The 1,153,433-nt window shown below is 44.5% G+C and overlaps 3 protein-coding genes and 1 non-coding gene across 13 annotated transcripts; 1 reads left to right on the top strand and 3 right to left on the bottom strand.

Annotated features, from left to right (window-relative positions):
• Positions 1 to 95,794: 95,794 nt before the first annotated feature.
• MTCL1 (microtubule crosslinking factor 1) lies at positions 95,795 to 207,767 on the bottom strand. 7 transcript variants are annotated; one of them, XM_069568631.1, is made up of 15 exons: positions 206,408 to 207,767; positions 196,493 to 196,717; positions 194,299 to 194,457; positions 141,634 to 141,693; positions 140,481 to 140,555; positions 135,587 to 136,762; positions 134,443 to 134,598; positions 125,617 to 125,847; positions 124,361 to 124,546; positions 114,932 to 115,099; positions 110,855 to 111,109; positions 105,914 to 106,210; positions 104,326 to 104,357; positions 101,723 to 103,196; positions 95,795 to 96,924 (listed from the first exon to the last, which is right to left on the bottom strand). In XM_069568631.1, exons 1-15 carry the CDS (start codon positions 207,458 to 207,460, stop codon positions 96,730 to 96,732), a joined length of 5,742 nt encoding a protein of 1,913 aa, XP_069424732.1. In that variant the 5' UTR covers positions 207,461 to 207,767; the 3' UTR covers positions 95,795 to 96,729. The 7 variants fall into 7 exon arrangements, with proteins under 7 accessions (XP_069424732.1, XP_069424733.1, XP_069424729.1 ...); XM_069568632.1 differs by lacking the exon at positions 105,914 to 106,210 and having other exon boundaries at positions 206,408 to 207,535; XM_069568628.1 differs by lacking the exon at positions 124,361 to 124,546 and having other exon boundaries at positions 206,408 to 207,535.
• A 35,330-nt stretch (positions 207,768 to 243,097) lies between these two features.
• Positions 243,098 to 264,662, bottom strand: RAB12 (RAB12, member RAS oncogene family). The gene is made up of 6 exons (XM_069569235.1): positions 264,182 to 264,662; positions 253,709 to 253,769; positions 248,145 to 248,283; positions 246,185 to 246,274; positions 245,391 to 245,495; positions 243,098 to 244,289 (listed from the first exon to the last, which is right to left on the bottom strand). Exons 1-6 carry the CDS (start codon positions 264,630 to 264,632, stop codon positions 244,176 to 244,178), a joined length of 960 nt encoding a protein of 319 aa, XP_069425336.1. The 5' UTR covers positions 264,633 to 264,662; the 3' UTR covers positions 243,098 to 244,175.
• An 82,991-nt stretch (positions 264,663 to 347,653) lies between these two features.
• Positions 347,654 to 1,004,866, bottom strand: PTPRM (protein tyrosine phosphatase receptor type M). Of its 4 annotated transcripts, XM_069568623.1 has the most exons (33): positions 1,004,196 to 1,004,866; positions 840,427 to 840,549; positions 758,349 to 758,620; positions 744,499 to 744,577; positions 730,040 to 730,155; positions 709,592 to 709,766; positions 703,271 to 703,564; positions 626,403 to 626,711; positions 620,899 to 621,008; positions 611,801 to 612,002; positions 608,900 to 609,002; positions 586,316 to 586,589; positions 585,266 to 585,302; positions 556,767 to 556,899; positions 483,017 to 483,168; positions 478,339 to 478,413; positions 478,081 to 478,107; positions 473,154 to 473,341; positions 431,240 to 431,327; positions 419,544 to 419,620; positions 415,636 to 415,672; positions 392,342 to 392,439; positions 380,896 to 381,012; positions 380,172 to 380,222; positions 375,529 to 375,683; positions 375,161 to 375,296; positions 373,578 to 373,727; positions 372,462 to 372,635; positions 371,332 to 371,463; positions 366,600 to 366,725; positions 364,454 to 364,617; positions 356,644 to 356,779; positions 347,654 to 348,390 (listed from the first exon to the last, which is right to left on the bottom strand). In XM_069568623.1, exons 1-33 carry the CDS (start codon positions 1,004,266 to 1,004,268, stop codon positions 348,337 to 348,339), a joined length of 4,437 nt encoding a protein of 1,478 aa, XP_069424724.1. In that variant the 5' UTR covers positions 1,004,269 to 1,004,866; the 3' UTR covers positions 347,654 to 348,336. The 4 variants fall into 4 exon arrangements, with proteins under 4 accessions (XP_069424724.1, XP_069424726.1, XP_069424725.1 ...); XM_069568625.1 differs by lacking the exon at positions 380,172 to 380,222; XM_069568624.1 differs by lacking the exon at positions 478,081 to 478,107.
• Positions 1,004,867 to 1,032,979: 28,113 nt separating this feature from the next.
• LOC138428552 (U6 spliceosomal RNA) lies at positions 1,032,980 to 1,033,086 on the top strand. The gene has a single exon (XR_011252492.1). It is a non-coding gene; the product is annotated as a U6 spliceosomal RNA (small nuclear RNA).
• The last annotated feature ends 120,347 nt before the right edge of the window (positions 1,033,087 to 1,153,433 follow it).

Genomic DNA, 1,153,433 nt, shown 5'->3' with positions numbered 1-1,153,433 from the left:
AGGAGAAACCCAAGTCCTTGGTCTTTTTGGCTCTCTGAAGGAGGGGTGTGGCTGGAGGAGGGGCAGATGGGAGTAAGAGCCAGCAGACTGAGCTCATCTTCATTTCTGCTTGTGTGTAACATTACATATTCCGAGGACTTGTCCATTTTTTTCCCCTGGAATTAAAATATTGCAGCTAATGCCCAGAGTGCTAACTGAGAAGTGATGCTCTTTGGTCTCTCCTGAATGCTGGGGACACATCTAAACTCTTTTACCTCTAAGGCACCTTCTTCTGCTGATGGCGGTCTCCATCTCATGGCCCCCTTCTGAAAGCTCGTGGTCATGCATGTTTTCTGGGTCTGGCTGTCTTAGAGGCCCGGCTCCTGCCCTTCTGGTGCACGTGACGCTGCTGGGTCAGCCCCAGGTGCCCCTGGAGGCCAGCCTCTCTGCCCGCAGTCCGGGTCCTCCTCTCTCACCCGTTCTTTCCATGGGCTTCAAGTCTGCTCCCTGCGGCTCTCTGCCTCTGAGTGAACGCCTTCTGCTGCTTCTTGCCAAGTCCTCTGCCTTTGCTCTGAATTCTGCCTCCAGACATAGATCTTCCTTGACGACTTTTATGGAGATTTTTGCGCCAGGGTGCTCCTATGATTTGTAACAACTGAGCTGTTGTGTCTTCTAGATTTATCTTGGAGGACAAGGAGCAGCATATAAGCTGATGTAGCCGGAGAAGAAACCCTGCCAAATGGTGGCATTTACTTCTGCAGTTCTTATGGAAATGGTTTCCCTTACGACACAATCCTGTTAAAAACTGACAAAATGTGCATTTAAAGCCAGTCTGCGGTGGTTGCCAAGGGGACGGGGGTGAGGGAGTGTATCTCTGTGCAGTTGCAAAGCTGCTGAATAAGAGATGTGAACTTAGGTAGCCTTCTGGGACCTCAGTCATCTGAAGTGAGGGGGATAATAGTACTGTTTGAAGAGAATTATTTGGGGATTAAATGAGATAATCCGCATGAGCTCTTGACGCAGTATCTGGCACCTAGTAAGCATGGTGTGCAAGTACCCGCTGCTGGGCAGGCACCCCCAGCCTGTGGTGCTCAGCACACCTTCCCAGAGTGGGACCCTCCACCACTACCACCTCCCAAGCACATAGACAAGTCAATGAGACCAGGTCTTAACCTGAGGTCACCAGCTAGTTAGTGACAGGAATCCTCCTAACCAGTGTTCCCGTTGGCTTCCCTCTTAGACTCTACACTGGAGACTAGAAACTGGGGGTTGAGGAACAAAAGTGGGGGTGAGCCAGAGCAGGCTTGGGGTTGTTCCCCAGACAGGTCTCAACCTTGGCTGGTTCCTGGGTAATCACTGTAGCCCACAGAGTCTCCTGCTGGATGAGAGTGTTGGTTCACTGGGCACTGGGCCCCACCAGGTCCTGTGCTCATGGCTGCGTTGATGGTGGGTCTTGGATGAGCAGCACCTGTTGGGAGATGCTGGAATCTGAGGGGCAAAGGTCAGGGACAAGGGCACCCCATGCCTACAGGACCGACTCCAATAAAATCCCCTGCAGTACGGCTCACGTGAGCATCCCCGGTGGGCAATGCTTTGTACCAACGATCACACCACATTCCTGGGGAGTGGAGTGCTATCTGTGTGTCTCCACGGTTGTTGGGGGGAACATCAGGACCCTCACTCCTGGGACTCTCCCTGGCCCTGTCCTCTACCCCCATTTCCTTTGCTGATTGTCTTCTGTATCCTTTCGCTGTAATGAGCCATGGCCATGAGTACAAGGGCATTTCTGGGAGTCCTTCTGATGAATTGCTGAGCCTAAGGATCTCGACTGGGACTCCGGATGCAGTGGAGATGGGGGACCTGCCTCACAGTGGGGAGGAGACACCTGGTACCTGGGGTGCTGTGTCTGGGTTTGAACCGCTGCCTCCTATGCCTTCGGCCTCCTCCGTCTCTCCCTCCTGGCCGGGCCCAGGCTGCCGCCATGGTCCCCGTTAGGCTGGCTTTCCTAGAAAGGGCCACCTTTCTAAAAATTGCTGCCCTGGGCTGGAAAGATAGGAAGCCTGCCTCTCTTCCAGGGTATTTGTTTTCCTCGGGAAATGGACTAATCGACTCTGGAGGACACACTGTGGTTGACTGTTGAGTTAAACCTGACCCAGGGTTGCAGACGGGTGGTGTCCATTCCTGCTTTGCTGGGGCTGGGGTGCTGGATCTGACCTGCGGGCACAGGGAGTGGTCAGAGGCTCTTCCACGCCTGGTACCTTGGCGATGCAGACCAACGTGGTGTGCAAGCTAACCTGCGGCCCTGGGCTGCGGGATATTTATCCTGTGACTGATTCTACTGCTGGATGAGGTCTAGGAACACAAGCTAATCCCACCCTGTGGTTTCCTTGGCAATGAGGAGGCAGGCAGTGGTTGGGAAGGGCGTGGAAGTAAGAAAGATGGATGGAGGGAAGGGGGTGGGGCCGTGAACCACCAACTCTGCCAGCTCATTGGTGTCAATTCACTGTTTTAGGTACTGAATGAATGTGCTGTGTTCTTGGCTTTGAACAAGCTCATTCTCTGGAAACATACCTCTGCCCCTTTTATTTCCATTTCCTTTTAATAATACAAAACTTGCAGCAGCTGTTTTTCAACGTGATTCCGATGCTGGTAGGAAGATTCTCCTGTCTCTCCATCTGGCTGACTTCTGCCCGCCCTCTAGGCCTCAGCTCAGATGCCACCCTTGGAGCTGCATCCCCATTAGGTCTCCATCTGTGGTGGCTTTGAAATCTGTCAGCTTGGCCCAGCAGCCGCATCTCTCAGATGCGGAGAGAAATAACGAACTCCCTTCCCTGTGTGTCTCCCGTGCTGATGACCCAGGGAAGAGGTTCTTATCAAAGGAGGCAAGGAGGGTGGAGGTGGGCTCCAGGCCCTCTGGCGGTGACGCATGGCCCGCTGCTCCCCTTGCGGGCAGGAGGCCGGGCTGGGCTCCCACTGCTCTGCCTCCCAGGACCCTCCTCCAGCCCCTCGTGCTCCAAGGCCAGTTGTACAATTGGGTCCATCTTTGTCATGGCCTGGCTAGTGCTGGACACCCACACAGGGACACCCAGACCACTGATACGCCCCATGCCAGGGACAGAGGCAACAAGAGGGCCTCCTGTCTCCCCCACTTTTCATCATCTTTGCTTCCCTAACTGCTTGCCCTGTGGACTCAGCTCCAGCCACAGATGTGAAGACAGGACTTCCAGAAGCTGCTCAGCTGGCTCCCAGAAGTGCCCGAGGCCAGTCCTGCCCGCAGAACTATCACCCATCCATCTATCTGTCACCTACTTATCTATCATCTATTCATCTATTCAGTTCAGTTCAGTCGGTTAGTCATGTCTGACTCTTGATGACCCTGTGGACTGTAGCACGCCAGGCCTCCCTGTCCATTACCAACTCCAGGAGATTGCTCAAACTCATGTCCATCAAATCAGTGATGCCATCCAACCATTTCATCCTCTGTCGTCCCCATTTCCTGCCTTCAATCTTTCTCAGCATCAGGGTCTTTTCCAATGAGTCAGTTCTTTGCATCAGGTGGCCAAAGTATTGGAGCTTCAGCTTCAGCATCAGTCCTTCCAATGAATATTCAGGACTGAATTCCTTTAGGATTGACTGGTTTGATCTCCTTTAATTGATTAATTAGATTAATTAATTCATCATTATTTCTCTCTCTCTCCAACTATGTGTTTATTCGTGTATTTATCTTAGCTCAGGTTATTCTAACAAAACACCACACACTGGGTGACCCATAAACAGCAGCAATTTCTTTCTTGAGGTTCTGGAGGTGGGAAGGCCAAGGTTCCGGCAGGTTCGGTCACTGGTGAGGCCCCTCCCCTCGCTGCTGGCCATCCCCTTGCTGTGTCCTCAAGTCCTAGAATTGGACCTGCTGGACTGTTTGGTCACACTGTGTTTAATTTGGGGAGACACTGCCACACCGTTTTCCTAACTCCTGATGGTTTCAAGTCTACCATCTCAGAGTTTGGACTGACGAGCTTTGGTTCTGGGGTTGTTAGGTTACTGTTAGAGTTGGCTTTCATCTGCAAACTAGGAGGGTCCTCACCGGACACCTAGTCTGCAGGCACTGCAATCTCCCACTTCTCAGCTCTGAAAGTATAAGAACGCAATGTCTTTTTTTTTTTTTTAAAAAAAGGGCTTTGAGACCCAGGCCAATTTAGAGAGTGAGACAGCGAGCATTTTAGAAGGACACTTGGGTTCATCACTTCCCAGCTGCAGATCCTGCAGAAATCATTTAACTCATGGGCGGTCTTCTCACCTGCAAAGGGAGCACAATGCTTTACTTCCCAGGGTCATGGAGGGAAGCAAGGCAGATGAAATGCACAGGAAGCATTCTGTGCAGCGCCCAGCACAGAAAGAAGCCTCAGCGGAGGTCCACGCCTTGGCGCTCTGCGTTGTGTGCCACACCCTCTCCACCCCGGGGTCCCTTCCCCTCGCTCTGCTGCATTTTTCTAGGGAACCCCCATCCCTGCTCTCTCCAGGCCTCCCTCTCTGCAGGGGCCACTTGGAAATGTGCCCCTACCACATCTCACTGAGGGGTGGGTGGTGTATTGTCTAATGCCTGGGGCTCCCTTGGGCATTTGGTTTCCGACAGGGCGCAGGCTGTCACTCTGAGGATGGATCCTCGGTGACGGTGCTTCAGACATGGGGACTGACCCCAGACAGCAGCGACCAAGCAGCTGGTCTCCTTCATGCACTTCAGCAGCTTCCCTGGTGGCTCAGCAGTAAAGAATCTGCCTGCAATGCCGGAGACCTGGGTTCGATCCCTGGGTCAGAGAGATCCCCTGGAGAAGGAAATGGCAAACCAGTCCAGCGTTCTTGCCTGGAGAATTCCATGGACAGAGGAGCCTGGCGGGCTACAGTTCATAGGGTTGAAAAGCTGTCTGATAGATGTTGTTTGTATGCTATAATATTGGAATTTCTGGGGCGTTTTAATGGGTTACAGAGACAAGTAAAATGTTAGAAACTGGGATGGTTTCAGAAACACTAGAGCATATGGTACCCATCCTAGTAAAATTTGCTGCCAATACAGAAACCAAAAACAAGTGGAATTTTTGGAGGAGGTAAATTTGGAGGCGTTGCCAAACAATAGACTCTTCCTGCCCCTGCCCGACTGACGGCCTGTCGTATCTGGCCAAATGCTGTCTGTGGAGGGGAAACAGGGTGTCCTGGGAGGCGTGCAGTGGGCGCCACCCCATTGCACACTGCAGATTCAACGAGGCACAGATGGTGCTCCTTCTTGTAAATGTCAACCCGTCATTTCAAAACCTAAAAATGAAATAGGGTGCGTTTTAAACATTTAAACACAGATCAGTCGAGGACAGGGCTCCGAGAATGTGATGGTGACGCGGTTCCACTGTGTGTCTTGCGTATTCTCCTGGTGCTCTTCCACATTCCAGCTTGCAGTGCAGCGGGCACTGACTCACCGCTCCAGCTCTCACACAAGTGAACCTGCAGGCGGGCAGCCTCCCCCAAGGGGCTTTTGACCTTTAGATCCTGCCTGACTAATGTAATGAGGCCACAGGACAGTCACATAGTGGAGCATCTGTGTGTCTTATAAAGTATGCAAGCCTTTGTCATCCCCTGTAAGTGGTCATTGGCTGTACTCGTTAGAATAGGCCAAGTTAGGCTGCAGAACAAAAATCCTTCAACAAACATGGGTTTCTTGTTCGTGGTGAAGGTGCCGCCCAGGTCAGCGGGTGTGTAGGACTCGTCTTTTGCCCAGGGTCACTCAGGCTCACAGAGGCTTTGCCCGCTGTGAGGTGGCTGGTGGCCTATGTGATAGGCGAGTTTGCTCGGAGTGCTCACATCTGTGACACAGACCAGAAGCGACACACCATGTCAGGATCGGCCACAACGCCTCCCTGAATGGCAGGGAGGCTGACATGTAGTCTTCCAGGTCCCTGGAAAAGAGGAGACTTGCAGGGGAGCACTGATAATATCAATGTGATTTTATAACTTCATTCATTCATTCACTCCTTCATCCATCTAAAGAGCCTGCACGAACTCAATTCTAGGCCCATGAAGGACTGTGAAGGACTGTGTTTAGTTGCTAAGTCATGTCTGACTCTTTACAACCCCATGGACTGCAGCCCGCCAGGCTTTCCTGTCCTTCACTGCATCCCAGAAGGATAAAAGAACGTATTAAATACACTCACCCTTAGAATCAATAGACACTGTATCTCAGGCTGGGAAAGGGAGGTTTGAGAACTCGACGGCCCAGTCTCAAACAATGACATCATTTGGGTTAGCTCTTTCCTAAAAGATGGAGAGTGTGTGCCCAGAGGAAGAGGAGGTCAGACAGAGCTAACTTGCAGATGCAGGAATCACAAGTGACCCTTCCCATCAAGGGCTTAGCAACCATCACCTCACTGTATCTACCAGGGCCCCCACTCCTGGGCCTGGTAACTGAAATTGGGTGAGAAGAGGCAGTATTCAGAGAAATTTTAGATGTGAAAACAAGAATTTCCTGGTTGGTGATTTAGAGTTGGGTCTGAGGCAGGACTGGGTTTGCCATCATAATGACTTCTCCTAACATTGTCTCAAGAATTTCTTTGGATTTTGTTGTCATGCTTGCAATTCAACAGATTTGAGATTCACCTTGGTTTGGGGGCTGCTTCTTCCAAAAATATACATACTGCTCAGAGGATTCTGAAGCTGCCAGTCATCAAGTGTGGACCCATTTGATCAGATATTATTCTCCTAACACCCTGCTGAGCTAGGGCAGAGGGGTTTGATAGAAGGCAGGGGATAGCAGGACCAGTGGGGTAAAGGTCTTTGGTACCACTAGCAACCTGAGGGTCTGGGGGACAAAAGACAGTGATCCAGAGAGGTGGCTGTTCAGACTTTCGTCTGGGCCTGACTGCTCCTCAGATGGTGGGGAGTGCAGAGAGAAGAGTAAGGGCTTCCGTAGTGGCTCGGTGGTAAAGAACCTGCCTGCCAACGCAGGAGATGTGGGTTCGATTCTTGGGTCGGGAAGATCTTCTGACCAAGGAAATGGCAACCTGCTCCAGTATTCTTGCCAGGGAAATTCCATGAATGGAGGAGCCTGGCAGGCTGCAGTTTGAGCTTCCCTTGTGGCTCAGACAGTAAAGAGTCTGCCTGCAATGCAGGAGATCTGGGCTACAGTCCATGGGGTCACAAAGAGTCGGATATAACTTAGTGTCTAAACAACAACAAACTACAACCAACTGAGGTTCAAAGATGATAAGGAATTTGTTCAGATGTCTGGCAAGGGTCAGAGAAGGAATTAAAGGCTTCACGCTCTTTCCCTGACGCCACCTTCCTTGTGGTCACTGACCTTTTGAAACCGAGCAACGCCCTGCAGGACCCTCCCAGAAACAAGCCCCTCCATGTTCCCACTTCTTTGTTATGCCCAGTGTCCGAGTCCCCAAAACTGAGAGAATAAGACGTCCACAGCAATGCAAAAGCATAAAGGGGTTTATTGCTAGCTCGAGCTAGGGCTCAAGTCTCATCCAGCACAGTGGAGTCTTGACGAGAGCCCCGAGCTCTGAATCACAGCTGCTTGTATACAGGCGGTCCTTTGTCTCAGCAATAGTGTAGTTGGCGTGTGGTGATTGACTCAACCTTGGGTCATTGCAGTGATTGGCTTAACCTTGGTGTCATCGGGGGGGGACCTTGGTGTCATAGGGGACCTTGGTGTTATCGGGGACCTTGGTGGGGCTTCCCAGAATTATGATTCATGCTTACAAGAACCTGAATCCTAGGCCCAGTGTGGCCCGTCGAGCCTGTCATGGCTCAGGTCAGGTCCTAACATCCCCCCCCGTCTCTTGACCATATAGAGGAATCTTCCTCTATCTGAGGGCCCAGGGTGATTCGTCTGGGTCCTGTCGACGGGTGAGCTTCATCTTTAAAGTGTTGGAGGGATGTGGTGTCACCTTCCATTCTCTCTGGGCCTTTTCCTGTTCTTCTGGAGTGGCACAGCGCACGTGGTTACAGTGCACCCAAGGTCCAGTGCTGTCAACCTTCAGGGCAGTAGGGGTAGTAAGAAGAACAACATAAGGGCCCTTCCATCTGGGCTCTAATGTCTTGACTTGATGCCGTTTGAAGGGGTATTATGTGCTCGGAGGAGAGCGAAGGGAAGGAGAGTCACCCAGTCCCCACCAGTCTCTATTGCCAGTTTTGCCAAAGTTTCTTTTAGAGTCCGATTCATTCTTTCTATCTGTCCTGAGCTCTGGGGATTGTATTTGCAATGTAGTTTCCATTTGGTCCCCAGAGCTAAGGCCAGTCCCTGAACAATTTGACTCACAAAAGCAGGTCCATTATCAGAGCCAATGGTTACTGGCAGCCCAAACCTAGGCACTATCTCTTCTAGGAGTTTTTTAGCTACCATTGTTGCTGTTTCCTTCTTAGTGGGATATGCTTCTACCCACCCAGATAAAGTATTGACCAGAACTAACAGATAACGGTACCCATATTTGCCTGGCCTTACCTCTGTAAAATCTATCTCCCAGTGTTGTCCTGGCCTTTCTCCCTGGTACCTTATACCCGTGCGCTGTCCTTTTCCTGGTCTCATCATCTGGCACACCTCACAGGCATGGACTATGTCTTGTATAGTTGCCTTTTGTCAGGGAAACCGCAGAGGCGCTGTCTGTAAGAGTGCTAGAGTCTTTTTCTCTCCCAGATGGGTGGTCTGATGTAGGTGTATGCAAAAGTGTTGACCCAAGTTAGCCGGAAGTAACAAGTTGTCATTTTGGTCTCGATACCATCCGTCTTTGCCCTCCGGACAGTTGGCATTTTCTTGAATCCAGCTTAGATTGGAAGAGGAATACTCGGGGGTCAGGGGCAGGGTTCCCATTTCCGGGGGTGGCAATCTCACAGTCAATATGGGGGTTTTACAGTCTCTGAGGGCTGCTTGAGAATCCCTTCAATGGCATGGGGAGCGTAGACCTGGAGCTGTTGTCCATACGTTAACTTGTCGGCATCATGGACCAGGAGAGCAGTGGCTGCGATGATTCAGAGGCAGGGTGGCTACCCCGCGGCCACTGGGTCCAGTCTTTTAGAGAGGTAGGCTACAGGTTGCTTCCAAGGCCCCCATTGCTGCGTCAAGACTCCCTTTTCTACTCTCAGTTTTTCATCCACAAACAGTTGGAAGAGCTTAGGCGGGTTAGGGAGAGCAAGGGCCGGGGCTTTCAGCAGAGCCTGCTGAAGTTCTTGAAATGCCTGTCTCATTGGCTCAGTCCAAGTCCAGTTTTTACTTTCTTTGCTCCCTTCATACAATGGCCCGGCCTTTTCAGCAAACCCCAAGATCCATAGCCTGCAATACCCAGCAGTCTCAAGAAATTCTCTCATTTGACGAGGAGTAAGGACTGAGTATTGGGCCCCATGTCCACCATGAAGCCAACCGGTTTCCCCTCCACATGTATAGTTACCCAGGACTCGGGGAGGAGGGCTGAGCCCTGACCCCCCTAATTGCTATCATCTCCTGCATATAAGACGTGGGCCCCCGGGGAAGGTGTTTCTTCCCTGGTGGGCTCTTCCCCCGGTTTTCTTTTAGGGCACTCTCTTCTCCAGTGTCCTCGCTGAGGTACCTGAGGGGGCAAAGGCGGATGCGCATAGCGGGGTGGGGAGAGATCGGTTTCTAGGTCAATTAGGTTAGGATATAGTGAGGATTCCTGGAATACCGGCTTCACCTGGCCGTTAACGTATGGACAACAGCTCCTGGTCTACGCTCCCCATGCCATTGAAGGGATTCTCAAGCAGCCCTCAGAGACTGTAAAACCCCATATTGACTGTGAGATTGCCACCCCCGGAAATGGGAACCCTGCCCCCGACCCCCGAGTATTCCTCTTCTGATCTAAGCTGGATTCAAGAAAATGCCAACTGTCCAGAGGGCAAAGACGGATGGTATCGAGACCAAAATGACAACTTGTTGCTTCCGGCTAACTTGGGTCGACACCTTTGCATGCACCTACATCAGACCACCCATCTGGGAGAGAAAAAGACTCTAGCACTCTTACAGACAGTGCGTCTGCGGTTGAGTCAATCACCACACGCCAACTACACTATTGCTGAGACAAAGGACCGCCTGTATATAAGCAGCTGTGATTCAGAGCTCGGGGCTCTCGTCAAGACTCCACTGCGCTGGATGAGACTTGAGCTCTAGCTCGAGCTAGCAATAAACCCCTTTATGCTTTTGCATTGCTGTGGACGTCTTATTCTCTCAGTTTTGGGGACTCAGACACTGGGCATAACATTCTTGACTGGAGAAAAAGCTTTCATCTCCTAGGCCTTCAAGTTCCAAACAGCAGACTTAAATAGTTACTGGTTAAAGGAGTGGAAGATGCAAAAATGTGGGAAAGCAAAAAAAAATAAAATAAAATAACGATAGGTTGAACAACAGGGTCAAGGACTGCTGCTGCTGCTGCTGCTGCTGCTAAGTCGCTTTAGTCGTGTCCGACTCTGTGCGACCCCATAGATGGCAGCCCACCAGGCTCCACCGTCCCTGGGATTCTCCAGGCAAGAACACTGAAGTGGGTTGCCATTCCCTTCTCCAAAGCAGGAAAGTGAAAAGTGAAAGTGAAGTCGCTCAGTCGTGTCTGACCCTCAGCGACCCCATGGACTGCAGCCTGCCAGGTTCCTCCATCCATGGGATTTTTCCAGGCAAGAGTACTGGAGTGGGGTGCCATTGCCTTCTCTGCAAGGACTGCTAGTTCCTCCTAAAAGGAGGTGCATAGCAATCGGACACATATCTCTGAGTTTTTCTGCAGAAACTGAGACCCCACGAGGTGGAGGATGGTGACTACATTCTGACCACAGCATGCAGGTCCCAGGCCAGTTGGAACCCTAATGTTAGTGATGAAGATTTGAGCATCACCCTGTTATCTCACCCCCACCAACCAATCAGAAGAATGTCTGCAAGCTGAGGACACGCCCACAACTCTCACTCCTAATGTTGATGTAAAAACCGTCCCCTGAAAGCCATGAGGGAGTTCAGTGCTTCCCTTCACCACAACTGGGTGTCTGCAGATTCACTTTGCTGTGTATCGGACGAATGGACATGATTTTGGTTTGGTGATGATACTGTCCCTCGTTCCTGCAGTGGTGGTATCTTGCTATCCCAGAGATGACTTAGGCCTTAAAGGACCATAGTTCTCTGGCTCTGTAGTCCAGTAGGCCTTGATGGATCAGCTCGGAAGTCTCCCTTCCATGGTTGGTATTTTCCTGTGGCAAAAGTCATGCTGACCTGCAGGTTTGCTGGCTAAGAAAGCGTCTGGGAGAAAAATCCAGCTGATCATAGAAACCTGCTCATATAATTAACCTCCTTAAAGATAGCCAGGTTGTCATAAGATGTTATTTTAATAGACAGCTCTGTAACATGACTGTCAAATGTGTGTGTGATTCTATTTTCAACTAACTTCTTTGGGTGAAAAATTTGGAGTCTAACTTAATGAGAATCCAAACCTCACCTCTCCTGAGTATGACAGACATTACATACTTTTCTATAATAGGTTCAGCTGGTTCAAGTCTTTTCCCTGTTATCTGTTGAAATTGGCTGGGAGTGGGTCATGATTTCTGAAATGAAATGTTTTCACCCTAGGTTCTGAAATAATGGAATGTTAGGACTGGAAAAGGTCAGTTTTCATTCCAATTCCAAAGAAAGGCAATGCCAAAGCATGCTCAAACTACCACACAATTGCACTCATCTCACATGCTAATAAAGTAATGCTCAAAATTCTCCAAGCCAGGCTTCAGCAATACGTGAACCGTGAACTTCCTGATGTTCAAGCTGGTTTTAGACAAGGCAGAGGAACCAGAGATCAAATTGCCAATATCTGCTGGATCATGGGGAAAGCAAGAGAGTTCCAGAAAAACATCTATTTCTGCTTTATTGACTATGCCAAAGCCTTTGACTGTGTGGATCACAAGAAATTGTGGAAAATTCTGAAAGAGATGGGAATACCAGACCACCTGACCTGCCTCTTGAGAAATCTGTATGCAGGTCAGGAAGCAACAGTTAGAACTGGACATGGAACAACAGACTGGTTCCAAATAGGAAAAGGAGTACGTCAAGGCTGTATATTGTCACCCTGCTTATTTAACTTCTATGCAGGGTACATCATGAGAAAGGCTGGGCTGGAAGAAGCACAAGCTGAAATCAAGATTGCTGGGAGAAATATCAATAACCTCAGATATGCAAATGACATCACCCTTATGGCAGAAAGCGAAGAGGAACTAAAAAGCCTCCTGATGAAAGTGAAAGAGGAGAGTGAAAAAGTTGGCTTAAAGCTCAACATTCAGAAAACGAAGATCATGGCATCTGGCCCCATCACTTCATGGGAAACAGAGGGGAAACAGCGGAAACAGTGTCAGACTTTATTTTGGGGGGCTCCAAAATCACTGCAGATGGTGATTGCAGCCATGAAATTAAAAGACACTTACTCCTTGGAAGAAAAGTTATGACCAACCTAGATAGCATATTGAAATGCAGAGACATTACTTTGCCGACTAAGGTCCATCTAGTCAAAGCTATGGTTTTTCCTGTGGTCATGTATGGATGTGAGAGTTGGACTGTGAAGAAGGCTGAGCGCCGAAGAATTGATGCTTTTGAACTGTGGTGTTGGAGAAGACTCTTGAGAGCCCCTTGGACTGCAAGGAGATCCAACCAGTCCATTCTGAAGGAGATCAACCCTGGGATTTCTTTGGAAGGACTGATGCTAAAGCTGAAGCTCCAGTACTTTGGCCACCTCATGCGAAGAGTTGACTCATTGGAAAAGACTCTGATGGTGGGAGGGATTGGGGGCAGGAGGAGAAGGGGAAGACAGAGGATGAGATGGCTGGATGGCATCACGGACTCAACGGACATGAGTCTGAGTGAACTCCGGGCATTGGTGATGGACAGAGAGGCCTGGCGTGCTGCGATTCATGGGGTCGCAAAGAGTTGGACATGACTGAGCGACTGAACTGAACTGAATAATGAATAAGGGGTTCTCCGGTGGCTCAGTGGTAAACAATCTGCCTGCAATGCAGGAGACACAGGAGACGTGGGTTTGATCCTTAGGTTGGGAAGATCCCCTGGAAGAGGGCACGGCAACCCACTCCAGTATTTTTGCCTGGAGAATTCCATGGACAGAGGAGCTTTGCGGGTTACAGTCCACAGGGTCACAAAGAGTCAGACATGGCTGAAGTGACCGAGCACGCACGCAGTAATGAATAAGGATCACTTTCTCTCGCTAAGTTTGCAGGTAGAACACCTCAGTTCACCTGGGTTCCTTCTAGAACCAGATCTGCCACTGTGTACTTAGTTGCCGAGTCGTGTCTGACTCTTTATCACCCCAGTTTATCCCACCAGTTTCCTCTGTCCATGGGATTTTCCAGTCAAGAATACTGAGTGGGTAATTAACCCGGCTAGTGATTAACCTGTGGGAATATTATTTCACCTGTCTGGGTCTCAGGCAGTCTGAACCTCACCCTGCAAAGTGAGTGTGCTGAAGTGCAGGATTTCTGAGTTTGCTCAGCGCACTGAGATTCTAAGGTCTGAGAACAGTGGCATTGCTGAGCAGACTGGCTCAGGATTCATGTGAGGTTCTGGGCCTTTAAATTAGGAGACACCTCATTCTGGCCAGCCTCCTGCTGCCTGTGTGGACATCTGGTGTCCTATTTTCCATTTGGCACCTGTTCCGGTGTGTGATCAGATATTCTAGACAGAATAATTTCTCAGAGCGGCAGAAACCACTCTTGGTTCTCCAGGGACCTAGAAGGTAGCAGAAGCAGGTGCAGGAAGAAATAAGCCACCGGTGTCGTCACAGCCTGTTCGTCAGAAGGACTTGATCGTCATTATGAGTCTAGGAGGCAGTCTTTTGAGGTCAAATGAGTCATGGGAAGGTGACCTGCTAGCGTTTGCCTGTTCAGAGAAGAGCCTCAGCCAAGGATTCTTCTCATGAAGGTCTAAGAACGTTAGGTTTAAAATGAGGATGAGCGTTTGTTGCTGCTGACTTTTATGGACCTATGCCTCAGTGCTTTTGCTTTCTGGCACTTCTGGAAACCTTCCTACTTAAAGCTAAAACCTCATATGCTACATGAAATTCACTGATTTTTCAATGACTCTTTTTGGTCAATTCAGGCTGTTTTGAGATACCCAAACTATCTTTTCCTTAAGTCAATTCAGTGATTAAAAAGCAAGTGAAATGAATTATTTGGTACTCTAAAGACAAGACCATGTATTACATGAATTACAGACAACCTCTACTATTAATAGAGTTTAGGTGAGATGGATCCAAAGTGGACACTTGCTTTTGTAGGAGAGAAAAAGTAATTTTCCCTCTACTCTTCTAGGTTCTTGGCTGAGATGCCCTTGTAACAATAACAAAAAAAGACACTAACAGGAGAAAGACAAGAGAAGCCTAATAACCTGCACACCAGCTGAATACATGGGAGGTAGCCAGGGAAACTGAGCAACTCCCTGAAATGACCCAAGCACCACCTCAAATATCCTCTTCAGCAAAAGACAAAAGATGTTGGGGGTGGGGAGCCAGTTGTGGGAGATTTTCAGGCAAAGCGCAGTGAAGGAGGGTAAGATTTAAGTCCTTCCTTGTCCATTGATAGAGTTTCTGGAGACTTTGTCATCCTTTTTCTGGTGTAGAAGGAAACATCCTTACAAACAGAGGTTTCTCTTATGAACATAAGTGTCTCTTACAAAAGGGTGACTTCTAATCAGTTCTCAGAGTTTCTTCTGTGTCTGCAGTTTCATAAAAATAGTCAGCTCAAAATAATCCTTATGCCAAAGAGGCATATTTTGGGATGGTGAATTCTGCTTCTCTTCTCCAGATTCCTGTAAAAATCAAGATGGAGTGAACAAAAAAATCCAGAGGGAAGGATAATCAAGTTGACGATCTATACACGGGGCTCCGCTTCTCAGGGCTGGACACTTACAGAGTTACGAACAGTGGTTCTTATCACCCTTCAGTGAAGTCCTGAGACTGCAAAACTGTTTTGTTCTTCTGTCTGAGTGATTCAACACAATGTTGCAAACCCTTTGCTGGAAAAATGGGGACAGACACCTACAGTGTGTTTGCGGGTGTGAGGACTGTGTCAGCATATTACTGCGTACAAAGAAAGTCCGGGGAATTCAGTGGGTGGAGGAGAGGAGCTGGGGTTGAAGGGGGCAGCTATCAAAGGGCAGAGAGAGAGCAGGTGGGATATAGTCGACTAGGTTATCTCTGGGGTGGGAAGCAAGGGGAGCAATCATTCTCCCTGCTGCTGCTGCTGCTGCTAAGTTGCTTCAGTCGTGTCCGACTCTGTGCAACCCCAGAGACGGCAGCCCACCAGGCTCCCCCGTCCCTGGGATTCTCCAGGCAAAAACACTGGAGTGGGTTGCCATTTCCCTCTCCAATGTATGAAAGTGAAAAGTGAAAGTGAAGTCGCTCAGTCGTGTCCGACTCCTAGCGACCCCATGGACTGCAGCCTACCAGGCTCCTCCGCTCATGGGATTTGCCAGGCAAGAGTACTGGAGTGGGGTGCCATTGCTTTCTCCGAATCATTCTCCCTAAGCATGTTTAAAACTCTTTAAAGATATGTTTGTATTATTGTTGTTTAGTCGCTAAGTCATATTTGACTCTCTTGCAACCGTGTGGGCTGTAGCCTGCCAGGCTCCTCTGTCCATGGGACTCTCCAGGCAAGAATACTGGAGTGGGTTGCCATGTCCTCCTCCAGGGGATTTTCCTGAGCCAGGGATCGAACCCAACCTCTTATGTCTCCTACGTTGACATACACTAGCGCCGCCTGGGAAGCCCTGGGGTTGGCTCTTCCTAAACATGACACCTGGCTGAGCCTCTGGGGGGTAGGGGAAGATGGTCCGTAAGAGACATCAGCAAAGGCCTGGGGGAAGAAGAAGCTAGCAACATGCAGGGCATGTGGATGGGTTCTGTTCGGTTGGGAGTCTCTGAATTGCTAGAGGGAATAGCAGGAGGTAAACCCAGAAAAATAAAAAGGGCTCTGACTTTGGAAAACGTAGAATTTCATTCTAAGGACTTTGGACTTTTTTCAGGAGGCAGAGGAGAATTGTGATCAGGGGAGTAATATAATCAGAATAGGGCTTTAAGAATAGAAACACTCTGAGAATATTCAAGAGTTTATTTACAGATTAGCTGCTTGGCAGGGATGAGGGAGACATTCAGAACTACAGGCCTAGCAACCACTGCTAGTGAAACCAGGCAAGACACTGCAGAGCCTCCTGGGTACAAAAGCCTTTCCGTGTCCCCCGTTTCTTGTTTCTAGAGAAAGATCTTAGTCTCCTGGGCCTTCTCTGAGTTCCAAAGGGCAGGTGCAGGCAGTTATTAATCAGGGAAGTGAGGGAACGCAGAAACCAAGGAAAAGCAGTCAGGGAACACGAGTTCAGCCATAAATCAGTCCTAACTCCTCCTCAAAGGATACGCACGACAATCTGAGGCACATCTTTGAGTTGTTCTCCGGGAACTAAGACCCCCACCCCCGCCACCGCACTCGGGGAGGATGGTGCCTACCTGCTGACCACAAGCATGCAGGCCCCAGACTGGTTGGAACCAGAAGGCTGATGATTAAGGTTCCAGAAGCATCGCCCTGTTACCTCACCACCAGCCAGTCAGAAGAAGGTCGTGCACCCTGTAGCCCTCCCCTCAAATGTTGCCTTTACTCACACTTCCCTTGGGGAGTTCAGGTCTTTTGAGCACGAACTGCCCGTTCTTGCATGGCCCTGCAATAAACCTTTCTCTACACCAAACCCTGGCATTTCGGTCTGTTTGGACTCACTGTGCATTGGGACGCTTATTGGCTGACTGCACTCGTGGGATTGATCACCTGCTCTTTGGGTCTATAATTACCATCTCATGTGTACTGAGAGCTATGACTAGGTTACAGACTTCCTGGAAGAGTCAGTGAATAGTGCATGGGAGGGCTTCTCTGGAGGCTTAGTGGTAAAGAATCCACCTGCCAACGTGGGAGACATGGGTTTCATCCTTGGTTTGGGATGATCCCACATGCCATGGGGCAAATAACCCCATGCACCACAACCACTGAGCCTGTGCTCTGGAGCCCGGAGCTGCAGCTGCTGAAGCCCACACAGCCTAGAGCCCGTGTTCCACGACGAGAGAAGCTACCGCAAGGAGAAGCCTGCGAACCACAACGAGAGTAGCCCTTGCTACAACTAGTTGCATTGCTGCAACTAGAGAAGACCCCACGCAACAATGAAAGCCCAACACAGCCAAAAATAAATAAATTAAAAAATAATGCATGTTAAACACTCAGGACGTATTTCCTACAAGAAATGATGATGAAACATGAAATAAACGGAAACCAATGGAAAGGCACTAGATTTGTGGGCCCTTGATTTGTACTCAGTTGTCTACTGAGTGGGGAGTAGACTTTGTGCTGAATTTGTGTTTGAGACATAAGCAGTATGTGTGAAAAGTATGCCTGTTTCTCATTATGAGTACATTTTTAAACCCATACAAATTCATTTAAAAACCTGAGCATGAATAACATTAATATATAGATAAATCTTCCAATAGATTTAGCTCTTTCCTTTGTTGGTGTAACTACAATGATGCCCAAAGAACAAACATGGACAGTGCCAACAAGGCTGAAGTCTGCATCCATGAAAAGGGACATTCCTATCAAAATCTGGTTTTTCCCCCAGGTGCCCTAACAGCCCCAGTGTGCTGATATCATTTTTCACATCTCCAGTACACATATTGCATATTTGGCAACTATTCTGGAACCTGGAAAGGTTGGCCTAAAGTTAGCCTTTAACTATCCAAGATAAATCTTATTCAACCAGATAAATGTAGATGCAGGATATTGGATTCCAGGTGAAGGAAAGAGGGCAGAGTCATCCAAGGAAGCTCACAGGAGAAAATTTATTAACGACAGTCATTCTTTCCTCCCTGGGGTGAGGCAGCCACTGTTTCCTTGAGCCTCAAATTTGGAGTGTGTTTATTGGTGCATTTCCTGATTAATTTCTTTTATGTTTCTATGTTGTCTCTATTGAGAAAAGGGATTGGTTGAAACTGACTCAGATCAGACACCTCACAGGTGAATAAAGTAAAAACCAAACCCAAAGCAGCCAGCACCATACTAAGAAATGACTAATGTGTCAATTATTATCCAGGTCTTTCCTGTGTTGATGGTGGTCTTCCTCTGGAGACCACCCAAAACACTTGTTAATCAAGCAAAGCTAAGTGTATCAGACCTAACGCAGGAGCGAGAACACTTCAGTGTTGCTAACAGAGGAATCAGGGCAAACAGAGGGCGTTTCAGCCTGGAGTGAGGAATCTTATGGGCTGTCTTGGAAGGCCAGAAATGGGATGAGGCTTCCCTGGTAGCTCAGATGGTAAAGCATCTGCCTACAATGCAGGAGACCCCGGGTTCATTCCCTGGGTCGGGAAGATCCCCTGGAGAAGGAAATGGCAACCCACTCCAATATTCTTGCCTGTAGAGTCTCATGGATGGAGGAGCCTGGTGGGCTACAGTTCACGGGGTCACAAAGAGTTGGACACGACTGAGCAACTTCACTTTTCACTTTGGGCAAAGGTTATAACTCTGAGTTGAGAAGCACATGACAAGGGTCTTGAAGTGACTTTTGAGGAGTAAGCTGTTCATTTTCATAAGAGGCTAATTTCATTGCGTCACAGCTTTATCTTCTAGGAGCAAGTTCAAGGGTGTTTTTGATTGCTCCCCAGATTGTTTTTTTAAAAAAAGCAGCCCTTCTCACTGACATTTTTGTTTTCTTCACATTAATACACACCCTGGGAGCCAGGAGAAGAGGCGGGGCTGCTCCCTGGGGTGGGGGTGGGAGCACCTATTGTCCTCTGGAGGGGGGTGGTGTCTCTGCAGCATCCCCTCATTAGGGAGGGACCTGGGGCACCGTGAGATCAGCACACAAAAGGCATCTACCCAGCTGGCCCCATGTCAAGGTCCCAGGTTTTTTTGGCCAGGCCCTGCCTTGGCTGAGCATTGACACCTCTCCAGAGCGCCAGGACTCCAACAATGAGGTCTTTAGCCCTCATCCTGCCTGGGTCTGTCCTTCCTCTGCCAGAGATAAAGGCCCTTTTGTTCACTGTCACAGAGACCCTGAGTTGACAGGCCTCAGTCGCTCATTCTTCTGCTGGGCATCAGAACAGCTCAGCGGCATCCAGCCCAGACTGCCGTTTTCATAGGCATTTTTCAACCTGTACTTTCTAAACACCTGCACCAAGGCACCTGCCACAGCATCCCCCAACACCTGAACATTTCCCAGGTCCCCACTGGTGACATCTTGAGCCATCAAGTCACCGCCTAATGCCACGGGCTCTCGGCAGCCGTCCTGCCTACCTGGACAGAGCTGCTCACCTGCTGGGAGGGGATGGAGCAGTCCACGTCCACATCTGACTGCCATTTACTTGGACCAGTCCCATCTCCACTTGCGTTCTGATTGTAATCAGTCAGAGAAAACTTTCCACTTCTTTCTTTTTCTTCTTCTTCTTCTTCTTCTTCTTTTTTTTTTTTTTTTGCAATTTTTAAATTGAGATAAAATTCACACAACATGAAACTCACCATTTTAAATTATACGATTCTGTGGATTTTAGTACATTCATGTGCTCGGGCGTGCTCAGTTGTGCCTGATTCTTTGCGACCCCATGGACTGTAGCCCACCAGGCTCCTCTGCCCATGGGATTTTCCAGACAGGAACACTGGAGTGGGTTGCCATTTCCTTCTCCAGTGGATGGATCTTCCCAACTCAGGGACTGAACCTGTGTCTCTTGTGTCTGCTTCATTGGCAGGCATATCCTTTACTACTGAGCTACCTAGGAAGCCCCCTGTGTGAATACCACCACTTTTACTTCCAGAACATTCCCATCATCCCCAGAGGGTAACAGGTACCTGATCACGGTCACTCCCCACCCCTCCAGCTCCCCGTTCCCTGGCAACCCCCAGTCTGCTTTCTGTCTCTATGGATTTGCCTGTTTGGGACGTTTCCCATAACTGGAATCGTATGTGATCTTCATGCCTGGCTTCTTTCATTCGACATGTTTCTAAGGTTCACCGTGTTGTAACATGTACCAGCACTCCATTCCTCTTTGTGACCAAATAACATGCCTGCACCCCAGGTTTTAGCCATTCCCCAGCTGATGGATATTTCAGTTGTTTCTACCTTCAGCTATTGTGAGTAATGCTTCTGTGAACATTTATGGACAACTTTTTGTAAAAACATGTTTTCACTTCTCTAGGGTATGTGCCTAGGAATGGAATTGCTGGGTTATGTGATAACTCTGTTAAACTTTTTGAGAAATTGCCAAACCATTTTCCATAGTGGTTGTACCATTTTACCTTCCTATTAGGGTTTTAATTTATCTACATCCCTGCCAACACTTGTCACTTTCCTTTTTTATTCTTGTTACAGTCATCCTAGTGGAAATCTCCCCCTTTCTCACTTTTGACATCTTATTTATCATCAAGTCCTCTGATTTTTACTCCCTGAAGTTCACAAATCTGTCTACTTTCTCCATTTCAACCAGTCTGATTCACATCTTACTACTATTTTGACTTTTAATAAGTCACAGATGTTATTACAGATGCAACATATCTCTAAAGACTTCAGAAGTGTGAATGATGTGTGGTTAGCTTTCGGTAAGTGTTGGCTGCTGTATCGCTATTTCAGATAGAGACAAAATACCTGTGTGTCCTATGTGATTTGGTTCCTGGCCCTCTAACTGCATCTGGCAGCACCCTCTTGCTCTTGGCTCCAACCAGGACCACCTTGCCCTGGGCCCTCATATGCTCTGGGCTTCCTTCCACCCAGTCACCTTGGTTGGCACCTTGCTTCTCTTTCCTCTTCTTCACCCGGTAAACTCTCATCCCCTTGAAATCTCAGTGTTAGTATAATATCTCAGTGTAAATCTCAGAGAAATCTTCCCCACCCTTCTTAATGAGATCATCTACCATAGGCTCCTGCTAACAGTGCAGTTTTACATTTGTTTGGATAATTACTCGATTTATGACATTTTCCCTAGCGAGATGGGACACTCACCAAATAACACTAGCATCCAGCACAGTGCTTGGAATGAACTAGCTGCACAGTAAATATTTGCTGAATAAATATTTAAGTTCCTGTAGAATTCCAAAACACTGGGGCCAGACTGGTCCCCTAACCTACCCCTTTCTCATGTGGAAATAAAGGAAGCCCACACGAATGAGAATGAGTGAAAGCTACTTAGTCCAGCTTGCAAGGGCATCAGCCATTGTCATTAGCGTTTCGTCAGAGACTCAAAGGCAGGCAGAGGAGTGAAAAAGCTTCTTAGTGGAAAAACGGGAAGGTTTCAGGGGTGTCCTGACTGGAGGCTGCAGGCATGGGTGTAGGCAGGCTAACTAGACATCTCGTGTGGCCAGGAGTGCAGACCTGGCTTCCTGCAGTTGGTCCTAGGTTGCAAAATTAGGCACAAAATAAGTCACAAAAATCAGGAAAGCTGTCCATTGTTAATTAAGTTCTGGCCATTTGGGGCCAATTATTACAAAAGTTGGGCTTCCTAGGTGGCTCAGTGGTAAAGAATCTGCCTGCCAATGCAGGAGACATAGGTTCAATGCCCGGATTGGGAAGATCCCCTGGAGTAGGAAATGGAAACCTATTCCAGTATCCTTGCCTGAAGAATCCCAAGGACAGAGGAGTCTGGTGGGTACAGTCCATGGGGACACGAAGAGTCAGGCATAAGTGAGCCACTGACTGGTTTTCACCCAGTAATGCACGCCTCCCCCCACCCCTGCCCACGTGGAAGAAAGGCAGTCTGTGCCTCTGACACAAGTGATAAACGCTGTCCTCTGATTTACAAACCAAGGGCTGAGGGTCTTTCATGATATTTTTAAGAGATTGAGAGGAGATGATAAAACAGCTTTGAGCTGAGGGTGATGCTACGGTGTAGAGCACTACGGTTTTGAAATCTCTGTATCTCCCCTTGACCTGGGAGTTCGCTTCCTTCTTCCCTGTGCAGGAGGGTTGCACTCACATACACGTGCCCGTTTTCCTTCAAGGATTCAGATCTGAGCCGGCGGATGCAGAAGGCAGCATGGGGCACGTAAGCCTCTTAGGAATGTGATCGTATCAGACATGGGAACAGAGACCTGTAATTTGTGGACCAAGAAAAGGGTCATTTTTAGCATCAGGGACTTTCTCAAGGAAGCTCTTGTCTGGAAGTGGGCTGACTGAAAGATGAGTGGATTGAAAATCTCAGTACCTGCGGTTGTCATCAGACCCGGTGGGGTGGGTCCCTGTGGGAACTGCATCACTGAAGGGTCTGCGTTGGTGAACTCACTGGGGAGGGTGAAGGTGGGGTGGGGGAAGACATCAAGAATCCCCTGAGTCCTCTTCAAGGGCACCCCTGGGACATGGTCTTGCTGCTGCTGACTTCAGCCTGGTCTGGCTTATACTGGCCCTAGTGGAGGGAAAATGCCTCCAAAATGATGAACGTTCTCTCATTTTAAAATAAATACCATTTAAAGTTCTATTTAGAAGTTTATTTTGTTTACTATATTATATAATAAATAAAATACATAATTATAAAACTATAATAGAATACTAGTAAATATTTCAAATAAAAATATTGTCAGATAATCTATTAATATATTTAGATGAATTGTGCTATTTAAAAGAAGTTTTCAAAAAGTCTACAAGTAATAAATACTGGAGAGGATGTGGTGAAAAGGGAGGCCTCCTACACTGTTGGAATGTAAGTTGGGGCAGCCACTGTGGAAAACAGCCACTATGGAGGTTCCTCAAAAAACTAAAAATAGAGTTGCCATATATTCCTGCAATCCCATTCCTGGGCATATATCCAGATAAAACTCTAATTCGAAAAGATACATGTACCATTATGTTCATAGCAGCACTACTTATGATAGCCAAGACATGGAAGAAGACTCTTGAGAGTGCCTTTAACTGCAAGGAGATCAAACCAGTCAATCCTAAAGGAAATCAACCCTGAATATTCATTAGAAGGACAATTGCTGAAGTTGAAGCTCTACTATTAATAATTTGGCCACCTGATATGAAGAGCTGACTCACCCGAAAAGACCCTGCTGCCTGGGAAAGATAGACAGCAAAGGGAGAAGGGGGTGGCAGACAATGAGATGGTTAGCTAGTATCACCAATTCAATGGAAATTAATTTGAGCAAACTCCAGGAGACAGTTAAGGAAGAGCCTGGCCTGCTTCAGTCCATGGGGTCGCAAAGAGTTGAATTCACAGCTCTGGCTTCAGGTGTCCCAAGTAGAGTCCAATCCATGTTTGGAGGCAGTCTGCCCGTAGCATCCTCGGTGCTGGTGGGAGGAGGAGTGCTGCTGCCGAGAGGAAGGTGGAAGCTGAGTCATCCTCCATTTCTCCAGCTGAGAACTTGTCAGTAGGTGGAATCTTCTGGATGCCCACAGGCACCAAACGATGCTTCTGGATGACTCACAGTGAGGGTGTGAACTGCCCTGCCTACCTTTGGAGTACGCTGCTCCCAAAGGAGGTCCACACAGCTGGTCTGGAGGAGATCAGAGAAGTAGGTGGCTGTCTGCTCCCTGGCTGACTCTAGAGGAGCCTGGCTTACCAGACCAGCCATTTGTCTCCCTCCCCTTATCCTGCTCTTTAAGCCTTCCCTATACTAGCAACTTCCCCACCCCCACCCCCGCAGCATGCTTGTCTTTCACACCAGGAGGAGTCCTAGAACCTGGTCTGGTTCTGGGTCTTGAAAATTCTGTTGCTTCGGGTGTTTGTTGTTGTTCAGTAGTTCAATGTGTCTGACTCTGCGATCCCATGGAAGGCAGCACGCCAGGTTTCTCTGCCCTGCACCATCTCCAGAAGCTTGCTCATACTCATGTCCATTAAATTTGTGATGCCATCCAACTATCTCATCCTCTGTCATCCCCTTCTCCTTCTCCCCTCAATTTTCCCTAGCTCCAGAGTCTTTTCCAATGAGTCAGCTCTTTGCATCAGGTGGCCAAAGTATTGGAACTTCAGCTTTGGGTGTTTGCAGAATTTCAAAGGCTTATTTCTTGGCTCAGGATGCTGGTGAGATCTGTCATCACACCTATGCGGGGAGTTTAATGTCTAGAGTTTTCTCACCTCCTGATAAAGACATTTCTTCCCTCTAACCCTTGCTCTTCAAAGGGTGTCGCTAAATGAGCAGTCTAATCTCATTAGAAACCCCCCGATGTCAAACTCCAGCCCAGATCTCCCAATTGGAACTGACATTTTCAGAGTACCCCAGGTGATCAGTATGCATGTTCAAATTCGAGAAGCTCCACTCATTTCACTCAGGTGAGGCTCCATTTCTGACAATGGGATAGAACTCCTAAGCCTGCAGCCTGTCAAGGAACTGTCCACCCCACCTCGGCTGAATGCCATCTGCTTGTCAGCAGGTGAGACCTCAGTGAGCCTGTGAACTTCGGACTCTAATGAATCTGGGCCTGCCTTGGGGCTTTGCTCTGTTGCACAGCACAGGGAGAGACTTCAGCGCTCTCACATTGAAACTTTTCTTCCAGTTAGCCTGTAATCCCCAACTGGCTCTAAACCTGACCTTGACCTGGCAAGCATTTCCTCCTGGGAAGCACTTGTGTTTCGGCTTCACACTGTCTGTGGCACACCCTTCCTTGTAGTCCTGGTCTTAGAAGAGCTGTTTCACAGTTTTGCACTGTTTTAGGGGCTGATGGATACACATGCTGTCCTGTCTGACATAGGTTCAGCCTGCTCCCTTCCCCATCACCCCAGCAGAAACCTAGTTTTGCCTCGATTTAAATATTAACTTCAACACACCTGATCTATAAATTGTTCTTCAGTTCAGTTCAGTTCAGTTCAGTCGCTCAGTCATGTCCGACTCTTTGCGACCCCATGAATCGCAGCACGCCAGGCCTCCCTGTCCATCACCAACTCCTGGAGTTCACTCAGACTCACGTCCATCAAGTCAGTGATGCCATCGAGCCATCTCATCCTCGGTCATCCCCTTCTCCTCCTGCCCCCAATCCTCCCAGCATCAGAGTCTTTTCCAATGAGTCAATTTTTCGTGTGAGGTGGCCAAAGTACTGGAGTTTCAGCTTTAGCATCATTCCTTCCAAAGAAATCCTAGGGTTGATCTCCTTCGGAATGGACTGGTTGGACCTCCTTGCAGTCCAAGGGACTCTCAAGAGTCTTCTCCAACACCATAGTTCAAAAGCATCATTCTTGGGCGCTCAGCCTTCTTCACAGTCCAACTCTCACATCCATACATGACCACAGGAAAAACCATAGCCTTGACTAGACGGACCTTAGTTGGCAAAGTAATGTCTCTGCTTTTGAATATGCTATTGAATATGCTATCTAGGTTGGTCATAACTTTTCTTCCAACGAGTAAGCATCTTTTAATTTCATGGCTGCAACCACCATATGCAGTGATTTTGGAGCCCCCCAAAATAAAGTCTGACACTGTTTCCACTGTTTCCCCATCTATTTCCCATGAAGTGATGGGACCGGATGCCATGATCTTCATTTTCTGAATGTTGAGCTTTAAGTCAACTTTTTCACTCTCCTCTTTCACTTTCATCAAGAGGCTTTTTAGTTCCTCTTCACTTTCTGCCATAAGGGTGGTGTCATCTGCATATCTGAGGTTATTGATATTTCTCCCAGCAATCTTGATTTCAGCTTGTGTTTCTTCCAGTCCAGCGTTCCTCATGATGTACTCTGCATATAAGTTAAATAAGTAGGATCTTCAGGTTTTTTTTTTTTTAATTGGCTATAATATTTGCTTCCCTCAGGAGTTAAATAAAATCTTTATTGTGGGAATTCCTTTTTTTAAAAAATCTGTATGAGAGTCATGATTTTATCTTTTGGGGGGCATTTTCTCTAACAGTGATACCTTTCTTCTCTGTTTTAGTCTATGGTGAGGTTGGTTTCTCAGCCTTTGCAATGTTGACATTGTGAGCTGGTGTTTGCCAAAGGTGCTGCCCCCAGCATGGGATGTTTATTTAGTGTCTCTGGCCTTGGGCTTCCCAGGTGGCGCTATTAGCAAAGAATCTGCCTGCCAATGCAGTTTGAGCCCTAGGATTGGAAGATCCCCTGGAGAAGGAACTGTTAACCCACTCCAGTATTCTTGCCTGAAAAATCCCATGGACAGAAGAGCCTGGTGGGCTACCGTTAATGGGGGTCACAAAGAGTTGGACATGACTTAGCAACTAAATAACAGCATCTCTGGCCTCCACCCACTAGATGTTCATAGCATAGCCCTTACCTATACCGTGACAACTAAAAATGTCTCCTGACATTGTTAAATGTCCCCTCTGGGGTGGGGGGAATCGCCCCCATCCCACCCCCAGTTGTGAACCAATGGCTTATAGTTAATAAATGAGAACCTGTGTTTTATCGCCATTAAACAGACTGGAAGTGCAGTTGCTGCAGAAGTGACCTTATTCTCTCATGTTCCTCATCAGAGCAGGGACGAGCTAATCTGCAGGGGATATCAGGTTCCAGACACCAGCAAAGGTCAGGAGGGCTTTGGGAAAAACAAACATCGCTGAAATCCAAAACGGAAGCCAAGAGATTTCTCTCTTTTCTTTTTGCAGCAGGTCTTTGGTTTAACGACAGCTGGGGAGATTTCAGTACCCTGAGGCCCTGAGGACCTGGCTGGGGTGGTTTGCATGGGGCTTACTCAGAATTAGAGAGACTGAGTGCCTAGAGAGACAACGGAGACGAGGTCATCGAGGCCACGAGTGTAGCTTGTATTCGTTGAGGCTGTGAGCTCGCTGTGGACTGTGTTATGTGGTGAGAACCTCCTGAGAACTCTGGGAGGCAGGAATGAGTTGTGACCGTGTCTTTATCGAGCGTCGCTTGATGTAAAGGCAAACCTCTGGGCTCTCCATTCTGTTCGGTTGCTCTGTGTGTGTCTTCATGCCAGCATCACACTGTTTGATTACTGCAGCTTTGTAGTAAGTTTTGAAATGAGGAGTGCAGATTCTCCATTGTTTCGTTTGCTTTTCAAGCCTGTCTTGGCTATTTGAAGTCCCCTGAGATTCTGAATAAATTCTAGAATTAGTGATACTGCTGGACTTAATGACACAGCCCCCAGAGCATAGTCTGGGATTCAAAAATGTGGCTTCTTTTTGACGCTTTGCATTTCCTCTACTAAACCAACTGACCAACAGTTCACCTTGTTGCTTTTGATTCTTCATCCTTTTGATGAACGGAAATTTCACATACCCTGAAGATAAGATTATACCCCCTACAGAGTTGGGAATTACTGACTTCTGTGTGTCTCTAGAGCCTGGAAGCTTGTTGACATTTCTCTTGTTTCTGGCTTGAAAAAAATTTTTTCCCTGACTTTAAATATAACACTGTATTATAGTAATATGCTTTAAAAAAAAATTATTTGGCTGTGCCAGGTCTTGGTTGCAGCACACAGGATCTTTAGTGGTGGCATGTGGGGTCTAGTTCCCAGACCAAGGAATGAACCCGAGTGCCCTGCATTGGGAACACAGAGTCTTAACCATTGGACCACCAGGGAAGTCCCACAAATATTCTTTTAAAATGACACCCCCTTGGTTCCCAGTCAGGGATACAGTGATTCTCGAGCCCTCCCCCATTAGAACGGCTCACCTGCAGGACTAGCTGGACCCCAAAGTGGACGGCGATTTCCGACAGCAGGCTCTCAGTCCTCTGAGGGCCGTGACTGGAGTCAACATGTTTCGCGTCCTCAGATAAGAGATGGCTCTGAGGTACTTGCTAAGAAAAGTGTGGGCTGCCCAGAGACCCCTCCTCCTCTATCATCCTACTCCTTGGCTATAAATTTCCCTTTTCCTTGTGTTTGGAGTTGAGCCCAACCTCCCCCCATTACAAACCCCACTGCCGTGGTCCCTCACCCCTCACCACACTTCCCTGAATGAAGTCTGTCTGACTGTTCTTTAAAGGGTGCTATCAACGGTTTTTCTTTAACAACCTTTCCATGGGGAGAAACGAAATCACTCCCTCTGGTCCCTGTGCTTCCTGTGACGATCTGGCTTGTTTTAGCTTCTGGAACAAATAAATATCTCACAATATGGCATTTCCCCCTCCATCAAGGGTGCATATTTTCTCATCCTAGTTCCATTATTTTCCCACCTTTTGTTTTTCTGACAACAACTCTCACAGGTATTTGTCTCTAAATATATGTATTTTTTGGTAAAGCTGCCTCAAACCTTAATAGAACAGACTTAATATAGATTTGAAGAAATAGATTGAATTGTTATTCTCAGTGAAACTTGGTCTTACATTTGCTCCTAGAGCCACAGCAAACCCACCCAATCCTGCATGGCTTTGAAGGATGGCTACATGTCAAGCCTAAGCTTTCTGGGCTGAATCTTAGTAAAAGATTTAATGTATAAACAGGGGAAAGTTGACTTCCAAAAAGAATCTCCTATGGCTCTAGCTGTCAGTGAAACGGAGCAGGACTCTATGGTCCTTGCCCCCTACCACGTGCCCTGCCTGCCTTCTGTCTGTGGAAAACTTCAGTCAAAGAACAAGTTTAATCAGAGAAGTGAGAAATGTGGAAACGAAGGAAAGCAGTCCAAGGAGACTAAATAATAATAATGTAGTCATTAAGTATAGTCAAGGACCTTCAGTTCTTTCTCAAGGGCTATAGATAATATTCTGAGCCATATCCTGTGAGCTGTCTCATAGATACCAAAACACTAGGTGGAAAAGTTAACCACACAGTAACCAGACTGTACCCAGGACATGAGCTGCCATAATTCCAATAATTGGCTGCAAAGAAACAGGAACAAACGGACCCTGGAACTGAAGATGAACTGTACCTAAAACATGATGTTGCTGGTCATACCGTTGATGACTGATTTGAAGATGACTGTTAGAGATGACTATGCTATTTTTGCACGTAGGTCCCCCCACCCCGACTCTGTCTGTAAAAGCTCTCACCCATTGCTTGTTGGGGTGGGAGGAGTCAGCCTTTGGACAGATGTCCGCCACCCTCCCTCCCCCTAGTTGCCAGTGTCTGAAATAAAGCAAACTTTCCTTTCCACCACCCTGCCTTGTTTATTGGCTTTTGAGCGATGAGCAGCCTGACTCCACACACTCAGTAACATCGGGGGTGGGAGAGACACCTGCTAAGTCTCTCTCTCCCCCTGAGTGAGCACACAGTGGTCTCCCCACCCTGGCCCAAACGTGTTTAAACACGAAGTTAGTTAATGCTACTGGGCCTGCCTTTTAATTCCACCGAACGATGTTTGTTTGGAGAGAATCTCAAGGCATCTGAGCTCTTACAATACAGTGTGAAAACAAAGCATCCTTAAACCTGTCAGTGTTTTCAAAAAGAAAAACAACCAAACACAACTGTGGTCTTTGGCTAACTTTCTTAGAGAAGAAAACCAGCCTCTGCCGGTAACAGGCTGCTCTGGGGACGGCTGATCACAGGGCCGGATGGAACATTCGTAGTAATTAGTGGCAGCACCAGAATAGAAACCTCAGCAGCGCTCTTCCTGTTGCCACGGTGACAGCCCCCCAAACACCTGCCCCTCCCCTCCCAGGCACTCGGCATTATCCAGGCCGGCCTCCCATCTGGTGTGCGATCTTGTTGAGAGCAGAGAATTAAATGACTGCTCATTTGTCTCCTGGAGTTGTGTGAGTGAGTGAGTGTGTGTGTATGTGTGCTGAGGTATGGGGAGGAGGACATGGATTGGAAGGAAGGGGCTGGCTGAGGGCTGAGGGCTGGCTGTCCCCTGTGCTCAGCATGAGGGACAGGAGAGCAGCTGGCATGTCCTCCCAGATCACAGACAGGGGTTATCGAGGGACCCTAAACTCATGATGCCCCTAGCACCTGGTGATGAGCCGGGGCCCCAGGATACGCAGGCTCTTGACCTGAGGCAAGGAAAAGCGGAGCCCACACCCTTGATTTTCTAAGATGTCCTCCACACTCACCCTCTATTTCTGGTTGTTGAGCAATTTCCATGGTTTCTTTAGAGCTTGGGAAGAGTCAAACATTCTTGTTGCTCTGCTAAAAAACTAAGAATTTGGCCAGATCTTTTTTTAATGTTTTAAAATTATTTTTAATTCGTGGATAATTACAATATTGTGTTGATTTTTGCCATACATCAATATGAATCAGGAGAAGGCAATAGCAACCCACTCCAGTACTCTTGCCTGGAAAATCCCATGGACGGAGGAGTCTGGTAGGCTGCAGTCCTTGGGGTCGCTAAGAGTCAGACACGACTGAGCGACTTCACTTTCACTTTTCACTTTCATGCTTTGGAGAAGGAAATGGCAACCCACTCCAGTGTTCTTGCCCAGAGAATCCCAGGGACGGGGGAGCCTGGTGGGCTGCCGTCTATGGGGGTCGCACAGAGTCGGACACGACTGAAGTGCCTTAGCAGCAGCAGCAGCAGCAGCAGCGATATGAGTCAGCCATTGGTATATGTATATCCCCTCCCTCTGGAACCTCCCTCCCACCTCCCACCCCATCCCACCCCTCTAAGGTTGTCACAGAGCACCGGATGTGAGCTCCCTGCATTGCACAACAAATTTCCACTGGCTAACTAATTTTACATATGGTAGTGGATATGTTTCAATGCTACTCTTTGGATTTGTCTCACCCTCCCCTTCCTTCCCTGTGTCCGCAAGTCTGTTCTCTATGTTTCCATTGCTGTAAGAATTTGGCCAAATTTGCTAAAGACTTGAGAAGATTGTAAAGTAGAAATCGGCTGCTGATTCTCCTCCGGGTCTTGGTTTCGGAACCGGGTGTGAAGGGCGATGATGTGATTCCCTATATCGTGTGCTGCTTGTCAAGGCCCAGGGGCTGCACACTGAGGCCAGGTAGGGTGCCCATCTCCACCACCCACCGGGAAGTATGGGGCTGGTACATGGATGTGCTCTGGAAGAAATGTATATGGTGCTCGGAAAGGGCATGGTTTGCCTGTGGTGTAAGATCAGCAGGTTTGGGTGTTTTGTTCCCTTAATAAATCTTCCCTGCACCGTGCTGCCCTTTGTCTGGGGAGTGTGTGTGCTGCAGAGTGCTGACACCATTTGTCTGGGCTGCTGAATGGAGAGATTTCCTGAGATTTCTGAGTGGAGGGAACACACCTGCCCTGGCGGGTGTGAGTCACAGCTGCAGGTCTGCCAGTTAGATGGCTGCTGTCTTGCCCGACGGGTGTTTGTGATATTCGTGGCCAATTGTGAGGTTCTTGCACTCGGTGCACTGTGTTTATTTTAATGTTTCCATATTTGGAAGTCAGATCTGCTGTTCATCACACACGCTTATTTCTAAGAACACATCTCTGGTGTGTCATTTTTAAATAGAACCAAGTTGGGCTTTCCAGGTGGCTCAGTGGTAAAGAACCCGCCTGCCAATGCAGGAGACTGGGGTTCGATCCCTAGGTCGGGAAGATACCTTGGAGAAGGGAATGGCAACCCACTCCAGTGTTCTTGCCTGGAGAATCCCATGGACAGAGGAGCCTGGTGGGCTGCAGTCCATGGGGTCACAAAGAGTTGGACACGACTGAGCTACTAAAACAACAAGTTGGGGTTAATAACTTCCACATGGGCTACAACAGTCCTGTGAGAAGGAGTCATTTGGGCAGTGGTTCCTGAATCGTGGGCTGTCAGGGCTGCAAGCTCTCTGGGGTCAACCAGACGCATTTGGCAGAAAAGCAACCAAGGCCTGAGGACTGCTGCTGGCAGCAGAGCGGGGCTGGGGTCTGGGCAGCCTCTCCCATCCCTCTGCCACTAGAGATGTTTGCACAGGGGCAGCGGAGGAGGGGGTGCCGGCAAGAGATCGTGGGGACTTCCCTGCTGGTCCAGTGGCTAAGACCCTCTGCTCCTAATGCAGGGGGCCCAGGTTCAATCCCTGGTCAGGGAACTAGATCCCACGTGCCACAACTAAGACACAGCTGCTGCTGCTGCTGCTGCTGCTAAGTCGCTTCAGTTGTGTCTGACTCTGTGCAACCCCAGAGACGGCAGCCCACCAGGCTCCCCCGTCCCCGGGATTCTCCAGGCAAGAACACTGGAGTGGGTTGCCATTTCCTCCTCCAATGCATGAAAGTGAAAAGTGAAAGTGAAGTCGCTCAGTCGTGTCCGACTCTTTGAGACCCCATGGACTGCAGCCCACCAGGCTCCTCCGTCCATGAGATTTTCCAGGCAAGATTACTGGAGTGGGGTGCCATTGCCTTCTCCAAAGACACAGCACAGCCAAATAAATAAAAATTAAAAAAAAAAAAAAAGAGGGAGAAGGTGTGTCAGTTCCTGGTGTAGTCAGAACAATGGGCACAGGATCACATTCCGGCTGGTGTGTGTGGGGTGTGGGGGGGTGTTCAAGGCTTTGGGAAGCCTGAGTAAGGTCGAGTGCTGGCCCCACGTCTGTGGACACATCAGCCTGCCCTGTGGGCTGGGGCGGCCTGGGCCCGATTCTCCCGCCACCTCTTGCAGTTTCTGTGTCCCTGGGCTCTGTGACTTATGTTTCCTCAACTGTAAATCGGGACTGGGTCTCATCTCTGGAGGGTGGCTGTGAAGACATCATAGCACAGTGGGGCATCCTGCAGGCTAGGAGTACACACACAGCCTCCTGGTTATCCTCTCCATCTCTCCTTCCTCCCAGCTCTTCACTTGCTCCTTTTGCAGACTTTCAGCCTCCCCTCAAGTAAGTAGATGGAGTGCCTCTGCCTGCTAGGCCGCTGCTTGGATCCCAGGGGCAGATGGCCAGCGATCTTGTGCCATTAACTCGTGACAGTCTGTGTGAACCATGGTAGCTCAGGCTCGTCCTAACCGACGTGACCCACTGAATCAGCACCACCATTCCTAGTTTCCCTTGGCACTCCCTGGCACCAAGGGGCCCCTCCGGCCTCACGTGCTGGGGAGGAGACTGGTCCACAGAGGCAGAATGCTCAGTCCACGGTGGCTGGAGAGATCCAGGTCAGTCACACCCATGAGGGTGGTTCTTGCCCGTGAAGCCTCAGGGGGGACGATGGGAAGCTGGGGCTCAGCCAGCAAGTGGGGCAGCCATTGCCCCACCCCTCTCTGTACAGGTGTGGAGGTGACCAGACCTCCCACACTCCGCTCAAGGCCCCTACAAGAGCATGAGCTGAGCTCACAGGTGGGAGCCTGCAGCCTCCGGGGGCTGGAATTGGCCCAGTCACTCCTCCTGTGTTCTCCTGCTTGATGGCGTTCCAGGCTGGTCCAGATCCAGTGTGACGGGGGACCCTCCCAGCAGGAATGCTGGGAATGTGGGTCACTGGGGGTCACCTTTGGAGGCAACAATTCTGGCCATTACTGGGGAAATGTACAGAAAGTGAGGAATGGGTTTTAACAACATATACAGTTTCCAGGGAATTCTCATGGGTGTTACCCCATTTTGAATTCACAATAACTATGTAAGGAAGGCACGAAGGCTTTCAGGATATGGAAACTCAAGGTCAGTGAAATGAAGTGAACAATAAATAATACGTATCAAATGTGGAACTTACCTGGTGGTCCAGTGGATAAGAATCCTCCTGTCAATGCAGGGAACACAGGTTCCTTCCCTGATCCAGGAAGATTCCACGTGCCACGGGGCAAGCCTCAGCCTGTGCTCCATGACTACTGACCCACTCTCTAGAGCCCTCGAGTTGCAACTATTGAGCCTGCACACCTAGAGTCTGTGCTCACGCAACAAGAGCAGCCTCCACCGTAAGAAGCCCAAGCACCACAACTGGAGAGTATCCCCCTGCTCACCACAACTACAGGAAGCCTGTGTGTAGCATCAAAGACTCAGCACAGTCAGAAAGAAATAGAACTTCTTTTTTTTTAAAAGAAAGGTAAGTCTCAAATGTGTCCAAATATTCTTGGTCCATTTCATTGCCTTTTCTTCCCTTCCAGTTTTTTTGAGATAGAACAGCACCTCTTTTGGAGGGGTGATGTCATGTGACCATTTTATATGAGGAGACTGAGGCCCAGGGAGGTGATGTAACTTGCTTAAGATGACACAGGTAGTATGTGGCAGAGTCAGGATTCAACCTAAGTCCCTGTGACTCTGCAGACAGGGTTTTCCCGATTATCTTATTGTCTTATCATGTGGTGATTTGCACAGGTTGTCAACATAGACTATTTGAGTAAATAAATACTATTAAGTTCTTCAGATACTTCTGTCAACAAGTAAGTCCATCAGTGTTATTTCCAAATTAAGTTACCACAATGCTATATTTCTCTTTGACAGGCAGAATGAAACATAATGAGTATACACATGATGTTTTAAAAACTCCAGTTTGGGGACTTTGCTGCTGGCCCAGTGATTAAGAATCCACCTTCCGATGTAGGGGACATGGGTTTGACTCCTGGTCTGGGACCTAAGATCCCAAGCGCTGCAGGGCAACTAAGCCTGCAGCTCTGGAGCCCAGGCACCACACTAGAGAGAGGCCCTTGCACTGCAATGAAGATCCCATGTACTACAACCAAGACCCAACTTTGCCAAAGATAAACAAGCAAATATTTTTTTTAAACCCCTAAAACTCCATTTTCCTGGCATTCTTCAAAGTGACCTGATGTCTAGGTATTGGTCATGACTTTCTAGTACAAAAAAAAAAAAAAAAAGAGAATCCAGGTAGGTGTGCCAAGGTCCGTTTTGCTGACTCTGTGAAATTTGGAGATGACCCAGGATGTCTTAGGGAACAAAAGTTAGAAACCACTATTTCAGAACTTTGGTCTAGGCTAAGCATGGAAGCAGAACAGTTTTGGTTAGTTTATTTCATTTCTTAAACCTGCTTCCTATCACTGACAAGTCTGTAGGTAATTCAGGTGAACGCTGCAGTCACAGTTGCAATCAGATCTTTGGTAACCAAAGCTAAGGAGTCCATTATATTTTGCTGAGTGGATGGTGGGCTGACACCCGGTCAGGTGCTCAGGACCTTGGAGAGAGGTTTCGACTGCCTTCCAGCACTACAGAGCTGATTGCTCTATATTTAATTCTTGGGAAAATGAACCTTTTCATGTTCAGTTACTCCTCTGTTATGGGGTTCTATCATGTACCCAGGTTTTACACTTTGTAGGGTTTTAGGTGCATCTGTGGATATATATTGAAGCATTCCATGGCATAGACAGATTATAAAAGACTTTACATTAGTCTTTATTAAAGATTTTATATTATTAATATAATGCTCTTTTGAAGGTTTGTGTTAAGAACTGGCCTACATATTTCCCATGGTAGGGATTAAATGAGACAAGCTGTGTGAAAACGTTTTGCATACTGCAATTATCACTCGGTAAATGAGTGCTCATGTACTGTTGGAGATTTTCCCTTCTCTTGTGTGCTTTTTAACTTCATAATTTGGTTCCTGAATTCCATATTCTTGCTATTTGGGCAGACCCATTGGCTAAATTGAAGTTGGACCAGTTTATGCAAATTGGCAATATTTCTAGATACAAATACCAAACAAACAGCCTCTGAAGGCTGCTGCAAGGCTGAAACAGTGTAAGAAGACTCAGAATTGTTGCTGGCCATTTTCCTGCTACACTGACTCATATTTTTCATCTGTAAAATATGAGCCCAAACTTAAGCTTCAAAGCGTATTTACGAGGAATAAATGAGCTGGGACTTCCCTGGTGGTCCAGTGGCTAAGACTCTGAGCTCACAATGCAGGGGGCCGAGGTACCATCCCTAGTCAGGGACCTGGACCCCACATGCTACAACCAAGAGTGTCCATGTCTAAACTAAGACCTGGTGCAGCCAGATAAATAAACATTAAAAACAAACAAACAAACAAACCTCTGAGGCCTCTGTGGTGGTCCAGTGGTAAAGAATTCACCTTGCAATGCAGGGAACACTGATTTGATCCCTGGTCTGGGAAGATCCCATGTGCCATGAGGCAACTAAGCCCATATACCACAACTATGGAACCCACATGCCTGGAGCCCGTGCTCTGTCAACTAAGAGAAAGCACTGCAGTGAGAAGCCCAAGCACCTCAATGAAGAGTAGACCCTGCTCACCGCAACTAGAGAAAGCAGTGAAGATTCAGCACAGTCAAATATAAAGAAATTAAAAAAAAAAAAAAAACTTTGGGTGAAAGCATCTTGAAAACATCTAGCCCTGAAGGACTATACCCTTTACTCATTGCTACTTTTAGCCCTGAAAATATACTGGTGAATTTATCAGTCTTATCGTCTATATGATACATCTTTTCAACTTCTTAAGAGAAAGAAATTGGGAAATTTATTATCACTGAGATTTATTAAAGCTCTGCTTTATTTCTCTATCTTGTGGCAATACAGGCTGTATTATTTAGCTTTAGCTAAATACATACATTTTAGTCTGAGTAAACATATATCATTATGCACCATACTTTACTATTTGTTAGATAGCTGTCAGCTACAAACACGTTATCCTCTGTGTTAAAGTTAACGACAGGAAAATGCTGTTGCCACTGAAAATTGGACTCTGAGAATAGATGAATGTCCACATGCTTATTTTAAAAATAGGAAGCGTTCATCTTGTGACGACATTGGCTCCCAGTAGCCAGCACATAAATGCCAGGCTGGCAATTATTGTCTTTGAAGGATGTAAGGACTACTTCTTTCATCAACAGAGAAACAGTCTTCCCATTAAATGCTGAATGTGGTCCGAAGTCCCACATGCCAACTCAACTCCTTGATTTGAAATTCAAAAACTCGTATAGCTTTCGATCCATAATCTAAGTAATGATACAAAACCCAGAATGTTCTAAAGGATAAGGAATGAGACCTCTCCCTTCCCGCCCCCGTCCTCCAGCCACTCATATCTCCTCCTTGGAGGCAAATAGTGTTAACAGTTTCTTGTGTATGTTCCATAGGTATTTGATTCATACACAAACATGTATCTGTGTCTACAGCTTCCCTGTTTTTTTAAAAACCCTGTTAGGGGCTGAATTTCACCCCTTCATTCATATGTTGAAACCCTAATCTCCAGTACCTCAGCATGGGGCTGCTTTTGGAGGCAGGGCCTTTAAAGAGGTGATTAAGGTAAAATGGGGTCATATGGGTGGGTCAGTGGTAACAAACCTGCCTGCCAATGCAAGAGATGCAGGTGTGATCCCAGAGTTAGGAAGATCCCCTGGAGAAGGGAATGGCCACCCACTCCAATATTCTTGCTTGGGAAATCCCATGGACAGAGGAGCCTGGCATGGTATAGTCCATGGGATCGCAAAGGAGTTGGACATGACTTAGTGACTAAACAACAGCAAGGTAAAATGAGGTCTTACGGGAAGGCCCTACTCAAAATGACTGATGTCTTTACAGGAAGAGGAGATTAGGACACAGACACACAGCAGGAGGACCACGTGAAGACAGAGGGGTGTCCATAGCCAAGGAGAAAGAAAGGCTCAGGAGAAATCAGCCCTGCCAACATTGTGACATCCATGACACAGCCTCCAGACAGTGAGAAATGAGTGTTTGATGTTTAAGCCTCAGCCTGCAGCACTTTGTTAAGAAAGCTGGAGCAGACAGGCATCCTGTCTGCTCCAGGCACACTTCTTTCACAAACCACCCACTTCGTGTGCCCTCTTTTTCACTTGCTGTGTTTTAAAGAAGCACACAGAGGCTTCCTACTTCATGTTATTGTCTGGATACACATTTTATCATCTGGATGTTGCTTAGTTCATTCGACCTCTCTCCTACTGATGAACATATAGATTATTTCCAATATTTCGCTGTTCGAAATAGCACTGTCTTAAATAAATAAAGAAGCTTGTACATAAATAATTTTACATGTGGATGGGTCTAGCTGCAGGATCAATTTCCAAAAGTGGTATCACTGGGCTGAAGGTCAGATGCAAGTCACTGCCAAACTGCCTTTCCTGGGGGTTTCACAGATGGACCTTCCACCAGGAAGGGTGAGGAAACAGCTCCAGCTTCTCCCACAAGCTATCTGTGATCCAAACTTCTGATCTTTCCCAACCTGGGGTTGGTAAAAAAAAAATTATGTCTTAAGAATTATCATTTTGGGACTTCCCTAGCGGTGCAGTGGTTAAGACTCCACCCTTTCACTGCAGGAGGCAGTCAATTTAATCCCTGGTTTAGGAACTAAGATCCCACATGTGGTGCAGTCAAAAAACAAAACAAAACAAAGAATTTCTTAAAAAGAAGTGTCATTTTGCATTTTTCTTATTATAAAGTGGTATTAAGTATCTTTTTATAAGTTTAAAAGATTTTTGTATTTAATTTTTTGTTAATCTTTTTATAATTTTTTTTGTATTGAACATAATCCTTATTTGTTAGAAAATATAGTCATTCTCCACTGTATGAGTGCAAACATTTTTCCCTGTTTGTATTTCCACACTCTTCTTGTATTTTCTACATTGTTCACATGTAGACAATTTTTGAGTTTAACATAAGCAGTTATTAGTCTCTTTGTTAATGGTGTCATGACTTCTGACTCCAACTACAGAGTCAGGCCAAACGTTGAAGGTAAGGGTCTTGTCTCTTTTCAGGCTTCAGATGCACCAGGGCCTCCACACTTCTGGCCAATGGGCAACAGTTTGGGGTCTCCATGCCCCACTCATATTCAATAATTTGCCAGAATGTCTCACAGAACTCAGGAAAGTGCTATGCAGTTTTTTCTTTAAACTTCAGTTTTATTACAGCAAAAAGGATACGAATCAAAACCAGTCTAAAGCAGAGACATGGAGGGCAAGATCTGGGAGGGGCCCCGATGTGCTGTCCCTGTGAAGCCAGGACATACCCTCCTGGTGCAGTGACTCGTGACAACATGCTGAGGATTGGTAGTGAGGGGGCCTCCCCTGGGCAATGGTGTCCTGAGTTTCCATGGTTTCATCACGTAGATGTGAGTGACTGGATCACTGGCCACTCAATTGAACTCAACCTCTAGCTCCCTGTCCCATCCATCCTGAGGCTGGCTGACACACCTGACTCAAAGAGTCAGCCCTCTAATCACCTGCTGGTCTTCCTGTTCTGGAAGCCCTCAGTTGAGTCATCTCCTTAGTATAAACTTTCGGGGGTCCACTAAGAATGACACAGACATTCTTATCACCAAAGAAATTTCAGGTATTGAAAGGTTACCTCCCAGGAACTGGAGACAGGCCAGCCCAATTCTTTATCACCCAGGATACAGATTCTAGGTTTTGTATTCTATATAGAAGGTTTCTTCCTTTTCTAAGGGAAATTATTATAAAAACAAATTGCTCATGATTCCTGTACCATGCCCTGGTAGCTGAATGATTTCATTTTTTCACCCCAAATGTATTTTTTTCAGCTTTGTCATGCAGTCATATCCAACTGTTTACAGTCCTTTGGACTGTAACCTGCCAAGCTCCTCTGTCCATGGAATTTCCCTTGCAAGAATACTGGAGTGGGTTGCCAGCTCCTTCTCCAGGGGATCTTCCCAATCTAGGGATTGAACTTGGGTCTTCTGTGTATCCTGCATTGCAGACAGATTCTTTACCCACTGAGCCACCAAGGAAGCTTTATTGAAATGTAATTGTCATTCCTCTGGAACTTATTCTAGTGCATAGGATACAGATTCAACTTAATTTTTTTCTAGATAAGTTGTCCACAAACCAGTTACTGAATAAACTATTTTTCCTCCTTGACTTGAAATGCCAGATTTATTGTATACTGAATTCCCATATGTATACAGATCTACTTCTAAACCTAGAGTGTTGACCTGTTTTTCATGTGTTCATAGCACACGGTCTTAATGATTGCAGTTTTATCAGTTATTATTTCTAATTGACATCATTAGTAATTTTCTTTTTTTAATTAGTAATTAATTAATTTTTATTTTACTTTACAATACTGTATTGGTTTTGCCATACATTGACATGAATCTGCCACAGGTGTACATGAGTTCCCAATCCTGAACCCCCCTCCCACCTCCCTCCCCATATCATCTCTCTGGGTCATCCCAGTGCACCAGCCCCAGGCATCCTGTATCCTGTATCGAACCTAGACTGGCGATTCATTTCTTACATGATAGTATACATGTTTCAATGCCATTCTCCCAAATCATCCCACCCTCTTCCTCTCCCACAGAGTCCAAAAGTCTGTTCTATACATCTGTGTCTCTTTTGCTGTCTCGCATACAGGGCCATCATTACCATCTTTCTAAATTCCATATCTATGTGTTAGTATACTGTATTGGTGTTTTTCTTTCTGGGTTACTTCACTCTGTATAATCGGCTCCAGTTTCATCCACCTCATTAGAACGGATTCAAATCTATTCTTTTTAACGGCTGAGTAATACTCCATTGTGTATATGTACTACAGCTTTCTTATCCATTCGTCTGCTGATGGACATCTAGGTTGCTTCCATGTCCTGGCTATTATAAACAGTGCTGCGATGAACATTAGGGTACACATATCTTTTTCAATTCTGGTTTCCTTGGTGTGTATGCCCAATTTCTTAAACTTATACAAAGTGCTCTTTTGGAGCTGGACTTGAAACTAAATGCCAGGGACTTCTCTAGTGGTCCAGTAGTTAAGACTTTTGCCTTCCAATCCAGGGGGGTTCAGGTTTGATCCTGGGTCGGGGAGCTAAGATCACACATGCCTCATGGCCAAAAAGCCAAAACATAGAACAGAAGCAGTATTGCAACAAATTCAAAAAGGCTTTTAAAATGGCCCACATCAAAAAAAAAAAAATCTTAAAAACAAACAAAAATGCTCAGTTGTGTCTGACTCTTTTTGACCTCATGGACTATACAGTCCTTGGAATTTTCCAAGCCAGAATACTGGAGTGGGTAGCTTTCCCTTCTCCAGGGGATCTTTCCAACTCAGGGATCAAAGCCAGGTCTCCCGCATTGCAGGCAGATTCTTTACCAGCTGGGCCACAAGAGAAGCCCTAACAAATTCAATAAAGACTTTTAAAATGGCCCACATCAAAAAAAAAAATCTTAAAAACGAACAAACAGAAACAAATGCCAACTGGAGGTAAGACACCAATAGAGCTGTGAGTTGAGTAGACAGCACCCCATTGACCTGGCTTGTGAGTCAGTGAACAGCTTAGAGCAGGAATTGCTTCAAGGAATTGTTTAGTTCCTGGAGTGGGTTGTCATTTCCTCCTCCAGGGGATCTTCCTGACCCAGGGATCAAACCCAGGTCTCCTGCATCACAGAATAGTTCTTTACAGTCTGAGCCACTGGAAAACAGTAGAGCTGACAATCAAAGAATCAGATTCTGCTGACCCTGGAGCAGGGAGACAAGCTGACTTGGACCTGTCCTGATCAAGAGTCCACGGATCCCCCTGGGAGGAAATGAGTGGTTGTTCTGGCAATTCTGCCAGGACAGAAGGGAACACACACGGTTGTGCCCCATACATTCCTCTTGTCTAAGGAGCTGTTCAGACTCATGTGGACAACTTTCCCTGTATTGGAAAGAGCCCAGCCATCTGTAGCCCCTGCTCTCTGATGTAACGAGAGCCTTTAGACCTCTCAACGGTCAGCTGTGGCATGAGCTGGGCACACACTTTCCTCCGAGCATCTCACCTGCTGGCCATCTTGCCCTGGGCTGAATCACCCACTTCCTCCCAGCGGGATCCATGGACTCTTGATCAGGACGGGTCCAAGTCAGCTTGTCTTCCTGGGTCGGCAGAATCTGATTCTTTGATTGTCAGCTCTGCTATTTTCCAGTGGCTCAGACGGTAAAGAACTTGTCTGTGATGCAGGAGACCTGGGTTCCATCCCTGCGTCAGGAAGATCCCCTGGAGGAGAAAATGGCAACCCCCTCCAGTATTCTTGCCTGGAGAATTCCATGGACAGAGGGGCCTGGCGGGCTACAGTCCATGGGGTTGCAAAGAATCAGACATGGCTAAGCGACTAATACGCTAACACTCTATTTTCTTCTTCTTTCCCTTCATGCTGCGAAAAAAAAATTGTAGAATCTTGCAGAACCAAACGACTGTTTTACTGGGATGACAGTCTCTTTGGAGAAGGATAAAGTGACATTCTCCCAATTAGCCTCATATTGGCTTAATTTCAGATAAATTATTGAGCAAAAATTTTTAAGTTATTTAATCATTAAGAACTGTTCATTTTTATTTTGGCTATAAATGTATAATTGTCACAAAAATTTTAGGTCACTTTGTTCTAGGCTGTATATTTCTTAGTTCTGCTTACTACTTCATGAAGAAATATCAATAAAATTTTCTATTAAAAAACAAAGTGTATGGGTGAAATCATATAATGCCTGGAATTTGCTTCCAAAGAATCTGGGGTTGGGGTGGGGGATTAGTTGGTTTACAGAAAACACAAGTTTGGCCATGAGTGGATGATTGTTGAATTGCTGAAACTCGGATGTGGGGGCCCATAGGATTTCTTTGTATGTGTTCATTATGACAAATATTTAATTCGTTTTTATTTTATATGCTTGTAATTTTTTTAAAAACATTTACTTATTTAATTAACTTATTTGGCAGCATCAGGTCTGAGTTGTGGCACTTGGGATCGTCTTTCTCCACTGTGGCCTGTGGGGTTTTTAGTTGCAGCACGTGGGGTCTAGTTCCCTGACCAGGGATTGAACCTGGGCCTCCTGCATTGGGACCTTGGAGTCTTAGCCACCGGACCACCAGGGAAATCCCTGTTTGTAATTTCCTGTTAAGGAGAAGAGAAAGCCCCTCGGTTCCACTCTGGTTGGGGTGACTGCAGTGCAGCCTGGCTGTCCCCGGGGGAGCACTTGAGCCCCTCTGAGTGTCGTCTCCTCCCCAGGCAGGCACTGTCAGCGGTGCAAGAGGCCTTTCCAAGCTCCCTTCATTCCTCCCAAGGCTTCTGGGCAGAATTCCTGCTACTCTTTCTTCACATCATCTTTCTTTTCTATTTCTGAACTCCATTTCATGCTTCTTCTAATTATTCCCAGTAAAGAAGAAACTCAAAATTCACAAATGCTGTGACTGAAATCTTTTTTGCTGAAAGCCTGTTCAGAAATAGCCCGAGGAGTAGAATTCTTCCCAAGAAGAGCATCTGGGGAAGGCTTTCTGCCTTAGTTTTCCTTAAAATAAGGTTATTTAACAGAGATCTGAAGACAGCATCGTGAGCAACTTTTCATTTTCCTGTTAATTATACTCGAGCTGAGAAGCGGAAATATAAAAGCGTTTTATAAAAATCCAAGAAGTGCATTTAAACAAGAAGCTTTACTTGAAGGAGAAAACCATCTAGGAGTCACTTCTTCTGAAGTAATTTGTCCTGACAGCGACAAAGCTCTCTACTTGCAACAGCTACATACAAATATATATATATACATTGTTCTTGATTTTATAATGAGGATGAAAAACACTAAACTTCTCCAATCAAACAATGTATGCAATGATTTTTGTTGTTGTTGTTATTCTTGTTTTGTGAAACGGGCCTGTTGCTATTGTTTGGTCACTCAGTCGTGTCTGACTCTTTGCAGCCCCATGGACTGCAGCATGCCAGGCTTCCTTGTCCTCATGCCAGGCTTCCCTGTCCTTCACCAGCTCCCAGAGCTTGCTCAAACTCATGTCCATTGAGTCAGTGATGCCATCCTACCATCTCATCATTCGTTGTCCCCTTCTCCTGCTTTCAATCTTTCCTAGCATTAGAAGAGCTGAATGAGCATACCAGTTATGGAGAAAGGGGCAATTTTCACAGAAGCAGTAGTTCCCCCACCTCATTCCTTTTGATGTTAATCAAAATATACCATTGACCAATTAGTTAAAAAAAAACCAATATGCTTGTGCACATACTCCCATTACTTCATGTACAACAAAGGAAAGGGGGAGGGGAAATGAAAGATCAGAGAAAACGAGATCGCGGCAGTCAGTATGCAATGGAACCAAATCGTGGTTTTCTAATGGAGAGTGACTTCTTGGTTCTGCAGTAAATTAGGTCCTCTCTTTAGTAGACACTTCCTGTCTGCTGCCAGGACACACCAGAAATATCTTCATCGTCCATTTACAGCTGTGCAGGTATGTCTGTTTCATTGATTGACTGCCCATCAAATCAGAATCAGATCTGCTTCATGGACAAACCCTGCCATTCACACTAGGCTTTTATTAAAGTGGTAATGCCTCTGAACCTTAAACCATGACACCAAAGTATCCTCCCCTGCTACTTTCACATTAATATGATTGTCTCCTCTGTCTTGACTTCCTCTTGGGGCTTTTCCCTGGCCATGGCAAGCCCCAGAGTCTTCTCTGTGGCTACTTCACAGAAAAGGTATCAAGACTGGTATCAAACAAGCACAGAGACAGGCTGCTACTTTCTTAGGGCGTGGCTCTAGAAAGTGGCACCATTACTTCATTTGCATTTCTTGGTCAAGCAAAGAACCTAGATTCAAGAGTAGGTAACACAGACTTCAACTCTTGATGGAGGAGTGTTTAAATTTGGATGACATGTTTATAATTGCCACACCCCACAGTAATTTCCAGAACTGGGATATGAATCCAGGTATGTCTGAGTCATGGAGTTCACAGTCTTCAAAATTCTGCTTCGCTTTGCAGATAGGATGGGTGAAAGACCTCGGGCTGGAACAGTGAGAAAATTGTTCAAAATATTTTTAGTTGGCATTGGGGAGGGTGGTGGTTTTTGCTGTATTACTTTGCTTGTAGTATTTATGGCAAATTTCAATGAGGTCATTTTAATGCTTAGTTTATAGAGTTGGGAAGGTCACTGCTATTAAAAAAAAACAAGAGAAAGGATTATTTCCCTTTTAGCATTGATCTGAGGACAGGATTCACCACGAGCAGAAAGAACTCTGTCTGGGCTTTGGTTTCTACTGAGAAGAACAGTCTCTTTATTGCGGGCATGCCTTAACAGAAGCTACGTTACTCAGCTCAGCTTTAATCCTGGAGCTGCAATCCAACCATTCAAAACCCCATTATTATACCTGAGAGGTGGGGCAGGGCCAGCATGATGTCAACCTGGCAGCAGATGGAAGTAGGGAGTCAGGGCTCAAAGCTGTTGGCTTTGAAACATAGATGGAATCCAGCCCTTTCTCGTTCAATTCTGTTAAGGTTCCCAAAAGCTGCTGCCCAGAGGGCAGGGAAATTCCAGGCTTTGCCCACATTTGCTTTGGTTGTTGTTGTTCAGTCACTCAGATGTGTCCGACTCTTTGCAACCCCATGGACTGCAGCACACCAGGCTTCCCTGTCTTACACTATCCCCTGGAGTTTGTTCAAAGGCACATCCATTGAGTCATTGATGTCATCCAACCGTCTCATCCTCTGTTGCCCCCTTCTCCATTTGCTTTGGGGATCTTGGATTATGACAGCACGAGAGACAAAGATTTGCATATCTCACAGCTGCTAAAAGATGGGTATAAGTGAATACAACATGGTCCATAGGATCTTGCTGCCTGGAGACTATGAGGTACTCTGGAGTGAAACACGATGCGGTACTGGGTGCACTAGGAAGTCTGGGGTACAGAAAGGTGACTGTTTAGACAGACAGTTTTGTTCAAGGAGCAGATGAGAAAGTCTCCTCATGGGGCAGCTCTCTGTGAAGCGTCGTCTCCTTAGGACCAGGGAGGAGGAGGAGGCTGGCCCAGGACAGAGCAATCAGATGGCCCAGAGAGAAGCCTTCTCCTTCCACTGTGGCCCATCGTGAGCACTCAGGAAACTGCGAGGAGCGTTCCCAGTATCTCTGCCTAGTGGGGCTAAGTAATTTGCTGCTGCCGCGCACGGTCTGGAATCCTTCCGCCCCTAATGGACCGGAAGCCATTAGCGCCATTGACCGCTGGCCAGGATGCAGTCCCAGCCCCTCCCGGGTGATGGATGAGGTGGGTGCTGAGGAACACCTACCGACAGCCTTCCCAAAACGTGGTCTGGCTGCGTTAGAATCCTTTAGCACAAGCTTAAGTCAGGAGCAGAGACCCCAGAAGAGGACAGAGGAAGAAGAGTTGGGCACAATATTGGACTGACAGTCTGACATTAATTTGACATCATGTCTGAGGCAGCAGACATGGAAAAGCAGCTGAGGGAGAACCAGACTGGTGGCGGGGGCCACTGGATGAGCAAATTTCTCTCTGGGGAAGTCAGGGAGAGGAGTAAAGTCTCAAAGCTGCAAAGGGCTCATTTCAAAAGCCTTCTCTCTGTGGCCTCAGCCTTCCCCACTTCTTCTGGATGAGACTATCCCCCTCACCTCCGGATTCAGCCCTGTGGGGTTTCCACTCCAAGCCTGAGGCCAAGGCAGAGAACACTGCAGGCCTAGGGGATTCAGAGATCAGAGAATTCCTGGGGGAGTGTGGGGAGGCCTATTGAAAACAGAGTACAATTCCTTTTTTATTATTGTGGTAAAATATACATATACATATGCAAAATATACTATCTTAATCACGTTTAAGTAGATAGTTCAATGGCGTTAAGTACATCCATGTTACTACACAAGCATCATCCCACATCCACCTCTAGAACTTCCTCATCTCAGACAGGAAAATTCTATTAAATATTAACTTTCTATCCTCCCCACCCCTCCACATCACTTCCCTGGTGGCTCAGTGTAAAGAATCCACCTGCCAATGCAGGAGGATGCAGGTTCGATCCCTGGGTCGGGAAGATCCCCTGGAGGAGGAATGGCAACCCACTCTAGTATTCTTGCCTGGGCAATTCCAGGGACAGAGGAGCCTGGCAGGCAGGCTATGGTCCACGGGGTCTCAAAAAGAGTTAGGCACGACTTAGCGTTAAACAACAACAATCCCCTCCCCAGCCCTTGGTGGCCTGCTTTCTCCTGTCTGTATCCATGAGTTTGACTACTCTGGGTACCTCAGTTAAGTAGGTTCATATATTTGTCCTTCTGTGTCTGGCTTTTTTCACTGAGCGTATTATCCTCAATGAGGAACCTCAAGGTTCATCCACGCTGCAGCCTGTGTCAGAATGTTATGCCTGAATACTATGCCACGGCATGTTTACACATTTTCCTTATCCACTCATCTCTCCATGGACACTTAGGTTGTTTCTAACTTTCGGCCATTGGGAATACTACAATGCCGCCATGATAATGGGTGTCCAAATATCTTTTTGAGTCCTTCTTTTCAATTTTTTTGAATATAAACCAGAAGTGGAATTGCTGGAATGTGTGGTAATCATGGGCTTCCCTGGTGGCTCAGATGGTAAATCTGCCTGCAATGCAGGAGACCAGGGTTTGATCCCTGTGTCGGGAAGATCCCATGGGAGAAGGGAATGGCAATCCACTCCAGTAATTATGTGTTTAGTATCTTTAGGACCTGTTGTGGTGTTTTCCACAGGGCCTGCATGTTACATTCTTGCCAGCAAAGCACCAGGGTTCCAATTTCCCCACATCCTTGCCCTCACTCTCTTTTCTCTGTTCTACACACACCTCTTTTAAAAAATGGTAGGTGTCCTGGGGAGTGTGAAGTGGCATCTGACTGTGGTTTGATTTGCACTTCCCTGATGGCTCATCATGCTAAGCATTTTTTATGTGCTTACTGGCCATTTGTATATCTTTGGAGAAATGGCCTTCAAGTCCTTTGCTCAATTTTGTTTTTAATTGGGTTTTGTTTGTTTGGGTCTTTTAGTTGTAGAAGTCTTTACATATTCTAGATATTAATCCTTTGACAGATAGATGATTTGCAAATATTTTCTCCCATTCTGTCAGCTGCCTTTCATGCTGTTGATAGTGTCGTTTGATGTACAAAGTTTTAAATTTTCATGAAGTTCAATTTATCTATTTTTGTTGTTGCTGTTGCCATATCCAAGAAATCACTGCCAAATCCAATGCAATGAAGCTTCTCTCTATGTTTTCTTCTAAAAGTTTAATACTTTTAGTTCTTAAGTTTCAGTCTTTGACTCAGTTGGGATTATTTTTTGTATAAGGTATAATGTAAGGGTCCAACTTCTCTCTTTTGCAGGTGAATACCCAATTTTCCCAACACCGTTTATTGAAAAGACTGTCCTGTCTTTGGAGGGTAGTACCCACTCTTCTTTGAATTTGATAGACTTTGTTCCCCTAAACCCTACAGATTCCATCGGTAGATTTATGTCCCTGTTGCAGGTGTGACTGTGATTTTTAACCTTTGGGATCTTCTCCTACTCCCTGCAATCACAGGAACCAAATATAGAGTAAATTTTAGGTTGTCTGGTCAGTACCTGGGGTAAAACTTATAGTTAAAATTATGTCTTTAAAATCCTTGTATCACCCCGTGATTACATCGAGTAACACCTCTCAGTAACACAGAGCTGGTTCTGCCTCCTATGTCATAACTGACTGCTGGGGGGTGGGGGTGGGGGGTTGGGATAGGAGGGGAGGACCTGTGATATTGAGCATCAGGTGCAGAGCCATTTTTATTTCTAAAAGTATGAATCTATACCAATGAAATCACTTCCAGGATGGCAAGATGCTCATAATGTGTGCTCCCTGGATACAGAGGTCATCTGTGGGAACAGCAGAGCTCTTGCTTGCCCGCCTGCTGGGTAGCAGGTGTGCTGTTGGCAGGAGACGGATGTTTTATCCCACTCTGCAGGTGCAAGAGGTTTAAGTGTGCCAGTTAAGCATCTAGTGTGACTCCACTAGGAGCCACAGGTGTGGGTGCCTGGCTTGTGGAGTTCAGAATCACTCCTGGTCTACCCTTGTCCTGCTTCTCTTTGGGGAGACCTTGGCCTTCCGACCTCAGTGTGGCTTTGGCCTCGGATCCTCTCCCTGTGGTTTGGCTTCTGGGTGGCCGGAGCTCTTTCGTTCTTGGGCTGTTATCTGTTGAGACTTGGTTTGCTTCCAGAGTAACTTCTCGGTTTGGCCTTATGAACTGTTGGGCTGCCCGGCTCCCACCCATGTGTGCCAGGTTGCTGCAGGGCAAGGTCTTACCTCCCTCCCCCTTGGCTAAAAAGCCCATTCTGGAGGGTTCTCAGACTATAGGACTTTGCCACATTGACCCTGGATGCAGCTTGGTTTCTCAGGGCTGAGCTCCTCTGGGGACATCCTAATCTCTCCTGTGGAAGGAAACTTCCCAAATCCCTTCTGACATTCCACTTGGGTCTCATTGCCCACCCTGTTCAGTCTGGCCTTAACAAGGGTCCTCCTGCCAATAGGAGGGTGTACATCATGTGCTCTCTGGTCAGGCCGTGGGTGGGGCTGCTCTGTAGGGAGCCAATCGCAGGCAAGGGGGTGGGAGTGCTCCCCTACTGCGCAGGTGCAGCTGCGGCTCCCACGCCAGATCACGGCACAGGGGGCGGAGCATCTCTGCTCATATGGCCCGCCCCTCCATCGTCAACTGCGTGTTGGAGGCGGAGCTTCTGCACGCGGCCATGAGCTGAGGTGTGGGGCCGCCATTTTGCACCAGGGTTCCTGGTCGGAGGTGTGTGGTACGAGGTCTCTGCACGCGGTGCCTGGGTAGCCGGCCGACTAGACTCAGCACAGGGGAAACAAGGTCAGACTCTTATTTCATCCCCCAGGTGCTATTTTATTTCCCGGGAGTTGTGAAGGGGCTTTGCCGGTGACGACCTAAGTGGACCCTCCGCGGCCCCCGACGCCACCTCTTGTGTTCGGGGTTCTGTTTCCCATTGTCGTGGTGTAGCTCGTGTGTCCACTCATGAAAGGTCCAGTCGGCCTCAGGGGGACTCTGCACTGGGGAGTTGGCCTTCCCAGGGCCGCCCGTGTCTGGAGGTCCTGGGCTGACTATCTCGTGCCTCCTGGAACCCCAAGGGCGTCTCGTCAGCAGGTTCGCGGTCAAAAGCCAGACTCAGCAAACCTATCATAGCAGTCATCTCCACAAGGGCCTCCCATCCACATGTGTCCGCCCCTGCGGTTTGGGAGGGGGCGGAGGGAGGCGGGCACTCGTGGTTCCTGGCCGTCCCCAGTGCCCAGACTTCCCGGCGGGGGTGGCGTGGGTCACAAGGGACTGTCCTCGTGCACGGTGGACAGACACCGGCTCCTGTTCACGACCCTTGGAGGGAACCGTTGAAATCCCTGACTGTGGTCAGTGGGAGAAGATCCAGAAAGCTCGAGTGGTTTCTCTGGGGACATAGGGACCCCCAGCCTGTGGCTGGCCGTCCCTGCCCTGCCTGGTCCCAAGCTCGTCTTCTCACGCCCCACCACACAGGTGTCTGGCAAAATGCTGAAGTAAGAAAATCTCTGTTGCTTTCAGCGCTCCCCAACCTCCCCCTCACACTCCATCCGTGAAGCTGCAGCGCACTCCAGGGCCTCCTTTGGCCCTGGGCTCTTGGGTGGAATCCTAAATTACAGTTCATCCTCCTAATTTTTCTCTTCTTTCTGAAATAATTGGTCCTGGGGCCATCTCGGCAGTCTTAGGGCTGGGCTGGGTCATTCATAGAGCAAAAGGGCTGCAGTGTCAATAGGAGATAATGACTCCAAATGGCTTGCCTTTTATTAAAGTGTTTGCACTTTAACAAAACTCTAGCTCTGAGGACTGTTGGGAGGAGTTCAAGGTACGTAACAGCCCTGGAATGGAAGATATTTTTGCCTGGGGCTCGTTGATATCCTACAGATCTGTTGTCACAGAGCAGAGACCAGTGCCAGTGGGCGGGGACCACAGTACTGATGGCCTGCGGTGGGGAGAGGGAAGCCATCCTCTCTTTCTTGACTCCCTTTCCCTAAGTATATGATGAGATGGAAGGACTCTGTGGTCAGCACTCTAAGCACTTTGATGGGATATATGAGATCAGAGACACTGATATCACCTTCAAGGAGCCAGACAGGAAGGCACGGTGACGGAGCAGCCGGAGACCATCCTGGAGCAGGCAGATGGGGTTTAAATCTGAGATCTGCCTGTGCTGTAGACCAATGGTCCCCAACCTTTTTTGGCACCAGGGGCTGATTTTGTGGAAGATAGACCAGGGGTGGGGGGTGGGGGGTTCAGGGTGTTTCAAGTGTGTTGCAATTATTGTTGCTCTTTATTTGTAATCTGATGCCACCACTGATCTGACAGGAGGTGCTGTCATTGGCCTGGAGGTTGGGGACCCCTGCCCTGGACAGCCACCGCCCTCTCTGGGCCTTAGTTCCATGAGACAGGGATACTCCTTACTTCACAGGTCTGCAGGATTAAGGGAGTCTTTGCATGATTAGTTACAGGTATCCTGGAAGAATGCCCAGCATATGGCATCCCAGAAAGTGCCAAATGCCACTGCACTGTCCACCTTTTGTGTTAATGTATGTTACAGACTGTTTGAGGCCCCCAGATTCACACGTTGAAACCTAATCCCTAATGAGATAAGGAGGTGGTATTTGGAGTGGGGCCTTGAGGGGGTAATTAAGTTGAGAGCAAGTACCTCCTGATTGGATTCATGCTCTTATAAGAACAGGCAGGAGGGAACTAGCTGCTTGTCTCTGCTCTTCACTAGGTGAGGGCTCAGCGGGAAGAAGAGGACAAGAGCTCATGGAACACTGGATCTGCCGGACCTTGATCTTGGATGTCCAGCCCCCAGAGCTGTGAAAGGTAAGTGTCTCTGGTCTCAGCTTCACTGTCTGTGCTGTATCTGTTAACGGCGCCCGCACTGATGAGGATGGCGTCTTGGCACAGTTTCAAAAGTCCACGCAACACAGTTGACCTTCTGGAGTTCTTTCCTTGTTCTTCCCAGTTAAGATAATTCCTTGAGTGCCGCCGCCTCCTTCCGTCACATCTTAGCCAGACGTCACAGTTTTGGGGATGTAGGCCAGGTCTTCTTTTCTGGAGTGGTGATACAGGACTTGTCCTTCCTGGGCCTCATTCTCACCCTGAGGTGGTGGTTCTGACCTAGATGATGGCAGAGTTGTTACAGGTGTGAGAACAAGACCTTTGTGGGCCTTGTGATGGGAGGGGGCAGCACCTGGGCTTGTCCACCCAGACATACATTGAGAGCCAGATGGAGTGACTGTATCAGCCAGGAAGGGTGGCCACCATCCCTGCGTCGTGTGCATGGGCAGGTGGGAGTCAGTCTGTAGTCATCAGGTGAGATCACCTGAGGATCCTTTAAGATGCAGCCACCAGAGAGCGCCACAGAGCCAGCAGCCTCTCCCTCTTGGGCAGTTCTAGTCACACCTGCCTCCTGGCAGTGAGTGGACACGAGCCATAGTAGGACATGGGGCCAGAGTCCCTGGACAGGTGTTTCTAGCTAGGCCTCAAGGAAAACAGCAAAGGAAGAATGGAGATGATGTCTCCTCCTGACAGATGGGGGCCCTCGCTGGGAGCCCAGGACCTTGGAGCTGGGCAGCAGGGTTTTGGGAGGATGGTGGGAAAAGCAGTCAGGAGCTATCTCCTTGCTGCAGGTGGCTGGAAGGCACAAGGCAGCATGCAGGAGGCAGAAGTGCCAGCAGGAAGGAGTCATAGGGCTTTAAGGGAGTTCTGTAGTTTGTAAGGAGCCTGACAGCAGGTAAGCCTAGAAGGTAAGCAGGTAAGTCCAAGTGCCACTGACTTGGGGGAGCCTGGGCTGGTTTCAGGCTGCTTCAGGACCAGGGAAGCAGGGGTTCCATTCCCACCATCAGTGAGTTCTTTATGAGGCTGTTCCTAACAAGTGGCAGCATGGACAGATCGCAGAAACATGTTGAATGAAAGATGGAGGATAGAACAGTACGTGTGGTGTGATTCCATTTATAATGAAGGTCAAGAAGAGACAATAGGCTAGCAGGAGTGTGTGCAGTTCCACCATTAGGGACAGGCTTTTGGTAGGGACTGACTGGTCTGATGGGAATGTTCTCCATCTCTATGAGATGGGCATTACCTGGGTGTAAAACTCAATAGACAGTACACGTAAAATCAATGTGTTTTTCTGATTTAAATTATGCCCCAGAAAATCAGTAAATACACAGATAGGTCCAGTTATACAGAGCATCGTGCTGGGTGTCTATAAGCTACAAGAATAAATCAAATAATCTACCCTAAGGAAGTAGGGAACAGATAATTGTGTAGACAAGATAAAAGACATGGTCCCTGCAAGTCATTGTACAGGATATCCAGAACTTCCCTGGTGGTCTGGTGGTTAAGACTCCAGGCTTCCACTGCAGGGGGCACAAGTTTGATCCCTGGCTGGGGAACTAAGATCCCACAAGCCACTGGGCATGGACAAAAGAAAAAAATGCATGGGGCACTCACCTGGGCCCATACTACTTGTGGTGAGCCCTGTATACATTTCCCCAGCTGGAGCCAGTGTTGAGGCTGGACTGGCCCTTATGGTTCTTTTTTTTTTTTCTTTAAATAAAGAAAAGCTGGTAATACTATCCCTAAGAGAGGTAGGTACAAAATAGTGTCAGAGGAAGGAGGATGACTTCCGTCATGGGGAGCTTCATAGAGGAGGCAGCATTTGAGCTGGACTTGGAAGGAGTTGGGCAAGAACATTCTGGGTGGAAGCAGCAGCAGAATAAAGGCAGAGTGAGGGAACGTCTAGGAAACTGCAGATAGTTCCCTTTGGTTGAGACGAAGGTCATAAGATGAAAACAATGGAAAAGAAAGATTAGGAAGTGGAGAAGCAGGTAGGATCCATGTGTATAGTGTCTTGAACGTCAGGCCAGAGTATAGATTTTATTAGTAAGCAACTAAGAGGTTTTTATTTTTGGATTGCAGTTTTGTTGTTTTTATACAATTTTAAAGGTTATTTTCAATTTATAGTCTTTACAAAATGTTGGCGCTGTTGCAGCGTTGTACAATCCATCCATGAGCCTGTCTTACACTTGATAATTTGTGCTTCCTGCTCCCCTACCCCTATTTTGCCTGCCCCTGCCAGTAACCGCTAGTTTGTTCTCTGTATTTGTGAGCCTGCTTCTTTTTTGTTTTATTCACTAGTTTGTTGTATTTTTTAGATTCAGCATATAAGTGATATCATACAGCGCTTGTTTTTCTTTGACTTATTTCACTTAGCACAGTGCCCTCCAAATCCATCCATGCTAATGGCAAAATTTTTGTTCTTTTTAATGGCTGAGTAGTATTCCCTTGTAAATATATATTTTATATACATAATATATATTATTATTCATTTGTTGATGGACATTTGGATATTTCCATGTCTTGGGAATTATAAATAATGCTGCTATGAACATTGGGTTGGGTGTATCTTTTCAATTTAGCATTTTTGGTTTTGGGGGGATAGATATGCAGAAGCAGAGTTGCTGGGTCATACGGTAGTTCTACTTTTAACTTTTTTGAGAAAGGGTCATGCTGTTTTTCACAGTAGCTGCACCAGTTTACATTCCTGTCAGCAGTGTACAAGGGTTCTTTTTTTTCCTACATCCTTGGCAACATTTGTTATTGTGGACTTTTTGATGATACTTATTCTGACAGATGGGAGGTGATGGCTCATCGCGGTGTGGATTTGCATTTCCCTAATTATTAGCAATGCTGAGCATCTTTTCATGAGCCTGTGGGCCATCGACATTTCCAGCTGAAGGGTTCTCAGCAGAGATGTGACACTGCGATGTGCGGGTTAGACCTTGGGGAGGGGTCACTGAGCCTGTGGCCATCTAGTGTCTTGCTACCCAAAGAATGATCCATGACCAGCAGCACTGGCATCGCCTGGGAGCTTGTTAGAAAGGCCCACTATCCAGTCAGTTACCAAGTGAATCAGACTCTGCATTTTAATAAGATCCCTGGGTAATTCTTGTGCACATCAAAGTTTTAAAAAAGCCCTGGTCTACATGTTAGTTACTGGAATCATGGTCTTGTGTGGGAACAGAGTGGGAGGGTCTAAATCAGTCCTTTGTTACCTGAAATCCTGAGCACAGTAGGGGAATGTGAGTATAGATGTTGGATCTTTACATTGTTTTCTGAAGTGACTGGAAGAACAGTTCATTTTTGGAGGCTGGGGAAAAGCAAAAAAAATTGAGGATAAAAAATCCAAAGCAGAAAGACTGTGCTGCTCTGTCTCACTGGCATCTTGCAGTGAAAGCCTCTGTGGCTTAGTAATGGGAAAATCAATATGCTTGTACCACAGAGAGTGGAAGCCAGATTATTTCATTTGAATAATTTATCATCCGCCTGCATTAGAAATTGAAGACTTGCCAACTGTTGAGGTTTTTAAAAGGTTATGGTCCCTTTCTAAAGTCCCTTCCTGGCTGCCATTTTAATCTGACTCTCCATATGCTTTGCCAGACTTTATCAAGGTAATACTAGTTTAAAAAAAAACAATAAGCATGGAGAAGGAAATGGCAACCCACTCCAGTATTCTTGCCTGGAAAAGTCCGTGGACAGAGGAGCCTGGCGGGCTCCACGGGGTTACATGACTGAGCAGGCCTGCGTGAGGGTGGAGGGAGATGGGTTGGTAGCAATAGACTGGTAGAACTAAAAAAAAAAACAAAACAAAAAGCAGCTTTCTCCTCTGAATTCTCCTGCTTTGGATCCCTCCTTGGCCAGCACCAGAGTCTTGACTTGTTAGTGAAGAAGCCAGAGGCAAGGGAAAGGTAGGCCTGCTCCCCTCAAAGACCAGCTCCCTTCTTCCTTCACTGGGTGGGGGGAGTCAGCCTCACCAGGAGCCTCACGTTACCTCCCTGTGAATGATGGAGAAAAGATGGAAGGGGAAAAGAAGATTGGGCCACTCTGAACACACTAAGAACTCAGTAGAGGTGTGAGGATCTACATTTTCCATCCCACCCAGACAAACAGGAAGTATGTGGGAGACAGGTCATGTTCTTCTCGACCCCAAATCTAACATCAGGTCTCAGGGAATGCTCCCAAGGAAGTGGTGAAATAAATAGCAACAGCTCTGAGTACAGACTCCCAGGCCATCCTCCGATGAGTGTTAGCAGGTGTGCTTTAGTGACTGGGTTAGGTGGAACAGAAACCCAGTTCAGTAGAGAGAAGAGCTCTATGAAGGCAGCACTGCTTGTCTAGTCAGCCACATACTGTCGTACTCTTCTGCAGCCAGGTTGCATGACTTTGATGAATTATTTCATTGATTTAAGCCTCAGTTTCTCATTTGCACAGTATGGCTTAAAAAACACCACAATGTAGGGACATGGACAGAACCACCAAGATGGGGTACTACCACAGCACCAGAAGCCACTGGCAGACTCCTGGCCCATAAGAGCATCTGCAGAGCCCACGAGACCCTCAGATAAATGCCAAGAGGAGCCCATTCCTCTTGTACCAAGAAGCAAATAGGCTTCCGTCTTATTCCAGGAGTGGGTTGGGTGAAGAACATGGGAGTGGACTAAATTTATTGAGTATCTTTTACATTTTTAAAAAATTTTATGTTGGAATATAGTTGACTTACAGGGTTGTGTTAGTTTCAGGCGTACAGCAGAGTGATTTAGTTATGTATCTGTTCGTTTTCTGGTTCTGTTCCTGTCTAGGTTGTTACAGAATACTGAGAGTTCCCTGTGCTGTGTATTAGGTCTTGTTGGTTGTCTGTTTTGTACATAGTAGTACATGTATGTTCAGCCCGACCTCCTGATTATCCTCCTCCCTCTTTCCCCTTTGGTAACCATATGTATGTTTTCTATGTCTGTGATTCTTGTTCTGTTTTGTAAATAAGTTCATTTCTATCATATTTGAGATTCCTCATGTATGTGATAGCATATGATACTGTATTTGTCTTCTCTGGCTTACTTCATTTAGCATGATAATCTCTAGGTCCCTCCTTGTTGCTGCAGATGGCATTATTTCATTCTTTTTTATGGCTGAGTGATACTCCAGTATATATATATGTACCTCATCTTCTTTATTCATTCGTCTGCCAGTGGACATTTAGGTTGCTTCTATGTCCTGGCTATTGTACATAGTGCTGCAGTGAACACTGGAGTGCATGTATCTTTTGGAATTTTGCTTTTCTCCAGATAAATGCCAGGAAGGGGATTGTAGGATCATGTGTTATATTTTTAGTTTTTTAAGGAATCTTCATACTGTTTTCCACAGTGGCTTCAGTTTACATTTCCACAACTGTGTGGAAGGGTTTCTTTTTCTCCACACTCTCTTCAGCATCTCCTCTTTTATTTTGAATGTATCTTTAGGGGAGGTGTTCTTTTCTGTATCCCAGCCAATCAAACACCTCAGTCCCCAGAACACTTAGAAAGTCAAGCATAGATCTGGTGCAGGCAGAGCAGGCTTCCCTGGAAGCCCAGGGCCTGGACCCTGACCTCCTAGCCCCTCAGCCCCTGCTGAGGCTCCCTCAGCAGCTCTCTCTTCGTGGATTATGGATAAAGCAAAAAGAAGGTTCTATTGTCCTCATTCATGTTACTTGGGTTACAACCTCCCCAGGAAAAAGAGAGAAAAGTGATTCCAAGACTCTTACCTCCTACATTTGATAAGTTGCTAATCTAAACCATCTCTAAAAATTTTTCAAAAGTTAAAATTCCAGAACTGTCTCAGAGCTATTACAGATTTCCTGGTCTGTGTTACAATGTGCAGAAACTACCTCCAGTGTCAGCAAAAGAAGAATCTTTCCAATAATTGTTGTTCAGTCACTAACTCGTGTCCAACTCTTCGTGACCCCATGAACTGCAGGACGCCAGGCTTCCCTGTCCTACACTATCTTCCAGAGTTTGCTTAAATGCATATCCATTGAGCTGGTGATGCCATCCAACCATCTCATCCTCTGTTGCCCCCTTCTCCTCCTGCCCTCAGTCTTTTCCGGTAGCAGAGTCTTTTCCAATGTGTTGGCTCTTTGTATCAGGTGGCCAAAGTATTGGAGCTTCAGCATCAGTCCTTCCAATGAGTATTCAAGGTTGATTTCTTTTAGTTTTGGTTTGATTTCCTTGCTGTCCAAGGGACTCTCGAGTCTTCTCCAGCACCAAAATTTGAAAGCATCAATTATTCAGCACTCAGCTTTCCTTATGGTCCAACTCTCACATCCGTACATGACTGCTGGAAAAACCATAGCTTTTGACTGTATGGACCTTTGTCGCCAAAGTGATGTCTCTGCTTTTTAATACACTGTCTAGGTTTGCCATTGCTTTTCTTCCAAGAAGCAAGGGTTTTTTAATTTCATGGCTGCAGTCACCATCCGCAATAATTTTGGAGCCCAAGAAAATAAACTCTCACCGTTTTCACTTTTTCCTCATGCATTTGCCATGAAGTGATGGGACCCAATGCCATGATCTTAATTTTTTGAATGTTGAATTTTAAGCAAACTTTTTCACTCTCCTCTTTCCCCCTCATCAAGAGGCTCTTTAGTTCCTCTTAGCTTTCTCTCATTAGAGTTTTAGCTTTCTCTCATCTACATATCTGAGGTTGTTCATATTTCTCCTGGCAATCTTGATTCCAGCTTGTGATTCATCCAGCTTGGTATTTCCCATGATGTACTCTGCATATAAGTTAAATAAGCAGGATGACAGTATGCAGCCCTGTCATACTCCTTCCCTAATTTGGAACCAGTCCATTGTTCCATGTCTGGTTCTAACTATTGCTTCTTGACCCACATATAGGTTTCTCAGGAGGCAGGTAAGGTGGTCTGGTGCTCCCATCTTTGAGAATTTTCCACAGTTTGCTGTGATCCTCACAGTCAAAGGCTTTAGCATAGTCAGTGAAGCAGAAGTAGATGTTTTTCTGGAATGCACTTGCTTTTTCTGTGATCTAGTGAATGCTGGCAATTTGATCTCTGATTCCTCTGCCTTTTCTAAATCCAGCTTGTACATCTGGAAGTTCTTGGTTCAGGTACTGCTGAAGCCTAGCTTGAAGGATTTTGAGCGTTACCTTTGTAGCAAGTGAAATGAGCACATTGTATGATACCTTGAACTTTTTTTAAACTTTCTGAGAATATATCAGTTAAAAGAAGTTTATATTCTTTTGGGTGAATCTGAAAGATACAGTTTTGATGAGAAATAAGCTTGACCTAGAAAGTTGATGTTTCCTATTCGTATGGTCACATTCTTGCTTGTGAATTTATGATGTCTGCCTGCATTTCTGTTTCTGTGTGTATTTATTCATCCACTCAGTAAATGTTTTGCACGCACAGTGCCTATGGAGGTGGGAGCACGAATGATAGTGATGGCCCCTTCCCTCAGGGCACTTGTGCAGGAATTCAGGCCGTCCTCCTGGTCCTGACTGCCTGAGTCCACCGTTTGCTGGTCAGGAGAAATTTAAAGCACTCTAATACCTCAGTGTGCTTCCCTGGTGGCTCAGCGGTAAAGAATTCACCTGCCAAAGTAGGAGGCTCAAGTTTGATCCCTGGGTGGGTAAGATCCCCTGGAGAAGGAAATGGCAACCCACTGTGTTATTCTTGCCTGGGGAAATCTCTGGGAAAGAGTCGAACGTGACTTAGTAACTAAACAGCAGCAGTACCTGGATGACTCCTCATGTCATCTTCACTGTCAGTCCCACTCTGGCCTTGAGCGCTGATTTCAGTAAACAGGCCCTCCTCTTCACTTGCAGATGGCAGGTGGACCTCTTGGTGTGAGCCCTGGGACCTGACAGGCAGGACTTCAGCCATGGCTCAGCTCCTTACCAGCTGTGGGGTGAGACTTTGGATGGGTTACGGAAGTCCTCTAAGCTTTAGTGTCTTGGCTGTGAAATGGATTTGTTGGGAGGCCTTCATGAACTGACTTCTGATAAGTGCTGGGTTCACAGCCTCGAACGATGGGTATCTGATAAATGATGGCTGTTGTTGCTATTATCCCGTCTTTATTTAACTGGTCCAGTCCTGTAACTTGGGTGCTTGAGTCTCTGCCCTAGTATCCTGGCCTATCTGAAACTAGAATCTTGCCTGACTCATTTAACAAAAATTTCCCCGTCAGTTTACATTGTGAAATGTTCATGCATAAAGAAAAGCTGAAGGATTTTAGTGACTATGTATCTACCATCCACCTAGACTTTGCTATTAATACCATTCTTGTTTTTTTCATCATCCCTCTTCCCATCTATCAATTCATTTACATTTTTGGATGCATTTATGCTTTTTTTTCTTTTGAGATAAGACTTAACAATTAATGCAACATTCAGATCTTTGTGGTTGTCATTTGTTGAATTTTGCTCACTGCCTACATAGTGAAAGTGAAAGTTGCTCAGTCGTGTCTGACTCTCTGCGACTGCATAGAATTCTCCAGACCAGAATACTGGAGTGGGTAGCCTTTCCCTTCTCCAGGGGATCTTCCCAACCCAAGGATCAAACCCAGGTCTCCCGCATTGCAGGTGGATTCTTTACCAGATGAGCCACAAGGGAAGCCCAAGAATACTGGAGTGGGTAGCCTATCCCTTCTGCAGGGGATCTTCCCGACCCAGGAATCAAACTAGGGTCTCCTGCATTGCAGGCAGGTTCTTTACCAACTGTAACCCAGACTCCAACTTGTCAAGGTCAGCGCATTGACATACCGCAGAAAGTCCCCTCATGCTCTTTCCCGTGGTTCCCAGCTGCTCCCTCCCCAGAGGTAACACTGATCCGATACTTTTTTATATTGTAGAGTTTTCTTTTTTGATGGATCCTTCTCTTCATTCAGTAGTTTTTTTTTTTTTTTTTTTTGCCTGCTCTGGGATTTCAAATAAATGGGATCATTCAGTATGCACAGCAGCAGGACATGTTCTTTTTGGTCTGACTTCTTTCATTCAGCTTGGTGTTTTTGAGAGTCATTCATGTGTTCTGTATAGCTCGAATTTGTTTCTTTTTCTTGCTGAGAACTGTCACATTGTGTGAACATACTGCATACCTTTGTGTATCTGTCTCCCTGCTGATGGATAGTTTCCAGTTTTGGAAACATAAAAGTTTCCAGTTTTGGATATTATCAGTATGCACAGTCTTTCATAGGTCTTTTGTAGATGTGTTTAATTTCATTGGATAAATGCCTGGAATGGAATTGCTGGGCCATAGGGCAGGTGTCTGTTTAGTCTTAACAAGAAAGTGCTAGCTACCACTCTACACCCTCCAACAATACATGAGGTCTAGTTGCTTCACTTCCTCCCCAAAGTTTGGTGTTAGTGAGTTTGTTACTCTTCTTGGTGCCTGTGCAGTGCTATCTCTTGTGGTATTAATTATTTGTATCTCCTTGACAACTAGTGGTGTTGAATAATAAATTTTTCCCTATTCTCAAGTCATAAAGATGTGTATTTTACCCTGAATGCTTATTGCATTAACATTGTCTGTATATTGGGAGGTAGTTGAGGTTTATCTTTCTTGTATGAGTGTCCAGTTGTTTCTGTACCATTTGTTGAAAAGACTTTCCTTTCTCCTTTGCATTGCTTTGGCACCCTTGTCAAAAGTCAAATGAACATTGGCCTCTGTCCAAGACGGTGTGACTGGCACCAGATTTACCAGAGCTGTAAAACGCTAGGCACCTGGACAAGATCTGGGAAACGATGGTTCCCATGTTGGACAAGAGGCAGCACAGCAAGGTCAGCCCTGTATGAGGGGAGATGAGGGAGGTGAGCCCACGACAGCTCCCACTGACCACCTGGAGGGTCTCCAAGCTGCAGCACAGGGAGGGCCCAGACAGGGCCTGGTGGTCTTCCTTAATTGAGGAGTCAGAGGCGAGGGAAGGTGAAGGCAGCTATAGTTTCCAAGGCAGAACGCCAAGGACGGAAAAGGGGCTCTGGGAGATGCAGAGGGACCAGAGGTGGGCTGCACTGGCCAGGCGTGGGGTAGCCTGCATCATCAGCGCAGATTGGCTTTGGGTTTGTGGTTCCCCAGAGGCTGCACTGCTCTGCCCTCCAGCACTGGTTTGCTGGCGCTTGTGCCTCCTGTGAGGTCTGTGGTGTCGGGGTTTCCTTGGTGTCCCTCCTCCACTTGCTCCATCAAGCCCCAGAGGTCTGCCTTGGGGTGGGGTGCCCTCTCTCCAAGATTGCTGCGGCTCCATACCCTGTGTTAGGCTTGTAGGGGGAGGTGGGCACTCTCTGTCCCTCTGGTCCTTCCTCTGCGTTGGGCAGGTCTTCTGCTCAGCCACCATCTTGTGCCCAGGCATCTGGTTACTCTAAACTGCTGAGGCCAAACTTAGGAGTTTATTTAATTGTAAACCAATTATCCTCCAATTAAAAGTAGTAATAAAACAGGATTCATTCAACGTTTCAGCTGCTTTCTGAGAATGCCCTGCTTTCCGTGGCAGATGTCTTCCCTCCACCAACAGTGAGCAGCAGCGTGTACTGTCCTTCCTCGGGGATCTTGTCACTCTAGAATTATGTTCACCTCTTTGATGGGCTCCAGAGAAGCTGTTGTATCTTAGAGCCTCTGGCTTTTTCCTATTGTTGGGGCAGAAGCTGAGCTCTCTCTCTCTATGAGTAGGGTGGAGTCCTCCTTACTCATTTTAACAAACTCTTAGCAAGAGCCTTGCTTGCCCGGCTATGCTCGTGCAGAGGGGAGAAAGGCATGGTCTCTGTTGTCTTCTCACGGAGGATCTAGTGTATTGGGTGAGTGTTGGTCCCAGCAGAATGTGTTCCCTGCTGGCGTGATGACAGTGTTGGAAACAGTAGAGGAGGCCGGCACTGGGGCCTGTGGGGCTGTGTCAGTGCCAGCGTCTCTCGTCACGGCGGAGCAGCGGCTTCCAGGAGGGGAGAGGGGCCGAGCACGCCCTGGACAGGGAAGCACCCTGCCTGAAGGCACCAAGGGATGTAAGGGCGTGGCTGTCCTTGGGGGCCTTGGCCCCGAGTCCCAGGTTTACTTACTGCAGAAGATCCCTGACGGTCACTGCCTCAGAGACCAGGCCTCTCTCGGGTGCCACCCAGCTGTCTTGATTTTCTACCAGACAGCACCTCACACATGCGCGCAGGCAAGCGGGCCTCCCTGGGCTCCCGCTGCCCTCGTCACAGCCTGGTCCATACTCCTGTGCTGTGCCAGCCCCACATCCTTCTCATCACCCCACCCGACTGCATGCCTCTCAGGGGCAGTGAGGGTTTTCCCATCTCTCCATCCACAGTGCCCAGCCAGTGCCTGCCTTGGCACAAGCCCAGAAAGTGCCAGATAAACTGGAATCAAATACCTTTCCTATATACCCTGTCAGGATGATTGGACCCCTCTCTGGCTCTTTGGGTCTGAATGGTGCTCCTGCCAAAAAAGTGCAACGACTAGGGGGTTGACATACAGATTCTGGAGTCGTTTATTTTCAGTTGAAGAGAGGAGATCATCTAATCCATCCACCTTCCTTCTGGGACCCAGGCCTAGTCTTTTTTGTTACCTTTTAGTGAGCTAAACTGTTCATCCGTTCCCTCGCCCAGTGACGCTCTAATTGTGGCACTCACTGTGTAAATCTGGAATGATCTCAGCTTCTACCTAGGAAGGTAAGGAATTGCTTGCTCTGCAGCATGGGTTCCATTTGTGGTTCTGCAGAGAGCAGGTAACTTAGGCTTAAACTGAGGAAGCAGTGGAGACAAATGTGACAAATGTTTTCAAATGTGACCTTCTTTCCCATGGGAAATATTCTCAAATGTGTTTGTAGAAACAAAGCCTTTTGCTTTCCTCTGCTCCTTGCCTCTTGCCAGCAGAAAAATGTTGTATTTTTCCAGAACATAGCTCACTCTTGGATACATGGGAGAGAAAGATAACTTGAGATCGAAAATACTACAATTTTCGAACTAGAAGTTAATTGTGGAGAAGTTTAGGTTATCAGGTGAAATGTAAAAGATAGTTTCTCTGTGTATGCACAGTTCAGTAATTCCTCAGATGTTTATAAGTAAAACAGCAGTTATTTATAGTGAGACTTTATTGATAGTTGTGGTTGCAGAGCTGAATGAGAAAAGAGATCTGGGCTGGGAAGGCAAGGAAATGGTTCCAGAGAGGTGACAGCGAGGCGGGTTCTTGGAGGTGGAGGGAGTGCTGACGGAGGCCGGCCTTCTAGAGAACGAGCAGTGAGTGCTGGGGCGCTGGGCTCGCCGCTGCGTCAGGTTTAATCTCCCAGCTGTAGCTAAATGCCCATTTTCTTTATGTCTCCCACTCTGTGTCCTCTGTATTTTCCCTTTATTTTTAAATGAAACCACCCCATCACCTAAAACACGAACTGTTCCAGATTACAGGTTCGTGTTATTATCTCCTTCCCTATTTAAAAGGCTTCCCTGCTGGCTCAGGTGGTAAAGAATCTGCCTGCAGTGTAGGAGACCCGGGTTCAATCCCTGGGTCAGGAAGATCCCCTGGAGAAGGAAATGGCAACCCACTCCAGTATTCCTGCCTGGAAAATCCCATGGACAGAGGAGCCTGGCAGGCTACAGTCCATGGGGTCGCAGAGAGTTGGACATGCCTGAGCACAAGTATGCGTGCAGTGCTCAGGGACTTCAGACAGCTTCCATTAAGTAGGTCCTGGAAAACTTCACAAGTAGTGATCAGAGCAGATCCAGCCTTGGAAGGGTCTGAGGTTATACAATTGCATGGCTCTTCAACAGAAAATATTTTAATTCTGTAATTTTATATAGATAACAAATGTCCATGCGAACACTTTGCTAGAATCCCTCCCTTGGTCTCAACAGAAATCTATGGAAATGCAAGGCGTGGAGCTTAAATTTCATTGGTTTCACAGTAAATCTACCTCTGGAGATGACATTTGAATTGGGTTTTGAAGGTTGTCTAAGAGTTTGCAGACAAAGAAGGAATAACCCACCTGTAAAAGCTGTTAGTATTTCCAAGTGTCAAAGATGTGACAGTGATGTGTGCATCACTGCATTGATTGGATGGAGTTGAGTGATGGAATGAATGAGGTCAGTGGAATTGTTCTGGGGACAGGTTGACCATACTGAGAAGCTTTGATTATAGTCTGTGTCATGTGCTTAGGAGGGTTTCACTCAAAGGAATAATATGATCAGATCTGTTTTGTTTAATGTTAGCGGAGGAGAGTCTGGAGACCTCCCTCTCATGGGCCGTGGTTCCTGGTAAGGATGCAAAGAAGAATCCAAGATCTTAGCCATTTTAAGAAAGTTTATTGATGATAAGGAAACAAAGAACAGAGAGGGCATCTCAAGAGAGAAGTGGGCCACACCAAGGGAGGCAGTGGCCCGTAAAGACTGGGGTACAGTTTTTAAGGCAAAGTCATTTGCATAATCCAGGGGGGTCGTTGATTGGCAGCCTTGATTGACAGCTGCAGGTTATAGAACAAGATTCTCTACTGCGCATGTCTTTCCCATAATTCAGTCTGTTATAATTAGATGTATGTGTTCATGGAATATTTATGGGCTGTTAATGACCGCCAGAGGTTACTTTAGTACAGGAGAGTGTGAGGTGTGTGCATGTGCAGAGTAGGGAAAGTTCTGCCAGTTGGCTGATGGGGGATTTTTTTCCATCCCCCTGACTATTTTGGCGTATTGATGAGGGCATATTTGGGGCAGGGCTGGTAAACTGCTTGGTGGGATTAGGAGGCCACTGAGCTAAGGGGACACCTCTTCTTGCTCTCAGTTAAATTTCTGGCTGAAATTTCCCCATCGAGTGCATGGAGCCCACTTCATAGGGGAGATGGGCATTGTTCATCCAGACTACTTCCTGCCATCCAGGGACAAAGAGGGGCCTTCGGTGTCTGTCACTTGCTAATTATGAATGAGAGGGGTTGAAAATGGGGATGTCCATGTCTGTCCGAGGGGTGATGATAGAAGGAGGTTGTCGAAGAGGCTAAAGGCTGGTATCCTATTGCATCGGGAGTTAGGCTTGTATCTTATTAACCTGGGAGGAAACAGACTGGGATAGTAAGTTGAAGAGGCAAGGAGCAAGCAATAGAATTAAGAAAACACATATAAGTTGGATAAATAGGGGCCAGAGCCGCATAAAAAGGTTTCTCTGACTGACTGGAACCAGGACATAACTATGGTTACCCATTTAAGATTTAATTTGTTTCAAATAGGTTTGTGTGATTTTTCCCCATAAGAAGAAACATGTGCCCCCTCGAGCTTTGGTTAAAAGGTCAGGTGCCTGCCAGTTTTGGAGTACTACACCTCCCAGTGAGTTTATATGTGTGTGAGGTTCACCCAAGGTGGTAGACATTTTGGACATGTGTGCATGCTAGGTCACTTCAGTTGGGTCCCACTCTTTGTGACCCCATGGACTGCAGGCCACCAGGCTCATGTGTCCGTGGGATTTTCCAGGCAGGAATACTGGAGTGGGTTGCTGTTTCCTCCTCCAGGAATTTTGGACATGGCCATGGTTACTTGAGTGAATATATGAAGTGAGGTACCCTGTTGCCGTGCTGGCAGTGCCTGTTAGGACACAGATGAGGGGAAAGAGGACAGGCCCACTGCTGCCTTCCATCTTCTGTTCAGAGGTGGACTCCCCTGTGGGGCACTGGGAGGATCCACTGACCCAGCTAATGTGTGGTATGATGTGACCCAGGGGACATTTTCCTTTCCAACCTACAGGCAGGCGCACGTATGCTGAGGTCCCACAGATGAAAACGAGGCCTTGAGATAGGGGTAAGTTTCTTCCTTAGGAGTAGAGTGTAGTTGAGGATTGGTGTTACTGGCCACTGGGACTCCCAGCCAACCTCTAGGGGGAACAGAGGGTCCGAATTTGCCTGTGTGGATGCCGAAAGCGGCATAGAATTTTTAAAAGTGAGTTTGTTGTCCACAGACCAGCAATTGTGCAAGAAGTGAGGGGTGACCAGAGATGTTGAGTGAGACCCATCCTTTGGAGATGGAAGCACTGCTGGTGTCTGTGGGAGGGGTTTGTTTGGCACCTGTATTTTAGAGACTAAAAAGTCATGGAATTTGGGAGGGCTGGTAGTTTTTTTGTATCGTTTAACTGCTGCTTGGATAGTTTGGTTGGTTGTGTTCCAGTGTTGTTCACTTTTGGGGGAAGGGTCAGGGTGAAGGTGTGGTTGCATCGTGTGGCGATGTTACCGATAAGATACTCCATGGGTGATTGCTCTGAAAGCACAGGGGGGATCTGAGAGCCTCAGTGAGGTTTGTTAGAACACGTCGAGGTTGTGGGGTTGATAGAGTGGCAGGAATGAGATTTAGACATTCTCGTAGAACTTGAAGAAAGATAAGCTGTACATGATCTGACCTAAAGCTTGTGGTCCTAGGATCAAGTTGGGCATCTAGGTAAGCTGAGACCCTGGACCAAGTTTCCATTGGCAAGGGTAAAATTGTCTGAAGGCTGGTGCTGGAGTTGTATGGCCAGTGGGGCGATAGGCTGTGGGTAGCAGCTCGGGTCTATGAAGAGTCCTTTGGGTCTAAGGCATGTTGAGAGAGTTTAGATTGTGTGGTGGACCAGAGGAAGGGTGAGATGAGAATGAGTTTGGGTGGCATTTGGCTAACAATGATGTTTGATGGAGGCCTCAGAGAGACAGGATAACCAAGGTTGGTTACTGCAGGTGTGAGATAGGATTATCCGCAGGAGGGCACAGCTCAGAAGAAGGAAAATTCATTTGAGATATCAAGACCATCACATGGGCAACTGGCCATGTATTTAAAGAGTTAATTGTTACTTTGGTCCTTATGAAGAGGAACTTAAGGGCTTCAAATGGCTCACAGGTGTAGGATGTTAGAGTGCTTCTATCTTCAGGGGTGGTTTCCAAGGCTTTCCCCTGGAATGGTGAATCCTGCTGGAGGTTCCTGGAACCCTGATAGTTGCAGGTGAGGAAAGGAGGACTGGAAGAGGTCCCTTGCAAATCAGGTCCAGTTGGGACTTGGGAGACCTGTCCTTCTAGGTTCTGATAAGAACAGGTGACTTAGGGCTAGGAGAGTTGATTTTTAGGCCAGTTTCCCTAAGGACCTGTTGAGACATTGAGAGTTTGGTTACCTAAGATTGTAACCCTAGGGTTTCCTTGTCCATAAGGAGGTCTGATGTTGGGAAAGGATATCTGCATAAGGCTTCATATGGACTCAGTCTGAGGGGATCCTTTAGAGTTATTCTACTGCGAATAGGTAAAAGGGTTATTTTAGAGAAGCTTCCTGGGTTAGTTTTCAGAGGCTGGTTTTGAGGAATTGATTGGCTGTTTCTGCCTTTCCTGAGGTTTGGGGCCTCCAGAAGCAATGTAGAGCAAACCTTTTGTCAAGGGCTTTGGCAGTGGACTGGGTTATAGTGGAAATAAATAAGGACCCCTTATCAGTTTGAAGGGAGTGGGGAAGGCCAAATTGGGGAACAACTTCTTGTGGAAGTTTATTGCTAACTTCTGGGCCTTTATCTGTCCTTGTTGGGTAGGCCATCCTGTGAAGGTGTCTACAGAGACTAGTAAGTACCTGTAGCTCCGGGAGGGAGGCATCTGGGTGGAATCCATCTGCCAGTCTTCCCAGGATAAGTCCCATGTCATTGGATGGGTTGAACCAAGGCAGGATGTTCATTTCCCTGGGGGATATTATAGGAACAGGTCAGACAAGGGCTGGATACCTACTGGATTACTTGATTAAGTCCTTTGCCTTTTAGGACTCTAGATACCAAGACAGAGAGGGCACCTCTCCCCCAGATGTGTGAATTCACGGAGAGTCTTAATGACTTTCCATTGGAGGCTTCAGGGACAAGGAGAGTCCCATCAGAGGCGTACGATCCGGATGAGTCTAGGGGGAACCCCTTCCAGGCTGCATGTCTTCTCTTCCTCCAAGTAGGTAGGTAGAGGAGGTGACAGTGGAGCAGGAACAAGAGCCCCTGTCGTGGGGCTTCTTTAGAAACAGTCTGTTCAGCAGCTTGGTCCACAAATTGGTTTCCCTTTGGAAACCAGTTGGTAATGTCAGATGAGTCTTGCTGATGGTCTTTGCCGTGAACCATGGCTACCTCTTTAGGCAGGTGGATGGCCTGGCATAACTGATTAATCTGAGGGCGGTATAATGGGCTGCTTTTGGAGGCTAGGTATCATCTTTCTTTCCAGAGGGGTGCATGGGCATGTTGGGTCAAAAAAGCATATTTAGAATCAGTGTAAATTGTGACCCATATTCCTTCAGCCAATTCTAATGCTTGAGTGAGTGCAGTGACTTTGGCAAGTTGTGCCAATGAGCCCTGAGGCAGAGCCCAGGCCCCAGTGATCTCATGGAGGGACATGATGGCATATCCAGCCTTGCATTTCCCTCTGCTGTATAACTGCTTCCATCGGTGAACCACACTTTGTTGGCATTGGCCAGAGGAGAATCTGAGAGGTCCAGGAGGGTATTTAAGGACACGGTCAAGACCTTGGAACAAATATGGTAATGGTCTACAAGGTTGCTGGATTGAGAGTCCAACAAACACCCACGGATATCTGCAGGTTTTCAGGAAAAAGAATTTGATATATGAGGATCCTGTTGTCTGAAAGCCAAGCTGAGGCCTGGTTATTAAGCGAATCTGGTACCTGATGAGAACCTGACTGGGTGCACCTGGGTGAACTCAAGGGCCTCCTCTGTCAGGAGGGATGGTGCCCCTAGTACCCTAAGATGGGGCCAGCCCTTCACAGTGGGATCCAGCTGGTTGGAAAGGTGGGCTACTGGCTCTGGAGTTCCTCCTAGCCTTTGGGTGAGGACCCCCAAGGCAGCAACCCTATTTTTGTGCATGTAAAGTTGAAACAGCTTGAAAGGGTTGGATAATCCTAAAGCTGGAACTCTGGAAAGGAGATATTTTAAGGTTTCTATGGCCGCCTGTTGGGATGGCCTCCTTGCAAGGCATATTTGATTATCTTTAGAGCTTCATAAAGGGACTGCTCAATCTCAATCCTACAGTACTGGTTAGGCCCAGGAATGCTTGTAGCTGCTTGTGGGTGGTAGGACTCTGTAGGTCGAATATAGCCTCTATAGGGTCTACTGAAAGGCTGCGCCTGCCAGGGGTCATTACTGTTCTGAGATAGGAAGGTGGTTATTGTACTTGAACCCTATAACCTCACTGGGCCAGGAAATTAAGGATCTGAATGGCATGTAGATTGGCCTGGATTTCGGAGGGGTAACAAATCAAGAGATTGTCTACACACAGTATGAAGTTTCTCCTCTCAAGTGTTAAATCTTGTAAATCTTGGGAAAGTGCCTGTCTAAAGAGGTGGGGGCTATCCCTAAAGCCTTGGGGCAGAACAGTCCAGGTCAGTTGTTGAGGGGCTTGTGGTAGAGTTCCCATTTGAATGTAAACAAGTGTTGTGGTTCTGGGGCCAAAGGGGTCCAGAAGAAAGCATCTTTTAAATCTGGGACTGAGAACCAGTCACTATCTGGGGGTACCTTCCCCCAAAGGATTGGAGACTGTTGGGTATAGGGGAGTTATTGCCTCATACAGTTTAGTCATTCAGTCGCATGACTCTGCAGCCCCATGGAGTGCAGCACGCCAGACCTCCCTGTCCATCACCAACTCCTGGAGTTTACTCAAACTCATGTCCATTGAGTCTGTGATGTGATGCAACCATCTTATCCTCTGTCATCCCCTTCTCCTCCTGCCCTCAATCTTTCTCAGAATCAGGGTCTTTTCCAGTAAGTCAGTTCTTCGCATCAGGTGGCCAAAGTATTGGAGTTTCAGCTTCAACATCAGTCCTTCCAGTGAATATTCAGGACTGATTTCCTTTAGGATGAACTAGTTGGATCTCCTTGCAGTCCAAGGGACTCTCAAGAGTCTTCTGCAACACCACAGTTCAAAAGCATCAATTCTTTGGCATTCGGCTTTCTTTATAGTCCAACTCTCACATCCATACATGACCACTGGAAAAACCATAGCCTTGACTAGACAGACCTTTGTTGGCAAAGCAGTGTCTCTGCTCTTTAATATGCTGTCTAGGTTGGTCATAACTTTCCTTCCAAAGAGCAAGTGTCTTTTAAATTTCATGGCTGCAGTCACCATCTGCAGTGATTCTGGAGCCCCCCAAAATAAAGTCTGCCACTGTTTCCTCACGGTTGGCCTCATTAATGATATGCAAATCCTGGACCAGGCAGTAAGTGCTGTCCTTTTTCTTGACTGCTAATATTGGGGTACTGCATGCTGAATCTGTGGGGATGAGGATTCTGTAGGACAGGAATTTGGATGTGATGGGTTGAAGTCCCATGAGGGCTTCAGGCCTAAGGGGATATTGTGTCTTTTGGGGAAATTTATGTGGGTTCTTTAAAGCTGTTGTGACTGATGTTGCATTTTCAGCTTTTCCTGGAATTTCCCTGGTCCCAGGCCAGTGGTTTGACTTGTTGAAGCCAGCCTGGCCTGGAGGGATTTTTGATATCTTCATTAGGACAGTGCGTGAAATTTCCCAGAGGTTGCCCCCTGGATGGGGTCCATGTGACCCTCCTTGAGGGAAAGAGAGAGGCATTCCATTTTTGTAGTGGGTCCCTCCCTGGGACAGTGGGCTGGGACAGTCAGGCATATGTTGAAAACTGTGGGAGAATCCAAATCCTTCCCAGGCATGGAAGAGGGGTGTGGCAGAAGGCCTGCTGTGCGGCTCGCCGGTGACTCCCACGGTGGCCCAGGTCTGTGAGGAGAAGGGTCCAGAGCAGGAAGTCAAGACAGAACAGGCGGCCCTGGTATTAAGAAAATGTTGACTTACGTGCTGCAACCATATGTACCCTCGGTTCCAGTCCATGGCGTGGATCTGTTGTTTTGGGGCCGACTGGAGGGGCCTCCTCAGTCTTGGGCAGTCATCTGAGTAGCAGCCTCTGGTCCTCGGTCCCTTTGGATTGAGGGGCATAGGGCTGCCCAGTGTCCCAGCTGATGGCATTTATAGCAGGTAGTCTTAGGTGGTTTATCTTGATTGGGACACTTATGTGCCCAGTGGCCTATCTGGCGATAAATGTGATATTAATCTCTTTTGGTGGAGAAGGAAATGGCAACCCACTCCAGTATTCTTGCCTAGAGAGTTCCATGGGACTGAGGAACCTGGCGGTTTGCAGTCCATGGGGTTGCAAAGAGTCGTACGTGACTGACTTAACACAATGCACAATCTCTTTTGGGCTGTAAAGTCAGGGTGCTCTTGGGGAAGCCCTACCCTGTAGGGTAGCTATCATTTGGGCATGCCTGGATTCCTTCCCTCTTTCTCTTCCCCGGCCTTGGCCTCAGCCTCTTGGTCTCAGTTATAGAAGACCGTGGAGGCAGTATTCACCAGTTCATCTAAGGTGACACTGGGGTCTTAAAGTAGTTTTTGTGATATGCATCTAATATCAGATAAAGTTAAAAACTTTATCTTTTATAATCACTTGTCGCTCATAAAAGTCCAGGTCTAGATTGGTATGTTTAATGAATGCTTCCCTCAGCCTGTTAGGAAGGCTGTTGGGTTTTTCCTGGGAGTAGCTTATGACTTTGTATTGGGCTCCCTTAAGCCCTGCTTTGATACAGTTGATAAAATGGTTTCCCATTGATGTTCTTTCTGATTGCAGTCCCATTTGGGATCACTGGTGGGGACTGCTATTTCCCCAGCAGGTATTTAGTATCAGAAAGGTGGAGTCCATCATCAAATTTTTTTTGCCTCTCTTTTAACGCTTTCTATATCAGTATCAAAGAGGATCTGGCTTAGAATTATGGTGCTAGCTTTCCAGGTCATTTTATAAGCCATAGTAGTATGTTGGAATCCCTCGATATATTGAGTAAATTGTCTGAAAAGCTACCCAGTTCTGCCGTGATGTGTTTTAGTTTTGTCAGTGAGAAGGGCTTATGGACTAGTTGTGGCTCAATTTTGCCTCCTGGTGCTTCCACAAAGGGACAGATTGGAGGTAATGGAGTCCCTGCTAAGGTGGTGAGGCAGCTCTAGGAGGTGATGTGGGATTTTTCCTTAGGTAGCAGGTGGCAAGGCTGGTGAGTTTACAAGTTGTAAGGAAATGTTGGATATCCCATAGAAAAAAGAAAAGTTGTACACATGGAATCTCAGACTATTTGCCCTGCCTTTTGTAAAATAGGTCTAAGTGGAGAATGGTGTTATTAATATTATAATGGTTCCATTCAATGGCCAGGATTCCCCATCCAAAAGGTGATAATTGGTCCAGACCATGTTAGAAAAGAAAATGAGTCTTCTCTTTCTTAGCGTGGTGGGGTCAAATCTCCACCAGCTTTGGAGGATGCATCTCAAGGGTGTCCCCTGGGGGCGGATGATTGGTTTCCTGTCTGGAAAATAGTGGGATAATTAGAGAGCCTGGCATCCCAGGGTCATAATCGGCAGTCTGGCTTACGGTTTAGCACTACATGGGACTTGGGGAGGCTGTCTCCTGCTTGTACCCAACTCAGAATGCCCCAGAGACCTGGTGGCCAATCAGGACCTGGAGCCATCCTTATTCGAGTTGGAAAATGGGTGCTTCCCTGAATCTCCGATGTTGGTCCAAAGAGGCAGGCTCAGACTGAATGACGGTCAGACGGGGAGGAGATCAGGAGCACGCGTCTGCTCAACCGATAGAGGATTGAGAGAGAAAGTTGGAGCAGAGAAATGATTAGGTCTTTTGTGCCCACACAAAGGAAAGGAGTGGTAGAGATCTGTGGAGACAAGCCCTCTTACTTACAGAAAACCCAAGTCATGGCACCAAAATGTTAGCAGAGGAGAGTCTGAAGACCCCACCTCCCATGGGCCTCTGTCCTTGGTAAGGATGCAAAGAAGAATCGGAGGTCTTAACCACTGCAAGAAAGCTTATTGATAATAAGGAAAGAAAAAGCAGATAGAGAGGGGGGCCACGCCAAGGGAGGCAGTGGCCCAGGAGGCCAGGGGTACAGAGTTTTTAAGATGAGGTCATTTGCATAATCCCTGAGGTTGTTGATTGACAGTTGTAAGTTATATACCAGGGTACTCTACTGTGCATGTCCGTCCCCTAATTCAGTCTGTTATGATTAGATGTTTGTAGTCATGGAATATTTAATGAGCCCAGTGGCCGCCAAAGGTTATTTTAGTACAGGAGAGTGTGAGGTGTGTGCATGTGCCAGAGTAGGGAAAGTCCCTCCAGTCACTAGTGGGGCATTTTTCTGGCCCCTTGACTATTTTGGAGTATTGATGGGGGCTGGTAAATTGCCTGGTGGGATTAGGTGGCCACTGGATGTTTAGCTGAAGGGCCTGCCTCTTGTTGCTCTCAGCTTACTTCCTGCCTAACATTTAAGACAACTCTTCTAGAGAAAGATGAAATAACAGCTTTTCATTGGAAGTGCCTGAAACCCTTGATGATTGATATCCTCCAATCCTGATTTGGAATTACTATACTAAACTTTCAGTGAATGAATTAGATCCATGTTTCCATGTAGATAGATCTTGAAAACACAAGTGGATAAAGCAAGTTGCAGAGCATGGAAGAATGTGATATTATTTGTAGAAAAAAAGTATTAACCTACAGAACCATACCACATTCAGTTTATGGGTATACACCCCAGAGGCTCCCAGGAATGATTTTTTTCCCCCTAGAAAAACTGTATTCCTCCCTAAGAGCAATGGTTCAGTATTATGTAATTAAGGGTTTTTGGTAAGCCTGTAGAATATAATGTGGTAAAGGAAAATCAGCTTTAATGTGTATAATATGTAAATATTAACAAAGTTACTCATTTGGTTACATGAATATTGTTATGTTATTCTTGGTTATTGTCTATTTTGCTGTTCAAAAAAAGGAGGAACTACTCCACAGTGGCTGAGAGTCTGTGCTCTCAATGCAGGGGGCCCAGGTTCGATCCCTGGTCAGGGAACTAGATCGTGCATGCTGCAACTAAACCCAGTACAGCCAAACTAAATTAATGAAAGAAAAAGAAAAAAGTCTTCTTTGGAGTGTAAGCACATGATACTTTAAGAACTTTCTTCTTTTCCTGTTTCTAATATCAGCTTGTCAAATACACTTAGAATTCTCACGCTAACAAAAGGAGAATGCTTAGTCAGTGTGGGAAAGAGAACATATTAGGTTATCTTCTGGGCCCCAGTGAAGTGTTTGGGATTCATTGGCTCAACTGTGTGTGTCGTGTGCCATGCGTCCAGAACTGCAGGAGATCCCAGGGGATGCAGCACAGACAGTGCCTAATTCCTTAAGAGGATTTTGTGTCAATTAGATGAAGTATTTATAGGATAAACATAAACCAGTGGTCACATGGTTGCAGCCAGGATTGGATTTCATCAGTGTTCTCAGGGTCCATCTCTCTTCCCTGACTCCTTCAGCCAAACCATGTGGCTGTATCTTCTGCACTGTTAAGGATCTACCCAGTAAATCTACCTCACTGTCCCCAGCTTCAGTATACCCATGACCTTCACTTTGCCTTTCAACTGCCTACTCCTGGGGTCATATTTGTCATTGTCTTAGTACCTGGAAGTGCTTCACCTCTGAGATTGTAAACTTCATTGTTTAAGGCCTTTGCCAAGACTGCTTGAAAGCCCTTAGTTACCACATAAGGGCACAAGCCTTTTGGAAGAAAGCCTGTGTTTTCTAGTCTCTTCTCCAGCTCAGTGTACCACAGTGACTAAATACTACTTTGATGGGATGTAGGCAGAAGCAGTCAACGCAACTTTTGAGAACCATCCTCCTAGGAAGGGAGCGTGCCATCCTTTACTCCTTCCTCTTGCTTGCTGGGTGGAATATGACTGTGATGACAGGGGCTTGAGCACCCATTTTGGAACATGAGTTAGAAGCTAGCATGTTGTGGATTATTGAACTAGACTATGAAAGGAACCTAGGCTCCCAGTGATGGTGGTGCCCCACGTCAGCCCTGCTTTGCCTGTGTTCCCTTGAGAGAGAAGTAAGCCTCAGTCTTGTTTAAAGCACTCTTCTTTTGGGTTTTCTGTCCCTTGCAACCAGTTTCAATCCTAATATTTGCAGCTCTTTTCTCCTTCTCTGTGTTCATATATCAACCTTATCGAGACCTCGGTCTTCATCTTCCAGTTTCTCTTGGCATTATTCCCTTCGTTGGCCTTACTCTTTCCAGTCTCCGTGCAGCTCACAGCAGGAAGCGGCCTGGTGCTGCATAGTGACCTGTAAGTCTGTACACAGATGTGCACTCTGTGCACAGATGTTGTTTCCACTCTCCTTGTGTCTGTGCAGTGGGGGATCAGTCTGCAGAGCAGATTCCAAAGGGGAGCACCGCTTCTCTCATGGCTGCAGCTACAGCCCAGAGGATGGCAGGACCCCCGATCCTGCAGAGGCAGCAGAGGGGTACCAAGCAGCACTGGGGGTGCGGTGGGCTGTGCAGCTGTATTGATAGCGTGTAGTAGAGCCACTGAGTCAAGGAGACCAGTGGAGGAAGACAGTTCTGTAGTGACATCAGCAGGGAGAGTTGTAGAGCATACGATGGGACTTGACCCTGCCCCCGCCACGCTGGACAGGAGGGTCACTGCCTCCCTGATGAGCTAAAAGGCAGCCATGACCCACAGCCAGTGTTCACGAGTCACATGTGCCTTCTAACATGGATGCTGTGTTGGAACACTTCATAATTTAGGTGTGAATTCATAATTTAGATGTCAGTCTTATAAATGTTTCTATTCATAAAGTTCTGGAGTTGAACATAGCTAGACACTTTAAATAACTTCCAGAAAGAGTGAGTTAGAAGGGAATGTCAAAGAGTCTCATCCTCAAAGAGGTCTAAACTGAGACAATGATGTCTTGGTGGGTTTCAGATTTCTTCGAATTTGTTGCTCCTGAGGTAGAACTGGGCCCAACCTCCTCTGTGCTCACGATACCCTGTGGTGTAGTGGAGTAAGTACAGCTGTGCCTTTCTCTTCCCCTGGCCTATGAGGGGCTTGAGTCAGGGTCCTCACTGACTCATCTCCACATCCCTGGAATCCAGACTGGGATGTATTAGGTGGTTAATGTTTTAGATGATTGAGTGGAAGAAGCTTGCCAACAGTATGTACATATAAAACTTTACACTAAAAACATAAGCATGTAATAATCCAGCTGACTAGATTTACTGAGAAGGATCGGCACACAGGCTCTGTCAGACACTGCAGTTCCTGGACTAAGTTAGCAAGAGCATGTGACCAGAAGTTGGGAGGATTATCTCTGGACCTGTGGTCCATGTTGGACTGTGTTATGGTGCGCAGTGGCGCCAGGGGCCTAGGCTGCATTAATGACTCTTGTACTTCATGCATGTGAGAAAGAGTACATGGTACAAACAGGGCAGCTCCTGGCCCCAGGAGCCCACGAACAAGATACCTGGAGGAAGGGGAAGGCTCGCCCCAGCTGCTTAGGACAGGGGAGTTGCCTGGCCCAGAGCCGTGACCCCCGAGAGATGGGCTGGCCCACTCAGGAGGGAGGTGAGACTTGGTCTCTGGGGGGGCATGTTAGGGACATGACTCCTGATGCCCAGGTGGAGGTGACCATGTGACTCTTGCTTGTGGTAACCATTGATCTGTTTTTAGGCCTTTCCAGAAACACCTGACAGGCTTCATTGGTGTGCTCTTCTGTTACTCACATGTGCTTCCTCACTGTAACCTTCCTCATCTCTTACTCTGAGCCGGGAACCTGTACTGGAGAATCTCTTAGTAACTGGAGCCCTGGCATGAACAGAGCTTGAAATGAATGGAGGATAGATGGGTGGACAGAGAGATGATTGGACAAACAGGAGGAAATGAGTGATGATGATGGTGGTTAAACCAGAAATTGAGGCAGAGACATCAGACATATCTTTATCATTTGGCTTGGTTGGCAGGCTGGGCACCTCAAGTTATCAAAGCCCACAGTAACTCAAAATAGTTGGAATTTGAAGCACACCCTAGTTCAAACCCTGTTCATTTGCTACCCAGGAATTGTAAAAAATCTTTGGGGTGGCTTAACCCGCACAATTGTTTTCCCTTCTGAAGTTGCATTTATTATTCCACAATACCTTCAGAAGTAAAGAAAGGGAGGCAAGGGGGATTACATTTATGCAAAGTATATAACAAAGCTGTAAAATTACTGTGTTTCTTCTCAAGGAGTATAGAAGTGAAGCCAGGCAGTATATACTCTTAATTATTTTTATTTAAAAAATTTTTATTGGAGTATAGTTGATTTATGGTGTTAGTTTCAGCTGTATAGTAAAGGGAATCAGTTATACATATAGCCATTCTTTTTTAGATTCTTTTTCCATTGTAGCTCATTGCAGAGTATTGAGTAGCGTTCCCTGTGTATAAGTAGGTCCTTATTAGCTACCTATTTTATATATACAGGAACATGTATATGTTAATCCCAATATCCTAGTTTATCCCTTGCCCCACTTCGCCTCCTGGTAACCATAAGTTTGTTTTCTACATCTGTGACTATGTTTTGTAAATAAATTCATGTATATCATGTTTTTAGATTCCATGTATAAGCAATATCATATGATATTTGTCTTTCTCTGACTTACTTCGTTCAGTATAACAGTCTCTAGGCCCATCTATGTTGCTGCAAATGGTGGTTTTTGTTCTTTTTCTATGGCTGAGTAACATTCCATTGCATATATTAAAATTTTTTTTATTGGAGTATCGTTGCTTTACAGTGTTATATTTCTGCTATACAGCAAAGTGAGTCAGCTATATGTATGCATATATCCCCCCCTTTTAAAATTTCCTTCCCGTTTAGGTCAGCACAGAGCATTGAGCTCACTGTGCTGTGCAGTCGGTTCTTACTAGTCATCTGTACATAGTTCATTTTGTACACAGTAGTGTGTGCATGTCAGTCCCAATCTCCCAGTTCCTCCCTCCCCCTCTTTCCCTCCTTGGTATCCATGTTTGTTCTCTATGTCTGTGTCTCTCTTTCTGCTTCTCAAATAGATTGTTTGCACCATTTTTCTAAATTCCACCTACGTGTGTTTGTTTTTCTCTTTCTGATTTACTTCACTCTGGATGACAGTCTCTAGGTCCATCTACGTCTCTGCAAATGGCACAGTTTGTTACTTTTTGTGGCTAATATTCCATTGTTTTTATGTACCGCATTATTAAATTTTTTTTTCACTTGGTTATTTTAAAAAAATATTTATTTACATAACATTATTTAAATAATTTATGACTACACTGGGTCCTCACTGCTGTGCATGTGCTTTCTGTAGTAGCCTTGGGTGCATGTTTCTCTGGGGTACATGTATCTTTTGAAATCATGGTTTTCTCTGGGTATATGACCAGGAGTGAGATTGATGGGTCATATGGTAATCCGCCTGCAGTGCAGGAGACCCTAGTTTGATTCCTGAGTAGGGAAGATGCCTGGAGGAGGGCATGGCAACCCACTCCAGTATTCTTGCCTGGAGAATTCCCATGGACAGAGGAGCCTGGTGGGCTATAGTCCATGGGGTCATAAAGAGTCAGAAACGACTGAGCGACTAAGCACAGCACAGCATGGTAGTTCTATTTTTTAATTTTTAAAATTAAATTTTAAATGTACCCTAAAAGGAACATGCATTCAAGGCAACTACAGAAAGCCCATGTATAACAATGAGGACCCAGTGCAGTCATAAATAAATAAATATTTTAAAAAATAGCCAAGAAGAGAAAAAATTGTTTTAATTATGTGGTACATGTAAACGATGGAATATTTTTATGTTCCAGCGCAATAGTGAGCTAAAACCTACTTCTGCCTCCTCAGTAAGCCTCCAAGGCGTCTAGGCGGGTCTCTGGACCCGCTGTGTCAGCCCCATCTCTGCGTGTGTTCCTCCCACCAGCGTCTATTTGTGAAGCTGGCCCAGAGCACATGTGCCAGGCAGGCCACCAGGGACCCAGGCCTCCACAGGCGTGTCTGCATGGGCCAGTGCAGCCAGAGGCGGCCTCAGGGGGTTAACCCTTGGCCCACCTTGACCTGTGTGGCCAGAGGAGGCCTGGGGGCAGGGAGAGGCTCAGGCTGGAGACCCCAGCAGGCTTGCTGGGGCCCGAGTGGGCAGGGAACACACTGACCACCTTCCCCTCTGACCCCCGCGCCTCCCCGAGGTCCCTCTCTGTCCCCGCTGATGCCCTCGCCTCAGTGGGCCCCTCCAAGCTTGGAATCTCTCCCCTTCCCCAGCCCCACTTCAGGGTGCTGGTCCTGTTCTGCTCCCGTTTTCTTCCCTCCCTCCTTCCGTCCCACATCCTACTTGGTTGCGCAGGGATCCTCCCCATCCCCTGAGGTGTCTCAGGACCCTCACTAGCCTTGGTAGGTGCCCTGACTGTGAGGAGACTCGAGCTCCGAGTCCTCCTGCCCTGCTGTCTTGACTCCGTTCCCTTCAGCTGTGTTTCTGTCGGGGCGAGGTTGGCAGGCTTGGATCACTCCCCTGGGGTGTCGGTCGCTGAGTCTTCCTCCTCTGGACTGCCCACTGGTGGGCGTGCTCTGTTGTGTCATTTTGCCCCTTGTGCGAGCTCCAGGCTACATGGTTGTTGGTGCTGCCTTTGGCCCCACCTTAGCCGTGGATGTGTGGACAGTCAGTCCCGCTGCCTCTCAGGTTGTTTTCAGCAGACCACCGTAGAGATCATTGAAGTCTGGTCCCAGCATGGCAGTGATCATGCATCGGGACCTGCTGTGGAGGTAGCTCACTCTGGCCTGGCCAACCCTTGCGTGTCCATGTCCACGAAGTCTGCGGCTGCTAAAGCTAGACCTGTCTCAGTTGTGGGGGCACTTGTCTCTTCAGTGTCTTGAAGGCCCTGAAGTTACAAAGCCGGTCACTGGGGTGTAAATCCAAAGTTCATGCAACCCTGAGGAGAGATTTCAGCTCCTCTTCCTTAGTCGCGTGGCCCCTGGGTCTCAGCTATCGTTTCAGCCCCATCTGTGCGTGTGGGCCACCCATAGGCGTCTGTTCCTGACCTGCTCTGGAGCTTGTGAGCCTGCCCTGGCTGGGTTGGAGTGGGGTGCAGGGGCAATGGTGGCCACACCCCTTGCGTGTCACTCAGCAATGGCACTTTACTTCCGAAGTGGTCCAGGCTTCCTCCTCAAGCATTCCCAGTTGTGGAACTTTTCACTGACATCCCCTAAGACTGTTTCTTTGCAGCCCACAGCAGTCCTCTCCCCGAGACTGTTCTCCAGATTTCACACTCTAGCATCCAGTCCCTTTGCACACCAACAGGCACCCTTCCCAGGCTGGGGCGTGCAGGGCTGTGGCACAGACCGGTTTCTGGGCTCTCCTCTCATAGCCGCGAAGTTCCTCTTCTGTCACAGCTGATCTCCCTGCTGGTGAGCAGTGAGCGGGCTTCTCTGGATGCAGGAACCTCTCCTTTGCTTTAGCTTCTCCCCTTGGGTACAGGTCCCATCCCATTTCTTCCTCACTTTTTCTTTTTTTCATCCTACCCAGTTACACAGAGATCTGTTTTGTTCTTTTAGGTGTCTCAGAGCTTCTGCTGGTGTTCAGCTGGTGCTCTGTGAGATTTATCCTTGTGTAGATGTGTTCTTCATGCATTTGTGAGGAGAGGTGAACTCATGTCCTACTGTTCCTCCACTCTCTGGACTCTTCAACCCGCACAATTAACATATTATTTACCAACAGAATTAACAGATTATTTACCAGAGACATATCAATCAGCACATCAGTTGTTAACCCCGGTGTTATTGACCAGATATGTATCAATACATTTTTAGAGAGTGATGCAATTGACATCACTGTGCAAAGTCATTAGAGCTTAAAATTCATCATGGGTCCCTTACACAATTTAGGATTGTTGTTATCATTCACATTTTGCTCCATTAGGTTTTTGCTCCAACCTTGTGTATGTTATAAATGCAAGGTTATGGCCATAAAATTTTCAAAAATGATGCATCACAAAATTTTGAGTGAAGAATTTTTGCTTTGAGCAACATATATACTAATGTCTCAGAAGATGATAGTTCTTCAGAACGTAATTCTGACTCAGATAGTGTGAATATTAAGACAGTGTGAACAACAAAAAGACAAAAAACCACCTTAGTGATTGATTCTGATAAGAAAAGTGAAAATGAGACTCACAGTGCCGGAGAAGACATTACAGGTGTGTCACGCTTAACTACTGAGTGTGATAATCTGCAAAATGTTAGTGAAAGAACAGAATTAATTTTTGGCTTGCTGAAATAAAAATTCCTGGCCACAGGCGTTAGTTTCTGTAAAAATCCCGTGGTCAGTAGTGAGTTAATAGAGTAGACCTTGGAGGGTAGTGATCAAGACAGGAATGTATTTCTGTTTATGTATACAAATATGTCCATATTTATATCCTTATATTTCCTGGAAGACTTTGAGAAATGGGCTTATTTAAGTGGATCACCTATTTTTGACCAAATGCCATCCCACAGAAGCATGCTGCTTGACACATGTCAGCACATCACTGCTCTTGGCCCCAGACTGCCACAGACACTGGTGTCTCTGTCCTCAGTCACCCTTGGCGGCTGGTGCAGTGGTTCCAGTTTAGAGCAGCTTGTTTGCAAACTCCTGTGAGCCAGCGCTCATGGATTGTCCTGCAGTAAATCTCCATGTGTGTTGATGCTGTAGCAAATGCCAGCTGGGCATCTTCTCTGTGTGAAGAGTCTGGTAACAAAGCTGTCTTCCCTGTGAAGCCCTGTGAGTGGCTTTATCCTGCTTCTGTGACAGGCCTAGCCCCTAGCAGAGTGCCCTGTACCTGGGAGAGGTCATCTGTCTGTTGACTGGCTGAATGAAAAGGACCAAGGAGATGGCCATGTGTGTTCAGGACTAAGGAAACTGTCTGTTGGAAGGTCTCTGGGTCTGAGCTCCTCATGTACCCTCTGTGGGGCTCCATCAATCTTCTGTGATGTTAGAGGCTTGATCTTCTGTACTTTGTGATGTCACTGCTGAGCCACCTGCCCACGGCCACGCCTTCCCAGGCCCTGTGGCCCTCAGCCTGTTCCTGTCCTGTCTAGATGCTGTTCTGAACAGATTTGCTGTGTCTGTGTCTCCTCCTCCCAAGGGCAGCCCCATATCTGACGTGACTCCTATCCTGAGTCCAGCAGAGTGGCCAGTAGGGTGGGTCCTCACCATGTGTTTGCTTAGTGAATGCGCAGCTGCAGAGTCTCACCAGGGGCCCCAGATGATGCGTGGATAGGAAACAGATGCCCAGTGAAGTCTTTTTGGAGATAACTCAGAGATGCTGCTGAGGGGGTGGTTCTGTGCTGAGCTGGGGCAGGGGATAAACAGTGTAGGAGCCGAGGGCTGGGTCAGATGACCCAGGAGCTGGTTCCCCTCTTTACGGCCTGTGAATGACCTAACCTCTCTGCTGCATCCGAGAGATGCCTCAGATTGTTGTATTAAATGAGACAATACCGGGAACATGGTTAATTACTGTTATCATGTTTATTATTAAGTGAAATTCCTAGCTGTGTTAGGCCCAACCAATAATTGTGGGGCCAAGGTGGAGGAAGATTACAGATTGGAGGCAGAGGGGAGACATGAGGTTTCTGATCTCTCTCTTCTGGTTATCAGATCCTTCCCCTGAAATAGCTCAAGGTCTGCTTTTGCATCAACTGGAGATAGGGTGGACCCTGGGCCTCTGAGAGGTTCCGGAGAGAGCAGTTCATGGTGTGGGATGCAGTTGTATAAAGGGCCGGAAAAGACTGCAAAGGGAAACAGGCACTAAGGAGGCACCTGGATCCTAACTGTATTAAAGGAAAGATGTGAGTAACAGCACTTTGTGAAACCTTGACTTTGTATGCTGCCTAACTATTAACAATTACAACGTGCTTATCCTTCTGTTATAAGTGTTATGCTGGGCAGTGGGTCTTTTAGGTTAGAATATATTTCTTAAATTTTAATGTACTTCTAATCCTAATTCTTTTAATTCCCACGAGCATTTCTTCAGGGTGAACCATGCTGTGCTTGGTGGTTCAGATGGTAAAGAATCTGCTTCCCTGGGTCAGGAAGATCCCCTGAAGAAGGGAATGGCAACCCACTCCAGTATTCTTGCCAGAGGAATTCCATGGACAGAGGCATAGTCAGACACTACAGAGCAGTTAACACTTTTTTTCTACTTTTACATTGTGAGTGCACTGTGAGCTTATAGAGAAGAGGGCCCTGCCTTTGTGAGGCTCACCACCCACTGTGCCTGTGAAGCTATAGAATGTTAACTCAGGTTCCTCGAGGCCGGGAAGAAGTCCCCTGAACGTCACTTCACGGCCGGTGGCAGACTGGAAGAGGCTGGGAATATATAAACTAGCCTTCTGGGGCAAGCACGCAATGACCTACCAGGCCTGCCCCCGCCCAGGCCGTGTGGAATGTGCTCCTGCTTGGGGAAGGGAGCTCAGGCCATTTTAAATGCAGAGGAAGGGAGAGGGTTCCAGCCTCTAAGGCATATGCCTCATCTATTGGATCTCCTACCTGGAGCAGTGACTCAGAACCTACTGTATGCTTTGTTGAAATGCCAGAGGGACGTCCTCACCAGCTAAGGTGCTGCTGCCCCTGAGTGTCCTCTGTGAGGTGTTGCTAGGCAGCAAGCTGAATACCTTCGTCATGGTCCAGCCCACAGCTCCCTTTCAGGTGGTACTGTCCACAGGTGCTGACCAGGTATGGCCATGACTGCCACAGAAGCAGTTTGCTGCCCATCTGGTCTCCCAGGTGGTGACTTAGTGTTGGATTGAACTTCCAAATTGGTCACTAGCCGCTTTATGAGCCTCTGTGCCTTTACTTCAGTGTCCCAAGTGTCATTTTAAAAAGGCCTGCTTTGTTCTGGCTCCTCCCCTAAGTGGGTCAGAGTAAATTTAGACAAGATCTTTAATGGCTCTGAGAATTCAGTTCAGTTTGGACTTGACTTTTGAGGACACAGAGTTCTCAGGGGGAAGATGTTCCGGTCTTATTCTGAACCTCTGCTTTAACCAGTCTGCTCTGATTATGACCTCCTTCAGGACGGAGGTCAAGCCAACAAGGAGGAAGTGACAGGAGAGGTCCACTGTGGCCTGGAGAGCAGAGGCTTTTTATACCAAAAATCCCTCTGCCTTCCTGGGACGTGCAGCCCGTAGCCCATGGGGGATCCTGCCTCAGCCAGGCTGCAGCTGCTCCAGAATTCCTAAAGGGAAACAACTTCAGGGACTAAGGAATGTCCTTGAACCTGTTCACATCATTTTGCTAGCAATAAGAAGTCAGCTATTCATATCTGAATAAAGTGTGAGGAGATGATGGACATGAGAGGAGGTGGGCTCCACGCCCTGTCCTCCCCACTGCCAGCCCACCCCAGCCAAGCCTGGTGCTGCCTCCGCCAGAGTAATGGTGTCAGCTCTTGCTCATGGAGTTGTGGGCTGGGACAGTGCCCAGATGACCCCTCCTTAGTGACAAACACGTTTTAAGTAAACCACTTCTATGGTCTGCTCCGTGGCCCCTTCAATCCATGATTCTGTGTTTCTTCACTTGGGCCAAGGTGTTACACTTCAAGTGTAGCAGTGCTTTAGGCAATTTCCCTGCCTTCTCCGCCATCCATTGCAAATATAAATACAGTGTCACCATGCCTGAGTTCCTCCTCCTCATCAGTTACGTCAGAAAGGACACCGCATGAACAGCAGAAGCAGTGGTAGGTGACCACTGCGTTTGGAGAACACCCTGAGGAAAGAATTCTGGTCCGTTTGATCAGGAAGCTCCCCTGGAGAGGGAAATGGCAACCCTCTCCAGTATTCTTGCCTGGAGTATCCCAAGGACAAAGGAGCCTGTAATTCATGGGGTTGCAAAGAGTCGGATAGGACTTAGTGACTATCACTCAGTCAGGTTGCCTGAGGCTACTCTAAACCTTGAAAAGAAATGAAGTTGGTAACATTCAAGACGTGATTTAATCTCTCAAGGTCCAAGACAGAAGCAGCTGGACTGAGACAGGTCAGGTCTGCCTGACAGCCTAAGCATGTCCCATAGCAGGACCAGCTCAGCCCCACTCGCTCTGCGGGCAGGCTGTGCGGGTGGGGCCCCTGCAGCCCCTCTGCTCAGGGATGCCCGGGCTGAGTCTGGCTTCCCGGTGCCTTTAACTATGACATGAGGACATTCACCTTGATTTCCAAGATTGTCTGTATGAGACAATGCTGTTTCTAGAACAAGTGTCCTCTGGCAGACCGTGTGCTGACTCAGTGTCGCCTCTCATCCTCACAGCCACTTTGTGAGGTAGGTGCTGTGATTCCCACTGCACAGAATTAGAAAACCAAGCCCCTGGCAGGGTGAGGACCGTGCCCACGACTGCACTGTGCTGTACCCACGTTTCTCTGACCCAGCCCCTGAGCTACATGTGGTTAAGATGGGCTCTTGAACAATGCTGCAGAATAGAATTAATACCAAAGGGGATTAATTCATTAAAAAATTCCAGTGCCCAGGTCTCACCTCAGACCAATTACATCGTGAGGTCTGGGGCAGGAGGTGGGGATGGGGTTTCTGAAGGCCCCCGGGTGACCCCAGTGTGCAGTAAGGTTTGGGGACGTCTAGGTTAAGCACTTCTGCTCTACTAGCATTCTTAGTTCCTAATCTTGGCTGCCCACACCCGCAGGGGACCATCTAAGTATACTGAAGGATGCGCCCACGGGAGTCTGATTTATTTGATTTGGGAAGGGCCTTAAGTTACCCCGGGCGACTCTACAATGCTGTGAGGCAGAGACCATTGTGTGAAGTTTCAGGGGAAGCACCCTCTGAAAATGATTGCCATGGTTAAAATTATATATTAAATGAGGGCTTGGTGAGGACACTTCTATAGTCTTTTTCAACGTGCACTTGTAATTCCCTAGGAAAGCCACTCTTCACCTTTGTCTCAGTTTGCTGGCTCAGGCGAGGAACTCTGTCTGGACTTTTCCAGCAAATGTAGCTGGAAAGAAAAGGGAAGGGGCCAGGAAGCAGCGTCACTGGAATATTCGAGCTGTTGCTTGTGCTTTATCCCTGTAGTCAGTTAAGTTCAGTAATAATGTCTATCCTCTGAGGTAAAGGAACTGAAAGTTTTGTTCAGTAAGAAAATAATAACTTTGCATAGCTTTAAAATCTGAAGTAGCAGCTTTGTATGCTGTGAAAATTTAATCTCTTTTTTCTTAAAATGTGTGCTTATTTTTTATTGAAGTATAGTTGATTTATAGTATATTTCTGGTGGATGGTAAGGTCATTCAGTTATATATATGTGTGTGTGTATATGTATGTGTATGTAATTATTTGGATTCGTTTCCATTACATGTTATTACAAGATATTAAATATAGTTCACTGTACTATACAGGTCCTGTTTATCTATTTTATATGTTAATATAATTAATATATAAAATTAATATAATTAATGAATATATATACAATATATAATATTGTATATATAGTAATCCCAAACTCCTACTAATTCATCTCTCCCTGTTTCCTCTTTGGCAACCGTAAGTTTGTTTTTTATGTCTGAGTCTCTGTTTTGTTTTGTAAATCAGCTCATTTGTATCATCTAGATTCTACATATTGCTGATATCATATGATGTTTGTCTTTCTCTGACCGACTTAGTATGATTCTCTCTAGGTCCAGCCATGTTGCTGCAAACGGCGTTATCCATTCTTTTTTTATGGCTGAGTGATGTTACATTGTGTATATATACCACATCTTTTTTACCCATTCATCTGTCAGTGGACATTTAGATTGCTTCCGTGTCTTGGCCATTGTAAATAACGCTGCTATGAACAGGGTGTGTGTTTCTTTTCTAATTATGATTTGGCTCAGACCATAAAGAATCTGCCTGTAATGCAGGAGACTGAGTTTGATCCCTGGGTGGGGAAGTTCCCCTGGAGGAAAAAATGGCCCACTCCAGTATTCTTGCCTGGAGAATTTCATGGACAGAGGAACCTGGTGGGCAACAGTCCACTGGGTCACAAAGAGTCAGACTGAGCGACTAACACTTTCACTTTTCCATATATATGCCTGGGGATATATATATGGGGTATATGTATAGGATTGCAGGATCAAGTGGTAGCCCTATTTCGAGTTTTTTAAGGAACCTTCATACTGTTTTCCGTGGTGGCTGTATCAATTTACATTCCCAGCAAGAGTATAGGAGGGTTCTATCCCACACCCTCTCCAGCATTTATTATTTGTAGGTGTTTTTTTAAAGGTTTAAATTTTTTAAAGAGATTTTATTGAAGTATAGTTGATTTACAGTGTTGTGTTCATTTTTTCTGTGCAGGAAAGTGACTCAGTTATACATATACATACATATATACATGCTCACACGCATACACACATTCTTTCTCACATTCTTCTCCATTATGGTTTGTCACAGGATATTGAATATAGTTCTCTGTGCTATACAATAGGACCTTATTGTTTATCCATCGTATATATAATAGTTTTCATCTGCTTATCCCAAACTCTCAGTCATCCTCCACTCCCTGTCCTCTATGAGTCTGTTTTTGTTTCGTTGATTTGTGTCATATTTTAGATTCCACATGTAAATGATACGTGGGATTAGTCTTTCTCTTATTTACTTCCCTTAAGTAGGATAATCTTTTGGTCCATCCTTGTTGCTGCAAATGGCATTATTTGGTTCTTTCTGATGGCTGAGTAATACTCAGTTGTATAAATGCGCCACACCTTCTTTATCCATTCATCTGTGTCAGTGGACATTCAGGTGGTTTCTGTGTCTTAGCTGTTGTAAACAGTGCTGCAGTGAACGTAGCGGGTACAGGTATCTTTCCTGAATTACAGTTTTATCTAGGTATATGCCCAGGAGTGGAATTGCTGGATCATATGGCAACTCTAGTTTTCTGAGGAACATCCATAGTGGCTGCATCAATTTACATTTCCATCAGCAGTGTAAGAAGGTTCCCTTTTCTCCACATCCTCTCCAGCATTTGTTATTTGTAAATTTTTAAATGATGGTCATTCTGACTAATGTGAGGTGGTACCTTGTAGTTTTGATTTGCGTTTCTTTAATAATTAGTGATGTTGAGCATCTTGTCATGTGCTGATTGGTCATCTTTGTGTGCTCTTTGAAGAAATGTCTATTTAGGTCTTCTATTTTTTCATTGGGCTGTTTGTCGTTGAGTTGTTTGTATATTTTAGAAGTTAAGCCCTTGTTGGTTGCATCATTTGCAAATATTTTCTCCCAGTCTGTAGATTGTGTTTTTGTTTTGTGTATGATTTTCTTTGCTGTACAGAAGCATTTAAGTTTGATTAGATCCCACTTGATTTTTGCTTTTATTTCTGTAGCCTTGGGAGACTGAACTAGGAAAATATTGCTGTGATTTGTTGGAGAATATTTTACTTACATTCTGTAATATCTTGTCATATATTTAGGTCTTTAAGCCATTTTGAGGCTTAAAGAGGCTTTCTTTTGAGGCTTTATTTTTGTGTAAATGGTGAGGGTGTGTTCTAACTATTGATTTACATGTGGCTGTCCAGCTTTCACAACACCACTTGCTGAAGAGACTGTCTTTACTCTGCTGTGTATTATCATCTCCTTTGTTGAAGATTGTAGATATGTGGGTTTATTTCTAGGCTCTCTGTTCTGTTCTGTTCATCCATGTCTGTTTTTATGCCAGTACCAGGCAGTTTTAATTACTATAGCTTTGTAGTATTATAAGTCTGGGAGGGTTATACCTCTGGCTTTATTCTCTTTCCTCAGGATTGCTTTGGCAACTATGGGTCCTTCATGGTTCCATGTAAATTTTAATATTATTTGTTCTAATCTGTGAAAAATTTCATGGGTGATTTGATAGGGATCACATTAAACCTATAGATTTTTTTAATAGTATGGCCATTTTAACCATATTCATCTAGTCCAAAAGCATGGAATATCTTTCCATTTCTTTGAATTATCTTCAGTTTCCTTTAGCAATGTTCTGTAGCTCTTAGTATGTAAGTCGTTCACCTTCTTGGTTAGTTTTATTCCTAGACATTTTTTGATGTGATTTTAAATTGGATTTTTTTAAACTTTCTCCTGATATTTCGTTACTGTAAAGAGAGGCAACAGGTTTTTGTATGTTAATCTTGTGTCCTGCTACCTTGCTGACTTTGTTGATCAGTTTTAATGGTTTTTGTGTGGAATCTTCAGGGATTTCTGTATAGACACCATGTCTTCTGAATATAATGGCAGCTTTACCCCTTCCCTTCCGACTTGGATACCATCTATTCCTTTTTCTTGCCTGATTGTTGTGTCTAGGACCTCCAGTACTATGTTGAATGGGAGTGGTGAGAGTCGGCATCCTTGTTGTGTTCTGGAATTCAGTAGGGGAGCGTTCAGCTTTTCATTGTTGAGTATTATGTTGGCTGTGGGTTTATTTTATTATGTTATGTCCCCTCTATACACAGTTTGGTGAGAGTTTTTTTTTTAATCAAAAATGGATGTTGAATTTTATCAAATGCTCTTCCTATGCCCATTGAGATGATCATGTGTTTTGCTTTTTCATATTATATATGCATTCCCATTTTTTGACAGTTACTCCAGTCAGGATGGGCTAAGTTGTGCTGCCTTAATGAACAGTTCCCAACTCTCAGTGGTGTTACTGCACAGGGACTTATTTGTTCCTCATGCGACAGTGGGTCTGTGCATGGCACCACTCAGGGGCCCAGATGAAGGGTCAGTGGTCTCACAGCTGCTGAGGCAGAAAAGCAACATAGCAAGTGGTGTATTGGCTCTTAAAACTGCCAGCAGAAAGTGATGTATGTGACTCTGGTTCATAATTCATTGGCAAAAAGCTATGCCTAACTTCAAGGGAAAAGGGGGGTGATTTTTATAATGTGCTCAGAAGTAGGTGAACTAATCATGATCAGTTCTAGTGACTACACAACAAAATTCATGTCTCTCATTTTCACTGGCACTGCCTTGAGAATGCTGGCACCTGTCTGGATTCTAGCTCACAGATAGGCATGAACCACAAGAAGGCAGTGCCAGTGCGGCTCCTGGCGTCGCTGCTAACACTTCAGCAGTGAGAGTCTTGTAGTGGGTCAGAGTGACTCTTCCTATGAAATGCCATCGTGGATAGGTGCCTCGGGAGGGGTGACTTGCTTTTTGGCTAGGGCAGCCCTTACTATGAGATTACTGTGTTGAGGTGGATGGCAGGGTCCTGGAGGTCAGGATGGATGAGCTACTTTTTCACCCTTTGCTTTTCTCTCCAATAAAGCATAGCATCGTTTCACATTCAGTGAAAATACCAGTTCAAGATACAAAAGTAATTGAAAATAAATTGGAACCTCTCTTCAGAAACTTCAAAGGAGTATTACATGTACAACCTAGGCAGTCCTTCTGAAAGTTCTCTTTCTCAATCTATTTCCTCATTGTTTCCTTCAAGACTCTTCCCAAACAAGTCAGCATGGGGTCTTCCTAGACCTTGCTCTCCACACCCCGCCCCCACCACACCCCCTCTGCCCCAGCCCTGGGCAGAATCAGTCCTACGTCTGTGCTCACTCTATACTTCAACATACTATTACAGCACATATTATATTGTTTTATAATGTGACATTTATATAATCATTTTACTTCACAAATCTAGTCTTAAGTGCTTGACAAGTATTAGCTGCCCAACCTCATACCTTACCTATAAGGTGATCATTGTTTACATTGTAGAACAGAAAACTCAGACTCAGGGGGCACAGGTAATTTTTCCAAGGGTGTTTGGGTAGACAGTGGTGAAGCAGGGCTTGAGCCGAGGTAGTTGGACACTGTTGACCAGGAGATAAGCCTCATGGGAGCAGGTGCATGACATTTATGTTTGAGTCCCCACAGGTCCATCCAGCCTCTGGTCACTAGGAGTGTTTTCTAGGTGAAGGAGCACAGTGTTCAAACCTGTGGATGGACCATAACTTGTTTAGCCTGTTTCCAAATTTTTGTGTATAATTTGTGCTGTTGTGAATCTGTTGTATAAATTACACTGATGTCACTGGAATTATTTGGGGTAAATTCCCCTAAGTGAAGTGACTCAATAAGTATAAACAGTTTAATATATAATTGCTTATTGCTTAGTCATTCTCCAGAAATTTGGAACTCAGAATTTATAATTCACCATCTAATTTCAGATGCATCCATTTCATCATACTATCTTCAGCACTTTGTATTTTAATCAGTTAAAATCACCTGTATGGGGAAGACTGGAGTTGATGAAGAATGAGTGGTGAGTTGGTTCCAGGATTACTGTGGGGATTGTGAAGTTTGGATTCCTGGTGCCCTGTTGAAGTTTATTAGCTCACTAGGAAGTTACAGAAGCTTCTGTCTTTGAAATGGACTGGGTTCATTCAGTGTAATGGACAGAAGTGAGCCTAGAATAAACAGAGTTGGCTATCTTTTTGTTCCTGTCCAACTTTTATATTATGTTGTGCAGTGTTTATAACTGGGTGCCTCCCCAACCCTCCCACCCTATCCAAATACCCAGAGTCCTCTGTGGTCCCCTTATAAAGACAGCTTTAAAGAGTAGGAACCCATTCTTACTAAATGGCAGATAACTGACTATAGCTTAGAAGTGCCAGCTTCTTTTAGGAGAAGAAGGAGACCATTGAAACAGAACTGGAATGGGAATCTTGTGTGATTTTTGTGCCCAAAGTGTAGGGGGCTAAGAGAGAAGCCTGTTCTTCTTGATCCAAGGCCACTTATAGGGCTGCTGGCTCAGCCTGAGAGGCAGCCTGAGAGCCAGTGAGGGCCTGGCTCGGTTTTTATCTGAACAGCTGCGGTAGATCCTGGAGTGTGGCGGTGGGCCCTGTGGGAGCCTCAGCAGCAGGTCCTACAGCCCAGCTCTCGATGAGTGGCCTGTGGCCAGCCTGGTGGCATGATGCTAATAATAACAGCAGCAGCAGAAACCCTGGAGCTACCAGTAAGGCTGCTCTGGGTCAGCGCAGCAGCCATTTGTCAGGAAGCCTTCATTCTGGCCCGACCTTATCCTCACATCACAGTAGTGTTCTAGAAAGTTCTTTTCTTCCTTGCTTAATAGCATTCCATGGATTTCCCCCTGACCTAGTGTAAAATTCCCTCCCTGTGTACTGTGAGGCCTCCCTCGCCCCCTCAGGTCACAGTACCCATCCTTCACTTCCAGGGACACACAGGCTCAGCTCTTCATCACCACTTTTCACCAGCTACGTCCTCTGCATGCCTGACAGCTGCTTCTTGTCCAGACCTCAGTTCATGGGGTCTCTCCCAGGGAAGCCTTTTAGCTCACTGTTCTCCATCACACTCACACCTGTTTACTCTGGTCTCTCATCACAGGACATAAGCTCTGAGAGAGCAGGGAGCCTCTTTCTGTTTTGTTTGGTCCTGGCTGAAAGTTGCTGTTGGCAGATCTTAGTACAGGATCTTGCACATAGTAGGTACACAATAAACCTTAATCCTTACATGCCCTGGGAATTGTGTATTATTGTTGCTATCACTCAAATGAGTTTTAAAGAGATGGCCTTTAAGATTGCAGTCCTTTGTGTTCAAACCAGGATTCAAATCCAGCTCTCTCTAGTCTGAGTGGAGTAGCCCAGAGTTTACTAAAGACTGATGTTATCAGATTCGCTTAGATGGCCAACTTGCTCATGACTCAGCCTGAGTTCTTGCTACACTGGTTTCCAGTGCTGCCTCAAATAATGGTGCTGAGAGGACTAAAGGCAGACAAAGCATAAGGATAACACGTACTGGTGGCCCCAGGAAATGACTGTGTTAAAGATACCGCAGTGCCTCAGATTTGTGAATTGACTGAGTGGATAGGGAAGCCTGGCGTGCTGCAGTCCATGAGGCTGCAAAGAGTTGGACACGACTGAGCAACTGAACTGAATGTCCTGATTATTCATCGTGGCTTGCTTCCTTTTGGGGAACCACCAAGGCTATTTAAGGTGAACAAAGCATTTTCTTTTGTTTAAAAATGAACAGATAAAGAAAATGTAGTAATCTATATAGTGGAATATTATTCAATTCTGAGAGTACTGACAGGCTGCAGTGTGGGTGAACCATGACAACAGGCTAGGTGAAAGAGGCCAGATATGTTCACACTGTGATTTCATTTACATGAAATGTCTTGAATTGGCAAACCCACAGAGACAGAAAACAGATCTGCGGGTGCCAGGCGCTGTGGGGAGGGACTGCTTAATGTGTATGTCCTTGTAGGGTGATGAAAATGTTGTGGAATTAGACAGTGGTGATGACTGTACAACATTGTGAATGTTCCAAATCCCGTGGGATCGTATACTTTAAAATGGTTTTTGAAACACAGTTAAAATCCACAACTTAAAAAAATCAGTGAATTAGAAAATAGAAAATGATAATTGCACTTCTCAGCTATTTTTTGGATGGAATAAATGTGCATAACTCTGACAAGCTCAGTAAAGTGAGTGAGACACAGATGTGCTAAAGGGAATTAGAATAATGATTCGCACAGATATATATTTTTAAAAGACACATAATCCTGAAAACCTTAATGTAGCAAGGACTGGGCAGGGCACGCCTGGTGGGTGTGAGGACTCTGAGCTGGCTTGGAGGAATCTGCTTCTGCCTCTTTGTTTCGGACATAAGAGCAAATTGCACATGAGGGACGGTGGGTGGGAACGAGAACAGACAAGCAGCTGTGCTTTACCCACTTAGTGCCTCACTCCATTTGGATGGGAGTGTAGAAACTAATTTCATCCTTTTGTCCTGCCCATGCAAAAGTTGGAGTGGTTCCACAGTAGATGGATTCAAGAATACATATGCCCGACCCTTAGAGAACTAGATGGTCAGAGGGGCTCCAAACCACTTTGGAGGCACTGGTGCGGCTGACATGGCTCTGTCCCCGCAGGCTCTCCTCCAGCAGTGACCACACCACTGCCTGGGTGCCAGGTCTTCATCTGCCCCTCCCCACACCTCTACTCCTCTTCCCCGCCCCTGACAATCTCTCCTGCCTTCCCAGTTAATCGTGTTCTTCCTCTCAAGTCCAGCTCAAGCCCCGCTTAACTTAGGATTTACACTGTACTATCTCTGTATTTTGTTTCTGTGTCTGGGACTCATCTCCAGGCAGAGAGCAGTTCTGTGGTGACCAGAACCTCTCCTTGATTCCAGGAGCCCCCCACCATCATGTCCAGGCTTTCCTGCCTTCCAGTCATCCTTTCTCTGTTCTCACCGCCCTGGTGGTTTTCCTTTGCTGGACCAGTCTGGTGGTGACAATCTTAGGGTGCGATGTGTAAATGAGAGCAGACCCATGAGAGTCTTCATTCCTGGGACTTCTGTTGGTGCAGCTGCTAAGATATCTTCTTTCTCTCGGAGTTGCTGAACTAGTGAGAGCCTCTAGGGGCCAGGGCTGCCAACTCTTAGGATCCTGTCTGAGAACAAAGCCGCACAGGGAGGCTTTGATGTGTGTGTGTCCAGATTGTAATTGCGCTGGACGCTGGCGCTTTCCCAGTTATGAGCACTGGCAGCTTGCCTGCTTGCTTCCAAGTGGAAGTGTTAATGCGCCTCCCATCACTTACGGTGGGCAGAGGCTGAGCGGGAAAGAAATTTGTCAACTTGCAGTGCCTCTGGGGTTAAGTATTTACCTTTTGCATTAAAAATTGTTACTGTTGTAAAATACATGCAACACTCACCTTTTAGTGGTGTTTAAGCGTAGAGCTCAGTGGCATTAAGTACATTCATATTGTTGAGCAGCCGTTACTTCCATCCATTACCAGAACTTATCATCTTCCCAAACTGAAACTCTGCACCCGTTAAACACTAACTATCCTCATTCTTTCCCCAACTCCTGCTCACCATGACTTGGTGTATCTATGAATTCGACTACTGTAGGTACTTCATGTAAATGGAATCATACAGCATTTGTTGTTTTTGTGACTGGTTTACGGCCCTCAGCATGCTGTCCTCACGGTTCATCCACACTGCAGCAGGTGCCAGAATCTCCTTGCTTCCTAAGGCTGAGTAGTGTGTGGATGAACCATTGATGGACACTTGGATGATTTCCACTCTTTGGCTACCATGAATAAAGCTGCTGTGAACGTGGGAGAACAAATGCCTGCCCAGTCCAAGGCCCAGCTTTCTCCCTGGGCCTGCACCCAGTGGTGGGATTTCTGGGTCACATGGTAACCGGTTAACTCCCTAAGGAACTGCCAGGCTGTTCTCCACAGCTACTACAGCAGGCTCCAATGTCCAACCTTTTTTTTTTTTTTTTTTTTTTAATATTTAATGGAACTGTGGTTTTGCTGGGAAAAGAGCTTAAGCCATTAGCCCATTTGCTGCAGAAACATTTTAGCTAGAAGCTTCGGCTTGAAGCAGTTCTGTCTTCACCAGCACCATTCATAAACTCCTGGTCTGTCAGTCTGACAGCTCAGCCGCACTTCAGTCCAGGGTGGAGCTGGCCTCTCCCACCTTCCAGGGAGGGGAGTGGGCAGGCACGTCCTGACTGTGGGTAACCTGTTTCCTCACACCCCCTCACCCATCCATTTCGGTGTTTTTAGCAAAAATGAAGTTGCCTTCTAATCCTAACATACTGTTGCGGAGAGGCTGCAAAGGCTGTTGTGCACTCACAGTGCATCCCCGTCAGATACATGAGTGGCTGTTTGACTCGCCGTCCCCCCGCGTCCTCTCTCCAGCCATTAGGAACTAAGGTGGAGGGTGCTTGAGACAAGAGGTTGGGACAGGTGCTGTTTTATAAACACTTTATTTCTTCATCATCACCTCATACAGATGCTGAGGTACCACCCTCTCTATTTGGTATGCTCGTGACTTTCTGTGGTGTTTTTCCTTAAACAAAATTTGGAGTAAACACTGTGTATTGCCAGTTAGTCTTCTAACAGTAATTTTAAAATGCTGTTGTATCGTCAATGCAAGAAGACAACACCAACAGTACAGTACGAGGGGGTCACACAACGTCATGGCGGGAGGGGACTCACGGAGGTGGGTGAGACCACAGCAGGGGTGTGGACATGCACCCAGAGGCGTGCGGGTCAGCAGGAGCAGGCAGCCTTGCAGCCCAGCCGTGGCCTCTGTGCCTTTCCAGATGCTGCCATCTCTCCCTCTAGGACAGAGGAGATGCCTTGTCTACTGGCTTTGTGGTTTTTTTTTCATTATGAAAAGTTCACTGAATTCAACAGGCTGAAGCATTTCAAAAATTCTTAAACAAGAACACTGACAAAATAAAATTAACTTAAAACACACTAATTCAACGTGGAAATCAACCAAAGCAAAATGTTAACAGTGCAGATTTAACAGATAGGCAGTCAGTGTTGCGCGTGAGGGTGTTCAGAATCTCTTATAATGTACATCTTTAAAACTTTCATTTTAATTTATTTATATCATATTTACTGTTTAATATACTTTGTGTAAAAAAGATGGAGACAAAAATAGTTTTCTGAGCTATGAAAAAAATTAAGTTCTTACAGGCACATTTACTGTTTCATTCTAGAAACATCTCAGGTTCATAGGTTGAACATTCAGCAGCTGTGTTGTTTTTTTAAAAAAAACATTCTTTGACCTTGGAAAAATCAGATCTCTCCTTTTGGGGCAGAGTTCAGTTGATGACGAAGGTGTGATTATGCAAATTACAGTGAATTATTCCGGATAATCCATGCCAACCTGCATCACACGTGCGGCTTCTCCCCCGGTGGCTCCTCATCACCGAGCTCCTCCAAGGAGGTGGGTTCTCCGGGTGACGGAGCTGGTGAGGCAGTTGGGGGATGTGGGGCCCAGCGGGACGGAGGGCGACGGTTTGCTGGTCTCTCGGGCCTGGAGAAGCAAGGCTCTAGGGACGGAGCGAGTGCAGAACAAGGTAGTTCCTTCAGAGTGGAGGAAGAGAAAGACAGGATTATGAGAGGGACCAGTCCTCCAGGAGGGCATGCCCCCCACACAGACTTCTCTCAGACAAGTGCAACAGCCCAGCAGGTCTGAATGCTAATACACACATTGCTCACGGAGAATATGTTAAAAAGACTATGAATTCAACATGAATGACCATTGCCAACAATCACGGGAAGATAGCAAATTGTGATGAAAATGTGGCATGAGATGGGTGTTAAGTGGCTTTGGAATTGGGCTGCAGCAAACGGAAAGGGGAGTCAGAGGGGCGAGTGGTCGAGTGGTCTGCATGGCCCCGTGGGCCTGTTCCCGCCTGGCCGTGCACGTCATTTGAGCCTTCTGAAGCTTCTAGTCAGTTGCCGTGGCCAGTCCTGGGAGGCCAGCCTCCCTGCACCTTGGTCTGTGGGCACCCGCAGAGGGTCCCAGGATGCCATCCAGCTGCATTAGCAGTGGGGCTCACCTTCAAATCAGCTGTGCTGCTGCTTGTTCCAGGTGGACTGGCACTGGGTGAGACCCCCACAACAGGGATATAACACTGCAGGCAGAAACTTGGATGGAGGCAGTTTTATCTAATGACTCTTAACTGGCAGCCGCATCAAAATAGGGGAGCCCGACTGCGCTTGTGCTTCTGTGGTCCGGGCTCCTGCACCTTCCAAGAACCCTGGGGCTGGTCACCTATAGTATGTCCTCTCAAGGCCACTGCTCCTGTTTTGGTTTTACAGACTGTTGAGCCACTCATCCTTACTGTGCAGCCAGGACAAAGGACACCCAGACTTGGGATCTGTGGGCACAAAGGTGGGGCAACTGTGGCAGGAGGAAACGAGTTGTCTACCCAGACGACACCCACACAACAGGAGGCTGAGGAGGGAGACCACTGTTGTGAAGAACATGGACCAAGGACCCTCAGAGCCACTCCAGAAGGACCACTCCAGAAGTAAGTGGAGGGATGTGAAGAGATGTGATGAGCACAGCAGAGACCAGACGAGGAGCATGTGGCCAGCAGAGTGAGGAAGAGACAGGAGGGAGAAGGTGTGGGCAGAGCATAGGAGGGTGGGGAGTGGCTGCTGCCCGGGGCCAGCAGAAAAGAAGCACTGACACACGATGATGCTAATGTTGCTAGTTTTGGTGGCTTTTTACATGACTGCAACCTTTTAGGAGCCCCAGCAGCACAGCTCTTATACTAATGGAAACCATGGCAACCAGAGATACCTTGCCTATGAAAACATGTCAGCACCAAAACAGCAGAAATAAAAGGGTATGGGGTACAGCAGATGAGAAGTCTGCTACTGCTCGGGGTCTTTGGGTGTCCCAAGAGGTGTGTGTGGTGGGGGTAGATTGCTGGAGTAGGTTTTTGGACAGCACTGTGGCCCATTTCTTCTAGCCGATGCTGAGTGACAGGGGTCTGTTTGTGCCACCTCTTCACTCGCATTTGTGCATTCCTGCAGAAAGAAAGGCTGTGTGACCATGAGTTAAGGGGACAAAGTTCTCCTTCATGTCACACCAGCACTTGTGAGCAAAGGATGCTCTCTTTTCCTGAGAAGCCCCTGCAGTGGAATAAGTAAGAATTCAACACACCTGGCCAGTGCCAACACAAGGGGGAGACAGTAATGGGGCTCTCGTCCTTGGAGCTACCTCTCCTAGAAAGGGCCGCTGTAGCCATTCTGTCATGTTTCGTGGGCCACATGCTTGGTCTTTGAGAGCCGGGTGAGTTTAAGGCCAGCAGACAAGGGGAGGTAACCATCCTTGATCGGAAACAAGGCTGGTGTTTTCTCATGCTCCTCGACCGGGGCTCTGAAGGTGGTTCTGCAGTTTTGGGGCAGGAATGACTGTTGTGTGTTGACAGAGTAATCGAGCACTTGGTCAGTTGTAGTGACCCCTGGAAGGTCAAGATACATTTGTATTTCTTCCCTCTAGTGTGGTTGTTGAAAATAGAGGAAAGCTTCCTGCGTAGCACATGGCAGTGCACACGCGCTGCCACAGTGTCAGTTGTCGGTGAGCAGGCGCAGACCATGCTCTGCTCAGACCCTGCAGGCTAGTCAGTCCCCGCAGCCCAGTGTGCCTTTACTGCACAGGAGAGGAGTCTCTGCACAGAGCAGTCAGCACCTGGCAGGGGGGGCGGTTTGTGGGGGCACGTGGGCCTGTTCAGGCTGGCCATCTGGCCCTTCATATGGATGCTGGGCCAGCCCTGAGCTACACAGCAAGCTCTGTAGACAGTGGAAAGAAGGAAGAAAGCACTTACGGAGTGAGGCGGGCTAGAGTCCCCAGGGGGCAGTTAGTAAGACAGTTTGGTTCTGGATAGAAGAGACAGACAAAAGAAAAGCAAGTAGGTTGGAAAGTACTTTAAAAGAACAACAGTAAAGGTTTAAAGTCAACAGGCCCAGACGGCAGCTCCAGAAATGGCCATCCAGAGAAGTGAGGCTCAGCAGAAGTGGGCATGTAGGCCGGTCTCTGCCCAGCCACGCAGGAGGGGCCTCACGACAGCAGCCTCGCTTCTGCTGCCTGTCCTCCTGTTCTTCCTGAGTTGCCCCGTGGCACAGAGCATTTCCAGTGCCCTACAACTGCTGGTTTTGAAACAGAGCCCATTAAACAGCGAGACTGGCTTAGTCACAGTGACCAAATGACTGAGGCCCAGACTGAAACTTTCCCTTCAAATTTTCAACTGAGACATGCCCAGATTCTCCTCTCCCTCTACCCTCGTCCTCCTGTTCACAGCCTCTGTCTGCATTCGTGCTACCGACTCCAAGAGAAACAAAGGAGCAAGTAGCTTGTGGGGTGAGCATGAGAGAGGGGGAGTTTCCTGCAGTGCCCGTGCCTTGGGGTCACCATGAGCACTCAGGGAAGATGCCCCATGGGCTTAGAGGAGGGCAGGGTGGAACAGAACTTGTTCTGTGGAGTTTGGAATGAAAACCCAGAACTGCCACACCACCCAGAGAGGGGCTCATTTAGTAAGACAGCTCAGGTGAGGAATCATGCCCTGAAATCTAGAATAAGCCATTTCCCAGAGCAAAAGGAAGACAACCATGATATCTCAGTACTGCCCAGGGAGCTCCATGCCAGTCTGAATCCCTGACACTGGCCCTGGGCCCCCTTTAAATCGGCTGCCACCTTCTCCAGTAGCAAAGAGATTTTATGGAGAACCAAAGAGTGGGGCATGGCTCTGTGCAGGTAAAGCCATCTCTGTGTCTGAGTGGTGTGATCCCATTATTGAGCCATTTCCTTTATAGTCTCGCATTCATTTGTGACTTAGCATTTTTAGCCTCCAAAATGAAACCTATTTTGTCTCTAATACAAATGAACACTGCAGCCAAGCCAAGTAATGCTCTGGGACCAAGATCTCAGTCCCAGGAGATGGGGCACTGTCCCTGCTAGCTCCCCTGCAGCAGCAAACCACTTACCTGAGGGTGGTTTAACACCCCCTGAGGGAGGGGTGGGGTGACAGAAGGCACCATCTGTCACCTGAGAACAGGCAGCCTCCTCCTCAGAGCACACAAACAGCTTTCCCACAAAGACATACCTCTGCCAGGCGTAGGCCACAGACGATCACTATTAGGGTGAACCGCATAGCACTGCCGTTTCTGAAGGTCTCTGGCAGTTTCACATGGTTTCATCTACTTCAGATTTAACTCTATTTTGAATTACACTGGGAAGCCACACATTGCTTATCCCTCTGTGGGATGTGTGGATGGTAGGGGCCTCAGGTGACACAGAGAAATACGCCTCTTCCCCTCCTGAGCTTTCCTCTCCTCACCTGTGCAGCTAGAGCTGCAGGGCCTCGGGAGGGAGCAGCCAGGGAGCTGGAGGGTGTCTCTGCGTCTCACCTCCGCCATCGGCTGACTGGCCTGGAGAGTGCCCGTGGGTATCTGGACTCCACTGTTGGGGAGGTTTTGCATCTGGCTTCCTAGTGGGTCAGGCCTCCCCCAGGTCTACACACAAGGGTGTCTGACTAATAGCTGGAAATGTCCTCCAGCCCCACTATTTTCATGCCTGGGATTATCATCTGACTTTGTTTATTTTGCTCATTCCTGCCGCAGAAACAGGAATTGATTTTTAAGTGGGGTGGTCCAGTTATATCACATGTGGAACTGTGAATAACTTTAAGTAATGTGTGATAATATTTAATTTAATGTGTGGTCATAGGTAGCATGATAACAATAGGTGAGGTGTAAGGGGGATAGTGACAGTAATCTAGTTGTGTGAAGGCATGCTGTTGACTTGATCCATTCATCTCACCTGGTTTTACTGCTCTGAGAACTCTTGCACACAGAGAGGGTAACGGGATCTGTGAGACATAAGCGTGCTCTCTGCACTTAAGTCAGCACTGGGACCCACACATTCTTCTTGTAGGTCTGACAGGAGGTGTCCTGTGTCCACCCTGTCAAAACCCTCTCATCCTCAAACACACAGCTGGAGCAGAAAGCCTGATGCTGTGCACACACGATCCCAGGACACAAACTCATACAGAAAGAGGGCAAATAAGACCTCAGGTGAAAAGCCCAGATCAATAGACAACCGTGGATCACTGAGCCAGAGCAGAGGACCCGAGTCAGTCCCTGAGCTACTCAAAGACCACCATCTCCTTGTCTTCAGAGGAGCACTGAAGGTGGTAAGATGAGTTTCTCTTCTAAGCAGCAGGTTGTGACTTGTGTTCCTGCTTATTCTGTCCTCCCAACACCCTCCTGAACTCAGGTGACCTGGTACACAGCCCCAGGGTCCCCCTTGCCCACATTGAGAAAGACCAGTGGTGGGGGCATGGTGGGGGGAAGACTCAACCTCCATTACCTCGATGGACCCTGGCTCGGCCTTGACCGCTGTTTCTCCCATGTGGTTGTCACTGCCAGTATTCGTGGGGCTGTAGGCAGCCTGCCTCCGCTCCTCCTTTAAGGCATGTTCCAACAGCTTCCTGTGGAGGATCCGGGCCACGTTCTCGGTGAGTGTGTAGCCAGGGGGAGCAGATAAGTCCTGCCTCAAGGGCGTGCCCTCTCCCCCCTCCTCCCTGCATGTCTCTGAGCCACCCCCAATGGGGCTGGGTGAGCGGCCCCGAGAGCTGGGGCTGGTGTCCTGGCCTGGACCCAGCTCCGGCCGGGGCTCGGCCGACCGGGACCGACTCGCAGTCCGCACCCCCTTCTGGAAGGGGTCCTGCACCACGGGGCTGTGGTCAATGATGCTGAAGAGGCTGGAGAGGCCGTCGTTCATGGCGGTGTGCACGGGGCTCTCACGCGTGGTGGTGGAGCGGGCCCAGGCAGACTCGCCGCATCCCTTCTGGGCCAGCCCCGGGGAGGCCCTACTACTCGACTGGTCCACTCTGGGAAGGGGCTTCCGTTGCAGCTTGGGAGACCCATACTTGGGGGAGCAGCATGTGCGTTCAAACTTAGCCTGCACCTTCTCGATGGCAGGGGCCACCTGCCTGTTCCTGAGGCCACGGGAGGGAGAGGACGCGGGCGTGGCGCCACCTCCTGCCTTGGGCGTGAGACACTTGTGTGGGCTGCCCCGCAGGGCTTCCGTCTGTAGGCCCACACTGATGGTCTGGACGGTCTGTGTTCCTGTTGTCCGGGACCCATTGGTCTGGCAGGCCGTGTCCTTGACCAGTGGCTCCCCGGGGCTGGAGCAGACGGTGCTCCTGACTGAGAAGGCTACCTCCTTCATATCATCACTCAGGTTTCTGGGCATTTCCAGGCTGTGCAACGGGGAGAAGCTGAGAGTGCTGTCGAGGGGCCGGAGTCCCCCCTCCGTGTAGTCTCGGGGGTGCCTGGAGGGGGCACAGGGCCACCTGCTGAGCACATGTTCAGAAGGGCTCCCCTTGGCATCCGCGGGGCCCCCTCGGACCCTGCTCTCGCCGACCCCTGCCACAATGCCATCCAGCCTCCGGATGGCAGGTGGGCTGTGCAGCCCCCTCCCCCCAGCCTGCTCAGCACAGACGAAGTTCCGCAGGGGCTGCTTCTGGCAGTGCTCGGGGTTGGTCACGGTGTCCGTGGTCAGGGTGATGCTTGTGGTGAGGTACCAGGCGGCATCAGAGAAAGGTTCGGTGCTGGCCTCGGGCCGTGTCCGCCCCACCTCGGTCCTGTCCGCCCAGGGGTCTAGAGGCCTGTCGTCCCAGCTTTTGCTGTTGAACTCCTCGATGTACTTGAGGTCATCAGGGGACAAGGGTGGGGTGACGTCCTCCTTGCTGCATGTGGGGGGCAGGCCCTTCTCTGGCAGGAAGGGAGAGCCATCCATCAAGCGCTGGAACTCAGACATGGACGACACAGACACGGCCCTGGGGAAGGGGAGAGGAGTGGTGTGAGCTGTCACCAGCTAGGGAGCCATGGCCCCGAGACCCCCAACCCAGCACAGCCCACGGCCTGCCCATGTGCACTGTGCTGACGGTCTCTGCTCGGGCTGACCCTTTGGGTTTTTATGGCTCTGAAATTGATGCAGGAGCCTTGGACTGGTCAGAATTTACTACGGCTGACTCTCAAAACTGTGGGGGTGGACGTGGTGCTCCAGGGTAGTTGGAGTTGAGCTCCAAGTCCCTTCCGCACTGTTTTGTTCTCAACCTGCAGCAGCTCCACAGGAAGACGGGAAGCCTGGCTGTGGCCTGGCCTCTCCGTCTACTGACAAGCACCCTTGATGCCAAATCTGCAGGAGTTTCCTGAGTTCTCGCCTTAGAGCAGACGTGACTACACCACAGTCCAACCCAGATACAGGCGTGGCAGGGAGGAGGAGAGGCCACCACAAAGTAACTGTCAGCTGATGTCCCCTCTACCCGCTCGCCTCACCTCTGTCAGCTCAAGCACTACCAGTCTCCCAAGGGCAGTGGACGGGGTGTTCAGGCTGGTGCATGATCCCAACACCATTTCAAACAGACGTCCCCTCTGGGCTTACTCCTCCCCTTGCCTTCTGCTCCATTTAAACAAATTTGCTTATATGGGCCTTTTCAGACATGTCCCACCCTTACATATGTGGGTTACTAGAAAATGATTACAAACACCAGCTACTTTATATTTACTTCAAGGATTACTCTTGGTAATACTGTAATAAGTCCTCCTAGGAGAGCTTTTAAACGGTCAGTCTAAAATGTCTCATAGCATATCAAGAGAGAGTTTTTTCCAGGCTTTAAATCAAAAGAGAGGGGTTTCCATGAACTTTTCAAAAACCATTTAACACAGTTATCCCCTTAAATACACAGCTCTTGCACAACAGTAACACATATGAACACGGTGCTGGCCTTTTTGTTGTTAACGATCTAAATACCGTATAATAAAGCAACTACTTCTCCACAAGTTTTACTCTTAAGTCATTTTTGAAGAGAGTCACAGTGCACTGCTGACTATAGATAGATAGACTTTTAAGACCAGGAGGTCTTTCCTGCAGTAGTCTATTGTCATTTCATCAGCCTTACTTACCTTTGAAGATTTCCCTTGTGGTTGTCTTCTTCCTGTAAAGAAGAAAATAAGTTCACTGGAATCAGTCAGTACTGGCAGATTTGGGGCTGCTAAGGGGTCTGTTTTTCTCTTAAAACGTACGTGGAAGCCAGGTTTGGGCCAGGAGTGCCTCTGCCCCTCAGCCCTTGGAAGGTCAGTAATGACACCAGAATCCAGAGGCGATGAGGGAGGGCCTACGTGAGTGAGAAACACTGGCAGTAAGCTTTGCCCCAAGGCAGCTCTTCTGTGTTTCTCAGAGGGCAGTGCTGTGTGTGAGAGCCTCAAAGCTGCCTCATTAATGACATGTGTGTGAGAGAGAGTGCGTGCAAGTGAGAGAGGAGGAGTAAGGGTTGGGAGGAGGGTAAGTCGGGGTAGACGTCCCCTGGCCTCAGCCTGACTAGAGAAGTCAGCGTGAAAGGCACAGACATGACATAGAAAATAAACAAGCTACAGGATATGCTGAATGGCACAGGGAATGCTGCCAGTATTTTATAATAACTGTAAATGGAGTATATAACCCGGAAGAACTGAACCACTATCTCGTACACCTGCAACTTAACATTGTACGCCAACTGTACTGCAATAAAAAATGAAAGAAAAAAAAAGTGTGATGTCCTTAGATAGAGCGCTCTTGGTGTTTAAACGTCGCCCTTGAGCATTGGGAAAGCTATAGTGACTTCCACTAAAGAGAACTGCATACATGGTTCTCCTGAGCAGAGGATACCCTTGTGCGGACCCAGTCCAGATGGAGTGAGGCCCCAGCCAACAAACCCCTCAAGGATCCCCCAGAGAGCCCTGGCTACTGCACTGGTCAGCATGGGGTCGGGACACTCCCACTAGAGACCCCTAGGGTGGCATGCTGGTGATGTCACCTCTGCTGGGGTTCAGGTGCCGAGGAGGAGGTCCCCACTTCCAGCAGCACTGCCTGACGGGCACCCCCATCTGCTGAGCATGTGGGACAGGTCAGATGACAGGTGCAGCTACTGTGAGACCAGCTCACAGGGAATGATTATTAAAATTAGTCTTTAGGAAAACCCACTGCCATCCTGTAGGGATTTCTGCACAGAGCTAAGCTTTCCCCTTTACTGATCTAAGTCCCATAGCTTTCTAGTGTTGGATTTTTTCCCCCTCTTTACATAAAGAAGGTATTTATTGTATGTCATTGGTTACTGACATTTGCTACTTCCAATGTGAAGTACTTTCTTTAAAAAAAGACTTTTCTGTTATTAATATGTTTTCTGAAATCAGAGACTGTGCTGTAATTTTAAGGAAATCAGCAGTTCTCCACTTCTGGGATCTTTTTCCTCCTGGATTTCACTGGACGACTCCTGCTCCTGAGACTCCTATTCACATGGGACACAGGCTCTGAATTTCTGACCTTGAGATTAAGCGGCCAAGTGCAGCAGGAAGCCTGGGGTCAGGACCACCTCAAAGCTCTCACATCATGGAAGGTTCACTTTTACTAACCTCAGGGCCACAATATGCAGAGCCTGCAGCCTGTCAGCTACTCAGCCAGCTTCCCAACCCCTCACCCTCCTTTGCAGGTGACTAGACCCAAACCCAAGCTGACCTCATGGAAGCAGTTCCTGAACTCCCTCTGGGGCCCGTGGGCCGGGGGCTCCTCTGGCTCATCATCCAGGGACAAGGTGTCCAGGTAGAGATTTTCCCGTGCTGAGCACCTGTCCGATTCCTTCAGCTTTGACAGCGGCCGGTCCTCAAACACATTGGAGTCTGTGTCCATACAGGGCCACATCCCTGTAGGGCGGGGCGCCCGAGGGCTCCCTGGGTGGGTACAGGAGCCGGCATCCCCCTCCTCTTGATCACAGAGGAAACTGCCACCTCTCCGGGGACTGTTTTCTTTCTGCAACTTGAGGGTTTTAAAAGTGAAAACAGCCTGAAGATAGACATCTTATGTTCTTAAAGTTCTGGCATCAATTTAAAAAATAACACCACAAGTGCTTTAAAAAAAAGTCACAATTTTGGAAAATTATCTGGACTAGAAATATCTGCATTAACCACAGGCAAGTCAGCTGCTTCTGTAGCGAATGTTATTGTATGTATAACTGAGTGCTGTGCTCACAGGAAATCACACATTTGTTTTTAAAATCTAACATTGCCAAATGACACATTGAGAAATCCCTTTTTGTAGTTACCTTCCGAATGTAAGACACATTCAGTGGAAAGCCATCAGTGACAGCAGACTTCTGGGGTGAATTTGGTTTTCTTAAATAGCAAGGTTTCCTAACAACAGAGCATGGTGTCCAAGTCATTTGGAATAGGTCCTACATAAACCTTGCGTGATCGCCTGGGTTACAACCACTGGGTGTTAAAAACAGCTCACACTTTGCTTGAGAGGATGAAAATTTAGCTACCGAGGTAACCTGAAGATCTCGTATGACTAAGAAGTAAGCATGTGAGCCACATAGACTGGAGTCGTACTCTTCCCTGACCTGGTAAATAGAAGCAGTAGGTGGAAACCACAGGAGACTGGAGCTGCTGTATGTGGCTAGTCCTCTCGCTCAGTGTCCCCACCTATAAGGTGGGTGCCTCCCCTCTGGGGCTGCCGGAGGACTGCAGGGCCAGGCCCACCCTAAAGGCCAGTGTTCATCAGGGGCCTACCACCAACTCCCCTCGGGCCTGTGGGAGTCCTTGGACCTGGGCACACTGATAAATGCCTCATCTCTTCCCAGCGCGAGGGACCTTCAGGAGGAGCCCATGGAACCACGGGGACGGGCAGGGACACGTGTGCAGGCAGCACTGTCTCCTCTCCTCCCATGCTCCCCTCCCGGCCTCCCCTGAAGCAGTAGGGAAATTCACAGAATCTGCTCCCCCGCTCCACCATGCCCGCCTCTGGACTCGCCTCCAAGGACGGCAGAGCGACGAGATGCTAGCCAGAAGCACTGACCCTCTCGGAAGTGCGTTCATTTACAAAGCCTCTGTTTTAACAAAGCCTCTGTCACAGACTGCATCTTTTGTCCTAACTCAAGCCTTCAGCCACAAGTGTGTCACCGGGAACAAAGCCATATGGAGCGATGGGGACAAAGGACTTCTCCTTGTTTCTGGTAATTTCTGAGGTAGGTATCAGCTTTATTTTAGGAGAAAGCAGCCAGACCTTAAATACTGGAGTTTGACACAGGATCCCAGTTGAATCAGGGAACAAGCAAAGTCACCCCGGGTATCAGCTCAGCTGAAAACCCTCTGCTCTCTACCCCAGCCCCGCTGACATAGTTCTTTGTCATTTTCAAAGACCATAAATCCTTTTTTTTTAAAAAAAAAAAAAAGAAAAGGAAAGCTTTATTATTCATCTATGTATGTTAGTGTGATTTAGTTTCAACATATCATCTCCAAGTTATTTCAGGCACAGAATTAAGATTAAAATCACGTCTGAAACTGTAAGTGTGCATGGAGGGTGCGTGTGAAGAGGGGGAGGATGACTACAGTGGGGAGCTACGAACCAGCACATTCTCACTTGGCAAAGTGGGGTGTCAAAAATAAACCTGGGCAGCCAGGAGCAGCATGCACTGGAGCTGGTAAGTGTTAGGTTCCCTAAAAATGAACTGAAGTGGTTTTAGCTGGAGGTGTCTGCTGCCAAGATGCCTCTGCAGTGCTGTCACAGAGTAAAAGGCCCTTAAAAGGATAGAGTTTCCTCGGAGAGTCATTTCAGACCAGCCACCAGCACCTACTGTACTTAGAATCCTGCAGGAGAACAACTTCTAGAGCAAACACCAAATTTAAATGATGAGCCTTGGGGCTTCCCTGGTGGCTCAGATGGTAAAGCCTGCAATGCGGAAGACCTGGGTTTGATCCTTGGGTCAGGAAGATCCCCTGGAGAAGGAAATGGCAACCCACTCCAGCACTTTCACCTGGAAAATCCCATGGATGGAGGAGTCCGGTAGGCTGCAGTCTATGGGGTGTGCAAAGAGACGACGACTGAGCGACTTCACTTCTTCAAATAATACAGGTAGCAAAATGCCCTTCAGAGTGTCCCCTTACCCAAACTGTTTACAAGAAAAAACATTACTTTGTACACAGGTTTTAAAAGAACACCTTTTTTTTTTGCTGTAGAGGCAATTGATTTAAGGATGTCACTGGAAGAGTAACAGAATGATGCTGGAGCTTTCCTTCAGGTTTTTAACAGAACCAAGTCCTAGAGCCTCTGCAGACTAACTGGGACCTGATGATTCACAGGAGAAATATGATGTGACTCCAGAGAAGTTAACCCTCACCGTTAGGTCTGGGCAGAGACGAGCTGCCGATGCAGTAGATATTGTGTGTTACATGACCTCTACCACATTCCCACAGTCATCCATCACATAAAACTCCTCACGAGGCACAGAAATCATGGAGGAATTCCGTGCCACTGCACAAGTATGAAGCATGTGTTCTCGCAGTGGAAAATGGATTTACTGTTACTCCTCTCACCATCTGTCTAGGCCATCACAGACAAGGTCACACAGCCCACCACGTAGTCAGATATCGAGGGGCATGCATTATGAAGAGCGCTTGCCTGCATGTCCAGTTTATCTGTGGAACATGCAGCTAAAAGTTAAATGAACGAACAATAACTAACAGACCTACATATGCTATACACGCCAAGTCAGTTTCCTCTTTTATAAAAAATGCCTTTAACTGCTCTTCCTAATTTTCAGGATTGGGTACTGAGATTTAAAAAATGTCAAATACTGGGCTGGATTTATTTTTGAAAGCCACAACTGTATATCTAAAGCACCAACAAACCCTCTTCTAAAAACAGCAGTGAACTCATGGTACAAATATGTGGGGTCCACCACAGATTTCAGAAACAGATGAAGGAACACCCAGAACCCACGTCTCAAGTCCATTTGCTCAAACGTGTTAACCTGGAAGACTAAAGTTCTGAGGCTGTCACCGTGGTAGGACCATGGCAGCAAGAAGCTGCAAGTGGGCTTCAGCCCCTGCTCACTCCCCTTCCCAAAGACAATCTTAAAATGCTGCTCATCCCCACGACGTTAACTCTTTAAAGGTGAACATCACCAGAAGTCTTACTAATTTCTCCTTTATTAGAAATTACCCTCATTCCCCAAGGTAAAATGAAGCTCTTAAAGACTCGCTTCATTTACATCCAACGTTATATCCACAATGAAGCCAAGACAAGAGGAAGGAGCCTAGAGCTGACAGGCAAAGGAGATGATGACCATGGTCTTGCTAGGGTGCAGGAGGGACCCTCCAGGGAGGGGCCTGGAGGAGCTGTGACACTAGTTAGTTAACACTGGGTGAATCGACGAGCACTTTGTCAGAGTACATGCTGCCTCTGCCCCCGTGACTCCCACCCAACAACTGATCCTCTGCGTGGAGCACAGGCACACCGAGGGTTTAAGACAGGACAGTCTTCTCAAGGGTCACATTCTAGGCCAAACAGGAAGTGGCCAACCTTCCTTTGATAGAATCTGGGGAATTCTGAAATGAGCCAGATCACCTATCAGTCTGGGTGACTCAGCTGTGTGAGTAACCAAACCCAGGAAGGACGTCAGGCCTCTCTGTCTGCAAGTGCACTTGCTTCTGCTCAGGGGTTCTTGAGTCAAAAGCTCCTGGTTCTTTTCAGTTCTCACTTCCACCCTCCCTCCTCACCAGTGAGCAGAAACGGACCCTCGCCATTGCACCTGCAGAACAGAGGTCCACGTCTCAGCAATAGGACAGCACATTTTCCAAAAGGCAGCATGGGCATTTGTAAAAGAATAACGAGGTTATTCTTCCTGCTTTCAGTTTCTTATTAATAGATTTCCTTGAGGCCACCTGAATTTATAAGTGTGACAGGCTGAAATTTTATGTGATGTCAAAACCCAGCCCGGAAAGAATCCCAATCTTTCATTGTTTTCATGTGGAAATTAATTTGTGCACCACTCAAGCAGGATTACAGCTATGCAAACTGTCTTACATCTGACGCAAGGCAGGGAATGATTATCTGCAGAAAAACAACTTGCCTCTCCCACTGAACTCATCTGCGTGTTTGAGTCGTTTGTTTAGCTGAAGATAATGAACTTCCAGTCACCTCCCCTGACCGTGTCCTGTCTAATCACAGCTCTGCAAGATCCACAGCAGGTACAAACAGCCTGACTTCCTACTGAATTCAGCAGTTTCTTCACTAATGGACAATTGCATTCAAGCTGGAGCAGTCACTGTGACCGCATCTTTAGTGGAAGACTTAAAAGCTAGTATGCTTTTTGGCAGAAATTACTTTCTAAGATATGAACCTCCCCTTTCAAAGTTAGTCTCTTAACACCTTGAAAAGTTATCCCCACTCCCAACCAGACACATTGAGTAAAGTTACCCACTGAGTTTGCATGAAAAGACCTGTGTCGTAGGAAGGCTGACCCTAGGTCTCCAACCTGGAGCCCCTAGGATTTCTTCCTCTTCCTCTGGAAGCCCCTAGACCAGCCTGATATGGTAGAGACTCCCGAGCTATTTCAGTTTCCCCTCTGAGTTCTCTGGTTTCCAGGCCAGGCATCCCTGTTCCTCCCAGGGGCACCCTCACCTGTTCAATTCTCCACAGCAGCTCCTTCTCCCGCTGCCCCCACTCCTGGCGCTCCCGGTCCAGGCGGTCGAGAAGCTCCACCTTCTCCCGGTTCCAGTTCTTCTCACTGTGGTGGATCTGCCAGCGCAGGTCCATGACCAGCCTGTGACTGTCTGCCAGCAGCTTCTGCTGCACCTCCCTCTCCTTCCTGAATGCCCCTTTGCTGTCGGTGTAGGAGCCTGGGTCTCCCAAGCTCTTCTCATTTTTTGCTTCCAGCTGTCAAGGATAAGACATGGGAACTTAGTCTCTGACAGTCTCACATTATTAGGTGAAGAAAACCTCAGCACATTCATGTATTATCCCTGGAATCGTGTTTAAATCAAGATCTGACCAAGCTTACAGAGGAAATAATTTTCGTCTTTAAAGTCCTAACCACGAACATCTGACAGAGTCATACAGAGGTGAATAAGAGAATCCACCCAGCTTCCCACAGTCCACTCCTCAATCCCCTTGCAGACTCCGAGTTACCATGTCTCCTGCCTGTTCTGCTGTACAGCTCCTTGAAGGCAGGCACATGTCTATCCCTACATCCTTCAGCCCTCTGTGGAACCTGGTAATAGGGCAGCGATGGAACCTAGTAATCTATAATAAACACACATCGAGCACCCAGGAGGTTGAAGACCATAAACAAGCAAGCAAAAGAACTGTCTAGATACCACATGCACACTGCTGAAAATCAGAGGAAACCTTGGAGGCAGACAGAAAAACCACCCATGGAGGCACAAAGATGGGAATGACAGCAGACTTCTCCTTGGAAACTGCAAGTCGGGACAGTGGAGTAACACTGTGAAAGGGCTGGAGGGGGGACATGTTGACCTCACCAGCATTCTGTACTCAGCAACGTCTTTCAAAAATACAGGGGGGAAAAGGTTTCTCAACAAATGGAAACTTAAAATTACTGTCAGCAGACTGGCATTTCAAGAAATAACAGAGAAAGTTTTCGGGCAGATGGAATGATATACCAGCAAACGCTTTTGGTCTACACAAAAAATGAAGAACACTGGAAATGACTGGAAATCCTAAATAAATGCAAATATAACTCACTTTCTATTTTTAATTGCTTTAAAATACTGAGTGTCTAAGGTAAAAACAGTTGAAGCATATTGTGTGTGTACAGAATGTGTAGAAGTAAACTGACAGTGCAAAGGACAGGAGGAGGGAACTGGGGGTATACTGTTGCTGGTGAATGTGATAAACTTCAGTGCAAGATTCATGAACACAAATATATACCCTTTTTCCTATTCTAGATAAGCAGATCCCTGGAGGCTATCCATGGCCCCATGTTAATCTATTCAATTCTAATGGTTTCTAATCTGTTCTCTACCTCTATACCAGAATAGGTACTTCTTTAAAATGCAGGTCAAAATGCTTTACTCCCATGACGAAATCAGGATCAGTGTTTTGATTCTTTGAAGATTCTTCTTTCCACTCGTACATGGTGAGGTGCAGCTGCTCGGGTGTGCCATCCTCCTGTCTTCATGATGTCCCTTTCTCTCCCTTTCCATGTAGCCACTCCTGTTCATCTTCCAAGATTCATTCTAAGCAGGACTTTCACAAACAACCCTGCCCTGAGCCTGCAGACTGAGGTGTGTGCCCTGCACACTCCCATTCCCGGGAGCCTGTGCACAGGTCTGGCAGGGCACTTAATCACTGTTACTAACTTTGGCCCTTGTCTGCTCTCCAGCTGTACTTAGAACCCCCTAAGGATTTGTCTTTTCTGTTGGGGGATCCCTGGCAAAGCAAGCTCTGACTTAGGAGTCAGTTGAAGGAATTAGATTTGGGGATTGACACAACTTGGCCTCCACTGAGGGAAAATATTTCCCTCTGGATAGAATTCAGCTGTTTTGCATTTAAGTAGAAATGGGCAAAGATGGCACTATTATAAATGTACTAGCATCAGCCCACATTCATTGTCCCCTAGGCCACAAATGTTTGAGAAACTTTATAAACAGTTTGGGGGCAGAAGATGAAATCTTTACGTATTACCACTTGGCTTCTAGGTTTGAAGTTCTAGCTTTACTTCTTGGTGTTCAGTGATTATCCCTGAGGCTTTATTTGTAGCAGATGTGTGGGTGGATACCAGGTTCCTCTAAAACAAAGATGAAATGTTTTGAAGCTGGCTCACTTCAAAGATTATATGCCTCCTCTTTTTAGCTATGCTTACATTTCTGAAAATATTTAGCTGTTTCCCCCATAAACATATTTAGCTGTTTCCCCCATAAACATATTTCTAAAGTAAGCTTAAAGGCAGCTCATCAGAATGTCCTTACTCATTTCTCTTCCACTGCCGGCTCTTCCGGCTGTGAACTAAGATAAACAGAGTTAGTAAGAAGCTCCTACCAGGCAGTCGGCAGGATTCATATCTGGGTCAGCAACTGCATCCTTGCCCAGCCTGGCCGGGAGCTCTGGTCTGGCTGTGCTTTGCCACTGCCCTTGCAGAGGCAGCTGTACCTTGGCCCCTCCAGAGCCTGGTACTTCTGCCCCTGTGGGCCAGGTGGCAGTGCAGGGGAACCTGTGGGCACTGTGGAAGCTGTCGTCTTCTGACAGGACAAGCCCCCTCAGCTTTTATCAAGACTATTTAGAAGATGTCTTCTTTCCAGGCAAGTTTTTTTTTTTTCTCTCTCATGATGTGGCCAACTGAGAGAGAATCTTGATTACAGTCTGCCCAGAAGAGAGATTATCTGAGATGGCACACCATGATGGGGGGTGGGGGGGGTGGGGAGACACCCAGAGAAGCAGTCTGAGCAAGCAGATACCACGCAGGAAGTGACCACTTTCAAAGGTTTCCAGGAGAAAGCACACAGAAAAGAGCATTTCTGGTGCAGCCTGATCTTAATGACCAGGGGTGTGGTCTTAAGTCTCTGAAACCCTGTGCTCCGCTGTGCTCTCGTCTCCACTCATTGAAGCCTCTGCGATCTGAGACAACATGCTTCCTCCGGGCCTTCACTTCTCCCGTGTGAAAAAGGACAGCACGGCTCATCAGACTTCTAGGGCATGTGTAGTGGGAGGTCTACAAGGTATTCCCAGCACTGGGAGAAATCTAACGGAAAGCATTAATTTGCTTTTTTTAGAGATAACGAAACCACAACCTGCCTTGCCTTTGCTTCTGTCTGAGTGATGGCCGTGTACTGATCACCATTTCATGCTGGTCAGGCTTCGGTGGCACTAAGGACATCCTTGCTCCTTTCTCCCTACCAACACTAGCTATTTCTAGTCTTTCTGATAAGAGCCACTCCAACAGCTGTGAGGTGACAGCTTATTGTGGTTTTGATTTGCATTTCCCTGAGGATCAATAACAGCATTTTTTCATGTACCTGTTACTTGAAGGAAAAGAAAACACTCATGCGAAAAGACACCTGCACCCCCATGCTCCCAGCAGCACCATTTACAGAAGCAACGTAAATGTTCATGGATGAATGAATGGATAAAGAAGATGTACATATATACAATGGGGTACTACTTGGTCATGAAAAAACAAAATCATGCCATTTGCACAACACTGGGTGGAGCTCAAGGGTATTATGCTAATTGAAATCAGGAGACATAAATATTGTGTGATCAGAAGTAGATGTGGAATCTATAAGTAAACAGATGAAACCAAGCTCACAGATAACACTGAAATGGCAACCCACTCCAGTATTCTTGCCTGGAGAATCCCAGGGATGGAGGAGCCTGGTGGGCTGGTGGGACACGACTTAGCAGCATCAGCAGCATCAGCAGATAACACTGAACAGATTAGGAGCTGCCAGGGGGAAGTGAATAGGGAATGGGTGGACTCTTCTGCTTTTAGTTTAAATAAACTGGATAATAATAAAAAAGAGACAACCTTGTTTTACACAGAATGGGGAAACAGATGCTGCCGGGTGGGGGCCTGTTTCACACCTTGGGAGAGAGAAGAGGGAAGAATGGCATCGCAGGAAGGCGGGGGACTTCCCAGGTGCCTGAGGCCATTGCTGTGGGTTTCTCCTCGCCCCGTCTTTCCCAGCCAGGCCCTGGGATCCAGACCCTCCCGGCGGTGGGAGAGGAGGCCGGCCATACCTGCTCCAGGCGGCATGTGAGGGTGGCCCACTCCATATCCCAGGCGGCCTTGTCGCCCGCATATTGCTGCTGCAGCCGCTGGCGTGCGCGCGCGTCCTCCCGCAGCTCCTCGCGCAACTCCTCGAGCAGCGCCTTGAGGGCGCAGAACAGCGGCTGGGTCTCCGCCACCTGTGGGGACACGAGGGCGGCTCTGCATCTCACGAGAGTGAGGACAGGGGCCTGGCCAGCAGGGGAGGGGGGCTGGTATGGGGCTATGGTGGAAATCTGCACAGTTAGGGGGAGAGGGGGTCCCCCGGCTGCTCGAGGGCCACTGGGCCGATGCTGCTAAGGGCTCCTTGGATGAGGAGGCTGGTACCACGGACACCTGGAGCAGAGATGGGAAGAAGCTGAGGGAGGCCAGGGGAACCGAGCCAGAGCTGCCAGGATGCTCTGCATGACTTCAGACCTCACAGCTCTGGTTGACAACAAGAGTAACGAGATAAACTCACCTCTGTGTGCTGTCACTTGAGTGCCAGCTGTTGAACCAGAAGGAAATTAATTAAGAGCTCGTGTGTCTCATCAACATGGTGGTTAGTCCCCAACTTGTAGTTACTAAGAGGTCATATATGTGAAAAGCAGAGTCATGGGGTGGGGGTGACTTTTAGGTCTAACAGTTAAAACCAAAAGTAAAGGCTTAACATGTTGGTGAAGGCTTCCTTGTCCTCCCTCAAAATACAGTCAGTGCCCAGAATCTCTTTTCTGCTCACTAATGGCAGGAATAACTACTGCAACTACTTGTTTATCCTGTGCCTCCCCTGTCCCCCCACATCCAAGTTGTCAAAGGCTGACCACCCCCCACATTTCTGGTGCTCAGCTCATGGAAGCATGCAAACAGGTCTGGTAATGAAGAATGGATTATTACTAACCTGCTCTACCTAACTTAAAAGATTTTGTATTTTCCAATAATACCTATCTAGTTCTATGAACACACATTTCAAAACCGTGATTGCTATCTCAGTACGCTTCAGCATGGGCATTATATCAGGTTTGTCCAAATGAATTAATACACCCTGAATCAATGATGGTACCTGGATAATAAAAGCTGCATTAGCCCATCTCTAGAAACCAGACAGAGAACACCTAAAGCTCGTTGCTAGCTCCCTGAATGGTCTCAAGGCAATCCTCGTTGGTATATTTATGAGACAGGAGGACTTAAAAGCTCTCTCAGTCCTGCTGGAGGCACGCTGTCTGTACCTTGGGAAGACAGAGCCCCTCATGCTCAGAAGAATCCCCCCTCCTTGGTAAACCTCTGGTCCCAGGGCAGCGAGCCTGGGATCTGCATGCCCAGCAGCCTTGTCTCTTCCATCAGCTCGAGAGGCAGTCATGCTTCTGAAACCATCTAAGTCAATCGATGAAACACACATGTACCTATGCAAAAATGGTTAGCCATGCTTGGGAAGAATTTATGATACTCTGGATATATGTTTGGATGTTAGAAAAGAGAAATTCCTTAACACGAAGTTTATCACTGAAAACACCATAGTTTTCTCCATAATTTATATGAAAAGTTTTAGTATTAGATACAGTAGACTTTTGGTCAGGTGAAAAGGTCTGTTAGCATTTATTGCTCCTTGATTTTCCTCACCATGAAAACCAATTTTCACTTTTAACTGAGTACAATTCAGTTAACATTTGCAAAACTTGGCAAATAGAAAACCTTCTAAAAATCCTGTATATCCTTTCCAACCATCAGGATATAATAAGTAAATTACCACTGTTCTCAACGAGATATTCATAAAATGTGTGAAACTGTAATCAATGCAGAAGTTTCTTGAACTCTACACCAAAAGTATTTAAAGGTTTAAGTATGAGTGAGTGAGGTGTTACAACAGTCTTTTCACAAATATACATCTTCCTAAGTATAGAATTTGTTTGCTAAAAAATTATGTTTATTTTATGGTAGATTTTTCATCACTGGATTTTAGATTTTTAAAAAATTACTACTTTTCAGGTCAAGCTATTTTAAAATCACAGTAATAATGATCTAAACTTTGGAGCAGTTGTCTTCTGTTTCATTGAAGAAAAAGCAGAAAACCACATAATAAATCACATGTGATCAATACTTTCTGATGAACCGCAGGTCATGTATGTGGTCAGCTTTGGGGTTCTCTAACTAACAGTGCTGACAACATCAGGACCAGAATTTTGTGCTCCTTGAAAGCAGGGTTCACATGACTGTCCTTTTGCAGATTGAAATTTTGCTTCTGCTGGAAGTAAGTACTTTTTGGCATTAATAGGTATCAGATTAAATAAAGTCAAGCCTTAATCTTTTCATGCACATTTGGGCCAGAGCAATCAACATAATGTCCTCTTATACCAATATTCTATTTAATCATCATGGGATAAGCTCAAACTTGCTTTGGGGTGAAGGTGGCCAAAACAGCCCAGAGAATTGATGCTATTGGTGCCTGTTACCATAGTCACCATAGTCACTGGGCACAGTGTGTGGCCTGGCATGCAGCCAACCTAGTTCTGCCACTGGAGAACAGCAGCAAGAACTGTGTCCAAGAGAAAACTTCTGAAGACCCAGAATGAGCCATAGACAGACACTGATCCTTCCAACTGACTGTTATACACACAGAAACCCAGTGATGGTAACTAACACTAGTAGTTTCCAGTGGGCCAGGGGTGTGACGATCCTTCACCTACAGGACAGTGCTTGCATCTCACATCGAGCCTGAGTGCACACTGGCACATGCCCTTACCACAGGGGAGGACCCGCAGCAACAGGGAACCTGGCTGGCCACGAGGAAGGGTGGAGCCTGACTGCAATCCAGGTCTGCCTGTGCTACCCAAGACTGGACAAGCCTGCCAGCATATGTGGATTCTGGCAGCATAACCCTGCCCAAGCCTTAAAGATAGCTAATCCAGGGCTTCACTAGGGGTCTAGTAGTTAAGAATCTGCCCACCAATACAGGAGACCTGGGTTTGATGCCTGGTTCCGGGAAGGTGTCACAGGCCGCAGAGCATTTAAGTCCATGTGCCATGACTACTGAGCCTGTGCTCTAGAGCCTGTGAACTGCAGCTACGGAGCCTGAGTGCTACCACTACTGAAGCCCGCATGCCTATAGCCTGTGTTTCACATGAGCAGCCACTGCAATGAGAAGCCCAAGCAACCACAACTAGAGAGCAGCCCCTCCTTGCTGCAACGAAGATCCAGCACAGGCAAAAATGAACGAACAAACAAAGATGGCTAATCTCTGTGAAGCAAATTCCATTCCCCACATCAAGGGGAATAACAGTAGCCCTCCTGAAAGAACACCTAGAAGTTACTCTTCTCACTTCTCCCAGTGGTGGCTGTTTGCTGGGCCATATTTTTGGTAGAAAGACCCAAATCAAGTCAAGGATGGAATCAAGACTAGGTCTTCAGGTGAAAGTCTTCTTAGATACAGAGGTTTCAGAACCTTCTGTGCCAGGTGCTGAGCTCTACAACCTTTTAGCTTATATATCTGGTAAGTATACAAAAAGTGAAACTGCTCAGTCGTGTACAACTCTTTGTGTTCCCACTGACTGTAGCCTATCAGGCTCCTCCCTCCATGGCATTTTCCAGGCAAGAGTACTGGAGTGGGTTGCCATTTCCTTCTCCAGGGGATCAAACCCAGGTCTTCTGCATTGCAGGCAGACGCCTTACCCTCTGAGCCACCAGGGAAGCCCTTCTGGTAAGTATGGGCAATTGTAATTAAAAAGGCCAACTTCCCAATTTCAGTTCAGTTGCTCAATCGTGTCCGACTTTGCGACCCCATGAATCACAGCACACCAGGCCTCCCTGTCCATCACCAACTCCCAGAGTTCACCCAAACTCATATCCATTGAGTCGGTGATGCCATCCAGCCATCTCATCCTCTGTTGTCCCCTTCTCCTCCTGCCCCCAATCCCTCCCAGCATCAGAGTCTTTTCCAGTGAGTCAACTCTTGGCATGAGGTGGCCAAAGTACTGGAGTTTCAGCTTCAGCATCAGTCCTTCCAATGAACACCCAGGACTGATCTCCTTTAGGACGGAGTGGCTGGATCTCCTTGAAATCCAAGGAACTCTTCTTCAAGAGTCTTCTCCAACACCACAGTTTCAAAGCATCAATTCTTCGGCACTCAGCCTTCTTCACAGTCCAACTCTCACATCCATACATGACCACTGGAAAAACCATAGCCTTGACTAGACAGACCTTTGTTGGCAAAGTAATATCTCTGCTTTTGAATATGCTATCTAGGTTGGTCATAACTTTCAGGGAGTAAGCATCTTTTAATTTCATGGCTGCAGTCACCATCTGCAGTGATTTTGGAGCCTGAAAAGATAAAGTCTGACACTGTTTCCCCATCTATTTCCCATGAAGTGATGGGACCAGATGCCATGATCTTAGTTTTCTGAATGTTGAGCTTTAAGCCAACTTTTCCACTCTCCTCTTTCACTTTCATCAAGAGGCTTATTGGTCTTCTTACAAAGAAGCAGGATAGAATGTTTCCACAATTTCCTTCTCAATTCTAAGGGCATTTCAGCCCTTTCAACCTCAAATAACCCCCCAGATGGCATCAGGAGCCTGTGCTATAAAGTGTTAAAATAACAGGTTCAAGTTTGGGCTTTGGCCAGTAGGACTGTTACCCAATTATAAGTGAAAGTCACTCAGTTGTGTCTGACTCTTTGTGACCCCAGAGACTATACAGTCCATGGAATTCTCTAGGCCAGACTGGAGTGGGTAGCCTTTTCCTTTTCCAGGGAATCTTCCCAACCCAGGGGTTGAACCCAGGTGTCCTGCATTGCAGGCGGATTCTTTACCAGCTGAGCCACAAGGGAAGCCCAAGAATACTGGAGTGGGTAGCCTGTCCCTTCTCCAGCAGATCTTCCTGATCCAGGAATCAAACCAGGGTCTCCTGCATTACAGGCAGATTCTTTACCAACTGAGCTATCAGGGAAGCCCTATCCAACTATAGGACACATGTTAATAGAAATTGAAAAGAAGTTTATAGATAGGTAGCAGACCAGTTGGTGAGGCAACACCAGCTGTTTTACAGATTCACTTTTGCTTAAGATTTCTAAGACATGCACATAAATAATTCTGTGAAAGAGCTATACTTAACATCAACCACTTTGCTGCATCAGAGCCACTGACTTTGGAGATGGGTGTGATCTAAAATTGGAAGAGGTACTGATCTGCTGCTATGGGCTGACCCACAAAAAGTCAATCACAAAATAGAGGTGCTGGTCTGTGCCTTATCCTCACTTAGGAAGAGTCCTGCAATGCTGTGGTTGGCTGCCCTGACCACCCCTCACCCACTTCCACATACACACCCATATATAGTTCCTATTTGATACATATAACAAGGGGAGCCTCTTGCAGGTTCAATAAAAGTAACTCCTTCACCAGCAGGGGCGCCAAGTCATCCTTTACTGAGATTATCTTTACGTATCTGTGTGTGCTTGGTCTCTCAGTCACATCCAACTGCAACCCTGCAGAGACTGTAGCCCACCAGGCTCCTTTGTCCATGGGATTCTCCAGGCAGGCATACTGGCATGGATAGCCATTTCCTACTTTAGGGGATCTTCCTGACCCAGGGGTCGAACCTGCATCTCTTCCGTCTCCTGAACTGGCAGGCAGAGTCTTTACCACTGCGCCACCTAGGAAGCCCCTACAACATTTTAATCCAGCAATGTTTCAACAAATGAGCCATTTGTCATTCTTACCTTCATTATTATATACAGATTAAAGATTCTTTTCTAAAACCGTTATCCCCACAGATAAAGGAGAATGAGTCATTAAAGACTGGCTGTGAAAATGTAATCTCTGATGGAAGCTTGCAGAAATGACGGACTCGTCTGTGGCCAGAACTCACGTGTCCACTGGCTGCGAATACACTGGGTGACCTGGACCAGGCGGACTCCATGCCTGCAGGTCTCCCATCATTTTCACTGAAGGCCTCAGAAGAGTAAAGGTGGGTGTGTGAGAGGATAAATGGACACAGATTGAACAAGGTATAGACCCAGAACTGTTGCCAAAGGCTTCAAAGAAACCAGGGCAGGTGTGATGGAAGTCAACCCATTCTTCCCCAGATGGGAGGAATGAACTGATTACTGGCAAGCTCATTAAGTGTATCAGAGCTTGTGCCACAACACCTGGAAAGGGGTGGCACAGGCTACCTGCCAGCCACGGGTAGGTCGGGGAGGTGGGGCTGGGGCCGAGAGTATTTCCTCAGGAACCTTTTGTTACTTGTGACTTTCCATGCCCTGAACACGTGCTACTTTCACAGTAACAGGAACAAAAATAAAGAGCAAAAATGAAGTGCTTCCTAATCATAAACTCTGGTCTGGTTACCTCCGCAGAGTTGCATGTCTCTTAGGTGAGGCTATAAAGTTGCAGAGTCTGAAGGATGAATCTGGTACAACATACGAAAGTGAAACATAAAAGCTATCAGGGCTCAAGAGGAGTGCCTTCTTACTTAAAATATAATAGCAGATGTGTGGAAGTGCTGTTTCTGGAAGTTTCTATATCTTGGGCAGAGTAGAAAGAACGGGCTGCCAGCGAGTAGGCTACTGGGCACCAGGTGAGTGCAGGCCCAGGAGGCACTGGAGCCAAAGGCATTCTGTCTACAGGGAAAGGCTGGCTTTGAGCTGGGGGGCCTCTGAGTCCCAGGTCAGTGACAAAGGCCCAGGGAGCAGATGCCCCCCAGTCCTCAGGCTGGATCCTGAGGAGGGCCCTCAGAGACCAGTGGCAGTTGAAGACTTGAAGATCTGAACACAAAACATGGTAAAGGATCTGCCTGCAATGCAATGGGTTCGATCCCTGGGTCACGAAGATCCCCTGGAGAAGGACATGGCAACCCACGCCAGTATTTTTGCCTGGAGAATTCCATGGAGTGAGGAGCCGGCAGGCTATAGTCCATGGAGCTGCAGAATCGGACACAACTGGGAGACTAGACACCTCGACTTTTCCGTAATTGCATTAGATTGCCCTCTCCACACTTACACTTAGATGCTTTACCGAAGAGCATTATGTCACATCCCTGAATGAAAAAGTAACTTTTCTTTTCATGACTTGATCCAATTCTGGGAAGACTGGCTGTTGGAAGACTGGCTGTTGGAACCCCAGGGTCATACTTCTGGCACTATTAACCACCCTGTGTTTAAAAATCTGATTTCAGGAGTTACTACTAACTATCAAAGGCATACTTGGCTGTAGTAGTGCTGGCCTCAGAAGCTCAATGCAGTCGCAGGCATCTTGGTGCTTGTCCCCAGCCTGGGACCCTGCAGAAGGCTGGGCGAACTCAACGTGCTCACTGCCTCCAGGACAGGTGGGTCCCTGCTGCCTTGTCAGTCTGTGGGGAATGTTCGCAGAGCCAAACATTTTCCAGTCCGATGGTTCTTAATGAAGTATTTCCAACGCTGACTTGATACATGCAATTTTTTTTAACCTTTGACATGATAAATGTTGCCATCCACCCTGTTCAGCTGTGAGGCTGTTCACTGTGACACAAGGCAAGGCCTGGGAAATTCTGTCCCCTGCTAATTGATCTTTGGGAAAGAAGTCAGGCCACATTTCCCACTCTGCTTATCGCCTTGGGAGGCCCCCGGACTTTCTGAGGCGGGTGCGGCTTGAGGGGCCACTCCCTGTGACACGTGCCCAGCTCCTGCGTCCAGGCTGCCTGGCTGGTACAGGATGGACAGACCTCCCTCCCAAGAAGTGCACTGCCGGGCGCCAGCTGTCGCTTACAGTAGAGCTCATTAATCTTGTGTCCTCAGATGGACAGCCCCGTGCACTGGACTGCTGTGGGCAGACGGGCCCATTAAAGGCAGATCTGATTCTGCCCACGTGGACACCACCCCCATTAGTCCATCTGCATGCCTCTGTACAAAGTAGGGACACAGCGGTCCACCTCCACTTTCAAGTGGAAATGCTGAGACATGAATGATGGAAGGAGGCAGCAGCAAAGATGACGTTGAGATGCACAGAATGGGAGGTTCCAGCTGAGTGACTTTCCGTTGGTCTCCATCTCACAGGGAAAATCTTCCATGACTATTGTTTGGGAAACCAGCTGTGTTACATTTTCCCCTTTTCCCAAAGCATTTGGATGTGCACGTGGGAAACACCCCACCCCACACGTACTCTCAGAGGCAGAGGGTCTGTGGCTAAGCAGCCAATGAGGAATTCTGTGTGAGTCACAGATATACCATGGGACTGCTTAACAGGCTGCTTTTAAAAACTAATAAAACTGGTCGATTTTCGGGGATGTTCTGCAAAGGAGCATTTTATTTTCTAACTAGATCTTTGCTGGAAAACTCATTCCATGAGCTAAAAAATCTCCCCCATGGCCTCATGACGGACTTCCTAATAATGGTAATTAAAAGTTCCTTTGAAAATATAACTTCTTGAGTCCTGTTACTCTGGGAGAATGAAGGGTGAAGGTATGCATAGAAATCAGGACTTCAACTGTGAAAATCTGACTTGTACACAGAAAGAAGGTGGGGAAAGGGAGAACGCTCCCCCAGGCGTGAGCTAGGGAGGCGTCACTTTCCTCATCTGACCTGAGCCCATGCTCTGCTGCTGTCCTAACCATCCTAATCCCCCGCCCCGACACACACACACACTCTGGGCAGAGGGAGAGGCTGCAGCTGTGGAGTGCGGTGTGCAGGGAGGGCCCAAACTGGCTGTGATGGGGCGGCTGCAGCTGCGCCCGGGGTCACCCCACCCTGCGCCTCCCCCCAGATCCAGGCTCTCCCTGCCAGACCCTCAAAGAAGCAACATGAGGTCAGGAGAGTCTCAGGCCAGGAAGCCCGGGAGCGAAAAAGTTTTAACCTCACAGGCAGGATCCTGGCACTCCAAACCCATCACAGCTTCTGTTTTGCAGAAAAGCACAACCAGTCTGGGGCACCCAGAGCATCTCTCGGCTTATCCAGCTGGGGCCTGTTTGCTTATAAAAATAAATGGGGCTTTTGACAACACTGATAGTTACTTAAGGTTCTACACGGAAACCTCACCTCTTTACACACACATTCATTTTTTGCTTCAAGTGTCATCCAATATTTGTATTGGGGACATTAAGTTTCATGTGGCTTAAAGACAACCTGAAACACTTCATACACATTTGGAGATAAAAAGACAAACAAGCAAGCTTGCTTTTCCTCCTGTGTTATGTTGCCCGCCAGCAAACAATACCAAAGCCCTACGTGGCGGGGATCAGGGCACCATCTCCTTGGAAGAGTGGTCACTCTCTATATAAGACACGAGCCACCTTACCCAGTACTGAGGCACATTCACTGGCCTTGAGGGGACTCAATCGACGTGCCCTTACTATGTCCTCATTTACGTGAACGAGCCAAGCAGACCAGAGCTCTCTGCCCCTGGGAACACCAGTGCGTGACCAGATGACGGGGCAGGGGGAATGAGGGGCTGAGCCCGGCACCCACCTGCCTGTACAGCTGCCCCCCGTCAGTGGGCTGCAGCCGCAACCCGTGGCCACCCGTCTGCGGAGAGTGCTCGCCCAGGGAAAAGCCACAGCCTGGCCCGTCGTCGTCTCGGTCTGGACTATCCACCTTTGTGTCCCCCTGGACGCCAAGCTCCCCGAGCCTGGGGAAGGTCTCTGGAAGCTCGCTCTGAAATGGCAGGAGGGGACAATCACAGCCAAATTCTTCCGCCCTCAGCCTGAGTTTTAATGTCTGAGGTTCATCACCCACTTCAGGGGTTATCACAACTTCACTTCTCAGCCGTCTCTCCCTAAGAGGCTCGTAGTGACCACTTCACTTAATTGGCCACTTTCTCCATCTAAACCTCACATAGTTTATTAGAGGAGATTAGAAATATTACTATTTATAAATCATTCCTGTGCTCAGTTACAGTGAAAGGAGGAGGGCCTCCAAATTAGTGATCAATAGAGAACTTGACTATTTCTTCCAGGTTTTACTTAACGATGGTTTTCTAGGTCATGGCTATCTCGAAGCAGGTTGAATTTGTTTTTGAAGAAGTTCTCCACCCCAAGGCAAGAGCATCATTGTATCTCCCCATTCCCAGGATGTCTTAAAACTGCACACACTGCTGAGGAGAGTGGGAGCAGCGGGTCTTTGGGGCCAAGAGGAACCAACCACCACGGGGCCCTGGAACAGCCGACGAGGCAGCCACAGCAGCAGACACCAGCAGCTCCAGCCCCGTGCTCGCCGGAGAGCATGGCCAGAGAGGAGCCTGCAGAGCTGAAGGCCACTCTGTCTTAATCAGTAGCCATCAATCAGAGGGCAAAGAGCTCTGGTTCTGCTATGAACCTGGCAATTGAGGCCTAAGTAGGTATATGCTTCATATACCGATTTCAGAGGCTGTGAGAAAGCTCCTGCTGGAGCTCACAGAGACCGCGTTAGAGCCAGGTGTGCAAACCATCACTGTGGAATGAACCAGTGAAGGACTTTGGGGTGATAACAAATTCACCCATCAGCAAAAAGACATGGCAGCAAAAAGCATGGGTGCAGCAGGGGGTTACAGACCAGCGTGCTCTTCAAATGAGCTCCCTGGGCAGCACGGGACAACCACACTGCCTTTGCTCTGCCTGGGCTGGGCTTGAAAAATAACCTGAGATAGTCAGAACATGACTATGTGCGGAGTGGGGTGGGTAGGCGGACAGCAGGCCCTGGGGATCAAGAACAAACCCCATACAAAGGAACTCCAGGGGCCGAGCTACCTCCATGAAGTCCTCCGCGTCGTCCTCCGCCTGCCTCCCTTGGCGCCAGTGCTTGAGCAGCCACCTGAACTTGACGTAGAAGAGGAAGATGTTCTGCTTCAGGGAGCGCAGCTCCTGCTGCATCAGGTGCCTCTCGTCGCCCCAGGCGCGCTCGTGCAGCGAGGCCTGCAGGGCCAGGCCGTTCGCCTCCCGGTCGCGCCGTCGCAGGGCGCAGCGGCGTTCCTCCTCCGCCTTGGACGAAGAAGAGAGGCGCCGTGACGGGCGGCTGTCCCCATCTGCCACCCAACTGAACCTCTGCCCAGCGGCCATTCCGCCTGGGATGGGAAACTCAGAAACCTTCCCCCACCCGCAACTCCTTGCACTTAGTAAACTCCTCTAGAGGCTCACTCTTCACAAAACCCCAAGCGCTTCCTTACTCAGAGGAGAATGCCCCCTTCAAGGGGAGGGGTCGGCATCATTTCTCATGGTAGAGTTTCTCCTGCGGTTTTTTGATGTTCCTTAGACCCCTTCAGGAGCACTGTCTCTTGGAGGCAGGACTGACACCTGACCCAGGGGCAGACCCTGTTTGCACTCCCAGGCTGGTACCTTGTGCCTTGGCACATTGCAGGTGTCCAGGCGGAGTAAGTGGGAGTCATTCCCCCTTGACTCGCTGAGCCCTAGGGTTCCCACAGACCCCGACAGAAAGATGACAAGCTAGTACTCAACTGCACATGGGGTGCAGATAAGGGCACAGAAATAGCATTCATGGTGGCTAAAGTGATATATAGGCTGAAAGTCTTTTGCTCCACTGACCAGAAAAGGTTAGAATGCTAGTCTTGCTATTACCCTAACATCCCCTCTTGTGTCAAAAACCAACAGGTGGGTTTGGTTTTGTTTCCTGAAAGTACTAAGTTGGGTGCTGACACCCAGATGGCACCTGAAGCTATCCCAGATAACATGAAAAATAGGCATTTCACTCACACGCTTAGCAGCCCTGAATCCCAGCACTGGCTTTCTTCCCTGTGGACATGGAGCTAGACAGGAGGGGGGTGGCTGGGCTGCTGGAAGCCCAGTGTCTGCAATTTATTTTTGTGTTATCTCAGGCCATTGACTGACCCTGGTGAGGTTTCAGCTGCTGAATGCAACTGATCCCTGCTGTTTGTGCCCAGTGCCAGGCGGGTGCCCCTGAGGTGCCCCAGGACTGGCTCCTGGAGGCACAGCCCTGGGAGGGTCTATTCTTTTAGTTTATTTTTTGATCTATTACCTCTCAGAAACATCCCTTCCTGACTGGCTCGCTCTGCTCCCTCTTCCTCCAAGGCCCTTGCTGCCTTCTCCTGTTCCAGGATCCCATGCACTTTCCAAGTCTCTGAGTCGTGTCCCTGGCTCTCAGGGAGGTGAGGAGACCCTTTCCCTTCCCCTTTGAACAAAATTGGATGATTGCTCAGTGCCTCCAGCTGAGGCTGGGAGAGTCTTCACCCCACAGCCCTTTATCCTGAATCCAGTACTAGAAACACCAGGACCCTGCGGTTCTGCTGACAGCATCTCCAGGAATAAACTCACTTTCCAACATGATTTTTGGTGCAATGCTAAACACACACACACACACACACACACACACACACACTACACCCAAATTCTCTAGGGATTAACCTTCAAGTGATATGAAATTACTTTTCTTTGGTGATACTGGGCTTCCCTCATAGCTCAGTTGGTAAAGAATCCATCTGCAGTGCAGGAGACCCTGGTTCAATTCCTGGGTTGGGAAGATCCCCTGGAGAAGGGATGGCTACCCACTCCAGTATTCTTGTGCTTCCCTTATGGCTCAGCTGGTAAAGAATCCGCCTGCAATGCGGGAGACCTGGGTTCGATCCTTGGGTTGGGAAGATCCCCTGGAGAAAGGAAAGGCTACCCACTCTAGTATTCTGGCCTGGAGAATTCCAAAGAGTTGGACACGACTGAGAGACTTTCACTTCACTCACTTGGTGATAATATGTGAAACTTGACCTATAAATATAACTTTAAAAAAGGGGACACGTCTAGTGGCACCTGGCTTGGCTCTCCTGGAGCTTCATGGCAGAAGGCGCTCCCTTGATCAGTTTTTAACCCATTTAGATGAGCAGAACCACAGACAACGTGAGGCTTAGGCGGCATGCACATTCCTTGCCAGAGTAAGTACATACAGATACCTTACAGGACATGCATTTGAAACACCATGGTGCCATCTCAAGATCATCTGGTTTTTGTTTTTAAAGATAACAGATGTCTTCCAGGAACAAACACAAAAAGGTCTGAGCAGCAGTCACGGCCATTCAAGCCTGGGTTTGCATCTCGGGTGTGTCAGGGGTGGCAGGTACCTTGGAGGCCTGGGGACGGTGATCCCAGGTCCTGGGAACTCTGGGGAGGCACTTAGTGGATGAGGAATTTGAGCCAGGACCAGGTTACTCTAAAATGGCTAAAAGAGCTGATAAGGCCACAGCCCAATTAGTGGCAGCTTTTTCTAATACAACGGGTGAACTGTCGATGTATCTAGCAGAAAATTGACCTGATATTGATGAAATGTACCAATCTGCAGACACTGGACATTACGGACACACTTTCATGTCCAGTGGCCTGGAAGGCCCTTTACTGGTTCTGGCTGTAGGCAAGCTTGTCTGTTGCGTTAGTTCCTCAGTCGTGTCTGACTCTCTGCAACCCCATGGACTGCAGTCCTCCAGGCTCCTCTGTCCATGGGGATTCTCCAGGCAAGAATACTGGAGTGGGTTGCCATTCCCTTCTCCGGGGGATCTTCCCGAACCAGGGATCAAACCCACGTCTCCTGAGACCACATACTGACCAATGTCAGGATGGAAAAGCGTGCTTTCCAGCAGGAAGGTAGACAGTGATCTTTGTGAGACACCCTAAGGTGGGCAGCTTGACTGGGTGCCCTTATCCACGTGCCCTCCAGCCTCAAGCCCAGGCTGCCCAGTTGGTGCATGAGACTGAGTCCCTATAAAGCACCACCCATCCTCTCTCTCTCGGGACCCTGCGAACAGAGAAGGTGGTGCTGGACCCAGGTCATATTTACCTTCCCGATAGTGTCTGTCAATCTCTCTGCCTCTTTCTGATGTAGTCTGACTACCTGCGCAAGCTGACCCTGAAGCTCCTTTATCGATACACTCTGGGGGAGCCCCCAAGCTGACCGGTGGGACAAAGGAAGGGGTTTAGTGGATACAGTCTGTTTGGGGGAGCCCCCGAGCTGACTGGTGGGACAAAGGAAGGGGTTTAGTGGATACGCTCTGTTCGGGGGAGCCCCCGAGCTGACCGGTGGGACAAAGGAAGGGGTGTAGTGGATAGAGTCTGTTCGGGGGAGCCCCCGAGCTGACCAGTGGGACAAAGGAAGGAGCTTAGTGGATACAGTCTGTTCGGGGGAGCCCCCGAGCTGACCGGTGGGACAAAGGAAGGGGTTTAGTGGATACAGTCTGTTTGGGGGAGCCCCCGAGCTGACCGGTGGGACAAAGGAAGGGGTTTAGTGGCAGTGAGAACTTGGCCTAAGCTGAAGACATGGGACAGACCCGTGCACGAGGCAGGGGCACACAGAGTGACAAGACACCTGCAGGTGCAGAGAGCGACTCTCGGCAGCTCCCCCAGAGCCCCACCCGCATCTCTAACCTGGCAGCTGGGTTGGTGAGCGGTGCCATCACCTGGGCTTCGGCCACCACAGCGCTACAAACCAGGCCAAGGGGAGGCAGCCACACACGAGGCGGCTTCTAGACGACTTTCTAGAAGCTGCGGGCATCAGAGCTGGCAATGCTGACAGTCATGCATGACTGCCTCACATACAGCTTTCTGGACTCACTGCCCAAGTCCATGAGTGTCTCCCTCAGTTGCATAATTAATGAGTTCATACTTTCTTGTTAAGAGTTTTTCCTGCCCCGCTGGGAGGCCTCTCTTTTTTCCCCAGAGTCCCCCCCAGGATGCTTAGGGCAAGTGGCCTGGGGCTCTTTCACTGAACAGACGACAGTGCCTCAGAGGAGCTGCACAAGGTCTGCCTGCTACATTTTACATTAAAATACCTACAGGAATCTTCATTAAAACGGTTATTGGTAAAATCCATATTTTACGCCTTTATGTCCAAATGGCAATGACAGAGGCCGAGCTCCTTTATGACATGTTTTTTAGAGATGGAAACACTGTCCTATTAAAAATCCTAGGCACCATTAACACTGAAGCATGATGTGCTGCCCACGGGTCCAGTGGTTAAGAATCCACCTTTGCAATGCAGGGGACACGGGTTCGATCCCTGGTCCGAGAAGCTCCCACATGCCACAGGGCATCTAGGCCTGTGTGCCACAACTACTGAGGCCCGTGCGCCCTAGAACCTGTACTCTGCAACAGGAGGCACAGCAAAGAGAAGCCCGAGCACCCCAACAAGAGAGTAGCCGCCGCTGACAACTAAGGAAGAGCCTGCGCACAGCGACGAAGACCCGGCACAGCCAAAAATAAAAGTGAGCAGACATTAAAAGAAATAAAGCTCTGTGGACAAGTAATTGCTCTTAGGTAGGATGCTGCCACTCTAGTGTTAGAAAAACCAAAATACAAACAGGCGATGGCAGAAACTGCCATCCAGAATCACTCCACCACTGCCACACAACTGCCGCACATGCTCATACACGTCACATACGTGTGACAAGGGTTTTACACAACAGAGATTCCCTCCAAAAATACATACTTCCCCTTCATCACCGAGGTGCCGAAACCATCCTCTGCCCACTCACCTAAGATTCTGATTAGTCACCAAACACATTCACCTCGTCCTATGCAGTCGGTTTACATTCAGCTGACGCCTTCCCTGGTGGTCCCCATGCCATGGACACGTGTTCATCTCGACACCAGGACCACCTCCCTGTGTTATCACTGGGGAATCCACACTCCAGCCTTCCTCTACATGGCGTGTGCCACAACTACAGTGCTCATTTCCCGGACATCTTCAGAGAAAGTAGCGTATAAATTACTTTCCACACTAAAGACAACTTCGCTATCTCAATACACAAACAGAAACCAAATCAAACCAAAAAATCAAAAATCTTTTCATGTGGTTACTTACTAGATAACAACAATGCTACTCATTCACCGGGACTCCATTCTGCCTCCCTCCCTGTGACCTCATCTCCCATGACTTCTAATTTGTTCAGGCCAGTTCTGCTACAGCTTCTTTCCAAAGCGGTTTATCGGGTCAGCACCTGTGCCCGCGTACTTGGCATATAAACCCCACATCCTTTCATCGAGCCTGGTATGTCACAGCTGAGGCCGAAGAGCGCTCTCATTGATGAAAGCACAGGAGGAGGGGCTCAGGAGAAGGACTCCGGGATTTCTGACCCAGAAACTCAATCCTCTGGGCACAGGCTCGGTCTCATATTTACGTGTAATCTGACCGGTGCCTGTGCTCCTCCTTCAGCACTATTTTTAAGGCGCCCGGCACATTCCAAACCACATATTCCGTATCCTGCTTTCTTAACAGATGGAATCTCTCAGCAGACTTGCTGGGAGCCTCAGGGAGCAAAGCCCAGGAAGACGCCTGTGCCACGTGGGAATCTTGCTGGCAGCCACCAAGAGGAACAGGCAACCAGAGTATTGGCCCTTCTGAAGTCTGCTCGCTTTGTTCTCCTCTGAGCGGTTAACTTTTCTGTAGCTGCATTAGCAAGCTCGTGGGTGCTGGCAGGTTGGGACTTTGGCTCTCTCTGGCTGCGGCAGCTCTGAGGGGCTGGGCGTGGATATGGACACATCGTGCCCCCCAGAGCTCAGCATGTGTGGCCCAAAGGGCGGGCCTCCCACTACACAGACCTGTGATCTGCTAACACGCTACCGAGTAAGAAGGCAGTTATTCTCTTTTTCGCCTTGTTGTGACTGCTGCTGCTGGTACTACTAGCAGTAGTTAAACCTACTACTAAGACTTGATGTCTACCCAAATCTTCCCAAATAAGCACTTAACTTCTGTCCCCTTTCCCCAAACATGAAACTCTATAAGGTAAAAAACACAGAAAGCACTTCACAAATGAGACTTGAGGAATCTTCTAAACTTCAGCTTCAATTCAGAAAGTTGTTTCTTTTTCAAAGCCACCAATCTAAGGTGGCTTCTGCAACCCCTCCACTAGCACCTCCACAGAGCCAAGGGCTGAAGGAAATCCACATGTGTTGAAGAGTAGTCAGCATTTGCAGACAAACCAAGGTCATGTCAAGGGCAATGGAAGAGGAAGTCCAGACACTCTTAGCAAAGGGGAGTAAGAGGATGGGATTAGCAGATGCCAACTAGAATACACAGGATGGATGCACAAGAAGGTCATACTGTATAGTTCAATATCCTGTAATAAAGCTTCACGGAAAAGAATATGAAAAAGAATGTATATATGTGTGTAACTGAGTCACTCTGCCGTACAGAAATTAACACAACGTTGTAAATCACGTATATGTAAATTTAAAAACAAAAAACCTGCTAGCGGTACACCTTGCCTCAGTCTCAGCCCCATTCTAGATGACAACGTCTGTTCTGTCTGCCTTCCCCCAGTTGCATGGCACTCCATGGCATCCGTGCCCTGTGCCCTGAGTCTGTAACCCAGAGTCACTTCTCTGGCCGGCTGCCCTGCTACTGTGTGTACTGTTTCCAGCAGAGCCTCATGGGAAAGCAAGTGTTGGCAATGAATTCAGCAAAGTCTTCACTAAAGGGTTCTGCTCCCTAAAACTGTCCACTGTATGATCCTTTAACCCAATATCACATTCAAAGGCCAAGCTGAGCAGCCTGTCAGGGTGGCATCCATGCCAGGGACACACACAGCCACTCCATGGAGAACCAGACCCTACGTGGGATCAACATGGGGCTCCTCTCATCATGAAAGGAAAAACTATGGAGCTGTCAGAGGGGCCAGAAACCAGAGGGGTGTCATCTTTTAGAAAGTATTTTAAAATTGTGTCTGCATACATGAGTTTTCTCTCCTGTGTGAAATGCCTTGGTGAATAAAAAGTCAGAATAAAGTGTGTCTAACTCCTGAGTAAATCAGTTTCCCCTTCTAGGAAATGATGCTCCTGGACCTCGCCTTTTACTGAGTTGTTTTTTATTTTTTTACTGTCTCATTAGAAGGTATAAAATTAAAGGAAACCAGACAGATGCTTGAAAGAAGAAACATTCCATGGCAAGATAGTTGGCAAGGATTAGTCACCCGAGTGATCTGTGTTTGGAAATGCTCCCCAAGGAGATGGAGCGCCTGTTGGAATGTCCAGGCCTGGGGGGAGTGGTCAGTGGGGACCAGTCCCTGCTGAATAGGTAGCACTCCTCATGGGAGGGGTGGAGGAGGAGAGAGGACGTGCCAGGCCCAAGGAGGCAGTTCTGACGTAGCTCTACCGCCAGTCAGCTGGGGTGGGGGAGAATTTGCTGACACTGCCTTGTGCTTTCTTCCCACTTGTAGAATGAGGGGGTCTGTCTGGAGATCCCTTCTGAGCTGTATTGTTCGGTGACCCAAAGTCATGGCATAGCACTATCTAACTTGGCTACTCGCCCTTTTATGAAGGTTTATTTTCCCACGACACTGTTTCAGCTAAGCGTCTTCCTCTCTCTAGATAGGACACCCCAGACGGTGTACAGAGGGAGGAGGGCACCAGGCCACCCAGCAAAAGGGCCTCTGGGGGAAGAGAAGACTGGCAATGTGGCCCGGCCTCTGGCCATGGGTTTTCGTGCCAAAGTAACCGGTGTGTAGGACAGGACGCAGACAGGCTGGTTTTGGCCTTACACATGCTGTCATTTGGTATGGTCTAATTGGCTAGTTTTGGCCCATTTTTACTATATATTGACAGTTATAAAATCACACCAGAACAAACAGAAAATTGGTACCAGCTACTAGAGCTGTGACACCCCTTCCTGCCAGGCGGTCTTCAACAGCAAGACATACTCCTTCTGGTTCTTGATTACTATCTATACTTCATGTCGCACAGCACCTAGCACTCGTAGGGGACTTTCTCACCAGACTCTGAGAAGTGAGCTTCTGTTTGCTTCCGAAAGCAAACACCCTGACCTTTCCTAATGCAGAACATGCAGCTGTAACCCTGCAGCAACTTCCTCAACAGGTGGTACCAGAGCCAGACACCTGCCTCGGGGCCACCTACCTTCTGTCCTGGTGGAATTACCTACAGGGAGGAGCCTGCGCTGACGGGACAACTGTGACCTACAACAGGACCCTGCTCCTCCCCCTCGTTCCTGTCCCGGCTGCCACTCATCTGACCTCTCAGTTTGGACTGTGAGGTGCATGGGAGGGATATGTTTTTTTGCTTTTGATCTTATCTTACAATTTTAAACAAAATACAAAGGACAAGAGGGTGAGGTGGGGTGGGGGAGGTAGACAGGCAGCTGGAAAACTATGGGATGAGGAAAAGCAGTACTGTCCACGGTGACTGTGAGATTTGTGGACATGGGTTGCTATGGCAACAGAGACTGCGGAAGAGCCCCCAGGTCAGAAGAGCATCCCCCGTTCTGTCCTACGTCTGGAGCACCATCCAGAAAGGAGCAGGTGGGGGTGGGGCAAGACACACAGGTGGGACACTCTTGGTTTTCAGTCCTCCTTTCCTCACTGCCTGACAAGCAGCCACACAGCCTCAAGAATCAGTCTCAGTCGCTTCACTTCGTTTCCAGGCCCTCTGCCATCAGCCTGTGTGAACCCCCCAGTTCAGTTGTATGCCATGGATTCTGATTCAGTTAAGTACCCCCCTGATCCCACATGCCCCATATCCCTATCATATTCCCTAGGGGCCTTGGACCTAGTTGGGAACCGTCACACAAACACATAGCAAAGGAGGAGTGGGAAGGTGAAGGGGACCCCTGCTCACCTCGAGGCTGAAGCAGCTCTGGGCTCCAGGCCGGCAGCTCCCGGCATCCCCATCGGCTCGGCGGTGCAGCTCCCGTGCGGTGCGGAGATGGAGGTGACCCCGCTCCTCCCCTCGCTCCTGCCCCGGCTGCCACTCCATCTGATCTCTCAGTTTGGACTGTGAGGTGCATGGGAGGGATTTGGTTTTTTTGCTTTTGTTCTTGTCTCACAATTTTAAACAAAATACAAAGGACAAGAGGGTGAGGTGGGGTGGGGAAGGTAGACAGACAGCTGGAAATCTATGGGATGAGGAAAAGCATGACCAGAGAAACCAACGCAAACACAGCGGCATCAGAGAGAGGAGAGAACAGAGCCAGGAGGAGGAGCAGCAAAACGGCAGGCTGAGAGATCTGAAAGGCAAACAGAGAGACGGGAGAATGCAACCCGCTGGTCACGAGGCGCATGCGATGGGGACGCGGGAGTGAGACTCGCCCGCAGTCAGGCATCGGGCGTCGCACGCCACAGTCCAGGGCGGTGCACGGAGAGCCGTCCGGGCCACACCACTTGCCGCCCTCGGCTCCGGGGCGCTGTCAAAGCCATCCTTCTCTCCACCATGCTCCTTGCCTGCCCCACCTGTGCCGCAGAGGGAGCCGGTGGGCTGAACTGTCCCTGGGGCAGTGAACCCAGGCACGAATGCACCCGCTCCCGGGGAGTCTGCTAATTATCCTGACTTCGAAGAGCACTTGCACTGCGCTTCAAACTCCTCTTTGCTTCTTCATCGAGATGGCTGGTCATTGAGGACGCCCAAAAAAGGAGAAGGGACAGAATGCGTCCATCCTTGGTGCTGCCAGTGGGTTAGCCTCGTGTCAAGAGGTAGGACCTCTTAGCCAAGAGCAGTGACGTGGTTAAAAATTAAAGGGAAAGGGGGAAAGAAACAAGGAAACAAAAGAGAGCTAAACCAAACCAAACCAAAAAAAAAAAAAAAAAACAAAACAGAGAAACCCAACCAACAGAAAGGCTTTGGTTGAAACTTGAGGCTTTAGTACAATGCAGGTTTGCAATCATAACCAAGCAGCCGTGAGCAAGGTGAGTTGGAGCGCGGCAAGGCCAGCGAGAAGGAGGAGGAGCAGGACGGAGCAGGGAGGCAGAGCCAGGAGCCCCCTTACCTGCAGGTCCGGGCCCAGCTCCTTGCCCAGGTTCCCCACTGGGGAGTCCCGGGATACGGAGGTCACAGAGGACAGGAAGCTGGATGACTCGGTGAGCTGGGGCAGCGGGGACAGGCCCTCCCCCAGCCGCTCCACCTGCTCCAGAAAGGCCTGGAGCTCTTTCCTGAAGGCCTTCATCCTGGCGTTGAGGGTCCCCAGCAGCTGGGGCTCCTCCCTGGTGTCCTGGCCGCAGGCCCCGGGCGAGACCTCTCCGCCCGGGAGCGCAGCCTCGGTGTCCGTGATGATGCGCTCCACCGTGCGCTCCAGCCGCTCTGCCTCGTGCCTGATGCTCGCCAGGCGCTCCGAGTCCTCCCGCGCACGCAGCAGCTCCGCTGGGCACTCACCGGCCTCCGACGGCCTCCCGCTGCCGAAGCCGGACGTCTTCTCGAAGGTCTCCTCCGAGTCACTCTCGCCGCCAATGGGGCCCTCCCGGCGGGGCTGCACGCGGCCGTCCTCGCCGTCGTCGCTCCTCCGGCCTGTGTCGCTGTCAGCATCGCTGTCCCGCGGGCTAGGGGCACGCGGGCCCGGCTGCAGCGTTAGCACCTCCCCGCTCAGCTCGCTTATCGGCAGCCGCACCGCCTGGAGCTCGTCCTGCAGGGGTGCCCCGCCCCCAGCCAACCAGCCTGGCTCCGGCCGCGGCTCGAACTTGAACTTGCTCAGCTCGTGGGTCAGCTGCCGGTTGTGGTCCTCGATCTCGGAGATGGACCGCCGCAGCAGCTCCGCCTCCTCCTCCACAAACTGCAGGTGCCGGCGCAGCTCGGCCGAGGACTCCAGGGAGTCCCCCCCAAAGGGCGAGGTCGGCCCACCGGGCAGGGGTTCCCGGCCGCGCAGGTCTTCCATCTCAGCCTTGAGGCCCCGATTCTCCACCTCCAGCTCCACGATTTTCCGGCCCAAGATGCTGGCCTCTTCCTCCACCAGCCTCAGCCGCAGCTTCAGCTCGGCCTCGCGGGTGCTGGGCGGCCCGCCGGCCTCGCCCGTGGGCAGGGGGCTGTCGGCGTCCCCATAGAGGGCCCTGTACCTCTGCAGCTCCTGCTCCAGCCGGTCCTTCTCGCGTCCCAGCGTGGCCATCTTCCTGAGCATCAGCGAGCCTTCCTCCTTGGCAAACTGGAGCTGGCACCTCAGATCCGCGCTGTCATCCTGCCCGCAGAGAGAGCCCAGACCAGGGTTACTTGAAAATACCACACCTGCCTGTTTTTGACAATTTTCCTCGCACCTCACCCCTCACACACACACACACACCACACACGAAGCACCACTCTTCCCGTCAGTGCATGGGGTCCACCGAGAGGGGCCATGACAGAGACGGGGCGGGCCTGGTCCTTCACGGGGGCACCAAGGCCTGCTCGGTCACAGGAACAAAGGACAGCAAACAAGTAGTTTGGGCAAAGGTGCACATGAAAACCATCACCCAGGAGATGGAGAGGAGTGAGGAAATGAAGCCCAGCACCGCCAGCAATGTGGCGACTCACCCCGCCTCTCTGGGTCCATCCTGACCTGTGAGACACCCCAGGCCCCTAGCTTAGCCTGGGGCAGATGGACAGGCCTTTGTGCCAACTTCTACCTGTTGCCACTTACCTCCTCCCTCAACAGAGGGGCTGCCAGCACTTCATAGGTATTAATGGGATGGGGAGGCCAGGTGACCCCAAATCAGCCTGGCTTTCCACAAATCTGCTGAGAACCTAAGACAAGGCAACCCCTCCCCCCATCGTCCTCCCCCAACTCATCCCAGGGATGACATGAAGATGACTCAAGATGATGGGCATGAGGGCCTCTGGATGCTAAGCTGCAGAGTAAGCACCCAGCTCTGGCGGTTAGTATGAGATGGATACTGTAAACTGAAGGCCCGAGTGACTCATACCCTCTCTCCATGCAAACTCGATTTCAGCACCTTTTAGCGGCTACAACAGCAGGAAATTAACCCCAGAAACCCAAGGCAGGGTGTTAAGTGGTTTGAAATCTAAAAAGTAGGGCTCCTCGGGTAGTCAGAGGACTCTGGAGGGTCACAGGAGCAGGCTGTCTGCTAAAACCCTGCACTGCTCAACTGAGGTCCAGAAGGCCCTTTCAGGACCAACTAGAGTGACCCTTGCCTTCCCCATGGGGTCTCCATACCCTGGAACTGCATCAATTCTGGATCTGGGCTCACGCTACGGCTTCATAAATGACAACTGGGCGGCTGGCAACAGTGACCAGTGTCATGACTCGTTCCTCTGTGATTGGCTGTCAAGTTCCAAAAGGTTGTCCTGGGAACCAAGACTTGGACAAAGTCTCCCTCCTTATTTGGTGGTCACATCCCATCACCAGGGGAGGAAGAGTCATCAAACCAGCAAGTCAACCCTGGGGCTGGGGGGGGGGAGCTCTTCCAGCTGGTCACATGTGCAGACGGGTCAGCAAGAGAACATGGTTCATTCTCCACTGGTTCCTGCTGCACACTCACCACTGCACAGAAAGACCTCCCTGGGAGCCCCTACCTTGCCTCCTCCCACCACTAGACCTGAAGCCAACTTTCTGCTTTGTCTGAAACTCAATGAATTTGGGGGAAAGGAGCAAGTAACTTTTTTTCTTCCTCTCTGCATATCAGGAAAGTGATATATAAATGTCACTGGGAGGAGGGCACAGTCTTCATGATCTAGAACTTATCACATCAAGGGTCTGGTTTGGTTTTGGTTAGGCTGAACACCAAAGAATTGATGCTTTCGAAGTATGGTGCTGGAGAAGACTCTCGAGAGTCTCTTGGACTGCAGGGAGATCAAACCAATCAATCCTAAAGGAAATCAACTTTGAATATTCATTGGAAGGACTGATGCTGAAACTCCAATATTTTGGCTACCTAATGCGAAGGGCTGACTCGTTGGAAAAGACTCTGATGCTGGGAAAGATTGAAGGCAGGAGGGAAAGGGGACCACAGAGGATGAGATGGTTGGATGGCATCACTGACTTAATGGATATGAGTTTGAGCAAATTCCAGGAGATGGAAAAGGACAGGGAAGCCTGGTGTGCTGCAATCCATGGGGTCGCAAAGAGTCAGACACAATTTAGCAACTCAACAAAGGTGGACATAACGAGGGGTTCTGTGACAACCGGAAATAAAGCTGACAGCCCCACGCAATGGAGCAAGATAGGTTACCATCACTGCTGTGGTAATGATGCACATTTTACAGGGCCTACACAGAATACATGGGCCATAAAACACAGACTGAATTTAATCCTAACTTAACACTAAGGGGAAAAGCCTACTTATTTGTTATTCACTCATTCCTTCAGGAACTACTGAATACCTACTGGGTACCAGAAATTGGCATGTTAAACAACCCAGGTTCTTAGAACTTTTGAAAGCAGATCAAAAGCATCTTTTTAAATTTTTGGATATAGATTTATAAGAAATCTATGTGTCCAAATATAGAGAGGTCATTGTTGTCATAAGAAGGGGTTTGAATAAACTAAAACAGGTGTCAGTGGAGATAGAGTGTCAGTACTTTGTAAATGAATCACTTCAGGGGTAACAAGTCCAGGAGAGAAAGATGTTTAGCCCCATCATGAACTTGGTAGCTAGTGTCTGTCCTGAGTCTAGAATCACCTACACCATCCTGTCTCCAACTTAAGCACAGAATTTCACTTCAGTGCTGGGGACAGCCGTGGAGACAGTGGAGGGGAATGTCACCTGTTCAAGGGGAATTCCACCTTCAGCCCGGCACTCAAGCCTGGGCAGAGGCCCAGGTGGGACCAGTGTCCTGATGCACCCTCCCTGGAGACTCACGACTGGTGAGCAGCCTAGGGCAGAGCCCCCTGCACAGTTTAGGACGCTTCTGTCTCAAACCAGGGTCAGGGCGTCTCAGGCTGTCTCTCCTGAGGGTTGTTCCCCAAGAGTTGAGCTGAGCTGTTGGAGGATGCACATGGAGTCTGGTGTTCCCCAGGTCTCTGTGCTCAGATAGAAGCACGTATCTGCACCCCTCTACATGGTAGAAAACCCCAGCAAGCCCTCAAATCACCTTGACTTCTGGGAACCTTACACCATCCCCCCATCCCCTGCCATTCCCCACAAGTCTGATTCTAAATCAGAACCATCCTCCTCCTCTGTCTCCTCGAACTTAAACCCAGGCCGGGTAAAAAAGCAGGATTCCACGACATACCCTAGTGAGCGTCCGATTCATAGATTACCTGAGGATTGACCAAATATCCAAAAAGGCTCCAGCTTCTTCAGGAAAGAAACTACCCCCACACCAGGAATTCTAACATACGATGAAAGCATGCTTCGTTTCTATGCAACACCCATGCACAGCCAGCCCTGCCACCAGGACTAACGCAGGTTTTGATTTAAAAAAAAAAAAAAAAGGCCGTCTTTGAAACCGAGGGAGTGTGTGGTCAACTTCACTGCTCAGTGGGGGCAGCCAGAGCCGGAGTGCAAGGTAAAGGGAGGCTGAGGGGAGCCGGGCTCAGCCTGTTCTGGGGCGGGAGGCCAACTTCTTCTGATACGATGGGGGAATCACAGCCTCAGCTGTAGCAGTACTGGCTGGACACCCATCTTATCTGGTAACTGAAGACTTTCTAGAACTCTGCCAAGACTCCCCGGGAGGGGCAAGGCCGACCTCGAGCTCTGGTTTCAGGAGACGGTCTGACAGCTCCAGGAAGGAGCATGAAGCAGATCCAGTAGCCGGCCCATGTGACTCTTCGTGGTGCGGCAGAGAAGCCCAGCATGGCCCGCAGTGAGGGAGGACACACACAGGACCACCACCACCGCCACCAGTGGAAAGGCCTTGACAAGCAACAGAAATATAACGCTGTGGGTGTATATTGTCTGGCTTGCAAGTCTGCCTCTGGCCAGTACCCGAGCGCCGCTGACCGCTGCTCGCGCTCCTACCTTACGCCGGGGCGGCAGTTTCCTCTGAGCTTTGGCTGTAGACCTGCAGTTCCCAAGGTGCTCGGCTCCTCCGTTCTGCCAGACAGAAACTCCCGGCTCAATGATCCCACTCTCAGGTCTCCCCCTCCTGCTCCCAGCCTCACTGACCCCCGGTGAGTGCATTGTACTTGTCACCCCACGATATGCAAACATGACGCTTTTAAAGAACAGTTCTTCCCTGGTCAGAAGCCAGAAAGTTGAAACAGTCTTGAAGGCCAGGGGCCGAAGCACCCAGCATCTTGGGACAACAGGCTTTCATGTCCCCATTATTAGCAGTTCCAAAGTGAGATTTGGGCAGCAGAGACGTGGAAGAAAACAGCTAAACCTTGCCGTTTCTCTGGCTCACCAGGCCTGGCCCTCCATGAAAGCTGCTGTGGCGATGGAGGCTTCAGGGAGAGGAGAGAAGCAAGGGAATGGGGAGCGGGGATTCACAGAGGGGTGAGCACTGGGCCTCATAGTTTCCTGGACTCTCCGGGTGTCTCTCTCATCACTCCTTGCTCTGGGGCCTCCAGGGAGCAGACACCCCAAAGAGGCCTTGCTCTTTCTAACATCTAATACTAGTAGCAACTTAGAAAATAAAGAAATGCAGAGTGTTCAGAAAAGCTAAGAAGTTCTGAAGGACCCAATGCATTGTGCACAGAGAGGGCCCTACTCTGACCACCTTGCAGGGAACACCTTGCTTTCGATTAGGACAATTTAAGATACTATTCAGCTTGTGCATTTAAAAAAAAACTCCAACCCTCAAAATGATGCTTTCTGGACAACCCAACGTGACGGCAGCTGTGCTATCTCACTCTTTCACTGTGTGACTGACTTTGACGGCCAGAATGCCCATCACCATCTGAGAACACAGCAGAGCCCCGAACGGCACCCGGTTAGGCTGCCCAGGAAGCTGGTCTGTTCCCCTCCTTCTTGAGGAAACCACCAGCCGACCAGTGAAAGAAACGAGAGGGAAGAGCTCTTGGTTTGGGAAGACAACTTTCACCCCGTGGAGGCTCTGGGTGAATTCAGATGTTTGCACAGGTGATTCTTTGGTGATCTTCAAGGTGATGCTCACACTTTTCAAGAAAACTCAAAATGAGGAGATGTCGCATGTGAGTGAGATGATGCTTACCTGGGTGAAGGCTTTCTTCTCTTTGTATGCTTCCCGGCTGCCTCTTCTCTTCAAAGAACTCTGAAACAGAGCCAGGTGACATTCTGTTACAAAGAGGGGGTCACATGTAGGAACTGGCTCAAGGTGGCAAGTCCCTTTGCCCCCGGGAGGGGACACACACACAGTGGAAGGAGGCTCTTTCGTCACTGGAATCACAAAACAAACTAGAGCTTGGGAGGTGTTTGCCTCCTGAGAGGCTTCAAGTCCTGATTATTGAACTTGGGGTTTTCCCTAGTCATTCAGTTTCATAAACAGGGAGACCAGGATCATTGTGACTGAGGAGGGGGGATGGGAAGAGGGAGAGGGTAGGAAGCATTGGAAAACACATATGTAATGTTCTGAGGGTGATTTCTCCTCTGAATTATGCCTTGTTTGGGCTAATATCAAAACTAACTGCTGACCTCTCCTGGTGGTCCAGTGGTTAAGAATCTGCCTGCCAATGCAGGGGACATGGGTTCAATTCCTGGTCCAAGAAGATCGCATATGCCGTGGGGCAACTAAGCCTGTGTGCCACGACTACTGAGCCTGTGCTCTGAAACCAGACAAGCCACAGTGACGAGAAGACCACGCGCCACAACCAGAGAGGAGCCCCCACTTACCGCAACTAGAGAAAGCCCTCAAGCAGCAATGAAGGCCCAGCAGTGCCAAAATAAATTCAATTTAAAAAATTAATTGCTGTTTCCTGGGCCCCTGTGGGTAAGCGGTGAGACAGAAAGTGGTCAGAAGGGAGAGATGGTGGTCCTGGTTTATGGAGAATCCAAGTCACAATATTCCCCATGAAGCCACTGCAATTCCTGATTAAAGCTCCCTCTTAGAGGTCTTAACAAGCTCATCATGTATTCATATGGGAAGTAGCTAGTTTTACACCCATCACAGAGCACCTTTGCCTGCCGTGGGCAAGAAGTATGTCTGAAAGACAAGCACAGGTATCAATCAAAGGGCCAAGGGGTGTCTGAGACAGAGGGGCAGGAAGCCAAGGCGGTTCCCCCTCCTCGGGCAAAGCGAGGAGACAGAACCACTGGAAGGAGAGCGAGGAGCTCCGAGGGGACGACAAAGGAGCTCAGAGGATGGACACTGTCACAGCACGTTTCAGAAGAAAGCAGTCCAGAGAGTTCAGACCGGCAGCACTCGGACCTCAGGGAGCCTGTGGCAGAAAGGATTCCTCTGCAGCTCCCCCCGAAAGAAGGGACCAACCCCCTCCTCCAGGGGAGCTCACGGTGTAGGGGGAGGGCGTGGCAGTGCCCTTTGGGCTGCAAGCCTCTGCCGCACCCCTCACTCCACCCGGCCTGGGGAGGAGGCTCTTCTGCAGGCTGCCTCCGTCATGTTGGATCTAAAGTTAATTCACTCAGTTCTGCGTACATTTGGGTGTCTCTGTGTCATGTTAGATCATGCCGTGTATTGGATAAATCTCGGGGTTAAGAAACAACTAAAACTCCAGCTGCCCTGAGCCTCCTGGAGGCTGGTGGCCTGGTGAAAAGGTAACTGAGAGAAGAGATGAGAAGTTAAGAGTTGGTGTGGGTGGGGAGTGAGTGGGGAGCGGGGTAGAAGCTGGTCCCGGGATCCCAGCTGCAGTAGCTCCACTGACCTGCCTGGTTGGGGTGGGGAGTCTTCTCCCTTATCCTGCCCTGAACACAACTGCCCAGTCCTGTGATCATTCCAGTGAACCAGGGAACAGGCAGGGGGCTGTGGGAACCCTGACACAGATCCTAGTCACAGTGGCAGCTACAGTGAGAAACACTGCAAGGATTGAAATTAACCGGCAACAAAGAAACTATAAAACTTTGGTTGGTGATGGACACAGATGAACGCTGGGTGTTGATTGATGGGAAAACCCTATGTTATAAATATGTCACATTTCTCCCAAATCATTTTATAAGACACTTTAACCAAATTCCTCTCTCTCTCCATATATATATGTATGTATAGTATACCATCATCATTGCACTCACTTGTGTCTGACTCTTTGGGGCCCCACAGACTGTAGCTCACTAGGCTCCTCTGTGGGATAGTGTAACATACACACACATAAAAGTATTTACATGTGTGACAATATACATACATATATATACACACATACGAAAACACAAGTATTTTTTTTGTATTTGTAAGGGAGATGAGGATGAAGGACTTAAAAAGATTCAAAAATTCAGCTAAAACAGAGATAGGCAAACTAACGCCATCAGGACCAATCAATCCACAGCCTATTCTGTGACTAAGTTTTACTGGAACACAGCCTCATCTATGGATTAGGAAGAAAAAAAACCAAAACAGATCCACACTATGTATTTTTTAAAATTTCAGATGAATTAAAAATCTAGATGTAGAAGACACGCACACAAAATCCCAGAAAGAAAGAGATGAATTTCTATTTGTTTTGGGGGCATGGACTTTATAAACACAAGAAATGAAAGCTGAAACATCCAAGGAAAGATGAGTGGGTTTGTAAGATTAAAATTTTTTATATTATCAAAATAAAACACTTAATAGTATTAAAAAGCAAATGATAAAATGGGGACAAAAGGATTTTTTTTTTTAACACAAGACAGACAAAAGAACAATATTCGGCAAGCAGTAGGGAAAGGAAAACCATCTTAATAAGAAAATAAACAAACGGCCAATCAACATGATGACTAGTAATTAAAGCAACAAGGTATAATTTCTCACCTAAAGAGATTTATGAACCAAAAGAAGTATGATGCCCAGGTTAGCAAGTGTCCCCAGACCAGCCCCCCACACCGATCAGCATGAGCGGACTTCCAGTGGGCAGTGCAGCCTGACCCGTGCGTATATCGTGACCCAAGAATCCCACCTCTGCAATGTCCCCTAAAGAGAAACACTGATCCTTGTGTGAAGATTTATGAATGAAACAAGAACGCTCATCACAGTATCTCTCATAATAGTAAATGAACACTGTGCAGGTTATTAAAATGTTTCTGAAGAATACTTAAAGATTCAGGAAATATACTAAGAGGAAAATGCAGATTACAAATAGCATGTATTTTGTGACTTCAACTTATATCTAATAAATTATAAGTATGCATATGTATTTCATGCGTATGTGATAACAGTCAACTACAAAAAGGTTTATCAAAATGTGAACAGTGATCCCCTTTGGATAATAGAATTACAAGTGATTCTAATTTTTCGCGTGGCTTTTCAAAGTCTCCAAATTTATCAGCAGCGAATACTGTTTCCTTTGCAATTAAAAAAACCGGAAATGAAATTCTGTCCACTAAAGAGGTCAGAGGAAAGAGACCATCACTGAATCACTGGTGTCTGTGTGGGATGACAGTGGCTTCACCAGAAGTTATCAGCCAGGTTTGGGGTCTCTTTCCACAAAGTGATGCTGCTTTTATTAGTTTGGTCCTTGAGGTATAACTGGTACACATACGGTTGGTGAAAGAGATCAGGAAGCCCTCTGAGAGTTAGGGGGACTGTCCAGGCACCCCACAGCACTGCAGGCATGTGCTAAGCTGTCATGAGTCCCAGACTAGGGTACAGGTCCCTCTGCACACACATCTTGAGCCTTGCCCAGGCAGGGCTCCATGCTCTGGGGGTGGGGACCCAGGGTGCAGGAGGAGGGGTATGAGCACCATGGCCAGCTCACCCTTCCGGATGACTCAGATCCAGTGGAGAGTCTTTCAACAAACAGTAAGGAAAGAGGTGAATGCTGACTGTCGAATGAACAGAACCCAGAAGGGTGACTCCCCTGTGATTCAGTCTACTCTTCCTTTTTAGTCTGGCCAACTGCCATCAGATCAACTCTAAAATTCCTATTGAGAAGAAAAAAAAAATTGAGTTTGGATCCAAATTGAATCCATCTATGGATGATGCATTTGCTGAGTATTCAGTCAGTTCAGTTCAGTTGCTCAGCTGTATCCGACTTTTTGTGACCCCATGGATGGCATCACACCAGGCTTCTCTGTCCATCACCAATTTCTTGAGCTTGCTCAAAATCATGTCCAGTGAGTCGGTGATGCCATTCTACCATCTTATCCTCTGTCATCCCCTTCTCCTCCTGCCTTCAATCTTTCCCAGCATCAGGGTCTTTTCCAATGAGTCAGCTCTTCACATCAGGTGCCGAAGTATTGGAGCTTCACCATCAGTCCTTCCAGTGAATATTCAGCATTGATTTCCTTTATGATTGACTGGTTTGATTTCCTTGCTGTCCAAGAGACTCTCAAGAGTCTTCTCCAACACCACAGTTCAAAAGCATCAATTTTTCGGCCCTCAGCTTTCCTTATGGTCCAACTCTCACATTCATACATAACTACTAGAAAAATCACAGCTTTGACTAGACAGACCTTTGTTGGCAAAGTAATGTCTCTGCTTTTTAATATGCTGTCTAGGTTTGCCATAGCTTTTCTTCCAAGGAGCAATCGTCTTTTAATTTCATGGCTGCAGTCACCATCTGCAACGATTTTGGAGCCCAAGAAAATAAAGTCTGTCACTGTGTCCACTGTCTCCCTATCTATTTGCCATGAAATGATGGGACCAGATGCCATGATCTGTTTTCTGAATATTGAGTTTTACGCCAGTTTTTTTACTTGCTAAGTATTGGATATGATTAAATAAACACGAAGTCAGGCAATTATTCGGACTTGCGTGTCAATTCTTAACATTTTAAGTAAGCCAGTTTCTTTCCAGTGATTTCAGAAAAACTAACAAGCTCTCAATTGCAACAACATTTCAGATACAGACTTTGGGCTTAAAATTTATATTGCAAATAAAAGGCAGCAAATGAAATTTAGGATGCTGTAGATTATGAGTCAGCATGGGAGAGAGTATGGATGGAGGCAGAGGAGTCTCAAAATTCTTACAGATCCTTGCTGTGTGCTTAGTTGCTCAGTTGTGTCTGACTCTTTCCAACCCCATGGACTGTCACCTAACAGGCTCCTCTGTCCATGGGGATTCTCTAGGCAAGAATACTGGAGTATTCTTGGAGGCTGCCATCCCCTCCTCCAAAGGATCTTCCCAACCCAGGGATCTAACCCAGGTCTGCTGCACTACAGGAGGATTCTTTACCAGCTGAGCCACCAGGGAAGCCCAAGAATACTGGAGTGGATAGCCTATCCCTTCTTCAGGGGATCTTCCCGACACAGGAATTGAACTGGGGTCTCCTGCATTGCAGGTGGATTCTTTACCAGCTGAGCTACGAGAGAAGCCCATACAAATTATTATTATTTTGCACGTTATTTGGATTTTGAGTGCTGATTTGCAGCACACAGCTGTACCATCAGAACAAGAAAATGAAGGTGCCTGGGCCTTCTTCCTTTTAGGAGGACATTATTAACACCCTTTTACCTGTATTACCATTCTCACTATGTTATGAGACATGAAGGATGGGAATTACCAGCTTCTCCTTCAGGCAGAAGCACCAGGTCCCAGCTAGGAGACACCTCCTTCCCTTTCATTCTCTCCTTTAATCCCTAAACATCTCCCAGTGAGACTGGTCCTTCACTCTGAAGTCAGCAGTACCACAGATACGCTGCCGGGCCCATCACAAGAAAAACTCCCCGGGATCTGGTGGGAAACCCGGCAAGGCCACCTTTCTTCTTGCCTACTTGGGAGGACAGTGACAATATTAACAACTGCCATTTATTGGATGTTTATTTGTGCCAGGCAGGATGCTAAACTTTCTTGTCACATGTAACCTACTGTATTTCTCACGGGAGCCCTGAGAAACACAATGTATATATATGACACATTCTTATCATTGGTTAACAGACAAGAAAACACCGAAGTCAGGTCATGTTTCAAGGTTCCGCAAACTCGGAGGTGGGGCACCCCCTTGACCCTCACTCTAAGCCCTCAGACCCCAATCTCCTCATTTAGGCTGGTTTTCTTTTTGTTTTCTTGAAGTTTCTGACCTCAAATTGCTGGGGTCATTATCTGAAGAGCTCTCTCCTTCCTTTAGCAAAAGAGCACAAAAGACTTTTACAGGAACAGTGGCAAGCGGCTCAGCTCATGAGGCACCTCAAGGCAGGGAAATATTTCTTGGCGCTCTGATGCCTTCTGAAGGATCTGAGACTGCAGAAGGCAAAAGTCCTTATTTGGAAAAGACAGAAAACCATTATCAGAGGACAAAATACCACAAAGGAAATGAGGAGAAGAGCAGGAAAGTTATATTGGGACACTTTGGCGGAAGAAAGGTACTGCCATGGAAGTCAGAGCTGCCTGGGAATCCAGACAGCCAGGCACGGAGTGGGAAGCCAGGGGGCAGCTGTCCAGCCCCGCACCGCACTGTCCAGGGCCCCGAGGCCCACCCCGGATGGACAGGGACTGCCAGCACTCCCAGCCTAGCAGACGCCACTTTCTCCTGCGAGAAGAAAGAACATGAAGACGAAAACAACAGGTCACTGCACAGGCAAATCTGGGGACTTGGACACACCCGTGCTCTATAACAGGGCTGGTGGATTCATTTTAAACCTTAGAGACACATGTCTGCAGGCCTAGTAATCAGAAAATTGCTGGTTAAAACATGTCCCAGTACTGTGCTCTCAGCTGGACATCACAAAATGAACTAAGGAGGTCAAACTGCAGGTTATTAATAAGCAGAAAGAAACATGGAAAATCATGATCACTGCAAGCCCAAAATGACGACTGCAGCAAAAAGTGTCTGTTTCCCAAACTGTATAAATCCTACCTCTCAAAGTGCGCATACACCCACAGGCACTCAGTCACACCACCAAGCATCATATGAAATATTCCACTGGAACCCACATTTCAGAAGCTTCTATTGACTCACTTAGCAGGTAATCAATAGGGCCATTGGGCATTCATGAAAGCTGAAAATCTGTAGAAATGCATGCCATTTGCTGGTCAGAACTGAAGATAAAGTTTGTGTCTTTTAAAAAATACTCTGTTCCTGGCTCCCACTGGTCTACTAGGAAGAAAAATATCCATCTATCCTTTAAGAGAAGCAAATTATTTCCTATTCTGATGAAATAATACAAAAGAGTTGGCTTCCCAGGTGCTGCAGTGGTAAGGAATCCGCCTGCCAGTGCAGGAGATGCAAGAGACATGGGTTGGATCCCTGGGTTGGAAAGATCCCCTGGAGTAGGAAATGGCAACCCACTTCAGCATTCTTGCCATGGAAAATCCCATGGACACAACTGAATGACTGAACACACCCACACACAATACAGAAGAGTTAGAAGTACTTTGAAAAACAAACTGAAAAAATAAATGATATATTTAAATGTTGCCCCCTTTTCAGAGAACATTCACTTTTTTTTTTTTAGGTGCATGTAACGTGAGAAAATACTTAGCACCCAAACAAAAAGAGCCTCAGGAAATGTTCTGATTAACCTGAGATACCATTTCATAATAATCTGCCATCACACCCTTTGGACCTTCTAATATGACTTGAGTATTGTACTAAATAATAGACCGCACTTTATACTATTCAAATGTATGCACATTATTTGTCATAAACTTAATATGGGTGCAGACAGTCTATACAGATTAACAACAAAAAAAGTGTCAGTAAAAATTAAGCTCTAGTTAACATGCATTGATGGAAAAATGAATTGGTGTCGACAATTGATTTGCAAATACATCAAAAAAAAAGTAAGCTGGGTTAATAAGTGGGTGAAGATGCTTGATATTATATAGTAAAATGTTAATGGAGAATATAGGTGGTGACTATATAGGTGCTCACTAGAAAATTCTTTAAGCTTTATTATATGATTGAAAACTTTCATAATATTTAGAAGAAAAACATGCAAGTTTCCAATTTCATTGAGAATAGTTAAAATTGTATCACCACTATGAGTGATTACTAAACAATTTTAATCACATGAGAAACTTTCCATAAAATGCCAACTTGAAATGCAGGATGAAAAACATAAATTTAATATAATCTCATCAAGATTAACTATTTTTGTCTTTGAAATGTTTGGAAGCAAATGTTACTCTGAGATGCTACCAGTTCTTATCGATGGGTGGTAGAATTATGGGTGACTTCATACTTTCCTTTATAGATTTAAAAAATTTCTCTGAAAGAGTCAAAATGAATATGCTACTGTTTTGAGTCAGAAAAGATGCTATATTTGGAAAACAAGAGAACTGATTTGCGAAGCAAACATCCCCCGATACACCTAACGCTGTAGCGGACAGAGCTGACGGACTGGGAGCCCTGAAGCCAGAGAGAAATGAACAGGAAGTGGAACTGGGGGATTAGACCCAGGCAGGATCAGTGCTGTGCTGCCAGGGCTTAAGCACAGCCTCACACGAGGCCAAGGAAGGGCCTGACGGACATCTGGGGACAGCAAATGGCTCTGATCATAATCGCCCTGCCAGGCTGATGGCTTCTGTCCTAGAGGCTCCCCACAGATGGAGGCCGACCTGCTGAGCCACATCTGCCCAGAGCTCTGTTATCTGGAGCTACCGCTCAGCTCCAAGAATCACCCACCAAAAGGCTTTGAAACCTCTGATGTCCCTCTCCTCGCGCTCTGCAAACAAAGCCACTCCTGCCCCAGGCACATCTTCAGTCATTCTCATCGACTGTCATCTCCAAGCCGTGCCTACCCAGATTCCCATCTCTGACACCAAGGAACACTCTGAGTAACTTCAGGGAGGGAGGGGTCACCTGCACCCCGATCTCGTGAACCTTGCGTTTGGTCAAAGGCTCTCTGTATTCTCTCTCTCAGCCTCCGGCACCTTTGGGGAACCTCGGATGAGTCAGTTAGCCAAGACTCATCATTGCGCCAGGGGAAGAGGGCAGGACGCTGCTTGCTCTCGCCGTGTGTGAACAGCCCTGGAGGCGGCTAGGCCTGTAGCTGGGGCTGCCCCGCCTGCTGAGCTGGGCCAGCAGTGAGCGCTTCGGAAGTAACGTGCCTCCAGCTGGATGAACCCAGGACTCAAGATGGGCGGAGCAGCAGAGGGACCACGGCCCTGCTGCCCTGGCCCAGCCTGGCCCGTGGAAAGTCCTGGGCAGGGCTGGAGCTAGGAGCAAGCCTCCAGTGGAAGACTGAGAACAGCCCTGGTTCAGGTGATTAAAAGCAGCCAGTTTTACTGTCTGTTCAGTGCTGTAAGAAGCTGCCCCCCTACCCCCAAACCACGCATTTCTGCCAGCACATGATGGCACAGAACTTTCTAGACAGTCTCTACAAGCCCGATCGGCTGCCAGACCAGGTTTTTCCACTGCAGCCCCTCCACAGCCAATGTCAGAGCTGCCACCGCCTGCAAATCCCGCGCCGGACCTCGGGCTCTGACTCAGTGACAACGTCACAAAGCCCCAGGGGCGGCCCTGAGGTGCTCACTGAGGACAGCTCTCCTCTCCCCAGAGAGGACAGCTGGTGTCCTGCTGAGGGCAGAGCACCAAGGGTGAGACCCATAGGATGGAGCTACGCTGAGAACAATGGAGGTGGTCCCGGAAGTGTCGCTCCGAGACGTGGCCCTGGGAACACGTGCCCCTGCAGTGCTCGCTACCTGTGTCCATCTTGTGTGCAGGGTCTGCTCTGCACTGTCAGAGCCTCTGCAGTCCCGCTGCCTGTCTCCTAAATGACCAGCCTCTCCCATGAAATGCCTGGAGGAGAAAATCCAGTGTGAGGTGTCTACACGCAAGCCATCCGAACTGAGACGAGCTCATCTAGGTGTGTGTGTGTGAGCGTGCTCAGCCGTGTACGACTCTTTGTGACCCCATGGACTATAAGCCCTCCAGGCTCCTCTGTCCATGGGATTCTCCAGGCAAGAATACTGGAGTGGGCTGCCATTCCCTTTTGGGTATAAAGGGCAAGAAGTTCTTGACTCAGACTCAGGGAGCATCTTATGAAGATGGCTCCTCTGTGGACTGCATGTGAGCCCATTTGTGCAGTCAAACCGGGTTCTAACAGCTTCCGAGTTGACAGAGCAGAGGCTCGATCAGGAAGCACCATCTGCCTGAAAGCTTCATCCTTCATCCTCCACAGATGCAGCTCCCCTGGCCATTTCCGCTGGGACAGGTGATCAATTATCCCCGACAAGCATGCACGCCTGCCCTGCCCAAGGATGACAGCAGGTACGCCAGGTCCTTCTGCCCTCTAGATTCCCTGCTTCTGCCGTTCAGCAAAACCACTCCCACCTGAAGCAGACGGGTTGGGGACAGTGACATGGGCCCAGACCCACAGGGGTGTCGGCACCACACCAGGACGGAAAGCAGGAGGAGGAGGAAAGCAGGGCTTGAAAGGTTGCCCGATGCTCCCGGGACACTGGAGGACGGGGGACACGGGGACTCCCAGTCCCACCTGGGGTGCTGGGCTTGGCTGGACCACCACTGCTGCCCGGAGGCGAGGACGGAGCCAATGGGAGCTTGGGTTTGAGGGTCTCTGCTCTCTCCATTACACACAATTTACATAAAAAGGAAACTTTGATACACGTACGAACCTTGAAAACATCACCCAGGTGAAATAAGCCACACAAAAAACAGGCAAGTACTGTATGAGTCCACCTATAGGAGATTCCCAGACCAGGCGCATTCGTAGAGATGGAAAGTGGAACACAGCCTCCCAGGAACTGGGTGGGAGGATGAAGGTGTGGCGGGGGGAGCGGGGGAGATACTGTTTAATGGGTACAGAGTTTCCACTGGGATCATGAACAAGTTCTGGAAACAGAACTTTGTGAATGTATTTAATGGCACTGAATTATACACTTAAAAAGGACTAAAATTGTAAATCTGATGTTATGTCTATTCAACCACAATAAAAAAGAAATAATTATATTCAAACGGGCTTCCCTGGTGGTTCAGACAGTAAAGAATGTCCAAAACAGTCTATTTTAGGAGCCGTGATAAAGTACCTCAAATCAAATCTGTGGGTTGCTATAGCTTATGTTTTGGGTGTCCCTCTGAGGTCCCTTGATTGATTTCATGTTCCGTGTGTACATTACTATACATTCTTTTTCTCCTTTTATGGCCAAGAAGCTAAGATCAGCCAGTACTGCTTTTTTAACCTGTAAAATACACATTCAGATGGACTCAAATTGTTTATAAGTGTGTTGAAGGCAGGTTTTAAACTGTGACCAAAATCCTAGTAAGTTTTTCTCTCCAAGGGCCTTACATTAAAAAAGAGCAGGGGGGGGCGCAGACATTAAAAAATTCTTTATGTCTAAAAAGGTAGTTTCTCCTCTATGTTTCAAGTCACTATATTTTAATCAACATCACTACTACATGGTTTCTTCATAAGAAGTCAGTACCTTTTCTTGGTAATAATTTATTTGTAGAAAAAAAATATCTAAATTTTACTAGAAAATACGAGTGGGAGAAATTTTTATTTTTTCACAGGACTTCAAAATGTTAAAACTCAGTAAAGGCAAAGCAGGAGTACCTTTTACAATATTTTACATGTGTTTCTTGTACACACACACACACATTTTTCTCCTTGTGGAAATACAGGAAGAAAACAGAATGGATGGAGTGAAAAAAACTGGCAAGAATGAAGGGAAGTGAATCCAGGCCTTACGCTGTAGCCCCACACAGAGCTCCAGGGGACATCATGGACCGTATCCTCGGGGGTCAGAGAGGTCAAGATGGGGACCCTAGGTTCTGATCAGGAAGTTGGGCAAACCTGATGAGGTGCCAGTACGCCCACAGGTGGGTCGTCATGCAGGTATCTGGATCTGAGTTCCACCAGAGCCAGCATGATCAGCGTCTCCTCGCTAGCACCTCCACGAGGGAGGGCAGGGTCACTGTTCTCATCTCAGATGCGAGGGGACCCCAGAGAATCTGTGTTGCAGGGCCTGCGCCATCTCAGCCCCTGCTGCTCTCTGCGGAGGGCTGCCTGGGGGGGCCCATCACTCTCTGGCTCCAGGTGGCCTGGGAGGCCAGGCCTTGCTCCGGAAGAAGCCATGACAAGGACCGGTGCTCTGCTCCTGACAACTCTGGGCTCAGAGGGACCAGGGGCGATCTGAGTCAGACCAGAGTCACTTCACGCTCACCTCTCATACAAACAGGAAAAGACCGCACTATGCAACGTGGCCAGTGAGCAGACCAGAGCCCCCTGCGAGGGGCCCCTGGGTCTAGCGTTTTCTGGGTTACTTACTTGTGGGCACAGAGAGCCTATTATAAGAACAGCCGATCATTTATGGACACGAGGCCCTAGAAATTTACACCAATCGCCACAACTCCTGAACTCGAGAGGACCACCGCCTTCAAATCAGGGTCTCATGAGACCAACTTTCTGCTGTGTAAACATCCTTTCTTCCCAGGAGACTGTTTCCACATGGAGATAAACAGAAGCCTCTCTTCCTGCCCCTCAGCGGGGCCTCGGGGGTGTTGGGGGCAGACAGTCTCACACAGACTGACAAGAACAGAGGACGGATGGGAGAAGGCCCAGCGGCTCCGTCAGAACTCCTCCTGGACTCGGCAGCGGAGACCAGTGAGGCCCGAGGACAGACGGAAGTGCTGAGCTCAGGAAGAGCCCTGAGGACCCGTCATGATTTCCTCCTGCCTGGAGAAGCAGCATCTGCATCCACTGCCAGACCGAGAGCCTTGTGGATGAAGGCGCTTCTCAAAAGGGTCTGCTCGGTGGCCTGGCAGGCATTATGCTGAGTTTCAGGGCAGTCGGTGGGAATGGTGTAGAGGTGCCTCGAAAAAACTAAGGAGAGAGTTGCCGTGTGACCCAGCAACCTCATTCCCGGGCATTTACCAGACAGAATTATAACCAAAGAGACACATGCAACCCGCATGTTCAGAGCATCATTGTTCACAAGAGCCAAGACATGGAAGCAACCTCAGTTGTCCACACACTGTGCAATACTGCTCAGTCACAAAAGAGAATGAAATGATGTCATCTGCAACAACATGTGTGGACCTAGAGATTAGATTCTAAGTGGAGCTTGAAAGGGAAGAAAATTCATATGATATCCCTTATATGTGGATCTAAACCTGCGTTCGATCCCTGGGTTGGGAAGATCCCCTGGAGAAGGGGACAGCTACCCACTCCAATAATTCTGGCCTGGAGAAGTCCATGGACTGCATAGCGACTTTCACTTAAACTATGACACATACGAACCTATTTATGAAACAAATGCAGACTCACAGACATCGAGAACAGATTTGTGGTGGCCAAGGGGGAGATGGGCTGGGGGAGGGCTGCAATGGGATTAGCAGATGCCAACCATTACAAACAGGATAGATAAACAACAAGGTCCTACTGTACAGCACAGAGAACTATACTCAATATCATGTGATAAGCCATAAAGGAAACAAATATGAAAAAAGAATATATATATAACAGAATCATTTCACAGTAGAAATTAACACATTATAAATCAACTACACTTCAACTTAAAACATTTTTTCCCATAAAAAAAGCACTTCTCATTTGTCTGTGTCATCTGCTACTTAAGCCTCTCCACATCAGCACTCTTCCTTCCAAAGTGATCCCAAAGGCAGAATAAAATAACCACTCCAGCCCTCAACACTCTCCACACCCGTCAGGGCCCTCTCCTCCCACTCCTTTCCCCTCACTATCATGGACTGAGGCTCTGGAGCAAGTATTTCCCCATATTTTAGTGTCTGCAGTAAAAGGGGGAATCTTTGAAAGAAATCTACCATGTGGGTATACTTGGCTGCCCCTCATCTCGATTCTGAAAGCCCTGAATTGGCTTCCCCAGGTATCAGCACAATTTTCAATAATAGGTTTTTGCTTCCTTTTGCCACTTATGAATGTCTTTCTATTGTCTGATCACAAACAGCTGATAACAAGAATGCACAATTCATTGAGCTGCCAGGTTCTTGAGAGATAAAGTGCCTAATTATGTAATTAGCATAAACGGTTTTCAGGAAAATGTCAACAGCACAAAGTCACCCAGTCGTAGCTCGAGTAACAGCAAGATCAGACTTATTCATTTATCAAGTCCTACGAGCCTAACAGCTTCCCTGGTGGCTCAGACGGTAAAGAATCTGCCTGCAATGCAGGAGACTCAGGTTCAATCCCTGGGTTGGAAAGATCCCCTGGAGGAAGGCACGGCAACCCACTCCAGTATTCTTGCCTGGGAAATCCCATGGTCAGAGGAGCCTGGTGGGCTACAGTCCATGGGGTCGCGAAGAGTCCGGCACAGCTGAATGGACACAACTAACACTTTCACTGTCTTTTCAGGAGACTAACTAGCAAGGGAAGGCAGAAATGCCACGCTCTTCACAGGTGAGACTAATCAGCCTGAAAACCACCTTTGATCCCAAATTCTAAGGATTAAAGAAAACCTAGGTGATAGCTCCACAGTGAGCTACAGAAGTTCTTTTCACCACAGTTAGAAAACTAGGAAAGCCTTTTGGTGCTGTTGGGCATAATTCCAGAAGGAAGGCGGGATTAGCAGAGAGGTGCTATCATCTAGTTTAAGTCACTTCTGAAAATATTTTATATTTCTTGGATAAAAAGCTGATGAACCAGCTTTTTAAAATCTTTAAAATAGTTCAGCCAAATCCATAGTTGAAAACCAGTTATAGGAAGAATGTCTATATCAAAAGAGCATGCTTGGGGCTGGTGCACGGGGATGACCCAGAGAGATGTTATGGGGAGGGAGGTGGGAGGGGGGTTCATGTTTGGGAACGCAGGTACACCCGTGGTGGATTCATGTCAATGTATGGCAAAACCAATACAGTATTGTAAAGTAAAATAAAGTAAAAATAAAAATTTAGTAAAAGAAAAAAGAGCAAGCACATTTTATTAAAACCAACAACAATAAAGAAAGACTATGATAGTCTCTAATATAGTACAAACATTTGCTTAAAAAAAGAACGATGACACCATCAGAGGCCTTTCATTGGAGGACAATATTCCCTTGGGGTACTGTGACGTTTAATAAGGAATATACATTGGTCTTCACTGATATTTGCTCTTTCTGGCACAAAGTTCCTAAAACCCTTGGAATTTACTAAGTGATGAGAGCAGTAAGTGTCTTGATATTCATAATAAACACCTGTCAACCACACCTGAGTTTGCTTTCTTCTCTAATCCAGGGGGTTCTGTGAGCCACTGCAGCAAACTGATCAAACTGGAGGAGAGGGTCGAAGGGGGGTTCCATCTACAGCTGGTCCATCAGAAGCACAGGTGACCCCCTGGACTTCTGCAGGGTGTCTGAAATGGGGGGAGGGAGGAGCAGCGTTGTAGCACTGAGCCCTTACCCAGTAAAATCTGAGGCCACCTCCAGGTAGACAGAACTGAGCTAAGTGCTTGGTGGGGAGTGGGAGGGAGAGGGAAAGGGTGATCAACTCGTTGTAATTGGTGCCGGAAAGAGATACTCACAAACCATTTCAAACACGCTAACACCCTCCTTTTCTGTAGATGCATCTCCAACATACCGCTGTGTTCATCACAGATAAGTTTCTGCCCCAGGACATGGGTTAGAACGTGGAGCCGTGACCCTTCCTGGCCTGGAGCCACTGTGACCTCCCAGACCTTCCTCATTGCTTCTGATTAACCCCCAGTGGCGCCAGCACTTGAACTTCACCTGGACACAGATCTCCTGGCCCCGTGCCTCTTTAAAAGGGGTTTACAGGCTACAGGTCAGCTGTCCTCCTGTCTGGTGCCCCATTACCAGCTTTGAAGGGTCTGCCGCTGGCTCTCTGGCTGACTGTGCCCAGGGCCAGGGCTGTGCCCTCACTGGTCATTAGAACATCAGAGGAGCCTTTCCTCAGCTCCAGGTGACCGGCTGGTGTCAGCTGATAAGGGGCTGGGGGCCAGCATCAGGAAGAAGGGCTCTGGGAGATGCGCTCGTTCACTGGATGCATCCTGCGGCATTCACAACTTTGGGGCTTCAGAGCATTTTTTAAAAGCACAATGGGGTTCCTGACTACATTCTAGGTGCACCCAGATTTGACACTTGAATTCCAGACAAAGATGTCCCCTCTTCTTTCACCTTTGATCGCCTCCTTCCTCTGTGGTAAAGTCTCTACATTTTTCTTTTATCCAAAAGCTGTGCATCTCTCCTCAATAGTCCTGAAACTCGGAGCGACAGTCTAAAACTCTGAATCCCTTGCCTTTGCTGTTCTCCGTTCTTCTTGGCTGGCGAGGGCTGAAACCGCACACTGTGTGGAATGGAAGCATGACAAAGGCCCGACCCAGCAAGCCACCTCATGCCCTCTCGGAAGGCTCAGGTCCTTACAGAAGGGACCACGGCCCTTGTAAGCTGAAGCCCAGGCACCCGCTCCCAGGACCCACCCTCCCTTGCCGCCTGCTGGGTCTGACTCTGAATACAGCCCAGTGACAAGAGAGGACGGTGATCACGATTGTGTGATGAGTGACATCCTGCTGCCTGAGCCCCATCCAGTCTGCTCCCCATGCTGCTTTCTGTGACTTCACAGGACCACGTTTTCTCAGAGGGGACAGTGTGCCCTTCAGACGGGGCTTGGACACTAAAAATAGTCCTGACCACTCACAAAATAGGGCAGGTCGTCCTGGGGGCCCCAGAGAAGTGTCCTGGAATCCTAGGAGGCCGCACTGGCTTTGGGAGAATTTTCTGGGACAGAGCTGGGCCCAGGAAAGCCAAGGAGACGGCTGTACAATGCCCTTGGAGTGTCCCCGCCAGAAGAGAAGCCTTGTGGGGTCATCACACCCTGGTAAAGAATGACAACCTTGAGTACTGTGCGTGTCCCCGCTGCCCCAACCCTCTGACTGAACTTGAACTTGACGAGGGAGAGCACTGAGGACCAAATGCTTAAACACTGGTCCACCAGGGAATTTCCATCATCTGATACTTTAAAGAGGGATTTGAACTGTTGCTGAAAACTGCCTGGCCACCTCCACATGCAGTTCCGAGTGCCTCCTGCCAGTCTCCCGTCTGTGACGCCATCGGCCCCGGCCAAGGGACCCCGGGGCTCAGCCTCACTGCTTCTGCTATCAGCCCTGCCAGAGGGCTCCCTGGCTCTGCCGCACCAGCCAGTTTTTTGGCCTAGGGACCAGTAGTAAAAGTTCAAGTGCAGCCAGCTCTGCCTTGGCTCCGTTCCACCCTGCTCCCTGCAGAAATAGGTCAGAACAGGCACGGCAGTTGTGGCAGTGGTGCCCAAGTTCACCCTCCGTGATCCCTGAGGCTTCTCACGGTCTGGTGCTCCTGCCTCCCCCATGGTGTACTGTGTCTTGTGCTAAGCTTCCCATCTCACCCCTCTTGCAGGGCAGGGGCCGAGAGTGGAGGCCTGGAATAGCCTTTACCCCCAGTGAGGAGGCACTTGCACCCTGAAGCAGCCCCACCATACTTGACGAGTGCCTCAACCAATGATCATTTCAAAGACTTCCCTGGTGGTCTAGTGGTTAAGAATCCACTTGTCAAGGGGACGTGGGTTCGATCCCTGCTCTGGGAAGATTCTGCATGCCGTGGAGCAACTAGGTCTGCGTTATCGCAACTACCGTGCCTGTAGGAGCCCTTGATCTAGAGGCCGCAAGCTGCAACAAGAGAAGCCACTGTAATGAGAAGCCTGAGCACCGCACCTAGAGACGAGTCCCTGCTCACTGCGACTGGAGAAAGCGCACGTGCAGTAATGAGGACCAGCACAGCTCAAAATAAAATCATATTAAAAAAAACTTTCAAAAAAGTATCATTTATAGAACTCATCTGTGACAATTCTTTTCAGTAACATTCTGTTGGGTTTAAAAATGGGAAAGCAGTCAGTAAGATTTTTAAACAGTTACGACCAGAAACTTAGAAGCACTGCCTGCATCTGGCATAAAAATTACACTGCACCTAAACCTGGCCATATTTTCACTCTTTGTTTAATCTGCTCTTCTGTGTGGTTCTCCCTAAGACAAAGAGCCCAGGCCTTTCCTAAACTTTCCTCCAAATAAACCTGGAAGAACAAGTCACAGTTGCTACAGACAACTGTAAAAACTTTTTGAAGGTTTTTTCTACTGAGGTTATCAACTGTCAGCTCTTTCCGTTATTATGCAGCCAGTATGTGGAAGCTTAAATATTTTTTTAAAAGTTTAAGAAAGTCTGTGAAACTATTATTCAGTACTTCTTTCTGGCAGTTTCTTTACCATCTGAGCTACCAGGGAAGCCTCAGAATACTGGAGTGGGTAGCCTATCCCTTCTCCAACTTCCAACATATAGATGATGATTATACAGAGTTATGAATTTACCTCTTCCTTAAAATAACATTATTTAGCTGTTCTCACTTAAAGCAGTACACCACGTTAGATCTTCTCATTCTACAAGCAACCCTGAATCTCTTCGCACGAAATCAGCCCTCTCTGTTTCTGTCACCAAGACATCCCAGACTCAAAGTACTGGAGTCCTTACAGCCTCTCCCCTTCCTTTTGGTTTATCCATTCATCATCAGAACTCCTTTCAAGACACCCTTATACATATCACCCCTCATTCCCAGCATCACTACCTTACAAGAGAGCTTCAACCCATTGTTGCTCAGTCATGTTTGACTCTCTGCAACCCCATGGACTGTAGCCCACCAGGCTCCTCTGTCCATGGGATTTCCCAGGCAAGAATACTGGAGTGGGTTGCCATTCCCTTCTCCAGCGGATCTTCCCCACCCAGGGATTGAACCTGTATCTCCGGAGTCTACTGCTTGGCAGGCGGGTTCTTAACTTCTGAGCCACCAGGGAAGTCCATCTTCAACACCTTACACCCAGGTTAATGAGACAGCCTTCCAGAGATGATATCATTGACTTCATCTGTCCCAACATCATGTGTCTCCAATTTCACCTAGTCTTCAACATGACAATCAAAAAAGGGGGCTATTCTTTATCTCGATGTCCGCTCTCAGAAAGCAGTGGCCCCTTTTCGAGCAGCAGCCAACCTCACCTGCTGCACCTCCTGTGAACTTCATCCCTAGACTCACACTTCCTGCACTGGATCTGTGGAATTCAGACAATGAGGAAGTCTGCCACCTGTCTCTGACTGTTGAAGGGCAGCAACAAAATCCACTGAGAACAAAAGCACTTGTTGTTAGTGTTGACATATGGGAAATAAGTGTCTAAAACAGCTTCCCGGTGAGAAATCCCAGCACAGAATTTAAATGATCTTGTTCCGAAACACCACTAACCTATTCTTGAAGGTCTGGCCAACTTTTGAGCACAACCCAGAACAGAAGTAATGCACAGATAAAATATTATGTTACACTCCTGGGTGGTCACTGATGGAGATGTGTTTAATGTCTCCACACACAAAACTTAAAACATTTGCGAAGCTAGCACCTGGTCGAATACCCTCCTGGAGAGTGCTTCTGACAGAACACACACAAGCTATGTCCAAACACGTTCAAAATTCCTTATAAACATCCAAGTCAAAGCACAAAGTCAGCGGCAGCGTGAGCCTTACAAATCTCTTTTGCACAAATATTATCTTCTCAACAGAATCCAGACACACACAATTCCAGTGCTGAAGGGGTGTGCGTGGAGCATGAACAGGCACAGTCACGTGTCCACATACACTTGCTCTGCTTTGGATCCAGTGTGCAGAAGCCTGCGAATCCACCCCCACGTGGAGGCCGTGGGGGTACCCTGGCAGTGCACATGCGCAGTGAGCGCTGTGCTGCGGCACCCTTGCCCTCCTTAGTAACTCTCTCCAGATGCCCGTCCAATAAACACATCAACATACAAACAGAAGGCAGCTCTGCAGGCCTCGACCCCAGCAAAGCCAAACGTGCTCATCTTGTGACTTCCTGAAATAAATTAAATTCTACTGGCAAGTAGCTCACTGTAATGAAGAAAAAGCACTCTAATAAACCAAGAACTGCCTCCAGCCAGATGGATAATCTGATTATAATCGCAGTGCATTCAAAAAGCACGTCAATAATCTGGCTACAGCTCCTCCCACGCTGAGAAAAAGTTTTCTCAGGCCTATAGCAGAGCAGCGACCCTCTGGATGCATGCATTCCAGGCCCAGGTTTGCAACCCCAAGGAAGAGCTGGTCCATTCTGCAGTCCCTCCCTGCTCTCCACTCGATTGACAGGAAGATAGAAACTTCCTTCCTGGCACAGCCAGCCTGGCGGCAGCACACACACACCAACCTCTGGGTGCCCAGCCCCCTGAGAGCAGCAGGTGGGGCCCCGCCCCTGGGGCTGGGCTCCATCCAGGCTGGACTGGCCTTGGCAGTCACACACAGCCAACCAGCGGACAACTTTAATATTCCTGCAGATTAATAGCATCAAATTCAAAATATAATTTTATGTTAGCCCAGACCTTCCCTTGGAGCAAAGCTTTAGCTCATTTAACTGTCAGGACAAACTTAGGTACAAGCTGATTTTACAACTGTACCTGCTTAAGTCCTAATAGTTAAGAAACCTGCCTGAGATGCAGGGTTAGTAAGTGACAAGGGGAGGATGGCTGACTCCAGCTCCCTGGCACTGAGGGCTAAGGCCGGGTGCCATCACCAGCGGGAGGTACTGCGGGTTTTAGCAGGTGGCACATCCTTTTCGAGCTCAGACCCATCACCACCACACCTGCCTTGGTCCAAGCTGTTGTTTCCGGTTTAGACTGTTGCAGCAGCCTCCAAACTGACCTGTCTCTTCTGGCTTCACTCGCCTGCCAGTCATCTCCCAAAGATGCAATTCTGATCATGTCATTCCCCTTTTAAATCCTTCCTGGGGTGTGCCACTGCCTTCTGAAAAACATCCAACATGCTGAACCCAGACGCAGGATTCATGTGGTCTGCCCTTGGCCAGCTTGATCCAACCACGCCATGTCCTGTGCTTGGGGTGGTCATACCACATGGCCTGAGGTCCCAGCAGGCAGTCTGACCCCTTCGTTCACTCAGTGCGTCCTGCTCTAAAACAGTTCCATTACTGCCCAGGCCTGAAGCCCGGCAGCTGCAGCCCTGAGCAGCTGTGGTTCTCTAATTGCTTTTTGATGCTTTTATGACATGAATTTGAGGACACTGCACAGGGAAGGAAGCCTCAGAAATAAAAAACGCTGCAGGGTAGTAAAAAACCCCACCTTTTACTGCTGCCAAAGCAGGTAAGTGGCCAACTGTCTCCTGAGGTCACCTGAGGCGAGCCCAGGGCCTCCATTTATAACAGGACTAAAAGTAGAGATGAGGCCTGATATGGTGAGGGTGGCGTCATGCACTGGTGGTGCCAACAGAGGACAGTGCCTTTGTCCTTGTGCAGAAGAAAGAGCTTTGGAAGGACGGAACCTCTTACGACCTTGATGGCCCCTAAAAAGCAGCCTGACCACCTATGACCTTGGGCTGTAAGACGAAAGGAATGGTGTCTCCAGATTACAGACAAGGCTCCCTCACCAACGGATAGCCCAGTGATTCCACCCAGAAGACAGAAGTGGCTGACCCTGATCTAATGTAAAAGGAACTTCTACAGAATCTGAATGTATCAATTTCCACAGTTCTAACAGAAATTCGTGTTATACATATTATAGATATACATATATATCTTATATGTATGGTATATATCTCATACCCTAGCATCTGAAAATATGAATCAGTGCTATTTTTCTGTAGCTCTGCATTTTCAATCATCCTCAGTTACAAGCTGCCATCAACTTATACCTTATTTTAGTTTAGTAAAATAAGAAAACTTCTTTTAGTTTTCATCCTCTTGGTTATAGATATCTGGTTTCGTTAAGGTTGTTGAAATTTCTGCCTAGTATTTTCTCTAAATGGGAGTTTACCTTGCTCATGTATTGTACCAAAGTCAAAACATTTCACTCACTGTCAATAAAAAGCAGAAACATAGGGAGTTTTAAGGGCCTTGAGTAGAAATGTTTATAGTTTAAAAAAAATTATTTTTATCAACTTTGTATGTGGGAGCCAACAGCTAGTCTAGTGGTGATGCAGGAAGGTCCAGCATTCTCAGTGGGGGAGGGAGAGGAGCCCTGACCTGCCTGCCTGGGGATGCGGGTGCCAGGGGCCCCCACCTTCAATGTGAGTGGTCTCGGCTTTAGTTTGCACAGATATTTGTTCATTTATTCAGTCATTTGAGTTCTACTATATGTTAAATAAATTCCACTGTGATGGAGATAAAAATACATGACAGTGCCTGCCTTCAAGGAGCTTAGGGTCCAGCAGAGATGTTGAGACCCGCACCCAAATGAAATGGAGAGGGGGCAGAGAGCGAGTGATGTGTGCAGGAGCTCCAGGGTGGGGCACTCACTTCCAGTTGGCCCTTCTGGGATCTGGGAGCCTCTGCTCTAGGACCTGGAAGGGGACAGGGCTCTGCAGGGGAACAGACCAGGGAGCTCCAGCCCAGGGGCAGGAGCAGGAGGGTGTGTGGCATGTAGCCTGTTCCCAGGGCTCCTGAGCCTCAGGTGGAAGACAAGGGCGGAAGGGGCTTGGGCCAAGGGGGGCCTGATGCTGGGCTATGGGGTTTCTTTCATCCATGGGAAAGTCAGTCCCCAGTGACTGTTGGGCCTAAGAAGCTGTGCAGAGCTTCTTGGAGGGTGGGGCCACAGTGGAGTGGGGCGGGGCCAAGACAGGGGTGGGGTGGGCCCCTGCAACAGCTGTGCCTGTGAGAGGCTGGGAGGCTAAAGCTGAAATGGTAGGACCCAAGGACTCTGCGGTGGAGGAATAGAGGGTGGTTCTGAAGGTTTGGCTTTGGGAACTGAAGATCAGTGGACCTACCACGACAGAAGTGAGGAAGGGGAGCTGGGTGATGTCCAGTCTGCTCTCCTGACCCCCATGGGAGGCCTCTCTTGGGGCACCCCAGCATAGGGGACACAGGAGAGGCATTGAGGACAGACCTGGGGCCCAGGCAGCGCTGCTCACCCTACCCCTCCACTTTAAGAAAAGTACCATAAAATGAACTACCAAGAAAAGAAACAGACACACAGGCCCACAGACCCTGCGTGTGGATGTCACGTTCCTGCAAGGGTTTTGCAGGGCTTTCCTCCTATCTCTGCACGTGCCCAGTGCTGCGGGGTGAACAGTGTCCCGGTGAAGATCTGTTCAATCCTAGCCCCCAGGACCTATGCACTGCCTTACTTGGAAATGAGGTCTTCATAGATGTCATCAAGGTAAGATGTGGTCACCTGGAGGAGGGTGGGCCCTAATCCACAGCAGGTGGGAGACAGTATGTGAGGGACGTGTGCACACACAAGGGAAGATGTCTGTGAAGATGGAGGCAGAGACTGCAGCTGCAACTGGGGGGCCCAGGAACAGCAGAAAGGCACAGAGGCCTGGACAGACTGCCTCCGCAGAGTTTGCAGAGATGGCTCAGACCTGAAACACCTTGATCCTAGACTCCAGAACTGCAAGAGAATCAACTTCTGGCTTTTAAGCCAGCACTCAGTTTGTGCCACTTTGTGATGGACCTGGGGACCTGCCAGGGAAGGCCTTGGGTTGTGGACCTGGTCACTCCAGAGAGCTGACCACCTTCTCTGATTTCTGCTGGGAGGAGCCACGCCCTCGCAGGACACATGGGAAGAAGGACCCCTGTGACTATCACTGGGCCCCAGGCAACAAGGCCCAGTTGACAGAAAAGAACCTGCAGGTCCAGATTCCCAAGCTAAACCTTCAACTGGCTCCCAGTCCATTCAGCTGCTGTGGCTTCCTCTGAGAACAGAAAACCCCCTTTCTTGCATTTACAGTCAATGGAACTTGGCATTTTAAGTCTCTTAAGTACAGTGTTATTCCATGGGAAACCCAGAGCAGTCAGCCCAGTTAAAAGAAAAAACCCATTGTAGGCACACCTGATCCTCAGGTATTTATTCATTATGGCCAGACATAATGAGAGAATTACTTGTTTAATCATCCGGCATCAACAACCCACACCCATCACTTCTGGGGCTTGGGGCTCAGCCACAATGAGGACTCAGCTCTCTGGGGGGTTAGCAATGGTAGTGGCAGAGGGGTGGGGTGGATAGCAGGGTCTGTAGTCCCTAACAGACCTCAGGAGAGAGGCCTCCTCATAAGAAGGAAGACCACCGACTTACCCCCAACCTTATTTTACTCCAAAGAGGACAAGGAACCATATAGGAAGGCACCCACTTTAGCATCTCCAGGGTTTCATGGGTTAGAACTGCATGGGATGCTCCCCCCGCCCTCACCTACAATCACTTTCCTCACCCCACCCCTGCCCAGGATAACAACACTCATCGCAGCAGTGATAGCACTGGCTGTATCCTAGGCAACTAGACATGCCTCCCAAGTCCTCACAATCACCTGCTCAGGTAGAGGGGTAGGCCCTGGTTAAAAAGAAAATGCTGGCTCCCAGGAAGTATCGTCTCTAGGGAGGACATGGGGGGAGCAGGTCGAGAAGACCCTGCCGGGTGGGAACACTGCACCATCCGCCCTCCGTCCACGTGCAGTGTGCTGCCCCCTTACATCCACCTCATGTCATCTGTGATAAACCTGTCCGTCAACCCTCTTCACTTCTTCAGAACATGGACACGTAAGAGTATATCACACAAGATCAGGTTCTAGGTCCCAACCTGAGAGGGCGGCCAGGCAGCTGTGAGCAGAGCTGAAGACACATGACTAACAGAAGGCTGTGCTAATGTGCTGCTGCAGCCCATCAGCAGGGGAGGCAGTCTCTCTCTCTCTCAGGATTCACCTGTCAGAATGGAGGAAGGAGGGTACCATTTGCAGAAGCTCCCTGATCATCAGCTGACACTTCTAGCGCCTGCTCTAAGAACTGATTCCTCAGGTAATCCCTGTGGGGAAACGCGCAAAGCTCCACTCACAGCCTACCTACAGATAACCCTATCTGGATCAAGAACCTAACCCTGGAAGTTGGTAAACCTATAAAAAATTATAGGAAAATGTGTTCATGACCCGGGGGCCATAAAATAAAAGACTGATAAATTTAACCATGTTAAAATTTAAACTTTTGGTCATCAAAAGATATTACCCCCAAAATGAGAAAGATACATCACAAACCAGAAGATGACACTTTACAGCATCTGCAAGTTAAAACCATAAGGACCCGTCATTTTGTTTGGCAGACTGGCAAAAATTCAAAGTCTGACTATTCAACAGTTGGCACAAACATGACATCAGTGAAATTTTCAAAAATTGCTGGTTACCTGTAAGCTGTTACAACTACTTTGATAAACCATTTGGCATTTCTTAGTAAAATGGAACATATGCAAATGACCTAAATAGACACTTGTCCAAAGGAGATACAAAGATGATCATTAGACATGTGAAAATATGCTCAACATCACTAGTCATTAAGGAAATGCAGGTCAAAACCACCCTGAGGGAGGTAGGAGGGAAGCTCAAGAGGGAGGGGACATATGTATACCTACGGCTGATTCATGTTGATGGATGGCAGAAACCAGCACAATGTTCTAAAGCAATTATCCTCCAATTGAAAAATTTAAAAACAAACCACAAGATACCTTTTTGCATTCATCTGAATGAATGCCATGAAAAACCTAGAAAGTAATGTGTTGGTGGGGATTTGGATAAACAAACCCCTTGTGCATAGTTGATGGGATGTGAAAGAGTGCAGCCACTGTGCAAAAGAACGCAGGTTTCTCAAAATATTAAAAGACAGAGTTGCCATCTGATCCAGCAATTCCAGCTCTGGGTATACACCCTAAAAGAACTGAAAGTGGGACCTGAAGAGATTTGTACACCTGTGTTCACAGTGGTTTTATCCATAAGAGCTAAGAAGTTAAAGGAAACCAAGGGTCTGACTGATTAATGAGTGAACCGAATGCGGTTAATACACACACTGGAATATCATTCAGCTTTAAAACAGAAGTTTCAACACATGCTATAACATGCATGAACCTCGAGGACATAATGCTAAGAGAAATAAGCCAGCCAGGAAAGGGCAGATACTGTATGATTTCACTTATATGAGGTGTCCAGAGTAGCCAAACTCATAAAGAAAGCAGAACGGTGGCTGCCAGGGGCTAGAAGGAGGGAGAATAGGAGATTATGGTTTAATGGGCACTGAGCTTCAGTTTCGTAAGATGAAAACATGCTCTGGAGATGGATGGTGGTGATGGCAGCAAGACAATGTGGATGAAATTGCCGCCACTAAACTGGACACCAAACAATGGTCAAAGTGGGAAATTTTATGTTATGCATATTTTACAATTTAAACAAATTAAGCATATGCACACCCTATAGGAATATGTGCTGAAGGAGTTATGGCACACGGGAACCGGGCACACTTTTATAACATGGTTACCTAATAACCAGAAACATGGTTTTATAAGAAGACGAAGCAACCAAACAACCCAGAAAACAAAAGAGGAGATCCAGACAGTGCCCACAATGAGGAACAGTGACCATGAATAAACCAGGCGACCCGCATCAGCACAGTTCAGTTCAGTTGCTCGTTGTGTCCGACTCTGTGACCCCATGGACCGCAGCATGCCGGGCTTCCCTGTCCATCACCAACTCCTGGAGCTTGCTCAGACTCATGTCCATCAAGTCAGTGATGCCTTCCAACCATCTCATCCTCTGTTGTCCCCTTCTCCTTCCGCCTTCAATCTTTCCCAGCATCAGAGTTTTGATGACCCTGAATTTGACCATGAGTAAACTACAGCGACTGGCATCAGCACAGACGAATATCAAAAATGCACCCTTGAGCAATATGCTACGTCACAGAAGAACATCTACAGTATGACTCCATCTCACTGCTTATTCAAAAGTAAGCAAAACCAAACAGCATTCTTCTTTGGGACACACACACAATTAGAAAACTATAAAGGAAGGCAAGAAAAAAATGAATAGAAATCACAATAATGCTGACTTGAGGGTGAGAGACTGTCATACATGGAGTTTCAAACCAACTGCTAACATTCTACTGCCTAAGATGGGTATTTTTTAACTTTTCTTCTTTAAGTTATACATATATATATATATATATACACATACACACACATAAGCATACATATTTTAAAAACATTATTTTTGTATATAATATAGTTTGTATCTTTTTTTAAAAATAGCTTTTGGGTTTCCCTGGTGGCTCAGTGGTAAAGCCTCTGTCAGCCAATTCAGGAGATATGGGTTTGATCCCTGATCAAAGGTCCCATATGCCGAGAAGCAGCTAAGCCTGTGTGCCATGACTGTTGAGCCTGTGCCCTAGAGCCGGTGCTCCACAACTAGAGCATAGCCCCCACACGCCACAGCTAGAGAAAAAGCCTGAGTAGCCCGAAGTTTTATGAAGAATAAAAAGAACGGAAAACAAGATGTGAGGGCCCAAGTCTTGACAAAGGGCTGCTGCAACCTTTCCCAGAACCCGACAGATATCGCCCTAGGGTCCAAATGGGACATACACACATTGGAGTTCACACACTTTTTTTTTTTTTTTTTTAACAAGTATCCAAGCCTGGGTTGGCAACCCACTCCAGTATTCTTGCCTGGAGAATCCCATGGACAGGGGAGCCTGGCGGGACACAGTCCACGGGGTTGCAAAGAGTAGGACACGACTGAGTGACTAATACACACAAGCTTACTTATTAAAGGGAAAACCAGAACAGACAGAAGGAATGTGCCAAAGACAAAAAGAAAGTGATAGGAGATTCGGTCCTAAGCAGCAGGGGGCAGGGAGAGGAATGGGCACAAGCTGAAGTTTCTGTCAGAATTTCCATGTAAATTTTCTGATGTGTTTGGACTGAGTGATTTCAAAAAAATAAATAAATCATGCTCCGAGGGGATGAGAAAAACATGGTGCCCCTTGGAGAAGACAAGGAGTCATAAAATTTAAAAGGCTCGAAACTACCGATGACGCTGCAGCCTTCCTTCATTCTGGAAAATGCATTATTGCTCCTGTCACTGGAGGAAGATGTGAGTGGGCAGAAGGAAGGAGGGACAGGAAGCCGGAGGTCTGTCAGGGAGCCACACCCACCCAGCAGGCAGGAGGAAGGGCAGGGATGGGCCCTCGGACAGATGCGGGGTGAGAGGCTCAGCTCTGTCACTTACGGGTGCCTGACACAGGGCAGGCTCCTGGTAAATGCTACGCCCCAAGTCTCGACTTCCCAACTATGCAGTTGCAAGGAGGAGTAAATAAGCTCTAGTCTCACTAGCTCCAAAACTGCTTCCCTGCTGTGGAAGGCAGAACAATTCCCTCCTCCCCCAAACACCCGCTTCCTTGAGCCGTGGAAACCGTGAGTGCATGACGTCATATTCGTGTGTGCTCAGTTGCCGCTGTGGCCGACTCTGCGGCCTCAAGAATTGTAGCCCACCAGGCTCCTCTGTCCATGGGATTCTCCAGGCAAGAATACTGGAGTGGGTTGCCATTTCCTCCTCCAGGGGATCTTCCTGACCCAAGGACTGAACCTGTATCTCTTCCATTGGCAGGCAGATACTTTACCACTGAGCCACCTGGGAAGCTCCCTTCAGGGCAGACTGAGTTTTTAAATCTAGGGAGAATGCCTTACACACCCATGGGCACCCATGCTTTTATTGAATGACTGATTAAAAACATATCGTTTTTTCCTTTGAGTGTAGTAGTGAAAAAAGAGAAATAGAAGCAGCATAATGCCATATACCAAAGGGTAGTTACAGTTGCTAATCAGCTGACCTTGAAATAGGGGGGCTCTCCTGAGTTTTCCTGGTGGTCTCCAGGTAACTGGGGTCCTTGGGGATGGAAGTGGGAAGCAGGAGAGAGAATCCTGCCACTGCTGGATTTGAAGATGGAAGTGGATTCTTCCCTTAAAGCTCCCCAAAAGGAACAGAGTCCTATAAACCTTCATCATAGCCAGTGAGGCCCAGCTCAGCCTTCTGAACCACTCACTGTGCTATGAGATAATAAATCTGCCTTGTTTTAAGCCACTAAGTCTGATCATTTGTTACAGCAGTACAGGGACCTAACACAATTCTGTGTGGTGCTCAGACCTGCTATGCTTGGAACTGAACCCAAACTGCACTGGGGAGGGAAAGCCAGGAAAAAAAGAGAGAAATTATTCTAAAACACCAGCAAACCAGTAATGTAACATGTGATTACCACTTCATTTACAAAAGCTATCTATTTGCACACAGCTTCCCTGATGGCTCAATGTAGGAGACATGGGTTTGATCCCTGGGTTGGGAAGATCCCCTGGAGAAGGAAATGGCAACCTTCTCCAGTATTCTTGCCTGGAGAATCCCACGGACAAAGGAGCCTGGCCACAAAGAGTCAAACATGACTAAGCAACTAAACAACAAGAACAACAAGCTTTACTAACCTGCTAGAACATTCTATACTAAAGAACAGTAAAAGATTTATGGTCAAGGTTGAAACAGATTCCCTGGCCTGTCCACACCCTGGGCCTCCCCACCTTTGGCTCCAAAGGAAGTTTTTCCCAAATACTTAAAGTGACTCATGCAAGGAATTCCAGTAGTTAAAATTAAGCTTTCACTGCAGACAGTAAGGGTTTGATCCCTGGTTGGGGAATTAAAATCCCAAGAGCTGTGTGGCCAAAAAAAATTAAGGAAAAAAAGAAAAAGTAACTCATGCAAATCCTCCAAATGGTTTTAAATCAAGAAGGCGAAAATTATGATAAACAGAAAAATAATACAAACAACTTCTCTCACCAGCCCCAAGGCCAAGTCTGAGGCATACAGGTGTGTGAGTAGCATCCACACCTGGAAAACCTGTGGCATCACAGTGCTATACCTGTTCCCTGTAAAGTCCAGGTCCATGGGCTTTGTTAAGGGAAATTGTGTGAACTATGGACACCTTCAGTTTGTGATTACCTGCTCCACATTTTCCATTTGCCTTAAAATACTCAACATAGAGGAAGGAAGAGCAGGAATACCACAGAGGGGAATTAAAGAGAGTGGCAAAATGTGGATAAAGGCTGAGGATGTGGAGGTTCACTATCTCATCCCCACAAATGCTCAGAACTTTCCATAATTTAAAAAATGCTGTCATCGGGTGTGCTCCCCACCCACCAGCATACTCCCACCAAACTGGGCCTGCCAGTCCTGCTGGGAGGCAGTTTTCTACTCCTGGAGACTCGGGGCTTGGTCCAGCAGCAGGGTCTTCTGTCCTGGAGAAAACAGAAGCTGTAGACCCCGCCTCCACCCCAGGGGGAAGCCGGACAGGGCGATGCACCCAGCTTGAAGCAGGAACGAAGGGGCCTTATCAGCTCCCCTGGCCCTGAGCTTCCCCAGAGAGCTCGACCTGGCCCAGGATACAAGCCTGGCTCCCAGCAACTCCAGTCAGCTTGTTTCAAGAGCCATTTAACTCCCCATTAACCTGATGGGATGAGCACAGAGAAATGAGCTCCCAGCAGCAAGTGCAATTTACTGCATCCACTAACCGATGCATGGTTCCCGCTGTGGGGCCGGGAGTAAATCACGTTTGCCTACGCCCCCGTGCCCTTCCTGGATCTTGTGTGCCCTGGGCCGTCCCTTGGTTCTCTCTTTAGCTGTTACTCCCCTGATGTTTCCCATCCTGCAGTCGTGTTTCAGTGGTGCGGTGCGCTGTCACTACCCATCTGATTTTTGCAGCCCTGACCAAGGTTTCACAGCAAAAACGCCACAACCCTGCAAACTTCCACTCACCCCACTTTGAAATGTTCACTGAATAAGGTTACAGGCTTTCATCTCCTTGGGCTTGGGGGCACCTGGCCCATGCGAGTGATGAGACAGTTCACCTCACAGGGGCTAAAAGGTGCAAATTAACCCAAAGCATGAAGCACTACCTCAAAATGGCCATTACTGCGTTTCTCAAGGGTTTCTCATACTTGGGTAGGTTTCTGCTTCCCTGAATGCAGTGAAAGCTCCAAAGATCGGACTTTGTTAACAGAAGAACAAGCCAGATGAAGGTACATGAAAGCAATATACAATCATTTCTTTACTAACCAATTACTATGACATATTGGTCTCTAAACCTGCTCAACAGAACAGGCTGTGGGAGATACTGAGATGCTTTCCGAGGAGAGGGCTGTTTTTATAACCCAGAGACAAGCAGTGTTACTTTCTCCTCTTTACAATCACAGACATCAGGGGGATCTGTCCAGCACATCCACACACGCACAGCCCTCTCGGACCAGAGACCTGTGATCAGACCTCATGAAGCTGATACTCTGCCTCACCTTATGAATTACTCTGACCTCTGACAAATGCTGGGATTCCCTGGTGGCTCAGATGGTCAAGAGTCTGCCTGCAATTTGGGAGATCCAGGTTCGATCCCTGTGTCAGGAAAATCCCTTGGAGAAGGAAATGGCAACCCACTCCAGTATTCTTGCCTGGAAAATCCCATGGAAGGAGGAGCCTGGCAGGCTACAGTCCATAGGGTTGTAAAGAGTCGGGCATGACTGAAGTGACTTCATTTCACTGACAAACGCTGGGCTTTCCAAGTGGCACTAGTGGTAAAGAACCTGTCTCCCAATGCAAGAGATGTAAGAGACGCAGGTTCAATTCCTGGTTCAGGAAGATCCTCTGAAGGAGGGCATGGCAACCTACTCTAGTATTCTGGCCTGGAGTATCCCATGGACAGGGGAGCCTGGTGGGCTACAGTCCATGGGGTCACAAAGAATCAGATATGACTAAAGTGACTAAGTGGGCCTGCCCTGACAGATGCTAGCATGCATCTCTGGAATGTTCATCCTTTATAACAAGGGGAAAAACATCTCGGGTATCGTGGGATCTCTTACAAACACCACAGATGCACACAAGAATTTCTACAGGAAGGCACATTCATGCTCCTGGCAGACAGCTCTTGGTTACTGCTTCTCCCCCACTGTGCACACCCTCCAGCCCTGCCAGAGGACATGCTTCCTGGGGGAACAGCCCCCAGCCTGCTCCTTTTCTGTTGCTCCATCATTTAGCTCCCACATTTTGGGGATTTGGGGGGATGAGCATGATGTGTGCTGGAACCCACCAGTTCTAGGCTTCTGTGCTGTCTTCCATGAGTTAGCTGGATGCTCCCTCCAACATAGCACCTGCTGATGAGGTCTTCATCTGATTTCTCACTCAATTGAGCCTGCTTTGTGGATGTGCTGTAGCAATGACCGAGCCATGCAGGGTGGAAATTGGCCAAGAAGGACTCGGTGAGCCTGGCTCCTGGCTCTCAAAGCATCACGCTCTACATGCGCATGGGCTGGGTCAGTCCAACCTGACTTGAAAAGGCAGAATTGTGTCCTGTGTGTTGGGGCAGGGGGAGGAGAGGGGAGAGTGGGCAGGCTCACAAGAGACAGCTCTAGTTCCCATTTCGAAAACAAACAACATCCCCTGCCTTCAGTTTCAGTTTAGTTGCTCAGTCCTGTCTGACTCTTTGCTATCCCATGGACTGCAGCATGCCAGACCTCCCTGCCCATGACCAACTCCCAGAGTCCACACAAACTCATGTCCATTGAGTCAGTGATGCCATCCAGCCATCTCATCCTCTGTCGTCCCCTTCCCTGCGTGCCCTCAATCTTTCCCAGCATCAGGGTCTTTTCAAATGCGTCAGCTCTTTGCATCAGGTGGCCAAAGTATTGGAGTTTCAGCTTCAACATCAGTCCTTCCAATGAACACCCAGGACTGATCTCCTTTAGGATAGACTGGTTGGATCTCCCTGCAGTCCAAGGGACTCTCAAGAGTCTTCTCCAACACCACAGGTCAAAAGCACCCGTGCCTTCATTCTCTGCCAAAGGTCACCGAGAGTTCCAGAATCTCCCCCAAGGTAGTTTTCTAGTTAGTTGTGCTTATTGGCCAACAAGTCTCAAACTATTAAAGACTAGCTACCTCAAAAATCATGCTACCAACCCAGAGGGCTTCACATTACAAGTGTCTGTAGTGCTGGGAAAACTGGACAGCTACACATAAAAGAATGAAATTAGAACACTCCCTAAACACCACATACAAAAATAAACTCAGGATAGATTAAAGACCCAAATGCAAGACTGGACACTATAAAACTTCTAGAGGAAAACATAGGCAGAACACACTGACGTAAATCTCAGCAACAGCTTTTTGGATCTGCCTCCCAGAGGAAAGGAAATAAAAGCAAAAATAAACAAATGGGACCTAAACTTAAAAGCTTTTGCACAGCAAAGGAAACCATGAAGATAACAAAAAGATAACCCTCAGAATGGGAGAAAATATTTGTGAATGATGCAATCAACAAGGGATTAATCCTCAAAATATGCAAACTTTATACATATCCATATCAAAAAACAAAGAATCCAATAAAAAAAATGCAAAAAACCTAAATAGACATTTCTCCAAAGAAGACATACAGATGGTCAGCAGGCACAGAAAAAGATGCTCAACATTGCTAATTATTAGAGAAATGCAAGTCCAAACAATGAGGTGCCACCTCACACTGGTCAGAATGGCCGTATATGTAAAAATGCTGGAGAGTGTGGAGAGAAGAGAGCCCTCCGATACAGTGGTGGGAAGGTAAACTGGTTCAGCCATTATGGAGAACAGCATGGAGGTTCCTAAAAAATGTAAAAATAGAGCTACCATATGATCCAGCAATCCCAGTCCTGGGCATATATCTGGAGAAAACCATACTTTAAAAAGACACACACGCCCCTGTGTTCACTGCAGCGCTATTTACAATAGTCAAGACACGGAAGCAATCTAAATGTCCACTGACAGATGAATGGGTTAAAAAGATGTGGTCTACTACGGCTGATTCATGTGAATGTATGGCAAAAACCACCACAATACTGTAAAGCAATTAGCCTCCAATTAAAAAATAAACAAACAAAATAAAATTAAAAACCTGCAGGTTAAAAAAAAAAGATATGGCATATACATACAATACAATGGAATATAACTCAGTCATAAAAGAGAATGAAATAATGACCTCAGAGATTATCATACCGTGTGAAGTTTTAGACAAATATCATGTGACATCACTTCTATGTGGAATCTTTAAAAAATGGTACAAATGAACTTATACACAAAATAGAAATAGATACACTGACATAGAAAGTGAAAGTCACTCAGTCATGTCCAACTCTTTGTGACCCCATGGACTATATAATCCATGGAATACTCCAGGCCAGAATAGCTGTTCCCTTCTCCAAGGACCAAACCCAAGTCTCCCACATGGATTCTTTACCATATGAGCCACCAGGGAAGACCACACAGACACAGAGAACAAACTTATTGTTACCAAAGGGAAAAGGGGGACAGCGAGGGATAAATTAGGAGGTTGGGATTAGCAGATAGCATACTACTGTATATAAACTAGACAACCAACAAGGACCTACTGTATAGCACAGAAAACTACATTCAATATTTTGTAATAACATATTACAAGGGAAAAGAATCTGAAACATATATATATATATATATAAATAACTGAATCACTGTTCTGTACACCTGAAATTAACACATTGCAAATCAACTATACTTCAATTAAAAAACCAAGCACCTATAAAAAATAATTTTGCAAGAGAAAAACAAAATCACCTATTCACTCATTCTTTGAGTTTCCTACTTTAAACTGGGGACAAAGTTTACCTCTGTAAAGATGCGGTACATATATCCAAGGGAATATTACTTAGCCACTAAAAAGAATGAAATAATGCCATTTGCAGCAACATGGATGGGCCTGGAGTGAAGTCAGTCAGACAGCAACGGACAAATATTTATGACATCCTTTACATGTGGGATCAAAACAGAAATTATACAAATGAACTTAACTTACAAAACAGAAAGAAACTCAAAGACTCAGAGAATGAACTTATGGTAGCCAGGCTGGGGGGAGGACGGGGGAAAGGGATAGTTAGGGAACTTGGGATGGACATGTACACACTGCTGTATTTAAAATGGATAACCAATAAGGTCCTACTATATAGCACATGGAACTCTGCTCAATGTTATATGGCAGTCTAGATAGGAGGAGAGTTTGGGGGAGAACTGGATACATGTGCGTGTATGGCTGAGTCCTTTTGCTGTTCACTTGAAACTATCACATTGTTAATTCACTATTTCCCAATACAAAACAAAGTTGTTTTTAAAAAAAAAAAAAGAAAAGAAAGAAAGGAAAAAGTACATCTGTAAAACCCACAAAGGTAAAGACTTATTACTGGTATACCAGGTAACTTAACAAGAATAACAATATTGCCCTATAGCAAATGGTTAATGCATAAAATTCTCCTTTAAAAACTGCACTAGTAAGCTCAGAGCGAGGGTTCCCAGTCTTTTCAGTCAGATGGCTGCAGCATCACTGAACAGTTACAGAGAGAAAGGAAAGTCGTCTCGCACAAGAACGGGAGACCAAGCCAAATGTTTCTGGAGGGAAATGCTGTTGACCATGAAATCATTGACTGAACTGGCTGTTTCTTAAATCATCGACTGTTTCTTAAAGAGTATTAATGATGAAATTTAAAAAGTGAAAAATACATTTATTCTTTTAGACCAGTGCTTTGCAGTAAGATTTATGTGGTGGCCATCTTGGAAAGCCTGTACTTTGTGGACACAGATCTTAACTTGTAGAAGCTCTGACTGAAACCTTCTACCAGTCTCTGCATCACCAGCTCTGCCTGCCAGACACTGCCAGGCAATGGGCCCCAAACATCAGCAGACATCCCTGAGCTAAACAGGCTGGGGCCACCACAGTCAATAAGAAGTGAGGAAAACACACTGCTAGTCTCAAGGGGGATAAAGAAGAAGAAAGCCACATCTTATACGTGGAAGTTGTTATGAGTAAATTCTAAGAGTTCTCATTACAAGAGAAAATATTCTTTTAAAATGTCTTTAATTCTGCAACTGTATGAGGCGATGAGTGTTTATGGAACTTACCGTGCTAATCATTTAATGATGTAGGTCAAATCATTATTCTGCACATGTTAAATTTATACAGTGCTGCATGTCAATTACATCTCATTAAAGCTGAAAAAAAGTTATAAAAAAAATCCACATCAAGATAAATCACAGTGAAACTGCAATGGTAACAAGAAAACCTTAAAGGGAGCCATGGGGAAAGTGAGATTATCAGCAAAGATAGACAATTAGGCAGATGGTTGCTGCAATGACAACAGATACCAAAAGGTAATGACATTGTTATCTTTAGAAGTGTTGAGGAAGACAGCTGTTTCTCAAAGTTCTCTACCAATTAAATTACCATTTGAGAGTAAGTCATTTTTTAAATATACAAAGGCTTCTGTGTGGAGATTGCTGCTGTTGCTAAGTCACTTCAGTCGTGTCCGACTCTGTGCAACCCCATAGACGGCAGCCCACCAGGCTCCCCCGTCCCTGGGATTCTCCAGGCAAGAACACTGGAGTGGGTTGCCATTTCCTTCTCCAATGCATGAAAGTGAAAAGTGAAAGTGAAGTCGCTCAGCCGTGTCCGACCCTCAGCGACCCCATGGACTGCAGCCTTCCAGGCTCCTCTGCCCATGGGATTTTCCAGGCAAGAGTACAGGAGTGGAGTGCCATTGCCTTCTCTGGTGTAGAGATTACTTCTGCCTTATACCTACTGAAATAACATGAAATGTATCCCATCAAGAAGAAATAGAACCCAGAAGGAAAGCGGTACCGAAGTTGGTGAACTTAAATTTTAATGGCAAATTAGCATAAGTACTTATAATTAAAAGAAAATAAAATGCACGCTTCAAATGGGGTACTGGTGATTGATTTGACACTAAATGTCAGCAAGGTAGGGTGTCAGAGAAAGCCTGTGTCCTTTTGAAGAATGCTAAATATGATCCTAAGTGTGTTTTTTAAAATTTGCAAAGGCAATCCATGAAAGAACAGAGATACAAACTTTAAACCCATGGAGAGAATTAAAAACAAGCCAAGTATTTCTGATGGAATGCAGGTAGGTTAAAAAAAAAGGAGAAGAAAAAAAAAAAACATGGTAGCAGGAAAAATAGCAGCAGAACAGGTCCAACTCTGCAATCACAGTAACTCTAAGAGGAACAAACTCACTAAGATCAACATGGATTACCTCTCACACACACTCAGCCTTAAACTGCTTAAAACATGACACAGAGAAGTTAAAAACAAACAAAGCAAAAAAATTAAACCAGCAAGAAAAATGCTTCAAAAAAGCTGATGTAGCAAAATCAGTACAATATGACACTGACGGCACCATCAGACTACATTGTAATACAACGCAAAAGCACTAACAGGGATAATGCATTTAATAACAGAACAACCAGGACCCCCCTGGTGGTCCAGGGGTTAAGAATCCACCTTCCAATGCAGGGGATGTAGTTCAATCCCTGGTCGGGGAACTAAGACCCCAGGTGCCCTGGGACAACTGAGCCTTCGTGCTCTAGAGCCCATGGGGCCACATTGAGGAGCCCACGGGCCACATTGAGGAGCCCACATAGCCAACCTATGATGACCATGAATTTTTATGCACCCAACACTAAAGTAGCAAACACGTTCCCAAACCAAATTCACTTCATTCTGCTGAAATGGTCCCCAAAAGCAAGAAACAAGAAAAGTCAGCCCATTGGTCAGACCAGTCCACAGGTGGGACATACCATGGCCTTGAGTGAGTTTAATCATTATTTTTTTTAAAAAATCATTATTTTAATTACAGAAATGAGAGGATTTAGGGGAGTTATAAGTGAACAGAAGGTGGTCTGGTGGTTAAGAATCCACCTGCCATTGCAGGGGACATGGGTTCAATCCCTGGTCTAGGAAGATTCCACACACCATGGGGCAACTAGGCCCATGCACCACAACTAGTGAAGTCCATTCACCTAAGACAAGAGTCCGTGCCCTGAAACAAGAGAAGCCACTGCAATGAGAAGCCCGTGTACTACAGCTAGAGAGTAGCCCCTGCCCAGTGCAACCAGAGAAAGCCGGCGTGCAGCATGCAGCCAAAACGGAATTTTTAAAAATATACACTGATAAATAAAAGCGAACAAAAAGGTCATGGGCTGTTCAAGAGTGACCAAAAAAATCACGGATCTAGACTTCATTCAAAACACAGGGAAGGACTAGACCCACAGAATAAGTTAGAACTAGCCAACTGTGGGAAAAATCAGCTATTTTACAGTTTTACCTCATTGATTCCCATTTGTTTGATGTAAAAATCATAGTTTTATATACATTCAATTCAAGAGTGCCCTTTTACCCTCCCCCTCCTTTTTCTTGGCTGTGCCACACAGCATGTGGGATCCTAGTTCCCTGACCAGGGATTGAACTCATGCCCCCTGTACTGGACCATCAGGAAAGTCTTAAGAGTGCCTTTTACTGACAGTATGTTCAGTTGATTAAAACAAAGAGAGGCTCAGAGGCCCCCAGGAGGACAGGAGAGACTGACCACATGGCCACCCTGCCCTCTCATGCGGATTCCTGTCCCGCTGGTAACCTGGCATAGCAGAGTCACGTACAAACAACACAACCCACAACAGCTAGAGGTGTTCACACTGCAGATGAGCAAAGGGGGCCAGGACAGGCAAGGGCAAAGGAAATTAAAGGCGCAGAGAGGGGCGGAGTGAATTTGATGAGTGGAAGGATCCAGTGAACCTGAGACAGATGAAGGCCCCTGTCATGAGAAGGCTAGAATCCAGCCCCTGATGTGTCTTAGGAAAACTATCATTAGTGGCCAGGAAGCCACACAGTCACGGCCCTTGATGGGTGCTGTGGTCATAAATCCACACCCGAGGAAGGGCACCAACTCGCCCCCTGGCTGCTCACTCGTCTGGGGCCTCCCCTTTGATGGGAAGAGGTCAGGCCAAGGCCTTGTCTTCCCCAAACGCCTGTCCTGCAAACTCTGACTTCACCCCTCGTTACCCTGAACCACCCTCAGCATCAGTCCTGGGTGGGAACCACCTAGCCACGTTTATGGAACTTCTCCAGACACCATCCTCTCACATCAGTGACCGCGGCTGATCTGAAAGCACCAGGAAGTTTTACAAAACACAGATGCCAGAGAAACAGAGCAAAACAAAACCCTTGGATGCCTGGGTCCCACCTGCAGAGGTTCCAGTGCAACGGGCCAGGGGGTGCCCTGGGCATCAGGATTCATAAGCACCCCCAGAGGTTCTACCAGGCAGCTGGGAACAGCATCACTGGGCTCGAGGGCTCAGGCCTCCACATGCATTTATATGATCCCCTTCACCACCTGATAAAAGCCGGGGAGCAGGGCGCACCTTATCCCCTGCGCTGGGCACTGCTGGTCTCTAACCCTCCTGCAAAGAAAGACCCAAACATCTACCCCCTATTTCACAGGGCACCTTGGAGATGTTCTGCAACAGGCTGAGAGCAGAGGCGAATGTGCAGCGCCTGCTGTCTGCCTGCCTTGTCGCCAGCCCGTCCCTGGGGAAATCTAATGATGAGCCAAGCTCAGACATTGCTGGGGAGACAGAGGAATGAGATGTGAGATAGGAGACAAGAAGCTTTCCAAAAGTACCAGAATGACCTGTGCAGCCCCTCATGATCACATCACACACACACACACTCCCTTGAGAGGAAGAACCGGACTCTGCCGTCAAGGTCAAGGTCTTCTGGACAGCATGACACACCCTCCGGATCAGCTCGTATACCTCCCTCCGAAGCTCCAGGGTCCAGGGCGGTGGAAGGACAGGGAGACGTCCAGCCAGCCTGTGCATCTGGTGTCTCGTCAAGCCAGTGGAGCTCAACTACGGGTGACCTACCCCCCCACCCCAAGGACACTTGGATTTGCCGACAGACACAGGCACAAATGGGGGGCTGTCACTGCATCCAATGGGCAGAGGCCAGAGATGCTGTTACATGTCCGACAAGGCACAGGACGGCCCCCTAAACACTGCAGAGCTGAGGTTGATGACCCTCCCTGAGCAGACCGCACTGTAATAGATGACGGGGGTTTATGCGGCACCTGGGCCCCTCACTCAGTGAGGCTGTGAGTAACCTGGTTTAAAATAAATCCAAACAAATCCAAAAACTCTACATCAGAGAACCCCTGGAAACAAAAGACTCTCCCAGCGACACTTTGAAGTTGAAAAGGAGGCGAGCAGCCCAACCGTGGACTCAGCTGGCTAGAAGGAAGGTGTCTCTGTTTCAGAAGGGTTCCAGGAGAACCGTGTAAAGCCCTCCATCATTAAAGTGTTTGAAACACAGGCATTAGAACAAAACAGACAGGCACGTCTTGCATAAAATCATATCTTTAAGCTATCTTGTTTACTAGTATTCACAGGAAGTAATAAATGGAGCATTTTTGGGGAAGCGATTTTGTTTCACTCATGGCAGAGAACTGTTGCTAATCCCTGCGTATAAGCACAGAGGATGGAACATTCACAAGCCTCCTCGCAGGCCCCCTCCCAGTGCCTCGTGCATTAGTCCTGTGGGGGTGCCTGGTGCCCCAATGACCCATAATTTCCCCCTCCAGTTTCCAGCCCTGCTCAAATTCCAAGAGACCTCCAGCCCAAGAGAAGAGGCCATGTGTGATGGGAGGACCACCCACTGGGGGCTCCTTGAGGTCCTCAGGGTTAGATCAATCACACAAGTGCAGGCCTGATGAGCAAACACTGTCTTGCCTGGGCGTCCGGCTCCCGTCTGCAGCCACAGACAGACAGCATCTGTGCTCATGTGCCAGCCATCTGATGAGTGCTCCCACGTTTTAGACATCCCCTCATCCCAGCCATTCTGCTGTGGGTCACAAAAGAGAGTATCTGTGATGCTGGGGGAAAACTCAGAGCCAAGCCTCCCACACAAGCCTTCTTTCTGCACAAAAACTGGCCAACCCAAGGGGAAGCACCCTGGGGGCTCAGGCCTCCCACTCTTTTCTCAGAGGCTCATCCTAAGTTAGAGATTCAAACACTGGTGATCAACTGCTCAACAGGAAGACACTGCACAGATGCGTAAATACACATATAACTTGGCACCTTCTCAATGCTGAATAATTTCTGACAACTAAAGGGAAAAAAATGAAAGTAGCTTCTTTGGCGCATAATCATACCATTCAACACTTGATGGTTCTCACTTGAGTCAGAGAAATGCCAAGAAAGTATACTTGAGAAACAGCCACACCAACCAGTCAGCATCCTCTAAGCATTTGTTTCTCTGACTCTTGATTCCTCATATGAGGATAAAAGTTACCCAAGTCATACAATGTCACTAACAACACATACGGCATATAAATTTGACAGACCCCCACATCAAGGGTAAATTTTAAGAGAAATATTTGTTATCTATTCCTGTAACACCTTGTGGCTCAGATGGTAAAGAATCTGCCTGCAATGTAGGAGACCTGGGTTCTATCCCTGGGCTGAGAAGATCCCCTGGAGAAGGAAATGGCAACCTACTCCAGTATTCTTGCCTGGGAAATCTCACGGACAGAGGAACCTGGAAGGCTACAGTCCATGGGGACACAGAGAGTCAGACACAACTGAGCACTGAAAACTTTTATACTTTTTCATTCCCGTGGCACAAACTGGATGCACTTAACTGCCTAGGGGCATTAAAATTATCCAGAAATATGTGCTCTCACTACATTTGCATTAAGAAAAATGTGAACCATGTCCGTTTCACTGAAATTCACAAACTCCCTTCACCAACAGCAAGTGACAAGCAGACAGCCACCCTCCAAGTTCTGAAAGACTCCCACATGCCAGGAAATCTGTGCTGACAGCAGAGGAGGGGTGGGGGTCTCACCTCTCTGGGGTAGTGAGTGTGGCCTGAAGCTGATGGCCGCTCACACAGCATCACTGCTTCTCACACACTGCAGTCTGAAAGGCCACCTGAATGCCCACAGGGACACAGGAAACAGGCTGAGAGGAGGGATTTCCCCTGGGGGCCCACGTGATTTCCCCTGGGGGCCCACGTGATTTCCCCTGGGGGCCCACGTGATTTACCTTGGGGGCGCAGTGTGGCACAACCACAGGGAGGGATGGACCCCCGAGCCTGGCCGAAGGTCCCTCATCACTGACCCAACAGGTGATCAGATGGTCCACAGTCATCGTCCAAGTACTTGACCTCGAGTGGAACCCCAGGTCTATATGCCCTGAGGTACTCATTTACCGTCAGAAATTCCTTGCCAAGGGATTTTAAGACTGTTATAGCTTTTTCTCAAGGAAAGGATAAAGGTGATAAAACCTCCACTCATTCAACAAATATTCAGTGAGTGCTTGACAAGGGCAAGGACATGCAGACACACATATATATTCAATAAATCAGAAATGCCATAGAGGGATCCTGCAAGACTCTCAAACTGCTGGTTGGAGGAGTGGACACCCACCAAGAAAGCACTTTCAAGATCTATACGCTCAGTGGTCAAGGCTGTGTGGGCAGAGATCAAGGGAACAGCACCACATCCAGAAAGACACCTGCACACATACGCCCCCCGATTTCTGACAAAGGTACAAAGTAATTCAGTGGAGCCAAGACAGCCTTTCCAAGAAATGGTGCCAGAAAAAAATGGAGGCTCATAGACAAAAAGAGAAAAAAAAAAAAAAAAACCTTGACCTGAGTCTCACACCTTATACAAAAATGAACTCAAAATGGACACTATGGATTAAAATGTAACACTTTCAGAAAAAACACACACACAAGGAGAAAATATTCAGAATCTAGGGCTAGGCAAAGAGCTCTGGAATTGATACCATAAAAGGAAATATTTATAAATTGAACTTCATCAAAATTAAGAATACTTGCGCTGGGGAAGACCCTGCTGAAAGGAAGACAGACAAATGGCAGAGTGGGAGAAAATATTCGTTAACCATACAGACAACCAAGGGCTAGTATCTAGAACTCTCGAAACTCAACAGTTAAAAAAAAAAAAAAATCACACACACAGTAAAATAACCAAGCAAATCTAATTAGAAAATGGGCAAAAACCATGAAGATGCCAAAAAGGACATGAAGATGGTGAATACAACATGAAAAGATACCCATGTCATTAGCCACTAGGGAAACGCACATTAAAACCACAATGAGGTGTTACCTATGAGAACGAACAAACTAAAACAGTGACAATGCCAAATACTGATGAGGATGCAGAGCAAGGGAACACTCTACACCCCTGGTGAGAACTTTAAGCGGTACAACCACTTTGGAAGACAGCAAAACAGCTGGGCATGTTCTCTAAAAAAAAAAAAAACAACGAAACATGCAACTCCTATATGGCCCAGGAACCAAGCAACTGTATTCATATAGCCCAGAACTGGAAACAACCCAGATGTCCTTCAGCTAGCGACTGGTTAAGCCCATGATGCATGGTCACCATGGACGACCCCACAGCTATACAAAGGCACAGACCATGGATACGTACACAGTCTGGGTGATCTCGAGAGACTGATGCTGAGTGAAAAAGCTAATCCTCAGAGATTACATGCTGTGTGTCTCCATTCATGTCATAGTCTTGAAATGACAAAACTATGGAAACGGGGACCCAGCCGTGGGTGCTAGGAGTGCATGATGGGGGTAGGGACAGGAGGAGAAGTGGGCGTGGTCATGGAGGAAAGTAAGTGTGGCCATAAAAGGTCCAAATGAGGGACCCCAATGGTCAGGAAGCCTGAAACCCGTTCTGCAGCTTGACTGAGTCAACCTGACACCCTAGTTCTGAGATCATACCAGAGTCTGAACTGGATAAAGGATACCTGGAACCTTGCTGAATTATTTCTTACAAACTGTAGGAGAATCTGCAAGGGCCTCAGGAAACAGTTCAGAGAAAGGGTGCTAGGAAGGCTTCAGGGAGGAGGTGGCACTTCTGGGAGGATCGTCAAGGCGGGGCCCCGTGTCACTAGTAAAGGCGAGACTTAGGTACAGCCTGGAGGGGTGCAGGGGGAGGGGGTGTGCCCTCTCTCGTCAAAGGTGAACTCTACCCTCCTCCTTCCCATAATTTTCTCAGTAGAGAAGCAGCACAATGGATACTTCCAGAAGCAGAAATTCACTTTATAGAGAAGCATTACGAGTCAGAAAAAGACATGAATGCCCTTCCTCATGGAACCCCTGCTCCTCCAGCGGCTGCCCCAATGGTGCCCAGGCCTGGGGGCTGCACAGAGCTTCCTTACGGTGCATACCTGGCCACCAGCCTCTTCCTTGCACGTACACAGTGCAGGAGGCGGCCAGGTTCCAGCCAAGGCCCAGAGGACAGAGGAGAGCTGCTGGGTCAGGGGCCTGGGTCAGTCCAGCCTGGCCAGGACTGCAGTGAGGAGGTCATTGACCTTCACTTGTCTCATAGAAAACAGGCAATTTAATTCCCGTCCTGGTTTCCACAAAAAATTGCTCCAAGGCTGGGCCCAGGGACCAGCACAGCCCCCAGCAGGCCCTCACCCAGCCCTTCCAGCAACAGTGAATCAGCCATTAGCACTATTTATGGTTGTTTAACTGCACACACACCCCCTTTCTTCCGAGACACCAAAACGGTGCCATTTACAGCTGAAGCCTTCAAACGTCTCCTGCCAAAGCTCCTGTGCCTGCTGCTGCTGCTCACCCTGTAGCCCCTGAACTCTGCGTCCCCCGCCTGGGGCCCGTGCCCTTGTTGATGGGGCTCTAGTCCAGTCCCTCCCCTGCTCTCGGGTGTGCGCAGGACACAGGAAGACCGTTTCCCAGTTCCCTGTGCAGACACTATGCACACACACACACACATGCCCTAACCCTCACACACACACACACGCCAGGCTCTTCTCAGGTCTCACGTTTGGGAAGAAGACTTAGCCAGACAACCTGATTCACCCTGCTCCTCTCTCTCATCCCATGTCACCACGTTATTAAGGTAGCAGGCACATAACCGGGGTCACTCAGGACACCAGACTGCTCTCCCTGTCCTGCTCTTCAGCTGGTTATCCTCTCCCTGAACTGAGCAAAGGACAGCAGGTGCTGCGTGTTCCCTGAGGTGCCCACACAGCCTGCTCCTCCTCCCGCCCACTGCTGACCAGCCAGGGCTGAGGCCTGAGCGAAGCCACGGAAGCCGACGACAACCCGGCCAGGGTCTGGGTGGCACCCTGGCATGAGGACTCTGCCCAGAGATGCTTCATACAGCCTCACCCACGCACATCTTTTCCTTACAAGGGGGACCATGAACTCTGAAACTACAGAAATGCTATTTCATTAAAGCGTAGCATGAGACCAATAAAACCATTCATTATGTTCGTACACCTTTGTTTCCAGACTTTATGGCTGCCTGAGTTTATTATGACACAGAGAAAAGTCCTCACCCACTGGGTGAGAGGAACAAGAAAGACCATCGTAGTCCATTCGGGCTGCTTTGACAAACACCAAAAACGGGGGGAACTTTGAGAACAGACGTTATTTCTTACAGTCCTGGAGGCTGAGAAATCTAAGATCCAGGTGCTGCCAGATTCGGTTCTGATGGGGACCCACTTTCTGATTCATAAGACAGCTGAGTCCCCCTGTGTCCTCACATGGGGGACAGGAGAGGGCCCCTGGACGAAGCCCCTCTGATGAGGGCTCTGACCCTCGGAAAGTGGGTGGGGCTCCGCTCTCATGACAAGTCACCTCCTGAAGGCTCCACCTCCTCATAGCATCAGATTGGGGATTAGGATTTAACATGAGTCTGGGGGTGAATCAGACATTCAGCCTACAGCCGACACCCAAGAGAAGACAGTGAGGAAGAGGCAAGACTTGGAGAAGCTATTGCTAAGGAAAGGTTCTGAGGTCAGCGGGGGCTGGGGGGCCACAGACAGAGGCAGGGATACAACGGATGGGTCAGGAGACAGAGGACACATGGGGTCATTCTGGGGCCCCAGGGCTGCAACCCAGGCGCTTCCGCTGAACCCTGAAGGGTCACATCCTGTTTTGGCAACACGGCACAGGGAGCAATCGTGAGCCCTGCCCCCCAGTAAACAGCTCAGGACGCTGGAGAAAATGTAACGAGCAAACATTTTTGCACAGCTGAACTCACACACACAAAGAAGAAGATTCCCCAGTGTCCACAACACCCAAGGGATAACCAGAGCATGAGCACAAGGGTGTGTATTAAGGGGGAGGAGGGGAGGCTGAGAGTTACCAGAAATAGGCCAGGGGCATGAGAAGAGGCTTTGATCAACGCGCCCAAGCAACCCATTGCAGAGACGCACCCTTCCTGAAAGGAAACTGAAAATCACCCGGGGATGGGGACAGTAAGCTTCTGCTCAAGACACTGGATGGTAGGGGGAAGGTCTATGCCACATGCAAGTTCAGTGTTCAACTGACACACCCATTTGGTACACAGATCCATGAGGCCAAAATTAAGAGTTGTATTTGGACCAATACCACCTCCAAGGCCTCCAAAAAAGATCAATGTTAAAACTCACTAGGAGGACATTTCAACAAACTTTATGGAATTCCCACTCAGAAGGGCTCATAATCCACGTAAGAGTGACCAGATCTAAACTGAACACTTAGTAACACCAAGAACTCAAGATAAACAGAACAAACTGAAAAAGACGATGACTTTAAAGTGTTTAAAGATCTAAAGCAAGAACTACGTGGACGTGTGTGCTCAGCTGTGTCTGACTCTTTGCGACCCCATGGACTGTAGCCTGGTAGACTCCTCTGTCCATGAGATTTCCCAGGCAAGAATACTGGAGTGGGTTGCTATTTCCTTCTCCAGGGGATTTTTCCCAACCCAGGGATTGAACTCTCGTCTCCCACATCTCCTGCATTGCAGGCAAATTATTTTCCACTGACCCACCCAGAAAGTCCAAGAACTATGAGATGATGAGAAAAAAATAATATATGAAAAAGATCAAGCTTTTTTTAAACTTCTGGAATGTAAACTCACTGAAATGAAAAGTTAGTGGATGAATAAAACTAATTATTATGTAAAGAAGAGAATAATCTGGATAAGAAATGAAGAAATTATCCAGAATGTACCATACAGAGATAAAAATGCCTTAAAAAATATATAGGTGGGTAAGATGGAGGATGGAGTAAGAATAGCCATCATAAGAAAGTCCCACAAATACTAATAGGAGGGAATTCTAGAAGAAACACAGAGAATGGGAAAGAAACATAATTCAAAGAGAGAGTTTCATTATAGAACACTATTCAAAGAGTGAGAATTTTTCAGATTTTATGAAAGCCACACACTCAGAATGACAAAGAATGTTGAGCCAAATAAAAATAAATCGAGATTCATCTGATTCAAACTGCAGAATACCAAGCACAAAGAGAATAGCATGAAAGTAACCAGGAAGCAAAGACAGGTTATCTACCAAAATGAGAGTATCCGACAGCAGATCTCTTGATAGCAAAATAGAGTCAAAAGATAATAAAAATATTATCTTCAAAGTGTTAGAATTCTACACCCAATTAAATAGCTTTCACCACTGAGTGTGAAATAAAAGCCTATTAGACAATATCGTTTACTGAAAAAGGAATGACTAAAAGATATATTAATAGATCAGTGAGAAGGAAACTGAATTTAGAAGTCAGGAGCAACACTCAAGAAGCAATGATAGCAGGCTGGAAAATGTGCCAATGAATCTAAGTAACAGCATGAGTTATTAGTCAACTTGTGGGGGGAGTGGATTTTTAAAAGATGAAACCAGAATGGTACTAGATAACAATAGTACGAAAGATAGGAGTTGACTGGAGTTGAAGCTTTCTAAGATGCTTGTATTATTCAGGAAAAGAACATGGATACTGATTAGTTTGGGATATTAAGATAAACATGCATGTTAAAAATATAAGTGTCATCAAAAGGGTGATATAATGTATGGTTTCCTAACCGAGAGAGAGAACATGAGAACTGCAAATTTAATTAAAGAGAAATCAATATTAAAAATAGAAAAAGAGATGGTGAGCAGCCTTTCCCTGCACCGCCACCACGCAGGCCCCTCCCTAGTCTGTCCCTGCCCTCCAACCCCTGGGAGCAGCTGGGATGGGGTCCCCTGGGTCTTCCCTACCCCTCCCCTCTCTTTCTGCTCACTGTTGTTGCAGCTGGCTGTAACGCTTTTTAATTAAAATGTTTTTAAAAAGAGAAAAAAAAAAGAAAAAAGAAAAGGCATGGAAGATAGCATAAAAAACAATGACAGAAATAAGTTCAAACACATTAATAGCCACAAAAAATGTAACTGGATTAAATTCCCAAGTTTTGAAAAAAGAGATTCCCAGATTCCAGTTTTTAAGGTAGCTATAGTCCATTCACAAAAAAGACACCTAAAACATAGTGGTGCAGAAACAATAGACGAGAATCACCAAAAAGTCTATATGAGGTAAATACTAACTAAAAGAAATTTGGCGTGGATGATGAAAGCAGACAAAGTAGGCTTAACAGGAAAAAGCAAGACATTAGAATAAAGAGGTCAGTATGAAATGATAAAGGGAACAATTCATTACCAAATAAAGGTTCTAAATCTCTATGAATTCATATTCAAAATCTATACATCAAAGTTTGACAGAATATAAGAAGAAAATTTAAATGTAAAATTATAATGGGTGATTTTAACATATCTTTATCCTAAAGAGATATTTAACAGACAAAACTATAAAGGATATAGAAAATTTGAACAACACAATTAACAAGTGATCTGATACACAATTTTCCCCAAATTGTGGCAATCTAGTAATGGATTTGAACTTACAAATACCATTAAAAAAAAAAAAAAGAACTGAAAATCCCAGAATATGTCCCATATGGCAAAAAATAAGCATTACTTTGTAGAAACTTTTGATCTGTATATTGAGTGATGATATAAAATGTCCTTTCTGCTGTAATTATAGTTCAGGTGGGAAAGTCTTTAATCTAATGGATTCAAAGTCTTCATCTCAAAATTGGAGCATATATATTCCTCTCAAGCACTCATAAAACAGTTACAAGGACTTCCCTGGTGGTACAGTGGATAGGAGTCTGCCTACCAAGGTAGGGAACATGGGTTCAATCCCTGATCTGGGAAGATTCACCATGCTGCAGAGCAACTAAGCTCGTGTGCCACAGCTACTGAGCCCACCAGCCCAAGAGCTGCTGCTCCACAATAAGAGAAGCCGCTGCAAGGAGCAGTTCGTGCGCTGCAACAAAGAGCAGCCCCCACTCACCGCAACTAGAGAAAGCCCATGGATAGCAACAAAGACCTAGTGCAACTAAAATAGATTACTTTAAAAACAGAAACAGTTATAAAATCTGATCATTTATTTGACACAAAGGAGTCTCAGCCAAACCCAGAGAATCAATATCACGTCCTGAATGGTGATGAAGGATGTCCCACAAGAGCTATCTGACAGCTAGTTGGTTCCCTATGGCTCCATCCACCAACCCTAGTTCCCTGTTATGATCCAAAACTTGCCTCTCTTGAAAGTGCAGATTAACTGGCCAGTGATTATTTGTGTCTAGCATGTATTTAAGAAACTTTCTGGTAGAAAGAAATACAGTGAAAGCACTTGGGTGATCTTTACGAAGCTGAAAGTCAACTAAGGTTAACCATTTCAACCTTTTTGAGATGTTCCACCATAGAGAGACTACTAGAAGAAATGTACCCAAAAGGGGGGGTCAAAAAATTAGAGTTTTGCGCAAGTGAAGGGGTATATGGGAATCTGGGTGTATGGACATGATGTGAACAACACAAGAAGTCAGTGAGCTGGCTGACCAGAAGGGACAATTCCAGAGGGTTAATCCTGCCAGCCCTCTTTAAGCATTTCATCTATCCACGGAGAAAGTGACACACCTCTAGGAGTTCGAGGCCCAGAGGGCATGTCTCTTCTCATCCTTCTCAACTGCCTTTCAGTTCACTGCAGGGTTTAGTACCTTCGGGTGGGAAACCGAGATGCACCAGGCAGGAAAGGACCTGTGTCATGCTAAAGGGCTAGACAATGGGCCAAGGCCAGTTTGTCTGTTTAAGTCATGTGCAAGCTGTCGGATTGGGGGGATACAGAAGGTAAAACAGAAGAGGGGGCAGTTGGAAGTGCTGCATCCCTGTAAATATTCCATCCCTCAAAATATTCATTGGAGAGATGGGTGAAAGGACGGATAGAAGAAAGTCACAAAGTTTAATTGAGGTTAAAATGAACTGTCTTAAAGTGTATAGTCCAGTGGCCTTTGGTACATTCACAATGTTGTGCAAACCACCTCCACCCAGTTCCAAAACACTGTCATCACCCAAGAGGAAACCCCAGTCGGTCTCCCTCCTCCCCAGCCCCTAATCTGTTGTCTATGGATTTACCTATCTGAACATTTCTGATAAATGTACTCGTACAACACCTGGCTTCTTTCACTTGGTATAATTTTAAGGTTCAACTCCATAGCACGTACCAATGAAAAAGAATTTCTAAGACCGTGGACTCAGGGCAGCAGGGGGAGCAGGAAGGGTAAGGATAATTGCCAGCCATTAAGCCTGGGTGACTTAAAGGACAGTGGCACCGTTAACACAGCTGGAAAGACAAGAGTGCGGTGCAGGAGGGGGCGAAGGGGACAAGTCTGTTCCTAGACAGAGTGAGTTTGCAGAGAGAGGAGACACCCACCCTGGAGGAGTCCCCCAGGCGCTGAAAGCACAGTCTGCAGAGAGAAACCGCAGCCGCAGAGATCCACCCTCTCACCGTCCTCCAAGGCCAGGGTGCAGACACATCCGCACCCAGGCCTGTGGTGGAGACGCACAAACTGCCCTGGACTGTCTTAGAATGTGGCCCGTCGTCCATTTACCAGCCCTCGGGGTGAACGATCACCAGCATGGCTTAAGACGGAGAAAACACTATCCTCCCTCTAGAGCGAAACCTACGGCTAAGTCTGTGCTGGCTTTGGTACAAAAGAGCCATTCACCAGACCCCGGCTTGAATGTTCTGATAAGCATCTCCTGCGCCACCTCTGAACCGGTGCACCCGGCTGCACCCAAAACGGCCCACTAGCCCCCTGACCCTCCTGACTCTCAGTCTCGTGACTCCTTGAGCATTTTTCGGTGTCAGAATGCAGCCCCACCAGCCGGACTGCCACTCTGGAGGTAAGAGCGCAGTGATTGTGTTCCAGATGAACGACCCCTCTGAGTAATTTTAAGCTGTAAAGAAAGGGAGGGGCTGATCCCCCACCTGCTCCTCACAACCAGCCTGAGCCTCCAACATCAGTGGTCATTTCTCTCCCCAGAGAGCTATTTGTGACTTGATGTCAGGTCCTTCACAAATCCATTTCAGCTGGGGAAAAAGAATCCCTGCCTGCTTTAAATACACATATTTCCTTATATATGTAATTTATATATTTATACACAAACGTTGTTGTTGTTTAGTCACTAAGTCATGTCCGACTCTTTTGCAAACCCTGGACTGTAGCCCATCAGGCTCCTCTGTCCATGGGGTTCTCCAGGCAAGAATACTTGAGTTGGTTGCCGTTTCTTCCTCCAATGCATTTTCCCAACCCAGGGGTTGAACCTACATCTCCTATATTGGCAGGCAGATTATCACTGAGCTACTAGGGAAGTCCATACATAAAACATACACGTGTATAAAACTTGAAAATATAATTCAAAGTTGTCTTTTGTGCCCTCAAGGTCAGGCTCAAACTGGAAATCTCAGAAAAAGAAACCATTACAGCCTGCCTCCTAGCAAACTCGGACCAAAAGGAAGAGGGAAGAAAAGTTATTAGGATGCATAAGTGTAGAGGGGAGCGGTCACAGCCAGAGGAGGGTCATCAACCAGGACAGAACCTTCCAGGCTCCCCATCTCCTCCTCTGTGAAGCTCTCACCTGCATCCCCCACTCACCCGGAAAGCCCCCAACCACCTTGGGATCCAGGCCCTTGTGGGCAGCCCCACAGTGACCCAGACAAGCAGAACCTGCCCCATAGAGCCCAAGTCCCACGGGGCCATTCCCAAAGAGGGGCAGTGACAAGACAAATAAATAGAACACGCAGTGTTTTCATGGAAGTGGCAACATACACAGAATTCACACAAATCCATAACATGTTGGCTCAGTAAACACCTTGAAGGCAGGGCATCTGCCTCCCCAGGGACCAGTCCAGCGTCTGAGTGAAGTGTGGGTGGAGCCATAGATGGATCAGCAGCTGAATCATGAAGTGAATCCAAAGGAACCATGAAGTGCTAAGTGTTGGCACATAACATGCTGGCTTTTTAGCCATCATCTCAAACCCTCACCACCATTTGCACCTTCATTAATATGCAGGATATTTTCCAAGAGGACATTCAGCTTGAATCTTATACTGGATGTCAACAACAAAACGGGATTTGCATTACCGTTGCAAATGAAAAAAAAACATAATGTATGCATTGTCTAGACTGCTTTGCTAGAACACATTCACTCCCTAAAATGTAAAAGAAATCTATATTTAAATCACATTGGCTGCATAACAGACACAGGCAGCACACACCCACATCTGTTGACACAGATAATGGACAAGCATAACATATTTTCCAGCTCATTGGAAGAGAAGGCTCTCGAGAAAAAAGAGACTGCCTAATTTTGTATTCTAGTAATAATACACCCCTCAAGGACCCATAAAGGGAACTAGCAGCCAGCTCATTGGAATGGAAATTATAAAAAAATAGTTTGAGACCAGGGTTCAACAAGCCTTTTCCGTAAAGGGTCAGAGAGCAGATATTTCAGGCTTTACAAGCAACACAGCCTCTGTCACATCATCTTTGCTTTTTCAGGTTTGTTTTGTACTTTTTCCCCAACTGTATAAAAAATGCAAAAACCATTCTTAGTTTCCAGGCCATACAAATAGTAGCTGGCCGTCCCCTGCCTTAAACCACAGTAAGACCAGGATACTTGGAAGCCACAGAGCAACTGAGTTCACATGCCACAACTACTGAGCCAGAGCTCTTGAGCCTGCAAGCTGAAAACTACTGAAATTCGCTGGCCTGGAGCCTGTGCTTGGCAATGAGAGAAGCCACTGCAATGAGAAGCCCGCGTACTTCAACTAGAGAATAGCCCCTGCTCGCCACAACTAGAGAAAGCCCACGCGCAGCAATGAAGACCCAGTGCAACCAAAATAAAAATACATTCATTAAATTAAAAAAAAAAAAAAGAATAGGACACTTGGGAGTCCCATGTTCTCAAGGGGTAAGCCCCCATCCACCTGACTCACCTCCTTCAGTCTCTCCAGCTCATTCTGCAGGGCCTGCTTTGATATCTCCACTTCAATCATCTGCTGTCGGAGAGTTTCATTCTCATCTTCCGCTTTAGCTCTCTTTTCCTCCACGGTTTCAAGTTCATGGTGCAATCGGACCGATACGTCTTTGGCCACCTGCATCAACCCACAGACACAGTCATCTGATGGGAAGCCTTCTGTGTGCTAAGGGCACCTCCAAACCACTTCAGAGGCAGAATCACTAAGGAATATTGTGTTACACAAAACAGCAAAGATCCTGGCAATATTAACAAGCCTACATTTAAAGGAAGAGGTATTAGTTTAAAACATGAAATCCACATTAAGGGGAAGTATGACTTTCATCTGGATTAAAAGGCCACTTTGCTACAGCCCTGTTCCTTCTGGAATATTGCTTAGAATGCCAAGTCTTCCCAGGAGCACATGCTTTAAATGATCAATTAAAAATGATCATTGGACTTACCTAGTGGTCCACTGGTTAAGAATTTGCCTGCCAAGGCAGGGGACATAGGTTCAATCCCTGGTCCGGGAAGCTAAGCCTGTGGCCACAACTACTGAGCCTGTGCTCTAGAGCCTGCGAGCTGCAACTACCAAGCCCACATGCTACAGTTACTAAAGCCTGTGCACCTAGAAACTGTACTCTGCAACAAGAGAAGTCCACACTGCATGTTGGATCGAAGAGTAGCCTCTGCTCTCCACAACGAGAGAAACCCACGTGCAGCAGAGAAGTCCCAGGACAGCCAAAACTAAATAAATAAATAAAATGAATAACAAATAATTTTTTAAAAGATCATCAAATAAACATTTCTGTTTCTTAAAATCATTTTTAAAGAACCCTATTTGCTTAAAAAAATAATTCTATATTCAGTAGATACTTAATATGGTCAGGTTTTAAATTGCCTACTCTGGTAAAACATTCAAATGCTATAAAGGCAGTTCAACATTTTCATTTTCTAAAAGGAACTAAGGAGATTTTGTAACAGAAATATGAATCACTTTTACATCACACTGAGTGACATCTTGTTACTGGTTTATAAATCTGAGTTACAAAGATTCTTTTCCTGTTATCGTAATGAAAGGCTAAATGAGATTTCATAGAGACTCTGATAATAAGAAGGACATTATACATAATTCATCTCTAGATAAATGATTTGATAACTGGGGTAGGAGAGAGGCCTCAGTGGAAAGGACAAATGGAAGAAAGTCTAGGGTATTTTCACCTTATTCTCACTTTCACCAATGATTCTGAAAGACACTTTAAACAATTAGTTATGACCCTATTTCTCTTTCAGTTAAGTCACTACTACAAGCCTTACTTGGGTTATGGTAATTTCAGCATTTTTGCACCCTAGAAACTTAAAATAACAAAAAATGTTAAGTGACTAGGGTTAACTTTTAAAAGTGGTATTTGACTAAAACTGAACTGATAATGAATCAATTTTTTAAACATTCCAGATCTTTAGGAGTTTCTGCACAATTTCTAAAGAATGATCAGATCAGTGGGGGCAGGTATTAATTCTTTTTTTTAAATTGAAGATCTATGGTTTATTTATTTATTCTTTTGGCAGGGGTGCCTGGTCTGTAAACTAAGATCCCACATGCCCTGGGGCAGTAACTAAAGATTTCACGTGAGTGAATGTCACTCAATCGTGTCCAACTCTTTGCTACCCCATGGACTATAGAGTCAATGGAATTCTCCAGGCCAGAATACTGGAGTGGGTAGCCTTTCCCTTCTCCAGGGGATCTTCCCCACTCAGGGATCGAACCCAGGTCTCCTGGCGGATTCTTTACCAGCCGAGCCACAAGAGAAGCCCAAGAGATTATGAAGATTATCTCATGTAAGAGTATGAAGATCTCATGTGCCACAACTAAGGCGCATCACAGCCAAACAAATTAACTAATTTATAAAAAGACCACGTGTAAGTGGGTCCTGAGGGCTGCACTTCAGGTCTTACAGCCTTCTCAGCATTTACCCAGCTCCCAATCTTTCCTTACAGAATCAGCATCATAAATGATGCTATCTCTGCAGGCAATCAAACTTTAGATTCAAACAAACACTGACCTAAACTGGATCTCTAAGACACCTTCGAGGCAAACCTGTGAAACTGTACGGAAACTCCCCCTGGCTTCTCTGGGGAAGGCACGTCCCACCCACTGTTCACCTTGTGCTCACCTTCAGGTCCTGCTCCAGACTCCGGATAAGCTCCCCGTCCACCTGCCCGGTCTCTGCCACCTTCAGCCTCTTCTGCTCGGCCTTCCGGAGGCGGTACTGCAGGATTCGGCAGTTCTTGTTGGCACGGTCCAGCTCCCGCCGCAGCTCCTGCAGCTGGTAAACCTCCTCCTCCAAGTAACTGTCTCTCATCTCTTCCATTTCCGCTCGGAGTTCATCCAACTCATCCTACACAAGCCAGACAGAGGGCACTGAGAAGCCAGGTCTATGGGACAGGGTGGAGTTGCCCATCCACCCATGCCCTGCAGTACTGTGAACTTTCTGCAGTCGTCTGTCGACTTCCGGAAACACGTGTGCAATACAGCCTGGGGACTTCGGAAATTCTCACACAAGACAGCATCACCAGATGTCTGTTCAGGTCTCGTGGATCCAGAAACCAAAAACGAGCATGGCTTAGTCATCGCAGCCTCTCAGCATTTACCCCATTCCCAATCTTTCCTTACAGAATCCTCATCATAAATGACGTCATCTCTGCAGGTAATCAAACCCTAGATACAAACCAAACGCTGACCTGAACTTGTGTCTCTAAGACACAAGCTAGGCAGTAAGATGAGTTAGACATTGCCTGCAAAGAACAAACTTCAGGGGGTTCATCCCTGTGAATTGCCCGGGAATTATAACACACCCGCAAATGTCCTTAAAATGCTGTCCCGCCACACCAATCTTGGAACTACGTGACTCATGGTTCTAAAGATAAAACCTTGTGCGCTATTTCAAATACACATCAGTTTGGTTTTTTCCATTCCCCTGCCCTTCATCTCCCATCTCCACTCCACTCTGGGATCAACATGAAGACTCTGGGATACAGAAGAAACCCGGGAGTTATTCCTGGCTCCCGCTTTCCCACCCAGCCTAGCCAACGTAGTGCTGTCAGTTCAGCATCCAACCCTCGGGGCTGTCTCCCCAGGGCTCCACACACCATACTCATCCCGCCTCCATCCCTTTCTAGGGAGCCATAGCCGCCCCCCTCAGCGCCAGCCTGCCCTCTCCCAGGTCCAGGCGCAGGAGGCAGGTCACCTGTGATGGTTTCTCCTTAAAGAGCTCCTCCCCAGCTCGTGGCCAAGCTCACTGTAGGTAGATTGGTCAGAAGGCACACAATGCCCCCTACCCTCACTGTCTCTAGCCCCAGGCCCTGCCCCTCCAATCTGCGCTAAGTCACTTCAGTCATGTCCGACTCTGCAACCCTATGGAGTGTAGCCTGCCAGGCTCCTCTGTCCATGAGATTTCTCCCAGGCAAGAATACTAGGGTGGGTTCCCTCTTCCTTCTCCAGGGGATCTTCCTGACCCAGGGATCAAACCTGCCTCTCTATCTCGTGCATGGCAGGTAAGTTCTTTACCATGAGCGCCACTTTAAAGCCCCTGCCACTTCCTACCACCATCAAATATTATGTTTCTTCCTACTCTTTATCCGTCACTCACACAGGAAGGTAAGCACCCAGAAGGCAGACACCTGGAGTCTCCCAGTGTCCAGAGCAGCGTGAGCCAAACAGCAGGCCCTCAATACATATTTGTGGAATGAATACACTTGAACCTTGGTCAACACCTAGAAAGACCAGCTCCTAAACACAATGCAGACTGGTCATCACCTCACATTGTTTTGTTCCCGCCTTGTAGCGTGATCACGGACAACTCTTCCAAAACCCACAGACATGGCAGTAACATCCAGGGTACATTTTCTATAATAAAGGCTTCAGCGAGGAGCAACTTAGAAGGTGGGAGATTAAGAAAAGCATTCTAGGAATTGTCTTGATTAGTTTCATACTTGATGGCGTAAATGTCTCCAGACTAGGATACTCTTGGTCATCTTTTTTTTTTTGGCTGTGCCACGTGGCTTGTTTGATCTTAATCCCCAGCCAGGGATAGAAACAAGGCCCTCAGCAGTGAAAGCAGCGTTCTAACCACTGGACCACCAGGGAAGTCCTCATTCTCATTTTGTTCCGTTAACACTGAGGCTCAAAGGGGAAAAACACGGACACCCTAACCTATCAGCTCTCGTCCTATTCAATAGTTTGTTCCTGGAGTCTGGCCACCCACACTAATCCTGCATTTATTCTCAAAAACCAGGGATTTACTTACAATAAAGAAAAGAGTTTCCCAACAACAGAGCCTCAGGTAGATAAGAAATTGACTAGTAGTTAACCTCCTGCAGATTATTTCATCCTGGATAAGATCACATAGGAGATGTGTACCAAACGAACTGGGAACCCTTGTGGAAAAATAACAAATTGGCACAAACGGTGAAAACCACTGTCCAGCCAACCCTGCCTGTGTGCAGCCATCACTTTAGGGGAAAGGGCACATGTGAGGCATCTGATTCTCCCAAAGCCAGCCTACAGGTTCTTCCACTCTGTCCACACCACCTGCCCAAGAACATGACCCACTCAGCTGACCATGGCTCCAGTGGGGCCTGTTTCAATGGCCCATGAAGGGGAGTGGGTGTTAAAAATGAAAGCTTTACCAACTTCTAGTAGTCAAACGAATAAAATGTTTTTATCTGCTAAAGATTCTTACAGAATTTCTATACCAGTGGTGATAATCTCACTAAAAATAAAAGATGTCTGGGAATTCCCTGATGGTCCAGTGGTTAAGACTCCGTGCTTCCAATGCAGAGGGCACAGGTTTGATTCCTGGTTAGATAACTAAGATCCCACATGCCATGCAGTGGGGCCAAAAAAAAAGTATATATATATAAAAAAAATAAAGTGTTCTTATGTGTCTTAAGAAAGGTAACTCTTAGGGAACTGCCTCCAGTAGTTAAGCCTTTGCCTTCCAATGCAGGTGGTGCAGGTTTGATCCCTGGTCGGGGAGAGCTAAGATCCCATGTGCTTTGAGGCCAAATAATCAAAATGTAAAGCAGATGAAATATTATAACAAATTCAATAGAGACTTTAAAAATAATCCACATTAAAAAATCTTTTTAAAAAAGGTAAATCTTAATGTTGAAAATGTTATGACACATAAGCAAGTTTCATTGACTTTTTTCTTCTTCTTCATGGAGGACCCTTCCTATAAATCTTGTTCCAATAGGAAAGTCTGCTGGAATTGGGGTTTACTGGGTGGAACAGAGGCCAGACAGTGGACAGAATGGACAGGTTGGGCTCTTCAAGGGCCTGGAGAACACACTGACTTCAGGAAGGGCCTTTCAACCTGCAGCAAAGAGACTGTTTCTGATGCCGAATCCCCATGCTGAGCCATGAGAGTCTTGCCCTTGGCCCAACCCACGCCAGAGGAGAGCAGCCACCACAGCCTACAAGCTTTCAAACAGGCCTGTGCATGTCATCCTCCCATAAAGAGTAGAGAGTTAGTCCTGAATCTTCAAAATCAAGGTCAAGCTTCTCAGGTCCCTTCTGCAAATCTGATTTGACTTTGAGAAAAAGCTTAATCTATGCAGAGGTGTCTGAATACAGTTAGTTAATTATTACACTGGCTAACTAATAAAAATAGTTCAACAGAAGCAATAATCACTGTATATATCCAGGGGTACCCACAAATATCCAGTGGCGTTGGGCATCCGTTCATGAAGGCACTGTGCGAAGGCTTTTCCTTCTACTGAAAGTGTCAGTCTCTTAGTTGTGTCCGACTCTGTGCGACCCCATGGATGGCAGCCCACCAGGTTTCTCAGTCCACGGTATTCTCTGGGCAAGAATACTGGAGTGGGTAGCCATTCCCTTCTTCAAGGGATCTTCCCAGCCCAAGGATTGAACCTGGGTCTCCTGCATTACAGGCAGATTCTTTACCATTTGAGCCACCAGGGCAGCCCTTTCCTTCTAGAAAACTTGGCAAGTCATTAATGCTGAAAATTACCTATTACTCAAAGATGAATCTTAAAATGTGACATAGTCATAAAAAAAATATGATAGGACTTCAGATACAAAAATGTTCTCTGGTTTTTCAGACTTTGTATTGGGGGGTCCCTCATCAACCCTACCATTAAACACTAGTTATGCTCTATGGACGCCTGCACCCCCACTGTGGACTGAAAAAGCCTGTTCCAGGGCTCAATGTACCCACACCTCCAAATCACTCAGCAGGCCAGATGTAAACAGCTAATGGTTCTTGGCATAAATAACCACTAACATTAGTCGCTTTGAAAAGAAAATTAGAAAGAGACTGTAATTGCATGTATTTGAATCACTGCTTTTATAACTCATATTTTATCTAAATTTGTGGACCAGCAGACACCCTTTCTTAAGCACTTCGCCTTCGATACTAAGCCTACAATAAGCCTGCAGGGACACATGCCCCCACAAGATGGACAAAGAGGCCAAACCCACACTGGTGAACACACCCAAAGCCTCTCGGCTGATAACTGGAAGCCCAGCTACAAACCCAGGCTTTCTGGCTCCACACACACACTCTTTCCAGTAAATGGGAGAAATTATCAGCAACCACCAGGATACGTGAAACAAGAAGCTTTAAATCACACTTGCAAAAAGCCTGTCAGTGCAAAATAACAGCAAGCTAACGTTTAGAACTTGACATTGTCAACGTGTGGGTATATTCATTTTCACAACTGGTCCTCACCAAAGCACCGCAATGTGCAGAAAAGGTATTAATACCCTCCATTTTTAAAATGAGCATACTGAAACCCTAAAAGTTTAAATGGCTTCCCAACACTTGTCTGTTGCAGAGACAGGATGAGGCCAGGGTTTCAACTCTTTTCAAAAAGCCTTGAAAAAAAACAATTTTCAGGTTCAGTGAAAAGAAGTTATAAGAAAAGCAAATTACAAACCATGCAGGCAGGAAGCAGACATTTGAAAAGCAAAAACTGTGATTATTCAGATTAGGGTCATGATGGGAGAGCGATTTTTCAAATGAACATTACATTAATTTTCTGACAGTATGCTCTAATCTAGAAAACATTGTATCAAAGAACCTTAAAGATGTCTGCCATTTAAATGCTTAACAAACCCAATCAAGCAGAACATATAATGTTTCTGGTAGACTAAATTTACACACAGTAAGAGCAGAAAACTGTTGGTTTTTAATACAGATAATGAGAAAATTTCCCTTAATCAAGTTTTATATTGAATTAACAACAGGTCTGTCAGATACTCAAATGTTAGATCATTATCTCATTAAAAAGCTAATCTAGCTTTAACTAAATATACTTTTCGAATTTCGTATAGCATGAAACCTTGAAGTACTAGAGAGCTCCCCAACTATTCCCCTTCACCTGCAGATAACAAATCAAGCTTTATTTTATACTCATGAGTGTGTTTATGTGTGCTCAGGAGTATCCAACTCTCTGTAGCCCCATGGACTGGAGCCCACCAGGCTCCTCTACCCGTGGAATTTTCCAGGCAAAAATACTGGGTACCATTTCCTTCTCCAGGGGAGTTTCCCGACCCAGGGATTAAACCCGTCTGTTGCATCTCCCTGCACTGGCAGGCAGATTCTTTTACTACTAGTGCCGTGTGTGCGTGTGCGTGTGTGTACATACACATACACACATCAGATTTAAGAAAAAATGAGGTACCATGTGTGCACTAGAATAAACGAAGATTAAAATGTCAAAGAAAATCTCTTTGAGGATAGTTTATCCACAAATATAAAAACCAAATCCTTGGTTTCATAGTAAAAGTGATGAAAACCCTTGATCATACTGATGATCTTATCAGACCTTAATTCCCTTTAAACAACTTAAAATCAATAACTAGTCCTACTTTAGTCACTCCCTCTTTAAACAGACTCAATTTAGACAGTGAGCAGTCAGCTGGCTGCCGTTGCGATAATTCCCTCCTGTGGGAGTTGCAGACCCTTAACTATTATCTACTGTAATATACAAATAATCCACCTCCTTTCCCTCCCATGAGTGAAAATGTGCTCCGCAGAGTCCCAGCTGAGGCTCAGAAGGCACAGGGGGGCTCAGCCATTGTTTACAAGTGCCAGTTCATCCAGCAGCCACGGCCCCCCTGTGCCCTGGTCCACATTATCTCGCCACCTAAGATGATTACCGCCGCTTGTTTGCAGGCTGAATAAAGAATGGGTGTGGAAAGCAGAAGGTCAGGAAAGAATAGGGACACTGTCTGCTTCAACCTTCCAGGAGGGAGGGGGGTAGGCAGGGAGGAGCTGAAGCACTTTATGCTCAGAACTGTTTATTCTTGCCTCAGTGTCCACCCCACCCCCACCCCTTCCTGGCCATTCAGAGCGCCTGGAATCTTCACGGCCAGATTTAACCAAATCATTGCAGATCCTGAAACTCCCAAGACCCCAAGAGAGAGGCAGGAGGCCGAGGCCAGCCAGTGCTGAGGCAGTGCAACCGATCCACTCGAATGGCCTCCCCAGCAGCCCCCTTGAGAAATCACTGCTCTTCCACATTCCCATGGTGTCTGCTCTGAGCTAGCAGGCACTTTGCTTGTTTTCACCAAAAATAATTCTTAGGAGGTAACCAAAAGGGCAGAGCAGCCCTCCCCAGGCCAACCTTGGAGCCCCCCCAGGACAGGGGCACTTTGGAGTACACTACTTGGGGGTGGTGGGAGGGGTGTCATGCTAGCATCCCCCACCAACATGGGAAGCATTTTTGAAATAGGCCAATAAATGCAAAGCAATTAAACCCTCCTGAAAAGCCTGTGGAAACAGAACATAATTAATATGTTCACAATGAGCTCCAGGGCTTGTCTGATTGTCTTTGGGCGCTGGAGCAAAACACAGTGATGGTGGGCAGGCAGCATTTCTCAGACACCCTGGTCACTAAGATGGACCTGAGTCTGGTCTGAGAAAGAAGCAAAGCCCTTTGGACAACTGACCTCAATCTCCTATCTTCACTTCTGAAGCCTTCCAAATTACATACAAGTTCATCTCTAGTCAAGGGCCAACAGGGCTTTTCTGACTGCTTTCATGCAAAAAGCCAGTTACCCGGTTACCCGGACTGAGTACTTACTCATCATATAGTCACCCTGCTTCCCTGGTGGCTCAGTGGTAAAAAATCTGCCTGCCAGTGCAGGAGATGCTGGTTCGATCCCTGGGTTGGGAAGATACCTTGAAGGAGGAAATGGCAACCCACTTCAGTGTTCTTGCCTGGAAAACTCCACGGACAGAGGAGCCTGGCGGGCTATAGTCCATGGGGTTGCAAAGAGTCAGAGACGATTTAGTGACTAAACAATAACAACATCTAGTCACCGTGGTGCCTTGTGATGGCAGTATAACTCAAGGATGGCCCCATTCAGCTCCACACAACAGAGGCAGGCGCTTCTCTGTTGACAGCTGATTTTTGGAAAAAGACAGCATTCTGGCCAAAAAAACAAAATTCCACTCGAATTTCCCAATCAATAACACATCATCCTTAGTTTTCTGCTTCATTACTCTCAGATCATTCTTCTCAGTAACTTGAGTTTCATACAATAATGGTGACAGAAATGACTTAGGAAAGCCTGTAATACTTGTGGTCACCATCCTCCAGAATATATCAAAGTAAAATTTCTGGGTGGAGTCTCCCACTTCTAATCTCCAGAGTCCTATGCAACGTCCCCTAAGGAAGGAGTAGGTCAGGGACTAATTTATCTGCCATCTAAAAAAAAAAACAAAAAAAAACAAACAAACACTGGCACATGCTCTAAAACCCGTGTGCAAAAGTAGGCTTATAGCAAAGGTCATTGCTCTGTGAGGTCAGGGATCCTCCCAGCCCGATTCCACACATGTGGGCAGGCTCACTGACCTTTAGAAAAGTCTAGCAGGACTGTTCTCTTTCATCTCCAAATTGAATGATTGTCACTTAAGCTACTGAAGAGCCAACCATGTAACTCACACATGTGTTTGTGATCAGCCTGATGTCCCAGCCTCCCCAGACTGCCTCTGCCTCTTCTCTCCTGCTGTCAGAGGAACCACTGGGAGATGGACTTGGGTCGGAAACGTTCGGCCATGACCGCCACAGGAAATGGCAGCTGACATTTCCCACAAATTAAACACTGCTGGGGGGTCTGTGGGATCCCGAACTGTCCAGTGGAGAGGTGCTCACTGTGGCCCTTTGGCCTAAAAAGAGAGGTTCCCCAGAAAAGCTAAATGCTAGGTATGGCCCAATCTAATAAGACAACTCTAAGGCAGGTGTGGCTCTTCTCAGCCTTGGCAGAAACAAGGATGCAGCCTGGAGCTGGGAGAGAACAGAGGTCTGGAGGCCAGGGAAATACCAGCTGCATCACTTACTAGCTGGGTGACCTTGGACACATAGGTACGTCTTCTCGGATCTCAGCAACCTTGTCAGTGAAATTAGGGTTGTGATAAATACAACAAAGATACCCTATGTTGTGAGATTTGCTGAAATATCAAACACACCAGAGCAGACTCCAGGGTCACACTTACTTCCTTCACTGAGAATCCAACGATGTGAAAAAAAATAATAATAATAATAAAGCAAATAACCAGCCACCTGAGTGAGCCCTGAAATGACGCTGAACTGCCTGTCAAGAGAAACATCTATTTGCACTGAGGCTACAAAACTCAAAGATGGTCTTTCTCACCCTGGAGCTTACCTCCAGGGCAGATTTACAAAAGCCCTGGTTTCACAACAGAGTAACGCTAATACCTGGCCCTTTCTCTTCCATACTCTCCCATTTCACTCTGTTGTCTATTACATAAGAGTCGGTGACCAGAGCAAATGTACTACTGGAAACATTTCATTCGGAGTCCCCATCTGCTCTCTTTTCCCACAGCGATCCTCCTCTGCCTCTTTGAACAGGATAAAACCACCATAGGGGCTCAGTGGGTTAGAGCAGCCTCTACGGCTTGGGTATAGGAACACTCCTCAGTCCACTGCTCTGATCCCAGCTTAATTCCGCAGATCACCTCCACGCACCTTAAAAGCCCACATCCTTGTCCCACCAGCCACCCGGGACCTCCATCAGGGAGAGTCAGCCTTTGCTGAGAAAATGGGGAGAATCACAAAACGCACTGATGGAGGAGGGCCGCTGCTTTTGGGACGAGATATATATTTAACCATCTTAACAGAAGGAGATTTACACGGTGGAGCTGTTGACTAACCTGAGCCTCACAATAAATTAAGACAGATGCATTCAGTACCACCCTCCTTGCTTTGGAGTCACCCAGCGTGCCCTGACCTCCCCACCCCACACGGTCTAAATCCTCTTTTCTGCAGCGCCTGCTCTCCTCCTCCTCCTGGAAAACATGGAGTCTGACTTGTGCCCCAAAGCTACCAAGACCCAGAAGCCACTCAGAGCAGGCCGCGCCGCAAAGTGCTCGATGCGACCGCAGAGGCTGCGAGTCTCTCGAAAGAGAGGGCGCGAGTGGCCTCTCCTGACACGGAAAAACCGGCTGGTGGACGCGTGCAAAGGACCGGCCAGCAAGACAGCGTGGTCTCCCCGCCCAGGCCGCGCTCAAGGGACTCCTGAGCCGTAGGTTTTTCACTAAAAGCGGCGTGACCCTGCTGTCTGTGCCCGGGGGAGACTCGGAGAGCACCTGGCCTTCTTAACTGCGGGAAAAGGGGAAGGTGAGTCTGCATCCTCCGAGACCCGCACTCGGCCCACTGGGTCCCGCTCAGAATTTCTTGGCTGGGGACAATCCGCGCCCGCAGGTGAGGGGGCAGGGGGTCGACTGCGTCTCCAAAAAGCAGTTACAGCCGCCTCTCTAGTTAACGCAGCATCAACTGGGGCAGAGGCATCCGCGGGAAGACGCGACTTTCTAAAATCAAGCTAAGTGGGTGGAGAAGCGGCTGGACCCACAGGTCTCGCTGCTCCTTCCACAAGTTTGGCTCAAGTTCCCAGCGCCCGGCGTGTCGGGCGCAGGAAAGTGACTGGCACCGGGAGGAAGCGCTTTCGGGGCCGGGACGCCGGTGCTCGAGGGTCCCCGCCCGCACCCAGACCTGCGGACGCCGCCGGGACACCTGCGGCAGGGCAGGCCGCGCACCTTGAGATAGTCGTTCTCTGAGCGCAGCTCCTCCATCTCCCGCAGCAGCTCCTCCTCCTCGGCTGCCGGGACCAGCCGGTGCTGCTCGTCCGGCCCGTGCTCCCTGGGGGTCCCGGGACCCGTTCGCTCCGGCGGAGCGCGCCCCGCGACATCCTCCACCACGCCCGGCCCCGGCGACGCCGAGGGGACCCCGCTGGGGCTGTTCCGACCCCCAAGGCAGGCGGCGGGGGGCGCGGCGAGGAGTCCCGGGGGCTCGGGGCTGTCTGGCGGCGCCCCCCGAGTTGGGGGGCTGGTCGTGGGGGCTCCTCGCAGAGGTTCCCGGTCGCTGGAGCCGGTGCCGGACTCGGCGTCGCTACTGGCGGCGGGGAGCAGGCGCTGCTCGTCCGAAAGAGGGTCGGAGGGGCAGTCGGAGAGATCGGAGCTGCTGTCTGTGTGGCTGATGCGCGAGCCGGGGGCCGGGGAGCCGGCGGCGGAAGTCACGGCGAGGATCACAGCGGGGACGGCGACGGCGGGGACCCGGGGCCCGGCGGCGCGGGCGGGGACCGCTCCGGAGGCGCGTTTGGCTCTGCGGCCCTTGGCAGCGGCGGGCGGCGGCTCGGCCCCGGGCGGTGGCTTCCCTACCCGGGGCAGCGGCTCGGCGGGCGCCGCGCGTGCCACCCTCCTGGGGCCCGGAGCGGCCTTAGCGCCCCCCGCTGCCCTGGCCCCGGCGCCCGGCGGCGGCTTGTCCTTCGCGCCGGGGGCGCCGCCGCTCCGCCGGGAGAGGCGGCCGGGCGCGGCCGGGGGCCCCGGTGAGGGCGGCGCCTTGCCCGCGAGGCTGGGAGAGCGCGGGGCGGCGGGCGCCGGGGCTCGGCCCGAGGAGGGGGCGGCCTGGACGGGGGCCGCAGGCCGGCCGTGCAGGTCCTTGAGAAACGGTCTGGCTGGTGAGGGCGCGCGGTGCAGCCGTCTCCGTTCCGCCAGCGGGTGGAGGTGGTGGTGGTGGCGGTGGTGCTGGCCGGGCGGCTGCGGCTTTGCGTCCTGGGCGCCGCCGCCCGCGGGGCCGTTCAGCGTCTCCATGGCCGGGGCCCGGGCCGCGAGCAGCAGCTCGGGCGGCGGATGCTCCGGGCGGCGGCGGCGGCGTGCAGCCTCCCCGCGCGCCCGCTCATCACTGTCCGCCAGCCCCGCCCGGTCTGCGTCCCGCGCGGCCGCCGGCCCCGCACCCCGGCCCCGAGGATCCCTGCGGGGTTCGCCGCCGTCTCCTGCTCTCCCCGGGCCGAAGTCACTGGTGCTCGCGTTCTCCCGGCGCGGTGGCTCCCAGTCTCTCGCATCCCCGGCAAGCGGCGCGCCAGGCTCGCACACCAGCCCGAGTCCGGCGGCGGCGCTGGCTGCGCGCTCCCAGCTCCAGCGCCCTGCTCCCCGCCCACGGCCCGCCCTGCTCCCCGCCCGCCTCGGCCCGTGTCCTCCCCCCGCCGCCCTCCGCCGCCGGGTGCGCATGCCCCGCCTCCCGCCAGCCGGCGCGGCGGTGGGGGCGGGGTTGCGCTCCCTGGCGGCGCAAGATGTGCGGGCCCCCAACCCTCTCCGCCTGGGACCCTCGTGCTTGTGGGGGCTCAGGGGACAGTGTAGGAGCTGGGGAAAGGAGGAGGGGGCAGGCGCAGAGGCGAGGTCGGGGTGGGAGGAGGCTGGAGGCGGGGGAGGCGGCCGGTGTGCCCTCTGAGGGGTGCGCCTCGGGGTGCCGGCGTGGAACAATGCCCCCCACCCCCTCGCCACAGGCCCCTGCATCCAGCCCGGCCTCCCAGGGCCTCCGAGTTCTGCCCCGCCGGAGCTGGGCCGAAGTCCACCCTACTTTGAGGACTGGTGTGACCACCGCCCCCCACCCCAAGCGCCGCAGCGCCCTATCGCGTCCGAAGGCGCACGGGGCTCCACAGTTGGCACCCAGTGGCCTCTGGAGCCCCAGGGAAGAGCCGCTGTCCGACGCAGCTCGCCGAGCTCCGGGTCAGTAAGGGAACTCACGTGTAGTGTCGGCTGCGAGCCAGGCCCTAGTAGACGCCCCACAGGCATTGTTTCATTTCACCCTCGGAACAAGCCCGACTCTGAACTCCTGTCTTCTTGAAGGACGAGGTGTGGGCGCGGGAGGTGAGGTCAATGCAGTGGCCCGTGCACACTGGCCCGGACTCACACCCGGGCTTGTGCAATCCTCAGCCCTGCACGCCCACCCCTCGGAGAATGAGGCCGGTAGGCCACTGGAGAGTTATCGTGGGCCACTGACCTTTCCAAACCTCTGTTCCTGCCCCTGTACAATTAGAAAGTACCTCCATCTGAGTGTGGGGTGTGATCAAGGATGAGAAAACACTGTCAACTGTAAAGTGCTTTTCAATATCAGTGAGTGCAGGTTTTGTCCCAGGTGTTGGATTGTAATAGAGAAAAACCTTCCTGTTCTATTACAAGTTAATCACTAAAGGCATGTTGCTATGAGCTTAAGTTATAATGGCTTGCCCATCTCTGGGAACCCCACCTGCCAGGGAATGAGATTCAGGCTCCAGCACCTTTGTTAAGCTCCCAGAAGATTCCCTGGCCAGGCCCCACCTGTCAATGGCTGCTGGAAGGAAGAAATTAACACTCCTCCCTCCAGAGTTGGGCCCCTCCCCTTTTTAGTATAAAAAAAGTCTGAATCCTAACTTGGGGGAGATGGCTCTTTGGGACAGTAGGCCATTGACTTCTGGGGCTGCTAGCTCTTCACTATTCCTTGTGCCAACAGCTCATCTCTGGACTTACTGGCTTGTCAGGTGGTGAGCAGAGTGAGCTGGGACTCAGTAACAGGATGATGGGTAAATATCCAGGGAATAAGGGTCAGTCTGCCAGTCTAGCTGGAGGCAAAGGCAGGCAGTGCTTACAAGTTGCTGGGGTGGGCAGGGACCCTGAGCCCAGGTAAGCGCCCAGGATATGTAAGTGAGTGCCCAGGATGTGTGCAGGGCAGAGGTTGTAGGTAAGACGACCCTTAGGGTGGATGGGACCAACTGTCCCATGGGGAATTTGGGTGTTATTCTCAATGCGGGGAGCTGCTGGAAGATGCTGAAAGTGAAAGAAAGTCAAAGTGTTGATCGGTCAGTCATGTCTGACTCTTTGTCACCACATGGACCTAGCCTTCCAGGCTCCCCTGTCCATGGAATTCTCCAGGCAAGAATACTGGAGTGGGCAGCCATTCCCTTCTCCAGGGGATCTTCCTAACCAAGGGATCAAACCTGGGTCTCCTGCATTGTAGGCAGATTCTTTACCATCTGAGCCACTGGGGGAATCTCTGCTTAGAAGGATCCCAGCAGCCAGGAGAGGGAGGCAGGTGACAGGGGGTAGTTAGTGGCTGGGGCCCAAAGTACAGATGAGGGCAGTGGTAGTGGCAATAGGGAAAAAAGGGGACAGACCTGTGAAGAGAAAGGAAAAACAACCTGTAAGGGAAAAGAATCTGAAAAAGAGTCTATCTGTATAACCGAGTCTCCGTGATGTACACCTGACACTAACACGACGCTGTAAATCGACTATACTCCAATAATATGTATACATTAAAAACAAATGCAAAAAAAAAAGAAAAAGAAAACTAGACTCCAAAGTCTGTGATCTTAAATCACCTTACTTAGCCACCTCCTTCAAAAAATGCAGGATGAAGTCATCATTGATGCAATAGCTATGAAGACCACAGTCATCTATCATGGGGTATTTGCAGAAAATTGACACAGGCGGTGACAACACTGAAAAAGGCTGACGGCGCCCTGCCCCCACGCCGGTCCCGCCAGCGGTCCCCAGAGGGCGCTCTAACGCTCCCGGCTGCAGGTGGTTTGATCCTCACAAAGTGGCCCCTGTCAGTCCTCCTGGAGCTCAGCCGCCTTGAACTCTGGGACCTTCTCCTCCACCTTCTTGCAGACACCCAGACGTTTCCAACACTCTCCTTTTTCTCGGGAATTATATCCAAGACTCAGCGCAAGCTTGCCAGCTCCTCACACCACATCTTATCTTGCTAAGGGCCAGCTCAAAATGTTGCAGTCAGCTAGTTTTCCAAAAATATCAGCCAGCTTTGTCGCCTGCTTCCTTTCCCTCAGGTAATAAGTCAAACTTCGTCCTCTGAACGATGAGCCTGGCGACTGTTTCCACTGGACACTGGCGAGGAGGAACGCTGTCTCTGTTCCTAGCAGGCAGTGCGTTACAGGTGCACACGGACACCTGCTTGCATCATGAATATTTTTAAAGTCACAGGTGATTTTGAAATAATGTTTTCTTCTTGTTAATCAAGTTAGTCTAAAGGCATCAGGGGTTTGCTATTTAAAGGAGCCTTCAAAGCACTTTGCACTGGAATGAGTGCTCACTCAGTTGTGTCCGACTCTGCGACCTCACAGACTGTAGCCCGCCAGGCTCCTCTGCCTGTGGGATTCTCCAGGCAAGAACGCTGGAGTGGGGTTGCCATTTCCTCCTCTGGGGGCTCTTTCTGACCCAGGGAAGGGACCTGCATCTCCTGCATTGGCTGGCAGATTCTTGACCATCTGAGCCACTAATACCAGTGGAATAATCTCCAATACCTTAAAATGTAAGCAAAGCAAACTTGGAGTGAGAGAATTCTAGTCTGTTTGCAGAGTTATATAAAGTGGAATAAAATATTTTTTGACTCATAGAGGGGAAAACATACAACTGCCAGTGGCCAACAGTCACCCGAAGAACATCTGTAACCTCAAAACCTTAACCACAGAACTTACCTCTTTTCCAGTTTTTCCCTCTTATTTTAACACGAAGGCACACTCAGAATATGAATTCATCTGATCTAAGTCTGAAAAAGTAGCCTCTTTAAAAAGAGTGAAAAGAAGAAACTTAACAGAAGGGGCTATTTTTTTGGCATTTCAGGAATGTTGAGGTTGAAAAGGGACAATGGGAAATCAGGGGGCCCACTTGGGGGTCCCGGTGCGTCCCAGCATCCCAGATGCCCCTGCAGGGTTACAGCCAAAATGCCACATGGGGCTTGATGCGGGCTAGCCCTACAGGGGCCCCCAGACCTCTTCACATGACCAGACCGGCCCTTGTGTGTGGCGTGGTGGTTCCTGATGACTTCTGAGGCCCATAAACCCTGAGGACATCAGAGTCTCCTGGGGAGTTTGTTATAAATGCAGGTTCTGTGGCCACAGGCCCTGGAGCTCTGATTGAGAAAGTGTGGTGTGGAGCCTGAGATCCAAACTTTTAACAAATTCCTTTGATGCAGATGACCCTCTGACCACACCTGAGAAGCCCCGAGTTAGATTCTAACACAGCTCCACGCTTGTCAATTGCACTTCCTCCTGGTTCCAGGTGAAAGTCCTTCTGAAGCTGGTGGGAGATTCTGGCTGATAAGAGATGGAAAGACCGCAATGAAGGCTTGGCCAGTTAAGCTCCAACTGTAGACAATGTGCAGTGTCCAGGCCTGTCCTAGACCCAGAGAGAGTCTTGAGGTGGTAGGCATCCCTCTGATCTGTGAACCCAGAGCGAGGAGCTACATGCAGGGGGAAGGAGGCTCTTTGCTCCTGAGCAGTGGTTCTTCATGAGGAGGGAGTTCCCTGGTGGAGTATCTGGGAAGTTTGTTGTGGTATTTTTTGTTGTTGCAAAAATTGGATCGGGAGCACGAGTTGACTTTCTGAGGGGAGTCGGGATGCTGTATGTTTTGCAATATTCCCAGAGAACTGCCCCCTCCCCTAACCATCACTGCATAACCTCCCAAAGTCCTCCTGAAACGTTCACAAAGGTTAAAAAAAAAAAAAACTGCTACCATTATCTGAGCCTAGGGCCTAACTACTTAGTCCAGGCTGGCTGCTGTGACAGAATTTCACAGACTAGGGGCTTGTAAGTAACAGACATTTGCTTCTCACCTTTTGCAGGTTGCAAGTCTGAGCTCAAGATGCCAGCAAAGTCAAGTTCTGGGGAGAGCCCATCATCTTTTTGAGTCCTCACCTGGAGAAGGGGCAAGGGATCTCTCTGGGGCCTTGTCTATAAGGACCCTAATCCCAACCCTGCAGCCTCCACCATCTTGAGCTAATCACCGCCCAAAGGCCCCACCTCCTAACACCATCCACCTCAGGCACTAGAATTTGACATGAGGTTTAGTGGGACCTGGGCTTCCCTGATAGCTCAGTTGGTATCTACCTTCAATCCTTGGGTTGGGAAGATCCTCTGGAGAAGGGATAAGCTACCCACTCCAGTATTCTTGGGCTTCCCTTGTGGCTCAGCTGGTAAAGAATCCACCTGCAATGTGAGAGTCCTGGGTTCGATCCCTGGGTTGGGAAGATCCCCTAGAGAAGGGAAAGGCTACCCACTCCAGTATTCTGGCCTGGAGAATTCCATGGACTATACAGTCCATGGGGTCACAAAGAGTTGCATACGACAGAGCGACTTTCACTTTCACTTTGGGGGGACCCAACATTCAACCTATAGCACTGCTTCACACCTAAACACACTTTCACATATAAGGCAGTGTTTTTTGTGTTGTTTTAGTATTCATATATACGTAAAAAAATAATTTTAATTATTCGTTCTTGGCTGTGCCTGCTGCATGCAGGCATATCAGGCAGCGGCCTCTCTTGTTGTGGAGCACATGCTCAGGGCGTGCAGGCATCAGTAGTTGTTACTCACTAGTTGGGCTCACTAGTTGTAGTTTGCAGGCTTAGTTGTGCCATGCATGTGGAATCTTCCTGGACCAGGGATTGAACCTGTGTCCCCTGCATTACAAGGTGGATTCTTAACCACTGGACCACCAGGGAAGCCCCAATATATACTTTTTTTTTCCAAAAGGCATGCAGCTGCAATAGAAATCAAGACTAGACTTCATTTTATTTGGAGGTTTACAATGAGGTTTTCATCTTTGATCATTTCATCAGCAATGGCAGTGCCACTCAAATTATTTGAATCATCAATACAACACACCTGTATTTGCATTTTAGCAGTTGTCTCTATGCATAAGATCCAAGTACTTCTTTGTATATATTTCCTAGTGTATTTGTAACCTTTATATGTTGAGCACCTGAAGCTTAAAGACAAAAAGCAGTATTTACTTAAATCATAAATTTATAAAAATTTTTGACATCTTATATCAGAAAATGTCTATGATATTACTTTTAAGTGGTACTGTTTCCCTTAGGTCATTCATTCTCAAATTTTAGGATGTGGAATAATCACCTAGTAAGTTTGTTTAAAGGCTTCCCTGGTAGCTCAGTGGTAAAGAATCTACCTTCAATGCAGGAGATGCGGGTTCAGTCCCTGGGATGGGAAGATACCCTGGAGGAGGAAATGGCTACCCACTCTAGTATTCTTCCCTGGAGAATCCCATGGACAGAGGAGCCTGGTGGGCTATAACCCACGAGGTCGCAAAGAATCGGACACAACTTCACAACTGAACAACAACTATGTTGAAATACATATTTTAAATAACTTTCTTATTTCTCTTTTATATTACTATAGTGAATTATATTTATTTTTAAAAATACATATTTCGGGAAGAGATTTCACACTGACTCTTTCACAAAAGTAAAGGGCATTTGTAAGAGCAAGCTAGATAACGGGCTGAGACTTCTGAAGAGAAAGAGCTGAGCTATTGTGGAGGGTGCCCCCTCGTGGTGAGTTCTGGGATGGCACCTCTTCCCCGCAGGAAGAAAATAGCAGAATCTAGGTGTCCCCTCAAAGCAGAGAGGAAGAGGAGGTTGGTGATTCTAAGACACGCCCTTTAAATGAAGGAAGCAGTATTCCCTTATGCATGCTTGCTACACTTGAAAAAAAAATCTGATTCCTTTCCTCTTACAACATAACTGCTAAAATTTGTAAAATTATTTTTTAATGATTGTGAGATTCTCAGCTTGATGTCCACTGAAAAGATATTGCTGAAAAAAAGGAAAGTTCAGAACTTCCCTGACAACCCAGTGGGTAAGACTCTGTACTTCCAATATAGGGACACGGGTTCAATCCTTGGCCAGGGAACTAAGTTCCTGCATGCCACATGGTGCCACCAAAATAATAATAATAGTGAATAAGTAAATGAAAACTGATCAAAGTATCTTTCCTGATTGGGACAATTAATGACTTACATTGTCACCCCTTTAGTTTAGAATGTTGCTCATTTCCTCATGCAGATTTTTAAATATAAGGCATATCTTGTTTCATTGTAATTAACCATTGTTTATTTACCTACTTAAAGAGTTACAACCTTTCAGAACAGAAATGGAGATATGCCAATAACGACTTTCCTCTTGCTGATTCGAGCATTTCAGCCCAACTTCAATGCTCATCGTTTCATACGAAATAAGAGTAGTTTCACATGGAAAGCAGAAATGGAACAGGCGTGTGTAGGTTTCATAGCAGAGAGTGCTTATGGGATAAATTTCCTGACTAATCCAGGAGACAGAACCCTGTGTGAGATCACATGTGCAAGGGACTTCCCTGGCTGTCCAGTGGTCAGGACTCTGAGCTTTCACTGCCAGTGACCCAGGTTCAGCCCCTGGTTGTGGAACTAACAGCCCACATGGAAAAAAAAAAATCACATACAAGGTATATTTTTTATTTTTTGGCCATGCTACACAGCCTGTGGGATCTTCTTTCTCCAACCAGGGATCCCTGCATTGGAACTGTGGAGTCTTAACCACTGGGCTGCCGGTGAAGTCTCCAAAATACATTTTAATGATTAATTCTATATAAAATTACTGTCAAGCACATCTTAGGAATGAAGATACAGAACATTGTGGGTTTGCCTGGTCACAGTGGTTTGTTCAGTTACTTTGGACAAAAGAATTCAGTCTTCCTGGGCCTTTGAGACAAAATCTATAAAATTAGAGAGTTGACCTGAAGCTTTACGTATGTACCTAAGGACTGGGGTAAATTTTTCAGTGCCATTTTAATTATCAACATGGGATTATCCATAGGAAACTGTAAGTCACCTCTGTTGATTCTCAGACAAAATATACAAACTAATTTTCATGGAAGAATAATATAATTAAAGCATGGAATAAATATGACAAATGTTAGACATGTTCCTGATTACCCTACTGCAGCGGTTTTTAAGTGATTCACAGTCTTATTCCTTAGGATAAGTCCATTTCATATTTCCCTCTTTAAAAATTTAAATAGCAGGATTTAGGAATTTGAGGGCTTCCCTGGTGGTTCAGTGGTAAAGACTCCACCTGCAGTGTAGGAGATGAGGGTTTGATCCCTGGGTCAGGAAGATCTCCTGGAGAAAGGGATGACAACCCTCTCCAGTATTCTTGCCTGGGAAATAACATGAACAGAGGAGCCTAATAGGCTATGGCCCATGGGGGGGTCACAAAGAGCTGGACAAGACTTACTGACTGAACAACAACAAACAAGGAATTTGAGCTCAGAGAGAGGCCTTAGGAAGCCCTGCAATCCTCTCGCTCATTAGCCGCTACCTAGAAATCCCCATGCCTGGTATCCACTGGCTGCAGTTCCAAAGCAGGCCTCCTTTCCATAGTTAAGAGGTTCGCAACTATATTTGTGGTGATTATATAACTTATCATCCAGAGCGTAGAATATTTGACAATGAATGGGGACATTTAAGAATTACACGAGGCAACAGACATGAACCGGACCCAGGCAGGTGGCTCAGGCTATCGAGTTGCCTGTGGTTAACATCCATTCCTCAAGGTAAGAATGTCTCCAGATCAGATCAGACTGACTCATGTTTACATCCACCAATGCTAAGAAAACAGGAACTCTTTTCACACCGTTTATCTCTTTTTAAAAAGATAATCGGGAGAGAAGCCCATTCAAGACTCTGCATAGCCTGCCCATAGCCTGTATATACTCAATCATTCAGAGATTACAAAGATTGGCACAACACTGTAAATCAACTATACTTCGATTAAAAAAAAAAACAAAGCAAAGATTATCATTGAACACCTTCTAAAATGCTAGGCTGGGAGTCGTAGGGATGAAAAAAAGTGGCATCTGCCTTTATGGGGCTCAGCATCTCATACAGAGAATGTTATGAGGAGGAGGAAAGCTGTCCGGGTACCAGAGCCAGCCTCTAGATCACCTCGGCCTCCAGGTTCTTCGGATCTGGCCTGGCTCTCAAAGCCGAGCCCTGTCATCTCCTGTTAAACACAGAGTGTCACAGAACCTCACCGTCAGAGAAGACCACTCTGGGACCGAGAAGGATCAAGACAAGATCACTCTGTAGTCTGTCTGAACATAGATGAAAGCATGAACATTTCCTAAACCATGGAAATGACCAAATACTTCTTTCTCCCAGCTATACGACCTGCTGCTTCTTACCAGTTACAGCCTCTGTCCTGCTCAAGTGGTCCCTCCTTCCAGGTAAGATTTATTAAGATACACAATTATAGAATTGCCCCCACTTCTTGACAGCATCTGATCCACAGCAAAGCCCCACCTTGTTGGACCCTCCCCAAGTCATCCAACAAGGGTCAGAATCAATATCCTACTGAGGACTCCCCATGGTACCCACCCTTCCACTGCCATGATTGATAAACCCAACAATAAACCAGCCACGGTGTGTGAGCTCCTGGTGAGTTGATAATTATGACTGTCTGCACAAGGCAAGGAATCCAGATGAAAGTGAACATACCAGCCGTTCTCTGTTTTTGCAAATACATCAATGTGTGAAACAGTTTTTGTGATTTAAGGGGCCTTGTCTCTCCTTGAAGAAGACTGCATACATATAGAAAAAAACATTATCAATATATATAAAGGCTGTACATCTTCTGAGCAGCTAAATCTGCTTACTCATTGCCCAGATTGAAGCCTATTTTGGAGATGAAGAGAATGTCTTTTAGTTCTACATGTCTTTTGAGAATGTCTTTTGTTCCACAGGGAAGCAAGGATGTCATCTTTGGCATCAACGTGATGCCATTTTATAATCTAGGCCCATGATTTCATGAACTCCCAGATCCTCTCTGCTGTGCACTGAAGTTGTGTTTATTAATTTCTATTTTTTCTGCAGGAGGCTTCTCAAGTAGAATTTGAAGGCTGTAATTGCTTTTGTCCCTACAAAGATAAGTGAAAGGCCTTCCCTGGTGGTACAGTGTATAAGAATCCACCTGCCGATGCAGGGGACACAGGTTCCATCCCTGGTCCAGGAGGATTCCACGTGCTGCAGAGCAACTGAGCCTGCGCTCCGCAACAAGAGAAGCAGCCTCTACAGTGGGGAGTAGCTCCCGCTCACTGCAACTAGAGAAAGCCCACACGCAGCAGCGAAGACCCAGCACAGCCAAAAATCAGTCAGCCAATCACATATATATGTAAAAAGATGAGTGAACTAGGGCTGTCTCCAGAAGTACCATTGAATGGTCTCTGGAAGGATGCTGTCTAGGCAGGGGTCACCTTTCAAGGATGCTGTAGAGGAAACTCTTATCTGGGCAGAGGGGCTGCTTTCGGTGCTATAGATTTGTTCACACTTCTCCCATGGACTGTAACCTTCTGTAGCGCAGAGCCTCGGGGCAGTACAGAAATCTGCGCACAATAGGTGGTTGGTTAATGCGTCTTTGCCTATTACAATAACTGATTTAACTCCCCAGGGGGAAAAGGACTGGGTTGGCCAAAATGTTCCTCTGAGTTGTTTTTTTTTTTTTAAACAGAGAAACCCAAACAACCTTTTTGGGCAATCCAGTGTTTACAATCATAAAAGTTGCCTTTCTTTTCTTTTGAAGGAGGAAACAGAACAGGCTCTATCTTGAAAATAGGACTCCATCTTGGGCTGGATTGTGGACTTTGAGCTATATGCTATATGAATCATGGGTTAACTTTGATTGTATCTTTCTTTTTCCTTTGTTCAGACTAGTTTCAGGGAATTTTGGGGAGGTAGGTTTGGGCACATATGCTTAGGGGATATAAGGTTTTCACAAAAACTGGTCGGGGTCCTTGGCTAAGAGGAGACTCCACCTCGGGCCGGCGGTGTAATAAGCTGCACTCCACTGTCTGCATTGCCCTTCTGAGTAAGTTTGTTTCCTGAAACACGTGGCTACAACACTTTCCTTGCTCCTATGCTGCTGCTGCTTCTCCCTTTTTTTTTTTTTTTCAGAAATGAATCCTTTTCTTTTTTCCTTGCTCCTACCCTTTAAAGTTTCTACAAAGGTATCAAGTTCAAGGGACTTATTACTTAAAACAACTTAGAATTGTCCTCTGCTTAAATCTCTCCTTTCAACTAGTCACCCTGTAAGATTCTAGAATCATAGACTATATTCTATCCCGTAGAACATTCTGGATTTCATTTGTGCTTTAATCACTAAAAATGATGGCAACCAAAGCTTTCGTCTACATCACTTCTGTATATCCTTCCAGGGAGAAAAGATGGACCACAAGCTCAGTTATCTTATTGTTCTCTTCATATAGAAACTCATTTAAATCTCAACTGATAAAGTGTAAAGAAATCAAAATCAAATGCATCAGCAGTTCCTACGTCCTCTAGGCCTGGAACTTTCCCAACATGAACCACAAAGCAGATTCATACCCTTTAAAGAATTTGTGAATTCAGAGATGGCTGGGAGCAGGCATTTTTTTGAGAGGTTTGAAATGTACAGAGAGTCCCTGTGTGTAATTTTTGCATGGATTTTGGGCCTTGTACCTCCTGAAATGGACATACAGTGGACTGAAAGATGCCACTGAGAGACAGCTTTCTTCACTAAACCACAGCTGGTATTTTCACAGCACTTGGCCCTTCCTGCAGAGCTTCAAGATGCCAGAACCCTTTCATCCAACTGGAATCCACCAATCCCAGCTTTCTTCTTGGGAAAGCAACATGTAAAAAACAGACAAAAACAAAAATTCAGCCAAGTTAAGATAACCAAACCATTTAAAATTGACAGAAGCTGTCTGACATGGAAAACACAAATACTGAATTCCCTGGTTTATGAATGTGACTGACAGCAAACCACCTTAGGAAGGAGGCTCAGTGACAGACTCTTGGCAGGAAAACAACGCAGAGATGCTCTGTGACCTATTCTGTAGATATTTGTTTCTTTCATTCATTTCTACACACTTTCATTTATTCTTTCAAAAGATATTGCAACAGGCATTGAATTTACCTAAAAGATGAAAAGAACTGGGCCCTGGTCTTGAGAAGTTCATGAAGAAAAAGACATTTTAAATATTAAAATAGTGGAAGAATGGTGCTATGCCAGCAGAACTCAGGGTCAGTTGTGTAATTTAAACAGGAACCCTTGTTCAAAAAGCAGGGGAAAGTGCCATGAACGTTCTAAAAAAAACCAGCTTTTCCTTTCATCTACTATTTCTCCCTCTCTCAACGTGTTATGGTGTTTTTATTTGCTATTATATATAAAACTGCCTGCAAGCAATGGATATGCTCGATAGTACCTTCCTCACTGGGAAATAATAAATCGCTATTCTGGTTTTCAAATTTGATAAACAAGAATGGAAACATATAGAGGAAGTTAATTAGGTCTGGTGAGGCTTTCTAACGGAGGAAGCAAATGAACCTTATCAAGAGGAATAATGGGTCCTAGATGTGCTTGTTCTCAGCTTTACAGATGAAGAAATGAAAGCACAGAGAAAAGAGGCAATTCAGGGGCTTCCCTGGTGATCCAGTGGCTGACTCCATGTTCCCAGTGCAGGGGGCCCTGGTTCAGTCTCTGGTCAGGGAACTAGACCCCACATGCCACGACTCTGAGCCTGCATACCGTGACTAAGACTTAGAATGTGTGCGTGTTAGGTCACTTCAGCTGTGTCCAGTTCTTTGCAACACTGTGGACTGTAGCCCACTGCAGCCAAATAAATATTCTCCTTCTGCTTCCCCCAAAACTTCAATGAGCATTTTCTGTATACCAGGCACAGACATTATCTCCCCTTTTGGGTCCCCAGCCCGACCTCTTGGCTCCACTCTGTACCTTCTGAATGAAAAATACTGCTGCCATGTCAGTACACAAAAGGATGCTGTAGCCAGCGAGCCATTGCATTATAGCCGCCCCATAGCCCTGAGGGAACTCGCGATGGAAACAGGATGCCCGCTCTTAGGCCCTCAGCCACAAGCACAGCAAGTAAGCAGGCAATTTAGATAAGAAAGGGATGGGTCTTGGAGCTCTTGAGCCCCTGGAGGTCTGGCCAACCCCCAGGAATCTAACGCAATCCTGTGACTCACAAGGTGAAGCAAACAGCATTGTAACAAGGCTAAAGTAAAACCAGAGTTGCATTTTTGCCCACAAATCCGTAACTGATGATGATATTAGTCTGAATGTAGGTTGGCCCGATTTGGTGATGTATGTGCTGTTAACTTTTCTCTAATGTTACTATTTCTCTCTTTTTTAATGATTGATGGCAGTCCACTCCAGTGCCATTGCCTGGAAAATCCCATGGACAGAGGAGCCTGGTAGGCTACAGTGCATGGGGTCGCAAAGAGTCGGACACGACTGAGCGACTTCACACTCAGACACACATGTTGAAATGAAGCCAAATAATCCTCTAGTAAATATTGAAATTGTTTATTGTGTGTGACAAGTGGTTTCTTTTGTTAGCGAATCCTTCAAAACTAAAACAAAAGTAAATCTTTCAGCAAAACATTTTCTCAACTTTTAGGTAGAGTAGTTTCTTTTTCAGTTGACAACCCCATCCAGCTCTCTTCAGGCCTCTGGGCAATGACTGCCTCCTGCTTCCATTTGTTAGCTGGCTGGCTCAGGGAGGGAATGCTGGCCCAGGATTTATGGCATGTGAATGGTTTTCCTTTATTCCCGTATTTATCTTGCATGAAAAACCAGGATTGGGACTGGGACCAGGACCAGGGTGGGTACAAATTTCAGGGTAAGTCTAAGAGATGCCCTGCTAGTCACTAAAAAATGTCTTGATTGAAGGAGAAATGTGTTTGTTTATTTATCCATGCATTTATGTGTTTATTACCTTTGCTATACAAAAGTATAAGGACTCCTCTCCAAATATGTAGATGTGAATGTTTACCTTTTGAATTTTCAAAAGGACAGAGTACATGTCACATCAGTCCCAACTGAATACACTGCAAATCTCAAATGAAGGGGGAAATAGGAAAAAACATACACAGCTTTTGCTCCTGATTTGTAATATTAATAAAACCACTGTTGCCAATTAGCTTTTGAATGGGATGAAATAGAAATATCTTGTGGGTAGTAAATTTGTTCAGGAACTAACTGGAAGGCTAACTCGCATTATAGAAAATAAAGATTCTTTTTCTTCTGGCTTAAGAAACCAGCTTTAATGTATATGAATAATGGAAAGTAGGCACCATATGTTCTTTGCCTGTTCGAGAACTGGGACACCCAGGCTTAGCTCTGCCCTGTAAGCAAAGATGGACCTCAGCTGAAATCTCAGAGGACCATACTGGATCTCACTCACTACCCGTGGCTTTCCTCCACCAACAGCATGATGCTAAGAGTGCTGAAATACCATCTAAAAGTCATTACAGGATTAAATGAAATGTTGTATATAAGACCTTTCACGCATTTGAAACACACAGAAAATTTCCAATTAATTAGGCCTGTCTGTGACCTTCGGGCAAGCCATCCTCACTGGGTTTCAGTTCTTTCCAATTCTAAATTCTCTTTGCAAACAGCCTACAGAGATTAGAGAGAGTTGTAATTAGCATATCAAGCGCCAGCCTAATTCCACCAGCTCTGACTCTCACTGCAATTACACTGTTTATATGTAAACGGCACTGCCAGTCCCTGGGTGGTAACTTGGAACTCAGCTGAGAATGCAATATCCCATTTACTGACCCTCCTCCCTTCCTTAGCAAATTCACTTCGCTGGGAACACAACAGTCTACGTCTGAGCAGCCCCTAAGGAACTGACCAGATTAACATGATGCAGCTTGAATTCTCAAGATTTTTCTTTGCTTCAGTGATGGGGACAGCAATGACTCCATGTGTGAGTAGTAGCCACTTATGGTCTGGAGGGAAGGCAGAGGAAGCTAATTATACTTGGATGGAGCATTGCAATTACCTGTGACAGCCTCTTGAAGCTTTTGGAGGCTAAACGAATTTTAACTGACCTGAAACCACCATCAAGATGTGTGTGCGTGTCAGCTGGTGGAAATGTAAATTGCTGCAGCCATTATGGAGCATAGAGGTTTCTTAAAAAACTAAAAACAGAACTACCATATGATCCAGCAATCCCACTTCTGGGCATACACCCAGACAAAACTATAATTTGAAAAGATACATGCACTCCTATTCATAGGAGTTTGTAGCAGCACTGTGTACAATAGCCAAGACATGGAAGCAACAGAAACATCCATAAACAGAGGGATGGATAAAGAAGATATGGTATATATATACAATGGAATATTACTCAGCCATTAAAAGCACAAAATAATGCCATTTGCAGCTACATGGGTGAACCTAGAGATTATCATATTAATACGTTAGAGAAAGACAAATATTATATGATATTACTTATGCTGCTGCTAAGTTGCTTCAGTCGTGTCCGACTCTGTGGAATCTAAAAAAATGATACAAATGAACTTATTTACAGTAACAGACTCACAGGCGTGGAAAACAAACCTATGGTTACCAAAGGGGAAAACGGTGGGGGGGGGGGAATAAATTAGAAGTTTGGGATTAACATATACACACTACTATATATTACTGCATAGCCCAGGGAACTATATTCAGTATCTTGTAATAACCTATAATGAAAAAGACTGAAAAATAATATATGTATATATAAGTGAATCACTTTGCTGTGCACTTGAAACTAATCCATTGTACATCAACTGGACTTCAATTTTAAAAGCAGTGCTTATGTGTGTGTGTGTGTGCTTGTGCATGTGTGTGAGCACATGTGAGCATGCTGATGCCAAGAGGAACCTTTATATTTGGGAAGCTTTGCCAAAACGGGTCTCAGACCTGCTGGCTGGCTCCATTTTCCATCCAAACAGCTGAATCAGCCCTAGTTAAGCTTCATTCACTCAGCAAATACATTTTGCCAAGCACAGAGAACACAAAGATGACTAATCATTGCTTTGGCCTCACAGACTCTTGCTAAGGAGCCTGCATGTCAGCCAGGTGGGCGTGCTCCCCTGTGTCAGGGAGGGGGCGCTGTGGGGCAGAGGAAAGGGCCAACAGCTTGCCCTGGGGCTGGGGAAAGATGGTCTAGAAAGAAGATGGCCCCTTCTGTCTCTTCCAAATTTGCATTCCCTCCATCAAGTCCCTTTCCTGCTCCTCATTCTAGAGAAAAATGTTAGCTTTTACCACCTGCCAAGTTGGAGCTTCCTGATGGGGGCTCAGTAATGTGTGACTCTCTGTGACCCCACGGACTGTAGCCCGCCAGGCTCCTCTGTCTTGGGATTCCCTGGCAGGAATCCTGGAGTTGCCAGCCCCTCCTCCCAGGAATCTTCCTGACGCAGGGATTGAACCCACATTGGCAGGCGGGTTCTTTCCCACTTCACCACCTGGGAAGACCTGGGGATGTGACATTATCCCCAGGCTAAAGGTGTTGGAGCAGTTGGGGAGGGGGGAGGTGTTGCAAGGCTGAGAACTGCCAGCAGGTTGGAGCCTTGCTGACTTGCTGGGGCCTGTTCCCCACCAGGAGGTCTCGGCAGGCTGCTTGTTAACCTCTGCCTCCAAGTGGGGAACTGGGCAGCTGACAGCTTGGGGTTACCACGGGGCGGCTGCTCCCCAAACACATCTGCCAGCTAAGTCTGAACTGCAGGCCAGCTTTTCACTGGGTCCCTGTCCAGGCCTCTTTCAGTGGGAGAATTTATCCAGGAGACCGAGGCCTTTCTGGGTCAAGAAGAATAGGGAATCATGGTTATGGATGGGTGTGTCCACTTTTACACAACCTGCCCGGTGATGCGCCTGGAAGGTGCCACGTTTATAAGCGCCAAGTCCTTGGGGCGGCATCACCCGGAGGGCCATTCCCGGGCCCAGTCGTAGGCCTGTGGTTGTGGCTGATGTTCAGTTGCTCCATTGTGTCCAACTCTTTGCAGTCCCTTGGACTGCAGCACGTCCCGCTTCCCCGTCCTTCATCTCCCAGGGAAGGCCTGCGATGGGCCTGGAGAATCTGTTTCCCCCAGTGAGACGGAGGTTGACCACGGCCGCCTCAGGGCAAGATGGGCTAAACAAGCCTAAACAAGCTCTGCAGACAGTCATGATCAGGGTCTGAGATGCAGTGCAATTTCACTCTTGACGGGGAAGTTTCATAGGAAAAGGAAAAGGTTACTGAATGATCATTGTTCAACCAAATATGATAAGAAAAGGCTGTTTAATCAAACACTTTTGTGTTAAAGATCACTTTTGTTTCACTCGACTGGGTGGGTGGGTTTAGGGAACCGGGAAGAGCCTTCTGGTTAAGCCTGTGGGGAGGATGGCGGGGTGTGGGGGGGGGTAGGATGGTCCTCAGAGCCCCAATCCGCCCCCTTAAAGCCACACCATCAGTGTCACCGCAGGACTTGGGCGTGCCCGCAGACCCAGCTCCTCCGGGAGCAGGTTTGCCAGCTCAGGGCACCAGGGAAGAGCCACACATCTCTCCTCCTCACAATTTGTCAGACTTTTTTTTTTTTTTTTTTTTGCAGAAAAGGTGACAGAAAACTTATGACTGTAAAATTATACCTTGCTCTCAAGGGTCTAAACCATATTGTTAACTGTGATCCAAATGCTGACTGAAGGTGTGGAATTCATAGCATGAGTGTTATTTTGGGCCAATTTAAGGGGAAAAAAACAGAGACAATGGCTTATAAAAATCAGCATGAGGCACTGGGATGCGTTCTCCTGGGGAGGACTCCTTTCCTTTTTCCCTACCCGTGCCCCCCTCCACGAGGCATCCTGAGTCTTCTTGGGAGTTTGCACCAGAGTTGAGGGTGGGTTTGGAAGGGGGAGGGCTCCAGAGAGGAGGAGCAGGGGCCTCAAACCTGATGTCTTAAAAAAGAGGGAAAATACTCTCTATATAAATCCCTCTTTCAGTTGTTTACAAACACTCTCACTAAATTATGGGGGAAAAAATAAAGATTTTGTGCGTCATAATTAGAAATGAAAGTACACAAAGGATGTGAGGGTTTTTCCTCCATCCATGGGATTTTCTAGGCAAGAGTACTGGAGTGGGGTGCCATTGCCTTCTCCAAACTATGCATCAGCCTCCTGTATCTCCTTATCTCTGTATAATTTCCTTTCCACCAGACCTTGCCAGCCCCCATTTATTTGTAAATGCAAGTTCACCGCTTACATTGAAAGGTCTCTCTAGGGACTTCCTTGGTGGTACAGAATTAAGACTGTGCTTCCACTGCAGGGGGCTTGGGCTTAAGCCCTAGTAAGGGAACTAAGATCCCGCATGCTGTATGGTGTAGCAAAAATAAATAAATAAGCACTGAGAAATTCTAGAAGGAAAAAAGGAAGCAACAGCTATTGCATCCCACCTACGTTGCTACTTGTGGCCATAACTCCAGGTGAGAATTTCAAGGGATGATGAAATGCATAGGTTTGACATCCAGGATTGAAACACTTTTGTAAGTTTCCCCATCTCTTTTATAAAGAGAAGATGGCAATTTTGTAAAGGAAGGTCTAACTATTCATAAGTTAAAACCTTTCCTTAACCTAAGGAAGTTTAGTCAACCGCTGATTTAGGGAATGGTTTCCCTGGTGGCTCAGCGGTAAGGAATCCACCTGCAATGCAGGGGTCACAGGAGACTCAGGTTTGATACCTGGGTCGGGAAGATCCCCTGGAGAAGGAAATGACAACCCACTCCAGTATTCTTGCCTGGAAAATCCCATGGACAGAGGAGCCTGGTGGGCTAGAGTCCATGGTGTTGCAGAGTCAGACACGACTGAATCAACTCAGCATGCATAATTTAGGGAAACAAGTCACATTTTATGGGCTTCCCTGGTAGCTCAGTGGTAAAGAATCTGCCTGCAGTGCAGCAGACATGATGAGACAAATGAGGGGTCACAGGAGACTCAGGTTCCATCCCTGGGTGGGGAAGACCCCCAGAAGAGGAAAGGGCAACCCACTCCAGTAGTCTTGCCTGGAGAATCCCATGGACAGAGGAGCCTGGCAGGCTACAGTCCATGGGGTCCCAGAGAGTCAGCCATGACTTAGCACACATGCTGGGAACGTTAGCCCCCCGGGCAGGAATCCCAGCTGCCATCTTCTTAGAGCATCACCTTGCTCAGAGCTGCTCCTAAAAAGCCTGTTAAACTCATTGGTTCCATCATTGTTCTCCTTGTATAAGACACACATACAGCTCTATCTTATTTTTTATAATTTATTGTTTGGCTATGTCAGGTCTTAGTTGCGGGATCTTCCTCGAGGCCGACGGGGTCCTGAGCACGTGGGCTTCAGCTCACATTGTGGCTTGAGGGTTTAGTTGCCCCACGACATGTAGCATCTTAGTTGCCTTACCAGGAATCGATCCTGCGTCCCCTGTGCTGCAAGGCGGATTCTTAACCACCAGACCACCAGGACATCCTCAGTCTCTCTTTAGACAAGGATGAGGTGACTTCTCCTGGGATCCAGACGGTCCTATAGGAAGCACCGGCCTTGGTCGTGCTCAGGACTGAGTGCCAAGCAGGGTGGGGCCGCAGTTCTGGGTCCAGCGCTGGCTGGTCACCCTCGATGGCAGGGGACAGATGGGTCGACAGCAAGTGACGATGGAGGAGCCACCTGGAGGGAGTTGGACGCTTCCCGCTGGGCCCACCTCCCACGCAGGAAGCCTGGCAGACTGGGAGCCTGTGGTCCCAAGTCTGAAATCAGAGCACAAACATGGCCCACCCTTGGCTGTCCTAAGAGTGAAGACTTTTCACCAGCCGGAGGGCTTAGAACAGCAGCAGTAGCCACAGGTGCTGGCTGCCGTTGTTACAGAAAGGCGGAGAGACTAAAGGGCAGTGGTGACCCAGCAACAATGGGCTGGCCCCTCCCGGAGCCCCCCGCCGCACTTTGCATACAGCTGGAGCTCGGCCCTGTCCCCAGCCACCGCCGCCAAAGCCGCAGAGTAAAGACTCAGCCGCAGACACCGCAGCCTGGCCCCACCGTCAGGGGCTCACCCTGTCTTTCCTCTCAATTAACATAACTAAAGTGGGACCCAAGGCCTTTGTCCCCAGCTCACCCAGTCTCAAGTTCATGGCTAACCTGGGACCGGTGATCAGGAAGGCATTCCAGGGCCTTGCAGGTCACGACCTGGGGCATCAGGCTGCTTTCTCCTTTCTGTTCAGAACAAAACCACTCTGCGGCCTGCTTCTTTAGAGGAGAGACCGGTGTGTTCACAGCTTAAACAGGCAGATCCTACCGACAGCCCAGCCCTCTGGAGGCCAGGTGGGTAGGGCTGGGCATCAAGAGAATTGTTTTCTGTCTGGTCACTGGAGCCCAGCTGCAAATGTGAATTTGTAATGTGACCCGGTAGGGGGTTACCCATCTCCACCTGACAGCGTGACAGCCAGTTTCCTGGGTGACAGGCAGGGCTGTTTCCCTGGGTAAAGTCACAGGGAGAAGAAGGAAGTAAAAGCTGAAAATGAAAATGAGCGGGTGTGCCGGGCTGACCTCTCAATGGGTAAAGGCTGACCTCCAGCCATCACTGAGGACTGTGGGCCTTAACTCTTCTCCCAACCAAAACTATCGATGGCAAGTGTTCTTTTTTATTTTTATTTTTTTAAGTAAATGACATGCAGATTAATTTTATTTATTTTGATGTATTTATTTAAAAAATTCATTTTTAAAATTCATTTTTAAATGAACCTAGCTGCACCAGGTCTTAGTTGCCATTTTAGTTAATGGCAAGTTTGATTCAGTTCAGTTCAGTTCAGTCACTCAGTGGTGTCCGACTCTTTGCGACCCCATGAATCGCAGCACGCCAGGCCTCCCTGTCCATCACCAATGCCCGGAGTTCACTCAGACTCACATCCATCGAGTCGGTGATGCCACCCAGCCATCTCATCCTCTGTCATCCCCTTCTCCTCCTGCCCCCAATCCCTCCCAGCATCAGAGTCTTTTCCAATGAGTCAACTCTTGGCATGAGGTGGCCAAAGTACTGGAGTTTCAGCTTCAGCATCATTCCTTCCAAAGAAATCCCAGGGCTGATCTCCTTCAGAATGGACTGGGTGGATCTCCTTGCAGTCCAAGGGACTCTCAAGAGTCTTCTCCAACACCACAGTTCAAAAGCATCAATTATTTGGCGCTCAGCCTTCTTCACAGTCCAATTCTCATATCCATACATGACCACTGGAAAACCATAGCCTTGACGAGACGGACCTTTGTTGGCAAAGTAATGTCTCTGCTTTTCAATATGCTACCTGGGTTGGTCATAACTTTTCTTCCAAGGAGTAAGCGTCTTTTAATTTCATGGCTGCAGTCACCATCTGCAGTGATTTTGGAGCCCAGAAAAATAAAGTCTGACACTGTTTCCACTGTTTCTCCATCTATTTCCCATGAAGTGATGGGACCAGATGCCATGATCTTCGTTTTCTGAATGTTGAGCTTTAAGCCAACTTTTTCCCTCTCCTCTTTCACTTTCATCAAGAGGCTTTTTAGTTCCTCTTCACTTTCTGCCATAAGGGTGGTGTCATCTGCATATCTAAGGTTATTGATATTTCTCCTGGCAATCTTGATTCCAGCTTGTGCTTCTTATTCACTATTTATTAGGCACTTTGCATTCATAGGTCAAAACAGTACAACAGTGCAGTTTGTGTCTCCACGAGTGAGTTACATTTGCTTTCTGTGTAGCAGTTAATGCTAAATTCTCAAGTTACAATATGACATGAAGCTTGTGTGAGTATAAAGACTTCTGTCTCCGCAGGAAACAGAAAGACCATCTCTTCAAGGACTTCGCAGGGCTGTGGTTTACAAGTGTCTGGGTATCCATCCAGATGCCTACAGAACTGCTCCAGCTCTGCACAGGCCCTGCTCGCTCTTCTTCCCTTTTCTCCCTCGCTCCCTGCTCCCGCTCCTACATTCATTTTTTTCTGGCCAGACACATTTATCGTCAGGGTCACTGAATGTCTGCTCTGGGTCAGAGACATTTACAGAAACTGAAACTGCCCTTGCTCTCAAGTGCTCTCCAATTTTTTTTTTCTTTTCTAGATTAAAAAATTTTTAATGTGGACCATTTTTTAAAGTCTTTATTGAACATTACAATATTGCTTCTGTCTTATGTTCTGGATTTTTGGCCATGACGCATGTGGGATCTTAGCTCTCTGCCCAGAGATCAAACCTGCACGCCCTGCATTGGAAGGTGGTCTTAACCACTGGACCACCTTGGATTTTCACATATGTATTTGCTTTGAGTCCACAGGTCTGATAACATCGAATCCGAGGCACCCAGAAGCCAGCTTAGGGCCATCTGAGTCGCCACAGTCCCCGCCGGGCTGTGTTCCATTCTCACCAGGCATTCTGTTGAAAGTTTTTTTTTTTTTTCACGGCTTCTCTTTCAGGAAGCTGGTCCTGTCTGAACCTGCAGGCAGTCAGGCTCCAGGAGCGAGGAGCTCACCAGGATCGAACTCCAGAGTGGATGGTAAGGTGCGCTGCGTTTTGTCAAAGTCCACCAAGAGCACACCTGGCGAGTCAGTGGTGCGATGTTCAGAAACCACATAGCCGGTCTGCGGTGGCAGGGGTCAGAGAGGGACGAGCCGTCCAAAACCGAGCGTGAGAAATGCCTTTGCAAGAGAGCTGAGTGCGGAGACCAACCCAGGGCTGAGAAATACCGCCTGCGATGAAGGAGCCAGGGTGGGGGACATTCATCTGAGCTGCCAGGCAAGGAGTAAGAAAGCTTCCCGCCGCCGGAGCATGGGGGAGCCTGGGTCTCTGTCACCACTCGGCCCCCAGACCGTCCTGAGAGTCCTCCTCTGTGCCATGGGCTAGGATGCCTGCCTGTGCCATCCAGGGCTCATAGGGCTCTCCTGACTGCGGATGGCAAGGAGTGTCGCAGAGGGACCAGGGGATACTGAGTATGCTCACAGCGGGGCCTCAGAGGACCTGGGGCAGAGCGCGGGTGAAGGCAGCCGGGCGGCCAGATCCAGGCCTGACAACGGCACTCACCTGATTCCCAGGGACTCGCCCTCCTTTCGGCCCCAGATGCGGAGGGATACGTACCCTCCCAGCCTGTGTTTGTCTCTGGCCCGCCCTTGCGTATATGATCTTGAAGTGAAAATGAAAGTTGCTTCAGTTGTGTCTGACTCTTTGCGATCCCATGGACTGTAGCCTGCCTGGCTCCTCTGTCCATGGGTTTCTCCAGGCATGAATACTGGAGCAGGTTGCATTTCCTCCTCCAGGGGATCTTCCCGACACAGGGATCAAGCTCATGTCTCTTGTGTCCGTTACACTGGCAGGTGGCTTCTTTACCACCAGCGCCACCTGTCATCTTTATAATCTCATTTAATAGAGAGTAAGTCGACACTTTGGGGAATTGGGTGAATGTTCCAAATTCATGGTTCCTGAGTGGCTGAGAACCACCACCAAGCTCTGTCGAGTCCAGGGCCTTTTCCTAATTAGTCCGTGCACACGCGGGGCTGGGCTGGTTTTGCCGTCCCCGAGTTGCGCCAGCCCCAGCCACCCTGTCTCCAGCCGCCCCTGCTTCCCTCTGCAGTCTGGGAGGAAATTGAGTTTCAGTCTGAGGCTGGCTATTAATCTCAGCATTGTTAGCAGCAAAGTCACATGAGGTGAAGTGTAAGGCCTTTTGCTTCCTGATCTCTAAGTGCCCAGACAGCCGTCGATCAATAGCGATTTTATCTTCAGGTCAGAGCGTCAGCTTCTGCCTCTGGGGCAGCACGGGACAGCCTGTCCTGGCAAAGGCGACCTCACTCCTTGACTGCTCCCCCAGCAGCCTCTGGAGTGTCCCCAGTGACCAGCGCCAGTGAGCTTACAAAGTAACAAAGTGGCTTACATGTGATCCATCCATGCTGTGTTCAGGGTGGTTGATAAGAAGCATTCAAGAGAGACACTGCCCTGGCCCCGGGTAGGAACCCCTCCCTTGGAGGAGGAACTATTACGTTGGCGAAACTAAGGCTGGAGACAGACGGGCCCCAGGCTGGGCAGCTGTGGTGGCCTCCCATGGGCAGAAACTCCCAAAGAGCAGGAGCAGCGAGGAGCCTTGTCCTGCCCAGATAAGAGACAGAGACGATGTGCTCCTCACTGTCGAAGTCAAGGAGGCCTCCCCGACTCCACACACGCAGCGAGCCTCCTTGGAGGTTGAAAGAGGGGCCGCCACCCCATCGGAGGTGATGTCAACTTCCCATAGGCCTCTTCACTGGCATCCACCTTGGTTGAGAGAGGCACACACACAGGGGAGGACCCTGAGCTAAACCAAATACAGACTCAGAGCCAGGTGGAGCAAGGTGACTGGCCAAAGGATACCTGGAAGAAATGCACCAAAAAAGTGATTTAAACCATCACGAGGGTGCAGTGCTCTCTGAGCCCGCCCGGGGGTGTCTATCCACAGGTACCCTTCTTCCTCCTAATAAACATTTCACTTGTTTCACTACATTCCGTCTCCTTGTGGGAATTCATTTCTGCAAAGCTGAAGGGCCAGGGCCTTGTCACTGACCATTGGTCTAAAGGGCTAGGATTCCGAGCTCTCACTGCCGCTGCTGGACCTGGCTGGGAACCGGAGCTCTACTTCAAGCTGCTGCAGGCCGAGGCCACCTGAGATCAAAACTACTATGGTTTAAGATGGCAAGATGTCAAAACAGAATAAAAACTGCCCCTGCAAATGAGGCACAAAATCAGCCCAGTTTTTCCCCCCTCTACCTTCTTAGAGTCCTTCTCTCCTCTCCAACTCCCCCTATCCCCCACCCCACCTCCAACATCAGGGCCAAGTGGTGACCATCATGGCTGCTTAAGGCAGGCCTTCTTTTGGATAAACTTACTCTGAGGACAGAGAGCTGACCAGTTCCCTGCAGAAAAAAGACTCATCACTTTCTGTGGGCCCTCACCCAGCCATGGGCTTCGCCCTGACAAGCAGCTGCCAAGATCAGTGTGCACAGAGCTGGCAGATCCCGCCAGGACTTGGGGAGCACTGAACGGGGATGATTCCGCTAATGCCGAGGAGGGTCCTCAGGCTGGGCCAGAGTCCCAGGCCTGAGCAAGCACACTCTGAGCTAGCTGACTGGCAGGTTGCTGGTTGTCATGGCAGTGCAACCCCAGCCGGGGGGGAAGGGGGGGTCCCAGGACAAGGAAAAAGCCTGGCAGCTGCTAAGCAGAGGGGCGGGGGTGGGGGAGAGGTGAAGGGCATGGTGGGCTCATCAGTTCCAAACGAGCTTCAAGTATTTGAAAGACTTCCAGCACTTTTTTTTTTCCTTAAGAAGGAAGAATTCATAAAATAGTGATGAGGAAAAATACTGCATGAATGGTGAAGAAAAGGAGAGGTGAGAGAAAAACTTGAAAGGGACCAGGTGCTGGGCACTAAATAGGAAGGCATGGGACAGTGAGAAAACCTCAGGGCACAGCTTAAATCCCTACCCAAGGAGCAAAGGCAAAGGCAAAAAGGAACTTGGGTCTCTGGAGCCAAAGGCAAAAGGAAATGAGAGAGTCTGAGGCAGCTTGCTCAGCCTGCAGCCTGCAGCCTGGGGCAGCATGTGACCGCGAGGGGCCGGGACTGACCTTGGCGATGACAAAGCCAGGCTTGTGACAGACATGAAAGGGCTGCGGCCCCTGCACCCAGGGACTCACCACCGGCTGCTTTGTATCACTGCCAGCGACGCCTGGGGATTTTGCACTGCCTTCAACTTAAAATATTTCTTCTTAGGAACTCAGACCTTTCTTGCAATGTGAAAATGGCTTCAGTTTAAATGACAGCTTTAAACAGTCATCACAAATTATGCCAGGGTCAAAACGCATAAAAAGTGTCAGGCTGGTTTTGAGCAGTTTTGCTTTATTGTTAGATGAGGCCAAACCTGCAGGTGTTCCTGCCTTTTATCAAGTCTGTTCTCCAAGCGACTGCTCGTATCCTCCAGGAGCCGGTCGGGTGGGTGAGTGACTGTCACTGTGGAAGGAACAGGACCCCTGGGCAGCCTGCTGGATGCTGCGGACACCGGCTCTATAACCCGAGGCTGAGGGCACCCCTGAGAGTCTCCAGCCCTCCTGACGCCCAGCAGCCTAACCTGAAAGGCCTAACCCTGGAGTGATCCTGGCCAGTACGTATATATTCATCTGAGTGAACCTCTGTCACTGCTTCCCCAACAGTGAAGCAAGGCCTGGATTCTGCTTAGTGTCAGGTGGGGCTCCTTCTAAAGCAAGTCATCAGCTAGATATGAAACTTGCTTGCTTTGCCCACAAATCACATGGGCTTCCCAGGTGGCGCTAGTGGTAAAGAACCCGCCTGCTAGCCCAGGAGACGCAAGAGGCACAGGTTTGATTCCTCAGTTGGGAGGATCCCCTGGAGGAGGAAATGGCAACCCGCTCCAGTGTTCTTGCCTAAAGAATTCCATGGACAGAGGTGCCTGGCGGGCTACAGCCCATGAGGTCTCGAAGAGTCAGACACGACTGAGTGCCTAAGGACGCATGCACGAACAATGTGGACCACACCCTGAAGGTTGCCTCCTTTCACAACTTGCTCTCAGACACACTTTCTTTGGAAGATGCAACCAAAAAAAGCTGTCCAGTAAGTAACAGACTCGCATGTCCCTTGGGGTGAGTTCAACTTATGCCCATGTTTCCTGGAAGTGACCCTACAGCGGCGTTGGCACCTGCAAACTTTGCTCCAGTTCTGGGAAGCCCAGCTGCTGCCAAGGCAGAGCTCACCATCTACAATTTTCTCCCTGAGGCTCTGTCTGCTCAAAGACACCGGTTTCTCTGTATTGTGAACTTGCATTTATATTTCTGGAAGAATACTTCAGGGGACTCTGTGTGATCAGTTGCTCAGTTGCATTTGACTCTCTGCGACTCCACGGACCGTAGCCCACCAGGTTCCTCTGTCCATGGGATTCTCCAGGCAAGAATACTGGAGTGTGTTGCCATTTCTTCCTCCAGGGGATCTTCCCGACCCAGGTATCGAACCCACATCTACTGTGTCGGCAGGAGGATTCTTTACCACTGAGCCACCACCCCCTCAGTGGAGTATGCAGGATTTGTAAAGTGTGACTACAAATCAGTAAGCAAAAGGTAGTCAACTCAATTGAAAAAAAAAGGGCAAAAGAAGAGAGGAGAAAAAAAAAACCATGAAAACCACAATACACCCATCAGAACAGATAAAATGAAAAACACAGGCAATTTCAAGTTGTTGGACCGCACCCCACAGGGCTGAAAGGCCTGCAATTGCCCAGCTTCAAAACCAAAGAAAGAGCACGGAATTGGAAACAGAGACATCGACAGTTTAAGTGATGGGGAGCCAACGCGTCTGAAGCAGGGTCCTGGAGCCATACCCCACCGTGTGCGGCAGACAGGGGGCAGGACATGGCAGCATGGGGGCAGGGCGAGGTTACCAGTTACAGGGGGATTGACATCAGGCGTGCTCATTAGTTACCAGGGAAACCAGCAGAGGCTCATGCCCCTCGCTGCACCTTTGATAAGAATGGGCACCAGCTGAGGCCTGGGCCAAGTACATAGGAAGGTCAGTCTTATGCATAGGATGTAGGTGAAGCAGGGACTGCTCAGACAGGGGATGGGCAGAGAGCAAGAGGGCAGTCATCCTGAGTGGCCTGACCATACACAAGTTGTTAAGAGATTATACTAATATAATTATCATTAATGATTAATCATTTGAATATTTATCTGATTATTTGAATAATTATAGCATTTGTTATAAAGTAATAATTACTATTACAGTAATATGAACATGCCAGTACCTTGATTATAGAGCTGCCAGTATTGAAGCAAGGCAGGACCCTATGGTCCTTGCCCCGCCTGTCCTCCAGCTGCCTTTTGTCTGTAGGAAAACTTTAGTCAGAGAATAAGTTTAATCAGAGAAGTGAGAAAATGCAGAAACGAAGGAAAGCGGTCCAACACAACAAATAATCGCTGAGTCACTAAGCACAGTCAAGGACCCTTACTTCCTCCTCCAGGGCTATAGATAATACTCTGAGAGCCATCTCCTGTGAGCTGTCTTTTAGACCCTGAAAAACCCCAACAGGTGGAAGAAGTTAAGCACATGATGACTGGACTGTAGCCATGAGAGAAGCTGCCGCGATTCTAAGAACTGGCCTCAAGCAAACGGGAGCCCTGGAACTGAAGACTAACAGTACTTAAAACAAGTACCGTTAAACGATGCTTAAATCAAGATAATGACCCTCAGACCACCGGTGACCAATTTCAAGATGACTAGCAGAGCTGTTGTAACCCGCTTCCTCCATCTATACATCCTTGAACCTCCCCTCTAAAAGCTCTCGTCCATTGAAGTCAGGGGGGAGTTGGCCTCTAGGCAGGATTCCACCCTCCTCTCTGGTTGTCGGCCTCCAGAATAAAGCAAACTTTCCTTTCCACCAACCCGGGCTCTTTATTGACTTTTGGGCAGCGAGCAGCCAGACCCCACTTTCAGTTACAGGACACACAGACACCAAATCGGTCCAAGCCCTGTGGAAAACGTCTTGGTTGGTTCCTGTGAGTATAAAGCACACCCTAGGACCCAGCAGCCACCTCCAGGCATACCCACCAGGAGTGCACATCTGTGTTCACCAGAAAAAAGAGCAAGAATGATGTCTGCATCAACCCTGCATCAAGCAACCCCAGGCCATCCGCGTGTCCTTCTGCAGAGTGGATGAATCGTGGTCAGTTCACACAATGGATCATTGTATACTATGAGCATGAATGTGCCTGGCTGACTGCAATGACACGGAGAAACTCACACTGCCACCGAGCGGAAGAGGTCCACACAGCAGAGCAAATTACACAGGACTCGTTCCTGTAAAGTTCAACAGAAGGCAGTCTGGGGTCTGGTATTAGCGGTTAGTGCAGGGGGTGGGCGAGGGGCTGTGGCAGGGTTCTGAGGCTGCTCTTGCTTGTCCACTTTATCCGCTGTACAACTTATGATTTGTGTCCTTTATTAGCTATATGGCATGCAGGATCTTAGTTCCCTGACCAGGGATCAAACACACGCCCCCTCAGAGCTCAGAGTCTTAACCACTGGACTGCCAGGGAAGTCCCTTATGTCCTTTTCTGTATGTGATTCTGCCATAGAAACAACTGAATATAAAACAGAACCATGTAAAGAACAGACTTTTAGACTCTGTGGGAGAAGGCGAAGTGAAGTGAAGTCGCTCAGTCGTGTCCGACTCTTTGCGACCCCATGGACAGTAGCCTACCAGGCTCCGAGATCCATGGGATTTTCCAGGCAAGGATACTGGAGTGGGCTGCCATTTCCTTCTCCAGGGGATCTTCCCAACCCAGGGATCGAACCTGGGTCTTCTGCATTGCAGACAGATGCTTTACAGTCTGAGCCCCTAGAGTGATCAGGAGAAGGCGAGGGTGGGATGATCTGGGAGAATGGCATTGAAACATGCATATTCCCATATGTGCAACAGATCGCCAGTCCAGGTTCGATGCATGAGACAGGGTGCTCAGGGCTGGTGCACTGGGATGACCCTGAGGGATGGGATGGGGAGGGAGGTGGGAGCGGGGTTCAGGATGGGGGACACATGTACACCCATGGCTGATTCATGTCAATGTATGGCAAAACCACTACAATATTGTAATTAGCCTCCAATTAAATAATTTACAACAACAAAAAAAGACCAAATAACCCCCGCCTCCGCAAAAAAAGAAACAGAACCAAAGGAGAAAGTCTCCAGGAGAGCCTGCTGGCTAAGAAGCCAGTTCTGCTCAGTCCACAGGACCCCCGTGCCCCTGAAGCTCCCCCATCCCCGGCCACTTGGTGATGATGCCCTGCCTTCTAAGAGACCAGGAGATGACGGCCTTTCCTCAGCACCTGCCATTTCTTTCCTCTCTTGTTTGCCTCGCCAAGCACTCTCTCTACCTAAACCCAACTGCAGAGGTCAGAAATCAGAGCAAAGTTCTCCTCCTCTTCCTACCCCCCGAAACTGACTCATCACCAAACGCGAGTCTAGCCAGAGAGGTTCTGTTCCACCTCCCATGGGTATAAGTTAGAGTACAACCCTCCAACCTTGCCAAGGTCACGTACTTACAAAATTCACGCTGGCTTCCAGGCCAGTTCGACCTCTCTTTTTCCTCCGAGGAGAAGGCTTTGTGCTTCTGGCCTCTTTGCTCCTGACATTGATGTGTCCTCTTTAAACTCTTTCCCCGAGCTCACAGGGACTCTGACATTTTGCCGAAACCGGCCCCTCGCTGCCCTCCCTTTCAGGCGTCTGCGAAGTCCAGACCCATCACCTTCCCTCTGTGTTCACCTTCCCTCCCCTATCCTCAAGGCCCTTCGATAAATGCCCACAGCTGTGAGTCCTAATCTCTGAGCCTGGGCCGTGGCTGCAACTTAAAAAGCAAACGCAGGTAGATTTAGTAACTAAAAGACAGTTGTCTTCCTTCAGTGACAGATAAAAAGCCAGCAATGTATTTTACCGGAAGAATTATCTTCAAAGCTCTTACTGTACTATTGCCTCTAACACTTTTTTAAGCCTAAAAAAACTTCATCTTTGATTTAGAAAAATTCCCCTGAGTTCAAACCAAGTTCATTCAGTTCAGTTCAGTAGCTCAGTCGTGTCCGACTCTTTGCAACCCCATGAATCGCAGCACGCCAGGCCTCCTTGTCTATCACCAACTCCCGGAGTTCATTCAGACTCACGTCCATCGAGTCGGTGATGCCACCCAGCCATCTCATCCTCTGTCGTCCCCTTTTCCTCCTGCCCCCAATCCCTCCCAGCATCAGAGTCTTTTCTAATGAGTCAACTCTTGGCATGAGGTGGCCAAAGTACTGGAGTTTCAGCTTCAGCATCATTCCTTCCAAAGAAATCCCAGGGCTGATCTCCTTGCAGTCCAAGGGACTCTCAAGAGTCTTCTCCAACACCACAGTTCAAAAGCATCAATTCTTCAGCACTCAGCCTTCTTCACAGTCCAACTCTCACATCCATATATGACCACTGGAAAAACCATAGCCTTGACTAGATGGACCTTTGTTGGCAAAGTAATGTCTCTGCGTTTGAATGTGCTGTCTAGGTTGGTCATAGCTTTCCTTCCGAGGAGTAAGCGTCTTTTAATTTCATGGTGACTGCAGTGACTCTGGTGCAATTCATTAGGTGCATTCAAAGAACTGCTAAAAAGTAGGGCATTAAGTTTTAAGATTTGCATTCCTCTCCTAAATTAAACCATATATTCAAATGATACTTTTAAATTATGTATGCCTTATATATATAGTGGCAAACGTGAAAATAGTAAACACTATTTAGAAACAGTTGTGCAATTTGTAAGGGATATTTTTAACATGCAGTTATTTTTTCCATTCGTACTCTGTCTCCCTCTACTGGATAATTTGCATCATTGCGGAGGCCCTTCTGAGATTATCCTGTGACCAGTGATGCGTCACTGTATAATATAGCCCATGTAGCTTCCCCGGGGCGGGGCGGGAAATTCACACTAACAGTACACTGAACCACATCCCTTCACTGGAGGTAATGATGGATTCACCAGGAGGTTACCTGGGATTGCCCAGGACATCAGAGCACAGTGAAGACAATTCCCCAAAGTCAAGACCACGGGTTCTTTATCCAGCTCTCCTTCGGGTCTTGATTTGGGGAAATCACATGAAGGAAGGGAACTGGGCCACAATTTGTCCCCTATGCGCCACGTAATCTTTGATAAGTTGAGCGGCAGATATTTGAATTTTAACAGCCTGGAGTGTGGTTAACAGCACAGCTGATGAAGAGCAGTCCATATGTTTAAAAGCACCAGCAGATGGGAAGGGTACTTTCAATTCTGATGGAAAATAAAAAGCCTAATAATGGGTGGCCCCTTCATCACCATTCTTGGCTTTCAGTTTAGGCACAATCACAGAATCTTCATCGGCTTTTCTAAAACAGGCTGCAGTAAGTTACTTTCGGGTCAGTCCCAGGGGAGATGAAGGGACCTGACAAGGCGTGGAGGGGAGGGACAGTCACCTTCACCCGAGATCTCATATTAGTTCTGATAGTTTGGTTGTAAATTCTTTGTGAATTTCTACATAGACAATCATGCCATCTGCGAATAGAGATTGTTCTATTTCCTTTTCTTTTTAGTGCCCCATTGCAGGCTAGGACCTCTAATATGATGATGAACAAATACCCCTGCCTTGTTCCTGATTTTAGAGGAAAAGTGAACAGTCTTTCTCCACCAAGTACAGGTTAGTTGTTGGGTTTCCTCGGCAGGTTGAGAAAGTGCCGTTTTTTTCATTTTGAAAGCTTTGTATTTCAGAAAATACAAAAAGGTCTGTATTTTCAAGACATCTGTGCATTTTATCCAGGTTATTACATGTACAGGCACAGAACAGTTTGTGATGATTCACTGTCATTCTTGACGTATGAAGTGTCTGTAATGATATCTCCTTTTTCAGTCCAGATATGGGCAACTTGTTCTTCTCTATATTCCTGGTGAGCTTGGCTAAAGGTTTGTCAATTTTGCTGAGCTTTTAAAAGATACCCTTTTCCCCACACTTAAGTTTTTTATTGTAGTAAAATATACATGACATAAAACTTACCAGTTCAAACATTTGTTAAGTATACAGCTCAGCAGCATCAAATACGTTCACATTACTGTGCAACTACCACCCCATCCATTTCCAGAATTTTCATCTTCCCAAACTGAAACTCTGCACCTCTTATATGCTAACTCCCCACCCCGTCCCCTGGTCTCTGGTCTCCACCTTACTTTCTGTTGCTCTGAATGACCACTCTAGGCCCCTCATCTAAGTGGAATCATACAGTATCTGTCAGTCAGCTTTTGTGACTTATTTCACTTACCACAATGTCCTCACGGTTCATCCATTCTGTAGAGCATGTCAGCAATTTCCTTACTTTTTGAGTCTAAGTAATATTTCATTGTACTTCTATATCACAGAACACATCGTTCATTCATCCATCAACAGGCATGTGGGTTCCTCCCCATTTCTCGTTATTCTGAAATATGCTTCTGTGAAATGGAGGTACAAGTATCTATTGACTCTCTACTTTCACTTCTTTGGGGCATATACCCTGGAGAATTGCTGGATCACATGGGATTTCCATGTTTAATATTTTGAAGAACTGCATACCACTTTCCACAGTGGCTGCACCATGTCACATTCCCACTGGCAGCGCGTACAGGTGGCGGTTTTTCCACATCCCTGCCAACACTTGTTCTTTGGGCAACAGCCACGCTCAAGGGTGTGAAGACATCACAGTGTGGCGTTTCTCTAATGATCACTTTCTACCCATTTAAAAATAAAAGGTTTTGTTGTTGTTGTTGTGTGGATACAATCTTTGGTCTATTATCTTTATGAAGTCTTCTGTTTCAAATTACGGAGTGAAGAGCTGTTTTCAGGGCTGAAGAGCATTTCAACAAGTTGGGGCAGATCCTTAATGGGCTTCAGTGGCTGACCCGACAAGTAGAGCTGATGACTTGAGGGCCTGCTGAGTCTGAGACACACCCTGAGTCTCTCCCAGAGGCTTCAGCGTCGGGATGGGAGGAGAGCACCCCTGACTTGCCTTTCAGAAAATGAATTTTTTCATATAATAAAATCCCCTCATTATAACCGCAAGCATTTGTGGAGCTGTATTTAGACAGGTCTGCGGGTTTTCAAAGAAAGAAATCTAGCAGAATTTAGGGGTCCTAGTGCTGGCCTTGCCCATCGAGCCGTAATCCCCAGTTCCTCCTTGCTGCCCTGGGGCCCTGCTCTCTTGGAGGAACCTCCCCCTGCTGGGCTGTGCGGTGGGTTGTTGTCAACAGTCGGTGGACTGGGGCTGTTTCATCTTGTTCTCAGCCTGTCATAAAGGGCTATCACTTAAGCCTACGGAACACAGTGGATCTGTTGGCAAACAGACTAAACGCATCAGCTCCCAGAGGCAGGTTTCAGAACGCTTCTCAGTAGTAACTGTCCTATTACGGGAACAAGACCTGCTTCAGGTTTTGCGTGCAGACAGTTCACTACATTTCCTGGGCACTGCCTGTCTTTAGCACGAGAACATCACCCATCTCTAAGGAGGGGCCAGGTGTTCAGAAACCATAACCCATGAGGACGGCAGTGCATGCTGTAACTACAAAGGCTACTTTTTCCAGAGGTTCCAGATCAACAGCCTATGGACACGCTGTCCTTCTAGTTTGTGTTGCCACTGGCCAGGAGGCGGCTCCTTTCTGAAGGCGAGGAAGAGCCCCCACCTCTGTCTCGGTTCCCTAGCTCTGCACCTGCCCTTCCATGTTGGAAGTTCTGCCCTGCACTCCCGTGAGGGGTCTGTCTGGGGCACCTGATGGTTATCCTTAAAGGCGGGGACTGTCTTTGGTCTCCTGGTCACGCCCCCACAGCTCCAAGCATAGGGCTGGCCTTACAGCAACCACCTGTGAACATCACCTTTGTTCACCAGTGCATCACAGCATCAACACCAGCCTGCATGTCATGTCCTGACCCACCCTCAGCTGCAGTCTGTGGTCTACTTACAAGTTCTAGGCAATAATCTGTAAGCCAAGTACTTTCTCTCTCCCTGCTAATGCAGGTCACTTGTAGAGGAAAAAACAACCAACTTTAGTTGGTTTTATAGCTTGAGGCAAGCAAGATGAATCTCGTTTCGTTGCATGCTCAACTAATATGCACACCTGTGGGTTTTTTTGTTTTGTTTTGTTTTAAATCTTTTGGCCGAGCTGCTTGGCATGTGGGATCTGACCTCCTGACCAGGATTGAACCCGGTGATGGAGCTGGGGAGTCTTAACCACTGGACCATCAGGGAAGTGCCACCTGTCAGTTTCATATTCAAAATTTTAAACAGTTAGTTACACAAAATCACCTACTGATTTGACCCAGCACTTCACGGATCCAGGAAGGAGAAAGAGCAGACTTGCAGGGAGCAGTGTAACCACTGGTGCCTGCGGTGAGGCTGAGCTGAGGGTCCTTGAGGAGCTGGAGCGGCCAGTCAGAGGTCACTGCAGGGGCCCAAGAGGAGTAGGAATGCAGGCCCCATGCCCTCTCCTCCCAGCCCCTCCTGGCAGCAGGTCTAAGGGGAAGGGCGGGTGTCCTCCAGAGGAGAGCCAGAACACTGGAAGGTGACGTGGAGTGAGACAGCAGGTGAGTAATCGACACGCTCCAGGCCTAGTTGTCTGATGGTAAAGGGCACAGACGTTACAAAGAACATTTTCATGATGACGCTATCTGCAAACACACACATATTTCACCATGTAAAGTGTGCAGCCCAGTGACACTAAGTACATGCACGTGGGTGTACAACCATCACAACCATCCTTCGTGATGTTTTCATCTTCCAAAGGCAAGCTCTGTCCAGGTAAACACTCACCCCGCCCCCCCCGCCCCTGGCGCCCACCAGGCTGCGTCTCTGGCCTTGACTGTTCTAGGCCCCTTGGTGAGTAACACTGTGCAGGGTCTGTCCTTCCGTGCCTGGCTTATCTCACCCAGCATGAGGTCCTCAAGGTTCACCCATGCTGTCCATTCCCCCGCCAATGGACACTTGGGATGCTTCATTTTGGCTACTGTGATTAAAGTTGTGAACATTAGTGTACAGCATCTGTTTGTGCCCCAACTTTCAACTTTTGGAGGTGTACACTCAGGACTGAAATTGCTGAGTCTATGCCTAAATCTTTTGAGAAAGTATCAAAATGTTTTCCATGGTGATGGAGGCTACATTTTCCTTATCAAAAACACTCAAAAGATTACGATGTGGAGTTCTGGAAGAATATCATCAGATACGTAATTTATGACTGCACAAGTAAGTGTAGCAACTCAACTGTCATTCATAAATACAAAATTTTATTTGCACTTCATTAGTGTAGAAGGACCACAATGCTTCTCATATCACAACACTCAAGACACGCCAAGTTATTCAAATACATAATGACTTATTTACCTTGACTAAACAAACAGTGCAGTTTAATAAAAGATATACCAAAGATAAGAGTTCACAAATTCATTATCAGACCAGGAAAAAAAAAAAAAGAACACAGTCTAGGCTTAATAGGAATAAGCTTCACCGTCAAGGGGAGAGGTTTTATCATTACAAAGGTATATAGAATGTTTAGGCAAATACGTGTAGGTTCTTTGATATAGTAAAATGCATCTCTTTAAAATTCCTTTAAACAGGATTTGTGTAGGACAGCAGCGTTCTTTTAAAATCTTCTATAGTTTCAAAAACATTTCTTTTATTGAATCTTTGTAGTTCTTAAAAGCACAGAGTGCGTTCATCAGGAAACCAGAGAGATTCCCAGGCCTCAGGACCAATTCAAGTCCCACATTCTAACTAGTCATGTTCTACCATTAATGTGAATAAATAACCTTCAAGACCTTTAAGCAAGCATGGAGCTTGCTTTGTGGGAAACACTCCAATACTTCAAAGATGCTACAGCTGGGAGAAATGTAAATAAAGAAAAAGCATTCAAGGTCGCTTTTCTCCCCCCAAAGTCTTTAGTTTTACAAATTTTCTTTAAAACAGTAAGCAAAGCACCACGTTCTTTCTTCTTATCAGAATATCTCCATCTTCATAATATAGTTAACAAGGACAACTATATTATGTATTTCCAGAAACATTATAGCTCTCATTTCTCCTGTTCTTCGTATCAGAAGTACGACGTTCCCCAGTGTACACACACTAGGCATTGGGATGATGAATGAAATATAATAATTTGGAGGGAAATATGTCATTTATAACCCAAACTTACCCAGGATTGCATATCTGCATATTTACAAGTTAGTGTATAGCTCTGACGTGGATTACAAAGTGCGAGAGGAAATTGTCAAAATGATTGTAGTGCAGAATGCGACCTTCCCCCTGTCCAGGAATCACGCCCACTTCGCCTCCAAAGCGGCGAGTCAACAGCATCGCACGTGTGGTCTGGGCGGGGGCAGCTCTGGGGGGATCTCGGGCTCGGGTTGTAATGAGAGGATGCTGTTGGACAGCTCGTTCCTGAGCATGTCCAGGGGCATCTTGGGGATAAAGGAAAAGACAAACGCATTGTAACTCAATGTAAAGACTCTGCAGACTATACAATTAGAGAAGACCAAAGTGTTTTTTTATAGGAAACTCTCTAATCATCAGAGTTCAGTTAGACATTCAGCCAAAACCTTAGAACCAGGTTCAGGGAGCTTCAACCAACACACAAAGGCTGTGCAGCCCACCTCACACCCTTCGGCAAAGAGAGCAGATGGACCTCATCGACATTTCCTTTCACAGCCCAGTGTGATGGAAACTTAAAAGTATCAAAAAAATTAAAAAATGGTTCTGTGTTCTCAGGGAGCATACCATTACTAAAGGAAGAAGTACCTTTTCTTGGCAGCTACACAGACAGCCATTGTATTAGAAGCTTCTGAATTACATTGCATCAATACGATTATGTGTAATACTAATCTAAAAACACTTAAAGATCTACGGAATCTCTGGATACAAGCCCAAAGATGCTTGAACAATGTGCTGCTGCCCAGTGAGGTCATCTCCCTGGTCTGGCACCACGAGAGGCCCCACCAGACAGGAAGAGCCCTGATGGGAGGCAAGACCCTCACTGCCTGCACCTAACAAGGCCCTGGTGGGAAACCTCGAACAGGAGAGGAGTGAGTGTCAAGTAAACACAGCCCACAGTCTCCCTTGGGCTTCCCGGTGGCTCAGCAGTACAGAATCCTGCCAATGCAGGAGACATGGGTTTGATCCCTGGGTCTGGAAGAGCCTCTGGAGAAGGAAATGGCAACCCACTCCAGTATTCTTGCTGGGGAAATCCCATGGACACAGGAGCCTGGTGAGCTATAGTCCATGGGGTCACAAAGAGTTGCACACGACTGAGCAACTAAAAAACAACAGCAAGTGGCCACACCCACTCCACCCATGTGCCAGGCTGAGTGAAGATGTGCAACACGGCCCTGAGAATGTGGTGAGGAGCTGAGTCCTTGGCCCGGGTCTGCACCCCCAGGTCTCCAGCCTGACAACCCCTGGGGTTTGCTTTCTGCATGAGAGGTTCCCAACCACAAACAGCAAAGGAAATGATGAAGAGGTTCCAGGTAATGTGCTGTCAGGACACGGGATTCTTTTTTTTTTACCTTTTTCAGGATGTCATCAACAAGCTTCAGGAAGATCTCGTCTACGTTGAAGTTATCCTTGGCGCTCGCTTCACAGAACCGCATCCCGGCTATCTGCTGTGCAAACTGAGAGCAAGCACACGTTATTGTTGTGTGTGTGTGTGCATGTCGGGGGAGGAGGGGACGACATGTGTCTAGTATAAGCACAGGGTCTGTAACCGGGAGGGGAACAGCTCTTGGTCTTTGGGACTCAGACAAAGTCTGGAACGAAAGGTCTGGAAAGTCGTGCTTATCCTCAACTGTAAAGCTCATTTACATTTGAACTTTAATGTAGGAAAGTGCAGCAATTTCCTACATGATGAGAAATCAGCAAAACACAATCTATGAGGTGACACCAGGACCCTCAAGTCAAATTACGCGCACAAGTGTCTAAACTGCAGTGTATCCGACATTTAAAATGTATCCAAAAAAATAAATGCGAGTGTCATCGATTTCCTGAGGAAGGTCAGAGTTAGAATAGGAGAACATCATGAGTGCAATGACATGGGTTAAAAGAACATCTCTATGTATAACATGTCAGGTGGGACAGTAAACAATGCTGTGTATTCTCATGTGTCTTTCCCCCTCCATTTGAAAAATGAATTTAAAGGAGCAGGAAGCGAACCAAAGCAAACAAAGACGAAGGATGTGACTGACTGCGTTTTCAGAATTCTGAACTGTAAAGTAATTTATTAGAAGGGAAAGCACACAGGGTGCTCACTGCACGGATGTGGGAGCCGACCCCCCCCCGCCCCACCACTGCCCACTCTCCTCACCTTTTCGCCCTGCTGTCTGCTGATCTCTCTGTCAGTTTCACAGTCCAACTTATTTCCAACTAAGAGAAGCTCCGCGTCTTCCGAAGCGTACTGTGGGATCGCAACAAGAGAAGCTGAATCTCAAAGCCAGGCACAGCACACCCAAGGGAAACATAACCCCAGGCCACACCTCTCGCCCCTCTATCTACTTGCCCCTCTGTCCACCTGCCCCTCCTCTGAGAATCTGCTCTGACCTAGAGGGCTCCTGCTGGGCGCATGGCAATGTGGCCACAGGCACAAGGAACCACGGATGGTCTCACGACTCCTAGGAATCTACCCTAAGGAATGACTCAGAATACAAGCAAAGCTTTATACTTGGTTGAAAAGATCTTTACAACCTAAAGATCCCACAAAGTGGGTGAAGAATGAAATAAGGTACACAAAAGAGTGAAGCCAGAAAAAAACAAAAAATATGTGCTGGAAGAACACGAAGGCGACACAGGAAGCCACCCATGATCGAATATTTAGTGAGATAACCATGGCATGAAATGGCATGGAGTACAGACGCAATCTGGGTTTTCTGGGCCACGGCTACAGACTGTTTCAATTCACTTTTGTGCTTTCACTTGGTTCTCTAAATTTTCTATACTGACAAGGTACTGTTAATTTTATGATTGGAAAAGTTATGCTGCATTTCTAAGTTTTAAAAAACATGCAGGCACAGTAGAATGTCTCTCTTTAAGAAGGTCAAAGTTGTCTCAAGTAACTCCCTGAACAGGGGCATTCTCACACATGATGGGAGACAGACTTCCACACAGGGTACCCAAGTGGGTGACCTCGGCCAGGTTAACCAGGGAGCTCGGTCTCCTTGCCAGAAAGGGGTGACAGTTAACAGTGCCCCCAACGGGGCTGGTAAGAGGAAGAAACGGGAGCACGGCCACACAGAGGGAGAGGCGAGAGCCGGGTATCAGACGGAGGAGGGCAGGTTTCCCACTGAGGCGCCCTTCACACCGAGGCCACCGCCTCCTGGTAGCTCCATCACTGGATTCTGAGCCGGCAGCGAGGACGCTCCTGTCTGGGGTCCTCGGGAGCACACCCCGTGGCCCCAGCATCCCAGAGTCCAGACCCAACCCTGGTTCTGACACCTCTGTAACCCTGGCAACTGGGGTCTCAAACACACTTCAAAGAGACACACATTGAAAATGTGCTCGGTAAGACCTGCAGAGGAACGTTCTCCACTATCATCTAACAGATGGGTTTAATACAATCTGTAAACGAAATCAAATTTATAATATACTAAGTGTGCTTGTTACGCAAAGGCGCTAAACCTCAAATTACTAAATGAGGGGGAAACAACTCTCAAATGTGGCCACTGTTTACACACATCTCACCCTCAACAGCTGTGTCTACAGGCGCATTTTGGCTACTCATTTCTTAGCCGGCGACCCACAGGTTATATAAACTCAGTTTATTTCTACATAGTCAACTGTGATCTGAAAGATAAAATCTTTAGTTCAAAATGAGGGAGTGAAGGCTGTCTCTAGTTTAGTGGGCAGAGGTCGAGTGGTTGACCAAGGCCTCGGCGTGTCCCCGGGCACAGTGGAGAAGGCAGTCCCCGGGAGGCTGACACTCTCTGGACACACACAAAGCGAGTGCTCACGTGAACTTGCCCCCGTACCTGATTCCATGGAAGCAGCCTGCCCATGTGGGATAAGCGTGTGTGGGCTCTGATGTCAGACAGCCCAGGGACCAGAATACCAAGCTAGGCTTTCTCACGTACAAGCTGATCCTGAAGACATTCTAGGTCTTCTCTGCCTCACCTGTGATCCAGGACTACGCATCTACTTTGAAAGCTGTCATCTGGATTAAATGACGTTCGGCACGGAAAAGCATGCTCCATGAATGTTTCCCTTCTTCCTGTTGTCACTATTAACACCCACAGCGGAGAGTTCACCTCTGAGAGAGAAACGCCAGCACCTACCTTATCGATCATCTTCATCCATTTGGGCAAGTCATCGAATGTCTCCTTCTTAGTGATGTCGTAGACTAGTATGATCCCCTTGGCACTTCTGTAATAAGCTGAGGTAATGCTGTTGAATCTCTCCTGACCTGCCGTGTCCCTGAGAAACAGCAGCAAAAGTCAGTCCCCGAACAGGGCACACAGGGAAGCCTTGGCCCAGCCGTGGCAACTCCCCACAGGTTTGGGCACGTTCAGTATTACTGGGGGCAGCTTCTCTGAGCTAGGCGCGTCCAAACAAAATCAGAAGGAAGCCCCACATTTCTCCCACACCAAGATTCTGAAAAGAAGTAAATTCCATGTTTAACAGTGGAAAGGTCAACATCGCATAACTTGGTGGTTATCCATGACAAAATGTATGGGTGATATTTAATTTAAACAATTTAAGCCTGGCAATCTCTATTAACCAACCTCAGTGGTGAGTATCTTATCTGATTTTGCTGATAAGATGACCAACAGTCCCCATTAATGAAAAATGCTATAGTCTTGTCATTTTCTTAGTCCTTCAAACCGGTAAAGGAGGAAGAGGACCCCACAAATTTGCAAACATGGTCAAGTTGACTACTCTCCGACTGTGACCTTGAAATCTAAAGCTTTCTCTCCTCTCCAGGAAAAGCTGATGTTTCCACAGGAAGACATAAACAGTGCACATAAGCTGGCCAAGACCCACTTTCTCCACCTAAGAAGCTGAGAAACTGCGTGAGAACGCTAACAAATTTACAAATGAGGTTCAAGAGAGCAGGCCTTTCGAGCAGTAAAATGATTTCTTTTAAGCCAATCTGTAATTTAGCTTTTACCAAAGAACCCTAACTCTCAGCACACTCTGAGAGCCCCGTGACACAGGTGGCTTATGGTGGAGAAAGCGAGGGGCAGTGGGTACAGTACACAGAAGACGAGGTTCTTCCTTGCAAGATGCTCACAGACTCTCGCAGGACAGCGCCTGAGCTTCCAAAAGGCGGAGACACTGAAACCTCTTCCAAGTGCACTGGATGGGGTGAACTTTGTGAGGCCGTTTCCCTAACACACATTTGGCAAAGGTGCTACAGTTTACGCCTTTGTTCCAGCCTAGACTCGCCACCAAATTAGCTTCCCTTAGGCACCCTTATGGCAGAAAGTGAAGAGGAACTAAAAAGCCTCTTGATGAAAGTGAAAGTGGAGAGTGAAAAAGTTGGCTTAAAGCTCAACATTCAGAAAATGAAGATCATGGCATCTGGTCCCATCACTTCATGGGAAGTAGATGGGGAAACAGTGGAAACAGTGTCAGACTTTATTTTTTGGTTGGTTAATAGAGATTGCCAGGCTTAAATTGTTTAAATTAAATATCACCCATACATTTTGTCATTGATAACCACCAAGTTATGTGATGTTGACCTTTCCACTGTTAAACATGGAATTTACTTCTTTTCAGAATCTTGGTGTGGGAGAAATTGGGGCTTCCTTATGATTTTGTTTGGACGCACCTAACTCAGAGAAGCTACCCCCAGTAATACTCCAAAATCACTGCAGATGGTGACTGCAGCCATGAAATTAAGTTATGACCAACCTAGATAGTACATTCAAAAGCAGAGACATTACTTTGCCAACAAAGGTCCGTCTAGTCAAGGCTATGGTTTTTCCAGTGGTCCCATATGGATGTGAGAGTTGGACTGTGAAGAAGGCTGAGCACCGAAGAATTGATGCTTTTGAACTGTGGTGTTGGAGAAGACTCTTGAGAGTCCCTTGGACTGCAAGGAGATCCAACCAGTCCATTCTGAAGGAGATCAGCCCTGGGATTTCTTTGGAAGGAATGATGCTGAAGCTGAAACTCCAGTATTTTGGCCACCTCATGCAAAGAGTTGACTCATTGGAAGACTCTGATGCTGGGAGGGATTGGGGGCAGGAGGAGAAAAGGACGACAGAGGATGAGATGGCTGGATGGCATCACAGACTCGATGGATGTGAGTCTGAGTGAACTCTGGGAGTTGGTGATGGACAGGGAGGCCTGGCGTGCTGCGATTCATGGGGTCGCAAAGAGTCGGACACAACTGAGCGACTGAACTGAACTGAGGGATGTGTCATCATGCCAAACAATGAAGCCTGTTGGCAAATTCATTTCCACATAAAGCAACGCTGTCACTTTGTCCCAGGGGATGTAAGACTCCCCTGTGCTCTTTCTTGACTGGAACGCCCAGGGGCTTAGGCTTCTGTTTTGTCCACCACGGTCCAGGGGCCTGGCCCACTGCAGGCCCTCCATCCAAATGTGCTAAACAAAAGCCTACCTGTGCAAAATGCAGAAAGTGGATGCCAATTCAAGGCAAAATAAACTGTATTTTTTGACTCAAAACTGCCCCCAAATTGGATTCCTGAAGAATTCAGAATAAAATAAAACCAACTTGCAGACACTAAAAGGCACCTTCCAATCAGGTGAGAAAGAACTGACTCAGATACCGTTTCATTCACACGAGGAATCAGTGAACAAAATTATTCCCGGGACCCTAGGCATTTAGGGGTGTAATTAATACTTTCAAGAAAATAAAGTATCTTCCTGACTGTGGTTTCTCTTCCCATCACAGTGCTGGCTTGTTCAACTTAGGATTTGATAAAACAGCTCTCACTCACTTCTTTAAAAAGCAAAAACAACACGTTTTCCTACTCTGAAGTCTGTGTTTAGCACATTATAGCTGCACCACAAATTTAAATAGCAACTGGGTATAAGGTCTTCACTGAGCATTTTGGGGATTACATGCTCTCGTGAGTCTTTATAAGTAGTTTTATGGTGGCTTTTAGCATAAAACAATTTCACATTCGTTTCTCTAAACATCCACTAAGTTAGGCTTCAGAAATCAGGGGCTGAAGAACAGAGACATTAGACATAATACAAGCTTTTGGAAAATCATCTTGAGGCTGCTGCGGTAAGAACATGTAACATGAGGTCTGACCTCGGAAGCAAGAGCAACACAGCTCCACTACCTGCAAGCGTGAGGTTGCACAGCAGACCCCGGGAGAGATTCTAATAAAACCCAACAACCAGAATCAGGACAGTAATACGCATTTCTGGTATTAAGATCCCGTGGAAAAGGAGACGGCAGCCCACTCCAGTATTCTTACCTGGGAAGTCCCATGGACAGAGAAGCCTGGTGGGCTATAGTCCAGGGGGTTGCAAAGAGTCGGACACAACTGAAGTGACTCAACAACAACAAACGGTTAGCGTACAAGACACCAGTGAGGAAACATCAAGGCCAGTCCCTGAACTCCATCTCTCTGTGACCAGTTCTTGACTGCGTGAGGCAGAAAAGCATCTTCACTGAAGAGAATAATCCATATTTCCAAAATATCTGGATTGCCAAGGCTATTCCTCTCCAAGGCTCCTTTGTTTGATCATTTCCCCACGGAATTATCTGCTCTCACAGATGGTCAGAGAGCAAGGTAAACAGAATCCAATTCAGTTCAACAAGTATTTATTAGATTCTTACTCTGAGCCAGGACCGCAAAAATTCCACCCCAGTCTCAGTCTCACACAGCTGGACAGTAATACAATACCGATGCCCTGATCGGGCTTTTATCTATCCAATGAGATGTAGAATTATCATATTCCCACCTTTATCTCAATGAATCTTAATTTCCACTGTAATGACCGAGAGCTGACTTTCAGAGATTTGCAGTACATCAGCCAAATCATCATTTATTGTGGGTGGAATATGATATTATTATGTCTCTTTCTGCTTTGGGGGCAAATTGAAAACTTCCTGACATCCTTTCCCCCCAGTTTGGTACTACAACCCTGCTTTGAAAAATCATCATTTTTCTGTATTTAATATATCTGGTGAAATGACACAATTCTTAATTTGCAGAAATCAATGTCAGTGTATGAAAGTTCCACCTCTTCAAGCAGAGAATGAAAGGAAACAAGCTTGATGATGTCAACAGAGGGACACTAGTGGAAACCAAATTCACCAACAGTGAGCACTGGACCGAACAAGAGACCTTCATGTGGAGCATCTTTTTTGGGGGGTGGGGTGGGGCGCACGCCATGCAGCATGCGGGATCTTAGCTCCCCAACCAGGGCTCAAACCCACACCCCCTGCATGGGATGCTCTGTATGGGGGACTTCCACTGGACTGCCAAGGAAGTCCCCCATACGGAGCATCTTAATTATGTGTTTGCCTTAAGGCAGGAAGCCAGTTTCTCAGCTTTAAGTCCATCTCAACACAACAGCCGGAAGCCTCTGTGCGTGATTTCCAGGATACGTGCTGCTGCTGCTGCTGTAGGTCACTCAACTGTCTGACTCTTTGTGACCCCATGGACTATAGCCTGCCAGACTCCTTGTCCATGGGATTTCCCAGGCAAGAATACTGGAGTGGGTTACCATTTCCTTCTTTCCTTCTGCAGGGGATCTTTCTGACCCAGGGATCGAACCCACAACCCAGGGGTCGAACCCATGTCTCCCGCACTGGCAGGCGGATTCTTTACCACTGAGCCACCATGGGGATGTAAACTCATGAATCTACATTCAGGTTGACATCTTATTTTAGCTATACTTACACCAAGTTCTACATACATACAAGTAGACACTTCAAGCAGAGATGGGAAAATGGTCCTTTTCCTAACCACAGATGATCAAGGAACTTCCCAAAGATATGAAATACAAAAACACAAAACAAAAAAGCAACCCCCATCACCCCCAATCCTTCAAGCGGGTGAAACAGTCAGCGATGACCCACGGGGACGTTACCTGACACGGCTGGCGGGCGCCCCGCACGGGGGCGCGGGTGGGGATGAGACATGGCACTAACACGGAAGCGCTAGGTGACGATGGAGCCGCCGGCGCGGCAGCAATGAACGCGATGGAAGCGACAGACACGGCGGACAGACAGAGCTGAGGCCGACCTGCGAGAGGAGTTAGTGGCTGAGACGCTGCGGCGTGACTGTGTTAGCGACGAGGGCGGCGCGGACACCCGCGGGTGCTCCCACCAGTCCCTCCTCCAGAGGGGCTCCTCCCGGGTCCCCAAGGAAGGTGGCTGAGCGGCCTCCACACGGCTGGGTTAGTCTCTCACACGCTCCTGGGGTGCGGGGAGGGGGCTCTGGGCTCCCCGCACGGGGCACAGAGGGGCTCAGGGCACGAGCGTCCCACCGAGGACACGCCCGAGGGCGCCTTGCCCAAGATGCGCAGCTCCGGGGAGGGAGCACGCTAGCCTTTCTCCAGATGCTTGCAGAGTAAGTAACTCTGAAAACGTGTAGACGAGCACTGGAGCGACTGTCTCAGTGATGACGGTTTGTCAGATGACGTCACACTAGGACTAAAGGCTCCAAGCCAGTCACCACGGAAGTAGAACAACAGTCTCTCCAAGGCCCCCGCGGCAAGCGGGGCTGAGCTACATGGGCTCTTTCCTGAACGCTCTCTAGAAGGAAGCTCCGTTCATTTCACCTGAACGAGAGCGGAGGAGAGGAGACGCAGGAGAGACCGGCCCGCTCCGACGGTTAATTGTATTAGACGAGCGTGTGGACTGCTGAACACACACGGTGGTAACTGGGTGCAGGGCCCCACTTACCAGATCTGTAGCCTAATTTTCTTTCCTCTTAGCTCTACGGTTTTGATCTTAAAGTCAACACCTGTAAATAAAACGGACAAAGATGAAGCAAAAACAAGGCAATCTGTCAGAAAAGCAGAACTACTTGTATGCCATTGCGGCAAAAAAACAAAAAACTGACCACATTGAATCCCAAAAGAGAGAAGAAATCCCCCGGTCCCCAAGACGACCACCACTCTATGCTTCTCCACACAACAAGTAGCGTATGTTAGGTTCTACCCCGAACTGGAGATGAAGCACTTGCTATTCATAATAGAGTTTAATACTACTGGAGGTGCAGCATAAAATCCACTTAAAAATCACAATGAATCATTACACAAACAATGGCTTTATACACATGCTATCTTGGGGGGAAATTCTTACGTGGAGCACTGGAAACTCAATCTTGATTTCAAACAGCCATAGTCTGAATGAAGAAATTATCATTCTTTAGCATTCACAAAAGTGACTTTATTATATTGCCAATAGTGTAGAAGAGGAATTCTTTTTGAAAAATTTTACTCATACAAATTAATTTCATTTTTTAAATTACTTTAATCCTGCTAAGTCGCTTCAGTCGTGTCCGACTCTGTGTGACCCCACAGACGGCAGCCCACCAGGCTCCTTCATCCATGGGATTTTCCAGGCAAGAGTACTGGAGTGGGCTTTAATAGTGGCAAGCAAACCATGACAAATCCCCATCCCTCTCCAGTTCAGCCCTTAAGGCTTCAGATAATTTTTTAAAGCAAAGTTTCACCTGTGAATATTTTCTTATCTATTTGTCAGTTACAGAAAACTTCAATACTTTTTTAATACAAATTTCACAATATTTGTGAAATAATATAAAACAGTATTTTTTACACAATTCTCACAACTAAGAAAAAAAAAACCAAACAACCAGCTAAAAAAAATAATGCCAGCTAAATGTGGGAAGTGGAAACCTAATCTCTATGGGAACTATTAATATTTTCTGGCTGCTTTATGGATCCAGGGTCCCGGTGCTGCGAGGTGGAGGATGGAGGGGGCACGACATAGCTCTTCAAAGTCAGATGATGTTCCTGAGGTGACAGGCAAGGCGTGTGACTTACTTTTATAATTAGCAACATGCTGCAGACATCAATGCAACCAGAAGATGTGTTTACAAGCCTGGGTGGGACCGAGGTCTGTACAACAGAGAAACGTGGCAGGAACATAAAAGTCACGGCTGGAGAAGAGGTCACGGCACCCTGCTTCTTACTCTCTCCCTCAGCCTTGATCTCGAAGCTCATGCAAATGTTGGGGAAGCCAATTTCACTTTCAGTTCTGGAACAGCTTTGCTTTTCCTGAGTCAGATGACTCTCAGACAGCCTTGGAACAGGAAGCGTGTCTGTACACGACCAACATCCTCAAGCAGAGACCAACCCGAATCCTTTGTGATTCAATCACAGGGAAGGGCAGAGCTGAACATGATACTCTACGAGGCACAGAAACCAGCCTGCACCTGTGTGCTATGCTCTGATGTTGAAAAGGCACAATTCAGAAAAACCCCTTCTTCCTGATATCAGCATAAAGCTAGGGCCTCACCATGCGATTTACAAATCTAATTCACACTGTATCATGGCCACTATTCCATTTTGTTTCTAGTTTTTTTTTTTTTTTTTTTAGTTTTACTTAAGGGGGCTGCCACTTTGGTTACGACTTGTTGCACTGGCTGCCACATTTTACTGAAAAGAACTAGCAGATACTTCTCTTGTGGGCTCTGCTTCAAGTTAACTACAAGAATCTCTAGAAACAGCACAAATAACTTTTGTTTTGATTAGGCTGTTTTCTCCACTAAGAACGGCTCTCAGTCTGATCATGTCAAGTCTTTTTTCTTCAACCAACTTAAACGACTTTGTGACTTTAGCAGTCCTGCACTACAGCTATTTTGTAATCACGAAGTTTAATGAATAAAAACAAAGGAAAGGGTATTAATAGTCAAAAGTAGGAATAAGTGGTAATGTTATCGTGCGATTATAAATACACTGTTAAACAAGGATGAAGGAACAGCAAGCAGGATGAAGAATGTGTTTAGCCCAGACTACCTAGTTTTAGTGAGTAGGTTAAAGACATCAACAACAACAACAGAAAAATATCCAGTGGCTAAATCTAAAATTCCACAAAAGGAAACAGCTCATCAAAATGGTGCTTGCTCTTAAACAAAATCTCTTTTAATAGTAAGAGCCACTAGGTTAGCTGGTGATGGCTGGAAACTTACTCCAACCTATGGCTTAGAAACAAACCCTTACATCAAAGTATACAACTACACATTTTTTTAAAAAGCTTTTTTACATTAGGTAAAAAATATCTCTTAATGTCCATTGTTAACATTTGCAGGTCACAGAAATTATAATGATCCTGAATAAAAGGTAGCAAGTCACCAACAGCCTCAAGGAGGGGATTAGGTTTGGGAAAAGTCAGTACAGTCTCCTGACTGAGCAGGGGGGCCCAGGACCAATGTTTATAAACAGGTAAAGGACAAAAAAAGTGGCAGCTTTTATTGAAAACCCACTTTCTACAGTGTCCTGACCATCCAGGGAAGCAAGCAGCTACTACTCGGTCAGGTGGTGGAGACAGTCCCGCCCTGAAGACCTGAGTCATGCAGACCTAAGCCGACAGGCACTTGGTGAAACACCCTCTCTGCTCTCCTCTCCTGGAGAACCTCCTCATCTGCCCAAAAGCCTTTTCAGGTCCAGGGGTTCCCTTCTGCGGCTCCCGACGGCTCACCTTCCCCCTTCCCTCCAGCCCTGCCCCGTGGCTCCGCTGGTTTCCCCCAGGGGACAGGAACAGGTGCCTTTTCAGGACAGTCCCCTCTGGCCTCTGCAGCCTAGAACGCTGCCTGGCACGGGGCAGCGGTCCAGTAAATCTGATGGAGACCCGCCGCTCTTCTCCATCAAACGCTGGTTGTGTACGGAGAAAGGGCGGCTAAAGAGGAGGAAATAGGAGGTAACTCAGGCCTGATGAGGAAACGAGCACACACATATTTAAATCGTAGGAAGGAAGTGCAGGTGCTCTGTCGTGAGCCTGTCTGGTGGGCAGAGCAGTAGGATTCAGGGTGCCTGGCATGCGCATCCCCCTGGAGCCCGAGCACTTAATTTCTCCTACAATCCCAGCTTGCGGCTGTTTAGTCCCTAAGTTGTGTCTGGCTCTTTTGCAACCCCATGGACTGTACCCCACCAGGCTCTTCTGTCCACGCGATTTCCCAGGCGAGAATACTGGAATGAGTTGCCAGTTCCTCCTCGAGGGGATCTTCCTGCCCCTTGAACCCATGTCTCCTGAATCAGCAGGTGGATTCTTTACCACTGGGCCACCAGGGGAGCCTTTACAAGCCCTGTTACTGGTGGAACATCCTTAGAGGAGGGGCAGTCTTCATATGCCCAGGTCCTCTCCATTACACACGCCACCCCCAGCCCCAGGGGATTATTACAGTCACTGAGACTGGAAGCGATCCACTAAGGGAATGTCCTGCTGGGTGACAGGGGTCTAAGTCTTCCTAAAAATATTTCCATCAGGAAGGACACAGGTCGCAGGCTGTAATCCCTCTGTTGTATAGATACGACTATTCAAGTCTTTCTTGATCTTAATTCCCTTTAATAATGATGACAGTGTCTATCAGATGCCCTGAGCCTGACATGCAACACGTGGGCTCCTTCAGGAGCCCAGCAAGCTGGGTGCTACCCTCACAGAACAGAGGAGAGACCAAGGTCAGATCACTTCTGCTAGCTGAGCGGCAGAACCTAGGTTCAAATTTATTAACACTGTTCACAACCAAAGGTTGTTAAAAAAAGTCAAACGTGGAAACAGGGAAAAGTGTGAAATCTTCTGCAAGTGGCCCAGGGTCACCATAACTGAGCTCTTCAAGAACAGAGCTTCACCTGGTCCTGTCACCTCTGTACTCACATTTCATAAATCTCAGCAAGAGCGTAAAGAATTGTCCTCAGTGCTGATAAGATTTTGAGGCTCCCGGGCAGGCAAAACATATTCAAAAGAACATTACCGTGTTACTTTTTGCTGAGGCATAAAAAGTCACAAAAATGAAAATAGCAAAAATAAACAGAAGTTTCTTTCTTCATATCCCCTTCCAGCACGAAGTTTCACAAAAGCAGAACTGACCAGTGGCCCATGCCTAGGATACAGGTGAATGTTCGTCCCCCCTCACCACCCCCCACCACCTCCAACAACAAGGACTTGGAGTTGGTGTGAAAGTATGATTTTAATTGACTTCAGTTCAGATACTGCAGTCCATGGGGTTCCAAAAGAGTCAGACACCACTCAGCAAATAATGAACAACAAAACAGGTTCTGGAGGCTGTAGGATTTCACACTTTTGAAGTCAAGTCTCAGTTCAAGCAGTGGTGACAAATTGTTATTAACTGTTACTGCCAGTTTATAAGAACTATCTTGAGATCACAGGCTGGCCTTTCTCCCAAGGACATGTATCTTTCACAGCGTCACCCCATCCTGGATGTAATCTTTCCCCTGATGGAGGCTTCCCTGCACTTCCACTGAGTTGACAGTGAGAAAGTAAACTAGAAATGTGCCAAGGTCACCCAGATGGAGGAACGTTTACTATCAGAAAGTGGTCTCTTGACCATGAGGCCAGCTTTCCACCTGACCACTGTCTTTCCGGGGAGAGCACAGACGCATTCCCCCAGGAGAGCATCCTACAAAGGGCAGGCAAGGCAGATCACCCTCCCGTATTGCCCCAGAGGGGCCCCGAACCAGTTTAATATCATGGGGCTTCTCCTACTTAAGCCGAGCTATGAGAACTCAACGGAACAAAGTAATGTAACTGTAAAATACTTGGATCGCCTCAGAAACAGGTGCTACTAGAATAGTTTAAATGATTGCATGTCATTAAACAATGCTCGCAGGCCTGAGGCTATCCAGCGTCTGCCCTGAGTCTAACAAGACCCGCCTCCTCAGTCCAGACTGGGTGGTCTGTATCCCAGCAAACAAAGACCATCTGAGTCCCTCACCTGCACACACACAGGAGATGGCCCTGCAGCCGGCTGGAACAGACACACCGCACATGAACTTCACAGGCAAGGTGGCGGGGGTCGGGGGGGTGGTGGAGGAAGGGAATCGAGGTCACGGAACACGTGGGCCCCAATATTCATCAGGGCATCTCCACCACTCACCTCCCCTTCTGCAGGGACCAGCCAGGCAGGCAGGTGGGCTTCCAGCCCCATGAACGGCCAGTGGGATGGAGTCTCACACAAATATACACCGCCCCTCAGAAAACACTTGCTGAATGGTATACAAAGCTATGTTTTCTTTGCAGATTAAACCAAATACTTAATTAGAAGGCTGCTCCTGGCATGCGAGGCTGGAGAAAGCTCTGGGGCTACCGTAAGTCTAAGGAACTCAGGCTGCCTTCTGAAGGCCGTCCCTGCACCCCACAGCTGCAGGGGAGGCAGACTTGAAAGTTCTGGGTCCCTCTCATCCTACAGAGGCACACCTTTCTTCTCCAGAAAGAGCTACATGGTGAAAGAAAGGCCAAATGCACGTAAGCCAGGTCTTTAAATAGATCTTTATCAGCCCCAACAACACGATCGCCAACTTTCCACACTTTCTGGGAAAGACAGCTACTTTATTCCACAAATGCGTTCTGCATAAGCCTATCAGCATGCTCTGAGTTCATTAAATAAGCCAAACCGCACAACGCACAGCACAGGCTGGCATAAAAACTGGCGCTCCTCGCCCACTCCCGTCTCCCTGAGTCATCCTGTTACATCAGCCCGGCAGGGGAGGGGCTGACGCTGGAAGGTCTGGGCTTTGGAGTGGGAATTCGGGACAATTCTCCTTAATTCCCTTGTAAGTGAAATAGTAGAGCAGCTCAGCCATGGCTTCAAAGACTGCCCAGGATCACAGAAGAGTAACACAAAACGCACAGCTAAGAATTTTAATCCAGTATGAAATGTTCATTCTGGGTTTCTGAACAAAAATCTCTGACCTAAATTTCCAGAATAAAGTACAAGCGATTTCCCTTGCCAGTGGTTCCACTCACTGTGTGTAGGCAAAGCAGAGTAGATCCTAGTGGTGGGATCTCCTGCCTCCTGCCCGCTGACGTTCAAGGTCAACCCACAGACGGCCACTCCTGCACGGGATTTACGGCCACCTGCACCTTGGACCTGTTGGTTCTGTTTCTGGCTCTACTACGGGGTCGGATGAATCAGTCACCTGCACCACCAGGCTTCCCTGCCTTGGGAATGGTGAACACAAGGCTTGAAGGGGTGGGCTTGAGAACTGAGACCCCGGCACATGACTGAGTACAAACAGGGCTCCACCGAGCACTCTCATTGTCTAGGAAAGCCTACTCTCAGGGCCAGGCTGTGAAGCTAAGTTATTGCTGCAAAACGAGAAAAACATTGACAGAGTCGTGAGGACCTCAAACTGAGTTCAAAGAACTTCCAAATTCTGATATTCTGATATTTTACATTCTTTCCTATTTTGGGGGTCTACTTCATGTTATCTTTTTTTGTTTGTTGTTTTTTGAAAAGTTGGTGCTAGTGGATTGTTAAAAAAATGTCCTTACGTGGCAAAATAATAAAAGAACTGGCAATCCTATGTTGGCCTCTGGCACTCTGGAAGAAACTTCACTGTTCGGGAAACTGATACTCTGGTCCAAACGGTCTTACTCCTCCTTTTCCTGTATTTAAATGTATTTTAGTAAATATTTTAAAAGTTTCAGATAGTTGAATGATTAAATATTTAGAAATGAACCTTTTAAAGCATCACTCCCAGAAGAAAATGACAAACAATGGGGGCACCGTTACAGAGAATCAATTTCAGTGCTACCATTGATGGCATCACTCTCCACCCTCACAGGGCTGCCGAGGGGCCAAATTAGACAAGCAGGAAAGAGTCTCATCCGTATTTTCAAAGTAAAGTGAACTTAAATCCCAAAGTAAGCTAAGGAACAGACAGACAGAAGGAACTCACTGGCAGCCCTGGCCCTGACCACTCGCTCACCGCTGGACCACTGTGGGCGAGCTGTTTACCCTCTGGGACTCTGCTTCCTCATCTGTAGAATGGGGAAACTTTCAGGATTGTTGTGAGGTTTAGAAAGAGTATACTTTTGCTAGTACACAGTATGTGCTCAAGAAACTGTAGCTGCCACTAACAGAATGTAACCGTTTACACACAAAGACAAAATAAATTACTTATCCAAAGTCACAGACTAGTTCATGGAAAAGCTTCAATCAGAGCCTAGGTTTTTTTAAAAAATAATGCTTTTCTAGAAATGTAAGTTGCTGGGAGTGGGGTAAGGGGTGATGCCTGGTAAAAACATTTTGATCCAAACAAAACAGTGAGCTTCCAATAGTTATATAAGAAACACAGATCGACATGGTATTTAGAGAGTTGTGAATTTCTACAGCTAACCAGTTTTTTTTTTTCTCTCCTGTTTCTCAAACTTCGAAAAGCTGTATCTGTCAAACCATGCTAGCCACATCAGTTCAGTTCAGTTGCTCAGTAGTGTCCGACTCTTTGCGACCCCATGAATCGCAGCACACCAGGCCTCCCTGTCCATCACCAACTCCCGGAGTTCACTCAGACCCACGCCCATCGAGTCAGTGATGCCATCCAGCCATCTCATCCTCTGCTGTCCCCTTCTCCTGCCCCATCAGACTAACTCAATTCCATGAATATGAAATCCCATTTGAAAGTAATATTCTACCTGGACAATTTTCACTAAATAGGTCAATTATTAAAAGTCTTTTCAGTTTCATACCCTGGTGAGTTCCGCGTGTCTTTTAAACCAAAACAACTTCTGGTTTGATCAGTAATACAACAACAACAAAACCAACATTTTGTTCAGTTGTAATCTGATAAAATAGGCTTATTATCTCAAATCCCTCAGGGTTTCTACTATGCTTCTTTACAGAAAGTCCGGTGAGCCTGCCTGGCTTTATCAAATGCTCACTGGAGGGGCTGCTTCCAATCTGAGGTCGGCTGAGGGCATCACCTGAGTGACCGTCCTGGGTCAGCAGCACCTGCACAAGGTGGGTGGTCTTTTCCAGACTCTGCAGCTGGACAGGGTGAGGCCGGAGGAACAGAATCTGTGCGGGGTCTGTGGAGACGGAACTCAACAATGTGCCTCAGAAGGACCCTGTGAGCCACCTGCTCAGGTGGGGGCATTCAGGTGAGGCAACCCCAGCTACAACTCACCCAGCGCTGCATGTACACTTGCTTTTCTAAGGAACTCAAGGAATGAACTTATCTCTACAGCATTCCAGCGTGGAGGAAGGCCTTGACCAGCCCCTACTCCACGCGGACTAGGGGGCTTTCCCTGTGCTCCCCAGATGGTCTGCACACATCTCCACGTTGCCCTAATCGCCCTTGGGCATCCCCAGGACCCCCCTTCCCCACCCCTCAATCTGGACAGAGACTGTCCTCCTCACCACTGAGGCCCCCAAGGGTAGCACAGCATCCGCGCACAGTAGGTGCTCAATAAGTGATCTGATATGTGGAAGGGAAATGTGACTCAGAGGCAGAGATAGAAGAGGGGTTTAGTTAACTTCCTCAAAGTGTTCTCACAGTCTGGGTCAGACCAGAACTTATCATCCTTTTCTGAACTTCCCACAAATAAACACTTAACAAGCCAAGGACTACAGACTATGTATGGAGGAAACAAAAACAAGCGAGATAAAGTTAAGGGGCACGAGGGACCCCAGCGGCAGGGGTGGTGTGGGGAGGCGTGTATACATGTGCATTTATGTTTGTTTGTTAAGGGGACAAAGAAACTGACTGCCTGGTCCCCTCCTGATTCCCAAGTACCCGAAGAAACTGCCTCCCTGCCAGGGCCGTACCCAGAGCGCTTTACGGCTCCAGCTGATACAGAAGGTCCACCCTCCATGCTTCATGGCAGCCCAGTTCTTGAAGCATTCACCCAAAGTCCCCTAATGATGTGGGGGTGCTACTGCACGTGGCCCCAGCTTAGGAGACCCCTCCCCACCTCCCCTCTGTCCTTCTCTACAGCACATCTTCACCCTCCGTCTCACTCTCCATCCACCAAACCCTATTATCCACCCAGAAGCCCGGTGCTGGTTTCTCTACCCCACATAGTACAACTGTGTTATTCTTCATTTTTGTACATTTTTAAGTATTAAGCCATAAAAGATGGATAATTCTGAATTACTTTTAGTTCTGTTTTACTTAGGCCAGGTACTAAAATTAACAGCACAAACCCTCTTTTGACGGTTGAATAACTTCACATACTTTATATGATCCAAAATTGGATATTTGAAACAGGTCTAAGCTACACTACTGAACTTTAATCTCATGGTTTCAAGGCCAAGATCTTAACAACAAAGAGGGTACAGAGAGCACAAATACATCCAAAATGATCTATTATTAAAAAGTATGAAAGGAAACAAGTTCTCACAAACAAAACTACAACGTGAAAAATCTAAGATTAATCTTTCAATAAGCCTTTTCAAATGGAGGGGTCTTCTATAACAGGACAACAAAGCCAATCAATCTCCAAATTGTATCACCTTGGAACTATCTAAATACACAAGTGGTGTGTGTGTGGAATGAATGTTTCAGTTCTCAATTTCATGTTTATATACTATGTATTATTTCTTGGATCTCCCCGAGGGGAATCCCCCCTCCACCTACCCTTTACTGAAGGTGATTGATCTTCCGCTCAAACAACTATCTCATCTGCGGGGTTCCCCTATCTTTGACAGCTTTTAAGGGTTTTTTCAGAGAAACAACTGTTACACAGTGACCAGACCGACCTCAAAGCCAAGGCCTATACATGTGACTCCATCAGAAAATTTCCCTGCAGTTTCAATTTTACATTCTGAGGATAGGCCACTTCCAGGCCCAGGGGGTTCCTGTAGTTACCTGGCTGCCCCCTCCCCCCACCTGGCAGTGCGGGGTGCGGGGGCGGGGGGGGGGGGGGCGGTGCGGGGCGAGGGAGGTGCCCTTCCCACTTGGTCCCGAGGTTATTTGAAGTCATAGAAAAACACAGCTGAAGTCCTTCTGCTCACATTTATAGTTAAAAGAAGAAACTTTAGTCTTACTTCGAATATTAACCACAGATTCTCCTCCACAGGTGATTTAAAATTCCCATTATTTTAATACAACCGAAAATTAAGTTCAAAATTAGAAAAACAAGTAGCGTGTACAGTGGAAATGCCCCTCCTCCTAGGAAGGCAAAGCTAAGGCATCAAAATTCTCCAGAGGGGACCACTCCGGCCATCCAGCCAGGGCACAGCTCGTGTCCACCACGCTGCCTGCCTGCCCCTCATTCTTCCTGATGAGGACTTGGTTGGGGGGGGGGGGGGGGTGCTCCAGTGGAGAGACGCTCACACCGTCCCCGGCCGGACAGGCCCCGTGCATCCCTGGCCTCGAGACGGCCGGGGCGGGGGCTCCGACCGGTCCGGGGATGCAGGGGCCCCCCGGGGCCGCCCCTGGCCAGCCTTACCCACGGTGGACTTGCAGGCCTCGCAGAAAGTATCGTCAGTGAAGCGCTCCATCAGGCTGGTCTTGCCCACGCCGCGGGAGCCGATGATGATGACCTGCAGCTTGAAGTCGGCCGGCCTGGGGGGCTGCTTGCGCCGGCGGGCCTGGCCGCCCGACAGCGCCGGGGAGCCCGCGCCCAACCCGCCGCCGCCCGCGGGCCGCCTGTGCAGCGCGGCGCCCGGATCCATGCACGCATGCGGCCCCCCGAGTCCCCGCGCCCCCTCGGCCTCCGCCAAGCGCCGCGGCTCGGCCCCGGGCTGGGCGAGCGCGCGCTCGAGCGGCCCCGGCGGCCCGCGGGCTCCGCGCTGCAGCTGCGCCGCCGGCCGGCCCCCAGCGTCCGCCCCGCCGCCGCCGCTGCCGCCGCCGGGGGAGGAGGAAGGGAAGCAGCTACTCCGCAGCAGCGGCAGCAGCATCCCGGGCGAGGCGGCGCGACGGCGCAGGCGCGGGTGGGCGGGCGGTGGGGCGGGGCGGGGACCCCCGCGCGCGCCCCCTGGCGGCCGGAGGACCGCCCGCGCGCGCCTCCCGCTGCCTGCTCGCGCTCCCTGCTTGGCCTCCGCTGCCCTCTGGCCCCCTTGCCTTTCTGAGATTTTCACCTTCTGCTCCCTCCATCCGCATCCCCTTCTTTTCCATCCGCATCCCCTTCTTTCCTTCTTCCCTTTTCCTGCCCCTTCTGTCATTGAGTGCAGCCCACAAACACTAGGCCCGTGCGATAGCCGTCTCCCCCAACCTGTTGCATGCACTCTGAGATAGTCCCCCTCCCCACTCTGCCCCAGATCACCGCTGCAAACTTGCACTGACCGTCCCCGACCGGCCCCCGCGTCGACCCCCGCCCCCTGGGGGGGGGGGTCCCCTGCACACCCGCCCCGGCTCAGGCCCGGACCCATCCACCCCTCTTGGAAGGCAGACTGACCACGTCTGTCTCATATTTTCCACAGGAAACTCGCCGAAATCAGCTATTTTCAGTCCTGATTGCTGCCTAATGCAAAGTGCATACGTTTTCATTCCGTTTAACTTGTAAATAAAATAAATTGCCTGCTCCTTTGGGGAAGCCCGTGAGTTCAAATAGTAGTAAGGAACTCCAAGACTGACACTCCAGAAGTTTAGGGACTCTGAGCTTGGGCTGTGTGTTTGGCCACTTCTGTTTGGAAGGATTTGAGGACTCAGAAAATCACTGCTCTGATCCCTCGCCATGGATCTGTTTAGCAAATTCCTCAGCGTGAACTTGAGCACCTCAGAACACAGGGTTCTAAACATGATAGGAGCTGGCACATTCGCCCAGCATGATCATGTAACTCACCAAATTTCAGCTTTATTTAGAACTAGGTTTAGTACCAGCTTAGTCCATGTGGGTATTACTCTACTAACCTGATTTGTGAAAGTGCAGCATTGCCCACAGGGTAAACTGGAAGCTTATACGTATAAGAGAATTCTTAGCTCTCCAAAAGCAATCACAGTAGAAGTCTTTTCATTCTTTTCAGTATTCTGGCCACGATAATCCCATGGACAGAGGAGCCTGGCAGGCTACAGTCCATGGGGTCGCAAAGAGTCTGATAGGACTGAACAAACTAGTGTACTTTCACTTAGGATGTTAAAATATGATCAGATCTCTGTTATTTTAAGCATGGCTCCATCATTTAACAGTCAATGAACCTGAGATGTAGATTTCTCTCCCCTTCTATAGGAATGAGAGTGACTCCTCTTGCCATTCAGCGTTGTCAGGAAAACACCTACTGACAACCTATGTAGCGTTTGTTACAAACAATAACTCATTCCACTAATGTAAGGAATTAAAGAACCTGGTTTACCCAAGGCTTTCCAGAGATATTTCAATTTCACAAAGCAAGACACATCTGCAAAGGTAATCTCAAGATTTTTAGTTTGGTCCATCCTGATTTGTAGCACTTCCTGTCCCAATAGGCAACATTTTGTGGTGTGGGTTGTGTAGCCAAAGACCCTCTTGCTTGTAATATAGTATTTTCCTCACGAAGCAGCTCTGTAATATTTCCTCCACTGGGATACTTAATGGGTTAAGTGGCAGGGAGATGGGTAGCACCCTCAGAGGGCCCAGTTAAAATCCTTAGTGTTGCTTTGCACTATCTGTTATTACAAAATGTTCCAGCACATAGAACGAGATACACAGTACAATTCAGTAGCTGTTTGTAAAAGAACGAAGGACATTTCCTATTGATAAAATTAGCAGGCTCTGTAGGCTGTCCTAAATCCAGATTGTGAAATAAAGGGGATACCCTGCCCACCTGCTTTTCCCCTGGAAATTCCTATCATTTTATAAGACCCCCTTCCTTCACTACCAGCTTAGCACCATCATCACCACCTAAGACCAGAGAAGCTGTAACTTTTACAAAGGACCAGAACTGGAAGGGCATGGAAAGTGGGTCATCAATCCCCGAAAGGCAGAGAAGAGAAGCCGAAGAACCTGGGGAAGGTGGGGACAGGAGGACTCTGGAGATAGTGGGTTCTGGAAACACAGGGAGGACTGTGGTTTACAAAGGTAGGACTGATCACAAGAGTCAAATCCTGCAGACCAGTCACGTCAAATCAGTGCAGGCACTCCGCAATTTTTGTGGCACTGAGGTACTGTAAGAATGATTGTGCAGATTCAAACAGTTTGAAATGATATTCATAATGAATGGGAAAATTAGGATTGTTCCACGACCTTCACACATTTTTCTTGAGATATGAAAAACATCATCAGTTATAAGCATAAAGAAATGAAAGAATAAAACTAGTGTTATTTGGGACAGTGTCATTGAACACATCAGAAATGCTGATAAAGTGCTTTGTGTCTTTGTAGAAACCTTATCAAGAATAGCTTGAACAGTGCGCTTCTTCTTGTCAGGAGACTCAGGATAAGCCGTGGACATCTTTCCATGGTGTGGTGAATTGTTGCAATCCTTCCAAAGCTTGGATCAGCTTGCAGCATTTTATTCTTTGCATGCTCAATGTTTATGAATTATCTCCAATAGTTCATTAAATGTTGCATTTTTTGCTGGCATTTACTTCCTCTGGGCTGGCTTCATCTTTTTCATCACAACCATTTTCCTCTGTTCTGTCAATAAGCCAGTCTTCCCTGAGCTCCTCTGTCAGCGTGTCTGAAAGTTCTTGAAAGGCAGCAGGGTCACTCATCCCAGAGTCAGCTGTTTCTTTTTAGATTTCTTTTATTAAAGTAAGTTGATTTACAATGTTTCGTTCACTTCTGCTGTACAGCAAGATGACTCAGTTACACATGTATTACATTCCTTTTCATGTTCTTTTCCACAATTTATCACAAGATATCGGGGTTCCCTGTGCTGTACAGTAGGACCTTGTTTATCCATGCGATACGTAATAGTTTGCATCTGCTAATCCCAAACTCCCGGTCTATCCCCTACCTCAGCCCCTTCAGCCATTTCTTCTCTAATTCCACTTACACAGATTCAGGTTCACTTCCCATATGATCACTTTTTATTTCTTTGATATGCACCTTCCTTTTTGGTGACCAGTTTCCTCTTTCGACTATTTGTTTTTGTGAAATGTCATGTGGGTTTACGATAGGAGACAAGGAAGCAATACAATGACACACTCTGCTGTCAAAGGAAGGTTGTGGTCGTTGTTGTTCAGCCTCTAAGTCATGTCCGACTTGATGACCCCATGGACTGCAGCACGCCAGGCTTCCCTGGCCTTCACTGTCTCCTGGAGTTTGCTTAAACTCATGTCCATTGAGTTGGTGTGGGGCGCTGTATAACCCACCAGGGACCAGTCACCAACAGACTCTGAAAGAAGTGACATCGTAAAGGAGGCTCTGATTCCATTTTTTGATGTTTGAGTACTGACATCTTTTCAGCCTCACCCCTGCCTCCTGCCCTGGTGCCCCGTGTCCGGGCAAGTGATAAGAAACTCTGGGCCCTCCCTCTTGTGGAGCTGGTGGGAGATTCAAACCACGCAAGTCCCTGCCACGTGCAGGAAATGTCACCCTAGCCACTCTCCCTGACCCCTACCCCAGCACAACAAACCCCGAGCCCATCTCCTTCCCCCTGCTCTCAAGTCATTTTCAAACTATGTAGCTTAGAAGACCCACCCTGTACTCCCTGGAATGCTCTGATTATGTCAACGTCAAGCATGCCTTCTTGGTGTGTGCATGGCATCACTGATCTCGACATCCAAACCACACTCTGGGGCAATCTACCCCTGTTCCTCGGAGTGTCCACAGCAGACATGATGGTCACTGGTTACTGAGCACACCTGGTGTTTGTGTAACGCCCTGAAGAGCTAGCTGTGAAGTTTGTGCATTTTGCAATCACTTGTAGTTAACATACCATGGTCATAGAAACTTGAACTGTTGGTGTTGGAGTTATTTAATAACTGAAGTTATTTAACTAAATTGAGGTAACCAAAGTTCCTGCTTATCAGAACCACACTGAAGGGGCTGTTTTGAAAAGCTTTCATCACAGTGAGGGTGGGAATCAGATTGCATTGTTCTTCTCCATTAACTGAACATGGATTTTTGTCCATGGACTCACACTGTTTTGTGAACCCATCTGTTCCAGGTAGAGTTTATCCAAGCATCAGGATCCAGGGGGAATGTTGGTTTGTCTGAGTCACTCACTCATTCATTCTCCTTGTCAGTTCAGTTCAGTCGCTCAGTTGTGTCCGACTCTTTGCGACCCCATGGACTGTAGTACACCAGGCCTCCCTGTCCATCACCAACTCCTGGAGTTTACTCAAATTCATGTCCATTGAATTGGTGATGCCATCCAACCATCTCATCCTCTGTCATCCCCTTCTCCTCCCGCCTTCAATCTTTCCCAGCATCAGGGTTTTTTCAGATGAGTCAGCTCTTCGCTTCAGGTGGCCAAAGTATTGGAGTTTCAGCTTCAACATTAGTCCTTCCAATGAATATTCAGGACTGATTTCCTTTAGGATGGACTGGTTGGATCTCCTTGCAGTCCAAGGGACTCTCAAGAGTCTCCTCCAGCACCACAATGACATATGACCAATCTCTGGCCAAAGAGACACGCAGGGAAATCTTCAGGAAAATAGAGCATCCAGTTAAAAAGTGCTTTAAGAAAAGACTCAAGGAAGAGCTCACCCTGCAGATGAGGGACCTTGAGGCTTAAGCTTTATGACTTACAATAAGTCTGTAGCTGCAGAAATACCAGCGCTGCAATTTTATAATTTATTGTGTTACTTGCTCAGCCATGTCCGACTCTTTGCAACTCCATGGACTGTAACCTGCCAAGATCGTCTATCCATGGGATTCTCCAGGCAAGAATACTGGAGTGGGTTGCCATTTCCTCCTTCAGGGGATCTTCCTGAGCCAGAGATCAAACCCACAGCTCCTGCAACTTCTGCATTGGCAGGCAGATTCTTTACTGTCTGAGACACCAAGGAAGCCCACAATTTTATAACCAACCTCAAAGTAAGCTTTTCCTCTTCTTTACTCAATTAAGATGACTCAATAATTTAAATATGAATGTATAAAACATGTATACACTAAAAAGAATCTGTTTCATATTTGGGAATTCTGTAAAAGATTTTGACAAGAAAGAGTGTGAAATTTATTGTGGGAATAACTGATAGAGCAAAATCCTGGAAGCAATGGGAGGGTGTGGTCCCAGGGATGCAGGGCTCAACTCAACTCTCTTTGGCTGGAATGAGGTCACATGCCCATTCTAATGCCAGTCTTGATGCCAGAAATAGGTCCACCAGTGAGGGGACACGGTCAGTGTCCATGAATCTCTAGGGGAGGGCTGGATACCCAGATGAAATTGGGGCTTTGCCAGCAAAGAAGAAGGGAAGAATGGATGTTGGGTCACTCCCCAACCGATAAGGTTCAGCCTCAGACTCAAAGCACATGGTTAGCCTCCTTCCACACCTGTGTCCTGTCTGTCTGAGATCCACTCTGGCCAGCCCATCCTCTGAAAAGGCCTGGCCTGCATGACTGCCTGCCTTCCTTCTGTTCCAGGCTTCCCCTCTCGCCGTCCCAGGCTCCTGGCTGGGACCCCTAACTCTGACCCCACAGTGAGGTGGAAAAGAGCAGCTTGAGTGGACAGAAAGGCCCCATTAAGATGCGGAGATGGAAGTGCTAACTCAGCATGTGTTCTGGGACCAGTGAACAGGTTGGGAATTTTGGAAGAGGAGACACACTACAGAGCAGATAGATTGACCCACTTATTCAGTACACTTACGTTGAGCACCTGCCGTGGGCCTGCTGGTGTGTGAGGTCTGGGGGCTGTGATCCTGGACAAGGTGACCACGCCAGTCTCTGGGCAGACGTTCCCAGAGCCCTCTCCAACCCTCCCTGCCATGCCCAGGAGGTGACCTGTTGGGGCCACGTGTCAGCCCCTCCTCCCCCGCCCCCACACCCCGCTCCCTTCCTGGTGGGTTTGGACTGTTTGAGACAACAGGAGGAGATCAGAGGAAGGAAGTGAGAGTGCATTTTTATCCTTAAGTTCTGTCCCTGTTGGATTTCTGCAGGTCACCTCCAGCCCTCTTAATGACACACTGTCTGCATACTTTAGTTGTATCAGTATGTCCATTTTTTCCACATGACAATATTTTCAGGTGAAACTTTTAGATGTTATCTTTCACTTGAATATTCTCACCTTTGTGAAATGGCTCAACAAAACAATATTTGTTTCCCTTTTATTTAATAACACATCACTGCAAATTACGATGCTTAAGCAAGTGTCCCTCAGAATGCATATCTGTGGGGGTGATGGTGTCTTATTCCTTCCTGACAAAAAGATGGGAAATCTAGACATCTGGGAAGTAACTGACACAGTGCAGTCTACATCAAAATCTTACAGTCTGAATTACGAAAAGAAACGTGTTCACACACATGATGCTTTTAAAGAAAGTCCTGTATAGAGTTTCAAAGGAACAATCTTTGGGTCAAATGTTTTAAATGTAAGTCTTTTTTCTTCAAAGGAGATAAATATAGATGATAGGAGAAGGGGGCGACAGAGGATGAGATGGTTGGACAGCATCATGACTCAATGGACATGAATTTGAGCAAACTCTGGGAGATGGTGATGGACAGGGAAGCCTGGCATGCTGCAGCCCATGGGGTTACAAAGAGTCGGACATGACTGAACAACAAAGTTGGTTGATAATGAAGTTCAGCTCCACCCAGGGAGTTTGCAAGAATCAGAATTCATTCCGTCATTGAATTAGCAGCTCCATAATACTTTGTTTCTCACTAATTACTGGCTTTTCTTTTTAAAAGAATGAAATGTATATGACTCACCAACCTTCTTTCTTTGCAGAATCCCCTGCCTCCTTGTTACAGGACTGAGCCACAGGAGGCCTTGGTATGTTGGCCCCAGCTTGTTCATTTCTTCACAGCAGCTGAGATGTGTTAGCTCAGAAACCTGCTGGAACCAAACTCAAATGTTTATACATCCAGTTGTTTTAAACATAGCCCCAGTAAGCAGATTTTTTAGCCATTTAGAATGCACTTGCTTTCCATACCCTGAGAAACTATGCTTAACATCTTCTCACTAGAGATAAGATAAAGCTGCCAGCAGCTATAAAGACCCCAAGCTGCTGTACCCTTTGGAGTTCTCTGCCTGGAGATGTCATCTACCATGTAAACCCTGTCTCCTTGGTGGAGTTTCCTTGCCCTCCTCGGGCACAGGAGCCTCAGGGTGGTCCCAACCCCAGGGACTCCCCGGTGCAGACCTGTCCAAGCAGAGTCTGTGTGGGCTACTGCCACCTGGTGGTCATGTCTATTTCCTTGCTCAACCCTGAAATTTCTTGAACCTTCTTACACTCCTCTGTCCAAAATCTATCCTCTATTTTTCCTTGAGAAAGTAAAAATTAGAACCAGGACAGCACATTCAGGGTCCCCCAATTCAGAAACTGAGACCCACAGGGTGGCTTCCAAGAGTCTGTGCAGGTGGCCTTGGTGACGCAGGAATGCCCAGGACAGCACTCTGGGCTTGGCGTCTCAGATGGGAGCCCAAAGGTAGATTTCAGCTGGAAGAAGATGCTTCAAAAAGGTGAGGCTTGGCTCAAAATTGGAACCCAGAGAGGGGCTTGGAGGTTGTTGCTGTTTAAATTAACAGACGAGGCAGCAGTCACATTCCTGGTCCTCTCATTCTGGAAAGCCCTGCTCTGTGGGGCCCGCAGGCTCTTCTCCACGTTTTTGGCTCAGCTGCTTCATTCTCTGTGTCAACAGGCAGGTGTGTTTCTCTGAAGTGATGGGCACATGTCGCAGGTGGTCTCAGCAGCTTGATTCTGGGTGGCACCCTCAGCTCCTGTGCCTGAAACCAGCTTATCTGGAGTCTCCAAAAGAGGGCACCTGACCCACCCAGCTGGGTCCAATGTCCAGAAGGTGTAACAAGAGCTGCGGCTGGTGGTGAGCAGGGTCATGTGTGCAGGGTGGGCTCTGTGGACCCTCCCCCTGCTCCAGTGGAAATGCCCAGGAGGAGGGACCCCCAGACCCAGGGGGAAGGCAGGCAGCCTGGGGAGTAAGCAACCCACAGAGATTGAGGTGTAAGGACCAGACAAGGCCAGCAGAGCATGGCCCTCTGGGCCGGACCACACTTCCCATCCCCCCTCCTCTTGGCTGGCAAACGGACATGGAAAGGACATGGCTCCAGCAGCTTACCCCCAAAGCTGGATACCACTAGACATAAGAGAAGTTGGTGATGACTTTAACCATCACCAGGGAGCAGGACTGAGCTCCTCACACAATCACACACATGTACACAATGTGCACAATGCAACACACATAGAAACACAACCACACACATGTACACAGAGGCAATACATGTACACACAATCACACATGTACACACACCACACATGTACACACATGTAAAATACATGAACACACAGTACAGAAACCACATGACATATCATTATGCATATTTACACATGCACATAAAACACATGTACACACAACCACATAGGTACACAGGTCACACCAAAGCACACACATATATACACAGCCACAGATGCACACACCTGTACACACAATCACGTGTACACACATACACATTTAGATGTAGGCACAAGCACACACATATGCACGCATGAATGCATACATACATGCACAGAGAGAGCCTCTCAGCTGTCATTTTTGTGATTCTCCTTCCCTTTTAAATACAGTACCGTTATTTTTACTTTTAAGCACAGATAAAATGCACACACATGGCTGTGGAACAGAAACACCAGTGTGCTTTTTCTGCACCTCTAATAGTGGATGCAGACCCCACATGTAAATGAGGACAGTCCTAGGTCCCTGGAAAATTTCACCTAAGCAAGTGTGCATGCCTGCACGTGTGCTAAGTTGCTTCAGTTGTGTCTGACTTTGCAACCTCATGGACCATGGCCCAACAGGCTCCTCTGTCCGTGGGATCCTCCAGGCAAGAATACTGGAGTGGGTTGCCATGCCCTCCTCCAGGGGATCTTCCTGACCCAGGGATCAAACCCGCATCCCCTGCGTCTCCTGCATTGGCAGGCGGGTTCTTCACCACTAGCGCCACCTGGGAAGCCCAAGTGTAGGTGCTTCTTTTCAGAAAAGGAAATAGCGAGTTATTAAAGACAACGTAAAGATATTAACTATTGTACTGACTTTCAGATGACAGAACTGACCAGCTTTGGTAAACAAGGCGAATTTAGTTTTAGGATGTGGGCCAGTCACAGGGAAACTCAGAAAGGCCACGTGGACCTTGGGGAGGCCTCCAACGCTGTCAGGCCCCTCCCACCTCACCTAGGCCCCACTCTGGGTGTTCATTTCAGGGCTTATCTCTTATCTCGCTCTGTTCCCAGTTCCCAGAGGAGGAAGGGGGCTGTTATCTGCTGCTCCCAGAAAGAAAGCGTATAAACTTACATCTCTCTGTTCTGTTGCCAAATTCACAGGGATCCCCTTGACTTTCTTGGCTCCTTGGGGCTCCATCTTTAGACCACGAAGAGGCACAGAGGACGCAGCATCACCAAGGAGCCCGGCGGCCGTGATGTAACTAGATTCACAGATGGGAGGCTGATTCTCGGAAAGTGCGGACAGGTGGTTGAGATGCTGGGGGCGGTAAGCTGGGGAGACCAAATTACAGCCCTCCGCTTCCGCAAACAGGCAACACAGAGGGGGAAAACCTATAATCACACCATTAAAGATAACAGTTGGAACATTTGAATGCCATTTTTTTTTTCTCACTGAGAAAGGGCACTTTCTATTCAGACTTTAAGAAATAGGGATAGGATAATCAGAGTATTTTAAAGTTTTTTCTTTTAAACATTTTTGTGTATTTTCTAAATTCTCAAGAGTTCACTTTTATAATCTAAAAAAACCCCTATATTTAAAAATAAGAGAGGTATTTCAAGAGACAGCCAAGTTTTCTGAACACTTGTAACTTGTGTTACCAGTTACATGAATCATGCATAGAACATATGACTCATGAATTGCCATCATGAAATAACTTTATCTGTCGTTGTTCTTTTAAATTTCTCCAGTGGAGCTAGCTTTTCTCTGTGCCTGGGTAAAAGCTGGGGAAGCCGAGCAGCATTCTGACTTCTGGAAGTCACTTTGGTCATGCAAGTTGTCTCAATACATTTCCAGAGGCCTGCAATTTTCTAAACTCAAACTTGACATCATTGAGGTGTCTCTTCTCTAGCAGGTGGGAAGCGTGCTGCTGGGGAAAGGGTGACAGTTTCTCAGCATCAATCCTAAAGGTCAGCATCTTTGTCTGGAACCTCAAGTTGGCCTGTGTTCTTTCTCATCTTAGGGTCTCAGCCCAAACCTGCAATTTTATACTGTATTATACAGAACCCACCTGCCAATGCAGGAGACTCAAGAGACATGGGTTCCATCCCTGGGTTGGGAAGATCCCCTGGGAATTGAGGAGTGGAAAATGTCAACCTGCTCCAGTGTTCTTGCTTGGAAAATCCCATGGACAGAGGAGCCTGGTCGGCTATAATCCATAGGGTTGCAAAGAGTCGGACACAAGTGAGTACACACACACACACACGCACACTCACATACACTTCAAATTGACCCCCTTTTCTCTTTTCTTTCTTCTCTCTCTCTCTTTCCTTCCTTCCTTCCTTTCCTTCCTTCTGGCTTGCAGGATCTTAGTTCCCTGACTAGGGATCAAACCCATGCCCTTGGCAGTGAACGTGTGGAGTCCTGACCACTGGGCTGTTAGGGAATTCCCCCTTTTATTTCTTTAATTTTAAAAAGTAGATATAGATGTACCCTTACAAGCTGCTTTTAGTCTAGAAAAATGTTAAATGCAAACTGACTTGGTTGTTAGTTGGTCCATCCATCCCTGAACATTGGACAGCTGAGGGCTGCATCCTGTGGTGCTTCAAACCGGAAGTGAACATGCCTGTAATGTCTGCACCCTGGGGTTTAAAAAGGAGTACATCGAAACTGGTGACCCACTCCAGTACTCTTGCCTGGAAAATCCCATGGGTGGAGGAGCCTGATAGGCTGCAGTCCATGGGGTCGCTAAGAGTCGGACACGACTGAGCGACTTCACTTTTACTCTTCACTTTCCTGCATTGGAGAAGGGCACAGCAACCCACTCCAGTGTTCTTGCCTGGAGAATCCCAGGGACGGAGGAGCCTGGTGGGCTGCCGTCTATGGGGTCGCAGAGAGTCGGACACGACTGAAGTGACTTAGCAGCAGCAGCAGCACATCGAAACTGCTTATTCTACACTCAGCTGTCCAGCATCAGAAGGCAGGAAAGGACTGCTGATGGCCTTATGAATAATGTATGCCTTTGTATCCAGCAAGTAAGCAAATGAGAAGGGACATAAAGGATTTAAAACTTTGGAAGATTGTACCTCAATCGAGATTACATACAGTTTTCTTCTTTGTCTCAAATACTCTTTTACATGTGCTACTGATGTTCATGTTTTAAAGAAAAAAAAAACAACAGCTTTTACTTTTCCTTCCTTGAAAGGAAGCATTCGAACTTGAAGGTTAAACTGGACAGAGCGGTGTGTGAACACCGCATGCGTTTGCTGGTGTCAGAGATGTGGCCTGTCTGCTCTCACGTGAGGGCAGCCCCCAGGGACCTGCAGGGCGTCTGCAGGAAGGCTGGGTGCAGGACCCTCTGTCATCCAGACCCACATGTGCTTCTCCTACCGCTGTTTTAACTTCATTTCCCAAGGCTGAAGTCACTGCTTTCCATGGGGACTAGTCATTTCATCTGGAATAATGGCTTGTTAATGTGGACCTGGGGCTTTCTGCCACAAAAGTTAACTTTCTTGTATGTTTTCAAAACCGCACTCTCCCTACCTATTAGGAGGCTTGTCACAAATGCTCTTTGTAACGTATCTTCAACGTGGGTGTACAGAGAATCCTGACCACTTGATGCTAGTGCTGATGTGCAGAGAAGCAGCAGATCCCAACGACTGCTGAGCGTGCTCTGAATCTGTGAGTTACACAAAATCGAGTGTGAATGGTTGCTGTGCCAGGTGGAACGTGTTGACAGAAGAGAGGAATATTCAAGAGATCTTTTTAGATGTTTTCAATTTGCTTAGCATTAAATGTGGTCTCTGAATAAATTTAAATTGTGCTTATCCCAGCACTTCAGGATTCTCACCGAAAATGGTAAATAATGTTTAGTAGAAAATTGCTTTGCTTTGTGGGATTGCCTGTCCTACCGTAAATGAGGTGTAAATACTTTTCTAATTTAGGAAAAACAGTGAGAAGATTTTCCTGTTGGAAAAAGGCAATTTCACCTCCACTCGAAGGAACTGGAGTGCCTTACAGAGAACATCTCAACAGGAGAACACAGAGTTCAGAGAATTTCTGGAATGTTGTATCAAGGCTACAAGGAGAGACTCGATTGGGCTGGACCTGTAACTGTAAGGAAGAGGAGGATGTGACTAAAAGATGATGTCATTTGCAGCTGCTTCCACTGTGAAGGGAGATGTCCTGGGTCAGCTCTCCTCCTGCAGGGACAGAGGGAGGGCTGTGGCTGCCTATACTGCTTTGGACCCCTGACAACTTCCCCTGGGTTCCTGTAGTGTGCACTGCGGCCTTAGCCAATTTCCCTTGAGATGGTGATAGCAGGTGGAACCACAGGCACATGTATCCCTGAAGCTCACAGCTCCGCAGAGAGCCAATGCGTGGAACCCAGTGGTTCTCTGAAGCACACAACTTCAATAAGCCACATCCTCGAGGGGAAGATAAATTAAGGATTCACAGATACACAGTACTCTATATAACATAGATAAGCATGTACCCAATGGAATATTACTCATCCATAAAAAGGAACACATTTGAGTCAGTTTCTGATGGGGTGGATGAACCTAGACCCTATTATACAGAGTTAAGTGAGTCAGAAAGAGAAAGATAAATATCATATTCTAATGCATATATATAGAATCTAGAAAAATGGTACTGAAGAATTTACTTACACGACAGCAGTGGAGAAACTGACATAGAGAATGGGCTTACGGACATGGGGAGAGGAGAGGAGAGGGTGAAATGTATGGAAAGATTAACATGGAAACTTACATTACCATATGTAAAATAGATAGCCAACATGAATTTGCTGTATGGCTCAGGAAACTCAAACAGGGGCTCTGTATCAACCTAGAGGGGTGGGATGGGGTGGGAGATGGGAGGGAGGTTCAAGAGGGAGGGGATATATGTATATCTATGACCGATTCTTATTGGGGTTTGACAGAAAACAACAAAATTCTGTAAAGCAATAATCCTTCAATTAAAAATAAATTTAAAAAATTGTAAACATACAAAAAAACATAAATAAGCAACAAGGACCTCCTGTATAGCATTGGGAACTATAATCAATACCTTGTAAGAACCTGTAATAGAAAACAATCCAAGAATAAGAATATGTATACCTGGATTACTGCTGTACACCTGAAACTAACATTATAAATCAGCTATACCTCAGTTACGGAAAAGAAGTCCAATCCGTCCTCCCCCTTGTTCACCTGAGGGACAGGTGACCACTGAACTTCTCCCCAGATGGGCCCCCTGGTGGGATTAACCAGGCCCAGCCGAGCCCTGCCTGTGATTACTGTTTGCCTGGACTTCTGTGGTTCCCCTCGTGATGGCTCATTTACATAATGAGAGGGGCCCAGTTTAGATTCTGACTCATGATGTCTCACTGAGTCAAACTCCCGTTGAGTCTGCTCCCGGCTGACCTCACCTTCGTGATCACAAGAATGCAAGTCATTCCGGGTCCTTCCAGGTTCCCCTCTGGCCTTGCTCCCCTTTCTGCCACTTCCTCCCCCACCCAAACTGGCAACTATCCAGGCTTTCTGCTTCTGCTCCTCAGTCCTGGGACTTTTCCTCTCTTTCCAGAGTAGCCTTCCCTCCCATCCATACTGCCCATAGGGCTCGTGTACCTTTCTAATGTTTTTAATTCCCTACCAAAAAGCAACTGCTCTTTTATTTTGTCGGTTCCTCCTGTTTCACTTCTTTTGTGTCACTATTTTATTTTCTTCTCATGTTTTTTTTAAAAAAAATAATTTTAGGTATTTATTTTGGTTGTGCTGGGTCTTCACTGCTGCACGAGCGTTTCTCTAGCTGTGGCAAGGGGCTACTCTCTAGTTGCAGTGTGCAGCTGCTTATCATGGTCACTTCTCTTGTTTCGGGGCACAGACTCTAGGGTGCACAGGCTTCAGCAGTTGCACCTTCAGGGCTTTAAAGCACAGGCTCAGTAGTTGTGGCACACACGCTTAGTTGCTCCTCGGCATGTGGGATCTTCTTCATGCATCAGGGATCAAACCTGTGTCTCTTGCATTGGCAGACAGACTCTTTATCACTGAACCACCAGGGATGCCTTCCTCGTGTTATTAGATATCGTAAGAAAATATTGATGCCTTCTACTTTCATGTATACAAGTCAGAGGACCTTCTCCTGTCCGCAGAGTGACTCAGGTCACAAGGCACGTACCTGATCAGAGCATTCAGACTGCACTTTGCTTTGCCTGCCTCCACCAGTGCAGGGGCCAGAGTGTTCTGTGTGTGACCCTCTACAGCACGATGTCAAGCCTGATGCCGAGAGGCACCCAAAGCTTAGGAAGCCAGAGAAGACCACCCAGCAGCCCGAGCCACCACGGTCTGCTAAGAGCCAACACTAGGGCCTAACCTAGGTCTCCATGCCCTCTTGTTTCCATGTGCATTTGTCGTGGGAAGATGGGCCCACTGACGGTAGCTTGCTTTTTGCATGTGTATCTGTCTTGCCTGGGAGAAGATGGTTGAGTTAAGGTACAGGTAGATTACTCTGAATGACTAAGAACCAGAAAATTTCAGTTTCCTCCTGGCAGATGAAGTCTGGGGATCCTGGTATGTGGAGAAGAGGAGAAATGCGGAAGGGTTCGGAGGGCAGAAGGGTGCTCTTGGGGGAAGGGTTTAGGGGTGGACTTTGGGAGGAAATGACCAACGGACTTTGAGAGCAATGATGCTTCTCAAGTCACATCACTTTTGTTAATATCTATATGCTGTAAATCACTTTTATATTAACATATATCATTGTTACTTTAACAATCTTATTTTTTAGTTTTTTAAAAATAGTAATAATATAGCTTACACATATATTATTTTATTGTTTTTTTTTTTTAAATTTTTGTTGTTGTTGTTGCACGAAAGGGCATGTGGGATCTTAGGTCCCCAACCTGGGATTGAACTCGCGCTCCCTGCATTAGAAGTGCTGAGTCCCAGTGACTGGACCACCAGGGAATTCCCTGTGTATTACCTTTCAACTTAGAACAGTCACTCACTTGCTTATTTCACTTTCAAAATAATTTCATTTGTGAGGGCATCAGATATGTTCCTGAGTTGAAGACAGTCTAGGCAATGATTTATTCTCATTGTGTGAATGATAACAAGGTCTGTGAGGTCACTGCTGGCATCATGGTTCCAAGTTACTAATCCTATCAAACACTCAGTAAACAGCTCAACTAAACTTCGACAAAGGAGGCAAGAATATACAATAGGGAAAAGACAGTTTCTTCAGCTTTTCAGCTTGTCTTCAGCAGGACAGCCATATGTAAGTCAATGAAGTTAGAACACACCCTCACAGCATACACAAAAAATAAACTCAAAATGGCTTAAAGACTTAAACATAAGACATAACACCATAAAACTCCTAGAATAGATCATAGGCAAAACATTCTGAGATAAAGTGTACCAGTGTTTTCTTAGGTTAGTTCCTCAAGGCAATAGAAATAAAAACGGAAATAAACAAATGGGACCTAATCAAACTATCAGGCTTTTGCACAGCACAGGAAATCATAAACAAAACAAAAAGACAACTTACAGAATGGGAGAAAATGTTGGCAAATAATGTACCAACAGGGCCTTAATTTCCAAAATATACAAACAGCTCACACTACTCAACAACAAACAACCAGATTGAAATATGGGCAGAAGACATATTTCCATAGAAACTTCTCCAAAGAAAATATACAGAGAGCCAATAGGCACATGAAAAAAATGCTCAACACTGTTAATTATTAGAGAAATGCAAATCAAAACAACGAGGTATCACCTCACTCCGACCAGAATGGCCATCATCAGAAAGTCTACATGTAACAAATGCTAGAGACGGTGTTGAGAAAAGCAATTCTCTTACATTGCTGCTGGAAATGTAAGTTGGTGCAGCCACTATGGAAAACAGTATGAAGGTTCATCGGAAAAGTAAAAATAAAATTACCGTATGATTCAGTAATCCCGCTCCTGGGCATATATCCGGACAAAACTGTACTTCAAAGAGATACATGCTCCCCTGTGTTTATAGCAGCACTGTTCACAACAGCCAAGACATGGAAACAACTTGAATGTCCATCCACAGATGAATGAATAAGGTAGAGGTGGGGCACATATACAATGGAATACTGCTCAGTCGTGAAAAGAATAAAATAATGTCATTTGTAGCAACAAATGGATAAAACTAGAGATTATCACACTAAGCGAAGTAAGGCAGAAAGAGAAAGACAAATGCCACATGGCAGCATGTGGGATCTAAAACATGATACAAATGAGCATAGCTATGAAACAGAAAGACTCACAGACATAGAGAGCAGACATGTGGCTGCCGAGGAGGAGGGGCTACGGGGGAGGGGATGAGCGGGAGGCTGGGGTTAGCAGATGTAAGGTTTTATACACAGACTGAATAAAGAACAAGGTCCTACTGTATAGCACAGGGTGCTATATTCAGTATTCGATGACAAACCATAATGGAAAAGAATATAAAAAAATATATATATATATGCGTAGAACTAAACAACATTGCTATACAGCAGTAATTAACACAACGCTGTAAATCAACTACACTTCAATTTAAAAAAAGCCTCCAACAATTTATAAGCGGATGTGATTATTTCTAGAATTAAGTTAAAAATTATTTCTATGAAAAATTCTGTTACAGAAGTAAATGTTGAAACAGAAAAATAGATGCTTCGTATTTTAAAAAGGACATCTTAATTTAGCTCAGAAAATTGTACAATAGTGTTGGAAAGCAGGAGCGGGTGGGGATCCATGTGGGTCTGTACCACCTTTGACCCTGGCGGTTCCTTGGAGGTTGAGACCCTGCCCTGTGTAAGGGACAGAATTGATCTCAATTAAGAAACTTCAAGTTAAGCGGCACGGCACTCCCATAGCCAGATATGAAAGGCAAGAGATATTAATTCCATTCGGGAATCAATGCTAATATGCAACACCTCAAAGATGTTTCAGCTGCCTATAAAAAGACCCCAAACGCAGCTTACTATCTTTATAATAAGCATTTGCTCTAGCTTCAAACGCATTCTTTTCTGATACACTACATTTTTTTTCTGTTGTTTTTAATGTAAATTTATTTATTTTAATTGGAGGCTAATTACTTTACAATATTGTATTGGTTTTGCCATACATCAACATGATGTACATGGGTGCACACGTTTCCCATCCTGAACCCCTCTCCCACCTCCTTCCCCATACCATCCCTCTGGGTCACCCCAATGCATCAGCCCCAAGCATCCTGTATCATGCATTGAACCTGGACTAGCAATTCGTTTCATATGTGATATGAAATGAATGAAACATGTATATTATATATATATGAAACATGTATATTATACATGTTTCAATGCCATCCTCCCAAATCATCCCACCCTCTCCCTCTCCCACAGAGTCCAAAAGGCTGTTCTATACATCTGTGTCTCTTTTGCTGTCTTACATACAGGGTTCTCGTTACCATCTTTCTAAATTCCATATATATGCGTTAGTATACTGTACTGGTGTTTTTCTTTCTGGCTTGCTTCACTCTGTGTAATAGGCTCCAGTTTCATCCACCTCATTCGAACTGATTCAAATGTATTCTTTTTAATGGCTGAGTAGTACTCCATTGTGTATATGTACCACAGCTTTCTTATCCATTCGTCTGCTGATGGACATCTAGGTTGCTTCCATGTCCTGGCTATTATAAACAGTGCTGCAATGAACTTAGAGTACACGTGTCTCTTTCAATTCTGGTTTCCTTGGTGTGTATGCCCAGCAGTGGGATTGCTGGGTCATAAGGCAGTTCTATTTCCAGCTTTTTCAGGAATCTCCACACTGTTCTCCATAGTGGCTGTACTAGTTTGCATTCCCATCAACAGTGTAAGAGGGTTCCCTTTTCTCCACACCCTCTCTAGCATTTATTGCTTGCAGACTTTTGGATCGCAGCCATTCTGACTGGTGTGAAATGGTACCTCATTGTGGTTTTGATTTGCATTTCTCTGATAATGAGTGATGTTGAGCATCTTTTCATGTGATACACTACATTTTAAACACAATATTGCAATTCTACTTAGATTTACACAGCTAGATCATATTCATTTCATTAAAACAGCAAAAACTTTTTTTATAATTAACCAGGTTAAATGGACATGAGTTTGAGCAAACTCCAGAAGATAGTGAAGAACAGGGGAGCCTGGCATACTGCAATCCATGGGGTCGCAAAGAGTCGGGAAACAACTGAGCAACTGAACAACAATAAAGATTAAATTAGCCCAGTCAAGAAGAAGAAAAGAGGCATTTTCCTCTTTCCTTTCTCTATTAGAGTTGTAACTGATACAAGGCATTAAATACAAATTTCCAAAAACCACTGTCCTGGAATGATAGACACACTGACAGATTTCAGGAGGTGATGTCTGTCTCTGTGTAGGTGATCTCCGTGGTTATTCAGCTACTTTTATTTCACAGGACCTATTTAGTAAACTTAGAGATCATGCTTATACCTAAAAGCTGGTTAATTCAGAAGAAAAAACCCAGTCTTTCAATTACCTTATAGACAGACTACATTTTTATTACATTAACCCATTGTTTAAAAATAGGATGGTACAGTCTGTGTTCTGGTCCTAAAATAGCACAGCTGGTAACATGAGACAGGAAAAGGTGTTTGTTTGCATCACTGTTTTTACCCATTTAACGGATAATTCTTCTTTTCCTGGTCTTTCTTCACTGGAGGTTGGCACAAAGTTTGCCAGACCTGATTCCCCATGCCAAGTCCTCCCCCCTCCCCACACAGACTCCTGGGGAGCAGAGTCTAGGCTTAGCTCTGGCCCCATGAGGACACCATCCAAGCAGAATGCACCAGCCAGTTGCTGTGGTAAGCTTCCAGGAGGATCCAGGACTTGTGGCAGACTTTAATCATTTGCCAAACGTTAACATTAAGAAAAAAAGTGGGGACTTCCCTGGTGGTGCAGTGGCTAAGACTCCACACTCCCAAGGCAGGGGCCTGGGTTTGATCCCTCATCAGGGATCCCACATGCTGCAACTGAAGATCCCAAATGCCACAGTGAAGATTAAAGATTCTGCATGCAGCGACTAAGATCTGGTGCAGCCAAATTAATTAATTAATATTTTAAAAAAGAAAGTGCCACTTCATGGGAGGGCAGGTTTGAGGATGGTAAGGTGTATGGCAGCAGAAGCCCATATGAGGAAGAGCATGGCTTACCTCTGTGATGTAAAGGAAATATTGCAAAGGAAATATCATGTACCTGCTTGATGAGAAATTCACTTTTATCTGGGTCCTATAATTAGGAGTAGATGAGTGATTGCAGTCATGAAATTAAAAGACGCTTACTCCTTGGAAGGAAAGTTATGACCAACCTAGATAGCATATTCAAAAGCAGAGACATTACTTTGCCAACAAAGGTCTGTCTAGTGAAGGCTATGGTTTTTCCAGTAGTCATGTATGGATGTGAGAGTTGGACTGTGAAGAAAGCTGAGCATTGAAGAATTGATGCTTTTGAACTGCGGTGTTGGAGAAGACTCTTGAGAGTCCCTTGGACTGCAAGGAGATCCAACCAGTCCATTCAAATGGAGATCAGTCCTGGGTGTTCATTGGAAGGAATGATGCTAAGGCTGAAACTCCAGTACTTTGGCCACCTCATGAAGAGCTGACTCATTGGAAAAGACTCTGATGCTGGGAGGGATTGGGGACAGGAGGAGAAGCGGATGACAGAGGATGAGATGGCTGGATGGCATCACTGACTTGATGGTCGTGAGTTTGAGTGAACTCTGGGAGTTGGTGATGGACAGGGAGGCCTGGGGTGCTGCAATTTATGGAGTAGCAAAGAGTCGGACACGACTGAGCGACTGAACTGAACTGAACTGAACTGTTGCTATATACAATAGTGAAGTCGCTCAGTCATGTCCGACTCTGCAACCCGTGGACTGTAGCCCACCAAGCTCCTCCGTCCATGGGATTCTCCAGGCAAGAATACTGGAGTGGGTTGCCATTTCCTTCCCTAAAGTAAAAGGGGCTTAAAAAGTTAGAAGTTTATTTTTGTGGTGGAGTTAAATAACCTACACTGGCTAGAGTTAAATAACCTTCCTTCCACATGACTGAACGACTTTCACTTAGCACTTAATTGGTAGGCAATTTAATTTTGGCAACTCATGAAATTTTCCCAAGAAAAGTTTGCTGTCCTCTCCCCGTCTGAAGACACAAAGGGAGGCAGTTAGCAGAGCCCAGAGCAGGCAGCTCTGAGCTACCAGGGCTGCCTAGTGGGAGCTTTGCATCGAGGGACCCAGCCAAGCAGAGCAATTTGGTGGAAATACACACACCTGTCCTTCTTCCCCTTGGCCCTCTGACCTGTGGTGACCTCCCTCTTGTGGCTGAACCTAACACAAAGCCAAACAGGGAGAGGTTGATGTCGGCTTCCAGGTCAGCCCCTGGGACACAGAACAGTGTGGAGAAGATGTGGAGTGGGCTGGGGACAGTGGAAGAGATACATCGCCTGCAGAGATGATCAGGTGATATGCTTGAAGCCGAGATAGGAAGGAGCAGACTTATGATTAAAAACTCAGGTCTTAACACTCATTTAAATGCTCTTTCTGCTTCGCCATAGGGAGGAGTGAATAAGAGCTAATCAGAGTGTGAATGTGGCAGCAGAGATTTCTTGCTTCAGTTCACTATGAAGATGAAAATTACAGCACATTGCTCAGGCCACAGTTTTAGGAAGATCTTGACATGGTCATTTAAGTGTCAGGATGTAAGCCTCTAAATGCAAAGTGGCTTTAGGCAAGTGATAAAAGGAACACACACACACGTAGCGCAATGAGCAGCTGGCTCTTCATCTTTCATGGTTTCCTGGTTTCCACTGAAAAAAAGTTAAAGTTCTAGAAGTAGTAGAAGGGAGTTTAAGTGTACGTGTGTGTGTATGTTTTTAAATTATTTCTGATTTACTATAAAAGAACAGAGATTGCTGGTTTTCCATCACAACCAACTTTTTAGCAGTCGAAGTACTGGATAACAACTTTAGTATTGTAATTTGGAAGTTATGTGCTTTTTACAAAATTGTCCTAAGATTTTATTTTGGAAATTATAATACCCTAAGTGACAATAGTCAGTCGATTCCGAACCCTTCAGTGACATTTCACTGTATTTTCTATTTCTTTAAAAATTGGAGTATAGTTGCTTTACAGTGTTTATGTATATTGCTTTTATGGACAGTGGAAACAATAATTCTTTCTTAGCTGGGCTTGCATAGAGAGCACACACTGACCCAGACCTCTGAGTCTCCCCACCCTGAGCATCCAAGGGTGTATTGAAATCAAGGTCAGCTGCTATAGTTTCTGCCTGAACTCGACTAGAGGGGGACTTATCCGAAAGCAGAGTGTTGAGAATGTGACTAAAGTGATTGATTTCTCAAAACTGAAGTTGAAGCCCATTCTTTTTAAAGGGATCCCTATATATTTATATATATATATTTTAATATACATACATATATATATAGGAATATCTATATCTATCTATATATAGGGACACTCTCAGAGCTCCAGCTTCAGCTTCAGCATCAGTCCTTCCAATGAATATTAAGGGTTGGTTTCCTTTAGGATTGACTGGTTCGATCTCCTCGCTATCCAAGGAACTTTCAGGAGTCTTCCCCAGAACCACAGTTTGAAAGCATCAATGCTTTGGCACTTAGCCTTCTTTATAGTCCACCTCTCACATCTGCACACGACTACTGGAAAAACCATAGCTTTGACTATAGAGACCTTTGTCGGCAAAGTGACGTTTCTGCTTTTACTATGCTGTCTAGGTTTGTCATAGCTTTCCTTCCAGACCACCCACATACTCAGTCCATCACAACAGGACCCATGCAGCTCTCATAGGGGGAACTCCTAGCACCCAGCAGTAGCTAAGCAGGTTGGGCCGAGTGCAGGGTCCCACTCTGGGGGCCTTGGCTTCTCTGCCTTTCAGCACCTTCCCAGCTACAGCCTGGGGAGGGGGCAGCATTGGAGGTCAGGTCTAGTGCACTGCTAGGAGGGGAACAGTGAGGCAGGCTTGTGGATTCAAGGTTTACGTGTGCCCTTCGACCCTCTCTCAGATCGTGCCAATAATTTAACCCAAGATTTAAAAGGCTTGTTAAATGCAATAGTTTTATCTCTGCATGGCATTAACCTTCATCATGTTTTAAATAGTAAATATTATTTATTTTTTGTAGTACAAATTATCACAGCTCCTAGGATGGAAACATCTGAAGCTGGAGAACAGAGAAAAGGAGAAATTGTTCAGTAAGATCAGGAGGGCTTCATGGGTGGCACAGGGGCAAAGAATCCACCTGCCAATGCAGGAGACTTGGGCTCGATCAGGAAGGATCAGGAAGGATCCCACATGACTCGAAGCTACTAAGCCCATGTGCCACTGTCGAGCCGGTGCTCCACAACAGGAGAGTAGCGCCTGCTCCCTGCAACTAGAGTAAAGCCCTCGCAGCAACAAAGACCCAGCACAGTCAAGAAAAAAGAACAGAAAGATTAGACTAGGAGGAAGAGGTGAAATCTGATTTTAGATGCAGACACGAGCCCTCAAAGAGATGCTTGTGGAGTCTGTGGTGCACAGGAAGAGCCGTGCAGGGGGTGGGGGGTGGGGGGCTGGGCACCTCCTGACCCTCGCGGCTCCCTCACCTGGGCTGTCACGGACCAATCACTTCTACACTCATCACTGCAGGCATCACCACAACGCAGAATATGGAGCAGAATGAGGGCAGGAAATAGACGTGAGCTATTGAGACTTGGAGCAGTGAGGATTAGGGGGTACCCGGTATCATAATTAGTCCCAGCACAGCCAGTAAATAAAGATGGAGCACAAAAGTCTTGTCCTACAATGAAGCCGAAATCATTTTTTTAAAAATAGACATTGCCTCCTGGAAGAGCTCTCCCAGCAAACTAACTTTTAATCCTGCTATAAATTCATGCCTAATATAATATTTCTTTTCTACATGGGGGAATAAAATGATTCGGTCTGTGAGTAAATAGAAAAGTGAATTGGAGTTTGGCGTTCACGTGAAATACAAATAAAGTCATAAAATTAATGTGCAGTGAGAGATTGGCCTTTATGACAGCATAGAAGAAAATGCACCAATAATAAATTTGCTCAAAGGATAAACTGTTTTTTTCTGCTTAAAACCCATCTGGCTGTCACCTTGAAATGAATATTTATTAAGGGAATAAAACAAAAGCATTTTAAATCCACTGAAGCAATGTGTTTAAATATATATGATGACAACAATAATAGATGATGAGATGGACTGGATTTTTAAAATAACAGAATAAATCACATGCTCCAGGAAAACTGTGTTAGGGATATGTCTTTGGCATCAACGGCACAGGTCTTCAATCAAAATGGGAAGCCCGTGAAGGAAGAGAGAACCAGTTTTGGGGAACGGGGTCTGTGCTGGTACTTCAGAAGGACCTCAGTCCATCAGTTAGCTGGATGCCTGGGCTGGTACCCCAGCCGGATAATGTCTTAGAAGTTCTCCACATGATGCCCTGCACACCTGCTCTGGGCAACGTCCCCTCCCACACGGCCCCTCGCCCTCCTCCAAGCCGCTCTGCTCTAAGACACTCGCCTCGCTCATCTGGCACAGTGCCATCACTGAGGAGCAGGGAGGAGAACACGGGACCACTGACACGTCCTGCACTGACACAGACAGGGCCTTGTGCTTCCTTCCCACCAGCAGCTTCCACCTCCCGATGACATCGATGGGTTCGACCTGGTCGTCCTGGCCTACCTGGCACTGGCCTGGTGTCCGTGGTGGGGGTGCCTGGCGGGGATTTCATCCTCAGCACCTCGAGCCACACAAGTCTCTCTCTTCATCTGACTCTCCTCAAAGCCAGGCATGGATGACATTTTCAGTCCCTGGGAACCTGGACTGATCTTGCAATTAGCCCCTGGCAGTGCCTTGTTACTCAACACTGACCTGCCTGGTCCTTCAATTTCATCTTCTGTTGTTACCTTCATCTTCAGTAATCAGATTATGGTCCCTGTAGTGGACACCTGTTTGCTGCCAGAACCCTCCCTGCCCTCTCCCCTGCCCCCGCCCCCTGCCCCTGCCCCCCCTCCTGATAAGTATTAAGTTTTCATTTGTTTTGTTTGGATATTTAAAACCAGCCCTTCCTCTGTTCTCAGCCATGGGGTTTGAGTGGGCCTGACTCCATCTTCCAGTCTAGGGGTCAATTTGAATATTCCTGCCCCCCATTAGATCCCAGTGCCAGGGATGTAGCTTGAGGAGGGGCCACAAAGTCCCCCTGTCATGCTGACTCACCCAGGGGTGGCCCATGGCCTCGGCTTGCCTGATCATAGAGAACTCAGGCTCACTTTGGGGAACCTACATGTTTTGTTCTTGGGCTTAGGGGTGCATGGATAGGAGGCTTAGAGCTGCTGCAGCCATAAGGTGGAGTGCCTGGAGCTCCACTGGAGGTTCAATGAAACCCTGAGAAAGTCCCTAGCCAGTGGATGTGGAGCTCAGAGATGGCTCCTGCTGACAGTAAGTCCTAGATCAAGCTATACCTGAAAGCATCCTCAGACTTTGCAGTTATGTGAATGGAAGACTGCCTTCTTTGGCCTAAGCCAGTTAGACCAGAGCAGTTGTCCATCTCTTGCAACCTAAAGAATCCTGACATTTCCTTCTTTTAGCTACTTTCACGATTATTTCTCTCAATCTTGTTTCCTGAAAGATTAATCATCATCATTCAGCTTTTCTGCCCTAACCTCTCACTTGACTGTTGTGCCCCTTTAGCTGCGCTGCTCACATGTACATTTCTGCTATCTGTAAAGTGATTTATCCCCTAGTCCAAAGAGCCCCTCAAATAGTCCTTCCAATTGGAACTCTCATGGATCAAAGGATAGTCCACACTTTTATAAAACCATAATGCTCACACTCATATCCACAAAAATCCTAACAAATGAGAAAAATTGGGAGAAAGATTGTACTGAAAGGAATCCAGCAAATACCCAGCAGGTATGTTCCTGTATATCCCTGAAGAGTTACAGCGTGGATCCTCCCATTAAGAGACCTCTGTCCACCATCTCTGAGTCCCTACTTGCAGGCCAGAGGGTTGGGCACATGACCCAGGCTAGCCAGTCAGAGTAGTCCATCCCCTCTGGCTACAGTGGTTGATTCAGAGATGGACATGAAGTCCAAAGAGGCTCTTTCAGTGTCTTCACTGGGATTTAAGATCTAAACTACTAGAATTGTACACTATGGTAACATATGTTCATGACCCTACAAGAGATGCATAAAGAAAGTTATATGGTATAGGAGGGAAAGAGGCCAGTGCATAAAAGAAGGATGAAAAGCAGGGCCAATAAACAGAGAGACAGAGAGAGAACTGAGACATAGCTTCTGGATTTAGATAAAAACATGATATTCTTCAACATGGGCCAGTGAATTCCCCCTTTTCCTCCTGCCAGTTCTGTTCATTTCCCTGGAAAGGAAAAGTAGTTTAAAAACCTTTCTGTCTCTAATTTAAAAATTTCATGTAATGGTGGTATGTCATTAGAGAATTAATGTGTAATTAATGGATATACATCAGGAAGTCCCACTAAAGATGGGAAATTAATTTAAATGAATAAATATTTTGTAAAAACCAGGCATCTATTTACTCATGACTCCGGGTGAACATAGGTGTTAACATTTTGTCATATTTGCTTCAAATTATTATGTTTTTAAGACATGAAACATTACAGTGAATGTCCTCCTCCTCCTTCTCCAGGAGTTTCTTCTGGTGAATTCTCCTATCAAAGCTATTTTAAATTGGTTTTCTGTCACTTGCAACTCAAAGTTTTTACTAATAAATATGCTTCTCATCCCACTTAAGACAGACAGCTCCAGAGCTGAGACTCGCTTGAATCTTCGTCTCTGATGGTGTCTGACAAGCTGTTGGTGCATAACGAATATTAAATAACAGCAACAACTGTTGTTTAGCTATCTGCCAAGTCACAAGGTTGAAACAGCATAATATTCAGGAGTTTTTAGCTTAAAAAAATCAACTATATCTAGAAGAAAGATAAGAATGTCTTTTATCATAGCAGGAGACTTCCTCTTTGTTTAAAACAATTTCAAGGTAAGCTCTCTGTTTTTCTGGTTGAATTTTAAAAAGCAGTATTTCTTTTACGAAAATCACACATAGCAAAAGAAAAAAATAAGTAAATTGGACTTTGTCAAAAGTACAAATTTTGTACGTCAAAGGATACTATCAAGAAAATGAAAAGACAAATATCTGAATGAGAGAAACTATTTGCAAATCGTCTAACAAGGGAGTAATATCCAGAATATATGAAGAACTCCTACAACTCAACAACATAAAACCAAGCAAACCAATTTGGAAACAGACAAAGGAATGAATAGACATTTCTCCAAAGAAGATATACAGATGGCCTATGAACACAGGAAAAGATGTTCAACATCACGCATCTTAAGCAAAATGAAATCAAAACCACAACGACCTGCCACTTCACACTCATTAGACTGGTGAAGACTCTGGGCTCCCAATGCAGGAGGCCCAGGTTCGATCCCTGGTCAGGGAACTAGAGCCTGCATGGTGCAACTAAGCATCCCATGTGCTGCAAGTAAGACCCAGCAGAGCCAAATTTAAAAAAATGTAAATTTCAGTATGTATCAATTTATTCTACCATGGTAACAACAAAGCAAAGGTTCTTAAGGAAATTAGAGAGACAGGTAGCAGATTAGTGGTTGCCTGGGGCGGGGGGCTAGGAACAGAGATGAGCAGTCAATGGGCAGGAGAATTTGGTGGGGATAGCGGGAGACAGAAATGCTCTAAAACTGATTTATGATTGCACCGCTTCCACTTTCTAAACAGCATTGAATTGTATACTTGAAATGGGTGAATTATATGATCTGTAAAATATGCTTCAATAAGGTTATATAAAAGAAGCAATGTTTCCAGCAATATTTCTCAGCAGGATCCTATTTCTACAAAGTGTGAAGAGGAGTTCTGCAGTCAACTGTGCGTGGGGCAGACTGTAGCTATTTCCCACTGAGAGATTGGCAGGGTCCCCGGAAAGGTCTAGGACCAGGGCACCCACCCAGCCTGCCTTTCCCCTAGGAAGTCCTACACGCGTGGAAACTGCTCCATCCTCCTCCCTCCTTGAGGCTCGTTTTCATCACCCACTGAGGTCTACGGAGCACACTTCAGTGAGTGCTGATGGAAAGTGTATTAGAAGCCCCTTCTGTTGGAGGCAGCTACTCAAGATCATCCCCATCATTCCATCTGCATCCTGGAGGTTGTCTCCCTGATGAGGCCGCCCCTGGACCAAGAGGGGAGGAGTCCTCTCAGCTAGTGCAAAGAGCCAAGGCCACCAGGTCCTCCAGGCCCTGCAGCTCTGGGATGTCACCCACCACCCCCTCCCCGGGAAGGGGGAAGGAAGGGGCAGCACGAGCTTAGCCCAGGCTCATGTCTCTTCCTGCACCAGCCTGGCTGTGCAACCAATACACCCTGACTGATGGCACCCGAGGTAAAAGCCTGCATGGAAAATTTAAAGGGGCTTGTGAGACTCCTGGTGGTCCAGTGGTTAAGACTCTACACTCCCAATGCAGGGGGTCAGGATTTGATCCCTGGTGAGGGAACTGAATCCCACATTCTGCAAGTAAAGATCCTCTGTGCTACAACTACGACCGGAGCAGTCAAATAAATAAATAAATATTAAAAAGGGAGGGGGCCTGTAAAACTAACTAGGAAGTAAAAAGCATTTTTTAAGCACCTGCTGTATACTAGGTATCACACCAGGTGAGTCCCTGTGCCTCATTTAATCCCCTTGGCAGCCCCTGTGACAGGTACTGTTTCACCATTCTGAAGGAGAGGATCTCAGGGCGGGAGGCAAAGTGATGGTCACACCTTGAGTCACACAGCCAGGCCTGGGTTCAAATTCAGCCCAGGGCACCAAACATCAAAACTCCAGGTGAATGGAACCCAAGAAGGTCACAGACAATGGGAGAGAAGGTGTAAAAGGTAGTATGCTGCTAAGTCGCTTCAGTCGTGTCCGACTCTGTGCGACCCCATAGACGGCAGCCCACCAGGCTTCCCCATCCCTGGGATTCTCCAGGCAAGAACACTGGAGTGGGTTGCCATTTCCTTCTCCAATGCATGAAAGTGAAAAGTGAAAGTGAAGTCGCTCAGTCGTGTCCGACCTCTTAGCGACCCCATGGACTGCAGCCTACCAGGCTCCTCCGTCCATGGGATTGCCTGGAAAAAAGGTAGTATGGACAGGGCTTAATTTGGCAGAAGAGCCTAGGTCACACACACACAACCACACACACACAGAGCTAATATTGTGACCCTGTGAATGGCTTGGGACACAAAGAGACAGGAAGCTGGGAGCTCTGTAAGCGCACAGCTGGTGTCCAAGAGGCCCTGGCAGGGAGGGGCCACACCAGCATGGCCAAGCCAGGGACACAGGCAGGAGGAGCAAGGGAGAGGCTGTAATTCACAGGAGAAACAGACCGCCCAGACCCACCGAAAGGCAGCTCAGACTGATGTCAGTTGGCATGTAATCAGGCCAAGCCAGGGAGAGGGTGGGGTTTCCTGCTCTGTCCTGGCCAGACCGGGGGCCCTGCTGCCCTGTGAGGCAGGAGGTCAGTCACTGCCTGCCCTCCCTCCAGAAATCAAGAGCAAAGTGATCCTGACCTGGGCCACATGGACCTTTCTGGCTCCTGGCGGTTGAGGTTACTGGGTTCAAACCCCAAGACACTGGCCGCTGGGGCCCTGCTTGAGCGCAGACTGTGGTTAGAGCTGGGCCCCTGGAGGCGATCCCAGGTGGCCACGCTATTGTCATCACCACTGTTGTAATGCTCCAGGAATAAAGCCATGAGCACATCACAGGAGCTACCTCATTTATTGCCAGCATCCCATCATCTCTGAAGCAGGCACCATTGCTCCACTTTATGGAAGCACAAACTGAACATGCAAAGGTTAAGAACATGCCTGAGTCTCAGAGCTAATAAGTGTACCCAGGTCTCTGCTTGTCAACCCATGCTCTCAGCAACTGAAGAGACCGGGCCAGATGAAGTCACCGTGCTTTACCTTCCCAGGATGTTGACACAAGATCGAAGTACCGAGATCCTAAATCAATTCTCATCCCATCGTGAGAACAGCTGTCAGCTCTTTGCTTCAGCACTAGCTTTATCCTCTTCGTCTCAGCAGCTTGCATCTGAGATCTAGTCTATCCAGCTTGCTCATGTGATTCTCTAGCTGGAGCCACTTCTCGCCTGCTCAAAGTCCAAAAGCCATGCTCAGCACATGGTAACTGCTTCTTCAATACTTCAGTTAATTGTACTGGGCTCCCCAAGGCATCCTGGCAAAGGGACCGGAAGAAGTTCTAACTAAGAGGTTCTCACTAACCATCTCAGCAACCAGCACCTAGGTAATAGGAAGCTACAGGTGCCCTCAGTCCTGGGCCTGTCCAGGCTCTAGTCCTGCTTCCCCCTGTTCCTTCCTCCAGCAAGGGCTCCTGGGGGACCTCAGCTGGGATGCTGACCCTCCACCATCAAGGGTCTTAAAAATACACACACACACACACACACACACACACACACACACACACACACACACATACAAGTAAGCTCTCTATTCCCATCTTTTTCCTTACTGGAGAAATAATATATAATATTCATTGTTGTGGGTTTTTTAACCAAAAAAAAAAAAAGGAATAAGAGGGAAAAGCACAAAAAAATTAATTTCACCTTTGACACCATGATTGAATCGTAATTAAGGCTAAAATTTGGCTACATGCTCTGAAGTGTTTTTTTCTTAAATATACATACGTATATTCAGAAATGAGCTCTTGTTTTATAATCTTTCCCTTTTTAAATTTTTGTTTAAAAATATGTCTAAATAGTGAACACTTTTTCATAATGTGAAGTGTTTTTCTACAGTATAATTTTTGAGGTCTGCCTGTATTTCACCATTCTAAGTTATCTCTTACTGGTGGATGTTAAGGTTGCTTTTAACTTTTTTGTTATTATGGAAAGTAATTTAAAGATGATTCAGATGATGTGGCAGGGCATGGCCTCGGAGGGAACGACTTCAGCTTCAGAGGCAGCTATGCTGCGGTCCAGACCCAGGGAGGGCAAACTGGGGACAGCTAAGAACAAGAAAGAGGCTCCCACAGGGAGGGCGATGGGGAGGCCAGGAGGCAGGCAGGTCTAGAGACCACGGAGGCCTCTGAAGCTGGTTAAGAGAAATGGGACCGTTGTCCATTTTCCCAAGGAGAACAGAGAATTACAGGCGGAACTTGGGCAGGAATATGGTGGGACCTGAGATACTCTTGTCAAAGATTATTCTGGATGCTCTGGAGGCTGTGGTGGGAGCGGATGATGCGGGAGGGAACCTGGGGGCAGCAGAGAAGTGGTCCAGGTGAAGGGATGGACCAGGTGGGGATGCAGGTGGGCTGGGTGGGCTTTGGAGGGTCAGATTTGCTGATAAGCATTGATGTGAAGTGGGATGGGAGGGGGACAGGCATCAGGGAGTCTAGCTGGAATGTAGAAAGCTCTCTGACCAGGGATTGAACCCGGTCCCTGGCTGTGAAAGCACAGAGCGCTAACCACTGGACCATTGGGGATTTCCCCCCTAAGTGTAGATTTAAGCAGCTCTAGGTGGGGGGTCAGACTTAATTTTTTGGGGCTCCAAAATCACTGCAGATGGTGACTGCAGCCATGAAATTAAAAGACGCTTACTCCTTGGAAGAAAAGTTATGACCAACCTAGATAGTATATTCAAAAGCAGGGACATTACTTTGCCGACTAAGGTCTGTCTAGTCAAGGCTATGGTTTTTCCTGTGGTCATGTATGGATGTGAGAGTTGGACTGTGAAGAAGGCTGAGCGCTGAAGAATTGATGCTTTTGAACTGTGGTGTTGGAGAAGACTCTTGAGAGTCCCTTGGACTGCAAGGAGATCCAACAAGTCCATTCTGAAGGAGATCAGCTCTGGGATTTCTTTGGAAGGAATGATGCTAAAGCTGAAACTCCAGTACTTTGGCCACCTCATGCCAAGAGTTGACTCATTGGAAAAGACTCTGATGGTGGGAGGGATTGGGGGCAGGAGGAGAAGGGGACGACTGAGGATGAGATGGCTGGATGGCATCACGGACTCGCTGGACATGAGTCTGAGTGAACTCCGGGAGTTGGTGATGGACAGGGAGGCCTGGCGTGCTGCGATTCATGGGGTCGCAAAGAGTTGGACATGACTGAGCGACTGAACTGAACTGAGGTGGGGGGTGTAACTTACGAGAGAAGAAAGTCTGGGGGAGGAATAGGTCATATTTGGGATGAAATTTCCTGCTAGTCCAGGGAGATGATGGCTTGATTTGGATTTCATTTCCTTTAAGAAAATAAGAAATGGCATATCTGAGCCACCCTCCATGTCAGCTGTCCTCTTTCCTCTCCTTCCTCCCATCGTCCTTTGCAGCATTTATCAGGTTCTAATTTTTCCTGCTGTTATTTTCTAAGACATACCTCTTACATTCCAACTATCATTTTAAATTGGTTAAAAGCAGGTGCAGTTTTAGTTTCCCTTACGTCTCTGTATTTTCTTCACTACCTAATACAAACAGCAGATACTCAGTAACTAGGCTGTATTATTATATCTTAAATATTCATACCACCTTACTTCAATTTGACAGATGGAATGTAAATATTATGTTACATGTGTCAAAAGAGTAATTGGTTGACATAAAGCAGGGGCAGGAAAAACACATTAACTCCTTACCAAGTACGTGCCAGGCATGTTCCCCATACATTAACTCTCTGATTTTGCAGAGAAGCTCTATTATGCCATCTCGATAAGTAAGAGGAGAGAGAACCCCCTCTTCTCCCCAGGATCACAGAGCATACCTGGTAAGGGCAGTGTGAGAAGCTGGGTCTAACTCCAAGCCTCATTCTTTCCAGCAACCATTATTATACACACTTAGGACAAAGTTGCACTTAGATATTTCTCTGTGTAACAATTAACAGTGTTTTCTGTGCATTTGATAGCATGCTGCTGAATTTGGTTTGGTAGTACTTTGTTGAGGATTTTTGAAACAATGTTCATAAGTAATATTGGTCTATGGTTTCCTTTTCTTATAGAGTCTTTGTCTGGCTTTGGTATTAGAGTAATGCTAGCCTCAGAAAATGAATTAGGAATTGTTTCTCTTCATATTTTTGGACAAGTTTCAGAAGGATTAGTATTAGTTCTTTTTAAACTGTTTGGTAGAATTTGCCAGTAGAAGCCATGGAGTCCAGGGCTTTTCTTTATCAGGAGATTTTTGATGACTGATTCAATACTTATAGGTCTATTCGGATTTCCTATTTCTTTGAGATTTAATCTTGGTTGTTTTGTGTCTAGGAATTTGTCCGTTTAATCTAGGTTAAGGAAAGGTATGACCAACCTAGATAGCATATTAAAAAGCAGAGACATTACTTTGCCGACTAAGGTCCATCTAGTCAAGGCTATAGTTTTTCCAGTGGTCATGCATGGATGTGAGAGTTGGACTGTGAAGAAAGTAATTGATGCTTTTGAACTGTGGTGTTGGAGAAGACTCTTGAGAGTCCCTTGGACTGCAAGGAGATCCAACCAGTCCATTCTAAAGGAGATCAGTCCTGGGTGTTCACTAGAAGGACTGATGCTGATGCTGAAACTCCAGTACTTTGGCCACTTGATGTGAACAGTTGACTCATTGGAAAAGACCCTGATGCTGGAAGGGACTGGGGGCAGGAGGAGAAGGGGAAGACAGAGGATGAGATGGCTGGATGGCATCACTGACTCAATGGACATGAGTTTGGGTAAACTCCGGGAATTGGTGATGGACAGGGAGGCCTGGCCTGCTGTGATTCATGAGGTCGAAAAGAGTCAGACACAACTGAGCGCCTGAACTGAACTGAATCTAGGTTATCCAATTTGTTGGTATACAATTGTTCGTAGGACTCTCAGAATTTTTTAAAAAAATTTCTATACAATTGGTAGTAATGTCCCTGCTTTCATTTCTAATTTTAGTAATTTGAGTCTTCTTTCTTTCTTAGTCCATATAATGAAAGCTTTGTTAATTTTTTTAAGAACTGGCTTTGGGTTTCATTGATTTTCCCCATTGTCCTCTGTTTCATTTCTTTCTTCATTAATTTTCATTATTTCCTTTCCTTCTGCCATCTTGGATTTAGTTTGTTCTTTTTCTAGTTTCTTAAGTTGTAAAGTTAGGTTGTGGATTTCAGATTTTTTTTTTTTTCCCAGTTCAGTTCAGTTGCTCAGTTGTGTTCAACTCTTTGCGATCCCATGGACAGGAAACCAGGAAACCAGGCTTCGCTGTCCATTACCAACTCCTGGAACTTGCTCAAACTCTTGTCCATTGAGTCAGTGATGCCATCCAACCAGCTCATCCTCTGACATCCCCTTCTTTTCCTGCCTTCAATCTTCCCAGCATCAGGGCCTTTTCCAATGAATCAGTTCTTTGCATCAGGAGGCCAGGGTATTGTAGCTTTAACTTCAGCATCAGTCCTTCCAATGAATATTCAGGCCTGATTTCCTTTCAGATTGACTGGTTTGATCTCCTTGCAGTCCAAGGGACTCTCAAGAGTCTTCTCTAGCACCATAGTTCAAAAGCATCAATTCTTCAGTGCTCAGCTTTCTCCATGGCCCAACGCTCACATCCATACATGACCACTGGAAAAACCATAGCTTTGACTAGAAGGACTTTTCTCAGCAAAGTAATGTCTCTGCCTTTTAATATGCTGTCTAGGTTTGTCATAGCTTTTCTTTCAAAGAGCAAGTGTCTTTTAATTTCATGGCTTTAATCATCATCTGCAGTGATTTTGGAGCCCAAGAAAATAAAGTTTGTCACTGTTTCCACTGTTTCCCCATCTATTTGCCATGAAGTGATGGGACTGGATGCCATGATCTTAGTGTTTTGAATGTTGAGTTTTAAGCCAGCTTTTTCACTCTCCTCTTTCACTTCCATCAAGAGGCTCCTCAGTTCCTCCTTGCTTTCTGCCACAAGGGTGGCATCATCCACACATTTGAGGCTACTGATGTTTCTCAGTAGCCTTGATTTTTTTTAGATAAGTATTTATAGCTATATTTTTTCCCATAAATTTGACAACATAAAAATTAAAATGTAAATATGTTAAAAAAATAAAATACCATCACTAAATATAGGAAGTAAAAGGTCATCCCTAAACTAGGAAAAAACATAGTTATGATGTACATGAAAATAGATAATATAAATATTTCTTTTAAAGCAATAAAAAAGGTAACACAACTTTACAATAGGCAAAGTATGTGAGGAGGTATACAATTCAAATAACCAGTAACTATATGTACCACTAAAACTCATTAAAAAATAAGATATCACCATTAAATTATCAAATTGGCAAGGTTGCTTTTTTCTTATAATTCTTAGTATTATAATTTAGGGACACAGAAACTCTCATATATATTGGCAGAATATGAATTGGTCTCAGTTCAGTTCAGTTCAGTTCAGTCGCTCAGTCGTGTCCGACTCTTTGCGACTCCATGAATCACAGCACGCCAGGCCTCCCTGTCCATTACCATCTCCCGGAGTTCACTCAGACTCACGTCCATCAAGTCAGTGATGCCATCCAGCCTACTCCTAGATAATTTTTAAATTGCCTTCAAAATATGTATAACCAGATGAACTTCCCTTGTGGCTCAGTGGTAAAGAATCTGCCTGTAATGCTGGAAACCTAGGTTCGATCTCTGGGCTGGGAAGATCCCCCAGAGAAGAGAATGGCCACCTACTCCAGTATTCTTGCCTGGAGAGTCCCATGGACAGAGGAGCCTTGAGGGCTGCAGTCCATGGGGTTGCAAAGAGTCGTACATGACTGAAGTGACTTACCACACTTACACACGATGTGATTCATTAGATGTAACAAATGTCCCATATAGTGGGGGTGTGAATGACGAGGAAAGCTCTGCTTGTGGGGAGCAGGACGTGTGTGGGAGATTGTTGTACCTTCCTCTCAAGTTGCTGTGAACCTAAAACTGCCCTCGTCTTTTAAAAAAGCTTTTTTTATTTTATATTGGAGGATAGTTAATTGACAATATTGTCTTGGGTTTAGGTGTACAATGCAGTGATTCAGTTATATATACATATGTATCTATTCTTTTTCAAATTCTTTTCCCAATTAGGTTGTTACATAATATTGAACAGAGTTCCCCATGCTATACAGTAGTTAGAGAGTTTGGGATTGACATGTATACTCTGCTATATTTAAAATGGATCACCAACAAGGACCTACTGTGGAGCACAGGGAACTCTGCTAAATGTTATGTGGCAGCCTGGGTGGGAGGAGAGTTTGGAGAATGGATACATGTATATGTATGGCTGAGTCCTTTCACTGTTCACCTGGAAACTATTGCAACATTGTTAATCAGCTATCAGTTCAGTTCAGTTCAGTTCAGTCGCTCAGTCGTGTCCGACTCTTCGGGACCCGATGAATCACAGCACGCCAGGCCTCCCTGTCCATCACCAACTCCCAGAGTTCACCCAGACTCATGTCCATTGAGTCAGTGATGCCATCCAGCTATCTCATCCTCTGTCATCCCCTTCTCCTCCTGCCCCCAATCCCTCCCAGCATCAGAGTCTTTTCCAATGAGTCAACTCTTTGCGTGAGATGGCCAAAGTATTGGAGTTTCAGCTTTAGCATCATTCCTTCCAAAGAAATCCCAGGGCTGATCTCCTTCAGAGTGGACTGGTTGGATCTCCTTGCAGTCCAAGGGACTCTCAAGAGTCTTCTCCAACACCACAGTTCAAATGCATCAATTCTTCGGTGCTCAGCCTTCTTCACAGTCCAACTCTCACATCCATACATGACCACAGGAAAAACTATAGCCTTGACTAGACGGACCTTTGTTGGCAAAGTAATGTCTCTGCTTTTCAATACGCTATCTAGGTTGGTCATAACTTTCCTTCCAAGGAGTAGGCGTCTTTTAATTTCATGGCTGCAGTCACCATCTGCAGTGATTTTGGAGCCCAAAAAGTAAAGTCTGACATTATTTCCATTGTTTCCCCATCTATTTCCCATGAAGTGATGGGACCAGATGCCATGATCTTCGTTTTCTGAATGTTGAGCTTTAAGCCAACTTTTTCACTCTCCTCTTTCACTTTCTAATACAAGAGTTTAAAGAAAAAAAATTAGTGGATAACGGACAAGGACCTACCTTATAAAAAAAGTCTTTTAACAAAAAAAATTTTTTAACATGGGTAACGTTCTCTGATATAATTATTCTATATCTAGAAATTTATTCTAAGGAAGTCATCAGAGTTGCAAACAAAATTTTATATATACAGTGTCTTCATTGCACCATTATTTTTAACTGGAAAAATACACACCCCAGGTTCAACAATTTGGGTATGGCATGTAGGTGTTGCTATGGTTCTCTGATGGAATACTAAGTAGACATGAAAACTCATGAGCAGACTGTTAAGTGACAAAGGAAGTGGTTCATGATCTATTAAGGCAGGGGTCTCCAAACTCTGGGCTTCGGACCGGTACCTCTTGTCGGAGCAGCAGCAGCATTCAATTAGAAATAAAGTGCACAATAAATGTAATGTGCTTGAATCATCCCCAAATTATTGCCCTCATTCCCAATCTATGGAAAAATTGTCTTCCATAAACTCGGTCCCTGGTGCCAAAAAGATTAGGGATCACTGTATTAATGAAAGAAGATTTCAAGAAGTATTGACAATACGATCTAACTTTGTGTGCACGGGATGAAGTGTGCATGGGTGTGGAGTACACAATTACCTGCAGAGAAACAGATTGGGAGTATACATCGGAAATGCCAACCATAGCTATATGGTTGATACCATATAGGTATCATATAGGTATCATACCATAGGTGATACCATTGTAGGTGAACTGTATTTCCTTTTGTTCTTTTCTGTATTGCTTATATTTTAATTTACAATGAACCTGTAATATTCCTTTTCCCCAAACAAGAAATCTAGCCAAATTATTTCCCATTGTATTAGTCATTTTTATAGAACCTATGATATTCTAGTTTGCAGCAAACTAAAATAATGCCAGAAAAATGCTATGCTATAGAAGTTGGATATTAATCTTTTTCAAAAAGGATCTGAATTATCTGCATTAAAAGTATACTCTTGGGATTTCCCTGGTGGATCAGTGGTTAAGACTCTGTACCTCCACTGTAGGAGGCGTGGGATCAATCCTTGGTAGGGGAACTAGATCCCACCTGCAACACAGCATGGCCAAAAAAAAAAAAAAAAGGATGCTCTTATTTTACTGGCTTCTGATACATTTCTGGGAGGTCTGATACTCCTCGTTCTGGAGACAGAAACTATCGTTTTGGAGGACAGAATACCACTGAGGTTATTTTTTTTAAGCAAAGAATAGCAGCAGTAGTACTTAAGAGTCTGAAAAAAAATCTCAACCATTTTCATAGTCACTAATGGTTAGTGGAGACTCCTAGTAAGAGGATTTTCCTGAGCTGGAAGTTACTGGTTGTGTTTTGTAGTAACCTGTAATTTGAAAATGAAAATGATCTTGTTCGTTTTCGTTTAGGTAGCAGTTTCAGAAATTAAATTGTTTAAGATGAAAGTGTGTGAATAAGCACCATATCTTCTTTTTAATCCAATTGTAGTTTCTAAATTTACCTCTAATATACAAAGAAGCTGGAAATTAGCCTGATACCCAATGGGGCAGAAAACTTACTTATCTTGATGAGAAAAAGAAAGATGCTGGGGAAGCCACCCAATTTTACATTAAAAAAAAATGACAGAATTGCTTACTGTATGAATTACTTAATTTGGAGCTGTATCCACTGTTGTTTGGACTTGCAGCTTTTCACTGTATATGGGCAAACTAACCATTAGCTTGTGTTTGGTGCCTCTTGAAGAATTACTGAGGCACAAACAACCTTTGGTAATTCCCTCCTTCAGAAACGATTATGTTTTCTATCATTAACTGTTTGCTTATGCTTCATTAACACATTCCACCATGGGATCAGCTGTCAGGCTGTTTTAAATCATATCTTCAGTTTCCAGGGGTTTCAATAGAAACGTCTTAGAAACAAACAAACAAAAAACTAAACAAGCCTTTCCTTGGGGTCTGGAGCACCTCTGGGTTTAACCAGGTCCCTGGCCTCACAGTTAGAGGCATTTCTTGGTTATTACTCACAGCAAGAGGAAATAGTGAGTCATGTGCATTTTACTATGTTTTCTATCACTTTGTCCACTTTCTTTTGGAGATGCTCGAAGAACGGCAATGACTAGGGGCCTCCTCTCTCCCTCACCACTCAACGTGGGCTCCCTCAGGGCTCAGCCCATCCTGAACCATATGGTCTCTTCTACCCACACTTTCTTTCTGGATGAGCACATAGTTCAGTTCAGTTCAGTCGCTCAGTCGTGTCCGACTCTTTGCGACCCCATGGACTGCAGGGGTCCCCGTGGACTGCAACACACCAGGCTTCCCTGTCCATCGCCAACTCCTGGAGTTCACTCAAACTCAGGTCCATTGAGTCGGTGATGCCATCCAGCCACCCCATCCTCTGTCATCCCCTTCTTCTCCTTCCTTCAATCTTTCCCATCATCAGGGTCTTTTCAGATGAGTCAGTTTTTTGCATGAGGTGGCCAAAGTATTGGTGTTTCAGCTTTAGCATCAGTCCTTCCAATGAATATTCAGGACTGATTTCCTTTAGGATGGACAGGTTGGATCTCCTTGCAGTCCAAGGGACTCTCAAGAGTCTTCTCCAACACCACAGTTCAAAAGCATCCATTCTTCAGATGAGCACATAAGTTCTCCTGAATTTAAGTCCCATCCTTATGCCGCCATCTCCCCGGTGCATGTCGTACCCTGGGCTTCTCTGAGACAAAACCCAACAAGTCCACCTGTAACTTCGCAGAGAGACACCATCTTCGACTGGAGAGCTGGGGTAAAGGCTGTTGGGGTGGGGGAAGGGCGATGGATTTTACCCCATCTCTTCATTTTCCAGAGTAGGAACCTGAGACCAGAGAGGATTCAGATTGTCTGCTTGGCATCTTCAGAGAACCTCCAGTTATGCCTGTCTGAAACAGGGCAAAATTAACATGTCTTCAAAGTCTCTTGATTTCTCCCCCAAACCAGCTTGCACTCCCCAGCTGTGCCTGTGACAGCAAATGGCATCATGACTAGAAACTGGGCACCATTCTGGGCTCCTAACTTGCATGCGAATACACTGCCAGTCCTGTCAGTTCTCCCGGCAAAACACATCTTGAATTCGTTCCCTTCTCTCCATGGCCACGGTCTCTACGTCATCCGAGTCACTGTCCTCTAGTGCCTGGGCAACCACAGGAGCACCCTTATAGTCTTGCAGGTATCAACCCTTTTGCCAAAAAGCAACAAAACTGACCATCTGAACTGGAGTGGGTTGCCATTTCCTATTCTAGGGGACCTTCCTGACCCAGGGATTGAACCCTGGTCTCCTGCATGGTAGGCAGATGCTTTACCATCTGAGCCACCAGGGAAGTCATCTTAAAATGCAAATCAGAACCAAAAATTAACGAGACTGGCATCTCAAAGGCTCAGGGCAGCAAAGGTGATGGTGAATTTGAAGGACTGAGGAGACCTGGGTGCTGGAGGGCACAGGGTTATAGCCCAGGGGGCCTGGCAGCTGTGGTGGGCTTGTGGTGTTCAGGGACCTGGGCAGTAAGGGCTGACCCTCTGCTGGGGGTGCTGATGTTGGGCATTGCTGGTCATTGCACTGTCTCTGTTCCACTCACCACGGTGTCACTCCCTGGTTAAAGGAACCTGGACACAGCCCTGACCCCCGAGCTTGCAGGGGAAGGGTAGGTGAATGATATTATGGTTCTTTTTATCTCTGTCTCTCTGTCAGCACATGATCCCAGGCAAGGGTGGGTCTGGGTCTGACTGCTCCACAGCAGGGCCATTCCTGGGAGTGTGAATTCATGGTGAGTTTTACTGAGGCCCTGCCTGGCCTAATGGAAACTTTTGAAGAAACAGCTTTTCTTTTAGAAAACACCTTTACCAAATACTGAATTTTTAAAAGTTAATCAAAAAGTCCAACCATCACCCTATCTTTCTATCACAGTTACTGTGGACCTTGAGTTATTCCTCGTATTCTCTGCTAGCAGTCTCAGGCTTATTCCAAGTGGTTCGAGAAGTTACCGTGAGATTCCTTTTAAATTATTTGATAAAGGTTTTTATTAGGTTTTCTCCAGGCTTCACAGCAGTTGTAATTAACAAACCAGCTGTCACTCAAATTGGAATCCCTCAGATTGGAAGGCTGGAGAGCACACTGGCTGGCAGTCTGCATGTGTCCCCCCCAAAAAGTGAGATGATCCAGACCAAGCAAGGAACCTCTAGAGCCTGAGTCCGAGAGCCAGGATGGTGACCTGTGCTACGGAGAGAAACACAACAATGCCAACGCAGCCTACTGAAATTTCTTTTCCCAAAGGCAGCCAGGCTTCAGGCTCTGAGAATTGTTAAAAAAAAGTGCAATGTCCTGTATCTACCGTCACTGTTTTCTCATCTCATAGACAAGGCTAAGCGGCGTTTTCTCCCAGCCTCAGCCGTGTCAGTTGTTAGGACCATGGATAGAGCATCTTATTCCTCCAGCATTAGAGACTTCCCCAGGCTCAAGTTCTCATCAGCTCTTAAGCACCCTTTTTCCCGCATTATCCATGTTCCCTTCCTTGGAAGCGGTCTGCAAACATGCAGCACTGTGTGGAGGGATGGATGTCATTGACTACAAATGGGGATTTGTCTCAGCTGTATTTGAGCAGGGCTGTGACACAGAGAGGGGCTGTGTGCAGTGTGTCTCCTTGCCCTAATACTGCACAGCACCACGAGATGGCTCTGCAGCTACAGCAAAGGTTTTCTAGAGCCCACGATGTCTGGGTCAGAGGCTGCCAGCGGGAGGCAGGCACTGGCCAGCACTGTGTATGGTGCTTGTGGGGCAAATGATGATGCTATCCATCCCGGTCTAGAGATAGTGCTTTTCTCTTTTCCTTAAAGGGTTTCTTCCTTTGTTACCAGGCAGCTTTACTGGGTTAACCCTCAGGATACCAATGCTATACAAAAGCACATCTGGAAACGGGTATCTTGTACCCAGCTGTTCTAGGCACCACCATTTTTTTTTCTTACAAACTTTGTTTAAATAGAAAAAGAAGCTGTGCTTAAAATGAGCAATTTTTGTCCTGTAAATCCCCAAGAAGACATTTCTCATGGCAATTTAAAAAATGGGTTGGTTTCTGCTCTTATTTAGGCAGGATGCACTTATGAGATCAGCAGCTCAAAGGCTCAGGGCAGCAAGGGTGATGGTGAATCTGAGGGATGGAGGGAACCTGGGGGCTAGTGGGGCACAGGGTTATCACCAAGGGAGCCTGGCAGCTGTCCTGCCTGGAGGGCTTGTGGAGCCAGGGTGGGCAGTAACTGCCGACACTCTGCTGGGGGTGCCGATGCTGGACATTGCTGGTCATCATACCGTCTACATTCCAGTCACTGCTGTGTCATTCCCTGGTTATAGGAACCTGGACACAGCCCTGACCCCCGAGCTTGCAGAAGGGTGAGTGAATGGTGCTATGGTTCCTTCCAGCTCTGTCCCTCCATCAACCCGTAACCCAGGCAAGGCCGGGCTGGGTCTGACTGCTCCCAGGGCCATTCTTGGGAACCAGAACATGTGTGAATTCACGTTTAGTTTTACTGAGGCCCTGGCTGGCCCAATGCAAACTTTTGAAGAAACAGTTTTTCTTTTGGAAAACACCTTTACCAAATACTGAATTTTTAAAAGTTAATCAAAAAATTCAACCATCACTCTATCTGTCTATCACAGTTACTCCGGATCTCGAGTTATTCCTCATATTCTCTGCTAGCAGTCTCGGGTTTATTCTGAGCCACCCCCGACCCCATCCAAAGTTCTCTGCTCACAGCACCTGCCATGCAGGCTTCTTTCTCACCTCCCTACACCCCTGCCCTGGCACCAAGGATCCAAACTCTGTTGTTATTGTTTGGTTACTAAGTCGTGTCCAACCCTGTGACCCCATGGACTGCAGCATGCCAGGTTTCCCTATCCTTCACTATCTCCTGAGGTTTGCTCAAACTCATGTCGCAACTCTGCACCTATGGAAAGTCCCACATCACCTGAGCGAGCTCAGTTGGGAAGCGGGGGCTGGCAGGGGAAAGGAGGGATAAATCAGGAGTTTGGGATTAGCAGATACACAGTACTATACATAAAACAAATAAACAAGGGCCTACTGTAGAGCACAGGGAACTCTACTTAAACATCTTGTAATATCCTATAATGGAAAAGAATCTGAAAAAGAATTTATATACACATATATGTGCATAACCAAACCTCTTTGCTTTACACCTGAAACTAACAGCAATGCACATCAATTAGACTTGAAAAAAAAAAAACTTTTTTAAAAGAGTCCCTCATCACTTCAATGAGCTCAGTCCAGCACGACAGATCCCTACCCCAGCATCCCTGTGCCACGAACCCCAGGGACTCTGATTCCACATCAGAGTCATCCTGGACCTAAAACCTGGCTGACCCCAGCTGGGAAGCTCTTAAATGCCACTGTTCTTCTCAGACCCCTTAAACCCATGGCTCTCAAACTCCAGGGGCCATCAGGATCTCCTAGAGGACGTGCTAAGACACAGCTGGCAGGGTCCCAGCCCTTCGGGCTGGGATGCAGCCACTGACTATGTATTTCTGAGAGGCAGGCAGGCGGTGCTGGCGCTCTGAATGTAGGTTGCCCTGGAGAAGCTTGGCTTTGGGGGCTTCTCAGCACTGACTGCAGATTCAAATCACCTGGGGAGCTTTAAAGCCCACAAGCCCAGGGCTCCATCCGAGCTTATTAAGCCAGAATCTCTAGAGACAGGTGTTCTTGAGCACTGGAAGTGACCCAGGTGACTCTGCAATGCAGGCAGGATGGAGACTGCTCCATCCTGACCCCATGTCCGTCCCCTCAGCTTCTGCCAAGGCAGCAAAGCCCCAGCCCCAGATTGTCCAACTCTCTGTTTCCACTTTGAAACCTGATTGCTGAACACACAGCACCACTGGGTTCTGGACCATTAGCATCACAGAGTCTCCAGTCCCTGCCGGGTACTCAGCGCTGCTCAGCCGTCCTCCAATGGCTCCCATGTCGGCTCTCTCCCAGCTCCTGCCACAGAACTTTCTTCTCCAGCTCCTTGAGCCCTCTGCTCAGATGCCCCCAGTGTCCTCTGAGCCTCAGTGGTCCTGTCAAACGGTGATGGTAACTGCCCAGCAGAGAATGGTCCGAGGGTTAGAGACGAGGGGGCTGTGCCAGGCGTGGGAGGGGGCTTGCTGACAGTGTGGTCATTGATGGTTCTGATGGTCGCTGCCTGTTCTCAGAAGGTGTCCCATCACCAGCTGTATAATAGCCATGAAACCCTCAGTTTCCTGTTTGCCTACATCCCCATTTTTATCATCTCCTCTTGTCTTTCCTGCCTGGGTCTATTAAATATGACATCTTGTCATAGAAGCATTTGGATGTTACAAAGAGCCTCTCACCTTCTCCATTTCCTCACCTCCCGCCCCCTCTTCCACCTGCTTCCTGCCTGCAGCCCTAACCATCAGGTGAAGCTGCTTCCTCCAAGGCCACCACTGGCCCCCTTGTAGCTTAATTGGGGGATCATTTGTAAACGCTTCTCTTACTTATTGATTTGACAGCACTTGACACCACTGACCAAACCATCTGCTTCCTATAGCCGACTCCATCATTTCCTTCTCAGGTTTTCCTCCTGAGAACTGCTTGACCTCTGCTTTCCTGACCGCTGGGAACCCTCCCTTTTTTCTCACTGCCCATTGAGTGCTGGAGTCCCCTAGGGCAGCGTCTGTCTCCTGTGCTTCCCACCTTGCCCCCTTTCCTCACTCAAGTACAGCCTCTCCCATGGCCCAAGGGCACCCCCAGGGCCAGGATCATAGATTTAGCAGCTGGGGGTCCCACAGGCACCTCAACCAAACTCAGAACTGACCTGCCGAATTCGGTCCCCACAGTCAACCCCAACAAAAGAGAGAGTGCTTCAGTTCTGCCCAACTCCTACATCAGGGTAGGGTGGGCCCCAAGGCCTCATGACCTTCCGTCTGACCAGCTGTGGGGCCTCTTCCCCACCCACCCCCACTGGAGGCTTTGTGTCCCGGGTGACAGCCCCCTGGGGCTCACCCAGTGGCCAGGGTGATCCCACCTACCCAGCTCGGCCCTTCCCATGCAGCCTGCAGACTCAGCCACCAGCATGTCCTCTGTGAAGCCTCCAGGGGCCCATCATGGCTGGGGGAGTGCCCCTCATGTGCTCCCCTAACACCAGCTGTGTTTATACCTACAGAGGCCTAGGGCCTCTTGAGCAACTCAGGACTCCTGCCTCCTAGTGCCTGGCACAGAGCAAAGGACTGAGTTTGGCCTCCTCTTGAGGGGCCTGAGCCCAGCTGGGAGGACCGCATGGTCCTGGCTCTGCAGCTTGGCTGGGGGTCTTCATGTCTGATTCCATAGAGTGGGATGGTGGTTTTCATTAAGTCAGTGCTTGCTAAGCGGTGCATTGGTGGCCAGCAGTCAGCAAGCAATGTATGATGGGGTGTCATCTAGGTTCTGAGAGCAGGGGTATGCTATCTAGCTGTGCCGGGAATTGGGGAGGCAGCTCTCCTCAGTGGGGGAGGGGGGAAGGGAAGGGAGCACAGGGTGAGCTCTGGGGAGATGGGGGGATAACATATCTTTAACCATGATGCTGAAGCTGAAACTCTAATACTTTGGCCACTTGATTAGAAAAACTGACTCATTTGAAAAGACCCTGATGCTGGGAAAGATTGAAGGCAGGAGGAGAAGGGGACAACAGAGGATGAGATGGCTGGATGGCATCACTGACGCAATGGACTTGAGTTTGGGTAAACTCTGGGAGTTGGCAATAGACAGGGAGGCCTGGGGTGCTGCAGTCCATGGGGTGGCAAAGAGTCGGACACAACTGAGTGACTGAACTGAACCACGAAAAGCAAGAACTCCCACTTCTTCCCAGTGCTGTCCTGGGGCATGTGTGCAAGTGTGTGAGTATGTGTGTGTGTGTAAATGACCCGGTTTGCACTACAGGCTTTCTGATATCTGAAGTGGGGGCATAAGTCTGTAAAAGGATATAGCTTGTGATTTGACTGCTTTTAGCCCTAATTCCTCATTTATAAGTCAGAGATTATAATGCTGCTTTTATAGAGACACTGCAAGAATTAAGTTACTGTTTTCAAGATTTTCCCCAACCTCTTTTTGAAAGGTGTTAAGTAAGAATAGAGCATTAGAGTGATATTATCATGAGTCAAGCCTGTAAGCCTCAAACTCTGCATCTTGTAGAATTTTTAAAATACATTTTAATCCTTTTCCCACTGGCTATCAAAGACCCTGGGAGAACACTAAAGTATAATGAACAATGATAAAAAATAAATGGAATCTGAGTCAAACACTGAAACAATTGATAAGAAGTCATTGTGTATGGCTCTGTTATAAAATGGATCAAAGATATGTGGAAGGTATTTCATAAAGTGACCACTTGAGGATTATTTTTTTCAGATTAAAACACTCCCAGTCCCTATGAGAAAAGAATCTGAAAAAGAATATAGATATATGTATAACTGAATCATCTTTCTGTATACCTGAAACTAACATTGTAACAACTATACATCAATAAAAATAAATAGAACAATAAAAACACAGTACAGCAACAAAAGTAAGAAAGTTTCTCTCTCTTAGATTTGCTGAAATATCTTTCAAGATACCCTGACTGGGCCGAGGCATCTGGTATGGAACTCGCTGATGCCACCCTGGACCCACTTCCTTTTGCTTTACTGGGACGATGACACCAGGCACATCAAGTTGTACCACCTTCCACATGAAACCAGACTGCAGCATCCACAGGGTGGCTGGACTCGTCCCACCTGAACAGGTGGGATCTGGGAAGCCAGCTGACTCACCACTACCCGGAGCCACTCTGAGGTTTCGAAGATGAGACTGAGTCCGCACTCTTGTCTGTCCTGCTGTCAATCAAGACACTCGGTAGGAGAGTGACTCATTGTTTCTGACTCCTCAGCCTTCAAGGGACCATCAGGGGTCAGTGACACTTCTCTGGACTTCCTTCTCCAGCCACAGCGCCATTCTTGCTGAAAAGGAAGAGCAGATGGCCAGCGGGGTAATACCGAGAAGACCAACTTAGCAGTACCAGCAGGCAAGGAAATAGAGGGGAATAACCCTGAGGGCAGCCAGTGGAGGTGACCGGAGCTGCCTGTCCTAACTGGGACCTGGCGCCCATGAGGTGTGTCCCATGAGGGACATGGGGCTTTGCCATCATTAACAACGTTCATCAACCATGAACACACCGTCGAGGTTTGGGTCAGTCCGGAGAGGCATTCACCATTCATTTGTCTACTCATTCATTCCATCAACATCCCTGAGTATCACTTCCTAGGGATTATCTAACCAAAAAATAAAGGAAAAATCAGACTCAATGGCTGTTCCAGATAAATCCAGATATATTCATTTTTCTTGGGGTCATTGGTATTTTTTCCCTGATGCTATTTGGCTCTCATCCTCAAAAGACTCAACCTGGTTTTCCAAGATGATGACAGCGGGGTTGAAGATGCAAGTAATCAAAACTAGGCTGCCCTAGCTGACCAACTTGCATATTTGAAGATACAATTGCACAGCCTCTGGTCTCTGATTAGTTTAATGAACTAGTCTTCTGATGACTCTAAAGGAAACCGTATTCCTGAGTGCAAAGGACGGTCAGGTTCTCATTGCCTCCTGGAAGCCGGGTGCCCACTGAGGAGGGCTATGTCAGCCTGAAATATCTATCAACAGAGAAAAGACGTCTAAATGGTCTGGGGCCATTTTTGTCATCAAAGGCACTAGAAAAAATTTAATACCTAGTCTCATCATCAAAATAAGTGCCCCTCAACGTACCAGCTCATTCCTGCCGCCTCTAATACAGACCCCCGAACAGCAGGGGCCTGAACTGGCTTCCTCCTGTCCTGTTGTTCCAATGCTGACACACACTGGTATGGCCCCTTTTGAACAAACTCATAGTACAAATATCATCTGTCCTAAAAGGAGAGCCCATTTCCCACTTTTCTATAGAGAATTGTGCATTTTCTTTTATTAAAAAAATGCTTTTTGATGTGAAAAACACTGAATAAGAGGATAGCAGCAGACTAGAGCACACTACTCTGATAAGAGACATGAAGGTCCCTTCCAAGAATCTTAAAATTAGCTCACTCTTTTCATCAACTGGCAGCAGCTGGTGGAACCATGACGCAAGGGAATGGAAGGGAATTACTCCCCAGGGCAGCAGGTGGGGGAGACCAGAGCAATCTGCCCTACCCGGGATCTGGCCCTCCATGAGGTGTGTTCCATGAGGTGTGTCCCATGAGGGACATGGGGACACACGGGGTTTTGCCCACCATTAACAACATTCACATCAACCATGAACTTACTGCTCAGGCTTAAGTTTTTATTTATTTATTTATTTATCATGGTGGTTTATGTGCTGGAGAAGCTGTGTCAGACCAGCTGACATCATGTCTGGGGAGGGGATGATGGGCTGAGTGGAGGCCAGGTTTTTATAAAAGGGCACATTATCTGTTTTTCCCGTTGATCAGTCAGACAAACAGGAGTGGCTGAGCTTCCTGCAGCTTCAAAGGGCTCAGTGACTCACATGATGCCTCATCCTCCTGGTGGGAACTCTCGGGCCACCAGCCCCAGTCATGGGAATCATCCTGTGGTTCTTCTGATACCGCGAGACTTCTCAGGCCTGGCACATCCCAGAAGGTGGCCCAAAGCCACTGGCACAGGGGTGTTCTTCCTTCTGGGAAGGACGGGGGTTTGGAAACCACTGTGCCCTGAGACAGTCTTTCCTCTGTGCTGAGTGAGACCAGCCCGTGGGCTGGACACAGAACTTCACTCATGATGTGCGTTTTCTCTCTCACCCCTTCCAACAAAACTGAAACTGGTGTCGTTATCCAGATTAACAGATGAGGGGACTGCGGCTTTGAGAAGCTAAGTCTCCAAACCAAGACTGCACTGGTAACACGCACCTAGAAACATACCAAAGTAAGATAACCCGACAGGCAGTGTTTGTAGATTTCCGTGGTGTCGCATTGCACTTCTGGTCAGTTTCAAGGTACCAGTGGTTTGCCACCGGCTACAAAGTCCACACACATTTAACCATCCGCTCCCCCAAGCTGACAGAGTGGACCCAGGGGCACGAAGCCACTTCTGAATGATCCCTGGGCACCAGCATGCCATGCTGCCCTCTGCATAAGTGGACATGGGCTTGCTGAGGGCAAGACCCGACTTTGGAGCCATTTCTTACCAGATGCAGGAATGAAGGCTTTGCAATTCACTAATTCAGATAACAAACACTTACTCTGTTTCCGCAGTTCACCTAATCACCAAGACCAACAGGATTTCATTTCCTGTGAAAGGATTCTGTCTCATGTAAGAGGGATGGACTTTGTGGCTACACTGAGGGCCCGATTGCCACCTATGATGATATAAGTGGCTGCCAAACACAGGGAATGGAGGAGGCCAGCAAAGCAGCTCTGTCTCAATACCCTCTGCCTGCACCTCCTCTGGACCTTCTGTCCACGTGTTATTTTCTGCCTCACCCTGTGTGTTGTCTCCTGGTGTTGAAGGTTACCCCTCTCGTGGATCCCCAGTTTCTGGCAGGACTCAGAGGACCAACTTTCTGAGCATCCAGCTTAGCATCTAGCACAAAGGACAGGCTCAGAACACAGTTATGGGCCCATCAAAGTCAATCCAGAGATGCCCTTCGGTGAGGGTATGTGTGTGCTCAGTCGCTTAGTCATGTCTGAATCTTTGTGACCCCACCAGTCTCCTCTGTCCATGGGATTCTCCAGGCAAGAATACTGGAGTGGCTTGCCATTTCCTCCTCCAGGGGATCTTCCTGACCCAGGGATCGAACCTGTGTCTCGTGTTTCCTGCATTGCAGGCGGATTCTTTTACCGCCGTGCCACCTATTTCCAGCTTTGATGGGACCTAGACAGGTTTGGTGCTGGTCTCAATTTTCCAGCTCAGAAGCATCACATACAGAAAAACCTCTCTGTTGTGACTGGAGGCAGATCACAGGATGCTGAGATAACCCTGCTGTAAGAGAACTTAGTCCAGGTGGCCCGCCTAGTGTCGGCAAGTCCCATTCCTGCCCAGCCCAGAGGCTCAGACTTCCTTCCCTGTTAGCAACCACCCTGCAGAGCGCCAGTCCCAGGCTGGAGTCACAGTGTCCCTCTCATGGTGAAAGCAGGAAGCAGTGATCGGGGACTTGGAATAAGGCAGGGATGACGAGGATGAAAAAGCTACGGGGGAGAGGAGTGCTCCAGAATGTCTGCCAACCTCTGCATCTAATGAGCCTGGAGTCAAGCGGGAAGACCGCTGCTAAAAAAGCACAAGTGCCTGCAGCTGGTCTCTGCTGCACACATGGCAGGGGTCCTTCTGCCTTCTCAGAAAGGAGCCTGGAGGAAGGGGTGACTCGGCTCTGATGCCCCCCAATCTCTGCAGCAGCGCCAGGTTGTGCCTCACTGGGGTTGCTTTGTTTTGTGCCTCGTCTTGCACAGAACGTCACCTTCCTTCTCAGATATGGGGCTGAACCGGCTTAGCTCTGGTTTTCATGTCCAGAGTGGAGGCCACAGAGCTGCGAGTGCAGGAAGCTCTCCAGGAGACCCTGTGATTGGGGAAGTCAGTTCAGCCCACGTACCTGCTGGGTGCCACCACCAAGCGCAGGCGACAGCGCATCCGTTCAGAACAGGCCACAGGTGCGCTGATGGCTGCTCCCTCGCAGGGTTTTAACTTGGCCCCCTGCCCAGCAGACGGAAATGGGAGGAGAACAGGTGTTAGGTCTGCCGTTCCCATGGAGTCTCATGCGGATTTAGCAGAGTGGAGAAACTGGTTTCAGTGTCTCTGCGGGAAGGTCCAGGGCCAAGCGTTTCTTTCTCCTGTTCACCTCATTTAATGATGTCAGATCCTGGCAGAGAAGTAGACTGGATAAAATGTACCGCATGAGTTGTTTGTTGTTGTTCAGTGGCTCAGTCCTGTCCAACTCTTTGCAACCCCCACAGACTGCAGCACTGCAGGCTTCCCTGTCCTCATCATCTCCGAGTTTGCTCAAACTCATGTCCATTGAGTTGGTGATGCCCTCCAAGCATCTCATCCTCTGCCACCCCCTTCTCCTCCTGCCCTCAATCTTTCCTAGCATCAGGGTCTTTCCCACTGAGTCAGCTCTTTGAATCAGGTGGGCAAAGTATTGGAGCTTCAGCTTCAGTCCTTCCAATGAATATTCAGGGTTGATTTCCTTTAGGATTGACTCCTTTGATCTTCTTGATGGCAAAAGGACTCTCAAGAGTCTTCTCCAGCACCATAGTTGGAAGCATCAATTCTTTGGCGCTCAGCCTTCTTTATGGTCCAGCTCTCACAGCCGTATATGACTACTGAAAAAACCGTATCACCATCGTGACCCACCATCAAGCACGGTACCCTGTGTCAGGGAGGCTGACAGGGTATGTGGGACAGCCAGCTGGACTCTCGCTTCTGAAAGCTTCTGATCCTTCCTGGAGAACCCTCAGGGTGTCCACCCAGGCTCTCATCGTCCCATCTTCCCTTCTGTCAGTGTTTGGATGGTGCAGAGGAACACAGCATCTGTGTCTTACTTCCGGTCTATTTTATCCCCTCCCCTTTGGGCTGAAAAGAGCAAGTTCAGTGAAGAGCTTATTGCCAGCAACTCCCACCATCTGAACTCACCTTAATCACAAAAACGGCAAGGCAGCCAGCTGCTGGGAGGCACAGAATCTCTGAGAATACGTGAAAACTCTTCTCACTGATGTGGGCGTCCAGACCTGTGGCTTTTCTCCTCGTGTTTGGAGCAGCCTGCTGTCCCCGCACCCACGGGGCAGATAACAGCTCTGTTCCCAAGAAGAGGCTTTTCTGAGGTGACAGCGAGAGCACATGTGCGGAGAGGACTGTTCAGCTGTGTCCCCCAGGGTCTCCGCTCACCTCCTGCTCTGTTTTACAGTCCACTTCCACCCTATTGAGATCGATGCACACATCAGCAAGTTCGGCTCTGAGCAGGCATGTCAGCAATCCAGGAGGCGGGCTCCCTGAGGTCCCACACTGCACGTTAGGCACTGGGCCAGCGGGTTCGCCTCCGAGAGAGCTCTCCATCTCATTAGCTTCTCCTGCACAGCAGAAAGTGTGGCCATCTAGGTTACGGTAATCAGGGCAGGACTGTTCGCAATCGTGATGGCAGATGCACCACTGGACTGCCGAGACTTCAGACAACGCTGCTCGGTGAACTGTAGAGTTTCAGAGCAGCGCTAATGCTAGAATGGGAAGTGGGCTCATCCAGCCGCGAGGTTTCCATCCTGGGCACCTTGTTCTGCCAGGGAAGCGGGGAAGTGCTTGCAGGTGTCAGCACCTGATCATCAACAATCTCAAGGAAGCTCTGCTCTTGGCTCAACAGCCAAACATGAAACAGCCCAGGAGAAAGCTGAAAATGGAGTTTGCTCTGCTCTGCATCCTAGCAGGGGCTTTCAAAGTCAAACAGGACTTGAGAGCCAAGAAGTCTTTTAATCTGTAACATTAACCAACCGGGCCTGAGAGCAAGGCTGAAATGATCCTGGCGTCTGGACAGAAGTGTACAGACGGGGAGAAGTTGTTTTGAAGGCTGTCGTTGATCCTACTCTTCACTTGCTTTTCAGTGTATCACTCACTTTCTTACCCAACAGAAACCTAGGGAACAAAATGGGTAGATGAAGGGCTTACGTTGGCAATGTTTGTGGACATGGTATTTCAGGTCTATGAACAGTTCAGTTCAACACACTGACAATCCTGCTAAGTTTCAGTCATGGTGCTGGGCCTGAGAAACCTCCTGGTTTATGGGCTGAAGGGGGGCAAGGGCAGCAAGTGTCCTCGGGCCCTCCCCAGTGTGATGCTGATGTGGGAGACTGATGTCTGGGACACAGGTCTATTAAAGAGCGCCTAAGCTCCTGGCCAAGAAAATATGAGAACATAAATCACGTGTTGCTTTACATAGAAATTACACATTAAATTTTAATAACCACACAACCTTTCTTCCTTCTTCCATTATGTGGTGAGAAGAACAACCCTGCCTCCCTGCCAGCAGCTGCCTCCCCTGAGAGGGACCGGAGGTTGGTTTGTCCAGTTCTCCCAGGGGAATATAAAAATATCAAAGGCTGTCAATAGTGATCAATTAATTTCAATAACATAAATAATGGTTGTAATTGCAGTTGATAGAGAGAAAGGCTGTCCTCTTTGATTAATCTGATCCTTTGGGCCACTGTTACCATGAGTGCAGTAGAATGCTAATCAGAAATCATGAGGAGACATGCAGGCCGCCTGTCAGGAGCTTGGCCCTCCTGGTCTCCCAGGCACTGCCCACTGCTCTCTGCTCTTACCCTTTTATTGGCACCACAATTCGGATGTCCCTCCATCAAACAGGACACATCACACCTCATCTCCTCTCTGGGAGCTGTTACCACTGAAAAAACTTTCTGGTTGAGATTTTGGAAGTTGCCCCGAGTGATGTGAAAGCTCTGTGTGACCATCAGCCGCTGGGGGAGTTGGCCAAGTCGCTGGGTCTTTCTCCCCATTTTACAGATCTCTGGTAGGAACACCGAGAGGTTGAGTGATGCCTCCGAGCAGCCAGCAGTCAGGAGGAATAGCGGAGCAAATATGTCCCTTCACCACACCCCCCCATTGCAGCCCCGCCTCTCCAGTCACCCCCTGGGGGCCTCCAGGGCCGCCTCCTCTGCTCTTCCCTCCTCCAGGTCATCCTCAGGACTCGGGGCTGCTCACTGTCCCCCTCGCCCTGTCCACCTGTCACACCCCAGCCTGCAGAGCCACTGCTGGGATCGGCGCCTGGGATCTTGGCAGGTTCCTCTTCTGTTACAAAGCTCAGGTCCCAAGTCTGGGACAGTGTCCAGAGGACTGACTCACGAGGCCAGTCGGCTCTCACCGCTTGTGGTCTTGCTTACAACTACTGTCACTTTGTCCCCATGCCCTGTCAAAGCTGGGTCAAAGGGCAGAGTCGCAACAGAGATGGGACAGCAGGCGAACGGCATGTCTGGAGTGGAGACCTGATCCCTGGGTGCTCAACAACCCCCACCCCAAGCTCCCTTGGGAAAGCCTGCACTCAGGGCTCGGAGCTCTCCTTCCTGGGACTCTGACCCTGCTGCCTGCAATTTTAAAGACAGACAAGTCTCTCTCTCTTTTTTTTTTTTTTTGCAAACACTCAATAAATGTAACCATTTATTATTCTTTTTTTAAAAAATTGAGGTATAGTTAACATTTAAAAACAATTAAAAAAAAAAGAATGTTAACATATAACATTACACTAGTTTTAGGTGAAAAGGAGTCCAAGTGTTAAGTTAAAGGAATACATCTCCCAGGGAGAAACTTCTGGACCTCACTGGGAGGAAGTCACAGAAAAGAAGGATCTGGGGGCTGTGAAGAGCAGACTGGCCGTTGTGGGCAGGAGGGACCAGGGAAAATTTGGGGAGCCTCTAGCCTTCCCAGCACCCCTGAAACCACACATCCAAACAGCCCCTGACAATTTTCACTACAGTTCTTTAGCAGTGCTGTGCCAGTGTTTAAGGACTCTTTTTTCCCTCATCAATAAACAGTCAATGTAAATGTACCTTTGATGATTTGTTCAATATGTATCAGCTTCTATGCACTGGGTTCCAGAGGATCTGATAAAGTTTACTGGAGGTCCCACTGTTATGTGCAACATTTTTATTTGAAAAGGTGGGCTTTGGAAGACAGGTGACAGGTGGTGCCAGCTCTCCAAACGCCTGCTGAGAATCCTGTTTCAATGAGGGAGAGAGAAGACTTTCCGGTCTGTGCTTTGAGCTTAAGACCAAATGAAACCAGTTTTTGTTTTGCTTGTTTTTTTAACCAGGAAATTCTGATGCTCCTGCTGGTCTTCATCTTTCTCAGGCGGCCTCAGCTTCTCTGCATCCCGTTCATGCCTTTCCTCTCTCGATTCTTACTCCCCGGGGCTGTTCTCATCTATGTCCACTCTTAACTGATCACAACAGATATGTGAAATTCACGGCAAGTTTTTGTTTTTATTTTACATATTTTTCTTTAAGTTACAAAAGATGAACTGTTGTTGTTCAGTTGCTCAGTTGTGTCCAACTCTTTGTGACCCCATGGACAGCAGCAAACCAGGCCTCCCTGTCCATCACCATCTCCCAGAGTTTGCTCAAACTCGTGTCCATTGAGTCAATGATGCCATCCAACCAATTCATCTTCCGTCACCTCCTTCTCCTTCTGCCCTCAATCTTTTCCAGCATCAAGGTCTTTTCCAAAATCATTTTTATTCCTCTTTCTGTCTCACAAGACAAACCCCCACAACTCCATAAGGTAACACTGTTGGTAGGAGTGGCCCCTGCAGGGTCTCTGCCCACCACGAGTCAATTTCTAGAATCAGTTCTTCCACTTGATGGGGATATCTGTAAGCACATTCCATGGAGAGTGCAAATGCTCGTGATTTCCTTGAATAACATTATCTCCAAAAGGAACAGAGTTGATACAGCAAAGAAAGGATGAGCCGTTGGTTAGAAGTCTTCATTCTGATGCTCAAGGGCCATTGGAAGTGTCTGGATCGCGGTTCAAGGGGCAGGGCAGGATGGACCCAATGGACCTGTCTGCCCCTCAGGCCTGGGTCATCGTCACCAAGAGTCACCTGTTGATTGCTTCCTTTTCCACTATGGCCAGGTTCCAGCTGGCACTGTAGGGAGCTTTCATGAGAGCTGACTCTAGACAAAACCCACACTCCCCACCACATTCGCACACTCATGCGCTCCACAGTGAAAGTTCTCAAAATCTAAAGAGGTTACTGTGCTTATGCCATCATATCCAAGAGGCATAGAGACCATCCCCCTGCGTCCTGCCATGCACGTCCACTCATGTCTGACGGTGTCGGATCAAAAGTTGCTATGACATCACCTTTGGGAAGTGACAGCTTACACGATAACCTGGAAGTAATTTGCATGGAAGCATTTTCAAAGGCTACAGTTACATTCAGAGATTTGTATCTTGTATTTTTTTTAATTAAAAAAATTTTTTTTTTTCAGCTGCACCCTGCAGCATATGGGACCTTAGCTTCCTGACCAGGGATCAAACCTGTGCCCCCTGCATTGGGAGCCAGAGTCTTAACCACTGGACTGCTGTGATAGTCCCTGTATTGGTATTTCTATCAGTAAATGAAAGCTTTAAAAACAGATATGGTTGTGCAAATGTATTCAATTTAATTTAGGGGACAAGTAGATTTTTCTCCAAAGGAAAATCAGAGCGAGAACACTAATTGGGTAATTCTACACCTTGTATAAAGAGGCAGGATTTTAAGTATGTCAGACTACATAATTCACCTTAAAGTCATTTAAAGTGATTTTCTTTAAGGAGGTGACAACCAGGATTTGCCGTGTCCAATGGGCAGAGTGGCTGCCCTTCTCATTTCCAGCAGTCAGCTCCACGTTCCCTGTTACAACAACGCAGAGAGAGTGCTGTGCGTTTCTGCTGCATGGGCTGATTTCTCACTAAACAATGACCAAATGCCTGTAGCATTGACATGATTATTTTTTTGTTACCGTCAAGCTCCCAAAAGACGATTTTTCAGGATCACACTTATCTATGTCTTAGATTCCATGTGTCAAATTGCAGTAATTTCTTCGTTTAGTGTAAAATAGTCATTGCTTAAAAATAACATGAGGTTTTTTTTTTTTTCTTTCCCCTTCTGAGCAATCAGTAAACTTTAAATAGCCACTGGTGAATAGTAGCTTTCCTCCCCCTCTTCCTGTCAGATTAAAAAAAAAACAAAACCAAACCAAAATTTTCAACTAGCATGAAATATGACAACTGCATTTAAATTCAAGCCAAGAGAAAAGTCTAGATTGCATATTTTATTCTGCCCAGGGCTAAGAAAAATACTTTAGCAAATAAATGTCCCCTATAAACAGAGTAGTTTTTCTTTCTTTTCTCTTAGCCTACCTTCTTGGGGAAGATTTCTTCCTTAATGTTAGAGTATATTAAAAGGAAGCATGGAACAGAATATTTTTCAAAGGAAATCACGCTAGCGAAATGACACAACTCTGTCGCACTGCACTGCTTTGAAGTTAACTAGAACATAAAAGGTAAGAACATAAGGTCTCTCTCTCACTCCAGGTTCTGAAATCCCAAAGCCACGGATCTTAAGCAATCCCATATTCCACCAGCAACTGATGGGTTATGTTTCTAGCTGCTCCCAGGATTCCTTGTTGCAATCCTGTACCATCTCCCCTTCCTGGAAAATGTTTCCCATTGGTCACCCCCACCAATCTAGACAAGGATTCAGATTTAAGGAATTGCTGTAAGAACTCCACAGTGACTGAGACGTTTTTTCAGTCTTGTGGTGGCCAGCACCATAAGGAAGTAAGCCGAGGGCAGACACTGTCCCTGTGGGCAGGGATAATCCCTGTACTGGTATTTAGGGACGACCACGGCATGACCAGTAGGGAGACTGGGAAGTGGCCCTGTTGGTTTCAGAGGGAGGAGAGCCTTGGTCACCCAGAGAGGGAGGGCGGGAATGGCAGGACCTTGGTTGATGAGACTTTTTGAGAGTCTCCTGTACATGGATACATGCTAAGTCTCTTCAGTCATGTCCCCATGGACTCTTTGCGACCCCATGGACTATAGCCTGTTAGGCTCCTCTGTCCATGGGATTCTCCAGGCAAGAATACTGGAGTGGGTTGTCATGTCCTTCTCCAGGGGATCTTCCCAATGCAGGGAATCAAACCCTGGCCTCCTGCACTGCAGACAGATTCTTTACCCTCTGAACCAGTAGGGAAGTCTGGGCAGAAAATCACCCAAGATGGTGTGAAAATGCAGCTGTAATTCCCCAGGTCTGGTATAATCTGCATTTCTGGATGGCTTCCTGGTGATGTTGATGCTGCTGGCTCTTGGATCCTCTTGGGGAAGCAGGAGAGGACTGCAGTGTGGGCCCATCGCCTGGGAGCTTGTTAGAAATGCAGATTTCCTCTATGTAGAGGAAACGTACATTTCCTCTACATGCAAAGATGATATTTCTTATTTCCCTTGGATGGAGCCCTAAAAGTATAATTACAGTAGTTACTGAGCCGTGCTGTTTCAATACCTGTGAGGCTGTTGTTATCTGCTGCCACTTTACTTTTCAGAAGGTTCTGAACAATTGGAATGCTTCTAGATCAGGGTGCCCATCTCGTGGCACCCTCCCAGTTTTGAAAGGACTGGAGTTTCTGGGTGTGGGCCCCAGAGTCTACAACCTGCCTGGGGGACTCTAATGGATGCTGAGGACTGAGGAACTGCCCCGGGGCCATGCTACTCAGAGGGATTCTGGACGGGCAGCATTTCTGTTGCCCAGAAGCTTAGCAGGAATGGACGTCTCAGGCTCTGCCCCAGACACTCTGGATTAGAGTCTGCATTTTATTTAATAACAAGGTCCTCTGGTGACTGGTCTGCTCCTGAGAAATGGGAGCTTCAGGAAAGCTCCCACAACCCCTGAGTTCAGGGTGGGGACCCACTTGAGCCTGAGGTGCGGATGCAGCCTGTTTGTGTCAGCCTGCTTCTGCCTTGATTCCAGGTCCATCGAGGCGGCCTCCCGCCAGCGCCCAGGCTACTCAGAACTGAGCCTCCCTGCCAGGCAAAACCAGGCCCCAGAGGGTCACCCGCACGCTTGGCCACGTGCCTCACCTGCCACAGCCCACGGGCACTGGCATCCAGGTAACCAGGCTACAGGCCACCATATTGCCAAGCCAACAGGCCACCAGACCACAGGCCACCAAGACTCCCAAAGCCACCAAGCCAACAGGCCACAAGACCACCAAGTACCAGACCACAAGCCACCAGGACTTCCACTCAATATGCTTTTTCTCCTTTTTTTTTTCCTAGTTGGAAGAATAATATATGTCTATTGTGGGAAATATAAAGTCGAAAGAAAGCACAGCCCCCCACAACCCCATCATCAGCGAGAACCATTCCGTTTTAGTGAGTTTTCTTGGCTGTTTTTTTCCTATGCATTTTTAGGATTCCACTTTTTTCACTAAGTAGTGTTTTAGGCCTGAAAAGTGCCTGATAAACATAATTTTAATGCCTATAAATACTCTATTGAAATAACAAAAATTAATAACATTTTTGTACAAACGTTAGACATTTGGGTCACTTAAAAATGCTTTTCCTCTACGTGCAAAGATCTTTATTTCTTATTTCCCTTGGATGGAGCCCTAAAAGTATAATTACAGTAATTACTGAGCCGTGCTGTTTCAATACCTGTGAGGCTGTTGTTATCTGTTGCCACTTTACTTTTCAGAAGGTTTTGAACAATTGGAATGCTCCTAGATCAGGGCACCCATCTCGTGGCACCCTCCCATTTTGAGTACCACTGTCTGTGGGATTTTTACTGATATTTGCTGGTGTGATGAAATGCAGCCTGCCCATCCATTCCTGTTCTCTGCAGTGGTGAACCAGCCTCTTGCTGCACAGTGAGGGCTGGTGGGCCTTGCATAACACCCCGACAGCTTTACTTTCTCCCTGCATCTGCCCTTGAACCTTCCTCTGCTCTGGGAAGCCAGCCTTCTCGGGGGTCTCCAGAACAGGCCCACAGGCAGGGACTGCTGCCCCCAGGCCAGGCCAGCCAAGCCAGGCCCACACCTACTTCTCCTCTCCATCTGGGCTTGGATGCAGGCTCTTAGGCCATGCTGCCATCTGTGGCCCACACTGCAGCCCTCCCTTCTCTGGCCCCCTTGCTCCCCTAAGAGGGTCTGAGAGCCAGCAGCTTCAGCATCACCTGGGAGCTGGCTGGAGATGCAAACAACAAGGCCTGGGGAGTGTAAGTGATGCTCTCGGCAAATTAGGAGGCGTCTTTCCTCCCCACAACATAGCGGGGTGTGCCGGGCTTGGTGAAGGAACAGGGCTTTCAGCCCCCACTTACCTGCCGGCCAGGTGTCACCCTGCAGCACTCAGGGCAGTCCGGAGGGTCAAGCTCTCCAAGGGTTCTTCCTGAGACCTCCTCCATCTCCCCGTCACTAGCAAGTTCTCTGTAGGATTCCTTTCCTCTCAACATGGCGCCAGCTCTCACCCTGCCGAGAAGGTTGAGCTAAGGGCTGCACGACCACAGGTCTGCCTCGTCTCATCCTAAACCTGGACCCTCCAGCTGGTGCTATCTCTCAATCCCTCCCTCACCCATCTCCTCCCTCCTCTCACCTGATGCTTGCGGCCCCGGAGCTGGACCAGCCCACATCTCGCGGGAAAGACGTAGCTGCTATCGCGAGAGGTGTGCAGGTCTCTACTCTGAGCCCAGGAAGAAGGACGAGAAGGATGGAGTAGGAATGCTGGCTTAGCGAGAAGAGAATCCACTTGCCTTGAAGTGACAGCTGGAGAAATGGAGAAGCCGTGGGCCACAGGGTCTAAACGACCATCACCCAGGAGAGGAAGTCAGGGGCGGCTCCTTCCGGGGCTAAAGATCATTAGGAATATGTTTATTCCTAATAAACATATTAGGAAACATACTCCTAATAAACATATGTCCCTGAAGTGATAGTTAGGGTTCCACACTCTGCTGCTCTCATCCCAAAATGTGAGAGGTGTGTTGCTGAGACCCTGACAAGGGTCTAATAGTGGTGATGTCTGTTCTATTGCTGTGAAGAGCTAAAAGCGGTACAGAAAATTGTTAGGGTCATAATTTTGTTATAGATCTCCATGCTGTTTATAAGCATCACCAAAAGTGATTAGTCTTCTGTGTAGATCCTGGAAGAGGGGGTGGGGGTGCAGGGCTGCGGTGTGGGACGAATGAGGGGGAAGCTTCCTGGGTGGAACAGAGTACCTCCCATCTCTAAGCCACGGAGAGTGTGTGCTCTGTTTCAGCTTCTTCCCCAAATGACATCAGGCCTTTATGTTGATGGGCATATCAGAAGGCTGTGGCGGGGGTGGGGGGCAGTCACTGCACAAACTTCCTTTACATCAGACATAAACAGCTCACTCAAATGTGAAATATAAACTCAGGTTCAACAGAAGACCCCAGAGCCATTCCCACTGATGGATGGAGTCTACAAACAATACACAACACAGAAACTCAATGGGAAGTAGGTACAGAGACTGGGTTGCTTGCTTTGGTCGCTGCATGCAAATTTCTTTCTTTAGAGGAAGCAGCCTTCAAGCAAATAAATACTTGAATAAACTAATGAGAAGAGAATTACAAGCCCTCTTAGTGGCTGGGTCATATCACAACAGGCTTCCGCAGGGCCAGACTTCCTCCCTAAACCAGCATCCAGCGCAAACAAATCAACATTCTGAGTGATCGTTATTTTTACACAAAGGAGTTTTCCTTATAGTTATGTCGTTCTCCCCCAACCCCTAATTTCTCCACGCAGTCCAGAGAGGTATGTCTTATTTATGTTTTACACATTATCAGGTTTACACTTGACAACGCTTGCGTGCGTGTGTGCTAAGTTGCTTCAGTCTTATTTGACTCTGTGCAACACAATAGACTGTAGCCCACCAGGCTCCTCTGTCCATGGAAGTTTCCAGGCAAGAATGCTGGAGTAGGTTGCTGTGCCCTCCTCCAGGGGATCTTCCTGACCCAGGGATCGAGCCCATGACTCTGCATTAGCAGGCGGGTTCTTTACCACTAGCGCCAACTGGGAAGCCCCCAAAATGCTTGACAATCATGTAATTCTCTTTCACCAATGAATGACACTGTGTAACACAGAATCATATTAGAACACGGTAACATGTAAAAGATTTGTAGATCACTAAGTGGCAGTAGTGGTAAAGAACCTGCCTCCTAATGCAGGAGATATAAGAGACTTGGGTTCGATCCCTGGGTCAGGAAGATCCCCTGGAGGAGGGCACAGCAACCCACTCCAGTTTTCTTGCCTGGAGAATCCTGGTGGGCTAAAGTCCATAGGGTTGCAAAGAGTTGGACACAACTGAAGTGGCTTAGCACACATGTAGCAAAGACCAGCAACACCGAAAGGTGTTGTCTAGGTTCTGCACAGAGGTGTTCGGGTGGCCTTTTATGAAATGCACAAAACCATGGGAGGAAGGTCAAGCTGACTCCCACCCCATCCTGAGAGGTGAGCCTACATCCACCCACACCAGGGTAAGTCAACAGACTTCTGATCTGTAGAACCTGTGTGAACTCGGACAGAGAACGGAAAGCGAGGGGTAACCCCTAATAGCACGGCTCCCTGTGGTGACACCAACCACACTTCTGCTGCATTACATGGGCTGGGGGGACTGTGACAAGGCTCCCTGTGACAGAGAGGACCAGAACTCCAGCCCCACTTTCCATCAGTCATGTGGCCAAACTTTACCTGTGCAGCGTAAAAGTCTGCATCACAGAGGATCCAAGGAAGTGGGTGACAAGACTTCTAGGGGGACAGTGACATATCAGAGGGGACAAGCATTTCCAGTCTGGCCAGGTTTCATTCACATCCCAGAGGTCTTACACACAACATCTTAGGATTGTCCAGACGCCAACAGAGGTCTGAAGCATGGTGTCACTCTGGACCCTGGAGTAGGCAAGGTACCTTTTCCATCCCTACAACACATCATTCCCAGGGAGGGAGTCACTGATCTGGGGGTGTCACTTAGCCTCCAAGGTAACTGTGCTTTTGTAAATCACCCTGGATGTTGTCGTGTGATTCCTCTTTTTAACTTAAATTTTGCTTTCTTGAAAGTTCTATTCCTTGGCCCTAATGAATCAACCCAAAATATAGGTCTACTTTCCTTCTGTTCAATTGTTTTCAAAATCTTTGAGGATAGCCATAAAATTTAAATATTTTCAAGTTTAACACATGGAGTTTCTCCAACTTTTTTTTTCCCATGACATGGGTTCTGTGTGCACTTTGCAATCAGATGGTTTGAGTTTGAAGACCTTGGGCCAATTACAAAGTCTCTCTGAGCCCAACATTTCTGTTTTGTAAAGTGGGGTTAATGCTGTATTGATTATTATTATTTTGTTGTTGTTGCATAATGTCATGGGTGAAAAAGATTTTATTTATTTTTTACTTTTTGGCCATGCCATGTAGCGTACAGAATCTTAATTCTTCCACCAGGGATGGAACTCATGTCCCCTGCACCGGAAGCATTGAGCTGTAACCAGTGGACTGCCAGGGAGTCCCCAAAAAGGATTTATTTAAGCTTGTGATTCTGGCGGGTGGTTCTTCTGGTTTAGACAGAGTTGGCAAATCTCCACTGGGCTTGTACATGTGTGTGAGGTCAGTGGGCAGGCTGGCTGCAGGCTGGCTGGTCAAAGGTAGCCTCATTAATGTCTGACAGGTGGACATAATGGGGTAACTAGGCTCCATGTCTCCTAGGCTGGCCTGGTGATGATGTTTCAAGAAGCCCAGTGTGCACACCTTTCCAAGTCTCTGCCTATATCCCACCTGTTTACATTCACCAGAGTAAGTCCCATGGTCAGCCAGACCTCAGGGGCTGGGGACTGGACCTGCTTCTTTACAGGAAGGCTGGAGAATTGAGGCTATCTACAATCTGTCACAAGCATCAACCATAAAGTGATGGCAGGAGAATTCAATGAGAGAAAAAATGCAAATGGTGAGACACAGCCTGGCACACAGTGTATCCTGGTCTTCCTCACCCATGATACTTCACGAGCTGTTCATTGAGGATGGCAGATACCTTCTCCACAGAACCCACATGTCAGGATGACGATGGGATTAATCAGATTTTTAAATTGCCTGGTAAGAGTCAATTAGTTCTTTAGAGACACAGAGGATGTAAATTGAAGGTGTTATTACATGATTATGGCTTTCTCATCCCGGCTGGGGCTGAGAAATCAAGACAATCAAATATTATAGGCTTTCTGTCCTATTTTTACAATCAGAGTACTGGATAATAAATTTAAATGGAGAGACAGAAAAGTGAGATGACCTCTTTCCTGCCAACTGCATCAGTTGAGAATTCAGGTCTGAGAATTTTGAGAACTGTGCATCTTTCTTTTTGGGGAGAGAATTGAGATTCAAGGGTTTCTGCAAAGGTGGTAAAAAATAAACCATTTATGGAGCTCAGCCCTCCTTGCGAATCTTTATTGAATGGAACTTAATGGCAACCAGTTTTAGCCGAACGAAAAATTTTTTCTCTCTTTCCATCATGTCTAAGTACATACCTTTCTTTTTCTCATCTATTTCAAAACATGATTTAAAAATATTGAAGTAATATTTCTTTTTCCCTTTAAAGATGTTTGTTCCAAGCTGAGAAACTCAGGTTCACCCCACAGCCCCCAGCATTTAATCTGTAATTTTGTAGGTTACACTCATTTGCAGATTTTAGAAAGTGCCTTTTATTCTTCTCTAAGTGTTAAAGCAATTTAGATTAATGGGCCTCAGACTCTTTGATACCCATTTTTAAAGCATTTCAAAATGTGTAGAAGACGGTACCCTTTCATATGTGATAAGTAAAAATCTTGGCAGATGAAAGACTTTTTTTTTTCTTTTTGTTTTTGCACACAAAAGAAATCTTTGGAGCTGCAGCTATAACTGTGGAATTCCATGTTGTAATTTTCTTCTTTTGGGAAGGCTGCCCTTTGCAGCTGCTCACAGGAGGTGGGGAAAGAGACAGCATGGGACCAGCTCCGTGGAGAGGGGACAAGCAGGGCGAGGCCACTGGTCCTGGGAACCATCCCATACTCTGTTCTGGATGGTCACAATTTGCATCCGAAACCAGATGTTTACAGAGACATATTCCATCTCATACTCCTTGCATCAATGTAGGATGACTCCATGAGGACCAAGGTTCTCTAACAAAGAGAGAGCCAGTTCCCATGGAGGGGAGTTGGTTGATGGAGGCCCTGAGGGATGCGGTGATGGCCAAGGGACAGGCCCTCTGTGCAGCCCTGTCAGCTGGGAGCCTCGGGGTAGAAGAGGTGCCCACAGCTTCCGTTTGCTTCTCTGATTAAGGACTGTTGTATCCCAGGTCCCCACTGTGCTTGAAGGGGGCCCCGGGAGACCTGGGTGACTCCTGGCCCAGTTCATCTTCCTGTGCCTTTCTGTCTAAGTCTCTGTGTATGTATCTCCATCTGGCAGGAAGGATGGTTGCAGCGAAGAAGCTGCAGACTGTTTTACTGCACCTGGTCACAGACTCATGCTTTTTCTCTCTGAGACAAATAGCAGGAGGCAGTGGACTGTGACTTGGCGCCCTGTCTTGTGTTAGTCAATCAGTCGTGTCCGACTCTCTGTGACCCCATGGACTGTAGCCCACCAGGCTCTGATCATGAAATTCTCCAGGCAAGTTACGGGAGCCATTCCCTCCTCCAGGGGATCTTTCCAACCCAGGGATTGAGCTTGGGTCAATTTGGTGCCTATGAGAGCAGAAACGCCCCAGCCAGACACCCAGACACGGACATGAGCAGAGACTGAAGGCCACCTGCTGGGACAGGACCGTGTCCACTCCCCTGAGCTCAGCGCCTGTCTATGGTGGGGTGGACAGAGTCGTGGGATTTCAGAGTCAGGAAGGGTCCCTCCAGAGATTCCTGATGGTAACACTACCGAGGACACATCTCATTGCTTCTCTCTCTGAGGACATCATGTTCTGGGAGGTTTTGTTTATCACATGGCACTGAATTATGTTAGAACCAAAGACCCTCCCAAAACCTCCGAGAAGCTGAAAATCACTCTAATACATCTCATTTTGCTGGAAGGTTTTTAAAATTTTAAAACACAAGGTACATTTTTTCCTTTTATGTTCATCCTGAAAATACCAAGGATTCTGGGCAGTTGAAGTAACAGCAGCTTCACATATCCGGATATTCCAGTACGTCCTCCCCAAGCCAGTGGTGGACAAGAAGGGCAAATGGAACCCAGTTTCCAGCAGAGATGGACAACGGAATGGCTGGGCTTTAAATAAGGCTTTGAGGGACTCCCCTGGTGTCCAGTGGTTAAGACTTTGCCTTCCAAAGCAGAGGGATGTGGGTTTGATCACCGGTAGGGGAACTAAGATCTCATATACCTTAAGACCAAAAAAAAAAAAAAAAAAAAGAAACCCCACAAAAACAAAGCACAAATGACTTTGAGTAGCAAAATAAAACACCCAGCCTCTGTAGTCTGTTTTCCACATCCTGCCGCAAGACTCTTGAAGGCAGGAGTAGCCTGGGATAAACCGAGTGGACGACAACCTGGGAGCCTAGTGGTAGGACCCAAAGTGAAGTCACTCAGTCGTGTCTGACTCTTTGTGACCCGGTGGACTGCAGCCTACCAGGCTCCTCTGTCCGTGGGATTTTCCAGGCAAGAGTACTGGAGTGGGTTGCCATTTCCTTCTCCAGGGGATCGTCCCGACCCAGGGATCGAACCTGGATCTCCTGCATTGTAGGCAGACGCTTTACCATCTGAGCCACCAGGGAAGTCACCTAAAAGCCCTGAGGTGCAAACATGTCCTGGGAGTGAATGAGACTGGGAGGGGCAGTCTTCAAAGGCACCGCTTTTCAGGGGAGAAGTTCTAAAGGAAGGAAGAGGCATGCTTTGGAGGACAGGCAGGGCGGAAGGGAGAAGCCCAAGAAGTCTGTGGGCTCTGCAGGGCAGCAAAGAGGCAAACCATTCACACAATCCCTCACTCAAACCCGTCCAGAAAAACCATTCATTACAGAAGCCACGCTTCCCAACACTGACAGGAGAGGTGCTCATGAATGAGGAAATCTTTTTCTTTTTTTGGCTGCACCTCGAGGCATGTTGGATCTGTTTCCTGTGTGTGTGCTCAGTCGAGTCTGAGTCTTTGCGATCCTGTGGACTGTAGCCTGCCAGGTTCCTCTGTGGGATTCTCCAGGCAAGAATATTGGAGTGGGTCGTCATTTCCTTCTCCAGGGGATCTTGCCCATCCAGGGATCAAACTTGCGTTGCTTGCGTCTCCTGCGTTGGCAGGTGGATTCTTTACCACTGAGCCACCTGGGAAGCCTTCAGTTTTCTGAGCAGGGATCAAACACAGGTCCCTGCATTAGGAGCACAGAGTCTTAACCACTGGACCATCAGAGAAGTCCATAGGGCTAAAGAGGAATCTTTAAGCCACTCAGGACAATGAATAGGGAAACAGACTAAATATATGCAAAACTACCATAACATAAAGAAGTCCTCAGTTGCTAAAAATCTGCTTCCGCCAAATGATCCCAAAGCAGAAGGTAACTGTAACATCACTCTCAGCACTGAACTAAATGTCATCAAGCATTTTAGGATCTATAATCCCACTCTGAATCAGAAGTTCCAAAGTCAAAGCCAGAATCAGGCAGACACAGGAAGAAATGAAGAGTTGATTGATCTCCAGAAAAAAAAAAGGAAGAAAAAGACAAAATGACCTCAGAAATGAAAAATGAATTGCAAGGGGAGAAAGACGCCCATGCATATTCAATAAGGTGCATGGAAGAAAGGTGGGGACATTGCCTGAAGAAGAAAAACGATGTACAGAAAAGAACAAAAAGGCTCGGAGAGAAAGCCATCGAAAGGCAAACGTGGCAAACAAAAACCAACATACATAATCAGAAACCATGACAAAGAAAAACAAAACAATGGGAAAAACCTAATATTTAAATTAGAATGTGAGGAAACCTGCCAGGAGCAAGAGGAAACCTGAATCTGCGTATTGAAGGAACTCAGTCCCTGGGGAAATTGACCAAGAACAACTAACTCCAAGACACATCTGGTGAAATTACTAGAATTTAAAGACAAAGGAGAGCTTCCCAGGTGGCACTAGTGGTAGAGAACTCACCTGCAATACAGGAGACATAATGAAACATGGGTTTGATCCCTGGGTCAGGAAGATCCCCTGGAAGAGGGCCTGGTAACCCATTCCAGTGTTCTTGCCCGGAGAATCCCATGGATGGAGGAGCCTGGTGGGCTACAGTCCACGGGGTCTCAATGAGTCAGATACTACTGAAGTGACTTAGCACGCACTCAAAAGATAAAGGCCTCAGGTGACTCAGTGGTAAAGAACTGCCTGCCAACGCATCAGAGAAGGCAACGGCACCCCACTCCAGTACTCTTGTCTGGAAACTCCCATTGACAGTGGAGCCTGGTGGGCTGCAGTCCATGGGGTCGCTAAGAGTGGGACACGGCTGAGTGACTTCACTTTCACTTTTCACTTTCATGTGTTGGAGAAGGAAATGGCAACTCACTCGAGTGTTCTTGCCTGGAGAATCCCAGGGACGGGGGAGCCTGGTGGGCTGCCGTCTATGGGGTCGCACAGAGTCGGACGCGACTGAAGCGACTTAGCAGCAGCCAGTGCAAGAGACGTGGATTCGATCCCTGTTTGGGGAAGATCCCACACGCTGTGGAGCAGCTGAGCATATCGCCCTGCTGAGCCTGTGCTCTAGAGCCCAGAAGCCGCAGCCACTGAGTGCCCTAGAGCCCAGGCTCCACGAGAGAAGCCCCCATAATGAGAAGCTGGAGCACTGCAATGAAGAGTTGCTCTCGCTTGCTGCAACTAGAGAAAAGACCTCGCAGCAGTGATGACCTAGCATAGCCATAAATAAATAAATAAAATTACATTTAAAAAAGAAAGAGAAAGGAAAAAATAAAATCCTCAAGGCTTCCAAGCCGAAGGATCGAGTAATTTAAAAGGGCAAGAAGTGTAAGAGTCACATCATTGTTCCTAAAAAACATCATAGCCTTACGGCTGTATTTTCAGGAAACCATTGTGGAACATAGGAATCAAAGATTTTATATCAAGCCAAGCCATTCTTTACGTATGAAGTTTACAGACAAGAGAATTTTAAACAAACAAGCATGTAGCAAGTCCTCTGTCTAAGGAACAGACCACAGGATAAACTACATACATCAGTCAAGAATTAAGGAGAGAGGGAAATCTAGAAACCTGCATGTGTCGTTTACTAGCAGATGACATAAACAAAAGATATTTGAAGAACATCCAAAACTTGCATTTTTTTGGTAGACTAGCTAATCAGAGAAGGCAATGGCACCCCACTCCAGTACTCTTGTCTGGAAACTCCCATGGACAGAGGAGCCTGTGGGCTGCAGTCCATGGGGTGGCTAAGAGTCAGACACGACTGAGCGACTTCACTTTCACTTTTCACTTTCATGCATTAGAGAAGGAAATGGCAACCCACTCCAGTGTTCTTGCCTGGAGAATCCCAGGGACGGGGGAGCCTGGTGGGCTGCCGTCTATGGGGTCGCACAGAATTGGACATGACTGATGTGACTTAGCAGCAGCAGCAGCAGCAGCAGCAGCAGCAGGTCTAATATTTAAAAAGGTACCTCAGCTAAAGGAAAGTTTACTTTTCCTGCTTCAGACCACCTTGACTGTAAAGGTATATGAACTGTAATTTTAAAATTTATACTGCCACATGATTGTAAATTTTAGTTGTCTTAAGTTAGGGATTGGTGAAAAGCTATTTATGCTGGATATGGGTCAAAATGACTATTATTTGCAAAAAACATATAAAAATAACGGGAAGAAAGGGCTGCATAATGAGATACTGCAAGACTCAGATACTGATTGGAAATGACCTTCAAGTTTCAGTTTCTCAGAAAGAATGAATGAAATGAAATACAGCAGAATGTTAACCCATATGAAAATAAAGTGCACCCAAATATTGTAGAAGAGAAAGAATGAAGGGGAGAGCATCAGGATTGGTAAACAGACGGCGATTTAGGGAGATGCTCTATTGCTCTCAGGGGCACAACAGCTCTGTGTCTTTCCCCCAGACCTTGCCCTGTGCCTCTCTTCCATCTCACAGCTACTGAGTTAATCCTCTCACAACAAACCCACAATCTAATCGCTTCTGTGATCCAGCAAGTGGCCAACTTCCTTGGCCTCCTGCCAGGAGATTACCAGGTGAATGCATCAAATCCCACAGAACGCCACACCTCCTGACCCACAACCCACAGGACTGCATCCAAAATCCAGCCTGGAAAACCCTATATCCAACCTGAGGCAGTGCTGGAAAATGATGGTGCAAAAACTGCAGAACTCACAGGAGAGGCTTACCGCTTTGAGGAGGTGAAGGGGGCCTCAGAGGCAGCCTGGAATAATGTCAAAGAGAGCCACAGCATCCTCCGAGAATTTGTCTCTCCCTAGCCCATCTCCCCCCAGGGCTTCCCTGGCGGCTCAGATTGTAAAGAATCTGTCTGCAATGTGGGAAACCTCGGTTCAATCCCTGAGTTGGGAAGATCCCCTGGAGAAGGGAATGGCTACCCTCTCCAGCATTCTTGCCTGGGAAATCCCATGGACAGAGGAGGCTGGCGGGCTACAGTCCACGGGGTCGCAAAGAGCCAGACATGACTGAGCGACTACAAGATGCTTTAAAGATTCTGATTTTCAATAAATTAAAGCAAATTAAAGGAAAAAAAAACACACCCCAAACAAAAAACCCCAGTTATGGCCTTAAAAAAGAAAAAAGAAAGAAAGAAATGAAGGGAAAAACTTCAGTGAGAGGACTTATAGTAAAGCAATTTAATATATATAAATGTAGATTCATGAATATAGAAACGTCACAACAAGGGCGGAAGAATAATATTTTATGTGCTACATGTTATTTATATATATATGTGCTTCCCCAGCCGCTCTGCCTGGAATATGAGATGTGGTTTGATCCCTGGGTTGGGAAGAATGGCTACCCATTCCAATATTCTTGCCTGGGAAATCCCAGGGACAGAGAAGCCTTGCGGGCTGCAGTCCATAGGGTTTGCAAAGAGTCGGACATGACTGAAGTAACTGAGCACTCATGTACATTGCTATATATTATCATGAAGGAGACATAATCCAATCAAAAGTGGAAGGAGAAAGGAGCAGAAAAGAAGAAAGCAAAATAACCTCACTGATTGCTGTCTAGGCAATTAGCGGGAGACAAAGTGAAAGATAAATAACTGGAGACTGGGGGCAATTAAAAAAGGTGTGAGTTACAAAGGTAAGCACTAGAATAGACTATAAACCTTCCTAAATAGCAAAAGAAGACGAAAAACTAAAGGAACAAAGAAAACACATCACAGAAAAAGAAACATAGCCCCTTCCACATAATGTGGTCATTTGAACATAAAATAATTTGAAATTATTAAATTTTAGACTTCTAAACACAGACTTCTCAACACAGACTTCTCGCCTTTGGAACAAATACTAAGACGCCCCTTGCTCTTGAATAGTACAACTCAGCAATATAGCAAGAATACTGGAGTGGGTAGCCATTCTCTTCTCCAGGGGATCTGCCCAACCCAAGGACTGAACCTGTGTCTCCCACGTTACAGGCAGATTATTTACTGTCTGAGCCACCTGGGAAGCATGGATATGCCAGTTCTATTTTAATTCATACATCGAACACAATCCCCATAAAAATACCAACCAATTTTTAAAACTCATTTATTCATTCCCCTGTGGGTTTATTTATTGACTCCAGTGCAGATTTACTATGAAACTCATGAAATAAAACCCTGGGGGGTGGTGGCCCCCTTGCTTGCATGGGCCCCTTCCAAGGCCCTTTCTGTATCCCTAGGTTGCATTCTTTTTCTTCAAGTGGATCCCCCAAAATAGCACAGTAACTGTCGCTGTCTGTAGGGGGGGACAGAGGCCTGGGGAGACCAAGTAGCCACTGAAGGTCACCCGATGAGTGGCTCAACCAGAGTTCAACCCGGCGCTTCTCGCCCTCTCCCCCCAACCACCTCCCAATCTTTGAGCAACCCACACTTAGGGCTGCGCACACTTGGCCGTGTCGCTGCTGTTCTGTTAAAACCGTACCAGCAGTTCATTCATCTTACACCACAACACACTGCTGCCACGTGACCAAAAGCGAAACAGGGTCTCTGTGCCTCTGTAGTTGGGGTATTTACTGGTTTGATTGAGATTTAATGAGTGGACATAAAAAGTAGTTTCAGTATCTATACATTATCAGGTAATATATATTCAAAACAGGATATTCAAAAATTAAACATCTGCTCAGATACATTAATTTGGGTGGGAACATTGTCGCCTCGTTCTGGCATAAACTGACTGACAAAACCCATCACTCTATATTTCCATCACTCTGCTTTTTAGTTCTGGGCAGCAGACTTCCCCTGAATGGAGGAGTGCGTCATGTGGCGTCTGGTGGCTAAAACGCTATTAACCTCAAGGAAGATAGGAGTTGGAGCAGGGCCTTGGGTACAGTGATCAAGTTGTGGGTAAGTTCTGTGCTTGCTGATGGGAAAATTTATATTGGCAGCCATCTTCCTGGTTGCCATGGTGAGGTGCCTCCTACTCTCACCAGTGGAAGCCCTCCCTCTCTCCTGCTAACCATCCCCCCCACACCACAACTGCCGTTAACCCCCCACCCCCCCACACCGAGGAACTGGACTCTCAACCACATCAGTGATGCTGTGACCTCTGGGTGACACAGTGCATGCAGCTGTCATAACTCCAGCAAAGAAGGTGATTTTACAGTGGAGTTGGGCCACGGAGCCCCCCGCCACTGGGGCAGGGCTCAGCCTCCTGCAGGGAGCACCAGCCGTAGGGTGTGGCAAGAGGAAGCTGTGGGCTGTTCTCTCCTGCCTGGGAAGGAGACCTGAGCACAGAGAAGCAGGGAATTAGGTCTAGAACCTGTCTCACTGTGGAGACCACACTTCCCCCAAGAAGACGGACTTAACACCTTCCTCTCTGGAACAGGCAGGCCCAGACATCTGTTCCCACAGCAAGGACGTGGGATGTCCAGTCCAGACTGTGAAGGGCCAGGTCCAGTAGGAGAGGAGCAAACTTCCTATTTCTACATTTAACCTGGGGGAGAGATGAGTTTGAGTCAATGCTTTATATTTCTATCTATATTAGATATGTCTACTATTTCTCTCTTTATAGCTGTACATCTAATATAGGCCACAGAGGATGAGATGGTTGGATGGCATCACTGACTCAATGGACATGAGTCTGAGCAAACTCCGGGAGACAGTGAACAGGGAAGCTTGGCATGCTGCAGTCCATGGGGTCACAAAGAGTTGGACACGACTGATCAACTATTTTTTTTTTAATATAAAGAGATAGACTGTAACTTAATGAGATTCACAATCAATGATAAAAAGACACTGGGTGCCTGTTATGTGCCAAGTACCCCACTAGGCTCCATGGGAAGTTAAAACTGAAGTCAATATGCTCCCAATGCTTTTTTGTTTAATTGACGTATAACTGGCATAAAATATTATAGTAGTTTCAGGTGTACCACCTAGTGATTCAGCATTTATATACATCATGAACTGATCACCACAATCAGTCCAGTTATCATCTATCACCATTTAACACTATTACAATATTATGGACTTTATTTTCTATTCTGTATATGACATCCCCGTGACTTACCTATTTTATAATTGGAAGTTTGTGTCTGTGAATCCCCTTCACCTATTTTGCCCAACCCTCCACCCCGCCCTCGATAGCAACCACCAGCTTGTTCTCTGTATCTATGAATCTGTTTCTGTTTTGATGCTATGTAAATTTTCTCACAATAGCCACAACAAAAAACCCTTAAGTTTCTGACCTTTTTTAAGCCAAAGTAAAAAATGTCCTATTCTGTGTGTGGACCACAAACTTAGCTTTGAGCTTTGCAGCCGCCAAGTCTCAGGCACTTTTCCTTGGAGAGTGAGGGGCTTAACCTGACTTACAAAGCACAACATTTAGCTATAACGGCCACTTAAGTACTGACAATTAAAACCAATACCCATTACATGGTCATTTAAACGTGTGACAATTTGCAAATGCGTTTATAATCTAATGGGATTGGAAAGAGAAGGTGAATTATGTTTAAACCAATGTACATAATTGAAAATGAGGGTAATATCTGATAAATCAGTGTTTTACAAAATAGATGGAGATGCTGAGATAGCCTGAAAAGGGAGGGGACTTGGGCAGATGGACACAGCGTGCCTGTGTGCTCCGTCACTCAGTGGCCTCTGACTCCTCGTGACTCCACAGACTATAGCCTTTCAGGCTCCTCTGTCCATGGGATTCTCCAGGCAAGCATACTGGAGTGGGTTGCCATGCTCTCTTCCAGGGGATCTTCCTCACCATGTCTTCTGTGGCTCCTGCAGGCAGGTGGATTCTTTACTAGTGCACCACCTGGGAAGCCTCAGATGGACACAGACCTCTTGTTAAATCAGCAGGTGATGGGAAACCCAGCGTCCTGCCCCAGGCTGGGCCGGGGAGCCAGCTCTTGGGTCATGCACACCCCAAACCCAGTCAGTTTCCAGTGCTGGGACAACCTCTCTTCAGCCCAGGGAAGGCTGCCACCAGTTTCTGGGCTTTGCTAAGCAGCCAGGTGCCCTTAGGTCAGATGGTCTGGGACCTGATGGCACTGAAAGGATGCAGAACACTCACAAATGGCTCCTCAGTTGCAGATTCTCTTGCCAGCTGGGAGCAGACCCCCAGGGAGCACAGCTGTTCAGGCTGGCCTGGACTGGGTGCTGGCGGGCTCCAGCACGGGGGTTCCAGGGGGTGGCATAAGGGGTGGCCTCACCTGCTTGCTTGTCCCGCAGTCCTGGCCTCTTGCTGGAGTCACCTCTCTGGGGAGCTCGAGGCCGATTCCTCATGTTGCAGGCTCTTGCCCCCTGGAAATCGCATGTGGGCCCTAGTGCCATCCTGAAGCACCATCATCTGCTCTCCCTGGGAGGCCAGGATGTTCCCTGTGCAGGTTTCAGACAGTCTGGCCTTGCCGACACCTTGACTTCACACTTCTAGCTTTCAGTACTTTTCTGTTATTTAAGCCCCCGCCCCCCCCCCACCCCCAGTCTGTGGTGTCTGTTACAGCAGGTCCAGGAACCTCACCCACCTGGGCTGGACAGCCTGGTGGGCAAGTACAGAGCCTCCCTCAGTCACAATCCACATTCAGGGTGTTTGCCTTACCCCAGTAATATTATTTGCAGTGTCTTTTTAATTGCTTTCGTTTTAATGTTAAATGTATTATGAAAGGAAGCATTATCTCCCTACTGTACATCAATCGTGGAGAGACAGTCTTGGTGATTTTTAATTTTTTGGTTGTGCCATGTAGCATATAGGATCTTAGTTCCCTAACCAGGGTTCAAACTCTTGTCCCCTCCAGGTGAAGCACAGGGTCATAACCACTGGACTTATGTGGAAGTCCTAGTCTTGGTAATTGATGGAATCAATTAGATCCATTATTATTATTAGAGAGATTTGGGTAATTTGATGATACACTAACTTTGGGAAATCAACATATATATATATGGACTTAGATACCATTGACGTTTCTGTTGGAAAAAATGTCCAAACAACAAGAGAAACAGCATTTTTTTGAATATTTGAAGCTCATGTACACTTGCAGGGCCCAGATTTTGGTCTCTAACACTCTTTTCCAATGGAAAGAAAAAAAATGAATTGGGGATTGCATGCATGTTTTGGAGCAGGCATATAAAAAATATCCAGACAGATAATATAAAAGATAAAGAATGAAGTTATTCAAAGAAAGCGAATTTGATAGAGCGTGTCTCACCCTCGTTATTTTTCACAATGTGAAAGTGTTATCTATGCTATCTGTGGCTCTCACGTCTCTTTGGAAAGCTCCTGTCTGTTTATCAGATGTTAGTTATGGACCAGCAGAAGCAGAAGGAGTGATTAAAACTGGTGAGTCAGCTACAGTAACCCCAGCGACTAAAGGGACGATGCCAAGAGCAAGAGTGGATGGCACATGGGAGGTGAAGTAGCCATCAGTGAGCTTCACTGATCTCGCCAGTTAACAAATATCCAAACACGTGTTCCCAGATAACAGAATAGCCAAATGTCCTTAACAGAAGAAAGCCCACTCCAGACTTACCCCCTCTTTTCTCAAGGAATGAAACCCTTGGCAACACCACTAGTTACAGGGAGATACTAGTGAGCACACTCCAGGAGACAGTGAAGGACAGGGAAGCCTGGTGTGCTGTAGTCCACGGGGTCGCAGAAAATCAGACACAATCGAGCAACTGAACAACAACAGATAAGACATATGCCCAATTACGGTAACAGCCCAGACTGGTACATCTCAATGATTGCACAGTGAGTGCACACGAATCTTAGAGGCCACTTTATTCCTGGAAAGACTCCAAGTCTCAAAGTCAGCATTGTTAAGGAAGAAAGGTACCTAAACGTTCCCTGATAGAACAAGTGCAGCTTCCTTGCAAGAAAAGGAAACTCATCCCAAAGACCACTGGCTTTGGTTTGAATCAACTTGGTTTGTTCAACTGAGTCCCCACTAAGAATCGATAGGTTGCCAGCTCAAAGCCTGGATCCCCCAGGGCAGTCAAGGCGATAGTCCTTTTACTTTGGGGTCTGGTAAAATTTCCAAAATTCTAGAAAGGTGCAAAATATTGGTTATTGAGCTGATAAAACTATTGAAATCCTAGAACAGTGTAAAGCATGTGACACTGGGAATATACAATAAAAAGAGTGAGGACCAAAAAAGAAAACCAATGAAAGCCATAGCACCAATATCTTTGTAGCCCCTCTTAGTGTAAGGACATTAACTGATTCTGCAGCTTTAATACTTTTCATGTGACCATTTTGCATTTAAAGAGTCTTAGCATATTGAAGGGAATTAATATGTTGGAGTTGAGATTTTAATTAAATGCCTAAAAGTGCTGGGGTAAGTTTGTAATCTTTCCTTGGAGAAGGAAATGGTAAACCACTCCAGTATTCTTGCCTGGAGAATCCCATGGATGGAGAAGCCTGGTAGGCTACAGTCCACGGGGTCGCAGAGAGTTGGACACAACTGGGCGACTTCACATTCATTCATTCAAGTTTGTAATCTAGGGTTTTTATTGATTGGGAATATTTATTTTGTTGAATCTATAATATTTTATTTATTAGTTGTAAGTAAATATAAACATTTAGGGCAAAGCTGATTGTTTAATATCTAAAAAATGCTAATTATCTAATAAATTCCTAAGATTAATAACTGAGCTATAGCCTAAATTACAATTAGCAGTGACTATTCCTCTCCATGCACAAATGCCCCCTCAATACTAAGAATTCCGTCAGCACTGAAAATGGAAAGCCAGTACTTTTCTGATATGTACTGAAATACTCAGAACTGTGATCAGAATAAATGCTCATCTTTGTGCCAGTTATAAGTGTTGTGTGAACCATCTGTGGTCTGTGTGCCATACTTCAGGAAATAATCCCTGAGCAGAAGGTTCTAGAACCTAGGGGGTAATAAGGAGCATTGATCTACACCTTAAATTTCTTGGCTACAAGTACCTCTTTCTGAAAGCTCCTATTAGGTACTAGAATTATCCTTGAAACCCAGTAGCTTAAAACAGGTATCATCTCACAAACTTTCCAAGGGTCAGGAACCTGGCAGCTGCTTAGGTGGGTAGTTCTGGAAAGGTCAGATTTCCTGATTAAACAACTTGGGGAACAGGGGGTCAAATACCAAGACAGTGAGAAGGATCTCCCCAGGAGAAAGCAAACCCACTGGTTCATCCCTGATATAGTCCTATGCCTGAGACTTCAGAGATGGTTCCTGCCCCCAGAATCTGTCTCTTGAAGGCTTGTTTCTCTGAATTTGGTAAAAAGGAGGTGAAAATGAGTGTAGACATAAATGCTTCTATAGATATGAGACTGGACAATTTATTTTTCCCGTGAAGAAAGAAATAAAGCCATTGTTGCAGTATACAACTTGAGTGTATACAGTTGAGTATAGACAGTCCTGGACCATTGATGGGGAATTGGAAAGGAAAGATGGACACTTTGGATATACTGCGGCAATAATATGTCTATTTGTATATATTCAACATATGCATACATTTTATCTAGCAGCTCTCAGTAGCTTGGTTATATTAAAGAAAACAGATGGATCAATTTCTCTCTTTGTTTATATTTAAAGTGGGTTTCTTGTAGGTAGTATGTAATTGGGTCTGCTTTGTTTAATCCAATCTGACAATCTTTTAATTGGGGCATTCAGTCCAATTACATTTTAATGTGATTATTGATGTAGTGGAATTTAAATCTACCATCTTTCTCTTTGTTTTCCATTTGTCCCATCTGTTCTTCATTCCTTTTTTTTTTCTCTTTTCCTGCCTTCTACTGGATGAATTGAGCCTTTTTTTATGATTCCATATTTATCTCCTTTGTTGTAGTCATAACTTTCTGTTGTGGCACGTTGGTGGTTGACATAAGGTTTAGAGTTTGATCTTTAAATTCTCACTGTTTACCTCTAAGTGACTTCCTACCATTTCTGCAGCAGAGGAATCTTACAGCAGAAATGCTGTTCGTCCCCTCCATCTTCACTCTACTATTTTTGTGATACTTTTTCCTTTTACCTATGTTATAAACTACATAATACACTGTTATCATGTTTTAAATTTAAACAGTCAATTATCTTTTAAGGATATTAAAATAATATGGAAAGGCTTTTAGATTTATCCAGGTACTCACTCTTTTCAATGCTCTTCATTGCTTTGTATAGATGCAGATTTCCACCTGCAACATAGCTTTCATTTCTTATACCCATAGATCTTCTGGTGATGAATTTTTCAACTTTTGTGATGTCAAAAACCATCTATATTTAGACTTTTTTTGGTAAATATTCTTGCAAGGTATAGAATTCCAGGCTGACAGTTTCTATTTCATTCAGTATTTGCATTATTGCTCCACTATGTTCTGGCTTGCATTGTGTCCAGAGAGAAGTCCGCTGTAAGTCTCATCTTTCTCTGCACACAACATTGTACCTGCTCTGGCTTCTTTTAAGATTTTCTCTTTGGCATTGGTTTTAAGCAATTTGTTTATGATGTACCTTGGTGTAGCTCTCTTTATGTATCTGGTGATTGAGGCTGATTTGGTTTCTTGGATCGATGGGCTTATAATTTCCATCAAATTTGGAAGAATTTTGCCATTATTTCTTTCTTTTCCCCCACCCTGGGGAGACACCAGCAGTTCACTGATGCTTTTATCATTTTTGTTTAGTCTTTTCTGTGTGCTTATTTTGAATGATTTCTATTGATGTCTTATGTTCACTATATTTTTCTTCTGCAGTCAAATCTGTTGTTAATCACATTTGGAATATTTTTTAAAATCTCAGGCTTTGTAGTTTTCCTCTCTTGAAGTTCTCTTTGGCTTTTTAAAAGTATCTTCCATGTTTTTGCTTAAATATGCTAAATATTTTCTCTGGATTCTTCGTCACCTGGAATAAGGTTATAAAATGAGTGCTTTAATGTATTTGCCTACTGTCATCCATACTATTTCTGAGTTAGTGTCAATTGATTGGTTTTCTCCTCTTTCTGTGTGTCATACATGCCTGCTTCTTTGTGTGCCTGGTAATTTTGAATTGGATATCTGCTTTCATGGATACTGGGTATTTTTGTATTCCTATAAATATTCTTGAGTTTTCTTCTGTGGTGAGTTTACTCATCAAAAGTTTGATCCTTTTGGTTATTGCTTTGCTAGGCAGGACTACAGCTGTGTTTAGTCTAGAGATAATTTCCCCACCTACTGAGGCCAAACTTTCTTGGGTTCTCTGTCCAATGGGAACAGGAGCTGTATGGCCCCTGTGAACTGAGTATTCTTCACTCTTGTCTTTTTGGGTGGTTCTTTCTTCAGCCTCAAGTCCTTTCTTGATGTTTATCCTGATCAGTACTTAGCTGAAGACTTGATTGGGACTTTGCAGATGTTCAGAATTCCTTCTCTACGCAGCATTCTCATCTCTGCTACTCTGCTCTGCAAACTAGGCACTCTGGCTTTTTTGAACTTTCAGTTCACACAATAAGGGGGACCATTGGGCTCCATCTGGACTTCCCCTCTGTGTACTCATTATCTGGATATTCTTTCAAGTCTGCAAGCTGGGCAATCCTAGGGTTCATTTAACATGTTTTCTGTTCCCAGCATTATTTGATGTCCAGTGTCTTGAAACCCACCTTTTCTTTTTTCTTAAGATTCTCTTTTGATGCGCATCATTTTTAAAGTCTTCATTGAATTGTTGCAATATTGCTTCTGTTTTACACTTTAGTTTTTTGACCACAAGGCATGTGAGTTCTTAGCTCTCCAACCAGGGACTGAACCCACAAACCCTCTGTTGGAAATCAAAGTCTTAACCACTGGACCACCAGGAAAGTCCCTTGAGAATCATCTTAAAAGATATTTCATGCTCCCCTCCCCCTCCCCACCACTTTTTTTGGTTTCAATTAGGAGGGGTAAATCTGGTCTTTGCTACTCTAGCTCGTCTGGGATTTGGAGTCCTGGATAGATTTCTCTAAAGCTGACCATTTGTATGACAGACATGATGCTACTGTAAGGAGTCAAGAGCACCGAGGCTGTTGGATCAAGCACTGCATCACGAGGCTTAGGCTGTTTTGGGAAAGAAGGTAAGAAGGGGAGCCTTGCTCAGAGAACGGCCTGAAGGGCTTCATACATTCAAAGAGCAAGGAAGGTGGTGACAGGGCAAGGGAAGCTGGCAGCCAAAGAGGCTTGGGTCAGAGTCTGGCAAGCTGGAAGATTTCAGAGGTGAGGCCATTCGAGGTGACCAGCTGCAGGATGTGGCCATCAGTTAGCTCAAGTGGCGTATGAAGGGCAGCTGCTGAAGATGAGGAAGCACCTGGAATGTGGAAGAATAAGCTGCTTCTACTTGGGGGAGGGGTGCTTCCTCGGGAGGTGGGAAAAGAGCGCCTCATGGGAATCCAGGTTGTGAAGTAAGGTATGTTCCTTTACAATGGAATAAAAGCTCCTTAGGGCACAGCAAAGCCGACTAGAGGTAATGTCAGCAGCAGGGAGTGTACTGCACATGAGAGGAGTGACCCTGACTGACAGGCTTAGCATCCGGGGATAAGATTTTCTGTGTCCAGCTGACCAGCCCACTGAAGGAGAGGTTCCAGCTGAGGCGGGGGTCCGAGGTGGACTGGCAGGGGGGCAGCCAGCCTCCAGGCGGCCTCAAAGACCCTTGTATCCTGGGACTGATGCCCTGGTGTGTCCCCTCCCACATGAAACAGGGCTGACTTTAGTAAGCAACAGCACACAGTGGAAGTGACAGCATGACTTCCAAAGCCAGGTCATGAGAGACCTCTGCACTGCTTCCTGGGTCACTGGGAGAAGACCTCATCATGCCGCAAGGATGGGAGCAGCCTGTGGAGAGGCCCATGTGGAGAAGACTGGGGCCTCCTGCGCCAACTTGTCAGGTGTGTGAGGCCACCCTGGAAGTGGGTTCCTGTCCCCTACAGGCTCTCAGATGACCACAGCCCTAAACTAACACTTGGACAGTCTCTGCACGAGTGACCTTAGAGCCAGAACCATCCAGCAAAGCCACTCCTGGATTTTTGACCCATGGAAACTGCATGAGATACTCACTGTTTATTGGTGTTTTTAGCATTTGGATTTTGGAATGATTGTTAATCAGCCATAGAAAACTGGTGCTGATTTTGATACCCAGAACTGGGAGGTCTGAGCAAAACCTAACCATACAGGCACAGGTTTGGATCCAGATGGTGAGCAGCTCATGCTGGGTGCCAGTCACTGCAGGGTCACCCAGTCAGTTTGGGGCAACCGCTGGGCCTCTTAGGGTAAAAACAGCAGAGCTGCCACCTCACTCCTGCCCCTTCATCAGGCACTGGGTGACCCCAGGGGCCCACCTACCTGGAAACACAGAGAATGGAATCCTGGGAAAACGCAGTCTACTGAGGCCAAGTTTACACATTACAGACACCACAGTACCCAGACCCAATGCTATGAGGAGGCTGTCCTTGAGCAGGACCATATCAGAAGTCAGGGAACTGGACCTCATTGTCACTGGACGCCACAGGGAGGGGAACCCCAGGTCTTGAGAGAAGACAGAGAAGGGACACAGTCGAGCAGTTGGCCTCTTTCATCTGCAAAGGGCAGGGACTTCTGCTGTGTCCAGAAAGTGGCAGGAATCCTGACCCTGCAGCTGGCCTCACGGGATGAAAAACAGCCACCAAACATCCCTGCTCCTCCAGCACTATTTCTGCTAAGGGCTAAAGACAAACGAAAGGAGGGTGAAAATCTAACAGGTTCAAAAGTCTGGTGGAAACCACTGCTCCCAGGTGAGATGGCTTTGACCTCAAAGGGAGGGACCAAGATGTGACAGCATTCCTACACCCATGATTTTGGGCCCTCCTGGAATGATTCTCCTCCCACCCTTCGTGGAGTAAAGACCTCCATGACCTTGTCCAAGAGGACCAAGGGCGCCGCTTCTCTTACAACCGAGCCTTGATACCAGGGCGCCCTGGGCACGGGAATGGTCCCCATTCCTGAATCCCAGAGAGGTAAACAGAAAGTGGCTTTTCATCTTTCAGGAGTTCGTCCAAGAGGGTTGGGGTGGTGATGCATAGAGGCCACTTTCCACGGGGACCTGGGGGGACCTGGGTAGTGAGATACCCAGTTGGTGGCAGCTAGCCCTTCCCATGCACATATGGGGTTCCTTCCCCCTCAAGGGGGCTGGGGGACAGTGCACTCAGAGTGCAGAAGACAGGGCAGGTCTCAGATTCAGGGGCAACCTCGGGCCCTTGATGGACAACTTCTGACCTTGTCAGTCTTAGTCACCGAGATGCCTAGAGCAGGCAGTGGGCTGTGTCCTGTCTCACAGGAGAGGCAGGTCCTAGACTGTGTTAGTCATTCAGTCGTGTCTGACTCTGCGACCCCTTGGAGTGTACCCAACCAGGCTCCTCTGTCCATGGGATTTCCCAGGCAAGAATACTGGAGTGGGTTGCCATTCCCATCTCCAGGGGATCTTCCAGACCCAGGGATCGAACCCGCGTCTCTTACTTCTCCTGCATTGGCAGGCAGATTCTTTACCAACTGAGCCACCAGGGAAGCCCCTGGGCAGGTCCCGCCCTGAGTGCTGTATAAATGACACAGGGGCGGTGCTAGGATGCTGCCCCGCCTCCCCTGGGCCCCGGAGGCACCGGCACCCACCAGGCCGGGTGACTCTGGACCCGTTGCTCAGTCTCTTGTGACCAAGCCTCTCAGTTATCCGATGGCTCAATGGCTCCAAACTATGTCTAGTCATACTGTTGGGGGGAAGGACCTGCTGCCACTAGAGGAAGCCCTTGCAGTTTTCAGCATAGACGGGTGTTCTCGAAGGACTGTCCCCATCACCCACGGGTCATTTCACACAGCCTGGGGCTCAGCTTGTGCTCAGAGTGTGACCTCGCCCAGCTTCCTCCTCCTTCAGAAGCCAGCAGAGCCCTCAGGCGGCAGTCCCTTCTCCTGCAAGAAACGTCTGTCCAGAGTGGTGTCCGGCTCAAATGCACTCTGGTCCTGCTACTCTCTAAAGAGTGTTCTGGCAGCGAGTTTCAGGCATGAATGAAGCCTGGAAAGGATGGAGATGATCCCCTAGAGAAAGGCAGAGGCTTCTCCTCCTGCTCAGAAAATCATCACTCTGGAGTCCAGCCCAGAGCTCCTGTCAGAGCCTGCCCGCCAGATCAGAGCTCACTGGCCCGTGGCCTCTGGGGCTCATAGGGGCAGCTCAGGATGGGTCTTGATTTCTCCCTGACAAAAGATCTCTCTGAAATCCTAACTCCACCTGCTCCAATCCAGCAGACCAGCCATGGTTTCTCTGCCTGAGGCCAGGAGTGACCAGAGCTGCCCCACGGGGTGTCAGGACACCAGGCAGACACCACACTGCTCACGCGTCTTTATTTATTGAGCTGAGAATTCACACAGGTAGCATCATACAGCGAATCATTTCCAGGGCTGGATAAAAATGATTGTCACTCACCACGCTTCACAAAAATTTCTTTTAATGAATAAATAATCTGATGAAATCGAAAATATTTACAATATAAACACACAGGAAGAACCGAAGAACTTCAGATCTGTGAACCTGATCGCCGACCTCCGCCTTCCCGAACCGAACGCCTCCCGAGCTTTTCCCTCGGAAATGATACAAATCTGATAGAAACAACAACTCATACAACATCTCTTGGTTCATTATACGTTTATCTGTTAGTCTTGGAAAGCTACATATATTATGCGACATGTTAAAATACAAATATTAACTAAAATAATATATTATCATAATGCCAGGTAGCATTCTCCACAGAACGAAAATGTACACTCAGCTGTGACAATAACAAACGTTCACGGGCCACAAAATAATACCCCAAAGGTACAAATTCCTTCATAAGAATATAATTGTGCTCTTCAATTTACCATCTGTCTGCGCTGCTCGAAGGGGCTGGTGCCCAGGACGACAGGGTTGGACCACTGGGTGCTGTGGGTGGGAATCGGGCAGTGCAAGCAGTTTTATAAACACTTTTTTTTTTCTTGGACTCTTTTTTAAAAAGAGCCAATTAGGCAAAGCAAAATAAGCATATGGAGCTGTCTTCATCTCATCGGCACAAACACCGTGGCACGCGTCCTGGCTGTGCAGGCTGGAAGGTTGGTGTGCGGGGCTCTTCACGCTGTCAGCCAGTATTCAAGTACTCTAGGGCTACCTCGTAGCAGAACTTGTACTGATCCTGGAACACAGAAGGGACACATCAGCGCAGCCACAGTGGGCCCCATTTCTCTGAGAGCAGTGATGCTGTGCGTGAATGCATGCTCAGTCAAGTCTGACTCTGTGTGACCCCATGGACTGTAGCCCGCCAGGCTCCTCTGGCCATGGGATTGTCCAGGCAAGAATACTGGAGTGGGTTGCTGTTTCCTTCTCCAGAGGATTTTCCAGACCCAGGGATTAAACCTGCGCCTGCTCTGCTGGCAGGCAGATTGTTTACTGCTGAGTCACCTCAGAAGCCCCAGTTAGGGCTTTAATTGGAAGCAATCAACCTGAGAAGGAGGTGAATCAGAAACGAGCTAGGACATCACAATCCTGGACCACACACATATTCAGTTTGATATTCCACACAAGGTCAATGAAAGAAATATTCTGAAATCTACACTTGTGAGGCTTCTTGGAAAGTTCCAGACAATTGGAACACATCTGTTTGTCCACATGTGTAAGTGCACCTGTTATATCAACATCCTGAGGGCAAATTATGGGAAAGCCAAGAGGTGTATTGGGAGGGAGGCTGGAGATACGCCTTCATGATTTGCTCAATGAATAAACGTGGCTTCATGCCTGGCCTGGCTTTACCTCTGACTGTCAGTCAGCAGGACTCCTTCCGGTTTACAAGCGGTTATTAAGCGCCTACTCCTCAGAAGGAAAGTTATGACCAACCTAGACAGTATATTGAAAAGCAGAGACATTACTTTGCCAACGAAGGTCCGTCTAGTCAAGGCTATGGTTTTTCCAGTAGTCATGTATGGATGTGAGAGTTGGACTATAGAGAAAGCTGAGCGCCAAAGAATTGATGCTTTTGAACTGTGGTGTTGGAGAAGACTCTTGAGAGTCCTTTGGACTACAAGGAGATCCAACCAGTCCATTCTAAAGGAGATCAGTCCTGGGTGGTCTTTGGAAGGAACGATGCTAAAGCTGAAATTCCAGTACTTTGGCCACCTCATGCAAAGAGTTGACTCATTGGAAAAGACTCTGATGGTGGGAGGGATTGGGGGCAGGAAGAGAAGGGGACGACAGAGGATGAGATGGCTGGATGGCATCACTGACTCGATGGACGTGACTCTGAGTGAACTCCAGGAGTTGGTGATGGACAGGGAGGCCTGGGGTGCTGTGATTCATGAGGTCACAAAGAGTCGGACAAGACTGAGCAACTGAACTGAACTGAACTGAACTACCAGGTACCTTGACCTGGCCCCTGACTCTGATAAGTCCGTGGTCCAATGAGGAGGATGAGACAGGGACCCAAGGGCCCCCAAGAGGCAGAGCTGAGTGGGGGCCACGAATGGTTCCCAACGTGGGTGAAGTGGAGGGGGAGCAGCGGTTCTCAGGGGAGATGTGAGGGGGTGGCAGGTGATGGGGAGCTGGAGGAGGAGCGTGTGGACTGGGGGAGGTGGATACTAAGTGCCTTGGATTGCCCAGGACAGTCTTGACTGATGCCTGTTATCTTGGTGGAATGGATAGTTGAAGCCTTGCTTGCTCTCAAAAGTGTCCCAGTCTGAATGGTAAAGCCTGTGGGCCTCCTGACTGTGGTCTTCCTGGCAGGCTGCCTAGGTAGAGATGGCAGAACAGGGACAGGCACTGGAGGCAACGTCTGATGCCCCCTGGGAGCCACATCCCAGTTCTTAATGGGGCAGCGAACTCATTTCTCTTGAGCACAGCTTTCTCAGATCCCGGACCAGCACCTGCGCAAGCTTTCAATCCACATTCTAGGATTTGTTATTTCGGGATCTGATACTTCTATTTTCAGAATATTTACAAGAAATCACTCGAATTTCAAAATCCTGACGCTGTCAGCTCATGGCTGACACTGGCTGAGGCGAGCTCCAATCACTGCCGTTTTTGTGAATCGCACAGACAATTCTTTTTTCCTCTTTCATGGAAACCTAAGAGATCAGTTCCTTCTTGCAGAAACGTGGTTTTGTACAAAGCTAGCTGTGGAGTTAGTTTCAATGCCGACTATGGACCGTCCTCTTAACAGAGTGTTATGCATGCTCAGTCGCTCAGTCGTGTCCGACTCTCTGCGACCCCATGGACTATAACCCACCAGGCTCCTCTGTCCATGGGATTCTCCAGGCAAAAATACTGGAGTGGCTTGCCATTTCCTGGATCTTCCTGACCCAGGGATCAAATCTGAGTCTCTTGGATTGGCAGGCAGCTTTATTACTGCTGATTCTTAACATAGTAAGATGCACTTACAGGGCCACGTGGCTGCTGCTTTGGGTCAAAGGTGAATGAGGAACCCAGGAAGGGGTTTTGGGAAGGGGCGGCTGTTGGGGGGGCGGTAATCACTGAAGGTGCCCCATCATAAGCATGACTACAGTTTTTCAAAATGAGTTCTCTCTCTCTTCTCATCCTTCCTAAATAGGCTGCTAGCTCCACAGACTCTGATGACTGGTTTTGTACAGGGAATGAGCAGAAGGATCACAAATTGCTGGTCCCCTCCCCCAGGCACCTCAAAAAACACCTGAAATCATCCCACTTGGAACCTGATTACACTTGATCACCAGATACAGCCCGTCTTTGGCGGTTTCCTCGCTTTTGAACAGTATAATTAAGCCACATGAACCATCTCTGCTTCAGGGGAGAAAGGGCGTTTATGCTTTGGTCCCAGGATTTCCCAATCTGGGTGACATTAGCTGATGACGTGAGCATCTTTGTGCTGGACCACAACTAGGGTAACTGGCAATTCCTCTTCAAGACCCCTGCCCCCACCTTCGCTTCAGATGCTCCTTGCTCTCACAAAACAGGGAGAAAGTGAAACTTGAAAGGATATCCCACATGAGGTCACGCTGGAAGAGTCCCTGCCCTCAGGGAGGGCACGGGAGGCCTCGGTGCTGGTGGGCGGCTGCAAGCGGCTCCCCCAAAGGTCAGACAGTGCCTTTGTATGCGGAACGTGGCCCCATAGTCAGCCTGTCACTTCAAACACCCCACGTCGCCTGAGAAGTTTCAAAGAGACTGTGCACTCACCTGGGGCAGAGTTTCCCCCTCTCCGCCTCTGCACACACACACCTGCTTTTGGAAATGAACACCAGCTTCAGTCTCAGCTGGATCCTTATTGACAAGCAGAAAAACGCTTCTGCCCGACATGCCTGCCAGGAGGGGAAGTGGGCCCATGTGCCAATAACCTCAGGTGGGACTGTTTGGATCAGTGTTCCCAGGGGGTCGCACCGTGTAACCAACCTACCTGTGCCTATGAGACCCCCGGAGGGCAGCTGCCTGTCTCTGATGATAGATGGATGGGTCATTACACTCAGTATAGCACTTTTTCCCTTTCCAAGGCCACCTGCTGTCTGTGCATCTGGTTCTTTAATCAGACCCATTGGCCTGTGGCCGCTGCCTTTGCTGGTCCAGGGAGCAGGTCAGCTCCCTGTTCTTGGGTCCAGTAAAGAGAAGGAATGGGAAGTGGGCTTGGCCTGCCCCACCGCCAGTGTGGCCATACTGCAGGGCTGGCCTCTTCTCCTCCTGAGCTGTGCTTCTCACCTGCGGCACACCACACGGGCTCCGTCTACCCCAGTCTTTTGGGGCGCGGCCTGGCTCCTGTATCTGTGAAGTGCCCCAGCTGATCCAACGTGTGGACGGGCCGAGGGCCCTTCTAGACCACGCATGACCTTTCTTATCCCTGGCTGCACATCAGGTCACCTGAGGCGCTCGTCCCATGGCTGCTGAAGCCAGGTCCATGTCACCTGGATCAGTCTCTGGGGTGGGCCTGGGGCTCAGAATTTTTTAAAGGTTCCATTACAGAGAAGTCAGGGTCATAGAGACAGAGACTAGAACTGTCGTCGTCAGGGGAGGGGCAAGTGGAGTGATGCTGGTGAGGGTACAAATTTTCAGTTATAAGAGCAGTGAATTCCACAGCTCTACCATACAGCACGGCGACCAGAGTTAATGATATGGAACTGTACCCTTGACACTTGCTGACCACGGATTGCAAGCATTCTGACCACAGAGTCAGCTGCACTCACTCTGAGAGGCTGCAGTCGTGCTGATCACTGTGGTCTAGGGAACCACTCCACAACGGGTGAGTGTGTCAAGTCAGCACGTTGGCCAGAGCTCCCACTGCCTCCCGGGGACAGTAACTTTCTCGGGTAAGATCTGGCTCCTAAAGGCTGCTTCTCTGTTAACACAAAGACCTGGGAACTTCAAAGCCAAGTGCAGAAGCAAAGGTGAGAGACGACTGAGTGTTGAAGCAGCTGGTTTCCCAGCAACGGTACAAGAGACAAAGTGGCTCAGCGTGGGGGACTCCGTCTGCGTCTGACCAGGTCAGTAGTGCCAGTCTCAGGCTGACTGTGGCAGTAGGCCCCTCAGGGATCCAGGCCTTTGATGAGGGCCAGGGGCTGGCTGAAGAGGTGGATCACTGAGAAGTTGGGCGGCAAGAGGGGTCAGGAGGCAAACCCAGTGGCCCTGCTGCATCAAAACATCTTGCTGTTGTTTAGTTGGTCAGTCCTGTTGGACTCTTTTGTAACTCTATGGACTGTAACCTGCCGGGCTCCTCTGTCTATGGGATCTCCCAGGCAAGAATACTGGAGTGGGTTGCCACTTTCCTCCTCCAGGGGACCTTTTCGACTTAGGATCGAACCTGGGCCTCCTATATTGGCATTGGATCTTTTACCGCTGTGTCACTAGGGAAGCACATCAAGATATCTAGTCTTGTGTTAAAATGATTTTGCTGCCTGGCAATCCATTGCCTTTTTCCTGGAGCCTCCAGACCTAAACATTGGAAGAAATAAATCCGTAGGCCCTCTGACTCTCCCTTGAGAGTGTCATGCTTCAAACCGAATGGGGAAGTTTCTAACTCAGACACAATTTGGAAAAATAATCAAAGCCTCAAGGGGGGATGGAGATGGGCCCACTTTGATCCCCTAGGAACATTCATCCTGCCCTGATGGGGGGATGGGGGGATGGGGGTTGTGGCAGCATGTTTTGGGGTCTGAATGGAAGGATGAGCAGACCCAGAGAGGCCTGGCCCTCCTGCCTCCCCACGCCCACCTGCCCGCCTCCTGGCGGCCAGCATGGGGTCTGTTCTAGGGTGCCCTGGCTCTCGCCTCCTCCTGCAAAGAGACAGCTAGGAGCGAGCTTCTCAGCTACTGGTATCACATTCTCTACTTAGGAGAGATTCAAGTCTTGGATGGTCTTTTATGCCCAATACAACTTTGCCAGGTTTTATCACCCTGACCTGAATTAGTTCTCTCAGCCAACACACACACACACACACACACACACGAGCGCCAAACTAAACAGAAACTGTACTCACAGCAAAAATAAACACGCCAGCGACAAGAGCCCTGATTCAACTCAAGAAGCTTCAAGCCCACTGAAAAGAGCACCATGACATTTTCCCTCTGGTCACCAGATAAGATCTGTTATCCCGCCAGGAGGCACCGTGACAGATTCATCAGACATTTTTCTCAAGGAAATTGCAGGACTTTCTTACATTTCTCAGCCGCTGAGCTTATCATAAAACTGGTGTGGATCTTCTGGGTTCTGGGAATCCGAGAATCCTGTTTCTTCCTCAGAACCACACATGGATAGAGAAATGCCCAGGTTATGATGGGAATGTGGGCTGTAGTCAGGAGCTGCCTTCATGGAAAAGCACCCCATCCTGCAGTCTGCACCATGAATCTGGGAAAAGCCTTGCTGCTTCTGCCCAAAAAACTCGTGAGTGAAGGAAGCTCAGCAGAGCCATTTGGGGAAAGGCCTGGAAGGGTCTGTTTCTAACGATGTGCTTAAGTCAGGCTGCAGTGAGAAGGGGATTACACTTTTTAAAAAAAGTCAAGGTTACTTTACTCAGATGCCAACTAATGTTTGGAAGCTACACACCTGTCCCTGAATCAGGGCATTAAATACCGAATGATGTCTCAGAATAGTTTCATTTATGCATTTGTTTCCAGCCTCTGCCAATCTGCTTATCTGTCCTAAACTTGGGCCACCTCTAACTGCCCTCAGCCTGGAAGATGGAGAATTCCGGGTGGGGGAACTCTAAAATTCAGGGGGGTCCCCAGGAGTGGTTAGATGGCATCACCAACTCAATGGATGTGAGTCTGAGCAAACTCCGGGAGATAGTGAAGGACAGGGAAGCCTGGTGTGCTGCAGTCAGTCCATGGGGTCACCAAGCATCGGACATGACTTAGTGACTGAACAACAACCCGGGGAGTAAGACAGTCCTCTGACCAGTGAAGTCTGGGCACAGAACCTGGCCCATCCACATGAAATCTGCACTGTGTGAAAGGCCCTTGTACGTACCACGTGTATACATGCTATTGCTCCTGAAGCCGCCTCGCTTGCACCCAGTGCTTTTTTCACCTGCATCAGGTGGGCTGCTGGTCACACTGTGCCCTGTAGACACCTGTAGTCTTAGGGATGGGCTTTCTCACCTGGGGCACTTCTAAAACACTTTCATGCATGTTGTCATGGGGGATGATCTCAACAAACCAACATCGTCCCTGGTTACAACGCAGGCTCGGGAGAGTTGAGTGACATGCCCAAGGCAATGTCAAGGTTATCTGTCTGAGGTCACTTCACTTGAATGAGCAGAGCTGAGAGTAGAAGGCAGGTTTGAGGGGCATCCCCAGGGCAGGATGGGGAAAAAATGGAAACAGTGACAGATTCTATTTTCTTGGGCTCCAAAATCACTATGGACAGAGATTGCAGCCATGAAATTAAAAGGTGCTTGCTCCTTGGAAGAAAAGCTATGACAAACCTAGACACCATATTAAAAAGCAGAGATATCACTTTGCTGACAAAGGACCATAAAGTCAAAGCTATGGTTTTTTTTCTGTAAAGAGTTGGACCATAAAGAAGGCTGAGCGCCGAAGAATTGATGCTTTTGAATTGTGGTGCTGAAGAAGACCCTTGACAGTCCCTTGGACTGTAGGAAGATCAAAGCAGTCAACCCTAAAGGAAATCAACCCTGAATATTCATTGGAAGGACTGATGCTGAAGCTCCAAAACACTGGCCACCTGATGGGAGCCGACTCATTGGAAAAGACCTTGATGCTGAGAAAGACTGAGGGCAGGAGGAGAAGGGGGCAACAGAGGATGAGATGGTTAGACAGCATCACTGACTCAGTGGACATGAGTTTGAGCAAGCTCCGGGAGATAGTGAAGGACAGGGAAGCCTGGCGTGCTGCAGTCCATGGGGTCACAAAGGGTCGCACACGACTTAGTGACTGAACAACCACCACCCAGGGCAGGGTGGGGAGTAGTGGTGCGGGGGGTACAGCCCTTTTTTTTGCAGAAGCCAACATGGTAATTGCTGATGGTTCTAAGAGTCTGCACCTGGCCAAAGAGGTTCCTGTTTGTTAAATTCCCAGGGCAGCACATGCATCTGGAAACTAGAACAGCTCACGAAGCACCCAGCACGTCTGTGGGGGAAGCAGATGGCCCTGGATGTTGAGCAGGGCTCGGGTGGGTCTCAGGAGCTGGCCATCATGGGTGGGGCCATGGCTGTTTCCTCAGCTTCAGCTCCACTCCCTCTTTAGTCCCGTTAAGGTATTTACAATGTAAAGCAGCTTTCCAAGCTCCTCAGGGACTCCACCACGTCTTCCCCTCCCCATCCCAGGCCACTCTCCCCACCTTGGGATTAATTCCCCTGTCTCCTTCAGATCCTTCCTCCACTAACAGAGAAATACAAAAACCTCATTGAAAAGCTTCCTCCTTTAAACTGTTCTCCTATTCTCAAGTCACAGCAGTCAGCATTTCAACAGCTCTACACAATAAAGAGATTTCATGAAATTCCCGAAGAAAACCATTCCACCTCGTCCTTTGTTTCTCCACCTCTTTCATCCTCTCCTCAGATACCCACCATAATTAAATGCAATCGTCCGGATGTCAAACTCCAATTCCCAGCTTTGATAAATATTAGGTGATTAAGCTATTTATAAAATCTGTAATTTGAAAATCTGGCATTTCATGTGCTATGATTATTTCTTCTCTGTGAAGACGAAGTGCTTAGCCATGTGGAAGGTGCTGCTGAGAATGGCAATTAATCAGGATGTGCGTTTGTGAGTTTCAACTATTTCTACACGTCAGATGTGTTGAGAGGAGCCTACTGGTGAAAAGGCAAGAGGAAGGGAGAAGGAAGGAGAAAAACTCGGACGAGCACGGCGAATGCACCGTGAGCATGAGCCTCTCCCAGCAGGGAGCAGACTGAGCTAACCAGGAACGGCTCCCCACCCCCTCCAACTCCAAGTGGGATGATAGACGGACAGGGTCCTACCAGCAGGTCCACCATGTTGGGCTTGTTGTTCCTCAGTGTCTTCACGGCATGGAAGACGTCCACCGTCCGCTGGTGCCGTAGCATCTCGCAGACGATGCTTATGGCACAGAAGGTCCCGCTGCGGCCGCCCCCGTTCCTGCAGGAAGAGGAGAGGCAGGTGGTGGGTCTGGGTCACCCTCACAGCGCATGGCTCACACCACCTGGTCACACCTGCTGCCCAAGCCCTCCTGGCTGGGATGCTTCACCTGAGCAAGTCCCTCTACCTGATGCAAACAGAGCCCAGAGCCCACAGGTCACCTGACCAGAGGTGATGGGAACCTGGCCTGCTCTCCCAGCTCCACCTCTGCCCCCACGAGGTGACCTGATATGGCGGCTTTATGCAAAGCTGCATAAGGCCCGCAGGAAAGTTTTCAATATACAAGTATCTCATGCCGTGTCTGCAGGAAACCTGGGATGGGTGTGGGTTATGCTCAGAGATGGATTTGGCCTCAGACAATCTATTAGCAATTCATGCTTTATCTCTAAAATATAAATGAAACAGGAGGGAAGAGGGCAGCGCACAACCCTGGAAAGAATGACACAGCCAGAGAGCACAGCATAAACTGATTAAATCCAAATGGGTACTAGAAGGCAGACACATCAACTTGACTAAACCTTGATCCTCAGTTCAAGCTCATTGCAACACATCAGCAAGCTAAATGACACCCAGAGGCGCCATGGCAGTTCCAAAGTGGATCATCAAAGACCAAAAAGTGGGCGGTGGCCCAATCCCTGGAAATCCCCGCCCCTTCTCCAAATAGTTGGAATAATTCTCCCACTCACTAGCCTAGGAAATTGCCCATCCCATAAAAGGTAATCATAACCATAGTTTGAGACTGCCACACTCGCTCTCTGCTATGGCCCACACTCTGTGGAGTGTGTTTCTCTCTGAATAAATATACTTTCTACCTATCACTTTGTCTCACTGAATACTTTCTGTGATGAGAAATGAAACCTGAAAACCTGAGTTTCATTAGGTCCTGAAACCAGGTCTGTGATCTCAGTTGGAAGATCGTGGGTTTTGGCTGGGTTCCAGTCCCAATTTGAGATAAACGGCTTCATAAGGGCTCTTTCAAAATAAAACTTTCTATTTTGGATTAATTTTAATTGTACAGAATCACTATAAAAATAGCACAGAGAGTTCTCTCCATGTCCACCTTCCCTGATGGGAAGGTCTTACATACCGCAGCAAATGGTCAAAACCAGGAAGTTAACACTGGTATAATGCTATTGACTAAATTACAGACCTTGGTCAAGGTGTCCAATTTTTCTACAACCGTCCTTTCTTCTGGTCCAAGATTCAGTCCAGGACCCACCTAGCATTTGGGCATCACATCTCTTCAGTGTTTCCTATGAGCTGTGTCCTCTGTCTTCCCTTGTCTTTTTTGACCTTAACACTTTGAAAGAGGACTGGTCGGTCAGTTGTTTTGCAGAATATGGAATACAGAATGAGATGCAGAAAACAGCCACGGTCCCCCATCAAACGATTTGAGAAGTCATCACAAAATACAAACTGTAGAAAGTACCTTCATTTTGATTCATCTGATGCTTTCTCATCATTGAACATTTGGTTATGCACTTGGGCAAGAAAACCATGGAAAGGCTTTCGCCTCCTTCAAAGGTTCATGGTGTTGAACTGTCTTGTTGCTGGCGATGCTGACCTTGGTTGCTTATTAAGATGGTGGATGTCTGGCAGATTTTTTCACCATGTAGTCAGGATGCTTCTCTTTGTAGTTAATAAGCATCTTGGGAAAAATACACTGGGATTATGTAACTGTCTTGCTCTCCTCAAAGTTTCTTCCGCTGTTATTAGTGCCCATTTAGGGATCCTGTCTGCAACAGTGTTCCCTGTGCTGCTTGCTGTTCACTCATTCAGTCGTGTCCAACTCTTTTCAATCCCACGAACTGCAGCACGTCAGGCTTCCCTGCCCTTCACCATCTCCCTGAATTTGCTCAGACTCATATCCATTGAGTCAGTAATGTCATCCAACCGTCTGATCCTCTCGTCCCTTTCTCTTCCTGCCTTCAATCTTTCTCAGAATCAGGATCTTGTCTAATGAATCGGCTTTTCGCATCAGATGGCCAAAGTATTGGAGCTTCAGCTTCACCATCAGTCCTTCCAATGAATAGTCAAGGTTGATTTCCTTTAGGATTGACTGGTTTGATCTCCTTGCTGTCTAAGGGACTCTCAAGAGTCTTCTCCAGCACCACAGTTTGAAAGCATCAATTCTTCAGAGCTTAGCTTTCTTTATGGGCCAACTCTCATATCCATACATGACTCCTGGAAAGACCCCAGCTTTGTCTCTACGGACCTTTGTCAGCAAAGTGACGTCTCTGACATCTGCCTAATTGGTTTCCACGTCCCTCTTTCCTTCTACATCATGCTCTAAAGACAACTCTCAGCCACTGTTTGAAAATTTATTTGCTTATTTATTTCTATTATTTATGTCACTTTAGACTTTTATATATCAATTTCACTTCTTCGAGCTAAAATAGTATCCATATTTATTTTGTTGCTGAAATTGTTCCAGCTTTGGCCATGAGGAGCTCCATCAGGCTGGTTCCTCCAACCCTTTTCAAGCACATCCTTATGTTCTAGAACCATGAGATTTTCTAACTGGTCCTATAACTTCTCCCTTGTACCAGCTCTGGAATCAACCTCTTTTCCAAGGATGTAAAGGACCTTTTTTAAAAAAAAAAAAAACACACAATACCATTATTATTACAACTAAAATAAACACTACAGTTCAATGGAATCGAATTTCTAGGTACTGTCCAAATTCCCCAGGTTGTTTTAGACTTTTTCTTACAGTTGACTTTTTCAAATCCTCATCCAAGCAAAGTCCACACTGCATTCGGTTGACAAGTCTTGCAAGTTTATTTTAATCTGTGGGTTCTTTTTGCTCTCTCATTTTTTCCTCTTGGCAATTTATTTGTTGAGGAAACAGGGTCATTTTCCCTGCAGACAGCCCCACATTCTGGGTTGTTCTCATTCACTGCATCTCTGAGAATCATTTAACCTACCAATCTCTAATCCTGTGCTTTCTGTTAATTGGGATGTTTCATAAGAATTCAGGATTTTTTTTTCTTTCTGGATAAATATAGTTTATAAGTGAACTTTCATTAGGAAGCAGGCATAGGATATCAACTTATTTTGTGATTTTAAGATTGATCACCGTGTTCCAATGCCAGCTTGATCATCCCATTCTTAAGTTCCAAATCAGTTTTTTAAATAAAGCATAACATACCTACAATTAAGCCCACAAGTGGTTAAGTATAGATCGCAGTTAACTTTTGCAAATGCATATAACATTAACTACCATTTGGATCAAGATACAGACCAAGATCAGCTCCCTGGATCCCCTCTCCCCAGTATTCCTTCCTCACCAAAACTACCAACACCTTCAAGATAATCTCTGTTCTCATGTCTAGCATCGTTAGTCTCTTTTGTCTGGTTTTGAATTTTGTACGCATGGAATCACACAGCATACACTCTTTGAGTCTGGCTTATTTTGTTTAACATTATCTGTGTGAGAAGCATCCATGTTGTATCAGTAGTTTGTCCTCTTACATTGTGTGTGTTAGTCGCTCAGTTGTGTCCAACTCTTTGGGACCCCATGGACTGTAGCCCACCAGGTTCCTCTGTCCATGGAATTCTCCAGGCAAGAATACTGGAGTGGGTAGCTGTTCCCTTCTCCAGGGGATCTTCTGGACCCAGGGATTGAGCCCAGGTCTCCCGCATTGCAGGCAGTTCTTTACCATCTGAGCCACTAGGGAAGCCTTTTCTTCTTACGTTGCTGAGAATAATTCCATTGAGTGGATATACTACTGCATAATTTCTTTGTCTAGGAGCTGACGAATGTTTGGGCTGTTTGCAGTTTCCCATATTACGAATATGTTTGCTATAAGCACGTCTCCTATTGCATTTATGAGTCATTTTTGCAGTCAGTGAGCTCACAGCAGAAGAGCTCAGAGGATATATTTATATTTAGCTTTGCTAAATGCTGTTAAAGGGCTTCCCAGGTGGTGCTAGTGGTAAAGAATCCTCCTGCCAATGCAGGAGACAGAGACATAGGTTTGATACCTGGGTCGGGAAGATCCCCTGGAGGAGGGCATGGAAACCCACTCCAGTATTCTTGCCTGGAGAATTCCATGGACAGAGGAGCTTGGTGGGCTACAGTCCACAGGGTTACAAAGAGCTGGACACGACTGAAGTGACTTAGCATGCAAGCACGCACACACATATGCTATTTAAATGGTTCCAAAATGGTTGTATGTGCTTACTTTGTTCCAACAGTGTTTGGGAGTCCAGTTACTCCACAGTCTCCCAACACTGAGGACCAGTTATTTGTTTAAATTTTAGACATTCTGGTGAGACTGTAGGGGCACCTAATTTTGCTGTATTTTAATGCATATTCTCCTGAAAACTAATGATCCCTTTTCTATGCTTATTGGCTACTTGGATATTCTTTTTGAAAAAATGAAGTTCTCGTCAAGCATTTTGCCCGACGGTTGGACTGTCTGTCCTTTTCCTGTCGAATTCAGCAGTTCTTTGGCATGCTGGCTATGAATTCTTTGTCAGATGTAAGGAGCACAAACGTCTGTGTCCTGTCTTGTGTTTCCACTCTCCTTGGATGAACGGGAGCGCTCAGCTTTAACGATCTAATTTACCAATGTCTTCCTTTACGGCTGCCGTTCTGTGTCCTGCATAACTCATCTCTGATCACGCCTTCAGGTGAAGATTTTCTGTAGAAGCTCTGTTGTCTTCCTTTGCAGGTCTGCACTGAAGACAGCATGCACTGGAGATGCTCTCCGGGTAGCGTGAGAAGGGAGACCACTGCCCTGCAGGTGGTGTGCTGCTGCGGGACCCTGCTGTGAGTCAGGGGACCCCGAGGTGTGGCTGCTCCTGGATTTTCTCTTCTGCTCTTCAGTCTCTTCTCTCTGCATCGACACCTCACTGTTTCTCCTCCATTGGCTTTTCACCTAACGCTTTCAGCAGCTGTCAATGACCACTGTCTACATCCATTACTTTCATCAAGGGTTGAAAAAGCATGAGACTTTAATTCTATCCATTTCAACTAGTTTTATTAGCTGGAAGACGTGTATAAGGAAAAAGAATTCCCTGCTTGCTTTCTGTGAACCACTCAGTTCACAGCCCTGAAGGGCATCCCGGGAATGCATGCTCTGTCCGTGGCCAGTAGGTGGCACTGCGCTATACTGAATAGGAAGAAGTTCTCATCTGGGGGGCGGCGGGGACAGCAGGTTGCCTGTGGGTCAAAGCAACGTCTCCTGGCCTGAACTGGAGGATACCAATTCAACCTAACTCTGTTCCTACAACTAAAACACCTTAGATTAAGATTTTAAAATCTTGACATAAGTCAGCATTGTCCCCAGCCTGGGTCTCACACCCCGCCTCCGTGATATAGAGAGAGTAAATGGCAGCCCCATGGTAACAGATGGGACTTCAGAGTTGAGGGGAGGATGGTTCCCAAGGAAAAGTCCAGGTTCTCTCAGCAGGAGAAGGGGCCGGGGGCTTGGCTGGCAGGAGGGCAGAAGCAGCAGGTGCCTACCGTGTCCACTGGGTGAGAAAACGGCCACTGTCTTAGGTATCATGTGGGCAGGGGGTGGAACTGTTCAGTCTGGGCTCATAGCCGTGCCTTGGAGAGTGTCTCTGCATGGTGGCCTATGAGGTGCAGTGACTTAATGGGTCTTTGCATTTCCCCCCCAGGCCCCTCTTGGGGCCTCAGATCTCCCACTACTGGGATGTAGCCCCCACCTTTTGTTCTGTTATGATAAAAAAATTTTTTTTTTTTATTGTGGCAAAAGTCACACGACATAAAACATACTATTTAACCATATTTAACTGTGCAATTCTGTGGCACTAAGTACCTTCACAATGTACAACTCACCATCATCCATAGCCTGAAAACTTTCACCTTCCTAAACTGAAACTCTGTCCCCATTAAATGCTAGCTCCCCATTCTCCCCCACCCTCGACCCCTGGCACCTACCAAGGGACTAATACTTTCTAACTCTATAAGTCTGACTATTCTAGGTACACCTTTATAAGTGGAATCAAACAGTATCTGTCTGCACCTACTGTCTACCGGAATGCATTTTTAAGATGAACTTAATACGTGTGGGACACAGCCATTAGGGTCCCAGGGCTGGCCCTGGTCAGGAAGCTTCTAGGAAGTGTGATGTTTCTAGTTCCAGAGGCTGGCAGGCTCCTGATGCAGAAGTCGGTAACCACAAACTGTATTTGCATTCCCAAGAAAACCCAACCGATCGAATACAAACTCTCACTAAAATGTCGATTATCCTTGCCAGGGCTGTATCACCTCACACAGGTGACCTTCTGACCTTATTCTGATCAGAAGTTAAGTCTGCAAGTAGAGGAATAAAAACGGGGATGGGAGCAGTTCATAGATCCTTCTGGACGTTTTCTTGGTGGAGATGATTTTAATGAACTGGGTCCCTGAGAAGGAAGGGGAAGGTGGAGAGGAGGAGTGGGGGGACTTCTGATGAAGGGCCGGTGTTGGTTGCTTCATTAGACTGTTTCTGAGGGGACAGTGGTTTCCTGCCACATTCAGTGTTGAGAGGTGGCAGAGTCCTGGGTTCCCAGATCCAGGGTGGGGGGGTGGGGGTGGGGGCCATCTCGCAAGATACGGCAGCGAGCAGAGTAACGAGCCCTCGGCCATGCTGGTTGCTGTAACCAGGGTCAGTGTCCCCAGAGCAGAGCTTTGTCTTCCCTTCAATTTGGGAGAGAGTTCCCTGTGAGCTTGTTAACAACGCTCCACCGAAAAGAGAAGGAAGCTTATACTCAGTGTCCACAGACTCTCTCCCCATCTCCCCAGACTGTGAGGCTTTCTAGTCGCTGCCCATTAAGCCACCTCCAGCTGGTTGATTAGTTCCTATCCTCGCCCATGAGAAGATGCAGGTGAAAGTGCTTTGAAAAGCACGCAGGCTCGAGCCACGGCTTGCAACCTCGGCCTCATGCTGAAATAATCCGGGAGTTAAAAAAGTACTGCTGCCTGGTCTTCCCACCCCCAGAGATTTGGATTTAATTGTTCTGCTGTGGCCTGGGCATCGTTTGTTTGTTTTTTAAAGCTCCCCAGATGTGCAGCCAAGGTTGGGAACCATTATTCTGCAGCCAAGGATCTCCCATTTTAGCACTTGTTAAAATTGCCGGTCTGGAGACCAGTCTGCAGACCCTGACTGTAACCAAATCTTCCCAATATATATCTATCCCCAGGCAAACAAAACAAAACAAAACTCTCTTAAAACCACAAATAAGAAGGAAACAGTTCCTCTGAAACCCCTGTCATGAAATCCAACAGAATCACCAATGAGTGCGCTGGAAAACTAGTTGTGCCATAACAGGGAGGGCCCCTTGACTGTGGCATTTGCTGACGTCCGTGACATAAACACGTCTGCCACTGAGGTTTTTAGGTTACCAACAGTTTCACAACCAGCTCAGAAAATTCTCCGAAGCTTAACAACATGCTCTCAACAGCTCTGGCAGGAGCTGACTGAATCCACCCAGGTATTTTTTTGGGGAGGCAGTGGCTCCCAGTCACAAGGTTGGGGCTCAATTTATAGCAGCGACACCCCCTCCAATGGTAAAATGCGTATGTGCTTGTTTTCTGCAAAGTAATGAATGGACTGATGAGCTGGCGCCCAGATCTGCTTACTTTTCCATTTATAATGAACAGAGGCAGTGAGCTGAGGCGTCAGGGCTGGTGTCAGTCCGGCGGGTGTGTGTACTCACAGGCAGTGCACGACCGTGCGTCCCTCCCCGCCGTTGTACTCCTCCTGCCACTTGTCCACCTGGCGGATGAGCTTCAGGAAGGAGCGCTTGGACACCGGCGTGTCCCTGTACATCGGCCAGCCCAGGAACTGGAACTGCTGCACCATCCGGTACCCGTCCTGGGGCTGCAGAGTGCCGGGCGATCGGAGGGGAGTGGAGAGAAAAAAAGCAGGCGTTACTCTTAGGGCCAAGCTCCAGCGCGCTGACCCCACCTCCTCATGCCAGTGGGCCCAAGGGAAGGAGGGCCTATGGCCCGAGGAGTTAGGAGTCTGAATCAAGAGCTGATATAAAACACCAGGTGTTTCCAATGGGAGGCCAGACAGAAGCGAAGTGGAATGCTCACAGCTTTGCAAACGCTGTATGAAAAACAGCACACGACCGGAGCTCTGACCACACTGGGCTGAGAGTGGTAAATAGGCTTGACTTTAGTTACAGGTAAACTAAAGGGAGAGGATAAATTGTGATCTGGCAATGTCTGTGAGTTCAGAGTGTTACAGATGACACTCCGTGTCACTGTGTCCTGGGAGTATCACACAGCTCTGCTCACTGGCAGGACTCTTGCTAAGATATCAATAGTTAATCTTTCATCATAATTAAATAGAATTATGTGTATGTGCTCAGTTGCTCAGTCGTATCCAACTATGCAACCCCATGGACTAAAGCTCCTCTGTCCATGGGATTCTCCAGGCAAGAATATTGGAGTGGGTTGCCATGCCCTCCTCCAGGGGATCTTCCCGACCCAGGGATTGAACAGAACCTGTGTCTATCTCCTGAGTCTCCTGCACTGGCAGGAGGATTTAAATAGAATTTTAGGAGTCAAGAAATAATCAGGCCACATGATTTTAGTCTGACTCTCTTGGGCTAAATCTTCCATGGCTGCCAGTAGCACCCAACACAGGGGATCACTCTTGTTTCCTTCCTGGCTGTACCCCCACCAAACTCCACAGCTCTTGGCCTCCCTTCCTGCCAGACTCTTGCTGATGCAGGCTCCAGGCTCAGTCCTTGGGTCCCTTTCTCTTCTCCACTTTTCTCTGGAAGGTTTCATTCAGTCTCATGACTTTAACTATTCCAGTGAGTCCTCAATCTGGGTCTCCAGACCTTGCTCCTGAATTTCACCCTCAGATTCCAAGGTCTCCACGATATTCCACTGCAGGCATCAAACAGTCACTTCAAACCCAGCACATACCCAGCTGACCTGCCTTCTGTCCGTGCATGCTCTGACCCCTTACAATCCTGTTACCTGCACAGCTTTTCCTAACCTGGTTAATGTCTGTTCCATCCAGTTCTCAGGACCAACATGCTGAGAGCTGCTCCTGAGTCCCTGGGATCCAACCAATTAGCCCATCCTATCCTATCAGCTCTGAGGCCAGAATGTATCAGAATCCCTCCACCCCCCCCACCCCCCGCAACTGCTGCTCTGTCTACCCTTGTCCTTTCCCACCTGGATTATTACAACAGCCTCCTGACCCGCTCTCTCACTGTCAGTCCTCAGCACAGACGCCAGGCCTGCTTTCTAAAAGCTCGATTAGAGCTCAAGACTCTTCCACTCAGGACCCGGTAGCGGTGCTTCCTTTCCTTCAGCGCAGAAGCCCCGATCCTGGCGGTGGCCTGCAGGGCCCTACGTGACCTCTACCCCCTGGGCCCCAACCTCGGCCCCAGCAGCTACTCCCGCCTTCGCCTCCTGGGCTGCGGACACACCAGCCACCTTGCTGTTATGGGACTCACCAGACAATCCCCCCACCTCAGGGCCTTTGCGCCGACTGTCATTTCTGCCCCCAAAGCCAACTGCACGAGAGCACGTGGCTGCCCCTCATGCCCGCCAGGCTGCATTCATACAGCCCCTCTGCTCACACTCTGGTCCAGGCCTGGCACCTTCTGCCTTCCCATTTTTCTCCTATAGCATACAGTACCTCCTAGCAAATCTAGCAGGCAATCTTTGTGTCCATTCTCTCCTGTCTGTCTCCTCCCTTTAGAACATAAGCTCCACAGGATCAGGGAACTTTGTTTTGTTCACAGACTCCTAGAAGGGCCTTCAGGCTCCCAGAACACTGACTGACCTAGACCATCTACCCAGTCAATTGATGAGAAAATAGGTTGCGGATCTTACTCGCGCTGCGTTGTAGATTCGGAATATCCTACTGATGATGTCTTCTTCCAGGTCAGCAGAAACAAACTCCACCTGGATGGGGCCGTGTCGGTGGACTCCGTTCTCTGGCCAGTACTGTGGACACAACTGGATTCAAAACACAGAAACGTGAGGTTAATGAGCAGAGTACATTTACTGCTCATGTCTGGGTAAGGTCACTACCAGCATCAGGCCCCAACACCCCTCATTCACTTCAGCTCCTTTCTCTCTTCCGTCCCCCAAGTTGACCTGTTGACTTTCTTGTTGGCTGAGCCCTTAACTACCCCCTGTCCATCTAGTACTTTTTCTCTATTTTCTGTGAAAGCACCACTAAGCCACGAGGAATTCTGCCTCCCAAGGAGGTCATGTGGGCACTACTGAATACCATCGCTGTAAGATCTCTTTTGCCACTGAAAGGCCCTCTTCTCCAGCCCTGGGGAGGTGCCCTGAGCTGCCATTATAAGAGCAAAGACATTTGAGATGACCCACTTGACATCCCAATCTCCAACCTTCCACCTGGGCCCGCCTAGGAGTATGTAATCACTTTGAGAGCAGGGCTGTTTAGTGACAAAATACTGATAACAGTGTTGGGTTGCATTTTCTCACGCTCTGGTCCAAAACCTCCCAGCTCAGACCTAGGAAACACGGCAGAATAAGAGTAACCACTTTGGGCTTCAATTAAAAACTCAATTTCCTAGCATCTCACACTCCAGGTATTGATGACACTGGAGAACCAGGAGTTCTGCCGAAACGTGAAGCAGGTGATGAGTGTGGCGGGCAGGGTGCCAGGCATGATGGCAGATGAGGGAGGCGATCTTGCTTACCACTGCGCTGCAGCAACATTGAACTTGGAGACAGGTAAGAAAACTCCCGTCTGTTATCACAAATCTTTTCTAAAGCTCTGCAGGCATGCATGCATGCTCAGTTGTCCCATTGTGTCTGACTCTTTGCAACCCCATAGATGTAGCCTGACAGGCTCTGTTGAGTGGGTTGCCCTGCCCTCCTCCGGGGAATCTTCCCAACCCAGGGATAGAATGCGCATCTCTTACATTTCTTGTATTGGCAGGCAGGTTCTTTACCACTGAGTCACCTGGGAAGCCTTCTAAAGCTCTGAGACCCTAAAGTCTGAAATGAAGCTTCTTCTGGGACTCGGTATGCAATGATGTTTTGGAAGCAGCATTTAACTATTTTTTTTCCAATTTACTGGAGGGACAAATGGCTGGGGGGCAGGGCAAGAGGAAAACACTTCATTATTTTACAGGCTATTTCTTCTGAGCCAAGAGCAGATGAAAACATCTCATTTTTAAGCAGAATGATGTACAATGAAGGTGAGAACCTACTGCTTGAAATTCCTTTTTCTGATGACTTTTCTTTTCCAAAGGATCTAAAATCTCATCATGGAAGGTTACAAAGGTTGATTTATATCGAAGATTGCAAGATGGTTTCCAGTGGATCAGATGAAGACATCTCCCTCCCTCTGCTATAGAAGCTAAAGGTTTGAATTTCATGACCAACAAGGAAAGTAGGATAACTTAAGGGTCCTTTTTGCATGAGCTGAGTCTATAGTATTTTAGAAATTACATTTATTTATTTGAAAATAAGGCTTCTAGGCTTCCCAGGTGGCTCAGCAGTAAAGAATCCACCTGCCAATGTGGGAGATACGGATTCGATCCCTGGGTCAGGAAGATGCCACATACCGTGGAGCAAACTGAGGCCCCATGCCACAACTATTGAGCCTGCGCTCCAGAGCCTGGGAGCTGCAGCTACTAAAGCCCATGCTCCCTAGAGCCTGTGCTCAGCAACTAGAGAAGCCATCACAGTGAGAAGCCCGTGCACTGAGACTAAAGGTTGGCCCCAGCTCACGGCAACTAGAGAAAGTCCGAGCAGCAAGGAGACCCAGCACAGTTAAAAATAACTAACTATATAAAGGGCTTTCCTGGTGGCGCAGTTGGTAAAGAATCCGCCTGCAGAATGGGAGACCTGCGTTTGATCCCTGGGTGGGGAAGATCCCCTGGAGGAGGGCATGGCAACCCACTCCAGTATTCTTGTCTGGATAATCTCTATGGACAGAGGAGCTTGGTGGGCTACAGTCCATGGGGTTGCAAAGAGTTGGACACAACTGAGCGACTAAGCACACAACTATATAGTAAATAAAAACTTAAAAAAAAGATATTGCTTCCACGAAATTTTTCCTTCCTCACCAGAGCTTCTCGGTGACAAGTTATAAAACTGCCTTGTCAAAAGACAGCTCGCTGAAGTTTATTTTCTCTTTGACCCCCGCAGGATACCCATGTTAAAATTAACAGGCATATGATGGGAAGCTGAGTTGGGAAGAGAAGCCCTAGCACGCACATCTAACTGTCCTGCCCATTTTCTCCTGATGGAGCCAGCCTTGCTTTCTCTTCGTCCTCCCAATTCAGCCCTCAATCTAAAGCTCGTCACTTTCACTAGAGAAACACGAACGGCCCGGCTGGCACGGGCTCCTGGATTATGGCATTCTGCATCCTGCCCAAGGAAACCGTGCGGAAAATGGCTTAAATAGTGCATAACACATCCATGAACTAGGCCTATAAATACTTAAAGCAGCTGAGTGCTATTCTTGCACGATCGCAGAGACTTTCGGTTCAAATGCTCCATTTAGTGCTCTCTAAAAGGCCGAATCCCAAGAGCATCCTTTCTCCAAACCAGTACTGGCTCCATCTGCTGAGCGGGATGGGGACCTTAGTCTCTCCCACTGGGGTGGCCAAGGCTTGGTATGAACCCAGACAACTGTGGGTTAGGACGTGACTTTAGAATTCAAGTGTTAGTTGCTTAGTCATGTCCGATATTTTGTGACCCCATGGACTGTAGCTGCTAGGCTCCTCTGTCCATGGGATTCTCCAGGCAAGGATACTGGAATGAGTAGCCAGTCCCTCCTCCAGGGGATATTCCCAATCCAGGGATCGAACCCAGGTCTCCTGCATTGCAGGCAGATTCTTTACTGTCTGAGTTCATGGCTGAGTGACTAACACGCTTTAGAATTCAACAGTGTCATGCACAAAGAAACTTGTGTAAGCCACTGATGTCTGGTTCACTCATATGGAAAAAAAACAGTCTGTCACTGCATTTCAGTATTCACATTAGGGGAAAAACAATGATTCTGAAGAGGGAACACTTGCTTATCCTCTGTCTGTGACCAAGCAATCTTGAATGAGTGGAGCTGAACGCATGGCATTGTGAGTTAGAAAACCAGAAACCTCGGTCCTGTTTCTGGTTGTGTCATGGAGGTTCCCCAGCTGTGGTGTCTGCTTGTTTTTATAAATGGTTGCCACCCATTCTTCGGAGAGGAGAGGATCAACACGGAAGACTACTGAAATATTTAAGCTTCTTAAGTAAAAAGGACTAGATGAGGACAAGCATGATCATTATTATTTCATTAACTAGCTCTTGGGCTGCAGCCTTAACAAGACAATGCATTGCTTCAAATGTAATGAAAAACATTACAGGACTGAAGTGAAGGTCCCCGGGATTTTTGGCAGATTGATGACAATAAAGCGGATTTTAGGAAGGAAAATTTTTGTCCACGTTGGCTGCTGCAGTATGTCAGACTTTCATTTTTTTAAAAAAATTTGTCTCTATGAGACAGAAAATTAATTCCGTTCCAGAACAAGTTTATTCTTACAACACACCAAGTTCAAACTTCCCACAAGTGCCTCTGTCACGGCAGGTCAGCCCGTGAATAGAATAGCTGGGCCCTAAAGTGATAAATCCAGCTCCCAGGGACCCCGGGCTCACTCTGTCTGGCCTGACAATTCCCTTTAGGAAAATCCTTCTAACCCCATTACTAATACGGAGTCACCGCCGCCCAGTTCTATCTCTCTATGTGTAAGAAGAGGAGCTACGAGCAAATCACATTCATCATTCTGAGTTTTCCTTATCTTCCAGTCTCGGTTTCATTTCTCTTTAATATATCTTTACCAAAGAGTTGACAAAAGTAATTGCTATCCCTTAGATATGAAAAAGCCTCCACTCTTTTCACCGTGCTAGGCCAACTGCCTCCAGGTGGGCCATGCCAGGAGGCTCGGAGACACTCCCAGCCCGGATCCGGGGCTGTGTCAGGGGCTGACGGCCTTTCTCATCATCTCTGGTTGGCTTGCTCTATGTCCTTCAGCCCCTGGTCAGTCCTGACTGCCTGTTACCCTGCATCTCTCTCCAGTCAGCATTTCCATCGAGAACAGCCCAGATGATGACCCTCTGTTTCCTCGTCACTCACACTGTCTCTGAGTTCAGCCCATCTTTTGTCTCAGACTATTTTCTGTTGCCATCCCTAATTACACCTGGTTTTTATTAATTTTTTGTGAAGTTTTTGTGTATGTGTGTGTGTGTGTGTGTGTGTGTGCAGACTATTTTTAAATTCTTCACTGAGGTGTTTTTTTTTTTTTTTACAATATTGCTTCTGTTTTATATTTTGTTTTTTTTCACCATGAGTCATGCAGGATCTGAGCTCCTCGACCAGGGATCGAACCCACAGCCCCTGCATTGGAAGGTGCAGTCTTAACCACTGGACTGCCAGGGAAGTCCCTTGTCTGGTTTGTAACACAGGCATCTTTGGCTCCCTGTCCTCACCTGGGGTTTGTAACCTGCTGCCAGGGGACTGCATTCTCGATGTCCAAACACAGAAAACACAGACCAGACCCTGGGCAGGGCCCTGGCAGCCGTAGTCCATGCATCTCACCTGGGCAGGGTCCACGTCGTTTAGCATCACCACAGACGTGCAGTGATAATCCAGGACCAGCCTCCAGAAGTCTTTCACCGTGTTTGGCAGAGGATGCTGGGTGACTATGAAAGCCGAGGGCTGTTTATAGCTCTGCAGACGCAAACGAGAGATCCAAATGGACCCGGGAGAACGTGACAGGAGGGAGCTAAGTTATTTTGTACACATGGGAGCTCGTGACACAAAACACTGAACATATTTAACAACTGTTGAATTCTATCACCATGGTCCATGCCAAAACAGGCCAAAAATAGACTCATCTGCAGAAAAATAATGCTACAAAGTCACCTCACTTTGATACTTAGAAAACTTAATAAGTATCTCCTACAATTTGTTTGGTATTTCTGGTAGAAAGGCAACGTCGACTCTACATACAACTAATTTAATGGAGAAAATTTAACTTTACTTTAAAATATGCATGATTAACATAGTTCCGTTTCTCCTAAAATCTGTGTGCTTATTGTTTAAATGTGTGAGATGGTGTTACTTATTCCTGCCATCCAAGGACACACACGCTTTTGACAGCTCTGCAGAGCATCAGACAAGCTTAAATACCTTTTTACCGATATCCCACCAATAGAATTAAAATTTCTGCATTAGCACCGAAAATCCCCATTCACTTTTCCCATCAATTGAATAGCAAATGCTCATTCAGTTAGAAGTAAATAGACTGACAGGAGGTAATGGGTTGTGTACTATCTGTGCTGACAGGCAATTTCTCCCCCATGTTAATTACTGCCTAAATCAGGAGGAATGGAAACTAAAATAATGCTGCAAACCATATTATCCCACTTCACTGCCTTCCTGACTTCATAGCTGTCTCTTGCTCTCTGGGCAGCAGGTTAAAAGACTGAAGTGCTCAGAGCACTGCCAACACACCCCTCATTTATCAGCCCTCCTGGACCAGGGTCTCCCAGAGACCAAGAATGTTGGTCCTGACACAGAAACAGATATGGAGGCAGAAGTGCACTTCGTTGAAAGCACAGTTCACGGCTTTAAGGGAACCAGGGAGAGGACCCAGGTGCTGCCCCTAGAGGAATATCCCCCCGTGTCCTGCCCAGGGAGGGGGTGCGGGGGTGGTGGGGGCTCACGTCCATGAGGGCCGCGTTGATGTAGTTGCTGCTCTCGCCATCGATGGTGATGAGAAAGGGCAGGCAGCGGTCCGGCGGCAGGATGTCCATGCAGCGGTTCTTCTCATGGTTACGGGGCAGGAGTGCGATGCTGCAGTCTTCCACGCGCAGGGTCGGCGTCACCATGTTCAGGGTCTGGGGGACAGAGCAGGCACGCTTGGGAGGAGAACCCCGTTTTGTGTGCAGACCTCAAGGGACCCCCTGTGTCCTGTGGCTGAGGCCCCACTCCCCACTCCCTGGACTCCACTTACACAATGAGATTTTTATTTCTCTTTAGTCTTCAGGACTCTGTGCACAGGCAGAGCCCATCAGACACAAGGACTGCTGTGTGTATGCCAGATCAGGTGCCAATGAGTCCAGCTAGGACTGGACACTGGGGTTTGGAGGAAGAGGTTGGCAGGGGTCAGGCTGGAGTTAGATGTGGAGTCAGGTGCATTCAGATCCCAGGTGAGCATGAGAAATGGCACAGAGTACTTGGGGGGCACTAGTGGTAAAGAACCTGCCTGCGAATGCGTGAGACCTAACAGATGGGAGTTTGATCCTGGGCTGGGAAGATCCCCTGGAGGAAGGCAGGGCAACCCACTCCAATATCCTTGCCTGGAGAATCCTATGGACAGAGGAGCCTGGTGGGCTACAGTCCACGGGGTCACAAAGAGTCGGACACGACTGAACGACTTAGAACGCATGCACTCTTGCCAGCAAGCACCCTGAATGTGCCAGGCTTGGTCTAGCCTTCGGGGTTACACTGTGGGTTGGTCTGACATCTGCTCTCTGGGCAGGGGTAGGGGCGGGAAGGGCCTGGCTCTGCCAGACCAGTGGGTCCCGATGTGGGGATACTAGCTACATCAGCACATGGTCTGGCTGTCAGGATGGTGTGTAGGGGGGCAGGGCTCAGGCATTCAGTGGGCAGTGGCCAGGGATGCCACTAAACACCTGACAGGACAGCCCCTCGGCCACAGACAACTGAGCCCCCAGCGCCAACAGTGCTGAGGCTGAGAGGGCTTAAGGGTTCTGGAGCTGACTCTGAGGTTCTTCTTAGGAGCAAGGTCATAGCCTTGTCCCTTTAGCACGACCTACCCGGAATTCCTCCTTGATCTGGCTCGAATTGGTCTGTGGGTCCAGCTTGTTCATGTCATAGTAGAGAGACCTGACCTGGGAAGCGGGCACTGAGGTGTCCCCGCAGAGACAGGCTTCCAGAATGGCATCATGGATGAACACGTACTGCTCCTGGGGAAGCAGAGAAACCAAGGTAACTCCCAGGAACCAGAGGAGGACGGGAGGTAGCCCCTCGAAGACCAGAGAACAGTGGTTCACCCGTCACAGAGTGCACCTTCCTTCCAGAGAGAAGGCCGGGGAGGGGACCTGGCCGCTCGGAGGGGGCTGTCCCAGGGCCAGTAATCCTGTCCCCCTCCAATGGAAGGGCAGGGCATTAGTGATTAGCCACATGTGGAGGACAGCGGGAGGAGAGGTAAGCAGGGGCTCAGTGCAGAAGGCTTCAACACACTGATGGAAACCACTCAGACGCTGGGGCTTCCCAGGTGGTGCTAGTGGTAGAGAAACTGTCTGTCAGTGCAGGAGACGTAAGAGATGTGGGTTCGATCTTTGGGTCAGGAAGGTCCCCTGGAGAAGGGAAGGCCACTGACTTCAGTATTCTTGCCTGGAGAATCCCATGGACAGAGGAGCTTGTTGGGCTACAGTTCATGGGGTTGGACACAACTAAAGCGACTTAACATGCACGCACATTAGTAAAAACATTAATTTCCTAGGAGCAGTGTGGAATACTTTTTCTCAAACACTTAAGTTCCGGAAACACCTTGAATTCTAACTTAGAGAAGTTCCAGAGTGCTTCCATAAAGTGGGCAAATTCCCATGATGCCAGGCCACTCACTGGACAGAATTTTTAAGGACAGTCAGAAGAGAAGGAAATGCACAGAGATTACCCTTAAAAATCACTCTGCAAATGCCTGCCTATTCTCAGGGGTGGTCTCGCTCTGGTTACCAGCTAGTTTAAAAGACACAATAAAAAGAAACAGTATTGAAATCCTGAAGGCTTCAAAGTGGAGCCTCGACCGGGACCCTGGACGCAGAAGCAAGGGGAAAGCTGGGCTTGGGGAGCAGATTCTATTACTTGGCAGACTCCTGGCCTTTTTCATGTGTTTATGAGAGAAGAAAGAAAAGGAAGGAAGGAGGAGGGTGGGAAGAAAGGATGGCCATGTGCCTCGCCTTTTCTGCCGGGGGCTTCTGAAAACAGAACAGCAGCTTCTCTCCCCCCACCTCTTGGCCCTGGGACGTGGCCAGCGGCGGGGCGGGGCCAGCGGCGGGGCGGGGCCAGCGGCGGGGCGGGGCCAGCGGCGGGGCGGGGCCAGCGGCGGGGCGGGGCCAGCGGCGGGGCGGGGCCAGCGGCGGGGCGGGGCCAGCGGCGGGGCGGGGCCAGCGGCGGGGCGGGGCCAGCGGCGGGGCGGGGCCAGCGGCGGGGCGGGGCCAGCGGCGGGGCCGGGTGTGGACCGGGGTGGGGGGGTGTGGACCGGGGTGGGGGTGGGGGTGGGGGGGTGAGGGTGGGGGTGGGGGGGTGAGGGTGGGGGTGGGGGGGTGAGGGTGGGGGTGGGGGCAGAAGGGGGGATGGGGGTGGGGGCAGACTGGGCGGGACTGGGGTTCAGTACCTCGGTCTGCACCATGTTCACCCTCCGAGACCGCAGCTCGCGCACGCAGTTGTAGATGTCCACCACCCCTTCCCGCTCGGCCATGTCCAGCATGATGTCAATGACGATGAAACAGCCGGTCCTGCCCGCACCAGCACTGCATGGAGAAGGGGGCTCAGTCAGCGGGGGCAGAAGGGACCCCCGCTGCTGCTTCCTCTTAGATCCTCGCTGGGGTGAAATTCACAGAACGTGGAATGACCACCAGAAGGTGTACAACTCAGCGGCGCCTGGCACCCTCGCAACGTGATCAACCCCTCTGTCGAGTTCCCAAACATTTCCATCACCCCAAGGGGACTCGCACCCGCTGCCCTCACTTGGCCCCCACTCACCTGCAGTGCACCACCAACGGGCCTGCGTTGGGCGGGCTCTTGGATTTCACCTGCCGGACAAAGCCCAGCAGCCCAGTGGCGTGGTAGGGGACCCCATGGTCTGGCCAGCCCGTGAAGTGGAACTGTCTGATCTCTCGGATTTCGTGGACGCCTCGCTGCCAGGGGCCGGTCAGCACAGGAGAAAACACAGGGAAATAGACAATGAGGTGCCAGGAGGGCGCCGAGGACCCTCAGCGTCAGGGAACCTGGGGCTGGGTAACTGACTGCTGGGAAGAAAGTCATTCTCCAAGGTAACACAGACTCTGAGAGCTCATCACAGGGAGGAAGATGTTTGTAGGGGTGGAAGGGGAGGTGATTGGGAACATGTGAGTTTACAGGTGCAACAGTAGTGAGTGGATAGTGGTGGGTGCTGAGCCTCCTCGAGCCTCCTTTCTAAGCTGTAGGCTCTGTTAACAGTCTGTGTGTCACTCATATCCTATGGTGTGAGGAGCGGGCCCCGAGACACAGATTGGGGGCGGGAGGGGTCTAAGGGGTGTTTATGTCTCAAGACAAGCAGCCAAGATGCAGACCCCTGCTCAGCTCTTCCGTGTCCTGGTGCCATCTGTGCCGGGCACTTGGGCTGTGCACATGCCTATGTGTACAGGAAGCCTCCTGGAAGAAGGACTGCTTCCATCCAGACAGGCCAGAGGACCACTTTTTATTGGAATTAAGTTTGTTAAGCTTCTCTTTCTAACTGGGGTAAACACTGAACCCATGCATCTGGTCACCAACAATCATATGCAAACACGGCTCTTCAGGTCTGACTCCAGGGCCTAGAGTGGCAGAGGTGTCTTCAGTGGTTGGCTTTCAGGAGGTAAGGCATGTCAGCAAATACGAACCATGGAAAGCAAGAGGTATTTTTGCTGGAATTCTATGTTAGATCAGTAAACTGAAGAAGGAGGGTGGTCCACCATACAACTGAAGGGGAGGCAGAAGGAAACAGACTTTAACCAATTTTTTTTTTTAAATTTACTTTTGTTTTGAGAATAACTAAGTTGATTTATGGGCTTCCCTGATGGCTCAGGGAATCTGAGCTGCCAAAGAAGGAGACATGGGTTCCATCTCTGGGTTCAGGAAGATCTCCTGGAGAAGGAAATGGTAATCCACTCCAGTATTCTTGCCTAGAGACTACCATGGACAGAAAGCATGGGGTTGCAAAGAGTTGGATATGACTGAGCAACTAAGTACGTTAAATTGATTTTTATCCATTTTTTTCTTCCTATGAATCTATGCAGGAAGACTGTGTTTTAAAACAAGAGCCTGTTTTGAAAACAATTACTTCCAGAATAAAGGCTGGAGGTAACCTGAGATAAAACTTGACTTTCCCCCTTCTCTCTTTCCAACACTGTTTCCTGGACACCATCTCTGTGTTAGGCCCTGGGTGTGGTCTTACTATCTCAACACAAACTGTTCAGGAACCCTATGTTCACCATCAGTCACTGTTTGTGGAAACTTAGCCAGGAAGAAATTTATGTGCTTTGAAAGACCAGAAGAGGCAAACAACTATAGGTTCTAAAGATAAGAGTTGTTTGCTATCAGGGTGTTCATTTGTCTTGGTTTAATAACACAAAAGTGTGGAAGCTTCATTTCTCTTAGAAACTCATGCTGTTCTTTAGTAGGTTTAAGCATTAAGGAATTATGCCGTCAGGGATTCACAAAGGAAAATCAACACTGTCATCTGCTAAATACGCTCTGTGACCCCAGAGCAAGATTCCTAGGTGGTTAGGAGCCCACATTTCCTCTTGCTGAAACCATGATAACAGTTGGCCAAAGCCTCCATCAGAAGACAAATGGTGAGGCTGTGTCATCCCTGAGTGCTCCCCTGGATTTACCTAGGACAGCAGGGCAGGGGTAGTCCCAGGAAAGGGAAAAGCCTATAATAAATATTTCTTCATTCCAAAGAGGACAAGCGAGCACTTATGTCTTCAATACACTGTTAATTTTAATTTTTTTTGAGCACTTCTTTTTCTATGTTTCAGATCTAGCATCCCCAAATTCTGAACTCCATCTATCATGGGGTGGGGAAGGGCCATCCAACTGATGTAAGGCTCATTCTCTCAGCAGGGTAAATGTCAGCATCTGGGATGCAGCAAACCTCTTTCCAAAATAAACCTTGCTCTCTAACGTGCTCACTACTTATGAGACGAGCAATGGAGTGGCTTCTGAGTTACTTCTCACTCTTGTTCACGGACACAGCAGTTCCCTCTTTTGCTGTTTTGTAGTATATTTGGGGGGATAGATCATAGATGTGATTGGTGATCACAGCCCCAACACGTTGCAAGTTGATATCAAGTATATTTTTGTTTTTCATTAACAAGATTTTGTTGTTGTTGTTCAGTTACTAAGTCGTGTCTGACTCTGCGACCCCATGGACTGTAGCATGTCAGGCTCCACTGTCCTCTACTGTCTCCCGGAGTTTGCTCAATAAGACTTTATGTGATATAAATCAGTATCATCATTATATATATAAATTGTAATAAATATTAATGCTATATAAAGGTGTCTGTATAGCCAAAGCTATGGTCTTTCCAGTAGTCATGTATGGATGTGAGAATTGGACCACAAAGAAGGCTGAGTGCCAAAGAGTTGATGCTTTCGAACTATGGTGCTGGAGAAGACTCTTGAAAGTCCCTTGGGAAACAAGGAGATCAAACCAGTCAATCCTAAAGGAAATCAACCCTGAATATTCATTGGAAGGACTGATACTGAAGCTGAAGCTCCGATACTTTGGCCACCTTAGGTGAAGAGCCAACTCATTGGAAAAGACCCTGATGCTGGGAAAGATTGAGGGCAAGAGGAGAAGGGGGCAACAGAGGATGAGATGGTAGGATGGCATCACTGACTCAATGGACATGAGTTTGAGCAAGCTCCGGAAGATAGTGAGGGATAGGAAAGTCTGCTGCAGTCCGTGGGGTCACAAAGAATTGGACACGACTTAGTCACTGAACAACAACAATAAAAGGTGTGATATTTACTTCATTCTCCTTATACTATAATGGGAAGAAAGATGCCTAGTAGAGCCTAACGCAGAGAGGGTGCTTGATAATTAAGTGTGGGATGATGAATCCCTAGGTGCATGTTCTTTCTGACAGGTTTCAGGCCATATTCCTGCTTTTCTGAGCCCTAGGCACCTCCTTGCAGAGGGAATTTGGTGTCTGTAGCCAGCTTCCTTGCTGCCAGCATCAGCGAGGATACATTCCCCCGACAACTTAGATCCACAGAAGCTTTTCAGCTGTCTTCCTCCAGCCAGGATGGGCACTTTGTCATTTAACATCTGTTCAGCTCCGGGTCATCAGCCTCATGGGAAAGGAGAGAGGACCGCCCCATGTAAAACAGGCATTGATCAGTTTCAAATTGCAAACCTTCCTGCTTGTTTGCAGAATGAAGCCCAAACCTATTTTTCACCTTTAGGTCCCTTGATGTAAATCCTCTCAAAACAGAATCAGAACTGCAGGACTCTCAAAGCACACACTTCACTTGGCTGTTTCTCTCTCTGTTTTTTTTTTTTTTTTAAGTTTCCTTTCTAATGAGGAAGTTTAAAACCTACAAGAAGTGCTCCGCAGAAGTACTAACGATTTGTTTTCCTTAAAGATTCCAATTGCCTGGTTAGAAAATCACTAACATGTCATTCTGATTTCCCCAAATGCCTTAACAAGCTCCTCATCCTTCCTTTCCTTCCACCAGCTCTTTGCTGGCTGTCTTAGGACTAAAATACCTGGGTGTTTCAGAAACATTTTTGGGCAGCTGGGGATAGAGAACACTAAGAGGTTAAAAAAAGAGCAAAGAAACAAACAAATCCTTCCTTTAGCCACTGAGATGCATTTTCAGCTTATTAGAGAGCTGACTATTGTTCAAAGAAATCCATGTTTAAGTGATGGCTTTCGGATGATTTTTTTTTTTAAGAAAAAAATATTCGGGGTCTTTTATCACTATCTGTTTTAATACAATTATTCATGAGTGCTCTTGCCAAGAGCCATACAAAAATCCTCCATATGCTTTTCTTTTTTTCCTTCCTGATTCTGCCTAAAAAGGAAAAAAAAAAAAAAACTGACATCAAAGTGTGAGGTTCAGAACTTAAAGAATTGAGTCAACCAGAACTCCACATTCTTTGAAGTCTTCAAGCCTCCTGTCTGCTTATTAAAAAAGACAGGCTAAGGGAAAAAAATGTTAAATAGTATGAGAAACAGATTAAAATAAACGAAAGTCTCTTCAGCCTTGTGATTCTATGACAAATAGGGTTTTGAAAGTCAGGAGAGGTGTTCAAAACATCGGGGTAAATGAGCCAGGAAGCAAACGCTGCCATTTCTTCATTTCCCACAACTGGTCTTGTTAGTCTGGAGACTGCATTGAGATGCAGGGGGAATAAGGGCTGGAACCAACTGCCCAGAGGTTCACTTACAACCCTGGGGTCTCTAAGGGAACCCACCACTGGGAAACTTGTGCCAGCATCGCTAAGCGCAGTGTAGGGCTCAGCTGCAGAGAATCAGCTCTGGACAGAAGTCTGGGGACTCCAGAGACAACGCCAGGGGTCCCCTTCTTGGAGGACAGCAAGGCAGAGAACTCGCCGGACACATCATCTCCACTCCCCGCCCCCCGCAGCCTACCTGTGACACTTCTCGGGACGGACTGCAGTGTGCTTCTCCTCCGGGCCCTCCCTATGTCGGCAGAAAGAGGGGGGTAAGGAGATTCCCTGTTATGCTCAGAGCAGCAGCCCCATCCATGCGCATGGGATGAGCATTTGGGACGCCGCGCCCGCAGGGACCGAGGGCTGAAACCAGCATGGGAGTGAGTGAATGGAGAAGCTGGTTCATGCAGAAGCGTCCTGCGTCTACTTATGTATGTTTCCAGGTAGACGCTTCCACCTGGAAAGTCCATCATCTGCATGAAACCACAGGCTGAGAAAGGCTTGAGGACGTGAAGGGCATCCAGGAGGAGTTAGAACCCGTGTCTCCACACTGATGCTAACTCAGTACCGGGGAACCCACATGGACATACAGCATGAAGGACATTTATCAACTGCCTCTGAACAAGGACAGAGAGACGGGCTGAACAATACTAACCAGGTTGAAAAGAAAAAGGAAGTGGACAGCTAGGTGTATCTTTTGGATTAGCAGCAAAATACATATTCCTATGAAATGGGAATGATTTGCTTCAAAGATGGCAGTGAGGTGCTGCAGGACCAGAGGGTAGGGTGCAGTCCTGAGTCATCACTGGCTACAGACTACCTGCGTTCAGGTGAGACCACGGATGAATTATCCCGGATAAGTTAATGAGGCTGGTATCACTAATGTCTGACTGTAGCTTTTCAAAAATAGTGTGAAAGCTTACCTTTTCAACAGCAAATGTTCTTATCACGTATTCTGCCAGTAGCTCTGTTTCTATTAGGGTAACTTTAATGTCTTTATAGATCTCCGTGTCATCTGGCCAGTATTTGCAGCATTTGACCTTTAGAAAACACAAAGGAAATGAGGCTAAAGTGGGGTTTTTTTTTTTTTTTTTTTTTGGAGTTCTCTAAATGATGGGTCACAGTATAATTTATAGGATACAATTTGTGCACAAAATCAGAAATATAGCTTAACTTTTTTCTTTTTAGGTCACCTGTATATTTTTTTCTCTCCCCAGAATAAAACACAGTTTGAGTCATGGGAGGAATAAAACCTAGGAAAATGGTCTAAAGTTAACAGATTGTATTTATACTACAAATATCCCAGTTACAGTAACCATTCATTTCTTGTCTATTTCTACTCAGGAGTGGCCTGGAAAAATAAACTACAAAAGGTGGCTTGCAATATTTTAGCTCCTCTGAACTTTAAATTTCTTCTAGTTTCAGAAATTGATGGAACATTTTGGAGGAGGACCGAGCAGGAAATTGGAGCCAAAAGTCAAGATTAGAGATTTTTTTTTTTTTCTGAAGAAGGCAATAGCTATGTGTTTTTCTCAAGTTACAATTACAGATTCATTTTTTTGTCTAAGTAAATTCAGTGTACAAAACCTGGTGAACTCTCCGTGTTAATGATTTCTTCAGTCACCCTAGCACAAAACCTGGAGATCCTTCTCCAAAACCCAACCAAGTGCCAAGTCGAGCAAGCAGTTGAAACAGCTTTCAAATATGTTTTCCGGCTTTTTATTCCCTCTGCCACCATCTTCCTTAAGGCTCTGCTAACTTCCTGTGTGGACATCCCTTCTTAAGAAGCTGCAAAAACCCTTCCAAGTGTGGTCCCCCTGGCACTGACTTGCTCTGCTCAGTAAACTTCTATTTCCCATGACTGCCCATGAAATTAAAGGGAAATTAACTTTGGCCTGGCACATAGAGGTCTTTTTTGTACTTGGCTGCAACTAGACTAGCATCTTCATCCTTATATTTTTATTACCCTTCTTTCGACCACATGTATTTTATGTTCAGAGACAAGTGGTCTGCCTGATTCCCCAGCAGACTTCACGGTTCAGACTCCTACTCAGGCCCCTCCCAGTCACACAATTTGTCCAGCTGAACATTTCATCTGTTCTTTGCAGAGCATTTCAAGTGCCACACCCCCAAAGTCTTTCCTCCATGGATGTGAGCTCTCTGTTGACGGTCTGATAGGATGTGCCAGTTCTTTTGCGATGACACCAGGTGATGGCCTGCTTATTACCTGCAGGCAAGCAGAGGGCTTTCTATTGCTTATTTCTGCCCCTGGGGTCCAGAAGAGTGGTCATTAGGAGAAAGGAAGCCTCCTTCCAAAGAGATGCTTGTGGGCAGCCTTCTTTGAGCAGAGGCACCTGGCTGGGCGGGCCCAGAAGCAGCGGCCGAGCCATTCTGCATCCCGCCCTCCCATCTCATCTCCCCAAATATCCTGAAATGGCTTGTCACATCTGTTTCCAGCCTACTCAAAAGCTTTCTAAATTGGGTTCACTTTAGTATCTTTTTAACTGCTTGGACTTGTGTCAAGAGGAAAGTATGTTTTCTTCTGGATGCAGGCTCTCCAGTCAGAGGAGTCCGGGCTTGAGTTGCCTCCTGGCCTCTATGTTCTGCGGACATGGATGTTTAGACCAGTGGTTACCGGGTGTCTGTTGGAGCCCAGGCATGGCAGAACCAGACGCTCCTCTCTTCTGACCATGCTGCCCCGCTGCAGCCCAGTGCTCCCCACACGGCCTCACCACCTAAGGCACCAGACGGTCTTCAGCCCAGAATGGCAGTTACCCGGCGTCCCAGTGCCGCTTCCATCCAGCCATCACTTGGGCACCCCATGGCCGAGGTTGCTGCCTGCCTGTCATTGTGGAGGGTGGCGGGGGTGCATGATGGGCTCCTCCCTCCAACGGGGCATGGTTGCTGGCTTTAAAATTCACAAATGTGAAACAGTACAGGAAGCAGAATAACTCTTGGATTTCTAACTGCCTTCACAAAGGGTCATTTTTAGCCAGCAGCCCAAATGATCCCATGTACAATAAAGTCAGACCCCCGGACACTCGGGCTGCTCCAGGTTGGCCACACATTACTGTGACCGTCACGGCGTCTTTGGAAGAGGGCATGGCAACCCAGTCCAGTATTCTTGCTTGGGGAATCCCAAGGACAGAGGAGACTGGCGGGGTTGCAAAGAGTTGGGCGTGACTGAGCACGCTTGCATACATGCAGGAATTAGGAAAGGGTCCTGTGAGGTGGGGGTGGGGAGAGCTTCACACCCAGTAGAGCTGAGAGGAACCACAGAGACAGTTTCCAAACACTCCTCTTCCAGAGTATCACGCCTGTCAGACCCAGCTCTTCCTGCCTGGACTCTGCTTTGAGACCCTGGGTTCTCATGACCGTGACCTCATCAGTGGCCAGCTCGAGGGGAGAGCCAGCAGGGGCCAGGGCTGGCCTACCCACCCCCCACTTCCTTCTCGCCCTGGCTCGTGTCCTGAAAGGAGGGAACGAGAGGCCAGCCCAGGAACTGAGAGGGACTCACTCCAGAGATGAGTGGATGGTGGCTGGGAGAGGCTGTGGACAGGTCCCAAGAGCAGAGCTCTTTGGAAGAGAAGCTCACGGTCAATTATGCTGTCTTCAGTCTCTCCAGGCCCGGCTTCAGGGACAGATACCAAACAGACAGCCCTGAAATGACTTTAGCTGCCTTGTCTCTTGGGGAGGGAGGGGGTGGGAGGGGGTAGGAGAGGAAGAGGCAGGAAGAAAAGACACTTCCGATGGCAGCATCCTCCATCCGTATCCCTGATCACAAGTGGCTCCGTTTCGTGGATGCTCCTGTATCATCAGCTCTTCGGGCGGCAGGATGGAGGCTGGGGCAGACTGTGAAGGTCTGTTTCTGTGCTCTGTGCTGGGCCAAGGACTCATTTTGCTAAAAAGCCTGTGATCATGGAGGATGAAGTCAGCCCTTCACTATGGCCACCACTGCCCCATCAAACAGATACAACCATCGAGGAGGCGGCAGGCAGGAAAAAACACAAAGGTGCTGGTACAAGTTTTGATCCATTAAGGGGTTTTCGGCAGACTCTTTCTAAAAAGATATCCAGAGAGAGTGACCACAGTTCTATGCACAGCTGTGTCAGGGGTCGGCAGGGCGTGGCTTTGCTGGGGACGCTGTTGGCAAGAGTGGAGACGTTGCAGGGAAGCACAGTGAGTGAAGAGCCCTGCTTAAGAGCCGCCTGCCAGTGAAGCTTCCAAGACAACAGGTCTATGGTGTGCAGGATTTTTTGTCTTCCACAGAGATCTCGCAGCAGTGAGAACATTCACTCAGTTAAATATCCAGATTTCTCTGGCCCTTGTGTGATGAAGTCAGATGGAGGTGCACTGGCATTTTTCTTGCTGACTTGTGGGTGCTGCAGCCGATGATGTGTACCCCTGAGCCTTGGGTTTCTCATGCACAAAATGGGACTATGGCATTGTTTTCAGGGAGACTGTGGAGAGTAAGGGAGACAGTCTGTATAAAACAGTACCTGGCCTGTCCCAGGTTCCCAGCTCCTCCCTCCGACACCTGCCACATTCGGCCCTGCCCTCTCCTTTGGGCAGCACGTCTGAAGCCTGCTCTAACGGCTGGAGGTCTGGATGGTGTGATCTGGGGGAATCACTTCATGGCACCAGCAAGTCCCTCTTCAGGCTCCTGCCTCAACCTCCTCCTGCAGGGCTTCTGGTTTTCTCTCTGGTCTTCCATTAGCATCTCTCAATGAATGGATATACAATACTTAGAATACATACAATGTCACATCTCTATCCGTAACATTTCTTTTCATCTGCTGTAAAGAAACTTGTGGCCCGATGCCTCCTGTGGAATGCCAAGTGTCATCTTGCAGACCTCCCTAGTAAATGTCCTGTTCCTTTTCTCTCCTACCTAACTAGATGACAAACCATCAGCACTTTGAAGAAACACATATACCCAGGCTGCTTGTTCCTCACCTTGTTCAACAGATTGTACTTGACTTTTAGCCATTCTTGAAATTTAAATCATTCTGCAGAAGGATGGAGACTTGCTGCCACCAAGGACAATGATTAGCATGTGTCCCTCTCTTGGGGCCTCCATTCTTCAGTTGTAAAATGGGATAGTGCAGACCTTTCCTGTTTTCCTAGTTTTATGTTAAAGTTACAGAGGAAGGCAAGGCTTGAATCAGCTACATTGATATGATGGTTGATGGTGGATCAAAATGCAGAGGAATACTTACTTAATGAGTATAAGCTCATCCAAGGTTAAGGTTATCTTTACTCAGGTCACAAAATGTCAATCTTAAATACCCAATTCATTAAAAAAAAAAAAAGATTGATGAAAGGCAATCATGAGAGTTCAAGACAGAAAAATTTCAGTAATGCCTACAAAAATAATTTCTCTTCCCTTTCACGTACGAACTGGATGTCTTGGAACAACTTAAGAGATTCTGTAAAAAAAATTATTATTTTGTACTGCTACATATTACCTATGTTATTATTATTTTTTTAACTATTAAACTATTTCCACATGTTATTAAGGGGAAAATCTTTCCTCTCTCTTACTTCTTCCATTGGTCTTGGATCTGGGGGGGGGGTTTGTAGAAAAGCAAGTGTTCTTTGTATTAAGGCTCCAGGTGCATTTGGAACCTTAATACATCTTCCTTGTAGGTGAAGAAGGGAAAGTGTTAGTCGCTCAGTCATGTCCGACTCTTTGTGACTCCATGGACTATAGCCCGACAGGCTCCTCTGTCTATGGGATTCTCCAGGCAAGAATACTGGGATGGGTAGCCATTCCCTTCTCCAGGGGATCTTCCCAACCCAGGGATCAACCCTGGCTCTCCTGCATTGGCAGGTGGATTCTTTACCATCTGAGCCACCAGGGACGCCCATCTTGTATGTGAATTAGAGCTCATTCTGACATCCAGTGTTCATCTTTAACTTTTTTCTTTTGTTACTCTTTTAGTGACAAACGTGAAAGGAATTACAAGACAATCTCTTTGGGAAGATGATAATCTTTACAGCATCCATCAGTTCCCTGGCATCCCTTATATATTGATGAGGGTGAGCATCTCTGGTTCCTGCTTCTCTTGGCTCCAAGACCCTTTACCACCTGTTATCAGAACTATTCAGGGCAGCTCAACAATCATCTTCCTACATGACTCCAAGACCTCATTTGGATTTTTAATAAACAGTTACATCCTAATGAAGTCTTCATCAAACTGACTAAATATGTTTAGAAGTCATTAGCTTAAATTGCCAGTGCAAAAAAGAACCTCCTTTGGGAGAGCCCCAGACTGGGTTCCCAGACTTTTGGCAGATGAATTAGTACAACAACACAGCGGAGTCGGTGGGAGTTCCTGGGAACCAGACGTTGGATAAAGAGCTCAGGGTCCCTCCGGTGGGTTCATTAAAGAGGGAAAACAACCACAACACACCCGACGCAATTTACATGCCAGGTGTGCGGCTGTCGGCAGGTGCCAAGGAAACTGACAAGGGTCCCTTCCCACAACACATGGGCTGCGGGGGATGCGCTGGGGCGACCAGGAAGCCTTAGATAATGACGGGTCCTGGCAGGTGTATGGGGGGAGCCCTGCAGGAGGGAAGTGTGGTTTCTGAGTCCTCTACACAGGTGCTGGGACTGGAGGCCTCCCAGAGGCTCCAACAGGGGCAATTACAGCGGCCTAATGCAGGGCGCTTCGGGGCAGAGATCCGGGGAAAGCTGCCGGGCTCTGACTTAATGAATCAAGCCTGTGTAAACAAACAGCGTTGGCCTGGCTCATGCCTGATTCATGAAGCACCCGCTGTGTGCAGTCAACATGGTAAGCAGCTAGTTGCTGCCCTTAAAAACCATGTCATTTTCATTTATTCAGTGGTTTGTCATCGCTGTTTCCAAGCGTGGAACGTGGACATGTCGTCTCTTGACAAATGTGCAGGATGAACAATGGGAAATGGCCTGGAATGAGGTCTGACCTTTTCCCGGAGGGCATGTGACCTCTTGTCAACACCCCCAGATCACACCAGACATTTCAAGGACAGACGCCATGAAGCACATCACTAATTGAATTCAGGCCAGTCCACGGGGCTGATGGTGGCAGGGGAAGACTCTTAGAGCTTACCACGTCCCTGCAAACTGGGTGAGGATCTGGAAGGATTTTTTTTTTTTAAATAAGCTTACCAGACCTAAAATTCCTGAGTTTCTATGAGGCTGTGGGCTTCCATTTAAGGCTGAACTTGAACCCTGGCCCCTGATCTCCCCTTCAGCTGCACACTATTAGCTGAAGTGTCCACGGCTATTTGTCAGAAAGAATTGTTTCCATCAAAAATATCAACAGGGGCCACCCTGTATGGGACAAGTCCTGATAGAAGGAACAGAGGCCACCTATTTATTCCAAGGCAGGCAACTCAAGAGTGAAGCCTGCATCCCACTAAAAGGTGCCACATCCAACAGACAGTGGGCTCTAATGTCTGAGGCTTTTTCACTGGAATCATTTCATAGCACAGTCTTCCTTTGACCTGTTAGCCAATGCTGTCCCGATTTTTCCTTAAAGAAAGAGGGTTTATCATATAAGAACAGCTCATGTCTAGTCACTGGGTCCTGAGACAGCATGAAATTTCAATTAAGCAAAAAATATGTGCATGCCTTTATTTTTAAAAAATCCAGTAGTAGTTGTTATTTTTAATAATTACTTACTTTTCAAAATAATTTATGTTGGGATTATTTTAAGTGAAGTCAAGTGAAGTTGCTCAGTCGTGTTCAACTCTTTGCGACCCCATGGACTGTAGCCTACTATACTCCTCTGTCCAAGGGATTTTCCTGGCAAGAGTACTGGAGTGTGTTGCCATTTCCTTCTCCAGAGGATTCTAAGTGAGCAAATATGTTGTTGTTCAGTCTCTAAGTCGTGTCTGACTCTTTGTCACCCCAGGGACTGCAGCACACCTGGCTTCCCTGCCCTTCACTAGCTCCTGGAGTTTGCTCAAACTCATGTCCATTGAGTCAGTGATGCTATCCAACCATCTCATCCTCTGTCGCCCTCTTCTCTTCCTGCCTTCAGTCTTTCCCAGCATCAGGGACTCTGCCAATGAGTTGGCTCTTCACATCAGGTGGCCAAAGTATTGGAGCTTCAGTTTCACCATCAGTCCTTCCAGGGATATTGAATATTCAGGGTTGATTTCCTTTAGGATTGATTGGTTTGATCTCCTTGCTATCCAAGGGACTCTCAAGAGTCTTCTTCAACACCACAGTACAAAAGCATCAATTGTTCAGCACTCAGCCTTCTTTATGGTCCAACTCTCACACCTACACATGACTACTGGAAAAACCATAGCTTTGAGTATACGTAAAATCTGGTAAATAACTCAATGAATATTGCTATCGGGAAAGCAAAGCAGAGTGAAGCAGTCTCCATATCTCTTCCTCCTCAACACATGAGGCAGTCAACACGTGTATGTGAGACGAGTGAGGACTCAGAATCAATCATACATTTCAGGGGAAGAAACAGGTAAAACGTTGAGCTTGGCTGTTTCACAGTGAACCTAGTGGATACCAATTGCTCTAGGTGGGGCAAATTCTCCTTCGTTAGCTTTGTTGGGCATTTCCTCAGCTCCAGGAGGGAGAGACCACAAATTTATAATGCTGTCTCCTCCCTGAAAGGAGTTTGCTTTTATGGCAGAGTTGAAAATTTGTTTTTTTCAGTAGCCATTACTGCTTTTATAGCAACCTACTGATTTGGGGGTGAAAAGGTAATTTATTTTTTTTAAAGTATTTATTTACTTGTTTGCTTATTTGGTTGTGCCCAGTCTTAGTTTCAGCATGTAGGATCTTTAGTTGTGGCACATGGGATCTAGTTTCCTGACCGGGGATGGAACTTGGGGCCCTACATTGGGAGTATGGTCTTAGCCACTGGACCACCTGGGAAGTCCCAAGGAAGGTAATTCATAAATGCCATTATAGGTCTCAGTTGTACTGGAGAAAAGGTAAGGGTTATCTTAATACTTATGTTTAGGAAGTCCTCAGAATGGGGTGGGTACTTCTCTAACCACCTGCCATGTAGAGACTCATTTAATCTTTACCAGATCCCTATAAAGCAGGTGGCATGATATCTACACTGCCCAGGTGAGGGGCCGGTGGTGGGGAGCTCAGCGACCTCTTCTAGGCTGGTCACACAAGGAGCTCCCCCCACCCCCTAGGCCAGCTTCCCTGCTCTCAGCATCTCCCGGGAATCCAAAGGCGTAAATGGCTTTTACACTGTTGGCAGTAAACCTGTGCTTTTTCAGTTTTTATACTTTATCTAATAGTCCCGTAGCGTCTCCCCTCTTGTCTCATCACTTTACTAATATCCTTTACAGAAACTTATACGTTTTAATGGTCAATTTTCCCTGTCCTTTTCTTAATGTGATGAGCTTTTGGTCTCTTTGAAACACTCCTAAAACAAAGGACATAAATGTGCCCTCCATATTTCCTTCTAAAGTTTTAAAGCATTTAAAACTTTTGGTTTTATTTGGTATTCAATTTGGGGCTTTTCTTTTAGTCCACATGAATAACCAAACGTGCCAGTTCAATTGATGGAAAAGCTCATGTTTTTCCCACTAATTACACATTTTCCTACAAACGCCTACATCAACATCTGGGCTCTCATTTTTTGATCTGTTGACGTGTTTATTTCTTCCTGATTTGCGGTGTCTATCATTTTCCCTTTTCCTATGTTCTTGTCTGGTTTTGATATCAAGGTTATACTAGCCTCTTAAAACAAAATGGGGAAATAGACTCTCTTTTTCTCTTCTCAGAATAATTTTTACAAGATTTGAGTTACCCATTCCTTGAATATTTAGCAGAATATATCTACAATACAATTGGGAGTAATACTTTCCATGGGTCACTTTTTAACTATAATTCACTTTTTAAATAATTTTTGTCTCTTCAGAATTTCTGTTTCTTTTTGAGTCAGTTTTGGAAAATCAAATTTGTTAAGAAAATTGTTGATTTTATCTAAATTTTCAAATTGATTGTTATTCATATTATCTGTTATGTTAAAAATGTATCATATTCCCACTGCTTGTTATTTCTGATTTCTTTTCTTCTGATCTCCAGATGGTTGTCAATTTCATTAGTACTTCCACAAAACCTTTTTGATCACGGTGATCTCTATTATTGTTTCTTTGATTTTTATTTAATAACGTTCTGCTCTGGCATTACTGTTTTCTTTTTTTAGTTTACTCTGTTCCTCATTTAGCTTCTTGAATTAGATGCTTAATTAGTCTTCTAGTAACAACCCTGAAGAACATATATATACTTTGGGTACCATTTGCTTGGCATCCTACATGCTTACTACATGATGCTTCATGATTCACAGTTCTAAGTATTTTCTGAGTGATGTGAGGGTGTTGTGCTTTGACCCATGAATTAGTGGAAGCGTTTTCTCACCAGAGCCTAAGTGAGGACCCATTTGCCCCTGTCATTTCCCTGTTCTGATGCCCGGCTGGCTTCTCTCTCCTTTGCCCCTCCCCCATTTCCCCCTTGGCCCTTTATCTGAGCATCCACTCTTTGTGAGTTTAGGTTTCATGTGGCCGTCTCAATTCAAATTCTTAGCACTGTACATGTCCAAGGCGTTACCTCCTGTTCTTGGTGGGCTTTAGAACTCAAGATCCAAGCTCATGAGACTAAAGCCCTACTCCATGTGTCAGGACCCACGGGCACCATCACGTCAGCCTCTAGTGGGAGCCTGTTGCCTCCTCCCCCCTTTCTCTAGTCCTTGCTTCTTCACTGTTCTCTAGTAGTTCACTTTTTTAAGAGCTAAGTTAAACATTTTTAACATTTATGTTTACATATACATTTATATTTTATATTAAATACATTGAAACTCATTTACATTTTATCTACAATTTCAGGATGTTTGTTAAGAGGATTTTCTTTGGCTTGTCATCTTTGCTAGAATTTTAACTACCTCCCACTTTTTAAGTCTCTCTTCTTCCTGGTTTGTGCTTCCTGAGACCTTCTGAAAATCCATTTGTAAGAACAGCTTTATTGAAGAAGTGTAACCGATGTACTGAGTTAGCCCAAAAGTTCGTTCGGGTTTCCGTAGGGTGTTAAGGAAAAGCTCGAATGAACTTTTGGGCCAGCCCAATACAGAGAACTTCAGGTGCACAACTGGATAGCTTCTGACATAGTGAATGCCCTTGGTACAATCACTACAACCAAGGTCAGGGGCAATATCCATTACCTCCCGTGGTTTCTTACATGCCTTTGGGCTTTGTGCATGTGTGTGTGTGTGTACTAAGAGCATTTGACATGAGGTCTACCCTCCTAACAAATTAGTGGGTGACGCTGTATTGCTGACTACAAGCAAGCTTTGTACGCAGATCTCTAGAACTTATGCCTCTGGTGTCACTGAGACCTTACACACACTGAACATCAACCCCAGCTTCTCCTCCCCTGATTCCTGGTGCTCACTCCTGTACTTTCTGCTTCTGTGACTTGACTCTTCTCCATCACTCACTCCTATGGGTGGAATAGTCCAGTGCCTGCCCTGTTTAAGTGGCTTACTTCACCTGACCTGACATCCTTCAGATGCAACCGAGTTGTCAATGGCAGGGATTTCTTTTTGAAGGCTGACATAGAATCTTAAGAAACAACCCCTCTATCACTTCTGCCTCTAATATTTCAGTTGGAGGCTAATCTCTAGGCGCAGAGTAATCTCACAATGTCAACATTCCTCCAGCAGAACCATGGAAATGGCCTCACTCTTCAACAGAGCAGCTGCATTCTATATGTCTTCTCGCTTTCAGATTCCCCTTTGGGAGTAATCCTGTTGCATCCTATGACCGAGATCTTAACTACTGAAGAATTTCCTGGTTAAATAAAAATAGCTCATCTGCAGTTACTACAGAGGAAGTAACCCAAGACCTCGGGGGCGGCGTGTGGTCCCCACTTCACAGGTCAGGAGAGGGAGGAAAGGGATGATCTAAGCGAGAGGAGATGCTGGAATTCTAAGCCTGGGATTGACTCCAGGGCTACGGGCTGTTCTCAGGGAGGATTGTCCCCCAGGTGGGGAATGCAGGCCTGCCTCCTGGGGGCTCCCCTTGTGCTCTGACACCCAAGCACCAGCACTCGTGCTTCACTATGTATTTGTGTTGTTGTGTGCTCCATATATCCGGGCAACAACTGCTTTTAAATCTTGAGTGCCTTTGCTGTCTGTTGCTATCGCAACAAATGAAAGCAATTCAGGCTATGTTTACTGATAATTTATAAGCAAGGACAGCAAGCCAGAGGAGGAGCCTAGTGGTTAGCATTTTTGGAAGGACACAACACTGCATCCAGGGCTGGCTCCTGCCCTCCTTCACACAGGTGTCTAAGGAAGGAACAGACGACTGGGAGGCGGAGAGGCCACTTACCCGCCCCACTTCCACCAGGTTGGTCACCATGACGATGCTCGCTGTGTTCTCGTGCCACACCATCCTCCAGAAGTCAGAGATCGTCTCCTGCATCGGCCCTGCAGCAAAACACAGCAGAGACTTGTGTCGTCTCGGGGCGCTTGCACCTGTGGCACTTCCAGGGCTCACAAAGAAATCTCCGGACAGCCGCAGGCAGTCCCCACATCCCCCTAGGCGGACAGAGTTCTCCCTCCTCGTGTTGATGTGGCGGCGGGGGTGGGGGGCACTCTTCCTATAATAGCACCCTTAGAAACACGGAATTTTTCACTCATGGTTTAATTTTCTCATGTCATCCAGCGCATCTGTATTTGAGCCCTTTTTGCCCTTCTTAAATGACTGCTGTGAAAGAAAGTTATTTCTTTACCATTTAGCTATTTATCTCTATAATACTCAAGAGTGTGATTTAAAAAAAAGGGGTATCATCACTCTTCCTGCTAACAACTGGCGATATCCAGGGAAGCAGTCTTCCCTGGATAGAATGAAATGAGCCTCTATAGGAAAGATGGCCTTTACTGGTTTCTAGTATTTTTCTTAATCTGTGCTATCTGTCAAATTAATCCTTTCTAGAATTTTCACCTAACACCTTCCAGCGAGTTTGCAGTTTCGAGCACTTGTACTTCCTGTCACTGACCATGATCTGCTTTCCCAGCTCCTGGGATCTGAGCATTAAGGAGCTCTTTTTATGGACTGGAAAAAAAGAGGGAAAATCTGTGTTACAAAATGCCAGTGGTATAGACACTGTGAAGGCACAGAAAGCTGGAATTTAAACTTTCTTTAAACGCAGATATTTTTAAAAAGACCAAAATTCTATGTTCAAACACGTTTGAGGGTCTCCATGTAATAAATTTTTTTTTGATAAATCTTCATGGTTCCTATTTATTTCAGTGTGTCAGTAATACATAATTAAAAACTAAGGTTAACTAGAATATTAGCCTTTTCTACTAAAATTACAAAGGACTTATCTCTGACCATTCCCAATTTACATGCAATTTTTCTATAGTGTTTATCACTTTTTGAAGCCCACCGTGGATGCTATTTTAATACAATGTTTATATTTTCACATTTGTCAATTTCTTTGCTCCCTTTCAAACAATTTTAGAACTCTTGTCTAGCTCATCTTTTAAATTCTCACAATCACGAAATATATTCTTCAGGAATTTCTTAAGGTTCTGCTGATGGCAAGCTCTCAGAATTATTTGCTGAATACATATTTAGTTTTATTGGGTGCGTATTTCTACAGTGACGTTTATTCTGTGGTTTCCATTTTAACAGCGTAAGTCCGTATATGACCGGCAGACACGTGGGGAAAGGAGAGGAAGACGCCTTCAAAGGTGGACGGGCTGGACAGCTGTGCTATTGGTTCTGGACGTTGTAGATTCCCGGGTTTGGAGTGTGAATATGTGAGTTTGGGATCTGCCTCTGGCTTTGAACTGAGTCACGAAAAAAGACAAACAACCCAATTTACCAAAGAAAATGGGCAGTGCACTTGAACAGACATTTCTCTAATGCCCAACATCATTAGTTGTTAGGCAAATGCAAACCACAGCCACAGTAAGATACCATCTCATACCCCCTGGGATGGTTATAATTAGAGAAAAAAGCCAGAAAATAACACTGTGACCTTAGTATCTGCATGTCTCTTTATCTACATACTGATTTCAGGAACATGGCTGAGGGTTATTTTGCAAATCTGTGGAATGAGCGCTGACTCAGGCATTTTATATACAGTCACATGTTAGAACAAAAACCAGGTGCAAAAAAACCCCCAAAACAACAACAACCCAAGGTGCATTTACATTAAAATAGTATGAGGAATGGAGAGGATAAATTGGAGTTATAGTTAAAGCAATTTGAGCTGTAAGTTGATCAATTTTTATACGTATTTGAAGTTTTCTATGTCAAGATTAAAAAAAAAATCTCACCAAGAGATATATTATCATTGACTGTAGAATCTGGTCAGTGAAAACAGAAATATTTCTCCACAAATTATTTTGCAGAAATCAGTAGGTTAAGCCATAGGTTAGGAAGAAGAACTTCTAATCTTCGTTTGCCTTACAAAATGAACATTAAGGAAATTAAAGCTTCTAAAGCCCAGGGCCATAAAAGAACTGAAGATGCAAAAAACAACAGAAAAGCCAACAAAGAAACCAAAAAAGGGTGCATTTAAAGCTATTTATTGATGGTTACTTGCTGGCTGAGCAAAGGGGGCATACCTGGCCCCTTCAGTCACTGCCCGTTTCTCTTGACCAAGTATCAGTTTCTTCTTTTTCTTCTTCCTCACTGTCAAGCTTCCTTCCCTTTTCTCTGAATACAAATGCCTACTGTTCCTCCTGCTGCTGTGACTACACTCTTCCTCTCCTCATGAGAACCCCTCCACCTCCTGAGCCTCTGCGTCGAGTCCCTTTATGGGACCTTGAGCGCTGCCCCCGACAAAGCTTTGCCTGCCGCTTGCCCCGTCCCTTGGCGTGTGCGTGCCATTCTCCTGATGGACGGGCTGAAGATTTCAGTGACTTCAGTCAAGGTTACCGGGGACACAAGTAAACATCGGATCTCATCAATCACTACGCTTCCAGCTCACGGGAGGAGAGGTGTCTCCATTGTGTACTTAACGGCTTGTTACTTATTCACAAGGAAAAAATAACCCGCGTCCATCTTTGTGCAGATGCGACCCTGAAACAAAGGGGTGACACTCTCTGCTTCCACCAGACACACAGGCCTGTGCCACCTGCTCTGAAACTTCCAGAACCAGTTCTGATGACAATGGCTACCGTGGGTGAATCTGGTGCCCCAGCATTGCAGATGCATGTGCTTTCAGAAAGAAATCTTCCTCTCCCCTCAGTGCCCAACAGAGACATTCAAGGCTGGGCAACTTCCCAGGTGCAACTCACTGGCCCTTCCTCGACTCTAGAGCCACGGTGATGACTTATCTCAAGTTCCCCGGGGAGGAGGGAACGTGGCTGTCGTGTTTACTGCTCTATCCTTAGGGTCCATGGAGTACCCAGCACACAGCAGGGCTCATAAATAAATGAATGAATGAGTACTTCTGTATGCATTGCTATAAACCATATTATTTACTATTAAAGTGTTATATTAAGAGTGTGGACTCTTTGTCACCGCACGGACTGTAGCTTTCCAGGCTCCTCTGTCCACGGAATTCTCCAGGCAAGAATACTGGAGTGGATAGCCACACCCTTCTCCAGCGAATCTTCCCCACCCAGGGATCCAACCTGGGTCTCTTGCATTGCAGGTAGACTCTTTACCGTCTAAACCACCTGGGAAGCCCCATATAAATATTAAGTTCTATTAATAGATAATACTTATAGGACTCTCTTTCTTGACATCTTTTGGAGGTTATCTATAGAAGCTTGAAAGAACACTGCGTCTAGTTCTTCCTGATTTATTATAAAGGGGGGCATCTTTTGCAAGGGCTTCTTCAGAGTGAGTGTGAGGGTCCCCCGGTCTCCAGAATGCTGCCGGGCAGTGCTGCAGAAGCTGGTTCCAACCACTGAGCAGCTGGCTCCTTGGAGTCCCCCTGCTCCCAGTGCTTTCCGTCCAATCTCAACTCAATCCATCATTTGGAGCCTGAGTGCAATTCTGGCTTCCACCAACGGTTCTCCACTCTGGCTACATATTACAATCACTGTGCAGCTTTACAAAATTCTGATGACCTAACCCAAGAGTCTCTGGGTTTACTAGCCCGGGAGGGTTGGTCTTGCGGGGAAGGGCCACAGAGATTCAGCATCTAGGCATTTGGCTACGCCTCTGACCTAACTGTCAGGTGGTCTTGTTCAGAGGTGGAATACCCAAGATCTGTGGTTTTTCAATCTACTGAATAGTCTAACCCGCATATAAGTTCTTCGAATCAAGAAGTCCCAATTCTTTCTGATTTAGAAGGAACTTGACTCATAAGAGGGGGATTCTCTGGTGGTTCAGAGAGTAAAGAATCCACCTGCAATGCAGGAAACCTGGGTTTGATCCCTGGGTCAGGAAGATTCCCTGGAGAAGGGAATGGCAACCCACTCCAGTATTCTTGCCTGGAGAATTCCATGGACAGAGGAGCCCGGAAGGCTATGATCCCCGGGGCTGCAAAGAGTCGGACATGACCGAGTGACTAACACTTTCACTTTCACTCATAAGACATCATCTAGGAACATGGCGGTACCATTTCACTGAGGGGCAAAGCAGAAGTCAAGGTGACACAGGTTTTTTACGATGTTTACTTAACTACTTTCGGGGTATCTTTAAAGCACAGGGCGTGATCCATGGAGAGGTCACTGGCGACTGCTCTCGGGGTGGACAAACAGCTAAACTCCTATGACAAGGAATCCAAAACAGAAGGCAAAGGATGCCTTAAACCCTGTCCCTCTGGCATCAACAGCTGGGATGACAACCTCGGAAGGTATCTGGTTTCTGCAGTTGCTGGCTGGGTAGGGGCCCATGATCGGTGTGGCTATGCCTTTACAGACGTTGGTACAATAGGTGGGAAGGTTATTCTCAGCAGCTGTCCTAGGGGGACCAAAGCGTTTGAAACTAAGGTCTCGAAACTTCAATAGCATCAGGCCAGCACTACATCCCGTTTCCCTGATGACCATTGGCACACACAGACCTCTCTTGGCAGAGACGGAGGCATGCAGACAGGTGGTTCTTATACCACCCAGCCCCCAGAGGAGAAGCAACAAGAAGAGGCAGAAAGAACGAGAGCAGAATAAAAACAGTGACAAGCTGCGAGTGAAAGACATCCAAGGATGGCCCTATTGTGTGAGACTATTTCTCTGGCTCATGGGCAGTGAGAGATATTAAAAATGACAATGTCAAGGTCTTGATAGATGACTCTGCCCTCTCCCTTTCACATTCTCATTTCTATGCAGTATGCTTTCTGCGTTAATTAGAGCCAGAGGAAGTCAAGGTCCTTGGAGCTCACAGTGATGCATGAGAGTTTTTGGAAGGGAAGAAAGAGTTCAGATATGCCCCAGTATTCCACTGTAAACAGGATAAAACCTAACTTCTTTTGAGCTCTTCCTATTTCTCAGGTATCCTTTGAGTATCTTACAAGTTATATTATCTCATTAATTTTAAAATCACAGCCCTACTTAATAGGCACTACTATTCCCCCACTTGGGTGGCTCAGCTGGTAAAGAACCTGCCTGCAATGCGGGAGACCAGGGTTCGATCCCTGGGTTGGGAAGATCCCCTGGAGAAGGGAATGGCTACCCATTCCAGTATTCTGGCCTGGAATATTCCATGGACTGTATAGTCCATGGGGTCGCAAAGAGTTGGACGTGACTGAGTGACTTTCACTTCACATTCCCCCACTTTACTGGAAGGACACCGAGGCAGAGAGAAGTTGGCAGAGTTGTCCACGGGGCCGAGCCTGAGATCTGGTCTCACCAGTCACAACACCGCCCAGTGAGCATCCACAGGCATGACAGGTGCACATGTACAAGTCATCACAATCCCGGCAAGAATAAAAAAGAAGGAACCCACCGTCAACCACCTTTTAAACGCATTTTTTTTAATGACATCAATGTTCTCTTAAGAGTCCCATGATCCCACTGCTACAGAATAAAGTCCAAGTTCATGAGCACAGCCCCTCCCAAGTTCAGGTTCATGAGCACTGTCCTCCTTGTCAGCACCAACCTCCCCTATACCCAAGCATTTCTAGAACCCAGCACATCCTGGTTTACTCCCTCCATCCCCCACCATCCCAGCCCAAGCCACGTGCCCCCGAATGACCAGCCCAGCCTCACCCTTGGCCCCCCTCACTCTGTTCTCTCCGTCTCAGCCACAGCTCACCTCTGCAAAGCGTCATTTTCCTGCTTAAAAATCTTCCAAGGGGTTTCCACTGAGTAAATCCCAGATTCCTGAACGAGGCAGACCTGGCCCCCAGTTCTGTGCCTGCACCAGGTTTCCACTCTTGGCTTTGGCTGTTGCAGGTGCCATGTACTTGGAGCCCCCTGCAGGATCCCCCACCAGGACCCCTCTGAGCTTGCTTCACTCATTCACCCCCTTCCCAGCTCCTGGGGGAGATCTGAGTGTGTGACCTGTATCCACAGGTGAGCCTGCTGCATGCCAGGATCCTGGGACAGTGAGGATGCCACAGTGAATGATGGAAACACAGCCCCTGCTTCACAGAAGCTTGAGGCTGTACCGGGTGCAGATAAGGCAAGAACACGCCACGTGTGCCCATAAAAGTGTGGTGTGGTCAGCAACCCTGGACTCCTAACTTTCAACGGAGACGTGCACACCTCTGCAGATACATGGATATTTTCCAGGGGGGATGCAGATAGTTTCCAAAATAGTATTAATAATTTCTATACACTCAGCAGCTTTATGGACTCTGCCTATACTGATCTCTACGAGAAGGAGTCTAGGAACAGGGGTCTTTCTTGAACATGACAAAGCCCTCACTCATCTCAGCTATTACTATGGGGCACTGCCCAGGTGAAGAGACTGAGGGATGGGCGGAAACACTGACTGCAGAAACCCACAATGCTCCTCACCTCTCCTTATGAAACATATCTCTGTGAAGAACAAAGTTTGGTGTTAAAAATGGGATATTTTGGTTCATGCTGAGATGCTCTGAATTCACAACATCCAAAGTGGCAGAGCCTGGGAACATTTGTTCTTTTAACTGCAGCTGGGCTGTTCTGTGGGACCACTGAAGCTTTCCTGGATACAACCCATGGATGAAAGTTTCATGTGTTTTCTTTCAGATTTGGCATGCCTTAATCTGTAAGATGATTAAAGTCTGTTTATTGTAATATCATAAAATATTTATTCTCATTTCATCCATTCTCATTTTACCTTTAGAAAATAATTTACTATTGTCTATCTCCTATTAACGAGTAAACATATAAACTTATGATGAAAATTTTAGATAGCAACTTAAAATGTTGAAAGTGGGTACATAATTTTTTCAAACTTCTTTTAGGGATTCACAAGCAAAACCATTTGAAGACCACTGTCAACCTGAATGTATTTATGCCTGAGTGCATGCATGCTAACTTGCTTTAGTTATGTCTAACTCTTTGTGACCCTGTGGACTGTAGCCCAACAGGCTTCTCCGTCCATGGGATTTTCTAGGCAAGAGTACTGGAGTGGGCTGCCATTGCCTTCCCCCACTAGCACCATCTTTATCACTAGTGCCACCCGGAAGCCTGTATTTATGTCTAGAGTAGTCAAAGTCAGGAGGAAGTTGTATTTCTTCCTGCAATATTGTTTTTCCTGCAGTGCTGAACTGTAGAGTGGATGTGACTTTGCCAGGAGGAATATGGGGGGCAGGCCCTTGGGTGGAACATCCAGTACGGGTGACTCAGTGCCACCTGATGGGGGAGGGGCACACATGGAGCCATCTTCAGAGAGAATGCAAAAATTTTACAAAAATTTTGGGTTCAGATTTCATGAGTAGTAGAAAAACACAACTAGGAAGAAATCTTTTAGATGGAAAGCCTGCCTTCCAGGAAGAACGCAGAGGAGGAAGTGTCTGTTTGTCTCAGGCTGATGTGTGATGAGGTGTCCACAGCCACAAGCAAGAAAGAGGGAGGAAGGGAAGAAGGAAGAAGGGGAAGGAAGAGGGCCCAGAGGAAGGGACCCAGTGGGCTGGAAAGTTGAGCCAAGTATCCAAAGGCCAAGTCCAGAGGAGCCTCTGAGCTCCCCAAAGGTGCAGATGGATGACAGTGTCCAGAAAGGACGGATCTAGCCTATGAACAAAAGCTCCCAGGAAACAGGAAAACACGGACTATGAATAGTAAACAACAGTAAAGAGACATCCGGGCAGAGATGCCTGGAAGCCCAGGGCTCACAGCTTGTGGCTCCCGGCAGTGAGTCCGGGACAAGGTCACGCAGGCTGGGCAGGCGGTCGGGTCCCCTCTGGCTTCCCCAGAGCCACTTGCCAGGCTCCGGGTGCAGAGCAGGGGCTCGGGCCTGATCTGGGTGGGCTCAGGAACTGGTGGGTCATGGACGAGCTGACCTTTGAGTCAGACTGTGGACGACGTGGGCTGTTCTTAGAGGGCAGTTCTGGATAAAACCAAGCAGGAGTCTAGCCCAAGACTGTTGTGGTGTCAGCAAAGAGGCCAAGGGCTCTGGGCGCTGGCCGGGCGTGGCCCGTGTCAGGCTCTGGGGCTTCTGGCTCACTCCATTGGAGGAGAAGACCCTTGATGGTGGGACACCGACATGGAAAACAGGGGCCTAGGATTTATGCATTCATTTTCAAGCTCTTACTCATAAATAAAACTGGCCCTAAATTTCTGATCCATTATTGTTTTCACTGCTGCTGGAGATAATCTAGATAAAGTATTATGAAGTCAGTTACTCAACATTTGGAGCATTACACGTCCCTTCCTTTAATGGCTTCTGAGTAAGTTTTTATTATAAAACTTTACATGCTTTTTCAATATGATGCTTCCATAACACTTACATCTATAATTTTACATTTAGTAGCCTTTCATTTTTGCAGTAGTGAAATGTAAAAGTTAAAATATGCCACCATGCTTTACGGACTGAATCTGGTACGTCGCAAAAGGCACAAGGGCGACACAGAAAATAGTCGGCTTTCGCATTAATAACTAATAAACCTTAACAACACTTATTTGATAGGTGCATTGGCTCTCCTCTGAAGCTAGATAAGGGAAAATCATGGAATTTTTGTGTATAATTTTTGGTTTCAGCTGCAGAAAAAGAAACGCAAAGCTGAGATGGCTGGTTGCATGGGATTTAATCTGTTTATTTTCCTGATTTGTTAACAGCATCCCTGTCCCTCAAATATCATTTAAAAGGAACAATAAAAATCAACTAAAGATTTTGAAGCAATCATTGAGAATTATTCTATGATGGGGAAAACATGAGAATACTTTATGTAATCTAAACTCAAAAATATAACTGGCAGCATTTTCTAAGGGCAACTCTTAAGTGAAACACCCTTCCTGTCCAGAATTATAGAATAAGGATGTTCACCAGTCTACTAGAAATTTTATTTAGTGACCACCAGTCCACTAGAATTTCAATTTGAATGTAGTAAAAAGAAGAGAAATTTGGCATTGGCGCTATTATGAAATATGCCTTGCTAAGAATTAGTGTCAGATGTGATGACTAAATTAATGATGTCAAATAGTGCTTTTCCCTTTCTTTTCCTTCCTCCCTGTTTTCCTTTCTTTTTGTTACTATCTCTCCTATATTTACGTGGCTCTCACACAATAACAAATCCCTTTTTACACAGCCCAAGTCTTTCTTGTTTTAATTTTCTACTTGTTTTCCTTTCTTTTCCTTTTTAAGTTGAAGCATAGTTGATTGGTGAGCAGGAACTTGCTGATCACCCTATTTCTCCTGAATTGGCTCACAAGGTACATGTGCTCCTCTTACATCTGAGAAAACTCGGCATCCACCGTGTGTGCTGCATCCGCCCCTCTGGGACATACCATTCTCCCGGATGGGACACGGCACTCAAACCACGCCCTAAAATTCTTTCAGACTGAAACAAGGAAGTGTGCCAATATGAGCCGTGCAAATATCCGCGGCTTTCTCTAGATAACTAGTCATGGGATGTCGGTTTTCAGGTGCAGCACCAGAACATAAGAAATCCTGATTGGACCCCGAAAGGTCACGTCAGATTACTTATGAGAAAACTGGTATAAACCAAACACTAATGGACAGGCTACATATAAAACCTAAAAGAGCCTGGAAATCTTTGGAGTGTCTGTCATAACCGTTCAATCTCTGGCTCTTCTCTGGTTAATACTCTGACTCTTATCTTATTCACTTATTCAGCTAGAAGTAATTATGAAATATTTAAGAACAACAGAGAATAATATAGTAGGCATTATTTAATATGGGGCTTCTCTGATGGCTCAGAAGGTAAAGAATCTGCCTGCAATGCAGGAGACCTGGGTTCGATTCCTGGGTCTGGAAGATCCCCTGAAGAAGGGAATGCTACCCATTCCAGTATTCTTGCCAGGAGAATTCCATGGGCAGAGGAGCCTGGTAGGCTACAGTCTATGGGGTTGCAGAGTCGGACACAACTGAGCAACTAATACTAGCACACCAGCACGAATAAAGATATGTTAAACAATACCTACTATATTCCAAAGAGATGCCAGGAACTTCATATTTAATTCTAATCATCACCTTACCATTTTTCATCTTTGTGTTGTCTAGTATCTTAGTTCCAATATGAGTTCATCCTATCTTGATTAGTCATTATTATAGTTTCTTTTCTGTTATAATTTTCTAATAGCTTTCATAATTTTTATTGTGGTTTTCCTTAATTTATCTTTATAAGGACAAAGTTCATGCATTTCCATACCACTTTTAACTATGTCTCAAGTCAACAGCAAAAACAGATAAAGAAGCACATTTCTAAAAAAAGTAAACTTAAAATGAGTCATGTATTCTGAATACCTCTTCCTTTCTCTTACCCACTACTTTAAGACCTTGCTGCTAAGTCATTTAAGTCGTGTCCGACCCTGTGCGACCCCAGCGATGGCAGCCCACTAGGCTCTGCCATCCCTGGGATTCTCCAGGCAAGAACACTGGAGTGGGTTGCCATTTCTTTCTCCAATGCATGAAAGTGAAAATTGAAAGTTGTTCAGTCGTGTCTGACTATTTGCAACCCCATAGACTGCAGCCCACCAGGCTCCTCCATCCATGGGACTTTCCAGGCAAGAGTACTGGAGTGGGGTGCCATTGCCCTCTCCAAGTAAGACCTTGAAACAAAAATAAATGAAAATAGTGGCTTTTAGACCAAAGTTTGAAATGATATTTTTAGAAGTTTTCTTTTTTCTTAAACAAAAGCAACATGTGTTAAAATTAATTTGTATGAGACATGTCAAAGGAAAAAATCTACAAGACCATCCTTAAAATAAATTATTTCTGATACACAAATAGTCCTAACCATTTAGATAGAATCAAGTGTTAATAAAATCCTGAATAAAGGCTAAAAAATAAAAAGTCATATTAGAAATAACATTGGTGCTCCCATAGCACATCTGCCATGTGATGATTTAAATCGCTAGCAGGGTTTTGTTAAAACCAACAAACATATTTTTACTTATAAAACACTGACATACTCAAAATTAAGAGATTCTTCACTGTGGTACCAATGTTCTCAATGTTAAGAAAACTTACAACAAAACCTCTGTTAGAAAAGAAAAGCAGAATAAAATTGGTCTCTGTGTTGCTAGAAAATTTGTTTTGGAAACTTGCTAATAAATTACTGGAAAAATTGTTACTATCCCTTTCATTTTCCTCTGTGTGAACAGGGGGGGCTTGGGGGGTGGGGTCAGGGTGGGGTCACCTGCAAGGACTCAAAGCCACAATTACTTTCTAGCATAATGTCTGCATTTTATTATTTGTATGTAAATATTTCATTGGGTTTTTTTTAAAGAACATATTAACCATGATAATGTTATTCTACTCTAAAAAGAACACTAATTTTTAAAATCATTGTACACACATCAATGACGCACTCCATGGTCTTTCTCTTAAGCTAACGTGCAGGGATCAAGGAACCCCCACCTTTCCTGGGCCTCCACTATGTGATGCTGATCCCAGTGGCCTGGAGCAAGAATTCCTCTTCCTCCAGCCCTACTCTATCTCCCAGCTTCCTGGTGCAGATCAGCCACTTTGAGGCATCTGGTCAGCCAAGCAGAAGCTGGAGTCTGCCTTGCCAGCTCCACCCAACACAGGCTGCAGAAACAGGCCTAGAGCACAGGTCTTCCCTCCGTCTTCCTGTAACTCCCTCTCTGCTTCTCCGTCATCTGTTCTCTTTCCCAGATCACTGCTCAGCTCCATTTTCTTCTCTAGTGGTTTCTTGGCTTCCAAAGCTGCTCTCTAAAGCATCCTGTGTGACTCTTAGATCAGAAATTGGTTTGGATGAAGCCTGTTGGAGAGGGACTTGTTCAGTTTGGAATTAAGCTGTTTTCACTTCCCTGTAACCTGACCCTAAGGATGCTTCAGAGAGGCCTGCAGGACCCCACACTGGTGTCCTCTGTTGCAATCAGAAATGGCCAATGTCTGCAAGACTTCAAAAGCCAGAGGGAAATGTGCTTTCTGCAGTGGATGACAGCCTACTGTCTTTGCAACCCACATCTGTTTAAAAGTCAATAACAGTGACGACTGTTTTTGTACTCTGGAGGGGAATGTGGGATGCTGGTGAAAACCTAAGTAGTTCCCTTCGGTACATCCTGGAAGAAGCACGAACAGGTGTAGGATGTATTAGCTTTTATGAAGACGACGTGAGCATACGCTACACTTGGGTTAAAGCCTGGCTGCCTATGTGCTTTGAGAGCTGTGTCTTTGGAATCAGCGGAATGATGACAAGAGTTTCAGCTAATACCTGTGGAGAGACTGGTGGCAGAGCTGGTGTCTGAGCTCCAACGGTGTAACGTCAGTGTCTACTCTCTAACTAACCATTCTGCTCCACCATCTCTGGGAGGGGTAAAAGCCATGTCCTGGTTACTGACATAAAACATGTTTGTATATCAAGTAATCTTAGGGCCAAATGAAATCCATAGACTTCAAAGATTGGATTGTGACCATGTTGCAAAAACAAAGGAATATTTGCAAACAAAAACCAGCAACAGGGTGACTCCTGGCAGGACTAGAATGTTCCAAGGCATTTCTGAAACCCCCTTTGCTTGAGTGAACTGTTGAAGTGAAAGTGAAGTGGAAGTGTGAGTCGCTTAGTCCTGTCTGACTCTTTGCAATCCCATGGACTAGAGCCAGCCAGACTCCTCTGTCCATGGGATTTCCCAGGTAAGAATACTGGAGTGGGTAGCCATTCCCTTCTCCAGAGGATCTTCCTGACCCAGGAGTTGAACACATGTCTCCTGCACTGGCAGGTGGATTCTTTACCACTGAGCCACCTAGGAAGCTCCATCTTTCAAGGGTGGTTGTCAACTATTGTTTTGCCACAGGTTTCACTTTGAACTGAAACTGGATTTTGTTCCTTTTGGACTAAACCCAGCCCTCCTCTAGCACATTCCCAGCAGTTACATAAACATTTCCATCTTGCAGTGGTACCGCTGTGAACAGGATTGCAAGTCTGGGTGTGTGCTCAGTCGTGTCTGAGTCTTTGTGACCCCGTGGAGTGTAGCCTGCCAGGCTCCTCCATCCATGGGATTTTTCCAGGCAAGAATACTGAAGTGGGTTACCATTTCCTACTCCAGGGGATCTTCCAGACCCAGGGATAGAATCTGCGTCTTCCTGCATCTCTTGCGTTGGCAGGCGGGTTCTTTACCACTGTGCCAGCCTGGGAAGACCTACCACTGTGAACAAGGATGCAAAAGCTGCTATTGTTCTTGACATGGAAACTGAAGGATACAGCAGATAAGTCAGATCCGAGTGGCGGCAAAGATGAGGCCTCCAAAGAAGAGCTCGTGGTAGAGGAGAACAGACAGGTGATCGGCAGAGAAGGGCAAGAGCCCACTCTTAGGTACAGAGACGCACTCCTGGGGATCTGATGGTTCCTGATCCCCGTGGCAAGCTGGATGGAAACACTGTTTGAAGAGCTGGGAGGAGGCAGCCGAGAAAGTGTCTGCAGCCTCGGGAGAGAGGAACATGACAGATGCTCACAGCACAAGAGTCTCCTGCAGGCTGAGTCGCAGAACATCCATCAGGCCCGTCTCCAAAGAGAAGCCTCGTGTACTCATTCTGAGTGCTTGTTCACGCTCCAAAGAGGGGCACAGAGAGAAGCAATCAAGGAGAAAAAAAAGAATGGCAGCGTTCAGCGTGGAGGGGCTGGGTGACCCAAAGGACCCGCCTGCCTTCTGTCAAGAAGAAGCAAGACAAAGGGAAAAACTTCCCTGCACATGCTTCAGGGGCCACTGTCAGAGACATAAAGGCTTTCCTTAGTCACTCTCTTCTTTAATTAAGCTCTTCTCAGTGCACAAGTGGGATCCACTTTTATTTGAGACAAAAGAGAATAAATCTGATAAATGAACAAAATAGAGGTAAGTTGACTCCCCAGACAGAGCAGAGTGAAGGCAGTCTTGAGTTTTCAATGGTATCGGGAAGTTTCCAGAAGCATCCTTTTGAGTGAGAAGGCAAGAAAGGGAGCTTGCAATGGCTCCTCAAGTCTGCTGCCTTGAGAGACTCATCCAAGACCACCTTGATGGGCAATAAAGGATCCTGGTCCTGAGACTCAGGAAGAGTGATTCTTGGGCTGAATCAGGGCTCACTTCTCCACCAGCTCAATGGTTTCGGGCTGGGAGAGAGAAACAGCTGAAGTCCTGCCCAAATCTGACACTGCAGCAAACTCACAGGTTGGTAACAGCTGGCTGCCACGCTGTCTAATTCCTGAGTCATGCTCTGTCCCCAACTCTACACTTGGCAGGCCCTTGACAGACGCACAGAAATATTGGTTCAGTTTTCAATGGACTACGCCTGAAAGCAACAGCTTGGCTCTGCAAAAGTGGGTGAAGGTGGGGGAATGCCAGTCCTTGGAGAAAAACACCTTGGCACTAGTCACTGCTCCATTCTTTCAGAGCTGAACCTGGGAGAATGATGAGACCTTCTATTTCTTCCTCACTGTTGACTGAGGCACCTTAGGAGGCCAGAAACCCAGGATGTTCCTCCTAAGCTAAACCTGGCATAAGCCCTATTCAAGTACGAATGCTCACCAGTGTAGTTCACAAAGCCTTCTGTATGTGACTCATTTGAGCTGACATGGATGAGAGTCACTTAAAGCTGTTTGTGCTTTAAGTTCCAACTGCTTCGATGACAAAAGATTTTTAAAGTTTTTACCAGCTCTAAAAGGTGCTATAATTTTTCTACTTTAAATGAGGAACATTTCTGGGAGCTTCCTGGTAGTCCAGTGGTTAAGAATCCACCTTGCAATGCGGGGAACATGGGTTTAGTCCCTGGTCGGGGAACTAAGATCTCACATGATGCAGGGAAACTAAGCCCTCTCGCTACAAGTACTGAGCCCGCGTACCGCAACTACAGAGTCTGTGTGCTGCAACGGAAGATCCCACATGCCAAAACTAAGACCTGACGCAGCCAAATAAATGAATATTAAAAAACAAAACAGGAACACTTCTAAATTACTCTGAAAGATTTGAAAAGCATTTGGTTCAAGGATCCAGAACCTGCAGGACATCATCTATCTTCCAATTATTCTGTATCAACTTAGGTTCCCTTCCTGGAGGGAAGTGTTTCCACCATAGCACCTAGGACAACACGGTAGATGGTATCTAACATGGTCTAATTTCTAATAAAAGGTTGCATCCTTTTATTCGCAAGCTGGCTTTAAATGTTCTCCCTTCTAACGACTGAGTTTAAGAAGAGCACAGGGCTGAGCGATGTCTGTGATCAGACCTTTGGGCTCATTGGCCAGTAGCTTTGAAATTAACCTGCTGAAGAAAAATTGTTGTTTCAGAGGAAGTTTGTGGATAAGCTGTTCCTTGCGCCTGTTCATTGTGCCTTGAAGATCTGCAGATGGAGAGTAAGATGCAGGTGGGCCCCACGTGGAGGGCATGGCCCTGGGTGTCAGGGATACTGAGACCTCCTCAGAGGTCTGCATATAAGTCACACTTCCTCACAGCCTCCCTCCTGAAGTTTGCAGACCAGAGAACATTCCACTTTACTGACCAATACTTATCAGCCAATCTTCAGTAGGATATGATAAGTGAATCCAAACGTGACCTACAACCCCCTGATAATGGGGGAACCGCTCAGCAGGAAGAACAATAGCAGCTAAAGGAGAATCTGTACTTGAGGAGCGTGCAGAGCTGGTGCTTGGAGGGATAAAAACAAAAGATGTTTACTGAAGGCTTAGCTTTGGATATAAAAAAAATGTTTCAGTTCTACTGAGAAATAATTTCAAGTGTTCATCTCCACCTGGAGGCCAGAACCCAGGAGACAAAAGCTCTTTACAGAGTGGGTGGGACTTGCATTGACCCTCTGACAAGTCTTGACCTGCTGAGTGAAGCGGTGTCCTGTTCTAAGCACTGGTATTTACTGCTTCAGATGCCTGGGAAAACATAACCCATAGTCATCTTCCTGAAAACCCTTATTAACAATGTTCATACCACACAGGGTATGAGGATGAAATTCAGAAGGAAAACAGATGAAGAGTAAACAGAATGAAAAGTTTCAGCAGCTTTCAACTGTTCTACAGTAGTGGAGGACCTGAAGGTATTTTCACTGTAAACGTTCATGACCCACATTTTTATTATTTTCCTTTCCTTTATTGTTTAAAGAGCCTTATTTATTTATGTTTTGGCTGTGCTGGGTCTTTGTTGTTGCATGTTGGCTTTCCCTAGTTGCAGCAAGTAGGGGCTACTCTTCATTGCAGTGTGCAGCCTTCTTATGGCAGTAACTTCTATTATTGTGGAGCACAGGCTCTAGGGCACGTGGGCTTCAGGAGTGGTGGCACACGGGCGTAGTTGCTCCAAGACAGCTGGGATTTTCCTGGATCAGGGATCAAACCTGTGTCCCCTGCATTGCAAGGCGGATTCTTAACCACTGGACCTCCAGGGAAGCCCCTATTATTTTCATGTGAAAGTCTGCCCCTAGCTCAAAGTCTTCAGATGAAATCTGTTTCAGGTTTCTCTTTTTCAAGATTATAATTATGGACAAGTAAGACTGACCATCTAAGGTGTAGATGGAGGTGACTATATATGCACCAACAGAGTCAGAGGGGAGCTAAACTAAGTGACTTTGACAAGATGGACTGTCTCCAAAAACAGTGCCTCAATTTACTGACACGTCAAAAGAAAAAGTGTCCACCAGAATAGGAGCTGACCAGTCCTTAACTTAGAGAGGAGTCACATATATTGAAAACAAAAATCCACCTGTGTCAGTAGACACGTCATCAAGCCAGCAGGAGGCATCTTGTGGCCTGGGTGGAATATTCCAGTCCTGACTGGTGTCGGGCACATGGCTGGCAACCCCCCGTTTGCTCGTCTGTTCTTCCCTTCACTCCCTCCCTGGCTGCTGCCAACCCACTGGTCATCTGCTTCATGCCCGCTCTCCACCAGGCCATGGGCAGATAGATGCTTGCGGATCAGTGTATAAACTCTGTGGTTCTTCTTCAGATGCAAGCCAGGAAGTGGCCTCTGCCGAAGCATCTACCTCTCTGGCTGGCCTGAGATTCAGACTGCCCTTGCCAGGCTGGGGCGGTTCTGTCCGATGGACAGTAAGTAACTATCTGGTATCACGTTTTCTCTGTCAGTTCCTGCGTCTATGCCAGTATGACTTGGTGCCCTGAAACTCTGAACTCTGAGCATTCAGAGTCTCCGAGCAGGAAAGATGAATATCTTTCTAACCCTAGATTGTGAAAATCCATACAGTTTGGCTCCCGACAGCTACTTCATTATTTCTTCTTTCCTGAATTGTGCTAATTCGACAGGGTTGGCCACCTGACTGGAATTCTGAACTTGGCCTTGATCTGGCCATGTTGAGTCTCTTTGCCACCATCAGCATTAGCTCCTTGGACCAGCTAAGCCCTGGACCAGCAGGCCTTCCAGAGGCCCACTTGGGAACAAGGCAATTTCAAATACTCAGAGTCATAGTTCAGGACATTTAAGACCATTTTAATTAAAAGGTGTTTTCAGATATGAACATATCATAGAAAATTTGCTTTTAGAGAACTGCTATATAGAAAGGGCTTCCCTGGTGGCTTAGATGGTAAAGAATCTGACTGCAATTCAGGATACCTGGGTTCATTCCCTAGGTATGATTCTCAGGTTGGGAAGATCCCCTGGAGAAGGGAATGGCGACTCCAGTATTCTTGCCTGGAGAACTCCATAGACAGAGGAGACTGGCAGGCTATAGTCTGTGGGGTTGGACATGACTGGTTACTTAGAAGGAAAGGGTTGGATCCTAGATTCACTTCATAAAAGAGTCATCATGTGACTTTGAGGGGTGACCTTCATGAGGCCCACGTAAGCGGCAGCACGCAGTGCCCCGGGGGATCACACATTACCCAGACACAGAGAGACGTACACTGCGCGGCACAGGCACTCAGCTACGCATTAGTTCTGTATTCAACCCCTGCTTCTCTCCATGGGCCTCAAGTCTTCTATTTATGAGATGAGACAAGTAATATCTTAAATGGTCAGAGGATGGAAATTACATTTAAATTAGTTACAGCACAAAGCCTAGTACATAAATAGCACTTGATATTTACTGAACGAATGGACAAAGAAAAAAGTTGTGTTTCAGAAAGAATAGTATTATATCAACCCTAACTACTAAAACATAAAGAAAATATATTGATTGCATTTTCTTAAATGAGAAGGAATCACGCTTAAAAATGAACAGTTTTGAAACTAGAACATACTGTATTTAATATTAGAAAACATATTTTAGTCATATGCAACCTGGATCGTTGAATAAAATAAAAACTACAGCTGCATTCCTGTCATTACTGCTGCCTGAACTATTCATTTCTACCCCAAATTTTCTTGTGGTTACTCCCTGCTATCTTTGTTTCCAGGTTTTTCTTTCCAGGATAACTCCACACTAACTAATCTTCTTAAAGCACTGTTCTCACCACCACACAGCTTAGAAACACCCTTCCTTTTCCCTCCCTGCCTCTCTGCCATTCGTTAACAAAGCTCCTTGTTCAAAGCCTTTTAATCAGTGTCGTCACTTTACCCGTTGGTTCTTTTTTCTTAGCACCCCCCACCCCAATTCAAGAGTTTTAATCTGGGGGGCATAGAATTTTTCAGGCTGGATTGTAGAAGGTCAGAGCATGCCTACACTTCCATGCAAAACTGTGTGTCTGTGTGAACTTTCCTGAGTGGTGATCCATTTCAACCAGCAACTAAGAAGACCCCAGGTGCCACGCCCCTTTCAGCAGTCTCCTCTGGGCCCCCATTCCTCCTGGGTCTCGGGTGTCCTCCCACTCGGCCTACCCTCTGGATTAACACCTGCCCCCATTCCTCTGAGACCCCGGCCAAGTGCAGGTGCCCCACCCCTAAACTGCAACATGAACCCCAGCTTCTGTGATGCAGGAGGATTCTCTGGGCAGGATCCCCCTGTGTTTCCATGCGTTTCCAGCCCACAGAGGAACCTGGGATGTGAGTCAGAGGGAGTGGGCAGCCGTGTCCACCACAGACTTACAGCCATTTCTTCTGTAACTACCTCGCACCACCTTTCCTGAGTTCTCTGAAGCAGGACCCTTGAGTCAGTTTGAAAAATAAACCTAAATAATAGTAAAGAGAACCTTTCTCCAGGTGGTTTAGACAATAAGGCGGTCCAGTAATGTGGGAGGCCCAGGTTTGATCACTGGGTCGGGAAGATGCCCTGGAGGAGGGCATGGCAACCCACTCCAGTATTCTTGCCTGGAGAATCCCATGGATAGAGGAGGCTGGTGGGCTACAGTCTGTGGAGTTGCAAAGAACCGGACACAACTCTTTGCCTTTCCTTTCTCCATGACCCTGAGTTGGCGAATGGTTGTGGAGGAGCGGTTCTGATGTGCACAGCTTCCTCCGGCTCACGGCCCGTGTGGTGGTCTCTTCAGTGGTCTCTGTGGGGCATCTTCTGATTGATTATGATCCATTCAGGGTGACTCCACCCACCTGAGTGGGTACTGCCTCTGTGAACCAGCTTTTGAACCCCCAGCTCTACCCTGGCTCTGAGTGTGGACAGCCAGCTACAAACATGAGTTTCTGTCATTTGACCCCTGTGTGCCAGGTCCTTAGTTCTAAGTTTATAACTGTATTAATAGCTGGCCAGGCAGATGTGATGCAGTGAACATCAGGGCATCAATATATTAACTGCCACATGAAGAACAATTAAAGGGCGGGGAGAGGGGAAGAACACACTCAAAAAAGCCACCACTCTGGCTTGAATGCGGTCCCTTCAATCTGCAGAAACATTACCGTTATCACCAAAGGTCAGAGTCAGTTACTCGTACAAAAATCAATAAAGTGGAAGGAGGAGGAGAGACAGAAGGGATACGGTCATGACATGCCCTCTGCATTGAGGGGACTTGCTAGGAATCTATGTATTTCCAACTCTTGGGGATAGAACTGGTTGTCAGGAAAATGGACCATTCGTGTAGTTCAGGGGTTCCTGCTGTGAACAGATTTTAAAGACTCGTCTCAGTGCAAAGCAGAGAGGCAAAAAGAGCAAGGAGGGATTTAAACACGGCATCTGCCTGTTAGTCTTCATCACTCCATTTGTTGGATTTAGAATCAGGCTGTTCGTGATTCTGTTGGCCACCCACGAACATGTTCCATCTTGTCCCGGTCGATTACTGCTGACGAGCAGAAATCTTTATCACCGGCTACCCGAGGCCACCAGTTACACTGTGCCTGTGGTGCACTGGAGAAAAGACATTCTGACTTTTTAATCCGAACACCATGGTCTGAAGGTATTACTCGTAACAGAACGGGTACTGTCTGGACTGAACATTAGATTAAAAATCAGCTCATTTCCTCCTCTTCCTGCACCAGCAACAGTGATGCAAGAACTGCCAGGTTTTAAAGTCCAGCCTGCGGCCCACCAGTCACCGAGGAAAGGGCCATGCTCCGTAGGCTGTGGGGGGCCCCTTCTCTGCTAAAGGGCACTGTGGTGGTCTCCTTCAAACTGAGGACATCTGCCATCTCTCATCTGTCTGTAAATATATCTGTTCATTAATACTTGATAGGGTGAAGGCTGCCAATGACGGCTGCAGAGCAAATAAGTATCATTCAAACTACTTCTAATGGGGCCAGAAAGTGACTTCTGTTATGGCATTTTTTTTTCTTCCAGGGGTGACCTCCCTTGGGGACAGAGGGGCAGAGAGGATGAACGAGGGAGGGGCCCCACGTAGGACTTAGGGGTCTTCAATCTGTACTTCCATTGGCTATTTGGTCACACGAATCTACAGCCCTCAACTGTGGACATTTAAATCAGATTTAATTTTCTGGTTATACTTTCTATGAGAATGCGGACTGCTCGACAAGAACTCAGGAGTGTTTTGTATATTTTGCAACAAAATGTTCATGTAAATTTGTAAAAACTGCAAATGTCCAATAATCATCCCATATATAAGCCAGAGCTGTTATGACCTGACTCGTGAACATTCTGACAGCTTAGAGGACAGGTGTGAAGCCCCAGTATTGGTCTGTTCTGTTTGGAAGCTCCCAGGGCTGGACTCAAGTCCAGACGTCCTTGCTCTGTCCCAGATGCGAGACAAACCAAGTGCGTGCTTTCTGGAGCCCTTAGCACTTCCGACCAAGGGCCGGGCTTCTGCCAGGCTCACAGTGGGCACTGTCCATGCGGTTCTCCTTCTGACAACAAAGGTGACCTTGGAGGGAGGCACTGCTGCTTTCATTCCAGGGAAGGATGCACACTGGACCCAAGTGCACCATCCGGACATGACGACACAGCACTGGCCTCTGAGAGTGGTGCCCCCAGGATTGTGCTGTGGCCGTGGGGATCAGGAGGATAATTCCGGCCACACCCAGAGACTGTCTGCCCCAGAGCTCTGTTGCCTGACACCTCCAATGGGGAAGAGCCAAATGCAGCTGTTGAAACTTGAAATCCAGTCCCTCTTCGCAGTAGATACACTCTGAGTATCAGTAGCCATGGATGACCAGTGGCCACCATACTGGACGACACAGAGAAGACTTCCACCAGAGCAGAGAGCTCTGCTGGACACCGCTGCCCTAGGTGCCGCGACTCTGGTCTCTGGCTACGACCACCTCTTCTACCTCCCGACTTGCCACCGACCTTGGCCTCAATCCTTCAGCGCCTCCCCATTCCTCGGGGCCCAGTGGACACTCAGGCCTCCCTGCCTCCAATTTGAGACTTTACACTCATGATTTCTTGGTATCCTTGACTTTTTCTCAGGCACCTCCCTGCCAACCCCTAACTGGTGGCAGGTTGCATCCGTTTGGTTTCCCCATGCCTGTTTCTGGGATATGATGTGTTACCGAAACAATGATTAAGTGATACAACCCAAAGAACTCACTCTTCACTCGTCCCTAGCACTTCCACCCGAGTGGGTGTCTCCATTTCCCAGCACTTCCTCTGTTCACCTTGTCCTGACTCAGCAACCTCTTCTTGAAAGCCTCAGGCTCTCACGATCCTCACTCTCCACAGATGACCCGCCCCGTCACTGGTGGGGAGGACGGTACCGAAGCCTCGCCATGCAAATGTGTGCAACTGAAACGCTTTACTCTATAGCAGAAATTACCACAGCACTGGACGTCAACTGTACTTGAATTAAATAAATTAAAAAAAATCACGCCATGAACTTCCCAACACGTTCCTCTGGCCTTCCGTTTTCTTTAGCCACGGTGAGACACCAGCTGCCTTCTACCCAGGAGCATGGACTTGCTGCTTTCAGATTGCTGCTCGTGATGTCTCTGCCAATCCCACACCTTCCCCGCCCGTGCTCACCTCTGTCACAAGGCTGCTTCTGAATCATCCCACCTGAAAGTGACCTCTTTCTTGTCTGAATTTCTGAATTTCCTTAACACCTTATCTGTACCTCTCACAAAAGGTGTTTTAAAATTAATAATATTAATGTTTATTATATTTATATTAATATTTATTATATTTGTACATAAATATAAATTTAGTAGATATTAACCTTATAGATTTAATATATTGATTTTATATTGATATATTAATATAAATATGTATTTATGTAATATCTACTATATTAGTCATATTTATAATCACATACCAATCATATATTTTATATTAATCATATAAATATTATAGTAATAGTAACAGTATTGAAATAGGTGTCACTTATCTTATTTAATTTTCACAAGGGACCCATGATGCTGGCATTTTTTTTCTTTTAGGCTTTTAAAAAATTTTTAATTGGAGGATAACTGCTTTACAATGTCGTATTGATTTCACACAAGGTTTTAAGTATACAGTATATGCACACGTCTTCCCTACTAACTCACACCGATGTAATAAGGGTGCCTGCTGGATTCGGCTTGCGTCCTCAGCAATGACCAGTTCAGGTCTTTATACATAGAATATCCGGTATCTATTTCTTCAATGAATATCTATACATCTATTCTAGCAAATATCAGATTAATTGCTAAGGCAGGCAGAGTTAATTCCATAATTAACTGATGAACACATTTCCTCTACTGATCTCAATATGAAGTTCTAACTGAATGATTACATCGCCAAGACCTCTGATGGGAAACCAGGAGTGCATTTGTTGATGGCTGGAAATGCGATCAGCCCCTGGGGCTGCAGCAGCATGTGACAGAGTTCCCGGGGAGGGTGAGCTGGGTATGAAATGACAGAGAATGGGCAAACAACCAAAAAAGACATCAAAGCTGGAATCAACTTACCTTGTGTAGCAATATAATGATTGGGTCGATGATAACCCTAAAAAATAAATGAGAAAGAATATTAGGCAAACTTGAAAATCAATAAGCAGCGCAGAAGTCACATACTAAGTTTGCCAAAATGAATGCACTTTCAAATACCAACAGTTGCATCACCGGGAAGTTACATTACCAGACTCGGGACCACTGAGCATCTCTTAATAAGCCTAGGTGCGTCAATGTGTAACAGTTCTGATGCCTGCACGGTGAGGAGTGGGTGAGTAACTTAATCACACACTGGCTAAGAGATGACGGATGAGCAATAAACACTAACAACATATGGATTTTCTGAAATAACATGACCACGACTCTGATTAGAGTGCAAACTGGCTAGGAATGTGCAATAGCATTTCATTTGTGTTTGGGATGTTACTGGCAATGTGACAGAGCTTTAACTCATATTCTGTTATATTGGTATAGACAGTTACATCAATAGTAATGTGCTGTGTGCTGTACTTAGTCATTCAGTCGTGTCTGACTCTTTGCAACCCCACGGACTATAGCTGGCCAGGGCTTCTCCGTTCATGGGATTCTCTAGGAAAGAATACTGGAGTGGGTATACCAAACATCATTTTAAAACATTACAGATACCAAGACATGATGCTGTAACAGGACCAGGAATTTAAAGAAGCAGAATTTCTGCAAGACCCCTTCCTTTTATCATGATCCTACAAGAAGGGGGAAAGATGAAAATTGAGACCAAAGCAAGAAGGGAACAGGCACATTGCAGGACCGATATCTGGGCAAGTTAAGCCAACTTAGAGAAAATGACACACAGGTAACACATAACATCCTGGAATAGGAAATGGCTACTCACTCCCATACTCTTGCCTGGGAAATCCCATGGACAGAGGAGCCTGGTGGGCTATAAGTCATGAGGTCACAAAGAGTCGGACACAACTGCGCGACTGAGCGCGTGCACGAACGTATAATGTTGCCACAGACCTTAACACTTCTTTCTCTCCCCTGAGAAGGCACAAAACACTGCCCAAAGCCAGCTGGAAAAGAGAGCAAAGAGACCTGGAGAGGAAACGCCAACTTCTCAGACCACTTAGGTCTTTTTGCTCTTGAAAGCAAGTCTACAAGAGTGAACAACCAAAGCAGACACATTTTTCTCTACCCTGACTGGGAGTAGGTCTCTGACACAGAGTCACAATAGATACTAAGCAGGGTTATTTTGATGGGCACTCATTTCCTGTCAGCTGATAAGCTCCACGAGACAGGACCTGGCGGGACTCCCCACTGTCTGTGTGGGTCTGCAAGGTGCTGGGAGAGGGGAGGGTCATTTGATGGGCCAGGTCACAATCAGCCATCCTTACTTTGACTCCTGCCACCCCACAGTTCACTCTCCTCTCACTTCCAGATCCAGTCACTCCTCTGCACTGACCCTCTGACCTCCTGGTTCACAGGAAGAGCCCGACTCCTCACCGCCATGCAGTCACCTGCCCATGACCTCCCTCACCCCACCACCTGGACGCCACCCCCTTCAGATCCCTCCACATCTGCCAGGCGTGCTCCTCAGCCAGGCCTTTCCTGGGGCTGCTTCCAAGCCTGGAGGCTCAACCCCTGAGATACCCACCTGGTCTGGATGCCCACCTTCTCAGTGGAGCCAACTCCAGACACTCTATTCCTCCTGATGTCCAATATACCAGACTTCAATGACTTGTTTCATTTATGGTTTCTTTCTCCCCATTAGATCGTTAGGTCCCTTAAGTCAGGTTTAGTATTCTCTTTTGGCCTGAATTGTTCACAATTAAAACACCAGCAACTCAAACAGTTACTGACATGTAATAGATGCTCAGTAAAATCTCACCAATTAAATGAAAAGTGGCCCCGAACACTGACTCTTTCTCTATTAAAAACAAAGACGAATGAATCTAGTATGTTCATGACTTTCATGTCCTCTCCTCTCTGTGTCCCTACTCTGCCATTCTTTCCTTTTTTCCTTTATCTTTATTATTTTTGGCTGCTCTGGGTCTTGTTGCTGCACACGGGCTTCCTCTAGTTGCGGTGCGCGGGCTTCTCATTGTGGTGGCTTCTCTGTTGCGGAGCACACGTTCTAGGGCTTGCAGGCTTCAGCAGCTGTGGCTCACTCCTGGACCGCTGGAAGCCTTACACAGTTGTCCTTTCAAGCTTAGTCCAAAAGGCCCCTAGGACAAGCCTAATCTGATCACAGCTACTGCTCACATGGTGACTCAGAAGACGCTGAGGGCTTACAGCATCCTAGCCTGTGATGGGGCGGAATACAGCAGGACCAGACACTGTCCCTCTGCTCAAGGACCCCAAGGGGTGGAGGGCTGGACTGCACTATGAACAGGGCTCCCCTGGACTTTTCCCCAGGGAAGGAACATCATAGCCAAGACGGTTCTTGCTTCAGATTCTAAGTTGTGAGGCCTCGGGGAGAAGGTAACAGGTCTTAGGCACCTCTGGGTATTCCTGTCAAGCTCTCCCTAAACATTTCCTGAACAAAGGAATAAGTCAGTGTGCCTTAGGAGGAAACTCTGAGTTAATAAAAAGTTCTACCTTGGGTTGGTTATGTTTTTGGTCATTAGCAAAAGGAGGGTCTAGGGGTGTATGAAGACTCAGATATGAATTATTCTTCAAATAATCCTCCATCAGCCCCCACCCTCAACTCTATAACCCCCAATGCCAAACCTTCTCAATGAGCACTACCCAAATATCCTGTAGTATATTGTTGTTTAGTCACTAAGTTGTGTCGGACTCTTTGCAACCCCATAGACTGACTGCAGTGCACCAGTCTCCCCTGTCATCCACTATTTCCCACTAGCTCATGTCCATCGAGTCAGTGATGCCATCCAACCATCTCATCCTCTATCGTTCCCTTCTCCTCCTGTCTTCACCTGTTCCCAGCATCAGGGTCCTTTCCAAAGAGTTATTTTTAGATAACTCTTAGTGATTGTGATGCTAATATTCTTAGTAATACTCAACAAAGACAAGAAAGGAACCCACATATCTGAATAAAACCTGTGCAAAGAAATGCTTGTGGATTAAGAACCAGCATGTAGTCCAAGCGCAGAGGACGATGCCTCAGGAGCTGAGATCTCTTCAGCCTAAACTCGGGCCTTGGAGGTAACGGCAGTGTTCCCTTGATTTTCAGTCTACTTTTGATTTCATTCATTCTTTCAAGTGAAAACATGCTGTCTCCCAAAGAATTTATTCTAATGTAAGACATTCAGTTAACATGATGCAGAATGAACAAAGAAGCAGGCTTCAATAATTAAGCAGCCTACATATTTAATGACACGTCTTGCAAGTGTCAGAAGTCCTGGTTAACAGCTGCAGATGACTTTGAAGGCAACTTAAAAGTGCCGTGATGACAGGAGACGGCAAATCATCGAATGAGGAATTAGAGAGTTTTGTCCTATTAATATGCAAACAGATTTCTTCAAGTGTCAAATAACCCAAGTTATTGACAAAAATGGAAATGCCATTTTCTTAGTCCACGTAAGCATGGAGCAGCCAAGAGGGCAGAGACTGTCATGGGGGTTGGTGGGGGAGGCTCATCAGCCCGAGGCTGATGTGTTTCTTGATGGTCAAGCTCTGCACGTATGGGACAGGGCTGCTGTGTTTTGTCGAACCTGTGTCTACCTGTCTTGGAGCAGATACACAGGATGCTATGTGCCAGAACAGCTGGGTTTACTGACAGGTCAGAATCTGTGTTAGTCACTCAGTTGTGTCCGACTCTTTTTGACTGTGGCCCACCAGGCTCCTCTGTCCATGGGATTCTCCAGGCAAGAATACTGGAGTGGGTTGCCATTCCCATCTCCAGGGGATCTTCCCAACCCGGGATCAAACCTGGGTTTCCTGCATTGCAGGCGGATCCTTTACCAACTGAGTCACAGAATACGTACATCAATATAATTTCCATTGATGTAGTCTGAGTTGTTGTCTCCTTCTACGGTCTGCAGCCTCACCCGGGAATGATCATCTGCAGAAGGAAAAGGATAAGAAAACAGCAATTAACAAACGCTGTCTGTGGGGCTGTGCAGAGCTGCAGAACGTGAGCATGTTACGGAGAGGGCATCCACACTCTGCCGCTTTAGAGATAAACAAAGAATTAAACGTTACACCCCTTCACTTCTGTTAAGACGGGGAAGGGTTTATATTCCTCTGCATTTCACAGGAAATCTCATTAACACATTCTTTGATCGTTTACAGACGCGAAGTGCCGGCAGAGGTCTGAAACTTTTACTGAGTCCTGTGGATCACGGCAGGACGAGTTCTTGTACTGGAAGTTTAGTAGCTCCACTAAATCACACATGAGCCCCGAGATTCTGAAGGCTGTCTCTGACATCCACCTTGATGAACCAATGATTATAAACCACCACCCAGCTTTCTGGGAGTTGTGGACACGGTTCTAACCTCTGTCATTGGACCAGGGTTCTCTCCTCCTGCAACAAGGGCATGGCTGGTGGAGCCAGGCTGGCCCCCATCAGCCATGCCACCAAGCCTGGGCCACTCATCTGGACGAGGGACGACAGCACTTGCCTCCAACTGGGCTGTTTTAATGATTAAACAAAAACATAAATTCTCAAGCACGGCAAGTCCCTTCTAGGGGTCGTGATGGTGGTATCAATTAGCCACATTAAACATTTTTTCTGCATGGAAAATGTTCTCTATAAATGCTACTCAGACACCTCAGTTATTTCCTTGAAAATCTATCTTTTAAAAAGGAAAGTGCTAGAAGCCCTAAAAGGGGATGGATTTTTGTGTTTTGCTCGCTGCCCCACCCCCAATCCCTATGTTTGTGCCTGGAACATTGAATTTCTCCTACTCCCAAATATCTTTCATTTTTTAAATATTCATTTATTTATTTGGCTGCACTGGGTCTTAGTTGTGGCATATGGGATCCAGTTCTCTAACCAGGGATTGAACCCAGGGCCCCTGCCTTGGGACTATGGAGTCTTAGCCACTGGACCACCAGGGAAGTTCCCCAAATGTCTTTTAAATGAGTCAAAAGTAAACTTAAAAAAAAAATGTCCTTTAAAAATTGCTTTTCTAAACGAATGTTCTTTGGGGTAGAGGAATCTTCCTTCCAGTGAAAGCTCTTACCCACCCTGTATTTGGAAGATAAGGCCAGCCTCTCTGAGAGGGAAGGACTGCAGGGTGGGTTGGGGGAACTGCTTTGAGACCCCACTTGCCATGACCCTGGGCAGTGGAGGTCCTGTCTCTACACTGCTGACATTTCTTCTGGGTTAGTGGGTAAGAAATGACACCCCCAGATTGAGGCTAGAGTCAGGGCGCCTGCAGGTGACAGGCATTTGACCTGAGATCACTGGATGAACTGCTGACTGGAACCTATTTATTGTTGTGACCTGTTAATGGGTGAAAGCCAACATTTCAGCTGGTCCCTCAAGTTCAACCCTCTGCGGGACCATTGTGCTTGATTCCACAGGAGGAACTCTGTGTCAAGTTTCTAGCTTTCCTTCAGGGGTGGGACTTCTCACTCCAGTTCCTGACAGATGGTCACATCATTTTTTGTCCGAGCCTTATAATCAGCCTGGGCTCAATACCTTTGGGCTTTCTTGGTGGCTCAGTGGTAAAGAACCCACCTGCCAATGCACAGATGCTAGTTCGATCCCCTGGAGGAGGAAATGGCAACCCACTCCAGTTATTCTCGCCTGGAGAATTCCATGGACAGAGGAGCCTGGTGGGCTACAGTCCATGGGGTCACAAAGAGTCAGACATGACTTACTGACTAAACAACAAAACCAGTAACATCGCCTTTATCTGGAGAGTGGGGATAAGATGGGTCAGACATGGGCAAAGCTTGGAGGGGCCACGTCCCTCTGCTCTGCTCCAAGAGAACACGGGCAGTGGACATGGCTCCAGGGCCGGGGTGCCAGGGGAACCCTTCCTTGTGGTTCCAGGCAAGTTGCTTCATCTCGCTGGGATCTTCTCCCCTGACCTGCAAATGGGGTGTCACAGTGCCTCCGCATGGGATTACTATGAGCATGAAACTAAACCACAGGAAGAGAGGATCGGGGGGGCTGGCATCAAGCGAGTGATGGAGAGTGCCCGCTGTCACCACGTGCTGGGGTCAGACGCTTGGGCATCTCTTCTCACCACCTTTACAGTTGCTGCCCGAACTGGCAAGAGTGACCCAGGAATTCTCCTGTGGCGTACATGCTCTAAGAACTAGTATCCTAGAATCCATTTTGCTTAAAACCAGAGGCTCTGGTCCAGAATTGGCCTGGGTCATGGGGAGGGGAGTTCCTGGGGAACAGGGTACATGTGGATGGTCACAGCTCTTGTCTGTGTTGGAAGAGCCAGTGCCCACAAACGATGTCAGAGGGGAGTGCTGAGCAGTTTCCCGGGTAAAGCCATTTGAGCTTCCGAAAAGAAAGATGCTACAATAGGACCAAACCCCACTCTGCTGCAGCCCCTGGGCTTCAGTCAGCTCCTCTGATGGTCAGCTTTACTCCCTGACTTTCCCCAGGCCATGCTTTAAAAGGCAGGCACCGCATCCGAGCCTCTCAAGCTTCTGACCCAGGGCTGTCTCAGAATCTGCTGCGCTCCCTATCAGAATCCCTCCTCTTCCAGGCTTTATTTCCCTGGGAACCTCAGGGTAAGTACTGCCCATTCCCCACGATTTACCACCTCTGGGCCTCTCAAGTGGTTCTGGAATGTTCTCATTAGGGACTTCGATCTCTGCAAAGACTGCACTCTCATTTCCCATAAACAGAAACTTTGAAATAATTTTCTCACCATCTCCTACTATTCAGTTAACCCCCACAAAGTTTTGTGTCTTTTTTAAACTTCGTTGCTATTTCTCCAGTTTTTTTTTTTTTTTAAAGAAGAACACATGTCAAAGATTTTTACTTACTTAATGACAGAAGCAGGAAGATGTTATAACTGATTCAGGGAGAATTTACACAGCAGATGTAAAGACTATCTGATCCAGTCATCTAGATAGATACATAGAAACCGATCTATACGGGTGTAGAGCTACAGACAGGTAAGTAGAAGTGCTGTGCCATGTTCCTTCAGTTGCGTCTGACTCTTTGCGACCGCATGGACTGTAGCCCAGCAGGCTCCTCTGTCCATGGGATCTTCCCGACCCAGGGATCGAACTCGCATCTCTTATACCTCCTGCACAGGCAGCTGAGTTCTTTACTACTAGTGTCACCTGGGAAGCCCAGGGAGAGTGGGGAGGTATAAATTAGGGATTTGGGGTTAACAGATACACAGTACTATATAAGGACCTGCTGTCTACCACAGGGAACTACATTCAGTATCTTGTAATAACCTATACTGGAAAGCATCTGAAAAAATAGTATATATGCACGTCTAACTGAATCAGTTTGCTGTGTACTTGAAACACTGAACATCAACTATCTTTCAATAAAAAAAGGAAATTACTCTCTTCTATGAATAAAGGCAATAGCCTTGCAGGAGTCTGGCAATTCACAGCACAACCAGCCCTGTAGGCTTGTTTGGGGACCAGCAGAGCAGGGTAGCACTGAAAACTCCACATACCCACTTTTTGGGGAAGATGAGTTTAGCGAGTTTTAAAGCATAAGCAGGTAAAGGAAACAGGCTGAATGATTCCCAACAACCCCTTCATCTGAATCCCCTGGCATCTACTCAACAGCTTTTCTTTTCCATTCCTGTTTGTGTACAGTGTTGTATAGAGGTTAAGATCACAGACTTTGGAGTAAAACTCTGCGTTTGCTCCTAATTCTGTCACTTTCTAGTTTATGCCCTTGGACAGATTATTTAACCTCTGTGCCTCAGTTGCTTCCATTGTAAAATGGAAATAACATAGTGCCCACCTTGTAGTGCTTTTGTTCAGACTGAGTTAATACAAGCCATGTTTTGGTACACAGCTCTGTCACTCGTATCATTACTGCTGTGACTTCCAGACCTGATATTTTCACCTGAACCATTTCATAATTGCCTTCAGATGCCTCCCTCTCCAGTGAATCCATGCCAAGAGCTCCTTTTCCTCTCCTTTCTTTTTATACTTTTTATTTTGTATCGGGGTATAGTCAATTAACAGACAATGTTGTGATAGTTTCAAATGAACAGGGAAGAGACTCAGCCATACCTATACATATATCCATTCTCCCCCAAACTACCCTCCCATCCAGGCTGTCACGTAATACTGAGCAGAGTTCCCTGTGCTATATAGGAGCTTGCTGGGTATCCATGTTAGATATAGCAGTGTACACATGTCCATCCCAAACTCCCTAACTATCCCCCCGCCGCCCGCCCCCCCCCCCACCCCGCATTCTTCCTCCTGGCAACCATAAGCTCATCCTCTAAGTCTGTGAGTCTGCTTCTGTTTGCAAGTTCATTTCTATCACTTCTTTCTAGATCCCACATATAAGGGATGTCATACGATATTTCTCTCTGTGGGATTTATTTCACTCAGTATGACACTCTCTAGGTCCATCCATGTTGCTGCCAATGGCTTATTTCATGCATTTTTGTGGCCAATATTCCACTGTATCCATGCACCACATCTTCTTTGTCCACTCCTCTGTCGATGGACATTTAGGTTGCTTCCATGTCTTGGCTAAACAGTGCCGCAATGAACATTGGGGTGCATGTATTCTTTCAGATCATGTTTTTCTCTAGATATATGCCCAGGAATAGGATTGCAGGGTCATATGATAGCCCCAAACTCCTTTCCTAAGACACAATTAATTCTAGCCCCACCCAATTTAAACCATTCACTATCAGCAAAGAATTGATTCTCAGTGATCTTATGAAACAATGGAATCTGAAACGATCACTATAAAAGAGTACTCTACATTTCTTTACTTAAAACAATCTCTGTGACATAATATAAGTGAAGGAGAGTGAGCTGCAAGCAGCATGTCTCCTAAGAGTCTGTTTTTATGAAATAATCTAATGCACTTGGATGTGTGTATAGGAGCATCGTGAGCAACCAGAGAGATGGGACATCTGCTGGGTGGCAAAATTGGGAGGGATGTTTCTTCTTCCATTTATGATTTTACGCACCACTTCAATTGTCTACATAGTTTGTACTGTCTTAGGAATCAGAAAGAAAACAAGAAAAATCTATTTTTATTGCTCAAAATAAAGCCAGCAACTTCAAGCCATAGAAAAAAGAGATTTGAAGGAAAGAGAAATAAAATGTTAGCAGAATTTGAATGTGCTGGGTGAGGTGTTGGACAATTTCCCCCTCTTTACTGCACACATTTTCTTGACTGGGTACGAATTGTTTTTTTAATTGGAAAAAGAAACCTATTTAGCCATGGATGAATGGAATATGATCAAACTCCAACTAATGTTTATACAATAGCCACAACTCAATGTTACCCCATCCAGAAGGGTGATAAGCTGCCATTTTGAGAAACTCAATCTGCATCAGAGGTCTGTGCCGTTCCTCTAAGTTCTTCCAAAAAAGCCTTTACTACATGAAATAGGGCAAAAAAAAAAAAATTTTTTTTGGTTAAGAGACAGGTACATTAAGACCTGGTCAGAACAAACCATTGCTTACTGCTGAAAAATTATAATCTGCTTGTACTTTCCTGCACGTATGCCTGCATGAGTGTATCTATGTATGTGTGTATATACTTATGGCATGAGCATATATACGTGTGTATGTGTATACATTATGAGTGTGTATGTATTTAGGTGTGTGTATATACACATGTATTTATGTGTGTTTATATATGTATGTATGGGTGTGTGTGTGTGTATGTGCTCAGTCACATCCAACTCTTTAGAGCTCCATGGACTATAGCTTGCCAGCCTCCTCTGTCCATCGGATTCTCCAGGCAAGAATACTAGAATGGGTTGCCATTTCCTCATTCAAGAGACCTTCCCAACCCAGGGATCGAACCTGCATCTCCTGCATTGGCAGGCGGATTCTTTACCACTGAGCCACCCGGGAAGCCCACGTATGTATGTACTTTTGTGTAAATAAGTCAGTCTTGTGTGTGTATCTGTGTGTACACATGTACACACACATATATACACACCATAGATATGTATATATATGTGTGTTTATGTGTATATATGTCTGTCTGTGTATGCATGTATTTGTGTGTGTATGACTGCCTTTGCACATCAGAGGCAGGGTAATTAGAGATTTAAAGCAGGTCCCTCAATCCATAAACCATGTTATTTATGCCCTTTTTATCAAGTAATATTATGTTTAAAACACTTCTATGTAGCTTCAAATATTTTAACATTTTCATATTGAACACGATGGATTTGGGTCACAGCCTTGCAGCTGGAACCAGTAAGTGATTAGATGTTACTGCAGCGGCAGAGATGGCGTCTGTCACTACGATCTTTCATCTCTAACCAGTTCTCCCCTTCTGCTAAATATTGATGACATGTTTAAGGCAAATCGGAATCACAATGATCTAAGTAACATTTGCCCTCTGACAGGAGACTCAAAATTAATTTTAATTATTATTGATTGCTGCAAATAACAGCCTTGCTCTCCCTGTGGTTACATCCTGCCAAGGGCGGGTGCTGTACTGGTTTCAAGGTACAAGAGGCAGAGGGGCCGAGGTAACTGAGAGGAAGTGCTGGGCATCCTGCCATCCCTGCCCCCTGCTCCAGCCTGGGGTCTTTGCCACTGCCCATAAGGGGGTGGGGGGCCAAGGTCCAGCCATGCAGGATCTGAGTGAGAAGAAGGAGCTCTGAGCTGAGCGCTGGAGGCTCCATGCCGAGCTTCACTCCGGCTGCGGGTTTTGTGTTGCTCACTTCTTAGTCTTGCCTTGTGCCTGACTCTTTTAAACTGAGACCCTCTGTCAGGGATGCCTACTCTTTTCAGGCTCCTGGCAGATCCCCTGACTCTAATTTTATTTTGCCTAATTTTCCTAGAATTTACCCTTTTCTACACAGGTTTGGTGGGTATGTTTCTGTCTTACTCTCATCTGCTGGATTTTTGATGCTGGATGCTTTGCCAGTGAGTCTTACCCCTTTAAACTCACCTCCAACTCTCTCTCTCCTCCCTTTGCTTGCTTTTACACCTAACCTGGATAGCGACAGTAGCATGTCCCTCAGAAGTGACACAGGAATTGTTGGGGTCGCTCCATTAGCAGGAAGAAGCATGCTGATTTAAGACAAAATCCTGGGGATGTGCAGCCCTTTGCATGGGCCACAGAGACGGAGACAAGACTGCTGGTAAAGACCTGGGCGGGACAGACCAGGTCTCACTGTCCTCACTGTCCTCTTAGTCACCTCATAAAGCACGGGAACCCCGAGTCCAGATGAAAAAAGGGCCCCTCTTCACGTGAGTCGAGGGTCCCCCACTGTCAGGGCTGCACCCCCTTCCCTCCCCCACCCACCTCAAGCAGCTGTGGGCAACTTCAAAGCAGCTTTGGACTACTCCCCACCTTGGACATCCCCGTCCTCCTTGTACTAGGCCCCTAGCTGGCACTGCGCATGCCCCGCCCCCCCCATGACACATGCTCCTTCGCCCGTGCCAGTGCTTTCGTCTCAGTAGTTCTCACTATTAAAGCCCCTCCAGGCTGGGTCCAAGGCCCTGCACGCCCTCCATGCTTCCTCCACAGACAAGCTGACAAGCACCAGTCCTTTGTCTGAAGATTGGCTACTTTGCATCTCTTTCGGGTTCCAGGCCTGTCCATATAGCTGCCTACTTGAATCCCATCTGAATATGTCAAAGGCAGGACAATATGTGTTTGGATTAAACTCCCAAGCTTTCCATGCTACCCCTGAGCTCCAAGTCACTTTCCCTTCCAGGGTAACACATCTTGTAAATGGCCCGTACTTCCATCTGTCTATCTGTTCGCTCACCCATTCTCCATCCACCCAAGTCAGGAACACAGGAGCTGCTTCTGAGTCCATGCCTTCCTTGAAGCTCTCTATTTCTTCTATCATAGCATGTCGTATCATATCATATCCTCATCCTACCATTTATCTACACATCCATCCACTATTCTATCATCTGTTCAGTAGAAGTATAGTTGATTTACAAAATTATATTACTTTCGGTATATAAAATAGAGATAGTGAATCAATAATTTTTATAGCTTATACTCCATTGAAGCTTACTATCAAATATTGGCTGTATTCCTTGTGCTGTATGTGACATCCTTGTAGTTTACTTATTTTATACTTAGTAGTAGATACCTCCCAATTCTCTACCCTGTCCTGCACCTCCCTCCTTCCTCACCCGCATCCCATAGGTTGTTCTGTGTATCTGCGAGTCTGCTGCTGTTTTGTTATATTTGTTTGTTTTATTTTTTAGATTCTACACATAAGTGAAAATATACTGCATTTTCCTTTCTGACTTATTTCATTTAGCCAAATACCCTCTAGGTCCATCCAAGTGGCTGCAAATGGCAGAGTTTCATTCTTTTCTTCTGCCTTGCATCTTATTTTCTCAATTGTAATTGTTAGTTACAATTAAGAACTGCTGAGATGTGTTATCATAAAAATAAAAAACTTTTAAATTTGACTCTTTGTGAATTCTCCAGGCCAGAATACTGGAGTGGGTAGCCTTTCCCTTCTCCAGGGGATCTTCCCAACCTAGGGATCAAACCCAGGTCTCCCACATTGCAGGTGGTAGATTCTTTACCAGCTGAGCCACAAGGGAAACCCACGAATACTGGAGTGGGTAACTTATCCCTTCTCTAGCAGATCTTCCCAACCCAGGAACTGAACCAGGGTCTCTTGCACTACAGGCATATTCTTTACCAACTGAGCTATCAGGGAAACCCGATTTAAAAATTAAAAAAGATAAAAAATAAAATAAAAATTAAAGAAGAGTGGAATGAAAAAAAGAACTGCTGAGAGTATTAGGAGGGCTCTGCTTGAGTGTCTGTATGCATGTGTCTGTGTGTGTCAATGGTGGAGGGAGTATTCGTTTATACTTGGAAGGGCTAGCTCAGCAAAAGTGTTGTGTAAATAAGGGAAAAGTTCAACTTACTTAAGAACAACAGCCAATAAACAGTTTTTAAGCACCATTAAAACCATTTTATATGCAAACACTGTTGCAAAACAATGAATGTGATCATTAAAGCACTTTTATGTTCTCTGAAAAGCAATAACAAGAATCTCCAGGACCTGTTCCCTGAATCCCCCAATTCCTCATCCTAGTTAGTGCGCTATTCCCAAAGCCTGGGCTCCCTGGAGCAGGCTTCCCAGCCAGGGAAACCGAGTTTTCTACAATCACAGGATTTCTTAGGGTGAAAGGGAGATGTAATACTCTTCTCTATGCCTTGAAAGAAACAACCAGTATGAGCACATACATTAGGGTGATTTAGGGAAATATTTTTATTCTTCAAGTTCTTCTACAACACTAACAATATCAAAGATTCATTTTTGCTATAATTAAAAACATGTGTGTTAGTTGCTCAATCATGTCTGACTCTTTGCGACCCCATGGACTGTAGCCCAGCAGGCTCCTCTATCCATGGGATTCTCCAGGCAAGAATACTGGAGTGGGTTGCCATTTCCTTCTCCAGGGGATCTTCTGAACTCAGGGATCGAACCCAGGTCTCCAGCATTGCAGACGGATTCTTCACTGCCCCCCAGTGAGACAGTGCTCAGATGTGAGCTCCAGCACCAGACTGGACAAAGTGGGGGGCACCAGGACGGTTCTGGTATTTAAGCCAGGAGTGGTGGTATTTCTGCAACCCATACACGGTGTCAGACTCCTGCTATGTAGCTGGGATGGATGAACAGTAGCATCTAAAAATCAGCAAACCCTATTTTGGGAGCCCTAATAATCTTTTGGTGGTCTAAGATGGTTAATGTCTCAGAATGTGCCAGTGTAGATGCTTACAGACAATTATATAAACAACCAGACAGTTCTAGAGGGATTCTTTTAGAAAGCAACAAAAAACTAGAGGAAAAGGTAACCATTTGTAACTATAAGGAAACAGCAACCCACTCCAGTATTCTTGCCCAGGAAATCCCATGGACAGAGGAGCCCGGTGGGCTACAGTCCAAGGGGTCACAAAAGAGTTGGAGATGACTTAGTGACTGAACAAGAACAAGAAGGAGGATGAACTTGTAGGACATTATTATGCTGAGTGAAATAAATCAGACGCAGAAAGAAAACGCCAGCATGATCTCATCTGTATATGCAATCTAAAAAATGTCAAATCTATGGAAACAGACAGTAGAAGGGTCATTACCAGGAGCTTGGGAGGTGGGGGAATGGCTCTGATGGGGGTTGCTGGTCAAAGGGGACAGAGTGACAGCCACATAGGATGACTAAATCTAGACAGGAAATGTACAGCATGATGATGAGGGTTACTAACACTGTGCTGAATCCAGAAATTTGTCAAGAGAGTAGATTTCAGGTGCTTTCATCACACATGAAACATGACAACTATGCGAGGAGACGATACTGTACTTCACTAGCTTGACTACAGTCATCATTTTGCTATTCAGAGACGTGTCAGGCATCATAGTGTGGCCTTCCTGGGTGGCTCAGTGGTAAAGAATCCACCTGCAAGGTAGGACCCGCAGGAGACTCAAGTTTGATCGCTGGGTCTGGAAGATCCCCTGGAGAAGGGAATGGCAACCCACTCCAGGATTCTTGCCTGGAGAATTCCATGGATAGAAGAACCTGGTGGGCTACCATCCATGCGATTGAAAAGAGTTGGACACGACTTAGCACATTCACAGCAGCAGTAGATGCTGCTACAGGATCTCAGCCGTCCCACCAAGAAACGTTAACTCAGGCAGGTGAAATCTAACCGCATTTACACAAACAAGCAAGCTAATACACGGCTCCCTGGGACTACCTGAACCTTTCAAATTTGTTCTCTTATAAGTAATAAGGCTGGATGGGCTAGGTGCTCTGTATTTCACACTGTTACTGTTTGTTCTTTAACATATCTTTAGAAATAGCATTAATTCTGTGAGTACCCTGTCGGTACTCGTGTGGCTTTGAGCAGTGCAATGCAAGGATGGATGGCTTCAGCCCTGGAAGAGGGAAGCTCATCAATCTACCAGGCCTCTCCACATCGTTACGGAACATTAATGAGGCTGGGCTCGATTTAAGAACCGACTGAGACATTATGGATTGGTGGCATTCCGCTTCATGGGAACTGGGAATTTCTGAGTGATCATCTCAGCTCCGTTGCTAATGAGTGTTGTGATACGGGGACGATCATTTAACTTCTGCATTTCAGTTTCCTGTCCTCAAAACGGGGCTGTTACTGACCTCCTTACCCCAAGTGTCCCAGGATTAATGAGCTCGTGTCTGCTGAGAGTCCCGAGCTCCTGGCATCGAGGCATGCTTCGAGTTATTTCTATTCCTTCCCAAGAAACAGCTGGGAATGATCAGATCTGTTTTGTTTACTCCTTCCAGAATGCATTTTCTTAGCATTTGCACATCACCTAGGTTACCCAAACCTTATATCTAAAAGTAAAACCAGTGCCACAGCAAGACACATGGACGTAGCGGGGGTATTTAGGCAGCTTTTCTTTTCCTTAAGGAGAAGCATCACACCAGCTTTTCCGGCGAGATGAAGGCAGTAATTGCACTGCAAATTCTCGCCGCATGAGGCCGGGGGTCAATCTTCGCAGATGCGAAAAGAAAGTTACATCACAGCGCAATGATGCTGTCAACACTCACAGGCAATAATATTCCCATATCTGTTCTTCATTCTGTTTTCATCTTTCTTAGCAGAGTCCCATGGTGCAGACTGCCCTTCAAAGAAGCTCTGGAAGAAAGAGAAAAGTGACATGACGAATTACAATTCGGTGCAGTAAACAAACACAGGGATTTTAACGACGGAGGGTGTTGTTAAAAAATGTACGAGGGTCAAGGAAGGAAAAGAATGTTCACAGGAAAGAGATAATGGATTATTAAACTACTTTATATATTAAATATTTAATTTAGTTTTTTTGTTTTCTTTTAGTTAAAATGTTACAAATATGGATGGGGACTGAAGAATAAGCCCCAATTCATCTGTATGATGTATTAAAAATGGCTGGGTATTTATCTCTGTTCTTTCAACTTCTTAATTATGTCATCATCCTTCAGTGTTCTCCTATGAGATATAAAGATATCATTTTTCTTCCCAATTGCAAACTGAAAGATTTATTTTTGGTTAAAATTGAAAGTAGGTAAGCTAAGACTTCACAACTTCAAGCTTAAAATCCTCTAAGAACTTCTGCTAGAGTTTTCCCTTCATTTTCAATGGAGCTTAGATGTCCATTTATTTAAGGATTTGGCATTATTAAGCCCAGGGTCTTTAATCTTCCAGTTGGTAGTCAGATATACGTTTTTCCATTCAAGTTATAATGAAAATGTCCTCTGCTATCAGCTGACATGTGAAAAAAAATCTGGGATTTTAGTTTCCACTTTAGTCCACATTCTGCTTCACCTTCGCGTGGTCAACGCTGTAAGGAAGAGCTGGGAAGAAGGACGGCAGCAAGCAGCATTTGGTGACCCGGATCTGTTGTTTCTCCTGCACCTACTTTTACATTTCTGGCAGCAACTGGGAAAGAAGATACGAGCAGGAGGAAGACATGCAGGCAAAGCAGGTGCCTGAAAGCATCGTCCTGACACATCCTGGGGCCAGAGAACGTGCTGCCAGGAACGCACATCCTCAAACACACCCCAGGGCAGCTTCCCAACTTCCCTCTTTAGAACAGAAAGCTCCTTTCTGCTCCCTTAATCTCCACCCCCACAGAGCACTTGGTCATCTTGGCTATTTACACCAGTAGCCACTATTAAGTGATCAGTCTGGGGTTCAACGGAAACAATTTATGATCCCTTTTCATGGGTCCAGTTGTGCCTATCAGTTGAACTGCTCCTTAGTACGACTGGGGTGGGGACGCATCTGCTCACAGACCCCATGGGAAACAGTTTTTAGTGATGGCTGATTTAGATATGGTCTTAATTTTTGCAGTAAAATTAACTGCAAGGTGACTAGTTATATACATTCTTTTTATGTTTTTTTCCATTATGGTTTATCTCAGAATATTGAATCTATTAATAGTTCCCTGTGTTATATGGTATGACCTTGTTGTTTATTCATTCTGTACACAACAGTTTGCATCTGCTAACTCCAAACTCCCAGTTCATCCCTCCCCAATCCCAATACACTTAGTATAATCCCTAGTTGCATTTGCCTTGCTACAGATGACATTATTTAGTTCTTTTTTAATGACTGAGTAGTATTCCATCACACACACACACACACACACACACACACACATTTTCTTTATCCATTCATCTGTTGATGGACATGTAGGCTGTTTCAATGTCTTGGCTACTATAAATAGTGCTGCTATGAACATAGGGGGTGCATGTATCTTTTTAAATTATAGTAGTTTTGTCTAGGTATATGCCCAGGTATATGCTGGTTAATATGGTAGTTCTATTTTTAGTTTTCTGAGGAACCTCCATACTGTTTTCCAAAGCAGTTGCACCAACTTACATTCGCATCAAGATTAAATTGCCCATCTAAAATTAAGGTAAGATACCTTAGTCATAGTCATTGTTGACACCTCGTTATCTTAATAGTTTTTACACTGTATTTTATCATTTTGAAAAAATCATGGAGGCAGACCAGGATTAGATGAACTACGCACTAAGAGCTGCATTAACAGATTCAGAGATTCAGGAAGAGAAGGGGTGGCAGAGGATGAGGTGACTGGATGGCATCACTGACTCAATGCACAGAACTCTGAACAAACTCTGGGAAATGGTGAAGGACAGGGATGCCTGGAGTGCTGCAGTCCATGGGGTGGAAAAGAGGCAGATATGACTTATCAGCTGAATAACAGCAGCAGATTCCCAATGTACACTGCTACTGAAGGGTAAGATGCCATGCAATGCAGGGCAAAAACAAGAAAAAACATTTTAAGGGTTATTAATAAATTAAACCAATAATGATACAGTAAAACCACTAGTTAATTCCAACTAGAACAAGACCATTATAGGATAAAGGATTTATTCAGACATGTAACTTCTATTCCTCCATAAAATATGCATTTAAAATAGCTTCAGGGATTTAAAAGTCATCCTCTTTTTCTGAATTGTGTCATTGTTATTCTATGAGTGACAGTTATTTTACCGTTGAGTAATGACTATTATTTGACTTCCCTTATGACATTTTAATTCTATTAATACTTTGAGTCTGTCGCGATGTAATTACCAATTTCATTCCCCTCTGCCTTCTCCACACGTGTGAAACTTTCCAGACTTTGTCTTTTTCATGGGAAGAGGAAGAAGGGACCTGATTCTGGGAAAGACCTGGGTATCTTCCAGTAGATCCCTGGGTACTAGTTAACTCACCAGAGGATAAGAGATAGATAGGAGGGGGGCAACTATGGCGTAGGGAGGGGGCACTGGCTCCATGAGTACAAGGAGATGATCTTGGGCCATGGGAGGCAATGCCACCCTGAGTCACTAGTGCCAGCTCCTTCTCACTCTTGACAGACAGATGCTCTCCTGTGGAGACGGTGCTCACATCACAGTTGTGTTTCTTTAGCATTTGTGGTGATCACAGGAGTTCCAATAGCCCTTGCTTTTAAAAAAAGTTATTTAAAACATTTTCTTTTATATTGGAGTATAGTGGTGTGCTATAGTCCATGGGTTCACAAAGAGTCGGACACGACTGGGCAACTGGATAACAGCAACAGCGTAGCTGATTTAGCAATACTGTGTTGGTTTCAGGTGTACAGCAAAGTGATTCAGTCACACATAAACATATGCCTATTCTTTTAAAAATTCTTTCCCTCATTTTCCCGTTTATCAGAACATTGAGCAGAGTTCCCTGTGCTGTATGGTTGGTCCTTGTGGATTATCTATTTCAAATGTAGCAGTGTGTACATGTCAATCCCAAACTCCCAATCTATACCCCACCCCCTTCACCCCTGGTAACCATAAATTCTCATTCTCTAAGTCTGTGAATCTAAAAACGTTATCTTAATTTGGCTGTTTTCGTGTACCTGGTGACCAGGAAACGTAAAAGCAATGAGATGATAACCAATCTCCCTGCACTTGAGCTCTGCATGTTTTTATGAGGGTGGGGCCCATGCTCTCCATCTCCCAGCACTGACCACACGGGCGGGGGTATCGGTAAGTGAGCAGGATGAAGAATCCATTGCCTTGACTAATCTTCATGAGAGCGGCAGCCGCGGAGGACTGCTATGTTGAGGATAGGAGAAACAGGGAGACTTTACCACAGACCAGCTTATCATGGACCAGCCCGGGCCAGACCTCAGTGCTTCCTGACTCTAAATCCCTGGCTCTTCCGGGCGCCCCTCCCAACAAGGACTTTGGAGGGGACAGCAATTAAATCCACACATGGCCAAGGACCGCTTTCCAATCTAGGTCATATCTCCTTGTCTCTAAATCAAGGTATACAACAAGAGAATATTAGAGATGTTGGATTGCTTCCCCAAAACAGGAAATTTTAACTCCAGGTATAATGTGATTGTCACGGGGAAGGGACAGCAGGAGTGAGACAGCAGAAGTGAGAGTTCTTGCCACGAACCTTCCAGCTTCCTATCCAGGAATAATATGAATAAGTTTAAGCGGCAAGATGTATTTTCTTTAAACAAAAGCAAAACAAAGCAAAACAAAAAGCTGCTTCAAGGAAACGATTAGATGACTGGTGCCACCCATGGTCTTCTAACTCGTGGATTTGCTGACTGGGTCTAGCTGCTACTGCTGCTGCTAAGTCACTTCAGTCGTGTCCGACTCTGTGCGACCCCATAGACAGCAGCCCACCAGGCTCTCCCGTCCCTGGGATTCTCCAGGCAAGAACACTGGAGTGGGGTGCCATTGGCTTCTCCGCCGGGTCTAGCATATTCTGGCGCAGTTTTGCTTCCGATTACACAGCCAATCTCCCCCGGAATTCACTCATGATGAAAACCATGTGTTCTTGTCTTTGGCTTGTAACATCAGTAATATATCTAATGAGGAAGTCAGAGAGGAAAAAAAGACTTTCTAGATTGATAACTTGGCTTTGTTTCTTTTTGTTATGGAGATTATCATTGTAAAAATTTCTAAGATAGACCCAGCTGTAAATGTTATGGCTTTCCATTAGCGTACATTTTCAAAATAGTTGAGAAAATATTTACCTTAGACTGGATTCCCTCTTATTCCTGCAGTAGGATGAAAGACAACTGTTTAAATTTCTACTTAGAAAATAAAACTTTGTCTATAGCTCTAGAGCCACTTGGCATTCAGAGAAGCTGTGACCTGAAGATGGGTCTTTGACAGAGTGAGTCCCTGGCTGCCTTCCTGGCTTGGGAAGTCTAAGCGAAATAGTAACCAGGGCAGAAATGCAGGTCATCAGGGACATGAAATACAGTTTCCTGTCTGGCCCCCAGTGAGGCCCAGCACAGATCTGAGACTCCAGAGGCAGACGTGGCTCTTCCTCTAGGCTTTGTCTTCCTGAGGCACCGAGCCTTCTCTGACTACTCTGACATACCCCCTTTTCTGTTTTTTTGAAGACCATGAGTTGGACAGATAGCTGCTAATAAACCCACTAGTGAAATGCGCCCCAGGAAAATTAAGTAATTTTGCTACACAATCATTCTACTGTGCCCTATTTCACAGCCCTTTTGGCTCCTAAATATCTTGTAATAAATGAAGCAAATCAGCACACATTTTAGATTTTCTGCTGGGCATTTTTCTTGAGGGTAAGAACAAAAGGTTCTTTGGCTATCTCTTTTATCTGCAAGGAGGTCAAAAGTTGTATGTGTTCCAATAAAGCTATATCAATTGAATGACTGAATGCTTTCAGAAGAATCCTACTTGGAACCAGTCTTCCTGAGAAGGAAGAAATCACATTGTTTATGAGGCTCTAGAGAAGAGCTGCTCCTCTCACATTTACTGGAAGGAAAGCCAACCAGGTTTTGAATCCTGCAGTGGCTAAGAAAGAGAGAGCCTGGGTTCTTGAAGAAACACGAGGATTCCTGAGGACAGGAATTTTGGGGGCGATACTCAGCTTGCCCACCCTAAAGTTTACATTTAAGTACAACCTTCAAATCCTCCTTAATCTCTCCAGTCTTTGCTTGACTAAAGTTATGAGCAGGTTGTGGTTAAAATCCAATTTAACCAAAGCACAGGAGCATCTTTAAAAAAGAGGCCCAGTAAGACACAGCGAAGGCAACGCGAGAACATCGTTAGCTGCTGATGAGGCCCTGTCCTCGGAGCAGCCGCATAAAGACCAGCTTGGGAGACACCTCGACAGTCCAGGTCCCAGGGTGCTTTTCACAGCAGGGCTTTTTAAATACAATATGCGCAGTTAGGCAATATTTAATGTTCAGGGACTATTTTTAATATGCAGATACAATTCAATGCACCAACTATGGACTTTTTATTATTTAAAAAAACACTTTATGTTATTTTGGGGATTTAAGTTAATGGCCTTGCTATACCGTCTGTTAGAATTTTCATAAATAGACTTAGGCTCTGATTCTACTTAAAATGTAATTAAAGTGTTTCCTCTGACTACCTTAGCTCATATATACTGAGAAGAGGCAGCAAACCGGGGAACACTCTGAAGAGTAATAAGTCTCAGAAACAATAAAAATGAAAGCAGGCAAGCTCTAGTGAATACCAATGACTCCACACGAAGATGCCACGCAGTCCCCGGGCGCAGAGCGGAAGGACAGGGGACGTCTCTCACAGCCGTTTGTGTCTGAACGGCAAACACGTTTTTTGCAATTCAGTAACTTCCTCCCCACTTCTCATCCCACTGTCACTTTCCGCAGCATATAATGGTACATTTCAGTTGCCCACCTCAAGAGAACGTGATTCCAAAATGCTGCAGTCTGTTAAAAATGCCAGATACAAAAAAAAAGGAGGAAAAAAACCCCCTATTGAACAGAAAAGCTGCCTGGAAGAATAGGATGCAGGTCAGGGTTGTACATAATGCCCAGTATGTTCTCAGGCAGTGCGGAATCGAGTTGTTTTTTTTTCTTTGAAGCCTCTGAAATCGAATTTTTCCTCCCTTTCTCATATGAACAAAACTGGGCACATAAAATGACGAAGATCATCAGGCTCAGAGAAGGAAGATGCATTCACTGGTGTGCGCCACGTCTCTGAAATTTCTTTGTTTTTTGTCCATACTACTTTTTGGGTTCTTCCAAGTGTTGTATTTTATTTGGTCCATGTAAACTATTTATTGTTATTGCATTAAAGCAACTGAAGACGCAACCACAGTTGTGGACAGGCCGCAGAGTGCAGTGCTGATGGGAAGGTGGCCAGGGAGCTCGGGGCCAGAGATAGTGGTGACCATCAGTCACTGTCATCAACAATGTCCTGGATGGAGGCAGCCAAAGGGACTGTGTGAGGCTCAAGAGAGGTGAGGACTGGGAGGAACCAGAATCTTGATTCATGTGCTGTTGTTGTTCTTGTTCACTCACTAAGTCATGTCTGACTCTTTGCAACCCATGGACTGCAGCATGCCAGGCTCCTCTGTCCTCCACTATCTCCTGCATGCATGCATGCTTAGTTGCTCGGTTGTGCTTGACTCCCTGCCACCCCACGGATTGTAGCCTGTCAGGCTCCTCTGTCCATGGGATTCTCCAGGCAAGAATACTGGAATGGGTTGCCATCATCTTCTCCTGGAGTTTGGTCAAATTCATGTCCAGTGAGTTGGTGATGCTATCTACCCATCTCATCCTCTACTATCCCCTTCTCCTGCCCTCAATCTTTCCCAGCATCAGGGTCTTTCCAATAAGTCAGCTCTTTGTATCAGGTGGCCAAAGTATTGGAGTTTCAGCTTCAGCATCAGTCCCTCCAGTGAATATTCAGGCTTGATTTTCTTTAGGATTAACTGGTTTGATCTCCTTGCAGTCCAAGGGACTCTCAAGAATTGTCTCTGGCACCACAATTGGAAAGCATTGATTCTTCGGCACTCAGCCTTCTTCATGATCCAACTCTCATATCCATACATGATGTATGGGAAAACTATAGCTTTGACTATACGGACCTTGTTGTCAAAGTGATGTCTCTGCTTTCTAATACGCTGTCTAGTTCATGTACAGGTATTTCTAAACAAACTGAAATCTAAATGTCAAAATTCTGATATCTTTTAAAAAGTTGCTAATTGATCTCAGGACTTCAAATGGCCATGTTTTCTTGAAATTTAATTCAACTCCATTTTTGAAGAATTTTTCTATCTTGCGAGATTCAGTGGGTGATGACCTTCTCAATGGTTGCTCTACGGCCTTCCTGCTCTCTAACATCTCTACTTCATGTGAAAATGGAATTGACGTTTGCAGCCTAAAAAAGTTATGTGATGTTTCAGTGCCCAGAAACACTACCCCTGACATTTGACTGAGTTTAAAAATATTTTTTATTCTGTTGGATATGCTCTGAATGAGTGACTTTTTACAGCAATGTCATATATGAATAATATATGCTTATGGGATCTTTGAAGCTCTACCAGGTAGAGTCTTTTTATTTCTACTGTACCAAGAAGGGAATTTAGGATCAAAAGGTGTGAAGTGGCTTATCTGAGATCAGGCAGTGGAGAAGGTGAGACCGAAGGCTGTTGGCTCTGAACTCTGTCCCTCACCCTTGGCCACTGAGCTGGCCACATCGCACCGTGCGTGTAGCTTTCTGAAGCCATCCGGCTGAGGGTCATAAGCCGTGAGGCATTTCTATCTCCCACTTTTTGTGGAATAAGCTTGTTGGACAAGGGGATGAGGGAGCATGAAATGGCTGGATGGTATCACCGACTCAATGGACACGAGTTGAGCAAATGCCAGGAGACAGTGAAGGACAGGGAAGCTTGGCGTGCTGCAGCCCATGCGGTCACGAAGAGTCAGACACGGCTCAGCAATGGAGCAAGCTTGTTGGATGACACACAACTCTGTGGCTGTCTGCACACTGGTTTTCCGGGCATGGGAAGCCAGGTGTACCCTGGAGGAACCTGCAGTCTACCTGCCTTTCAGTCAGTGTGCCCAATTTCAAAACCCTCTTTCTTTCCACCTTGAGAATCACTTAAGTACTAAGTTCCTGCTAATGATATGACATATCCCTCAAGTGAACCGAAGCAGGAAAAAAATCTGAAAACCACTGATCAAGTGGGCAGAGAGGAAAAAATACTCTTCAGTTGAGTGATGGAGAAAAAGAGGTAAAAACAGTCACTTTGAAGCCTGGGTTGTTGCTAAACATTCCACAGGCATGGCCAATGTCCTTCAGAATTCTAGAGACTGAGGCACAGTAAGATGGCTTTAAAAAGGGGCTATTTTGTAAAAATGTATTATAGACTGAAATATGAGACTGGAAACCATAACACTCCCAGAAGAAAACTTAGGCAGAACTTTCTTTGACATAAATCGTAGCAACATTTATTTGGATCTTTCTCCTAAAGCAAAGGAAATAGAAACAAAAACAAATGGGACCTAATTAAACTTAAAAGCTTGTGCACAGCAAAGGAAACCATCAACAAAATGAAATGACAACATGCAGAATGGGAGAAAGTATTTGCAAATGATGTGACTGATGAGGGTTAATATGCAAATATATAAACAGCGCATATAACTCAGCATACAAAAAACAAACAACCTGATTAAAAAATGGGCAGAAAATCTGAATAGACATTTTTCCAAAGAAGACATACAGGAGGCCAACAGGCACATGAAAAGATGCTCAACATCGTTAGTCATCAGATAAATGCAAAGTAAAACTACAATGAGATACACCTCACACCTGTCAGAATGGGCCTTATCACAAAGAACAGAAATATCCCATCTGGGCAGCCTTCTGAGGCCTGGACACCCCTGTAACACACACGTGAGTGAGATGGAGCAGGCCTCTATGGTCCTTCCCCACCGTGTCCTCCACCTGCATTTTATGTGTAGAAAAACTTTAGCCAAAGAATAAGTTTAATCAGAGAAGTGGGAAGATGCAGAAACAAAGGAAAGCATTTCAACAAGACTCGACAACAGTAGTTTAGTCACTAAGCAAAGGCAAAGCCCTTTAGTTCCTTCTCAGGGTGATAGATAATATTCTCAGCCGTATCCTGTGAGCTGTCTAATAATGCTGAAACTCCACCAGGTGGAAGAAGTTAATCACGATGACCAGACTGTAACTATGACATAAGCTGCCACCGTCCTGAGAACTAGCCTCAGGAAATTGGAACAGACCTTGGAACTGAATACTAACTGTACATAATACAATCAGGATGATGTAGGTCAGACCATTGATGACCAATTTCAAGATGACAGTCAGAGCTGACTGTGCTGTTTCTGCAAGGAGCCCTTCCCCTCATCTATAAAAGCTCTAGCCCACTGGTGGTCAGTGGGGGAGAGTTGGTCTTTAGACAGTAGTCCATCCTCTCTCAGGTTGCTGGCTTCTGAAAGAAAGCCAACTTTTCTTTTCACCAACCTGGCCTCATTACTGGCTTTCAAGGGGAAAGCAGCCAGACCCCACTTTCAGCCACATGAGGATGTTGTCACCCACTGATGCTGCAGAGGCAGCTCAGAGTCTCAGGGAATCTCTGGTCCCGTGGCACTGGTCCCTGAAGGGGGCTCTCAAGGGCCATCACGAGGAGGCCATCCCTCAGTCTGAAGGTCAAAGGCTACATTTGCAGACTCATTCTCCTCGATAGTCCTGATGGGGCCTCTGCTGCCCCGTGTGCCCCTGGGGGGCAGGGCAGGGCTGCACTGCAGGGATTTAGAGCACTGTTCATAGTCACTACCAAGAACTTGGCCAGAATTTCATTTTCTGACTTCAGCACTGCCTATCTCTGATCATGGTGGACATCATGAGATCAAGCAGTTTTGCAAAGGTTCTGGAACTTGGACCTGGCCTGTCCTCATTGTATTATCCTGGTGCATGGGGTATCAAAATTATGATGCCAACAAGCGGCTCGTCACAGCTCACACCAAAAAGTGGACTGCTCTGCTTTCCAGGTAGGGGAGAGTGCCTGAAGCAGTTGCCTTGCAGACTCTCTAAGTCACTGTGGGTTTGTCTTCCTCGGAGATTACTAGCATCTCTCAGAGAGATAGCGGTTTTCATTTCCCCTCAGATGCAGATACTGCCGGGGTCTGAGATGATAATACCACTCAAGGACTGTAATTTCCTCCACCTCTGTACCTGCCTTGGAAGAGTGATTTGTCGGTAAGCCTGTGCTAATGGTGCCCACATCTTCAGAGACAAGCAAGCATCCCTTCTGGGAAAAAAAGGAACCCCTGAAACATCTGGAGAATAAATGGATGCTTCTGCAGAAAGTGAGCTGCTCCTTTCCTTCCAAGACCAGCCAGAAAATCTGACTTCCACGCACCTCTGGCCTGCATCACTGCAGTAGCGTCCTACCTGGTCACTCCACTGCCTTTTGGTTTATGCCCTTCTCCTGGGTGAGCTTTCAAAAAAGCATGTGGGTACCTGCCTCTGTCCTATCTGAAAACCTAAGAAGTCTCCCTGCTGAACAGGGTGGTGTTAAGGACTCAAGGCTCCACATGCGCAATGCACTGGGAAACAGGAAGTCCTCAGTCAGCGCTAGCAGTTACTGTTCTTGTTCTAACATCAGAGCTCCAAACTTCGATGACAATCAATCCTTACTGACTTTGCAGCCATTTTTTGGTACTGTCTCCCTGATAATATCCTTTCTGTTCTTCTCCATCCGTCTTCCCTCCACGGGTTCTGTATAGCATTTAGAAGTGGGGTGATTATTGTTTCATCTTTCCCGTCTGTTAGCAAACATCTTTTCCAAGGTGTTTCTTGGAGGGCTGTGAATTTAAACTGTCCTCACCTCACGAATCACAGCACAGAAGCTCCATCAAATGTGATGGAAAATCTAAGGATACTTTTCTAGACATGACAGGCTTAAGAATGAACAAGTGTAGCAGAAAAGGGAATTTTAATGAGAGGTTTCTGACTCTTTTTTTGACATCTATTCATTTACAAAACCTATCAGCACCATTCCCAGGCTCTTCCTGCAGAACCTGAGACATGGAGATTCACGGTAAAAATTTAGAAGGGATGATTATTTTAGAAACTTGGAAATCAAGCAGCGGAGAATAATTACATCTCAATGTATTCTGTTAGAAAGTCCAAATTCTTTTAGAAGCAAATATTTTTAGTGAAAATTATAACCTGTTTTGAAATTGGAGCCATAGCTGCTTTCCTTTACTGACTGATGTTTGGCCAAGTGTTGTTTCTTATTGAGAGTTGGGTGTGGGAGGGTTCTTACAAAACTAAAAATAGAGCTACCACGTAACTCAGCAATTCCATTCCTGGGCATATGTCTGGAGAAAGCCATAATTTGAAAGGATGCATGTACCCCAGTGTTCATTGCAGTTATTATTTAGTAGTCAGTGGTGCTACTGTATTAGTATTATGCAGTAGCCAGAACACAGAAGCAACCTAAATGCCCATCAACAGTGGAATGGATAAAGAAGATATGCTCTATACACACACACACACACACACACACACACAGGAATATTACTCAGTCATAAAAAGGAATGAAATGAGATGTGGATGGACCAAGAGATTGTCATACAGAGTGAAGCAAGTCAGAAAGAGAAAAACAAATATTGTAATATTGTATAACATGGCTTATATGTGGAATCTAGAAAAATGGTACAGATGACCTTATTTGCAAAGCAGAAAGAGAGTCACAAATGTAGAGAACAAACTCACAGTTACCCAGGGCTGAAGAGGGTGGGAGGAACTGGGAGACTGGAATTGACATGCACACACTGTTGATACTATGCATGAACTAGGTAACTAACGAGAACCTACTGCACAGCACAGGGAACCTTACTTGATGCTCCATGGTGACCTAAATGGGAAGGAAAACCAAAAACGAGGGGCATATGTTTACATAGAAATGATTCACTGTGCTGTACAGCAGAAACTAACACAACATTATAAAACCACTATACTCCAATAAAAATTAATAATAAAAAAAGAAAGTTGGTGACACCATCATCCTAGACATTTGGAGACTTCTTGTGATGAAAGACTTGGCTCTGAGCCTTAGACTCTGGGTGTGAGGGGGAGGAAGGGGAAGATTAGAAATGGAGTGGAAACAGTGAGCCCACACCAGGCAGGGTGGGAGTCTTGGTGGAATTTTCCACGTGCTGACCACCCCTCCAGAGAAAGGGGATTCTGAAAGAACTAACTCATCTTGAAGCAGATCAAACATCACTGGCTAAGACCACCTTACCATCGCCCTTGGGGTGGGATGCTTCATTCATTTGAATGTGCTCCCTACAGACTGTTATCATTTTCTGAAGATGCTCTGGGTTTGGGGAGCTGCAGGGAGGTGGAGGGGAAGATGAAACAAGGATCCCGAAGGTTCATGAGGATGACCCAGCAGCCAGCATCGTTCCATAAGCTGGCCCTGTCTTGGTCCGTGTGTCTCCCTTTCACCATCTCACTTGTCTCCTCACCTCTTCCCTCTAATTTATTTAGTTAAAGAAGCATATATTTAAATATGGGCTTCCCTGGAGGCTCAGTGGTAAAGAATCTGCCTGCCATGCAGGAGACCTGGGTTCAATCCCTGGACTGGGAAGATCCCCTGAAGGAGGGCATGGCACCCCACTCCAGTATTCTTGCTTGGAGAATTCCATGGACAGAGATGCCTGGTGAGTTACAGTCCATAGTATTGCAAAGAGTCGGACACGACTCAGCAACTAACACATTTTTCATATTTAAATATGTTTATTTGGAAATGAGATTCTATATCATTTCAGTAAATGGAAACTCAAAACATACACCGCAGGTATGGATAACAGAAAAGGAAAGGCAATGACACCACAACAGGGCTATCGGCCTCGCCTGGCAGCGCTCTGGGCCACGTTCTGAGCCCAAGGTCTCTGCTTCTCAGGTGACAGAGATGCACTAGCCCCAATCTAGGTCACAGTGGAACTGAAGGAGTGAAAGAACCAGCGGGACAGGCAACCACTTCCTCACCCTGTATCTCAGCCTGTTCATTCGTCGTGAGTGGACCTCCCCAAAGCCACCAGGCACATCATCTGTCCTTCGCATCTCACACGGTGGTTGGGGCGCAGGGATCTCTGAATTCACCCTTAATCTTGGCTCCCAACACAGGGTGAGGGAGAAGATAGAGCCTGGGATCCAGGACTCAAAGGGTGGTGTTGAAACCCCAGGTCTGACGGATTCCTGAGCACGAGGCCACAGGCCAGTTCCTGAACTTGCTTTTTAATTTATCCAATTGGAATACTCTAATAATTTAAATTGCTTAACAGAATTGCTTTCAGTATTCAAACCAATGGATATCAGTGACAAAAACACAAAGGATCCTTTACACATTAAGTGCCAGCCATATAACAGTGGAGCCTAGTGGGCTACAGTCCCTGGGGTCTCAAAGAGTTGGCCACAGAACAGCAGCTGAGCATGCATGCACACGTACACAGAACTGTCACGTCATCAGTATAATGCATGTCACGTACAGGGAATTAGAGCAGGAAGGTCTGTCTCTTTCTTGACCAGGTGCCCCACACGGTGGAGCTGAGCCTCTCTGCATCCTGGCAGGTAGGCGGTGTTCTGTGTTAGTGAATGAACAGGTGACACTTATATATCAGAAGATTCCTATATTACAAGGGTATATGAATTTAATATTTTTGATGCTTGGTTCTTAAAATTTTTCCTTAAATTATATGCTTTTATTTAGATTTAAATAAGTTACTATCATGATTAAATAAGAGAGTGCTACTGATCCAGGGAACTATGTTCAACATCCTGTGATAAATTATGATGAAAAAAGAATATGAAAAGGATTATGTATGTATATGGATCACTTTGCTATACACCAAAGCTAACACAACATTGTAAATCAACTATACTTCAATTATAAAACAAAGGGAGTACTACTGAAGAGGCGCTGCTTACATGGAGGGTATTGTACTTAGCATTTTAAAAACTCCATCAGTGTTCTACAGTGTAATTTTTTTTTTTTTTTGGATCATAATCTGCTGAAAGGACAAGAATTAGTTTAAGTTAACCAAGGTCAGATGCTAAAAGGAAGTAGCCAAAAGTGTACTTGGAATCTGCTGATGCTTTAGGAAATGACGAGTTGGCCCTAATTCAAGGAACCAGATATTAGATTAAAGCCTTGAGGGCACATAGTTCCATTTTTTATTTAGAACTACAAGGTTTGGGATTAAACTAAAAGTGGGACGCTTCATGCTATCAGAAGTAATGCCTCCAAACATTTTACAGAAAGCAAGAGAGTTGAAAGTAAAGTAAATGCAAGGGTCAATTTTGAAATGCAGAGAGCAAAGATCCAGTGCCCTCAGAGGACCTATATTACCATCTCCATCACAAGACAGAACTAACTTTCACATAACAGGCAGACACTAGTGTTGCAGCCAAGAAGATTTCTGAAAGGGAAGTTGAATTTTTGCCAAAAAGAAATGTAGTAAGGAAAAAGAACTTTGGTTCAAAATATTTTGATTACATAACAATTCTTTTAGTGAAATCTCAAGAAACTCTCAATATTAATTAAGAGCAACAGATAATAGATGACATTTATTGTTATATTAATTAAGTTCTAACTATTCTTCTAGGTGCTTTACCCATAATGTCTCATAGACATTATTATTATTTTAAGTCTTTATTGAATTTGTTACAGGATTACTTTTGTTTTATGTGTTGGTTTTTGGCACATGGTATCTTAGCTCCCTGACCAGGTATTGAACTTGCACCGTCTGCACTGGAAGGCAAAGTCTTAACCAGTGGACCCCCAGAAAAGTCCTTAATATCTCATGGATATTATTATTCACAACATTAATGCTTTATGATTATGCATAATAACACATATGTTATTTATCTAAAACATCTCATAGATGTCTCCTCCTTATAGATACGACTCCTTCATTCCTTTTCTTCTTGTAGTTTAACTTATGCTCAAGGAAGAGATTTCGATATATTCATGAAAGTCAACCTGACTATTACCATCACCAGTGAGTTCAGGAATAATTATGTTAGTAATCAATAACTTTGAATTTTAAACTCTACCAAAAAATAACTTTTTAAAAACTTTTTTTATCTTGAAATAATTCTAGGCTCACAGGGAGCCTAGAAATAGCTCAGGGAGGCCCTGTGTACCCTTTAATTTTCCCAGGGGCTACCAACGGTTACCACATAACTTCAGTGCAATATTAAAACCAGGAAATACAAGCTGGACCAATGTAGGTGCCAGTTGATGGAAGAAGTTTAAGTTTGATTTCTCTAGAATGAATGCCCAGAATGGGGCTGCTGGGTTGTACGGTAAATGAGTGTTTAATTTTTAAAGAAACTGTCAAACTATTTTCGGGCAAGGCTGTCCCATTTTACATTCTCTGGCAATTTACGACTGAATTCTAAACAGCATTTGGTATTGTCCCTATTTTTTATTTCAGCTGTGTGATCTGTGCATAGTGATGTCTCTTCGGTGATCTAATTTGCATTTTGTTAATGGCTGTTCATGGTATCTTTTCATGTGTTTATTTGCCCTCCATTATCCTCTCTGGTGAAGTGTCTTCTATTTTCTAGTTGGATTATTTGCTTTTTTTCTGTTGAGTCTCAGAGACCTCCCTACTTTCTCAGATACAAGTCCCTTGTCAAATATGTGGGTTGCAAATACTTTTTCTCAGACTAGAGCTTGTCTCTTTATCCTCTTCACATCATCTTCTAGAGCAAACATTTTTAATTTTAATGAAGTCCATTCTCTTGATTGTATTTCTTTTATGGATTGTGCTTTTGATGTGACGTCTAAAAACTGTTCACCAAACCTCAGGTCCCCCCCAAACAAAATTACTTTTATTGGATTGAAAACATTGCAGAGTTTGTAATGTCCGATAATTCAGTTACTAAAAGGAACAGTAATGAGTGTTGAAAAGTTGACATTGCAGAGTGGGTGTCAGCACGTAAGCTGGGAGGCATTTGTGAGGGCGTATGTGGACCCCACAAAGCTCTCCAGGGCGACTCAGGTGCCTCCCTTCTCTGCTTCTTTCTCTGCCCCTGAATGAACTGGGAGGCAGCCCCCTTTCGCAGGGTTACTGTCTGTGACCTGCATCCTTTCTGGGGAAAGGAGGATGCTGCAGATAAGGCTGAGGGAAAAGAAGATGTTGACCCTCAGTCCCTGGCTCAGTCGAGCTCCCTAAACAAGGCAGAGTGGCTGCATCCTGTGCGCTCGGTCCCCTGGGGGCACCAGCCACACAGGAAGCGTCTGCAGCACAAGGGGTTGTGACCACGGCACTGGAGGGAGCATCTTCTGTCCTCCCAGGGGGCATCACGCTCGGCTGCCATGGGGTCAGGGAGGCAACCCCTGCAACACGCACCCTACTGTAGGCTGAGGAGGAGAGAGCGAGGAGAACACCGTCTTCTAAAGGAAGACAGTGGATGGAAGGAAACCTTTGTGGACCTGCCAGGGCATGCAAGAGCCCAGGGAAAGGCTGAGAAAGCAACAAGGAAGCTTAGAAGTGAAACGGAGAGGAAAGGCCGTCAATGGGCTTACCGTGGCTGTCGCCCCACTCCTCAGCTGGGGCATGATCTGCAGTGACACAGGGTGGGCAACTCTGGCAGCCAGCATTAAGTAAGAACTATACCGGGCTGCTGAAGAGGCAGCCGGCATCTGCAGAGTCCTGGCTGTTAATCAAGGGTCTTCCTGCTTTCTCCAGCTCTGTGAGCTATGAGGGCCCCCAAGCTACAAAGGCTTATACGTAAGTGACCTTCACATTTCATATTCCTGGCAGTAGACGGTGACTTCAACAGATGTCATTACTGCACGTCATCCTTTCAAAATGTTCACATTTAGATCAGCTTTGACAGATGAGAACATTTTCCAGGATATATGATCTTGGAAGAGGAGATTTTATAACCTTCCTAAAGAGTCTGTCTATTCAGACATGCTTCCAAAGCAGCAGTTACAAAAATGCTTTGGACAAGCGGTAAATGGACATGGATAGACCTAAACGTGATCTTACTAAGAGAAGTAAGCCAGAGAAAGACAAAAACTGTATATCACTTATACGTGGAATCTAAAACATGACACAAGTGAAATTATTTACAAAACCGTGAGTGACTCAGACATAGAAAACAAACTTATGGCTGCTAAGGGGACAACAGAGGAGGCAGGGAGGGATACATTACCAGTTTGGACTAAGGTACACACATTACTATATATATAATAGATAACCAACAAGGACCTACTGTACAGCACAGGAAACTCTACTCAGCATCTTGTAATAACCCATAATGGAAAAGAATCTGAAATATATACATATATATGTATATATATATATGTATGTGTGTGTGTGTATATATATATATATATATATATTAGTTGCTCAGTCATGTCTGATTCTTTGTGATCCCATGGACTGTAGCCCGCCAGGCTCCTCTGTCCATAGACTTCTCCAGGAAAGAATACTGGAGTGGGTAGCCATTCCCTTCTCCAGGGGGTCTTCCTGACCCAAGGATCAAATCTGAGTCTCCTGCATTGCAGGCAGATTCTTTACTGCCTGACCCACCAGGGAAGCCACATATATATGTGTGTGTATATATATATATGTATATATATATATATATGTATATGTATATATATATATACACATATATATCTGAAACACAACATTGGAAGTCAGCTATACTTCAATTAGAAAAAGAGAAATAAATGGTGCTGTCTACAGGAGTATGTCTCTGGGTGGAAAACCACAGTAAGAAAGAGTGATCATTTCAATCCTTAGGAGAGTTTGGGGCTATCCAGGACATGCAAACTCCAGCATCACTGGGAACCCACTTCTGACTTTCGGGCCCACCGTGTCTGAGGGTTACATGCAGAGTTCACAAGGATGCTATGTCCCACGGCTCCTTTCTTATTTCTAGCAGCTAAGATTTTGCACGTACTCAAGAACTTCAAATGAATTTATAAGCAATTACCTTTCCACTGAAATGCATAATGTGATCAGGTCTTTCATTTATTTATTTTTTCATTTGCCTCTGCTCTCACCGACTCCTGCAACAATCCCTCAATCAGAAGTGAAGGTGGAGGCTTAATGACTTTATGTATAATTTAGTTTTCTGCAATGGGCCCCTCACTTACTGTTCTACAGAAGCTTAGGAGAGCATGGCACCTTATCAAACTTTCAAGGACACTGAAGACATGTATTTCAGCTCTGCCTTTTTGTCCTGTGACTTCTTTCACTTGAACTGTGTACTCAAGTTAAATTAGCTGCTTTAAAATGTTATAATGTTGAACCCAGGAGACAGCAGATGTTTTTGATTTTTTTGCATTGCACCCCAAATAGGAGACTAATGAGTCTCAATCCTAAAGGAAATCACCTCTGAATATTCATTGGAAGGACTGATGCTGAAGCTGAAGCTCGAATAACTTTGGCCACCTGATGTGAAGAGCTGACTCACTGGGAATGACCCTTATGCTGGGAAAGATTGAGGGCAGGAGGAGAAGAGGGTGACAGAGGATGAGATGGTTGGATGGCATCACCAACTCAATGGACACAAGTTTGAGCAAACTCCGGGAGATAGTGAAGGACAGGGAAGCCTGACATGCTGCAGTTCATGGGGTCACAGGGAGCAGGACACGACTGAGCAAATGAACAACCAAATAGCAACTTTGGGAAGCTCTGTTATATAAATATTATCTTACAAAGACTCCAGCCTTTTCTATTCATTAGATCCATTAGAGATTTATTTAGATGGTTTCTTGGCTTGGATAGGAGGTATGCACTGAGATGCAGATACAGGATGTTGGTCAAAAAAGAGCTCAAGAATGAATGTGTACTGCCTATCAGAATGTCACAATGAAACATTTACACATCAAGAAACCAAATCCTATATGCAGACATGCTCATGGTTTTCCATAGCTTTTCCCCTGTCCCATTTTTCTGCCTACACATGTGAAGTTATAGGCGCACAAAATACGTTGTCTTTTCCATTTAAATCACTGTTACCTGAAGGCTCTAAAAATACCGACTGTGCTAGAGGCAGAAACTATTTTAAAAGCTGTAGCACTTCTGGCTGCCCACCTAAGAGCGATCCCACAGACCACTGCCCAGCTCATCACGCCACAAGAACTTTAAACACACAAAGCACACACATCCACATCCACCCGAAACAGCATTGCTTTTTAAAAATCCTGATCACTTTGAGCTTTGCCTTTAGTCTTGAGGATTTGTCTTACATTCTGAAAGTCGTAAAGTTGGAAGACTGATTTTTGAAATGTTTATTTTTACATACTGAACACTGACAAATAATTTCCATGTCTCTTTTCCACTGTTGCTTTACTTGATCACACCTGCTGCACTTGTCTGGAAAAAGTATTACAATGTTTAAGTGTATGGCGCCCCTTAGATGGCCAGCACCAAAGAACAAATTTCCTGGGTCTCTTTAAGCCTCCTTCCTCTGACTCCTTGAGTGTTAACTGGACCAAATCTACACTTCCGTCTCCCTCTTGACATTTTCAAATCAATGGAAAATCATAAACATGGTATGAATAAAGCAAGGTCAGTTCACAAGGTGGAAGTTCTCACATCAACACCACATAGTCTTGCAGTCAATTCACTTAGTTTCCAACCTCTCTACCATTTCTTTGTTGTTGTTGCTGCTCCTTCCTTAAGTCCTGTCTGACCCTTTGTGACCCCATGGGCTGCAGCACACACCAGTCTTCTCTGTCCTTCATTATCTCCTGGAGTTTGCTCAAACTCATGTCCATTGAGTCAGTGACGCCATCCAACCATCTCATCCTCTGTGGCCCCCTTCTCCTGCCTTCAGTCTTTCCCAGCATCAGAGTCTTTCCCAATGAGTCAGCTCTTCACGTCAGGTGGCCAAAATATTGGAGCCTCAGCATCCATCCTTCCAATGAATATTCAGGGTTGATTTCCTTTAGGATTGACTGGTTTCATCTCCTTGCTGTCCAAGGGACTCTCAAAAGTCTTTTCCAACACCACAGTTCGAAAGCATCATTTCTTTATGCTTTAGGAAATGCTGACCTGCCATTTGTCCCAATTAGTAGCAAGTTACCAAGCTTTCTGGGTACCTGACATATATAGGATCCCTGTCCCAACTGTCTGATTTCTACCTCTTCATGTCTTAAGGGTTAAAGCATGGTGGGCAGGGAGATTCTGACCCTGATTGTACCTAAAAGGTGCAGCTGTCCGGGTTCAAATCTAGCTCCCCACGTGAACTTTGTGACGTGCAAAAGACGGACCTCTCTAAGCCTCAGTTTCCTCTTGTCCAGAGTGGGAGCGTGCGGTGAGCTTTAAATGAGATAATATGTGGAAGGGCTTAGACCAGGGCAGCCCATGGCTGATGCCCAACCAATGTCAGCTGCTATTACGATAAAAAGGTTGATTACTCTAACCACCACCATGACGATGCTCATTATCTGCTTCTCATGATTTTCAAAACCATAAAATTATAATGATTGGTTGTCAAACTTGGGCACCACTGGCTTGTGTTGACACACCAAAAGAAAGTCCTGTAAAGGGTTCCTTGTCCCGGCCAACCAGCCTGCCTCCTAGGGGCTAAGCCCAGTGCCGAACAGTGCAGAGACCACACCAAAGAGCCAATGGCCTCATCCCTGGAAAACTACAGTTGGGGGTCACAGTCATGAGACAGACAGCAGAGGGCAAAAGTGATGTACAAAGAGACACTTGAGTCATGTTGCATGGACTCTCATGTGCTGTTAAGGTCTGGAGAAATCAGGGAGCACTTGGTGGGTGGGTGGGGCAGGGAGGCTTCAGGGAGACAGGACTGGACTCCGAGCACAGGTGAGTGACACCAGCAACACAGACAGGTGTGGGAACGAGGGAGGAGGAGATGGCCTGATTGAGCGAGATACTTTTATCACAGAGAGAAAGGCTACAAGGAGAGCTGAGCTGAAGCTTGCTGGTGGTGGCCCAACCACCCAGAGTTTTAGGGGTTTCCCAGCAGAGGGAAGTGAGTGCTATTTCAACATGACTTAGGAAAGCCAAGCCTGATGGTGGTCAAGTAACTGATTCCATCAGAAATGGTGGCTCAAAGCTCTGGCAGTGACCCAAGAATGTAGGGGCGCAGTTCCAGGTCTCAGCAGAAAGATCTGCTTGTATCTATGCATAACACAGATGCACACACAGAATGTTGTTCCCACAACAGTCCTGTGGGGAGACACACATCCCTCCTTCTAAAGGAGGGGCTAGGGGCTTTGGGAGGCCCCCTGTAAGGGGCACCCATCACAGAGGGCATCCTCTGTCAGCAGCACACGCAGGACACCTGGAAAATTTTCTTTAAAAAAATAGGTGTCTTCACTACTATATTTAAAATAGATAACCAACAAGGGCCTATCATTGTACCGCAGAGGGAACTCTGCTCAATATTCTGTAATAACCTAAATGCAAAAAGAAATTGAAAAAGAATAGATACTTGTATATTTATAACTGAGTCATTTTGCGGTACACCCGAAACTAATACAACATTGTTAATCAACTATAATCTGATATGATAAAAATTTTAAAAAGGGTGTGTCTTGTATTTAGTAACCAGCACAGCAAAGGTGACTGAGAGAGTGAGACGACACAGGCCTGAACAGACGTAACATGGGCCTCGCTTAAGTGTCCTGAGAAGTTCAGACTTCTTGCCCTCATTTATGTCTCACCTAATGGCCAGCAATTCCTTTACTCACCTGCTATTCTCTTTGCTTTCCTGCCAAGGTCTAAACACAAGAGAGTCTCTGGGAGGCATTAAAGTCTTTCCTTTTTCTTTATTAGCCTCCTCATAAATCCAATGGACATATCTGAAAGAAGATGCTGTAATTTTTATTGTCAATTTAATCACAATGTTAGAGTCTAGTCCTAATTTTTAAAAAATATTTATTGACTGATTTGGCTGTGCAGTTCTTAGTTGAAGCACATAGGATCTTTAGCTGCGGCATGTGAAATCTTGGCGACGGCATGTGGGATCTAGTTCCCTGACCACTGAGCCAAGCTGGGCCCCCTGCATAGGGCGTGCAGAGTCTTAGCCACTGGACCACGAGGGGAGTCCCAAATCCTAATTTTTGAAGCATCACTTTCCCACAGAACATACCACTGAAGGCTGCAGAAGAAACACATTTTCCACAGCGATTTTGGACTGAAGGAGAATCACACATGTCCCACAAATTATGGGAGACCCTGCTCGTGGTCCTTCAACACAGGATGGTGGAACAGTGTCTGGTGTCAATCAAAATCCCAGTGAGCTCTGCCTTGATGCTGACGCTGCAGGAATGGTTTCCTAAGGACAGAGAACTCCAAATCTTACCCATCCTTGCTCAACATTTTCTAACTTTGCCCAGAAGGGTGCTCAGGCACTTATGGTGGTGCTCTGGCTTTCCCTGAAGGCTCTGAATGTCTACAAATACTTCTGAAGGTCCTTGTAGGCAAAAGGGTTTCTAGGTCTAATTACAGAACAAATGCTCAGAGGGATGTCCTTCTGAAAAATGGCCTTCTAAGAGTGACGCCAGCCCAGTTCAAGCACTGATTAAATTATCTGACATAAGCGCCAGTTCACAGGAATTGTGACAACCACTATTCAGACAATTTTGGGGCGAGTTGCATGGGAAAAGCTTTGGAAAGGCAATTATATAGGATCACTTATTTTATGGGAACACTGATGTCAAATATCGGCCTTTTTTAAAAATAAGAAAAGCATTAAAGTTACCTGACCAATGCAGTAATCATGACTAGGACTCAAACTCATAAATAAAAAATTTTATTTAGTGTGAAAGAGATCGAACGCCATGTTATGCAACCCACCCTATGCCCTTTAAAGCTGTTAAGGGGTCAGCGGTGTTAATGAGATCTGTGCCAAGTCATAAAAAACAGCTGGACAAGAAAATTGGACATCTAGAGCCTAAGCAAAGCATAACCCACTGAAGTCTATATGAAAGATTTACTCCCCACCAACCAGGTATGGAGTAGCAAGACAATGAGCGATGCCAACCAGCTCCACCCACTGGCTCCAGTTCTATCCACCAGCTCAAACAACCACCTCCATCCACTAGTGCCATCCGTCAGCACCAAAAGATGCTCCAGTCAGTGGGCACCCCAGTGATGCTCAGAATTAACTAAGGGCAGGGGAAAATAGGCAAACTCCAAGGGGCTACTGAGCAAAGTACTTTTCCATCAGTTTTAAATTGCTTATCCAACTCCATTTTCTCCTCCTTCCTGCTCACCAGTTATAGTACAGGCTGGATTCTTTCTAAATGCAGGCAGCCTTGACCTACACATATAACTTATAAGAAGACCAATCCTAGACCAGCTGTTACCAACATACCTGCTGATCCCCTCCACCTCTGACAACTGATTAGCTATTTTCAGATATTTAATCTTGCTTAAAAATTAGAGCTTTTACAACCTAAATGTTCATCAACAGATGAATGGATAAAGAAGATGTGGTCTATACATATATACAATGGGATACAGCTCAGCCGTAAAAGAAAGAAAGAAACTATGCCATTTGCAGCTACATGGGTGGACCTAGAGATTAGCCTACTAAGCCAGGTCAGAAAGAGAAAGAGAAATGCCATATGTGATCACTTCTATGTGAGACCTAAAATATGGCATAAATGAACTTATTTACAAAACAGACTCAGACATAAAAAACATGTGGTTGCCAAGGGGGAGAGGAGACGGGAGAGGAGGAGAGTGGGAGGTTGGGGTTAGCAGATACAAACTATTATATACAAGATGGATAAACAACAAGGTCCTACTGTATAGCACAGGGAACTCTATTCAATATCCTATGATAAGCCATAACGGAAAAGAATATTAAAAAATATATATGTGTATATATATATCTGAGTCAGTTTGCTGTACAGCAGAAATTAATACAACCCTGGAAATCAACTATACTTCAATAAAATCAATAAAAAAAAGAAGAAGACACCAAAAATATTTAGAGCTTTTAGACACAGTGTGAAGACCCAGAAGTGGAAGGAAGAGAGGACGGAATGAAGCTGCGGTGGAAGACAAGCGGGCTTGGCTGAGGTCCAGGCTGAGGGCAGAGACAAGAGAGAGGAAGACAGATGAGCGTAAGAATGCAGGGAAGAAGAGGGGACAGGGCACAGGGAGTGGAACATATAACCCCAGTTTTCAGGATCGCCACGGTTCCGAGGAACATCAGAGCTAACACGAACGACGCAGACTAGGGAGATCCATGTACTAAAGGGGAATTCGATAGGGAAGCTCAGCCCATCGACACGTCCGTCCTTTGCGGAAAGGCACTGAGCAGAAATAGGGGGCTGCAGTCAGAGAAGAGAGACGCAAGTGCTACAGCAGAGAGCATCTTGGGTAACAGGAAGATGGTGACTGAGCGTGATGACCACCATCAGGAACCAACAGCAAAGGGGGTGGGGTCCCAGGGTACAGGAAGCATGGCCATCATGGTCATGAGCCTGCACCCCTGCAGTTGCTGGAACTACGTGATGACCAGGTTGAAAATATGGTTTCAGGATCAAGAAAGCTATGTGGTCATGCTGCTGCTGCTGCTGCTGCTGCGTCGCTTCAGTTGTGTCCGACTCTGTGCGACCCCACAGACAGCGGCCCACCAGGCTCCCCTGTGCCTGGAATTCTCTAGGCAAGAACACTGGAGTGGGTTGCCATTTCCTGCTCCAGTGCATGAAAGTGAAAAGTGAAAGTTGCTCAGTCGTGTCTGACTCTTAGTAATCCCATGGACTGCAGCCTACCAGGCTCCTCCATCCATGGGATTTTCCAGGCAAGAGTACTGGAGTGGGTTGTGATGTGGTCATGGGTAGATGCCTAATTACTCCTGGAGGAGAAAACAAAAAGATGGTCTGCAGGATACACACGAATCTATTCATCTTTTTAATCCTAGGGTCTACCTTTGTGGGTCCTTGGCAGACATCTGCTGAATTCATGAATGAGCAAATTAAAGAAATGCTACTTTGTAGATGCTACAAATCCCAGGAAATCTTGGTTTTCATGGATTCTCCTTATCATGAGATATTTAGAGGGGGAAAAATATATCTGAGAGGAGAAGGTTAAACAATTAATTCTAGATTTTAAAATGTACAAGCTAACATTTCTATAGTGACTAGTAAAAGAAAAAAGTGTGTAATTTCCAAAATAGTAGGTGGAAAAATATGAGACAAAAATTCAACTAATTAAAAGTAGGCAGGAAAAAGTGGGGAAGAAGCATAAAAAGATGGAACAAGAATAACTCACAAAATAACAAGACAGAAATGAATTCAAATAAATAAATGTAACAAATTAAAAATGTACCAAGTGGCAAATTAGTAGATTTTAAAGGTAAAAGCTATAAGACTTTTAAAAGTAAAACTTGAAATATTAAAATCCAGCTACATGCTGTTTTTGCAAAGGGCTGCAAAGAGTCAGATACAACTTACTGACTGAAAAACAACAACAAAACACTATTTGTAACAGACACAATTAAAATATAGAGATTGAAAATATATATCCAGGAAAATACTAATTAGAAAGTAACTGGCAAAAAAAAAAAAAGAAAAAAGAAAAAAAAAAGGAAAGTAACTGGCATAGTTATATTGAAATTAGACAAAATAAGTGAATAATAATGATATTACTGCCTAATGAGGAAATGGTCAATTCACTTGGGGGAGATAATTCTAAACTTATATTTACCTAATAACTTAGATTCAAAATATATGACTTCTTTTACCCTCTTTCTATTGACTACACCAAAGTCTTTGACTGTGTGGATCACAACAAATTGTGGAAAATTCTTCAAGAGATGGAAATACCAGACCACCTTACCTGCCTCCTGAGAAATCTGTATGCAGGTCAGAAAGCAGCAGTTAGAACTGGACATGGAACAATAGACTGGTTCAAAATTAGGAAAGGAGTACATCAAGGCTGTATATTGTCACCCTACTTATTTAACTTCTATGCAGAGTACATCATGCGAAATGCTGGGCTGGAGGAAGCACAAGCTGGAATCAAGACTGCTGGGAGAAATACCAATAACCTCAGATATGCAGATGATACCACCCTTACGGCAGAAAGCAAAGAGGAACTAAAGAGTATCGTGATGAAAGTGAAAGGGGAGAGTGAAAAAGCTGGCTTAAAACTCAACATTCAAAAAACTAAGATCACAGCATCTGGTCCCATCACTTTAAGGCAAATAGATGGGGGAAACAATGGAAACAGTGACAGACTTTATTTTGGGGGGCTCCAAAATCACCGCAGTTGGTGACTGCAGCCATGAAATTAAAAGACACTTGCTCCTTGGAAGAAAAGCTCCTAGATAGCTTATTAAAAAGTAGAGACACTACTTTGCTGCAAAGGTCTGTCTAGTCAAGGCTATGGTTTTTCCAGTCGTTATGTATGGATGCGAGAATTGGACCATAAAGAAAGTTGAGTGCCAAAGAACTGATGCTTTTGAACTGTGGTGTTGGAGAAGACTCTTGAGAGTCCCTTGGACTGCAAAAAGATCCAACCAGTCAAATGTAAAGGAAATCAGTCCTGAATATTCATTGGAAGGACAGATGCTGAAGCTGAAGCTCCAATACTTTGGCCACCTGATGTGAAGAAATGACTCATTGGAAAAGACCCTGATGCTGGGAAAGATTGAAGGCAGGAGGAGAAGGGGACAACAGAGGATGAGATGGTTGGATGGCATCACCAGCTAGATGAACATGAGTTTGAGCAAGCTCCGGAAGTTGGTGATGGACAGGGAAGCCTGGTGTGCTGTAATCCATGGGGTCGCAAAGAATCAGACACGATTGAGTGATTGAACTGAACTGAACCTCTTTCAGTAACAGATTAAACAGACAAAAAGCTAGCAAGTATACAGAAAATTTGAATAACAAATTTTTAAAAAAGTTGATCTAAAGAATATAGAGAACTTGGCACTCAAGATGGTTGTTAAGAATACATAAAATATTTAAAAAATTGACTACAAGGAAGTTTAATGTCCACAGATTCCTCTAAATAATGTCCAAAAATCCCAATGAATCTTCTCTAATCATCATACATTTAAGTTAGAAATCATTAATAAAAAGACAAACCAAAAATCTCACATGCCCTGAGCACTAAAGCACACACATTCAAGCACTCATATGCTCTAAATAATGCATGGGTCAAAGAAGTAATTGTGATAAAAATTTAAAAATACTTAATGATAATGATACTTGACTGTTACATACAGGGCAAATGAATAGTTTTAACTAAATGCTTCTCATGGAAAAGACTGAAAATTAATGTATTCAGCGTCCTGTTTGAAAATAAAAATAGCATAAACTCAAAAAAAAAGTAGAAGGAAATGAGTAAAGATCAGGAAAGCAGAAAAATTTAAAATGCAGTATGAAAGATCAATAAGGCGGAGGTTATTTCTTTGAAAAAACTAATAAAACCAACAAAACCAACAAAATGCTGGCATGTAAAGTTGAGAAAGAAGAAAGAGAAAAGGCACAAATAAACACTATTAATGATGATAAAGGAAAAAAAGGAACACAAGTACAGATAAGTTAACAATAAGAAAATAAAAACAAACGTGTACCCCTGAGTAAAAGAATTAGACAAAATCCACAATTCTTATGAAAGATAGTTACTATAAATTAACTTAAGAAAAACTACAAATCCAGAATAGTATTATAACTATTGAAAAAATTAGTAACTGAAAATTTTACCAGGAGGAAAATGCCAGACCTAGCCAGTCTTGTAGTTGAGTTCTAAAGATAATCTATCTGAAACTTACATGAACTCTTCGAAGAGAATACAGAGAATACAGAATGCTACCTAATTCATTTAAAAAGCAGATACATTGCTCATTCTTAACATGAGAAAATAGAAATATAAGAAGGATCATTAAGAGACTAGTCACTCACGGACATAGACACAAAAATCATTAATGAACAGCTTTCAGCAATATTTAAAACATAGCATGACTAAGTAAGGCTATCCTAAGAAAGAAGGGTTGGTTCAATATTAGAATGCTGACTATATTAATTAACCTGCCACACTAACATACTAAAAAAGAGGAATAAAATAATCATTTCATATAACAATAAATGCAAAAAAAAGCATTCTATCAAATTCAATATTTATCCAATGGAGTAAACAGTTTTAATAAATCACAAATGGAAGGGAATAGCCTCAAACTAATTATAACTAGTTGTTAATCATTAAAAGCCTTTTCTCTGAAAATCAGGACCAAGACAAGAATGCCTGCCAGCCTAAGTTTCATTTAATGTTGTGCTGGAGATTCTAGTCAGCTTTATAAATAAGAAAACAATAAATAAAATGTATAAGGACGAAGAATAAAGAAAAGTGTCAGTAATGAAAGTTGACCTCGTTTCTCCATGAAAAACTCCAGAGTAATCTACAGAGAAATGATTGAAATCAACATTGATGAGAAATGTTTCTGGACAAAGGAGCAATATACTAAGGTGTGTGTGTGTGCTTGTGTGTGTACATATTATACACACATATACTTACATACCCATATCTCTATATATTTATACAGATACTATTATCTACTTGCAATGAAAAAACAAAACTACCAAAACAAAAAAGGACACATAAATAAAAGATGTATGAGATTTTATGAAGAACATTTTGAAACTCTGCTGAAAAATATAAAAGAAGACCCAAATACATCAAGACATAAACCATATTGAGAGATGAAGATCCAATATTGCCAAGAAGTCAGTTTCCTCAAGCTCTTATACATGCAGTTCCAAACAGCATTACACAGAGTTTTTCAGGAAGCTGACTGTATGAAATGTCCACATTTTTCATGGACAAGGTGACTCTAAAATGATGGAACACAAGGCTTAAGGATGACCAATCCATTCTTGAGAATAACAAGGCAGCCACGGAAGAGGCTGTACAAGGTAGTAGTAGATATTAACACTCAAGTAAAAAAAAAAAGCACAGTGTATGAACAGTTAACAAAAGAACATTTCACCTGATTGGTGAACATATAAGACATGCCCACCTCCAAATGGAACAATAATGAAATATTCTTTTTCCACCTATCAAACTGGCAAAGATGATTAAAAAAAAAAAGACTAAAACTTATTTGAGAGTTGATGTGTTTGAGGTTAGCATTCTCGTGGAGACTGTTTATGAGTGTGAATTTGTTCAGTGTTTCTGGAAACCAGGTTTTCAATATGCATAAAGAATCATAAGCATTTTACATACTTTGAACTGTTAATTCCACCTCTTGAAGTCTATCTGTAAAAAATAGTGGAGGTAAACCCAAAGAATTATCCATAGCAGTGTTCACAGCAAAGACAAGATACGACACTATTTATATAAAGATTCTAGTGCATTAACATATTGGACGGAAACCTACTGAAACTGAGAGTAGGTTTATGGGTGGGTTTTATTGTCTTTTTCTCTTTACACTTTTCTTAGAATTTCCAAATTTCTTTCAAAAATTGTGTGTTGTTTTTAGAGGAAAACAATGATATAACTGGGACTCAGAAACCTATAAAAGCATACTTTGTTACTCTGCCTCCTTACAAGTGTTTTTCATCATTAAAATAGAGAAAAAATAAAAGAAAGCATTCTCTTTAGGCAGATAAATTATGTTAATTGGATTTATAGTATATTCTCTTCATGTTTCAAGAAGTAAGCTTAAAATACACTTAGTAATCAGCCAAGTAAAATATTTTGGCCATAAAACTGGCAAGGAACTCAAATGCATAATTACCTAAAGAGCATAAACACAATACATATAAAAACATATGCTGTACATTTTAATTAACACTGAATGCATTATAATTATTCAGTATCTCTTGTATAATTTCCCTGAAGTAAACAGATAAAAGGTTTTCCACGTGCCCCTAAAGGGCAACAATAGAAGATAAAGGGAGTGAAGAGGTGTTGAAAAATTTTCTAAGATGCTGAATAATAGGTGAAGACCACCGTGGACATAAAACTTTGTTCAGAAGATGCAACAGAAGAAGTTAGAAAAGTCAGCAGGTTCTGTTTTCAGAGGCAGGACAGGTCAAAAAAGCTACAGCCTCTGATTCAATATTATTTTGGTCTGAATAATAAATGTAACAATAATGCAAAGAGTCGGACACGACTGAGCGACTGAACTGAACTGAACTGAATGTGGATTTACATGACATAAAGTGTGAAATAAATCAATTTCAAACATCTAATTCATACATTTCTTTATTACTCAGGGGACAGTGGGAGTCAGAGGTGGAATGGAACTCTGATCATAGACATTTTACAGGCATGGTAAGAACTTGATACAGAAATCTCTGCCATCACTACTGCATCCTCTCCATCCGGCGTTCCCAGGGTGTTGGAGATGGGGTGGGGATTAGCGGTGGGAGTAGGAGATGGAGATGAGAGAGGGGGAAAAGCAAGGAAGGGCACACCAGGATCGAAACGCCCTCATTTAGAAATGCTGAATAACTCAAAACTGGAAAGAGGGGGGCCAGAGAAGTGCCTGTGGGTCCCAGGCGATGGCCCTCTACACACCAGTGACAGCTGGTTAGGGCTGCCCACTGGAGGCCATCCCATCCATGGAGATGGAGATACATCAACCAAAACATCCCGTTCACGGAGGTACATCTACCAAGCTGGGAGTCCAGCACCACCAAGGCAACAGCTCGACTAATGCTACAGAGATTCTAGTGATCATGTGGTCTACAGAGACTCTAAAGAACACGTGGTCTTCAGAACCGATCCAGTTGCTTCAGTGAAGATGATTCACTCAAGGCCCAGGTCAGGGTCTCCCAGGGACTCTTCAGTGACATGCAAGGTTGAAGACGTGGGACCCAGTTTCCTCATTGCCAATCCACTGTCCTTTGTATTTCCCAGAACTACTTTGAAAAAATGTAATTTCCTTTTCAACTCATTATTTTTCGCAGCATTTAGTCAAAGATGAGAGGTGTTATCTTGGTTTTGAGCAGTCAGAGATCCAGTTCACAAGGTGGTATTGTATAACCTCATTGGAAAAAGAGTCCACCATGTCCAGAACCTCTTCAGAGAGGATCTCTGAGAAAATTATGCACAGCTCGCGTCTACACTTCCTCTTCTCCCTCCCTCTCCTGGGCTGGTTGGCGGTCATGCAACAATCCAGGGAGGCAGGGTGTGGGATCTAAGCCTCTGAGCTTACACCTGGTCCTGGTGGGTCTCTGACAAACCAGGTGGCTGATATTGTGCAGGATAATTTTTGTGCATTTCATTACAAGGAAAAGCTAGAGCAGGAGAGGAGCGATGTCAGAGTGACCGTGCTCTCGGAGTGGAGACACTGAGAGAGGTTAACAGGCAGCATCTGCTGATGCGGAGATTCTGAAACGAACCAGAGCTGGCGCTGTCAGCAGGGCCCCCGGGGCTGGTTGGATGCTCTGCCAAAGGACAGAGCACTTCAAAGCACAAAGAACTTCTCAGAGGAGGACAACGCTCCTGCCATGAAATCACAAGTCGAATCAATAAAACACAAGGTTGCCTTCTGTAGGGCTGAATTTCCTGATGTTGCAGGAGGAAGTTGGCGGTGCAGGGGAAACAGCAGGGAGCCAACAGAGTCTGGGGGAAATCCCCCCACTCCAGAGCAGGATGATCTTGGGCAAGAGACTTAATTCTGAGTCATTCCCTCATCTCTAAAATGGGTGTGATAATGACAATAGCATTGTGATTAGAAAGATACATCTTTCTCCCTGTTTATCTGTGTGTGTGTCTTTGTAGAGTGAGTTCACATAAGGGATTAGACCAAGGTAGGCACCATCAACATCTTCATTGACATTCTAGGAACCACAGGAAATTTCATGAAAAGTCCACCCCTGGAAGCCTTCATAAGCCCATGGTAACACAAATTGCCTTTCTGAACTCTGAATCTGTGATCTATACAGTCTATGATAATACACAGTTTCTCTCTTGCAATAGTAATGTTTTGAAATGTACTGAAGTCACTAGATAATTCTACATTATTTCTATAAAGGACCAAAAAAGCATGAAAGCATATAGGGAATAAAAATACTCCCACTTTTAAAACATGTGGTTGGCATACAGTGAGTAAAACCATCAGATGGAACCATGCCATTCATCTTCCCATTTTTAAGCCATCAGTATTGATAAGGTTCAAGTCATCCAGCAGAGTTTCTGGTTGAATGTTGCTAACCCGCTTGATTCTATGTGATAATGTGTACCATTCTGAGCATATATTTTTAATAGTTTCATCCATCTTTAATTTTATTTTCCCTTCTAGGAGTGTATGTGTTGAAATACACAGAAATCAATTCAACAAATGTAAAGGAACATATTTATCAGTTTAGTTCAGTTGCTCAGCTGTGTCCGACGCCAGGCTTCTCTGTCCATCACCAGCTCCCAGAGCCTACTCAAACTCATGTGCATTGAGTTGGTGATGCCATCCAACCATCTCATCCTCTGTTGTCCCCTTCTCCTCCTGCCTCCAATCTTTCCCAGCATCAGGGTCTTTTCCAATGAGTCATTTCTTCGAAGCAGGTGGCCAAAGTATTGGAGTTTCAGCTTCAGCATCAGTCCTTCCAATGAAAACTCAGGATTGATTTCCTTTAGGATGGACTGGTTTGATCTCTTTGCAGTCCAAGGGACTCTCAAGAGTCTTCTCCAACACCACAGTTCAAAAGCATCAATTCTTCAGCACTCAGCTTTCTTTATAGTCCAACTGTAACATCCATACATGACTACTGGAAAAACCATAGCTTTGACCAGATGTACCTTTGTTGGTAAAGTAATGTCTCTGCTTTTTAATATGCTGTCTAGGTTGGTCACAGCTTTTCTTCCAAGGAGCAAGCATCTTTTAATTTCATGGCTGCAATCACCATCTGCAGTGATTTTGGAGCCCCCCAAAATAGTCTCTCACTGTTTCCATCAGTGTTTCTCAAATATCTATTGGATAATCAATTAATATATAGCTTTCCCTATTTTGTTAATACACTGCCCACTGTATTATCAACGCCCACTATGTTATTCAAGTGCCAAGCTATGAGACCCTGCACAGATTTGTGTCTCTGACTGGGAGGTCGGGGAAAATGTCAGGAGGAGGTACCATCTGCACTGGGTCTCAAGGGGTTTGGCAGGTGGAGAGGGAGCTGGGAGTCCCTCCAGGCAGAAACGAAGATGTGAAGTGTGGCTCAGAGACAGCGAGGTGCTGAGGGGGTGAGAGGGCCAGGGATTCAGAGGAGCTGACCCGAGGTGCACAGCAGGCAGAAGCTGCAGGCAGTTAGAGAGAAGCCTGGAGCATGGGCCGGGGCCACAACCTATGAACTGAGCACCTCTGCTAAGGAGGTGCCCATTTTTGTACAGAATCCAGAGCAGGTGTTTCAGTCTCACATGGGATAAAATCTGTGTTTCCCAAAGAAAACTCATTGCAGAGCGGAGGGTGGATATGAACACGGAGATCAAACGTCAAGAGATGAGTTGTTGTTCAGTCGCTCAGTCATGTCTGACTCTTTGCGACCCCAGAGGTTGCAGCATGCCAGGCTTCCCTGTCCTTCACTGTCTCCTGGAGTTGCTCAAACTCATGTCCATTGAGTCGGTGATGCCATCCAACCATCTCATCCTCTGTCGCTCCCTTCTCCTGTCGCCTTCAATCTTTCCCAACATCAGGGTCTTTTTCAATGAGTCAGTTCTTTGCAACAGGTGGCCAAAGTATTGGAGCTTCAGCTTCAGCATCAGTTCTTCCAATGAATATTCAGGACTGATTCCCTTTAGGATTGACTGGCTTCGTCTCCTTGCTGGCCAAGGGACTCTTGTTAGGGGACTACTGCAAGAAGTGGGGGGCAAGCAATGAGGGCAGCCAGTGGGCTCACAGAGGATGGGCTACTGTTGGACACGGTGGGAGGAGAAGCAGGAGGACCTGGGAGGTGTGAGTGGAGATGGGTGAGGGGCACTACAGTTCTGCTGAAGCAACTGGGCCAGGTCAGCGGGCGGTGACAGCATCCAGCTGATGCCTGGTACCCTTGAGGTGTTGGGACACGGGCTCCTGATGTCCCTGCTGGGCCAGGTCCTGAGATCTAACAGCATCTGACACTAAAAGCATGTTAGCCAGTGGGGAGAGTGCTCTCCCCCTCCCAGGGGAGATGAAGATAATTCTAATCACCGGTTTCAATGTGGAAACCAGACAGCTGATGGGAACTACTTCAAACCAACTGGAAACTGTCTCCCACCATGAACTGAAATCAGCAAGAGGATGGAGGGTCAGAAGAAATAATAATGCTTGCAATGCAGGAGACCCAGGTTCGATTCCTGGTTCGGGAAGATCCACTGGAGAAGGAAATGGCAACCCACTCAAGTATTCTTGCCTGGAGAGTCCCATGGACAGAGGAGCCTGGTGGTCTACACTCCATGGGGTCTCAAAGAGTCAGATATGACTGAGCTACTAACACAACAACAAACTACATTTCCTGATTCTGTGGTATTATCAGGGGCACGGGCAAGAGGAAGCCAGATTAAAAAAATTAACCTAACACATCAGAGGTCCTGAAAGCAAATACGACACAGTGGAGCCTGTGACAAATAAAAACACGTTTGTATTTGTAGTTTAGGGGAAAACAATCTACCAAGTATTCGAAGAAAAACCAACTGCTGCTCTTATGTAAATTATGCTGAAATTTTCACCTACTAAGAAAGTATTCGCAAACACATATACTCGACTTGCCCCAAACAGCTTGAAGCAACCTCGAAATCTGAGATGCAAGTTTTTATCTTCTTATGGACCTGGCTCAGTAGCCCCATAATAATTAAAGGAAAAAAAAAAACATGTCAGAACTCACTTGGCTGCGGCAGCCATTGGAGGCGCAGCTGTTGTGATTCTTAATGTATCTGCAGTGCTCGCCAAGGCTCCCCGTCTCCCCATCCTTGGCTTTCAATGGTTTTGTTTTGTTTATTTTGTACCTTGTGGGACAGAAAATAACCTGCACTGATTGTGGCAATTGATGGGCTCAGCTGGTGCCTTAGAATATGAAACGGGAACTGAAAATCGCATCTGAAGAGCGTGTGGGCTGGAGGTGAGCGCAGGGCTGCCTCCACCTTGGACGGCGCACAAGCACGGACTCGCTGCGTTGGCGACAATCCCACCAGGTGAGAACACAAAAGGCAGCTCTCATTCCCCCTGCCCGCCTCTGCTTTCAAAACCCAACAAAGGGGCCGCTGGGCACTATTCTTAGAGCTTTTCTAGAGGCACCTGCAACTGTGCCCACTAGTCCCCCATGAGGAGGGACCAGACCTGGGGTGCTCTCCTCGCCAGACCCACTGCGCCCACCTGAGGATGCAGCCTGTCTTCCCAGCTGAGGGCCTTCCTGTCTCACGGCCTCGCCACAGGAATTAGAACTGGAATGGCAACCCACTCCAGTATTCTTGCCTGGAGAATCCCATGGACAGAGGAGCCTGGAGGGCTACGGCCCATGGGGTTGCAAAGAGTCAGACACGACTGAGCGATTGACACACTCCCAGGCGAGAAGGTGGGTTTTCAGGGAGTGGTGTTCCCTTTTTAGTTTTCACTGGCTTCCTTGACATGAGAATCAAGTAAATTAAAAAAAAGAAAGAAAAGATACCAGATTTGAGAGGGCGAGTGAGGCTTTTTAATGACAATTCCTTCTTAGCTTGTGACTCTTTGCCAAATATGTTGCCGTGTGCTCAGTCATGTCTGACTTTTTGCAACCCCATGGACTGTAGCCCACCAGACTCCTCTGTCCATGGATTTTTCCAGGCAAGAATACTGGATTGGGTTGCCATTTCCTTCTCCAGGGGATCTTCCTGACCCAGGGATCAAACCTGTGTCTCCTGCACTGGCAGGTAGGTTCTTTGCCACTAGCGCTACCTGGGAAGCTCCAAAAAGAGATGTTGGGCTTCCCCAGTGACTCAGCGGTGAAGAATCCATCTGTCAGTGCAGGAGACGTGGGTTTGATCCCAGATCCGGGAAGGTCCCACGTGCCACGGAGCAATTAAACCCACGTGCCACAACTATTGGGTCCGTGTCAAATACAGAAAAAGGCATCAAATATAACATTGTGCTTACATTGAAAAAAAAATCAGCTGTTTTACTCAGAAAGCAGGGAAGGATGAGAGGGGAAAATTTACAATCCATACATTTTTAAAAGATTTACAAGGAGCTGTAAGACGTTAGACACATTAAAAAAAAATGCAGGCTCCTCGGGAAAACTCATAGGTTGAGCTTGAGCCTGAAGGTTTTGGCATAATGTCTCCAATTCCCCAGTGTAAACTGAGCAAAAAACCAGTCTCCATGTTCAATTACAAAATTAATCATCTGTGTTTGTGCCCTAGAGAAACACACAGGAGAAAAGTCGGTGGGGTGAGGATAATACTTTGCTAAATAAATTTAGACATATGTACACACACATATATTTTTCTGAGGAGTAGTTTCCATGAATTACTTAGGTTTATACATTTCAGAAGGCTTCCCAGGTAGTGCTAGTGGTAAAGAACCCGCCTGCCAATGCAAGAGATGTAAGAGACGTGGGTTTGATCCCTGGGTCGGGAAGATCCCCTGCAGGAGGGCGTGGAAACCCACTCCAGTATTCTTGCCTGGAGAATCCCCTGGACAAAGGAGCCTGGTGGGCTACAGTCCACGGGGTAGCAGATAGTCGGACATGACTGAAGCGACTGAGCACACACACATACATTTTAGATCCAGTAATTGGAAAATAAATGTTTGTGCCCCAGAGCAATATTAATTGTCAGCTGATAAAACAATATCATCTGTGCTTTCCAGAAGGCCCTAGGTGGGAGTAGTTTTAAATTGTCATCCTTCCTTTATCTTAATTTTATGATGATAGCAACATACATTCTTTCAGAATTACATGACTGTTTTTCCCACTTCAGGTTAATGTTTTTCTGCTGGGATCGTGGAAAACACCTGGATTCAGCTCAAAAATTGAGGGCCAAAGAAGGCCTTTGGGGGACAACAGAGGGACAGGAACTCACTCTCTGACTCTGCAGGGTCACCCCTGAGGTTGGGCCCCGCTCCATACCAGTCGGGCAGCGGGGAGCAGCCCCCATGTCTGGGGCAGTGCTTCCCGGCCAGGGGCAGAGCTGGAGAATCTTCATTCCAGGTGACGAAGGCCTGGGAGTCTGCAGGGGCGGCTGGCGCAGGGCTCCAGTGCTCCCCGAGTGCAGCCCTCTCCTTTCTCCGCTTCTGGGAGACCCACGGCTCCCCCCCAAGGGCTTAGCACAGAGTGATCTGTGCTCTGGGGGAAGAATAACCAGCTCCTTTTTGGCAGCAACGTAAACAAACTTGCCCTCTCTGCTGAGTCTGTCTCCTGAGACCCTCCGTCCCATCTCCGCTGACAATGTGCTGTTTTCTGTTCAATTCTGCCTGTTTACTTTTTTATTGTGATTCATGTCTGAGTTTCTTTGGAATCAAATTATTGCATTTCCCTGGTGAGAGATGCCATATGACGATCTTGTTAGAATAAAATCAAATAAAAAAACCTGCACCCACTGCTGCTCTCTCTCATCCCCACCACGTTTTCCCTATGGTTTGGACACACTTCTGTGTCGGCTCCTGGAGTGGTAATGAACCCTTCCAGGGTTGAGGCCAGTTTTCAGACAGTTCTTTCTTGGAAAAGATAAAGACGAATTGGTTCAGACAGTGTCAACAGAGAGAAACTCACTGTTTTACAATTATTTTACAGTTTACGAGGCTGGTGTTTTCTGACATCCGTGGATTGAAGGAAACTGACTGGCTGGGTGATGGTACTGAGTCATGGGGGCAACCTGAGGCTTTCTTGACGTTTCTCCCCTAGAAATGTTTCGGCACTGGAGTAACTCATGGCTTTGACAATTGTGGAAGCCAAGCTTTCACACTGCAGTCTTCCCTGATGGCTCAGAGGGTAAAGAATCTCCCTGCAATGCAGGAGATACAGGTTCACTCCCTAGGTTGGGATGAGTCCCTGGAGGAAGGCGTGGCAACCCACTCCAGTATTCTTGCCTGGAGAATCCCATGGACAGAGGAGCCTGGTGGGCTACTGTCCATGGAGATGCAAAGAGTCAGACACGACTGAGTGGCTTTCACATCACTTTGCTTTCTGAATGGGGACAGAGGGATGCAGTTGCTGCTACACGTTTACAGTAAATACATTTCCCATCTCCCCTTCACTTTTGGAGTGTGGATTATTATCTTTCAAGCTGTGCCTGTGGGTCTCGTATGACAGCATTTAAAAATTAAGCTGTCTGTATAAACAGATCTCCATCCAAGTACAGATGAGATTGAGATGCATGCATTACCTGAAACTCCTTCTCTTCCCACGGCAGCCAGAATGATGTCCGAGCTTCTGGGAGGGACTCACAGAGCCCTGACTGCTCAGGTTCTCTGGCTTCCATGTCTACCTGGAATCCCGCTCTTTCGCTTCTCCAGGCCAACTCCAACTCATCCTTCAAGGAACAAGCCATCCTTGCCCAGATTTGGGGATGGAGGTGAGACACAGAGCAGGCACCTCCTTCTCCCCGAGGCCACTCTGCAGGTCTGCCCCTGTGCACATTACTCATCACGTCCGGTTGACTCTGTCCCACCACAGTCCTCCCCCGACATCCACTCCCTGCCCCCAGGAGGGAGCACTTAGTAACCTGAAGATTCCCGAGCACTGGGAACCTCCCTACCAGAACTTCCCACCTGGTCTTTCTTCCAAGAGCATGTTCCCTTGTACTCCTGCTTTCCTCTCTGGTACATGTTCTCTTTGCGTTTTTTCCTTTCCTTTTAAAAAAGACAGCTGATAGTGGTTTTGTCACTGAAAAGTTTTTACTTCCCCCCTCAGCTTTAGTGAGATACAATTGACATGTAACATTGTACAGCTTGAGGGTATATAATATGACGATAGCATACCTGTATATATTAATTTTAAACAGGCCCCTCTGGATATGGAGAAAAGGGAACTCTCCTCCCCTGTGGGTGGGAATGTAAGTGGTGCAGCCACTATGGAAAGTAGTATAAAGGTTCCTCAAGAAACTAAAAATAGTTGCCATATGATTCATCAATCCTATTCCTGGGCACATACCCAGATAAAATTATAATTCAAAAAGAAACACGCACCCCAGTGTTCACAGCAGCGCTATTTATAACAGCTAAGACATGGAGGCAGCCTAAATGTCCATTACCAGATGAATGGATAAAGCAGATGTAATCCACATATATAATGGAATATTACTAAGCCATAAAAAGATGAAATAATGCCATTTGCAGCAACATGGATGAACCTAGAGATTATCATACTCCACGAAATAAGTCAGAGAAAGACAAATATATGATATCACTTACATATGGAATCTAAACTATGACACAAATGAACACATATAGAAAACATGTACGGAACAGACTTGTGGTTGCCAAGGGGAAGGGGGCTGGGGGAGGGTTGGATTGGGAGTTTGGGATTAATAGATGCAAACTGTTATATACAGGATGGATAAACAACGAGATCCTACTGTACAGTACAGGAAACTATACTCAATATCCTGTAATAAACCATAATGGAAAAGAATATATATATGTGTATACATATATGTATACATGCATAATGGAATCAATTTGCTGTACAGCGGAAATTAACACAACATTGTAAATCAACTATACTTCAATAAAATAAATGAAAAAAAAAAAAACAACAAAACAGTCCCCTCTGATCCACTGAATAGCTGGCATGGGAAAAATAGGTTTTTGAAATGTAATTACTAAAACATTTTATTTCAGAGTATAACAACTCTTAATGAATCATTAAATTATAACATGCTTAAAATTATACACTGTTTCAGTTTGCACTTATAAATCATATTTATTCAGAATAAGGATATCTGAAAATGAAATAATTTTCTTCATATTTTCAAATATGCATCAGCTATGGTATGCTATTGGAAATCCTAAGGTAGGTATTTTAAAATAGTCTGTGAAAAATTGGACTCAGGTTATTTCATGAATTGTTATTTGAGCCTATAACTAATCTCTTTGACATTAACATCATTAATAAACTTTAGAGCAATATCTGTATTCGGAAGACTGGCTAGAACTAAAGACGTCATCTCTATTCATTAGGCTTATATTTTCTCAATAACCTAATTTTGTCTTTCATAAGATATTAATGCTTTTGGAAGTCTTGCTCTTAATCCTATTAATTCCTCAGCCAGCCTTTTAAAGTGCAAGAGGAAATATGCAAAGGCAGTCAATTTCACTGAATTATAAATTAAATCACAAAAGGTAAACCTCAGAATTTCAGGATGGCTAAAATGCAGAACTTCATCTGGACGTATTTTATCGACTTAAACTAAGCTGTGAGGGCCTGGTCCAAGTTAGCGTCCTTGGTTTGGCAGACTTTTGATTTGAGGTCACTGGCAACATGGGAGACATATGTGTTAACAGAAGAAAGTGTGTCTGTGTATTTGCTTGAGTTGGACAAAGATCTGCTCTTCTTTTTAAAAATTTTTTGGCTGTGCTGGGTGTCATGTGGGATCTTAGTTCCCCAACCAAGGATAAAATCCATGCATTGAAAACACATAGTCTTAACCACTGGACCACGAGGAAAGTCCAAGACCTGGTCTTAAAAGAAGCAGAGCAGTGGTGGGGCTCTGACTGCTGCAATGAGTCTTTGACAGTTAAACCGAACACTACAGCATCTGCAGGTATCGTGAGGGACGCCAAGGAGGAGAAAGAAGCAGAGTTTGAACCTTGAAGTACAGGGAGGTGGTAGACACTGATTTTAAAAATACTCTAATTTCAGACATGATGTTTTCCAACTTGGAGCTAGGCAGGTAGACAAAGTACAGAAACATCTTAGATTTAAAAAGCCACGTGGTTGTATAATCCTATTTTAACTGTACGCTCGCTGCTACTTTATCTTCACCAATGACTGTGAACTCATTTTATTCAATAAGGTAGCAGACAAATACAAGCCTCCTCCTTCACCCAGTTCACAAACTCACACACAGACACACACATACACACACTGACACTGACGGTGTGCTCTTCTGAACCAGTCTTCATCCAGTCAATTAATTCTGTCCAGTTCGACAAAGACTTTCCAATAGAATCAGCTAAGGACAGAGGCTGTGAAAGGGGTAAAGCCTACTCTGTTCATATGGTGTCAGAGTACAAACCGCTGCTCCTGGAAAGGCCCTCAAGGGCTGCCCGCATTGGGTCCCAGGATGGTGACCTGCTCGCTGAGCTGGCGGGGCAGTGACAGCTGTCACCCCCTGACCCTAGCTGGCCCCTCTCCTTTCATCTTATCTGCAGCACAAGACATCACTGGCTGACCTACAATGGCTCTGCTCTAGCTGGACAGCTTCTTTCTGAGCTAACACTCAAAATTCCTGGGGTTTAACATCAGACTTCATTACAGGAAAAACCTGGAAAGGTATGAGGAAGGGGGATGAGAGCCTGCAGGCTTCTGTTTTCAAGGTGTATTTGTGCGGAATAAGGAAAGAGGTGAAGAAGCAGTCCTTTTTCCATTTAAAGCAGGCCAGCTTCGCAAGTCTCACCGTCGGATGGAAACGGATCCAGGGTTGAAACAGCTGATCCTTCCCCACCCGTCTCACGTCTCACGGGCGCCCTGGTAGGGGGAGGATGCACAGCCCCTGGTGCCTAGCCCAGGGAGGCGGAGGGGAGCCTGGGTGCAGGCGGGGTGTGTGCTCACCTCGTACTCCTCCTTGAAGCCGTAGCCCTCGGCACACTTCATCTGGGTGATGTGCTGGAGCAGGTCGGCCACCCGGATGGCGGGGTGCAGCTGTCCAGTCTGGTAGGGCACATCGGCCGGCTCGCGCTTCTTGTATGTGTGCGGCTGAACCAGGCTGCTGGTATCGCTGGCCATCGTGTGTGTCTCGTCTGGGAAAAGAAGGTCACGGGGAAAGTGAGGGGAACCAGTGGCTATTCCTGGGGTCGCTGAGAACCTGATATCCCCTCAACCTATGGCTGCCATGATCCCTGCGATGATTCAGCAAAAAAAGGAAAGTTAAATGTCTACAGGTTTAAATGGGGTTGGCAGTACTGGTGGAGATGAGGCAGGAATCTGTTTTTACAAAGCAGTCCAAACGATCTTTAGTTTTCACAAAGCTGATTGGTAAGAATCCTTTAGCCTTCGGGCGCTAAAGTTCAACGAAGTTTCGCTCTGAAACTTCGTCAAGGCCTGGTTCCAAACCAGTCTTGTTTTCCTCTGAAGATTCGTGAACTAGTTTGTATGAAGATGGAAATCAACGCTGTACAAATGTTCCGTGAGCAAAGAAAAAGTGCACAGAATGGGTTGGCTTATAAAGCTAGCGATGAAAACATGAACTTGATACATGAGATCCAAGATGAATGGGGTGGGGGAAGGAAGGAATTGGGCTGGATGAGTCTCTTTGCATGCTCCAGGATCACAAAGCTGGAAAGACGGTGAACGGACACAGCACTCATGGGATGTTCTATGAGAGCGAACATGCAGGCCAACGCACAGCAGAACCAGCTGGCTCTGTCCGGATCTACAGATAAGACACACACCCCCATTCCCTCCACACCTTCTCCATGGGGCGGGTGCATGGGGGAACTTACCATTTATAGGCACTTTTAAGAAGATACATATCAGGAGAAAAGAGGAGGAGAAAAAGGAAACAGGGCATAAGCAATAATACTATGTGAATAAGTACAGGTATTTTTTATTTTGTGCTTTAATTTTTACAGTTTTCTATTCATAGGTGGTCAGAAGGCAAAGCCTCATTTCTCCCATCACATAGGATGGAGGTGCTTAATTTAAGCACTCAATAACATTAGGAGGTTAAAATAGTATCATAATTGCTTTTCATCCCCTATGAACCAAGTAATGACTAAATAAGTCTTAGTTGTACTCGACACATTTTCTCACTTAAATTTCTTGAACAAGTCAACCAAATTGTACTATGAAATTAATGTCAGAATTTGGTCAAATAAGCCTTAAGAGGCTATATTTTAATGGAAGACTTTTAGTAAATTAGATTAATGAATTGCAGAAATTGTAGCTATTAAAAAATGTCTTAGGCAGGATGATGTTATTAGGTTAAGAGTTCCACATTTTACAGGTTAACTCATTACAATGCTGAATCTCTTTAGCCATTTTGATTCAGGGTATGTCACATCAAAATATAATGAGAAAGTCACTTAAGATGAGAACATTAAATTGAAACTGGTTTCAGGCATAAAGAGTGAAAACATATAAGAAAAGATATGTTCAATTAAAAAAAAATGACCAGATTGTTTATCAATAGAGAATTCAGCTGCGGGTTTTTGTCTATTTAACCTAAGTTCAGCTCCCAGGGGAATTTAGTTCAAGGTCACTTGGTGAGCTGGGCCTGGGTTTGGGACCTTCTATCTGCATCGCAAAGCACCTGGGATGCATGGTATGAAGGGTGGCACACAGGTGTGTAGCTATGTGCTGCTGCTGAAATGGCACCTGATCACTACAAGGTGGCTACAGACACAAAGACGAAATAAAAAAGGTGGTAAGTTGATTTTATGATCTTTTTCCATTTGGATTTGCTTTGAAATTTAGAAATTTATCTGTTCCCATCTCTTAGAATAGTCACAAATAAACCAGGACATTTTCACATCAGATTTGTTCACTGGCAACTGCCAAGCTCTACAAAGGGGCGTTAGTCGCCCTCCTAAAGCCCTGCATCCCTGGAGCTTTCAGCTGCTCCAGCAGGAAGGTTTGCTCTTTATACTCAAATAAATGGAACATTAATTAGTTTCCCCCCGTGCCTCTCATTCTCTCAGTTTTGTACCTTTGGGGATGAACATAATTAAATGTCCTCCATTGTGGATGGATCTTCTGTTCTAACCTCTCCAAAATGAATCATGTGAGTCTTTCACGTAGATCCACTGGCGACCAGGCAGTGCTCAGACCCCAGGGTGAGGCATTCTTGGAAGTTTTAGGTCTACAGAGTGGCTACCACTGTCACCTGGTATGCATCGCCCACATGGCATCAGGACAGTGTGATCTCATTACTACGTGGACATGTCTCAAAGTTATCTACACACTACCCAGACCATCAAAAATGAGAATACTATTATCAAATACATAGATACTGACAGGGAAATAGAAGGTTTCTGCTGTGATATCTGTTCTGAAATCAGGTCACCCACACCAGCAGAAAACCTCTATTCCACCAAGATGAGTGATTCGTCAGTTACCTCTGCCTTCTTCAAAAAGAATGATTACAGATAAAATATATCATTTGTCCCTAACTTCCTATAGTTGTTAAAAATGACCCACCTATAATTTTTAAATTAAAAATTATGTGTTAAGAGGAAATCAGAAATAGTTTCTCACTAACATTTCTGATGGTTTTCAAAGAATTGAGAATTCATTCTACCTACATTCTCTTGTAAACTTTCTTGAATTTTCAATGAGCCAGCTAGAAAAATCTTGAAATGAATGCTGTTTTTGAGGTAGGGAGAAGTCTTACTCATCTACCTACCTACTTGTCTATCATCTATCTATGTTTTGCAAGAAACTGATACAAAGGCATACTAAAGCTTTATACATTAGGGCTGAGCACCTTAGCTTGTGTGAATAAAAGGCACTAGAGGATTTAATTGTGCCAAGTTCTGAGTCACAACCAAACATGCCTTCCTGTAAATTATAATACCACTATTCCCCAAAAGTGCCGGAGTAGATGCACAGCTTCACGTCTTTGCATGGTTTCAAGTGATAACCTACTTGACACATAGATTCACCTTTGCGCCCAGTAACGGGGAAGGGACAGTCCCCAAGCACTGCTGTTTGACACACTGGCTTGTTGGTACCAGTTCAACATGGTAAACAGCTACTTGTTGATCTGGCTGACTTTTTTTCCCAATGTGTATTTTTTTTTTTTTCTATTTGAATCATCTGTTCAGTGACTCTTTCCCTGTAAAGAAGCCTAACCAACTTTAAAAGATGTGATTAGTGTTTGTAATAACAAAGCCCCGACTTTAAAAGATGGCATTTGTTTAATAAGCTTATCTAAATCCTGCTGTGAAATCTGAACATTGTCTTGCCTCTGACAATGTGCATCTCAGCCCTACCCCCTCATAGCTCCCCCAAGGTCAGAACATCTACCAGAGGAATCAAGGAATGAATGCCAGCCACACAAAGAAATTGCAAATCTTTGCTTATCAAGAGATTCTGCAAATGTCATCTGCATATAGATTGCATTGTTCGGGTGCCTAAGATTAGCCCCTCACTCATGAAAAGGCTAAAAATGCAGCTTTCTTTCCCTTACTGTCGCTAGTCAAAGGTGCTGGCATTAGCGGGGTTTGCTTATTAGTCCTCAAAACAACACAGATTAAAAAATTATGGTTTAGTCTATTCTTCAACTCCTGTCTGAGTTCTTTTTTTTTTTCCCCCTCAGGCAAAAAACTGGCTTAATCAAGCCCAGAAAACATCATACGGGGGAAAAAAAACACCCTCTACATAAAAATCATAACAACTTAAGAGAAAGAGAAGCACAGGGGGAAAATTATATTGCCAAGATATAAACCCTTGAAAGGAGAGTTATGAAGAAGGAAATGGCAACCCACTCCAGTAGTCTTGCTGGGAAAATCCCAGGGACAGAGGAGCCTGGAGGGCTGCAGTCCATGGGGTCACAAAGAGTCGGACACAAGTGAGTGACTGAGTATGGACAATTAGCAAGCAGGTCTGGCACAGCAGAGGGTGGAGCCCTGTCTACGATGGATGGTTGGGCACCTTGAAGCCATCCGTATGGTTCTCCTTCTAGGGAAGGTTAGTGATAGGAAGAAAGCAGCCTGGTACACCTGGTTATGGTCTCAAAGACAACAGCAGCTCATGCTTGTTTGGTTCCATCACAGCTAAGTAATACCATTTCTCCTCTCCCTCCTTGTATTTGGACAAATGGGATTTTTTTCTTTATCTCCCACTGGGACACTACCTACTTTCATTGCATTCTGCCCGAAGGGGCTAACATTTTATTTCATTTCCAGTGACATCTTACACCTCGTAAACCATGTGATTATAAAGTGTCACCTTGTCATTGTGCTGTTGAGACCATCGGCTCCTCTGAAATCCCACTGTGTGACAGACACCTGGAAACACTGGGGTGCCCTGGGTGGCTCCGAGGAGGGGCAGGGGCCTAAACTCTACTGTGATTATTTTTTTCGCATAGTGTTTGGCATAATTAGAAAAATGCTATTTTTGAAACAGCTGTTTTTAGTGCTCAGCAGTAAGTGACAATAATAATGAGCTATTCCCACATTTATTGGCTGTCACACTGGACAGACTTCAGGTCTTACAGCTGAGTTTGGACATGCTGTGATTTTTCCTTGGGATCAAAACTGACTGCAAATACTGAACCTGGAAAAGGAGAATGCTAGAGCTGGGTTCACTCATTGGAACCTTTCAGTATCATTCCCAGAACACACGCAGCAAACCCTTCTTATCAATGGGGACTGTTTGGAGAAAGTCTTTTTGTTATGCGCCCCTCCCCGCCCCTCCAGACCAGCCACCACCCCGTCCTGGTTACAACTCCTGCATCAAACTCCCGTCTCCTACAGAGAGGCCACTGACTTTCGAAATTACTCCTGTAATGAACTGTGATAAAGGGAAATGTTCTCACCTAAAATTGCAGTTGGCACAAATGGGTCTGTCATACACCGTAAGCAGGTCAATGCAGAGAAAGTAAAAAGAGAGAGAACAGTGAATGATTGATGAAAGGCCCCCCCTCCCAATTTTCCCGTAGAAGCCACAGAAAGCACTGGGTTACAGCACATCAAACATAGTAAGCTCCTCAAGCGTCTTGGGCAGCAAAGTGAGCCCTGGGTGACTCTGAGTGCTCGGGGTGATGAAGAGATGCAATAGCGGAAAGATCTGTTACCTGGGTAATAGGAGTTGGGCACCGATGTGCTCAGGGTGTTGGTTTTCATGGTGAAGGACGACGGTGAAGACACAGCTGTAAATGAGAGAGAGGCGTGTCAGCGGGGGCAGAGAGGCAACACCTGAAAATACGGCCCTGAGGTCACGCATGGGGAAACCGGGCTGGGTAGACTGTGGGCCACAGAAACATCAGAGGTTTACCTGTGTCTCTGTGATGGATATTGTCCCTCTCCACCTGCTCTGCAGAGTTACTTGTGCTTTAGGGCAGCGGTCCCCAACCTCTTCGGCCCCAGGGACTGGTTTCGTGAAAGGTAATTCTATCATGGACTGGGGATGGGAGGGATGGTTGGGGATGACTCAAGCATGTTGCATTTATTGTGCACTTCATTTCTATTATTATTACATCAGCTCCGCCTCAGATCATCATCCTGGAGGTTGGGGACCCTTACTTTAGAGGACACATACACTTTCATCACTTAAAAGATTTTTTGACCCCACAAATGAAGGAAAATACCCACAGCCACAGCCCCTTTCTGTATGCAGAAACTCATTACTCTCCCTTTTGACTCCTAGCCTTTGCTTGTAGGGGGTTTCCCTAGTGGCTCACACTGGTAAATGATCTGCCTGCAATGCAGGAGATGGAGGTTGGATCCCTGGGTTGGAAAGCTCCCCTGATGAAGAGAATGGCAACCCACTTCAGTATTCTTGCCTGGAGAATTCCATGGACAGAGGGGACTGGTGGGCTACAGTCCATGGGGTCACAAAGAATCGGATGGAACTCAAGCAATGAACACTTTCACTTTTTTCACTTTGCTTGTAGAATTTTACCAAATGCTCAGCTGATTATTTACAACTAAGAGGATGAGGACATGTCTACGCATGGCTTTTGGAGAATATTCCAAAGTCAGTGTTTTTGTAATTTGCTAAATCCTCACCTTTCTCCTGTTTTGGACACTGAGAGAACATTTCACAATGTTTTGTTTTATGAAAAATAAATATGTTCCATATGTGTTATTTTTAACATGAAAGCTGCATGCCTACACATTGTCCTATTAGGCCTTAAATCCTTAAAAACCTGCTTATTTTCCTTTGAAATCTTCCTCTGAAACACTCAAGGTTTAACTATTTACACCTTCTCTTTCCAATGTTAGTAAGAGGTGAAGTCAATCCCATCCAATTTATCTGATCCATTGAAAGTGGATATTTTCTATTTTTAAAGTAGTTTAACTCTCCTCAACATCTTAATTGATTAGCGCCTTAAAAACACTTTAATTTCATTAAAGCATAAGGATAAATGATTTGAATGTGCTTAAGTGCACAGGCTGGTTGATGTAAGTCTAAACTTTAATTCTGCCAATGTAGTTATATGGTTTATTTGATGCTGACATCCTGATCAGGACACTAATTAATATCACTTGTGTGTGTGCTCAGTCGCTCAGTCATGTCCGACTCTTGTGACCCCATGGACTGTAGCCTGCCAGGTTCCTCTGTCCATGGGATTTTTCAGGCAAGCACACTGGAGTGGGTTGCCATTTTCTCCTCCAGGGGATCTTCCCAACCCAGGGATTGAACCGCATCTCCTGCGGTTGGCAGGCAGTTTCTTTACCTGCTGAGCTGCTGGGGAATCCCTTAATGCCACTTACACGGGTGTTAAATGGGGCACTACCAACCAAGTTCCTGTGGTGACTGCATCTTATCTTTATTCTGATGACACGCTAATACATTTTCATTCTCCTGGAGTGGTTTCCTTTCAGACAATGGTTTTTCCTGTGTTTATGTTTTTAAAGTACCGAATTAGTAAATGACAGAACTGGAACCTAGGCTGCCTGTCATTTATATTTTGCTAAAATAGAGAAGTATCACATTTATGATGCATGTTTATAGTAAATCTCCAGGGAAAAAAAAGAGTGACTGATAAGAATAAGGACAAAAAACCCTGAGTAACATGCCAGGGTCAGGAAGTAAAATACCTGTTACCTGCTAACATTTGTATTTGTTTTGTAAAAATGTGCAAACTACAATGTGCAGATACAAAATAACTATGTCTATTTTCACCTTTAAAAAATCGGTATTTAAAAACTTCTTTGTATAAAGATTAAACCCACCCCCACTCTCCATAACCACTTCCCCCTTGTTTTCTGCACAACTCCTGTTTGCTTTGGTGGACAGATTATTCCACACTGTTTGTGCTCAGACTTATTTTTAAATTCTCCAACCTCAGTTTTCTCACTGTCTTATTTCTAAAAGGTACTCACCTCCCAATCCTGAAAGACCTCAAACGTGCCCAGGCTTGCAGTAAGTTTAAGGCTAGAATTCTAGTGGTCTAATGAGTACATTTCCTGAAAGTTTCCTCCTCCAGTAATTGTTCTTATATGATAAAGGCATTGGGCTTCCCCGGTGGCTCAGTGATCAAAAATCTGCCTGCAATGCAGGAGCCACGGGAGACACTGGCTTGATCCCTTGGTGGAGAAGATCCCCTGGAGAAGGGAGTGGCAACCACTCTAGTACTCTTGCCTGGAGAATCCCATGGACTGAGAAGCCTGGTGGGCTACAGTCCATGGGGTCACAAAGAGTCAGACTGAAGCGACGTAGCACACACAGACACACAGCACATGTTAAAGGCATTAAGAGCATGTGGTGAGGATGGAGTTTACCATCCATTACCTGTGGATGGGATTCCATGAGACCCACCCATTGCTCAGAGAGTAGGGAAGAAAAACTGCTTGCTGTATCTCCTCCACCAGCTGCACTGATGGGAGAAACAAGTAATCTGTCATGGCCAGTGAGCACCCCCTAAGTCTGGGGCAGCCCTCTCGACAGGAGCAGTTTTGGATTCCCATAGATACATTCATTTTTAAAAAAGGCAATGCCAAAGTAAATATCCTACCCAGAGGCAAATACCTTCTATTGCTCAAACTTCCAAAGCCTAGAAACTCTTAATGTAGGTTTCTGCTCTTGGGTAGGTAAGCCCAGGTAAATTTATTTGTGAGCAATTTCACAATGACACAGAAGATTTGGAACATAAACAGGTGATCCTGGAAAAAGAGGACGTGTATCCGAATGGTCCCTCCACATCGATGTTCAAGAAATAACTTGTTCAGTTGTTCAGTCCTATCTGACTCTTTGCAACCCCATGGACTACAGCACGCCAGGCTTCCCTGTCCTTCATTATCTCCCGGAGCTTGCTCAAACTCATGTCCATTGAGATGCCATCCAACCATCTCATCTTCTGGCACCCCCCAACACAAATTCTCATCTTGTCTGTAGTGGGAGGGACCTCCCCTCAACCCTCCCACCCAACAAATGCATCCTCAGTTGCTTTATTTTGGCAGTGAAATGCATTACATACTTTTGAAATGAAAAAGTATTTGCTACAAAAAAGCAGAGAAAAGTCTCCAAGAAAGGAAAGAATTTGCGGTAAACCTAAGTACCCCAGATTCTGCCACCTACACTGAAAATAACACAAAAGGGCAAAGGACAGTGACCACGGATAGGAGTGTGTCCCGCCCGCCCCGGTGAGAGTGGCATGTGCTGAAGTCCCACGGCAGAGAGCGGGGGCTGCACGTGGATAAATAAATGTAGGACCTCTAACTGGGACAAGGTGGACAAGCGCAGCCACTGTGGAAAGGAGAAAACAGGCCTTTCTATGAAGCTTTGCTGAATGTGGGGCAGGGTGGCAAGGCAGATGTGGGAGGAAACGGTGAAGAAGAAACCACATTGGGTGTGATGTGGGGAGGGCGCTGGGGAAGATGCTGATCGGCGCACCCCAGGAGGGTGGTCAGGACAGGCGTGAGCACTGCACTGGGACCAGCCCTCTTCCAGCGGAGGCTGAGGGTCTGTGCCAAGCCCCCGCCTTTATTTTTATTACTGCTGGTGACAGCTCCCCTTAATCCATCCCCTTGCTGTCCAGCATCCTGATTTAATGCAGCCAGGGTCGGCAGCAGCCTTTGGGCATGAATTTCACGAGGTGAGGAGACCTCTGACCTTGAACCCAGCAGGGCTGGGAACCACATCATCAGGCACAGCCCATGGGTTTATCTAGGTCCCCCAAAAGATCACTGGGGGATGAGGGGAGAAATACTGTCTGTATGTCCAACAATCCGTGTAATTGTTAGCTCCCCGAAATAGTGCCCTGTACCTGGATGGCAGGTGGTGGCACGGGAAGGTGTTAGCCAAGCTCCCTTTACCCGCCTGGTGTGAGATGAAAGCCTTCTGAAGTGGAAATACAGTTTAACTTATTAATTGCCACTAATAGCCCTGTAATAAAGGCAGAACGTGTCAGCTAAACAAATAAACAATTAGCTTGTTACTGCCATTTAGTGAGCTGTTTTATAACAGGCTTCCCCCGTGTGGTTCCACACCTGGCTCGCTCACAAACAGGAGCTGAGGAACAGCAGGGAGAGTGGGAAGCAGGTGCTTCCGTGGGCAGGGAGGGCTGCCTTGGTGTCATAGCTCTTAGGTCTTTACAGACACGTGGCCGTGGTTGCCTGTGCTCTCACCTGGTCCCATTCCCCGTCCCGCAGCATCGTTCCTAAGCCGCCGTGGCACCTGGGGGTGTGGCCAGCATCATCTGAAAGGGCTGGCGAAACCAACAGCGCCTAAGGATTGTCTAGGGAGGTTTTGTTTCCTAACCCCTGGACCCCAGAGGTGCCTTGAAGGCGGGAAGGGCGCCCACTCACATCTCCCGTTGAGGTTGTGCGTGTCCATGAAGGAGAAGGCCTCGTCGCAGCTGGTGCCCTGCTCGGCATAGCTCTTGTCCATGGAGCTCACCATTACTGTCATCTCCTGCCGCGTGCTGCTCATTGTCTCCTTCCGCTTCTGGTCCAGTTTCCTTGGGACAGAGAGTTCGTTATGTAGACACACGCAAGGATGGACCACGTGCCCTGACTGATGATTGAGAGTCACTCGTATGGAATCAGTGGTGTTCACGCTGGAGTGCATACATGAAAGGAGGAGGCTGCCAGGAGCCTGCGTGGGACACAGCCTCTGACCCTCAGATGGCTGTGACATTGGACCCCAAATGAACCCAGAGTGGTTCTCCATCAATGCTGGTCAACAGGGCAGAAGGATAAAAAGAAAAGACAAGTTGTTGGCTTTCCTGCAGGTCTGCAGAAGAATGAATCCCCGGGCTTCCCCCAGCCCCTCGGTGAACGAGATGCAAAAAGACCCTGGAAGGCAGGGAGAGCTCCAGGTCTTTGGGAGACAAAGGTTAAACCCTGGCCTTTGAATCATTCTCATTAACCACCAGAAGCGCATAATCTTTTAAGTTACAGAGACCTGGACAAAAGCTATAAAACCTAAGGGAAACTGACATTCACATACATGGATAAAACACACTTTACAGCTCTTACTACTGGAGGTTGATGCATCCAGGACAGACAAGAATAGAATTAGAGATGCTTAAAAAGGTATGAAGTGAGAAGCTTTAAGAAGACTGTAGCACCGTAAAACCAAAAGTATGATGTTCTAACTATTCTAATTCTGCTTAAGCACTTAGCAGCGTTAACACAAGAAAGCAGCAGCTATTTCTAGTAAATCATCTTGACTCTGACTGACCCAGGACACGGTACAATTTAAAATGAGCCGCATAATCAAAACCACCCCCATATTCGGTGATTACTAATGCAGTGTGAGGCATTGACAACATCAGACCATATGGATAACCTTTATTTTCATTTCCAAATGCCACATAATCCAAATGCTTTCTTGCCTGTAGTTATAATAATCTTTTGATTCATACTTAGAAGGCAGAACATTAATAAGTTGCTCCTTTTTTATTGCTAAAAGTTGTTGTGAAAAAAAGATACATTTTTAAACAGAAAAATGAAAATGATCTATAACTTCTATGACAACGTTAAAGTTGTAAAGATGGGAATATAAATTGGTATAGCCACTGTGGAGAATGGTATGGAGTCTCCTCAAGAATCTAAATAGAGCTACCATATAATTCAGCAATCCCACTCCTGGGCATACATCTGATGTATACATTCTAATTCTAAAAGACACATACACCCCAATATTTATAGCAGCACTATTCACAATAGCCAGGACATGGAGGCAACCTAAATGTCCATTGACAGATGAATGGATAAATAGATATATATAATCCCAGGCAAGAACACTGGAGTGGGTTGTCATTTCCTTCTCCAGAGGATCTTCCCAACTCAGGGACTGAACTTGAGTCTCCTGCATTGCAGGTGGATTCTTCACCATCTGAGCCACCAGGGAACTCCCCCCACCATACACAAATACCTGAATATTACTCAGCCATAAAGAACAATAAAATAATGCCATTTGCAGCAACATAGGTGGATGTATAGACTATCATACCAAGTGAAATCAGTCAGAGAAAGACAAATATCACATGATATTGCTTATATGGGGATTTCCTGGTGGCTCAGATGGTAAAGACTATGCCTGTTATGTGAGACACCTGGGTTCGCTCCCTGGGTCAGGAAGATCCCCCGGAGAAGGGAATGGCAACCCACTCCAGTATTCTTGCCCGGAGAATTCCATGGACAGAGGAGCCTGGTGGGGTACAGTCCAGGGGGTAGCTTATACATGGAATATATAAATGATAGAAGTGAACTTATCTGTAGGACAGAAATAGACTTACAGATACAGAAAACAAACTTATGGTTATCAAAGGGAAGGTGGGAGGGATAAGTTAAAAGTTTGAGATTTACATATACACACTATTATATATAAAACAGATAATCAACAAGGACCCACTATATAGCACATGGAACTATAGTCAGTATCTTATAATAACCTATAATGGAAAAAGTCTAAAAAAGAATATGTATATTCATATCTTCATATGTGTGTGTGTATATATATATATGTATATATATATATATAAAACTGAATAATTTTGCTGTACACCTGAAACTAACAAGCATGGTAAGTCAACTATATTTCAAAAAAATTTTTTTTTGAAATTAAGCGTTTACAGTAAAAAGTTGTAAAGATTTTGCAAAGTAAGCTGCATGGTTCCTCTAGGTGCCAGCTTGCCGAACCTACTCGTCTTCCCCAGAGCCCGCTTTTCTCCAGACCATCACATGAGTCTGAGAGGCAGAGCGCAGGCTTGGGTATTCTCAACAGGTGTTCTGGGCAGAGGCATCACTGACTCCAGGTCCACAGCTGTAGTTATGACAATACGATTTCTCTCCACCTCCGAGTCTGCCAGCTCACTGGAAAAGCACTCTTAAGCCAGGTTTCCCCAGGAGCCCTAAAGTGGAGGCCGGAGATAATTAGCGCCATTATTCAGGCATAAACGTCCCCTTTTTGCTGGAATTTCTTTAATGTGCTTTGGGCTGATTTACGCAGATAACTGTCTCAACATTCTCTTCTGTTCTGCCTATGAAGAGAGACACGGTCACGTTTGCCAGACCTCCCTCCCTCTCTGTCTTCTCTTGTGTTTTCTCTAATCCTTTCAGGTTAGGAGATGGAAGTGAAAGTGCTTCTTACCCCTGGCGGGATGAGGTGGTAGAGGGGGTGTGTGTGCAAAAATAAAAGTCAAGCTTGTACCGGAAAGATCTTTCTCCTTTCTCATCTCCCCGTGTGTGAACTAACTTCAGTGAGGTCACGCTACACACCCCACTGCTGATCTTCCTGAAGCACAAAAGAAGGCAGTTAAGGACTGGTGAGAACCTACTCAAACCAAGCAGAGGTCCAGTCCGGAGACTCACAGCTTTAAGCTCATGTCCATTAACCATATACCTTGTGCCTGTGAATTGTCAAAACCTGCCTCCCACGTCCTCAGCAAGCCTTCCTGCATTAACCTCACCGTTTGACCACAGACACAGATGTCTCACTGGGAGCCAGGCAGGCCTCACAAGGGAGTGAAACAGGTCTAAGACAATAAGGAGTGGTGGGTGCTGGAGAAGTGGAAGGGGAGACAGCCACTCAGCTCCAGAGGCTGGATGCCCCATAGAGGGCCCAGACATTGGAGAAACCCAAAATTCAGATTTTATAGGAACTGAATTTTAAGTATTGTCAAATTAAAAAATTAGAAAGACTGTGTGGTCCAAACAAAGCATGTTTTTTGGACACTTCTGCTCTCCGCTAATACACACTTAGGAACTTAATTGTGTTGGAAAGGAAGAGCATGGAAACCGCCATATAATGCACAGCTACTGTGTGGCAGTGCTCTGCAAGTGTTCTCTCATTTAATCCTAGTAACGGTAAATAATCTGCCTGCAATGTGGGAGACCTGGGTTCGATCCCTGGGTCGGGAAGATCCCCTGGAGTAGGAAATGGCAACCCACTCCAGTATTCTTGCCTGGAGAATTTCATGGACAGAGGAGCCTGGCAAGCTAAAGTCCATGAGATCGAAAAGAGGAGGACATGACTGAGCAACTAACACGCTGACTCACTTTTTTCAACCTGGTAAGAGCTATTCTTACTGCTCATTTTATAGATGAAGGAGCTGAGTTTCAAGAAGTTAAATTGTCCAAATTGTAGAGCTGGAATAACACCCCAGATCTCTCTTGACCCCAAAGGTACTCATTCTAGAACAATGTGCTTTGTCTAAGAAAGTATTTCATTAATTTACATTTCCATACAAGTTACATTATAATTTTCACCAAATTGCTTTCAGGTGTGAATACTCTATCACCTCATGACTAAATATTATGCACTGTCAAAAGTAGAAATTAACAAAAAAAGTAGTTGAATTAACAATTGTCATAGCAAAGCATCAGAAAAGAGTTTATTTACAACCTACTAATCAAAAGTAGCTTGCTTGGTCACAGAGACTATGAGTCACTGCTTGGGATTTCTGGTTTTTCCTCATATACAATTAAATGCTGTATTCCATAATTAAGATGGTTGAAGAAGGTTAGATTTAGAATTGAGGGTTGGGAATGACTGGATAAATTGAAATTTATTCTCTTTCTTTTTTCTCTATTTCTCTTTTGGACTTTATGTTTCAGATCTGTTTTTTTTTTTTTTCCTCAAGTGAAAACTTTTAAAACTGTCAGAAAAACATTGTGAACTTAATGAAATAGTGTTTTGCACAGGAAAACTCCTAAAGTGGAGGCAATTTTTCTTTTCGATCTTATCTAAAGACACAGGTAAATTTATTTTCCATTTTGATTTTTAAGAAATGGTTTGTCTGAAATATTTAAACCTCCAATCTCTAAATTTGGATTGCATGAATCTCAAAGACCTTAGTAACAACAACAACAACAAAATGTTCTTATAGACATCAATGGAGCATACAAAATTAAGGAGAAGATTTCGGTTTATTGTTGGGCATGAAGAAGCTTGGCGGTCATTGCTCTGTCCTAAAAACAAGTAAAAAAGCTGAACAGACAATTGTTCGACTTAACTTGTAAGATAAATGATGTCACAGGGCAAATGACTGTCCCTCGAATTACAAACATGCGGATATGGAGAATCACAGCTTCCCAGAGAAGAAACACATGAGCAGAAACCTATGTGAGAACCAGCACTGGGGCAGAAAAACCCAAACTGTAATTGAATTACTGGAGGCTCAGTGTGGATCAGTCTGAGACTTAAAAACTCCAGCAGGGTCCAGACTTAAGAGGGACCTCACCCCTTTTTGAATTTTATCTTCAGGAGCCCTACCTGGTTCTCAAAGTAAAGATTGGAGGGAAAAAAAATCACCTCTGGCTTTCAGCAGCAGGAGGAGGAAAGTAGCCGACTTGAAATATGTTCAAAGCATTCTATGCTTTTAAAAACAGTTGCCCTCAAGAATATTATTTTCCTAGAGGCTAACCTGTTATGGTTTTATCAGAGCCTAACCAATCTGGGGGAAGGAAAGTTATCCAAACCCAGCCCCTTCCAGCCATCTTGTCCATCCAAGGAGGGGGCTACTGAAGTGCCTGTGAAGGTCACAGCTCAGGACACAAATTCACGAAAAGGTTGAGACCCAATTGTGGGTCTCCTTGCCTCTCCAACACCTTACTATCATGTGACTAAAGACCTATTTGCAGAAGTCCCTTTTCCCTGGTACACCAAGTCTGGACATCAGTAAAAAAAATTACAAGGCATACTAAAAGGCAAAAAACACAGTTTAGAGACAGAGGAACCATTGCGATAAAGCTCATATGGCAGGGATGGTGGAATTATCAGACTGAGAATTTAAAATAACTATGAATTATAGGCTAAAGGCTCTAACGGAATAAGAAGACAACATTCAAGAATAGATGGAAAACAAAAGAAACAAAAGCATATTACCAAGTGAAAGAGCCCAGTCTGAAAAGGTTTACTATACTTCATGCTTGATTTTGCTGTAAACCTAAAACTGCTCTAAAAAATAAGTTCTATTAAAAAATCTTACAATACTGCTTGGAAAAAAATTAAAAGGGAGGAAAAACGTAGTTATAGCCCTAAATTTCCCAACTAGAACAAAAGAGGAGAAGGAAAGAAATGTGGGATGAAGTCAAACGAAAAGGATGGCCCTTCATGCATATTCTCTTCAAATATTTCTCTTATATTTCTTTCACAAGAAACCAGGGCAAGGGAAAGGGAAGAAAAATCCTTCACAAGTTATTAACTATGTGACAGGCATGAATCAGAGTCGGTAAAGAGAGCACGGTGAAGAAGGAAGTCTTCAGCACCGTGTCCTATGGGAGAAGAGTAGCAAGACAATGGCCACCAGTTAGGAGACCCAAGCGTAGCACGGGTGGGGGAGAAACAGAAATAACTCTTCCTTCTCCTCGTTTCCTCCCTGAACCTGAACTGAGTGGCGTTTCTCAGAGGATCAGGATGGGAGCAGATTCACGGGGAAGGAATACAAAGGTCAATTTCAGTTCAGACCTAAGTCTCACCCATGGTTAACTGCAACTCAGGTTATAGGACATGAGTCTCCAACGAGCCTGACTTGTCCATCTCGATTAGAGGCCCTGCTATGTTGGGTTATACCAACAGAGACTGTGACAGACAAAAATTGGTAACACTGACCTGAAGGTCAATGCTTGGTTATAAAAAAGGCATCTTCATTTTTAAATGATCTGTCATTTGAAATTCTACAGGGCAGGCAAAACTTGAGGATTTGCAGATCGCATATAGACATAAGAAGGGAAAGGCAAAAGGCTTTTTAGTTCTGGATTCTACAATTAAGTGTGTGCTTCGACTTAATTAAGCATGGGGGCAGAGGCTGGAACGGAGGAGTATTTAATTTTTCCTCACAGTAGGGAGGAAATAGATATTGGTTGAGTCAAAGAAAGCATACATTATACCAAATTGCCCAGATTCAGCTGAATAAACCTCAATGAATAGGGAGCTGTCACCTCAAAGATGGATTGTGAGGGCTACCAGATGGTATTGTTTTTAAAGGTAAAATGTTAAGGAAAAGGAAACAAATGGTCCTACGTTTTAAATATCAATATTTTCAATGCAAAAGTACCATCGCTACAATAGCTGATAGAAAAGCAATGAGGATAACAATTACCAAAACTTCTGTAGGACTTGAGATAAACCAGAGATGTTACATGCAGTAACTCTTAGTTCTCACAACAACCAGTGAGGAAATTGCTATTATTATCCCAGTCTTAGAGAGAGGGAAAAGGAGGCAGGGCGGTGCTAAGTTGCCCATGACCACATGGCTAGACAACTTGAGACCTCTGGCATAGTTTCCTGCACTGAGATAAAACCATTTTCATAAGACTCAATGGCATCACTAAGCAAACTTTATTGGTTGCTTAAATTCAGACAGAAAATAAAGGCTGGTTTTCTTTTACCAGCTAGGTAACCAAGCTGTCAACCAAGGTAAGAGGGTTCTTTTTTAAAGATTTTTTTTTTTTTGATGTGGACTATTTTTGAATTTTTTACTGAATTTGTTACAATGTTGTTTCTGTTTTATATTTTGGTTTTTTGGCTGTGAGGCATGTGAGATCTTAGCTCCCCAATCAGGGATTGAATCCGTGTCCCCTGCACTGGAAAGCAGTCTTAACCACAGGATCGTCAGGGAAGTCCCTGGATTCTTCTAACAAGGCTGCCCACTGCATCATCACCTGAGAAAGCACTGGATCCATGTCTTGTAGATGCTCATCATCCACCCAGCTGCCTTCCAGTTCTCATGGACTAGAATACACGGCCTGTGTTAATCACAAAGAAAAGAGTTTCACGTTGACACAAATCAGGCTTTGGATCTTGGTTAGGTCTTTTTCAGAGTTCACCTCTTGACATTGTGATGAGATGACCTGATGGGCTGGTGTGGCCGCTGGCAGACTGGGAGAGGGCCTTAGACATGGCTTTCCTCCCCAGCAACTGAGAAGTGGGGGCTGATTTCATTAGTTTAGTTCAGTTCAGTCACTCAGTCGTGTCCACCTTTTTCCGACCCCATGAATTGCAGCACGCCAGGCCTCCCTGTCCATCAACAACTCCCAGAGCCTACTCAAACTCATGTGCACTGAGTCGGTGATGCCATCCAACCTTCTCATCCTCTGTTTTCCCCTTCTCCTCCTCCCTCAATCTTTCCCAGCATCAGGATCTTTTCCAGTGAGTCAGATCTTTGCATCAGGTGGCCAAAGTATCGGAGTTTCAGCTTCAGCATCAGTCCTTCCAATGAATACTCAGGGTTGATCTCCTTTAGGATGGACTGGTTTGATCTCCTTGCAGTCCAAGGGACTCTCAAGAGTCTTCTCCAACACCACAGTTCAAAAGCATCAATTCTTCAGCGCTCAGCTTTCTTTATAGTCCAACTCTCACATTCATACATGACTACTAGAAAAACCATAGCTTTGACGTGACAGACCTTTGTTGGCAAAGTAATGTCTCTGCTTTTTGACATGATCTCTAGGTCGGTCATAACTTTCCTTTCAAGGAGTAAGCATCTTTTAATTTCATGGCTGCAGTCACCATCTGCAGTGATTCTGGAGCCCCAAAGAATAAAGCCACTGTTTCCGCTGTTTCCCCATCTATTTGCCATGAAGTGATGGAACCAGATGCCATGATCTTAGTTTTTTGGAATGTTGAGTTTTAAGCCAACTTTTTCACTCTCCTCTTTCATTTTCATCAAGAGGCTCTTTAGTTCTTCACTTTCTGCCATAAGTGCGGTGTCATCTGCATATCTGAGGTTATTGGTATTTCTCCCAGCAATCTTGATTCCAGCTTGTGCTTCATCCAGCTTGGTATTTCACATGATGTACTCTGCATGTAAGTTAAATAAGCAGGGTGACAATACACAGCCTTGATGTATTCCTTTCCTGATATAGAACCAGTCTGTTGTTCCATGTCTGGTTCTAACTGTTGCTTCTTGACCTGCATACAGATTTCTCAGGAGGCAGGTGGTCTGGTATTTCCATCTCTTGAAGAAATTTCTATAGTTTGTTGTCATCCACACAGTCAAAGGCTTTGGCATAGTCAATAAAGCAGAAGTAGATGTTTTTCTGGAACTCTCTTGCTTTTTCGATGATCCAATGGATGTTGGCAATTTGATCTCTGGTTCCTCTGCCTTTTCTAAATCCAGATTGACCATCTGGAAGTTCATAGTTTACATATTGTTGAAGCCTGGCTTGGAGAAATTTGAACATTACTTGGCCAGCGTGTAAGATGAATGCAATTGTATGGTAGTTTGAGCATTCTTTGGCATTGCCTTTCTTTGGCATTAGAATGAAAACTGACCTTTTCCAGTGTGGCCACTGCTGAGTTTTCCATATTGGCTGGCATATTGAGTGCAGCACTTTCACAGCATCATGTTTCAGGATTTGAAATAGCTCAACTGGAATTCCATCATCTCCACTAGCTTTGTCTGTAGTGATGCTTCCTAAGGCCCACTTGCCACCTCTTCTTAATATCTTCTGCCTCTATTAGGTCCATGTCATTTCTGTCTTTTATTGTGCCCATCTTCATATGAAATGTTCCCTTGGTATCTCTAGTTTTCTTGAAGAGATCTCTAATCTTTTCCATTCTATCGTTTTCCTCTATTTTTTTGCATTGATCACTGAAGAAGGCTTTCTTATCTCTCCTTGCGTTTCTCTGGAACTCTGCATTCCAATGGGTATATCTTTTCTTTTCTCCTTTGTCTTTTGCTTCTCCTTTTCACAGCTATTTGTACGGCCTCCTCAGACAACCATTTTGCCTTTTTCTTGGGGATAGTCTTGATCACTGCCTCCTGTACAGTGTTACGAACCTCCATCCATAGTTCTCAGGCACTCTATCAAATCTAATCCTTGAATTTATTTGTCACTTCCAATGTGTAATCATCAGGGATTTGATTTAGGTCATACCTGAACGGTCTAGTGGTTTTCCCTACTTTCTTCAATTTAAGTCTGAATTTGGCAATAAGGAGTTCATGATCTGAGTTCATGATTTTATTAACCTATCACTTAAGACTACAGCTTTGTTTTGGGTCACCCAGTGGCAAAGATGACTTAGACTGCTCCATTGACTGGTCAGGGTGTCTGCAAGGGACACAGGCCAGGAAAGAGGAACAAATTCGGTGGACCTCTTAGGCAAGTAGCTGTTAGGTTATCTGTCCACACGCCCACACACATAACCATAAGCATTTCATGTTGAAAAGGCTCAAATAATGAGTCATATTATACAAACATGATGAAAAATTAGCCTTTCTCAAACTTTGAAGTTGTAAAAGAAAAATTTGGAAAAGGTTGACTTTTGTTTAAAAGAAGTTAAAATTACATGTATTACAATCTAGAATCACTTCAAAAATCATGTATATCTTTCATATGACTCTGATGATTTCAATTATTATCACAAATTACAATTTAAAAGGTACTAGGAATGTATCGTTTATTGTGAGAAAATTCACGGACTTCTATGTTGAACTAACACGTGGGGACAAAATAACTCCAATACCCATATTTTATTTTTGGAATTAACAGAATTAGGAATGGAATCTGCTATTTTCTGGAGGGAGTCCAAGTACCCAAAGCTTTTTATCAGTAGAGTGTTTGACTGATAAGACTTTTCCTCCCCCTGATTGGAAAGCATTATCTGGATATGGTTAGGGAGCCATCATTTTTATGCTCAGCCAACAGGTATTTCACTATGTTTCCCAGCAAATGTGAGTGTACACTGTATGAGGGCGAGGCTTTTCATTCTTTTGCTTGCTGTATATCCTGTTCTGGAACTGTACTAGGACAAATATTTCTAGGGGACTTCCCTGGTGATCCAGTGGTTAAGACTCCATGCTTGCAATTCCAGGGGCATGGGTTTGAACCCTGGTTAGGGAACTTGGATCCCACATGCTGTGTGGTGCAGCCAAAAAATAATCAAATCAAATAAAGAGCTGTCTTCCACTAGAAATCTAAAGAGCTGTTTTCCACTAGAAATCAGGTTCTACCATCAGCTAAGATCTATCGATCAAAGGCAATTAAGAAAAAGTAAAAAAACTCAACTTATACTTGTCTATATTTTTTCTTTAAAAAATTTTATTGAGGTATAGTTGATTTATAGTATTATATGTTTCAGGCATACAACATAGCCATTCACAACTCTTTAAAGATTATGTTCCATTTATAGTTATTATAAAATATTGGCTATATTCCCTGTGCTGTATAAGGTATCCTTGCAGCTTATTTGTTTTATACACTGTGGTTTGTACCTCTTAATCCCCTACCCTTATCTTGCCTCTCCCCACTGGTAACTGGTTTTCTCTGTATCAGAATCTATTTCTTTTTTGTTAGATTCACTAGCTTGTTGTATTTTTTAGATTCCACTTATAAGTAATGCCATGCAGTATTTACCCTCTGCCTGACTTATTTCACTTAGCATAACACCCTCCAAGTCAATCCATGGTGCTGCAAATGGCAAGATTTCATTTTTAACGGCTGAGCAGTATTCCATAATATATACACATCTGTATGTTCGTATATGCATGTGTTTATACACCACATTTTCTTTCTCCATTCATCTGCTGATGTACACTTACACTGCTTCTATATCTTGCCAATTGTAAATAAGGCTACTGTGCACATTGGGGTCCATGTTTTTTTTTTTTTCCAGTTACGTGTTTTTTAATTTATTTTTTAATTGAAGGATAATTGCTTTATAGAATTTTGTTGTTTTCTGTCAAATTCCAATTATCTGATTGAACATATTATTTCCTGATTATAAAAATATAGGATGAACATAACTGTGTATGAGAGGGAGAGATAAGAGGCAGAGACGCTGACTCTGATGCACATCTAATGAATCTGAAGGTCCCCAGGTCAGTACTGGGAACTGACACGTGCTGCCCATGGCTAAATCCTCTAGCTTCTAGTTCGTGTTAAGAATGGAAAGGACCCTTGGCAAATGTGGCAGCTTGAAAACATATAGCATGGATGAAGATGTTTTCCTTGAATTTTTCTAAGTGATAAAGAGGAACTGAAAAAACTCCCACAACTCTTGCTTTGGGCTGACTTGAACTTAACATTATCCCTATAACAGCCCAGAAGGAAAAACCATTGGATAAAACCTGAAATACACTTAATGATCACTCTCCATTCTTCCTATCTGCTCGGGCCTCTTCCCCACTTCCCTGGTTATTTTTCCAACCAAACAGAAATTCCATGTGAGCTCATCTTTTCCCTACCTCCCCACCCCCTATTCTCATCTGGCCTGGAGCGTGAGAGCTCCTGTTTTGTAACTGTTTGATGACAGTTTCAGCTGCCTCCTCTGAAAAGAGGCTTCTTCAGAGAGGACCAACACACACACAGAGACACATCCACAGGCACACACACACTCTGCTCTTCTGACATACACCTCTTCCACTTGGGAGTAACTCACAGCTCATACAAGCATCTACAGTAATTTCCCAGGCCAGCTGAAGATTCTGAAACATTAAAAAAAAAGTCAGCAGTAAAAATAATAGATGCAGTATTTGTCATCCTTAGTAATATTTTTGTTTAGTTTTATTTCTCACATCAGGGTCATATGAATCCAGGGGGACAGGGACCAGCAATAGCACAGAAAATAGGAAGCAGGTACAGCCCACAACAGAGCAAAAAGGGAATAAAGTGACATTAGTGTGAGCCAGTCCCTGCTCAGTTGGCTAATGTTGCTGAATTCCACGTGTGCACATTATCTTGAAATTTAATGCTTTCAAAAATGTCACTCTTCTGCAAGACTAAATCGGTATACTGTTTATCCGCCATCAGACTATAAATAAGAGAGAGAAAGAGGAATTTTTAATGTGTGTCATATTAGAACAGCACCTCCAGTTTCCTCTTGAAGAAGTTTGCTAAGCTCACTAAAAAATTGGAGTGCTTGTCTAATAAAAACAGAGCAAGCCATTGGTGTCAACATGCAGGGAAGCTGAAGTCCAATAAACAAGAAAATTGTGTGTTCTGTATCTGAATTAAGCAGGAACTTTATCATAAAAGCCAGGTGACCTCTTGGAGACACAGAGCTAAGTATCCAAGAAGTTCATAAACATGCAGGATGAACATTTTTCACAAAATAACTCTATTCCAAGTTTAAAATATAGCTGCTGGTTAATTTATTCAGGGGTAAATACAGACTGTTTCTTTAGGGGCTCTAGCAACCCGCACAGAACACAATAACAAAGAACTGTTTGAGAAGCACCGGCTTTACTGTTTCATCCTTACAGGCATTCCTATGGTCAGTTGGGACTGTGCAGGTAGCTCAGGGGTAAAGAACCTGCCTGCCAACATAGGAGATGCGGGTTTGATCCCTGAGTCAGGAAACGGGCACCTACTCCAGATTCTTGCTTAGAGAATCCCACCAATAGAGCAGCCTGGCAGGCTACAGTCCATGGTGTTGCAAAAAGTCAGACAGGACTGAGTGAGTAAGCAGCAACAACAGTGGTCAGCTGACTAGTCATCTGACCTTCCTAAAACATCAATTTATATACCAACCACTCCTCCCAGTTCAGGTCTATCTTTTCTTATTAACTGATTCTAAACAATGGTCACTTTATTGAAAACAATCATTTTCCTCATGGAAAAATATAAAAGTCACTCTTAAAACATTTTTCATCTGATTTTGAATGCAGTTCAGTTCAGTTCAGTCGCTCAGTCGAGTCCGACTCTTTGCGACCCCATGAATTGCAGCACGCCAGGCCTCCCTGTCCATCAGCACCTCCCGGTTTTGAATTAAGTTTCTCTTTTTTACAGAACAAGATAAAACTAACTACTTTGTTTTAGTACTTTGGTACATTGGTAAGGAAAGGTTCTTACTTGTTATGAGAGATGTGAAAAGGAAATAATCTGGCTTTGATATACTATTTCTTTATTATGTATGTGTATATGGGGGGTATGATGTGAAACTGGAATTCTTTTCAAAATGAAAATGAATTCTTCAAAGGAATACAAAAGTCGTACTAAATTATCATATTTTAAAAAGTTGTGTTTCCCCACATACTCCCTAACACTTGGTATCAGTCAAAAATGTTTGCCAATTTGATGGGTAAAACAATGGCATCTCATGTTGTATCGATCTGCATGTACCTGATTACAGGTAAGGTTGAATATATTTTCAAATGTCACTTAGCTGTACACTGATATTCTGTAAGTTGCCTATGTATATTTCATATCCATTTTTACATTTCAGTTTGTCTTTCCTTACTGAGGTCTAGATTTTTTTTAATAGTTAGGCCACCAGTACTTCAATATATAAATATTAAGAATATTTTCTTCTAATCTGTAGCTTGTTTTAAAGCTTTGTTTACGGTGTGTTTGGGTATATAGAAGTTTGTGATTCTTTCCATGATGGTTTCAGGGTTCTCCTTACTCTGAGATTACTTTGTGGTATGCAGTGCTCTTTCTCTTCTTAGTGACAGAGACAAAGAGGATGCATTAGATGCTCAGGTTTTGCATAAAGGTAAGCAGACAACAACTTTCAAGAAGGTGGTGAAAGCAGCTGACACAGGTCTAGAAGAAACCAGATTCACGGAGCACCCGTGTAGCCAGACTGTGTTGTCTAAGTGCCATCACCTACTGAAAAAGAGAGAAATGGAGAAATGCCCATTTTCACAGGGCAGACAATGCACTAGATGAGTTGAGACCATCCTGTTGGACCAGACAACATGGGAACTCCCAAAGATTGCTGGAGTCACGTTGAAAGAACACAAGAAGAGACAACCTGAAGGGGCTCCTCCTGGCCAAAGAGGAGATGCTCTGAACATGCAAACACTAGTTACTGTAAAGTATTCAAACACATTAATTAGGTTAAAATCCCTCAGCCCAAAATGGTACTACTGGTTATGACACCAATTCATTCTGACACTGGAAAATAAGAGGGAATGAATTAAATGTTTATCTCAAGTTTCCTATAGGAAATATATTTCAAGATAACCAAACATATGAACCAAGACAGCATTTAATAAATATGGATGGAGTGATGGAATTAGGATGTCACCATTTTGAAACCCCTAATAAAATAATAGATCTAGGCAATCATCATCAGTAGCTTAAAAAACCATTAAGTGAAAGGCTGAGGTGGAACTTTATAATGGATGGATCAGGTTGGCAAAAACAGCACTGGGTAATCAATCTGAGTGCTGCGTGCTTTCCCATGCAGCGTGACCATAAGCAGTTCCAACCAAAACAAGGAGCCTATTCAGTTCCAGCTCTCACCCAGATGACAGGAAGCATGGGTGGTGAGAGGGCAGCCTAGATGACAGGCTGAGAATGTGTTAGCCAAGCTCAGAACATGGGCGATTCCACAGGATGAACGGCTCATTCAACAAAGCAATGAGGGTGGGCAGAACAGGGGAGTCCACGTTATGAATGAAGACACATCTGTAAAGGCTAGGTGATCAGAGCAAAAGCCAGGTCTCCAGTCCTTTACTTCATTTATTCCAAACCATTCTGACCAAGACCTCTTGCTTGACAAGCTCAGAGTCAGAACTAACTTTCATGGGGACAACTGGGGTTTTATTGTGTTTCTGTGGAAATTCATAGAAAAATGAATTGAGATGCATCTGCCATATGAAGCCTCTGAAGTGACTGTTCCAAAGGCTGAGTTCAGAAGTAACAAAGAGGCTGATTTCTGCAAACAGAAAGATAGCCTTCCCTTTAACTGAGCACTCATCCTGAAAGGCGGTTCTCCGTTTCCTCATTAACCGTCTCTCCCCTTTTCTTGTGATTGAAGAGTCACATGATTTAAATGAAAAGCGAGAAACTGAGCCAGCTCAGGTGACGGCTGTATGATTCGTAGGAGCAAATAACACAGACATGAAAGACGTTCTTCTGCAAAGTATGACAGACTTTCAAATTATCCTTCTCTAACTAATTAGCATTTTAGAAAAATTGGGTTTAATCATTAAAGAAGCCATCTGCTTATCCAGGAGCTGTCTAGTGAATACCGCTGGCAACTTTCAGGGGAGATGTACCCGGTAGGTATGGCATTTTCTTTTGATTTCTGAAGCAAAGAGAAAGATGGCCATCCCCCTTCCCACCCCCAACTAATTCAAACATAGTGACCTATCTGTGTCGTGCTATGGTGTGCCTCACATACTTCAAAGAGTTAAGGGGGAAGAGACAGGGTGGGAGGTATTTGAAGCTTCCCTTTTATAGCCATAGAAGAGATTCGTGGCTTTGTTTAGTTTACAGATCACCTGCCTCCCCATGAAATGGCATGATACAGACTTGTATGGCAGTTGACGTAAATCACAACTGGTATTGTGAGGGGAACTGTCTTGAGCAGTTGGAACAGTGAAGACCTCCTGGGGGTGGTGCCCTGCCTTGCTCAGTTGCTAAGTTGTGTCCAACTTTTTGACTCTCTGTGACCCCAAGGACTGTATGGAGCCCGCCAGGCTCCTGTGATCATGGGATCTTCCAGGCAAGAATACTGGAATGGGTTGCCATTTCCTTCAACAGAAGATCTTCTGCACCCAGGGATTAAACCTGCATCTCCTGCAGTGGTAGGTGGATTCTTTACCACTGCACCATCTGGAAAGCCCCTTGGAGGTGGGGGGAATAGCGAAAACAGTCCAAATCATCCTCAGTCACACACATATTTCTTTCTCAATCCTGTGATTTGGGGTTGTATGCAAAGGAATGTTCTACCATGAAGGGTCTTGCTCCTTGGGTCATAAGGAGAATGCTCGGAATTTCATCTGCTGATGATATAGAAACCTACAAAAACTATGTGGAAATTCTCTGCAATATTTGGGGCTCATATGAAGATGGAAAGCCTGGAAAACTATTTGCTAAAACATCTGCTGGAAAGATGGGTTGAATTTCTACCCAGCATCTCTAGGCCACTGACTTGAAGCTCCCTTAACATTTCATTCTGACAAAATACAATCATTAATTCTTATAATTACTATCATACAGCTATGCATTTCAGAGTTTATAATTAGTCAAGCAACCTTTAAGCAAACACACTGGGTTTGAGTTGCCTGCATACATAGTGAAGGCCTGGAGTCCTTCTGTGGAAAGCTTTGGAGGTGAAGCCGAGAAGCTGGGACGTAATACTTAGACAAGAAAAGTTACACTGAGCAGAGAAAACTATTATAGGGATTGAAAGTGAAAGCATGGAAGAGTTAGTTGCTCAGTGGTGTCCGACTCTTTGCAACCCCATGGACTGTAGCCCGCCAGGCTCCTCTGTCCACAGGATTCTCCAGGCAAGAATACTGGAGTGGGTTGCCGTTCCCTTCTCCAGGGGATCTTCCCGACCCAGGGATCGAACCGGCGTCTGCTGGTTCTTCCTTGCAGGCAGATTCTTTACCATCTGAGCCACCACGGAATTTTCTCTCATTGCTTCAAACCTCCACGAGTCCCTCCCTCTCTTCTGTCAGGTGAACGCCTCTCATTTCACTGACTAGCAGCAACTAGAGGACACTACACCCACACCGCACTCCCTACTCCTTCCTCCCCTCCCTCTACCCCGCCCCCCCCTCCCCACAGTTTGCCCATTCTGGTTTTCTATACGTAAGACACAGAAAATTTCTGAAGTCTGGGTCTCCTCACGTGGGGAGAGCAAACCACCTACTTGTAGGGTGCTTCTGCGAATCAAGTGAGAATAATAGTGAAGTGCAGTCCCTGAGGCTTGGGAAGGACTCAACAGTTAAGGGGAAAACAAGACAGATCCATCTGTAGAAGCTGACTGCTACTTCAACTAACTCGGCTGTTCTTGGGTATTTAAGAATCCATAAAAGACATCTTTCACTCTTTTCTAATATCTATTCAGCAGCTCATACGCACTCTCTGTGAGCCCAATCATGTGCGAGCAGCTTGGGATACAAGTGAAGAAGTCAGTTCTCATGTCTAAGAAACCCAAAGTTGCCAAGATAGATGGGCATGAAAGACCACCACAGAAGCGATGAGAGCAGCAATGAAGCGTGCTTGATACAGACTCTACACAGCACCAGACAGCACAGGCAGATGGATTAAACGCTGGACTATCACTGCAGTAGTGCTCTTCTTCAAGTCTACTCCTACCCTCCTCTTCTATTACGAGTCCCTCTGACTGTAGCTTGCAAAATAAACACCCTCTCTAATCAGTGGCAGCTTTGGAGGGATGCGCAGAAGAAAGAGAGTTCAAGTTCAGGTTAAGCAACATGTTCCTATTTTTCAAGGCAATCACTCAACTATTATTTCTCTTGATTACTGTACCTTTGCTCATTGGGATCTTATCTCCTAAGAGTGTCGTGCAGTATTTGATGAGCAAACTGCCCTCATTCTGATGGTTCCAGTAGTGATTATAAAGAAGATGCAGGATCCACCAGTACATCAACACTGACATATAATCCAAAGTGCAACTGGGCCTCCCTGGTGGCTCAGCTGGTAAAGAATCTGACTGCAATGCAAGAGACCTGGGTTTGATCCCTGGGTGGGGAAGATCCCCTTGAGAAGGGAAAGGCTACCCACTCCAGTATTCTGGTCTGGAGAATTTCACGGACTGTTATAGTCCATGGGGTCTTGAAGAGTCGGACACGACTGAGTGCCTTTCACTCACTATCATACAAAGTGCAATTAGGTATTAGAGATATCAATGATCTCCAGATACATAATGCAAGGGATCATCAAAGATCCCTGTATCATCTTATAAAATGAAGCAGCAGTTATAGTCACAGGTATCAAAACAGATAACCATGAGCTAGGGAAAGTCTTGACTCTTCCTCAAAGGAGGCTTCTTCAGGAGAGACTAGAGCTTTTGTAACTCAAAATAACAGTATGGATTTAGGGAACCCATTCAGGCTTCCCAGGTGGCTCAGTGGTAAAGAATCCACCTGCCAATGCAGGAGATGCGGGTTCAGTCCTTGGGTTGGGAAGAATCCCTGGAGGAGGCATGGCAACCCGGTCCAGTATTCTTGCCTGGAGAATCCCATGGACAGATGAGCCTGGTTGGCTACAGTCCAGGGGGTTGCAGAGAGTTGGACATGACTGAGTGACTATGCACACAGGGAATCCATCCACATCATGCTGTGTTTTTCCGGATTCTCTCTTGACAGTTGCTCCCAATGGGAGATTTCCACATGAGGAATGCCCCAATCTGGCCATAGTGAGCACTGAGTATACATTGTTTAGCTTTCTCAAAACAGCAAAAGAAAAATGAATCTGTGTGTGTGTATGTGTGTGTGTATAATGAAAAGCAGGAGTATTTTATGATGAATGGTATTATACACAAGGATTCTGATAAATGGCTTGTTTTATATAATATCTGCATTCCACTCCCCCCCGACCCCCGCCGAAAAAAAGCAAGGTGATATACATACTTGAAGACTGTAAGTTCAGAACCAGTAGAAATACATCAAAGTTCCTGAAATTAACACTCAGTTTCCACATTTTCTTGGTCTTATTTTTCACTCCCTCTCCCATCCTGGTCTCCCTGTTTCCCCTTACGTCACACTGTTTTTTGAATAATTTCATATAGGAACGTGCAGCTCTTCTCAAGAGGAATGGCATCACCATACCATGGAATGCTTTCTCAACACAGCACAAAGTGAGCATGAGATGAGATACAAAATAGGTAAGCAGTAAGACCCACTGTAGAGCACCAGGAACTCTGCTCAATACTCTGTATTAACCCATAAGGCAAAAGAATCTGAGAAAGAATAGATATATGTATGCATAACCGAATCACTGTGCTTGCTGCACATCTGAAACTAACATGACATTGTAAATGAACTGTACTTCAAATTAAACAATGACAACAGTAACAAAACACCAAGCTGAGGAATGACGCCTTCCCTGGAAAGCTTCACCCACCCTGTGAGGCTGTGTATGGGGCGGGGGTGGGAGGGATTCCATGCTCAGCATCCCTTTCACACCCTCAGGAGGAAATCCTGGCTCTGATCACTGATGGAGACTCTTTCTCTTCTGAATCCTAAGAACCCAGAGTCAGAGTTGTCTTCCCCAGGGCAGGTACCCAGCCGTCTGGACCTGGGTCACTCTTCAGAGAGCCTTCCACCAGGGTTCCCGGCAAGACCAACCAAGGGAAATACCAGGGCGGGGCCGCTGCTCATGGCTTATCCTCAAAATCCGTAGGAAACTCTGGCTACTTCAACAGACCCAAAGAGAGAAAGTAGAAGACAGAGGAAAAAAAAAAACACAGAGCTTCAAAATTTCCTCCCCACTGAGCATCTCACGGCCCCTGTGCCCTGGCTCCCTGAGTCCCCAAGAAGTGCAATGGTTAATCGGCTGTTTAGTCAAAACCGCCTGCAGAAGTTAATAGACAGTTATTAGCTAATTGAGTGTGGGGTCTCCTCATTCATCTTGCTGATTCGATCTAACCCCCTTCATCTTCCAGGCGGCTCAGGGTCCCTGCTGCTCTAAACGGTCGCTGGCTGCAAGAAGGGCCTAGGAACGACGGGAAGCTAATGGCCTCACTGTTCCTCTAAATTTGTTTGACGAAACTGACATTTAGTGTGTTCTGTCGTGTTGTGGGTAATCTGCAATTTACCCCTGGGCGTGTGGTGGATGCCCGTTTTATTTACCTCTCGTACTTAAAAGCGTAATTAATATTCTGCCCTGTAACAAAGATTAGAGATTTGACAAACATTGTAATTTAAATTCTCCATTATAGCAAACATTAAAATCAAACATCTTCCGCATGGCCCATTGCGTAAAGGACACATGTAGCTGTAATTTAACTTTTTAGTTTTTAATACCACAAACTAATTTCTGCTGTCAGTTTAATGAGCTGGAAAACACAAATCTTGCTCCTCTCCGTGTGGGCACAGACTGTGAGAGATGAACCGAGGGGAGGAAGCCCAGTGATGTCTTTCAAAACATATTTCTAATACACCAAGCAAACAGTAAGTGTGTAACCTTATCAATGCAATGAGATGCTATGGGTTCCTGAAACTACTTTAAGGCTTAAAAAATAGGAGCAAAAATAAACATCTCGAGAGAGAAATAGGGAAATTACTTTGGTATTTTCTAAACCAAAGGCGTGTCTGTGTAAGGGATACAGGAGAATTTGACCACAAGCAAAACAAAACAAGCAAAGCCACCCACACTCCTGAAAACTGAGGCTGGATAAAGAGCAAAGAGATCAAACCAGTCAATCCTAAAGGAAATCAACCCTGAATATTCATTGGAAGGACTGATGCTGAAACTGAACCTTCAGTACTTTGGCCAACTGATGCAAAGAGCCAAGTCATTGGAAAACACCCTGATGCTAAGGAAAGATTGAAGGCAGGGGAATAAGGGGAAGAAGGGGATGACAGAAGATGAGATGGTTGGATGGCATCACTGATTCAATGGACATGAACTAGGGCAAACTCTGGGAGATGGTGAGGGACAGAAGCCTGGTGTGCTGCAGTCCATGGGGTTGCAAAGAGTCAGACACGACTTGGTGACCAAACAACAAAAATAGGAGTAAGGTAGTTCCTGGGATGTTCATCACTGGCCCAGAATCCTTTCCAGAACACTAACGGTGGAGCGAGGTGGCCAGCAGCTCAAGGAGTCCTCAAAGAAACTCTGCTCTAATTCATGCTAATTTTCACTGGAATCGCAGCTTCATAAATTTTATGTGACTGATTAAAATGATTGTATATAGAATACCTTCAGGCAGCTGAAATGGCTCATTAAACAAGGAAGCTAGCTGGGAATTATCAGTAATGTAACAAATTTGTACACTGCAAATCTGATGTCTTTAGAAAGGGTGGAGGAGGGATGTTTAAGTCTCCCTCCCCCTTTGGAGCTGGGCTCAAGGGGAAAGGGAAGAAGCGCCTTGATCTCACAGAGGCTTTGGCTACTCCCGCTCATCCTCCCTGATATGCAGAAACCCACTGACTTGCTGACGTGTGCAGAGACTTCATTAGTCACTGCCAGCTTCAATCTGCTTCAGTTACTTTGCATCCACATCCCAGGAGGAAACAGACTCTACTGCAATTTCAGGCTAAAGCAAAGATAAACGGATTCACTTTAGAAATTGACAAGCCGGCATGTCCCAACTTACATGTCGCGACACAGAGAAGGGAAACTATGGGTAAATATTATTAACCTTGCTATAGCCATAAATGAAAGAGAGAGATATCGCCAAGGCAAAAGGTTTCTAAGTGGCTGAGAGTCAAACACTCTCCACAAAGCGGCGTTCATCAGCAAATGGTTGGGTCAGAAGTAAGCACAGCCAGTTCCTTACATGAGGGATATATACCAACCTTCCCTAATCCATGTTCCAGAGACAAGTCGGCTAATCTCCTGGGCATACATGTCAGCTGCTTTGGAGGAGTTCCCTGAGAACTCTTGATGGACATCAACAGCGTACTGGTTTAGAATCTTTGAAATAAAAAATATTTGCCAGCTCTTTGCAAAAAAAGAGCAACCACTTCTACAAAATGTCTGTAATTACCTTCAAAATGCTTAGGTATAGGCATGCCTATGGAAACAATACGTTGCCATATGACTCAGAGACGGCTTGTAAACCAGTGAGGCAAAAAATTAAATCAGAACATACCTGGTATTTAAAAAATAACATTTTGGAAAAGAGTAACCAAGTGAGTTTCAGAACTCTGTCATCAGTGGACTGCAGGTCTCAGAGGACTCACTCGTGCTACCATGACGCCCCACAGCCTGCTAGGTTTCACTATGCTGAGACCTTACCACAGTAAATCACGTCCACACTGCTTAAGTATTTAGCAAAACATTTTTGTGCAAGGACTGTGCTCACAGAATATACTTAGCACGAGGGACCTCTGTTATCTGTGTGATTCAACAATCCAAAACTTTAAATTCCCAGTGACATGTTCATAATTCACAAGAAAGAGGTTAGGGCACCAAACCCTGGTAAGCGCCATCATATTGTTCTTAATACTGGTATGTGTTATGTGCTGGGAACCCATATAAAACACTAGAGTTTTGAGTCATATTTTCAAGCTGGTCTTCTGAAATACTGGCAGATGGAGTAGCATAAAGGCCAGAAGAAGAGGAATTATCCTGGAAATGGTGAGAAGGGTGCTCAGAAAGTCAGAGATAGGAGGCTAGGGTGAAGCAGCTGGTGTATGGGCAGGGGGAAAAGGGAAATGATGCATTTTTGTTCTGTGCTTATGAGCTGTTCATGTTAGTTAAAAATCTTATATATATATATATTACATATATAATTTACACAATCAGTTTTTGTAGGTAAGTTACATATAACAAATTCTCCGTGCACGTGCGCATGCTCTGTTTTGTCCAACTCTTTGCAACCCTGTGGACTGTAGCCCGCCAGGATCCTTTATAGGATTTTCCAGGCAAGAATACTGGAGTGTGTTGCCATTTCCTTCTCCAGGGGAGTCTTCCCGACCAGGAATTGAACCCAAGTCTCCTGCTTCTCTTATACTGGTAGGCGGATTCCTTACCATTGAGCCACCTGGGAAGCCCATAACAAATTACATATACACACAAATGCACACATACTGGAGAGGATGGCGAATCATTAAATTTGTAATTAAAAAATATAACAGCTACTGTCACAATCCAAGACAGAGAAGATTCCAGGTCTATTAATCAGCGCATTGCCTGCCAAGCGTTCCTTGTCCTTGCTCACCTGCCCATCTGTCTATCCCCATCCATTCTTGATGAGTTCCTCTCTGAAGTTACTCCTGGTCCTCTACCCCTGGCACAGGTGACCCCACTCCTCTGGGAATATTCCTGTCACTTCTGCTGTGGTCCCTTTTGTAGATCTGAGCATAAACTTGTTTTTTATGACTCTTTTCTTTACGAGACTGAATTGTTTGAGATGACAATTTTCTTCTTTTCTTAAATCTCTGTTTATTCTTGCACAAGCTGTCCGTATCTTCTTGTGTTCTTTCTTCTCTTTTGACTCAGGCATGTCCCTTGGGAGTCCTGACAGTCCCTCCTCATGACCTCAGCTTCTCATCTCCCTGGATCCCCATCACAGCAATGCCACTCCAGGCTCTGTCTCTGTCTTCACATGGCATCTCCCCTCACATCGTCTGCATCCAACTTTCCTCTTCTATAAGGGCACCAGTCACACCGAATTAGGCCCACCCTAATGACCACATTTTAATGCGATTACCTACACAAATATCCCATTTCTAAATAAGGTCACATTCTGCAGTCGAGGGAATAATAAAATACTTAGGAATAAACCTAACCAAGGAGGTGAAAGACTTGTGTGTACCGACAAAAGACACTAGAAAAGACGCAGGAAAGAGATTAAAGCAGATACACATAAATGAAAAGACATTCCATGTTTGTGGATAGGAAGAACTAGTATTGTTCAATGTCCACACAATCGTAGCCTGGTTTTAGCACAGCGGCCACATTTAGTCTCTCAAGAGGAACTGAAGACAAGGGTAGGAAAACGCTTTTGTTTCAAAACAGAAGTCTGATGACCATTCTGTTTAGGAGACTAGCCTCTTTCAACTTCCCTCCCTCCCTACAGGTTACTTATCTCCTTCATGGTCTATCTCTCCCACCAGAAAGCAAGCTCATTCCATGAGAGAAGAAATTCTGTTGATTCCTTTCTGCAGAACTTAGAACTTAGCTGCTCACAGCTGCTCATTAGGCATCTGCTAGACGAATGAAGAGATCCATATTCAATATCCACATAAGTACTAGCCAGTGTGAGCCTGTTCACTGGAGGGTTGAAATAACTCACTTGTATTGTAAAGTGCTGCAGCTGTACACTGAAGAAGGTGGCTACACACATGAGCACCCGTGAGTCTAGACCAGCAGCTGTGTGACCGGATCTTGTCCTGTGACCATGCTGTTGATAGGGGCCCTCACTTGTGGCTCTAACGCTGTTTATCTCCTCTGAACTTGGGCCTTCTTGTTTTTCCACTCAGACACAACACCTAAGGTCTTTAGACATAACATCTAGTTTCTGAGAGTTTGTTGATCAAATACCCAACTGTTCCTCTCCAGTTGTCAAACACTTTTTTAAAGTTTGCATCCTTGATTACAAATTTTACTGTTTGTTGTGAAAGTTGGAAAACCATATAGTACTAGTATTAATTCTATCTTGCTCTTCAGTTTATTATCTATACACTTTTTCTAGAGTAAAAATTGTGTTTATCCTAAGGTTATCCCTTTCCTTTAGTTTTTACCTATTTTAATTTTTAAAATTGTGTTTAATTTGACAACATGCATAGTGATCATTAATTAGGGTCTTTTTTTTTTACTTCTTTATAATAAACATACAGGTATATTTCAGGTGAATGGTAGAATTTCAACTAAAAAATTTCTACAGAGATCTCTACTCCTCTGTCATCTAGGGTCTTGCTGATACTTGATGGTGACTATTTGGAAGAACCCAATCTCTCTGAAACTGAGGCCAGAATCACTGCAGTCCTGATGTCACAATGCTGAGATGTGACCATGCCAGGCTGACGTACTGGCAGGTCAGGCTGAAAATGACCCTGAAGGGGGCACTGAGTTCCTAAGTGCAAAGTCATTGGAACATAGTTTGTGCGTAAACACACGGCAAGAAGTTTCTTAGAATACTTGCCACCTTGACTACATTACAGTTCTTCCTAGTCTCCATTATCTTTTAGTTACTTTAAGCAGTCCTGGTTCTTATTCATCTTGTACATCATGTTCCACCTTATCTTGGCTCCCACTAACATTTCTGACCTGGGTGTGTAAATTCCTTCTGTTCAGGTGTCTCTGTGGCTCCCAGACTGTGCACCAGACCCAGACTTTCCTCAGGAGAGTCTCCAGCGGAAAATTTTTGTAGGTCTTACAATAGACTGATGCACACACACACACACACACACACACACACACACACAAACTTGTTATTTAGCAACTTCATTTCACTAGCTGGTCAAAAGGTTAACACTGGCATTTATTAACTTCCAAAATTCTCTCCTTGAAACTTTACCCGACTACATTATTTGTCCTGTTTCAAAAAATTAAGATAAATGAAATTTTAATATATATTTTTTAAAAAATAATTGATTTTCAATTGAACAAAATCTAGAAAATAGAAAGCTAAAGGAAATACAACCACTGATAATTTTATACTCAGAATAACAAATGCTAACAATTCAGGATATTTTAAAGGGATTCTCAGGTGGCTCAGTGGTAAAAGAATCTGCTTGCCAAACTGGAGACATGGGTTTGATCCCTGGGTCAGGAAGATCCCCTGGAGAAGGAAATGGCAACTCACTCCAGTATTCTTGCCTGGAGAAACTCATGGACAGAGGAGCGAGGTGTCCATGGTATGGTGTCATAAAGAGTAAGATATGACTTAATGACTAAACAACAGAAGGGTATTTTAATTTAGTCTTTTTAAAAATACATATTAACTTTTAAAAAACTTGGAATTTTCTGTACCACTTATTTCTATGACTTCCAAATGTCATTAAAACTTTTTTGAAAACAAAGGTTTTGATGACTAACAATACTTAATCAGAACACAGGGATCAAGACCATCCCCATGGAAAAGAAATGCAAAAAAGCAAAATGGCTGTCTGGGGAGGCCTTACAAATAGCTGTGAAAAGAAGAGAAGCAAAAAGCAAAGGAGAAAAGGAAAGATATAAGCATCTGAATGCAGAGTTCCAAAGAATAGCAAGGAGAGATAAGAAAGCCTTCCATGGGATCAATGCAAAGAAATAGAGGAAAACAACAGAACGAGAAAGACTAGAGATCTCTTCAAGAAAATTAGAGATACCAAGGGAACATTTCACGCAAAGATGGGCTCGATAAAGGACAGAAATGGTATGGACCTAACAGAAGCAGAAGATATTAAGAAGAGGTGGCAAGAATACACAGAAGAACTGTACAAAAAAGATCTTCATGACCCAGATAATCACAATGGTGTGATCACTCACCTAGAGCCAGACATCCTGGAATGTGAAGTCAAGTGGGCCTTAGAAAGCATCACTACAAACAAAGCTAGTGGACGTGATGGAATTCCAGTAGAGCTATTTCAAATCCTGAAACATGATGCTGTGAAAGTGCTGCACTCAATATGACAGCAAATTTGGAAAACTCAGCAGTGGCCACAGGACTGGAAAAGGTCAGTTTTCATTCCAATCCCAAAGAAAGACAATGCCAAAGAATGCTCAAACTACTGCACAATTGTACTCATCTCACATGCTAGTAAAGTAATGCTCAAAAATTCTCCAAGCCAGGCCTCAGCAATACGATAACTGTGAACTTCCAGATGTTCAAGCTGGTTTTAGAAAAGGCAGAGGAACCACAGATCAAATTGCCAACATCCACTGGATCACGGAAAAAGCAAGAGAGTTCCAGAAAAACATCTATTTCTGCTTTACTGACTATGCCAAAGCCTTTGACTGTGTGGATCACAAGAAACTGTGGAAAATTCTGAAAGAGATGGGAACACCAGACCGCCTGACCTGCCTCTTGAGAAACCTATATGCAGGTCACAAAGCAGAAGTTAGAACTGGACATGGAACAACAGATTGGTTCCAAATAGGAAAAGAAGTATGTCAAGGCTATATATTGTCACCCTGCTTATTTAACCTCTATGCAGAGTACATCATGAGACACGTTGTGCTGGAAGAAGCACAAGCTGGAATCAAGATTGCCGGGAGAAATATCAATAACCTCAGATATGCAGATGACACCACCCTTATGGCAGAAAGCGAAGAGGAACTCAAAAGCCTCTTGATGAAAGTGAAAGAGGAGAGTGAAAAAGTTGGCTTAAAGCTCAACATTCAGAAAATGAAGATCATGGCATCCGGTCCCATCACTTCATGGGAAATAGATGGGGAAACAGTGGAAACAGTGTCAGACTTTAGTTTTCTGGGCTCCAAAATCACTGCAGATGGTGATTGCAGCCATGAAATTAAAAGATGCTTACTCCTTGGAAGGAAAGTTATGACCAACCTAGACAGCATATTAAAAAGCAGAGATATTACTTTGCCAACAAAGGTCCATCTAGTCAAGGCTATGGTTTTTCCAGTATTCATGTATGGATGTGAGGGTTGGACTATAAAGAAAGCTGAGCGCTAAAGAATTGATGCTTTTGAACTGTGGTGTTGGAGAAGATTCTTGAGAGTCCCTTGGACTGCAAGGAGATCCAACCAGTCCATTCTAAAGGAGATCAGTCCTGGGTGTTCACTGGAAGGACTGATGCTAAAGTTGAAACTCCAGTACTTTGGCCACCTCATGCAAAGAGTTGACTCATTGGAAAAGACGCTGATGCTGGGAGGGATTGGGGACAGGAGGAGAAGGGAATGACAGAGGATGAGATGGCTGGATGGCATCACCGACTCGATGGACATGAGTTTGAGTGAACTCCGGGAGTTGGTGATGGACAGGGAGGGCTGGCGTGCTGCGATTCATGGGGTCACGGGGGGTTGGACACGACTGAGTAACTGAACTGAACTGAATACTAAATCAAAATGTCTTTTAGGAATTTAGCTAGCTTCTAAAGTTTTCACTGTCATAGATAATACTGTGATGAATATCTTTATCTATAAATCCAAAAATTCCCTTTGAAAAAGTTCTTAGTGATATTGGGTTAATTGGAATGTCCATTTAAAATAGCAGTGCTACAAACTATTAACGGCTTTAAAAAAACTTGTATTAATTTCTACTCTACTAGAAAGTACACGAGGCCCCTCTCACTATATCTTACTGTTATTTTAAAAGTAGTTGTCAATTTGATATGAAAAATAGAGTAATTTGTTTTCTAATTTTACATTTCATTGCTAACTAATGAATGAATAGCATTTAATGCATATATTGACCATTTGCATTTCCCCTTCTATAAACTGTGATTCATATCCTGTGCCCATTTTTCTGTTAAAATCTTAGTGCATCACCCATTCACGGATTTGAATGGCTTACATTAAGAGTAGCAGCCATGTGTTACAAAATAACTTGAGTGAAGTCTCTGGTTGCCTCCACTGTTCTCCCATCTCATCATGCGTTTGCTCTTTCCTTCTCCTACAGCAGCTCATTTTTCCCATCCTTCAAGGCTGGGTTCTTTGATGCACCGTGTACTAAAAGTCCACAGTGATGTCACTTTTCTCTGAATTCCAAAGCAGTCATTATCTTGACCTCAGCCTGTCTCATTTGATTAATTGCCTTTCAATATGTATACTGTCTTAAGAGATTTGTGAGGCAAGAACCATTTCTCACACTTCACAGGCTTAGCACGTTGCCACTAAACAACAGTGATTCTAATCACTGGGCATGCTGAATATACCATAATGAAAAAAAAAAAAAAAGCACTGGTTTTAAAAATATTTGTCGACTTTCTCTTTCTGAAATACATTTTCCCAAAGTAGGAGAAAGTCATCAAACATAAAGATAATAGAAATTCATTATGTGTCTAGATGAGATTATTTCATATGACATAGTTCAATCTGACATTATGTCCTGAGATGAACAAGAAAGTAATTATGTATGGAAGCTGGCCATGTGCAAGTGGAAATATTTCTGGCAGACACGATATCCACTGAACATAGTGGATGTGTCAAATTATTTCTGTAACTCAAGCATAACATCATTCCAGATATAACTACACAGACCATTCTGACTTGTGATAGGGTTACATCCCGTTAAACCTATCATAAGTTGAAAATACCCTTAGTCAAAGATAGATTTACTACATCTAATCTACGAAACATCAGCCTACCTTAAGGATCCTTAGAATGCTTCTATTAGCCTGCAGTTGGGCAAAATCTTCTAACACAAAGCCTACTTTATAATAAAGTGCTGAACATCTCACATAATTTATTGAATATTGTCCTAGAAGTGAAAAACAGAACGGCTGTCTGGGCACAGAATGGTTCTAAGTGCATCAGGCTTTTACCCTCTGGATCGTGTGGCCAGCGGGGATGCTGCCACTGAGGAACATCATGAGAAAGGATCACACCGCATATCGTGAAAAGCTCAAAATCCAAAATTCCAAGGAGGTTTTCAACTGATTGCTTTTGCATCATCGTAAAGTTGGAACATTTCAAGTCTAATTGTCCTAAGTTAGGGACCGTCTGTATATGGATCTGTAAATATACTGCTGCGTGTATTCTAAAATGCCAAAATACTGAAAATGAAAAAGCACATATTACCAAATAAAGAATAAAGAAAGCAGATCCATAGAACTCAGTGTAGGTGATTTTTAGTAATGGAAACCATGCATATGCTTGGTAAACATTTCTAAAAATGAAATCATATAAACGGGCAATGGCACCCCACTGCAGTACTCTTGCCTGGAAAATCCCCTGGATGGAGGAGCCTGGTGGGTTGCAGTCCATGGGATCTCGAAGAGTCAGACATGACTGAGCGACTTCACTTTCACTTTTCACTTTCATGCATTGGAGAAGGAAATGGCAACCCACTCCAGTGTTCTTGCCTGGAGAATCCCAGGGACGGGGGAGCCTGGTGGGCTGCCGTCTATGGGGTCGCACAGAGTCGTACACGACTGCAGCGACTTAGCAGCAGTAGCAGCAGTAAAGTAATACATGTATGCAAAAATCTGGATGTTAGTTTGGCAAACCCCTGCCCCCCAAGGTGGCCTAGTGGAATTTTTTTGATATCAAATTATTAAACTTGATGTATTTTCTTTTCATGGACAGAAACAGAACTTATAGTGGTGAGAAGTCATGATTTTTTTTGCAGACTAAGTGCAGAGTTCTGAAAGCTTTCCACTAACTAAATAGCTAAATATTCTCGCTTTGAACTGAAGAACACATTCTTAATTTTTTTATGATGAACATATTTTCTTCCCAAGGCTAGAATGGTTGTCTAATTGTCAAGCAAATTAAAATAAACTGAAATCATTTAGCCACACAATATTTTGGCTTCTAACAATGTAAGAACAACTCCACTGGAAAAAAAAAAAAAAGAAAAACCTAAGCACACAATAGCAACTTAAACAGTAAAGTACCAGTTTATGTTTGCAAATGCTTAGGTAGCAAATAGAATGTGGCATGTGCTGATAATCCAAATTCTTTCCACACTCGGGCCTGAAGAATCACAAAAACATTGGACTGAAAACAAGATGTAAATTCTCAAATTTTTCTGGTTTTATGATGGGAAGTAGTAGGTAAAAATGCTTTATTTTTTTTAGTTACCACAGAAAGAATTACTTATTTAAAGACATAAAGCTTTTTTCTATCTGGGGGGAAAAAAAAAGAAGAAGAATGCTCTCAATCCAGTCACTTTCTATATCGACTTCAAACACAGCTCTGGACAGCTCTCAAGTGAAGCGGCCCTTCTGTCACCCTTCACACCGATGCTGCCCTGAGTGGAGGTGGTGCAGGCTGCGACTGGCCCCTTGTTTCCTTCCTCCTCAGAGCTATTATTGACATCAGACAGAGATTTCACTCTTTTCTACCCCCCCTTTTTTTCTTTTGTATTTTTCAAGATGGTATTGTGTTTTTCTGAAGGAGATCAGCTCTGGGATTTCTTTGGAAGGAATCATGCTAAAGCTGAAACTCCAGTACTTTGGCCACCTCATACGAAGAGTTGACTCATTGGAAAAGACTCTGATGCTGGGAGGGATTGGGGGCAGGAGGAGAAGGGGACGACAGAGGATGAGATGGCTGGATGGCATCACTGACTCGATGGACGTGAGTCTGAGTGAACTCCGGGAGTTGGTGATGGACAGGGAGGCCTGGCGTGCTGCGATTCATGGGGTCGCAAAGAGTCGGACACGACTGAATGACTGAACTGAACTGATTGTGTTTTCAAAATGAATCTGCCCTTTATTTGTATATCAATTATAACAGTGGTCCCCAATCTTTCTGGCACCAGGAACCAGTTTCCTGGAAGATAATTTTTCCACGGATGGGGTGGGGGATGGTTTTGGGATGATTCAAACACATTACAGTTACTATGCACTTTATTTCTATTATTATTACATTAGCTCCACCTCAGATCATCAGGCATTAGATCCCAGAGGTTGGGGACATCCATATTAAAAACCTCTTTTGAACTATCCTTGGAAGGAAAGATCTGACAAACCTAGACAGCATATTAAAAAGCAGAGTCATTGCTTTACCAACAAAGTTCTGTACAGTCAAAACTACTGTTTTTCCAGTAGTCACGTATGGATGTGACAGTTGGACCATAAAGAAAGCTAAGCGCCAAAGAATTGAACTGTGGTATTGAAGAAGACTCTTGAGAGTCCCTTGGACTGCAAGGAGATCCAACCAGTCCATCCTAAAGGAAATCAGTTCTGAATATTCATTGGAAGGACTGATGCTGAAGCTGAAGCTCCAATACTTTGGCCACCTGTTGCGAAGAACTGACTCATTGGAAAAGACCCTGATGCTGGGAAAGATTGAAGGCAGGAGGAGAAGGGAACAACAGAATATGAGATGGTTGGATGGCATCACCGACTCGATGGACATGAGTTTGAGCAATCTCCTGGAGTTGTTAATGGACAGGGAAGACTGGCGTCCTGCAGTCCATGGGGCTGTAAAGAGTCAGACACAACTGAGCAACTGAACTGAACTGTTTAACTAAACAACTTGAGGGATTTAGATAGAAAAGGCTATTTTATTTCAGAATGTTGAGACTCAATTTACCTTCCTACACATTTCAACACACCTTTAAAGAAGAGGGTCACATATGCTCCAAAGTCAGGCAGGCAATGACCGTAAGGAGTGTCAATGAGGGCACCAATGCAGAGACGGCAAGACAGTCCACAATGCTGACTGCAACTCCCCTCCCCATTCCCTCCTCTAACAAGCATAAGACTGGCATTTCAAAGGCTGGCAACCCTTTTGGGATCATTTGACATCAAGTGTTTAAATTTCTTGGGCTCCTTTTCTTAAGCAATAGCAGAGGAACGTCTCCGGCAGTTAGCAGGTGTGTAGGTGAACGCTGCATGTAGTACAGAAGGGATGACTGCGGAGGTGAGGGAACACGGTGAGGATGCACGCAGTTCACGCCGTCACTCCCTTCAGTTTGTCTCATAGAGCATAAGAGAAACCTCTCATTCATCAGCAGGACAGTTAGCTTAGAAAACTATCGTTCACTCCTTTAGAAGAAATAAGGAATGACAGGAATGAGTTTTTGCAAGTTCCATCTGCGTGTGTGGTGAACACACAAACGTATGAACATATATATCCATACATGTAACATGCACATTTGTTTTGCTGAATCATTTGAAAGTTGGTTGAAGACATTATGATAATTTACCCCTAATATTTAGCATATGTCACCTGAAAATGAGGATTTCTCCATAACTACAGTATTATTACTATTCTCAAGAAACCCCACCATGATTCAAAAACATTATCTAATATATAGGCATATTCAAAACTTCCAAATTGTTCCAATAATGTCCTTGACATTTTTTTCTTTGCTTGAGAATCCATCAAGGAGCAAAAACTCTATTTATGTGTCATGTTTCTTTAGCCTTTTGAATCTAGAGCAGTGTGAATTTTTCCCTTTCATGATACTGGGCTTTCGAAGAATAAAAACCAATTGTTTTAGAAAAACTTCTTGTAACCTGTGTTTTTTTTTTTTCTAATATGACACATAAGGAAGAATTCACTCCATAGTAGTTTGTATCATACTTCTCTGAGTTCCAGTTATTTTTAAGAGCCAAGAAACTCTGAGCGTTAATATATGCAATACCAGTTACATCCTGCTGCCTTCAAAAGTTCAGAATGATGCTAGGCCAGGAGCTGTACCAAATATCAATTGTATCAGATGCAAGTTCCTCCCTGCATTTCCCCAAGAATCATCCGAACTAGCAGTAATCACATGGATACACATTCAGTTAAGTTCGCTGTAAACAAATACATATATTTTATATTTGCAAATTAAAGTGCACACTCATGTTTAGGGGTGATGAACAGGAAGGTAATCACAGTTCTGGGCGTCTGAGCCGAGGTAAGCAGGTCCTTCACCAGGCAGAGGAGACTGCAGGGGTGTTGAGTACAGGAGGGAGGCAAGCTGGCAGGTGACATGAGGAGGGTGGTCTCGGGTACACAGGGGGGCCTGCTGGAACTCTCTGCAGCTTCAGCTGTGCTTTAGTAAGAGGGAGGGGCTTGCCCAGGGGAAGGGGAAGAGCAGGAATGGCCGAACAGCATCCAGGAGAAATATGATAGGACGATGGTTGTGGTCCTCAGAATAGCAGACGTCTCCCTGCGGACGATCTTATGCTAGATCCTTCTGCTCACCACTGCCAGACCATACCTGGGAGGGTGCTGAGCACTAGCAGGTGCTGGGTAAACAGGGGGCCCGTCTTTAATTAAGAAGACACAACTCAGTTTCAAGTCATGATCCAATTCCTCACAGTCAGTGGCGGAGTCTTACTCTAGTGCCTGTGCTCGGGCTCAGTTGAGTCCGCCTCTGTGTGACCTCCTGAACTGTAGCCCACCAGGTTCCTCTGTCCATGGGATTTCCCAGACAAGAATACTGGAGTGGGTTGCCATTTCCTCCTCCAGGGGATTTTCCTGACCCGGGGATTCAATCGGCAGCATCTCCTGCTTGGCAGGTGGATTCTTTACCACTAGCACCACCTGGGAAGCCTCTTACTTTCGTGAAAGGCATCTGTCTTCTGAGTTCACACCAAAGGAAGTGATCTTCCAACAGATATCCAGTTACTCAGAGTTCCAGAAGCAGAGTGGACATGGAGGAAAACATGCCCAGAGAGACAGTGTGACCTGTCTCCACTCACTAGACCTTGAACCTTCTCATTCAACCAGTCTGATCCCTTAGTGGCTGGGATTCCTGGAATGAGCTTCCAGTCATTCGAGAAATCCTCCCTGATGTTTTCAGCATGGGTTTGGCAGCCAAATGCCTTGGCTCTATTTTCCTATCATATAGTTTAAAGAACATTATCTTGCTCACCAACCATAACAGAAAAGCTAAACTTCATCTCTAATTATGTCTGAACATTTGCCTGTTAGGACTGCTTATGCACTGCTCTGTAAGGCGTTTTGTGTGCGGAGTTACAGAGAAAATGCTGATGTAACTGAGAACTGTATTAGTGAAACCACAGGACTGCGTGTGGCCTGATGAATCTTATGAACTCAGCATTAACATACTGCTGGAACATAATGCAGATGATAAATTTATGAATGTGCAATACCAGCTCCCAATAAACACAAAAGCTGACTCCTAAGCAACTTCTTAACTCAATTTCCCTTAATCGTAACCTCGTTTTAGGAACAGAAAGGAAAGTGCCCAAGTAATGACTCATGAAATTCCACAAAGTGATAAAAAGTAATGTTTTTAGTTTTCCTTATCCTTTCATTGTAAAAACATCCTTCCAACAATTGGGGTTGATGATCACATTAAAATTTATAAGTAATAATCAATTGGGCGAATACCCAGGAGGCTTGGTTTAGTGTCAGAGCAGGTGCCACACACTATTTCCCATGAAAACATACAACACACAAATAGGGACGTCATCATCATCATTTAGTTGCTAAGTCATATCCGACTCTTGTGACCCTATGGACTGTAGCCTGCCAGGTTCCTCTGTCCATGGGATTCTCCAGGGAAGAATACTGGAGTGGGTAGCCATTTCCTTCTCCAGGGGATCTTCCCGACCCAAGAATCGAACCTGGGTCTTCTGCATTGCAGGCAAATTCTTTACCAACTGAGCTATGAGGGAAACCCCATAAATAGGGACATTATCACCTAAAATAATACATGATATGAATCATGAAAATAAGTAACTCAGATCATCACTTAGAGCGAATACCAACATGACTGCAACATTATCTGATGCCTTGATGTTCACCCAAACACTCAACAAATATTTCTAAGTACCTGGTGGCTCAGACGGTAAAGAATCTGCCTACAATGCAGGAGACCTGGCTGTGACACTTGATAGGGAAGATCCCCTGGAGAAAGGAATGGCAACCCACTCCAGTGTTCTTGCCTGGAGAATCCCATGGACAGAGGAGCCTGGAAGGCTATAGTTCTTGGGGTCACAAAGAGTCAAACACGACTGAGTGACTAACACTTTCACTATGTATAAAAATCATTTGTCTCTCAAATCAAAGCACAATCAAATAATGTCCTCACTGCAAAGTGCTTGAAGGCAGCATTGATTTAGCTTTCTACATGACACACTCCTAATTAATTACTAAGAAGCAGTCAACAGTGTTATTAACGGCCCCTCAGTTTGCCTACTTTTACATCCTCACGTCAGATATTCGACAAGGTCCATACAGCTACACCGGGAGCTCTTTCAGTCCCATCACGCACCCCGTGCAAGTCTGAGCTTTGGAGTGACTGCACAGCTCCCCAAGTGACATCATGGTTCAGAAGGACAGTGGTTCCTAACCCAAGCTCATGACAGCACAGCAGGACCCGTACGGGAACATGGCAACATCACACACCATTTGCAAACATCAGTGCTAGAGCCTTTCCAGTGGACAAATATTTGTCCAAACTGCTTTTTCACATAATATAATTATCTTTCTTAATATAGTTACTGTCAAATGCAAGAAGTGATCTGAAAGGCAGCTCCAATGAGAAAGCTCCGGTAGCACTCCTACCCCCCTCCCCAACATGGGCACTGATGCCAGGTGGCTGGCATCCTAAGCAAATGCTGCCTGCAAACAGGAGAGCTTCTGAGACTTGCTGCCCCCGATGCCAGCCCGTCTTCTGGCTGCTCAACATTCCCTGCAACAACAGCACTCTTCTTCCAGGAGATAAACACAGTTCATCTCACTCCCTCCTACTCCCAGCTCTCTGCAATTAGAGCAGTGAACTTAGCCAGTAGACTTTACCTGAAAAGAGACAGTAGCTGACGGCTTTTCATTACATCCCTGGTGTAAACCTCTGACTGAACTCAGGCATCCTAAGGTAGGCTTCACCTGTACACCAAGGAAGAGCCTGATGTATGAGGCCCCTTCCCAGGGTTCTTAAGAGATGCTGATGCAAGAGAGCTCCCCAAACCTCCCTGAATACCACTTCTACCCAGCCCACATTATGGCTTCAACACTGGAGGGCTGCTAAGTCAATAGGAGTGTGATAATTGCTCAGTCGTGTCTGACTCTTTGCAACTCCACAGACTGTAGCCTGCCCAGCTCCTCAGTCCATGGGATTCTCCAAGCAAGTTTACTGGAGTGGGTTGCCATTTCCTTCTCCAGGGGATCTTCCTGATCCAGGGATTGAACCCAGGTGTCCTGCATTGCATGCGGATTCTTTACCATCTGAGCCACCTGTTGCTTCGTTTCAAAGCTGACCTGTTATGAGGGGAAGGATTTAGGAGGAGGGTGACATTCCAGGGTCACTGAAGAAATAAGCAATGTCAGTACAAAGCAGTCGTCCCAAACCAACACCACTGGCTGGGGGGCCCCCATGTGGGGGCCCTGTCCCTGCAGCCCTGAGTTTGAACCAGAGACGGGGTCCTGGTTTGAACCAGAGCAGGGTCCTCCCTCAACCCTGGTCACAGCCCTGGTCTCTACCCCGGGCATCTCTGACTCAAGGGCAGAAGGCCACCAGCTGTGCGCTCACTGCTGCTCTCTGCCTCCCTCCTCTTAGGGCCCTAATGAGGGCAGTGCCACGTGTCTGCACAGGCGTGCTTGGGGCCAGCATCTGGCTGGGTCCACAGGTGGGCTGCCCTCTCTCAGCACAGCTGGCCCAGCTTGCTGTGGGAAGCAAACCCTTTTGCTGCCACGTAATCGTATTTTATAAAGGGCTTTGGGAGTTACACATATTCTGTTGACTCAACTTTTATTCCGGGAAAAAGAGTAAAAATCATGCAAAAGCAGTCTATGAGCAGCTGGAAAAGAAAGTGCAGCTGTACTGCTGTATGACCTGACAGCTTTCTTCCCCACGACTGCTTACCTTGAAAATTCTCCAGTCTATGGTGAAAGCTAAAGGACAGTACAATGGACGTGCGAACACCCTCTCTCCAGACTGAGCAACTGCAAGCATTTGCTTGACGGCTCTGCTGTTCTCCACGTTTGTATCAAGATCTTACACAGCCTTCCCCCTGAAGCCTTTGATAGCCTTTGCAGACCCTCCACAATCCCAACTGAAAGAAACATTGATTCTGTAACATCATTTAATATGCTGTCTATTCATCCAATAGCCCCAAATGTCCCCTAAATGTTTTTTTTTTTTTTTTAAACTTGGCATCCAGATTCATACAGTGCTTTGGGTTATATTGCTTCAGCCTCCTTTAATGAAGAACAACCTCTTTTTCTCCTTTATTAAAAATTATTTTATTTATCTATTTACTCTTGGCTGTCACTGGTCTTCATTGCTGCCTGCAGGCTTTTCTCTAGCTGCGGCGAGGAGGGGCTACTTTCCTGTTGCAGAGCACAGGCTTGACAGAGCTTTGGGTTATATTTCTTTGAAGAAGTGAAGCTGCTCAGTTGTGTCCAACTCTTTGCGACCCCATGGACTGTAGCCTACCAGGCTCCTCCGTCCATAGGATTTTTTAGGCAAGAGTACTGGAGTGGGTTGCCATTTCCTTCTTTAATGAAAAACAGTCTCTCCTTTCCTTTTTAAAATGACTTTGTTTATCTATGTATTTTTGGCTGTGCTGGGTTGTCTTGCTGCATTCGGGCTTTGCTCTAGCTGCGGTGAGCGGGGGCTACCCTCCTGCGAGGGCACATGGGTTGCAGCAGTCGCAGGGTGCAGGTGCAGTCACTGGGGCACACGGGCTTAGTTGCTCTGCGACATGTGAGATCTTCTAAGACAGGGATCAAACCAGTATCTTTGGCATTGGCAGACAGTTCTTTACCACTGAACCACCAGGGAAGCACCACCACTTTTTTTTTTAAGTGTTGACTTTTGAGGAGTCAAGCCTAGTTGTACTGTAAAATGTCTCATCTAGACAGACATTTCTGGTTGTCCCAGATTAAACCTTTGGGTCAGAGCTACAGCACAGGAGACTCTGTATCCTGCTCACTGGCCCCCCCTTGGGGGTGGGGGCATGTAATGTTCAGCTGAACCACCATTGCCTTTGCTAGACTTGATGAGTAACGTATGGCCTGATAGACCTTTCCACTGTAAAGGCTCAGTTTTTCTTCAGAATAAAATCATCTGCATGGTGACAGTTTAAAACTGTGTGAATCTTCTCACTCTCAGATTACCTCTCACCCACTTGTTTTTATTAATAGTAAACACTGATGATTCTTATTGAAATCAATTATTATACTGAGCTTAGCAAAATGGTGATTTTCTAATCCTCCCATTTCTACATTTACTCACTGGCATTACCCTGCAAAGAAAAACTTCCCTTGTTCCCTTCTTTTTATTTCTTTTTTATTTGTTTATTTATGTTTTGGTTTTTAAGTGTTTACCAAAAATGAATGTGTTTTTAAAAAGTCAGTGCTTCATAATCAATTACTGCCATTATTCTTTGGGATGATCGAACGCCCCAAAGTTGGCATGTGGCAGCCCTTTTCGGCTGGCTTCTGTGTCCCTCTGACATCATCCCATTAGTCACTGGGTATGACCTTGCTTCCTGGCATGAGATGTTACAAGGCCCACCTGGCTCTTCTCTGACCTGCAGTTAGAATGAGTCATTTCTCCAAGAAGCCCTGGTGTTTTCTTCAGGGAATAGCATTTAGTAATCAAGATCTCAGTGTCACATGTCCTCCCTGCAAGCAGAGTTTCATTGTCTCTAACTCTTTTGAGTGAATAAAGCTTAGGAAATTGTACATGTATTATATATGCCACATAATTAAATCATGACATCATACTGATATGGCTTCATACTGATATTTCCATTAACCTTACAGAGATTTCTTTTTAAAAAGTATTTGTATCTCTTCTCTTACACTGAAAACTTTGGGGCTTATTTGCTTATCCTATCATATAAAAAATAATTTCAGAATAGCAATATGAATATTACTATGAAAAATACATTGACTGAAAACGTCCACGATTTCATTTTAGTTCCTTTTGTCCTTAGAATATAGCCCATTGTCACTGAGCAGGACCCTAACGGGTGCCCCCATGTCTTCTGCTGCCTCTTGTTTGTAGGAAAGCTATAGTCACCCAGGTCTCCCTGGAGACACAAAGGCCTGGCTCAGGAATTAACCTCTGAAAGGATATGAGCAGGTAGTGACAAAAGGAACAGCTGGGCCAGGAGAACCGGTAACAATTTAAACAGTAAATCAGCCATAAGATAGTCACAGAATTTTTAGTTCCTCCCTGAAGTACACTGATAGCAGTATCTATGCACACTTCTGAGTTGTTTTACAGATGCTAAAACCTCCGTCCAATGGAAGAAGTTAATTACATGAGGCCCAGGACCAGGTAGACCCCCAAACCAACTGCAGCCTGAGGACTAATGATGAGCTTGACAATGACCTTTGACATCACCCTGTTACCTCACTCATCAATCAATCAGGGAACTGTGCACAAGAGGAACTGTGCAACTGCCCCCTCACTTTGCCTTTAAACTCGTCCGGAAGTTCAGGCTTTTTGATTACGAGCTGCCCCTCACTCCTTGCACAGCACCTTACAATAAACGCTGCGCTTTCCTCCACCACAGCCTGGCGTCAGAGGACTGGTTTTACTGTGTGCTTGCGAGCACACCCAAATTTGGTTTGGCAGCACCACTAACCATGCATAGTCAGAGACCTGTGTTCAAAAGTTATTAAAATTTTTTCTGGCCTATAATATTATTAATTCATATTTCTATCTATACTCAATCTCCAGATTGTCTTGTTTCATACTTTCAATTTAATTTTTTGAATTCACAAAACATTTACATGCTTCAAAAGTCAAAACTATAAACATTTATACTTAGAAAAGTCTCTTGCTCATTATCCTTTACTCCTTCTAGCCTGTTCCCATATACCTATCCCCATAGTAACCAGTTTCAGGCAGTTTGGGCTTACCCTTCTTGAGTGCTCTTTGTAATAATAATGTATGTGTGTTTTTATAGGCAAATGATGCTGATGCTGAAGCTGAAACTCCAGTACTTTGGCCACCTGATGTGAAGAGCTGACTCATTGGAAAAGACTCTGATGCTGCAAAAGATTGAGGGCAAGAGGAGAAGGGGGTGGCAGAGGATGAGATGGTTGGATGGTGTCACTGACTTAATGCACACGAGTTCGAGCAACCTCCAGGAGATACTGGAGGACAGGGGAGATTGGCGTGCTGCATTCCATGGAGTTGCAAAGTGTTGGACACGACTTAGCAACTGAACAACAACGCCAGCTGTAACTGTTAACCTATGACCCACCCCGTGTGACATTCTCTGCCCCCCTACAACACACACACAATTTTTTTTTCACTAAAACAAAATTCAGTCTAGTTACAATGTTTGCTACACAATCAGTTTATGTGCCAATGCTTCCCTGGGGCTCAGACGGTAAAGAATCTGTCTGCAGGGCAGGAGACCCTGGTTTGATCCCTGGGTCACGAAGATCCCATGAAGAAGGAAATGGCAACCCACTCCAGTATTCTTGCCTGGCGAATTCCATGGACAGAGGAGCCTGGTGGGCTGCAGTCCATCGGGTCACAAGGAATTGGATACATCTGAGCGATTAACACTGAAGATATATTTACTAACACTATCTTGTTGCATCTTAAAAGATGATTCTTTACAGGGCAATGGGCAACCCTGTAGTCACCCTGGGGTCAGATCTCCCAGAAGAGAACTTCCCTGGATACTCCAGGTCAGGAGACCTGGAGGCAGGGGAAACTCTGAATCCTCCTTCAGGTGGGTTATCTTGCCCTCTGCTCCACTTCACTGAACAAATGAAGACTCGACGCACTGACTCTGAAGGATACTGATCTCATGCATAGAGAAAGAGATCTCAAAATTTGTCATCATCTCACTTCGGGCTGACAACACAAAAAGAAAGTGGGCTTACTTGGCAGGGTGCTTTAGCTTTTATAAGGCGTATTGGGCTGTCAAGGTCCTGACCTCGGTGGTAGGCAGGGTCAGTATGCCCTTGCCTGGACCACTTAAAGACAACAGCGTCCACCCCTGTGCTGTCTTCTCCAAGAACAAAGGTTGTTTCCTCCATTTATCCTGGAACTCTGAGATCTCTGAATGTATAAAACAAAAATAACTTACAACCAACAATCTTCAGAAAGGCATTTTCTGAAAAATTGGTTCAATATAGCCACTACTCTTATTAATTCAATAGCTTTTAACTGGAAGGAGTGTAATTTTTTTTTAAGTTATAAAATTTTAAAGTACACATTTGCATATCATCCATGGAGACTCTGGGTAGGTCTGTGGTGGGGGGAGGGGAATCTAAATCCTTGTATTTAGACGGGGGAAAAAAACTTTCCTGGTGCCTCTCATCCATACTCCTCCATTTTAAGAAAATTAGCTTTTGTCCATTAAACTAATACAATGAAACTAAGAAAAATTTCATGGTAAAGACCATCAGTGTAATGGTCTTCAGCCTTAAGTTCTATGCTGCTCACCAAATTAAATACAGACAGCATGATTGGGTCTTAGAAGCATTCAGCATTTGCTTCATTACATAATAGAACCATCGTGTTCACTTAAATATTTCCTACAGTGTTGGCTTCAAAATCAAGAGTTAGTTCAGTGTTAACTATGCAGAAAAATGTTGGCTGTAGCTCCAATGAGGGTCTGTAAAAACACCAGCCGCGAATGTCCTCTGTACAAAGCATAGGAAGAACCTCCCCTCTGACAGCACAGTATTCAAATTTCACGCACAACTGTGGTTAGCTTTATGCTGAACTGCCCGCCTTCTTGGAGAAGACATTGGCACCCCACTCCAGTACTCTTGCCTGGAGAATCCCATGCATGGAGGAGCTTTGTAGGCTGCAGTCCATGGGGTTGCTAGAAGTCAGACACGACTGAGCGACTTCACTTTCACGCATTGGAGAAGGCAATGGCAACCCACTCCAGTGTTCTTGCCTGGAGAATCCCAGGGACGGAGGAGCCTGGTGGGCTGCCATCTATGGGGTCGCACAGAGTCGGACATGACTGAAGCGACTTAGCAGCAGCAGCAGTGTGCCTTCTGGACTTTTAGGGTTTGTTTTACCTTTTAGAAATGAGATGCTCTGCTGGAAATTCCTTTTCACTTCTTTATCAGTATCTGAGAAATAATTGATGTAAGCAAAAATTTTTTTTTTTAATTTAGGAGACTATACTGACACAGTTTCTTCTGTTTATGAAATGAAATATAATTTTAGCTCATGGAGTGAAAAGCTTCATATGCTTTTAAGAATGGTTGGAAAGGGGACTTCCCCGGCAGTGCAATGGTTATGATTTCACCTTCCAGTGCACGGGGTTCTGGGTTCAATCCCTGGTCAGGGAGCCAAGATCCCACATGCCTCACAGCCAAGAAACCAAAACATAAAACAGAAGCAATATTGTAACAAATTCAATAAAGACTTTAAAAATGGTAAAAAAAAAAAAAAGAGAGAGAGAGAATGGCTGGAAATAAACAGGAAAAATATGATATGAAATGTATTAATAAACATCTGAAATGTTCACCTGCGTACAAATCTGCAAAAGGCAAACGGAATAAAGTGGAATCTACTGCTCAATACACGCTGGAAGCTGCCCTTCAAGGGTAAAGTAGGTCACGGGGACTCATGGGGGGATCCCATGAGATCTGAGCTGAGGTCTACACCTGTCTGCAGGTGGGTGCAGGTCCCGCACCTGGGATTTCCCTTCTCTGCTATGTTTGGCCAACTTGGTGAGCAGCACTGCCATGCCTCCTGCATTTCCAAATAGGATCACCTGTGGTTCCTTTTTAAAAATAGAGCTCTCTGATGATTTTCTCTTTGGGGCAATGTGGGGTGGGTGGGACAACATATCTGTGTATCTAGAAAGTCCCTTCATTGATTCTGATTTGGAGGTAAGTTTAGCAACAAGGAAGGTCCTATAACTGGTATGGCATTCATAACAGCTCACGTTATCTTTAAAATTTTTTAAATGCATTAAAGATCAGCTGATGCTGAAGCTAAAGCACCAATACTTTGGCCACCTAATGCAAAGAGCCAGCTCATTGGAAAAGACCCTGATGCTGGGAAAGATTGAGGGCAAAAGGAGAAGGAGGTGGCAGAGGAAGAGATGGTTAGATAGCGTCATCAACCCAATGGAAATGAATCTGAGCAAACTCTGGGAGATAGTGAAGGATAGGAAAGCCTGGCGTGCTGTAGTCCATGGAGTCACAAAGAGTTGGACATGACTTGGCAACTGAACAACAACAAAAAGACTAGCTGAAACAATATCTTGGAGCCTCAGCCCCACCTTGGAGGTGAGACATCTCTAAAATAAATGAGATTCTTTTATGTGCTCGGCACCTATAAACACATCTTGCTCCTGCGTGGTTCTTCTTTATGGTGAACAATCTGAGGGACTGTCTTGCACGATAGAATCATTGCACAGGAAAGACAATTCCATCAGAGGAAGCACTAAAAATGTCAAAGGAGACTCAGAAGGTGAGCCAGAGACCCACTGCAACTAAAGCCCCCAACCAACGCCACTCAATTCCATCTGAAAACGGTATCACAACACTTAGAATGACAAGCTCCCTTCGTTGTCCAGTTTTTCTTAGTGAGGAGGCATTAAGAGGCTGACTTGCTTTGGGGATGCTCAGCCACAGAGATTGATCTTTGTCTCATGACCAGTGCTGACGGAGGGAGTGGGTTAATCTGGAGAGAGCCTGGCGCAGGTTCACAACCCCTCAGAGGTTCTCCGTTTGTCTCATTCAATTGAGGCTCAGGAGAAGTAGCAGATGGAAAGATTTGAGAACACAATTTCACTCTTCTAAGATGCATCAGCAGGAGAAAATCACACTAACCCAGGCGGAACCCCAGCTGCCTGAGGCAGTCGCCTGGCCTACACACAGGTCACTGCCCTCTCGGCTTAGCCCAGTCTGGCCACATCTCCCTCCAACCCCTCTAGGCTCCGGTGCCCTTGGGCAAGGACAAGAGCTGTGCTGGGCATTCCTCTGTGAGGCCCTCTATCCTTCTGTAGGGGTCACTGCCTTCCCGTGGTTGGCTGGAGGTGGGGAGCCACTCAGCTCCCAGACCTGGTCCTCCCCACCCCCTCCGTTTTTGCATCCCTCCCCTGTCCTGCAGAAACTGGGACTCATCCTTGCCTGTAGCAACTGCATGTCTCCTCTGGGCTAGTCTTAGTAGACTGTGGTCATATAGCCAACGTTAACTACAATGAAGAAGATTGCAGCGTACTTGGAGAACAAAGCACCCGCAACTCTCACCTTTTCTTCCTTGATTACTGCTCACAGAGCAAAATTTCTGAGTAATATTTGGATCTCCAGAGAGGTCAAGACTTCTGTTTGTTTTGTCTACTGCTCTACAATGTCTAGAGCAGTGTCTGGCATGCAGTAGATTCTCAAAAACTTGTTGAATGAATAAGTAAACAAAGAAGGTGGCATGGAAGATTTTGTAAAGAATTACTAAAGAAACTATTCTATTGGGTGGATGATGGGCTGAGAAAATATAGACCGTGAGTCTAAGAAAAGCTTCCGTATTTCTATAAAGGTTAAAAAAAAAAAAAACACCTTAAAAATCATTTAGTTCATTCCAAAGGCTATCAGTATTTGAATGAACCCTAAATAACCACACCCCCTCTACCCCAAAGGGCAGGAAAAAAGGGCAAAAGAAAAGGTAGAAAAGAAATAGATGTATTTCAGTCCCATCTGATCCACAAATAATCAGCAACAGGACTGTCCACAAGGGTTGTCAAGCCACAGTGAAGGATGTTATTAATCAATCCTGTGTGGGCTGGGCATGGAGGGCTGATTGATGGTGGAAGTCTTTGTTTATTACTAAGTTGACTTCAATTTCAGAAGGTTCCTGGCCTTGATTTTTTCCCCTGACTGGCCTTGGTGTTTTGCTCACCAGAGCAAAATCTTCTTGAGTAACAAAATAATCTTCTTGAGTAACAGCTGGATATGTGTGGAGCTAATCTATGCACCCTTCCTCTCAGCCTTTTATGCCGTGGTCATCCGGACACTTAAAAGACATCACAAATGACCATCCTGTTGGTGATGAGGTACACTCTGGTTTCCTTCATGAACAAAGACAGCTCTATCGGGCGAAGCTGAAGAATTGATGGCAATGTTCTATAATGGGACTGCTGAATTCTAGACTTTTTTCACACAGTAAAACTGGCATAAAGAAAACCATGTTGTCTGAATTTATATTTGCACGCATAATCATGAGAATTACAAAAAGTGGAAGGGACTTCAGAAGTCACCAGACTCCACTCCCTGCCTCCAGGCATATCACTCTGAAATCTCTGAAGAGAGATGGTTATCTGGTCTATTTTTAGAGATTGCAATAGCTAGAGATTACAAGGCTCCCTTGTTAGCTTGTTTCCAAAAAGAACTTCAGATTGTGTTTGACTGTACGCTTTCTCTCTATTATACTGCCATACAACAAGAAATTCATTAATAGCTCAAAATACTGGATGGATTTGCCCTCAGGAAACTATTAACAATATAAGCTCATCAATTTTTAAATTTCCCAATTTGACCCTGGATGGACTAAATCTTAAATTTTTAATACTTGGTGAATATTGCTTCTCTTAATTAACATGCAAAGCCTTTCCTCTTAAAAATGCTGCTTTCCCCCTTTTTAGTCCTAAGATTGCATGCTGGTGCTTTTGTCCTCAGCTTCACAGAGATGAGAAACAAGGCAGAAACATTTAGCAAGGAGGGGTGGACAGTTCACAAATAAATCTGCTTTCCATTTCCAGGGAGAAAATGCAGTTCTCTGCCCAAGAAGCAATCCTGCTTGCTCAAACACAGAATGTTTCAAAGTAGGAATCTTTGTAATTTCGGAAATCCAAACAACGTGCAACCAACAAAGTAACCTTGAAGATACCTATTTGACTTGGGGGTTCAGCCAGGCCACCATGTTCAAGGTTATCCCCTCCTTAGAAGCTGAATATAACCAACCTCAGGTCATTGGCTTTATTTATTTTTAAAAATTTTTATTTTTACTTTATTTTACTTTACAATACTGTATTGGCTTTGCCATACATTGACATGAATCCACCATGGGTGTACACGAGTTCCCAAACATGAAACAAATGGGATCTAATTAAAATTAAAAGCTTCTGCACAACAAAGGAAAATATAAGCAAGGTGAAAAGACAGTCTTCTGAATGGGAGAAAATAATAGCAAATGAAGCAACTGACAAACAACTAATCTCAAAAATATACAAGCAACTTATGCAGCTCAATTCCAGAAAAATAAACGACCCAATCAAAAAATGGGCCAAAGAACTAAATAGACGTTTCTCCAAAGGTCATTGGCTTTAAATGTCTGACCTTGGTGAGGGGATTAAAAGGTGAAGATCTTAAAACAGGAAAATTATATACTGTCTGATTAAATTCCCAGTTGCAAATGCTGAAAATGGTAGGGGAAGTGGGTATGTACAGACTGCTAGTTAGATGAAACTGTAAGATGCATGAGTGCTAAGTTGATTCAGTCATGTCCGACTTTGCGACCCCATGGACTGTAGGCTGCCAGGCTCCTCTGTCCATGGGATTCTCCAGGCAAAAATACTGGAGTGGGTTGCCATGAGCTCCTCCAGGGGATCCTCCCCAACCCAGGGATCGAACCTGCATTTCTGTGTCTTTTGCACTGGCAGATGGGTTCTTTACCACTAGCACCACCTAAGAGGCCCACTGTAAGATGGGCATATTACAAACCAGCACCTTCTTAAAAACATACCCCCAATAAAAGTAAAGTAAATATACATTAAAGCTTTCGGAACACAGGCATTTTTGGTCTTTTTTTTTTTCTTTTGGTTAAAAATTTCAAATATTTTGCTTTTATCTCTAATTTCCTCTTGGGGCCAATATTCATTAACTCCAGTGGTAGAAGTCTTTCCTGAGCACCAAACCTCACGTCCTCATTTTAGACCTCTGCAGGTCACCGAAAAGCCGAATAATAATATTACAAATTGATTTTTCTTGATGGTGGTATAACAACCATAATTAGCAGCAAATCCTTTTGCCCTATTTGCATGTGCTGAATTTTCCTTAATTACTCCACAGTCTAATTATGATGCTCAGTCTGGAGAAGAACTCACACATGCCAGCTCTGCAAAGAGCAGAAGACCCCTCATTCCACCTCGTGGATTTACTGCTTGGGAATCTGATAGGAAACCAGTTGGAACAGACTGTTAACATGGAAGCAGTGTCAGAGGCAGACGCATGGTCCTGACTGGCTGTGCTAATGGAAAGTGATACTGAGTTTACTAATGCAGATAAGAGTGCCCAGATTGCCTTTTTGCTATAGCACAGGGACTGTCAGAGAAACAAATGCATGGCCTATGTTGCAATTAATTTGATCCTTGTTCTTTTAAGGCTCTACTTGTAGATTTAATTAAAGCTTTCACACACTGTGCATACTCAGGAAGTATGTGAGTTTAATGGCTTCTTTTCAATGAAAGCAGTCGTGAAAGTTATGATTCAGACAGTAACAGGTAATCCTCAGACAAAGATATTTTTAAGAAGAAGATATTCTCATCCTTACTCAGGCAGCAATGCATTTTTAAATTTAATAAGAGGCAGCAAATTGCCCTTTCTTGGTGGATATTTTTCCCCTCTTTTTTCTGCTTCACCATTTCTGAGCTGAACACTTTTCCACGCTCCATCAGCATTTTACTTCCTACCATTAGCTGATAACTTCTTTCATCAAATTAACAATAATATATTTCCGATTGGTAGGCTGTGAAACTCCCCATCCCATCTGTCTTTGCTTTGATCTTTAAGTTTACTTCTGAAGTCACACTTATGTTATTTTCTTTATAAGTGGACTAATATCCTTTCCTGGAAAGCAGTACTTTTTTTACCTGACCTGTTCCTATCACTCCGCATGTGAGATAAGCAAGCTAGGCGCTCTGTTAGAGCAAGTGGAAAAGATGCTGATGGTGGGAAAGAATGAGGGCAGGAGGAGAAGGGGACAACAGAGGATGCGATGGCTGGATGGCATCACTGACTCAATGAACATGAGTTTGAGCAAACTCCCGGAGATAGTTAAGGACAAGGTCGCAAAGAGTTGGACACGACTTATCGACTGAACAACAACATGAAATATTATGAAAGCAACAGTTATTAATAATAATAGTACTTACTCCCACAACACATGTTGCCACCTGTTTTAACTCTTACGCCTGAAAATTATGACATAATTGCCACCTCCTCCTTGAAGTCTTCCTGATTCCTCCTGCTGAAAGCAAGTTTTCTCTTTGAACTGACAGAGACTTTACTCATACATTGTACGGCATTTTATCATTTTCAACCCAATGGTGTCTTTATGTTCATGGCTTCTTTTCCTACTAGAATCTCATGATCTTGAGGTCCTTGGGTTAGTATGATACATGCAGTCCCCAAGACTCCTGCTTAGTACATTGAATAAGGAGGATTCAGGTATTCACTGAATGAATTCATGTGTCTCAACCACTCCAAACCCCTGAACTGAACACAGTGCTTCGTTAAGGATGATGAAACCTTAAGTACACCATTAATTAAAACAAAAGTACGTGTGTTTCTGTGTATTCATACATGTGCATATGTATACACAGCTTTATTTTATGAATGTCACAATTAATTTTGATGCCAGGTGTGTCCATCAGGGGCCACTCAAGACCAGCTCCCTTCATCCTAAAAGGTGTTTGTGGACTTCCCTGGTGGCCCAGTGATTAAGAATCTGTCTTCCTGGTGGCTCAGATGGTAAAGAATCCACCTGAAAAGGGGGAGACCTGGATTCGATCCCTGGGTTGGGAAGATCCCTTGGAGGAGGGTATAGCAACCCACTCCAGTATTCGCGTCTGGAGAATCCCCAGGGATAGAGAAGCCTGGTGGGCTACAGTTCATGGGGTTGCAAAGAGTCACACACGACTGAGAGAAGAAGCACAGTACACACACTGCCAATGCAGGGGACTCGGGTTCGATCCCTGGTCCCGGAAGATCCCACAGGTCAGAGGGGGCAACTAAGCCCGTGCGTCCCAACTACTGAAGCCCCCGTGTCCTACAGTCTGTGCTCTGCAACAAGAGAAGCCACTGCAATGAGAAGCTTGTGCACTGCAAGGAAGAGCAGACTCCACTCTCCACATCTAGAGAAAGCGCACACGTAGCACCGAAGACCCAGTGCAGCCAAAACTAACTACATAAATAATAAGGTGTTTGCTATTAGATGGTCACATGGTACCTGTAGAATGAGGGCCACAGATTAGGTTCTCTTGAAAAGTTCCTTCCACTTCCATGGGCTCTCACGGGGTTGAGCAGCTAGTTCTCGTGGTGGTTAAGGCGATTTTCTATGGCAGAGAACCTTCCTCACACATTTAAGGAGTGTCAACAGTTGATCCAAAGCCCAGGGCAGTGGTCTTAAACGTCAGAAAGCATCATCACTGTATTACCCGGAAGCCTGTTACACACATTCCTCCCTCCTCCCCACTGCGTTTGGGGGTGTGGCCTGAAGTGTCCCCACTGAGGCACACAGTTCTGTGTCTGGGAACCGCTCCGACCTGCCCAGCCCTGAACCCTGCAGTGCTCTAAAGACCTCGCTACAACTGGCTGTGAATCCCAGCAAGACCATCAGACGGGCTGAGATGGTGCCCACTCTGCATGTGCGGTAGGGAGAGGGTAATCCCGAAAGTGAGAAAGGGTCAAACTTGAAATGTCATGCAGGGATAGTCAGGTTAATCTGCACCACGTGCCATCGTTCACCCATCTGAGTGACGTCAGGAAAATTGTCTAAAAACTTATCAGTCAATCCTTTGTGTTTTAATTCCTCGTTTCCCTTTGGCCAACAGAGCTATAAGCATGTGGCTGGGGCAGCAGCAAGTCCTTATTACTCTTCACGGAGTGTCTGAGGGCGAGATGGGGGCATGGAGAATACAGTGAACAAGCTGCAGACCTCACTGGTAGCCAAACAGAGTGCTACGGAAACAGGCTTCCCTGTACATCTAAGGCTATAGATCTGCTCGACTAGAGTGAGCATCATAGAAATGGACAGCAAGTAAGTGGACTAGGGTTCTCACGAAGACTGCTTGAGTTTTAGTTTAATTATTTTTTTGTTGGAAAGATCAGAGCTGGTACGATTAGAATCAGACACCAGTGGTGCTGAGGAACCCTGTGTTTTATCTGGTAGTTCCTAGGCTTATCAAACAAGAGAGGCCAGGAGAGATCCTAGGACTTGACAAAGGTCACAGATGACTTTGTTATCCTGCTGGGGTCAAGATCCAGAACCCTGGACAAAGCCTGAGGCTTTGGCTTCCAAACAAGGATGAGCTCAATCTTTTTGAGGAGAACTTTAATGATTTTACTCCACGGTATTCCCTTGAGTAATCTGCAAGAAGAGTTACTACATTGTATCATCAAATGGGTACACATTAATATGTACAGAGCAGGCATGGAGATTTCTATGGGGAACTTGACACAGGGAGGTATCTTCTTCCCTTTGGCTTCCTACCCCTTTCCTAGGATCAGCTGTTAAGGCTTGGCCCAGGACCAGACAGAATTACACAAGCAATGTTTCTAACTATGTTGTCTACTTCCATCCAAAGTAGTTTGAGAAAACTGGGTGACTTTCAGTTTCTCATTAAAAGCTAATCCAGGTTACACAGGATATTTAATTATCTAGACAGAATCTCCCCATGGACATGAACCCTTGTGGACTTGATTATTCATTTTTAAACTCACAGTTTTTCCTTTAATTGGCAAGTACATTTTCATGTTTAACCCAGACCTATGCCAGACCTTTCTCACTGTGGGTGGCCCTCAGCAGAGGGCTTTTAGGTGCTGGTTAGGACAGGCTATGCAGAATTAAGAAGCCTCTTAAAAATAAGACAACCAGAGGCACATTTTAAAGGTAAAAGTAAAGTAAAATCAACCAGATGATGCTCAAAAAAGTGTTTTAAGTTGGAATGAGTACTCATAGAAGAGAAGAAATATCTAACAATACCTGCCTGTCCTAAAAAGAAAAGTAAAAATTTGAACTCACCAGTTGAATATGGTTTTTTTTGAGAAATGAGCTTCTTATCCTGACCACAGTCATGAAAGAAAAAAAAAAGAGTCCTAAAATGTTAGGGTAAGAGTCTAATTGTCAAGGCTCTTAAAATGATGTGTACGAATTCCATTCTGAAGAGTCTGTTTTCTTGGCAAAACATTGTCCAGTTCAATCTTGATGCCAATTAGCAGACAGTATTATTGAAAATGGGAATACACCACAAACTTATCTGGGGGATTACAGGATCATGAAGATGGTGAATGCACGGATAATAATGACCGATAATGACACAGAAGAACCTCAGACCTTACTGCCTGCCTCCAAATACAGACCATGTTTTGGGCAACAAAAGGCCCCAGGCTAGACACAGCTTCCTATTCTAAATGAGCACAGGCCAGAGACACAAAGACATGGACTCAAAACCGGCCCCCTTTTCTCTGGTCTGTGACTCTTGCTAGCTCACACAAGCTGGCTCCCTGCCTGCAGAGGTCCGAGCTGTTTACAAAGCAACACTTCCTCATTCCTCATAGTCCCACCCATGGCAGACCAGTGGCATCTGGTTCAATATTTCATTAAATCCTCCTGCAAACTAACAGTTCAATCTATGAGAAAACTACAGTCCCTAAGCCACATAAATTACCCCCAGGGCTGCCTGGGAGCCGCTATGCGGCCCATTTGCCACCGAGACATTTATGACTGCACAATTTCCACACATCCTGGATGCAAGAAGCATATCCTTGCCTCCAAGCCTCCCTCCAACGGTAAACACCGGAACTTCAAAGAAAGAAAGTTTTTCACCAGAAAAGTTGACTGAGGTCTACAATGCTTTTTGTACTTTGCATTAATTATCCAGGAATTTAACATGGCATCTTCTCTCAGGAGTATGAGTTTCTTGGTACTCCTGTAGCCTGGGGGGGCGGGGTGGGGTGGGGGGAGGGCTTCTGAGTCTCTCTTTGCCCTCAGCAAAATGACTGAAGAATATTCACAAGATGCCCAGTCAGAAGGCTCTGCTCAATAGAAAATTTAGAGCTAATTTATTTCTGCTGCAGGGCATCTGCAGATTGTGTGACTCAGAAGTAAACAGGGATGAGCGGCTTCATTCTGAACTCATTTCGACAACTGGTGGTCACTCCACACCATCTTTAAATGTACTTGTCACAAGAAAGAGAAGCTTGGACATCCCTCTGTGATGGCTACCAGGAGGGATGGAGGGAGCAGACCCTCAGTTCCAGTGGCGGTTAATAATGCCTGGACTGGCCCAGTCTGATCCTTTAGGAATCTTCCTGTGTGCTGCCCCTTTAATGAGTTTCTCTTCCTACCCAGGCTACGAGTGTGAACTTTCATGTGTAATAGCAAACAGTTGTTGCTGTTTCATTGCTCAGCCGCATCTGACTCTTTTGCGACCCCATGGACCCCGCCAGGCTCCTCTGTCCATGGGATTCTCCAGGTAAGAATACTGGAGCGGGTGGCCATTTCCTTCTCCAGGGGATCTTCCTGACCCATGGATCAAACATGAGTCTCCTGCATTGGCAGGTGGATTCTTTACCACTGAGCCACCGGGGAAGCCCAATAACAAACAGAAAGGTAGGCAAATCTTTGCAAATTACTTTTAAAGGACCTAAATAAACTAGCTAAAGACCCCAAACTGCCTACATATAATTTTGAGAGCTGCTTTTTATTTATTTATTTTTTATCCTTGAGTTAACATTAAATGTTAAATGTTTGTTGCATACGGAAAACAGTTAAGATGAAGCTTTAATAATAGTGAATGCTTAGCTCGGGTTCAAATTTATGGCTTGCAAGTTGCAAGGAGCACAGACTGTGATGGCTATAATTGCATGGCTGGCACAGTGATCAATCACATGCTTTCTGTCCCCAGCTGGGCCCTCTGTCCCCGCATTTGGGCACTGTCACAGATTAAGACTTCTTGCTTAGTGGAGCTCACCTAGATGCATCGGAAGAATACAGACGTCCTCAAATTAATCATGTGGCCCCTGCATTGTCAGTGACACATCCCGAAATCAGCAGAGCTGACATCACTCAGCTAAGCCGCCACCAGAAAAGTCGAGTTAAAGCAATCTGTGCAGAAATTGCCCACTGGGCTTTGCAGCTGTGGAGGCTCCCCACTCTACCCTCCCAACACCACCACTGAAGCATTTAGCTTATCTGGGCTCTGCTTCCTCATCTATCAAATGAGAGGTTAGGAAGAGATGAACTCCAAAGCTCCTTGCAGCTCTTGAAATTCTATGCATCATTTAGTTTGAACAATCTTGTGCATTAAATGCATTCCAAATGATAGGAGAGGAAAGTGAATTCTCGCATACTAAATCATGTTTCCAAATTACTTACACTGTTGTGTCAGGAATAAGTACTCACAGAAAACACAACTGCACTCAGTATGAAAAGGAAAATCACATGGTAGGGAATTAACATTCATTCAGCCTACATGAATATATATATATATATATATATATATATATATATATATGCTTTGCAAGGAAAAAAAAAGCAATCATAATCAATCCCTGTGATTCCTGAAGACTGAATAAAAGTATACACAAGCACCACACTGAATTTCTGCCTTGGGTGAAATTCTTACCAATTCTATGAATTAGATAGAATCTCATGATGGCTACAGATGAGTGAACTAAGCTTTCTTCTTTGCTGTTGAGAATGTCGTTTCTACGTCTAAGGCACTGCTATTTGGAAAAGTTAAGTATTTCTATGTCTAAAGCACTGCTATTTGGAAAAGTTAAGTAGAGGAAGCTTTATGAATTGTTCAGAGACTGCACCCAGGAGTGGCGGGGGTGGGGGTGGGGGGAGAGTTTCGTTTATTTATTTAATGAGTCTTTTGGCTGTGCAGGGCTGCAGTGTGCGGGCTTCTCGTTGAGGTAGCCTCGCTTATTGCAGAGCATGGGCTCTCGGCACATGGCTTCAGTAGTTGCAGCTTCTGGGCTCTAGAGCACAGGCTTAGTAGTTGTGGCGCACAGGCTTTCTTGCTTCGCAGCATGTTGGGCATTCTTGCTTTGCAGTATGTGGGATCTTCCCAGCCCAGGGATCGAACCTGTGTTTCCTGCATTGGTGGGCAGATTCTTAACTACCTGACCACCAGTTAAGTCCAGGAAAGTAGTTTTAAATAAACCTATTTAAATCTATGACTTTAACCCTTCTCTCTCTCCTGAAAAAACAAAAAGTTTTTGTCTTATAACTTTAATAAGCAATATTTGCCTTAGTCAGCAAGATATTTTTAGAGGTATGATTTGGGGGCAGCTGTTGATGTAACTAATGTGTGCCTGTCACACATTACCATAGGCCTTTCTCAGTTAACTTTTCTTGGGGAAAGAAAAGAAAAGAATGAACACAGAAAGGCAGAGGAGGAGAATGAGGTTTCTGTTTTCCACTGTGATATGTCAGTGGCATTTATTCTTTTCGGTCTGGATTCTTCTTCCACATATTCGTAATATTTCTTTAAGGAAGTTCTTTCTAGGGCTTCCCTGGTAGTCCAGTGGTTGAGAATCTGCCTGCCAAGGCAGGGGACATGGTTTGATCCCTGAACCAGGAAGATTCCACATACTGCAGAGCAACTAAGCCAGTGCGCCACAACTTCTGAAGCCCACCTGCCTGGAGTCTGTGCTCCACAACCAAGAGTAGCCTCTGCTTGCTGCAACTAGAGAAAGCCCGCACAGCAACAAAGACCCAGAGTAGACAAAAACAAATGAATAAAAAAAGGAAGCTCTCTCTAAGGGTGTTGACGGGATGTTTATAGAGAAATTTAATTCAAAAGTCAGACAGGAACGGGTTGTGTTTTATTTGACTTCTTCCACGGAGTCCAGGCTTACTTGTATGATACCGTATGAATGTGGATCATGTGAGAACAGAGGTGTTCCTATTTATACCTGTTAATGGTGACGGGGGTCTGTGCTGTCCCGAGGTGGGATACACACACCTGCCAGGCCCCTGGCTGGGAGGGGCATTCTACCGTAATGATCTTTGTCACTAAGTAGATCTGCACCAGTGACATCTTGTTCCACATAAGCTAGGAAGAGAGGGTTAGTAACAGCCCATATATCAGCTTTGTTTCACAAAACTCAGCACTTTCCCCCTGTGTAAACAACTTGTGATTATCCATTGTTTTATACGAATCATATTTCTCCTCCATTAACACAAATAATTGAGTGCTGATTCTACTTAGAAAGGGAACTTGAGAAAATAGTTATTTTAAGAAAAATGAATATAAAACTAACTTATTTTTCTCACTAATGTAGAAGAAACAGCCTGCAAATTACCAAATTTAGCAAATTTGCTCGTGAGAGGGAGGGAAAAAATTAAAACTCAGAGTACCACAGGCACTAACTGTGCTTTATGCATTTCATTTTGCTAAGTTTAATTTAAAATATTTATGATGCTACTTCAAAGCGTATTTTGTAAGAATTACAAAAGATGTTATAAAGACCTGGTTGTAAGTTTCCTGTTATTTTGGTTTGGCTATAAAGTGGTCTGGGGCTGCCAGGTTTAATGTGAAAACCACACAGTTTGGCATTCAATTAACATTAGATGTGATCAAACTGAAAACATGTCCTGGTCAAATTCATTTAAGATATGCAATAGCTCTCAGGAAATACCTTTCAGAATAAGATTAATACTGTGAAATGATGCTGAAATAGATACAGATGTCAGTAAGTATTTTTAGCTGAGTGCTAGAAACATGGCAGTGTTGTCCAGAGCTGGTGGGCTGGGATGGTTTCCTGCCAGTCGAAGAGAATACGAATGGGAAATACAGCTGGGAATAAGCAAGCAGGCGTGGAATGAAAGTCACTTTAGAGCCCCAGGGCCAGCCAAAATAGTGAGACATAAACCACTGTAAAGGCTCACCATCCCATTCTCTGCATCACTGGAAGGTAATATTTGTCTCACTTTCAGATGCTACACAGGCTTCCCAGATGGCGTTAGTCGTAAAGAACCCATCTGCCAATGCAGGAGATGAGGGTTCGCTCCCTGGGTCAGGAAGATCGCCTGGAGGAGAGCATGGCAACCCACTCTAGTATTCTTGCCTGGAGAGTCTCCATGGACAGAGGGGCCTGGCAGGCTACAGTCCATGGGGTCACAAGAGTCAGACAGGACTTAGTGACTAAACTACCACCACAGGATGCTACATGATGTCAACAGAGACCAAAACGTAAGAGCTGCTGTGTCATATTCATCTAACCCAACTTGCCACACACTGGGACTCCAGGCCAAGCCGGCCAGCTTTTGAAGGGAGATTTGGAGAGCCCACTGGAGAGCATGTGCCTGGCTGGTTCAGGTGCGAACATCACGCTGCATGGACTTCCTTCACTCAGGACACTAGGCTCCTTGCCTGTGGACCCCAGAGGCCTCCACCAGCGCCAGCGAGTGGCTCCTCCTCAGGAGAGGCCGGCAGCACTGACATGCAGGATGCACTAGATCCTGCGTCTCCACAGTCCACGGCCTCGCCTGTCCTCTGAGGCTCTCACAGGTGAGACATGAGAAGCGAGAACCCAGCTGGAGCCTCGAGGTCCGGGCCTTCCTGTGGGTTGGAACCAGGGTCGACGTTGTGGACTGTCTCTTAAACGATGAGCCCAGTTGATGAGGGAACCAAGGAGCCGGACCTGGCCTCAGGGGTAACACGGGGCACACGCCTGGCAAGGACAGGCTTTGTGCGGACTCACGGGTCTAATGTCACACGCGGCAGAAGCGGGGGCGGCGGCAGGGTTTCCAAGTCGGGTATTCACTGCGTTTGGGTGAGAGAGGCTGCAGGTTCAACCTGGATTCCTACAATGTGAGCCCTGAACATTATGTAGGCATCAACATGGCCATTCTCTGTGGCTCATTTCAAACTCATTGAGCCGCTTGGTTAGTCAAAGGCTCTGAAAGGCACCTGAGCCACCCAGGTCCACTCTCTGCTTCCTGAGCTCAAGTGGCAGAACTGGGTTCTTGAGGCAGTTCTGAGCCTGCCCGTCTCGCCTCGCCCTGCTCCTGTCTCATGCGGGGCACAATTTTCTTCTCTCACCAAATGCATGAGGTGGGAAATATGAGAACGCTGCTTACAATACAGCTCATAGGGGTTTTTTTTTCGCAGCCACTGAGCTGAAGCTGAGTGCCGAAGAACTGATGCTTTCGAACTGTGGTGCTAGAGAAGGCTCTTGAGAGTCCCTTGGAAATCAAGAAGATCAAACCAGTCAATCCTAAAGGAAACCAACCCTGAATATTCACTGGTAGAGCTGACTCACTGGAAAAGACCCTGATGCTGGGAAAGATTTGAGGGGAGGAGGAGAAGGGGGTGACAGAGGATGAGATGGTTTGATGGCATCATTGGATCCATGAACATGAATTTGAACAAAATGCAGGAAAAGAGTGAAGGACAAGGAAGCCTGGTGTGCTGCAGTCCATGGGACTGCAAAGTCAGACACGACTGAGTGACTGAACACCACCACCACCTCTGGGAGGAGTCGGGGGACGTGGTGGGAAGAGGGCCCAGGGCTCATGTTGGCAGGATCTGCTGTCTATTCACTCAATTTTATGATCCTAACCTCAGGGGCTTCCAGTCAACCTAGTGACAGTAAGGCTGCTTAGAAACAGGCAGACCAAAGACCAACTAGGGACCTGCCCACACAGGCTTCACTCAACAGAGAGGAGCCATAGCACTACATTTTAGGCAGCATGCACTGAATTTATTTTCTTTGTTTTCTGTTTTTTAATCAAATCCCTAAGGCTGAAATTGCAAAAATTCTGCAGCCTGCACCAGGGAGTGATGTTGACTGGACCTGAAGTGCTGTGAGCTTCTAGAACGCTAGACACACTCACGTTCTGCTTGCTGGTGATCTGTGCAGAGTTGCCGTTACTAGTCAATAAAATTTAAAAAATTGACAGCTGCAAGAGCCTCCGCCAGCACGACCCACATTCCACTCGCTGGTGTCTAAAAATAAGGCACGGGGCACATTGCTGTCTTCACTTATGACTGAAATAAGCAGTGCCTCCCCGGCAATCTGGGCACATGTGTTTTGGCTGGTTCCAGGCTGAAGGCCGTCCTGCCTGGCTTTAGGAGAGTATTAAGGTGACAGTTCAGGAGGTGCTTTTCAGAGACAATTTGGTCTCCTCGCTGTCACTGCTGTCGGTAACAGTGCAGGGACACTTTGGGCTGCCTGCTCTCAACATGGCTAGATGTCTTTCTGCGGCCCTCCTAGCCTCAGGTAAACATGCACAATCATGTCTGTTTTCTCCGGCTGTGGGCCAGACAGAGCAACCCTCCCAGCTTCCCAGGCCTGTGAGTCCACAAGGCAGACACTCCATCACAGCCTAGCCCCCAGTGCCAAGACTGGTCCAACCAAGGCTCTAAGGCTGACTGTTGGGTAGAATGATGAGGGCAGTCCTTCAAAACCTGCCCAGACATCCTCTGTCTGTTGCTGCTGTTGCTGTTTAATCACTAAGTCATGTCTGACTCCTTGTGCCTTATGGAACGCAGCATGCCAGGCTCCTCTGTCCATGGGCTTCTCCAGGCAAGAATACTGGAGTGGGTTGCCATGCCCTCCTTCAGGGGATCTTCCCGACCCAAGGATGGATTCTCCTGCATCTCCTGCATTGGCAAGCAGTTTCTTTACCACTGAGCCACCTGGGAAGCCCCTCAATGTGTCACAGTCAACAATGATTTAGAATCCAAAAATCCACTTTAATTTGTCTTTCTCTGTCCTACTTAGTTTCTTTCTTAGTTTATGGGTCTGTTGTTATGGCTATTTTCTTTTCCTTAGCTTCAGTCACTGGATTTGTTATTTTTCAAAGCTCCCAGCTTAATTATTGTAGATTCTTCACATATTACCATTAAAGTTAGCAGGGTCACATCTGAAAGAGAAATGATTGCTGAATGCCCTCAGTTTAATCTAAAAAAGGTTGAGGCTGATGTACTGGTCAGGATAGTAATTACAAGATATTCAGAGAATCCAGAATTTTATAAGTCATAGAACACATGGTATTAAAATAATTGTTGGTGACGCCCTTAGATGCTCTGTGTTAGGAAAAGGACCTGAACACCACTGAAGAGTGTTACCTTGTATGTCATCAGACCTATAATTTTGACCTCTGTGACTGTGAACTTGTTAACGAAGCTCATTAATCAACCACATTCATACTTGAGTTGGTTTCTTCGTTCATATAATGAACCATCATTTTACTTTGTGACTTCTAACTTCAATTAAATTTTGTTGCTGTTGTTGTTCTATGCATCAGTGTAGATCATAAGAGTAAAAATGTATGCAGAATAAGAACACACAGTTTATACTGCTTTCCTTCCTTAAAATATTGTCAGGGGCTCTGTGCCTGGAAGGCTTCCCTTGGAAGTTATCACCGCCAACCTGGAATTCTCCAGGTAGGAATGCTGGAGTGGGTTGCCATTTCCTCCTCCAGGCAATCTTCCTGACCCAGGGATCGAACCTGCGTCTCACATGTTTCCTGCATTGGCAGGTGAGTACTTTACCACTAGCACCACCTGAGAAGCCCATGTCACCATGTGAGGGGTGTTCAATAAGCTAGAACTGATCTAGAACCAGGTGAGGTTTACAGAATCAGGCCAGCACCCCAAGGTTCCAGATTTTTTAAAAAAATCACCATTTTAGAACTTAGGGAGGAGTCTCAGGGTGAGTTAGAAGCTCTTTGGAGATCCTGATGGATGGATTATTTAAGTCCAGACACCAGCACAGTGGTCATTAAGACATTAAACTGCTGCGGAAGTGAAGGCAGTGGGGCTCAGGCACTGAGCAATTTTCTGCCAGGGAGTGACAGCGGGTGGTCCTGGCCCAAGAATGAGAGTGGCAAGCCATGGAGTCACTCTGGGCTCCTGGCAAAATGCTAGATGCCCACTGAGCAGAGGGCATCAGGTCTGCCCGGTGTGCTGTGGAGGCTCCAGGAGTCACCATAGCCCAAGCAGCAGGACATTCTCATGAGGTCAGCACTGACTGGGGTCTTGGGCTGGACACTGGGTCAGCTCAGAAACTCCAGGGCCCTGGAGATTATTTACATTTGGATTCTCTTTCTTAAAGACAGGTCATAAAGATGGATGTGTGCTGGGTTGGAGGTAAAGGACACACAGGGAAATACATGACCTTTGTATTCTCAGATGATAGCAGATCCATAAATCCTGTTCCTTCTCAAACCCAGCCCACGGAGTCAACAGCCACAGTGCTAGCAAGCAGCTTGGTTCTGTCACCTGGGCTCGGCAGGGGGAGAACCCACTGCCTTTGGGGCTCGGACTGGGTCAGCCAGCCGCAGTCTATCAGGAGGGCCTTGCTGATGGGGGCCGGCTCCCCCCCACCCTCTGTCACAAGACCCCATCCACATCATGACCCTGACTATGACCAGGTGTGAAAGCCAGCAGGGCCCTGTGGACCTCTTGGGCACAAAAGCCTTCCTGGGTCCCCCACTCCTTGATTATAGGAAGTAGGCTTCATTCAGTCCCCAGGACCTTCCCTGACTGAATTCAAGGGGCAGATTCAAACAGATGCTAATCAGGGAATGGAGGAGATAAAGAGACAAGGGAGGAATAGCCAAGAAACACCAGTGCAGACTTGGGGCAGGTACTGGTTCCCCTTAAGGGATATACATAACAATAACTGAGCTGTTTAGCAGGTACTGAAACCCCCACCAGGTGGGAGAAGTTAACTGTCTACTGCCCACAAGCAGGGAGATCCCAGACCAGTTGGAACCAAAATGCTGATGATGCTGAAGCCCACTTATGTCATCACCAACCAATCAGAAGAAAGTCTATAAGCTGACCACGCCCTTTTTTGAACCATGACTATAAAGAGCTTCACCACCCGTTCCAGGGTGGGACACATAATTTTGAGGGCATTAGCCTGCTGTGGCCCCTCTTTACCTGGAAAAGCAATAAAGCTATTCTTGTCTACTTTATCCAAAACTCTCTCTGAGATTTAATTCAGAGTTGGAGTGCAGCTGCCAGATTTGGCTTCAGGGGCAGCCTAGGAACCTTTCTCCTATGCAGGGGAACTGTTTTGAAAGACCAGGAAGATGATTAAAATGGCAACAGAATTTGATAAATTTAATGTTAATCTTCTGAATGATGGCGCTCTAATAGATGTTGCAATCTGAAGCTCCTCTAGATTCCAAAGTTTCCCGACCTGGCTTAGAGAGAGCAATACAGAAGTCAACAGCCATTTTATGCGCAGCCACTGAGTAGAGATACAGAAGTCAACAGTCATTCAACGTGCAGGAGGACGGGACTGCTCTCGTCGCAACCATCCTACATGCAGCCATTGAGTAGAGATACAGAAGTCAATAGCCATTCTACGTGCAGAAGGAGGGGACTGCTCTTGTCATAAACTGGGGATCCACTATCCAAACTACTGTCAGCATTGCAGACGAGATAAACGAAGCTTAAATGATCATGCGTTTCCAAGCAGAAGCCACCTATTCACCTATTTGAGGGCATCTCAGGAGCCGAGGTGAAGAAGGAAATGGCACCGAACTCCAGTATTCTTGCCTGGGAAATCCCATGGACAGAGGAGCCTGGCGGGCTATAGTCCATGGGGTCATAAAGAGTTGGATGTGACTTACACCAAACTACCACCACCACAGACGCTAAGGACATGGACAAGGAAGGAGTGCATTGTCTTTTCCTGGCCTAAGACATCATCTGCAGCCAGAAGCGCTGTAGGTGAATTTTTAAATAGGGTCATTTTCACATCTCCTGCTTTGTTTATCTTAAAACAGAATTGGGAGTCAGCAATTGATGATTGATGATTGGATACCCATTTTATCCGGCCAACAGAGTATCAAAAAATGGTTAGTCGCCAATGATAAAAACTTTAGTAGATTTAATAAAAGAAGTCAAGACTTTTGGCTTCTCCAGGGGCTGAAGGGAAGAGGACTGTCTGTAACATTTCAGCACACCTAAGGGACCCAAACAGCCCAGATCTTCTCTAGACTTGCTCTTCTCCAGGCCCCCTCTCACTACATGGTCAGTTTTCCTGGCCCCCCGGGAGGCAGTTTTGACTGTGATGCTTAAACTAGGCCTCCTGCGACTTTCAGGCCCAAACTCCGAGTCAGCCACATCTTGATAAATTATAAAGAAGAATCTTGATTATTGCGACTGCAGAACCATGCAGATGGCAGATGTGTACAATTAAGCCATTCCTCATGCAGACACCCTTAAGCGTGTCCAAGTGTCCCCTAAGGTGACAACACCGCTCCCAGATGACAGCCGCGGAGCCAAGAGTTTCAGCTAATGCTACGTCACCACTTTGTTCCTGTGGTCTTAATGTACTTCTGAGATTCCCCGCCCCCTCCCGTTTTGTTTAGCAAAGGTGAGGACTACTCTTAGGAATCAGGCACGGATCCACTTTGAGGAGTGGCCAAGTTCTTCCACGACTGACTTTTGACTCCAAACCTACCACCTGGGTTAGACACATCAGGTGAAAGGATGAAGGATGTTCTGACACACGGACATTAAGCAGCTCAGGAAATGGCTTTTCCCTGACTTTGTTCCTCTTAATGTTTCCTTCTGACATAAAGCCAGTGAGCTAATGTTTATCATAAATTCTCATCACACGCACTCGAAGGAGCAGAGCCATGTGTGGCAGCGGGGGTGCTGTCAGTGGCTACAGGGCTGCAGACCCACGTGAATTACCAAGACACGAGGCTGAGCGTTTCCACTGTGAGCCCGCTGAATGGAAGACCTGGAAAACTGGATATTCTAATTTATTTAGGGCAGGTGCTCATTGTATAGAGAAAAATTCATCCTGATGCTCTAATTCATTTTGTGAATATAATAATTTCTATCTCAATTGTTGCTTGTGAAAAACAGGCAGGGCAGTACACTGTTTATGAAAAATGTTTCAAAGGTGGTTTAAAAATAAGTGATAATTTAAGTAAATGATAGCTATGAGCCCATTTTTCTTTTAATTAAGCTGTATCTGAATTTAAATATATCCCTATTCATTTAAATGATTTTAATACATCAAGTTGAAAACCTAAGTAATTGTTATTTCAGATGTTTAAAAATTATACTTTTCAAAAGAAGGAATCTGTTCACCAAAAAACCTACAGTATGGAAAAATTAATACAGCATCTTGTATTATAAAACTTACACATCCCTATAATAAACAGCAATTCAAAGTCCAGGGTAGTACTGAAGGACTTGTGTGAAAGAAGTGTTTTCAGTCTTTAATTACGAAATATATTACATGTCCACTAGCGGCAAAGATTGTGCTGGGTGTGAGAAGGGTGTCAAAGATGATTAGAAAGGACCACATCACAGTCAGTAACATGCTAGGATCTAAGAGCAGAGGCAGATGGCACCCAGGTAATTCAGGAGGCTGAATGCATGGAGAGGGCAGTCTGAGCACTGTGACAAGGGGGATCTGGGAAGCACCGAACACTAGGTCCACGCTGGAATTCTGGCATCGGGCCATATGGCTCCAAGTCATCTCAGGAATATAACTAACATAAAAAAGTTATATTCATGCTTGGGTGTGCAGGAGAGAGAAAATGGGCCATGCTTAGATGGGGTTACCTGGCCTACATTTTTGGCCAAGTTTTGGTTTTGTGTTGTTCTTACAAACAAATAGAAGGAGGTTGGACTTAATAAGTGAGTCAGTTTTTACTTATTGCAGTAAAATCCATAAAAATAGCTTTACTTTAGTTTCACCACGTCAGTGCCAAGAGGGGAGCTATATATGAAAATAGCCCAAACTCCTTCCAATGGACCTAATGAAGCATGATGCACCTTGAAGGGCAAAGTCTGTGAGGATGGTGGGCAACAACATGCCTTTCCTATTTGTCAATACGTTATTTTCTGCAGCATCTCGTAAAGCTGAGATATGCAAAAAAAGAAAAGAAAAGAAATAACATCCTCTACTAATTAACAAGGTAGCTCCTCTTTATCTTCTTCATAAATGATCAAAGAAGATTAAAGATTTCAGCTATAATTTCTTTCCTTCTTAAAACGAAATTCAGATTTATGTTAGAAGGATCATGAAATTTGCCTAAAGAAGTCAGGTTAGACACTGGTTTGCTCTTTTTTTTTAACCTATATATATTTCCTATAGTCAAAGTATTTTTCATTAGTGTTTTAGTCATTAATATAAAACAAGAAAGAATTGAAGAAGTGATAATATTGAATCCACAGATTCACTGACCAAGAAGACAGGTTTAGCAATGTCTGCTTAGGATGATGGTTGTCATCCCATCATCCTAAATGAAGCATCCTCAGCTTTCATGTCCTGGGTGTTTCCTACTCTACGAAATAGAATGCAAGGTCGTGTCGACATGAATGAGATGGACGCCCTCTACAGAGCACAAAGAGCCTGGGGGGACAGAGCTGGGAACATCAACACAGCCTTGGGGGCCAGGCACCTCAGAGAACCATCAGTTTCAGTGGAAAACATGCAATCTCCTTACAGGTTCTGTTAGACTTGAACCTCAAGGGTAAGATACAGAGAAAGAACATGTTTTAATAAGCTGTGCTAGATACAAGATACAAAGGAGCTGTGGTGGAAAGTTCCAGGGCACTCAGGTAGGCATCAGTAGGACGGCCGTGCCCTGAGGTGGCAGAGAGAGCCCAGCTCAGGGCCGGTCTCATGGCCAGAGGGTTCACCCTCAGATGCTTCTGTGAGAGCTGAGAGGCCGGGGCTGTGAAGAGGGCTTGGGATCCCTACAGATGCAGGGTGCTACTCTGGATACGGGAGAGAGAGAACCCCGTCCTCTGTCCTGATGACCGGCCCTGGACCGGGTCTGGGTCTGACAGGTTCAGATAACCATAGACAGGCCGCGCCCACTCACATGACCTTGGGGCTTAGCAGGAAAACCCCAAGGGAGGCACTATCGGGGCTCCAGCACCTGGCTTCCTTCTCTGTAGGGAGTAAAACCTGGGATGGAGCAGGGGCCTCTGCACAAGGAAGACCGTGGGCCAGTTTGGTTGGGAGCAGTTTCCTCTGTGCTCCCAGCTCCAGAGTCTCCGCTCAGACCTGGCCCTGCTGCGGGGAGCATGACCCATGCTCTGCAAGTGGACGCCACAATCCCTCCAGCTCCTGGTCCTGCTGGCTTCCGGGGGCAGAAACTAAGACTTTAAGGTGTGTGACGGGCCTGAGAGTGGACAGTGCAGCAGCATGGTGTGTGCACTGACCACATAGTTAGTACTGGGGCTGGCACCACAATGCCAATGACACATCGTCTTCTCCGAACACTCTAAGAAAGGTCTATTATGACGCCTTCCGGACAATGTGCGTGCGGGCTTGCTAAGTCGCTTCCGTCATGTCCAACTCTTGTGAGCCCATGGACCGTAGCCTGCCTGACTCCTCTGTCCATAGGACTCTCCAGGCAAGAATACTGGAGTGGGCTGCCATGCCCTCCTCCAGGGGATCTTCCCGACCCACGGATCGAACCCGCATCTCTTAACATCTCCTGCATTGACAGGCGGGTTCTTTACCACTAGCACCAGCTGGAACCCGTTCAGGGCATTACACTGAGGAAACTGGGATCACAAAGCCAGCAGCTTGCAGGCCACACAGCTCGCGGGGGTCTGTGTCAGCCTCCCATCTCCAGGGTCCTGCAGACCCTCCACAGCCCCCAGACCCTAGGGTTCGTGTCTGAGAAGAGGGAGTGAAGCTCAATTGCTGAAGGCTTACTATAAAACTCAACAAAGCTCTCTCACTCACTAACCAGACGAGGACACAGCATCTTCTCTGCTGTGAGTTCTCAGGAGAAAACCCATGGCTCTAAGAATGGCATGAACACACACATTCGAAAGGATTTACAGAACGCTTCTGTTAAGGAGGAAGAGGAAAAAGTGATCCTGCGGCTATTCTCCAGTAATAGCTCAGAAAGGAGATTAAAACATGCTGCCAGTTTGAAATACATGTAGATTTTCGGCAAGAGTAAATAGCAACAAGATGGTGACTGTTCAGTGTCTCTAACTATTGGTTACAAAGAGCAGCTGAGGTTTACTGAGAGAGAGGCACCTCTGAGCTTGACTGCTGAAACCAGGGAAGCAGGTGGGAACAGTAAGACACACCTGGATGTACCCCAGGCTCTCAGAGTACCACCCATGTGATCTTGAACAGCTTCCTGAACTTGTCCAACCAGTCCATTCTGAAGGAGATCAACCCTGGGATTTCTTTGGAGGGAATGATGCTAAAGCTGAAACTCCAGTACTTTGGCCACTTCACGCGAAGAGTTGACTCATTGGAAAAGACTTTGATGCTGGGAGGGATTGGGGGCAGGAGGAGAAGGGGACGACAGAGGATGAGATGGCTGGATGGCATCACTGACACGACGGACGCAAGTCTGAGTGAACTCCAGGAGTTGGTGATGGACAGGGAGGCCTGGTGTGCTGCGATTCATAGGGTCGCAAAGAGTCGGACACGACTGAGCAACTGAACTGAACTGAACTATGTGCCTGAGTCCTCTCACTTAATTTTCCTACCTTCCCCTCCCGCCCTCAGCCCTGTGAAGTACAAGTTATCATCATCACATTTCACATCTGCAAAGTGAGTTCAAAGAGGTTACGTGACGCCCCTGAATTTACGCCAACACGAGGTTATGTGACACCCTTGAGTTTATGCCAACACAAGGTTACACGATACCCCTGAATTTACGCCAGCACCAAGTAGGAGCTGTGAACCAAGGTTGTGAGATTCTAAAGTCCAGTGACTGCCTCTTATCATTTCGACACTTTCTTCCTGTTAAATTAAAAAATAAAAAACAAAAACAAACAACTGGTGCCTGTGTTCCCTACTTTCCTTTTTAAAAGAAAATATTTATAAGGAGCCCCCAGTAGAACATAGTTAAATAAACCAATAGATCAAATCCAGAAACAGTGTGACTATGGGAGCTATTCGAGTCACCACATAAAGTCCTGGTTAGAAAAGAACTGACAAAGGTCAACTTATGGACTTCCCAGGTGGTCTAGTGGTTAAGACTTTGCTTTCCAGTGCAGGCAGTGAGGGTTCCATCACTGGTCAGGGAGCTAAGATTCCCCATGCTGCGCAGCCAGAAAGCCAGAATTTAAAACAGAAGCAATATTGTAGCAGATTCAATAAAGACTTTAAAAATATTCCACATCAAAAACAAATCTTAAAAATAAGATCAATTTATGTTTTACCACTGAACAACAACAAGGAGCTCATTCAGTTATCATCTAGACAACCAAAGTACACTAGCTAATTAATTAGGAGGGCATTTCCAGACCAGTTGGGTATATGTGTGTCCTGTTTCACGTGTGCTGAAGCATGTGCTAGAGCAGAAGAGTCTTAGCACCTGATTATTATTTATACGACTACATGTTAAGTACACATAGTCTAAACAGTCACAAAGACATGGCTACACAGGACTGTCTCAATATGGTTTCAGAAAATGTGACTTTGAAACAGGACTTTGAATCAAGCATTCATACTTGAGACATTTTTCACATGCAACTGACCCTTAAATATAGTGGAAAAAATTCCATCTCAAGTGTAAACAAGTTTAGTAAGGGAATTACAGTTAATGTCAACTTAACCTCCACTCACATATTGCAGACATCTCTTTATTTTTTTTCCTTTTATTTATTTATTTTTTTACTTTATTTTACTTTACAATACTATATTGGTTTTGCCATACATTGACATGAATCCACCATGGGTGTACATGAGTTCCCAATCCTGAACCCCCCTCCCACCTCCCACCCCATATCATCTCCCTGGATCATCCCCGTGCACCAGTCCCAAGCATCTAGAAAGTGGACTTTCATCAGATTTTTCTCCTTTATCTTTTTGGTTTCATGGTGTTTTTGCATACTCTTCCTACAGTATTGAATTTTTTTTCTTGGTAGTTACACTGTTTTTTAAATACAATAGAAAAGTGCTAAATATTTAATGACATAAGCTGCATTTGCAAAATGTTGTCAAGCCGCTAAACTCATGTCTGACAAAAGATTGTGACCCCCCCCCTAGACTGTATGCCTCTAGGCTCCTCTGTCCGTGGGATTTCCTGGGCAAGAATACTAGAGTGGGTTGTCATTTCCTTCTCCAGGGCATCTTTCTGACCCGGAGATCAAGCCCACGTCTCCTACATTGGCAGGTAGGTTCTTTACCACTGAGCCACCTGCGAAGCCCACATTTGCAAAATGCACATCTGTTAAAATGTTTTATGGAAAGGAGAGTGAGGTATTGTGCTACAGAATGAAAACAGTCATATTTACCTATAACAGGTGTTCATGCTGTGGGAGAGCTAACATTTGCTATTTTGACCAAGTCTGTGTATCTCTTTAATGATTTCCATTTTGTCAAAACTTCTGTAATTTCTATTTACCACAATGACTGAGACAGAAATATTACTGTAATTGATATAAATGTTCTCAAATTTCTAAAAGATCTATAGCAATTTTAGAAACAATAGTAAATATAATTAATCAGGATAAAAATCGATGGTGTTTATATACTAAATTCTGTCAAAGATGTTATTGAGATAAATTATTCCTTATGAAAAAATGTTGAACATGCAGGCATTTTCATTTATACAAATATATTTAATTATACAGGAATGAAAATGATAAAAACTAAGTATCTTCTACTCAACTTACATTAATTTTGAGTGTGTTGTCATGTGACTCTACAAGAGATTTTTTTATTTCATAGACATTCATCTTAACACCCTTTTTTAACATTTGCTGCATCAAAATACTGCACCCTCAAAAGAACTGGGAATGGGAAAATACTAAGAAATTGTTTTGCCTAAAGAATAAAATAAATAAAAATACATGTGAAGGTTTTGTAAAGGGCATTAAGGAAAATAGGTTTGTTTTCTAGGCCAGGCTCCAGTATATAAATATTCACAAACAGGTAACAACTAGTCTAATTTGTGATAGGTTATGGTGGCTCAGAGGTTAAAGCATCTGCCTGGAATGCGGGAGACCTGGGTTCGATCCCTGGGTCGGGAAGATCCCCTGGAGAAGGAAATGGCAACCCACTCCAGTATTCTTGCCTGGAGAATCCCATGGAGGGAAGAGCCTGATAGGCTACAGTCCATGGGGTCACAAAGAGTCGGACACGACTGAGCGACTTCACTCACCCACTCACTCATAAAACATTATAGCTAAATAAAGCTGAAGGTCATCTCAGTTTTCAGTCATTATGGCTTGGGTGTCAAAGGATTCCATGAGTTAGTATGAGCTGAGCAGGTTTTGGGCTTCCCGGTAACTCAGCTGGTAAAGAATCCGCCTGCAATGCGGGTGACCTGGATTTGATCCTTGGTTGGGAATATCCCCTGGAGAAGGGAACGGTTACCCATTCCAATATTCTGGCCTGGAGAATTCCATAGACTGTATAGTCCATAGGGTTGCAAAGAGAACAGATTTTACAGGTTCTGTTCCAGGCCTACCTTCAGTAACTGATTTTTAGAGAAGGCTGGCTCTTCAGAAGCCCACATGATCTTAGTTAAGACAATAATTGGCAACATCTTCAAGGGAAATTTGCTGTTTCCCCCTCCCAAGAGCTCAGGCCCACGTGGCCCAGGACACTGACCCACCCAGACGGTCACTACTGACTCTTCCCCGGCAGCACAGACTTCCGTCTGTATTCCCAGAAGTTCTGATGCATTTGCTTCACCCACATGTTTTCCTTGGCACAGGCTGTCTTTATGACCAATGACACAAGCTCATGTTGGTGACTGAGTCTAGCCTGGGGAGGAGTGGGTCTCCCAGTTTGATGAGCACGGGCTTGAACCAGCAAACATGACCAACACTACAATGAAAGCCAGCTCTTTCTTTCCTGCTCATTCTGTCTCATTTCATCTTTCTGCTTCTCCCCTTTATCTGAGTACCTACTGTATGACAACAGGAAGCATGTGGCTGAAAGATGAACCTTCACCAGCCAACATTCCGTGGAGACTTGAATCCGCTGCACAAAGTGAGCTTTGGAGGAGTGACCAGGTGTGTTTATAGCATGAGATACATGAGGAGCCTCACTGCCCTCGCAGGATGCCAGCTGAGTAGTTGTGTCACCATCAGCTGCCACGTGATAGAAAGCCTGAGAGTTTGGGATTGGGTTGGACTTCAGCTATGGTTGAGTGCAGTTTGTTCAAGTTATAGATGAATAAACTATGGGGCGAAGAAGTTCAGAATCACAGAGCTGGTTAAAGTACAGATCCAGGAGTTCCAAATCTAAACTCCCTGTCTGCTAACCAAATCCTGTAGCTTGTTTATCAGTAACTCTCCAGCCACTTACCTGTGGTTACTATCATGTTTTACCTGGTCTGTTAAAAACACATTTAAAATTCTAGGCTTCAATTTGGAGGGAAAACCCTGAACAGTCAGAAGTTTTCGGAATTTCTATTAACTAGGACGGTCTGAACCACATGATTGTTCAGGTCAAAATCTTACAAGTTTCTGACAGATTTGCCTTACAAGGCAGCATATTCTATATCTCAGAAAGAGCAAATACCAAAGTGGCACGTGCTGTGAAAATAACCCTTTTAAGGCTGTCATCTAGTAAATAATCATGCAAATTTGATAGGAGTTATTAGAATTTAGTCTAAAGTTGTATCAAGGCCGTACGTTACCATCGGCAATTTCTTCAAATGCATAATTTATAACATAACCTCTGTGTCTGCCTGAGAGTCCAAGGCAGAATAATAGATTAATCCAGCAGAAGCAGACCCTTGGAGGATGAATTAACATTTAGCTAAGGTCATGAGGGCAACTGGATTGGTGGTTTCAGGCAATTCCTCATGGAGAACTTGCCAGATGACACAAAAATCCAACACGTCCCCATGACTAAAAATCAACTCTCCAAAATGCTTAGTTTGAATATCTAGGCATGCAAGGGCCTAGGGCTGCTTAGAATTTATACTGGATCATATTTCAAAAAAATAGTACAAACTACCAGTACCAAAGATAAGCTTTCTATATAAACATTGAGGTGGGAGAGAAAATGAGCATCCAGGAGAAAGTGGATGAAGGGTGATGAAGAAGTAAAAGAGGAAGAAAAAGACAGAGATGTAAGGGAGAAAGAAATAGAGACTGACAGCTAGAGATGCAGAAAAGATAAAGAAAAGGAAGCCGGGGATAAGCGAAGTGAAGAGGGAGGAGGAGGCTTCCAGCTACGAGGTAAAGAAGTTCTGGGGATGGGATGACTACAGCTCGTGACTGTAGTTAATATCACTATACTAGTAGGTAAGTAAGTAAGTGTTAATCGCTCCATTGGGTCTGACTCTTTGCAGCCCCATGGACTGTAGCCCACCAGTATCCTCTGTCCATAGGATTTCCCAGGCAAGAATACTAGTCTGGGTTTCAGTTCCCTTCTCCAGGGGAATCTTTCCTGAACCAAGAATCAAACCTGGGTTTCCAGCATTGCAGGCAGATTCTTTACCATCTGAGCCTCTATGTATATACAACACTATGGTGCTATATATTTAAAAGCTGCTAAGAGAGCAGATCACAAAAGTTCTCAACACAAGAAAGAATCTTTTAAAAATGGAGTGAAATTAAATGATGTGTGACCAACGAGAAAGGAAGAAAAGGTGGATCACAAGAGGGAGGAGGAGCTGAAATGATGGGGACCAGCTAGGCTTGTATGAGCCAGGACAGAGCCTCGTCCTGAGGCCTCACTGGACCAGTAAACAAAATACAAAAGAAGAAGCAAGGAAAGCTCTATATGTATGCCTATACATTCGGATATTAGCTCACCCCTTAAATATCCCTGTGATATATCCAAAGTCTGACCTTCACCTTTGACCCCCTTCTGACAGTCACCCTGAGTGCCCATATTCGAGCCCTATCTTCAGCTGGGCTCACGTGGATGGACAGCACTGGATGCCAGCACACCCCACCTGCCCAGGGGACATGTCCACTCCATGGCACAGGAAGACTGGACATCAAAGTGCAGAGCTGAGCTCCCCTCTTCATGCCCCACCTGTCCTAGCTCATATACACCCCACGACTGGGGTAGTGGGGACACCCCCACCCACGGCCTTGCCAACAACAGGTTCTTTGTGTTACTTCGGCTCCCCAGATCGACCTACAAGTGGCTGCAACCTCCTGATGTTTCTAAAGTTGCTGGTCTTCCTGCCTTGAGCCTTTTTCTCTCCTCGCTGGGTTCAACCTTAACACTGAGTGATCTTTCTAATAGAAAAAGCACATCCCATTACTACCTGCTTAAAGGCCACCAGTGGAGTTAACAACCAGGTCTAGCTCCTTAGGCGACCAGACAAGACCTCCTTGACTTGGCTCTGTCAGCCTCTCGATCTGCACTTCTTGTCATCTATGACCTTGCTCACACTCTATCATTGTTTTAGATTTTTCTGTAAATTGAAGTTGGTTGATTTACAATGTTGTGTTAATGTCTGCTGAATAGCAATGTGATGGTTCTTTACATGTATATATATGTGTGTATATATATATATATATATGTATATATTCAATATATTCTTTTTCATGTTCTTTTCCATTATGGTTTATCACGGGATATTGAATATAGTTTCCTGTGCTATACAGTAGGATATAATTGTTTATAACTAATTTTAAACTACATAAAAATGGATTATTTATCTTACTGCTTTTTGCCATCTATCTTTTATGTTGATCATTTTTACATAAACTGAACACTGTATTATTAAGCAAGCTCTCATTTCCACAAGACAAAAGAGATTGTGTATTTTTCATATATTGGAGGCGACGATTGCTTTCTGCAGCCATACGTGCTTTTCTCCTCCCTTGACCACCCCTGGCTAGAAAAGGCAAGCTTACTACACCGAACATGTTACCGTCCTTGTCCTTATGTGTCCACGCCCTGAGTCGCTGTCTGTCTGATCCTGAGAGTCCCTCTCTCGTGGCACACTGTGCTGTTTAATTCCCTGACATGGTGCCTGCACATAACGCAGGGCCAAGAAACTCCGTCATTGACATTATCCTCCTTATCATGAGAAGGAGAAGTCTCTTTTCTTGTATTCCCCAAGATCTATTCTGTTGGTAGTAAGTATTAATACTGAACATTTCCTGGTGAACAAGTGATTTTACTGATTCTGCTGAGCTTTAAGTACCAACTGGTGGGTAGACACCTGATCCTTAATGCTGACCTGGCACAAGCTCTTCACAGTCACACAAAATCACAGCTGCAGCCTCCAAATGTTTTCCCATAACCTTGACTGCTACATGATGCAAAATACGAACCACCAGAGCCACAGGTGTGGCTTGGTCATCCAAGACAATGGACTAACAGAACACTTTCATGCACGAGAAGCCTCTTGGCCAACAGTGGGCCAGAAGCACCTGCACGGCAACAGCCAGGGGCTCACCTTTTCTTCATCACCAGCACGACCCCAAGAAATATGATCACGAACAGCAGGATGCCAGCGATGACCCCCGCAATCTTGACTGTGTGATCTGTTTGCTTCTCAGGTTCTGGGACTGGTTTTGGAGTGGCGGCTCCTGCAGGAGGTGGGGAGACAAGAAAAAAGACACGGTGGGTAAGGGAGAATAAAAACATTAGCTTTTTAAATTTTTGCCACCTTTAACAGAGTCGTAAGACTTATCGGAGCCAGCAGACAGACAGGCTTTGATTTTTTTTTTCAGCAGCTTTCACAGGCGCTGAAAGGGGTGTAATTGTTCTCATTGTTCTTCCATATTTCACTAAACCCCAACACAAGTTGGAAAGCACACCCACGCCTGACCCTTTTATGAGAGACTCTTCTCAAACACAGTTTTTAAAATATTTTTATTATCTCTATGGGCTCCCTGATCTTTCTGCCTTTTTAAAAACTTCCTAACAACACAATGGACATCCTCAGCCTTTATCCAAATTTGATTTGCTGGAACATTTCCCCCAATTATTTTTCATAAATGAAGCAGTAATTCCATAACATATTAGCCCAAACACCTGGAGAGGGGAGATAAGCTCACTTACTGTGCATTTTACCAGCAATTGTTTTTTTTGACACAATACAGATATTCTGCCCCCGCCGACACCCCTGCCTTTGAAAAGCTAAATCTAGGTCACATCTGGTAGGCAAAGACTCCTTCTAAGCAATTTATTCACAAAGTGGGAAGCAACCAACAATCACACTACTGTCGCCCACATTTGGTAACTGTTTAAATGAGATAACCAGGGCCTGCCAGTGGCTACTGTCTTAGCTCTCCCAATTCCCAAACACCGTCCGCCCTGTTTACAGTGTAATGCAATGGAATGTCAAATCTGTGTCTGATGAGATATCCATTACCTCGGCTAAATGAGCTAGGGATGAAAAATATTAGGATTCTATTCACTAAACAGAATCCACTTTCTAAGGGCTTCTCCCTTTTTCATCAGAACATGACCGCCCTCAGCATCTGAGCCATCACGTCCCTCTCCCTACTGATGTAGCTCATTGGGAAAGTGGAGATGTTATGTTCAAATCTCCCATTTTCTTCTTGTTGGTAAAAGTGAAATTAACACTGACTCTTGGTACCAGCCCTTTCTACCCTTCCACTGGTTTTGCATTTATGGTTCATCTGATTCTTGAAAAACTTAACCATCATTGTGTCCTATGTGCTCCACATGGGGCTTGGTCTGAGTCACAGCAGGGAAGCCAGGGGTCAGACTATAAACTTGCCATCTGTTTCCACTGGGAATGTATAAACGCTTCTTTAAAAAGTTATTCATATTTAGATTTTATATGAGACTCTGGACCCTGAACATGGCTGTGGCCATCAGATAGATGACTGGTCAAGATCAGAGAAACACAAGGCAGGAGACACCATAGCCTGAGGTTCCATCCACGTGTCCTTTCTAGTCCAATCAACAGGAGCAAGGAGAGTAGTCATGATGCAAAAACCACACCTTATTAATACAAGCCCTTCCGGACAGAATGACTCTTTACAGGACAATTTTATTTCTGACCACTTCAGGGAGATGTCCTGCTATTCTGTTTGAAAGAATGTCCCTCAAACAGGTGTCAGATGAACCTTGAAGATATCATGGTTGCCATTTTTTATTGTAATTACATCTGAAGTATACACCCCCATATTGGAACACATAGCCAAGTGGTAGATTTGGAGGATAGTACTTCTTTAACGAAACTGCTTAAATGTGTCTATTTTAAACAATGAATAATAGGCAAAAACAGCCATCCACGTAAAAATAACATAGCTCAAATTTACGAAACTGACAAAAAGCCCGATGGTTTTCAATTTTGATTTTTTAAATATAATTTGAAAACTTAAAAAAAAAATCTATTTGGTTTTATTCTTCCAAATGCTGGCACACTGGGAGCCACTCCATTTATCTTACTAGAGACAGATTACAAGTTCTCCAGGTATACTTTCTCCCATCCAAGTACTAACCAGGCCAGACCCTGCTTTGCTTCTGAGATCAGATGAGATAGGGTGTGTTCAGGGTGGTATCAGAGAAGACAATGGTACCCCACTCCAGTACTCTTGCCTGGAAAATCCCACGGATGGAGGAGCCTGGTGGGCTGCAGTCCATAGGGTCACTAAGAGTCGGACACAACTGAGCGACTCCACTTTCACTTTTCACTTTCCTGCATTGGAGAAGGAAATAGCAACCAACTCCAGTGTTCTTGCCTGGAGAATCCCAGGGACAGGGGAGCCTGGCGGGCTGCCGTCTATGGGGGCGCAGAGTCGGACATGACTGAAGCGATTAGCTGCAGCAGCAGCAGCAGCAGGGAGGTATGATGGTAGACGACTTTCTAAACAAATGATTCTCTAAGTTTTTTGCAGCTAAATTTTGCCAATAAATACTCAGGGAATAAATTATTTAGAAAAACTGGATATGGCTTAAAAATTTAAATATAAACAATTACAAGGATTGTAAACACTCCATGAGAAGAGCTGGTCATGTTAATGGTCTCATGTCTGCTTCTGTTAACTAAACAACTAGTCTCATTGTACTTTAGCCTCTTCTCGAAGCTCCGTGAGAACTGGGGTGTGACTCTGCCCATCCTCGGGAGAGACATCAGCCCAGCGATGCCTCATTTCCAGTAGCAAACAGGAGAGTGTACTGCTGTGCAGCTGGCAAAGCTCAGCATCGTTATTCTTTAGCACTTATTCAACTTGTTTCATGTTGAAGGCCAAGGAAATGCAATGTTCAGCCTTCACAGGACACACAGGCAAGGTGATCATGGCAGGAATCGTGCAAAATGGGGGAGCAACTCAAAAAGGGCGAGGAGGGCTGCCCTGCAGGTTTCCCCACACAGTCACTGGCTTACACCTGGGTGAAGGGGCTGAGTGAGGAGTCTGGGTTTGCAACTACTCTGGAGAAGCACCAACATAAACACAAACTGGGCTGAAATAAATCACGACCCCAGGACAATCTCACGGAAGTGTGTCATTAACTGCAGGTGCCCTCGGGGACACACCATCCCTGCCTTCTCCGTGCTCTGCCCTCCATCCTGCCTGAAATGGACCTCCTTCTGTCCCTCCCCCTCAGGACGCGCTTCTCTCCCCTTTGTCCCTTTGGAAACCTGGGGCTGTGACCTGTCAGTCAGCCACAGTCAGGATAATCTGTGACAGAATGTGGTTGCAGTTGGTAGCTTGTTTCCTTCCCCCTGGGGCTTCCCTGGTAGCTCAGTTGGTAAAGAATCCACCTGCAATGCAGGAGACCCCGGTTTGGCTCCTGGGTTAGGAAGATCTGCTGGAGAAGGGATAGGCTACCCACTCTGGTATTCTTGGGCTTCCCTTGTGGCTCAGCTGGTAAAGAATCTGCCTACAACATGGGAGACCTGGGTTCAATCCCTCGGTTGGGAAGATCCTCTGAAGAATGGTAAAGGCTACACACTCCAGTATTCTGGCCTGGAGAATTCCATGGACTAAATAGTCCATGGGGTCACAAAGAGTCAGATGCCACTGAGCTACTTCACTCACTTCTTTCCCCCTTACCCAAATCTACAAATGTAACAGTGTAACTTACAAACTGCTTGGCAAGAGGTTTGTTTTTTTTTTTTTTTAAACAATATTTTTCCCTTGTCTTGTTATTTTCCTGCCAGGCTTCTAATGTTACAACCTTTCATTCCTTTTTTTTCTTGGTATAAATTAGAATTCTTCATGGAAAGGCATTTTTTTTTCTCTTCTACTGTGCATTCCGCTTAGAGGTTACTGCACGTGTCTGCATGTGTAGCTCCTTTTGAAGAGAATAAATTCATATGTATGCATCTAAAAGTGTGTATTATGTGGGCTTGGACATAGTCACTAAAATGATAAATATGCTAAATATTTCAGGGGGAAGGAGGGTGAATATCACCTCCACGGATGTGCAGGCTGCTGACTCCTAGTGACAGCACCAGGTGTACTGTTCTAATGACCAAGAAGAGCTTTTCCAAAAAAAAGGATGGTGTTCCAGTGAACCTGCGCTATTTAAGGTTTCAGATGTAACATCCAAAGTGAAAAAAATCTCAAAAGAAAAGGAGTGATTATCCACGGCAGTGGTTGATTGGTTTTCAACTTGGCAGGAACCAGTCTGTCTTGGCCCAGTGTTGGATGCTAAATTCAGTAACAGAAGCTCGCCAGGTTGAGAACTCGATGTACTCAGCCATTGGCTCTAGGGTCTGGGCCCAGTTCTGATCACTACACAGACCATACAAACTTCCCCTGGAGGCCCACGATGCCAGCCTAGCAGGATATGAAGTAGGTGTTGGGCATAAAGTGGAGAAATCTAGACTTGGGGCAAACATTTGGGAGTTGCCAGGTGATATTTAAAGCCAAGAGACTGCAGGAGAGTGCTTGGGAGGTGAACTGAGAGGGTGGGTCATAAGGACGGCCAGTAATGGGGACAAAAAGGAGCTGCTGATCTAGGGAGGAGGGAGGGGGAGGAGGAAGTCAGTGTGATACCGAGCCAGAGAGGAGTGTGGGGATCCAGGGAAACTGCTCTTTTTTAATATGGGAGAAATGAGGGCATTTTGAATGGTGATGCTTCTGCACCCCTGGAGGGGAAAAAGTTGATGATGCAGGAGGGAAAGGAGATGCCTGTTGGAGTAATGACCTTGATGGGACAGGAAAGGATAGGCCTGGAGAGGGTCGTACAGAGAGGTAAGGGGATGAGGGCCTAGGGAAGACGGGGGAGCTGGACATCAGGGCTTTATGAGAAAAAGGGCCTCATGAGATGACTCCTGGTGATCTCAAAGCAGGTGGCAACGGAGATGTGAGGGTTGCGGTGGGGCTGGGAGTTTATCCAGGAGCACAGAGCAGGCCCCCTCCTCCCTCCTCATAACTAGAAGAAGAAGGAGACGGGAAGAGGAGGAGAAAAGGCAGAGGGTGACACGGCTCTGAGTTCCATCCTAAGTGATCCATGAGCCATCAGAAGTGGGAGCGTCCCTGGGACAGACACGGAACGGATGCTTGCTTGACCCATCCCTGGGACGCAGTCAAGCCTGGTTTTCAGTCTCAAATAAACAGCTCCTATTGTGCTTCAGGTCCCATAACGAGGCCCTGCAGGACACTCGAGATGAATAAGACAAGTGACAGTTCACCTTTCTCTGCCAGACACAAGAGGCTGAGAGAGGGACCATGCCTGAGCTTCAAAACCCAACTGGAGGAGAGAAGGACAATCCATGTGGACAGCAGTGAAGGCTACTGCCTCCCTGGGCCAGGGGCCTCCAGTGTCTGGCCCAAGGGGGTGACTGGAACTACAAAGAGGCAGGGGCTCACAAAAGGCGCCCACTGGCCACACACAGGTCCTCTAGCCTTAGAGCTGGGCACTGGATGCCAGCACTGCTCAGGGAAGAACCTGGCCTGCTTCCTGGGGGCACAACTGAAGTTTGGGTTCAATGCCTGCACTGAATTCAACCAACAAAATATTTCATTCTCACAACGTGCAAGACCGAATACCAAAATTCCACTTGGTATTTGTGGTTGGGGGAGAGAAAAAAGGGTCAGGAACAGCCATTCTGGGAAGGTGCTGAAAAGAGAAACGGGAGGTTGAGAAACCTTATGAGAAAAAATGAAATGGAAACGTGAGGATATTGTTTCTCAGAGTGTGTTTCAAAGAGCACTGGTCCTCAAAGATGTTCTAAAATGTCCATTGAGGAAGCCTCAGCCACTCTGGACTAGCATTTTATGACTTTATGGAATACAGAATCTATTTCAATTAATTTTCATAGTATTTTTTTCACCTTTTGCAGAGATCTTTTCTTTTTCTTAAAAATAGCAACACCCAGTTTTAAAGATTATTGTAGTTCACTCAAGTCTTATTGCTCAGAAAATTAGAATTCCTTGTCATCTCTGTTTGGTTTTTCTGGCTGTACCTTGATATTATTATATATAATCACGAAATGTCTCCAAGATTTTTCATTTAAATTACACATCACTGTTTCTCTTTCTGGGAATACAAAGTCAATCAGCACCCCTGGAATAATCTCTGTTCACATTTTATGTATTGTTTGTAACCTGATTATGCTTTTGAATTTATAACTCTTCCCTTGTACCTAATTTCCACTGCAGGGCGCACAGAGCATGTACAACGTACAAGTAATAATCAGAAACATAATTTTTCATATAAAACTGAGACGCTGGATTGTTTGATATATACTGTCTCTAAAAAATTAATCTACTTTTTTATTTTTGTTCTAATTTCATGACAGTTACTGCTCTCATTGATTGATGGGTCTACATCCTATGGGTAAGATGATCTATCAAATCCTGATCACTTATTCTCTGGGCACTAGAAGTTTCCAGAGAATTATGAGTGCCATTACGGGTCTGATGAAATGGCTTTATTTCTTCCATTTGTATTTCTCAAATCATGGTCAAGTAATAAAATGAGTGAACTGCTTGTCAATAAGATGGCATCAGCTGTGTTCACCTTTCATACAAACTGAATAATCAATAAAGGGAATGTGAATGGGTGATTTTGAGGATACTATCAGTTCAGAATGTATATTTCCAACAGCTTGTTTGAAACTAAACTTTGAAGGCATTAAAACAAAACTCTATCTTGGGTTGAAGGATAGTCACCTAATACCAGGTCAGTTTACCTCCTTACCCAATCTCTAAAAATTAAAAACACACTGTATTTTCTCCATCTCTCTTCCCACTGCGACAGACCTGGTTTATTTCTTTTCTGTATTTTGTACTTGTCTCCTAGGGAGATATCCCATCTAGCCTCTTGCACACTGATTTTCCTAAAGAACAGGCCTAATCAGCTCACTCTCATTTAAAAAACAAGACAAAACCCCAGAAGCCTCCAAATGCTTATTTCAAAAGGCAGCTGGGCCTCCCATTAGCTGACTCCCAACTCTTTTCCTAACTTTATGCTTCTTCTCTTTTGACTTTCCTACATCCACCTGTGCTCCAACCAAACAGAGATGCCCAGTACTGTCCTCCCCCTCTAGCTCCACAGCCAACATCTCCCTTCTCAGGACCTTTGTTGCTGCTCCGTGGACCCACCCCCTCTCATACATCATAGATTCAGAGAAGGCCTTTGAAGGCCTGCTTGTCTCTCAGAGGCCAGTGAGCCCAGCACTGTCCCTGTGGCTTTGCAGGAAGTATTCTCTCTCCTACTGAACTGCTAAAGCACCTCCTTGTCACCCCTCTTGACTATTTCAGCTGCAACTTCCATTATTTTGGTAAGTCCTTTATATTACATCTTAACATAAGTTCCTTATGTTAAGCTGGTTTTAGTTCTTAGTCTTCACATGACCTCGCCCAGCATCTTATGATGTGTCTGAAGTTCATGCTGAATCAAAGCTCTCTCACAATAAATCTCACTTTAATTTTTCTGTCTTTCTCATTTGCACTCTTTTCATAGCCAGTCTATCTTTTTCCATTTGCCCTAGAGTTCCCAGACATAGGGCGATGGGTATGAAAGGAAAGAAAACAGAGGGAAAACCAGAAGTGTAAAGACAAGTCCTATTTTGTGGTCTTTCCTCTGCCTATTCTTAACATTTATCAAGGGCTTACTAAGACAAATGGGGTCTGTGGCTGCCTTTAGATGACCTTCCATGGCCATTAAGACAATACCCTGAGAAAGACAGGCCATCTGGGCCTGGGCTCCAGGGACTGTGCCTGAGACAGCCAGGCACAGGAGGTGTTCCTCAGGAGGCTGATGACAGATAAAAGTCTTTGCCAGTAAATTTACTGACCAAACTTTCATCAGTGATAAAATGAGATTACTAGAAAGAAAGAGCATGAAAATAAATACCAGTGGCAAAATGTTATATTTCCAGCACCAAAGCAGTGAAATATATATCCATCAATGACGAGAAAGTTAACTGGGTACATATCAGGGAGACAGGAAATGAGTATCTGTCAACAATAAAGTGTTATGAGCTCAATATTTGTAATGATTAAGTAGCTGTAGACCATTTTTCATGATCATATGTCGAATTTGTTTTAGAAGTCTTTAAAGGAGCCAAAATTTATGCTGGAGAGTAATTACAATGGTCTGGGACTTTTAAGAAAGCGAAAAAGGAGAAATTTCTAAGATAATGCTACTATGATTAAAATCATTGTAAGTTTATTTAATAGAATGTTTATATCATTCCTATGACCTTACTTTAGAAGCATTTTCTAACTTTTTTGTTACTCAGAGAAGAAATAAGGTAGAAATCTGAAAATTCCCTTTTTTAAGACTTTAAACTGGCCAAAAAACACACATAACTCACTCTGATGTAGTGTGTGCATGCACATATTTGTATGTAAATATACACCAATATCTAAAGAAATTATTCAAAGACATACAAGAAGTACCCACCAAACTGACAATATCACATGCTTTTTATCATGTTTCCTATGAAGTTAGACACAATCTTGAGTAAAAAACAACAAAAACCACCACAAGGACAGTACATATGCAAAAATTCCAGACAAAAATTGGTATGCTAATGTGTTTTGACCAAGAACTCTAACTTGAGTAAACTGTTATAATTAATAATAGGCCACAATTAATAACTGCATCATTAGCAATACCAATAATACATTATAAGATTAAACTGAATATCAATTACAGTGCTAGGGTGATGTATGGCTTGGATGTTTACTGGAGGAAATGGGAAAACTCATCAGAGATCCTGACAGATGTGTTGAACACATGTCATTTATTAACTCCCAGGCAGGTGCCAGGCTGATTTTCAAAGATGTTTCTCAGAGATAGTCGCTCACTCTTCAAAATGAAAACAACATGTGGAAGAAAACTTATGTGGCTTCACCTTCCCTTGCCAACTGCTCCATATTTTTCCAACTTCATAGCAATTGTCTGAAAAAGGTACTCAGTGAGATGATCTATCATCCCTCTAGATAGAGTTCTGCTAAAGTGCATCGTCTCGGGCTCCCTTGAGAACCGGCGTAACCCAAGGACGAGCACAAAGAGAGGTGTTCACATCGACACCAAGGACAGTGAGGAGGGGCGATGGAGCCCCAATGGCCAGGACAACAAAGGGGAGCCTGGCGCTTTATTCCGTGCACTGGGCCACAGGGAGGTGCAGAATAGGTTAGACACTGCTCTGGGCTATTACAGCTTCAAATAAAGCAGCTGTCTTTGAAAATGTGGTGATTTTTTTTTTCCATCACTAGCATCATCACCACAGTCACCACTAGCAAGAGAATATAGCTTATATTCTGATGCACCTATATCTCAAAGGCAGGCAAGTGGGAAATACCACCCGTAGGGGAACTCATCACAGGTCTCGACATAAGAAAATAATCATATTCCTCCCACACTCTGGGGCTCCTGGAGACCCCAGCAGCCACATGGTATTCATGTAAATAATACCCTACCTAGCATCAAGAAAGCCATTCATTTTCTGGGAAGTTCAATTTTGCATTCAAGCTTGGGAAGAGCAGTGGCCTGGATTAATTACCATGGGCTTCTGAAAGTCCTAGGAGGCATAAACAAGCCTTTATCAGGACAACAGTGAGTAACAAAGTCATGACAGAAAGTTACGAGCAACTGCCAACTCCTCTGCCTTGGCCCTGACTCAGCTGGTGAAAGGCCCTTTATATATGCCATGGGGGTAATTCTCCCACTGCCCCACTGGGGTTAAGAAGCAGTATTCTCCATGTTTTATAGACATGGAAGCTGAGACTTGGAATTTACGAGATTTGCCCAAGAAGTCTGAACTCACAACCTTGTATCTCAAGTAGATACTTTCTGAATTAGGTGCGTGGGATCCATACTTAAGGGAACTGCCCTATTGAATCCAGGACAGAGACTCTGAGGCCCAGATTCCTGTTTGACGTGTTTGAAAACGGCCCTAGGAAGAGTGCCATGCGGTTCAGAAGATGACCTGGAGCCTAAACTCTAGGGCTTTCCCTGCTCCCTCCAAGCTGGTCAAAGGGAAGCCATGACTCTTACAATGATTCACCATTTGTCGCCAAGAGTCAGGCGGGCAAGTATAAGCAGGAGCCTTATCTATGTGGTCAATCATTGGCTTCAAATTTCTTTGAAGTCTGTTGCTTGATTTTTTTGAATATAGCATGTAAATGTTGCCTGTTCCTCCATGATATACTGATGTTTAATACAAACAATGTTTTAAATGATTTACCATGAAGGAAAGTGGTACCTCCCACCCCCGAAACCAGTACCACTCCTTCTGGGGGCTTCTCCAGTGGCTCAGCAGTAAAGAATCTTCCTGCCAATGCAGGAGATGTGAGTCCAATCCCTGGGTTGGGAAGATCCCCTGGAGAAGGAAATAGCAAACCATTCCAATATTCTTGCCTGGGAAATCCCATGGACAGAGGAGCCTGGCAGGTTACAGTTCATGGGGTTGCAAAGATTCAGACACAACTGAAGCAACTTAGCATGCATGCACACATGTGGTCTCTGAGCTAGAAAAGTCATGGCTTGAGAAGGAATCAGACATTCAAAGCCAAACCCAAGATTCTCATACATGAAAATAATGACAATCCTAAAAGCAGTGCATGTGTGTGCCTGTCTGTTGCAGAGGTGGTGGTTAACAGGCTAGAATTTTAGGAGTCAGTCTTTTTATAGACTCCAGGTCTCCCTGTCAGCCCTCTGGAGACACTGATATTGAACAAGTTTTCATACTGATATCATCAAAAGGGTAAATAAGATGAGGCACTTGGATTGAAAGGACTGAGCTTTTTCAATTTTCTGGACTTTCCCTTGATTATTAATACAAGGTCAGCAGAGTATTTAAAACAATAATTCTCTCTCCAGAAAAGAGTTCTGTGTCTCTGAGCTCTATATACCCTTTAAACTTTCTGGATTTGCTGCCTCAACATCTGGCTCTGTTAAGACATTGGGGGAAATTCTGACTTCTTTTCCATTCTGACTCAATATATTGGATCACACCCATAAATACTTTAAAAAAACCTCTCACAAATACTAAGCATTTTACAGTATTCTGAAAAAGCTTATTTATAAGATAGACTAGTCCAAAGTCAACCAAAAAGCACAGCAGTAAGACATGGCCCTTTGCCTGCAAATTCTCAATGGGATTCACTGGTTTCTTAGACGTGAAGCTGTTGGAGTTCATCTTGATGCCTTCTGTTGTAAATTGTGGTATGTTTTTCTAAAGCAAGTGAAGGGCTAAAAATGAAAGTAGCACAATTGGTATCTATCAACAAGAGTCAACGAACAATTACGACGTTGTCTAGGTCCATGCTAGCCATTGAGGTAAAAGGAAAGACCTGGTAAAACAGCTATGGTCATTCAGCCTTAATAAACATTTAAAAATATCCAAAGGGAAACTGGATGTGGGGTATGTAGGCACTTTTTATTATCTTCGCAATAATCTTGTAAACCTAAAACTACTCTTAAAAAAAGTTTATTTAAAAAATAAATGAAAATATCCAGGCCTTTTCCATGTTTACTAACAACAAATATGAACCAATATAATTTTACTATAAAATTGATACTATATATTCCTTACAGGAAAGGCAAGAATAATTTAACTCATTTACATAAAATCTTTCATGCAAAATCTCTATTTTTTAAAACTACAAGCATTGTTTTCTCCCCAGTACTTTGCATCTTTTACCAAAATCTTCATTTATTTTAAGCTCAAACCTTTACCTTCAGCATTCATTTTGGATATGCATAATGCATGAGATTAATAACAAAATTAAAAGGTAGATTTCCTAAAATATAAATTCCAATTTATGCTTTTCAAACCAGGAAGCTCTGTGCCTTAAGCAAATAAAAGGCACTTAAATGCATTGCTTTAGTTTCCTTTATCACACTGCTGATGGAAAGAGAAAACACAAAAGGATACTGAAAAATTAAATTGCTCTCTTGCTTTGAAAATCTTTTACATAGAAATTCCAAAGTTTATGTAGTAAAAATGGAAAAAGCAACATTATTTTAGTGCAATATATATCCTTTAAATTATATTATTTTTGAAACCAAATGCTTGACATTTGACTCAGTATTTCCTTACAAAAATGACAAGGAAAAAGGAACAGAATCTCCCATGGCAGTCCCGTATCCTCTCACCATTTTCTTGTAACTATACCATTTTATAGATGAAACTGCCACAGCGAAATGACAAATATAACACATAAAAGAACAAAAAAGGGCAATAAATCACCAGTGACACTACAGCCTATTAAAATGCATTCAGCTGGTGTTGCAGGAAGAATGAAAATCTCCCTTCACTTTACATTCTTCTATCTGAAAAGGAAAGTTTAGAATTCTCAAGCAACACTTCTAAGAGATGCTGAAATTCTAACCAAATTTCTCACATTCTGTTCACATTGGCCTCCAAAACATACAGCACTGATCCCCCTGGTCACTGTTTACGATGAAATGCCCAAGATGGGGCATGTGAATTGCTAATCCTCCATACTGAAATGACACAGAATTTGAATAAAGCCAGGACACCTCACTAGCTGGAAAATGGTAGGTCTTATTCAGCCACTATTTCCAATTATCAGCTTAATGAAGAGTTTGGCATTTTAATTCATAAGGAAGTCTCATGGAGGCATTTTCTTAGCTTAATTTTCTCCCAAAATTCCCTCAAAAGGTCAAGTCGAAGCTCCTGAGACTGAAAATGTCTCTGGAATCATATGATACTACATTTTAGAGCACAGCTGAGTATATGTGTATGTTAACTTAGGTCATGATGCGCTTATTGTCTTACAAAGAGCCCAAGATACTGGTGCATTCATTGAAGTGGGATAATTACTGGACTGCTTATGTCAGTCTTAACAATGATGGTAAATATAAGTAAAGAGTTCACGTTACACTTCCTTGAATTCCCATCTCTTAACACAGAGCTGGCTACACATCAAGCTTTCCAAGGAGGTGAGAGGCTCTTCCCTGTGATGGATGAATAAGAGGACCTCCTCTCCTAAAGCATCGATGGTAGATGCTCAGCCCTACAGCCAAGGGCTTCAGAGACTGAAACGCTGTGACTTACCTCTATCAGAATTAAATAAAAGTGCTGGATGGGAGTCTGGGCATTGGAGGCCCCTGGGACACTCTGTACCTCCCTGGTCCTAGACCTGATGGCAGGGACGGGAGATCCTTTGTGGGGGATATTATTGTTTTAAAAGTGGTGTGGAAATTAGCTCACACCTGTAAGGCAATTGCATCTTTTCCAAGTGAATTCATTCTATCAAAAAATGAGAGCTGGTCTCTGAGTGCCTTTCAAGTGCCCAGCTCTAAGCGGCAGGTTGTGGAAAGTATAAAGAGATACAAAATACAACCCTTGGAGTAGTAGATACAAATATTTCCACACCTATTTCATAGTAGACACAGGTAACTATCTCCAGTACAACACGTTGTAAGTCTAATGACTGAACTCTTGAAAGGGCCAGGTACAACTGTCTGCAGCTGAAGATAGTGAGATTTTATCTCAGGGCCTGAATATTGCTGAGCTTTATTATCCTTTTTGTTCTTGGCCACTTTGGATTCATACAAAGACCCCAGTAAACAGTGCTCAAAACACATGAAGTGGAGACCCGGGACCAGACGCTGAAGGAAACCACCCCGTCTTGAAGGTCCACAAAGTGCCCCCATGACCTATGTGAACCTGTGCCTGAAGTTTCTACCACATCTGCTTTCACGCTGATGATAGATGATCAATAACCCAGGGCAGGAACTCAGACTGAATCGGCTTCCTGGCATTTAGCTCTTCTAGTCACATCGGCTGTCTGCTCTTTTCCTCCACTCCTGCTCACAAAGGGCACCAAGGACCCACTGGCTGGGTCTGAGGCAGAGAAGTGGACAGGCGCAGCCAGAGACTGGGAACAAGATGGATAACGCGGTGTGAGTGGGTCGGCCTCTCTCCAAACAGTGACACGAAAGTGAAACCTTTCTATGACTCGTGCCAAAAGAAAAGGCTGATTAAAACTGCTTTTGTAAATGGGCTGAAAAAACCGAGTCTATTTTATTTGCAATGGAAAGGGCAACTAAATTAGAAATGTATACTACACGTGAGAACTGACTATATGAGAGTATGGCCTTTCTGAAAGAAAAGAAACTGCTTATCTAATGATGAAAAAGTAACTGCTTATCTAATGATGAAAGCAGCCTAACTGCTTGTTTCTCTGAAAAAAAGCTGGACCTCCATCCTGAACACACTTCAGGCCAACTCTGGAGAAATTTCTAGGTGGATTCAAGAGCCAAGCAGAGAAAATACCAAAAATTCAGGGTCCCAGCTGGCTGACCTAAAGGATGAGGAGACTTCTCAGGCAGAACAAGCTCTGGAGGGGCCAGCGGGGTTGGTGGGCAGGTGCAGTGGGGGAGCCGGCGATGTCAGGGGGTGGGGAGCCTCTGCCACTGCTTAGGCAGGGGGCAGTCACTGAGGGCCAGGTCATGGTACAGACTCTAGAATGAGTCAGCCTGTTCCTGCTGTTTCTCCAGCAACACTTGGAAGGACAAGTAGCCAAGAAGGCAGGCTGTGGGGTTACCCTGGGAGTCAGTGAACAGGTGGAGTCAGACCTCTGCCCAGGATCTAGAACAGAAGGTCCTCCATAAACAAACACTGCAGCCTTTTCATTTCTCAGCGGGGACCTGCTTCACTAGCTTCCATGTGTTATGTGTTGTTCAGCTGCTCAGTCGTGTCTGACTCTTTGCGACCCCATGGACTGCAGCACACCAGGCTTCCAGGTCCTTCATCATCTCCCTGAGTTAGCTGAAATTCATATCCATTGAGTTGGCTATCTCTCTGAGTTTGCTCAAACTCACGTCCATTGAGTTGGCTATCTCTCTGAGTTTGCTTAAACTCATGTCCAGTGAGTTGGCTATCTCTCTGAGTTTGCTCAAACTCATGTCCATTGAGTTGGTGATGCCATCCAACCATCTCATCCTCTGTCACCCCCTTCTCCTTCTGTCCTCAATCTTTCCCAGCATCATGGTCTTTTCCAATGAGTCAGCTCTTTGCATCAGGTGGCCAAAGTATTGAACCTTTAGCTTCAGCATCAGTCTTTTCAATGAGTATTCAGGGTTGATTTCCTTTAGGATTGACTGGTTCAATCTCCTTGCTGTCCAAAGGACTCTGAAGAGTGTTCTCCAGGACCACAGTTCAAAAGCATCCATGTGGTATGTTGCTGCTGCTGCTGCTAAGTCACTTCAGTCGTGTCTGACTCTGTGTGACCCCATAGACGGCAGCCCACCAGGCTCCCCCGTCCTTGGGATTCTCCAGGCAAGAACACTGGAGTGGGTTGCCATTTCCTTCTCCAATGCATGAAAGTGAAAAGTGAAAGTGAAGTCACTCAGTCGTGTCCGACTCTTAGAGACCTCATGGACTGCAGCCTACCAGGCTCCTCCATCCGTGGGATTTTCCAGGCAAGAGTACTGGAGTGGGATGCCATTGCCTTCTCTGATCCATGTGGTATATATGACATTAAAAAAAAGATCTCTGTCTGCTTTAACAGTCACATGAAGGAGAAAGAGAAATTCCTTGGGGCTTATTTCATAAGAGCTTTGCTGATATACTGACATACTGACATGCTGATATATGGCCAAAGCCTAGCCAGACTCTTCTGAGTCCCTCTGACACAAAGGAATATGTGTGTCCTGAGGATGATGTCCAGAAAAGGCTGATCACATACTCTCATGTCTTTTTCCATGTGTCACCAGTCCAGTGAGTCACTGCTGCTCCCTCAGGAAGGAGGGGGAGTGACAAGGATGCTGCTCTGGGACAAAACCCCAGGAGGCTCCTCTGAGTCTCTTCCCACCAGGCCCCCACTTGGGCCCACAGAGACTTGAACAAAGACGAACATAATTTCTAACAGCTCAAGGCTGCATCCCTTGGGAACTCTAGGCCCCTCAAAGTGCCTGCCTCAGAAACTCAAGGCTGCCCGAAGAACTGACTATGGATTCCAGAGAGCCCTGAGGACAGTGCCCCAGCTCCTAGCTTCTGTGCAATGAGAGAAGCCTGACAGATGCCAGTCAGATGGCGCCAGATGGTGTCACATGGACCAACGTTTCATCTCCCTGACCCTACTGAGTTCCCATCACCTGCTCCCCACTCTCTCATCTTCCTTGTAAAGTCCCAGTCACCTCTGAACAAGTCAGACTGGAGCTCAGCTGAGTTCCTTACAAGTTAGTGGTTACTGAATAAAATCTGTTTTCACCACTCTGGCCGATGCTGGGCTGTGTTTATCTTTGACAGTACAGGCATCTGGTACATGTATCTTTTTCAAAAACTTCAAATTTTATGTAGAAATAACTGTTGGCTAGTTCTCTATTATGTTTAGTACTAATTATATCTAGCAAGTAATTCTTCATGGTCTGACATATCTCAATTGTACTCAAATCCCAGAAGTCACTTTGTTTATAAACACTCTACTATATGGATCTTATCATTTTAAGATGTAGGGTGCCCGGAGCCAGCATGGGAGATCCCACCCATAACAAGGTCATGTGGAAGAGACCTGACAAGCAAGGCGGATCAGGACTCAAGGGACCCCCCGGACCTGCTCAAGCATCTAACCCCAAACCAGAATCTGTCTGTCTTACTATTTTATGCCTTTCACCAACTCTTCTGACATTAACAAGGGGCCATCCCTGACCACCTTTCTCTGGAAAAAGTTAACTTAGGGCTTTAGTTAATAAGCCTCCCGGACATGAAAGGAATATTTCAATTTTAACCCCCCTGTTAGCATTCTAGCTTGCCTGACAGGTTTATCCAGATTCTTGCGGCTACGCATGTGATTATTCAAGCCTCCCAACTGTGAGAGGCACGGGAAGCCTAAAACATTCTAAAAATATAGAGCCTTTCAAAGAGTTAAAAGCTATTAGAGTAGTGCTGGTGTAGGATTTCATTGTTGTTGAGCCAATGCTTGCTGCTAAGTTCCCATATCTCTTATCCACTGTGCACCTGGGAGTGCATTAGTTAACATAGTTGGAATGTAAGAAAAACAAGAAGTAGCCTTGAAATTAACCATATAAGACCTTTGAGCTAACTGGTTCTTTCTTTGTTGTAACTCACTGCACCTTTGCTTCATAAGAATGTAGCTCTGTTTAATACTTTCTGAGGCTGACATAGATTAGAAATATAAAGAAAAAAACACTTCAAGAGAAAATAAGTTTTCTGGTTGAGCAGCCTTTATCAAAAGAGGGTCATAAAATGTTCACAGGCCTCCGAGGCCAGAAGATAATGTACACAACATTGTTTATAGGAAAGGTATGCAGAAAAAAATCCTGGTTTTGATAAAGACAAAACAGTTGTAATGTTTGGGCTGACTCTGCATGACTTTGCATCTTTCATTTCCCTCTATGTACAAGTCAAGGTATAAAAGCTTCCCTGAAAAATAAAGTGACGGAGCAGTACCGGTTCCAAGAAAGCCTGGTTCCCCCATGTCTTTCTTTCTTTCTCTCTCTTACTCTCTTTTTCAGGCTGATCCCTTGGAGCACAAAGGCTCTCTGCGTTCACTTTCCTGCCTGGGCTTCTAAGACCTGAATGGGAAGGCGCTCTGCATCTTCACTCCCTCGGGAGACCGGGAGGGCGCCTGCGGCCTACGTGAACAGAGCAAGTCCCTTGTCTTGGGGCTTTATTGGTTCTCTGCGTAAACCAAGGAATATCAGCCTCTTTCTCTCCTCTATTTTCTTATCTGCAACATTCTTTCTTTATCTCTCTCTAAATCTCCTCACACTTCGGATACCCTGGATCCAATTGGGGCAGGACCCCAGTAGTAGGGCTTAACCAAAACAGATGATAAAAAGTATTTGTTGAAGGAATTCATTCTCCACAGCATCTCAGAGCTGACCAGGGTTTTAAATCCTAAACAGAAATATCTTAATATAAAATAAACAGCCTAGTTATTTATAAAGTGAAGTAAAAAAAAATCTTAAAGAGAAATATCTAGCATGTGCAGTTGTTACTTTCTTCCCAAAGCAGTTCTATATTACAGACAATTAATAAAGGAACTAAGAGAACCAAGTAGAAAGCAGAAGCATTTCCAGTTTCTAGAATTTTCTCTGTGTGCTCTCATTAGAGTATAAATTTTGAGGTAAGACAGGGCCTTTATTCCAATTATATATTCTGTTCCCTTTCACAACTCCCTAACTATAGTAGTTTAGTAAAGCGTTGTTGTTTTTTTTTTTTAATTGTGTGTTATAACCCATTAGTGGGAAATGAAACCAGCTTAGTAGGTAGCAACTAAATTTTTTTTTAATAAAGATGAAACAGAATAAGACAGGACAGAATAGAACAGGTCAGAGTGCAGCTTATCCAGGTAGCAGCACTTGTAGGACAATTTCTAAATCTTTTGCTTCAGTTAAATGTCTGTGTCCGTGTGTATACCAGTGGTGATGTATTCTTACAGTTGATTGAATCAAAAATTTCTAAGAAACAGTCCCAGTGTGATGCCAGACCAGCATCCTGCATCTGAGCTCCATTCATTTAGTGAATTAAACCAGCTAACACTCATGGGCTATTTGGTTGTGTCTGACATGGAGGTCAGTGGGTTGCTTATGTTCTCTGCGCAGAGAAGGAAGGAGGCATACTACCTACACTGGGGTGGACCAAGTCAGCATGGATTACATCCCGGGATCCAGGCTGTGGAAGACTCACTGTCTTATCACCGTTTCCTTTACCTACAGCATCTGACAGCATTTGTAGCAGCAAAACATCAGCACAATTAAAACAAAACAGACCAGAAAACTGCTGAAGACATCATTCAGAATGCATCCCTTGTGATTTCCTGCTGACTTCTGGAAGGGCCTGCATTGATCTGGTAAACACTGCGTCAGAGATGTGAAAGATTCAGAAGAGCCCCATGGACCATTTTCTAAGCAACTCAACTCCACAAGAAAGACTTCAAAATTCCTGTCCATTGCCCCCATTGCTACAAAGCTGTTGCCTCTTCTCAACTGTGCAACAAGCGTAAGAGTCATTTTTCATCCATAAAAGCATGTGTGTGTAGGTTTTGGTGTCACATGTGCAAATGTGTCTGATGCCAAGAGTCTGGGCAACCCTAGAAAGTAAATGTATTTGTGGGAGTCAGTGCCCTCCCTTGACCTGGCACACAGAAGGTGCTCGATTAATGTCGATCAGTGACTGAATGACAGGGCTCTCAAGCTTGCAGTGCAACTCATGAATAAATCTATTAAAACAGACAGAGAAAACAAGCTACTTGCTATCCAATGGGTGAGCTGATGCAAATAGAAAAAGAAAAAAAAATTAATTGAGCCTGAATTTATCTGGGGAAGAGGAACCATCACCAACAGCAGCAGGAAGTACTATAAAAAAAGACAAGAATAGTTCTGCACTAGTTTTGGGGGCTTATTCTAACATTCTGCCATTTTCATCCCTAATAAACTAAAGTAAATGCTGGCACTCACCTGCAGCCCTTAAAAGAATAGCTACCATATACTTCAGCTATGTTTGTTTCCCCTGCAGACTAGTTCCAAAATAATAAGGTGCCCTGGATCTGAAAGCCTCGTGAAAGAGGCTGATTAATGAGGTGTCTTTTTAATCATGCAAGTTTTAGAAAGAACCTGATATTCAAAATGTCCCTTACTTCATTCCTAGTAAACAACGGGCTAAACTCAAAGGTAGCAGCTTTAGGGAAAATCTCAAAAAGGGTTATTTAACTGTATTTCCTACAGGTACTGGTTTTACAATAGTGGGGCTGACCTGTTTTTAACGTTTGCTGGCCAGAGACGGGTGCCAACTCAGACAATGGGGAGGTCAGACTTGCTGAAGAGCCCAGATTACCTTCCAGGTGATGGACACTGACCCTATGCAGAGAACCATGGGCCAGGCCTGACATGTAAAGGTTTCCGGAGAAGATCTATATAAGAAAAGACATGATCTCCTAAGGAAATTTACTGTTGGGAGGAACATGTCACGCATTCAGGATAACAGCGTCTCTGAGACAATAACTTCACCCAGTAAAAGAAACCCGCTTAAAAGAAACTTGAAAGCCAAGGCAGCAGAACTTTTAACAAGTTTATAGCTTTTAGGCTCTGAAACAGAGGCCTGGAAATATGTATGGAATTACAGCAGGGAAAGAAGTAAAATTATCCTACATTTCTTTAAAAAGCAGTCTATAGTTTTCCTGAGTCTCAGCTGCTTGATTTTCTAAAATACTAAGCTCACAGAACAGTTTAAACCTCCATCAAAAATTCTTACTATGAGTTAAGCTTTACTTTTTTTTCCCCCGGAATGGTAGGGTATATTCCTTAATTTCATATACACAAAACAGTTGCAGGAGTGGAAAATCCTGCGGAGAGCAGCTGTGTTTCTTACTTGGCTTGTGTCATGCCTACAACTCATGCAATGAACTCCCACACTGGTGATGCTCTGAAAGCAGAGTTAAGAGTCCTGCCCACGTGCTGGTGTTAGAAATCTTGATGATGGTGTGCTTATCTTGCAGGACCAAAGCTAGTCTTCTGGCATGCTCTAACTACTCACCTTTGATGTGCAGGAATCTACCGGATTCCTTTCCTATGTGAGTTTATATGTTTGTCCACACACCTTTAGAGGGATGGACAAGCTAACGCCTGCTGGTATAAAGAAGCATGCAGTTCAATTATGTGACTCTCAGCCATTCAATTTTTTAAAAACTTCCATAAATTATTCAGTGCATTTGACTTGCAGATTTGTCTCTGCTGTCTATAAACAGTGTGCTTTGAAACAAGGATCTGTAAGGAATGCAATCGGCTCTGCTCTACTGGTGGGAACTCAAAAAGCCGTCTGAACAGCATCACCCAAACAGTTTCGAGTGGCTTCATTTAATGAAGGCAGACAAGCCTGTGGATTGCTAAATGTGTGTGCAAACTAGACCCTGCAAGGTGAAAACAGACCTCTCATGCTCAAATCTCGATGCCTTTCTAGATTAACACGGATAACTGGGGAAACATCTTTATGTGTTTTGATAAGAGATCGACTTTGATGGCACTGCCATGGCAAATCCAGCAAATTTCATTCCGTATAACGTTAAGCTAGAGAGGAGCATACCGACAGACAGACAGACAGACAATGAGGTCATGCGGCGGGGCTGTGCTGGATGCAGGGGACACAAGTGCACACAGAACAATGAGCACACCATGGCATCAACGCGGGCACACGTTGGCACCGAGAGTCGGAGACACTGTCAACAAGCCTTAGAGCGAAGGAGGAGATACAGAGGGGAGACAAAGCTGAGAAAAATGAGCAGGAGATGGGCAAGATGACTCGTCTGTACTTGAACGTCTGACCTGTCAGCTGGTCGTCGCCTGCAGCAGGGGCGATGCGAATATGAGGTGTCGTAAGCTGAGTCACGATTATCGCAGCTATGGCAAAGGAAGATCCCCAGGTCAGCATGCATGAGGGAAGAAAAAGCCAGACTGAAGCTAGGCTAGCAAGGAGAATCTCCATCCGCATATCACATCATCTCAACTTTCTTCCAACAACAACAAAAAGAGAAGGAGATGAGAAAACAACCACAGCGAGCTGTTGAATGTTCTGAATTCGTTTCCCTTAGAGAGGCTTTCATCAGGCAGTTAGCTTTCTATATAGTTGCAAGCTTGGGCTGAGATTCTGGTTAAATTGACTATAGGAGAAGATAAAAACAAAAAGTAAAAACATTAACTCTGAAGAAAGAGCTAGACTGAATAGTTTCTTTAACTGCTACTGAGTAGAGGGTAGAAAGATTCATTGCAAATTCTGATGATCCAAACTTGCAGCTTTCAAAATGTATTAGGTTATTTAAAATTCTTCTGCTTAAATCACAATATTTGCTCTTCTTGTTAAAATCACCTTTGTGGAGAATACTATCTTCTTTCACTAAAAACATTTTTATGTTAGGAAATTTCTCTGATCACTAAATTTTGTGTGGAGCATTTCCATTTAGGAAGTTTATTTTGTCACATTCAGGGAAAGGAAAAGAAAAATGCATCTCAAAATACCAGTTGAACACAAAAAGACTAATCATTGCCTTTGCTCTAGTTATCATGGTTGACATGTGACCAGAGGAGTGATTAAGAGCCTTGAAGCAGAGCAGGCGGGCTGCTCAGTTTGCCTAAACAGCTCAGCAGCTGAGTTTAAATGGTTAACATTTATGACACACAGATATTGAAAAAAAAATAAGAAAATTAAAACGTCAGTTCTAACATGATACAGCTGGAAAATGATGCAAAGAAAAAATATTGGAGAATTAAGGACAGGCTTACATGAACGATTACTAATTTACACGGAACAGCCTGGGTGCTGTTAGAAATGTGGCAATGAGTAAGGGACATAGATCATCTACCATCTGCAGACAATTAAACCCAAAACTGCCAGTGCATAATATTTTGAAAGATCTCTCTGCACCATTCAACTAGTGCTTCTCCTTATAACCAAACAGCAGCAGCCACTGGCTTTAAAAGTGGTATCATCATCTTTCACGTGTTATTAATGAAAACTTTTTAGTGTTGCTCAGTGATATGAATAAACTTAACAGTTTGGTCAGAGAAGGGAGAACTCTCAAAGTATTACAAAGAAATTTTTTTCTGGTTTGACACAGCATGTGACTTTGTGAATTGATGTAATGAATTGCAAATAGTAAAATGATATTTCTAAGACTTGTGACAAAGTTGGTACTAATTCCAAGTTTATACACGGAACACTTGCTTGGTCATAGATACTGGTGTTCAAAAAACATTCCTGTGAGGTTTTCCATTAACTACAGGAAAATCTGACCCACTCTACTTCTAAGAAAAATTATATTGTATCCATAAAAACTGAACATCTGTCTGATACTGAAACTGGTAAACGATAATGAACAAAAAGATTTTTGAGAAGACCTATGTCAGGCAGCCATGCATTCAAACCTCACAAAGGAAGGTAAGCTGAAACCTGTGGCTCAAAACTCAAACGGAAAAGTCCAGGATTTTCTATCTGATTATGTTCTGCTTTGTAAAATGTTCCTTTGTGACTATTATTCTTAGTTACAAGGCTTGATTTTATTACAAACTATTATATAATAGGGGTAATCCAGCCCACTGCTTGCCTTTGCAAATAAAGTTTTATTGGCACAAGGCCATGTTCCTTGTTCACCCATGATGATGGCTGCTCAGGCACATCAGAGGCAGGGCTGAAGGGCTGAAATGGAGATGCTGTGGGTTGGTCGGGAAGCCTGAGATATTTACTGGCTACTCTTTACGGGAAAACTGGCTGTACCATGTCTCAAATACGAAAAGAATGCACTATAGGAGAGAACATTGCTACATCCCGATGACTTAAAGATGGCATCTGGTCTGATAAACTTAGGGCCTCCTTTAGGGACAACGGTACACACAGCACAGTAAACACCACACTGCTGTGCCACTTACTGGTGGTGGGTTCTTCTGGAATTTGATGAATCAGCAGTCACCAAGCTACACTCTATATAACTCTAGGGTTCCTTAAGAAGTGAGTTTGGGTCAAATAAATTTAGAAACTTTGGGGTTGAACAAAGCTATAAACAGATTTCTTTTTCTTAGGAACATCTTGGGACCCTTAATACACTCAAGACATACATTATGAAAACTGTTTCAGACTGAGAAAAGGAAATATTTTCTCTGTAAAATACAGAGCGGCAAATGTGTATCATATTTACGTTTCTATTTCTAAATCCATAGCCAAATGATAGCAGATTAGCATATATGAGCAGCCTTGCTATATAATTTGTTTTCTCGCGTGTTGAATATGAGTAATTAAAAGGAATCTTAATTAGCTTTACATCTCGACATTCTTTTCAGTTCTTTTTTCAGTGTACTTTCATTCTGTAGCATTGTGGCCTAGAAAGGATGGTATTTCTTTGAACAAAACAGTGAACAGAAAAACAGTCTAGAGGAAATTCTCAAAGAGCTTAGTGATTAAAAAAAGAAACATTCACATTTCTGAATATAGTTAGAAATTGTATCAGGACAATAGAAATCCTTCAAAGTTTCCTGAAGGTCTCCCAGCAAAGCACATTGCCATACAAATGTAAGTTAAAGACTACGCTTAGAAACAGTGAAGCATTTGTGCACAGAAAATTCACCTTTAAAATACGACATTAAAATAATGGTTTTGTTTTCTTTTTCTTTAGGGTTTATATCTGACTACAGTAATACTTTTGGAAAGAATTCAGCATGTGTTTTCATGCAGTTTTTGTCTCGATTTCTAGCTATACTGCTGTTATTCAAATCACAGCAAGGACAGGAAGACAAATGACACCCTCCCCCAAATACCAAAAACAAACAAAAACCTCCAAATTTTTATTAACTCAAAATCTTCAAAATTTAAAAAGTGATACATTTATACTTGGACATACATCTATACTTAGAAGTCTTATAGATTACACTCTGCCTGATACAATAGGCCCTCAAATATTTTTCATCCTCTTAAATTTGCTGAGGCTTGTTTTGAGTCCTTGAACATGCTCAATCTTAGAGCATGTTCCATGTGCACTTGAAAAGAATGTGCTCTGGTTTTTCTGGATGTACTGTCCTGAAAATATCAATTAAGCCTAACTGTCCTGTTGTATCATTTGGGATCTCTATTGCCTTATCAATTCTCTGTCTGGAAGATTTGTCCATTGATTTGAATGGGGAGTTAAAGTCTCCTACTATTGCTTTATTCCCATCAATTTCTCCCTTTATGTCTGCTAGTATATGTTTCAGGTATTTAGGTGCTTCTATATTCGGTGCATATGAGTTGACAACTATAATATCCTCTTCCTGTATTGATGCTTTAATCATTACACATATCCTTCTTTATCTTTCTCTATAGACTTTGTTTTAAAGTCTATTTTGTCTGATATGAGCATTGGGACCTCCCCACTCTCTTGGCATTTCTGTTTACATGACATATCTTTTTCTGTCTCCTCACTTACAATCTATGGGTGTCCTCAAATATGTTTTAAAAATAAAAAGTATAACAAGTTTCCAAATGTATCTATTGTCAAGGAGAAACATACCTGGCATCATGTCATGGAAAACATTATTTTATGGGAGATTAAGGCAAAGTATACAGTTTAAACTAATTATTGTATCAGTTGGAATGACTATACCTCATTTAAGACAAAAATTCTAACTGACTAACAAAACAGATTTTTACTTTTAAGTGTATCCTCTCAGTTTAGAATTGATTATCAGCAAAGTCTTCCAAAATTAGCAGAAAGGAGTTTCCACCCTACTAGTTACTATAAGGCAGCCATAAGGGGTGTACACTGATTCCTAAGACACAGGTAGATCAAGCGGTCTTAAAAAGAATTCAACTATAAACGTGTGAATGTGGTTAAAAATCAAAAATAAAAACTAAGAAAATTTCTATGTATTCTACCATAAAGATTAAAAAGAATTCTATGAATTGGGAGTGTAATCTCCAAACATCAAGTATTAATATAGTGTCATCATACAATGTCTTCTTAATGTAAGAGACAGAATATTCTGGAAAGAGTTTGCCTATAGCTAACAATCAAAATAAAGCTATATATACTTATGAGGAAATTAGATATATACATTAAAAGAGGATATATAAAAATGCAGATGATTCTTCAACATATAAAGACATGTAATAACACATCTTAGGTATTTTCCTGTGCCCAGTTTTTACAAGGCTTTATATTTGAGATGACTAGTGCCAAAACATACCCTTGAAATATGATTAAAATAATCACTACATTAAATTTCAAATTAGCATGAAATACATCTTTAGAGACATATCTGTGTTTGAAATTACAAATTAGTTCCTTGTGGAAAAAAATCTACTTCCATACTTGCTCTATAAAGATACATGTCAACAGTTGTTTCATGAGAATGTTGAAATCTTTGTAAATTCAAAATGCTGCTTAGGATAGTGGTTTAGTGTCTGAAAATTCAGTTAAGCCACTCTACCGTCTGCAATATGTGGCAGGAACAGTCAAGATGTCTGAACTCTTTTAAATTTCAAACATCTTTATGATATGGTGTCAGTAACGTAATCAGACCTGCCTGTTTCTCTGTTTTGACTGGTCAAGATGGAACGGCTTCCTTCATTGCAAAATCAATTTTAGTATCAATCAGAAAAAATTATCTGAATATAAAGGTGATGAAACATTAGATGGTGCAGTAAAGGAAGGTTGGTGAATCTGTAAATGTAGAAATTAATGAAATAAAATAGTATCAAACATTGTAGTTTCACCCACAAGGAGTGTATTTCCCAAGGTTCCCTCCTTGGTGATGATTTTATGAACAGGAATAACAATGGGATGCAATGAATATTAAAATCTATTTCCCTCTTTCTCCCCAAAGTTTATTTGATAGAATAGAGTTTATTGCTGTGTAAATGTTTGCAAATTGACTCAGAAAATCTGAGCGGGGAAATATTTAGTCAATCAGGTCATCTGATTGCTTAATCATCCTTTGGTGAATTGAAAAACAAATTACAATATTGATTAAATCTAGTTGATGATGGAAGAAAACCATCCAAATCACCATCTAATTCAATCTATTGTGAAAACAGCAAACATCAGATTCCCATGTTTACTAGTGTGTTATTTATATAATTACCTAACTATGCAAATGAACAAGATAGCAGATATTTTGTTGTTTTGAGTCAACTGGGCACTGACTCAGTTTTAGTAAAAATGAGGACAGATACTCGTACACTGCAAAAGCATGAGTGGCCAGAGGTCTGCTGGGTGAAAGCCAGGAGATACAGGGAAACACTGGGGTGGGAGTCCAAACACTTGGGATCACGCCTTGACCCACAGATTATTAGACGGGTGTCACTGGCAGGTCAATTTGTCTCCCCAAATATGCATTTTTTTTCATCTCCGAAAAATAGCAATTAGTGTCTCTGTTTTCACAGTAATTTAGAAGAAATAAATGAGAACATGCATATGAAAGCAATTTTAACTTTCAGCTGTGACATGAAAGGCAAGGCATTATAAATTAGGCATTCTGGAACTGGATTTTCAGAATTCAATAAAGCAATCTGAGCATGGGTCATGATCTGGAGGCCTAAGACGGTCAACACCTCACTCAAAGGCCTTATCATACTGAGATAATTAATAGTTAAAAGTGAATTACAATTTAGAAAACACATCAATGTCTCTAGCTCCAATAAAAAATTAATTTAGCCCTACAAATAAAGGCTCTTAATCAAGTACAATATGATATAAAGAATTGAGTATTTTAAAATCAATATAAGGAGATTCTTGGAAATAGAGCTATGAGCCCATGAGGACAAACAAAATATAAATGAGCTAAGTACATCCCACAAGGCCGGACACATAACAGGAAACCAAGGATATCTCTCAAGTCAACAGGATAAAGAGGTCATGTATCTTCAGGAACTGAGAATTTTGAAAATGCTGATGGGCACCTGTAATCTATTTAAACTCTGTTGCCTGAATGTCAAACAACAAAAACAACAAGATATTTTCACCCAACAGAAGTCATCAAGGGGGTCCCTATGATCTGACGAAACCTGGGGCTTTCTGCCGTCCTTTCTAAATTCAGCCTCACAGCCCTTGCTCCTTGTCCTCATGTCTCGTCTAATGATTTGAAAGAGTGTATTTAACTACAAGTGTTAATAAATGTGGCCTTGTTCTCATGCAGCTTTGGACATTTCTAAAGGCATTTATATACTCCCATGGGATGGTTAAAAGCACACTGCAAGGTTGACAAGATGAGGTCACAGCATGTATACACACACACACACACGCATGCACACACACACACACCCCTGCAGTCTCTTCTTTAGGTGGTGCAGAGCTTATGATGATTCACCCTAATCTACATCTCTTCCTTGATCACATTTTTTCAGGATTACAACCAGGCCTGGGAAACAGAAGGTCCGCAGTAACATCTCCTGGTCCCTGGGTTGAGAGAGACATACATCCCCAGTGAAAAGAGCCCAAGCAGACTCTGTTTTACAGATTATAACTAGATAATTGCTTTAAAGGGCTTCCTTGGTGGCTCAGCATTAAAGACTCTGCCTGCCAATGCAGGAAACTTTGGTTTGATCCTTTGGTTGGAAAGGTATCCTGGAGAAGGGAATGGCAGCCCACTCTAGTATTCTTGCCTGGAGAATCCCATGGACAGAGGAGCCTGGCAGGCTACAGCCCATGGTGTTGCAAAAGAGTCGGACACAACTTAGCCCCTAAACAACAAATTGCTTTAAAACAGCAGGAGGTAATTTACTGTCCTGCATCTGAAGTTCACTAAACACAGTATTACTAGGTAGGGTACTGTGGTTTAAAACATGGATAGGAGATTATATAAAAAGTAATTCTATTTTAATAGAATTTAAAAAAAGATAACCACTGAAAACTGCTTTGAAACACAGCAATATGACTTCTTATTTGAAAAAAAATCTACATGAAAGACAGTTCACTGCCATACAATCCTAGTACATACATGGGAACACACACATGTCCAACACACTTCTTTCAGTGACGTGAACATTTCAAGAAGTTTTGAAATACCACCTAAAATTGGAGAGGACAGAAACCAGAACAACCCACAGTTTCAACCTACCTTTTGTGGCCACTCGGACACAGTCTATTTTGGTTTCCTGTGTTAAATAAAGAGGGGAGAAAAATCACTATTCATGTTTTCTGTGAAACCAATAAAATCTCTGCAGTTCTCCTTAAATACAGATAAGGGGAGGTCTCATTGTTCCAAGTGTGGCATTAGTCACACGTGATTACTCCCTGGACTGTGCTCTGATACACTTTCTGGCTCCAGGGATGGTGGTGGTGGTGCTTGTGGGCACCTGTCAGCAGGCGGTGGGTAGGAGCTATGCACAGAACTGCCTCCGCCTGGTGGGGGCCCCCAGCTCCCTTCTCCAGACCCCTCACTGATTCCCTGTGCAAACACTCGTGGGGAAAACCTGTCTCCCTGATTCTCACTGGCCAAAGATAGTCGTGGTGCCGAGACCCATGCTGTGAAGGAAAAACCACTGTTGAGTCTGAAAAAGTCACCCTTTTCTCTAAGGAGACTTTCTTGTCTCATGAAAGCTCTGGGTCGGTCTAAACAGGAAAGGGAAGAAAAATTCAAAAACAACTTGATAGTTTGTGTTTTGTTTTCATCTTATCTTTCTAAAGCTGTTTTCTCTTAGGAAAGAAAAAAAAAAAAAGATAACTGATTTAGTCCCAGCTATAGGAAGCATAAACTCTTGTGGCACCAAAGAAATGGGACAGAATATGCTGAAAAGACAGATGCTGTGAATCTCACAAAATTGTAAATGAGCTGAATGTACGTGCTGGAGCTGTGCTGTTTTCCTGTAAAATAGTAAGCTAAGCAGAATTACTAGCCAACTTTTGGTAACAAGTAAAAACTGAAAATAAAAACCATCCCATTGACAATATATTCTTCCTACTGAAACCACATACAAATATATTTGTTTCTTCCCAGGAATTTCTCCAGGTGAAAATAATTTTTAAAAAGAGAGAATAAAACACATTTATTCCAAGTAAAAACACACAAAAGCATGACTTCCTTTCTTACGACTACAATATGTGATTTGACTGTGTTTGCATTAATAATCCTGAACAGCCTAAGTAAACAGCTATTTATAAAACTTACCCCGTTGGCTCTACTAGCTGCTTGGAAGTAAATTCTGTAGCTTTTATGGGGAAGGAGAGGGGTGTTCCAGTACCCGTTGTAAGTCTTATTATCACCAATAGTAAAGGGCTGAGCCGCTTGGAGGCTGTTGGCTGGGAATTCTGCAGCGAAGTAGTACTGGGAATTCAGTATGGAGGCGTTCTGGAAGTGGATGGGCACCGGGTAGCATTTTAAGATTTCTGTGGTCTTTTTCGTTCTTCGAGGACGCTCTTCCTCGACCACTATTTGATAGACACTAGAAAAAAAGAGAGTATTCTCAGTGACAGTTTAGGAAAACAGAGCTGAACCCCTTCTGTTCAAACTGCATGGACCCATAGGACACCCCAGATAAACAACAAACTGGACAGTCAGTAATAAGGGCTTATTGCCTCGTGGACATGGACTCCACACTTGCTCCATGAAAGAGACAGAAAGTGCTTAGAGTTCTTCCACAGAGCTCTCTAACCCCAAATAAGACAATTTCTGGAAGGAGAGAAAATTCACCATAGTTAAAACATTTTTATATAGCAACTTCTGCTGTTGATGTGAGCAGAACACCAAGACAAGGTTCCTCTTATATGGAATTGAAGATGAATTTGTAGAAAATGAACTCGGTTTAACCAATCAATGAAACTATATTAGGTGTAAGTTCATTGAAAAAGGCAACATAATATTTTCTTCAGTGACATCTGTATGAACACCTGTGAATTTTTATCAGGTCAGAAGATACAAGGTGTGATGATTCAGGCTAACCAAGGTGTAACTTCCATATATATATATATATATATTTAATCTATTTTTAATTGGAGGATAATTGCTTTAGAATACTGTTTTGGTTTCTGCCATACATCAACATGAATCAGCCATAGGTATACACATGTCCCCTCCTTCTTGAACCTCCCTCCCATCTCCCACCCAACCCTACCCCTCTAGGTTATCACAGAGCACCAGATTTGAGCTTCCTGTGCCATACAGCAAATTTCCACTGGCTGTCTATTTCATACATGGTAATGTACATGTTTCCATACTACTCTCTCAACTCGTCCCACCCTCTCGTTCCTCCACTATGTCCACAAGTCTGTTCTCTCTGCCTGCATCTCCACTGCTGCCCTGCAGATAGGTTCATCAGTACCATCTTTCTATATTCCACATATATTAAACTAATTGAAGAAGACACATGCACTCCAGTGTTCACTGCAGCACTATTGACAATAGTTAGGACACGGAAGCAACCTAGATGTCCATCAACAGATGAATGGATAAAGAAGTTGTGGTACATATACACAGGGGAATATTATTCAGCTATAAAAAGGAACCCATATTTTCTTATATTCCTTTGCATTCACCATATTCAGTCAGTGGAAAGACAGGATGTTAGGAATGCGGAAAAAAAGGCATTTGCATTTCAAAAGTTAACAACTTGGAGTCAAAAGAAGTTTCTAAGAGGAAATCATGAACAGGGCATTTGAATTACATATAAAGATAAGATGAGGCCGAGTATTCTCAGAAGATGCTGTGAGTTCAGATGTCCCCTGGGAGGACTGGGTCTCCTGGTTCCTACCCACCTTTCTCTCAGCACCCCTTTTCAATGTTTGTGAAATTTGAATTGCCTTAGGAGAATGGGAGAGACCTTGAAGGGATGGATTTCTTTACTGAGAGGCATACATTTACTAGAATGATGAACTTGTGTGCAGTTCGGTTGGAGAAAAAATGATTCTAATACAGAGAAACCTTGGCAGCAGTTTTGAAAAACTGAATCCAGATTAGATTGCAAGTTCTTCTGACAAGGAGATGTATCTTTTTCTTACTTTATCAGAAAAGCACCGCGACTCCCCGAGCACAAGTCTAATTCTGGGGTTGCTCAGCATGGGCACTCATTTAAGCTGGGGAAACAGAACAGGAGGGAGGTGCTTTCCACTCCCACCAGCTGCAGTCAGCAAGGGGAGGTCTCTCTCTATGCTCCTGTCCCTGTGAACTTGGGATTTGCACCTGGTGAATCTCCTGTTTCTGGAAGTATAACCACTTAGTACATTCTATAACGGCCATGCCATGCAGTAGCCGTTCAGTTTGCAATTCTGTTTCAATAAAAATTGATGGTTGTAGAACATGAGACTGATTGCTCACTAGGCAGGGGGTCCAGCAGGATTACAGTGGAATGATAAAGGGCTTTCTGAGCAGGGAGGTAAACTCAGAAAAGAAAATAGGACTCTTTCTAACCTCAAGACTTTTTACCATTCCTGCAGGATGTTCCACGAAACCCTGCGGTGTTCTCACCTGCAGGATGGATGCAACATGGAAGGAAGACATTAGGGAGGACCTTCCTATAGAGGTCAGGGACAAGAAACTCAGACAGAGGTGAACGGGGACTCTGACTTCACACCCCCTTCTCTTTGACCTTTTACATCTACAGTCAGATGTGGCAATTATAATACATCTGCCAAGTTCCTGGACACTTCTCCTCCAAGTATGGGATTGGCTAACCTTGATGATGGCATGCAACCAACAGAACGTAACAGAAGGACAATGTGCAACTCTCAAGGCTTCAGTCAGAGAAGTGCAAACATCACTGAGAAACTGTGACTCTTCTGCAGGGCCTGATGTTGGGGTGGCCGACACTGGCATGTGTACCATTTAAGCTCTACTCCTAATTCTGCTAAAACTTGGCTTCCAAATTAATGTCTTTGGATCTTATTTTTTCCAATGAAATGAGAGAATCAGATGGATTGCCAAGGTATATTTTATATTTTTTTTATTCAGCATACAAGGACTACTCTTGCAAGATGGACAAATCAAAAAATAATTCATTGCTTTGCAAAGAGATTCTCCATTAAATAACTTTTAACATTGGCTTTCTTCTATTAGAAATCTTTTCCAATTTATTTGATATATGACATGATGTCCCAAATTCCACTTTAAAAACAACTTCTTGGAAGTCTAGTATACTATAATAGATAATGTAGATATATGAAGATTTATGCAAAGAAAAAAATTGTAGAAATTATTTCATACAGGAAATACTAGCCCAGGAGCCTTGCATATGTAGGTTTTATTTTCTGGTTTTACTGAGGAGAAAACTGAGGTTCAGAGGTGAAGTACCCATTCTCTTTGGGGCGCATAGTTAAGTAATAGCTGACGTGGTCTCCTGACCATCAGACGAGATAGTCACTGCTGTATCTTGTGACACTTAGAATGAAGTGGGCATGAAGTATATATTTTTGAAAACATAACGTAATCCAGAAGTAATTTCTACTTTATGTACCTTATATGTAATATATAGGGAGGAAATATACTGATAATTGCTAATAATATGCTTTGCTTTGCTAAAATCTAATACTAAGCCTATTTTGGATTCATTTCCTGAATATACAAGGCCTGAGAGAGGAGGAAATTACCAAGGAGAAGTTCTGTGACAATATAATGCTGGTTAGATTGCAAGTCTATGCTATACGACCCACAAATAAACAAGAACTGGAGAGAATCAAAAGTTGCATCTCTGTTTCTTCTCCCCCCTCTTCCATCACCTCCACTTCTCACTTTTTATCCATTTCCACCTCCCACCTTTGCTAGTTTTCCCCAGTGCTACTCTTTTATTAATTCAACAAATATATTTCGAGCCCCTAGTATGTGCCAGGCTGCTTTAACTTGAACAATATATTTGATACTGCCTAAGGCTTCCCAGGTGGCTAAGCAGTAAAGAATCCACCTGCCAATACAGGAGACACGGGTTTGATCCATGGGTTGGGAATATCCTCTGGAGAAGGGAATGGCAATCCACCCCAGTTTTCTTGCCTGGAGAATCCCATAGACAGAGGAGCCTGGTGGGCTACATTCCGTGAAGTCTCAAAGAGTCGGACATGACTTAGTGACTAAACAACAACAACAAGAGAAAGACAGTTTTGTTTTGGAATTGAAATGCCATCTAAGTGAATACGAATGAAAAAAATTAATTTTTCCAATGAGCAAGTTTATGAGGATCATATGAAAATTCAAGGACTAAATGATTATTTAATGGGCTTGATTTTAGCCAGTCGGCATGTTAGGCCATACACTCTGCTCCAGATATATTACTTCTTAAATAGCCACCATCTACTCATCTTCAGATACATTAAAGGAAGAAATAAGTAGACCAGAGCAATTTCAAACCCAGAATGTCTTTTCATCCTTGCTCCACAAGACAAATTAGATTTGCAAGCATCCAGACCTCAAATCTATTTGCTTTTTAATAATTTAAGCACTGAAAGGTCAGGCAGCTCTTTTCTATCCCCCTCTATCAAAGTCCAGGTGCTAATGAAAAATGGCCAAGTCCCTTCTCTTGCCCAGTGGCCACACGCTGCTGGCCCCCGGTTGGAAATTAACACGGTATTGACAGCCAGGTCAACAGCACCTCGACAGAACTCGAGGACTGATGTGCTTTTCTTTTGTACAAATAACATCATCCCCACTGATGATTTTCATAAGAACGTTCCCATCACAAGTGTTAGCTAAAAAGCAGCTTTGAAAATCTCACTGGTTTTTTTTTTAGTTTTTAATTTTTTAAATTTTAAAATCTTTAATTCTTACATGCGTTCCCAAACATGAACCCCCCTCCCACCTCCCTCCCCATAACATCTCTGTGGGTCATCCCCATGCACCAGCCCCAAGCATGCTGTATCCTGCGTCAGACATAGACTGGCGATTCAATTCTTACATGATAGTATACATGTTAGAATGCCATTCTCCTAAATCATCCCACCCTCTCCCTCTCCCTCTGAGTCCAAAAGTCCGTTATACCCATCTGTGTCTTTTTTCCTGTCTGGCATACAGGGTCGTCATTGCCACCTTTCTAAATTCCATATGTATGTGTTAGTATACTGTATTGGTGTTTTTCTTTCTGGCTTACTTCACTCTGTATAATCTCACTGTTTGAATGCTTCTCCTAAAAGGATGACTGGAAAAAAAAGGGAAATTCTCAAGGATGGTAAACCAAATAGAAGTTTCTAGCTTAGTGAGCTGAATTAAAATTCTATTATCTTTTTAATGTATTAATCATATTCCTTTTGTTTATCAGTCACACCATTGCTAACCTCCTTCCACCACTATTCTGGAATTTAAAGTAACACAAAACTTTTCTGCAGCATTTGCAATATGAAAGCACAATCCATTGTGAGGATTAATCTGCCAAAAATGTGACATCATTATATCCAAACTTTCTTATGGAATGAGATTTAAAGTTTAATTGATGCAAGGCTTTCCTACAACAAAACTCTAAGCCTCTTAGAAGGAGAATAAGAAATCTGCATTTATACAGAATAGCCCTTGAAGTATAACCTAGGAAAGAACATCTGAACATCTTTCATGGACTTTGTTAAACATAAAAGTTCAAATGCGATGAAATGGTTTTGGTATTTTCTAACTTTGAAGAGGTTGAGGATAAGCCTGCTGCAGATTTGAGATTGGCTTTAAAATGTGTGTCCTAATTCTTTTCATGATTAAGTCTTTAGTTGTAAGTCCATTCTTCTTACCTACTTATTCTGTTCCTTATCAGCATAAAATATTGAAGGGTTAGCCAGCTAGACGGACTTGCATGGTGGCTCAGATGGTAAAGAATCCACCTGCACTGGAGGAGACCTGGGTTCGATCCCTGGGTTGGGAAGATCCCCTGGAGAAGGGAAAGGCTACCCACTCCAGTATTTCTCACCTGTAGAATTCCATGGACAGAGGAGCCTGGTGAGCTACAGTCCATGGTGTCACAAAGAGTCGGACATGACTGAGTGACTAACATTTTCACTATCCAACTAGATAGCAGAATGTTGGTAAAGAGGAGAGACGAGGGGAGAAAAGTCCTGATGTATTTCACTGTTGCTTCTGCTAATCCTTTAAAGTTGGCATTTCTCATCATGTCAAAGGCTTAGAATAGTGTTCATTTTGTAACACTTAATCGTAACTTTAACTTGATTTGCAATTTTTGGTAAAAGCCATCTATTTTCTCTTTTCAAAAAAGAATAGAGGGGGGAGGAGAAGAGAGAGAAGGGGTGATGTTTGGAGACAGTAACATAGAAATTTACAATACCATGTGTAAAATAGGTAGCCGATAGGAATTTGCTGTATGACTCAGGGAACTCAAACAGGGGCTCTGTGACAGGCTGAAGGGTGGGATGGGGAGGGAGATGGGAGATAGGTCCAGAAGGGAGGGGACATGGGTATACCTATGGCTGATTCTTATTGATGTATGACAGAAAACTGCAAAATTCTGTAAAGCAATTACCCTTCAATTAAAAATTTAAAAAAGAATAGAATTTAATATCAATAGCTTCTTGAAGATTAACTCTTTGCGGGGGTGAGGGAAAATGAAAATATAAATTATACGCAAAATGGGTAAGAGAAATGTGTCATTCAGGTTTATTTATGCAATAACACAGACTGTATTTCCTTCCTGTTCTTTTTCCAGTCATTTCCTTTCCCCAAATCTGTCAGCATTTACTGAAATGACACCCTGAAGATCAGAACGACCTGGCTCAACTGAACAATATTTTAAAAAATATTGCCACCAGTTGAAAATCAGGGGTGGGGGAAAGTTCAGTAAGGTCAATGTGTTTATCATCATGCCTAGGATCCATGTAACATGGGAGCTGAGAGCAGCTGAACGAGCATGTCCTGCTTATTGACTCACAGATGAGGTCTGGTCACAGTTTTCCATGGACAGTGCACCCTGGGTAACACACAGTGCAGCATGAACTGGTCCATGGGGTCGAGTATTCTGTGTTGGCCTCTTTCATTTCTCTTTGTCCTGCTCTGTTCTAGATAAGACTGGCCATCTACTGCTGCGGCACACTCGCAGGGTACCACAAATAAAACTGATGTTCTTGCAGCCGTAATTCATCATCAGGAGCTTGTCTGGCATCCCTAAGTTACTTCTGTACTGAATGTGTGTGCACGTGTGTGTGTGCATGTGGTCCCACATCATACTGTTCTGCTAGTTAGTGATAAATCTGATATCATAAAATATTAATTATAGCTGAAAGGTTGGGCGAGAAATATGAACTCATTTACTGCTCCATATTGTGAACAAAGGGAAGGGAGGGAAAAATCCTACAGTTATGGAGGTTTGGGGTAATAAAAGGACAACTGGAACATTAGACTTGGGCTTAGAAGCTGTGTAAAAGGCCATGTGTTATTAATCTTCACAACAGGCACCAAACTGCGAGTAAATTAGTCCAAGATGGAACATCTTTAAGAGTGACTTCTCCCCCTTTTGACAAGTGAAGATGCTTTCCTTTGCACATTTCATTTCACTTATGTGTATCATAATGTAATCATCACAACTGCATAACAAACACATGACTGTAAAAATTATAACCCAAAGTCCCCTACTATTTTTAAAAGCTGTTTTTCCTAACTTGCTCTAGGGTTTTAAATAAAACTAGAAAAATTGAATACTATCAGAGCCACACTAAATATCTTCCTTGTTGTATGTTTATATTATATTTAATTCAGAATCTTTCAGCCTCTACAAGTATTCACAGCAATAGTGCAGCCAAGTGAGATGTGCCCGCACGTGTTTTCAGTTGTGTCCAACTCTTTGCAGCCCCATGGACTGCAGCCCTCCGGGCTCCTCTGCCCACGGGATTCTCCAGGCAAGAATCCTGCAGTGCATTGCCAGGTCCTCCTCCAGGAATCAAACTCACATCTCCTGCACTGGCAGGTGGATTCTTAAATGCCATCGTCTAGAAGGGGCAAGAGCACAGTGAACTGAGCCCCACACCAGAGGACTCAGTCCAGCCCTATCACCAAATCACACCCTGCCCACTAGAGTCCTTTCAGCTCTGGTATTTCATAGCTCCTGGTACTAGGTCAGGCAAGCTGTGACATCGATGAGTGAGAAGAAAACTATTTTATCCATATTTCTTTCCTTTCTGTGATATTTATCACATGCAAGTCCTGTAAGCGGCCCAAGGGAGGAAGAAAAAGAGGAACAAAGACCAGACTGTCTCCATCTTGACAAGCACAGCCCTGGGGTGTTAGAAGCAGGTTTCTCAAACTGAGAACTGGGACGAGACGCTGATATGGGTTTGTACCAAGTGGAGGAAGAAGCAGGAAGCAGCCTCTGTCTACATCAAAGTCTCCTGTGGCATCAGCTGCTCCAGGAATGCCTGGTCTGGACCTGGTGCCCAAACGCTCCTGCTGCTAGTGACACCCAAAGACTGTCCTGTGCTGCCTATGGCCACCAACTTTTCCCCTAAATTAAAGCCAAAGCAACAACAATAAACAAAAGAGAGAACGTCTTTGTGGTCCCAGTGCAAAGGACCCAAGACCCCTGGGGACCCTTCATCAGTAGGACTGAAGACTGAGGGTAATGGGCAGGACTGTGGCTCCGATGCAGGCCTGTCCCAAGAATCCCTGGGTTTCCCCAAGAGGAATCCTGGGAGTGGCTGGGTTTTCCTCAGTTTCCATGGTGCCCAGATCCTACTAGAAGGACACTGAATGGCCTAAAGAGCAGGGCTGAGTGTTGACTCCCATCCCCTGTGATGTCCAAGGGGAGGAACAAGAAGCAGGTCCTTCTGCTCCTCAAGGTCTCTGCTCTCCTGCCCCAGCTCTCCCCAGGTCCCCACACTGGCAAACCTTGAACTACCTTTCCTACCTTCTGCAATCGTGCTGCAGGTAGCAACAGCCATCATGTCTCAATTCTACTATTTCATTTGATATCCACTGTAATTACGAAGATCAAGTCAAAATATTACAGATATTTTGGTTGTTTGGGGGGTGATGGCAGCAGAAGCTGGCAGCGGGGTGCCCTTGCTGCCCCCCCAGGCCACAGGTGGCTCCCTGCCTGGTCCTGTCCCTTAACGTGAGGCCTGTGCGCCTGGCCTTCAAGCCCTGGGGCACCAGGCTGGGGTTTCAATCTCATTCGCAGAATCCTTCAGAGGGGGTTATGTTCAAGAAAAAGAAAATCTGAGACAGGGGAAGGACAGGGAGGCAATATATTTTCATGTACAAGAGCAAGTTTGAAATGGACTTGGAGGGAAAGTTAAATTAAGTTCCATTGTATAAAAGCTCAGCTACACCTACGCTATTATTTTTATCTTCCCCTGCCATTTTTCAGGTTGCGTTTTAAGGGTTCTGGAAGAATAAACTTAGTTTCCAAAATGAATTTTCAAAGAGATGACTGACACTGTCATCCTAAAAGCAACTTTAATAAAAGTGATCTTTGTTTCCTCGCAGTAAAGAGATCCAGAGCATTATTTTTTAATACAATAAAAGTCACCCCAAATCAGGTGGCAGAAGGTGGTGGTAAGAAACTTAGCACAGTCGCTGTGAACACACTCGATAGCAATTCAGCTACAAGAAGTCACAAAAAACTGAGCCTGTATAGTAATATAAAACTGAAATTTTACTGTTAAGTGACATTTTGGTCTTTGTGACTATGTGTACCAATGAAAAAAGGAAAAATTTTAGGGTGGAAGTCAGGTACTTAGAGCTGTTTTCCTTAACCAATTTTAGCAATGGATAGAACCTTTACAAAAGGTCCCAGAACTGTGACAAAAGAACCTTTAACCCCAAAGGTTTAAGGTGCTCTTTACAGGTTACAATTCTTCAATAAAAGAGAGGGAACAATTTAAAAAACCATTAATAAGCATTTCAGAAGAATTGGTATTTTCTTTCTTTATTCTTTGGGGACTATTGAGACGCTAAAAGGAAAAAAACAACATACAGATCAACAAAAAAGACTGATGAATTTGATCAAAACAATCCAAAACACTAAAGCAACTCTGTTCAACCCAAGTCCTTTATGTATTTCAGTGGTAAACACTGAACAGATTCTGATGGAGCTAGACTTGACCAAAAGTTTTACAGTCTTAGTTTAAAGATCATAACAAAGAAATAATGAAAACAACAACCCCAAACCTCTGCTTCTAACTTTTAAGAATTAAGATTCTTAATATTGACAAGCTCCCAAGATTGCAAGGATCATAATCTAAAGACAAAGGTGTGATATATTTTCTTAACCCTGGAAGAGACAACAAAGAAAACACACTAATTTTCAGAAAAGCCCTTGTTGGCAAAGGGAGATGCAACCGCCTTGGTTCCAAAGAGGTCCTGGTGGGATGGTGTTTGCGGTGCGGACGGCTCCTGGGAGGTGCCTTGCAGGCCACGTAGTGCTGTACAGGCCGAGCATGGCTGTCAACCCGCCGCCCCACCCCAGACCTCAGTTCCTTATTTGAGCATGGAGCGCGGGCATCTGAGCAGGAAGTCTGCTCTGCCAATTAGAATCATTTCATAAAGGACCAAGTATGGGTCTGACACATTATAGCTGCTCCATCTAAGTCACAATAATGCTCCATTTTTTATTATCATAATTATTATTCCCGTCAGATCATCACTGAGGCTCAGGAGTATCTTACTGGGACTTAGAAGCTTTCCTGCAACCAGACATAAGACAAGGGGCTACTCTGTTGTCTATAATACATGACCGTCTTCACAGACCAGAATAGCATCAACAGTCATAAGAAGGGCTTTCCTACAATGGGCAGAGGACGTCTGTGTTAGATGCTGTCCTGAGAGCTCTGCTTCAGTCATTCACCTCCCAGCTGCCCTTGGAGGTGGACATTCTCACTCACATCTACTTCAGGAGGAGCATGAGACAGAAAAGTTGTGCCACTTGCCCGAGATCATGGGGCATATAAGCACCAGGATCTAAACCCAGGGTCACCAAACTCCATGCTGGAGTTGGCTGCATATTTGATGATTCTGAACATTTCTACACCTCCCTTCCCAGGAAAGGGCCCTTGTTTTTTAACTACTCCAACCAACAATTCTTTCTCATCACCGTGGGGTTTGGATGGAACAACAGGTTTTCTAAAACTTTGATAACTTTACAGAATGATCACACACATTTCTCTCAGTGACCATCAGCTTAATGTCAAAGTATGGGTTTCCTTTAGAACACAGATCCTTCTTAAGTGATAATGGTGTATATTGGTATAAAAGTTAAAGGCAGTAATGATGAGAAATTTTAGGCATACTACCAAAAGCAAGAAAAAAAGCGAATAAAAACTGAACACCAATCCGGTCAATATTTCTGCTAAGCAAAGTCTGATATTACAGTTTTATACTTTCTCAACACTTCAGCTTACAAAGAACTTTCACCATATTAACCTTCACGACAATGTCATGAGATGGATGGGTCATGTGTGGACTCCAATTTCAGAACTAAAGAAAGACTCAGTTCATAGATGCCCAGATCACACAATAGTAAACAATGCAGCCCAGATGCAAACTGAAGACTGCTGGTCCATGTGAGTGTTCTTTAAAAAAAAAAAAAATAGCCAGTAATAAATTACTTTTTAAAGTTTTCATTACATTTTTAGTTGACTTTGATGAGAATTCATTGTTTTCAGAGAATTCTTTGTAATAATTCTCTATAGTCCCCAGCATTTTGGAATATAGATTTCCACTGTAGAGCATTAAAATTCAACATCTGTACACACTCTAGAGTGATCACCAGGACAAGTCCAGTTACCATCCATCACCACGCAGCCGACCCTCTTCATCCATTTCGCCTACCTCCCAATCCTCTTTCTCACCTATGGGGGGATGGAAAGAAAAGGAGAAAGGGAGGGGTGTCAGTGACCCCACAAGGTGAGAAGCAGGAGAAGTTTCAAAGGCTTCAGCATAGGCATGTGAGATTCTAGTGACCTTCTGATGAAATGTATATTTTTAACAATGATTCCTCTGAAGTAGTCCTTCTGAATATAATCTTATTAATAACAATACGATTGATCCAAGGGTAAAAGCAGGATTTTTTTTTATGTTTCTGTACTCTATGGAAGAGTGTAGTATTTAACTTTTATTTAGTGATTAGAATATAAATATAAAATCCTGGAGGTTTGAGACCTTCAGCTTCTCATCTATAAAGGCGTCAGTGATAATGACTTCTGCTCACAAGGAAAAGATGAGGTTCAATTCAATAAACATCTATTGCACACTTAATTAGGTTTGAGGTACCGAAGGATATTCAGAAACTAAATTATGAAAACCATTTTGCGACCTTTTTGGATTTCCTATTACATTTACATACATTTTACATAATGATTAGCCCAGGAAAAGGCTCACTTCCAACATTAAATTCATAAATCTAATTAATACTCTTGAGTGCCAGTCAAACTTCATTTACTGCGTATGCAGTCTTAATTGTATTTTCTGGGATGGCCACTGTCTACACCTCTTCACTTTCCCTGATCCTAGGCCGTTCTATGGGCTGCTCCTCTCTTCAGTGAACCTACAGTGGTCTTCCAGTACTGACTGGTCAATTTCTGCAACTCCTTTGAGTTTCAGCTTAAACAGCACATCCTGATCTCCTTGTTGGGTTTCCTTCTCTGTCACATGCCCTCAGTAACTCTTCATACAGCTTGCTCACCATCCTAGCACTGTGTCTTGAACATAAAGAGGTTTCATAGATGTTTGGTAAACAAATGAATTAATAATTGGCAATGTCGGTGCTCAAATTTCCTACAACACTTGGCACTGTTACAAAGGGCAAGATTTTCACCAGACTAATAACCTCAGAGAGCTCTTCTCACTGAGCAGGACATATACCGATACTGGACAGGAAATGCTATAAGGAAACGCAGAGAAATGAAAGGTTGGGACACAGAGAACAACTCCAAAGGGATATGATGATATGGAAAAAATGAACAATGCTCCCTAATCATTCTATATCTATCAGATTGAAGAATGAAGTGTTACTTAAATGAAGATGCTGAAAACCCAAGTACAGGTAACCTTCACAAGCATAATGTAATAACAGACTTAATAAAATAGTTTTTGGTGAAATAGAAGGCACATCAGCAGGTTCCGGTGCTTCGCTGTTCTCATCACAAACAATTACACTGTGCATATTTAGAAGTGCTGGTTGAGCACATGTTCTCTGCCGAGGACAATGACAAAACCTGTTCTTACTATATGGCTATGCCCTGCACCCGCCACCCATAGGACCACAAGGTGCTGACATCTGCGGAGAGTGGTCAGGTCCTCTACAAGCGGACCCTGGCCTCCCAAAGCCCAAAGCCCTCAGCAGCTCCCTGGACTGGCTTTTACTGTCTGCCTGGAGATTGACTTTATCAGCCTCTTCGAACCTGTAGTCTTTTCTCATGTATTTATGAGATTATGTGTGTGCGAGCTTAGTTGTTTCAGTCGTGTCTGGCTCTTTGCAATCCTATGGACTGCAGTCCTTCAGGCTCCTCTGTCCATGGGATTTCCCAGGCAAGAATACTGGAGTGGGGTGTCTGGGGATCTTCCCCACCCAGGGATAGAACCCTCTCTCTCTGTGTCCCATTTTTTCATTTCTCTGCGTTTCCTTATAGTGTTTCCTGTCTAGTATCGGTATATGTCCTGCTCAGTGAGAAGTGGTAAGAGCTCTCTGAGGTTATTAGTCTAGTGAAAAGCTTGCCTTTTGTAACAGTGCCAAAGTGTTGTAAGAAATTTGAGCACCAACATTAGCCAATTATTCATTTATTTGTTTACCAAATATCTACGAAGCATCTCTATGTTCAAGTCACAGTGCGAGGATGGTGAGACAGTAGGTGGATTTTTTACCATCTGACCCACTGGAGAAGCCCAACAATACTTGAGTGGGTAGCCTATCCCTTCTCTAGGGGACCTTTCCAATCCAGGAATCGAACTGGGGTCTCCTGCATTGCAGGCAGATTCTTTACCAACTGAGCTATCTCAGAAGCCCTTATGTGATTGTAACACTTGAAAAAATGAAAGCAAGTCATCTGTAGTGAGATCAGTTAGTCTTCATCAAAATGTTCAAGATCCTGTCTCCCAAAGGTTTTCAGTCTTAGCTGGGAACATGTCTGGAAACCCATCCCTTCAACTCTGTGGAATCAATAATCGCGATTAGGAAGATCAGTGGTACCGAGAGCTCACGGCAGATCAGTGCTGAGATTCGTCAATCAGGTGGTAAGTTGTTCAAGTTAAGGCCTTTGCAACCTCTGGGTCTCTGGGTTTATCACAGATGGGTTTTAAATGATTCGCCTGTAAGATTTACTCGTGGTCCAGATAGATGAGGGGAAAGAAACAGCAAGTAACTTTCTCTATCGTCAGTGGACAGTGACTTCAACTTGTATGTTTGCCTCCCTCCCCTGATGGGGGGCTTCTGGGGTCCTGGTTAGTGTGGGAAGGAGGTGCAAAGTGCTACTAACCTCACCTCCAGGGATGTGGTCACATATAACGTATGACCTCCACTATAAACAATGCTCAAGGGCCTTCATGTAATCTGTAGCTCTAACCTCAGACATTTATCTTTGCAGAGACAAGCATGGGTTCCTCTGGGCATAGGAATGAAAAAAAAAAAGATGAGAAATAGTGTGATCAAAAACTTGAGTCTTCCCTGCCCCCAGTCAAGAGTCAGCCACACGCATCCGCTCAGCGTCCTGGGGCATTCACTCCTTCTGTGCTCTGGCTTTCAGTAAGCAGGACACTGCGCCTCATCCATTCACAGGCATTGAAACACATCCCAACATGTATAATATTCAATAATCGTCCCCAAAGTGCCAAGCGTAGGCTCAGGGCAAAGGCATCAGGGTGATAACAGCAAAGGGAATGTAGAGAGAAGCAAAAACAGAATGATCCAGAAGGTTATTCTGAGTAAGAGAGACTAATCATGCTGCCTGTTTGCTGTTTACAGAAGTTGAGGTCTAAAAAATATTTGCAAATGATAAGTAATTTCCAATAAATTATCAGAGTCATGGCTGAGCTAGTTTTTATTCACTTCAATACTTTCAACTGTTAATGTCACGAATCAGCCTGATTAGGCGATACATTCTATTTTTCTTCTGAAAAACTAAATGTTTTTGGTTCCCCGAAGTCCTGTTCCTAAGGAGAATTAGCGTTTGGCATTTACAAGAGCCCTGCTCTGAGGGTTAGCAGTATCTGACTGGGTGGATGAAAGGAACCCGGGCAGGGCTGGGGGTCTCAGGTGCACCTCCTCTGTCACATATGCCCTTCACCCTGCCCAGCTAACCTGCCCTCCAGGCTCCAGCTGATCATTCCTACACGTTTTCCTTATGTCAAGCCCTGGATGGCTGCTCACAGCCTAGCAGTTGCACCTTCACCCCCTGGTGTGGAGCATGGGGTCACCTGATCCAGCCCCATCTCCCTTCCTCTCCTCCCATCCGGCCATGCCAACCCTCTGTAAGTATAACACACTTCTCATCCCCAGATCAGGCCAGCCCAGTGAATCACAAATACCTTTCTTTTAAGAGAGTGAAGGGACAAGCAGATTGTTTGAGGGTACACAGAACATCAGATTCCATTGAGCCAAACAAGTTAATTGTCTCATTGACTCTTTGTCGGTTTGGCATATAGCGAACTTGACTTTTAGAGTCATTCTATGGGCTTCTCAGGTGTCTCAGCGGTAAAGAGTCTGCCTGTCAATGCAGGAGATGTGGGTTCAATCCCTGGGTCAAGAAGATCCCCTGGAGAAGGAAATGGCAACCCACTCCAGTATTCTTGACTGGAGAATCCCACGGACAGAGGAGTCTGGCAGGCTACAGTCCACAGGGTCACAAAGAGTCGGACATGACTTAGAGACTGAATAACAAGAAGGGAATGAGCTGGACACGACTGAGCATCTAAACAACAAAACAGAAGATAGGATTCCTTCTGTTTTACGGTTAAGCTTATTCAGTAGAGCTGATAAAGACTGTAATTAGCTAATGACTCAGGGTTCAACAGGGAAACCCCTAACCTTTTTAAAGAGTTTTTGTACATTTGGGGGACAGTTCATTACCTATTTATAGCATCAATTCCTCAAAACTCAAAAAGGCAGAAATAAATAGGTAGCCAGAGGCAATCAAACTGTCAAATGCAGTAGAGAGATCAGAATTCATAGGAATTCTACTTAGAATTTATTGATAGAGACAGTTATGGAATTCTTATTTTTCATGTCAAATCAGATTTTTGTGGTAACAGTTTTGAAGAGAATAAGACAAACAAAGGAAAACTTAGAAGTCTATGGCTAGTCTTCTGAAAAGAAACAATGTGAGCCACTTATGCTATAGTCTGAAGAGTACCAGCGCAAAACGCACTTACATAGCATTGTGGGCGAAGCTCTGTTTGAAGAGTTTTGAAAAATATTACCTCATTTAATCTTTACAAGAAGCCTAGAATGTTGAAACACTCAAAGGCTTCGGGAGACAATCACACAGATTGCTGTTAAGCAAAAATGTTAAGAAAGATCTGGTCCATACTTCCTAACATCAAACTTCTAAACCATAGTCAATCGTATGCCAACAACTGCAATTCCTAAGATAAGCAACTTCTTAGAACCAAGTGTGTGATTATCTCACACCTTCTGTTAGTAATAACGGCCTCTTTCTTTCCTTTTACTGACAAGGTTAGTTGCACCGTCCCATCCGAGTTGGCAGGTGTCACAGACTCACTGGTGCTCTCACACTGAGTCTCTTTAACAAAAACTGCTGTGTTATACCCAGCTGGAGACGTGAGTGCAGGCCCACAAGGAGAATAAAGCTCATTTCCCATACAGCGCCAAGATCAAATGGAACACGTTTGAGAAATGGAACACATTTTCTTTAAATAAATACAATTGCTCTGCTGCTGCTGCTGCTGCTAAGTCGCTTCAGGCATGTCCAACTCTGTGCGACCCCATAGACGGCAGCCCACCAGGCTCCGCCTCCCTGGGATTCTCCAGGCAAGAACACTGGAGTGGGTTGCCATTTCCTTCTCCAGTGCATGAAGGTGAAAAGTGAAAGTGAAGTCGCTCAGTCGTGCCCGACTCTTAGCGACCCCATGAACTGCAGCCCACCAGGCTCCTCCATCCATGGGATTTTCCAGGCAAGAGTACTGGAGTGGGGTGCCATTTCCTTCTCCAGTGCATGAAGGTGAAAAGGGAAAGTGAAGTCGCTCAGTTGTGTCCGACTCTCAGCGACCCCGTGTTCTACTGCCTCTTTATTCTCGATGGAATGAAAATTTGCTCTTCACCTTCTTTTAAGACTAAGAGTAGATTTTTCAGAGAAGAAGAGCTGTATAATGAGAAAAACAGCATCTTCTAATGCATTTAAAATTTTCTACCTAATTTATTACAAAAGAATATTTGATGAGTGTATGCATGCTCAGTCATGTCTGACTCTTTGCAATCCTGTGGACTGTTGCCCGCCAGGCCTCTTTGTCCATGGGATCTGGAGTTGGTTGCCATACCCTCCTCCAGGGGATCTTCCTCATCTAGGGATGGAACCCACATCTCTAATGTCTCCTGCACTGGCAGGTGGTTTTTTTTTTTTTTTTTTTTTTTTTTACCACTAGTGCCATCTGGGAAGCCCTTGATGAGTAATATGAGTGAAAAATAAACATCAGAAGTTAACAACAAGCCTTAAATATCAGTACATGTTTCCTACTTTACTATGTAAGGCAAAACAGCATGAGGAAAAAGGACAGGAGTAAATGAAAACAGTACACGTTTTCAGTCTACCATGATGCCAAATACAAGCAAAATCAGTCTAACAAAAATCTATAAACAAATTCTTGACTTCTGTATGAAGCTGTAGCTATTACATGATGCAAGTTTTTCGTTTTTAAATCAGAAGTGGTCTAGATCAATAAAGCATTTATGCTTGCCTTTGACTAGCAAGAAATATTTCCTATCTCATTTGAAATCTTAATTAACTAGAACACACACTGAAAAAGTAAGGCAAAATATGCCTTCAATTCCTTATGCCCTCTGCTCTTCTTTATTAATGCAATGAAGTTCCTATTTGCTTTAAGATTTTGGCCCCAATTCTCAGCCACAGAAACTATCCACAAACTGCTTTTTAAACCTATCTGTTGAGGAAGCATTCAACTGAGAGGCCAACCACATATAAGTCTCTGATGACTACCAATGCGCAGCATTAAAATAATCAGGGCTAAAGACACGGAAGCAACCCAAATGTCTGTCGACAGATGAATGGGTAAAGAGGAGGGATGTGGTATGGATATACTGGAGTATTACTCAGCTATAAAAAGAATGAAACAATGCCATTTGCAGCAACAAGGATGGACCTAGAGATTACCATACTAAGCGAGGTAAGTCAGAAAGAAAAAGACAAATATGATGTGATATCACTTACATGTGGAACCTAAAGTATGGCACAAATGAACTTATCTAGGAAACAGAAACAGACTCACAGACATAGAGAACAGACTCATGGTCGCCAAGGGGTCAGGGGATGGAGGAGGGATGCACTGGGAGGTTGGGATTAGCAGATGCAAAGTATTATATATAGAACGAACAAACAAGGCCCTACTCTGTAGCACAGGAAACTATATTCAATATCCTATGAAAAACCATAGTGGAAAAGAATCTGAAAAAGTTATACATATATATGTCTAACAGTCACTTTGCTGTGCAGCAGAAATTAAACTCAACATTGTAAACCAACTATATTTCAATGATAACAACAAAAAAACTGGGGCTTTCTCTTTAGTAGAGGAACAAAGTTGCTGCCATGAATTAAAATTACATTCACACAGTTCAGCCTCAGTGTTAATGTCCTGGTTGCTGATGTGATTTCTGCCCTCCTTCCCTTTCTCCCTGCAGACTCACAACTGTAATAGATGTTTTCCCCACTCAATAGTTTCTCCTGAATGAATGAATCAAAGAATGATTTGGTAATCTTTGAACATTTCACTGAAATGAATATCAAAATATTTAATTAGTTAACATATTCAAGCTCTGAGTTTTAATTAAGAAGACACAGAGCTCCAAAACATTTATGAACAAATTAAAGCAACAATGCCTAAAGAACAAAAATGAGAGTCATTTGAATTACAACAACGTGATTGAGTCTCAAGCTACAGCCCATTAGAAGGTATAAAACATCATTAATGAGGGTTACTGCACAGAGCAGATTATAATACAAACACATACATCACGGGAGTAAAATCACAGACAGAACTTCTGTCAGTGCAAGAAAAGCACAACACTTTGTGTGTAACTCATTCTTTATTTAGAGTTGCTCTTTTACGGCCAGATTATAAGGCTTTTCTCTGTTGGACTGTGTCTGCATGTAATCAACAGTGGAGAGGAGAAGAGAGAGTAGAGGTGATTCTAAATGAGTAAAAGAAAATGAAGCTGCTCCTCGTCTTATTAAAGGAAAAAAAAAAAAAGAATCCATGGACAGACATTAAAATTCTGTCCTGGGTGCCTGTTTACCTGCCGGAATGATGGACTTTGTGTTCTTCCTGGCCATCTTGGGATTTAAATAATTTTATGTGACAGAGCTGGTGTGTTGATCAATAAAAAGACAACAATCACTTACACTGAGAGTTTAGTGCAATTTCAAGAATCTGCATTAAGCAAGTTGAGTGTCTGTAGTGGAATCAATATACAACCACCTCACTTAGTGAAGTGCCTCAGTGAAGTATGACTAAATTTTCAACACCAATGAATATGGATTAAAGAAAAATCAAATCAATCGAAAGAATGGGTTCTTTGCAATCACACAATGACAGTACTTTTGAACACATAATACTGCGCAAAATCCAGGAAAGCTAACAGATGTTCACTTCCATTTCCTCTTCTCATATTTATCTTACCATTTGGGAAAAGCTTTCTTGTATTGCAGTTTGATTACATGTGCATTTTGCAAATTTCCAGATGTGTTCAAATGTTTCAATCTACATTATGGCTTTATATTTTAGGTCCCTCTGATTCCCTAATCAGAGTTCTTATTTCTCTAAACATTAAATGAAATTGAAAATTTTCATATAACCCATTTAGATTGAGAGTATTATAGACAATTTTTTTCCAAACTAGTCTTTCTAGATATATTGGGCTTCTATCTACTCAATAGATAATCAGTCCCATTATGCTGCACTATAATAATGAATCCCTTGAAGAGAATATTCATTTTTCTGCAAAAAACATCTTTTTGACAGGTGAGTCTGAGATAATTTCCTTTCTCAAACTTGTGCCAATAAAATTTTCCCATTTAAGACAAGCATCCTTCCAGTAATGGTAGCATCTGTAGTGGATTTCTTTATAATGATATGTAAGAGTTTGCCACAAGAATTGATCTCTATTCTAGCAATATAGATTTCCATGATGGATACAAATAGTAAATTTGTTCATTTCAAGTTGCTAACATTGTGAAAGAACGCATAATACAGGTAGAATGCAAAGTTACCCTAGCCAGTTCCAGGAATGGTTAGCCAATAACAAGATGATGTTTCATAAAAGCGAAACAGTGCTGAACCTAGAAAATCAGGCGGTATGACAGGTGTGGAAGAGCATATGACAATATAAACTGAAATCTTCTCAGAGTTAGAGCTGGGCCTGATGAAATGATAGGGCACCTGCATTTTGGACACCCTGATCAGCATCTGAATTTGTATTTTTATAGACAGAAATAAAAAGCCCACGGGTGTCTCCAATTAACTAGTAAAGCTCCAGAATCCCTAAAAACAAATGTGAAAGTGTTAGTAGTTCAGTCATGTCTGACTCTTTTTGACCCCATGGACTGCTGCCCACCAGGCCCCTTTGTCCATGGGATTTCCCAGACAAGATACTGGAGTGGGTTGCCATTCCCTTCTCCAGGGGACCTTCTCAACCCATGAATTGAACCTAGGTTTCCCACACTGCAGGCAGATTCTTTACCATTGGAGCCACAGGGAAGCCCAAGATGTAAAGGAAAAGAACAAAATCATGTCTTAGCAAGGCAGATGGCGGAAAACATGAATAGTCATTTGGGACACAATTGACAAATTTGAAAGACAAGAAAAGGAGTTCTGGGGAGAGGACTAACATGGATTGCCCAAAGAAATGTTACTGGAAAACTTAAGACTTGGAAAGACCTACACAAAGATACAGATGACAATCCAGCTGAAAAGGTTAGGAGGAAAGAAGCAAAAAGAACCGAAAAAGTGTGACGGAGTTTTTATAAGAATAGAACAGAATGTGGGAGAAATGGTTAGGATTTCAGCCTCCTTCAGTTTGGAGGCTCTCAAAGTAAATGACCTCCACCCTCTCACGTCATCACGAGGCCTTTTGACACAACCCTGATTCCTGTCCTCGTGGTTTGTTATTGCTGACTCTGGGCAGCTCTTAAATTGGTCAGAGAAAAACAATGTTCTAAAGGCCATGGCTGGAGAGTGCATTTTCCTTTAATAATAATTCAGCGTTCTGGAGTGAACAAAGTCTGACTTGTGGTTACAGGTACGCTTGGGTCTTGGACAGACATCTAATGAGGGTGAGTCTGGGTCATTCAGTTTGTGCAACCCCTCAGCACCACACATACCAACTCCAAGGGCATAGGTAGTGTCAGTGGTGTTGCTTTTCTTGCAGAAATAATTCTTACACCTGGAAGAGAGCTTTTACATATTTCAGAGCATTCTCACTCACTGCACCAATGAATGGCCATCCAAAATCCCTTACAGGGGCTACTACGTTGAGAAAGCAGAGTAATTTAAAAATTGTCTCTTGCCATTTTGTAGGGTTTTCAAATAAAAATGTCTGTTTCTACCCTAATTTGATCTATCAACTAATTCTTGTCTGTTTTTCATCTTGAGCCTGTGAACTGAAACTTATATATCTTATCAGGCAGAAGGAAGTTCAGTGACTCACTCTTTGATACTGTAGAGAAAACGTGATCAAAGAAGGCCAGGTTTCAGAAAGTTAATGAAATAAAAGTCTACAAAAGGCACAGGGAAATGAACCCCACACAGCCTTATTTGTGAATGTAAATGTTTCCTTGGAGAATGCTATTCAAAGGAATAGATTATTTTAAAGGGAAGCGATTCTGATAGCACAAAATATCGGAATACTTCTGAAATGACTAGAAATTTCATTTATATAAATTATTGAGCTTATGACAAGTTCATATTCAAGAGTTATTCAGGCATTCCTTTGCTCCGTCCTAAGAAGAATACATTTATTTTATTCATTCACTGTAAAAGTTATAATTTGTAATTTATTGGCTATATAAATCATCATTTAATGAGAAATGGGGTCTACATGGTGGTAATAAACCTAAATCTGTTCAAATAAAGACTTCACAATTGTCTTTCCAATTACCTGTTTCTTTAAAAGAGTATAGTTATATAGTACACATTCAATGGAAAGATTAGTCGGTTTACTAAAGATTAAAGATTTAAAACTCCATGTAAACAAAACAAATAGACAAAAATAACTCACAATGTCTATTTAAGGAATACAGCTCAGGACACTGATACCATCTGCCCATGGGTAACTAAACTGCAGAGAGCAATTACCTTTTAGGAGGAAAGCCACCTCTGAACAGACTGGGGTTTTTGTTCCTTAACTTCAAAGAACAACCATGTGCATCAGAATCAAACTTCTTACACAACACTTAATCACTCACATCAAAGGATTATAGATTTCCATGATGGATACAAATAGTAAATTTGTATCCTTTGTTTCCCCTCAGTCCTTTGTTTTAATTAGAACTCATAAGGACACGGTTTTACATGCTGACTGAGGTCTGCGGCAAATCCCTTGAAGGCACGTGGGAGAAATGAACCCATCTGATTTGGGTTTTCACCTAAAACAACCCCTTCTCGGCTCCATACCTGACAGGTGCACCTCGACTGTGTGCAGGCTTCAGCAGGACCGTCACTGTGTTGTCTGTCTGATTCAAGGGCGTCTCCAGTTCATAAGCCGGCATGGAGGGTGCTGGAGAAGATGCAGGAGGTGGGAGACCAATGATTTCTGGTTTGCTTTTCTTCCTACTTTCATTTACAATGAGCACTAAGAACACAGCACACTTGGTCTGTTAATAAATTGCCATGAACAGCCTTATGCATCTGCCCAGCCCCTAACACGAGGGACAATTGTTACAATCAGCATGTGTTGACTTTGGTCTTGAGTTTAACCTGGGAGGGGTCATGAGCGGACTTAGGAGGTGTTGGTAATACTCTGTTCATTGATTTGGGCTCTCCCTTGATGGATGTAGCCATTACACCCATACATTCATGCACCTCATTGTAATTATATTACAAACTGTAAAATAAGTTTAATTTGTGTGTTTTTATGTACATATGTTTTTCTCAAAAAATTAAATGTAAATTTAAGAAATAATTGCTAAGATCATAAAACTGATCATTTCAGTCCTCCCATCTAAGGCAAGGTTTCTGTGTCCCAAAGGTTCATTGGAGATTTGAAGAGGTCCTTAGGAGTCAGAGGGCCTTGCTGGACGTGTGGGCTCTTCTGGAAAGTACGACTGAGAGAAAGATACTGAGTTGAAGTAAGAAAGGCTTGGGTTTGACTTTCTGCTGCATTTTGTTTCGACCAGCATAAAAGCTCGGGGACAATTATTATCTCTGAAGCTTTAGGTTACTCATCTTTTAAAACAGGAGAAATTATCCTGTAGGGTTATTACGGGAACTCAAAGGGATAACAGACAAAGAGAGTGGGGCAAATATAATTCTATAAACGTTCAATCTCTTCTCAGCACAGATCCTATTTCCAAGGCCATTTCTGGGCATTCTTTGTTTTCTAGATTAAGTCTAATTATGAGAAGATAATGGAGCTCTTGAATAATTTTGTGATCACTGTGGACACGAGACATCACTTCATGAAGGCTGTGATGCTGGGGCTGGGGGCGCATGGCCTTTTTAAGACCCTCAGGTCTACGTACCTGATGAGAACATTAAAGATAATTTTTTTTGCAAATACAGTTTCTAAAATCTCTTACATATAAAAAGCTTTTATGTAAAAGACATGGATTACAGCTCAGGTCCATTTATTGGATTTTCTCAGCACTAAAATTAGCTCAAATTCTACTAAAAATGAACTTCAATTCATGACACAGAAATCACATTTTGTATAGACAGTAATTCTTGGAGGTCCATGAAAGTAGAAAATGGGGGTCCATAAACTATAAAAATTTTTTTGAACTATAAAAATCAAATATTTACTGCTAATGAACCTTTCCAGCATAACTAAGATGTTAACTGGCTCTGCTTTGGGACAGAGCTGCAGAACTTGATGAGCTAAGAGTGATCAGACTCATGCTAACCAGAACTTTTGTCTGACACAAATGGGAAAAATGAATTAGTTTCTAGAAGAGTAGCCTCTTAAAAATAATAACCTTGGAAATAGGATTTCCATGGGGAGAAGTTACCCCCAAAAGGGGGATGTGAAGCTATGTACATTGGCACACATGACCTCTTTAAATCTCCGTGATAAATTCATACACCAGATTAATACCATTTTGATTTACATGCAGGGTAAATTCACTTGATCAAGGTTAGAGAAGAAGTACTTGGGAAAATTATAGCTAGGATTCAAATTTTCTGATTCCATGCCCAGTGGTCTTTCTACTCACCCATCTGTACCACTTAATGTCATTTTCCCAACCTCCCAAGTATTCTTCCTCTTTTACAATTCTCTACATTGCTTTTATGAGCTAAAACTTTCTATCAACTGTCAAGTGCCTATTAAACTTCAAGTTAAGTTTGTACTCATAAATTAACTCTTACACAATGCAAAGTTATCCCTTAAGCTATACCTGCTTAAAATCAAAATTCCAAACCTCCCTCCTCTCTCAAAACCTAATAGAATGCTTACAGTACTTGAGTTTATCTTCCTCCCTTTAGTTCTAAAGGAAAACGTAAAACCTTTCACAAAACTAGGGATGAGGGACAGCAGACATGAAAATCAGGCTATCACTTGGCTAACCCTGACTGATGAGAAGTGACCTCCCTCACCCCCACCCTGCTCTTCTAACCCACAATCAGTCACAGCCCAAACTCAAATACTTCTGCATTTGGATCCAAAGGGGGAAAATGGAAGAGAAAAATGTTCCTGGAACTGTGCTTATGGCTGCTGCATTTCCCACACCAGATGGTAACTCCATTTCCTCTAGTCTGAAGCTCAAAGACATTTTCTGCACAGTCGCACATGCCCAGAAATATTTCCCAAGTTACGTCTTTTGTTGGGTGGCATAATTGAGTCTCTACAAGAAAAGAGCTGGCGGATATAAGTGCCTGGCTCCCCCTGCTCCCCACTGCCCGTAGACACCTCTCTTTTCTGGTTGTGAAACCACTAATGGTGAAGATCCAGGGAAGGCTGAGCCCTCAGGAAGGGACTCCACGTAAAGCTGCCTTTCTGCTGAGCATTTCATCATGAGAGATCGATCTCCTTACAGACATTTTCCCAACCCAGCTGCTCTGGGAACTTGGGATGGAAGAGGGCAGAGGGTCCTCAGAACAGGATCTTCTGCTCACATTAAAGTTCTCCAATACACACTCTTGAATCAGTGCCTATTTCCTGACCAGGATGACGATCTGAAGCTCCTGACTGGTAAATATTTGTAGCATTTCACCGAATTTCATGAGTCTGATTTTCATACATTCCCAGATATGAATTTACATGTACATTTGGGTGAGCTTTCCACACTTGACAACGGGAATGAGATAGTACTCAAAGGCTACTTCTGATAAAACACAAAGCTCATGAATGCATGATACCTGATATTTTGGTGGTGAACTGATTTGTTGCCGGGGGTCCAAAGCCCTTAGCTGTGCTGGCTCGGATGGTGAAGGAGTACGTGGTTCCTGGATACAGTCCGAAAAACAGGAAGTGGGTTTCATTTCCCAGTTTTGAAACTCTTCCACTTTGATTGGATAGATCTATTTCTGGGTCAAAGGAACTGACTGCTTTGTACGTGATCTGTAAGAGAATAAAAATGGGATGAAGTGTCTGGGCAGATGGACCAAGATGGCGTCTTTATCCAATAAACCCCCGTGATGCATGCACTGTCAGAAGCTTGATGATAAGCTCTCCTGTTCCCTTGGACTCTTCGAATCCTAGAGCCAGTGAACGGGCACAGGAACTCGGCCAAAACTGTTACGAGTTATTACTTTTATAGACAGAATGAGCTCATGTTTAAGCTAATCCCTTGAAGTTGTTTGCTTTCAAAATGTCATCTTGGAAAACTACATTATAGATGGCTTAAAACAAAATAACAAAATAGGCAACCAACTCAAAGAGATAAGACCCAACAAGGAGATGGCCTCATCTCTCACCCAGGGGCCAGAGTCTGGTTTTGCACTGAAGAGATTACTGTCTACTGGGAATAAGGGTACTTTTAAGCATTCTACTCCATGTGGGCAAAGATATCTGCTCCAAAAATCAATCCTAGATGCTCGTCAGCAGCTCTTGATGTTTTGACTGTGGTGTCTATGATGTGGCCTATTTATTTTCTTCTTTAGAGCAAAGCTGTCCAATAGGACAGTCAGGATGGGAAGGTTCTATTCTGCACTATTCAGCGCGGTGGCCCCTAACCACAAGTGGAGCACAAGGAACATGGCTGGTGAGACTGAGAAGCTGAACATTTTATTTCATTTTATTACTATTTGAAAAAATCCTTAAAAAAAATGAAGCAGAGTTGATGTAGACAACTTAGCAACTAAACAACAACAAGGTGGATATGTGCTCAGTCGTGTCTGACTCTACAAGCCCATGGACTATAGCCCACCAGGCTCCTCTGTCCATGGGATTTCACAGGCAAGAATACTGGAGTGGGTTGCCATTTCCTTCTCCAAGGAATCTTCCTGACTCAAGGATCGAACCCATGTCTCCTGCATTGGCAGATGGATTCTTTACCACTGAGCCATCCAGGGAGCCTCAGTTCAGTTCAGTTCAGTTCAGTTGCTCAGTCGTGTCTGACTCTTTGCGACCCCATGAATCTCAGCACGCCAGGCATCCCTGTCCATCACCAACTCCTGGAGTTCACTCAGACTCGCCTCCATCGAGTCAGTGATGCCATCCAACCATCTCATCCTCTGTCGTCGCCTTCTTCTCCTGCCCTCAATCCCTCCCAGCATCAAAGTCTTTTCCAATGAGTCAACTCTTCGCATGAAGTGGCCGAAGTACTGGAGTTTCAGCTTTAGCATCATTCCTTCCAAAGAAATCCCAGGGCTGATCTCCTTCAGAATGGACTGGTTGGATCTCCTTGCAGTCCAAGGGACTCTCAAGAGTCTTCTCCAGCACCACAGTTCAAAAGCATCAATTCTTCGGTGCTCAGCCTTCTTCACAGTCCAACTCTCACATCCATACATGACTACTGGAAAAACCATAGCCTTGACTAGACGGACCTTAGTTGGCAAAGTCATGTCTCTGCTTTTGAATATGCTATCTAGGTTGCTCATAGCCTACACTCTGTTAATCCCAAACTCCTAATTTATCCCTTCTTCCCTTTCCCCCTTGGGTAATCATTAAGTTCATCTTCTATGTCTGTGAGTCATTTTATTTGAATTAACTAAAACTTAAAATGCCCAAATGACTAGGAGCTGCCATTTTGGACTCAGTGCATTTCTGGAAGTTTTCATGATGTTTATCACATAACAGAGTTCAAAGCACCCTGGATGAGTCTGGATTGTGTGAAAATAAATACAACATAGGTGTCTTTAAATTTTGCCCTTTCAAATGATGCTTGAAAGAATTTCACTCTAAGTAGTTCATCAGCTCCTCAAGAACGTGCATTTTAAGGGTGATTACTAACTTCTCCTGGTTGTAATGATATAATTTTTAAATGCAGCACATTCAAAAGTTTTAAATTGCAAAACTGAGCACTTTTCTTGCTTTCGAATAGGTTAAAGTTACTTATAATTTATGTGCATGAACACTAACACTGTTATTATACCAAGTGATAACTGACATTCTTTCTTCTTATATTTATACCATGTCATTATAATTAAGGAGACCTCTCTGAGAGAATATTTAGATTGAATCAACTAAGCAATGGCAAGAAAATGTTTGCTGTATGTATTAATCACCGCCGCGCACGACACCATCAGAGTCTGGTAGCAGATCTGCTGTTAACCCTCTCGCTGGTTTCCTTCTCAAGGTTCCTCGGAGTCAAGAGTAAGACTAAGTGCACTCGTGCTCCTGTCCAGTGACTTCAATGCCAACTCTGTGTACCTAGCTGCTTACATTGACTCCCACCCTGAGAGCCCCAGAGAAAGCAGATATAAGCTGTGACAACATAACCACTCCCCCCACGTCCATTACTTCACTCATTCACATCTCCACTGCATGTCTCTTGGGTGCCAAGCACAGTGCTCTGGGCTGGGGTCTCACTTGACTCAAATGCGGTGACTGACTTGGGGGAGGGAGCAATCTGGTAGGTTCAGGAGAGATGCAACCCAGAAGTTATGACACAGCCTAATCGGAACACGCTGGCCTCCCTGGTGGCTCAGTGGTAAAGAATCCACCTGCAATGCCGGAGATGTGGGTTTGATCCCTGGGTTGGGAAGATCCCCTGGAGTAGGAAATGACTACCACTCCAGTATTCTTGCCTGGAGAATCCCATGGACACAGGAATCTGGTGGGCTACAGTTTGTGGGGGTCACAAAGAGCCCGACATGACTTAATGACTGAATAACAACAAGAAGGGAAAGATTTCAAAGAGACTGCTGGGAGTTCAAGATGGAAACCAAAGACGTGTCCACCCTGTCTCGAACTGGAGCTTGCATTCCTCATATTCATCAGTCCTTCCCAAGCCCACCCTGAGGATCTCTGGATCTGCTAAACCCTGGCAGTTGTGACGGTGTCCCCACCATCCATCCGGCAGTAACTCATGGAGTGCGCTAAGAGCTCTTTGTGGTCTGCAATCATGATTAAACACGACAAAGGAATTCGAACTTTCCATATAACTGTCTCTTTTTTTTCTCAAGAGTGATACCTTATTCTTTTTGATCCCACTGTGATAGGTAAATATTTGGCCCTCAGTGTACGTTCTCCTGAGAACTCCCGGGGAGAGCAGGTGTGCGCTCACAGACACACTCAGAATGCAGCAAGGAGGATGTCAGCTCTGCTGGTGCCAATGGCAAAGCAAACAGCAAAGGCTTCATCAGAGCACTTGCTGTTTTACCACAGCTGAGGGGTTTGGGCTCACCTCTAGCCATGACCTTGCAGGATCAGCTAGACTGGGTTTCTTAACTCTCTTTTAGTAACACTCCTCAATAATTTATTTAAAAGCACAAATTCTCTCTCCCTGACCCAAAACAATGCACATATTGTTGTTGTCTAGTTGCTAAGTCGTGTCCAACTCTTTGCGACCCCATGGACTGTAACTGGCCAGGCTCCTCTGTCCATGGGATCTTCCAGTCAAGAATACTGGAGTGGGTTGCCATGCTTTCCTCCAGGGATCAACTCATGTCTCCCGCACTGGCAGGTGGATCCATTACCAGTGAGCCACCACAATGCGTGTATAAACTCCTCTTAAAAATAAAAAATAGCGAACCCTCTCCCTCATCTAAGAAATCCCTAAAGAGCAACTCTGTTGTGTCCAAGTGGCCACAAAATGTCAGAAAGTGCATGCTGCTGCTGCTGCTGCTGCTGCTGCTGCTAAGTCACTTCAGTCGTGTCCGACTCTGTGCGACCCCAGAGACAGCAGCCCACCAGGCTCCCCCGTCCCTGGGATTCTCCAAGCAAGAACACTGGAGTGGGTTGCCATTTCCTCCAATGCATGAAAGTGAAAAGTGAAAGTGAAGTCGCTCAGTCATGTCTGACTCTTCGTGACCCCATGGACTGCAGCCTACCAGGCTCCTCCATCCTAAAACTCATCCAGAGCCCTGGGAGTCTGAATTCCAGGGATAAAAAGGTTCCTTGGAAACAGAGTGAACTTGACTTTGAACTCCACGGCCTGTGAGGAGCTGATGATGGTCAGTAAGCGCCTCTCCTCCTGAGTGGTATGTCTGAAGGGCACCCAGCTCCATGCTCATACCCAAGTGTAATGTGCCTTTTTGGTATTTATTTTTTCATTTGCTCATTCAGCATGTCTGGGAAGTGCCTAGCAACTACCAGGCTGTGGATGACCAGCAGGGACTCCCAGGAGGGAAGTCCAGGTCTCAGCTCACACCTGGACATTTCTCTGGCTGAAGGCCAAGTCGATTCTAACAACACCTCCATTGACAAAGAACCCTGACGTCCCAGGGTGAACCCAGGGACTTGATACAAAGCCAATGCTGAAAACAAACTGACATGCAGACCACACACGTGGGATCAACTAGGTGAGATGGAATGAGCACACACTGGGTGATTTCTGATTGGCAGGTTGGTGCTTGAGGGACTCCAGCATCCTCTTCCCCTCTCATGACTAAGTCTCAAATCCTAGAGAGTGAAAACAGGATAACACACCATCTCTGATCATGGCTGCAATGCCAGCCAGCCTTAACTAGGTCCTTCAATGCATGCATAAGCAATCAGAGGAAGCAACAATTAAATCTGATTCCAGGGGACACAAGAACCTAGGATACTTCAGGGAAAAGTTCAAAATTTGACTGAAATGTAGGAAAGATCAGCAGAAGTGCCTTAGAAGGAGAATGAGGGGAAGGTGTTAGGAGGAAAGAAGGTATCAGCAGAAGCAGGTGTGATGGATCAGAAGGTTCACAGGGAAAAGAAAATTCCATACACACAGCTCCTTCCATTCCAGTTGAAAATCATGGCAGGAGCAGTAATGACTATCAACCGGGATGATACCACAGGAGGCCTGGAACACTGATGCCAAACAGGCCCCTCAATTCTCCTTCTCTCGACCCTTTGATCTGTCTCATTGGGCTTCCCTGGTGGTTTGGACAGTAAAGAATCTGCCTGCATTGCGGGAGTCCTGAGTTCAATCCCTGGGTTGGGAAGATCCTGTGGAGAAGGAAATGGCAACCCACTCCAGTATTCTTGCCTGGAGAATCCCAGGGACAGAGGCTACAGTCCATGCGGTCACAGAGTCAGACATGACTGAGCAACTAACACTTTGACTCTCTTCCTTTGAGGGGACACTGGCTTACTGAGCCCAGCTCTCCAGGCTGGGGGTTTTGAGGGATTTTCAATGCTCCGTCTGTCTATGTCCCCAATCAGCTGACGAGCCCAGACTGTTCTTTACTATGCGCCTGACAATCTTGCACGCACTGCTGCATGGAAGCAATACATGGTTCTCATTTTATTCTTTTCTATACTTAGTTGCTGACAGGACTGCTTACTTCTAAAAGAGGAGGGAGAGATCTTATATAGTTTGTCCTCTTCCAACATCTTATACATACTAAGTGGTTTCTTTTTTTTTTTTAATGCTTGTTGATGTGTTACTCTCACGACCAACAGCCTGGAGGCCATATACAGTTAGTGGGGACAATGAAAATACTGGGACATGTATCCCTGTGCATTGGGGAAAAGTGAAAGTCACTTAGTCATGTCTGACTCTTTGCAACCCCATGGACTGTATAGTCCATGGAATTCTCCAGGCCAGAATACTGGAGTGGGTAGCCTTTCCCTTCTCCAGGGGATCTTCCCAACCCAGGGATTGAACCCATGTCTCCTGCATTGCAGGCAGATTCTTTGTCAACTGAGCTATCAGGGAAGCCCTTACTAACTGATAAACTTCCTTAACCAGGCTCGATATGCGGTGTTTGCATTTTGATACTGTATTATGCTTAGTTGCTCAGTCATGTCCAACTCTTTGTGACCCCATGGCCTAGAGCCTGTCAGGCTCCTCTGGCCATGGAATTTCTCAGGTAATAATACTGGAGTGGATAGCCATGCTCTCCTCCAAGGGATATTCCTGACCCAGGGATCAACCTGCATCTCTTGTGTCTTCTGAATTGCAAGCAGATTCTTTACCAACTGTGCCACCTGGGAAGCCCTCTTCTTACCTATAGTTGAGTTTTAAGACCTGGTTTATGACACAGTGGGCTTCCCTTGTGGCTTAGCTGGTAAAGAATCCACCTGCAATGCAGGAGACCTGGGTTCAATCCCTGGGTTGGGAAGATCCCCTGAAGAAGGGAAAAGGCTACCCACTCCAGTGTTCTGGCCTAGAGAATACCATGGATTGTATACTTGCAAAGAGTTAGACATGATTGGGCAACTTTCACTTCACTTTATGACACATTCACACAGCCCTTTTGTAGTAGCATTTAGATCAGTGTCAATTGGGACATCTTTGCTGTTAAGTCAGAGAGATTAATGGGTTCTGCTTCTGAATTATGATTCCTATTGTTTTTGCATAAAATTTCCTTCTTATACAAAGATTATGCTCCATGGAATCAGAAAAATAGAATATTATCTTTATTTTCTGTCTGCCTAGATATCAACATGTGGCTTTCAGGACAAGTGGACTGATTTCTTGGAACTTAACACTGATTTCAAAGATTGTATATTTTTAAGCAAAATATTCTGTTATCCTAAGGTAAGAATCTAGAAGGCAGAACTAAAAAGTGGTCATGGGGCCAAAAGTATTAACTAAAAGGTTCTGATCACTGAGTTAAAAAAGAACCTGTTTGACTTGATTGTAAAAAACAACTCTACAAAAGCAGAGGCATGAATTTTCATAACACTCTATTCTTTTACCATGAAGCAGCCTAGGAAAGTGTCAATCATTTCACACGAAAATCAACTTTTTTCCTTTCCTCTTACTTTGTTTAGCTTTCAATGAACAACATTTTTTTTTTTGTTTTGTTTTGTTTTTTGCATTTCAATACCAATTTTCCAAAGGTACAAGGAAGCATAGCTGTGAAGCTAGTTGGGTCAGGGAGACGGGTCACCAGTGATGACTGTCTGACAGTGAATCTTTCCCAGCTTTGTCAGTAGCTTTGAAAGGTATTCAGGTAAAGGTCCCGTGGGAAGAAAGGCTGCAAATTTCAGAAACCTAACAACATATAATTTTGTTGAATTTGCATTCATATAAGTGCTAGCTTGAAAAAAAATGCACCTGCTTGTTTCTATGACAATAGGCAGAGTGAAATCACGCTCATACAGATGTGATGATGACTGCCACCCCGCTAGGGCTGTCATTTTTTCCCCCTGAACAAGTCATCAGGTTCTGCTCTGCTATCAATAGACAAAACTATGTCACAGAACTCTACAGGTGTTCTGTTAATGCTAAGAAACCAAGAGACATTATTCTGTTCCTAACCCAAGACAATGTCTAGAGACTCTGCTAATTGGATCATCAGGGTTCTATAAGGAGTTTAGGAATTCCCTGGTGGCTCAGACAGTAAAGCGTCTGTCCACAAAGCAGGAGACCTGGGTTCGATCCCTGGGTGGGGAAGATCCTTTGGAGAAGGAAATGGCAGCCCACTCCAGTACTCTTGCCTAGAAAATTCCATGGAAGGAGGAGCCTGGTGGGCTACAGTCCAGGGGGCTGCAAAGAGTTGGACACAACTGAGCAACTTCACTTTCACTTTCAAAGGAGTTTAGAGCTGGTAAGGACAGGATGCCGTGGTTGCCTCCTAAATAATGTATATACTGCACATGCCTGCTAAGTTGCTTCAGTCGTGTCTCACTCTTTGTGACCCTATTGACTATAGCCCACCAGGCTCGTCTGTCCATGGGATTTCTCAAGGCAAAAATATTGGAGTGGGCTGCCATTTCCTCCTTCAGGGAAATCTTCCTGACCCAGTGATCAAACCCGCGTCTCTTTCATCTCCTGTATTGGCAGGCAGTTCTTCACAACTAGCGTCATCTGGGAAGCCCAAACTAATATGTACTACAGAACACAGTGTTTTTAATGAAGGTGATTTTAGGGAGGGCAGGAGGAAGAGGGTGAGATGGATGGAGAGAGTAACATGGAAACTTACATTATCATATGTAAAATGGATGAGTTCAGTTTAGTCGCTCAGTCATGTCCAACTCTTTGCGACTCCATGAAGCGCAGTACGCCAGGCCTCCCTGTCCATCACCAGCTCCCGGAGTCCACCCAAACCCATGTCCATTGTGTCGGTGATTCCATCCAACCATCTCATCCTCTGTCATCCCCTTCTCCTCCTGCCCTCAATCTTTCCCAGCATCAGGGTCTCCCAATGGGAATTTGCTGTTTGACTCAGGGAACTCAAACAGGGACCCTGTGACAATCTAGAAGGGTGGAGTAGGGAGGGGGTTTGGGAGGAGTAGACATGGGTGTACCTATGGATGATTATACATTATGTATATACCTATTGATGTCTGACCGGAGAAGGCAATGGCACCCCACTCCAGCACTCTTGCCTGGAGAATCCCATGGGCTGAGGAGCCTGGTAGGCTGCAGTCCATGGGGTCGCTAAGAGTTGGACATGATTGAGCGACTTCACTTTCACTTTTCACTTTCATGCATTGGAGAAGGAAATGGCAACCCACTCCAGTGTTCTTGCCTGGAGAATCCCAGGGACGGCGGAGCCTGGTGGGCTGCCGTCTATGGGGTCTTCAATTGGACACGACTGAAGTGACTTAGCAGTAGCAGTATTGACGTCTGACAGAAAACCACAAAATTCTGTAAAGCAATTATCCTTCAATTAAAAAAATAAAGTGGCAAAAAAAGGCAAAAAAAAAGTGATTTTTAAACTATGCCATGTTGTGGCTTTACATACAATAACAGGTAATCTGGACACATCTAAATCATTGTGAGTATACATCCTGAGATTATTCATAATTTGAAAACCCATCTTTAATTATTTTGCTTCTATTCAGTAACCATTATAACTAGTGAAAGCATTCAACTTCTTAAAAGACATGATGCCACTATGTATTTTTAAATACTAGATAAGTGAGCAATCATACAAATTATAGTAAAAATTAAATTACTAACAACAGTATATCTTACCTCATATAGAGTGATGACACCATAGGTTTGAATTGGTTCTCGCCATTGAAGGAATATCTTCTCTTCAAAGGTACTTCCTTGGATGGATTCAGTAAGAACAGCACCTGGAACTAGAAGTGGGAAAAATCGATACATATTTCAGTAAAAAAAAAAAAAAGAAAGAAAGAAAAGTTTTTCTAGACTTAATAGGTTTTTAACTCTATTGAGTCAAAAGATTTTAATAGATATATTCCACTTTCTTGCAAAAACCTGGAATTTAAAACAATTTTGGCTATACTGTCTTTATAAAGAAAAGAATTTCATCCCATTTTTCTCTAAAATGTTTGAATCAGACAATTCAAGTCTTGTAAATAAACTTGTTTTTATTTTGTAAATAAACTTTTTTTATTGTTCAGAAATAAAGAAGGATGTGGAATGATGCAAATTCCTACACATTAACTCATGAGACTGTAAACTGGTGCAGCCATTTTGGAAGATGGTTAAACATAGATAAACTACTCAGTAACTTTAATCCTAGGTATATATCTAACAGAACTGAAAAGACTGGTCACTCAAAGGCTTGTACACAAATATTAAGAGGAACACTATTCATAATAACCAAAGAGGACAAACAACCCAAGTCAGCTCATGATTTGATAAACACATCACAATAACGTTGAAAACATAGGGCTAGAGAAATATTTTGTTAGCTGGTGGAGGGTATGAGGAGCCCTTAAGAGTTGCTGAGATTGTGCCAACTGGAAAGACTGACTAGCATTTCAAGAGGACACAAAGGTTGTACATATTTGTTTAGTTGATGGGCTATCTATGCTGCTGCTAAGTCACTTCAGTCGTGTCCAACTCTGTGCGACCCCATAGACGGCAGCCCACCAGGCTCCCCCGTCCCTGGGATTCTCCAGGCAAGAACACTGGAGTGGGTTGCCATTTCCTTCTCCAATGCATGAAAGTGAAAAGTGAAAGTGAAGTTGCTTAGTCGTGTCCGACTCTTAGCGACCCCATGGACCGCAGCCTACCAGGCTCTTCCGTCCATGGGATTTTCCAGGCAAGAGTACTGGAGTGGGGTGCCATTGCCTTCTCCTATAGAGGGAGGATATTGACAGCCATTCTAAATAGAACTAAGTGGGGTGTAGCAGAAAAAATATCACTGATTTAGATGGGAGGCCTGGGCTCTGATTTAGACTTTCCAGGGATTAAACAGTGAAATCTAGGCAATGCACTGACACTTCTTAGTTATCAGATGTCTCATTTCTAAAATGAGGAAGTTGGAATAAGTTGATCCCTAATTCCAAAACTCTAAATATGTATACACACACACACACACACACACACACACACACACATATATATATATATATGAAAATAGTTACAGTTGTTTCGGATTGAAGGAATTGATGTGAAACTACAGTGAAGCAAAAAAACAAGATATTTAAGGAGTGATGATACTGGTGAGTTCCAAGAAAATTTGGATTCTGGGCTCTGAGACTAAAATGCTCAACACAATCAGAAGCTGGACTATGATGGGCCAAACCAGAGAAAGCTCAGCTCATCCTCTTCTCCTTGACCTTGACAGTGTTTATTTTTATGTCATCAGTTCCTAAAAGTATCAAGATGATTATGATGTGTGTGGTTTTACTGCTTTATGATAATCTTCTGACTTCAAAATGTGTATTAATCTATGTGAGGCTTCCCTGGTGACTCAGATAGTAAGGAATCCACCTGCAATGCAGCAGACCTCGGTTCGATGCCTGGGTTCAGAAGTTCCCCTGGAGAACGAAATAGTTACACATTCTAGTCTTACCTGGAGAATCCCACAGATAGAGGAGCCTGGCTGGCTACAGTCCATGGGGTCACAAAGAGTTGGACACAACTGAGCAACTAACACTTTGACATTCATTAATCTATGTACAGGTGCAAGGAGGGCAAAAACTTAGAAAAAACAAATCTTTGATTTAATTCAATTAGTATAAATGGGACTAAAATTTTAAAAAGAGATTGTCAAATTGATGTTGAACAGAGGGTATCTTAAAAGGATAAACTTAATACAATGTACTGGAGGCCTTGTAACCATGAAAATGTTAACAACAGGAAAACCTAAATGGGATTCATATAATTGCTTTTAGGTCAAGAACAGATCAAGTGATTAAAATAAAATACCAGAGAGGTTAGTTAAATTAGGAAGATAGCACTTCACGGGAACTTAGGTCTGGCACTGGTTTTTAGAAGTTGTAGAAACTCATGATTTGGAGTATAGAACCATAATATATCTAAGTTTGTGGAATTGAGCCCTGTCTAGTGACACTCATAACAGCAATAAAAGATATATCTTTCCCACATATTTCTCACAAATGATATTTAAACAAAATTATTATAGTGTAATAAAACTCACAATGTACAATGAATTGTGGCCTTTATTAGTGGCAGATAGTGACACTTCAATTGTTTTTCTTAGAGCTCAGTATTATCCATTTTTCTCTTTCTGTCCTTTTCTGCCTTTTTTGAAGTCTTTTTTCTTTTGTTCTTGTTTAGAAATATAATTTGAAATCAAAGTTTTTCTAATTAACTGGATGCTGATATGCTATGAAACCAATAGGTTTTTGTTTGGAAGTCATGCATGCCCAACTCCAGGGACTAGCAAGCTACTTTAAACACACTAATGGATAAGTATGTTCATCGCAGCACTTTTTATAATAGCCAGGACATGGAAGCAACCTAGATGTCCATCAGCAGATGAATGGGTAAGAAAGCTGTGGTACATATACACAATGGAGTATTACTCAGACATTAAAAAGAATACATTTGAATCAGTTCTAATGAGGTGGATGAAACTGGAGCCGATTATACAGAGTGAAGTAAGCCAGAAAAAAAAAAAATCAATACATTATACTAACGCATATATATGGAATTTAGGAAGATGGTAACAATAACCCTGTATGTGAGACAGCAAAAGAGACACAGATGTATAGAACTGTCTTTTGGACTCTGTGGGAGAGGGAGAGGGTGGGATGATTTGGGAGAATGGCATTGAAACATGTATACTATCATATAAGGAATGAATTGCCAGTCTAGGTTCGATGCAGAGTGCAGGATGCTTGGGGCTGGTGCACTGGGATGACCTGGAGGGATGCTGTGTGTGGGGGGGGAAGGTGGGATTGGGAACACGTGTACACCTGTGGCAGATTCATGTTGATGTGTGGCAAAACCAATACAATATTGTAAAGTAAAAAAATAATAATAATAAAAAATAAAGCTCAACATTCAGAAAATTGAAAAATAAATAAATAAATAAACACACTAATGGATAAGTAACTTATTCTAACCTCATGTTTCAATAGCACTTAACAGAATTCTCCGTTCATGTCAATTTGAAACCCCAAAGTTTCAGTGGGTTCATGCCTCAGCATAACATCTCTTATCTCTACGAAAGACTGAATTTGACATTCCACTCGCATGATGGAAAACTACTGCCTATTTAAGACTGAATTAAAAGATTATTAGCAAACTTTACTCTTCTATTAATGACTAACAAAGTATTTTGAGTGCTTATTGCCTACTCAATATCATCCATATTGCTATAGAAAAAAAAAATAGATGGCTTCTTCTCTCAAATAGTTTACAGTTAAAAGGGAAAAATTACGTGTAATATAATGAGAGAATAAGTAAGGGTCAAGAGAAGTTGCTTTGATCTGTTACAACAACAATAATAACACTCACCTATTAAAGACTCTTCTCTTCAAACACAAACAGCCCTGGATGAAAATGCCTTCTAACCCTAAAATGCTGAAGAACTGTACGATTCTTGCTTCTCAGACAAGGAAATTAAGGCTCAGACATTTAAAGATCTTGTCAAGTGCAATAAGGTCAGAGAATGTGGAGAATAAGAGTGGGAAGAGTTGGAGACAGCTTCATGAAGGATCTGAAAGTAAGGAGCACTCTGGAGGGTAGTGGAGGAGGTGGAATGGAGGCAGCCAGGTGGGAGGGATGTGCAGAGGAGAACAGACTGTGGGGGGCGCTCAGGATGAGAGGGGTGTGCACGCAGGACCCGTGCCCAGAGGACTGCTCTGCAGGATGCCCTGTGTGGGAGAAGAGGCTCCCAGTTCTAGAGTCTGAACCAGGAACAGCAAGGACCTTGACAATTCAGATTTGGGCAAGGAGAGTCACTGATGGCTCTTGTGGAGACAGTGAGGTGATAAAAAGGTATTTTACATATAAGTTTAGTGAGTGGGTAGGGGGCCCTGGAATGGGAGAAGTTGGGACCACAAAGAAAGGTCAGAAACTACTACAGAAGTTTCAGAATAAAATAATGAGATCTGGATGTAGGCAGTGGAAGCTGAGAGAAAAGAACAATCTATCAACATATTAAGCGAAGTAAGTCAGACAAAGACAAACATCACATGATATCACTTACATGTGGAATTAAAAAAAATGATACACATGAACTTACTGACAAACAGAAGTAGACTCCCAGACACAGAAACCAAACTTATGTTACCAAAGGGGAAGGAGGGAGCGGGAAGAGATAAAGTAGGAAGCAGAGATGAACATACACACACTACTGTATATAAAATAGATAAGAACTACACTTAATATCTTGCAATAACCTATGATGGAAAAGAATCTTAACAAGAATATATACCTATATTAATATTTATTCAGTTGTATGTATACATGTATATATGCATTGTTAGCCTCAGGTGTACTGCAGAATTTTATATATATCATATATAAGTATATGATATATATAAACTTATATATATATATATATATACACATACACACATATATATATATATATAACTCTGCAGTACACCTGAAGCTAGCATTGCAAATTAACTAGACTTCAATTTAACATATAGTTTGAAAAAACCCTCAAGGCAGAAAGATAAAACAGACAGTAATATCACTGTTCATATTAACAAGGCTTCTAGAATACTAATGATCTACTACTAAGTACTCCAGAAGTACTCTGACACATATTAATAGAAGTCTATTTATTGAAGTCTTGGTTATTGAGGTAATATTCAATTACATTGTTCCTATGGAAAAGAATGACTATTACTTGACCACCGACTTCATGTGGTAATTTCTTAGCACTGTGCTGAAGAGCAAAGGCAGCCTCTATCTGGGGCTGAATTTTAATCTGAATTATGAAAAATGTTTCAGAATGCCACATGAATAAGTCTTTCCTATAGATAATCTAATACCCAAACAACACCTCAGTCCCAACATGATGACAAAATTTGAACAAAGAACTGTTCAGAGCCATGTAGGATTATCGTATGTAGAAAACTAATTATATGACATAAAAGTTAAAACAAGCCTCTGTATCTTTATTGTCTTCACCTTTTTTAATCAGCGTTTCAGCAGATGCAGCACAGACACATTATTCAACATGGTAAGCAATTTTCTTCCATTTTCATTGTAAAGATCTCAGTTAGAAAGAAACACAAGCTTCATTTTTGAAAGACTGCATGTTTGACATAAACACATCACTTCAAAGTACTCACGATCTTCATCCGTCTGTACTACGAGCTCCTGGCTCTCCTTCCGCCCCTCCGGATTCATGAGGATGAGCTTCACGCTGACGTTGGTGTAGGGCGAGAGGTTGGTGATGGTGTGTTGGGGGTGTGAGTTTTCTGTGTCCCAGCTCACTTCCTCTCGCACCTGTTCCTGCCCTCCAACTTTGTAACAGTAGTGGACTGTGAGATTGTAGCTATGGCAACGGGTCACGTTATACCCAAAGGGCTCCCAGCGGATAGTGATCTGTCGAGATTTGACTTCCACGACTTCCAGCTTCCTTGGCCCACGCATGGGATCTAATGAGGAAAAGAAAGAAAAAGAAAACAAGAGAAAAGGATAATAAAAGTTCTGGTGAAGCTTAGGTGCCACAGATAATTATATTGGTCTCCAATATCTTGTTTTCTCTTCTTCATATGAATAAACTCTCTAACACTTAGCTGGGCATAACGCCACCCAGAATAAAGACTACAGTTTCCATCCTCTTAAGCAGTGAAGTCTGATCCTTGAACCCAAGTTTTGGTGGATGGCATACAAGGTGAGATGTCAGGAATGGCTTCCGGGGGGTCTCCTTGAGAGGAAGGGGCTCCCCATCTTTGTTCCTCCTTCTGTCCTGTTAGCTCGACTTAGGACAGCTTGCACTCATGCAGCCATGATGGACCATGATGCACTTAAACATGAAGGATTCAAAGCAATGAGAACACAGAAATGGGTTTCCTGGTAATCACTGGGCTACCGTACGAGCCCTGAATGGTCTACTCCCCAAATTTTCATTAGAGGGAAATACAGTGCTTTTGTTTAAGGCTCTTTCCTCTGGGGTTCTGATACACAAAACGAATCTTCATGCTAACTGATGCATATACTTTTTATCTTTTTAAATTAATTCATAATTATGGAATTAGAAAACATAAAAGTAAAAGCTTGCAAATTCAGCATGAAATACAATGATTAAAGAGTATAAACTTCTGAGCAGAACTCTAGCCTTTTCAGATTTTGATTTACAGAGAATTCTACACAGTCACTACTGAAGTAATTCTTTCCTACCCCTGATCAGGTCTCAGTGTTGTTCCTCAGCCCAAGCTCCAGGGACAGAGTTTGGAGCTTAGAAATCTAAATGATTTGCAGGAACATGAGCATTCTGATTGGCTTAAGAGAAAGAATATATACAGAGAAAGCTTTTTCATGCATATTTATTTTTTAATGAAGTACAGTTGATTTACAATGTTGTAATCTCTGCCGTATAGAAATGTGATTTAGTTATACATATATATTTTATTTTGATATTCTCTTCCATTATGGTTTCTCACAGGATATTGAATATAGTACCCCATGCATACAGTAGCACCTTGTTATTTATGAGAAAGCTTAAACTTAGTTACGGAAATATGATGAAAATACAATAATAACTAATTATAAAACATATACTGAGCCCTATGATGTACCTTGCATCTTTCTAAGAAGTTTACCTTTTATGGGTTTGGGGAGCACCTAATCTAAAATATTTACTTTAGTATATCCATACGTTCAATTGATCCATATATTTTGATTTTTGTTTTCCTAAAGGTGGTTACCATTTATGATCTATAAAGAGATCTATAATTGGAAAGGGGAAATACCCATGAAAACTGGAGAAATAACAGCAACCATGTCCTGTGTGTGCACTTCCTATGTATGGTTTGTTTGGTATATATAATCTCCACTCCTTAACAATCCAGTTTTTCCCAAGATGGAAATGAAAACATTGTGACCATGATGCGGTCAACAAGTTGCCCAAGGTCAAGGATTGACTGTGGCTCTGAATTTGTATGTTTGACAATGAAACATATGCTGTTGCCACTCTACTGTAGAGTGTCCACCAAAATAGAGAATCAGATTTTTTAAAAAACCACACGTTAAGACCTGTAGAACTCCACCAGAAACAAGATCAAGGGATGTAAACTAGAATAAAGTCCTGTGAATGTAACCTTGGGACAAAAGTGCTGGGAAGAACCCTTCCCCCTACTCCCTCTGATTCCATGGAAGCTGGGTCCCAGGCCACATTCCCCAGCCTTGGTTTTCCAGACAACCACACCTATACTTTTTAGCCACCAGAAGAACCCTGTCTGGATTATCACTGATGTTCATATCTTGCTTTTCATTGTGTGTAAATCCCTTGTTTTCTCCATTATTTAGGGCCTAGAGAGAACTTAGGGAAACCCCTTTCCTTGTGGTCTTCAACAAATGAAACAATTCCTGTGAAATAATGTTCTGGGTTTGCATTTGTGAAACGGGGTTTATCTGCCAGTTATCTATCTGTTCAAACCCTAACACAAGGTTAATCATGACCATTCACACTACTCTGTCCTGTAATAACTCTAGGAACCAAGGACAAGTGAGGAAAAATCTCCCTGGAGAATCCTGAGAATCCATGAGAATCATGGAACGTTCCATTTTACTGAATCAGTTTTTTCGTATTTAAATTACTAGTGTTTGGGAAAATATCACAAATAAGTTACCTAGTGATAACATTGAAAGTGTTTTCCAGTCTAGTGAATTTTGACCATCTAAAGGCAATGTCTAATTTTATATAATGCTTCATTAGTTGAATGCTTACAAAACTTCTAATACAATCCAGATCCCTTATATAAACAGATTAATGTGCATCTACACTCCTTTCCCAATTAATCACAAGTCTCCACAAGGACTGTTCTAAAGCACTTTTCCAAGGTTTTCATCAATTTTACTTACTAAATGACTAAATGCTTCAGATATTAATTTCAACAAGCAGTGCAGTAATAACTTAATTTCACTAGAAAAACTATTTTCTCCTGCAGAAGTAAGCCTGCATCATTTTAATACTCCTTAGCCAAGAACAAACACTTGTGAATTTAAGCCCCAGGATAAAACAACGAAGGCTCTGTCTACTGGTCAAGCTGTCTTGAAGTACATGCTCTCTTCCCGTCTGTTATTACCTCTCAGAATCCCATCATGGTAAAGTGATGACTTCCTGTAAACTCACCAAGTCAAATAGCTAAGCCTAGCACAGACAACCACCTCTACGACCAAGTCCCCAGAACCCCGATTGTCACGAATGGTATTAAGAGACCAGAGATGGAGGCTGTGTGAGTCCTGAGTCTTAAATGGAAGCAGGGTTGTCCAGACTGGTTTGCATCTTGTTCCTGATCAGTGCAAACAAAACCATCTTGCAGAAGCTTTTCCAAACAGAATATTTCTTTTCCTAAATATTTTAATTTTGGACTTCCCTGGTGGAGCAGTGGATAAGAATCCACCTGCCAATTCAGGCGACATGGGTTCAATCCCTGGTCCGGGAAGATTCCACGTGCCTCAGAGCAACTAAGCCCGTGCACCACAACTACTGAGCCGGTGCACCACAAATACTGAAGCCTGTGTGCTCTAGGTCCAGCAAACCACACCTGATTAGTATCTGTGCCTCAACTACTGAGCCCATGTGCTGCAACTACTGAAGCCCACGTGCCTAGAGCCCATGCACTACAACAAGAGAAACTGCTGCAATGAGAAGCCCCCACACCACAACCAGAGAGTAGCCCCTGCTCTCCCAAACCAGAGAAAGCCCGCACACAGCAATGAAGTGAGCAATTCTTTACTCAGAGGGTAAAGCGTCTGCCTGCAGTGCGGGAGACCTGGGTTCAATCCCTGGGTCGGGAAGATTCCCTGGAGAAGGAAATGGCAACCCACTCCAGTACTCTTGCCTGGAAAATTCCATGGACAGAGGAGCCTGGTAGGATATAGTCCATGGGGTTGCAAAGAGTCAGACATGACTGAGTGACTTCACTTCACTTTCTTTACCATCTGAGCCACCAAGGAAGCCAGATGACAGGGTAGTAGGGAATATATGTCTATCTTTTCTCATGATCCTAAAGATGTTTTGGAGGACTTGTGTGGATTCCAAGGCCAGTAACTTCTCTTCACAATCCCTTGGCCCTCAGCAGAATGGGTACTGGAAGGCATCATTGGCACAAGTCACGAGGCCAGGGGGCCCATTCTGGGCCCATGGGCTCACAATAAGTGACCAGAGCAGTATCCCTGAGGGGCGTGGTGGCTGTCATGCCTGAAGCTTCAGCAGGGAGTTCTCACTGGTTTCTCTGCCAGCACCACTGGCAGCATCTTCCCCTCTGTTCTCTTTCTGCCACTTCGAGTCAGGTTTCAAGCAGACACCTGACACTTGCAGCCCTGACCTGAGGGACCAGTGAGCTGGTTCTGGCCTCCAGCACTCTGGCAATCCTATTTAACCGGGGACCCCGCCTCCTCATATAGCCAGTCCTGTTCTTCCACGGATAAGGGCAGAAACTGAGTGATAGGATCAATTTCCATTGCAGGTTCAATTCACAGCTCGTTTCTCTGGAACCCTGCCCTTTACCTTTCATTACAACTACACTGCTTTTTCAGAAACTCAATTTCAGAACCTGTGAGATACATCTGGGTGTAATTTTAGAATCCTGTCATTGATAATCAAAAACACAGATTACAAACCGAGGCTCCTGCTAACAGGTTTCTCTTTTCTGCCTCTTCACGGACTTTCCAGAGGTCTATTGCAATAAAAGGACTGACACCCAGAATGGCAGGGTGGGTCCCTTCTGGCATCTTTAGCTACTAAACTTCTGCCTCGCCAGTCACACAAAAGCAGGTGACAAAACAATAAAGCAACAGCTTTATTTACTTTGGTATACAGTTAAATCAGAACAAAGGCTGGTTTAACTGATGCTATGTTGGCCTTCCCACTTATTTAATATTCCTAAGCAGCAAAGACACAGACAGTAAAGAATATGCCTGCACTTCAAAAGACCCAGGTTTGATCCCTGCCTTGGGAAGATCCCTGGAGTAGGAAACGGCAATCCACTCCAATATTCTTGCTTGGAAAATTCCATGCACAGAGGAACCTGGCATGCTACAGTCCATGGGATCACAAAAAGTTGGAAACGACTGAATGACTAACACACAAGCAACAAAGATTCCAGGCACAGGAGCACTGTTTGTAAGCGACAGAGCTATAGTTTTTGAATTAGCTGCTATTTTCCATAGTTTCGGCTTCCCTGGTGGCTCAGACGGTAAAGAATCTGCCTATAATGCAGGAGACCCGGGTTCGATCTCCTGGTCAGGAAGAGCCCCTGGAGAAGGAACTAGCAACCCACTCCAGTATTCTTGCCTAGGAAATCCCATGGACAGAGGAGTCTGGCAGGCTACAGTCCATGGGGTCATAAAGAGTTGGGTAAGACTTAGCAATTAAACAACAACAACAAAACAAAAACAAAAATAGTACTAAATCAATAGCTGAGAAACAGTCTTGTTGAATAACGAAGGAAAGGGCAGCCATGCCAGGCCTCACATAGAGGCAAATTCCTCCCATATTTCTTGGTTTAGGATGGATGCGTTCTTTACCATATCTTTTCTGTATTACAGGTGCTGGTTTGTACTCAGCCTAAATCCTAAAGGTAAGTAACCTTGCTGGGAACTGGACTCTCCATGTATCAATCCTATTGATCAATCTAATTTGATTACAGATGAAAGCAGGAATTTCTATTCATGTTTTATGGGAAATGTAAAGATGATCTTACATAAGAAATGATGAGGACACTGACCAAGGTGTGAATGCAGACCCTCTCAGGCAAGAGGGTGGGGCTGCACCCACACCCTGAACGTGAGCGATGGCTGACAGCCTGGAGGGGCAGCTACCGGTGCCTCAGGTGACCCTAAGAGAGCATGCTGTGCGCAGGCTCTGTTTAGCTTTTGGTTTGTACATTACAAAACCTACCGTGAAAGAACACAAATTTGGCCTTTGGTTAGTCATTTTTGGTGTCTCGATTCAGGATAGTGTCACCGAAACTTTTAGAATATTTTCTTTTAAAGAATTTTAAGGTTTAATATTCTTAATAGTTGAATGGGAGCTGGAAAAAAAGATGGAATAAATGATTCACAATTGACAATCTTCCACAATAAAGAAGTGTTGGGCATTGATAATAGACTCACTGACAGTAATGTTTCTCATAATTTATTCTGCCTGAATTGATTAACTTTTCAGAATAAAGCTAGAAGTCCAACAGTGGTTGAAAGATGTCCTTCTTTCAAATACAAAGTGTTCTTTTCTGGTGTTAATTTAAGGTTTTTAAAATTTCAAGTAATAAGTTAAAAAAACACATTGAAAAGTACAACATAAAACAGTCGCCTGTGTACCTACTAATATCAAATATTAACATTGGTGTTTTGCCTCAGAGCACTTTTGATTAAAGAAATAAAATACTGCTGATATAAATCCTTTCCAGGGTCCTGTAGGCTAACTCAAGGTTATTATACATCACTCTCAGACATGGTTTTGTACTTTTATTACAAGTGTCCAGGATGCCTAAAATTTTACACAAATGCTACCATTCTCTGCAGATTGATGGGTTCCACATCAGCCAAGTTGAAATTCATAGATCTGGCTTAGACCTACAGATGGATCATATAGATCATTTTAACTGATCTATATCAAATGTATACATGTATCATATATGCAGATCAAATTCCATTAAGGAAGTTAACTGTAGTTTACTTTACGCATTCCCTACCAAGGAGCAGAAAGGTTGAGCCCACATGTTGCCTATTACAAGGGGTGAAAAGTCAGCACTGGTAACACCTGGCAGCTCATTTAGAAATACAGATGCTCGGGCCCCACCTCCGATGGCCAGACACCGAATCTTCCTTTGCACATTAAAGTCTGAGAAACTCTGACTTAGAGGAGTGTCTTTTATTTTATTTTAATTTTTTAAATATAAATTTATTTATTTTAATTGGAGGTTAATTACTTTACAATATTGTATTGGTTTTGCCATAAATCAACATGAATACGCCACAGGTATACACATGTTCCCCATCCTGAAATCCCCTCCCACCTCCCTCCCTATACCATCCCTCTGGGTCATCCCAGTGCACCAGGCCTGAGCATCCTATATCATGCATTGAACCTGGACTGGCGATTTGTTTCACATATGATATTATACATGTTTCAATGCCATTCTCCCGAATCATCCCACCCTCGCCCTCTCCCACAGAGTCCAAAAGACTGTTCTATATGTCTGTGTCCCTTTTGCTGTCTCGCATACAGGGTTATCGTTACCATCTTTCTAAATTCCATATATATGCATTAGTATACTGTATTGGTGTTTTTCTTTCTGGCTTACTTCACTCTGTATAATAGGCTCCAGTTTCATCCACCTCATTAGAACTGATTCAAATGTATTCTTTTTAATGACTGAGTAATATTCCATTGTGTATATGTACCACAGCTTTCTTATCCATTCATCTACTGATGGACATCTAGGTTGCTTCCATGTCCTGGCTATTATAAACAGTGCTGCGATGAACAGTGGGGTACACATGTCTCTTTCAATTCTGGTTTCCTTGGTGTATATGCCCAGCAGTGGGATTGTTGGGTTGTATGGCATTTCTATTTCCAGTTTTTTATGGAATCTCCACACTGTTCTCCATAGTGGCTGTACTAGTTTGCCTTCCCACCAACAGTGTAAGAGGGTTCCCTTTTCTCCACACCCTCTCCAGCATTTATTGCTTGTAGACTTTTGGATAGCAGCCATTCTGACTGGCGTGAAATGGTACCTCACTGTGGTTTTGATTTGCATTTCTCTGATAATGAATGATGTTGAGCATCTTTTCATGTGTTTGTTAGCCATCTGTATGTCTTCTTTGGAGAAATGTCTGTTTAGTTCTTTGGCCCATTTTTTGATTGGGTCATTTATTTTTCTGGAATTGAGCTACAGGAGCTGCTTGTATTTTTTTGAGATTAGTTGTTTGTCAGTTGCTTCATTTGCTATTATTTTCTCCCATTCTGAAAGCTGTCTTTTCACCTCTCTTATAGTTTCCTTTGTTGTGCAGAAGCTTTTAATTTTAATTAGGTCCCATTTGTTTATTTTTGCTTTTATTTCCAATATTCTGGGAGGTGGGTCACAGAGGATCCTGCTGTGATTTATGTCAGAGAGGGTTTTGCCTATGTTCTCCTCTAGGAGTTTTATAGTTTCTGGTCTTACGTTTAGATCTTTAATCCATTTTGAGTTTATTTTTGTGTATGGTGTTAGAAAGTGTTCTAGTTTCATTCTTTTACAAGTGGTTGACCAGTTTTCCCTAGCACCACTTGTTAAAGAGATTGTCTTTTCTCCATTGTATATTCTTGCCTCCTTTGTAAAAGATAAGGTGTCCATAGGTGCATGGATTTATCTCTGGGCTTTCTATTTTGTTCCATTGATCTATATTTCTGTCTTTGTGCCAGTACCATACTGTCTTGATAACTGTGGCTTTGTAGTAGAGCCTGAAGTCAGGCAGGTTGATTCCTCCAGTTCCATTCTTTCTCAAGATTGCTTTGGCTATTCAAGGTTTTTTGTATTTCCATAAAAATTGTGAATTTATTTGTTCTAGTTTTGTGAAAAATACCGTTGGTAGCTTGATAGGGATTGCATTGAATCTACAGATTGCTCATTTTCACTATATTGATTCTTTCGATCCATGAACATGATATATTTCTCCATCTATTAGTGTCCTCTTTGATTTCTTTCACCAAGTTTTTATCATTTTCTATATATAGGTCTTTTGTTTCTTTAGGTAGATATATTCCTAAGTATTTTATTCTTTTCATTGCAATGGCGAATGGAATTGTTTCCTTAATTTCTCTATTTTCTCATTATTAGTGTATAGGAATGCAAGGGATTTCTGTGTGTTGATTTTATATCCTGCAACTTTACTATATTCATTGATTATCTCTAGTAATTTTCTGGTGGAGTCTTTAGGGTTTTCTATGTAGAGGATCATGCCATCTGTAAACAGTGAGAGTTTTACTTCTTCCTTTCTAATTTGGATTCCTTTTCTTTCTTTTTCTTCTCTGACTGCTGCGGCCAAAACTTTCAAAACTATGTTGAATAGCAGTGGTGAAAGTGGGCACCCTTGTATTGCTCCTGACTTTAGGGGAAATGCTTTCAATTTTTCACCATTGAGGATAATGTTTGCTGTGGGTTTGTCATATATAGCTTTTATTATGTTGAGGTATGTTCCTTCTATTCCTGCTTTCTGGAGAGTTTTTATCATAAATGGATGTTGAATTTTGTCAAAGGCTTTCTCTGCATCTATTGAGATAATCATATGGCTTTTATTTTTCAATTTGTTAATGTGGTGTATTACATTGATTGATTTGTGGATATTGAAGAATCCTTGCATCCCTTGGATAAAGCCCACTTAGTCATGATGTATGATCTTTTTAATGTATTGTTGGATTCTGATTGCTTGAATTTTGTTAAGGATTTTTGCATCTATGTTCATCAGTGATATTGGCCTACATAATGATCAAACGATCAATCCGAGAAGATATAACAATTATAAATATATATGCACCCAACATAGGAGCACCGCAATATGTAAGACAAATGCTAACAAGTATGAAAGGGGAAATTAACAATAACACAATGATAGTGGGAGACTTTAATACCCCACTCACACCTATGGATAGATCAACTAAACAGAAAATTAACAAGGAAACACAAACTTTAAATGATACAATAGACCAGTTAGACCTAATTGGTATCTATAGGACATTTCACCCCAAAACAATGAATTTCACCTTTTTCTCAAGTGCACATGGAACCTTCTCCAGGATAGATCACATCCTGCACATAAATCTAGCCTTGGTAAATTCAAAACAATTGAAATCATTCCAAGCATATTTTCTGACCACAACGCAGTAAGATTAGATCTCAATTACAGGAGAAAAACTATTAAAAATTCTAACATATGGAGGCTGAATAACATGCTGCTGAATAACCAACAAATCACAGAAGAAATCAAAAAAGAAATCAAAATATGCATAGAAATGAATGAAAATGAAAACACAACAACCAAAAACTTGTGGGACACAGTAAAAGCAGTGCTAAGTGTAGGGTTCATAGCAATACAGGCATATCTCAAGAAACAAGAAAAAAAGTCAAATAAATAACCTAACCCTACACCTAAAGCAACTAGAAAAGGAAGAAATGAAGAACCCCAGGGTTAGTAGAAAGAAAGAAATCTTAAAAATTAGGGCAGAAATAAATGCAAAAGAAACAAAAGAGACCATAGCAAAAATCAACAAAGCCAAAAGCTGGTTCTTCGAGAGGATAAATAAAATTGACAAACCATTAGCCAGACTCATCAAGAAACAAAGGGAGAAAAATCAAATCAATAAAATTAGAAATGAAAATGGAGAAATCACAACAGACAACACAGAAATACAAAGGATCATAAGAGACTACTATGAGCAATTATATGCCAATAAAATGGACAATGTGGAAGAAATGGACAAATTCTTAGAAAAGTACAACTTTCCCAAACTGAACCAGGAAGAAATAGAAAATCTTAACAGACCAATTACAAGCACGAAATTGAAACTGTAATCAGAAATCTTCCAGCAAACAAGAGTCCAGGTCCAGACGGCTTCACAGCTGAATTCTACCAAAAATTTAGAGAAGAGCTAACACCTGTCCTACTCAAACTCTTCCAGAAAATTGCAGAGGAAGGTAAACTTCCAAACTCATTCTATGAGGCCACCATCACCCTAATACCAAAACCTGACAAAGATGCCACAAAAAAAGAGGAATGTTTTTTTAGAATGCAGGTTGGGCCCTTGGGTCTTAAGACTATGCTATGCTATGCTATGTTAAGTCACTTCAGTTGTGTCTGACTCTGTGCGACCCCATGGACTGCAGTCTACCAGGCTCTGCCATCCATGGGATTTTCCAGGCAAGAGTACCGGAGTGGGGTACCATTGCCTTCTCCGGTCTTAAGACTAGTAAGGAGTATTAGTGGTAAAGAACCTGCCTGCCAATGCAGGAGACCTAAGAGATGTGGGTTTGATCCCTGGGTCAGGAAGGTCCCCTAGAGGGATAAATGGCATCCCACTCCAGTATTCTTGCCTGGAGAGTCCCAGGGACAGAGGAGCCCAGCAGACTATAGTCCATGGGGTCACAAAGAGTTGGATACAACTGGGTGCATGCACACACAAACACACACACACACAAAGAAACTAAAACATTCAAATACATTTTAAGTTAGAAGGTGAGGACTGTGTAGTTTTTGTTTTAGTTTACATACACAAGCTCTTGTGAATTCACAGGTGTGTGTTTGACTGTGTCCACAATGTAAAATACATTTCATACTGCAGCAGAAGAGCGAGAAGCACACTGCCGGAGAACTTTTTCCCTGGGGGCGCCAGGAGATACACACACCTAGAGAAATTCTTCCCTGGGGGCACTAGGAGACATGCACTCCTACAGAAAGTCTTCCCTGGGGGTGCCAGGAAATATGTACCGAAATGTTCTTAGCAGCATTGTTGACAAAAGAATAAGAGAGAAAAACGCAGAAACAACCTAAATATCTACTGAGCAGAAAACAGACAGATAACAAGTTCCAGGACCAAAAAGATATAGGCATGCTGCATGCACTGAGAGTTCTGAAGGAATTTAACAGATGGTTTCAAAAACACACCTTCCTCCAGTGATTATGAACGAAACAATAACGAATTGTGAAAATACAGAATTGAGTGAAAAACTCAAGTCGCAGTAGAGAACTACGATATGATTTTATAACACTGAAAAACCGGCAAAAGGGAATTAAAGCATACATATATGTTAAAACCACTTAAATGAAGAAAGAAGAGAAAAACAGGACAAATATCCATAGAAACTTAGGATACTGGTGATCTCAGTCCTAGAGGCAGGGGAATAAAATGAGAAGCAAACAGTTAGATGCAGAGGTTCTAAGGAGGCTCTATTTTTAAGCTAAAGAGTCAGTTAATGTTGCTATGTAGCACAATTTATGCAGATGACATATATTCTTTTGCTTTTATGTCAAATACAGATAGTGAAGGACAGGGAAGCCTGGCGTGCTGCAGTCCATGGGGCCACAAAGAGTTAGACATAGCTTAGCGACTGAAAAACAACATAATAACTTAAAAGAAGGTTATCACAGGAAGGCATGAATATCCCAGAAACTCCGTTGGCTCTTTGGAATTCTCTTCCTGCAGGACAGTCTACCCTTGATTCTTAGGAGAGAAAGACTGCGGTTTCTGACAGCCAGACCTAAGGGAAGCAGGATAACATACCACTGAAGACGTTCTGGATATTCACCCATGGCTGGGGGCCTTTGACCTAAAGAGCTTTATGGAGCCATGTACTCACATGTGTAACAGGCATCTCACCAGCGATGCTTTTGGCCCAGACACCAGACCCCTGGATCGTGCAGGCTGAGTCTCAGGCCCAGCTCAGCCACTCAGGGACAGGTGTTGTTTCTTCTGATGCCTACCCCAGCTCTGAACCTCACTCTGTTTCATTCCTGGATTCTCAGAGAGGCCTAATGCAGAGCTCGGGATGACCGCGTGAGGAGGGAAGAGCGTGAGCAAGGTAACCGTCCAAGGCCACAGCTGACCCATGGGTACAACATGTTGGTACAACATGTTTGTGTACACGGTGTACACATGTTGTACATGTTCCAACCTATGTTTGTGTACAACAGAAAACACACCTTCCTTAAGGCACTTATTGTCATCTGCTGGAAAACTGCATAAGAATCATATAAATCTATGGGGTTCATGCAATGAATGGGCCCTGCATGCTTACACCATGCACATTCTGCACAACCGTACACTGTGGTCCTGCTGGAAACAGTGTGCGTAGGTGTGTGTGTGTCTATGTGTGTATATTTGTGTGCTGTTCAAAAACATACAAGTTCCAAGACCAAAAAGATATAAGCCTGCTGCATGCACTGAGAGTTCTGAAGGAATTTAACAGATGGTTTCAAAACTTAAGATAAAGCAGTGCAGAAGTGGATACGCTGTGTGCATGTCGACAGAGGTATGTGGATTTTTTTCAGCAAACAAATACCACTTACTCACTTACCCTTTAGCCACAAATACTAACTTCAACAGCCATATATCCACATACAGTACATGAACTGAATTTTCATGAAGGTACCAGTTTTAGCTATTCCTCCCTAATCCTGTCTGTCCCTCATGACTTTCCTTTTTGATGGTATGTTTGAATCAATCTAACGACTTCTAATTGATGCCCTCTTATCATAGGAACCAAATAAAAATGATTGCATGAGTAAGTCACTCCTGTCAAACAGGTCATAACCATTCTTGCTTTGCACACCAGTCAGGCGAATCTGTCTGTTGCATCCCAAATACCATTCTCCCTCCAAAATTAATATATTTGGTCCCACAGATCCATACACATACAGTATTAGTCACCTTTTTTATCTGCAAAAAAGTAGTCTTCAATCCCTTTCTATCTTGATTCAAAATCAGTCTCTTTCATGACTATTTTTTAGTTAAGAACTCTGAGGCTTCTAGACACCCACACTGTCAAAATCCTCATGTTCACATCATGTTCACAGGTTGATTACATTTCTATATGTTTTCTTGTCTTCTGTGACAATCAAGTTCACTGACTACTGATCCCATGTCTGACACAAATGCTTCATCCTATAAGGATCCTATGTTCATTAATCAATGCATTAGTTAAAAGGATTCTAACACAGTATAATAAACACCAAGCATCTAGATCAGTTCCTTTGTTTTCATAAGTCAATTCAGAAACCGTCTCCTTTCCTGTGGTATTTGCCAGTTTTCTATGAAAGGCCTTTCCAAGTTCTGCGCTGTGATTTGCACATCTCTGTCTTACTTTCTGCTTTATAAACATGGCTCCCCTAACGATTGGAATGGTCCGTTTCTGCCTCAGCTCCTTGGTGACATTTCCGAAGTGTAAAGTTCACGCCTGCGGGAAGAACACTGCTGCTATACAGTCAAATCGGAGTCTTCAGTTGTTCCGGTGCCCTGCAATGAACGAGCTGTAATTCATCCTATAGATGAACTTTACAAGAAACTGTTGTGTGAAATAAAAATGAGCTTCCAGTAAAAGACTTTCTTGGTATTTATTTCAGGCTCTATTAAAGGAGGAGGCAAGTGATTTTCACAGAGTTTTTCAGAACTGTCAAAAATTGGTTGAGAATGTGTATTGACCTTCCCTAACCCTCATAAAGCTGTGATGACCACAAAAAGGATCTTACAAGTTTGGATCTGTTTATTTCATCCAGAGGAAAAGTGTACCCAGGCCAGTCACTTCTGGTTATGGAAGAATGTGATGAGTGTTGAAAAAAAGCCAATCGAATACCATTTTAGATTCACCCATAAGAACCATTCTCTCTAGTTGATACTAAGTAGAGAAATCTTGTTTAAAACTTTTTACCTGTTCAGAGCCTCCTATTTATTAATAGTTCCTCCACCAGGAAATTGAACCCTGGCTCTCCCTTGGCAGTGAAAGCAGAGTCCTAACCACTGGACCACCAGGGCATTTGCTCAGCCATATTTTCCATCTTTAAGAAAAGAACTGTTCTTTAATAAAAGAACAAGGAAACCGTCACAAATAAGGGTTTTATTATTATTATTATTACAGCTCATTCCTCACTCAACTTTTGAAAAGAAATCACAGTTCACTGATACATATTTATTTCCTTATGAATTTGGTTAATTTGCTACAGAAACTTGTCTTAAAAAATTACAAACAACTATGCTTCCTTGAATATTTGCATATTTCTTAGGAGGGGCTTAAAAACTACAGAACATATCAGATAATCTTAATAAAGTAGATCACCCATTTGCCATTTAGTGTTAAAAATACTCAGGATTCTGACATACTGAAAATTAATTAGACATTTTTGTGAAGATCCACAGATAATACTTCTAATAAGTTATTAATATGATACCACATATCTTAGCTTTTTCATCCTTTCTGAAGTTGAATTCTATGGGGAGAGGAAGCCTGCTGAGCCTGTGGGGCAGACCTGGGGGCCGGCCTGTTGGCAGCAGAGGGTGGACTGAGATGGGGAGAGCCTGGAGGGAGAAGTAAGAGGCTGGGTTCTCCCCAGAGGACCCTCTGGTGATGGCCAAGCCAGCCTGGACTAGGAGAATGGCAGCTCGGGAAACATCCTGGAGCCACACACCACGGAATGTCATCATTAGACGGTCGGGGGAGGGTGGGACCAGGGACAGGAAGATAGTCCTGCCAAGACAGGGCCCAGAGTGGGGAAGAGCTGGGGGTGTGACGGGCCTGACTGCTTGCTGCCTGAGCCATCCATGAACAGACAGCGGGTATGGCCCTTAGGATAAACCTAAAGCTCAAGGTCGGGGGGAAGCGGGGAAGGATTTGGAAGTTACATAACTGTTCAAGTCACTAACACAGATGGTGATTCCCAGGAAAAGTATTTAAAAAGAAGATAAAGCAAAAGAAAGCCTACATTAACTGGACCTCTTTTTATTTTGATTTTATGTTTTCCTTTTAAGATTCTTCGCGGCATCTCCTCTCCCCTATGAAACTGACAGTAATAAGATATTAAGAGTTATAATTTTTAAACCATTCATTCTTTGATGTGTGCCACTTTAAACACATTACTTTACAATAGGCTTTGCTTGAATTTTAAAAGAAAAGTTTTTCCTCAGGTGAAGAATTTTCAGCTCTAAACTAGAGCCGACTGGTATGCGTATTTTTGTATTTGGTACCTACTTAATAGTTACACATTTTTAGAGAATGCCTCATTTAAATTCTAATGTATTTTAATAAGGAATGAAAGAAAATATCACCCCATATATGTATTTTTTTCTTAAATTACCCCTAGTGCTTGATTACTCCTCCACAATCAAAATCATGTCTTAAATATGAATGATACAAAACAAGACTAGAGCCTGAGAGTCTAACAGAGAGATTTTAGCTGCTTGTTTAAAATGACATACCTAGCTATTCAGTAATCACTTTATAATAACCCCTTTCATTTCCAAATCTACTTAGCCATCAGGCAGCACTGAGGAAAGAGCTGGCAACGGTTTTTACAACTGCACATTAGTTTTACATTTCATGACAAGCTAATTCTAGAGAGTTCCAAAGAGAGACAAGCTCCGGTCCTTGTGATTTTCTTCCCTTGTCGTGGGGGAAGCATGTGTCGAGCTGTAAAGGAAAGATAAAAGCCTACAGACATATACTTTTCACCTCATCCTCATGTCAGCGACAATTTGCCCCACTGTACCCCAGGTGCCATGGTTCATATGTAAGTCAACAAGACGTCACCAGTCTCCCAACCGCTCTTCACCCGAAGCCAAGGACCTGCAGGGGTTCAGAATCCCAACCACAACTGGACTCAGTCAGAGCATGACGGGGGGAGTCTTTGTAAAAGGGGGTGGGTTGAGTTTAAATGCTGCACAAACACAATGCAGAACGTCAGCTTACTGTGTAAGGCAGAAAAAACATCAAAAAGCGAAAGTGTCAGTCTCTTAGTCGTGTCCGACTCTTTGTGACCCCATGGACTCTCTCTCTCTCCAGGCTCCTCTGTCCGTGGAATTCTCCAGGCAAGACACTGGAGAGGGTTGCCATTTCCTTCTCCAGGGGATCTTCCTGATTCAGGGATCTAACCTGCATCTCCTGCATTGGCAGGCAGGTTCTTTACCATCTAAGCCACTAGAAAATATAATCACCCGGTACTAAAAATGACAAACGTGCTTGGCCATTTCAAAGTCAGTCCCACAAAGGCATTTCAATGAAGACTAACCCAAGGCCATGCCTCATGATGCCTCTAATTAAATTCCAAACACCACCAAGAGTCAAACGTGGGTTTCTATAGCACCAAGCAGCTGACAGAGTAAACTGATTTCCAAGACATTATTTAAGTCAATCGATGATCACACCTGAGCAATAAATACTTTAAGCTCTTGGTTTAAGCTTTGAAGGTTGCCATGAAAATCACCTGGGACGATGATAAACCATGGTATAAATCTCAGATTTGAGCAGCTCCATCCTTGCTAGGGAAGCAGAGACACAGATGTTGTTTATAATGTTGCACAGAAATAAATGGGATGTGTGATTTCATATATCAGTCTGAAGAAGACGTACCGGGACACTCCTGCTCTCGTGGCAGCCTACTGCTGCTGACAAACTGCACTAATTCGCAGTCATTAGCCCAACAATGTGAGCTAAATCGAGAGTCTCACACAAGGCTTTATTGAACCCGAGACAAGACTGCATGGCCGCATAAATCCACGCTCAAGAGATGTCATCAATTAATGCTACATGGCTAAACAGCCAAGTTCATTTTTTTCTAAATGGATACATTCTGATACGTGTGATCAACCTGAGTCAAGGCGTGTAGAATGCAATCAGAGTTGGCAAATTAACTCTCAAGCGCAGAGACAGATAGATGAACAATGTCCTCCAGATCAACTGGTGGAATTCACTCAGAACTGCTCAGTGTGTTCAGGCCCAGAATGCACAGAAATAGCTCTCTCACCAGGCAATTATGCAATGACTGTTCTCAACATCTGGCAACAACACAGAAGACAGCACAGATGCAAAAACTCAAAGACTTGAGATTAAAAGGTAACGCGTGAAAAGAAATTCACTTTTACTTTTTGGCTGAATCTTATTCTTTTTGTTTCCCTATACAATACTACCAACAACCCCCACCCCCCAAAAAATCCCCTCCACTATATCTCTGTTCTCAAAAAGCCTATGATTGTTTTCCTTTGAATCTTACTTCTACCAATGACCTTGAACTGTATCTTATCCCTTCAACTCCAAGTCAGCTTGGTTGCCCTGCCACATAATTTTAACAGCAGCACACATATTCTTATCCCAGTGTAACCTTGCACTTATTGTACCCACTGCTAGACAGGGGGGAGCAGGAGTGGCTGGCTCTGGACCTAAAGAATCATCCATGGACAAGTATAATTTTGAATGGGAACAAAAGGTTTCCCTGGTGGCTCGGATGGTAAAGAATCCACCATCCCCTGGAGGAGGAAATGGAAACCCACTCCAGTATTCTTGCCTGGAGAAGCCTATGGAAAGGGGAGTCTGGCAGGCTATACAGTCCATGCGGTCGCAAAAGAGGTGGACATGACTGAGCAACTAACAAAGTAGGTACATTCGGGTGGGGAGGAGGGTAAAATTCATGCCTGGCTGCTGTGTCTCAGAGCACAGCGGTCACACAAATTCAGAGACCATGCCAACCAGCACCCACACACCTTCACAAGCTGAAACGCTCTGCCCCACGTTACTGCCGAAGTCTAGATGCTTGGGATGGGTCACCCATGAGGCTGAAACTAAAAGGACTGATTGCAGTGGGGGCCGAGACGCAGCAGCAACCCCATCAATGGCTCCAAGGGCAAGAGGAGGTTGAATGGAGTTGGGGGGATGGGAGCAGGGTCAGAGACTGGGGAAGCCTCAGAGGGAAACGCATGGCCCTGTGGGGAAGAGGTACCCATGCTGTGTGAGCATCCAACTCTCGCCTTGGGGGAAGGCCTTCCTCAAAGGTTTCGTTTTCTTCCATCTCCAAAAATGATTCTTTTTTTGGTAGAGCTATGAGTGAAGAATATTTAAACTCCCAACCCTAATGTTATATCAGCCTGTAGTATATCCAGTTTGGAATAAATCCACAATTTTTTTTCTTCTAATTGACACTTGCAATGATTACGTGGGACCAGGGTGTGGCAATCCACAGTGAAAGGAAGGTTTGTTTTCAATAGTCTCAAATTCTCAAGAACTTCTCTAGTGTGAATCTCCACTGCCCACTGTCTGAAAATATATCCTGGAAAGAAATAACTATGGATCTAGCCAGGTGTCAAATACCACACTTTAAAATATAACATTAAGATAATTCTATCATTTTTGAACTGTTATCTTCTAAGTAGTATGCTAGTCGGGTGTGTGTGTGTGTGTGTGTGTGTGTGTGTGTGTGTGTGTATGGAAAAATTATTAATTAAATATTAAAGAGACTATGCTAAAATTACACTTAAAACTTTGTGGAAATATAAGATTAAACCAAACCTCCTTTAATTTAAATAAGGACACGGAATTGAGCAAGCATTAGACTGTTGCAGAGAGAAATATAGTCATCGGGAAACCTTCCTAGAACTTCTTACTAGGCTTCATTTCCTCATGGATGGTTTGTATGCACACAAAATAACACATAAGATTTAACGGGTATTTGCAACACTGACAACCGCATTTTATTAACTTCCAAGGCTGGATTCAAGACAATAAATCTGGTGTGTTCTAATAACGTAGGTATTAAAAATCTGCTCCTTACAGAATTATGAATTTGGTAATTACTTCTGCATTGCACGAAATCATAAAATCATGCATCACGCTTTTGCTAACATAATTATGGCAGAAAATAAACGAAAAAAAAAGTAGCCCCGGTTATTTATTCATATTAAGACCTTTTCAAGATGTTATAACAATACGTTTTATCATGGATTAAGCTCCCAGAACTACCTCTAGCAAATACCTGATCCTGGATAGGTATCTAACTTCAGTCACTCTGCAGTTCCCCAGAATTAAAAGAAAGGAGGGAGAAAGACTTGTCTGGTAAACATCGAGAGGCTGACTAAACGGCTACTGGAAACACTACTAATATTGTGACAATAATACAATCAGAAATATGGTTCCCTGCTAAAAATACAAGAAGCCAACTGCAAAGGGAAGGAAAAGAGAAAAGCAGAGAGCTGGTGTTTGTTAAAAAACTGTGCTGGCACCTTTCCCCCCTTCTATCTGTGACACTAAAACCAATGAACATTTTATTAAAATGACAATTAACCCTTATCCTAAATGCCAGAGATAAGTTTCTGGAGTCTTGTGGAAGATAGCAGGAGAGACTGCTCATGATCTATCCCACAGGTTCACAGGAGTTATCTGAGGGGGGATCTTTGGGGCTTCCCTGGTGGCTCACATGGTAAAAATCCCGCCTGCAATGCAGGAGACCTGGGTTCAATCCCTGGGTCAGGAAGATCCCTTAGAGAAGGACATGGTAACCCACTCCAGTATTCTTGCCTGGAAAAATCCCATGGACAGAGGAGCCTGGCAGGCTACAGTCCATGGGGTTGCAAGAGCTGGACACAACTTAGCTACTAAGCCACCAGCACTTCAGCTGTCCAGTGAAGAATGACCAAGCATGAGTCATGAATTACAAGGGTATTTACATATGAAGCATCCAAGAGCTCAGACTCTATTACATCAGCATCAGTGCCACATGACTGTTTCAATACAGAGTAAGAATTTCAAAAATAGAACCAAGTTCTTTCAATGATGCCCTATAAGAGGGGAAAAATACCCTGAGTATCCAGTGATTTCTAGCTAATACAAACCAAGGCAACTTTGGCCTTAGGACCTTCGCCAGACACTTTTGGGGTGTGTGTCTGGGTCTCCCCTTGGCCTACTCACCATCCTACCTGCCTATCCTTCAGGTCAGAAGGGCTCCACTACCCAATCAACACTCAGCTTTAAAAAGCACCCTGGAATTAACTGAAGAAAACACAATCCATTGAAAATTTTGATAAATCTGAATTGGATTGAGGACAAAAAGGGTTCAGAGAATTGGAACCTGAAAAGATTTGTCAAACTATCATATGAAACAAGGTATACTTAAAGGGGTGAGGGATTCAGACTGCGTTAGTCACACAGACATCTAACTCGTTTCTCAAAATGAGATATTCGGTACCTCAAGGGAAAGGAGTATTTTTCAAGAAGCTTAGTTAACTAAGGGAGCTTTTCATCCAGCAATAGAAAAATGGACAGTAGGGTGCCTCAGTTTAATTAAACAGTAAAATCACATTTAAAAAGTAAAGAAGAAATTATCTGAGGCAGAAAAATATCTTCCCTCATATGTACATCCTGAGAGACTGATGAGTAAATTAGAAAAGATGTAAGAAAGTCATTCTCCGTGACATAGGTGATACAAGGATATGGTCTCTCTAACACATGAACACATGAAGGTTTAAGGGCTGCAGGCTATGAAGCTGCTCTGTGCAAAAACATACACACTTCGATAAAGCCTTTATCTGTTCTGAGAAGGCAGAGCTACAAAGGGGCTTTCTCCCTTATTCCAGGGGTTTTATTCAATTTCATTTTTCACTCATACTCAATCCCCATATTTTTACCCACATCACATATCAGGCTGAGAGACTCACTTCCATTCAGGTGTGACTTCTTTCTGAGAACAAGGAGCTCAGAGCTCCAGTTCAGACAAAGTTCAACCAGCACAAACCCCAGGATGGATAAGCACACAGTAAAAGGCAGCTTTCTTCTGCATGGTAGTAACCTGCTGGTAGACACCCAAGTGCTATATTCATACGATCAGATACAAACAGAACGATCTTACAGGACAGCTTTGCAGACTCAATCCAGATGTACCCATATGAAATATGCACTCACTTGGGGCACCTCAGTATCCTCAGTGTTGCTGGGGCTCAGGGAACAGTGGAAGAAACAAGTGGATATTGGATAAGTCCCAATGTATGGGACGATTCATTCCTTCCAATTTCCCGCTTTTTTGGGGAACAGCAGCACCTATCTCATGCCTATTATTGTATTTTAGAAGCAGGCAGTTTTTTTCTGAGTTTCACAGGTCTGTGGATGGAATGGCATTTTGCCCTAGAGTGGATCTTACCCAGAGTCTCAGCCATATGTGATTCAGATGATTTATGTGATTAGATTTGGAAATTTGGAGTTGCTGCTATTAAGATGAGTTTTGGGGTTTACATTTCATGCTGTCGTGAAATGAAACTTTTGGGGATGTTGGGTTGAATGCATTTTGCATATGAGGTGGGTAGGAATGTTTTAGGGACAGAGGGTGGGCTGTGATGGGTTGAGTGGTGTTCCCCCTGCTTGCCCCAAGATATGTCTATATTCCAGAGGGATTCCCAGGTGACTCAGTGGTAAAGAATCCACCTGCCAATGCAGAAGACACAGGAGATTCTGGTTTGATTCCCGGGTTGGGAAGATCTCCGGGAGGAGGAAATGCCAACTCACTTCAGTATTCCTGCCTAGGAAATCCCATGGACAGAGGAGCCTGGAGGGCTACAGTTCATCGGGTTGCAAAGAGTTGGACACGACCGAGCACAGGCACGTATGGGTCAGAAGCTGGAAGGGTGACCCGATTTGGAAAAAGGGCCTTTGCATGTGTAATTAAAGATATGGAAATGAAGAGACCATCCCAGATTACACGCATGGGCCCTAATGACTGCTGTCTTTGTAGGGGATACACAGTGAAGATTTGACGAGGAGACCAGATGAAGATGGAAGCTGAGACTGGAGTGACACAGGGACAAGCCACAGAATGCCAGCGACCCCAGAGGCTGGAAGAGGAATTTTCCCCAAGAACGGAATTTTCCCCACGGCTTCTGAGGTGAGCAGGGCCCTGCCAACTCCTTAATTTCGGGTTTCTGGCTTGCAGAGTGCTAACTAAATTTCTACTGCTACATTTTTGCTACTTTTAGCCAAGAAGTTTGTGGTGATTTGCTATGGTGCCCAATATCAGATAACTGTAACATAACAGGTGATATTATTTTTGTAAAAACTTGCCAATTTGATGTATGCTCCAAATATATCATTTTAATCTGTATTGCATTTATTTAGAACTGATGCTGACTTTTACATGTTTGATAGTCATTCTTCCTTCTGTTTTCATAAATTGTCTGTTAAAGTCCTTTGCTCTTTTTTTTGGTATTCATTTTTTAATGGATTTTAAAATGTTTTATTTACTTATTTATTTTCCATTATTATTCATTACAGAATATTGAATATAGTTCCCTGTGTTTTTCTTATTGATTTTTTTAAGAGTTCATAATATATGGAAGATACTATTTTTTTTTTTAATTTTAGTTTTTTATTTTTTTAAAGATACTATTTTTAATTCAGGCTTTAAATATATATATTTTTTATCCAGGCTGTCATTTGTCTTCCTTTTAAAAATGATTTTTGTATTGAAACTAAAAATATGTAGCCAAATCTAGCAACCTCTAACAAATATGTTGGATTAACAATTTTGGGGGGGGGGTTCATTTCACATAACTATAATCTTCCAAACAAACTTTAAAAATACTTTGCAAGTATTTTCAAGTCCCTGAAAGTTATTGGGATTTTGGGTGAAATTATATTAAAGGTATAAGTAACTTTGGGGAGAACTGACATTTTGAAAATATGATTTCCTCTGTTTATGAGAATGTTTCTTGCTAAGTTTTGTCAAAGGCATTGTATATTTTTCAGCTGCACTGTAAATGGAATCCTCTTAATTACATTTTATATAGGAAATACCTAAGTAGGGATTGTTTACCAATAGGATAGCTAGGAATAGAATGAAAACAACAACAATACTAACAACACATATTTTACTGATGATTTAGCAGGCGCTGTCCCAAGGCTTTCGATGCACTACTTCATTCACAGGTAAGAAAATGGGGACAGAGACAGTAAGTGACTTGCCCAAGTTACATGACAGACAGCATCTGTATTCAGCAGTGTGGCTCCAGAGTAACTAATTTTCATATATTTTACTTTGTAACTGTGTATTTTACTGGGCTCTCAACATATTTTTCATTGATTTTTCAGAGGATTCTTCTACATTTCCTGTAGAATAGTTTGTGGGAAAAAAGCTGACAATTTTATTCTCTGTTTTTCAGTATTATATTTCATTTTTTCTGCTAATTTATGGAACTGGTAAACAGTCTCTAATACTGAATAACTCTGAGCCATTTTTGCTTTAGGACATCAATGGTTACTGTATCTGGTAAGTGTTTTGCATGTTACAAATATGTCATTGGTCATTGATCTCTTGCCCTTCCATCCTGGCTCACTCAGGCCTTAGTCATCCATCACCAACTTCAGAATGAGGCCAAGCTCGACTTGTCTAAAAAAGACTGCAGATTTGCAAGTTTCAAATCCAACTACAGCACTCTGTTACAACAATGTCCATGTGTCTGCCAGACACTTGTGACAGCCCCCCTGGTGGCAAGTCCACCTTGGTCTCTTTTTCTCTTTGTATCGAGACTGCAGCTATGCAAATAAGCCTCATCTTAACTCTCCAGTGTTGTCTTAATGTAACACATTCACTTCCGATGCAAGAGGAAGATGCATATTTTGCCCTGACTTTTTGCAGACCTGGCTCACAGTCCAGTCTGCTTTGTTTCTGGTGTTTTCATTAATCCCATGCATATTGTATCTGACAGAATTACTGCTGTGTTTGTTGACAGGATGCTCTGGCCTCCAAACATGAAATGCATGATGTTCCGATCAAACTTGACACTTGTTTTTCATTCCCAGGCATTGATTTTCCACCCACCAGCCAACATATTTCATAGGAAAAACTGGTAGTGTGATCTGCAAAGTATTGATTGCAGGAACACTGAAATCCCTACCCCAAAATTTATAGCCTTAATTTCCAGCAGGTTACATCAGTTATCTTCAAGAGGGTAAAGATTTAAGAGTGTGATCAGCATGAGCTAACTCAAATGTCTACTACTGAACAGCCTACATAACCTGCCACTTACCACCAAATCAGAAAGATGGAAATAAATATTAAGTAACTGACTGCTTAAGTTTCTCAAAGATCAGCTGAAATGGCCACTGTTTTCCATGAAAAGAGTCAAAAGACGTACAAAGCACACACTCTTGAAAAAAAAGAAAAAGTATCCAAAGCAGAAAATGCAAGTATTCAATACTGCAATTTAGGAACAAAAGACTGGCTAGTTCGCAGGTAATTTCTTCTGACATTTTCAGTAAAAAGTCTTGTCTTTTGCAAAATGTTATAACACAGAGTTTATCCCTTCACATACAAAACATGGTAGAGTCTTACCAAGATTTAATGACCTCATTCATCATTCAAGAATCATATGCTAAGGAACTGCTATGCATTGGTTCTTGTTGCTTTGTCGCTGAGTCATGTTTGACTTTTTGCCACCCCAGGGACTGTAGTTCACCAGGCTCCTCTGTCCATGGGGATTTCCAGGCAAGAATACTGGAGTGGTTTGCCATTTCTGTCTCTAATGTGCTGGTTACTGGACTGAGAATTTCATTTTAATAACTTCATGTTGTCTGCACCTTATTCGTAAGGTTGGTACTATTTTCCATACTTGCTGAGAAGGGAGAACTCATCTAGGAATTCCCTGCATTCTTCACACAGAGAAAGAATTTTCAATAATAGAAATGAAAGGACGTAACATTTCAAAATTTATTATGATAGACGAGTTTTAATATAACCCCAATGAACCTATTTGCAGAGCAGCAATGGAGAGGCAGACATGGTGAACCAACTTGCGGACACAGTGGGGGAAGGAGAGGGTGCGATGAATTGAGAGAATAGCACTGAAACATATACATTACCATATGCAAGACAGACAGCCAGTGGGGCAGGGAGCTCAAATCCAGTGACAAATCCAAACCCAACTCAGACCCAGCTCAAATCTGTGACAACCTAAAGGTGGGTGACGGGGGTGGGAGGAAGGTTCAAGAGGGAGGGAACATATGTATACCTATGGCTGATTCACGTTGACATGTGGCAGAAACCAACACAGCATTGTAAAGCAATTATCCTCCAATTAAAATAAAAGGATTAAAACCCGATAACCCCAGGGTTAGCATGCTACCCTCTTCCTGCAGAAACACCACTAACACAGTATACATATTCTATACACATGGCTTTGAATAAATCCTGGCTTTAAGGTGATGTGGCAAGGGAAGAATGACTGGACATCTACTTGGCAGTGACTTTGGGAAGTTAGTCTATCAGGATCCATGCTCCAAATCGTTTCCCACTCTTGTCCACCTGCAGTCACAGACCAGTCAGCCCACCATCAGACCCAATGCTGTGTCCAGGGCTGCCAAGTCTACCCACAAAGAATGAGGTATAAGCCTAAGGCTCAAAATATTTGTTTCCGTATGCAGTGAGTATGAATCTAATATACATGGAACAGGTGGCGACGATGGTGAGGAACGCCCACACTGTATGGAAGGTTCTGAGAAGAAAGGCATCAGACAGGCTGGGATGGGCTACCTGGCCTGTGAAGGTGGTGGGGGTGGGATCTTGCATAAAGGGAGAGATGGGTCTGAAGTGTTCACAGGCAGGAGAAAGCAGGAAGGCATTCTAGGTGAGGACAGAGTCACTGACCAAAGTTCAGCATGAACTGAATGTCTCTGGGTCCTGAGCCAAGGTCCCCAGACAGGCTGCGTCAGTCACAGGTGAGCCTAGACCACCCTTGGCCAGCAGCTGAGCTTGGATTTCATCCTTTGGACATCAGAAAGACATAGGAGGAAAACACTCAATTCAGCAAATATGGGTTTCCTGTTTTTCAGTATGATCTTAATGCTGGGGCTACAAAACAGAATCAAAGGTAATCTATTTCCAGAAGCTCCCGTTCCATGGCGACGACTGATGTGTAAACTGGTGAGAAGCACAGAACCGTCCATAAAGACAATAACATAAGTATAGTAGGAAAGAGCTCAGGGAAGGAAGGAATACATTCCTAATTGGGGGTCGGGGCAGAAAAGCCTCCCCAAAGAGGTGACATCCTCTCTGGGGGCAGAGGGCACACAGGCCAGCAAGGCTGGTGGTGGGGGAGGTCCCAGCAGGACACGCATGTCAGGGACATCAAGGTGGACGTGACCTGAGGGAAACCGGAATGAAACCAGACAAGAAGTCACTTCGTGATCCAGCTAGGAAATACACGCAGAATCCAAGGTATGCGGAAGGGCCTTGGGTAAAAAGAGAATAAAGGACCTACACTTTCATTTCCTGGAGGCTTTAGCTGGATGACAATGCTCTACAACCAAAAACCAAAGCGTGAATTAAGATGCATTGACCTTGTCAGTACTTGTGATGTTATTGTCAATCATTTCAAGTCACAGAGGTGAAGGGGGCTTGCTTTCATAACTAAGTTCACAAGCTTCCTGCACACTCAGGGTTCTTCCATCGTGTGCTCTTGGTGGACACTGCTGCCCTTGGACATGTGCTCCATGAGCAGAAGTCACCTCACTTGTGTTCCTCTTTCCTCGCATGCAATTTTTCATCAAGTTCTGTGCTACATTTCCTGAAACCTCCTTTGACCTAACCAACTGTTCTTTATTTTCATTCTTTTTTTTCCCCCAAGCTGCATAGCTTGTGGGATCACAGTTCCCCAACAAGGGATAGAACCCAGGCCCTTGACAGTGAAAGCTTGGAGTCCTAAGCACTGGACTACCAGGGAATTCCCCACTTTCTTTTTTTGGGGGGTAAAAAATAATTTTATTCAAATTTATATCAACGCTCTAGTTTGTGGAAATGCTGGATGTTATGATTAACAGATGGAAGCAGATATGTAAAAGTTAATTCCCTTTATGATTTTCTAAAAAATTTAAAACATTCTAAATTTTATATTGGAGTTCAGTTCAGTTCAGTCTCTCAGTCGTGTCCCACTCTTTGCGACCCCATGAATCGCAGCACACCAGGCCTCCCTGTCCATCGCCAACTCCCAGAGTTCACTCAAACTCAAGTCCATCGAGTCGGTGATGCCATCCAGCCATCTCATCCTCTGTCATCCCCTTCTCCTCCTGCCCCCTATCCCTCCCAGCATCAGAGTCTTTTCCAATTAATCAACTCTTCGCACGAGGTGGCCAAAGTATTGGAGTTTCGGCTTTAGCATCATTCCTTCCAAAGAACACCCAGGGTTGATCTCCTTTAGAATGGACTGGTTGGATCTCCTTGCAGTCCAAGGGACCCTCAAGAATCTTCTCCAACACCACAGTTCAAAAGCATCAATTCTTTGGTGCTCAGCCTTCTTCACAGTCCAACTTTCACATCCATACATGACCACTGGAAAAACCATAGCCTTGACTAGATGGACCTTTGTTGGCAAAGTAATGTCTCTGCTTTTGAATATACTATCTCGGTTGGTCATAACTTTCCTTCCAAGGAGTAAGCGTCTTTTAATTTCATGCCTGCAGTCACCATCTGCAGTGATTTTGGAGCCCCCAAAATAAAGTCAGTCACTGTTTCTCCATCTATTTGCCATGAAGTGATGGGACCGGATGCTATGATCTTAGTTTTCTGAATGTTGAGCTTTAAGCCAACTTTTTCACTCTCCTCTTTCACTTTCATCACTACTATATATAAAGTAGACAATCAACAAGGACCTAGTGTATAGCACAGGGAAATGTACTCAGTACTTTGCAATAACTTACATGGGAAAATAATCTGAGAAAGAATATATATATATGCCTATGCAGAACTTTTTAACGGTCTAGAACACGGAGCATACTGTGTGCTCCACGGGGTTTCTGGTATGTTTGCTTTGTCAACTGAATCCCTTCTTGGTCTTTTAGTACTTAGTGCAACTCCAGCCTGATTATGAGGTGTTTATATTGTGCTGCACACTATTCTTGCAGGGTTTTTTTTCTTCCACTTTTGGTGAATGGGTTTGCTCATCAGTGGTATGAAAAGAAAAAGATGACTATCACCCAGTGCAGTGAACACCCGTTTTGCATGCTGTTTCTGTGCTGCGGACGAGCACAGAATGTGAACGTGCTGCTGAACACACCTTCAACATGGCAGACCAAGCTACAATCTTTTACCCCAGACTATTACAAAGACTCCTAACTCCAGTGTCTGAGGCAGTAGGTACTAAATAAATATTAGCTTAATTAACGAATAATTTATTGCTCATGGGAACTGCCAAGCAGGACTCTAGGAGGTGGTACAGAGAATAATGCTCATATGAGTTGTTTTTAATTGAAGCTGAGTTGCACATATGGCTTTAATGGGCAAGTTCTGGACAGTAACTCATACTGATCATGTCCTTGAATTAAAAACATGCCAATGTTACCAACTATAAATCTAAAAACATACATCCTGTATCTACAGTTATTTAATAATTTTTTTCTATAGTGATCCTAAGGGCATTTTTCTAGGATCTACCTGGTCCCCTCCAAGAAGAAAAATTAGGTTATCAGTTAGGGATCTGTACACATATCTATACACAGAGCATTCCAGAGGAATGTGAAACCCTCATAACTCTCAGGTGCCAAAGATGCTGGGCCTTCCATTTTCTTAAAGGGCTTTCCAATTTCTTCTTTTCTTTCATCACCCCAGGACATAGGAAATTAATTATCAGGCAATCTCTCTGGGCAGAAATTGAATGTAACTAGGAACACAAAATAACTGTCTACATAACTTATTTATATGAAAAATATTGAATTATGACATTCAAATTCTGAAACACTAATCCTTAAGTGAACAGATCAAGATTTAACTTCAACAATGATTTGTAGTGTTTTTCTAGAACTAGATTTGGATTTTTGATGAAGAAATTGATATTATCAAATTCAGGCAAAGGTCCTTTGCTTTATACATAATACAGAAGAGTATAAGTCAGTTGTTTAGTTGCTAAATTGTGTCCTACTCTTGTGACCCCATAGAATGTAGCCTGCCAGGCTTCTCTGCCATGGAATTTTCCAGGCAAGAATACTGAACTGGGTTGCATGCGATCTTCCTAACCCAGGGATCAAACCTACACCTCCTGCATTGGCAGGTGGAGTCTTCATATCTGAACTATTGGTTTTTGTTATTTGGAACCAAAACAGCTTAACTAGTAAATCACAGCTCTTACAAGAGGTGGCTTGAAGCAGCCAGCTTATGTCAACCAAGGCCGATGTCAGAAATGCTGCATTGTCATTATGCACAGAAGTATTTGTTACTGCCCAATGCAATCTTCTGACAAAGCAGGATGGTCACTAAGTATGATTCAGAAGACTGCCAGATGCTAAGAACTTTCCGGAAGCCTTCCTCACAAGTGTTTCTACCTAGGGTCCACACAGACTTATTACCAGTTACAACAAAGTCCCCTCACTGCAGTGGAAACCAAAGTCTGGGAGAAGGCCACTGGCACTGTTCTCAGGGAAGCTTTGGTGATATGAATGCCGGAGGTTCAGAAAAATCAGGGTCTTTACGGAGACATTCCACATGGCACACTGACGTTCTGTGCTCGTCCGCAGCACAGAAACAGCATGCAGAACGGGTGTTCACTGCACTGGGTGATAGTCATCTTTTTCTCTTCATACCACTGATGAACAAACCCAATCACCAAAAGTGGAAGAAAAAAAAACCCTGCAAGAATAGTGTGCAGCACAATATAAACACCTCATAATCAGGCTGGAATTGCACTAAGTACTAAAAGACCAAGAAGGGATTCAGTTGACAAAGCAAACATACCAGAAACCCCGTGGAGCACACAGTATGCTCCATGTTCTAGACCATTTAAAAATTCTCAAGGCATCTGTGATAGTTACTCTGCTGTGTCTGACTCTCTGTGACCCCCTGGATTGTAGCCTGCCAGACTCCTCTATCCATGGAATTCCCCAAGCAAGAATACTGAAGTGGGTAGCCATTCTCTTCTCCAGGGGATCTTCCCGAAGCAGGGATCAAACCCAGGTCTCCTGCATCGCAGATTCTTTACCATCTGAGCCACCAGGGATGCCCATGGCATCTATAAATATTTTCAGAAGTACGTTCGCCTTACTAAAACACTGTTTTGTTGCATAAGTCTTAGATTTTCCCCCTCGAGTTCTGAATATTCACAGGACCAGGGAAATTGTCTTTAATCACATACATTATTTTTTAGACACATACTTTACAGTAATACAGTAATACTGAAAAGACAGTGTCTTGCCCTAAAGACATGTGAACCTGCAATGAGAATCCCACTAATGAGATTTAAATAAATTAAATATTATTTGTACAGGGGATCTGGATGACTTCACCATATGCATTAAAAAAAAAGGATGGGGTGGGGTGTAGTTTCTTTAAGTGGAGAGTAATGAGCTTGGGTATTCAGATACTTTTTGCCACAGATATGTTAATAAAAAGAGCTAATGAAAAGGTGTCAACAGTTCATTGCAATGATTCACGTGCATGAAAACTCACCTTCCAGGCTTCTTCCTGATCAGATTTTTAAAGTTTTATTTCTTGATGCTCTTGATTATTGGAAAAAGGTGATAGTGCATAATAATCGGATTTCTTGGGAGGATCTATTTTCCCTTACTCTGAGTGGCACAGCTGACTCAGGAGAACAACTTTGTTTATGTACACAATGAACTTCAAGTCCATTTAACAGAGATAAACTGGATCTCCAATCCTCATTGTCTGAGTCCATGACAATCAGGAGGGATAAGAAAGAGCAGGAAGGATAAAAGGTGTTTTCCACTGCTGCAGAGTCTAAAAATGTAAAGACTAGAAAGACAGCAAAACTATTAGAAATAATGACCGAATTATCATCTGTGTACCACATCATTTTGTCAACTCTATAGGACTGCAAGGAGATCCAACCAGTCCATTCTAAAGGAGATCAGCCCTGGGTGTTCTTTGGAAGGAATGATGCTAAAGCTGAAACTCCAGTACTTTGGCCACCTCATGTGAAGAGTTGACTCATTGGAAAAGACTCTGATGCTGGGAGGGATAGGGGGCAGGAGGAGAAGGGGACGACAGAGGATGAGATGGCTGGATGGCATCACTGACTCGATGGACGTGAGTCTGAGTGAACTCTGGGAGATGGTGATGGACAGGGAGGCCTGGTGTGCTGCGATTCATGGGGTCATGGGGGGTCGGACACAACTGAGCGACTGAACTGAACTGAACTGATAGGATAATGATGATTTTAATGTATTTCTCTCCGTGGGCCAAAACGGAAGAGGGAACTTTGGGCAGAATTTCCGGTGCATGCTTCTGAACATTATAATGAATCGATGCACCACATTCAATTCTTGCAACTCTTAGGCATGTTACTGCTCATTACGGAGAATGAAAGAAATGCCATCACATTCAGGCGACTTGTCCAAAGTCACACAAACAATGAGTGACAAATTTGGTCCAAGGCCAACCCACTGCGCCTTCCACTGCATTCCTCCACCTCATCATCCCGGTAACATTTACACCACCTCCTAGACTTTTAATGTGCTCCCCTTCTGAAGAGTGAAGTAGTGACTGATGCTCTCTGGAAGGCATTTCTATTGCATTTTTATTGATTACTTTTCTAGGAAGTCTAAAGCCTGTAGAGGCCCCAGTGGCTCAGGGATAAAGAAACTACATGCAATGCAGGAGAGTCTGAAGACACGAGTTTGATCCCTGGGTTGGGAAGTTCCCCTGGAGGAGGAAATGGCAATCCGCCTCGGTATTCTTGCAGGGAAAATCCCATGGATGCAGTAGCCTGACCAGCTGCAGTCCTTGGGGTCACAAAGAGTTGGACGCAACTGAGCGCAAGCAACCTAGTAATGGTTCTTACAGGTGACATTTACTGGACTTCCCAGGTGTCTCAGGGTAAAGAATCTTCCTGCCAGTTCAGGAAACACAGGAGACGTGGGTTGGGGAGATCCCCTGGAGGAGGGAATGGCAGCCCACTTCAGTATTCTTGCCTGGAGAATCCCATGGACAGAGGAGCCTGGCAGGCTGTAGTCCATGGGGTTGCAAAGAGTCGGATACAACTGAAGCAACTGAGCACTGTAGACATTAACTTATTCGTCTGGACCATCTATCTGGGCACAGTGGTTATGAATAGCATCACCATTGCTATTATGGGTGGGGAAATTAGAGTGAGCCCTGGTAATCAGGAACATCAGTAAGTGAGTGGCAGTTTGGACCAGAAGCCTTGCCACCTAATACATAATCCAGAGCCCCAGCCACTAAATCTTGCTTTTTGTGATATGGTAAAACTCACAAGGCCAGGCTCCTATTAATCTTTAATGAAACCAAATGTCAGCTATACTCTTCTGGGTCATCATTCAGTTTCTAGCATAATATTCAGTATATATTCAATCCTAAGACCACACATACAGAAAGGCTGAAAGAAAATCCAATTTCCTTCTATAATTACATAAATTATTTTAACATGTCACAACAATTTTACATGAGAAAGGAAAATGAATTTATCCATCAATTTGTGCTCACATTTTTTTCTCTCCTTAAGGAGTTGATCCCCTAACATTGTAGATTAATTAGTTTTTTTTCCTTAAAGAATTCTTTAAAAGAGTGATGTCATTCTGATAAATGCTCCCTTCTCTATTCATCAGGGGAAGATGTTTACTTCTGCCTGGAGAGCCAGTCTAATGCTCTGTGACCATGAGGGGAGCATGACAAACATAAACAACTTGTGTCTCCGCTCAACTCAGTTCGAGAGAAGGCTTCTTCCCAAGTTTAGAAACGCACAGCAAACAAAAATTCGCTATTTAGGGTTTATATAGGTATCCCAATAATCACTAATGTTATTACTAATCAGCCTCCTATTTTATCTGAATCTTGATCAAAAAGCTATGTTCTGTGCAGTCCCTTAAGAAAAATAAAAATGAATTCAGGAAAACACACATATCAAGGTTGGACTATAAGCTCTCATATGTGGGCTATAAGTGTCTCAACATATGAGACACCCATTTCATGTAATGGACACTGGATGGTTGAAAACTAAGATATAAATTAAAAGTATATTAACCATTCCATGTTTCCATGAATGCCCTTTCTCAGTCTGAAATTCGCTCCCACTTTTCATCTTTACCAGGAGCACTCTTGGGTATCCTCTAAGGCTCAGCAGAAGGGCCGTCCAGGCTGCATGCTATGCAGCTTGAACACTGCCTTCTCCTGGTCAGAGGGCATTTAAATAGCTCCTCTATGAAACCAGCATTTCCCACTTGGTCCTTAACAAGGCTTCCCCAGTGACTCAGACAGTAAAGAATCTGCCCGTAATGCAGGAGACCTGGGTCTGACTCCTGGGTCGAGAAGATCCCCTGGAGACGGGCATGGCAACCCACTCCAGTATTCTTGCCTGGAGAATCCCATGGACAGAGGAGCCTGGTGGGCTACAGTCCATGGGGTCGCAAAGAGTTGGACATGACTGAGCGACTAACCACCACCTGTCTAAGGTGGTGCGCTCTTTGACAGGTGGTCAAACATATTTTCTCTCTGTCCTTCACCTTGGACATCCCCCTCTTTGCTTCTCAAACAGGTGAGCCCAGAATGTTTGGCAAATGTAACACAGAGACCGTTCCAGCTATAAAATACTTGGGTGCAGAGAGCCAATGGCCTTGTAAAGGTGATGTCACTCACCCCGACCACCTCAATGTAAAATGGACCCATGAAACCTGCTTTTGGGAAGCTGTTTTCCCCACCCCAGAGCATAACTGAAAATTTGCTTTGTAAATTGTGCTTTGCTATCCCCTGGAGGATGAACTTGCAGCCCACTCCAGTATTTTTGCTTGGGACATCCCATGGACAAAGGAGCCTGGTGGGCTACAGTCTACTCTGCAGCAAAGAGTCAGACAAGACTGAGCCACTGGGCACACACATACAAGTATAAGATATTATACCTATATGTGTGTGTAATTTTTTAAGGACAAACTGTCTTATGCCATGAAGACAACTTGAAATAATGAACACATGGTCTATGTAATAACATATTTGATCTACTCCAATGAAAACATGCTTAAAGAAAGCACTCTCAGAAATCAGCAGGCGATAGAACTACCCAGTGGGTGTCTAATTTGTAGATGAGCATAGTGGAAAAAAATTCAGTATAGATGAATGTATCAGTTTACATAATGGGCCTCCAAACACTTGATTGTAACTACTACAGTGACTGTGAGGACCAGGGAAGGTACCACATCTAGCCAGGTAGGAATATTGGCCAGCAAAGCAGATGGAAGGAAAGGAAGAGAGACAGATCAAAGAGACTTATATCCACTCTTCGTTTGAAATGTGGGATCACCTTCAGATTATTTATATGGACAGAAATGTTCTTTAAAAGAACAATTTAAATTCTCTGCAACCCCATGGACTGTAGCCCGCCAGGTTCCTCTGTCCATGGGATTTTCAGGCAAGAATACTGGAATGGGTGGCCATTTCCTTCTCCAGGGGATCTTCCTGGAGACTGAATTCATGTTCTCCTTCATTAGCAGATTCTTTACCCACTGAGCCACTGGGGAAGCCGTTTGAGTGATCAAATGTTATCCACAGCTGCAGGGATTCTATGCTGCCGTCTACATAACTCTGTTGTCAATTCTCCTCTTGTCCCCTAGCTTCTAGGTCATGTGTTTAGCTTCCATTTTGTCCTGTACCCACCGAAAGCAGAAATCATTACCTTCTGGGCCCACCAGAGAGAAGGTGTTTATAGAAGGGACTGATCACCATCGAAACACTATTCTCAAGACTTTTTTCAAGGGAGGCAAATGAGGGTGTTTGCATCAAACCCTCAAGAACATAAGCCTAATCATTGTTCTTCTCCCATCGGCCATCAGATTTCCACTTCTCTCTTCTTTCCAGGTCTACCCGCCACCCCACCCCCCAACTCCCCTGCATCAATTATGTCTTTTCCAATAACAGCATTTCAGGACCATCTCAAGTTTACTCCAAAATTTCATTTCAATGTTTACACACACACAGACAAAGGCACCCCAGCTAACGGGCTATGCTTCTCAGAAGACATTTTGGCATGATCCTTTTAAAACTGGATTATAGGTTGGCTTTCCCAGGTGGCTCATGGTAAAGAATCCGCCTGCTAATGCAGGAGATGAAAGAGTTGTGGGTTCGATCCCTGAATCAGGAAGATCCCCTGGAGGAAAAATGGCAACCCATTCCAGTATTCTTGCCTGGGAGATCCCAGGGACAGAGGAGCATGGTGGGCTATAGTCCACGGTGTCACAAAGAGTCAGGTATGACTGAGCACAGACACCTTGAAGACTAATCTACTTTTCTAACTAACCCCAGTATTCATCCTAAGGTTAATTCCAGTAAATTCAAGTTTTTCTATCTCCAGGTACCTAAAAAGTTGTAGGGTTTTTCTGGTGGGGGTCAGGGAGGAGGTGGCATATTCTATTATAAATCCAATTAAAAGGCTTTAAAATAATAAATGCCCAATTCTACACTTATTTCCAAAATAACTAGTAGTAATCTTCTTTCAAAACTTAGGAGCATCTGTATAGAGACCATTTCCTTCTCAGACAAGTATTTAGACCTTTTTGTCACCTAGAGGATGGAAAGCCCTCACTCTAATCTGAGGACAACCACTCCAAGTGGAGTTAAACCAAATAAGTAAGATAGATTGTCAACTACAGTGGTTAGATGGCCAGAGATTCAGGTTCCCAGAGGTTACTCAAGGGTCAGGGGAAATTTCTTTGCTCAGTTTGAGGCTGTGCATCATATTTTGAATTGAGTATAAATAGCTTTAAATGAGATGATGACTTTAATACCAAAAGTACCCCCAGAAGTTTGAGAAGCATATTTATCCTCTGTCAACTTTAAAACAAAATGGGATAAAAATGCCTGACCAGCAGCCACTGTTCATTCAGTCTTACACCTGTTCTCTGGAGTGGGCCTTTACACTGGGCAGAGGCCACAGCCCCTGGATTTGTCATCACGTAAGAAACCCTGGTGCCCTTTCTTTGTGTGATGGAGTCGGTGGTGGGTGGCTCACTAAGCTAGCATGCAAACATGGATTCATGGAAAAGGATGCTTTCTGAAGTTCAGTGAGCTGCTCAAGAATGAGTTCTGTTGATGAGCTCAAAAGATACTCCCAAACATCTAAAGTGAGGTGCAAAGATGAGTTCAGTCTTTTCTCTGAGGAACTAGGTAACTCCTGGAGCATGAAAAATAGATTATTGACAAACTCCTCTGGGTCCACAGCAGTGTATTATGGGAACGTGAAGGAAAGGATCAACTATTACAGAGGATAAATCACATTTGTTCTTCACCACAAACTTGTGACACTGAGTACAGACTTGTTTCAGTGTATTTGGTGTGTATGCATCTAAGCGTGTATGTGCATGTAATTTCTCACATATATACATATATATGTGTGCATATACGTAAATAGGCATTCTTCATTTATTCTTAATTTAGACCTATCTACACATTATCAAACAAAGCACAATTTCTCTTGTATTTAGATCTATTTTATGCATTAGTCTTTCCTCTAATACACTTTTACATTTCATTTAGCAGTAAACAACTGAAGTATTACATATCCATAGAAGACAATTATCCTAACTGTTCTAATTATCTTGTAACACTTGCTCTTTTTTCCTTAACTGTGTGGGTATACAAATGTCTGCATTCTTCAAGAAAGAAAAAAATGTAGACAGAAAAGACAATTCTTTTTTAACAATTCACAAATCTAGGAGAATATTACTTCTTCAAAAACCAGAAATCTTTGAAATGACAAAATATGAAAAATAAAATTTCCAGTCAAAAGGGTGCCTAATTACAATAAACAACTGAATTACTAGCTTAACACAGGCTTTCTAAATAAAATATATACATGTATGCATATAAACTTAAATATTAACTTTTATATTATTAAAAGTCTGATTATCTAAATTCCTGGAGACAGGTAAATTAAAAAAAAAAGTGGCCCAATATTAATTTCTCGTATTTTAGTCATCATGAAAAGAATTCCTAATATCCTCAAAATCTACAAAAATAAAATCGCATTCTTCTTATATTTTCTATGTTAAAGAAGAAAAACTGGAATGATACTAAAACCTTAGGGTTTTTTTTTTTTCATTTTAAGTTGAATTTGTTGTTTATGGCGAAATCTTGATTTTCAAGATGGTATGTTTAGATATAATTTTCACTAATGGATGGAAAAAGAACCTTGCACTTAAAACATATATTTGTACTTTTCTCTTAAAAGGTCTAAGTTTTTAATGCTAAAAAGCATAATCTCTATAAATAGAGTGATATAACTCCTACAGTTTGATGCTTTTGAAACTACAGAAAAACTTTTAGAAGCCCAAATGGATTTTCTCCCCCAAATGAATATGTGGTCATTTCCAATTGACATTCCAGGAGAAATGGTACTCCTCCATCAGAGGGGTCAACGAAGGGGGATAGGTCATTTCTAAACTAAAAATGATTGAAATCTTGGATTTTGGTTGCTACAAAGTAAAAGATTCTGCATTTAGTATTATTTTCATACTGCTCTCTGAATATTTTCATGCTGTTGAAAACTGAATCCGTCCTTATAAACATGAATACACTGAGAATAGTGCTCACATCAAGATCTGTATTTGCTCACACAGCCAGGCTTCCCTCCTTCTGGACAGAGACCTGTACCCATAGGCAAGTGCCGGGGCTTATAGCAGACTTCTATTTCCATCTCTATGCCCTGACCCTCCCACCTCAAGGAGCGGCTGGGGGTACCCACTATCCACCCTTGAATGGGTAGCTTCCTTTGAATGTTATCTATTTGTCCATGACCCAGGTAAAACAAAAAACATGGAGTTGGTGATGGACAGGGAAGCCTGGCATGCTGCAGTTCATGGGGTCGCAAAGAGTCAGATATGACTGAGCGACTGAACTGAACTGATTTGAGAGATACACCATTCAATACAAATCCTGATTCCTTTCCAAATACGACAGAGATGTTCATGCCAAGAACAAAGACAGTATAATTGGAAGGCTGTAGAATGCCAAAGGGACCCCTGGAAGAAGCAAAGTAAGCATTTTAGAAAATTCCTCTCTAGCTATGTGTCATAAAAATGGATATCCTTTAGAGTTTCAGGAAACCAAACAACAACAAAAAAAGACATTTCTAAAATAACCCTTAAGTTTGAAATAAAAGTAGATGTACTGTTTCCCAGATTTGTATGGAATCAATAAAGAAAACTTTTGTGTCTACACAAAATAAACGATGAGGTCTAATTACCACTTTGAAAGAGGTGAGAATTCACTACCATGTCATGAGCCACACAAATGAACATTACTGCAGAGCAGTGGTGATCACATGGAAGGATCCCTCAGAGTCCCCAGGAATGCAGAAACGGAAACCACAGCAACAAAAAAACCCCGATCTTCTTCTCTAAGAGAGGGAAGGAGCAGTGCCAAGGCAAAAATAACATTTCATTTCATACCTATCTCTAGAATTTGGTCATTTTACCATGAGTGATTTTAAGATTAGTGCTCATAAATGTATACTGAACATGCATGATCAGTCGCTCAGTCATTTCTGACTCTTTGCGACCCCACAGACTGTAGCCCACCAGGCTCTTCTGACTATGGGATTCTCCAGGCAAGAATACTGGAGGGAATTGCCATATCCCCCTAGGGGATATTCCAGACCCAGGGATCAAACCTGTGTTCTCCTGCACTCCTGCATCGGCAAATAGCTTCTTTACCACTGAGGCACCGGCATCCCTGGTAGCTCAGCTGGTAAAGAATCCACCTGCAATGCAGAAGACCCCTGTTCGATTCCTGGGTTGGGAAGATCCCCTGGAGAAAGGGTAGGCTACCCACTCCAGTATTCTTGGGCTTCCCTGGTGGCTTAGCTGGTAAAGAATCCACCTGCAATGTGGGGAGACCTGGGTTCGACCTCTGGGTTGGAAAGATCCCCTGGAGAAGGGAAAAGCTACCCACTCCAGTATTTTGGCCTGGAGAATTCCATGAACTGTATAGTTCATGGGGGTTGCAGAGTCAGACATGACTGAGCAACTTGTACTCTCACTCACCTTCTTCTTTTAATGGTGAAAGAGCTCTCTCTTCACAAACCAGCGTGCTGTTAACATTCAGTCATTAGCTGTGTTACAAACATGGTACATTGCTCCTGATTTCTCCACTGAATTCCTTCAGTTCAGTTCAGTCGCTCAGTCATGTCCGACTCTTTGCGACCCCATGAATTGCAGCACGCAAGGCCTCCCTCCATCACCAATTCCTGGAGTTCACTCAGACTCACGTCCATCGAGTCAGTGATGCCATCCAGCCATCTCATCCTTGGTCATCCCCTTCTCCTCCTGCCCTCAATCCCTCCCAGCATCAAAGTCTTTTCCAATGAGTCAACTCTTTGCATGAAGTGGCCAAAGTACTGGAGTTTCAGCTTTAGCATCATTCCTTACAAAGAAATCTCAGGGCTGGTCTCCTCCAAAATGGACTGGTTGGATCTCCTTGCAGTCCAAGGGACTCTCAAGAGTCTTCTCCAACACCACAGTTCAAAAGCATCAATTCTTTGGTGCTCAGCCTTCTTCATAGTCCAACTCTCACATCCATATATGACTACTGGAAAAACCATAGCCTTGACTAGATGGACCTTAGTCGGCAAAGTAATGTCTCTGCTTTTGAATATGCTATCTAGGTTGGTCATAACTTTTCTTCCAAGGAATAAGTGTCTTTTAATTTCATGGCTGCAATCACCATCTGCAGTGATTCTGGAGCCCAAGAAGATAAAGTCTGACACTGTTTCCACTGATTCCCCATCTATTTCCCATGAAGTGATGGGGCCAGATGCCATGATCTTCGTTTTCTGAATGTTGAGCTTTAAGCCAGCTTTTTCAATCTCCTCTTTCACTTTCATCAAGAGGCTTTTTAGTTCCTCTTCACTTTCTGCCATAAGGGTGGTGTCATCTGCATATCTGAGGTTATTGATATTTCTCCCAGCAATCTTGATTCCAGCTTGTGCTTCTTCCAGCCCAGTGTTTCTCATGATGTACTCCACATATAAGTAAAATAAGCAGGGTGACAATATACAGCCTTGACGTACTCCTTTTCCTATTTGGAACCAGTCTGTTGTTCCATGTCCAGTTCTAACTGTTGCTTCCTGACCTGCATACAGATTTCTCAAGAGGCAGATCAGGTGGTCTGGTATTCCCATCTCTTTCAGAATTTTCCACAGTTTATTGTGATCCACACAGTCAAAGGCTTTGGCATAGTCAATAAAGTAGAAATAGATGTTTTTCTGGAACACTCTTGCTTTTTCCATGATTCAGCGGATGTTGGCAATTTGATCTCTGGTTCCTCTGCCTTTTCTAAAACGAGCTTGAACATCAGGAAGTTCACAGTTCACGTATTGCTGAAGCCTGGCTTAGAGAATTTTGAGCATTACTTTACTAGCATGTGAGATGAGTGCAATTGTGTGGTAGTTTGAGCATTCTTTGGCATTGCCTTTCTTTGGGATTGGAATGAAAACTGACCTTGTCCAGTCCTGTGGCCACTGCTGAGTTTTCCAAATTGGCTGGCATATTGAGCGCAGCACTTTCACAGCATTATCTTTCAGGATTTGAAATAGCTCAACTGGAATTCCATCACCTCCACTAGCTTTGTTCATAGTGATGCTTTCTAAGACCCACCTGACTTTACATTCCAGGATGTCTGGCTCTAGATGAGTGATCACACCATCATGATTATCTGGGTTGTGAAGATCTTTTTTGTACAGTTCTTCTGTGTATTCTTGCCATCTCTTCTTAATATCTTCTGCTTCTGTGAGGTCCATACCATTTCTGTCCTTTATCAAGCCCATCTTTGCATGAAATGTTCCCTTGGTATCTCTAATTTTCTTGAAGAGATCTCTAGTCTTTCCCATTCTGTTCTTTTCCTCTATTTCTTTGCATTGATCGCTGAAGAAGGCTTTCTTATCTCTTCTTGCTATTCTTTGGAACTCTGCATTCAGATGCTTATATTTTTCCTTTTCTCCTTTGTTTTTTGCTTCTCTCCTTTTCACAGCTATTTGTAAGGCCTCCCCAGACAGCCATTTTGCTTTTTTGCATTTCTTTTCCATGGGGATGGTCTTGATCCCTGTCTCCTGTACAATGTCACGAACCTCATTCCATAGTTCATCAGGCACTCTAAACCCTGCGAATCCTCCCCTATAATAATATTTACTAACAGCTCAAAGATGCGTTTGCATTGGAAAGTTCAGATGGAAGAGCCAGTGTAGGAAATTGTTGAAACAAATTCCATATTTCTGTGAAAGTCCCCTCCAGGTTACAATAGTTTACACTGGGCAAAGAGTGACTCAGAACCAAAAACTGGCAGCAGAACTCACTGAAAATGCTCAAACCTTGAAATGCATCTAAGTTTAAAAGAAACTTACTTGTAGACTTTTGGATTGCAGCCATTCTGACTGGTGTGAAATGGTACCTCACTGTGGTCTTGATGCTGGAGAGGGTGTGGAGAAAAGGGAACCCTCTTACACTGTTGGTGGGAATGCAAACTAGTACAGCCCCTATGGAGAACAGCGTGGAGATTCCTTAAAAAACTGGAAATAGAACTGCCTTATGACCCAGCAATCCCACTGCTGGGCATATACACCAAGGAAACCAGAATTGAAAGAGACATGTATATCCCAATGTTCATCACAGCACTGTATATAATAGCCAGGACATGGAAGCAACCTAGATGTCCATCAGCAGATGAATGGATAAGAAAACTGTGGTACATATACACAATGGAGTACTACTCAGCCATTAAAAAGAATACATTTGAATCAGTTCTAATGAGGTGGATGAAACTGGAGCCGATTATACAGAGTGAAGTAAGCCAGAAAGAAAAACACCAATACAGTATACTAACACATAGATATGGAATTTAGAAAGATGGTAATGATGGTATGCGAGACAGCAAAGAGACACAGATGTATAGAACTGTCTTTTGGACTCTGTGGGAGAGGGCGAGGGTGGGATGATTTGGGAGAATGGCACTGAAACATGTATACTATCATGTAAGAAACGAATCACCAGTCTAGGTTCGACAGAGGATAGAGGATGCTCGGGGCTGGTGCACTGGGATGACCCAGAGAGATGATATGGGGAGGGAGGTGGGAGGGGGGTTCAGGATTGAGAACTCCTGTACACCCATGGTGGATTCATGTTAATGTATGGTAAAACCAATACAGTATTGTAAAGTAAAATAAAGTAAAACTTAAAAAAAAAAAGAAACTTACTGCGATGAAGCAAAATAACACCAAAGGTTTGTTTTTGTTTTTGTTTTACTGGTACTAAAGGTTTTAGATGGTTGGCCAAAAACATCAGAAAACATCCTGGTCAGTCTCTCTCTTACAAGGAAAGACCTGCCATCTTCCCAAAACCCTGCCGGCAGGCAGCCCAGGACCAGAAGTTTGGGGCATCCATGTCAGCTGTGGTTTTCCATTGCCAACGTTTGTCTCCAGTTTACCTTCCAGCCTGAACTATATACAATCTATACCTACTTCTATCTTTCCTTGTACGATTTAAACCCAACCCAGGTCACCCTGGTTTACAGGGCCCAATATTTCTCTGGTCTTTTCTGGAAAACTTGTTCTGTTGGAACTATTTCCTTTATTTCAGCCTGGGTTTTTCCAAATCCAGACTCCTCCTGAATACCACGGACTATAGGAAAAGATATCGGATTGGGCTCTTCTGCATCTCTTGGCTTCTTCAAGATTTTTTATTTTTTTAGTACCACTTAGTTCACATTCAAGATCCTGTTGTCAGATCACATCCACAGCATCCAAACAGCTTCCCAATGAGCCTCCGCTCTGTGTCCAGCTTCCTCCTTCCCTTCATCTCCTACAGCCTATGACTTTGTACCTCTACGAGCCAGATTCATGTCCATCTGATTCAAAGAATGCCAAGTCCCCCCTTGCCTCTTCTTTTTTAACCTTCATCTCCAGAGGCATCTTTAGTCTCAGAGTATGGGATGTCCAGCATCTCTAATTTACATCTTACCCACCCTTGCTTCCACCTCTCTCTCCATCTCCAATGAATGACTCTGTGAGCTCTCTGACCCTCTGCATCTGCCGGTCCTGCCACATGCTGCAACCCAGCCTATGGAGAACTGTATTACAAACATTTTAATGTTTCCTGCTCAACTTCTACTCTTTGCAACATGGGGAACCCTCCTTCTTAAGTTGAGTCTTGTAACACAGAGTCTGGCTGGCTATGAGATGGCTGACATCAAAACCAGGATGGCATGAAAAACTCGGATGTATTTCAGGTCTGTGAGTAAATTACACCCATAGGAACAGAAAGGTTCTAAGGAAAAACAGTGAGAGAGGAAAGAGAAGATGACTTCAGACAAGGAAGACTAATGCTGTTGTACTTAAACTATGAGACAAGAGACACTGAAGGCCTCTGAGCAGGGAAATGACTTGACCAAAGAGGTTTGGGGAAAATTAATTCGGTAACAACACCAAGGAAAAAGAGTACATCAGGAAGCATCTTCTGAACAACAAAGGGACCCTAGTGAGTCATGTAGTTCAGAATGTCCTCCTGCATCTGCATTGCCTGCTGCTACAGTCATCACAGCTGCCATAACACATTTCTAAAGATAGACTTCTCTGATCTCCCACCCTGTTTATTTCAGGATGGAGCCAATACTTCCATATAAGAAATACCAGCCAGTATACAGTAGCCAAGACATGGAAACAACCTAAGTGTCTACTGACAGATGAATGGATAAAGATGTGGTATATGCATATAATGGAATATCACTCAGCCATAAAAAATGAAATGATGCCCTTTGCAACAACATGGATAGACCTCGAGACTATGATGCACAATGAGGTAAGTCAGAAAGACAAATACCACATGATTTGAACTGTGGTGTTGGAGAAGACTCTTGAGAGTCCCTTGGACTGCAAGGAGATCCAACCAGTCCATTCTGAAGGAGATCAACCCTGGGATTTCTTTGGAAGGAATGATGCTAAAGCTGAAGCTCTAGTACTTTGGCCACCTCATGCGAAGAGTTGACTCATTGGAAAAGACTCTGACGCTGGGAGGGATTGGGGGCAGGAGGAGAAGGGCACGACAGAGGATGAGATTACTGGATGGCATCACCGACTCAATGGATGTGAGTCTGAGTGAACTCCGGGAGATGGTGATGGACAGGGAGGCCTGGTGTTCTGCGATTCATGGGGTCGCAAAGAGTCAGACACGACTGAGCGACTGAACTGAACTGATTACTTGCACGTGGAATCTAAAACAGGTCACAGGTGAACTTATTTATAAAACAGAAAAAGACTCACGGATATAGAGAACAAACTTGGTGTTGCTGGGAGTGGGTGAGGGAGGGATGGACTAGAAGTTTTAGATTAGCAGATGCTAATTATAACTATTACATATAGTTATATAACATTACATAAACTATTATATATAGGATGGATAAAAAATAGCACAGGGAACTATATTCAATATCCTGTAACAAACCATAATGGAAAAGAAAAAAAAAAAAGAAATATCAGCCAACTGTATATACCTATTCTTAAATTTTAATTCCCAAATAATTTAGCATTTTAATATCCCTAGGAATGTAAAATAAGTTTACATTCAAATAGGTATGACTGATGAAAGAGTATAAATCAGTAAAAGAAACTGGCAAACTAGTTCCCAGTTCCCCTCATACATTACAACAAAATCAACTGCTCTCTTTCAAAGTGGAAGGTATAGTAGATGTCATTTACTCCAACTGACACACCTTACATGGAAGAAAAGCAAGGCTTAGAGCAAAAGATGATTTATTTAGTTTCTTAGCTACTCAGTGGCAAAACCAGGATTCTAACTAGAGTAGGTAATGGACTCCTAAAAAAAGTTATAGAAGCCAAGGATATACAACTGCTTTATTCACTGTCTCATGACACCTCATCTTTTAACCATAATCCTTCAAGATGACAGTTAATATTTATTGAGCACCTTAAATACTAGGCGTCTAGCCCCATGCTTTGCATACCTCACCATGAAATCTCCCCAGCACATGAGATGGATTTATGAAGGAGGAAGGCTCCAGGAGATGCTCCCATGTTTGGAGCGTCCTTGCTTCCTCCCCTCCATTCATCTCTCCAATACCTCTGTCTGCCTTTCGAGGCTCTGCCTAACAGCCCAGTCCTCTGGGGAGGCTTCTCCTGGGGCCACAGCTAACCCACACCTCTGCTGAAGGGCGGGAACACAAGCCTGTCTGTAGCCCAGAGCCAGTCATCTGCTCAGTGTTAAGCCTCCTTACATTCTTATTCAGCATTTAATTTTCCCTCTCTGCTTTTCCTTCTAGACTCTCAGCTCTGAGCGGGCAGGATAGAGCTCATATATCTTTTCATATCCACAAACTGGATACTGAGGCCCTGGAAGCATAGGGCTGTAGGCACATGACCGTCTCCATGGAGCTGAGTGTGAAATTCTGGCTTCTAGCACCAAGGCAGGGAGAAGGCAATGGCACCCTACTCCAGTACTCCTGCCTGGAAAATCCCATGGACAGAGGAGCCTGGTAGGCTGCAGTCCAGGTGGTTGCTAAGAATTGGACCTGACTGAGCGACTTCACTTTCACTTTTCACTTTCATGCACTGGAGAAGGAAATGGAAACCCACTCCAGTGTTCTTGCTTTGAGAATCCCAGGGACAGGGAGCCTGGTGGGCTGCAGTCTATGGGGTCGCACAGAGTCGGACACGACTGAAACAACTTAGCAGCAGCAGCAGCAGCAGCAGCAGCAGCAGCAGCACCAAAGCTGCTCTGCTGGCCAGTCTCCAAAACTCCGGAGAGAAGAAAACAACACTCAACATGCAAAGCGATGTGAAATCAAAGAGAACAATCCATTATATCTTTCCCTATCAATCAACCACATTATTAAACTCTAAATCACCCAAAACACAAAGAAATAACACCACAGGTTATGTAAGTTTTGAATCAAGGTGTTCGAGCGCTAAGATAGAGAACACTTCCTTGCTTCTTCCTTGATTATTTATTCCTTAAAACAGTAAGGAAAGATTGTTGATTTAAAAATATAAAACAGAAAAGAGAGGTTTCCGTTTGAGAATTTTAAGCTGAAAGAGCTAACCTTTCCCCAACCTTCCATCCTGAGCTTTTAATTTTCCCCTGGTCAGTCTCATGAGCTGCTGAATATTGATCTCCCAGCAAATTATTCTGTACACTCCAAAGCTGAACTGCTGACCTCCCCCCAGAAACATCAGATGCCCTGTGGCGTGTGGGCGGAGGACAAGAGGACCTGAGCTTGGCTGGGAGCAGGGCAGCAACAGTAGCCTCCAATGCAGCAAGTCCTCTCCAGCACCATGCCCCTCAGCTGATTTTCCTCTGTTCATACAACTGCCCACTGCAAATAACTCAAACAGAATTCAGGATGAGTCCCACAGAAATGTTTCCTAGACAGTGTGTTCAGTTGCTCAGTTGTGGCCAACTCTTTGCGACCCCATGGACTGTAGCCCACTAGGCTCCTCTGTCCATGGGATTTTCCAGGCAAGAATATTGGAGTGGGCTGCCATGCCCTTCTCCAGGGGATCTTCCTGAACCAGGGATCAAACCAGCATCTCTTACATCTCCTGCACTGGCAGGCAGGTTCTTTACCACTAGCACCAGCTGGGAAGCCCTTTCTAGACAGTACACGGGCCCTAAAGAATAGGTAAGATGTGCTGCCATTTACAGGTGAGGTCAGCCCTGCAGGAGGGAGGCATGGGCAGCCCAGGCATTAGAAGGCAGTTACCAGGGGAATTAAAATTAATCCAAAGGAGACTCCCTAGGTGGTCCAGTGAATAAGAATCCACCTGCCAATGCAGGGGACACAGGTTCTATCCCTGATCCAGGAAGATCCCACATGCCACGGAGCAACTAAACTCATGTGCCACAACTACGGAACCTGTGCTCTAGAGTGCACGAGCCACAACTACTGAAGTCCATGTGCCTAGAATTCGTGCTCTGCAACAAGAGGAGCTAATGCAATAAGAATCCAGAGCACTTCAACTAGAGAGGAGCCCTTGCTTTCCCCAACTAGAGAAAAGTCCATGCAGCAATGAAGACCCAGCACAGCGGTAAATAAACACATACAATTATAAAAGGAGGGGCTTCCCTAATAGATCAGTTGGTAAAGAATCTGCCTACCATGCAGAAGACCCTGGTTCAATTACTGAGTCGGGAAGATCCGCTTGAGAAGGGATAGGCTACCCATTCCAGTATTCTTGGGCTTCCCTTGTGGCTCAGCTGGTAAAGAATCCACCTGAAATGTGGGAGACCTGGGTTTGATCCCTGGGTTGGGAAGATCCCCTGGAGAAGGGAAAAGCTACCCATTCCAGTATTCTGGTCTGGAGAATTCCATGGACTGTATAGTCCATGGGGTCACAAAGAGTTGGACATGACTGAGCAACTTGCACTTTCATAAAAAAAATTAACCCAAAGGATCTCCTGACATCTTTAACCATTAGGTAAGCTTCTACCACCAGAAATCATCACAATGACCAACCTAGATAGCATATTCAAAAGCAGAGACATTACTTTGCCAACTAAAGTCCGTCTAGTCAAGGCTATGGTTTTTCCAGTGGTCATGTATGGATGTGAGAGTTGGACTGTGAAGAAGGCTGAGCGCCAAAGAACTGATGCTTTTGAACTGTGGTGTTGGAGAAGACTCTTGAGAGTCCCTTGGACTGCAAGGAGATCCAACCAGTCCATTCTGAAGGAGATCAACCCTGGGATTTCTTTGGAAGGAATGATGCTAAAGCTGAAACTCCAGTACTTTGGCCACCTCATGCGAAGAGTTGACTCATTGGAAAAGACTTTGATTCTGGGAGGGATTGGGGGCAGGAGAAGAAGGGGACAACCGAGGATGAGATGGCTGGATGGCATTACTGACTTGATGGACGTGAATCTGAGTGAACTCCAGGAGTTGGTGATGGACAGGGATGCCTGGCGTGCTGCGATTCATGGAGTCGCAAAGAGTCGGACAGAGACTGAACTGAACTGAATACATAGTTTTCTACTCAGTGTTATAGTTTGTATTTTCATACATTTTAACACATGATTTGTATTTTTATTTTTATATGTAATGTTTTAAAATGTTATTTTTGAAATTAAAACTCTCCGTGATCAATGGCAGATGTGGTATTGAATCTTAAATACTGGGTCCCACATCTCTGTCTTATCCTGCCAGCTCTCTTCATCTGCTACAGTGGTGGACCTCAACCGTGGTGTCTCAAATATTTGATGAGCCGAATTGTGCTGTTTTAGTCAAATCCCAGTGAGTACTGGTCAAGAAGCCTGAATCTATTCCCCCAAGGGGCTGGCTGAGCACCCACAGGCAAGTCAATGAAAAGGAGATCAGCCATTACTTGACACATTCCAGAATATTCCAACAGAAAACACAGTGCCAAGTGCTTGGAAAAGCACACGTTACATAGAAGAAATGTAGGATGATACTTAGGTAACAGATTCTGGTTTAAGGAACTAGTCCCATTACCTGAATCTGCCTGATAATGAGACTTGCTGGCAGTTGTGAAGATGAGATTGAGATTGAGTCCGGGAATAAAAGGGCAAACGTGCTGTTGTTCAGAATCCTAGTTCTCAGAAAGTTAATGCACAGTCATCTAGTTGGAATAATATGGTTTAGTTTAAGGAGGGAGGGGTTAGGGCCCAGTTGTTTCATTTGGGTCAAGTTGACAAGGACCCTATGGGCTTTCCAGATGGCCCAGTGGTAAAGAATCCACCTGCCAAGATGCAGGAGACTTGGATTCAATCTCTGGGGCAGGAAGATCCCCTGGAGGAGGAAATGGCGACCCACTCCAGTATTCTTGCCTGGGAAATGCCATGGACAGAGGAGCCTGGTGGGCTTTAGTCTATGCAGTCACAAAGAGTCAGACATGACTAAGCATGCATGCATGCAGACAAGTCCCCTATAGAGAAGTGAAATGGAAATTAAACCTTAAACCGTGTTGAGGACAAAGGAGTATATATCTGTTCTCTAGCGGAGGTGAGTTTCCTAAAATAAGACTTCAGAGAGTCTCGAATGGAGACAGATGGCTCCTCTGTCCACACTGAAACCCACATGGGGATAGAGTGGGGAGGGAGTTGGGAGGGAGGTTCAGGATGCAGTGGACACCTGTATACCTGTGGCTGATTCCTGCTGATGTATGGCAAGAACCATCACAACATTGTAAAGTAATTATCCTCCAATTAAAATTAATTATTTTTAAAAAAGAACTGATACACAGGAGACATGTGCCCACTGTCCATCTGTAGTTCATCTCCTGAGAATCTGTGTGGGCGTCTGGATGATGCTGGGAGGACACAGAATCAAGCACTGTGTGTGTGTAGCACGGGTAACTATGTTCAATATCCTGTAATAAACCACAATGAAAAATAATATAAAAAGAATATATATATGCACGCACTCACGTGTGTATAACTGAGTCACTTTGTTGTAAGGCAGAAATTAACACAGCACTGTAAATCAGCTATATTCCAATACAATTAAAAAAAAAAAATCCTGCCTCTGTCCCAGGCTGCCACGGTTTTAGGAAGACAAGGTCCTTCTAGGTCTGTCTCCCATCTCCTGGAAACAGGGACAGATACATGCCAGCTTCCACTGCTGGAAAGCCACAGCTGAGGGAGAGAAGCTGGAGGGGAGCCAACATCTACCACGCGCTCTCCTGCCCTGTACTCCCAGCCACGCAGGGACGTCCCAGGGTACTCTGTGATTAACCGAGCCCAGGAAGGCTGAGAGGGAAGCCTCATCATGTAACAGGACACACGTGTTTTCGCTGAGCATGCACCAGGACCATGGGACTCCCCCTCTGGTTCAGAAACACTGATCGTGGCTATGAGCTTTTCCTGCAAACCGTGCATGCCTATATTTGTAAAACTAAGTTTTATAAGTAAGTTTAAATTTCCTTGACATCTTCCAGGTATTTATAAGTGTTTAGTTGAGAGGCAGGACATGAACTAGGAATTCACAGAGCTGTAGCTAGTAGCCATGTACAAACAGATTTTTCTGATTAGCAATCAAGATGCATGAACCTGGGCTGGTTGGCAACAATCCTGGAAGGAGCTTGTTCATTGACTGGTTCAGGGGCTCCAGCAAACCTCAGCCGGGTCTCCAGCAGCCACAGACAAACCATCAGAGGAGGAAGAGGCCAGGAAAGCTTCCTTTCACCTTACCTCCCTCTAAATCACCCTAAAACTGAATAAATTAGGTATCTGTTGACAGGGAGAGCCCCAGCGATCCAGAGGATTCTAGAAAGAATATCCCCAGTCTTTGATATAGGCTTATCCAACTGCAGCCCCTGAAATTGCTTCTCATAAAGAAAAAAGCCACATATTCCACAATTAGAAATAAGAAGGCTTCACATACAAAAGACAGATTGAGGCAGTGTTTACGCATAAGTGAGTTTTCAGCTGTAGAAGAGTAAAATAATAATAGTAATGTGACTACTGAGAACTGTATCAGAGTAGAGGAAGAAAGTGAGTACCCTGGGAAGGACTAGGCTCCCCAAATTAGAGTCGCTGCCCCTGAGCTGACAAAAGGACACTCTTCTGCAGCAATAAATGCTGCTGGGTGTGGTGGCAGGAGCCGTGGGTACATATAGAGTCCTGCTCTATTCACTCGCTATGAAATTTAGAGCGTCTTCAATTTGCTGAGCCACGGTTTGTCGTTGCTGTTTAGTCGCTCAGTCACATCCAAGTCTGCGACCCCACAGGCTGTAGCCCACCAGACTCTTCTCTCCATGGGATTTCCCAGGCAAGAATATTGGAGGGGTTTGACTTTTCCTGGCCCAGGGCATTTCCCCAACCCAGGGATTGAACCTGTGTCGCCTGCAATACCACTGAGCCACCTGGGAAGCCCAAACCACAGTTTACTTATCTATAAAATGGGGAGCACAGCTCGGTGTTCCATGATGACCTGAGGGTGTGGGATGGGGTGTGAGGAGGGAGGCTCAAGAGGGAGGGGATATACAGGTAACTGATTCACTTTGTTGTACAGCAGAAACGAACACAATGCTGTGAAGCAATTATGCTCCCCAGAAAAGTCAGACAAGGCAGGAAAAATACAAAGGTGAAAGTTAATAAAATTTTTTTTTTTTAATCTAACTGCCTAGAAAGAAAATATAAAATGGGAATGATGTCAACCTGTACCACGGCTCTGGGAGTTTGCTGAAATTACTTACGGAATAGCGCTGTGAAAGCATGGAGGCCTAGATACAAGTGAAGCCCCACTTGTATGTCAAAAGGCTAGAGGCAGAAAATAAAAACCTCCCAGAGAGGTGCCTTTGTCCAAAGTGAGCCTGTTCTCTTTAACAGGTTAAAGCCCAGCCTGGGTGGGGGAGGGGTGCCGAGCATGAAACTCTTGTTTGTGTCGTGATGAAGTCAGGTGGCCCCACCTGTGAGGATTCCTGACTCGAGGCTTTGTCTGCAGCACAGTTACCTTGATTATCAGAGGGACTTTCTTAATTGCGACATATCTGTTCCACCACTTTGTTACCCTGCCTTGGGGTGCATGTCCATGCAACTATTCACCAGCCGTGCCCAAAGGACCATTCTTTACACAAGCTTTGAAATATATTAAACACTCAGTTTTACAAGTGCAAACATGCTTGTGGGAAATACAATATAGTGTGTGCTCACCATTAACATAATCAGACTGCAGGAGATTCTGGAGAGGCAAGCACTGCCATCATTTACATGGCCCGAGAAAGCAGTCCTCATTGAAATACCCTCAGAAGCGAGGACGTGATCAACAAATCCAAAGCAGATTGCTGAGAAACAAACTCAAGTTTTCTGGAAAAGTAGTGTAAGTCACTCAGTCGTATCTGAACCTTTGGGACCCCATGGACTGTAGCTCACCAGCCTCTTCTCTCCATGGGATTACCAGGCAAGAATGCTGGAGTGGGTTGCCATGCCCTCCTCCAGGGGATCTTCCCGACCCAGGGATTGATCCTGAGACTCCTGCATCGCAGGCAGATCCTTTACTGTCTGAGCCACCATGGAAGCACAGGAAAGGCAGGGTGGGGGCTAATTTTCTTTACATGGTTTTGTGTTTATTCTGAGATCTGCCCCAGCCCTAGGTGGTGTTTCTGCCTCCAGGAGAGCTTCATAATTCTAATTACAGCTCAAATATGAGTGGATACGTTACCTGCAATTTTCCTATGGTCACACCCCACGTGGTCCATGATGGCTACAATAATCAGGAGCAGCTCTCAACATTTAACAGTAACTCTTTTCAAATTCTGAACCTTGACACCCTAGCTGAGGTGGAACTGCTCAAGGAAACCAAAAGAAAGCATCCATTTTGATGCACAGCAGGTGCTGACAGTGAACTTCAGGGCTGGTGAGCCATAAACACACGTGTTAACACGGGTAGAATATCACTGTGCAGTCACGCTGGTCTTAAAGCCTTCTGCCTGTAGGCTGTCCCGACGGCTGACACGGCTGCCAAGTATCAGTCAGGCTCATCAGGCCAGTTTCTGCTGCTGGTGGTCAGCAAAGAAGGCAGTGGACAGGGACAGTGCAGGGCTTCCCCGAGGAGAGCTCGGCCCAAAGAACAGGATGGAGGCTCCTGGGTGGAGCAGGCTGGCCACTGGGTTCTTTAAGTCGTTTCATAGTGATTCTTAATTTGGGAATCTATATCTGAGGAGAGACCTCTGAAGTCACAAAAGTCGGTGACTATGAAGGCTGGATGGGGGTTGGGAATCAAAACGCACACCTTCCATGCAGGCTTCTACGGTCAGAAAACCTGCTGCCTGGGTGGATGTCCCCTTTCTCAGCTGTGCTGTGCTCAGTTGAGTCCGACTCTTTGTGACCCCATGGATGGTAGCCAGCCAGGCTCCTCTGTCCATGGGATTTCCCAGGCAAGTACACTGGAGTAGGTTGCCATCTCCTACTCCAGGGGATCTTCCCGACTCGGGGATCGAATCCTGGTCTCTTGTCTTCTGGATTGGAGGGTGGATTCTTTACCACGGGGCCACCTGGGAAGTATCCTCTTTCTCAGCAGCTCTTGTTAATTTCTGTCAAACTTCCAGTAAACCTTTCAGGCCAGACACACACACCCATGTGCACGTGTGTGCACACACACACAAAATCCACATTTATACGATGGTTTTTCACTCATGGTTCATGCCATTCAAATCAGTGAGGTGGCAGTGATCAGCCTAGCAGTTTTGGTGGCATTCATGATTGTGATGGTTAATTTTATGTGTCAGGTTGACTGGACCATGAGATGCTCAGACGTCTGTACCAAGATCACACTTCTAAAGAAGCTGTTAATCCTTAGAATCTGAAATACCACCCATACATCTCAGGAAGGTTTCCTTCCTGCATAATTCCTACAAGTTATGGGCTTCTTATGCACATCCCATGAATTATGACCTTTGACACATTCACTGCTCATGTTTTCCTGGGAACCAGGAACCACATGGACCACCAGCAAAAGCCTTAAGTGTCAAACTAATGGGAACAAGTTCTCCTGAATCGGATGTCGAAAACCTTACAACTGAACCAAACCAAAGACGTTCTCTCTAAAATAAGAAGGGGCCTGCTACTGTAAAATATAAATCTACCTGGTGAAATGATGCTTTTGAACTGTGGTGTTGGAGAAGACTCTTTGAGAGTCCCTTCGACTGCAAGGAGATCCAACCAGTCCATCCTAAAGGAGATCAGTCCTGGGTGTTCACTGGAAGGACTGATGTTGAAACTGAAAACTCCAATACTTTGGCCACCTGATGCGAAGAGCTGATTCACTTGAAAAGACCCTGATGCTGGGAAAGATTGAGGGCAGAAGGAGAAGGGGACAACAGAGGATGAGATGGTTAGATGGCATCACCAACTTGATGGACATGGGTTTGGGTGAACTCCAGGAATTGGTGATGGACAGGAAGGCCTGGCGTCCTGTGGTTCATGGGGTCGCCAAGAGTCGGACACGACTGAGTGACTGAACTGAACTGAACTGAACCCAGTCAGCTGGCTCCTTTCCATAAGAAGAATTATTGGCCACATGGATATTAATGAAATTAAGACTCTGAGATTCTGTTATGTGCTGCGGCCTTACAAACAACCGTTTCTGTTTTACTTTAATAATTCTGAAGGCTGCCTTAGATTTTCCTCTATTTCCTTCCTCCCTCCCTCCCTTCCATTTTCCTTCCCTCCCTCCCCAGTCATGAGTCATCTTCCAGTGACACAGAATAGTAACTCTATTAACATTACTCCGTTAACATTACTACTAAAGTCACTGTGTGTGCATGGTGCTCAGTCGAGCCCAACTCTTAGTGACCTCATGGACTGTAGCCTGCCAGGCTCCTCTGTCCATGGGATTTTCCAGGCAACAATGCTGGAGCGGGTTGCCATTCCCTTCTCCAAGGGATCTTCCCCACCTCATCTCTGCTTCTCCTGCCATTGGCAGGTGGATTGTTTACCTCTTAGCCACCTGGGAAGTCCCACTAAAGTCACTACAATCCTCAAATGGTTAAAAGCATGTATTGCTGGAATAAAACCTACACCCTTATTTACAATATTCCTCACTTTAAAATGGTGACACATGGACACAGTATTTAGCTTTCATAGTGGGTAGGGTGAGAAGGGTTTTTTAAAGGGGATTTTTAAAATAAAATTTCCCCAGTGCTTTCATGATATTCTCCTTGAGGTGAGGGCCTAAGCAGAAAAATAGATTAGGAATGTCATTCAGGTTTTTTTTTTCATTTTTGAGAATATATTGATATTAACTGTAAGAGCAGAAATTTACTCTTATGAGTAATTGGAGTGTATGAGTTACACTCCATGATATGTGGTCAGTAATCTTCAAGCAAAGCAGAAGCTTAATCTGAGTCATTTCCACAAGGTCCATCAGCTGCAACAGTCATTCATGTAAGAAACCATTCAAAACACCCGCCGTAAAGCTTGGCACACTAAGAAGAGCTCTCTGAGACTGCCCGTTGCCCTGCCCCCAGGACCCAACCATCATTAGTACACATGGAACTGGACTGACATGAACACAGGGCAAGCAACCTATGAAGAGACAGGAGGCGCTCCTCCAACTAGGTAATGGTTGTAGACTGCCCATGTGAGCCTCCTGGGGTTTACCCTCCAGGGTGGCAGGCTCACAGCTTTTCTTTGCATCAGTGCTAGCCAGCACTGCTGACCTTCTGGGAAGAACTGTTAAATCCTGAAATTAAACCACCTGAAATTTTTAATCCTAAAATAGTTTGGCTGTACACAGAATACATTTTACAATCATATTTTTTAATGCTTATGTAAGTAGTTATCGGTCAAAAATCCATCACTCAAGTCATTAGCTAGACAGGGATCTACGTGTGACATTATTCAAAAAAGTCACTATAGTCCCTCCTTATTAGGAAACCACAAGATAAGCAGGCTGCCATGAACCATCTAGAAAATCAAGCTAAACACAGGCAGCACACACACAGTCACACTCACGGGAAATTTATCACGTTGCTGAAATGTGAAGGCTCTCATGGGTTTTGAATGATGCTTAGTTTTGGAATAGATGTGAAAGGTCTATATTCCAGGAGGTGAGATCAGGAGAAAATACCATCTTATAAGTTAGAGAAGGCTTTTAGAGCTGAATGAAGGAGGAGACAATGTGTGTGTTGGGGGGTGGGGGGGGGGGAGCGGGGGCGGGGCCGGGGGGTGGGAGGCAGGGACTGAGAGTGCCATGGAGGGAGTAACACAGAAATGCAGCTTCCATGTTCTGGGCATGAAATTTAACTTCATACAAAGTGTAGAAGTGAATGAAGCCAACATTAAAAGTGCTGAGCAACATACCTATGGCCAACAGGCAGGTGAAAAGATGCTAACATCACTAATTATCAGGGAAATGCAAATCAAATCCCCAGTATCACCCCCTGTCTGTTAGGACAACCATCGTCAAAAAGAAAAGAGATGACAAGTGTTGGCAAGGATCTGGAGGAGAGGAAAACTCATGCAGTGTTGGTGGGAATGTAAGTGGTGCAACCACTATGGAGAACAGCGTGGAGTTTCCTCAAAAATCTAAAAACTACCGTACGATCCAATAATCCTGCTTCCAGGGAGAGATCCAAAGGGAACGAAAACCGGATCTGGAAGATCTGCACCCGTGTTCACTGATGCCTTATCCACAACGATCATAATATGGAAGCAACCCAAGTACCCATCGATGGATGAATGGACAAAGGGGATACGACATAATACAATGGAGTATCATTCAGCCATGAGAAAGAACGGAATCCTGCCACTTATGACAACGTAGACGAACCTTGAGGGCATTATACTAAGTGAAATCAGCCAGACAGAGAAAGACAAATACAGCATGGGGTCACTTATATGTGATATCTGAAAAAAAATAATGTCGAATTCATAGAAAGAGTAGCTACCAGAGACTGCAGGGTTGGGGAAATAGGGAGACAGTGTTAAAAGAGTATAAACTTTCAGCCACAAGATGAATAACATCTGAGGACCTAATGTTAAACATGCTGCCTATAGCTGATAACACTGTGCTGTTTAACTGAAATTTTCTAGGAGAGCAGAAACTGCATGTTCTTATCAAAAAAAGAGATAAATGTGTAATGGGTACGTTAATTAACCAGCTGGGGGGAACCCTTTCACAACACATAAATATATCAAGTTACCATGACATACACTTCAAATATCTTACAATTTTTCATGTCAATTATGCCTCAATAAAGCTGAAATTAGCCATTAAAAAACCACAAAATTTTGCCATTTGCAGTATCATGGATGGACTTGGATGGCATTAGGCTAAGTGAAATGTCAGACGGCGAAAGATAAATAACTGTATGACGTTGCTTATATGTGGAATTTAAAAAACACAACAAACTACTGTATAGAATATAAAAGCAGCAGACTCAAAGAGAGCAAACTAGTGGTTACCAGTGGGGAGGGGGAAGGGCAGCCTAGAGGTGGGAGAGTGAGAGGAACAAACTATTGGGTGTAGCAAACGCTCAAGGGTGTACTGTATCTATCACACGGGGAATAGAGCCAGCATTCTGTACTAACTGTGAATGGAAGGTACCCTTTAAAAATTGCATAAAAATAAACAATGAAAAAGGAATTGAACTTCTGAGTGCACAAAACTTTGTCAAGACTGGTTTGATCTCCTTGCTGTCCAAGAGACTCTCAGGAGTCTTCTCCAACACTACAGTTTGAAAGTATTGATTCTTCAGTACTCAACCTTCTTTATGATTCAACTCTCACATTCGTACACGATTGCTGGAAAAACCACAGCTTTGACTCAATGGACCTCCATTGATGACAAAAACCACAGGTAAGCAAAACAAGCTCAGATTTCAGCCAAGACTGCTAGCTCCTGGCACCCTACCCAGGGTCCAGCATGCTGCTGCCACATACCAGAGGACATTCATTGTTTCCTGATCCTTTGTTTGCAATTAGGCTAAGGTAGTTCCATCAGCTAACCCTGTTCTCTCAGCTGGCTGTTAACTATAATTATAATAATAAACTTAATGACCACCAAACAAAATCCCGCCACTGGTGGCTGTGTGTCTGCCATGATTCAGAGAAACCAGGGGCACTATATTCACCATTAAACTGGACTTCTTCAGCAGCCCGATGGGTAGAAACTATTTCTAAGTCCATTTGATAGATTAGTAAACTAAGGCCTTGCCTGGTCCAACAACATGTTCAAGTCAGGGCTGGGGAAATGCTCTTGTTATAGAGCCAGAGAGTCCGTATTTTCTGTATGGGGCCAGAGCATATAGATTTGAGGCTCCATGGACCAGTTTCTGCTGCTACTACTCAGTCTGATCTTTAAAGCTCAAAACAGACAGTATGTAAAGGACTATGTGTGGCTGTGTTTTGATAAAACTTCACTCATGGGCATTGGAGTTTGAATTTATACAATTTCATGTGTCACAGTATCTCATTGTCTTCTTCATCTTTTTTTTTCAATGACTAGAGGATTCTCAGACCACTCAAAGTTGGGGGCAGCCTGGCTTTGGCCTGTGAACTGCAGTTTACTGATCCCTAGTCAAGGCGATGGAGAAGGCAATGGCACTCCACTCCAGTACTCTCGTCTGGAAAATCCCATGGACGGAGGAGCCTGGAAGGCTGCAGTCCATGGGGTCGCTGAGGGTCAGACACGACTTCACTTTCACTTTTCTCTTTCATGCATTGGAGAAGGAAATGGCAACCCACTCCAGTGTTCTTGCCTGGAGAATCCCAGGGACAGGGGAGCCTGGTGGGCTGGCGTCTATGGGGTCGCACAGAGTCGGACACGACTGAAGTGACTTAGCAGCAGTTCTATAGTAACAGGAGTGTTAAATGCGCTTTCTTTTCTCGGGTGTATCTAAACCAGGTAAAGTAGAAATCAGAACATCATCTGGGTCGATTTCTATACCAGCCCTTGCTGTGCCCTGGGGTCCAGAGCACCCCATGCATCACCCTTTGTCCACGGAGAATCACTGACACAGCTGTTGGCCGTAGGATTTGCAAATTGGCCACGGGATGACATGACGATGACGAGAAGATGTCGAGGAAAGATCATGCTCCTCCTCCCTGGTCACTGGTGCTCATGTCTATCACACAGGAGGCATTTGGAGGTGAGAGCTTATGCCGTTAATAATGTAACAACAACCAAAGACAGCAAATGTTCTCCACTGTTCCTGTAGCAGTGGTGTAACCAGCCTCATGGACGCTCCTGCTCAGAGCCGGCTCAACCTTCCTCTAATTATCATCAAAGAATAAACCTCATAAAGTCATATTTCAACACAGCCAGACAAGGGTTTTCACAAACGTTTACGCATTTCTCAAGAAACATACTGTGGGGAGGAGGGAAATAAAGACAGATTTGGGGGTACAGTCATAGCCTGAAAGACTTGTGTCTCACCAGTGGTCTCTATATTGGGGGTACCAACTGTATTTGATGTTTAGGGCTGCCATAGCAATGTACCACTGATGGGGTGGGTGGCCTGAATGACAGATTTGTATTTTTTACCATCCTAGAGGCCGGAGAGTTTAAGATCAAGGTGTCAGCAGTGTTGGTTTCTCCTGGGGCCACCTTCCCGGGACAGGGGACAGCTGTCTTCTCTGTGTCCCCACGCGGCCATTCCTCTGGGTGTATCTGTGTCCTAACCTCCTCTTCTTATAAAGACATCAGTCATATTAGATCAGGGCCTAACCTAATGATCTAGCTTTACCTTAATTACTTCTTTAAAGACCCTTCTCTAGATACTGTCACATTCTGAAGAGTCGGGTGTTAGGACTCCAACATGAATTTGGGGAGAAGACATTTCAATCCATGATGCCAACTCAGAAGGTCACTATAAATGCATGTGTATAAAGCCATTTTCCGAGTTTAATAATATTTGCTCATTTTGGACTACCCCAGTCCATACCTACCCTCTGTACTTACTCACCCCCAAACTTGACTGAATCTCTAAGGAACCAGCTTCATTCAGGAGCCTCCGTCAAGCATGGGCATACACTGTTCCCAGCGTTGGGTCTGAATCTCCTAACCCTTCCCAGCTGGCTCCTTCCGGGGCACAGGGTGACGGAAAACACTCCCCGGCCAGGGCCACCCTCAGACATGTAAGTGCCACCGTGTTTCTCTGCGTTGCTCTAAGAACAGACCTCAACCACAGAAATGGAAAGCCCTCCCAGGAGACCACCTACATGAAAGTCAGGGATCTGCTTTACTCTATCCTGGGGAAAAGGAAAACACATTTCAAAAACCCTACCAACGGCTTTGATTCCAGGAGTCTAAGGCTGAGCTAAACTTCTTTAAACCCAGTTATAAGGTGGTGAGGACTCTCCTCTAGGAGATCTGCTATCGCATTCATTTCAAGTTCTGATAAGCTCTCTAGAATGTGAACAAAGTCTTGAGCCCCACAGTTTGACACTGGGCCTGAGACGGCCCTCCTTTTATCTTCCAACTTCAAAGTATAATTTGGAAATATAAGCTGACTTTCTCATGCATTCTGAAGGTTCTGTGCCATCAGGGACAATGGGCTGATGCTTTCAGGAATGAGTCTCAGACTCTGAAAGAGCTTTGTTGGCATCCATACCCTCCCCTTCCGTCCATGGTGGAAGGACGGCAAGTATTCTGGAGCCCACCTGGCCCCTGGATACTGAGGGAAGTTATCCTTTGGACAGTAAGCAGGATGGTGGACTGTCTAGGGAGTCTCTAGACATTTGCATCAATTTGATTTTTTTTTTAAGGTCCCCAGCCATGAAGCTGGGCCAAACCAGAAAGAAAGCACTTCAGAGTCAGATACAGGAGGAACTCTAGCCTGGTTCCGTGAGACCTTTGACACCTCAGATCCTCAGCTCCCTGATTTGGAAAATGAGGAGACTTATCCACCTCACAGTCATCTGGGGGATGAGATGAGACAAGGCATGTGGCCTTAGCTTACAAACTATAGAGTACTAAAGGTGGGGTCAGTGGGGCATCTTTCTAGATTCTTCCACGACTACATTTCTGTGTTTAAAACCACTCGGTAGTGGATGGTCCTAGACATTGATTGTTACACTGAATGAAGTAAGTCAGACAGAGAAGGAGAAATATCATATGACATCCTTTATATGCAGAGTTTACGAAGAAATGCTACAAGTGAACATACCTACAGAACAGACTCACAGACTTAGAGAACAAACTTAGGGTTGCCTGCGGAGGTGGGGAAAGGATGGGGGGAAGGGCGAGTGAGGGAGTTTGGGATGGACATGTGCATACAGCTGTATTTAGGACCTCTTGTACAGCAGAGGGAACTCTGCTCAATGCTACCTGGCAGCCTGGATGGGAGTTTGGGGGAGAATGGATATATGCGTGTGTACGGCTGAGGCTGAGTCCTCCACTGTTCACCTGAAACTATCACAACATTGTTAATCAGCTATACCCCAATACAAAAGAAAAGGTTAAAAGAATACCCAGGGGCCCCAAGGTGTGGGACTCCTTCCTATCCTGACCTTATTCAAAGACTATTCCGTAAGAAACTCGGGAACACATTGCTTTCTAGACCCCACTGCATTATAAAAATTTACATTTTTATTCATCAAGTTAACAATATTTCAAGGCAAATTGACTGCCTACCAACCTTGATGGTGCCAATTTAGTGCTATGGATGAAAATCTCAAATGTCTCCTGCTCTTTGGCATTAAATAGTGGGTGGAAGTGGAGCTTTTATTGACAGTTTCACTACTCTATTTTACCACCTTACGTTTTTATGTGACAGTAAGGCAGCTAAACACGCATTAAATAGGCACTGAGGTAACCTGATAATGGCTTCCCCAGATTCTGTTCTCCAAGGAGGCTGGTGCCAGACAGGGCACGAAAAAGTGTTAATGGGAGAAAGGAGCCTGACTTGGAGGGGATGGGAGGAAGCAGGAGCCATTCTACCAACGTCCAGAGCACCCATGGGCCCTCCTGTGTGCCAGGCACTGGTGTCGTGGCCTGAACAGAGCTAAGTCTGAATTGTGTCCTCCTTCTCCAGCAGTCACCACGGAGCCAGAGACCACAAGCGAGTTCTGAGGGCCTGGGACAATCGCCGCCATAGAGACAGTGTCTCATTGCAGCTGGTCAGCATCAGTGTCTTCCCAAGGACAGGGCCAGGACACTGGCTGCATGAGGAACAGGCCTCAGGGTTCCCGCACGCATAGGATGAGCTAAGCGTTTGACAAGCAGAAAGGAGAGGAGCAAAGGCGTTTCGGAGCCAGGGAACAACAGATGGAATGGCACAGAGGTGTGATGGAAAAGCCTGGATGACATGCTCGGGGAGGTGGGCGAGGTTCGAGGTGACTGAAATATAGGCTTCCAGGAGGAGCTGGCCGGGGGCGGGGGTCCTGAAGGTGAAGACCCCCACAGGCCTCCCTGAAGCCCCTGATTATAATAACCCCTGCCTCATGGCACTGTGTACTTGACACTCATTTGTACTCAAACACTGGGGAGGGCAGCTGCTCCCCAGGGGGTAACACAGGAAGCTCAGGGAGGGGAGGAGGGGTCAGTACACGAAGAACAGGAGGCTGGCAGGCGGCATCAGATTGATGACCACACTGACTGATGCAGCTCCTTCTGGAGGGAAAACCCTCATCACTTGCTGCTCATTAGGTGCCAATCCAGACCCTGAGTCACGTGGACTCGTCCACTAAACATCTGCTGAGGGCCACCAGGCAGGCGCTGTGTGTGCACCAGTGGACAAGACAGAGGTTCATCCTGAAGACTTGAGGCCTCCCGTGTAGCCCAGAGACCAGACTGCTCAAATAACCCCACGGGAACATGTGGTTCCCTCGCCCAGAACCCAGAGCTGAGGGCAAGCCCCAGGGAGGGGACCCGCCAGGCGAGCGAGGGTGGCAGGGGTCCCCCATCCACGGTCCCTCCAGGCAGGAAGGGGCAGCTTTTGGTGAGGCAGCACGGGGCAGGGGGAGCTGATGGCGAGGAGGCCAGAGCCGGACTGTGAGGACAGGGGAGCCAGTCTTCATTCCTGCTCCCTGAGGGTCCCCCTGGCTGCACTGCCAATGACAAGGACAGAACACGCTGCCTTCCTGGAGCTTACAGTCCAGCAGAGGGAGGGACAGCAACATGCAAAACCAGCAGCAGAGGGGTCAGATGTGAGGGATGGAGAGAGATGAAGCCAGGGTTAAGTTTAGAGGAGACTGAATGCTCAGTTGCTTCAGTCATGCCTGACTCTTTACCACCCTGTGGACCGTAGCCCGCCAGGCTTCTCTGTCCATGGGATGAGGTAAGACAAGGGATGTGGCCTCAGCCAGCTCGGAGGGGGCCCCAGGTGCTGCCTGCTGGACACCCTCTCCTAGATGTCTGGGCGTCTCCAGCTCTGCACCCTTAAAACGCAACTGCATGTCTTCCTCTTCCTCGCAGACTTCTCTCTCTTATCCTCCTCCTGGATAAATGTTCCTCTGCCCGTGTCCCTGAGGTCAGTAAAGAATTCCACGAGCTGCCCACTCCTTCCAGCCGGAAACCTGTGACTCACCCTTGGCTCTTTCCACTGCTTCACCCTCTGCAGGGAGCCAGTCGCTACATCTTCTCCATCCTTGGTCCTAGAAGCGCCGGGTTCAGCAGCTTTACCTAGGCCTAGGTGGCCTGCACAGCGGCCGTCCCAGCGTCAGCCCTCACCCCTAGGCTCTCCGTGCGTCCTTCTCACTCATCACCCCAGGTGGCCTTCGCTCCCCTCCACAGTCTCTCTGTCCTGTAGTCAGAGATCTTTCTAAAGTCCAGTGTGACCAGACAAGTCTAAGCAATAGTGGAAAGACAGTAAAGTACAAACTCCTTACGCTGCCCCAGGTGGCGCTAGTGGTGGTGAAGAATCCGCCTGCCAGTGCAGGAGACATAAGAGATGCGGGTTCCAGCCCTGGGTCAGGGAGATGTCCTGCAGACGGGCATAGTAACCCACTCCAGAATTCTTGCCCGGAGAATTCCATGGACAGAGGAGCCTGGCGGGAGGGCTATAGGCCATGAGGGTCCCAAAGAGTTGGACATGACTGAGTGCCTGAGTGCCACAGCCTCTACTGCTGATTTCTTCAGTAGTCATTCTCAGACACTGCAGGGTTCTCAGAAGGTTTTGTGAGTTTTCTAGACTAAGACACGAGTGGCCAGGGAAGGCAGCCAGGACAGCGGGGGGCGGGTGTCAACGACTTCCTCTGTGGTTGGAAACAGACTGTTGCAGAAGTCACCTGTGGCCTCACTTCCGCTTTCACTTTGGCCACAGTGAGAGCTTCAATAACCACCATGGGATTAAAGACCCGGTTTAGAGACAGGTCATCCAGGGAACATTCAATTTTCTCTGCCACAGGCCTGGGGCTCAGCGAATACACAGGTGTAGAGCCCAGAGTCATGTTCTGTCAGCTTCCACGCAGAAGCTCTGCTTTATGAAATTTGCTAAAGGCCATTCTGAGGTGGAGAGATGTGTCTTTGTTCTCAAAAAATGATGAAACCGGATTGGAATTTATATGAAAGATGACTGTCATCTGCTTGCAGACTCCTTGTAGCAGTCAATATCCTAAAGTCACTATTAGAATAGAAACCTGTTTAATAATTGAAGTTGAGAAGTGATCAGTGTGCTGGAAGGGTTATGAATACTACTGATAAAATATAGAAGAGTTACTATCTCACGATACTACAAAGAAATTCTTTCCAAAGAGTGGAAGATGCACGTTACCACATAAAAACAAAACAGGCTCTACCAAAATACACCTAATAAGTGAAAAAAAATGGCCCTGCTGATATTCCAGGGCTTAACTGAGGGCAAAGCCACCACCTTGTTAAGTCTGCACATTCTATTGGCTACAAGGTGTATTTAATATCTGTGATCAAACAGAGCCCCACTTTATAATTTAAAATGCACTAGCACCTGACCTCAGAATTGCAGTAACCAGAAAACACACAAATCGAGAACCAAGAGAGAAGGCCAACTAATCTCATTTTTCAGTTCTTAGGAGAATTAGAGCTAAATGACCCTGGTCAATACTGATCTTCTATCCTCTGAGCATCTCTTCATGCTGAATCACCTGGTCAGGTTATAGCTATACGCTCTATACAACAGCCACGCCTCTAGGTTTACATCAATTTTGTTTCCTTCTTGAAATGAGAAATTCTTATCTACACCAGGGCTGTGGGCTGTCCTCACGGAGCTGAATGCCGTAGTGACAGGCAAAGCAAAGTGTGCTCACTGACCAAGGGCTGGCTTGGAGAGCCACATTTGCAGCTATGCAGTTGTGCAAACAGACTCACTGTGCACTTGTGCAAACTGTACACTTGTGCAAAGAGACTGGTGGTACACTTGCACAGACTCACCATGCATCTGTGTAAACAGACTTACTGTGCAAGTTGCTCTGCTTATCCAGGGCTCAATCTCCTACTCCTCAAAATGTAGGAGTCAGAGGATGTTATAAAGAGCAGCTTTTCTTTTCTTCTAAGTATATACTCTTAAGAACTTTGAAGAGTCTGAGATTTTACCCAACTTTCACGTTAACGAGTTACCGGCCCCAGTTTCATGGATGTTAGCAGAAGACAGGAGATTCCTGGGTCAGAAATGGAGGACTTCACTACTGACAACACAGTGAGTAGCTTGAGCATAAAGCTCATCACATCACACTTTGCCCCCAAAGTTTCACAAGGGCGACAGTGAGGGTCCAAGCCGTGCTGCACATAGTAGGTCTGTGTTACACCTGTGGGACCCTGAGCTGAGAGGACCCAAAACTCTTACCTGGATGAAAGCACGCCTGTCTGCCCTTCACTCCAGAGGTAGGCACTGCCTTCATTATACTGAGCCAATTTGATCCCTGGGTTGGGAAGATCCCCTGCAGAAGGGAATGGCTACCGACTCTAGTATTCTTGCCTGGAGAATTCCATGGACAGAGGAGCCTGGTGGGCTACAGTCCATGGGGTCACAAAGAGTCAGACATGTCTGAGAGCGACTAACAGCACAGAATGTCTCAGGATAATAAATAGCTACTGCTAAGGATGAGGGAAAGATACATAAATACTGCACTAGGCTCTAGCCACTAGAGAGATGCTCAGAGTACTGGCCAATGTGAAATCAAATTGCAGAAACCCATGAACAACATGCTCTTCCATGATTAGAAAGAGTAAGTAACAGACCTGGGACATAGACTGATATTTATATGTGCAAATGAGTAGAGACAGAGATGTGCAAAGATAAACACCCAAGGATTATTCCCAGGAAAGGAACTGAAGGATGAGGAAATCCATGACCTTCTTCACTAAATATTTCTATATATTTTGCCTTCTTATTTGGTACCTCTGGCTTCAGTAGTTAAAACAGATCATAAAAAAGCTATACACATTAACAAATAAAATGTTAGGTATGATGAGTTCACGATCTATCTTAAGAGTGAGAGAGTCTAGCTAAAGAATAGTAAATAACAATATATAACACCTAACAGAAATATATATATATGTTAATATCTGTATTTTTCTACTGCTAATATATGCTAGAAAGAGTTTTCAATGCCAGCTACAAATCCATGTCTAGAGTTAGTTGCCTAGATCTGTAAGAAATATTGCTATTTGGTCAATAGAAATATTTTACCTGAATGGTTATATTACTTATTTTACTCTTTCTACAAAGGGAATAACATGGATGGAAGACCAGCAGTTTTGATCTCAAACAGTTCTATTATCGTTCTTATTTTAATAATAGGTATAACCATGCTTCCTAATAAAATTTCTGGTATTTGTAGTTTTAATTTCATTTATATGCATTATTCATTTTTAAAGCTTTCTATTCACTTGCAATTTATTCTAATAGGTAATGCAATTACTGGTTCTTTATATTCTTAAAATTAATTTAGAAAAATATTATCCAAACAAAGGAACGTGTTTCAGCCTCATAAACTAAAATTTTGACATTTCATCAAGCTTTCATAATCCATTGTTATCACTCTGCAAGTTTTAGCTCTCATTTAACTTCTTATTAATTTAGTTTTTAAGCACAAGTAGGATTTTCCTCACTGATGAAGTAGGAAAGTTCTAATTGGAGCCCAAATGTAGCTGAGTCTGTTCGCATGAGTTCTAGCCACATCAACAGGGACAAATGAGCTGAGAGCTGGTGTGAGAAGAGGAGGATGAATCTAAGCCTGCCCAGGCAAGATGAACAGAAGCACACAGGACCTATGAGATCAAAGACAGCATCCATCTACTTCCCAGTTCATGAAATCGGACTTGCTGCACTTGAGGCACAAACCCAGAGCAAACCTGGTAAGTTAAAGCCTGTGGGAACTTTTCCTGAAATGTCCTGAAGACAAAGGTGATTCTGAGACTAGTCCTTTCAGGTCTTCATTCAGTCATGGGCTCAGAATAAAGGTAAGCCCGTCTCAGAAACACTCCAGAGGGGAAGAATGTACCTGGGCACTTCAGTCCCTTAGTCCACGGCATCAGGACCCACCTCAGTCCCTTAGTCCACAACATTAGGACCCATCTCAGTCCCTTAGTCCACAACATTAAGACCCATCTCAGTTCCTTAGGTTCACAGCATCAGGACCCACCTCAGTCCCTTAGTCCACGGCAGCAGGACCCACCTCAGTCCCTTAGTCCACAACATTAGGACCCATCTCAGTTCCTTAGGTTCACAGTATCAGGACCCATCTCAGTTCCTTAGGTTCACAGTATCAGGACCCATCTCAGTCTCTTAATCCACAGAATCAGGACCCACATCTCTAATCTCAATCCTGACCACAGGCATGTTTCTCTAGGACAGCAGATCCCCTCTCATAGAGACCGATGCCATCAAAGCACTGCACCAGGAACCTGACCAAGACATACGGAACATGGCATGGAAGGGTTTTGAGTATTTTGTGTTTGTTTTTTATAGCGTCAAATGGCCCATCAGAGGTATGGCCTTGGGAAGCTGCAGCCACTGACTGATAATCTCCAGATCCTTCTTTTAAATTTATCTGTCTCAGTTTATTCCAAGCCACACAGGAAGCTGTCTACAAAGAGTTCAACCTCATGCCTAGAAGTTCCATGAGTGATGCTTACTCTTTACAGACAAGGGACCTGCTCGACACCTTCTAGAACCATCAGGGCACTTAGGAGTGGCAGAGACAGGATAATGAGGACTCTGAAAGCAACCACCTCCATCTGTCTGGCTTTTCTAGCATGCTTAGTCACTAGGTCATGTCCGACTCTTTTTCGATCCCATGGACTGTAGCCCACCAGGCTCCCCTGTCTGTGAGATTTCCCAGGCAAGAGTACTAGAGTGGGTTGCCATTTCCTTTTCCAAGGAATCTTTCCTACCCAGGAATCGAAGTTGCATCTCTTATGTCTCCTGCATTGCAGGCAGATTCTTTACCCACTGAGCCATTGGATATAAGTAGCAGCTGAAGCTGGCTTCTCTAGAAGCCTTTCCAAACCCCTCACACAGAATTGCTCCAGAAGTTACAATCCTACCTCCTCCCCAGCCATGGCCTTAGGGCTCAGACTTCCCTGGTGGCTCAGACAGTAGAGAATCTGCCTGCAATGTGGGAGACCCAGGTCCAATTCCTGGATCAGAAAGATCCCCTGGAGGAGGAAATGGCAACCCACTACAGTATTCTTTCCTTGGAGAATCCCCATGGACAGAGGAGCCTGGTAGACAACAGTCCATGGGGTCACAAAGAGTCGGACACGACTGAGCACTTAACACACATAGGCACTGGAAAGTGCTGACTCAGTGTTTCAAGGCAGCGTTGAGGTTTGTATATCACAGCCTGTGGGGCATAGAGACCTGTGCAGCATAGACTGAATGTATCATAATAAAAAAGGTGCCGCGACGCTGCTGTTTTCTCATCCTCACCCAACAGCAACACACTACCCAAAGCTGTGTATTTGTATCTGCAGTCTAATAGGGCAGATACTTTTAATACCCTTTTAATGTTTATCATTAAGAAAGGTTCTTAATGGTTTAATGTGTTGGAAATGCATTAAAAAAAAAAAAAACAAAAACCTGTTGCCCTTCGGCAGAACTGTTTTAGAATTAGAATTAGCACACTTTAATTTTTCTTTCCCTGGTAAATAAACTTAAATTAAAAATAAATTATGTTCCATTCGGTAAGGCCTTGGCCTGTATTCATTCGGAACCTCAGCCTCTGCCAGGTCTCCGTTGGGTTCCCACCCGCCCCAGTGTCCTTGGGTTATCCTTGTGGGTCCAAATACGTGTTGTGGTGCCAGCAAGTTTTGTAAAAAAGAGACAAATTTACCCCCCCCCTCCACCCCCGAATTCAGGAAGAAAACAAAACAAGTTTTGGAAGGGTTTTAATTCAGACCAGACCCATTCCAACTGGAACGTCTGTTTTGCTCCCACAAGAGGAACTAAGAATGATAAAGAGACACAGAGAGGCTGGCCTTCAGTGGATGCAGGCACCATGCAGTTTGGGCTTCATGTGAAGCCCTCCTGCCAAGAACCTCATCACTGTTCACTTTCCACATGGGAATCCCACTCAAGAGTATTTAAGATGATTGGGTCTGACATACACACACTATTCTACATAAAATAGATAACTAACTAATAAGGACCTGCTCTATAGCACAGGGAACTCTACTCAATACCCTGTAGTGACCTATATGTGCAAAGAATCTAAAAAAAAGAAAAGAGTGGATATATGTATTTGCATAACTGATTCACTTTATTATACAACTGAAACTAATGCAACATTGCAAAGCACACTCCAATAAAAATAAAAAATAAAATATAAAAGGAGTTACTCCTGTGTCACATTTAGAAACCACAGTGAAATTAATACCTCAAAACCTATATTAACCTAAATCTCCTGAGATTTAGACTCGGGCTGGTAGCACAGAGTATGTTGCTATGTAAACTAGATTAAAGACGATCTCAAGGGGCTTCCCTGGTGGTTCAGTGGTAAAGAGTCCACCCGCCTATACAGGAGACACAGGATATGTGGATTTGATCCCTGGTCCAGGAAGATCCCAAATGCCTCGGAGCAACTAAGCTCATGCACCACAGCTACTGAGGCTGAGTGTCTGCAGCCTGTGCTCCACGACAAGAGAAGCCACCGAAATCAGAGGCCCAAGCACCGCAAGTAGAGAGCAGTCCCCACTTGCCACAACTAGGGAAAATCTGTGTGCAGCACAATCAAAACAAACAAACAAAAATTATTTAATTAATTAAAAAAATTAAAAGAAAAAAGATGGTCTTAGGGTCTCTGGTATAACACATCATGAAACATTAACCTGTGGTCAGTACAACATCCTCACGGTCAAGGATACAGGGCCTCTGCTCTGAGGGACACCCTGCTCATGCCTGTAGGTCGTCATCCAAGCACGTGGTGAGGGCACAGGAGAGTTACACAAAAACATCTGTTCTGGGGCAAATGGGACAACTGCCATCACAAGAACAGGTGATGCACAAAAATGCACACTGCAACAGGGCGAGCACACACCCACTTTCACAGGCCACAGGGCACTGGAAGGGGATGTGGCCTGAAGTGATGAAAACCATGGCCCACCTCTCCTGTCACTCAGGACAGACAACGCAGCTTTGCCTGCTTCGATCCAAGCCCCTGAGCTTCGATCCAAGCCCCTGAGCTTCGATCCAAGCCCCTGAGTGGAACAAAAATGCAATTTCATGTAACACACATTCGAATGTCTTATTACAGTTACAGAAAAGGCTCCCAGATAGGCGTGTGTGAAACACACACCTCTCTGTGAATATAAAATGTGCACTCCCTTACTCCCTTACATTATTTTTTAAAACCCTCCAATTACTTATCTCACTCATTATTCTCGACAAACAGAAGGCTGCCTGTTGGTGGGTGGCTATAGCATCCTGACACATCTCTTATATATACACTTGAAGTCTCTGAAGACACAGAAATACTGTCTGCTCTAGGAGGCATGAGTTCCCAAGTCAGAAAGATAAAACGTTTTCAAACTTCGAGGATTACTCATGGAAAACCAATGTAACTGCCCAAAGTCTCAAAGTGGTTTTCAAAGAATCACGTAAACTATACAGGACACGACACGACACTGTCAGAGTAACTACAGACATGTGTACACTACACAGCATCATCAGAGAAACTACAGAGGCGCAATCGCATGTGCTGTAACGCGGCTGGACCTGGCAGACACGGCACTAAGTGAATGCGCCAGACACAAAAGACAGATTCTGGACGATTCCACTTACATGAGGAGCCTGGAGTCCTCACACTCAGAGAGGCAGAAACGGGGGTTTTGGGGGGCTGGGGAGTGAAGGGAAGAGGTGGGGAGTGAAGGGAAGAGGTAGGGAGTTTCTGTTTTGCAAAATGAAAAACTCCTGGAGGTTGGCTGGGTGAACAGAACACTATTGAACTATACAATATAAATGGTTTAAGATGGTAAATTTTATGTTACATTATTTTGGCACAATTAAAACTAAAAATAATAGAAAAATCCAACCTTTCTCTTCTTTATTCCTTTCTCTATTTCCCTTCATAGCATTTATTGCATTATATGTATGTGTATATACAGTATACATATATTTATATGTACATGAACTTGCCTGGTGGCTCAGATGGTAAAGAATCTGCCTGCAATGCAAGAGACATAGGTTTGATCCCTGGATCAGGAAAATCCCCTGGAGGAGGCAATAGCTACTCACTCCAGTATTCTTGCCTGGAGAATTCCATGGACAGAGGAGCCTGGCAGGCTACAGTCCATGAGTTTGCAAAGAGTTGGACAAGACTGAGCAACTAACATACACATCCACACACAGAAGAATATATACACATAATTTACATATTTATTGTCTGAACACCTTTTCCCTCCAATTCCCCCGAATACATCAGCTCTGAAGGTCACATCTAGTCTTGCTGCTCTGTCCTCAAGGCCTGGGATGGTGCTTTGCAAATATGGATGCTTAATAAATTATTGCATGCATAAAATTTTTTTAATGCAATCATTCTCTGTTTTAAAATAATTTTAGTTATACTAACTCTGAAGAACACATTTCAGTTCAGTTTTCTTTTTCACTCCTACCATCTTAATTGTTACATCATTAGTTTATCATCATCCTGCTTTAACTCCTGGGGCCAGTTATTAGCAAGCCACTTAACCACAGTTAAACAATAACAGGATACATAAAAAGCAATATCCTCAAATAAAACACTTAAAAAGTCTACTATGAGAATCAAGCTAATAGCATCTCCTGTTTCTATTTTTCAAGGAGCTCCCAGCTAATGACTTGTGATATACAGGCTGCACATAATTACAAGAATATAAGATATAATAGAAAATACAAACTAAATTGCATTTTGCTCCACTGGATACTGAAATAATTTCAGCTCTCCGAGGTTTCCCAACTCTAGCCGAATGGCAAGGTTGGAAAATAACTAGATGTGTGTATAAATCTTGAAACTAGCTCTTGACAATCATCATTTTTAATATCCCATGTAGGCAGAGGATTTGCTCATCTCTAAAATACTTGCACAGATAATGTCTAACCTGATCTTCAAAAACACCTTGGATGTGATCTGGGCAGGTGTCAACGGTGCCTATTTGGAGAATCAGAGAAGAACAGTGATTTGATCAAAGTCACACATGCAGAGCCTGTGCATACATTTGAAAATGATTTGGGGAAGTGTCAGAAAGCAAGAGGTCTGGCAATGTGCTCCCCTACAATTCTTGAAAGAAATCTGGCAGGTGATGAAACCGCATCTACATGCCACATGCAAAAATCAATGTCGGCGCACAGACGGGCCGTAAACGGTGACCATTTCATTTCAATGCAAGAAACAAAATACGGTTTTGTGGGTGTCACCACAGAGGGATAGGACAGGCCTCACAGATGCAGCACAGTAATGAAACCAGTTTGTCCAAAAGAAACATATTTAATAGAAAAAAAATGAGAGAATGATGTCTGGCATGGATCCAACACCCAACTGCAAGGGATTCTCTGAGCCCAGATATAAACAGAATCCTTCCGACTTTTGACTTACCAGATTAAGTTATCTAGGGCAAGGAAATCAGGTTGCCAACATCTACTTCTTTTGAACGAAAATGCTAAAAGATAATTTTTTTCACTGGCAGTTAACTTGTATTGACTACTTGCTACGTGTCAGGTTCTGTCCTAGGCACCTCACATGTATTGTCTTCTAAGACTTCACAATCACACTAGGAGATAGGAGATGCCCACTGTTAGTATCACCCCTGTTTCACAGATAAGGTGATAGAAACTCAGAGAAGGTGTGAGTTCTTCCCAAGGTCACGTGTCTAGCTCTAGGCAGAGCCAGGACTCAAATCCTGGCAGCCTGGTCTCAGAGCCTGAATTCTCAACTGCTGACTCCGGCTCTAGAAACCACAAGCATTTCATGAAAGTGATATTTTAGTACAAAAACTGCTACCCTAAAACTCAGTGTTTCCCTACCTCTGCTCAGGCTTTTGCAAAGGTCATCGGAGACCTCCATTGGCCAGCAGAGCACTGCTTAATAAACATGATTATGGAGAATTTCATCAAGGATGGAATAAAAAAGTAAACTCAGAGGTTTTCAAGCTAGAAGAACACACTGGATCATTTCATTAAAAAGAGACCACAGAATCCTCACGTGGAAGAGGCCTCCAGGTTCAGCCAGCTCAATCCTCTCATGAATATAGAATCTCCTTCTGCAACACTGGCTTCTGCCTGAACCCACCCGCCACTGGAAACACCTGGTCAGGACTTAGCTCTTGTCAAATGTGCAGACACCCTGCTCTTCTCCATCATCCGTCTCAATTCGTCTACCATTCCTCAATGGTTGAGCGAAGTTCAGAGCATTTCCTATCCAGGGTACATTCCCTTGAACTCAGCCTGTTCTGTGTTCTCTCTCTTTTAAAATGAGTGATAACAATAGCTGACCTCCTACAACATAGACATTTGTTTTCTTCATGCAACCCACACTTACATTAGGGACTTTTTTTGGGGGGGGGGCTTATTTTGTTGTTCAGCCACTAAGTTGTGTCTGATTCTGTGCAACCCCATGGACTGCAACAAACCAGGCTTCCTGGTCCTTCATTATCTCCCCGAGTTTGCTCACACTCATGTCCAATGAGTTGGTAATGCTATCTAACCATTTCATCCTCTGCCACCCTCTTCTCCTTTTGCCTTCAATCTTTCCCAGCATCAGGATCTTCACAACAGGTGGCCAAAGTAATGGAGCTTCAGGTTCAGCATCAGTCCTTCCAGTGACTATCCAGGGTTGATTTCCCTTAGGATTGACTGGTTCAATCTCCTTGCTGTCCAAGGGACTCTCAAGAGTCTGCTCCAGCACCACCTTTCACTTGGGGGGGAGGTGAGGGCAAGGCAATTGTACTACAGAATGACTAATTCAATATGGACCATATTGCATATTCATAGGCATTTACACCTAATCCTCAATCTCTCTTTTTTTTTTAAATGTACTGCTGCTAAATTTTATTTCTCTAATTCTGGACACATAGTCTTGGCCTTTCAAACCACCTGGGACGAATGTTCAGTTATTCCGACTTCCTGTCACCCTCTTAGATTCATCCACTGTTTATGCCCAGTCAAGCCCATTTTCCATCTTCCACCTGCTTTGCAGAATGCTCAGCATCTCTCTCAGGTTATGAGGTCCATGACTTGTTCTTTCTGAGCCTTAAATGCTGGTGAACCACCTGAGGAAGAGGAGGGGCCACTAGCACACCTCTCCATCCAGAGTCTTCTTCTTTTCACTCTGTCCTGTGCACCACCATTCCACACAGCTCACCAGAGCAGTAGGCAGGCTTTCCTGCAGATTTTCTCAAAAGCCTCAGGTCAGGAAAGGGTGAAGCTGTATTTCCTTGACAGTAGAAGGCTCATTCAACATCCCTTTGCTCACCCGTCCAGCATCTTCCCCTCTTATTTCTAGCTTTGAGCCTCTCACCTAACATATTTCTAAGACTGACTTGCTCAACCACAGCTTTTTCAAAAAATGCTCAATGCCCGTGCAGGACATGCCTGCAACAGTGAACATGGTGGGTTGCAAATGGTAAGAGGAAAAAGCTTGCCTTCTCATCGGACTTCCTTGCTCAAGAGAGGTTAAGACTTTAAGGCCCAGGGCTGACATGCAAATATCCATTCAGAACTGGTTGTAATGTCTTAAGAAGGGCTGCCAATCTATTACGAAAGGCTCTACATTTACACATTATGCCACAGTAACAAAAAGGTTTCTTGAAAAGAGAGACACACACCTTAGGGTTTAGGGGAAATGTAGGTAATAATCATGTCAGTACCTGAAATATACAGACACAGAATCAGGAGAAAAGACCAGAACTAAAAACATGAGGTGGGAGGGGCTGTCAGTGAATGGGATCCTAACCTTCGTCTGAAGGGAAAGGAAGACTGACTAGCACCGTGGCCCCCAAGTAGGATTCCTCCAAATAACGCTGAAGTCAGAAAACACAAACTTATTGCTCAAGGAGCAGGTGTGGAGGAAAACAGACCACAACGGCTTCCATTTCTTAATCTCTAGGAAGGGGTTCAGCTTCCCTTGTAGTGCAGCAGTAAAGAATCTGCCTGCCAATGCCTGCCTAATGCAGGAGATATGGGTTCCCTGGAGAAGGGAATGGCAACCCACTCCAGTATTCTTGCCTGGGAAATCCCATCAACAGAGGAGCCTGCCAGGCTACAGTCCATGGGGTCTCAAAGAGTTGGACATGACTTAGTGACTAAACAACAACAAGGAAGGGGGTCATAGTCTTGACTCCAGAGACTTCACAAGGCAGTTATAAAATAAGTAACAGATTTGAAAGCAATTCCTAAATTGTAAAATGATGTAAACAGTGTTACAAGCTATTGCTTGCATTATGAAAGATGATAAACGATTTTCAAAGAAAGAAGGGAAATTGTATTCGTTAAACAGAGAGGAGATGACATGGTTTAGGAAAGCAAGGCACAGAAGCTGTTATCCAACTCTGTTCTCTATGGACCACCACAGGTCTTATGCCAGACTCTGCACGGAGCGTGATAAGACCATGGGAGTGGGGGACCCAGGAAACAGACTTGGGTGGACAAGACAGGCCCAGCAGCAACACCCCAAGAAGAATAAGGGTCCTGTTTTCTTCTCCAACAGAGTATTTTTACAAAAACAATTTTTTTTCCATTAGTTTTCGGCTTTTGGAAATCACATACTCAGAATTACGAAGAAAGAACGAAGTAGTTACCATTGTCAAGGCTTAATCATTTCTCCTACCAGACAGGGTTAGATTGGTGCTCTGAGTACTTTTAAAACTTAAGAAGAAATGAAACCTATCGATAAATGTCCTCTTAAATAATGCTACCTGAAGAATCAATTGTCTCCATAAAAACTTCTGGAGTCTCATCAGCTCAGGCAGCAATTCAGTGTAAGAATCTTCATTCAAATGATGAAAGAACACTTCAGTGTCCCAACCTGTTACTTCTCTCTCTTATTTCGACCGGAGAGCAGCCAGACAGAAACAGCACTCGAACCTCTGATGGGAGCTTCCTTTGGGGTTTGATTTTCATAAGACTCAGCATTTCTCTCTCCATCAACCCCACAGGGCCGGCTCCACACAGTCAATTAGAACTTTATCATCTGAGAATTTAAAGCCTGCGTGCAGCCTGAAAATCACCCTGGCTTATCTTACAAATGGGCCCTGTGTCATTGGCAAGCAGCCCCTCCATTCAATATTCTTCCATAAAAACACATGGCTAAGGTGGAATCTGTTCTTCCAAAGCCCCCCCACCCTCACCACCAGGCTACAAGCACATCAACGGGAGCATACACTGAAGAGACTGGATAGGAGGTGCTGACCGATGAGCGGACATCATTAAAGTGGACAGTTTGTGTCGACTTTGGGATGATTTCCATAAGAACTAGGTGATACTCCTAGGAAGGTGTAAATGAACAACAGGGAAAACAGGGGTGGAGACGTCCTGAGTAAGACCAAGCCTTGAGGTCTGAATCCACAGGTGGTTGCCCATGGGTGAAGGGACCTCCTGTGCCCAGACAGGGTCCCAGCAGAGCTGAGGAAAGCATGAGCCACCTGCACTGAGGCTGCAGGTCAGACCCCATCAGAAACGGACAAGCGGCCCCGGGATCCCCAGACTCACCAGCACACTTGGTCCTGGTCCTGAGGGCAGGCCCAGGGGAGCCGGTGCCACCCTCCCCGGGCCGGGTGAGGAGCACACTGATCTCATACTCCGTGTCAGGGTCCAGATGCCCGATTTTGTAGCTCGTGGAGTCCACCGGCTGCCGGTCGCTCCAGCTCCCACTGGCCGTGCAGTATTCCACCTCCCGGGCCACAATGGGCCCGTCCCCATTGATGGAGTTCGCGTTGAGTTGTATCCACAGGTAGGTGGCCCCCACGGAGGCCAGCTGAGGGGGTGCGATGGGGACAGGGGGCTCTGAAAGGCAAACCAGAGGGCCATCCTTCAGACACTTGGAAAGACTTCAACGGACATCAATCACTAAAATCGGGAAGATGCTGACAGTTTAGCGATGAACGGATGAGAACGGTTTTGCTCAGGTTAATAAGAAAAAGCACCTTGAGAGAGGTCTGCAGAGTGTTCAAACCTGTGAAATAAGCCATCTTTAAAGCCTAAGCCTGTTCAGGTAGGTACAACCCCAGTTTGTTTCAGGATGCAATACATTTTTTCTCGAATACGTAAATAGGTATCAAAGGATTTTATTTTGCACTAAAAGTAACTTGTAAAAACTCTCTCAAGTGGTAGTAATTAAGCTCTAGAAGGCTCACCACTGTCAACAGTGTCTTTGACATCACCCAAGGTATTACTTATATCATTAAATTCAATCTTCTTATATTTATATTCCAAGAATATCATCACTTGAAAAACAGATGAAATTACACTTTATCTCATCATAAATGCATTTCCAGGATGCCTCATTTACTCAAAAAAGCCATCCCAATGGATTCCTTCTGCTCCCAGAGCAGTAAGCACTTGGGGTAATAAAGTCCAGCATAGCCACTGTTAAGAGAACTTCCAATAATGAGTATTATTAAAGCCACAGAGAGAAAGAAAAGCTCTAAAACAAAACACATGCCCAGCTTGATAAACCTCAAAGCAATCAACAGCAAACACTCTTTACAACTCAAGAAAGTCCCCCTCCCTGTTTAAAATCCAAGACTGACTTTCTCTGGACCTCTGAGATGGGAGAAACAGGTAATCTTGTTTTCAACAACATTCCCAGTATATCAAGTGCAATTTGAATGGCTCTCTAGGCACCAAATGAAGACATTCCATGCGCCAATGTCACTGTGAGTGGCACCATACATGACATTGGGGAGGAAGGTAATTGTATGAAATAATATATTTCTATTTAATGAATCTCCATCAGAGAAAAACGTTAAGCTCTAGTGATTTTTTTAAGCATGTTTCTGCAGGTGGTTTGTGCCTTTTGGTGTGTTTTTGTTTTCAACTCCTCATCTAGTTCACACAAATGTATGGAAAATAAAGCCTGCTATTTGAATTGTGGTGCTAGAGAAGACTTGAGAGTCCCTTGGACAGCAAGGAGATGAAACCAGTCAATCTTAAAGGGAAATCAAGCTGAATATTCATTGAAAGGACTGATGCTGAAGCTGAAGCTTCAATGCTTTGGCCACCTGATGCAAAGAGCTGACTCACTGTAAAAGACCCTGATGCTGGGAAAGACTGAGGACAGGAGGAGAAGAAGGCAATGGAGGGCGAGACGGTTGGATAGCATCACTGACTTAATGGACATGAGTTTGAGCAAGCTCTGGGAGATGGTGAAGGACATGAAACCTGGTGTGCTGCAGTCCTTGGGGTCGCAAAGAGCTGGACATGACTTAGTGACTGAACAGCAGTTCTGTCACTGGCATAGGCACCTGTCCGCTTCATGGCATACATAGCCAGTTGATCCCTGCCATGTGCCCTGCGGTCAGGACGTCAGGACTGCTGGTCTCATCTGAGAGTGGCCCCTGAGATGATACCAAGTTGGTTCCTAGACCAATAAGAAATGAACAACACAGCCTCCTTCTGTTAAGCTGGGGCATCTCTTTTCTTCTTTAACATATTCAAGGTGTGATAAATCATACTGACTTTTAAAATAGCTGGGAAGAGATTTTCCTAATGGTCTAGGAGTTAAGATTACATGCTCCCAATGCAGAGGGTCTGAGTGTGACCCCCTAGTCAGGGAACTAGATTCCACAGGCTGCAGCTGAAGATCCCCACGTCACAACTAAGACCTGGCACAGCCAAATAAAATAAATAAATGTCCATGCTTAGCCACTCAGTCGTGTCCGACTCTCTGCGACACTATGGACTGCAGCCTGGCAGGCTCTCCCGTCCAAGGGGATTCTCCAGGCAAGAACACTGGAGTAGGTTGCCATGTCCTCCTCAATAAATGTAAGGGATCATGTCAAAAAATAAAATAGTCGGGGAAATCTCATGAGACTTAGTCTACATAAGACATAAGATGAGTTTTATTTAGGGGGCTGCAAATTTAGTGCAAATTTATTAAATTATTGTTCCTATCGTTTATGAACTACAACTCTGTGCCAGCTCTTCATTTCTTGAGATAGCTTTGACGCAACTCATAATGATTTAACATCAATTTATATCATTAGGCGATTCCTTGAACCAAGACTTGAAAAGGGCCTTTTCTAGTATATCCTAAGGCTTTGATGAAGCCAGGCTGAAAAAGCAGTTAATTACTTTGTAGTTGCACATGCTAGCAAGGGTTCCTGAAGTGCCATTCAAAATATGACTCAGGGGCAAAGCCACAAAGGTTAGTGAGCACACGATTCATTTAGGACATTGTTACTATTCTCCTAAAATAGACAGGACTTTAATGCTTATTCGTCCCAAGACTATTTTCTCTATTAGTTCCCCATTAGGAAGAGTACCAAATACATTAAGTCAAATGAAAGATTCAACTAGATTCTGGAAATAATTGAGACAGTCATTCAAAAGGACTTTGGGGTTGCTGGAAGAATCTACAATAAGAAGTCAATATTTAAATATTGAATAAATTTTCTCAAAGGGAAAGAAGGAAGGCACTCAGTCTTACTAAGTGGTAAAAAGCAACTTAAAATATTTAATCCAAGTGAAAGGGCATGTTAAAAGTAATTCTAAATCAAGTTATTTATATAAATAGAATTTATATACATATAGATATGTATCATATATATAATTGATATGTATAAGTGAATTCTTAATATATGTCTTTTATAATTAAATATGACACTGATACATATGCATATATACATGCATTGCAGAGATTACATGAAATATTTTCTTGTTTTGATTACTGAAAATAGTGGTAGATATAAATAAGACTAGCATGATAGTTTAAAATGAGTTGGGCTTCATTTGGGGACATCAAATCAGAGACTGACCTTAAGAAAGTAGTAAACAACTTAAGATTTTGTCATCTTAAAAAATATTAGCACTCTAAATACACACATATAAAATGTATTCAATCTTATACATGCGGCCTAAACATGTCATTATGTATTTTAAAGTAACTGTGTCGAGGCAATTCTTTACCTAGCTAGTAGAATCTGGCATGTTACCTCATTTCAAAAAATAAAATATATGCAAAATATGGCAATAAAAATTATCAGTGGAGGAAAAGTCAAATTCCAGATTTGTTCTATAACTGCAAGCCAGTTGTCACTGACTCGGGCAGGATGCAGAGATGCAAAAGAGGTGCCTGGACATTTTATCACAAGGAGTCAAGATCTCTCCATGCTCTCCTAAGGCAGGAAAAAGTGCGGCAGAAATGTGAGTTGAACCCACACACCCTCTGTGCTTGGGTGTGTTCTGGCAGACCAGAGATGTCTGACTTGCTTATTGTTAGTGTTTGTTGTTCAGTCTCACAGTTGTGTCAGATTCTTTTGTGATCCCATGAACTGCAGCACGCCAGGCTTCCCTGTCCTTCACTGTCTCTTGGAGACTGCTCCAAATCGTGTCCATTGAGTCAGTGATACTATATAACCATCTTATCTTCTGTTGCCCCCTTCTCCTGCCCTCTATCTTCCCAGCATCAGAGTCTTTTCCAATGAGTCGACACTTTGCATCAGGTAGCCAAAGTATTGGAGCGTCAGCATCAGTCCTTCCAATGAATATTCAGGACTGATTTCCTTTAGGATTGATTGGTTTGATCTCCTTGCTGTCTAAGGGACTCTCAAGAGTCTTCTCCAACATCACAGTTCAAAAGCATCCATTCTTCAGCACTCAGCTTTCTTTATGGTCCAGCTCTTATATCCATACATGACTACTGGAAAAACCATAGCTTTGACCTTTTTCAACAAAGTAATGTCTCTGTTTTTTAACATGCTGTCTAGGTTTGTCATAGTTTTTCTTTCAAGGAGCAAGGGTCTTTTAATTCTGTGGCTGCAGTCACCATCCACAGTGATTTTGGAGCCCAAGAAAATAAAATCTGTCACTGTTTCCACTTTATCCCCATCTATTTGCCACATGATTTGCTTATAACTCTCAACAAATCAACTTTCCCATGGAGGCAATTTTTAGAGGCGACTGAATCTTTGCCACACTGATTACAGAGCACCATGCCTCTGGCGGCACAGGTGGTCACAAGTGAAGCACGGAGCAATCAGAAATCAGAAGACAGGGAACAGCCACAAAGAACGGGACCAAGACGAGAGTGAAGGTACACTGATGGCAATAAAGAACTCAGCCTTGGGACCAGCACGGCGGCCCGTCTTCTGGATTTGCCAGCAAATGGGGTGGGTTTTCTACCCAGAGACCATTCTGCAGGGGACAGTGTGCACATCTATGCAAAGCTCCCTCTGCTTACAAATGAAATCCAAACTCCAAAACTAGCCAGACAGGCTAAAGCTTTGCTACAAGCCCACACTCACAGGGATCAGGCACGGCAAATTAGATCATTTGAGTCTAAACTGCAGTGTGCGGCTGGCTCCATGTTCCCTTCCACAGAAAGTTAGTCATGTTAGCTACAGATAAACACTGCTGGGGTCAGGCTTCCCCCAAGCCAGGCATGACTAACACTGGTGGGGCTAGTTTCACAACAGAAGCACCTACCCGTATCACCTATAGATTTTATCGCAGAGGCTCTGCCCCTGGAGACTCTGATTCAATACACATGTGGTAGTGGGGATGGAGAAGTGGGCTGGTGTATTATTATTTTTGGAAAGGTGATTCAGCTGTGCATTCTCAGAGGAGGACCACTAATAGACCACAGCAGAGAGAGTAAGAGCCACCTCACTCCCATCATGGACTGAACAGGGGTGGGCTGCCCACTAGGTATTTTTAGTGCCATTCACCTATTCGTTGCATCTGATCTTCCTGATAGCCCTTGAGGATCAGTCACGTTATTCTTCTTTTCCAATTGGCTGCACCAGGTCTTAGTTCTGTGGCATGTGGGATCTTGTTCCCCAACTGGGGATCGAACCCAGATCCCTTCCTGGGAGCTTGGGGTCTTAGCCACTGGACCCACTGGGGGAGTCCTGGGTCAAACACACTGTAAAGTCTATTTTAAACCTGAGGAAAGAGAAGCATCCAGGTCCACACCCATGCAGCTAGCACTGGGGATTGAACCCCGAAGTCTGTAGAACTGCCTGCATAGAGAAATTTGCTGACAAAAGGAATAGTCCCTCCAAAAGAAACCGATTTAACATTCCTCATTTAACAAATGCAGGGGAAAAAAATTTAAAAGTAGGCATCATTCTGTTCCCCTAGGAAGAAGCATCAATGGCTTGCCACAAGTTGTATAAAAATGCCTCATGGTATATCTAAAAGTCCAAATTATTCTGTCTGGGACCAAAAACTGCCTTAGCAGTTCAGTACTATAAACTCCGAAGTCCGTGCACACACAAAAAACATCAAACTAGCTAAAGGAAATTTATATCTCCCCCTTTTATTTAACTCATCTCCCACCTTCCTGACTATAATGACTTAATTCTTCAGTCACACAAAATACAGTAATAGACCCTAACGGCAGCATTATGAATGCTAACTCACTGTTATCAATGTGGTCTGTGTGATATGACGGAGCATTTCTATACTGACACTGCCTCATTTTATTAACCACCCTGCTATCGTAAACACCCTGGCTGGGGGAATATTTGCATTTTAAGTGATTTTCTATCAGTACAAAAAATTTCATTCCTTAAAAAAAAAAATTTATAGGCTGTAATCTCTGTATACAGAGTTGGTAGAAAACTTGCCAAGAGCACATTCACTGCTTTGTATGCAACTGAACCACATAAATAAAATACATTTTTCAAAAATATTGCTCACGTGCAAAATCTGTACTTAAAATGCAATCCATCAATAGAGCTTGTCACCAAACCACTGTTCAGAAACAGAGGACCGTGAGTCTGAGCTTTCAACAAATCATGAGCTCATAACTGTCCCACATGCCTGTTTTAATAGACTATATGGGGGTGTAAAAATAACATTATATACCTTTAACTACCAACTCTGCATAGTTGGATATGCCAACTCCCCCGTCAGTGCGAATCATGCAGCGGTATTTTCCAGCATCTCGTTTGGTTGTGTTCACGACGTTAAATGATGCTATGAATCGCCGGGAACTGGTCACCTTTATTTCCTTCAGAGGTGCATCCTGGACATCGATGCCCTGTGTTGTGGGGGTGGAGAGGACAAAAAGAAACAATATCAGCTGTCTTCCGGAAACATACTCCTGAAGGCACAGAGTTCAGTGTTACTTACACCCAGACCCCGGTCCCTTGTTAATTACCCGTGGGCAGTTGCAGGAAAACAGCTGCCCAGAAACCAAAATTCTGCCTTGATCAACACTTACAGAATTTGACAGATGCAAAATTAAGTGCGAAGAAATGTCTTTGGTTTTGTCCCTCTAAGATATTCACTATGTTATTCTAGTGCAATTGGAGGGGAGAAAGAAGCACATGGGAAAACCCTTTATTTTTGCTCCCAAACTATCAACACTTAGTCTTTTTATAATACATAATCGTATTATACTTGGCTAGAAAAAAATTAATTCACACACTACACTATGACTGACCTCATTTTATATATGAACCAATAAATAGCTTATCAAGAACTACATTAAAAACATAAGTAGGTAGTAGCATAGCTCCTATGGAAAGGGTCTGAAGGACTAGATTCAGCTTTACAATTTTCTTCCTGGAGCTACAAAAAGCATGCGGAAGTTGGTGCCTAATATCACCTAACACTGAAATGCGAGGGGAGAAGTTCCTTTCCACATTCCACAGCCAGGACCACACAAACCAGGTTCCATCTCTGGAGCAAAGCTGTCTTATTCCATGCCCGAGACAGTAAATAAGTCCTTACTTATGCACACTTAGAAATTCATTCTATGCTTCCCATAGTTTAAAGCCTCAAAAATGACTATAGAGTTCAGTCCTATATATTTTTAGTACAGTTATCAGGAAAGCGGCTCTCTTTACCATGCTATTTGCACATATTAAGGAGAAAACAACCAGCAAAGACCTTAAGGTAAATGCGTTTTGTCTGACTATTCACCCAGCAACCATGTTGGGGCCCACCCTTGCGCTGTCACTATATTAAGACACTAAGCTCACCACGGTGGACAACAGAAAAGTGACCATAGTGCACATAGCGTCTCAGTTGCTGGGAAGTGTAGGCTTGAAATGCACACGTGCTCACCAGTGATGGCCCGTCAGGCGCTGGCAGAAATCATGATGGAGTTGTCTTTAGATATGGTGGCCGGTTTGAGGAACTGCTCTTAGAGCTGAGATCTGAAGGGTAAGCAGGAGCTCCCAGGCTAAGGGGAGGGTGGGAGAGAAGGAAGTGTCCCAGGCCGAAGAGAGAACAGGATGCCTGGGATGTTAGAAAGAGCGTAAAGCTTTGGAGGATGCCAAGGCAGCCAGAGGAACTGGGGAGGTAGACAAGCGTCTGTGCATTCCAGGACTCACAGGCTGCATGAAAATGTCTGTGTTTATAGGTGTGAGTATGCCAGGCTACCAATAATAAAACTCCTCTGTAGAGCTCAGTGATTTATATAAGCAAAGTCTTCTAATAGCTTTCTCTGTGATATTTTGTGAGTTTGGGAATTAGACTGACCAGGACTCCACATGGAACTTCAGAGTGATTTACCCTTCTGGGCCCCCCTCTCCTCATCTGTAAGAGATGCTACAACTGTCAGGGAGTTGTGGGAATTTAAGACGCAGGCCTAATGACTGGTTCCCGCCCAGATTCTGGACCAGCTGAGGGATGAGCTCAAGAAAACAGGTGGACAGGCTGTCAAAACACTGCCTTTATTACCAATGAGCCTGGCCCTGCAGACTATGCAGAATACAGCTGATGTGCAGTAAACATGGGCTTGCTAGAACTGAGCACAGAACGGAACAGACTCACCCGCCCAGCCACAGGCAGCACTAGAAAGCCACAAGGCCTCCCTATGTCGGGAGCTGCTGGCAAACACCCAGGATGGAGGAAGGGCTGCTGGGGGGAGCGAGTTCCCAAAGGAGGGCCTGGACCATGCGTGCTCCCAGCCTCCTGCCCAGCAGTTCCACGTGGACAGAGAAAAGGCACCAGGGTGCTGCGCCAGTACAGTTCCTGCCACAGCAGAGGAAACATCAGGGCTGGGGAACTACAGTTCCTACCATCTTTAGAGCTAGCAATCCAGACAGCCTTGTTGATAGCTTAAAAAGTCACAGATCTGAATATGACGTTAAATATACACCTTACATATATTACGTGCCTTTTTTTGGAAAATGAAACCCCTTCAATCTGGTCTGACAAAGGGCACCGAACAGTTAAACAAAACAAAGCAACGTCAATCGAGCATTATTCATGAATTCAAAAGGAGAGAGTATTTCTTTTCGTATTCCACACATTCAGTCTCCCATCCTCTCCCCCGCAAAATTTAAAAAAACCTGAATTCTACCTTTAGGAGTAACCTTAGACCACCTACTCTATAAAATTGTCTTTTTCAAATTGAAAATAAAGCCAACCTTGTTTTTTTAAAAACACACACACACACACATACACACACACAACTGAGCCCAGAAGAAAGGCAGACTTCACATCTATAATTCTTTGTTTTGTTTATTAAAAACAAGGACAACATCCAAAGGGCTATCTATTAATATTTTTTTCTTTCCTTACTTGCCACATGAATCTTGTAAAGATTATACTTCTATGGCAATCTTGTAATATTTACCTAATGGAATAAGCCTGTCTCAAAAGAACATTTATTGAAAAGAATTCTAAAGGATGCCCTTATGCAATCCTCACGAGTACTCAAGGCTGCATGAAGGGCAGCCAAGGTTAAGGAAACCTTCATGTTGGATGCATACACATGTTGGGAGGAGTGTTACTTCATACCTGTGGTCTTCATGCCACTAATTCATCCTTTAAACAGCTTGAAACTGACAGCTCTACCCAACTCCAGTGAGTCACAGGAACCCTCAGGAATGGGCCCTGTTTTTTTTGTTTTAATCCCACGTAATCACAGGGCTTCACAGGTGGTGCAGTGGTAAAGAATCTGCCTACCAACGCCAGAGATGTGGAGACAGGAGACTAGGGTTTCACCCCTGGGTCAGGAAGATCCCCCGGAGAAGGAAATGGCAACTCCGTCCAGTATTCTTGCTTGGAGAATTCTCTTTATAGCTTCCCTCACTTTTTTTTTTTCCCCTGTTGAGGTTGAATTGCACCCCTCAACACACACATTCATATGTTGAAACCATAACCTCCAGCACCTCAGCATGAGGCTACTTCTGGAAGCAGGGCCTTTAAAGAAGTAAAGCAAAAGTGTTAGTCACTCAGTGGTGTCAAACTCCTTGCAACCCGGTGGACTGTAGCCAGCCAGGCTCCTCTGTCCATGGAATTCTCCAAGCAAGAACATTGGAGTGGGTTGCCATTCCCTTCTCCAGGGGATCTTCCCGACCCAGGCATCGAACCTGGGTCTCTTGCACTGCAGGGAGACTCTTTACCATGTCTGCCACCAGGGAAACCCCATTCCTGAGTGTGGGCTCTGCCATTCCAGCCTCATTACCTGCCACTCCAGGAGCATTTGTGTTCCAGCAGAGTGGAATCAGAAGGTTCTTTTCAATAAATGTTCTTTTGAGACAGGCTTATTCCTTTAGGAAAATATTATAAGATGACCATAGAAGTATCATCTTTATAAGATTCATGCGCACAGAAGAACTGTACAAAACACATCTTCAGGACCCAGATAATCACGATGGCGTGATCACTCACCTAGAGCCAGACATCCTGGAGTGTGAAGTCAAGTGGGCCTTAGGAAGCATCACTATGGACAAAGCTAGTGGAGGTGATGGAATTCCAGTTGAGCTATTTCAAATCCTGAAACATGCTGTGAAAATGCTGCACTCAATATGCCAGCAAATTTTGAAAACTCAGCAGCGGCCACAGGACTGGAAAAGGTCAGTTTTCATTCCAATCCCAAAGAAAGGCAATGCCAAAGAATGCTCAAACTACCACACAATTGCACTCATCTCACACGCTAGTAAAGTAATGCTCAAAATTCTCCAAGCCAGGCTTTAGCAATATGTGAACCATGAACTTCCAGATATTCAAGCTGGTTTTAGAAAAGGCAGAGGAACCAGAGATCAAATTGCCAACATCTGCTGGATCATTGAAAAAGCAAGAGAGTTCCAGAAAAACATCTATTTCTACTTTATTGACTATGCCAAAGCCTTTGACTGTGTGGATCACAATAAACTGTGGAAAGTTCTGAAAGAGATGTGAACACCAGACCACCTGACCTGCCTCTTGAGAAACCTATATGCAGGTCAGGATGCAACAGTTAGAACTGGATATGGAACAGCAAACTGGTTTCAAATAGGAAAAGGAGTACATCAAGGCTGTATATTGTCACCCTGCTTATTTAACTTATATACAGAGTTCATCATGAGAAACGCTGGGCTGGAAGAAGCACAAGCTGGAATCAAGATTGCCGGGAGAAATATCAATAGCCTCAGATATGCAGATGACACCACCCTTATGGCAGAAAGTGAAGAAGAACTAAAAAGCCTCTTGATGAGAGTGAAAGAGTTGGCTTAAAGTTCAACATTCAGAAAACGAAGATCATGGCATCTGGTCCCATCACTTCATGGCAAATAGATAGGGAAACAGTGGAAACAGTGGCTGAATTTATTTTTCTGGGCTCCAAAATCACTGCGGATGGTGATTGTAGCCATGAAATTAAAAGACGCTTACTCCTTGGAAGGAAAGTTTTGACCGACCTAGTCAGCATATTAAAAAGCAGAGACATTACTTTGCCAACAAAGGTCCCTCTAGTCAACTCGATGGCAACCCACTCCAGTACTCTTGCCTGGAAAATCCCATGGATGGAGGAGCCTGGTAGGCTGCAGTCCAGGGGGTTGGGAAGAGTCGGACACAACTGAGCAACTTCACTTTCACTTTTCACTTTCATGCACTGGAGAAGGAAATGGCAACCGACTCCAGTGTTCTTGCCTGGAGAATCCCAGGGACGGGGGAGCCTGGTGGGCTGCCGTCTATGGGGTCGCACAGAGTTGAGCACGACTAAAGCGATTTAGCAGCAGCAGCAGCAGTCAAGACTATGGTTTTTCCAGTGGTCATGTATGGATGTGAGAGTTGGACTATAAAGAAAGCTGAGTGCTGAAGAATTGATGCTTTTGAACTGTGGTGTTGGAGAAGATTCTCGAGAGTCCATTGGACTGCAAGGAGATCCAACCAGTCCATCCTAAAGGAGATGAGTCCCGGGTGTTCATTGGAAGGACTGATGTTGAAGCTGAAACTCCAATACTTTGGCCACCTCATGCGAAGAGCTGACTCATCTGAAAAGACCCTGATGCTGGGAAAGATTGAGGGCAGGAGGAGAAGGGGACAAGAGAGGATGAGAAGGTTGGATGGCATCACCGACTCGATGGAGATGAGTTTGGGAGGACTCCGGGAGTTGGTGATGGACAAGGAGGCCTGGCATGCTGCGGTTCATGGGGTCTCAAGAAGTCGGACACGACTGAGTGACTGAGCCGAACTGAACTGAGAGCGGAATCAACTACCATCTCCCACAGTTCTAGCTGACTTTTACAAAGCTGTGCGCACTCACTGTCTCCGTTTGTCCTCCTTCGCTGCCTAAGAAAGTCCTGCGTGTCCCCCATCCTGGCCTCAAGTCATGCCTTCTAGACAGCAGACCCTCAGTCTCTTTTCCAGTGAGGCTCCTTTTCCTGGTTTCCTGTGTCAGGCAATATTTTGTAATAATCTTATAAGGGAAAGAAATCGAAAATATCTAATTCCCAGGTCACTCAGTGGTAAAGAATCTGCATGCAATGCAGGAGACACAGGCGATTTCGGTTTGATCCCTGGGTTGGGAAGATCCCCTGGAGGAGGAAATGGCAACCCACTGCAGTATTCGTGCCTGGAGAATCCCCATGGACAGAGGAGGTTGGTGGGCTACAGTCCACGGGGTGGCAAAGAGTCAGACACAGCTGAGCACACACACACAATCCAACATAAGGGAAAAGGATCTAAAGAAGAATGGAGATACATATATACATAATATGCATATATATGTATGTATATCAGAATCACTTTGCTGAATACCTGAATCCAACACAACACTGTAAACTAACTGTACTTCAATGACAACAAAAAGAAGCAATCGATGGCTGGGTTCATGAAGAGGAAGGAGACAGCGTCCTCAGAGCACTGGGGCTCTGGCGAGGAGACAGCACACCCGTCACTCTGATAGTGTCAGATCCCATTTCCTGGGTCCTTAGGAAAGGAAGAGGACAGCGTTCACAGCCCTTGGCAAGCACCAGACAGAAGAACCTGTGACACCTCCATGGATCAGAGGAAGTAACATGGGATAAATGCCAGGAGAGCGGGGCCAACTAGAAACCTGTGCACGAGCAGAGGCTGTGGGTGCTTGTCAGCGTGGATGTGGGAGGGTGTTTCTGGAGCCTTGGCTCAAGGTTATTTCCTTGACTCCTCCAACATGCCTGTTAACGCTTTTGATGGCATAACAGATACATCTGTCAAATGTATAGGTGACCAATAACTGGCACATGAATGGATACACTGGGATAAAAGCAAAGACTGCCTACCTCCCTGCTACTCGACTTCAGGCCCCACAAAGGCAGGGATCTCTCTCCAGGTTTTTTGCTGCTGCATCTATCACACAAGAACCATGCCCACTGCATCCCAGGAGGCTCTAGCGGTAATACTGAAAGGGGTTTAGGCATTGAACGGGCAACTGAACAAATTGATTTTTAAGATGTTTTTGGTCCCCAGATACATTTCCTCAGGTCAGAATTCAACAGGAAAGCCAGGGAACTGAGGCTGGCCTATTTTCTCTGATGCAGGGCAGTGACAAAAGGTCACAAGGGCCCGTCCCCGTCTGCCTCTCCATGACAGGGAGGGCCAGACAGGACAATGTGCTCAGAAACTCAGGTACCCTGAGCATCTAAGAAACCATGGGGAGACTTCGTTATTCCAGCAAAACAAAATGATGAAAATGTCCGCTGGGAAGAGACAGAACCTTTGTCAGGCAGTTTTCTCTCAGTTTTCACAGAGTTAGAAAAAGGCAATCCTGCAAGGGACTGGAGAGCTGGTTCTTAATAGCATCACAGCAGGACAAGGAAGCACCAACAAGGATGGGACCGTGATATTTTTTAGAATATGAGTTCCTGTAAGAGAGCCTCAGCATCCTTCTGACAAAACCCCCAACTCCAGACAGAGCAGGGCACCAGGTGTCCAGGTGTTAAAGCAACCTCTGACCCATCTTTTGTCAACCTAATGAGACAAGCATAACGGCCATGTCTGTGAGGAATTGATCTTAGTCGGTTAAATACAGCTTTTTAATAAAAGCAAGAGTATCTTCAAACAGGCATGCATTTCAATTTGAGCAAGCCAGAGAAAAAGTCCTGATAGTTATTTAAATTAGACTTCCAACCTTCCTTCTGCAAGTGGGCTAACTCTAGGACTTCTAAATGAGCAGTAATTTGCCAGCAAAAAAAAAAGACGCATATTAAGTCTTTCAGAAAGAGTTTTGCAATAACCAGAGCAATGATTGAAAGAAATTGAGGTCTGAGCATTTAGCCACCTTTAGAGCAAATTAATCCTATTTAGGAGCTGGTCTGAGTGTAGGAGCTAAGCATATACAGGGGAGCCAGAGGCGGCTCCTCAGCCATTCAGGTGGAGATTAAACCACACTTTCATTTCTTTAATAGGGAAAATAATCCACATATTCCACTATCAAATACGTCCATCTGTAAGATACTGATTGAAATCCTTACCACTGGGGTCACTAATAGTATCTGCAGGGCCAGGAATAATTTTTTTTAAACATTTCCTGTAATCTAAATCTTAATTGACTATCTCAACAAATCTACTTTCTGGAGGCCACATATTTTAAAATTTTAATACATAATAACTAATCAAAGTGCTGACCTTTGATTTCTAGACCATACCCAAGCCAGCACAAATATCTATCAATGAGGAATGGTACAACTGGAAGTCTTACTCCCATTGTCATAGACTATGAACACGTATTGACAAATGTTCTTTAATCGGCTAATGGGATACAGATAAAGTGAAAGTCACTCAGTCATGTCTGACTCTGTGACCCCATGGACTATACAGTCTAGGGAATTCTCCAGGCCAGAATATTGGAGTGGGTAGCTTTTCCCTTCTCCAGGATATCTTCCCAATCCAGGGATTGAACCCAGGTGTCCTGCATGGCAGGTAGATTCTTTACCAGCTGAGCCACAAGGAAAGCCCAAGAATACTGGAGTGGGTAGCCTATCCCTTCTCCAGGGGATCTTCCCAACTCAGGAATCAAACCAGGGTCTCCTGCATTACAGGCAGATTCTTTACAAATTGAGTTATGAAGGAAGCCCACAGACAGCCAAAATAACATATTATTCAAACATATAATAGTCTTCCATGCATATTCAAGTAAAAAAGTTTGATTATGAAAATTTAAAACTTCATTCTGATATTTAGACACAGTTCAATATATATTTGCAATATGTGAATAATATTATTTAATAATATATAATAATGCAGTGACTAGATATACCAAAAAGAAAGAAATACCAATGAAATTAGAAGTTCTTTAGTCTTAAAAATCTGTCGATGAGGCTAATCTAGCCACACCAAACTAAGTAATCTGACAGTGCCTGACATTTCCTGTTGGGTTAAAGCTTTGAGGTTGCCAGGGTAGAACATGACCTTGTTACTTCTAAACTGTAATAACAGCACTTGACCATGAGGAAGATGGCAGAACCTACCTATCCACGATCTAAAAGGCAAGGTTAGTTAGTCATAAACAAGGCTGACAAAGGACATTACTTTTCCCCCAATCAATATGCCTTAAAACATACAAAGACTGCCAGGCTCCTCTGTCCATAGAATTCTCCAGGCAAGAAAACTTGAGTGGGTAGCCATTCCCTTCTCCAGGGGAACTTCTTGACCAGGGATCAAACCCAGGTTTCCTGCATTGCAAGCAGATTCCTTACCATCTGAGTCATCAGGGAAGCCCTAAAACATACAAGTCTTTCTGAAAAAAAAAAAAAGTTGAAAAGATAAAGAAGGTGCGAGATAAGGGTTAAAAGCCCCATAGTTCTGAATCTGAATTTGAATTGTCACACTGAATTGGAATTGTCACTCTGTCTTGATCTCAAGACAGACATGCTTTAATCTTAAATGTATATGTGCACACACATACAGACACACACAGACACACACACACACATATATATACCAGCTCCTTCCAATGGGAAGATCCACAAACAGTAATGAGTAGTAATAAGCACCTCTGTCCTCAGATTGTAATTTCTTCTTTTTTTTTTTCAGATTGTAATTTCTAATTACCAGTTCCCCTGAGAAAGAACCAGGGCTTCCTGACAAAATGGCTAACTCTAGATTATCAGTATGGAAAATACAAGCCTGAAACACACAGTCACACCCAAAAGCAAGAAAGCCATGGAGATGGCCCAGTTCAAGGGACTCCCACTCTGAGTAAGCCCCACTGTTTAGGGATGGAAGATCTGAGCAGTGATAAGGATAATAAGTGCAATGGATTGAAACTCATCAAATGTGTTTAACTCTACAAGTTGATGATGACAGATGATGACGTCGATGACAACAACAGCAGTAATCCCTTTGGTCACTTTCAGGTGATGATAGTGAACTGCCTCACTATTTTGACAATTTGCCAAAAAAGACACAAACATCAAGTGTTTATACCACCTTCCATATATGATTTATACACCAGGACGCCTAAGCGGTTAATAACAGGAGAGCTTGTCTTTTTAGAAGTATTCTAGTGACTAAACAAAGAAGGACTGAGAATGAGACTGTTTTGCAGCCCTGAATGGATCAATGACCCTAGGAATGAGCATCAATAGCCGATAGCATCACAAAGGAGATATAATTGGCAAGACACACAACAGTCAGAATAACACACTAAATGATGCTACCAGAAGTCGACAGGCAAAACTCAAAACATGAGAGGCTGTGCAGGACAAACCCAGTCTCAACAACATCAACAACCACCACCACAAACAGAGGGAAATGAACAGAAATATTGAAGATAAAAAGGACTTAAGACACTCATCATGGGGGTTGGATGGATTGTGAGGTTGAGATTGACATATGTATATTTGTATACTGCTATGTATAAAAGAGATAACTAATGAGAACCTACCACTTGTACATATATAAAGAAAACACACTCATCACCTAACTGCAAAGTGTGAACTTTACCACAATCACAAATCAAATAAAACTGCTAAAATAAATAGTTACTAGACAGCCAAGAAATATGAACCCTGACTGTTTTCACAGGGCATACATGGTGATTATTCTATTTTTGTAAGAGCTCTTTATCTTTTTAGAGCAGCAGTTTGAGGCTAAGTCCATCCTGCAACTTGTTTTGTAAGGCTTGCAAGCTCAGAACGGTGTTTAAGTTTTTTAAAATGGCTGAAAAAAATCAAAAGAAGAATAGTATTTTGTGACAATGAAAATGACGTGAAAGACTTTTCACATGTCCATGTCTAAACCTGTCCAGAAACTAGCCACAATCATCAATTTCTGTGCTGTTCATGGATGCTTCCATAATATGATGGCAGAGAAGACCCTCTGGCTTGCAAAATTTACTACCTAGCCCTTCACAGAAAAAGTTTGCCAACTCCTGGTTTAGAGAAGCATTTACAAGTTATATAATATGATGACTGGGATCATCAGAGGGGAAGCAGTTGGGCACATGGGAAGAAAGTGGTCTCACATGCTGTTGGTTTTGAAGTCGATGTTGGGTACATCGAGTTTGTTATATCATCCTCTCTACCTCTGTGTTTATTTATGAGTTCTGTAATAAAAATAAAAATAGGAGCTTGAGATTAACACATACACATCAATACTTTGGCAACTCATTGGAAAAGACTCTGATGCTGGGAAAGATTGAGGGCAGGAGGAGAAGGGGGTGACAGAGGATGAGATGGTTGGATGGCATCACTTACTCAATGGACATGAGTTTGAGCAAACTCTGGGAGATAGCGAAGGACAGGGAAACCTGGCGTGCTGCAGTCCATGGGGTTTCAAAGAGTCAGACACGACTTAGCAACTGAACAACAAATATATAAACTAAATAACCAACAAGGACTTACTGTGTAGCACAGGGAACTATAGTCAGTATCTTTTAAAATAAAGTAAAATAAAATTTAAAAAAAGAAAATAATTATAAGAAGCAAATAGACATTTCTCCAAAGAAGACATACGGATGGCTAACAAACACATGAAAAGATGCTCAACATCACTCATTATTAGAGAAATGCAAATCAAAACCACAATGAGGTACCACTTCACACCAGTCAGAATGGCTGCGATCCAAAAATCTGCAAGCAATAAATGCTGGAAAGGGTGTGGAGAAAAGGGAACCCTCCTACACTGTTGGTGGGAATGCAAACTAGTACAGCCACTATGGAGAACAGTGTGGAGATTCCTTAAAAAATTGCAAATAGAACTACCTTATGACCCAGCAATCCCACTTCTGGGCATACACACCGAGGAAACCAGAATTGAAAGAGACACATGTACCCCAATGTTCATCGCAGCACTGTTTATAATAGCCAGGACATGGAAACAACCTAGATGTCCATCAGCAGATGAATGGATAAGAAAGCTGTGGTACATATACACAATGGAGTATTACTCAGCCGTTAAAAAGAATTCATTTGAATCAGTTCTGATGAGATGGATGAAACTGGAGCCGATTATACAGAGTGAAGTAAGCCAGAAAGAAAAACACCAATACAGTATACTAACACATATATATGGAATTTAGGAAGATGGCAATGACGACCCTGTATGCAAGACAGGGAAAGAGACACAGATGTGTATAACGGACTTTTGGACTCAGAGGGAGAGGGAGAGGGTGGGATGATTTGGGAGAATGACATTCTAACATGTATACTATCATGTGAATTGAATCGCCAGTCTATGTCTGACGCAGGATGCAGCATGCTTGGGGCTGGTGCATGGGGATGACCCAGAAAGATGTTATGGGGAGGGAGGTGGGAGGGGGGTTCATGTTTGGGAATGCATGTAAGAATTAAAGATTTAAAAAAAAATAAAATAAAATAAAATGCAAATATAATCATGTAAAAAAATTTTAAAAAATAAAAAACTAAAAAAAAAAAAAAGAAGCAATTAGAAGAAAATCCCTTCTTTTTGCACTTTTAAACAACTGTTTAAACCATCACAATTTCCCCAGGAAAAATAGATGGTTTTGCTGCTAGCTCACAAATACTGCAAAGCTATAGGAATCAAAGAACCATTTTGTCCAGATGTCATTTGAGTCCTGCAAAAGCAGCAAGTCACTCTGCTACAAAGATCCCACCACAGAAGTGAAGAAAATACAATTTGCCAAAGGAGAAGCCACATGCCTGGGGTAGCAGCCCTCTCTGTAGCAGCATTCGTATAACTAATCATTGTACATCCAGCACATGGAAAGTGCAGGATACACACTTCCTGAATGAAAGCAATCGCTGGCTTCCATCTCAAGAATAAACAGAAACCCCATTAATCTGTCACTTGTCCCTTGTCTTTAGTGGACATCACTTCTTATAACAGAGACACACACAATTTTCTCGCAAATGGACAATAGCCAGTTCCCTTTGCTTTGAATGAAGGGAATGAAGGGTGGCATTTTACACATAGGAGAAATGCAGAAGAGAATAATGATATAATTTCTAATTTCAAAGTTCATCCCCTATAGGTGCTACCTGACTGCCACTGTGTGTCAGTAACAGAAGTCTCTGATCTTGTCCCAAACTGGGTCCCTCTAGGACTAAAAGCACCATGAATTTTTCTCTATTCTGTTTCTCTGGTCCTAAAGACAATTTTGAAATGAAAACCCATCCAAAATTGTCAAATTTCCCCCCTACTCTCTTTTCTAGGTACAAGAAGATCAAACCAGTCAATCCTAAAAGAAATTCCAAATATTCATTGGAAGGACTGATACTGAAGCTGAAGCTGCAATACTCTGGCCATCTGATGCAAAGAGCCAACTCATTGGAAAAGACTGATGCTGGGAAAGATTGAGGGCAGGAGGAGAAGAGGGCCACAGAGGAGAGATGGTGGAATGGCATTATCGGCTCAATGGACATGAGTTTGAGCAAACTCTGGGAGATGGTGAAGGACAGGGAAGCCTGGTGTGCTGCAGTCCATGGGGTCACAATGAGTTAGACACAGCAGAGTGACTGAATAATACCACCACCAATTCCAGATAACTAGACTGAAAATCTTCTAGGGCTCTCAAAATTACCTAAAGCAGGCATGTTTAAGTACTAGCTGAAATATCCTCCATTTTTCCCTCCCCTTCCAAAAAGAAGAGAAAGAAAGAGATTCTAACAGTGTCCAGACTCTCCAGGGTCCCCGCACTAGGGCTCAGATCACCAAAAGCAGACAGACAGGGTAGCAGATGCTTAACTCTCGATCTCGGGAATTCTGGAGCAGGGCTTTCTGCATCTCCGTCTCATGACACAGCTGTGGATCCTTGGAAGCAAGAGACACACACGAACCCTTTGATGAATATGAGAAAAGAAAGAATAAATGCTTTAACAGGACGTGTGGTTCCTGGGTTTAAAGCCAGCGGTCCTCAAGGATAGCAGTTGATGCCTCTCTCTTCCATCCTCCTAAATGAACCATCCTGACCTGCGGTTTTCACAGCACATCCTCACATCCTGGCCCAGCGGCTGTCAGATCCCATCAGAGGCCAAGGCCCTTGGACAAGGCTCCAGCGACTCCTGGCCCATCCTCCTCAAAGTGCCAGCCACTTACACCTTCTTTGACTGAGGCAGGTAATATCACAGTGTACAATTTTTAATGAATTTCTCCCAGAATCTCCATAGACATGTCCTACTATTTCATCCATGTGAAAGAAACCTTCACGTTTAAATGGAGGTAATCCAAAATCATATCAGTTAAAAGATATGATGTAAGCTTTCAAGGTTGTCGGTGGTTTCAGGCTGAATATTCAATATTATATCATATAAATGGATACTGAACTGACTAAAACAATAATGGATGTGATTTCAACCACTCAAAACTTTCAGGAAAAAAAAAAAAGCTTTAAGGAGCCAATGGTTCCTACAGCAACTGAAGACAGTCCTTTTTGTGCCTTCCTGGTATTTTCTATGACAGTAAGTGATATTAAATTTATGCTTTAATATACAGGGTCTAAAACACGTAAGTTAGGCTTGACAAGGGAACCATAATTTGACTCCCTTTCAAATCATTTTACAGTTTTTATATATAATAACAAAATCATTCTGATATACAGCTGTGATTTTTTTTCCCCTCACAATCTGTAAAGGAAACTAAAAGCCACCAAGAAATGTTGACCAAATACACACATCCCGAAACACAAAAGCCAAGGCAACATTCCACACACGTGAATACAATTTTCATCTTGTGTGTGTGAAATTGCTTCAGTTGCCCTACTCTTTGCGACCCCATAGACTATTGCCTGCCAGGCTCTTCTGTCCATGGGATTTCCCAGGCAAGAATACTGGAGTGGGTTGCCATGCCCTCTTCTGGGGGATCTTCCTGACCCAAGGATCAAGCCAACACCTCTTTATGTCTACCTGCAGTGGCAGGCAGATTTTTTACCACTAGCACCCCCTGCGGAGCCCATAATTTTCATCTTAAATGCCAATAAAAGGTATGTATCACTTAAATTGCCAACTGATGATTATGAGTCCATGAAGAAAGATCTGGATCATCATTCTATGCAAGAGGCATTACAGTTAAGAACAAAGATTTTGGACTTAGATGGCTTGGCTCACAGCTCTTCTTACTAGCAACAAGTCAATGCAAAAATCTCTGAAACTTTCCGAGACCCAGTTACATCTTTATTCTGTAAATGGGCGCATAAAAGAATTCTCATAGGGATCAGTTAAGAGAAAAAAAAAATTGCTGAACAAAGGCTGGAGTTGTGGTCCACTGCAGTCCATGGGGTCGCGAAGAACTGGACATGACTGAGCAACTGAATAACAACAAAATGATGGTTCTAAAGTTAATGCTGATATTTTCACAGTAAATCTGAGACTATTTGGTTAACAGGCTAATATCTGAAATACAAGGTCAGTCAATCAGTGGAGAAAAATGTCCAAGTGACAGAATTTAGTCATTTATAATAAGCAAATATATTTATACATATAATTGACTTTCACTAACAAAACAGAACTATCTACAATACATATAACAATTGGACAGATGAGTATGTAAAGTTCCCTATATCTTCTGAGCTTGTTTTTTCATTAATAATTGTGGAATTTAATTTGAAGATTGTTCCAAATTCAGGCTTTACATAATTCTGTAATGCTAAAAAGTGAGTCATTTAAAATTGATGGAGAGAAAAGGATGATTTTCCAGGTTTCTTTCACCAGCTGCCGTTCACCCAATGCACAGTCCTGGGCTTGATCAGAGCTTCCATCCATCTACCTTTGAAAAGGCATCTCAAGGATTCCCTGGGGTCTCAGTGGTAAAAAAAAATCTGCCTGCCAATGAAGGAAACATGGGTTCGATCCCTGGTCTGGGAAGATCCCACATACCGCACAACTAAGGCTGTACACCAGAACTACTGAGTCTGTGCTCTAGAGTCCATTTTCCACAAGACAAGCCACTGCAATGAGAAGCCTGTGCATAGCAACTAAAGAGTAGCCCCCACTCTCTACAACTAGAGAAAAGCCTGAGCAGAAACAAAGACACAGCATAGCTAAAAATAAATGGATTAATTTTTTTTAAAATTAAAAGAAAAAAAGAAAAAGCCTTTCCACCACCTCCTTGTTTTCTCGCATTTGTCCTGGAAGCTGGATCACCTTCATTTCGCACCCACATCTGAGTCTGCTGTGGTGGCTGAGTCCTGTAGATCACAATGTTTCCATCCTCCTCCGTATTCATATGATGAGGCCTGCTCCCCACTGCGACTGTAATGGAGATGGGGCTTTTGGAAGCCAGCTAGGTTGAGATGTACTTCCTTGGTGGCTCAGATGGTAAAGAATCTGTCTACAATGTGGGAGGCCCGGGTTTGATCCCTGGGTGGGGAAGATTCCTTTGGAGAAGGGAACCACTCTAGTAGTCTTGCCTGGAGAATCCCATGGGCAGAGGAGTCTGGTAGGCTACTGTCCATAGAGTCACAAAGAGTCAGACACAATTGAGCGACTAACACTCAATGTTCAGATGAGGTTGAGATGAGGTTGTGCGTGTGGAGCCCGAAGGGTGGGATGGAGGCCCTTACAAGGGGAGGAAGAGCCCAGAGGATGCACATGACTATGCAGCAAGAAGTTGTTGGTCTGCAGACCCATGAGCTGGTCCTCTCCAAGAACACGCATGCTGGTTCCGGATCTTAAGACTGCCAGCCCCCAGAACTGTGAGAGATAAATGTCTGTTGGTTAAGCCTCCCAGTCAACAGTATTTTTGTTACAGTGCTTTGGTGATTTACTGAAAAGCTGAAAGAGGTATTATAAATACTAATTCCCAAGATAAGCCTATGGAGATAAACAAAATTTTAAATATTTCAGAAAGAACAACAGTAATTCTAATATAATTACATGTGGCTCAAAGGGTCGATGACTGTATGAACATATATAACTCAGAAATTGATACCATCAGCAAATAATACCTAAGTATAAAAAAGAACATCTAAAATTCTATTTTCTCAGTATCTTATATATAAACAGACTCTAGGATATTTCAAACTGTAGGCTCCACAAGTGATCAGAAAGTTGATAACAACAAGAAATGCATGCTCTTGTTTTGGTTACTTGAATGGCTTTCCAAATCTGTTTCATTTGAGAGTCTCCCACAGTTACAGCCCAGGTTCATGCAAAGATCACCACATCTGATAGTACACAGCAAGGATACTCAGCAGATTCAATGCACGTCGGTTTCTTTTTTATCACATAAAAATACTTTGATAGATGCTGTCTTCCTCTTGCACACTGTCTGGAAGGTGTTTTAAGTATTTTGCAGCTGTAATAAGTGAGGCTCATGAGCTGTGTTTCATTTTGTTGTTCTGTATTCTAGAAAGACCAGCTCCATGCTGGCAATAACCTGCCTGGCCCACGGATGAGATGGAGAAGATGGAAGCAGATGGGGTCCATCTGTTAACCATAAACACTTCTTCATTAGTGTCATCCTCAGATTTATGTGTGTTATGTTTTTGAGAAAGACTCTGGCATTGATTATATTTAATCTATATTTTTAAGCAATCAAACCACTGGCTATTTTTCATAGATGACGTACACGTTGTACAGATGGACTTTTTTTTTTTTTGTCAAGATGCCTCCTGGATGTAAATCATGTGATGTCAGTTACATCCAAATCCTTCTAACAGAGTGGTAAGTGCACACAGACTATTCACCTAGCTCTGGATATAAGCAGCCAGCACAGCGGAGTAGAATTAATCTGGAGTAGAAGTGAAGAAACAGGACTATTTCCAGGTATGCCAGCTACCTTTGTGACTGTCAACAATCCTGCACCTCAAACTCATAAAAAAGTACAGAGCCAAGGGGTGCAACATGAAACTCTAAAAAATGCATTATGGTAGAATTCAAAAGATGTAATGCAAATTACTGTGTAATGTAAGTATAAATGATCACACTTCACAATGATGTTGTTTTTGTTCAGTTGCTAAGTCATGTCCAACTTTTTGCAACTCCATGGACTGCAGCATGCCAGACTCCCCTGTTCTTCACTATCTCCCAGAGTCTGTTCAAACTCATGTTCATTGAGCTGGTGATGCCATCCAATCATCTCATCCTTTGTTGCCCTCTTCTCTTCCTGCCTTTAATCTTTCCCAGCATTAGGGTCTTCTCCAAAGAATCGGTTCTTCACATTAGGTGGCCAAAGTATTGGAGATTCACCTTCAGCATCAGTACTTCCAATGAATATTCAGAGTTGATTTCCTTTAGGATTGGCTGGTTTGATCTCCCTGTTGTCCAGGGAACTCTCAAATAAAGGATGTTCCCCAAATAAAGGATGTCCTATTCATTTCTAAATCTTGACTTACTACTGGGAAGATTCAAGTGACAGAAAAATTTAAAACAATCTTTCATTCAATTTTCCACCTGAATCTTAGAATTACTTTGAGGAGCCAAGTGAATTGAGATGCAGAAAAGCATTTTTTTTTAAGTGTTATAACATTAGAGGAAGAAGGAAGAAAAGCCCATATTCATACCTCCAAGGCCAGAGGGATTTTGTCTAGTTTTCCAGGGCTGCTTCTCCCCACGACTTGTGAAGAAAGGCCTGAAGCAAAGACTCAGGCCCAGGCAGGAGAGCAGGAGGACTCTGTGAAACCACCCCCCGCCACAAACCCTTATGCTGCTGGAACCATCTCATACAAATCCAGGTTAATAGAAGCCATCCTTGCAAGCAAAAGACACTTGTCTTATTTCATCCGCTATTAATAAAATAAACATCTCCCCACAAAATGCCTATCCAAACAGAGGAAATAAATTATTGAACACTAAAATATTCGAACAACACAAAGACTCACAAGCCAAATAACAAGCTGAGTCCAGGACAATCTCATTGTCACTAAGAATTTCAAAGTCATCCCACTTCTGTCTTTGTCATCAACCCCTTCTTGACACAACCCTTCTCGAAAGCTGCAGGGCAACATGCAGTCACGGATGTTAGAGGACCCCCAAAGCATTTAAGGTATCTCTTCCAGAATGTGTTCCCATTTGTCATTGTCCTGCTGACAAATCTGGGGATAGCACAGTTGGCTGTTTTTCATTTCCCCCAGAAATGGAGGAGGAAAAACAATGACCATTGACTTCAGTTGTGATGATTCAAAGAATACAGGATTTAAAGATTATAGCACGTGTGCATGCTCAGTCATGTCTGACTTTTTGTGACCCCATGGACTGCAGCCCGCCAGGCTTCTCTGTTCATGGCATTCTCCAGGCAAGAATGCTGGAGTGGATTGCCATTTCCTTCCCCAAGGGATCTTGCTAACCCAGGGATCAAATCTGCATCGCCTGCATCGGCAGGTGGTTCTTTACCACAGTCATCACCTGGGAAACCTTTACATTTTATAGGGCATCAGGCAAATGTGACACATGACGATTGTTGCTATATTGCAGAAGGAGACACAGGGTAGGTGGAGAGTGATGTGTACTGAGAAGTCGGCAGGTGTGGAACAGAAGCCCAGGTGGAGTGGAACAGATGCACAGAAGGGTCAGAATACAAAGCAGGTCCATAGCAAACTAAAATAAACAACCAAACCAAACCAAAACCCACTATAGGATCCCTAAGGAAAGAGGGGTGAAATCAACACGAGTCAAGGTGGGGAATGAGCAGCCTGTGGACCAATGCACAGCAAGAAGCAACAAGAATGAAACTGGAGAGTTCTATGGGGGAAACCAAACCTAGAGTCTAAATAAGTGGATGGCAAACTGGTTAGAGGGGACAGGTCACTTAATCCCATTTGGTCAGAATTCCTGAGACCTTTGATCTGTCCATGAAACTACTGGCTGTGCAAAATACAGATGGTAGAGTTTGCAAGACAATAAAACAAGACACAAAAGTGATGATGACACTAAAAAAAACCTACTTATTTTTTCTTTTTAAAAATAATGTATTTATTTTTAAATTGAAGGATAATTGCTTTACAGAATTTTGTTGGTTTCTGCCAAACATCATCATCAACAATAACATGTCTACTTAGGGCTTCCCAGGTGGCTCAGTGGTAAAGAATTTGCCTGCCAATGAAGAAGACCCAGGTTCAATTGCTGGGTTGGGAAGATCCCCTGGAGAAGGAAATGGCAACCCACTCCACTCCAGTATTCTTGCTGGGAAATCCCATGGACAGAGGAGCCTGGTGGGCTACAGTCCATGGGGTCGCAAAAAGTCAGACAAGACTTAGTGACTAAACAAAACAGAACAAAAACAAATAAAAACGGTCAAAAGTAAAAGATGTGTTACTAATTTCTAGGTTTAGGCCTATGGCTAGGGAGCTGAAAATTAACAAAAATGCCTATAAGTTTGTGTATGACATGCCCATGTGATTCTTTGGGTTTTTATCAAGAGGATGAACAGGGAGAGGGTATTATATTTGGGACTCCAACATCTTGCTCTAAAAGAAACTCAGTAACCAGATCGTCCAAACAAGATGGCTAAGTAGAAGCAAGGGCAAAACCACAAATTCACAGCAAGGTTTATGAAGAATAACATCGAACTTGTCTCGAACTCTTTGTTACCTGGCTACACACTGTGGAAGCAAGAGAAGAACTGGGGAGACTGCTCAGAGTATCCTCTTCCTCCCTGCTGGTGTCCTGACACTAACCGGATCTCCAGGGTCCTCCCCAAAGAACAGGCTCTCTGCCCACTGGACTCACTCTGAACCATGAACGTGAGTTACTGTACCTGTAGCCAGAGCCTGTCTCCAGCCACGGTCCTGCCGATGGCGCTGCACTGGAAGGTGGCAAACTGGCCAGCGTTGACCTCCACATTCTGAATCCGCAGGAAGTGGGGCGTCCTGGCTGCAGGAAGACAAAGAAGGAAAGATGTTGAAAGTGGAGGTCTGAACCCGTTTGGGTCTTTTCAAATCTGCCTGCAATTTCGGGCCTTTCCCTTTTGTTTACCTTTGAAGAAAAGAATGCCTTTGCTACTAAGAGCTTTAAAGATTTCATTACGCCTGTAAAAGAGGTTCTGGAAAGATCTGCTGTGTTCTCTAACAGCCAGGCATTCTGGGATAGAACCAGACGGAAAGAAGATATTTTATGGTCCCTGCTGTGCAAATTATCATAGCTCAGCAGTCTTCTTGTAATAACAGATCTGTATTAATAAAGATTACACTGAGGCCTAATTGATGTTTTGAACAAAAACATATTAGATATTTATACTAGGAGCATGAAAAGAACAGTAAGAAGTTAAATGATGTTGTCAAGGAAACTTTTTAAGCCAAGTACGGAGCTGTGAGTAATATATATTTTAATACAACTAATTGGTATGCAGCACTCCTCATGTAATATTTCCCAGCGACCAAAATACTCTCCCCATAGACAGACTCTGCGAAATTACACTGGAACGGCTATAGCATGGCGGGTTTTGCTGATTCTTATTTCCAATTCAAGGAGGAAGAATGCTTCCAACTGCTAAATAGCATTAAGTTTCAGAACATGCATTGTCCATAGGGGACACCTGTTTAAACAAAAGCATCGTTCTATTTGATCTGAGAAGCACAGATCCGTTTCAGTAGCACACTGAAAACATCCATCGAGGAACTGGAGGGATGGGTTGGGAATTAAATTTTATGAGAACTTCTCCTTTTAGGAAAACACTCTCTTACCAGTACAAGGATAGAGTGAAAGAGAAGCAAGAGGTGGGGGAGGGGGAGGTTAGGGAGTAGATAAGAAGAAAACAGGATGGTGATGTTTTCTGGGAGAAATAGAGAAATCTGAACAACAGCTAGAAGGCATTGTTTATGCCTTGCCAGCCAACGTGTCTCTGGATCACACCTTTCAAAGAATGGTCCACCACTCCTGGGCACCCAAAAATGATATATAGCACTAACATTAGCCTGTGAAAAACATAATTAGGGGGCTTCTCTTAGCAGTCCAGTAGATGAGACCTCTCCTTCCAATGCAGGGGTTCAATCCTTGTTTGGGGAGCTAAAATCCCACAAGCCTCTCTGCCAAAAAACCAGAACATAAAAACAACAGAAGCACTATTGTAACAAATTCAATAAAGACTTAGAAAAGCACAATTAGGAATGAAAGTGAATTACTATCTAAGAACAAAGAAAAATGTAGTTTAATACCAATAACACAGAGGAAACCCCCATTACTCATTTGAAGACCAGCAATAACTGCAACAATGCGTTCATGATGCCTGGCATGCAAAATGTCCTCAGTAATTTCTAAAACAGCAGTATAACTGTGGGTCACTGTCTCTAATACTATTATATTCACTTAGAAGCTTATAAACTATTTCTCATTAACTTAATCAAATTCCCCTTAGTCAAGAACAGCACAAGTTTATGGTTAAATTTTAAAGATCTGTGCAAAAGTCCTTGCATCAAGTTTCTTTTTCTAACTCTTTGTTCCCAAGAAGCTGAAAGAACCATTGTTTTCAAAAAGTGGCAAAAGGTAACATTTTTTTGGGAGCATTTCATGGGGCAGAAACTTTTCTATTGATGACTCACATGTGTTCTCTGAAGAAGGTTTTTTTCCATCATTTTACTTGTGGGTACTTAGCCAGTGAGAGCCAGACATGGAGTGGAAACTTGGGTCTGGCCAGTTCCAAAGCTCAGATGCTGCCCGCTAGGCAACACGGCTTTGTAACTAGGTGAATGCCTTTCCCGGGCTCTGCATCCCACCAGGCATGGCTCCCGGTCTGACTGTTGGAATTCAAGCTCCTTTCAAGGCCCCTCTCCATTGCCGTTCTTTCCATAAAGCTTGCATGGATTCCCTCAGCTTGCAGTCAGACCTCTGCACCATCACTTGTCCTCTGTCGGGGCATCTCACTGGTGGTACCCTCTCCTGTCCTCCCACCTCTTCCTCTGGCTGCAGGTCACTCCCACATACTGGCTTCCTAACACAAAATGCTGGGTGTGTAACCATCTTTCATGACCACTTGGGCACTGTCAACCCACCTGGTTAAACCCAGGGTCCCTCCAGTCTGTGCTGAAGGGTTGCTAATTATTTTGAGTATCACCCAGGATATATCCCCATATAGTTAAGCTACTAGAAATTAAAAAAAAAAAATTACTCTCTTGGGATAAACCATAATGCAAAAGGACATTAAAAAAGAACATACATATATGTATAAGGGAGTCACCGTGCTGTGCAGCAGATTGGCATGACATTGTAAATCAACTATATTTCTATTTAAAAAGACATAAAGGTACTGATAGGACGTCCCTGGTGGCTCAGACAGTAAAGCGTCTGCCTACAATGCGGGAGACCCAGGTTTGATCCCTGGGTTGGGAAGATCCTCTGGAGAAGGAAATGGCAACCCACTCCAGTACTCTTGGCTGGAAAATCCCATGGACAGGGGAGCGTGGCAGGCTACAGTCTACGGGGTTGCAAAGAGTCAGACATGACTGAGGGACTTCACTTTTACTTTCAAAGGTACTGATAATATATATTCTTATTTGCAATGCACAAGACAGTCCATACCACGGTCAGTGCTAAAAATATGTTTACTTCCTTGCATGAAAAGACTCACCATTATTAAATTCTCCTTTCTTTGATTACTGATGAAAAAAGTCTCCCTTAAAAAATCCATGGCAAAATGTCCATGTGCTGCTCATGCTTGTCTTAGACCTTGGCTTCCTACCCTGTATGCCACCTGAGATCCTTCTTTTCTCCCTCCTTACCCTCCAAGGCTGCCAGCATTCTCAAAACTCCTCTTTTTCCTTATGCTCTATAACTGAGCTCCCTTAGCTTCTCTCAGTCAGAAGGGCTCATCCAGGTGTTGTGGGGCTGCAGAGTTTTTCACCCTCCGCTCCCCTAGGGAGGCAGGAATGCAAGGAAAGTCTTTCTTCCCAGAGTGACCTCTCCCCTAGAGATCTGCAGCCTTTCAAAGGCTTCCGCACTTTCTAACTGGCACACAGGGAAAGCTAAAAAACATTCAGTTTGCAGCATCAAGAATAAGTTTCCCACAGACTAAAGTCATTTACAGAAAATGAATTTCAATCTTGAAATTTTAAGTTCATTCTTTATTAGGCATGTCAGGATTGTTATTTTCAAAGAGCAAGGGTGGGCCACACATATTGTTTTCCCTTTTTCTAATGTTACAGCCTGTTTCTGAACTGCTGAAAAATAGCATACTTTATTTGTATCCAAATCCAAACTGCCTCCTGAAATGACTTACCTAGATCAGCTTCATTTACCTATCCCTCCTACCAATATGAACTAAAATATTAAAAGATGTCCAATGTATTTAAAATCAATTCCATTCTTTTTCCTAAGATTTTTGATTAAAGTAATTTTTTACCTTTAGAAAACACTTTCGATAATAAACATTAAAATTAAAGAAATAACATATTGGAAACAGTGTCAGACTTTATTTTTTGGGGCTCCAAAATCACTGCAGATGGTGACTGCAGCCATGAAATTAAAAGATGCTTACTCCTTGGAAGGAAACTTATGACCAACCTAGATAGTATATTCAAAAGCAGAGATATTACTTTGCCAACAAAGGTCCGTCTAGTCAAGGCTATGGTCTCTCCAGTGGTCATGTATGGATGTGAGAGTTGGACTGTGAAGAAAGCTGAGCGCTGAAGAATCAATGCTTTTGAACTGTGGTGTTGGAGAAGACTCTTTAGAGTCCCTTGGACTGCAAGGAGATCCAACCAGCCCATTCTGAAGGAGATCAGTCCTGGGTGTTCTTTGGAAGAACTGATGCTAAAGCTGAAACTCCAGTACTTTGGCCACCTCATGGGAAGAGTTGACTCATTGGAAAAGACTCTGATGCTGGGAGGGATTGGGGGCAGGAGGAGAAGGGGAAGACAGAGGATGAGATGGCTGGATAGCATCACTGACTCAATGGACGTGAGTTTGAGTGAACTCCGCAAGTTGGTGATGGACAGGGAGGCCTGGCGTGCTGCAATTCATGGGGTCGCAAAGAGTTGGACATGACTGAGCAAATGAACTGAACTGAACTGAAATTTAAATTAAAAACCTGAATTTAGAATTTTCTAACTACTTTGTTTCTTAATCGTATATAAATTTACCTTTAAGAAGCAGCTTTGGAAATAGGTATGCTTTTCTGCACTATCTATCATGCGATTCTTTTTGAGCTCATGGACTGTAGCCCGCCAGGCTCTTTGGCTCATGGGGTTTTCCAGGTGAAGATACTGGTGTGTGTTGCCATTTCTTTCTCCAAAGGATCTTCCCAACTCAGGGATGGAACCCACATCTCCTGTGCCTCCTGCATTGCGGGCAAATTCTTTTACCCGCTGAGCAATCGAGGAAGCCTGTACACTTTATGATTTTTAAATGGAAAGCATTTGCTAACCTGTGGCGGAGACACCTGTCTGCAGACCTAAGCTTGGGCCTTCTGAGAGAGGCTGGTAAATACCCACTTAGATCCACCAAGGCTCACAGTGACTCCAGGAATGTTCCTATAGATTGCTTATTTGTACTAAGTAAGGAGAGAGATAAAAACCATATCATGAGAACAGATACAAAAGGGGGGTGATCATCAGAAGCAGAGAAATGAAGATGAAACAAAAAATCCTACTGTAACAACAACAGAAGCTTCCAGTACCCGGCAGTTACGCTATTTATGGGTGGCTCTGAGGTCTGGTGGGAGATCCTGGTTCTGCATAAAATTATTAGAGCAGGCCTTGGCCATTAAAGAAATTACATCCTTTAACTTAGTCTATTGGTATCTATTTACCTTTTTGTGACTACTGCGTGCTTTTGAAAAAAATTTAACAAGCTATTGTGAGCATTTTCCTTGTTAAAGATTTACCTAAAACTATTAGAAAAAGTTGTAGTTCACAATCAGGGATCGTGTCACCTCCCCCCCCAGAGAACATCTGATGATATCTGGGACATTTTTGTTTGTCACAACAGGCGTAGGGGAGGTGGCGGGGCAGATGCTGCTGGAACCCAGTGTGCAGAGGTCAGCAATGGTGTTAATATTCTACAACGCACAAGACAGCCTCCACAGAAAGGAATTACCCCTCCTAATGTCAATAATGTCAAGGTCGTGAAATCCTTACATATATACGGGCTTCCTAGGTGGCACAATGGTAAACAAACAAACAAACAAACAAACTCCACCCGAAATGCAGGAGACACAAGAGACCTGGGTTCGATCCCTGAGTTGGGAAGATTCTCTGCAGGAGAGCATGGCTACTCACTCCAGTATTCGTGCCTGGGAAAATCCACGGATAGAGGAACCTGGCAGGCTCCATGGGGTCGCAAAGAGTACACACACACACACACACACATACACACACACACGTATATATCATATGAACATAAAAAAGTTAACTGGAACATTCCTTTACTTTGGACCTCTGAGTTTCTTAAACATAATGCCAAGACACAAGAGTTCATAATTAAATCCTCATGTAGACTTTTTGTTTTTTTCCTTAGGGTAAATTTTTAGAAATCGAATTACTAAGACAAAAAGAAGCATTTTTAAAAGACTTTAGACACAAGTTGCTGAACTGCTTTCCTTCAAGTGTATAACAAACTGCATTTCTACCAGCAGGGCATGTGATGCTTTTTTTTTTAACCACCCCTCAAAAATGTTACATATTAATTTCTGCATTTTTTTTGAAGAATTTGATTAAATATATGTGCTCTGCTTCATCAGCTTACCTAACAATAATAAATAACAGGAATATCAGAACTGTCACTGGTTCTGCCATAGGTCTGTCCATGCACAGTAAAGCTGCCCTGGAAGGCTGCTTTCCTAAGGGCCCTGTTTCTAGCAGTGGCTACTGAACCAAAGAGAAAGGCATAGAAAAACTGAGTTATCAATACAGTTTTATAATTATATTAGGAGTTCTTTTAGGTTATAACTTACATTTTTAATTTGCTGGCCAAAGATATGACTGTGTGACATTATTTCTTTATCTTCATCCTTATTAAGACATGCTGCTCAGAATGGGGCTTATCTTTTCTCCTTTAGAAAGGATCTGATGTTCAATATGGCTTTCACAAAGACTCCAGGGCTTATTATTTGCACAATAAGGTTAGCATCTAAGGAACTGATACCTTTGTTCAAATATATTGGGCGGGGGGTGTGGGTGCCTCTGGAACAATGGCTCAGCGGTAAAGAATCCACCTGCCAATGCAGAAGTAGGAGACACGAGTTCAATCCCTGGGTCTGGAAGATCTCTTGGAGGAAGAAATGGCAACTCACTCCAGTATTCTTGCCTGAAAAATCCTATGATCGGAGGAGTCTGGCGTTTACAGACCATGGGGTCAACAAGGAGTATGACACGACTGAGCAACTGATCAAACACACACTGCTTTGGAATGGATTGGCTGTCTTTGGTTGGGGCAACAGTGTTTCTTGGTTGAGATGAAGACTTCCAGGAAAAAAGGTCATCTGGCTAAAATAATAACGCCATACCTCAAAATGGAAACCAGATGAAGACAGAAAAACCCACTAAGCATAAACCCTTTTATAAGCAAATTATCATTTTCAATTAACAGAATTAATTGACATGAACAGAAGATAGTAACTCACCCACCAGGGTAAATACACAAAGAGACTGTGGAATTCTTCGTTCCAGATCAGTTTCCTCCAAGATCAGGAAGGTTAAGATTCCAACTAAAGGCATTTGTAAGGTTTTTCAATAAACATTAAAGGTACAGATAATCTTTCCAGAGGTTTAAGACGCCTGGATTCTCCTCACCTAGTGCTATAAACCCTACAAATATTTTTGGTTGGGAAGCAATTGAAGGCTAATACTATTTAAGGTTGGAGTTTCAGCATATGGGCTTCCCTTGTGGCTTAGACAGTACAGAATCTGTCTGCAAAGCAGGAAAGCCAGGTTTGATCCCTGGGTTTGGAAGATCCCCTAGAGAAGGGCATGACTACCCACTCCAGTATTCTCACCTGGAGAATTCCATGGACAGAGGAGCCTGGCAAGCTACAGTCCTTAGGGCCACAAAGACAGGACTGAGTGGCTAACACTTTCACTTCACTTTCAGCATATATATGTTCAAGCTCAGGCTCTCACTGCCTTTGAATAGATGCAAAAGTTCCTAAACCCAAGTCTTAGTGGATTTTTTTTTCAATTTGCAAAACTGGGATTTTTTTTTTAAAGTACGTATTCCATAGAGTTGGGATAAAGATCAAAGAAGATGCTGCCAGGAGAAGACATTCTGTGTGCCTGGTACTTAGCCTCAAAAATGTTCATTATTATTTAAAATAAGTGATCTATCACTAGAAACTGGAAAAGATCCCAAGAAAAAGAGATCTACAGCCAGAAAAGTTTCAGTTCCACGCTGAGCTGCGTGCTCTGAACCTTGCCAAACCACCTTAATTGGAACACAGGTAGAGCACCAGTAGAGTGGAAAATTCCAATCTAGCCCGTACTCAAAAAGAAAAATTCTCTTTTTCTCTCTAAATTTATAGGCCCAGTTGTCTCCTGGGTACCCTTTCAAAATGCTATGCCAGTTTTCCTCTAAAATCTGCAGGAGTTCTAAAAACTAAATATCTTCCATGAATATTAAGAGGTTTTTTGGTAGAACTCTTCTATTTTTTTTTTCATTTCTGCCATACTCTGTTGCTTCTTACTAAGATAACTTTTTAAAGAATAGAGGTTTTCAGTTATTAACTGATCTCACATCAGCCTTTGATTCCAAAGCCAGGAGTTATCATTGACCAGGATGCAAACCTTTCTGTAGATGTCTCGTATCATCTATTCTTCAAAGCCTGCTACCAAATGCTAACAACAAAATCAGAGAATGGTAATTTGCAAGATCAAAGTGCAAACTGAAATGGACAACAGGCAGACTGTGTCCTGACCCCTTTGTCTTTTCATTTACATTTTAACGTAACGGCAAAGGCTGAGATGGGCCGGGGCCATGCCTGCCTGCCAGAATGCACAGTCAACACTTCTATTTGTGCAGCACATCATCACAAACAAAAGAGCCAACTTCTGCTAAAGAGAACACCCAGTACTATCTGAAAACAATCTATTTGCAAACCTTTTTTTTAACTTTTAAAACAGACACTGCTAAATTATCCCATCTAAGAAACCAATCAGTATTTCTACTTAGAGTTACAATCTGCAGTTAATTCATTCTAGTGGGCCAATCAGAATTCAGGCATAATAATAACAGCTAACATTTACTGAGGTCTTAGAAATGTGCTAAGCACTGTTCTAAGTTCATTATGTACATTAACTCATTTAATCCTTACATTTACCCTTTGAGGAAAACACGATTATTATTATTACCTCTACTACATGAGCAAAGCAATAGGGTCACAAAGGCCAAGTAACTCTTGTGAGCAGAAAGCTCTTAACAAACATGTTTCAAGACAAAGCTACTTTTGTTTCACTTGTAAGGTAAGAATAGATCTTTTTGTAAGACAATTTGATTTATTTGGCTGTGCCAGGAATCAAACCCAGGTCCCCCGCATTGGAGTCTTACCCACTGAACCAACAGGGCAGTTGGTTCAGTGAATCTTACCCACTGAACCAACAGTGCAGTCCTGTAAGAATGGATCTTAATGGAATAATCTGTCAAGATGAAAAACAGACTCAACATTCTTATTACAGAAAAATAAGTGAGCCACTATGTAAAGATAACTTTTATTAGTCACTGTATATTGAAGAAAAATGATAGTCCATTGGAGAAAAACCGAAGTTAACTTCTTACCTTTAAAATGAAACAACAGTTCTGAGTTCTGTGCATTTCTCAAACAATGCCTTTATTGGGTCTGCCTTTATTCAACAAACATAATTCAGAAAATAGTTCCAGTTTTTTAATTTGTCACTGTTATTCTCATTTTAATCACACAGTTTGATGTCTTCATAAAAATCTAAATTTGAAAGTAGGCAATGTTTGAGTATGCAAATAAATATGATTGAAAAATTAATTTTGTTTTATAAAATAAGAATAAATTTGAATCAAGAATGCCATATTATGAACTCAACATTTCTTAAGTGTTTAAAGAAATTGCTGACTTACTTCATACTGTGAAGTAGTAATACAGAAATGTCTTAGATTTTGCATTCATTTTGTCCAATATATGGCACATAGGTTTATGAGGGTTTTTGCAATCTTTTTCATTATTACTTGTTAAAATTGGCAGAATAATAATGAGGCATGATTCTGTATAATTTTTGGATTTCACAACTGAAGGAATCATATATGCAAATATCTTTGTATTTAAGGTGTTATATGACAACAAGTAACAAAGAATGTATGCTATAAGACAAAATTGAAAAAGACATAGGTATCCCATTGTTCACCGCAGCACTGTTTACAATAGCTAGAACATGGAAGCAACCTAGATGTCCATCGACAGATGAATGGATAATGAAGTTGTGGTCCATATACACAATGGAATATCACTCAGCCATAAAAAGGAACACATTTGAGTCAGTTCTAATGAGGTGGATAAACCTAGAGCCTATTACACAGAGTGAAGTAAGTCAGAAAGAAAATGATAAATATTGTATATTAACACATATATACACAATCTAGAAAAATGGTACTGAAGAATTTATTTTCAGGGCAGCAATGGAGAAACAGACATAGAGAATAGACTTATGGACATGGGGAGAGGGGAGGAGAGGGTGAGATGTATGGAAAGAGTGACATGGAAACTTACATTACCATATGTAAAACAGATAGCCAATGGGAATTTGCTATATGGCTCAGGAAACTCAAACAGGAGCTCTGTATCAACCGAGAGGGGAGGGATAGGGAGGGAGATGGGAGGGAGATTCAAAAGGGAGGGGATATATGTATACCTATGGCTGATTCATGTTGGGGTTTGACAGAAAACAACAAAATTCTGTAAAGCGATTATCCTTCAATTAAAAAGTAAATTAATTTTAAAAAGAAGATTGTACACTATAACCCAATGAGATTCATCCTAAGAGTGCTAGGTTGATTTAACATCCCCAAATCAATCAATATAATAATAAAATACACCAGTAGAATAAAAGACAAAAACTATATCGTAATCTGATAGTTAATGGAGTTCAGGAAATGCTACCAAAAACACGGCACCTGGGTACACCGAATATATTAAGCTGAAAGAGTCTGAGAAAACAGCAGAAGCAAGAAGGTCACTCTGACCTTTCCTTCCCTTCTCCCTTGAAATAGGCCATAAAGCCCTCGTGTGACAGATGCCTCCCAGTGCCCAGAGGAAAGGAGCTCCCTATCTCTAAGGACAAAGGTGGAAAAGAAAGTGAAGACACACGCCTTGCTGGGTCTTCCTCAGCTGACCACACTCACAGCATTGTCTACACCACACCACATTCCTCCATGAACGTGCACTCTTCATGAAAACCAGCATGAACACACTCACGTCTGTTTGTGCATGTCTCCATTTCCTTACGAGGCTCCCGTGTCGCATAAAACATACAGGAAGTGTATCTATATGCTTTTCTCCCATTTATCTGTCTTTGTCAGTTTAATTTTCAAACCCTGTCAGTGACCCTAGGAAGGCCAAGAAAAACTTTCTCCTCTCCTATATAGGTAAAGGAAAAGCACTGGCTAAAATTCAACAGCCTTTCATGACTGATTTTTAAATAACACCCAACAAAGCAGGAATATAACAGAATGTCCTTCCTGATAATGAGCATCTGTGAAAAACCCAAACTCACAGCTAACATAACACTTCATGGTGAAAGGCTGGAAATTTCCCTCCAAAGACATGAACACAACAAAGATGTCTGTTCTCTCCACTTGTACTCAGCACTGTACAGGAGGTTCCAGCCACAGCAAGTAGGCAGGAAAATGAGTAAAAGGCACCCAGGCTGAACAATAGGGTATAAAACTAAACCTAAAGATCGCGGGTCTTGAAAATTCTAAGGATCTACAAAAAACAATTAGCGCTTATAATAAGTAAGTTCAACAGGGTCTCGGGATACAAGGTCAACGTACAGAAATCAGCTGTGTTTCTATACACTTGTAATGAACAATCTAATAATGAAATTAATAGAGCAATTCCATTTATTTGTTGTTGCTTCTCAGTTGCCAAGTGGAGTTTCATGTACTGTAGCACACCAGGCTCCTGCAGAGTAGTATCAAAATGAAAACACAGGAATATATTTAATGAGAGAAGTTCAGTTTGTACCTTGAAGACTGCAAACACTAATGAAGGAAATATTAGAAGGCCCGAGTAAAAGGAAAAACATTCCATGCTCTCACACAACTTTGAGAGGATGAATGGAATGATATGTGATGTTAAAATGCTGCATAGCTTATCAGATATAAAAATACATACCAGCACCACAAGGTAATAATAATAATAATACCCACATATGCCTAAGTTACAACCTGCTTAAAAACATGAGACAATACTATGAAGCTGAAAAAACTGCTTCTTCAGTTTCTCCTACCAGGATTATTGAACCAAATTCAAAATATAGCTTTAGCATGCACACCAAATACAGAAATTATCTATGTTCATCAGAAGTGGTGCGAAGCTACTGCAGAGTCATTTCCGCATTTCAAAACGATCCGGCATCGTACTGTCACTACGCGAAAATCAATTTTATGAGCAACTGTACACCCTTAACAGAACAGCTACTTTTAAAAAACTGTCATAATGCCTGCTCATAAACCTATATGAATCCAAACAGGAGCCTTTAGAGTGAAGTAAATAAAGTTCAGCAGTTTTACATCTTTGGGGAAAGCAGAATTTTGGATATGAAATATTTATGCTCCTTCACGATGTAAATTTAATGAGCCTCAGCATTTCAAAATAATTGATTATTATTTAGAAACCCTGATAGGAAATCCCCTAGAATACAAACTATAAAGCTTTCCATTTTAAGACCAAACGACTGCCTTCTTTAAAATCTTTATTTGCATGTTTTCCCCATAAACTTAGCAATTCAGGAGAAGATAACGACAGAAAGGCCATCATCAAGACCGTTTAAAGCTCACAGTTCAACACACCGTTGCAGCATCCATCACCTTGGGACACAGGCTGTTTTGCGATTCTGTATCTCCTAACAGCAGTTTGTAGAGCCAATTAGGTATCAGAAACGGTATTCTCCAAAGGAGAGACATAAACACCATTTCTGTGGCTGCAGGCAGCTGGTCTTGGGAAGAATGCATTGAACTGTGGGAGACGCATTTCAGGAAGGCTCTGATGGAGGGGGAAGCATTAAGTCTTTCTCTCCTACTGAAGGCAGTGACTAGAATCCTGCCAGATGGGAGGGGGTCCACTTCAGGAGCCATTCTGTTGGCCAGAGGCCTCTGCTCCTGCACCCAGGGCAGCAGAGATACCTGCTGCGTGGTGAGGTTTGCTCCAGGAAATGGCTCAGCACATAGTAGGTCCGTCTGACTTCTCTCCTGGTGAGAGGTGAATCAGAGGCCCTGAACGTTCATGCACCTAAGAGGATCTCAGGGCACTTTTCCAAGCCTGAGGCTATGACTCTGAACAAACTTGACCAAATTCCAACTCAGGTAATTATATTCTGCTTCTTGAATTTGCCCTGCTGTTTCCATTAGGGACAGCACTGTTCCTTTTTTTTTTTTTGCCTTTTCAGAAAAAAGGGACCAAAATTCTTGTTGAATTCACTAGTATTGCTGACAGAAGAAAAAGCCAAGTACCGAGTTACAATAGGCACGTCCTGACGGGGTAATGAGCAAGATGATTGCTGAGCTTGAACTGGGACACCAGATAAAGATCTCAGAGAGCAAGACCCTTTGGGGTGGAATCAAACAACGGTGTCATGAGAGCCCAGTGGAGAACAGCCACCCAGGCTTGCCTGTGACTCCTGTGTGAAGTGATCGCTGGCGCGTGTCTCAGCCCACACAGTAAAAGCAGGCATTCCTGCAAGTGTTTTTATTTCTAGCATCAGCACAGCTATAACCACACTCCCGTGGGTTTGGCTGGGGACCTTCAGCAGAAAGGCTGGCACTAGCAGCAAAGAACCCGCCTGCCAATGTAGGAGACATGAGACGCAGGTTCAAGCCCTGGGTTGGGAAGATCCCCTGGAGAAGGGCATGGCAACCCACGCCAGTATCCTTGCCTGGGAAATCTAATGGACAGAGGAGCCTGGCAGGCTACAATCCACAGGGTCACAGAGTCAGACACGACTGAAGCGATTTAGCACACACGCATGCTTCAGCAGAGATCCAGAATGGTCTGAATGAGCCAATTTTTCTTTAAAGCCAAGGACCCTAAAAATAAAGCAAGCCACCATCTCTGGGATTGTCAAAGATGTAATGTCTGACAATATCAACCTGGGGCCAGGATATGGGCAACTCAAATGTCTATGCACTGCTGGTGGGTGTGTAACTGGGCAGACACCTTTCATAACAATTTGGCAGCATTTTGTAAAACTGTTTCTACCCGACATCTCAGCAACTCTGCCTGTAAGAATACACCTCGCCCAGGTTTTCACAAACTGCATGCAAAGGCATGCGCGTGCACACACGCACACAGGTGTGTCCTGCAGCCATGTCTGTCATAGAGAGAGACTGGGGCTTAGGGGGACTAAATATTCATAGACGAATACAAAACTACAATGTAGTGTACTTATACGATGGAATCTGATGGCCTGACCTAAAAACATAATGTTAAGAGTGGAAAAAAAGAAGAGAGTGATTTGTACTGTTCAATGCCACTCATTAGAATTTATAAAGGTGGGATTTCCCTGGTGGTCCAGTGGCTAAGACTCCACATTCCCACTGCAAAGCGTGCAGGTTCGATTCCTGGTCCAGGAACTAAGACCCCACATGCTGTGAGGTACGGCCCCCCAAAAAGAATTTATAAAAGGCAAACATGACTGATTTTTTTCTGAACACATGATTATGGGAAGCTCTGTACACACACACACACACACACACACACACTCACACACACACACACACACTAAGCACACACAGACACATAGATTTGCAGAGTTTTGGTTGCTCAGCTCCCAACATTGTATTCTCAGGTTGGATATTTGAACATACCAAAGTATTCCCACAGTCCCCATTCCTGATTTTTACTTTCAAGGCACTTAGTCATTTTTCACTTACAATGCATCACACATGACACACGTATGTGAACTTCTGGGCTAGCAGAGCGCCGCCTAGAGGTCCATCAGGGACTCTCGAGACAGGACAAACTTCCCTCCAGGTTTTAGCACTTTCTCCCATCCATAACATAAATACACCCCCAACCCTGTCCCTGAAGGATTAAAAGTTGAGGCAACTTACTACACGGATGTCCTAACACCTTCACTTCATCAATAGCGAGGTAACCTTGATGTCCAGAAGTTATGACTTCAAAAATCACCTGGAAGATTAAGAAAGGTTTTCATTATTCATTCATTTTATCAACTTTGACCTAATATTTCCTGTAGATACCTCATTTCAACCGTTCATTCATGTTTCCCACAGACATCACTAAATGTCTAGTAATCTGACAGTCCAATGGTCTAGGTTCTAAATCTGCAAAAACAACTAAGACTAAAACTCAGTTTTTTGGGAGGTTAATGTGGGGAGCAGACAGCACTGCAATCCAGGTCTCACCCCATAAAGGTGAGGGGGGACCCCAGGGAGGAATGGATATTCAAAAGACAGAGGTTGAGTCATCTTTCCGAGGTGATGTTAAGATTTAAATTGCTTTAAGATAATACATTTTCTGGGCTTTCCCCATGGCTCAGCAGTAAAGAACCTGCATGCAATGCAGGGGCTGCAGGAGACACGGGTTCCGTCTCTGGGTGGGGAAGGTCCCTGGAGAAGGGAACGGACATCCGCTCCAATATCCTTGCCTGGAGAATCCCATGGACAGAAGAGCCTGGTGGGCTTTAGTCCATAGGCTTGCAAAGAGTCAGACACAACTAAAGTGACTCAGTATGCACGCATGCAACATATCTTCTGATCAGCTTCTTTGAGGGGACTCTATGGACCAGACGGAACCACATGGGGTCTTAGGTTTTATACAACTAATACATGCAATCAAAATGTTCAAAGTGCTATGAAAGAAGAGAACAGGATACTAGGAGGACATACTCCAGAGGACCTTCCATGAGGAAGCGGCGCTTGAGCTGAGAGCTGTAGGTGAAAGAGCCAAAGGTGAGAAGAGTGTAAGGTATCTTCCAGGGAACGTGCAAAGGCCCTGAGGTGGACATGACTGAGACCATACAGAGGAAAACTGGGACCTACAGCTCTAAAGGTCAGCTGTGACCAGGCTCAGAGGCTCCATTCACAGAGCAATTCCAGGGAGCACACCATCTTAGAAACACAGAGAAGAGCTGTGCTGGCTGAAATTCAGAGGGCAGAGTATGAATTGGGAGGAAAATGATATACAAATCTTGTGAGGAAGGCTTTACAACTGTTTGATCCTGGGAGAAGCAGAGCAACAGAAAAAGGGCAACATGCTTTGAGGTCCTCAAGATGAATAACATTTTGACATGGTAGACTCAGAGAAGTTGAGGCTAAAGGAGAAAAAAGAACCACTAACAAAGTTTTCAATTTTCTGAACATGACTGTCTGAAGCTCTCCATTGTCAGTTCAGTTTAGCTCAGTCGCTCAGTTGTGTCCAACTCTTTGCAACCCCATGAATCGCAGCACGCCAGGCCTCCCTGTCCATCACCATCTCCCGGAGTTCACTCAAACTCATGTCCTTCGAGTCAGTGATGAGATCCAGCCATCTCATCCTCTGTTGTCCCCTTCTCCTCCTGTCCCCAATCCCTCCCAGCATCAGAGTCTTTTCCAATGAGTCAACTCTTCCCCTGAGGTGGCCAAAGTACTGGAGTTTCAGCTTTAGCATCATTCCTCCCAAAGAACACCCAGGACTGATCTCCTTTAGAATGGACTGGTTGGATCTCCTTGCAGTCCAAGGGACTCTCAAGAGTCTTCTCCAACACCACAGTTCAAACACATCAATTCTTCGGCACTCAGCTTTCTTCACAGTCCAGCTCTCACATCCATACATGATCACTGGAAAAACCATAGCCTTGACTAGACGGCCCTTTGTTGTCAGGCTAGTGTTAATGCTAACAGGTCCACATGACACAGCAGGAACCCATGTCACCAAGGAGACCACAGGAAGAGGGTCATTCTTAACGGACAACCCAGCATCCATCGTTCGAGAAATCAACTTTTTTATTCATATAAAAACCTGCACATGAATGTTTATAGAAGCTTTATTCATGATAAGCAGAAGCCAGAAACCGTCCGGATGCCGTTCAAATGGCAAATGATTTAACAGAGAGTGGTACGTCCATGGTTACTACTCAGCACTAAAAAGGGACATTTTTTTTTTCTAATTGGAGGATAATTGCTTTACAATGTTGTGTTGCTTTCTACCATATAAGAATGCGAATCAGCCATAAGAATACATGTGTCCCCTCCCTCGTGAGCCTCCCTGGCCCCTCCCATCGCATCCCAACACTCTGGGTCATCACAGAGCATGAGCTTGAGCGCCTTGTGTCACACAGCAGCTTCCCACTAGCTGTCTGCTTCGTACAGGGTAGGGTATGTGCGTCGATGCTTCTCTCTCAGTTTGTCCCTCTCTCCTTCCCCTGCTGTGTCCACAAGTATGTTCTCTATGTCTGCGTTTCTCCTGCTGCCCTGCAAATAGATTCGTCGGTACCATTTTTCTAGATTCCGTATATATGCATTATTATATAATATCTGTTTTTCTCTTTCTGACGTACTTCTGTATTAACAGCCTCTAGGTTCATCCACCTCACTAGAACTGACTCAATCAAGGAACTAACTACCGACACAACCAATGACTGGATGAATCTCCAGAGAACCGCGTTAAGTGAAAAAGCCCATCAGAAAAGATTACGCGCAATACGATTCCATTTATGTAACAATGTGTAATGTCAGCATTTTAGAAATGGAGGCCAGGTGAGTGCTTGCCAGGACTCAGGGATGGAGGGAGAAGGAGCAGGAGCTCAGTTCAGTTCGGTCGCTTAGTCGTCTCCGACTCTTCACGACTCCATGGAAGGAGCAGGAAAGAGAGGGCAAAGTCTTAACCACTGGACTGCAAGTGTGCATGCCTGCTCAGTTGCTCAGTCCTGTCCAATTTTTTGCGACCCCATGAACTGTAGTCCATCAGGCTCCTCTGTCCATGGGATTCTCCAGGCAAGAATGCTGGAGTGGGTTGCCATTTCCTACTCCAAGGGATCTTCCTGACCCAGAGATTGAACCTGTGTCCCCCTGAGTCTCCGTCATTGCAGGCATTGACATGTCAATGTGACACGTGTCAAGTGACATTGCTGTGTCACTTAAGAAGCCAGGGAAGTTCTTAAACAAGTTTCTTAAAAGCATATTTAAGCATGCCCTGAAAAGCTTTTCTCATCGTGAACCCTTGCTATCTGGCAAGTTTTTCATTTTGTACTTTTTTCTAGCCAGTGCCCTTGCCAAGAAAGCTTCAGAAGCAGAAATAGTTTTGTCTCTTTTTTTCAAACAAGGGACCACTCTATCAAAAGACAAGTATTGCTGTACAGAAATACAACACACATATGAAGGGGTGGGGTGATCACAGGAGTGTCTGAAGATGCCTGCACCCAGAGCCAGAAAGATGGAAGTCAGAGGAAACAACACAGGACCAGAGACAGCACCACCGGAAAGCAAAAAAAAAAAAAAAAGGTGTAAAAATTGATGTGGGATGTGGCCGCGCTTATTTTTATCAAACAGGACAGAACCTATTTAAAATCTATATTAGAAGTAAGACTTGAGTCTCTTAAGGGAACCACACCAATTTTTTCTTTATAAAAAATCAACAATTCAAAAAACATTTATTTACCATTTACATCCATGTCCCAGGCACCTTTTATATGTATTATCTAATTTTTCTCAGTCAACCATGTCCACTGGAGTGAATATTATCTACTCAGTAGATACAGAACAGACTCAGTAAAGTTCAGTGATTTTTCTGAGGTCACACACTCAGGGTGTAATTCCAGGTCTATTTTCCTTTCACACCTGATCTTTTCTCATGTGACTCGACTGCCTAACCTAGCAGGTGTGAGAGACCACACGTGGAATGAACACACATGTGCATGCATATGCACATATAACATACAACCATGCACACACACACGTGTGTACTCAGTCGCTCCAGTCATGTCTGACTCCTCGCAACCCCACGCACTGTAGCCCACCAGGCTCCTCTGTCGGGATTTCCCGGTCCAGGCGAGAATACTGGAGTGGGCTGTCATTTCCTCCTGCAGGTGATCTCCCTGCCCATGGACCGAGCCTGCATCTCTTACGTGTCCTGCATTGGCAGACAGGTTCCTTACCACTAGTGCCACCTGGGAAAACCACACACATATATACACACACACAAATATACATATATAACTTTGAATGCATAAATGTATATATGTTCTAAATTCTTTATTTCTAGATTGAAGTAAGAATGTAGCCATCTATTTGACCTAGAAATATAGCTGCAAGGGCCAAACTATATGACACAGTTTTAACAACACGAACTTTAAGACAAGGGTCAGCAAACTATAACAAATGGACCAAATCTGCCCCTAATCTCTTGTTTCTGTCTGGCCCACAAATCATGGATGGTTTTTACAGTTTTCACTGGTAGGAGGAACTCAAAAGAAGATTTTTGTGATACACGAGAAATGTGTGTGTGTCTGTGTGTGTGCTTAGTCGCTCAGTCGTATCTGACTCTTTGTGACCCCAATAACCTGCCAGGGCCTTCTGTCCATGGAATTCTCCTGGCAAGAATACTGGAGTGGGTTGCTATTTCCTTCCCCAGGGGATCTTCCTGACCCAGGGATCGAATCCAGGTCTCCCGCATTGGCAGGCAGATTCTTTACTGTCTGAGCCACCAGGGAAGCCCAACACGAGTATATGAAACTCAGATTTCCAAGTCTGCAAATTGAGCTTTATTGGAAAGCAGTCACACCCATTCATTTACGGATTATCCACGGCGACCCTCACAGTCTCAGCACCATGGAATTGCTGCCACAGAGACCATCTGGCTTGAAAAGCCTGAAGTATTTACTATCCAGCCTCCTGCTTTAAGAGGAAACCTTCCTGCTTGGCTCACCAGCAACTGCCATTACTCTGGTTAACAAGAAAGCATACGTCGACAGCAATAGTTCGTCACAGCAAGTTCAATATGCTTTGCACTTGCTGGGGGAGCCTTGTACTCCTCTAGCAATGGCAGGGAGAAAGCCCTCTCCTGGGCTGACTTGTTTCAACTCTAAACAGGGGTGGGTGTTTTCAATGCCCACATTACCTTGCAGTAATCATTACCAAATTGCTAAAACACAAAACAAAACCATAGAAATGAATTACTTGATAGACCTCAAAACACTGTCTTAAAATTAAACTAAAAATGGAAGAGGGCTTCCTTGGTGATGCAATGGTTAAGAATCTGCCATGCAGGGGATACCAGTTTGATCCCTGGTCCAGGAAGATCCCACATGCTGCAAAGCAGCTAAGCCCGGTGCCACACCACTGATTCCATGCTCCAGAGCAAGTGCTCTGCAACAAGAGAAGCCACCACAATGAGAAGCCTGCACAGGACACTAGACAGTAGCTCCCACTTGCCGCAACTAGAGAAAGCCCACACGCAGCAACAAAGACCCAATGCAGCCAAAAAGTAACTAAAAAATAAAGAAGAAAAAAATTTTTTTAAAATGAAAGAAAACCCAGCTCATTTAGAAGGCAAATCCTCTATAAAGATGCCAAACTACAAAGAATTTATAATAAAAATTTCATATTTGAGCCTCTCACATCTCATTCTACACAAAGTCCTTTGGCATTCACTAGATTGCAGCTGAATGTTTGTGTTTTTATGGATACACATGCATTTTTAGGATAAACGCCTTCGCCCTCCAGCCTAACCTAAGCTATGATTATTTGAAAGGTTGAAAGCTGAAGTGGGGGGTGGGTATGATGGAATCAGAGTCAAACTGCATTATTCTAGAATAATTTTGTCACCATACAGTATTTAATCTTATATCACCTTTTTTGGGGGGGGAGGAGGCAGGGAATCTGACTTATTGGAAAATACAATGAATCCTCAGTATTTGCTGATTCTGAATTTGAATTTGACTGCTCTGTAATTTATTTGAAATCCAAAAACCAATCCTCGCAAAGCGTTCTTGGTCATTTGAAAACAAGGACAGAGCAGCAAACACTAGAGTCGCTGGACACACACAGCCCAGCAGAGGCTGGGGAAAAAGGGGTTCTGCCTTCCAGCTTCCCCTCTCCTGCTGCTAACAACTGTCCTCATCCGAGGCTAAACGCTCTATGTTTTTCACCTTTTCGAGCCTTTTACTGGCGATGCTGCTGTTTAAGACAGCCCCCAGCTCAGCACTAAAGTACTGTCTGGTTCTTGCCAAGCGCACAAGGCTGTGATGTGTCTTACAGAGAAAACACATTTGTTAAATAAATAAACTTCCTTCAGGCCTGAGCTAGTGCTCTTGGCCACGTTCAATGATAGGAATCAATGACATACATTGAATAAGGCACCTTGACAGAAGCACACATAAACCAAGGTTATGCCTTGACCTGTCGATGAAAATCTCACGGCCAGAGGCTCTCGCGGTGGGGCTGACACCCTGTTCCCCACAGAAGCAGCGGTGCGGTGTTTACTAATTCAGCACTCACAGTGATGTTTAGGACAAAACGGCAGGAATGTGTTTGGATTCACACCAAGGCCTACTTCTATGAAAGTTCTTGGCCGCTGGAAGGACTCGATGCTCATTTCTGCTGCTGGTTCCCAGATTTTATTGGCAGTGGTGGGAAGTAAAGACACGTAGGCTAGACAGAGCCCACAGACATTCCATCACTCAACACATAACATCTCTGGGGGACAAGATGTTGCACCCCCGGCGTCTTTGGAGACTTGGGGGAAAGCTGTTGAATTTCAGTTAGGAAAGAGCCGGTTACACCACTGACTAATGAGTGCTGTTTTGTTCGCTCATGAAGACTCATCCTGGATCTGAGTCCACGAAGCAGGAAACGGAAAGAGGTTTAACCCGGCAGCATCTCTGGTGCTCCCCGCTTCAGTGAGAAGCAAAACTAGCTTTCCACACTGTCATTTCCCCTGGCCACACGTGAGCAAAGCAAAGGCCTTAGGTTACAACACAAGCACTCTCCATGGAAGATGGGCTGGTAGAAGCCATCTGTCAGTCCCTAGAACAAAGGGGCTCCCGTGGCATCTGTCTGTCTTCCACACAGAGCCCCATAGCCCCTTTCTGGCTTTGGTTTAAATAAAAAGCTACAGTGTATCACATTGAGGACTGAATTTCAAGCTATGAATTTGGAGGGGGGCACAAACATACAGTCTATAGTGAAAGTTCAGTTCAGTTCAGTCGCTCAGTCGTGCCCAACTCTTTGTGACCCATGAATCGCAGCACGCCAGGCCTCCCTGTCCATCACCAACTCCCGGAGTTCACTCAGACTCAAATCCATTGAGTCCGTGATGCCATCCAGCCATCTCATCCTCTGTCGTCCCCTTCTCCTCCTGCCCCCAATCCCTCTCAGCATCAGAATCTTTTCCAATGAGTCAACTCTTCCCATGAGTGGGCCAAAGTACTGGAGTTTCAGCTTTAGCATCATTCCTTCCAGAGAAATCCCAAGTTAAGACATAATTATTCCTGAGGATAGGCTATTAATATGAGAGGGGCAGAGGCTGGGAGAGGGGCTAGTCTTTGGAGGAGCGGAGCGTGTTCAATTTCTTAATATGGGTCATGACTTCATGAGCATATTTAATTTGCAAACATTTATCAAAATCCATATGTATTACTTATGCATTTTTCTTTAATACTTAATTCAACAAAAATGTAAAATATTTGCCCACATCAGACATTAATAAAAAAAATCTTGACACTCCCACCAAAGGCTAAGTATATCATATTCACAAAAACTGCTACTTTATTTTCCAAATAAAAAACTAAAACTCAAACATACACAGGAAAAGAAAAGTTTCTGTGATAAAGAAGAGCCAAAGCAAAACCACAAATGATACGACTTTAGAAAATAAGGAAAAAAGAACGGAGACCTTTGTTTAGAGGCACATACCGAAGTCATGTTAAAACCTACTTTCCCTAGGTTAAAAACAGTCAAAGGACAAGCTTCACAATGGAGCTGATTATTCATGCTTTGTTACATTGCTCAGGACATTCTGAAATGATGCCATGTTTTTTCCTACCAATCAACATTAATTTCTTCAATTTTCTTGTGTTTTCCCTTTCTCTTCTGAAAAGAGGAAATGTTCTTTTCTAAACTTTTCTACTCGTGGCTCAAATGTCCATTCTACAAAATGGGCTATGTAAGCAAATTAAGGCACAGGGAAACGAAATAGGAAAGTGATAAGGAAAAGTAATGAGAAGCTAGAAGCAACAGACCTCAGGGAAATGGAAGACGTTCACCCAGAAGAAGGACCTGTCCTTAATCATCAAATAAGTATAAACCAAGAAGGAAACTCAGAGATATGCAAGTTTTTCACAATAAATGGATAAAACATCATCTTTGAAGATATGAAATTGTCATGTGAATCCCTCTGCTTCCTAAAATGCAGCTCTGTGTCTGTAGTAAAGTGACAGCCTCATATGTCCTCACTGATTTCTTCAAACTCATCTCTTTTTAGCACAAAATGCAGGGGGCGGGGTACCTGATTAGAACAGCTTTCCTGCCTGAGACAGGGCTTCATTTCACTGCCATATCTAATTTCCTGTGTCCTCCCAGACAGACAGAGCAAGCTGATTGTCTTGCACTTGGTACAAAGCGATTCAGTGGTCTCACACTTGGAGTAAGGACCATAAGCTAAGGAATTAATGGAGTCAGAGAGCCTTCTCTTCTTCCATGAGTACATATCAGGATTCCCCAACTGTGCTCCAAGAAACAATGAGACTCAAGATATGTTCTGCTAAAGCCCAAGTGGATGTCCACGTTTCACCCCAGTATATGCACCTGCCACATGTCACCCATGGGCTCTGAAATGCCTTGTGATACAGGATGCATTCGATTTCCCTTAAATCAGTACTTCTTTCCATTTGGTTGACCAGTGCCTTTGACTCTTCCTTGGAAAGCAGTTTGGAAAACACTCACTCATGCAGACCTCGGACACTGTCTATCACTTTGGTGACAAATGTCCCTATAGTCAAAGTTATGGTTTTTCCAGTAAGTCATGTATGCATGTGAGAGTTGGATCATTAAGAAAATTGAGCACTGAAGAACTGATGCTTTCAAACTGTGGTGCTAGAAAAGACTCTTGAGAGTCCCTTGGACAACAAGGAGACCAAACCAGTCAATCATATAGGAAATCAACCCTGAATATTCATTAGAAGGACTAATGCTGAAGTTGAAGTTCCAATATTCTGGCCACCTGACGCCAAGAGTTGACTTATCAGAAAAGACTATAATGCTGGGAAAGATTGAAGGCAAAAGGTGAAGAAAGTGGCTGAGGATGAGATGGTTAGGTAGCATCACCAATTCAATGTCCATGAATCTGAGCAAACTCTGGGAAGGACAGGAGAGCCTGGCGTGCTATAGTCCACAGTCACAAAGAGTCGGACACAACTTAGTGACGAGACGACAGCAACAGCTTAGCAGCAAGTGCCTGCTGAGCTGCTACCAACTCAGCGTGGCTTTCGTGACCTTCTCGAAAGTGGGCTGAAGGCCAGTCCAGTAAGAAACCAAGGCTGCCATGTGGGAGTCCAGCTGGAAGGTGATGAGAAGAGGTAAGAAACACCAAGTCCTTCCTATTCCCTCAAACCATCATCCACCAGGAAAGATGGCAGATGGGTAAAGGGTAAATCTTGGCTTAGCCTTCCTTGAAATGCTAGCCCCTTGGTAAGCTTGGTGTACAGAGAACAGAGAGCAGGGATCCACCTCTCCTCTCCTGCCAGGCCCTTCAGTACCTCTAAGTGATTTGTTTTTACAGGAGGTCTGGTGGGTTACAGCCCACAGGTCGCAAAAAGAGCTGGACACGACGGAGGAGACTGGTAGGCTACAGTCAGTCTGTGGACTCGACTGAGCAAGCAGACAACAACAACAAGTGGAGCAACCAGAACACCGTCATGTTCCCTGACTTTCCCATCCTTCTTGTCACTGTTCCCTGCCTGGCATGACCCCTTATTTCAGGAGCTGAGGCGGGGTGGTGGTGGTGGATTTCTAGACCACCTGTGTATTTTTTCCTTTTCAAAACAACCATTTCTGTTAAAGATCACTGCCCTCCTGGCCTCAGTCAGGACTCAGAACCACTGTATCCAAAAGCAGGGCAGCGAATGTGGGATTCCCGGAGTGTCTCTGGGTGCCCACGGGGTTAGGAACCCAAAGGAATCCATCAGAGGCCTCCAGAAACTTGTGGGGGTGGGGAAGAAGAGAGAGGAGCAGGGAAGGAACGGAATCCAAGTGAATTATTTTCTAAAACCTTCACAACAAAGCAAAATGGAGGAAAATGCTATTCTTCAAACGGCAGTCAGTGAGTAAGTCAAAGCAAGCAGGGGCTACAGTAAATCAAAGCAAGCAGGGGCTGCAGCCCAGGTGCCCTGGCGAAAGTAGGTAGCCTGTGCATAGATGCCCCCCACAGAGCGGCACCTTCTACGTCACAGAGGTTAGGACAAACACTAATTGAGGAATTAAGTACGTGGTAACCAAATGGCAACCCACTCCAGTATTCTTGCCTGGAAAATTCCACGGATGGAGGAGTCTGGCGGGCTAAAGTCCATGGTGTTGTCAAGAGTCGGACAAGACTGAGAGGCTTCACTCTCACTTTCAAGCTCATGCCCTTGACGGTTTGTGTGTTAATGACGGTTTGTGTGTTAACGAACAGTAATTAACCTGCAAGTGCCTGTGTTGCATGCAAATCATCGTGACGGGTACCTGCAGAATACTATTTTCCCACAAATAGGAAAAGCTCCACGAAATGAGTACTGTGGCAAGAACACTCCACTCTGCCAAGAAACGTTTTGAAATGCTACACGTTCTAATAAAGATCATGTGAGCAGACAGGTTATAAAAACAAAGGGATGCCCAAGAGGACAGACTATATTTATCTGAAATACACAGGCCAGCGGTGTTCAGTTGCACTGAAAACCTTCCCAAACCCAATGACTTACAAGACGAGAACTGACTCTTACGAGATGAGAATTGACTCAGGATCTTGTAGCCAAAGATATGGGAGAAACAGACATTCTTGACAGAAGTAAGGGAGGATCAGAGACAGGACAGATAGGAGGAGCTCAGCACAGTACCCCATTCCTGCCCTCCCCTGCCCAGAGCACCTGCTCCCCAGGGGTAAGCAGAGCACCATGATGGCAGCTCCAGGGCTACCTTGCTATAATGTTCTGGTGGCAAAGCCCTGGGTTCTTCCCTTTCACCCAGTGTTTCAATGAATGATTTGTTCCCAGAAACTGTTTTCATTGCACACTTTCTGCCACAGCACCAAACACATTTAAGGAGTGACTTAGCAGGAGAAAGCGTCAACTATTATCTACTTCTCCTTTTTTCTGTTTTCCACAAATCTGAATCTCCATAAATTACCACCATTTATTGAGAGATGAGAACATCCAAATTGTGCTTTGCCTTCCTCTTCACGCCTCGCCTTGTCTTTACACTTAGTCCTGTAAGTAGGAAGGCTCATAAGTTTAAGTTGCCTAAGCTTAAAACCGATTTCACATCCAAATCCAGTTCTAGCTGATGCAAAGCACATGTTCTTTTACTAGATGATGATGCTACCCATCTTGAAGCAATATTATAATGTGAAATCATAACAGTATAAAATGAAATTCCTTAAATGACTTCATTCACCAATCTTAACTCATGAGATCAAAACTACCTTCAAAAGTGTAAAGAGCCTCTTATAGAAATAAAGTACTATATGAATATAAAGTATTTTAATATGGTAGTATTTTAAGCATATGGTCACTCCACATTAATTTGCTAGATCTTTATCATATCTTGTAGCCTAAATAATGGGAATGTCTGGGGGAAGCAGAGTCTCTGGGCAGTGAGAAAGGGTCTCAAAAAGGTGTCACTTCCTTTATTTATTTTTTAAAAATATTTATTCTGTTTTGTTGGGTCTTTGTTGCAGCATTTGAGATCCTTAGTTGTAGCATTCCAACACTTAACTGTGGCATTGGGATCTAGACACTGGACTGTAGCCAGTGTCAAAACTAAACGCATGCGCTGGGCTCTGGCAGCTGTGGAGGGTCCTGCAAGAGTTGAGTCTTAGAAGTTCTGGGTGGGGAAGGAAGAAGATTAGGGCAGAGATAAGCAGGACGCACCTTCTGATCTTGTCTGGAGGCCAAGTGGACCAAGGAAGGCTCTCGTGCAGGTTCCAGATGGGTGCCCACGGGCCTTCTCTACTGTGAGCGCTCAGTCATCTGCGCAACCCCACGGACTGTAGCCCACCAGTTTCCTCTGTTTATGGGATTTTCCAGGCAATACTGGAATGCATTGCCATTTCCTGCCCTGAGGGGTTGTCCCGACCTAGGGAATGAACCCACGTCTCCTGCTGTCTCCTGCATTGGCAAGTGGGTTCTAACCACGAGTGTTATTGTAGGAAGGTCTCCTTCAAAAGGAGTTTCTCAAAATAGCCTCTTAGCTTCGTCCATCACATAGACCCTTCTGACACCTACCTTAGCCAAACCCACTTCCCTTGCTTCCATTTTAATCCAACAAAAGAAGAAACTTTGTCCTAAAGGCCATACTTTTTAATTATGCCCCTGACAGGTTATCAATACATTTATAAAAAAGAAGGATATGCAGTAAGTAGAGCATTTTTCCTCTGGAGGAAAACTTACCGTTTACTCTTTTTTGTTTTATACATAAAAATAGCACATGGGCATTGTGCAAAGCTTAGGATATGACATCTGAAGGAAAGAAAAACTTAAGTAATTAGCTGGAGCTATACCACTTTTTCATTTATTTATTTCACCATATAGTTTAATTATGTATGTGAAAAGTGAAAGTGTTAGTCACTCAGTGGTGTCTGACCCCTGTGACCCCATGGGCTGTAGCCTGCCAGGCTCCTCTGCCCATGGGAGTTTTCAGGCAAGAATACTGGAGTGGGTTGAAATTCCTTTCTCCAGGGAATCTTCCTGACCCAGGGATCGAACCCGGGTCTCCTGAATTGCAGGCGGATTCTTTGACCATCTAAGCTAACAGGGGAGGCCAATTATATATACATATTTATGTATTAGTACATATGTATTTAATTTAAAATTGAATCCAAAATGATGCTTTATGATTTTATACCAGTTTAATCCACTTAAGAACATAAGCTTATATATATTACTAAATGATCTTTTGTAATGTTATTCTTAATGGTTGCAAAATGACTTTTTGTATTGAGGTGGCATACATTAACTCATCCTCTATTGTTAGAAATATAATACTGTTTCTGATTTTTCATTATTGTAAACACACCACCATGAATATTCTTGTAGCTAATTAGTTGCAACCGGTTTTCATTATTTCCTTAAGATGAACTCCTAATAATAGATTGTTAAAATTAGACTTATCTAATTTTTTAACACTTCTAAAATGTATTGCTCAAGTGCACCCTGAATGGATTTTAGCAATTTACATGTGTCCTGCTGGCTTCCCAGGTGGCTCAGTGGTAAAGAATCCGCCTGCCAAGGCAGAAGATACAGGAGAAGTGGGTTCGATCCATGGTCCGGGAAGATCCCCTGAAGGAGGAAATGGCAACCCACTCCCATATTCATGCCTGGAGAAATCCATGGATAGAAGAGCCTGGTGGGCTACAGTCCATGGGGTCGCCAAGAGTCAGACACAATCGAGCACTGAACACACACACAGAACACAGAAAGTTACACATCCTTACAAACAGTGCTTCCTGCCCTGCTACAGATGACTGTTTCTATTTTCTTAACTTGATATATACAAAACAAGCTTAACTTTTTAGCTTTTTACTCATTTCTCAAGGTAATGTACAAGCAGAGCTTTAATATAGTCCCTATCCAAGAGCACAAACTTTCTTTACCTCCGTCTAAAAATACCAATGCTTCTTATCCATTCTCCAATTAGACTAACAGAAAAATGATTTATATTTTCAGAAGTTAGAGGATGATTTCAAAACAGGAGATGAAAAACAAAGGGCATACCTGATAAAAGTTAGGCCAAAAGGTACTGATGGCCAGTTCTGCCCTGTTCCATGTACGGTTAGGGTCTCCAGATATATTCCAGATAGGGCTCCCCAAAGGCCCATTATTGACCTTCACATAGACATTGAGTGACCCAGGGGCAGAATTACTCTTGCTAGACACAAAGTAGTGAAAGTCAATGCAGTGGGTGTCATTCTCCTTCAGCTGAGGTAGGAGGAGGTGGGCTCTCTGTCCCTCGGGTCTCCCGGACGTGTTCACCAACATGAAGGAGCCTGCAAAAAAAAAAAAAAAAATCAAAGGAGGGTCACAATATGAAAAGCTACTTCCTGGTCATTTCTGAGAAGCCATCATCATGTCCATGGGTCAACACTGCAATTCTACACACTTGACCTTGGCTTTCAAAGTCCTCTCTCTTTCACCTCTTTTTACCCCCAAAGTGTTCTCAAGATGAGTGGATGGCAAAGTCCCTTGATGTCACTGTGATTAGCCTCCTAAGGAACATGCATGGTTTTCTCTGCACTGTTCAATCTGATGGTCACTAGCCACATGTAGTTTTTTTAAGAAATTAATTAAAAATCTGTAATGTTGAGTCCTATTTTAGATTCCATATGTAAGTGCTATGATATGATACTCGTCTTTCTCTCTCTGACATACTTCACTTAGTATGATGATCTCTAGTTGCATTCATGTTCCTGCAAATGGCATTGTTTTGCTCTAGGGCTGAGTTGCATTACATTGTGTGTGTGTGTGTGTCTGTATGCATCACATCTTCTTTATCTGTTCATCTGTCAATGGACATTTATGTCTTGGCTATTGTGAATAGTGCTGCTATAAACATAAGGGTGTATGTATCTTTTTGAATTATAGTTTTGTCCAGATATATGCCCAAAAGTCAAACTGCTGGATAATGGGGGGAAGGAATGGATTCAATGGACATTAGTTTGAGCAAATGCTGGGAGATAGTGAAGGACAGGGAAGCCTGGCATGCTGCAGTTCACGGGGTCGCAAAGAGTCAGACGAAACTTAGAGATTGAACAACAGGGAAGGAATATTTGGGAGCTTGGGGTTGGTACATGCAAACTATTACATACAGAATGGATAACAAGGTACTACTGTATATCATAGGGAATGGTATTAAATATCCTGAGATAAATCATAATAGGAAAAAAATGTAAAAAAGAATGTGTATATATATGTATGTATATTTATCTGATTCTCTTTGCTATACAACAGAAATTAACACAACATTACAACATTGCAAATTGACTGTACTTCAATTTTTAAAAAGATAAATAAAAAAACATGTATAATATCATATATGAAATGAATTGCCAGTCCAGTTTTCATGCATGATACAGGATGCTCGGGGCTGGTGCACTGGGATGACCCAGAAGGATGGTATGGGGAGGGAGGTGGGAGGGGGGTTCAGGATGGGGAACACGTGTACACCTGTGGCAGATTCATGTTGATGTATGGCAAAACCAATACAATATTGTAAAGTAATTGTTTCTGATCTTACATTTAGATCTTTAATCCATTTTGAGTTTATTTTTGTGTGCGGTGTTAGAAAGTGATCTAGTTTCATTCTTTTACAAGTGGTTGACCAGTTTTCCCAGCACCACTTGTTAAAGAGATTGTCTTTACTCCATTGTATATTCTTGCCTCCTTTGTCAAAGATAAGGTGTCCATATGTGTGTGGATTTATCTCTGGGCTTTCTATTTTGTTCCACTGATCTATATGTCTGTCTTTGTGCCAGTACCATACTGTCTTGATGACTGTGGCTTTGTAGTAGAGCCTGAAGTCAGGCAAGTTGATTCCTCCAGTTCCATTCTTCTTTCTCAAGCTTGCTTTGGCTATTCGGGGTTTTTTGTATTTCCATACAAATCTTGAAATTATTTGTTCTAGTTCTGTGAAAAATGTGGCTGGTAGTTTGATAGGGATTGCATTGAATTTGTAAATTGCTTTGGGTAGTATACTCATTTTCACTATATTGATTGGATAAGAAAGCTGTGGTACATATACACAATGGAGTATTACTCAGCCATTAAAAAGAATTCATTTGAATCAGTTCTGATGAGATGGATGAAACTGGAGCCGATTATACAGAGTGAAGTAAGCCAGAAAAAAAAACACCAATACAGTATACTAACACATATATATGGAATTTAGGAAGATGGCAATGACGACCCTGTATGCAAGACAGGGAAAGAGACACAAATGTGTATAACGGACTTTTGGACTCAGAGGGAGAGGGAGAGGGTGGGATGATTTGGGAGAATGACATTCTAACATGTATACTATCATGTGAATTGAATCGCCAGTCTATGTCTGACGCAGGATGCAGCATGCTTGGGGCTGGTGCATGGGGATGACCCAGAAAGATGTTATGGGGAGGGAGGTGGGAGGGGGGTTCATGTTTGGGAATGCATGTAAGAATTAAAGATTTTAAAATTTAAAAAATAAAAAACTAAAATTAAAAAAAAAAGTAAAGTAATTAGCCTCCAATTAAAATAAATAAATATTTATTAAAAAAAAAAAAACATTCAGCACCTGGATTAAAAAAAAAAAAATTCTGTAACATTGTAAGTTTAGGTCCTCAGCCACACGACCCACATTTCAAGCACTCAACAGCCACGTGGGGCCAGGTGCTGCCATATCAGGCTGTGTAGATTTTGAATTTCTCCATCATCTCTAGACAGCACGATTCTATCATGGCACCACCACTGAGTCACCACAGCCGCTCTAAGATTCCCATATGATCTAGAGAAAGGGAACAGGCTGGTCTCGTTTGAGGAACCTTAGAAACTGTATAGACATGATGATGTTCTCTGTCGTCAATAGGAAAGTTAGTTAAGTCGCTCAGTCGTGTCCGACTCTTTGCGACCCCATGGACTGCAGCCCACCAGGATCCTCCGTCCATGGGATTCTCCAGGCAAGAATACTGGAGTGGGGTGCCATATACAGGATGATTTTCTTGCAGTTCCACACCACTGCTCCTCCCCAACTGCTGGCACAACTGGCTCCTTGACCCGAGGTGGGGAGGGTGATGAAGTCTACTGGTCAGTGGTTGTGCCCAGGGATGGTCATTCACAGAAGTCCCTGTAACTCCTTTTATCTTCTCATCCTTGGCACTAACCCACCCGTAAGTGACCAAGAGTTTCCATACCGACGCAAGCTTCCCAGACACCCTGATCTTAGGAAAGGTCACTTGAAAGGTTCAAGAAATGGCAACTATAATAATGATAGGAATTTTATATATCACAATGCATAAGATAAAATCTTCTAAGATAAAAGGGAAAACTGGTCATCACAAGTCTTCTTTAGCAGAGAGGAAAAAATGTATTGAAATTCTCAGAGGGAAGAACAAGTAAATTTGGAGAATCAAAGTGAAAAAAAAATACTACTCAGGGTGGTTGGACGTTTCTACTGTGGAAAACAACTATTACCCTCAGTTGACTGTTCCTTTAAAAATTTCCATCACTGTGAACCATAATTTTCAATTTACATGTATGAATGCTTGTGGGTATATATTGGGTTGGCCAGAAAGTTTTTTTTTTTTTTTAATTTTAGTTTTTTATTTTTTAAATTTTAACGTCTTTAATTCTTACATGCATTCCCAAACATGAACCCCCCTCCCACCTCCCTCCCCATAACATCTTTCTGGGTCATCCCCATGCACCAGCCCCAAGCATGCTGCATCCTGCGTCAGACATAGACTGGTGATTCAATTCACATGATAGTATACATGTTAGAATGTCATTCTCCCAAATCATCCCACCCTCTCCCTCTCCCTCTGAGTCCAAAAGTCCGTTATACACATCTGTGTCTCTTTCCCTGTCTTGCATACAGGGTCGTCATTGCCATCTTCCTAAATTCCATATATATGTGTTAGTATACTGTATTGGTGTTTTTCTTTCTGGCTTACTTCACTCTGTATAATCGGCTCCAGTTTCATCCATCTCATCAGAACTGATTCAAATGAATTCTTTTTAATGGCTGAGTAATACTCCATTGTGTATATGTACCACAGCTTTCTTATCCATTCATCTGCTGATGGACATCTAGGTTGTTTCCATGTCCTGGCTATTATAAACAGTGCTGCGATGAACATTGGGGTACATGTGTCTCTTTCAATTCTGGTTTCCTCGGTGTGTATGCCCAGCAGTGGGATTGCTGGGTCATAAGGTAGTTCTATTTGCAATTTTTTAAGGAATCTCCACACTGTTCTCCATAGTGGCTGTACTAGTTTGCATTCCCACCAACAGTGTAGGAGGGTTCCCTTTTCTCCACACCCTTTCCAGCATTTATTGCTTGCAGATTTTTGGATCGCAGCCATTCTGACTGGTGTGAAGTGGTACCTCATTGTGGTTTTGATTTGCATTTCTCTAATAATGAGTGATGTTGAGCATCTTTTCATGTGTTTGTTAGCCATCCATATGTCTTCTTTGGAGAAATGTCTATTTAGTTCTTTGGCCCATTTTTTGATTGGGTCGTTTATTTTTCTGGAATTGAGCTGTATAAGTTGCTTGTATATTTTTGAGATTAGTTGTTTGTCAGTTGCTTCATTTGCTATTATTTTCTCCCATTCAGAAGGCTGTCTTTTCACCTTGCTTATATTTTCCTTTGTTGTGCAGAAGCTTTTAATTTTAATTAGATCCCATTTGTTTATTTTTGCTTTTATTTCCAGAATTCTGGGAGGTGGATCATAGAGGATCCTGCTGTGATTTATGTCTGAGAGTGTTTTGCCTATGTTCTCCTCTAGGAGTTTTATAGTTTCTGATCTTACATTTAGATCTTTAATCCATTTTGAGTTTATTTTTGTGTGCGGTGTTAGAAAGTGATCTAGTTTCATTCTTTTACAAGTGGTTGACCAGTTTTCCCAGCACCACTTGTTAAAGAGATTGTCTTTACTCCATTGTATATTCTTGCCTCCTTTGTCAAAGATAAGGTGTCCATATGTGTGTGGATTTATCTCTGGGCTTTCTATTTTGTTCCATTGATCTATATGTCTGTCTTTGTGCCAGTACCATACTGTCTTGATGACTGTGGCTTTGTAGTAGAGCCTGAAGTCAGGCAAGTTGATTCCTCCAGTTCCATTCTTCTTTCTCAAGATTGCTTTGGCAATTCGAGGTTTTTTGTATTTCCATACAAATCTTGAAATTATTGTTTCGGCTTTTCCATTACATCTTATAGAAAAACCTGAACAACTTGTTGGCCAACCCAATATATTTTAGTAAATACTCACATATATCTATAAACATACACAATCCTAGAAAAGGTGTGGAATTTTTCTCTCATCTACATGCTGTGGTTTCTTAAACAGCAAAACAGAAAAATGAGACTAGCTTTCTCAGAAAATTATTAGGAGAACTAAAAAAAAAAGTAGATATATCCTTTAAAAATTAATAGGCTATTATTACAGGATCAATATTACAAAATGTTTGCATCTAGTTGTTACCTCTCAAGACCACTTTCTGAGATGAGCTCTTGCTAATGCCATTTAAGAAAAACAGGAACTGCATCACAGAGAGACCAGGAGGCATCTTATCCAGGTTTAAGGATGAGTCAGCGACAAACTCCGAACTTAAAGCCTCTGAGTTTCCATCCCATTACTCATCTCGCCACACTCCAATAACCCCAGGTTTCCTCCTGTGCCATGCGAGCACACATGGAGAAAACAAACCCCTTCACGACAGTGAAGGAAAATTACAAGCGCTATTTGAAAATACAGCAATTTTTCAAGAGATGAATGTTATGTACCTGGAAATATGAAAGCCAAGCCACAAGGGAGGGGTTAGGGAACACATATTTCAGTAATAAGCAAGAACAGCAAACGTGGTTTAAGAAAGAGATGGGGACTGAATGTGTGGAAGAGAATATCACTGAAATGACTGGGGTTAGCTATATTCTACAAAATGGGTGGGGTGGGAATCTCTTCAAGAGACGCAGGGTTGACCAACCCCATCACAAACTTATAGCTGGCTACGGTGTTTACAACAAGACTTAAAAACTGTACTTTATTGCTTTTAGTAAAATAAGAAAATTGATTCCACATTCCGTCATTTGGGGCTGTGGCATCGGCAACATAGCCACAATGTCAAATGTTCCCACTGATGAGGGCAAGGTGTGACACAGACTTGAAGCCAACTCTGAAACACCAAAACCTTTAGTATCATCACATTGTCAAGAATATTATTTCTGGACTTCCCTGGTGGTCCAATGCTAAAGAATCCCCCTGCCAATGCAGGGGATACAGGTTAAATTCCGGGTCCAAGAAGATTCCACATGCTGTGGAGCAATAACTACTCAAGGGCACTCACCCTCCAGCCTATGCTCTACAACAAGAGAAACCCACTCACTGCAGCTAGGGGAAGCCTGCCTGCATCAGCTAAGACCCAGTGCAGCCAAAAGTAAAGAAAAATAAAAATATATAGAAATATGTTAAAAATATATAAAGAAAATGCACAAAACAAAACATACAAAAGAAAAGAATATTATTCCTTGGAGTGTTTCCATCACTTACATGTGGTGACCAGAGGTGGTAAACGTGTTGATGTGCATACAAGGGCAAGGTCTCCTGCATCTGGGGAGGTTGAATCTGGATGCGTAGATGAAAGGTCTCTTTACACAGGTTGGGATAAACTGGGTAACTTCCTACTGTAGTTCAAGAATCACTGGAGTTCCCTAAGATACTATTTTTCCCACTATACAGCCTGTCCTTCAATACTGACTCCATTGAGCTTCACCCCAGCACAAAATGCTCTGTCAGCTTCTTAAGCGGTCTAAAGTATACAGACATTTTAATCTTGAGGTCAAGGTGAAATTCAGGTGTTATGAACTGCAAATACTGAAATGATCCTGACTTGCATGTGCGTGTTGAGTCACTACAGTCGTGTCCTACTCTTTGTGACGCCATGGACTGCAGACCTCCAGGCCGCCCTGTACTCGGAATTCTCCAGGCAAGAATACTGGAGTGGGTTGCCATTCCCTTCTCCAGGGGATCTTCCTGACCCAGGGATCGAACCTGGGTCTCCTGCATTGCAGGCAGATTCTTTACCTTCTAAGCCACCAGGAAAGTCCTCCTGACTTGTATACTTTCTCCTTTTTTCCCTTTTTGAACCAGAATGTCACGTTACATGGCACATTGATGCAATGCAAATTAGCTAATAGGATTAGCAAACAGGGGTGTGACATCCATAGAACAGCAGAGTCCCTTCAGCTCAAGAGCAGTTTTTGCAGAACATTAAGGTTTTAGAGTGATCAAGGGCAATTTTTCTCTTCAGTAAAGGGCAACGTGATACCCATTCGACAAAGCTAAAACTCCTGCAGAAATACCTTCGCTTAGGGTCAAAAGCAACATGAAGTTCAGTGGCTCTTTGGAGCTATTCCTCTTTCTATTCTGTTAAGTTGCCTGGGAAACTGTGAGCCTAGATGAAGAAGCCGTAAAGGTTCTGCTCCCCTCCTGAGTTCAGACGAGCCCGAGATCCTATGTTTCAGTTGGCATAAAGTGGTCTCCAGCTGAAAGGAGTGACTCCTGGGCCCCCTCTAGTGAGGGGGAGGATGAGAGAGTCCTCAGCACAGGGCAAAGGTCGGATTCTCGAGTTAAGGAGAGGCGGGTTTGACCCCTGGTTCAGAAAGATCCGCTGGAGAAGGAAATGGCAACCCACTCCAGTATTCTTGCTTGGAGAATCCGGTGGACAGAGAAGCCTGGTGGGCTATAGTCTACAGGGTAACAAAGAATCAGACATGACTTAGCAACTGAACAACAACAACAAACTGTTGCTACTGGTTATACAAAGATGCATAGATTTGAACGGTCAGCGCTGTTTTTCTTACAAGATCTAGCACTTCTGGTGTGCAGTTTTGTGCAGTTAGAGGGTTTCCAAGGACAGGTGTGTGACGTTGGTCTAAGCTCCTGCTCGACCTGGACCGTCTTCCTTCCTAACTTCCTTCTGCCCTCTGGAAGCAGCTGGGTGTGGACTGTCCCCACGGGCACAGGCAAAGGTCCTCCACCTTTAAACAGTTCAGAAACTACCCAAGTAGGTCATCCACACACATTATTCTTTTTATTGAAGTACAGCTGCTATACAGTGTCATATAAATTACAGGTGTACCATAGAGTGATTCACAGTTTTAAATGTTTCACTCCATTTATAGATATTGTAAAATACTAGCTATTTCCCTCATGTAGTACAACATAATCTTTTAGCTTATTTTATATCTAAGAATTTGTACCTCTTAATTCCCTACCCAGTATTGCCTCTTCTTTTCTTTTTAAAAAAATTTTAAACTATTTTTTTATTTTTGCCTTTGTCTATAGGCATAGTGGGATCTTAGTTCCCCAACCAGGGCTTGAACCTATGACTCCTGCATTGGAAACGTGGAGTTTTAACCACTGGACCACCAGGGAAGTCCTGCCCTTAACCTTTTTCTCTCCTTAATGGTAACACCCGTTTGTTCTCTCCATCTGTTCTCCATTCTCTCCATCTGCTGCTTTTTTATTACACTTACTAGTTGTATTTTTTAGATTCCACATACAAGTGACATCACATGGTATTTCTCTTTCTCTAATAGTAATTTTAAAAGAAAAATTCTATTGAGTACCTGTTCCCTGGGGTGCAGTCTGCTGGGAAGTCCCTATTTTCTTCCTCCAGAGTCACTCAACTGCTACATCTACGTAGCCCTCACAAATAATGATTAACACATGTAAAGGCACTTTGAACAGTGTTTGCCATATAACACAAGGCGAAGAGTTACTGACAATTATCATCACGTTAATTGTGTACTTTAGACCTCCTAATGCCTGGCTTCTCCATATCGTCTTCAAGTCTTCAGCATTTAGCTCGACATATTTCCACCTGCCTGTCCAAAACCCAACTGGTGCTATCATTTTTCATCTCAAATGGTAACGTTTAAGTTCCCTTTCTTCAAAGGAGAGGAACATTATTACTGAAATTTTAGAAAATCTTCAACTCAATCAATCTTCCCCTACATTTAAGCTTCGGGAAGGAAACCTTTACTTCTGCATGCGGTCATGAGGAATTATGATGTGGCTTCAAGTCTGTTGTTGAGTCATTAAGCCATGTCCAACTCTTTGCAACCCCATGGACTGTATCCCACAGGGTTCCTCTGTTGACGGGATTCTTCTGGCAGGAATACTGGAGAGGGTAGCCATTTCTTCCTCCAAGGGATCTTCCCGACCCAGGAATCGAACCCGGGTCTCCTGCATTACAGGCAGATTCTTTACTGCTGAGCCACCAGGGAAGCCCATCCAGTTTAGAAGATGACACTTCAGCCGACACTAGTACTTTCTGCACGAGTGTTACATGGTGAGTGTGCAGAAGAAAGTGTGAACATTTATGTTTAGCATCTTCTAGCAACTCTGGAATCCTGGGGTAAAGTCCCAGTTGTGCCTAAAAGGATGGCATGTCAGAGGAAAAGGTGCCTTTTAATTGTCTGAATGTATCACCTGCCTATTATAGAAGTAAAATCAACTCACAAACTGATGTTAAAGACTTCAAAGCATTCACATTCTAGACTATTAAGTCTGTTTTTAACAATGCCCCTATATGGTTGAATATTTAATTTTCAATGACTACTTCAATGTTTGGATTGTGATAAAATGCATTTTTAAAGAGTCATTGGGTCCCCTTTGTCTGTATGTCCTTACAACAATCTTTTACCCTACAAAAATACCCCAACTGGGCAAATAAATAAAAGAAATCACGATTCAAATTAACATCAAAATTCTGTTTGTGTTCAAATAAAAAAACACCCTTAAGTCACAAGTACAGAAATGGAGAGAGTATAATGTTGCAGGGCAAATGGAAACATCTCTACGGAATGGAGTTAGCTTCAAAAAGGGCTGTCTCACCAGACAGCTCGGCAGGTCTTTAAGAACCATTATTTTGGTTTCTCTGAAAAGGAAAACTCTGTTATGAGAACATGTGATGTTCGTATTCTCAACTCTTTGGGTGAATTAAATTTAGCTTAATCATACCCATTGGCACATGCATTTGATTAGCCTGTCTTCCATCATTGTTGGTGACAGCGGCAATAACGACATATAGTTAGTTACTCCATCTACCCTATCATTAAAATTTGCATTGGTGTTCCAGGCTCTAGATTTTTAAAGGCTGAGGAAACTTGAGGGATTCTTCTGCAAAATTCGAGAATCTTGGTGCACAGGACAAATGTAATAGGAAGAGAGAACCTTTGCTAACAGAGAAGCAGCACCTGATGAACTTGAGAGGTTTCCTGCCATATCAGTAAACAAGGAGGTCACAGTCATCAGTGATTGCAGCCTTCCAATGTGAGCCTAGGGCATCCAGGAAAGAGAACAATACCTGCGACCTAACAGTCATCAGGCTTCAGCCACTCCCTATGGTAAGCCCCAAAGGAGCTCAAGATGTGAAAACACAGGATACTGACTCAGAATGGCTGAGATGCCTATAAAAGGAATGATTTCAGCCAGCCCAGACTCTTGCATCTTCCCATACATAGAAAAGTGCTAAATTCCTTAACTTGGTATATCTAGTTTTCCTTAATTCGTAATACTCTTTTGATGTTCAGACTACCTGCCCTTTGTTACAAACCTTCTATATAACCTGGCTCCTCCCCTCACCTCCTCCTCAGGGAAGTTCTCTGCATGTTGAGATGCTGTCTCTCACGCTTGAAGTCTTAAAAATTCCCACCAAATAAAATACAACTCTCAACTTTTGGGTTGTGACCATTTTTTTTAAAGTTGATATGATGCCCCTTTTCATGAGAGTTTCGTGTTGACTATATGTGCATCTGAATGTGTGTGTGTGTGTGTGCGTGTGCGCGCACACAGCATCACACATGTATGCTGCCCTACAGCATATGTCTGGTCATTATACTCACATTTCCTATTCTACCCGATTTCATCTTGCAACATGAATAAGTCATGGACATAACCCACATGGATTTCAGAGCCCATGACTGCTTTTAAGGCCTTATGGAAATAGCCCTCTGAGACAATCTAAAACTGAGCTCTGCCTGCTCAGTTAAGAAAGCCTTTTCTTGTCAATTTATAATTTTAAATTTGATCTCATCCTTCAAACAACAAAATACTTCATCCCTCCCCCGTCTCCCTCAGCTGGTACTAAAATGGTCCTAAAGAATATGTCTTTTCTGATGGGAAACCTTGTGAAATAGGGAAAGTGAAGCCTGCAGAGAAATAAATGAACTCAGGAGCAAATCTCAAAGAGAACAAAACCTCTGTGGGGAGGTGCCACCAGCACTGTAGAAACACTTATTAGCACCCATTTCAGCCTGATGAAACTGCTCTCGCCGCGGCCACTCTCCTGTCCTGCAGACTAGCTGTCAAGCCTCCTTCCTGGGGCACAGGCTCTTTTGTGCTTCTCTCAAAAATGTCACCCAAGCACACGTATGAAATATGTGTTTTGCAACCACTAGAGAAGAAAACTTTTAACAAAAAAATACTCCCTTCATCCAAATGTCCTCTCTCCCTTTCTATTTTTTCCCTCTCTCTTCTTGCTTTTCTGATGGATTCTCAATAATTACTGAGCAGGAAGAACATCTGTGACTGGCACTGATTTTTGCCACTCTCCTAAAATGCTGGTGAAAATACAGTATGATGGCAGAGGAGCAACACCACCCCATAAGGAGGCTCAGGTACTCTCTCCAACTGCACGATCTCTTCCCTCTTATAGAGTCTAGCATGTGCTCTCAGCAGGAGGGAAACTGGGGACTCACGTGACCTGGCCTCCTTGAAAGTCATGCTGGCCAGTAAAAGGCAGTCTGTGCTCCCCAAGGGAATTTCACATCAACATAAGTGTTATGAAATTAACAATAAGCACTGATCAACTATTTACAATAGTCAGGACAGGGAGGCAACCTAAATGTTCATTTACAGATGAATGGATAAAGAAGTGGTGGACATTATCTATCCATCTATCTATCTACATAATGGCATACTGCGTGCCTACATGTCCATTCACTAAGTCATGTCTGATTCTTTGCGACACCACAGACTGCAGCCCACCAGGCTCCTCTGTCTATGGGATTTCCCAAGCAAGAATATTGTAGTGGGCTGCTATTTCCTCCTCCAGGAGATCTTCCTGACCCAGGGATTGATCCCTGAACCCATGCTCCAGAGACTCCTGCGCTGGCAGGCAGATTCTTTACCACTGAGCCACTTGGGAATCTCCATAATGGAATATTATTCAGGCATAAAAAAGAATGAAGTAATACCATTTGCAGCAACAGAAAAGGACCAAGAGATTATCATACTAAGGGAAGTAAATTAGACAAAGAAAGACAAAAATCATATGGATATCACTTATATGTAGAATCTAAAAAAATGATATAAATGAACTTATTTATAAAACAGACATAGATTCACAGACTAGAAAACAAAATTAAGGTTAATGAAGGGGAAAGAATGGAGAGAGAAAGTAGGATTAACAGATATATACTTCTATATATTAATATAAAATAATCAACCAAGATCTACTATATATATAGCACAGAGAATTATAGTCAATATCTTGTAATAACCTACAATAGGAAAAATCTAAAAACGAATACATGTATATGTATAACTCAACCACTTTGCTGTATACCTGAAACATTATAAATCAACTATACTTCAAAAAAAAAAAAATTAAAAAAAAAGCACAGCTCACATCTAAAATGGGTATAAAACAGTTGCTTCAGGACATTTAAACCAAATGTCTCAAAGATAATGCAATTGTTAATTTAGTGATTCACAGCATAATTGAATAGGTATTTTTATCTTTATTACTCATAAGAATACTGAGGTGACCAAATATTAAGTCACTTTAACTAGGCACTTTTAGCCATAGCAAGAGGCATCTGAGCAAACATTATGTACTAAGTACTTTGAGAACTTCAGAAAACAAAACTTGGACCAATTCTTCCAGTAAGAATCTTACAGCTAAGCTGTCTTTCATATTTTAAATATTTTGTATCGAGCACAGAAACAAAAAAGGTCACAAATTAGCAGATCAGATCCATTAAGTTTACCAAAATATTTACATAACCATAGCATGAAGTAGCTGTAAAATTTGTAGGTTTAGAACCTAGAACTATCAACCAGAAGCTCACTTTCTAAAAAGAGTTTTTCCCTTTTTCCTTTTCATTATGATATAGGTCGAACATGAACAAGAGTGTATTGGAAGCAATCTACATGTTCATCAACAAAAGAAGGACAAAGAAGATGTGGTATATATATACAATGGAATATTACTCTGCCTTAAAAAAGAACAAACTTTAGTCATTTCTAGTGAGGTAGTGAACCTAGAGCCTGTTATTCAATATACAGAGTCATAAAGAGAAAAACAAATTTAGTATTTTAATGCATACATATGGAATCTACAAAAATGGTGTTGATGCAGCTATTTGCAGGGAAGGAATGGAGATGCAGATATAAAATGAGTTTTGAGACACGATTATCATATGAGAGACAAGAAGAGTTTCTGGAAAAGGGAAGAAACTCTGTGGGTTCATTTAGAGAAGTAACATCTCTCCTCTCATAAGAAGTATGACAGTGAGAAGTTACTTACGGCATGTCATCTAGACACACTGCTCTAATGACTTATCTGGAAAATACTAGGTGTGTGATTTCTAATTTATAAGTAAAGAACAAACACAGAGTAAACACAACATTTTAACCATCTGATGACTCTAATGACTGTATCTCAGGAAGTGAGCCACAGGTACTATGATAGGAAAGTGACAGGTAGCTGGTTATGATGTTCTCAAGAGGCTGCTTAATTTCCCGTAAGTCAGGCTTTTTATCAGTTGACAGTTTTAGAAACAACTTCACTTTTGTTCTAAGTCTCAGAATGACACAAGCCATCACAATTTAAGTTACTGCTTATTTTTTCCCTAAATTACTATTAATTTAGAGACGATTTTTTTTCACATGTGTATCCAGTGATAGACTGTCTACCAGCTCAATTATGTCTTGCTTTAAGAAGACATTCCCAACAACAACAAAAAATAAATAGCAAAAAAAGATTTAAAAAAGATATTAGTAAACTTCTACATGAAATGCAAACAAAACTGAAATATTTTTAAAAGTGCATCATCTTTGACATTTTTAGCTTAAGGAGCTATGCTGCCATAAAAAATAGTCCTCCAAAGAACTCCAAGGGTTCTGTTAACATCCCCAACAGGGAGCTCCCCGTATTTCTGAAGAGGAAACAAATGATTTTGCATAAGATGTTTCATTAGCCTGCCTGGGGTCAGAAGACACAGCCAAGGTAGGATTCCTCCAGGATCAGAGTGCAGAAAGGAGGAATGATTAGAACATAACTAGGGGTGGGGGCTTCCCTGGTGGCTCCGTGGTAAAGAATCTCTATGCCGACGCAAGAGACATGAGTTCAATCTCTGGTCCGGGAAGATCCCACATGCTGCAAAGCAACTAAGTCATGGACCACAACCACTGAGCCTGTGCTCCGCAACAAGAGAAACCACCTCAATGAGAAGCCCGCGGGCTGCAAAGAAGAGTAGACCCCACTCACCACAACCAGAGAAAAGCTGGAGCAGCAAGGAAGACCCAGTCCAGCCGAAAAGTAATAAATTAAAACAAACAAACAAACAAAAAACTTAACAAGGTTAATCAGTAGAGGAAATTAACCTGGTCTTTGCATCACACTGGTGATACAATGTCAAATTTACAAGTGATCAAAACAGTCTAGAATTTTAAGGAATCTGTTGGATTAATTAATCTGAAAAAGCATAAAGATACTGATGTCTTTATTTTATATTAATAATTTCATATTGATTAGCAATCAATATGAAAAGGCAGTTCGTATCAGCAGAAATACAATTAGAGAAGAGATGCCTGGGAAAACATTCATCCTCACCACGAAAATTAAAGCACCTATTGGGGATATTTTAAAACATGAGTACATTTCTTAAACACGTAAAAATTTCAAACCCACACATTTGTAAGGTTCTGGCAAAGCTCCTGCCCGCACTCAGGAAGGAAGCACAGTGATGACTTCTGCATTTCTACCATAAAGACCATACCCTTCTGAGCAGGATGAGGAGAATCCTGAGTAGACCCATCTAGAGATAAGAGTGCCCACTTTGAAAGAGGTTCTGAGGGCTGTGTGGACCAGGACAGGTGAAGGATTCTTTCTGGTGCAGGACAGGACACAGGAGCACCTTGACCTCGGTGGGCAGGGCTGGGGCTCTGCGGCCAGACGGCCTGAATCTGGATCCTGACTCGGCCACTTGTTGAAAGTCATGATCAAGTTAGCTCACTCCACTCTGCCTCCGTTTCCTAACCTAGGAAATGGGGATAAAATTGTGCTCATCTCAAAGAGGTTGTTCAGTGAATTGATTCAATGAGGGAATTCACTTAGAAGGCTTCTCAGAGGAGTGCCTGATACAGAGTAGGTACTTAACCAAAGATAGGCCTGGGCCCTGTTTTTATCCAAATGTATTTGGTTTTAGCTTAGGGAGATGGAATAGCTGAATTCCTACTTCAAGGTAATTCCTGGCCCTCCTGTTGTCATGTGTCTCAATGACCATGTGATTATATAGACTATACCCTCATGCTTTCAACTTAGCAAGGTTAGAAATACTCACCAGGTATGGCATTCAGATTCTTTCCAATGTCCAACACTAATTTTCAAACATGTCTAATCATTCTGAATATAACTTGGAAAGAAATCTCTGAGTTGAAATTTTACCAAATCCATGGAATTATACATTTTTATTGAAAATGTACATTTTTTATTGAAAGGGTAAAATTCTATAATAATTAATGGTGATTGCCAAAGCTGTGAGTTGTGTTTACAAATTTTCAGATATATGAGTAAATATGTGTGCTCAGTCAATGTCCGACTGTGATTTTCTTTCTAAGCATTTTCAACCTGTAGGAACTATAGTTTAATTAAAATACTTCAACTCACCACATCTTGATTTAGTTTATTAGGTAGGTGAGCTAGAAATAAATTCAGATATATTATTCTATCACTGAACTGAACTACTTAGCTTTTAGTTGCTCTTTCCTTTAGAATACAGTATAAATTTTTACACTTCTATTAAGACCTAAGGTTTTAAAATCCCTCTCTCATTTTTCATGAAGTTCTGAAGAGGTTTCTTTTTTTCCCCTGTCTCTAGCATATTTTATTTTTCCTTTTAAGTCAATTGGATATAGCTTAAATTCTAACCAATTTAAATTATTCATTGTTATTAAGCTCCTTTCAAAATGTACTCACTTGATGCTGAATTGATCTCCTTACAGGAGAAACAACTGTGTACTTGGGAAAAGCTCAGGGGAAAATCTATAAATTTGCAAAGAAATGGATAACCAAAATTTAAACATCCTTGCAGACTCTTTTCTTTTACAGAGACCCAGATCTTTCTTTCTCTGTGCTTTAACTTTTTCCTTTAATTTTTTAAAATAATAGAATTAATATATTTCATTATAAAAAGTTGAAAATAAAGGATTTCAAAGGAAAATTAATTCCTTCTTACTCAAACAGCCACAAACTTATCTCAATAAAATGTGTATTTCCTTCAAAATCTTTGTTTATACCATACAAACATATATTCACGTACATGATGTATTTTTCAGCCTTTTCCTATGTTTTTTTAAAGATTAATAATGTGACATGTTCCTTGCAGTTTGTTTGGTTCTTAACCAATAATATAACATGGATAACTCTTGAGGCCAATACAGACACATGGACCCAGTCTGCTGCTGCTACCACGTTGATTTCAGTAGAATCCATGTGAACACACTATTTCCCCATGGAATAGAGCCCTACAAATCAGGCTGCCAAAACGTAGATGCATTTCTAAGTTTTCAGTGTTTTGATTTATGGAATAAAAATACTAAACAACTGCTCCAGACATGAAGAGAGTAATTTTTTATTTATTAAGGATAACGGCCAGTGGTTTGCACAGAATGGCCCAATTACTTCAGGGACGAGTGGGTTGGCTAAAGAGACAGTGGGTCTGAGCCCACAGGAAGCTGCCTCTTGGCTGTCTCTGTTTCCAACACAGATACTCACCATGGCTTCCTCTGCATGTTATTACTGCTGTTGCTGTTGGTGGTATTCAGCTTCCCCAGTGGCTCAGTGGTAAAGAATCTGTCTGCAATGTAGGAGATGCAGGTTCAATCCCTGGGTCAGGAAGATCCCATGGAGAAGGGAGTGGCAACCCACTCCAGTATTCTTGCATGGGAAATCCCATGGACAGAGGACCCTGGTGGGCTATAGTCCATGGGATTGCAACAGAGTTTGACATGACTCAGTGACTAAACAACAACTGCTGTTGGTGTTACTGAGTATTTACTGAGTACTTGCAATGTGCCACTCGCTCTGGTAAACACTATTTTTTAAAGGCAGTTTCCTTTTTATTTATTTATTTTTGTCTGTGCTAGGTCTTTGTTGCTATGCTGGCTTTCTCTAGCTGCAACAAGCAGGGGCAACTCTTTAGTTGCAGTACACGGGCTTCTCATTGCAGTGGCTTCTCTTGTTGCGGAGTACAGGCTCTAGGGCGTACAGGTTTCAGGTAGCTGCAGCTCTCAGGCATAGCTGGCCCAAAGCATGTGGGATCTCCCTGGACCAGGAATTGAACCTGTGTTGCCTACATTGGCAGGCAGATTCTTATCCACTGAGCCACTGAGGAAGTCCTGCTAAGAACTTTATACCCATTCTTTTATTTGATCTTCTCAATAACCCATGGGTGGGGGAATATTATATTAATTCATATTCAGAAGGGTTAAAAATCTTCCCCAAGGTCTGATTCTAGGGCTAATGTTTTAACTCAACATATAATCAAGATTTCATAGCACGTCTCTGAGTAAAATAATGAAATATTTGTGGCATATGCTCTTTGGAAAAAATTAAAATTAGGGGAACTAAAATGTACTAGAAGCTATTAGGATCAACTTCAACTTTGAATTAAAACTCTTAAAAGTAAGTCGATTCTAAAATCATATGAGGTATTCTCTTATTGAAAAGCAAAAATTAAAACCTACCATGTTTAAGAGGGCAGTATTGAGACAAAATTAGTTACTTTTTCTTAAGTAAACAAGAGGTAGTGATCAAAATAAAGAGATGAAAATGAAATCTATTTCTTTAAAAGCTACCAGGGTTCACTGGAAAATATGAATTTTAAGTAAGACATTTAATATCATCTAAACAATTAGATCAGCCCCTGCATCTCTTCAGAAGCCCAGAGGATATTGTTTATTCTGGTTGCTTCCTAATGCAATAAAATGATATAATAACACCCATGTGGTTTTACTTAAAAATGTGATTTGAGGTCAAATTATTCAAAGCAGATGTCCAATTTCCTTAGCTTACACAACCCTGGAGACAAACATTATCTGCTAAAAGAGCTAAAAGAGTCTGGAGGTCAGACACAGTCATGATGCATCAGAGGTCCACAAGCATGCTTAGAAAACTCTGTCTTCTTCCCAAAAGGAGTTCCCCGTTCACGTATTCTGTCCAGAGTCACCGTGAAGGGCTTCCCTGGAGGTCCAGGGGTTAAGACACCACACTCCCAAAGCAGGAAGCATGGGTTTGATACCTGGTCAGGGGTAGGAAATCCCGCATGTCGCACAATCAAGTCAATTAATTAAATAAACCTTTAAACAGTTCAACCGAAAATAAATAAAAAAGAGTCACCATAAGAATCATTCCTAACATTCATTATTGTACAAAGAACTCATTTGTGTCTGCTGGTAATAAGAAGGAAGGGGATGTAAGAGTTAAAAGTATTGAGTATCTCAAGTATTTTTATTCAAGACTAATTTTCCCTTCATTTGGCCAATATTATTTTGTGAATCACTTAGACAAGATATTGCTCTTAATCTAGATGGATAAAGAGACCGTGGATAGACTTGCAAAGAAACATGAATATAAGTGAACGAACATATAATTTTTTGAGGCACACAGGGCTCGTGTGAAGAAGAGGCCAATGAGATCAGAACAGCCTAGGCCAACGACACTGGAGAAGTGGGAAAGACAAAATGGACATTGTGAGTTACAATCACATTTACGTCTGAAAGATGCTGAGAGGCTGACTAGCTGATGCTGTCCAGTATAATCCTGAACCCAAATGATATAGGAGAACAGAGACGCTATATCAAGCTATCAATTGAATTTTCCCTGACTAAAAGCAAAATAGGAAATGTTGTACTTCTATATCCCAGCCTTGCATATTATCTGACATACAGGAGGTACAAGATTGTGTTCAGTCACGTCCAACTCTTTGCAACCCCATGGACTGTAGCCCTCCAGGCTCCTCTGTCTGTGGGATTTTCCAGGCAAGAATACTGGAGTAGATTGCCCTTTCCTCCTCGAGGGGATCTTCCCGACCCAGGGATCGAACCCTCATCTCCTAAGTCTCCTGCTTTGCAGGTGGATTCTTTGCCACTGAGCCACTGGGGAGCCCCCAGTGTATGTCAGAGATATACTCAATTATTCGGTGGTAGAGATGCGCTGAAGAAAAGATTGACTAATGTAACTCTGGGATAACTGTCAGGATAAATGAAGAATTCCAGCTGGACCATCACTGGGACATCTTAAAGCAACACAAATGCAAAGAATGATCATCCTTATCTTGGAAGATGGAGGAATACTTGTAATTGGCTTTCACTGTGCAAATGTTAGCAGGATTAACCTGCAGGCAACAGACAAGGATGGAGATGTGATTAGACAACAGCAAGAGTGGCACACCCACGCCCATTTCAGGAATCACAGGATGTCTTTCCAGGACGGCAACTGAGCTCTTCCGGAAGCAGTGGCAGTTCACTTTAACAGGCTTTGTTCTTTCCAGCGTGGGGCTTGGCTTTCACAAAACTTCTTTCAAGAGCTGCATAGCTGCCTTAAGTGGTCTTCCAGGGAGCTGAACTCCCACCTGGCTCACAGACGGGTCAGATACTTTAAAACTAACTATTACTGTGAGGGCTTTGAAAGCTCCTTAACCCCCGTGGGAGTTCACTGCCAGAGAGGCAGTTCTTTTGGAGAGCACTGTAGAGAGCATCTTTAAACCTTTTCATTACGCAGAATTACTTCCACACCCAGAGGAGAAAACCCAGCAAAACGCAAAGAATACTTTTGAAATGTTCAGGGAAAAAAATCTTAAATGGGTTTTATTACATTTTCAAATAAAAATTATTTCAGGGGTTGTAGTTGCCAAGGGAGAAGCGGAGCAGGAGAGGGATGGTTTGGGAGTTTGGGATTAGCAGATGCAAACTATTATATATAGGATGAATAAACAGCAAGGTCTTATTGTATAGAATGAAAAATCATATTCAAATATCCTGTGATAAACCATAATGGAAAAGAAAAAATATAATGAAATGCAGAAAATCATTCAGTAGATTTAACATTTTAAAGTATCCATCAGACTTTACATTTTGTAGATGAGCAGTGAATGAAGAGATGGGGAGTGGGCATCATGTATTTTGAAGTGAGTCATATATCAGCACCATGAACATTTTAGTCCCAGAGAGTAAATACACCAAAATAAGACTCTGAACATCTCACACAGATGTCATCAAATGCCTGCATTTATTCAGATGACCCAGAGCCTGCACTTGCCATTACAGGAAAATTATATTATTTGGTTTCTTAACCTTCAAAAATTCACAAGCAAGGAAGACTGGATGCAGACATGTAGGCAACAATGAGGAAAAAAAAAATGCATCACAAAGGGATACATGCAGGCATGCTCAGTTAAGTCCAGTTCTTTGTGACCGCATAGACTGTAGCCTTGCCAGGCTCCTCTGTCCATGGGATTTCCGAGGCAAGAATACTGGGGTGGTTGCCACTTTCTCCTCCAGGAGATCTTCCCGACCCATGGACCCTCTTAGACCTCCTGTATTGCAGGCAGATTCTTTATCGCTGAGAATACAGGGGAAAAGGGGAATACAGAGACTTCCCTGGTGGTCCAGTGGCTAAGACTCTGCACTCTCAATGCAGATGGGCTGTGTTCAATCTCTGGCTGGTGAACTATCCACACCTGTCAACTAAAAGAGCTCACATGTCGCAGTGAAGATCAAAGGTCCCGTGTGCTGCAAGTAAGACCCAGCACAGCCAAATAAATAAATAAGCAAATTTTTTTTTTAAGGAACACATTAAAGACAGCCAGGACAAGTCTCAGCTCTGTAGCCAATGGCAGTTATGAGCATGGTAACCACTTTGCTGCAGCAGGTCTGTGGAAAACCTGTTTTCTTAATGATGACCTCAGCTTATCACCAACACGCCAGCTTATGTCAGCAAGGCAGAGGAGTGCCTGATAGAGTTCAGGATGATTTTCATGGAAAAGTGGTAAAAATGGTAAGTGATACTAACAGTGATCAACTGTGAACCATCTTGGAAACGAAGCTTCCAGAACAACTTCATCAGCCAGTGAAGGATGAGAAGCACAGCATCTGTGGTGTGACTTCAACCTTGATTTCACTTTCATTGCAGAACTGTGACCTTTCATGACCATGTGGCTAAGATTAACCTACCCGCGCCCCAACCTTTCACCCACAGGAAGAGATACGACCTAGCTTCTACTGGAATATGTGAGATTTAAGCATAAAGAGATCCTAGACCCATAACCATGAAATGTCATCCCAGTGGTGGGATAACCAAAGTGTCATCTGTACTTACACCCCAGAAAGCATCCAGCAAATACTTGCCCTGAAACATGCTCATATCAATCAGCCATCAGTTTAATAATGGCCACTTCAGGAAGAAAAGATAATTTCTTACCTAGGGAAGCTTAAAAACTCAGAGCCTATTCATTCACTACCCACTTGAAACCACTAAGCCCCAGATCAATTAAGTCAAACTCATAGTTTATATTACATTTTTATACTTAAAAAAAAAAAAAAGACAAGCCCTTAAGTACAGGGTGGTAAAATTCTGATGACTAATGCTATTGCTGAACTCTTCCCCATTCCAAACTTAACAGAGGAAGTATGACTACAGGAGGCTGTTCAGAGTTTTCACAGAAATCCTGCTGAAGGATAAACAACAAGGTTCTACTGTGCAGCACAGAGAATTATACTCAATATCCTATAATAAACCAGAATGGGAAAGCATACAAACAACAGTGTATGTGTGTATATAACTGTATAACTGAATCACTTTGCTATACAGCACTAATTAACACAACATTGTAAATCAACTATATTTCAATTAAAAAAATTTTTAAAGGAAATTTTGCTGAATAAAGTATGTCCATGCTTCATTTTTTTCTGGATAAAGTTTCTATCCTTAACCCCTGGTAATCTAACCCACTTAGCAAAGCTACAGGCTGCCTCCCTAATCCCCAAGGAACTTCCCAGGCAGGCTGTCCACTGAGGCCTGCCTGATGCTGGAGACAGCCTGAGTCTGTATGAAAGTAATAATTATTAATTAATCATTAATATATTCATAAACAAAGGATCCTCTCCCCTTAGATTCTAAGGAGGGTGAAACTACTTAAGACTTCTCACATTTACTAGTAACTGCAACACACAGTCTGTTCAGTGTGAAGTGTGTATGTTCAGTCCCTCAATTGTGTCTGACTCTTTGCAACCCCATGGACTGTAGCCTGCCAGACTCCTCTGTCCATGGGATTTTCCGGGCAAGAATACTGGAGTGGCTTGCCGTTTCCTTCTCTAGGGGATCTTCCCAATCCAGGGATCGCAGCCTAGTAGCCTGCATTGGCAGGCATATTCTTTACCACTTGTGCCATCAGAGAAGCCTCCTATTTAGGGTCATGGGTACCAAACTACTGGTCGTAGCAGAAGGAGCCATCAGAAGTGTCAAGTTCTTCTCCCACCTCCCCGGTCCCCTTTTACTCATCTTCTCCTGCATCACCAGGTCTTTGCATTCATTTACTTAAAGCTGTCTTTAACTAAATTAGAAAAATCCCTGGAAGGCGTTCTGGACAAAATTCACGAGGTTCATGAAACTGGATGAGAATAAAACTGATTCTGAAATTTCAATACTTTCTAATTGACTGTAGTATTTCCTTCAAATGCAATACAGGCAATAAAACAGCAGCATGTCAGCAGCATTTCTTAGTCATCAGACAGAAAATCACATGATTTTCATATCAAGGTAGCATGTTAGACTAACCACTTTATTCATGCAATGGTTTATAGACGTTGTTATAACTATGTCATAATGTTTTTAAGATATGGATTCCTCCATTTCAATTTAATTGGTTCACTGTAGTCTGATGAATTTTATTGTATCTGTTTAGACATGTTATTCTGAGAAGGGGTCTGTAGGGGTTCACCAAGCTACCAAGGGCGTCCACGACACAAAAACAAGAATCCACGTTCTGAACACTTAAGCCTTTCTATGATTCACCTTCCCTTAAGAACCACTGGCATTTTAAAAGTGTTTAGAGAAAGAAGGAAAAAAAAAAAAAGAATTTCAGGCACCTAGAAAAGATATAAATCTGGAGGAGAGATTTTCTAATACTCAATCGAACATTTACCTATAAATTCATCTGTATTTTTTTTCCTGGTGGATGCTCTGCCTATCTATATCAGGATTTTGGCTTTGAGAATATATGAGGATTCTCTCTCTTTCTGTTATACACACACACACACACACACACACACTTGAGAATATATGAGGATTCTCTCTCTTTCTGTTATACACACACACACACACACACACACACACACACACACGCTCTCCATCTGACCTCCTTCTCCAGGAGAAGAGTGCGCAGTGTTGCAAGTCAAAGGCAAAGACCTTTTCGTGTGGATTCTGTCCACCAGAGAATTGAGGGCTGCGTGCCCAGCTGTGTACTGGCCGCATCAAAACATACCTCAACACAGGGGCTGATTTAACAGAAGCCTTCAAAGTGTGAAGGCTTTTAGGCTTATTTAGGGTATATTTTGTAGAGTTTTTAGGCTCATTTCCATTCTTCCAAAATAAGCTGTCGCAAATGCTCATTAGGTACAAGTATAAATATTTTAAAATATTATGCTGTCACTCGCGAGGCTCTGCTGCTATAAGCCAGATTGCACTCAAATATTAAAGATGTGAAAATCCTTGGTGAGGAACTGTAGCCTCACTTAGTTTTCATATCTCTGTAAATAACTGACTGTGTTTCATTGTAATCCTTATTCTGTTTATAAGCAGAAACTTAAAAGCACAAAGCATAGTCTTAAGGGATTTACAGAACAGCATACCGCCAGTTAAAAAAAACTTTTTTCTTTTTTAAAGCCAAGTCTGAAGGCAGAAACTGTTGCTACCTCACCTCTAAGGATACATGTATGGTTAACTATCAAAAATCACCTCCTTAGAAAAACAAATCTGTCAAACAAAGACCACACATGTGGTCTGCTGCATGAAGCGGTAAGAAATGAAACTTCTCTTCCATACTCTTTACATTATAAAGTTTATAGGAAAATTCTAGGTCATTAAAAATCCCTCCCCACAAGAACACATCAGTGTAAAAATAAACAAAACTAACATTTCAAAAATTTAAAAATTAAAAAGTCTCCCACTCTCTCAAACCTCTCTCAATTCCAAGACACAGAGGTGACCAAACCCTAACATCTCATGTGTATACGCCCAGGTATTAGGTCCATCTTTAAACAGTATTTTAAGGTTAGGAAGCAAGTGAAAGGATATTTCCATTCTGGTACCTGTACTGTCAAGTAATTGCCAGTATCTTATACTACAAACTTTCAATTCTTAATGGAGTTTTAGGTAAAATAAAATTAGGCTCCATTTTTCACACTAAATTTTTTTGACAAGACCTGTCAAAATTTTACATAGAAAATCACCTAATCCTTGCAGAAGTTAAGGATAATGTTTGCAGAAGTTTAAACACGTACTGCACTAGATCTTCATTATTTCTGCTTAAGCCAAAAGAGGGAAAGAGAAGTGTAACACCAGCATTGGAAGTTAACAGAATTCTTTCCCTACTACACTTTTATTTTTCCTACCTTTCAGCCATAAAAACCAGAGATCACATGATGAAAGAAGAAATACGATGAAGGAAAAAAGTAGACAGCCATTTCTTTAAAAGCAACTACATCCATCATTTCCCTTAGCTACATGCGTTGCTGGAAAAGATGTTTGAGAGTCCCTTGGACAGTCGGGAGATCAAACCAGTCAATCCTACCTGGTTTGAAATCAACCCTGAATATTCATTGGCAGGACTGATGCTGAAGCTCCAATTTGTTGGCCACCTGATGCGAAGAGCCGACTCATTGGAAAAGATCTTGATGCTGAGAAAGATTGAGGGCAGGAAGAAAAGGGGCCACAGAGGATGAGATGGTTGGATGGCATCATTGAGTCAATGGACTTGAGTTTGAGCAAGCTCCATGAGATGGTGAAGGACAGGGAAGCCTGGTGCCTGCAGTCCATGGGGTCGTGAAGAGATGGACACAACTTAGCGACTGAACAACCACAACATATAAAGATTAATATTTCTGTGTAAATCTTCTGTTCTGCAGAACTTCAGGAGGAAATCCTGAAATGCATTCTAGCAAACGGCCAATTCAGCAGTCTAGGTCCAACAGATAGAGAAAGATAATCTTACAACTCATTTTTCTCCCAACACCTGCACTCATTAGCTAGGCTTCTTTGAATGAAAAGACAACCAGACTGAAAACGTAATCCCACTGGCTAACAATTTACAAAATCAGTTTTCATTGAAGTTCAAAGCTATCAACCTGATTAGAAAAAACTGCTCTCTGATTGAAGCTGTTTATCTTGGTGGACAACAGCAGTTCTAATGAGAATCAGCTCGGTAAAGGTTATTTTAAGCTCTTTCATGACCACTTTTTTCCCCCAAGCTCTATATATCCCTTCCAAAGGCATATACATGTCTTCATCACTTCTACTCAATGGAGATGGCTTCCTTAGACAAAGAATAACTGGAGTATAGGAAAAAGAAGGAAGAAAAAATTCAGATACCTAGTGTGGTTTTCTTGCTGCTCACATTTCTGATACACTGGATGAGATGCCAAAAAATGAGCAAAGTTGGGACTTCCACTCTTCTTGCATCCTTTCCCTTTCCCTGGCTACTTATGGAGTCAATGTATTTCTGACAAGACTTCCACTGACGGCAGAGAAGCAAACAGCCTTACTACCAATACTGAACTCTACCTGAAGCTCCAGGTGTGGATCCCACATCACCAACTTCAACCCTTGGGAAGGCAGATCAAGTCTGCTCTCTCCAACTTCACCCTGAACCCTCCCCTCCATGCCCTCAATGACACAGCGGTTGTTGTTATTCAGTTGCTAAGCCGTGTCCAACTCTGCGACCACATGGACTGCAGCACACCAGGCCTCCCTGTCCTTTACTGTCTCCCTGGAATTTGCTCAGAGTCATGTCCATTGAGTCAGTGATGCCATCCAACCATCTCATCCTCTGTCGCCCCCTTCTGCTCCAGTCCTCAATCTTAAACTTCTGCAAAAAGACCTGGAGCATCAGGCCTTTTCCAATGGGTCGGCTCTTTGCAACAGATGGCCAAAGTATTGGAGCTTCAGCTTCAGCATCAGTCCTTCCAATGAATATTCAGGATCGATTTCCTTTAGAATTGCCTGGTTTGATGTCCCTGTAGTCCAAGGGACTCTCAAGAGTCTTCTCCAACACCACAGTTCAAAAACATCAATTCTTTGGCGCTCGGCCTTCTTTATGGTCCAACTCGCACATCTGTACAAGACTACTGGAAGGACACAACTGAGGGGGCAGAAAACATTCAGCTCCTTTAAAGGAACTACGGAAAGGAGTGACAGGCTGAATTTGAAAGCTATGTATAGATGGAGCCATTACGAATATGTTCCCAATGCCCTGACAGCTCTCTGCTCTGCCCTTGGCAAAGTCTATTGTTTACAGTCAAGCCGCCAGAATATTAGGTAATGCGCTTTCAGAAACGTTGAAGTTATGCTGTCAGATAGATAACATATAAAAGGGTTCTATTTTCCTGTTACCTTGGGTCTTTTATCAGTGTAAAGATTCCTGTTTCTACAAATGCCTAAAATCCTTTTTTTTCTGATTTCAGTCAAATATGCTAGTTTTTCTTTGGTGTAGGAGACGCAACTTTATATTTTCATCCTTTCTTTTTACATTCAAGATACGCTGGTCATAAGCAGTAAAACTGTCTTCCTTTTTTTTTGTTTTGTTTATCCAATCTGACATCTCCGCCTCGGAAGTGGAGATCAACCTCATGTACAGTTTTAGCTATGCTATTGCTGCTGCGGCTAAGTCGCTTCCGTCGTGTCCGACTCTGTGCGACCCCATAGACGGCAGCCCACCAGGCTCCCCCGTCCCTGGGATTCTCCAGGCAAGAACACTGGAGTGGGTTGCCGTTTCCGGTTCAAATTGGCTGTTAGAACTTAGGCAGCATAAGAATTCATTTCATTATGGGTCCAATGGGGGATCATTTTACTACCTACATCATGGGGAGCTGTGAGGACGTAAACAAAACACATGGAAGTCTTTAGGAAAGTACATCCTACTACCTGTATGTAGTACACTCTCAATAAATCTTAGCCAACTCTTATGATTAATATGATCATAATTAATATGAACATAAATAGCATCCTTTAGAGCATGAATTCTTAAAGAAAGTTCCATGGTTTATACTGGAAGTTTCCTCAGAATTTCTTACTTCTGGTGACACTGTCATTCCTATATTTTGCACTCCATCTTTGCTGGGTAAAGTGAAAGAAAGTGAAGTCTCTCAGTCATGTCCAACTCTTTGTGACCCCATGGATTGTAGCCTACCAGGCTCCTCCTTCGATGGGATTTTCCAGGCAAGAGTACTGGAGTGGGTTGCCATTTCCTTCTCCAGGGGGTCTTCCAGACCCAGGGATTGAACCCAGGTCTCCCGCACTGCAGGCAGATGCTTTACCCTCTGAGCCACCAGGAAAGCCCTTGCTGGGTAAAGGTGCATCTAACTGCTGATTTCTGCAGTGTGGCTAGTCTTTGCTTTTAAATTTGCCCCAGTTTTCACTGGCACCTCATTATTTTAAGGTGTTTCCAAACACATATCAGAGCCACAAACACATATATCAATGGACAACCCAATTTCATCCGTTTCATTGAAACTGAGACACAGACAAAAAGCATAATGACCACCTTGTGTCTGGGGCCATCATGCTCAGAAGAATGAGCTGGTCAACATTTATGCTCAACTTCCACTCAAGCATTAGAGCTAGAGTCACATATATTTTTAGAGATCTACCAAATTTGAAAATTTTCAACTATATATTCTTAGGCAGAGAAATCTAGGATTCATTCTCTTTCCTTAATAAGGACTGCAAGGGCAGGGGGTAAGCATGGGGTGAAGGAGGAAGGCATAGGGAAAAAGTCATTAAAAGGTACACCAGAATTCTCTGAGAAAACAGCACTTTCTTGATACCTTGAAACAGTCTGGATCCCCACTGAAATTGATGAGACTTTTTGCCTGCAATCATAAGCATAAGGGTTCCACTCAAAGTGAAATGAGCAAAACAGCACAGTTGGCCACTGGAGGAAAATCCATTTCACAGGTAAGAGGCAAAGTCAGAATCATTCTGGGTACAACATATTCTACAAAAATATATTAATGAGACAGATGCCATCTCAGATAGAGCCAAATCAGCCACATGCTCCCCTGGGGGACCAGAGAGGAAAAGAATCAAGAACTTTCCTATTCCTAAGCCAGATCAAGGCTGGAACACTCTTGATAGTTCATTTATAAGGAAATTTGCCACATTTACAGGGAAAGCTATTTAATTTCCAGAAGTTAATGTGCTACTTCATTCAATAAATCAACCCAGTTTTAAAAGAAAAATGTAAATATTTCATTTTAGAAACAGTAAGTGTAGCCGTGGGCTTCCCTGGTGGCTCAGACAGTAAAGAATCCGCCTGCAATGTGGAAGACCTGGGTTCGATCCCTGGGTTGGGATGATCCCCTGGAGAAGGGAACGGCTACCCACTCCAGTACTCTGGCCTGGAGAATCCCACGGACTGTATAGTTCATGGGGTCGCAAAGAGTCAGACAGGACTAAGCGACTTTCACTTTCACTTACTCTTCACTTTTTATACAGTAAAGATAAACCTGCTTGCATGCATGCTCAGTCACTTCAGTTGTGTCTGACTCTTTGTGACCCTGTGGACTGTAACCCACCAGGCTCCTCTGTCCATGAAATTCTGCATGCAAGAATACTGGAGTGGGTTGCCATGCCCTCCTCCAGGGGATCTTCCCAACCCAGAGATCGAACCCAGGTCTAGAACCCATGTCTTCCACATTGCAGGCAGATTCTTTACCAGCTGAGCCACAAGGGAAGCCCTCTGTATAAAAAAAGGACCCCCAAAGCAAATTTTACTTTTAAGCAATTCCTTGTCGTTTGAAACTTAATGAAAGCAAAGACAATGACGGTAAAGTGCATCTCTTTTTTTTCATGTGAAATATGGTGGTTTGCATTTTATCTCATGTGTCAGGTTTATTAGCGGAATGACAATCTGAACGGTTAAACTAAATTCACCATTTTTCCTACTGTTTCTGCCAGGCCAACCTTATTCTGAGATATGTGACTTATTTAAGAAGGGAGGCAAATGAAAACCTGACTCTCTGGCTTCACTTTCCTCCAGCAGACATTACGCAAGTCTCTTGCAGCCAGGACACATGAAAAGATAGAGGGTCTGCTGAGGAGGAAAGGGAAGGACATGCCCAACTCAGAATAAAGGTGGCAAATACAATGTGAGTATGAAGCAAGGCCCCAGCTTTCCAGTCCACCACAGGACAAGGACACATACACCATGAGCAACCTGGTGGGGTAACAATGACCCTGGGCACAGGTTACTGCTCAGATGCCAGGGAAGCCCACCAGCCTAGCGGAAGGATGAAGGCATAGCATCAGATGCTAGCTACCAGGTGATAACCTGACCTTCTAGAGAAAAACAATTGTTACCCATTGTGGAAAAATAGTCAAAGGTGTTTCAAGTGCCTATAATTCTTGTGCAAAGGAAGACACTGCTTTATTCCCTGCACCATGAAATAAAAATAATTCTTCCTTAGTCAGAAAGAGAAACACAAATACTATATGATATGAATATCATTTATATGTGGAATCTAAAATATGACACAAATGAACTGATCTAAGCAACAGAAATGACTTCCCAGGTGGCTCAGTGGTAAAGAATCTGCCTACTAACGCAGGAGATGCAGGAGACTTGAGTCCAATCCCTGGATGGAGAAGATCCCTGGAGAAGGAAATGGCAGCCCACTCCAATACTCTTGCCTGGGAAACTCCATGGACAGAGGTCCCTGGTGGGCTACAGTCCATGGGGTCCACTCAAAGAGTTGGACACGCAAGCACATAACAGAAACAGACTCACAGACACAGAGAGCAGACGTGTGGTTGTCTAGGTGGAGGAATGGTGGGGGGATGGCAGGAGTTTGGGATTAACAGATGCAAACTATTACATACGGGAGGGAAAAACAGTAAGGTCCTGTTGTACAGCACAGGGAACTATATTCAATATCCTGGGATAAACCATAATGGAAAAGAATGCAAAAAAGAATGTATATATGTGTATCACTGAGTCATTTCGCTGTACAGTAGACATTAACACATTGTAGGTCAACTATGCTTCAGTAAAAACAAACAAAAATTCTTCCTTGATTTAGTAATGGAAACAAGCATATCCACCCCAAAGACCATCTGCTCTATCCTACGAGATCTCTACCATGGCCACATGCGCGTAATTCATCTCTCCTTCCCCCACCCCACTGTGTTTTAGGTACATGTAGTGGAGACCGATGTGCTCTCCAGATCCCTGCCCACCTCTAGGACTGAAGGATGTGTTACACCAGCTGCAGCGAATCCCACTGGCCACCAGCTGTCAGCCTCCATCACTGCCTTGGTTGAAGAGTGATGTCACCCAAGACAACTTGGATCCACCAGATCCAGTGACTGGTCAGCCCTTGGGTAGGAAGACTCACCTCCTCACCCCAAACTGGGACAACTCTGAAAGGGCATTAGCACTTGAATATTTCAGATGGGGGTGGCTGAGGCTTCAGAGCTTCAGATGGGGTCAATGGAAGCCGTTGTTGATTCTGTATCACAGGACTGGGCAGAGAGGAAAGTAGGGCTGCTTCCCTCCCCTCCCTTCTCCAGACTCTGATCCTAAGAGCATCCCCCAAAGACACCTGCATGCACATCTGCATCCCTGGGGACCCAACCTGCAACAATGTGCCCTGTCTGTGCACACCATGGCCACTGCAGGGATTCTAGAAGGAAGGAAAGAAACTCTTGCTTCTAAATGTCTGCTATTGAAAGATAAAAGACAAACGTAAAAAAGGTATTGCCAACCTCATAGTAGAAGAGAGTTTTGTCTATAACTGTAAAATGGACAAATCAATAGCTACACAAAAATATGACTAAACAGGCTGTTTCATTGATCCCATAGATATTTAGGCTTCCGTGTACTGAACAATTTTCACAAACAAAACGTTTGGATCCCAGTCCAGCATTTGCACCATAGGCATCTTTTGTGATGGTATTTACTTATTGGATGACAATTGCTTTACAGTGTTGTGGTGGTCTCCACTGTACATCATTGTGAATCAGCCATAATTATAATAAAAGCTGGAAAGGATGTGGAGAAAAGGGAAGCTACCGCATTGTTGGTTGGAATGGAAATTGATACAGTCACTATGGAGAACAGTATGGAGATTCTTAACAAACTAGGAATAAAACTATCACACGACCCAACAATCCCACTACTGTGCACATACCCTGAGAAAACCACACTTCTAAAAGACACATGTACCCTAGTGTTCATCACATCTTTGCTACAAGCATTTTCACTACAAAGATTTTCACTGCATGACAAACTGGCTATAAGGCAGTTTTGCTAGGAAAGATAAAATAACTGGTTTTTGGTTTGACAGTTTGGTTTCAACTGGTTGAAACATATTAACATTTCTTCGAGTCAGTGACATTATTGATGGTTTTACTGAGCTGACAGACGGGTAACATTTGACCCAAGAACTGGTTTCTTATTTTGAAATACAAGCTTTGGAGAAGAAAGAGTCTCAAAGCCTCAAGGGTACAAAGTTGAACCCACATTTCCCATAGAGAGCTGGAACACCTATCAACAGTCTTGGGACAATGTGCCAAGAACACACAACAGTGTAGATGCTTTCACGACCCGATACAAAGCTCATACAAACATGAGTCCTAGTGGGTGACAACTCACCCCTCTTCTAATGAAGGAAGACATCTCAGTGAAAAGGAAAAAGTGTGATACCAAATGATGACTCAACTGATCGTAACAAATCCTTTGGGATGTGTAAAGTCATGAGAAAGTGAGATACTTTTGCATAAGTGAGAATACAAGTGTCCATCACTCCATGAAAAAGTGACTGAATATCCAGCTGAGCTTCTGTGAAGCCTATAGGTCTGGGCATTTTTTTCACCTTTTCATGAAATTCTCAAAGTGTTGCACATTTATCTATGACTCAGCCAGTGAACGCTCGTGCAAAACAACAGCTGGTTGAACACACAATTCATCGTACTTTAATTGTTGTCTCAGGACAAGTAATTTTAGAACCTCAAACTTTTTTAGTTTGTAGTATGCCTCTTCTTGCAGAGATAATAACAAATTCCACCAGAAAACAACTTTCACTGATGAAACTGAGGGCACCCCTATAAAACCCTTTAATAAGATCTCAGAAAGATTTAAATCACTACCTTGGAGAACTGGGCCCATAGACGCAAGGCACAGATGCCGAGGACACTGTCTCTAAACACCTTAAGGGTGACATCCCAGGGCTGATCTCAGAGAGATTTATGGGTGTGGCTTTTGTTCTATGGAGGGAATCTCAGTAAGACTCAGATCTTTTAAGCAAACTAGGCTGAAAATAACTGCCAGCTCCAACTAAACTGGACAGAAATAGTTCTAAGGGAAAGAAGCCACAGGATGCCAAACTACTGTAAGCAGAAATTAGGCTGGGAAAACTACTCCTTTCTTATGGAAGAGGCAGATGGGCTCAGATCGAAGCCCAGGGTCACAGAGAATCACGCCTGCCAGAGGACTCCACCGGGATTAAGCAGCGGCTGCCGAGGCCAGGTGGTGTTTCAGAGCTTCTATGTGCCGGGGATCCTGCCGTGCTTCCTGCTTCTGCACTTTCTGGATGGAGGTTCCACGAGAGGCTCTCTTGTGCCTGCCCCACCATTGCATGTTGGTGGAAGAGGGCAGATAACCTGTCCTTTAGTTCAAAGGTCTTCTGACTGAGAAGACCTGTACTTGAGCTTCACAAAACCACACCAGAGGTGCCTCTTCTGCACCTGTATCTGATATAGGTGGTGAGATCCTGGGCTTCCCAAGTGCCTCAGATGGTAAAGAATACACCTGCCAATGCAGGTTCAATCCCTGGGTCGGGAAGATCCCCTGGAGGAGGGTATGGCGACCCACTCCAGTAATCTTGCTTGGGAAATCCCATGGACAGAACAGCCTGGCGGGCTGACAGACCATGGGGTTGCAAAGAGTCAAACACGACTGAGCAACTATCACTTTTTTTTTCCCCACACCCTGGGCTTTGAGCTGATGCTTTTATTTTTTTAAAATAATTTTATTTATTATTCATTTTTGGCTGTGCTGGCTGTTCTATGCTGTGTGTAGACTTTCTCTGGTTGCAGGGGGCAAGGGCTACTCTCTAAGTGTGGTGCTCAGGCTTTTCACTGTGGTGGGTTCTCTCTGTTGCGGGGCACAGGGTCTAGGCACCCGGGCTCAGTAGTTGCAGCTCACAGGCCTAGTCACTCCACGGCATGTGGGATCTTGCTGTGGACCTGGACTCGAACCTGTGTCCCCTGCACTGGTAGGAGGATTCTTAACCACTGGACTATCAGGGAAGTCCCACTGATGCTTTTATGAGCTGAAACTTACAGGGCTTTGGGAAAGATGTGAAAGTATTTTACATATAGGAGGGATGTAATATGAAGGGCTGTGGTCCCAGGACACTGGGCAGACTGTATTTTCTAAGGGTGACCACACCAATACATATCCTGTCCCACAAATTCTTCCTTAAAAGGCGATGATGACATGCTTCCACTGTTAAGTGGACTCTACGATCCCTCAGCTTAACCCTGGGGGCCTTTGCAACTGCAGTGCAAATGATGCTACGTCATGTCCAGGGCTGGGTCATAAAATGCAGAGCAGTGCCCACCCCTCCCCACTAAGATACTGGCCTTTGGAACCTGGTTTCACGTGTGATCTACCCATGTGGCCTGGGGTTCCTTCCAAGATGCAGGTGCTCCAGACAGCAGCCCCAGCCAGGGCCCCAGTTGAACCAGCATCAACTGCTAGATGCATAAGTGGACAAGCCTTCATAGAGATCAGGCCCTGACCTTTGAGACCTCCAGCTGAAGCCTCAGTACCACGGGACAGAGACAAGCCTTTGCCTCTGTGCCCTGTCTGGATTCAGGACACACAGAAACTGCGAGATCACAGCAATTGTGGCTTTGAGCCACGCATGTTTCTGTGCCTCAAAATATTCATCTCAACTCTAAATTCCATACAGAAATGTACTCTCATTGTAATGTAAAAATAAAAGTCTGAGTATTTATCATGGCTGGTACAGTTTATGTCCAGAGGGTCACCCTTTCCAGCAGGCTTGGGACACACCAGCCTATTCTGTCACTTCTGAATTGGCACAAAAGTGATGTTAATACTGATGATCTGTCAGGAGGCTGGAGGGGACCTCCCCTGAAAGATCTGCCAGAAATTCTGGAAAATTCACAGGGATATTCCATCATATCCCCTGACCAAAGTTTGTACAAGGGAGATTTAAGAACACTACATATTCTCCGGGAGAAGAGTCTGCGCCTATAATGTTGATTAAAAAAAAAAAATCATCACAAAGACTTCAGTGGATGTTCAGAAATAGCTCAAAGTTCTCAGTAACAATGAAGAGTCTCAGCAAGAAAGAGACCAGTTGAAACAAAAATCACAAGAGGGATTTTGCTGGTTGTTTTATGTTTTTTTCTTAAGACACAACAGAGTTTAATGGTCAAGAGCTTGAGATCTGGAGTCCAGAAATCAAGGCTCAAATCTCCCATTTTCCATCCATGAACCATGTAACCTGACTTCAGATGAGTTCATTAACCTCTCCGGGCCTTGGTTATGTCTACATAATAGGCATTGCATGAGTTCTTCAGAGAAACAAAACCAACAGCATACATTGGTTATATGGTGGTATATATCAGAGAGAGAGATTTTAAAGAATTCTCTCCTGTAATTGTGGGGGATGGCAAGTAATAGTCCACAGAACAGCAAGCTTGAAACTCAGGCAGGAATTCTCTGGTGTCCTCTTGAAAATTTCTTCTTCAGAGAAACTTCCACTGATTGGATGAGACTCACCCATGTTGGGAAAGTTTTACTCACAGTCTACTGAATTCAATGTTCATTTTAATTCAAAGTCCCCTGATTTAAATGTTAATCACATCTAGGGACTTCCCTGGTGGTCCAGTGGTAAAGAATCCACCTACCAATGCAGGGTACACAGGTTCAATCCCTGGTCCAGGAAGATTCCACATGTTGCAGGGTAACTGAGCCTGGGAGTCGCAATTACTAGTCCCCAGACAGCCCTGGTTTATACCTACAGCTCTTATACAATTATAAACAGTACCCAGGTATCCCTTAAATATTACATACAAATGAATCTTGCAAACCAGAGGGTCATTTAGTCTCACACTTCACCCACCTTTATGGGAAAGTGGCTCTAAAGGAAGAAAGGAAGGGGCCCCGCTGGGGGTTTGTGAGGAAGCACGTCCAGGACACCACCCTCTTCACCTCTGGGTGCCGGCACCTGCTCCAGGAACTAGACCTCCAGTCACCATCCCGCATAGGAACTGGGTATCTGAATCGTTAGTCAACAGGGAAACTCAAATTATGTCTATTGTATCTCTGTTTTGAGCATCATTCATTTTGAGGAAATAAAAGGTCCTCCCAATAAAGCCAAATTCAAAATGTTGGTACCTTCAGTGTTAAACTCTTAGAGTGACTCCTTTCTCAGAATCTTGAAAGTTTAACTATTACTTGCCCCAGTAGCCTCAGAAGCTGTTTATGTCAGAGAATTTTAAGCAACTCTGTGCCAGAAAATCTACAAACTGCTCTCTGAATAATCAGGTGCTAATCATGCCTCTCATTAAGCAACAGTTTGAGCCCAAATGCCTTAATCTGTCTGACCTAAAGTTAGAAATAAAATGATTCTGTTCTTGGAAAGAAGCAGAAAAATGGCTCCAAAATAACCCCTATATCTTTTCTGAATTATACAATTTTACTGACATTATAGTCACTTACAATTTACCATGAGCTTCAGCGTCAATAGAAACACTTTCTGTATAATCTGCTTTTCAACTCAAGGGGCTTAAAATAATGCCACGTGACTAAAAAGCAATGAACCTGATTTTCGCACAAAGCTTCTCTAAGTACTTTCACTGTTGGGCTTCACAAATTGCATTTTGTCCTTTCATCTCAGATCAACTTCAAATTTAAAAACAAAGAAGGGATGCCTGTCTCATACAACAAATGTCCCAATGAAATTTACATGAAGTTTAACACAACAAACACATTGACCAAAGCATCTTGGATTTTCAAGGGCATGTCAACGCCAAATAGTAGCAGCTTCTGGAGTTATAACAAAACAAACAAATTCTGCAGCCAACTGTCATACCATATGTTTCTAATGGCTTTTTTTCTGCATAAAGCCAATTCATCGTCTGAAGAAAACACAACATTGCAGGGGCACGTCTTCACCCAAGGCACATTTCTGACCATTTGTCAATTTCTTACTACCGGCAAGCTCTGGAGGAGGAAGGAACAGGAAGCTGAACCCTGAAAATAATGGACAATTGCCAATGCTTTTCCACTGGAGACCCTGCCAGAACTATGACAAATCTGGATTATTTTCCCTGCGAACTTTTGGAAGCAGACAGGCAGGTAGATTATTACAGTCCCACCCCCTAAGATTTTCCCCCAAAAGCTTTAAGATATGACACCTTCAAAGGAAGAATTTGCCTGATGACTATATATGCATATATTTTCTCTCATAGTTTAACTTATTCCTTAGCAAATCACATGTATACTTTGCTTCCTTCAAATTCATTTCAAACAAAATTTTAAACTCGGGACGGCATCCTCTGTCAGTCAGGGATCTTGCTGGGAATGTTCATTGAAATGTTCAGAAAATAAATATATTTTTGTGTTGGTATAAGACCGACAGGATAAGGAAGGCAGACTTGCTCCCCAAGGGTTTTATTTCAAAGTAAAATATAAACTACCTTTGGCAATATTTAAAACCACTACTTCACTTTCCAGTACAGAGAATCAATAGTTGACAGCTGCAACCTAGCCTTTGTTGAAATTAAAAGGAGTGCCTATTTTCCTCCAAACTAAGTGCAGTAAGACTGAAGATTGTCCAAGCCCAGAACTTAAGTTCTCCCGCACCTGATAGCACATTTCTGCCTAAGCCTTACTCTGGAACTTCAAAGAATACATTTTGAGCCAATCCCTCACGAAGTCCATAACCTCAGTTGAAATTTTTAAGTACAGTCGATCCTCTGTGCTGCACTGTAGATTCAAACCAACCCTGGCTGGAAAATATATTCTTCAAAAATTCTAGAAAGTTTATTCTGCAAAAAAAAAAAAAAAAAAAGCTTAAATTCTGTATTTTTAAAAAAGTTTAAATTCTATATTTTCAAAAAACTTCCGAGAGCCAAAACCTGAATGTGCTGTTTTGGGGCAACTATTACATAGCATTTCCATTGTATTTACAAGTATTTACATAGCACTGACTATGTAAGTTATTAATATAGCTGTTTACATAACTATATTAAGTATAGATGACCCTTTCTATTCAAGGACTGCATATCCACAAAACACACTAGCTACATCCTATTACATTTCATTTATCAATAAAGTGTATTGAACTATGTTAATGAGATTTAACTCACAACCATGGGAATAAAGCAGGCATTTCACTGAGGTCCAAGTTAACCAAAACATTCATTCTATAAAGTACAAGATACTATTTGTTAAAGTGATTATTTCATTACTACATGAATAAGAATGAAGATAAATCAATACTCAATTATTAAAACATCCAACACCAAAAGGAGAGCAGAAGTGAATAGATAAATAAGTAAATAAATAAACAGAAAGAAATGAAGGCGAAAGAAGAAAAATACAAATTCCCAAGGGAAAGAGGACTTGGTTAAACAGTTTAGAATATGAACCATCTAGTTTCCCCTAGAAATAGAAGAATATAAATCTTAACTTTTCCTTTTTATGACCAAAGGAAAGGATTTCAGTGCATGAGACCCACAATTATACAGACTCTAGTGTTGTACAAATGATCTTGCGGATCTTTTATGATACTCTTGAGATTTACATGTCCAATTGACTTGAGACATCTTTAAGAGTGATCTCACAGCCAGGATTTTCAAATCTCAATAAAAACACAATCACTTGTTTGAGCTACTTATACATACAATGTTGCAATTTACATTCCAACTATCTATAAGACCATGATATAAAAATGCCACTTTACATTAGCAATCTAATTTTGGCCACCTTTTCCAGAATACAAATACCTTGATTAGGTAAAGTAGAATACACTAGTATTTTCCGGGAAGTAAAATAGGCAACGATTGTTATCTTGAATGTGAAGAGAGTGTCAACTTGAATTCTAAGGCAGGCAAATATATAATTATTATGTACTCAGGTTTTCAGATTTCCTGAAAATATTGTGCACAAAAATATCTCCAACATTTATATACATTATTTTGTTTGTTCCTCTCAACACAGAAGTGTTCTGAACCAGACACATCGTCACAAAGATATCACTACTATTATCATCCACACTCAGGTTTCCATTATTTAGGATAACAATAGGACAGATAATCCAAATGGCAGGTAATAAGAAAATCATTTCAGTTTGATTTCAAAACACAATTTGGTTTTCACAGTCAATGCACGCCTCTGATACCATGGGACTCAGCAATACCGAATGTGAATTGCTAGAACTTACTGAAGGCCAGACAAAAAAGAGAAGAAAAGTGGTTCATTCTTGAAATACTTATAGGATACCATCACTCATTTCTGGAATGATTTTTCTTTTACTAACAGATTTCATACCTCTTATTTCACTTATCTTTTCAAGAATACCAAATATACCGGGACAGGTATTATAGTGATCCTAATACCAACAGGGCTGGCTGCACATTTGAGTCCTGAGAAGGCTTCTAAAACATGAGTTCTCTTTACATTGGAATGCTCCCCTTCTGTGTAACACTCCTTGTTTCTCATTTCAGTCAAGAAAACAGAGCATCCTTCACCCCAGATGCACAGCATAGTTAATTCCATCACTCTCAGCTCAATTCAGCAGAGCTCAGGAGTGAAGGGTCTTCCCAGGTGCACAGGTGGAGGGGTCCAGGCCAGAGGCTACACAAATGAGGAATGCAGAAGACACAGCCCTCCTGCAAGGATTTTACAGTCTCGTGGATTTCAGGTTTCCACCTCCCCTCTCACACACTCTGCTTGGTGCCATGGATTCCAGATCAGTAGTTTCTAAACTGTGCCACTCACCAGAGCCACGAGAAGCTTTTAAATTCCAGATCCCTGCACGCATTTGATTTCAGTGAACATGTGGTAGGACCAAACATAAATGTGATGCACACACACCTGTATTTATACACAGACACACTTTTTGATTTAAAAAAAAAAAAACTTCCCAAATGGCTCCGCTCTTCGGCCTGGATATGTCAGCCACTGCCACCCTGCTCTGGGCTGTGAACTCTCTGTGACTGTGGACAGTGTCTGGCTCCTCTAGCTGGAATCCCTGAAGCATCTGTACAATACAAGTGGAAGGTGTCTACAGATTCTCAGACAGGTAACTGACAACGTCCACAAATGGGAGAAAACTGTTTCTTGACAACATTAGGACATGTGTATCCTTGATGGATATGCAGATGCTGTCATAGGCACATGTGCTCACGTGGAAAGTTAAAACCACCCTGGCACAACTATGAGGATGGACCACAGGGACGGACCATGGACTCCCTGAAAACTCAGTGGGGGCTGACTCCCTTTGGCTTCCACTGTCAGAGTTCAGGTGACCCTGGGCACTCAGGGTCCCCCAACCAAGATCCATGGTGTCCTGGAGTGAGGCTCTTTCAGGAAGGACATACAAAGAGTCACAATTTTTCAAGGGTAAAAGATGTCCACAGGATAGTGTATGCAAGTGTACTTAGTCACTCGGTTGTGTCCAACTCTTTGTGACCCATGGACTGTAGCTGCCAGGCTGCTCTATCCAAGGGATTCTCCAGGCAAGAATCCTGAAGTGGGTTGCCATTCCCTTCTCCAGGCAATCTTCCTGACCAAGGGATAGAACCTGGGTCTCCTGCATTGCAGGCGTATCCCTTCTGTCTGAGCCACCAGGGAAGCCCATACAGGATAGTACCTAACTGCAAATAATCCACCCTCCAGAGAAGGAGAGAGGCTTGGAAACTACAGCTCAGCCGCAGGAAGCACTACACAACGGGGAAAAACCAGCAGTAGATGTTTTCTTTTGCTTCTGTCACTGAATGAGATGGTTGGATGGCATCTAATGAGATGGTTGAATGGCATCACCAACTCAATGGACATGAATTGGAGCAAACTCTAGGAGACAGAGAAGGACAGGTGTGCTGCAGTTCATGGGGTCACAGAGTCAGACACAACTTAGCGACTGAACAACAAGGCCACAGCTATCTTTAATGACCTCAGTTCCATGACCAAGAGAAGACAAAGGAGGACAGCAGACTGGAGGGGAATGTGCGGCTTGAGGGAAGCACTGAGTTTGTTTAGGATTCAGGAGATGACTCTGTGCCTTTCTTCCTGCCTGTATTAATGCGGTGGTTACACCAAATGTAACCAAATTACACCAAATGTAACCCCGTGTGCATCTTCCACACATGACGTGACCTTGTCAAAGAGAGGGAAGCATAGCTTTGCCTGGAGAAAGACTGAAAGAACATAAACCAAAAACGAGACAGTTGTTTTCTGTGGATGCCGTGGCTGCTGTTAATCTTGGTACACAGCTTTCTGTATTTTCTAGGATGAGCAAGTATTACATTCATTACAGGAAAGAGAATAATAGCGTGAGCTGTTATTTCATGGAAATTTCATTTGATACAACAATCCACCATCCAACACCTTTAATTCCTTAGTTTCTGTTGACTTCTGCTCTTCCAGGAGACCCCTGAGCCCAGCAACAAATGGGAGAAAACCATTTAGCTCTGTCCAGCTCAACTTTCTGAAGTCACAGCCCCTGACTTCCCTGGACGACACGCCTGGCAAGTAAGCCACTCCTCAGTGTGATCAGAAATTGCTTGGGTGGCACTGCTCGTTGGACATCCACCTAAATACACTGGGTTGTATTTATAGGAAGTCCTAGAAAGACACGTTACCAGGGGACAGGTCCACTAGAAAGACTTAACATTTCACTAAAGCAGCTTCCATTATGCCTGAAACATAAATCCCACACATGGGGATGAGGACACGCTCAGACACATGTGTTTTTTGACAAAGCCAAGGGTTTGGTTTGCTGTGAGATAACAGAGAGCAGGCTCACACAACGGGATCAGAGCATCACAGTGAGCCATGTAAATGGACTAATGGGACCATGTTTTGCTCTAAACACTGCTGTCTTGCCTGACTGGTGCCAGGTCGCTGAGGACACTCTCCAATGAGCAGGAGGATTAAGGTGATCTGAGAATCGCCATCACATCAGATGCATGTAAACAGCAATACTACTTATACGTATGGAGCTAGTTTTGTCAGGATTAAATGAGCTAATACATGCAAAGCTTTTAGAATAATGCCTGGCTCATGGTAAGCACCAATAATATCCTATTAGATATTATTCCAGAAAAATGTATGCTTCAAAACATTGGGGATTTATTTCTGTCTGTTCTGCTCGCTGCCGTCCCCCCATGTAGGTGCAGCCGAGAAAACTTTAGTGGATGAACAGATACTGGGAGAAGAAGGAAGATGCAAAATGCTTGGTCTGAGGAGTGTGGGGCCCTAGTGACCAGCAGGGGTGGGCATGTCAGGCTCTCAAGTCGGAAAAATGAAGAAATCTCTAGTCCAGAGCCCCATGGAGATCAGTGGCCACCAGCCACCCTGGATGCTTGTTAGGTTGGTCATTCTGATCCAATTTCCCACCTTCCAAATCTCCATTTTCTTCTCTGTCCCTGTCCATATCGCTCCTACATCCCACCCACACTCAGTATTAAAGGGCCATCGCTGCTCAGTTAGAGCAGAAGTTCCCAGATTTTCTCTGTTCTGTGCTCTAAGAGTTTCAGCCATAATTTTCAAGGTGCCCCTAGGGCAAAGGAAATAGCTCAAAGCTCTGTTTATTAATATCTAAATAACGTAATAGCAGTCATTTGCATGATGTCTGGCCCATGTCACTGTGTTTCCCTTGAAAATGCAAATATTTGGCAATACCCCAGACACAGGGGGGAGAGATAAATTGGGAGACGGGGATTGACATATGCACTATTCTATACAAAGGGCTTCCCTAGCAGTAGAGAATCTGCCTGCAGTGCATAGCCTCAGGAGACGTGGGTTAGATCCCTGGGTTGGGAAGAACCCACTCCAGTCTTCTTGCCTAGAGAATCCCATGGACAGAGGAGCCTGGCAGGCTACATAGTCCATGGGGTCACAAAGAGTCGGACACGACTGATACGACTTAGCATGCACATTCTATACAAAACAGAAAACTAATAAGAACTTGCTGTATAGCACAGGAAACGCAGCTCAATACTCTGTAAAGACCTATATGGGAAAATAACCTTTAAAAATCCGAATATATATATACATATATTTACACAATATTGTAAATCAACTATACCAACAATAAAAATTAAAAAAAAAGAAATTTGCTACCATGCTCCAGGGTGCCCTGGCACACAAATTGGGAACCAGGGCCTTAGCAATTAACCGCTCTTCTCTTGAGCATAAACTGCACATAAGGCAGGAATGCCACATGGTGCCAAACATCCTAGCTCTCTGCCACTTCCTCCTTTAATAGCCAGAGAAATACCTTGGCAGTGCAGCACTGATGACCACCAGAGGTGAGACGACAGTGAGCCAGCCTTAGGGCAACCTGAGCGGGAGGAGACCTGTATCTCTGTGTCTTGAAAACAGACAGACATGTCTGTGTGAGCAGCACAGACCCATGAAGAAAGGCTGAAGCCTGGAAAGCACAGTGATGGTCGTTCACCCGGGGTGCCAGCAGGCAGCTATACCATGTAACACAGCAGGCCCCCCGGGCCCAGCCTCCAGGAGGGACTTGCTCCCGACAGCAGGTGTCTGCCTGGCACCCAGCAGCAGCAGCACAGACCCATGAAGAAAGGCTGAAGCCTGGAAAGCGCAGTGATGGTCTGTTCACCCAGGGGCGCCAGCAGGCAGCTATACCATGTAACACAGCAGGCCCCCCGGGGCCCAGCCTCCAGGAGGGACTTGCTCCCGACAGCAGGTGTCTGCCCAGCGCCCAGTTGGCCTGGACGAGACACCCAGGGCCACGACGCCATCCCCTTTCCACCGCAGCCCCAGAGAGAGCCATATCTGAGGTGGCCTCTTGTTTTACTATAAATGGCAAGGCAAAGTTTTTAACCTTAGTAACTGGACCAGGAAGTACAAAGTACAACTGAATTTTACCTTATTTTTTAATTGAAGTACAGTTAATTTACAATGTTGCGTTAGTTTCGAATGTACAGCAATGTGATTCAGTTATACATACACGTGTGTGTGTGTGTGTGTTCAGTGGTGTCCAATTCTTTCGCAACGCGTGGATTATAGCCCATCTGGCTTCTTTGTTCATGGGATATCCCAGGTAAGAACACTGGGTTGGGTTCCCATTTTCTTCTCCAGCAGATCTTCCCAACCCAGTGATCAAACCCACATCTCATGCATTGGCAGGCAGATTCTTTACCACTGTGCCACCGGGGTTTATGTATATGTGTGTGTGTGTATTTTTTTCATATTCTTGGCAACCACACACGTGCATTCCTGCATCCACTCTGTCCATAACAATAAGATTGACATATTACTATTGAAAAAGGTTGTGGATTAAGCATTCACTTACAAGCACAGAGTAAGTACTTCACAGACATTTGATTTTGACCATAACCCTGTGAGTAGGGCTTATTATTTTCATTTAAGAGTGTAGAACCCTGGGCTAGAGAGGTAGAGAACTGCCCCCAAGACAGCATCACTACTAAGAACGAATCAGGATTCAGATGTGCTTAAGACAATTTTTATTTATCCCTTCCCAGAATCTGCTATGTGCCAGGGTCTATGGTAGATACAAGGATGAATAAAACCTGAGTCCAAAGAGTGAAGAGAGGATATCTAAGGATGCACTTAACTGTCACAGGGGTCAGGGTGTCGGTCTGTACCTGGGAGGATGAGCCACGAAGAAGTGGGGGATTCAGTTTGCCTTAGGATGGAGTCATGGCTCTTCTCAAAAGACTGAATGAATGTGCTTATATACATTTCAAAGTTCTCATGGAGAAGCATAATATCCAGATCTAGCCAAAGAAATTAATAATGCTTTCCTTACTCTTTGAGCCACTTTTCACCCCAAGTCTCTTAAAGAACAAGCTCAGCTAATTTAGAAGAAGCAGTGTGACTGTCTAGAATCAAATTCCCTAGAAATTAAGTTACATCCTTCTCTGACAACTTTCCTTAAAAGCTCCCTCTGAAGACGGTGCTGGCAGAGACAAAAGCAAACTAAATTCACCCTGAGGGAAGGAGCAAATAATCTGTAAAATCCCTATGCCAATCTGAGCCATGAGTGTGAAGTTAAGGACAGACACCATTTTCCCCGTGGACCATCGTGCCACGGATGCGTGGCAGAGCATCTGTTTCTGGCAGAAAGCCTTTTTCATCCTTGTGTGTTGTGTGTTCAGTCACTTAGTCATGTCTGACTCTGTGCAACCTCATGGACTGTAGCCCGCCAGGCTCCTCTGTCCATGGGATTCTCCAGGCAAGGATACTGGAGTGGATTGTCATTTCCTACTCCAGGGGATCTTCCTGACCCAGGGATTGAACCCCAGTCTCTTGAGTCTCCTGCACTGGCAGGAGGATTCTTTACCACAAGCACCACCTGGGAAACCCTTATCATCCTTAAGTGCTTAGATAGGGAGGGTGGTAGCCTTGGTCCCTACTGGCCTCCCTGCAATTCATTCCAAGAGAAGAACATCAGTGAGATTAACGCCGTCCAGAGTTGCATGCGCGTGATGGCTGCCCTGAGCCCAAACTGCACAACTTCTGAGAAACACACAGTACAAAGACAAGTCCAGTCTTACAATGTGACCTCAATTATACTACTGGAGATGGTTCTATCCATCATACTGACCAAAATGCTTCCCTAGACAGGCACGCATCACTTCATGGAGTAGATTTGACCAACAGAAGAGACATCATTTGTAAATGGAATCTTAAAATTCTTCACAAACCCAGGGATTCTTTTGTTATAACAGGCATATGTTATATTTTATCCATTGTGCAAATTTAGGCCTATGTAGTCATCAACTGTCAATTACCAGAGGAGAGCAGGGAAAAATGTGCTTGGCCACTAGTCGTGTCCAACTTGAACAAAATCTCTACATGTTAAAGAATCTTTTCATGGCTTAAAATGAAAATAATGGTTCTCACATGATGACGGTATTCAGATTCCAGATGACACATTTATCATACTTATATTATTATTGATATATTATCATTTATAGAATAATTATTCATTTTATATCAAAATGTCAATATTTATAATTTATTGGAATTCTATCCTTTATACATATTGCAATTTATGATGAAAAACTTTGTATTCAACTTATAAGTGCATAAGGGGAGTACATTATTGCTTAAAAAATTTCGAGTTTGAAGACACCAGACTGAAGGCTCACAGTGTCAACTCTCTAAGCCACGTCAACTCTGAGACTCTGGTTTCTAAGCACTAGAGCATCAGACAAATATCCCTTAACCAACAGAACACCACTTCCTCTCCTGTTAACAGGAGCATTTTCCAAAGGCAATACTAGCCCAGTTACAGACTCTTTGGAAAAAGGGATCCATTCCTCAAAATCTGAAAAATACTGGCACTTCCCTGGCAGTCCAGTGGTTAGGACTCTGCACTTCCACCACAGAAGGAACTAAGGTAAGATCCTGAAAGCCAAAAAAAAAAAAAAAAAATCTGAAAAACACCACAAAATCTGAAAAACACCACAAAGGGATTTCTGCTTCCCACAAAGATGGAGTAACACAGGCCAGATTTATCCCACAAGGAACAAATAAATTACAGACAAAACACAAGAAACAACAGCTTACAAGATGCTGGATTCCTGGGAATGAAGGACACTGGTCCTTGAAAGATGGGTAAGAAAGGAAGTGAACCCTACAATCACCCGTTACTCCCTTGGGAGGGTCTTCAGGCTGCACGCAGGCAGGGGCATTCTGGAGTCCAAAACATGCCCTGGGTTGAAGGGACAGACAGAAAGAGTCTGGAGAGGCCAAGGTAGTTAGGGTTTGCAGGACAGGGCACTGGAGAAAAGGGAGCTGCCCAGACAGCAAGCTTTGGAGACTCACAGCGCATCCCCCTCAAGGGCCCACCTGAGTATTCACCAGCACGTGAGGAAATCACCCACGGCTAGAGCAATAAAAGGTAAGTAAAAAATTTTAACATCTATCGAATGAGTGCTTGTGTGTGCTTAGTTGCTCAGTCGTGTCTGACTCTGTGACCCCATGGACTGTAGCCCACCAGGCTCCTCTGTCCTTGGGGATTCTCCAGGCAAGAATACTGGAGTGAGTTGCCATGCCCTCCTCCAGGAGATCCTCCCAACCCAGGGGTCGAACCCAGGTCACCCACATCGGAGGCAGATAATTTGCCAGTGAAGCCATCTATGTAATATGAATTATGAAAAAACTGAGAAAGTAACAGAGGAGACCAAAGAAATAATAGAAGAAAACCATCCAGAGTTGAAGGCACCTGTTCTCAGTGAAGAGAAGCCAAGCAGAAGGTCCAAGCAGGAGGAAGCTATCAAGGGTCTCCATCTGGACAAGAAGCTCCTGGGAGCCGGGTCCTTCTAGTGTCTTAAATACTAGAAGCATTTCTTTGTGGATACCAGAAATGTTGCATTTAAAGGATACTCCTACTTAAATCAGAGTATGGAAGGAAAGCAAGACATGACTCTGTCCTTGAAAAATGGCCTTACTGGCTACTGAATCCAAGCTTGTATTCTGTCAATCTTATGAAGTTTCCACTGCAGATGTGCCCTTGAGATAACATTTCACGAACGAGCACCTCCTGCAAATCTTTAGAGTTACACCCACGTTCATTCTCTTTACTCTCATTTCTCTCTGCTCCTTCCACCCCAACTCCTTGACCCCTCCTGCTTTCATTTCCATGCAAAACCTTGGTGACTGGCCTTGGCACCTGTTTATCTTATGGGGAAATTGTATAAGAGATCCTCCAGAAGGGAAACCTCACCAAAGTGGGCGTGATCTGCCATCGTTTGCAAGTCACAGGGGTTCATGCATCAAATGATGTCTCACAAAAGGTGTGGCTCAAACACTGTCAGCTGCATTCTACGTGAACAGCACAAATGAGCTGGCTCAGGTGTTAGCACACCCTTCTCTCTGGTCCAGTCCAACCTCAGACCGCCAGGTTCCACGTGTGCCTCTACCTGCTGTTCACTGCCATTTTGCACCCCTCCACGCACTGTGTAGTGGTATCCAGCGCTCACTCTTCAAAGAGCTAGACCCAGTTTCTCCTTCACAAGTAAGTGCACTTTGAACAAGTATCACTACAAAAGAAAAAAAAAAAAAACTTTCGCAGTCTCTATATTCAGCAGTAAAGTTGGCAACTAGATATTTTAAATTCTGGACTGATTACCCAGCTTTCCCATTCTGCTTTGTAGAGTTTTATTTTCATACGCACCATGAAAATCCCTCACATTCTGTCCCCTAAGGGAAGAGAAAGAACCCACCTTTTGATAAACAGCTGCAAGAGATTCTAGGGGCAGATTGAGCCCCTTCTGCCCTAAACCCAGGGAGCTTAAGATCTAAGAAGAGGCTCACTTCCCACTGTGAAGATCATTCCTCACCCACATCCAACAAAGCTTAATGGGGCCGCCGCTAGGAACTTTGACTGGGAAGAGAAAAGCAGCTTATAAGAAAGGCTCCCGCTTATGGAAGGAGAGAGATAAAAGGAAAAGCAAGAACAGCACACAATGGACTTAACAGAACCAACAGCATCATTAAAATAATAAAAATGAACTTGAAAAGTCACTTGCAAAGCTGAAATTAGGGGAAACACAAGCCTTAAGGAAAGTAAAGGATGTCCGCAGAAGAGCTGGGATTCCAGGACTGCTGCTGCTGCTAAGTCACTTCTGTCATATCCAACTCTGTGCGACCCCATAGACAGCAGCCCACCAGGGCTCCCCCGTCCCTGGGATTCTCCAGGCAAGAACACTGGAGTGGGTTGCCATTGCCTTCTCCAATGCATGAAAGTGAAAAGTGAAAGTGAAGTCGCTCAGTCGTGTCTGACTCTTAGCAACCCCATGGACTGCAGCCTACCTGGCTCCTCCGTCCATGGGATTTTCCAGGCAAGAGTACTGGAGTGGGGTGCCATTGCCTTCTCCAATTCCAGGACTAAGTGTCCACAACTAGACTGCATCTCATTTACCTAACAATGTTATCATGGAGATGGGGGTGCTAATGATAGCCCATTAACCTGAAATGATTTAATTCACTTTGTCTTGAGTAGCAATCAGTCGACAAGGGCCTTGATGGACAGGAACTATCAAAGAAAGGTTTCAGAGTCAGAGTTCATGGTCACCCCAAGGTCATATGCTAGAATTTCATTTTGTAAAAAGTAACCCCAGATGTTAACCCATCTGAGGTCTCTCATCTAGAGGCCGCCATGTAAGCAGATGGGCTAGGGCATCCCTGGAGAAGGAGAACCAGGCACGGCTTTCATGAAACAAGAGAAGCCAGTTTGGGATCTAAGCCAGTCTGGGATCTAAGCCTGGCCACAGTGCTTGCCCTTGAACAGCTCTCAGTACCTAATGATCTTAAGGGTCAATTCAGTCAGTTCAGTAGCTCAGTCATGTCCACATATTAAGGGTGGGGAAGGAGAAACAGGGAGGAGCAGTCAAGAAACAGTGGGTCAGGGCCCTGGCTCCTCAAGGGATACCTTCGAGTTCCGCAGGAAATCAGGCCCCTACCTGGGTGGAGGCTGGAGTGATGATGTTGATCCTCCTGACTTCAATCAACTAAAGCCCTGATTCTGTCAACCACTGCCTCAGTTTTATGCCAAATTCTCTGCTGAAGCCCCCTCATGAATATGCATGTTCCCTTAGTTTAAAACTTCCCCTATTTTGCCATTCGGGGAGACACAGCTTTGAGAGAGATCTCTGGTGTTCTCCTTACTTGCTGCAGATAATTCCTTCCTTCTGATTTGGCTTGGTTATGTCTACTGGCTCAATATCTGCAACAAAGGGAACCCAGTTTGGGGGTAACAGCGAAACATGTGCAGCTACCCAAATCCTGGCTATTTAAATTCTTTCAAGTGCTATAACTGGAGGATAGTACTCCCTGTCAAAAAATCACTGCTGGTGTCACAGTGCCACAGGGAAGACAGGCCCTGGGCCCTCAACCTTAGCTCTCAGCCCACACTGGGCAGCCTGGGCCTGGCTACAGCTGTGCTGCAGACATCTTGGCTTTCCAAAGGGTACTGCATGCCATTCATGACTGGGCTTCCCAGGCAGCACTAGTGGTAAAGAACCCGCCTGCCAATGCAGGAGGCATAAGAGACATAGGTTCAATCCCTGGGTCGGGAAGATCCCTTGGAGAAGGAAATGGCAAGGCACTCCAGTATCCTTGCCTGGGAAATCCCGTGGACAGAGCAGTCTGGTGGGTTACAGTCCATGGAGTTGCAAAGAGGCCCCTCTTGCCTCTCCCCTGGTCCCTGCAGAATGGTGCGTGCAACCTGATGGACGCTTGCACATTTTATTTCTATAGGACTGTTTCTGGAAGCTGCAACCTGATTTGTGGCAATTCTGGCCCAATACTGATTAAAAAAAACTGCTGAGCCAAAGGCAGACTTGAACAAAGTATTCAATTGTTCAGAAAAAAAAAAATGTGAACTGTGGATAAGTATTGATTTTTTATTCATTGAAAATGAAGTTAAATTTCTCTCTCCATTGAAAAATAGCATAAAGTATAAAAAGTATTGAAAAACAGAGTGGACTTTGATAGAAAATCTAAACTTTTCATAGGAAAAAAAAAGTTGCTTAGGAAAATATATCCTCTGGTTGAAGCCTATTTCAAACAAGATGGGCTTGACAAGAACAATGCATTCTACTGAGTCACGTAGTTCAGAAAATTTGCTAAAATCATTCCACAGTTTTAATGCCTCCCACCAAACTCCAGAGACAGCATCTCCCAAAGTCTGTTTAATTTGCAGCCTCTCTTCCTCTCTGTTTCTCTCTTGCACACTCACACACACACACACACACACACACACACAAACTCATACATTACTAAGTAGGTGTCTTTCTCAGGAACTCAGTTCACACTATTGCTGGTACGTCTGAAGCTTTATGAGTCAAGTGCAAAAGTACATAGCCAACTGCTTACAAACAGGCTTTGCCCAAGAAAATTCATTTGTAAGTAGGTACCTAGAGATCATAACAAATGTTCTTAGGGAAACTAGGTATTTCAGGTAATTTGCATCCCCAGGCAATTCACCATGACTCACACGACCCACTGTGTGCCCCAGGGTTAGTGTTGCCACACACTCACCACTAAACCTGATCACCAGATGACGAAGCCAAGAGGGCAAGTGCCCTTGCATTCGGGGGACGTGGCTCCATCCACACCTCAACGCTTGCTTGCACAGGACAGTCCCCGAGGTCAGAGAGGCAGAGACCAGAGCTGAGGGAGGGGATACTAAAAGAGTTGCGGGGCAGGGGGGGGGGGCATCTTTGCTCTTGTTGGTCTCTTAAAGTAGGCATTTCTGATTCCAGCTGCTTCTCTAGCTGCCATTTTTATTTCCCCCTCGCAGACTCCACCTCCGTGCGCCCTGCCCAGATCCGGGAGAGCAACACTGGGCCCAAGAGCAGCCGTCTAGAGGAGAGAGTGCTTCATAGGAGCTGTCCACCCTTCCAAGCTCTCTTTGTATATTAGCCCCCTGGACCCCAGTGAAGAGACAGGGCTATAACTTACAGATGAGAAATGGGGCCCAGAGATGCCAAGGAGCCTGCCAGAGCCACAGAGCAGGAACTGGAACCCAGACCCACTTCAGAGCAGCTGCCTCCCCCACGTTGCTCTGGAGGCATCCAGAGAAGACTGGGTGATTCCTGGAGGATGAAGTCAGGGAAAATAGGCTCTAGGGACTGAGACTGTTCCTCCACCTATTAAGCCCTGGGGCCCTTCACTGCTCAACACAGGTAATGACTACAGAGAATTAAATGTGCAGGAAAACAACAGCACATCAGACTCAGAGCAGGCACTCTAATAATAATTGGCTACTATTATTATTATTTAAATCTAAGCATCTAAGAACACCTTCCATTTCTTCCAATAAAGAAAATACTATAAATCAGATGTGAACATCTTTCTACATAGTTCATATTGACTTTTAATATCATAGAATATTAGAGACATAATAGTAACAAAGCTAAGAAAATATTCTTTATTCAAAGAAAGTTTTCACTTCTCATGTTTAGAATTGAACTGCATGCCCAACTGATGGAACACCTGAGATCACCTGAGATCTGCTGCTGCTGCAAAATATAACTTCGGGCTTCTCTGGTGGCTCAGCAGTAAAGAACCCACCTGCCAATGCAAGGGACGCGGGTTTGGGAAGATTCTCTGGAGAAGGGCATGGCAACCCAGACCAGTATTCTTGTCTGGGGAATTCCATGGCCAGAGGAGCCTGGTGGGCTACAGTCCATGGGGTTACAAAAGAGTCGAACATGACTCAAGAGACTAAACAACAGATGTATTTTCAACCATTCAACTTCTGTCCTTTGTCAAACAGAAAGATTAAGCAGAGCAGGAACAGAATCCCAAGTCTTTTCACCAAATTCAGGCTCATTTTCTACCTGAGTCCAAGAAGACTCAATGAAGAATTAAAAATTACACAACTTCTTGCTTTAAACCTCACAGAATTCTCTTGAGAGGCGCAGGCAGCGTTTTCTCTACATATTCCACATTCACCCGATTACCTGGAAACACAGTTTTTCCTGGAATCACTCCCCAGAATCTCCTGATGAAGAAGAGCTACTTCCCCACAGGTACCACGTTGCCTCTCTGCCACCAGAGATGGTGGCTTCCTGGTCTGTCCGCCCACCTCTCTTCTCCTCTCAGCTTTGGAAACACTTCCTGATACATTTCTCATTCTTCAAGGGAGTACAAGAAAATATTAAAAGGGAACATGAAATTCCACTATGTCAAGTTTATTTTTACAGCACAGATTTGATGAAATAGATAAGAAGGAAGAAATACTGGCAATTAGGAGGTTTAGGGGAAATGCTGTTAATAAAACCATCCAAGCTCCTCCCAACACCCTCGACAGACCGACTCCCAGTATGTTATGAATGTGCATGGGGCCCTGGGACACAGGAAAACGCATCTTCTCCTGGGAGAGCCACAGAAATTTACTAGCCAATCATTAAACTTAGAAAAGAATGTCAAGAATCTGAAACAGAAAAATAAAAGGCAACGCCTGCACTTCTAGAGTACCTAATTATGTGAGGCAAGACTGACACCCATGTGATAGGCAGTAAACTTGGGCAGACTTCACCCACACGGAGTCAAATGTAAAAATAAAGTCAAAAATTGCACACAGTCAAATATTTATATCTATTTCCTCAAACACATAAACCCACCCAAACTCAACAATGAAAGTCTCAGTAGCTTAGGCTGCACTGATTTTTCACTTCTCAACAGAGTGGTGCCATTTTTGGTCATTTGGGGGGCTTTCTGGGTAGTAAAAAAATCACACAAAAAAACTAAGACTACAACAAAAAAGAAAAAAATCCGGCAACCACTTTTTAGGAAAGGATACATTTTTTTCTCATATTCCTTTTCAATATATAAGTGTGTGCTACGCTGCTTCAGTCGTGTCTGGCTCTTTCCAACCCTATGGACTGTAGCCAGGCAGGCTTGGCCATCCATGGGATTCTCAAGGCAAGAATACTGGAGTGCGTTGCCATTTCCTCCTCCAGGGGGTCTTTTCAACCCAGGGATCAAACCTAGATCTCTTCTGTCTCCTGCATTGGCAGGTGGGTTCTTTACCACTATCGCCACCTTTTAATTAAGCATTTTTGATAGAGGAATACATAAGATACGAGGAGAGAACAGAGCGTGTGGATCAGTAGCAAAGAAGCTTTTTAAAAGCCTACAGGTATCATATGTGTGGGTATAATTGAATCACTCTGCTATACACCTGAAACACAATATTGCAGATAAATAAAATAAAAAAAATAAGAAAGACATAGAACAAGTAAGTGTCATCAAATGCACAAGGGCTAAGAAGTTCAGAAAAATTGTGTTTAAACTTGTCGCCAAGAGGAAGAGTGGGGTACAAGCTCAATTCTCAAAACTATTTGGACTTTAATGTTTCAGAAAGTTTTTCTCTCACCTGTAGTGAGATTGATGTGAAAGAGCTTTAGACAAAAGCACAGCAGGTTATTGAAGAGGTTCAGAAAATCTAAAAAGTCAAACAGGTCGGTAGCAATCATTCTGGAAAGAAATGGGTAGAAACTATGCGGGAAGAAATGAGGAACCCTGGTGACTTCAGAACAGGGGGACAGCACAGCGGAGAAGCTAAGATGATGAGGTCAGTTTCAGAGATGCTACGTTTACAGAAGACTCATTAGTCACAGTTAAATGTTAAAACACAAGGCTGTGGGGACTTACCTGGTGGTCCAGTGGCTAAGACTCTGAGCTCCCAATGCAGGGGGCCCAGGTTCTATCCCTGGTTGGGGAGCTAAGTCCCTACATGCCGCAACTAAAGATCTCACATACCGCAACTAAGACCCAGCCCAGCCAAATAAATAAATACATATCACACACACACACACACACACAAAGCTGGGAACGTGGAAGGAGAGAAAGGTGTCAGATTCAGAGCTGTTTTTCTAAGATTCATTTTCAGAGAAACGTGGATGAAGGCTGAGTTGGGAAAAGCAGAGCTTCCCAATAGAAGATAGTAAAGACGGGAGTGATTTCAAGTATTTCTGTCACTTTCACATAAATAAAACCAATCAGAGAAATAACCACAGTCTAGTATATTTTCCATTTGCTCAATAGGAAATCGTGCCCTTAAAAGAGTCGAGATGGCCCATTTACAAACATGAAGGCACAAATGGCAGAAACGCTGGGAGCAGGATGTCATTACGTACTCAGTGTATGAAGAACATGGAATTATCCTAAAGCACATCTGTATTTAAATGAAGATAATATGACGGAGAAGGATTTACTGGAAGTGAGATTAAATCTGCTGACAGAGACTGAAAGAGACCGTCAGTTGCTTAAGGGAAGAAAGCGATCTCAAATAAAAGCATGATTTTATTTCACTTTTATAGGAACTTTAATTAAATATTTCCCTTTTCAATGTCAGGCAAATGATATCCATTACCAAAAGCCTTGGTGCTGATTTTAAAGGATATGTTTGCAGAACACAAGCGTGGACATGTTAAGATTTCTAATCCAGGTCCATTTGTAGAAAGCAACTAAGGTCCGTCTAGTCAAGGCTATGGTTTTTCCAGTAGTCATGTATGGATGTGAGAGTTGGACTGTGAAGAAGGCTGAGCGCCGAAGAATTGATGCTTTTGAACTGTGATGTTGGAGAAGACTCTTGAGAGTCCCTTGGACTGCAAGCAAATCCAACCAGTCCATTCTGAAGGAGATCAGCCTTGGGATTTTTTGGGAAGGAATGATGCTAAAGCTGAAACTAAGAGCTGATTCATTGGAAAAGACTCTGATGCTGGGAGGGACTGGGGGCAGGAAGAGAAGGGGATGACAGAGGATGAGATGGCTGGATGGCATCACTGACTCGATGAACGTGAGTCTGAGTGAACTCTGGGAGTTGGTGATGGACAGGGAGGCCTGGCGTGCTGTGATTCATGGGGTCGCAAAGAGTCGGACACGACTGAGCGACTGAACTGAACTGAACTGAATGTAGTGATAAAGAACCCGCCTGCCAATGCAGGAGACACAAGAGATGAGGGTTTGACCCCTGCGTCGGGAGGATCCCCTTGAGGAGGACATGGCAACCCACTCCAGTATTTTTGCCTGGAGAATCCCATGGACAGAAGACGCTGGTGGGCAACAGTTCTGAGGGTTATAAAGAGTCAGAAGGCAATCAGAGACTAGCAATAAATATGAGAGTTCAGATTCACACTGATGATAACACAGGATAAAGAAATTCAGACAATGCACCCATCTGAGCTGGTTTAACAGAAATATGGTGACAAAGCCCCTCACAACTCTCAAAACACACTGTTACTATCAGAAGCAAACTTTCAAAACATCATTGTCTAAAAGTCAGAGTAGACAACTATGACTCTGGCCTGTTTGAGTATCTCATATGGTCCCTGGCCACAGAGATGGGCTCAGGAAAGAGCACAGGACTCAATACTAGGACTTCTCCTTGAACTTTTGGTCCCCTGCTTGGTGCTGGTTGGCTTAGAAAATGCTGGCCAGTGCTGATAAGAAGGCAGCAGTCACACATTCTTGTACTCTGTCTTTGTGCAATTATGCCTATTAGGGTAGTACACAAGGGTATCTGTAGCAGCATCATTCCATGACAGCTTAAAAGCAGAAATAACCCAAACATCCAGCAAGAGTAAGATGGATAAACAAAATGAGGTATTTTCATACAGGAGGATCTTCAAGCCATGTAGATGAACTAACTACAGCTACATAACTATCTTGAATCTTCATGTTGAGGAAAAAAATCTAGTATATAAGCCAGCAGAGAGTGGAAGATTCCATTTAGACAAAGCTCAAAAGCAGACAAAACTGAAATGGACTGAGGTGTATGTGTGTTAAAATTATCCTAATAAAAGCAATAAAGTTAAGAAGCTAAACTCAAGACACTTGTCCAGGGACAGGGAAGGCAGCTGTGAATGGAAAGGATAAATGCTCTGGCATGAGATTTCTTTGATTTGGACAATGTTCTGTTTCTGAGTTATGGCCAAGTACCATAGCTATTAAATGGTACTTTAATGCTGCACAGTAAGTCACTTCAGTTGTGTCCGACTCTTTGCGACCCCATGGGTTGTAGCCAGTCAGGCTCCTCTGTCCACGGGATTCTCTAGGCAAGAATACTGGAGTGGACTGCCAACCCTCTTCCAGGGGATCTTCCAGATCCAGGGATGGAACTCACGTCTCATGTCTCCTGCATTGGCAGGTGGGTCCTTTATCACTAGCATCACCTGGGAAGCCGTATTTAACGATACATTCATATTTTAATCATTTTATTGTAAGTATATTTCACAGTAAAAATGTCTTAGAGACACCAAAACTTCAATAAATCACATAAATAAATACATAGGATACCTCAATGAGACCCTACACTGAGGCACCTTGAATACTGGATATTGTTCCCTCAAATTTCCACATTAAAAGTTATTACAAATAAACAAAAATGAGTGATCTTCATCTATGATCATTGGTAGGACATAACTAAGAAGTGGCTGAAATGTGAGTCTTAGGGAGGCAAACCAGAGGTAGTGGATGCATAGCCATGGAAATCATGAAATATGTCAGTCTTATGATCATTATTGTCAAATAGCATATGGTGAAAAGAATCCACCTTGGAACATGGCACATGATTGATTTAAATTAGCTGAAGACAGGCATGGTTAGTGTTTGTTCAATACTAAGATGTGTCAAGAATCTGAGAACACTTACAATAATCTTAAAGACAAACAACGGATAGAAGAATTTAGACAAAAATAGATTTTTCATCTCAAATCTATGAAAAGACGCTGCATTCTCCATCAAGATAACACAAAAGGATCATTTAATATGTTTCTCAACTAGCTTGTCTTTGATTCAATCATTTTCCAGTTTTATGACTATGGTATAAGGCACCTATTTAAAAGATTATTTTTTTACAGTCACAAAAGCAGATAACATGAGTATTAACATCACTATGCCAAATAGTTGGAGAATTAAAGAGCTTTAACATATCTGGTCCAACTTCTTTATTTTACTGCTTGGTTGAGTTGTCTGCCCTTTTCTGGAAATTGCATTAGTCAAGCTAATCTATACATCTATTTCTAAAACACTTTAAAATATTCAAACACTGATTTTTTGCTACAACTGCATTCGTGAAGACAGACTGATATGGTTCAATACCAATCCGCTTGCAGTATTTTCATTTTCAAGATTGTATGAGCAATAAATTTTTGTCTAAGATATTAATTAAATGAACAGTAATATACTGTAAATAGATTTTTAAAATACCAAGAAGTCTTACACTAACCATTTTAGTGCTGGTTAAGGCAACAGATAAGCCTTTATTCCTCATTTAAGCACACAAAGGAGGAATTAAGGACCTAAAGAAAGGTCGTTAAAAAAAAAAATAGCAAGCTACTACCTTAAACTGTCATCGTCAAGACCTTGGTTATCTCTTTCTGGATACTATCTGTGTGTCTGCATTTTTGCAGAATGCAATCACACCATATCATTTTGTAATCTAACTTTTACCTTGGCTAATAATATAAATCATTTTAAATGTCAACAAATGTGTGCCTACAGCCCACTTTAATGGCTGGGCTATGCTAAATCACTTCAGTAGTGTCCAACTCTTTACGACGCTATGGACTGTAGCCTGCCAGGATCCTCTCTCCACTGGATTCTCCAAGTAGGAATATAGAAGTGGGTTGCCATGCCCTCCTCCAGGGGATCTTCCCAACTCGGGGAACAAACCCACGTACATCTCTTATGACTCCCACACTGGCAGGTGGGTTCTTACCACTGTTGCCACCTGGAAAGCCCTCTAACAGCTTTAGCACCTTCTAATACAGGGAAACTCCCAAGTTTAATCAACCCCAGATAGCTGGACATTGAGATGTCTTTAAATATCAAACCACAAGCTGATTGAGAACAGGTTTAACTACCTGAAGGCTGATTTCAATTTTGTTTCAAAATTAATAGCATGCATTTATAGGCAATGTTCAGAATAGGGAAATCTACAGAAACAGAAATACTAGTGGTTTCCAGGGGCAGGCAGTGTGGGGATGGGAATGGGAAGTGACTATTGATGGGCACAGAATTTCCTTTAGGGTAAAGAGAAAGTTATGGAACTAGCCAGCAGTGATGGATGGACAGACTGTGAATGCATTTTACCACAATAAAAACTATGAATACTAGAGCTTCAACACAAGCAAACAAACAAACAAAAATCTTCCACTAAAAATACTGCCAAGTGCTCTAATTTACCTCTAATTTTATAAATCAAAACCAAACCTGGGTACTTCAGATATTCATTTTTAACCACTTTGTTGACTACTAGCTGTTTTCAGTGAACGTATCAGAGACTGGCAAACATAAGACATGAACGCAAGTGCACCACTGAACACCTTGAGTTTGAAGTATGTGTCTAGTGGGCAACTAAAAATGTCTGATTACAGAGAGAAATATAGCCTAAATATCTATAACCAGACACCAGAAGCCAACCTGTGGTAAAAGAACAATGAATATGTATAAAATATTACATAAATTCTCACTAATACAAAAACATCAAAATTAATATGAGCAAATGGTAGAAAAATTAACTTTTATAATGCATATTGATTGGGTCTGGAGAAGTCTCTTTTAGCCTACTGAAATGATTAATAAATATGCTTCTAAATCCTCATTCATCACCAACCTTCGGAAACCTGGAAGAGATCTGGAGATGAGGTTTTAAATTAAAAATACTTTTCATATTGTGATAAAATACACGTTAACATAAAGTTTACCATCTTGGCCATTTTACATGGGTGGTTCAGTCGTATTAAATATAATTCACATTGCTGTTCAACCAGTCTCCATGATTTTTTCTTAAACTACCAAACTTCATGGACACTTAATTTCCCCTTTTATGCTAAATGTTGTTGTTGTTTAGTCTCTAAATTGTGTCTGACACTTTGCAACCCTATGGACTGCAGCAGGTCATGCTTCCCAGTCCTTCACTATCTTCCAGAACTTGTTCAAACTCATGTCCATTGAGTCAGTGATGCCATCCAACCCTCTCATCCTCTGTATCCCCTCTTCTCCTCCTGGCCTCAATCTTTCCCAGCATCAAGGACTTTTCCAATAAGTCAGCTCTTCACATCAGGTGGCCACAGTACTGGAGCTTCAGGATCAGTCCTTCCAATGAATATTTAGGGTTGATTTCCTTTAGGATTGACTGGTTTGATCTCCTTGCAGTCCAAAGGACTCTCAAAAGTCTTCTCCAGCACCACAGTTTGAAAGCCATCAATTCTTCAGTGTTTGGCCTTCTTTATGGTCCAACTCACATCTGTATATGACTACTGGTAAAACCATAGCTTTGACTATATGGACCTTTGCCGGTAAAATGATGTCTTTGCTTTTTAATACGCTGTTGAGAGCACATCACAAACTCATTCATTTCAGTCATTCTGTCTCTTTGTTAAGAAAGACCATTCTAACCAGCAGACAACAGGATGACCTTCTAATGAATCTGATTCATGTCCGTGCTTGAATGGGAGGGTCTTCCCCTGCTTCAGAGGAAGCAGCACAGGGAGTCAACATCAAAATCAAGCCCAGGGACCCTGCTGGGGTTCCTCAGCGGGAGGGAGTTGTTGTCAGCGGCCACCACAGCAGGGCCTGTAGACCCTGAAGCTGGCATTAGCTGCTCCCAAGACTGAAGCTTTAAAACCCACAGAACTGCTCAGACCACTGTGGGAGCCCCTGAGCCTTTACCAGAAAAAGGCTGCCTTCTGGGGGCTTTAGCCTCAGGGCTCATGCTGCTTTTGAGATCACAGGCATCCTCCCTGTGGTAGGAAGCGAGGTCTATGCCCAATTAAGTACTTCCCAAGGCACCAGACAACAGCCTGCAAACCTACAACAGTTCACAGGCATCTGGGTAGCTGGTAAGCCCCAGGGACCATCTGCCTCATTAACGCTCCTCCATGCTGTCATCTGCAATGACAGGACCACTGCGTGTTAAACAAACACACCTGAACGCCAAAGATGGGGCTGCTCTGAGTGGAGACACATCCCGGGTCTCGGGGACAGACTATATCAGATGGGGATCATCACACCATTCAGAGAAAGCACAGTGGGGCCACAGAAACCCCCACAACAAGCAGCAGGAGGCCACAGGACTAAGAGCAAACATCGAGGGACATGGGGAGAGAAGGGGGCTTCATAGGCGAGGGTGTCTCTAGCAGCCAAGGCATTGGAGATGGACCAGCCACCTGCAAGTGTGTCAGGACAGCGGAGCAAGGCTGAGGAGGGAGAATAAAACCCAGGCCTGGACACTCTGCTCATGTACAAGGTGGTCCACTTCACTGCAGAGAAACTAGACCCCCAGGGACTTGGGGCAGAAAAGGGATAAAGAGATGAGTGGTCATGATTCTGCCCATGGCAGCTGGCAAAATGAGAGCACTGAGAGTACTGAACTCTGGTGATCCCCAGTGGGTGGGCCACCAAAGTGGTCCGTGGAGATGTGCAGTTGCAGAGAAAAGTCAGCTCTGACTCGTCCTGTGCACAATGCATTTGCCCCCCAGTTCTCAGGAAGGAGGCCATCATAAACCTTTCACAAACAGTGACCAAAAGTGAGCAAAATTTTCCATGTGGCATCTCTGTGTAACCCAACAGAGATTTTCCAGAATGAGCATGCTAATGTCCTCTGTCAATGTCAATGATGCTGTCCTGAGAGAAAGAAAGACTCCCAGTTACAGAGGGTCCACAGAAGACGATCCCCACAGGAAAAAACAAATGATTACTGATATCTTATGGTGAACGGTGTCAGATTTGTGATCTCCTAAGGAGATTTAACTTTGGGACCAGAGATCAGGCTTGATCACTCAAGAGCTTTTGTATCAGTCAGTTCAGTTCAGTCACTCAGTCATGTTTGACTCTTTGCGACCCCATGGACCACAGCACACCAGGCCTCCCTGTCCATCACCAACTCCTGGAGTTTACCCAAACTCATCTCCATCAAGTCAGTGATGCCACCCAACCATCTCATCCTCTGTCGTCCCCTTTACCTCCCACCTTCCATCTTTCCTAGCATCAGGGTCTTTTCAAATAAGTCAGCTCATCGCACCAGGTGGCCAAAGTATTGAAGTTTCAGCTTCAACATCAGTCCTTCCAATGAACACTCAGGACTGATCTTCTTTAGAATGGACTGGTTGGATCTCCTTGCAGTCAAAGGGACTCTCAAGAGTCTTCTCCAACACCACAGTTCAAAAGCATCAATTCTTTGGCGCTCAGCTTTTGCACAGTCCAACTCTCACATGCATACATGATCACTGGAAAAACCATAGCCTTGATGAGATGGACCTTTGTTGGCAAAGTAATGTCTCTGCTTTTGAATATATTATCTAGGTTGGTCATAACTTTCCTTCCAAGAAGCAAGCATCTTCTAATTTCATGGCTGCAGTCACCATCTGCAGTGATTTTGGAGCCCCCCAAAATAAAGTCTGACACTGCCCATCTATTTGCCATGAAGTGATGGGACTGGATGCCATAATCTTAGTTTGCTGAATGTTGAGTTTTAAACCAACTTTTTCACTCTCCTCTTTCACTTTCATCAAGAGACTCTTTAGTTCTTCTTCACTTTCTGCCATAAGGGTGGTGTCATCTGCATATCTGAGGTTATTGATGTTTCTCCCGGCAATCTTGATTCCAGCTTGTGCTTCCTCCAGCCCAGCCTTTCTCATGATGTACTCTGCACATAAGTTAAATAAGCAGGGGAAAAATATACAGCCTTGATGTACTCCTTTTCCTATTTGGAGCCAGTCTGTTGTTCCATGTCCAGTTCTGACTGTTGCTTCCTGATCTGCATGCAGAGCTTTTGTGCAGCAGAGTTTTACTAAAGTGAAAAGGGACACAGAAAGCTTCTGACACAGACATCAGAAGGGGGATGGAGAGTGCCCCCCTGCTAGTGTTAGCAACAGAGTTATATACTTTTATAATTAGTAATTACAACAAATCAAAAGAATGTCTCAAGTTTGGAAAGATCTCACTAGACCCACTCCCATAAATTACATTTTAAGATAACAGGATTAGCCAGAAGGTTTTCAGGAAGGAGAAACTGTCCAAGCAGGATACATTGCTGTTGTATAATCCCTAGTACAGAGTTTGAACTGAGTTGTTTGTTGTGTAATCATCAGTCTGGGCTTAAAGAGAAAAACGTTTTACGTGACTAAGACCAAGAAATGTAGAGGAAAAAACGATGTTTGTCCTTTCCTCCTCCTTGAGAATTCCAGACCTCTATCTCCTCTTCGAGAGCTCCAGACCTCCTTTTCTCCTCCTTGGGCACCCCAGACTTCTTATCAACCTGTCTAGGAATTGACTCTCTCATTATCACACTTTGAGGTCCTCCAGGAGCCAGCCACAAGGCTGGGGAACCAGATTATGTGCGGAGAGAAAGCAGGAGAGAATCTCGGCATCTAACGACACTGTTGGCTACCAAGCCAATACCAAGATACAAAGGACACAGAAAACCCAAGCGGTAGAGTCGAGAAGGATGACGGCTGCCCACAGTACCTGCCGGGAGATAACCACTGAAGGCAGCCTGTGAAACAGCTCTAGAACAGACTGGGTTACAGGAAGAACTTCCTACAACTTTGGGGCTTCCCTAGGGACTCAGCCAGTAAAGAATCTGCCTGCTAATGCAGGATCCCTGTGTTGGGAAGATCTCCTGGAGAAGGAAATGGCAACCCACTTGTCTGGAGAATTCCGTGGATAGAGGAGCCTGGTGGTCTACAGCTTCAGGGTCGAAGCATTGAGGCTGATGTTTTTGAGGCTTGTTTTTAAATTTAATTAATTTATTTTCGGCTGTGCTGGGTCTTCATTGCTTTTGCGCAGGTTTCCTCTGGTTGCAGTGAGCAGGGGCTGCTCTCGAGCTGTGGCATGCGGGCTTCTCTTGCTGTGGAGCATGGGCTCTAGAGTGTGTGGGCTCAGGAGCTGGGGCTCCCAGACTCTGGAGCACGGGTTCAGTAGTTGTGGTGCATAGGCTTAGTTGCTCCCCGGCATGTGGGATCTTCTTGGACCTGGCATCAAACCCAGGTCCCCTGCATTGGCAGGAGGAGTCTTATCTACTGTGCCACTAGGGAAGTCCCTGAGGCTTGTTTTGTAAGACAGGGTGCAGACATGGAAAAGTGCTCAGGTCATCCTCCCAGAGGCCTGGCCAGGCTTCCATCAAGGAGCTGGGAGTGTCCTCGGGTGACCACCATGCATCCTGATTTACTCACGGGCAGATGGCACCGGAAACTCAGAGTCAACGAGTGCAGTGCTATTTTTAAGATCCTTGGCCCATTAAAAAATGCAGATATGCTAAGATATAATCTTTCGATGGTGTAATTTAAATGTTTACATGTGAACACTTCAAACACTGAAAATATTATAATGCAGTAGAGCTATTTATAAGATAATAAAATAGATTAAAAATACTAATTTCAGATACATTGTAAGCCATGTGATCCAGCAGTGAGATATAGATTTGGCCATATGAAGAATAGAGTCTATTTTCACTCTTGTTCACGTGTCTTTGTGTGCTAGAATTTATCCTTTTTTGAAGATAATGTTGAAAGTCTTCAAAGCATGCTAACAGCTGCCTGCCTGTTGGGTGTAATACAGAGAGAATAAGAACCCACTCCTGATACTTCAATAGAATCAGAAAATATTTTCTAAAGCTGAGTGCAACCACCCTACGCTTTGGGGATCTACCTATTATTATCTTCAAGTTTTGAAATATCCAAACTTCCAGACTTCGGGTGTGAGATGTCCCTTGATATGGTCCTAGCATGGTCTGTAGGGAGAAACCTCAAGGGCCAGGTTTTTAGGTAAGTGGAAAACAGATGTCTTTTCAAAGACATCAGGAAAGAAACCACTTTTATTTTTGCCAATGGAAAATACAACCTTTCAACACTTACCTTCTCTAGTCAGGATTCTGTAATCACCTAAATGGGAAAAGACTTTGAAAGAGAATAGCTATAATATGCATATGTTTCACTGAATCATTTTGCTGGACTCCTGAAACGGACATGACATTGTAAATCAACTAGACTCCAATATAAAATAAAAATTAAAAAGAAAATAAATTTGTGAATGACCTTTAATTTCAAAAAATGTATTATGTGTCAGTCATATGATCAGTGGGCACTGAAAGTTTGTGAAATACAAGCCCATATAATGAGACAAACGAGCCCCAGGAAGCTGCGCACAGCTGCTGTCAGAGGACCGATAGGCTGAGAGCCGCGAGACCCCAGAGAAACATTGTCAGAGAAGAACAGAATGAAAGGGAATGGAAGTGCCTGTGGGCTCTGCACCCACTGGAGTTTTCTTGCACAGAAAGAAAATCCAGAGTGGTCCTGACACACCTCTACAACACACCACCTCTCCCGACCCCAAGGCTAAAAAAGAATTTGATACATCACATCCGACTACCATGAAGAAGAATCTACTAAAGTGATGATGATGTCATCTGTAAACACCCATTGGTATCAATAGCTTTAAATTATGAACTGGCATTCAGGTTTATTAGGAAGCTCCTTCGGATGTATTAAGAATCTGTTTACTCTCAATATCGATTTTTTTGATAAATATATTATCCAGAGAGGTTATATACAGTGATTTCCCTGGAAAAGCTGACATTTATTCAATGATATTTACTTTACTGAATTAAGTAGCAATATATGCTCATATATCTTTGCTGTATCTGGGAAATTATCTTCTCACAGTTAAGGTAAGAGAATATCTATTTTAGAGAAATATTACGATCTGGTTTAATAACATAGGGCTTAGGAAAGGCTCATGATGTGCAAGATCTACCAGTTATGGATTAATTCTTCACTGACTTTTCTATTAAGACACCATAAAGTTAAGTTCCCCAAAGTTACTCTTGATCAATTAACTGGACTTTTTAGTTACTCTTGATAAATTAATTCCTCCTTTAAAGGAAAAGAAATCCATCATTATATTCAACTTAAAGTGATTTTCTCTTATAATAATTTACCAGGAAGGTAAATTATTTACCTTTTCTTAAATAAAGGCCAAGTGGACCTTAAAGAAAGCTGAGTCCCAAAGAATTGATGTTTTCCAACTATGGTGCTAGAGAAGACTCTTGAGAGTCTCTCGGACAGCAAGGAGATCCAACCAGTCCATCCTAAAGGAAATCAACCCTGAATATTCACTGGAAGGACTGATGCCAACACTGAAGCTAAAACACTCTGGCCACCTGATGGGAAGAGCCAATTCATTGGGAAAGACTCTGATGCTAGAAAAGACTGAAGGCAAAAACAGAAGGGGGCAGTAGAGGATGAGATGGCTAGATAGCATCACTGACTCAATGGACATGAATTTGAGCAAACTCCAAGAAACAGTGCAGGACAGAGGATCCTGGTGTGCTGCAGTCCTTGGGATCACAAAGAGCTGGAGACGTCTTAGCAACTGAACAACAGCAACAAAAAGGCCAAGTGTGGCAGGGACTGCAGGTGAGTCACTCAGTGCTCTTTTTTTTTTCTTTTGTGGGTGACACTCACTAAACGGGACACCCTCCGGCCTTTGCAGGTCATCAAGATCCCATGACTTTTTCCTCTCCCATTCCAAATCTGTCCATAAAAGCTTCCCTCATCCACCCTCCACGACTTTGTTCTTTTTCAGCTAGATGCTCACTTGAGGGCAGTCTTGGAGAACACATGCTAAAGACGGCAGATCCTTTTCAACCTGAATGTCTGTCTACAACAGGGTTCCCAAGCCCAAAACCTCCAAACTGGAACCACTCTAGACTGTTATATACAAGGAAAATAAATGCCTCCAGTATTGAAACACTGAGATTTTGAGATTTATTTGTCATGGTATCTAGTACATCTTTGTACTCTATCTATACATTTTCAGGAAAAAAGAAAAAAAAAACACAAAGAGCTTCATTTTCTTTAGAAAGTTCTTTAATTTGAAAGTAAGGAAGTAGATCACAGGACCTATTGAGTTGGGATGAATCCTATTCTCAGAACTCATTCAATAATTCAACAGACATTTGTGGAATCATCATTGCATTTGCTGTACAAAGACTTACAAAGTAAGTGAAAATGCCTCTCATGAATGAAATTAATGATTTGCCTTGGAAAACAACCTGTTTGTAAACTGCATCTTCAAATTATAGATTAAAGTCTAATAGTACAAAAATATGATAAACTACTAGCTTCTTAAAGAACAAAGCCTTTGGTCACAATTGGATTTTTTTTTTTTTACTTGTTTGGTTGTTGAGTTGTTTTCCATCTATTGATATTTTTGTTAACCAAATTCTCACTTGCAGTTCTCAAGCTTAGCAGCTGCTCCCATGAATGACTCCGGATGTTACCTTTCTTTCCTTCCTAATGCACTGGAGGAAAATTTAACAGCTCAGAAAGCACTGGACTTAAGAATCTGAAAACCAATCATGTTCCCCCACTGATTAGTAGAAATAGCAGGAAATGCAACAAATGTCAAGATTTTAAAGGCCTTCCCTACAATTAATATTTTTGGAAGGTTTCATGGAGTTTGTCTTAGATGGAAGATCTCTTCTTTAACTCCTGAGTGGAATGATATAAGTGAATCAAGAAGGAAAGAAAAGAAACAAATCACTTCAATCAGAAGACTCCTTGCAACCAGGACTGTTTTCCATTCCTTTGTGCGGGCAAGGAGATCAAACCAGTAAATCCTAAAGGAAATCAACCCTGAATATTCACTGGAAGGACTGATGCTGAAGCTGAAGCCTCAATACTTGGGCCATCTGATGTAAAGAGCCAACTCATTGGAAAAGACCTAGATGCCGGGAAAAATTGAGGACAGGAAGAGAAGGTGACAGAGGATGAGATGGTTGGATGGCATCACTGACTCAACGAACGTGAGTTTGAGCACACTCTGGAAGATAATGAAGGACAGGGAGGCCTGGCAGGCTGCATTGCATGGGGTCGCAAAGAGTAGCATATGACTGAGCGACTTAACTGAACTGAACTGTTTGGGTGGGTGTGGAAAGACGCAAATGAGGATACTCTTTCTGTACTCTGGATGCGGAGCTCACAGAATCTCTGACCAACGTCAACCCTGCTGGCTGAACAAGATCTGACCTCTGGGGTTTATTCTGAGTCAGCACACAGAGGGGTGTGGCCAGCGGGGAGATCACAGAAGGTTTAAACCTCCTCCCTGGGGTGCAGCGGCTTCTCTGCTCTTGGCTTTGTTGCGCGTATGTCATCCAAGAAAATATTGTTCTTATGTGCTGGGGAAGGTTGCTAATGATGAAGACCTTACAAAACGCAGAAATAAATAGAGGCTCTTAACCAGGCATAAGGGGGTGGGGGGTGATGGGGAGCAGAGAACACAGCTGCTAGCTGACCTGTAGAACCTGACGTTGCATTTTCTCTGCATCTTGAAGTGTAGCCTGATCACAGGGGCAAGAAGCAGCCCCTACAAAGAGCAAAAAAACTGCATATCTCCACCTGCTGGGGGACTCGAGGAACTGCCCAAATTAGGAAGTGATTTGGCTACAAGTTGATTAAAATCTTATTAAAGATACACTGAATCACTTTGCTGTACACCTGAAACTAATGCAACACTGTACATCAAATATTCTCCAATATAAAATAAACACTTAAAGTTCTTTAAAAAATGCATTAGTAAGAAGACAAAATATTCCACTTTATTTCAGGGGTAAGAAAGTGTGACTGGCCACACCAGTCACAAGTATATACTTCTGTTACTTCAAGGTTGAAATGAAAGAAAACACTCCACTTCTTGGATCAGTATGAGTCAAGCTCAGGCATTTTATAGAGAGGACTACATCAGTGGAGGAGCCCTCCCTCCATACAGTTCTACCTAAGAAAGGAGAAGGGTGTTTCTTGGCATCTTAGGGCAGCTGTTGGTGCCTGCCACAGCCAGTGGGCAGATGGCCACTTCTGACTGTACATCACAGCCATCAGGTCATCTTCAGTTCAGTCACTCAGTCATGTTCAGCTCTTTGTGACCCCATGAACTGCAGCACACCAGCCCTCCCTGTCCAACACCAACTGCCGGAGTCTACCCAAACCCATGTCCATTGAGTCGGAGATGCCATCCAACCATCTCATCCTCTGTCATCCCCTTCTCCTCCTGCCCTCAATCTTTCCCAGCATCAGGGTCTTTTCAAATGACTCAGCTCTTCGCATCAGATCTTCTTAGGAAGCCTGTTAAAGTGCTCTCAGCCTGGCGGGACTCCAAATAACAAGGACTTTCTAAAGTGAGTCCCAGGCTTCAAAAGCCACCATAATGAGTAGGTAATTAGTGATTAAATTAATCCTTAGTGAGTCCCTGCCACTGCACGAGTTTAGTTTTCTTTTCTATTCAGCGCATTATTCTATTTTAAAACTTCGTCAAGGAAATACCTTCTGTCAAGGAAAACACTGCCTCCTTGCACCTAGGTTGTTCACGACATTATCACTTGGGACACAGAAACAGTGCCTGCCCACAGCAGGTGCTGCCTAAGGGTTTATTGAAAAAGGAGAAAAGTTTCTAGTGCTAGAAAGAACTAGAAAGGTCAACCACATCTGTCTTCTTCCTCAAGCTTGAAAGTGCTCAGTCTTCTCTGACTCTTTGCAACCCCGTGGACTATATAGTCCATGGAATTCTCCAGGCCAGAATACTAGCGTGGGTTAGCCTCTCCCTTCTCTAGGGGATATTCCCAACTCAGGGATCAAACCCAGGTCTCCCACACCCGCCTGCAATGCAGGAGACTCTGCTTCAATTCCTGGGTCAGTAAGATCCACTGGAGAAGGGACAGGCTACCCACTCAACCACTTTTCTTGGGCTTCCCTTGTGGCTCAGCTGATAAAGAATCCTCAAGCTTAAGTATTAACTATCTCTCAAAGTTGTAAAAACCTATAAAGATCACTAGACTTCCTTGGTAACTCTTCTCATGGCTATATTAACATTAAAGTTAGGAGAGGTTTCTCCATCATGCTTTTAGCTCAGTTCAGTTGCTCAGTCATGTCCAACTCTGCAACTCTATGGACTGCAGCACACCAGGCCTCCCTGTCCATCACCAACTCCCGGAGTTTACTCAAACTCATGTCCATTGAGTCAGTCAATGCCTTTTAAATATTACCAAATTCTTGTTAGAATTCATGTCTTTGGAAATAAATGTATCCCCTTACATAGCAGGGCTATTGATAGGAGCTGTGTGACTGGTAGGTTCACCTAAGAATTTGTCATCAATTCCTATGCAATTTCTATCCAGCACAATTCCTAGTCACCCAGAATGATGCTCAACCATCTTTATATCCCTGTGTCACTATGCGCTTCATAATAAAGGGGTTGAAATTATTTTATCACAACAATATATACAACAGTTCCACAGTTTAAAATCTCAGAAGTGGCACTACTGAATGACTTTATACAGGCTTACTCATAAAGAATGAGTTTAAATAATTCACTTTATCCAACCCACGGCAGTTCAGAAAACCTATACTCAAACAATTTCAAATATATGAATATGAATCCTACTCTTAAATTTTTCTACAGCATGACACTTCATAAACCCAACTTCAGAGAACTAGTAACATTCCCAGTTATGTGGCTTTATACAATGCAACTTGTGTACATTATTTCACTTTGAATGAGCATTTATTAGAATAAGGAAAGAACATGTTGCAATAATATAAACAAACTAATTATACTGCCTTTATTCAGAAATAAAATGCAAATTGTGACACTCAGGGATAGCTTTTTTCACAATACAACTGACCCCTGAACAACGCAAGGGTTAGGGGTATAGACCCTCCACTCAGACAAAAGATCTGTGTATAACTTAGAGGTGGCCCTTCTGTATACGCCATTCAGGTCAGAACCGGTGATTAAACCAACCTTGACTCCTGCAGTATTGTAGTGTTTACTACGGAAAAAAAATAATCTGCATATAAGTGGAAGCACACAGTTCAAACTCATGTTGTTCAAGGATCAACTGTATTTACAAAATCCTTCCCTCTTTTTTCTTTTCTTTCCAGACTCCTCCAAGCCTTTAACTGTCAATCATCAAGGGAGATGTATCTCTTAAGATGGTCTAGGTTGGTGGTTCTCAGAGCATCTTCTAGAGACCCCTGAAATCCCCAGGAGTTCACAAGGTCAAAACCATTTTCCTGATAATAATAGGGCATTGTTCAATTTTATTATTCTCATTTCACACTCAACTACTAACAGCTGCACATCACTGCTCTGATGTCTAATGGAATGTATGCTGATGTACTCTGTTTTCAAAATTATTCAGTTTAACATTTCAATCCAGAAAATATGAATATCAGAAGTGCTTTGGATATTCAAAAAAATGTCCTAAGACCAAAAAGTTTATGAATCATTCAAAAACAATCCCAAGGGACCTCCTTGCCTATTCAGTGCCTAAGACTTTGCGCTCCCAATACAAAGGGAAAGGATTTGAGCCCTGGTCAGGGACTTAGATCCCACATGCCACAACTAAGAGTTCACATGTTGCAACTAAAATCCAGTGCAGCCAAATAAATGAATTAAATTAAAAATATGAAAAAAAAAAGCACAGTGCCCAAATCTCAGGGGCTTCACACAGGAAGTTTTTCTCCCACTTGGGCATCTGCCCCCAGTGCTCAGGTGTGCACGTATGTCTGAGTGTGTTGGCAGCAGGGGGCTTTTGGGGGGGGTCATTTCTACATTTTGTCACTTGCGCTAAAAGCACCTGAAACACCAAGGCAAGACAAAGGGAAGACATCATGGAGAATCTGACTCTAGAAGCTTCTGCCTGAAAGGGACAGGTGTCACCTGCACACACAGCTGCCAGCCACAGCAGGTGCAGCCACACTCACAACAGAGGGCACAGGGGTGCACACGCCTCCCCCCCCCTGTTTCCAGAACAGGAGAGCTGGCAGCTAGTCTCCTCCCAGGATCTCTCCCCAAATCTATGCACCCTCCTGACCATGTATTCACAGGGCCTCAACAACCATTTCAGGAAACATGCAGAGAGATGCTATTTAAATACCACACACATGTAGCATTTAATACCACACAAAAAACACACACACATTCACGTATCTCAATCATTTTTAATTTCAAAACAACTGCAAAACATCAAACCTGAACAAAATATGTCGCCAAAGCTAGTATACAGTACTACTGTGTAAAACGAATGTTCTAAATGCCTATTTGACTGACATGTAAAACCAATTATTCATAATCATTTGTGCCATTACCCAATGTCCAACACCTTTTCATAAGAGCAAGACCCAGATCAATTCAAATAAATTAACATTCCTGTCTGAACTGACTCATCCAGACCCAGTAACAAATTCACATGTCAATGGTGGGCTGCTCCCATGACCCATCCACTGAAAAATACAAACTGTATCATTTTGTTTTCCAAATAACAAGCATTGATTGCAGTGTTAGAAAGGTCACTTGTCATCAGCTCAGTCATTGACCTGCTGGCAAATTGCTGCCTGTCACTCCACAGTGCGTTGGGACCAACGGGGGAGCTCAGGCACATTGTGTTTATACAGTACAATTGGGGAGGTGACACCATTTCCACAAGGTGTGCGTTTAACAGAACAGGCGTCATGGTCAGCAGAGATGGGAAGATTCGGAAGCAGCAGGAAACGGCTGACTGTGGGAGTGGGCTCATCCCTTCCCAAGATGACGACCCCCGCCCCCCCCCCCCGCCCCCGCCACCCGGCCAGCCTGCATCCACCAAGAACTCATTGGATTCCTCCTATTTGCTTCAAAATTGCCTGGACCAAACCCAGTCTATGCCTCCAAGCCTTATGCCAAAGATTTCAATATTCTGTACATTTTCTCTGGGTCACAGAAGAAAAGATGCTCCCTAGAAGGCGCCAGGGAAAAAATCAAATTAAGAAGCAGCTCTGCATTAGAAAACCTGAAGCACTCAAATAAGAAGAGGATATTGGAAACACCAACTTTCCGGGGCATCCTCTAGGAGGGTGCCAGTGTATTGGCGTGTGGCCCTGTGCATCTGGCATAGAGTTGGCAGAGTAATCAATTATCTGGGTGTGCCACCCACCACCGAGGGGAGCGAGGATGTCCAGCCGACAGTTAATTAAATAGCCGTATTTATTTCCCTTTCAGCCACTTAAGCTTTCAAATTTCACTTTAAGATATAATTTATCATCATCTCCTCAGATAAAATCTCAGTCAACTATGCATTAAAGGCCACTTATTTAAAATAATGATCTGCACAATCATTTCACAGAGCTTGCCAAGAAATTCTTTATGAATTTTTCTGTGCTCAGTCCCAGATTATGGACAGGAGACAAATGAATGCAAGTATGTATCCAAAAATAAAATGTAATAACTCCTTATGTGTCTTCTTACAAAGTTCCAGTTAGCCACCAAAATAGCTGCCAATGGGATAACGATCTTCATAGTTGGTTCACCCACTGAGGCATAAGACTGCAGCGTGAAGCATCCATCCCATTTTAGAAAGCCCTAAAATTAATTCTCTGAAGTGTGTCACTTACATCAGCCCATCAGCTCCACTAAACCTCTCCAGGAAAGACCAAGAAATCATCCAGAGATGCTCAGAAGAGAAAACAGGGGTAACTTGGGTTTTTTTAATATAAATATTTTCAGTGAAATTTGACAGGATAGCTTTTTGCCAAAGAGGCATTCATGGATGAGAATCATGTTGGTATGAAGTCAGAGAAGCTCTCAGTTTCGTTTCCTGTTTATATTGCAAATTTTGCTTAGTTTTGAAACTATAGAAAAGTTGAAAAAGTAACGTGATAAATGCTCATATAGACTTCACCCAGATTTGACAACTGTTGACACCTTTCCAGGTGGCGCTAGTGGTAAAGAACCTGCCTGCTAATGCAGGAGATGTAAAAGACGCAGGTTCAGTCCCTCCTGGGTCTGGAAGATCCCCTGGAGAAGGAAACGGCTATCCACTCCAGTATTCCTGCCTGGAGAATTCCACGGACAGTGAAGCCTGGCGGGCTACAGTCCATGGAGTCACAAAGAGTTAGACATGACTGAAGCAACTTAGCATGCACACACAACATGTTACCATGTGTGCACACATACTCTGTCACACATACACACACACACTTGTAACATAAATCTTCTAAGAACTAGGGAATTCTCCTACATATTTCTCTGCTTTGTGATACTTATTTACTAACCAAGTTTTCTTCTTCTATTTTTTTCTGCTCTCTCGTATGAGAGATTCTTTCTCTCTGTTCATACAGTCAGTTTGCTTCTTGCTGCCTCTAATCAGAAATCGGGAGTCACACTGCCTCCTTCCTAGGAATCCTCCACGAGCTCAGGGTGGCTTCTGTGAAGGTGTGGGGTCCTTTCTCCAGCCTCGCCCCCCAGGCCCCTCTTCCCTGTCCACGATGCCTGCAGTCCCAACCCTCTGCAGTTCCTGTGCCCTGCCCTCGGCCAGCACTGCCTCAGACAGGGCGCTCTTTCCACCCGGCCTGCCCCCTGCTCTGGCCTGCTCCTCATGCTCCCCTGGACCCTCTTGGGTGCCGCCTCCTCCTAGAGGCCTTCCGCCGGCCTTCTGCCCCTAGCCTCTGACTGGGGAGCAGACAGGCCCCCACTAGAGCTGGCAGAAGCTCTGGGAGACTGGCCCCACGTCATCACTACATCCAGTGCCCAGAGCGCACCCAGGGCCTCACAGGCTGGAGCCCCAAAGAGAGAAGGGTCTTCATCTCCCTCTTGGTCTTATGGTGAAAAGAACAAGCCATGCTCAACTAGTTCATCTTTGAATGTATTCATTCTCTTCTGCTTCTTGAACCACGGAAGGCCCCAAGGTGCTAAAAGGAGACCTCGCCCCTGTGAAGGTCTGGCCTGACGCAGGCTGGAGACAGGGGTGACCAGAGCCCCTGGCCACACAGAATGGCCACTCCCCACACCAGTGTCTGCGTGAGGGCAGCTTCACGCCACTGTCCACCTGCCAGCCAGCATCCCAGCGGCCCACCCCAAACCCCTCTAACCCAAACATCTACCCTGCATCAAAAGAGGCTGCCGCCGTCTAGACCCAAGGGCAAGACGACCTTAAGCCATGGGTTCTCGGGTCTTCAGCCCAGCCCCACCCACGACCCCTCTGCCATCCAAGGTAGCTCAGAAGACTGCAAGACTGCTCCTTCTCTCCAGCCTCCTTCATTCCAACAGCAGGGCCCGGCCCAGCTCCAGGGCACCTGCACAGGGAACAGAGGAAACGGGGGTGCCCGCCAGCTCCTGGGTGTGCATGTCTCAGCCCGGCGATCGCAGCTGCCTGGTGTCCCATGCCCCTGGAGCCCAGCCCTCGCCCCTCTCGCCCTTCCTCCACTCAGACTCAGAGAGATTTACAGTTTCTGTCACCACTGGTCTGCCTGTTTATTTCATTACTTGCTCTCACATAACCCATGATGTCATCCTGTACAATTTTACGGGAACTTAACCAAGAAATAAACCTATGTTAAAAATGTATATATTTATAGATACAGGCTGACTTGCATACTTTTTAGCAAATATTTAAGAAATAGCCAGCCACTTTTTGTAACAGTTTCCAATCAGACAAGACAGGAATTTAGGATAAATCTAAAGGAGAGCATTCATGGGAACACTGAATATAAATTATTGAAATAAGTAGTCTTACAGAATACATTGGCTCCCTTGGAACACTTAATTATTAAAAATCCAGACACTTTGCAAAAGAAGACTTTTTAAGTACTTTATTTTTTACCATGAAGTTAAACTTATTAAGAAAAATGTGTGATATAAGTGACAGGACAATTATACCAAATCCCACCATCCTGGCAAAAAAGGTTTACATTTTAATGGGCTTCTTTTAGCTTTCTATTTAATCCATACAGAAATTATACCTTTTGTTTCTTATTTGGTATCACTTAGAATGGCACCCCACTCCAGTACTCTCGCCTGGAAAATCCCGTGGACAGAGGAGCCTGGTGGGCTGCAGTCCATGGGGTCGCTGGGAGTCAGACACGACTGAGTGACTTCACTTTCACTTTTCACTTTCATGCATTGGAGAAGGAAATGGCCACCCACTCCAGTGTTCTTGCCTGGAGAATCCCAGGGACGGGGGAGCCTGGTGGGCTGCTGTCTCTGGGGTTGCACAGAGTCCGACACGACTGAAGCGACTTAGCAGCAGCAGCAGCAGCAGCAGCAGCAGCAGCAGAAGAGAAGAAAAGAAATCAGCAGAAACTACCCACTTCACAGAGTTCAAATTAAGCTGAGAGATGGATTCATGCCAACTGCTCCTGAAAGGTCACTTAATAATGATAAAAGGAGGACTTTTCTTGAACGCTGTGCTGGGCCAGGTAGGAGGCAAAGTTCCTCAAGTGGACCATTTGGTCTCCCCTGGTCAATCACCTCATGAGGCGGGTTTTATATGCCTTCCCAAGGTCTCAGGGCCTCTGTAGGGCTGATGGTCCCCTGCCCACAGACCAGCCCCCAGGTCTTTGTCCCTGCTCTTCCCTTTGGGAGACCCTGGCCTTCTGTCCCCGAGGGTACCCCATCTTTGCTCAGAGAGCAGCTGTTCTTATCTGCTGCTCCCATCCCTCGCTAAGCCCTTGTCCTATTCAGTTTTCCTTCACAGCTCTTAGCATGTCTCCCCATGGTGTTATAAAGTGAAACTTGCTTAGCTGTGTCCGACCCCAGGGACTGTAGCCCACCAGGCCCCTCTGTCCATGGAAATCTCCAGGCCAGAATACTGGAGTGGGAGCCATTCCCTTCTCCAGGGGATCTTCCCAACTCAGGGAACGAACCCAGGTCTTCCACATGGTAGGCAGACTCTTTACCATCAGAGCCACCAAGTCTGTCTGCTTATCAGCTGCCTGCCTTCTGCCTCTGGGGGACTCATTCAGCAGAGGGAAGACTCCACTGTTGCCGCTGCAGCCCCGACAGTCAGGCCCCTGGCTACCATGCCACAAACGCAGACAACTAACTCGTCCTACACCCGTGAGGAGACTGGGGACCCAAGAGCTAAAGAGCCTGGCGAGGTCCATGACTGTGAAGACCCAGAGCCAGAATCTGACCCAGAGGGGGCAGAGCCCCACAAGGAGAACCTCTGTGCCCATGTCAAGGCGATCCACACAGCTCCCACCTGGAATGAAGGCTGCCCCCACCCCACTAGATGCCCGTGCTCTGGTGGGACGTTTACCCTCAACACTCAAAACAGCAAAACAGGGGTGGAGAAGGCAATGGCAACCCACTCCAGTACCCACTCCAGTACTCTTGCCTGGAAAATTCCATGGATGGAGGAGCCTGGTAGGCTGCAGTCCATGAGAGTCCATAAGAGTCGGACACGACTGAGCGACTTCACTTTCACGCATTAGAGAAGGAAATGGCAACCCACTCCAGTGTTCTTGCCTGGAGAATCCCAGGGACGGGGGAGCCTAGTGGGCTGCCGTCTCTGGGGTCGCACAGAGTCGGACACGACTGAAGTGACTTAGCAGCAGCAGCAGCAGCAGTAGTAGCATAAGCCTGGGGCAGGTGCACTTTCTCTGAACTTGAGTCCTAATAAGGTGTAAAACAGAGATAATGCCATCTGACCTCCCAAGACCATCACAAAAATCAGAGGATGCACAGCAAAGAAGTAAGTGCTAGCAATGGCTAGGAGTTATTTGGGTGCGCAAGATTACTTTGGTTGATAAGGGAGAATTACCAGAAGACACTGTGCCACCACTTGCCTGAGACTGTGATATATATATATATTTTTGGCTCAGCTTTTGTTTTTTGTGTCTTTTTAAGAGACAGCACGGCCAAGAAAGCTAAATTTGATGCTACCCCGATGAACTGAATTGTATATTACCTTTTACGTTTTTACATTCAGAAAGTTATTAATGAGTGAGGGGAAACATGGTCTTATAGGATCTGGTCTTTTGGCAATGCAAGAATCACCTCACCAGAATGTGGGAGCATTGTCAGCGAAGGCATCCTTTTTGGGTTCACTCAGTGATGAAGCCCAAGCCTCTAGAATGATGCCTTGTACAGAGCAGGTGTTCAATAAATAATTGTGAATGTTGACAGATTCAAAGAATGAATGAGATAATTAAACAACTGTGTGACTGCTCTGTGCCAAAAATATTACCCACTAGATACACACTGAAATTTAAGGAGGAAACATGTTTTTTCAAGCCCAAAGTCGTCTGGTCTTTGTCGCTCACTGAGCCCCGTAAAAGCTCTGAAGTGTGAATACACTGGGACATCTTCCCCAGTAAGAGGAAAGTATGCCTGATGAACGTGCCCCACGAGGAAACTGCAGCTCCTCTCACTGTTAATCTATCATTTTTCCCAAAACAAATATATGCAGGCAATTTTTTTTTCTATTTTCTGGGTCATCCAGCTAAGAGTCTACCTTGCTCCTACATCCTGCACAGGCCTCTCTCTGCCTTTCACGTGGGCAGCCATGGAAATGACTTAATCCTCACTCACAGCACCTGCATGAAGATTGGCAACCCTGCCGTTACCAATGTGCATTATGTAAAACCAAGATGTGGGGGCCATGGGAGGTTGCCCAGGAAGCACACTGCACAACCTGGAAGAGCACTGAGGTTTTTCCAGTACTAAGGCCCCATTTCCCCTGGAGAAAGAAATGGCAATCCACTCCAGTATTCTCGCCTGGAGAATCCCATGGACGGAGAAGCCTAGCAGGTTACAGTCCACGGGGTCGCAAAGAGTCGGACACGACTGAGCGACTTCACCTCACCTCACCTCACCTCAAGGCCCCATTTATTTCATTACAGCCTTCTAAGAGGTTATTTATACCGTGGGGGTACAAATGCCTTTCTTCTTGGGCTTCCCAGGTAGCTCAGTTGGTAAAGAATCCACCTGCAATGCAGGAGACCGCGGTTTGATTCTTGGATCGGGAAGATCTGCTGGAGAAGGGATGAGCTACCCACTCCAGTATTCTTAGGCTTCCCTTGTGGCTCAGCTGGTTCAGAATCCACCTGAAATGTGGGAGACCTGGGTTTGATCCCTGGGTTGGGAAGATCCCCTGGAGAAGGGAAAGGCTACCCACTCCAGCATTTTGGCCTAGAGAATTCCATGCATACAGTCCATGGGGTTGCAAAGAGCTGGACATGACTGAGCAACTTTCACTATTCACTATGGTTGTAAGCTGCCTTTAATTTTTCAATATTATGGATGAAATTATTTTCTATTTAAAATTTTACTTATTTATTTGTTTTTGGCTGCATGGAGTCTTTGTTGTTGCACACAGACTTTCCCTAGGTGCAGCGAGCGGGGTTTACTCTCTAGTTCGGCTTTCTCACTGCGGTGGAGCACAGGCTCCAGGGCATGGGCTCAGTAGTCGTGGCACATGGGTTTAGCTGTTCTATGTGGGATCAATCCTCCTGGACTGGGGACTGAACCCATGTTCCCTGCATTGCAAGGTGGACTCTAAACCACTGGACCACCAGGGAAGCCCCATGGATGAACTTATTCTTTAAATTTTTTTATAAACAGGATCACACTTCTAATACATAAGATATGGAGCATGTTAAATATTCATTTCATAAAACTGGAGCCCTGAGGTCCAAAAACGCATACTTTAACAATATAAAAAAACATTAACCATTGTCAACTTGTATGGATATTTCTGTACCATGAAATAATCAATACCTTTTAGTCTACATGTGAAATCACATGATGCACTGCAATACATAAAGTGATTGGATTTGATATCACTTACATGCAGAATCCAAAAAAAAATGGTACAAACGAACCTATTTACAGAACAGAAAGACAGTCACAGATGTAGAAAACAAACTTATGGTTACCAAGGTGGAGAAGGAGGAGGGATAAATTTGGATATTGGGATTGACATACACACAATACTATAATATAAAATGGATAACTAATACGAACTCGCTATAGCGACTTCCCCAGAGAAGGCACTGGCACCCCACTCTAGTACTCTTGCCTGGAAAATCCCATGGATAGAGGAGCCTGGTAGGCTGGAGTCCATGGGGTCGCTAAGAGTCAGACACGACTAAGCGACTTCACTTTCACTTTTCACTTTCATGCTTTGGAGAAGGAAATGGCAACCCACTCCAGTGTTCTTGCCTGGAGAATTCCAGGGACAGGGGAGCCTGGGGGGCTGCCATCTATGGGGTCGCACAGAGTCGGACACAACTGAAACGACTTAGCAGCAGCAGCAGCAGCATAGGGACTTCCCTGGCAGCCCAGTGGTTGGGACTGCGCCTTCCGATGAAGAAGGTGTGGGTTTCATCCCTGGTTGGGTAGCTAAGAGCCCACATGCAAAAGTCCTAATATGAATCCCCAAGTTCTCTATTAATCAACAGAAGTGGAATAAATTCAGGAAGAATATTTAAAATGCCTCCACTTCATTCTTCCAAAGGCAGAAGGGCCTTCAAAGGCCAAAACTTTGCAAAGTCACTTCACCTGTGTTGCTTCAATTACCCCACCGATTGCTCCACAGCACAGCCGGTCTTTGGGTGGGTTATCATCTTTGTAATGGCCTCAGCTAGAAACCCACCCTTTCTGTGTTTAAAGCCTGGACAGCTTGGTCTGAGATGGTCTTACGGGACATCACAAAGAAGAAAAGGATGAATGGTAACAAGAAGCTATTCCTTGCCCTCCTTTGTGGAGAGAGGTAGGTCATCCTGTAACAAAAATAGAGCCAGTGGAGGCTGCTGAAGATCCAGCATTACTGAGGCTCTTTTGTAAAAGTCGGCGTTTCCAAGTCAGGCTGGCTTCAATCTAAAGGACCACGAAAATGAAACCAAGTACCTACTGTGGAGAATTACAAAATGTTCACCAAATTTGAAAATAACAAACAAAGAAAACCCAGGTTCACTCCTGTGGAGAAAACGCCCAAGACTGAGTCTGAGTATCCTCCCAGCCTCCCTGGACCCAGGCTCGAGAGAGAGAGAGACTGAAACGGAGCAGGACCCTGTGTCCTTGTCCCCCCACCCCCGTCCTCTGCCTGCCTTCTGTCTGTGGGAAACTTCAGGCAAAGGATACATTTATTCAGAGCAGTGAGAGATGCTGAAACAAAGGAAAACAGCCGAAGGAGACTAAATAATAATAATGTAGCAATTAAGCATAGTCAAGGACCTTCAGTTCTTTCTCAGGGGCTATAGATGATATTCTGAGCCGTATCCTGGGAGCTGTCTGGTAGATACCAAAGCACCAGGTGGAGAAATTAACCACACGGTGACCAGACTGTACCCAGGACATGAGCTGCCACAATGCTGAGACCTGACTGCAAAGAAACGGGAAAAAATGGACCCTGGAACTGAGATTAACTGTACTTGAAACAACCATGGTGTTGCTGGTCAGACCATTGATGACCAATTCGAAGATGACTGTTAGAAAGGACTGTGCTGTTTCTGCATGTAACCCCTTTCCCCACTCCATCTATAAAAGCTCTCACCCCCTGCTTGTGCGGACAGAGAGTCAGTCTTTGGACAGATGTCCGCCACCCTCCCCGTCCCCCTCGTCAGCATCTAAAATAAAGCAAGCTTTCCATTCCACCAACCTGGCCTGTTTACTGGTTTTTGAGGGCCAAGCACCTAACTCCACACACACATACTCTTTCATTAAGAGCAGGTGAGAACAAAGGCCTTCAAGGTGAGAAGCCGCTTGGGAGAGGTCAGCTCCCCTGAGGGGGGCTGCTATGTGCCCCCTCCAGCTCACCATCACTGACAAGAATGAAACCAGATTAGACTGGAAAAACAACTAAAGAACTACTGACTCAAACACAACATTCCAAAGCACTTACTTACATGAGAAAGAGAGAGACAGAGGAGGAGATGGTCAGCTGTGGGGAAGTCATCAAGAACTAGGATAGATTTGAGGTCCAGTTTAAACCACAGTGCTCAGGAGCTCAAGGTTCCTCTGTTTGAAGTTATAAGGAGTTAAACGTGGGAAGGAGGTGGGAAGAACATGGTGGGCATCATGATTGTGAAAGTTTCACCAAACAACATTAAACCCTACTTCATGTTCACAAGCTACCTTTGCAAGATTACTTAATAAATGTAAATACTGCTACATTTAGATACATGAATGAAGACCTCAATAGCCACTTAAAAAGTATAAAAATTGTGCTTTATCTGAAACCCAAATTAGAATAACATCTCTTCCAGCTTGAATCCTGAATGGGGTACACTCATCACCCCATTTGTTAAGTGAATCTGCAAATCTAACATTTTAAAGGGATGGGCAACGCACAGCCTGAAATCAGTGTCTATTAAAATGATCAACCTCCAATCTGATCAGAGCCCATAAGTCATCATCTTCCTGCTCTTCCTTACAAAGAAGAAGTAGAATCTTGCTGGTCAAATGTTTCTCACTTATCAAAAAACTTACTAAGCGTTTCTACAGTGGAAAAAGGATCCACATGTATGCAGACCTTTTTATTCAGATGATTCCAAGACCACAAGCATCTTCCTAGATTCCCCAGGTGCAAGGTGAATCACCTCCCCAGGTCTCCTATTTGTGATGGAGGCTTTGTTATCTGGATTCCCCAGCTAGAGTTCTAACTACCAGACACATTTGCCAGAAAAGACATCAATCTATTTCCCATAATTTCTGCTTCCCGGGGAAGGATCCCATTGGGTGATGCTCATTAATCTAGCAAGAATGAATCCAAAGATAGAAGAAGTAAACTTTAATTAAACTTTAAAGGTAGAGATTCAAGGGTCAACTCTCTGTCATTGGTTCTCTTGAACCATCCTTATAAGATAACCAGCCTTCGCCACCAAACTCAAAACCCAACACCCTCACTCATTTGACCAGCACCCAGGGGACATTGACTGTGATATTAAGACTCTTCTGCACCTTTGTTTTTAAAAAGAGAACTTAAAACTGAAAGCAAACCTGATGGCATCCATGGGTCAGAGGTTGGTTTGGTCAAGGTGTTCACTTGCTCCCAGTTGAAGTCATCATCTACAGCCTGACTGTATCCACACGTGCTGTAAGGCTCATCAAAGAGGCAACCACCTAAAATGTAAAAGAAGGGAGAGTGATATTAATAATGACCAAACTTCTGGGATAAGCTACAATGACTGCAGGGAACCGTAAACCCACGGTTGATGCTCAGCTCAATTTGACCCTGACCCCATTGCACCCTAAGTAAGTGTTATCTGAGTACTAGTCATGCCTTGTCAATAATTCTAAATTATATTGTTTCCCAAAAAGACTCTGACATCTTTATAATAGCCAGTCAGTTGTGTCTGACTCTTTGTGACCCTTTGGACTGAAGCCCACCAGGCTCCTCTAGCCATGGTATTCTCCAGGCCAAAATATTGGAGTGAGCTGCCATGCCCTCCTCCAGGGAATCTTCCAGACCCAGGGACTGAACCCGTGTCTCCTGTGTCTCTTGCGCGACAGGTGGATTCTTTACCCGCGAAGCACTGGGGCAGCCCAGTTGAAAGTAAAAATGAAGCAAATTTGTAATTCATATTTTCCAGATTCATATGAAGTTGGCATAATTGACCTTGTGTTCAAAACTTTAATAGAACCATCTTAGGTGTTCAACATGTCTTCAAAAGAAAAACAAATGATAATTTGTCCAAAAAATGAAAAGAGAAATACTTCCATCGTAACACTGGCATGCTGGTCAGGGACAAACCAGTAGAGATTGTAGACCTTGCTTGAAAAATATTTGTCTAAGGATTATTCTAAATCTAACGCAAAAATGGGTTTTGCTTTAATACCTTGGAGATTTGAAGTCTCAAAATTAAAAGAGATTATAAATTTGCTTCCAGTCCACACAATTTTTAAAGGCAAGGATAAATTCAAAATTAAACATGGGGTAAACATCTGCTGGATGTTGAAGCTAAAAATGAAGCTATTTAAATAAAGAAACAGAGAACAAAAGAAAATGCAGTATATGCAAAGCAGGTCCGCTGTCTCAGCATCCGGGGACACACTGATGATTCAAAAAGTCCCGCTCACATCCTCTCAAATGCCTCTTGTTACCCTGGGTTATTATAGCCTCAAGTCTTTCCCCCAATGTTTCACATTGCCAAAGTGAAGGATTATATCAATCATCTTAATTATCATGAAAATTCTACTGCCCATTATCATAGAATGTTATTAATTATGTCAATTTAAAAGATTAATTATAATCACTTGCCAATGATGAAAACTGAGGGTCTGGTCAAGAAAACACAAGTGTAAGAATATAATTTCACTGTGGCTGTACTGTATGCCTTGGCAGCAAGAAGATAAATAAAATAATAATAATAAAGTAGTTGCACAAACTCAGACATAGGGTCCCCTAGTCCAATTTCCATCCACTTGCTTACATCAGTTCTACAACCTTCTAGACAGACAGACAGCTTCCGAACAGGTGCGTGTGTGCCCGCTCCTGTCTGACTCATCAGGCTCCTCTGTCCATGGGATTCTCCAAGCAAGAATACTGGAGTGGGTAGCCACTTCTATCTCCAGGGGATCTTCCCAACTCAGGCATAGAACCTGCACCTCCAGCACCCCTTTTATCAGCAAGCAGAATCTGGGAAGCCATCTGAACAGGTGGGCACCCAGAATTTAGAAAACATCCCTCTGATTGTAGAGGACTCCTTTAAAAAGGCCCAAATGCAGCTTCCTGCATCTATCTTAGCTTACCCATCTATCTTAGCTCTTCCCTGTGAAGAAACAGTGAAAAATCCCCATTCTTATACAAGAAAGCTATTTAAAAAGAGCTGTCAAGTTCTATGTTTTTGCTTCTCCAGGCAAAACATGCTTTGCTCCCCTCCCTCCCTCCCAATAAAAGGCTCTCAGACCTTCACCATGAAGGCAGGTGTTCTAAACACTGTCGCGTTTATCAGCACTCATCTAAACCAGGGACTCCCAGTACTGCAGCCCCAATTCGACTGACTACTTCCCTCGACCTCTTGCTCTGCCAACAGCCTGAGCTGAGCGCTGGCCCATCCCGGAATCCCACACGTTTCCTCATACCACTGCCATCAAGCCACTTCTACCCTCTGCAATAAGGGAGGTGACTTTCTACATTTTCCCTTTCTAAACCCCATCTCTGTTGTCAGTACATCTCTCCAGCCTGGTGAGAGCTTCTGCAATCCTGATTTTGTCATTCGGGTGTTAAGTTATCCTACCTAGGTCTGGGTTATCTGCAAGTTTGATGAAGCATGCTTGCTGTCGGCCTCCAAATCACTGATAAAAGATGTTCAAGGGACCTTGGGCCATTTTAAGAAGTGTCCCTCCTCTTTCACTCTTTCTATTAAGTCACTAGCTCCAGTGGCCCTGGACACCATCTTCTGTAACACTTTTAACAGAACTGCCCAATTAAAGATTCTGTTGGGAACAGAAAACTCATTATAAAGACACAGCATTAACTCAATACTTCACCTTGACAACAACTGGTAATTTATATTTCCCTCTTATTCAGCTTTAACAAGTTCAGAAACAGAGTGGCTTTGTTTCAAGCACGTAATACTAACAACTTTACAATTTCGGGTAAGAAATGTTAGAAGACTATGCAAACATTTATGAGAAATATTTTCTCTTGGTTGCAAGCCCTAATTTTGATATAGAAAATAGCTTTACTGCTGCAGGAATAAACCCAAACAGCAGTAGCACTTGTAATATTCAAAAGAAAGAAAGAAGCATGAATTTTGACAGAAAAGGGACCCCCAATGGAAGCACAAAGTACTTTGATGAAAGTCCTGCCGTGCAATCTCAAGCAGTGAGAAATAGCTTGGGACATCAGCAAAACAACTGAAGGCTGGTTAAAGATCTGGTTTAGGAACCAATTCTTGGCACTGCTGCTGCTGCTAAGTCACTTCAGTCGTGTCCAACTCTGTGCGACCCCATAGATGGCAGCCCACTAGGCTCCTCTGTCCCTGGGATTCTCCAGGCAAGAATACTGGAGTGGGTTGCCATTTCCTTCTCCAATAAGCAAATACATTGGTGAGAGCTGGTATGGCTGAAGCAAACCCCAATGACTAATACAATGCTGGTACAAGGATATAATTTCCCTATTATATAAAGCTGTTTTTACCACTTGAAGGAAAACAGAGAATCCACACAGGACTATGGAACCACTGGGAAATGACACAGACTGGATTTCCTGTTGCCCCAACCTATGTCCCCCTGCACACCTACGGACCCATCACTGGCCTTCATCCAACAGACACAGAACCCTAAAACAGCAAAGGTGGTCCACTGAGATGAAATAAGGCAAGAGTCAGGTCAACAGCAATGGGATATAACCCACGCAAGAGAGCACAGTGAAGCTTTTTGATTTCAAGGCAACTCTGGGTAGACATAACATGAACAGGTCCCAGGGTCAGACACCTGGCACTTCCTTATTCTTGTCTCACTGACTTTGTGTTTGTAGACAAATCATTTAGCCTCTCTGAACTCGAATGTCTTTACCAACGAAACGAATATAATATGTACCTCACTTGATGTTTCTGATAAGTCAGTTCGGCAGCAAGTATGGCTGGTCTAACAGAGTTGAGCAAGTCTACCAATATCAGCTATTACTACTAATAATTATTATTACTAATTAGTAAATGCTATTACTAATAATCTTACTAAGATTTAAGCTAAGGTCTTAAATCAACTCTGAATATTCAATGGAAGGACTGACACTGAAGCTGAAGCTCCAATACTTTGGCCATCTGATGCAAAGAGTCAACTCATTGGAAAAGACCCTGATGCTAGGAAAGATTGAAGGCAGGAGGAGAAGAGGGTGACAGAGGATGAGATGGTTGGATGGCATCAGCGACTCAATGAACATGAGTTTGAGCAAGCTCTGGGAGATAGAGAGGGACAGGGAAGCCTGGCGTGTTGCAGTCCATGGGGTCGCAAAGAGTCAGACACAACTGAGTGACTGAACAACAAATCTTCCTTACCATCTGTATCTCCTACAAGGACTCTCAAGAGTTCACTGCACTGCAAGTGGCTGGAATAAATAATCAGAGATGGTAACATGTACTCTGTAGGGAAATGAAGAGTGTGGGCTTCTCCGTGGCACCACAAGAGCAAAGAACAGAGCTTACTGGGCTTGTCAAGTGAGTGCCTTGGGGCCAGTGAAGAATCTGACAAGGAAGCAAAGTCCAAGAAACATCATAAGATGAAGACTTTCCAAAAATAAGTCACCTGCAGTTTCAGGATAACACAGACAGCTTACCATCACGTAGAGGAATACCGTTGGCAACAAATTGCCAAGTTTTCTCCAGAACTCTGGGCATCAGACCAACACCCAACAGCCCATGGCTGGACCATATTCATCCATCAGTCAAGGTAAATTATTTCTCTTTTGAGGAGGGGAATCAGGACTAAACTCAAGGTGAAACACGTGATGGAGGAAAGGTGATGCAAGCCAGATGGGTGGTGATCTGCTTCTCTCTTGTTCTCTCTCTTAAGTCAATACACACACACGCCTCCATCATACCTTGAGAAAGCCTCTTCCTTAGCAAATCTGCATACAACACAGAACCTGTGCAGGAATAAGGAGTTATTATGTGAAAGGAAGTGTTAGGGGGTGTCAATATCATCATAATGGACAACAAGGATGACAACTGTGTGGCTTGTTCCAGGACAGGCAATGCAACACAGTAACATGCCAATTAAATTAATAAAATTAAAGAAAAGTGAAAATTGAAAAGCAAGAGAAGTAGAGGGGATAAAAAGTAAGAATAAGATGATATCAGGATTATGGAGAGGACTCCACCATTATTCACCAAATAATTTTTTAAAAAGTCATTAGGCTCATTCACTGGCCACATATTTCATTCTGAGCTTTGGGGCAGCCAGTGCCAAGAGGAAATAATGACTGATTACACAATCCACAGTATGTATGAGATGATAATATACATACTAAAGCTAGTAACAGGGGTTTCCATTTACTAATGGAGAAGGGCATGGCAACCCACTCCAATATTCTTGCCTGGAGAATTCCATGGATAGTGGAGCCTGGTGGGCTACAGTCTGTGGGGTAGCAAAGAGTCAGACACTTTTACTTTCTCGCTTTCACAATTTCTAAGGACTTGTTCAACGCTCACACTAACCCGATAACATAGGTACCATGATCCCCATTTTACAGTTACAGAAAATGAGGCACAGAAGGGTTGAAAGCTTGCACACAAGGTTCCAAAGGTGGAAGACAGTGACACAGAGACTTGAACCCAGGCATCCTGCCTTGAAAACCCACATTCTTAACACTGTGTGACAGTATCTCCCAAACTAAAAACTGGAAAGAAACACAACTCCTAATTCTACATCCAGAGGGAGGCGCCTCTCTCCCAGGGCACCAGGACGAAGCAATCAACATGCATTAATGAACACAGTTCTCAGGGGCAACCACCGCAATGGAGCCATAGGTTCTAGGGTCCATTCGGTAACATGTCAGGACAGCATGTCATCCAACTTCAATTAGATAGACTTGATTAAGTGGGAGCTCAGAGCATTCTCGGATAAAACTGTAACCTCCCTCAAAATGGTCTTTATGAATATTGCTTCTCTCAAAAAAGTCTTAGTGGACTGCCATGAATTTATATATTTACTCCTCAACTAAAGCCTGAAGCCAGTCTGTGCTATTACTGAAGCATAGCACGATAGGTTCTAGAAATAAGATGGAACCATGGGTTTTTTGTTGTAGTTTTATAAAAACTTCAGAGTTTAAAAGAAACAGGTGTCCAGAAGCCTAGGAATTCTTCTCAAAAGTTATTTTATTTTTATTATTTTGGCCATGCTGCCCCAGCTTGTGGGATCTTTTTGTTCCCCAACCAGGGCTTGAACCCACGTCCTTGGCAGTGAAAACGCAGAGTCCTAACCAATGGACCACCAGGGAATCCCCTCAAAAAGCATTTAGATCATTATAACTCTTAGTCATCTTGATATTCCTGAGAGCAAGTACATGGTAAAGTGAAAATGAAAGAAGTGAAAGTGATATTCACTCAGTCATGTCCGACTCTTTGCGACCCCAAGGACTGTAGTCCACCAGGCTCCTCTGTCCATGGGATTTCCCAGGCAAGAATACTGGAGTGGGTTGCCATTTCCTTCTCCAGGGGATCTTCCCAACCCAGGGATTGAACCTGGGTCTCCCGAATTGCAGGCAGATTCTTTACTGTCTGAGTCACCAGAGGGCTGGTCTGTACATGGTGAAAGTGAAAGTGAAGTCACTCAGTCGTGTCCGACTCTTTGCGACCCCATGGACTGTAGCCTACCAGGCTCCTCCCTCCATGGGATTCTCCAGGCAAGAGTACTGGAGTGGGTTGCCATTTCCTTCTCCAGGGGATCTTCCCGACCCAGGGATCGAACCCAGGTCTCCTGCATTCCAGGCAGATGCTTTAACCTCTGAGCCACCAAACCATTAAGGTAGGCACCCAATAAATGCTTTTTCAGAAACACAGATGATGAATTTCCCAAAGCTCTGTGCAGAATCTGGCCACAATAACTTTGCCTAATTTTTTTTCAAACTGTAATATCCACTTAAACAATGAAAACAATTTCAATTGTTTCCAAAAACACCCAGCCCTGTCCTGATGTATTCCAAGATGAATCAGCTCCAAATGCGACAAAATCACTGAACGTGTTCATTTTTTTATTATGGCTGAAAACTATAGGCCAGCTAAATGTTAATGAAGTCTCCTCTCAAATTATGGTTTTCGCTTTTAGAAAAGTTAAAGTCTTTTTTTTTTCTTTCTGGCAATAATTAAGATAGTAAAGCTAGTTGTCTATAAAGGTCATTCATGATTTATGAAAATAAAATATTATCATTTGCATATTGAAGGGAATTTATCTTTCTTCTCTCTTTGCTGCCGTTGTTTCATCACTTAGTCATGACCAATTCTTTGTGACCCTGTGGACTGTAGCCCACCAGGCTCCTCTGTCCAAGGGATTTCCCAGGCAAGAATACTGGAAAGGGTTACCATTTCCTTCCCAACCCAGGGATCAAACCCACGTCTCCTGGCAGGCAGATTCTTCACCACTGAGCCACCAGGGAAGCCCTTCTTTGGAACAGCAGAGAATTATTCAGTAGGACCAAGAGTAGTACGCCATCATTAAGACACAGGTTATAATGGAGTGGATGGTCCACTTTTTCCCCAAAGGAAACTTAAAAATTCTTTCACAAGATCGCTCTGTATCCTACTAAAGCTCCAGAACCGGAGAGAAGACAAAAGAAACCAAACCGTCAGGGATCAGAACCCACTCCCTGGAGCAGTATCTAAATATTCTTTGATTGTGACCCATAGTCATGACACCATAACCCATCACATGTATATGCACACTTCATAAACCACATTTATCTCCACTGAGATACACTGGCCTTTTTCATTTCTGTTCTATCTGATTTTGGAAAGAGTGGTGTCTGGGTTTAGAAAACTGACTCTATGATCCTTCAAAAGGTGCTCCTGTAGCCTTCAAGGTGTAGGGGTAAAAACCATTACCTGGGACCCTTCGTTTAGCTTGAGGTTACTACTCAGCACTATGATGTGAGTGCCCTGTGATCTGCAAAGTGACCTGTGATCTGCAAAGACCCCAATTTCCTGAACATCCATTACATGCTAGCCAGATTCTGCTTCAGAAAACAGACAGTCATTATTTCATCTAATCCTCACAACCAGCATAAGACTATACTCTCAATGCGTGTGTGGATGCTAAATCACTTCAGCTCAGATCAGTTCAGTTCAGTTCAGTCGCTCAGTCATGTCTGACTCTTTGCAACCCCATGAGTCACAGCACACCAGGCCTCCCTGTCCATCACCATCTCCCGGAGTTCACTCAAACTCATGTCCTTCGAGTTGGTGATGAGATCCAGCCATCTCATCCTCTGTTGTCCCCTTCTCCTCCTGCCCCCAATCCCTCCCAGAATCAGGGTCTTTTCCAGTGAATCAACTCTTTGCATGAGGTGGCCAAAGTATTGGAGTTTCAGCTTTAGCATCAGTCCTTCCAAAGAACACCCAGGACTGATCTCCTTTAGAATGGACTGGTTGGATCTCCTTGCAGTCCAAGGCACTCTCAAGAGCCTTCTCCAACACCACAGTTCAAAAGCATCCATTCTTCGGCGCTCAGCTTTCTTCACAGTCCAACTCTCACATCCATACCTAACCACTGGAAAAACCACAGCCTTGACTAGACGGATCTTTGTTGGCAAAGTAATATCTCTGCTTTTCAATATATTATCTAGGTTGGTCATAACTTTACTTCAGTAGCATCCAACTCTTTGAGACTACATGGAGCCTGCCAGGCTCCTCTGTCCATGGGATTCTTCAGGCAAGAATACTGGAGTATTTCCTCCACCAGGGGATCTTCCTGACCCAGGGATCAAACTCATGTCTCCTACATCTCTTGCACTGGCAGGTGGGTTCTTCACCACTCGCACCATCTGGGAAGCTGATAGCTTCAATGTCTGATCAAAGAACTCGTCACATAACAAACCTCATGCAAATGTCTGTCTCACAAAGCCTAAACTCAAGAATCAGTATCTTTTCCCCCAGGTATCAGTGTATTATCTCTCAGCCCTAAATTCACTTTTCATTACTTACTCTGAGAAAATGTATGCAGACCCTCTGACTAAATGCCCTGTTCCACTTGGCAAGACTTTAAGCTTGGCCAGCAGAGGGTCCTGGAGAGGCAGGGCAGGAGCAAAGAGGGGGCTTGCAGAGCTCCCAGAAGGCTCCCAGCACACACGGCTTCAGGAGCCCCAGATCCACAAGATCAGAGCTATCTGGCTCCTCCAGCATGTGGTGGCCAATAGGGTCCAACAGACAGCACTCACCCCTGCACCTCTTGGTGGCTCACCTCCCATGAATAGCTTTCCCAGCCACCCTAGAGGACACTTCCTCCAAGTTCCACGGCTGTGGCCCCACAGGGACTTCCCTGTTGTCCACCACATCCTGGATCTCAGTTCTGGGGGGAAATTCTCCTAGGACTTCATTTCTGCTCGGGAACAGTGGCCACCTCACACACTTGCTATTACTTCTCTACTCTGCAGAACACTCTACCTATTTGCCAACCTCCCCATTCTAATCTGTTGTTATATTCTTTATGGATACATCCCTATATTTACAAATGGCAGTTTGACGTGGCCAAACATTTCACCCAAATCACAGAGAGCTTGGTGTGGGGCCAGCAGTCCAAGCCAGATCGGCATCCAGAGTTCACACTCCTTCAAGTCTACATATCTCCACCCTTCAGGCTCCTCTGGTAGCACAGACGGTAACGAATCTGCCTGCAATGCAGGAGATCCAGGTTCAGTCCCTGGGTCTGGAAGATGCCCTGAAGAAGGGAATGGCAACCCACTGCAGTATTCTTACCTGGGAAATCCCATGGACGGAGGAGCCTAGTGGGCTACAGTCCAGGGGATTGCAAAGAGTCGGACAGGACTAAGCAACTAACATTTCATCCTCATCCTTAACCCACCTCCATAAAGTAAGTAAATAACAACCTGAAATATTTATGTAATAACTGTTACATGAATTGCATTGTAAATAAGCTCCTGAAAGTACCATTTCTAAGGAGCTAATGGAGAACAACCAAATGTTAATTTCTGCCAACATCCGCTGGATCATCAAAAAAGCAAGAGAGTTCCAGAAAAACATCTATTTCTGCTTTATTGACTATGCCAAAGTTTTTGACTCTGTGGATCACAATAAACTGTGGAAAATTCTTCAAGATATGCAAATACCAGACCACCTGACATGCCTTTTGAGAAACCTGTATGCAGGTCAGGAAGCAACAGTTAGAACTGGACATGGAACAACAGACTGGTTCCAAATAGGAAAAGGAGTACATCAAGGCTGTATATTGTCACCCTGCTTATTTAACTTATATGCAGAGTACATCATGAGAAACGCTGGGCTGGAAGAAGCACAAGCTGGAATCAAGATTGCCGGGAGAAATATCAATAGCCTCAGATATGCAGATGACACCACCCTTTTGGCAGAAAGTGAAGAGGAACTAAAAAGCCTCTTGATGAAAGTGAAAGAGGAGTGGAAAAGTTGGCTTAAAGCTCACCATTCAGAAAACTAAGATCATGGCATCTGGTCCCATCACTTCATGGGAAATAGATGGGCAAACAGTGGAAACAGTGTCAGACTTTATTTTGGGGGGCTCCAAATCACTGCAGATGGTGATTGCAGCCATGAAATTAAAAGACGCTTATTCCGTGAAAGGAAAGTTATGACCAACCTAGATAGCATATTCAAAAGCAGAGACATTACTTTGCCAATAAAGGTCCATCTAGTCAAGGCTATGGTTTTTCCAGTGGTCATGTATGGGTGTGAGAGTTGGACTGTGAAGAAAGCTGAGCGCTGAAGAATGGATGCTTTTGAACTGTGGTGTTGGAGAAGACTCTTGAGAATGCCTTGGACTGCAAGGAGATCCAACCAGTCCATTCTAAAGGAGATCAGTCCTGGGTGTTCTTTGGAAGGACTGATGCTAAAGCTGAAACTCCAGTACTTTGGCCTCCTCATGTGAAGAGTTGACTCATTGGAAAAGACTCTGATTCTGGGAGGGATTGGGGGCAGGAGGAGAAGGGGATGACAGAGGACGAGATGGCTGGATGGCATCACCGACTCGATGGACGTGAGTTTGAGTGAACTCCGGGAGATGGTGATAGACAGGGAGGCCTGGCGTGCTGCGACTCATGGGGTCACAAAGAGTCAGACACGACTGAGTGACTGAACTGAACTGAACTGAAGATACACATACATTTTCAACTGCTCTGACTTTAACAGGTTAAACTGACTTATATACTCTGGCAATCATTCTCCTTGTTATAATTACAGTCCTTTTAAAGTCATTTTGTAAAAAGACTGTAATACTCCTCGAGGAGATTTCTGGAACATTTTTCTCATTTGTTCTAAATACAGAATGACCCCATTTAAGGCAGCCTTTATCAAATGCATAAAGTATTAAATGGGACTCTCTGCAGAGAGGGCAAATCAAAAACTAAGTGAATTAATGTTATATGTTCTATTTTCCTAAAATACATGTAATCTCAGGTGGTCCTTTCCATTTATTTCAAATTTAGAGCTGTGAGATAAACGGCTGTAAACTACATTTTCAAAGGATAAACAGAAGCGAGCTATAATATACATAATTGTTTTAAGAGTGGGGAAAAAAATCTGCACCAATATAGCTAAGCCACTGCTTTCCTCTTCTAAATCAATCCCAGTGACTTCTGCATTTAATTGCCTGCCAACAACGAAAGTATATAATGCCTCTTAAACTCTGAATGCCCCACTGATGGTTAGTGAATCGGACAGTAAGCATTATAGAATGCACTTCTACATAATTTAATCTAGCAAGCGGCTTTTACACACTGCACAGGCATTTAAATGGCTGATGCCACACTCTGTCATAAGTAGTGCTATCTGCCAATGGATGTACTTTATATAGCTCAAAGGAAATGAGTTGTTTTGTTCTTAAAGTTGCTATAGCTTATCACATCACATTCTTCATTTCATATCAATCTATTGGTTCCTTATTTTTTAAAAAGAGCTGATTGTAAAACACAACCATGAATTTTTCCTACTCATCTCAAAATCTGTTTTTTTTAGTGGGTTAATAGTGTTATTTCCATTCCAAAATATTGTACAGATGCAGCCAAATCATTAGTGACCTGACTGTCTCAGTTTTCCATGTACAGATAAGTAGCTCAGAGAGGACTTAATTAAATCACTCATACGAATTCTTTGCAAATTCGAATCTCCCTGAATATCACACTGGTGCTTCTATCCTCCACACCGATATTGAAAAATACAATGTGAAAAGGAGCTGTCTGCTTCTACCAATGCAACAGGGGTAGGAAAAGAAAACTAAATGATGAAAAATATCTGCAAGAACTGGCCAGGGTAGATTGAAAAATCCAGATCAGCAGTTATCACCTCGTCTCTGGAACCACCTGTGTCCTGAGTCCCAGGTGGGGCCTGAGGTTCTCAGAGTGGTTCCCTCTACTTAGAAATACCCAGGCCCCACCTCCGACTTACAGAATCAGAAACTCTGGGGTGGGGCCAGAATCAGCACTCTGTGCTTTAGCAAGCCAGTTGTTGTTCAGTTGCCAAGTCGTGTCTGACTCTTAGTAACCCCATGAACTGCAGCACGCCAGGCTCCCCTGTCCTCCACTATCTCCTGGAGTTTGCTCAAACGCATGTCTGTTGAGTCGGTGATGCTATCTAACCGTCTCATCCTCTGCCTGACCCCTAGATAATTCTGATGCACACTTAGGTTTGATAACCATTGTTCTAGTCTGACCTATTTAACCAGAATCTTCAGGAATCTGTGTTCTTAGGAAAAAAGGTCTCAGAACAAACTAATCTTTGACCCATTCTAGAAAAGTGCTCTAGATCAGTAGTTTCAAACAGGTTCAGGAAGGTAAAGATAACTTCAGATTCTTAAAAAACCACAACCTTTTATCCAGTCATAAAAAAGAATAAAATAATGCCATTTGCAGCAATATGGATGGCCCTACTGATTGTCATAGAGAGCGAAGTAAGTCAGACAGAGAAGATGATACATGTTATCACATATATGTGGAATCTAAAAAAGAAATACAAATGAACTTATTTACAAAACAGAAATAGACTCACGGACATAGAGAACAAATTTACTGTTACCAAAGGGGAAAGAAGGGGGGGTGGCAGGATAAATTAGGAGTTTGGGATTAATGTATACACACTATTATATATAAAATAGATAAACAACAAGGACCTACTAGACAGCACAGGGACCTACTGTATAGCATCTCCCCTATAGAACAGGGAACTGTACGCAATATCTTGTATTAACCTATAACGGAAAAGAATCTGGAAAAGAATATATATTATATAAATATATATATATTATATAACTGAATCACTTTGCTGTACACATGAACCACAACATTATAACTTAACTATGCTTCATTTTATAAAGCTAAATAGACATTCTGAATATCAAGATTTTTAAAACATAAATAAAAAAAGGTACAACCATCTCATTGTATTTATAAATTATATCATGTAGTACTCCACATATTCAGATTATTAGATGCACATATAATTGACCTTTTAAAGTACAAACTACAAAATAAATTTAATTGAAGGTCAATTATTTTCTTCCATACATCAACAGATTGTGTATTATATGCCTCAAAGGGCGTGGAGAAAGGCTTTCAGAGATCACTGCTCTAAATAAGTCTTTTTAAGTCATAAATGTCTCTCAGGTGAATAAGGGCAACAGAATAACACTGCTTGATCAAAGTGCTGAATTCTATTTTCTAATTTCATGCTAAGAAACTCTCTATCTGTAATTTTTCTCTTAAGTGGAACTACTCAACAAGAAGAGATACCCCATGTGGAGAACGATCCTGGGTGCTGGTCAGAGAGACCCAGGAAATTAATAAAGGACAGAATTTAATTTTATGCCCTGTAATGCTCCTGCCAGTTTAGTATGATTTACAAATCCATCTCTTGATGATTTTATTAGCATAAAATCATTATCTGGGACAGCTGATAAAATAAACTCCAGAACTCACCCACAGGCAGTACAGCCAAGCTGTATTATCCAGCTTAAAACAGCCAGCCAATGGTTTATTTTCACTGATTAACCCAAACTCAACTAAATATATTTCCCTCCATGAACATTTTTTTCTACATATCCCATTTGTTGGATAGAATCAAATCATGTATAAGGAAAAAGTCAATACAATTTCCTCTATCCTCTTGGTAAAACGTTCATCCCAATTTCCTGTTGTTAGGAGAAATTATTCTACAACAAAAACTGGGAACTTGTAAGGCTCACTCAACTCAACTGGAAACTGAGGCCCGGATTCATGAAGTCCTGGACCTGTCAGCTACCTCTTCTATCTTTGGACATGTCACAGATTGTGCGTAAAAAGGAAATACACACATCATAGGTACAATTAGCATACATGGTTTCAATCATGAAAATAGAAGTCTTTCCTTCAGTCCAGGAACTTCAAAAGCAGGTGCCTCAGTGGGTGAACATCAGTCACTGCTCCTTCATCCTGCACACCTCCTAAGTGCACGCATCTCACTGGGCTCAGTATCACCCTCGTGTTTAAAGATGTGCAGCCTTTGAGACACAGGATGCTGGTCCTCCGCCTAGAAGTTCCTGAAGGATGTCCAGGAGGCAATTCTGCCCCTGAGCACATCCTGGAGGATTTATTTATGCCTACAGAAGACATGACACTTTCATAATGTTTATTATCCATCCCCCCAGAAGAGGGTGGACTTGTTGGCAGATGAGAAAGTGCACTCACTGTTAGGATAAGATGATGAACATCAAAAGGGACCATGGCCATGCGTGGGCATGGGATCCAAAACAGGAAATAAAAGTGCCAGGCAGTTTTGTGTGGATGCTGCCAATGCTGGCTGATGGACCACAAGCCAGAGGCTCAAGCCAAAACCCTGTGAGTCAACCACGAGTCCTACCAACACCTTCCCTTCCAAACAATTTCCTGAAACTCTCTCCTATGCAACTCCTATCCTGGGCACACCACACCTGGAGTTTCAGCTCACATTCCCACTGAACTTGGCCCACCCTCTTGTGTCTGGACTCTGCCCTCTCCAGTTTATCCCACACACAGCCAACAAGCTGGCCTTTCATAAAACACACGGCTAAAAACGGCTGTTCAAACTCCCTGTTTAAACGACTCCAGGGCAGCTCGCTGCGCATAGGATAATGTGCAAATATTATCACGTGACCAAGGAGGTTTTCCAGACTTGACCCCCATCTACCTATTTATCTTCATTTCCTGCCACCATTTCCCTTCCAGAGTTGTTTGTAATTCAGTCACTCAGTCTTGTCTGGCTCTTTATGACCCCATGGATTGCAGCATGCCAGGCTTCCCTGTCCTTCACCATCTACTGGAGTTTGCTCAAACTCACGTCCTTTCAGTCGGTGATGGCCATCCAATCATCTCATCCTCCTTCATCTCCTTCTCCTCCTACACTCAGTCTTTCCCAGCATCAGGGTCTTTTCCAGTGAGTCAGCTTTTATAATCCTGCAATTCCTGACTGTATGTAGACCCACCTAAGCGATGCTGCTGCCCGTGTGTCCCATGTTAGTCCCTACATCCCCATCCCAGGGTCTGATGCCAGATTCCATTCATGGCTGTTCAAATCCTAGCTCACAGGTCACCTCTCCTGGGGGCCTGTTTCAGGGATAAAAATCAATCACTGCTTCCTGGGTACCATCACTGTGAGATATTCAGGTCACAGGTCATACTGCCCACAAGCCAATACGACTGTGGCCTCTGTGTCTTCTCTGCTGGACTGTGAGCTTCTATGGGCCTGGGAATCTCTTGTCATCTCTGCATTTCCAGTCCTACAAAGATGCCTGCTACTCCTTATAAACCTGATGGGTTCAACAGAATCTCGTAAAGATTTTTGTAACAAAAGCAAGACAGAAAGCTGTTTACTTTTCTATCTTCATCAGAAACATTGACAAAGAAATACTTTAAAAAAATTTTATTGGAGTATAGGTGTTTGGGGGCTTCCCTGGTGGCTCAGTGGTAAAGAACACACCTGCCAATTCAGGAAATGGGGGTTCAAACCCTGGGTCAGGAAGCTCCCTGGTAAGGAAACGGCAACCCACTCCAGTGTTCTTGTTGGAAAATCTCATGGACAGAGGAGTCTGGTGGGCCACAGTTCATGAGGCAGCAAAGAATCAGACATGACAGCAACTGAACACACATAGGTGCTTTACAATGCTGTGTTAGTTTCCGCTGTACAGCAATGTGGATCATTTATACATATACACATATCATCTCTTTTTAAAAGTCCCTTCCCATTTAGGTCACCAAAGAGCACTGAGTAGAGGTGTCTGTACTATACAGCAGGTTCTCATTAGTTACCTATTTTATACATAGTATCAATAGTGTGTATATGTCAATCCCAAACTCCCAATTCATCCCACTCACTTTCTCCCTTTGGTATCCATACATTTGTTCTCTATATCTGTGACTCTATGTACAATGGAATATTACTCTGATATAAAAAAGAATGGAATAGTGCCATTTGCAGAGACATAGATAGAGATTATCATAAAGAGCTAAGTAAGTCATGAAAAGTGAAGTAAATCATAAAAAGGTGTCATATAATACTGCTTATATGTGGAATCTAGAAAAATGGTACAGGTGAACTTATTTGCAAAGCAGAAAAACATATACAAATGGACTCTACACTCTAAGTACTGTGGCTGCACCAAGGGAAGAAGACATGCTGCTTTTGGAAGCTCCCACCTCTCTGATCTGAGTCCTGGGATCTCTTTTCTCATCTCACTCTGTGCTGGTCGTTATGTTGGACCCTGTGTGGAGGAGAAATGAAGGCTACAGGGAAGACGTGGACGATGATAAAGATGCCTCGATCCTTCAGGAAGGTCACTAGGGGAACAGAAAGCAGTTACAAAGGAGAAAGATGAATACTGTACAGGAGCCAAGAGAAAGAACTGAAAATTCATCCTGAAGACATCCTGTCCTCAAACGGGCCAGAGAAAAAGAAAACTGGAGTCCTCAACAAAAGGCAAGAAGCTGAGCTATCCAGGGCGTGTTATTCTAAGATTCTGCATAACAAGGCTGTTATTTGGCAGACCTCAGCGTAAGTCAACAAAAAAGCCAAGGGATTTTCTGGGTATTGTACTGGAACTCTGGTTTAATGCTTCAATCGCTCGTGTTTGATTTTATGTTCCAAACATAAAAAGAATGTTAATGATTACATGTTCTGTATCTTTCAAATTTATGAAACATAAAAGCGGTGAATACTTATTCAACATCAAACTTCAATTCTCAGGCCATAAAGAAAGTACACTTTGAAGAAAACTAATTCATCATATAACGTTTAAAATTGGGAAGCTGCAAAACTCCGTGCAAAATTCTCTAAGAACGAGACATACAGAGCACAGAAGGCACGGTGATTCTCCCCCATCATTCTACATGACCAGATAGTTGTTAAACACAGGGAACTAAGCACATTAACCCTTCTCAAGGGCAACACAACTGGAGGGTCTTTCTTTTTAAACTGTTTCCTCAATATACGATGTATTCTTTCCATAGGTACGGACCAAAGCGAAAAGGCAGTTTAAAGGGGCAGCCCTGGACCAGGAGGCAGGGGGTCTGGGAGGGCCCAGTTCTGTGTGTGCCTGTGCAGCTTCAGGAAAACCGCCAGCTGGCAGTGTGGAGATATGAGGCAAAGAGTGTACATTTGCCACCAGAAAGACCTAAGGTGAGTTCCCACTCTGTCAACTTAGGAGCTTTTCTCATCTATTCAGCTGTATTCAACTACCTTCTAGCACATCATAAGGATTAAACAACTTTGTATATAAGTGCATGTTTATATACATACACATACATATTATGCTATCTACCTATCTATCCAGTTACCTGCCTTCCTATCAGGTAAACAAGTCAAGGTCGGCTCCCTTTCTCTAGCATCCTGATCTGTATAACAGCTTGGAGGAACTAGACTGCTGGTGTTTCACACTGTGATCCTCAGAACCCTTTGGTTGTAAAGGTTCTTCCAGACCCACTCCAGGTCTTTCTAAAACCCTGACTCAACCTGCTATGTTCAACTTACATTTATTTTAAATGTTGGGGTTCCAACTTTAAAAAGGTTTGTATGATCAAAAACTATTTAACAGTGTTTAACAAATCCAGGTCAAAACGATCCCTAAGATAATACAGTGGAGCCTTGAACAACACAGGTTTGAACTGTGTGGGTCCACTTCTACCTGGATTTTTTTTCCCAGTAGTAAATACTACAATTTCCCCAGTGGCTCAGGGGTAAAGAATCTGCCTGCCAATGCAGGAGACATGGGTTTGATCCCTGGGTGGATAAGATCCCCTGGAGAAGAAAATGGCAACCCACTCCAGTATTCTCGCCCGGAGAATCCCACGGACAGTGGAACCTGGTGGGCTATATAGTCCATGGGGTCACAAAGAGTTGGACATGTCTCAGCAACTAAACAATGACAGCAATTACTACAGCACTACATGATCTGGCCTGGCTAGTTGAATCTAGGGGACCAGAGATATAGATGAACCTCATATACAGATGATCCCCGGATACGGAGGGCCCGCCATAAATCATACCTGGATTTCCAAGCGTGTATAGGGTCAGTGCCCCTAACCAGCCCCCAGCTCATGTCACTCAGGGGTCAGCTGTATTTCCATTGTAAAAGTATACATTCTGTTACTTCTTGCTCTTCTCTTAAATATAATACTTCTTTATCAGGAACACAATGGAGGTTTAAATGTGTTGGTGTATATCCAAGGTGTCTGGCTGGGGGTGGTGGGGTGGGGAGGTGATTATAATATAAAATGAAATAAGATCATGTTAAGTAATGTAAGTGAAAGGATGGCTGAGGCCAAGGTTAAAGAGAGAAGAGAAGGTTAAGGACAAGGAAATGAGGAGGAAGCAGAAGCCCCATTGATGCGAACATGTATGTGAGGGCTGGGAAGAGCAGAGACACAAAATCACAGGACTAGGCACCCACCATTCTCAGCCCTATGTGGGCTAGGACTGATCTGGGGTATTGTTCCTATTCAAGTAAACCCCCTGCCAAAGATTACATCATCTGTGCTGAAAGAATCATTTGAGAACAACCAATATAATTTTAGTAGGACTCTCCTCAGTAGACCCTATCTGCGGCATCTGCAGACTCATGTCTACAATTATCTGAACCAGTGGATATTCTTCAGTCAAAGAGATTCAAAATCTAAAACTCAAGCAAACACTAACCAACACATATTCATACAACTGGTTCTCTAACGATACCCTCTCCAAAAAGTATGTTTATTGAGACCTATCACATGCAACCTAAGCAAAAAATCCACAAGTACAAATAGTAAAATGTGAGATATTTCTTATCTTGATAAAGGTAACATTAGAAATGGAAAATGCTGATGGGGAAATGTTCCAAAAAAGAAGGTAATATCAAGGTCAATGACTCCATAATATGCCTGGGATGAGCCCTGTTTGCTTTAGAAATGATTCATTGGGATATTTTTAATATAAATGCAGGAGAGTGGAGAATTCTGCTTCTCATGGACATTTTGTTTTCAATCTGGATGAGTTATCTTAAGAAGCTGTGATCACTGGGATTAGTTAAAGTGTTGTGTGGAGCTGTTTTGAATAATCTGAGTGTGTAATTTTGCACTTAATCACACGTGGCCTGGGTTTCTCTTTCTTATGGGATGCTCTTCAGTATGCTAACTGTTGGCCTTGGCACTTGGCTATACAGACAATATCTCACATAGCAATGGGTACCCCATGAATGGAGAATAAAACCCTTGTGGATCAATAGAATATTGACTGGGCTTAAAAAGAGTAACCCTTCATGGGATCAGATGTTTGCCTAGAGGAAACGTCACAGACGAGTTTAATTTCTATAACGTTTAAGCCAACGATTAAATATGGGGCTTCAGGAGCCGAACCTCACTGTCAAGAACAACTGCAGTAAAAAGTGGATACCTCAGCCTTGACCAGCTGGGAAATACATCCCTGATCAGACCTCCCTTCCCCTCAGAGTTAATGCATACCATTCGTGGCACTTATGTTGCCAAGATCAACCAGATGCCCACTTCTCCTCAGGTTCAGGAAGAAAAGAGGGAGGAGGTACCACTTTTCACCTGTACACTTGACTGACATGAAAGCTCTTGGGCTGGGAGTAAAAACCAGGTTGCATCAATGTCAATTTTTTCTTCATATATTTCAGAAAGATGCTTATCAAACAAATGTAGACATGACCTTCACTGCAGGAGAGCAACTTCTGGCACTGTTACTAAAAATTCTCAGTGAAGACCTCCATTCCATGGAACTTTAATACATTGCTAACTTCAAAATTAAAAAAATAAAACTCAGGGGAAACCAGACGATTTAATTAGGTCAGGGGGAAAAAAAAACTGTCTCTAGGAAAAAAAAAAAACCTATTATAGATAAATTATGAAATCTCTAGATCCATCATACCTTGTATCTCCTTTAAATCCTGAGATATTCACCCAAACATAAATCCTGACTTATTAATACAAAGAGGGTGACAAGATTTCCCTCTCCTCACGTGTTACAGTCAGGTTCCTGTAAATGTAAACTTCCCCCATATCACAAAATGTTTCTTGGCTTCCTCGATAGCTCAGCAGGTAAAGAATCCACCTGCAATGCAGGAGACACAGGAGCTAAGGGTTTGATCCCTGGGTTGGGAAGATCTCCTGGAGGAGGGCATGGCAACCTACTCCAGTATTCTTGCCTGCAGCAGCCCATGGACAGAGGAGCCTGGCGGGCTACAGTCCATAGGGTTGCAAAGAGTCTGAGCAACTCAGTACACACACCAAAAAAAAAAAGTTACTGCTCTCCCACGTTCTGGCTACAGCACTGTTCTCATTATTTTACATTATTTTTTTCTAGCTCAGTGATTCTTAAGCTCAATGGAACTTATGGATCCTTTTGAGACTCTGAACAGAGCTATCCATGAGCTGTCTGCCTGGACAAACAGAGGACATGCAAATCTATCTGATCACTCCCTGGGTTTACAATCCAGCATTTATAATCCAGCATACAATCCTCTGAGTAAAGGGTGGGTCACTGACCCAGCATCAGAATCACCTGGCGAGCTTCCTAAAGCACAGACCCCAAGCCCCACCCAGACCTACAGAATCAGAACTTCAGGTCGTGATGACGGGGACTGGATTTTCAATCTTCCTGGTGATGCCACCACCACAGCCTGAAGGGCAGGAAAGCCCCCCTGCCGGGGCCATCTTCCTTGCCTGTCCTGGCATCGGCTGGTTCTGAAGTCCATGCTCCCCTGGTTTCTACCTGCCTCTCTCCTGAGGAGCCCAGTTCTCTACGGTCATTTCCACACAACCAAAGGGCCTCTCTGCCTGCATGTCAGCTGCTCTGCGCACCAGGTCTGGTACACACGACCACCCCGGCCCCGCACACAGCAGGCTCCTGGACTTGAGTGCACGTTCTCAGGGGGCATGTCCTGCCCACCCTCCCAGCAGACTCTTGTCACTCGTCCATGAAGACGCACCGCTCCCCAGTGTGCCAGTTCTCCCTCTCGCCCACCATTCTTGGCTTGCTAGCTGTTCACTGAATGCCCACAACCCTCCCTTGCAGGAAACCACCTGGACAGCACATACTTGTGCACTGGTCTCCCTAACCACGCGGCAAGCACATTGACCTTATTACAGAAGCACGGGCCTGGCAGCCAGCTGCCTAGGGTGGCCACTCCTTAACTATCTGTAGTAAGACTGAAGGATGGCCAACTGACATTTCTACCCAGGCCCACAGATCACTCAAAGTACTATGCAAGTAAGGAAACTGAGGTTGGGGGTTTGCCTGATTTATGAAAGACCCTCCAGTCAGCATCCAGCAACCTCAAATCCATACCAGCGTTCTGTGCTGTGTGGACACTGAGAGGAAAGCATCAGAATCCTGACTCTCAATTTTAATCTTGTTAACAATACAGGACACATATGTGACCAATGACAACTCACCATTGTAACAATGGAGGACCATGGATAACTAAGGTGATGGAGGACCAGAGATCACTATGGTGATGGAGGACCATGGATCACTAAGGTGATGGAGGACCAGAGATCACTAAGGTGATGGAGGACCACGCATCACTAAGGTGATGGAGGACCAGAGATCACTAAGGTGATGGAGGACCACGCATCACTAAGGTGATGGAGGACCAGGGATCATTAAGGTGATGGAGGGCCAGGGATCACTAAGGTGATGGAGGACCAGAGATCACTAAGGAGATGGAGGACCAGAGATCACTAAGGTGATGGAGGACCAGAGATCACTAAGGTGATGGAGGACCACGCATCACTAAGGTGATGGAGGACCAGAGATCACTAAGGTGATGGAGGACCAGGGATCACTAAGGTGATGGAGGACCAGGGATCATTAAGGTGATGGAGGGCCAGGGATCACTAAGGTGATGGAGGACCAGAGATCACTAAGGAGATGGAGGACCAGAGATCACTAAGGTGATGGAGGACCAGGGATCATTAAGGTGATGGAGGACCAGGGATCACTAAGGTGATGGAGGACCAGAGATCATTAAGGTGATGGAGGACCACGCATCACTAAGGTGATGGAGGACCAGAGATCACTAAGGTGATGGAGGACCACGCATCACTAAGGTGATGGAGGACCAGGGATCATTAAGGTGATGGAGGACCAGGGATCACTAAAGTGATGGAGGACCAGAGATCACTATGGTGATGGAGGACCAGAGATCACTAAGGTGATGGAGGACCAGAGATCACTAAGGTGATGGAGGACCACGCATCACTAAGGTGATGGAGGACCAGAGATCACTAAGGTGATGGAGGACCACGCATCACTAAGGTGATGGAGGACCAGGGATCATTAAGGTGATGGAGGACCAGGGATCACTAAAGTGATGGAGGACCAGAGATCACTAAGGTGATGGAGGACCAGAGATCACTATGGTGATGGAGGACCAGAGATCACTAAGGTGATGGAGGACCAGAGATCACTAAGATGATGGAGGACCAGGGATCACTAAGGTGATGGAGGACCACGGATCACTAAGGTGATGGAGGACCAGAGATCACTAAGGTGATGGAGGACCAGGGATCACTAAGGTGATGGAGGAGCAGGGATCACAAAAGTGATGGAGGACCAGAGATCACTAAGGTGATGGAGGAGCAGGGATCACGAAAGTGATGGAGGACCAGAGATCACTATGGTGATGGAGGACCAGAGATCACTAAGGTGATGGAGAACTATGGATCACTAAGATGATGGAGGACCAGGGATCACTAAGGTGATGGAGGACCAGGGATCACTAAAGTGATGGAGGACCATGATCATTCAGAGGTTATTTCATATCAGGAAGGACAAGAGAGAATTTGTAGGAAAGAACATTTAAAGATGTGGCTGGGAAGATGGCTCCAGTCTCAAGGGGCAGTTAGAGGACTTCCGAGAACACAAACCCAGAGAGGGAGGGACCCAGCAAGAAGGCCTCTAAGTCCATGCACATGGACTCAAGTTCACTGCAGCATGAAAAGCACAAAGGAGGACTGAAGCCCAGGCTGCAGAGGCCAAGCAGGGCGGAACAACCCCAGACTGGGGTCCTCCCAGGGCAAGAATGGGATGACCACACTGCCACATTCATGATTCCATGTGGTCGATACAACCACCAGGTGCCTAAGAAAAGAAAAACCGTTATTCCATTTCACAGACAACAGAAGAGGTGGGCCACTGCTCTGACAGAGGCAGATGACAGTGAAGGTGAACATGACCCTTAATTTCCCAACTCCTCAAGGCAGGTGTCCCTAACGTATAATTGTAACGCATGATTATAGCAGAATGACTGGTCCATAGATACACCTTCCATTTACACTATTTAAGTTAACTGCATCTTTACTAAAATGGACACGTTAGATGTCAGTCTTGGATTTTATCCCCAAAGAGCACTGAAGATCCTTTATAGACTCATTAAATAAATATTTGATGACAATAGAAACAAGTTAAGTAAAGAAAGACACGGAGAAGTGAGATTTATTTCTACAAACAGATACCAGAGAAAATTCACTCCTAGAATCAACTACCAATAATTCTGTTGAGCAAATCAATCTGTGACAAACAGAAGTATGTTAAGGAAGAGTGCTTAGGGGGTAAAAATGTGGTGGCAGGTGTGTTTACAGGAAGATACAAAGATGCACAGAATTAACTGCTTGTTTGCTTTCCAATTTGCATCAGAAATCAGATCTTGCACTGGAAGCAGCCACGAAGACCCTCAAGAAAACACAGACACAGCGGCAGGGTGCTGAGAGATCAAATCTCCCTTCAAAATTGGAAAGAGATGCTGGGATTCGAGAAAGGAAATTAACATCAGAGCTTGAAAGAGCAGCTACTGTTCCACCAGGGGGAAGAAAATGATGACGCTTGGCCAAAAAAGGACAAGAAAATATGGCAGTCTAATAGTGACAGAGGAAATGAAGACAGATCTTACAAAGGACCCAAAATGGAACAATTTGTGCAAGCGAAACTCTAAAGAGAGCTATGTTTGTGTTGAAACGGGTATGACCAGATAGCTCAAAACTGCTATTCTTCAAATTCTTACCTTAGCTTTCCACATAGAAAGGGGCAGATAATTGCAAAAGGACTGCAAAATTGTGCAAAATTGGGGAAGAGCACAAAGACAACTAATTGCATCCTATCATTTGGTAAGGCAGGATTTTCTACATTATAAAAGGTTGGTCAAAAACTGGGCCACCAATATTTAAGAAAAACAGATGGGGACACCTTATTCTGTTTTGAATCAGTTTGAAAACCAAATGATACACATGGCATCAAACTTTTGCACTGTCTTCAAATCCTGCTCTGGACCCATTTCTCTGACTCTGACATGTGGGCCCTTCTCTCGAGAGCAGTAAGAACACCTCTCTCCACACTCTGAAAGGTATGTGTGGATGCTCAGTCCCTCATCTGTGTCCAACTCTGTGAGCCCATGGACTGTAGCTCGCCAGGCTCTTCTATCCATGGGATTTTCCAGGCAAGAATACTGAAGTGGGCTGCCATTCCCTTCAGGGGATCTTCCTGACCCAGGGATGGAACCTGTGTCTCCTATATTGCAGGAGGATTCTTTACCACGGAGCCCCCTGGAAGCCCTACTCTGAAAGGATGTGTTGCCACTTCCTTATTCTTCTCACTTCTGGTGCTTCTCACTATAGGAAAAAAAAATACAACATGCTGATCGACAAGATCATAATATCTACCTCCTCCAAGGACCTTCGAGATGAAAAACCAAGCTTGTCTTCTTCTTTGTTAAGTCCTAAGTTTCCCTAAATCAGCCCTAAATTTCCCTTTTCCCCTCTCATGGGCCTGCCGAGACTATCTGGATGTTCTCCTTGCTCTGCCTTGTTACTCCTTGTTCTCCTTGTTACTAATCTCTGATTTGTCTGTTTTTTCACTGACAATACTACCCTTTGCTGTAGGGGAGGGACATATCCTCCACTGCAACCAATGTTTGGATTTGTCTACCATCTTCAGACTCTTGATTCTAAATATTACAAGGCGTACCCTGGTCAATTTAAATGAAGAACAATTTACGAGAACGGTAACTAAGACCAGGTAGCTGGGAGAGCCAGGCTCTTACAGTGACCTAGAGAGGTGACACAGACGGGATCAGACCCCAGGGCAGTTGGCCGAGGACCACTGGACTCTCACGCCCTCTGCCCAAGCCACATAGGGAATCATCTCTAACTCACACCCCCCACTCCCTCCAGGTTCACATTTCCTGTGATAAGCTTCCAGCTGGCTACCTGTCATTATGTCCACATTCAGCCGCCAGGAGAGGACAGGGGCCCTCTTCCCCACCCTAGGGAGGGGAGTGTGCCTCCTTCCTGCTCTGAGATCCCCCCGAACCACTGGGGTCCACTCCTGCTGCTTATTCCTCCAGAGAACAAACTGGAAAGAGTAAAGCAGCACTGCAGCAAAGAGGCTGTCCACCACAGCAGTGCAACTCCCCGACCAACCAAAGGACGCGTGGCCTCGTCTTCAAGTGGCACAGCTGCCTAGCGGTTACCCCAGGTGGTGTGGACAGCAGCCTGGCATCTCAGGACTTCAAGGAAAGGAAGCCAAGGGAGGAGCCAGAGTATGGTCTACAGTGAGTGATGCGAGTGTCTATTTGTTCACTATTTACACTCTTTGTGATCCCATGGATTGTAGCCCGCCAGGCTCCTCTGTCCATGGAATTCTCCAGGCAGTAATACTAGAGTGGGTTGTCACTCCCTTCCCCAGGTGATCTTCCCAACCCAGGGATCGAACCCAGGTCTCCTGCATTGCAGGCGGATTCTTTACCTCCTGAGCCACAGGGAAGCCCACAATTTACACTCTCATTCAAATATTCACTTGGACTACATGTCTGTATTTGTTCTAGATTCAACCACCCAGAAGATGACAACCACCATATTCTATGAAACTCTGCCTACAGATAACGCACAGGAAGTGGGGATGAACGGCATAGGGTCTCTTTAAAATACTTCATGCAAGACTCTGCACAGTGTTACACACAGAAAGATCCTTAGTAGTCATTCACTGCTGACAAAACTACCTAGTATAAGATGAAAAAATGTAAAGAAGAAACAGACAACCAAAACATAACCATACAACCCTGGCTAAGATTTTAAATGTCCACTAATCAATATTCAACATGATGTTCTTAGACATTTTCACACACTTGAAATATAAGCTTGTCATTTTGGAAACTAAAAAAGAATAAAAAGGAATACTGCACCATTAAAGATGTACTGGGCAGACATGCGTGAACAGTTTTGTTAGCTGTGCCAAAATGAAATAGGAGGAGATGGGCCAAAGAGAAGGAAAGGAAAAAAAAAGTGAGTGCAGCCAAAAATCCAATAGTGCAACGGGTCCCAAAATGAAAGAGTATGCACACAGCCAGAAAGAAAATAGATTTATAAATTAGGCCAACAGAACATGGTGCGATTCCACCAAAAACACGGGTGCATAAAGCCAAAATGAAATTATGTGGACGGTGTTTAAAAAAAAAAAAAACACGGCAATTTAAAGAGAAGTAAATCTAACCATTTGAAATGTCTTAAAGGTTGGGCAACAAAGCTGGTGTGTAGCCATATATGAAGTAACTCACTCTGTGGATTTAAACCTTGGTTATATTACACACAGGGAATGAGAAGGGAATTTGATACCACTGATCCCCTGCTATGTGGCTTTGACTTTGACACACCTCACTGAACACTCATGCTCAACAACCCTCCCATCAGGAGGACGGGGCTCCTTCAACTGAGGAGCAAAGGAAAGCTGCCAGAGGTAAGTTCTTGAGATGTATGAGCAAGTCAGTAACAGCAACTAGCCGTCAAATCAACGTGTCTATTTTCAAAACTTGCTCACCCTGTTTTTTATTTCTTTTCATGAGTGTTGGATGGATACAGAGATCACTGGCTACTTCTCCAAGGATGTTTTACAAAATCACTCATTTCCAAATATATTCAATCATATCTATACAGGTAGAAAAAGAGCTGTGCTCAGATGCTTAGTGGAGTCTGACTCTGTGTGATCCCATCGACTGTAGGCCCAGAAAAAAGAGCTGTATTCTATGCCAAACCAGCTTCAACTCTCTACTAAACCAAAGATTAAGAGGTGTTAGAAAATTAAGAATACTGACAAAAAATAAACAAGAAAGATTTGAAGTCAAGAGCATCTATCTAAGGAACTGATAAAGTTAGCAAGATCACTTTCTGCCAAGTGGTCACAGCTAAGAGGCCAAAGGACATCTGAGCTGAGTAGGTAGTTTTCTCTGAGGATTATTTTCTGAGGCTCACACATTCATGTCCAACCTTAATAAACCCTAAAAATAACCATTACTGTCAGACGGTGGTTATAATAAGAACCTGCCTGCCAATGCAGGAGATGAAAGAGACAGGCGTTTGATCCCTGGGTTGGGAAGATCCTCTGGAGAAGGGCATGGCAGCCCACTCTAGTATACTGACTGGAGAATCCCATGGACAGAGGAGCCTGGTGGGCTACAGTCTACAGGGTTGCACAGAGTCAGACAAGACCAAAGCGACTCAGCATACATGCATGTCATGTTTCCTGGGCTTTCCCAGTGGCTAAGCCATGAACTTCTAGATGTTCAAGCTGGTTTTAGAAAAGGCAGAGGAACCAGAGATCAAATTGCCAACATCTGCTGGATCATGGAAAAAGCAAGAGAGTTCCAGAAAAACATCTATTTCTGCTTTATTGACTATGCCAAAATCTTTGACTCTGTGGGTCACAATAAACTGTGGAAAATTCTGAAAGAGATGGGAATACCAGACCACCTGACCTGCCTCTTGAGAAACCTATATGCAGGTCAGGAGGCAACAGTTAGAACTGGACATAGAACAGCAGATTGGTTCCAAATAGGAAAAGGAGTACATCAAGGATGTATATTGTCACCCTGCTTATTTAACTTTTATGCAGAGTACATCATGAGAAACGCTGGGCTGGAAGAAGCACAAGCTGGAATCAAGATTGCTGGGAGAAATATCAATAGCTTCAGATATGCAGATGACACCACCTTTATGGCAGAAAGTGAAGAGGAACTAAAAAGCCTCTTGATGAAAGTGAAAGAAGAGAGTGAAAAAGTTGGCTTAAAGCTCACCATTCAGAAAACTAAGATCATGGCATCTGGTCCCATCACTTCATGGGAAATAGATGGGCAAACAGTGGAAACAGTGTCAGACTTTATTTTGGGGGGCTCCAAAATCACTGCAGATGGTGATTGCAGCCATGAAATTAAAAGACACTTACTCCTTGAAAGGAAAGTTATGACCAACCTAGATGGCATATTCAAAAGCAGAGACATTACTTTGCCAAAAAAGGTCCATCTAGTCAAGGCTATGGTTTTTCCAGTGGTCATGTATGGATGTGAGAGTTGGATTGTGAAGAAAGCTGAGGGCCGAAGAATTGAGGCTTTTGAACTGTGGTGTTGGAGAAGACTCTTGAGAGTCCCTTGGACTGCAAGGAGATCCAACCAGTCCATTCTAAAGGAGATCAGTCCTGGGTGTTCTTTGGAAGGACTGATGCTAAAGCTGAAACTCCAGTACTTTGGCCACCTCATGTGAAGAGTTGACTCATTAGAAAAGACTCTGATGCTGGGAGGGATTGGAGTCAGGAGGAGAAGGGGACGACAGAGGATGAGATGGCTGGATGGCATCACTGACTCAATGGACATGACTTTGGGTGAACTCCGGGAGTTGGTGATAGACAGGGAGGTCTGGCGTGCTGTGATTCTTGGGGTCGCAAAGAGTTGGACATGACTGAGTGACTGAACTGAAGCAGTAAAGGATCTGCCTTCAATGCAGGAGACACAGGAGATGCGGGTTCAATCCCTGGGTCAGGAAGAGGCCCTGGAGGAGAACACTGCAACCCACTCCAGTATTCTTGCCTGGAGAATCCCATGGACAGAGTAGCCTGGTTGCTATAATCCATTGGGGCGCAAAGAGTTGGACATGTCTGAAGCAACTGAGCACATCATGCTTCCTACTTCAAGAAATCATAGAAATATTAAAAGAGAAGAAAGCACTCAAATTAGTTTTCCAGAATGTCATACAGGCCAAGTACAAATAATGTTCAGAGTCACACCACAAAGATGACAATATCCCGAAAACACAGAAATGCATTCAGCAGAATTTAACTTGTTTTATTAATTTTTAACAATGGAAACAGTGACAGACTTAATTTTCTTGGGCTCCAAAATCACTGTAGAAGGTTTTGACAGTAGTGATGAAATAGACACTTGCTCCTTGGAAGAAAAGCTATAACAAACCTAGATAGCATATTAAAAAGCAGAGACATTACTTTGCCAACAAAGGTCTGTATAGTCAAAGCTATGGGTTTTCCAGTAGTTGCATAAAGATGTGAGAGTTGGACCATAAAGAAAGCTGAACGCCAAAGAATTGACAGTTTTGAACTGTGGTGTTGGAGACGGCTTTTTGGACTGCAAGGAGATCAAACCAGTCAATCCTAAAGGAAATCAATCCTGAGTATTCACTGGAAGGACTGATGCTGAAGCTGAAACTCCAATACTTTGGCCACCTGATGCAAAAAGCTGATTCATTAGAAAAGACCGTGATTCTGGGAAAGATTGAAGGCAAGAGGAGAAGGGGACGACAGATGAGATCACTGGATGGCATCACCAACTCAATGGATATGAGTTTGAGCAAGCTCTGGGGGATGGTGAAGAACAGGGAAGCCTGGCATGCTGCAGTCCATGGGGTCACAAAGAGTCAGCCATGACTGAGCAACTGAACAACAACAATATAGTCAAAGGGGAATTAGGAGGAAGAACAGGAGGGAGGAAACTAATTTAAAGATTGTTATTAGGCTTGGTAAATGCCAGATGAAAAAAACCATTCATTCACCAAATACACTTGAGTCCAAGGGGACATGCTTCCATTTTGTCATTTCTGGTCTTGGATGTTCAACCCTGGACACAGAACATCTTGGTTATACTCGAGTCCAGTTTTGTTGGGGACAGAGGTTGCAGTTTTAGTGGAAATGCACTCATCCGCAAATGAAGAAATCTGATGAAATAAGATGCAGTCATGAGATGACACACATTCCATCCAGACTTGTGGAGAGAACTGCTCCAGGAGTGACCAACAGGTGGGCAGGAGAAAATGGGTATGCAGCTTAGTCTAGGTCCAAGAATGTCAAGTCTTAGAGCGCTAGACGGTCTTACATGTCAAACAGAAAAGTTTTATCTGCTCTCATGGCCAATAAACAGCCATTCTGAAAACCCAGAGACGGATGCAAGGAATAGTATTCAATTTGCAGCTACACAGTATGAAACAGAACAAAAAAGAGACTCAGCAGAGCCCAGAACACACAGGCACCTTCCAAATAAGAAGAAAGGGTCAGATCCACAAAGTACTTTGGAGGAAGTTCTGGCAATATAAAAGATGGTGTGTTAGAAAACTATAACAAGCTTGGTTGACTAATTAGAAATCATCTGAATGTTCTTTAAAAAAAAATAAAACAACAGAATCTAAAAATGAACAAAGGATATAAATTTAAATTTAGCTTATCATAACTCAACTTATCTCCATGGTATTTCCTTCTACATTTATTAGAATGGTAACAGAGAAAAATATCCTTTAGTCACAAAACTATCCTGTAACTCCAATTTTCTCAGCAAAACCTTGAAAGATGTTATATATTGGGGGATTTACACAGAAACCCTATCATGTAGGATACCAGGTCTTAAAACCTAAAGTGAATACAGAACTTGCCTTAGAAGTAAAAAAAGCAACAGTGAACCGACTTTCAGGCATCGCAACACCAGACACAAGGCTTCCTAAGCCCTCTGCAAACACGGGCTTTTATCCGATTGCTTTAAATGAATTTTGGAAATGCTTGACAAAGCAAAGCAGATCTGGCTTCTCCAGGCAACTTCACTTACAAACCAAAATTTTTTAACCCTAAGGGATTTGTGAAAAGATTTTTTTTTAATATTCCTGACATAGTGCATGAGAAAATATACCTAGGCTTTATAAACCCCAAAACACTAGATTCAGGAAAATCAGTATTAAAGTGAGTGGCTCTCTAGCAAACCCCATCTTGCTGTCTGTGATTTTGTAAGCACAAACTGTGTGCTGTATGCCACCCCACAACCACGGCTCAGGCTAACATGAGCAAATGCAGTCAGACTGGAATTACACTCAAACACAGCTCCAAGTTCTCCCATGCGTTTCCCACATGGCCCATGGAATGTTTTTAAACACGCTGATCATCTCAGTTCAAATAAAAATCTTATTAGTTTATATTTCAAAGTATACAAGGAGACGAGGCAGGTTCTGGACTGTAGGAAGAAATGCAATTAATGAGCAATTACTATTTAAAGACCAAACCCATGTCAAAATAGCTTGACTAAAAAATGGTGGTTTTTCACACACACACACACACACACACACACGCACGCACGCACAAGCACAGCCTGCCCTAGTGCTGCCAACAAAAATAGTGGGTGCTGATGATGCCAGCTCTAATGGGGCTGTGATGGGGATGGGGCAAGATGATGTTTGCCGCCCCCTCTCATGGACACGCCTCCAGAGGCAATCCACTCGGCCACATCCCGTCTCCTCTCTGCAGAGACACCTGTTCTTAACAAGGCCATTGGGGGGAGGCAGCTCTTAGGCAAGGAACTCTAAAGGCAAATGTGAGAGTGGCTGGAAGACTTTCAAAGCAATCACACTAGGTGAAATGACCCTTCACTGGAAAAGGTCTCATTCTAAGTGGACATGGGCCATTTAATTTGTTATCAGAAATATCCACTGAGGAGTTCTAACCTCATCCGAGAGTGGAACACTGGCCAGCGGCTCTGAACTTTGTGCTGAAGAGAAGTTTCTAGCACATCACATCCATGGTGGGGGTTACTTCCAAGGTGGGGGGAAGGGGCACCCTTCACAGCAGCCTCTCTAATCCTGGGAATCGAAGCCTAGGGTCCCCATACAAGAACTCTGCCTCCTGTTTGCAAGCTGATTTGTCTTCATGGTGACCCCAAGGATGCTGGATGCTATAAAACAGTACCCTCTTACCATCTCTAATGAGGCTGAGGAATTATACTTGGCTTTTGCCTCCTGTATTAATGGGGATTAGATGAGTCAAACAGGGCAAGAAAAGTCAAGTGTCAGTGGGTTAACAAGACACCAGAGCTTCTTCCAACAAAACAGATGAAGTCTGTGTAAGTGGCCGGGGCCAATTTGACAGCTAAGCTCCGTGATGTCCAGAGACCCGAATTCGTCCGGTCCATGCTTCAAGGTCTGAAGAGGGAGCTTGACCTCACAGTGGAGATAGGTCTTCATCCATTGGGCTCATTCTCATCCCTGATGGATGGATGGAGCCAGTGGAGAAGGGCATTCAAATCCTGGGATACTGGCCAGACGCGACTATTTCAACTGAAGGCGAAGCCTGCAAGAGCCCCTGAAGTCACCGACTTCTCCATCATCTTCCCTCTGTCCCTGAACACACAGGTACAGCTACAGATGCCCTTCTACATGCCTCCATCCTCCTTGGCTGGACCAAGCTCTCCATGGAAATAGTCAGCAGCCACTCCCCATCCAGCTGTTAAAAAGATGTGGGAAGGAGAGGGGCACCACCCTACTGTCAAGGCAGTCATGGGGTAAAAAGGCAGAAGAGGATTTCAGTGCCCGAAGTAGGAACTCTGAGCACTATTTTACAGAAGGATCACTGCATATGGAGTCAGGTTCTAACGACTAAAATACTGTTTTGGGGGGTCTATTCCAGGCTCTAAAGAATTTGGTGGACTGACAGAATTGTTGTTCAGTCGCTAAGTTGGGTCTGACTCTTTGTGACCCCATGGACTGCAGCACACCCAGGCTCCCCGGTCCTTCACCATTTCTCAGAGTTTTGTTTGCTCAAACTCATGTCCATTGAGTCAGTACATGTATGAAAACAGCTGATTCACACCCTCACTTTTGAAGGCTATCATCACTGGATGTGGAATTCCAGACTGGCAGAATGCTTCTAGGATTTCAAAAATACCATGTCACAATCTTCCGGATGCCACTGTTTCTGTTGAGACATCAACTTGAAACCTTATTGCTGCTTTCTGAAGATCAGATGTCTTTTTACCCTCTGAACACTCCTAGCACTTTCTCTCTGTCTCTGATTTTCAGCAATTTGACCACGATGTGGGCTTCCCAGGTAGCACTAATGGTAAAGGACCTGCCTGCCGATGCAGGAAGTGTAAGAGACGTGGATTTGATCCCTGGGTGGGGACGATCCACTGGAGGAGGAAACAGCAACCCACTCCAGCCCGGGAAATCTCATGGATAGAGGTACAAGGGAGAAGGCAGTGGCACCCCACTCCAGTGCTCTTGCCTGGAAAATTCCATGGACGGAGGAGCCTGGTAGGCTGCAGTCCATGGGGTCGTGAAGAGTTGGACACAACTGAGTGACTTCACTTTGACTTTTCACTTTCATGCATTGGAGAAGGAAATGGCAACCCACTCCACTGTTCTTGCCTGGAGAATCCCAGGGACGGGGGAGCCTGGTGGGCTGCCGTCTATGAGGTTGCACAGAGTCAGACACGACTGAAGCGACTCAGCAGCAGCAGCAGCAGCAGCAGCAGCAGCAGAGGTTCGAGCATGCATATATCTATTACCTACCACATGCCAGGCAATTTTATAAGCACTTGGATATATTTTAATAGATGAAACAAAATATAAACATAAACATCACACATAAGACAATTTTATAGCTCCTAAGTTCTACAGGGGAAAACAGAGCAATATAAAAGGGCAGAAGATATGGGGCACATTGTAGGATTTACTTTTACAAAAGATTTTCTAAAATCCTGTTGATAATTACTCCACCTCACTCCCACTCCATTCATCATAAGTCTTTACAGAGTAACTGCACCTTTTTTCACCTGCCAATTCAGTTTTCTGAATGTCCTCAGGCAAAACCCTTAGCACTCAATATCCATTCTGAGTAACTACCCTGCCTTTATGACCTGGGGAAAATAAATACATAAATTATCCTTCTGCAAAGGAATCTGCTATTCTCCACCCTGGGGCCTTTTTGAGCCCCCAAATCTGCAGACAAATGGAGTGAGATTTTTTTTCCAAATCAGATTTTACTTATTTTGCACAAAACCTTTAAAAGAAGCTCTACTGAGTAATTCTTGAAAACATATAGTGTGGTTTAGGCTTTAAAAAGGATTTCCCCAGTCAATCTAAATAACATAAATCCAAGTATGAGGCTTTCCCACTAATTGCAGAAAAATCCAAGTCAGAAGCCTGATTTCATGGTAATCATTGCCATTTGTCTGATGAATTTTACAGTAATTTTCGAATACTCATGAAGCTTCTCAGATAAGAACACACTAAGCCCAGAATAAGAGCTGCTGAATAACGTATACGCACTTTCATGTAAACGAAAGTACTATTAATTTCGATATCTTCTATGGATACTCAATCTCAGTTTAAAAGAAGAGCATAAATTTCTATGTAAACCAGTTCACAAGCCAAAATATCTGTAAGGAACAGTTTATTTTATTGTTGTTGTTTAATTGCCAAGTTAGGTCCGACTCTTTGTGACCCTTTGGACTGTAACCTGCCAGGCTCTTCTGTCCATTGGATTTTCCACACAAGAATACATTTCCTTCTCCACGAAATCTTCTCGACGCAGGGATGAAACCCACATCTCTTGCACTGGCAGGCTGATTCTTTACCACCAGTGCCACCGGGGAAGCCCTAAGAAATACTTTATATAAATTTCTGTCCAAAATATCCAAGGGGAGATTCATGGACATCACCCAGCTACATACTTAATCCTATAGGGGGCAAGACCTCCATGCACCTCTTAATAAGGCAAGAGCTCCATTTGTCCAGTTTTGTTAAAGTGTCAGGTTTCCACCAGCCTTTCTTTTAAGAATATGGTATTATTCAAAATTTGTCAATTCCTACCACGCTGGTATTTGACAGTTCCCATCCAGTAAACCTTTGGAAACAAACTGACACGTCACTGCCATGAGCCAGGACAGAAGAATTTCTTAGACTGTTGTGAAAGATTCTATGCAAAAATGTGATGGAATAAGTATGTTAACTTTCATTGATATAACAGGAGACATTACATCCAGAGGTTTTACATGTTTTGTTCCATGACATCCCCACAACCGAAATGGTGTGTTCAGTTTCATAAGACAAGGAATCCAGTTCCCATTCCTGTAGATGATAAAAGGCAAAGAAAAGTTAGGTGACCATCAGTGGCCACACAGTTGATAATACAGAACTGATATCTGGACCATTCTCTCTACTGCGCAGAATAACTTAAGGCCTAAGTATTGGACTCTCATCATTCTGATCTATATTCAGATGCTCAGGGTGAGGTGACAGCTGGATATGCTACTTAACATCTTTGCCCTCTCTTTTCCCATCAGTCAAATGGGAATATAATCACTGGTTTCATGGCAATGTTATCAGAATTAAATCAGGAAAGGCACGTCAAGTATTGACATGGCTGCTGCTGCTGCTAAGTCCCTTCAGTCATGTCTGACTCTTTGAGACCCCATGGACTGTAGCCCTCCAGGCTCCTCTGTCTATGGGGATTCTCCAGGCAGCAATACTGAAGTGGGTTGCCATTTCCTTCTCCAGGGGCTCTTCCAGACCCAGGGATTGAACTCACATCTCTTAAGCTTCCTGCATTGGCAGGTGGGTTCCTTATCACTAGCGCCACCTGGGAAGCCCAATGTATACGGTGCCTTAAAAACGGGAAGATGAAAACTGCATGTGAGATTCCATTGTATGGTGCTAGTACATATCATCTTTTCCCCAGTAATTCCAAGTTTAAACCATTCAGTTTTACATATCCAAAGATTTCTGACCATCATTTCCTACACACTCATAGCTTGTCTTCCTCCGATCCTTAGGCAACTTCGGTGGGGGGGACAATGTGTTAATGACATAAGTAATTGGGTTCTAAAACATATCATGTTTGTTTTTTTTTAAATAGAACTGGGAGGAGCGGAGGTCACACATCAGGAGAAGAACAGCTCTTGGCAAATGGGTGCACAGCCATTCCTGTAAACAGGAACTTCCCTGCAGGAAAACCTCCTCCCCTGGGATCTATAATTTGGCTGTTGCCTTAGAGAGCTGATGAAAGCAATTACAGGACAAAAAGGCTGATTTCCCCTGCATCTGGTGAGATGAAGCCGGGGATAATGTTTCATTTACACTAAAGGAATTCATGCTTTCTTTCCGAATAGAACCTGAAGGATGAATCCAAACTAATCAGAGGCATAGGCACCTTATCGAGATGAAAACCCGTTAAGATGCAGTTTCCCAGCCTTAAAGGTCAAGCCACTTATTAAAGAGTTTTAACGGTTTTATCAAAAATGACTGCCTTTGGTGCTTCGCGGAAGCCAAAGGGGAAACACAGAGCCATTCCTGTGTTTCCATTAACTGAAAATATTAGTGACCAACAAAGATAATGTTCTAGGGAAAAAAAAAAAGAAAAATAAGTTTTTCAGGGCACAAAAAACCAAATGTCTTTCTGTCAATATTGTAGGGTTTTTTTCTTTTCCAGATTTCCCTAGTTTTTTCTATACTCGTGTGTGCATGTGTGTGTGTGTGTGTGTGTATGCTTGCTGTTGTTGTTGTTCAGTTGCTAAGTTGTGACCAGCTTTTGAGACCCCATGGACTGCAGCACTCCAGGATTCCCTGTCCTTTGCTATCTCCTGGAATTAGCTCAAACTCATGTGCATTGAGTCGGTACACATTTACTTGAACAGTTTTATCACATGCATAGATTTGTGTATCCACCACCGCAGTTCAGATAAAAACACGTCACCTTCATTTTCTAATTTTCAAAATAATCATTTGGTTTATTATCCTCTCAAGATGATTTGTTATTTTTCTTTAGTATCTTTATGCGTGCACTGATTTCATCACATTTTACGTGTTTCAGTCCATTGCAGTAACTATCCTCAAAATGTTCTGTCTTTGGCCTATGGAACTCTCTCCCATTTGTCTCTTGAGTCTTTTGGACATCATGCTATTAGTCTCTAATATTAATTACTATCTGATACGACAAGATGTTCCGAGCTCCTGTCATCTATCTCATTCTTCAGACCAAGAATCAACCATTTCTCCAAGGAACTTAGCTTCTTTTAGTGGTGAAATGGTGTTTCAAGGCCAGAAATTAGTTGTTACAGGGGCTCATTGCTTCTGGGTTAGTTGTTGGTTTTTTTTTTTAATTTTTACTTTGTATTGGAGCACAGCTGATCTACAATGGCGTGTTAGTTTGGGGTATATGGCAAAGTAATTCTCTTCGAATCCATGTCTCCTGCATTGACAGGCAGATTCTTCACCACTGAGCCACCAGGGAAGCCCACACAATTCTTTTTTTTTTTTTTTTAATTTCATCTGAATGGCTTGGCCACATAGATCAGGATATTTTCACTCTGAAAATTCCAGATATGGGGCTTTTATGAAACTCAGCAGATCTGGCAAAACTGGGTGTATATTCCTACCTGGAGTTGAGCAGAGGCCTCTTCTCTGAGGCTTCACCTACTCGTGTCACTTGTCCCCCCCAGGAAGTCACCTGGGCTTGGGGCCCCTGCAACAGACGTCAGGTGTCCTTGCTACAGAGCAGCACAATGGCTAAGACAGGAGCTCAGACGAAGTCAAAATAAATGCCCAAAGGATCGCAGGAAGTTTCTGTCCTGATGAATTTAGAACCATCACTCTTCAGACAATTAACTTTACCCCACACGCCAGTGGGGCCGCCACAGACTGTTTTCAATTGTACTTGAGCAATGTCACAATACTTCCCAGAACATTAATGCCATTAAAGCTTTTTCAAGCAGTAGTAAAACCCTATACCATTTTCTCTCCTTTTCCAATTAAAGTCCACAATAGATCTGAAGTCGGCCTCACTTCTTAGGAGAGAAACTAAAACATGGCTAGATTTTTAATATCAGCTCTGCTAGAATCCAGACGTGCCTGCCCTCTCCCCACAAATTTTTATCTATCAACAGAATTTTATGATATTCTTGACTTAGTACTTAAAGCATTAGTAGAGACTTAACTGGGCTTCCCAGGCTGTGCTAGTGGTAAAGAACCCACCTATCAATGCAGAAGACATAATAGACCCAGGTTTGATCCCCAGGATGGGAAGATCTGCTGGAGAAGGGCATGACAACCCTCTCCAGTATTCTTGCCTGGAGAATCCCATGGACAGAGGAGCCTGGTGGGCTACAGTCAATGGGATAGCAAAGAGTCAGGCAGACCTGAAGCAACTTAGCATGCATGCATAGTGACTTAGTTAAACATGAAACTTGAAAGGATACCTAAAATCAGAATCACATAAAAATATTACAGATTTATTAACTCAGCCAAAACCTAATTGAAAGCTGAAATATAGAGGCTGGGCAAAGGCACTGCATTTATGCTGAAACCTTGTTCGCCTGGGACAGAAGCAATGTACTACCTATGGGCCCCCTCCAAAGCCCTCCCCAAACCACAGCACCCTGGAAGCATGCAGATTTGGGGTGCACCCAAGAATCTGCCTGCAATGCAGGAGACACAAGTTTGATCCAGGGGTTGGGAAGATCTTCTTGAGAAGGAAATGGCAACCCACTTCAGTACTCTTGCCTGGAGAATCCAATGGACAGAGGAGCCTGGTGGCTATGGTTCATGGGTTCGCAAAGAGTTGGAAACAACTGAGTGACTAAGCACAGCATATCCTTGCCCTTCTTCATGGCTTTGGATATATTTTTTTTAATTTTTATTTTTACTTTATTTTACTTTACAGTACTGTATTGGTTTTGCCATACATTGACATGAATCCATGTCCTCCAGACTCATGGGCACAGATGGCTCAGAAAAGTCTGTGGCACTAGTAATGCAAAGCTGGACTGGGCTTCCTCTGGCTTTGGTGCAGGTGGGGAACATAGGACTGGGAGTCTCAAGCCCTTCCTAGGTGTGAAACGTTTAGCTGGAGAATATTTTTATCTTTGGAGGGAGGGGGTCTATGTCTAGTGCCTGTATTGTGAAAAGATTCCTAAACACGGCAGGAAGCTGGCTGCCTGAGGAGTCCTGGGAAAACCCTGGAAATGAACCCACAAGCTTTATGCCCAGAGGTTCTGATTCAGTGTCAGGTATGAGACCTAAGCGGAGAAGGCAATGGCACCCCACTCCAGTATTCTTGCCTGGAAAATCCCATGGGCGGAGGAGCCTGGTAGGCTGCAGTCCATGGGGTTGCTAAGAGTCGGACACGACTGAGCGACTTGACTTTCACTTTTCACTTTCATGCATTGGAGAAGGAAATGGCAACCCACTCCAGTGTTCTTGCCTGGAGAATCCCAGGGATGGGGGAGCCTGGTTGGCTGCCGTCTATGGGGTCACATAGAGTCTGACACGACTGACGCAACTTAGCAGCAGCAGCAGCAGCATGAGACCCAAGATGCCACACTGCAAAAATGTCCCTTGGGAATTTCTAAAGATCAGGTGGATTAAAGAAGCAATGTCTTCTACTGGTTTGAGCTGCCCTGATCCTTCTCCTTCAAGGAGGCAGCAAGGTCAAAACTATCGGGAAGCCAGAAGGGGCAGCGTCTGAACACAGAGGAGGAACCAAGCGTCTGGTTATGAAGAAAGGAAGCCAGAAAGGATATACTTTATAACAAAGCAGAGCTTCAAAGAGAGTCCGCCTCTGTATGACAGCCCTGTATCTTGTGTGCATGGGTCTGTCTACTGATGGGCTGGTACCAGTGTGGGTGAGAGAGGAATGGACCCAGAAATCTTTTCCAGAGTCTGGCTTCTCATTAGCTTGTACCATTCATCTCAAGTCACAGACAATCATGACAACTGAAGAATAAATACAGGTGTTCCAAAAATTTTCTCTTCAAGGCATTTTCTTAGAAGTCTTGGGACATTTACCAAATACTCTTCATTTGGGGGCTTCCCTGGTGGTTCAGATGGTAAAGAATCTGCCTGCAATGCAGAAGACCCAGATACAACCCTTGGGTTGGGAAGATCCCCTGGAGAAGGAAATGGCAAGCCAACCCAGTATTCTTGCCTGGAGAATTCCACAGACAGAGGAGCCTGGAGAGCCACAGTCCATGGGATTGCAGAGAGTCTGACACAACTGAGCGACCAACACTTTCACTTTCTTCACTGTGGCAAGTGTACTGGTCAAGGGAAAATGCACTGACTATAAACAGGGACTTTACAGAGAGAATCAGAGAGAATGTGAGAGGGAGGAGGTGATTAATAGTCGAAGCTTTATGACACCATTGGACACAAATGTCAGTCTCCCACCTGACATGCTAAACTTAAGCGAACTTTTTAAAAGGCAGATAAAACTTTCAAATTCAAAAATTGCAATTTATCAAAATCAAATAGAATAATGCAACTCTGATTCAGCTGAATTGCTCACCACCAAAAGACAGACTGAATTTTCCAAAATCATTCCAAAATTTCCAGTCTTATTTGTGGCAAGAAGTATTCTTATAACTAAGTTCTGATCAATGAAAATGAAGTGCAAGTGAAGCATTATGTGACTGCTTCCAGAAACTACCTTACAAACCAGCACACATTGGCCCTTTGCCCCTCTTACTGCTTCTCTTCTTCATCACTTAATTCATGTTAGCTAAAATTAGGATGTGATGGCTGGAGCTTGAGCAGTCATCTTGAGCCTTGAGGTGCCACATTAGGATGGATGATGTAGGGAACCAGAAAGAAGAGGCTGCCCATCCACCACCACCACCACCACCACCACCAGAGTCTACTTACTTTCATATTTTTTTTACTGGAAGGGGAAAATAAAATTCTATATGTGTATAACATTCTCATTTTGTGTTTTCCATCACCTTGGGCTGGATCTAATCCTTACTAATACATAACGTTTCATACCAATAACATCCATCAAGATGTTAGAAAATGTTTTCTTTTCAAATTTTCTTGCTCTTCAAAAAAAAAAAAACTAAAGTATTTGGTCTTTGTCTCTGCAGATGTAGAAATTATACGAGAAGGCAACTCCATTAGCACAACTCATGAATAAATTTTTCATCAGCTCCCAAGTGTTAAGTAAGCTGCAGACACACAAGAACGGAGTGCGTTCCTTTCCCCTACATTCTCCAATACATTTCCTCTTTGACTCAAACTGATAGTATCAGGTTTTAAGATTCATTCTCACCACTATCATCTGTCCCCTCACCCTTAAATCCCCAAGGTACTGATAAGACTTGAGGTTCACAGGATCCATGTAGAACAGACATGTGAAGATATACAGTAAAAATGAAAAGAAATGCTATTCCCGAGAGTCAGAAAACTTGCATTCTTATCCTGGCATTACTGCCAAAGTCAAGATGACCCTGCTATGATGGTCATGACCTCTTAGTGCCTCACCTTCCCATCAGTGAACTAAAGGGCCTGGATGATGAGAGCTTCACGCTTTCTCTAACACGAGGATGCTATGGTCTAAAATGATAATCCTTAAAGTTTCTTCACCAGGTGGCTTAGTGGTAAAAAATCTGCCTGCCAATGAAGGAGATGCAAGAGATGCTGGTCCAATCCCTGAATCAGGAAGATCCCCTGGAGAAGGAAATGGCAACCCACTCCAGGATTCTTGTCTGGGAAATCCCATGCACAGAGGAGCCTAGCAGGCTCCAATCCATGGGGTCGCAAAGAGTCAGACCTGACTTAATGACTAACCCTCCACCACCAAAGTTTCTTCAGGGGCTCCAAATTAATACCTGCAATACCAAAGTTATTTCAATTCAGAACACTGATATTCGAGAATGACTTACTATTTTAACCACTGTATGCTAAGAATCTGTTTCCTTTGCTACTCTACTAACTTGATATTCATGCTTACTGTTAGAAACAAAATTTGGAGAAAATTACAGCCATAAAGACTTTGAAAAGAATTTACCAGACAATGTTCTGGGACAAATTTCAAAATCTCACGTTGATAAACAGAAAGCAAGAGCTTGATGAAGAAGTGTTACTCCCTCTTCGGAGTGTGTAAATCCTGTATGAGAAAAGTTGTTAAATACAATTTAATCCACTCTGGAGTACAGTTAAACGGATATGATGGATGGCAGGTTGTCTTGATATTTCCATTTGCCAAATTATGATGGATGAGTGATGTTCACTGCTGAATTTCCAGGCAGGGCCTGTGTCTGAACTCCCTGTCTATACCAAGAGCTTCCAATCAACAATTGTTCTAAAGCTGCCTCCATCAGACCTGTGTGACACTCCACAATTATGATAAAGGGGAAAGCCGGAAGCCTGACAGAGTAAGTCCCTGGGTACTGTGTGTGATGGGACACGCAATCAACCTGTCAGCGAAGTGAAACTGTCTCAACAAATTTGCAGTATTTTGGACTTCTAAGTAAGCTTTCTCAGCAAACTTCCCCCACCACCTCCCCAGGGAAAAAAGTGCTTCTGGCTCTGTAATTATTTGCCTTCAGGGAAAGAATTTACTGTGAGGAACTGGGACAGAAACTTGATATTTCATGTCCGCTGTTTCCTGAGTCATACAAATGCCCCAGATAAATGACTTTTAATCACCCGCCTAAATTTGAATGAAGAGGATCACAAATCAGTGAAACTGTATATAATCCAAAGATACTCACTTGGACTTACAGTAACAATGTAGTATTTACTTAATCTGTGTGTATTAAGCACATATGTGTTTCTAACTATGTGTAGTTTAAGGTAATAGTGGTGCTGGAGAAGATTCTTGCGAGTCCCTTGGACTGCAAGGAGATCAAACCAGTCAGTCCTAAAGGAATCAGTCCTGAATACGCATCGGAAGGACTAATGCTGATGCTGAAGCGCCAACACTTTGGCCACGTGATGCAAAGGACTGACTCGTTGGAAAAGACCCTGATGCTGGGCAAGATTGAAGGCAGAAGGAGAAGGGGATGACAGAGGATGAGATGGTTGAATGGCATCACTGGCTCAATGGACATGAGTTTGAGCAAGCTCTGGGAGTTGGTGATGGACAGGGAAGCCTGGCGTGCTGCAGCCCATAGGGTCACAAAGAGTCAGACATGACTGAGGGACTGAACTGAATTAAGGTAACAGAGGTGGCTCAGTGGTAAATAATCTGCCTGCCAAGCAGAGACACAGGGACAATTCCTGGGTCAGGAAGATCGCCCGGAGAAGGAAATGGCAACCCACTTCTGAATTCTTTTCTGGGAAATCCCATGCACAGAGGAGCCTGGCAGGCTACAGTCCTTGGGGTCGCAAAGAGGTGGACATGACAGAGCAACTAAAGCAAGGTATAACAGAGACTCTTCTCTGCCCCTCTGCGAAAACACAAACTTACAGCTTCAGGACAGAAAGCAGAAACAGACAGAGAAGTGACTGACAGTTAAATATTCAAATAGCTAAGAAAATAATGTATGTGCCAAATGTCTCAACAGAGAAAAAGTGAGCAAGACATGGCTCATTTTCAGCATGAATCATCCAAAGATGACATACTCTAAAAAAGCTGGGAGTACAGACTCTTCAAAGTGATGTGTTTCAGTGTAATACTAACAGCCCACTTTCCTGTGCAAGGGTCCATCCTGGTCCTTAGAGAACAGAGTTACTGTGTAATAGGCCCTCCATGTCTATACAATCTAAAGATAGTGGTACAGTGAACTTTTAGGCACAATAAAGATTCAGGGTCAAAATAAGAGGTTTCCCACATATATTTGACACTTGAAAGGTATTTCATGTAAACATTAAGGCATGTTTAGAGTACAGGCTTCCCTGATGGCTCAGATAGAAAAGAATCTGCCTGCAATGTGGGAGACCTGAGCTCCATCCCTGGGTCGGGAAGATCCCCTGGAGGAGGGCATGGCAACTGATTGCAGTGTTCTTGCCTGGAGAATCCCTTGGACAGATGAGCCTGGAGGGCTACAGTCCATGGGGTCACAGAGTCAGACATGACTGAGTGACTAACACCACCGCCACCTCATTTAGAGTATGTCTTTCATTCATGGAGAGTACACAAGAGATAGCTTCAACAACACAGAATGTCCAAAGCTTGACTTTAATTCATTATTTCACCATTAAGACAAAAATAAGGCCAGGATTTAAAGCTAGGTTAGCTTTATACGGGTCCATATGATTAGAGGTTTGAAAAATCCTTGAAGTTGCAAGTATTTAAAAAAAAAATCGAAGCAGCCATTAAGGATAATAATTTAAGTAAGGAACTCAAATGTGTGCTTTGGGATGATAAGGGGAAAACACTTACAAGTGGTTTTAGAACAAACAGTATGGAAAATAAAACTAAGAGTCCCAAGACCATTTTTAATTGCTTTACTTCAATGAATGCTACACCTTTTCTCTAACATGAACTCTGTCTTGACTACTTTCTTTCCAATGCTTTTCATTACTTGCTTTTCTTTTCGACTTACTAGCAAATAGACGCTGTTGCTTTTTGTTTAGGTACAATGGAAGTTCTGCTGTAGCAGAAAATTAAAGAATAAGGGGAAAATCGGGAAAGAAATAATACTGCACCCAGGGATCAGCCTCAAGCATGAGTCCATAATCTACCCTATGATGACTGTCCACTTTACTGCCAAAAGGGACCCGTGTGCCCTAGGTCAGGGACACAGACATCCTTGCAAAGTCCTCTGGGAAAACAAGCTAAGCTTATACAAGGGAGCATTTCTCCATTTCTCTGATGTACCACAGACAGAAAGGCATTTCATTCAGGAAAACCACACAGAGAAAGTTGGAGAGAACTTCATTTTCAAAATGCTTAATAGCTGGTTTCTTGATGAATCTTCAGTTTGTTAACTTATGAATAAACATAGGAATTGAGGTGGGAATCACCAAGAGTCCAGGATACAAATAAATCATTCCTGCTTCTATCAACTAAAATAAGAGAAAAATCAAATTGAAGTGTTAGTCCCTTAGTCATGTTTGACTCTTTTTGACCCTATGGACTGTACCCCTCCAGGCTCCTCAGTCCATGGGATTCTCCAGGCAAGAATACTGGAGTGGGTTGCCAAGCCCTCCTCCAGGGTATCTTCCTGACCCAAGGAAAGAATGCAGGTCTCAGAGTTGCAGGCAGATTCTTTACTGTCTGAGCCACCAGGGAAGCCCATAAAACAAGAGAAATGCTGCTATTTTGGATATTAGATAGTCATGAAGAAACAGAGTAATGAATTTGAAATATTTTAAAATAGCAAAATATCTGAATGTTAAAAGAGCTCATGTTATGGTACAACAGAATAGAAACTGGAATAACTTGGGGAAGCTTTAAGAAAAGGTCTGAGGTTGGAGCTGAGAAGATCTTGGTTTGAATCCCAGATTTGTTATTCATACTTAATGACCCTGTGACCTTGACCAAATAACCTTAAATTCTGATTGTTGATTCTGATGCCTTTGGTTTTAGTGCCTATAACATAGAAATGATTGTAATACCTATAGTGCTATTTCAGGGATTACACTGAAAAAAAAATAACATCTGTAAAATATACAACACACAGCAGATGACCCTAAGTAATAGATATTTTTTCAACCACTTAACATAATTCTTTGGGGTTAAGTTTTTCACATTTGGATTTGCTGAAAAATTGCAAATTTTTAACACAGCACACAGAAAAACCTATTTATTCATTTTCAAGTTATTCTAGAAGCAAAAACCAAATACATACTCACTTTCCCACATCCAAATTGGGAAGAAATAGTAATTTGGCTGTTTATTTGGACTTCTATGTCTGTAAAACAGCTTTACAACATAAATTCAGATTTGACACTCTATTGGCTTGCCATAAAAAAAGTCAGCTGACTCTGCTGTCTCTCAAAAGACTTTACTAAATACATCTGTGAGACTTAATAACAACAACAAAAAAGTGAGAATACACAACTAAGCAAAAATTTATCTGAGCATACACTTAAGTTCATTAAGGATTAATACAAAGAATGATGCATTTTCCTTACAAGCCAAAATAATTCAGTGAAGAATAAAAGCAATCTTTTGAGGTTAAAAAGCATCTGATGAAAAGGTACAATGAAAATATAATCTCAGAAAGCACAAAAACACAAAAAGAACTGATCTTTCTCATAAGTATCTTTGGCATAGAATAGAATTAGAGGTTGGGCTTCCCAGATGGCACAGGGTAAAGAATCTGCCTGCCAACGCAGGAGAGGCAAGAGGCACGTGTTCCAGCCCTGGGTCGAGAAGATCCCCTGGAGGAAGAAATGGCTACCTGCTCCAGTATTCTTGCCTGGGAAATCCCATGGACAGAGGAGCCTGGTGGGCTACAGTCCACAGGGTTGCAAAGAGTTGAACACAATGAGTGACTGAACAGTAACAACAACAAGCATTGGCAAAGATGTGGGGAAACTGGAACCCTCGTACATTGCAAGTGGAAATGAAAACATTACAGCTTCTTTGGAAAAGGCTGGTCCTTTTTCTAAAACATAAACATAGAGTCATACGTGACCCAGGATTCTACTTCAAGGTAAAACACTAAGAGAAATGAAAAGATGCATTCATACAGAATTGTATACACAAATGTCCATAAATAGCCAGATAGTAAGAATAACCCAGATGTTTGTTAACTGATGAACAGATGTATAAGATATTGAGATGAGGTATATACACACAATAGATTATCAAGCTATGAAACAGAATAAAGTACTGATAAGTACTATAATATGGATGAAACTGGAAAACATTATTCTAAGTGAAGGAAGCCAATCACAATAGACTAGGTATTGTATAATTCCATTTATAAGGAATATCCATAATAAGCAAATCCACAGAAAGACAAAGTATATTCATTAGTACTTTGCGCATTAGTACAATAGTTGCCTAGGGCTGGACTGGGGAGCAGAAATGGGGATTCATTGGCATAAAATGGGTACAGAATTTGTAAGGGTGATGAAAAATGCTTTAAAAGTAGATTGTAGTGATGGTTGTACAACTCCTTGGATATACAAAAACCACCAAACTGTACATGCTATAGCAGTGAACTGCATGGTGTGTGAAGTATATATCAATAAAACTGTGTCTTATTAAGAACAAAAAATGGCACTTTATAATTTCAGAAGAGAGACTTAAGCATTAATGCCTAAAAGCATGAGAAAGTTAAATCTGGAACAGAGGACAGTCCATCATTCAGATATGGCCATTGACCAGAATGAGCTAGCTCACCACTGAAGACCACAAGTGCAGGGAGAAGCTGAGTCAATAAGCTCCTGACCAGCTTCCATACATAGATGGAAAGCCTCTAGCTGCAGAAGTCATTTGGGTCTGTTGAAATCTAGGGTCAAATACAGCCCTAAAATACTATCAACCTGAGTAACTGACAAGTATATGAAAAATAAGAACATTTTAATTCTCAGGAACACAACTATTAGTTAAAAATAAGCCAGGGTACCATCACCCTACAATTCTAAAAATTTATTTTAAATATATATTCATATATATATATATATATACATACCAGGAGCAGTTAACCTTTAATGTGGTTGTTCAGTGGCTAAGGGATGGCTGACTCTTTGTGACCCCATGGACTGCAACACATCAGCCTCCTCTATCCTCCATTATCTCCCAGAGTTTGCTCAAATTCATGCCCATCGAGTTGGTGATGCTATCTAACCATGTCATCCTCTTCCGCCTGCTTCTCCTTTTGCCCTCAATCTTTCCCAGCATCAGAGTCTTTTCCAATGAGTCAGCTCTTCACATCGGGTGACCAAAGTATCGGAGCTTCAGTTTCAGCATCAGTCCTTCCAATGAATATTCAGGACTGATTTCCTTTAGGATTGACTGGTTTGATCTCTTTGCTGTCCAAGGGACTCTCGAGAGTCTTCTCTAACAGCACAGTTTGAAAGCATCAATTCTGTGACACTCAACCTTCTTTATGGTCAGTCCAACTCTCACATCCATACATGACTAATGGAAAAACCATAGCTTTAACTATATGGGCCTTTGTCAGCAAAGTGATGTGTCTGCTTTTTAATATGCTGTCTAGGTTTGTCATTGTTTTCCTTCCAAGAAGCAAGCGCCTTCTAATTTCATGGTTGCAGTCACTGTCCTGCAGTGAGCCTGAGAAAATAAAATCTGTCATGGAGTATTATTCAGTCTTCAAAAAGCTAATGCACATTATAGCAAGGATAAACTTTGAGGACATTGTGCTAAGCAAAATAAACTCACCAGAAAAAGATAACTACTGTATGATTCTACTTAGATGAGGCAGTTAGAGTAGCCAAATTCAAAAGAGACTCAAAGTACAATTGTGATTGCTAGGGGCAGGAGGGGAGGGAAGAGGGAGATAAGTAGTCATTACTTAACGTATATAGAGTTTCAGTTTCACAAGATGAAGAGTTCTGGCAACTGGTCACAGCAGTGTGAATGCATTTAACTACTGAACTATACACCAAACAAATGTTTAAGATGGTAAATTTTACGTTATGTGTATTTTACCACTATTAAAAACAGTATAAATAAAGTCTAAAATGTTCAAGTCTATCTTTTCCCAGATTGGAGAATCCACTTTCAGAACACTGAATTATCATGTGTTCTAGGATCTATTTTTATTTTCCCTTCAGTAGCCAACAGGTGTGTTAGTACCTCTCTATTTCACTATGGAGGCTTAATATCAGAAAAAAGAACCCCCCCCCATGACTCTTGCCCCCTTTCAGGTTTTCCTAGATTCTCTTGTATGTTTAGTTCCTATGTGAACATGATGATCAAACTGTTCAGCTCAAAATAAAAGTGAGTCACTTTTTCTGGTTGCATTCAATTTATTAACTTGAACATAAATGACATCTTTATGATTAGTTATCCTATCCAAGTGGAGGAGGAAATGGCAACCCACTCCAGTATTCTTAGCGGAGAAATCCCATGGGCAGAGGAGCCTGGTGGGCCATGGCATCCCAAAAGTCAGACACGACTGAGTAGGCAAACATCAGTAACAACCCTTCCAAGTACAGATTATGACTACCCATTTATTCAAACCTACTTGCTGCCCTTCCAGGAAAGGTTTATAACGTCCTTTATATAGATTTCATACATATGCTTATTACTCCCAGATATTGTATTTTCTTCTTCTTATTGTTGCTGTCATCTTGGAGAAGGAAATGGCAACGCACTCCAGTATTCCTGCCTGGAGAATCCCAGGGACAGAGGATCCTGGTGGGCTGCTTTTCATGGGGTCACAAAGAGTCAGATACACCTGAGTGACAAAGCTCATTGTTGCTGTCATAAATAAAATGTTCTCTGTGTTATCGTCTGATGAGCAAGTGTTTGATTTTTTTAAGTAAATTATATATTCTGGTACTTTAATAAATTTTTTTTTATTGTTTGTGTTAGTCTTCTCATTGATTCTTTTGGATTTTTCAGGTATCACCTGCAAAGAGCTAGCCTTCCCTTCCTCACGTACAGATCTTCTGCCTTTAATTATCTTTCCTTGTCCTAATCTCATTGGCTAATACCACCAATAAAAAGGTAAACAGGTGAAGATGGCATCACCCTTGCCTTCTTTGGAGGCCAGTGGCATACTTCTTACACTTTAACATGAGGTAAGATGTAGACCTTATTTCTTCACTCTAAATAGTTTAGCTCATGTTAAAGAACTGATCACCAGTGCGTATTTTATTGAGCTTTTTCTTAAAGTTAGGAATGGGTGCTGAATTTTGTGAAAAGCCTCCATGAAGGCAGGGAACGTGGTTGCATTTTTCAACACTCCATCTATAGTATGTTCAATACTAAACACATAAAGTTTAATATTATTTTGATAAACGTATAAGTGAGCAGTTCTAAGTTCCTAATTCTTCTGTATAGCATACTGATTGTTATATTGTTTTCTAGTGTATATGATACACAACGGGCACATTATAACTGTCAGAATATCCATACTTGCTCACCTAATAAGTAGACCTGAGAAATAAAGAAAAACTAGCAGTAGGAGGCTACAAGTATCACCTGTACAGTTTAAGCTTTAAAGCGTTTGATAAAAATTCCATCTTTACTAAGGAACTTGTTTTCCTTTCTCTCTCTGGAGGTCAAGAACAGCAGTAGTGAGCTAATCTAAGCTTATTTTAAATAAACTATACCAGTTTCAACATTCATTATGCCCTCATTGTGAAAGTGTTCAGGTGAAAAGCTCTGGGCATCTGACAGCAGGTTGAACGCTTTAATTCAGTGAGCGGAGGGGACGCCACAAGCCAATAATAGAAAAGCCTTTTTAACAAAGGATGTTATTCTCTTAGAGTAGTAATCTATCGCAAATTACACAGAAAGGACTTGATTATAGTTTTCAGTCTTCTAGAAAAGGATAATTTAATACGAAGTTAAAAGCTGATTCATTTTTTGCAAGGGTTTTACTAGCTGTCAATTATACCCTTTACGAACCATCCACTGAGCTGATGTATAGTAAAACACAGACTGGGAACATTATTTGATTACAATTAAGGTTCTCAATATGATATTGTGAAAGTCTGATATACTACCAAAAATACATATTCTTGACTCCCTGTTTAATCTATATTTCTATAGTCCAGATAATCACTATTTAAAAATCTTACTCTATGCTTTCTGAAAGCCAACTCAAAAGCTGAATAAAGAAGATGAACAATATTTTAGTGCTAAGGTAATTCTTGCTGGAAAATAGACAGGGTATCAATTTTGGGGATCACTGTGTGTCCAAACACACAAATATTCATAGAATACTGCAGTAGCAAGGACTTTTAAGATCACCTACCAATAAATTCCACCCTCTCACATAATAGGAAAAAAACTGAACTCAAAGAAGATAAGCAATTTTCCAAGTCATACGTCTAGTGTTTAGTAGAGCCAGACTAGCTTTGGGTTTCCCAGTCAAGAATGGATGCCACTTTTTCTATTTCTCTCTCCAAATCACAGTTAACACAAAGAATTTGAGACATATCCTGAAAAGAATGACACAGTATATTTTTAGGTAGCTGGCACTGAATGTCCATTTACATTTTCCTTAAAGATCCAGAAGTAAAGTTCCTGTGAGTTGTTTTAAAAAACAGTCTGCAGGAGATACAATATATTTTTTCTTTCCTCCATAATTTTAAGTTGCATAATACAAAATCAAAGGGATAGGGCCTCAAGTAATTAACAGTGCTTTGTACTTGCCTACAAGGAGATTTACAAATGCTTGCTCAGACACAAGGTGGATTTTTAAAACAGATTTCACAATAATCTCCAAAAGGAATTCAGGCATCTGGAGTCACCAATTACCAATGACTTACAAATTACTGCCTTAAAAGTCAAATTTTATATTGACTACTCCATTTCTTCTCTACTCCCAAATCTTAAAACATTTTACATGGTTAGCCTCAAAAAAAAAAAAAAAAAATTATTTCTTTGGGAAGTCTGAAGGCAAAGATGGCTAATAATTTATAGTTTCTTTCCATATTTTTACTGTTTTAGACCATAACTCATTCCTAACACTCTCAAAATTCTCAGTATGTGTAGCATCTATTTTCAGGATAATCTTTCTTACACAGGTAGAAGCAATCTTGCTTTTCTATTGGCAAGAACAAGGGTGTAGTTTGCATTTGTTCCATTGGGACAGTCTGTCTCTCCACATTAGAATCTTGGCTTCCAACCCTTTTAAAGTTACCTTCTATCTGCCACAGGTAGCTCTCTTGAATTATTTTAAAATGTGAGTGAGGGGAAAAAAAAATCTAGCCCTCACCAAAAAAAAAAAAAAAACCCTAGAACCCCTTAATTAATGCCTCTCTTTTTGACATCTCTCACACTCTCATGCCTATAATCACTATATGATCACCATAGGTCACTTTTCCATTATCTGGACCCAAATCAATGTCCTTTGGTGTGGAGAAAGAAAAAAAAGCACATAAGAGGAATTATAGGAGTAGAGAATTATAAAGAGAAATGAGATTCATGCATTCTACACATGGAATAATCAATATAGTACTCTTCTATCCTTTTGAGTTTTTAAAGAACCTTATTTACAAAGTTAAAGTTATTTATTGGAATTTAAAATGCAGAAGTAACTCCAACTTAATCTTTACAATCAGTGAAGAAACTAGAGACAGTTGATTGCACTCTGCCAATCACCAGGACTGTGAAATTGCTGCGTACGATCAACAACATTTTTGTTGTCGTTGTTGTTCAGTCACTCAGTCACGTCTGACTCTGCGATCCAGTGGACGGCAGCGCGCCAGGCTTCCCTGTCCATCACCATCTCCTGGAGCTTGCTCAAGCTCACGTCCATTGAGTCAGTGATGCCATCCAACCATCTTGTCCTCTGCTGTCCCCTCCTCCTCCTGCCTTCAATCTTGCCCAGCATCAGGGTCTTTTCCAATGAGTCTGCTCTTTGCATCAGGTGGCCAAAATATTGGAGCTTTAGCCTCAGAAGAAGTCCCTCTAATGCATATTCAGTATTGGTTTCCTTTAGAATTGACTGGTTTGATCCTCCTTTCAGTCCAGGGGACTCTCAAGAGTCTTCTCCAACACCACAGTTCAAAAGCATCAGTTCTTTGGCACTCAGTCTTGTTTACGGTCCAACTCTCACATCCATACATGACCACTGGAAAAACCATAGCTTTGACTAGACGGACATTTGTCGGCAAAGTTATGTCTCTGCTTTTTAATATGCTGTCTAGGTTTGTCATAGCTTTTCTTCCAAGAAGCAAGCATCTTTTAATTTCATGGCTACAGTCACCATCTGCAGTGATTTTGGAGCCCAAGAGAATAAGGTCTGTCACGGTTACCACTGTTTCCCCATCTATTTGCCAGGAAGTAATGGGACTGGATACCAGATCTTAGTTTTTTGAATGCGGAATTTTAAGCCAAATTTTTCACTCTCCTCTTTCATCTTCATCAAGAGGCCCTTTAGTTCCTCTTCTCTTTCTGCCATAAGGGTGGCATCATCTGCATATCTGAGATTATCGATATTTCTCCCGGCAATCTTGATTCCAGCTCGTGCTTCATCCGGTGCAGCATTTCACATGATGTGCTCTGCGTGTAAGTTAAATAAGCAGGGTGACAATATATAGCCTTGATGTACTCCTTTCCCAATTTGGAACCAGTCCATTGTTTCATGCCTGGTTCTAACTGTTGCTTTTTGATCTGCATACAGGTCAATACTACATAATACTCACAATGGTGTTTTGGGTGTTTCCTCCAACATGATGTTTTCTTCTTTTTCTCATAAAATATTATAATCTAACTTTGGAAATATAACGAAATAGAGACAATGAAGAAGAATATTTTGAAACCACACGGTACTAACAGCCCAAGCACAACCACTTTGAGGTACATAAATTGGCTTCTCTGGTGGCACAGCTGGTAAAGAATCGCCTGCAATGTAGGAGACCTGGGTTCAATACCTAGGTCTGAAAGATCCCCGGGAGTAAGCAACGGCTACCCACTCCAGGGAACTTGCCTGGAGAATTCCATCAGCTATAGCCCATGAGGTCGCAAAGAGCTAGACACGACTGAGTGGCTAAGTGACAACAATAGAAATAAATACAGATACAGATATCTATGGGCTTCCCAGGCGGTTCAGTGGTAAAGAATCTGCCTGCCGATGCAGGAGACGCAAGTGACGTGGGTTTGATCCCTGGGTCAGGCAGGTCCCCTGGAGGAGGAAATGGCAACCCGCTCCAGTATTCTCTCCTGGGAAATGCCACGGTCAGTGGAGCCTGGTGGACTACAGCCCATGGGTCACAAAAGACTTGGACGCAACTGAGCATGCAGGACTTTAAGGAAGGGTGCCTTTTAATTCTGAGAAGGCCAAGTAACCAGGTACTTGTGGCCTATCTAGAAACCCTCCAGATGGGTTATGCTCATGATCTTGAAAATCTCTAGCAAACTGCTCCATCGAGCTAAAGCAAAATCTGCTCTGGAAAGGTATCATGTTGGTCATGATGCTCTGTTGGATGTGAGCCATTTCCTTTCATGAAGGAACACACCCCGGCATTCAACAGAGATTAAACAGCACATATGGATAATGCTGTTTGGTATATGCTAACAATCTTGGCAGGTTTCCTTTTAATAAACTACTCCAGATGTTAGCCTCAGTAATTATGCCTGCCACCATTCAGCCTTAAGAATGAAATACTGCTGCTACAATTCCTTGTTTGTGTGTCTATGGATCATCCATAAACATAAAGCCTGCACCGTTAGGACAGCCCCATGAATGGGCTCTGCATAGAAACAGGCATAAAAAAGACCCAGCAACAGGCTGACCAGCGTGAACTGGTAACTATGAAAACACAGATGCTCTTAGGAGTTTTCAAATCATTTTTACACGCTACATTTGCACCTTCTGTAGCTAATGAAACATTTACACATTCCAATGCCTTACTATTTCAAAATATGCCAGAAAGTGACAAATCTGATGCAAACAATTATCTGTAGCACAGATACAACAGACTATCACGCATGAAAAGAAATCTAGTCTGGAAATCTGATTCTTTAGAAGAAAATTAAAATTGAGATGTTGTGCGCTAAACTTTTGAGTGTTGTTAGAACTGGGGAAACACGGTTGTTTTCATTTTCTGAAGGCCTAATTTGCAAAAGGACTCTTCATGATCCTGTTAAGAAACAAAACAAGTCAAAATAGATCTATAACTAAGTGTCAGAACAGTAAGTTATAATGACTTGATTTAAAGGAGAATCCTGGAAAAGGCATAGCTGATGTTACAAGTGATGCAATTTTCTTGACTTTAAAATGAATCTCCTTGGTGAGGAATAATCAACCCAGTCTTCTGGGATATTTAAATGATTGTGCTAAAAAGGCAGCATAACCGGTGAAATGATTAAACTGGTATCAAATGATAGCTGACAGCAGACTATTGAAAGTATTAATAATGCTGTCAGTGTCATCGGGGCTCTGGGAAAGGAACTTTATAGAACTATTTTATATTAAGGAGTTTCAGCAACACTTTCACCTGTTTATCTTCAAACCATCATGACAGCAAAGTCAATATTTCTGTCAAAGCCCAGGTACTTCAGTGAAGGTATCCAGTGAAGCCGCCCTTTGACGGGAGGGTGACCACTAGGTGTGGACCACAGACCTGAGCCACCTTATTGGCAGCGTGGCCCCTAACACCACAACTCCTCTTAACTTTCCAAAAGCCAACGTTCTGAGACGCTAACTCTAAATGAAAGCCCTATGAAGTAGGTAAACTCTAAAGGAGAAATACCAAGGAAATCAAAAAATAAACAATGCGTCAATATACCAGGGCATTCTTAAACTTAAAATTACATGACGAGGCATAGAAAGATCAGGTAAGTTGACATAAACTTACCGGACAGCCAAACGCACTCAAAACTTTCAGAAATGACTGCACAGCAGCGTACACACCCCAACAGCCCCGGCACATCCCATACAAGGGCTAAGCATCACCGGCTGACATGCAATACGCTGGCACAAATGACTGTGGGGCAGCCCACCTCTATCCACTAAGGGAGCCCTTACCTCGTGCTTCACTAGGCTCCTGTAGACATAACCCACAACAGAAAAGAGGAACGCGTTATTAAAACCAGCCTCACATTTAAAAATTACTTTCTTCTTTTTTAAATTAGAGTCTAGTTGATTTACAATGTCATGTTAGTTTCAGGTGTACAGCACAGTGATTCAGTTACACACACATTTTCTTTTTCAGATTCTTTTCCATTACTAATTATTACAAGATATTGAGTAGAGTTCCCTGCGCCATACAGTAGGTCCCTGTTGGTTGTGTATTTTATACAATGTCGTGTGTATATGTCAATTCCAAACTTCTAATTTGCCCCTCCCCCCTTTCCCCTTAGATAAGTTTGTTATCTGTGTCTGTGAATCTATTTCTGCTTCGTGAATAAGTTCACCTGCATCATTTTTTTTTAGATTCCACATATAAGCGATATCATATGATATTTATCTTTTTCTGTCTGACTTATTTGACTCAATAGAATAATCTCTAGGTACACCGATGTTGCTGCAAAAGGCATTATTTCACTATATATATATAGTGATATATATATATATCACATCATCTTTATGCATTCATCTGTTGATGAACACTTAGGCTGCTTCCATGACTTGGCTATTAAAAAACAGTGCTGCTGGGAACATAGGGGTACATGTATCTTTTTGAATAACTTACAGGGTGTGGGACCCATTTTGGTGTCTGTGTCTTGCTAGGAACTCTTATTGACAGGATGGACTCTGACCGTCTAATTAACTAGGGAACAGTATCCTCTGGAGTCAGCTGACCTGGGTTCAAGCCCTGACTCTACCTCTTGTGAGCACTTCCCTCCCACTGGTCAAGCTGCTCAAACTCTCAAAGCCTCTGTTTCCTCATGTGCAAAACGGGGATAATGCAACCCTCCTGCACAGGACTACTGCCTGGATTAAAACACTTAGGAAAAACCCAGCACAAAGACTGTTCTCAGGAAGCTTTCAGGACAACTTCACTTCTGTCTCCCTTTTTTAAAGTTCTTTTTTCAACCTCAATTTTTAAAATACTGTTTTAAACGTATTTATTCTGGCCACTGGAAACTTCCCACATTCTATAAAAGAGCCGCAACCTTCCATGAACACGTTCTCAGGCACTGTTGTGTCCCCTCTGCATTTAACACTGTGGTGGAAAGCATTTTCCTAGGCTTTCTTTATGATTCGCTGTCCCCACCTGATCAAATTCAAAGTGTTATCCAAAGCGCATTCTTCACGAGGAAGAGTTATCTGCATTTTCTGGTGACATCTTGCAGGATGGAAAATGACTCCAGCAACACGAGACAGATGGGATTTATTAAGACAACAATGCACACACTTCCTGTGATCTGGGGCTGATGAGTCTTCAGATTTAAGGGAAGTTGACAACACAAAGGAAAGGCAATAAGGCAAGAGGAGGAGTTCTACAAGCCTGGGGAAGACTCCACCCCCAGAACACAAGTCGCCACGCCTCCAGGACCTCAGGGCCCAGGCTCCATCATTAGACGGCACAGTGGAAACCAGCCATGCCCGAGCCAACTGAACCCCGAGGCCTTCTGGGACACATACTGCCTACCGAAAACTGCCCAGGTCCTCAGGCATTCTGAGATCTGGCATGACCACCACATCTCTCTTTAGAACACACTACCGTTCCAACTACACCTCTCATTCACCCACAGCCCCTGCACTGGAAGGCGAGGTCTTAACCACCAGACCTCCAGGGAAGTCCCTCATTTTTGAAAATTGCAATCCATCTCTTCCTTTCCAGCTCCCTACTCATATGAGTCCCCTTCCTCTTTGAGCCTGATTCCTCCTTCCTGCCCCCAACCTGAGTCTGCATTTCTGAGGACCACCTGGTTTTCCAAAGCCCAGTGCTAATGCCACATCCTCTATAATACCTTCCTAGACTTTTGGTGCAATTATTCTTTTTATTACCTATCATTATTTTTTGGCCACGTAGTGCTGCATGCAGGATTTTAGTTCCCAGATGAGGGATCAAACCCTCACCCGCTGTAGTGGAAGCACAGAGTCCTAACCACTGGACCACCAGGGACATCCCTAATTACTCTATTTATAACCTTTGTTGTTGTTCAGTGGCTCAGTCATGTCCAGCTCTGCAACTCCATGGACTGCAGCATGCCAGGCTTCCCTGTCCATCACCATCTCCTAGAGTTTGCTCAGATCCATGTCCATTGAGTCAGTGATGCCATCCAACCATCGCATCCTCAGTCACCCCATTCTCCTCCTGCCCTAAATCTCTTCCAGCATTAGGGTCTTTTCTAATGAGTCGGCTCTTCGCATCAGGTGGCTAAAGTACTGGAGCTTCACCTTCAGCATCAGCCCTTCCAATGAATATTCAGGGTTGATTTCCTTCAGGATTGACTGTTTGACTGTTTTAATCTCCTTGCTGTCCAAGAGACTCTCAAGAGTCTTCTCCAGCACCACAGTTCAAAAGCATCAATTCTTTGGTGCTACGCCTTCTTTATGGTCCAATTGTCACATCCATAAAACCTACTAAACATTATACTTTCATTCACTAAAAGGAAAGTTCACAGTGAATCCTAGGTTCCAGGAAGAGGCCTGAGTCCTTTCTAAAACACACCATCCTGCTCATAGGGAATTCTCAGCCAATAAACAAAACCAACCAATGAAAGCAGGAATAACGCAATGTGATGGAGGTAGTAATATAAATACTACAGGGCAGAGCAATGGAAGAAGGCACAGTGGTTACACAGGCACTTTGGGAGCTGGCCTCAGAACCGAACCACAGTTTAAAAGATGATTTTCCTTCAAAACCCGTTCTCAACAACTAACACATGGCCTTACAGAAATGCAGCTCCTGCTCCATGCTGGGGGCCGCCAGTGACCAGAAGGCCGTTTTGAATCTACATCTACTTACGCGTGCTTTTCCAGATAGAAAGAGCAGACAGCTGTTGGCTGCCTGTTGCTTCTGGTCATCTATCATAACTCAGACTTTACTTTGAGTGACATGACATTTCACAGCTGTAAATAAAAGATCCTGATTGCACCCATGGGGCAAATGGTTCAGCAAACAGCGTGTCAGTTCATCTGGTAAAATCTAAGATTCCCGAATGTAGAAAAATAATAGAGCTGACAATTAATTGGGCTTTCCGTGGTACAATGATAAAGGGTAACAGTTGATCACCAACAAGGTCAATAAACCCTTCTTAGGAAGGCATATTATTCATGTAAAAACACTGAGAATAAACCACCCATATGAACTAAGAAAATGATTTCTCTGGGTACTTGCTACTAATTACAGCTTTAATGAGCACAATATAAATGTATATGTGTGCATGCTTAGTCGTGTCCGACTCTTTGCGACCCCATGGACTATAGCCTTCCAGGCTCCTCTGTCCATGGAATTTTCCAGGCAAGAAGACTGGAGTGGGTTGCCATTCCGTTCTCAAGGGGATCTTCCTGACCCAGGGATCGAACCTGAATCTCCTGCATTGCAAGCAGATTCTTTACCATCTGAGCCACCAGGGAAGCCCTAATGAGTACAATGAATAAGAATAAATCCTGGGATGTCCAGATTAATCTTACTCAGATCATGTCACCATCTTGCTCAAGAATCCAGTGTCCCCTCCCCCACTACCTTTAAAGTCTAAACTCCTTACTGTATAAACAGTTATACCATATAATATTATATAACAACTATTATAGTCTACTAAACATTACTAATATTAAAGTCTTCTAAGTACATAATATATGGTATTTCCTTTCCCTTTCTTCTGAATTGTGCCTCTAAGCAGCCTTTCTAAATACATGTCCAGCCTCCTCTGCGCATTCCATCTCCAAGCATATTTGACAATTTCATCTTTTCTTTGTTCTCTTCTCACCCTGCCATCTTGCCCCTGCATTTGCTTATGACAGAGCACAGCCCCTGGTATCTGGTCCCTTCCCCAAAGGCTCACCATCACTGTGGTACAACTCAGCTCAGGTCCACCATCGCCTTCTTCAGGAACCCTTCCCCAGACTTTTTGACACCCAAAGCCATGTAAACACAATTCCTGTATGTCCAGCAAGGTGCTGCACAAAATACATCCTCACTAGGCGAGTTCAGTGAGTAAACGTATCTTTAACTCTTCTGGAATTTACTATTTCAAATTATAAAAGCTTCATACTTTGTCTCACAGACTAGGTTGTAAGTTACATCAGTTCAGTTCAGTTCAGTCGCTCAGTCGTGTCCAACTCTTTGCGACCCCATGAATCGCAGCACACCAGGCCTCCCTGTCCATCACCAACTCCCGGAGTTCACCCAGACTCACGTCCATCGAGTCAGTGATGCCATCCAGCCATCTCATCCTCTGTCGTCCCCTTCTCCTCCTGCCCCTAATCCCTCCCAGCATCAGAGTCTTTTCCAATGAGTCAACTCTTCGCATGAGGTGACCAAAGTACTGGAGTTTCAGCTTTAACGTCACTCCTTCCAAAGAAATCCCAGGACTGATCTCCTTCAGAATGGACTGGTTGGATCTCCTTGCAGTCCATGGGACTCTCAAGAGTCTTCTCCAACACCACAGTTCAAAAGCATCAATTCTTCGGTGCTCAGCCTTCTTCACAGTCCAACTCTCACATCCATACATGACTACTGGAAAAACCATAGCCTTCAGTCCAATTTATTTTCTGTACCTCACTGTACCTAATAAAATGGTCTGCATATTATAAACATTGAGGAAATAGCTGTTCAGTGTTCCATGTGGAATAGACTGAGAAACTGATTTCCAGCTTTATACCCTAAAGTCATGACATTTTAGACTAAGCCTCTTGCATTGTTAAGCTAATGCTTATTAAGTTAGCATCAAAGTATAACCCAGAAAGGGTTTCCCTGGTGACTCAAACAGTAAAGAATCTGCCAGCAATGCAGGAGATCCTGAGTTCGATCCCTGGGTAGGAAAGATTCCTTGGAGGAGGGCATGGCTACCCACTCCAGTATTCTTGCCTGGAGAATCCCACAGACAGAGGAACCTGGTGGACTACAGTCCATGGAGTTGCAAATAGCCAGACGCAACTAATCAACTAAAACACATAACAAAGAAAGACAAAAAACGTCTCCAAGTATTTAAAATTAATTTAAATTACAGAGCATTTAGCAGTTCTGAAAACCTGGTATTCGAAATCTAAAAACAGAATAGGATAAAAATCAACATTAAAGATGCATTCATTCATTGGCAAGCAAACGTGGAAATATCTCAGGATATTATTAACTGGTGATTCTGACTGTGTCATTGTGGGGCTGTATCATTTCACAATCTGCACTTATGAATTATTCCAGTCAGACTATGGTTAGAATACAAGATGGAAACTGTCAGTGTGTGTACAGAGCAGCAGAGAGAGCAGGAAGTCATCTCTGAATCCCACTGAAATTACCCCTGAATTCAGTCACACTGGGCTCATCAGTGAGAGGGATGGAAGAAACAGTTTTTCTCCCTCTAAAAATTAAGTAAATTTTCTTTCCTTTAGCCATTCTCTTCTTGACATCCATTATTTCTCAATGGACACCTTCCCCCAGAAACTCACCATACACAGCAACATTTAAATAGAATGAGGAGCAGGGGTTCATTTAATAACACACTGGCACGTTTAAGCTTGGTCCAAGTAAACAAGATAAGCAAAAACCTATACATCATTTACTTACATATAATCAGGAAAGCTACTCTGATCATTATATTTTATTCACACTGAGAATTATAAAGTAGTATTTCATGCTTACAGAGATGACAGCATGAACAATTGAAAAAGAGAGTTTGGGTATTTTCTGTTTTTCTCCAGAAATGTCTCCCCAGCACATCAATTCACCATCTGCACTGTATGAATTAGAGGACCGTGACCTTCAGAGCAGGCTTTGCTGGTTGATCAGATGGTAAAGAATCTGCCTGCAATTCAGGAGCCACAGGTTCAATCCCTGGGTCGGGAAGATCGCTTAGAGAAGGGAATGGCAGCCCAATCCAGTATTTTTGTCTGGAGAATCCCATGGACAGAGAAACCTGGTGGGCTACAGTCCATGGGGTTGCAGAGTCAGACATGACTGAGTGGCTAACACTGACTGACTGACCTTCAGAGCACTAAATATCACTCTCTGTTCCCTAGCACCTCCAAAGAGAGTAAAATCGGGCCAAGACAATATGTGACCCATTCTACGTCTACACTTCTGATACAAGCAGATGATAACGAAAGGAGTGAAAGTACAAACACTGTTGCTGAACTGGCTTTGACTTAGATGAAAGTGAGAAAATAACCCGAGGAAATCACATTTGGCTCACTTTGTTAAACACATACACACAGAATTCTTTTAAGTAATTATTTATGGCACAAGTTTGTGTCCTTTTATATATTTCACAACGTTTTCAATAAGGAAGAGGACGACTAGATCTCAGCTGTCACACACACCCTAACATTTTTCATCTAATTTACTAAATTAACACAGTGCAACAATTATTTCAGCTTTGGATTTCTAAGATTTAAGAAGCTAATCAGCATCAGCTTTCTGTTTGGGCCTTCCCTGGTGGCCCAAACAGTAAAGAATCTGTCTGCCATGCCAGAGACCCAGGTTCCTGGGTCAGGTTCCCGGGTCAGGTTCCCAGGTTCCTGATCCCTGGGTCAGAAAAATCCCCTAGAGGAGCAAATGAAAACCCACTCCCATATTCTTGCCTGGAGAATTCCATGTACAGAGGAGCCTGGCATGCTGTCTAAGGGGTCACAAACAGTCGGACACAACTGAGCAACTAACACATTATTTAGCACAAATATCTGATTTAGCACACAAACTGTATCTGAGCTGAATTAAAAGCATATTTTGTAATGCTTTCTTTTTAGGATAAAAGTGATGCATGGCTGCCTTCCTCTGTAACAGTATCCTTTATGCCTAAAACCGAATAACTGTATTTATCACCCCTGCCTAGTATCACTATTTGTTGGATTCAGTCCACATGAAACTACAAGGCTTCCTTGCATGATTCCTCACTAGCTTCATTTCTGTTGTCACATATTTTAAAGGTCATATTTTTATTATTGCATATTTAAGAGAGACACATAAAATGATATTATTCAGAAGTTATTCTGAATAATAAAAACGTTCTTCCAGCACCTCAATACTGTTCTATCATGTCCTGAGTTATTTTCTCAGGATACTTAAATTATTTACCTAAGAACATTTCTCCCTTGTGTTATATTGGGTACACTTTATATCTTATTTCTCAAATTAAAAATGGCTTTCTGCAGCATCTCGGAAATTCAAAGTAGCCCACGATACTCCACTGAGTAATATACTAAAACTATGAGTTAACAGCATGCCCATAAATAACAGAGGCAAAGAGGAAAAAAATCTCTATATATGAACAATTCATGAGGTCGCCACACTCAAAGGAGAACATTACAACCACCTTGAGCTATACAGTCTCTCTGCCTCTGTCTGAGGTCTTCAATTCCACTCAAATATCACGGCCCTAGTCTGCTCATAGGATTCCTCGGCATTTTCAAAGCTTACCGTGGCACAGCTTCCAGTAACTTCACAACTTTTAAGAGTAGAATGCAGAAGAAAAAAAAAAAAAACCAATGAAGAGAGGTTATTGTAGCTTAATGTCTCTAGAGAAGGCAATGGCACCCCACTCCAGTACTCTTGCCTGGAAAATCCCATGGATGGAGGAGCCTAGTGGCCTGTCATCCATGGGGTGGCAGAGTCAGACACGACGGAAGCAACTTAGCAGCAGTAGCAGCAGCAATGTCTCCATAGCTAGCCCAGTACCCATCCTTCTTCCCTACACTGAGGAATGTCAGGAGACTTCCACCCTAAATTCTATACGTGCTTAGGATCGCTACAGAGTCTCAAAGAGCTTTGTAGTGTCAGGAAAAACACTGGATGACAAATTCCTCTGATTACCTAGCCAGAAGAATGAGAGACAAGATTAAGATTTTACCAACTAAACATTATCTGCACAACTCACGTATGATCCATTGGGCCTTTAACCATTCATCATCACATGGAATGGAATGTAAATTTTTTGTGCACTTCAAACATTTATATAAAGCCTGTGTGAGGGACTTTCCAGTGGCTAAGACTCTGCACTCTCAATGCAGAGAGTCTGGGTTCGATCCATGGTCAAGGAACTAGATCCCCACTTGTTGCGACTAAAGATTTCCTGTGCCACAACTAAGGATTCCAGGTGCCGCAACAAAGACCCAGTGCAGCCAGCTAAATAAATAAAAACTTACACCCTGCATTAGATATTCTCCACCAGCTCCTCCAAACCCACCCTCCATAACCCGGAAGCCAACCACACAGGAGTTCTCACAGGTTCCTTCTGGTTGAGTGGCTCGGCAAGGGCATCTCCTGGAGGAGGTCGGAAGGACCAGGGACAGAGAGGTGTGGCCTTTTCATCCACAGCCTCCATTCCTGAAGGCTCTGGTTCAGCACCAGCTGAATTCATCTAAGGTAGTAGTGGTTCCCACAAGGACCTACTATACAGCACAGGGAACTCTGCTCAGTGTTATGCGCCAGCCTGGATGGGGGAGAGCTCGGGGAAGAATGGATACATGTATTTGTATGGCCGAGTCCCTCTGCTGTCCACCTGAAACTATAACATTGTTAATCGGCTATCCCCCAGTACAAAAGAAAACATTTAAAGCTTGGGGGAAAAAGAAAAGGAAAACAAACAAAAAGAAAGCAGTGGTTCCTATGACTGACTCCCTTCACAGCTCTCTCCAGTTCCAAGGGGTGGACGGGTGCGCCCGCATTCCCTGTCAGCGTACCTTAACCCCAGCTCCACCTCAGTAACCAGCGTCTCTATTAAATATTCCTCAATGACCCATTTCAAAGGTACCTTCTGTTTCTTGCAGAAACCCTAACACATTTTCTTTGCAATTCACTTCAACTGGGAAATAGCTCTTTTTCACATGCACTCTACTTTCTTTATATTCCATGAATATAACATTTATAATGGAATTGCCTCAATCTCTATCTTATTTTTTTCTATAAAATTATGACATGCTTAAGGACAGATATATGTCATACTCTTGGTTCAAATCTTGGTCAGACAAATGGCTTAAAAAAAAAACACTTCACAAATAACTTCTGAAATTACTTTATGTTAATAGTCTGGGATGGAGAAGTATGCTAATTTGCATCTTGTCACTAAGCCCACCTCCAGTCACCACAGCTGGACAACTTCTTCCTGTGCTGGACAACTACGATGCCCATGGGCCAGCCAGGAGCCCTGGCCCACTTCTGAAGGGTTTCTGCCTCAGCAGTTTTATCTGCATAAATTTGCTCCAGTCCACAAAGTCAAATTCCCAGGATAAACATATCCTACCAACTGGGCCATAACCAACTGGGCTGCAATGCTCCAACAAAATAAAAAGCACAGGGTAAGAGATTCTCGGGGCCACTATTATCCTTTGCCTCCAATCGACAGCAAAACCCCATGATTTGGAAATGCAGGCTCCTCTCTTCCGAATTTGATTAAGCACCTACAGTAGACACCTTAGGGATGAAGTCTTCTCTACCTTCATCCATCACAGGCTGACCCTGGGATTCTCCTGAAAGCCGTCATCTGGAATTTATTTTCTCCCCAACATCTGAACCCTTTCCCAACATTTGCAGGAATAGATTTAGATGCCTCAGTCCTATAAGGATTGGCAGAGGACACTTGGCTATGGTTTTTCTATAGTATGAGAGCTGGACCATAAAGAAGGCTAAGCACCGAAGAACCGATGATGCTTTTGAAATGTGGTGTTGGAGAAGACTCTTGAGAGTCCCTTGGACTGCAAGGAGATCAAGCCAGTCAATTCTAAAGGAAATCAACCCTGAATAGTCACTGGAAAGACTGATGCTGAAGCTGAAGCTACAATACTTTGGCCACATGATGTGAAGAGCCGATTCATTGGAAAAGACTCTGATGCTGGGAATGATTGAGGGCAGGAAGAGAAGGGGGCAACAGAGGCTGAGATGGTTGGATGGCATCACTGATTTAATTGACGAGAATTTGAGCAAACTCTAGGAGATGGTAAAGAAAAGGGAAGCCTGGAGTGCTGCAGTCCACAGGGTCACAGGGAGATGGACACAACATAGGGACTGAACAAGTCAGAAAGCACCCTCAGAGGCTTGGAGGTAGCCCCATCCCCAGAACTTTTCTGGAAGGACCATCTCTGTGTTCCTAACACCATCTTTCCTTGGAAGATTCTCCATCATCCCCTCTCCTTTCTTCAACAGATGGCACACTTGAGGACTCTGCCGGCATTACCTCCTTGTAGAATAAAGCTTCCAGCAGTGAAGTGAATGAAGAACCTAGGACAGGGGAGGTCTCCATCTCTCAGGCATGCAGCAAAGATTCAGAAACAGACCGCCCTGCTTCCAAGAAAGAGCCAGTGCTGCCCACCTTCCCAGGATAAAGCCAGATATAGGTTTTTGAAAATGCAACCATGTTGGGCAAGTAGCTTGGACTGGAATATGAGTGAGAGCTGATGAAATGTGACGTCATAATCTCAGTGGGCTTCCATGAAGGCACTACTGTGAATTTTTTCTTTTAAAGTTTTAAACTCTTAAAACTCTTTGTTTTAACACAAAACATAGAAGGTACCTATGAAATAAGGGGAAGTGTTAGTTCCTCACTCGTGTATGACTCTTTGCAACCCCGTGGACTGTAGCCCACCAGGGTCCTCTGTCCATGGAATTCTCCAGGCAAGAAAACTGGAGTGAGCAGTCATTACCCTCTCCAGGGGATTTTTCTGATCCAGGGATCGAACCTAGGTCTCCTGCATGGCAGGAGGATTTTTTTTACCATCTGAGCCACCAGGGAAGCCCAGAAGGAACCTGCCATAAACAGTCATTTTAGTCCTTCCCCATCACCATAAAATATGAAGCAGAGTATTGCTGTCCATTAAGGAAATTATCATTCGACATGAACATAAACATCTTCTGTTGCCAATACACACTTCACCGTGTTTACAGGTGCGTTTTAAATGGAAAGTTAAATTATTCTGGGGAATAAAATTACCATTAGGAAGGTTTCCTAAAGCAATTTCGGAAGCAGTGGATTTTTAAATTATCATCTAACAGGCTGCCAATATCAGATAAATTAGAGTAAATCAAAATAAGATTAAATGTGTAAATAATATGTTGCTTCAATTCTACTATAGGTATAAGTCATTACATGGCAAGATTTTTATTTAAAATGGAAAACATTCACCAAAACTATTATTTTTTAATTTCCCCCTGGTGGTTTCATGCCATTATTTTATTTCCTTGTTAGTAAATAATTCTATCTTAGATTTTTACCTAACTCACCAAGAAACCCTCGTTTGCCTAAGCTTTACTTTAGAAATCTCATATTTAGTATAAAAATTTTATGCTATCAAAAGTGATGATTTGCTCTTGCCAAAATTACATGATCAATATTTAAAACACTTTTTTTGTGATCTAACAGTAAAACTGGTCAGTGTCATTCCCAATGCTCCCATTAAAATTTTTACCTTAAAACATTTATTACAAGATTATTTGAGGTTATAAACTAGAAAAAAAAATCATTTTGACTAAGTCAGAAGCAATAACCTCCTTTTACACCAGTTCTTTCTACAGCAGCTTATATTTGTTTTATAGAACAGTCAAAATCTTTTTGAAACTATTACTTCTTTCAGGAGCTTTCTCTTTGATGTCATTAACTTTGCCCTCTTTTTTTATCTTCAATCTTAAATTAATTCCCTAGGAAGCATGTAGCTCGTTGGCTGGTCGCAAGGATTAAATGTAAGGGTTTACAAAGAAAAGCAGCTTTTGATACAATGCTATTACAACATGATCGCTTACCCATAAATTGTCAGATACAGAGGGTTTTATATGTGAGACACAAATGTTGTTCATTTTAAAAGCTATTATCATGCAACAAATAGAATGCAGATTATTCTTCATAGTTTGTATTCACTTTACAAATAATCAGCAAACACCATTCCGGGACAACAATGATTTCTGCTTCTGTGTTATTTGTTTGCAGATTTTTTTATTTTTAGTCATAGGTATTCATTGTGATATGCTAAGTGGGTCCTTCTTATCCACCTAGTCAAAGGATTTCATTGATATTATGCAAATATGGGAACATGCCTGAAATAGTCTAATTTCTAGCTTTCATGGGGCTTTTGGGTTTCTGATTAAAAGTGGCATTCATGGAGCAATAAAGGCAATCTTGTTTAAGGCAAAAGTGTGTTTTTGAAATGACCACCCAATACGTTTTATTAGAATAGTTTTTACGAAAGCATTCTAAGCACAAAGACTCCAGAGTGAAGGTTGGTGTTTTTGTTTTAGGGTTTCCCCGAGCATCTGCTCCCTCCTTGCTTGCATCCTGCATCCCCACAGGTGTGCATCCCCCTTCACAGGCTCTGGGTCCCTGGTTCTCTGGAAAGGTCCACAGAAGAGTCTCTCCTGGGCTTTCAGTCTTGATTAGTGTGGTGCCCAGAGAGAGAGAGAGAAAATCGGTCTTGTTCCCTGCAGCCTGCCCCGAAAAGACAGGGAAGTCATTAGGTAATAAATCTTCCCCCAAAACTACTCTGTATCTCTCCTGACCTTTATCCCCAGCCCAGCTCTCTGGGCCGCCACTAGGCTCTGTGAGTTTTCCGATGCCCTTACAATCAACTCCTTTTCTGCTTTAAATTAACTGGGGTCCAATTTTAGTGCTGCAACCTGAGAACACTCACTGATACAGGTGCCCTTTCCTGAGATTATCTCTCTGATAAAGTAACAGACACTGACTCTATTCTAGGGGCTCTTCCCAGACGTGAATTATTGCCTGACCTTGCCTGGTGGCCGTGAGGACTCCTTAGGAGGCAAACGTAAAAAAAAAAAATCAATAACTTTCGGTGAACTGCATCCAAGGTGGTTGTTGCTGCTTTTCGCCCTAAGACTCGGTAACTGAACAACAAGGTAATGCTGCATCTGCCCATTTATATAACAGACCTTCTCATTTCCAATTTTGACCTCTAATCTCAACTATATTTGCAGGAACCCCAAGTGAGCCAGTTCCGCAGACTCATTCCTACAATAAAACGAGCAGTGAATTGACCCATGTCTTTGTCTCACCTGCAAGACACATTAAGAGTCTGCGTATCCTTAGCACTAAAAGTCTTGAATAATGCTGTCTTTTCTAATAGGTTTATATTACCATCAGGAACTTCTAATACCTATTGAGGCATCAAGATAAAATGATCATACTTTAGTTGAAATTTCTGACTGCAGACTTCTTAAAACCAAATGAAATTAGCCAAACCTGATGGCACTAGTATTAAAGAATCTGCCTGCCAACGCAGGGGACGCGAGAGACATGGGTTTGATCCCTGGGTGGGGAAGATCTCCTGGAAGAGGGCATGGCAACCCACTCCAGTATTCTTGCCTGGAGAATCCCATGGACAGAGGAGCCTGGAAGGCTGCAGTCCATGGGGTCACAAAAAGTCAGACATGACTGAAGCAACTTAGCACACAAGCACTCACTGAAATAAAATTGTTTGCTGGGTTGCTGAATAATGGCCCAGGCTGGTGCTTATTCCAGCAGGGTGCAGATGGAGCCAGGGGTGCTCAGAGATAGCCCTCATCTCATGGAGGGTGGGATTCTACAAGTGTACCCACTCCCAGATTCCATACCATATAGAACTTGTGAATATGAAGACATGGCACTCCTGGGATTATATTCACCGTTAGGTTTATTGAGATATACACGACGATGATTATGGTAACATGCTGATGTCATGTTGTTACATGACACATCCTCTTGAGTCCTAAAAGGAGAGGGCTGTCTAGGGCTGGTGGCAAAGGCGGAAGTCAGAGAGACTTGTCAGGATGAGCCATTGCTGGCCCTGAAGCTGGAGGGGCATGACAAGGAATGCAGAGAGCCTTAGAAAAGCTGAGAGCACTGCTTGCCCAATGCCAGCCAGGAAATGGGTACCTCAGGCCAGAGTCACAGGCAACTGAATTTGCCAGCAACACAAATGAGCCTGGAAGTGACTTCTTCCCTAGATCCTCCAGACCAGTGTTTGGCCAGGGAACACCTTGATTTCAGCCTGGTGATGCCCTAAGCAGTCTTCCAACGGAGAAGGATGAGCTAAGAAGTGCCGGCTGTCTTCATCTGCTGAGCCAGTGGTTGCTAGGCAACCAGAGCAAGTGAATACATCCCTGGATCAGGAAACCCTGGGTCAGTGAAATTTACTTCTCAGACCACAGCTTCTAGGTCTCTTCCGGGAAATCACTCCCCTAGTTCCTCTGCCAGTCTCCTACACCCAACACGATAGTTATCACTGGCAGGGAAGAGATAGGGGAAGGATGGCCATACTTAAGGAGCAGTGCTTCAGGGCCCAGATGTTGCAAGAGCACCCTTGTGGCAGAGAGTGCATCTTTGTTAAATGGAAGGAGAAACTAAGCCCCCCAGATGGTAAGTTACATAGGAGCTCAAAGTCACATGGCAGCAGATGAAAGCAAACTAGAAATACCTGTTCTCTAAACTGGGTTTTTACTGTTAAACTGATCTCAAATTACACTCACCCAAAAACTACTGCAGAACATGGACCCACAAGGACAATAAAGAAGCCCAAAGAGTATGTCTCAGTCCCAGGGCCCCCTGGCCAGTATTTCACAACTCACAATGCCTCAGACAGAAGGAAAATGGAGCTTCATGGTGCCATTTAAAATGAAAAATTCTAAATGACTTTCCCCAAGCTCATAAGCAAATTATTTGTGAACCTTAAAAATTTGTAATTTCTTATAAATAACTAAGGTCTAATTTTAAGATACATTTTAAAACTAAACTTGAAGTCATATATCTCATCAACCCTACAATTACACCACAATGTGTCTTTTTTTGGTTTTTGGCATCTTTAACGAATAGAGCTGATGAAATACTTTCTACTGGCAAATGCAAACCTAGGAGACACTGTACCAATCATGTAATTGCCCTATATTCTGGAAAAGCTAGAATAAATCAGAGATAGTTTAATAGAAGTCAGAGAGCAGCACTGAGTGCAATTAAAGATGCTATAGGCTTTTTTTTTCCTTTTGCTTCCAAGAAAGCATATAATCTTGATGACGCATAACCCATAGCCAAATGATTCCAAATACAATTGCCAGTTGTGTGTTTTTACTGCTGGTTTTTCAATCAAGATGTTTCATATATCTTCTTAGACATTCCTTCAGAATAGCTCTATGTGAGATACCTGTAAGAATATTTAAGTATGAGGATCGTATTTACAAAACAGAAACAGACTTACAGACATGGAAAACAAACTTATGGTTATCAAAGGGGAAAGAGGGGGAAGGATAAACTAGGAGTTTTGTATTAAACACACTACTATACATAAAATGGGCTTTCCTGGTGGCTCAGCTGGTAAAAAAATCCACCTGCAATGGGGGAAACCAGCGTTCAATCCCTGGGTTTGGAAGATCCCTGGAGAAGGGAAAGGCTAACCACTCCAGTATTCTGGCCTAGAGAACTCCATGGACTGTATAGCCCACGGGATCACAAAGAGTCAGACACAACTGAGTGACTTTCACTTCACATACATAAAACAGATAAACCAACGTGGTCCTACTGTATAGCACAAGGAACTATACTCAGTATCTTGTACTAACCTGTAGTGGAAACAAATCTGTAGAAGATTTTATGTTATAACTGAATCACTTTGCTATATGCCTGAAACTAACACAACACTGTCAATTAACTGTATACGTGTGTGTTAAATCGCTTCAGTTGTGTCCGACTCTCTGTGAAGCTATGGACTGGAGCCCGTCAGGCTCCTCCGTCCATAGGATATTTCCAGGCAAGAATACTAGAGTGGACTGTCATGCCCTCCTCCAGGGGATCTGCCTGATCCAGGGATCAAACCCACACCTGCATTGTCAGGCTGACACTTCACCACTAGCGCCACCTGGGAAGCCCTGTCAGTTAACTATATTTCAATAAAATGTTTTTAAAGCTGCTAGGTAAATTCCAGGGACTGGCAAAACTGACAAGTAAGCCAAAGTCAGCTGCCACCTATTTTTTTTTTAATAAACTTTTACTGGAAAAAAATAAATACACGTGAAACAGGATAAGGCAAAAAACCTATGGTTACCACTATAGGTTCAAGTATCTGAACAAACTGAACTGGAGTCCCAGCTCTGCCCCTTCCCAGCTGCTAGGCGTGGAGAAGAAAAGACACAAAACCTGCTTCCTCTCCTGGAGAGTGAAGCTCCCAGGAGGACCAGCACCGCAGGGTGCGGAAAGCAAGGTGAGCAGTAACAGAGGGCTCCCCAGGTGCCAGGCACGGTTCTAAGCCTCAGTTCCAGAATGTTCTGCTCCATTACCCTCACAGACTCTCCTTCACAGTACAGGAGAAGGGATCAGAGAGACTTCTGGCAATTTCTCCTCCAGGATCCCCCATCCCTACATCCGCCCAATGAAACCACAAATGCACTCATCTCCAGTCACTGGGAGGAGAGACCGTCGTTTTTAGCACATACATGAAAACTCAGAAGAATGTAAAATGAATATTAAAAAACTTCAGAGCTGTTATGCAAGGAAAAGTAAGCAAGACCAAGGGGGTGATGTGTCTGCTCAGACTAGCCATCCACGAGGCAGAGCCAATTAGCAACATTGACTAGTTATACCAGCCGTGCACTTGGGAAACACTTCTGAACACAAATAAGCATTATTTTACAAAACGTAACTCCATTTTAATTTCAAAACGGGGGCAGTAAGAGGTTACAGGGCAGAGAGAGGCATTATCCAAACTATGCTAAAAACAAAATTATAAGGAGGGATTTGACAGCATCTGACAATAGGCTCCACTTACCCATTAACCAACAATTACAAATGCGTTCATTAAGAAAAAGTGCTTTTTGCAAAGTCCTATAAAATGGAGGATCTGTCTAGGCAGACAGACCCTCTTCTTTCTAGCTACGCTTAACTCGGCAATCTACTTTAAACACCATTAAATCTATGTCTTCAATAACAAAATGGACACTCTGAAAGTCATCTCAGAGTTATGAGGATTAAATGAGATAATACACAACAATTAATCAGAAGGGCTCATTAAGTTTATCCATTATTATTATTATAATCTTCCCTGGTGTCTCAGACGGTAAAGCGTCTGCCCACAATGCGGGAGACCCGGGTTCGATTCCTGGGTCGGGAAGATCCCCTGGAGAAGGAAATGGCAATCCACTCTAGCACTCTTGCCTGGAAAATCCCATGAACGGAGGAGCCTGATAGGCTACAGTCCATGGGGTCGCAAAGAGTTGGACACAACTGAGCAACTTCGCTTCACTTCACTTCATTATTATTATTATCATCATTCAGGCAATTCTGAGACTCACTTTAAAAAAAAATGAACTATTTCACATAAGAGGGAAGCACCCTCAAGATGAATTCCTTCTTATCTGCACACCCTGACCCTAAAAGAGGTAAGGGTGTTTGAAGCACGGTGGCCAGTCTTTCTTCTGAACTGAAGGATGCACTCTGGATCCAGTTCACACGTGTCCCCTCAATGCCATCAAACTTTTCATGCTGGACCCCAAGACCCAAATATGTCGGCACCCACTAGAGACCAGGGGACACAGCCTGTATCCCTCGTTCATCCCAAGATACACACCGAACACCCCTAATCCTTCATTCATTCCTTAGATGAATAACCAAGCACCTGCCATGCACCCAGGTACCAGAGATGAAACTGCAAAGTCCAGAGACTCTGGCTCAGGAGAGGTCACATTCCGTGTGGGGTGGTTGTTGTCAGTCGCTCAGTCGTGTCCGACTCTTTGTGACCCCATGGACTGCAGCAGGCCAGGCTTCCCTGTCCTTCACTATCTCCTGGAGTTTGCTCAGACTCATGTCCATTGAAACAGTGATGCCATCCAACCATCTCATCCTTTGCTGCCCCCTTCTCCTGCCCTCAATCTTTCCCAGCATCTGGGTTTTTTCTGCTTGGGGTAGACAAGACAATAAAGAAAGGAACCAGTTTGTCATCCGTTGAATGCTAAGCCCCACAGAGAAAAATAAGACCCATTAGGCGCACAGAGGTGAAGGTAGTTCTTGAATATGGGGTGTGGGAAGGGTTCTGATGAGTTAGCATCTCAGCAGAGATTCAAGGAAAGGGGGCGGGGCCTTTCTGGCCAGAGAAAAGATAGGAAGGGGCTCGCCAGGCAAGCATGGTCCCCGGATTGCACAGAGTGAGCCGGGAGAAGCAGTGGGCCTGCTTGCATAGGGAAGACTTTGGGTTTTCCTCCAAGAAATGAGCCAAGTAAAATGTGCCAAGAACGCTGCCTCTTGGTGAGCAGAAACAGAGCAGCCTCTGTGTTGATGAAACTAGCGTCTAAGGGCAGGCGGTGAGATATTAATCAACCCGAAAAAAAAAAAAGACCTTCTAAGGAAGGCGCCTCTCATCAGCTCCCTTTTAAACTGTGGTCCATCTGCTTCTCCTGCTAAGGATAAGAGGGAAAAAAACTTAAGCTCTGGTGGACTGCCATCTTCATGTAGAGACTGAAATGTACTGGTTTGCTATATCCACTGAAACATACAGCTGTTAAACCAGTACTCACTTGTCATTTGGGGTTATGAACATCCAATATTAATACTAAAAAGTTGGGGAATGCATGTAAGAATTAAAGATTTTAAAATTTAAAAAATAAAAAACTAAAAATTAAAAAAAAAAAAGTTAAGTAGTTCCATGACACAGTGAATGTATTAATCTCCAAACAATTCTAAAGCTCATGTTCAGAGAAGCTTCTGGTGGAGTTTTATAAACTGTCAGGAAAAGTATAATCGCCAGGTGCCGTGAATCAGTTCTAGAAATGACATATAGGTTTACACAACTGCTTCTTCAGAATGGAAAGAGACAGATCATGAGAGGAGAAGTGAAGGGTGTTTGGGACAAGTAGGATAGTAAATGTAGTCTGTCTAGAAAGCATCCACTGGAGTAAAATTAAGAAAAAAAAGAACTCTCTTTAAATCCCAAATTAAATCCCTAAATAGTATCTACAGCTGGCCCTAGACTTGGCTTAGCAATGACTTTATAGACAAAACTGTGCAAAGCATAGAAAATTAATATGAGTTCAGAGACTTACAGATATTAGTAGCTCAGTCATGTCCAATTCTTTGTGACCCTCATGGACTATAGCCTGCCAGGCTCCTCTGTCCATGGAATTCTCCAGGCAAGAATACTGGAGTGGGTTGCCATTCCCTTCTCCAGGGGATCTTCCCAACCCAGGGATCTAACTGGTGTCTCCTGCCTTGCAGGCACATTCTTTACCACTGAGCCACCTGCGAAAGCAGGGAAGTGATGCGCTGTGTGGCTCAGCAGGTAAAGAATACTCATGCAGTGCAGGAGATGTGAGCTCTATCCCTGGGCTGGGAAGATCCCCTGGAGAAAGGAATGGCAACCCACTCCAGTATTCTTACCTGGAAAATCCTATGGACAGAGGAGCCTGGTGGGCTACAGCCCTCAGGGTAGCAAAGAGTTGGACACGACTGAGCACGCATACAGAGAATTATAAGCACCTCTGAAAGAACCCAAAAAAACTGTGACTTAAAAATATTTTCACATTTCAAGATAAAAATCACGTTTTTTATATTGTTCGACTTTTACACATTCAAACAGGAAATACACTCTCAATAAGATCCATGTAATTAACGCTTTAAATTTATCTTAACACTAATCCTTCACACACACACTGGCCTAAAATCAACTTCCAGCTGATAGAAAACTTGCCCAAATGGAACACAACCAACCATTTGGAGGTGTGAAATTTTGGTGAGGGGCGGGAATATGAAATTTTAGTTACAAAAATCACTAATACTGGTTTCAGCTACGTATTAATCCTTCACGGCTGACTATTGCAAGCCAGATACAGTACAAGTCAGGCTCAAGGTCAAGGATGAGACAGGAAGTTCACAGTCATCAAAGCCGTGGAAATGGAGAGGATTATGCCCTCACGGCTGTGGTGATCAGCAGTCACCACACCTTTCTTTCCCAAATGCCAGGGCCCCGAGGTGACCAAGAGGCTATCTATCTGCTGACCTGTCACTAAAGAAGCACGTGGAGAGACTAAGGGATCTTTCCAGCTATCGCAACAATAAATAATTTCTGTTTTCTCCAAGCCAAGAATGCTATGGAATGGGAACACTGAAGAAGTAAGTGAAGAAAAATGCCTCTGCTTCCTGGAGTGTCTAAAAGCTTAGAACCCAGTTCCGGAAAATAAGAGTCTTCGCCCCTTGATATGCCTGGCAAAGAGCCACACACATTGCAATTTCATAACTAAAAAAAAAAAAATAAGTGTACTGAGTGAAAAAGGAAATGACATCATCCCACCAGCCGGCAAAGTGTGTGTCCTGCTGGTTATCTACACAGGTAGGGTCGGAGGCAGGGAGGACCATGTCAGTGGTCCTTCACCAGTTGACAACAGGATCAGGAAGTGGTTCTGAACACATGGCCAAACAGCTGATGCTTATTCTGTCCTCAGCACTGGGATGAAAAGGAGCTGGAACATCAAGAAGGTTCTGTAGATCCTTGACACCGCATGCACGTTTTCAACGTAACTTTTAGGTACACGTCTGTTGTTCTAAAAAGGCCTGGGCTCTCAATAGGCTCTTTGCTGTGAATTTAAGCACCATGTTCTTCTCATGGGTCTGTAGACCAGACTCCCCTCACACATTGGATGATGTAAAGTTTTCCCTTAAAATGTCACAGCCCCCTTAGCACTGATCACAGCTTCCAACAAGTCATGTGAGATGACTTAAAACACAAACTTTATCCTAAAATTAAAAAAAAAAATTTTAAGAATTATGAAAAAAAATCCAACCTACTGGATGAAGTTGGTCAAAAGGTACAAACTTCCAGCTGGAAGATAAATAGGTAGTAGGAATGTGATGTACCATAGGATAAAGGTAACTAACACTGCTGTATGTTATATATGAAAGTTAGGAATGAAGAAGAATATATATGAATGTATAACTGAGTCACTCTGCTGTACAGCAGAAATTAATACAACATTGTAAATCAACTGTACTTCAATAATTTTTTTAAAAATAAGTAACAAGAGTAAATCCTTCTTGTCACAAGGAAAAAAATTTTTTTTTCTGTTTCTTTAATGTTGTATTTATATGAGACAATGGATGTTCACTAGGTCTACTGTGGTCATCATTTTATGTTGTATGTAAGTCAAATCATTATGCTGGGCACCCTGAACTTACACAGGGCTGAAGGTCAACTGTATTTCAATAAAACTGGAAGAAAAAAAAATACATGAAAAAATAAGATAAAATGGAATGGAATGAAATAAAATAAAATGCAAACTACCTGCACAAGTGAAATAGTGTTTGTAAAACACTAAAAAAAATGAAGGTTCTAAATTAATATGAAAATCTCTAAGGACCCTGTCAATTATACCCCAAAAGAAGAATATATTTCCATTAGCAATACTGACAAGGCAGGATTATTTTATTAAAACTGTTATTGCTTCTATTTCACTCCAGGTTGATGAGAGTGATTTTTCTAGATACAGTGTGAGTATGTACAGTGTTTCAACATGCAATTATTGCCAGGATGACACAACATGCAACACTCTTTACTACAAATCACACACTAGATCGAGGACAATAAGGGTCACTCTAGGGAGAGATCCAGGGGCTCTGACTACTCCTAGTTGGCTTTTTGAACCACTAGAACTGAAAGTCATTTCTTTTCCATGAAACTGAGCAAAAGGACAGTGTCTGGCTGCATCTCTATTCATCTACAGAAATAGAATGAAGAGATTACCAAAGTAGACATACAGATCGAGAGAGAATGTTAATGCACTGTATTATTTTCATTCCACTTCCACAATAATGAAACACTCCTCTATTTCACTAGGTAAATATTTTCTTCCTAAAAAGACAGTGTTTAGGTATGAAACAAATAAAATTTTCAGGTAGGCTATGAGTATATTTTTTTCTAACTGAGAGTGACGGAATGAAGAGGTGCTGGGTGGCGAGCCCTCAGAAGCCAGCATTATGTGGTCAGGAGGCAGGAAAGAGGAGAGACAGGGCATAGCCGGCTCTCAGGACCAAGACACAGGTCCTGCGAACCAGGCAAGGCACGAAATGCAACCTGACAAGGAGGCAGAGACTGAAGCAACGTTCCATCAAGTATTTTTAAATTCAGTTCCACATAAGTCAACTCAGTTTTGCCCAGAGATTTTACCAGACATTTGGCTGGTGTGTATATAATTACTTGTCTGTCTGAATTGGGTTTGGGGAGTGGAAGACAGCACAAGGGGGCTAAGCGTCCACAGAAGGGAATGAACTGAAAGTTGCTGAGACTCGGGGATTCATTCCAATATTATTATTTTTTTAATGTTAGCATCCTTTAGTGACAGTTTTTTAAAGTATAGCAACCATTACCGTTGTTTTGCTTGAAATGTTAAGAATCAGCCATTTATTCCTGATGTGAAGATCTACCTTCTGTGTCTTATTCATATCGCGGGCATCCACGACCATCCTAAGATCCTTAGCATGTGTTTCGCCTTCCAGTCATCTTTCAAAGTCCCTCAAGTTATTTCAGTACTGCAAGCATCCTTAGAATATTGTTTTCAGAATTCATGTGGGATATTTTGTAGCTAAAATTCCTTGGAAGAGGACCAAAATGTCGTTGCTTTATATAAGCCTCAGCTCAGTTTTGAAAAGATGATAATCTTGCAATAAACAAAACAGCACCGGTACACGACTTCTGAAGCCAGACCTGTATAAGTTCACATGTACTAAAACAGAAAGTCGTATCAGACCTACATGAATGTGTACGTAGATCCCCTCTTAGCTGCTCTGTTCCTAGTGTTTATATCTTTGCTACCTGATTCACGAACGATTAAGACAAAATAGAATCATCACCACTAATAACCATGTTCATGCGCTTGCAGGCTCAGTCGTGCCCAACTCTGCAACCCCATGGACTGTAGCCCACCAGGCTCCTCTGTCCATGGCATTCTCCAGGCAAGAATACTGGAATGGGTTGCCATTTCCTTCTCCAGGGGATCCTCCCAACCCAGGGATCGAACCCAAGTCTCCTGCCTTGCAGGCAGATTCTTTACCATCTCCATCATCAGGGTCCATGTTCATGATCATATATAAATAAACGTTTTTTTCTGTCTTCCATAGTCTGATTCATAACACTGAGCATGCTACAACACAATTAATAGACTGAAAATATACTCTGGATCAAAACAAACTTTAAAAAAATGTTAAATCAGTGACAGAATCCACTTTAAAAGAGAATCCATACATAGGAAGCTTTCTGTCTTACAGCCAACTCTTTACAGCTGCCAATATTGTGCAATAGAGAAGAAACCAGCCTCATACAGCTATTGAGCACCTGAGGGGTGGCTAGTCCAAATTGAGATGCAAGTATAAAATATACACCAAATTTTGAAAACTTGGTCTAAGAAAATATAAGAGCTCTCATTAATAAATTTTATACCGATGACATGTTGAAACGACAATATTCAATTATCTGGGTTAAATAAAATATATTAAATATATTTAATATATATAATCTATTAAAATAGATAATGAAAGGATATTAAATCTTTTTTACTTTTTTAAATGTAGCTATCAGAAAATGTTATACTGTAACTGTGGTTCACAAAATATTTCTATTGGACAGGGTTGAAATAGTCTAAGAGGCAAGTCAGCCATCCACTAAATCCAACAAAAGTATAAGATAACATGCACTCCGTCCCTAACTTTCTTGTGTGCACGTGTGTGTGTGCACGCCCTGCAGGGGGCTGGAATTGCAAGGCTGCCCATCAGGAAGGTCTCTGAAACACAAGATTCAGCTCGTTGCCTTTGGCCTCATCTCTTGACATTTAACTCTTCCAAAAATTTCCTCTGCTTCACTGCTTCCTGCTGTGAAAGCTTTCAAGCAAATCCTGGTGACCCAGTCTCCCAGGGGGTAAGCACTCAAGCTATGGCAGCCACCTCTGCTCTAGAAACTGGTATTCAAACAGGTCTGGGAAGGGACAGACACCTGTGCATAAAATTCCCTTGGGTTAAACATAAGCAGTATGTCTACATAGGTCAGGCCACTCACTCAAACCACCTGTGCTGTTCTCATCCTGCAATCATGAGCACCAAACAGAGGTGGGGAGGGGACTGGGTTATGGCTAAGTCCCAGCCCTAAGCCTACGAAAACTCTCCACTGCTTCAACTGCCTCCTACCCTGCAGTCCTTGCCTCCTCACTTTACTACTCTAACTGGACATTCCTGGTAGCCATGGGGCATCCACAGCAGGGCACTGGATGCTCTCTAATAAACATTGGGGACAGCAGACTTAGCCTTTTCACAGAGGAGTTTCAGGATATATATACATTCATTCGACCAATATTGCTGAATGCTGAACAGGAAAATCTTAGCACAGGACAAAGATAAGGGGGCCTGGGACCAAGGATGCCCAGAATAGTAGTTACAGGGAGAGAGTGATCAGCGTGAGCCTCATTGGGAAGGTAGCATCTACACTGGCCTCCCAGGGTCCAGGGTGGAAAAGTGAGCTTAACAGGCATCCTGGTATGGGGCTCAGGCTCCCAGGGTCTCTGTGGGGAGCAGCACAGCCAGCCTGGTCCATGGGCAGGACGGCGGCCAGGGTGGCAGCAGCCACAGCTGCTGTCATAGGGGCTGAGTGACAGAAGGATGCAGAGGGAAAATCCCAGACCAGGGGGACTCAGGGCCATGGGTTGCTCTGAGATGAGAACCTGCTGGAAAGCTTTAAGTGGAGGAAAGATCTGCTCTGACATCTGCTTTGTAGAAACCACCCAGCCTGTGGTTCTAGATACTCCAGGTTCAAGGGTACAAGCACAGACTATTGAACTAAAATGTGTTAAGCACTGTGGCAACGAATAGCGAAACAATGGTTGAGACCAAAATGGGAAAGAATTATGGTTCCTGACCTGGACTCCAGGAAGAGGGGAGAAGAGGACACCCCACCTCCATCAGAACACAGAACAGTGTCACTGTGACACTTCTTCACCTCAGAGCAGATGGGAAGACCTGGGGGCAGGCACCTGCACTTAAGTGTCTTACCACTCTCCTCCTTCACTTAGCTTTTCATTGAAGCTAAAGAATAGCTTTAATCAGAGTTTGAATTTTCCTTTTACACGAAAGAAACTGTCTATAAAAGCACACAAAATACAACAATAATAGAAATAGAAAAGGATGAACACAAGTGATCCTGGGAATTCCAACCTGATTCAACATTTTATGTGGATTGCCTTTGGACTATGTCTAGCAGGAAAATGTGAGCAGGTTTTTTAAAAAAAATACCAGTATAAATAAACATTAATACAGAACTAATTTTTTCGTTCTCATTTCACTGAATAATTACACCTTTGGGCAAACATGAATAATTTATTAAGCAGCATGCAGTTTCTATGTAGTCCTGCAACTTTCTGCCCTCATTACACAATCCTCTGAAATCATTCCAGGGCCAACCATGGCAGAAAAGGGACTTCTATGCAAATGCCCTTTTCCTACTGGCCTATGGATAGTTTATCAAGTGTCTCTCTAGGTTAACAAAAGCTATTCAAAACACTCTCTACCAATCTTCTGTCTTAAATATGTTCAATTATTTATTAAAGCTGTAAAATGCCAAACTTTTTTTTTTTTTTTGGTTAGATTACACGTATTGATCCTTAACACAAAACCATGTATTTTTTGTTATGGTTTCTCTAATATTTCTCTAATGTTATCAAAAGTAACCCATACTTCAACAAGGACCATTGTTACAGTATTAATATCCTCATAAAACTGTTCCATTTCTGTGGCTTGGGACCAAGGGCCCTAGGAGAGTTCCATTTCACATTAAAACTGTCTCTCTGTTGAGCTGTTGTAATAAACCAACCTGCAGTAAAGCATCAACACGTGAATGCTCGGAGGTGACCCGTTTTGATAAGTTTCTCATATTGAGGACACGAATGACACAGACCTGCGAGGTCCTAATTTTTTGTGTGTCCTTCCATTCTCTGCTGTACTGCAGATCATCACCAAATGGTAATCTAATTACTACAACTATTAATTATGCTCGAGATTAATGTGAAATACCTGCCACACAATGTAAATGGTACAGTGAGAGACAACACGCGGTCTTAATGAAATTCTAACACCTGAAACTGTTTGGTAACATTATCAGTCAAATAAATGAGCTTCATTTCCTCTCAGTTGAGTATACTGTAGGGTTGGTGCCTGGTATTATTGACTAAAAATGTGCTTCAATACGAAATAATGAGCGTGCACCTGAACTCTGGTCTAGACCCATATACCTGCCTCCCCAACCACCTCCCAGTTCAACCCCCAGACAGAATCATGAGTCCTGCTTTTAACTCCTTCTAAATACTTTTCCACCTACCCCTGGCCCAGCACCCCATCGCCTCAAAACACTGACTTGCATTGGAACCTCCAAATATAACAAGGTTTCCAAGCCTTGTGTAAACAGCTATGAAAAGTGTACATAAATGGGAAAGAGTGGGGAGAAGGTTGGTTACTGGCAATGCCATCACTCCAGCTGCTTGGACCAGAAACCTTACAGTCACCCTTGACCCAGTCCTTCCTAACTCAAATCCAACACATCAAATCCTCTGGTTCTACCATGAGAAATACACCCCAAGGTTGATCATTCTATCACCTGCCACGTGGTTACCAGTCCAATTAGCCATCAACACTTTTTGCATGGAATATTTCAGTAGATTCCTAATGGGTCATCCAGTTTGCACCTTTGTCCCTGTATAATCTGTTATATTTTAAAAAAATGCAGAGGGATCTTTTTATAAAGTGAGCCAGACTGTACAGCCCTGGGCTCTAAGGCAATGGCTTTCTGTATGCGAGGAAAAGCCCTACGCTATCCAGGCTCATCCTTCTTCCCTGGGAAAGAGGCTTCCTGACCAGCAAGGCAAGCCCAAGCCGGCGTGAGCCATTCAGAGATGAAACATCTTTCTGTTCTACCACTTCTTTTTGAGCAGCAATGCTTCATGTAAATTTCAAGCCATCTTGAATGACACTCCCCTGCCCCCGCCACACACACACACAAGCAGGTCAGGAACAATCAAAACCAGTGTGCCTTGCGTGGCTCAGCACTTGTAAAAACCCACTGTATAATTGGACTAGAACAGAGCAGAGGATGGGAACTGAGGCTGGACGTGGCTCCTGTCATTCTGCATTACTGCTGTGTAAAGAAGAAAAGACGCAAACAGTTAGTGATGCACGGGGCAAAGGAGAGGAATGAAAATGTCAGGAGTGGGAGGAAGCTGTTAAATGGCACCAAATGCCTGGGCGGGTGTCTGTCTGCCCATGTGCCGCCTGTCTCGCTCGATTCATCATCAAAAAGGACAAGGCACCTCAGGAGGAATGCTTGTCCTGAGTCAGGAGCACGGAGGAGCCTGCTGTCTCTGACTGCCAACGGCGATCGCAGGCCTGCCAGGAATTGTCAGTCTATGGCCTTCACTGAAATCTGGCGGCTGTCAGTGTGAAATCCAGAAATAGCAGCGCTCGGAGATGCCTGGCCTTCAAACCTTCCGATGATTTGGGATGGCTGGGCTCCTGGGGTAAAGGTGGTCGTGTTCAGCATCTTTCAAAGAATTGGACACAACTAGCACCTCTTGTGCAGCTAAGAATCCAAAGTTGAGTCTGAAAATGGGAGGCTGCTCAGAAGCTGGAAGATTCTGAAGGGAAATGGAAAGAAAACGTGACTGCGTCTGCTTCCTAAGCCCAGGTCCGCCTGAGAGAGTGGAGGGGCGGTGGGAGGATGGGAAGAGGACCAGACACGGTCCTAAGATGACAATGCTGCTGGGGCAGGACCACAGCTCCCCACAGGATGGGGGCATGGTGTCGGGTGGAAGGGAAGACAAACTCACCACACAGGTGAATCCCCTCCACAAATAAATAAGGAAACAGGAAATCTTTCCTAGTTCTCTTGAAGAAAGGGAGACGGGAGGTCCAGCCAATCAGCCCTGAAAAAGAAGGCAGGTAAACAGCAGCACCGCCAAGCAGTTCTCACTCTGTGCTCCAAACATATGTCCCTGTTTAACACGTTGGCGAAAACCAAGCCCTTGTTCTCTTTCCAACGCAGCACTGAATTCTTCCCAGGGCATCTGTGCAGTGCCAGCAGCAGGAAGGGTGAGATGAAGACTAACCATATACTCATACTGGCAATATATTCATGTTAACAATACATTCGTGTTAACAATATATTCATATTAACCACCCAGTGATCTCGGGTACTTGATTTTACCAGGACTCTTTCCAATATCTGAATTACTTCAAAAACTAGTTCAGCTGTGCTACTTGCCTCTTCAGCCCCATGTGTTTTTTAAGTTTCTTTGTTTTAATGAATAGTGCATGCATGCAGGCTCACTCAGTCAAGTGAGACTCTTTGCAACCCCATGGACTGTAGCCCACCAGGCTCCTTTGTCCCTGGGATTTCCCAGGCAAGAATACTAGAGTTGGTTGCCGTTTCCTTCTTCAGGGAATCTTCCTGACCCAGGGATCGAACTGGCATCTCCTTCATTAGCAGGCAGATTCTTCACCACTGAGCCATCTGGGAAGGCTTTAATGAATACATTTCTTTTTTTTTTTTTTTTTAAGAAAAGGTTTAGCTTTACAGAAAAAAATCAAGCAGAAAATACACAGTTCTTACCTATTCCCTTTTCCCTCCTCCACCCTCCATCTCCCCTATTATGAATACCTTGCCATGGTGTGCTACGTTTGCACAACTGAAGAACTAATATTGACACACTACTATTAACAACTGACACACTGCTATTAAATAAGTCCACATTTACATTATCGCTCCCTCTGCAATGTACAACCAATGAGTTCTGGCAAATGTGTAATGTTAAATATCCATGATTAGGGCAGTTTCACTAATCCGATCATTTTTTCCCCTGTCTTTAAACTGTGGTAAAATATACATGACATGGGGCTTCCCTGGTGGCTCAGAGGTAAAGAATTGCCTGACGATGCAGGAGATGGGGTTTAATCCCTGGGTCGGAACATCCCCTGGAGAAGGGAATGGTAACCCACTCCAGTATTCTTGCTTCAAGTATCCATCCCACGGACAGAGGGGCCTGGTGGGCTACAGTGCATGTAGTTGCAGAGTCTGACACGGCCGAGCAACTAACGCACACATGCCTGAAACAGCTTATTCGTCTATGCAACACACAGGGAAGGGACAAGGACGCATTCCTGCTAATGTTCACATGGCCAGTGTAAACCTGGGCCTGTGAACGCAGAAGGAAGCTAAGCCTTACAGCACATTCCACCCCCTGATTCCAGCCCCACCAGAAACAGTGTGATTCTAACGTGTCTGCACAGGACTTGCCAATAAAGAAAGGCCGCCCTGGCTAAAGGGTGTGGGCACTCAGTTCTTTTCAAGTCTGCCTGACTTGCTCATGATAAGTAACAAAATACCCACATCAGTCTAGCTAGCAACAGACACAATCCTGGGGAACTGACAAAACCTGATTTACGCTTCTTCCAAGACCAAAGGCCAGAGTCTCCATCTGAGACGCTGTCCTCAGGATCACCCGGGCAGCCCAATGGTCTAGTCCTCTATAATGTCACTCACTAGAGGACTTTTAATTTCTGCAGGCTTTATAAATCCACAAGAGACGACTTGCCTTCCTCTGCATTGTCTCCTGAGTTATCTGATGGCCTAATGAGCAGCATTCCGCAGGGGCATGGAAGAAGTTCAGGCATTCACTGCTACCACATGGTTTACAGTAGCACGTGTGCATTCTAATACTTTGCCAAGAAGCATGTCAGCATCCTACCACTAAAATGGCTCTAAGTTTTATTTCCGCACACTTTCTCAAAGTGTCTTTTTTTTCTCTCTCTCTCTTGTGATTAAAAGTGCACCAAACAAAAGGAAAACAAACCTTCCCATTTTGGATAAAATAAGTGGGTCATGAATTAATTTCATTTCTAAACACTAAGTATTTTCCTGGAATGGCTGAAATGGCTCCACAAGTAGAATGGAACATGATTAAATCACAGGCCCCCTAATGCACCTGATAATAAATAGTGTCAAGTGACGTGGGTTATTTAAAAAGTGATTTTATATAATTAAATTAAAGCTGGCTTTTATCCCCATTAAATATTTAATATTTAATTAAATACTTGCTGGCTTTCACTTATAAAGATAACATTCCTAACAAAACTACTCCAAAGGTTACCACACAAGGTTTTGGAGAGTTTTAGGCAGAAACACATTCTGCTTCCAATTAGCTAATTTAATATGAAAGAGATGAATAATTATATGAAAGAGCTGACAAAAGTTGTACACAGATGTATTAACTGAAATTAAATATATGGTATTTTAAATATATTTATATATTTTAATGTATAGTAAGTTACACTAATACATATTTAAATGTCTATAAAATTTAAAGTTATTTAATTATATATTTATATAAATTTAAATTTTATAATTTAAAATTTTAGTTTTATATTGTAAGTATACAAATCTATTTAAATATTTATAGAGGAATATATATATATATACATACAAAAATATATAACCTTAACACTTAAAATTGTATTTATATATATTAAATGATATGGACTTCCCAGGTGGTGCTAGCAGTAAAGAACCTGACTGCCAATGCTGGAGACCTAAGAGATGTGAGTTCCATTCCTGAGTCGGGAAGATTCCCTGGAGGAGGGCATGGCAACCCGCTCCAGTATTTCTGCCTGGAGAATCCCATGGACAGAGGAGCCTGGTCTGGGGAGGGGTATAGTCCATGGGGTCACAAAGAGTCAGACATGACTTAGCAACTAAACAACAAAACAGGGTTGAGGATATACACAAGTGATTCTTCTGTACATACAATTCTACTGTGTTGAGAATAAGAAGGACATTAGTTAGCATATTTTACAGACATAAAGGAGCTTATCCACTGGTCATCTGTGTTAGCTGAAAGAACTTCCACAGTAAATAAAGAATTTTCTGATTTGAAAATAAAATAAGTGTTCATCACTCTTAAGAAAAGATAATTCAGTATAAAACAATCTAAATTTATAAACACAATTAACAAGAGTGTTAATTTTAAAAAACCCAGTCTTCATTTTGCAAAAGAATTAATCTCAGTGCATCTTTTGTCACAAAAATCCCCAAAGTATTACAAAACATCCTATTTATAGCATGCCAATGAACATGCAACTCTTAAGAGAAAAACACTCTTCTTATAATATGTAATACTACACATTAACAAATTGAAAGATAAAAACCATATGATTATCTCAATAGATGCAGAGAAAGCCTTTGACAAAATTCAACATCCATTTATGATAAAAACCCTCCAGAAAGCAGGCATAGAAGGAACATACCTCAACATAATAAAAGTCATATATGATAAACCCACAACAAACATTATCCTCAATCATGGCAAATTGAAAGCATTTCCCCTAAAGTCAGGAACAAGACAAGGGTGCCCATTCTCACCACTACTATTCAACATAGTTTTGGAAGTTTTAGCCACAGCAATCAGAAAATAAAAAGAAATAAAAAGAATCCAGATTGGAAAAGAGGAAGTAAAACTCTCACTATTAGCAGATGACATGATCCTCTACATAGAAAACCTTAAAGACTCCACCAGAAAATTACTAGAGCTAATCAATGAATATAGTAAAGTTGCAGGATATAAAATTCACACACAGAAATCCCTTGCATTCCTATACACTAACAATGAGAAAACAGAAAGAGAAATTAAGGAAACAATTCCATTCACCATTGCAACGAAAAGAATAAAATACTTAGCCATATATCTACCTAAAGAAACAAAAGACCTATATATAGAAAACTATAAAACACTGATGAAAGAAATCAAAGGTGACACATCAGATGAAGAAATATACCATGTTCACAGATTGGAAGAATCAATATAGTGAAAATGAGTATACTACCCAAAGCAATCTATAGATTCAATGCAATCCCTATCAAGCTACCAATGGTATTTTTCAGAAGTGAAGTGAAGTGAAGTGAAGTCGCTCAGTTGTGTCTGACTCTTTGTGACCCCGTGGACTGTAGCCCACCAGGCTCCTCCGTCTATGGGATTCTCCAGGCAAGAATACTGGAGTGGGTTGCCATTTCGTTCTCCAGGGGATCTTCCCAACCCAGGGATCGAACCCAGGTCTCCCACATTGCAGGCAGATGCTTTAACCTCTGAGCCACCAGGGAACTAGAACAAATAATTTCACAATTTGTGTGGAAATACAAAAAACCTCGAATAGCCAAAGCAATCTTGAGAAAGAAGAACGGAACTGGAGGAACCAACCTGCCTGACTTCAGGCTACACTACAAAGCTACAGTCATCAAGACAGTATGGTACTGGAATAAAGACAGAAATATAGATCGATGGAACAAAATAGAAAGCCCAGAAATAAATTCATGCACCTATGGACACCTTATCTTTGACAAAGGAGGCAAGCATATACAATGCAGAAAAGATAATCTCTTTAACAAGTGGTGCTGGGAAAACTGGTCAACCACTTGTAAAAGAATGAAACTAGAACACTTTCTAACACCATACACAAAAATAAACTCAAAATGGATTAAAGATCTAAATCTAAGGCCAGAAACTATAAAACTCCTAGAGGAAAACATAGGCAAAACACTCTCTGACATAAATCACAGCAGGATCCTCTATGACCCACCTCCCAGAATATTGGGAATAAAAGCAAAAATAAACAAATGGGACCTAATTAAACTCAAAAGCATTTGCACAATGAAGGGAACTATAAGCAAGGTGAAAAGACAGCCTTCGGAATGGGAGAAAAAAAGAGCAAACCAAGCAACTGACAAAGAATTAATCTCAAAAATATACAAGCAGCGCCTGTAGCTCAATTCCAGAAAAATAAACGACCCAATCAAAAAATGGGCCAAATATGGCAAAACCAATACAGTATTGTAAAGTAAAATAAAGTAAAAAAAAAAAAAGAAGAAGAACTAAACAGACATTTCTCCAAAGAAGACATACAGATGGCTAACAAACACATGAAAAGATGCTCAACATCACTCATTATCAGAGAAATGCAAATCAAAACCACACTGAGGTACCATCTCACACCAGTCAGAATGACTGCTATCAGAAAGTCTACAAACAATAAATGCTGGAGAGGGTATGGAGAAAAGGGAACCCTCTTACACTGTTGGTGGGAATGCAAACTAGTACAGCCACTATGGAGAACAGTGTGGAGATTCCTTAAAACACTGGAAATAGAACTGCCATAGAACCCAGCAATCCCACTGCTGGGCATACACACCAAGGAAACCAGAACTGAAAGAGACACATGTACCCCAATGTTCATCGCAGCACTGTTTATAATAGCCAAGACATAGAAGCAACCTAAATGTCCATCAGCAGATGAATGGATAAGAAAGCTGTGGTACATATACACAATGGAATATTACTCAGCTATTAAAAAGAATGCATTTGAATCAGTTCTAATGAGGTGGATGAAACTGGAGCCTATTTATACAGAGTGAAGTAAGTCAGAAAGAAAAACTCCAATACAGTATATTAACACAAATATATGGAATTTAGAAAGATGGTAATGATGACCCTATATGCGAGAGAGCAAAAGAGACACAGATGTAAAGGATAGTCTTTTGAACTCTGTGGGAGAAGGCTAGGGTGGGATGATTTGAGAGAATAGCATTGAAACATGTATATTATCATATGTGAAACAGATCACCAGTTCTGGTTTAATGCATGAGACAGGGTGCTCAGGGCTAGTGTACTGGGATGACCCAGAGGGATGGGATAGGGAGGGAGGTGGGAGGGGGGTTCAGGATGGGGAACACATGTACACCCATGGCTGATTCATGTTAATGTATGGCACAAACCACTACAGTATTATAAAGTAATTAGCCTCCAATTAAAATAAATATTTTTTAAAAAATTATGTAATACTAGTGTACAGGCAATTAAAAAAACAAATTCCAACAATTATTACACTTCAATATGTGCTGCCTGGTTATTACAAGTTTTCTTGCCTTGTAACTTAATTTTTTTTTATTTCCTCAATATTAAATTGTTTTAATAACAGAATAACATTTTGAAATTAATCAATAGATTATCCATTCATGAACCGTACTTCTGTGTATAACTGCAACATAAGAAAGGAAAAGAAAGAGATAAGCTGAGTAAAAAAATAATAACTTTTCTTTGGGCTTCTAAAACAATAAGCCCGGATTATTTTAAATTGCATATTTATTATTTAAAGAAATAGTCATTTGGATTTCTCAGTCCATTGAAATAACTGAAAAAACTGAAAATATGTCATATGCCACACTGAAAATAAAGAAATACAGTTTTGAGCCTTAAGAAACAGAGGCTTTCCAATGGTGGCTTTTACTTCCTGCCTTGGCAGTATGGACATTTTTATCCCACAGACACACATGAAGGAAAAAACAATCACGAATAATTGAAAGGGAGCATCATGAGGGAACATGTGTTTTGCTGTCATGAATTTCCTCACCTTATAGTTTCTAAAAGGAATCCATGTCTTTGCTCTTATAACAGAGCTCAAAAGAATATCTATTTTAAGAGAAGATTACATTCAAATTTTATAAAATACTACATCAAATATATTCCTAAATACTGTGAAATAATAATTTTCATAAAGTCAGGAAGTGAAATTCATTCCTGACATGCTATCACCCCAAATATGGGAAAATGCATTCGTATCTCATTATTAAAAGATAGTGACTAGAAAGATGACGGTCTTTTTAAAAGTAATAAAATGTGGATTGAGAGGCTATGACTGAACGCTCGGGCCACTTTACCTTTTTACGTGTTTGTAGGTTGATGTGGCTGCAGGTAATTGAGCCAGAGGGTAAAAGGAGACCACGATTTTCATGATAAACATTCCGATAAGCAGCCCAAGTGACCACCCCACCGCAGCCTCTGACAAATCAAGTCAACACAGAAAGCTTCTGCGACACAGACATGATGCTGCTATCAAAAAAAAAAAAAATTAAAAAAAAATAAAAACACCAGCAGAAGACAGCACAAAACAAAGCAGGTGCTCACAGCAGCCTTTTCTCCCCCATGCTGTGGAATAATTTTTTCCATTCCCAAGATGATTTAAGTTGACAAATTGGTTTTTCTGGCCGCTTAGCTTCCTGACCTCGAAAAGTCCATTTTCTAACTTCTGTCTCATCCAGCTGTTGACAGGCTAATGCCACCAACCCAAGTAATAAAACCTCTGCGGGGTTTAGGATTAGAAGAGGAAATGGTAACGACAGAAGAATAATTAGATGTGAAGTCTACCCAACTTCTAAGAGCAGACCTCGTCTCTAAAAGAGAACAAATGGTCGTCTGGAAGGAGGTTAATGTATATTCCACTCCTCCCTGGGTTCGATGCCGTGCAGCCTTTCTAGGGGGAAAAACTGGAAACTCCTCATGCCTAAAACACTTCTTAAAAGTTGATACAAATTAAGGGCACTCTCTACTTTGGTGCAATCTTTCTCAGACAAAAGTAGACAAATGTCTACTTTTCTTTTCTTCACAGAACCAAGTCAATAAGCCTAGCAGACCTAGTTGCTTTTAGATCCTAAGGTATTTGGGGAAATGTGTGCCATGGGTACAGACAGAACAGGTGGTTGGAAAGTCAGATACCTGCCCTTAGTATGCACCTTCTGTATTCAGTGCTCCCAGACAGTGCTCAACATCCCTCATCGTTCCCCCAAGGGCCAGGGGTTGAGGCTGGATCCACCTTACACCATTTACTGACCCCGTGAAGCCTCAGTTTCCTCATTTGTAAGGCGGAGTATTATCTGCAACAGTGCTCACCTCATGGATGAAAGGGAAGATTAATTCACGTGCATGAGAACATAGTGCAGGACCCAGAGCAAGCATTCAATACAAGTTTCGCCTATTTTTACCACACCATTCTTTAATCCCAACAATCTAATGTCTATAAATAAACATCTTCCATTTCAAAACTACCTTTGATGTAGATAGAGTGGATAAACAATGAACTCCTACTTTACATCACAGGGAACTATATTTAATATCCTGTGAAAACCCATAATGGAAAACAGTATGAAAAAGAATATGAAAAGAATCGAACCCAAGTCTCTTACATCTCCTGCATTGGCAGGCAGATTATTTACCACTACAGCCACCTGTCAAGCCATATATATGCTAAGTTGCTTCAGTCTTGTCTGATTCTTTGCGACCCGATGGACGATAGCCCTCCAGGCTTGTCTGTTCATAGGATTCTCCAGGTAAGAATACTGGAGTGGGTTCCATTGCCTAATCCAGGATATGTATGTGTGTGTGTGTGTGTGTGTGAATGTATGTATGTATAGCTGAGTCACTGTGCTGCACAGCAGTAATTACATAACACTGTAATTCAGACATACTTAAATTTTTTAAATTACCTTTAATTAATCACTACATTCATATGAAATCCTATAAGAATGTTTAGTGATTAGAGTAGCCCATCTGATAGAGGAATACAGTCTTGGTTAATTACCCTCTTCTTCAGATTCACACTCTTCCTCTGATTTTATATACAGAGTATGATTAAAGTATACACATTTCTGTAAATAATATCTGAATGATATGTACATTTGAGTGAGAACTTAAACATTCTCTTTTTACATGATAGCAATCCTATCTTGATAAATTATGCACTTTGGGGATTAACTACAGCTTTTCTTGTCTCTTTCCCTCCTTCCTGATACAATGGAATATTTCTGATCACATTTATAAAAACTCTCTGTGAACAGTGAGGCAAAATCAAATGTAAATTTAAGATATACACATACATTAACACACTTAGTATTTAATATAAAAAGACAAATCTACCGGTTGAGATGAAACCTATCTATGAATTCCATTTTGGATAATCGCTCTCCTTAGTAATTCATACTTAGTATGAATTCATACTTCCTTGTAGATTAATAACATAGGAACTTTTATATGACAAAGGAAATGAAGAACCAGTTAAATATAATTCAGCCTAGCATGGGCCCTTGAATATACAAGATGATTCCGATGTTGTTGTTGTTCAGTTTCAAGTTTTGTCCTACTCTTTGTGACCCAAGGGACTGCAGGACACCAGGCTTCCCTGTCCTTCACTGTCTCCCAGAGTTTGCTCAGATTCATGTCCACTGAGTCAGTGATGCTATCTAACCATCTCATCCTCTGTTGTCCCCTTCTCTTTTTGCCTTCAATCTTTCCCAGTACCAGGGCCTTTTCCAGTAAGTTGGCTCTCTGCAGCAGGTGGCCAAAGTATTGGAACATCAGCTTTAGTATCAGTCTTTTCAATGAAGATTCAGGCTTGATTTCCTGTAGGATTGACTGGCTTGATCTCCCTGCTGTCCAAGGACTCTCAAGTGTCTTCTCCAACACCACAGTTCGAAAGTATCAATTCTTTGGCATTCAGCCTTCTTGATGGTCCAACTATCACATCCATACATGACTACTGGAAAAAACTATAGCTGTGACTATATGGACCTTTGATGGTAAGAAAGAAACACAACAAATATTTAGGAAACTCCTCATTCATTCTCAGCATCCTCCCTGGGAAAAATGCGGAATACAGAAAAGCTCAAGATGCACTTGCTTTTGAGGAATTTAACATCGGGTAAAAGAAACGGGAACATCTACTGAAATGAACAGAAAGTGGTGGGGAAGATAATAAAAGGGCCCTAGAGCAGGAAAGTGTGGGTGGTGGGTTGTAGCCCATGAGGATGTGAACCATGAAAGGACCATCACCCCTAGAAGATACCTGGGCCCAGGCCCAGGTGTGCTCAGCAAAGAAAGGATGAAGGGATCTGCCTGTTGAACAGAGCAGTTTACATGCCCTCAGGAGTTATTTACACTCTCATTTAGGAAAAAAAAGAAAAAGGAACTTTTTTTTTTTGGTAGCAGATTCACACTTTATTCCGGTTCTATGTTTATCACACCACTGACAGTGAATTTGTTTTACAAAAGCTCTATGCTCCAAAAGACTGTAACTACAAGCTTTATTGGCTTCGAGTCAAGATTTTGGAACTCAAATTTCTGGGCGCCCTTTAAGTGAGAATGAAAGAGACAACAGTCTCCACTAAGAGTCAGGCATTCTCCTCATTTATCCATCCCTTTGGTCAGGTATCGAGGTTTTGACAGCAGTGACACTGGCGTGGAAGTTGAAAGGCCAGATTCCATCAGCCATCACATCACTCCACTGGGTTGTTTGCTGCCTTTTTCAGAGACCTGCCTCTCCTTTTCCAGGTGGCTCTAGCGGTCCTGCCATCACCTACGTGTCCTTCTCCCCAAGCCTTCTCAGGAATGAGGGCACAGCCTAAAATTATGACACTCAACCCCTGGCCATGGCAATTGCTGAGGAGATCTGCAGACAACCCAAGGCAGGAAAATCGGGGCATTTCCTGATAATCTAAACACAGCTACAATACACAAGAGAAAAAGCCACTCTCCTCCCTTACTGGAATGGCTAGTCTGGAACTGGCTTACAATCGCCACTATTATTAAAAGTCATACTTGTCTCAGGGACCTGGTGTAGAAAACACAAGATGCACAATTACTACCTTGTAATTGTCTGTGCCACTGAGGAGACAGTGGTCGAAACACAGATAAAATAGCTATACCAAGAGATGCAGGAACACGTCCTGGAAATACTGTCAAGGTTCCAAATCCACTCAAAGACTTCCCAGCCACGTAATTCAATACCTCTTTGTTATCAGTTTGCTTAAACTAGCTTCAATTAGGGATTCTGTCACTTGCAACCGAAAACACCCTAATACACAAACACCTGTGAAAAATAAGCTTTTTTGGACCTTGGTTTTCCTCTTGATCACAGAATTCCTCCCAATAAAATAATCTCTAAGGCTCCTTCCATACAATTATTTGTTTCAGATTAGGTAACTATCAGATAATTTGGAAGGGTATAGATATTTGTAATTAATCAATTCCTTCAACTGGACACTGGGAAAAAGCTGCTTAATGCAGCAAGTTTGGGTTTTCAACCTTGCTTATCTGCACCAGTGCAGAAGACAAGTCCCAAATGCTAATTATCAGTATTACTGTTGTCTTTGCAACTCCATGGACTGCACTTCAGTCCATGGACAGGCTTCCCCGTCCTTCACTATCATCAGTATAAAAAAGTATAAAGTATATATTATTTTTTTTGACCTTTGAAGATACAGGAAACTTATTTGAAGCATCATTTTCCTTTCTTAGGTCAATATCTGTCACGGCCAATTATTCTTCCATTCTCTAATTCATCTTTAACTGGTGATCACCTCCACTCCCACTAGTCCCACCAAATAAATTCTGTGGAAAAGACTGGTTATTCACTTCTTTCTTTTGAATGACTATAGAACTTTTATCTGGGTACAAGTGAAATAAAGCCTGATAACAAGGCTGTTTCCTATGTTACTGATTCCCTTGTTAAATGTGGCAGCATTTTCTAACTAAGTGTTTAAGCACAGATATAATCTAACTGGACAAGAACGCTAATGCAAGAATATTTTATTTGTTCACAGGAAATCAGTCAGTGGAAATAGCAAGAAATTGCATCCTTCACAATATAAGGATAATATCTGCTAGCTCAACATCTATAAGATTTAAAAGCATTTAGAGCAATACAAGTTGATTAAATTTTTTAAAAATGCTTTTAAGTGGAAATGAGATACCTAGTTTTAAATGCATTACTTGGGGAAAAATTTACAAAGTAAAATACTACCATTTTAGAGAAACAAACATGGTGAGGTGTATTTAAGAAGACAACTTTTCCACTGTGAGAAAAGAGTTTGCAGTGATTATTGCTTATGGAATAATGTAATATTTTATTGAATTTAGAAATGTTATAAATGAAATGTCTTGTACCAAGTGATGAAATCAAAAGAAAATCATTTTTTTAAAAGACCGTAAGAAATCCATCTGCATGTTGCACTATAGAAATGACTGCTGAATCAACAGAAAAAGATGAATAATTGTCAGACTCAAGCATATCTGTTAATAAATCTAGAATTAGCATAAGAATCAAGCTAGTAATACCCAAATAGCAAATGTCTTAAACTGTGACTCTAATTTAAATAACTTAATAGAGTCATGTACTACTATATGATTTTGCCTCAAAAGATAGTCTCATTCTCAATCAATAAAAATGAACTTAAAATCATTAAAAAAAAAACTGCAATAGAGACAAAGGTGTCTCCCAAGCACATGTCATTAGACCCATTTTTAAGAAACTGAAAGTCACTGAGAAGTTTATACAACACAGGGCAGCCAAAACATTTAGTACAACAGAATTTGAACCTTTAATTGTATCACATACTGCCTTTCTCCATTTCCAAAAATGTGAGCTCTAGATGAAAATATCAAGAAGCACAAATTTTTTTAATGACTAGATTAATGACATGAATTCAAAGGTATTACCCTTCAACTTCTGCCTTCCAAACGAGTTTCTTCTTACAGGTGCAACGCTCTTTGCCAGGCATTCTATTCTGGACCTCCTTCCACTACTCTGGTTTGGCCGGGTCTCTCCAGGAATGGGACTGGTTGGGTGCATGGGGGTAGAGCTGAGGGGACACACAGCCCATGAAGCTTTAACTCACCAACCTCTTGTTTTCTGTCCAGTAGGCTGAATGGTCTGTGACTCACCTTCAAATCAGCAAAAAACTGAAATGGGCTAAAGAAAGTTTGGCATTAATAAATGTATGCTGCTGCTGTTGCCGCTGCTGCTGCTAAGTCGCTTCAGTCTTGTCCGACTCTGTGCGACCCCCATAGACAGCAGCCCACTAGGCTCCTCTGTCCCTGGGATTCTCCAGGCAAGAATACTGGAGTGGGTTGCCATTTCCTTCTCCAGTGCATGAAAGTGAAAAGTGAAAGTAAAGTCACTCAGTCGTGCCCGACTCTTAGCGACCCCATGGACTGCAGCCTACCAGGCTCCTCCGTCCATGAGATTTTCCAGGCAAGAATACTGGAGTGGGTTGCCAATAAACATATAAAAAACTTAAATATCTGTTCTTCTGGTGGTGCTGCTGCTAAGTCGCTTCAGTCATGTCCGACTCTGTGTGACCCCATAGACGGCAGCCCACCAGGCTCCCCCATCCCTGGGATTCTCCAGGCAAGAACACTGGAGTGGGTTGCCATTTCCTTCTTCAATGCATGAAAGTGAAAAGTGAAAGTGAAGTCGCTCAGTTGTGTCTGACTCCTAGCGACCCCATGGACTGCAGCCTACCAGGCTCCTCCATCCATGGGATTGTCCAGGCAAGAGTGCTGGAGTGGGGTGCCATTGCCTTCTCCACAGTAGGTAGGAAGATGAGTGAAAAATGCAAAATTAAGTTTTTGAACATTGATCTGATTCATCTGTGGAATTATCTGCTAAATTAAAGCAAAGCACCAGAAATGCTTCAAAAGTAGTTAAAGCATCCTGTGCTAATGCACCTCTATGAAACACAGTGCTTTATGTTTGCACTCAGATTCAAAATAGGACTGGCATTTTCAGCAGGTCCATCCTGCTCACTAGCGCCCTAATTCCCTTCTGAGATTTTTATATATGCACTCATTTGATGATTATTAAGAACCTACTATATTCCTCAAAGAAATGTTAATGGAATATGCTCAGTCACAAAGTTATGTCTGACTCTTTGCGACCCTGTGGACCACGGCCCACCAGGCTCCTCTGTCCATGGTATTTTCCAAGCAAGAATACTCGAGTGGGTTGCCATTTCCTCCTCCAGGGGATCTTCCTGACTTAGGGATCGAACCCAAGTCTCCAGCATCTCCTGCCTTGGCAGATGGATTCTTTATCCACTGAGCCACCTGGGAAGCCCCATTAATGAAATAGAAGAAAGAAAAAGACTATAAAACATACCACAAAGCATGCAAGTACAATTTACAGACACCAGACAGTGCCTCAGGCACACAGTAGGTGCCTAATAAATATTTTTTTGAGTAAGTGAACAGATGAATGCAATGGCTCCAAGGCCAGTGAGGAAGAGGCAGAGTGCTCTCACTATGGAGTAAACACCAACGTCCTTACCTCTGCCTGGGATGCCGTGCAATATCCCTTCAAAGGATAGCACAGGACGTGAGAGTTCCTTTCCCATTTTGATAATGAAGAATCCCAATACTTAAACTAAACAGTAAAAGATCACAAAAACCTGAACAACTCAAAACTGTATTCTGAAATATACCCTGCAACAAAAGAAGACTGAAGGGGAAAAATCACATTTATCTTAAATTTGACAAAATACACCACTGTACTTAGAGACCAACACATGGATGAAGAATTAACTTGTTTTTTAATGTTTAAAAGTTTAACACTTTAAATGACCATAAATGCATTGACATGACCACATAGTTACTAATAACCATGCCTGCTGCTTTCTCTTAACTATGATGTCTACGCGTGAAATCTCCCAACTAATTAAGCCCAAAGTTTCTTCCAAAGCCTTGAACAAAATGCACCTTCTTCTCTGAAGTCCTCCAGATTTCTCCAGCTCTACATAAACTTTCCTTCCTCTTAAACCTCTCAGCAGATCACGGGCCTGCCATCCTGTCCTGTGGCAACTCCGGCAGGTCTGATCTCCTGCGGGGCTGCAAACATCTCAGAAGATACCATTAGGGCATGTGGGAACCATGATATCACCCAGTAGAGTAACTTACAATTAAATGATGCCCAGAAGTTTTGAATCATTAAAGTGCATAAATAAAATTAATGACAGGGAAGATTGCTTTGACTTGCAAATAAATGGTACATTACAATACAATTAATGTAATGTAATGATCAATTTAATTCATTGATCTGAAAATGATTTAACCTGCAGGCCAAACACAGAGCCTTGGGAGGACCAAATGAAGCCTCCCATGGACCAATTCCAACAGGTGAGCCATCACGGAATCCTGTCTCCTCTGGTCTGTAAACTAGCCCCCCTCCAAGGATGCCCTGAATGCCTGCTATGAAGTCCTGCAATGCTTAATGAGCACACACACAGAGAACAGGTCGTACTTCTGAATAATTAACAGCTGTCATCTGAAATGTGAGGGACCCCAGCAGAAGCTCTGAGAAAGGGACCCCTTTCCTTCCTGCAACTGCACAATTGGAAAACAGAAGCCGCCGTCTGCTGTCTGTCTCTGACATTCCCTCCCACTTTGCCCGTACAAACAGAAGCGAAATGAGTCATTCACCATAAATAAACTGAGTAACTAATCTTAACCAAATGGGTAACTCCATCGGATTCAGTTGAGGAGGGTTTCTGTGGGTTTTACGGTTTCTCAGAGGTCTCTGCACGCTGTAACACTTCCCCTGGTAATTTAGGAAAACTCTCAGCCAGAAAGCCGTCGCCAGGCAGATGGGACTCCTGGCTGGTCCCCAGGGGTGGCTTCGGTTCCCAGTGGCTTTTCTGGGATCATTTAGGAATTAACTTGTCTGCGCTCAGGCGTGTCACCATGTTTGGGCTCCATGTTACGGAACATCAAGTCATCAAAGCGACTGAAATTTTAAAAGAATGTCCACAAGTTCATTACGTATTCAGTGGATAAATTACGTATTCATTTCTTACCATGGACAAAACTCTCTACCATCTTAAAGAATAGATAATTAGAAGAGACATACAAAAATAAGTATCATATAAGGTTCTACATGATGAATGCTAAGGCAAGAAAGAGTCTGAAAGGGAAGGTCACTTTTTAATGAATAATAAAAGCTAACATTTATAGAGTACTTGCTATGTATTAAGCAGATGGTACTATACTAACCTGCATTTTATGCCGAATATTAGTGTGTTAGTTACATCATGAGGTACTGGTGGGAGAAAATATAAGAAGGAAATGAGATTTGGATCTAGCATTACAAAATTACTTTTGCCATTCAGATCAGGAGAAGTCAAAATTTAGGAAGATAAAATAAATGTTGATTTCACAACGAACAGAAGACTATTTTTTCTATTTTTTAACTACTTTTGTAAAAATATTTAAAACGCTAACATACATTGAATGTTCTTGCCAAATATATTTGGAGCATACATTCCAAATACATGGCAATATTTTAGAGGGCATAATGCAAATTAAAAGTTGTTATTTTTTAACTAGTGATTCCTTTGTAAGTAAAAATAGTCATTTTCCCTGAAATCCTAAAATCACCCTATTAGGACCAATAATCAGCCCAATTTAATTTTGTTTTTATATTTTAAACACAAAAAAAAAGGAATAAAATACATGCTGATGTGGTACATTAATAATTCATTGCTTATTATCTTAAAACAGTTAATAAGAAAATAATACATTCTAATTTATTATATGCATGTTATTTCTTGTTCAAGTAAATAATTCAAGCACTTTTCATACTCACTGAGATCATCTGAAATATGAACTAAGAGCTGTTTCTCATCAGTAAGTTGGGTCAACATAGCCCACAAGGTGACAGCTAAAGATAAAAGATTCAAACATGAAACTAAGTCCATCATCAGGGAGCTTTCAAATATAACAAGGAGATAGCTGCTCACCCACCACTTCCAAGAGGACCAGTGGGATAGATGCTATACAGTGGGACAGATACTGTATAAGGGACAGCAGACTTCTGAGGAGCGAGAGATTTTATTGGAGGAACTAAGGCATCGTGTATGGCAATTTGAGTTAGGCCTTCAACAAGCAAAAATGAGGAGAGAACTTCACAGCTATGGGAACAAACACTCAGCTGAGGCAAACCTGGAGTCTTGTAGATACCTGTGTGTAACTGGGGTGCTCAGTGTCACTGCCTCAATTAAATAGAGACCCGGGCACTGCAGAGACAACCTAGCGTTACAAGAAGTGAACCCCTGGGAATTTAGCATCAAGAATCCATTTTCCATGGGAGAACTTGGAATGTTGTTTCTATAACATCTTATTAATACAACATGGTCTTTACAACAGGAGTCTAGGGGTCTGTGATATAGAGTTGATTATTACAGACTGTGCATGTCTGCGAAGTCGCTTTAGTCATGTCCAACTCTTTGAAATCCTATGGACTGTAGCCCGCCAGGCTCCTCAGTCCATGGGATTCTCCAGGCAAGAATACTGCAGTGGCTTGCCATGTCCTCCTCCGATATTACAGACTGCTGTTTAGTAATGTGCCATGTTCTCTGGATCCCTGGATTGAGAGAAGGAAGGGGGGCACTGCTGCTCTGAGACAAGCATCCACATGCTGCCTCAACACCGCTGCCTGGGACACATCCTTGGCTAATCCTAATTCACTGTTATCTCCTGCTTTAGGACATGCGGCATCAGAAATCTGATGGATTAATGATGGACTGTTAATGCTAATTGCTGACATAAGACTATTTAGGGCACTGAGGCAATCACAGAATTTTTCTAGCCATTTTCACAGCTTTTCAGAGCTCTGCACTAATCAGTCATGCTAATTCCAACAGTAAACAGCACACTGCTTTGGTGAGAGAGGCCATTAAGACGTGCCTCTGTCATTTCTTCTCTACAACTCCTTCCCAAATACTGAATCCGGGTACACTGCCTGGGATCACTTATCACCTGTGACATTCACTGCATCTAGACTCCAGGTACAGATGATGGCTAGAATTTCACACATCCTTGATTAGAGCAGACGTGGCCCCCAGTGGCAGTCGTGCCGCCTTTCTCAGCTGCCCCAGCTTAGAAAAGGCCTCAGCAGAGTGAACCAGATGCTCTGCTCCTAAAAAGGCCACTAGGTGCTGAGACACTGAGGTTTCTTCAAGATGATCTGTGCCACTGAGGACCTACAGGACCCCACATCTTAAGAGTACAGTGCAGTAAATAATAATAGAATCATGGCCATTAGAATTAAACATGAGCTCCAATTCTAATTCCAACTCTTATAATCCATGCAACTTTCAGGCCAATATACAACCTCTCTGAGCCTCACTTTCCTCATCTATAAAGTTGAAGACATCACTTCATGTCTTTGAGTATAAAACGTGCTAGGAAAATGGCACTGCCATAGCAGTGTCCTGGTCTGACTCTTGCCATTGGTAGGTCACTACAGTAGAAATGGTTACACTGGTCAAAGAGCTTGACAACAAGTGGCTACTGACATCCCTGTGCTGATTCCACAGGCATCCAGGTTTCTCCCTGGACTTCTCTGTTTAGATCTGTGTACGAGTGCCCATCACATTCTCACTGCAAACTGATCAGCCAGCATTTGACATTTGGGTTTTTCTCGATCTGCAACTTAAGATTTTGTTTAACTTTCAGTAAGATCAGCACAGTATATCAGTTTCAGTTTCAGTTCATTCGCATCCGACTCTTTGCGACCCCATGAATCGCAGCACACCAGGCCTCCCTGTCCATCACCAACTCCCGGAGTTCACTCAGATTCACGCCCATTGAGTCAGTGATGCCATCCAGCCATCTCATCCTCTGTCGTCCCCTTTTCCTCCTGCCCCCAATCCCTCCCAGCATCAGAGTCTTTTCCAATGAGTCAACTCTTCACATGAGGTGGCCAAAGTATTGGAGTTTCAGCTTTAGCATCAGTCCTTCCAAAGAACACCCAGGACTGATCTCCTTTAGAATGGACTGGTTGGATCTCCTTGCAGTCCAAGGGACTCTCAAGAGTCTTCTCCAGCACCATAGTTCAAAAGCATCAATTCTTCAGCACTCAGCTTTCATCACAGTCCAACTCTCACATCCATACATGACCACTGGAAAAATCATAGCCTTGACTAGATGGACCTTTGTTGGCAAAGTAATGTCTCTGCTTTTGAATATGCTATCTAGGTTGGTCATAACTTTCCTTTCAAGGAGTAAGCATCTTTTCATTTCATGGCCTCAATCGCCATCTGCAGTGATTTTGGAGCCCAGAAAAATAAAGTCTGACACTGTTTTCCACTGTTTGCCCATCTATTTCCCATGGAGTGATGGGACCAGATGCCATGATCTTAGTTTTCTGAATGTTCAGCTTTAAGCCAACTTTTTCACGCTCCTCTTTCACTTTGATCAAGAGGCTTTTTAGTTCCTCTTCACTTTCTGCCATAAGGGTGGTGTCATCTGCATATCTGAGGTGACTGATATTTCTCCCAGCAATCTTGATTCCAGCTTGTGCTTCTTCCAGCCCAGTATTTCTCAAAATGTACTCTGCATAGAAGTTAAATAAGCAGGGTGACAGTATACAGCCTTGACGTACTCCTTTTCCTATTTGGAACCAGTCTGTTTTTCCATGTCCAGTTCTAACTGTTGCTTCCTGACCTGCATACAGGTTTCTCAAGAGGCAGGTCAGGTGGTCTGGTATTCCCATCTCTTTCAGAATTTTCCATAGTTTATTGTGATCCACACAGTCAAAGGCTTTGGCACAGTCAATAAAGCAGAAGTAGATGTTTTTCTGGAACTGTCTTCCTTTTTCCATGATCCAGCGGATGTTGGCAATTTGATCTCTGGTTCCTCTGCCTTTTCTAAAGTGTATATGTATACCAAATGTACATGTATGCATAGACCTTAAATACACACCATTTGTCAATTTTACCTTAATAAAGCTGGTGGGGGGGGGGGGGGGGCGGGGCGGGAATCCAGCAAGATCCATAGCTAGTGTTACTGCCTCACCCTTGAGAGACTGTTGTTGTTTAGTCGCTAAGTCGTGTCTGACTCTGCGACCCCATGGAATGTAGCCCACCAGGCTCCACTGTCCATGGGATTCTCCCAGGCAAGAATATTGGAGTGGGTTACCATTTCCTTCTCCAGGGGATCTTCCCAACCCACAGATCGAACCAGCTTCTCTTGCGTTTATCACTGAGCCCCCAGGGAAGCCCCAAATTTGTTATTACAGTGAAGATAATGGGAAGAATTACATCTTATCACAGCTATCAAAGTTGAGACTCACTGCCATATAGAGGCAAGCTCACTGATTATTTAAGAAAGGAAACAAGGAAACAAAGGAGGAAATTAACACAGGTTTTGATGAGACTAGGTAACACTTTCTTGTGGGATTCAGTTTCAATTTAAAGCTGAACAGACTCTTTGAGCTTAAAGATACTGAGTGATTTGGATAAAAATTCCAGAGGATTGGATTCAAGATTACTTTGTAATCTCACGACTTTAAAACCTTCTTAATTAAAGACGTCCATTTGTTTTAAATGAAACAAGACATAGATTTATAGACCAGAAAAACAAATTAGGAACGTGAGCAAATGGTTTTGCATGGTGGTCCCCGGGGCTCAGGAATTAAATGGGATGCTCCGTTAAAGAGGAAAATCAGGTCCCGGCTGTGGGCTTTCCCTTTCAGAGGATGTAACATGAGCTGGTCTCAGGGTCCAGAAACAAAATCACTGGCACCTCTTAGTACCAAAATATGCACCTGGGACCACCCTCAGATAACAAAGTGTTCCACAGTTCCTTTATCTTTCTTAGGAGAGAAAAACAAAACTTTGGTCTTTTAAAAGAGTCCCTTCTCCGGGACTCACCTGAGTAAGAATCTAGAGACAGAAATCCATCAGCCCCTCTAAGCTGGCTTCAGAGTTCATGATGGAAAACATTTTCAAGGAACAAAGACAAAATACTTTCAAAGTATTATTCTCAATTTCTTTAATTCCCTCACTCCCAGTTCTCCAATAAATCAGCAAAGAGACCAAAAGTCTGTCCCATTTTTTAAACTGTTTTGAAACCTCGCTGCCACATGCCCTTCAAGCCACTGCCCTACTTCTCCGTCCCCTTTGTAACCCAGTGTCTCAGGAGAGTCCTCCGCATTCCTGTCCGCGCCGGCGTCTGCAGCCTGCACGCTGCCCCTCAAGGACTGTCCCTGAAGCCCTGGCCAGTTCAAGTCGGGAGGGTTGAAGGCCACCTCCCCCGGGCCTCCCCTCCTTCCTGTCCTGACTCACTCTCTCTGCTCCAGTACTTCTCCCCAACCAGGCAGGCAGCGGCAGGTGCGTCCGCCTCCATCCCTGGTCCTCAGTAAAGCTCTTCTAACTCCCCACTTTCATCCCGCCCCCAGGGCCTCCATCACCTGACCTCTTGTCCTGAGCTCCCGCTATCATCTCAGAACCCCTACATTGAACACAGTCCCCTAACCCCGCTCTCATCCTCCAGGGTTCCCTCCGTGACTAACCGCCATCAGCCACCACCCTTCATTCTCCCCTCTCCCTCATCCACATCTGTCCTCAAGTCCTGCTGACTGTGGTTCCCAAACCCTTCTCAGTCTCCATCCTCATTCACCTGGGGAGCTTCCCCAGTCTACAGAATCACCTGTAGCCATCCATCCAGCCCCTCTCTGTCCATACTTTTTTTTTTAATTGACTTTATTACAATATGGCTTCCATTTTACGTTCTGTTTTTTTGCCCCCGAGGCATGTGGGATCTTAGTTCCTTGACCAAGGATCAAACCCACACTCCCTGCATTCAAAGGCAAAGTCTTAACCACTGGACCACGTGGGAAGTTCCCATGGGCACTTTTAAATCCATGTTCTTCACAGTCCAAATGAACTTTAAAAATACTCTGTGTATGTGTGTACATCCACACATATATATTTAATCTTGTTATCCTGAGCTGCTTGAGGCTAGAACACTTCCAGTTGCAGGGAAGACCCCTCCCAGGGTTCAGCAAACCCTCCCATTTCTGCCCCTACTCCTCCGCTTTTCTTGTAACTCAATGCTCCCCACGCTGGCCTTTCAGTTTCTAATAAAATCCATGTACCCTCTTCAAAGGCTTCCCCTGTGGCTCATCTGGTAAAGCTAGTAAAGACCTGAGTTCAATCCCTGGGTTGGGAAGATCCCCTGGAGAAGGGAAAGGCTACCCACTCCAGTATTCTGGCCTGGAGACTCCCATGGACTGTACAGTCCGTGGGGGGTCGCGAAGTCAGACATGACTGGGCAACTTTCACTTTCACCCTCTTCAAAAAACGGTCTTTGGACCTCTGTAACCTCTGCCACACCACCACCACTCCCACCCCACACATGGGTCATCTCCTGGGTCAACTGGAAATTCAGAGGATCAGGCCAACATAAACCTAAAAGCGTCAAAACATCAGGAGGTCAGAATGCAGCCTTCCAACAAGTGGCTGGATGACTCCGAGGAGCAGCTTGCAGACTTGACATAAAAGGTCATCCAACTGATACTTGAGCCCTGACCCCACCCACTGATTCAGGGTCTCCATGCATGAGCCATCCATCTGTGGGCAGGTGAAATGGCTCTTCCTTATTGACCTGGATCCAGACCCCCAGAACCTTCTACCCACTGATCCAAGTTCAATATTCCCTTAAAATCCCCTCATAGGATGCGGTTGGCTCCCTCGGCATCTTAATAACCTTCCTCTGAGCCTGCTTCCAGACTTTCTTTCCCCCCCCCCCTTTTTTTTTTTAAAGAATTTCCATTTTTAGATCAGTTTTAGGTTCATAGCAAAATTGAGGAAAAGGTACAGAGGTCTCCCGCCTCCACATGCGACAGCCCATGATCAACATCCCCGCCTGATGACCTGCATGGACACACCCTGACACCTGCAATGCAGTCTACCACTCTTTTTATTCAAATGTTTTGGCCACCTGATGCAAAGAACTGACTCATTTGAAAAGATCTTGATGCCGGGAAAGATTGAAGGCAGGAGGAGAAGGGGACGACAGAGGATGAGATGGCTGGATGGCATCACGAACTCGATGCACATGAGTTTGAGTAAACTCCAGGAGTTGGTGATGGGACAGGGAGGCCTGGCGTGCTGCGATTCATGGGATCACAAAGAGTCGGACACGACTGAGCGACTGAACTGAAACGTTTTATTCTGTATTGGGGTATAGCCGACTAACAAGGTTGTGGTAGTCTCAGGTGAACAGCAAAGGGACTCAGCCATATATACACACGTATCCATTCTCCCCCACACTCCTGTCCCATCCAGGCTGCCACATGACATCGTGAAGAGTTCCTTGTGCTCTACGGTACCCTGTGCTGCACAGGAGGTCCTTGATGCTGATCCATTTTTGAATACAGCAGTGTGAACATGACCTTCCCAAACTCTTTTTAAGCTTAGTTCCTAACACCGAATCTAAGTGGTTCCAGGTTTTCCCTGACTCTAACCCACATCACAGAACCAGCATGAGGGCACATAGAGACAGCCTGAACACCAGTCTGTCACTCATGAGGTCAAGATTGCGAACTGCATCAAGGCTCTGTGTCCTAATTCCTTAAACTGAAACAATAATACTGCTTTCCTCTTTGCACTGATGTAAGGGTTAAAATAGCTCCTGCAGGGAATGCACACAGCCTGGTGCCTGGCACACAGAGCTGTCCATAAATAGAATGGGGACTCCCTGAAGACCAAGTTCTGTGTCAACTTGGCTTTGTTTATTTAGCACTGCTAGCACCCAATGAATTGTTGAACGATCGGCATGAATAGTCATGGACAAAACTAGAATTTAAAACAAGAAAAATTTTCATTTTGAATACAGTAAAAGAAAAAAGGCAGAAGTAAGATGCAATTGAATTCTAATGTAGTTTTCCTTCTGATGTAAATTAAAGTACTTTCTTTAAATGACACTTAAAATGCCAACTAATGGTTCTGGCATACCACACAGTGATTTAAATATGTTATTCTTTTACATAAAATGGAATAAAACATGTCTGACTTAGAATCAAGATTTTGCACTATATCTGCAATGTTATGAAAGATACAGAAAGCGATGGTATCTTTTTCAACTCTCATTTCAAAGATAACTACTGTGCAACAATAGGGCACCCGGGACGAACAGAAATACATTAAATCGGCTGCATTAATCTTAAGTAGGATCATTAAATGACTTAACATTTTTTGTTTCTGAATGATTTTAATGTTTTGATATTAAAGTGAAAACCAGTAAATGCTTCAGACACTTGAAAAAACTCCAGTCTGGCCAACAGAGACCTAATAGTGGCTCTTTGAACATGTATGTGGACACACACACTCTTTGTATTTCTAGTGAAGTATGTTCAGTAGACTTGCCATAGGGCCATTTGAAAATACTGCAAATTCTTTTAGAAAAAACAAAATAAGTTGGTGTTTTTATTTTCAAAGAGAGGAGCCAGGGGAGTTGTCCACATCAGGATCCCCACTTACATAAATAAAGGCCTCTAATTTGGAATAAATGGAACGCTGCTCACTGGAGCAGGGTTTCCTCCCTAACCTGTTTTCTAACTAAGCAGTACTGTTGGTTTCCTTACTGCTCCTTTTAGAGGGAAAATAACTGGGTTAAAGTTCAGTTCTACCCCCATCACCAAAATCCCTCCAGCTTAAAACATTTCCGGTGATATTAAGATCAGCACAGCCCACACGCATGGGGAGGCTCAGGCGTCTGGGACCCACCCAGGGGCCTCATCCTTGTCCTCCCCCAGGATTCAGCACAGGCCCAGCAGGGAGCTGGTGCTTCCTAAACACTGGCTAGAGTGAACCCAGCATCACTGCAGGCCCCTGGCAGTTCTGCATCCCAAAGGCTGCCTCCCAGGGGACCGCAAGCCTGGAGTCCAGCCCTGAAACACTGAAGTGTGTGCCCTGGGAGGGGCCGGCACTGGGCAGGCAGGATCCCACTCCCAGGGGCTGGCAGGCCAAGGACAGGACACATGAGCCACATAAGTGAGGAGTAAATCACCTTCCTGTCCAGCTTCGGGGCTTTCCAGGCCTCGAGGGAGGGAGCTGTGACCCTGACAAGGGCAAGGCCAAGCCTGAGCCTCCAATCGACTGTGATGTTTGGCGGCGGAAACACCAAGAAGGAGCAGGCCCTGCCCAGGGTGCGACGGAGTGGCTGGCTGTGCGGGTCGGTGGGGTTGGGCAGTGGCAGAAACGGAGTCAGATGGAGACCACAGCTTCTGGAAGGAATCCTAATTCCACCGGGGTTGCAGTGTGAGTCACCCCCGAGTCACCAGGAGACCAGGGGATCCAGAACACCCCCCTCCACTCCCCGCAGAGAGGAAGAACACTAAGCCGCCCACAGCGGGTGGGGAGGCCAGAGTCTGGTGTCCAGGGAGGGGCGGCAGAGGACCATCAACTCCTCCCGGGGGTTGGGGGGGTGGCAGGGGAGGCAGGGAGAGGATCTGACTGGACAGAGCATCAGAGCCGGGCCCAAACCTCACAGCTGTCACCCGAGCCACCTAGAGTGGGATGTGGAGGGACCCGGCACGCTCGTCACGCACCTGTCAGCCAGCGGGGCACGGGTGTCCACACCACCTTCACGATGAGCAGGCTTCTAATGTTCATGAAGCCCTCAGCTTTATCACGGGGATGCGGGGGTTCCCCTCCCCCATTTTCCACAACGTCCCCCCCCATGTGCTCCTCGGCTACCGCCTTCCGTTTGCCAGCTGCAGTTTTTCGGTCCCTACCTGTGAGACTGAAATGGAAAGTGTTCTCGCTGCCTGAACTCTGTACATCAAGCCTATAGCCTATATGGTCCTAGCACCTGCCAAGGTCCAAGGACGGTTAAGCCCTTTTAAAAGGGGCTGGGGGGAAAATCTTTTCCAGAGTGAGCGCTTGTCTCACAGAGGACATGCCGACTCATATTCACATCCCCTACCTGGATAGTATAAGAAAAGAACCTGTTTTAAAAGCAAACCTAACCAATATTAAAATACTATCAATAATAACTATAAATGGAGTATAACCTTTAAAAATTGCTGTTGTACACCTGTAACTTATACAATATTGTACATCAACTAAATGTACACCATTTAGGGCTTCCCTGGGGACTCAGTGGTAAAGAAACTGCCTACAATGCAGAAGACATGAGTTCGATCCCTGGGTCAGGAAGATCCCCTGGAGGAGAAAATGACAACCCACTCAGTATTCTTGTCTGGAGAAGCCCAGGGACAGAGGAGCCTGGTGGGCTATGAGGTCACAAAAAGGCTGGACATGACTATTGACTCAACAATGACAACTAAATACTATTCTTCAGTTAAAAAAATTCTTTCCCTCACTAAATTTAAAAAAAGAAAAAAGGAAACCTAGAATTGGGTCCTGATGTGGAGAATGAAGTTCTGATGATTGGTCCATAGGGCCCCCTTCCCCAGGTGAAGAACATCATCAGAGGAAAAGGGGGTCCCAGAAGCCCTCCCTCCACCAGATGCTCTCACAGATGTCAACTTGTTCAGTCCTCTCGGGAGAAAGGACTCTCTCGTACAGAAAACAAAGCTGGGAGGCTGCATGGAGGTTTCCCATTCTAGGTCACCCCAATGCACGCTGCAGGCCTGAGCTGCAAACCCAGGTCTGCAACTGCCGAGGTCACACACGGACCATCACCACCGCTGGTTCACTGCCACTCCGCCAGTGACTGACAAAGACAGAATAAGCGCATCTTGGTGCCCCTCGCCCCCCTGCTGTGGCCCAGGGTCTCCGTCCTGGGAGGAGGCATGAAGCAGTTACAATGGAAGCTTCCATTTCCTCTTCTCTGACTTTACAGTATATCTTCAACATCCAGCCAGGATTAGGCCTTATTCCTTCTTCATTTCTACACCCAAAATAGCAAATTGAATCAAATCCTGTGGGAAGCTAGACTTTTAAAAACATTTATTCACCTTCAATTTCCAAGAGCTGGAAAATTACTAGTAGGTGAAATCAAATCAGGAAATCTGGAAAGCTCTGACTTATCAATACAGGATGAGGTTGTTTTGTGTTTTTCCAACAACTTTCATAAGGGAAAAAAAAAAAAAAAGGAAGCCTATTTGAGATGACATTCTACTGCCGGCTTAAAAATAATCTTTGAACTTGGGAGTTTTCTTAGTCTTCTAAAAGCTTTTTTTTTTCCCCACAAATACTTTTATCATGTTACTCTCCTTAAATATATACTCTCAATGACAGCTATAGGCATATTTCAAGCCCTTGCAGAATTTCTATAAATTTTGTTAGAGGCAAAAAAAAAAAAAAAAACGATGTCTTCAACGTCCTTGAAAATTTCCACTGCCCTGTCTCTGGTGTTCTTTTCAAAACAAGCCCATGTAGGACTCCTCTTTCGGTCTCCATTTTACAGAAGAGGAAACTGAGGCTCAGAGAATGAAACAATTTTCCCAGGCCATGGGGCCAGGAAAAGGTAGAGCTGGAATTCCAGTTTAGCCAGGCTACGGCTGGCCACCCTTGAAGTTGGCAAGATACTGATTTCAAACTCAGCAACATGGGGAGAAGTCTTCATACAGGTGTCATCTGCCCCCTTGTGAACAGAGAACTGAGAACTGTTTATTCAGCAGGAAGCCTGAGGAGCCCAGTACCCAGGAAGAAAGGAACCAACCTTGAACTGTGGTCCTCTCACAGCTACAGAGAACCAGTTAGGTGGTCTCAGGCAAATCACGCTAGGCCTTCTTTCTTTATACTGTGTCCTTGGTTCTGCCCAGAAGTGACATGTAATTGGCCGTGTGTGTATGCTCAGTCGTGTCTGACTCTTCGTGACCCTATCCGTGAACAATAGCCCGCCAAACTCCTCTGTCCATGGGATTCTCCAGGCAAGAATACTGGAGTCAGTTGCCACTTCCTTCTCCAGGGGACCTTCCCGACCCTTAAGGATCTTCTGCGTTTCCTGTGCTGGCAGGCAGATTCTTTACCTGGGAAGCCCAGGTATGTTCAAGAGGACATGGTCACATAGTCCTACCTACTCTGCCAAAAAGGAGAGTCGGAATGTTTGCAAATATCCATGCATCCATCTGGCCGGTCCCCAACACCTGTCTTCCACCACTCATTAGGGAACACGTTCCAGAAACATCACGATCACAGACAGACTGACGACAGCCTGAAGCAGAAGCTTCCACCAGTTACCACGAGACGAAATGTGACTCATTCTCCCCCACCCCATCAAAAGGTATTTTCTTAAAGCCTAACCATCGAATAACAGAGAGCTTCAGCGGTTACTTAAGACTCCAAGCCATCATCACCATCCTTACTTTAAACATACAGCCATGCTTCCAGCCCCAAGCAGTCACTGCCAACCATCTGCACTTGAAAATAAAATATTCTTTTTTTTATGAATAATGCTTTTCCAGGATTGGAGTCCCCAGCGAAATGTTTCTTTACAAAGCTCAGTCAATCCCAAGTGAAAATTCTTTCTTTCATAGAAAATGTCATCATCTGTAACTGCTCCCTGGGGCCATGCTCAAGCAGACGCTCCCAGACTTCCTCCCAGAATGAAACCTTCCTTGAATCGAGCTTTTAGATACTCTCCACACTTTGGGCATCCAGACATTCGTCCAACCCTGAATTATTTATTCACCAATTTTGCACAACTTCCTAAACACCAATGGAGATCGGGCTGGTTTCAGCTATTGATGTTACATCTTCTCAAGTGGCTAAAGAGGCTATAAAGCACCCCATTGCCTAAGCCTGCCATCTCAGTTCCATTAGCAGTAAAGACCTCTCTATTCAAACTGCTAAGTAAATCCTCCGAGAGCCCAGGGACTGTTTCATGCTTGAAAGCAACTGTTAAGAATTTGACAACAACCAAACTGTTCCTATTTAATCCTTCTCCCAAGGTAAAAAGAATTATAGGTAAACATATGCCTTCATTATTTGCTTTGCTGCATTTCAATACCCAATCCCACACAAAATTGCCAGCCAAGGATTTAATGCAATCACTTCTGCATTTCAGAGTTTGTTGCCCCTGCAGAATAGAAAAGGCTTAACAAGGGCTACAGAGTTGATCTGCCAGCTCCTGGATTTTGTATGACACACATCCTAACTGTCACAGGGGTGACGTCTGATCATACTGATGTTTTTTACGAGGCTTTTTTTGAAGGTGATTCAAAATAACAATTCCAGGATGTGTGTGTGTGTGTGTGTGTGTGTGTGTGTGTGTGTATGAAGCTGTCATTCAACATTTAGCTATGAACTCAAAGGTGACACCAAACTATGAAAAGAAGAATGAAGAAGGATGCTGCAGAACTATGGTTCTTACTAGTTGGTTTTAAAAGATGGGTAGTAATGGGCTCCAAAGATTTGGTATTTCTTTTGGATTTTTTTTTACTCTTTTCTGTTTTGTTTTGTTTTATCCTTTGGTAATATAGGTGCTTATAAAACTTCTGAGAACCAGTAGAGGACAACTTGGAAAAACCAGTGCCTTAAAGCAATGGTTTTCAACAGCCCTAAGATCTCCAATACATACCCCACTATGACCATAAACCACCACACACTGCAGTCATCAAGATACTACTTCCTTCATGGAAAACCTTGGAGCAAGATTATTGAGAGAACAACCAGTGATGAATTTTCCAACTCACATTCCTACATCTTATGAAGACGACTCCTTACACACCAGGTAACCAAGCCCTTCTACCTAGTGTCTCTTTCCGTAAGTTACTTATTTTATAGATAAGTTACTCTCGCTCCATTAAGATAAATAACTCTCAATAAACAGTTTTTGCTGTTAGCCATTTAGTGAAAGTGTTCATTGCTCAATCCAATTCTTTGAGACCCCATGGACTGTAGCCTGCCAGCTCCTCTGTCCATGGGCTTTCCCAGGGAAGAACACTGGAATGGGTTGCCATTCTCTCCTTCAGGGGATCTTCCCAACGCAGGGATGGAACCCAGGTCTGCTGCACTGCAGGCAGATTCTTTACCATCTGAGCCACCAGGGAAGCCCCATAGAAGCAATATTATATTTATCTTTCTCTGTCTCACTTATTTCACCTAGCATAATGCCCTCAAGATATATTTGCAATCCTCATCTGCCTTTTCCTGCTCATTTACCACTTGTGGGGATTCTTCTCTCCTTAATCTATTTTGGTGTGACAAAATCATTTGAACATGAGACCACGCTGAAATAACTCAGGAGGTGTGTGAGCGTCTGTCTGTAGCTGAGGGCTCTGGTAGTCATTCTTCATGGTGCGTTACCCTTGTTGGGGAGCACTGACCTTCCTGCCGGGAAGGGGGCCACCTCTCGCCTCACGCACCTGCTCTGTTGACTCTGCTAGCCACCGTGCTATGCAGAAGTAAAGAGGGAAGATCTGGGCAGGAGCCAAGGAAAAGGCCTTGCTTTCCGGTATAAGAGCCTGAGAAGTATAACCAAGAGCAAAACAGCACCAACTCTCCGGGCACCATTCCTAGCCGATTCATCCACTCTGCCTGGGTGTTACATCCTAGACTGAGGACTCGTCATCAAACTAACTTTAGGAACACATTAAACAGAAGTTCTAAAACGCATCAAGTCAGAGTGAAAACAAGGGAGAAAAATACACTTTAAAAATGAATTGTTCTCGTGCAATAAATAATAAATTAGAAAAACGGAAGTGGAGGGATCTCCCTGGCAGTCCAGTGGTTAAGACTTTGTCTTCCAAGGCAGGGCGTGTGGGTTCCATCCCTGGTTAGAGAACTACGATCCCACATGCCTCTGGGCCAAAAACCAAAACATAAAACAGAGGCAATATTGTAACACATTCAATTAAGACTTTAAAAATGGTCCATATCCAAAAAATAAAAACAAATCTTAAAACAAAAAGGAAAAGTGGTGAACAGATTTTGAGCAGAAGGAACGGAAAGTTTAAAAGCGTCACACTTGACTGTGACACCCTCATGGATTTCAGGTCGCCACCCTCTTCCCCATCTCCCTCAGGGAAAGAAAGACAATGCATTTTTAACAATGGTATTTATTTATTTTTGGCTGTGCTGGGTCTTCACTGCTGCTCAGGCTTTTCCCTATTTGAGAAGAGGGGGGCTTCTCATTTTGGTGACTTCTGATGTGGTGGAGCATGGGCTCTAGGGCATGTGGGCATCTGCTGCAGCTTGCGGGTTCTAGAGCCCAGGCTCAGTAGTCGTGGTGCGTGGGTTTATTTGCTCCAAGGCATGTGGGATCTTCCCGGACCAAGGATCTAACCTGTGTCTCCTACACTGGTAGGCAGATTAGATTCTTTACCACTGAGCCACCAGGGAAGCCTAACGTTTTCTTTATCATAGTATTGTATTCAATTGTCTATGCAATGGGAGCTCCCCAAAAAATTTTGTGGGGTTTGTTTCTGTTGGTTGGTTGCAGGGTTTTAAGCTGTGTAATAAAATATGTGAAACGTGAAAATAAAACATCTTCTATGAACGGTGGAAAAATCATTCCAACCCCAGCTGTCATCAGCAAGGCAGACTCCGTGGCATCGTTTTAGAGAACAGATTCCAGTCCACTTCCTTCTCATGATCCCCGCCCCAAAGCTCAGAATTTCTCTTCTTCCTCCTCAGAGCCAATGCACACAGAACCCAAAGTCCAGGGCAGCTTGCCAGACCTTCTAGACCGAGAGTAGGTAACCCAAATTGAAACCAGAAATGTTCACGATTTATTCATTGCTGCGGCATTCCTGAACCTCCCACTTCCCAGACATTCCACCACACACACTAAGTCACATGGCAAAGGATGGTCCTCTTCTCATGAACGGCTTATGGTGAAACATAGAGATATATACACCGAGTGTCCAAGCCAGACACAAAGCCTCTTCAAAACAGTGTCATTTAATTAAGGCTTATGTATTTTTTTCCAGGCTTTTCTTGGTGGCTCTGGGCTTCCCTGGTAGCTCAAATGGTAAAATGTCTGCCTGCAATGTGGAAGACCTGGGTTCGATCTCTGAGTTGGGAAGATCCTCTGGAGAAGGAAGTGACAACCCACTCCAGTACTCTTGCCTGGAAAATCCCATGGATGGAAGAGCCTGGTAGGTTACAGTCCATGGGGTCGAAAAGAGTCAGAAACAACTGAGTGACTTCACTTCCTTGGTGGCTCAGATGGTAAAGAATTCACCTTTGATGCAAGAGACCTGGGTTTGATGCCTGGCTTCAGTCCCTGGGTTAGGAAGATGCCCTGGAGAAGGGAATAGCTACCCCCCTCCAGTATTCTTGCCTGGAGAATTCCATGGACTATGTTCTTTCACTGAAACAAGTGTCTTCTAAATTTAGTCAGGAAAACTACATTTTTACCATACACAGAAAGAGAAATACTACCTGATGTATTTTGATTCAAATAAATCTTTACTGAGGACATAATTATGTTCCAGGGGAATAGAGTGGGAAAAGAGGGTGTTATACCTCAGAGTTTACAGATAAAATGGAGGAGAAGTCACTTAAACAAATGACACTTAAGTGCTGCAATGTATAATAGTCAAATATTCTGGGCGCTTGAAAATCAGGGAGACATTAGTGCTAATCAGGGGGAATCCAGGGAGGCTTCAGGGAAGAGGTGGCACTATTATCAAAGACTTGAAAACTGAGGACAACTTTGATTCTTCAACTTACTAATAAAAATATCTTTCCCACCGCTCCAAGTTTCCAAAATTTTCCTTTCCAAACTCACCTTAAAACTAAAAGTCCCTTGGGGACTTCCCTGGAACTTAGTGGGTAAGACTCCACTCTTCCAATGCAGGGGGCCCAGGTTTGATCCCTGGTCAGGGAACTAATAAGATCCTACATGCTGCATGGTGGCACCAAACAATTAAAATTGTAAAAAGAAAAAAAAAACCCATAAAATCTCTATATAAGATCCTGTTGTCAGAACTGTGATTCCCACACATCTGCTGATGTGGCTAGGTGGCTTCTGGAACATGCCAGAGACCCCTTTAGCTGTGAATTCTGTCACTCCTGAGCCATATGTGAAGGGACAGTCACAGATAATCCACAAGGTCAGCGTCATCGCTACACCTGACACCCAGTCACTGAATGTTTTACAAGTACATTGAGAACAAATGAACCCAAAGAGCACAAAATATGAAATAAACCATCCTCCTAAAAATACCAGAATACAAATGACCACGGGCTTCCCTCGTGGCTCAGATGGTAAAGAATACACCTGTGATTCAGGAGACGCCAGATTCGACCTCTGGGTCAGGAAGATCCCCTGAAGAAGGGAATGGCAACCCACTCCAGTTCTTGCCTGGAGAATCCCATGGACAGAGTCTGGTGGGCAACAATGAACACAACTGAGTGACTAACACTTTCACTTTCACAAATGACCACAGTGACTTCATTACAGTGGTAAGATCATGACTGATGTTTCTTTTTTCCTCTTAGAGTTCCCAAATTTTCTCTACTCTTATCTTAAAGTTACAATTTAAAATAAGTGCATCTAAATGAGGGTGTGTTTTCCAAGCAAAATCAAACCAGCTCCCCAAACTGAAAATTTATCAGAGTTAAACGGCAAAGGGTTTTGAAGATAAAGTTTCTTAAAATTCTTGGAGGTTAACATCAGCCTCAAAGTTTAAAAGAGAAAAAGAAGCCACTGGTTGAATCCTATTATAATATTTTCTGTTGGCCAAGGAATGCCAAGTAGGGTCAGAGTTTAATTGTCAAAGACCAATCATCCTCTTTAAAAAAAAAAAACTGATGAATCTTCCAAAAATAGTGGTTAGGATGAAATTTATTTATGTGTCCCCTGGAGCAGAAAACAACTCTTTAAGTCCATGCTTTAAAAGCCACATTACGAGATAAACACATGTCTGTGCTAAAGACTGATGGCAATATTGATCCCGTGTCAAACTCATTAGCTGCTTGTCAATAGCGCCTGACAATTTCTTTATGAGAAATGAGAAGCACCCTGAGCTAGTGTTTCCTATAAGGTGGGAAAGAAGGCAAGAAAAGTTCATCCATATGATTTGGTTGCAGCAGCTAAAATTCAGGTTATTAACTGGATCAATTGCCTATAAGTGATCCAATTTTCTCTAAAGAAAAAGACATCCCTTCAGAGTGACAACAAGCTACTTTGTTCTTTCTAGGCTCACTTATCATTCACTTCCTCCCTCGAAGCATACAAGAAGCTCTAATTGCCTCAAACATGAACATTCTCAGGTTCTTTCATATTCCTTCGGCTCCTCGGCCCTGAAGTGATCTTTGTTCACACAAAATCAAACTTGGGGCATCCTCTTCTATTTTGGAAACCAGCATTCCAGATGCACTCAAACTGCCTTACATGTGCCGCAGGCTCACTGCCCTGTGTGTACTTTATCACTATAGCAACACCAGCTTTGCCTACTGTTTATGCTATTTTATGCTGAGTTGGTTTAAGTAAATTTCCACAATAACCCTTAAATCATCTGCACAATTGGTAGGTCTGATGTAGATTCTATTTAACGCATGTTCTCTGGTTTTGCTTCTTGCCCTAAACTATTCTGCAGAGAACAGAGGTTGCTCTCCACTGTGATGCGTTCTCTACCACAAACAGTATGGCCCCAATGAGCCAAACCCATTAATCTCCTACTGAGGCTTCTCTGTGACATCTTCTTGTTTCCAGTAACCACGCAGCAGCCCCAATAAAGCTACCAGTGTTACCAGGGAAAATTCCCATTTCCATTCAATCGTCTTCTCCATCTAAAAGTGAAAGTGTTCAACGCTCAGTCATGTTTGACTCTTCACGACCCCATGGACTGTAACTCATCAGACTCCTCTGTCCATGGAATTCTCCAGGCAAGAATACTGGAGTGGGTTGCCATTCCCTTCTCCAGGGCATCTTCTCAACCCAGAGATCAAACCCAAGTCTCCTGCATTGCAGGCAGATTCTTTACCAGCTGAGTAACACTGCAATTTATTCACCTTGTCCAAGTGAAAAAATTTATGAGTTAGCCCTATTTAAGTTGACAGTAGTAATCTGCTGGTCCCAGGAGACTAATCAAACAAGGTCACCTCTCTGTTGCACTGAAATCAACTAAGCATTTACGTCCTGGTCAATAATTGCATGAGCAACATGGCCCCAGCTCTCAGGGGTGTTTCAATTCCTTGGAAGAGACAAGGTGACCAGGTCAGCCTCAGCTGCAAACATTATTTATTAAGTGCCTACTAAATGAAGCGGAAGAGACGAAGACAGTATATAATTAAGGGTTCAATTGTGTTTAACCCTTAAATTAAAGGTTCTTCTAAATTTATAATGATCACAGGGAATTAACTAAATATAATACTGTATGTCAGTGACCCCTCAATTAAAAATAAGTTAATTATTTTAAGAATGAAATTAGAACACTTCCTAACACCATACACAAAGATTAACACAAAATGGATTAAAGACCTAAATATAAGACCAGAAACTATAAAACTCTTGAAGGAAAACATTGGCAGAACACTCGATGACATAAATCAAAGCAAGATCTTCTATGACCCAACTCCTAGAGTAACAGAAATAAAAACAAAAGTAAACAAGTGGGGCCTGATATCATTTAAAAGCTTTTGTACAGCATAGGAAACTATAAGCAAAGTGAAAAGACAACCCTCAGAATGGGAGAAAATAATAGCAAATGAAACAACTGACAATTTCCAAAATATACAAGCAGTTCACACAACTCAATACCAGAAAAACAAACAACTCAATCAAAAAGTGGGAAAAAGACCTAAACAGACATTTCTCCAGAGAAGACATATAGATGGCTAACAAACACATGAAAAGATGCTCAACATCACTCATTATCAGAGAAATGCAAATTAAAACTACAATGAGATATCACCTCACACCAGTCAGAATGGCCATCATCAAAAAGTCTACAAACAATAAATGCTGGAAAGGGTGTGGAGAAAAGGGAATACTCTTGCACTATTGGTAGGAATATAAATTGATACAGCCACTATGGAAGACAGTATGGATATTGCTTTAAAAACTAGGAATAAAACCACCATATGACCCAGCAATCCCACTCCTAGGCATATACCCTGAGGACACCAAAACTGAAAGAGACACGTGTATCCCATTGTTCACTGCAGCACTATTTACAATAGCTAGACCATGGAAGCAACTTAGATGTCCATCAAAAGATGAATGGATAAAGAAGTTGTGATACATATACACAGTGGAATATTACTCAGCCATAAAAAAGAAGGCATGTCAGTCAGTTCTGATGAGGTGAATGAACCTAGAACCTATTGTACAGAGTTAAGTAAGTCAGAAAGAGAAAGATAAGTATTGTATTCTAATGCATATACATGGAATCTAGAAGAATGATACTGAAGAACTATTTTACAGGGAGGCAATGGAGAAACAGACACAAAGAATAGACTTATGGACATGGGGAGAGGGGAGGGGAGGGTGAGATGTATGCGAAGACTAACATGGAAACTTACGTTACCATATGGAAAATAGAGAGCCACAAACAGGGGCTCTGTATCATCCTAGAGGGGTAGGATGGGGAGAGAGATGGGAGGGAGTTCCAAAAGCGATGTGATATACGTATACCTATGGCTGATTCATGCTGAGGTTTGACAGAAAATAGCAAAATTCTGTAAAGCAATTATCCTTCAATAAAAAATTAAATAAATAAAAATATTTTTTTAATAACTTATTTTAAAAAACAGAAACTCTTATCATTTATACCAAGGCCAAAAAAGATTATAAGGTCAAAATTCACTATGATTCAGAAGACCAAAATCTCTGAAAAAGAAAGAGAGCCAAGAAGGGGAAAAAAAAAAAAAAAAAAACTCAGCAAATCTAAGGAGTACATAGACTTATTTTTAGTTTTGAATGACATTAGCTAGAAAGTACACTGGAGAAAGGCATGAACAAGTATGTCATCATTTAATAATAGCATCAATGGACTCTGGGGGCGTAAACAGGGATGGTGAAGAGGTTCCCAGATAGCTAACTTTGACATCTGCCTCCATAGCCTCTGATACACCGACCTTGTAGGCCCTTGGGGATGAGTCTGCACTTCCAGGGTTTTCCAGATGTTTCTGGGCTTGCTCTCTTTTCTTAGTCTGTTCTAACTGGGAGAGGTTACTCCTCAATCAGACAGCCCCACCCCAAGTCCCAAGAGAATTCTCAAAGTTCTCCAAGCTGTTTCAGAGCCGCCAACACTACTCCAGTGTTTTGCACTCCAACTGATTCTCAAATCTGTGTGGCTCAAGCATGGGAGCCAAGAAGGAAATTCTAGTCCGTTAGCCCTATGTGAGCTTCCCTGGTGGCTCAGGCAGTAAAGAATCCACCTGCAATGTGGGTTTGATCCCTGGGTTGGGAAGATCCCCTGGAGAAGGGAACAGCAACCCACTCCAGTTTTCTTGTCCGGTAAATCCCATGAACAGAGAAGCCTGGAGGGCTAAAGTCCAGGGAGTCTCAAAGAGTCAGACATGATTGAGCGACTAACACTTTGACACCTTGACTTTAGCCCTATATGGAAGATTTCAGTACTTTTAGACTCAAAAGGTTAAAGGAAAAATTAGAAGGAAAGTATGAATTTTGCAGACCACCAACCACAGTCAACTTCTAAGGGATGGAAAAGAGCCAGTTCCATCCCATTGTCATTTTAGGAACCTCAGAAAGCTCAGACATTAATTCCAGACACCAATGTGGGGCTTCAAGGGAAGAAAAAAAATCAGATAACCAATAGAGTGGTTTGTTAATGCAACCTACAGGCCAACAAGACTGTCTTACACCTGCAGCTCTGAGATTTTCCATTACAACGGAATGCAAAAATTAGCAGAACCCTTTCTCATCTTGGACAAGCTGTACGCAAATTGGTGTGACCTCAGGAGAGGCCTGCCAGCCTGAAAGAAAATCTGAATAGGGAGAAACGATTCTTCGTCACTCCAGGCTCTCCCCACCTCCCTCGCCTGTTCCTTCTTGATGTTCCTGGGGCAACTCTATCCTGTGGGCTCCAGAAAAATCTACTTAGAAGCAAAAGGGATTTGTGCTCCACTGCTGTGACTATCAGTCAATATGCCGCCTCTCCGAGGAGCACTGGCCTGCCCAGCCTCTTCTCTTAACTAGGGAATGAAAGCTTTACAGTTTCATTCCTTACTGAACAGGTGGGGGTCAAAGCCTGCAGAGCCAGAGGGCCCGATGTCCCTAAAAGGCCAGCACATGGGCGGCTGGTCAGGCTAGGATGGTATCAGGCCAGCTATGGGGCTGTCCACCCCCAGCTCCCCAACACCACTGCCAGGCTATTTGGGATTAAATGTCAGAGGCCTGGCAGAAGAAAATCACGTTTTGGGGGTGGGGGTGGGGGGCTGAAGCATCCCCGGGGGACTCTGATATATGTGGACAGGACGATCAGTTCCCTGAGGACAGCAGAGCCAGGAAAGAGCAACCTACCTAGGGCCTCCAGGATTCTTATTTTAGGACAGTGACATCTTAGCTTTTAGCAGGCGGTCAGCAATCTGACACTGGACAGTCAAGAGCCTGCCCCAGAGGAAGCCCTGCAGCCCCGTTTTCTGCCAGACAGGCTGGACAGGCAAGAGAGATCATTACTCCTTTTCTGCTAGGAGACTGTTAGAACTGTACTCAAAATGACCGGTTTACTCAGCCACAATGGTGCTGGAGAAGACTCCTTTGGGCAGGAAGGAGACCAGACCAGTCAGTTGTAAAAGAAATCAACCCTGGATATTCATTGGAAGGAACAGTGCTGAAGCTGAAGCGCCAATCCTTTGGCCACCTGATGCGAAGAGCCCCCTTGTGCTCTGTGTGCGTGCATGCTCTGTTGCTTCAGCAGTGTCCGACTCTGTGAAACCATGGACTGAAAGCTGACAGGCTCCTCTGTCCACGGGGATTCTCCAGGCAAGAATACCGAAGTGGGTAGCCTATCCCTTCTCCAGGGGATCTTCCCAACCCAGGAATCAAATTGGGGTCTCCTGCGTCGCAGGCAGATTCTTTCCCAGCTGAGCTACCAGGGAAGCCCACTGACATCAGAACCCTACAAGCAGGTGCTCTTCACCTGCACATCTGGTTTCTGGCTAGTGGAGAACAAGAAGTAGGTCCCCACTGCCCCTTCCCAGCTGGCTCCCCTCCCATCCCGGACGAGAGCCTAAAGCTGATCTGCATCTTTCCAGGCAGGAGGGCGATGAGCCAGGGAGCAATCAAGGCCAGGGTACGTCTTCTTCCTGAAGCTGTGCCAACGCCAAAGGCCCCTAGACCACCCATGCCCAGGACACTAGGGGTGGTGACTGCCTGATTCTCCAGTCTGAACACCATTAGCTAGCAAAGTCTCTTCCCAAAGGCTGAGTGCAGGTTACGAGATCCTGGGGGTTTAAGGATGGTCCAGGACTTCAGTCCAGAAAAAGAGCAGGTACCAGCAAGGCTAGGTAGGTACCAAGGGCAGGTATCCAGCAGCAAGGCGGCTACCCTCCCTATACTCCTGGGAGGGGGCTGAAGGCCTACACCCACCCTGATCCACAAGGACAAGTAAAGTGAGTGGCTGCTGCAAAGGTGGGTCCAGAAGAGATCCCACTGTCTTGAATTTCCAGCCCTGCTCACCCTCAAAACACTGTCCTGGTTCCTGTCTCTTCTGTTCTGAAAGGCTCATCACAAGATGAGGACCAGATGCCCACACACACCGTCTCCCTGCATATCATCTCTCAGTCTGGACCCAAATAGGCCTTAAGGAGCTGGCCTGCCAACACAGCAGTTGTTGTTGTTCAGTTACTAAGTCGTGTCTGACTCTTTGTGACCCCATGGACTGCAGTATGCCAGGCTTCCCTGTTCTTCACCATCTCCCGCAGTTTGCTCAAACTCATGTCCATTGATCTGGTGATGCCATCCAACCATCTCATCTTCTGTCGCCTTCTTCTCTTCCTCCCTTCAATCTTTCCCAGCATCGGGGTCTTTTCCAGTGAGTCAGCTCTACGCATCAGGTGGCCAAAGTACTGGCGCTTCAGCTTTAGCATCATTCCTTCCAATGAACATTCAGGACTGATTTCCTTTAGGATGGACTGGTTGGATCTCCTTGCAGTCCAAGGGACTCTCAAGAGTCTTCTCCAATACCACAGTTCAAAAGCATCAATTCTTCAGCACTCAGCCTTCTTTATGGTTCAACTCTCATATCCCATGACCACTGGAAGAACCATAGCTTTGATTATATGGACCTTTGTCAGCAAAGTGATGTCTCTGCTTTTTAATACCCTGTCTAGAATCCCCAGCACAAGCCTCAGATGCTGTCCAGAGGCAGCAGTACCTCGAGGAGCTAGGCCTGGTCAACATCAACTCACTATGGGCTGTTCAACTTCACAGAGAAACCAAGGAACTAATCCTCAAAATAACAGAAGATTTGGCTTGATCTCCTGCAAAGTCTTGAAAACACAATCTGATTTTTACATTGCTTTCCTCCTTCTTCTGTTGGAGAAAAGGATGTTGACACTATGAACAAGAATACCTTCACTTTCCTATAATGTTTTATGGAGCATGCTACCAAAGAAAAAGGGGAACAGGGACATTTTTGCTGATTTCTTCAGAAAAAGACAGGGTGATATATACACCTGATTTCCCATACTTGATCACTGAAGTTGTATATAAGCATAGCTTTTTTGTTGTTCCATACTTATTAAGATTTTGGTGCATAAAACTGAAGTAGTTGACCACATTAAAAATTCATCTGTGGGATTTTTCTTGGTATTTTAAACATTACCAACACATCAGCACCAAAGAGAAAAACCAAACTCTATTTGGGGGCCTAGGACAGCTTTCCTGGAATGTGGACTGAAAAGTGCTGCATAATAGCACTGAGAAATATGAGTGTATTAGAACTGCTTTATCATTCCATCCAAAACTAAATTAGAAGAAATATTTCTCTTCCAACTGAGGCTAAAGGGAACCTTATCTGGCTCATACCTGTCCCCTCTCCCACCATTCTCATGGAAATAAATGTGGCCGCAGGTGGACAAGACACCTCCTGGGCATCTTCCAGGAGTCAAGGCCTCTATTTCTGTTTTCAGTTTCTGCTCAACTCTGCATCTCATAGGATGGTAATGTCAAAATGAAATTAAAATTCCTCTTATTTCCTCCTCCTGGGTACACCTGTTCCTTCAATATCCCTACTTTTGGCTTCACCATAAAAAGTTAATATTCCCAAAACAAACACCACTTGCAAATTTCCCCTGTCGCCCCTACAGAGCCTACTTCAGGTCTACGAATGGAAATGAGTGTTTCTAGATGCTCCATGAATGCTGGGAACACCACAGCATTTCCTACACCAGAGGATCTTGGTTTTCTAGACTCTGGCACTTTCCAGGTGGCGCTAGTGGTAAAGAATCCACCTGCCAATTACAAGAGACACAGGTTCAATCCCTGGGTCAGGAAAATCTCCTGGAGAAGGAATCGGCAACCCACTCCAGTATTCTTGCCTGGAGAATCCCATGGACAGAGGAGCCTGGCAGGCTACAGTCCACAGGGTCGCAAAGAGTCAGACATGACTAAGTGTGGAAGCACCACCACAGGAATCAAGTTAGAGTTTCTTTTTTGTTGCTTTGACAGAGCAGTCACGACATCCAAACCCTGCCACGACGTCCAAACCCTGCCACAACACCCAAACTCTGCCATGAACCATCAGCCTTACCTCCCCAGCATCTGGCAGGTGGCCAGGCAGCCACCGTGTCTCAATCCTAACTCTTGGGATCCCGTATCTGTCTCCTGAGGTCCCAAATTTAGCAAGGAGACTTGCTCGGCATGAAAAGAATTGGAACAATGCTTTTGCAACCTGGATCATTTTTCGGCCTCCCAAAGAGAGCGCCGATTTAGTAAATCTCAAAAGATCAGGCTCAGTATGCAGGAGCCACACCAATCAATACATCCACTGAAAACCACTGCTCATGTGAGGAACAAAATCAGCATGTGTGATGGGAAGATTTCATCAATGATTATGTTGGCATTAAAAGTCTAAAAGGTGGCTGATCGTCATGTTTTAAAGGATGGAGATGCCCCCGTTTAACTACAAACAAAAGCCGACATGACAGCTCCAAACACCCACTGGAAGTGCGTCCGGCTGGAGCTCAGGCCGGGCTGCCGCAGCCCCGTGATCAATGCTTCATTGTGAACCCGCAGGCTTAGCAGAAACTCAACAGGCCACTGTGTGTTCACAGCGGCTCCCTGAAAGGACAGAAATCACTAACTCTGAGCCAGGGGAGCAGTTTGTCCATTTGAAAGCCAAACCCACCAGCAAGCAGTAGAAAGAAAGGAAGATGGAGGAAGGGAGAGGATTTCTGGGCCCAGACAAACTGTCCTACGGCAAAGCAGAGAGGGAGGCAGAAACGGGAGGTTTGGACCCTCGGCATCTCCTGTTGATCTTTCACACCTTCAGCCTAAGGGAAGAGGAAAAACTGATGACAGGCAGCCCCAGGCCCAGCAGACGTGAACTGGCACAGGCGTGCAGCCAGTCAGCTTTCACTCCAAATCACACAGGCCCAAGAAGATGCAGAAAGACTCTCCCAAGGTGAAGCTGCAAGGAGGCATGTTTAGAGTTTTGCAATAAACCCCATAAAACAAATTCTACAGTTAAGGAAAACCCTAATTATCTCTTCATCATAAAATTAAAGGAGACCACGTAGAAAAGTTACAAAAGTTACTTCAAAGACACTGCTCCCAAAAGGGGCCCATCCTACACTGTTGGTAGGAATGTAAACTGGTGCAGCCACTATGGAGAATAATACGGAGATTGCTTAACTAAAAACAGAGTATACTCTATGATCCAGGCCTCCCACTCCTGGACATATCCAGAGAAAAACGTAATTCAAAAAGATATATGCATCCCAATGTTCATAGCAGCACTATTTATAATAGTCAAGACATAGAAGCAACCTAAATGTCCATCGACAGATAAATGGATAAAGATGTGGTGTATGTGTGTATGTACGTATGTATATATATTAATACTACACAGCCATAAAAAGAATAAAATAATGCCATTTGCAGCAACATGGATGGACCTAGAGATGATCGTATGAAATGAAGTCAGATAGAGAAAGACAAATATATAGTATCACTCATATGTGGAATCTAATTTTTTTTAAAGATACAAATGAACTTATTTACAAACCAGCAGCAGACTTACAGAGATCTAAAACAAATTTATGGTTACCAAAGGGGAAACATGAGGGGGAGGGATCAATTATGAGCTTGGGATGAACACATGTACAGTGCTATATACAAGACAGATAACTAACAAGGATCTGCTGTATAGCACAGGGAAATCAGTATTCTGTGATAATCTATATATGGGAGAAAAATCTAAAAAAGAATGAATATATGTGTATGAATAACTGAATCACTTTGTTGTCCACCTGAAACTAACATCACACTGTAAATCAACTGTACTCTAATAAAATTAAAATATTTTTAAGCATCAATAAAAAAGACACTGTTCTCGACATTTCTGTAATACTTGATCTTTTTCTCCCAATAGTTTTGACGTCAAATATCAACGTGTATATTTAAACTCATTGGAGTATTAACACGCTTTCTTTTCCAACGAGTTTATTTTTAAGGTTCCAAACTCAGTACAAGCAGAAACTGGAATAACTGAGTAACTGAAACAGTTAACATTTGTACAGTGCTTAAGGGCTTCCCAGGTGGTGCTAGTAGTAAAGAACTTGCCAGCCAATGCAGGAGACATAAGGTTCCCTGCTTGGGTCAGGAAGATCCCCTGGAGGAAATGGCAACCCACTACAGTATTCTTGCCTGAAGAATCCCATGGACAGAGGAGCCTGGCAAGCTACAGTCCACGGGGTCCCAAAGAGCCGGACACTATAAGCGACTGAACGAACACACACACACACACCTCTATAGCACACACATACACACCTCTATAGGACACACACACATATACACAGACACACCCTCTACAGCCCTGATCATCTAAAAGAGCAGATTCTGAAAGCTGCTCCCAGGACTTGCGGGCCCACTCACCAACTAGCTGACCAGACCTTAGCAAGGTACTTAAACGCTCCAGGCCTCTGTCACCTCATCGGGAAAACTGTCACTAAGTCCAAGCTCGCTCTGCTCATCACACGACAGATAGGCCAATAAATCCAGAGACAAGGTGTCGGCAAGGAATAGCGACTTTATTCAGAAAGCTAGGAGACCAAGAAGGTGGCAGACTGGTGTCTCAAAATAACCCTCTCATTGGTGTCTATCTGGATGTCAGTTTCTTTCATAGGACAGGAAGGAGGAGGGAGAAGGTGAGGAGATCCATAACTCTTGCAAATATCTCCTGGAGAGGCCAAGCTCGGGGGGAGGGGATGTGCTAATTTCTTCCTTCCGGTAGCCATCCGCAGGTGGACAGGGTCCTGAGCAAAAGTGCTTTGGTTTAACAATCAGGCAGAGCAGCAGGGCTCCCTGAGGCAGGCCATTATGTACAGACAGTATCCTTATAGCAACAAAAGCAACAGGAAGCAAAGATTAAAGTAAAAGGAACAGATCTAACGTGTAGTTAGATTTTGCTCTTCTCTGTAACAAGATGGGGACCATGGTAACTTCTTTCTTCCAGGACAGTGAAGCCAGTACATATCACAGCAACAGCATACAGGAAAGGGTTTTTTTGCGTGTGTTTTTTTTTTTTCAAAGGTACTGTTTCTGTAGTTTATTAGTCTCTCTCCCTCAAATATGAAAAATTCCTGGCAGCAACCAGAGTAGCATCGTTAAGAGACACTAGTTAATAAAACTTGGTATGACGACTGTGGAAACTCCTGGCACCTAGATGTAAGAGGGTGAATCGTGGCCACTCAAAGCTATCGAGCCCTAATCCCTGGAACTTGTAAATGCTTCCTTCTTTGGAAAAAAAGATTTTCAGGATAGAATTAGACATCTTGAGGACGTCCCTGGTGGTCCAGTGGTTAAGACTTTGCCTTCCAATGCAGGGGGTGCAGGTTCGATCCCTAGTCAGGAAGCTAAGATTCCATATGCCTTGAAGTCAAAAACCCAAAACATCAAGCTGTGCGGGGCAGCGTGGGGTTGGGAGGGGGTCCGGAGCCATGCATGTGTGTGGAAATGGAGGGGATCTCCCTGCCCTCTGGGTTCTGGGGCCAGCGTGTCCTTCAGGATGGTGATGAAATGACACCATCAGAGACAAAACAAAGACAACATGGCTGATCTTCACAGCAGGCTCTTCAACAAGTCACTGCCCTCCATCTTATACACTTGTTTCATCCGGTTGTCGGAACAGACAGTGTGGTCTTTACACATGAAGAAGCTGAGGCCCAGAGAGGTTAAGGAACTTATCCTCTGTCAAACAGCTAGAAAGGGGCAGACTTCAAATCCAGGTACTCACGCTCCAGAGTCCTGCCTTCAGGCACTGTGAAAGTGAAAGTGAAGTCGTGTCCGACTCTTTGCGACCATTCTCCAGGCAAGAATACTGGAGTGGGTTGCCATTTCCTTCGCCAAGGGATCTTTCCAACCGAGGGATCGAACCCAGGTCTCCCACATTGCAGGCAGATGCTTTAACCTCTGAGCCACCAGGGAAGCAGGTGCTAAAAGGGACTGGAGATCTAAGTAAATAATCTGAGAACAGAGAAGAGGGAGTGATGGACTTCCCACCACAGGGGGGCGTGCTGCAGGAGAAAAGTCCAGTGAAAGTGACCTGAGATCAGACCCTAGAAGGTATTGGCAGGAGGAAGATCTTTGGAAGATCGCCAGGACGAAGGCAGGGTGGACCCCACATGGGAACATGCACAGGAGAACACGGCAAGGGGGAAGCCAGCCTCGCACCAGGACAGCCCAGCCCATCAGTCAGGAGCCCTGAAATGCTCCAGGTGGGATGGGAGGGGTGGCCAGGACTGGACTCTGACCACGAAAACACCTTCGCTTACTCTCAAGAGGGCTTCACAGTCACCTGGGCTGCTTTTTACAGCTGTACCTTCTCCAGGGTCCCCTTCCAGCCTCCTCAATCCAAATCATCCAGAGTGGTCCAGCACTCCGTGTTCCCCAGGGTTCACGCGGCTGAACCCTGAGGCTGGAGAAACTCCGCTCCAGGAAGTGGGACAACTGCAGCAATATCCAGGAAAAGATGGGAGGGTCCCAGTTAGACAGTGAAATCTCCATAAATTAATAGTACTTCTTTTCTAAATTTATGTGTTTCTAACTGAAGGACAACTGCTTTACAATATTGTATTTTAGTTTCTGCCAGTCATCAGTATGAATCGGCTATAAGTATACCTATGTCCCTGCCATCTTGAACCTCCCACCCCATCCCACCTTCCTAGGGTGTTACAGAGCCCCCATTTGAGTTCCCTGAGTCATACATCAAATTTCCATTGGCCATCTATTTTACATATGGTAGTGTGTATCTTTCCATGCTACATACCACCTTCTCCTTCCTCCCCCAACCCTCATATTAGTATACTTGTTATTAAACTTACAACCACAGAGGCAACCTGAAGGAACGTTTGAGACTAATCAGACCAGCATTAATTCTCATAATACAAGCCATGTTCTACCTTTAGTAATTCAGCTCCTAATTACAAATTCAATCTGTCTAGGAGTACAGCCATTTTTTTAACTGAAGTATAAGTTGATTTATAATGTCATGCGAGTTTCAAATGGACAGCATAGTGATTTGGTTTTATATAAATAAATATATATTTCTTTTCAGATTATTTTCCCTTATATGTTATTAATGGAATACAATATAGTAATATACTAGGTATTCTTACACAATATAGTAGGTCCTTCTCTAGTGGCTCAGTGATGAAGAATCTGCCTGCCAACCAGAAGACACGAGTTTGAGCCCTGGTTCGGGAAGATTCCCTGGAGAAGGAAATGGCAACTCACTCCAGTATTCTTGCCTAGAAAATCCCATGGACAGAGGAACCTGGCAGGCTACAGTCCAGGGAGTCTCAAAGAGTCGGACAGGACTTAGGGACTAAGCACACAGGCAGTGTGTATTTATTAATCCCAATGTCTTAAGTTATCCCTCTCTCCCACCCCCTGGAGCCACTTTTTATTTCAAGTTTGAATAAGGCCCTGCAGCAATTTAAAATATGTATTTTAGTTACCTCTCAAAACCTAAAGCACAAGGAGGCATCTTATTTTCTAATCAAGACTTCAAAGCTCCTTTTCTTTACCAGCTCTTATCAGACTTACAAAAGCGGCATAGTGACTAAAGAAGGACCTCTCTCAACAAAAGCTGAGTTAAAGTCCTCAGAAACAGGTTGCAGCCAAGAAATTCTAAACACTTGATTAAACTGCTTGAGCCACAGAAGGCCACTGTGTTTGGGAATGGCAAAAATTAGACAGAATATTTCTGTTTGGCCCCAAACTTAATGATTTAACAAGTGCAGAGTTCCAACAATGTGAAGGTCCCTACAAGGAATACAGAGCTTTAAGAAAGAGACTTGACAGCTAAGTAAGTGGGTATGATTGTGCTTAGTCATTCAGTCGTGTCTGACTCTTTGCAACCCCATGGACTGCAGCCCACCAGGCTCCTCTGTCCATGGGATTTTTCAGGCAAGAATACTGGAGTGGGTTGCCATTTTCCCCACCAGGGGAAGTAAGTGGGTATAAATTATCTTAAATTGGTGACCGTACCAACTGGACACACAGTTGTTTGCTTTGCACTAGGTTGCTTAAATAAATAAATAAAGGTTCCAAACTGAATTCTCAGGCCACAGAACCAGTCAACAAAAAACAATGCTAAGATAATAGCAATGTTTAGCAGGAAAAAAAAAAAGTTAACAGGAGGCCAAAGTTGAATAAGCAAAAAAGACTTCTCCCAAGGAAGTGCTGACATGGACAACACTATTAATACAGCAAAGCTCGACAATAGTGGGGAACCAGTGCAAAAAGGACACCAGATTAACACTATCTTATATTTGCCTGCAAGATAATGTTACTTAATTCTGGAAAATTCTGAGATCCTAATTTCCTCTCTCTCTCCCCCGAACGAACTAAGCACTCAGTTGACGATACAGCAGGCACTCAATAAACACATGTAGACAGGATGAGTAGAGACAGTTCCGCGAACACCAAACAGGTTTATCTTAACCTCATAATTGTGTTTGTGTTCATCCCTATGAAAGTAAGCACAACTTGGAAGCGCATCACAGCACCGCACTCAGATTTCAGTTAGATAAACACAGGGACATGGTGTTGAGCCCTGCTGTTCCCTAGAAGGCACTTGGCTATGGGAGATACACATTTTGAGTTCTGCAAAACCAAGAGATTTTCTTGGTGATTCTGAGCTCAGAAACAAAAACCACCAGCCTGTATATATTCTGATTAAGATAAAAAGAATTTCATTTTGTTTTGTTGTTGTTGTTGTTCAGTTGCTAAGTTGTGTCCGACTCTTTTCGACCCCATGGACACCAGGCTTCCCTGTACTTCCCCATCTCCTGGAGCTTGCTCAGACTCATGTCCATTGAGTTGGTGATGACATCCAATCATCTTGTTCTCTGTTGCCCCCTTTTCCTCTTGCCTTCAACCTTTCCCAGCATCAGGGTCTTTTCCAATGAGTAGGCTCTTCACATCATTTTGTTTTACTTTGGTATAAATAGAAGTTTTTCAAATATAAGCTTTTGTTTTATTTAAACATCTGATCTAATGTGATATTAAAACTTGTCATTAATTTCAAAAGGAGCCTTTTGATAAAGGCTGTGTTTGAAAATGAAAAATATCCCTGTTTGTAAATGCAGTGCATTTAGAAATGCATTGTTCCAGGTTTTGAACATTTTGGTGTTCACTAACATGTAAAAACACACTTCAATAGCAAGGAGTAGTATGCAGCTGTGGGAACAGGCTCTCAAGTGTCTCCTTAATTTTTTTTTTTCCTACTTTTGGTTATGCCACATGGCATGTAGGAGCTTAGTTCCCCAACCAGGGATCAAACCCTTGACCCTTGCAGTCTTGACCATTGGATCATCAGGGAATTAATCCCCTGTCTTAAGTTTTAAGGATATACAGAAAATAGTTTAAGATTATTTAAGGCTAATTTAAGTCTTCCCTAGTGGTTCAGTCAGTAAAGAGTCTGCCTACAATGTGGGAGACCTAGATTCAATTGCTGGGAGGGGAAGATCCCCTGGAGAAGGAAATTTTAACCCATTCCAGTATTCCTGCCTGGAGAATTTCATGGACAGAGGAGTCTGGTGGGCTACAGTCCATAGGATCACATGACTGAGTGACTAACACTAAGGTTAACACATTTAAGGTTAAGATTAAAAAAAAAAAAAAGATGGAATTTCCATGACTCTAATCCTTAAAAACACACTCACAATTTGCAAACAAACTAGAAAGAAAAATACTGAATTGTGGTAAGGATGAGTGGCAACATTATAAACTTTTTTTCTTCTTCCTGTAATTTTGACTGTTTTCCAAACTTGCTCTGTGAAAAAAGAAACATTATTTTTAACACAAAGAAGTTAAAGGGGAAAGAAACTGCACAATATACAAAGAGTCAAGAAATAAAGAAATTATTCTACTAAAAATGTTCCTAGAAGATTTAAATTCAAAGTATGTGTGCTAAGTGCATTTTAAAAGGTTATCTACATAATGAAATTTATGCTAGAGATGTTTTAGGGTAAAGGAGGAGCTGCCCAATGCAATAATTTATGAAACTCATTCACTTATTGAAGAAATTAGTCTCCTATCCATGCTACATGTCATTCTAGGGATTAGGGGCACAAGACGATCAAGTTGAATTAAAAACAATTAACCTAATTATAAACGAGGTGACTATCTGGTGAGAACCTGCACTGGGATGACCAAGAAGCACCCTCCTACTTACTAGGGAAAGAAACATAACACCTCGGAAAACGTCTATGGATGGAAAGAAATAACAATACTCTAGAGTTTATCTCCAAAATGAGAGAGAGAAATCAGGTCATTTTCTAAAAACAGCAAATGGGATTTTAACTAAGTCACCTTTGTCAGTAAGATTAAAAAAAAAAAAAAACTTATCTACCTCAAGTATCAAGGATATGTATATATTTATAATCATAGTTTATATATTTAGTCCCAATCGAGGGCTAAATAGGAAGTGGAAAAGCATTCCATAACTGGACATCTAGAAAGAAAATACAATAATTTTTTAAAGTAACTCAAAATAATTTATTACATTTCAATTTACTTTTGTTCACTTTTGAGTCTCTATTTCAATATCTTTAATCATTTAGAAGTAAAATACTTGAATCTGACACTTTAACTCATGAGCATTAATTCTACTAGTCTGTAACAGGGAGTGGGGAAAATTTTCCCATGATCTTTATTCGATATATTCTCTGTGGGGCCCTGGGAAGAATGCTCGATGTGGACCCCAAAAGCCAGTGTTCACATCTTGGGCTCTGCCAGTTACCATTTACCTGCTAGGCCTAAGTATATTTCCCTAGGCCTAAGTATATTTCCCTAACTTAAAATGTGAGAGCTATTACCAATCTCATGGGATTATTTTTTTAGGTCAAATTAGTTTGGGGGAAAAGGAAAAAATGAACGCTGCAAAACCATGAAAACATTATGTTTAATTACTACCTTGGTAAGTGAAGACTAGACTGCTTCAGGTGGCCTCAGGATAGGAGACGTAATTCAAATATTCAGAGATGAATGGCAGAACAGGGTGAGGGCCCCAAAACGTGACCAGAAGCATTTATTACACAGTCATAGGAGGCCTCCGTCTACGATTGACAGTGAACATATGAAAAATGCAGATAGACTGACACTGCTATTGAAGTATTGGGCCCCCACACTCTTCTACACATGTAGACTCTCATACACGCGTGCTCAGTTGCTAGGTCATCTCAACTCTTCACAACCCTGTGGACTGTAGCCGGCAAGGCTCTTCTGTCCACAGGATTTCCAGGCAAGAATAGTGAAATAGGCTGTCATTTTCTTTTCCCAGGGATCTTCCCAACCCAGGATCGAACCTGCGTCTTCTGCTTGGCAGGTGGATTCTTTACTGCTGAGCCACCAGAGAAGCCCAACCAGAGACTTCACTGTGGGATAAAAAGCATCTAAATGCAAGGCTGTATCTCCCAGGATGACCCTGACACCCACACCCAAACAACCTTCGCCTAATTATCATACCTCCCAAAAGCACTCAACAGTAACTACGTCAGAACAGAAGTCACTGTTTGATAGACATTCCCCAACACATAATGGAGAAGGAAACGACAAGCCACTCCAGTATTCCTGCCTGGAAAATCCCGTGAACAGAGAAACCCGGTGGGCTAACAGTCCAGGGGGTCGAAAAAGAGTTGGACACACGACTTAGCCGCTAAACAGCAACACTTAAAGAGCCAGTAAAACAGCCATTCCACACACAGGTCACTGTTTCGTTCCTGGAGGGGCTGTCTGCAGCCGAGTCCTCCCTGGAGCCCTGTCAGGAAGGCACTGCCATGGCCTTAAGTTCCCAGCCCTCCCGGCCAACCCAGCCCTGCCATCTGCAGTGGTGGGGTGATCTGCGATCACCGCCAAGTCCCCATTTGCCCCTCTAGGGCACCCCGGCTCCTGCCCAAGTCCAGCCTGGCCATTCAGAGACTGGGAAGGCTCCAGAAGGCCAGTCCACAGCCACAGAGCTGCCAAGCTCGCGGCTGTCAAAAGCCAGCACAGAGAAGGGGGCTTCGAGGATCATCTTGAAGCCACTTTTCCCTCTGCGAGGGACGCTGATGGTCTGACCCTCACTCACATCTGCCAGATATCATCTCCACCTCCCATAGAGTATCCTTCACTGGCTTGTTTGCAGTTATTCCTTCAATCAGGAGGTCAGGCTGATAAAACATATCTGTTACCCCATGCTGCCAGAAAGACACTGAAACTGTCCATGAGAAGGACGGTCCTGCCGCATCGCTCGGTCTACTGACATGGAGCCCTCGGAAGAAATCCAGAAGCAGGACAGGAAAAAGATTCCTCTTCCAAATCGAGACCACCTGAGTTTCCCTCTTCCCGACAGCCAGAGAACTCACAACACTAAGCTTATGGTACATCCATCTTTCTTTTTTGCTCTTACGTTAGTAAATTTCTTATCCTTTTATGTCCTACTTCAAATTAATGAATTTAACATTTCTTCTATACATCTGATTTTTTTTTCCCCTTTGGACAATGAAAAATGTCTAGTGCTTCCCTAATTAATATCCAGGAACTAGACTTGGGAAGAGGTGAGAGGGTTGTCAGAAACAGACACGGTGAAGATAATTCTATCCTCAAAGGCGTTCTCTAACCCTCTTAGAAACAAAAGCATTCCATCTGATTCAAGACTTTCCAGGTTCAAATCCCAGGTCCACCACTAAGCCCCATGCTGTGCTGTGCTTAGTCGCTCAGTCATGTCCTACTCTTTGCGACCCCATGGGCTGCAGCCTGCCAGGCTCCTCGGTCCTTGGGGATTTTCCAGGCAAGAATACTGGAGTGGGTTGCCATGCCCTCTGCCAGGGGATTTTCCCAACCCAGGGATCAAAACCAGGTCTCCCACATTGTAGACAGAGGCTTTACCGTCTGAGCCACCTGGGAAGTCCCGATAAGCCCCATAGGTTTTCTGAATCTTGGTTCCCACATTTGTGAACTACTGGTGTAGGGCCATTCTCACCAAGCTGCTGAGATTCACAGCTGGAAGAAAATGTATGAGCAAGTTATCATCTATAATGCATTATATCTGAGTAAGCTCTTTATGCCATGAACACAGAGGTTCAAGGTTAAAGGCCTCCAAAATAAAATTCCTGCCATGCTTTTCCTCCAGCAGGGAGCGAACGGGCAGCAAGTGGACGGAAGTGACTGCTAATGCATTGATGACTGACGTGTGATGGTGACAACGAGACACACAGATGCAGTCTGACATTAATGGGGAAATTTGCCTGTGGTCATGGACATGGCGGGAGGAGGGAGACCACTCCACCTCCTGCCTTGAACTTGGATATGAAATCAAATGTCAGCTGAGATTAATTAGAAGCCTGGAGTTTCATTCTCCACTGTTGATGGGAAAAGAATATTTCCATAATGCGAGGAAACGTTTCCGGGGGACGCAAATCTGCCTGACATTGAGGGAAGATCGGCCTCATTGTGAATGCTGCCGCTGCCCTGCTTGTCAGGGCCATTACCTTCCGCTCAAGAGGCTTTGGTTTTTAACATTTTATAATCCCAACAACAACAAAAAAAAACTCTGGAAGCAATAATTATTTATTATGCTAATTCTTTAGCTTTCTTTCTGAAATTTCCGCATGACCATTAAAAACTGGCTGTGCCCTTGAAACCAACCAGGAGTTTGTTAATTCTCAGCCAATTAAGAGGAAAAAGGCAAAGTAACAGAACGCTCCATAGCAGCAATTATTAACCAAGCGGTCGGTCGGCACTCTCTCCTTGCCACCGATTTTATTCCAGGAAGCATCCTGTATATTTGACTGAACACCAACATGAATGTGTTCATATCTCTATAAGGACCTAGAAGATCTGGAAGGACCAGAAGGAACCTGCTGTACAAGTCTGGGAAACGTTCAGATCCAGGTGCTAAGGGAAACCACACCCCTGCTATCTCTCACAAACATAGAAAGTTCTGCCAGCATCTCTCTGCCTCTGCCTCCTTCCACATAGGGGCTCCTAAGTAAATGACTCTTTTATCTGCAGTTAAACCCCCTTCTCCCGAACATGTGCTCTCTCTCATGAGTGCACACACACACACACACACACACACACCTTTGCATTTACTAATTAAATCTCTGTTTTACAACACACTCTCTAATATTTTAACTCCCTGATTCTAGGACCCTGTTGACTGCACAGGTCAGGCAAATTCACCAACAGCCCCAGAGCAGGGGCTGAAATAAAAAACCACTTCCCAGGCCTCTGTGATGGGTGTGAGCCAGTAGCTGGGTGTGGTGCTCCCCATGTCCGGGACAGAGAAGGTCCAGACGGTCCAGAGCAGGTAGGATGAACAGGCGGTGAAGAGAGGGGCCACGTGGCTACCTGGCGCTCACAGCAACCAGGGCAAGGGCAGCATCCTGGCAGAGGAAACAGCAGAGCCTGCCTGGTGGAAGAGAGAAAACTTCAGGAGCACCCCTGCAGATTTCCTGACCTGAAAGTGAATGTGAAGTCGCTCAGTCATGTCCGACTCTTTGCGACCCCATGGACTGTAGCCTATCAGGCTCCTCCGTCCATGGGATTTTCCAGGCAAGGGTGCTGGAATGGATTGCCATTTCTTTCTCTAAGGGACCTTCCTAACCCAGGAATCGAACCCGAGTCTCCCACATTGCAGGCAGACGCTTTATCGTCTGAGCCACCAGTGTGCAGCAGATTACAAAGCAGAGACATCACTTTGCTAACAAAGGTTCATATAATCAAAGCTATGGTTTTTCCAGTAGTCCATGTGCAGATGTTAAGAGTTGGATCATAAAGGACTCCAAGTGCCAAAGAATTGATGCTTTCTAATTGTGGTGCTGGAGAAGGCTCTTGAGAGTTCCTTGGACAGCAAGGAGGTCAAACCAGTCAATCCTAAAGGAAATCAACTCTGAATATTCATTGGAAGGACTGATACTGAAGCTGAAGCTCCAATACTTCGGCCACCTGATGCAAGGCGCCCGACTCATTGGAAAAGACCCTGATGCTGGGAAAGACCGAGGGCAGGAGGAGAAGTGGATGACAGAGGATGAGATGGTTGGATGGTTGGATGGCATCACCAACTCAATGGACGTGAGTTTGAGCTAACTCTGGGAGAATGTGAAGGACAGGGAAGCCTGGTGTGCTACAGTTCATGGGGTCGCAGAGAGTCGGACTCAGCAACTGAACAACAAGTGCAACAGACTGAGCTGAGCTCCCAGGAGCTGGGGAGGCAGCATCCCACACTCTTTTCTTTCCTTATTATTCAGTCTTATTTTCAGCAAAACCATGATTATGCAAACTTCTAAAATGAATGATAGCCTTTATTTTTCTGCTTTTCAGGTGACTCTTAAAACCTGTGTGACCATCCAATTTAAAACCACAAACACTCTGAGTGAGGTACTGTGGAACTATCAATGAAGTAAAAATTCTGACTGCTTCTGAGTTTGAATCATCTTCATCCTAAAAAGTACTTCATTATTTCTCACTTTGGAAAGTGCTAAAGTACACAAGGATATCAATAGCTTGAAATCAAACCAAAGGCTGCTAAAAAGTTTTACTTAGATTTCCATTACTATTGCAATAATTCTAAATAATAAACATTCAACATTGGGGGGAAAAGATAATCAATCGTTCCAGATAAGCAATGGGACATAGTATGTCCGGAAGTCAATGTTAAAGCTTCCTCATCCATCCTCCCCAAAGCCATTCCTGGAAGGTGCACTAAGCATTCTCAGAAGCCGAATCCATCTCCCTGGTTGGCAGAAACTAGTTGCCAACCATGGTTTTTAAAATGCAGTATATATGGTACCTACAGAGGCTTCCCAGATGGCACAGTGGTAAAGAATCCAACTGCTAAGCAGGAGATGTGTGTTCGATCCCTGGGTGGGGAAGATCCCCTGGAGGAAGAAATAGCAACACACTCCAGTATTCTTGCCTGGAAAATCCCATGGAGCCTAGCAGGCTATAGTCCATAGGGTTGCAAAGAGTCAGACACGACTGGGCATGCACGCACATATTTGGTACATATATACAATGAAATATTATTCAGCCACCAAAAAGAATGAAATGATGCCACTTGCAGCAATGTGAGCAGACCTAGAGCTTGTCACACTCAGTGAAGTCAGACAGAAAAGCAGAAAAATTGTATGACATCTCATATTCAGAGTCTAAAAAGACATGGTACAAATGAACTTATTTACAAAAGAGAAACAGACAGACTTAGAGAAGGAACTTAGGGTTGCTGAGCAAGGGGGAAGGATGGGGGAAGGGATAGTTAGGGAATTTAGGATGGATATGCACACACTGCTATATTTAAAACGAATAACCAACAAAGACCTCCTGTATAACACAGAAAATTCTGCTCAATGCTGTATGGCAGCCTGGATGGGAGGGGAGTTTAGGGGAGGATAAATACATGTGTATGTATGGCTGAGTCCCTTTGTTATGCACCTAAAACTACCGCAACATTGTTAATCAGCTATACTCCAATGCAAACTTTTAAAAAGCCATATATTTCAGTCCATTGAGGCTTTAGTTTTCAAAATAGACATGGTCCAGCTCTATTTTCTGAAACTGATTCTTTTTAAGCACAGAATACATGTAGCCTGGTATCTAAATATAAACACAGGCAACCAGGAAACCTAAGACTCTTGAAAGTTTGTTAGTTCTTGTTCTTTTTTCCCCAAATACAAGTAAACCCTAAGAGATCTAAATAAAAAGAACAAGCTGGCTCTGGTGTTCTACCCTGTCTCTCTCTCGTTAGTGGTATTTAACCATACAGCAAGGAGGCTATTTCATGTGCCTTGGAATCCTGCTGAACTTACAGCAGTGGGGTTTTCTCTCTGTGCTGTTTTATTTTTTGTGGGAGACCCACTTGATAGCTTGTTCTCTCTCCCTCTCCCCTTCCCTCCCTCCCTCCGACCACTGGCACACTGCTTTCCCAAGTTCTCTGATCTAATTCTGCACAAATGCTTAATAAGGTTGTAGAGATTTAATACAATTAGGAGTGTTGCTCACAAATTAACCAATCCATTAACACTCCAGCAAAGAAACAATTCCAGGGGAGAAGCCGGCCAAGCGTGGATTAGGAGACAGCTGGCTGTGGGTACGATCTGTTTTAAAAATCACACTGCAGTACCTTCTCACACCTACCTCTATACGGTGTGTGTTGTGTACATTTTAGAGCAAGGGAGAGTGGAGGTAGATGGTGTCCTCTGAGAATTTTTCCCTGTTCGGTTCCTCTCTGCCAGTTCATACTTCCCAAATCATCACACTTCTTTACTGAGTTCATTACTTAAGGCATCAACTCTTACCTAACGACTGTTTTCAGTAACTTTCTCCCAACACAAGAGGATATACAAATACATCAAAGGAAATAAAGTAAACAAAGAAGAATTAAAAGAAAGCAAAAATACCACTATATCCACTATCCAGAAAGAACCACTATTAACATCTTGACTTGTATTTGTTTTACGTTCCCATAGTTTTTTAATAAAAATTTTGAAAAATAAATATTTTGAATCATTTGATAACATGAGCATTATCCTATAGACATGATTTTGTCACTGCCTGCAATGCAGGAGAACTAACTTCAATCCCTGAGTTGGGAAGACCCTCTGGAGAAAGGAATGGCAACCCACTCCAGTATTCTTGCCTGGAGAATTCCATGGACAGAGGAGCCCGGTGGGCTGCAGTGCATGGAGGTGCTGAGAGTTGGACATCACATCTCCATACTGTGATCATGTCATGTCTTTGGACATTCTTTTCTGTCACCGCTTCTAGTGGCTATCTGACATCCTATCACAGGAATAGATCATGACTTAATCAATCTCTATTGTTGGATATTTCAGCAGTTCCCAACTTTTCACAACTCTAAATAATGCTTTAACAAATCTGCTTTCAGGGGATTCTCCATATATTGCTACTCATGCCCTTGGGATGGATTTTTTTTCATATTTTAATTATGGCCCCTCTTTTCGCATCCCAATGCATCATCTCTCCACACTTTGAGGCTGCATATTCTAGAGACCTGTGCTTTAGAGGAGCATCACCCTGGAAACAACCCGGGCCCATGGAGTGACCTCAGACAGCCCGCCATTCTACCGTGTTTTCCAGTCCCACTCAACTGCTAAGTTACTGCTACTGCTACTGCTACTGCATCAGAAAAGGCAATGGCAGCCCACTCCAGCACTCTTGCCTGGCAAATCCCATGGACGGAGGAGCCTGGTGGGCTGCAGGCCACGGGGTCGCTAAGAGTCGGACACGACTGAAGTGACTTAGCAGTAGCAATGGACATGAATCCAAGCAAACTCCGGGAGATAGTGAAGGACAGGGGAGCCTGATATGCTGCAGTCGATGGGGTCGCAAAGAGTCAGACACGGCTTAGCGACTGAACGACAACAGAAGAAAATCACTGAAAAAATGACTAGCTGCTGGTGTTCTATTTTCTGAAAGCAATTCAATGAGAAATTTGTCTTCCTCTTAGTAAAGGGATAATATGCTTATCATTTTCCCAAGTAGCAGGTTCACAAAAGCTTTGCTCCCTGGCTTTAGAACTCAGGAAGATCAGACCCCTGGCTTTCTCTAGGGCCTGAATAAACCATTTAACCTGCGCTTCAAGGTCTGAGTAGTAAGGCAATTCCCACCCATGTCCCACTAAAGAAACATCAAAAAGATCACACAAAGTGGAAAGGAAATCTCAAATAAACACAGAGCCTTGGAGACACACAGGCTATCAGAAGGACGGCCACAGACCCCTGGAGCTTCTTATTCCCTCAAAGTTGTGAGAATTCAACTGGAAACTGCCAATCATTTGGAAGATTAAGTTACACGATGGGAAACTAATGTTTTTGCAAGATTCTTTCAGGTCAAATCACGAGTTGACTGTTTGGTTTTCATGTATAATTATTCATGACTCAGAAGCTCAAGTCCTAACATCTGAATTATTTTTAAGTCATAATAACCTGTTTGCATCTCAAGTGGGGGAGCTGAAGCAGAGAGACATAAAATATTTGTCAAGTCACAGGCTCAGTCAAGACCAGGATGGAGTTACTGTAAACCCAAGTGCACCAGCCACATTTCTGCCTCTTCCTGTCCGGGGAGGGAGGGAAAGACAGGCTGAGCAAAGAGGACTTTAGGTCAGTGATGCTGTAACTGCTGTCAAAACCCACAGGACACACAACACCAACAGGGAATCCTCGTGTAAACTACGGACTTTGGGTGATAGTGATCTGTTTGTGCAAAATCATCCACTGTAACAAAGTACCATGGGGTGGGAGCCGGGGGAGGGCCACACATGTGCGAGGACAGAAACATAAGACAAATCTCCGTACCTGCCTCTTTGTGTTGCTGTGAACTTAAAACTGGTCTAAAACATTGTGGTTTTGATTGGGAAATGCGTATCAATACTATGCATAAAGTGAAGTGAAGTCGCTCAGTTGTGTCCAACTCTTTGTGACCCTATGGACTGTAGCCTACCAGGCTCCTTCGCCCATGGAATTTTCCAGGCAAGATCCTGGAGTGGGTTCCCATTTCCTTCTCCAGGAGATCTTTCCAACCCAGGGATCGAACCCGGGTCTCCCGCACTGCAGGCAGACACTTTACCGGCTGAGCCACCGGGGAAGCCACTATGCATAAACTAGTGGTTTCTCCAGGGGTCACGTGTGGATGTGAGAGCTGGACTGGGAAGAAGGCTGAGCGCCGAAGAGTTGATGCGTTTGAACTGTGGTGTTGGAGAAGACTCTTGAGAGTCCCTTGGACTGCAAGGAGATCCAACCAGTCCATTCTGAAGGAGATCAGTCCTGGGATTTCTTTGAAAGGAATGATGCTAAAGCTGAAACTCCAGTACTTTGGCCACCTCATGGGAAGAGTTGACTCATTGGAAAAGACTCTGATGCTGGGAGGGATTAGGGGCAGGAGGAGAAGGGGACGACCGAGGATGAGATGGCTGGATGGCATCACGGACTCGATGGACATGAGTCTGAGTGAACTGTGGGAGATGGTGATGGACAGGGAGGCCTGGCGTGCTGCAATTCATGGGGTCGAAAAGAGTCGGACACGGCTGAGCAACTGAACTGAAATGAACTGAACTGAACTGAGATGACTAATGAGAACCTACTATAGAGCACAGGGAACTCTCCTCAGTGCTCTGTGGTGACCTAAACAGGGAGGAAATCCAAAAAAGAGGGGATGGATGCAAACATAGCTGATTTGGGATTCCCTTGGTGGCACCATGGTAAAGAATCTGCCTGCCAAGCAGGAGACATGGGTTCCATCCCTGGGTCAGGAAGATCCCCTGGAGGAGGCAATGGCAACCCACTCCAGTATTCTTGCCTGGAGAACCCCATGGACAGAGGAGCCTGGTGGGCTACAGTTCATGGGGTCACAAAGAGTGGGACATGACTTAGCAACTCAACAACAACATAGCTGATTCACTCGGCTGTACAGCAGAAATGAATACAACATTGTAAAGTAAACTATACACCAATAAAAATTAATTTAAAAAATAAAAACTAAAAAGTTGTTTTTTTTTTTTAATTAGTGTCTCTATCTAGAAAGATAAAGGCTTCAGAACCCCAGGCACAGGGCCTGGCCCCATCATTTGTTCTGTCTCTGTGTCAGAATCCAGACAGAGTCACTGAGCAGGGACCCTAGCCCTCCAGCCCACCTCCTGCCAGCTAAGGCCACAGAGCATTAAGGGGCACAGAGGATGATGGGGAAAGGGCACCGACAGCCATTCTAGCGTCTGGTAGGTTCTCCTGCCTGCCTGCCCTTTCTCCAGAGTCCCCCCTTACCAAAGGAAGGCGCGTCTTTCTAGTATAAAGACATCCACGCTTCAAAGAAACGACGTGAGCTGTGACTGTCAAGGAAAGGAAGCCTTCTTTTAATGATGAATCAAACCCCAGCCACTTTCTGTAGTGCTCTATGACTTCCCCTGTTGTATCCACATTTCATTTAAAAGTAAAACAGTGTACTAGAGAGAGAACAGTTTAGCCCTTGTAGAATGTTATAAAATCAGATATATTATACATTTTTAATGACCACACAACTTCCTTCCCTTGACCATAGAGAACTCACTTTAGAGCGAAAACTTGGAGAAATTTAAAATATATATATATATTTTTTAAATTTCTCCAAGTATATATATATATATATATACCAGTAAATAATAATGCAAAAAATACTTTTAAATGTACTTAAATGTAGTGATTCTTTTTTAGCAAATATAGTCACACTCAAGCATGACATTAGCTGGAAATAAAACAATCGTCAAACAAATAAAAGTGTGGCCATTTCTGGCACTGATTCCTTTCAATGTAATTTTAACACTTTCTAAATTTTTCAAATTATACAGGAAAAATTTACAAATAAAAATCCATCAGATTTAGTTTAGAGTCTATTTATATTACACAGTAAAACAGTTAATATCCATTTTATCAAACATTTCTTCATAAAGCAATGTTTCCAATAAAAGTCAATCCCAACAAAATATTAATATTTTCTCTTAACAAAAAACATGTATTGTTTTAGTTTGCTGCTGCCTCAGTTTCAAGTAGCATATACTTCTCTCTTTTACATCCACAGGAAAATCTGAAATTTTCAGAAATTGATGTAGTTATTTTTGAAAGTATGTCCACAGTTCTTTATTCCCAGAGGTAAAACACCAGAGTTCAATACACAGATTCACACACATTTACCAGAAAAACAGCATGCTTTTCTAACCCTAACCCTCTATTTATAATACCTTACAATTTGGGGTGCCTATTATATTACATTCCTATAAATTAATGAGAAGCAGTATAGATTTGCCATGGTTTTATAACTTTTAACAAAATATAATTAATTGTATTAAATCTACATCACTTTAAACTTGACTAAACTGCTTTTTGTAATCTGTCATATAATTTCTTTGTACTGTTTTTAAATCTTTTCCTCAAAATGAAAATTAACACACTTGAAATTAAAAATGGTTAGAACTTTTCTGATAGAAAGTAAGGCTGATTTCAATGACAGCTTTGATTCATATGACAGATATTTTTCACTCACTAATTAGGTTAAATTTTTAAGGTTTGACCCAAAAAAGTGTGTATATATGTGTGTATTTACATATATATGTGTATATTTAAAGCCTGCATTGACTAAAGTATATTAAATGAATATTATTTGCTTTCAGAACAACTTCTGAATATTTCTCTAGTTTTGCTTAAACAAAGTACCTTTAAAAAACAACAGGTGTAATCCACTCAGTTTACTTCCCAGCAAATGGGAAGGTGCAGGACTGGACAATAAATCCTTTAGAGACTAACTGGCTTCCAATGTTTTGCTCTGAACCATTTTGGGAATGAAAGTAATCAAGCTGTCAACTTAATAATACAGGTCAGTAAGCATAATTTCTGTTGCTAAGAATTAAAATAGAATTAAAATACAGAGAATTAAACTTTCAATCTTACACATATTTTTTGTTGCAGAGAAGTCTGATAAGTCATCACTAAAAGACTCTCAGGTTCAAACATATTATAACAGGATAATATTCTATGGAAAAATAAAATGTAAATAACGAGCTCAGCAAGAAAAAGTAGGCAGGTCAAATTTCTCTCAATTAAAGAAAAGCATGTTCATGGAGTTTTAAATGGCCAATGGACAGTATCAAATCCCTTTGGTATTTATATTCTGTCTCTGATGGATGCCTTTATAAGATTTTGTAAAAGTCAGTAATTACCACAGGTGATAAATTCTCTCCTTCTTGACTATATGAACATATGATGCAATTTTTTTTTCAGATGTGAATTTATCGACGTACAAGGAAGTGTCTGATTATTTTTAATTCTTTGAACACATAAGCTCCACAGATCTTGGAACTTACTGGCACTGGCTCCCGGTTCAGGGAAAACACTTCCCTAAAATAAGATTTTATAAAGCAAGAGCTAATGGCAACCCACACCCCAGTATTCTTGCCTGGAAAATTCCATGTACAGAGGAGCCTGGCAGGCTACAGAGCCTGGACTTGCAAAGAGTCAGATGCAACCGAGTGCAAGAACAACAACAGCAACAAATCCTTGTTTTGTTTCTGACTTTTACCCGTTGTGCCAGTGACATGACAGCCGAGTCTCCAGAATGAAGCCCACCCAGTGACTGGAAAGTCCTGCTGAGAGCTGGGGTTCTCCTCTGGGCCTTCATCCTGTCATTTAGGGGCCACTGCCCTGTCTACCTGAAACATCCACCCACCCTCCTGGATTCCCAGCTGACCAATCAAAGGGACACAAAGAGATCCAGAGGTTCAAGACCGAAGCAGGTTACGACCACGGGGTGTTCAGAGTGACTGCCTCCAACGTGAAGAACTGGCAGGCTCTGTGTCTTGGTGGTTTCAGACTCAGGCTGCTCAAGGTCAAACTCCAGCTTTACCCTTGCAATTTGCCTAAGATGAACCACGTTGCTTAGTCTCTGAGCTTATTCCCCAGCCTATAAAATGGGGGTCACTAATGTGCTTATCAGCATTAAACCAGGTGATACATATAAAATGCACTCAGAATAATGCCTAGACACTTTAAGTATTCAATAAGCATTAGTTGTCCCTTTGTTGTAATATAATCTTTTTACCCTTAAGTACTGCTGTGCTGATTAGAAATAAAGCCGATAAATGCACCCACAAGTGCCTGACAGGCAAGGCAGTGGTTATGATTTCACACTCACCGCTGGGACCAATACTCTGTCCTGTCTTCACCCTTCAGAGGAGAAACAGGAAGCCAAGCAGGCTGGCCTCCTTAGGAAGAGGCCTGATGGCCCAGAAGATAAAAGAAGGTGGCTCATCTTCTTTTAAAACCCACCCATTATAGGAGATGGAGATGAAGGGGGAAAGAGGAAAAGGAAGACAAGAAGCCCCAGGGCTGTGACACCAAGCGTGGAGATAAACAAGAAGTTATTCTTATTTGCAAAGCAGAGACAGAGTCACAGGTAACGAGAGCAACCATATGGACACCAAGTGGGGAGAGGGGGCGGGATGAATCAGGAGACGGCAAGACATACACACACTACTGTGTATAGAACAGCTAACTAATGAGAACCTACTGCATACCGCAGGGAACTCTACTCAATGCTCTGTGGTGACCTACATGGGAAAGAAATACAAAACAGAGGGAATATATGTATACAAATAGCTGATCCACTTAGCTGTACAGCGGAAAGTAACACAACAATGTAAAGCAACTATGCATGCATGCTAAATCGATTCAGTCATGTCCAACTTTGCAACCACATGGACTGTAGCCCACCAGGCTCCTCTGTCCATGGGATTCTCCAGGCAAGAATGCTGGAATGGGTTGCCATGCCCTCCTCCAGGGGATTGTTCTGACCCAGGGATTGAACCCAGGTCTCCTGAATTGCAGGCAGATTCTTTACTATCTGAGCCACCAGGGAAACCCCAATGCACAGTTTATTTCAGCATAATTCTCCGCCATAATATTGCAAAAAAAGTGATTCAAATAAGCCAACTACCTCACCCTTGTAAACTTCATATACCAAATATTCCTTTGCCATGATGACTCATTGGAGAGTGTTCAACCCTTCAAATACAGATCTGTGTGCTCTCTGTGTCTTTGTCCAATCTTAAAACCAAATGCAATTTGTTCTAAAAGTGACTAACATCGATCTTCAAAGGCCTGTTCACCTGCACCTGGAGTGAAAGGTCTGAAATCCTCACTGACCTTCGTGGCATTTTGCCCAAGACCATGAGTGCACACAGACAAGAGCTTTGCAAAGGACTTTACACTTTTCACCTCCATCCAACCCCCAAATGCTAAATATGGGATATTACAACAATACAATTCTTTCTAGAGGATTTGAAACCACGGAGATGAAAGCATTCACCCCTCCTCTGCTTGTGAAAGGTACAGTCTCTAATCCATTCATGTCATACAAGTTACTAAGAAGGGCTCCCCAGGTGGCACTAGTGGTAAAACCCACCTGCCAATGCAGGAGACAAAAGAGACGTGGGTTCAGTCCCTGGGTCAGGAAGATCCCCTGGAGGCAAGCATGGCAACCCACTCCAGTACTCTTGCCTGGAGACTCCCACGGACAGAGGAGCCTGGTGGGCTACAGTCCATAGGGTTACAAAGAGTCAGACATGACTGAAGCAACTTAACATGCATGTACTAAAAAGCTGAGTACTTTTCCTTCTAATTTACTATTTTAGAGGCTATAAACTACCACTGCTGGGTTATGCCAATTTCACAATAACTTTTAACACCAAAAACGAGAAACTGTACCAAATACTTGTCATTTAGTCGCTAAGTCAGCACACTTAAAAATGACGACTTCTGCTTTGGGCCCCAGAGGCTCTGAACGGATGGAGTCCTCTGGGTCCACGAAGAGCTGTACCCACTGTCTGTGCCACGTCCTGAAATGCTGGGGCCTCAACTCCAAAACACTCCATCAAGTGACAGCGCCACCACTGCACCCACAGGATAGTTTCGTGAGGTAACTAACACATAAAGGACCCGCAGTATGCGGCACGTGATATTCCTGTTCACTTTTCCCTTGCTCCTGGGAAGCCAGAGGACAGAGCAATAAGCTAATAAATTGGATCAGAAATGGAAGAAAACCTGGGGCTTGCAGAACCACACCCCTTGGGGTTTTCAGACCTAAAGGAAGCACACAGCTTCAAGGTTATCCCATGGTCACAGGCCTCTAAGAACAGGGCTACTGGTCTCACACACCAGGCACTGTGCTGTCCACAGGCTCACCAAGGGTGACACAGCATTGCTCTCCACAGATGAAGAAACCAGCCTTGGAGAGGCGAGGGGACTGTCCCAAGGGATGAATGACACAGCCAGGGTGACTTAGGTATAAGCAGCCTATCAGTCCCTCCAGAATACACCCCGGGACACAGTCGTTTGTAAGTCTCTTTGCAGAGCATCCGTTATCACAGGCGATCTCTGAGGCCAGCCTCTGAACCACAGCATCCCAGAATGACCCTTTTTACAGATAAGGAACTGAGCTCCACGAGCTCAACGGCTTCCCCTCGGAGGATGGCCAGTGGCTGGAGGGGGCCTTGAACACAGGTCTTACAATCCCATATTTCCTTTTTTTCATGCGCCAGTGATTTCTCAACTGTGCTATGCAAAGAAGCATCTCAGGACACAGGCCCCAGGGCCTGGCAGAGCCCTGTGTGGGGTCCTGTTTCTGCCCTCTCCTTGTGCCCACGTCTACCCTTTGCAACGTGGCCCAGCCGCCCCACACATCAAGGGGGAGGTATGTTTCCCCACCCTGGATACCAGGCTAGCCGTGTGACTATGACGAGAGGGTGAGGCAGGAGTGACGATGTGCCCTCCCCAAGAGTAAGTCAAGAGGCCTTGGCACCCTCTGCTCTCTCTCTGGAAGCTCTGCCTGCAGAGGACCCCAGGGAGGGGAGCCCAGCCATCCCAGCCAACGCCAAACCTAGACCAGCCTGCAGCCAGCCAACCCTAGAGTGTCAAGAGAGGCCAGTCAAGGTCAGCTGAGTAGAGACACAGACAGAGAGCATACAATCCCAGTTCAGATCAGCAGGCACGCTCCCCATCCATAGAACACAGAAAACAGTGGTTTGTACCAGCGATCCCCAACCTGTCTGGCAGCAGGGACCAGCTATATGGAAGACAATTTTTCCACGGACCTGGTGGACAGGACACCTGGGGGCATCCCATACTTAGGCCACCTGATGAGAAGAGCCGACTCATTGGAAAAGACCCTGATGCTGGTAAAGATTGAGGGCAGGAGGGTAAGGGGTCAACAGAGGACAAGATGGTTGGTTGGATGGCATCACCAACTCAATGGACATGAATATGAGCAAGCTCTGGGAGATGGTAAAGGACAGGAAAGTCTGGTGTGCTGCAGTCCATGGGGGTGCAAAGAGTTACACACGACTGTTGCTGCTGCTGTTGCTAAGTCGCTTCAGTCGTGTCCGACTCTGTGCGACCCCATAGACGGCCAGCCCACCAGGCTCCGCCGTCCCTAGGATTCTCCAGGCAAGAACACTAGAGTGGGTTGCCATTTCCTTCTCTGGTGCACGAAAGTGAAAAGTGAAAGTGAAGTCGCTCAGTCATGTCCGACTCTTGGCGACCCCATGGATTGAAGCCTACCAGGCTCCTCCATCCATGGGATTTTCCAGGCAAGAGTACTGGAGCGGGGTGCCATTGCCTTCTCCGACACACAACTGAGCGACTGAAAAACAATGGCAGGGGGTAGGCGGGGAGGGTGAGTCATGGCTTCAGGATGATTTAAGCACATTACATTTATTGTGTACTTTATTTCTATTATCATTACATCAGCTCTACCTCATATCATCAGGCATTAGATCACTGAGGTTGGGGTCCCCTTGTTTCTGCCATCAGCTTTGGGGGCATCTGTTACAGGGTAGTAGTTCATCAAACACTTATTTCTCCAATTTGAAGGGTCACTTTTTAAACCTGCCTACAACAAATTTTGTTAACCAAGAGATATTTATGCTTTTCTACCAACATAAGATTTTATTTAACTAAAAAACATGGTGCTTTGAAAATTGAGAAACTACTGAGCTCAGCTCTAATACCCTCCCTGCCTCCTCCTGCACTCATGTTCTTCACTGTTAGTGAGCTGAGACTGTTCTCCGTGTCACTAGGATGTAAAGAAATGCACACACACAAAAGCTGCCTTTGGAACACTGACTCAGATGCTAAGACTTTGGACCTCATTTATTTTCTGCTATCACCACCCAGTTCCAAGAGATTCAATAAATTTATCATGATACATAAAACACAGGAAGATAGAATAAGGGGAGACAAGTGCTTCCCAGGTGGCCCTAGTGGTAAGGAACCCGCCTGCCAACACAGGAGACTTAAGAGATAGTGGTTGCATCCCTGGGTTGGTAAGATTCCCCTGGAGAAGGGCACAGCAACCCACTCCAGTACTCTTGCCTGGAGAATCCCAAGGACAGAGGCTAAAATCCATGGGGTCACGGAAGCAACTTAGCACGAATGCATAAGATAAGTGAGGAGGAGACTAAGACCCAAGAAAAGGAACCAGAATTCAGGTTCTATTACAGAGATGGTGGCTCTGGGCATTTTTCTGTTTTAGGCCCAGTCAGCAGCTACTCCCTCCAGCTGGTAACAGAGCCCACATCTCCATGGAGCAGCCCCAGTTTTCACACTCTCATTCCCCGTGGCTCCCGAGGGCTGACCCCATGCCTGGTCCAGTGTGCCAGCCAAGCAGGGCACGAGGTTAAAGTGGGAACAGGTGATGTGAGCTGACTCCATGAACCACAGGGCAGGCGTGGTCTGTGCTGTTGGGGGAGGGACTATCTCTTTCCCTGGGGCTTGGGGCTGGAGGATTCAGCCTGTAACTCCTTAGAAACACCCAGGAAAGATGCTTAGAGAGAAAGGCTCAAGCCACCAGGACCAACTGGGCCACCCACAGCCTTCTCTTTGCACGAGCCAACAAATCCTGTTTGATGAAGTCCAGTTTGGCTGAGGTTTTCTGTTCAAAAAGTTCTAACCCCTTCAGCCCACACATCTGAATCTGGCATCCTAACAGCCAATATAGAGAGGAAAACAATGAGTTATACAATTCACGTTGTCCATAAGAAGAAAGTACGTCCATAAGGGAAGTCACACCTTTTCCTGGAAGTAAGACCCAGAAGGACAGCTCCCCAGAGGGTCATTCTAAAGATTCTGTGCTGTGCTTGTTTAGTCGCCCAGTCGTGTCCAACTCTTTTTGACCCCAAGGACTGTAGCCTACCAGGCTCCTCTGTCCATGGGGATTCTCCAGGCAAGAGTACTGGAGTGAGTTGCCATGCCCTCCTCCAAGTCTAAAGACTCTACATCATGTAATAAAACACTCAGCATCTTCCTAACAGATCCCACACTCCACCTGGAATGCTTTTGCATGGAGCACACCTCAGTATAGGTGGACGGCATCAAGGCATAAATCAGGAAATGACAACCTGATTTTTCTGCATGGCTGAAGCAGCTTATCACACACTCATCTGTGTGCACAGGGACGGGTGCAGAGAGGAGAGAGAAGACAATGCACACAGCCCGTGCTCAGGGGGCCTGGCTTTGTTAGGAATAGAGACAGCTTTACCCACCCAAAGCTCCCAGCAGTGATCTGAGCATTGATAGGTTTGAGAATACCATACCCTCTCGGCATGGTACCCAGGCTCAGTGGTAAAGAATCCACCAGCAGACGCAGGTTCAGTCCCTGCATCAGAAAGATCCCCTGGAGAAGGAAACGGCAACCCACTTCAGTGTTCTTGCCTGGGAAATCTCATGGACAGAGGAGCCTGAAGGGCTACAGTCCACAGGGTCCTGAAAAGTGGGACACGACTGAGCAACAACAAACAGCATGGTACCCAGCACACAGTGAATGCCCAGTATAAATCCCTGAAATAAGGCTCACCCGTGGTGCCAAGAGTTAAACAAAAAATATCAGCCTAAATGGTGTAGTTGCGGCAGACCTGGGTGGCAGCTATGGCTGGCAGCTTCTTCCCCAAGTATCGAGGGGGGAAAAGTAGGTTTTATCTGTGCACAGTTGAGCAGAGGCAGGAAGGAACAAAAGCTGAACAATCATAGGAAGCACCTAAAATCCTTCCAGCATCCCTGCTATACCCACTTTCTTGTAACAAGCACCTTCCTGCTGTATGAGGCAGCATCTCAGATTGATCCACTGTTTGAGACATTTCTCCCATCCTCCTCTATCAAAAACGACCTATGGATGCAGGTCTCATTCCTTCACACCATGCTACCTGACAAACTCAAGTGAACTCCGGTAACAATCCTCAGGCTCAGTATTTGGCGAGACCCTATAGATTCTTGAATCAAACATCTTCATTTTAGAAATGAGAGATCTGACATCTAAGGATGTCAACTTAGGGAGGTGACAGCGAGTTGGGGATGTCATATTTAAGATGACTTAATGAGCCACTGCTCCCAGAGATGACATTTCAACAAGCACCTTTCTTTCTTGGTTGAAATGATGAGCTGGTGGAAATTTCAAGCACTCTAATAGAGGGGGATGCCCATTTTTGAGGTTAGGTAGTCTTTTAGGAACTTATTGCAATAAAAATGTCACGCTTTTGGTCCCTGCTCAGGGGACCCCTAAGGCCAATTATTCTCCAGTGTCCATGTTTCAGTGAACATCAGACAGAAATAAGTGCTGGAAAATTATCTCCCCAGTATCACTGTGTCTCATTACCCTCTCTGAATGAGTCATCTCAAATTTTGGCTCGCAGCTGCGAATATAGCGATCGAAAATGATCTGTGTTCTGATTCTCTGAAATATCTTTATTCTCTTATTATACCCTAAAAATTCCAGACTGATGTCACATTTACTGGCGTTCATCAGATTGAAAGATGGGTTGTTGCTGTTGTTTTAGTCACTAAGTCGTGTCTGACTCTTCCCGAACCCCATGGACTGTAGCCCGCCAGGTTCCTCTGCCCATGGGATTCTCCAGGCGAGAATACCAGAGTGGGTTGCATTTCCTTCTCCAGGGAATCTTCTGGACCCAGGGATCGAACTTGAATCTCCTATATTGACAGGCAGGTTCTTTACTGCTGAGCCACCAGGGAAGCTCTGAAAGATGACTACAAAGCAGCTTGGTTTCTATAAAACACCAAGTTTCATAATTCATTTTCTCTGCTGACACCAGAAGGCCTCTGCTTCCTAAGAGAAACAGTCTCCAGTCAATTACAGTATGGTACGTGAAACTTCACATCATGATCCGCCAGCTTTCTTAACACTAGTCAGAAAAGACATGATAAATTTTCCAAACGGCAGGGTCTCTGAGTCCCTGCTAATGTCCTGCCAGTACTCTTTCAACTTTAGCGAGTATGAAGATCTCGGGGTCTGGGGTGTTTCTTTACCAGTTTCGGTGGCCCCTTCCAGAGGCTGTGACTCAGTACCTGTGCAGGGCCAGGTACTTCGTTTTTTGTTTTTTTTTTAAGAAGAGCTTCGGGGGAATCCAATGCAGGTGTCCAGAACTGCCTTCTGGAACTAAGCAGTGCTAGCTTTTCATGGTGCCAATTCTGAGGGGTCATTTTGTAATTCTCAGGGTTTTTCTTTTAAAATATAATATTGGCCTTATGTTTATAACATACATATTTTTTGAGCACTTCTACAAACATCACCCATTGAGCACCCGGGACACTCAAATACCAAAGTCTTGGACCCAGTGAAGTTTGAACCATATGAAACTGTCAATATACAAGCCTTTTTGACATAAAAGTAGGGAGCTTATGTGGTTACACCCATGGGATGTGGGTGCCTCCCAACCTCATAGCACTGGTCTGCTTGTTTAGTCTTTACCATAATCCTACAAAGTGTTTTTCCAGAAAACAAAACTGAGGCTCAAAAATCAAATACCATATCCAAGGCCACGCTGCTGTTCAGAAGTAGAAAGAGATTTCAAAATCAGGAACACCTGATCTGCTAGGGGGGAGGTCTCTGCCCTCTTTCCTCCCCTTCAGGACCCCATAGCCAATATCAGGCCATTTAATTAACAACACCTTCTACTGGTCCGAGCCCCACTGGGACTGGCCAGACCCCACTCCAAACTTTCCGAGGGTCAGCAACACAGGCCTCTCAGCAAGCTCCCCACAGGGGCTGGAAACAAAAGGGAGGGGCTCTCTAAAAAGCCACCCGAACAGGATGAAATGGTCACTGACAAACAGAGACAACACAGCAAGGATCCCCATAACATACACACGGGACATGTGCCAATGGGTGACGATCAGGGAGACATCACACCACGTTCAGACGCCCAGATGCGAAAAGTCAAGGAAGTGGAGAACACAGGTCATGAGACTGCTGTCAAAGCAGCCTCTTTTTATTAAGTTTCCTCGCTTGAGAATACGCCACAGTGAATGAAGAAGCAAGGAGAGCCTGCCTGCTGTACCGCAGACGAGCGATGGGAATGCGCGGGCTGAGCTCTGAGCAGGTGTGATCAATTTCATTCTATATCAGAAATAAAGCAGGAGATGATATCTATTACTCCCTGTCATGGCAGCTTCTTCCTGGTGATACACGTTTCTTTTAATACATCAGAAACTAAAATCAAATCATGCTTATCTACCACATAGTGAATTTCATTTTTTTTCTTAGAGATCAGTATAATACCAAAATTCTACTTTATGGCAGTAACTGATTTATACATTTTTATTACATATGATAAAAATTATAGGCTCATTTTTACACATTTAATCAACAAAAGGTAACCTTTTTCCTTTAAATTTAGAAACTGAATCTCTATGTGCCTATTAATTTCTAAGGGTATCAAGCACCAAACCCACCACCTGAGCACATGGTTAAGATTATTACAAATGCTTTTAAAAAATCAAACTTCATAGAAAAAAAATCAGCAGTAAGCAGAAGTAATTTCTGCTTTTTCTTCCCTATAAGAACTTTATTCAATCATTCACTCATTCAAAAATATGTTGCTGCTGCTGCTAAGTCGCTTCGGTTGTGTCCGACTCTGTGTGACCCCATACACGGCAGCCCACCAGGCTCCCCCATCCCTGGGATTCTCCAGGCAAGAACACTGGAGTGGGTTGCCATTTCCTTCTCCAATGCATGAAAGTGAAAAGGGAAAGCGAAGTTGCTCAGTCGTGTCCAACTCTTAGCGACCCCATGGACCGCAGCCCACCAGGCTCCTCCGTCCATGGGATTTTCCAGGCAAAAAAACTGGAGTGGGGTGCCATTGCCTTCTCCGCAAAAATACGCTAACTTCATTAATTTACTAGGTGACTGTTGTTGTTGTACAGTCTCCTGCTCATGTCCGACTCTTTGCGACCCCATGGACTGCAGCACGCCAGGCCTCCCTGTCTCTCACCATCTCCCAGAGTTTGCCCAAGTTCATGTTCATTGCATCGGTGTTGCCGTCCAGCCATCTCATCCTCTGTCGCCCTACTCTCCTTCTGCCTTCAATCTTTCCCAGCATCAGGATCTTTTCCAATCAGCCAGCTGTTGGCATCAGGTAACCCCTTTGTCATGGCCAAGGGGGCTGTGTAACTCAATAATGCTCTGAGCCATGCCGTGTAGGGCCACCCAGGAAGCACGGGTCTTAGTGGAAAGTTCTGACAAAATGTGATCTATTAGAGGAGGGGATGGCAAACCACCCCAGTATACTTGCTATGAGAACCCCAGGAACTGTATAAGAAGAATATGTGATTACTAAATGCTAAACACTGCAACTTGATTCTATATGAGTATTTATTTTAAAAGAAATGCTTTAGACAACTTTATATTTCTATCTAGGGAGAATATCACAATGAGCCAACTTCAACTTGTGGTTATGACGTTATTTAAAACATCTCAGACTACACCAGAGAAGACAGATCAAACAGAAACACTCAAAATGGACTGCAGGAAGGGCGTGATCCAGCGCCTCCCCATCCCATCCACAGTCAGAAGCCCATGTTAGACCCTGCTGTGATTCCACCACCAGAATCAGGGAGAAGTACCAGGCCTCTGCCTTCCATGGTAACTCAAACTAAAACATATTCTCACAGTCTGCAATAAATCTGCTTTCTGCATATTGAATAGGAAAGAGATGAAGGGGAATCCTCAACCATCTGAAAACAAACGGATGCTCTGTAAGTGTTTCTGTTCTGAGGCCCATAAAAACCACATGCTTTGCTTCTGCCTAGGCTGTTGTATTTTTAAATAAATCATTCTGTTAGATGCTAGCCCCCTCCTCCAAGGGAGAGTCTAAAAACTCTGTTTTGACAAGCCTCTGACAATTTGACCCTCATTCTCTCTCAGCTGCAGGTCCTGGATTCTTGACCATCACAGTTTCCCTCTCCTGCAGCCCCAGCGTGAAAGTAAGTGAGATCCCTCCATCCAATCCTCCACCATCCCTCTGCTTCCAACTCAGGGCCCAAACCTTTCACATCACAGAAACAGTTTTTAAGGACTCGGGATTCTTCTCAGTTTTAAGCAGAAAAATGGACTAATTCAGGTAACACTCCAGTATTCTTGCCTAGGAAATTCCACGGACGGAGAAGCCTGGTGAAGACGTGTCCATGCAAATTTTAATGACTGCCTGCATTATATACCTGAACCAGCAATGTTGGGAAAGGGGTCTCCTGCAGACAGAAGCAAGGTGCCCACGCTCTTCGTATCTATGTCACACATCTACACGTGGCCACTTTTCTGGTCGATTACCGAAAGACTTGATGGAGAAAGTTCCATAAGTTACGCTAAACTCTTAGGTAGCTGCCAGATCATCTATTTCTCCCAGTGCCACTGCTATACACAGAACAGTGGCCACTTAGGATACAGGCATGGAGAAGGAAATGCGACCCACTCCAGTAGTCTTGTCTGGAAAACCCCAAGGACAGAGGAGCCTGTGGGGCTACAGTCCATGGGGCCGAAAAGAGTCGGACACCACTGAGTACTCACACTGCTGCTGCTGCTTCTGCTAAGTCGCTTCAGTCGTGTCCGACTCTGTGCAGCCCCATAGACGGCAGCCCACCAGGCTCCCCTGTCCCTGGGATTCTCCAGGCAAGAGTACTGGAGTGGGTTGCCATTGCCTTCTCCAATGCATGAAAATGAAAAGTGAAAGTGAAGTCGCTCAGTCGTGTCCGACTCTTAGCGACCCCATGGACTGCAGCCCACCAGGCTCCTCCGTCCATGGGATTTTCCAGGCAAGAGTACTGGAGTGGGGTGCCATTGCGTCCTCCTCAGTACTCACACAGGATACAGCCAAAAAGAGGAACAAAGGAGAAATAAACACCACAGAGTCTGAAGTTGTCCTGGGGTCAGTTTTGAACTAAAACAAAGTGAATTACAACTAAAGCAGCAACTTTCACTGAAGAATTTCATTTGATGTGAACGAGTCATCACAGCAGGTGCAGGCTCCCTCCATACCTTGCCTTCCTTCAGCTCTAGGTAGACGCATCCAGGGAGCTGTGCGGGTGAGGCTAGGTGATACCCCTGCCTTTATACCCACTAGGCAGCTACACCTGCTGATAGGCTGGGGACAGCGGCCAGAGGAGCAGGGAGCTGGAGGCCTGCCTGCCGCATGGAAAGCATTCCGCCTGCCATGGAGTCTCTGAAAGTCTGCTGACAGCGTTTCAAGATAAATCCGTTAAATGACATCACAATCCATTTTGTTTACCTGGAGCGTTTAAGGATAGAGAAGCAGGGATGGTCTTTGGCAGAAAACAGAAAAACGAGGTGCTATCTTAGGAGACCCATAAGAGTACATTATCAGTACTTTATAAAGATCTATATTAAAAAGCTCTGCTCTTCTATTTGGAAATGAAGTTCATTTCTAAAGGCAAAGTGTCACATTCTCATATTAAAATTCCAAATTTTATGCACATTAATTCCTCATTCTTACCTAAGAAATTCCTTGTTTCTATTTCAGTAGATTTTGAAACTTTAAATAATTGGACAACTTTCCAAAGTACGGTAACTGTATCTTTCTGATCTTTGTCCACGATCACCCCCAATGCCTTCCACAATCCCCTAAAGGGGCTTTCCCAACGCTATTGCTCAATATCCACTTTGAATAGAAAGCATCATTTTAATAGGTGCACTGGGCTTTGTGCTTAATATAACAAGTCAACAAATATCTTTGAAACATAGTGTCAACCCACAGAAATTTCCAGTGGCTAATTTTCAGTGACTGCAAAATTTAATTAAAACTTTACATTGTGGTAAGTAAAATTAAAGGAAACTTTTTTTCATTGTCATTTTACAACTGGCTGGATCCAATATCTTCTGCAGATAAGACCATTATTTGAAATGCCACGCTAAGAGGCTGAGAGTCACAACACCATCACATCAGCCTGTTTCGTAATTTGGGTTATGTCCACAGTGGGGGTGGGGGTTACTAAGTGTGTGGATGTGAGTTTTAGTTGCATCTCCGGTACTTTCTGCTCTTGTCAAGGGAGGCTGAAAAGTGCAGGCTAAGAATCCCAGGCCTTTCAGAACTCACGCTCTGTCCAGCATCCCAAGCGCCTGGAGGGTTAGTTCTAGCATCTACTGCTGTCCCCATGCTTCCAGCCCCACCCTGGACTTTCAGATTTTTATCCCTCTGGGTGGGGCCAGGAGTCTACCTGTCTACCTGTTCCTGAGTGACGCTCAGGCTGTTCATCCAAGGATGACTCTTTAGAATAATGTTTCTCAAAAGGTGGCCAGAATCACCTGCGGATGCTTTGGGGGCCTGGACAAAAGAATCACCTCAGCCAGCCACAGAGACCAAGGTTGGGAAGGACCACTCCTGGTGACCTTTGAGCACACTTGGTTTTGAGCAGCATGGGTATAAACGCAGCTCAGAGGAAGCACTGACTCAACACTCCCAGGCCCAACCCCCCAGGCAACCTAAAGCCACCCAGGTGTAGGACGTCAGCCTGATCTTCCTGCACACTTGATCCTCTCTGGATCCTTAACCTGCACACAATCCTAACAAGATCTGCACACCTGTGTTCCTACACGTGAGCACACACAACCCCCTACCCTCCTCGGCCGGTGTTCTCTTTCCCTCCCCATGTTTCCACCTCTTCATCAGATCCTGACCTTGCCAGCTGGCCCCTGGAAGGCAGGGAGCCACAGGCTATGGGGGTGATGACTAAAACTTTCCTACTTCCCACCTAACACCAGCCCTACCTACTGTTTTCCTCCACTGAGTTTTTTCAGAGCAACAGAGTGAAAGCAGTCTTTCTGATAAGACTAAATGCTAAACCACTGGAGTATTTTAGGAACTGGAGAAACAGCATCCTCTTACGATGGGAAGTCTATGTTATTGTGCATCTTCCTTAAACTTTTCACTGATGAGTTTGAAAAATATAAGTAACGCAACCTTTTCTCACTTACCAAAGAAGCCAATTAACAGGCTGTAGTCCTAAAGATAAGAAGAAGCCTGAGAAAAGTTTGTGGGAAAGCTGGTTTTCAAAGAGAAGACTCCTAGAATTACAAAGCACGGTAGACACTGCCTTAAGAAATGTTATACTGTTGAAAAAGTATGTAAGTACTTATTAAAATGCCTGTCCCCTAACTGAAAACTATGTCTTAGGATATTCAGGTTGGACACACTCATTCTAGAAAACTAAACCTAAAACAAAAACTGAGAGAAACACTACTTAACCCAAAACAGTGCCTCTACTGAAACAGAAACATGCAGCCGATCAGTTCCTAGAATGGACAATTGTTACAAAACTATACAATTTTTAAATAAAGCTACCGACATCCATAAAATTGTCAGAGAAATATCTAAATTCAAAAACCAACTTTTCCCAAAACAAAAGGCTGTGTTTCATTCATACAGGGTTTTATATCATCTGAAGATATAACTCAGATTACTTGCTCATTAGGGAAAGTTCATTTAGAATTACTCAAGTTATATACACACTTATCTATATATCAATACATGTAAGTAACTTTTCTACTGAAAATTTGTGAACCAACCCTTTGAAAACATCAGACTAAAACCTGTGATTTTGCAGATCAGAACAATTGATTAAGCTCAAGCAATACTTCTTCACATCCACATAACACTAAAAATGTAAAGTGATTTCTTGGTATATTTCTTTCATGCACAGTGATTTAAATTTGCAATCTTTTCATCACATCCATTATCAATCTCATTAAAGTAACATAAAAACGTAAAACGTCATGACTCTAGTTATCCGAAAAAGAAAAAATAAAACAAACTGCTTAACAAATCTATTCACACTCTCTGTAAAGGGTACTGTAAAATCTTATATTTTGAAATTATTTTCAACTTATAGAAAAGTTGCAAAAATAGTACAAAGATTTCAAGTACATGTTTCTCCCACCTTCCCCTTGCGGGGACATCTGACTTAACTACTCAGAGTCCCAATTTTACTAATTCAACTACAGACTCCATTCAGATTTCAGCTGTTTTCCCCTTAACTGTCCTTAAAAGAGTATTTCAAAGAATACATTTTTTCAGGAAAGTTTCAAACTCACAAAATTATATTAAGGTTTAATCTGTTCTAAACACTGTAGTGGAAATCTGTTTGTATTTCTATTTCTGCAAACCAAGGCTGCTTACTAGAACTTATCACATCAATCTCATTATTATATAAAACCAAACACTTCCTTGATTAGTATATATTACCACCTGGCTTTTAAGAAAATGGGTCAAAGAAGAATGACTTGCCAGCTACTTGGCTTCTCACTATGGAAAAGACAATATTAAGCAGAAGCAAAAATGATTTCACTTTCTGCCTTGCTTCTTACTTGCATACATTTTTGTAGAAGTTCTTCTGAATGATCATACAGAGCCTAGGTAGAAGGCAGAAACTGAGCCTCAATATCTTGCTTAACAACTTAGAAATTGTAAAAATGGAAAGTGACGTTTAAAATGAAAAGTTTAGAGTAAATAAAAGGCCTCCTGAACAACAACAACAAAAAACTAATTCTTTTCTGTTTTCTTCCAATATGTTTAGTTCCTATATCTAGCATCTAAATTATGTGCCGTACCCTCCAGAAATGATTAATCAGCAATCACATCAATTGTGAATGCATTCCAAAAGAGGGGAAACAGCAAAGTGTCTTGTGTACAAATCTTGGTTGCAAAAAAAAAAACCCTCTCCACTGATTACATAAAGCCTCCTGATTCAGTCCATTGGTTGCACTGAGGCTGAGAAAAATCTGTGGTGAAAATGTCAATTTCAAAAACTGGGACAATGCAAGCCAGTCTAATGTCTGATAGTCCTTCCTCTCCCTCCCTTGTGTCAGCCAGTTCATGTACAATTTGAATGTCTGCAAATGATCAGAATTCACATCAGTCATTTATTCAACAAACGTGAGTGTCTGCTGGGTCTAGGGCTCTGTGTAAGTGTTTTATGAGAACCAAGAAGAAAAAATAACTGACTTTGCCCTCAAGCCACTTACAATCTACTTTCTCTGTCTCTAAAAGGATCCTCATGTCAGGTGACCAGCAGCCAAATATTTCAATTTCCAGAAGACTCATAAAGAGAAGTAAGTGTCGGTATCACTCATAACATCAGAATTAACTTTCCCAACATTAGAAAAATTTCAAAAATGAAAAACTGACTTTTCCAAAGCATTAAGCACTTCCCACAGGTACTACCTAAAACCCAAAGTGGAGGGCAAAAGGGTAATACACTGCAATTTATCGGATCCCTGCACACACAAAATTTGCCGACTTCAATTTTTTTTTTAATTTCATCATTTCTAAGCATTCTCTGGGATACTGCCCTTCAGTTCTCCATACTAGGTTAACTCTGGCTTTCCAAATTAAAAAAAAAAAAAATGAAGGCACAGTTTAATTACTGGTAGAGTAACAAACAAATAGAATGATGTACTTCCTCTGAAAGAAAAATCTGGATAAAATTTAGTAAAAGCAAAGTCTCTTTTGGTTTGACTATTAATTTACATAAGCATTAACAAGGACACAGGTCAGTACTACTTAGGTTGAAGTTCCTTTTAATGATGAGAAACTGATCATTTAAATAAGCTACATAAATATTTGTTCCCCACCTCCACCCCAATCCCTTACCCATTTCTTGAAAATCCATCCAAACGCTTTCTCACGCATCTTAACTTGAAACAAATCCCAGGCAGGGAGCTATGGATCTTAATAAAGAGAAAACCATCACTGAGGCCCTCATCCTTGGCTTCTAACACTAATGAGTTACAAGGCTCTAAAACTAGCGAGTCTACTCCGTAACTCACCAGTAAAAAAGAACGCAGGCCAAAATCGGCATCAATTTTATAGCAGACGGCAGTGGATCGTTTTGTTAAGTCCTCTGGCGCACGTGCAATTACCACACAGTGAAGGGCATATTAAACTTCGGGAAAGGGTGTTTCTGCATTGAAACTGACAGCACACAGCGAGCAGCCAATTCCACGCTGGGCTTCCTTGGAGTCCAACTGTGGTCAAGGGTCTCGGGGCTCAGCAACACAGGGCATGGCCTCTGCGCCTGCGTGTCCCCCAGGCTCCAGGAAGTAAAGATGTAAGTTTCCACCGGTCGGAAGGCCAGACGGAAAAGTCTCCAACGTTTTAAAATATGTGTTTTACCACCAGTGAAATTCTCCCTCATCAAATTAAAAAAAAAGAAAAATTCAACTTACTCATTCCTCCCGAATAAACACAGAAACCTATTTTGGAGCCCAAGTTCAAGGCCAAATAACAGGCTTTTTATTAAAAGGAAGAAAAGCCCAGTTCCACCATTCTACGTAGACCTTAATGAAACTGACACACACGCGAGAAAGTGTACAAGTGTGCAGGTGTGCAAGCGTTGGCTGTCCATCCACGTGTGTGCTGCAGGTAATACCAGGCGGGGTTCGCGCCCCTCCTGACCCCCAACTCCCGGCCACGCGTCCTCCCACACGGAGCTCTCCGGGCTCCGACTGCAGGCTCGCAGCGGGCACCTCCCCGCACTCCCTTTCCTGCCCACCCCCGGCCGCGGGCCGCGGGGCGGGGTGACCGCTGCCCCTAGCCGGGTGCTCCGGGGGCCAGAGGTGCGGAGTAAGAGCCCGGCGGGCCAGAGCCGCGGTTGACGGGACCCTGGGGCCCGATCCTCCCGCCGCTGGGCCGCCGATCACCCTGCTGGAACCTGCGAGGCCGCCGCCTCGGCTCTCCCTGGCAGCCTCCTGAATGCCAGTACGAGCGGAGGTCACGGCCTCGGCGGGCTGGGCGGAGGCGGGAGGGCCGAGAACTGGAGATCGCCGCCGCCGGGTCCACCGATCTCGCGGGCGCAGCGGGCACGGCGACCCGGCCCGGCAGCCGCTCGCGGCGAGAAGGACCGCGCAGCGCCCACGCCCGGCGGCCGGCGGCTGCAGCTCCCAACTTCAGGCAAAGTTTTCTGCTGTTGCTCCCGGAGCCGACCGGGGACTCCGAGTGGCGCCGTCCTCGCGGACACGCGCCCAGGCCGCGGAGGGGCGGGGGCGGAGATGAGAGCCTGACTCCCTGGCCAGCCCCCGGGGCTCCTCCGCTCGGCCGGCCCGAGCGTTAGGTGCCCACCCTCCCCGCCAGCCCCGCTCCCGCGCCGGGGACTGGAAGACGCGGTGCTCATCCCGCCGTGCCCCCTGCCCGGCCTCGCCGTCCGCCGCTCGGGCTCTCCCACCCCGGAGCTGCCGGTGTCCAGAGCCCCCCTCCGGCCCGCGCGCCCCAGGCCCCTGCAAGCGAGGCCCCGCTTACCTGAAAACGAGTCCCCCGCCGCAGTTAGCAAAACTCCGGTCAAAGTGACCAGGCAAGTCCCAAGTCGGCTCATGGTGCCGAGTGCGCCCCTGGCCCCTCGCCGGCGGCGCTGGGTGGGCGCGAGGGCGGAGGGCGGCCAGGAGCTGTGCCTCCAAGGCGGCGAGAAGAGGGTGAACAGCCAAAACCAGAATCAGACGCTCCGAGTGCCAACAGTTGCAGAAGTCCCAACTCCGGCGGCTCTCGGGGCCGGGGGGCGAGGGGCCAGGATCCCCCTGCCCTGTCGCCGGCCCCGCTCGAAGCTGGCGCGGCTGCGAAAGGGAGCGGAGGGCGCGCCCGCGGAGCCAAAATCCGCCCTCCGTGCCGGCGGCTGCGCTGGCTTGGTTCTTCTTCCTGGGCTCGGGACCCGAGCCTCCGGCGCCGCGGTGCCCGGGGCCGGGGCCGGGGCCGAGGCCGCGCGCGTCCCGCCCGCCGCCTCTGCGCGGGCAGCCGAGCCAGCCCCCGGGCGGCGGCGCGCCGATGGCCGAGCCCGCGCCGGCTGCGCGCGGGGCTCCTGCTCCCCGACTGACTGGCGGGGCCCCGCAGGCCGGCTGAAGGGAGCGCCCACGTCACGGCCGCCCGGCCGCCGCGGCCCGCTAGAGGGCGTGAGCGCCCGGCCCCGCCGGCCCGCACTCGGTGCTCGGCGGCCGCGGCGCCTCCGGGGGAGCCGGGCGGGGGGCGGCCGCGGGGACGGCGTCACCGCGCCGGGAGCGGCGGCCGGGCGGTGCCACTCGCTCCCTCCCGCCCGCTCCCTCCCCGGCTCCGGTTTCGCGGCAGGGTTCCGGGAGGGTGACCGCTCCGGGGCCGCGCCTGGACCAGAAGTTTGTCCCGGGTCACGGGCCGCCGGGAGTTGGCGAGCGGGGCAGGAGAAACGGCGGCTCCGATCCCGGCGCCGAACGGCAGGGTCGGCGGGCAGGGCCGGCGGGGCCGGGAGTCCCCGGGACGGCGCTTCCCGGCGGCTGCGGGCCGGGCGAGCCGGCAGACCCGGGGCACTGCGAAGGGTTGCGGGTTCTCCGCGACTCGAAGTTGGCAGGCGCCCAGGCGGAGAGCGGCGGCCGCGGGCACCGAGACCCCGCAGCGGCCGCGCGGGACACACGCGCCCCGGAGCCCGGCACCCGCCGAGCGGGACGCACCGGGCCGCTTCATGTTGTCCCCGCCGACCCGGAGTCGGGGGGTGGGGGACCCCGAGCGAGCCGCCGGCCGTGGGCGGGAGGCGGTGGTCACACCGAAACGAGGGGTCGGACCTACGGAACCTGTGATTTCTGTATCTGGTGCAAAGTGTTGGGAAACGCCGGAGGAGGAGGCGTGGGGAGTGAATCGAATGATGTCTGGAAATATATAATTTACCGTTTGGGGTCTGGAATGCCTATTTGATTAAGTGGATAAAAAAGCTTCTAATGCTTCAGTAAAGAGGTTCACTTTGTAAGATTGCAAAAAGAAAAGGGGGGGACGGGACGGGGGGAAGAACTATTTCTGTTTTCCTCTGAATAGACACAGGGAGCCAGCACCGAGCGTCTGTAGACGCCAGACCTATATGAACACAATAGAAGGCCTGTGTAGAGGTTCAATTAGAAACCAAGTAACTACAGGTGAGAAGCACTTGTTCCAGCAAGAGGACACACCCCTCAGTCAGGTGTACCCGGGGCTACCCCAAGCCGGTCCTCACAAAGGCCCAAAAGGTGAGTTGATCCCACGCTCACCTTGACCCTGAGGTCTCCAGTGGACCCTAGAACCAACAAACAGGGATATGTCATAGCTGTCACATGCCCAGGGCCAACTGATGGACTGGACTTTTGCCTGTTGTGCCCCAGCCAACAGCCCCTCTTTCTTGTGGAATTCCACTTATTATATCCTATATAATAATATTATATATTATATGTTACACAATTCCACTTATTATATTCCACTTATTTATCAGAAGTGCCTTTTCAGGGGCTCTGTATTAATCATTTACTTCTTAAGGACATTACATCACCCAACCTCTTCTTGCAAATCTGTACTTGTTGAGACTTATCTTATCTCGATTGCAAAATAGCATTTGAAGTCTGGAGAAGCAGGCAAGTCACATACCTCTGAGGATCAGCAGTGAGAGTCTGTCCCCAGGGCTTTCCCTGGCACCCAGGTCCTGCCTGCACTGTGATGGAGCCCAAATTTGCTTTTTTTAAAAATGGTTATGGTGCTTTCCAATGGAGTTGTCACGTTAATAAATGTGAAATGGACCCAGATAAGGAGGGAGACATCAATCTAGTCATTTTCTTTCCGAGTAATTTCTTTGAGTGAAGATGTTAATATTAGGATAGGATATCATTTGCACAGTAGTATGTGAACTTGTCCGAAGATCTCTGAAGGCATGTATCTCCCAGGCACTGTTCTCTGTGCAGGAGGCTGTCTTAACTCTGGGCTCCCCCAGGAACAGGCCTGATGGTAAGGATTTAAGTGTAAGTGGTCTTAGGTTCTATTGAGAAAGTAATCCTAGGAAACAGTACAAAAAGTAAGACAAAGGGGAAAATCAGCAAAAGTCAGTGTAGAGAATGAGCAGGTTACCACTGTGGGCCCCTAGGACTCACTCCCTTGGTGACTTCCAGGAGAAAACATGGAGCACCCCACCCTGGGGCAAGGATGTGTTAGGTGCCTGGGGGGATGGGGGCATGGGAGGCAGGTACACAGAGAGGGGTCCCCACAGCAGTGGAGAGAAAAGCCCTGAGGGGCCTCCCAGTCCTGCTGCCCTGGTAACCTGAAAGTGCCATGTCCCTTCCCCTAGTTACTTAAAACTCAGCGGGAGGCCCAGTGAATTTCTATTATCTCTGATCTCCAAATATTACAGTGTTAAGCCGACTCTGCCCTTATTAGCCTTCAATCCACATTGCAAACAGTGATGGGGTTTTTGCCAGCAGCTCAATCCCTGGCCATTCTAACTGCTACTGATTATTCGCTCCCTCTTCCAGATAACTGGCCAAAGCAGCACTGAGCCCAGATGGACAACCTGTATCAGAAAGAACGGACTTGACTTCTTCTAAGGAAGGATGCTGTAGGCGTCCTACCAGTGGGATATTTCCTGTCACTTGTTTTTTTTTCCCCCTAAGCAGAGAAGATTTTTTTTAATCCAATCACATGACACTCCTGTCTCTCTGGGAACAGCAGTGATATCTGCAGAATGGCTGGTCAGAGTTAGGTGCTGTAAAGCCAGCCCCTATCATATATCTAAAGATTTCGAGGGACTTTCCTGGTGGTCCAATGGCTAAGACTCTGGGCTTCCACTGCAGGGGGGCAGGGTTCGATCCCTGGTCAGGGAACTAGATCTCACATATGGCAACTAAAGAGCTAAGAGTCAGTGCAGCCAAATAAATACGAAAAAAGAAGGCCTCTGGTTTTCATATGTCTAAAGTTCGCAAAGTATCAAAGACAACTGAATATATCACTGTATGTATCTAGATTTCCTGTTGATCGCTGGCTATATGGATCAGTAATAAAGATATACATAATTCATGCATTATTAAGTATTTCATAAATATAATTTTCCCTTTATTTTAGTAAAATCATTCAAATGTTGTCATCATGGAGATTATCATATAATTTGTGTTCTGGTGACAGCAATGATCGGAAGCTATGTTGTTCTGTGTGGAAGGTTTCTAGCCACATTTTGCCTGGTTTTGTTCCTTAGTGGTTCTTGCAAGTCCTCAGTAGCCACATGTGGACAGCAGAGATACGGAATGTTTCATCATCATAGAAAGCTCCCTGGGAAAACACTGAGAAAGGATTCATGTACTCAAATTCTGCAAACTTGAGGATATATTTTCGTCAAAAATGTTACCTCAGATTCTTGAAATCTGAAAATTAAAAATCTTCCCTATATTTGTGGGAAGATTCCTTTTCTTTTTAAAAATATTTTATTTATTTGTCTGCACCGGGTCTTCTCTGTGGTACTCAGGATCTTCCATCTTCTTTGGGGCCAGAGGGATTTTTAATTGCAGCATGTGGGATCTCGTTCCCCGACCAGGGATGGAATCCAGGCCCCCTGCACTGGGAGCACAGAGTCTCAGCCACTGGACCACCAGGGAAGTCCCTACCTTTGGTTTCGACTCAAATCCCGATGCAGAACTTCAATAGGTTTGGCCGGATCCTGGCAAAAATTCTGTTGTCCAGGACTGAGGTCTGAGTAGTCACATTCCTCTTCATCCAACTTAGATTTCAAATTATACTGCTCCACAAAGAAGAGCTACTGGACAGCCAGGGAAGTCCCAAGATTTTGATTTTTAATTGATTTGACTTTTCCTTTAAGGAAGTGGCTCTGCGGTGACATCACCTACACACCGAGGTGTGTCCATCTGCCGTGGCAGTGGCAGTCCACCCTGGAAGTCTTGACAGTGCCTTTCCCTTCCAAGACCAGGGATCAAAAGCCAAGGGGAAGCATTTCTCTGGAGCCTGAGCAAAGCTGGTTTTGAGCTTTGATCTTTAGGGGGATGCTTTATGGTCTCTCAACATTGATCATCAGGTCCCTAGTGACAAAGATGACCACGGGCCCCATGATATGTTTGTTTTTTGATACTCAGGACCCTGTAAGGTCCAGGCCCAGGGCAGGAGCCCACACTGCCCATCATTTGTACTGCCGTGGTGTTTTGGGCATCAGTAAGCCTATGACGCTTGTCCAACCCCAGGAAAGTCAAAATGTAAATTAAAAAACACTGATCTGACCACAACCCATTCCTACCTATCCTCAATGTTAGGCTGAATTTTGAGGTTAGCCACAGGCAGAATGGCTTCTTAGTTGGCCCTAGTGGTAAAGAACTTGCCTGCCAATACAGGAGACATAAGAGATGCAGGTTTGACCCCTGGGTCGGAAAGATTCCCTTGGAGGAAGGGCATGGCAACCCCCTCCAGTATCCTTGCCTAGAAAATCCCATGGACAGAGGAGCCCAGTGGGCCACACTCCATGGGGTCACAAAGATTGGGACACAACAGAAGTGACTTAGCTTGCATGCACAGGCGAAAACTTCCTGATCCACTAGAGGTATAGCACCTGCTGAAAAGCCATAGACAAAAAGATCATTTAAATACCTCCCAGGGTGGCTTAATTGGAGCTAACATGACCCAGCAGAAAAGGAAAAGATTGTCGCTGTTTTTGTTACTCACAGTTTTTTCTCTAGGCTCTGCTGCAATCATTAAATCTCATTTTTAGAGACACATTGAGATCATGGAAGCATATTTTGACATAATAAATGGAAAATATAAATAAGCCCCCTTGCAGAGGTTTCATATGATGTATTATCTTTCATTGATCAAAGATAGTGTTGTGGTTGAGAAAATGAAGAACAAAAGGAAGGAAGGAGGCATGATAGAAGGAAGAAAAGGAGAAGGAGGAAAGAGAGGGAGTTAGAGACAGAGCTGGCTTGGAATTTGGAGTCCAACTTAATTGAGTCCCAACTGTATGATTTAAATTAACTTCCGTTTCCTGTAGAAATGGTATTACAGGTGGAGGCTCTGTGTGTGTCAGTGGCACTGAACAAACCTCTCTGGTGAAGCAAAGCCCTAAGTGTGCAGAGTGCATCACAGTTTCTGCCCCGCCCACCCCTGGGCCCCACCTGTCTCTACCTGGAGAAGCCTTGAGCAGTGAGATAGCAGGGGGAGCATGGACCCAGTGATAAGCAGATCTCTGCCCGGTGCACGCACTCACCGTCAGAGTCTGCTTAGTCTCAGACATGATGGGAGCAAATAGAATTTTTCGCCCAGGACTTCACAGCTTCACTCACCTTGTGAATATGTGTACATGAAACCGGGGAGAAGGGGATGGAAATGAAAACCACATCATTAGCGGTTCACGGGGGCCAGAAGAAACCGGGGCATTTAAACTTTCACCAGTGAAGCCCAGTTCACACCTGCACAGAAGAAAGAATGGAGCAGGTGCCCTCTTTTGAAGTTGCTCAGATCCTGCCTGAGGCCAGAACCTGTCACCAGAAAAAAGCAAGGCTCCTCCAAGCAGAGTTCAAAGCCACTTGCATATAAAGGCTTAAACCACTAGGACTAGGTGCCCCAGGAATTCCTTCTCTAGGCCTAATTAAAAGGCGAGAGGTAATAGGTTTCAGGAGCTTCCCTGGTGGCTCAGTGGTAAAGAATCCACCTGCCAATGCAGGAATCAGGTTTGATCCCTGGGTCGAGAAGATCCCCTGGAAGAGGGCATGGCTATCCACTCCAGTATTCTTGCCTGGGAAATCCCGTGGACAGAGGAGCCTGGTGGGCTACAGTACGTGGGGTCGCAAAGGGTCGGACACCACTGAAGTGAATAAGCATGAAGGCACACGCCATTTAGATGGGATGACCTTCAGCGGGGTTTCCTTTCTGTCTTTTCTCTTCTTTTTCTTCTTCCAAGCTCTTCTTTTGGGCACATTGAGTTTATAACAGCTGCCAGACCCAACACAAGGCCACATCCAAGGAAACCATGAGATTTATCCTGGCAGTCCTTTCTCGTGTGCTACTCTGAAAAATGAGAATAATAATTTCTGCTCCATCTACCCTATTGCATTGTAAGAGTGTCAACAATATTGTGGGTGAGAGTTCTTTACAAAGTCCCCCAGTGACTAAACTTTCAGTTTACTATGTAACTCTTGTATTTCATCTTACTAGCTGGGACTAGGTGCTCACAATTTGCAAATCGGTCATTATTTTTATAAAAATATGTTTCTGTGGAGCTTTTTCCTCTTGCCGATTTTAGATAAAATGATTAGGTAGATTGATATTCTCAAAAAGTTCCCTGCTTAGTCATGGAGTCCCCGCATGGTAATGTCAAGATGCTAGAAAACATGGTTTTAAGGCCATGTCCAAACTTGTATGCAGCTTCTGGGGTCTTCCCTGCACTGCACAGGCTGGACTCTGGGGCCGGTGCACAGGGAGGGTGCCTGTGCGGAAACAGGCCATGCTGTCCCCTTTCCATCTACCTCTGCCTCCTGTCGTTGTTGTTCAGCTGCTCAGTCATGTCTGACTCTTTGCGACCCCATGGACTGCATCACACTAGGTTCCCATGTCCTTCAACATCTCCCGGAGCTTGCTCAAACTCAGGTCCATTGAGTTGGTGATGCCATCCAAGCATCTCATCCTTGTCGCCCCCTTCTCCTCTGCCTCCCGGACCAGGGGCAACAACACCCACACAAAAGCACCCCCTTGACCAGAATGGCCTATGCGCCCTGCCCCCGGGGCGGGAGAGCCGTGTTCGAAGCAGGTAACAGCCTCCTACACACACATCAGCCGTAATTTGCAAGCTGCTGCATTGAATATGGAAAAAAGAAAAAGGAAGAAACATTTGATTTATGAGGATTTTATCAGGATCCACTGGCAGTCACTGTGCAGTCACCCTCTGCGTCTTCTGTTTAAGTCCCCAACGAGTCCAGGGAGAAGACGCTTTGCGCAGGCGCTTCTCAGGAAGTCTGGGGGCTCAGCCCAGTCGGAAGGCGTGAGGGGGCACCCCATTGTCTGACTCACAGTTCAAAGGCACCAGCTCTCCAAGCAGCAGCCCCTCTCCATGTGGGGGTTCATTAAAGGAGACAGTGACTGTCTTTGGGTTCCTCGTTTTTTTCCCCAAAGGCTTTGAACTAACGTTTTATATCACTTCTCATGCCTTTGTACCAGACAACTGTTTTTCTCAGAACACAGTTTGGAGGTTATGCGGTTTTTCCAAAACTCAGGGTGGAAACCATGGTATCCAGTGACATTCCCATGGATTCTCACTTCCTTCTTATTTCACTTTCTTAAAAATATCCTTTGAAGTCACTGGGTACCTTCCTTCAAGCTCTGCTTGACTAATACTATTAAGAAACATGATACTGCCAATGTCAGAGTCCTCTCTCGGATTAAATTACGGCAACAATGGTGGGCAGGGGCCTGTGATCTGTAATAAGGCCAGGTTTTCACTAGACTATGAAGAAAAAGGAAAAAAAAATATTTCATTACTAACATCAAAGAAAAAATCGTCTTTACTTTCTCCTCATCTTTAATATTTTAAAGTTTCCAAATGTTGCACTTTGAATTGAAGATTCCAGTCATTACTGTGAGGAGGAGACGAGCCGTAGAGGAAAACGTTTGAATTTATCTCGCTATGTTTGGGGATCTCACTATATTTGCAGACGTCTTTCTATGAGCAAAGCATATTGCTAGGGGACTGAAACTCTAAAAGACATGTTTGATTACTATGCCCATTTGAGAGATGAGGAAACTGAGGCTTAAAGACAGACTGACTTAGATCTAATAAAGATATTGTGATGTATTAATAACTAGGCCATAGCTAGTCATAGCTGGTAGATCTGTGGTTGTTAAACAGATAACCCAGAGTGTCCTTTCTTGATCACCCTGCTATATTTTCTTTTGTAAAAACTTATTTTATTGAAGTATAGTTGATTTTCAGTGTTGTGTTAGTATCCAGTTACAGCAAAGTGCCTCAGTTTTATATACATATATATATACACAGGGAGAAGGCAATGGCACCCCACTCCAGTACTCTTGCCTGGAAAATCCCATGGACGGAGGAGCCTGGTGGGCTGCAGTCCATGGGGTTACTAAGAGTCAGACACGACTGAGCATCTTCACTTTCACTTTTCACTTTCATGCATTGGAGAAGGAAATGGCAACCCACTCCAGTGTTCTTGCCTAGAGAATCCCAGGGATGGGGGAGCCTGGTGGGCTGCCGTCTATGGGGTCACACAGAGTTGGACACGACTGAAGTGACTTAGCAGCAGCAGCAGCATATATACACAGACACATATGTTAATATATTCTTTTTTCATTCTCCTCCATTATGGTTTATCCCAGGATATTAGTTCCTGTGCCATACAGTAGCACCTTCTTGTTTAATCATTCTATATTTAATAGTTTGCATTTATGTGCTCAGTCAGTAAGTCATGTCTGACTCTTTACAATCCTATGGACTGTGGCCCTCCAGGCTCTTCTGTCCATAGGATTTCCCAGGCAAGAATACTGGAGTGGGTTGCCATTTCCTTCTCCAGAGAATCTTCCTGACCCAGGGGTTGAACCCGTGGCTCCTGCCAGATTTCCTGCATTGCAGGCAGATTCTTAACCACTGAGCCACCTGGGAAGCCGTGCTCATCCCAAACTCCCTCATCCATCCCTCCCTCATCACCCCTTCCCCTTGGCAACCACCATCTGTTCTCAATGTTTGTGAGTCTGTTTCTGTTTCATAGATATTTGTGCCATATTTTCGATTCCACATGTAAGTGATATCTGTGGTATGTGTCTTTCCACTCTGCTGTATTTTCTGTCTTCACCTTTGATTCATTATCTAGCATAAATTCTTCAAATAGTTGTCTCACTTGCCCTCTGGCACATACTGCGCCGACATTTGTTGATATGATCATCTGAAAATTCCCATCTAAACTTTATTCATCCTTTAAGGATGGATAGGTTAGGGTTGCACACATCTGTGAGAAACAGAAAACCCGGCCAGCACTGGCATGCTTGACCACATAGCCAGTGGTCAAAGGGTGGGAGGCAGGAGCCCACTGCCTGTGGTTAAAGTCCAGCTTTTTCCACTGACTGAATGAATCATTTGGGTGAACTGTTCAACCCTTCCATGCCTCAACCTCCTCATCTAAACACTGGGATGACAAAGGTAGTTACTTTTTAAAGTTCCTATGAGGATTAACTCTGAGTTCAAGTTTAATTATGAATTAAACTGCTCAGAACATCTTAAAAAAGAAAAGTCGCCATTCTGTTTCTCTCCTGGAGGTGACCAGCCCAGATGGGGCAGCCCCATCACCATACCATCCAGGGCTTATGTTTCTCCTGTCTTACTGGTCTTACTGCTCATCCTCAGCCTCGCAAAAACGTGAGTGCTTCCTTCTGCCCTCCAGGTAGGGAGGAAGAGAAATGGCAAGGGGCAAGATGACTTCTTCTTGGGGCATTCTGACTTTTACATGGGAAGAGAAGGTCCCCAAAAGGACTGTCTCCAACAGCTTGTCAGCAAAAATTATGTCCTACAGCCATGCCTTGCTCCCACGGTGCTGGGGCATTCAGTGGCGTGTTTCCCTACCTCTCCCATGGAGGAAGGCAGGGGAATGGTGGCTGGGAATGGTTGTTGGGTGAATTGATCTCAGTTGTTGCTGTTTTTCAGTCATGCAGTCCTGTTCAGCTCTTTGCAACCCTGGGGACTGCAGTGCGCCAGGCTCCCCTGTCCTCCACTGTCTCCTGGACTTTGCTTGAATTCACGTCCACTAAATTGGTGATGCTATCTAACCATCTCATCTTCTACTGCCCCCTTCTCCTTTTATCTTCAATCTTTCCTAGCATCGGGGTCTTTTCCAATGAGTTGGCTCTTCCCATCAGGTGGCCAAAATACTGGAGCTTCAGCTTCAGCATCAGTCCCTCCACTCAATATTCAGGGTTGATTTCCTTTTGGATTGACTATTTTGATCTCCTTGCTGTCTAAAGGACTCTCAAGAGTTATTCCCAGCAAGCTCCTTCACCACAGCAAGGCTGTGATCCATGAAGGAGGAGCTATCCCTGGGGACACCCAGAAGACCCAGCTCACCTCCCACCTGCTTGTCCTCTCTCATTACCAACTTATCAAACGTGACTTACTATTCTGTTGGACCTAATTTATGGTTCTCTCTGCCTGTAAACATACATCTTCATGTTGGTTTTTTCTCATCCTTCAGTTTGCAGTGAGTGCCTTCTCCTGGGGAAGGAATTCTCTAGTGAATGAATCCAGGTCTCACCTCTTATCCTCTTTTTTTGTACTCTGTGTATTTCCTTCATGATGCTTAATTCAAAGGGCAGGGTACGAGGGATAATTTTTTTTTTAATATTCTTAACAAGCAGAGTTTTCTCCCTTCCTGTGGTACCCAATTATGTCCTCTGTTATGAGGGTAGGATGCGGTCCTCTTGGGAGGGAGGAGGTTGTACTTGAGAGTCCAAGTCAAAGAGAACAGAAGGCAGAGAGCCACCCTCTTCCTGCCACAGTGAAACACTGGAAGAAAAAAGTGCATGAGAGCAGAACCAAGAGGCTGGACATCATGGCAGAGTTGCCCAACAACAGTGGATCAATGGCCCAATTTCAGAGGATGGTCTAAGAAGATGGCATGCCTCTTGTTGAAATCCCAAATCCAACACACCCCTAATCCCACCAGGTCAGCCAGCATCACTCAGTAGCTGCCCAGGAAAGTAGCTGGATTGTGTTCAATGAATGAATTATTTTGAGTGACATACTGTGACACAATGTGAGTATCCCTTATTTCGGTAAGATTTGAGACCCGGACCTCACTGCTATGATGTGATGTCTTACTCCATCAAAACCAATAACTTCTCCAGGGTGGAGACCGCCTCTTCCCTCTTTGTATCTTCTCTAGGGCGCCCTGCCAAGGGACTCCATGGCTATTTGTTAATTGATTAAATAGAGGCTAAAGATAAACATGACAGAATTAGGATGAAACAAAGGACGATAAGTCCCAAGGTTTCTAGTATATTTCTTCCAAATGGGCCGCACAGCTCCACAGAGAAGAGAGATGCTTGTAGATGGTGATTGCAGATACTGTGTGCTGCCTTCTGTGTTTCTGTGCTCCTTTAATATAGAAGAATAGCCATGAGAGTAATAAGATTCCCAGAGGACATCCAAGATAAGAACATCAGTATTTAACCTTAAGAAACAGGGCTTTGTGCTGAGATAATGGCTTGTGTCATACACGTCCGTACCAGGGAATCTAATTCGGTCTCTTGAAATCTTGATTAAATTTCTGGGTTTCATTCTGTCTCCCTAACCATAGGTTTACCTGGAATTTTTTTTTTTTTTTTTTTTTTAGCCATTTGCTTGGTAGAAACTGAGGTCTTTTATCCCTGCCTAATACGCTCATTTTTTCCAAATTATGTAGACATTCAAGCAGCTTCCAGAATCAGCTCTCATGCTCTCCTTGTCATCTGTTCTGTTCAAATAGCTCCATCAGGCCCCCAGGCCCCCAGAAGCACCGCGTTTCCACCTCCACCCCTGGCTGGCATGTGGCCTCCAGCACAGGAACCTCCGTGATGTTCAGTTTACAGGAGTAAAAGGACTCACAGTACCTTCCCCAACTGACTTACAAATGTATCAGGAGGATGAAAGGAGATGTATGTAAAACCCTTTGTACAGCATAAAGTGGTACACAGATGAAATGATTATATCTTATAAATAGCATCATGAGCCTGTCTTTATCCCCCTGTTACAGGAAAAAATACTGAAGGCAGAAAGACCCAGAAATTCATCACCACTCTGGGTTAAAATTAGTGTATTGAACCCACCCATGCACCTTTGCCTCCTCCTGAAAGCCCAAATAATGATAATCATGTGGTGACAACATGCAGAATCTAAATTGGACTTCTGTTGTATTCTCACCATCAGTTTATTTTTTAGCAGTTTAATGGGCACATTTTAGCGTCTTCCGTTTTGTATGGAATTAGATCCTCCCCTTCAAACGCTGTAATTAGCATCACTTAAAATAAGACTTGAGAATAAAATATGGAAATCTTTTTTAAAAGGGATAAGGTTGGGGGAAAGAAGTAAATCACAAGGACGATAAATGGAGGGGTGCAAGGGCAACAAAATTTTGAAAATGGAAAAGCGGAAGGAAGAATGACAATCTACCCAGTAGAGCAAGGACAAACAAACACTACCACGGCATTTAAGAAATTCGAGAAGGACCTGAAGTCCCAAAGGATTTAGGAAGCAGGGGTCTAGGTGGGCTGCAAGCAGATGGATTGGTTAAAAGTTTGCTCAACTATAGTAACAACCCTCTCAATCAAACCATCCTTTGTCTGTTCACCCAGGTGACGGCCTCTCGTCGGTTCTGGAGGAAGACTGGAGGGTCAGGCTCAGGCAAGGTGGTGACAGGAGGTGACACTGCCTGACGGCATCCAGCACCGCTGAGGTTGGGAGTCCCAGGCTGAAAATGGAGTTTAAGGAACAGTGTAAATTATGAATTTTGAAACACAGAAACCATTTTTCCCCACTCAGCTCCTAGGACCCTTGATGACCAGGCTTTTACCCTCCAGAGGGGATGCTCTTCTCTGAACAGTCTGACCAGCCCAGGAGACACACCCTAGAATCTGACATTGAAATTGTCCAGTGAAACCAACCAGGGGCTCACTGAACTTGACAAGCCTCACACACGAGCTTGGAACTTCCCCTCAGCATCCTAATACCCCATTGTTTCTCTTTTATCTGTTTAGAGCTCTACTGAGGTATAACTTAACGATCATAAGATAAAACCCCAGTTTTAAAAATGAGTAGAAAACACCAGCAAATAGGGGAAAACCTCGACTAAGAAACCCACTCATAATAATGAGAAAAATAACCCAGGTATGGGACAGAGACATGAAATCTACCAAAAAAAAAAAATCTATCATGACTTCCACGGTAATCTGGTGGTTAAGACTCCATGCTCTCAAGGCAAGGGGCACAGGTTTGATCCCTGGTAGGGAATGATCCCACATGCTTTGGTCTGATGTGGCTGAGAAAAAAAAAAAAAAAATTCTATGAATAACATCCCTGGGGCAATGAGATAGCACTTCTTTTATGTAAGAACAGGATGCTGTAGAGAAAGAATATCTAGAGAATAAAAATGAACTCTGAGAAATAAAAAATATAATAGCAGAAATGAAAGATTCAGTAGAAAGGATGAAAAATAAAACTGATGATTTTATTCATTAAAGTAAAACAAATTTCATTTCCATCAAAGTAAAACAAAAAGACAAGGAGATGAGAGATAGGAGAAAAGATGAGAAAATCAGAAGATTAGGCCAGGAATAGTTATTTTCCAGAAAATGAAGCTCTAAAGGAAAAGAAAAACAGTAGGAAAGAAATAATCAGGAAATAAACCAAGAAAATTTCCCAGGAAAGAAGTTCCTCCAGATTGAAAGTATTCTTTGAGTGTACAGCATAATCGAGGAAAATTGATCCAAACCACAGCATATTACTGTGAAATTTCAGAACAATGGGATCAAGAAAATACCCCCACAAGCTTCCAGACAGGAAGAAATGGCTTCAGAAAAGGGACCACTGAAGCAGAATGACTTCAGCTTCTCAGTAGCGCTCAGGAAGCTGGAAAGCAACAGAGCAGAGCTGTCAACATTCCGAAAGCGAATTATTTCCTATTTGGAATTGCGTTCTCTGCCATGCTGCAGTAAACTATGAGGTCGAAAGAAAAACATACTTGAGTATGCAAAGCTTCAGAAAAAATTAACTCCTTCTGAGGAAACTGCCGACAGATAAGCAAACCAATAATTTAAAAAGCATAGAATCGGGGAACAAGAGAAGCAACAGACAAAGACAGACTTCTCAGGATTAAAGCATCAGGAGATCACATGAGAACATCTGTGTAGAAGATCCAGAGAAGGATGAGCAAAGTCAAGAGTCCAAGAGGAATGTCTGCAAGAAGATGAAATTAATAAAATACTGCTGTTGTTCTGTCGACAGCTCACGTCCAACACTTTGCTACCCCATGGACTGCAGCACACCAGGCTTTTCTGTGCTTCACCATCTTTAAACATACTGGGAGGAGATTTACATATTTGTAGGTAGAGTTTGGAATGAATTGGTAATATAAATTAGATAAATAGAAAATTAAGCCAGCAAAAAAAACAAGTCTTATTAGTTGAGGTTGATACAAAGATAAGTTAGAATTTCCCCAATGCAAGAGACTCAGGAGATGTGGGTTCAGTCCCTGGGTTGGGAAGACTGCCTGGAGGAAGGCATGGCAACCCACTCCAGTGTTTTTGCCTGGAGAATCCCATGGACAGAGGAGCCTGGTAGGCTACAGTCCACAGGTCGAAAATGGTCGGACACGACTGAAGCAGCTGAGTACTCATGCACAAAGACAAGTTAGATAAATTCATATTTAACTTAATCAGATTAGATAGCTTTAGAGTTTCTTAAACTCAGATAATCAACGTTACCTCAAGTTTAAGGAACTAAAATTCATAATTGTACTTTTAAGAAAATGAACATAATTTTAAAAAGCAAGTTGCCAAAAAGAGAGATCAAGTTAGTGTTATATTTTTATCCTTTTTAATTTTACACTTCCAATTGCCCAATTTAAATTTTCTTCCTTAACTACCTTGGCATATGTCTAAAATATGCTTTTTTTTAACCCCCTTGAAATTTCCTCTTATGTTTACTACTACATGTATAAATATTAAATGTAGTTCGTTTATGCACATTTTCTTCTTTGTGCCTTAGAACTGAATTGCAGATGTCCTATGAAGGGGTACATGTATGATTACAGAAAATTATTCTATTGAAAATAACAGTCGTTTTTATAATGATGTAAATCGGAGAAAGCAAAAGAGATTGAGGTTGGAAAAACAGATGTATTCACTAAAAAACTACTGTGAGCACATGGTGAACTAGATTTTAGCAAGATTCAAATAATGCAATCAGTGGGAATTTGACTGGTCCATGGAGTTGTCAAAGGCGTGGGGGATGTAAATGTAATAGCTGGAAATTTGTTGTGGACACGAGGCTATTAAGCTTGTCTACTGCTGCATTCACTATGGTAGTAAAAACTATTATTAAATAACTGATTTTATAGCAACTGTTAAAATTATTTGGCCGAAGTATAAATTAAAGTTCATGACGGATGCAAATATATGCCTTAAAATGTATAATACTAATTTAGGTTCCTTTCCCATTTTAAAATAACCACCCAGACAGAAAGAACAGTGAGTACCAAAATAAGAGTAAATTAATAAGGCTGCCAGGAAGGTTTCACAAAAGTCTGAAACACTCAATGTGACTTTTATTTTCAAACACAGAATCCCACAGTTATAGGAGATCTCGTGTCCCTGGCTGAGTGCACACAATCAGCAATGGGGTGACACAGGCGAAATTCTGAGAAACTGTTATGGGCGCAAATGATGGGTCTGGTTCCCCAGGGGCTCCTGTATCACAGGCAGATGTGCAGAGGGTGGGGTACCTCCCGCACGTCTGGAGAGACAAAATCATAACTGATTAGCCCACAGGCGTCGGTTCATCTTTTTAGCCTTTGTTTCTGCCTACATCATCCCTTCCCTAGCAGTCCCTGAAATAAAACGTCAATTTATAAAAGACAGAATTCCGGAGCAAAAGAAAGGGCTTGTTGAGCGTCACAGGCAATGCATCAGGGAATGAGACTCCCAGGTCCTCCCTGTAATTACAGCCCCTGTGGCTGAAGGTGGGGGTGGGACATTTCCCAAAGCTCCTGATGTGGTTGAACTTGGGAGCTAAGCTGAGTTGAGAGCAGCAGTTTACTCCTGTGTCACCCAACTCTGATATCTAGCAAAGGATAAACACATAATATATGTTTGAGGATGGGTCAATTTTAAGCAATACTTTAAAAGATATGTACAATTTGAAAAGAAAACATTCTCAGGCATATAAAATATGTTGGAAGCTGCTCTGGGATCTAAAATCTGTGTTTTAAAAATTAATCTGTCTTCGGGACTTCCCTGACAGTCCAGTGGTTAAGACTTCGTGCTTCCAATACAGTGGGTGTGGGTTCCATTCCTGGTCGGGGAGCTAGGATCCCACAGGTTGCATGGCATGGCCAAAAGAAAAAAAAAATTAATCTGTCTGATCATCACTTGGAGAGGTCTGTAAAAAGATAAATTACTGAAGTCTCCTTCTTAACTACCGAGTCTAAATTTCTCAGAATAGAGCCTGGGACTTTGTATCATTTAAAATGTTAAAGACACATCCTTAAGACTTAGGAATTTTAATTTTTCTCACTAAGCGTCCTTGCAATACTTCCTCAGGTCACATGGTCTCCTGTCATTGATCACCTGGATCCTGTCCTTTGGACCAAAACAAGTTTACCTGGTTCTTACTGCAAGCATAGCAACTGCTTTGGGTTGAGGGTCCTGGTTATCTCCCTGGTTCTGGATTTTGTTGGTCACCAGACAACCAAGATTCAGTGAACTCTTCTGGCAACTTGAAAACATTTTTGGCTCATGTTGATCTAGCTGTTAACCAAAAATAACTTTTTTTCCCCTTAAAGTGCAGCTAAGCCATAGTTCCCTCATCTTGAGTTTGTAAACTTGAATGTGAACCTAATATAGAAGCCATTTAACTTTGGTTTCATTAGATTTAGATCCAGCTTGAGGGGATTCATTTTAGATTCTATCACTCAGTATATTCATCTCTGTCTGTTCCAGCTCATGTCATACTTGAATTTGACAAACATGTCATTCTGGCCTGATTGAAGTTACTAATAAACACATCAGATGAAAGACAGCCTTTGGCAAATATTTCAAAGACCTCCCTCTGGATAAACATGGGTCATCACTCCCTTCAATCTAATTTTCACCTGGCCATACACCCAACAGGTATTCAGCTGTTCAGCCCAGATTTTTCCACCTTGTTAGTAGAAACACTATAAAACACTTTTATGAAAGCCACCTTCTTGAAATTAGATCTTGAAATCTACTTTGTTTCATAGCCTCACATTTCTGTATCTGTGACATGTATTTCACTTTATACACTCAGAATATTTTATACCAAATATTTTAATTGTTGACAGATCATTGCCCATTTTTTCAACTTAACTCTTTTCTCTTACTTTCTCTTCATAGGAGAACTTTACCAGTGTGAACTTTCTTATGATTCTTTTTTCTAAGCTTCCATCAATATACACTGTCTCTTCTCACAGCAAGACGCTAGCAGGTCCAAAGGTTATGGTGTCTGGCAGAAATTCGCCAAGGAACCACATTTCAATTGCTTCAGCACATTTCAATTAGGAAACCTTTGAAGTGAGAAAGGAAAAGAAATAGAGTGAGAGTCAGGTGAAGTGGAAAGAAAAACAGCACAGAAGGAGGGGATAAGAAACATCTCTGGACAATGGAAAAAGCAAAACAGAAGCTACCAAGAGTTCTCAGAAACAACTTGATTCTACCTTTGATCATAAAATGCACACAAGAGTATTCCAAAGCATCAGCTTCGAGTAGAAAATTTCCAATCCCCTAGATTATGAAATGGGACCAATCTGAGATACTATTTCAGAAGATGTATCCTAATAGTGGAGACAAAATTTATATTGGTCTATTTGTAGACTAAAAAAAAAAAAAAAATCTGTGTTAAGCAAAAGGGGAGTTTAAAGGCTAAAAGAACTTGTAGTCCAGAGGCTGGCCTCGCCTGGGGCCTGGCTGAATCCTGAAGGAATGTCAGCAGATCTTGTCTCTCTGTTCTGCTCCACTTCTTCCTGCTAGTCCCTTCTCAGGCAAGAAGTCTACAGGCTCACTCATCGGAAGCCTAAGTCCAGAATGAAAAAGACACGTTTCCTCTCTTTAACTCTGCCCACATGTAGCAGGCTGGGTAATGGTCACTCTAAGATGAAAGGTCCTCAACCCCTCGGACCAGTATGTGTCATCTTATAAGGTCTTTGAAGATATGAGTAAGTTAAGAACCTGGACGTGGGAGATTATCCTAGATGATCTAGGTGGACCTCAAATGCAATAGTAAGTGTCCTTACAAGAGGAAGCAGAGGAAGACAGCATACACACAGAAGAAGAAGAGGCCGTGTGACCACGGCAGGGGGTGGGTGGGGGAGGTGGGAGTTGATGCAGCCAGGAGTCCAGGAATGCTGGTAGCCACTCGCGGGACTGTGGCCCTGCTGACACTTGGATTGTGGCTCAGGGAAATAGGTCTCAGACTCCAGCCTCATGGACTGAGAGAGAGCACGTTTCTGTTTTCAGCCACCAGGTTTGTGTTCATTGGTTACAGTGGGCGCAGGAAGCTACTATGTCAGATAAAGCAGTGTACTCTGGTTAGCCTACCCTAAGTCACATGACAATCACTGAGCACTGACAAGTCAATCAGGTTGTTCTTCTCATCCTTGGAGCATGGGCAGAGCCTTTCAAGGGCTAAGGTACTCCAAGCTCAAGAAGAGGGGGTTTTTCCCAAAGGGAAAGACAACTGGAAAAGGATGAGGGTTGGGAGGGAGGAGGCAAATGACAGCAGATATCTGCTTCCTGTTTGAAAGGAGAAGGCAGAAGTGAGTACGAAGTTAACACACACAATGTTAATGCACATAAGACTTCAAACATCAGTGCCCTGGAACTCGCTCTACGGCTCTGACGACAGCATCTTCCCAGGGACGTACTGAGATGCACAGATACCACTCGCTCAGAGCAGCTTTGTTTTTAATCCCAGTCACTTGGACTCAACAGACATGAATTTGAGCAAGCTCCAGGAGATAGTGAAGGACAGGGAAGCCTGGTGAGCTGCAGTTCATGGGGTCACAAAGAGTCAGACACAACTGAGCGACTGAACAATAACAACTGGACTTTCTCCAGCTCTAACCTTTCTCTGTTTAGAAAACCTGGACATAAAGATCACACGTATTATTCCAAACAGGTATGAATTACGATATAATGTTAGGATAATATTTTGTATTTATTTTAAATGTTCTTTCTGATAAAATATTGTATTAACAATGTTTGCCACAGTAAGAGCTTGTGCCAGAGTCTATGATGTGTGTCCACATGACTTTCTACACCACTTCTTGCGTAATAACTGCCCAGCCTTTGCAGACTGTGTCAGGAATGGCTCTGCCTCTTATGAACCCAGGGACCTGGGCTAAGTCAGTTGCACTTTCCTAATGTCAGTTTCTCCACACATAAAAGGAGGATACATCATTTTACAGGATTTGTTTTGAAGATTATCTGAAAAAGAGGTGTGAAAGCATCTAACAGATGCTAGTAATGTTGTGTTATCAATCTGTAATCAATAAGCACAAGTTAGATTTTATTCCTACAATTCGACCTCTTTTTATCCACACCAAAGCCCTTTCAGTGACTCATCTCCACTTCAAAAGGTCAGCCATTAAAAAGAATGAAATAATGCCATTTGCAGCAACATGGATGGACCTGAAGATAGTCATATTGAGTTAAGCAAGTCAGACAGAGAAAGAGAAATCTTGTATGATATCCCTCATATGCAGAATATAAAGAGAAATGAAACGAACTGACTTACAAAACAGACTCACCAACTTAGAGAACCAAGTTACAGTCACAGTGGAAAGGGAAAAGATGAAGGGAAGAGATAGTTAGGGAGTTTGGGATGGACACGCACACACTGCTACATTTAAAATGAATAACTAACAAGGACTTACTATAGAGCACAGGGAACTCTACTCAATGTTACATGGCAGCCTGGATGGGAGGGGAGTTTGGGGCAGAATGGATACATGTGTATGTATGGCTGAGTCCCTTCCTTGTTCACCTGAAACTGTCACAACAGTGTCAATCAGCTATACACCAATATAAAATTAAAAGCTGTTTTTTTAAAAGGTCTACATGTCATTTCCATTTGGCTTGGCCCATGTATTTGTTGGAAAGTCCAACGTCAAGTGCACATTTGGACATTTCACCATATTCTCCCCTCTTTTTTGAAACTTTGCAAAACTGAAAATAAGACCAGTTTCAGAGCTGAACCAGGCAGAAATTTACCTGCTTGCTTATTCCCAAGGAATGACCACACTAGCAAACTGTCTCTGATAGGACTGAGACCATAGCCCTCTCCCCTACCTGAGATGGCTCATTTGCCTTTCTTCTGAAACTGTCAGATTTTACTTGGAAGGTTTAAATTAATTGAGTCTATTAGTTTTGCCTTTGCTATTTCATTATTTACTCTCAACACTAGTAGATGAGTCAGGCATAATTTCTCTTTATGTACAATTTCCTGGAGGGAAGAGGAAAGTTGGCTTTGCTTGATCAATGGGGAAGAGAGTCCCCAATTAGGGCACAGATTAGCCCCTGATTCATTGCCCTTGAACTGATGTGTCTGCTGGGAAGCGATGCCACAGCAGCTCTGGGTTTCCGAGGGACATTTTGGAAATTGATGGCCAGGCTGGGCAAGTTTGGGGCATTTGTATTACCCCATGATAGCATAGGAAGTTTAGAACTTGTTTGCAGAGCCCTCATAAACATTAGATATTTGACCATTGTTACCTAATGAATATCTACTGATATTCAGGGTATTGTCATTCCAAACATAAACCACAGCAAAAATGACTAGATTTTTCTGCGCTTCAGGGACTCAGGGAGCCATAGAGATGAAATACAGAGAGATCACCTTCACAGATATAATTGAAATGTTTGCAAAATTTAAATAATGGGAATTTACTATTTAATAGGGAATTTTACCCATCTTGTATTTATAATCTATGCCTTGTGAAGTATCACAAGCTTTCACCTGTGAATACTATACATTCTGGAAATAGATATTCCAAACCTCCAAATTTTGAAAGTAGCAGAATTATGAGCTATTAAAAAAATTTTCCAAGGCATTAAAAAAATTTTATGCTTAGTGAATGTCATATTCATAATATGAAAATTTTGCTTAATATTTTTAAGAAAGAAAGAACTTTTAAAGAGAAACAACAATCATGAATATACATTGCCATTCTAGTTTTATAGTTAAAACCGGAAATATATCCAAGAACAGAAAACTGTTTAATTACAGTTTCATATTCATGAGATAGAATGCAATTATCCCCTACTTAATAAGCATTTGTATTCGTGGAGGAGGGGCATTACTTTAGAAATTTATACCTATTTTTCCCAGTTATCTATTTTCTTTACATTGTTTAGCAAAGAAGTCATTCTTTCGACTCAGTTCCCACCAAAATCTGTAGTGTTCTAGTACCCATATTGAAAGGCTTACATGAATAAGAAACAAGAATAATTTTAAGTAGTGAAAGTGTTAATCGCTCACTTGTGTCCAACTCTTTGCCATCCCACGAGGCTCCTCTTTCCGTGGGATCTCCAGGCCAGAATACTGGAGTGGGTAGCCAATCCCTTCTCCAGGGAATTTTCCTGACCCAGGGATTGAACCCAGGTCTCTTGCCTTACAGGCAGATTTTTTACCATCTGAGCCACCAGGAAGTCCTGATGTTAATTAAAAAAACACCAATTAGCGTTTTCTCTTGGCTCTTCTGACAGTCTGACTTTGCTGCTAACAGCCAACTTGATGTGAAAGAGTCTTTGAATAATGAGGAACTAGTATCATGAACACAGAGACATTCAGACTTCAGCCAAAAGTATCTGGAATTCACAAATGAATGTGAACAGGAGAAAGGAGAATATTCATGTTTCATCTCTGAATTTGAATAATAAAAATAAGACTCAAATTTATCAAAATAGGAAAACTCCCTTAGGATAAAAAGTGATTGTGTAAAAGTGTGAATGACTATAAAATATGGGGACTCAGCATTGAACTGTCAGCTACACGTTGGCTCTTGCCATGGGCACTTGCCATCTACCTCTACAATGATTAAATCAGGTGCTGCTGCAGCTGCTGACTTTCAATACCCATCAAAGGGGTTCAGGGTGGAGAGCAGAAATGAGGCCCTCTGTGCTCTGGGGAAAACTGGCAGGACAGGTCTTCAGATGGTTAGGTATTTTCAGGAGCCAATTTTAGAAGCCCAGTTCTTGCTTCTCCTCATATCTTAGAAAAGCACTAAAATCTTTCATGGAGATGACTGCTCCTTGTGAAAAGCAGAAAACCTTCTGCAAAAAGTATGTGTTGGATTGCACATACTCCTCTACCAAAATCAGAACTGTACTGACTTACCCCCCTCCCCCACCTCTTTGGAGCAGAGCTAGCTGAAATGCTGTCTCCCGGTCTATAGTCCTCATTTTACTCCAGATAAAATTTAACTCAAAATTCTCTCACTGTGCATTTTTTAAGTCGGCAGAACAGAGCAATTCCAATGGTTAAGTCCAGTTATAGTGAAAGTGTGATGCATGTATGCAGCTGCCTAGTAAGCAGGCCAATTAGGAGGAGAAAGACTTTGCAGGGAGAGGTTTCTTGGGTTGTTGCCCTGTTAAGTGGGTAGAGGAATTCTAGGCTCTCAAAAGAAAAGTGTCTTCAGAGTGTCTTCTGAATGTTGACCAGTGTCACCCAAGACCATGACTAGGGGCATAAGATCAGCCAGTTGCAAGGCACAGATAAGGACCAACACACAGTAATTAAAATTAGCAGATAATACAGGTTTTGTCATATGAAGGCAAAAGAGACCAAAGTGACACATTTTTATTCCCTATTGCTCTGAAGTCTTCAAAGATAGCATGATAAACAAACAGAACCAAGAAAATTCTGAGTGTGTATAGAGACTCAAACTGACTGAAGGTGTATTTTCTATTTAGCCCCCATGAGAAAAATCCATTTACATTAATTGCACTAATGGCCATCAAAGTGTATTGGTTATAAATTTCATTCTGCCTTGGTATAAGTATTTTTTAAATTTTTTCTCATGTCTTACCACATTTGTCTACCAAGAAATTAAAGACAGATATTCAGATCTATGCCATTATTTTCATGGAGTTATTTGCATTAAGAAAGATCACAATTAGATATATCATGTCCTGTATTATTGCTTTTTCTTAGATGTCCCCATCTGTCAGAGGTGGAGAGTACTTAATTTTTCTGGTTTTATCTGTGTGGACTCTAAGCCATAGGGAAGGGATATTAGTAATTCCTTCTCTGTGATCTGTTTAATCAGAAAAGGCCCAGGTTTGCAGAAGATGGAACACAATTTTTAACTGACTCTGACCATTTTCTGCATTGTTCTTACAACCTTCACACCCTAACTCAGAATCTGTTCTTTTCCACTTGATCAGATCTGCAAACCAGTAGACCTCTCGTGTGAAATAAGAGCTCATTGCAGCACAGAGGAACGTGCGCTGTGTGGCATGAGTCAAAAGAGAAGCTTCTGTTCAGTGCAAACATTAAAAGAGATTAAACCTGACTTCCGTACCTACCACATCCATAAAAGGCACACTTCCACCTAAGTCATTTTTTGTAATTTTAGGTCATAGTCTTTGTTACTGAAATAGGCTGAGTCACAGGATCGGCTGGAGAGGGCCTCTTTGCTTCTTCCTGGAACAGAATCGAGAACTCATGAAGTGTCCCCAGCTACTCAGTGATGCCTCCCTAGGACAAGCACATTTTTAAGACCTGTTCCAGTCATGGGTGGGGCTTCCCTGATAGCTCAATTGGTAAAGAATCCACCTGCGATTCGGGAGACCTGGGTTCGATCCTTGGGTTGGGAAGATCCCCTGGAGACACAAAAGGCTACCCACTTCAGTATTCTGGCCTGGGGAATTCCATGGATTGTATAGTCCATGGGGTCACAAAGAGTCAGACACAACTGAGCGACTTTCACGTTCAGTCATGGGTAACTGGGAAGACCACAAGCCTCCCGCCTCATTCATGACACGTGGGAACAAGTGTGGACAGACATAGTGATAGGATTGGTGATTTGGGGGACATCCTCGGTGGTCCAGTGGCTAAGATTTCATGCTCCCAATGCAGGGGGCCCGGGCTTGACCCATGGTCAGGGAACTAGATCCCACATGCTGCAACTAAGACCAGGCACAGCCAAATAAATAAATATTTTTAAAAAAGAAAGACCCCTTCTCCCCAGGCACTCACACACCACAACACAGCATAAGCCTCAGAAAAGCCTAATCAGATGTAGGAGAGAGTTCTAGAATAGTTGGGGCAAAATTGCCCACTAGATAGGGCTGGTGCTTAGACTCTGTATGTGCCTCCCAAGTGGCTCAGTGGTAAAGAACCTGCCTGGAGTGTAGGGGATGCATGTCCAATCCCTGGGTCAGGAACATCCCCCAGAGAAGGAAATGGCAACCCACTCCGGTATTCTTGCCTGGGAAATCCCATGAACAGAGGAGCCTTGTGGGCTATAGTCCATGGGGTCTCAAAGAGTCATGGATGACTGAGCCACTAACACTTTCACTCTTTAGACTCTGTATTAGAAATTAATAATTATTCTATTTCTTCCCTGTTTAAGCCTCATACCTATCCCATTATCTTAACAAATGGATATTAGAGAAAATCTCAAAGGATCAAGTTAGGACCACTCACCATGTAACATCTGGAAGGATTTTCTGACTAGTATACGTCATCTAGACTGTCTATGTTCATGTGCTATGTGTTGAAATCTCAGATATGTTAGACATGTGAATACAGTTCATCTTTTTATTTCCAACCCTCAGTCTGATGGGAGCAGAAACTAATCTCAGTTCATGATATTCCCCTGCCCTGCTGCTGCGTAGTCGCTCAGTCATGTTGACTCTGTGCGACCCCATGGACTGTAGCCCGCCAGGCTCCTCTGTCCCTGGGGTTCTAAAGGCAAGAGCACTGGAGTGGGTTACCATTTCCTCCTCCAGTGGATCTTTCCGACCAAGGGATCGAACCCGTGTCTCCTATGTCCCTTGCACTGGTTTGGGGTGGGGGATGGATTCTTTACCACTAGCTCCACCTGGGAAACCCTCCAGTGCCCTGGGGTTGCACTTAAGAGTTCTAGGGACCTTGCCTGGACCTGTGCTCCCACTCACCACAGTCTCTCCAGGTCTGACTCTGTCTCAGGAACCTTGGGCAGGTTGTCTGTGTTGCTCTGGAATTATGGAAACCTTATGAGGTCTTTCCCCATAACTAAGACCACCCAGGAACAGGGGATGTTACGTTCCCTGCTCTGTATTGGAACTTGGCCTGGACTCATCGCGCAGTTGTTTTTACTGTCTCTGAATTTATTAGATGTGGAAAAATCCAAGCCCTTTCTAGTTCTCCCAGGTTTGGCCCTCACCTTGGAAGTTATATCTCCAAATACCTACAGGAATTTTATCAAAAAACATTTCATTGTATGAAAGAAGTATAATTAACCATTTTTTGTTTGTATGTTTAGATTGCATTAATCCTTTAGTGGGCTTTCTAGGTGGCTCTCGTGATAAAGAACACACCTGCCAATGCAGGAGACATAAGAAACGTAGGTTGGCTCCTTGGCTCAGGAAGATCCCCTGCAGGAGGGCATGGCAACCTGCTCCAGTATTCTTGCCTGGAGAATCCCATGGACAGAGTAGCCTGGTGGGCTACAGTCCGTGGTGGTAGCAAAGTGTCAGACATGACTGAAGCAACCTAGCTTGCATGCTTGCAATCCTTTACTATCATGTTATGTTGTCTTTGTAGTAAAAGCTTCATCCATTCCATTATTATCTATTTAAGAGAATTTTCTAGAAGGGCAATTTGTATGTCAAAGAATATGCACATTTTAAGGCTCTTCTATATGTCATCAAATCACCCTCTAGAAATTTATTTCTCAACACCAGTTTGAATGTGAATCTTCATTTCCCCACATGGTAGAAAATTCAGCAGTAAATCAGTTATACAGATCATATCCTTGCTATATATTTGTGTGCAATTTCTGTACACTGTTCATGATTTCATCATAAAAAGCACACTTTGATAATCTGTAAAGTAACCAGTGGAGAACCTCTAATACAGTTAAGGGTTGGAAATGATATTTTTTAAGGCTAAAAAATTAGGTTGTTCATGAACCTTGTGACTAAGAGATCACTTCTTGGCAGAGTTTCAACGAGGTTAATGATCACCTTTTTTTTTTTTTTCTGTGCTATTTTCACTGAGTACGGAATTTATTAAAGTAAAACTATGTCTGTATCAACAGTAATTATTGTTGGCTGTGGTAAGCAGAATGTCCCCATGAAGAAGTTCACACCCAGGTCCCTGGATCCTGTGAACCTGCTACAATTCATGGCAGAAAGGACGTAGCAAATATAATGAAGGTAATGGATCTCAAGATAGTGTGGGTGCTGTTCTGAACTATTCTGGTAACAGGAAGTCAGAGATTCCAAGTGTGAGAAGAATCAGTGTCCTCTTATTGGCTCTAAAGTTCAAAGGCTCACATATAAGGACTTCAAGGGGGCACTAGAAAGAAAATGAGGACTTGGTTCTAATCTGTAAGGAACTGGATTCTGCCAACAACCCTGTGCTATGCTGTGCTTAGTCACTCAGTCATATCTGACTGTTTGCGACCTCATCGACTGTAGCCCACCAGGCTCCTCTGTCCATGGGGACTCTCCAGGCAAGAATCCTGGAGTGGGTTGCCATGCCCTCCTCCAGGGGATCTTCCCAACCCAGGGATCAAACCCAGGTCTCCCACATTGCAGTTGGATTCTTTACCATCTGAGCCACCAGGGAAGCTCAACAACCTTAATGGTCTTACAAATGAACTCCCACCTGAGCCTCCAGATAAGAACCTGGCTGGTTGATGACTTCATTCTGACCTGTATTTCTAACCTACATAACTGAAATAATGCATTTGCATTGATTTCAGCTGCTAAATTTGTTTTACTGGCTACCATAAAAGTAGAAAATCTATACACTGGCTGAATAAGTAAAAGGAAATACGTAAATAAAGGAAAAACAATGCATTAATTAGATAACATGGCAGACTCAATGGACATGAGTTTGAGCAAACTCTAGGAGATAGTGGAGGACAGAGGAGACTGGCACTCTGCAGTCTGTGGGGTTACAAAGAGTTGACAAACGTACCTACTGAACAACAATAATGAGTAAGTGACTCACATGTAAGTTAAGAATGGAATTTGTTATATAGTTTCCAAGAGAGTTGTGGAATCACAGGTTAATTTTACTTTCAAAGTCTGCAGTCCTAGGTCAAGGTTTTGTCCCATCTACAGCTTCTAAGAACTCAGCTTGGGCTTGATTCAGCCATTTGACAATCCCTAAATATTTGGGTCATTTGCTTGTTCATAGTTTTATCTCTTCCTTGCAGACTCCTCCTCCCCCACCTTTACCATTTTTTCACCAACTTATTTGCTTGGTGGCTCGGCGGTAAAGAATCCACCTGCAGTGCAAGGAGATGCAGAAAATGTCGGGAAGATTGCCTGGAGGAGGGCATGGCAACCCACTCCAGTTTTCTTGCCTGGAGAATCCCATGGACAGAGGAGCCTGGTGGGCTAAAGTCAGTGGGGTCGCAAAAAGTCAGATATGACTGAAGTGAATTAGCAGCAGCGGCAGCGGTATCAGTCGGATTAGCAGACTAATTAGTGAACACAGAATAAGAACAGATAGATCTGGCTGTAATTATCTGACTATCAAACAAGAAGAGCTGATCTTCTTGATCCTAGGAATATTCCTAAAATATTCCCTAGGAGTCTTTAGAGTCAGCGGATTTCCTTCCCTACAGATTGTGAGGGCACATTGACAAATTCTACTGTGCTATTCATTTTCTATATTCTTTATCTGTCATCTGAAACCTCTATCATTTCCTTATGACAGTTTGCAATTTCTCAAATTACTGCTAATCTTCCACTAGTTACATTTTAAACTGATGACTTCCCTTTTAGAGGAGCCTACTAGACCCCTGGTGAGACTAAAAGGCACCCTCAAATTGCTAGCAATATGTTTGTGAATCATCTCTTGGGTAGCTTATTTCCTGGGCTGATTTCTGCAGATGGTTAATCTTAGCCATTTTATGTTGATTCCTGTTCGTGCTAACCTCTGAGCACGGGAATATCTGACTCTGTCCTAATTTTAGGTGTTGGTTTTTTCTTAGCCTTCCTTTCTAAATTTCCATATCTCTAGCATTTGCCAGAATTTGGTGGTAGGGTGTGCTGACTTCCGTTTGGGGTATATTGAGAATTTGATGTGTATTCCATATTGGCCTAATTAGAGTGAGAGTCTATTCATTGCAGAGGTTCTAAGAGGTCAGTGCAGAGTGTCTTTCTCTTTTCTTTTCTCCCCCAGTTTTTTTTCTTCCCCAGTGAAACACTGAAACCTAGGAACTAGGGGACTTCCCTGGCAGTCCAGTGGTTAAGACTCTGCTTCCAGTGAAGAGAGGACAGGTTCAATCCCTGGTTGGGAAACTAAGGTCCCACATGGCACAGAGTGCAGCCCTAAATTAAAAACAACAGTGCTTGCTTCGGCAGCACATATACTAAAATTGGAACGATACAGAGAAGATTAGCATGGCCCCTGCGCAAGGATGACACGCAAATTCGTGAAGCATTCCATATTTTGCAAACTTTAAATGACACATTAGATCAGTTAGACCTTATTGATATCTATAGGACATTTCACCCCAAAACAATGAATTTCACCTTTTTTTCAAGTGCTCATGGAACCTTCTCCAGGATAGATCACATCCTGGGCCATAAATCTAAACTTGATGAGTTCAAAAAAATCGAAATCATTCCAAGCATCTTTTCTGACCATAATGCATTAAGATTAGATCTCAATTACAGGAGAAAAACTATTAAAAATTCCAACAGATGGAGGTTGAACAACACACTTCTGAATAACCAACAAATCACAGAAGAAATCAAAAAAGAAATCAAAATATGCATAGAAACTAATGAAAATGAAAACACAACAACCCAAAACCTGTGGGACACTATGAAAGCAGTGCTAAGAGGAAAGTTCATAGCAATACAGGCATACCTCAAGAAACAAGAAAAAAGTCAAGTAAATAACCTAACTCTACAACTAAAGCAACTAGCAAAGGTAGAACTGGAGAACCCCAGAGTTAGTAGAAGGAAAGAAATCTTTAAAATTAGGGCAGAAATAAATGCAAAAGAAACAAAAGAGACCATAGCAAAAATCAACAAAGCCAAAAGCTGGTTCTTTGAAAGGATAAATAAAATCGACAAGCCATTAGCCAGACTCATCAAGAAGCAAAGAGAGAAAAATCAAATCAATAAAATTAGAAATGAAAATGGAGAGATCACAACAGACAACACAGAAATACAAAGGATCATAAGAGACTACTATCAGCAGTTGTATGCCAATAAAATGGACAACGTGGAAGAAATGGACAAATTCCTAGAAAAGTACAACTTTCCAAAACTGAACCAGGAAGAAATAGAAAATCTTAACAGACCCATCACAAGCACGGAAATTGAAACTGTAATCAGAAATCTTCCAGCAAACAAAAGCCCAGGTCCAGACGGCTTCACAGCTGAATTCTACCAAAAATTTTGAGAAGAGCTAACACCTATCCTACTCAAACTCTTCCAGAAAATTGCAGAGGAAGGTAAACTTCCAAACTCATTCTATGAGGCCACCATCACCCTAATACCAAAACCTGACAAAGATGTCACAAAAAAAAAAGAAAACTACAGGCCAATATCACTGATGAACATAGATACAAAAATCCTCAACAAAATTCTAGCAATCAGAATCCAACAACACATTAAAAAGATCATACACCATGACCAAGTGGGCTTTATCCCAGGGATGCAAGGATTCTTCAATATCCGCAAATCAATCAATGTAATTCACACACATTAACAAATTGAAAAATAAAAACCATATGATTATCTCAATAGATGCAGAGAAGGCCTTTGACAAAATTCAACATCCATTTATGATAAAAACTCTCCAGAAAGCAGGAATAGAAGGAACATACCTCAACATAATAAAAGCTATCTATGACAAACCCACAGCAAACATTATCCTCAATGGGGAAAAATTGAAAGCATTTTCCCTAAAGTCAGGAACAAGACAAGGATGCCCACTTTCACTGCTACTATTCAACATAGTTCTGGAAGTTTTGGCCACAGCAATCAGAGCAGAAAAAGAAATAAAAGGAATCCAAATTGGAAAAGAAGTAAAACTCTCACTGTTTGCAGATGACATGATCCTCTACATGGAAAACCCTAAAGACTCCACCAGAAAATTACTAGAGCTAATCAATGAATATAGTAAAGTTGCAGGATATAAAATCAACACACAGAAATCCCTTGCATTCCTATACACTAATAATGAGAAAGTAGAAAAAGAAATTAAGGAAACAATTCCATTCACCATTGCAACGAAAAGAATAAAATACTTAGGAACATATCTACCTAAAGAAACTAAAGACCTATATATAGAAAACTATAAAACACTGATGAAAGAAATCAAAGAGGACACTAATAGATGGAGAAATATACCATGTTCATGGATCAGAAGAATCAATATAGTGAAAATGAGTATACTACCCAAAGCAATTTACAAATTCAATGCAATCCCTATCAAGCTACCAGCCATATTTTTCACAGAACTAGAACAAATAATTTCAAGATTTGTATGGAAATACAAAAAACCTCGAATTGCCAAAGCAATCTTGAGAAATAAGAATGGAACTGGAGGAATCAACTTGCCTGACTTCAGGCTCTACTACAAAGCCACAGTCATCAAAACAGTATGGTACTGGCACAAAGACAGACATATAGATCAATGGAACAAATTAGAAAGCCCAGAGATAAATCCACACACCTATGGACACCTTATCTTTGACAAAGGAGGCAAGAATATACAATGGAGTAAAGACAATCTCTTTAACAAGTGGTGCTGGGAAAACTGGTCAACCACTTGTAAAAGAATGAAACTAGATCACTTTCTAACACCGCACACAAAAATAAACTCAAAATGGATTAAAGATCTAAATGTAAGACCAGAAACTATAAAACTCCTAGAGGAGAATATAGGCAAAACACTCTCAGACATAAATCACAGCAGGATCCTCTATGATCCACCTCCCAGAATTCTGGAAATAAAAGCAAAAATAAACAAATGGGATCTAATTAAAATTAAAAGCTTCTGCACAACAAAGGAAAATATAAGCAAGGTGAAAAGACAGCCTTCTGAATGGGAGAAAATAATAGCAAATGAAGCAACTGACAAACAACTAATCTCAAAAATATACAAGCAACTTATGCAGCTCAATTCCAGAAAAATAAACGACCCAATCAAAAAATGGGCCAAAGAACTAAATAGACATTTCTCCAAAGAAGACATACGGATGGCTAACAAACACATGAAAAGATGCTCAACATCACGCATTATCAGAGAAATGCAAATCAAAACCACAATGAGGTACCACTTCACACCAGTCAGAATGGCTGCGATCCAAAAATCTGCAAGCAATAAATGCTGGAGAGGGTGTGGAGAAAAGGGAACCCTCCTACACTGTTGGTGGGAATGCAAACTAGTACAGCCACTATGGAGAACAGTGTGGAGATTCCTTAAAAAATTGCAAATAGAACTACTGTATGACCCAGCAATCCCACTTCTGGGCATACACACCGAGGAAACCAGAATTGAAAGAGACACATGTACCCCAATGTTCATCGCAGCACTGTTTATAATAGCCAGGACATGGAAACAACCTAGATGTCCATCAGCAGAAGAATGGATAAGAAAGCTGTGGTACATATACACAATGGAGTATTACTCAGCCATTAAAAAGAATTCATTTGAATCAGTTCTGATGAGATGGATGAAACTGGAGTCGATCATACAGAGTGAAGTAAGCCAGAAAGAAAACCACCAATACAGTATACTAACACATATATATGGAATTTAGAAAGATGGCAATGACGACCCTGTATGCAAGACAGGAAAAAAGACACAGATGTGTATAACGGACTTTTGGACTCAGAGGGAGAGGGAAAGGGTAGGATGATTTGGGAGAATGGCATTCTAACATGTATACTATCATGTAAGAATTGAATCACCAGTCTATGTCTCACACAGGATACAGCATGCTTGGGGCTGGTGCATGGGGATGACCCACAGAGATGTTATGGGGAGGGAGGTGGGAGGGGGGTTCATGTTTGGGAACGCATGTAAGAATTAGAGATTTTAAAATTAAAAAAATAAAAATAAAAAAATAAAAACAACAACAACTTAAGAACTAGGCAGATGGAGATAAAAATCACAGCTTTGTTATACTGCCACAAGTGTGTAGGAGAGTGCCTAGATCATAAAGGTATCCTTAAATAGTTGGATGAACAAATGAATAAAAGCTAGATTGGAAAACATAACAATGTACAACCACACTGGCTTCCTAATACTTCATTTCTGCATAAAGTAACCAATCCAATCCCAGGCTCATCTGCACAACGCAAACCTCTCTGTAGAGATGAAAGATCTTCCTTCTGTGTCTGCCTCCTCCAGTCAGGATGCTTCTAAGAAAGAGAAAGCTTCTCTACCATTAATAGGACAGTTTTCCTCCCAAGGAAAAGGCCATGTGAGAAAAAGGAGACTAGATAGACCATGTTATTCTGGGGGGATGTTCCCTCGTAGAACCAAACATCATGGGACATCCAATTGTTTTTAGCAGTCCACCTTTTGACTCCTGTAAGTCACTGGAACTAACAGTTAAATATAACCCTGGGATTTGACAGAGGATGAGATGGTTGGACAGCATCACTGATTCCACAGACATGAACTTGGGCAAGCTCTGAGAGATACTGATGGACAGGCAAGCCTGGTGTGCTGCAGTCCATGGGGTCGCAAAGAGTCAGAACTCTGGGGAACCCAGGCATAGGTATTAGAAGGACTTTTTGCCCCAATTTTTTATTGTGATAAAATATACATAATATTTACCATCTTAGCCATTTCTGAGTGTATAGTTCTGTGGAATTACCTACCCAAGGACTTCATTATATTGTGGAATCATCATCACCAGACCCCATTTCATCTTGCAAACCTGGGACTAAGGTTATACACCCATTAAACACTAACTCTTCATTCTCATTAAACACTATATATACCCATTAAATACTAATAACGCCCCCATTCCCTCCTCCTCTTCAACCCAGGCCTTAGGGACCACCATTCTACTTTCTGTCTCTATGAGTTTGACTGTGGTAGAAGGAGTTTTTTTTTCTAATCAGTGTTATCATAAATAAATGCTAGATTGGAGGCTGAATTTAGGTGTATGGATATAACAGACTTCCTAACTCTAAATAGCTCTTTAGAATTCAACTCATTTAACTACTTGCAGACCACAGATCCCTCTTGTCTTGTTGGTGCCCTCAACAGAAGCAAACCAGCCCAGAAAGCTAGGGTGCTGGTTAAGCGCCTCCATGGATGGGCAGATCCTACCCTGAGCGTGTTCAAGTGATTCATCCTTCCTTCCAGCTGGGCACAAAGACAAGACAGGTCTTCCCCTGGGAAGGAAGGAAGGTGGGTGGAGGCAGAGCAGCCCCGAGCCTCACTCTGATGAATTTCCTTCATGGGGACATCAGGACAAAGAGTGTCAGGACATGTGGAAAGAAGGCCTGGAAACTGAAGCTCTCTTTCACACTCATCGCTGTCCAATCAAATAAAGAAAGAAGCCCAAGCTGGGATGAGCCCGGAAAACAATGGCTATTAGCTACAAGTTACATCACCCCCCGACCTAGTCATGTTTAACCATCATGTTAAAAATTACAAATAAGAGAAACCCAACCGCCTTGGAAGTGTATTACTGACTATATATATATATATATATATATATACATATATATATATGTATATATATATATATACACACACATATATGTTTCCAAGTTGAGTTTCCTTTTTTTTCATATTACAGAAAGAGCCAGTAACAATTCTTCCATCACAGACTAAAGAGATTGTTATATTCAAGAGATCACTTTTTCAACCCAGAGTGAATCAGTGGCCTGTGTCAGCTGCTGTCTAGATAAGCTGTGTTAAACCATCTGCAAAAAAGCTGAGACAGTTCTGGGAGAGAAGGAGGGATGGTAAGCCAAGCCAGCTTCTTTTCCATTATTAAAGATTGCAAGACATTTCCAGCAAGTGCAGTGCCTAGCCTGACTGAGTCACGGATACTCGAAAGCCTTCCTGCACATCCATTCTCTCAAAGTTATTCAAAATCAGGGCTGAAGCTGAAGCCAACAAAAGACGTGCTTGCACAGGGCACGTTGTGGGGGCACTGATGAAGAAGCATTGTGTCTTTGTCTTAGAAAAAGCTCTGACTGCTTCTGTTACCAATACAGAGAAGAGTAGGTAACCGGGCAATTGGGTTTGGTTAAGTTTAAGTGGCTGTGAATCTTTCTCTGAATATTTTCACGGTCTATTTTGTATTATTTTAAAAGTTTTCCAGTTTAATTAAGATATAATTGACCAAGAACATTGTATAAGCCTAAGGTGTGGGACGTCCCCAGTGGTTCAGTGACAAAGAATATGCCTGCAATGCAGGAGACGCAGGTTGGATCCCTGGGTCAGAAATATCCCCTGGAGGGGTCATGGCAACCCACTCCAGTGTTCTTGCATGGAGAATCCCTATGGGCAGAGGAGCCTGGCGGGCTACAGTCCATAGCGTTTCAAAGAGTCGGCCAAGACTGAAGCAACGTCGCACACACACACACACACACAAGCTTAAGGTGTACAACATAACGATTTGATCTACGTATATAGTATGAAATGATCACAACAGTAAATCTGGTTACTATCCATCACCTCATGTGGTTAGAGTTTGTTTTCTTCCTTAGGATGAGAACTTGAAGATCTGCTCTCTCAGCAACTTTTAAATACACAATACAGCGTTGTCAATCATTGATGCCAGTCTGTACAGTAACATTCCCAGTTGTTTTCTACCTTTTGACCACTTTTACCCATTTTCCCCCAGGGATAATCTGAGGTTGGAAATCTGACAAGCCAGCAGTCCTGGAGGACTGACTGTTTGGGGGGAAATGGCCAATAACCCTAAATCTCTCAGACTATGCTTGCACGGGCATTTAATCAGCTCTCCTGAAGGTTTTCTCCCCTCTTCTCAGAGGATAGCATTGCACTTGGCATTCCTAGAATCTAAAAAGAATAGAATCTTTAAAAAAAAAAAAAACACCTTTTGCATACAAAGAACTCTGCTCCTGTGGAGTCTTCTCTTGCAGCCTGCCCATGGAGTCTCAGAAAGAGTCTCTCCGACTGGTGGCCCTTAAATATAGTTCTTATACTCTTTTACGGAAACCTATGGTATTTTATTTTTAAACAGAAGCCAGTGTTTTCGTACCTTGAACAATACCCTGAGACAATAAGAGTCCTTGCCCAAGACGTACGTTAGGAAGGATTCAGGTAGAATTTGTAGCTCCTCTGCTCTCAGGTGTAGTATTTGTTCTCTTCCCTGGAGGGTGATGCTGTTTCTGCCTCTTTGTTCCTTTCTCATGGTGGGGAGGGAGGAGGAAGCTAGTCAGGTAAGAGAGGCCCCTATCTACTTCTATCCTGGAAGCAGCTTCCTGAAGCCCATCACCACCACCACCCCCATACTCCCAGCCTCAGGTCATCTTTTGAGTTCTACTCAACAGAACTCTAGAAAGTCTGGTAGGCACCGACCTGGTGAATTTCACTGGCAGACATATCTTGCCTCCATAGGCCTCAAATTTCAGAAATCTCTGAAGGCAAATCTTACTAAACATTTTGTTTTCTGTGAATGAACTGACACATATTTTACAATCACCCTTCTGAAAGAGGTTATTTCATTATCAATGGACTTTTTAAGCTGATCTGCAATTCAGCTAAATAAATAAGTGGTGAAAGAAGGCAGCCTCAAAACACATTACTCTTGAATCAAATTAATGCTTTGAAAATTTTGACTACTAGGAAGGTGGTCTTTGAATTTACATGGTCCACTAAGCTGAGGCCAAAAATCATAAATAACTTGAAGTAATACATTGATGAAACTGTTTCCATTGCAGATGTATCTTTATTTGCTGGGGTTGGATCTAGTCTTTCTTTTGCATGTGGTTGAAAATTTCCATTTCATCTGAGTATTACACGCCAAGGGTCTGAGTACCAGGATCTCAGCTAGTGCCTGTTGACCTTTGTAGAGGCAGGTGACCTTTAGTTCTGGTGAGGTGAAAAATAAGCATGGGAATCTCAATGAAAAGACTAGCTTTGAAATTCTGCCAGTTTCCACAGTTTCTAGGAATATCAGCTTCCTTCCTTCTAAAGTGAGAAAAGTAATATTTACATCACAGCAAGTGTTTCAAGAATTAAATGGTATACTACATTGAAAAGCAGCTCACTACATAATGGCATCCAATAAATATTAAATCTGACAGTGAATTGGGAGTTATTTCCTGGTGGCTCAGATGGTAAAGCGTCTGCCCGCTATGCGGGAGACCCGGGTTCAATCCCTGGGTTGGGAAGATCCCCTGGAGAAGGAAATGGCAACCCACTCCAGTACTCATGCCTGGAAAATTCCATGGATGGAGAAGCCTGGTGGGCTGCAGTCCATGGGGTCCCAAAGAGTTGGACACGACTGAGCGACTTCACTTTCTTATTTAATGCTAGCCCAGCCATTTCCTCACAGGATGGCCTTGGAATAGCTGCTTAAACATTTGAAGCCTCAGCTTCTCCATCTGCAAAATAGGAGCGTAGAAATGAAATACTGTTTTGTAAAACATTTAGTGCTGTACTAATCTCATGGTAAGCTGTTTTTCTGTTTGTTTTGTTTTTCCAGAGGGTAGGTTTTTGTTTTTGTCTTTTAATAGGCTTATTGAGATTGGGTTTCCCAGGTGGCATTAGCAGTAAAGAACCCACCTGCCAAAGCAGGAGACTCAAGAGAGGCAGGCTTGATCCCTGGGTAGGGAAGATCCCCTGCAGAAGGAAATGGCAACCCACTCCAGGATTCTTGCTTGGAGAATCTCGTGGACAGAGGAGCCTGGAGGGCTATAGTCTATAAGGTTGCAAAGAGTTGGATAAGACTGAATCGACTGAATCGACTTAGCATGCGGGCATGGGTATATAACAATAGTTTATCCATTTTCCATATATCCATTCACATGATGATAAACATTTGGGCTGTTTCCTCCCTTTGGCTGTGATGAGGTACAAGGTTGAACTGCAGTGGTGGGAGCATACGTCCTGATCTTGTTCCCGACATGATGGGGAAAACATCTAGTCTTTCATCACTGAGTGTGATGTTACATGTAAGTTTTTCAGTTAAGGTCTTTTTCTTATTATGAAAGTTCCCTTCTATTCCTAATTTATCAAGGTTTTTTTTTTTTTCTTTAAATCATGAAATAGTGTTGGATTTTGTCCAAAGACTCTCTCACTTCCAGATCTGACAAGTTGCCATGTTTTTACTTCAGAATATCATGAAAACTACCTGAGATTATGGACTGGTGAATCTTATCTCCCAAAAGGTTACAATTCAAGGATCCATTACAGCTGAAAATGGAGAAAAACACAGATAATACATTTATGGACATCTGATGGAGATGCAGTTACAACATATACGTTCAGAGAACAAAAAAAGAGGAAAGTTGCAAGAGAACAGAGAAAGAAAATGTTACATCAGCTGAAGAGTTGCATTAAAAACAAGAAACCTCTAAAATTTTATAATTATTTTAAAAATATTGCAAAGCAATACCTCTTGCCAGATCAAAATGAAATCCCTTATAATATATATTGTCTGATTGCTGATCTCTGTTTATGACATTTATTTTTATGAATTCATTGTGTTCATAATGGAGGAAGGCTAAAACAGTATTGGCATTATCTTTCCTTTTTTCAGGAAGAAAAAAGTCCATGTCATAATGAAGATGAGGTATCTTTTACAGAAGCATACTACTTTTATATTATGTTATGAAATTAAAAATTTGAAAAAAAGAACAGTCTGATTGGTTTAAATGTCTTGATTAATAAAAGCACAAGGAAGAGTATATCTATTTTCATCAAGAAATAAAAGAGTTGTGGATATCCAAGATTATTTCTCTATGGCTTTGGAAAATACATTTTGGATGGCAATATAAATTGGGGTACTGGCTTCCCGGGTAGCTCAGCTGGTAAAGAATCCATCTACAATGTGAGAGACCTGGGTTTGATCCCTGGGTTGGGAAAACCCCCTGGAGAAGGGAACAGCTACCCACTCCAGTATTCTGGCCTGGAGAATATAGTTCATAGCGTCACAAAGAGTCCAACACGATGACACAACTGAGCGACTTTCACTTTGTTATGCAATGAATTTATATCAGATGAAATATTAAGGCCAAGTTATGAAGAGCCACTCAGAAGGTGTTCACAAGTTCTCCATATGTTACCTCTGGTTCTCTGATCGCTCTAGTCTCTAATTCCAGTTTTGCAAAAGTTGCCAGGACCCTTCTGTCTTAGGCCAAGTGTGCTTGCCTTTCTCAGCTTGCTTATCAGCCAAGCTCTCATCTTTCCCTGGAGTGAGAAGATAGAAATTAGCGGGTTTTGTTTAAGAACCTGGACTGTATTTCCTTCTAAGTTTCCAGGCTGCAATTGAAATCAGAAAACAGGACAAGTGAATAAGAGTCCGAAAGAGAGCAGATCAAGGGAGCAAAGCGCTAAATGATTTTCTAAGAAGGAATAGGGGAATAGGGGATCACTCTCCCCCAAACTGGTTTGTAACATTTGCTGAGTGGCTATCATAGATTTGCTCAAACTCGCACCTCTGGTTTTGTGTCCTTTCCTGTTTATCTATACCTACAGACTCATTGGAAAAGACTCTGATGCTGGGAGGGATTGGGGGCAGGAGGAGAAGGGGATGACCGAGGATGAGATGGCTGGATGGCATCACTGACTCGATGGACGCGAATCTGAGTGAACTCCGGGAGTTGGTGATGGACAGGGAGGCCTGGCGTGCTGCGATTCATGGGGTCGCAAAGAGTCAGATATGACTGAGCGACTGAACTGAACTGAATTGAACACCAACAGATGGTTCTCCGAACAGTTGGAGCCTCAGTGACCCACACAGAATGGCAGAATCCCTCACCCTGGGGCAGACGTCCTGGAGGCAACGTTGTTGAATCTCTCCCTGATTGTTAAGGACCAAAATCAAAGATAGTTCCCATTTGTGCCAGACATACTCAAAATTAACACATAAATCCAAAGTCCTTGTTTCCAGGACACATTCTAGAAATTTATGGAAAGCTAAGTATCCTTAGGATATCAAAACCATAAGAATACCGTGATGCTAGCTAACTTACATTTTCCAGGCTGTTTCCTACAAGCATATGCTTTTCACTTGCATCAGAAGTTCTCTCATTAAGAGGATCGTGTCCAGAGTTTGCTCCAGCTGGTACTGAGCAACAGATCTACTGACTGCATGACGAAGGCTTTGCTCAGGCAGAAAGATGAGCTCTTTTTCATTTTTTTTCCCTCTGCTTTTGTGACTTAAGGAGGAGAAGAGTGATATGAGTGATATACAGCTTATGTTCCCAGTGATTTGAAATTGAAGCACACAGAAGCGGAGTGTGAGAACAGAGACAAAGGGTCTATAAAGCACGAAAGGATCAAAGGAAAATGTCAGCATGAGGTAGATGGGGAAGAAAGAGGAGAAGTGGGAAGAAGAAGAGGCTGTGAGGGAGAGAGGCAGCCACCTGCCCAGAGCAGGGGAGTGGGAAGCAACATGGCAGCGGGTGGTACCCACAGGAGGTACGCTGAGAGCTTGGCCCGATTGGACAGAGGCTTAAGGTTACATGCCGCTCTTCTGTTTTAATAGCGCATTGAGCAAATGGTCCATTGAATTAGACTTGCAAAATGAACACCATAGATCATATTATAATAAGGAAGAAAGTGTATTAAAACTGAGACTGCATCTGAAAGATGGAGGGGGAAATACTTACGATTGTAAACATCTAGAGAGCTCAGGGAAACGGAGCATGAATCATGCTTCCTGACTTTCTCACTTTCAGAACTTGTCCACATGAAGTCAAGATGGTAAACATTTTATCTCATAACAAATGTGGGGAAGTGATTTAGCATCCTCAGTTCCTGAGAACAGATGGTTGTAGATCATACACAGCGGGCATGATGAGGAGAGAAAGTAAGAGGTACCTGGATGGCTCGGTTTGGGGAACACAATGGTACTGTGGACTAAAAAATATAGTCACAACCTGAAAGTGGAGAGCTATTTTATTTGGTGGGACTGTTAGGGACTCCAAGCCGTGGAGACAGCATCTCAGCAGTCCTGAGAAAACTGCTCCCAGGAAGCAGGAGAGGGAGTTGGGCTATACACGAGTTTGCAGTGAAGAGGATGAGCAGTCTGAAGGTCAAAGACTATTGTTAAGTAAGGAAAACCTGATATCAAGTTAAGGAATTTAGTGTTCTTCTGGGTATGGGAAGGGCTTTCCTGGTAGCTCAGACTATAAAGAGTCTGCCTGCAGTGCAGGAGACCAGGTTCGACCCCCAGGTTGGGAAGATCCCCTGGAGAAGGAAATGGCAACCCACTCCAGTATTCTTGCCTGGAAAATCCCATGGATGGAGGAGCCTGGCAGGCTAGGGAAGATACTAGTCTCTGGACTCACTGAATTCATCCCTTTCATATGCACCACAGCTGCTACTGCTGCTAAGTCACTTCAGTCGTGTCCGACTCTGTGCGACCCCATAGATGGCAGCCCACCAGGCTCCCCTGTCCCTGGGATTCTCCAGGCAAGAACACTGGAGTGGCTTGCCATTTCCTTCTCCAATGCAGGAAAGTGAAAAGTGAAAGTGAAGTCTCTCACTCGTGTCTGACTCTTAGCAACCCCATGGACTGCAGCCTACCAGGCTCCTCCGTCCATGGGATTTTCCAGGCAAGAGCGCTGGAGTGGGGTGCCATTGCCTTCTCCATGCACCACAGCTATCTGGGGCCAAATCCTGTTTCTTGATTGTTTACACTTAATTCCTTGTCCACCATAAGGGGTGGCAGGTGTGGCCGTTGGCTGCTTCCTGTATCACCGCCCCCTCACCCCAAGCTCCTCAGCAGTCCCTATGGGGGTATGGCATCTGCTGGATCTAAGGCACTGTGTTCCCATTTGGGAGTCCTCATTCACATTTGGAGGTCTGAAATAGCCATTTCAGACCTAGCTATGACTTTTCTTGCCCACCAATATGGCAGAAAATACTTCATTTCATAGAACCCTATTCAAAATGCTGACCAACTTGAAGTCACTCCACCCTTAAAGCTTCTCTATTTGGATCCAGGACATATTTTCTGTTGCTGTGAGTAGGAACTGATGCACAGTCTATCAGAATAAAGTGCAAAGTAGCAGGGAACAGGGAGAGCACGGGGGAATGGAGGGGGAAAGCCACTTAGAACACAAAGGGTGTTTCCTAGGATTTAAGAGGAGTTCCAAGTGTTAATCATTTTCCTTTATTCCTTGACCTGAATTTGATCATAACTATTATCCTTTTCTTAATGAATATTTAATAGGAAGACCTAGGGAGTTAATGTTCAAGTGTCTCAAACAGAGTTATTTCCCCACTCAAACCCTCTCCTGACCTCATCACACTGGGGACCTGGGGGATATTTAGCAATGACTGAAAAAATTTATTGGTTGTCACACCAAGAAGGGGATGCTACTGACAACCAGTGGGCAGAAGCCGGGATGCTGTTAAACACCCAACAATGCACAGGACAGCCCCCGACCACAAGGAATTACCTGGACTAAAACGTCAAGTGCCATGGCCGACAAACCCTGGTATTGTGCTGCTGCTTCTGCTTGGTCGCTTCAGTTGTGTGGGACTCTGTGCAACCCTATGGGCTGCAGCCCGCCAGGTCCTCTGTTCATGGGATTCTCTAGGCAAGAATGCTAGAGTGGGTTGCCATGCCTTCCTCTAGGGGATCTTCCCAACTGAGAGATCAAACCTGGGTCTCCTGCATTGCAGGCAGATTCTTTACCGCTGAGCCAACAGGGAAGCCCCTGGTGCACTGACCCAGTCATATAAATGAAAGATGAAGAATTGGGGGCAAATTCATTTGTTCCTCAGTTCAGCAGCAAACATTCAGTGTCTGCTTCAGCATACGCCAGGTGTGGGCATGCAAAGGTGAGGTGCACAGAGCCTTGCCTTTAAGCATTTTCCACTTTCAACAAGAAGGCCATCATTTATGGTATAAACATTCTGAGCAAAAAGAGGTTAAGCCCAGGTGCACCATCAGAGGAGGTTTCAGGATACGGCAGTGTTTCAGTGGATGGGTGGTGGACTGGTGGAGGAGGACAGGCTCTCGGAAGGGAGGAAAGGGAGAAGCAATTAGACAGAACAGGAACAAGCCCCTGGGACGGAACCAGAGCTAACTGGGGTGGAAAGAAGGAAGACGATGTTGGAGGGTGCTTCAGGCCAGACTGTAGGCTGTCTTGAAAGCCAAGCTGAGAGGGTTCTGTTGCAGCTTGTCCCTGTCTGTCTATTTTTACTGCATCTTATAGAAAAGGGAATCCATTAAGGGTTTCTGAGCAGGGATGTGTCATGATCAGAGACCTGGAGTTGAAACATTTTCATGGCCTAAGTATCAGATCATGGCCGTGGAGAAGCCCTACATCCCCACTGTCCCCAGTGAGAGAAATGAGCATCTGCTTGCTCACGGCCTTGAGTCTGACAATCCTCCTTAGCCTGGTCCTTGAGCCCAAGGCTGCCTGTCCCGATTTGCCAGCTACCTCCCCTTTCTTCCCCTTTCTTCTCTTCTCCACTGTTACCATTTCATCATCATTACTATTTTGGGGACCATGACTTCGGGTCCTCCCAAGGGCATACTTTATCTCAAGATCCCAGTGGTTCTCACACACTGGCAACAGAAATCGCCTGGGGATGGTGGGGGTGGGGGACAGGAGGGAGGGGTTACCGGGGGGTGATGAATATGTAGACTGTGGGGATGGTTTCATGTTGTGTGCATGTGTCAAAGCTTGCCACACACTGTACATCTTAGGTCAATGCAGTTTACTGTACGTCAATTATAGTTCAGCTGTGTTTTTTAAAATTTTTTATTTATTTTAAAAAGATCATACATCATGACCAAGTGGGGTTTATCCCAGGGATGCAAGGATTCGTCAATATTCGCAAATCAATCAATGTGATACACCATATTAACACATTGAAGGATAAAAACCATATAATTATCTCAATAGATGCAGAGAAAGCGTTTGACAAAATTCCGCTGTTTTTTAAAGAATCACCTACCTGGAGGGCTGGAATTTTGCATTGCTAACACTCTTCGAGAAGCACTGCTCTGTACGACTTTGGATAAACCAGTTCCCTTCCTGAATCTGCATGATTTCCAGAATTTTCCATCAGACTGTCTTGAATTGTTATTCAAAACATGCTGACTGTGCTTCAGTTCAGTTCAGGTCATTTCAGTCGCTCAGTCGTGTCCGACTCTTTGCGACCCCATGAATCACAGTACGTCAGGCCTCCCTGTCCATCACCATCTCCCGGAGTTCACTCAGACTCACGTCCATCAAGTCCGTGATGCCATCGAGCCATCTCATCCTCGGTCGTCCCCTTCTCCTCCTGCCCCCAATCCCTCCCAGCATCAGAGTCTTTTCCAATGAGTCAACTCTTTTCATGAGGTGGCCAAAGTAGTGGAGCTTCAGCTTTAGCATAATTCCTTCCAAAGAAATCCCAGGGTTGATCTCCTTCAGAATGGACTGGTTGGATCTCCTTGCTGAACGTGCTTAACCAATGGCTATGTATCTTTGGCCATTACAGCCTGGTTGCTGGCTTCCACCACTCTGAGAAAATTGGTTCTTCAAGGATTATAGATGATAATAATCATATGCCTGTTTTGTCCTAAACACATGTATGTGAACTCCTGAATCCTCAGAACAAGCCAATATGATAGATACTCCTCAAGTCTAGGAAGTAAGACTGTAGCCCACCAGGCTCCTCTATCCATGGAATTCCCCAGGCAAAAATACTGGAGTGGGTTGTCATTCCCTTCTCCAGGGGATCTTCCTGACCCAGAGATTGAACCCGTGTCTCCTGCTTGGCAGGCAGATTCTTTACTGCTGATCCACCTGGGAAGCCCTCAGAGCCTCTGATAAAGGGAGCCAAAACAAGGTCAATTCATAATTTTGCTGAAGAACAGGCAAAAGCAAGGTCACAATGCCACCACAAAGCACCAAGCATCCCCTCCCCTGCCAGCCAGAATGAATGACTGCTTCTTCTTTACCAACTATAACTCTTATCTCCTGCTAGGGCCCCCTTCTCTGTGGATAAGAGTCACTGAGACTCTCAGGCACAGAAGGGCCCCAAGTGGCTTTGATTGTACTGTTTCTTTCCCTAGAAGTTCAAACAGTCCATGAAGTCTTTCCGAGAGCTCCCTTATTGGAACTGCAGCATCTCTGGGGTTCCAGAGCCCAGAGAGAGAGGAATAAATAAAGGCAGGAAGAGTAGAGAAAGCACACAGAACGGAGGAGGTGAAGTAAATGTAGTAACACAAGAGGCGGCAGCTAGAATGATAGAAATTCATTGATTCCAAAGAGAACAGACTGAGCTCTGCAGCAACACCCACGGAGGGGATGGAAGACATTCTTTGTAAGAGAACCGGTCTGATCCTAGGGTTGAGAGTTACATTTGTAGCTGAGGGGGATGAGGGCAGGAGCCTTAGGTGAGAGCTCACTGTTGCTATTTTTGGCAAATCAACATAAGCAGCCTGAGGCAGAGGCAGCTGCCTGGGGCCCTGCTCCAGTGGGTGCCCATCATGCAATAGCCTCTGGGTACATTGACAAATATTATTTTTAGATGTCATTTCTGGCTCTCAGAACTTCTGGCTATCAGAGTTCCTCCCCTCTCCACCCTTAAATTAGGTTTCTTCCCAGTGGAAAGTCAGAGATTCTGTGATGAAACCAGATCAACTCTGCTCAGAATTGCTATTAAATCTTCTTTTGAGAATCTTGGTTTTTTTTTCCTGTTAGGGGTGGCCCCTTGGTAGAAGGACGTTTACGCAGAATAAAGGAGAACAAAAAATGTTTGCTGAAGGCATCAGCTCAGAGAAATATTTAACAATTTGCAAATAGGCAGGCAGCTCCCAGACCGAAAGAGTAGGGAGGAAGGCTGTTCTGCTCTTATGAAAAGGAGATGTATTAAAATGCAGTCATTAACTGGTGGAATGTTCTAGAATTGCTGACGACCTACTGGGAATTTGGACGAAGTTTCTCGAGGCTATAACACGACTGTACATCCTCCTGGGAAGCCGGAAAGGAGGAGAACTTGGAGCAGCAGGGCGTGGATCTTCTTAGCAGAGTGGAGCGGAGATGGGAAAGGAAATGTCTTCCCGTCATTGTTCTGATGGAAGATGGGGAAGGTTGCCCGTGGCTCAGCAGGTAGAACTCATTAACAGGGAGAGAAGTCCCCACCAGGGCTTGCCAACGGCCAAGTGTTACTCATTCACCCGGCAAGGGTTCTGACAGGAGAGTCCAGGTAAATTTTTTAAAAATGCTCTAATCACCAGTGAGGGCTGTAGGTAGTTGATTAGAAGAATACTGAGTTGAGAAGGAATGAGATACACAGTGTAAAAAGATACAAGTGGACTTATTTCCAAAACAGACAACCACAGAAGTAGAAAACAAATGTATGGTTACCAAAGGGGCAAGGCCTAGGAGAAAGGGATAAATTAGGATTTGGGGACTAAAAGATACACTGTATTATATGTAAAAGAGAGAATCAACCAGGACCCACTGCATAGCATAGGGAACTACACTTAGTATATTACAATAACCTATAAGGGAAAAGGGAGAAGGCGATGGCACCCCACTCCAGTATTCTTGCCTGGAGAATCCCAGGGACGGGGGAGCCTGGTGGGCTGCCATCTATGGGGTCGCACAGAATCGGACACAACTTACCCGACTTAGCAGCAGCAGCATAAGGGAGAAGAATCTGAAAATCAGTTTGTGTGGGTGCTGAGTTGCTTCAGTCATATACAACTCTTTGTGACCTCATGGAGTGTAGCCTGCCAAGCTCTTCTGTTCACGGGATTCTCCAGGCAAGAATACTAGAGTGGGTTGCCATGCTCTCCTCCAGGGGATCTTCCCAATCCAGGGATAGAACCCACGTCTCTTATAATCTTCCTGCATTGGCAAGCAGGTTCTTTACTACTAGCTCCATCTGGGAAGCCTGAAAATGAATATATATATATAATATACACATACATATACACATGGTGGCTCAGTGGGAAGAAGTCTGCCTGCCAATGAAAAAGATGCAGGTTCAAGCCTTGGGTCGGAAAGACCCCCTGGAGAAGGAAATGGCAACCCACTCCAGTATTCTTGCCTGGAAGATTCCATGGACAGAGGAGCCTGGTGGGCTACAGTCCATGAAGTTGCAAAGAGTCGGACACTACTAAGCAGCTGCGCACACACATACACGTACGTATATGTATACACATATGTGTGTGTATGTATGATTGAATGTGTGTGTAGGTATGACTGTGTGTGTATGTATGACTGAATCACTGTGCTGTACACCTGAAACTAGCACATTATAAATCCACTTCAATTTAAAGAAAAAAAAGATACACAGTGTATCTTGCTGTTACTGAACCATGGATTTTTAGGACCCGGAAGAGGTCTTGGCACTGATAACAAGATTTCTTACTTTGATTATCTCAGGTCATGAAGAGACTTTTTAATATGAAAAGCATGTTAGTATTTTATCTGGTTTATGAATTTCTAGAACTGATACATATAACCCAGAGTTACCATTTTAACTTTTATTCAGATGACTTGTGCCTGCCTGCCTTTGCCCTCTTTCTCCTCCCTCCCCTTCCTCTCTCTCCTTCTTCTGTATCCAGGAACTGGGCACTGCCTACTCACCAGGGGCTGCCCTGCCCCCAGACCATAGGCTAGCTAGCCCAGTTCACACGGGCCTTCAAGACTGCATGTCCCCTGTATCCACCAAGGTCAAGTAAACCCTCCAAGCTCTTCGGTTGCTGTTGGCACCTCCAGCTGCCACCTCCACCAACGTACTGCCACCCCAACCTGCAACATCCTGGGGTTCAGCCCACTGAATCTCCCACCTCCCCAGCTGCCTCAGTCCCCACTGAAACTCCAAGCCTCAAGATCACCATCTGGCCAGGCTGTTCTGAATATGCCCTAATCTGCCCTCACCCTCCACCCTTTCCATTCTCCCAAATCATTCCAAACCCCTCTGAAATTCAGAGTCCTCCATCAATGAAGTCTCAGGGTATTTTCAATCTCCTGCCTGCAGGATGGAGTTGCCATTCATTATGGCGGGGAAGATTGACAGAAAGCAGGTTTGAGGGAGAATATCAGAAGCTCTGTTTTTGATATGTTGGAGCTGCCAGCCACTTGATGGCTGCTCAGTTACACTGGACACATTCAACTCTGGAAGGGGGAGTGACTTGTCCTTATTAGAACCGACATCTATCTCAGATTTGGGTTTGCAATGCACACCTGCAGTATATCTGCAAGCATCCCTGAGAGCTTACAGAGTGATTCATTTATAGGCACAGAGTCCCAGATAGCATTGTCATACACCAAAGAACCCTTTTATATGGCAAAAGATATATGACAGTGGGCACATGACCATGGAATCCAGTGGGTTCTCGCATACATCTTACTACCTGGAAGCAGTAAGCTTGTTGGACTGGCTTACTAAACGTTCCAGAAAAACATGAGCTTGGGGGTACTGTGTTTCAGAATGGGCTTTGTGTGTCTAATTACTGGCTGATATAAAGATAGCTAGATTTCATGGATTCAGAAGCTAAGGGGAAAAAGTAGGACTGACTCTTTGACCACCACTCTTGGTACCCATCCACCCTACTTCCCTAAGCTCTAATGGGCTGAAAATCTCAGTAGAAGATGTCTTCAACCTGGGCACAGGAAACTTCCATGGAAACTGAAGCAAGTCTGTCAGCTGAGCAATTTGGTCTCTTCAAGGCAGGAGATTAGCAGGCAAGGAAAGGACCTCCTGTGCTCTCAGGGTTTATTGAGATGTGACTGGCATATTACCTTGTATTGCTTTAGGTGTAAGACATAATAATTGGATATATGTATGTGTTACAAAATGATGGCCACAGTTTAGTTAAACACATCCTTCACCACACAGTTACAACTTTTTTTCTTGTGATGAACGGACTTCCCTGATGGTCCAGTGGTGAAGACTCCACATTTCCACTGCACGGTACATAGGTTTGATCCCTGGTGCAGGAACTAAGATCCTGCAAGCCTCCTGGTGCAGCCCTCCAAAACAAGTAACTGAAGAAAGAGCTACTCTCTTAGCAATTTTTAAATATACAATATAATATTGTTAATTATCGCATTCCATCCCCAGAACTCATTTGTCTTATAACTAAAAGTTTGTACCTTTTGACCAACTTCACCCACTCCTCCCAACCCTTCTTGTCCTGCCTCTGGCAACCACCAATCTGTTCCCTTGAGTTTGGTTTTTCAGATCCCGTATCTATGTGAGATCATACAGAGTTTGTCTTTAGCTATTATTTCATTCAGCGTAATGTCCTGAAGGTTCATCCACGTTGTCTCGTATGGCAGGATTTCCTTCTTTTCATGGTTGCATAATATTCCATGATATATGTACATCACATCTTCTTTATCCATCCATCCATCCAACCATGGACTTAGGTTGTTTCTACATCTTGGCTACTGCTAATAATGCTGTAACGAACATGGAGGTGCAGATGCCTCTTTGGGATAGTGATTGCATCTCCTTTGGAAATATACTCCAAAGTAAATTTCTGGATCATATGATGGTTCAGTTTTTAATTTTTTGAGGGGCCTCCGTACTACTTCCCTTAGTGGATGTACCAATTCACATTCCCACTAACAATGCAAAGGGCTTTTCTCTACATGCTTGCCAACCCTAGTTACCTCTTGTCTTTTTGGAGATGGCCATTCCAACATATTTGAGGTGATATCTCTTTCAGTTTTCTCCATAGGATACAAAGATGTATTGTGCTGTCTTCATCGGTGCTCAGCAGTCTGACTCTTTGCAATCCATGGACTGTAGCTCATCAGGCTCTTCTGTCCATGAAATTTTCCAGGCAAGAATACTGAGTGGGCTGCCATTTCCTCCTCCTCTCATTCAGTTTTGATTTGCCTTTCCCCAATGATTAGTGATATTGAACACTTTTTTTCATGTACCTGTTAGCCATTTGTATGTCTTCTTTAAAAAATGTTCATTCAGCTCCTCTGCCCATTTTAAACTTGGAACACTTGTTTTCTTTTTTGGCTCTTAGGTTGTATGAATGCTTTACATATTTTGAATATTAACGCCTCATCAGACACATGATTTGCAAGTATTTTCTCCCATTTGGTAGGTTGATTTTTTTTTCACTTTATTGATGGTTTCCTTTGCTTTGCAGAAACTTTTTAGGCTAATGAAATCCCACATGTTTGTTTTTGCTCTTTTTTTTTTGTCTTTAATTTTGGTGTCCAAATCCAAAACATTATCGCCAAGACTGATGTCAAGCATCTCACCCCTTATAGCTTCTTCTAGGAGTTTTATGGTTTTAGATCTTAGTTCAAGTCTTTAATCCATTTTGAATTCATTTTTTGTGTAACAAGTAGAGGTCCACTTTCATTCTTTTGCATGTGGCTGTCCAGTTTTCCTAACACCCTTCTATAGCTAGTTTTAGGTACATAGGAAAAATTCTGTATTGATTAAGAAGAGGTTAAAACTTCTCCCTCTTGACTAAAATTGAAATTGTATCTTCCACCTCACTAGTTCCACCCCAGAAAAACTATTATTCTTAATCACTATGGTTAAATCATTTTTGACTTGAATTTGATGTAAATAAGGCACTGAATATTCATGCATTGGTTTATTGCTTTTATGCTGAAGTTTCGGTTTCATTTACATGATTTCTACTCTGAACGGGCAGCTTCTGCAAGACAGGAAATAAGATTGTGCAAGTCTCTTTGCTACACAATTAGGTGCTTACCATTTATATCCCCCTTTTTTCGCTAAGGAAACTATTTTTTTTTCCTTGCTTGAAAATATCACTTCACTCACTTATGACTATGGATAAATATATCATGCCTAGAAAAGAAATCTTTGAAAATTATACGTGTCCTTTCTTATTAAATCAGTTTCCAACTATCCTTTTGACAAATGTCCTAAAGTATTAACAGACTTAATTTTCCGGAGGTCAGAGTGGGGCAGAAAGAGGGTTGAGATGGAGAACATTCAGTTAATTCAGTTAAAGACCACACAGATTTGAGTGGGCACATGAGGAGCATCCCGGGCAGCGATAACACAAAAGGGCCCCGCAGTCCATGCTTCAGCCCAGCTCAGACATCATAATAAGTGCAAGTATTATTAGATCTCTAATGGATAGTTAGTAATCCAAGCAAGGGGATGTTGCTTCCTATGATCTGTCTTGTAGGGAGTGCACTTCTTTTTTTGTTGTTTTGGGGTTGGAGAGTATACACTTCTTTCGTTTCTAATTGCACTCCCTCCTAAGAATGAAAGAAGTGCTGCAGAGGGCAGTGTATCTTCTGACCAAATGAAATCAGTAAAAAATCAGGAACTCTCTCTTGGGCATGTCTCTTTAACGAAAACAACTCCTTCTGATCACAGACAACGGTTGTACAGTATACGAACAGGTTCTTCTCATCTGCCTGGCACTTTTTCTCGTGTCTTTGAAATGCCACGCTGGGTTTCCAGGTGTGAGAAGTGAGAACAGCCCTGGGAATCTGTATCCAGGTAGTACTTGGTCCATGAATGAGCATGTTTCTAAACTAACGATGCCATACAACGATGCAAATCAGAAATGTATTTTCCTTATTACACAGCACCTTATTTGGAGGTAATTAGAAGGCAGCTATTAAAAGCACCACTTTGGGGTTTTTTCCTAATTTAATAATACTATAGAGGTATTGCTTGGCAACTCTTTATGTAGGCTTCCCAGGTGACTCAGTGATAAAGATTTTGCCCGCCAATGCAGGAGACGTGGGTTTGATCCCTGGGTCAGGAAGACCCCTTGGAGAAGGAAATGGCAACCCACTCCAGGATTCTTGCTTGGGAAATCCCATGAACAGAGGAGCCTGACAGGCCATGGGGTCGCAAAAAGAGTCAGACATGACTTAGAGACTCAACAAGAAAACAAACAAACAACAACTCTTTCTGTACAATAAATATTAGGTTCATTTCTTGATCAGTATGAGAATGGGCTCTTTTTTTTTTTTTTTTTTTTTTTTGCTTCAGTTGCTACTTATACTGTCACAGTACATTTGAAAGCAACAAATCTAAAGTGAATGAAAAACAGTGCCAAGTTTTATTATTATAAATGTCAGGGGAAACAGATGGATTGAGTTTCCCTGACTGCAAGATGGAGGAAAATCTTTAGAGGTGAAGAGCTCTGTAGCCTTGATAGGATCCAGCCGTGAAAGCAGTGGGGAGAAGATCTCTTCTGTGGAGCTTGGGGCCAGGAAAATACCAGAACGCCCACAGCTGACATTTGTGTGGCTGGATGAAGCAGAAAGTAAGGTCTACACAAGACTGAGAAATGAGCAGCATTGTGGACATTATCAGTTGAGCGACCCTGGGACCAGCTCAGAGCGCTGTGCTCTGAGACCATGAGTAGTTAGGAAGACACTGCCCAGGGGATGGCTTATGTCCCATTATTGTATTAAAGGGACCTGCATTCAGCCTGCTCTTGAAATGACATCTAAGTAATCATTAAAGGAAACAGACTGATTCAATTTTTTTTCAATTTGGAAAACACAAATAATATGTAGAATAATTTGTCCTAATTGTATGCCTCATCCTTTTCAAGGATGAAATAAAATTTCAAAGAGCAAGAGTTCAGACCTCAGCACTAACTTTCTTCTGAGTCATCACAGGCTTGATCATGTTCAGCGCCTGATCTTGACCTTTTTGTTACTTAGACTTTTCCAAGAATGGTTCATGAATACAGCATGTATTATTGGGAAATTGCATTGGTCTCAAACCTTCAGCTCTTTAAAAATTAGATCTTAATCTCAAATTCCTTCAGCTGTCTTTGCTTACCCTAGTGGAATACGTTGGGCTTAAATTGTGTGAGTGAGTGTTCAGTCACTGCAGTCATGTCTGACTCTTGGCAATCCTGTGGACAGTAGCCCACCAGGTTCCTCTGTCCATAGGGATTCCAGGCAAGAATCCTGGAATGGGTTGCCATGCCCTCCTCCAGGGGTTAAATTGTATACATCCTTTTAATTATATGTCAAATTATTTGTTAATTATTTTATTAAAAGATGGGAAAAGGATTCTCAACAAGTAATCTGAGGGAATGAAATATTTGCACAGCAATTAAGAAAGAACTCTTTGATTTTTGTTTTTAAAAGATGATATAAATTTTTAATTAAATCTTAGTCCCCTCTATATCTTGTCTGATTCCATTTCCTCCAATTAACTAAAATATTAGGAGTTTGAAGTTGCTTATAAACATTTTTAGGGGATCTTATGTTTTGAGGTTTGATTACTTGATGAAGAGCATTAAGTATTCACCATATTATTAAGATTAAAATTTATCCTGGAAAACAGCACTTTGCTATATTACTCCTATTTCAGGGGGTCTCACTCAGCTTCACCACCACATTCTTTATGCCTCAGGGATCTACCAACCATGGGCCATGGGCCATGTGCCATGTACCAAGTTGTCCCAAGATTGTATAGCATGTAAGCTAAGCATAATTTTTATATTTTTAAATGGCTTAAAAAATGAAAAAATAATATTTGTGATGCATGAAAATTACATAAATTCAAATGTCAAATAAAGTTTTATTGGTCCACATTCATGCTCAACCCTGTATATGCTGTCTATGCACGCAAGCTCAGTAGCTAGGTGGTGTCTGACTGTTTGTGACCCCGTGGACTATAGCCTGCCAGGCTCCTCTGTCCGTGGGGTTTCTCAGACAAGAATAGTAGAGAGGGTTGCCATTTCTTTTCCAGGGGATCTCCCCAACCCAGGAATCAAACCTGAGTCTCTTGCATTGGCAGGAGGATTCCTGACCACTGAGCCACCAGGAAAGCCCTGTATACTATCTAGGACTGCTCTCAAACTCTGCAAAGATTGCAAGTTGAATCATTGCAGCCGAGACCATATGGCCCACAAAGTCCAAGGAATTTATCCTCGGAACTTTTCCTTGATGATTAACTTGACTTATTCTGATTCTATGGTTTTGTGTTTCTTCTACTGTAACCCAGAGAAAATAAAGCTAAACTGAATCTTGGGGGAAAAAAATCAACATAGGCCAACAGAATGCCGAGCAATTGAAAGCAATTGAGAGTGAAAAGGCTGGACAGGAAGTCTGTGGAGAGCTAGGTGAGAGCAAGTATTAGTGTTTTACTCTATATTTTTAAATCTTTTACAGTAAGACTGTATTTGGCATTTCTTGTATAATTTTCACAAGGTCTAACAAATTTTTACCCAAAAAGTGCCCCCTCCTCATCATAACCATTTTAGAAATTGAGTTTGAAGATGTGCGTACTTGTACTTATGTGTCACAGGTACCCAAACAGCTGTCACAAACAATGGCATGAGTGCATTCAGTTCAGTTCAGTTCAGTTCAGTTGTTCAGTCATGTCTGGCTCTCTGCGACCCCTGGACTGCAGCATGCCAGGCTGCCCTGTCCAACACCAGCTCCTGGAGCTTGCTCAAACTCATGTGTTCACTAGAGGCAAGAAAAAACCAAAAGAACCTAGGAATCAAGACAAAGGCGTGGAGAGGAGTGAACATCACAGATGATAGATTCAAACACAGCTGATCTCAGGAGAAGATGCAGGGTGAAGTTGCGGCTTTAGAGATTTGAATTAACTGCAGGGACCAGCTTCTTTATGGGTGAGCTACTTAGAGCAGCAGGAAAATTTAGCCACAGATGATTCAGGAAAACTGAGTTTTTTCCTTTGGATATTTTACAAATGGAATTTAAAAGTGCTTATATCTGACTGTGTATGTGCTGTGTGCTTAGTTGATCAGTCGTGTCCGACCCTTTGTGATTCCATGGACTGTAGCCCGCCGGGATCCTCTGTCCATGAAATTCTCCAGGCAAGAATACTGGAGTGGGTTGCCATTCCCTTCTCTAAGGGATCTTCCCCACCCAGGGATCAAACTTGGGTCTCCTGCATTGGCAGGAGGATTCTTTACGCACTGACTCACCAGGGAAGCCCTATTTCTGACTAGTTAGGTATAATTCAGCTATGGGTTGAATTAAGCAATATCTTCTTGTTTGGTTAATAGAGAAAAAAAGCTAATAGCAACTTTGAGTGTCACACTCACTATGCATTCATTTTTAAATAAAATAAAGGTCAGGGATGGATTTATGTGTTCAAATTACCTAACTGAATCCTGAAGGATGAACTCAAATCTAATTTTAATATCTCTTATGAATATCTTCATTATAAATAATCTCAATTTTTCACCTTAGTTCAAGTTCAGACTTTCAAATCTTTTACATGTCTTGAAACATATTTCCTATTTCTCTATAATGAACACATATCTGTGTGATTATATATATAAATATTTAAATGTATGATATATTTATTAAATATATTTTTATATAATGTAAAAATATAGTATAATATATACTACAAAGAGAAAGGCAAACTCCTGGACAGTTTGCTACACTAAAATCTCACTATTTTGGACTTATCTAAAACATTTCATTTTAAATGAATTTAAAACTAAGATAAATATGTTGCATAACATAAACTAGGATTTTAAAAAGTTGTTTTCAATGAACAAATAAGAATTATCTGCCTGCTATTAATTTGTACTGGCAGTAAAAGGAGACAGACTTCTGTGGAAAGTCAGCACTGTCTGCACTTAATCCCAGTTTTGAAACAATGATTTCCTGTGGTCTGGCTTCCTTGTCTCCTTCCTCCCTGCGAAGTGACAATCTTCATTTCTGATTCGGAATGAAAAGGGACAGAGACAAAGAAAGAGAAGAGGAGCAAGCACCCAGTGCAAGCTCTGTAAAGGAGGAGAGCAAACGAAATGTCCGCAATTAAAGATACAGGCCCATCCTCACACGCGATAAAGTCTTTGCCATAGCTGATTTGCTTTAAAATTCATCCCTCAAGGAGTATATGTATCACTCCCTAATGCTTACATCCTAGTCAACAAAAGATCCAGTAAACTTAAGTGAATCCGAATATCATCTTGAAATCCTGCTTATTAAGTCATATTAGTAATTACTGAAAATCATGGCTGTTTTCACTGGAGACATTTCAACCTTCACTTTTTGAACTGTGATGATTAGAAGTGATATTAACCTTTCCATTTAATTTGCTTTCATTGATTTTCAACTGTTATCTCCGTAGCCATAGCAATATTTAAGTAAATATTGTTTAATATGAAACAATTATGTAAATGGTAAATTTACAACTAGTTAATAATTCATACCTTTCATACTCTGGTGTTTTCTGCCTTTTTTGAATTTTTATCTAGTTTGTTTCACTTTTTCTATTTCATATTCAGAACTCCCATTTCATTTAGTCTATGTTTCCCAGTTTCTCCAGCTCTTCTTTTTTTTAATGTTCTTTCTCAAGCCTTCATCAAGTATAGAAGAAAAGCTTTAGTATATATACATACATATATATAATGTATATAGTTTAGAAAACTTATCAATTTTTGCCTAACTGAAAAATTTATGCCATTTTGATTCCATTTGTTTGACTTAGCATGAATAGAATGCTAGATTTCTAATTAAAAAAAAACAGATATGCAACAAGCAACAGAGTTTTACTGTGTAGAACAGGGAAATATAGTCAATACCTTGTAATAACCTATAATGGAAAATAATCTGAAAAATAATATATGTGTATAAGTGTAATTGAATTATCTTGCTGTGCACCTGAAACATTGTAAGTCAACTATACTTTTATATATATATATATATATATATATATATATATATAAAGAAAAATAAATAAATAAAAACTAGTGAGTATCTATTACAGTAAGGGAGAAACTCCATGTTATGTGTTACTAAAAGAACAATTGATTCAGAACCTGTGTCTTTCGGGGAGAGATTCACCCCAAAATCCTGTCTGCAGGGAGATCTAGAGGAGGTCTCTGACCAGCCACCTCCCCCAAATCAGAAGGTCTGGGAAGCTCTAGGCCAGAGTGAGCCCCTACCTCTTCTCAGGGTCTGTCTGGGGAAGCCAGGGGTCCTGCCTGCATTTCTTGAAGCTTCCAGGAACCAGGAAGAGGAAAGAACTGGTTGGGTGCTGCTTCTCTCCCATCCCCTTCCCTTTCTTCCCCTCCCTTCTCTTCTTCTTCCTCTTCCTTCATATGGAAATGAATATAATTTTTAAAAATTCCATTAGAAAAGTATTGTCAGCAAAAAAAAAAAGCATGCATGCATCCACTCACTCATTCACCCATTCATTCATTCCTCTGTACTGGCTGCCCCTCACGGGGATGCTGGCATACGCACCCTCTTCCACAGGCACGGAATGCCTCTGCAGTGAAGTAATTTCCTACAGAGTACTAGGTGATCTACATATTTTCTTTCCTCAATACACCCCCCAACCAAGATAGTCACATGGTTTGCTTCTTACTTTATTCAGATTCTGCTCTGTACCCTTTCCTGGGAGACCTGCGCTCTCTGCTCTTCATCAACCCCAATCTAGTTCTTTTCTCTCTCCCCGACTTAATGTCTGGTACCTTATTTATCATTTGCATCTCCTGACTGATATTTAAATTCCTTGAGAGCAAGAACTTGATGTAATTTGCTATTGTTCCAGGAGCCTCGAGTAGTGCCTGGCACGTGGTGGGTACTGAGTATGTATTTGCAGGATGAATGAATGACTCCCTAGCCATCCTTCTCGGCTTTCTGCATCCACTTACTCACCAAGGTCTGCAAATTCTTCATGGGGCCTTTCCTTTCCTTTCCCTCGTCATCATCAAGACCCAGTGCACCTTCTGCCTGGACACAGGCCTCTCTCAATTTCCCCTCATTTTGCTCTCAGATCCACACTGAACATTGATGTGAGCTGATGTCACACCTCTCTGCCTCTCTCTGTCTGTCTTTGTCTCTTCAGTCAAATAATTGAAAAGCCAAGTGGGAAGTTGCTGTGTAACACAGGGAGCTCAGCCCAGCGCTCTGTGATGACCTAGAGGGGTGGGACTGGGGGTGGTGGGAGGGATGCTCAAGAGGGCGGGGATACAGATATACTTACGGCTGATTCACGTTGTTGTGCAGTAGAAACCAACACAACATTCTAAAGCAATTACTCTCCAATTAAAATAAATTTTTAAAAATTAAAAAGATGAAAATAACCTAGTATTCCAAAAAAAAAAAAAAAAAAACCCAGAAAAGTTATTCTCTATTGCCTTTAACATAAGTACAAAATCCTTAGCTTGACTTTCAATGGACTTCACATCATGGGGTTAAAATATTCAAATTTTATTTCCAATTGTTCTCCTAATTGCACCTCTCTTTCCACGGTCTTGGACTAGTCCAAGTCCAAACTTATTTCCAGTTCCTTCCTAACATTCTTGCTCCAGCTTCTTCAAATGGGTCACAAATTGCAAGGCTTGGCTCAGGGCCCACCTTCTTCTATTAATCCTACAGCCCAGTGACAGCCCCTCTGAATTAGGAGCCCTTACTATGTTGGGATCACTCACTTCTCTCCTCATCCCATGATACAGCCTCAGGAAATTCTTCTTCTGTGTTAAACAAAATTTTTGCTTAACGTTCCATTGAGTTATCTTTTAAATTTGTTTGTGTTCCTGCCAAATGTGATTATTTAGGTTATTGTTAATTAAAACATTCAATATAAATATTAGTCAGTATAGACTAGCTTACATTGCAGCGATGAAGTGACCCTCAGATCTCAGTGGCTTGATGGGCAGGCACTTTCTACTCCATGCTCCTCACCCAGTTCAGGTCTCTGGGGAGCTTGCCTCTCATCATCCCCCAAAGAGCTGGCTGAGGGACGCTGCACACTTCAGAGGTGAGCTCCCTGGTCATTATAGTGAGGAGCTGAGAGCGTGGGGGACTCACTTCAGGTCCTAATTTCCTCAGAGCAGATGTGACATTCATCACCCTCACTCATAGCCTTTTGACCAGAGAAACTCCCATGGCCTTACCTAACTGCAAAATTTGGGATAACACATAGATATTGAAGCGAAAAAATTGTATCGTGAATAACTCACAGACAGTCACACAAATTGGTTGACCTCACCTAGCATGGATCAGACAGTAGGTAAGTGTCAAGATAGCAGCTGTTTCATACCACTGAGGGATGTTACATCATCTATTTACAGAATTGAGAATAAGTATCTTATTACTGTGATTTCGTTTAAGGTGACAGCTCAATTCAACACCAAGCCATAACAAGCTTATTTTATGCCTTGGAGTTAAGAATCAACAGTTGTTGATTCTTGTGGATGCCAAACCAGTATTTTTAAAACTTACTTGCAAAGTCTTAAAAGGATTTTCACATTTCCCAGGATGACAATGGAAATCACCTCTTTTTAAAATACGTGGTCAATGCCTGGTTAGAAAAAAATGTCACTTTCTTAGCCTCTCTGACTAGCAATTGGGCAAGGAATTCTGACCTTTCATATGTCATTTAGTCTCTGCAGAAGGATGTTCAGGTCAGAGGTGCTCTTCTCAGCTTCCCCGCTGAAGTGACAAGATCTATAATCAGTTAATGAAATGTTTTCATGAATCATGACACGGGTATTTCACTGAAATGTAACTGAAATAGCACAGCCTATTCTGGCTTGAAAAGATAAAGCTTGTGTGCAAACTTATTATGCCGTAAAGAACAGCGCCATGTTCATTACGTTCAAATCACGCTTGGGAGGCTTGCATTTGGATAAGCTGAAGTCAGGGTAAAGGCTGGGTTACTTTTTGTGGGACAGATGGTGTCTTCTGGGAGGCACTGCTGAAGTCCTAATAGCTGTCCCATATTCTGTATCAAAAAATATTCTGTTTTTTAAAGCTGGATTCTCTACTTGTGACTTTCAAAAGATTTTCTCATCATGTGAAACAAGAGTTTTGAGAGGATCTTTGTAATCTGCCTGTGCGGCAGATACCTGTAGCATCGGCACTTGTTTTTTCCTCTCTCTCCTCTCTTTTCCTTCCCTCTCTTTTTCCTTTTGCCCTGGTTACAGAATTTTGACTTAAGGATTTATTAAACCTTACTGTTCATGGACATGATCATCGGCCCATATAGGATGTTCTCTCATTTGCTAGTGAGTGAGTGAGTTTGGCTGTTTTTCGATTTGGTCTCCTATATCAGCATCCTTCCTATCATACTATTGCAGGCAAATATTTATTTATTTATTTATTTGGCTGCTCCAGGTCTTAGTTGCAATGTGCAGGATGTTTAATCACAACATTGGGGATCTAATTCCCTGACCAGGGATAGAACCTGGGCCCCTTGAATTGGGAGCACAGAGTCTTAGCCATTGGACTGCCAGGGAAGTCCCTACAGGCAAATGTAGCATGCATCTTTGTCTTTGCATGCCTTCTTGCAAAACACGTATTATTTTTCATAGGTGTCCTTAGCTAATGTAAATAGTATTTTAAATCTCATTCTACCTTATATTTTAGGCCCATGTAGGTTGATATGTGAACTTCCATGGAGTCTAATTGTTGCATGGTAGACCACACCATGCATCTGCCATGGGTCGCTTTGCCAGTGAAGGAACCAGGTCACCTCCAGCCTCCTGCCAGCATAAACAATGTTTCACCGAATACCCTCAGGTATGCCCCTAATAGGCTTGCATCTTAATTTTGGAGGGGGCTTCCCTGGTGGTTCTATTGCTGCTGCTGCTGCTAAGTCGCTTCAGTCGTGTCCGACTCTGTGTGATCCCATAGATGGCAGCCCACCAGGCTCCCCCCATACCCGGGATTCTTCAGGCAAGAACATTGGAGTGGGTTGCCATTTCCTTCTCCAATGCATGAAAGTAAAAAGTGAAAGTGGAATCACTCAGTCGTGTCTGACTCTTCTCGACCCCACAGACTGCAGCCTACCAGGCTCCTCTGTCCGTGGGATTTTCCAGGCAAGAGTACTGGAGTGGGGTGCCATTGCCTTCTCCCCGCTGGTGGTTCAGTGATTAAAAAAAAACATCCACCTGCCAATCAATACAGGAGACTTGCAGGAGACAAGGGTTCAAATCCTGGGTCAGGAAGATCCCCTGGAGAAGGCAATGGATACTCACTCCAGTATTCTTGTCTGGAGAATCCCATAGACAGAGGAGCCTGGCAGGCTACAGTCCATGGGGTCACAAAGAGTTGGAAACAGTTTAGGAAGTAAACAGCAGCAAGAGAAAAGGAGGCCTTTGCCTCGTGCAATCACTCTCTGAAGGGGCGCCCAGCCCTGCCTTGTGAACATGGATGCTGAGGGAGCCGTCACCTCAGTACCATTCGATGCTGCCTCCTGGCCTCACTGGCCTTGATGAGGGGTCAATACTGAATTCACGCTGGGCCAGTGACTTCAATCCCAGGATGTCAGGACTCGGTGAAGAACAGGTTGATTTGGAGGAAGAAGGAATTTCAGGGCAGTTAAGTCAGAGTGATGAGACAGAAGCCCCGCTCTCTGGAGAGAAACCTCTGGTTGTTGAAGATCCAGAGGAAGCTGAGGAGTGATGGATGGGAGGGTTCCCGGGGCTCCATGCATTCCTGGCTCCAGGGCTGCAGAGGGGCCGCCCCCGCCTCGACACCTCCTGAGCCCCAGCGGTTGGTGCAGAGCCGTGGGGCGAGCAATGATCCAGTTCTGGCAAAACATCATCTTCTCTCACATTAAATTAATGAGGTTAATTTGAGTGTTATTGCTTTTGTAGTTCTGCTGGTAATTAATTGGTAAATTTGTTTTGGTTTTATAACTGTAAACAAGTCACAATCATAGGGAGTTTATACCTAATTTTATGTTTCTTTATATTCGACTAGCAATGTGGTAAAAAGAGGAAGTGTTAGTTGCTCAGTTGTATCCAGCTCTTTGCAACATCATGGACTGTAGCCTGCCAAGCTCCTCTGTCCATGGGATCTTCCAGGCAAGAATACTAGGGTGGGTTGCCATTTCCTTCTCTAGGCCATCTTCCCGACTCAAGGATCAAATCTCAGTCTCCTGCATCTCCTGCATTTGCAGGCAAATTCTTTACCACTGAGTCCGTTGGTAAGGTCACAGGAGAACCTTGGGCTGAGGCAGGGGAAGGGCAGGCTGAGCTGCAGGAAAGAGGCTGTCACAAACCAGTCTACGAAACCCCACTGGGAGGACAGTCCTGCCCCTTGTGCCTGGATGCACAGTCTCCCAGGCCTCTGGCCCTGGGCTGGGGACACAGTCCCTGTGTGCAGCGGGAGTGCTAGTGTGGCCCAGGAACCTGGAACCAGTCTGGCAGCCCATCTCTTGCTGCCAGTGGGGATATGTCTGAGTCTCTTCTCTGAGCCCCCGCCTTCTGGTTCAGACTTGGGCTTGTGTGAGCCTTAGTGGCTGGGCCTCACTCACCTCCCTGCACCCCAGGGTAAGGACAGCCTGGAACACAGACCTCTGGTTCTCTCAGGATCTGATGTTGGAGGTGAGCCGTGCTCCCCATGGGGCTGGTTCTATAAGCAATTCTGCAAACGCAAGAAGGAGGTTCAGACACCAAGCAGGGGAGAGAAACGGCAAATGCACACTCTCCATGCCTTTTATATCTTTATCCAAGTGATTGTCAAAAGTGCAGACTAGGACCCAGGATGAGGATGGCAAGACTTGGCAAGAGGCCGTCAGCCTGCCACTCGGTCCATATTGATGACCAGCAGGGTGATTCCACGGCGCGGAACCAGGCAGCCTGTAAGGTTCGGCTCCGTGCTCTGCCACTTCCACAAATCATGTTTTCTCCCAAATCCACATCCACGAGGCGAGGGGAGGGAGGAGCTGGGTGGAGAGCAGGTTAGCTCTTGTTTCCGTTGTGCTCTTTCATCTAGCTGGATGAATTTCCAGAACCATGTAAATCCAAGGCTTTTTTCATGACCACAATCACATCTGCCTTTGTACCTGACTCCCTGGGGAGCAGGAACAGACACAGAGCTCCTGCAGTTCACACTTCACCGCTCTCCAGCTCAAGGTCTTTGTTAAGACTCCGTTTGATCATTTCGCTTTTGATCTGTCCGTTTACTTGCAAGGAGCCCTCCCAGTCTGCCCAGGGCCTTGGACTGCAAACCCTCCCAGAAGACCCTCTTAGGACCCCTAGCTTTTGTTTACTTTGGCTCGTCATTCCATCACGCCTCGCTCTATGACAAACCTGCCGGACTTGACAAAGCACTAATGCAGGGAAAGCCCAGGCCTGTTTGTCCACACACTTGTCTTTAAACAGCTGGTGTAGGCCGAGGACAGGAGGTGGGAGGTTGATGAGTGGACAGGATATTACGTCAGCAAGCAAAGGAAGCCAGTAGCTGGTCAGTGAGAACCAAGTTATGCTTCCTTTTCGACCAGATTGAAAGAACAGGGAAGCCCAAGGAATGCAGGAGAGAACGATAAAGTAACAGATGCAACCCACTCCAGTATTCTTGCCTGGAGAATCCTGTGGCCAGAGGAGCCTAGCAGGCTACTTCTATGGAGTCGCAGAGTTGGACATGACTGAGCAACTTAGCACCCATGCGTGCGTGCATATTATATATACACACTGTGCGTGTGTGCATGCTAAGTTGCTTCAGTCATGTACGACCCCTTGGGACCCATGAACCATAGCCCACCAGGCTCCTCTGTTCATGGGATTCTCCAGGCAAGAATACTGGAGTGGATTGCCATGCCCTCCTCCAGGGTCTCTTCCCAAACTAGGGATGGAACCCATGTCTCTTACGCCTCCTGCATTGACTGGTGGATTCTTTATCACTAGCGCCACCTGGGAAGCCCCATGTGTGTATGTGTGTGTGTGTGTGTGTGTGTGTGTGTGTGTGTGTATAGCTTGTGTGTATGTATATATATATATATATATATATATTCTTTTCCAGATTTTTTCACTTATAGATTATTACAATATACTGAGCATAGTTCCCTGTGCTATACAGTAGGTTCTTGTTGGTTATCTATTTTATACATAGTATGTTACTCAGGCATCTTCTAAATTGAAGTGACTGCAAACCACAGAACATGCACGGCCAGTTGCTAGTACTTTTTTCTTTTTTTAGCCACACAACCCAGCTTGCAGGATTTCCGTTCCCTGATCAGGGATTGAATCCTGACCACAACTGTGAAAGATCTGAGTCCTAACTCCTGGACTGCCTGGGAACTCCCAGTTGTTAGCATTTAATTACTTGTGAATGTTAGAATGTTGGTCCCAAATATGATATCTTAATTACTCTGTATAAAACTGTATCAGGATGAGGAATTTCAGTGTGGACAGAGCCTTCAGTGGAAAATGCCTGGCCTTTTAAGCTGGATACAAAGGCAGCTCAGTGGCTGTTTGTTACACTCATCATCAAATCCTAAGGTACTTTGATAAGAAAGCCTTTTATCCATCCTTGTTTAATGGAATGGGAAGCAGAGCGATAGGAGAGCTAAGCTTCTCAGGGTCACAGCAATCTGGTGTCAGAATACTCAGATAATTAGAGTGATGTTTATTAAATACTCTCTTGGCAAATTAATCATGTGTACGTGAAAACAAATTTGTCCTCTTCAGAGAGAAGTAAAATGACAGACATTAGCTGATAGGATGTCAGGCCTGAATTCTCTCTCACAGATATTAGGAAAGCCGTCTGTCCTGGTCCTCCTGTCCCGTTCTTCCAGCTCTGTGGCCCCTCTCATCCTTCTCCAGCTGGAGAAGGAGCTGGGAAGGGTCTCACGGTGAGGGTTGGTGAAATCTGGGTACCCTTCTCAGGATTTTCTCTCAGTACTGCCACTAACTTGCAGCCAGGTCCTCTCTCTTCTGCAGGGCACTTACAGGGTCCTGGCTAGGCAGTCTCAGCCTGGGGTCCCACCCATTGTTGCATGCCTGTGGACCCTGGAAAAGTTACCCCCCAAGTTTTCTCCACTGTGTATTGAGGACAGAAACAGTACCTACCCCACAGTTTGTTGATAAAAGAGTCCATCAGGATGCTGGTCAGAGTGCCTGGTACATAGTAAATTTCCAATAAAGACCATTTATTATTATTTCAATAATCCTTCCTGTTGTGTCTTTTACTTGCAAGAATGATTACATGTATGTGACATGTCAGGAAGCGAGAGACTCAGATGTTGAGTGAAAAGAATACTCAAAGGGCTGTTTTTTGTGCTTTGGTACAGGGCGGCGTGGGCTTCTCGGGTGAGTCAGTGGTAAAGAACCCACCTGCGATGTGGAAGACCTGGATTTGATCCCTGGGTTGGGAAGATCCCCTGGAGGAGGGCACGGGAACCCCCTCCAGTATTCTTGCTTGGAGGATCCCCTGGACAGAGGAGTCTGGCAGGCTACAGTCCATGGGGTCCCAAAGAATCGGACAAGACTAAAGCAACTGGGCATGCACACACATAGGGCAGAATACCACTGCTTCTTGAAAACAACCCCGTTACACGATTACCACAGAGCACGTGCTCGGGGTGGAGCCCTACACTCTGTCCCCTCAATCCTTTTGGGGCTCTGTACTGCAAATAAGCACATATCTATCAATAGTAACATCCAGATAATTCTTATGGACCATATCTGGGTACACTCTAGTTTGGACTTTCACATTTTGATTCCAAAACATGTAGTTTTCCTTCTTCATGAAGTCTGATACCATAACAATATAACTAACTTCAAAGAAGAAAGCTGTCATATTCATAATTTTCTAAGAACACTTTTTTATTTGAAAAATATCCTTTTACAGAAAAAGTACATTTTGACAGTGATCAAAACAAACAAACAAAACAGGATGGAAGTGTTTTGAAGGGTGAGATGCTTTTACTTTTACTAATTTATTCTTCGATCAAGAGATGTTTTTCAATTATAGAGTCATGCTTAACGTGGGAGGAGTGAGAAGTCTGTTAATGTGACAGTTTTGGAAACTTCCAAATTTTTTTTAAGACAACAACAGCAACAGTGAAGCCTTCTGCTTAAAAACAATGATGTCTTTTCATTTTTCAGTCTTCAGAACATCTGAGTTTATAACTCCCAGCCCCCTAATTTTTTTTTTTTTGTCTTTTGCTATACTCCGGAAATATATATCTACTAAATTTCCAGACCCCAGGGTCAAGTCTGGGTAGAAGACATCTTCCTAAGAATATCATCCTAAGACATGGATTCTCTTAGCCTGGATTTAAGTTATGTATTTTCATGATGTGTTTAAAGGTTTGGGGTTTCTGAACATATGTTTCTCTCAATTCATAAAATAACTTATTCCAACTCCAATTCATTCCCCAAAATATTTTGATGACTTCCCGAAAGCTTTTATTAGAGATACAATTAGGAAGAAAAATGAGTATCATAAGAGTCAGTCTAACTGCTTCTAATGGTGTTGCTCTGAGCTTTCTCACCGTGAAAACAAAGAGGAAAATGAGATTAGTTATAACATTCATGTTGTTTTAAAACCTAACCGCCCACTACTTGCTTATGAGGAACACATTCTGTCCTGGTCCTGAGGCTTGAGAGAAGTTTTCCAATTACGTCTCATAAATAGGAAAGTTTGTAATATAATTTTTCAATGTTCCACAAAATTCCCAGAACGAAAGCAGTACTGAATTGCATGCGACTGTCCTTTCATAGATAGAAAAAGTGACTGCTGTTTAGTGGCTAAGATGTATTCAGCTCTTTGAGACCCCACGGACTGTAGCCCGCCAGGCTCCTCTGTCCATGGCATTTCCCAGGCAAGAACACTGGAGTGGGTTGCCATTTCTTTCTCTAGGGGATCTTCCCAACCCAGGGATGGAACTTACCTCTCCTGCATTGGCAGGTGGATTCTTTACCACTGAGCCACCAGGGAAGCTCCGAAAACACGATGCAAAACTACAGTTCAGTAAAAGCAGTTCTACAAAAGCCAAAACAGAAGCGAGTAATCTGAAACCCTTGGGTCATGTGAGGCCTGCCCTTCCTCTATCACAGACCAGAATCTAATTCCAGGACGCCCTCACAGGTAAGGAGGTGACCTGCCCCAATGTGCAGCAGGTTGGCAACAGGGCCAGAACAAGATCCACTCAAGCTGACCCAGCGGAACTCCTCCCCAAGAACAGCGGGGGAATATCTGAAGCTTTCTAGCGCAGGGCTGCCCATGAGAACTTTCTGCAATGGCAAACATCTTCCACACCCTCTGCTGTCCAGTGTGGTAGCCACCGGCCATGTGTGAGTGTTGGCTACATGACATAGTGAAACTGCAGAACTGAGCTTAAAATTAAAAATTTTTTTAAAATTGAGGTAGAGTTGATTTACAACGTTGTGTTAATTTCAAGTGTACAGCAAAGTGAATTAGTTACATGTATACATAAATCTACTCTTTTTAAGTTTCTTTTCCCATAGAGGTCACTACAGAATGTTGAGTAGAGTTCCCTGTGCTCTATAGCAGGTTCTTATTAGTCACCTATTTTATGCATAGTGTCGTGTATGTGTCGATCCCAGTGTCCCAATTTATCCTCTCTCTCCCCTCTACTGCTTAGCCCCTGGTAACTGTAAGTTTGCTTTCTACATCTGTAACTCTATTTATGTTTCTTTGAGTTTTAAATTTTACTTACATTTAATAACTAAATGTTACCAGCTATGGTGGCTGATGGCTGCTTCATCTCTACAGCACCCTGAGCAGGGTGGGGGAGCACCCTGCTGAGGCGGCTGCTGCTGCTAAGTCACTTCAGTCACTAGAACCCCCCTTTTCCTCCCCTCCTCCCTGTTGCTGGCACGTTTCTACCAGCCAGGCCTGGCCAAGAGAGGAAGATCCAAAACTTGTGTTTGTCTAGAGGGTGGCTCTGAGCTGCACGTGGTCATGGGCTCAGTCAGGGACAGGAGAGGCTGGGGCATGTGGGTGGGGTGTCCCGATCGCCCACAAGCATGCAGTGGTCCTGGGTTCTTGGGCACTCGTGGGCCTCAAAGGCTTTAAGAATGGCTGCCACCTGAGGCGCCCACCTGATGGCTGCTCCTGGTGGGGAGGGATGACGTGGGGATGAGTCTGGGACTGAGGACCTGACAAGGAGCAGGCTGCATCCAACATGGAGGCTCCGACGACAAGTTCAGGGTCAGCCTTCTGTCTATCCCTTCTCCCTTCTCAGGCAGGAAATGTGAAGTTCCCCAACCAAGGCACCGCCATGCTTTGAGGAATAATGTCTTGCCTCGTTTTAGTTATGCTGCTTATAATTCAATTCATAAACTTAGAATTAAAAAAACTTAAAGAAAACACCAGTAAGAGGTAGTAAGAAGCAAACCTCATTTCACAATACAGGTCCAGTTAAGGAAAGCAAAAATAAGCCAGATTCCATTGTATCTTACGCAACCAAATGTGTTTAAAGGACGACAAAACAACAAAAGGTTCCTCTAGTGTTCTGGTAATTTCTGAATTTTTACCCACAAAGGACACCCTCTGGTGACATAGAAATAATGAGAATATTATATTGTGGAACAGTAGTAGATACTGTATTCATTATTTGAAAGCATATAATTCTAAAATAAAAAAGAACAATGCTTGTAACATTTTTTTTTCAAAACTATTTTTCTTATGCAAGAAAAATTACTTGCACAGAAACAGACCACTGTAACGCACTTCAAATAAAAAGCTTTTTATACACTGGCTTAAACCAAAGATTTCCCTAAATAAGTTATGTGATTTTTTTCATCATGACCATAAATATGAAGGTAAATGAAAAAACTATTATTCTCCTTTTGTGCTAATATATGGTGTTGGCAATGGGAAGTGATGTCGGGTTCAAGTCTAATTACTTCGATTGCATTCCTGCTATTTTTCTATTCTCTTTATTGTTTTGTTGTCTGAGCTCCCAACCGTTTCTTAAAAGATGCAGTATTTCTTTATCAAGTAGCAACAGAAATGATGCGAATAAATAATTCCTTACAAATTAAATGAAGCCAGTCTTCAGAGCAGAGGGAAACAAATCATTTGCTGACAGTGAGACTGGGGTGAGTAAAGAGATGTTTAAATAAGGACTAGGACTCAGATGCAGGTCTTGCTGAATTCAAATCTTCCTGCGCATGATTTCATTCTCACAGGGGCAAACAGGTTCTTAAGGCATGAGTTTCTTCAAAGTGTCCAGAGGTTAAATCTGTTCTCTCTCCTTCCCACTCTCACCTTTTAACTTTAATTGTATGTTACAGACTAAGACCTCTTCCTTCCTCTTCTTTCCTTTTTTCAGATTGAGATATAATTGACATATAACATTGCATCAGTACAACTGTTGTTGATCTGATACATTTGTGTGTTGAAACACGATTACACCATAGCTAACATCTCTGTCACATCACATAATTATTTTTATTTTGTGACGGGAACAATTAAGAGCTAGTGTCTTAGCAACTTTGAAGTTTGTACTATAGTGTTGACTATAATCATGGCATTGCATTAGCTCTCCAGGATTTATCTACTAGTTCCAAGTGTGCACCCCTAAACAACACCTACCCAGTACCCTCTACCAGCCTCTGGTAACCACCATTCTACTCCCCTACTTCTTAATTGGTCTCAAGTTTCAAAGTACCTCAACTTTATCCATGACATTCAAAATATTAAAGAGTATATTCATTTTGTTGTTTTTCAGCCGATAAAGGGAGCCCAGCTCTTTACGACCCCATGGACTAGAGCACACCAGGCTCCCCGTCCTTCGCTATCTCCCAGAGTTTGCTCAAACTCACATCCACTGAGTCACTGATGCCATCCAATCATGTCATCCTCTGGCCCACCCCACCCGACTCCACCCCACCCCACCACCGCCTCCTTTTGCCTTCAGTCTTTTCCCAGCATCAGGGTCTTTTCCAGTGAGTCAGCTCTTATCATCAGGTGGCCAAAGTACTGGAGCTTAAGCTTCAGCATCAGTCCTTCCAATGAACACCCAGGACTGATCTCCTTTAGGATGGACTGGTTGGATCTCCTTGCAGTCCAAGGGACTCTCAAGAGTCTTCTCCAACACCACAGTTCAAAAGCATCAATTCTTCGACACTCAGCTTTCTTCACAGCCCAACTCTCACATCCATACATGACCACTGGAGAAACCATACACTTGACTAGACAGACCTTTGTTGGCAAAGTAATGTCGCTGCTTTTCAATATGCTATCTAGGTTGGTCATAACTTTCCTTCCAAGGAGTAAGCGTCTTTTAATTTCATGGCTGCAGTCACCATCTGCAGTGATTTTGGAGCCCCAAAAAATAAAGTCTGACACTGTTTCCACTGTTTCCCCATCTATTTGCCATGAAGTGATGGGACCAGATGCCATGATCTTAGTTTTCTGAATGGTGAGCTTTAAGCCAACTTTTCCACTCCTCTTTCACTTTCATCAAGAGGCTTTTTAGTTCCTCTTCACTTTCTGCCATAAGGGTAGTGTCATCTGCATGTCTGAGGTTATTGATATTTCTCCCGGCGATCTTGATTCCAGCTTGTGCTTCTTCCAGCCCAGCATTTCTCATGATGTACTCTGCATATAAGTCAAATAAGCAGAGTGACAATATACAGCCTTGACATACTCCTTTTCCCATTTGGAACCAGTCTGTTGTTCCATGTCCAGTTCGAACTGTTGCTGCTTGACCTGCATATAGGTTTCTCAAGAGGCAGGTCAGGTGGTCTGGTATTCCCATCTCTTTCAGAATTTTCCACAGTTTTTTGTGATTTGGCATAGTCAATAAAGCAGAAATAGATGTTTTTCTGGAACTCTCTTGCTTTTTTGATGATCCAGTAGATGTTGGCAATTTGATCTCTGGTTCCTCTGCCTTTTCTAAAACCAGCTTGAACATCTGGAAGTTCACGGTTCATGTATTGCTGAAGCCTGGCTTGGAGAATTTTGAGTATTACTTTACTAGCGTGTGAGATGAGTGCAATTGTGTGGTAGTCTGAGCATTCTTTGGCATTGCCTTTCTTTGGGATTGGAATGAAGACTGCCCTTTTCCAGTCCTGTGGCCACTGCTGAGTTTTCCAAATTCACTGGCATATTGAGTACAGCACTTTCACAGCATCATATTCCAGGATTTGAAATAGCTTAACTGGAATTGTTGACTACAGTCAACAAGCCTCTTCCAAATGCAAATATCTGAGCCTAGATGAAACAAAGCCAGCTATTTGCAAGCCATCAGCTACTTCCTCCTGGTAGGTGCTGAGGAGCAGGGAGGATGTGAGAGGTGGCCATCTCTTAAGGTAAACAAGGAATTAGTATGTGAACAATGAAGGAAGCAGGATTGGCCCCAGATAGCTAGATGCACAGGAAAGAAATGATTTCAGCAAGGCTGGACACTTGCATCTTCCCATACACAGAAGATCGCTAAATCTCTTGATATGAGAGATTTGTTTTTGTTCAGTCGCTCAGTCGTGTCCGACTCTTTGTGACCCCATGGACTACAGCATGCAGACTTCCCTGTTCTTCACCATCTTCAACAGTTTGCTCAAACTAATGTCCATTGAGTCAGTGATGCCATCCAACCATCTCATCTGTCGCCCCTTCTCTTGTCCTCAATCTTTCCTAGCATCGGGGTCTTTTCTAATGAGTTGGCTCTTCTCCTCAGGTGGCCAAAGCATAGGAGCTTCAGCCTCAGCATCAGTCCCTCCAATGAATATTCAGGGTTGATTTCCTTTAGGATTGACTGGAAATCTCTTCATGTGAGAGATTTAGTTTTCTCCCTATCAACAGTCATCTTTGAACATTCACGTTACCTGCCCCTGGCTGCAAACTTATGTACAGTCTGGCTCCTCCCCTGCCTCCTCAAGTCAGCTTTCCCAGGGTCACCTGAGATACTGTCTCTGGGCAGAGGAGCCTGGTGGGCTACAGTCCATGGGGTTGCAAAGAGTGACTTGTGCAAAGAGTGAAGTGACTTAGAATGCACACATACAAAAGGAAAAAAAAAAACTTACTAAAGAAATACTGCCTATAGTTGTTTTTTTGGCCATGCTGGGTCTTCATTGCTGCAAGGACTTTTCTCTAGTTGTGGTGAACAGGGGCTACTCTTTGTTGTGCCTCACTGTTTCCCTTGTTGTGGTTCCCAGGCTCTAGAGGACAGGCTCAATAGTTGTGGCACATGGACTCAGCTGCTCTGAGGCAGGTGGAATCTTCCCAGACCAGGGATCAAACCTGCGTCTCCTGCACTGGCAGGTGGATTCTTTACTACTGCACTACTAGAGAAGCTCTTCTTGTAGCTTTTTCCAACACAGGCTTCTCAGAGATTCTGTCAGCTTCTTTTACCAGCACCCCCTGCAAAACCGGGAAGATCCCCTGGAGTAGATCCCCTCACTCCAGTATTCTTGCCTGGAGACTCCCATGGACCAAGGTGGCTGGCGGGCTACAGCCTGTGGGATCACAAAGAGTCAGACACAACTGAAGTGAAGCAAGCAAGCAACAAGCCTGTAAAACCTGGTGTAGATGTTGTATCCTCCAGGGAGGTTTTTGCTGGGTGTGTGTTATTAGCTTCTGACTTACATGAGCCCCTTTGCTCCTTTCTGCAATTCGGGCATCTCAGTGACTTTGAATAATACTGGTAATTATAGTCTTTGTCTAGATAGCAACTTTCCCCCTTTGCATGATGATAGCTAGACTCACAGGCCCAAAATTCCTAAGGAAATAAGGGGAAACATTGGTTGCCAGGCAGAGGTTCTCATGCCCTGCGTGGTAGGGGTGGTGGTAGGAGGCAGTGACTCCCAGACCCCACAGCTATGCTTGGGTCTGGATGCTCTGTACCAGTGATACAGGGGCAGCTCTTTGCCTCAGTCTCTGTTTGCATCTTCTTTGCATCTAAGTTGACGGATGTTTTAAATCCACAAAGAAGATAAAGAATCTGCCTGCGATGCAGGAGGCCTGGGTTTGATCCCTGGTCAGGAAGATCCCCTGGAGAAGTGAATGGATACCTACTCCAGTACTCTTGCCTGGGAAATTCCCTGGACAGAGAAGCCTGGTGGGCTACAGAGTCATAGGGTGACTGAGTGACTAACATTTTCACAAAGAAGGCCAAGGGCCAAAGAGTTGATGCTTTTGAATTGCGGTGCCAGAGAAGACTCTTCAGAGTCACTTGGGCAGCAAAGAGATCAAAAAATCCTAAAGGAAATCAACTCTTAATATTCTTTGGAAGGACTGATGCTAAAGCTGAAGCTCTGATACTTTGGCCACCTGTGACAAAGAGCTGACTCATTGGAAAAGACCCTGATGCTGGGAAAGGTTGAAGGCAAGAGGAGAAGGGGGTGGCAGAGGATGAGATGGTTGGATGGCATCACCGACTCAAAGGACATGAGTTTAAGCAAAGTCCAAGAGATGGTGAAGGACAGGGAAGCCTGGTGTGCTGCAGTCCATGGGATCACAAAGAGTCAGACAGGACTGAGGGACTGAACAGATACATCAACTGTAGAATGCATAGTTATTTAATACAGCACTGATTTTAAAAGTTGCTACCAGGCCTAACTATAAGATACCACCAGCTGTCAGAGATGTGAACACATGGAAACAGGGAGAAGTGGAAAAGCATCTTAGAGGAAAATAGAACTTAAGCTGGTCTGTGAAAACTTCTGGAAGAAAAGGAGCAGGAACCTTAGCATGGCCTGGGCTTTCAAAGGGAAACATTTAAATGGCAGGAAAAACCATGGGGTCCGTAAGAAAGAATCCACTGGGTGGCATGAGGGTCTCTGGCCAAGAGTCAAAGGCCAAGGGTCAGGGCAGGGGACTGGGGCCACGTGGGTCCCAGTGGGCTAAAGCTCTGGGGTTTGTGCACACACCCAAGTGCTATCGGCCTGTGCCTGTGATGAGGAAGACAGGCCCGCCTAGGGTGGAGGTTGGACCACTCACCTGGGCTAATGACAGGGCCTGCAGTCTGATGGCAACAGGGGCTTTAGGGAGCCAGAGACTGGGAGCAGGAAGAGTGGCAAGCAGTCTTTAGGATGAGTTGAACGTGGCTGCTTCCTGGGCAGGTGTAAGAGGCCTCAGGAAGGTAAACAACTGCCCAGGTCACATCACCTGCACCCTGGAGGGAAATTCCATCCACCACTCAGGGCTGCAGTCAACCACTCCCCCACCTCCCCACTCAGACCAATCCTTTCTTTCAACAGATGGTGGAGTCTGAAGGAAACAGGAGCTATGACTCTGTTAGCACTGATCATCAGAAGAGCTTCCTTGTGATTATCTATAATGAATCAAAGGTGTCACTGATTTATTGCCTACAGTTTAAATTCCATTTATGCCTCCGAAAATTAAGCCTTGTGAAGCAGTTCACAGTCACATGCTCTTTTGTGTGGGGGGAAAACGTTATTCATTTCCTAATCCTGTCTGGTGTTTCCAACCCTGAATATAAAGCTGCTTTGTCCCTAAAGAAAGCAGCTTTGAGAGACAGGTCTTTGCTTCTTCAGCTCTAAGATGACACTGTTTTGTCCTTAGAGAGGGTCTTCCTGGGGACTGCACTTTGAAAGGAAGCCAGGTAGCAACCAGACTGCCAGTCCAGAGATCTGAGCAGAATTAACTTGTCAAAACACAGTCCAGTTGTTAGACATATCCCCTATTTCCCTCTTTTGTCTTTATCCTGTTCCAAATTTAGATCGAATCAGGAAACATTAAAGGGAGATAGGTGATATGAAGATGCTGTAAATGAGAATCTGTCCTGTCCATTGCCAAACATTTTGAAACTTCCTTTTTCAAGGGTTTCCCTGGTAGCTCAGACTGTAAAGAAACTGTCTATAATGCAGGAAACCTGAGTTCAATCCCTGGGTCAGGAAGATCCCCTGGAGAAGGGAATGGCTACCCACTCCAGTATTCTTGCCTGGGGAATGCCATGGACAGAGGAGCCTGGCGGACTACAGTCCATGGTGTCACAAAGAGTCAGACACGACTGAGTGACTTTCACACGTCTTAAACTAAATCCTAAGAAAACTATCAGTCATCTTTATTCTGTGTATATGTTCTGCCTCATGTGTGAGAACAAACACAACAATACAAATACATAGAAAACTCCACAGTAGTGTTTGTTAGTTGGATTGTTTTGACAACACACAAAGGAACCTTTCCTGAACTTAAATATAACAGACTATGTTGATATGGCTACACCTTCAAAGACACAATTGGATGATTTCAGTTTGATTTCTGTGAATTTAAGAGCTTAAATTTCTTTTTCACTGGCTTCTAGGTGCTCATGTGCGTACACCCGACATCATTCACTCTTTCCATAATCCTGCCAATGTATTAGGTTATAATTATTTTAACAGGTGTAATTGACACAGAGTGAAACTCTTTTAACTTTGGCTGCAAATTATGCACTGCTCACACTTGAGCCCCTGCCTCCAGTTGTCTCCAGTCTCCTGATGGAGCTGCCATTCTTGAAGGTTCGTTTGCAAGCTCTGAGTGGGAGCTCCAGTCACTTAGCAGGCGCCCCGACCCCATAGTATACCCTGGGCCACAGAGTGAACTGTGCTCAGTGGTGGCTGGAACCATGAAATGTGAATGACTCTGCTTTCCCAGCTAGACATGATGTGGTTTACTCACTGCCTGGAGAAAACCACATGCACTTAATCTCACGCCTTTCATCTGACAAAATATGCATCATCAATTCCATCGCATCATTTAAATATTCATCAGTTTCAAATCTGAAAAATTTTTAAACAATACTAGAAATGATACCATTCATCAACACACTTTTTAAATTATTTATAGAAAAAGAAAATAATTGGAGTATGCCACAGTAATGGAAATCATAACCACGTTGCTTTAGAAAATACGTGTTTGGTTTTTGTTTTTGCTTCATATTCAAACCCTTGCTGCAAAATGCAAGTTCCTGCTCTATTTCCTGGAGTCAGGAACACGGAGTTCCTTAGCATGGCTTCCTCCAGGAATATGAAGACAGCCAGCAACCAAACATGATATAAAAGAATGAGGACTTCAGATCCAAAAATGTTTATGGACCAGCTGGGTTGAGTGGTAAAGATGACAGTCTTGAAGGCATTATATATGTATGTGTGTATGCTCTGTCCTGTCCAACTCTTTGCAACCCCACCAGGCTGTTCTGTCCATGGGATTTCCCAGGCAAGAATACTGGAGTGGGTTGTCCTTTCCTCCTCCAGGGGATCTTCCCCACCCAGGGACTGAACCTGCGTCTCCTTTGTTTCTTGCCTTGCAGGCAGATGCTTTACAGCTGAGCCACTGTAAAAGCCCAGGCGACAAAGAGTGCTGGAGAGCCCTCCCCACTCAGGATGCCTACAAAAGTCATATGTCCCAGTATTTGTTTCTTACTCCACATCACTAACACTACTCTGCATTGCAAGGCTGACAAACTAGTGAGCTCCAGAAAAAGTGGCTTTCTCCTGCAGTCTGGCCCTTTCTCTTAAGCCACAGAATTAGGAAAGGAAATGTTTCAGCAATCCACCTTCCAGCCTGAGCACAATCCTCAGAGCATCACTCAATTTTGTCACCTGTTTGAAGAAAATGTATTGTTTCCACATGTGTGCCTGTCCACGCAGGCTGCAGCCGAGACCTGAGAGTTCTCTGAACATGGAGATTCTTTCAAAGGAGACAGAGAAACTAGTTGTGCACAGATTTGGGGGAGCATCCACTTTTGCCCACTGATTGATGACTTGTTGGGCTTCCCAGATGGTGCTAGTGGTAAAGAACCTGCCTGCCAACGCAGGAGACATAAGAGACATGGGTTCGATCCCTGGGTTGAGAAGATCCCCTGGAGAAGAAAACGCCAACCCACTTCAATATTCTTGTTTGGAGAATCCCATGGACAGAGGAACCTGGCAAGCTATAGTTCCTGGGGTCAGAGTCAGACACGACTGAAGCGACTTAGCCCATACATACACATTGCCAATGAAATCTGTACAGAGTGTTTCTCACTGAAGAACAGGCAGTTGACACGGTGCTGGTGTTTTCAGAGTTAAACATCAAAAAGAGAGTGAAGAGACAGAGGAAGTGGTTCTGCTCTCCTTCCTTCCCCTTGGCGCAGGGTACACATCTTATAAGCAGTGGGAAAAGTCTGCTAGGACTGTTTTAGAAATTCCAAACAAAGGTGTCCACTCTGAGAACAAGTCAAACCTGACTTTGCAAACAGCTTACTTTCACTCCTGCACAGGGTTCTAAAGCTTGGATTTCTTCCTCTCGTTTCTAAAACACAGTTTGAATGTCTTTGTCAGAGCTTTAGTATTTGGGGCCTGGCTGAAGCAAAATGAAACAGCATCATGCTGGCTCGAGTTCAGCATTCAGCATGTTAGAAAAAGTCTTGAGAGAGGGGGCAGCTGGAATAGAGAGGCATCTACGCTCGGCAGGCCATCAAAGGGACAGAGAGAGCCAAGCCTCAGAAGAACCCCAGGGATCCACATGACGATTGGCAGGGGCCAGCAGAGGGAAAAGCTTTCTTGGGGCGACTGTTCCAGAACTTTCCTCGGGTACACAAAGGGACCTGAGAGGCTGATCTCTGACAAGAATATTGCTACATCAACCCAGATTTCAGAGACGGTTTAAAATGGGTCTCTGGGGACTTCCCTGGTGGTCCAGTGGTTAAGACTGCTCCTGCTGCAGGGGATCCAATATCCCACAGGCTGCACAGCACGGCCAAAAAATAATTAATTAAATTAAAGCTAAAATAAAATGGATCTCGGCTGCTACTTCTGCTCCTTGCTGCTCTGGTTTCCATGCAGGGTTGTGGGGACAGTGTGGGATGGAGGAATGGCTCCAGCCCAGTGCCTGGCCTGAAAGGGCTGGACCAGAACATGAAATCGATGCCCAGGTCTTAGGAAGAAAAATTGTGCCTTGTGATCCATACCAGAGTGAGACACCAGGAGGGCCTGGCAGGCAGCATGCCACAACAGTGACCCTCAGAAAGGAGTACTTTCAGAGTCCTGGCTACGGCAGGATGTCACCTGTTACCTGGACACCAAAGGGCAGGCAATTGAGCTGGGAACTCTGAGAAGCCTATTAAGGACCAAACCTCCCTGCAGTTGTGCAAGTGGTCTCTCTTAGCTGGGGCTGTCACGCTCCTACACACATCTGAGCAGGGTCAGGTGAGGCGGGACAAACGCAGCCTATGACTAGAAGGATGCTGATGAAGAGGGGGAAGGTGCCCCCACATTCCCTGTGAGGGTGACAGAGAACAGTTGCTTCCTCCGTGGTGGATAAGAACATTTTTGCTCACATGCTCAAGAGATTGGGCAATTCTTAGCAAGCCACTAGATATTAAAGAAACAGTGGATTTGAATACCAATGGTTTTAAAAGGTAAAATTAGCTGACCCCCTAGAAAAGAACTGAGATGAGGTAGGAAGATGCCTACCTATTTAGAGAATTTGCTGGAAGAGATTTCAAAGGGTTATTGTTGTGTTTTGTTTCCAGTAATAACAGCTCTATCAGAAGCAATGAAACTATGAATAGAAATAATAATATGTAGTAATCCCATCACAAGGAGAATGTTGAAAGCTCATAGTCCCATTTCTTTCTGGTCCAATTTTAGATTTCCCTACAAAAGAGAAATAACAAGGACTGTGGCAAAAACTCTTTTTCTCTCGTCTTGGAAAAACATTTACTCCATAATTATAATTTTTGATTCCATACTAATGAAGTGAGATGGATGCAGGGGTAGTTGAAATTCACAGCTAATTCATAAATATTATCTTGCCAAGAATTTCAGCCTCTCCCAGCAGACCTTTCTATATAGAGCGCTGAACTAAGCTAACCTGTTTTGGGCTTGGAGGCTTTAGCATTCTTTGTGCCTGATGTTGGGTGAGCAGTTCTTCTCTGAAGAACTCAGCACAGTCATGGCGATCTTGTTTCGGCTGGAGATAGACTCTGTTAGGAATTGTTCTGGGTGTCAGGAGACCTTGTTGGGCGTTACGAGGGACTGAGCCCCAGAGTCAGTGGTTAGGAAATCTGAGAGGGTGGGGCTTTAATTAAATCTGGAGAGGTTGGCAAAATTCCAATTCAATTCTTTGTGTGTGCGTGCGCACGCGCAGGTGCGCACATGCTCACTAAGTTGCTCCAGTCATGTCCAACTCTTTGCTACCCCATGGACTGTAGCCTGCCAGGCTCCTCTGTCCATGGGATTTTCCAGGCAAGGATACTGGAGTGGGGTGCCATGTTCTTCTCCAGGGCATCTTCCCAACCCAGGGGTCGAACCTGAGTCTCTTTATGTCTCCTGCATTGGCAGGAGGATTCTTGACCACAAGCGCCAGCTGGGAAGTCCAATTCAATTCTGCTACTGCTGCTGCTGCTGCTAAGTCGCATCAGTCATGTCTGACTCTGTGCGACCCCATAGAGGCAGCCCACCTGGCTCCCCCGTCCCTGGGATTCTCCAGGCAAGAACACTGGAGTGGGTTGCCATTGCCTTCTCCAACGCATGAAAGTGAAAAGCGAAAGTGAAGTCGCTCAGTCTTGTCCAACTCTTAGCGACCCCATGGACTGCAGCCTACCAGGCTTCTCTGTCCATGGGATTTTCCAGGCAAGAGTACTGGAGTGGGGTGCAACTGCCTTCTCTGAATTCAATTCTAGTAAATACTTATTCCCAACAAAGGCTGTAACGCCATAGTCTTTCCTGACCTGAATTAGTCCAGAACAGGCACCAGTCCGTTAGGGACCACCCCGGTAGTCCATGGGCTGCCAAAATTGTTCAAACTGGCCAACCCTAAGTCTACTCTGTGGCTTACCCCAACTTGCCATTCCTTTCTGAATGAACTGCTGACGTTGGGTGAGCTGACATAGAGGAGAATTCAGCAGAATTCATGAAACATGAATTAGTAACTTATTTTCCAGGGTCTGGGCCACGCTCTGCTCAGTCCTCTTCTCTCTGGATGGACCCTGATTCTTCCCCACATGGCCCTGTGTGGCTTGGTGTGCATGCTCTTCTAGGGATCTGCCAGGGGACCTTCCTGACCCAGGAATCGAACCGGCATCTCTTGCATTCTCCCATATTGGCAGGTGGATTCTTTACCACTGGTGCCACCTGGAAAGCCCAGAAACCTCTTTATACTGCCCATTGTTTATAATAAAAGAGAAATCACTCTAAGTCATCAGCTTTAGCAGATTTGTTAAGTAGGGAATGATACAGTCATACAATGCATTACTTATCAATCATCTGACATAGCGTTTCATGCCGTGTGATAATAATAATAATAGCATATCACTAATTTAAGAAATCAGTTAATTAAATGGTATTATGGTATAATCCCTTTTCATAAAACAGACATAGACATACACATGGAGATTACAAACTGGAGATATCTCTGGATCATGACGTTATACTTATTTTGTGCAAATGTGTTTATTTTTCTTCGTTTTCCAAATGTTGTACAGTAAATGTGTATTGGGCTTCCCAAGTGGCTCAGTAAAGAATCCACCCTCAAATGCAGGAAACATGGGTTCAATCCCCGGGTCAGGAAGATCCCCTGGAAAAGGGAATGGCTAACCTCTCTAGTATTCTTGCCTGAAGAATTCCATGGACAGAGGAGCCTGGCGGGCTACAGTCCACAGGGTCACAAAGAGTCAGACACGACTGAGCACAGTGCACAAAACATGTGTCAATAACTTAACTTCCTTTCCAGTACATAGATTGCGTTGTCCCTATAGCAGCACAGAGAAACCCTAGAGACTCCTGGAGAAGGGAGACGCACAATGAGATGCCCCTCCCCCAAAGGCTGGGGAAGTTCCACACAGGGGCTTGTGAACCGTGGGAGATGAATAAGCCCAGGCAGTCTGGCCTGAAGACAAAGCCTGGTGGAAGTTTGTTTCCAAGCCCCACCTGCTAGCAGGTGAGAGGCCCTGGTACCAAGCTTCCTGGCTCAGGGTCCATGGCTCCAGGTGATCGGAGGCTCCCCTGGCCACAGGGCTGTTATTAGATGTGGGCAGGGATGGATGATGCCGTAGCGATGCTCCAGCTGGTGCAGAGAACTCATAATTAGCAACAGCGGGGTTACGGAGCAAGGAGCCCAGAGAGAAAGAAGGGGAGAGAAACAACCTACCCACCAAGGGCAAGAATAATCCACTCACCATAACATCACTGCGTTCATAATGAAGCGGTGATGTGCTTACATTAAATACGCTTTAGAAAAAACTGAATGCAATGACTATGATCAAATAGAATACCTTGTGAAAAGGGTGAACACAGGAGGAAACAGTAGTTAATCCATCTACAAGGAAAGGAAATCAACACTGATCAATTCAAGCTGAGATCGCTGTTTTCGTGAGAAAACCGTTCTTTCTCAAACTTAGGGATGAGAGTAGCACTGCCTGTCATTTTCAATCCCCCAGAAATGTGCAGACGAACCAAAAGGTGGGACACTCAGGTGCATTCGAAACAAATGCCCAGAAAACGTTTGTTGCAGGTAACTAAAGTCATGTGATGTTTTTGTAACTATGAAGAATTATTATTACAGTGTGGGTACCCCCAAATTTTAAGTCTGCTCTGTTCACAAGACAGCTGCTTCCTGACAAATAACCTGCGACAATTTCATAACATGGAGTTCGGAAACCTCATTAGACCACACGCATGGTGCAGCTGAAGCCCTCAGTGGTTTCCGAGGGTTTGTGAAAATGTAATTAGGCAAACCACAGGTGTCTGCAAATGCGGTGCTTTTGCTCCAGACGGGTGGGTGACATCTCGGGGATGCCCCAGAGTTTTCACGGGCACGAGTCACTCCCAGTGTTAGCAACGTGAACAGACACCTAAGATGGTCTTTTTGCTCTTGCAGGAGAAAGGACTGCCAAACAGATGAATTAAAGGATGAGTGAATGCTGGCTTTGGTTGCATCCCTGTGTGTGGCAGCAAATGCTGATGGGAGCTGGGATGCTGTTTACGCTACAGAATGGGACCAATTGTGGTCAGACTCCTGGGCCCTTGCAGGGCATTTCTGTAGGACTGGCTATAGGATCTAAGCAGAAAATACCATCTCACCCCTGGTAGAGGTTATTCCCAGTGCTCCTCCCTAAAAGCAACCTGTTGGCCATACTGACGGCATCGGTAGTGAGGCCTCTGAAGGATGCTCCATCTACTAGCTGGTGATACTAAAGTAACAGGAGGAGGCAGATGAAGTACCAACATGCTCTCTGGACCACAGAAGACGCGTCCCAGGAAAGGGAACCACTGAGATGTGCTACCGTAGGGGTGGGGGAAACAACAGAAGCTTTGGAATCTGACAGATCTGAGCTTGGGCTCTGGGTACACCATCTACCATCTCCGTGACCTGTTTAGAAGTATTTATTCACACGCTTATTGGGAGTTGCAAAGAGTCAGACACAACTGAGCGACTGACAGTTTTGTATCACTGAGCCTCAGTTCTCGCTTCTGTAAAATTAGAGAAATAATATTTCCCTTCTGGCATTTCAGTGAGGATTAAATAATATGATATGTGGAAAGACTATTTTGAGATGTATTAGTTGATGTATACTCCCAAATTCCCTCTCTGTCACACACAAGATGCACATACACAGACTAGCCACACACACAGTTTTTTTTTAAATATTTTTGCACATTTATTATGATTTTATATTGAAGTTTCTTTTTTTTCTCTTATCTTTATTTATTTTTTTATTTTAGTTTTTTATTTTTTAAATTTTAAAATCTTTAATTCTTACATGCATTCCCAAACATGAACCCCCCTCCCACCTCCCTCCCCATAACATCTTTCTGGGTCATCCCCATGCACCAGCCCCAAGCATGCTGCATCCTGCGTCAGACATAGACTGGCGATTCAATTCACATGATAGTATACATGTTAGAATGTCATTCTCCCAAATCATCCCACCCTCTCCCTCTCCCTCTGAGTCCAAAAGTCCATTATACACATCTGTGTCTCTTTCCCTGTCTTGCATACAGGGTCGTCATTGCCATCTTCCTAAATTCCATATATATGTGTTAGTATACTGTATTGGTGTTTTTCTTTCTGGCTTACTTCACTCTGTATAATCGGCTCCAGTTTCATCCATCTCATCAGAACTGATTCAAATGAATTCTTTTTAACGGCTGAGTAATACTCCATTGTGTATATGTACCACAGCTTTCTTATCCATTCATCTGCTGATGGACATCTAGGTTGTTTCCATGTCCTGGCTATTATAAACAGTGCTGCGATGAACATTGGGGTACATGTGTCTCTTTCAATTCTGGTTTCCTTGGTGTGTATGCCCAGCAGTGGGATTGCTGGGTCATAAGGTAGTTCTATTTGCAATTTTTTAAGGAATCTCCACACTGTTCTCCATAGTGGCTGTACTAGTTTGCATTCCCACCAACAGTGTAGGAGGGTTCCCTTTTCTCCACACCCTCTCCAGCATTTATTGCTTGCAGATTTTTGGATCGCAGCCATTCTGACTGGTGTGAAGTGGTACCTCATTGTGGTTTTGATTTGCATTTCTCTAATAATGCGTGATGTTGAGCATCTTTTCATGTGTTTGTTAGCCATCCGTATGTCTTCTTTGGAGAAATGTCTATTTAGTTCTTTGGCCCATTTTTTGATTGGGTCGTTTATTTTTCTGGAATTGAGCTGCATAAGTTGCTTGTATATTTTTGAGATTAGTTGTTTGTCAGTTGCTTCATTTGCTATTATTTTCTCCCATTCAGAAGGCTGTCTTTTCACCTTGCTTATATTTTCCTTTGTTGTGCAGAAGCTTTTAATTTTAATTAGATCCCATTTGTTTATTTTTGCTTTTATTTCCAGAATTCTGGGAGGTGGATCATAGAGGATCCTGCTGTGATTTATGTCTGAGAGTGTTTTGCCTATGTTCTCCTCTAGGAGTTTTATAGTTTCTGATCTTACATTTAGATCTTTAATCCATTTTGAGTTTATTTTTGTGTACGGTGTTAGAAAGTGATCTAGTTTCATTCTTTTACAAGTGGTTGACCAGTTTTCCCAGCACCACTTGTTAAAGAGGTTGTCTTTACTCCATTGTATATTCTTGCCTCCTTTGTCAAAGATAAGGTGTCCATATGCACACACACACTTTTTATCTTAAAGCAAAGCAGCTGCAGCCCGAGCCCCCTCCATGTCTTTCTTGTCTGGGTGCACACATGGAGGAGACTGTAGAGGTCAAGTTGTGGCCAGGTGGGTCTGGATGCTGAAGACCCAGGCCAGCCCCCTGAGTCTTTTGTGGATAAGTGGAATCTTCTGCCCTAGAAAGAGGTTGGTGGGGAGAGGGCAGGGGCCCCAGAAATAATGTGGAGAAAGTGGGGGAGATCTAGAGGTACGTATCAGAGAGGGTTCCAAAGTGGAGGGATGCCCGTGGCTGCTGCCACCTGGGAAGGAAAGGGGGACTGGGAGGAAGTTCACCCCTGAAGTGATGGAGAAGAGCTGTCTTTGCCTGAGATGATGGTTTCTGCCACCAGGCAGAATGGGGCTGAAAAAGAGGCTGAGTTCTAGAATGATGAAGCCTGCTTAATGTCTTGCATACTTGAGGCCGGATGATGCAAACTGGCTCTGTATTCAGTGTTGATGGTGCTCCGCAGACCTTCCATAAAGCATGGCTGCTATCACTCTGCCAACTGGAATCCAGTGAGTTACTGTGGCACCCACCCCAGCAGCCTGATTGCTAGGAACTGGTCTCAGGACATTCCATGAAGATATGCGGGGTCCCTGGGAACACAATCGAGCGCCACCTCTGCTTGTGGCCTCCGTGGCCTGGCGGTGAGCAGTGTTCCCCGAGCCCAGCCGCAAGCCGGCCCTCTTTCTCGCCTGCATCTCTCTGCTCCTCAGGGGATTCATTCCCTCTGCAGACATACGTGCGTGGGTCTGAATTCCATAGTCACAAAGTCAAGTGTGTCAAAATGAAACTTGACTTCTCTATAAATGAAGATTGTGAGCCCCATTTCCATGCATGGCAGAAGACTTGTTATTGCTGATTGAAAAGAATGTGTTCTAAGAATTCCGTGCTCTCTTTTGGGTACATCATTTGGGATGTTCCCTTCTCATCATCTCTCCCCGCAGGTCCTCTAAGAATCCTTGAGCTTCAACAGCAGGGAGCGTGTATTTCTTCTTTATGCTGCTCCGTGCAATACGGTCATGGCCAATGAAACATCCATTTGAACATGTTTTCATTGAATTATCCCACGTTTGGTCTACTGCTGAGGGTCCCGTGTTCTACTGTGTTTTGGGCTTCAGGTTGACCCAGGTCACTGCGTGTCATCTTGTTACTGTTGCTGTTTAGTAACTAAGTTGTATCTAACTCTTTGCAACCCCATGGACTGTAGCCCACCAGGCTGCTCTGTCCATGGGATTTCCCAGGAAAAGAATGCTGGAGTGAATAGCCATTTCCTTCTCCAGGGGATTTTCGAGACCTAGGGATTGAACCCGAGTTTCCTACACTGGCAGGTGGATTCTTTACCAATGAGCCACCTGGGACACCCCTGCGTCATCTTAGCCATGTTTGAAACCACAGGGTGTCTTTAAGGGCCCCCTGCCCACCTGTCCTTCTTGGGGATCCTTGGGTCTTAGAAATCTTTTTCATTCTTAAATTCTTTATTAAATTTGTTACAATATTGTTTCTGTCTGTGTTTTTGTTTGTTTGTTTGGTTTTGGCCTTGAGGCATGTGGGATCTGAACTCCTGGACCAGGGATCGAACCTGCAACCCCTGCATTGGAAGGCGAAGTCTTAACCACTGGACCACCAGAGAAGTCCCTTGGAAATCTTTTGGATAGGCATCCTGCATTAGCTTATGAAAAGCTACCTCCTTCCTAAAACCTCAGTGGCTTGCAATAATAATGGTTTATTCTCACTCACATTATGTATCAACTGTGACTTTGATCAATGTCCTCTTACCATTGGGATCCAGGCAGAAGGGGCAGCCTCTATGAGTGCAAATATTTTGAGCAAATAATACAATCAACTGGACTCCCTTACTGCTCTGGAGTTGGGAGAGGTTTGGAGCAGAAAAGAGGTACATGTTCAGCCCCTCTGCTTAGAATGCCTGCTCTGTGGATTCTACTGAATACCAGCCACACTTGTCTGTGGGCTGGTCCTTAACTTCAAGACCATCTACTTTTCAGGCTCTGCTGCTCAGATGCCCCCAGCCTCAGGTGGTCCATTCTCTCTTCCCCTGGAGTCCAGCCCAGAGGGTCTGGGAGAAGGAGCCTTCCCCAGGCATCCCCAGCCTCACATGCCCTGGCCATGCTCCACTCTGGAAACTTCCCTCCCATCAGCTGCTCCATCTTACTTCTCTTTTGGCTGAGAGCACTGCTGAGATGTCACCCCCCATTCTCTCTGACTTGTCCCAGTCAGTGGGGCTCACAAGCCCTTCTCTGCCTCCAAACAACCTAGCTCTGGCAATAGATATCCTCAGCATTATCAGCAAAAACACTTTTACTCAGACATCCAACTGATGTCTTTGTTCTTGGTGTGTCTGCCTTTCCCCAACGCAGAGGGTGTAGCTGATGGAATGGATTGAGGGTGAACACCACAGGAGACGATGTGGGGGGGTGGGGAACAGTTCTTATTTTTTCAGAACTCAATCCTGCCATGCTTTCCATCAGGCTTTATTGAAATTTCAAACATAACAGAAGAGCATTAGATGGATGACTTACACCGACCCAACTTCCTGGGCCTTCACTCCCTCAGCTGGTGGCCACCACCCGTGTGCCACACAGCTGCACAGGGCCAAACTCACTCCTGGCGCCAGGGAGATGAAGAGGTTCCTCTTCTCCCTCTGATCCTATGTTTTCTGCTCCGGGAGAGACCCCCTGCTGGGTGAGTGACAGCAAGACCATCAATAGAGGGAACCCTTCATCCTTACTCCTTAGAGTGTTCTGACCCTGTGTTCCTAACAATAGAATTGTACCAATCTGATAACAGGACAAGCACCAACGTCTGGGTTGTTAAGTCTTAAATAACAATTTATTAGAGAAATGGGGACTTTCCAGGCAGTGCAGTGGTGAAGAACCTGTCTGCCAATGCAGGAGAAGCAAGAGACACAGGTTCTATTTCTGGGTTGGGAAAATCCCCTGGAGGAGGACATGGCAAACTATCCCAGTATTCTTGCCTGGAAAATTCCATGGACAGAGGAGCCTGGAGGGCAATAGTCCATGGGGTCACAGAGAGTCAGCCATGACTGAACTCACACACACACACACACACACACACACACACACACACACACAAAGAGATACAAATAGCTCAGTTGGTGTTGCATGATGCTCAGATTAGCTAGTCCCTACTAAGTGTTCCTCCATCAGTGTTTCAATAAACCTCAGAATCCAGGTCACTTAGGGTCCTTTTATTACTAATTAATTAGCCCCGTGGCCATCTTTGGACCAAGCCCCTCCCCACAATGTTACCGGGCCACTTATCATCCCTCACCTGCCATGCCTCCATCCCTCACCCCTGAAGTCTCATCTTTTTTAAAAATTACATTGTAGGTGTGCTGTTGTCTTGATCAATTTCAGTTGATCAAGGACCACGTACGTCCTGACCTTTTATTAAAAACCCTAGCCTTATGAATCCTGCACTGTTGTAAAGGCTCTAAGTCCTTCTTCATAAAACCCTAGAAGTGAACTGTTTTTTTTCTTTCTGTTCTGGAAAAAAAAGCAACTAAGAAATAATTAGTGAAAAATTAGCCAAGCAAGTGACCTCTGTGGCTAAGCATAATTTTTCTGTCCTCATGGATTCCCAAGAGCAACTGAATAAGAATTATTCTAATCATCATTCTGAAGAGGCTGCAGCTGTAGGATGAGGGACCGATATCTGATGCCTGGACGGCAGCTGGTACCCTCCATCCACCAAACCCAGGAAGCTAATAAGGGATGCGATCGTTCCTGCCTCCCCCCCACATGTTTCATGGGGAAGAACCAATTACCATCATTGGTGACTCCATAACAAGGAGTGAGGTGAGATAAGCCACGACCCAAGACTACCAGTTCATCTTCCTTTCCATCCATTTCACAGTCGTGTGGGCTTTCTGTTTTTAAGCACGAGCAAGATGTAACTCACTTAAAATTCTTTACAGATTCAAGTCAGGGTATTTTTATTCTACTCAAACAGCACCATTGTTGGGCTGCAAATTCAATTGAAGGGTTTGGAAATCTACAAGAAAAATAATAGTCTGTTATTGTTAGCTCATCTTACTTCTTCTTAGAGTGGCTTCTTTTTGGAACACAGAAGGACTGGTTTTGAATATGCCTGCTCTACTGGACTGCACAAAAGGAAATTAATGTCAAGTGTGACAGCCAATCCCTCGCCCATCTTGGTTTTTAATATTCCACGAGTATCATCATTTTTCAAGATTCTATTCATAAGGACGATTTCAGAGCGCTGATGTCCATGTAATTCTTATAGACGAATGGATACTTTTCAATTTAATAACACCTTACATTTAAGCCGGCGTGGGTCATCTTTAATTGCTCAGCAGGCTCTTGTCTGTTCCTCCAACTTTCCCTGGAAACATGTGGAGGTGTCCTTCCTGTTACACAGCTGAGCCATGCAGGATGAGTTGCAAACAATTTAAGGGCTTCCATGGCTGATTAGGGCTTCCCTAGTAGCCTAGTGGTATAGGACCCGCCTGCCAATGTAGGAGGCATGGTTTCCATCCCTGGGTTGGGAAGATCCCCTGGAGAAGGGAATGGCAACTCACTCCAGCACTCTTGCCTGGGAAATCCCACGGACAGAGGAGCTTGGCGGGCTACAGTCCATGGGGTCACAAACAGCTGGACATGACTTGGTGACTGAGCACACACACCGTGGTTGATTATGGGCCAGATCCCAACAGAACTTTGAATCAAGGTCCAGAACTCCCATTACCTTATCATGTGTCTGAAAGAGCACTGAATTTGACATCAGAAAACTTGGTTTTAAACCTGAACTTTCTGCTTATTACACTAGTGGCTGCTATTTCACTGGGTGGTTGTGTGGCTAAGTGAGTACATGAAGGTAGAAATATGCCACGAATGTGGGCTCTTTTTCCTCTTGTGAATCCAGACAGTCTGCCCACTTTGAGGACATGAGAGGGCCTCCTTTTGCTTGGGGGCTGATTTCAGAAAGCCCTATTGGGTGTGCCCACCTTAGCAGTTCTCACCTGGGGAGGGCAATCTCAGGAGACACTTCTGGTGGCCACAAATGGAGGGAGGGGCTCCTGGCATCTAGTGAGTGGAAACCAGAGATTCTGCTAAAGCATCTTACAAGGCACAAGACAGCTCCCCACAAAGACTCTTCCAGCCACAAACATGGGTGTTGAGGTTGAAAACTCCTTCTATAAACGAGGGCTTCTTGTTGCTTTAAATGTGTTTTATTGAAGTATAGCTGATTTACAGTGTTAATTTCTGCCATACAGCAAAGTGATTCAGTTATACATATATATGTTCTTTTTCATATTCATTTCTAGAATGGTTTATCACAGGATACTGAATGTAGTTCCCTGTGCTCTACAGTAGGACCTTGCTGCTTATCCATCCTGCATATAACAGTTTGCATCGGCTAATCCCCAACTCCCAGTCCATCCCTTCCCCAGACACTTCCCCCTTGGCAAACATAAGTCTGCTCTCCATGTCAGTGAATCTGTTTCTATTTTGCAGATATGTTCATGTGTGCTGTGTTTTCGATTCCACACATAAGTGATATCATGCGGTATTTGTCTTTTACACTAGGGCTTCTTAACCTGAGACCCATAAATTCAGAGATGGGCTGTGGGGATCTAGGCACCCACCTAAACATCACACAGTCTGCCTGAGGCAAGTGTACCCCTTCTCTGCGGCAAGTGTCCATGACCATCAGTGGATGCTCAGAGAGGTCTGTGGTGTCAGATCAGTTCTCATCCTTGCTCTAGCTGTGTTTTGATACAAAGTGAGACTGCTCCTTAAGTGGGGTTTTGTGTCTTCAATGCTTTGGGGGATTTGAGATGGACCAAGTAATGAACAAGACAAAGAAAGAAGGCCTGGAAGATCCAGCAGACCATGGGGTGGCCATTGCAATTCAGCAGAGAGCGGGTGGTGCTGGGAGAAGAACTCCTCCTCTCTCCAGATGTCTTTGCACTTTGTCCAGGTTAAATCAGAATGAGACTCGTAAGCGTCTCTGAGTGACCTGCTCAGGAGATGAGGAAATGCACTTTTCTAGGCAACAGACTACTGCCCAACACCTTTTCCTCTGTTTGCTGATCAGCAGCCTGATAAGTTGACTTGTGTTGCCTCATTTGATATCATGTGACTCCCAAGGTCTAGTTTGTCCCCCACCCAGACCAGATCTGACTCTCTTCCCAGAGGAAGTTAGGAGCCCTGGGAAATCTAAACTTTCAGACATTCAGTTAAAGGACCAGAAAGCAGATGTTGTCACAGTGTGAAAGATTCAGTGCTTTGCTAGGACAATGTTTCATAACCTAATAAATTATACCGACTGATGGGAGCCTGATGAAATTATGAATCCTCTCCGCAGAAAACTGCTCATGGAGCCCCCGCACCGAACACTGCCGTTTCAAGATGGTAAGCGTTGTGTTCTCTCTGGTAGGCAAGCAATTATGTCTGGATGAGAGCCTGCCTGTGTTTCTTTGTCACTGTTTCCTGCAATATTTATTTCATAAGATCTTGAATTCACTTTAGCCCTTCTCTAGCTTAACTTTCTAAATTGCCCTCCTAGACTTTTAGGCAGTTGGGGGAAATAAGATAGAAAAGAATAGTTCAGGCCAACTTTCAGACAGTACACTTTATTTGAATGGCTATGGGCTGCTAAATTGGAATCCATTTTTCTTCTCTAATCTCTATGCATTGAACATGTCCAAAATACAAATAGTTATTGTGAGCATTATTGCCCAGTTCATATTGTTTCCAGCGGGGCATGAATTCTGTGGGTGAAAATAGCCTATTTCTCTCTATATATCTCTTGACTATGACTCAAAAAAACTCCTTGTGGTAGATTATAATCCTTACCTTCCATTTCATTCTGTATTATTATGCTCAACCCTGGAACATAAAGGAAGTTTACTGCAAATGAGATGGTTATAAAACTTTTTAAAAAAGACAATATTAATGTAAAGGAAATGCTTTAAGGAAAAAGTTTTTGAAAAAGCTAGCCAGACCTTCATGTGGAAAACGGGTAAAATCGAGAAGCACTAATGGGTGAAAGAGTTAATCCTATCACAGCTGAAAGTAATCACACTGTCTTACAGCCACTCTGCTGTCTCCCTGGTCTCAGCCCAGCTTCTAATTCAAACGCCCATTTACAAAAGCCATTGGCTCAGGGGGAAGCAGTCCTGGGAGCCGAGGTGCTCGCCCTTCAGGGTAGATATGGGCTCATCGGTTGTAACAGTGCGGCTCTGACCCATAGTTCCCTGTAAGCATGAAGTGAAAAAATTGTTTCTCCAGGGCTTTCAATACAATATCTATCTTGGGAGCAAAACTCATTCAGAGACACTGAAAGAAAAGTAAGCTGTCATCCTCTTGTGTACACTGGTAATGCAGGTGAAATCAGGGCTCCCCACAAGCGGAGGGCTTGCCCATATCCTAAAGTCTACCGTTAGTTGGCTTTTGCAGGCTAACCTTGTCAGGTTGATCAATTCCAGCAGACTCAGACATGGCCAGTTAAAGGAGTAGACAGACAAACACTACAAAACTGAAAGGAAATTCTTCCCAAGTGTCAGAACATTCTAGAAGCAGGGAAACCAGTCTGGCTCTGAGATACTTGGAAAAAGGTTGGTTATGATCTAGCGCCGAATAAGCGTGAAGCCTCAACTCTGAAATCATGAGACAGGATGAAGAGAACAGACGCTGTAAAGAGAAAACCAGGATTCAAAGGCTGAGCCTGTCACCTCTGCGTGTGGATGGAGGGCAAGCCACTGAACTCCCTGGGACTGGTTTCTTCATCTGCCTGCTGAGGTCTGTACACTGTATTATTCAAGTTGTTGAAATTTAAGTGACATATGCTATGCTATGCTAAGTCTCATCAGTTGTGTCCGACTCTGTGCAACCCCAGAGACAGCAGCCCACCAGGCTCCCCCGTCCCTGGGATTCTCCAGGCAAGAACACTGGAGTGGGTTGCCATTTCCTTCTCCAATGCATGAAAGTGAAAAGTGAAAGTGAAGTCGCTCAGTCGTGTCTGACTCTTAATGACTCCATGGACTGCAGCCTACCAGGCTCCTCCATCCATGGGATTTTCCAGGCAAGAGTACTGGAGTGGGGTGCCATTGCCTTCTCTGTTAAGTGACATAATATATGTAAAATATGTAATCCTGTGGGCAGTGCTCAGAACAATCCCTTATTCAACAAACATCTACTTTGTGCTTATGGGCCAGGGACTTAGCATTTGGGAAACAACAGTAGGCCAAGGGCAGAAATCATGCACAAATACACACACACAGAGGCATGCACACACAACCACAGAAGCTCATGGAGTTCACATTTTAAAAAAAGTTTATTTACTTGGTTACACCACGTCTTGGTTGCAGCACAAAGGATCTTCCGTCTTCATGACAGCATGCGGGATCTTTAGTTGCGGCATGTGGGACCCAGTTACCTGATCAGGAATTGAACTCAGCCCCAAGTTGGGAGAATGGAGTCTTAGCCACTGGACCAAAAGGGAGGTCCCAGAGTTCATATTTTATAGCCAATACCCAATAAATGTTCTCATTTTATAGCAAACACTCAATACATAGTTCTATGAAAAATCTAATTGATTTTTTTCATCACGCATGCCATATGCATTCCAGAAAGCCTAAATCCTGTTTATCCAGACACATTGCACAGAGGCTGTGAGCACCTCGAGAGAATGTTCCTGGTTTTCTAATGAACCCCTTCTCTTCCCTGACAGCTTAAATACTGCTTCAACCACACCATCAGCAGTGGCTGAGGAACCAGAGACTGGGCACCACAGAGAGAACCTCACAAGGCGCCTCTCAGGACAGAGGCCCTGCCAGCACAGGGACCTGCCCTGGTCACTTTAATTATAGCAGCTACAAGTTTTTGGCTTCAATGTGACACTTGAGCTGGTCCGTCTTGATTGTGATGGCCCCTCTTGACCTTTAGCGTGACTTTGTCCCCGCTTAGTGTGTGGAACCATGAATAAAGGCATTGTTGGGGCCTGTGACTGTAGGACTTGGAGCAGCTGGCAGGTGAGGGTTCAGCTGATGTCTGTCTCCAGCCGGTCACAGAGGTGACATCCAACACCTGTGACACTGCTGTCCCTCGTCCCAGGGGATAACGGACCAGGCAAAGTCGCTGACCCCTCCTCCAGTACATTGCAATTTCCTACCACTAATCTCCTTCACATTTAAGAAGGCATGCACAGCTATGCAAATTAGCAGAGGCTGATCAGCTCAGGATTTGAAATTGAGCTGATCTAAAATAAACTAATGGACAAGTAAGAATTTAACTGAAAATTTAGAACACACTCCACAGCCTGCCACCAGGGAAAGAAAGGTTTAAAAAAAGGAAAATATATTAAAAAAGAAAAAATTTTATATATAAATATATTATAAATATTTAATGATTAAAATATTTGTATGATAGTTTTTAAGCTATCTGTAAGGTATAACAATATTACATTATGATATATATTACATCATTACATTATATCTTTATAGATATGTACATTATATATATGTTTATATATATACACATATGTACTGTTGCTGCTAAGTCGCTTCAGTCATGTCCGACTCTGTGCGACCCCATAGACGGCAGCCCACCAGGCTTCCCTATCCCTGGGATTCTCCAAGCAAGAACACTGGAGTGGGTTGCCATTTCCTTCTCCAATGCATGAAAGTGAAAAGGGAAAGTGAAGTCACTCAGTCGTGTCCGACCCTTAGCATGGACTGCAGCCTACCAGGCTTCTCCATCCATGGGATTTTCCAGGCAAGAGTACTGGAGTGGGGTGCCATTGCCTTCTTCACACATATGTTCATATCTGTTTAAATTATTGAAACAATATACAACTTTGTTATATGAATACAATCTACACTAACATGAATCATTTAAAATAAAATTTATATGGCTCACTTTTGAAAATAATATATTTATGATAATTTTTAAGTGAGATAATGAAAAAATAAAATTATAGATTTATAGAGCTGAGAGTCAAATCAATTAACTATCAGTTTGGTTCATGTTCAGAATTTATTTTCATGTTCCAAAATTATGTGAAAAAAGATTCAAATTTATTTACAGTTAAAATGTATTCTCTCATTATTTTCAGTTTGCTGAATTGGGTTAAATTTTTTTTAAAAATTATGACATTTACATTTAGTTTAGACAGAGGCTCTAAGAAACCCACATGACTTCTTTTGTTTCTGTTAAAGTTGCTACCAACAATTCATGAATTTCATTGTAATTTAAAGATTTAACTTTCTTTCATCTACAATAATAAGTACTAAAATGGACTTGAGTTTTTATTTGAGGTATCAGAGGGTAATCATAAAGGGGGGGGGAGAATGTGATATAATCGACAAACTGGATCAGAAACCCCAAAATAGATGAGTTTAACATTTACTGGATTCATGTACCCATTGTGTACAAATTAGAAGAAAAAAGTCAAATTATCTCTAAAAAGCAGAAAAGTGGTTTTGAAGTTTGACTTGCCCATACCCTGAATATTTCTCTTATTACAAGAAAATAGATGTTATAACTCAACTTGAAGCAGTATTACAGTCACGTCTATGGGTAATCTGTTTGGAATATTCTGAAAGAGCTCAAGTATTTTTTGGTTTTTCTTCCTATGGCTAAAATCAGGTATAGAACATTATAATTTTTGTATTAGTTAGTTTCAAAATCCTCTTTAAATGAAAGTGGCCTAGAACTTATGTTAAAATTTTACAGTCTTTTAAAAGTAAACATAATACTTCCTCCAAGAAAACAGTAATCTGCAGCAAGACACAGAGTCATTGATGTCATTTACTTTTTATGTGTTTTCCTCTTCAGTCTCAAAGTAAGATTGCAAAGACAGAATCATTAAAATAAAAGTTAAAAAGAGCTAAAAGAGACAACTGAACTAATGCTTATGCCAGATCACCCAGGTGAGCGGATCATTTCTGCAAGAGATACAGAGAGTTGCAAAGTATTTCTATTACACAGTTTCAGTTCTCTGTGTTTATTCCAACTGATTAAAATAACCCACAGTTAGTGGTGTTTTAAAAGTCCTGTTTAATAGATTACTGGTCCACATGCATGAGACAGGGTGCTCAGGGCCATTGTACTGGGACGACCCTGAGGGCTGGGATGGAGTGGGAGGTGGGAGGGGGGTTCAGGTTGGGGGACATGTCGTGTACACCCATGGGTGATACGTGTCGATGTATGGCGAAAGCCACCACAATATTGTAATTAGCTTCCAATTAAAATAAATACATTAATTTAAAAAAAAACAGTCCTGTGTATGACTGAACACCGATTTGTAGACCTGGAAGTGTCTTTAGAGAGCCTTCAGTCCTGCCTTCTCTCTTTACTAGAGAAGTGAAAGAGATTCGGAGCAGCATCACTTACCTGAAACCACACAGGTAGAAACCACTGGCTTAGCCCAGAAGTCTCTCTCCCCCTCCCCCCGCCCCCAGCACACACACTTGCACTAACACTTCTAGCTATCAAATCTGCACTTGCCAGCGTACCAGAGAGTGGGAGAGCGGTTATCTGGTCTCCCCACTTGCCTCTTTTTTTTTCAAATACTCAGAGCTATGGCAACTCCAGCCCTGTCTGCCCCTCCCAGGCATTAGGCAAATGAAAGAGAGTATATATGGTGCCCCCTTAGTCTTTTGTGAATAACACTTGTGCATGACATAGATCCTGGATGATCTTTCAAAATAACCTTGAAAATTCTTTATGCCTCTGTGTTACTCCTCTATTCCTCACTAGTAATGGAAACACTGACTCTAAAAAATTGTGTCTGCAAACAATAAATGCTGGAGAGGGTGTGGAGAACAGGGAACCCTCTTACACTGTTGGTGGGTATGCAGACTAGTACAGCCACTAGGGAGAACAGTGGCTGCTGCTGCTGCTGCTGCTGCTGCTGCGTCACTTCAGTCGTGTCCGACTCTGTGCGACCCCACAGACAGCAGCCCACCAGGCTCCCCCGTCTCTGGGATTTTCCAGACAAGAACACTGGAGTGGGTTGCCATTTCCTTCTCCAATGCATGAAAGTGAAAAGTGAAAGTGAAGTCGCTCAGTCGTGTCCGACTCTTCGTGACCCCATGGACTGCAGCCTACCAGGCTCCTCTGTCCATGGGATTTTCCAGGCAAGAGTACTGGAGTGGGATGCCATTGCCTTCTCCGGGAGAACACTGGAGATTCCAGTTAAAAAACTGGAAATAGAACTGCCATATGACCCAGCAATCCCACTGGTGGGCATACACACAGAGAAAACCAAAATTGAAAGAGACACGTGTACCTCAACGTTCATCGCAGCACTGTTTATAATAGCCAGGACATGGAAGCAACCTAGATGTCCATTGGGAGACAAATGAATAAGAAAGCTGTGGTACATATACACAATGGAATTTTACTCAGCTATTAAAAATAATGCATTTGAAACAGTTCTAATGAGGTGGATGAAACTGGAGCCTATTATACAGAGTTGAGTAAGTCAGACAGAAAAACACCAATACAGTATATTAATGCATATGTATGGAATTTAGAAAGACTGTAATGATAATCCTATATGTGAGACAGCAAAAGAGACACAGATGTAAAGAACAGACTTTTTGACTCCGCGGGAGATGGCGAGGGTGGGATGATTTGAGAGAAGAGCATTGAAACATGCATATTACCGTATGTGAAATAGATCACCAGTCCAGGTTTGATGCATGAGACAGGGTGCTCAGCGCTGGGGCACTGGGATGACCCTGAGGGATGGGATGGGGAGGGAGGTGGGAGCGGGGTTCAGGATGGGGAACACATGTACACCCATGGCTGATTCATGTCAATGTATGGCAGAAACCACTACAATATTGTAAAGTAATTATAATCCAATTAAAATAATTAATTTTTTAAAAATTGTGGGAAATAGGTGAGTGCTTCACTGTGGCTGGGAGTGGAGGGAGGGATGCGCTGCAAAGGGGCTGGAGGAACCTCCTGAGAGTGATGGAAAAGTCTGTATCTTGGCTGCGGTGGTGGTTTCTCGCGTGAATGTCATTGTCAAAACTCGGGGAATGGTGCACTTTCCATGGATTCAGTTTCTGCACATAGATTTCTCCATACAGTAGAGTTTAAGAAAACTATGTAGAAATCCCCCAGTAGAGGCTTCTAAATGATTATTTCTCTTGTCGAAAGAATACAATTGGCTCAGTTATTGCTTGATATAGGTTTAACATGATTGTCAGGAGGTAATTTTAAGAAAGCAATATTGTCTCTTTACATGATATGGGAAATGAGAGATTTCTGATTCTCAACATGTTCTAACATATGAGGCTGGGTAATTTAATCTAAGATTAGTCCCTTTCGTACACAGGAGGGGACTGAAATTGATCTTCACATACGTGAGAAGAAGCCTTATCTTTTTACCTCTTTGCTCACTGGAGTGTCGCTTTGGTCCCCAGGCAGAAAAGAAATGCCTTTTAAAAGCTTACTAATTTGCTTATTCTCTATTTGCATGCGTGCATGGTTAGTCTCTCAGTTGTGTCCCACTCTTTGGGATCCCATGGACTGTAGCCCACCAGGCTCCACTGTTCATGGAATTCTCCAGCAAGAATACTGGAGTGGGTTGTCATTCCCTTCTCCAGGGGACCTTCCCAACCCAGGGATTTAACCCACATCTCCTGCATCTCAGGCAGAGTCTTTAAGGTCTGAGCCACCAGGGAAGCCCATTTTCCATTTGACTTGATGTCAGAAATATATATAGTCATGCACTAGTGTCTTTTGTTCACGGCAGCAGATAATAAATCTGCAGTTTGGTCAACTGTCGTCATCTACCAGTTCACTTCTACATTACAGCTCGCCTCTTCTCGTGGCTTCTCCCAGAGTCTCTGGGGAGGGTGTCTGAATGCACTGCCCTATTTTCATGCAACCTGATGCTCTTCAACCCAATCCTATCTCTTGGATCTTGGGTGAAGCTTGGTGAAAAGGGCACAGAGTCAAGGCAGCTGAAAAGGCCTCATTACTTCTGCTGTAAGACTGTGGTATTATAAGACTGTGGTGTAATAAAATGGGAATGTTACAGGTTGCCTACATTAAATGGATGGAATTTCACAGTTTAGTGCAATTAAGACCAGTTAGGCTCTCTGCCAATGTGATCAGCTCTTTACATAACAGAGCAGGATGCCCTCTGGAGAAGATGCTGTCCCTTTGTAGAAGCAGGTCCTGGGAGCAAGAAATAGGGACCTGTCCACCCACATATGAGGACCAGGGGACCTGGGTCGTCTCTCCCCTGCCCTTCCTCACTTCTCTTTTCCTGTAGAAGCTCTGCTGTTGATAGGTGTGACTCATGGGAATTCAGGACCATAAGCAATTTAATGACCAGAAATTAGGTAAACAAGCCAAATTTTTCTCTCTCTGAAGATTTTTCCCTAAGGTTATCAAAGATTCTTTGTGTAGTGGTTTATTTTTCCCTTTGATCTGGTAAAGTTTCATAAAAGAATGCCATGTTTTATGCATTTTCCCTCTCTCTGTCTCTCTCTCTCTCTCTCTGTCTCTCTCTCTCTCTGTCTCTCTCTCTCTGTCTCTCTCTCTCTCTCTCTGTCTCTCTCTCTCTCTCTCTCTCTCTCTATATATATATATATATATATATATATATATATATATACGAACATGAGGAAAGGAAACAAGGAGGGATTGCCTGAGGGTAGAATGGAGATCAGAAAGGGGATAGGCATGCAAATCACAGCCAGTATCCTCAGCCAGCACCCTTGTTTTGTGGTGTTTGAGAGAGAGGCAGAATGGAACCAGCCAAGGAGAGTGCATGGGCTCTGAAGCCAGACTTCCCTGGAAAGGAGTCAAACCCTGATACCTACCTACTGAGTGAATGTGAACACACACATTGGCTTTATTCACACCTTGATCAAAAAAATTTTTGGATGATTAATCCGTAAAATATCCAAAATTGAAATTCAGAAAATTGCAGTTCACTTTGATCTACAATTCATTGTAAGTTCTTTCATTGAGAGTTTAATTTGTTTTAATAATTTAAATATACTTTAACTAAACTATTTAAATATTTAGTTTATTTTGGAAATATGGAAACTACTGAAGACTTTAATTCTGGCCAAGATGAAACGGTCCTGTTGTCTCCCATTCCTACCAGCTCTGCTCTTAACTACAAGTCCCTGGACATAACAAAGTCAATAAGCACAGGAAGATTCCGGGAAGTGGAGGGCAGCCTATGGAACCTGCCACTTTACGATCGAGTTTGCTTGATCTGATGTTAATTTCTGTTTTCTTATGATTAATGTTGATATGATGTCTCTTCCCATTTTTTTTTTCTTTCAACCTCAGTTCAGTTCAGTTCAGTCGCTCAGTCTTGTCCGACTCTTTGCAACCCCATGCATCGCAGCATGCCAGGCCACCCTGTCCATCACCAACTCCCAGAGTTCACTCAAACTGACGTCCATCGAGTCAGTGATGCCATCCAGCCATCTCATCCTCTGTCGTCCCCTTCTCCGCCTGCCTTCAATCTTTCCCAGCATCAGGGTCTTTCCAAATGAGTCAGCTCTTCACATCAGGTGGCCAAAATATTGGAGTTTCAGCTTCAACATCAGGCCTTCCAATGAACACTCAGGACTGATCTCCTTTAGGATGGACTGGTTGGATTTCCTTGCAGTCCAAGGGACTCTCAAGAGTTTTCTCCAACACCATAGTTTAAAAGCATCAATTCTTCTGCACTCAGCTTTCTTTATAGTCCAACTCTCATATCCATACATGACAACTGGAAAAACCATAGCTTTGACTAGATGGACCTTTGTTGACAAAGTAATGTCTCTGCTTCTTAATATGCTGTCTAGGTTGGTGTTTATTTTAGACAGTATATACTTGGGTCATTAAAAAAAAAAAAACTCAGTCTGCTCATCTTTGTCTTTTAACTGCTGGGTTTTTAAGATTTTTTTTTAATGTGGACCATTTTTAAAGTGTTTATTGATTTGTTACAATATTGTTTCTGTTTCATGTTTTATTTTTTTGGCCAGGAGGCATGTGGGATCTTAGCTTCCTGACCTGGGATCGAACCTGCACCCCCCTCCAGTGGAAGGCAAAGTCTTAATCATTGGACCTCCAGGGAGGTCTGTTAAATTGGTGTTTTAGATTAATTGAATTTCCACTTAATTTAATTATTAATGTGTTAAGGATTACTTCCATCACTTTACTATTTGTCCTCTTTTCCTTCACTCTATTCCACTTTTTCTGCCTTCTTAGGATTTATTTGAACATTTTTTAGAATTCTGTTCTGATTTGTATAAAGTGTATGAGTGTAGCTTTTTGTAGAGATATGGAGTGATTGGTCTCAGAGAAGGCAATGGCGCCCACTCCAGTACTCTTGCCTGGAGAATCCCATGGACAGAGGAGCCTGGTGGGCTGCAGTCCATGGGGTGGCTAAGAGTCGGACACGACTGAGCAACTTCACTTTCACTTTTCACTTTCATGCATTAGAAAAGAAAATGGAAACCCACTCCAGTGTTCTTGCCTGGAGAATCCCAGGGACAGGGGAGCCTGGTGGGCTGCCGTCTCTGGGGTCGCAGAGAGTCAGACACGACTGAAGCAACTTAGCAGCAGCAGCAGCAGGAGTAGTGGGTCTGGGTTTTACATTATATGTATATAACTTGGCCCTGTCCACTGATCTCAGTGTTTTAAAGTTTGAGTAAAATGAACACAGTTTTCACCCACATAGTCCATTTTCCCTCCCCGTTCATATTATCAGTTCAGTTCAGTCGCTCAGCTGTGTCCAACTCTTTGTGACGCCATGAATCGCAGCACGCCAGGCCTCCCTGTACATCACCAACTCCTGGAGTTCACTCAGACTCACGTCCATCGAGTTAGTGATGCCATCCAGCCATCTCATCCTCTGTCATCCCCTTTTCCTCCTGCCCTCAATCCCTCCCAGCATCAGAGTCTTTTCCAATGAGTCAGCTCTTCGCATGAGGTGGCCAAAGTACTGGAGTTTCAGCTTTAGCATCATTCCTTCCAAAGAGATCCCAGGACTGATCTCCTTCAGAATGGACTGGTTGGATCTCCTTGCAGTCCAAGGGACTCTCAAAAGTCTTCTCCAACACCACAGTTCAAAAGCATCAATTCTTTGGCGCTCAGCCTTCTTCACAGTCCGACTCTCACATCCATACATGACCACAGGAAAAACCATAGCCTTGACTAGATGGACCTTAGTCAGCAAAGTAATATCTCTGCTTTTGAATATAATATCTTGGTTGGTCATAATTTTTCTTCCAAGGAGTAAGTGTCTTTTTCAATATGTAAGACAAATGCTAACAACTATGAAAGGGGAAATCAACAATAACACAATAATAGTGGGAGACTTTAATACCCCACTCACACCTATGGACAGATCAACTAAACAGAAAATTAACAAAGAAACGCAAACTTTAAATGATACATTAGATCAGTTAGACCTAATTGATATCTATAGGACATTTCACCCCAAAACAACGAATTTCACCTTTTTTTCAAGTGCTCATGGAACCTTCTCCAGGATAGATCACATCCTGGGCCATAAATCTAAACTTGATAAATTCAAAAAAATCGAAATCATTCCAAGCATCTTTTCTGACCATAATGCATTAAGATTAGATCTCAATTACAGGAGAAAAACTATTAAAAATTCTAACATATGGAGGTTGAACAACACACTTCTGAATAACCAACAAATCACAGAAGAAATCAAAAAAGAAATCAAAATATGCATAGAAACTAATGAAAATGAAAACACAACAACCCAAAACCTGTGGGACACTATAAAAGCAGTGCTAAGAGGAAAGTTCATAGCAATACAGGCATACCTCAAGAAACAAGAAAAAAGTCAAATAAATAACCTAACTCTACAACTAAATCAACTAGAAAAGGAAGAGTTGGAGAACCCCAGAGTTAGTAGAAGGAAAGAAATCTTAAAAATTAGGGCAGAAATAAATGCAAAAGAAACAAAAGAGACCATAGCAAAAATCAACAAAGCCAAAAGCTGGTTCTTTGAAAGGATAAATAAAATTGACAAACCATTAGCCAGACTCATCAAGAAGCAAAGAGAGAAAAATCAAATCAATAAAATTAGAAATGAAAATGGAGAGATCACAACAGACAACACAGAAATACAAAGGATCATAAGAGACTACTATCAGCAGTTGTATGCCAATAAAATGGACAACGTGGAAGAAATGGACAAATTCTTAGAAAAGTACAATTTTCCAAAACTGAACCAGGAAGAAATAGAAAATCTTAACAGACCCATCACAAGCACGGAAATTGATACTGTAATCAGAAATCTTCCAGCAAACAAAAGCCCAGGTCCAGATGGCTTCACAGCTGAATTCTACCAAAAATTTCGAGAAGAGCTAACACCTATCCTCCTCAAACTCTTCCAGAAAATTGCAGAGGAAGGTAAACTTCCAAACTCATTCTATGAGGCCACCATCACCCTAATACCAAAACCTGACAAAGATGTCACAAAAAAAGAAAACTACAGGCCAATATCTCTGATGAACATAGATGCAAAAATCCTCAACAAAATTCTAGCAATCAGAATCCAACAACACATTAAAAAGATCATACATCATGACCAAGTGGGCTTTATCCCAGGGATGCAAGGATTCTTCAATATCCGCAAATCAATCAATGTAATTCACCACATTAACAAATTGAAAAATAAAAACCATATGATTATCTCAATAGATGCAGAGAAGGCCTTTGACAAAATTCAACATCCATTTATGATAAAAACTCTCCAGAAAGCAGGAATAGAAGGAACATATCTCAACATAATAAAAGCTATCTATGACAAACCCACAGCAAACATTATCCTCAATGGTGAAAAATTGAAAGCATTTCCCCTAAAGTCAGGAACAAGACAAGGGTGTCCACTTTCACCGCTACTATTCAACATAGTTCTGGAAGTTTTGGCCACAGCAATCAGAGCAGAAAAAGAAATAAAAGGAATCCAAATTGGAAAAGAAGAAGTAAAACTCTCACTGTTTGCAGATGACATGATCCTCTACATGGAAAACCCTAAAGACTCCACCAGAAAATTACTAGAGCTAATCAATGAATATAGTAAAGTTGCAGGATATAAAATCAACACACAGAAATGCCTTGCATTCCTATACACGAATAATGAGAAAGTAGAAAAAGAAATTAAGGAAACAATTCCATTCACCATTGCAACGAAAAGAATAAAATACTTAGGAATATATCTACCTAAAGAAACTAAAGACCTATATATAGAAAACTATAAAACACTGATGAAAGAAATCAAAGAGGACACTAATAGATGGAGAAATATACCATGTTCATGGATCAGAAGAATCAATATAGTGAAAATGAGTATACTACCCAAAGCAATTTACAAATTCAATGCAATCCCTATCAAGCTACCAGCCACATTTTTCACAGAACTAGAACAAATAATTTCAAGCTTTGTATGGAAATACAAAAAACCTCGAATAGCCAAAGCAATCTTGAGAAAGAAGAATGGAACTGGAGGAATCAACTTGCCTGACTTCAGGCTCTACTACAAAGCCACAGTCATCAAGACAGTATGGTACTGGCACAAAGACAGACATATAGATCAATGGAACAAAATAGAAAGCCCAGAGATAAATCCACACACATATGGACACCTTATCTTTGACAAAGGAGGCAAGAATATACAATGGAGTAAAGACAATCTCTTTAACAAGTGGTGCTGGGAAAACTGGTCAACCACTTGTAAAAGAATGAAACTAGATCACTTTCTAACACCGCACACAAAAATAAACTCAAAATGGATTAAAGATCTAAATGTAAGATCAGAAACTATAAAACTCCTAGAGGAGAACATAGGCAAAACACTCTCAGACATAAATCACAGCAGGATCCTCTATGATCCACCTCCCAGAATGCTGGAAATAAAAGCAAAAATAAACAAATGGGATCTAATTAAAATTAAAAGCTTCTGCACAACAAAGGAAAATATAAGCAAGGTGAAAAGACAGCCATCTGAATGGGAGAAAATAATAGCAAATGAAGCAACTGACAAACAACTAATCTCAAAAATATACAAGCAACTTATGCAGCTCAACTCCAGAAAAATAAACGACCCAATCAAAAAATGGGCCAAAGAACTAAATAGACATTTCTCCAAAGAAGACATACGGATGGCTAACAAACACATGAAAAGATGCTCAACATCACGCATTATTAGAGAAATGCAAATCAAAACCACAATGAGGTACCACTTCACACCAGTCAGAATGGCTGCGATCCAAAAATCTGCAAGCAATAAATGCTGGAGAGGGTGTGGAGAAAAGGGAACCCTCCTACACTGTTGGTGGGAATGCAAACTAGTACAGCCACTATGGAGAACAGTGTGGAGATTCCTTAAAAAATTGCAAATAGAACTACCTTATGACCCAGCAATCCCACTTCTGGGCATACACACCGAGGAAACCAGAATTGAAAGAGACACATGTACCCCAATGTTCATTGCAGCACTGTTTATAATAGCCAGGACATGGAAACAACCTAGATGTCCATCAGCAGATGAATGGATAAGAAAGCTGTGGTACATATACACAATGGAGTATTACTCAGCCGTTAAAAAGAATTCATTTGAATCAGTTCTGATGAGATGGATGAAACTGGAGCCGATTATACAGAGTGAAGTAAGCCAGAAAGAAAAACACCAATACAGTATACTAACACATATATATGGAATTTAGGAAGATGGCAATGACGACCCTGTATGCAAGACAGGGAAAGAGACACAGATGTGTATAACGGACTTTTGGACTCAGAGGGAGAGGGAGAGGGTGGGATGATTTGGGAGAATGACATTCTAACATGTATACTATCATGTGAATTGAATCGCCAGTCTATGTCTGACGCAGGATGCCGCATGCTTGGGGCTGGTGCATGGGGATGACCCAGAAAGATGTTCTGGGGAGGGAGGTGGGAGGGGGGTTCATGTTTGGGAATGCATGTAAGAATTAAAGATTTTAAAATTTAAAAAATAAAAAACTAAAAATTAAAAAAATAAAATAAAATAAAATAAAATAAAATTTCATGGCTTCAGTCACCATCTGCAGTGATTTTGGAGCCCCAAAAAATAAAGTCTGACACTGTTTCCACTGTTTCCCCATCTATTTCCCATGAAGTGATGGGACCGGATGCCATGATCTTCGTTTTCTGAATGTTGAGCTTTAAGCCAACTTTTTCACTCTCTACTTTCACTTTCATCAAGAGGCTTTTTAGTTCCTCTTCACTTTCTGCCATAAGGGTGGTGTCATCTGGTTGACAAGTATTTTCTCTACATATATTGAGAACAGCATCAGATAATGTCATATAGTCTTTGCTTCACTCATCTGACAACAAGGTATAAAATTCAAGAAAAGGGGAGCCTATAATACTTACTGTCATTGTGTGCCTTCTCATATGTTGCTGGTGGGGATGCAGAATGGCGCTGCCACTTGGAAAACTATTTTGGCAATTTCTTTCAATGCTCAGTGTAGTCACCGTATGATCCAGAAATCACACTTCTGAGAATTTATTCCAGAAAAATGGAAACTTATGTCCACACACAAAAATGTGTACATGAATATTCATGGTACTTTTATTTGTAATAAGGACTACAGATTTGAAAGTTACCCAGCTGTAATTATAATGCATGAATAGCAAAAAGAAAAAGAAAAATTATGGTATAGTCACACCATGGAATATGACTCAGCAATGAAAAAAAAGCACAGTTTATAAACATAAGTTGGTTGGAATTCAAGGGAATTATGGTGAGTGAATGAAAGTCAGTCACAAAAGGCTACATGCTATATGATTGCATTTATGCAACATTTTTGAGATGATTGTGGCATACGGAGATGGAAATATAGAACTCATTGAGTGGTTTCCAAGGATAAGGGATGAGGTTGGGGGTGGCGGCTATCAAGGATAGTTCCAAGGATCTCTGTGGTGATGGAGATGTTGTCTGTCTTGATTCTTGTGGTGGTTGCACAGATTTACACATGTGACTAAATCACACCGAACTTTGCACACACACACCCCCAGGTGCACGCAAAATTGGAGAAATCTGAATAAGGGTACAATAACATTATACCCATGTTAATTTCCTGGTTTTGCTATTGCACTGCAGTTCACGTTGCTATCACTGTTACCATGGGAGGAATGTGCGTAGGGGTACACAGGACCTCTCTGTACTCTTTTTGCCACTTCTTGTGAATCTGGAGTTATTTCCAAACAAAAGTTAAAGAAATACAAACAGATAAACAGAATATAAAAATATTATCTTACTTTCCAACACTCAGCTCTGAACATGATCTATTTTTATTTTATTTATCATTTTCTTGTTAGGTGTAAATATGAGTCTGTTTGGAAAAAGGACCTATAGTATTCACACTTCTTTTGTACCAGTTTTTAATTTAATAATATGTCATTCATAGATTTCCATGCTTACATTTTTTTCTATAACATCCTTAAATGTATTTTGTTCAGTGAATCAAAACAACCCAGCTTTTTACAAACTCCTTTAGGTAGCAAAACACTTCTTTCTTAAATCCTGGTGTTACAGGGAGATCAATGTGGAGCTGATTTTTTCAGAGCAGAGAGCCTGAGGCATAATGAGGATTTTTACAAAAGTTTTTTTGAAGTATAGCTGATTTAGAATGTTTGCTAATTTCTACTGTAGAGCAAAGTGACTCAGTTATAGGGACATATATTCTTTGTCGTATCATTTTCCATTATGGCTTATCACAGGATACTGAATATAGTTCCCTGTGCTGTACGGTAGGACCTTATTGTTTATCCATTATATGTATACTTGTTGGCATTTGCTAATCCCAAACTTTGTCTGCCATCCCCAGTTGGTCCCTGACACATCTCTAGCAGAACTTAGTGCTATGGAAAGGCAGGTGAAAATTACATCATTTCAAAACACAATGACAAAAATGCTGTATCAAATATAATTGATGCTAAATTTTTAATTGTACGCACCCCCTCCCTACCCTTTACTAGCTGTGATAATCACCCTGGCCTCTTATTTCAACTTGAAGGAAAAAAGAAATATAAATGTTTGAGCTGTGGTTGCCATGATGACAAACAGTCAGAAGAAAAGTTGACTTTTCTCCTTGTCTTCCAGAAGTTTTCATTTAAAATTCCTGATCTCCTAAGCCGTGTCCATCTTGACAGCTGAGTTTCATATAATGTATCTTCATCTATAGGAATTAGTTATTGGCATAACATACTTCGCAATGATCAATGTTTCCTACTGAAACTGAAGACACATCAGACTTCCAAAATCTCCCAGGCAGTAATTAACCTAAGCATGCCCTATATGGTTTCTGCTAGTCTAGATCATTTGTAAATACAGCACAATTTCTTTAAAAGTTTTAGCATTTAATAAAATAGGCAAGGAATATAGGTCCAGCTACATAAAATCCTTCTTTCCAAAGCACGTACTAGAAGAATATGTTTTGACCACTGTGTTCTAAGACAATGAATGCACCATATCAAGTAGCCCATAATACTGCTATAATTGAATGAAAAGGCAGTGTTCTCTTGGTGAGACACGCCTGTGGCAATTCTTTCTATTTGCAGGAGTCTCGGGTGCCAAATTTGCTGTTAATCGGGTTTTCTGACTCGGTTGACAGTCCTGGTGCAGTGACACACTTTTATTTCCTTGTGCTATTTAATGTCACGATTCAGCTCTAGGGACAGTGGGATTACCTCTACCTGATGCACCATGTAAAAAGACAACCAGATTTTCTGGGGAAAACACTTATTGATACAAATGGTAAAAATTGCGCCCAGAAGATTCTCACCATCAGACAAATTTTAGCGTCACCACTGCAAGGCTCACCTTTCCTGCACAACCTTTTCAGAACCCGCAAACATCCACCTCATGCCATTTACCGTGCAAATCTCAATTACCTTGCTGCCTGGACTAAAACGTAGTACCCTGGGGGTTGGAGAGCAGGGGGCTGTTCCAGAGTTCCAAGATGGATGTACAAGCATTTCAACCTCATTAATGTTTCTTGTGAATTTCCATTAATCATGTTCCATTTCAAGGACTATTACAAAAGCTTTCTGAGAAGCAGCCCAAAGAATGAATGAACAAAACCGAAGCTTGAGCTCTTGATCAGTGAAAGCAGGTGAAGCAGGACAAAGGACTGAATGAAGACATGAGGGCCATGTGCTGGGCTCTGCTGGACTTCCCATGGACCTCGTTGCTTCTCACGGGGAAAGGATGCACTTTCTTGTGACACTGCGTCCTTCTGTATGGAATCACTTTATGTTGTCTTTGAAGTTTATCTCTTTTCTTTTTTTTGCTTGAGTCATGTGGCTTGTGGGATCTTGGGTCCAGGGATTGAATCCAGGCCCTCAGCAGTGAAAGTGCTGAGTCTTAACCACTGGACCCCTAGGGAATTCCCACTTATGTCTTTATTAATTCAGTATGACCTTCTTACCCCATGAGACAGGTAGATAATGGACCAATTTTTCACTTATGAGATCAGAATACTTCATGTAGAGTTTGATGTGTAAGCAAGACTCATTGATAAAGAGAAAGAGGGTCTGTGTGTTCTCAGTGACATCAAGAAATGAACGTCAGTGATGTGCTGGGTAATTTGGATTTGGTTGAGATGCTCTGGGGGCTTCCCTGGTGGCTCAAATGGTAAAGAATCTGCCTGCTATTACAGAAGATGCGGGTTTGACCCCTGGGTCAGGAAGGTCCCCTGGAGAAGCAAATGGCAACCCACTCCCATATTCTTGCCTGGGAAATCCCAGGGGACAGAGGAGCCTGGCGGGCTCACGTGTCCATGAGGTCACAAAAGAGTCAGGACACGATTTAACGACTAACAACAAGACACCCTGACCACTCTGCTGAGGTTTACATCCTGGGTCGAGGCTGTATCACATGAACTTGATTCCCATACTTGTCTCCTTTTTCCGAGCTGCCCATGATGTACAATAGACGGCTATCAATTTACAACCAGCACATCATGTATTCTGAGCGGTTCACAGGGACTGCAACACAAACCACATACTTGTTAGTGACATAAATCAAGGCTTTGTGCACCTGAATCAAGATGCAGCCATGATCTAGACCTGCAAAAGCAGAGCTGGGCAGCAGAGCCAACTTCCCCCGTGGTAAACACTAATAACTCCCTCCCCCAAACCCCGGCCGTACAGGTCGGATTCTGTTTCCATGGGAAGAAAGAGCAAATAGGAAAGTCGACCCAGGGCTTAAATCAGTTATGGCCTCAGAGGACCCCAGATGTGGGAACTTTCTTAACTATGATGCATCTTCACGATGAAGAATGAAGCCTGGAAAATAAGAGTTGTGACCTGCATAAAAGATAACAAAGGGGCCTTCTGCACAAATAAAAAAAACCTTCTGCCTGCCAGATCTTTTCTGATGATACAGCTAATGAGGAGTTTTCTCTGAGACAGACAGGTACGGCCCAGGCCAGAAACTTTGACTTGACAATGGCTGGCTCCCAGGCAGCAAATGGAATAATTCAAGATTAGATGACTTTGGGGGCCTTGCAGGTGGCTCAGTGGTAAAGAATCTGCCTGCCAATGCAGGAGATGCAGGTTCCATCCCTGGGACAGGAAGATCCCCTGGAGTAGGAAATGGCAAACCTCTCTGGTATTCTTGCCTGGAGGATCCCATGGACAGAGGAGCCTGGCGGGCTATAGTCCATGGGTCATGAAGAGTAAGGCATGACTTTTGGATGCCAAATGTTCTCCCAGTGGAGGTGAATAAATACTCACTGGGCATCTGACAGGCTTGTAGGTTTTGGAAGGTTATGAGGAGTTCATTAAAGGAGGCAAGAACATGAAACTCCTGGTAGTCCCTTGGCTGGGGGTGGGTTGCTGCCCAGACCTCTTGAGCCCCAGCCCCTGGGCAGATCCCTGGGAGAATCAGCAAGTGGCAGTGTGGCCCAGGGCACCCAGGGGTGCTGCCAGCACCTCTGCAGCCTGGACTGGGGACTCTGAGATGCTCTTCAACTGAGGCAGAGGCAGTGATGACTTTTCATCAGGCTCAGAATCACTATGAAGCCTGCAATCTCTGTGAAGTCTATCCACCCCCTTAGAGGGTTAAGTTATGAACATGAAAAAAAAAAAACCCAGTATCTTTGAGCATTGTCTGACAGCTCATGAGTAAATTGCCTTTATTTATGATAGAAGAACAGGGGACATGTCATTGTGACCGGGACATAACAACTGCAAAGTCAGAAAAATAAGCTGTCGGAATAAAGCCTTCTTAGTCCCTAAAACGTAACTTGCAAGCCTGTGCTCCGTCAGGGGGCGGAGGGGAGGGTAGGCACGTGGAGTGTATGAGGTGCATGTGCGTGGGATGTGTATGTGCGCACAGGTCTTCCTCCTAAAGCTCTTTCTTAGGAGCTCCCTTGGAGGCTGTTAAACCTTTCCTGATGTAGTAGTCAAATGCTGAATCCACTTTTTTCCCCTCTCTCTTATAACTTTAGAATACCTTGGAAAGTCAGTATCGTTCTGCTTATTGGAAGGAGCATTAAAATGTGTCCTGTTATCACACCTCAAGTTCTCCCAAATTTTTGTTCACAGTGTGGGATAAACAGTTTGATCAGGATCAGGACAGGGAAGCCTGGTGTGCTGCAGTCCATAGGGTCGAAAAGAGTCGGACCTGACTGAGGACTGAACAGCAACCTTCGTCTAGTTTATGTGACTGTATTTAGAGATTTACGTTTCTTTCTTGTGATTTCCTTTGTATACAATGCCACGCCAAGTGGGCTGGGCTCTCTCACTTCCTGTGAATTAGATTACAGTCACCCACCCAGTTAAGAGCATCAAGTCAGCATCAGGTAAAATAACAAGCTCCATGGACAGAGGAGCCTGGCGGGCTACTGTCCTTAGGGTTGCAAAGAGTTGAACACAACTAAGGGGCTAAGCACACACAAAAGGTAATCACCACCATGAAAAGAAGTTGGTGGATGTCCTTTTATCACCGCATCTTCAGGACAGCTGGCACCTGTGCCTTGGTCCTCCATCTGCCCCCCATGAGTCCCCTGCTCCTCTCCACGGCTAGACTCTCCTCTTGGGCCCCTCTTGTCCACTCCTGGGCATCTCTTGCATGACTATTCTGCCTCCTCCTGTTCCTTTGATTACACACAGGTTTTCTCCCAGTCTTAAAGCTAGCCCCACTCCAGGCCCTGCTCCATCCCCATGCTCTCTTTACAGATGTTGGAAGAGGGACAGTTATTCTGTCTCACCCGCCCCCCACCATTCTCTCTTAAATCCAATTCATTTGAGCTTCTGTCCCTACCTCTGCACCAAAACTGTCCTTTCAAAGGTTGCCCATGGCCCCGTGTCATTTCCTGGGCTTATCAGTAACACCAGCCCAGTTTCTCATTCCATCCACTTGGTTCTGGGGCTACCATGTTCTGCTGGTTCACTTTCAACTCTCTGCTGGCTTTTCCCCCTTTCATCAGTTCTTTTTGCTAGATTCTTATCACCTTGCTGACCTCTGGCTTAGAGTGCTCAGGGCCCCAACCCTTTGTGATCTCATCCATGCTCATGGATTTAAATATTATTGGAGCAACCGTGTTTTTTTATTTCCCGCATGCAGATGCTCTGACTTCTGGGGACTGTCCCTCCTGGGCTGGCTGACTCCTGGATGTACTAAATAGCTCTCCTGCTTGGGAGTCCACATTTCAAAGGCAAACCAACAAATCTAGAGCCACTATCCACCTGCCTTGATCATCCCAGGACCAGATATCAGACATACAGATATTCTTTGTGCCCCAAGCATGTTAACTAACCAGTCCTAAGCATGCTTACCCTGCTTCATCCATTCTTTCCCATGAAAACAACAGTGAAGGCTCTCTGTGTGCCTGCCCATCTCACCTTGGTCCTTCTGCCTGTGGTCCTACTTGCCGTGATTCCTGTTTCTACAGAATTGTGAGTATAAGCCCTGAGACCAAGATGAAATCTCTTTGAATCCAATTCCATTCTTTGTAAGGTTCAAATCCTTTCCAGCAGTCATGTAGGGATGTGAGAGCTGGAGCAGAAAGAAGGCTGAGCACTAAAGAATTGATGCTTTCAAACTGTGGTGCTGGAGAAGACTCTTGAGGGTCTTGGACTTGGACTGCAAGGAGATCAAACCAGTCAGTCCTAAAGGAAATCAACCCTGAATATCATTGGAAGGACTGACGCTGAAGTTCCAACACTTCAGCTACCTGATGTGAAGGGCCGACTCATTGGAAAAGACCCTGATGCTGAGAAAGATGGAGGGCAGGAGGAGAATGGGGCGACAGAAAATGAGATGGTTGGATGGCATCACCTACTCAATGAATGTGAATTTGAGCAAACTCAGATAGTGGAGAAGAGAGGACACTGGCGTGTTGCAAAGAGTCGGACACGACTTAGTGACTGAATGACAGCAACAACAATCTTTTCCAAAGATTTCCATAAGTTCCCAAGGAACCAGAGTCTCATGATCACCTCTGACTCCAGCTTCCACGGAAATGGCTGAGTCTATGGATCTTTCTACTACATGGAAGTTGACACCTGACTCATTTTTCACTCTCACAAGTTGTTCTAATTGTAGCTCAAGTTACTGAATAATTTGGATTCACCAAAGAATGAATGAATATTTCAGAAACATGATGGTTATTTCAGAAACATGATGGTTTCACACTGAACACCACAAGTCATCATTTACCTAACTCTGGGATCTTCTAATAGCAGTTCATGTCACAGGGTCTCCAGCACCAAGCTTTTTCCTCCCTGCCACAAAATCCCATGGACGGAGGTGCCTGGTAGGCTGCAGTCCTTGGGGTCGCTAAGAGTCGGACATGACTGAGCGACTTCACTTTCACTTTTCACTTTCATGCATTGGAGAAGGAAATGGCAACCCACTCCAGTGTTCTTGCCTGGAGAATCCCAGGGACGGGGGAGCCTGGTGGGCTGCCATCTATGGGGTCGCACAGAGTTGGACAGAACTGAAGCGACTTAGCAGCAGCAGCAGCACCCCCATCTCTTTCCTCCCACAATGCTACTCTACCCCCACCCTCGAAAATTCTTCTCATTCTTTCCAGGAGCAGAAAAAATGGATCTTCCATGTTATAAGACTTTCCTTTCTAAAACAGTAGTTGAGGGTTTCTTTGTTTCTACTATAAATTACTTTTCATTATGAAAAAGTTCAGACATATGAAAAAATTAAAAAACAGGACAATGAACATCCATACATTACTCCATCCAGATCTAATCATTGCTACTGTTTCCATATTTTGTCATTTTTCTTCATCTATAGTTTCGGCTGGACCATTTGAAACTCATTTACAGATGTTATGGCACTTTTGCCTTGAGCATCGTCCTCAAAAATGAGGACATTCTTGTACATATCACAATGCAATTTCCACCTCTAACCTATTAACAAGATTCCTTAAAAGCATCGAATGCCTAATTTGCTTTCAGATTTCTCCACTTTCCCCCAAACTGTTGCGACTTGAAAGAACAATTTTATTGACTGATTTATTTGCTCAGTGGAACCCATATTTAAGATGGTACTCTATTGTTAGGAAACATTTTCATTTGCTTGCATGCTTTTCCCAGCGCCTCTCCTTGTTTGAAGTGGAGACAAACACCAGTAGCCAAATGCTTTCTATTATATTACCTGTTGGAGTAAACCAGTTCCATTAAGGCGGGTCTCTATTTCACACAACTATTTAATGGCATAAGATGTATGAACTCATTTGTTAAATTGGGGTCTGTGAACAAAAACAAATGGAGGGGAAGAGCAACAGAGACAATGAGTAATGGAAACAGTTTCCAGACCACAGAAGCCAAGGCTTTTGTGGAAAATATATGCAGCCCAGAGCAGAGGCTTTCCAGGGTCCCTGTGTCTGTTACCTAGCAACAAGCCCATTACACCGGGCACACCGGAGTCCAGTTAACAGGGCTCAGGGTGAGCACGTGGGAATGAGGACCACATTTCTCCTTTTCTGCTCGGTTAATTACTCAGGTCTACAGCTTTCTCTGACAGGGGTGAGTGTCTGAAGAGCCTTCCCTGTGTAATGCTTTCCCCGAGCTAAATCGCTAAAGGAAGAAAATGGTTTTAGCTTAATTTACTGTGCACATGTCGATCCGTATTTGTCCATATATCTGTCTGATAAGAGTTAAATACACCATGTGAAACAGAAAGTCATTGGAACTCAAATTAGTTTTGATTCATGATATAAGGCTTCAAGACCCATCCAAATTCATTCCTCACAGCAAATGAACTCTGGGTCGCAGATTTACTGTTATTATTTTTTCCCTTTTAAAATTGCTTTTAAGTAAATGGCTGCATTTTTTTCCAGGTTTGCCCTCTTTCTTCTATTAGGGTGTTAATTTGAGCTGGCAGGATAGCTTCTCATTCATCTGATTCTGCCTATAATCTGTTAGGGCAAAAAGGTTTGTTTGCTAGTGCACTGTTTTAACAGCGTGATTATGCCAATGGTCCTTAATAACAATACCATCCTTTTTAAAAACGCTGAAAGTACTTTTCTAGCACTGGTTCTCATGTATATTTTAGCTAAGTCGAGCTAAGATATGAAGAACCAAAGTCAGAGCAGGAATCTAAACCTCCTGATTTCTGGTCTAGCTTTCCATTGATTCAACTGTGTTTTTTCAACTCCGTGTGTGGTTTTCAGTTTTTTAATTGTGGTAAATAACATAACATTTAACATAACATCTTTAGCTACTTTTTTAATCTTTATTTTTATTTTAGTTTTTTGGGGTTTTTTGTGTAGCATGTGGGATCTTAGTTCCCCAGCCAGGGACTAAACCTGTGCCTTCTGCATTGGGAGCATGGAGTTTCTGAACCTCTGGACCATCAGGGAAGTCCCTTTAGCTATTTTTAAGCTTACAGCTCAGTAGCATTACCTACATTCACATTGTTGTACAACTAATCTCTAGAACTTTTTCATCTTCCTAAAATGAAATCTCAACTCATTAAATGACAGCTCCCCATTCTTCCCCCCGACCTCAGCCCCTGGCTACCACCACTGTGCTCTCTGTCTCTATGAATCTGACTATTCTAGGCACCTCCCATAAGTGGAACCATCCAGTATTCATCTTTTTGAGACTGGTGCCTTTAACTTAGCATAAGCATCTTCAAATTCATTCATGCGGTAGCATGTATTAGAACCTCCTTCCTTTTTGAGACTGAATCATATTGCAATGTATGGGCAGATGAGTTTTGCTTATCCATTCACTAGTCACCGGGCACTTGAGTTGCTTCCACCTTTCCAGTATTGCGAATAATGCTATGAACATAGGTGAACAAATACCTCTTCAACAGTCGATTTTCAGCTCTTTGAGGGTAGATCTTCAGAACTGGAATTGCTGGATCATATGAGAACTCTGTTTACATTTTTGAGGAATTTCCATACTGCTTTCCATAGCGGCTGCACCGTTTTTCATTATCACTCATGGTACACAAAGGACTGTGTACACATCCTCTCAAACACTTGTTACTTTTTCTGTATTTTGATGTCAGCCATTCTAATTGGTATGAGGTGCCATCTCACAGTGGTTTTGATATGCATTTCTCTAATAATTCAAGATGTTGAGTATATTTTCATATATTTATGCACTATATGTATCTGTTCTTTGGGACTTCCCTGGTGGCTCAGTGGTAAAGAATCCACCTGCCAATTCAGGAGACACGGGTTCAATCCCTGGGTCAGGAAGAACCCCTGCAGGAGGGCATGGCAACCCACTCCAGTATTCTTGCCTGAAACATCTCATGGATTTTAGAGCCTTGTGGGCTTCACTCCATGGGGTTGCAAAAGAGTTGGACATGACTTAGCAACTAAACAACTACAATGATATGTTTTTTGTAGAAATGTCAAGTTCTTTGCTCATTTCTTGATCAGGTGTTGTTATTATTTTGGGGTGTAGGAGTTCTATATATGTGCTAGACTTTAGTCCCTTATCAGATATTAACTGCAGTTTCCACCAATACCATGAGTCACATTTTTACTCTGTTGCTTCTTTTGACACAAGTTTTTTAACTTGACATAACTCAGGGCCACCATTTACAAACATCACCAGCCAATGAGCTGAATAACTCTAAGTTCCATTTGATATGTTATTGTGATATATAAATGAGAAGCCATGAGCACCCCACCTATATCCATTTCCCTCTCCACTTTGGTACACTGAGGTTATAGCCCTCAGCACCCAGATTTCCTTTCCTGAAGGCATTCACTGGAGTCCAGAGTGAAATCCATTCACCGTGATAAAAGCCCATGCATGGGGCCCATGAGTCCTGGGAGCGGCCCTCAGACAATAGCAGCTGGTGGACATCTGGACACGTGACTTCTACCCTGGCTCCCAGTTTCTACGTCAGGGTGGCGCTCCAGGCACCTGCCCTGGGAACTCCTCCGCTCTTTCTTAGCTACCTTTTCCTCTGTTTACTCACTGTGCTAAAGCTGCGTCCTGAACGCCATCTCAAGTAAGTGAATCGCACTTGATTTTTTGTTCGAGGGATTTATCTGGGATGCCCAACCTAAGAACATGTCTGAGAACTCTCTCCCTACAGCTGACAGAGGATGAGATGGCTGGATGGCATCAGTGACTCAATGGACTTAAGTTTGAGCAAACTCCAGAAGACAATGAAGGACCGGGAAGCCTTGTGTGCTGTAGTCCATGGAGCTACAGGGAGTTGGACAGGACTTAAAGACTGAACGACAGACTCAAGAGAGTCCTGGGGCTGCTTCCATCAGGCCCTCCTCATCCACACATGCGTCCCAGGCACAGCTGTTCCAAGAGAGATCTTCATGCAAAGCAAAACAAAAAAAAAACCTTCATAACTTCCTTCAAGCAGAAACCAAGAATCTTAGCAGGTGCAGATCTGCCTTTTAGAAACTTTCGTGACCCCTGCTGCTACTTGGCTTCATAAGTCCATTTACTCATTGTATCCAGATTCATTGTTTAGAGAGTTCAGTCTGTACCGTTCAAGCAGGGCTCAGCAGTCCTGCCTCAGTGCCTCTGGTCTACAGGTTATAACAGCTCAGGAAGCAAAGCCATTCACCGTATCACTGTTCTGAAATTTTATCACAGGCGGAATCTGTGCTTTGAAGCTACTTTTCTGGAGGTGCCAGCAGTCTGGAGATAACATTTCTCCCCAGTTGCACCTATGTCTTCTGTGATGGGGGAAAATTCAGCTGAGTGTGGGGAGCACCGTCCTGATCGCCCTGCATACGTGGAGGTATTTTTTTAGCCAGAAATGTGTCCATCTAGAGAAGAGTGAGATGCACTAGTGCATCAGGGAGGAAGGCAGCATTTGAGGAGAGAAATGATGGAAAAGGTAGAGAGGGAGGCAAAGTTTACAGAGTACAAGAGGGAAATTGACAAAAGGGAGAAGGAGAGAGACAAGCAGCAAGTGGGACCGAAATAAAGAAGCCAAACAAGTTTTCTGTCTGCTCTGCTGCTCTGCAGTTGACCCCTCTGCTTGGAAAACAAACAGGAAACAGGAAAAGAAACACAGACAATCAAACAGCCTCCGACTTCCTGATGGAACGCCGTCCAAAACTCCGCACAGGACTGCCCAGATCATCCGGCCGCACTTCAGGTGGTCTGGTGATTGCTGTCTGAGTGCTCCGCGGTGATTTTCATGTCTCATCACACGCCACGCAAACTGACAGTGTCGGAATCAGAGTCTGTTGCCGACTCTGGTTTACTACGGGAGCTTAGTGGCTGCTCGGGAAAGGAGAGGCGGCCCCAGCAGCGTGTGAGCGGTGTTTTCCATGTTCTGCCCCCACCCACCCCCTCCTCCGGACCGACCGAGCGATTTCACTTCCTTTCACCCCCTCCTTGCTTTCTCTCAAGGCTGGAAAATGACAAAATGAGCTTTCTCTCCCTACCGCTTTTTGAATACTCTTTAACCGTAAAGTGAAATGCAGCAAAGCAAAACGCTTTTCTGTTTTCAGATTTGTGGAGCATCCTGCCATCCAGGGAAGTCAGTTTCATCAGCTTGATGGGAAAGCACCGCATCCTTTTTAAATGGAATCGTCCCTTTCGAAGACAAAGTTCCAGAGAACCGGGTTACCAACTGCACCGGCGCTGGTTGAGGATTAAAAATGGGGATTCCATCTCTGTGTCTGCCACCCCTCCACATTTCTAAGCCACCCAGCACACAGAAACCACTTGACAGGCTTCTCATCCCGGGTCGCCAGGGCTGGGAGAGCCACAGTTGGGGACACAAGCAGTGCACAGTCCCTGCACGCCTAGAAAGGAACTGCCAGCTCAGGGCCTGCGATAGACTTTGCAGTAATCTCCCTCAAATATTAAATGTCCACAAAGAGCAGATGGGAACCCTGCTTCTGCGAGGTCTTCTTCCAGAGACCCTTCCACAAGCAGCGGCAGGGAACCAGCCCAATTCCCTTTGGAGGAGGACAGGCTAAGCTGATTTGGCTTCCATTGCAGTCTGAGCTTTTGGCTGTGACTCTGTAGCAGAAGGAGGGACACAGTCTGGGTGGGGGGGAAAAGGCTGTCTTTATTGCTCTCCTGCGGGCATGGCTACTCTTGCCCCTCGCTGGACCTGTTTCCCATCTGAAATGGGGTGATGATGTTTACCTGGGAGGAAGGCCAGAGATGCAATGTATGTGTGCAGGGCTTGGAAATCGAGCACAAAAGGTGTGATGGGCACAGAAAGCACTGTTGCTATCTCTCCGCTTTTCTGCCCGAGTTCTGCTGCTCCTCCCTGTACACCCTTCTCCAGGTTTTTGTTCAGAAGCTGCTGCTGCTCAGCTAGCAACACTCATACCACCCAGCCTCTGGTTTTCCGTGTCCTTCAGAGGGTGGCTGTTTGCCCTGACACAGAGATGATGGCTTTCCATAAACACTGGCACATCTGCTGCAGAGGAAAAGCCAAAGGCGACTCTCATCTTCTGTCCTCTGCACTCAGGCTAGTCGTGGTATCTCTCCCTGAGGACTCCAAGGCTGCGGGCTGGGAAAGGGAAAGTTTGGGGTTTCGGAGGATGGAAGGTCACTGGTCCTTCTGGACCACGGAACTTAGGGGCTGAGGATGGGGTTGAGGAGTCTCTTTCCTCTCCTCTCCCCTACACTGCAGCCGTATATATTCATTTGTTGTTGTTCAGTCGCTCAGTCGTGTCTGACCCTTTGCGACCCCATGGACTGTGGCATCCCAGGCTTGCCTGTCTTTCACTACTCCTGCAGTTTGCTCAAACTCATGTTCATTTAGTCAGAGATGCAGGGAGCTTCCCTGGTGACTCAGATGGTAAAGAACCCACCTGCAATGCAGAAGACCTGGGTTCGATCTCTGGGTCAGGCAGATCCCCTGGAGAAGGAAGTGGATATCCACTCCACGATTCCTGCCTGGAGAATCCCACGGACAGAGGAGACTGCCAGGCTACAGTCCATGGGGTCTCAAAGAGTCAGACACAACTGAGCAAGTAACACTTTCACAAATATTAAGAGCTCCTTTTTATTATTATTTCTGCTGTATCTTGCCTCGGTTTATGGATGACGTTAATGCTGCACTTGAATGTAAAGGGAACTGTAGGCCTTGTTAAGATTCTGACCACCTGGGGAGATTTGCTTAGGCTTTTTCTTTTCCCTGCAATAAACACACCTCGGGGGAATGGCAAGGGGCTTATTTTTCCCTTGGATGCCCTAGTGAATTTTGGAGGGAGTGAGTCGTAAGCAGCAAAGCAAGCATCCCCTCCCACACTGAACATGCGTTCAGGCTGGAGGAGGAAGGTTCTTACTCCTGTCTGCTTTTACAGAGGGAAGTGCCAGGAGCTCTCACGCTGGAGCAGCCGGGCTGAGGCTGCACCTTCATCCCCTACGAACAAGGCAGGCACCCCGCAGCTGAAACCCATGGGGGCCCATCCCGCATGAGGTGGGCCCGCCATCAGGGTATGTGGGCTGTTGGGCACCAGCGGTGTTCCCGTCCTTACCCAGACGTGGTCCCTGCTTAGAAGGGTGACTAGTTGTGGGGTATGAGGCTTACTCACAGTGGAGCTCTTGATGTGTGTGGGAAGATGTAGGGATCAGAAACCGGATTGGGGAGAGGTTGGTCCAATCCTTTGGGCTCTGTCATTTGCTTGGAAGAGATGGTTTTGAGAGGAAGAGGTGCTCATTCAGCGATCAAAACCCCAACACCCTTGATGACAGCAGTGTGTGTGTGTGTGTGTGTGTGTGTGGTTTCTCAGCCAGGACCTCAGCCGGCCTTCAGAGCCGTGTATCTGATAGTCTGCTTCTCACCTCTCCTGATGCCCATAAGCACCTGTAACACAGCATCCTCAAAACTCACCCCATATCGTTTCCCACCGAATCCCTTCTCTTTCTCCTTATTTGAGAAAATCACGTGCTGTTTGGGCTTAGCAGATACAAACTAGCTTATAATAAATAAGACAGGACTTCTCCAGTGGCTCAGTGGTAAAGAATCCGCCTTCAATGCAGGAGACACGGGTTCAGTCCCTGGGTTGCAAAGATCCTCTGGAAGAGGGCATGGCAACCCCCTCCAGTATTCTTGCCCAGAGAATCCTATGGACAGAGGAGCATGGTGGGCTACAGTCCACAGGGTTTCAAAGAGTCAGACGCGACTGAGCCCCTGAGCACACAGCACACAAAAAGCAAGATCCTACTGTATAACACTGGGAACTATGTTCAACATCCTGTGATTAAATCGTAATGGAAAAGAATATGGAAAAAATACATGCATACATGTAATGAATCACTTTGCTGTACACCTGAAATTAACACAACATTGTAGATCAATTATGCTCCAATAAAATTTTTAAAAATTAAATCACGTGTTCTTCTGCTCAGTGACCCAAACCTGAAGCAGTGAAACTCGTCTTGCTGCCTTGCTTCCTTGGCCCCCAGTCCACATCCACTGAAGTCACCGGTCACTTGGATTCTGATTTATCAATAGCCTCTCAGCCCTCTGCTAGTCTCTATTCCAGTTGCTCTCAGCTCATCTCTGGCTGCCCTTTTAACTTGCATTCCTGCAGGCAGCCCCCTCTCTGGCCCTCTGACCCAATTTCCCTGTGCAGCGAAGAGTGACATTGAAAGTCATATCGCCTTCAGATAAGGGGCAGGCCTGTCACGTGACTGACAGTTTTGTGGTCCAATTGCTCTTGCTGTCCCTGGCAGCTCCAAGGTCCTGGCCACAGTGAATTACCTGCACCTCCTCAAACCACCTGTCTGTTAAGTGGACTCTGCCATGTTTCTCTTCCGTGCATGTGTGCTAAGTCGCTTCAGTTGTGTTCAACTCTTTGAGACCCATGGACCGTAACCCACCAGGCTCCTCTGTCCATGGGATTCTCTAGGCAAGAACACTGGAGTGGGTTGCCATGCCCTGCTCCAGGGAATCTTCCTGACCCAGGAATCGAACCTGTGTCTCTTATATCTTCTGCATTAGCAAGCGGGTTCTTTACCACTAATACCACCTAGAAAACCCCTTGTTTCTCTCCCTATTGGGATCAATCTTCTCTCTACACCTAATTCTAAATCAGCCTGCAGTTCTCGGCTTAGATACTACTCCTTTCCAGAAACTCTTTCTAGGAATTCCCTGGAAGTCCAGTGGTTAAGACTTCCCTTCCGATGCAGGCTGTGGGTTCGATCACTGGCAGGGGAGCTAAATACCAAAATACAAAACATCAAAACACAAAATAGAAGCAAACTTGCAGCAAGTTCAATAAAGACTTTAAAAATGGTACACATAAAAAAATAATCCTTTAAAAAAGAAGAAGCTCTCTCTGCTCAAATGCCCTCAATTGGGCACAATACCCTTCTGATAGACCTCTGACAAGGCTCCCTCAGCACTCTCGACCCAGACAGAGATCAATAGGAAGGGGTATGGTGGAAAGAGGGACCTCCTACAAGTGAGAACTTTTTCTAAACCCTCCCCCGACCCACTATGCCTGCTTCCCATCCTGAAAGGACCTCAGACATCTTGGCTTACAAGCCAGCACCTCAGATTATCCTCCACACAATGTGCTCTCCTGGAATGGCCTGTTTACCCCTGAGTCCTCCATACAAGGCAGTGAGCTCACTGAAGGAAAGTAACTCTGTATTTTGTTCACTTTTGTAATTCCCAGCGTAAAGTGCATTTCAAGCATCTAGTCAGCACACGGAGAAGGCAATGGCACCCCACTCCAGTACTGTTGCCTGGAAAATCCCATGGATGGAAGAGCCTGGTGGGTTGCAGTCCATGGGATTACTTAGAGTTGGACACGACTGAGTGACTTCCCTTTCACTTTTCACTTTCATGCGTTGGAGAAGGAAATGGAAACCCACTCCAGTGTTCTTGCCTGGAGAATCCCAGGGACCGGGGAGCCTGGTGGGCTGCCGTCTATGGGGTCGCACAGAGTCAGACACGACTGAAGCGACTTAGCAGCAGCAGTCAGCACACACATATTAATACTTGTTCTTTTAAAAACATCCATGAGTCTTTTTATACCCAGTTCAATGGTTTTTAACTCTTTATGGTTTCCTTTCCTCTGTGATTCTTAGTTTATTTTAAACTCTGTGTTATGATGTTGAACTCAGTACATCTGCGTGTAGTGTGTGTGTGTGTGTGTGCGCGTGCGCACGCTCAGTTGTGTCTGACTGTTCATGACCCCATGGACTGCAGCCCACCAGGCTCCTCTGTCCATGGGATTCTCCAGCAAAGAATACTGGAGTGGGTTGCCATGCCCTCCTCCAGGGGAATCTTTCCAACCCAGGGATTGAACCTGTTTCTCCTGCATTTCCTGCATTGGCAGGCGGATTCTTTACCATTAGTGCCACCTGGGAAACCACATCTGACTGAACCCACAGTTTTATACCCCATGCAAAACTGTGGTTCATATTACCCAACTAGACTCACTTTACTGTACACTTGAAACCTACAAAACACTATAAACCAACTATACTCCAATAAAAATTTAAAAAAAAAAAAAACCTGGAAGGAATTTTGTTGTTTCTTAATATTTTGATTCAGTAAAGAAAAAGTGGAAACTTAAGCAAAGGTTGCCAATGCATCTGGAGCGTATCAGCCACAACAACAGTGGACAACACTTATTAAGCACTTGCTGTTTGCCAGGCACTGTCCTAGGCTTACATTTGTTATTCACTTAATTGGCACCAGAACCCTATGGAGGAAGAACACTTAATGTGCTCATTCCAAAGATAAGATAACCAAGGTATAGAGAAGTGAAATCTACTCCATAATTAGGAAGTGGTGCAAACCTGAACAGACCGACTTCTTTAAATAATTAATCATTTACTTTTATTGGAATATGATTGCTTTACAATGTTGTCTTAATTTCTGCTGTACAATGAATACTACTCAGCATAAAAAAGAATGAAATTGGTCTTTTGCAGAGATGTGAATGGACCCACGTCTGTGATACAGAATCAACTAAGTCAGACAGACTTTCAAATCCAGCCTTTGAATCAATACTAGGTTTTGTAGGGTCAAAAGTGAGCTAAAACATGGTATTGTGAATGTTTTCTCCTGGAATTTTCTCCAGTGGGAATCACATAGTCCTGCTGGACTTGTGTTATTAACAATGTATATGTTAATTGGCTATACCCCAACACTAAATAAAAAGTTTAAAAAAATGCCTAGGTGTGAATGAATTTCAGGGATTTTTCCATTCAGAGAAATTTTCACTTTTCTCTGAGGATCTGGACCCAGACAGTCAATTGCATCTTGTAAACAAAGATATCTAGGGTCCTTTCAAGATGGGAGTCAGCCCTGGGGGGGAAATTTTCACTTTTCTCTGAGGATCTGGACCCAGACAGTCAATTGCATCTTGTAAACAAAGATATCTAGGGTCCTTTCAAGATGGGAGTCAGCTGTGGGGGGAAGGGTTCAAGGAAAAGCCTTCCCTTGTAGGATGTCCCTCTCTTTTTGCAGCCATAACCCTTCTGATGGACTTTGTTTCTGGTTCAGGAATGCTGTATAAGCATTACTTGTAGAATAAAGAGTGTGAACTTTGGAAATGAGAACGTCATTCCTGTTTACTCCCAAACACATTGGCAGAGAAAAGCATTAACTCAAGATGTTAAGCCTAAGTTAGGGACTGAGACAGTGCCCAGAGGAAAAGCATCTGAAACAGGCAGGGCTCAGGGTTACGGAGAGGATGGTCCAAGCGACCCCATGGGAAGATGGAGAAGGCAGAGCAGTTTGGTCCAGGCTTCTGGGTACCACTGCCACATCACCACTGCACCCAGTGGTGGGTATGAGGCTTTGGGATGGCCACTTCAGGATGGAGATACCCCGTGGATGCCTTCCTCCTGGGGACCGCAGAGGTCCTCCTGCATTCGGTCTCCACACGAGCTGCAGCCTCACTCAGAGGTGTCCTGCCTCCTCTAAAGATCCCCTCTGTCACTGAAACCAAGCCGCCTAGCAGGCAACAAGCTCCTTTTCTCTCTTCCTCTTGCCTGTGACCTTCCTTCAGTTCTCAGAGACAGAAGGCTTGGGGAAATAGAGAAGCAATAGGGCTTCCTAAAGAAGCCACAATCCTCGACCTGTGCTTAAGTTCAGACCCATCTGCTCCTAAGGTTTTAAGTCCAACTGTGATGGGGGAAAGATTAAAAGCTTCGATTTGAGTTTCCAGATTTTAACTAGTGGGCCAGGCTCAGATGGAACTTACCAGGCTGATTTCTGGTGCTTTAATGCCAGAGTGTTGCACCAACATTTTTGCCAGGGAAAGATGGCTTCCAGATGAGGCATCTGGCATTTGCTGTGCCCAGATAAGTCAACACTTTGCATCAAGCACCCACCCACTCGGTGCCTGAGTCTGGACAGAATCAACTCGAGTGTCTGGCAACAGTACACACATTCGCCTTCAGCCTGGTGAGGGCAGAGGAGCAGGAGAGAGGAGAAGGCAGTCACATGGCGAGCTCTGAAGAGCTCTTCCAGGGTATGTGTTTGTTCAGCTCTCTCTTCAGTGCATTTTTATTACAAGTCTGACTTCTGCCCTCTCTGTGGAGGCTAAGAGACAGCACAAATCGGCAACAGGAAAACTGAAGACAGGTCAAGAGTAGGCGGTGTCTGGACACTTGACTGGTGGAAATTGGCATATTTATTTTTAAATTGGCAACACACATAGAGCTTATAACGTGGCTAGTCCCTGTGAAATGTTACATACAGACTCACTCTAGTCCACGACAACCTTGTGATAATTATGATTATTAATATTATTGGCATTTGATGGATAAGGAAACAGAAGCAGAGAAAGGTTAAGGAACTCGCACATGGATGTGTATTTACTCTTCCAACAACAAGGGCCAAATTCATTTGCCAACACTTACAAATTGGGAGCCTTTGCACTAATGCAGAGACATGAATCCGAGGACTTAGTAAGGTAGGAACTTGGATCTGGACCTACCTTGTGTGACCTGCACATCCACCCATCCCCTCAGCTACCTCAGGAAGGTCTGGAAAACATTCTTCATGAAGGGGCAGAGGTTTGTATTTACGATGGGAATGCCTGTGGCCATGAAAAGATCTCCGATTCCCCATTGTGTTGTCCGGGTGTGAATGCAGGGGATCTGGTCTTTCATGCAGGCTCCTGGATTTCAGTGAAGCTGAGGGGTAGGTCTGTCTAGTCAAGGCTATGGTTTTTCCAGTAGTCATGTGTGGGTGTGAGAGTTGGACTATAAAGAAAGCTGAGCACAGAAGAATTGATGCTTTTGAACTGTGGTGTTGGAGAAGACTCTTGAAAGTCCCTTGGACTTCAAGGAGATCCAACCAGTCCATGCTAAAGGAAATCAGTCCTGGTGTACATTGGGAGGGCTGATGTTGAAGCTGAAACTCCAATATTTTGGCCACCTGATGCAAAGAGCTGACTCATTTGGAAAGACCCTGATGCTGGGAAAGATTTAGGGCAGGCGGAGAAGGGGACGACAGAAGATGAGATGGTTGGATGGCATCACTGACTCAATGGACATGAGTATGGGTGGACTCTGGGAGTCGGTGATGAACAGGGAGGCCTGGCACGCTGCAGTCCATGGGGGTCACAAAGAGTTGGACACAACTGAGAGACTGAACTGAACTGAACTGAGGGGTTCCTGGATCTTCACGGCTTGGTGGACACACACACACACACCATGCACGGTGATGCCCAAGCAGCAGGTGTAAACTCTGGATCCCAGGAGGCAGAGTCACAGTTTGTTTTTTTCCATCCAAATGCAGTAGCAGCGTCTGAAGTGCTTGTGTCTGGAAAGCAGAGCTTTGATTGGGGTCTTTCACATGGTAACTAAGCACCCCTAGAGCATGGATTCCTAATTTAAAGGGTCTTTTAAAGTTAACTGCACCTAGGGTGTTGATTAAAATTAAATTGTACACACATAGGTATCCTACTGAATGTGCTGAAATATTTCAAAGTAAATTAGAGGCTATAAAGTCAACAGTCTTTCTCACGTGATGATGCTCAGCGCCCGCTAAGTGCCAGCAGTTCTAAGACCTGCCCACAAGCCCCATCTCACCCCATTTCCCGCCACTCCCTAAAATCTCCCTGCAGGAGTGTCAACCGCTATTCGCCATCATGTTTGCGCTGTCGTTTCTTTCGCAGTTGTGTTCAAAGGAAAGTGGAGTCTTGATTTACTAACTCTCTGTCCAGTGAAGGAAAATGAACATCAGACCTGGGAGGACTGTATATTCCTCACTATAGAACTAGTAGAGAGTACAGTGATTATTTATTTGTGAAAGATGTCTATGCAATCAACGTGCAAAGCAAAGCAAATCTACTTTAGAAAAGGGACAGTTTAAGACATGGCGGAGGATGGTTTTTCCAAAGATGGCTGTGGCTTTTCTCTTCCCCATAGACCTCTCAGTGATGTGACTGGTCACCCTTCAGTGACAGGTGGGGCTTACAGATGAGGAGACAGTCGTGACAGGTCTTGCTATGGAGCCACCCAAGTGACCTGCAGTGCCACTGGGTCCTCTGACCCCAGCACAGTGCTCATGGCAAAGTAAACGGGAGGTAAGTACTAGGAAGCACCACGGGGCTGGGGGGTGAGATGCAAGCTTGAGAGAGGAGGAGAGGGAGGTAGAGGGTGAGAGGGGGGAATTGAGAGGGAGAGAGGAAAATACTAAGAAACCAAATCAGTGGTAGATTCAAAAGGGATGCTGAGATAAAGGCAAGCCATCTGACTCAATTCAGATAAAGACTTCCCTGGTGGTTCTCTGTGGTTAAGACTCCACGCTTCCAATGCAAGGGCCACAGATTTGATTCCTGGTTGGGAAACTAAGATCCCACATGTCGAGAAGCGAGGCCAAAAAAGAAGAATGTAGAAAGTATCAAACAAAGATACTAAAATCTGCGCTCATCTTAGGGACTTGCTTGTCGAATAAAATGTAGAAAGAACATTCTGGAACTTCTGGGGCACGGTCACTTTTGATTCAAGTAAACCCATAGAAACGCGAGATAAAAATATCAGCTTTTGTTTGAAGCCTTTAAGCCTGGGCGTGGCTTGTTGCACAGCAGTTGGAGACAAAATCAAGTCCTTACAAGGAATATAGTCCTCTTTTCTAATTACTACAGGTGCCTACGTGAGTTGGGGACCTCCCATTTTGGAGTTTTGTCCTCCTTGGAGGCTTGTTGTTCAGCAGCTGCCTTGACCAACCTTTAAGCATCATGGATATTCATGGTGCACACACACATATACAGTTGGCTGCTGGGGAACAAATGTTTTATTCCGAGGGAAAGAAGAAAAATCTCCGGCCCTCCCCTCTTCACCCTCCACCTCAAAGACCAGCTCCTGGGTCCCCCAGATGCCTCTTTCAACAGAGAGGCACTTTACACTTAGGAATAATAGTTAATTTGTTGTGCATTTTAGCAACTAGGTTTGCTTCACCCATCTTCAAAAGACTTCTCAAAAGAGGTTAAATGAAGCTGTTTCACTATAGGGCAGTGGTCCCTCTGTGGCTCTACTGAAGTGGGGTGGAACCTAGGCTTTGCACTGTGACCTACTTCCGGTGACCCTCTAGGAACCATCCCCCTCGCCATTTACAGCGACATGGACCTGGAGACGATCATACTAAGCGAACTGAGTCAGAAAGAGAGAGACCAGTACCATATGATATCCCTCATATGTGGAATCTCAAATATGACACAAATAAACTGATGTATGAAAGAGAAACAGACTCACAGAGACAGAGAGCAGACTGGTGGTGGCCAAGGCGGAGGGGAAGTGGGGGAGGGCAGGACTGGGAGTCTGGGATTAGCAGATGCAAACTAGCATATATAGGATGGATACACAGCAAGGTCCTGCTGTGTAGCACAGGGAACCACATGCAATATCCTGTGATCAACCGTAATGAAAAAGAACATGAAAAAGAAGAGACATGTACATCTGAATGACTTCGCTGTACAGCAGAAATCAGCTCGGTGTTACAAACCAACGATGGTTCAATGCAGTGAAAGCGTAAAATAGCCATGGTGCTGCCCGTCCTTTTCCAGCCCCCCGCTCATCCCTCCAGGCTTGCCTCCTCCCTCTCTGCGAAGGCTCTGGGTTTCATCTCCCATGCGCACTTTGCACCTGCATCCCAACCCAGTTCGTCTCCCTCTCCGCAAGCTCATCCTCATCCACCAGGCTCCAGCCCGGGGCCCAGCTGGCTTACAGGAGCCCCTGTTGCCTGGCCTGCTTTGCCAGGAGCACCATCTTGGGGTCAGAAGCACTGGGTCTGGGGCGTGGCGGGGCCCAGAGAAGCCGAGTGGCTCCCCAGAAGGACCCCACACCTCTGTCTCTCCCCATGAGGAAAAGAAAGCAGGGGACTGCATCCTGGGCTCCTTCAGGCTCCACGCTCTCAAGCCCGCTTTCACTCTCCAGCAGGCAGGAGAATCTGGCAGGTGACTAGCGAGTAACTCGGCAGGTGATGTAGCTCTCTCTCATACCCCCTCGGGCTTTTCAAGCATTAGAGCCTTTACAAGGATCTGCAGGGATGGTGTCTGACCACAAAATACCTTCTCCTCTGAATATATATTATTTTGCCCTTTGCCCTCGGCAGCTTCAGAAATCCCAGGGAACAGCTGCCAAGACTACAGCCAAGTCTGTCGTGATTTTGGTGTTGATATCTCACAGAAGCAATTTCTTCATCCATCGCCTAGTTCCCTTCCACGCTAATCAGATGGAGATCACATCATAACCTTTTTCAGAACGCTGACCAAACAGTGGAGTTCAAATAATGCCTCTACCGAGACCTTAATCTATTGTTCCGAACAATTCAACAGCCTTCCTATCAGAGAAGGCCATCTTTTTCCTGCCCGGGGCCAGTGGGCCCAGCTCTGGGAGAGTCACAGGCAGACGGGAAGCCACTCCTCTTCCTCTTCCTCCATCTGGCTTCGTCGCCAGGGCCTGGCTCCGGAAAAGGCCTCAGTGGTCCCAGCTGCCCCGGCCCCTCCACTCAGCGGGACCTTGGGGCACCCTGGAGTAGCCATGTCCCCCGAGGTCTCATCTCTGCATAGACTCTGTCCCTGAAATCATCCCAGCCCCGCCAACTGCTCTGTTTATCTCCTGCTCTTTCCTGAGTCCAGCCAGGCAGTCACAGCTCACCCGAGCTATCAGCTCTCTGCTTCTTCCCCTGCAGATACGCCTGGGAACAACTTCAGAATATAAAGCCTTTAAACAATGAGCAGCGTTTGAGCTAGAATTAGGGCTGAGTCCTGCGCAAACAGCTGGACCAAATATGCCTTTATCGGTGACTGTCTCCAATTTAAACAACCCCTAAGATGTTTGTTCAAAACCCCGCTCAGATCTGGCCATGCTGCGTTGATGAATTCCACGCCGCCATGCCCCCCTCCTTCCACCGCCCCCCCACCCGCCCTGTCAGCTGCAGGAGAAAATGACGTCTTTTCCTGAAAGGAGATTACAGTTTCCCCTCCTCTAGGCTTGTACTCCCACCGGATTCAGCGCCAGCTCGGTTTTCTGAGGGCAGTGGCTCAAGGTTGCCCTGGCCTCTGTTCCCAGTGGGGCTGGTGTCCACAGCTGGCGTTTCTGGGGTGGCAGGGGTTGGAGGTGCAGGAGTATCTGGCATGTAGCTGCCTGTCTGCTCTGGCCTTCCTGATCTCCAATTCAGTTTTAATTGAATACTTTGCAGAAGACATGCGTGTGTGCTAATTGTTCAACTTTGTGAGCCCATGGAGTGTAGCCTGCCAGGCTTCTCTCTCCCTGGGGATTCTCCAAGCAAGAATACTGGAGCGGGTTGCGATGCCCTCCTCAAGGGATCTTCTCAACCCAGGGATCGAACCCACTTTTCTTGTATTTATTGCATTGCCAAGCTGGTTGTTGGAGAAGGCAATGGCACCCCACTCCAGTACTCTTGCCTGGAGAATCCCATGGACGGAGGAGCCTGGTAGGCTGCAGTCCATGGGGCTGCTGAGGGTCGGACACGACTGAGCGACTTCATTTTTACTTTTCACTTTCACTGTTCACTTCCGTGCATTGGAGGAGGAAATGGCAACCCACTCCAGTGTGATTGCCCTGAGAATCCCAGGGACGGGGGAGCCTGGCGGGCTGCCGTCTATGGGGTCGCACAGAGTTGGACACGACTGAAGTGACTTAGGAGGAGAACCTGGTTCTTTACCATTAGCGCCCCCTGGGAGACCTTGCAGAAGATGCAGGGGAACAAATTACAAGGAGAAAGTCATCAGTGATATTTCCATATCAAGAATGAGGTCAGGGAGGGATCCAAGGGGATAGCTCTAGAAGGAGAGGCAGGGTGAGAGCAGGCCAGGGCAGGAGTGACCCTCACTGCAGGTCTTCTGTCTGGAGTGAGCTGGGCCCCTCGCAGAGGAGGATGGTTCTTGGATGGTTGCGTTCCTGCTGACCCAGCCCCTTTCTGTCTCCTGCCCTCAGGATCCAGATTCTCAGAGCTCTCAGTCCTAGCTTTTTCCTTGAGTCTCCAGGAAAGGGAGAAGGCATGTCCGCGTTAGTGTGTGTTCCTCACATCCTCCCTTTAGATGCCAGGTCCACGGGCCACTAGAAAGGAGTTCTCACAGCCACCTCCCTGCCCTACTGGAACCCACGCCCGACGACTGTGAGAACTCCATCACAGGGACCGCAGGAGACACAGAGCCGGTGAGCCAGGGATGCGGCTGGCAGAGGAGGGACAGCCCTGTGGGCATCTTTTCTTGCCGACTCTGGTAATCTTGTCTGCAAATACTGTCTTCTTGAATGCATGAGGAGTCCTGACACATACACCCACTGGCTGACACTGGGGGGTGAAAAGTTGGCACACTTTCTAGGGGTTTCTATCCAGAGAGGGAAAGGAATCCAGATATGCTATAGCTACTAGTTTTGCCCAGTTTCAGAAATGTGTCGGGGAGGTGAAGCTGACGGGCAGCACGGAGTAGCAAGTGCATACGTAACCAGGGAATAAGATGTGGGTGTAATAAATAAGCCACATGCCCGTTTAGGCCCTGACTACGGGCCACACCCCATCCCACCCCCGCCGCCTGCCTGTCCCGGTAGACCCACTAACCAGGACAAGGAAGCCACGTGGGGCCCCTGCGTTGCTCTTCTGTAGGAATAGGTGCCCAGCTCTATCCCAAGGGGTGGATCGCAATATAATAGTGCTGCAAGAGGAATCAAGTTCCCTCCCGAGAGCACCCTGAAAACCAGTGTGTTGCTAATTATAAACGTGGCGGCCAAGACCCCAGCTTCCTTCTATTCTTTTTACATCCTGCAGCTGGGCAAGCCTGGGGACTAATCACCAGATTCCTCTGGAACAGCAGCTGGTGGCTTGATAAGGCAGGAACTCAACCAGAGGGTCTGGGCTGTGAGAGACAACCTCTCCATCAGGTGGGGGTTCTGTCTAGGTGCCCTAGAGGACGTGAGAGCACATCCCGTTCCTTGGCATGCTCCACGTGGATAAAATGCCTCCATTCTTTATCCTTGGGCATCCCTAACTCAGCTATAGTTCTGTCCCAAAGGATCTATCCTCTTGTAAGAGTGACTTCCCAGAGTTGGAGGGTGGTGTAAAAAGCGGATCATAGATCATCTCATCAACCTGGAGGCAAGATCAGAAATAAGCAGGTACCTGATCTAGAACAGTCTTTTCTAAAAGTGATCCTGGGATCACCTTTCCGGAAACATGGCGGTCGGCTCCAGCCTGGGCATGCGGTAACGTCTCAGTTTCTCCCTCTTCACTGGGGACAGAGCCCTGTCACTGAGTCCTTTAGTTCTGAGGCTTCTTGGTGGTTATTGTTTCTGGGTTTTTTTCTTCATTTTATTTTTAGTATGGTTGGACACCTGCCCAGCTGTATGTAACCTGCAGAGAATCAAAATGAGGAAACATGTCAGACTACTGGTCCAGGTTTCTGAGAGCAGACAGGAGGACCAAAGGATTCAGAGTCAAAAGTCTGCATTTAAAGCCGCTCTGCCCTTCCCCCTTACCTGTCTGACCTTGAGCAGGTCATTAAATCACTCTGGCCTCCAGCTCTTCCTTCCTGTAAAATGAAAGACATACCAGAAGCTTTTCCAGTCACCACTCTTAGATAGCTAATCATTTAACAGCTACGGGTCACCCACTTGTGCCAAGTGACATGCTGGCTATTGAACCCAGCAGCTCTGGGAGCCTTGGAGAAAGAGTGAGGGCTGGAAAAGGTGGGGATGCTCAGGCACCTGGAGTGGCCCCACCCCCGGCAGCCTCCCATCTCCCACAGCAGCAGCTGAATCGAGAGGTGGCAAGGTGGGGGGTCACATGGGGCCCCGTGGTCACTGCGCCCCGTTAACTCCTGACCCTAAACTGGGCTGCTGTCAGTCCCTAGCAAGGCCGCCCAAATCGCTCCAGAAATGAAAGACCAAGGCCAAGCCGGTGTGGACTGGCTGCTTGGATGGCAGAGGAGGGGCCGCAGGCCTTGGTCTGTCCTGAGACCCCTGGGTGCAGCCCCAGGTCCCCAGCAGCATACAGGTTCAAAGCCTGGCTTTGCCACTTGGCTGCTGAGAGAGCTTGCATCAACTATGCCTGTTTCCTCATCAGTAATGATGTGGATAATCCAAACGTTCGCCCTGGTGGTTGTGAGGCTCCAATGAAATCACACCAGAGGGCACTTTGCACAGGGCCCGGCTCAGATGCTGAGGTCAGGACTCGCCAGGGCTTAGTGATACTAGCTCTTTCCCAAAATGTCTTTCTCGCCATGGGAGTCTGAACACCACTTCCGCAGCCCACGCTCCAGCTGCAGGGCATCATCTATTGTCCATTATCCTAACGGCCACAATGGCCAGCGCAGGAATGCAGACACTTCCCTGCAGTTGTGAGAAGAGGCCCTAGAAGTATTTCCTTCTCTGTTCCTGCATTAAAGGGCAAAGGAGGTGTTGTTGGCAGCATGAAGAATACACAGCACCCTGTCCAACCTCAGGCTTCTTGGGGAGCTCCCTGGCTAATTCAGAGCCTCTTTGAGGTCACTTACATCCATAATTGCCCCAGGATAACTGTTTTAATGCTTGCACTCAAATCACCCTTTGTGCTCCATGAAACAAACTGCTTTACTTTCAGCAGCTTTGTCTGGTGTTTACTAAATGACTTATTCTACAATAAACCTCACGAGGGGCATGCTTCATTATTCTTGAGCTCTACCCTAGCAGAAATATAATAACGTTGCTTCCAGCACTTCTGGGTTGCACATATGTTTCATTCAGTCTTTCCCCTCCTTCTCTCCTCCTTCTCAGCATCTTGTGCTACCCTGGATGCCTGCCCACCCCTCCTGCTGTGACCAGGGTCAGTCTGTAGAAGGAGGGAGCACTCCCTGGGGTGGGTGGCGTTCACCAATCCTCTGAAAGTCAGGACAGCAGAGATGCAGAGGGCAGCACAGACAGCTACAACTGAGGACTCTGAACTCAGGCTGAGGTTCAAGGACTGACCTTGCAGCTTGGGAAGGCATTTCATTGGTAGGCTCAGGGGGTAGAGAACCTGCCTGAAATGCAGGAGACAGGAGACATGGGTTCAGTTCCTGGGTTGGCAAGATCCCCTGGAGGAGGGCATGGCAACCCACGCCAGTATTCTTGCCTGGAGAATCCCATGGACAGAGGAGCCCGGCAGGCTACAGTACACAGGGTCACAAAGAGTTGGACACAACCGAAGCAACTGAACATGCACACACATACACAGGAACACCCACCCCACTGGATAAAGCCCTGAGCACTATGCCTGACACATACGAAGCGAAGATAAGCTGTATTTTAGAGAAAGCAGGATATAATAAAGCCAGCTAAGGTTTTGAACTTGGATACACGTGGTTGAAATCCCGGACGGACCACATCCAACACACCTTAGGTTTGAATTTCAAAACACTAGTTCAAAACTTTCCTTCAGAACTGGTATTGTCTCCCCAAGGGTATTTAAGGGTATATCCAGAACATGATCAAAGGCCTTTAAAAATATTGTTTCATATTTATTATTATAATGGTTCGTTCATGTGCTCCGGGACAACAATGGAGAGAAAAAAGAGAGGCGTGTATATTGGGTGGGGGGTGGGGAGGCAGGGAGGGAGACAGGGAGGGCCCTCAGCATCTCCCTGCCCTGGCTCTGTGTAGATCGCAGAAGGACCCGCCCCCAAGGGACAGGACGCTGGGCACTCTGGTGAGCACAGATCAGAGAACAGAGATGCTCCTCACATGTGAAGGAAAACTGACCAGCAAAGTACAACTGTGGGAGTCATTGGTAGAGATGCTTCATCTCAGAGTGATTTGCTCAACCATACTGGTCTGGTATGCAGTATACAGATAATCCTTTTCAATCCTGAGAGGAGTTTTGGTTGTTTTTTTTTTTCCTTTAATGACAAGATATAGCTGAGAGAGGGTAAGTGGCCTGCCACTGCCTTAGAGCTGTCATGTAGCAAGGCTGGGTTGGGAGCTGGCTTTCTGACCCCAACACCTGTCTTCACTATTCAGGGAGCAATGATGCCAGGCTAAAGACATTTCCCTGAACGCCCCCACTCCTGTTTGCAGATGCTGGAAGTTCTGATAGGACAGAAAACACTACAGGATTTCATTTGTGATCAAAAGCAAAACTTCTTTAGATTTTGAATGTGAGAACATCTATGTTGGGAAGGCTTATATTCCTGGAGAGAAACTGCATCCATTTCATAACTTGTGGTTGGTGGCAGTGAGTCACAGGTCAAGGGTGGGGTATCAGTGTGGCTGGTGTAGGAGTGAGGCATGAACCAGTCTGGGAAATTCAAGGCCCTGCCAGTCAGTAAATACTGAACTGTACACAAATGTGGGAACAGTGATAAGAGTCAGGACTTCCAGAAAAAAAAAAGAAAAGCTTCCATTTCATTTCTCCCACGATGTATAAAGCCACAGAGAATGAGGTGGATGTAATAGCAGATAAAATAAAAGGGTAATATAGGACCAACAAAGGCAGCAGGCTCTGAACAGTTTTTTGAAAATTAGAGAAAGAATTTCCTCTTTTGAAAGCTCTGGAATTATGGGGGTAGAAATGAATGCAGGGGGCACAGAACATTTCCTGGCTCTTTAAAGGAAAATGTAGGTGGGGATGAATTTCAAGGAGAGAAAGTCTAAGGGAAGTCTTACAACAGAGCACCATGTTCAGCAGTAATAACTAGAGCTACAAGTAACCGCGTGGATAAATCTCAGAAACAATGTTGAGAAAAAGCTACCTGTTGTATTATATTGTTTACATAAACTTTAACATAAGCAGACCAGTTAGTTCTATATAGTCTAAATGTTCGTGCCTATGTAGCATGAGTATAGTCATGAATAGGATCAATAATACCCTATCCAGGATAGAGAACTCTGCTCAGTATTAAGTGGCAGCCTGCATGGGAGGGGAGTTTGGGGGAGAATGGATACATGTATATGTATGGCTGAGTCCCTTTGTAATTCACCTGAAACTATCGCAACATTGTTCATCTGCTATACTTCAGTCTCAAATAAAAATTTAACTAAAACATAAAATCTCCATGTACCAACAAAAGATAATACCCCACCCACAACTGCAGATACCTCTCTGCTGCTGCTGCTGCTAAGTCACTTCAGTCCTGCCCGACTCTGTGCGACCCCATAGACAGCAGCCCACCAGGCTCCCCATCCCTGGGATTCTCCAGGCAAGAACACTGGAGTGGGTTGCCATTGCCTTCTCCAGTGCATGAAAGTGAAAAGTGAAAGTGAAGCCGCTCAGTCTTGTCCGACTCTTATCGACCCCATGGACTGCAGCCTACTAGGCTCCTCCATCCATGGGATTTTCCAGGCAAGAGTACTAGAGTGGGGTGCCATTGCCTTCTCCAAGATACCTCTCAGTGCAGAGGAAACAGAATTATTGTGGATGGAGAACAACATAGGGGATTCCTACTCTTTTGTGATAAGTCGCTGGTTAAGCTGAGTAGAGACACACTGATGTTTGCTAACTCAGTCTCTGAATGTTTGATGTCTGAAATATGTCCTAACAAGAGAGAGGTAGGTGACAAAGATGAATTTAGCACAGGACAGCACAGGGCAGGGCAGCCACAGGCTGGGGAAGTAGCCTGAGAATAGTTTGTCCAAAGGATGATGTCCTGCTGTATCGCATGGTTGGCTGACAGTAAAAGGCAGCTTAAGCGTGGCTGTTTTCACCGATGAATCAAACACTTCATACGTCTCACCTCTCACTTCATGCAAATACAATGCCAGTCACACAGTGGGGAAATCTCTTGTGGTGATTCATCATGGGAGACTGGTATGTTTTCTTTTCTAGTCTTTTTATCTAGGTCAAATTATGAATGTTTTAAATGTCAAAGACGAGGAAGAACAATGCCATGTACAGTCCTTTGGGGAGACAGGTAATCCAACAATGCAAGGCAGAATTCAGGATGAACAAAGGTGTTGCCTTCAATGGTGGCCAGCTTCCAGATATGCAAATTTCCAAAAGCAGAAACTTGCATTATTATTTGTTGTTCAGTCTCTCAGTCACGTCTGACTCCTTGAGACCCCAAGGACTGCAGCACACCAGGCTTCCCTGTCCTTCACCATCTCCTGGAGCTTGTCCAAACTTACGTCCAATGAGTCAGTGATACCATACAACCATCTCATCCTCTGTTGTCCCCTCTTACTCCCGCCTTCAATCTTTCCCAGCATCAGGGTCTTGGGGGTTTTATATTGGTTAAAGTATCATAATAAATTTATCATATACAGAATTTGTATAAACCCAATATTAAAGAATACGCCTGCCAATACAAGAGATGCTGGTTCGATCTTGGGTCAGGAAGATTCCCTGGAGAAAGGAATGGCAACCCAGTGTTCTTGCTTGGAGAATCCCATGGACAGAGGAGCCTGGTGGGCTACAGTTCATGGGGTTGCAAAGAGTAAGACACGACCTAGCATCTAAACAACAACAAATCCAAATGAAAACAAATACTCTTTTAAAAAGTGGACAAGGAATATGAAAAGACAGCTTCCAAAAAGAAACATAGATGTCTCACATAAAGGCTGTCTCAGAAGAAAGCTTCTTTTGAGGGAGTTGTTGTTTTGAAATCTAATAAGCTGAGTTTCCTGAGAAATGGTGTTTTACTTAGCCCTGTGGACAACTAGTTTGCATCTGTGTGAGTGGATAATCATTCCATTACCTTTTATTGGTGGTAAGCTTGAAAAAATAATATAAGTATATAATGCAGAAATGTAAATAAATTTCTATATAAATTTAAGATGAGCTGAATATACTTAAAGATACATTTATATGTTCTTTTATGAAATGTATAGTTTAATAAAGTTCCTGCTTATGGGGAAAAAAAGAAACATAGATGCCCAAGACATATTAAAATGCTGAATTCCATTAATGGTCAAAGAGATGCAAGGTCAAATACTGAGGTCTCATTTCAATTTTTCACTTGTCAAATTGCAAGAGATTAGAAAAATTGAAAAGATCATCTTCTTATCATGAGTTTCCTGGTGTGCTACGATACATTGTTTTTCTTAGGACAAGACCAGTACCATATGGATAGGAAAGTAAGTCTTCAGAAATACAATTTCTGAGCTGTCCTTGCAGCAGGACTTGCAGTGTACTGGACAATCTTACAAAATATCTTAAAATTAACCTAATATAGAAAATTAAGTTTATTCTCCTGCTCAATCATTAGATAAGACGTTCAAGTGTTTCTTAAAGTGCAGCACATTATCTGGGTGTGGTAAACCCTTCAGTTTAGTTCAGTTCAGTCGCTCAGTCATGTCCGACTCTTTGCGACCCCATGAACTGCCGCACGCCAGGCCTCCCTGTCCATCATCAACTCCCGGAATTCGCCCAAACCTATGTCCATCGAGTCGGTGATGCCATCCAACCATCTCATCCTCTGTTGTCCTCTTATCCTCCTGCTCTCAATCTTTCCCAGCATCAGGGTCTTTTCAAATGAGTCAGCTTTTCACATCAGGTGGCCAAAGTATTGGAGTTTCAGCTTCAACATCAGTCCTTCCAACAAACACCCAGGATTGATCTCCTTTAGGATGGACTGGTTGGATCTCCTTACAGTCCAAGGGACTCTCAAGAGTCTTCTCCAATACCACAGTTCAAAAGCATTAATTCTTCAGCGCTCAGCTTTCTTCACAGTCCAACTCTCACATCCACACACGACTACTGGAAAACCATATCCTTGACTAGACGGACCTTTGTTGGCAAAGTAATGTCTCTGCTTTTTAATATGCTGTCTGGGTTGGTCATAACTTTCCTTCCGAAAAGTAAACATCTTTTAATTTCATGACTGCAGTCACCATCTGCAGTGATTTTGGAGCCCAGAAAAATAAAATCAGCCACTGTTTCTACTGTTTCCCCATCTATTTGCCATAAAGTGATGGGACCGGATGCCATGATCTTCATTTTCTGAATGTTGAGCTTTAAGCCAACTTTTTCACTGTCCTCTTTCACTTTCATCAAGAGGCTTTTTAGTTCCTCTTCACTTTCTGCCATAAGGGTGGTGTCATCTGCATATCTGAGGTTATTGATATTTCTCCCGACAATCTTGATTCCAGCTTGTGCTTTTCCAGCCCAGCGTTTCTCATGATGTACTTTGCATAGAAGTTAAATAAGCAGGGTGACAATATACAGCCTTGATGTACTTCTTTTCCTATTTGGAACCAGTCTGTTGTTCCATGTCCAGTTCGAACTGCTGCTTCCTGACCTCCATATAGGTTTCTCAAGAGGCAGGTCAGGTGGTCTGGTGTGCCCATCTCTTGAAGAATTTTCTACAGTTTATTGTGATCCACACAGTCAAAGGCTTTGGCATAGTCAATAAAGCAGAAATAGATGTTTTTCTGGAACTCTCTTGCTTTTTCGATGATCCAGCCGATGTTGGCAATTTGATCTCTAGTTCCTCTGCCATTTTTAAAACCAGCTTGAACATCTGAAATTTCACGGTTCACGTATTGCTGAAGCCTGGCTTGGAGAATTTTAATCATTACTTTACCAGCGTGTGAGATGAGTGCAATTGTGCAGTAGTTTGAGCATTCTTTGGCATTGCCTTTCTTTGGGATTGGAATGAAAACTGCCCTTTTCCAGTCCTGCGGCCACTGCTGAGTTTTCCAAATTTGCTGGCATATTGAGTGCAGCACTTTCACAGCATCATCTTTCAGGATTTGAAAGAGCTCAACTGGAATTCCATCATCTCCACTAGCTTTGTTCGTAGTGATGCTTCCTAAGGCCCACTTAACTTCACATCCCTGGATGTCTGGCTCTAGGTAAGTGATCACACCATCGTGATTATCTGGGTTATGAAGATCTTTTTTGTACAGTTCTTCTATGTATTCTTGCCACTTCTTAATATCTTCTGCCTCTATTAGGTCCCTACTATTTTTGTCCTTTATTGTGCCCATCTTTGCATGAAATGTTCCCTTGGTATCTCTAATTTTCTTGAAGAGATCTCTAGTCTTTCCCATTCTATTGTTTTCCTCTATTTCTTTGCATTGATCTCTGAGGAAGGCTTTCTTATCTGTCCTTGCTATTCTTTGGAACTCTGCCTTCAGATGGGTATATCTTTCCTTTTCTCCTTTGCTTTTCACTTCCCTTCTTTTCACAGCTATTTATAAGGCCTCCCCAGACAGCCATTTTGCTTTTTTGCATTTCTTTTTCTTGGGGATGGTCATGATTCCTGTCTCCTGTACAATGTCATGAACCTCCATCTATAGCTCATCAGGCACTCTGTCTATCAGATAGTCCCTTAAATCTATTTCTCACTTCCACTGTATAGTCATAAGGGATTTGACTTAGGTCATACCTGAATGGTATAGTGGTTTTCTCCACCTCTTCAATTTCAGTCTGGATTTGGCAATAAGGAGTTCATGATCTGAACTATAGTCAGCTCCCAGTCTTGTTTTTGCTGACTGTATAGAGCTTCTGATCTTTGGCTGCAAAGAATATAATCAATCTGATTTTGGTGTCAACCATCTGATGATACCCATGTGTAGAATATTCTCTTGTGTTGTTGGAAGATGGTGTTTGCTATGACCAGTGTGTTCTCTTGGCAGAACTCTATTAGCCTTTGCTCTGCTTCATTCTGTACTCCAAGGTCAAATTTGACTGTTGTTTCTTGACTTGCCCAGGTGTTTCTTGACTTCCTACTTTTGCATTCCAGTCCCCTATAATGAAAAGGATATCTTTTTTTTTTTTTTAAGCGCAAACCCTTAGCCATCAGGTATTAAATCCATTGCTAAAATTAGTTTAACTGATTAGCTGCTAATTAACCACTAACAAACTCTTTTTTTTAATAATTTTGACCAGAAAATACAACTGCAAAAGTAGAAATCATGACACATATATAACAATCTATGTATATTTATCATGTACAAATATATACATATGTATTTATATCATACATGTATAATGCAACATTGCAGAAATCTATCAATTATAGGTCTCTCTCCATAATGAATACTCCTTTATTTTCTTTTGTAATGAAATGAAACTTAAAATTAATTTGGCATATTCAGTGAGATACATGGTTATTTTTGTACTATGCAAAAGGGCTGGGAAACCCATACAATTTTGAACATATTTTTGTTTTGTTAGTTTCAAAAAAAAAAATCTATAATCAGTACCAAAAAAATCTATGATCAGGAACCTCCATAAAATTCTCCATAGTGGTTATCCCAATTTACATTCCCACCAACAGTGATACATGAACCCCAGTTTTCAATGAAGCACTAGTTATAATAGCTAGGACATGGAAGCAAACTAGATGGTGATCAACAGATGAATGGATAAAGAAGATGTGATTTCCAGAATGGCTGCGATCCAAAAATCTGCAAGCAATAAATGCTGGAGAGGGTGTGGAGAAAAGGGAACCCTCCTACACTGTTGGTGGGAATGCAAACTAGTACAGCCACTATGGAGAACAGTGTGGAGATTCCTTAAAAAATTGCAAATAGAACTACCTTATGACCCAGCAATCCCACTGCTGGGCATACACACCGAGGAAACCAGAATTGAAAGAGACACATGTACCCCAATGTTCATCGCAGCACTGTTTATAATAGCCAGGACATGGAAACAACCTAGATGTCCATCAGCAGATGAATGGATAAGAAAGCTGTGGTACATATACACAATGGAGTATTACTCAGCCGTTAAAAAGAATTCATTTGAATCAGTTCTGATGAGATGGATGAAACTGGAGCCGATTATACAGAGTGAAGTAAGCCAGAAAGAAAAACACCAATACAGTATACTAACACATATATATGGAATTTAGGAAGATGGCAATGACGACCCTGTATGCAAGACAGGGAAAGAGACACAGATGTGTATAACGGACTTTTGGACTCAGAGGGAGAGGGAGAGGGTGGGATGATTTGGGAGAATGGGAATTCTAACATGTATACTATCATGTAAGAGTTGAATCGCCAGTCCATGTCTGACGTAGGGTGCAGCATGCTTGGGGCTGGTGCCTGGGGATGACCCAGAGAGATGTTGTGGGGAGGGAGGTGGGAAGGGGGGTCATGTTTGGGAACGCGTGTAAGAATTAAAGATTTTAAAATTAAAAAAAATAATAATAAAAAATAAATTAAAAAAAAGAAAACCCACATTAAGTAAAAAGAAAAAAAAAGAAGATGTGATTTCTATATCTCAATGGAATATTACTAAGCCATAGAAAAAGAATATAATGATGCTATTTGCAGCAACCTGGATGTATCTAGAGATTATCATATTAAGTGAATCAAGTTGGGCAGACAAAGACAAATATCATATGATATCTCTTATATGTGGAATCTAAAAAACTGATACAAATGAATTTATTTACAAAACAGAACTAAATACATAGAAAACAAACTTACGGTTACTAAAGGGGAAAGAGGGGAGGGATAAATTAAGAGTTTGAGATACACGCTATTATACACAAAGTAGATGAACAACAAGGACCTGCTGTGCAGAAAATGGAGCCATATTCAATATTTTGTGATAACCTATAAGACAAAAGAATCTAAAAAATATTTTTTATGTCCAAATGTATATGTATGTCTGAAATATTTTGTTGTACACCGGAATCTAACACAACATTGTAAGTCAACTGTATTTTAATTAAAAATAAAAATTTAAAAATCTGTAATCAATATCATTATTAACAACATTTTTTATGCAATTTTGTACAAACTGTTTAAACTTCTCAGGCACAGTATCAGTCATTCTTGTGAGGATGGCCAGGACCATCCTCCATGGGGTTCAGTTGTGGGTCAGGCAGCCACCCCCTCAGAGCAGGTGGACAGCACAGAAGCCAAGGGCTCCTCCTTGTTCTGTTCTGAACCAGCCTGCGTACCTGGACATCCCTCAGGCTTGCTGAGAAGTTCAAATGCAGTCCTCTGCCTGCGCCCACTTCTTTGGGAACTTGAGAAGCCAACTGAGACAGCTGCTGTGCCATGAGTGGGGCTTTGGGGAGATAGATAGTGAAAAGGATCTTTAACAACTTTGCTCAAATTTATAAACAAAATCTCTTCTTGAAAATGTATTTAGATTGTTTTTTTTTTGTGCCATTTTGTCTTTCTTTTTTTTTTTTTTTAGTTTTTTATTTTTTAAATTTTAAAATCTTTAATTCTTACATGCATTCCCAAACATTAACCCACCTCCCACCTCCCTCCCCATAACATCTTTCTGGGTCATCCCCATGCACCAGCCCCAAGCATGCTGCATCCTGCGTCAGACATAGACTGGCGATTCAATTCACATGATAGTATACATGTTAGAATGTCATTCTCCCAAATCATCCCACCCTCTCCCTCTCCCTCTGAGTCCAAAAGTCCGTTATACACATCTGTGTCTCTTTCCCTGTCTTGCATACAGGGTCGTCATTGCCATCTTCCTAAATTCCATATATATGTGTTAGTATACTGTATTGGTGTTTTTCTTTCTGGCTTACTTCACTCTGTATAATCGGCTCCAGTTTCATCCATCTCATCAGAACTGATTCAAATGAATTCTTTTTAACTGCTGAGTAATACTCCATTGTGTATATGTGCCACAGCTTTCTTATCCATTCATCTGCTGATGGACATCTAGGTTGTTTCCATGTCCTGGCTATTATAAACAGTGCTGCGATGAACATTGGGGTACATGTGTCTCTTTCAATTCTGGTTTCCTCGGTGTGTATGCCCAGCAGTGGGATTGCTGGGTCATAAGGTAGTTCTATTTGCAATTTTTTAAGGCATCTCCACACTGTTCTCCATAGTGGCTGTACTAGTTTGCATTCCCACCAACAGTGTAGGAGGGTTCCCTTTTCTCCACACCCTCTCTAGCATTTATTGCTTGCCGATTTTTGGATCGCAGCCATTCTGACTGGTGTGAAGTGGTACCTCATTGTGGTTTTGATTTGCATTTCTCTAATAATGAGTGATGTTGAGCATCTTTTCATGTGTTTGTTAGCCATCCGTATGTCTTCTTTGGAGAAATGTCTATTTAGTTCTTTGGCCCATTTTTTGATTGGGTCGTTTATTTTTCTGGAGTTGAGCTGCAGAAGTTGCTTGTATATTTTTGAGATTAGTTGTTTGTCAGTTGCTTCATTTGCTATTATTTTCTCCCATTCAGAAGGCTGTCTTTTCACCTTGCTTATATTTTCCTTTGTTGTGCAGAAGCTTTTAATTTTAATTAGATCCCATTTGTTTATTTTTGCTTTTATTTCCAGCATTCTGGGAGGTGGATCATAGAGGATCCTGCTGTGATTTATGTCTGAGAGTGTTTTGCCTATGTTCTCCTCTAGGAGTTTTATAGTTTATACAAAAAACCTCGAATAGCCAAAGCAATCTTGAGAAAGAAGAATGGAACTGGAGGAATCAACTTGCCTGACTTCAGGCTCTACTACAAAGCCACAGTCATCAAGACAGTATGGTACTGGCACAAAGACAGACATATAGATCAATGGAATAAAATAGAAAGCCCAGAGATAAATCCACACACATATGGACACCTTATCTTTGACAAAGGAGGCAAGAATATACAATGGAGTAAAGACAATCTCTTTAACAAGTGGTGCTGGGAAAACTGGTCAACCACTTGTAAAAGAATAAAACTAGATCACTTTCTAACACCGCACACAAAAATAAACTCAAAATAGATTGTTTTTTAATTGCTTTGAGTTGCTTCTCTTGAGGGTTTCCCTGATAACCCAAGGTGGTAAAGAATCTGCTCGCAATTCTGGAGACACAAGAGACGTGGGTTCAATCCCTGGGTCAGGAAGATCCCCTGGAGAAAGAAATGGCGACCCACTCCAGTGGGTCTTGCCTGGGAAATCCCATGGGCGGAGTCTGGCGGGCTGCAGTCCAAGGGGCCACTAAGAGTCAGACACAGCTGAGCACGCTTCTCTTGATATCTGACTGCTGCTTCTTCGGCGTGTGACGCTGTCCTGAGAACTTGAAGGTTCAGCTTTATTTGGGTGATACACACAAGATGTAACTTCCATGCCTCTGGTGGGGGAGAAATATGCCAGGTAGGTTCCCTGTTGGCACACCTAGTCTGAAAGCCATTGTGCAAGGGACCACTGAGCTTGGAGAGCCAGGTGCTGGGTCAAGGCACCCCAATTTCTCCTGCCTTGGCCTTTCTCCTCAGTAGACCTAGCTCAGCTTTCCCGCACCCGGGCATCTGCTCCGAGGGGATCATCTTCTCACCTGTCACATCACTGGAACTCAAGAAAAAGGGCTTTTTCACAGCTGCGTTTCCAGTGCCGAGAACCCTGCCTAAATATTTGTTCAATGAAACCACGTGGATGGGGGCACTCCCTTGATGCCCTAGGTTTCACATTTCTTTCATAAATACCTTTCAGAACAGGTGTCACTTGGTAATAAAGGCTTAACAAAAGCTGAGACTGACACACCTAAGCATTGCACAGGATGCAAACAGGCCGGCGGGGGAAGTGGTTTAGAGAAGCAGACAGGTTCCTGAGAGCATTTTAAGTGGAGGCAAAAAGGAACCCATGCCGTCTGCTGCCTGAGAGATTTAGTCCAAGAAATATTGCTGCGCTGTGAAATTAATTACTATCAGAAAAGAAAGCCTCCAGTGATTTAAAATTATGCTACATATATCTATATAGTATATTACAGCACATTAAGAAAGTTAAAGTAAATTAAAAGCCCTCAGACAATCCACATATTATTTCAAGATCCCAGTGGCATATGAATGATGCCTCCTGCTTTCTTCTTTCTGTCTCTTTTGTAAATATAGGCAGCTTCCGAAAGCAACCACTTGACTAGTAAGAGGCTCTTGCATAGAAACAACCACTGGTCCTCTGACCCCTTCAATGTTACAAGAGCGGCAGCCACCAAGGTTCCGGCTGTCACTCACCCTTCCGACATCCCAGAGCTGTTGCTTGTGGAGGTCCCAGTACTAATTTCCAATCTCAGTTTCTCCTGTTTACGCCAAAGGCCTCCAGCACTCAGTCTTTTGGACTGTAGTTGCAAAGTGGTGTTTCACAGCAGCTTTAATCTCCCCTTCTCTAATGATTAGTGATGAAATGTTTCTTCAGAGCTTTCGCTGTTTCTTTTATGGGTTGCTTTTGCTTTTTCTGGTGTCTCAGTGGTAAAGAAGCCACCCACCAGTGCAGGAGACATAGGTTGGATCCTGGGGTTGGGCAGATCCCCTAGAGAAGGAACTGGCAAACCACTCCACTATTCTTGCCTGGGAAATCCCATGGACTCAGGAGCCTGGCAGGCTACAGTCCATGAGATCTCAAAGAGTCAGACACGACTTAGCAACTGAGCACGCACATGGTTTCCTTATTATTGTTTGGAGGGTTTCCTGTGTTTTCTGGTTTCAAGTCCTTCATCAGACATATGCATTGCAAATATTTTTTCTTGGACAGCCAGTGCTGTCCATAATCTACCGTCTTGCTGTCCTGTTCCCTGAAACAAGAAAGAATTTAGAACACTTCCAACCATGTATCCTTGTTAACAGACGTTCAGTGCCCACGTGCCTGACATATCGCTGAGCCTCAGATGAGAGTCACACTGATGAACAAAGGTGATCCTGTCTCCAGGGAGCTATCGGGTTTCCCTGAAACACCTGCATGTTTAGAGGAGCTTAGAGGCAGCTGTATGAGTCACAGTGATTTTTTAATACATTCTCCAACCTTATTCTGTATTAGTTTAGGATTACTTATAAAAGGAAGATTAAACAGAATCCTATCTTGCTTCAGATATCACTGGTATTTTGGAAGTCATGAAGATGCTTTGGGAAACTTTAAATCATTTATTTTACAAGACCAGCCCCTGTCCTGGGAGGTTTTCATGTCGAATTCCAAGAACTGCTTTTGTCTTTTGATATAATGCATATATGAACAATTAAAAGTCATTTAAAATAATTGATTCAATTCACTAAAGCCAACAAATTAATTAACTGATGCATAATTAATCAGAGCAGCAAGGCATCCCATCTTAAGGGGCCAGAGAGAAAAGCTGTGATTTGTGTGTTCATGAACAGAGCAGATAACAGTCAGCTATGCTCTTGAACCAGACACTGATGCAATCAGGGGCATAATTTAAGAGCTGAAGGTGATTCTCCAGGCTCAGGCTGGGTCTTAAGATAGACCCAGAACTCTGGCTCTCAGAGTGGGGAGGGTGGGTTCCTGAGAGCGTCCTGGTTCACAGATACACAAATCATTACAATCAAATCACCATCTCAGAAAGGTGCCCATCAGCTGTTTGTTTCAGGTCCCTGCAGAGATGAGTCCAGACATTGAGAATAAGCATTTAGAAACTTTTACAGGAATTTGACAGATTCATTTTATGTTTGTTGAATCTAATATTTTAAACTTAGGGTGTATATTTTTATGTCCATTTTCATTTAATTTTTCTAGCAGTTCTTTTCATTGTATTTTAAGTATTTATCAGTATGCAATAGATTCCCTGGTGGCTCAGACAGTAAAGAATCTGCCTTCAATGCAGGAGACCCAGGTTTGATTCCTGGGTCAGGAAGATCCCCTGGAGAAGGAAATGACAATCCACTCCAGTATTCTTGCCTGGGAAATCCCATGTACAGAGGAACCTGGGGTCACAAAGAGTTGGACAGGACTGAATGACTAGACAGCAGTAGAAGAGAAAACCCCTCACCTTCTGTTTGACACACGGAGATGTACACGGGCTCCATTTAGTCAAATGAATGGGACAAGCCTACTGCCCTGAATCAGGCAAATTAGACTTCCAGGACCGGATGGGTCCGTCCATCTGGTCATGTAACATGCCTGATACTGTTGGCATCACCTAAACAGCAGAGGAGAAAATCAGAGCCATGTTCAAATACTAACTTCTCTGCTTCCTAGCTACATAATCATCGACACTTTACTTGACCTCTCTGTTGTCAGTCTCCAGCTCCATAACATGGATTTGGTAACATGGATCTTGAAAGTCTAGCACTGATAGAACCCTCTTGTGCTGTAGAACCAGTACCTGTACTAAATATTTATAGTTTTTTTCACTTATTCTCAGAGTAAATCTTCCAAGTTACATACTATGATAACCTGATACCCACGTCCAAACACTTAACCATTACAGCTTTAGAGATAAAATATATACAGGACTGAGGACAGAGCTTGGCGCATAGCAGTAAGTCAAATTGCTCATCTCTTATTATTGTTATAGCTACGACTGCTTAGGAGGTCAAAGGCAACACAGGAAGTGAAAACTCAGACTTGGCTTTTGCTCACAATTCTCTCCTCTGCTGGAGGAACCCCGGGCTGCCCTGCTTGAGGTGCTGGGTGGTGGCCTGGCTCCAGATTTCTCAGGGCTCGGATGCAACCCCAGGAACAGGGGTAAGAAGAGCAGGTTTAGGTGCAGGGAAAGTTTAGGCAGAAAATGATTTAAAGGCCGACTAGAAGGCTCTGTGACCTCCCATGTTCCTTAGTTGCTCAGTCATGTCTGACTCTCTGTGTCCCCATGGACTGCAGCCCATCAATCGGTCCATAAGATTTTCCAGGCAAAAATACTGGAGTGGGTTGCCGTGTCCTTCTCCAGGGGATCTTCTGGACCCAGGGATCGAACCTGGGTCTCCTGCACTGCAGGCAGTTTCTTTACTACTGTGCCACGTGGGAAGACTCCCATGACTTCCCAAGCCACTCCTGTAAAGCCCAGATGTCACCTGAAATGCATATCAGGGGGGTTCAGCCATTCATTCCGCAGGATCTCTGGAAAGGGCCTCCCTCCTGGTGCCAGGAGATATTACACGGAAGTATGAAGGCTTTCCAGGCCGACAGTATAGGATGATACCGGGGGCCTCCCTGATAGCTCAGCTGGTAAAGAATCCGCTGGCAGTGCAGGAGACCCCAGTTCGCTTCCTGGGTTTCAAAGATCTGCTGGAGAAGGGATAGGCTACCCACTCCAGTATTCTTGGGCTTCCCTGGTGGCTCAACTGGTAAAGAAACTGCCTGCAGTGTGGGAGACCTGGGTTCAATCCCCGGGTTGGGAAGATCCCCTGGAGAAGGGAAAGACTACCCACTCCAGCTTTCTGGCCTGGAGAATTCCATGGACTGTCTAGTCCATAGGGTAGCAAAGAGTCACTTACGACTGAGCGACTTTCACTCACTCACTCACTCATAGGATGATATCAGGTCTTACTAGCTGAGCCAGGGTGAATCTGACACGTAGAAGAGCACTGGTCGCCTGAAAGGGTTAGAAGGTTCACTTGAGAGGAAGGCAGGCTGGAACAACTTGGAGAATGCGCCCGTTGGTACCCAGCTGACCCCGCTTATCTTCATCCAAGTGCAGATAAGTTACACGTTGTGAAGACAGAAAAGAAGCCACTGGGAGGAGGCTGCCGGGCCCTTAGCACACCTCAGCACCCCCTCAGCGAGGGGGGTACGGCCGCATGGCCCAGGACATCTCCCCTCAGGCCGTGGGCTGGGGGTGTGGAGGTGCGTGGCCAGCTCCCACCCCTCTCCCTTGCTTCCTCCTGCGCGTGGCATGCTGGTTCCTAAAAGCAGGCTGCCCATCTTCAAATCCCACCTCCTCACTGAGCAGGTGCCTGACTTATGTTGGGCGCTTAATCCCCAGAAACAGGGAGCTCCCGGAGGTGTGTGAGGATGGACAGACGCTGAACTCTGCTTGGTGCCCACGTGGGACATGCAGGCAGTGAGCAGCCAGCCTGGCATGTGCTGGGCCATTCGTCTCCTCAGACCAACCCTGCCCGTCAGTGAGGAGTCGATATCTATTTACAGAGAAGAGCCAGGCTCACATGTTTCCTTTCTGCTTCTTAGGGCAGAACCCAGGGATTCATCCTTTTTACATGAATGTGGGTCTTTAGGAGATGGGGTTTTAAATATCACATGTACTTTGTAACCCCGAAGCAACCTCACTCACCCCTCCTTGTTACCATCTCTTCTGGGAGGAGACACTTGAGATAGCCCTTCAGAGCCCCTTCAGCAGCATCTCTCAGTTTACGCGTCTGCAAACCGCCCCCCCCACCGTCACACTGCCTGATGGCCACTGACTTTGTATGAACATTAATGA

Source organism: Ovis canadensis, chromosome 23 (genome assembly GCF_042477335.2).
Source record: "Ovis canadensis isolate MfBH-ARS-UI-01 breed Bighorn chromosome 23, ARS-UI_OviCan_v2, whole genome shotgun sequence".
Taxonomy (NCBI): domain Eukaryota; kingdom Metazoa; phylum Chordata; class Mammalia; order Artiodactyla; family Bovidae; genus Ovis; species Ovis canadensis.
The sequence above is the reverse complement of the archived record's forward strand: the minus strand, read 5'-3'. Positions and strand labels throughout refer to the sequence as shown.

Bases quoted from the DNA above. Each gene is read 5' to 3' on its own strand.
- MTCL1 (XM_069568631.1), bottom strand. From the start codon at position 207,460: ATGGAGACGCTGAACGGCCCCGCGGGCGGCGGCGCCCAGGACGCAAAG. The intron at 141,694-194,298 runs GTGAGTCAGGTG...GCTCTGTTTCAG, and splicing joins AGCTGGAGAGACTGAAGGAG to AGTTCTTTGAAGAGAAGAGG. The intron at 136,763-140,480 runs GTAGGAGCGCGA...CTCTGCGGGCAG, and splicing joins AACTGCCGCCCCGGCGTAAG to GATGACAGCGCGGATCTGAG.
- RAB12 (XM_069569235.1), bottom strand. From the start codon at position 264,632: ATGCTGCTGCCGCTGCTGCGGAGTAGCTGCTTCCCTTCCTCCTCCCCC. The intron at 245,496-246,184 runs GTGAGGAGAGTG...GCTTGCTCTCAG, and splicing joins GCAGACAGCAGGGCGAAAAG to TTTGCACAGCAGATAGCCGG. The intron at 244,290-245,390 runs GTAAAAAAAAAA...TTTATCCCCAAG, and splicing joins TTGATGACATCCTGAAAAAG to ATGCCCCTGGACATGCTCAG.
- PTPRM (XM_069568623.1), bottom strand. From the start codon at position 1,004,268: ATGAGCCGACTTGGGACTTGCCTGGTCACTTTGACCGGAGTTTTGCTA. The intron at 730,156-744,498 runs GTAAGTTGCCTC...GTCTTCCTGCAG, and splicing joins GGTGTTAGGACATCCGTGTA to CCAGGACGCCCCACTTCCTG. The intron at 431,328-473,153 runs GTGAGCACACAC...TCTTTCTTCCAG, and splicing joins GCTTCAAGGAGGAGTACGAG to AGCTTCTTTGAAGGGCAGTC.